Source organism: Bombus pascuorum, chromosome 9 (genome assembly GCF_905332965.1).
Source record: "Bombus pascuorum chromosome 9, iyBomPasc1.1, whole genome shotgun sequence".
NCBI lineage: Eukaryota > Metazoa > Arthropoda > Insecta > Hymenoptera > Apidae > Bombus > Bombus pascuorum.
In genome coordinates, this window is record NC_083496.1 from 14,350,494 (window position 1) to 15,503,926 (window position 1,153,433).

At 35.8% G+C, this 1,153,433-nt stretch overlaps 42 protein-coding genes and 7 long non-coding RNA genes across 117 annotated transcripts; 26 read left to right on the forward strand and 23 right to left on the reverse strand.

The window, feature by feature from the left end:
• Positions 1-9,795: 9,795 nt before the first annotated feature.
• On the reverse strand, positions 9,796-73,608 carry LOC132910312 (uncharacterized). Of its 3 annotated transcripts, XM_060965912.1 has the most exons (5): positions 73,349-73,608; positions 52,732-52,820; positions 51,791-52,015; positions 23,886-24,353; positions 9,796-11,302 (listed from the first exon to the last, which is right to left on the reverse strand). In XM_060965912.1, the coding sequence occupies exons 2-5, from the start codon at positions 52,746-52,748 to the stop codon at positions 11,005-11,007; spliced, it is 1,008 nt and encodes a 335-aa protein (XP_060821895.1). In that variant the 5' UTR covers positions 52,749-52,820; positions 73,349-73,608; the 3' UTR covers positions 9,796-11,004. The 3 variants fall into 3 exon arrangements, with proteins under 3 accessions (XP_060821895.1, XP_060821894.1, XP_060821893.1); XM_060965911.1 differs by lacking the exon at positions 73,349-73,608 and having other exon boundaries at positions 51,791-52,652; positions 52,732-52,815; XM_060965910.1 differs by lacking the exon at positions 73,349-73,608 and having other exon boundaries at positions 51,791-52,820.
• A 13,795-nt stretch (positions 73,609-87,403) lies between these two features.
• LOC132910574 (keratin, type I cytoskeletal 9-like) lies at positions 87,404-88,293 on the forward strand. Its single transcript, XM_060966343.1, has 2 exons — positions 87,404-87,663; positions 87,951-88,293. Exons 1-2 carry the CDS (start codon positions 87,404-87,406, stop codon positions 88,291-88,293), a joined length of 603 nt encoding a protein of 200 aa, XP_060822326.1.
• A 2,807-nt stretch (positions 88,294-91,100) lies between these two features.
• Positions 91,101-97,443, reverse strand: LOC132910310 (uncharacterized). 3 transcript variants are annotated; one of them, XM_060965904.1, is made up of 3 exons: positions 97,326-97,443; positions 93,667-93,980; positions 91,101-92,386 (listed from the first exon to the last, which is right to left on the reverse strand). In XM_060965904.1, the coding sequence occupies exons 2-3, from the start codon at positions 93,748-93,750 to the stop codon at positions 91,250-91,252; spliced, it is 1,221 nt and encodes a 406-aa protein (XP_060821887.1). In that variant the 5' UTR covers positions 93,751-93,980; positions 97,326-97,443; the 3' UTR covers positions 91,101-91,249. The 3 variants fall into 3 exon arrangements, with proteins under 3 accessions (XP_060821887.1, XP_060821890.1, XP_060821889.1); XM_060965907.1 differs by lacking the exon at positions 97,326-97,443 and adding an exon at positions 95,712-96,508 and having other exon boundaries at positions 93,827-93,980; XM_060965906.1 differs by lacking the exon at positions 97,326-97,443 and adding an exon at positions 95,712-96,508.
• A 5,822-nt stretch (positions 97,444-103,265) lies between these two features.
• LOC132910309 (tether containing UBX domain for GLUT4) lies at positions 103,266-106,548 on the forward strand. 2 transcript variants are annotated; one of them, XM_060965903.1, is made up of 8 exons: positions 103,266-103,720; positions 103,781-103,855; positions 103,933-104,182; positions 104,819-104,921; positions 105,018-105,238; positions 105,320-105,677; positions 105,992-106,157; positions 106,241-106,548. In XM_060965903.1, exons 3-8 carry the CDS (start codon positions 104,006-104,008, stop codon positions 106,377-106,379), a joined length of 1,164 nt encoding a protein of 387 aa, XP_060821886.1. In that variant the 5' UTR covers positions 103,266-103,720; positions 103,781-103,855; positions 103,933-104,005; the 3' UTR covers positions 106,380-106,548. The 2 variants fall into 2 exon arrangements, with proteins under 2 accessions (XP_060821886.1, XP_060821885.1); XM_060965902.1 differs by having other exon boundaries at positions 103,800-103,855.
• On the reverse strand, positions 106,358-109,304 carry LOC132910300 (protein ecdysoneless). The gene is made up of 5 exons (XM_060965879.1): positions 108,725-109,304; positions 108,136-108,629; positions 107,563-108,061; positions 107,290-107,488; positions 106,358-107,214 (listed from the first exon to the last, which is right to left on the reverse strand). The coding sequence occupies exons 1-5, from the start codon at positions 108,978-108,980 to the stop codon at positions 106,794-106,796; spliced, it is 1,869 nt and encodes a 622-aa protein (XP_060821862.1). The 5' UTR covers positions 108,981-109,304; the 3' UTR covers positions 106,358-106,793.
• Positions 109,305-117,279: 7,975 nt separating this feature from the next.
• LOC132910297 (homeobox-like protein HDP1) lies at positions 117,280-126,658 on the forward strand. The gene is made up of 3 exons (XM_060965871.1): positions 117,280-119,936; positions 121,300-121,404; positions 121,501-126,658. Exons 1-3 carry the CDS (start codon positions 118,919-118,921, stop codon positions 125,736-125,738), a joined length of 5,361 nt encoding a protein of 1,786 aa, XP_060821854.1. The 5' UTR covers positions 117,280-118,918; the 3' UTR covers positions 125,739-126,658.
• Positions 126,633-127,065, reverse strand: LOC132910318 (uncharacterized). Its single transcript, XR_009658726.1, has 2 exons — positions 126,906-127,065; positions 126,633-126,868 (listed from the first exon to the last, which is right to left on the reverse strand). It is a non-coding gene; the product is annotated as an uncharacterized LOC132910318 (long non-coding RNA).
• Positions 127,066-127,491: 426 nt separating this feature from the next.
• On the reverse strand, positions 127,492-129,760 carry LOC132910314 (cdc42 homolog). Of its 4 annotated transcripts, none has more exons than XM_060965915.1 (5): positions 129,615-129,760; positions 128,844-129,045; positions 128,628-128,737; positions 128,345-128,542; positions 127,492-128,260 (listed from the first exon to the last, which is right to left on the reverse strand). In XM_060965915.1, exons 2-5 carry the CDS (start codon positions 129,019-129,021, stop codon positions 128,171-128,173), a joined length of 576 nt encoding a protein of 191 aa, XP_060821898.1. In that variant the 5' UTR covers positions 129,022-129,045; positions 129,615-129,760; the 3' UTR covers positions 127,492-128,170. The 4 variants fall into 4 exon arrangements, with proteins under 4 accessions (XP_060821898.1, XP_060821901.1, XP_060821900.1 ...); XM_060965918.1 differs by lacking the exon at positions 129,615-129,760 and adding an exon at positions 129,314-129,608; XM_060965917.1 differs by lacking the exon at positions 129,615-129,760 and adding an exon at positions 129,274-129,608.
• Positions 129,761-130,331: 571 nt separating this feature from the next.
• LOC132910316 (peptidyl-prolyl cis-trans isomerase) lies at positions 130,332-131,233 on the forward strand. The gene has a single exon (XM_060965920.1). It carries the CDS (start codon positions 130,594-130,596, stop codon positions 131,086-131,088), a length of 495 nt encoding a protein of 164 aa, XP_060821903.1. The 5' UTR covers positions 130,332-130,593; the 3' UTR covers positions 131,089-131,233.
• LOC132910306 (sodium/potassium/calcium exchanger 4-like) lies at positions 131,073-136,048 on the reverse strand. Of its 2 annotated transcripts, none has more exons than XM_060965895.1 (9): positions 135,635-136,048; positions 134,196-134,423; positions 133,870-134,057; positions 133,594-133,741; positions 133,290-133,391; positions 133,136-133,189; positions 132,831-133,040; positions 132,634-132,735; positions 131,073-132,138 (listed from the first exon to the last, which is right to left on the reverse strand). In XM_060965895.1, the coding sequence occupies exons 1-9, from the start codon at positions 135,645-135,647 to the stop codon at positions 131,804-131,806; spliced, it is 1,380 nt and encodes a 459-aa protein (XP_060821878.1). In that variant the 5' UTR covers positions 135,648-136,048; the 3' UTR covers positions 131,073-131,803. The 2 variants fall into 2 exon arrangements, with proteins under 2 accessions (XP_060821878.1, XP_060821877.1); XM_060965894.1 differs by lacking the exon at positions 135,635-136,048 and adding an exon at positions 134,984-135,620.
• A 99-nt stretch (positions 136,049-136,147) lies between these two features.
• LOC132910307 (sodium/potassium/calcium exchanger 4) lies at positions 136,148-145,230 on the forward strand. 3 transcript variants are annotated; one of them, XM_060965897.1, is made up of 8 exons: positions 136,148-136,256; positions 141,273-141,446; positions 141,696-141,883; positions 142,054-142,294; positions 142,627-142,752; positions 143,029-143,244; positions 143,358-143,459; positions 143,621-145,230. In XM_060965897.1, the coding sequence occupies exons 1-8, from the start codon at positions 136,208-136,210 to the stop codon at positions 143,962-143,964; spliced, it is 1,440 nt and encodes a 479-aa protein (XP_060821880.1). In that variant the 5' UTR covers positions 136,148-136,207; the 3' UTR covers positions 143,965-145,230. The 3 variants fall into 3 exon arrangements, with proteins under 3 accessions (XP_060821880.1, XP_060821882.1, XP_060821881.1); XM_060965899.1 differs by lacking the exon at positions 136,148-136,256 and adding an exon at positions 136,305-136,756; XM_060965898.1 differs by lacking the exon at positions 136,148-136,256 and adding an exon at positions 138,602-138,682.
• On the forward strand, positions 136,763-138,030 carry LOC132910319 (uncharacterized). The gene is made up of 2 exons (XR_009658727.1): positions 136,763-136,911; positions 137,756-138,030. It is a non-coding gene; the product is annotated as an uncharacterized LOC132910319 (long non-coding RNA).
• Positions 145,231-146,694: 1,464 nt separating the features above from the next.
• LOC132910308 (voltage-gated potassium channel subunit beta-2) lies at positions 146,695-156,231 on the forward strand. Of its 2 annotated transcripts, none has more exons than XM_060965900.1 (9): positions 146,695-148,355; positions 149,074-149,324; positions 150,305-150,518; positions 150,625-150,752; positions 150,858-151,064; positions 151,157-151,254; positions 151,408-151,464; positions 151,605-151,814; positions 151,922-156,231. In XM_060965900.1, the coding sequence occupies exons 1-9, from the start codon at positions 148,231-148,233 to the stop codon at positions 152,021-152,023; spliced, it is 1,392 nt and encodes a 463-aa protein (XP_060821883.1). In that variant the 5' UTR covers positions 146,695-148,230; the 3' UTR covers positions 152,024-156,231. The 2 variants fall into 2 exon arrangements, with proteins under 2 accessions (XP_060821883.1, XP_060821884.1); XM_060965901.1 differs by having other exon boundaries at positions 146,703-148,355; positions 151,608-151,814.
• A 12,334-nt stretch (positions 156,232-168,565) lies between these two features.
• Positions 168,566-171,748, reverse strand: LOC132910304 (sodium/potassium/calcium exchanger 3-like). 2 transcript variants are annotated; one of them, XM_060965887.1, is made up of 7 exons: positions 171,414-171,515; positions 171,186-171,261; positions 170,504-171,027; positions 169,754-169,976; positions 169,462-169,638; positions 169,041-169,349; positions 168,566-168,911 (listed from the first exon to the last, which is right to left on the reverse strand). In XM_060965887.1, exons 3-7 carry the CDS (start codon positions 170,966-170,968, stop codon positions 168,577-168,579), a joined length of 1,509 nt encoding a protein of 502 aa, XP_060821870.1. In that variant the 5' UTR covers positions 170,969-171,027; positions 171,186-171,261; positions 171,414-171,515; the 3' UTR covers positions 168,566-168,576. The 2 variants fall into 2 exon arrangements, with proteins under 2 accessions (XP_060821870.1, XP_060821868.1); XM_060965885.1 differs by lacking the exon at positions 171,186-171,261 and having other exon boundaries at positions 171,414-171,748.
• Positions 171,749-171,957: 209 nt separating this feature from the next.
• On the reverse strand, positions 171,958-173,943 carry LOC132910313 (solute carrier family 35 member B1). The gene is made up of 2 exons (XM_060965913.1): positions 173,335-173,943; positions 171,958-173,110 (listed from the first exon to the last, which is right to left on the reverse strand). Exons 1-2 carry the CDS (start codon positions 173,719-173,721, stop codon positions 172,532-172,534), a joined length of 966 nt encoding a protein of 321 aa, XP_060821896.1. The 5' UTR covers positions 173,722-173,943; the 3' UTR covers positions 171,958-172,531.
• Positions 173,944-174,420: 477 nt separating this feature from the next.
• LOC132910311 (formylglycine-generating enzyme) lies at positions 174,421-176,208 on the forward strand. Of its 2 annotated transcripts, XM_060965909.1 has the most exons (5): positions 174,423-174,726; positions 174,885-175,394; positions 175,469-175,640; positions 175,707-175,893; positions 175,992-176,208. In XM_060965909.1, exons 2-5 carry the CDS (start codon positions 175,067-175,069, stop codon positions 176,145-176,147), a joined length of 843 nt encoding a protein of 280 aa, XP_060821892.1. In that variant the 5' UTR covers positions 174,423-174,726; positions 174,885-175,066; the 3' UTR covers positions 176,148-176,208. The 2 variants fall into 2 exon arrangements, with proteins under 2 accessions (XP_060821891.1, XP_060821892.1); XM_060965908.1 differs by having other exon boundaries at positions 174,421-175,394.
• A 458-nt stretch (positions 176,209-176,666) lies between these two features.
• Positions 176,667-178,522, forward strand: LOC132910315 (uncharacterized). Its single transcript, XM_060965919.1, has 4 exons — positions 176,667-177,227; positions 177,303-177,432; positions 177,559-177,890; positions 178,042-178,522. Exons 1-4 carry the CDS (start codon positions 177,030-177,032, stop codon positions 178,141-178,143), a joined length of 762 nt encoding a protein of 253 aa, XP_060821902.1. The 5' UTR covers positions 176,667-177,029; the 3' UTR covers positions 178,144-178,522.
• A 1,753-nt stretch (positions 178,523-180,275) lies between these two features.
• Positions 180,276-182,825, forward strand: LOC132910322 (uncharacterized). The gene is made up of 2 exons (XR_009658730.1): positions 180,276-180,642; positions 182,408-182,825. It is a non-coding gene; the product is annotated as an uncharacterized LOC132910322 (long non-coding RNA).
• LOC132910305 (fatty acyl-CoA reductase wat) lies at positions 181,121-186,923 on the reverse strand. 6 transcript variants are annotated; one of them, XM_060965891.1, is made up of 10 exons: positions 186,546-186,923; positions 186,378-186,415; positions 184,309-184,691; positions 183,670-183,918; positions 183,411-183,556; positions 183,179-183,288; positions 182,591-182,786; positions 182,158-182,415; positions 181,739-181,996; positions 181,121-181,645 (listed from the first exon to the last, which is right to left on the reverse strand). In XM_060965891.1, the coding sequence occupies exons 3-10, from the start codon at positions 184,627-184,629 to the stop codon at positions 181,534-181,536; spliced, it is 1,650 nt and encodes a 549-aa protein (XP_060821874.1). In that variant the 5' UTR covers positions 184,630-184,691; positions 186,378-186,415; positions 186,546-186,923; the 3' UTR covers positions 181,121-181,533. The 6 variants fall into 6 exon arrangements, with proteins under 6 accessions (XP_060821874.1, XP_060821875.1, XP_060821872.1 ...); XM_060965892.1 differs by lacking the exon at positions 186,378-186,415 and having other exon boundaries at positions 184,309-184,655; XM_060965889.1 differs by having other exon boundaries at positions 186,378-186,923.
• A 723-nt stretch (positions 186,924-187,646) lies between these two features.
• Positions 187,647-192,922, reverse strand: LOC132910299 (5'-3' exonuclease PLD3-like). Of its 4 annotated transcripts, none has more exons than XM_060965876.1 (12): positions 192,705-192,922; positions 192,086-192,215; positions 191,481-191,786; positions 191,188-191,387; positions 190,739-191,087; positions 190,549-190,683; positions 190,275-190,466; positions 190,059-190,187; positions 189,763-189,902; positions 189,449-189,614; positions 189,215-189,356; positions 187,647-189,128 (listed from the first exon to the last, which is right to left on the reverse strand). In XM_060965876.1, exons 2-12 carry the CDS (start codon positions 192,200-192,202, stop codon positions 188,941-188,943), a joined length of 2,064 nt encoding a protein of 687 aa, XP_060821859.1. In that variant the 5' UTR covers positions 192,203-192,215; positions 192,705-192,922; the 3' UTR covers positions 187,647-188,940. The 4 variants fall into 4 exon arrangements, with proteins under 4 accessions (XP_060821859.1, XP_060821858.1, XP_060821860.1 ...); XM_060965875.1 differs by having other exon boundaries at positions 187,647-189,134; positions 192,705-192,921; XM_060965877.1 differs by lacking the exons at positions 192,086-192,215; positions 192,705-192,922 and having other exon boundaries at positions 187,647-189,134; positions 191,188-191,383; positions 191,467-191,637.
• Positions 192,923-196,008: 3,086 nt separating this feature from the next.
• Positions 196,009-206,014, forward strand: LOC132910330 (uncharacterized). Of its 3 annotated transcripts, none has more exons than XM_060965962.1 (13): positions 196,009-196,116; positions 197,832-197,935; positions 200,191-200,323; positions 200,422-200,489; positions 200,580-200,837; positions 200,960-201,062; positions 201,146-201,276; positions 201,370-201,619; positions 201,707-201,774; positions 201,846-201,920; positions 202,016-202,381; positions 202,495-202,755; positions 202,961-206,014. In XM_060965962.1, the coding sequence occupies exons 2-13, from the start codon at positions 197,833-197,835 to the stop codon at positions 203,074-203,076; spliced, it is 1,932 nt and encodes a 643-aa protein (XP_060821945.1). In that variant the 5' UTR covers positions 196,009-196,116; position 197,832; the 3' UTR covers positions 203,077-206,014. The 3 variants fall into 3 exon arrangements, with proteins under 3 accessions (XP_060821945.1, XP_060821943.1, XP_060821942.1); XM_060965960.1 differs by having other exon boundaries at positions 196,016-196,858; XM_060965959.1 differs by lacking the exon at positions 196,009-196,116 and adding an exon at positions 197,017-197,519.
• Positions 206,015-207,725: 1,711 nt separating this feature from the next.
• On the forward strand, positions 207,726-219,706 carry LOC132910328 (uncharacterized). Of its 5 annotated transcripts, none has more exons than XM_060965955.1 (13): positions 207,726-207,864; positions 209,062-209,173; positions 209,233-209,721; positions 210,193-210,305; positions 210,413-210,831; positions 210,980-211,275; positions 211,554-211,619; positions 213,737-213,944; positions 214,090-214,341; positions 215,063-215,265; positions 215,557-215,648; positions 216,488-216,680; positions 217,080-219,706. In XM_060965955.1, exons 4-13 carry the CDS (start codon positions 210,234-210,236, stop codon positions 217,403-217,405), a joined length of 2,127 nt encoding a protein of 708 aa, XP_060821938.1. In that variant the 5' UTR covers positions 207,726-207,864; positions 209,062-209,173; positions 209,233-209,721; positions 210,193-210,233; the 3' UTR covers positions 217,406-219,706. The 5 variants fall into 5 exon arrangements, with proteins under 5 accessions (XP_060821938.1, XP_060821936.1, XP_060821937.1 ...); XM_060965953.1 differs by having other exon boundaries at positions 209,254-209,721; XM_060965954.1 differs by having other exon boundaries at positions 207,726-207,872; positions 209,062-209,721.
• A 1,891-nt stretch (positions 219,707-221,597) lies between these two features.
• On the forward strand, positions 221,598-226,995 carry LOC132910326 (rho guanine nucleotide exchange factor 7). Of its 7 annotated transcripts, none has more exons than XR_009658737.1 (13): positions 221,626-222,077; positions 222,162-222,397; positions 222,477-222,603; positions 222,722-222,896; positions 223,002-223,211; positions 223,325-223,523; positions 223,631-223,867; positions 223,970-224,048; positions 224,157-224,281; positions 226,009-226,180; positions 226,297-226,402; positions 226,490-226,574; positions 226,668-226,831. XR_009658737.1 is itself a non-coding variant. In XM_060965945.1 (13 exons), exons 2-13 carry the CDS (start codon positions 222,329-222,331, stop codon positions 226,828-226,830), a joined length of 1,743 nt encoding a protein of 580 aa, XP_060821928.1. In that variant the 5' UTR covers positions 221,632-222,077; positions 222,162-222,328; the 3' UTR covers positions 226,831-226,995. The 7 variants fall into 7 exon arrangements, 1 of the variants encoding a protein (XP_060821928.1); XM_060965945.1 differs by having other exon boundaries at positions 221,632-222,077; positions 226,297-226,398; positions 226,668-226,995; XR_009658734.1 differs by lacking the exons at positions 226,490-226,574; positions 226,668-226,831 and having other exon boundaries at positions 221,598-222,077; positions 222,326-222,397; positions 224,157-225,590; positions 226,297-226,398.
• A 32-nt stretch (positions 226,996-227,027) lies between these two features.
• LOC132910342 (mediator of RNA polymerase II transcription subunit 11) lies at positions 227,028-227,773 on the reverse strand. Its single transcript, XM_060965993.1, has 3 exons — positions 227,614-227,773; positions 227,388-227,528; positions 227,028-227,293 (listed from the first exon to the last, which is right to left on the reverse strand). The coding sequence occupies exons 1-3, from the start codon at positions 227,687-227,689 to the stop codon at positions 227,172-227,174; spliced, it is 339 nt and encodes a 112-aa protein (XP_060821976.1). The 5' UTR covers positions 227,690-227,773; the 3' UTR covers positions 227,028-227,171.
• Positions 227,774-228,275: 502 nt separating this feature from the next.
• LOC132910341 (cytochrome b-c1 complex subunit Rieske, mitochondrial-like) lies at positions 228,276-229,255 on the reverse strand. Its single transcript, XM_060965992.1, has 3 exons — positions 229,024-229,255; positions 228,719-228,896; positions 228,276-228,611 (listed from the first exon to the last, which is right to left on the reverse strand). Exons 1-3 carry the CDS (start codon positions 229,238-229,240, stop codon positions 228,320-228,322), a joined length of 687 nt encoding a protein of 228 aa, XP_060821975.1. The 5' UTR covers positions 229,241-229,255; the 3' UTR covers positions 228,276-228,319.
• Positions 229,256-229,407: 152 nt separating this feature from the next.
• Positions 229,408-232,470, reverse strand: LOC132910333 (vanin-like protein 1). 2 transcript variants are annotated; one of them, XM_060965967.1, is made up of 8 exons: positions 232,205-232,342; positions 231,724-231,845; positions 231,276-231,416; positions 231,054-231,200; positions 230,829-230,995; positions 230,547-230,761; positions 230,338-230,442; positions 229,408-230,249 (listed from the first exon to the last, which is right to left on the reverse strand). In XM_060965967.1, the coding sequence occupies exons 2-8, from the start codon at positions 231,781-231,783 to the stop codon at positions 229,543-229,545; spliced, it is 1,542 nt and encodes a 513-aa protein (XP_060821950.1). In that variant the 5' UTR covers positions 231,784-231,845; positions 232,205-232,342; the 3' UTR covers positions 229,408-229,542. The 2 variants fall into 2 exon arrangements, with proteins under 2 accessions (XP_060821950.1, XP_060821949.1); XM_060965966.1 differs by lacking the exon at positions 231,724-231,845 and having other exon boundaries at positions 232,205-232,470.
• A 7,577-nt stretch (positions 232,471-240,047) lies between these two features.
• On the forward strand, positions 240,048-264,012 carry LOC132910335 (synaptotagmin-7). 15 transcript variants are annotated; one of them, XM_060965978.1, is made up of 11 exons: positions 247,105-247,451; positions 247,839-249,747; positions 254,732-255,084; positions 255,608-255,619; positions 256,699-257,008; positions 257,100-257,240; positions 257,357-257,504; positions 257,606-257,715; positions 257,800-257,968; positions 258,057-258,269; positions 258,440-264,012. In XM_060965978.1, exons 3-11 carry the CDS (start codon positions 255,020-255,022, stop codon positions 258,538-258,540), a joined length of 1,269 nt encoding a protein of 422 aa, XP_060821961.1. In that variant the 5' UTR covers positions 247,105-247,451; positions 247,839-249,747; positions 254,732-255,019; the 3' UTR covers positions 258,541-264,012. The 15 variants fall into 15 exon arrangements, with proteins under 15 accessions (XP_060821952.1, XP_060821953.1, XP_060821961.1 ...); XM_060965969.1 differs by lacking the exons at positions 247,105-247,451; positions 247,839-249,747; positions 254,732-255,084 and adding exons at positions 240,048-240,915; positions 244,124-244,378; XM_060965983.1 differs by lacking the exon at positions 255,608-255,619.
• LOC132910327 (dynein axonemal intermediate chain 7 homolog) lies at positions 263,705-269,389 on the reverse strand. Of its 6 annotated transcripts, none has more exons than XM_060965950.1 (16): positions 268,878-269,389; positions 268,142-268,355; positions 267,697-268,071; positions 267,399-267,585; positions 267,178-267,318; positions 267,039-267,113; positions 266,747-266,970; positions 266,453-266,637; positions 266,034-266,330; positions 265,802-265,963; positions 265,465-265,618; positions 265,052-265,343; positions 264,846-264,941; positions 264,487-264,708; positions 264,295-264,405; positions 263,705-264,234 (listed from the first exon to the last, which is right to left on the reverse strand). In XM_060965950.1, exons 3-16 carry the CDS (start codon positions 267,855-267,857, stop codon positions 264,094-264,096), a joined length of 2,448 nt encoding a protein of 815 aa, XP_060821933.1. In that variant the 5' UTR covers positions 267,858-268,071; positions 268,142-268,355; positions 268,878-269,389; the 3' UTR covers positions 263,705-264,093. The 6 variants fall into 6 exon arrangements, with proteins under 6 accessions (XP_060821933.1, XP_060821930.1, XP_060821931.1 ...); XM_060965947.1 differs by having other exon boundaries at positions 268,861-269,389; XM_060965948.1 differs by having other exon boundaries at positions 264,846-264,937; positions 265,048-265,343; positions 268,861-269,389.
• A 224-nt stretch (positions 269,390-269,613) lies between these two features.
• LOC132910343 (putative fatty acyl-CoA reductase CG5065) lies at positions 269,614-273,312 on the forward strand. The gene is made up of 10 exons (XM_060965994.1): positions 269,614-270,264; positions 270,380-270,601; positions 270,725-270,973; positions 271,060-271,205; positions 271,271-271,380; positions 271,458-271,650; positions 271,822-272,070; positions 272,162-272,341; positions 272,481-272,561; positions 273,013-273,312. The coding sequence occupies exons 1-10, from the start codon at positions 270,259-270,261 to the stop codon at positions 273,101-273,103; spliced, it is 1,527 nt and encodes a 508-aa protein (XP_060821977.1). The 5' UTR covers positions 269,614-270,258; the 3' UTR covers positions 273,104-273,312.
• A 135-nt stretch (positions 273,313-273,447) lies between these two features.
• On the forward strand, positions 273,448-278,674 carry LOC132910325 (uncharacterized). Of its 4 annotated transcripts, XM_060965942.1 has the most exons (11): positions 273,448-273,819; positions 273,924-274,191; positions 274,250-274,384; positions 275,023-275,629; positions 275,737-276,036; positions 276,133-276,959; positions 277,081-277,254; positions 277,324-277,564; positions 277,694-277,820; positions 277,903-278,084; positions 278,187-278,674. In XM_060965942.1, exons 4-11 carry the CDS (start codon positions 275,078-275,080, stop codon positions 278,430-278,432), a joined length of 2,649 nt encoding a protein of 882 aa, XP_060821925.1. In that variant the 5' UTR covers positions 273,448-273,819; positions 273,924-274,191; positions 274,250-274,384; positions 275,023-275,077; the 3' UTR covers positions 278,433-278,674. The 4 variants fall into 4 exon arrangements, with proteins under 4 accessions (XP_060821925.1, XP_060821924.1, XP_060821926.1 ...); XM_060965941.1 differs by lacking the exon at positions 274,250-274,384 and having other exon boundaries at positions 273,924-274,221; XM_060965943.1 differs by lacking the exons at positions 273,924-274,191; positions 274,250-274,384.
• LOC132910344 (uncharacterized) lies at positions 277,629-277,999 on the reverse strand. The gene is made up of 2 exons (XR_009658743.1): positions 277,877-277,999; positions 277,629-277,798 (listed from the first exon to the last, which is right to left on the reverse strand). It is a non-coding gene; the product is annotated as an uncharacterized LOC132910344 (long non-coding RNA).
• An 80-nt stretch (positions 278,675-278,754) lies between the features above and the next one.
• Positions 278,755-280,895, forward strand: LOC132910339 (uncharacterized). The gene is made up of 2 exons (XM_060965986.1): positions 278,755-279,580; positions 279,684-280,895. The coding sequence occupies exons 1-2, from the start codon at positions 279,455-279,457 to the stop codon at positions 280,545-280,547; spliced, it is 990 nt and encodes a 329-aa protein (XP_060821969.1). The 5' UTR covers positions 278,755-279,454; the 3' UTR covers positions 280,548-280,895.
• Positions 280,523-282,092, reverse strand: LOC132910345 (uncharacterized). The gene is made up of 2 exons (XR_009658744.1): positions 280,952-282,092; positions 280,523-280,868 (listed from the first exon to the last, which is right to left on the reverse strand). It is a non-coding gene; the product is annotated as an uncharacterized LOC132910345 (long non-coding RNA).
• Positions 282,093-350,003: 67,911 nt separating this feature from the next.
• On the forward strand, positions 350,004-806,319 carry LOC132910331 (uncharacterized). Its single transcript, XM_060965963.1, has 11 exons — positions 350,004-350,761; positions 456,290-456,402; positions 485,904-485,983; positions 696,840-696,983; positions 714,678-715,741; positions 730,907-731,004; positions 733,858-733,976; positions 759,785-759,953; positions 761,481-761,635; positions 785,956-786,066; positions 806,154-806,319. Exons 4-10 carry the CDS (start codon positions 696,899-696,901, stop codon positions 786,054-786,056), a joined length of 1,791 nt encoding a protein of 596 aa, XP_060821946.1. The 5' UTR covers positions 350,004-350,761; positions 456,290-456,402; positions 485,904-485,983; positions 696,840-696,898; the 3' UTR covers positions 786,057-786,066; positions 806,154-806,319.
• LOC132910575 (chitin-binding domain protein cbd-1-like) lies at positions 558,439-559,442 on the forward strand. The gene is made up of 2 exons (XM_060966346.1): positions 558,439-558,601; positions 559,156-559,442. The coding sequence occupies exons 1-2, from the start codon at positions 558,595-558,597 to the stop codon at positions 559,440-559,442; spliced, it is 294 nt and encodes a 97-aa protein (XP_060822329.1). The 5' UTR covers positions 558,439-558,594.
• On the reverse strand, positions 637,211-819,899 carry LOC132910340 (uncharacterized). Of its 4 annotated transcripts, XM_060965989.1 has the most exons (3): positions 817,223-817,881; positions 637,921-638,289; positions 637,211-637,876 (listed from the first exon to the last, which is right to left on the reverse strand). In XM_060965989.1, the coding sequence occupies exons 1-3, from the start codon at positions 817,419-817,421 to the stop codon at positions 637,848-637,850; spliced, it is 597 nt and encodes a 198-aa protein (XP_060821972.1). In that variant the 5' UTR covers positions 817,422-817,881; the 3' UTR covers positions 637,211-637,847. The 4 variants fall into 4 exon arrangements, with proteins under 4 accessions (XP_060821972.1, XP_060821974.1, XP_060821971.1 ...); XM_060965991.1 differs by lacking the exon at positions 817,223-817,881 and adding an exon at positions 819,832-819,899 and having other exon boundaries at positions 637,211-638,289; XM_060965988.1 differs by having other exon boundaries at positions 637,211-638,289; positions 817,223-817,874.
• A 52,167-nt stretch (positions 819,900-872,066) lies between these two features.
• LOC132910474 (sodium channel protein Nach-like) lies at positions 872,067-881,785 on the reverse strand. Of its 2 annotated transcripts, XM_060966203.1 has the most exons (11): positions 881,382-881,785; positions 880,622-880,926; positions 879,211-879,353; positions 878,013-878,184; positions 877,749-877,897; positions 877,542-877,671; positions 874,731-875,016; positions 873,918-873,971; positions 873,661-873,832; positions 873,475-873,581; positions 872,067-872,320 (listed from the first exon to the last, which is right to left on the reverse strand). In XM_060966203.1, the coding sequence occupies exons 4-11, from the start codon at positions 878,061-878,063 to the stop codon at positions 872,118-872,120; spliced, it is 1,152 nt and encodes a 383-aa protein (XP_060822186.1). In that variant the 5' UTR covers positions 878,064-878,184; positions 879,211-879,353; positions 880,622-880,926; positions 881,382-881,785; the 3' UTR covers positions 872,067-872,117. The 2 variants fall into 2 exon arrangements, with proteins under 2 accessions (XP_060822186.1, XP_060822187.1); XM_060966204.1 differs by lacking the exons at positions 880,622-880,926; positions 881,382-881,785 and having other exon boundaries at positions 879,211-880,037.
• Positions 881,786-892,144: 10,359 nt separating this feature from the next.
• On the reverse strand, positions 892,145-907,385 carry LOC132910577 (sodium channel protein Nach-like). Its single transcript, XM_060966347.1, has 10 exons — positions 907,283-907,385; positions 906,610-906,673; positions 903,478-903,649; positions 902,748-902,893; positions 902,331-902,463; positions 901,343-901,625; positions 897,776-897,829; positions 897,371-897,542; positions 897,199-897,305; positions 892,145-893,236 (listed from the first exon to the last, which is right to left on the reverse strand). Exons 1-10 carry the CDS (start codon positions 907,383-907,385, stop codon positions 893,022-893,024), a joined length of 1,449 nt encoding a protein of 482 aa, XP_060822330.1. The 3' UTR covers positions 892,145-893,021.
• Positions 907,386-975,615: 68,230 nt separating this feature from the next.
• LOC132910442 (IQ and ubiquitin-like domain-containing protein) lies at positions 975,616-984,061 on the reverse strand. Its single transcript, XM_060966135.1, has 6 exons — positions 983,435-984,061; positions 981,252-981,493; positions 978,615-978,734; positions 978,282-978,540; positions 977,838-978,184; positions 975,616-977,203 (listed from the first exon to the last, which is right to left on the reverse strand). The coding sequence occupies exons 5-6, from the start codon at positions 978,131-978,133 to the stop codon at positions 975,964-975,966; spliced, it is 1,536 nt and encodes a 511-aa protein (XP_060822118.1). The 5' UTR covers positions 978,134-978,184; positions 978,282-978,540; positions 978,615-978,734; positions 981,252-981,493; positions 983,435-984,061; the 3' UTR covers positions 975,616-975,963.
• A 1,952-nt stretch (positions 984,062-986,013) lies between these two features.
• Positions 986,014-991,096, reverse strand: LOC132910398 (IQ and ubiquitin-like domain-containing protein). The gene is given in 6 exon segments (XM_060966066.1): positions 986,014-986,345; positions 986,348-986,731; positions 986,813-987,013; positions 987,114-987,658; positions 989,671-989,898; positions 990,809-991,096. Coding segments are annotated over 6 exon segments (1,746 nt in total). The 5' UTR covers positions 991,033-991,096; the 3' UTR covers positions 986,014-986,181.
• Positions 991,097-991,322: 226 nt separating this feature from the next.
• LOC132910713 (N-alpha-acetyltransferase 35, NatC auxiliary subunit) lies at positions 991,323-995,720 on the reverse strand. Of its 2 annotated transcripts, none has more exons than XM_060966605.1 (10): positions 995,225-995,720; positions 994,983-995,044; positions 994,140-994,672; positions 993,851-994,043; positions 993,579-993,760; positions 993,178-993,510; positions 992,703-993,095; positions 992,453-992,626; positions 992,264-992,374; positions 991,323-992,196 (listed from the first exon to the last, which is right to left on the reverse strand). In XM_060966605.1, the coding sequence occupies exons 1-10, from the start codon at positions 995,281-995,283 to the stop codon at positions 992,056-992,058; spliced, it is 2,181 nt and encodes a 726-aa protein (XP_060822588.1). In that variant the 5' UTR covers positions 995,284-995,720; the 3' UTR covers positions 991,323-992,055. The 2 variants fall into 2 exon arrangements, with proteins under 2 accessions (XP_060822588.1, XP_060822587.1); XM_060966604.1 differs by having other exon boundaries at positions 992,264-992,380; positions 995,225-995,715.
• Positions 995,721-996,326: 606 nt separating this feature from the next.
• Positions 996,327-999,513, forward strand: LOC132910621 (endoplasmic reticulum junction formation protein lunapark-B-like). 2 transcript variants are annotated; one of them, XM_060966415.1, is made up of 10 exons: positions 996,327-996,640; positions 997,443-997,484; positions 997,570-997,757; positions 997,834-998,020; positions 998,113-998,124; positions 998,262-998,517; positions 998,621-998,782; positions 998,876-999,064; positions 999,139-999,222; positions 999,296-999,513. In XM_060966415.1, the coding sequence occupies exons 1-10, from the start codon at positions 996,614-996,616 to the stop codon at positions 999,415-999,417; spliced, it is 1,269 nt and encodes a 422-aa protein (XP_060822398.1). In that variant the 5' UTR covers positions 996,327-996,613; the 3' UTR covers positions 999,418-999,513. The 2 variants fall into 2 exon arrangements, with proteins under 2 accessions (XP_060822398.1, XP_060822399.1); XM_060966416.1 differs by lacking the exon at positions 998,113-998,124.
• A 451-nt stretch (positions 999,514-999,964) lies between these two features.
• Positions 999,965-1,002,727, forward strand: LOC132910620 (condensin complex subunit 2-like). The gene is made up of 2 exons (XM_060966414.1): positions 999,965-1,000,244; positions 1,000,301-1,002,727. The coding sequence occupies exon 2, from the start codon at positions 1,000,584-1,000,586 to the stop codon at positions 1,002,594-1,002,596; it is 2,013 nt and encodes a 670-aa protein (XP_060822397.1). The 5' UTR covers positions 999,965-1,000,244; positions 1,000,301-1,000,583; the 3' UTR covers positions 1,002,597-1,002,727.
• A 115-nt stretch (positions 1,002,728-1,002,842) lies between these two features.
• LOC132910622 (malate dehydrogenase, mitochondrial-like) lies at positions 1,002,843-1,004,412 on the forward strand. The gene is made up of 3 exons (XM_060966417.1): positions 1,002,843-1,003,470; positions 1,003,531-1,003,914; positions 1,004,013-1,004,412. Exons 1-3 carry the CDS (start codon positions 1,002,997-1,002,999, stop codon positions 1,004,376-1,004,378), a joined length of 1,224 nt encoding a protein of 407 aa, XP_060822400.1. The 5' UTR covers positions 1,002,843-1,002,996; the 3' UTR covers positions 1,004,379-1,004,412.
• Positions 1,004,413-1,004,980: 568 nt separating this feature from the next.
• LOC132910623 (endoplasmic reticulum junction formation protein lunapark-A-like) lies at positions 1,004,981-1,008,123 on the forward strand. Its single transcript, XM_060966418.1, has 8 exons — positions 1,004,981-1,005,377; positions 1,006,093-1,006,134; positions 1,006,220-1,006,407; positions 1,006,484-1,006,670; positions 1,006,822-1,007,059; positions 1,007,174-1,007,353; positions 1,007,447-1,007,626; positions 1,007,726-1,008,123. Exons 1-8 carry the CDS (start codon positions 1,005,342-1,005,344, stop codon positions 1,007,839-1,007,841), a joined length of 1,167 nt encoding a protein of 388 aa, XP_060822401.1. The 5' UTR covers positions 1,004,981-1,005,341; the 3' UTR covers positions 1,007,842-1,008,123.
• A 158-nt stretch (positions 1,008,124-1,008,281) lies between these two features.
• Positions 1,008,282-1,010,629, forward strand: LOC132910624 (nascent polypeptide-associated complex subunit alpha). 2 transcript variants are annotated; one of them, XM_060966419.1, is made up of 6 exons: positions 1,008,282-1,008,408; positions 1,009,179-1,009,443; positions 1,009,519-1,009,638; positions 1,009,840-1,009,935; positions 1,010,027-1,010,185; positions 1,010,385-1,010,629. In XM_060966419.1, the coding sequence occupies exons 2-6, from the start codon at positions 1,009,189-1,009,191 to the stop codon at positions 1,010,397-1,010,399; spliced, it is 645 nt and encodes a 214-aa protein (XP_060822402.1). In that variant the 5' UTR covers positions 1,008,282-1,008,408; positions 1,009,179-1,009,188; the 3' UTR covers positions 1,010,400-1,010,629. The 2 variants fall into 2 exon arrangements, with proteins under 2 accessions (XP_060822402.1, XP_060822403.1); XM_060966420.1 differs by lacking the exon at positions 1,008,282-1,008,408 and adding an exon at positions 1,008,415-1,008,513.
• A 4,995-nt stretch (positions 1,010,630-1,015,624) lies between these two features.
• LOC132910349 (uncharacterized) lies at positions 1,015,625-1,025,424 on the forward strand. The gene is made up of 3 exons (XR_009658752.1): positions 1,015,625-1,015,706; positions 1,015,804-1,015,961; positions 1,025,127-1,025,424. It is a non-coding gene; the product is annotated as an uncharacterized LOC132910349 (long non-coding RNA).
• A 60,566-nt stretch (positions 1,025,425-1,085,990) lies between these two features.
• Positions 1,085,991-1,091,819, forward strand: LOC132910338 (uncharacterized). Of its 5 annotated transcripts, none has more exons than XR_009658741.1 (9): positions 1,085,991-1,086,211; positions 1,086,801-1,087,046; positions 1,087,130-1,087,384; positions 1,087,452-1,087,609; positions 1,087,791-1,087,954; positions 1,088,021-1,088,163; positions 1,090,086-1,090,520; positions 1,090,617-1,091,283; positions 1,091,632-1,091,819. XR_009658741.1 is itself a non-coding variant. In XM_060965985.1 (7 exons), the coding sequence occupies exons 1-7, from the start codon at positions 1,086,209-1,086,211 to the stop codon at positions 1,090,215-1,090,217; spliced, it is 1,101 nt and encodes a 366-aa protein (XP_060821968.1). In that variant the 5' UTR covers positions 1,085,991-1,086,208; the 3' UTR covers positions 1,090,218-1,091,451. The 5 variants fall into 5 exon arrangements, 1 of the variants encoding a protein (XP_060821968.1); XR_009658740.1 differs by having other exon boundaries at positions 1,090,086-1,090,468; XR_009658739.1 differs by having other exon boundaries at positions 1,090,086-1,091,283.
• A 60,447-nt stretch (positions 1,091,820-1,152,266) lies between these two features.
• LOC132910503 (uncharacterized) lies at positions 1,152,267-1,153,137 on the reverse strand. Its single transcript, XR_009658786.1, has 2 exons — positions 1,152,739-1,153,137; positions 1,152,267-1,152,506 (listed from the first exon to the last, which is right to left on the reverse strand). It is a non-coding gene; the product is annotated as an uncharacterized LOC132910503 (long non-coding RNA).
• Positions 1,153,138-1,153,433: the final 296 nt, after the last annotated feature.

The window sequence follows — 1,153,433 nt, forward strand, 5'->3', positions numbered from 1 at the left end:
AGTTGTACCAACTCTGGATGTAGAAATTAGTGATCATACCAACATGACATTTATCTCAACAAAGGGTCGTGGTCTGACCGTCAGATACCATATAACATTTGATATTGTATAATATTTAGAAGCAACAGTCGATTGATAGTCACGCATCCAATAAATTCATACAGTCCACTTTGTAATCCATCTGCCTGGCCTGCGACGAGTTTTGGTTTCCTCTATCAAACCGTTCACAACTGTAAGCGTTCGGACGCGTACATAATATGTAACATGAGAATTAGAGATAATTATCGATATCTCATCCACCTCACCGGTTTTAATGATTTTAAATATGTTGTCGATAGCATGATTCTGAAGAACTTTATCCTACACATATAACCGCCTGTGAGCTCTAGTTTCCAAGATATTCGCAAAAAGTTGTGATTACCACTATAACAAATTATGACCGTAATTTTGCGTTCATGGCAACGTTTGTGTTAGTATTGGTTGACGACAGCTTCAAAAAATTTATTATCGCGAGTGCAAAATCAAGGCACGACTTGCCGCGACGAATCAGTCACGCACGGGTACGAAGTATGTACATATATAGAGTACATACATGTTGTACCCACATCTAGAACAATCGTGCGCGACTGAACGTCATTTTGCTGCTAAAAGTGTGAGGGATCCTCACTGAGGACGTTTTAATATGTAATACTATTAATGCTATATAATATTCTATAGTAATAATTAATAATATTATAAAAATATGTAATATTATAATTTATAATACATTTAATATAAATAATTAAATATTATTATCATGAGAAATTTTCCACCGTGATATTACACATACGTTTGGTTGTTAATATTTGACAGAAACCCAAAATTGAATTATTTTATTTGTGTCCCTCAGCTTTTCCAAAAAAATTTGTGTTCAGTACTAATAGTTTTTCAACATAAATAGTTTAATAACTTTTTATAAGGAATACCATGATAGATTGATTAATGTGGTAACATATTTGTGATTTCATTCAGAAGAATAACGCTGATCTTTGTTTGACGTCACGTGCGGCTAGTTGCAAATGAAAAAAAGCCCTAATCAAAACCTACATAAACTATAAACAAAAGATAGTTAATTTTGGGTTATTCGTTATTTAAGTCGGCCGCTGCTACCACGGACGCAAAATTATAGGCAAAATTCACTATGGAGGTAATAACAGCGTTTTGCGGATATCTTAGAAATTATGGCCAAACGGCGATTATATGTATAGCAAAATGTTAGTATCGTGCCGGCGACAACATATTAAAAAACAATCGAAATCGGTAAGGTTACAAATATCGATAATTACGAAATTGAGATAATATTTTCCATTTTTCTTTATTACTTAAACAACCATATATAAGAAATATAAAATATTTATATCTTTGTAACCAAGAAATTATACTTTAGTATAATACATCATTTTTTTTCCTTTTTTTTTTTTTTTTTTTATTTCGTGGAGGAAATCCGCACGGACACCCGCCGCCTCTAGGGGGAAGGGCGGCGTGGTAATGTCGGACTCCAACCGACTAAAACCTCCACGAAGACTGTCCCTATTACGCCTATAATCACACAATATTCTGTCTGTACTACGTCTCTCCCTTTCTCAGGAGGCGTCCGGATCCCCAACGGGACTGTTTGGTGTCTCCCGGGTGCTGGAAGGTCTAGCGCCTAACTTCATTCCCCTTCGGAGGTCGCTGCGGCTCTCCCGCGGGCTCTCTCCCGGGATGGGAGGCCCGCTCCCTCTCCCGCTCCGCCGCCTCCTTCCGCAGCATAACTAGCTCGCAGAAGAAGGTTACGGCCTTCCTGCCCCTCTCGCTCGTCAACAGCGCTTCAAAGATCGCCGGTGGCGAGAGGTCGAACCCTATTTCCCCGATGAGAGAGTGTCGCGGCGCTGCCCACGCCGGGCAATGCTCCAGAGTGTGCTGCGCCGAGTCCACCCTTGCGTCGCAGTGATGGCAACGCGCGGTCGCCTCCTTTCCGATTCGGCGTAAATACTCGCCGAAGTATCCATGCCCCGTGAGCACCTGCGTCACTCTGTAGGTCAGGGGAGGTGCACCTCCGTCCAGTCAAACGTCCCAGTTTGGGAGGACGGCCCCGAGGACCCTCAGCCCCGGCGCGCCAGTTCTTGTGTCGGAGCCCGCGCCTCCGCGTCCGTGTCACTCGCTTCAACTTCGCTCAGCAGACCCCGGTTGCGGAGATAGATCTCGTGACACCTCAGGGCCTGCAGCTCGAACGGGGGAAGCCCGGCAAGCACTGCTGCCGCCGCCGCCGAAACGGTGCGAAAACCCCTCGTGATTCTGATGGCCACCGACCTGTGCAGTCTCCTGATCGCTCGGAGACTGCGGCTGCTGGCCCTCAGGTCCCCTGCCCAGATCGGAACTCCGCAGAGGAGCTTTGCTCGCACCACGCCGGCGTACAGCCTACGCACTCCGACACCGGGCTCGCCCAGCCGAGGTAGCAAACGTCCCAAGGCGTTCGCCGTCGCCTCGACTGACGGTATTAGACGCTCGAAGTGAGCGCCGAATGTCCAGTGATTGTGGAGAGTCAGGCCCAAGTATTTCATACTGGTCCCGACCCAGATCTATGCCCCCGCCAACCTCAGGCGAAAGTCCTCAGGCGTCCCATGATCGGCCCTCCGGCAAAACTACATCGCCTCGGACTTCTCGGGGGATACCTCCAGCGCCAACCCTTTGATCGCGGCGACCGCGCAGGCCACCGCTAGTTCCGCCAGACGGACGGTCCTGCCCCATGTCGATCCCCATACTAGCACGAACGTGTCGTCGGCGTAGCATGTCAGCGCCGAGTCCGGGGGCATCGGAGCCCGAAGTACCGTGTCGTACGCGATGTTCCACAGCAACGAGCCCAGTACCGAACCCATCATCCTTCCGCCCCGCCCGGTGTAGATGATACTACGGTTCCGGAGGAAGGTCCGGATCACACCCCGTAGGTAAGCGGGCACCCGATGGAACTCGAGGACTCGGTCTATCTCGGCCCAGGGGATGCTGTTGAAGGCGTTGACTACGTCCAACGACACAGCCAACGCCACGTGAACCCGCCGCACGGCCCCCTCGCCGAGTGCGCGGATATGGTCGACGGCATCGGCCGTAGACCGCTCCCCCCGGAAGCCAAACTGGCTGTTGTGTAGCCCGGGAACCCGCCGAGACAGATGAGACTCGAGCCGGGCAGCTACGATCCTCTCCAACAGCTTGCCAGCCTGATCCAGCAGGCACACAGGTCAGAAGGCGGAAGGCGGAATGCGAGTCCGGGGAACGTCCCGGCTTCGGCAACAGGACCATCCGCCTCTCCTTCCATAGGACAGGGAACTCGCCCCGTGACAAGCATCTGTCAAACAGAGTCCTCAGTCTTGGGGCCAAGACTCCGGCGACCCCTCTCCATACACGGGCCGGAACCCCGTCGGGACCCGGGGCCTTCCGCGCTCCGATCCTCCCGAAGCATAGTACATCCTTATTTGTCCTTTATGTATTTAAGATACAGAACATCCCACTAAAATCTATCCTGAAGTCAAATGTTTTTGTGATAAATTGTATATCGCAACAACCAATCACGTATAAGTCACTCAAATAAAAACTTCGTTCATGCGTATAATGATGTGCATGGAAAATTAGAAACATCACTACAATATTGTTCTCAACAATTAGAAATAATAGAATTTTCTATGTCGATGATAATTATTATCATAAATACAATTATCACAAAGCTGCTCAATCAAGATTGCAAAAGACGACAAAGATAGAACAATGCGACCTTATAATTAATAAAATGTCGAATCACATAGCCGTTTAAACATAGTCATGTAATACTCCTGATTTTATGACTCTGTAAAATTCATGGTCCATAAACAAATGACTGGCTTATTGAAAGATATCGCAGTGCATCGCTGTGCCTCAGTGTACTAGAGCCTTGTATGTGAAGGTACAATAATGATTGCCTCAAAAACAATCCCCTGTTAGCAGCTTTTGAGGTACTAGAGCCTCTAGTAAAAAAGGAAAGTAACATGTACATGGCTTTAATCAAACAGTAGGCGCTAATAACCCTGGCCATTAAATGCAGTTAATCTATAAATAAAAAAAATAGAATAAAATTTAATCCAATTATTTATTATTTTAATGTACGTTCAAAATGTGTCTCAAACTAAATATACTTATTTAACGTAAAACTAATGCATGTCTCTTTTTATTATATCCGGAGATACGCTTACACAAGAGTTGAAAATATGCATTTTCATGTCTGCACTCAAGTCTGAACATCTTTAGATACATCTTTAATCATGCACCTTAGAACATTGAAATAAAAATAAAACGATTAAAGTGTTTATTTTGTTTCCGTAATTTATTTTCCGTGAACTTCCACTTCAACAATTTACTTGCGAAATTTTCGATTTAAGTCATTTTAAGGTCCTGGTATACGACAAGGTCGAATGCGTTTTAATCTCATCTTCTTAATGGTAAACATAGAAATAAGTCTTTCTCCTTTTAAAAAGATATTACTATTACTAAGGTCTCAGAAAATATGACCTTGAGATAATCTTCACCTGCATAGCCTAATTTCTTTCTGAAATAAAATACCTTCCTCTTGAAACATCTTTTTATATCGTGGCAAATAGGAGAGTAATTACGAGTAACAATGTTAGATGAGACAACCTATACAGGGTGTTCGGCTACAGGTCTCAAGAAATTTTTAAGGAGTGATTCTTGAGACCGAAATAAGACGAAAAACAAAAATTAAAAACATGCGTTTTATCTTCGTCTTTTTTAGATATCAACAATTAAAAATGTGCCAAAATATTCCTGTGCGCGAGCAAGCCACCTTACATGAAAAAAAAAAGGTCAGCTCGAGGAGTGAGATGCACAGTAATCTCCAAGTCGAACAATACATGGACAGCAGTTTACTTCGTATCGATCGTAGAGAAGAAGATTATGGCATTAAAAAGTCGTAGACTAAATATTAAACCAGCCTACTCGTTGAAATCCATAACACCCCATGGAACGTTCAAGTAGGGAGGATACATGTTTCCTCTAATTTTTTGCCTCTATAAATAATTAATAAATGAAGGCAAATATTAATAAAGTTCACACATGCACCGCAAGTGTTATTGTTCACAAACAAGATAATACATGAGATTACACGTAAGGTAGCAATTAATACAGAAATAAAGGAAATAAAAAAGTTCAAGAAACTAAAAACTAAACGGCTTAAAAAATGTACAGCGGAATACCGTAAACCTATACTAAAACTATAATGAGCTTTAATTTTATGTTTATACAGTACTAGTAAGGTTTCTGTTTCGCTGTCGAAATGATTCTGCCCTTCCAGAACAGTTCCCTCCTCTTACAATATTTCTAAAATCGCTAAAGCATATTACATAGCAAGGTAGTAATTTTGTGCTGGAAAGTGAATATTTATCGAAAAACTTATAGTCAGTTTTTCAACAGTTCCTACAAGATGTCAAATTAATATTTTATATTATTCCACGACTATAATCATAATGTTCGCTTCAAAATAAATAATAAATGCAATATTTGTACTTCTTTTGTATGTTAGAGTTTTCTTAGAGCATTCTTCTAATCTTTTTCTTTTCTCACTTAAAACACGTATCGGTTATAAAAACTGAAGACGATAAGGCTTAAAATATTGAGATATTTCCGAAACCCATCTGCTAAATAGAATGTCCACTTTTCCACTGACTATCTCTAATAAATCTCTATCTATGTAAAGTTTGAGATTGTGTAAAATAGATTTGCGCTTTGTTTAAACACATCTAGTGCACAGCCTTTTCGCTTCCTCAATACCATACCCGTGTATCGGAAATTTTTCTTTCGGAATGAACTCCCCATCACTACATTGCCATGCTTTAGACATTTTGAAGCAAGAGGCTAGAACCATTTCGGAAGAATAGAATCATTCCTACAATTAACAAGGAACTTTCAAAGAACTGAAAATATTATGTTAGAGTGTTACTGGAGTATATTGTGTGTGCAGAGCACGTAGTGAGTGCTCTGTGCGGTGTAGCAATATTTATATTGTAACCATATTTATTACAGTATATATACATTTTGAGAACTTTCGGACATGTACTTTTATTACAGTGCGGTGGAGTGCAATAGCACAAAAGCGCGAAGTTTACACCCTGAAAAATATCCCAATAAGACTATACCTAGCACAAAGATATTTTGCAAAATAGACCAACGATTGCGGGCTACTGATACGTTAAAACCTGCGAAATCTGGCGTATGAATTCAGCATGAAGATCCGGATCTGGGAGATAGAATACTGCACCGTATTCAAGGAAATGCAAGAAAACAAAATTTTTACAAATGGATAAGTCGAGAAATTCAACGCAATTCCAATTTACCCATGAGAATATTATTTACTAATAAGACAACATTTAATAAATAATATAAAATAATATATGTATAACATAATATAAGGAACATTTCTGGGCGCGTGAAAATCCACACACATTAAGAGATGATGATTCATGCAGAATGGTGTACCACCACATTGTATCAACACAGTCAAGAACACTAGACCAGCTGTTTTGCAAACAGATGGATCGGTCGAAGAGGATCTGTGCTTTGACCTGCTCAGTTCCCAGATTTAAATCTTCCCGATTGTTACTTCTGGAGACACATGAAGATACAATACGGCAAAATTTTAAATGAAGAGTCAAGCTCTGTTTATAAAAAAACGGAGAACATATCGAACATCTATTGTAATTTGTTGTATTTTTGTGAACATTCGCGACGGGGACAATCGTGGTGCGTGTGTGATTTTTCTGTGGTCACTCGTGGCCGGGACAATCATGGCGCGTGTGTGATTTTGCTGTGAACACTTGTGGAGGCAAAGGATTAGAGGAAACATTAATTCTTTCTACTCGGAAATTTCATATGGCACTTTTCGATATGCTCTTTAATGTTCAATCTACTATTTCTTTTGCAAAACATCGCGTGGGGTTATTTACGTCTCTGAATACCATAACCTTTTCTTTACGATTTGAACGAGGTAAGCTCCCACCCATCTCTTGTTCGGATTCAGCAAATGCGCGCCACACTGCTTAGGCTGATCTCCTTTCGTTCGTTTTTTATTTCTTTCTTATTTACTTAATTTGTATTTTACAATTTTTCTAATTTTATTGCTAAAAAAACATGTGGATGGCTACCCCCAGCGGGATATCATCTTTCAGTTTGAATACTTCATTTCTTTGGTGAGGTCAGTGGGGTGCTTTATTTTTAGTCTTCTTTCTATAACAGTTTTGCTCACCTCAGCAGCCAGCTGGTTTGGAGATATTGCCGTTCTTTCCTTGTATTTTTTTACATACATGCTGATTTCTCCTTTGACTATTGGTATTTTTAAATCTTTGCGTATATCCTCGCTTCTGAAATACCATGGGGCGTTCACTATTGTTCACAGTATCTTCGATTGTAGCGACTCTAGTTTATTTATGTGACTTATTGCTGCTGTCACCCATAGTGGTATTCCGTACGTTCAAATTGATATTATGATCGTCTTGCAAATTTTTAGTTTATCTTTTACGCTGAGTATAGAATTTCAACCAGTTAACCAGTACATCTGTCTTCTTTTTATCTGTATTTTGTCTATTATCGATTTAATATGATGCTTCCATGTAAGTTGCGAGTCTAAGTGGAGTTCTAAGTATTTAACTGGCTTTGTTCGTGATAAGTGCGTGCCATTCGATTGGATATTTGGTGGTTTCCGTTTTCGTAGTGTGAATGTAATATGGTTGCATTTACTGGGGTTTGCTTTTATTTGTTTATCTTGTAGCCATTTTTCTATTTTTATGATACGCTTTTGTAATAATGTGACTGCTGTTTCTAGATTAGTGTGTCTGACTAGTACAGCCGTGTCGTCCGCGAATGTCAGTATTTTGCTGTTGGTAGTTGTTGGTATGTCGGCCGTGCATAGTGTGTATAATATTGGTCCTATTACGTTAGAAAAATTTACCAAATGTCCATCTGAACATATTGTAAAATACAAATTAAATAATAATAATAGAAAAAAAGGAAATATTGGTTCTAAGACGCTTCCTTGCAGTACCCCTGTCTTGATGTCATTTACTTCAGAATATATATCCTTTATTTTTACTACAAAGGTTCTGTTGCTTAGCTATGATTTGAGCAAGTGATCGATTCGTTCCGGGAAATGTTTTTTGATTGTTTGTCAGAGGCTTTTATGGTTCACTTTGTCAAATGCTTTCTCGATGTTCATGAAGAGGGCTGTACAGTATTGTTTTTATTTGTTACTATTATTAATTGTTACAATAATGTTTAGGATTTTTTAAATGTCAAAGACTTCTTTGTTATTAGTTTTGGGTTCAAGTTCTATTAGAAATAGTGGCAATGGCTGTTTTGTATCGTATCTGGTTATATTATTTATTGTTCTTACTTGGTGTCCGATTTTTATTAATTCCACACATATATTTTTTGTGTTTATTTTTGCATTTAATCCTCTAATTACTATTTTGTAGCTTTTTTATGTTTGGGGCTTGTATGTATGATACCCAGCGTTTTTCTCCTTTAATGCTTACGTCATTTTTCTAAAGATTTCTGGAGTTTTTGTTTGTACTTTTACTTGTTCTAGTTTTAATTGCTTTTTACTGTAGTTTTCTGTTCCAGCAGTGTTGTGTAATAGTTCAATAAAGAGATCTATTATTTGGGCATCAATGCAGATTGGTGGTGGTTTAACGATACGTGTTGTGGTTTTTTTTTTCTTTTGTGAGCTTTCTTTTCTACCAGTGAGCTGAAAGAGTTTCGGTGTGGAATGTATTGTAGCCATTGTTGCTTGTCTGTATTTGAAATTTTCGCAGTGCTTGTACCTGGTATTATTTTACGCCTCCTGTGATCTGTTACTACCTTCCAGTTTTCATCATCAAGTTTTCTTTTATAAGCTAAAGCTGATCTTTTCTGTTCTTTGTTAGTTGGTTGTTTCCGACTTAGCGTATTTGTAGCTTTATTTATGTAGTATATTCCACCTTTGTTTTGTTATTTTGATTGGCGGTATTTGTTGTTGCATTTTGAAGCTTTTACCATTTTGCAGTATTCTTTGACGTTTTGACCACCTAAATTCACTACTGGTCGCACTTACACTGAAGCACAGTTTCTCACGTCTGTTTAGCTTGGCTGCTCATGCGTTCGTGTAAGTAGATTTGCTAATGTGCAGGGATATTTTGACCGATTTTTAATTGTCAATAACTAAAAAACAAATCCGGAAACGAGCTCATTTTATTCTTTGTCTTATTTCGATGTCAAGAATCACTCCTTAAGTTGTGGAAAATCTGTAGTCCAACATTCTGTATAGGATACTTGTATTGTATAGGAAAAGACGAAATTAAAGGAAATTTTAAAATAGGCTGTTTTTATTTTTGAACAAGTATGAAAGTGTTGATTTGTTTCTTCTTTTAGAATAGTAACAGATTGCATTTCTTTCACACCTAGATAAAGGGACATTAATAAAGGACTTTCAAATAATTATTGTCTTCTGTATAGTATAGTGTAAAACTATTACGTAGCTACATTTCTTATATTTAATTGCGTATTACTAACCAATTAAATTACTAGTCTTTTGATGTGTAAATAGATTATTTTAAAATATGTAATTTTTCTCTAATATCTTTTTTTCTACTTTAAATTTCTATTTTTCGAAAGTCTGATGTGATAGAGTATAATAACCATATTGACATTGATCAATCTCAAATTTATAAAAAGATATTTGAAATTTTGTTGGGAGTAAAAAAGATATTTATTTGATTTGATGACTACTTGATCTTTATTTATAAAGTTACATAAAATAGTTAAAGTATAATCAGAAACGGAATTTAGGTGTGAGAGCGCATTCGAAATGCCATTTTTAACAATTTGTAATATGTCAACAGTACACGAAGGAATCTATTTTAATAAATGGAAGTTTGTATATCGCAAAAAAAAAGGAATTTTTAAGCATCGATTATAGCCGTGAAGTTTCGCAAAATTATATGTGTAGTAATTGAAAAAGTACTGTCAGTCATATGTTTATCAATGAGAAATCTATAGAATCACAAAATCAACAGTCTTATATGTATGACTGCTTAACAGACAACAAATACTTAATTTCTTATAGTTCTTTAATGAAACATCTTCGCATATGGAACCTTTTTTATCTATTTGACTTCTTGAACACCGCAACATCAATTTGGCACTACATAATGTTTCGGGATACCCGTAAGTGCGTACAAGTGACATCACACGTTGAATTGTTTGAAACTTAAATGGTGCACTTTGGAACATAGATTGTAAAATTATACTCAGAATATTAATGTATTATAAAAATAATGCCTTAAATCGTAAAAGAGTAAATAATTGTTCAATGTTATTTGTTGTGAGAAATTTGAATTTTAATATACTTTGATACAAACTTTTATAACATGTATCGTAATGAAATGTTAATGTTAAGCGTAGTGGAAAGGTTAATTATAATCGCCCAAGATTATTATATCAGGAGTCCCATTGAAATCACCGACACTGTTTTCACCGACAACAACTCACCGACACCAGACTTTACCGAAAATGTTATTTCGCTGTGCTAATACTGTCAGTCAATTAAAGTTGTTGTCATTCAAAATTGTTATAGGTCAAATGTATGTCTGGTGTCGGTGGAAAAAGTGTCGGATTTACATAGAACCCTGTATCAGAGGTCAAAAGATCTACATAATCGATTAGATAATTCTCCATCATTAACTACTTAGCGAAATCTGCGTGTGTCATGGTTTGGTAAACCATCGCTACACTTATGGGCGGCATCTCTGAATTCTGGATATATTTTCCACCATAACACGATTTTCATCTCCCTTTACACGGCTAAGTGTTTTCTCTGTCTTTTTATTTAAAATAAAACATTTCCTGGCCCTAGCACTTTTTTAGGGTGGTTTTAACTCTTAACGATCTTTTGGTATCTAGCACTGTTAACACAATTTATTCTGTACTGTCAACAATAGCAGTATCGTCAAGAGTATGTAACCAATTAAAGATCATCATATTTCTTTCATATTTGGATAATTGATTTCCACGTTCTCTTTCAACGTCTTTAATGGTCAAAGCATGGTTTCGTTCCTTTTGTCCCAATAGTGCAGGTCCAGTAGTACCTGTTGTTCCAGGGACCAGTAATGTAGTTCCAGAAGCTGTTTGTGCTGCACTCGCTACAACTTCCAACTGATCTAAATTGAATTCGCTTTGTGAAAGTCGCTCCAAAGCACGATATGTTGTTAACAATCTACAAATTATGAAAATTAGATATTAATATTCAATTGTTACACACATTTCATATACTTCTTTTTTATTGTCATAATTGCTGAACATGTAAAAATAAGTATTGTTAATTTTCATGCTTTTACTGCCTTATTAATCATTTTAAAACCCAATATTACGCTTATCAAAAAATGATCATATCAATATTAAGTACTAGAATCTTTAATACTATTCTTGCTTTGTAATATTATTTTAGATTTGTTATATAGGGTGTAAGAAATGTTTGTCATAGTTTATGTTAAGGAATTAGAACAATACATGGTATCAAAAACTACATCTATTGGCGCGAAATCAAAACATTCGTTCGTTCTAAATCTTTTGTCTCCTAGCTAAACAATCGTTAATCGCATTCTGTTCTGCATTTATATACAAAGAGTTTTGTTATAAAAATAAAGGATAAAGCGTGGTTACTATAAACCCTACTTCATTTTCATCGCTTTATCTAGTTTTCTAAGAACAGTTTATACTGATGATTTAACATTCTTAGATTAATAGAGATCTGTTAAAAAAGTAAACTGCAGAATTGATTTTGACTTTTAAACTCAAGGTTAAAATGTTTTTTTATTGCATTCTGTTTTCTTTTTTTTTTGCATTTCATTTCTGGAATTGTGTTGTAACTCGTCCGTTTATCTCGAAAAACGACAAAGTTTTATAACTTTTGGACCAACTTTATTTACAATATACTTATACAGTGGGACATTGATGAACTAGCGAATTTCTGAAACAATCGAGGCAATGCTGTTAAGTACATACCATATTGTCTCATTATGGAAAAGGTCGTGATTATAAACGGAGCGGCGATAAGCCGAGCTTGATAATGCGAGCGGCAAGAGTAACGAGACAAATGAAAAGACAGCGGCAGAAAATAAATTAAACTCATAAATTTACATAACAATAAATAATATATTCAGATATTATACGAAACAGCCATTTCCACTGTTTCTAATAAAACTTGAACCCAAAGCTAACAACAAAGAAATCTTTGACTTTAAAAAAATCCTAAACACAATACTAACAATTGAGCCACCTCGTTATAAGAAGGACATACCGCAATGCATACGGTGTCAACAATACGGACACACAAAAAACTACTGCAACAGAAATCCAGCGTGTGTCAAATATGCAGAAAACCACCTAACAGCAAACTGCTAATACACAGAAGAGATAAACGAAGTAAAATGCTATAACTGTAACGGAAACCACCCCAGCAAGCTATAAAGCACCAAATGGCAAACATTTAAAGAATTAATCGAGAGCAAAATCAACTGCAATATTCCACTAAAAACACCCGAACACATCGAACAGGCAGTAACAACAGTGGTAGAAATTATACAAGAAGCAGCATGAGCAATTACTAATCATGAACCAAACAACAGGCAAACAAAAATAATTCCAACAGACATCCTTCACAAAATCAGAGAAAAAAGGAAAGCAGAAGCAAAATGGAAAAAACATAGAACACGTGAAAATAAAAAGCATCTAAACAAACTTGCAAAGGAAATAAAAAATAAAATAGAAGATCATAATAACAACAAATTCTCAAAATTCATAGAGATACTCTGCGCATGAGAATGTCAATTGCTCTCTATGGAAAACCACGAACAAAATAAAGAAGCCAATAAAACTAATTCTAACAATCAGAAAAGCAGACAACACATGGGCCAGAAGCAACGAAGAGCAAGCTGCAGAACTCTCCAACCACCTTTGTAATACATTTACTTCATATTTATTACTTCACTTTATTAACAACAGCAAAACCAAATGTTATTCAGAAGATGCGCAAAATACTAGTACTCCAACAAGCACTACACCATACCTAATACAACAGCACAAGAAATTAGAATCCCCCCAAAATTAGAAAAAGACTTTACCTCAGAAGCAATATGTTTAATCACAATAATATTGAATGCAATTTTAGGAATTCAATACTTTCCTAATCTATGGAAGCTAGCACAGATCATAATGGTACCTAAGCCAGGCAAAGACCCACATCAAACTGCATCTTACAGACCAATATCACTACTTCCTATGTTTTCCAAAATACTAGAGAAAATAATATACGATCGCCTAAAACCAACAATAGAGAAAGAAAATTTAATACCAGATCATCAATTTGGATTCAGAAATAAACACTCCACGATAGAGCAAATGCACAGGATCGTCAACGAAATTTTACTAGCAATAGAAAAGAAACAATACTGTACAGCCCTCTTTATGAACATCGAGAAAGCATTTGACAAAGTGAACCATGAAAGCAAACAATCTGACAAACAATCAAAAAACATTTCCCGGAACAAATCGACCACTTACTCAAATCATACCTAAGCAATAGAACCTTTGTAATAAAAGTAAAGGATGTATATTCTGAAGTAAAAGACATCAAGACAGGGTACCGCAAGGAAGCGTCTTAGAACCAATATTTCCTTTTTTTCTATTATTATTATTTAATTTGTATTTTACAATATGTTCAGATGGACATTTGGTAAATTTTTCTAACGTAATAGGACCAATATTATACACACTATGCACGGCCGACATACCAACAACTACCAACAGCAAAATACTGACATTCGCGGACGACACGGCTGTACTAGTCAGACACACTAATCTAGAAACAGCAGTCACATTATTACAAGAGCGTATCATAAAAACAGAAAAATGGCTACAAGATAAACAAATAAAAACAAACCCCAGTAAATGCAACCATATTACATTCACACTACGAAAATGGAAACCACCAAATATCCAATCGAATGGCACGCACTTATCACGAACAAAGCCAGTTAAATACTTAGAACTCCACTTAGACTTGCAACTTACATGGAAGCATCATATTAAATCGATAATAGACAAAATACAGATAAAAAGAAGACAGATGTACTGGTTAACTGGTTGAAATTCTATACTCAGCGTAAAAGATAAACTAAAAATTTGCAAGAAGATCATAATATCAATTTGAACGTACGAAATACCACTATGGGTGACAGCAGCAATAAGTTACATAAATAAACTAGAGTCGCTACAATCGAAGATACTGTGAACAATAGTGAACGCCCCATGGTATGTCAGAAGCGAGGATATACGCAAAGATTTAAAAATACCAATAGTCAAAGGAGAAATCAGCATGTATGTAAAAAAATACAAGGAAAGAACGGCAATATCTCCAAACCAGCTGGCTGCTGAGGTGAGCAAAACTGTTATAGAAAGAAGACTAAAAATAAAGCACCCTACTGACCTCACCAAAGAAATGAAGTATTCAAACTGAAAGATGATATCCCGCGGGGGGTAGCTATCCACATGTTATTTGGCAATTAAGCTAGAAAAATTTACCAAATGTCCAGCTGAACAAATTATAAAGTACAAATTAAATAATAAAAAAGAAAAACAATTCATGATATCAACCGATCGGTTGCAACCTGACTGATCGCCAATTAGTTGAGAATTCGCATTAATCAGTGCTCTGATTATACAGGTAAAAGCTTTACATTTTTACAAAAACAATTATTAATAATGATAGAAAATTTACTGCGAGTAAAATATGACTGAACAATTTTAAACATCGATATGGAATTCACCAAAGTACTCATTCAAATAGAAAAGCTATCTGCCGGCCATGCGACAGTTAGACCATATAAAAAGATAAGTCTGTACCAATTGTTGTCAATTGTTCAGAACCTAGGTACTAAACTAGAAAACTAAACTAGAACTAAAGAAGAAAACTTCAGTTTATTAAAAAGGAGACAAAAATGCACTACTTTAGCGTGTACTAAGACTTAGGAGATGATAAGCTCTACCTTCTTGTAATTGGTAATTCAATAAATCAAAAAGCATTTACACATGTTAGTTGACAATATTCTACCATGTAGATATACACTACTTATAGCAAAACGGCTTAGATGATCATTTTCATATCTCGGAATCAATTTCATATCGGCTTTGTAATATTTATAACAAAATTTTTAAAGGACAAAAATATTCGTTTGAGGACTGTTCTATTAATAGGTCCATGTAATGTAATGCATCATACCTCCTAGTAAATGATAAGTTCCATTCAAACAAAATTGAGGTAATATTTTTATCTTCACGTGTGACACCGATTTTGCTCATCAAATTGTTCTAAAGGTATTGAAGAGGAATTATAAATAATTCTTGTTACTATATGATCTATCACACTAAAATGTAAGTTGATGTCAGTTAACATTACAGGGGCCGACATGTGATCGCTAATATTGTCAATATCGCCAAATACATATTGACAATAGTATTAATCCTATGCACTCGATATTGTAGGATTAAGATTTATGACAATTTTAATATTTTAAGAACTACACATCAATATTGCTAAGTAAGCATATTAATAATAATATTGATTTCGTGCGATCAAAGTTCAATATTATTAATCAATATTCATAGCGTAAACTCGAAGCAAGGATTTCAAGCAGACTTGAGCAGTAGCTGATTGTCTTATAATCACTTCTGTAATAGATTATTGAATGTAATCATAGTAACTGTAATAATTACTCAATTAATTATTGATTAACTAGGAAAGGGGGCTTCAACTTCAATAACCTTGACCTCGATATATGTTATTGTAGAGAATATCATGAGTCTACATTCACTGTGCCAAACCGTGGAACGATCGTGTTCAAAAGTTATGACAAATGAAAGTAGTATTTATTACATTAAATTTACTTCAAAATAAGTTATTAAAAATGAAATTGCATATACATTTGTGTAGGTTTGCGATTCTAACAATTTTACGATATGTTTAGGTTAGTTTAGTAGGTTAGATCCCATGAGTTCAGTGTTCCTGGGGCTTCTGCGTCCCACCTGAAGACAACTACTATGAGGGATTTAATGGGAAAGAATTCTACGCTATCCTGCATCCTCTCTCCAGGGGCTATGGAGCATCTTTTGAAGATTTCCTTCGCGGTAAAACAGAGGAAGATTTCATGGGATAGATAGGGGGAACAGAATCCCTAAATTCATCCAAAAATCCAACCTAAACCCTCTTTTCCGCATAATTACCAATCATTCTTAAGATAAATCAATAATCATAAATAACTTTTGTAGTTTTCAATCATAAGTCAATAATTTTTAAGCCATTGAGTGATTAATTTATGCACAATTTATAAACTTAATTGTCCGATTCAATAGATGTGATTGATATTCTTGATATCCATTCTAGCATATAATCATAATGTATAATCATAATCTTGTTATATGCTTGTCAGTTAAGTTCACAACCCAGTAATACAGTAACACTACAAATGATATCTACGCTGTGATTTTAATATCTTATAGTAATATATACAATTCTCTTCTGCAGAATGGCTAGTATCTACCTTTGAGTTTATGTAACTTTCATGTCATGTCAAACTTCCAACTGTAGGTGATCACGTATTTGAAGCGAAAATACGGGGAAAAACAGTGTAGGAGTACAAGACACATAAAACTCGTGTAAAGTGTGGACGGCCACAAGTAAGTATTTGAAGGAAATTTATAAAGAAACTTTGGAATATTTTAACGCAAGACCAATTTGATAGAAATAGTATTAAATACTTAGTAATTATGTATAAAACAACATTTTAAACAAATTTTCCTACACATATAACCGCCACACAACCTCAATTTTGGAGATATTGGCAAAAAACTATTACTACTACATTGTATATTGCTTATACGTGTACGCTCATGGTACGTATGTATCAGCATAGAATAACCGCTTATCTATTGTTTCTATGTCACATCACAGTGGCCGGCAGATAATCTCTATAACGGCCAAACTTTTCAATATTTATTTCTTTTCTTTTTTTTTACTAATTCGGAACTAATTTCAAAATATAAAAAGTCATCTGAACGCACAAATCTCGCATGTGTTGTCAGCCGCTTGTCGGCAACCACTATTTAAAATTACACAAAATCAAACCTTACTATTTCAGATAAATGAAAATACTGGTCGATATGATCGTCGTGGGAAGGCTGACTATTACCCGATACGTAATATAATTTTGTATATTAAGGTAGCTGAATTGAAAACATTAATCTATATCTATTGGGATAATCAATGTTTTCATTTTACTGCGACAAGATTTGCGTTTATGTAACAATTGCGAAAGGTAGCCGTTGAACTATGTGAGGTTTGTGTGTTAAAAAAGAGATCTTTTTTTGTATAATTATTAATTCCACATTAGACAACCTTGCATTTCTAACTTCGGCCATTGTGATTTATAACATATTTCTACTCTATCCTTTTGATGCACCTTTCGACCAGTTTACCTATTATGCACATGTGTTCATAGAAACAGTAGATAAACGGTTACATCGTGCAGATGTATAGGTTGCCATGGATGTGCATGTAGAGGCAAGAGTCAAATAATAGTAGTAAGAGTTTTGCCAAAATCTCGGAAACTAAAACCGAACGGCAGTTATAGACATAGGAAAAAGTTGTTCAGAATGATGAATTTTACAACATATTTAAATTTCATCAAAACTAAGTGTAGCCCCTTTTATGCACAATTATCAAATATTTCTTAGTCTTAATGATACCATCAAGGCGCGTAGATTTTTTTCTTAGTTATATTCAACGATTTAAATATATCGGCATGTAGATTGCATGTTATAAGCCGTCGTTATCTTAGTCAATGGATTGAGAATGAATATATACTTATTATTATGAAGAAATAAAATATAATTTAGAGCATGTGTAGTTTGTACGCAGAATCGTTGATATATAGACAAGTAGGAAGAACAGTTTTCTTGGAGTTATCGCACACTGGATATGTAATAATTTAGAAAGAATGTCTGTGGCTTTAACATCCCGGAGTTTTCGTGGAATTTACAGTTCAATTAGAATAAACGAGTTGTTTTAAGAAATATATTCTAATCTAGAAAACGACAATTACAATTTTGTTAAAACGTACGAAACGTTTTGAATAAAAGAAAAATATATAGATAATTCTGAACAGGTCTTGAATGGAATGGAACATGCTAGTGACAGCTTTGAATCTCATAATGGAAACAAAAATGGAAGAAGGGCATTTGTAAATCAAAGTTCATGTTCATTAATCATTCCATTGCACAGTATCATAACAATATCATTTACGAGGTTCATATACGTTAAATTACTGCTGATGCAACTAAGATTTTACAAAAGTCAACAGAATTAGCAATCGTAAATAATAAAATCATCAAGAAATGTAACATTGTATGGAAAATGATAGTTCATCCAAAAACTGCTTAAATAAATCAAGAAGTTTAGGACATACTCTTAATAAACTAGATGGAACAGCCTGTATGATATTTTATGCCAAATTTTTAATATTCAAGAAAAGAGTAGCGAATTACACAGAACTCTTGATATAAAAAATCCATTGAATAATCAGGATTTCAATATCTAGAGGAATACTTAAACCATACTAAACTTTTTGTTATCACTTACTATATAATCCAAGGCGAGCATAATGCTATGGTATTTTTATACCATGAATATTTTATATACATGCAAAGCTTGAAAAAACGATACATTTTGAGTGAATTTTGTGCAAGTCACTTCTAGAAGCAATTTTAAACGGTATGAAAGTAAGATTTAATGAATATTTATTTTTTCCTACTGGAAAAGCTCAGAAAGCTGCAATACCAGCTTTATCGCACCCACGTATTAAGAATATGATTATCTTAAGTATAAATGTATCAAAAATAAAATCTAACTTTTCTAAAAAACCATAGTAATAATTCTGACTTAAATCTCTCCAAAAAGGACCAGAAAATAATTTGTACAATGAGTTTTTCAATTTGGAGAGTAATTGTGACTTTAACCACAAATTTCTGTACATCTAAGACAGAATTAGACATATTATATTTTATGTGAGAACAATAACGAAATTTAGATATTTTCGACGAATGTCCATTGTTAAAAATTGCTTTTATTTTATGTAATCAGCTCCTGTAGAGAGATTATTCTCATATGCTATAATATTAAAAAAACTGAAAGCACATAAATTATAATATTATAAAAGCGTATTCTACTTGAATATGAAAGTAAGTAATTTGGGTGAAACTATAAAAACACTGACTAGACTCCGATTTCCATGATTTTTGTATGTATATCTTGTAGAAACTGACACTTCGAATAACTTCTTCCTATACCTATAAGGCTTGAACTCGCTTAGTTTCCGAAATATCTACGGCAAACTTCCGGTATCACTACAGTGAATTCTGTTTATAATTGTGCGTTTGTAGTAGCGTATGCATTATGCTAACTGATGATTAAGTCATAATCATTAAATGTAATCATTTCATGACTAATAATTATTAAAGTAATCATGACCATTGATTACAACAACTTTTATTACTTCTCCCAGTCATTAGTCAATGATTACTCATTATTAATCAGTATAATCAAATGATCAGTAATCAGTAATCACGAATAGCTCAATTTTACATTAATCATAATTTTCAATCATTAATCAGATTACGAATTAGCCATGTTCAAGTATACCTGCTAAATTTTCAAATTAGATTTTCTCGAAAGCTAAAACTTAAATGAAAAAATTTTATTCCATATTTTGTTCTTATTTTTTCATAAGCAATCACCTCGTGCTGGCTTGTACATTTTATCCGGTCGCACCCTGTATATTAAATATATCAAACTCAATTTTCTCGAAAGTATTGTATAACAAAATTTTATATATTTTTGACTTATTTTTTCACGTATAATCAGCCCGTTGCTAATTGTATCATAATTACTGGAACACTCTATATCAATAATATTGATCATGTACGGTTTCTAAGAAAGATTGAAATGGATTGACAATATTATTATCAAATTATATTTAACAATAAATATTATTGGCCATGTGCCAACCCCTGATAGAAGTCTTCTATACGTTGAACAGAATACCATTATAAAATTATAGTTTCATCTTTGGAAACATAAAATTTCTATTTCATATATATCGAATCGACCAACTTATCAGAAAGCCAGGAAATTTTACAATTTGCCCATCATATGAAATATTATAAAATGACAAACAAATTAGAATATAACACGATACGGCCCTTTGTTGTAGGCCGTTAGAGTTCCAGGCAGCTATTTTTAGTATGTCCGTTTTTACTTTTTGCTTAGCATGTTTGTTATCAGTTGTATCATAGCTGTGATTTGTAGTGATTGCTGTTTGAATGCTTCGTTTAGTTCGCTTATCGTTCTTGTTAACATGTCGGTGCTTTTGATGGATTGCTTTAATAGTTCTTTTATTTCTGTAGCGTCGTTGGTGTTGTTGTTGTGGTTTTGGTTGGCTACGGGTGTTATTTCCTTGGTTACTTGCGCGTAGCTTCGACTGTCAGAGGTGTTGGTATTATTATGGTTGATGTTCATTACGTGCTGTACTTTTATTGGTGTCTCAGCTTCTGTCCTGTCTTGTTGTGTGTGGTGGTAGTTATATGTCCTGCTTCTAAGCGGCGGAAACAGTTTACGTTGGAGTATTTTTCTGGCTGGGCAGCCTTTGTAGCTGGCTGGGTGGTTTCCGTTACAGTTGTAGCACTTTACCTCGTTTATTTTTCCCGTGTGTGGGCAGTACGTTGTCAGGTGCTTTTCTGCGCATTTGACGCACACCGGGTTTCTGTTGCAGTAATTTTTTGTGTGCCCATATTGTTGACACCGCATGCATTGAGGTATGTCTTTTTTTTGTCTGGGTGGTTCAACTGTGATTATTGTGTTTAATATTTGTTTAATGTCGTAGATTTCCTTGTTGTTTTTATTCGGTTCTAGTTCTATTAGGAACAGTGGTAGTGGTTGTTTGGTATCAAATTTTGTTATGTTGTTTATTACCCTTACCTGGTGTCCGATTTTGGCTAGTTCGTCACATATGTTGCTTGTGTTTGTCCTTGGGTGTAAACCTCTGATTACTACTTTGTAGCTTTTATCCGATTTCAATTGGTAGGTGTGGTATCCGGCGTTTTTTCCCTTTAGCAGCTTTACCACTTTTCTATAGGTATCTGGGGTGTTCGTTTGCACTTTTATTTGGTCTAATTTTAGTTGTTTGATGTTGTAATTTTCTTTGCCTGCCGTGTTGTTTAGCAGTTCGAGGAGGGGGTCTATTACCTGCGCGTCTATGTAAATTGGTGGTGGTTTCGTGTTGTGTGTTGGTTTTTCCGTTGTGTCTGATTCTTTCTCTTGTGGCAGTGCGCTGAAGGGGTTTTGTAGAGGAATTTCCTGGAGCCATTGCTTCCTTTCTGTTTCTGCAGCCCTCCTAGTATTTGCGTTTGTTGTTAATTTTCTTCTTTTGCTGGGAGTTACGACCTTCCAGCTTCCGTCTTGTTGTGTCAGTTCGTTGTTGTTGGTGTTTATATCGTCGCTCATTCGAGTGATATCCATTTCGGTTTCTGTACATTCTTGGATTTCCATGTTTTTGTGTATGGCGTATGTTTCGCCGTTGTTTGATATCCTGAGCGGTGGCACTCGTTGCATTTTTTTTGTTTTCCCTGTTTTTCGCACTTTCGGGAGCACTTTCTCTCCACGTCCGGTTTCGAGGGAGAGACCTCTCCGGGCAACCGGCACGTCTGCACTCTTCGGCAGTCAAAAGGGAACTGATACTTCAGTGATCAAAAACTTTTAGCGCAATTTCCTGCTGAACATCAAACGTTTCGTTGTCATACGTACATATCCACTGATGACGGCTTTGTATAATACAACTTATCGCTATATTCACTTTAAAAAGTGGTTCTTCCAATAGCAACCATTTAAATCAAAAGAATGCTAATTTGGGAAAATAGAATTTTCAATCCTTCCCCCACAATTCAGAGATTGTAAATTTGTGGGAAGGGATCATTGACAATAATATTGACCTTGTTTATTTACCTGCACAGATTAACAAGTTAAAATCAGTTACAATATCTATGTTTACAACATAACTGGATTACAATGTTATAGTCCATCACATTTTTCCTGACTAGTTCGAAAATTTTTAATCGATTGAAACTTGTCTTCCATTATTCCATTCTTCCATTATTTTCCCATTATTTTTTATTGAATTTGGATATATTTTATCAATAACACAAAGTGGATTTTTACATACCATACTAATATATGGCACCAATTCCATAATTGGTATTACCAAAGTGTGTTGGTGAAAAATCAAACGATAAAATTACTTATGTATCTACTTAATCTAACAGCTAATGGCACTTTAATATAACTTTCAAGAGATATTATATATATATGTCGGAGATGAAAGGACACCGCCCCCCCCCCACCGTTGGAGTTACTTGGAAAACCTCAATACCGTAGCATTTACGAAATAACCCAAACACAGTCATTCGAAACTTGAGACAATGAGCTTAGGCTCGATGCGACAACCGGTCGCCGAGCGTAGCCACGGTCATGGGATGAACGTTTCACCTAACAGAGATGTGGAGTTGCATAGCTCGCCTTAAAGAATCGGCTGTACCGATACTTGACAATGAACATTCCAACGGCCCGTAGTTCGCCATTCACAGATGGTCGCCAAATGTCGATGCATCATTCACAGTATGTTCAGGTAGCCTGAGGAACCGATGTAAATCTTAGGATTTAGAGAACTAATGTTCCTCAGATTGGCAAGTGGTCTGTGCTCTATAAGCCCGCAGACCTGTCGCCTGTTACGGGAGGTCTGCTTTCCTCACGTACGACGTTTCCCGACAAGAGCTCTCTCTCTCTCTCTCTAGGGCGGCTAGCATCCTTTTCTAACCGCCAACATAGAAATTAACCAATTAACAGCAACGTCTATTTCCCTCACCCTCCGTGCGGAGGCTTTCTTTGACGAATCCGATGATCTCGTGCCCTTAGGCACATCCCATCATAGTTTTCCTCTGCAGCGTCGTCGTGACGGAAAGTCATTCCCTTTCTGGCAGTCTCATTAGCCGTATGTCTAGTGTGTTTGTACGATCGGTGAATAATCTACGTCTTAGCAAAGAGCTAATCAAGCGATCCTTGTATAACGAGTAGTAAGTCGAGTCCGACTTAGATTTCGAAGCAAAGTATATTCGTTATCCCGTGGACCGTGAATTCGCTATATCAAACCTAGGGTCATTGTCATTAGCGTCTAGTTACCGCGGCCGCTTGTCAATCTTGTACCAACTATATCTGTGTAATAAACGTTTGTGCAACAACAATGGGCAACACCGGCGAAGACTCATTACACGCCCCTAACGCCAACCCGGCATGTATATAAATATATATGATTCCAGTACTATTTGCTGAGATTTAATTAAGATAAGATTTAAAATTAATTAAGATAGGAATGTAATAGGAATATATCAAACTAAAATAAGAATTAAAAATAACTGAGAAATTAACTGAGATTTAATCTTGTAATAAGTAAGATATAGTGCAATAAACAAAGACCTTGAGTATCAAGACCAAAATCTATTTTGTGATCTATTTTTTGACCGATCTCTACTTATCCAGAGGACCAATCATTTTCATAAGCAATATTATCTTTTTTTATTCTGCATATTTATGAAGAAAATATAAAATTGAATAATAATTAATAATTAATTCTTAAACCAACCTTCGACGTATATAATTTTGGCGAACCTTCTTATTCACAGATCTAACAAAATCAGCTCCTGTGAAAGGTATGGTTGGATGTGATGCAGTAGAAGGTTGTTGAATTGATTGAGAACTGGACGTTTGTTGCTGACATTGTTGTTCTTGCATAGCTCCACCATGAGGACTAGGAAGTTGCGATGTATTGGCGACTGGTTCACCAACAGCAACCCATGTGCTGCAGGATCTCGAAGCATGATCAAGTCGTGCATGTTCCAAAAGCAAAGTATTTCTTTGGGCAGTGTTAAGGGCTAAAGTAGATACAGCTGATCGCAACCCATTCGGCCCCAATATATCTGGACTTGGCAGTTGAGATACGTCGCTCGTGCTAAAACTTTTGCGAAGTCCAAGTGCCGAAGAAAGTACTCCACAACTACGAATTAATTCATTTTCTTCTTCAAACCAAAGAATTTCTGGTATATCTGCTGGCCTAAGGAAATGAAAGAAAAAATGATGTAGATGCATTAAGTCCTTAAATATTTTATATTAATTATATTAAACTTTCCTAAATTTCTACATTTTAACTCGATTAATTGAAGAAAATACAAATCTAATTCTCCGTAACATTGCATTGCATTTTACTGTAACTAAATGTTTTTAATTTTAGTATACAAATTTTACTGTAAAGTTAATATGTTCAATATCAAAATGACTAATTGTAAGAACTGTTTTCTTACTATTTTATATGTTAAGAAATTAGCATATTATTATTTGTCGTAAAAGTTTAGATGAAATATAACAACTTTATTTTAGTAATAACGCAAGATGACGTATATTAATAGTGAAATAAAAAAGAAGAATAATATTAGAAATAAAATAGAATGCCCGCATTCCGTATCAAAGATTTGTATCTCTTTCAAGCACTAAAAAGCTGTTCGGACAAAAAAGATTGAATAAGTTTGTTGGCTGTAAAGGGGCCCGTCATTTTTGTAAAAAACATAAATCAAAAGATTTTTATAAGAGGATATAACACAACACTCACATAGATAAAAAGATGTCATAAATAAGGATGAAGCACAGATAATTTGAAATAAGTATAAGTACTGTCTTTTAAAATCTAATTTATAGAAAACATAATAATTTACTACTTTTAAGAACTAATTTTTCTTTATGTAGGAACCATATCAATTGTTATGGACATACGGCATCGTATTAAGGACACGCACGCTGCGTCCATATGAAGTATCGTATTAGAAAAATTTAAACTAAATCATTTTGTAAAGTGTTTAAAGATACATATAAGATACATAAATATACATAAGAAAAATTTAAAACTATATTGTAAACACGAAGAGTTTTCCAATTTAATGGAATCTCCTAAATGATTTGTTAACTAACAATATTTGACTGATTTAAGCGTTCTAATTAAAACCTAATTACTTGATTAAATAGCAACTTAATTGTTCTGAGGCTTTTGACTGAAACTTGATTAATTGTAAGTAAAATGAATTGATTGGACTTAGCGACTGATCTGACTAAGATCAATTATATAACTATGTTACACTGACACGGTTAGAAATTGGCCTAATTGAAGCGATTGATTAATAGACTAAAAGTTAAATTTTTTTAGTTGTTTAAATTTTTTAAATCTTTTGGTTACTTTCTTCTTTCCTCAATCTCAAAGATTATTCTCTTGATCGAGAATCCTCAAACTTCTTTTTTGATTTGTTTTTTGGATAGATTGATTTGTTTTTCTAAATACAACCAATCGACACACACAGACATATTTACTTCTTTTGAAGTGCGAGTGAAGTACTTCTAAGAATTCTTAGCATATCTGCTCTAATAATTTTGGGAAATCTTTTATCCTTGGTCACTTATTCTTTCATTGGTGAACTGTCGCCTGCAAAGAACTTTCAAAAACGCCTAATTTAGGATCAATATAGACGAGTAAGTTTTATCTCCCGAGAGTTTCAGTAGTTCATTAGATTATATGCTTACGATATTCTGAAATTAACAACCGGAGTTAGCTCACTGAGAGTCTTGTTTTACATATTAGAATATTTGTGGTCATTGTGAAATAAAATACATCAGAAAAAGAATTTGATATCAAGTTGTGTTATGTCCTTAAACACGAATGTTAGAATTGTAAAAACTGAGATCTGAGAACATTTAAAAAATTGAAGCATTCCAGATTTCGAGTAATTTAATGAGTAGACGAATGTTTATTACCGTTTCTTGCACTATTCAATTAGATTTGTACACTGCAATTCGTGCTTACAATATCTTATTTCAAAAGTATATCACATTGTTTTTATCATTTGCCTACTTGAAGGGGCAGAGTTATGCAAAACTTTGAACAAGTTCGAAAATGCGCACTGCTGATATTCAGTCTTAGAACCGTTTTCCGGTTTATTCTACGAACAATTTTATACATAACATCCGTCCTAGCTCTATTTATTTCTTAAGACACGGCACTAAAAATGTATCCCAAAATTTGATTATATTTATATTATATTTTGTGAATGAAATTATAAAATATTTTGTTTAAATTATGCGAACATGCAGAATGAGGATTAGATTTACATTAAATTATGAAAACTAGAAAGAAATAATTTTTTATTTTAAATAAAATTTTCTTGTCAGGCTATATGCTATCATTTTTCTATATAATTTATAAAATAATCAGTTTATTTCCGTTAATCTTGATTTGTCGGACTTTTTTCTTACGCAGTAATATTGATTTTTTATACTTAGCGTTTTCGCAAAATTATATTCTTTTCTACGTTAAATATAGTTGCAGAGTATAGTTGCGGACATACAATTATCGTATTATCTGCTGACGATGAGCATTATTTTGTTACTACGTATGCATTGTTCACTATTCAATAATAGTACATATTACTACAAAAACGGGTGAAAAAAGTCACTCGCCTGCGTCGAGCATTATGGCGCAGCTATGCATCTTGTCAATGAAAGAAATTAGCCTAAAGATATGCATAAGTCTGTGATCTTTGACACTGTTAAATGACTTTTATAGCATAGTATGCGTGTTAATTGATATTATATTGCGAGTTCTTCATGCATGATCTTTGCTGTTGTATTGTGTCTGCTTGTTCTACCGGAAAACTGCACGTGTATATGGGTATGATTTCTTTAATTATATTATACATTTTTTGTAATTTTTTTACTAGGACACTGTCTTCTGTTGCTACGACAAATCCTGTTTTCATAAAGAATTGTCCTATTATGAACCGTTTGCAGGAGAATTGTTTATGTACGTCTTGTCTTGTAAGATGTAGTGCTTATCGTATATTGCTTCTTTTTCCCATTTATCTTTTTCTGTTTTGTAGTGAATATATAGATATTTTCTGGCTTTTTTGTCTTAAGTCGAGTGGTGTGTATATATAGCATGTATTCATATGTCTAATATCCCTATCTCTCCTTCTTTTCGGTACAATGTTATTCTGCATAAATTAGGGTGCGGTTTGCTATGTTTTGTAAGTTTTTTCTGGTTAAAACTTCGATTCGCCGGCTATCGACCTTTCAAACTTAAGCACGCTACGGAGATCCTTACTAAATTCTCGCCCCAGTCATGAATTAAGATAAGGCTAAATAACGTTAATAACGCTATTTTTTATAATATCGTTAAGAAAACGCGGTGCGCCTGGGTATGTTAAGGTTGTTAGTATAATGTAAGTGCTTTAATTGTTTTGAATATGTTTTCAGAGTTTAGTTTTGATTTTAGTATTTGTATAAGTCTATATTTATATTCACTTTTGAGTTGTTCTTTAATCTGGGTATGATCTACATTCCTGTTTTGTTCGAATCCGAATTATACAAGGTGTTCTGCTACAGGTGTAAAAGGATTTAAGGGGTGATTCATTAAAGCTAAAATAAAACAAAACTCAAGAGGAAAAAAATTGCGTTTTCGGTTTTTTATTTATCAATAATTAAAACTCGAACGAAATATGCCTGTGCATGAGCAAACCTTTTTACACGAACGAAAGTAGATCAGCTCGAGCAGCGAAGTACACAGTGATCCTCAAATCGAATGACACATGGGCAGCAGCTTAACAAGTACCAATCGTAGAGAAGCAGACTATGGCATTCAGAAACGCATCCTGCGCAACGTTTTATAAAAAAAATCGTAGATTAAGCATGAAACACACTTACGCATTGAAATTCATTACGGCATATCGGCAACCGTCCCGTGAAAATTTTGAGTAGTGAAAATTAGTGTTTCCCTCAATCATTCCCCTTCATAAATAGTTAATAAACAAAAGCACATGTAAAAAATGTTTATTCGAAGATCACACACGCACCACGATTTTCCTGTCCGTAAATTCCACAGAAGAATCACATATGTATTCAGTATTCTTGAAGTACCATTGAATGTGGTCGTACGCTGTCTTGCATGAATTACAAGCAATTTCTACGCAAATTACTGATCACTACATATAACCTTATTACTCGAAGGATTAATTAAGGTATCATTTTATGAAGTAATGTGTAATAATATAAATTAATATACAACTAAATGGAAAATTGTATTTATCGTATTAAATAGCTCTTTTAAGTTTTCGTTGTCAAAATGATACTACTCTTGCAAGGCAATTTTAATCATTTTTGACACTAACCTTACCAGGCTCGATCAAATGGCTGGTTTCAAAATTTAATTTAAAGTTGTACACTCATTATTATTTCATTTGTTAATCTAACTTTATGTAAATTCTTATATTAACAAAAGTTAAAAATTGATTAATCAGATAATATTGTTAGTGGAATTATATCCTGTTTGACTATTAATCAAGTGTCTCTTTATTTTCATATTGTCAAGGTTTCGGTAGAAATGTTTTTCATATCTATAAAATTATATGTATTGTGTCTTCCATTCATTTGATTCTTTGTAGCTTTTCTATTTGTCAAATCTTTCTATTTGGTTTTACTTTTGTTTCCTCTTTATTTCCACTGTCATAATATTTTTCGTTTGTTTCGTAACATAGTTGTTGTGATAGCCGCATAGATCAGTAATTGTTGCCATTAAATGTTGTTATGATACTTTATGTGGTTTTATTATGCATATATTACTTTTGGTAATTAGATGGGCCTATCCCTATCCATTTAATTATGTTACTTAGTATTTCATTATCTCTACTTTGCTGTGTAATTATGGATTGTGTTCTCTGTAATAATAATGTTTGTTATAGTTGTGTTGTTATCTTGCGTTGCTAGTTAGATGGATGTCTGTAATATGTTATTTGTGTGATTATATTTGTGTTATATATATATATATATATATATATATATTGTATTAATATTTGTATTATAATTTATGAAACTTTGGTTTTGTAGATTGTTCTTGTTTTCGTCTATATTTAAGTCTTTAGCAACCTCTTCCCATAATTTTTGCAGTTCATATGCATTGAATTTATTGTTTTCATTAGGACTTTTTTCTAGCTGATGAATCTTTGCTGCATGATGCTGTTTTGTGGTTGTAGGTACTTATAATACATTTTGTGTCGCTCGTGTCCGTATTCTATGGTTACAATTTCTAATTGTGTGGCTTTGCAGTAGCACTACACGACAATTTTATTCATTTTGTATGCCCGCGTCATGCGTTGCCTTGGTTGTCCGGCTTTCGTAGTTGGTGATTGTCCCGTCAAAACACTTATTATATCCCGATAGAGGTGACCACCTGTTCTGCACATTACCCTTATTGGTTTGTATGCTGTTACCTCCCGCGGTAGCTTCGAAAATGCTCTGACGATTTCCATATTATTCTTATATGGAGGATATGAATCCTATCATTATCATTATTGTATTCTTTGTACCTTTCATTCATAATAAATAAATAGTGTAAGTCATAATAGATAGTGTAACTTTTACATAGTTTTAACACCACTAAATTGGTGTATTTTATTATATAATATACTTTATAAAAGCAGAAAAAGTGGCGCAATTAATTAGGAACAATTCTAGGGAAACAATAACTGATAATAACGACAAAAAAAAGAAAACACGTTGCTAAAGTGAAAAAGGGAGATCTCCCCATTCGGTCACGCAGCGATATTCTTCACAGAGGGAAGATCTCCCTATTTGGTTGGCTAAGTGGGTTGACCATATAGATTATTTGCTAAGATGTTTTGATAATGGACTAACGCCTCTTTATATCTTTTAACAGTTACTTTCCTGGTTCAATTTCAAGATGTTTTCCTACATCTTCGTTTCTAATATACCATGATACTTTGACCATTATTCGAAGAATAATTTTTTGAAGAATTTGTAGCGCTTTTGAACAATTAGCTTTTGTGCCATACTTTGTAAAATATTTTCTCAAAGATTAGAAATGTAGTAAAACAGCATAATTTATTTGCAAAACGAGTAATGATGTTGTTAATAAATTTATGAACTTCTTTGATTTTAGCATATTGATTACAGAAATTAAATTGATGATCTGTTTTAAGATTTTTTGCTTTGATGATTGTTTTCATTTCATTACTATTCCATCGGTTTGGGAAGTATTTTGTTCTTAACACGGAATTACGAATAATAGTCAGAATTTTAAAGAAAGTTCCTTAATAATTCCATCGTTGATCCGATGATATTCAAATGATCTCTTTATTCGAAAATTGGGAAACTGTTTCAAAAAAATAAAGTTCGTCAACTATATTGAGCTTCGCCTTCTTTTTTCTTTTTTTTATCGATTAAAATACTACAATCAATTCTCACAGAGAATCTTTAGTAATTATGTCGTCGTGTTTCCACGGCATGATATGTAAACTTATGATAAGGCAACTTCTTTTGATACATATTTTAATAAACTAAAGTTTCCTTTGCTAGTTGAATCTGTTGTGTCCATGTAGTGTATAAAGCCTTTTCAGTCCTCTCCGGTAGTCTGCTCTGTTTAGGAACACCCAGAAATCACTCGACTAGAGGATTGGAGTGCTTAATCAAGCGTGTGTTGTAATGGTTACTGAATTTCAAAATTCCTTCTTTGACTGTTAACATTTTTAAGTCTTTATGAATGATTTCATTGGTTACGTACCAAGATGCATTACAGACAAGTCTTAGCGTTTTCGATTGGAATCGCTGTAGGATCTCACTGTTACAGTTACTGCCTGTGCCTCACAGTTGTATCCCGTTGGTTCATACAAATTTTAGAATAACATTTTATAATATAATTTTGCTTAAAAACATTAATCAAACACTCATTTCTGGACCTTTGTAGAAATATTTTAAGTTTTCTGTTGTTGAGTTGCGTTGTTTAGTTTCCTTTGTCTCCAGGGTGCCTATTATTTTGCCATGACCTTCGTAGATTCCTTTTATCTCCGACTTTTTCTTTATAGCGTTTGGACACTCGTGTTGGATTATATACTCCAGCTTAGGGGTAGAGAAGCGAGCCACATTTATTACGTTGTTTCAGATATTCAACTGCTGCATTTATATTTTCTTTCGTTTTTAATGGTACTAGTGTTGATGTTGAAATGCTGAAGGATTCCCTAAAGTGAGACCAATTATTTAGTTTGTTACAGATTGAAATAATTGATTTTCAATAATCGTAGTGCCGACTATTGCAATAACTGGTAAATGATCTGAGGACAATTCTAGAGAAGAATTAACTTGAATATACGTCAGAGATACATTTTTGGTTATGAAGAAGTCCAGTAAGTAGGGTAATTTGTTTGTGTCCGAAACCAGTACGTGAGCTCACCTGTACTAATGTAATTTAATTTACTTGACAAATTACTTTTGTATAGTGATCTTCCTTTTCGAGTGATGTTACTAGTACCCGAGTGAGTATGTTTAGCATTAAAGTCGCCTCCTGTTATAAACCTGTGACCCAAGCTTTCCAAAAAATGGTCCAAATTTTCTTTTAGTAGGCTGCACCTTGGAGGACAGTATAGCAGATATTGCGAACAGACTATGCCAATCTTGAATCATAATGTTAGTTGCTTGGAGATGATCCTTTTTGTATGGTAGGAATGCGCAGTTCTTGACATTAGATTTTATAATAATACCTGATCTGCCATGTGCTCTGCCGCAGGAGTGTTGAGTGTGATAGATATTATAATTGTTGACTTTAAAGTAATTTTTATCCGTAAAATGAGTTTCAAAAATAAGCATTATATCTATTTTTTGGCAGGTTTAGAAAAATTTCCAGCCCGTTTTTATGTTGAATCAAACTGTTAATGTTTTGTATATAACATTTTGAAAAATTTCACTGGCATACGCTTCTGCTCCACTAATTATATTTCTTATCAAATTTAAACCGGTCTATCACATCAGCTTTGTCACAATTTTGACATATCAGTATATTATGTAATGTTGTATGCGTTTCATCCATATCGTTTTTTATTGCTTTTGATTCTTCCGCACACTTCTTGTCATTGATCCTTTTTCATTTTCATATGTCAGAAGCTACCTCCACTTTTTGGTCTTGCATTCTTAAGATTTCCTACCATGTAGCAATCTCTACGCAATCTTTTATGCAATTAATCTTTTATGCAATTTTATTATTTTCTCACCTATCTTGCAGGAAACATCCTGTAGATAATTTTCAATTGATCGTCCTTCACTTTTTATATCCAAATTAAATTTCTTAATACTTATATATTAATAAATTTCAGCCGATAACATTAACCATTTCTATTTTGACAACGTTTCTATAATTCCATAATCGTTTTGAATGAAAATACTATAATTAAATATTGTGAATAAATTTTGTTTTGATAGAAGTCTAAGCACGATTTTCATGATTAAGAGATACAGTTCGTTAATAGTTCTTAATACTGTTACAAACAGCGAAGTTGAGAAGTTCAGGTTTCTTTTTCTTGTATTTTGGTCCAACAAGTACGCTCTGTTGTTCATATATCTATAGATAAGTAATGAATGGCTTGTTGAAGACAATTATGTTTCGGATTTATGATTATGTATTCCCAATAGGGGCTATTGGATTATAGTCACCGCTTACCATAAGTGGTGCGCCAACAAAGGGAGTCTAAGTATTCCTGTCATATTTTGATATAGCTGCCGTGTTAGCCATATTATTATTTATTTTGATTATTACAGTTGTTGCTTGAAGATGTGCGAGAATTAGGCGATATGCTGGCGACCTATTTGCGCCAGCGTCACCGTCGCGGCAATTTGTTGTTGCGTTAAAAAACAACATAAATCTCTATGAAGAAATACACGAATAATAAATATACGAGACGCAGCTTTGAGCGGTAATTATGCAATAAATCTCCGTCCATTAAAACGGCCCTTCGTAGTACTGCTTTATCGCAAACGGAACGCTGAACCTGTCTTATGAAGCAGTACATTATTTTATACATATAACTCATTTCACACGAGCGGTTTCGGTTTTATTGGATGCTACATCAAATTTTCATTAAAATTTGCACTTCATTCATCAACAGATTTCGCGGCCATACGAAATAATTAAATAATTTCTCTAAATCAATAAATATGTAAGTAAATACTTTTTCCTTTGAAAAAATCGATACCCTTTTTATAGTAAATTGATAAAGTTTTAAATAATATAATATGGATATAAGGCAAATACATTTTTTATAATTTTGATAATGAGTTGCCACATCAATGACTAAACTAGAACTGAGCAAATATACGACATGAAAATGGACATAAAACGACATGAAAAACATTCGTGCGAGTTGAAAGAAAAATTGAGGACGTAAACATAGCAGTAAATTGTTCCGTTTGCTGGCGCAAACCGTTCATCTGCACTAGACAACTGACCACTAGGACAGAGTGGTGTTTCTTTGTCGATTTCTAATATTCATTTACCTTACCCTCCTAAATTGTGATACTTGGTGGGAAAATGATATGTGCCTTAATTCCAGAGTGTCTAGACAATGGGAATCTATGCCGCATTTCATTTAAATTTCTGACATTTTTGTGATTGCACGTCATGTCGATCAAACACGGAAAGATTCAAGATTTTTACAGAAATTTTATAAATGAGGATATTGATAAAATCTAAGTAAAGATACTGATAAAAATATAAGTAGAAACATATAAAGTATTGATGAACAATATAAATCATATAGGATTACGGAATAGTAGCGTTACTCAGATGCTGTATTATATGCTAAACTTGATGCTAAATAAAACTTAAAGGTTTTGCATATATCTCTACTAGTTACGTAAATATTATTATTATACATCTAAAGTATTTTACCTTTATTGATTTTATTTTAAAATATTCTTTAATACGTCTCAAATAATGGTTTTTTTATCAAAGACGACACAAGTTGTCCAGTTAATGAAATTTTACACATACCATTTTCTCCAACAATTTAAAGCGATAAGCCTAAAAAGATCTAAACGAATTTTTGTTTGCTGTTACTAAAGACTAGTCTAGTGAAACTAGTTGCGTTATGCAAGCGGTGCTTAATATTATTTTTTATGGTCATTGTCGTACCACTGTGTATTTCACTTGTTGAATGTTTCGTATTGTATAGTATTGAGTAATATTAATATAATGCTTCTCTATCAGATATGTCTCAGATGCTGGTATTATATCAATATTGTGCGTAGTAAGAAATGCTTTTGAACTTAATATTCAGTGAACTAGCCTTTCGCGTTTGTAAGTCTATGGATAAAAATATTCTATGCGGTAATATTTCTAATAAATCAAACATGTTCGGTGAAAATGAAAGTATAAATTCTGATCATGAGCTTCTAGATAACTGTAATGGAATCTTGGATGATGAAAATGAAAATAACATTGTAGTGCCATTTACTATTTCCTAGTACACCGTAAGTGGAGCACATCATAAGATATTTCCATTTATTGATGTTTTCGACATATCTGCAACAAGTAATATGCGACGGTTATAGTCCAAGCAACCAATAGATATATTTAGTCAGATGGTTAATAGTTAGTAAGCATAAATATCGTTATATTTATAATTCAATTGTAAACCACACAAATTTTAATTTTAATAATAAATATGTGATTCTAAATACAAGAGTAAGTAAATCATCTCGTACGAAAGTTGACAAAAAACTGATCAAACAGAAATAAAGAAATTTTTCGCTATTATTATGTATAGGGAACTAATAAAATGTTCTCTCATTAGTTTATATCGGAGCAAAAAGAAATTTTATAAGAACAATGTTGAAAATGACAACGTGAGTTCGTGCTCGCCATTCATATGCAGATGCGCTAGTTACACTAAATAGTAACTAGAAGATACACAATCGATAGATTTAATCTATAGGTTTAAAATGTTCTTTTGTTTTTATCCCTAGTCCATGTAAGAATGTGCAATAAAGGTCCTTCAGCTCAAAACGGTGTGATAGATTTATCCAACGAATAAAATAATAGCTATTGTGATCCTACCTCTGAATAAAATGAAATAACAACAAACAATTTTATTTCCGAAATTATGTCACATAATAGATTCCAATTATTATTGAAATCCGCTGGAGCAGATCGATTAACGAAAGTTCGAGACTTGCTTCAAATGCTAGAAAATAATTTTGTAGCAGCAAAGGTTTCTGGAGAAACGATAGTAATTGATAAGAGTACGCTTCCCTGGCATGATCCTCTAATGTTCCGACGATATAATCGTATTAAAAATGAAAAAATATGATGTGAAAATTTATAAATTGTGTGATCTGAAAGGTTATACATATACTAATTATGTGTACACTGGAAAGAATGGTTGCCTGTGAGGAATATCAATCGAAGAAATGGCACACAACACACAAAGAAAAATAGTATTACATTTGACTGATAAATATTTATATAATAAACGCACTATTACCACAGATAATTTCTATACTTCAGTTTTTTATTGGCAGAGATGTTATTTGAAACACAAACACATCTTGTGAGAACACAGTGAAAAAATCAAAAAGATAATCCAAAAGAAATAGTACATGCAAAACTCAAAAACTATCTAATTGTTGGCAATAGTAGAAAAGAGAATAGATACATGTCCTATTAAAAGGCTTTCGATTAAACACGATTTGTCATTAGTTGAGACAGAAAAGAAGAACCGAAATAATGAGCAAATAAAAGAGCCAAAAATGGTTGTCACATATAATGCTACTAAATAGGGAATTGATATATCTGATCAAACAATAAGCTACTTTTTACCACTGACAAAAACAATAACATAATACCACAAAGTGACATTTGAATTTAGTTTAAATATAGCAATTATAAATATACTGATAATTTATACCAGTTATGTAAATATGAAACCGGAATTTTTATATAGAAAATACACGTTTATTGTATGAAAATGATTAAAAATATTTTATTGAAGTATTGCCCATCGCTAGCTATACATTTTTCCCACCTGTCTGGCAATTGGTGGATGCCACGCCGAAAAAATTGTCTCTCTTTTAAGGCAAACCAGTCATCGAGCCATTTTCGTACATTTTCGTAAGAAGTTGAAGAGCTGGTCAGAAAGTGCGTGTCCCATCGATGCAAATAAATAGTAATCGGACGGAGCCAAGTCTGATGAGTAAGCCGCGTGCGAAAGTAAGTAAACGCTTCAATCGTTTCCTTGACCGGTTTTGCTGTATGCGATGGTGCATTATCATGGAGCAAAATTACTTTGTGTTGCCTTTTTTGATATTCTGGTCGTTTTTCACGCAAAACTTGATTCAAATCGATCATTTGTTGTCGGTAGCGCTCAGTATTAACGGTTTCGCCAGGTTTTAACAGAGTTCATAATAGATCACACCTTCTGATCCCACCAAACACAGAGCATTGTCTTCCGTCCATAGCGATTTGGTCTTGTAGTCGATGTCGGTGGTTCGCCTGGAGCTAACCATGATCTTTTACGCTCAGGATTCTCAAAATATATCCACTTTTCATCGCCAGTCACAATTCGGTGGAGAAATGACTTTCTTCTGTATTTGGCGAGCAGCATTTCGCAAGTGGTTTTTCGGTTTTTCTGCTATCTTTCATTCAGTTCATGTGGAACCCATTTTCCCACCTTCTGGATCTTTCCCATGGCTTTCAAACGTATGGAGACGGCTTCTCGTGTCACGTTTAATCGATCAGCGAGTTGTTGTTGTGTTTGAGCGCCATCCTCATCCAACAATGCTTGCAATTCGCTGTCTTGAAACTTTTTCGGTGGTCTTCCACGTCCTTCGTTCCTCACATCAAAATTGCCACTTCTGAATTTTTTAAACCACTCAAAGCACTGTGATTTACCAAGAGCATGCTCACCGTAAGCTTCGACAAGCATTTGATGCGATTCTGCAGCAGTTTTCTTCAAATGGTAACAGAAAATCAATGCTGTCCGCAAATCGTAGTTTCCAGGCACAAAATTCGACATGTTCAACGCTATTACAAACTATGCTGTTGTATGAAACTTGTATTGTTGTAAGTCGAAAATGTTTGTGAGATGTCAACAAAGATTTTTGGCATCAATGACGCAGTTTAGTGATAACTACATTATCAGCTAGGGCCATCTATAGGCAAATTCCGGTTTCATACTTACAGACCTGATATATAATATGGAAAGAACGATTACCAAGTTCTTCGTTTCAAAGAATTTCTCATTATCTAGACTGGATACAACTGAAACGCGAGATTCCACCGAAGAAAACCACAGACTACAAAAAACTATTGATAGAGACGAGAGAACTAGAAAGTACGTAGGTGTTCAAACTGCTACTTGTAACTGAAGAAGAAATTTGGTAAATAAAGAGTGATAAAAAATGAAAGGAAGTATCAACTGGTTGTGGTATATGTGAAGGAAAGCCTGTATTTATATATATGTATCTATATATATATATATATATATATGTAAATTCAACAGAATTTAAAACATCAACCGACGGTTTGACTATCCCTGTGTTTACTGGGAATCGGTCAAACAATATAAATAGAGAAGGACGAGAACTTAGGAGGAAGAATAGAACAGGATTTCAAGAAGCGAAAATTGAACAAAGAAGAAGAAAAACAAGTTAAAAGTTAGAAAGAGAAAGAGAAGAAAGATTAGAAGCGAAGAGTTTTAAGGAGATATGGAAGAAGACTTAGAAAATCGATTCTTGAGTTTTCACGAATCGATCGCCCCATTTCCAAAATATTAAACCATTACTTTAACACCAATTCCAAGAGAATGGTTAAGTTAGAACTCATGATTTTCTGAGATTTTGTATCCTTATGATTATATATATATATATATATATATATATATATATATATGCTTTTAAGCTCGAGGCGACAATCGGTCGCCGAAGCGTAGCCACGGTCGCGGGATGAACGTTCCGCCTAACAGAGATATGAAGTTACATAGCTTTCCTTTAAAGAATTGGCAGTACCCACACTTGACAATAAAACATTTTAATAGCCCCGCGGCTCGCCACACACAGACCGCATTCTTTGAGTAAGATGATCGCCAGATGCCGATGCATCATTCACAGTTTATGCTCAGATAGTCTGAGGAGCCGCTAATCTTAGGACTTAGTTAAATAAAGTCCTTCCGATTGACAAACAGCTTTATTCTATCCGCCCGTAAATCTGTCACCTATTGCGGAAAGATATGGGAGATCAGATTTCCTCACGTGCGACGCTTCCCGCCAGGAACTCTCTCTCAAGGACGGCTAGCATCCTTTGCTAACCGCCAATATAGAAATTAACCAATTAACAGCAACGCCCATTTCCCCCACCCTCCGTGCGGAGGCTTTCTTTGACTAATCCAATGATCTCGGCCCTTAGGCACATCCCATCATAGTCTTCCTCTGCAGCGTCGTCGTGACGGAAATTCATTCTCTTTCGAACAGCCTCATTAGCCATACGCCTAGTGTGTTTGTACAATCGGTGAATAATCTACGTCTTAGCAAAGAGCTAGTCAAGCGATCCTTGTATCACGAGTAGTAAGTCGAGTCCGACTTAGACTTCGAAGCAAAATATATTCGTTATCCCGTGGACCGTGGATTCACTATATCGAACCTAGGGTCATTGTCATTAGCGTCTAGTTACCGCGGCCGCTTGTCAATATTGTACCAACTATATCTGTGTAATAAACGTTGGTGCAACAACAATGAACAACACCGGCGAAGACTCATTAAACACCCCTAACCCCAACCCGACATATATATGCAGGATATCATCATATATATCATATAATATATATAATATATATTAATATATTATATATATTATTATATTATATATATTATATATATTAATATATATATTAGTCTCGGGAGTATTGAAAAAAAAATCCGCCGACAACCTGGGTAATTTAATTGAGAAAGTACTTGCCTGGCAAGCGAAATATCCGCATTCGAATCCCGATTCTACAACTTCTGCGATTCGTACGGTGAAAAATATTCCGCCGATCTAGTTGCTGGACCGATTCGAACTCAGATCCTTCGCTTCCCTATTAATTAAAGATGGTATTTCCTTGGCCGTGTTGCCGTACGCGGATAAGTCTGAAGCAACTTTGATGTCAACTCGCATGGGCGACGTTTATTGTTCGTTTCCCATCTTTGTCAATCACGTCTGACGATCGACAGATTGAGAAGCAATCTAATCACAAACGTAATACGGTCCGACTGTGACAGCCGAATTAGTATTTATTAAATGCTTTTATTTTAAAGATACATCTTCATTCAATAAAAATTATAAAAAACATATCCATTTCCTCAAAACAATAGCATTTTTATTCTACAAATGTTTCTATTTAACAAAAACTAATAAAGTCTTTTTAACAACAATCAATTGTTAGTAAATATTCTAGAAGCAAATATTTTACAAGTATATAAAATGTTCAGCTACAGGTGTAAAAATTTTAAAAGGTAATTCTTGATCCTAGAATAAGATGAAAATCAAAAATAAAAAATTGCATTTTCAGCTTTGTTTTTTAGTTATTGACAATTAAAAATCAGCTGAAATATTCCTGTGCGTGAGTATACCTACTTACATGAACGAAAGTAGGTCAGCCTAAGTAGCGAGATGCACTGCCTCATGGAATCTTCGAGTAGAGAGGATTAATATTTTCTCTAATTATTTGCCTCCATAAATAATTAATAAATAAAATTACATACAGGTATCATTTACACGATTCAATAAACATCATCAATCGAATTACACAATCACAGGCAAGAGATTAGAGGAAATATTAATCCTATCTATTCGAAAATTTCACGAGGCGATTTTCGTTATGCTGTTATGAATTTCAATGAGTAGGCAGGTTTAGTGTTTAATCTACGATTTTTCTTACAAAACGCCGTGCAGGATGGTTTATGTTTTCGAATGTCATAATCTTCTTCTTTACCGCTTGTACAAAATAAGCTGCTGCCCGTGTATCGTTCTGTTGGAGGATCACTGTGCACCCCACTGCTCAGGCTGATGTACTTTCGTTCGTGTAAAGAAATTTGCCCGCGTACAGGGATATTTCGGTTGATTTTTAATTGTCAATAACTAAAAATAAAACTGGAAACGCAATCGTTTCGTTCTTGTTTTTCATCTGATTTTAGCTTCTAAATTTTTCTACCACCTCGAACACCCTGTATATTTATTTAATGGAATATTCTAGTTAACATTCGGAATCCAGTCATAACTGAATATGCTTTCCAATGACTAGAATCAACGCGTAGTCTCAGGGAGAATTTTTGCTGGAATATGTAGAAACGCGAGTCCGAATCTAAAAATGTATCTGGGTTATCTACGTACAATAATAGATCCTGCATTTAACTGCACAGTATAACCACATTGTAAACAAAATCAAAAAACTCGTGAAACTTTAACATCATTTTCTAAGAGAATGGTTGCGTTGCATATGATCATGACAAGAAATTATGATTCCTTTGAGACTTTTTGTTATCATAATAAGTAAAATATAACATAATACAAAAATATTTGACTGTAACTCTCAAGGATAGGATCCATTTTGCACAAACTTTTTTTAGAGTGATTCAACGTATTCACTGTGGTGGTTTTTATGTCTATTTATTATACACCCCGTACATATTCGGTTAAACTACTAGATCTGTAATCATACTATGCTGCTAGGAAATCACGCCAGATACACTTAGAGTAATTCGTAATTCATTCCGACAGCATTCAGAGAAATATAAACAAGTAACCGACAAGAACTCTGAATAAAAACATTACAAGTAAGTGGTACAATTACATTCAATTTTGTCTATTTTTAAGATTCAAGATTAATTCAAGATCGCTTTATTACCAATCGTTAAATTCGTTTTTCCTTCAGCTACAACTTACAAAGAAAAGATACATTCACTTCGAAAAAATCAAGGTCATCTTAATATCTCAGGGAACATAAGATATAAAGAAAATAAAGTGCATCCATTTAATGAGTCCCTTCAAAAATGCAACATAATTCCATTCAAACCTTAAGTTATGAGTTATTTCAAATAATAGTTCTTATTGACTCATACTGTACACTTTATAGTTGAATTTCGAACTTGACACTTGATGATTTATGAACCTTACCGAGTTTCCGCGATCACACGATAGTTTTTACATTGGTCGTTGATATATGTTTTAGGTGTGACTAATGAGGAAGGTGGTATTTTGTTAATCTTGCAGAATGTTATTTAATGTGACATTCTAAAAATGACGTCAAAATTGTGCAAACGCTAAATGAAGTTTCTGAGCTGGTCGTAACACTATCAACGGTTCTACATCACGCGACCGCGTTGCCGGCCAGAGATTTATCTAATCCGAATATATCGGATATATAATAAATAATAAATAATTCGAATTTGAAGTTTAGTCCTTTTTGAAATCGACATTTCAAATACCTTAATATTCATTAGGATGTTGATGTAAATTGTTTAATTTACATAAAAAATATATTTTTGTTTTTATAAACATTACTATGTTCTTAAAGCTTCTCTTCATATTTCCTTCTTTTAGACATTTTTTATTCTTTTCAAGATCGTACGGTTCTGCTCATTCTTTTTATTTTTCACACGTGTAAACAAAGAGATTAAAACAGTCTCAACAAAATTTCTATAAACTAACCGAATTTTATTATCTTTTATTATTATTTGTCGCATTAGCAATGTAAGTTTTTCCGTATCCGTAAATAGACTTAGTACTTGCCATTTATAAGTATACCGACGTTGTGTTTGAGACTAGTTCTAGATAATAAGACAGAGAAAGAAGTCCGTGCAAAGTTGCTCTTGACTTCGAAAATTAAGGTCAAATTTTCTTGCTTGCATCGTATTCTACTCATCGCAAATACCAACCTTGGAATAGGAAGCATAGGTCGCAATTCAACCATTCCCTTAGAAAATGGTTTTAACATTTCATTGCATTTGCATTGACATTATTTACGACATTTTTATATTTCGTAATCAAATAGAAAGTATTAATGGGGATATTAATGGGGAAACAGGAAATTATATCTTAGTACGTGAATGACCGATTCTGAGTGATATATCTAACTTCATGATTTTAAAATATTACAAAATTATTATTATAATACTTCATGAGAGCAATGAGCTAGCGAGAGCACTAATAAATAGCGTAAAAGAGGATTCGGTGTTATTAGTCTTTTCTTGGGTGGACACGTAAAAGACACATGAAAGCTATAACTTATTTATAACATTTTTTAAAAATAGAATTATATATTTTTGAATTGGGCGATGCTATTCGTTATTCCATATAGAAAATTATTAAATTGATCACGCCTTAAAAGGAATTGGTTCAGGAGACAATTTAATAAATTATGCTTTTGTAACAAGATAACAAAAAGATAATGAATATCTCCTGATTTTTTTCCATAACTATCATATATATCAGTAAAAATAATTTTGTAATATTTTTAAAGCAGGGAGTTAAACGCTTTATTCCATTTGGGATCGTTTAATTTACGTGCAATGAAATAATTTCTTGAATCCTCATTAATATCCCGATATTTATTCTCTATATCTATTCTCTATATCTCTATGGACATATTGTAAAGAATGTCAATGCAATTTTAATATCATTTTCCAAAACATGGGTTAAGTTCCAACTTATGATTCCTTTCACGTACTTAGTTCTCGTGATGAGTAGAATACGATGCAAGCAAGAAAATTTGACTTGCTTTTCTAGGTCGGACAATTTTACATGGAACTTTTTAGTCAAATACCAATAGTATTATTTATTTTACCAATAATATTAAACGCTATATATATACAAAAATGTTGGATGAGACTTATTTTTCTTGTTTTGCACTATACAGGAACGGTTGTATGCAATCTATCTTATACCAGTATGTGCGTTTGGTCGAATGATAATATTACAATGTTGCTTGTCATGCAAAGCTGTATTATAAAAAATATCCAAAACACGCACTTGCACACACACGATTGACTTTATAGAATGTAATGTAATGTAATGTAATGTAGCACATATAAAAATGTAATACGTATGTCGTTATGAAAAATATTTTAGGATACTTCTTACTTTTTTATTCAATAAAAGAATACTTTCATATTATCAATTAGCAGAAAAATCGAAATGTCATCTATCTTTTTTCCTTTTATGCATCACACATATGTGGTGCAATCCAAAACCTGCTGAGATTGTCTACTTATCATTTTCTGTTATTTTACATATAAAAATATATGTCATATTATGTAACATATTGAAAATTCAAAACTTGACACGAAATGATTAAATTTGTTTTATATTGTTGCTAGTTCATAAGAAAAGGTGCAGGTTATGAGCAATACACATAATACCTAAATATACATGATCACAAGCTTACCAATCGGATACTGATACGATCGCGGATTACAAATGACGAACAACGGCCTCCCATCATCAGTTACACGAAAAGAATAATGGAAGGCGCCACAATCTCTGTACAAGAGTGCTGCCATTACCACAGAGTGTGAAACTCCGGACACAAACATATACACGACATTTTATATCATAAAAAAAAGAATGCAAAACCTACTAAGTGTAATTTTATTATCAGTATTTCTTGCAATTTTTATAAATTGCGTTGTACTATACTTATAATTACTAATACTACGGATTATATATTATACGATACTACTATTATAACATTAATATAATAGTGGTAAACAGTGTTGAATATAATCAATTGTATTTTATGTAAAGAATTTGTAAAGTTATTTTACATAGAAAGCTCACAAAGAATACTAAAACGAATAAAGTATAGTTAAATATACAATATTATGTCTAACGAAAGAATAAACTTGGAAGATCTCTCACTAATCATTCTGAAAAACATCTCATTTGCCATGTTTATTCTAAAATTGCACATTCTAATGTAATAACCACAAATTTGAGATCCTCAGATTCAATTCTTATACAATTATAAAAAGATTCTTTTGGAAAAAATATTCTAATGTTTCATAAGGACCGCAATTGGTTCTATTAGAAGTTAAATGACACAAAAATACTCATGCCTATACTTTGTAATAACTTATACCAAAATTAATCGAAAAATCATCAAATCAAAAATATATAAAAATGCGTGTAAATACCTTAGATTTTCTCACCTCGGAACATAGAATATGTGACAAATAGCGAATATCTGCTATTCAAAATAAGTTAAAATTAATGGAGATAGACCACTAGCAATCAGATAAAATAGTAATGTAAAAAAGAGGAGAATCACACAAATAGAAACACGTATTGAGAGTTCAGAATACGATAGATACATTAAAGCAAAAGATATGCAATCAAGTACAAAAAGGAAAATTCCCAGGAAACAAGAACAAATTAAGATTCATATTAAGATCCAATACGAAAAATGTTGGAACTAAATGGCCTACAAGATCGGCTCTACAACAAATAAATATCGAACACGAAATAAGCGAAAGAAGGAAAAACGATATGTGAGCTAATGAAAAAATCATAGACAATAAAACAAATATTCGTGTTAGAGACATCGATGAACATGGTGTTCGACTACAGGTGTAAAAAATTTAAGGGGTGATTCTTTGAGCTAAAATAAGATGAAAATCACAAACAAAAAGACTGCGTTTTCGGCTTTGTTTTTTAGTTATTGACAATTAAAAATTACCCAAAATATCCCTGTGTGCGAGCAAACCACCTTATACGAACGAGAGTATGTGAGTCAAGCAGCGGGACGCATAAGAATCCTCAAATCGAACAATACATGGACAGCAGCTTATCTCGTACAATTCGCAGAGAAAGATTATAACATTTCAAGACGTAAATCATCCTGCGCGACGTTTTTGTAAGAAAAATCGTAGATTAAACATTAAACCTGCTCACTCATTAAAATCCATAACAGCATATCCAAAAAGTACCGCATGAAATTTTCAAGTAGACAGGATTAATATTTTCTCTAATATGTTACCGCCAGAAGTAATTAATAAACGAAGGCACGTATAAAAAATGTTTATACAAATTTCACACACACGCCGCGATTGTACATAGTAAATTCTTTTCGAGGGCGATCTTTTCTTTATCGTGAATTTATGCACTTGCTTTATGACGTAGTTTATCTTAAAGTCTTTGTGAGAAGTACTTCCACTGACATACCTCAGAGCGGTTGTTACTATTCTCAAAGCTTCATCTTGAAATCTTTGCATAGTGTTCCTTGGTCAGAGTTATTATTTCTCTCCATAAGTTCTTTTTCTAGATATATTCCAAGATATTTAATTGTGTCTTTTATAAATATTGTATGTAGATATTTATTGTTCAATTTGATTTGTCTTCACGTAACATATTTTATAATAAAAGGTGGGCTGATCTTTCTGCACGAATTTTAATTTCTTGGCTATTTCTTGGTTCACATAGCTATCTTTTCTGAAGAATCTTGTAGAAGTTTGATGGTTCAGAGAGATTTTTGTGCAATGACAATATCATAGCGCCGTTTGAAACACATTTGTAAACACATTTTCGCTATAGGGTCAAGGGAGGTCCATAAATACATCTGTGTCACTTTTTATATAGCATTGTATTACACGATTCACAGTCACATGGTTCTTTATAACACGTTTTATTCATAGTTACACAATTTTTTAACACATTTCATTTATATTTACTCGATGTTTTTTACTTACTTTTACACAGTTATAAAAAAGCACACGTACGAATATTTAAAATCTTACTTTTCTTAAATATAATTTATATTCTCATGAAATAAAATATTTTTGGTGAATGTATTTTTATATTTTAAATTGCTTTTTCTTTAGTATATGTTAATTAGTTTGGTACAGGTTTTATACTTTTTTACAAATCAATTTTTACACAGCATTTGCTATACGATTTTGTTTGCATAGTGCGCGTTCACCATATAAGAAGAAAGCCAGGTGTATCTGATATAACATGGAGACTCGAACACCTTCTTGAGAAACACTGGCTAGTATGGGACTTATCTTGAAGAAACTGCCATTTTGTTTAACGTGAAAATATTTTTCGTTTAAGTAAAACTTCTGTAGAATATAACAATTGTGTGGCAGTTCTTGTTTGAGTTTGTATAATTAGCTTGTATACGATACTCTATCGATTGCTTGACTTGCTTGCTTTCCAGTAGTGTTCCCGGAATTCAAATCGATATCGCAGTATCAAACAATTTTCTTTTATTATCTGTTTTACTTATTTTAAAAATAACTTCTCAGATAATTTTGACAGAGTGGCTATAAATAATTTAGAAAGAAATCGATCTATAGGAAAGTAGTTAGATATTTATCTAAATTTGGAGTAGGGATGATTTTAGCAAATTTCCATCGTATTAGAAATTATTAGTTTCTGATTATTCGATTATTTATTTGCTTATTGTGATTATGTACTGTTTTTGGTAATTCTGTTAAAATTTTGTCAGTTATTAAATTATATCCAGATGCTTTTTCTTTCATTCAGTAATTCCATCTCTTTTGTTATTTCTTTGAAACTGAAATGTTGAGCAGATTTACTAAGTTACAATGATGTATTTGGGTAGTCCATAATGGCATTGCTCTCGTTATCAGATGTCAAATCGTTATCGGATTAAAAGATTTTAGATAAGTGTATCGTGAAAATTTTAGCTTCATTCTGATCTTCTCTAGCCTACGAATTATTTTCCTCTCTTACGGATGGAATAGTCACTAGTTAGTTTTTATGGTGCGCAAAAATAAGCGTGTTTTATTTCCTACAATTGATAGAGTTCAATGTTAATATAACTTTGTTATACATTAACATTCGAAGACTAATTTAATAAGAGATCAAAGCTGGAATAAAAGTTAATATAATTTAGGGAGACACTGTTTGTAATATAAAAGTCAAAAAAAGTTTTTATTGTATCAGTTGGCCAACAAAGTAGATTTATCTAGTTGTATCTTCTTGATAACATTGTTTTATGGAGTGTATCACCTTTATAGTTGATGAGTCTTGAACTCCATTGCGGATATTTTGTATTGCAGTTTTCTCCTGCTATAAACCTCCCATTTAAAATATTTAACAATTTTCGATATCGTAGGAGATAATATACCGCAGCTATGACCAGTGAAGCTCTTGAGTTCTTTATTTTGATGTTCGTAATTCGAAGGAAATATTGTTCGTATTATTTATTTTACGATGTGACATCTTTTCATTAATCCCTCAAGCTATTATGTAGCATATATACATCATTATCAAAGTCAATTCACAGCGGAAATGACGGATATAATCAGATTATGAAAATCATTATGTATGTCACTGTTTATGTCAGATATGTTAACTTATGAGACTTTGCTATATTAAACTTTGAAATATCTCATCCTACTGGCCGACTTGTTCAAATTTATCTTCTTTTGTTCAATGATAAATTCAATTCTCAAGATAGTGTATTGGTTACGATGTACATATACGCTAGTAGCGGAAAATTCATGCTAGTATGGAAAACACTTTCAGTGATAAACTATGACGCTCAAGGAATTAATAATCATAGCAATACCTTAAAATGAGTGGTTCCGTCTGAATGTAGCATGGAATATATTTTATAGTTAAAGATGTTGGAGTAGCTTTTATTTGTAAAATATGTTTTTAGAAATAGGAGCATATCCATTTTCTTCCGTTGTCTTAAATTATTTGCGTTTCATATGACTATTTCTAAGTCGCAACCCATTGTTATTATTTTTCGGTAACAGTCGTTAACGCATTTATGATTATATTGCTTTGATTCATGAACTGGTTAAACAGTGTTTCTAATTTGTGTAAAAATTGAGAATTGAGTTATTATTAATATAGTTATTATTATCTACTTTTTCTGTATTAACTTTTCTGGTCTAATATAATTTTTCTCTTATTTCTTACTTCTGATAATTTTTGTATCTCTATCTAATTTACCTCGTGGTTTGTAGATTTCTATATTCGTATACCCTTTGTAATTTGCGAAATAAGGGCATAATGTATATTTTTCTGAAATGTCTCTTGATGTATTGCATGTGTTGAACCTGGAGGATAATTTTTTGTTCATAATAGACAATAATATGGTTTCGTACAGTATCTTGTGGTCCATATTTTTGACAACAAACATCTGTCTGTAATATTGGGACAGTAAATATTAGTGAAGGAGGTGGACGTCCTCTTTTTTAATATTTTGACTTAGTTATATCCCGGTATTCGAGTATTATAATTCGATTTCGCACTTGCGTTCGCTTATTACCGTTATTCGTTCACTTATATTTGCGCACAAAACGTGTTGTACATCTTGTCTCTTCGACTATTTGAACGCGATTTTCTTAAAGAATATTTGGAAAAATTAACTGAAATGAATTCAGGAAGGGATTAGATAATCAGATAAATTGCAACAACAGATTTAAAGTAATAGAAAATATTAAGGAGGCAGAAGGTAGTTCAAACAGTGGCAGTACTTTCTATATCACCAATGAAGTGTAGAATTAATAAAAAATGGAGGAAATACCGACATTTAGAACGATATACGACAGACAAGTGAAAAATTACTCAAGAAATATAGCAATAACACAATCGAAACATACATAATAAGCCTAGAAACCACCAAAGGTACAAACTACAATCTGTGGAAAATAGTAAAATTACATTATAAAACTGAAGGAGTCTAATATTCCATAGAGAACGCATAACGTGAAACAGAAATAGCCAAGAATACTTACTAAACAAACAATAAAGAAAACATACAAAACAAAAACTGAAACCTCCAGAGAGTTAAAAAGAAATCAAAGTGTTAATAAGAAAAAGAATAAGAAAAGGTTAAGAACCTTAAGAGGGTTCCAAGGTCTAATTATTTGAAAAATCCTAAAAGACATAATATCAAAATCAATTAAGTACATTACAATATTGTTCAACGCAATCATGAGATTCTAAAACTTTGTATTAGTGTGAAAATATGCAAGAATTGTTCTACTACTTACCAGAAAAACCAGTATTAACATCCACTTTATATTGACCGAGATTATTACTTTCAAAAGGAGAACTACCAAAATATCAGATAAACATGTTGCGTAGCTACATAACCAACGGATTCTTTTATATTAAAATAGACAATGAAAATTCAAATACATATAAATAAATATTTTTTATGTATACTTCAGATTCTCCTAAAGGACTAAGGAGATTAATGTTAACGTTCACAGACAATACCACAATTTACGGTATCAATAATAATTTCAATTTAGCATAAAATCTAACATACAACTATAATATAGCCCCCCATTTTTAGGCCGAAAGGTATAAAATAATCTTAATTACTACTTGGCCATATAACTATTATATTTATAAATGGTACAAAAGACACCGAAACCAATTAAAAAAAACTTATTTGTTGGATAGAGAGATATTTAGAAATTATATTACATAAAATAGAATGAACTCCAATAATTCGTATAAGAAGAAACAGTAACAGTTATAAATCTGCTGCATTGGTTAAATAAAAGAAAATCCAAATCAAAATTTAGAAACAAAAACAGAATGTACAAAATAAGTGAATAAAACTTTTTATGTAAAATAACTCATCCTTATCCTTATAACTTATCCTTATAGCAGAAAATGTTTCAGACAAAATATATTGTATTTGATAAAGTTCATAAACTCAAATAAACATTTTTATAAGAAATTTTATAAAAAATCGAGTTGTTTAGATCTAGTGATCGCGGTGTCGATGGCATGGATCGTTACATGAATTCCTTATGGTCATCGCGATCATCGGATCTAACACCATTCGATTTCCTTTTATGAAAATATTTAAAGACAAAATGTATTCTCATCCTGCTAGTAGTGTAGAAACCATCTAACAACGTATTTTACTACGATTACCAAAAATTGTAGAGAAAAACATAAGAGAAGCATCAGGTAAAGTAAAGAAAGGTGGACGTAAAGATGCATAAACTCCAATTCAGGATCGTTCGAACATTTGTTATGGCGTAAATATCACATTTGCAGATATATCGAAATAATTTAGCAAACTCTTAACTACACTAAATTTTGAACTAATAGGTCTAGGGTATTAAGTACCTTAGTGCGTTTTTGCAAAAACTATAAAACTGTATCAACTATGCCAATCAAAGGTATAGTTTAACAGAAAATGCAATTGCATTTTTCAAGCATATCAATGCATAAAAGTATAGTAAATTATTTCCGCATTATGCATCATTAGATACTATTTAATATTGACTCAAAGCATGTTTACCCATTTCTAACCATTTGGAAGATACATTTATTCAGTTACGTGAGACACGCTATACATGTATTTTAAACCTGTGACTGTTTGCATCCCAAAATACTTTTCTAAGCGATGCGATGTTAAAATGAATCACAAAATAACAAGTTATTTTATACAATAGCTTTTATCGACACATTGTGTATATAATAATGGTAGAGCTATTATGGACATATCCTTCAGTTCTATAGAGTACAACCATTAAAAGCAATCTGAAGAAAATTAAAACAGTATAATCCAAACTACTGAGGATGATACTTACGATATTGCACCATGGTATATAGGTAATAACAACATAGCGAATACTTTATGCGATTTATCAATCGTATAAACCCTTAAAAGTACCAACGAAAGACACTAGATCAGAATGAAACCTTCATCAAACCCTAACGATAGAAATTGCACGATACACTACCATCTAAAATCACTAAATGCCTATCCTAGGCTAAAAGTTACACCCATTAGAGAACCACCCAAAAACCCCGCTATTGAAACATTCGTGAAGGCGACAATGATATGAATCAATGCATGAATGGAAAGAATGAAATTGAATGAATAATTAAAATAAACAAATGATTGTAAAGTTTAAAACTTATTATAGTTATGTTATATTAATAAAGAAATTCTCTACATTACTGAAACTAATGTACATACTAATTATTAAATATAATGTAATGTAAGATACTTTTAGTATATACAAGGTTTGCATAACTAAATTTATTTGAAATAATGGATACGTATCATTTGTTATAATTAACGCGCAGTAGTTCAAAAGATTATTTGCAGATCATTGCATTCATTATAGCATTTACAAATTAATTAATTGGATCTACACGCTTGAAAATAAAACAGGATTTAATAACAGATGCTTCATTGGAATAAAAATTTGAACAAGATGTGAATATTTTCTCTAGCTATGATACATCACAACTCCCGAAAAATGATTTATAAGTTGATCATACAATCTGTGGTTAATTGCGGCTAATAAGCTTGCAGCGCAGAAAGCTGACTAGCAGAATATATATTTCATAAGCAACGCCGTATCTCGTACAAAGATGTTTTTATTGATTAACTAGGTAGATATCTTATTCCAAAAGAACACGATTTATGACCGAAAACCTCAATTTTAATTAATATGATGATTGGTAAAAATAAAAATTAGCAAAAATCTTGACATGTTTCTAATACCTCAATAGAATCGTCATCTACCAATAAAACTTTTGTTAACGACCAAGTCGATACTTTCGATAGACTGTCTATATAAATATATAATATTTATATACAATCTATATAAATAAATAACACAAACCTGTTGCTTTGAACCTGACGAGAGTCAGGTTTCGGTGATGGGCCACGGCCAGAAAGGTGTATATCGGTATAAGATTTAAAAGTAACGAGTCTGTTAACCCCTCGCAGTTCGCTTGCTATTGAAGAGACGCTAAATAGAGAGAGGTCAGTTGTAACACTTTCATGACTCGGCGATCGTAACATTCGTGACGTCACTTGAAGTGCTGGACATTGTGTATCTGTTAAACTATTACAGCATTGTATAGTAGTAGCCGGCGGTATTGGTGATGCCGGTTTTGCTTTACTTTCAGACATTTTCGTATCTCTCAACGTTTTCAACTATTAGAGAACTATTATTTTTTCATAAAATACGAAAAATTGTATGTTATTATATTCATTATTTATCAGCATACTTAATTCAATGTAACAGTTTTTCATAATTAATGAATTTTTTCTAATTTTCAGTTAATGTTAGCGGAATGGAGTTTTTTATCAACTCGAGGTTCTTAAAATTTCGTCAAAATATATATCTCCATTACTTTCGAAGCAATCAATTATATTCTTAAAATCTGACATTGAATGATAATTTTCAAAGATTTATTAATGTAATTTTAAATAGTTTCACAAAATTATGGCAACTAATATTATATCGTATTAAAACACTAAATAAATTAATTTTAGATACTTTCGAATACTGCATTTGAACAGCAATCAAATTATTTAAAATTTATCTAAAAATTACTTGCAGTTTAGCAGTTAAACTGACAGAAATTCAATAAACAAGTATTTTCTATTGCAATTAAATTTGTTTTATACCAGATGATAATAGCATTCTTACGCCCGCTTTCATATATATTTGTTTTTATTATTTTTCGTTTATACCTCTGTAAAATCAAGAATTTTGTTGCTGTTCCAAATTCATTACTGCGGACACGAGGATGATTGTAATATATACTTCTATACCTTTTAATTGCATTCATTAGAATATTGCAATATTCCCATATTAATGCCGTACTGTAACTTGTCTATTGTTTTATCGGTCACCAAAAATCCTGAAAAAAAATTATATATGTTATCGCTATATAATTATATTGTCCTTAATATAGTATTATTAGTAGTAACAAAGATTTTATTAGGCAACTATATATATATGTATATATATATATATATATATATACATATGGTAGTAGTTTACTTATTGTAGATAGACTGTTGTAGTTGCCTAATAAAATCTTTGTCATACCACAAGATTATTTGTCATGACTTTGGGTGGTAATTCTATACCCCCGAATTGATAGAGATTTGTTAAATAAGTAGATCGCAAAATTGCCCTTTAGTATGATTTTCAAGGTCAAAATTTTTTTATTACATCATATAGTACTATCACGAGAAGCCACGCATCGCAAATGACTCCTCTTGAAAAAATATGTTTAAAGTTCCGTTAATTCTTAAATTGATCTTATTTATTATATTGTGGTAATATATTACAGATAAAGGACAACATAAGCACCAAACTAAACTAAAATTGATATATAATAAAAGTAAATAAATAAACAAAATAAATAATATAATAATAATATAGTATCATATAATATAATGGGTATGATAATAAACAATAAAGTTTAGAAAGTGTGCCATTGATAAAGCCGATGGGAACTAGTCTTTATTACGTGGTATAATATCGACAATTGTCAAGAATTAATAGAAGACTGCAGCATCGAGGAGGAGTTCCAGATCATCGTGATTCCCAAAGAGTTCAATGGTTGACAGTTGTTACAGCAATCCTTCATTCGACAGATCTCGTGTTCATTGGCATAAGAAAGAGCAAGTTGTTACGTGTGTATTCATTGATATATGTATATGCGAAGAATAGCTCATCGAATAAGTATTATACTTTACACGACGCAGAGAAGAATAATATGTGATGAAAATGAACATCTTTACAAGGTTCACCGTGTGCAAGAACTTCACAGAATGAACTGTTATAACATAGGTTTGGGTTTTGATATTTAATTGATTCACACAGATTAGTTCTGTGTTTACGCTCTGTATTTCACCACCTTGTACAACCATTACAACACACCGGTTACTCAGATTAAAAAAAACGTGGCGGACGGGGAAAACAGAAGAGAACCGCAAGCAGTTGTACCAACTCTGGATGTAGAAACTAGTGATCATACCAACATGACATTTATCTCAACATGAACTATATCGCTCAACGAAAATTTTATCGTTGAATGCGATTAATTTAAAAGATATTGTACTATTAAAATGATTCGAACGCAACCCATGATGTCTTAAAGATATCCTGTTCACGGATGAGAGCAGATCTTCCAGCAGTAACATTCTCAGTCATCAGAATGCCAAATTTGGACGTATAATAATCCTCACATTATGACACAGAGATTTAGTTAGGACCGCTTGATCATATTTGATTTATTCCACATCCGACATTTGCGTATAAATAAAGACAATTTGAAAGTTAAAGTGATAGATGTTATATGTTCACAAGTAAGTAGATATTAGCGTTGACCTTATTTTGTGCTACTTCTGATTTCAAAATATGAATAAAATCAATTTCAGAATTAATGAAACTTTCAACATTTTTTTCTAAGAAAACGGATCATTTGTGACCCATGGTTCTTTTGAGATTTTTATTCCCCGTGATGAATACTATATAATGCCATAGAAAAAATTTTGAGTAATCTTCTCAAATCAATCATCAATGTACCAATTCAATCAATCATATTTAAGGTCAATTTTGTGGTCCATTTTTTAAACAAATCCCCACCAATCCGAAGATGTAGAATCACCTTCCAAAGCGATAATAAATATTTTGTGAATAGCCTGTACATGTGTGATTTTGAACTCCATAGTTAAAACAAAAGAAAACAAAACGGTAGTATCTTATTATATGCTATTAGTAATCGCGTTTAGGTTTCCAATAGTTCAATGAGAGGGTGAGATAGAGAGAGAGAGAGAGAGAGAGAGAGAGATTTCATACAGACTCAAACGCACCCCAAAATATCTTTTACTGTCTCCTTGTTCTCCGTTGCTAGAAAGTTGATACTTTTGTTTCAGATAGACTTCAATCCGAATGTTTCGTATTGCAGCCAGTAAATTAAGACATGTTTTACTTCCAATTCGTTAGAATTGCATAACCTACCTACACATTAGGTTGCTATTCATTATAGCAAGGTGTCCGGTTTTAATTTATAAATGCGGACTACCGACAAGCTACCTGCTGTATCAAAAAAATGTTCAAACAGCAATCGAATGGTGTCGAGTAGATTCATGCAAAAATTATAATTCCACTTAAGAGAACATATACATCTACAGCAAAACTAATTACTAACACATTATGTTCCCTCAAAACCATTCAATTCCTCTTTGAATGTCTTTTTTATACAGCAGATAGTTTAGCAATAATTCATAATTATAGATTACAATCAATTCGTACAAACCAAACCCTCTTGGATTATTTTGTTATCCAACGTAATTTGCCTATGAGTCTTAATTGCACAAGGATTTTTCTGTACGTTATTGATGGTTCAAACTTAGGTATCCAATTTTCTCTCCTTACGTCAAGTTCGCTATTCTGCTACACAGGGTATTTCATGTGAAATAGGTCACCTAAACTCTTCCTTTACTTGTTATAATACGAGAAATGTATTTACGTATTTTACGTAACTTTAATAGAGTTGCGCAATTTAATTGATTTTAAGAGGCGAATCAAACAGAAAAGGCATTTCTTAACAAATATAATTTTTTAATAGTATTTTTCAAAGTCATCTATGTTTCTTTGGGGATATACACATAATTTCTTCTGTTGTATGTTATAGTCAACATTACTTTACATTCATCGATATATGATGGTATTAGCTTAAAATGTCCTTGAAGTCACAAATTTTAAGATTAGTGTTCAACGATACTCTAGTCAATTTAAGCAAAAGTCAATTTAAGATTGAAAATAAACACATTTATTATTGCTCTGCAGATATTGAAGGATTTACTTTCAGTACATCCACAAACGATAATGCATTACTCGAAGAAGACAAAAATTGAAATCATTTTCATTTGTGATAAAACTCAACAATGTCTAAGAGAAACTGTACAGAGTTACAAAGAAAGATTTTCAATAGGTAATTGTCCACCGCATTCTATATACACAAATATTACCAAACATTTCGTGAAAATGGTAGTATCGGTGACAAACATGAGGAACGTAAGACTATTACCCATGAAACAAATCATTAATCTTCATCAAAAACTGCATGTCAATATAAGCTAACCTCTTCTTTCCGTAAGGAAGTAAAAATGCACGTTCGCATACCTATCAGCCCCCGGCCCGTACCCGTCAGTTATGTAGGGCTGGCGAGTTGTCATTTGCCGATTCATTAAAAACCTCTCCTCATATCCGCTATAAGCGGCATCCATCCACTCTTGGTACGATTGCTATACTTGAAGAGTAGTATAAGTCAACCTGGAATCTCACTGAAAATAAATTCTATACTAATTTTAAAATTTTAAAATCACTTCAAGGTTATACTATCACACATGAATATATGTACAATAGTGTTAGATGTAACATACAACAACAAAAATTATATGTATTATTACAAATTGAGAAAATATTTAACTGGCCTATTTTATACAAAATACCCCGTATATGACGCTACAGACCGGCGATGCTTTAAGTGAGTATTTTTTAATTGTGCCCATAATTTGATTCTGTTGTAAATTAGATACCTACACATATTCTGCCATATTCTGTGAATAACTCTTTCAGACTTTTACCGAAAAGATTTTAGCAGTAGTTATTACTCGCTTTAGAATTTTCCTTTCTAATCTACTTTTTTCTACTTTCGTTTGCAGCACGTAGTCTGGAGTGTATCATAGAACACTTAACAATTTTTTTAGAAAACTGTTTTGTGTTTCTTCTTTTCCTAATTTCCAACATCGCTATAGTTACTGATTCAAGTAACTTATTCTATTCTGGGTTTCCCAATTATTATTTTTAACCGCCACTAGAGGTTTCCACATTATTCTTAAAGATATTTTTGTACTGCTGACAAAATGTTTAGACACCTCAAAAGTATATCCAGTGTGTATGGGACTTCCATGTTTTCATTATATCTACTGTCTTTTTTGTACTTGATTTTTCTTGTTTTTTTGTTTTCTTGGTTATTTTACATATCAGTATTTTCATTTTTATGTATACAGGGCGAAAGAAAAAAAAGGACTCATAATTGCCAGAGTAGATAGTTGCCAAATGATGAAAAAAGTCCCAACAAACATGGACTAAAAAATTAATAGTTTCAAAGTTATAAACAATTTTTTGTTTCGGTTAAAGTGACTGACTTTCTCGTTTCGAGAGTTATCGTACCGTATGGAAACAATGGATTATTTGCCTTAATACTAAATGATAGGGAAATAATTGGAATGTTTAGGGATCAAGAACAAGTCTCTAATACGAAGGTATTAAGCGTGTAGTGAAAAGGAGAGAGGGACATGTAGAAACCTTCTGCAATCAGGAAAAGAAAAAAAATAAAAAGATATCCATTGTTTCTATACAGTAGGATAGTTCTTGAAGTAATAACGTATTCGGTTTTGTTGCTCAATCACTTCACAGATCGATAAAACCGAATGTCGAAAGCGACCGAATCGGTAATTATCATATACAGGCATATGAAATATATGCAAGTATGTACTACTAGACAAACAATTGAGGCGGCAAATGAATAATTCGTCGTAATGTGAATAAACTGTTATAGTAACAGTTATTACACACCATACTGAATACCAGTAATTCATATGTTTGGAAGTTCATCATGCGTTGAAAATATTGAAATGTGTACACGCTGCTTTCGATCGTTACCGATTCGGTCAGAAAGCTGCATCGTCTGAACTAGTCATAAGTGTTTGCACATTTCTTTTAGATCATTATAAGTGTCCAGTTCTTGCATTACCATATTTTCTTGATACTTGATATTTTCTTATTTTACCATATCATTGTGTCTTCTATCCAGATTCTGATATCTTTTATCACTTGTTTATTATTTGTTAATCTCAAGGATAGTCTTATTAGTAGATATGTTATTAAATGTTCTCCAAATTTGTTATACTTGTTCATATTAAATTTATACAACTTATGCCTCTGCTGTTCCAGTAGATGTACTAACCATTGTCGAACAAGAATGTTTTCTTGTTTGAAGTGTATAAATCGCCAATTCTTGTGAAACTTATGTATAATATGGTAGAAAAATATTTGACATATATCTTTTTCTTTTTACGTGTTGACATTCATATTGAAGAGGTGAAAACAGTTTCCAAAGTTGAAAATTAGAAACAGATATCACGGAATATCTCCAGGATTTAGGTTATATTAAAATTTTTCGTAATTGCTAATATATACTAATTGTAAGCAAGGCTTGTTTCCTATTTATTGCTACCGCTTTATACATGTATTGAAATGTACTTTATCCAATAGCTGAAAATTTTAGTTTCCTTCTATGAAAAGGATTCATTTTCATGTAATTCTGGTTAAACTAACATAGCTGTTCTTCATTTTCTCGAAAGAAACTCGGCTTATATATTTTAAAAGCTAAAATTTCTTTTTTTCCATATCGCAGTAAGTGGACTACTTTGTGTTAATAATTGATGAATAATTTCGATAATTCCATTAAAGTATAAATTCTAAAATTCAAATTAACTTTGTTATTTAATAATATTAATACTAGAATTACCGGTAATTAACACGAAGCTACTTGTACCAAAACTAGTCAAAATGGCTGGTTTTTAAAAAATACGTGATAATAGAATATTTTTATAGCTATTGATTTATTACTTTCTTACAGAAGGAATTCTATGTCATGTAGTACATTTTTGGTATTATTAATCCATCTGGGACTATGATCCACCTAAAGGAGGATTGACACATGTATAAAATTGTAGAACCAATCATTTTGACTGCTGTGGCATTTCTAGCGTTAGCATCTAGCGATCTAGCGGTCGATCCAGAATTTTCCTGATAACTGATATCATCATATTGAATGATACGCAGTAAAAATTTAAAAAACAAGTTGTAGAAAACGAGGAAACTGGTTAATTGGAGTTCGATAAATAGATTGCAAGACCATTTTACATTTTGTATTCGTATTGGAATAAGTAGCCTTGATACAAAATTATTTTCAGTTTGAATACATAAAACACAAAATAAAATTAATTTAATTATTCTTTTAATTATCGTTGCGAAAAAAAATATAACATAAAGTAGGAAGTTTTAAATAAAATTGTAATAGCAGTCAATTTGACTGGTGTGGTAGTTCTAATGTTAATTAGCACTCGTATTTCTTTCAAAGTAAGCATACTGTCGTTCACAAAATCTTGTCAAAATAATATAACATGCAAAATATTTTACAAGATAAGTATCATATATTAAATGTAATATAGTTATCGCACATTATACATTATTTTCTTGCACAGTTGTGTTAAACATTACAACATTGACCATTGCTTGTATTTGTTATATAAAAAGCCAATAAAATCAAACTATACAGGATGTTCCGTGATAAGTGCCGAATGATATAACTACTGAAGGTAGGTGATAGGATAAAAATGTACGGAAACATTTATTATTTATTTTTATCAAGAATATCGATGTTGAAGAAATTTTTCTCTGCAACTTTTCAAGGTTATACTAAAGTCCCCCATTCTTTAAAATGGAACTATAGATATTTTATGCGCCATATGATGCATTTTTTAATTCTCTATAAATAGTATTAAGGTGCTAGGGTTGAAAAATAATTAGTTTAAAAGATATTTTACTTTCAATCTTCTGTAACTTATGGTATTAAATATAAGGAAGAATATAATAGCAATATTTTTCAAAGCTTCGTATATCTTAAAACTCAATCTTGTATATAATCTTATGTAGAATGTACTTCGTGCAATAAATCATATATTTAGATTAAGAGTTTATTTGTCCTGACATTCCGTTTTCTTCAATGTCATAATTTCGTTAACTATTCAAATTTCAACAAATTCCTTCACCAGAATATTCAATATATGTATATAAAACGTGAAAATATTCAAAAATAATATTCCCGATTTTAATGTATAAGATGATATATCCCTTTAAAAAAGGTAAATGCTGCTTTGAATAGAATAGATTAATTATAACACTTTGACAAGCCATTCGTTTTTAACATAGCTGATATAGCAGCATGATTATAACATATATAACAACAATATATCCTATTTTACTTGTAGAATTGACAGAAGAAATACGACAATAGTGTTTAATATTCTTTATTTGATATTGATTTCATTAAAACTTTATTTAAATTTGTTTGAAATAACGAGGTTCATAAAATTACATTAGAAGGAGATAACGTGTAATGTGAAGTAACATTGACGTGCCGAGTCAATAATCTTACCATGATTTCTCTGGAATAATTATCTATTGAATATGAATATGAAAACAATGTCGTAATATGATCTTCTATAATATTAAAGTTTGTTTAGATATCTATAATACTTTTCAAACAAATCTATAACCAGGAGGGTACTGTTACACTTCTGAAGAATAACAGTATTGGATCATACAACAAATCATTAAATATTCTTCTTCACAGCATGTGGTGTATAAGGTGTAAAGAAATTATATGTTGAAACCATCATAACTGGTTATTAATGAAAGAAAGCAGTCGCAAAATTGATCTTGATATTGAAATTCAAGATCAAATTTTGTTTTACTTGCGTCGTATTCTACTCATCACGAGGACTAAACGTATAAAAAAATACATGAAAGAGTCGAAACTCTACCGTTTTCTTGAAAGATGGTACCAAAGTTCCATTGATATTTGTGTATATTAACATTATTGCTGATAAATATTGACTTTAGGGGAGGTACCTCTGATGAGCTTGACCATGGCATATGTCGTCAAGGACGCTCTCCTGGACAACTTCCAGAAGACTTTAGTTGTCGCTCGTGTTCCTTAGAAGATTCTTAAGAAAAAATTGTCGTCAGTACTACAGTAAATTGTGTCTATACGTGTGTGTCCGTGGCGGCATATATACTAACATTGGTTGCCGATCGCCGTAAGGCGCCCGAGTAAAACAATATCTAACCCAAACCTAATTTTTATCTTTTGTTAGTAACATAATGTATATAAACGGAGGTTGAGCGATTCACGATAATGATAACGATAGTTTATTGTAAATATCTCGAAAATTGAGAGAGCTCGGCGAGTATATGTAATAGGAAAAAATTGATCAAAATGTTGATTATCAGAAAATATTTAAGAACCATCGAAATCGATGATGCCGTCCGCTTTCTAGATAAAGACGGATATATGTACACATGTGCATGGATATGCGAAACAACAAAACTTGTGTTAGATGCTATTTAATTCATTTCAATGTACGACTATGGGCAGTATTCACAGTAATGGTAACGACAATTTTCTGTTAATAACCTTTTAAGGAAGATTAAAGGAAGGAGTGACGACTAAAACCTCTTGAATGTTACTCAGGAGAGTGTCTTTGACAACAAATGTATATCAGGGTCAAGGTCACCGAAATTATTTCTCGTAAAATTAACATTTACCTTATTTACAATATATTTGTCTTTCCCAGTCATATAAAAAAGTAAATAGCGTGATATTATTGAAGAAACAGGAAATTATTCCTTAGTACGTAAAATAGTCTGTCCTAAATAGAATGAAGCATCTAACTTCATGATTTCAAATTATTGCAAAATTACTTACTGTATAAGAAAAACCTTACAAGTAAGAATTAAATAGTGTCGAAGAGAGCACTATTTCATGTTATTAGTTTCCTTGGAAATTGTTACGTAGAGGATCTGAGAAAGTCAACTACATTTTCTTAATAATAGAATCTCATTTCTTAATGTGTTGGACATTCAGTATATAATGATCTACCTGCATTCTATTCATATGATAATATAACAATAATTATACAAATAACCTACTTATTTATAAAATAATATTTAATTACCATGATGGACTTAATTTTTTTTATTGTCAAAATTTATGCAAATTTGTTTTTTTATGAGAAAATATTATATTAAGTATTATTTATTGATAATTTAAGGAGATATTTTTTAAAATGATTTTGGATTTATCGTTTACCTTACTTATAGTAGATAGTTACATTTATGCTATACAACCGTTAAAAAATTATGATGGACACTGTTACGATATTCTATTACGGCGTTCTACAGCGCTTACGACGTTACGAGACTAGATTTGACGCTGGCAAATTACTACCTATGAAACGCAATTAAAAGACAAAATTGTTTGTGAATTATTCACGATAGAGAAAGCATAAATTAAGTTACTTGTTTAAAAGTACACTATCATTGCAGAGATAATCGAATCTTCAATCTGTTATCATGAAATAATTATATAGCGATTAAATATTTTTAACAATTTGAACTTCTTCGCTTCTACTTCTTTTACTTCTACTAAAAGTAGCCATTCAGTTAGGCATTTAAAACGATCTAGATTTTAATGATTTGTTATATGAACATTACTGTTGACCATAGTAAAAATTGACTATAAGTGAAATACTACATTTATAAATTTTTAAGTGTATGATTGATTCCAAAAATATGGGGATTAGACATAAAATATGTGGCTATGACTTTGTGCATACATCTTTTCATTTAATTTATGAATTGTAATAAACTTTAGATATACCAGAAGGCATGCTGGTTGTTACAAAAGAGGCCAGATAAATAAATAATTACGTGTGATTTTATCAGTATCTTTTAGAAACTATCAGGAGTATTAAGGAAGTATCCAGAGGACTGAGATTTCAATCAGTCTCATGTAATCAAGTGTATTTAAAGGTTTTTACTTGAAAAAGTCAATAGTTTCACACACTTTTTATCACAAAGAATTAGTTAATAGATAATTAGTTTTCTGAAGGATTATTTACAAAATTTGAACATCCAACATCGTATATCAATAATAATTTGCAATCACTTAGATTATAATCGAAATAATTACCAATCTCGATAATTGTCAGTTAAACTTGAAAGTGAAAACAAAAAATTAAATTATTTAAAAAATAATTAATGCTTTCAAGCTTAAAAATCATTGAATTTTCAAAATCAATGAATATTTATTCTTTACATAAACAAACTAGTTCTTCAAATCTTGCGTTTTTTATTGCGAATTAAAATAAATAAATCGCACATTATTTTCTACCAATCAAGTTTGAAATATAACTTTATCTAAACAAGGCAAGCCATTTATTAAGTATCTATGTAGTGTAAATACAATCGACTCACACTTTTATCAAGGCCCTGGATACTTCTCTCAGTTCTGTCATATAGTTTGACAGGGACCTGAGACCAGAAAACTGAGAATTTTGAGGTTAAATGATAACAATTCTCAAGTGAATTACTATTCTAATATTAATTCTAATATAAAAAAAAATTGGATGCCAATTTTATATTTGCGTTACATTAAATAAAAGTTAATAAAAATTAAAAACTTGGAATATAATACGAACCAGTGGATTAAAAAGCTTCAACAGATGATTATCATCACCTACATCTACAATTTTAACTAATCAAAAATGACCACTTACACATTACAAAAGATAAGAAATACACTAACTTCACTTGATTACTTTTGACTTGCTTCACATAATTCCTTTCTCAATGCTATAGATATGGTCTTTTAGAAATAATTTCACAGACAGGAGTGAGATATAAAACTGATGATAAAGGTTCTACATATTTTTTGACAATAAAGTGAAATCGATTAAAGTAAAAAGAAATTTGAACGATAAATATGACTATTGTAAACAATATATACAAGGAAAACTTAATAGATAACTTCATATTCATCACTGAGCATGGGTTGCAAGGTAAATTTTGTAGCTACGACAGTAGACTGAGAATTTCACGTATAAAATATAAATTTTAGATATGAATAAATGAAATTTATAAATCATCATCATGTGTGAAGTCACAGTTATTATCTTTCTCTGCCACGCAAATATAATACAATTTAACGCTTTAAGAGTATTAAAAAGTGAGAGTTACAAAAGGTTCCTACTTCAATAGAATCATTCGTATGTATTTATTGCGTAAATCAGGTATTCTAACGATGTTATGAATAAGTAATTCAGTTTAATATGTAACATCCAGATCGTATTCTATTTGCAATATTTCTGCCATGATTATACCTTTTTATTACCTTGGTGTTTTACTTTTGTTTAAAAAATCCGTGGTTTCTTTATGCGATTTTCATCTTTTATATACTTTAATAAATAACTTCCCGTTCAGCTTTATTTCTTTCTGATTTCTTCTCACTTATGATTCTCAATTGTAAATCGACATTAAATTTTCTGTTTGCTCTCAAGTTTTGTTAGAAGTATATTAAAGACCATTTGTTTATATTTAGTCTTTAGATAATAACATGTACACATAACATAAACACTTTGCGTACTTTAAAACACAGTGTTCGAATATTTTTATTACGTGTTATTTGTATGTACTTAGTTGTAACAAATGTTGTGTAATGCATTTTTATATTTTGAATTTTTCTTTAACTTCACGTACATTTAATGAATGTACATACAGGGTGTTCAGTTATAGGAGCAAACAAATTTAAATGAAGATTCTTGAAGCCAAAATAAGACGCAAATCAAAAATAAAATGGTTGCGTTTTCGACTTCATTTTTTTATTATCATCGATTAAAAAACAGCCGAAATATCCCCGAAAGTAGATCAACACAAGCAGCGGGATACACGATGATCGTTAAATCCAACGACACACGGTTGGCAGCTTACCTCATGCAAGTTGTAAAGAAAAAGACTATGACATTAGGAAACATAAACCGTTCAGCGCGACATTTTGTAAGAAAAATCAGAGATTAAACATTAAAGCTGATTAATCATTGAAATACATAACAACATATCGAAAACCATTCCATGGGATTTTCGAGTAAACAGGATTAGTCCTTTTTCTAATCCTTGACCTCCATAAATAATTAATAAACAAAACACATATAAAGAATATTTACACGAAGTTTACGCATAGTCCTATCCATGAATGTTCTCAGAAAACTTACGTACGCATTCAATATTCTTGAGGGGCTAATGAAAGTGATCTTACGCTGATCTCGCATGAACCACACACATTTTCCATTCAAATTGTAGGTCACTGGATATGATAATATTCACATACATACACGTGGAATAAAAAAACGAAGAAACAATTATACATAAGATAACTACAAACGAGAAAACAATAAACAGAAAAAGCTACAAAACAATCGTTTGAGCTTATACTTATAAGATTAATTAAAGTATCGTTTTATAATGTGATGTGTAATAACATAGATTAATATACAGCAAAATGTATGTTATCGAAATAATACTATCCTTGCAAGGCAGTTCTAAACATTTTAAAACACATCTGGTGAACAGCCTGTTCGCTTTCTCGATAGGTATATTCAACCATGCTTTTAAAAAGAACACCTTAGATGACTGCTTCTGAATAATTTCAAATTATATAAAGAAAACGAAAAAGTGGACGAAGAGTATCGTAAATTTTTCTTTTCGAACGAACTCTGTACTATTAACTTGCCATGTAACATGTTTTAACAATTTTGGAAATATGATAAGAGAAGAGAACAATTATAGAATAACAAAATCATATCGACTGCTAAAGAGGAACGTTAGGAGAACTGTATAAACATAAAGTTAGAGTTAAAATTAGTTTTAGTACAGGTTTAAGTTATTTCGCTGTAAAATTTGTTAGGCCACTTTACTTTTAGTTCATTGAAATTTTCTATTTTTAATTTTTCTATTTTTACTGCTTTTTTATTTTTGTGCCCTTTATATTGTTTCTGTGTATTGTATGTATCCTTTTAATTTTTTTATGTAATTCTAACGGGAGTGATTTGGGTGTACAGCGTGTATAATGCGTACAGTGCGTGTTGTACACATTGTGTTCATAGCGTACTTTGTTTGCAAGAAAACAGATGTTATATTGAATATTCACTGTAATGTAAGACGATTGCTATTTTTGTTACGATTTTTCTGTGCATAGTTTGGGCACTCGCAGTGCGTATGCGATCTTTGTGTAAATTTACTCCAAAATTCTATAGTATAGTTTTCGATATGTTGTTATAAATTTTCCATGGCTTAAGAAGTTTAATGTTTTATCTGTGATTTTTCTTACAAAACCTCGCGCAGAATGGTTTATGCTTACACGCGTCATAGTTTTCTCTACGACTTGTATGAGATAAGCGCAACCCATGTGTCTTTCAATTTGAGGATCACTATGTATTACCTCGCTACTCGAGCTGCTTTCATTCGTGTAGGTAGGTTTGCTCACGCATAGGAATATTGTCAAAGATGCATGTAAGCCATTATACAATTAAGAGAATTATATTCATTTACAATAACCATATCTTTTATTTAAAAAACTTTATTACGTGCTATTTGCTTATGATTATGTACTTAACTGTTAATTAAAATTTTCTAATCTGTAACTCAAATGCAACACGGGTTCCCGTTGTTCAATCATTTTATTTTGCACATATCATTTTCTAACTAGGTGTCACCTATTTAACTAATTATTTCATAAATTTTTATTCCGTAAACAACCTTACAATAACGGGTACATTTGTTTCATTTTTGACCGATTGAAGATCACAATAATCATCATCAAAAACTATCCTACACTAGCGTTACCGACTACTATTATAATTCGGATACTATTCTATCCCTACCTATAACTGATTTTTATTTATACTATATAAAAATTTAATCACCTAATCGATGATGAATTGTAAAAGTAACCTAAAGATTGTAGTTTCCGCGAATATCTTGGAACTTAAGACCGAGCGACAGTTACATTATGTATAGAAAAAAAATTGTTCAGAATGTTGACCTTGCCAAGCTAGTCATCGAAATCGATGAGACCGCCCCTATTCCGAATAATTATCTAATATTTTTCTAAATTATTTCGTTGTGTTACCATCAAATGAATGAATGTTAATTCAAATAATTTCTTAAATGTTTCCTAATCCTTTTATATCAACATTTTCAATTGCAACAAAAATACGTACATATTTTCTTACAGTTTTTCACACATAATTTTACTAAAATATACATGTTTTTCTGACAAAATGTTTGGAACGAGAACAATTTTGAGAGCAAATGTGGTTATCAGAACAGGAAATTATTGAAACAAACTTTTATTCAAATAATTATTTAAATAAAATTTTTATTCTATTTGTTATTGTAGCAGCATATGAGTTATCATACGAACATCACAAGAGCTATTATTTGCAATTTACGGAGTATACGAGTACCGAGTTATTACCGAGTTATTACCGAGTTATTACCGAGTTATTACCGAGTTATTACCGTAGTTATTATCCGAGTTACAGTCAGTTGTCGATCAGTTATCAACCAGTTATCAACGAATTATCAGCGATTTAATTAACGAGTCATTAGCAATCCTATTTTACGACTTATACACTGTCTTAGTGAATCAGTTAGTACGAGTGTTTTTGCGAACATTATCTGTATACTAATTTATTATTTTAAATGTATTCGACGGTTTCAACAACGAGCAATCTCGTCCATTAAACCTCACCGACCAACCATCCTCTACACATAAACCTCTACAAATTTTCTCTGTTACTTTAAATTAGATGATGTTATTTGAATAACAGTCCATTTAAAAAATCAATCATTTTATTATTTATTAGTTTGTTTAAAATTTATATATTTGTTATTTGACTGTACCAGGAAAATAATTTTATTTTTATCGTGAGTTGAGGTTGGTAGGATCTCTATTTCAAAAGCACAAACTTTTGCCGATATGTATTATCGCCGGGGTTTCTGTTCTCTATTATTTATATTCTAATGACCTATTCTAGTTATATTTATTACGATTCGTACTTTTTATTTTATTCGTTATTCTTTTTATGCTCAACAGACCAAGTTCGATTAACATAATATGTAACATTTCAAACATGGTTCATTTTGTTTACAAGTACTCTTCCATCATGAGGTCCAATTGAATGATTATTTTTGTATTACCATTATTAACAATCGTGCAAATCAATAAGCTGATAAAATGTTTGAATTTCGAGTCGTATTAAGAGCTAATAATTTATAATAATTAGTATGTCTATTATGTATAGAAAAAAATTGTCATTTTTTATTTTGCATTATCATTTGAAACTGTCACTTGACAATAATTTATTTTTCAAATAAGATTAGAGTTTATTTGCACTTATACTTATTTTAAAATAAACTTATTTGTTATTTTATTTAGAATGATTATTTGTTCTTTTTACTTGTTAAAAGTGCTCAATTCTGGCAGTTATATTATAAAAATTCACGGGCTTTAAGTTTAAGGATTTAATGTAGCTAAATAAAGAAATAATATAATATAACAAATCATTTCATCACAACCTTTTATATTGGATTATTTGTTATTTTATTTGAATGATTTAATAATATAAATAAGAAATTATTTGGAAATGGTTTGTTTGGCTTTAACACGAGATAAAATTACTTTTTCAACGTTATTAGTTGAAATAATTTATTATTTCAAATTGCTATATTTCATTTTATTTCAAATAAAATATGTTGCTTCCTACCACGCCATCTGAATACCTTTATTATTCACTATACAGGGTATTTCACCTAACTTGTCCATCTTAAATATTCCGTAGCTTATTTTTTATGATAGGACAAAATATCAAATGTAAAAGATATCAAATGCGGTGATAGGCAAAGAATGTTTTCGAGGTCACTTTTTCGAGATGTCAAGGTTATCGAAGTATTTTTAAATGGGACTACATATTTTCATACAACAATCTTACAGCTCATAAAAGAACAAATTCAACGATGTGCAATATATTGACCTTCACGTGACCTTCAACGAGAAAAATCCTGTGGGGATACTTAAAAAGTAAAGTTCACAATGATACTTTCATAACGCCAGAATGCGAGAAAGGGTTCTACATGGATACTCATCAATTACTACAAAAGTACTTAAATATATAGAGAAATCACCAATTTGCCATCTCCAAAAGTGTGTTGAGGTTAATGGTGCATATTTTGAACATTTTCTAAAATAAATATTTTGCATTGAAACATCCAAGACTTATCTATGCTTCTTCCCTATACAAACATAATTTCTCTTTTATTTTTTTTATAAGCTATAAGACTATTGTAATGAAAATATGTAGTCCCATTAAAAAATACTTTGATGACCTTGAAATCTCGAAGATAAAAGCGGTCTTGAGAAAATTTTTTTGCCTATCACCACATTTTCCCCTTCGAATCAAATATTCTCTTCCTACCATAAAAAATAAGCGAAATATTTAAGATGGTCAAGTTAGGTGAAATATCCTGTAAATGTATACATACATATGCATAAATAATAAATGAAGGAATAATACAGCAATCACAAAATGCTGCCCCTGAAATTGTTGTACTTACAAATATTGATATTCTATCTGGTATCATTAAAATACGATTAAAATATAAATCGAAGGAAAAATAACATTACATCCGTCGTTACATTAACTAATATGTATTTCATTGATTATTTAAAATTTTACTCTAAAGTTAACTGCATTTATCAGAAAATTGTATATCGATAGATACTTGAATCTGATTTTGTAAGATCTTTTTACTCAAATTTAAAACGACAATGAATACGTTTATTAGATAAAGGTATTGTTAATTCTTCTAAACTGAAAGTTCTACAATATTCTCGATGCATATCCTCCTATCATACATCGTAAACCAACTAAAAATAAGCAACTCGGAAACATATTTCATGCGACATCCTGATCGATAATAGTTTCATGTGTTTTCTCTCGTTATTGATTTCAAATCATCTTTGCCAACATTTGAAACATGTGTACATTTGATACTACTCGCAGGAACTCGAATTCCTTTTTTACCTAATTTTTATTATATCCAACAGCAGTTTTTACTTATTAATGAAACATTGCCAGTTCGTCAAGCTGATTATGAGCACATTTATATCTCTCTTTAGGCAATATCCAGGAATTGCAAATTGTTTAATATTATTTAACGCTAAAATATAGATCATTCTTATATTATATATAAATAAATCATAGTGACCAATTAAATTTCGTTTTACAGATTATGACCCACTTACACTTCTTCCGATACTAATTCCTGGTACTGGGTACCGGAACGGACTTATAACTTTGTTCCAAGTAAAGTTTCAAGAAAGCTATAGAGGAAAATTTTACATTGCTTAACACGTTCTATCACACTGCTGCGCAATTTTTTGTCCCAAATATATCAATGTAAAATTGCAAAGTACAATTATATTTCTTTTTAAACGAAACTCTACAATTTTGTTTACATAATCGATTTCCTGTATCATTTTACATATAAAAGTCATTGACATACAGACTATTTTATATTATTTACACTGATAAAGATAGCTATCATAGAATTAACTATTTTACATTATTTATAATGATAGTTTAGTTTGACTATATTAATTTTTTGGAATTTGATCACGAAGCTTAATGTTTTCTCTTCATCTCCACCAAATTTGCATTATTTATATTACATATATATAGTTATTCAAGTCACTCAAATTAATTACAATATTGTATTAATTTTTAATTAAACAACAATTTGCTACAAGTCCTGAATAACATAAAATAAATTGTATTATCTAAATTTATGTAAAATAAGCTTGTATATGTAATACAAGAGAGAAAAATCATGCGATTACATATAGAGAAAAATAAAAAATCGAAATAAGATTAGATAGAGCTAATATTTCAGACATATTTATGTATGATTCACCTTTCAAATTGCATATTTATTCACCTTCATAATCTTTACAAATTGGCAACATTTAATTAATAAATCAGCAACATATTTGTCTCTCATCTCAAGAATTAAATATTGCTTGTTCTACAGCACTTTCATTGATTTTTTAACTAAATTACCTATGGTTTAGTAGACGTTGATTATAGGAAATTTTATTTTTTAAGTTCAAAGGTGAACTATTAATCTTATCCATAAAATATTTTCATCGTTTGATGATTTTTTGAAATTTCAAAAATATTAATATGGCTGTAGAATAAAATAAATAAGTGTGTCAATGCTACCTTTACTCTCATATTACTCATATATATTTTTTACAATAGTACTTTTTACAATATAAATATATTTATCTTTTTTGTCCTTAATAGTGTTTAGAATACTTCATAACGTATAACATTATTGTATTAAAAAATTAGTTAAATCAAAAGTTAAAAATAAATATATCTTACACGGTTTGTATTTACACTATATATAATAACCTAAAAGAGAAAAACTTGTTCATAACATCTCACTCTGAAATTATCACAATGTATATCTACAAGCCAATCAATATCATGCGTGCTATTTGAAGTATTAAAGTAATTTTTAAATAATTAAGTACATGGTAAAAATAGATATAACTTTTGATATTTTTGAATAATATTTCGAAAAAATGTCCATCAATAACGAGTTAAATTAATCGAAGTAATTGTTATGTTACTTATGTGCATACGTATACATTATGTGATAATGTACTTCAAATTCACATTATATATACACATATACATGACATTATAGATCAATATAAGTTCAAAAATTTGATTAATCAAGTATGAGTCCAATCGGTAGTTTAGTTTATTATATTACTGCTATTATTTTTTGTAAGTAAACAAAATAGTTAAGAATATGATTCGAATTCAATCCTTTGTTACAAAATTAATATAAAATGATAAACCACGTAATATAATAAAATTAAGTAATTAATGCTTTGGCAACAATCTTAGATATAGCTTGAATGTTGCATATGAAGGTTACAGGAGAAAACATGATAAGTACATTTTTTAGCTTTCTGACTTTAATATCACTTTATGATTAAAGAGGAGAATTTTAATATAAAATATTTCAAAATCCAAATAACCGGCTAAGTCCACAGATGTGGGCCTTTTAAAAATAACTAGTAAATTGACGACGATTTGTAGAAACCTAATTATTTTGAGAAGCAATATTTTAATATCTTCAATACCGTAACATTATGACGAGCAATGCATATTTTTTAAATTTTGGAGAGAATGTAAAAACACATGACTAACTCCGAAACCAAATATAAAGATATTAGTAATACGAAATTGATTGACAATGTAGTGTGTCTTAAAATTACCTTTCTATAAAAAATAAAAAATGTAACTTATCATGTTCTTTTCCAGTAGTCTTCGTATGCCATCTTCCAGCTAAAATAAAATTGTATGATAATAATTTGTTATTTATAGTAAATCATTCCATGTTACACTCGAGGATATAACTGACATGTATTATACGATATATATGTATGTAATAATAAAATGCAGTGCTGAGTAAAATATGTAGAAAAAATATTTGAAGTACTATTTTAAGTAGTCGTCATTTTACAGTTCAAATAAAATAGTATTTCAAATAGAAAACAAAATTTCGGAAAATAAAATTATTTTTATTTCCATATTGTATTGCATAAAAATAAAATATTTTAACTTTGTATCATAAATAGTATCTAAAACATTTAACAATTAAAATTAAAAGTGAAAATAGATTAAGAATAAAGTTAATGTTGGAATGTAAAAATCCATAATATTTGCAAATTAAATTTATTTTCTTTTTAAGATTGACTATTTACATATAACAAAATGCATCGTTCAAAGTTTTCATCACTTAGACTACTCCTTTGTGAACAAAAAGTCAATCCAGCGTAATTTAATAGTTTTTTAACTGAAGGACACGTCGATATCGACTTATTATATTTTGAAAATAAATAAATAAAATTGTTTCTTCTACTTGTACTTTGTGATACTTTGGATTCGCTAATTTTTATCATCTAAATATTGCAATAATTCTAATTCTATAATATTGCTATGAGTGTCAGCGATATCACTACTGAGTTTTTCAATGAATGTTAAAAAGTCATGTTCCTGTATCTTGTATTCTGCCTTGCGGAAATGAAAAAGACTGAAATCATGTATCTGGAATTGCTATTTCTTTTAAAGCTCTTAACACTGTTTCTCTAATATAATTACGTTTATCTATCATTATATTCTTTAGAAGCTACTGTAATCTTCATATTGGATAGTAAACAAATATAAATTAAACTAAATAAAATATGTCAATATAAGCCTCACTGCTTTCAGTATTTCTCAAATAAAATATTATTCTTTTTCTCACTTTTTCTCACTAAACCTTTTTCTCACTTTTTCTCACTAAACCTTTTTCTCGCAAGTAACCTATTTTATTTTCGAAAGTATACATACGAATTAAAATAAAACAGGCTATTCACAATTTAATATTTGAAATAATATTTTACCCAGCTTTGATGAAATGTTATCCTTTTCATAATGCAAGTATCAAATGATTAATATGTATGGGCATGTATTATATATTTGGACACCATTTCACACGTTTATTTATTCTTTAAAATAAGAAAGTCTTCGTTTAAAACAGTGACAGTTTTGTAGTTACCTTGTAACATGTATGTATTGCTTTTCTAAATACTGTTCTGATTGTTGTCAGCGCTTTCACTATGGTATTTTTAAATACTTCTTGTTCTCTTCTTTCTGTTCTTCTAATTTGATTTTTAGTAGACGAAGATAAACACTATGAATCACGTGAACATGAGAACACCAAGATCGAAATTTATAGTCGTATAAACAGGTTCAAAACGAGAGAGGATCGAACGATGATTGCTTCTCCTGGGCTACGGTCGGCGGTCAAGTCGACGTCGCTCACTGCACAGGCGTCGATCGATAGAAACAAGAAAAGCCACCCTTGCAACTTGCGAACTCTACCCAGGGATACAGGACACACAACATTTTATTATACTGTGTTTTTAAAGTTATATAATTTAACTTTCCATATAATTTTTTTAATCGCTATTTTGATGTACAAATGATTTGCGTATGGATTTGTACTTTCGACACCTTCGAAATTAAAATAATAATGATAAAACCTATTAAGGTGAGATAAATATAGTTTTCCACTATATATATGATAAAAATATTTTATCGATGTAGTAAGATACATTTTATGCAGTAAATCGCTGGTTCTAACATGACTATTCCTTCGTTGTAACAATACTTGTATTATTCAGCAACTTACAGTTTACAGATGACTGCTATCTCAGTTGAATTTGTGAGGATCCAACTATATTTATAAACTAAAAATATTGGCATTTCATCGAATATCCTTTTGAATCAATCTTTTTGATCAACTGCTTAAGAATAATAAACAATTTGTCCTGGAACGTTCTTACTTTTTCCTAGAATTAGATCTGTATCTACTGTCATTTTTTGAGCCCAGAAAACTGATGCCAATAACATTTGACTTAATTTCAGAAGAGATTTTTATCTAAGGACAGGACAGTCATCCAAGAAGTCGAAGTAAATAGCTGAATATAAACGTATACAAATTACGGCACAACAGCAAGATATTATTAGCAAGCTATTTACAAACAATATCATTTAGATTTTATATTTTTTGACATATTATAACTAAAGGTATAATATACATTATACGCAGGTTTTCGCTTAGAACCATTACATCTTGCTTTGAAGTTCTGTATAATAAACAAATGGAAATTTAAAATAATTTCATTTACAAGTACAAAACTGCAAGTACTAATTACTACATTAATAAATTGGGATATGGTAAAAAGAAGGTGTAACATATATAAATAACTTTCTATTTCAATGTTACATAAATATTACAATAAAGTATTTTACTAAAGTATACATATATTTATGAATTATACCTACATTTTCAAGACTTTATATTGTGATATTTCTATCCATTCACTTGTTTTAATATCCAAAATGTGTTAATATCACATTTAATTCAAACACACTTACTTGTGCTTTAAATTCAACACTCTCATTTTTTTTTTTCTTCTTAATGTACCATTTACGGAGGAAATTGGGGAACTCGGAAGTTCAGAAAATTATGAAACTTCGTATAGAAGCAGAGTAGATCATTTATTTTGTATTCAAAGTCATTTCCTGAAAAAAGTCTAAAATTTTCTTTTGCGTCAAAAATGTAGAGAAGAAGTTTAGACTAAGTTGTATCGTACTTTTGTTTATAAAAATATGTAAAAATAATCTTCAAAGATCCATATTTCTTAACTAACCTCATTTTTAATTCTGAACACAAAAATTAGACATTTATATTACGTAAATTTATGCAAAGACATTTCTCACAATTACCTGTTTTCAGATGTATACTAGATGTTTTTGTGAAAGACTTTACTCTTTTTAAATTTTGATGTAACTGTCATACGTTCTCTCATAATCTGCTTATTGAAAAGGCATCAATGCCTTTCTCACTCCGTGGCCAGATCCTTTAGATAATGTCCCCATTCTTTGGCAATGCGATATCGGAATGCCTGCTACCCGTAAACTATCTCATGCATTCTCTATATATTCATATCATCAACACCTCATAGCACTTCCAATCACCGAGTATCCACTTTCCAAATATTCACTCAAAGATCCTGTCGAAGTCCTTAATAACTTGTTTAATTTTTTTGTCTTTTTTGTCAAAATCTAGGAAAAAGGTGAAATTAATTTTTTTATTGATATGAGATAGACCAGAAACGGGCCTCTGTAGCTATCGCCATATAAACCTCTTGTGAAAAATTAACAAGGTCTTTGAGAAGGTAATCGGTAAGGCTGTGATGAGACACTGTAGTAAAATTGAAACTCTCCAAGATCAGCAATTTAGATATTGATCACATCATAATAATATTTTGCATGCCATGTCTAAAGTTATCTGGTCAACAATAGACATTTGCCGATGAAGCAATGTTAACTTTTGCGTTGAGGCCTTGCTTGTGGACTTGAAAAAGGATTGCATAAACTGAATTTTTTAACCTATCTAATACAAATGATTTGGTGCATGATCACAGGAAGGAGTTTTTCTGTGTCCGCTGATGGCTTAACATGCGATTTGACATTCGATGCTGTGAATGGATTATAGCAAGATACTATCAACGCGTCTACTTTGTGTAATTTATATTTCAGCGATGTTCTCAATTTGTTTGGCTTAAACAGTGATAGGGCCAATTCGGCATTGCATTTGCGAATGATTTGTTGATTTATGGGATGAATAAATATTCTTTAAAGATAAATAAACGTGATCAGAACATTTTTAATCGTTTTAAAATTTTGAAGCTCCAGATTAACATCCATACGTGTGGAACTATCTCGTTTCGCTCTTGCATGTCCAGATATCACCACACTAACTCGTAATTGCTTATAAAAAAAAGTATTTCGTTATCTGTGTATCCACCTGCATTTTAAATTGCAATTTTTTGGACATATTAAAGTCTAGATGAACAAATTCCAGAAAGCTTTCATAATCAATAAGCGTCTTCTCTTCTCTAGATATTTAAACAAAGGGGTTAAGCTCCCCTGTTATAAATTATATATATATATATATATATATATATATATATATATATATAATATATATATATATATATATATAATATATGTATATATATAATATATATAATATATATATATATATATATATATATATGTCGGGTTAACATTATGATTAGAGTTACGGCCGTGTAATGAATATTCTGTGGAATTAGCCATCGTTGTTACGCAATCGAGGTAATGTTAAAGCACTGGTGTGAGTATTACAGAATCGACAAGTAACCGCGATGATTAGACGCTAATGACAATGGTCTTAGGTTTGATAACGAATCCGCGGTCAATGGGATAACAAATATACTTTCTTCCAAAGTTTAAGTCGGACTCGTGAAGTGTTCACTGATCGTAGAAGGCGTTGTTCCCTCGCTAATGAGACCGCACAAGAGAATGTCTTATCTGTCGCGATGATGCTGCAGAGGAAAACTATGATGGGGTGTGTCTAAGAGCACGAGATCATCGGATTCGTCGAGAAAGGCCTCCGCTTGGAAAGTGAGGGAAATAGGCGTTGTCGTTAATTGGTTAATTTCTATGTTGGTAGTTAGAAAAAGATGCTAGTCGCCCTTGAGAGAAAGTTGCTGGCGGGAAGCATCGTTCGTAAGAAAAGCAGATTTCCGTATCTTCCCGTAATAGGTGATAGATTTAGGAACTGTTAAAATAAAGACTGTTTATCCGTTTGAAGGACCTTAGTTAACTAAATCTTAAGATTTATAGCATGTCCTTTGGAGATGCATCGACATCTGATAATCATTGTGCGCAAAGAATAGGGTCTGTGTTGGCGAGCCACGGGACAGAGACCATTGGAATGTTTACTGTCAAGTGTCGGTACAACTATTTTCTTTTCACTATGCAATTCTACACCTCTGTTAGGCTGAACGTTCATCCTGTGACCGCGGCTACGTTCGGCAACTAGTTGTCGCCTCGAGCCTAAGCTCATTATCTCAAGTCTCGAACAATTATATTTGGATTAATTTGCAAAGGCTACAGTATTGGAAATTTTCCAAAGAATTGCAGTGTCATATACAGTAGCGGACAAAAGTTTAAGACGATGATTTGTAAACCGGATTACAAACATCTTATACGCATATTGTTCTTCTATTCGGTTTGTCTCTTTGGAATAACGTAGCTGTATGTTTGACCTTCGTAACCTCAGACAGTCAGTTGTTAAATACAAACAATGTAGGAGTTACAACAGTTAGTTACCGCCTAGCACTTGGAAACAGTGGACATTAGTTTAAGACGATCTGTGTAAAACGTGAGTACGAGTACAGTTTTTGAACATTTTGATTCTGGAATGTCAAAATCATTGTTTAGTGTACCTTTTATTGCTTAAAATTCATTTAGGTAGGAACAGACTATGGGTAAATCAAAGAATTTACTTGAAAACGAAAGGGAACAAATCGTAAGGCTGCGAAAGCAAAGTAAAACCTTCACCGAAATAGCAAATATAGTGAACAGGTCAGAAACAGCTTGTAAACAAGCTTGGTATAAATGTTTAAAGACAGGCATGTATCGCGATCAACCGAAAAACGGAATACCGCGAAAAACAACGCCGAAAATGGATCGCCGGATTCATCGATCGAGCGAAAAGGATCGTTTTCGCAGTGCAAATAATATTGCTGCGGTGAAGAACTACAAAAACGATACACAAATTAGTGCTAGATCTGTTAGGAGAAGATTAGAAGACTTTAAATTAAGTGGGCGAAAACCCCAAAAGAAACCACTGCTGAGTTCTAGAAATCGAAAAAGACGACTTGCATTTGCCAAGACTCATAAGCATTGGATAAGCGAAGATTGGCAAAGGGTATTGTTTTCGGACGAATCGAAATTCAATCGCTTCACTTCTGACGGGATACGGTATGTTAGATGTCGAAATGGCAAAAGTTTGAAAACACAGTGCGTTTTAGAAACTCTTAAACATGGTGGTGGAAACGTTATGGCGTGGACGTGTTTTTCTCGAAGCGGCCCTGGTCCGATATGTCGTATCAATGGAATTATGGACCGTTTTCAATACAAGGACATACTCAAGAACACAATGTTACCTTTTGCACGCAACAATATGAGTGATGATTTTATTTTTCAAAATGATAATGATCCGAAGCACACGGCTCGGGTTGTGAAACAGTTTTTTCAAGAAGAAAATATCACCGTGCTGCCGTGGCCGTCGCAATCACCAGACATTAACCCAATCGAGAATTTGTGAAGCATCATAAAAAAGACAGTACAAGGTTATAAACCGAAAAATTTAAATGAACTTTACTCTACGATTGAAACAGCCTGGAATAATATTACGGTAGATTAATATAAAAAATTAATAGATTCTATGCCAAGAAGATGTACCGAAGGGATAAGAAATAACGGATATTGAACAAAATATTGAATTTAAACAAAAATTGTGTATATTTTTTAACCAAAAATTAATATTTTTTGTATAGTCTTAAACTTTTGACCGACGAAATATTATACAGATTTCGTTCCTTTTTTATAACTTAGCTATTGAGCAAAATATCAAAATGAAATTTTTTTTCTAAGTGTACAAACAAATGTACAATTAGTTAATACCAAAAGTAGAACACCGTATTTATATTTTTTATGGAAAGTAAATCAATTATTTATTTCTTCCATTTCGTCTTAAACTTTTGTCCGCTACTGTATATATTTGCCTATGCATTTCCAGTATATTTCAATGTTACGACTCGTCAAATGGGAAAGATTAGACTAGTAGAAAGGAAAAGTTTGTAGCACTGTATAGGGATTTTTCGATCCAAACACTCTAATCACAAAAAGTACGTGAATGGTACTAAAATACCGAGAATTGATTTGTTTACGTCTGAGCTTAACAAGAACTTCTAGCCGAATGTCCAGAATGTGCCTGACAACTTAGCTTAATCAAATACATGATTTAATTTAAGACTCATATTTTGAAATAGCCTGCACAACTGTCTTTCTTTACCACCGCTACCTTTGATATTTCCTCTATTACTACCACAGATGAAATATAAGAATAGATCAATAATGCAATGTATTTTTTTCGCCTGAAATCCTGACACTCTACAGCCCTATTACCACTTTCGTGCCATCATTAACAACGTTACCAATAGAAAACGGAAATAAAATGCAACACTTACTGTGGTAAGAATTATAAATTTCATGATGAATCACATGAACAACACTAACTTTAAAATGATAAAAATCTATGAAATAATTGGCAATCTAACAATATTTAACAGGGAAACAATGAGATACAAGCAAACACATAAGCAAGTTAAGTGTTACAATTATTAAAATTGGTTTATTGGTAGTTTTGACTAATTTCCTTCGTAATTAATTTCCTTACGATTTGCTTATAATTAATTAATTTTTTTTTATTTTATTTCACTATAGTTCTTAGTTAACACAGTTTTAGATACAGCAAAACATCAGAAAGATAAAAGGAACGTTATAAAAAATGGTCGTATTGTAATTGCGATTGTTATACTCGTAATGTGGTGGTTACAATATTTTCACTTCTCACTGATGAAACATTTATGACGTGGATAGCTAAAGGCGCGCTAGATGGTTGGATTGAAATGTCAAACACTGAATTAAAAAATAAATATGTTTATACTAGACTCAAAAGGAATAATGATCAGGTAGCGTATTCAATGGAACTAAATTGCTCTTAAGTTAGTTAAGAAGTTAAGGGTTAGTTAAGTTAGTTAAGGGTTAGTTAAGTTAATTAAGGGTTAGTTAAGAAATATGGATACGTTTATTTTAAAATATGTTTTTATTTGCGCATACAACATCACCTGAAATACTCGCGGTCTTTAATGGCTATTATCTACAAGCGGCGTTCGCATATAACAAAGGCGAAAAATCGCCGTTGTGATTTTGAGTGGGAACGATCGAATTCTAATTTAGACATATTTTGATTGCATGCCTCGAGACTTCGACGATGTCAACTGTCGCGCCCATACGTTTAAAGATTTACATGGTCTTTACCTCTTTTTTCCAAGCAGTCGTTACGAGATTCTTAATTTTCTTACCAGGCAACCATTATCCGAAGTTGTTCACTACATCACCTCTTCGCCAGTGCAAATATTACGCGGCGTCTAACGGTTAATCTTAATACTAGTTTGTTCTACAATTATTTACACTTATAATTAAATTTGATATTTACAGCTATATACATGCTATATTCTCTGCTGACGACTGTAGCCGACTTATAGACGATCGGAAAATCGGACTTGTCAACCCGAATGCATCTGTCCACGTGACTGCGTGTCCATTGGCTGGATACTAGTTTCGCGTTCTTTGGCCTGTTTTCCTGAAGCACATAACCGGTTATTCTATTGATCGATAGCGTAACATCTTTGCCTTTCAATCGAATTGTATAAGTTTTCTTCGCATGGAAAACAATGCGAAACAGTACTTCATGCAGCGTCTGTAGTGGCCCTTTGATGCTATCGACGCGCACGTAAGCTTTGACAAATATTTTCTTTTCCCCGTGTCTCATTCCTACAACCGGTTGTAATTTGCGGAAATGCACGCGTTCTTTAATTATCTCTACAGGTTCCGCATTATTTCCTATTACTTCGGCGAAAAATTCTACTAGCAAACGGAGATTTTGTCAAAAATTAATTCCGCGACGGTGACTGTTAAAGTTTCGTGGTAAGACCCCCGTATTTCTAATAGGATCAATGGCAGTGCACCGGTTCAGCGTTCGTCACTATGGCATTTGATCACTGCTTTTAACTAACGAAACCCGTTTACGGCTGTTCGCCGCCAGGTAGTAGGTAGTAGTTTTAAGATGCATTGTCCTCATTAGTGCGCTTAGTTGCCGAAATAGTTGCGATTTAAATTGTTTACCGCTCCAAACTGCTCCACATTTGCATGGTCCAGCTTCTGGACCACTCACGATCATGGATATCGATTCGAATATGCGATAAGAACAGACGCGATTGGCTAAACCGCCGAGACGCAAGGAATTCGGCAAACGTTAAGATGGGCTGATCGCTGCTCAAAAGGTTCCGAAATTTGAAATTTGGCCGATTCCGATTGTCATTCTTAACATGTTGCATTATATTATTGTAACTTTACAAGCAGGTTATGAATAAAGTCAGTCGAAGAATAGTTAAAACTAACGTCATTTTTCGAGAGAACGATGAAGTTGCAAACCATCGTTACTTTGAGACTACGCATCCTTTCTTATTTTTTTCTTTTTCTTTTTTCTTTTCTTTTTACGTGGAGAAAACCTACATGTGCGCTCTCCAGGTAGAGGACACGGGGTAATACCGCATCATACCGGCTAAAACCTCCACGATGACCCTCTGAAGCGCATCAGGAGAGGCCCTGTAACCGCGAAAGCATTCTCACGAACCACGCCCCTTCCTCGCGCTGATAACAATCCTCTCTCTTCGATGGCGTGATGTGCGGTCATGCCACGTCGCACCCCACCCTCAGTAACGCCGTGCAAGATTGCCCGATTCCCCAACCAGCATTCTGGCAACACCGCGTTGCTGATATCGGCCAGCGTCGAATGATCTTACCTGCGAGCTGAACCGAATTCGCCTTGCTAAGGCGCGTCACGGCCTCTGCCCTGTCTTCGCCTATTGATCCTCTCTGTATTGTAACTTCGCTGCCTTTTCCTTTCCACGGCCTCTTTCCGCAACATCACCTGCTCGCAGAAATTCTACCACTTTCGTTTGTCAGCAGAGCTGTAAGCACCGCCGGCGTCGAGAGATTCATTCCTATCTCCGCGGTGAGAGCGTGACGCGACGAGTCCATTTTCACGTCGCAATGGTGACACCTTGTGGTCGCCTCCTTCCTGATACAAGTGAGCAACTGCGTAAGTCTGTACGTCAAGGGAAGCCCGCCGCCGTCCAATCAAACGTGCCAGTTTGGGACTAACCCTAAGCCCGAGCGCGTCCGCTCTCTTATCGAGGCTTGTTCACCAACTCTCTAGCAGGTTCTATCGCGCCTGGACCCTAACGTCAGCACCTGCAGGGTCAACCCCACCCAACAGACCTCGGTGCGGAGGTATATGTCACGACACCTCAGGACTTGCAGCTCGAACAAGGGAAACCCCGCGAGCACCGCCGTAACCGTCGCCACGATGGTGCCGAATCCTCTCACCACCCTAATGGCCACCGTATATGTAACCTCCTGATCAGCAGAAGAGACTACATATTCCTATGATGAGTAGAATACTTCGTAATAAAAAAAATTTTCTACATCTTTTCCACATCAATCTCCAGGAAACCGAAGGCGTAGAATTACGGTATGGAAGTCTTTACACTTTTTTTCAAACACTCGGTACATACCTGCATTTCTTTCAAATTTTAACCTTTTCAAGGTTTACTTAAATTTATTTTTATTTTATCTTCCCCCTCCCCTTTGTTTTGTTTTACTTTCACCTTTTATATTCTCTTACATAAATCATGATAATTATATCTCATCGTCAGACGTGCCTACCAAACTGTAAAATGGTTAACATTGACACATCTTTATGTAAATATAATTGCATGTAAAATTTCGAATACATTCAAGGTTTGAATTTTTACATGGGATTTGAGTAATAATACGACAGAGCTATTGGATGTTTCATATTCTGTAAATCAATGTTCTTATTTATACAATTAACACATGGATAATAATTATAAAAACATTGAGTATATTCCGGAATTATTGTTCATTACTTCACGTGGCCAATCCTGTTAACATTAATAGTGATAATAAAAAATTTACATATATATATATATATATAAGTACAGGGATAACATGACAATGTAAAGTTAGGGTGTTCAACACATGGGTCACAGTACTTCTACTACTACAATAAAGTGTAACACGCATCATCTTTTACTTGCTGCCAGAACAAGAATTAGTTATAGGCGGGAATGTGATGTTTTCTTGTAAATTAATCATGTATGTACAGTATCATCATTCGCATTTTTACAAGCATGATGACTCTTTTTCTATTTCATTTGATATTGTTTATTCTTAACGGTTTGAACATTTCTTCCTATGCTGTAATTTAAAATTTATTAACGATTATTTTCTACAAATTGATCGCTATTACAGATGTATCTGATTTTGATTACTTTGCTATAAATATGTCGAGTGCAAAAATTAAAAACAAAGGAGCAAGTTCGATACAATGGGACGCTTCATAAAATTCATTCAGGCGTTATCCCCATAACTAAATGTTAAAATATTTTTTGGTACATCTCTGAAACTATTTGGGATAGAAGAATGGCGCCAATGGCCGAAATTTTTTGAGAGAAAAATATAAATGTGCAAACAGATTTATTGAAAGCCCATTTGTTTAGACAATATGTCACAACCTGGTATTTATCGATAAAATTTTTTGTAAAAAGTTATCGTCTTTCATGTAAACTTGTTCCTGTAAACTAGTATACATCTGAACTCGAAATATGGATAAAATAAAATTTTGGGTTTTCGAAAATTAATAAATATAATTATTATTAAAGTCTGCTTATGCGCGGTGCTTTCCTACGGGGAAATAAAACTCTATTGGCTAAATTACTGGCACAGTAATTTTATTGTTTTAAATACAAAGCAACAAATAAACATACCATTTATGGTAAGCTAAAAGCCTATGTCTGTTTAACAGATTACTTTCTATAGAAAGCAATGCTTACATAGCCTGATTTCAATGCTTCACTATCTTAATATCTTCTATATCATTCCGTTTACAGAACTGTCCTATCTGTATCGCTATCAAATGCCGAACTTAAAGACTACAATAGAAATCAATGAACAAAAAATATAAGAAGAGGAGTCAGTAAAATTTCTTGGCTGATATAGAAACCTAAAATTAGAAAAATTCACTACCGAAATGAAAAACGAAAAAAAAGTAAGATTAATGAGATACATTATGAACATCAAAACAGGGGTAAACTCAACGACAAAGCAATAGGTAGATCAGTCTTAGAGTATGGGTCTCCAATTTCCTACAGGTTCACCGAGAAAATAAAGTACAAATAACAAATGACATCATGCAGGTACAGGAGCAACCATAAATTATGGTATCACAACCCCAACAAATATAATGAACATAGAGACTAACATAATAAATATGGAAAGCAGGACGGAATGTATAGCAAAAAATATACTGCTAAAGAAGACTCGGCCCAAACAATGGAATGATAGAATTAATAGAGGAATTGACAAAATACAAAGAAGAAGAAAAAGAATATCAGAGCCTGGGTACGATGACAGATGTATAGAAAAACGCACAAGAAATGAATAGAACTGAACAGAATGGGAGAAAACACAGCAATAACTAAAAAGAACCCTTACACATAGCCATAAACGCCTCAGGAGCAGCACATAAAAGGGGAATAAATATCGAAAATAATATTCTGATTAAGAATTTAATTGCACAGGAAAGAAGCCAATCAAAAGATAAAGTATTATATTGATGGGTCGAACAAACAAGATGCCTACGTCAAAAGGATGCCTACGCCAACAGGGTCGGGGTTATTTCAAACGAAAGAGGAGAATAGATAGAAAGCGGAATTAGCATACCCAAGGGATTAACCATTTTCACTACAGAGATAATAGCAGTCCATGAGGCAATAGGAAGGGCAAAAACGGAAGGCAAAGGTAAAGAGATCGTGATTCTAATTAATTAAAAAATCACATTAAAGGCCATAGCACACAGGCTGATAAGGGGGACTCGGTTATCTGTGCGCAGTGAGATTCTAAGAAACAACCCCGCACCAATTAGCGAAGTGCAAGAGTTTCATGACCTTGAGATGTCTCACTATGCTTCGCGTGTTTAAGCGTCTACGTAAATTACAACTTATACTATTGCGTGACATAACATATGATTTTACGCTATGCCATACTATTTAAGAAATTGTACGAAAAGTTCGGATGCACATCGTGCTACAATAGTTTATAAGCGATATATTTTACATGTGGGTACATAACAAATCAGTTTAAATTTAGCTCTTAGATCATGCGAAGTATTTCTAACTACATAGATACTACATAGAAAAAAATGAACAAAGGGAGAAAATAGCTAAATAGAAACGAGATGGAGGAAAAGAAGAAAACGGAAAACGAGCAGCGTTCCAAGGACTACAGGATTGAATAGCAGATAGAAACTGGGACAATAAAATAATGGTTACTCGGGAAAACAGAAGAGAACGGAAAAAGAGATCAGAAAGGCCAGAACAAAAAATGAGAGTTGGATTGCCAAGTACAAGGAAGACTTCCACTCTCAAAGCCCAATGGCAACAAACAAAAAACCAAACTGGAAAGAAGAAATAAGGCGTATTAGAAAGAAGGTAAGAGATAAGGACGACGAAACAAAAAATATGGAAGAGAAAATAGAGCATGAACCTCACCCAGAGGCAGAAGAAATAAGGAAAGAAATATAAGAGAGAGACGCAGAGAAGAGGAAAGAAAAGTACAGAAACGAAAACAAATGAAAGAGAAAAAAAGAATGGAAGCGAAAGACGCGACAAAAGAAGGAAAGGAAGGGATAGAAGAAAAAAAGCAAATGGCAAAAGCAAATGACCAAATAGTCACAACAAACTGGAACGCAAGTGTAGTTATATCTAAGTTGCATGAGATAAAGGAAATAGTACGACACTACAATATAGCGGGGACCAATCAATAATATAGTAAGAAGAAAAAGATGGAAACATATCCAAGAACGAGGACGTGAGAAATGAGGTCACATGAAACATGCAAGAGATGCAGGCAATTGCCATATCAGTTAGTATCAAAGATAAAAGACTATATAATACTAGTTTACAGATTGTCAAAAGCCCTGGAAGGAAAAAAGATATGAAAAGAAGTACTCATGAACGTTGCTGATGGAGTCGAAAATCATGGGGGACTTTAACGCACGCATCAAGCAGTGGAATTGCGAAAGGATGGATAGAATGAAAAAGAATTTGATAGCTCTGCAAGAAAACAATCTATATGTCAATAATTTGAATACAATTTCAAGACCCAGCACAGAACAAAAAATACCATGAAATATTAAACTGGTGATAGCAACACGCGAAATATCAGCGGAAATAAGAACAACAAATGCAAATATAAGAGTTACTTAGGTTGTTTTCTTTGATTTGCAACCTAAGTAACTCATAGGATATTTTTTTCTCTAATTAACCTAACGACTACAAACCACCGCCAAAACAATGGAGAAATAACTGGAGAAAAAGCTCTTCCGAAATCCTCTAATAACAACGATTAAGAATGCGCGAACAAAGGAACAAAAAGGAGAAGGGAAAACAATAAAGAAAAAAGTAGTGGGAGTAAAAAAAGAGAAGACGAGAAAAAAAGCAACAGAAGGAGGCGACGATGAAGTACGGAAAAGACAGACAAGGGAAAAGCAAAAAAAGGAATGGGGAAGAAAGCCAAAGACAAACCACGACCAGTCGAAATAACCATTACTTTCGAATAACTAAGGAAAAGAAGAACAAAAGGAGATAACCACAACATAAAAATCAGCAACAACGAAACGAATAGATCTACTAGAAAGAAGAAATGATCCAAACAACAAATTTGGTGGGATAAAGGATGTAAAGAAAAAAAGGAAACAAGTGGTGAATAGACTAATGAGAAGGCCGACAAGGAGATAAAAAAACTAGTAAAAGAAAGGAGAAGACGGGCATAGGAGTAACCAGTCAGTACATAAGCCGCCGGACAGGTACTACGGACAAAAAATCCAGCCCCAACAGAGGAGAGACATAGAACTAAAAGAGATTAATACGATCTTAATCCTTCCCACAGAAAAAAAATCTTAGAGCACAGAAATAGACCAAACGGAAGCCAACCGAGGACGAAAAGAAGAAACACAAAATACAGGGAAACAAGAAAGGAGGAAGAAAAGAGAAGACAGAAGCAGGCGAGGGAAATAACACCGAAAGAGATTAAAAGAGTCATAAACTATGCCAAGGACAAAGTGGTTCCAATAGGAAATGAAGAAATATATTGCCTGATTGTACAGTGACTGAATATAATCTTAGCACGGACGTAATTCTGATCTTTTTCGCGGGGTGTGGTCTGGGCCTTCCTCCGGGACCGTAGTATCGTCTACACCGGGTGGGGCGGAAGGATGATGGAGAGGGCGGTGTGCCGTGGCGTCCCGCAGGGTTCGGTACTGGGCCCGTTACTGTGGAACATCGCGTACGACACGGTACTTCGGGCTCCGATGCCCCCGGACTCGGCGCTGACGTGCTACGCCGACAACACGTTGGTGCTAGTGTGGGGATCGACATGGGGCAGAACCGTCCGTCTGGCGGAACTGGCGGTGGCCTGCGCGGTCGCCGCGATCAAAGGGTTGGGGCTGGAGGTATCCCCCGAGAAGTCCGAGGCGATGTAGTTTTGCCGGAGGGCCGATCGTGGGACGCCTCCGGCGGACTATCGCCTGAGGTTGGCGGGGGCAGAGATCCGGGTCGGGACCAGTATGAAATACTTGGGCCTGACTCTCGACAGTCACTGGACATTCGGCGCCCACTTCGAGCGTCTAATACCGTCAGTCGAGGCGACGGCGAACGCCTTGGGACGTTTGCTACCTCGGCTGGGCGGGCCCGGTGTCGGAGTGCGTAGGCTGTACGCCAGCGTGGTGCGAGCAAAGCTCCTCTGCGGAGTTCCGATCTGGGCAGGGGACCTGAGGGCCAGCAGCCGCAGTCTCCGAGCGATCAGGAGACTGCACAGGTCGGTGGCCATCAGAATCACGAGGGGTTTTCGCACCGTTTCGGCGGCGGCAGCGGCGGCAGCGGCGGCAGCGGCGGCAGCGGCGGCAGCGGCGGCAGCGGCGGCAGCGGCGGCAGCGGCGGCAGCGGCGGCAGCGGCGGCAGCGGCGGCAGCGGCGGCAGCGGCGGCAGCGGCGGCAGCGGCGGCAGCGGCGGCAGCGGCGGTGCTCGCCGGGCTTCCCCCGTTCGAGCTGCAGACCCTGAGGTGTCGCGAGATCTATCTCCGCAACCGGGGTCTGCTGGGCGAAGTTGAAGCGAGTGACGCGGACGCGGAGGCGCAGGCTGGCGCGCCGGGGCTGAGGGTCCTCGGGGCCGTCCTCCCAAACTGGGACGTTTGAAGAGACCTATGATTTATAATAAGGAAAGGTATAGTGTTTAGAGAAAGAGATAGATAAGGGAGCCTTTCTTTTTTTTTTTTTTTTCGTGGAGGAAATCCGCACGGACGCCCACCGCTTCTAGGGGAAAGAGCGGCGTGGTAGTGTCGGACTCCAATCGACCAAAATCTCCACAATGACCGTCCCTCTTGCGATCGAGGGGTGCCCGGGAACCGCTGAGGCGACACACCGGGCCCAGATAACAGACCCTTGAAAGAAAAGAGTGCCTGATTAGAGTAAAAAAATGCACCAGTAATTAACTGAGAGGCAAGGGTATCACAATAGTGAGAAATTATGGCGAATGCCAGGTAGGAAAACTGGCAAAGGGTCTCCTATAAGGAATAATTTTCAGTCCCAATATTCTACAATATTGACATAACAAGAATAATAGATAATTTGGGGTTAAACGAAACAAAGGTAAAAATGCTACAATGTACAGACGACATTGTACTATACATATGTGAAAGGACTATTACTATAGAAGGAACCAATACACCAATGAGGCAATACAAATAACAATAGGCAAATTAATAAAAAACTTAAATAACATTAAACTATAAATAGCTAGAGAAAAGATGATAATAGTTCACTACTCAAATACAAAAAGAACAGGAAAGTCAGGTCCACTGAAAACATATAAGGGAAACATATAATTGGAAAGAAAATAGTAGCTAAGAATAGCAAATCAAGGTACAAAATACGACAATGTGATACCAAAGAAGAAATGCAACAGATACTTAAAAAAAAAAATATGCAAATTAATATCAAAAAGATGTATACGCACTCATGTTTTATATTTCATATTTTATATAAGTTAAGGAAAATCTATATGTACATGTTCTACATACATTTTTATATAATTATATGTTCTTAAAAAGCTAATAAGAGAAAAGCTGGACATAAAAAAATATGAAATTATAGAATTAGTTATTTCTATAACTGTTATTGGCAATTAATAGTTTATAATAATGTAAATAGCTAAAATAGATACAATAATAGGAATAGCAAACATGAGAAGGAAATGTGATACAATTAGTCCTTAAATAAAATGTAGAATAAGAGACAGAGGTATTTCATAAAAGCAACAATAATACTATAAATTTGAACCGAAAAACAAAATAATGAAAGTGAATACAAAAATAGAGAAAAGAAAGGATGAAACTGCTGAAAGGTCGACTACTCCGACTTCGATGACTTTTGGACATATGTAAAACTCAATATTCTGAATACCTTCTTCTATAATATTTTCTTTTTTCTATACAAATAAGGATCTCGCTTAGTTTACAAGTTCGCGAAAAGCTGCTGGTACCATTACAGTGAATTCTGTCTATAGATGGCGTTTGTGGCAATGTACATATGCATCATTAGTGGTAGCGAACTTTCGACCGCTTATCTTCTGTTTATAAATGTGATTGTACGAGTTTAGAGCCCTCGTGGATAATGTGTATATGCGAAGCTGCAAGAGATATCTTATAATTCACCTAAAAATGACTATTATTATGACCGGCAACATTTGCTTAAAATAATATTATCCTTTGCATAAAATATTATCAATTAATTATTCTCCTACTATTTTTATGATTGATTTTTTACTATCTCATGCAAACATTGCTAGCTGCCATGCGACAGCCGAATTGAGATATCTAACCCAATACATTGATGATATTCACTCTTAATTGAATTATAATAATTATAATAGATATTTCTTGAACCTCGCATATCCACATTGCGCACGAGGTCTTTAAGCTCGCTCGATCTCATTTATAAACAAAAGATAAGCAGCTGGCAATCAATACTAATGCATATGTTACTACAGTCATGCAAATACAAGCAGAATTTGCTGCAGTGGTACTGATGTTCTTCGTGAATATCTTGAAAAATAAGCGAGCCCACCCTCATATATAGGAAGAAGTTATCCAAAATATCGATTTCTATAATATATCCAAAAATCATCGAAGTTGCAAAATAGTCAGCCTTTCTACTGTTTCATCAAAGAAAGTTCGTGAACAGGAAATGGCTAATGCAACGAATGTTTTACATTGGACAAAATAGAAATAGATAATCTCTGAAAATGCCATTTTCTGAAAATAAGTTCGTAATCTAAGAAAAAAGGTAAACTGGAACTCGAACTATCAAATAAATTCTGTCTGCAAAACAACCGCTAAACGCGATGGCAGATGGCTATGATTTTATTGTCAAATTCTGCAGACATGTGATTTTGCAAAATATACTTTCTTGTATGATGTAAAAGTAAACTTTAATAGAAGTATTGTACTAGTACAGCTTCTCAAAAATTATAAGAAAGTTAATTAATAGTTAAAAGTAAATTGTAATAAATATAGTTATAATAATAACAACTAAGCAGTACCTGTAAATCTAATGAAGACATTTTAGATATCTTATTCATTTATAACATTAGAAAATTTATGATATTGTAGCATACATATAATATCGGATGTTATTCACATATATGTATGTATCTTTTTGATACATTTAGGATTTTGTTGGATGTTTTTGAAACGTCCTTTAATTTAATATTTAATGTAATGTTACATGAAATTTAATGTTTTACAATTAGACAAGCAACCTACATAATATAGAATTTAATATTTGATTAAATACTTATCTTGTTTCATTTATTGCATTGTTCTTATAAGAAAATATTTATAAACAAATACTAACTAACTTTTGGTATATAGATAATTTATTTTGTTTGATTTTATTAACATTTTTATATAATTAACTTATTTTAACTTATTTTGAAATTAAACAAAATAAATAATTTTGCAAAATTCATACATCTAGTTACAGAGATTTGTCAAAATAATAGTTACATTAATTGAATTTAATTCGAGGAATGTAAAGTAACTTCCTGCGATCAACAATATCATCCAAGGAATTTAAGTCTGGTAAAACTGCTGGAAGTTCAAGGTGAGTAGTTGACCGCACTGTTTGAGTAGACCATTCTTTTAGGTTCTGCGTAGAAGTATAATAAGGTTCTGTTGTTGTTGAGAATTTTGGATAATATGGATCATATTCTAGTTCGCTTGGTATTAAAGGTTTTAAAGACAATGTTAAAGCATACACAGGTATTTCTGTAGTAGATAGTGTTATACTTGCTGTTGTACTATGAACTGTAGTAGAAATCATTTTTGTATTCTTTTGTATAGATTTCAAAGTTTCTAAATATGGGTAATTCCTATAATTTATAGGTGATAATTTTAAAAAGTCAGTAGGATTCTTTGTCGATTGATAGTTTTTTACATTATTCTCCTGAGTTTGATTACTTCCAGAAAATGTATTTGAAGGTAATTTTAGAAAACTGTATAAAGCATCATTTACTTTCTGATATAAATAACCTTTTTGATTCATTCTTATTAGTTTTTCATTAAGTTTATCCTTTTCATGGAAGCTTTGACTTGGTGTAGAAAAATTTTCATTGTTTCTTAATCCATTTTCATTATATTGACTTATTATACGCATAGATTGTGTATTTATAGAATGATCAATAGGAATATTTGTAGTATAATTAATATAACTTAATGGATAAAATGAGCTTATATCCCTTCCAGTTGTTTCTGTCTTATTAAAATTCTTAAAAATTTGTCTTGAATTAAAAACAAATCCATATCTTTCTTTATTACTTGTGTTTGTTGGTTGTGTCGTGTAAAAAGAATGAAAAAGAGATTGATCGTTATCTATTGATTGTTTTGTATCAGAACTATTGTTCTTTTCTTCTTTAATATATTCTTTTGTACTAGAAATAATATTTCCTTGACATTGCACAAGATGAGCATGATCACATATGAGAGCATCTTGTCGAAAAGCAGTTTCCTCAGGACAATGATAAGTGAATTTATTTCCATATTCATCACAAGTGTGATATATCTTACAACTAGCATTGATATCTGCATAAAAACCAGCAGTTCGGTTTAAACATGAAAATATTGTTTTCATAGACCTCTCCGTATTCTGAAAAACACAAAAATCAGATTTTTCATCAAATTTTAATTAATATCTGTTACTGAAATACTTAACAAATATTACTATAATACTTAAAACTACTATTCTTTTTCATCGTTTTATTTTTTTATAAAATTTATTTATTTCTCAATACTCAAACTTTGCAAATAAATTATATGTATATATAAACAATCATATTAAAAATCTTAATATTTTATTTTTTACAACTTTATAAGTACTTATATTGAATTACAATAGATTCTTATTTTAAAGTAATGAAAATTGTTTTGTATCCATTTACTATAATTGGTATTTTTATTTCAAATTAATGTTATAAATATAATTCGTTTCCTTAGTGTAGTGATTAACAATAAGCATAGTACATACATATATGTATGTATATGAAAACTTAATAACCTATTTTATTTTTAATGTAAATATAAAACATGTACAAATAATAGGCCAGGTGTGTGTATGTGTATGTGCGCGCACGGGCATACATGTAGATACATATATATACATATACATATTTACGTATGTATAAAATCAAGTGATAATTCTTATAATCATTTCATCTTTATTTATCTTATTTCAAATATCGAGTTATATTGATTTACCTACATATGTTTAAAAATAAAATTCAATTTTTCAATGTCTTAATATTAATGCTTGTTAATATCTTTATCTTTAATACTTCATAATACTACGAATCTTGGAAAAAGTTACCTTTATACCTATCCTTTTACCTATCCTTTTATTTATCAAGAGGTTTATCTTATTTTATTATTGTTATATTTTCTTATTGTCTTTCTATTGTACACTTACTGATATATTATTATTATTAGATTAGATTACTAATTAATCTATTTATACCACTTATTTTGAATCAACATTTTGGTTTAAATATTTGGTTTAAATATTATATCAAATATTTAAATACTGCAAAGTATTATTTATAATCAATTCAACTGTGTCAGACTAAAATAACTTTCATTAATGCATTTAAAGCATATTAATTAGTCTATGTATTTCAACAATTTCATTCATCGAAATATTTATCGTTTCTTAAGAATCTCAAAAAATCTTTTTTGAATACGCAAACTTAGTTTAATTTCGTTTAATTTTAATAATTTAAATATATATCTTTATTTAAATGCAAAATGTTACGGTTTCATTAACATTTTTTAAACAACACCAAATAAAATATTTACGTGTGTAAAAAAGAATAACTTCAACTTTTATAAATTTAACAAAGCTTATGCTACACAACCTAACATTTAATTACTTACAACAATCTCAGGCTGAGTGTATAGAATAAGCATCGTATACTGGATAATAATTTTCCAAATCCAGTTGAACTGGATCATTGTCATAATCTCAAAATGAAATTAAAAATACTTTTTTACGAAAATTATAAACTCACTGATATAATACTACTATTGCTGGTACCACTCGTTCACAACAATACTGGTAATGTGAAAGTGAAAACGTCACGTTTAGAATGTAGGATTGACCTATGGTATTCTTCCTACAATCTCTCTCTCCTTCCTCATGTGTATCCCTAACAGGACCTCCTCTCCTTTACGAAATATACACAGTGTAACTATAAAATTCAATAATTGATTAAATTAAATTAAAATCACATTTTCATTAAAAATAGTGTCTTTTCGAATTGCATTAATTGCAAATTTTGTTTGAAACTAATAACAAATGCTATGCATATTGTTTTATTTCGCCTGTGTAAATCTAAAATCAAAAGAGTACAATTATTATTGTTTATTAAAATTACAATCTAATTATTCTTTTCAGAAACTCTATATTCATCCTTACAATTAATGACGTTTATGAAACATAAAAATTTATATGGTAAACTTATAGAAATGTTACGTTCTTTCTGATTTCGATGATTTTGAAATATGTTATAGAAAGCAACATTTTGAATAATTTTTCCATATAATCGATGGAAAACCTTAGTTTCCGAGATATTTTCAAAGAACTGTCGCTATTAGTACAGAGGATTCTATGTAGAATCGAGTGACCAAATAAAATGACTTGACGAAATTATTCGTTTATATATACAAACGAAGATGGGACAAGCTTGGGTATCCGAAATGAAGGTTCGTACACAACGTGCATATGCGCGGCTATAAGAAATGTCTGTTATAACTCAATAAAAAATGAATATCATCAATGTATTGAATTTGTATTGTTCAGGTTAATATTTTCAATTCGGCCACCGCCAAGCGGTCGGCAACGCTTACGTAAACTAATAAAAATTATTATTCCTTTGGTAAAATAATATCAATTATTTATTCGCCTCCTATTTTTATAATTAATTTTCTATTATTTTATGCAAGCGTAACCAGCCGCCTCGCGGCAACCGGATTGAAAAATGTAACCCAATGCATTGGATTATATCCTCTTCTAATCTTCTAAATCTCGTTATATGTTATAACAGACATTTCTTACAACCTCGCATATGCAACTGCGCACGCAGCCTTCAGTTCGCACAACCCTCGTCCATAAACGGAAGATAAGGGCCGGCAGCCGGCAGCCAATATTGACGCATACGTTGCCACAACGCACAACTATGGGCAGAAATACACTGTAGTGGCATTGGTAGTCTTTTGTAAATATCTCAAAGCTAAGACCAATCGCCGATTATATACAAGGTGTTGGGCTACAGGTATACACAAACTTAAGGGGCGATTCTTGAAACCGAAATAGGGTAACAATAAGGAATACAAAATTTGCGTTTTCGGCTGTTTTTCAGTTATTGACAATTAAAAATCGATCAAAATATTCCTGCACGCCTTACACGAGCGAAAATAGGTCAGCCTAAGGTGCGGAGTACACAGGGATCATCAAATCGAACGATACATGGCAACAGCTTGCCTTGGATATCTAGAGAAGAATATTATGACATTTAAAGACATGAACCATTCTGCGCGACGTTTTATAAGAAAAATCATAAATTTAAACATTATAGCTGCCTACTCATTAAATTCCATAACAGCATATCGACAATCGCGACGTGAAATATTTGGCAATTACCCGTTTATATAGCGAATTCAGATGTAAACTTACAAAAATAGCTTGCAAAGCCATGAATTGTCGCACCTGTTTCACATTGCAGAGGACCGCGCCTTTCCTGTTCCAGGTCTAATACTGTCGGTATCTCCCTCGCCAAATATTCGATGTAATTTTAAAAGAAAAGCATATTTTTCAAATTTATTTGAACTTGTTAATTTTACCTGCTTTAAATACTCCAATTTTTCCACTATTGTTTCTAACGGGATTAGTATATCGTCTAAATATGCTAAAGCTATCTTACTTTTTAAATTTCCTAAGGCGGTGTTAATCGCTCGTTGAAATACAGCCAGTTTGTTAGCGAGACCATAGACCATGCACAAGAATTCATAGTAACCGTCGGATGTTACAAATACGATTTCTGTCCGGAGAATCTAACTAGTATCGGAGAAGAATCGACATAAATTCCTTTTATGTCATCGTTTGTATTGATCAAATTCATTTCATTAATCGGCAACTTATCTGTTTCTTCTATTTTCAGAGGGCTCGCGCGTTTTTGTTACTTACTGTCGGTCGGCGAACTCGTGCCTAAGCAGTTTTTGCACTATCTCGATTTTGCACGGTTTAGGCTTGAACACACAAACGCACTCGTATAGATGTATATGATAACATCTGTTCTCGCCAATCGGTCAAATATCGTCAAGCAGTTTTAGAGTAATAAGTGCAAGTAGAAACACCTTACGTTGCCGACGCCGAATGTTACCTTTAAGGGCTAGGCTTATGTGGGCTGCGATTTCGATCATCGCGTCGCCTTTTCGAGCACTGGCTCATTGTATGCACCGTCATCGCATATGTAACATTGCTTCCATTCTTGTTGCAGTCGTGCCTTTTCCGTCTGGCGATTGTCTTCGTTCTGCACTAACTTTTTTCAATTCGACGATTCTGATTAAGAGATCTGCTGTCAACCTATACCTCGCGCTTAATATTTTTAATTATCATTAATTCTGTTATTTTCGCTTCTGTAAAGATGACTTTGATTTACTTCAAATATTCGGGTTTGATACGGATACAATTAACGTAGCTCCTTCCAGTATCATTAGTACACTGCATGCATTAGTAGTGCATGCATCATTTGATGGTGCAATTTCTTTTCCGGCATGAATATCGTGCAAAGATCCTCCCGAAATTTCTCCCAAGTACAAGGACGGGCTTGCCACCTGGGATATCACCTTTTGCAGAGTTCGAAACCACATGGGTACGTGCGCAGTCCAAGCATTGATGCGGTACGCTTCCCGTTAATTTCTAGATGCAATCGCATCACGTATTCGCGACATCGCCAATATCCTCCTCGTTGAATTCTGGTAACGCAACCACATGTGACAAAGCCGCAATGGTTAATACAGTCCTCGAGTACTCTGCTGCTGCGTCATTCCCAATGCAATTCAGGATACGACACACTAGAACCTCGACTTGGTTACGTAATCGACGAATTTTCCATTTCGATTTGTTTAACACAAGTACGCGATAAATGAATCCACGAAATGAATTAAATCACAGGACACAATCTGAAGCATTTGAGTACTGTCACAAGTATCACAAGTTTGCACGTAGACTCACTAATCCCGTGTTTAATGTTATAAAGATAGTCATATTTCTAGAGTACTCGAGATCTATAATTCGCCAAGATACTAGGGTAAATGCCGTGCAATCTTTCACAGTTCGCTTATCAAAGGACATCACTGCCTTTCCTGTTCCGTGGCTAGCCTATTTTCGAATAATGTCGTTATCCTTTAGCAATGCAAAGTCCGGTCGTTTGTCATGGGTAAACTATCTCACGCATCCTCTAAACTGTCACATGATCGATATCTCATAACTCGACGACTTTGAGCCGTCGGCTATTAACTTGCCAAATATTCACTCTAGCAGCTTGCTGAGGTTCATACAGAGCTCTCAGATCAGTCATAATTTATGGTGAGGCTAAATTGCGACGGCTATTTGTTATTATATCTTCTTGAAAATTGTCACTAACATATGTACATATGACGCGTTACATTTAATGTGTATTTTTTATTGATTATTTGGTCAAATGTATTTATTGTAGAGATTGAAGCGAGGTGAAGCATAAATTTAATATTCAATTTTGCTAATTAAAATGAATTTGTGTTCATTATAATTTCAACAATTATTACTTATTGTTACAGACGAGACGATTAAGTTGCATAGTTATCCTGACGAGAAAAAAACAAGGAAAGTGTCTTTATTAACAATTTTTGACACTCTATTAAACACTCTGGACATAATAATAATCGTGATAGGCACGGAAGCTACAACAGCTGAATTTGGGGACGATGTAGCGGTAAAACGATTATAATTAGCGAGGGACAAAGACGATAAGCGCGTGTTGCTTGCTCGACGACTCGAAAGAGAAGAAGGAAAGAAAGAGAAAAAACAAAAGTAGATCGAAGGAAGGATCGTCTAACAATCTCAAAGATCAACAGCGGCTACGTTGTTACGCTCGCTCAGTGTCACATCCATTCGCTACGCACTCGAGACCACAATCCGTGCGATTCGAGCACAAGTCGGATTTTGTTTCAATTCCTTAACGCTTATGAACCTTAATAAATATATTAATTATCAAAAGGCATCAATGAAAAGGCAATCAATATTGTCCCCATCTAGAAAAAATAGTACTTGTTTTTAAATAGCACAAGTAAAATAGAGATATAGTAAAAAAATGTTTTACTTGACATTTATAAAACGCATGATAAACATGACTCAATACGAACAAAGAAGTAGAAAATATCCGATGACTGGACAAAAATTTAATTTGAATACATCTTTGTGAAAATACAATAAGTAATCTTAAATAATAATTACTGTGATCTTACTTTATTTATATAACTCATCAAACTGTGAAATATGATGTGCTGTGACTATCGAGACGAATAACGGAAGTATTATATGTATCACTTAGTAACAAATAGTAACAATATTAACAATGTTCGGAAATATTTCTGCAATTTTGTTTAAAAGCTATGACCTCGTAATAGAAAAGAAATTAAAAATATAATAACTTTCAATTGAAAAACAGTTACATAAAATATAAAGAATACTACTATTAACATCTTTTTCCAAACATTTATAAGTTTTTAATAACTTGTAATTTTTTATTTTTTGTAGCAATTGCGAGCTTTTTTTCGATCTTAATACAATTATTATGTTGCGACAAGTTCGTAGCATGGATTTTCTTGATTAAACCAGTCAAGATACTTTTGCACGAGTGTACGCTTCTATAATTTCACCTAAATGCAATTTGTATTTGGATGGAACTTCCCTCGCCCTCCCTTCCACGAACTTTGAAATGATTATACTCCACAGAATGCTGATTGCGAAGACCTGTTATTAATTCAAAATGAGGGCATTTATCATATAATTGAACTAAACTCTTTATAGTTAAATGAATTCCGAGAAAACAAGGGAGCTCCTTGGTATGATCTCTTATATTAAGAACCCACTTACAGGTCTCACAAATACAGTGCTGGACAAAAGTATTGGCACAGCAAGATTGTTATGATACAAATGCTTATAACTATTAAACAAATTGATTTAAACAAAAAACTTTTTGACGTATTTATTTATTATCTATCCTAGTTTATTACATAACAAGAGCAACAATATAAATAAAATAATACGCAAAATAATAACAAAAATATATTTTTTGAACATTTTATGGGTGGACAAAAGTATTGGCACAGTAGAATATTTACGCTTATAACTAATTACATAATAAACTTCTAATATTTTGTTGGCAGTCCTTTTCTTTTAAGGACTTCCTTTAATCTTCTGGGCATCGAGTGGACTAATTTTTTAGTGAATTCAGGTACAATATTGCTCCATTCCTGCAGAAGAACTTTCTTCAGTTCAGACTTGCTTGTGATATTATGTTTCCTAATTCTTTTTTCCAATTCGTTCCACACGTGCTCAATGGGATTCATATCGGGACTTTGAGGTGGTGTGTTTAATGTGTGGGCAGTATTATATATTATCCACTGACGAACAATATACGCCATATGTTTAGGATCTCGATCCTGCTGAAAATAGAAATCCCTGGGGAGGTTTAATTTTTGAGTACTTTTCAAAAGATTTTGCTTGAGTATATTTAAATATACATATTTATCCATTATCTCATCAATGAATATAAGTTCTCCTACACCCGATGATGCCATACATCCCCACACCATTAAACCACCACCCCCATGTTTCATGGTGGCTTGCAGATTCAGTTCGTCCATCTCTGTGTTGGGTTTTCGCCATACTAATATTCTGCCGTCAGATTTAAAAATATTAAACTTACTTTCATCTGAAAACATGATCTTTTCCCAAAAATCAGTATCTTTCGTAACAAACTCTTTCGCGAATTCCACTCTTTTCTTTTGGTTTATTTTACTGATGTAGGGCTTTCTTCGTGCTGCACGGGCAGAATAACCGGCATCCTTCAATACCCTACGTACAGTTTTGGTACTTACTTCTTTTTCACACTCAGCTTTTAACATCGAAGCAATTTCAGTCGAATTAGTTTTTGGATCCGTTAAAAGCTGAGTGTGAAAAAGAAGTAAGTACCAAAACTGTACGTAGGGTATTGAAGGATGCCGGTTATTCTGCCCGTGCAGCACGAAGAAAGCCCTACATCAGTAAAATAAACCAAAAGAAAAGAGTGGAATTCGCGAAAGAGTTTGTTACGAAAGATACTGATTTTTGGGAAAAGATCATGTTTTCAGATGAAAGTAAGTTTAATATTTTTAAATCTGACGGCAGAATATTAGTATGGCGAAAACCCAACACAGAGATGGACGAACTGAATCTGCAAGCCACCATGAAACATGGGGGTGGTGGTTTAATGGTGTGGGGATGTATGGCATCATCGGGTGTAGGAGAACTTATATTCATTGATGAGATAATGGATAAATATGTATATTTAAATATACTCAAGCAAAATCTTTTGAAAAGTACTCAAAAATTAAACCTCCCCAGGGATTTCTATTTTCAGCAGGATCGAGATCCTAAACATATGGCGTATATTGTTCGTCAGTGGATAATATATAATACTGCCCACACATTAAACACACCACCTCAAAGTCCCGATATGAATCCCATTGAGCACGTGTGGAACGAATTGGAAAAAAGAATTAGGAAACATAATATCACAAGCAAGTCTGAACTGAAGAAAGTTCTTCTGCAGGAATGGAGCAATATTGTACCTGAATTCACTAAAAAATTAGTCCACTCGATGCCCAGAAGATTAAAGGAAGTCCTTAAAAGAAAAGGACTGCCAACAAAATATTAGAAGTTTATTATGTAATTAGTTATAAGCGTAAATATTCTACTGTGCCAATACTTTTGTCCACCCATAAAATGTTCAAAAAATATATTTTTGTTATTATTTTGCGTATTATTTTATTTATATTGTTGCTCTTGTTATGTAATAAACTAGGATAGATAATAAATAAATACGTCAAAAAGTTTTTTGTTTAAATCAATTTGTTTAATAGTTATAAGCATTTGTATCATAACAATCTTGCTGTGCCAATACTTTTGTCCAGCACTGTACGTAAGTAAAAATATAATTTTAAAAAGTCAAAAATAAAAAATTCCTCTTTAGTTTACCTAGTTTAGTACCTAGATACATTGTCTCAGCGATATCTGACACTGGATCATGTTACAGCACTCGACCGCGGCGGTCCGTTGAGCTTCTCAGTACATCAGGGGAACCTAACCCCTTCGTAATAGTGACGACTGCACGAATTGTGCACGACGAACGACTGTGCAATTATACAAAAAATCTTTTCGAACAATTATATAATGTTTCCTGAATTCGGTAAATAGAAGCAAGATATAACGATTTTGCGTCTGGGAATTACAGTTTGAAGTCCAGGAATCCATTGGTTCAAAAATTGTGCATTGATAAAGTTTGGTATTTTTTATTAAATTAGTCGACTTATTCCGCATTATTCTTTTTGTCTTATACATTGTTCGTCTTTGTTGATACTATGAGAGTGACTGGATATTGTCTTATGGAGATAGAAAAGCAAAACTAATATTAGTTGAGCAACGTATATAGTATTTATTTAAAATGTTATTTGACAAATCCAATCATATATCGATAATAAAGCAAGATTCCGTTGTTCTCAATACAGTATGTGTTTAAATAAATAATAAAATTTACCGTTTAAATGGCTATCACGATAAAGTAAGCTATGCAATAGGTCAAAAGTACCAAACTTTAAAAACTAATGGATTTCTAGATTAAAGATTTCTATATGTCGTTTTTATTCTTCTCTGATGAGTACTATCAGGAAATACCACAAAAGTATTTATAATATTTTACAACAATAAATGACCTCATAAACCAGGGTACTGAGGAAAAACATTAGAATTCCATGCAAAGGTGAGAAAATATTCATGTCAGTACAATTGACATGCCAATTAACAAGGATTATTTTTATATCTAAATAAAAAAATATTAAAATTATTGCTTCATTCCACTAATCCGTAATCGTTTGAAAGGGAATCTTCCCTTTTTCTCTCTAAAAAAAATATATTAAACAATTAATTTCTCTCTCTTAGGTAACTTATAATTAGTTTCATTATTGTGCGATTTTGTCATTCTCATACTTGTCTATCTCAAATAGAAAAGTAGATATGAACTTTTCCGTAGAACCGTACAATTAAATAGATTCTTGTAGTGTAGAACTCAATACGTTCTTGCCTATGTGCAACCAAACAGGGCAGATCCCTAACTTTAAGCTTAAATACATAGATTCTTGTATATACTAAACTCCGACCAAACAGTGCAGATCCTTAATTTTATAGTTCTTATATATAATTATATATAGTTTATATATATATTAACTATATATAAACTGAACTATGTTAATATATATATATATATTTTAATTATATATTAACTATATTAAACTGAAAACTATGGGCGAGAACACTCTCATTTCTACTCTGGTAATATAGAGTCACGTAGCCCTGCAAACGCCATCTCTTGACAACAAGAGAGAACACAAACATAAACAGAACATAAGTCACTACATACGTATAAGGTTTGAACTGCTGGATTCCTAAAACCACAACTTGCATTTTTAGATCTTACGCATTGAAAATCATTACATTGCAATAGAGAACGGCAATAATTTTATGTCCACTAAACCGAAGTTCAGTCAAAAATTCTGTTACTTATTTAACTGTTTAGGTTCTGAGTACTTCTATTGGACACAATCTATTTAAAAATTTTGTAAATTATGTATTGCAACAAAATCCTCTCGATAATCATTCCCATCAATATTATAGATATATTAAAATAAGATTGTCATATTGCCAAAGGAAGTATCGATAATTCAGCAAGTATATGAACTATATTTAATAAACTAGTTTTATTTAAGGTTTGAAGAAATTTTGTTATGAAAATTATTGATTATACATTCTACTCTTACTATGCAGAAGATATTAACAGTTTCACAATTTATTAAAAAATGAATTATCAATATTTAGATAGTTAAATTAACATTTTATGATAAAATTTTTCATACCCATAGATTTTAACTTTTAACCATTTATAATTGCAAACAAATTAAAGTGAGATGTGAATTTTGAATTTCTCGAAATTTTACGCATTTATGTTCGAACTAATAACTAATACGACCCCAAATTGTCACATGACCATCTTCCCCGCTTCCTGGAGGTAATCCTCCCCTCCTTCCCTCGTCAAAAGTAAAGGTTTATGCTCGGCATTATCACGGTTGTATACATCATGATCGTGGGTTAGGCTGTGCAAAATTGTATATCATAGATTTTTAAAAGAGAAATGAATAACTAACTATAAGATGTTATATAATTTATGCAAGTTTCTATAAAAAATATTTTTACTTAACAAAATATTTGATGCTTGGCTTTTTTATAAAAAGATATGCAAATGTATCGTTATACCATTTAACTTGCCATTTTTAATATTTAAATATAGAACATTAAGGAACATCTATAGCATTCAACATTCTTTTTGACATTAAATATATAGGTATAAATATAAAGAGTATTTGTATTCTTCTATCTTATTGTGTCGTTAGTTACATGTACTGTGATCTGCTTTGATGCCTTATGTTGTATTTAAAATTTTTATTATTAATGTATGATTAGAGCGATTAACACAAACAATTAACAATTATGGCTACAAATAAAAACGTCATAGTACTTGTGCCAAACGGTCGTCGACAAAATGTTGGAGTTTCTCCAAATACGACAATACTACAAGTAAGCAGTAAAAATATTAAAAAATTATTTTGATAAATATTTCGTTATGTTAATGTTAAGTAAAATATTTTTCCCATAGATACTGGAAGAGGTGTGTCAAAAGCATGGATACAATGTAGATTCTTATGACCTTAAGTAGGTATTATCATAAAAAGAAGTCATTGTATATTATAAAAATATATACTTTAATTGAATATATTTCATTTTTACAGACACTTTAATCATATATTAGACCCCAATGCTATATTACGATTTGCTGGATTATCAAATAATGCACAATTAGAAATGGTACCTTGTACAAAAATACGTTCTATTTCCAATGTCACAATAGGTATACAGTTAGAAAATGGGGAAAGATTAATGAATGAATTTACACCTAATGTAACATTAGCTGAAATTTTAAAACATATAAATTTTAATGAAGATTTGGAAAAAATTATTTTAATTTACATGCATCGTGAGGTATGAGTATATCATTTTATTGTTAATATTATTATTTTAATAATAAATTTTATGTTAAACAGTAATTAGAAATGTTTCTACATATATATATATTGTCTATTTAAATTTATTTTTATGTTACAATGATCTTTACATATTAAGAAGCACATTGATTTTAATGTTAGTGAACTTTGTTATTGTATTTACAATTATTTAAATAAGCAATTCATGTATATATATCAACTTTTCTCAAATAGTTTATTGTTTTGTAAGGACTCAGATTTAGATTTAGAATTTATTGAATTTGTTGCTTATAATAGGAGTTCTACATAAAATTAGCATTTTTTCTATTACTTAATAAAAAATCTAATCTACTACTAAATATATATTTTATTAAAACCTTTGTGGATTTATTCATTTTTTGTGTACATCATGAAAAAGAAAATTAAATAAATTGTACATCTATATAAATTTTTTAATATGTAATCCATAGCATTTTACTTTATTGTTTATGCTCTATAATATTAAATGTGTAATAATATTACAGATAATATTGTAGGATATCAGAGTCTATTAAGAAGTTTTATGTAATTATGAAATTGAGATAAAATTTAAGATATATAAAATCCGTTTTATATTATGCTATGATTTTTACAGATTTCTGGATTAGAAGCTTTAAAAAATACTACTCTGAAGTCATTGGGACTCGTCAATGGTAAAGCTGTATTACGATTAATACAAAAACGACCTCAAAGCATAGGTAATATTACTTTGACAACATCGAAAACAGTTAAGATTGCTGAAAACTTCAATATACATAAATGATATTCTGGAAATGAATATTCATTAATTGCAGATACTAACGAAACATCAGAATGTATGATTTCTACAGGAAAGCAAACACAAAAATTAAGAGAATTAAAAACATGTTCTCAGAACGAAGAGAGAAAAATAATGAAAAGAGAATATGAAAATAATATAATACCATCCACTAGTACAGATAACTATAGTGGAAACCAAATTTTATTGCAGCCATGCAACAAACATGAAACAGATGATTTAAATAATATAGAATTTGTAAGATCCATGTATATTAAAATTTGAGTACTTGTTGTGTAAAGCATACAACCTCTCTCTTTCTCTCTTTTCTTATTGCAGTTAGGTGAAAGAAATGCTTTGGTATTCGATCAAACTACAATTCAACGAAAATTTAGAGATGAATTACCAGATGATTTTTATGATCTAACAGTTGATGATGCAAAAATATTATTAAGAGATGCTAAACGTTATAGAAAAGAATTAGAAGAAGCACCTCTCCTAACAAATATTCAACGACAATCCAATGAAGAAAAGCGAATATTAAATCAATTAAATAAATATCATTATACAATTATCCGTATACAATTTCCAGATCAATTTGTTCTGCAGGGTTTATTTCAACCAATGGAAACTGTTCAAGCAATCAAAGATTTTATAAAATGCTATTTGATTGATGCAAATAGTGACTTCATAATTTGTGAGTAAACGCAATATTTCAAAAACATATAAATATATCTTTTTATTACATATTTTTATATATTTTTTATTATATAAAAATTAAAAAAGAAGAAATTTTTAGAAAAGCCTTAGACTTAACTTAATATTTTACAAAAAAATTTTGTTTATGAATTCAGAAGAACTTAGTTCACAGTAATGTTTAAATTCATCTTGTAATATAATTAGCTAATAAGTACAATAATCTTATTATAGATTTACATTATGTAACATATTATACATCCCGAAAGTATACGTTTATTATAGTTAGTAATACATATTTTTCTTATTGAATAGTTACTACGCCACCAAAACGTAGTTTGAATCCTAATTCTCGCTTAGTTAATGAAAATTTAGTTCCTTGTGCTATTGTTTATTATTCTGGGTCATCAGCTCTTAAATTGGATGTAAAAGAAAAGTTTACAGATCCTAAGAAAGTTGAACTGCAAGTAGCTAATGTTAGGTAAGTGACGTTTATAAGTACTGACTTCCTGTCATAATTCTACATGTATAAATATTGTTTAATGTACTACATTATTGTTTTAGGAAATCAATGCTAAATAAAGATGAGAATATAAATAATGATACAAATAGTAGATCGACATTTAATACACCAACAAATAATGAATCCGTAATTGAAAAAGGAAGTAAAATTCCAAAGTGGTTAAATCCATCATTTAAATAACGAATAACCTTTGTTATAACTGGCAGACTTCGGAATATTTTAGAGTAAAGTATAATGATATTTTAATATGTACATACATGTACACACATAGATATATACATTCATGTATTTCATTTAATATTGTAATTAAACATACGTTTGTATAATAAAGACTGAAAAAAATGAAAAATCAAGTATAAAATGTAAATATTTTATAACAGTTGAAAAAATATTTAAAAAATTGTGAGTTTGTAACACTACATCTATGTATAAAGTTACTTTCTTGTTTGTCAACGATAAACGTGCTATTGATCTTAAATTTCATCTGCTTTCAAAATAATAAATACATATTTTGCATAAAATGGCTAGCAGGAATTTCAATCTATTAACAATCATTAACATGTTTAAATAAATATTAATACTTAGATAAAATTATTAACTTTGTAAATCAGGAGGTACTGTAGTGGGTGATTGTAATTGTAAATGCAGAAGTTGTCGAGCAGGTCTACCTATTATATTTCCAGTTGGACCTGAACCACCTGCTTCTTCTGTAATACTTTTTAACAAATTATCTTCTATAACATCAGAGCTTTTATTTGTCTCAGAGTCTTCATCTTTTTCTATTTGAGACTGTATTTCTGAATTTAACAATCGCATATATTTGTCCATTTCATTTCTTTTATCTTCATCATCTTCACCCAAGGATCCCTCTGAACTTCCTTCAAATTCTCCTTCATTTCCTGGAACAGCTAAATCTAATATTCCTCGTAATGTACTATCAAATAAGTCTGCATCGAATTCAACTTTTCCATTGTCCTCTGGATCATACATTACATCAACTTCTGTTGAAAGATCTCTGAAAACAAAGAAATATATAGATTACACATATACACTTTGTCATATTATTAAAATTTTAACAAGTGTAACATACTCTAAAAATTGTACACCATCAATATCACTATTTTGATTTAAGAACATCTGTACTTTTTCTTTAAGACTTAATGATTCTTGTTTATGTTTCTTGCTTTTAGTAGTTCCCCACTTTTCGTTCAAAAATGTTTCTAACTGTATTGGATCTACATTTAACCAACTATCACTATCTGCAGGACTTAATGCAGCTTCATCTTGTGCTATATATTAAGTATAATATGAAGTAATAATTAAATACTGAGTAATAAATGGAATATTAATTTAAAAAAATTACCATGTAATTCAACATCATTGGATTGTATGTTTTCCCATGCTTCTAAAACCTTTTCAGCATCACTTTTATTAATGTCGGTAATAGAATTATATAGATTAAAGTATTTGAAGTAATAATCTTTTGCTGCAGTCAACAGTTTTTCATATTCTTCGCTACCTTTTAAAAGATTTTTAAAATAGCCATTAACTTCTAAACGACTTAAATATGTATTTAAAACATCTTCATTTGCTTTTAATTTCTCAGAATTATTAACTGATATTTTTTCTCTTCTTCTAAGTTCTTCATTTGCACGAGCAATTAACATTTCTAAACCACATGCTATTTTAATCCCAAGTACGTGAGCATTATACTTTGAATAAGTTATTGGGGGTATATTCCAGCCTGTCCTTGGGTCTCCTGTATATCGACAATGATTTGCCATTGCATACAAACATTTAGTCATTTTTACATTAACCATAATACGTTGTTCAGGAGGAAAATATTTCATAGCACGACAAACCTACAATACATAAAAATTTATGAAATAAGCCAAATTATAGTTGTACACAAGTTTATATAATGTTAAACTTTTACTTTTCTTTCAAGTGGATCAGAGTGGCAAATTGTTCGAATAATTAATGCAATCAGTCTTGGTTCTTGTCGAAGTATTGAAACTGCTTTCTCAGGTAAAAAGACTCGAGCCTTGTGATGTCTTTTTTCAATCTCATTAGGATAAATATTAATTCGTCTTTTTAAGACATCTTGTACTTTCTCCGAAGCTCTGTAAAAATATGGTTTCTCCCAAAGATTATTTAACAAATCCAACAATGTTTTATGTTTTTCGCGAATAATGTGCAATTCACCATTATATACAAATACATGGTTTTCACATGTTTCAGGATTAGCCCATGGGGGCAAAACATTTGCAGCTTCAATTAAAAGAAATTCACCGTCAGAATCTATAACTTTAGCAATTAATCCATTAAAAGCCTGGGTAAGTTTAAATATCAGAAAGACCACAAACCATTCATCACTTATATCTTCATCAAAACGTAAGCGTATATAAATGTGAGGCAATATATTACATTCTGCAAGAATGAAAAGTAACGATATACATTTATTATAATCATGTACTTTTATTATAATAATCATATATTTTAAATAAGTTATTAAAACGTTTTACCTCCTACAGTTGTAGAATTTTCAATAAGCTTTTCCAATAATAATGCTTCTTTTGTTCTAGGATGAAAAATTAAATTATCATTATGCCAAATATAACCTTCAATATATGGTGCTATTACTTCATTGAATTTTGTAATTTCTTGTAAGAGAATTTCCTCTGTTATAGTTATTGAAGGTTTTGTATAACAAATTTTTGGGTAAAGGAAACATTCAAGCACATCATCTTCTTTAACTTTAGGTATTTTTGTATAAGCCATGGTTATGGTTTCATCTGTTACGTTATCACGTGAACTTGCTGTTAGTATAATTGTGTAAAGTTGGTTTCAACGATTTTATTCATAAAGATACATATAAAGATGAAGTACACGAGTCATATGTTATGAAGTAAGTGAATGCGATATAAGAATAGAAACAGTACGTTGCATAGAAGCTCCTCCAATTCTTGTCTAATCAGGCATGCACACTGTCGCCATTCATTGATCGGTGTTTCATTTTGTACTTCACTTCCTACTCGTCCACCAGAGGACCATCGGTATGACTTCATGCAAGAATTTCTCGCAAGTGCCCCATCTTGAAACACTTCTTATAAACACATATATACGTATATATACGTGTATGTATATGTATGCATGTAAGTTTAAACGTTCTATCTTACCCTAATGTCTAAGGCGGTATATCTCCTTAATTTTAAGGAGATATTCGAAGATGATTCATCTCAGGTTCTTTACTCTCATAATGACACATTATTATTACAGAACTATAAGTAATTCATTACGATTAAGTAATATTAAAATATAATACAGATAAATGTAAAGTCGTCGATATCAAATAACAAAAGATATGATTTACAAGTAATGTTTTCACTCAAGAAGTAGTTCCTGTGATGTGGTTCTTTCATCGGAGACACTAATCTTGAGAAATTGTCAAAAAATATATTTTCAGATTTAAGTTCATAAGAGAGTATAGGTCTAGCGCAAAGCTCAGTGGTGAAACGGGTATACTGATCTATAAATTCTTCTTCAACTTCCAATATACATATTGTACATCCCATATAGCAGTCGTATCAAATTTATAATAATTAAAATTAAAGCACAGAAGATAATAATTTCTTTATTATATCTATATATGCATCTTTAAAGCAGAATTTAATGAACAGCTGGATTTTTTATTTTCAAAATTAAACTTTCAGATTTTAACACTTTGACAGCTGTTATCGCGTAAACATAATTTCGCAAATATAATCTGAACATGATAGCGTTAATACTTTCTATTTATTTGCGGGAAACCATAATGCTAAACGTACACCCGGGGCAACAATATTAATAACAACCGTGGAAAAGATCCTTTATAGATGGATTTTGGATAGATAAATTCAATATAGAATCCAACTGTGTAATTGATCTCAACTTTCTTACCAAAAATCTAACTCCGTTATAGATTTAGTGATAGTTGATATTTCAATCAAAGATACTAGTCAAGTTCTTATAGGACTTATTCTTCTTAATAAATCAGTTTACTATGATTTTAATAAATGTGGCTTGTAACTATATCGAAAATATCTTTTATGAAATTTCCCTTATTTAATACTAAACAACCATAAGTTATCGGTTCCCGAAATTGACTCATACCTAGGAGAAATCAATAAACACATCCGTGATGTTATTGAAATTTCTATCCCAAAGATTATTAATGAAGCATATAATTCTATAGATAAATATGTAATTTCTAAAATAAAAACATATTCGTAAGGATCATATATCAGAGGATCAGAATCATTCTAGTCACCTTTTACCGATCTGTAATCGTTGCCTACATATCTTCACAAAAATAATCAAAAAATTTAACAAATCAATCAACTCCTATTGGTACAGCAGAATAATAGATATAAGTACTAGTAACCCCGAGAAAATATTCCTAGAGATGCGCTCGTCACCTTTGGCAAAGGAACATAACCTTCTTATTAAGCGCAGCAACCGTGATTTACAAATCAGTTCAGACCACATGATTCTAAATTCAGTTGTAAGATTCCGATATTCATGACTAGCATAGTAACTGCCCCACTCCAATCGATTAATTCCCAGGCATACCAGTTGCCTGATAAACCATATGTGTAAAAGCACCATGGAAATCAATAAAAAGTTTCAATTGTCATTCAACATTCGATCAAGTGTGTAATTATTACCTTCTTGCTCCTTGCTATCCTGCAAATAAACTTATTACAAAGTTATAAATTTTGATGTTTTCGTTTGCTGTTTTAAACTCTTCGTGACATACTTTAATCCTGGCTATTTATATAGATAACAGAATTGTAGTGGAAGAAAATTCAAGAGAAATCAAAATATTATGGAAAAAATTGACTCATGAGTTTGAAATGAATATTGAAAAACCAATCAGCTTTCTGAGTATGGAGATCCAGAAAACAGGGAAAAGAAATAAGACGTACAAAAGAACTACACGGAGAAGGTATTGAAACTTACGGAATGCAAAATGCAAAACTAGCGACTACGCCGATGCAGGTGAATGAATCATTATACCTGACAATAAGATAGGATTTTTCAATTTTCTGGAAGCAATAGGGAGTCTCCTATATTTGGCCAACAAAATACAATACGATATGAATTATGCCATAGATTTCAATAGTAGACGTACGGAGAAATCACTGAATGGAGACATAACGAATGCTAAAAGAACGCTTAGGTGTTCGCAGGGTACAAAGAAAAAATATATATTACTTATATATTTATGATTTCCTGTGCTGCACATTATACAGGGGATCCGGAGACGGGGAAAAGTACGTTCAGATATGTAATAAAATTCTGTGAGGGCTCCATAAGTCGATGCTCGAGGAAGCAGTCGGTAGTAGCGTTGCCTAGTACGGAGGCCAAGTTTATAGCTATAGCAGACTGCCGCATGGAGCTACTTCATATAAAATATATAGTTGAGGAAGCCAAGCTGGTGATAAAGTTACATGTTGATAATCAAAATGCAATGTAGATAGCGAAAAATGGAATATAGAATGTATAGAAATGCTCGGCATATACATGTATGTACAAAATGCATGATATTTTGACCAGTTTTCGCATAGCTCGGTAGTTTCGGACCGATTCGGGGTATTCTCTCTCTTTTTCTCCTTCTCTCTCTTTCTCTTTTTCTCTCTCTCTCTCTCTCTCTCTCTCTTTCTCTCTCTCTTCTTCTCATTAGCTCAATCAAATTAGTTCCCAAAACACCCACAATCGGGGAAGTTGTAAGTGGTAATTTTTTCACAAAATAGTTCAGAAGGTCATTAAAAATGAAATATGCTTTTATTATTTTTATTTTGTCTACCTTTTGATTTCGATGATTTTTGGATATGTGTAGAAGTCCATATTTTGGGCAACTTTTTCATATACATAGAATGAGTGGACTCGCTTGGTTTTCGAGATATTCGTGAAAAAACTACCGGTACCGCTATAGTGGGTTCTGCCTATAGTTGTGTGTGTAATAGCGCATAGTTAGTATTGGTTACCAGTCGCCGGCAGCTTATCTTCTGCATACTAACGACGGTTGGGTGAACATAAAGGTCCCCTGCATAATTACATATGTGAGATTGCAAGAAATGTCCATTATAATTCAATTAAAAGTGAATATCATCAATATGTTGGATTTAAAATTAGTTTAGATTTTTCAATCCTTACGTGTCGGCAACTCTTACGTGTTGTGAATTATTTTTGTTGAATTAAAAACTGTACCAGTTGGTTATAATTATTACATAAATTTAGAATTCATACAATTTCATTATGGTTACATTCCTTAACTGTTTTACAACTTTAATACAGATAGACAATAATTGACAAATTCGGAGATGTAGACAAGCAAAGAATCAAATTTTTTATGCTACGGCCAGATTTATACTGAAGTATAATATTCTTACAGCCTCTCGTATGCAGTTGTGAATAAGATTTTCGTAGCTATTTATTTAGATTCGCAAATTATGGTATAAAAATAAACAGATCGATGGCTGATGGGTGTAAACATATCACTAAATGGCAGACAAAGCAGTGAACGTGTCGGCTATATTTGCAACTGTGTTACACGTCATCACATAGATACACATATATGAGCGGGATTCAGTTCTTTTTTACGAATATGTCAGAAATATGTAGGACCGAGCGGCGTTTACACGCATCTAGAGGAAAAAATTGTTGTTTTGAAAAATTGTCCTTGATGACATATTCAGAAATCATCGAAATTGGTGATGAAGACGAACTTCTAATTACCAAAAACTAATCACGTCAAATTATGTTCCCCTTGAAACCATTCAATTTTTATCAGAAACATTTTTCATTAAAGTTGTTATTTATGCAGTAATCTAAATGGTTCTAATTACGTACACCGTATATTTGATCTTTTTCTTTTTATTAAATCTTCATAAAATTATTGATGCTTTATGGTTTATATTACATTCACAACTATTATGATTATATGGATAAATAAAGCTCGTTTTAGCGAGATTGTGTTTACATAAAGTATAAAAAAGATCTTAGAAATTGATAAAATTTTCTTTGTTATGTTGTAGTAGAAAATATAAGTTGATAAATTCATTTTTAGTTGATGTATAATTGAACTTACGTAATGAAAATTTAACTGCTGTCATCAAATTGTTAAATATCCTAAAACGCAATGTAATACATGCGTATTACATATATCGTTTCTAGTTTAACGTGTAATCATATATATATATATATATATATATATATATTTACATTTTTAACATTACAGTTTGTAATTTAATTTAAGCCGCTAAAAGCAGTACTTTTATACAATATTGTCTTCTCTTCTTTTTTTTGTCCTGAAAACTTGGTCGCAAAACAGGACAGATTGATAGTCTACTTTTGGTTCCTTTGGGGCTAAGGGAACGCTGCGGATAGGGTGTGGGGAGGGTAAGGGGATGTCATTTAGATTTATTTATAATATTTACAATATTTACACTTATTTTACAAAGAGAGAGATTGAACGCTACTGACGTTTTGCGGTTCTCTCTCTTTTTTTTATGATTTCGATATCCACCAATACTTTTTTATGTTTTTCCTGTGTTTGCTTTTTATGTCTTTTTGCGGGAGAGCCATATTGTATCTCTATTGATCTGTCCATTGAAATTTTCTTCATAAAGTATTGTTTTAATTTCTATTTTTCTTTTTGTGTGGTAAATTATGGGTATATTGTTTTGATCTTGAAAGTAATTTTTTTCATCTAGGTATAAGAACGCTTCTGGGGGGAGGGGGATATTGCCTGCTTTGAGTGTATTATTATGGTATAGTTCATTTGGAAATAGACAATTGAAAATTAAGCTATTTTCTTTTATCTTTGCAGCTTGAGAGAAATGATTTCTTGTGAGTTTTAGGATGTGAAAATCGATGCGGTGTATGGTGGCTAAATCGTAGATTTTTTGTTTTTAACATATTTTTGAAGTCGCTATATTTGGATCTGTATGTACTCAGACAAGCCCTGATGCATTTTCTTTCAAATACCCGGATTTTTTTCATTAACGACATTATGTTATACCAGAGTGGACAACCATAGGTTATGATCGGTCTAATTAGTGTTTGGTAACAGCGGATTTTTACACTGATGTTCAGATGTTTGGAGTAGATAATCTTTTTGTTTTCCAGAACGCTTTGCTTGCTTTGGCAAGTTGAATTTCGATGTGCTTTTTGAAGATTAATTTGTTATCTATATTTACGCTTAAATACTTTACACAATTTTTGTGGAATATGACTTCTCCTTCATTTGTTTTTTCTCTTAATTGAAATTTTTTACAATGTTTTCTTTCTACTGGGACGAATTCACTTAATTTGGGTCTAAACAGTATGGTTTCGCATTTATTTTTAATTTCCATGTATGATAGTAATCGTTGATATTTTCAAAGAGTTCTTGGAACTGCGTTCTTGTTATTTTGGTTTTGCGAACTGTTACGTAGATGATCAAGTCATCGGAGCGTTTATGTGTGGATGTATTAAGATTAAAGAAATTTAGTAAGTTGCTATTGTAAATATTGAAAAGTAGTGGAGAGTTTGCTGTTCCTTGTTGTAAGCCGTTTTCTATAAAAAATTCTTTGCTTGATGTGTGCGAACCATCGGTCGTTACAAAGCATTTATTAATTATCATGTTTCAGACTATTTTGATTAGTTATTTTGGGAAGTTGTTCTTAATTATTTTGTATATAAGGCCTAAGATCCATATTGTGTCGAATGCTTTTACGAGGTCTATTAAGCAGGCGGTTACTCGTTGCTTTGCGTTGAAAGCCCAACAGATGTCCGACGTTAATTTATTTATTGCGTGGAGTGTGGAATGTTTGTGTCAGAAGCCGAATTGATTTTCTGAAATTACGTGATTTTTTGTGCGAAAGGAGACTAGGGGGTTGTTTATGACTAGTTCGAATGCTTTGCTTATGTTGAGTAAGAGACTTATAGGTCGTAGGTTTGTGGGTGAGGAGCCGTCTTTATCTTTTTTTATGATGGCTATTAATTTACCTTTTTTTCATTTTCTGGGAAAGTACGTGTTATTTAGTGCATTATTAAAGCGTGTAACCATGTGTAATCTATCAGATGTGGTAAAAATACCACAGATTTTTACTCATGATGACTTTAGGACACTTGTCCGTAACTTTACTAATTTTATCAGTTGAATTGAATATAATTTCTACACACACCGCTGTAAATCCTAGGGGGTGTAAGAAACACTAATTTTTTATACGATCAATATTTCAGAAAATGGAGCACGAAGTCTATAAGATGCAAGATCTATGCTGTATATTCATCTGTAGTCACATCTATTCTATACGTCGTCTGTGATTACGTCTATTCTATATGTCGTCTGTGGCGCCACTACTATACCGAATCGATAACATCGCATGCGATACGAAAATGGTATGACCAGGTCAGATGATTCTCAAAACGTTGAACTCGTAAAAGCATTGAATGTCATATATCACGTCTATTCTGTACGTTGTCGATGGCATAAGTAACTCTTCAACGCCAGTTTAGGAGTTGGAAATGTAACAGTTGGACGTAACCTGAACAATAGAAACAGATTGTATTTGTGATATTTTAATTATTATATTATACTCTATTTTAATTATTATTATACTATTCTACATTACACCATATCACATTATATTATATTGTATTATACTGTATTATAATTCATTATATCATAAGGTAGTATTTAAGATACCTTATACTATAAACACGAGTAATATGATACACAACACACACCATAGAAACAATTACAGATTAACTATCCAGTGCCACGTTACATATTCCGTAATCATTATAATTTGAGGCAAAATACTTTACCATAATTTATCTGCGCAACAATAAATGTAATAAATATAAAAAATTTACAGTCAGTCTCATTAATATTCCGACACTCCTTAAAACAGAACAACTTTTTTTTAAATTCAACCATGCGACATGTTTCTTTTTTTTTTTTTTTTTTTTGAGAAGTTAGAAGAGTTAGTTTACTAGATAATGTATGAAAAAAGCTTTTTAAAGATACAATTGATCAGAATTATGAAAAAATAGTGAAAGTTACTTCTTACATATTCTTATCTGATCCTGTAATGAAAATTTAAAATATTAAAATATTAAAATTAAATATTAGACGTATCAACGTTTTGTAGATTTATGTCAGTGAAAAGGTACTAATCCTAGTAAACTAATTCTTCCAACTTCTGAAAAAAGTTCGTCGTTTGTTCCAATTTGAAAAAAGTTATTCTATTGTAAAGAGTACCTGAATATTAATGAGAATAACTGTACAGTGTACAGTATATTGTCATCGTCAAAACTACCCGCGTTTCGAGTTACAGCCTCTGGTCTAGTTGTTAAAACTGTACTTCGTGTTAAACTTTTGATCGCTTTTAGTTTATTATATTCTTCTGTAAATATTATACTGTTTTTGTTATGGCACAGTAAACGATTGTTACAGAAAATAAAGAACGAAGCGGTCAAAGCATTTGACTGCGGAATCTCTGTGAATCTTTTTGTTCTAAGTTCGCGTGCTAGTTTTTTTAACATTTTTAACTACATGGCAATAAACGATCATCACTTAAAAATATTATAAAGTATCTTAGAAATATTTTGTTATAAAATATTCAAGTCCACACGAATGACTATAAAATTCGCGGAAATAATGTAAAGATACTCGGTAGAAATAAATAAAAAATAAGTAAATAAAAAAATAAAATAAGATAAACAATTAAGTAGTAATAAGATAAACAAAGAAGTAGTAAAATGGATAACGAAATAAATGAATGAATAAATATAAATAAATAAATAAAAATCGTAAGTTAAAGACAAAATTAATGGAACGAAAAAATTAAAACATCTTGCCCAGACCATTGCATAGTTATAATTAATGTAAGTTTGGGTTAAGATCGCTTTGTTACATATTACGTGTACCTAATGTTATCTCGTACGTTATGAAAAAGATGGGAAGCGAAGATTTGTTAATATCTATCAATAATAATATACTAAATCCTTATTTTCTATTGCAACCGATCCTTCGTTTACTGTTTGCTATTGCGCGGAACAAATTCAAACATATTATGACGCAATGCGCGGTTATCGTGCGCGTTAATGATCTACTCTAGGCAACGGTTGTGAGGTGGTGTCCTCTCGAGGTCGAAACGGTCCGATGACAGCTAGCATCGGCGTTCGTTTCGAACGAGTAGCTATGGTGTATACGATTCGAATTGTTGCGCTGCGCTGAGTTGTCGTTGCCGCGTCGTGAATATCAGAAGCTTTACCTCGTCTTCGATAGATAACCTTGATTGTATAAACGTTTCACCAATTTTGTATAGTAATATAATTTCACTTTAATACTTCATCAATAGGTAAACGAAGTAAAATGATCGTTAACCAGCCGTGAAATTCATTTGTTCGACTGTAATACCTCGGTTGTGTTGCATTGTTGAATATTAAATAGTACGTATGTACAAATATGCAAGTATGTGCGCGTATATACGGTGAAAGTACGAGTTACAACGAGAACTATGGCGGTGGTGCGTTGTATCGTTTAGAAGTGCGCCCACGTTCGCCGTCCGAGATCGATAAACGGTCGAGTGTTACCTGAAACGAGCATTCGCTTGCGCACAACGAATGGAATACTGAACGTTCGGAAAAGAAAACGGTGCCAATGACGAAAGCAACGACGCAACGCTAACGAGGATCGTGACGAAAACATCGACAGTGACGGCGACCGTACGGTTAACACGACCATCGTCGTCGTCGACGAGTGTCAATACCGGTGTCTTAGTGTAACATAATAATGAAATAATAATACTTATATATATATAATATAAATATATATATAACATAATAATGACCGGTGATAATGCTTGAACTAATCGTTCCCACGAACGAGTGAAATACCAAGGCATGAAAACTCGGAGCTGCACGCAGAAAGGTTTTTGCTGCTTGTCGCTGCTATGGAATAAAGGGGATATCGAATGATTCTAATCACACGCGCTCGTTCGCATGTTTGTTCATTCGTTTGTTCGCTTTTTCATTGCTACCAATTCAGCTTTTCCTATTACATAATTCGTAGTACGTCGAATAATTTTCGATTCATGGGACAAAACACCAGGAAAACGAATTTAAACGAATAGAGTGCATCGATTTCAATTTTACGAGTAATTTTCACTTCTCATTTTTCTTTTTATTTCCTTTCTGTTTACAATGTTGAATAAAATTCAATCAATATTCGCCTGTATCACAATTACAAATCGTGACGAGTCGATTATGTGCGATTGACCGACTGGTTTTGTTTATCGCTTAACGCGTCGTCGAATTAACAAATTTACAGAAAGGGAACAATAGTCGTGTCTAGAAAAATATGGCGTGGCTGCTCGATGATACTTAATTAATTAACAGGATCGGGTTATCAATCGTATCGGGTAATCGATTATGCATAGTATTATATCGAAATACATCAGGAGCCTGGAGCTGAAACTGGAATTGGAATTTAATTTGAGAAGACAAAAGTAGTACTGTTGCGTCCAGGACGCACAACATGGTAATTATTGATGGAAAAAGGAGAAATATAAAGTTGTAACGCACACCTGTGGACGACAGATAGAGAAAGGAATACTGCGCGGGCATAGACATTGAAAGGAGATATATAGTGAGCACAGAGGGGGAAGAAAGAAGCCCCAATAATGAAGGAGCACGGAAGCAAACTTCCGGCAGAGCAGCCTGCGAAGATTCTCAAGTCCTTGTTAAAAAAACCTGGTCAATCTAAAACAAGATCGCAGAAAAATCGGGTTGTAATCAACGAAAAATTGAACGAGTTTTTTGCAGCTGATTATATAATATTGATAAAAGAAGAATGTTGTGCCGATTATGAAGAAGACTGTGATTGTTGTTGCCAGGAACATGAGTTGATGCGTTTGGGAAACTGTAAAGAATGTCGAGCCGAGTTGAATCTCCATTTCGGTGTTTCGGATAACAATCGATACCATGATATAGAGAGAGATGGAGAAATGATACACGAAAACACGTTCAGAGAAGAAAATTGTACTCGCGAAGGATTCGAATGTGTCGAGTTACATGTAGAAGATGAAGATGATGAAGAATATGAAATAGAAGTGGAAGGAGATGAAGAAGAAATTGAAGAAGGAGAGGAAGAGGAAGAGGAGGAATTAATGGTAGAGGAGGCAATTAAAGATGATATAATAAGAAGGAAGGAGCATGTAGTACAAAAAGGAATCCAAGTGCCAAAGACCATAGCGGAAACGGAAGATAGAAGATCGAACATAGGGGAAGAAGTAGTGAGAGAAGTAAGAAACTCGGCAGATCTACGAGACAAAAGCAAAAGTCGCGAAAAAGTCAATGGAGCAAAGAATGTCGAGAGTTACAGACGAATTCTGACTGAATTTGTTTCGCCGCCATTGACGATCGCATCGTCTACGTTGTCTTCACCGTCACCACCTCCTCCGCCGCCACTACCACCGCCGCCGCCACCACCACCTCCACCACCACCACCACCGCCAGCACCATCGCAACCATTGATAGAAAGATCATCGCCACCGTTACTTGCAAGTCAAGATCATCAACAAGAAACATTAAGTCCACCCGAAGGTTACAAAGATGTTTATTCGAATGGAGAACTGTCTAACGTAGCAGAATGTTGCTTACGATCATCATTAAATTATCTTCACTGTCAACGAACGGCAGGTGAGTTCCATTCTAATGTGAGAGGTAATGGGAAAACAACGAGGAACGTCCATTTCTCGTGATATTCCATTTTATAACATATTTTCTCTTTTTTGTGAAACTGAGACTGTAAAAGTATCAAGTCGCAATGATTATAACGATCAAAATGTCTCCATAAGATAGCGTTAAAGATTTGATAGTTTGATTAATAACAGGGAATGTCCACATGTACTGAAACAAAATTTCCCTATCCGTTTTATGACATGTTGCATCATACACAACAAATACGTGAGAAAAAAGTGAGTATTTCCGAAATAGGTGTTTTCTTTTATTTTTAGTGATACTAGAAGTAGAAATTTCTTAATTTGTTTCATTATTAAATGTTCAAATTAAAATAAAATTGCAATTACTGTAAAATAATTAATATTTCATTAGTCATTCTTTTTTATGGTGTCTCAATAAGGTATAACTTCATTTTCTGAGTAATATGGTTAAACTTAATGAATATTCTTCTTTTTTTAATAGATTTGAATATTAAAGTTTAATTTTCTTAACAAAGCTATTTTGTGACATTCCTTGTTTTTTTTTTGCCATACTCGTTATGAATATATGTGTGTGTGTGTATATATAATATACGTATATAATATACATGTATATATATATATTATATATTAAGAACCGAACTTTCCTCTCTTACTTCCCAATAATAACCAACCAAGCTTGAATCAAAAGGAAGTATTAACATAAACCAACATAAATGAGCTAGGTATTATATTCTTGTACAATATTCACACGCGTTCTCACACCATTCCTCTTCATAATGTAAAATATATTGTAATGAATAATACATACCTCCTAACTCGAGTGAGGAATAACTTTCTTTACTTTTTCCTATATAGATTATTTTATTTCTGCGATAGATCCACTATGTGAAATTTCACAATTTCGTGTAATGCAAATTTTGTTCTTAACGTTTCTTATTTTTTTATTGAATGACAAAACCGTATCGAACAAATTCCATACATATAATAGCAAAGTTCTTTCCAATGAAAAGAGGAAAAGAGGAGGGAAAAAAGAAAGGAAAGAGGAGAAAATCGTTTACAGAACGAATACGTAAATAATAATTGCGCTCTTATTCGTGTTCGTGAACGTTGATTGTACGGGTTGTCAGCAGCCGCCGGAAGTACAGTGTACCGTGACTCCGGCATTTTCGTGCTATGCGGGGAAAAAAGAATGTGTACATTCTTAACTAAAACTACTCGTCGACGTACTATAAAATCTGTCACGTACTTGTTGATATTCGTGTCAATTGTACACTTGGCTACGTTCCGACGGTCATTGAACATCGAAGTAACCAATAAGATGGCGTGTCGTATTTTTACAGGTGCAGAGGTCGAAGGAGAATCCCGATGCAACCACGAGGTAATGGATAGTAATAACGGGCATGTACAGAAAACGGACGAGAATCTACCAAAAGCAGCTACTAGTGGTATATTTATACGTTTCTTAATTTTTCGATGCAAATATGCATTATAATTAACGTTTTCTGATGGCAAACATTCGCGAAAGCATTTTTCCTTTTTAGAATCTCGCCATCGGTATCTCGTGGAAACCATAACTATGACAACTGTCACCGAAAGACGTATTGTACGCGAAATTAGCGAGGAAGAAGATATCGACTTGCAACACGGAAAGAAAACCAGCCAAAAGAACGTTTCTGAAAAGAACGTTGCTTCCCATGACACAGAAATAGCAGTTAATCGGACGACGAATAATCATACTACAACCGATGAGAACGATTCGATCGAATGTATCGTACGTAATGAAGAAATTTGTTGTCGCAATGCTAACGATGATCATGATACGCAGTCAAATTTGCCTAACAAAATAAGCGATACGGAAGAACAGGACAACGAAAATCGACTTGCCGTAAACCAAACACCATCGGATATAAAAGAGCTCTCTCTTATATTTAAACTGGGTAGTTCTTCTTTAACGGGCAACAGTCTTAAACCAAATTCTGCGGTTAGGCAGTTATTTCCTAACCCGAGATTCGTTTCGCCGCCTCCGGCTCCTCTTGGTAAATTGATTTCTTCGGCGCATACTCTTGACGAGCCACAGGATAGCCCGACATTTCTCGTTACCACGGAGAACTTACGTTTTCTCGATGTCGCAAAGAGATCAAAAATTGGCGAAAATCATACCGGTTCTCTTAATAACGACTCAATGAATCCAATTAAGAGAACGATCGAGAGGAATACTCTTCGAAGAAGTCTTCTCGATAAATATCGCACGAGTTCTCGAAAGAAAGTTCTTCCTTCGAAAAACTTGTCGCTAGAGGAACGAATACGTCAACTTACTTGCGTGGACCAAGAGGAAGACGATGTTTGTGAAAATTCAACCAAGGGTGTTACAGATTCGTTCACAAGTACGGAAATCGATACCGAATTACCAATACACGATCCGTCATCGAGACACGATGCCGACATGTCGTCGATGGCAGCAGAGTTACCAACAACACTACACGTCGCTACAAAATTCACCGCATTCTCCGATGCAGCACTCACGACGACCATCACCACCAACACTGCCGCTACGATAACAAGTACGGCAATGGCAACGACGATACTTACGTCGTCGAGCTTGTCGTCAGCGATAACCACGACAATGGCGACCACAACTATGACCACAATGGCTACAGGCTCCAATTATTATAAGCAAACTCCTTCCACTACCAGTACTGCAACTGCCGATGGCATACATACTCAGTCGACGTATAAAAAATTGACCGATTTGTTTGTACACAAAAAAAGCATTCATTCTAACTTGCCAGATCTTGGTCTTGGAAGCAACGGAAAAAACAATAACGTCAAAGACGGTCAGCAATCGAAAAACTCCTTAAAATCGAATAATTCCGATGGCCGTAGACAATTCCTAGCTAGTTTGGCGCCATTGTCCTGTGTAACTGTTAATAATACGGATACTCAAGAAGATTATTATCGGTATAATTCTAGAATAATGGTGAACGAAAATCGTGCTTCGACCGTAGGCTACAACGCGTTTTCGCCTTACAGTTTGGAAGATATCGAAGCGGCGCTGTGTGAAGATGGTCGAAATTACGTAGGTCCACCTGACGTTACCAGAGGTACACCGACGAGTGTCAACAACAGACCCGATATAGGAGATAGTACAACCGATGAATTGCTAGCATTTGTAGAACAAGACAAATTCAGAACCGAAAGAATAAAGCGACGTTACAACGAAGTCGAAAATCAATATCAGCCGGCAATGAATGTCACTAATACTAACAATAGTTACAACGTTGAGGATAAAATTGATAGAATCGTCGATGGAAAGAACGAGGGTAATGATAATCGACACCAACTTTGTTTTCCATCCAATGAGAATGTCAATCATGAACGTGGTGGTGGTGTTGGTGGTAATGGTGGTAGTGATGGTAGTGCTGGTGGTAATAGTGGTAGCAGCGGTGGTGGTGGTGGTGGTAGTGGTGGTGGTGGTGGTGGCGGTAGCAGTAGTGAGATAGAACGCATAGTTAGTCGCTGTTACAATAACAACAATAATAACAGCAACAACAACAGCAGCAACGGCAATAATGACGGTGGAAATAAAGACATTGGTAATATTGACAACGACGATGACGAATTAAATGATTACGGATTTAATCGTAGACCATCTGTAACCGGTATTAAACGACAACAGCAAGATAACATGGATGAAAATGTTTCGTTTCATCAACGGACGGTTCTGGAAAATGATAACACAAATCTTCTCAAAACGAATTTTCATCCCTCGTTACCGACGTATTACGAAAACAATTGCGTTAAAGTCGATAGTCGAATTGCGTTGTATGATGAAATGATCGACGTTTCTACACCGAACTCGTTCGTTAGTACTTTGATTGCCGACGAACAAGACGCGAACACGATTAACAGAATAAATACGATGCAGAAGCAAATTGACGATATCTATCAGACTATTGTAGAGAATACCAACGTGACTGGCCAAAATTCGTTAGAACGTGAGCCCTACACGGACGACCTGTTCACGCGACAACATTCTCGATTACCGGCAAACGATAGTACTTTTCGTTTTTACCAAGATCCAAGGAGCAACGATCAACAGTATTTTCAAGAACAATTAAATGTTGCGAATATGCACAGTACGCGAGGTATCGCAATCGGAGCCGAACAGACTGATATAAACCACACTGCTCCCGTTGGTATTGGTAGAAGTTGTACGAGCGGCGGTCCTTCCATAAAAACTCGACGAAGGGAACCTATTGCAACGACTCCTACCAATTACCGATGTAACATAGTGCCTAACACCGTATATGCCGGACTTCCTGCCAATGGCAAGTGTTACCGTACCATGTATTTCGTTCCGTACAACGGATTATCCGATCCAACTTACCAGAATATCCAACGAATCTTGCCATCGCATCCTTCTCCTAGTTACGCGAATCACATCGAGAGGTATCCGTATCCTCGAACTAATAAGAACGATCATCGATTGCAAACGCAAATACAAACGCAACCACAACCGCAACCACCGCCAGCGCCACAACAATTTAGATATTTCCATTTAGGGAATCGTTCGGTATCGCCGATATCAAATCTTACTCAAAACCTTGATCAAGCTTCGCCACTTTCCTCCGGTTCGGTCAGTCATCCTATACCTCCTGGTTCCTCTCCTCTTTTTGATTCTCGGTTCACATCAATCGCGTCCAATAATCCAATCGCGTTACAGCCTACCCAACAAACCTTGCACCTTCATTTGCATCATCATCAGCAACCAGATGACTTTCGAATTTCCGGCGTCACTTTTGCCTCGGTTCCTCATACTGCGAATCATTCATTACAAATTCATCATCACGCACAACATCAGCATCATCCCTATCATCGACACAATCATCAACCTACTTTTTATTGTTTACCATCCACTATATCCGCCTCATCCGCAGCATCTTCCTCCTCGTCCTCTTATACCGTAATAGCGCCATCGAGATGCGCTACGTTCAATGGTAGCGGAATAGCAACCACCGAAGGATCTTATCGATTCTACCAATTGCATTTGGGACATACAGTTCTCACACCTTCGTCCGATCTTCAATCGGCTCAAACAATTTTGTCCTCATCCGCTTCTATCTCGATACCTTCTAATTCTACCTCGTTCTCTCCTTCATTGTCACAACCGTCTTCGTGCTCGTCATCCTCTTCTCTACCAACTGTTACACCCGTAACACCTCTACAGACCTCGAATTTTACTCTTCCGAATCACATTTCCGATACTCTAAATTGCAGCAGTGCCAACTTCGACGCCGTATGTCGCGCAGGAACCATTCAGTCCATTTCTAACAATGTTGTAACTTCAACACCGTCCACACTTACCGTTTTCTCATCCTCGACTTCCTGCGCCTTGTCCTCCTCGTTGTTGTCGTCGTCGTCGTCTTCATCGTCCCCGGCATCGGCCTCGTCTTCTGCTTCGTCCTCCTCTTCCTCCTCCTCCTCCTCTTCATCTTGTTCCTTCTCTTCCTCTTCATCCTCCTCTTCGTCGTCTTGTTCTTCGTCATCTTCCTTACAAATCCCTTGTTCGCCTTCAAAATTACACCAACAGCAGATAATTGGCAACTACACAACAATGGAACGCGGAGTTCCCGAAGGAGCAGCCAGCGCACCATCACACGACGTTACGCAATCTGGAATTCTACTTACAACAAATTCTTATGTTGCGCATAATTCAAATGGTGTCCAGGCTCTACCAACACATGCGCAAAATTCAATATACTATGCCATGAATGTTTAAATCTATCTACTGTGAAAAGTCTGCACGTGTCTGAATATTCTACACGCACACGCAGCAGCAGGACATAAACCAATCGTTATATTTAATACACAGCCACATCTTTGTGAATATTTTCGCGAGATTTTCCCAAAATGATGAACGAATTTTCAAATTCGTGTTTGAAATACGCGTTTCAATACCAAAACATAGGTGTTCATCTCCCTTGAATAATTTTTGATCGACTTATTATGCATCTATTATCAAAAATATTCACGTAGGACGATAAGGTACACAAGTGAAGACGAACTGCCCTTTCTCGCCACATTTGCAACTGAATCGAAATCGAATCTAATGCGACCTATAGCAGGAACAAGAAACAAAAAGATCAACTCAGGGCCTCTGTAATTCCGAAAGATAAATTATGTTTTATCGCTTCTCACGAGGCAAAATTGTACGTACGTTGTAATCGATTCTAGTCACGGCGAAATACTTACAGGGATATCGATAAACAGAAACCAAAGGGAAGGACGTTTACGGCGTCTATGATGTATACTACATGTAAGTATAGCTGACGCTAATTATTTTCAACAAATTGAATTCAATTTTTGCGGTGGAATTGATAAATTAATTAGAGATTTTACAATAAAGAAGAAAAGGTGCGAAACATGCAAGTAGAAACGCCACGGCTAGTAAACTTGAGCTAACTTGATATTTAACGTGTTACGTTGTTTCATCATTATTTCTTTTAAATACATATCGGTATTTTAGACTGATAAAAATAACAACATAACAGTAAAAACGACGATGAAATTCATAAGTGATCGAATGCATTTGACTTTCTATTGTTAAACATCGGTTTTCATAAATTACGTTCGTACCGTATTCGTTACTCCGTTTCTTTCGACCTAGTGTTCAGATCCGTTTTATATTTGCGAAAGAAAGACTAATCCACGAGAAGAATTTATCACTGTCAAAAGTGATACAACGAAAATAACTTTGAAATCATAGATTACACTTTACTAGTAGAGATTTCTGTACTTCGTATTGTTTGTACCATAATAAAAAATAATAGTGTTCAAAAAAATGACCAAAAGTAAGTAATAATCATATAAACACGTTCTGCGTAAAATATTACTTTGTTCTCCTTCTTTCTTTTTCTGAAACTCAAGCCAACCATAAGTACGTTACACGACTACACATAGCAGGCATGCCGCACCTTTTGTGATACCCTTTTCGTGAGCGTAATGCATTGATTTTTTAAATGGCAAACGGTAATAGAAACAAAGAAATGCATTTTATTTCATAAAACGTATGATAAACCTTTTGTCGACAACAAATGTTAGTGTGCGTATATCAAAATACACGTATGATGACAGCATAACGCAGTCAACATCATAGCGACCTAATAGAGATTAAGTAATCATGATAGAATAGAAAATAAGATAACATTCGAATTCGAATGTAATCAATTTTAACCCAAAGTTAGATACCAAACTTTTATGGTAAATGGCCAAGCTTAGAAACAGGTTTTACATGTAATATAGTTTACTTAATTATTCTTACTTACTACTTAATTATTCCATGATATATCATCGTGAAAAAATGTATGTAAATAAAGCTTTAACCACAGGTCAAAGGTTTTATCATTTTGAAAGTATCGAAAACTGAGATAAAAGGAGGCACCCCGGCACTATTGTTAAGAAAAAATAGTTAAATCATTAAAGAACGTAAAAATGACGTAAAGGTAAACAAAAAACTATAAAAGATGTACTCGTATGTTTCAATCATAATCTTTTTTTAAACTGATTTATTAAAAAATTCACACTACTAAGTTATCAATAAAAACGTCTTACATATTAAATAGAAGAATGTTTTACAAGTATTTTTTATACGAAATTCGTGTAGATGTTCACAGTTGTCAATAATTACATTGTTCCTTCCACGCGATTGCCAAGAAGCATCGATGTTCGCTCGCTGCTTCGAATTGGTTGAAGCAAAAACCAACCGTAGATTATCTTTTTTCGATGAACCAGTCGACGAAAGGATAAATATTGGTATGGGTGTGTCTGCTTCTCTGTGTGTGTGTGTGTGTCTGTGCACGCGCGCTCAGTGTATATGTATGCATGAATGCATATATATATATATATATATACATATATATATGTGTGTGTGTATATATATACACATACACGTGCACATGTACGCACATAATATACATGTATATGTGTGGATATTTCTTATACATAAAATGCTTGTTTTCACCTTTTCTGGATCGAATTATTTCTTCGAATCGAGCGTACGTCGAATGGTTGAAAACGAAAGATAGATCGCACAGATAGTCAGACGAACTATCATTAGTCGAAAGTATTCTCGTATGCACTGTATGACAAATTCATACAGCAGTCATCATCCGAACAGTGCTAATAGGTTTTAAAAACGATGTTAGTTGCTCTCTACAAAACGATACATCGTCTTCTTCTAACTGGTTCTGGAGGCTCTAACGCTGCTAAAATAGCTTCGTCGAACACGTTTTTCAAACCTTTCTAAACATTCGAGGAAATGATATGTTAGGAATCGAGAACACGTCATAAACTATAAGAGTAAATATACTATAACCAAAATCATACCTGTGTAAGAGCACTGCATTCCACATACTTTACTGCTTTGAGTTCTTTGGCAAGTTTCTCACCTTGTTCCGCAGATATAGGCTTTTGTTTATTTTTTGCAAGTTTTTCTATAGTCGCTGCATCGTCTCGTAAATCGATCTGAGTACCCACCAGTAAGAATGGAGTCTTTTGACAATGATGAGTAATTTCTGGAACCCACTGATACAAGAATTCTAACTAAGCTGGGAAATCGCTTTTCTAAATGCAATTAACAATACTATAAATATGAAATCCACATATATACCTTTTCTTTAACGTTTTCAAATGACGATGGTGACACAACCGAAAAACAAACAAGAAACACATCAGTTTGAGGATAACTTAAGGGACGTAGCCGGTCATAATCCTCCTGACCTTTAAATCAAAGATTAAGAATCGATAAATTATCTCACATATAGTTAACAAAACAGATGAAAGAAAAACAAATATATTTTAATATATAGAGCAAACTAATAATTACCTGCTGTATCGAACAATCCTAAGGTATATGGTTCACCGCCAATCATAACAGTCACAGCATAATTATCAAACACTGTTGGGACATATTCGGATGGAAACTTATTCGTGGTGTATGAAATCAACAGACAAGTTTTACCTACTGCACCATCCCCAACTACAACGCATTTAATTGTCTGCATTTTTCTTCTTTGCCTGGAATATCTCTATGTACAAAAGAAACGTGTAAACGTTATTAGTGGTAGTGTATACGTTTATATATACCGAGTTCTCTTACACGAGGTTATCGTCGAAAGTAACATAAAGTTTCGTCTCGTTCAGTTTTGCAATGTCTGGTCTAGTCCAGTCCTACTCAATTCCGTCGATTTTCGTCACGTTTCATTACATCCCGTCACGTCCAATTATGTCCCCTAACGTTCTATTGTATACTTTACTAGGTAAAAGGAAATATATGTTGAACGTTCCAAACGTTACTTCAAAGATATTAGTTTCCGTCAAGCGAATAGAAAGAAATATTATGCAGAAATGACGGAAGGGTACACGTTTGCCAATTCTCAACAAGTCGATCCAATTATACGTAGATATTGTATGAAATAATTGTTTTTTCAGATCGCCATTTTTGGTATTTTGTCAAATCTATCGACTTCTACTTTAAAAAATTATCATTCGAATATATGCTCAAATATATGCAGTGACATTTTTCACTATTTAACCCATAGCAAAATGCAAATCGCATTAAGAAAAGAAATACACAAAATTTAACCGAAACACTCACGAGTAACTGGGCGTCGACAACACACTTTACTGTCACAAATTTTTCGAACGAATATAGAAAGCCAACGATACAGTAATTCAAGAATACAGTATGCAACCGCCATCTATAGCAACGTTTTACCCGTCTATAACACCCTTGTCTGCTTTCGCAGTATGATTTGTTATAATAATGAATTAGTAGTATCGAACAAGTTATTAGAGAAAATTGTAATGCCAAAAATTGTTTCACACATTGATAACAGATTGTTTTATCGAAATTATAACGAATATAAAGGATGTGCATTTATATTTATCAAGTATACAATAGTATGCATAGAAAACGAATGATCTCAATTACGATCATATACAATATATGTATATATATTATTCGTAATATCAGATAATATCTATTGAAACGTAAAACAATTTAAATAAGAAAATATGTAAAACAATTAGCCTGCAAACCTCCGGGGGGCAGCGAAGTTTTTACATACATAAGTTATCCTTTTATTATTGGAATAAAAAATATTTATCCTCTCCAAAATTCTTGATAACTAATTGATGAATGTTTTGAATATACATGTTTAAGGCACGTTCTAGATTTAAATTTTAAATTAGGTCTTGGGGGTTCGTGACAATAAAAAATTATATATTTAAAGGAGATCTGAGGTAAGCAAAAGATTAAGAACCGCTGATGTATAGAATATACCTACATATCATAAATATAAGTGATTCATGTTTAGGCTGATCACATCTGGTACAGTGTGACAATGAAGATGTCGTGTCGATCACACTTTAATCATATATATTTCTAAGCGAAAGAAACTAACCTAGTTATTTTTGCTAAACGATTTTGTTTGGTTCAGTTATTTCTGAAATAAATTAAGGTAGCATAAGTTGAATTACAAAATAACGTATACTTAATTATTGTTGCTCGTTATATGTCACCTGCTGAGAAAGAGGTGTTGTGAAAAAGGAAAGTACGCTTTGCAAATATCATTATGGTTTTGCCTCGAGTATATTTTGATATAGCCGCTGATGATAAACCATTGGGTCGTATTGTGATGGAATTACGAACAGATGTAGTTCCAAAGACAGCAGAAAATTTTCGCGCTCTTTGTACAGGAGAAAAAGGTTTCGGATATAAAGGAAGTACCTTTCATCGAGTAATTCCCAAATTTATGTGCCAAGGTGGTGATTTCACTAATCACAATGGTACAGGAGGAAAATCTATTTATGGGGAAAAATTTGAAGATGAAAATTTTGAATTGAAACACACTGGACCTGGCATATTGTCTATGGCAAATTCTGGGTCTAACACCAACGGTTCACAATTTTTTCTAACTACTATAAAGACTGCTTGGTTGGATAATAAGCATGTAGTTTTTGGTTCTGTAGTTGATGGTATGGGTGTAGTAAAAAAAATTGAGGGTTATGGCTCTCAAAGTGGGAAAACACACCAGAAGATTGTAATTACCAATTGCGGTCAACTTTAAAGCATTGTATTTTGCACCTTTATAATATGTCATACATATGTATTTTCTTTTTCTTGATAGGCAAATTCTTGTAAAATGAATAATGTAGTGCAAATATATACAAACAACAAATGAAATAATGCGTCTGTTTGGATGACATAAATAACTGTGTTTTTTTTTCTCTCTCTGACATATTCGTACAGCTATACATTTCCATCGAAACTTACTTTGTAATGAGATACATTATACGTTACATATATCAGAGGACTATAAAAATTTCTGTAATTTTCTTTCATATCTTGGCTAAACTACAAGTACAGTACATCAGAAATTTATTTGAAAAACACTTATGCTAAATATAAATGATTTGTAAATCTTTGAAATAGCTATATAAATATCATATATACATACATACATTAGGCATTCATATATTACACTCATTAAATTTATACGTTTACAAATTCATAAGTACATATGCATCACAAAATAATTCAGTAGAATGCGCACAGACATTCAGGAAAATATAATGGACTACTTAAAAGTTGAATTATTTGCGACAAGCACGATACATTCATTGTGAAACCAATGTTCAATTGATGTTCCAACGATTCATGGCGCGTATCAAAATATCGAAAGGATATAGAAGGAGAGTCTGATTCGAAGTTCCGAATCCTTTTGCAAAACTTGGCAAGTAAAGATAGGTTGTCAGTGGATTAACAAACATATGTATAAAATATCAGTGAACACATATTGGTAAATTAACCACAAAGAAGATATTGAGTTCGAGGACGGAAGCAAATACCAAGAAAATTACGTACATAATGAGGCAAACTATTCCAATGGATCGAGTCAATTTAAATTTGCCAATTAGAAGAGACAAATAAAGTACGGTGAGAGTAGAAAATAACGATATGGAATTATAAACCAGACCTTGTGAATTAATCGTTACATAATGATCACCAGGTGTTTTCGGAAAAAGTGTTGCTTTCAGGAACCATGGTAATCCGAGACAAAGTAACACGTCGAATACGTTTGAACCGATCGAATTACTTATGCCCATGGCTCCGTGTCCTAAAATCATATTTTGAATCAGTAATATCAAATAAGAAAGAAAGATTAGGAAAAAACAGAGGAAAAAAATCATGAAATATCGGTACTTTATGAATGCTAGTCATGAAGAAAAAGTAAAGATATTTATAATACGGTAAATACATAATGAAACGACGTGGTTTGTAACTGATTATAAAGCGATTCTAAGATGGGGCAAATTTGATAATAATACCGTGATAATATCACGCGGTGCGTTATCGTAACCTAACCGTCTCACGATAACATAGTTATCGTGATATTTCACATTATCGTTATCGTGACCGCTATTCGCTAGCTACATATATATTATTTCTTGATCGATGTACCGATTACCACAAGAAAATCACTCCAAAGGTTAATCAGTTACTTTAGAGGTGCGTTTAAATGAAAATTCTGCGAATCAACCTGCGTTTTAGCAGGTTGATTCTTCCATTAGCAAGGTATCAATGAGTGAAAGCGTAAAATGAGAAAAATTACCTTGATTCGCAACGATAACACTAGAAACAGCCTCCGGTACACTCATTCCTGCCGCAAGAAACGTCAATCCCATTATGGAATCAGGAATCCTAAATGTATCACCTGAAATAAGGATTATTTTAAATCGATATTGAGAATAAAACGAGTGCATTTAGATATTTGGGAACGATAACAACAATTATTGCAAAGATACATACCAATTACAGTGATGACCCATCCAACTATGTACGAAGTAGTTGCTATCCATATTATACACATGATAAAAGTAAGGGGGTACCAAGATTTCAATGTATTTCTTCTACAGTCAGGAATCGTAATGAGGAGCACAAAATTTATAGGCCAAGTAATCAGCCACCAAATCCGTTCGCACGTCGAATTTGGCCAATTCTTCATATTCACGATATCAACTAAAATAATATATGTATATATAAACATCGATAGATATTTATTTTCCTTCTCAAAGGATTCTTGTACATATTTTCATGCAATCTATGTTACTTACGCGATTCATCTTCACCGCTCGATTCCAACAAATTAATATCCGTGCTTTTAAGGTCTGACAGAACAAACGGATGACGTGTGTTTTTAAATGAAACTCAACGACGTATAATTCAGAGAATTGAATTGAATAAAAAATTAAGCGATATAAACAATACCATTAGAAAGTAGGGGAGTTGATTCGGAAATATTCTTGTACTTCTTTCTTGTATTTGTTAAAGATTGAATAAACTGATGTATACTCCGATCGAAACACATTGCTAGAACGATAAACATTTCCGTTTTATTTGATTAGAGATACAAACAGTCTGTGGAAATTATAAAGTAGCAATGAAGATTCGTAAATATGGAAGGAAATATTTATTTACTTTCTCCACTTAAAATTAAAAGGTTTTATCACTTATGGATAGAAAGAATCAAGTAACGATGGGGAATTACCTGAATAGTATTTCATAAACTTACCTAAAATGTACAAAACATACAAGAGAACGAGAATCAATGCCTCGTACCATTCGATACGACCGTCTCGTAAAGTTAAAATAAGTAAGAGAACTGTGATTGCGTACGCGATAGTATCTCGCGTGACAGGCCACCCTTCCAGATTCAATACCTGAACAAAGATTTGCTTTATTCGTGTTTCTTTCTTGTTTTCCTTTTTCATATACTTGATTTTATTTTCGATTTATACATAATCGATAGTGTGTTCCGTTTATGTAAGATACAAGGAAAAGATCTCACCTGATTTGCAAATAAACCACAACAAGCAGGCACAGCTAATATATTGAAAACAGCAGAACCAACAATCGTGCCGACGCCCAAATCTCCTTCCGTGACGAAAGTACCTACAATATTGATAAACAGCTCTGGGCTAGAGCTAGCTGCTGCCATAATTGTTGCTCCTGCGACATCTTCTGTTACGTTAATCTCTGAAAATCAAATCCATGTAATAATTCCAACGTTTTAACTGTATCAGCTATATGAAAAATTTTCTTAGATCTTGACGATATTGTTTCTTGAAATAAATATAAAGTGGAAATGAATTAAAGCGGCTATACTGAACTTACTATGGCAAATTTTTTTAATCGACGGCACAAAAAAATCATCACAAACAATAGCGAGTAATAGAAACATGTAAATCGCTATCACGAAATGTATAGCTATAAGACCCGATTGTCTTTGCTGTCGAGTAAGGCCATCCGATGGAAACTCTTCTATCGCTGGAGGAGTGCAGTTTGCCTCATTTTCTCCAGCTCCGATAGTGCTTGGTCCAATTTGCAATAACTTGCGAAGTCCTTAAAGAGATAGAGTATGTATGTAGTCTTAATGATATATAATAGTAACTATATGCGTAAATTCCAATGATAACGAAGGAACTATGTTATGTTATAAATGGAAAGTAAGGAGAACAAGCGTAGAGGTGAAAGGTGAAAGTTTTATATGTATATATAAAATATATTATATATAGATCGTATTGATAATGCGAACATATTACGTAATGAGTCATTCTGAATTTTAGTATCTCGATATCTCCACCATCTTTTTCGTTCAACGTAGCGGCATGCATCCGTGTATACGCATTCGTTAGTCGTCGAATGCCTCATCATAATTGCCCTTTATTACTTATCGCTTGTTATTAGTTGTTCCTTTACTCTTTCAGAGAACGTAACTAATCGTGTATGTCGCAATAAGTGACAAATGTATGTTTAAAAATGTCATAAGACATGGACTTTTGTTTACTTATGACAATAATATGATACAATATGAATTACTTGATATGTATAAGGCACATATAACATAAGAGAAAGGAAGAGGAAGAATTGTAAATACGGAGAATTCAGAAAACGAGACTTACGCGTATCCGTAGGGTTATTCGCACTTGCTGCATTGTTTGGAAGAAATATTGCTAACGTATTAACGAAGATCAAATATATCGTTGGAACGACAATCATACAAAATATTTTGTAACCTATCATTTGTCTATGTTTCCGCGGCATTTCGTAGTCGCTGTTTCAATTAATCAGCGACAAGTTTCAGTGATCGAGTTAACGGTGCGACTTGCCGTTCCGTATGATACTAATTTCGATTCGCCAAGTCGAGCAGACCGCATCGATGTTTTTCATTTACGAGCATTATCGGTTTTAACTTTACACAGATAAGATACTATACAAAGCGAATAAAGACATCCCTTTACTGATAATCCAACAACAGGAGTATTCCTGCTACTAGAGCATTTTAATTATCAATTACATATCTATCGACAGCAGGTGAATGCTCTGTAATGTGTACACCATAAACTTATATGTATATGGTTATGTTTACTGATATTTATCCTTATATATGTGATTATCTATTGTAAGACATTATATTCATATTTACGTGTGTACAGTGTACAAATGTATATACGCGTTTCAATTTTGAAACATCATCACAGTTAGAGATTTAAAAGAAGGGGCATGAATCAATTTGTTTCTTCGTTCATTTTCATTTTTCTAGTTCTACTTACTTGTCCGTTGCATTTTTTCGAATGGAACCGTACACCTTGAATCGTAGTTACAGTAGATTGACAGTTAACTTATTTACAATTGACAGTGCTAATTGTTTTCTTTGCGCGCATCATACAGAGAGAACGACATTACGTTTTTACTGCTGCAAGTTGCTTCTACTGTAGCCCATCGTATCGTATCCCGTCACACTGTTTACTGTCTTTAAAAGCTTTTCTATCAATCCGTTTGTTAGTTAGTTTATTTCCCAGAATATCGTAATGCTGCTTTTAAAATAATCGATGGGAAAAGAATGGACGCGCGCGAGTGTGTGTATGCGACGTATGCGACTGGAGGAATAAATTTGAAGGGAATAAGTAATGCAAAATGCTTGATTGTGTCGGAATAGAATATATACGGTACGACGTTCAATTTTCAAGGAAGCCATAACGACGATTAGTGCGATGACGATTTCGCATTTTGACCGCGGCACGATTCAGCGGGCGCGATGCGCGAGAGATGAGAAGAGAAGAGTTAGAGGGAGGGGCGATTCCAACAAACGCTGCCGGACTTCGGAGTAGTTGTTAATGTAGTATATGTGTGACAACGGGATTGACAACATGGATACGTCTGACTTAGGAGGAGGTTCGTTCAAATATATTTTGAATATTATCGGGAACGGATGCTTTTTTATGGTACATGTTTGATCGATACAAGAATGGTTAGGGAGGTGTGCTTCGATAGCGGTGAAAGATAGAACGGAATGATATTAAAAAATCGGAATTAAAGTATCGAACAAGGTGGAGGAGACGTAGGAAGAGAAGGAACAGGAGGAGGTGGAGGAAGACGAGGAGAAGGAGGAGGAAGAGAAGGAAGTGGAGGGACAGCAGGATGGCTAACATCAGCATTAGCAGCAGCAATAACAACAGAGGGAAGAGTAGAAGAATAGTATACATCATAAGGAAAAGGAAGATGAAGGAGAATGAGTATGGGGTAGAAAATGAGGCAGACAAATGGAAGAAGGAAGAAGACTGAGAAAAGAGGAAAGGGACAACGATGCAAGATCAATTAAAAATAGAAGCCAAAAATAGAAAATCGTTCCAAACATTTGGTGCATTTTCAACTGAATTCAATTAAACGTACAGGTGTGTCGTGCGGTGCTGCGTATCGCGCATCAATACTTGTGATTTAGTTTCCGATGATCGATTGGTCTGAAGGAGTACGAATAAGACGAGATATTCAAAACTAATCTTGCGCAGAAGGGCGCTTGTCAAAGCACAACGTACGCGTAAAGTAAAATGTTTATTCGTATGAGACGTATGAATTATTCATTATCTCTTTCTCTTTATAAATCGCAAGAGTTCTGTGATCTTTATTTCTACAAGAGATCGTGTGCAGGCTAGAGACATGTTTATTCCAAAATTTATAGAATGAATTGAATCTCGTTGCTCTCTTTTCTCTGTTCGATCATCTTCGCTCTCCTTTCTCTCCTCCTCTCTCTCTCTTTTCTCTCCTTCTCTCTCTCTCTCTCTCTCACACACACACACACTCTCTCTCGCTCTCTCGCTCTTTGCTCTCTACCTCTCGACCGTTATTCTTCCTTTCTACTCCCTTTACTTATTTTTATTTCATCCCAGTTTCACATCGCATGTCGTTCTTCTATATACAGGTTAATTGAAACCTTGTTTAAACAATTTGATAAGTTATTGGATATAACGATCCGTGTCAAAAGATTTAGTTTGTGTTACCGTTAGTGATAATGAAACTTGTTCAAACTCATGGACATATATTATTATGTACCTATGTATTCGCATGATTCGTTACTCGTAACGAATGCTACGTTTAATGCTTAAACATTAACATGTTAATTAACATTCGTTGTTATTTGTGGTCTTTGTGTTGATAAATTATTGTTACTTTTTTTATTTAAGTATAATACGATGCCCGTTAACGTACGTACAATCACGAGACATGTTGATACTATAATTTTTATAAAGGAATCATAAAATGAATCGGTGCAACTATATGTATATATATATATATGCATGCAATATATATATATACATATACATATACATATACATATACATATACATATATATATATATATATATATATATATATATATATATCAATTTCAATAGATAGCTGTGTAATGGAGCAAAGTGAGACGAAGAGGTGAACAGTATTAGTAATATAGTACTTATGATTTAGGATTGAGATTTTGAGAAATGTTTCGTTTGGATGCATTTGAACTGCAAAAGTTTATATAATGATAAAAATACTGTCTCCGCTCTCGCACATTATTCTTTTTGAATAAATATCGAAATGCGAAGAAACGCAAAAATATAAATGAAAAATCCTGTGCATCGTACACGATAGATCTTATCGGCGGTCAAAACACAGAAGAAATAATAAAGTTTTGAGTTCTTTCGAAATTGCGACGATGTGATGAAAGAAAAATCAACAGATTGCTAATTGAGAATCAACGTTTAATGATCGGCGATCAAGCCGATGGTCATCGTTTGTTTCCAACGAGACGAAACCGTTCGACACCGAATGGTCAAGCCACGTTACATCTAGTTTATACGACGTACATTAGACATGAATGGCATCTCCTCTGCCAACTTGAATGAGAGCAATTTAACTTCTTTAGGTTGCTTAATCGGTAGGAAGTCACATCAACTATACAGCTGTGTAACCTGTACAAGACACCAATACGTGCATCGTTTGCTTCATTACGTCGATTGTAACAGGTTATAGGAGAAGAATTATCAAGATCTAAGAACGGAGGTGAAGAAACAAAGTTGTTGAATTTAAACTTAGACGGGACTTTTCTTTCACGCATGTACACCAACAATGGGATATCACTTTCAAATTGATCTTCATTTCCAACGATCGTCATTAATGTATATACAATATACATATACCATATGTGTATGTGTGTGTATATATATATACACATGCAGATATGTATACGATATAGAGAAACGTTTAACGAAACTTTAAAATGGGATGAGAGAAAATCACATGGAAAATGTGAGTGACGTTGAATAGCTCCGCAAACGAAGGTAGGAATATGCGCAAAGAGTCCTCGTAAGAAAAACAATATATAATGGAAAAAGGGGCGACTTCGTCGATTTCAAAGTCCTTGAAATATATTAACCAGATCAATATTCTAAACCACTATTTCCTATACATACATATAATCATCACTCGGCGTTACTTTTCAAGATATTCGCAAAAAACTTGAATTAAATTTAGATTATGATTACATTCCATACTGGAATAAACGGCCGTATTTTTATATAGCCCAACCTAAACTTAAAGCATTGATGAAAGGAAACCATTTGTAATATTATATAAATAGAAAAGGAAAATCAATGTGTTATAGGTTGGGTCAGAGTAGTATCCGGCCGCCATTAGGCGTGAAATAATCCTCGATGAGTTGATTGATATACAGAATGTTGCACTTATTTCAGAATTTTCAATTGGTCAAAAACGTAGTAAATATTTCAATACGACATACGTATCTACTTCCATTGAAAAATTGTTTACAAACCAAAAATTTATAAAATAAGTTGTCAAATAACGCATATAGTATTAAACATAAATTGCTTTATACATAACCTGAAAACTAAAGCCGGACAGCGCAGCGGTTATATGTATAGGAAAAAGTTCTACAGAATGTTCACCTTGACAACATATTTGAAGGTCATTGAAATTCGTAAATTCGCTCTTATTTCCAATATTTACTGAAAAAGAACATTTTTTCATTTCGTTATACAACCATTGCTATGAAATACCGTTGTCGCATGCACCACATATTTTAATGAAATTTACGAGAAAAGATCGATGAGAGGGAATATAAAACTTTTCATTTGCCAGCCATTTCATTTATTCGGAATGTGTTGGGATATGATAAGGAACAATGATACACAAGTGCAACTTTGTTATAGAGAGATTATTATGCTGTAAAAATATTGTTAGGTACACTTAAGGTTAAATGAGTTTTGTATCGAAACTTGAGAAATGAATGTACGAAATGGATCAAATAGAATAGGTAAATCAACATCGAATTATCAAAGTTTAACAAACTACGGCAAATAACTATAACTTGTTGAAAAGACGCTAGATGAAAACCGAGAAATGCGATAAAATTTAGCGAAGCATCAGACATTTCTCACGATTTACCTATATAACGAAAAATTTTGTAGCGAAAGACATTTATTAGCACATAATTTATTAGTACATAATATCCGTCAAAACTAATGTTCATCGATATTTCATTTACTTATAGTTATTGATAAACTGGAGCATTAAACGAATCTATCGTTGAAAGTAGAAATAGTTTTCCTCAATTTTCTTATTTTTGCTATTTTCGTCCACGTAATGAAAAATGTGCATATGCATGTGTTTGTATCCGCCTATTTACGTACATGTGTACCTACATAAATGTCGTAGTAAAAGTTGAAAAGAAGATACCAAATAAATGACAAAGATACGATTCGATGATAAAGCTAGAGAGTCGCGAGTGAACAATTGTAGCGATCATTTCTGATCTGCCATATCCAAGAGAGTTATTTGTCTTTGAGTGCGCGTGGGAATGGTTTTCATCGAGTAACTTATGAAACCGAGCAAGTAAATGCCTCGTAAACTATGACACGAACGGTTATTTGAAATTTGTGTACTATTCTTTGTTCCAGCTTACTTTTAAATATACATAGATTAATACGTGTCTACGATAAAATGTTGCATCGTATCATTCGTCATAATTATTTACGTGTTTATATATTACATATGTACGTTTTGCCTTCGAACTTATTTGCTAGTTTGTAATATAAGTTCTGAAAATGAATTCGAATGTTGCAATTAGTATGTATGTATCCAAAATCGGCAGGCGTGTCGTTTATTTATTTTCGAATAGTATATTGGAAACCGCGTCGTTACGATGATCATTGTCATCACTAGGTGATTATGAATGAAATTAAATTTTTAAGTAAGATATCTTTCCGGGAAAAGAGATTCAACGGGTGAACAGCGAAGGTCAATGAACCGATTATATTTGTGATCATCGTGGCTGGAACGAATGCAAACCGATTATCTGGATTCGTAATCACATTTGTGGAGCGTTTCTATCCAAGTATGCAAGGTCGTCGCTACTTATGTAATAGATTAACCAAAATCGAATGCCAATAGAATGTAAGCAAACACGATCGTTTTACTGTATACACATACATCCGGTATCATCTTTAAACGATGAAGATTTATTAAGTGACCGAAAAAATTGATGAGAAACATAATGGACGTGAAATAAATATAATGGGATTAAGAGCAAGAAATGGCAAGCAAGAATTCTATGATAACGCCGCGTCGCTCTTCTTTCTTGTGATGCGATCAATATGATACAACAAATATAGGTGAAAGTAGGATAGACATCAATGAAAAATAAAAAAATAGAAAAGAAAGAATTGACAATTCGTTCGAATTAGATACGTTTTTTTGCTTGACCATCGTTCCATTGTCAAATATCAAACTGTTACGTTAACTACCTGTTACTATGAAATAGATCGTCCTTATCGGTATCCAGGAACAAATCTTTTCTTCGACGCATTGGACATGGAATTAAACACATGAAAATAAAAAGATATTATGTTCTAGGTATAAATTGTACACCTCCAGCGATAGAAGACTTTCCACACGACCTTTTCGACGAGAAACAGAGGCAGGGCGGAGCTGTCGTCGTGCACGTAATCGTTTCGCTTTACCTGTTTATCGCGTTAGCGGTAGTGTGTGATAAATTTTTCGTTCCCGCAGTAGAAAAAATATGTCACGGTAAGGAACATTTCGCAGTTATTTCTAAATATATTATTTTCTAGGAAGCTACGATTGGTGTCGATTTATAAATATGTTTTTCGCTTGTGTTCGTCTACCTGATGAATAAATTTATTGAATGATTCGAGGGTGAACCAGCTGGTTTGTACGTAGAAGGAAGTAGAAGAAGAACGAAGTCGAGTGTGAATTGAACCAAAGTGATACGAATTTCTTGATTTGTTTCTAAATGTTTTTAAACTTCAATTTCAGCACTTTCAATGTCCAAGGACGTGGCAGGTGCTACCTTTATGGCCGCAGCGACGTCGGCGCCGGAACTGTTCGTAAACGCAATCGGCACGTTCATCACCGAAGGTGACATCGGTGTCGGAACAATAGTAGGCTCGGCTGTATTCAATATTCTCGCGGTACCGGCTTGCTGCGGTATAGGTGCTGGGATGGTAAGTTTTTGTGATCTACATAACTTGGTGCACATAGAGTATTGGACAAGTTTTTATTATCGTTTTATTAGTTGACTGCGTGCAATTAAGAAACCTATCGATATTCCCTGTATGTATATTATGTATTATGCAACTCAAACGGTCTACGTACGTTAATCGAATACGTACAGGTAGTTCCTCTTGACTGGTGGCCAGTTAGCAGAGACTGCCTCGCCTACGGCGTTACGGTTGCCATTCTGATATGTATCATACACGACGAACGAGTAGAATGGTACGAAGCGTTAACGCTAGTGTTATTGTACATCGTATACATCGCCGTCATGTATTGGGACAAATCGTTTCAGCGATGCACGCGATTCCGTACGCATAATGCTGATCGATCGTCAACGGATGATCACCGACACGCGACAGGTAAGAGAACGTGCCTTTCCTTTCTTCTTTAAGCAGCCATAAAATAAGTAAAGAAGAAACGAATTACCTATTTCCAAGCACTAAACACTTTAATCTGCTCAGATAGACTCGAATAACGATAACGATTTGAATATCGTAATCTTTTTCTTTGAAATCATAGATATCTATATCCTTACTTACATTTGTGTACAAATGAATAGTACATTCATTCATCGTTGTAAATATAGTTGTGTACCGATTTATTTACGTTTCTTACAATATATATACTTGCTTCGAACATTTGTATATTTGTCCATTTAAAAAAAGTTAAACACAAAGTGTCGTTTCTTTAGAAGGCAGCACGGAAATTCACATGGCAAGATCCGACAAAGTACAATCGGCCGTTGAACAAACTGAACATATAGATCTACCATTGCAAAATGGAGGAACGAAACCTCAAGAAGAGAATCCCGACCCTAGTAAGTAGTATAGAAATTTCACTGGGCAAAATTTAGTATTATCCATTTCGGAAACGGATAGAAACAAAACTCACTTCCTTCCGAACGTTTCTCCAAATTTTAAACAACGAATAATGGTGAGGGAGCGGGGAGCAGGGAGCAAAAGAGAGAGAGAGAGAGAAAGAGAGTGAGAGTGAGAGTGAAGCGTGTTGGCGGAAAGAGTAGATAGGGAAGGGGAGGGAGGAGGAGAAGAAAAAGAGGGAAAATAAAAGCGTTGCATACTTTTACGTTGAACAGATTATGAATACGAATTATTGGTTTGGCCGACACGAGCTGGGTGGATAAGAAAGACAGCATGGATTATGACTTGGCCGATTCATTTAATTTTCATGTGTACTATTCCGGATTGTGAAAAGCCACGATTCAAGAATTGGTTTCCGATAACGTTCCTTATGTGCATCATTTGGATTGGATCGTTGAGCTATGTGGTCGCATGGATGATCACTATAATTGGTAATGAAAGTGATAGCAAGTAAAAAAAAAGCGAAAGAAAAGATAGAACTGAAATTGTATAAGAAAAAAGAAAAGAAAACAGGATGAGGCAAACGTGATTATTTTCTTTTCAGGAGACACTTTGAAAATACCGGATTCCGTGATGGGCATTACTTTCCTGGCTGCTGGTACCAGCGTACCAGAGGCTGTATCAAGCGTAATAGTGGCAAAACAAGGTAAGCTGATATGCGAATATAACGTATGATATCTTAGACGAATAATGAATTAATCTGGTATTAATGAGGAACAATTATTAATTTATGAATAATATTTGAAACGGACGGCGCGTCCGCGTAGTTTCTATGTTAAATCTTTCGATCGATTTATTTTGTACCAGGACACGGCTCGATGGGTATTAGCAACTCGATCGGATCAAACACTTTTGACATATTGTTGTGTTTGGGTCTACCGTGGCTAATTAAATCTTCGTTTTCACCGACACAACCAGGAAAACATTACATCAGTATAAATTCTGGTGGGCTCGAGTACAGTGCCATATCGCTGTTATCGACACTAATGTTACTCTACATTGCTTTTGCTTCGAATAAGTTTCAGCTTGATAGAAAAGTTGGTCGAGCCTGTTTATGTATGTATGCCGTATTTCTGATATTAGCCTCGTTGATAGAACTCAATGTATTCTTCAGGGTAAACTTGCCCACGTGCCAGAGGACGGTCAAGTGATCCGAAATCGAAAGTAGAGTTGCTTAATGATATTTCATACGGTGTTTACTCTGATCCTCGTACGTTCTCCCGAACTTACGAAAAACATTGTGAACCGAAGAACGCTGTTTTACATTATACGAAACTATTTCTTCTCCCGTCTCGTTTTCGACGAGATCGTTCTTCACCCCGAGGCTCCGTTACTCCATGGCATTCTTTCCTTCGTAATCCATCGTCAATGCCTCCTCCCCCATTTTTCTCTCTCCCATCCCCCCTCCCTTTCTCTCTGTTTTTCTTTTTCGCCTTTTTTCTGCCCTTTTTTCACATCAAATCATCACATACTCGATCACCCTTTAACTTCTTTATTGCGATCAAATTTTATCGTTTCCATCTCTCCAACTCTTTCTCTCGCGCTATCGTCTAATTATTCCGCTTACCACGAACAACATGTAATTTCTAACGTGATTTAGGGACATACACAGTAAACGGAAAATGAAGAAAACAAGGAAATTTCGTCCTCTGGTAAAAGAATAAGAAAGAGTTTGTCATTCATGCGAGTGCAGGATCCGAATGTTGAAGCGTACTCACGTATTCGTAATGATAGAAAATGTTAGTAACAATGATTAAACGAGTAAATGGAATTAGGAAACAAAACATTGTTAAAATAATAAATAATAAGATCGTAATAGGATGTCGGTGAAAAGAATTGGATTATAAAGAAATGCGAAAGAAGCTAGAGACAAACGAAGGTTAAGAAATCAACAAAAGTACGAAGTATATATAACGAACACGTATGTAACATCGTATATATGTATATTCATATATATACACACACATATATATATATATATGAATGAAGTATGCATATGTTCGTGCATGCGTGCGTGCGCGCGTGTGTGTGTGTGCGTGTAATGTATGTATGTATGTATGTATATAATATATGTATATACAGTAGACCGATAGCGTAGAAAAGACTGCCGCTTTTATAAATGTTTCATTTCGAGAAATACAGCACATACATCAAACGAATATGAATACGTATATTGGGTAGCTAGTACGTCCGATTAAATAAAGTTTCGATAATCGGTTATCATTGTAGAACACCATGATAATCGGTTATCGGAACGGGGGAATTACGAAAGTTTCGATAATTGCGCGCCAAGATTGACATCACGTTTGTTTGGTAAAATACATTGACATGTACTGAAATTCGCCGCAGGGTGTATATTTAAGTAATCTAAGAACTTAACGAGATTAATAAAGTACTGTAATAAGTTATTAAAAAGAGATTTTTGGTAATTTCGTTTTAATCCTATCGTGAAACACACTGAACAACTGCTCGGTTCCTTCTTACCGATTTTTCGATCGACAATGGTTCGGCTACCGAATGCATCGTATCGATAATTGAAAGGTTACACGTTGCGTTACGATTCTCTCTGCGACTATAACATATCCGTGTGTCGGTATTTGTAATCAATGTCTCCGAGACCTTTGGCACGATTTCAACGAAAGAGTCGATCTGCGAATCCGAGAAGAGCAGACAGCCGTCACGCGGCGCAGATTCGCTTCAGCAAGGAGCAGAAACACGTCGGAACACGTTGCAGAATTTTAACAGGTAAGTAAAACGATAAAGATCGCTTTGTGCTTTTTGAAAGATCGGACTACCCTCATTGCTTGGAATGAGATTCGAACAAAGTGTACGCGATAAGCAACGTTTACATGTTTCTAGCATTTCGAGCTTAGCGTGTTGATCACCCTTCCCCAAATACATAATCCACGTATACAAAAACTAATTGAGAACTGTACCATGAGGTTCAGTGAATTATGTAGAGAGCAATACGATATTCCATTTATACGATGTGTATTTATGCAAGCGCACGCATGCAATCGCAGCGCGACGTGTGTACCAAACACGTGAAACAGTAGGTGAAACGCATTCAAGTAAGTAAGTATGTATGTACTAAGCAGTAGATCCATGCTGTATTGGATGGCAGTAGGTCGAGCGCGTATTAGGTCGGTAGGTCGAACAACGTGGGCGACCATAAACGGTTCAGGAAGGGGTCAGCTGCACGTCACCACGCCGGATCTGCAATGCGGCGTTGTCGCAGAGACAGTTACCGTTACATTTTATACCGGTGAATTCTTGTACCTTTAATAATTGATCGAACAATTAATGCTACCGATCATTTGAGCATTTCATGCATTGTTTCGATTTACCCATTTATATTCGCATACAATATTTATACATGTGTACATATCTATGTACCCATATGCGTTTCATGTTGTATCGATAAAAACGAGATCACAGTCAGTGCGTCTGACAAGGATTTAGAGATAACGAATTCAACTTATTCGAAAGAGAGAGAGAGAAAGAGAGAGAAAGAGAGAAAGAAAGAAAGAGAGAGAGAGAGAGAGAGAGTGAGAAAGGGAGGGAGAAGGAAAACGATAAATCGATTTGTTCCCGAATGAACTTAAGAAGAGAAAAAAGAAAGACGGAAGAATGAAACTAGGAAAAGAAGATGACTTAGCGAAGAAGAATACAGCAAGCGATTAGTTCGGAGCATGGGACAAAGGGTGGACGGGCGAGAAATACAATTTCAGGAGAGGCTCGATGCGGCAAATGCGGCGAATGCGCTGAATGCGTTGAATGCGACGACGGTAACGTCATGCGCTCTGAAAACAACCGCAACCCCCTGTGAGAAGAGACGAGGAAGAACGGTAGGGATTAGGTGTACGCGGCGTGGTAGGATACACGGTGCGCGAGCGCGGGCACGCGCGCACACGCGCATTAAACCACCAAGATACCCGTAGTGGAAGAGAGACGGGACAGCACGCACGCTCGTAGGTTCTGCTGTAAAGGAGGGAGCACAGTGCATCGAAGTTATGCAGTGTTGCTTACCACGTAGAAGGCATAACACTCGCCGTTTCTACAATAGGATCCTAACATTTTCATAAATTTTTTGTTCTACGTTTCGGTGTTTTCAGTTTTCCAACGTTCTCCTCTTTATTGCTCTTCTTAACAAACGTTTCGTCAGTCTCACCGTAAATCGCAACGCAAAATCGATTATCCAGAGACGGGTATTTCGACAGAAACATCGCGGAAGGCAAGTCCTATTTGAATGAGAAATCGGAACGAGGATCATAAGGATAGTTGGCGCCGAATGTTTTTACCTACACGCGACTGACAACGAAGATTAATCTGAAATTGGCGCATGACTTTTAAATAAGAGGGAGAAAGAGAAAGAATTGAGATGAAAAATTACATCGAGATTAAAATCAAGATCAGAACTCGAATTTGACAAGAAACGTTACGGAAGTTCAAGTTTGAATTGGAAAAGAAAGCAGAGTTCGAAGCAATATAATACAGAATTACATTATGATAGAGAATGAGTTTGGAATCGCTGAATGAGATTTCGTCGTATTAACGTTGTATCAACTTGATATATTATAAAGTTACCAGTTGGACCAGTGAATAATCCGCAAAAAGTGGATTTTTAGTGTCCGGCGTTGTTAGTGTCCGGTCTGGAGTTTAATAATCATCGCGCCCTACCTCTCTCACCGCGCCACGCCAGCAATCGTATCACATATCGATACTCATATCGACCACCGTTCGTTTTTACGTAATTACGTGTAGTTTTTAAAATAAATATTCCGTGTCATAGTGTTTGAACAATATTCTGATCGAACCAGGTAAAACCACAAAAGGATTTTGCAGAACATTTCGATATCACGTGACTAGTTGCGAACAGTACTTCCTTATGTTCTTTACTGTGGTGCCTAAATAACTTAAGTAAAGAAAAACTAGTGCCTATATAACGTATATGCGCAATAAATACATATATCAAATGCTGTGACTTGAAAATATAGAACGACTCGTCAAATCGATTGGGATCATTTGATGAACCAAATCATGGATCAGTGATACAGTGATATTCGAGATACTCGCGACTTATCTCGATTTCATTCTGTTAGAATTTCAATCGAATCTCTTTATTTCCGGAACAAAATTTGCAATCATCGCACTAGAACTAGGATTAGGATCAGAAAATAATGTGAATGAAAATCGTCGAAAGAAAATTAATATCGAATTTGAAATGTGAATGAAATTATTGTGAGATTACTCACATTTTTCTCGGAGCTCGAATGAACAAGCACACTCGTATTTGTCCGATCTAGATTTAATCTTTCCGCCTTCTCTTTGCATCTCTTCGCAATTTCCGTTCTCTTGAAACATCTTCCGCTTCTATCATACATACATATATACATATATATCGAAGATATACAACAATGTCTCGTTTAATGTTGTGTAATCTCGGCAATACATCCACGGCGGGAAATGATACAAATAACAATGCAAATACGAATAGTAGTATGGAGGATGATGACTACTATCCACTGCCAACTATTTATCGGTGAGTGAATTCTTGATCGATGATGTACCGTTCCTCCTCGTTCTTTTCTCCTGTTTCCATCCGCGTCGCGTTCAATTCTTTTTCGTATTCTCCTGCTATTTTCATCACGCCGCGTCGAATCTGTATCCGTATCTGCACATACAAATTCCATATTACCAAATTCAACAAGTTTAAGATAAACGAATGGTATAACAAAGTAACAACGTCTGCTGTAACAAAACATCTCGACAAACATTATCTTGCTTCTATCATATTTGTTGTCGTATACTTGTTTCTATATCATATTTTCCGCGTTTCTACACACGTTCATACAAAGATATACGCGATAATGATCGAATGTTTTCAAAGTATTTCTTTTGCTCTTCGATACCAGAAACATGTTACCAAGAGAAAGATACATCGCGACATGTGCGATAAAGAATTTTTTACATACTCGAAGTGGCAAAGTGAGTTACATAGCTAATATGTAATCGACTCGTTGCAATAATATAGCTGCATAACAACACGGTGAAACGTAATATATACACTATCTGAAATGTTTTTCCAATTTTTCGCAGTCCGCTAATTTTGAATTTTGAGTAAATAACAAGCGAGTAATGTTTCACATAGGCTGGCATGTTACGAATTCCTAGTTGTAAATGTTTATGTGATTGTATCGAACATTCGATCGATCGTGTCCTATTAATACTTACTCTATACCTATACTTTATACGCGCAGCTGCCGTGCACCTATAGCGAGTTTGGATTGCATGGAAGAGTTCAACGGCGGCGGTGGCGGCGGTGGCGGCGGTGGCGGTGGTGGCAATGCTGTGGACTCTGGTGTACATTGCAGTAATACCACTGGAACGAAGGAACAGCTACTGACTAACTGCATTGCCGCACAAGCGCAACGCTTACAGCATCCTTCGCCAGGTATTCGCTACCGCAACTTGGGCAAAAGCGGTCTACGTGTTTCCAATGTTGGATTAGGTACGCTGAATGTTTTCCCAACTTTCGTAGAAACGAACAGAATCGCGGTTACCCACCCGTTTTATTCCATCTCAATGTATGCTTTACTATACTCGTTTCTCAGATAGCTTGTCAGTAGTATTATTTTGGCCATATTTTTTTACACTATAGGTATTGTACAGTAAACGACGAAAACTATATCTTTTCTTAATCCATCGACAGTGCCACTCTCCGTTCCTTTTGTCTATTCCACACATTTATATTCATCATTCTTGTTTCTTTTGCTTCGTCTAGTAAATCTTGTTGACGCAATCTTTACATCCACCAACGTGGGCATGCACGCTTTTCACGTACGTTTTTCTAGTAAGATGCGATGTAAATAATTAGTGAACAAAGTAATATAGGTAAACACGTAATATAACAATAATATCCATATCCAGATTACTTCTTATATTTATTGTTGTTTTTGTTGTGACAATTGTGCTTGTCGTGTTCATTGTTATCGTGATCGTCGTTGTGGTCGCCGTGGTTAGCGTCGTCGTCGTTGTAGTTGGAAATATTTCCCTAAATTATAAATGTTTTTGGAGAGATTTGATCGAAGATGTTTCTATAAATTATTATATTCAGACTGCGTAAGTGTTTCTGAGGTTATAAGCTACCAAAATCTCAGGCGAATGAACAAAGAAAAAAAGGAATGAAACAGAATGAAGAGAAAGGGAAAAATTGCCGCGTGTGAGAGCCAATGTTTCGGAACGATGATGATGATGATGGTGGTGGTGGTGGTAGGAGGGAAAAAGATGAATAGGTATACGTGATGCGTAATAAAGGTTTAGGGATCGATTGTCGGACCATATATTGCGGTTCTTTAAATAAAAATAACAATAGATGTAAAGGTGGAAGTGTTGCAGCATCGTATTTGTCTATTGAAAACGGTGAAAAAATTAAATTAATATGCACTGAATCGAGACAAGTGAGTTAACAAAATTGCTTTATACACGTAGGTACATGGACAACTTTCGGAATAGGAGGTTGCAGTAATGAGGAAACAGCTGAAGCTGTAGTTGCCCTCGCCTATGACAGTGGAATAAATGTGTTCGATCTGAGCGAAGCTCATAGCGGTCATAGAGCAGAAATTCAATTTGGACGAATTTTATTACGACGTGCTTGGAATCGTTCAAGTTACGTCGTTACCACCAAAATATATTGGAACACGAAGTGAGTATCGATCGAATTGATCTAACTTCTAAATGCATAATAAGAATGATAAATACTGATTCGGGAGAATTGCTACATTTCAAAAAATGAAATTTGATCATCGCAGGGCAGAGGGACGTGGATTGTCACGAAAACACATAATCGAATCGGTGCAAGCATCTTTAGTCAGGTTACAATTATCGTACATCGATATTGTAATGATTCACAAAGTAGATCCTATGTGTCCTATGGAAGGTTCGTTTCTTACTTCTCTGGTACAATTAAAATACGTTATTACAAGTAAATGAAACTATCGACATTTACGATCACGTTCTTATTCGCTTTATTTTCTTCTTTCAGAAATAGTACGTGCAATGAATTACGTGATAAGTAAAGGATGGGTAATGTATTGGGGAACGTCTCGTTGGACCCCTGTCGAAATTATGGAAGCTTACACGAATTGCCGTCAATTTAATTGTGTCACACCAATCGTGGAACAAGCCGAATATCATCTATTTTATAGAGAAAAACCAGAACTTTATATGCCAGAGTTGTACAATAAAATCGGTATTTAATCGCGAAACGTCCAATTTACTCGACATAGTATACCGTATGCATATTCCTTAACAATATTCAAAAAAGTCGTTTGTAAACCGTAGGTGTTGGTCTGATGGCGTGGTCCACGGTTACGATCGGCATGGTTTCTTCGAAACCTGACGACTGTGGTGTATCTTTTTTATCGAGATCTTCGTATAAGGTAATATTATGCAGAAAGAAAATTTTCGTTATATATCATAGAATATATAGAATTATTCATAGAATAATTGAGGAAGCTGGTAGCTGTCGGCCTCAAAATATCTGTAGCGCTAGCAAAATAATAATGCTTGCAATGTTTACCTTTTCATTTCAGAATAAATATTCGTCATTCAGTTGGACCGAAGACGAAACGCAATCTTTGTATAAAGAAGTACGTAGTCGAATTCGTATATCGTGATAGGCTATGCCGTATTTCCAAGCACATAAGCATACGTAAAAGTTAAGGGAATAAACAAACATTATGTGTGAACGTACGTTACGTTATCGTGTTCTTTTCTATCTTTGTTTCAGCAGGAATACGGCTGGAAGGAAAAGTCAGCCGATGACGAAACGCGAAAATATTCGGATAAATTGCGAGATGTGTGTGCACTCGCCGAACGACTCGGTTGCTCTTTCGGACAGTTGGCCATCGCGTGGTCTTTAAAGAATGAAAGTGTTCAGTGCCTTCTTCTCGGTGCATCAAACATAGATCAACTGTATGAGAGTCTTCAAAGTTTACAGGTAATTACTTCTTGTTGGTGAAATTAAACATTCGTATTTTGTATCTCGATTTCGATAGCCGCGAACTAAACGACCTGTTGATTATTATAAACGATGCGTGGTTTCAGCTAATTCCAAAATTGAACGCCAATATAATGAACGAAATTGAAAGAATTCTTGATAACAAACCGTCGCGACCTCCGATGATTTCAACATTGGCGCTCAGATGACAATCAATTTGCCCCCACGGAAGTGGTGGGGGCTCCTTAGAAGATGGAGGCAGCCCAAAAAGCGAAGGTGCTCATAGCCAAGATCAAGAGCAGACGAAAGAGTTAACCGGCAAGCTACCATTCTGCGAAATACAATGAAGTCACATTAGTACGTGTACGTAAATTTATGCACAGCTTGATCTTGGCCGGGTAAGATTGGATCGAATAAAACCAAATTCTAAGATGAACTAAAATGAATGAAACGATGCCAAGCGAGATCACACAAGATTAAACGAGAAAGAAACATTCGAATAAGGCATCTGCTGCACGTTCTAGGTGTCCGGCACGAATATATTCACGTGAAAATGAATCGACGACAATACTACTACGGTTACGGTTACGGTTACGATTACGGTTACGGTTACAGTTACGGTTACGGTTACGGTTACGGTTACGGTCACAGTCACGATTACAATTACCATTACGATTGCGATTGCGGTTGCGATCGCGGTTACGTTCGATATTTCACGATAAATGTTCACGAATAAATTACAGACACGATTTTCGCACATCTTTGATGCAGCTGTACGATTATCCTCTTTGCAATCTTCTTGGAATAGAGACATTTAAATGCGGAAAAGAGAGATTGAAGATAACTGGAAAACTTTTTTGCGTACACTTTTTTCGTTTCGAAGAAAAGCGGTCGAATACAAGTTTTCTATGAATGTACGATTTGAATCTCTACCCATGATTCACTATGCCAGGTGTTCATTCGTAAATTAGATAGAATATCGTAATGTCTTTATTACAGCTATGTAAGATGATAAGATGGATGCTTGTGGTTACTTTTTTCAGCTTCAAAGAATTTCTTTTTTCCGTTTTCCATATTTTTCCTGCAATTTATCTGAGAATATTTAATAAAGTACTGTAGCCGTTGGGATTGATAGTAAGCGAATAGTTATCTCTATTGAGATCGCAAACTGTCAATATTGAATAGTTTCTCATCCTTCCACGGTTTTATTCCTTTATCCGTGTACTAGGCAAACCAATATAAGGAACTACAATGTGAAACTGGTCGGAATTCACACGCATATACATATACAGCTACGCACGTACGTTCTCATGCTATAATATCTACGTTCATGCGAGATAGTTTTCGTATGATTGATTATACGATTGATTTAATTCTCGAACGTGCGTATACCATTCGTAATCACAGGTGGACAGCTAGCTCCGGTCAGCTAACTAGCCATTCTGCTAGTTAACTACCCCAAACCATAGCCAAGTAGCTATGTAGGATAGGTAAATGACATAGACGGGTAGTGTATAAGTAAGTAGTCGTAGATAGTTAAGATAAATAGTTAGATAAGTATGTATATACTTAGATAGATAGGGGTATGAAAGGACGAAAGCCGGCAAGCGCGATAAGTGAAACTATGTGATATAGAACGAAAAAAGAGAATACGTGTGACGCAAGGAAAAAAGTCTCAATGGGTTTATAGATACGCGCAGAAAAATCACGGTACAAGAATATTTCCGCTATACGCTTATTTCGTTGGATTCGTTCGACTATCTGCTATCTCCTGCAAGAACGTTAGAGCAACGTTCTTTTCTTGCATTTAGTTTTCCGAATAAAAACCGTCCTAACGGCGCGACAGGCGCAAAGCCTCGTAGAACTAGTAAGATCATTTGCAAATAATATCGGTCACGCACTGACCAATGTTGAATATTCCTGAAGACGAACGATCCATGTGTATTTACCTTACTATTCCGCGTATACCATTTCGTGTATGCAGGAGAAAATAACTGTGAGAATATCATTAAATAAACAGCGGAAGCGAAACATGACATGACAAGGAGAGAGAGAGATGAGAGAAGATTAGAGACAGTTCAATGAAATTTCAATGAAATTCGAATAAGTGATCAAACTTCGGGACAAATACGGGGACGGTGATATTACAGAAATTATCAACCGTTGCCGATTGTATATATGTAAATCATAATTAACTGTTACGACTACGTTGCTATTTAGTGACTCTTTGATCCCTGGTGTACATTCGAATATATAATAAGTAGGTATATAAGTATATTCGAATATAAGTACTTATATTATACATTCGGATAACAGGGAATAAAACAGCAAACTCGTTGATGGGGTCGGTTAGGTAGCTGCGCAATTAACTATCGGTAATTAAAATGGTAATGATCGAACACCGATCGCAGTGCTGGCTACGCTTTTGCCGATTACGCTAATTATTTAGCGATTTTTCATCCAGGTTACGATCTATATTTTCCACGAAAGTTTTTATCGAAGCGTAATATATTGTTATATAATATATATATAATAACTCGATAATACGAACAAATGTGTACAGAAGCGTGCAAGTATGTACATATATTTGATTCGCCGTGATCTCGAAGACACGGCAACTAGGCAAACTAAAACGCGGTTACGCGACTTTTTGGGACAATTCAAAAAGTTGGAAAAACTTGAGTCGATAGGAAGATATCAAACTGCCAAAACGTCGAGCGTTTTGTCGTGAATCAAATGACGAGCCATGATACGAATGATCGTTAAAATATATGAAATGCCTCAACTGTGTTCCGCGCGAACAAAACAATCCTCTGTATAATCGATGATAGTCGATATGATTTGAAGAGAGAGCAGGACGATTAGCAATGAAAGAACGAAGATTAGCAAAGAAAGAAGAAGAAATTAGCAGTGGAAAGGGCCGGGAGGCAAAGAAAGTAGGGGAAGAGAAGAAAAAGGAAGGATAGGTAAAGAAAGAGGTCGGAGAGTAGAAGCGATACAGAAACGGCGATGATACGATTAATTACGAGTCAAATGGAAAATGTTCAATGAATAGACAATCTTGATCCTTTGCGGATGTTTTTCATCGCTTGATCGCGTTACGTTCGAATCAAGATTGTTCGTTCGTTATTTCGTTCGTTCATTGAACGAATTAAGAGAGATTGTGTCCGAGATTGTTACTCGTTTAAAATGTAAGATTTTAAAAATTTTATTCACGCGCCTTGTAGATAGATAGGTAGGAAATGTGTACGAGAAATCGCTAGGACAATTACGATACCGTCACTATTATTGACCTGTTATCGACGATCAAAGATGCGAATATTCGAAACGAGTTTCATGCGCATGATTGTCATATATATACTTGCATGTATACACTATATAGTGTACATAGTCGGTCATTGGTTATCTTATCCAGTCAAATAGTATACGTTATCGAATTATCTTCGTTTACGCGGCTAATTGTTATTGTTTAATCAGAAATCGCGAAAGCATAAGGAATTGTGTTAATATCAACGAAAAATCGATCGGACTATGATTAAATCGATCGGTCTTCCATTTACTATTATGGATGGAGTTCGTAAGTTGATTTAATCAACAATCAGTAAGGATGACCACGAATACATAATCGAATCGAATCGTATCAAATTGAATCGAACCCGACTACGTACATAGAATCGCGACAGTCGATTAAACAATCGAAGCTGAATAGAACACGTATATATGTAGGCAATATTCGTATAACTGTGTCATGTGCGTGTTGCATAATTCCAAGTACTGACACGAAAAAAGAATAACCGCTCTTGCGAAGCTGTAGCATCTTTTTAAATTGTCGATGATACGAGTACGCATCTACCTATCTATATTTCTATATTAATTTATGATACAACCGTCGAAATACAATGAGGTCGAATTCGAATAAAAGTGTTCAATACGAACGTACTTTTTGGTCAACTATTTTGTCAATAAAGAAATAATATGCACGAAAATTTCATCTAGATGGCATTACCAGTCACATATAATGTATATAACTTGTCCTCCGCGGGTATACATATTTTCTCAACGTATTTCTCAACGACGAAAACCCTAAAATTATAGGGGCCAAAAGGGGTTTGATCATTACTCCGATCACTATCTTGTGATCTTCGATCTACCTTCTATCTTCTTCTACCGACTTCCTTCTTCTTTTCCCGAAACCACGATCGTAAATTTGTGAAATGGAAAAAACAGCGCGGCGTTTCATTCAATAAATAATTTAATGCTCCAAAAAATGTAAAAGACACACACACATACACATTTTCACAAGACGAAACATTTTCTCAAAGTCTTTCGAAATCTTATACGAACGTTCTAAGCAATGTATCAAGTATTTAGGGGACTATTTTGAAAGAATTATAAATAAAAGAAACACGTTACCCTATGCATTATTTCATTGCATCCTCCTTTGTCTCGTTACCTTCTTCATCTACCATGCTACGTTATAATATTCTTATAATAAAGTAAGGAATAAGAAAACTTGTAAAATACTTGGATAAAAAAAAGCTGGCCTTGAAAGCGGATAACTCGAAAATCGTAGTCTTCAGAAAGAGAGATTAAGGAGTTTAAATACTTAGGGTATGTACTTAATGTCAATGAACGTGTTAGAAATTTCGCAAGGAAGGCTAACATAATCATGAGGCAATTTTAAGGAAAATTGAAAAGAGGCTTTTTAGGGATGATCACAAGAGGACAATGAAGATATTTAACAGTCTGATAGTAGGGGTTCTGGCGTGTGGAACGGAAAAAACAAAACTTGAAAGGATTGGAAAGGAAGGTTTGGACGAAAAGACTCCAGAAAAAGAGCGTTGGAATACGAAAGAAGAATAGAGGAGAATGTAGCAAAAAGTCTTCCTAAAAAAAAGAAACGTCTTTTTTGAAAAAAGATGAAGAAAGGAAATAGTAAAAGACTTAAAGAAAGGTTAGAACACTTCAAATGTAGGTACAGCGAAGGAGGAGTAGAACAATTATGGAAGAAAGGAATGGACGTAGGAGAGATCCTAAAGAAGAGGGGAAAGGTGTAAAAAAACAGAAACAATGGAACAGAATACAGCGATTTACCTAGATACAGTAGAAAATACAGAAGAATAACGACAGAAAGTTTACAAAAATATTTAACGTAGAAAAGGAAGAGGGAACAAAAGATATTGGCAAGAGCGAAGCGCGACAGCTTGGAGAACGCATGTAGATTTTGATTGAGTTGAAGAAGAGAAGAGGTGCTTATTTTGTGAAACCAGCAAACGGAACATTTAAACATTGGAAGGTGTACGAAGAAATTCGTAGAACGAACTTGAAAATAGAAGAAATACTAATGAAATGGCTAAAAAAGGTACAAAGGAAGAAAAAGGAGAAAGAGACGGAGGAGAGATAAGCAAAGGAGCCTGTGCAAAGTGTAGAGTGTAAATAGTAGCCAATGAAATAGTTTATGGTATCTTTAAGAAACAGAAATACTTTGAGCAAATGAAAGACGGTTTTAGAATAAAAACGAAAGAAATGATTCTGTAAGGCAGATTCAGCAACAGTACAGGATAAAAATAAATTTTTTTTTTTATTTTATTTGCGTTTATTTTACAATCAATTCTCGTTAGAGAATTTTAAGTAAATTTATCTGACGTGGTACTATGCCATGATTAATAAGTGTTTATAATATGTTTGATTCTACTTGAATCTAGTGCTTAGGTCTAAGGTGTAATGTCTTTTTAGCCTGCGGATCTGTTCCGACGTGTCGAGTAGTTGAGTAATTAGAGGGTTTTGGTGGTTAACTCTTGTGCTATATCTATTGCTGAATTTGGATAATTCTTCTTTGACTGTGGGTATCTTGAGGTCGTGATGTATCGTTTCGTTGGTGACGTACCAAGGTGCATCTATTAGGAATCTTAAGGTTTTCGATTGGAATGGTTGAAGAATTTCTATGTTGGAATTACTTGCTGTTCCCCATAGTTAGATTCCATAGGTCCAAACAGGTTTTAATATGGCTTTGTATAGTGTAATTTTACTTTGCGTGTTTAAGTTGGAACGTCGGCCGATGACCCAGTAGAATTTTTTTAATTTTGCTTCGAGTTGTTTGATTTTATCTAAGATATGTATGTTGTTTCCATGTCAATCTTCTGTCCAGAGTCATGCCCAGATATCTGACTGACTCTTTATCTGGAATAGGCATGTTGTTTATCGTCACCTGTGGGCAAGTTTGTTTTCGTAGCGTGAAAGTTATGTGGCTAGATTTGTTTTCGTTGACTTTGAACCACTCTTCCATAGAGTCGAGGCCTCGCTGGAGAGTAGAGGAGGCAATTGTCGGGTCTGAGTGTGACGCTAATAAGGCTGTATCGTCAGCAAATGTCACTGTGGTTATATCTGTCGAAGTTGGTAAGTCTACAGTGTAGATGTTGAACAGCAGGGATCCAAGGACACTGCCTTGGGGTATGCCAACTTCTATTGGAAATATTGAGGTTATAGCGTCTAAGTGTTTTACCATGAATTGTCTATTGGTTAGGTAGGATTTTAGGATGGAATAATAGGTGTGTGGTAGGGTTTTCTTTAGTTTGAACAATAGTCCTTCATGCCATACTTTGTCGAATGTCTGTTGAATGTCTAGAAAATACCGCAGTGCAATATTTTTTCTCTCCTAAGACTTGGGTGATTTTGTGAGTTATACGATGAATTTGCTCTATCGTAGAATGTTGCTTCCGGAAACCGAAACCAAGATAATGTATATGTCGGAGATGAAAGTACACCGGGCCTTCTCTTTGGAATTCTTAGGAATATCCGTAACACTTTAACTTATAAGCAACACGATTATAATTGTCTGAGATTTGCGATAATGAGCCTGGGCTCAAGACGACAACTAGTCGCCGAACGTAGCCGCGGTCACGGGATGAATGTTTTACCTAACAGAGGTATAGAATTGCATAGCTCTCCTGAAAAAGAAATAGTTGTACCGACACCTAACAGTAAACATTCCAACGGTCTCTGCCCCGTGGCTCGCCACACACAGACCTTATTCTTCGGGCAAGATAATTGCCACATGTCGATACATCATTCACAGTATATGTTCAGCTAGCCTAAGGACCCGCTATAAATCTTAGAATTTAGTTAACTAAGGTCCTTCAAATTGACAAACAGTCTTTATCCTAACAGTCCGTAAATCTGTCACCTACTACGAGAAGGTACGGAAGATCTGCTTTCCTCACGTACGACGCTTCCCGTTAGCAACTTTCTCTCAAGGGCGCTAGCATCTTTTTCTAACCACCAACATAGAAATTAACCAATTAACAGCAACGTCCATTTCCCTCATCGACGAATCCGATGATCTCGTGCCCTTAGACACACCCTATCATAGTTTTCCTCTACAGCATCATCGCGACGGATAATACATTTTCATACGATCTCGTCAGTGAGAAAAACAACGTCTTTACGATCAGTGGATATTTCACGCTTTTAACTACGAGTCTGACTTAGACTTTGGAAGAGAGTATATTTGTTATCCCGTTGACCGCGGATTCGTTATCGAACCTAAGACCATTGTCACTAGTATCTAATCACCGCGGTTACTTTTTACTCGATTTACTCGATTTTGTAATACTCACACTTGTGCCAGTCAACATTACTTCGATTGCATAATAACGATGGCTAATTCCAGAGAATATTCATTACACGCCCCTACCCTTAATCATAACCTTAACCCAACATATATATTGTAATCTATATAACCAAGTCCAATTTCTGGGCTAATAAGCTGAAATGGATAAGTTACTACTCGTACAATGCACCTTTTTACGCACGTATATGCATTTATACATGTATTTGTGGGTATCGTATGCGTGTATGAGTTGTATGTGCATTTATCGCTATGCGTACACAATGATGTGTCAATTAGATTAATTCATTGCTTGATTCATTGCCTAATTAATTTTTGTCATGAAATTAATTTACATACCTCACGTACAAAAATAAATTATTCCTTATTGAATATATGGTAATTATTTATCTTTAGAAACACCATGCCGATGATCTTGATTTTCATACACGTTGTATGATTCTGAATAACTTTTCTTAATAACTTAATCGATGGTTTTCTACAATTTCCGACATATTTGCAAAAAGCTATTGTTACTACTATATCAAATCTTATCTATACTACATCACGGTGGCCTGCAAACAATCTTTATAACGGGCCAACTTTTTCAAACAACTGATGCTGAGGTTCTCTCAGCTGTAAACATACAGTATATAGTCTCTTTTTACGGGTACCCTTACCTGGATACGAACATCAAACAGGGCCCGGGTCCCCTAGGACCATACGGGGTCGGATTCACGCCCAACCGACGCACAAGGTACCCAGTACACTTGCTTCCTTTAGTAGCTAGGCCTGGCAGGGGCCTTCGCTCGTCTAAGGTAAAACGGGGCCATCTTTCCTTAGGCCCTACCGTCTCCCGGGACGGTCCCGGAGCAGTTAGTACGCTGCTCACCCGCCGGCGTAACCGTTTCCAGAGTACGAGTGGGGATACCTCGCATCCGGGGGACCGGCCACCTAGCCAGCGACTCAGCTATAGGTTTATAAACCACTGCCACCACGAGTCCATACCCAATTTTCGGACAAGCAGAGGGGTCGCTATTCCCTCCGGGCTATTACTCGTCCTGCCCATGGTACCAACTTATGTCGCTGGTGGGACCACCGTGTGGATGTACGGCCACGTCACTGCTGGCCCGGCGACTTGCTAACCGGGCATTCAACAGACCAAGATGGGACTTCACGCAAGCGGGGACCTGTAGCACTTTCGTACCCAGGGAATTATCCCGGCGGTCCCATCATTCGCATCAGGATCGTGGGTGCGCTACTATCCAAGACCGCGTAGGGAGAGTATGGCCGCACTTAAGCGCACGCATACCCCCGGCGATCTTCCCTGCGGAGCACATAGAGGACTCACGTAAGCGGAACGCTCGTTCCGACGGTCCTCCCTGGCTGCGGGAACGTGGGTTTGCCAGCCCCCATAGGCTTACGCCCTCCCTGCGTTGTCAGCTGTAAACAGTAAGTGGAATATGTTGTTCGGAATGAAGAACAAGCAATGCAAAAAAAAAATCTTTTGAACACACAAATATCACATGCATTGATAGCCGCTATTAAAATCTACATCAACCCTTATCTCCGGAAAATGAAAATACATACTGATCAATCCAGCCGTTGTGAAGGAGCTGGTTATCACCCATGCATGATATACTGACGCATACGCTGCTACGGACGTATACGTGTAACCAAGATTCACTCAAGTAGTAGTAATAGTTTTTTGTAAATATCTTGGAAACTGCACGAGGCAGCCAATTAAATTATTAAGAAAAGTTACTCAGAATCATTTCTTTAACATATGTGAAGATCAAGATCATAGGCGTGGTATCCATTGAGGTAAACAATTACCAAAGATATTATACAAAATATAAGTTCCACAATATTCTACACACACACACAGACATACACGCGCGCGCGCGTGTAGAATATTGTGGAACTTATATTTTGTACAATATTTTTGGTAATTGGAAATATATATACACATATATATATATTTCATAATTGTACAATTTAAACTACGCTACACTATCATTAATTCAAGACACTTCATTACTCTTACGCTAAAACTACACGGGTGTTTTGCACGCCGTATGTTGCACATCGCGTTTTCTCCGTCGAAGTGGAATCTTGACTTTATGAGTGTTTTACGTACATTTGACACGTTGCGCGTCACACCGTTACACACCGATACTGAATATTGTGTCGCAATGCCAGTTTGTTTCGTTTTCCGCATGCGATATGCAACAGACGGTGTTTGGCAAGCATGTCAGAACGTGTTCCACGTCTGAATAGTCAGTTGTATTTAAACACATAATTCGATCTACAGTGCTGGACAAAAGTATTGGCACAGCAAGATTGTTATGATACAAATGCTTATAACTATTAAACAAATTGATTTAAACAAAAAACTTTTTGACTTATTTATTTATTATCTATCCTAGTTTATTACATAACAAGAGCAACAATATAAATAAAATAATACGCAAAATAATAACAAAAATATATTTTTTGAACATTTTATGGGTGGACAAAAGTATTGGCACAGTAGAATATTTACGCTTATAACTAATTACATAATAAACTTCTAATATTTTGTTGGCAGTCCTTTTCTTTTAAGGACTTCCTTTAATCTTCTTAATTATAACACTCGATCAGTGAAACTGGAGACTTCAGTTATTAAACAACAAAAAACCAAGAAAGAGTAATAATGTCTAGAAAAACGAAAGAAACCACAATTGAAGAAAGAAAAATAATATTAAATTTATATAAGATGAATAAATCTTACAACGAAATTGCACAAATCATAAACAGAAGTCGTTTTACTGTGCGTTCAGTCATAAAACGCTTTAAAAGTGAAGAAAATCTAGAGAATCAAATTAGGAGTGGTCGCCTTTCTAAGGTAACAATTCGAGAAAAAAGGAAAATCGTAAATATTGTAAAGAAGGATCCAAAAACTAATTCGACTGAAATTGCTTCGATGTTAAAAGCTGAGTGTGAAAAAGAAGTAAGTACCAAAACTGTACGTAGGGTATTGAAGGATGCCGGTTATTCTGCCCGTGCAGCACGAAGAAAGCCCTACATCAGTAAAATAAACCAAAAGAAAAGAGTGGAATTCGCGAAAGAGTTTGTTACGAAAGATACTGATTTTTGGGAAAAGATCATGTTTTCAGATGAAAGTAAGTTTAATATTTTTAAATCTGACGGCAGAATATTAGTATGGCGAAAACCCAACACAGAGATGGACGAACTGAATCTGCAAGCCACCATGAAACATGGGGGTGGTGGTTTAATGGTGTGGGGATGTATGGCATCATCGGGTGTAGGAGAACTTATATTCATTGATGAGATAATGGATAAATATGTATATTTAAATATACTCAAGCAAAATCTTTTGAAAAGTACTCAAAAATTAAACCTCCCCAGGGATTTCTATTTTCAGCAGGATCGAGATCCTAAACATATGGCGTATATTGTTCGTCAGTGGATAATATATAATACTGCCCACACATTAAACACACCACCTCAAAGTCCCGATATGAATCCCATTGAGCACGTGTGGAACGAATTGGAAAAAAGAATTAGGAAACATAATATCACAAGCAAGTCTGAACTGAAGAAAGTTCTTCTGCAGGAATGGAGCAATATTGTACCTGAATTCACTAAAAAATTAGTCCACTCGATGCCCAGAAGATTAAAGGAAGTCCTTAAAAGAAAAGGACTGCCAACAAAATATTAGAAGTTTATTATGTAATTAGTTATAAGCGTAAATATTCTACTGTGCCAATAGTTTTGTCCACCCATAAAATGTTCAAAAAATATATTTTTGTTATTATTTTGCGTATTATTTTATTTATATTGTTGCTCTTGTTATGTAATAAACTAGAATAGATAATAAATAAATACGTCAAAAAGTTTTTTGTTTAAATCAATTTGTTTAGTAGTTATAAGCATTTCTATCATAACAATCATGCTGTGCCAATACTTTTGTCCAGCACTGTATGTTGTCCGTTCGCCGTTACGCAGAATACAACACCTCGTTTCCACCTGATTAGACAACCATCCTTCGTCGTTCTTTGTCCATTATCTTATGATTTTATATTTCATTGGGCCATAGGTCCCTCCAGTGAACCAAAAAATATCCTAAATCTGGAGATTCGAAAAGTTAGGAATAGTTTCTCAAATTCTGTTTTATGCTCTGAATCGATGAAGGCGACAACTCTCCAAGCTAAACCTTGCTTTAGGGAACAAAAAATTATTACTTTGTCGTCATATTGACTTCTAACCATGATTCGTTCAATGAATGGAGTCGCTGGCTATAGATAGAAGCACGTAGTTGGCAATCATTTTGGAGCTGTGAATCAAATGCCCCCAACCGCATATGTTTTGTATATGTTTAATTTTTCGTCTCAACAATGCTTCAAGTTGCCTGCAGGTAATAGTTTTTCCAGTGCATTCGAAGAATTTAGTTGCGTTTTTAGAGCCAGGTTCTTTCTTCAAATTCTTTTTCGTTTCGTTTCTTTTATTTTCCTTTTCTTCTTTCATATTTTTTATTTTGTTTTGCTCTGTTTTTCTATTTTTTCGTGTTTTAACTTTTATTTTGTTAAGTTTTCTTTAAAAATAATGACCATGATAAAATAGAATTTATATAGCCTGACCGTCTCAAAAGAAGGAGCTGTTATTTATTTGATTGCGAGAGAATAGTCCTTTACGTAGCAGTAAACAGTGCCGCAAACATCAAAAGCCGTTGATTATTGCTGATATAATTTTATAACTCAAAAGTACAGGGACCGAACAATTTCGATGTCCCATTAACCGCGTCAAATGTAAACACGATTAACCCATTTCTTGATCAAATCTGGATAAGACGATCAAGTAAGAGTTGAGTTGGACTTATATATTTTTTGCTTTAGGTAGTTCTTATATACTTCAACTAATACATATAGATGAAAGTTAAATAGGTGGCAGAGAAAGAACTGGATGCGAAGAGAACGATGACTTTGCTAGCCGTCTATGTGAACTTCTGTGGCGGCGATATTGCAAAGTGCATCAAATCGATGTCATACAAACATTAATGGAAGAAATTCGCAAGCTACGTGTTTTTCAATAAGGGAAGTGGAAATGGAACACGTTTCAATCCTCACCAGTGTCGACCAATCAGAATATGGCTAGAAGCCCGTATGACCTCAAAGTAATCTGTCAAATACGCTAAAAATGCTTGATTTGATATATGTATAACTTTTGAACCAGAGTATTTCGCATCTTAAGACTTGATTTTAGGTCAAAATACCTCAAAAACAACGAGGTTGCAAAAAATATCAATAATTTTTGCGTCCTATTAGATGTTTTAATTTAACAATTTATTTAAGTTTATCTAATTATTGCCTTTTTTGTGTGTCACTTGATAGTTTTTGACATATAGAATCCAAAAATTTAATAGTTTGTGAGGCCGGTTTATTAAAAAATAAACAAGCCTTAATTTTAGAAATTCAGCGGTTCAAAAATTATACGTGCAGAAATTTGACAGTACGGTCGTGTATTTCACAGATTACTTTAACTACATATTGGCTTCTATCCATGATTCATCCAGTGAATAGAGTCACTGGTTGTAGACAGAAACACGTGGGTGGCGGCCATTTTGCGACCAAATTTTGAATCATGGATATTGGATTAGGTTTGAGTTAATCTTTATTCTCAGGACGCTGTAAAGCGACCGGCTACGCTAGTCTGTGCGGTCATCTGTGCGGATCAATCAAATGATGGATAGCAGTCAACATGGTGTCATACTAATCTGTAAAATACGCTAAAAACGCTCAACTTTATACATACATAGCTTTTGAACCAGGGTATTCCTAAAGGTAGGTATTTTTAAATTCTACGCGTCGAAAATTAGGTGACATAACAAAAAGGCCATAACTTTGCGTGCCCTAAATCGATATTTAATCCATGATTTTTATGCTTCAAAAACATACGAACGTCTTCTTGCATTGCCTTTCCCACTTCCCCTCCCCCCTGACACCCTCACTTTTCCATTTCAAGCCTCGAGTCTAGCTTCCAGTAGTTCCGATTGCAATAGTAATAAGTTCAAAATCCTTTCCAGTGAGAACATTGCCTGCGTCCCAAGCACTTCTAAAATTGCTTCCATAAATCCTATACAATCAGATGAAATTATTGACACATTTGTAAGCGAACTTCAAGGAAATATAATCTGTACTTTATATAAATGCGCTCCGATTCTTCCAAAACGCCACAGTTTACTCAGGATGTTAGAATACCTATAGGAAAATCTTATTTGTTCGCCCGCGTTAACAATCCTAAAAAAAATGCTCGAATATCCTAGATGTCGCAACCGCAAAACCATTGGGTCCTGCTAATCTACAACGCAGTAAGAGAGAGGGTTTAATTTATAGAACCCTCAATTGTCCTCCGATGAAAACCAGGCGAGTGCTCTGTACATTTGAAGCTAGCACATCTACTATGGACGAAGAGGTTCCCGCCAATTCATTTGCTTCTAGCGCGAGCTTTTATGTCTTCCACCACTGTCGCTAGCGGCTCTTCATTGTCTCCAAACACTATTACTCCTGCCAATCTTCACATTTCAAACTTCTCATGTAACATCGTCCAGTTCGAAAAAGAATTATCGGCTCCGACAAGACATTCGTTATCAAATTTCTTGTAAAAGGAATTCGTCTACAATTTGATAATATTAAATCTTGTAATAAGTTAAGTACCCTAAAAAGGATGAACACTCCCAAGCACTTGTGCTAAAAGAACTCTCCGATATTCTTATCAAGAAAATAATGGAAGCGTTGAGAGAAAAAATCTTAATCCGTCTTCTGGTGCAGAAAACAGAAAATTTATAATGTGTAAAGTTAATTTCCCTCCTGGCATTAACATCAGTGAAGTTAATAGAAAGCCAAGCCGCCTTTTCAGCGTCCGAGTCTCTTGATATTGCATACTCTTCGAGAAGTGCATATGTGATTCACTTTAGGAGTAGCAATTTTGTTTCCACAGTAGACATTCCACCATCCAGAAAGTTCTTGAGACCAATCAATACATGGCTCATCAACACTAATAAATCAATTCATTCTTCTAGACCTCGCCAAACCCATTGATACGGTTTGACACGATGCTCTCCTTTACGAGTTCCACCTCCGAGCATCCATTTAACTCCCACTCATTAAATCGTATCTCAGTAACCAATCTCTTTACGTCTTCCATCGTGGTTATGCTTTAAGTAAACATCCGATCCCAGACGAGGTGCCGCAGGGCTCCATTCGCGGCTTAGTACTTCTCGGTATATACATGAACTATACGTATGTAGAACCATGTGCCATTGCTCTTTATGCCGATGAAATGGCAAACTAAATCTAAATTCAGCAACAGATTTTACTGCCAATTACATCACCAAGCATTCAAACCTCCTAATCCGGAAAACAAGATCTCTTAACTAGAACAAGATCCCCTGCAAAATTAAAGCTATCTTCCCCATGTCTGCCCTTCTCTTCCTCTCCCTCACTTACATCCTCTCCCTATCACTATACAATCACTATTTCAACTTCTACCTTCTTCTATTCGCATGAAATTCATTCTTTTCTTTCCAATTATGCTTTTCTAAGCGCTCCTCTCCAAATCCTTCCCTTTCTTTTTTTTTTTTTTTTTCTTTTTCCGTGGAGGAAATCCGCACGGATACCCGCCGCTTCTAGGGAGAAGAGCGGCGTGGTAGTGTCGGACCCCAACCGATCAAAACCTCCACGATGACCGTCCCTCTTGCGATCGAAGAGTGCCCGGGAACCGCTGAGACGACACACCAGCCCCCCCCCCCCCCCCCCGCACGCAACAATCTGTCCGCAAATGGCGCGGTGTGCTGCCACGTCACGTCCGGATCCCCAACCGGACTGCTTGGTGGCCTCCGGATGCTGGAGAGTCCAGCACCTAATTTCAACCCCCGTCGGAGGTCCCGGTGGCCCTCGCGCGCCCCTTGTAGGCGCGTCCACGGGCACTGCTGCGCCCTCGTCGGCCGATCTTCTCGGGATGGGAATCCCGCTCCCTCACCCGCTCCGCTGCCTCCTTCCGCAGCATAACTAGCTCGCAGAAGGAGGCTACGGCTTTCCTGCCCCTCTCGCTCGTCAGCAATGCCTCAGGAATCGCCGACGGCAAGAGGCTCCAAATCCTCACAAAGGCTCACTTCAACTATGTATCTCCATGCACATCATAAATGGAGAAAACTTTGAACAGGACACTATAGGAAACAATTGCATGTACAACGATACTTTCTTCGTGTCAACTAAGTTGCTTGTATCGTGTTTCTCTAAACTTAAAGTGATTCCAATCACCTTATTAACTTCAATAATTACTATTGAAGTAATTAACTTCAATGAAGTAATTAGTAATTAACTTCAATTATTACTATTGAAGTTAATAAGGTGATTGGGATCACTTTAGTCAGCCACTCCTCATTTTTCCCTTATTATTCACATCCTTTGTTTAAGGTCCATTGGTTTTTTGGAACTTTTCCACTTAAACAATTTATGTATATTATATATAACGTACATATTGTATATAACTTACATATGGTAATGTCATCTACTTCCATTGAACGGTAAGCGAACCGTGGCTCATAAAAACGGCCTGAAGGTGGAGCAGTAGTATTCGCAACGCTGTTATACAGATTATGCTTGCTGCTCTTCATTTCGCGCTCATCGTAATTTGAAAAAAAAAAAAATAAAAACAGTCACTCGTTGATTCTCGGAAATATTTCTATCATCATATATAATTGTTGTTGATCATTTCCAATTCGTTTGTTGTTTCCTTCTCTTGTTTTATTTTTTACTGATATTCGCAGCTGCTTGTCGCAGCATTGACATTTTTTAGTTTTTTAAGCACTGACAAATTTCGATCATCTACGTGAATATTGAGAAACATACAAAATCATTGATAACCGTAAAAAAAGCAGCACTAGATAATATGTAGAAGATACTTTCAGTTTCAGAAAATTGTTTGTGTTTCTATATCAACAAGATTAAGGAGATTATCGGGATTGTCGAAATTGCCAAGATTGCTCAGATTAACGAGATGAATACGATAATGAACAAATTTAACGATCATAATTTGATAGGACAGAGAATGGGCAAACAAATTATACGAACTGTGCAGAATATACGAAAGTAATCAATATAATTCATCGGTATGAGGACACATTGGTAAATTTACAAAGAAGAAAATGTTCAATTCTACGAGAATGGCAAATATTAAAAATATTGCATATAACACTAGACATATAATTCCTACCTTTTTGTTTAATTTAAAATTGAAACATGCTATAACTGTAAAAAGAACTACTATACAAATAACTGTTGTAAGTACACTGTAGGATATAGCTCCTGATACGATCTCCACGTCTCTTCCTTTCATTAGACAACTTATTGTCCACGGTAAGCCCAGGCAAAGTAAAATGTCGAGAATATTTGCCCCCAACGTATTGCTCATCGCCATATTTCCGTCCCCTAGATGTATATGAAACATTCAATATTTCATATCGACGATCAATGATTTGATTCATCAAAATGTAACAAATGTAACAACAAAATAAATAAGAAATTTTGGTACAAAAGGAATAAAAAAATTAAGTTTACCTTGTCTGGCTAAAATCACGATGGACGCAAGCTCCGGCATATTTCCACCGGCGGCTAAAAATGTAAGACCCATAATGGAATCCGGGATATCTATTGTATCACCTACAACCGTCGTCATCCAAGAAACTAAATAAGAAGATATTCCGATCCAAATCACACACATAATGAATGTCAATGGATACCAGCGTTTCAATCGTTCGATCCGGACATCTGGTATCGTTACATATAGCAAAAATTTTAATGGCCAACCAAACATAAACCAACATTTTGCAATCATAGTTCGTTCCCTTGGCCAAGTAAATAAATATTCTGCAAATAAATATACAGAAACGATACATACATACAATATGCTTATGCTTATCATCCTCTTCGCAATATTCATATACAATACACATACACAGATACATATGTACATACATACCAGAAACAGAACGTTCCAGCGATTTGTCAAAATTCTCTAGAACATTTTCGAGATCACGCTGTTGGCTTTCCAATGTTTTAATATCCACGTTTTTACTAGGACTAACTGCAACGACATCATCTGGAGAGCGCAGTTTATAGGAGCCATTACGAGGCAACTTCTCTTCAACGTTAGACACTATAATTAATCGCAACGAATTGTTACTTGATATCTATCTTACTCGACTCGCAATATTTTCTCAAAACAGACAAACAAACAAAGGAAATTAGTTGAGAAAGAGAGTGTTACTTACACTTTGTCGCGGCTTTAGAATTAAAAGGGACGATTTTACCGCAACACTGCCAAATACCTTTGCCACAAAAGAGCAAGATTAGGTAAATGCAGAACAACATTAACAAAATCATGGCTTCGTACCAATGAATCCGACGATCCCACATTATTGCTACCAATGCTCCAATAGATACCACGTACATTGCACAGTCTCGTGACAATATTCGCCATTCTAACGGTATCGCCTGAGTCGAAAAGAATAAAAAACGAATTAGGAATTGCGTTTTCTGAAATAACCGCTTCCTTTTAATTCTTCAAACTTCAAGGATAGAGATACACGTGAATAGGAAACAAAAAAGGTAATCAAGAAAAAACTAATCATGTAACGCTAACAAGGTCAATGAAAGATAAGTAAAAGAGATAGGTATTCGATATGATCGATCTAAATATACATACTTAAAAAGAATACTTATCATCTTTTATCTAAAAGTTTGTATCGTTATAAGAAAATTAAATGACTGAGATAATTAATTTGCCAGTAAATTCGTCAAAAATTATTTTCGTATATGTATACGCACATTATATGTATGTATATATATAAGATATAGATATGCAGTAATCAATTAATCGCGTGTAAATTGTGTGATAGATGTTAATATCAGATTGCTATCCATATAGCGGGTCACTCTATTTTTAGTTATCATTCATTTTCGTAATCATCTAACAACAATTTTCAACTATATGTGTATTTTAAATATGTGCTTATACTTACGCAAAGAGTCGTTAACGCTCCGCAGGCCGGAGTTGCAAACGTGTCAAATACGGCGCTACCGACAACAGTACCAACACCAAGATCCGACTCGGTTAGGAACGTTCCAATTATATTCACGAATAATTCAGGGAAGGAACTGCTCATAGCAAGGAACGTCGCTCCAGCAACATCGGTGCTTATGTTCATACTGACGCATATGCAGTCGATAGCTGGTAATAGATAATCATGGCAAACGAATGCTGTCAATAGAAAACAATATAATCCGAGAAAGGTATGCAACACTACGGCTCCGTGACGGCGTTCTTTGTACGTGAACAAATCCTCGGGAAAATCAAATATAGAACGATCCGTACAGTTAATTTCTTTCTCTAATTCCTTTTCTTCGATCCTAAGAGATACGAATGATTCTTGTCCATCGCTTCTCGTTGCTTGCTTCGCTACCACCTTATTTTTAATAGACAGCATCGGTTGATTTATGTCACGTGCTTCGGCGATTCCATTCGGCAAGTAAATCGAGAACGTTTCTACAAGCGAAACATTTCTTTCTCTTTCTCGAGGTAAAAGATATATTTTAAATGGAAATAACAAACAATATAGTTGTGTAAAATTCTCTGAAAACCTTAATCTAGAATTGATACGCGCATGCCTCTTTGAATATTTGAGCGCGCCAACTTGTGTGTACATCGAGACAATTGATATTTTCAGAAAATTCCTCTCTTCTATCGTTCCCCCTTTGAATTACGCGCTATCCAGTTCCACTGATGATTTGATGTTCGTAAAGAAGGCAAACAGACGAATGTTGCGAAGAAAAAGACTATTTAAACGTATACTATTATACGCGTATATCAATCAAATTGACAACTATATGTATGCATCAAATTAACTAATTAATTGTAAATTTACCACTTACCGTTTCCAAGTAGCGCGTAAGAGGCTGGAGACCATATCGATAGCACAGTGATACACACGTAACTTTTTAACAACAATATATTCATCTCGTCTTTCATGTACTCTTCAACTGTTCTCTTACGATCTATGTATATTGTTTCTCAATACTACTTTTTGAAAAGTAGTCTGCGCATTTATGTTACATTACGTTCAACTGATTACGCTCCCTTCCTAAAGCTCATTCAAACGCCGTTATTATCTATTTAACCATCGTCAACGTTGTCGTCAGTATCGATAACAGTAACGAAATCCGATTTTAAAACCACTTTATACGCTTAGCTATGCGCGAAGTAGTTACAACATTACCAAGTAGTTAGCTTCTTTACTTAAACTAAAAATTTTTTAACTAAGGTTTACTTACCTCGCCACATCCACTTACATATACATATGTAAAGATATGCATATTGCTCTCTATATAAATTGGCAAAAATAATTCAGTCAGAAATGACAGTAAAATGATTAATTATACATACGACTAAGGAGAATAAATATACTATATCGTATATCAAATGATTACATTTGTTCTTTATTTTATAATCGATTTCTTTTTTATCACGTACACTAATAATCACGATACTGATCGTATTTTTTCCCCGGTAAATGACGTTTACGAATGATATGATTAGTAAAAAGAATTTGTAAAAATTACAAGTAATCGAATGAGATTGATGTAAGGAGACAAAACGAAAGAAATACATACGTGAAACGCTATGCGTGCAAATGCATCATGCTATTTCGGTCGGCATAACGCATATATACATACGAACCCTAAAACATACTGCGCGCATCAAACATACATGTATAATATACATGTCCATAGAAACGAATATATGTGTACATATTCGTAAAGATATAGTACATCAAAATCTATCGAACGTTCATTCGAAATATTTCATTCATAAGTACAAAACCGTACAATGAGCGAAACCAGGAAGCCACGGTACACACATATTTGTCAACTGTGTAATGTTCCTAAACTCGTATTTCATCATAACGTGACGAATATAAAGTCCCAGAATTCGAGATCATTTTCTATTCAAAGAATCAGGATCTCTCAGATAACGTGCTCACGTTCGTTTGCTACTTCGTTATATCTTTTCTAGTAGACTTGTCTTTACCATACATAGCATCTAGAAACAATCCCGCAAATACTATAAACGTGCCCAACCATTGCCTAAAGGTTAAACTATTACCAAAGATAAGTATTGAACCTAAGACTGTAAAGAATTTTCTAGTTGTAGTTATAATGGAGCATGGCAATGGACCGAATTCCACAACGGTGAGAAATATGAAGTATTGTCCAAATGCTCCTGCTATAGAAAAGGTAGCTATGTTCCATACAATAAAAGGGTATCTATGTAGAAACTGAATAAATTCGACAAGTTCTCCAGAGGCTATGATGACAATGCCGCTAAAGATCGCAGACCAGCCATTCATATTCAACATCATATGACCAGACTTGGAATTGTGTTCAGCTCTCATTCTTTCCTGCACAGCACTAGTTAGACCATCCATTGTTAATGAAAGTAATAACAATAATTCTCCAAATGCAATTTGTCCTTCAGAATGCTTCTTCAATGGATTGACATCCTTGTACATAAACAAAGCTACACCAATGACTACTAAGAACACAAACAAGTACTTTCTAACTGGATATACCTGCAAAATAATGTGTTTAATTGTTAGAAATTAAATATAAGATATGTAAATATATGATTGTAAATTGTGAAAAACAAAGTATCACAAAAAGCGACAAACAAAAAGTCATACTTATATATACAATAATACAAGTTCTACAAATATTCTCCTAAAATAATAATACAGGGTAGACAATTGATTATATATCTATGAATGATACATCAATTACAAAAAAAAAAAAATACCTTGTTCCCCAGCAGTACACCGAGTATCATTACCGGAATTGGTTTACCGGCTTTTCCAATCACTTGTGTTGGATAACTAACAAATTGTAATGCCATATTACTGCATACCATAGCAAGCAAATAAGTGAGGGCAGAGAGCGCGTAATAAGTTTTCGGAGTAGTGTCCTCGCCCTGTTTCATGATCGTTAATAAACTAGTCTTAGCAAATAAATAATTAATTAGACACTGGAAGAAAACTAAAGTAAACATATACGTAAACTTTTCACTGCTTTTTTCATCTCCATATTGTCCTCGTGTGATCTTCTCTTGCAACATGCCAAAATGAAAATAACATACAAAAATACCGACAGCGCAAAACAAAAGTTTGAAACGTTTTGAAGAAGCCATTATAGCTATATTAGTATAGCGTCCATATATTGGAATAACTAATTTTGCTATACTGTTATTCTTTCGGTCATCAGCCAATGTCACGATGAACAGAAAAATCTTCGAGACATTCTATGCATACGTAGATGACAGATAAATAATACGTGGCATTTAACGATAGGTTATGTTCCACGTAAATTACACATATGTAAGCAGAAGGGGAATGGCCATAAAAGTATGAGAGAGATGAGTGTGTACATAAGAACTGCGAGCAGCAACATAGAAATCGGGCGTTCGTTAGACAAAGATAGGAAATCCTCTTCTCAAAGCACCATCTTTTAGGATGGGCTATAAACCTAATAAGTTAGGTTAAATATAATGTGTGCATACCAAAAAAAAAAAATACATATGTGCCTATCTACGCATTTGCACGTCAACATCGACGTATAGATATTAATTTATCTATGAACAACACTCTAGATCCATTTCTGTATACTAAGCCACGATCATAAAAACAAGTCTTGACACTCACTAGGGAAAACCGAAAATTGAAAATTGAATCGTGCCTAATTAACAAAGTCCACGATCTTTCAAGACAAACGGAGATGAGTAAAGTAATCTGTCGTTGTCTGAGACATTCAAAAAATTTCTCACATGCGCGGAATGTAACCTTTCTTCCACGTTAATTATTTTACAACTAGTCACGACTCAATCTTCAGACGGTTTTTCCTAGGCCTCGATATATAGAGTCGACACTTGTTCATACATAAGATCGTGTACTAAACTATTAAAGTTAAACAAAAACTGACCCATGTCAGCTAGGGATTTTCTGCTGCTTAGTGCAGCATACCTATTCCACAACGACAAAAGCTACGATTGCCACATCCTATCATGGATACACATTATACACATAGTATATATCTTTTATGTTTATTTCTTTACAGTATACTAAAAGTTTATAGTGGAAGTATTTCGTGAAAGATGATGACGTTTGGTCGCAATATTTGTCGAATCTCGAATTCATAGGTATTTGTGTTTCTTACAATCACAATTAATCAATTTATCGATTTTGCATGCATCAATACCCTGAAGTCATAAAATGAGAAGTTCGATAAGGACAACTTGGCAAAAGTCGACGGTGTTGTTTATTTTCGCAAACATAATTATTACATTATGTTCTAAAGCGGCATGCTTCAAAACAGATAATTCAAATAAAGAATCTCTACAATGTGGTGGTTGTAGTTTTAGCAGACAAACCATAATAAAAACACAACATAAGAAAGAAACAGAAGATTACTGTCCAGCAATCAATGATCTTCATATTTATGAAAAGACTACTGTCAATCGTATAGATCGTTTAAAAAACATGGCTAAGATAGAGGCAGGCACTTTCACGATTGGTACAAACGAACCTGTGTTTGTCGCAGATGGCGAAGGTCCGAAACAACAAATATACCTACATAGTTTTTATATAGACAAGATGGAAGTGAGTAATCGTGATTTTGCAAAATTTGTCAACGTAACCAATTATCGAACAGAAGCTGAAAAATTTGGAGATTCGTTCGTATTTGAAGGTCTGTTAGATGAAAAAGTTCGAGCAAACATAACGCTCGTTGTTGCTCAAGCTCCTTGGTGGTTACAAGTAAAAGATGCAAATTGGCAACATCCAGAGGGTCCAACCTCTGATATTAAGAGTACGTTTATCTGTTTTTTCGATTGCTCGAAATTATAAGTTGGAGGTAAAAAGAAATAAAATTAAATAATCCAGATAGAATGGATCATCCCGTTGTTCATGTATCATGGAACGACGCTATTGCTTATTGCGAATGGTTAGGAAAAAGATTACCGACCGAAGCCGAATGGGAAGTTGCTTGTCGAGGCGGACTGTCAGATAGGCTGTACCCATGGGGTAATAACTTGATTCCAAATGGTCAATACAGGTGAATAAAGTTGTATAAAGAATTATTTAAAATTAAAATAATCCATCAAATTAAAATAATCTGCAGAGCAAATACGTGGCAAGGTGATTTTCCAAGTAATAATACTAAAGAAGATAAATACGAAAGCACATCACCTGTTACAGAATTCCCGCCAAATAAATATGGATTACATAATATGATAGGAAATGTTTGGGAATGGACATTTGATTGGTGGACGACCGAAACCAGAACACGAGGCGGCCCTAATAATCCTGTATATATGAATTATTTACGTCTATCTTTTTTATTTGTTTTTTCTTTATTTTTAAATAAAACCGGCAATTATTTTTATAACATGAAAGATATTTCCAGAATGGCCCCTCTCGTGGCACGGATAAAGTGAAAAAAGGAGGTTCCTATCTCTGTCACAAGAGCTATTGTTTTCGATATAGATGCGCTGCTCGGAGCCAAAATACTCCAGATACAACGGCTGGAAATCTTGGCTTTAGATGTGCATTGTCAGCTTAATTTTAATCGAAAAAGGAATTAATCGGTTTTTTAAATAAATGTTATTTAATCATCTCATATTGTATCATGTTTTTTCTTTTTTAACTTGAACAAATAGTGTGTCGTTTAAAAACAGAAGGTAGCTTTTGTAAGAATGGCAAGAAATTATAATACACGTACTATATTTCCAATGTGTGTACAGATAAAATCATTGGAAAACAGTTTGAGAAGGAGGATGTCCCCAGCCGTTTTCGTCATTGCAATTTGTGTACGGTCGTCAAAAGTATCATACGTGTATAGAGGTTGTAAATATTTGCAATTTCTTTGTTACATATTATGTTAGAGAAGAATTTCCTCTCTAGTTATAGTAAAAATCAGTCAATTTGTTTATACGTATATCCATGATTTACTTCCTTTTCTATAGAGAAACATGAAAGTTTCTAACCAGTAAAAGTTGAAATAATTGTTCACTCCTCTTCCTGTTTTTTAGCTCTTTCCACAACGTTATAACATAACCCTATTTACTCCGGATCGTTTCGACTATCATCGGCATTCATCGGTCTGTTTCGGCTAAGTTCATTTAAAATTTCGGGCGTCGGCTTGTGATGGACGACGATTATTAAAAAGGTGTTGTCTAAAACGGTGTTGTCTTGTGTTCACGTTTATAACTAAATCGATTGAAACTTTTAACAATTACAATAGTAAATTATCATCGGAAGAAATTCATATGTGTCGAAATAATATTGCAACGAGAAATTGACGATATCATGGAAAACAATGAAACAAATATTTATAAACTAACCTTCCCTGTCACAGTGTAAAACACGGGGTGTAATTTCAAAACATCGTTTTAATCATTTATTAGAAATTGTAAGAAAAAGAAACTATCGTATTCACTATAAAATGAATTACGGGAAAAAATCTCCTAGCATGGGTACACCATCGGTATACTCGCACGTTACTACACGTAGCAGTGCAAATTTAAAATCTTCACGATCAATGCGTAGTGTTAAAACACGTTGGTATCAAAAACCAATTTTAACACATTCACATTTACTTAATATTCAAAGAGGCGCCATGTTTACAGCTATATTTGCATTGGTAGGTATGTAATTGATTGATAATGACAAAATTTATATTCTATCATTCACATAGATAGTGTTTTTCTTTTTTTAGTGTTTAGCCATTTTTACCATTTGTACGTCTATATTTGATCTTTATTGTCTTTACGAAGCTGCACCAGGCTCAACCCATTATGGATACTATATAATATCCTATGAATTTGTTTATGTGGGCAATCGGCATGGTTAGTAAGATATAGGACATTAAAATTTGATTGTCTATATAAGCTCGATAAAAAGAAAGGAAAAATATTTATTTATATATATATCATTACTGTTTTTTTAAATTTTACCTTGATATTTCATTTCAGTACGTAACGCTCTTGTTGTTTTTGCTTTGTTCTCTATGCTTGGTGGAGTGGTAGTGTTTGGAACATCTGTGATGTTGATAACTGCTTTAAGAAAAGAATATGAAAAGAAGATGGTACCATGGCTCTACAGTTTTGCAGCTTTCACTGTCTTCAGACTTCTTGCTTTTATCTTCTTCAGTATAGTAAACGACATGATATTTGCTTATAATATTACAATGTGTATTTTGTGGATGACATTCATTTGTTTTTCCACTTATGGATGGTTAATAGTGTATTCTTTATATGTGGAATTATGCGATCTTACAAGACTAGAAGATTTAGCTCACTTAAGAGTAAGTTTCTTTATTTAAACATCTGGGAAAGACCTTTTCTCATTCCTCTTTCCTGTTACTGTTGATTTGTTATCTTATCATCATTTGTCTAAATTATTTGTTTTTGTTTTTCGTATGATATTACCGATTGACGATTTTTATTTTATTCTAGATCGGGACCATGCAATCATTGAATGCATCAACTACGCAGTCCATTGCTGGTTCTCGTCCAACAACACCACATAGCGCGGTATCGGCACTGCCTACGAATTAAGGCAGGAAAATTTGAATAATCTCTACATTCCATCAAGTTGTGACAGTGTCATTATTTTCGTTTCATCAATATGAATAAATACTTTACATGAAAATGGAAAGGATACGAGACGAGGAAGCTGGATATATGTACACGTACATATATGGTGTTACGATACTTGTTTAGCGCAAAGCGTAATATATATATATAAGCGTATAAATATACATTAATCCGTCCGATAACATTGGGATTCCGTCCAAAACTATAATAAAGCACGAGTTCTTAAGAGTAGAAACTCGCACGCTTGTATGAATATTAACTTAGTAACTATTTGTAACCATATTTAATTTTTGTTATAATTAACACTCTTTTGCTAATAAAATTTGGATAAACTTTTAAACCCACATTCATTATTAGTCTGTCTTTAGTATATGTTCAATTATTTATTATTATCCATTTATATCTTCAATAATTTATTATCCTTACATAAATCGTTATTTGAACTTCACTTAAAGGATAAACTAGTTTTTAATCGACTTTATATGTGAATTATATCACAGTTGCTACAGTTTCATGTGTTAATTATATTATTTTAATTATATTACGTCAACAAATAGAGTAAAATGAACTAAAATACGTAGTTACATAAAGAAGTGAAAAATTTTTCCCAAATTTTGATCATCCTTCATTAAAAGTGCAATCGTGATTCCATTATAATTAATTGTCAGCGGATGATCGAGCTAATTCAGTTTCAGTATACATACGTAACAACGTATGAAAAAGTGAATATGCAAAGTAAATAGCTCTTCCAAGAAGGTTTAAGAGAAATATACCGATTGCTGTGATTAGCTTCAGAAGTACCCCAAATGTAGCCGTCAATATATACATGGCAATTGCAAGGCACATTTTCTATAAAAGCCATTAATTGCTACTACATATATATGTGTGTGTGTGTATATATATATACACATACATATTATATGTGTTTGTAAAGAATAAAAGAAAAACGAGAAAAGCAATATGTATCGAATATAATTAAAAACGAGATCTCGATAATCAATCGTTAACATAGTTATATACATATACATATACATATACATATACATATACATATACATATACATTTCCTGTACAAATTATCAGGTGTACCATATTTAGTATGTTTCTTATTAACATACAATTTATTTTATTTCAGAGTCTGTGTGCACGCGTGCATGCACGCGCATATAATTTAAATTGGCGTGTACTTTAGCCTGTTACGTGCTATGTGCACTGCAGATTATTTACATTATATATATTGCCAAAATATAATGCCAGTTGCCCAGTTTCAATATAAAGAATGTAGTCGTCATTTGCGTTTAATAATTTTGATACAGCAATATAATTAGATAAAAGGAAAATGTTTCATACTAATAAAAGAGAAGAAATTTCTTCCCTACTAATGCGTGTAGTATATACATACATATGTATATGCTTATTTATGTAGGTAAGAGAAAATTTATTATTTGATAACAATGTTTCATGAAACTTGCGTTTCCAGTTCATTTATAATAGAACAAGAATGAACTTATATGATGATTTGCGAAGATCTAAAACATAACCGTTATACGAAATTATAATTATACAAGTATGAATTCAAATATGTCGACGTGTGCATAGCTTGATCTTCATGTACTTTATATTTTACATCGATATTTTCCTATCAAAACTTGAATCTTTCTTTCGAGATGGTAAAACACTTGCTTCTAAGGAAATAGTTGGTACATGAGAGTAACACAAAGTCAAAAATGTAGTTGATACATTTCAATTGGTTTGTTCTCGATTCTGATTTTCGGTAAATATTGATATCTAAAATATTTATTTAAGCTACTGTTGATATATGTACCCACTTGTCTCTTGATGCGTCAACATAATGTAAACATATTTGTTAATATCATCATCGTAGTTAATATTTGTATGTCATTCTGATGTATCTTTCGACTAGTTTTTCCAGGAATCCTATTTTCTATAAATATATCATGTTAATATTGATTTTCCAAATTTTTTATCAGAAATGGGAAGTGAGACAGAGAAAAGAAAAAGGGGAGGCGGGAGAGAAAAAAGATAAGTAAGTAAGTAAGTGGGGGAGAAGCAAGAAATATGATTGTTTGTAGTATGTTCATATGCATGATTGGTTCGGTATAACTCGTTTGTAAAAATGATACGTGTTTTATTATGCATATTTCACGGTCAAACCGACTATCTTCGTTTAGCTTTTTTCTTACGTAGTATTAAAGGTAGATATTAAATCGCGTCAAATAGCGAAACATACATACGTATAGTAGAATACAGAATGTTGGATGGACGTGAAATACGTAATATTAACAAGAATGTTCTCTACAATTTTTCGGCATGACATTCGGAGCGACGACTCAAGAGAGATAGGTAACCGAAGAGGAGTTAATGATGCAAGAAAAAGAAAGTGGATAAAACAGGTGACTTAAGAAGACAACATTTCAGAAGTAAATGGTGGAAATAATGGTAAGCAGGAACCAGTTGAGTGATTTAAAGTGAAGAAACAAAAGTTTAAGTTCGGATATGTGTATGTACTTATGTATATTTAAAGGATGGATATACATTTGTGTGTATGAGGGGAGGGGCGTATGTCAACGGTAGAAGCGTAATAGTGTTTGGAAATAAAGGAAGAATAAGTGTAAAGTACGAGCTGGAGAATCCTATGCGCGAATTGCATATTTATCGAGTAACGTTAAACGCGATGCGTTTCAAACCGATCACGATTGACTAGTCGTCTCAAGAGGCAAGTGAATAAGTAAATCGAGTCCATTATGATTTTTGATGGAGAGAAAATTGTTTTTTTTTTTTTATTACAAATGGAAGTTTAAAGTATAGTAACATGTTTTATATATGTATAAAACACGTTTGAAATTGGACGGTATTTGGCCCAACAAAAAATATATCCTATAAGGACATTCGTGGAAAAAGGAAAAAGAAAGAGAAATGGAAGGAATTATATTGTATTTCATCATTTCCTTACAAACTTCTCGAACGCGGTTCATACATATCAAGTTGGAGTTACTAAGTGGTGGTTTTATGATCATCTCGAATCGAATAAACGCGAATACGCGGCGATAGAACTATATAGTACTTTGGTCAGTTTTCCACTGTGTTCTTCCTTCTTCTCTGCTTCCTTCTCTATTCTTCCGAGCTGTTCAGAAAATCAACAAGGTAACCTCACTTTTGATCACAAACACGAGACCAAGATCATCTCAATGAACTTGATTCAAGAACGACACTTAATTCTGAGCCAACTTCGAACTTCGAACGAAGTCATATTTATGTGTATCCGACGCGCATTACCGCGTGCATTACCGCGCGTTTATTTCCTCTCATCACACACGTAAAACATATTTGTTACGCAAATTGAGGTATACAATTTCGAAAAAGAAGAGATAAAGTTAACCAACATATTCGCAATAAAGCATAACCGAGAATTAGTTTTACCACTTGATGGGTCCAGTATAATCTGTAAAGCAAACATTCAACGATGACATAATATATATCATCATTAGAATTCAAAAGAAAAGAAAAAGGAACGGAACTGATTAATTTGGCTCACCTTTGCCATTTGATACGTGCTTTCGGAAGAGTGTCTAGCGGATCTTTTATCAGATACATACGAATTCCACGTATATATGTCCGAAAATATTGGTCCCAATCAATATCGGCGATATCGCATGCAAAATTTTCACGGTCTTCCTCTGTCATCTTATTTAGTAACTCTCTAATATTATTATTCGAAAACTTCCATTCATGGATAGAAAAGTAGTTAAGTACATCCATAAATTTGTGTATCTTCTTATAAATTTTTAACATCCTTTGAGAAAATATTTCAAGATATATATAAATATTAAGTTCATAATAAAGAGAAGAAGAGGAAGAATTAGAGTCATAGAATTGAAACAGAAGATAATAAAACATTATATGAAAAAAAAAGTATAAAAAGAGAAAGAGAGAGGGGAAAGAGAGAGAAATTACCTCGGTTGTTTTCCCAAACAGAGCGTGACGGTGTCGATCAAGAGTGCCGGCAATAAGTGTAACAAGTAAACATACATAAGATGAATTATCCTATGTTTGTTATTTCGGAAACTATAGTACCATATGGCTCTGCTAGTGGGAAACTCAAGCCCGTATTTTTCGGATAAAAGTTTCAATTGATCGTATGTTATAGGATTATCTTTTGAAACATAATTGTAAACGGGTATGTCATTTTCCCTTTCTTTGGTAGTTGCAGATCTGTGCATAAAAAATGCGCGTAAAAAATAAAATAAAATAAGGCAAAGATAAAGCATGCGTGAAAAGAAATAGAAATAAGAGAGAGAAGAAACAGGGAAAGACAAATGTTAAGAGTAAGGATCGAAAAGTGTTGAAAGAGTGGAGAAAGATGCAAGTTTTGATCGGTGAATCTTACTTTCGACGATTCGCGACATCCCACGCGCAAGCTATCAAGGCATTTACTGTTAAATCTCCAGGAACAACATTGGCTTCTATGGATCCATCGCAATGAATCGATCGTAAAACCCCGGTACCAGCCCCAGCTGCAACACCTGTTGGTCCGTACAAGTTGTCGATCCATCCTCGCACCGGTTCTTGGTATGTTGATATCACTGAAAATTCCATCGGATCCTCCAATCAAATTAATTTTTTATACATTTGACCGACATACATCCCTACCCCAACTCTCTTCCCTTTTTTGCTCTCACACTTTCTCGCTCTCTCTTTTATTTATCATTTTCCAATCTGTTTTTATATAGTACGTATATAGTACGTATATATATACGTTGTTGTTCATGCTTTGTTGCCGTTCTCAAATTTTTCTCCTGTCCGGTTCATCTCATGAAACGGGAAATAAACATACGATCGCGTGATGATTAAGTACGCGGAGAAGAGATATGGAACTTGAAAGAGTCAACGAGAAAATGTTTGTTATCGTTAGAATAGGAAAACTATAGAGATAAGACTAGATAAAGCTATATAGATTCCTAAGACTTCTACTAACCAATACCGGGACGAAATATTCCAACAGGCAAATCACCGGCCTGTTTCGCAATGATACCTTCCGCTACTGCTTTTGTGTATGTGTACGTGTTCGGCCATGCACCTAATAATCTACAGCAACATAATATAGTGGAGTTATTGAAACAAGAGTAAGTAGAATAGAAGTAATTGGACGGAATGTAATGTTGATTCACTTAAATTCGAATTAATTTCGCTGGAAAAAAATTGCTTACCGTGGAGTTATTTCCTCGATCAATTTCTCATCCATATATTCAACGATAGTTGCCAACTTCTCTCCGTCAATCGGTGCTTCGTACACCTTTTCTTCGATATGAGTTCGCGTACAATTGGCGTATGCTGTCGATACGTGGATGAACGCCTGAAAGTTCCGTTTATTATTACGGAATTGGTTACTATTTGCGAATTTAAGTAATTATAATTATAATTGCTTAAATTCGTACAATATACATAAAAGTATACATGTGCATGTACCTTTAAATATGAAATTTCCTTACAAAGATCCATTACATCTTTTGGACTACGAACATTAATGGGCACGGCAAGTTTCATCTTCTCGTCAAATCTGACCGTTGCCGCAACATGAAAGACGATTGAAACTTCTCGCGTAATTGTTTGCCTATCCGCGGGAGATATCCCAAGACCTGGCTCACCGCAATCTCCGGCTATAGCAACGATTTGATGCCGAAATTTTGGTTGCTTCTCTTTTACTTTGCCAAAGAGCTAAACAAAAAATAAATTAGTAGTCGGATGTGATTGGTTGTCCTACTAATTTTAATGTAGAGATTCATTTAGCATCTGACTTGTAGAGGTTCGCTTCGGTAGCGAGAGGATAATATTGTAGAGGAGATGGAGTAAGTAGGGTAAGGTAGTAAGAAAAAAAAGAAGAGAGTTGCGAGATACCGGTGGTCGGTCGAGTGACTCGAGAGCGGCATGTCGAGGGAAAGCGAATTCGTGTTATGATCGATCCGTAGTGCCGGAAGCAAAAGTAGAGCTAGAGAAAATCGTAGGGTCGGAATTTGTTTGCTCGAAAAGAAAAGAGAAAGAAAGAATAAATTCGACAGAACTGGGAAAAGGTTGAGAGAAAGCTGGAGAAAAAATAAGAATTCTTACCGGATCGTCAAAGATTTCCTCGATACGTTGATGCATATCTTTCCCTTTCTTCGGACGTACCAACAAATAGATAAACGAGATCCCAGGACATTCTCGGAGTAGCTTCTCTATTAAAAGTTTGCCGACGAATCCAGTACCACCAGTGATGAAGATGCTTTGCCCATTGTAGAACTGTTGAATGGGGCTGAGATTCGACTGTTCCAAAATCAAATCGCAACGATCACTTTGAACCAAATGTTCCGTCGGATTATCGTTCAATTTGCAACCATTATCCAATACTATCGCTTCTTGGCCACATGGTTCCACCAAAACTTCCACCATCGCGTTGTTCGTGTTCGCTGCGTTTGCTGCGTGACGTTTCCAAGTTAACAGTAGAGCAAAAACTGAAGAAAACGAAGCAAACAAAGGAGCAAATAAAGTACGGTATACCGCATCAACTACATGCCAATCTGAAATGAATACCGTTCCTCTTTCACACAACTGTTTGTACTTTTGCGATAGTTAGTCAGAGAGAAACTGCGTACATCAGCGCGTCATAGAGTGAAAGTTGATCGTGAACTTGGTCGCGGCGTCTTTTACTATGTTCCAAATTCAAATTGAAAGGCTACTATCGACAGTCTGTGCTCGTTGTCCGACTATGAAAGATGCTTTGCTATATGTTATATTTACTCTGCTGTTCTACATGTTCGGGAGAAATAACCAAAAATTTCGTTACAGCGGCGTTTATTTTGCTTGCCTTTCACTCGATTTCTCGAATCGTTACGAGCTAACGAGCTCGTTCTTTACTTCAAAAGAGCCGAAATGGTGACAAAGTTTATGAAATTATTAATATGTTAATATATTAACAAATTACCATGAAAAAAGCATAAATAATACAGTAGAACACGATTACATAGATTCGATATTTGCATAACGACGGCAAAGTCCTTTTCCTTGTACTTCGAATCTTAGATACAACCCCCCCGCTACCATTTCCTCATTTTACGTCTAACCTAACCCCACTCCTAACATATCTTCAGCCGGCCAACTCCATCTTACAGATTGAACGGTGGAAGTCTTCTTTCCGTGAACTATTAAAATTTTGTGTTTGTAAAGGTCGCGGCGATATTCAAATTTCACACATTTCTTCCGTTCGAATACGGAAAATGCTACACCTTACGTTTTGCAGATTGTCAACATTATTCGAACGTTTTGTTCGATATATTACGTAAGTACTAGCGGTACGGATGCTGCGAGAGCAACCTTTAAAACAGCAGAATCTACCGTTAAATACACTGTCCGATACGAAGAATTCCAAAAATCACGAGGCTTCGTCGCTGTAAAAGGACAAACTAGTCTGCGTTATTATGAATTTACCGAATTCTTATACGATATTTTCATATGATTATTCGTTACGTCGGACTGTCGCAACAACTATCCTATTCGTATAATTTTTTGTGTGATATACACATCTGAACGAACGAACAGACGAATGCGACCGAACGATTCCCTTCTGCTATGCTCGACACGAATTTTAACTGGTGACGAACTCACGGTGAATGTCTGACGAAGAAAGTTGTGGATTGACATAGATCGAAGTCGATTCGTTAATTCAAGAAAATTATTTACTACATTAATACATCGTACACATCTTACACATATCGTGCACACGCGAGTTTCACCCTTTCGCCGTACCCTATTCGCGACTCACCTCTACCTTACCTTCTGTCTTTCTCCTTTAATATTCAAATGGAAATTTACATTAGAAATATATGAAAGTTTGTTCGACGACCGTGTGAAATAAAAATTACATTAATTATATGTATATACACTAATGAAGAATCATTAAAAAGAAAGAAAAAGCTGATTGCAATTTCTACTCGACACACGCGTTTATCGCTACCGCTTATCTGAATGGAATGTAATGATGAATTCGACGAATCTCGTTTGGAAATTCCGTCAATGATACAAATCAAACAATACGAAGCATTTTTCAATCAATCAACGATCTGAATAATGTAAATTAATTCTATATTTGTAGTTTATATCTTATCGAATTATTCAGATAACTTTTGCACAATTTCACTGACCTTATCCGATGTTCCGTGAGAGTAACGTCCACGCAACACTTTTAAGGTATGAAAGAAATTATTAGCCATCAAACGAATATCGTTAATCGAGCAAGGAATAGCCACAAACGAAGAAAAGAACGAACGAATATACGAACGAGCGGAAGAACAAACAAACACTAGATATACCTTGGAAACTTTCTCCTAGTCCGAATCTACCGATCCTTCTCCTCTTATGCCACCTCAAGCCTTTTGCACGCGATACACCTCAGAATTGTCACTCGTGCCGTCGTCAGTCTTACTTTTCCTTTCTTCTCCTTCTACTCTGCTTCGTCCAGTGCCCCTCCTCTTTACCCTTTGGTTCTCTTTCCCCTTCCTTGATCGCTCAATCATACTCGACCCCCCATCAACCACCTCATTTCTATCATATTATTTCGTCCCTCATTTTTCTTAGTTTTCCTTTAGTTCTTTCCTCTTATTAAATTATTTCTTCGATCTATGATTTCCCGATTGGTTGTCCTATACTCTCGTCATATGTGCTCTATAATTTAACGAATTTGTAATAAAATTCTATTTATGAAATCGGAGGGAGGTAATTTGCCGGTTATTGTAAATAGCTAAAATCGAAATTGGATCGAACGAGAACTTCAAGCGATGCGAGCAACCTGTTTCTTGTTAAAAAATTGACGATGGGAAAAGAGAAAGGCGAGAAAGCAAGGAGATAGATAGAAGAAGAGAATTTCGGTCGTTTCAAGTATTTAAAGCATCTGAAGAAGTATCAGAATCGTGTATCTTGACTTGTTTTAAAATAATTTGGCCGATAATTGAACGGACGTTCGCAAAACTAGACGTTTCGATTACGACACATTCGTCAGCAAACAATCTTTGCAAGTATGGCAAAATTCGTCTGTTTGAATTCTGTGCTTGAACAAATAAATAACTAATATCCCGTTTAAACGTATGATACCGTTATAAGGTCATGAATCTGCTTTTGAATATATTCGTATACCATTAGCATATTTTTAAACGCATCATGCTCTATTTATGTATATGACTATTTCACATGAAATAGATGGCGAAAAGCAAACCACATCACAATTTCTTTACGCTTATCGATTTATCGTAATTGTCAGCATGTTTTCTCACATACGACGTATACTATGTATACTATGTATACTATATATGTACGTTTCTGGGAAAAATTAATAACCTCCTATTAGAAACACTGTTTCCTAATGCTAGTAGTTAATAATTAATCATTTATGATTATACAACCTTTATCTGCATATATACGTATGCATATTTATAATCTATATATGTTTCTGTACAAAAATGTATAAGAACGGAAGTACAATTAAAATGTATACATATAAGTATAGAAAAGACGTGAGTTATACAAAAACGATTTGCTTATAACGAATCGCGGAAAAATAAAATTCGTTGCTGCTTGCAGCGAATTATAGTAGAAGCACAATTCTTTGCGTTACTGTAAGTTTCAAACGAACTTTGTTTCACAATAAATAAATTAATTAATAATGATGTAAACAGTTTTTCAAGTATATAATTTTTCATGCTAATTCGAATATACTTGTGGAAAAAACGCCACTTTTTGTGATACTTATGGAATTGATTTACTAAAATCGCGTATCTTTCCACGCAAAGATGTATGTATAATGCATATAGTTTAAACGTCACATGAACATCAGAAGTAACTTGTTTGCAACTAGATACGTCAGTGATTAGCACATTTACTATTAATTCTAAGATTCGTATCGATAAAAAGTTGCAGATCGTGTAACGTTACCAATGTATGTTGTATTTATATTGAATTCTAATAAATGTCACGAGTTCGTATAGCACTTTTTTCTTCTCCCCTTTTTTTATATCAATGTTTAAATCAATCACATGTAATAACAAAATATTTTACACATTAATTACTAAAATGTATATAAAGCATCTGTTTCAGAATTATATTATTATATGGACGGAATATTGTTCGGGTTGTAATATTAATTAACATTAATGGTTTTTCATAGAAGACATTCGCAAGGTCACTTAAAGCAAGGCACACAAACGTCCATTATGTAAGATTATTCTTATAGGTTTAAAATTTCAGATACGTAGGTACTTACTTCGTGGTTAATGAGTGTGTATGTGCGTGAATGCGCACATCAGATGGAGGGAAAGGAGTATGAATAAGTAAACCAGCGAGTGAGAGAGATGTAGTCCGAAGGAGATGGTACGCGTGGGTGTAAATGTACGCTCGTGTATGCCTTTAAAGAAATAACAGCAGAGATGGAACAACATAAAAGAGAATGAAAGAGGAATGTGTTTGTGTATGTAGTGTACACGGAACAAACAAAACGTCAGCTCGAAGTCGATATTTGCTGAGTATGGATAATCGTAAGAATGTGCTTCGTAAAAAAAAAAAGAAAAAAAAGATAAGGAAAAAGAGAATGAATTTAATTTTGTCAATGACAAGGGACAAAACATTTAAGAAATTCGTCTCCAAGACTTCGTATTAAGCAGCAAGAAATGATTTTCATTGTCTTCGCTGGAGACGTTGATCAAATCGTTGATATTGTCACGCTAATATGTAACGTGATGATCGTAGGTAGTAGTCTTCGATGGTATTTGTTGATCGTTTCACAAATGGTATACTTTCGTTTAAAGCATAAGAGTATTCAGAATACCAATCACGATGAAAAATATTTTCCAATTGCTGTCTAAGATTTTCCGAAGTCTGATCGCCGATAGTCTCGAATACCGTACCTATACCTAACAAACCAATCGTATAAATCACATATGTATAAAAAGAAAGAAAAAACGAAAGGAGGAAAATTAAATGAAACAATTGCCTGCTGTATTTATAAAATAATCGCCAGACCAGTTGCTTGTTCCTATATACGCTGTTGCATCAGTCACCATATATTTATTGTGATTTACCCTTGAAAACGGTATTCTGTCCAAATCAGGGTTCGTAGGAACTATGAATTTTCTCTAGAAAAACATGTTAACGTAAATGCGATGTCATGTATGAAATATATAATGGAATTCAGAAAACAAGCATGCTTCTTTAAGTCTTTACTGACCACTTCAATTTTCACACCTCTATAACTATCTGTTAGTTCCACGAGCGATTTCAAAAAGAAAACCTCTGATTTCATCGTATGCTTCCACGACGATATCAATAGTCGTATATGTACTTTACGTTCGATAGCTGCTGTTCTCAGTGCATCATCTATTATCGGCCAATATCTAAATCATACGAATTAAACAAAGTTAAATGTAGAATGAGCAATCCGAACGGGACTATAGAAACACATAGTACATATACGCATGCGTGTGAATATAGATAGATTAATGGACATATTAGAAACACGTAAGTAGATTAATCGATACGTACTTGATTTTCGCTGTAAATATAGTTAGTGGAAAATAATCCATTACTGAGATATAAATAAATTTCTCGGCTTTTTCGATACAATAAAGAATAGCATCCATGTCATTCGTTCTACCCTTTGGCGAAAATAGCGGAGGTGAACTCTGAAATATACAATATTATAATACAAATTCCGCCATTTCTTTCTTTCAGCCATCCTTTTTTCAGTCTGGACTTGATATTTTAGATTCGCGGAAAACCTGTTTCATATTAAATTTGTATACGCTGGAATGACGTCCTCAAAAAAATATCACACTTACCGCAACAAATGTTTTATACTTATTGTTCATAAATGTAAAGTTCATCGGATTCTTTAAATTAATTCTCGTGTTAAGATAATCCGGCCAAACAGAAGGTATTTTACCATCGTTTCCTACTGTCCAATAAACCTAGCAAATATATCAAAAAATAGCTTTAGCGTTTAGTTAGCTATTACGTAGTATCCGTACATGAATTACCAGAAACAATCGACTTACGTCGAATATCTTGGCAAAATCGTTTGCCAAGCAACTGCAATTTAAAGCCATTAAACCAAGTTCCTTCACCTGCGAGAGTGACCGCCAATCCATATTCGCAGAACCAATATATAAATGCGTTCTGTCAACGAGCCATAATTTCGTATGAAGTACTCCTCCTCCGAGCAATCCAGCAAAATTTAAACTTTTGACCTACTCACAGTAAATATCACACATGTTCTTCCCTGTGGAATCGTTTAAATTATTGAATTACTTTAAAACAACATTAAATTACCTTAGCGTTTGCTTTTTTCGCCAACACTTCCGTATCGATGTTCGGTCTTATTTGCGACGGTATATTTTGCGTTATCTTCAGTAAAATATTCCGATCTCTGCCCGCTTGGAGAAGCAAATGGAAAACTTCTTCACCCTGGAACAAACGTTTCGAACTTTCCTGGAAAAAATAGATTCAGTTACTTACATACCCGTTTCGCACTATCGTCTGGATATACATCTTCCCTCCTCATAGTCCAATAAAACGATGCTATTTCTATCTTTTCCCGCGCCAATGAAATCAATTTGATCCAAGAGTCGTAAGTGTTGTCGAGAAAAACGGTGTTATTCGTGTAGTTCATGCCGATTGGCAGAGTTTCCACGAAAGATAAATTACAGTCATTCATGCAACTCATGTCGAAATCGAAATTCGTGTCGTTCGACGCGTATTTTTCCACTGCATGTTCTAATAATGGCAATAAAACAACCAGCACTATCAAAATTAATATGCCTGTAATTGGAATGCAACTTGGTCTGCACCATCCTTGTGAACCTCCCCATCTGTTTCAGTAATACATAATATTAACACGACTAATTAATTATCTTATTTTTGAAGGATATTCGATCGTATTTCATCTTTCTGACCAAAAGAAACACTAACTTCCCATTCGTAATTGGATCATCAGTATCGTTTCTCAACATAAAACCGGAATAATCCCACAATTCCAAATCATCGTCAGGAGCGGTGGTATTACCGTTAGCTGCACTGGCACCAGATCCACTACCAGAACCACCATTTCTACCACCACTGCCGACATACTTTGATGGATTCAATTCTAATCTGGCATTTTCAGAAACTGTCTGTGACAAGTAAGGTAAATTTTTGTTTGACGGATAGGACAAAGGCATTCGAAATTGCGTAAAAAGAAGGAATCCTTACGTAATTGTACATACGGATAATTTGTGCTTAACATGAGGCGTTCTGCTCTTAGGATGTGGCAATAAAACGACTACATCCTGATCCTTCCTTTGTTCTTTCATGTATTTTGCATAAGACTTAACCGTGGAAGTAGTGGGTTTACTCGTGGAAGTAGTGGGTTTACTCGTGGAAGCAGTGGGTCTACTCGTAGAAGTAGTGGGTTTACTCGTGGAAGAAGCTGTATGACGTATCGAATCTTCGTCATTGCCGGAACATTTCGAATATGCGATATTCTTTACATTATTGTTTCCACCGTACGAAACGTTGTGCGTGTTGTTCACCTTTCGGATCGAATTTCATACGATCAGTAAAATTACTCGCGCACTCGTATCGCAACTCGTATATGTAAAAGTAAAAATGTAAAATCATGGAAATCTTTTCACCTCTTTCCCGTTCTTTCATATTGATTTCAACTTAAAGACTGATTGCTAAAGGAATTAAAAATTAAAAAAGAAAGCGGAAAAAGAGAAATGCGTACAATTTAAATAGATATAAGAAAGAAATAAAAGTAGAAGTAAATAAACTGCATTTATTCGAGTATGCGAAACTCGTGAAAGTAACTTAATTCTAGTAAACTTACTTGTACTAATATGTGACAAGCTTGAGATGCAATTTGAAAAAGTCCATCTTGTAAATTGTGTCCACCGTGTTCGGTATTTTCGGAACGATTGCTCCCTTTCCAAGCGAAGAAAGACATTCTGATGCAATTACTATAATTTAAACAGAGTATTTTTGTAATAGGAACACTTAGAAAACTATGGAACACCATGCACGTGAAATATGATTAAAATCCTTTGCGGAATGTAAATAAAAAAAACACAATAATACGAGTAGTTTAATAACGAAACGCTTTTTAGCGTAACTTTAATTATGACAATAATATATTTTGTTGCAATTTGAATAATTCCTTTTCAAAATTATTATTCTCCAAGCGATCAAAATGTGACTGGTCGTAGCGTAGCCAAAGATTTATGCACTATTTCGTAACTTTCTTTGTTAAAAGCGCTGAACCGCTACATATTTTCTTCTGGATCAAAATGAACAAAGAAATAAAAAAGGATGCGGAGAATAAAATATAGGGAGTAAGTGGGAGGTTCGGGGTTGAGGAAAAATTGGCGAAAGTGCGTGTGCATCTACATGTATATACGTAAAAACAGTTGAATGGAAATGTATCAAGTTCAAGCTGGATAAAAACATACCCTGACGAAGGAAATCTTCGGTAACATTTACACACGTGCGCCGTTCTAAACGTTGCGTCCGTCGACCTACCACCGACGTATTTTACGAAAGGAACAGTGTCGATCGAAAAGTTGCGTTTCCTTCGCGACGGACTTGCGCTCAAGAGCTTTCTGTGACCTACATACTTCGTCTCCAAAACTTTCACAACGGTATTTTTCCAAATTATTTCTGATTATTTCTTTATCTCCGTTAAATTTATTAGAACAATATCGGTATCAAGGGAGGTTCAGAAATGCTATAGATAAAAGAAAACAAAAATACGAATGCATGGTATCATACAAAATATCGTTGTTTAAGAAGAAATTCATTTCGTCGATATGACTCTTAATTATTTAATCCTTTCGAGCGTCTTTTGAGTTCAAGTCGAGACCAATCAATTAATGTGTCTGTTAATATCAAGTATATTTGAAAATACATTTAATATCGTTTATACGTTTTGTGGCAAATTCTAAATTTTAATTTGTTTTCAAAATTATTATTAATTGCAAAAGATTTCTTTGAAGTTACATAAGTAGGATATAAATTATATTTTCTGTTCATCAAAAACAATATATGTATAACGAATAAAGTATTCACAAAACCATCGTAAATGGAATATATCGAATGAAGACCGTTTTAGCGTACATTCCTAAATGACGAAATGTAAATTTTAATTCTCTTTCTTTCTTTAAAGCCATAAACTTCTTATCTTTCATTAAGATGTCTAAGAAAGAACAGAAACACATCTCTTGGAAATGTTGAAAAAATTATTTTATTAAAAACAATCAAAAAATGCTATTGCATTATCATTCTAGGGTTGAAATTAAAAATATACAAGATGTACATATGTATTTATATGTAAATATGTAATTAGCATATTAGTATAGGCAGCTGGATTTTCACCCACTCTAGGGTTCATCATAAACCTCATCAATTTTTGGAATTGGAAATAATATGTATATATATAAGTTACGCTTGTGTGGGTATCGACATATCACTCACACCTGTTGTTTCTTTTTCGTTCACTTCAATTTCCGAAAGAATTTTCTTAATAAGATATCGGACTACGATATTAAACATGCCAGAGAAAATAGCTGAATAACCAACGTACTATTTACTTTTCATAAAAAAAGCTATATAGTCACAAACTCCGTTTCCCTCTGAAATTCGTTGGAACGATTGTTATTTACACAAGATTTTTGTGACTCAAATTAACCGAATGTTTTTCATCACTCATGACAGACTTAGTTATCAAGCACATAACTAATGTTAAACGGAATAGACTATATCGATTATAGTTTGCCCAACGGAACGAAGCAGTAGACATACAAAAAATGTGATTGCTGTGACTGAAACTATTGGCTGCAATTATTGGCTGCAGCTATTGGCTGCCTACTAGTGACAATATTGTCACTACGTTTTGTTTCGCTTATTTGTTAATCACCTTTTGTTTACGTCTACCGCCTCGTCTCGTTGATTAAGCTACAGAACTAACATACACCAAATGATTGTTTTCCCTATAATTCCATATAGAATTTATAGAACTGATAGAAGTTAATTGTTTCGTCCGCGATCGCATAAACAAGTCTCGACACTCATATACTGCAAGACAATGTAAATGTATGCGTTGCGCATGCGCAAAACGTGGCTTTGTTGATCTGTCATGTTGATTTTTCACTAGATTGGAATTGACTCAATTTTCGGACGGCTTTCTCTAACAAATGCCAAGACCTGTTCTTATCTTAGGTCGATACAGGTACCTCCACAAAAGTCCCTAGGTTACTAAACTGTGATACGACTTGACAAACCCAGAGACGACTGTCCATGTACAAATCATAATCATACATATAAACAGAATAAGAAAAGGCTCTGTTTGAGACATTCATTGTATGTATATGTATATGTGTGTCGCACGTGCACAGACCCATACCGTTCTTGTATTTTCATGTTTCTTTACGGTTCAATTTTTGAACTCCTTTCTTTTTTATACTTTTAGTATAAATGTGTCCAAACTTGTTTATATAACCTATATATGTGTCCTGTATCAAAAGTATTGGCGAAACCGCAATGTACTATAATATAAAGATGTTCGGACGCTCCTCGGGTGATTTGTAATTATTTCCTGGTAGTTCTATGAAAGCCGGTAGATTGTGTCAAAGTTTTGCTAATAATACTACCACTAAATCTGTATTACTACAAACTCATTAATGTGCACATAAATATGGTACGTTGCTGGAAAGAAAACTAGCGAAACAGCACAGGGACAAGGGAAATGCTGCTTGATATCGTTCATCGTCACACGTTGCTATGTCGCACGTTTGATATGTGATACTCTCGACCAATATGCATGCTTATCTTTATGACTGTATTGTGTCTGTATGAAATAATCAATCAGACCCGCATTTCTTACGGTAGTCTTCTTTTCAATAACACACAGATATGCCTTTCTAACAAACTGACAACGATATCTCTAAACTGTAGCATCAGTCAGTGGAACTACCCAATAATCATCACAAAACACCGATGGGGGAGAGAGAGAGAGAGAGAGAGAGAGAGAGAGAGAGAGAGAGCGAGCGAGGGAGGGAGAGGGAGAGAGAGAGAGGAAGGGAAAGAAGCGCTTATTTTGAGTCGAAAAATATCAAAATGGAGATTAATGGAGAAAAATATCAAAATATGATACGGATAACGAAGAACATAGGACGGATCCCTTTCTTACTCTCCATCTTGATCTTTTTTTACTCAAAAGATGGTTGGTTTTCCCTAGCGAATTTCCGGCCTGCTTACATAATCGTGATACAAACACGATCGTATACTCATTTCTAATACACATCATAAGCATAAATGTGCGTTAGAAATTTTTAGATTTCTAGATTCTTAGATTTCTATCTAGCATTCAAAAGCATGGCTTTATGTTTTATTTGTTCGTACGGATTTTCATCAATTGTAATTACTGTTTCAGTAACAGAGAACATTTACTATAATATAGAGTTAATGATTGAACAATCGATGTTCTTCATTCACTTCACCTCCCTTATATATTCTAAGAAGAAAGATTATGATGAAAGACTCGACAAATAATATACCGTTTCGTAATTATTAACATGAGAAAGAAATGGAGATGAAAACAGAAAGAAACAAGGCAAGGGAAAAGAAAAGAAAAAGGAAAGGACAAAGACTACGGTTCAAGAAGTCACTAAAATTTTAGTAACATACCATACACACCGATTTTGATTCATAGGCGAACAGTCTATATATTCAGTGATGCATGCTGGGATGCTGGGGTTCTGCTAGTTCTACAGTGTAGTATCCTAGTGTTGTACCGTACCGTAGAAATAGTTGCAACAGCGCGGCGTTCTGCTCGCTGTTCATAGGCTACCGCCATTGTTTCTAGAAGTGAGCAAATTAACAAACAGACTTTTAAAATTTTAGAGTCGAACATAGTAGTGAATACTGAATTCCATTGCCAATACAAACTATTTGAAGATTAAGAATAATAAAAAGTAGCATATTCCATGTGTTACATTTTCATTTAGTTTCTCATGTATTCGTATGAAACCAAAAAATTTCAGTGAAAGAATTTCGGAAAAGAGTTTGTGTGATGCATTTACAGGAAGAAAAATCAGTGTTCAATGTAGTTGTTTTCATTGGTGATGCTTTTGTATCAAAGTGGTACCTACGATGATAGTGCTAGTGCTAGTAAAAAGAGTGGTGTGTTGTTCTTCCATGGTAAAATTGACGAAAAACATTCCGTTAATAAAGGACCTGATCGTGTATAACGCGTCCCTTTGATCGCGGATTAATTGAATTAATTATTGCGGAAGAAACAGCTAACATTAACAATCAAGAGAAATCGAATTCCGCGTCCTACAGTAATCCCTCATCATCTTTTTGCTCTTCTAAAAATAGTTTACATGCTAACAGAGTTCTGTAATTGTAAATTATTTAACAATATTATACTATCTTCCACTCGAAATGTTCTGAAATTTGAACGAATTGCTTCATGTTCAACAAGATCACTTTATACTTAAATATTGAATTTCGATCATGGAATATCATTAGGTGATTTTTTTATAAACTGTTAGTTCTGTCTTCTTCGAATCAGCTTTGCATTTGCGATGCCAGACATACAAAAAAGGTTAGTGTTCCTAATGACAACCCTAATTCCCAGTGACAATGAATCATGATTATCATCAGATAATCAGTCAATGACAGGTCCGTAGAATTGTGTATTTCCGTGCGTATTCGATGAGAACGGGTTTCATCTCTTACATCGTGAAATGAATGTCGCGAGTAACGATTAAACTCGTGTTGATCGGTGTGAATCGATGTTACAGACGAACAAGTTATGCAATTTGAAGATTTATATCGAAACTAAGTATAGAAAGAAAAGTAGAAATTAGAAGAAATATAAAACGGGTTTGTTAATTTCGGAAGACAACAAATATAGGATATGTAATAAACAGGAGAAAAATTGGACGTTTAAGGGTTGTTGCGATGCGCAGATCCGCGCCTATTCGCGCATCCCCCGAACGATAGGGTACGAAGAGGTGCACGCTAGGTTCGCGGTAAAGGGAGAAAACACGTTGAACGAAACCGATCGGGACACGTGTACTTTGCTAAATAATGCATCTACCTCTGGGGTTTCCTTCGTAGACGCTTTTCGCAGTTCCGTCAAACTCTGTACATACGTCCTTTCGTTACCGTCGTACCTCTGTAATCGTAATGAATATTTTCTTCTGTATATTCCATCATTATGGTTTCTCGCATTTTGGAAAACGGACGATACGCTCGACTTGGTACGTGATACATAGAGCTAATTTTACGAAAATGATAAGAGTAGTAGATGGCAATAATTTGAAATCGATATTCACTATCAACACTATGTTATTCTAATCTCAGACAAGCATTTAATAACAGACAATGAAATTTCGAATTGAAATTCTATTTAGGGTAGCTTAGAATTTAGATAATGGCATGAAAGAGAAAGAAAACTCGGAAATGATTCGACTATTTTGTGCGACAGCAATAGTTAATTGATAACATAAAGGACTGATAAGAATAATTTAAATGTAAAAATCAATTACATCTAATTATTTTTTATATTTCAGGATGCGAGAATTTTCCTTTTCATACGAGAAAAAACATCTTCACTACTCAATAACGATGTTGATACTGCTAATGTTATCCCTGGGTGATGTACACATTGTAAATGGTGAATATACATATGTACTCATATAATATACATATGTAATTTAATTGTTAAGTCATATAGCGGTTCGAATGTAAAGTGCACTTTACTGACTCTATTTCGTGTATAATGTATGTAACCCATTGGAGGAATGTAGAGTGATTTCCATCTTTTCCTTTTTCATCGACATTGAAAACATACAGTAGCGGACAAAAATTTAAGACGATGATTTGTAAACCAGATTGCAAACATCTTATACGCATATTGTTCTTCTATTTGGTTTGTGTCTTTGGAATAACGTAGCTGTAAGTTTGACCTTCGTAACCTCAGACCGTCAGTTGTTCAATACAAACAATGTAGGAGTTAACAGTTAGTTATCGCTTAGCACTTGTAAACAGTGGACATTAGTTTAAGACGATCTGTGTAAAACGTGAGTATGAGTACAGTTTTTGAACATTTTGATTCTGGAATGTCAAAATCATTGTTTAGTGTGCCTTTTATTCCTTAAAATTCATTTAGGTAGGAACAGGCTATGGGTAAATCAAAGAATTTACTTGAAAACGAAAGGGAACAAATCGTAAGATTGCGAAAGCAAAGTAAAACCTTCACCGAAATAGCAAATGTAGTGAACAGGTCAGAAACGGCTTGTAAGCAAGCTTGGTATAAATCTTTAAAGGCAGGCATGTATTGCGATCAACCGAAAAACGGAAGACCACGGAAAACAACGCCACAAATGGATCGTTTTCGTAGTGCAAATAAGAATACTGCCGAGATAAACTATAAAAACGATACACAAATTAGTGCTAGAACTGTTAGAAAAAGATTAGAAGACTTTAACTTAAGAGGACGAAAACCACAAAAGAAACCACTACTGAGTTCTAGGAATCGAAAAAGACGATTTGCATTTGCTAAATCTCATAAGCATTGGACAAGTGGAGATTGGCAAAAAATACTGTTTTCAGACGAATCGAAATTCAATCGCGTCTCTTCTGACGAGATACGGCATGTTAGACGTCGAATTGGCGAAAGTTTGAAAACACAGTGCATTTTAAAAACTCTTAAACATGGTGGAGGGAACGTTATGATGCGCGCGTGTTTTTCTTGAGGCAGTCTTGGTCCGAAATGTCGTATCAATGGAATTATGGACCGTTTTCAATACATGGACATAGTCAAGAACACAATGTTCCCTTTTGCACGCAACAATATGAGCGATGATTTTATTTTTCAAAATGATAATGAGCCGAAGCACACGGCTCGGGTTATGAAACAGTTTTTTGAAGAAGAAAATATTACCGTGCTGCCGTGGCCGTTGCAATCACCAGACATTAATCCAATCAAGAATTTGTAGAGCGTCATAAAAAAGACAGTACAAGGTTATAAACTGAAAAATTTAAATGAACTTTACTTTACAATTGAAACACCTCGGAGTAATATTACGGTAGATCAATGTAAAAAATTAATAGATTCTATGCCAAGAAGATGTACCGAAGTGATAAGAAATAACGGATATTGAACAAAATATTGAATTTAAACAAAAATTGTGTATATTTTCTTACCAAAAATTAATATTTTTTGTGTAATCTTTAAATTTTAACCGACGAAATATTATACAGATTTCGTTCCTTTTTCATAACTTAGTTACTGAGCAAAATATCGAAATGAAATTTTTTTGTAAGTGTATAAACAAATGTCTAATTAGTTAATACCAAAAGTAGAACACTGTATCTATATTTTTTTATGGAAAGTAAATCAATTGTTTATTTTTTCCATTTCGTCTTAATCTTCTGTCCGCTACTGTATATGTATTCTTTTTCATTAAGGTAACGTGTAATAATGTTGGAATGCTCAGCATTAAATAGTAAAAGATAGAAATCTATAATCAAACTTGTCATTGTAAGATGACGATAGTTAAAAACAAATAAGAAATTGTTGTGGTTATTAGATTATGTAAATACAAAGGAACTCGTGGATAAATTGCAAGGTAGAAAATGTATATTTTAAATACTGAAGTGTAAATACAAGTCGGAATATTATATGAGCTGATCCAGATCTGCATACTAGCAGTGTTAGCCTATGACTGAAAACCCTGAAGCCAATGTCGCCTATCGACTGTTTATGGTTTGTCTTCGACGCAGTCTTTTGTCTATACGCTGTCGATGGCTTCAGTGCTTGAGAAAACTGAAAGACCAGATGTAGAGTTTTTTTAGAAGTGATGATCACTTCAACAGAAACAAAAGTAGATAAACTATTTATCTAGTAATATTATAAAATTGTCGCAGGTTCTTGCGAGTTTCCAGTTGCGTGGACTGGAGAATGGTATCAATATGGGAAAATCACACCGATTATCCTAAATACAACAGTTATAGGCGAAAGGACATGCGTCGAGCGATCCGGAGATTCGTACATCGTGTAGTAAGTATTTGAAGATGGTACTTCCCAGAATGCATAATAAAAGAACAACGGCTAACTTGGAGCTGGAAGACATACTAATCCTTGCAATGACATTTCAGTGGTGACAAATGCTATTATTGTATAATTATTAACGATCGGCATGAGAATGTGATTCAATTTCGTGAAGGTTAGTCAAGGAATTTTATCTTTGTTTCGTTGCTTCCTCACCACTTTTGTGTTTTGAAATACGTAAAACTCGTTTTGTTTCTCTTGCCAGGATGGTGCTTTACGGAACAAAGCACTTTGGATGAAATGTGCTCGAACATTAAGTCCGATGATACTTTGTATTCCATGTTTCGCGTAAATTCCAAGCCGATACCCTGTCCTTTTAGTGGACCATCATTTACGTTTACCTATGATAAGGGTTTTGGTGAATGTTCAATGCCTATTAGCCTTGGGGAGAAATGTACTGACGAAAGTAAATTACTTCTGAAATATCAGGCTTGCCCGGACATCAAACGAAGCGAGAGTAACAGTAAGCTTCAGCATACATTATTGTTGTTATCTATTCATTTCATGGATAAATGTTGTTTTCGTACATATATGCACATGTTCTAAAGCAATCAATATTGTTACGAATCTCTTTTTATATTTTAGCGGAAGAGTTACAATGCCTCGCTGTATGGAACGATGGTCGTAACAAATACCTCGTTGGAACATTAAAAGGAAGAAGTATCTCGAGTGCCGAAAAAATGTATAGGTATGCATGATTCGATAGGCCACACATTGAATTTAAAATTTAAACGTTAAACTTCTCTTTGTTTTTATCCTTTCCATGAGCAGATGTTTCCTATACGAAGAGAAAACACATCATCAGGGGAAGGTGGCCTACTTACTCGCTCAATCAGGTGAACCAACTTGTAACGGCCTAACTACTGTTTCGGAGGGATCGCCAACTATAAAGCTTACGAAAGGTATACAAAATTCCTTGGCCAATTTCATTTGTCCCAATATTCGTTTCCTTTGAGACAGTGAGTTTACAAAAACATTGGGCTTTGGATTTGCAGTTGATAAAGAACACAACAGATGCAAATATCCTTCATGGATTACCGAACATCATGACTGGCGTTCTTTAGACGGTACTAAAGTTTATCATTTCACGAATAAAAATGCAACACTCAAAGTTAAAGTACAAAATGCTGATGGGGATACGTTTCACGAAGAAAAGATTGTTTGTCATAATCTAGAAAAATTACATCCTACAGAAAATACACAAGGATATAAAGTAAAGTTGATTGCTCACGTTACTAGCGGTTGGTAAGTAATAGTTGTACATTATATTACGAGTATATATTACAAATATAGAAGTAATTGTAATATGTTATACATATATTACTCTTGCAGTGACATTGGCTACGTTTGCATGATATTTCATAAAAGAGATCACCACATTATAGAGTTACAGCAATCGGGTAAGTATAACTAGACATTTTATTTCTCGAGTGTTTTGATTATCTTTTTTCATAATTTGGAACATGTATAGATGAAAAAGCTATAATGCCAGATGAGGCGTGTTCCCTTGCAGACACATCTACAATGACGTATACCACTCTAATAAGTAAGCGATACTCCGAGTTGATCATTTTAATCGTATAATTCGTGAAACGTACTATGTATGTATATTACCATGTGATTCGTTTCGTAATTGTATAGGCTCTTCATTACATCAGAGAAAGTGTCCCAATCCTGGACGATATGTTATCTTGGGATTTACTCCATTCAGTGTATCTAATACTTCGTTTCGTCGACAACGTCGTAGTGAGAGACACTCTTCTAGAATTACTAAAAGAAGGACTTGGCACGATGATATTTCTCAGAAAGAATTGCACGAACAGCCACGACAACACCAACAGCAGCATCACCATCATCATCATCATCATCAATATGGGGGAGAACAACATCAGCAACAACAAGAACTACAAAGGGAGGATTGTAAAAGAACCAATGTTGAAATAGGCTGTGCGTCGCCCGATCAGAATGAAATTCTTATTGGAAAAACATGCGATACGGAAGAAATAAGTAAGCATCAAATTTGTTTGTAGTACTTTTCTTAGTCACGCATCTCCTATGCCCCCTATTTATTTATTAATTATTATTTACTATATTTATTGTTGTTGCCGTTACTGTTGCAGCGTATTATTGTCATGGTAGTTGGGAAGAAAAAAATATTTGGTATACGATAGTGTCGTTAAAAACTAATCAACCTTCCCCAAGTTTTGGACAAACCTTTTGTTTCTCTATGCAATTTGACGATAGTACAGAGAAGACGTCCGTAACCGGAAAAGCAATTAAAACTCAAGTCTCGCAACAGGAACTTTGGTTAACTAAATTGGATCGTGTCTGTAGTAGAGGCCAGATCGAAGATGAACGGTCCTACACGCTTGTCAGTCAAGGTATTTTATCACTTTATCTCATCCCTTTACGTTATTACATTATGTTGTTATATTACATTATGTTATTACATTACTCTGTATACCGTTTTATTAAGTATTTATTAAGATTAGATCAAAATCAAATAATACCCACTAATAATGCAATGTTTATGACGTTGTCGTACAGCTTATAGTCGTTGTAATCATCTTATTATTATTATTGCAGGAGTTTGCGAAGACATGGAAAAGGCGTATTCTAGTTTGGCGCCACTTTTTCCCAAATCGATAATTTTATTTGTCGCAATCATGGGAAATTGTGCCGTAATATTTTTGTTAAGATGATATGCCACTTCCACGTGAAGAATTGTACTCGATGCTTTTAGAGGGATTATTTTTTTTTTCTTCTCGTTCTCTTTTTTTTCTTGTGAACGTCGAGGAAAGTCGACAGGCAGAGAGCAACGGCGAATAAACTCCTCCGATTTTATATTCGCTTTTGTAAGGATCGAGGCCAAGAACGAACGGTTTAATTTAATCGACTTTATTGGACAGCGCTGGCCAACTACCATCTGTCTCTTCGTATTTCTTTCAGACTTTCATCACATTCGATCTGCGGTCGATGACTCAGATACGATACTCTTTACTCAGATACGATAGCTTATACTACTATGTAAGTTTATTTTGTTTTTCTTTTCTTTTTTATTGTGCATTAGACAACATCACACGATCTTTACTTACATTTTTTATTCATTCTGACATAGATAAGGATGTACTTAGATTCTAGATTTTAAGTCTTATGCCCGTCCGTTTCATACAATGGTCGAGATTTCTACCCGATTACATCTATCTACATCCTATAAATCTGTATATTTGCACTTGTATTTTTTATATAAGCATATGTTGAAGAACGAGCAAAAAGTTCGCTCATGTACTGAAAAACCGCGCATTTATTTTCGATTTAAGAGTACGAAAACAACGATACCTCGATCGTTTTTACGTAATTGAGATTTATAAGGCACGCAGTATATTGTCAATCGACCGACTACTGTGCACCCGCAGCTTTCTTGTAAATATGAGCAGGGTATAACGAGTCAAGACCATGTTCGATTAATCGCGAACGAAATCGATGTAATCCTATAACTGCGAATTTGATTAATTTAACGCGTAACAATTACTTACGATAAGGAAATACTTTTTACCTCTTAACCTGCTACATTTTGTATATAATAATTTAAGCACTGTATAAAGACTGTTTTTAAAGGGTATAGAGTTTTCCACCTATACAATCGCGTTTAATTATCGAGCGCTAGCTTGAAAGTGATTAACTATCGTGTTCCTTTCGTTTTCGTCTATTGTGAGATCTGTATTATCGACGAAAGGGAAAAGATCACAGTGGAATAGTGGCGTTCGATTAACACATTTCGAAATATGTACGCAAAATAGTGTCCCGTAACGAGGATTAATGACGCATCGTGAACGCCGATGCAATTGCGATCAGAATTCGTTAGAAAAATAAACTGAAATCGCATTTCTTTTCTCTTGATAACATGGTCGCATTGTGCCTAATCAAAACATTATTTCCTCGATTTATGACAGATTTTCTTACGACAAAATTATATATGGCTATTTATTACTCTCGTTGTATCCACGATTATTTGTTATAGTTCACATAGGAACGGAATACGATTATACTGAATTCGAGAGTAAACACACGCGCGTATGTAAGTATATACATACGTGTGTGTGTGTGTGTGTGTTTTTATATATATACACACACGCGCGCGCGCGCGTGCGTGTACATGTACGTACGTGTGTGTATAGATGTATACATATACGCGTATAAATAATTGAGACTGTTCCGAAATTCGTATAATTAGAATATTCGAGTACGACGATGCGCTGGTTCTAATCCGTAAGATAGACAAATTTTTAATATCAAGATAAATTCTTATTTTTATACGCATAAATCTATCGTTCCCAGCCCAATCCTCGTTCACTCCAGCATTTTTCTATTTATTTCTACATTGAAAGATTTTCTATCCTTTTTATTTCCTCCTGAAATGGACCCATAGTTTGTTTATACTTGACCAAGTTCCTGATACGTTCCGTACTAGTTTTAATAGGCGTGACCACTTTGCCGTGCGCCTTGTCCAATATTAAAATTTATTCGAACCATTTTACGATCGCATCTCAACGTGTCTCAATGATAGTTATTGACTCGATCGTACCCTTTATTACTAATGCATCTAGATAATAACGGACGAAAGAGAATTATTGTTGTTATTGTTGTTGTTGTGGGATGAGTACTGATACCTTGTGCGAAAGTTTCATCAAATCGAAATCCGGATATAATTTTTATGTACACCGCAATTTAATCCTAATACTTTTACTGCCTTCTACGTGAAAAATTTAACGTGAATACACAAATGCTAGTATTCGAGATATGGAAACAAAAAGGAAAAAAGAAAAAAAACAAAAATACGAATGATTCAAACGATGAGAAATAACAATTCTTTACAAGGGATTTATTAACGTATGTTGTATGTATGCGCGTGCGATTTTTTACATCGTGTATGTTGATTGAATGTATGTACAAGTTGTAATGTATGTAAAAAACGAGAAAAAGAAGGTTAACGATAAGTATGTATGCTTAAGGTAGCATCGTAATATTTTATCTACCAATGTAATGTCACCGCAACAACGACGATGACGATGACCAGGACGAGGACCAGAACGACAACGACAATGATGATGACTATGACAATGACGACAATGACAAGGACGAGGATAATGACAAAAGACGAACATATACGAGATAGAAATACGTTAATTTTAGGATGACTTAAGCATTGCTCGTGTTACGAGCACTGAGGTTATAAAGCGAGCGTGTTTTATTGAAAATGAAACGATTGTATGATGAATGTTGTAAAAACAAGATAAACGCAATTGTGACAGTATTTCAAGGCGATATCGTTCGAGATGGTCATATGTTTGATTGTTTCTTCTCAAGCTAGAAAATCAATGAAGAGACAAAGCAAAGTTAAGATCGAAAAATAATACAATGACGATTCGAAACTGTCGATTTTTCGGGCGAAAGAATGAGTAAAGAAAGATGAAGATTCAAAATTACAATGGTATTTCGTAATCCAAAATGAAGTATCGACGCTTTCGTTTCGCAAGGATTGCTGATCAAAGCCCTGACCTACAACTATTACAAGCTACACTATGTGTAATGTTTACTATTATATTTTGAATATGAGGAAATACACGTACATGTACAGAAGTTATCGTATAGAAAGATGAATGCATATTTTACCGCACATATGATAAGTACATACAAACCTGTATAAATGTACAAACGATCGTAAGTGCGTTGTTGCTGTGTAAGAAGAGTATCGTTTCGAAGAAACGGATAGAACGAACGATTGTACGTGTATGCAGTAGCGTATGTGCCTTCTATATTTTATAATACTTGAAAAAATACATAATCGGCAACAGGATCCTTCAGGATGCTTATTACGAACAAATAAAATACAAAAAAAAAAAGAAAATCATAAAATGCAGGTATTTAAAAAAGTTTGTCAAAGATCGAACGTTTTCTTCGTAGCTGTAGGGATATTTTTAATGGCTTCGATAATGTTCGGCGATAGGAACGAAAAAAGATTTTCTTTTCTGTCTCGGATCATTACTCTTGGTTCACTTTCTACTTTGATTTTTTCTATTTGTTTTTACCGCGCTTGATTTTTATGTGAAAAGTAACGCACGAATAAAATGTACGCGAATATACGCGGAAGCCTTGGATCGATAGATGTGGTTGGTGTTTTGACAAAGCGGTCGATCAACTCGCGTGCGCTTCGGGTAAACTTGAGGGCGTGTGTGTAAATCGCGTTAAATCGTTCAGCTACAAAGACCACGCGAGTATCATCGATTTGCAGATTGCTAACGCGTACGTTTTCCTTCCCTCTCTTCCTCTCTCTAATTCTCTTATTTTCTTGCTATCTCATGAAAAGAAGCATATTTCGCTTAGTGTTGTCGACTGTTGTTCTTTTCCAGTACTTGCAAGCACGTATCTCGTGCGAAAGAAATACGAAAGATGCGAAGTTGAAAAGTAGAACGGTGGAAGATAAAATGTGGGGCAAAGGTGACTGAGGTGAACGGCACTAGCTCGTAACACGCAGAAAATGGTCGCGCATCTGCGCAGATGTACAGATTTATGAGGTTCAATAATTTGTCAGGAATATGGCAATACTTTGTTCGATAGAAGTTGCTCGATATAGCGTGCACATCTCATTAAGGTTACGAGATCGGATTGACATTAATGAGTAGAACCTTTAAATTTACCTTGCCCTCTTTCCGATACTTTCATTCATAGAATTTTCATGTACGATATAGTTAAAACAAAATGATTCGATCGTTTACTATTATTCGTTCGTTTTATTATTTTCTCCGCTTTCTTCAGAAATGAGCTGCGTAAATATGTTCGATCGATTCATCGAAAAGGTTTTCTAGTCGACTCGAACTGACGATCTTTTCTCATCTCTAGCCTTCCATCGCGTAACGATATTAATATCGATATTTGTAAAAGTTGTACATCCTTTGATCTCCCTGTTTGATTTCACGCGTTTGCTTGAAATGAGACGATCGTCGCTGTGTTGGACCTGTTGGGCTAATATCTTTAAAAGTATAGATTTTTAGCCACCTGGAAATATAGATTCTTTCGATTGATTTGAATTGGTGCATTTAATATTGCTACTAGAGGAAAATATGAAGCACAAGTATAAACTCTACAGATGAGAATAGAGGTAAAATAAAAAATGAGGGAATGTAAAATGCAAATTGTTGAAAAGGTCGAATGAAAATGCACAACAAATGTGATTAAAGAAGAAAGGGATAGATTGATACATGTCGCAATGGTAGGAAAAGATAGTATAGGAAGGGAAGAAGAGAAAGAAAAGAGCGAGTGGGGAGTTGGTGCAGATCGGGTCGGTGCGACGGTGCTGCTAGTTTAGCAGTTTTCACCCTCTGGAGTAAAAGCGCAAGCGCTAATGTCCTTTCCCGAAGCTCGGTACTACACGCCAGTAATCCGTGGAATGCCAAGGTAGAAGGAGCTATTTTTTCGAAGAGACGCAGCAGGTATTACTGTAAACTTTTCTTGCTATTTTTGATTAGACGAATTATAGACATATATATATGTAATAAATAGACAACGTTATTATCGTATTTTGCTCGATCCATTAGGTGCAGGTTACCTCCTACACACTCGATCCGCATCTCTTGCTTTCTTTGCACATTTTCTTTTGCACGCAGTATGTTGTTGTTGATCGTTTTCACGGCTAATTATTAGCCTGTTTGCTGTTGCAATTTTGTCCCAGTTACTATATCACCGGTTCCCTTTCCTCGTTCATACACGTACAATCGTGTATTGGTTGTGAGAAATGAGAAGTTGGTTTTCAATCCAATGTGCCCGAATTTTAGTTAAATTTCGTCAATTTCTAAATTTGATAAATCTACGATGTACGTAAGTTTGCATCCCGTATCGAGAGATACAATTCTGCGTGATCACATGAAACAGAGTGAACTATTCCAATGAACGAACGAACAAACGGACAAATTAAAGATAGGGATGCAAACGAACTCTGGATCGTGAATAAACTGTTCTATCGTTGTTCAGAAATTGCGAATATATGTATAGAACATAGAATGCAAGAACGATGGCGTTATAATTGGTATGCATATCTCGCTGGAAATCTAACAATTAAATTGCAACCGACGATACATATTTCCTCTCTCGGTTGTTTCAAATCATCGATAATTGTCGACCCATGTAATTTTCTTGGTCTTTATCGCTGACAAATACTCTCAGACCCTCCCTCTCTCTCTCCCTCTCTCTCTCTCTCTCTCTCTCTCTCTCTCTCTCTCTCTCTCTCTGTCTCTTTCTCACTGTCTCCCCCTCTTTCCTTGATTATAAAGTGAATAAGAGTCAGCGATCATTCTAGCAACTCGATATCGATTTGGTCAATGATCGATAAAACAACAAACAGATTTAGTTTCGTTATCGATCCGAAAACATTGTCTATCTGGTTAGATATGTAGGCCTAAGCTAGTTAGGTTGTGAAAGAGAAGTAAAGCCGTTGAATCAGATGACAATTAGCGTGCAATCGAAAAGGATGTTTTCATTCACAAAACGATTCGTTTCGCGCCATTTCTACGTACACTTTTCTCATACGCTCGATGAATTTGACATTGCGTTGGTCGATCGCGTGGCAGGATTTTTAAATACCGATGCTATTACGAACGGGATTCGATTGATCATATCGTTTCGCGTTACAGAGACGCAGCTCCGAATAGTTTAAGAATCGATGGTCGATCGAAGAAAGGAGATTGCCGTTGAAAGCAAGAACAGAGACGAAGATCGAACAGGATGAAGACGTGGCGCGTTCAAGTATCGACTTTGTATGGACCAACCAGTTACATGGAACGATCGAAGCAAAACTCGCTTAGATCGGTTTAATGTTTTTGCAGATAATACAAATGTCGATTTCCGTATTGCATTCTTTTGAGGATCTGGGCTAGGAGAGAAAGCGAAATAAGATTTTGTGTCATAACGATCATAAACGTATCGCGATCCGTTTGACTTTCCTCCTCATCGATACTCGACTCGGTTTATTGGGTGAACAGAATAGAAGAGAAAAGTAGGAAATAAAGGAAAAGGAGGCGCCGGGAAATAAGTATCGAAATAAGGCGGACGGCCAGAAGGACTGACGTATAATAGGAAAGAAGAGGTGATTAAGAGAAAGTACTGAAGGAGTGAAGAAGAAAACCGTTGGCGGAGAGGTGAGGAAAGTGGGCGGCATTGCCAAGATCAAATAAAAGAGCCTCGTGACGGAGGGGCTTCGTACGGCCCTGGCGCGACTGCGGCACTGCACCCCCACAGGGGGTTCTCTGCCAAATACACCGAATCCGCCTTCCACCCCGGAACATAGAAATCACGTGAGTATTGAAAATTGGCAAAATAACGCAAAGAAAGAGAAAAAGAAAATGTGTCTGATGTGTTTGATACGATAGGGGGATAGGAGTGCATGGATGGAATGAACGTGCGCGCGCGCGTGTGTGAGGAAGAGAGAGTGGAGGCGGAAAAGAAAGAGAAACTGTGAGAGCGATCATCAGTTGGCGTGGTGAATGTTTGATGAAAACAGGGATGTCTGGTGGATGGTCGCGGGTCGAACCGTAAAAACGGTGGCAGCTCAAGGGGTAGCGATGGGACCGATTCAGCAACAACCGAGTCACAGCAGCAGTCGCAGTCGCAGCCGCAATCGCAGTCGCAGTCGCAGTCGCAGTCGCAAACATCGCGTGTTTCTAATGCCAGCGCACATCGTCACAATGGAGCGGAGAATTCGCGCGAAACCGATTTGTTGTCTCACGCTGCCTCCGCGTTACGAAGACTGCACTTTAAATCCGCAGGCGGAAGTCGCAGTTGTCGCAGCGTTCCAAAAGTGGTCGTTATGGGTTCGAGCACCGCTTCCGAAACAACAATCAACACTAGCACCGACAGCGCCAACACGATGCTCACCATGGTAAGGTTATCGAGGGTATACGAGTTAACTGTGTTTAACTGTGTAACTCGAATGTGCGCGTGGAAGAGGATGAGAAGTTCGAGCGAAAAATGAGTATTTAATCGTAGGTGACGACAACGGACGGAGAGCAACCGGACGACAGTTTCGATTTGATGGATATTCCATCGGAGATGTCACCACCGGCTGCTACATCGTCCACCGGTGGTCAGTCACCGGAACCGATTCTATCGGCTGTTGCTGTAATCTCCTCACCGCTACCAGTCCACGCTTCGATCTCTTCGCCGATCGAATATTCGACCCCGGACGAGAAGGGACTTAAAACTGGCGCGACTTTGAGATCGGAACTTCCAATCGATTGTTTGGATATTCGAACATCTAGTGTTTCGAATCTTCTCGATGAGACGGAGATTCCTTCGGTCGATGCAACGCCTATTATCATCCACGATACCGTCAACGATGTCGGTAAGGTTTCCGTCTCCGGAAGAACCCCGCCTCTTCCAGATCTCCGAGCGACCGACTTTTTCAGGTTTCTATATCATTTTTTATCCATTCTCGTTTTCCACATACCAATTACGTCTCTCGACTTTACTCTTGTTTTGCTTGTCCTTCCACACATATACACACGCGCTCGCACACACACACACACACACACACACACACACACACATATACAGCACACCAGTAAGGGGTTCGATGGATGCTGGTCAACCAGACCCGGATGGTCTAAATCCGTTGCTAACCTTGCTTGTTGGAAGATCCCGTGGCGAAGATGGGAATCGAGAGAATCGAATAGTAAACAACATCGGTGAGAAGAAATACGGGGAAGGAAAACCGAATGTGAACGTTACGACGAACCCTCTGGACATATCGTTGATAGGAACTCACACCGATCAAAGTAACAACGATCAGTCGTCCGATGGTCCTGGTAGAACAACCAGTGCCACGAGCAAACCTCGAGGAAAACCCGCCGGTAAGTCGAAACGATCAATTCGACGTTAATATTTAATCGTTTCCCATATTTCTAATTAATCTCGTGTTTCGTCGATGTATTTAACGATAAATAGGTGGATAATTTATGCCGATTCGTTTATGTCGATCGTTGTAAAATGCGGAAAACATAAGAAACTGCTCGCGGGCAAACAAGTAGAAATAGAAAATAATCGAAAGACGAAAGAGCGAACGAAACATCTAGAGACAGGTTTTAAAGCTGTTCTCGTTAAGAATATCAATTGTGTTGTTTTCTTTCAGAATCGCATCCCCTCGTTTCAACCATTCATTCATGGGTCAGGCTCTTTTTCCCGTTTTGCGCAATAGGTATAAAGTTGATTATGACCGAGTTGTGCTTCGAGACTCTTTATTTTCGAAACTGAGAAATCACCGAACCGACTTTACGCATATACCATGTGTAAACTCGTTAAAAAACCGAGTACATAATTGATTTCTTCGAGTCGAAGTCGAGAGCGGCTTGAGCAGGACGATCATGGCACGATAGTCGCCGATCGTCAACGGTTGGTGGTGCCTCGGGTTCGCGCTGATCTTGTCCACCAAATGAATTTCACGGTTCCTTCGTTTCCGCCTCTTTTCCTATACCGTTATAGGATCCAAATATGAGCAGTACTAGTATTCTCATGTTTTTACTTTTGATTTAATTATATTTTATTCGCCACATCTCTTCGACATTTCGATTCTGTGTTTGCTTCCTAACTCTCATTTTCTGTTTTTCTTTCTTTTTGCTCCCTCATCTCCTCCTTTCCCCCCTCCTCTCTCCTCGATCAAAAATGATTGAAACGAGCATACATGTATGTATATTGTACATATTTCGTTCGTGTTTGACAAAAGTATTTGCGTTTATTCGACATTTCGTTTTGTAACGGTTGGTATCGCTTGGTCGCGGCACGCTTTCCATGACTAGATTTCATAAAGGAACAACTTAATTTCACGAGAATCAACGTTGATCGACGATAATTGATGTAAAAAGCGAAACGGAGTACTACGATGGCGAACGTTCGAGGGAATGTTTCGAGGAGAGAAGAATCGTCGCTCATTAACATCACACACAGTTTCATTGCATTGCTCTATATTTTTCGAAGCTTGAAAAGATGTAGTATGCTACGATATCCAAAAGCGCATGTATTGTCGACTTTGCCGGTTAGCTACTATAACTATAAATAGGTGATAACGCCTCGATCGCCATACTGCAAGTATCGTCGAATTGCCGCCCTGGATCACGAAAATCTCCATTCGCATTTTCTTTTTAGTGCTCGATCTCTTTTCTTTTTACCTCTGTCGAAGTATTGTCTTCTTTCCGTTATCGTACTCTCTATTTTGGTCTCGCGTTACTTTAACGTCGTCATTTCTTTCTTTTCTTTTCTGTTCACGTTTTCTCTCGTTTTCGTGAATCGATATCTTCAACGCGCGCGCGCGCACGTGTGTATGTGTATAGTATTTCCGCCTATCAATCTGTCTATTCGTTTCTCCGTCCGCCTGTCCGTGTACCAATCAATTCATAACGTCGGTGCCTAAAGATACACGACTTTCCGAAATATCGACGACGAAACGAAAAAGAAAATGAACGCAGACAAAGACAAAAGAAATCGAGGAACAAATGTTGTATATATGCGCATAATACGGCAGCATAGTCGTCGATGATTGGAAAGACATTCCTTGGTGTAGTTTTAAAAATCGTGTTACTATGTGTTTGTGTAGATACACGCGATATTCAATGTTCCATCGCGAATTGTGGGCGGCAATTCTGCTTGAAAGACGCACGCGTATGTGTTTCACGCGTAAGCTTAACACCTTGAAAAAAGACTCTCCCGGCATCGCACGTTTCTTGGTCGCGAATAATCTGTTTACGCGAAACCACCGTAAAGATGTAGCGGTGAAAATCGAAGTAGACGAGAAAGTACTTAGATCCGATATCGAGGACCGACGAACGGAAACGGAAACAGAAAGGAAGGAAAGTAAAACAGGTGACGATGGTGATGGTGAAAATGAAGGTGAAAGTGAAAGAGGAGATGGAGGTGGAAGAAGAATATATATAGAGGAGAAGGAGGAGGAGGAGATGGAAGAAAAGGCAGGAAGCGTGGAACGTTGAAAAAGGGCAAGATGAATTCCGTGTTCGTTCGTACGATCGGCTCCTCTCGGCCGGTGAATCGCGTATGAAAATGCAAAAACGAGAAAAGGGAAAGACGAGGACGAAGATGGGGGGCGCGGACAGAGTTGGGATGGGAATATGTACACAGCGTTCTGAATCAACTGCGAAAAGGCGATAAGAAAGAAAGGAAATACAGGTGATGCAAAATGAAATGTAACAGACGAGGAAATGCTCGATATTCGGTGCTCGGAGATCTTTTTATAAGTACCAATGTAAACTGCAGTCAGGATCGAGGAACGAGGATAACGGATGTTTACTTTGTAATGCCGAAAAGGAGGCAACGCGAGTGGAAATAAGAGATCGACGCAAGCGGCAACAATCGTGGTGCAACAACCGTCGCTGTCATTGGACGGATCAGCCGGAGCTGCAACAATATTGCTGCACCCAGAGTTGGACGTTAGACGTCGAGAGGAAAATATGAGACAATTGTTGGATGTGGCCAATACCTTGACCTTGCAAGAAATACACGACTTTGAGATGAGGTTCGCTTATTATTCTTATTGGACGCTGTTACACGCGTGCATTATCATTTTACTCTTATTATTCGTTAGACGTAAAACATAACAATGGTTAGGTACTTCCGACAAGTATGAAACAACCGATCTTTCTCTCCGTGGAATGTTTCAGGTACGGTAGTCCGCACCACAGTCGTTCTCAGTCGGTTAAGACACCCGGAAGCCGTTCATCGGGCAGACCAAACTACCTGTGTCTTCCACAGCAGAGATCAAGAGTCGCGAGCATGCCAAATACCGGCGTTGAAGAAGAGTATTATAGACTTCGACATTTCAGTATAACTGGTAAAGGAGTTGTAAATCGAGGAGACTCGTTGAAAAGTCGGAGATCTCGATCAAACAATAGCGTCGCTTCGAGTAACTCGAGGTGAGATTCTCCTATTTCCAATCCCTCTGTTTTTTCGTTTCTCGACAGGAATAAGCCGGTTATTGCATTAAACAACAAACTCAAGCGAAATGAGAAAAAATGAGAAAACGAGAGAACGGACCGACGACAATCGGAAGACAGAAGGAGAAGCAGTAGTAGTAGTAATAGTAGTAGTAGAAGTAGTAGTAGTTGTTGTTGCTGTTGTTGTTGTTGTTGTAGGAGGAGGGGAGAAACAAGAAGGAGAAGAAGAAGGTGAAAAAGGAAGAGGAGAAGAAGAAGAAGAAGCAAAAGAAGAGGGCGAAGAGAAAGTGAAAAACGACGACTTTATAATATAAAGTTCCACACGGCGATTCTACTCTAAATCGAACGCGTGAGTTTACGTGTAGCATTAAGCGTTTGAGCAACGTAGACGCACGTGTTGGACCTTAGAGTAGAATTTCAATGCTGCGCGCTAAGTGTATCACACAAAGACAAACATTTGCATCGCTTCCGATTGTCATCGATTTTTCTAAAATAGACTATTCCGAGCAAAAACGAAGTTGTCGTTAAACAAATACCGGACAGATGACATAATCGATATAAATTACAAGTTACGAATTTCTTTCTTTCCCTATATCACGTGTATGTAAATATCGATTATATACTTGTCTTTTCTCTGTTTTTTTCGCCCTTTTATCGGTTTCTACCATGGCGTGACTACCGACGTGATATGGCGATGCAGCACGGAACATTTAACAGCTTCGTATCCTGGATCGGCAAGAAATTCTGCAGCGGGATCGTTGGCGAGTTCCCGCGAAAGCAGCGCGTCTCAGGGACCAACACCGTATCGCGTTCTAATGCTGGGAGCTCCAGCCGTAGGAAAAAGTTCGCTGGTTTCTCAGTTTATGACGTCGGAATATCTTCATGCGTACGATACATCGATCGGTAAGTACTAAATATTAATTATTAATTAATATTATTATATATTATAATATATAATATTACATATAATTATATATAATATTATATTATAATATATATTAATTATCAGCATTACTCTTACACTGTCCGGTTTGCCTCGAAGCTATTGCACGATATCAAGCCCGATTTGTTTCTTCTTTTTCTTCCTACCTTTTTTTCCGTTCCTTTCTTTCCAATCTATCGTCTCTGACTTTTTGTTCCTTCTGTCCTCACGATGCCGTGATAAAACACTATGCTCCCGCCGTTTCTTTACAGACGACGAGTCGGGAGAGAAAACCGTCAGCGTTCTTCTAGCTGGAGAAGAATCCGAACTGACTTTTATCGATCACTCTAGCACTGAGATGACGGTACGTTGCGAATTACACGTGTATGCATGCCCATTGTATTGCTATGTTAACGTACGTAATCGAAAGTGAGGCAAATTTTTTATAGAATATACCCACGTTTGCTTATTATTAGATGAATTATTGGTTTACCACGCGTGAACGATATGTCGCCATCGAGCTATGAAACGTACGACATACGCAGATCGGGAATCAGAATCTGAATCGAGAATCTCGAGAATAGATGGATTTGATTAATAAAGGGGGAGAGAAAAGGAAAGAATGTGCGAGCAAGCGGGAACGTGAGAAGGAATAGGGCGCGCGGTCGAACGCGCACATGTGGTTAGCAGTAAGCATGTTAGTGTAAAACTCGGTGTGCCACCCTGAAGAGTGATTGACGATCATCGAGCCGTAACTATCGGTCAACCGTAAAACGGTTCAGCGATCGATCGAACCGTCTAACCGCGATATCTTATATATATATACACATATATAAGATTCAACAATATATATATGTATATATATATGGCGAGTTGAAAATCATAATGGTGTACGTAAGTCGGTGCTATTTTTCATAAAACGTTATTTGCGTCCATTACCGTGAAAGATTCGGTAAAAAATTTTATTAATGTTTATTAAAAAGTTTTATTAATCTTATTAAATAAGATCGGTCAGTAAAGAGTGGGGAATAATACTTTGAAAAATTGACAAAGCAGCGAAAGTACTGGAGTTAAAAACAACTCTTTTATTATTCCGCTACGATATTCGCCTTAGCGGCACCATGAATAGGTTCGACTCGCCGACCGATACTATTGGATACGACATATTCGTTCCTGTCGACAACCAGTGATTTCTTTTTGCAGCCGGAAACCTGCATAACTACGTACGAACCACACGCTTACTGCGTCGTCTATTCAACGACCGATCGGGCTTCGGTACGCGTGGCGGAAGAAGTTTTGCAAACACTTTGGCGCAGCGACTACGTGTCGGCTCGAGCGGTGATCCTTGTTGGAAACAAAGTCGACCTCGTTCGCAGTCGATTAGTCTCGACCGAAGGTAAGAAGCCGTGTAACTTACCCGACCGTTTCGCGATAGGTCCTTTCATTGTTTCGTATCATTTAGCTACCTCGTTGATACCTAAGCTATCATTAGATCCCTCCGAAAATTCAAGTATGGGAGATCACCGGAAGATATACAGTATACAATACATACATACAACATCGATTATCGTTGCCGAACACATAGACACGGAATCGCCATACCAATATCCCTCCATTCCACCCTCGATTTTTTTTTCTATTCTATTCTATTCTATCCTATTCTATTCTATTCTATCCTATCCTATCCTATTCTATTCTATTCTATTCTATCCATTTTATATATTCTATTCTATTCTATTCTATTTTATTCTATTTTCATCTTTTTGATGGATACAATTCTATTTCTATGTTGTAGAGGGGAAATCTATGGCTACATCTTACGACTGTAAATTTATCGAAACATCGGTCGGAATCAATCATAATGTCGACGAACTTCTCGTTGGCTTGCTTACACAAATTCGACTGAAGCTCGAGAACCCTGAAAGAACAAGGGACCTATTTCGGAAGAGATCGCGAAAGAATCGTAGCAAATCACCTTTAGGATCTTGTTCTGAAAACAATTCACCGAAAAAATATCGCGGTAGTCGTACAAGTACCAGTTTAAAGGTACGAAATTTATTAGGTAAGGTATGGGCAAGAGATAGCAAGTCTAAGAGTTGTGAAAATTTACACGTTCTTTAATCGTTTGGACGAAGAAATGCGACACGACATTCTATTCCTACTCGATCAGAACGTCACTAAAGTTACTTTCAATCTGAAATTTCTTCGTTTTTTACCTTAGTTTCTTCTCTTCTCATTTCTCTATCGTTCTCTTCTTCCTGGTAGTTGTTTTTATCTCTTTTGCCTTCATTCATTATTTTTCGATCTTTATTCCATTTTTCTACATAACTTCTTGAGCTTCGATTGCTCTGGATTTCGCATCGCGGGGACCAGCATTCATCAGACCACTAGTCAATTCTCTCGTTGTTTCGTATTTTACTCTAATCGTATTGGTGTTGTAAGTTTTAGTGGAATCGGTTTATTGGATAAAATACGGTACATCTAAATACATACATGATCGAATAGCTTGAAAAGCGTTTATAAAGACGTTTTTGCGAAACTTTAACTACGTTTCGACAATGCAGTGCGTGTCAAGAAGTCACGAATAGATCGAAATCTCGAATATAGAATAATTCGAACGAGTTTTCTCGGTTTTCCCCTAATTCCTCTCTGAACCCAATTGTTCCAACCTGGAAATTATAAAAAGCCGAAAGCATTGTGTGTCATTTACATATTTCGAGCTCCTTATTTTAGCTTGTTCACCTCTTCTCTCGCTCTCAAACTCTTCCTCTTACATCAGTCTTTTTTTGTTGTGGTGCAATCAGTTTTATCGATCTCTTTACTCTTCGCATGTTTGATATACATATGTATATATTACTCCCGTTCTACGATCCAAACGCGACGAAGTGAACCAATGTTCTTATGTTTTTCAAGCTCGCACGATCGATGCACAGCCATAATCACATTAGGATTATTTTCTTCAAATTTCGCTACATACCAGGAGTAAAACACCATTTATATTATATATCTCTACATTAATATTCAATCGACAATATACATATATATGTATGTAAGCAGTTACTTCGTCTTTCGCAATTCCACAACTTTCCTACATTGGGTTTCGTCGTTACGTTAGTTGTCACGCAAATGTTGCTTGAATGGTTGATTGGTTGAACGCAATCGTGAACAAACAGTACAAAAGTTTGTCGCCTTACTTCGTTCGTCACTTAAATGATACAGAGAATAAGATAGAGAAGGAGCGGGGGAAAAAAATAAGAACCGGAAGAAAAATGATAAAACTAAAAAATGGAAAAATAAAAGGTACACGTGCCGATTTTTTATCTCGCAAAACAACGTTAAATTATGTTTCTTATTAATCTGTTACGATATATTATGAAAATTTATAGAATAACAAACGCGCCTTTTCTTGTTTGTTAATCGCGAAGCAAAAAAATTGTAACGAATCGAGTTGTATCGTTCGAGCAAACAGATTAGTTTGCGTTTAAGTACATACGAAGAGAAAGAAGGATTAACTTAATAGAAAAGAGACAGGGAAACATAAAAAGGGGAAAAAAGACAAAATCACACATTTAGAGTACGATAAGTGCATAAATACAAGTTCACATGTGAGATTTTGTTCGTTTACGAGGTTTTGCAGATATGACGGATTTTTGGAAGACTGTCCGGTAAATTGTATTACTCTTTAAGTATACAACCAATTTTACCTTAGTCTGTACTGTTACCTTATAATAACCTCCCGTCCATCGACTAGAAAGAAATTTCTACGAGCCATGGCAATCGTTTAAATCGCCATTACTGCATGGAATCGTAACGAACGTATCGGACATTTCGAGTACACGAATGACCATAAATTAGTCGTTAAGAACCGCGCTACTTGTTTCTGCGAAAAGTTTCCATTACTTTTCGTGCCGAAACGAACTGTAATTGTACCGTGCTGTACCGTGCTGTACCGTGCTGTACCGTGCCGTACCATACCGTGCATCGTACCAAATTTTAACTTTTAACCTTTCAAAGCGCATGTGCGAGACTGATTTTCATTCGATTTCGAATATCGAACGATACCGCTGACAAACGAGCGTTTCGTTTCCTTGAGAAAATTGTTTGCGAAATAAACTACATGTTCCGATAAGAACAAACGTCGTCGATGCGCGCATGCTCTTTTACTTGTACTTTTTTTCTCTTTTTCGAGAAAAGATCGTCCTCTGCTCTTCGCTAGGCCGTATTAACGACGAGAGCAGCGACGTTAAACGACAAGGACATGCAAAAGGAAATTGAGAATGAGAGGGCAAACTGTAATCGGAAGGACCAATTTGATAAGAAATAAGATGCGCAAAGAAAAATAAAAAGAAAACATTATGACTTTCATGAATAGACTACGATGGAATGAGAATTGGGATGATGGGGAGCGTGCGAGCGAGCGAGCGAGCGAGAGAGAGAGAGAGAGAGAGAGAGGGAGAGAGAGAGCGCGAGAGAGAGTGGAGGGGTAGAAAATGAGGGATTTAGGGAGGGAAGAGTACGATGTTCGCTGATGATTATCCGTCCATCAATGTACACCTTGAAAAAGATATCCTTCGCAAACGACCATGCCGATTTTAATCAAGAGCTGATCAATGTTGACGAGCTTTGTTTGAAGGATCCACACGAACACCGTCTCTTGGAATGTGAGGTGGTGAATCGGTCGCACTGCCCTCTCGATGTGGAGAAAATCTCGAGAAAGACGCAAGCGGACAAATGATATATGTACAATGTACATATAATACGTCTCGATTTTGACGGACACAACACGTGTCGCTTGTTGAATATGTACGTATGTATGTATGTGTGTGCGCGCGCGTGTGTGTGCATGTGTGTGTGTTTGTTGTGCGTGTGTGCACGCGCACGAACGCGTGTGTGTGCATGCATTTATGTATGTATGTATGTACATATGTATGTACATATGTATGCACGTATGTATGTACATATGTATGCACGTATGTATGTACGTATGTGTGCACGTATGCATATATGTATCTGTGTATGTATGTACGTATGCATATATGTACCTGTGTATGTATGTACGTATGCATATATGTACCTGTGTATGTATGTACGTATGCATATATGTAGCTGTGTATGTATGAATATGCATATGTACGTATGTACATATTTATGTGCGTATGTATGTATGTACGTATGTGCGCATGTATGTATGTATATACGTATGTATATGCGAATGTAACATGTATGTATATACGATCGAATGCACCGACGAATACCCACATTTTGCGGACCAGAGCCTACCGATTAGGCAATTTCTTCGATCGATGTTATATTATATCCTTGTACCTGTATGCGTAGTAAAGCCGCGCTGATTTTATTGTCTTTTCTTGTTATTAGCGTATCAAACAACGTTGTTAGTATATTGACCGTTGCTATCGAGAATACGATTTTCTAGTGTATGGAAGATCGGGATACAACGAGAAATAGAATCAAATCGAATATACGATTCGAGCCTGGTCTTTACGCTACATGATGTCATACCGGTGATAGCGATGACAATGACTATGACAACAGAGACGCTGACGACGATCGTTTCGATAATATATTACAAACATTTTTATTTCTATTTACATTTCTATGTCTGTACGTACGTCCAATATATCAGAAATAAGTTATCGTTTCATCCTTGTGTATGTATTTTAAAATCATCGAAATTGATTGTTCAGCGAATTATTATGCTGATGCGTTGATAATAATTCTCGTTTTTTCTTCATACATATGCATGTATATATAGGAACTACAAAATCTCTTGAAAGAAAATACTTCCTGAAGCATCGTGTGATCGCCAATTTAAGCATCCGATAAAAACCAAAGTCATTGTTTTCCAAAATTCTATTTCATCGTATACTAGTGATGGAATATTAATAATGTCAAAAAAAAAAAAAAAAAAAAAATGCGACACGTAGATGATACGGAATGCATGTAAATCGATAAAATAAAGATATAGCATTTTCTCATTCATCTAATTCGTTTACTACGAGTTGCACATGTTTTTTTTCATAAAAATTTATCTTTTCGTATATTTTTCATGCGCATCCACTAGCATCGCGTGAATACACGTTGGAGTATATATGCGTGTATTTCATTTTATACAATGTTACATATAAGCCCACTTACATAAATTCACAATGAAGTTTCATTTCTTAAAAGGAAACTGTTTTTAAGTGGTTTACTTTTTTATACATATAATGTACATATAAGCACGACATTATGAGAAGACGAAAGAAAGAGGAAGGAACGGAAACGAATCGGAATTTAAAGGACTGTTACATTTTATTCTATCTCTTCTTATATGAAAAAACTAGTTCTTAGAACTAATTTCAATGCGTACGCATGTATTTATATACATGTGTACATGCACTTGATAACCATGTAAGTGGGGACTGAGGACGAGCAATCGCAAGAAACGCATGAAACAGAATGTGCGCCACTGTTATGTATGGATTTACTTGTGTATATGTGCATTGGATATTAATAGCTTGCTGAGATGTCACAGAGTTACAGGCATCTAAAAGAAAGACTAACCTCTTCGTTTCTTATACGATAAATGGTTATATTCGACGCAACCTTGAACAATTTTAGATACTTTTCACACGACAATTCGACAAATATTTATCGAACGTAATCGAACTCGATCACATGCGGAATCACGTGCAAGGAATATCCCGCGATATTGTAAACCAAGGTAAAACGTATGATTAACAGTGAAATGTCATTTGGCGTTTAAGGATAGCAGTATGAAACGTAACTTTCCGTGAGTTGAACAATATCCAAGTGGATATATTTAACGAATATATTATATAAATTCGTCAACGTTGTATCGGTTAAAATTTTTTAGTGCAAGTAAACTTGGGATGACGGATAAGAAATTGAAGGAAGACTAGAAAAGTTTCTCTGTGCGATGGAACTATTCCATTAGATTTTTCATGTTTCTCTTTTATATTCCATTTTAGATTCGCTTCAAAATACTTATTTTTCTCTCTTTTTTGTATTTATATCAAGACCATGTCAAAGCCTGACACACCAAAATTCGTAACTGCTCTTTTTTCCTTCAAAGGAAAAAACAATGACGAGGTATGTTTCATTTTCTATTTTATTCTCTGTTTCTATTGATTGGTTTTGCAATTTTAACACTGCTGCATTTTTGTTTTAGCTGTGTTTTAAAAAGGGAGATGTGATTACGATAACACAAATAGACGATGGAGGTTGGTGGGAAGGAACATTACATGATAAAACAGGATGGTTTCCATCTAATTACGTCAAAGAGTGCAGGGTTCCAGGTATTGTGCGTGTAATGAAGCAATCTATATTTAATCGTTTTGATAATCTCCATTAGATTCTTATGTGCTTAACTTTTATGATGTTACTACATTTACAATATTTTTATTTTGTTTATAGAGAATAGTGTCTCGACTGTGAAAGCAACTGACAAAGTTCCGCAGGAATCTCCCGTGCATCAAAAGCTAAATCGTGATATTGTATTGAAAGATTTGGTAGACTCTGAAAGAGTGAATGTAGCGGAATTGCAGGGTTTGATAAATAGTTTTTTACATCCTCTAGAATCTGCTAATATGTGAGTATATGTGATAAATTATTTATTAATTTTGTGGGAATGCATAAATACACATAAACACACCTTTACTAATAATGAAATGTGTTATAAATCTTCAATGTATAGATTGAACAAAGAAGAATACAAGCAACTTCTAGGTAATGTACATGAAGTTTTGGAAGTACATCAACGATTGCTATCCAATTTGGAAGCAGCTATGACACAAGATTCTAGAGTTGGAAATCTCTTTCTAACGCTTGCACCAAAATTAAAGTCCATTCATACAATGTATTGCAGAAATCATCCGAAGGCAGTATGTATTTTAGATCGGTACAGGTATGTATGAAATAAAAAAACTATTTTTATGTTACTTAAATTTAACTATAGGAAGAGTATATGACACTTGAAAGTTATTTTCTTTACAAAATTAAATTCATTTCTTCTTCTAGAGATGAACTGAATGATTTTATGGAACGTAGTGGAGCAATATCACCAGGGATATTAGTATTAACAACTGGTTTAAGTAAACCTTTTCGAAGATTGGATAAATATTCTGCCATGCTTCAAGAATTGGAGAGGTATACAGAAAGAAATCATCCTGATAGAGGTGACACACAACGCAGTATAGCAGTATACAGAGAGATAGCGGTAAGTTGTTTGATTGTATCCTTACGTTGTCCTCTAGTTTAAGCTCCATAAGGATGTTTGGCATTTTCAGCAAGATACGTTACAATTTTTGTTGCGTTCTCTTGTAGGATCGATGTGCATCCATACGAAAGCAACGTGAGTTGGCTCTTCAAGTGTTAACCAGCGGTATTAAAGGATGGGAGGGAGAAGAGTTAAGCTCACTCGGGGAAATTCTTTATGTCGGATCTGTCATTTTGGCAAGCGGAACTACTGGTCTAGATCGTCGAGATAGATACTTTGTTCTTTTTTCAACGACTCTTTTGGTCCTCAGTGCCAGTCCAAGGATGAGCTCTTTCGTTTACGAAGTATATTCGACATTTTTTTCTCTATATTTTATATCTTGTTGTATATCTCTCATCTTCACAGAAATGTCTAAATAAATGCTTATACATTTTCTTCATTCGCAGGGAAAACTTCCATTAACAGGTATTACTATTACTCAAGTGGAAGATACAGACGAAATAAGAAATGCTTTTGAAATTACAGGCAAGGAATCCGAATCATTTATTCGTTATGAAATAATATTAATCACCACGCAAATTCGATACAAACTTTACTTGACCTGTGATCAACAAAATTTTCATTTGATCTTAGGACCAATGATCGAGAGTATACTAGTACTTTGTGGTACTAAAGAAGATCAGCAACGATGGATCGAACTTTTAATACAGGAACAAACAACGAATAACAGTCTCGTGAAATCATCAACGACATCACGCGTGAGTTACAGTTTACCTCCATATGCTCGTCTTTCAAGATATTTTGCAAAATTAGTCAAACAAAAAATTATACGTCCTGAACTTTTGAAAAAATTGCTTTATTTACAATACGTTCTGCGACCGGATATGAGTAATGTAAAAATGCGAAGGACTAATATAACGACATATGTCCTTCATCCGATGCAAACAAATAGTCAGGATAGTTGTTCACACAACTACTCGTCAAGTTTCGAGTCGAATAAGATCGCAACGGGGCAATCATCCGTTGGAACGAAAATGTTGCGTAAATCTACTTTGACTCTCAATGTGAAATATGCATTAGCAGATATTGATCTTAGTACTGTAGGAATAACAAAGGGCTCATCTTTGACGGAATTAATATCTACTGAGAATGATACACGAGGTGAAATTAGTAAAAGTTTGCCACTTGTTAGTGTTGGAAGTTCTATTACTGCTGGTTTCTCCAATAATAATAATAATTTAAATACCGTAAGCGTTGTTGACGAACAACTCGCTTGTCGATCACGTTTCACGAATCTTGCTCGTTCGTTTCCAATTGGCTGTAACTTCCATCAAGATACACTTGGTGAAACGAAGAAGCACATAGATGTAGCGGCCGCGATAAAGTGTTGGAAGAGTAAAGAATGCACTGAAGAACAACCTATTATGATAAATTCTGTACATCATCCATCCGTTCCTGTGTGTAATTCAAACATTATTGAAAATTGCTGTCAAGCGAATGTAATTAGTGTTGGATCATCAGATTCAGGAATGGCTGAAAGTTATCGATTAAATTCTTCTGAAATAAATTCTTCTTGTAAATCGTGTACTTGCGTTAAGAACAACTACAGCATAGAACATCCTATAAGGATCTATTCTGATGAAAGTGAGAACGATGAAAATAATTTTGAATATCAATGCGTTTGTACATCGCCTTTTGGTTCAACCCCCAGGGATAGTGCTCACTTATCTGATTCATCGAAACACAATGATAATACATTAGATTCTCCGACCTGCGAAACTGCTAGTACGATAGTTTACAATTCTGACCATGCCTTTGCAACGAATAAAATACAAACAAAAGAAAATGTGCTTACGAATAAATATGAGCATACAATGCAAAGAAGGTTTACACAACCTATACCATACACACATCAAAGTATTGTACGAAAAGTTGGAAGGAAAGCAATTCAGCCAACTCGACCTGTCGAAAACGATTATAATGGAACACATCAAATATACACATCGGGACTGTATGCCCATTGGTGGTTGAAGAAGTCTATACCATTTTCTGGATGCTCGGATCAAGGCAAGCTTCCATGGCATGGCTGTCTTTTTCTTCCTACTTGTTTAATTAGCGTTTTTGCTTGTGTTACTACTAATTGTATCTTCTTACACACGCGCGCGCACGGCACACGCACGCACGCACACACATACAGAGAGAAATGAATCGCGTACACGAGCACATAAGCGTATGCTTTCATTTCACAGCCATGTTGTGTGAAGTAAGCTTTCGCTTTACTAACGTCAGTATGCATTTTAAGAATCTAATTGGAACAAGAAAATCTGCGTTCACTTGCATATATAGTTGGTTTATTTATGATTTTTCTTTCGTTCATTTAGAACATGGACATGTATAGAGCATGTTTCAAAATTATATATAATTTTTAGTTTAGTTATAATTAGCATAAATAATAAATTGATTTGCACTCTTTACGACTTATTAGATTTGCAGTCAACAAAGCGGGAAACAGCAACAACAACAAACGCAACAGCAGCAACGACAGTCACAACAACACAGATCAATCACGGAACATTGTGTCTCCCTAGGAATTAGAACACCTTGGAGTATCGCTTCGTTACGACCAGCACCTCCTTTCTATAGCTTCAAAGTATTTGGTAAAATTGACATTTGGATTTATCACGCGTACGACCATATGGTATAAATATGAAATTTGAAAAATATATCATAACATGTATATTCATAATAACAAGAAACATGTTATCGTTTATAGATGAAAGACAATTTGAAGAGGATGCGATCATATTGAAGGTGATAGAGGCGTACTGCCTTTCTGTTAATGCTAGATTCACCGTGCATTCTGGAGAATCAACTTGTAGGTTGTGGATTACATTTTCGGTTTCTAAGATGTATAGTAGTGAATTTTTTGTAACGTTTACATGTCGCATATCATGTTTACATTTTAGCAATGCTGGAATATGATTCGCATAAAATGCGAGACAGAACATCTTTGATGCATAATCGTGGAAATTGGGATTTTTGTAGTAATCGGTAATCATTGTCTAATTATGTTACAATATTTCCTATAATTGTATACAGTATATACAAAGAAAACGCTTCTAACATATCGTTCATTTTGAATAGGACATTATCAGAAACAGTTAGAACATTGAAAAATCAAATGACAGATTTACAATCGCAAATGTCATTATTGACGAAACAATTGGACGAAGAGAGAAGATCGAGACTTTCTTTAGCTGCAACGGTTAAACGTAGCATTGGTGTTGTGGACGGATCGGTACCTTAAATGTTCTTGACAAAAGATATAATTTTTTAATATAATGATCTGTGTTTTATCATATTTGCATCTTCTAACCCGATTCAATTTAAGTTTGACATTGGGAATGTTCTCTCTGTAAAATTTTCACACAGTGCCATTGTAATAAAAATAAAAGAATGAGTAACTGAACAACGTGTATAAATTATTTCAACTGTTCATCCATCTTAAATGTGAAATTTATTACTTATTTCGTTTGCATGGAAATCTTTAGGAATGTATATACAGCATGAAGTATGTTGACCAAACATATGTGTATGAATTTTTGTTACATTGAAAATGATGATTCAGAAAAAGAACATTTGATGAGTTCATCTTGGTTTATTTTTAATACGCTCTAATTCGTTTACTCTGCTTCGTGCGTGTTCTAACCTGTGCCATGCCATTTGAAGTACCTTTTGACTGGCATATCCAGAGCCTTCGTGTGGTTGCCCTGAAAAGGAGTAAATTTAATAAGAGAGTAAAGTAAATTAGATAATTCGTATAAAAAGACGGGTTGACTTTCATGTGGTCAAATGATTATTTACCTGTAGAAACTTGAGTTAAATAATTAATTTGTTCGCTCAATTTTGATTCCACATGTCCTAGTGTTTTTAGAAATTGCTGAGTTTGCGCTTCAGCTTGTTTCAAACTAGATTTCTCTTTACTGAGTTCCACAAAAGCTTGCCCTACACAAAGTAATAAGAATTGTCTTTTAGTTACACGAGAATTATGGTGTTACGTGATGTTTATAAACAAGCGTTTGTTGATTACCTGCACTTTGCAAACACACAATAATATCCTTCTCAATCGTTTCAAGGATTTGTATTCTCTCCATCGGTGGCGTCATTGCGAATTAGTTGTTAGAAGCTAAACGCAGTACGATTGACAATGACTGATTTATACGAAATTATTGAAAAAATGATTAGAGAAAAAGAAAAATGAGAAACATAAAATGCACGTGCACTCTCAGTACCGCACTAACGAGCGTATTGTAATACGACTGAAGTTTACCGAATATAATCGGAAATAGTCGAAACGCGGCGCTGTCTGCTATATCAAACGGTATTCCCAAAGAGGAAGTTTCTTCTTTGACATTCCTTCCTATGTATTATTCTTTCTATGTTTCCTTTCTGGTTATACTTACAATTGGTATTAGTAAGTACATATTTTAATCAATAGTAGTAACACAGAGGAAGTTTCGTGTGTGGTAGTAAGTATATTTGTTTATTTACATTATATTTTTTGCATTATATATTTATGTTACATTTTATGTTTTATGTGTTTAAAATGTAAGAAATAGGCAATGCAACGGATTTATAAAAGTATGTAAATTTATTTTCGCATAACTAAACAATAAAGAAGATTCTTAATGAAGAAAGCTGACGTGATTAAAAAAACAGTGGTATTACGCTTGTAATAAGATATAGTTAGTATTAGAAATATTAGTCGAGTAAATAACTTATTAAGGACAATAAAGTCAACCAACTAGAATGGTATCGTCATTGAGGAATTGATATTCTGGTATTTCCAAATTAGTAGGTGCTGGTCCTTTACGTATGCGCCCAGACGCATCGAAGTGAGATCCGTGACACGGACAGTAAAATCCACCGCGTATAATACCGGAGTTAGGAATTGGTATGCAACCGAGATGCGTGCAAATTCCAATGACGATCAACCATTCCGCTCGTTTCACTCTTTGATCATCTGTCTCAGGATCCCTTAATGTCGCCACATTTATTACTTTCTCTTGTTCTATAATGGATTGGGAGCTGTAATGTATTTGAAAATGTTTGAATGTTAAAAATAAGATTTGGATAAAGATAAAGAGCAGAGAGTGTAACCATTGGGAATGGATGATATTGGCTAAATAGCTCACCGATGGTAAACGAAGATCGGTTTTCCTCGCCATTTAAATACTGATACCTTTCCCACCGGTGTATCTCGCAAATTAATCTCAACTTGCGCTTCTGCTAAAATGTTACGTGCTGGAGCCATACTTAGTATGTAATGTAACAAGTGAGACTTGAATCCATAAAGTCCAGCAACACCGCCCACTAATCGAAAGCAAAGGATCACGTTATCTTCATTGTCTTATCGTCCTCGGCCGCGCAAGTCCTTCTATCTCTTTTTTTACTGTGTTTGTTTTTATTTTTCATAAACCTTGTACTCGTGGGAACGTACCAAAAGACATTACGTAACTTGATGTTTTTCGCTCATCGATGCTCCGTTTAGTCGACACATTCGAATTCTGAAGAGATTTTCGACGATATTCTTGAAAGCTAACTTTGGGTAAATCAGTGTGTGCATATCGATTTTTTAAGGAGAATGTTAGCGTGCTCGCGTTCAACCAATGCTCGAAAGGAAATCGAGAATAAATCGATACGAAAGATGATGACATTTCTCCTCAGAGCTTGTAATAGTTACTACCCATTAATATAACATGAAATTCGTTCGAACGTCGCGTTTTTATCTTGGTTACGATTCGCGATTGTTTTTTGAAATAATTGCAAACGTGAATGCATCTCACAAAAGAAAGAAACGGAACAGAAGGAATAAAGAAACAAATATCGAAAAGTTGTTACTACCATGTTATTGTCAGTAGATTGATACATGTCCACAGTATTGCAATCTTTTATTGGAAAATTTGATCGGGGCGAAAAATATTATGCAAGAATAATGTAGTAAAGATAAATATTGAAATTAATTCCATTTGTCTTTCTCAAAGTCTCTAGCATATATACCAAAGGTAACAAGATTGTTGATCGGTTCGTTCAAAACCATAGTTAGATTCATTTCGTTTCCACTTATATGTTCAATGTATGACCACTTTTCGAAAGGAATAAGTAAAGCGTCGAGTACGCTAGGCATTATCAACATTTTTGCGTAATCGTTGAATCTTGCTGTGACGTTTAAAGCGGAAAATACAGTGGCAGATCGGGAAACGGAACCGCAAGAAGAGATAGATTCATTAAGACATTGAGTCAAGCCACATAAACGGACACCGGCTTGTACCTGAGTGCCGTACAAGCGAACACCGTTGTAAACTATCGCGCGATAATAAGTCGAGGACGAATTGTTGATGGTTTCCATATTAGCCTTGAAGTCGCAGCAAAAGTTATGATGACAAATGGTTTCGGTCATCGAATCGTTGTTGAGCAGAATAGATTTGAATGATGTAACATTATCGCGTAATAATTTCATCCACTCGGGCGTGACTTCTTCCTTTATTGATTTATCATAAAGCGTTTCATGGCGTGCAATGTTTTCCTCCATTTCGTAATTTTTCTTTTCTTCGTTCATCAACTCCTGTTTCACTTCTGCTCTTGTGGATTTTATTGTTTTTGGGACTCGAGAGATCAAAAGTTTAGGATCGTCAGCAACGGTTGCGTTGGCTATACCGTTACGACCTAACGAAATTGAATTGGAAATTAATTGAGAAATAGAACAAATATTTCAACAAATATAAAATTGTAAATTTGTATGAACGTGCGATACCTAAATAAATTCCGCTTCCCGAAGTTCCGATAGTAGGTTGGTGATATCCAGCTACTAAAAGATTCACATTCTCGGCAAAGGACCATCCAAATTGCGTTTGAATGGCTGGAAGAAAAGTTATAAATGAAAAATGTTAATTGATTGATTGGAAGCTAATAAAGAAAATATATAGTATGTTGTAAATAAATGGTACTAATGACATAAGATACCAGTTAGAAATGGCGTTTCCGAGAACCAGGCGGTAGTGTATACGATATTTGAAACTCCTTCTATTCTAGTCAAGGATAAGGGCGGTACTGAAAATAGTATATCGAAGCATATAAAGGTACCAAATTTCACACCGAAATCGGTGTCGAATGTTACGATTTCCGGTATCTCGATCTTATCGAATTCAGCTTCCATATAGAGATTCACTTTACGATACCTGATTACAAAGAGAAGGAAGAAAGAAGGAATCATTGTAAATCGATCATGAACTTATGATTACATACCTGGCAATTATCTTTCCTGTTCGATCGAACACGACATTAGTGTTGTGATAATGCCATGTTTCGTTCGAGGGGCACGCATCGTTGTAATTGGCCAATCGCTTTTCAGCGATATTTACCACCAGGTAGATGCGATTTTCCCTTGCAGCGCATGATAGTCTTCTTAACGTCTACGAGGAATAACAGAAGAGATCTATGGTGTATGGAGTGTGGATATAGAGCACTTACTTCACTGACGTTAACGTCGGTTCCCGTGCAAGGGATATATTCATCGACAGGGGAAGGAATCACTGTTGTCCAAGAATTCATTTGTGATTTGCCAGGCAAATGGATCGATGTCAATCCATCTTCCGGGAAAACGATAATGTCAGCACCCTGTGTGGTAAATTCTCACATCAGAATTAACATGTTGCGAAAAATAATCACCCTATGAAACTCGATCGAGCTTACCAGTTTACTCGCTTTTTTTATGTACTCGATGTACGCATTCGTGTTTTTTGTTAAAGTTAATACGGGATTACGCCAATGATAAGTCGGTGAAAATTCTACCACAGCTGCGGTATAATAATCCGATGAATTCTGTTCTGTCATCTGTTTTATACAAATGGATGATAGTAATTAGCGAACAATCATTTGTTACACTACTCTTATCCTTATTAAACGATGACAAGTTTGGAATCGTGTTTTAGATTTTGGTCTATTTCGTCTTTCCAAAAATCATCCGATTCTTACCAAATTTGTATACAATGTACAGGTTATTATATACAAGATATTCGACTACAGGTATAAAAAGATTTAAGAGGTGATTTTTAAAGCTAAAATAAGCGTTTATATGTCCCGCCCACGGGTGTTCACAGAAAATGTATACCTGTTCGTACTATTGAAATTTTAACTTTACCTGATATGAAAATCCTATGAGGATCAATAAAAGTCCAATTTCGTTCAATATTCCGCGCATGGTGTTTGCTCAACTTATCAGTCCTTTAATTTAGTTGCTTTAGAAGAAAAAGAACTAACAACCTGCAAAATGAAACATGTTTACCGTTTTTGTAACACCTGATTCGATAGATTTGTACGTTTTTCTTTTCGCGTTTCGTGTTTTAGTGTCTTCGTGTATTTTTTTTTTTTTTTTTTTGTCCTATACATTTCATGAATATGTAATATGCATATATAAAATAGGAGATTCGACTCTGTCACTGGATCAAAACACGCGCGCATATACGTATGCATATAATATACATGTAATGCATGTTATGTACATATATCACATAGATAATAATCGGTAGACATTTAGACATAGTGTAAAAGCAAGGTTTTCGAAAACCTACGCGCGATCTGTCAACAGCCGTTTAATGATAATATAAATTGTAATAATTTACCGCTGTCGCGATGACAAGAAATCCGTAATGCGAGATGAATACTAGTCTAGTACTTCTTTGGCATTCCGTATTTATACCCAATATGATGATATTTGCGGTGGGGGCATTTATCTTGTCAGTATGTAACGTAGTATGTACGCGGACGTGTCGTGTAACTTCGATTGTGGAAGAAATTTTAAGACAGCTTCCTTCAACACTATTCTTTGTTTTATCATTAACGTTTCTATGTACATGATAACAATGCATGGCAAGTATGTTCTGGTGTATGTAATACGTTACTAACAAATTTGAAGATAGAAGAAATGTGAAACCGGTTGATTATTTCCGACAGACTAAATATTGGCTTAACGTAACAACAAAGATAAGCATGCGTATAGGCCGAAAATATCATTTATACAAATGAAACAATATAGGAAGTGGCAACTCATGACGATTAGAAACGTTAGTCTTTGACAATGAGTGATAGAGTGCAGTATTTTCCTTGCCCATGTGCTGTCCTGAAATCTTGTGTATTGACTATTCTTGAGTCCTGATTACCAACTTACCAACAATACATTACTAGAGAATTTAAAGGTGTGGTATTATATACACGATACATATATGTATATGCACATATATATGTCAGATATGTGCGACGTACAGAGTATGAAATTTGTTGCAAAAAACGTGAGGAGTGCAAAGGGACAATTATTATACATAAATAAAAACTATATAAATTCAACTCTCTCTGGTTCAATTTACAAGTAGATCTTTATTTTCGCTGTTACTGTCGCTCTTTCTTTAACTTTTATTACTGCTGTTGCCATTGTTGCCCTTTATAGGGCAATTAGTCGATGACTTTGATAACATCGTGCTATTATCAATTCTATTATCGTGTAAATTAAATGTGATTGCATTATTTCGTTACAACACCGAACTAGGTTATATTAGGTTAAGTTACTTGCATTAGTATTGTATAAGTTACTTGTAAACTGTTAATTTAACGTTTTGATAGAAACTTGATTTTTATTTTCCTATCCTGTTTACGGAGTATTATATTCGAAAACATCAAATCGAAAACGATAATTATGTGCAACATTTTGTACAAAATTTATGAGCTAATGGGGATTAACAGATCGTACAATTACATAGTACCAGAATTTATGTTGCACGTGTATCGTATGTATTTCGCCATACAAGTACCATATCTAAAAATGAAATTTGCAGCGATGTTAACTTGTTGTGATAAGAACGTCTCGACAAATAGATCACCAACGTAAATGTAGTAATTAACGAAGATACAATATCACAGCTATGATCGTCCTTAAAAAGCAAGCTATCGCAACTTGATCTTTTCCCACTAGATACATTATGTAAATACAATATTCTACTATCTTTCTAATTAATAAATAATTAAATAAAAATGGCATTCCTTATTAACGTACGTATGAGGCCGAAGGCAGATTTTTGTACTATAAAATACTTTTGATTAATAATTTTATAATTTATGATCAATCTATAAAAATGCACGCTAATGTTTACTTTCTAGAAATATATCAAAATCATATATGTATATACATACATAATAACTGTACAATTACATACATTATATACGGTATGCTCATTGTTGAAGATATTTTGTAGGAGATTCGGCTCTTATTTGAAACTTTCATCAAGCAAAATCTCGATAACTAATTAACCGTTATCTATGACAGACTTCTCTGGTTACTGATAACTGTTGCATATACTATATATAAGAAAATTGTTCTTTGGTTTCCGATAGTCATCTGTGAAGTAATTGTTTTTATCACCAGTAGCCATTATTTATAACGAAATTTTTTTGACTTACCGATAACCGCTATCGATGACAGTGTCACGTAATTTCAAATGATAATCAAAGATTCAGTAAAAATTGGGTTTATTGGTAACAGTTAAGTTTTTTTATTACAAGAAATCACAAGAAGAACTGTGTGGACCCGTCTCGTACCATCAAGGAGGAAAACTCAGTATAGGTGTGCCCTTTTGAACTTAGAACGCGGATTCGTCGTCCACACCTTTCGGTAGAAAAGTGAGGGTAATGATCCGCGATGCCCATTGGTTAATAAATGAAACTGTAAAGACAAAGAGGAGCCGATGCGGCTCGTGGGTATCCTTGTTCATGATTAAGGCCTATTATCTCTCCAGACACCCGCTTTCTCCGTAAACCGAAAATGTTTATGTGAAAAGAAATGAAACTGAACAGATTCGGTTTAGGGTATCTCCTTAGCCTTGTGGCGGGTCAGTGTGACAATGTTTAGGTCTTGGCCATGGGGAACCTCGCAAGGACCATCGCATCAGGTGTAACACATGCCAGACAAAAATTTGATCCGTGACAACAGAATCTTTTTTCTTTATTACTTTCAACCATTCAGGTTTTATTAACATTACTGATAATGATTAGTATCTAGATAAAAGACGTCAAAAATGGATCCTCTATTCGTTTTTTATATACATATATGTAACTGTTTCAACCCCTTAAGTGGGAGAGTGGGTAAATATATCCGCTCGGTGGGTTGGTTATCGACAACCAAAAGAGAATGGCTTCATCGACATCACTGTTTAACAAATTTTAACTTTTTCCCGATTTTGCAACTTTCAGTGGGTGATTGTTGTACACTTTTGTAAGCCAAACACGAATCTGTAAACCTTCTCTTTCGAATAAAGTGATATGTGGTGTTATTGAATTATAAACATTTAAACATGGTTTGAATAACGAGCAAAGTGAGAGAAGGACACCTAAAGCGCGACATCTTTTGATTATATTTTCCAATTTATTTAGAAAACTAGAGGTGATATCTTTGATAAAACAGGCGTCGGCGACGGCAGCGGCAGTGGTGCTCAATATTGGCGATGCGTTGCCTGCCGGTATAGCCAGAGAGGAAATTTTTCTATTCGCTATTCATCGGAATTGAGAATTATTGCCGCTGTCGAGTGTTTTGCTAAACCTTTTCACTTTTACATTGGAATCAAAACATGACTTTTTAGTTTTTTTTTAATGCTTTCCTTAACATCTTTAGCAAATGTCTGCTCTATCGCGTGCTAGAGTTAGGGTTTCTTTTAGACTCTTAATTTTTAAAATATATAAAAAGGTGTGCATTTCAGATGTAATTTTCAAGTTGATCATTATTTAGACATGTTTAAATGCTTATAATGCGTTAACAATGCATATCATTTTCGGGAATGTTCACAGAATATTTTCATCTCAATAGCAACTCGATAGTTGCAAAAGCACAAAACATTTGTAAAGTTGAAAGTTTGCAATTTTTTTCAAAATTTGATTTTTTCGAAAATGTAGATTTTATAAAAAAACGGTTTGCAGATTGGAGTTCAGCTTACAAAAGTCTACAAGGATCGCCTATTGTAAATTGTAAAATTAGATACGTGTTAGATAGTCTAATGGTTATCGGTAAACATAAATATTTTGATCACTTATAGCGGTTATATATAGCGGAGATTTGGCATTAGTTCTTCCATCACTTGTTTTGTTGTTTCCCGCTTATCATTTATCGCTTTCTTTCTTGTATATTCACAGCCTTATCCTGCAATTTTCTTTATTCTGATTATCACTGTTATTGACTTATATATAACTTGATTGAATCTAAATATCATGTAAGCCAACTTTAGGCATGTTTATTGAATGTATGTTATTTATATGGCTACCTTATTGCTACATTATATTATTGCTACTTTGTAATTGTTTCTACACTGTCACGAGTGTTATTTACCTGATACGGGTTTATTTAATCATTTATGAAACATCGTTTTATGATTAAATCAGATAGTCTTTTGATGATTCTTGCTCTTTCTCCGTTGGTTACATAACTTGGTTGTTATTAGAATTGGCTATCGATAACTTGTATCAGGAGATTTCTAAGTAGAATTTCAATTCGGTTATATCCATTTTAATATAGATAATTGGTTTCACTTACGTGAAATTGCCGATCGTTCTTTATGCAGATTGTTGGTGACCTTGTCACGTCGGAGACACAAAAGATCGCGGAATTAACGGATCGCCGGTGATCTCCTCGCGTGGCGGTTCGAACGAAACGATTCTTTCACAAACAGGGTGAAGAAAATAGAACTTCGTATGCGACAATGAGATTTATTGCAGAAATCTGACAGAGTGACGGCTACAACAGCGTGGTTCGGAATGTTAAGACAGACTGACTCGAGATGCTAGATCGGACTGACTTAGCGCTAGTTTAGAAAGGTCCTTCTACCGAGAGTCTAGTCCCTTTGGAGGAGGCTCTTTTAATTACTGCTTCAACAGACGTGATATGCGGGGTGTTCGGCCTATCTGGCTAGTGAGCGGATGGTCCTCTTAAGTGTGTGACAACCTCGTGGATGACTGCATACAAATAGTTGATTTGAAATATGACTGTCATTAACAATTCAATTCATTATATTACACATTATATTACAATTAAAAAATTGCTCTCATAATATCAGTTTCCTCATGGATAATACGTGGATAAACTTTCTAACGGTGAACTAATTTTTCACATGTTTAAAACGACAGATTTATTACAACTATTTAATAGTGCATATGTTTATTGCAAATATATTCAAATCTTATGAGTGAAATAATATAATTAAAATGAAAGTAACGAAAGAGTAACGAAAAAATATAAGGAAATGGTGATTGAGTTACATTTATCAGAAATTAATTATTCATTATAATATTTCACAAAACATTATTTAACATTATGCTTGCTTTAAATTTGTTTCAGGAATCATTCTGAGACGAACACAGTAGAAGATACAGTCCTGTTTTGCGGCCAAGTTTCAGGACAAAAATACAACACAAACAAGGATACACAAAAGCCACGCTCCACTGCGACTTAAATCCAAAAAACAAAAATAAACACAAAAATCGAAAAACCACGACACATAATATAGCATGGCTACGCCGTACCGACGCGTATCGGTACTTTTGCCTAACACACTATACTCAAATTCATTGTTTATTGTGAATCTCAAAAATGTATAAAAAAAACAAATCTTGGCAAAATAAACGATTAAAAAAAAAAAAAACAGTAGAAGATACAATATTCTATTCTTTTACCTTTACTAGATTCAGATTCCTAAATGGATAGAATTTCTCTGTAAGACATGTCTTTGGATTCTTATATAGGTAGAATACCTATATAAAAAATTTGGAGATTTCTAATAAATGGGATTTGTGAAATAAAAATTTGTTTTAGAAACCTTTCTAGGACCGATGACTAAAGACACGTGATAGACAAGATAGACGCAATAAATTAGATTTACTTTTAAGCAGAATATGTATTAATTATTTAATATGTGATTTAATATACGGTTAAGTATTTTTAAATCTATGAATAGATGAAATATTCTTAAATCGTCACCTTAATGCTTAAGTAGGCACTTGGTAGGAGAACACTGATTAATGCTACTAACTGTAAACGTTAATATGTGCCATTTCTTATATGTGTAAATAGGTGTACTTAGATAACATATACTATTAATTAAGTACGTCTATAGTTAAGAGTAATATGTATAGTGATAAAGTATACAAATTAATGTAAAGAAAATGCATATGTAAGAAGCTAAGTAAGTAATTAAGGAGGTTTATTATCCCCAAATAGGATACATATGTATATATGTATGTATTGTTATACACTTCAGAAATACATACACCCTTGGACAAAAAGATAGCACATGTGTGCTATCATTAATTTCTCATAGATAGAGTCCGAATTTCCCAAGTTTGACGAATGGCATATAAACAGTACCTTGTAGTAATAAGGTATATGAGCTTGAAACTGTATCTTCGCTATTCCTCTTGTATTTATCAACAATGATTGTGAAATCCGGTCGGCGAAATGATAGCACACCAAGCATTTTGTTTCCATTCCTTAGTATTTCTGTGTATTCTGAGTGGTGTAGACGTAGTGAAAAGTAGAAGAATTTCATTAGAAACCTTACAAATTTCGATTCAAACAATGGGACGTGGAAAACAGCTAAATAGTGAAGAGATTCAAACAGTTTTGAAATTAAAGAAAGAAAACTTTACTATTTCTAAAATTGCAAAAGTTCTCAGTAGAAGTCGGAAAGTCATTTATAATTTACTGAAAGATGTAAATAATTATGGAACAAAAAAAAGCAGTGGGAGACCTTCCGCGATTAGTACTCGTGAAAAACGTGCAATTTTACGTGCCGCGTCAAATTCGCTTCTCACGTCACGTGAAATTGCAGAAAAAGTTGGCGTAAAAACTAATCCTCGGAATGTCAGACGTGTACTACAACAATCCGCGCACATAAAGCGGATGAAATTAAAACGAAGACCAGCTCTAAAGCAGATTCACAAGGAGCATCGATTATATTTTGCAAAAGAACATATACGGTGGAACAAGAAGTGGAGGAAAGTTATATTTACAGATGAAAAAAGATTTAATTTAGATGGCCCAGATGGATTCAATTTTTACTATCATGATGTAAGAAAAAAAAAATTGTCACAAATACGGCGTCAAATGGGTGGAGGTAGCATTATGCTTTGGGCAGGTATTGGGTATAACGGAAAGACTGATTTAATATCAATTCGCAGCAAGATGAATGCTATAACCTATCGTAATTTGATACAAAATCAAATTGCAAAGTACGCAACACATATTGCGAGACAAGATTTTATTTTTCAGCAAGATAATGCTGCAGTTCACACCGCTAAGGTTGTGAAAGAATATTTTTCAACAGAAAATATTGCAGTTTTGGACTGGCCTGCATGCTCCCCCGATTTAAACATAATCGAAAACTGTTGGAGTAAATTAAGCAATGCCGTTTATAGAGAAAATAGGCAATTTGAAAGTATTAATCAGTTAAAAAAGTGCCTTGAAGAGGAATGGAGAAATATATCGCTGGATTATATTAGAAAACTATATCGTTCTTTGCCGAAACGAATGCTGGAGGTGGTGGAGAATAAGGGAGGATCCACACATTATTAAATTTTAAAAGGTTTTTTATTTTTGTACAATTTAGTAGATAATAAACACTACAACTTTTGAAAGTGTGCTATCATTTCGCCGACCGGATTTCACAATCATTGTTGATAAATACAAGAGGAATAGCGAAGATACAGTTTCAAGCTCATATACCTTATTACTACAAGGTACTGTTTATATGCCATTCGTCAAACTTGGGAAATTCGGACTCTATCTATGAGAAATTAATGATAGCACACATGTGCTATCTTTTTGTCCAAGGGTGTATATCAATTATGACGAAAAGCTTAGAAGCGGTGAGAACACGACGAATAGGCTCCTATATAGCGTTGTAAAGTAATATAAGCATTCGAGAAAAGTTGAGTCAATAAAGCTTTTCATTGATTCTCGAAGATTGTTACGTTTTCTAATGTCTAGTAGTAACGTCTCTAACGTGTATTCGATCAAACTAGAAACAAAGGATTGGGTTAGTAACAGACAGAACGCACAACAATCGTTGCGACGATATTCAGTGGCGAAAGGAGATAAGGAAGATGACAGAAGAAAAGGAAGAAAGCTGAAGTGGACATGGTTGTGGTTAGTAGGAATTTGAAAATTAACAAAAAAAGGGAAAAGCGAGTAGACAAGAGACATTAAGAAAAAGAAAATACCTGTATAAGAAAAGGGTGCGAGTCCGCGTATCAGCCGGATACGGTGCGCGGTTGAGATGTGCCATAGGGAGAATCGAGTTTCGCAAGGTGTGCCGTAGTCGAAAAGGTGGGGTTGATGTGGCGAGCGAGGACGAGATCGAGGGCGCGAGCCCGTGTATGGGTGGAAATTTGCGGCGGGGTCGTGCCGCGGCGGTGAGGTGGGAAGTACCAGCCGCGGAGCAGCAGTGCGTCGCGACGCTGCCTGTCACGCGGTTGCTGCTTCCCTCCTATCTTAATCTTCTCTTCGCTTTTTAAACATTTCTCTAATCAGTAAATTCTTTCGTTTCGTCCTCATCGTTTCTCCGTTATCCTAATCAGCTTAGTCCACTGCGCATTTTCTTTCGCCTTCCTTTCTTTCCTCCATTTATCTTTTCCTTTTTATTTCAACACTTCCCTCCTTCCCAGCCTTTCCATTCCTTCCTCCCTTTTTTTCTTTCCCTACTTTCCCTTTCATTTTCCCGATTCGATTTAATCTGGGTTGATCTACACGGTCTCCCTTCTTTCTGAGCAGCTACCTTCCATCGTTATTCGAAAGCTCCTTTCCCTTCGTCAAACTCTTGCTCGTAATTGCATATCTCCCTTTTCTTTTTCCAATTGATATTGCACCGCCCATTTTTGCGCCCTTTGCTTCGTTTGTTAATCTCGTTTGCCGGTTCCACACGAACTGTTTCCTTACGCTTTTGATTCTTTCTTTTTCTCTTTTGATCTTGTCTGAGAATTCGATTTGCGAAGATCTTCGTGATTCCTATTAGTTTATCATTTTGTCAGTCTCGGTTTCGCGGACGGCGATTTTTCATTATACGCGTATGTAAAGTATACACGTAGGAGCTCTGCTTGGCGATGATTGTCGAGGGAGAGGAACAACGACACTATCGTTATCGTTGACCAACGCAAAAAATTTGAAACGGATGGTGTCCATCAGTGAACGTAAACGCGTAAAATGAATGTCATCGGATATCAATTTCGTTCGTCTAAACAATCGTTTGTTCAGTAGCGTGCCTTTCCGATACCAACGAGACAGGGGATAGCTTCCTCCTCTGTTTTGGTGAGTATTTTATAATTCCATCTCTTCCTCTCTCCTATTTTCTCCCTATTTCACCCTTTCCGTTCTGTTCCATTTATTTTTTACATTCTTTTTTCGTATCTTTCGCATCTTTCGTGACGTAACCAGTGTTTAAATATATATTTGTACCTATATACATGTATATGTATATATACACATATATATAAATGCATATATATGTACGCTTCTATTAAAATATATATGTACATTTCAAAAACAGAGAAAAATTGCTAGATCTTGTCCACAAAATGAAAGGTAGCGAAAGGAAAACGGAAGATTCGCATCATACAGGATTATTAATACATATATCGCGATGCGCATCCTTGGTCAATACGGTTGATCTTGTAATAAAAAAGTGATTTGAAAAATTCAATACGCGAGTGCAATCGATGTCGCAATATTATTCGTGTTAATTTTAGAATAAAACGAAACGAATCGAAATGAAATGAAATGAAATGAAATGAAATGAAATAAAATGGAATGAAATGAAATGAAACGAAATGAAATGAAACGAAATAAAATGAAATGAAATGTAATGTAATAAAGTGAAATGAAACGAAATGAACTGAAATCTCTGATTTAGCGATGTTTGTGCGATGGGCCATTAGATTAATTCGCTATTGGGATACTCGAGTATTTTCTAAGGCGAACAAAACCAGGCGCGTGCAGGCGTGTTGCTCGAAAATTTCTAGCGATATCACATATAGAGCAAACAGCAAACATCAGAAATTTATAATTTAATAGGTTTGTTACGTTCGTGGATTATATTATCGAATATCTATGATTGGCGATGTAGAGGACCATCGCTTTCGAGAACGAAATCGGATGACAACGTGATATCACTTTGCAAAAGTGTTAAGATAGGAGTATTCTGATTGGTGAAATCTATAGAGCGATAATCTTGATACGGATATGGATCCGTAGTTGCAACGTCTTACTTATATCTGTTATATCTAGCATCGGTCAAGGTTACTACATATTCACCCTGTCGCGTCGTCGCGACACGTCGCGTCACGGCGTTGGCAACGGGAATGGAAGCGAGCCGGCTCCCAGGTCATCTCCACGAATAACGCACCGAACGTTTCTTTCTTTACTAATGTCTATCGTTCATCTTTAACTGAATTTTTGTCAAATTATTTACATTCGAAAAATAAATTACATGGTATGTTTATGAGTGAGCATTTACGATATGATAACACGTGGTGGTCATATGGCTATGGACTGATATCGTAAATGCAAGCAACAAAAGGATCTCTAATACGTGTTTATCTTTCCGATAAAGTATTTCATTGTAGCGTATCAATTACGACGTTTGCACCGCGGTAGACGCATAAAACGGATTAAGTCGAAAGTTTTTATCGAATAAAGATAACATAGAAAACTGTTGTGACAAGTTTTGATATTTCAAACAGGATACATCTGTTAACTCTTAACTTTAGAAGATATATATATATCAGTTTCATAGCAAATCGCGTTCGTCTCTTCTTTGTGAAGGCATTTTTACGCTTTTTGTGTGTAATATATACATATATACAATGTGCAATGTGTAATTTGTGTAATAATATATATATATATAGACACACAAAAAGCGTAAGAATGCTTTCACAAAGAAGAGACGAACGCGATTTGCTATGAAACTCGATACGAAGGATAGATTGTCGTGCACGCGCAATCTTGCCCCTTTTTGAACGTACGGAAGAAAAGAAAAGTTTTGCACGACCTAATTTTAGAGCTTTTGAAAGTTCGGTAGAGGGTCAATTATAAATACCGCCTCGCTTAGTGCTTTAGTCGGTTGAATGTTAAAGTCGTCCAGTCTTTCACGCTTTTCACCTTTTTCGAGCATCGTTTGCTCTGTTCCAAGCAAAAAAAACTCCAGTCTATTATGCATAGACGAATCTTAGGATCGAGCGAGAGAGTAGTAGAGGTTATCGAAATTGCCGTGCATTAAAGAAACATGCGGTACAGCGGTATCGGCACACAGTGAAAAGAAAAACAATTACTCAACGATTTACGCGGTAATGTAACTGGAAACGACGGGAACTACCCGTCTGATATTTTCTGCGATGAAACATCCATAAATAGCAATTAGTTTATTGGCGAGTTTGAGACTTTGTAAGCTTTGAATGATTCGGTAATGCGTTTATTTTGTCTCGTTCAACCTACTCGCTATATTATTATTATTCATAGCTATAATAATCGATCATTAACCGGATCGGTGAGTTTATACGCGCTTGGTTAAACGTTGATCACGGAGTAAAAAGGTGAACAACTGCGAACCAACATCCGTTACCGTGATCGAGGGGAAAATCTTTTGTTTAGTGAACGTGATTTTAATCACAAGGTTAATAATTAATTAGGTTGTCTGAAATGTTTCAATGAAAAGACCACTTGAAACTATGCCAAACTCGATTATGAGACGCATCATTTAACTTAACATAGACTGATAATGAATCATAGGGAAAAGTGAAACGGTCGAGCGGTACCCGCATTTAATGTTCCACGAATACGGGGAAAGCCGAGGATTCATTGAAAGGTTAATATGCTATGCTGTACTATGGTTTAACGAGTTGTTTTTCATGTTAAAGCACGTAACGCCTACGCGCTCGTCCAGTCTCTTATCATGGGAAAAACCAATCTACTTATGTACGTAACAATTGAGCATCCATGCACTGCACCTCTTTCGCTATGAAAACGGATTATGTATAGCAAAAACAGGGGGGAAGAAGGGTGACGAAGAGGACAGACTATAAAGAAATTAAATACATAGGATAAAATATGATGGCTATAAATGACCAAAGAAACGAGAAGGAGGTGAAAAATATCATTGGTATTGATTAGTTGGAGAAATATAATCGACAGAGAGCTGGGTAATATGCAATATTACGGTGCCACCGTGTTATTTATTCTTGGCATGTCCTCGGCAAGCACCAACTCCCCTCCTGTGTAGAGCGTAGATAATAAGAAATTTGTGGAAACGAGAGGAGCAAAGGTTAGTTGTATTTTTAATATCGATGTCGCACACGATACGTTCTTTCTCACCTCGTTAATGTATTAATATGATCTCTGTATTCGATTGACAAATTAATACAATTACGAGATTCATTGATGAACACGGACGTGATGTGAGAGGTCAAACAGGCAAAAATTGATAAAACGTTTCTCTATTTGAATAAACATCTTTCTTTCAAAGGTAACTTAGCATGGAGCGAAAGGACGTAATTCTAACAGCAGTTTTTGGAACTGTGGGAGGTCTAGCGATATTGGTGGTTTTTGGTATGGCAGCGTGGCTTTATCTTCGAACGAAAAAATCGAAACGGCGGGACAATGATCTCGAACCACAGAGCGAACATGGGGATAGTTTCAACGATAACCGACATGGGAAACCAGCTAAGAGAAATGGTCTTTTAAATCTCAGGACACCTTTAATCAGTACAAAATCTTTCGGGTAAGCTCAAACGTCAATTTGGTTTTACATTCTGTTTGTCCGATCAAATATAACCGTACCTTTCTCGAACGAAAACTGTAAAGATGTATGTAATAATTTGGCAAACAAGTAATAATATAATACCGCAGTTATTTCCTAATAAAACTGTGTAAATGGAAAGAGAAACAGGTTAAGAGAAGTGATGGGGGAGAGAGTGGGAAAAGGAGTACATACATATGTACAAACATATGTACGTATATATTAGTCAATTGAAGCAAATGAATGAAAATGGATAAAAGTTGTAAGTACCGGTTGGTAAAGCAGTATCCAGTTACTTGTTACCGACTGAGAAATAATTTGATTACAGAGACCGACTATGGACAGGTTATTGTGACCGACAAGACGTCTATGTACAAAGTATACTCGTCTGTGACTTGACCATTTGACCGATCACTTGGCCAGTGTCGAAAAATGCCGATTTTACCGACAATAGAGAAATTCGCGTTTCGAATATTGTTTGATTACGCGGCTCGGGCACTGACGAGATACAGGTATCTCTCGACAGTGGTTCGAGGTCGAGCGATCGATTAATTTTCGTTAACGTACAAAAATAACGTATAAATATATAATAATAAAAATAATAAAAATAATAATAATCATGATAACAATAACAACAATAACAGCAAAAGCAACGACAACAACAATAATGATAATGATAATGTACAAACTTACTTTTTCTCTCCGTGTCTCTGTAGTCGATTTTCGGATGTTGCAATATTTTACACAATTATATGAAGAAGTACCATTATAATGTAATCTCTGTTCGTTCTAGATGATTTTTTTCGTTTTGTATCTTCATTTTTACTATCATAGATGTATATCAAGGGCATATTGCTCGCTTAAATAAATAAGTAAATAAATAAATAAATAAATAGAACTAAATTATTTCGGTCGCGACCGAACATAAATACGCGTACGTTTCGGCGAATCACTATATCCACCAAAGCATTATATCCAACATAGAAATTGCATAAACAATTTGTAAATAAAGTTAGTTCATGAACTTGAATTGCACACTACGTCCTGGATATTTTGTCATTTCTGTCAATTGTCTACGAAAAAAGAAAAATGAAAGGGAAAACACTGGATATAAAGTAATATGTATAAACATGTATCAAGTCGCGATCGAAATTGTTCGTCGAATCGATCGCTTAAATCTCGTATTAGTTTGCCATTGTCGCTTGCTGGAACGGTCAAGTGTTTACTGATCGAGTATCGAAACTCGTGAACTTGATTGGCCGAGAAACTAGGAAAAAGTTGCAAACGATGATAAAGTGAAGGAGATAGAGCGCTATAAATTCCGTAATTCCCAACAAGGTGCCAATTGGAAACCTGCCAGGTAGTCTGGTGTTTCGCAGCACTTAAATCGGCGGAATGCAACAGATATGCCACTTGTTACGTTGCATACTTCATACATACACACATAGCTACCGTCTTCTATCGAGATTCGTATAACAATCACAGTTCGTTACGATTTTTACTTATTTGTGCCGATACGTAAGAAAGCTAATCGAACCGCGGTACACGTATTTCCGAAATCGTTTGGTTCTTATTAAAACATTCCGTCGCACAAAAATCCACGTTACCCGTCGCAATTCCTCGTGAAATAAGGCGAGTACTTTACAAACGTTACAAAACAATTCTATCTTTCGTATCAAAGCATACTACATAAATGCATATATGTACTGGTAAATCTCCTTATTTGAATGCTCTTACTTAGTTTAAACGTTTCGAAAGAGATGGCGATTGCTCGTAATCATTGTGTCGAACGGATATATCAATTGCAAACTTTTATCGAAAGAAATGAAATTTTGGAAAAGAGGAGAAAGGGGAAAATAAAAATATAAATCGCGACTGCTAAATGGCGTAATTGAACCATCGATCGTCGATCATAGATCGTTAATCATCGATGTAGGAAGTAGGAAGAATAGGATAATGGAAAGGTTATTAGATTTACGAAGGTTTAAGAGAGAAAAGTAAAAGTAAGGTAAAAAATATAAATCGCAAACGGCATGGAGAGTAGAAGGTAGATGATGAACAAAAGCTAACCGTAGGATGAGACGAGACGAAACGAAAGAACGACTAACGTGCTTGAAAGGAGGATGATACGAGAAAAGAAGCGCGCGCGACAGTTGGCATGTGGTAGGGACATGGAGAAATAAGCGACGAAGCAAGGACATACGTCGAGTGATGTACATATTATATGTATATAACATAGTTTACATAGTATAGCACTGGTCGGTAAAGAATAGTTGGTAGGAGAAGCGGCAGGCAGGGCAGAACAGGATAGGATGGGAGATGCGCCGTGGAAGGAAGCAGTACGATGGAGAGAGGGATAGATAGTAATAGTGATAGTAATGTATATGTACGTAAGTATATGTGTATGTATAAGCGATCCTGGGAAAAGAGTCGGAGGGGAAGCAAAGGTCCAGGAAGAGTCGAGTCTAGGGAGTGTGGATCGCGGTGCGGGAAGGAGGCGGGAAAGATCGGAGTGGGACTTGGGGTGGTAGAAACGAAACGGGTGGAACGAGGGCAGTGGTAGGAATGGGGAAAGAAGGTGAGGGGGAGGGGAAAGGCAGGAAGGACCAAGTGGGGATTGGTCATAGGGGTAACGGTAGGATTCCGGGGGTTGAAAGCAGCTGAGAGCAGTGTACGAGTAGGTCATACCACAGCGGAGAAAGGTAGTTCGCGTTTAGCAAACGGCTTGTCCGTTTCAGTTGGACGAAACGTATACTAGTCGTTGGATCGGTTCTCTACATTTTTCGTATTCGTATCATCCTTCGAGAATTTCTCGCCTCTGATATCGATTATCATTTATCCTTGTTGGTGTTACTATCGTCGCTGTCGACGTTATCGTGAATATCATCATCGTCGTCGTCGTCGTCGTCGTCGTCCTTGTCCTTGTTATCGTCGTCCTTGTCCTTGTTTCCTGGAGGACGTAATCGAGGATCGAAGGAAATGGATGCTCATGTTGAAGAGCAATGGCTGAACATCTTTACAGTATGACGAAAAATCGAGAGTGACTTAATTAAAAGTACGAGTCACAGTGCGTCGATTTTCACTGGTTTTCAAAACGATCTGGTATTTCGTTAAAAAGGGCGTTAAAAAAGTTCTTCTTTTTCGAAACAAGAAGTCGCGTGTGTCGCTGAATTTTTTTGAAGAATTTTCTTTCCGTAATTGGCTAACGACGCGAACAATCTTTTTTTCTTTCTACTACCATCCTCTATCCACACCCCCTCCTCTCCTCCTTCTCTTTATTCTTCTCCTCTTTCTCCACCTCCGCCACCTTCTCCCCTTTCCCATATTATCCTGTTGGGTTCGTCGAAAACTAGACGGGTGTATATCGTGCTTTCACCACGTAACCCTTGCATTCGATCGGCCGACTTTCGGTCTAAGTGATCGAATTTATTTAACTCTTTAGATCGGATTGGATCGGATCGGATCAGATCGTAGTGAAATCGAAGCGGTTGCCACGTCTGACGGCAAACGAATCGACGAACGGAAACATTCGATCGGTGTATTTGCGGATTTTTTTTGAAAACCAGTGGATAAATAGTTTTATGTTCAAAGTTTCTTTAATTCGAAAGACAGCGCGAGAAAGAAGAGGAGACGAGCAGCGAAAGGAAGAGAAAGAGAGGAAGATAGAAACAAAAGGGAAAAGCAAAGAAGAAGCAAAGACGAGCATAGAGAAGAATAGCGGGTGGAGAGAAAAATTAAAAAGAAGAAAACGAGAAAAGTTTGAAAAATTACAAAGTTGTGTTGGCAGAAAGAAAAAGTTCTTTTTTTCGTCTCTTTTTACGGGCAAACTGATCGTATTTTTTGGGCACTTGTAACGCGTTGGCTATAACTACAACGTTGTTGAATCACAAAAGCGACGATCATTAGTCGTTGTTTGTATTTATTAATCTATTCGTCGAGCGTTGCCGCTGGACGACATAGAGCGTTTTTCGAATCAGTTTCTAAATTCACGCGAAAAAGCATATTTCAAGAATATCGAAGAGTTAAAGGAGAATTCTTTGATTACTTCGAATGTGACGCGACGGTTAGCCTTAATCCTACATATCCTACATATAGTGGGTGAATCGGTCGTTGGAAGGGCACGTAGCGCGTCTCGTTCAAGTATTCATTTCTATCCGGAACGAACAACGTTTGTACGCGATTTACTCGTAAATTACTAAGAAATTGATTTTCAGTTTCCCTGTTTCTTTTTGGAAAAGGACACAAACGATCATGCTAAAAGATAAAATCGAAAAGAAAAGGAAATAAAAGAGAAGAATAACGAAAGTTAGTCATTGTTGTCGTCGTCGAGAATTAGACGATCCTAATTATCGTGACCGTAACGCGTTAAAAGGACCGGACACGGTATTTTTTGACGACTGTCTGACGACGACCGACGACCGACAAACGACGAACGACGACAAATTATCAACGTCTTTTCAGGAAAAGAACCAAAGAAGAAGGGGGACAGGACGAGAGAAAGCGCGGCGGGAGGGGGGTAAACAGAAAGTTGACTAGAAGCGTGTAAGAGAACGATAAAACGATAAAGAGAAGGAAAAAGAATAAATAGAGGAAAAAAGAGAAAGAAAGAGAGAGAGAGAGAGAGAGGTTGGCAAAGGAAGGAGAAGAAAGCGAAAACTGTTTCCATTATACATGAAACTGTTTCGTCGACGAGGTTGGTGACGATCGTGTTGGAAAGAAAGGAGATCGAGATACGAGATCGTTGATGAAGAAAAAATTAGGCTCGAATCATGCGACGCTGCGATTCGACGAGAAATACGTTGAAAATTGGATTAATTGGCATCGAGGTAAAAGAGAGGGGTAAAATAAATAATCAGCGTTCGGTCATCAAGGAGGACTTGTAACGCTGTTTGCATTTTCTCGCCTCGCCTCGCCTCGCCTTTCGACGATTTGTATGTGTGCTTGGAAGAAGATTGACGAAATAGCATAGTTGTTATTTCGATAGTTCGTATAGCAAACACGACCAGCTTCGAAACACAGAGAATCATAGTGATCGATACGATACGGTGAACGTACAATACGATATCGTGATATTATTATATCAGTCAGCCTCTGAATTGGGATCGAGGGATTTTCGTTGGACGCGTTTCGATTCGACGAATAGGAGGAACACGTTGGTTGGTTGGGACGTCGAAGGAGCTCGTTACTCGATAAATTGGAATCAGTCAAGAACGAACACGGGAAATTGTTTCGCTTCTAGTTTGGTTAAGCGAACGATCGAATATGGAAATCGCAGCCTCTGCAATGTTGGATGGCCTGAAAAACAATCGAATCAGCAAGTTGGCACTGTCGCGGTTCTTGTCGCAGAGTCTGTGAGTAAATTAACTCGGCCGTTCGTCGAGCACGTAATCGATTCGACGTGGTACGAGTAACCAGGATGCTAGAAAGCATCGGCACGTAGCGCGCGCACTAATTAATTGCTTGGCTTTTTTATGCTTCTGTCGCGTTTCATCGCCATCTAGGCAATTAGTATCACACAAACCTACGCATTCAAATCCGTTTTGGTAGTTTATCGCGCGCGCACTTGCTTGTCGCTGCTTCCATCCGAGATTATCCGTCCGATTCCTCTCTGTCCGATACTGATTATCCACGCTACGCGGTCGAGTCGTCACCGTTTTCGCGATGGGCGCGCGCGGTTATGGCCGATTATGGCCGATTATGGCCGATTATGGCCGCTTGCACTCAGTATCTTCGACTCTTTTCATCCTTTTCCTTCTTTACCCCTTTTGCTTTCGCAGTCGCGCAAAGTTCGCGCAGTTTTCAAACCGTGTATCCACCCCTCTTTTCATTAACAATTTCTCGAAGCATGCGAATCGTTTCAGCGAAACATACTCCTGTAAATATCTATAACTATGTATATGTACTTATAAAGGAACGAATTTCCAACTTCGCTTATCCTCGTCAACTTAATAATTCCCTGGGTCTCGAGATCCATGGGCCATACGCGTCTTTCATTCTCGTTCTTTGTACTTTTATCGTTCTTCGTCGGTCTTCGTTCGTCTCATTTACGGGACGTTCCTGTATGCGCGTGTCGCGTACTTGAAATTACCTCTACATTAAAAAGTAAGGCGCTGATAGGCGCAAGATCCACGGTAAGAGAATCGAGAAGAAGAAACATTGGACAACGAAGAAAAATTGATAGAAAAAGGGCGAAATATTGGACAGAGAGGTAGCGAGAGGAAAAACAATAGAAAGAGAAAATGGGAAGAAGGGAGGGAAGGGACGAAAGAATAAGAAAGAGAGAGAAAGAGGAGAGTATCATTCTTCTTAACATGTTCTACAAATTTATGTAGAAGCGATCGATAACGATAGTCGATGTGTAATAATATTTTTCACAGTGAATCGTATACATATATTGTAAGCAGTATTCGGGATAACAAGTTCCTATCAAACGAATGAAAAAGCATCATCAATATGAAATGTCAGGGAAGAGGAGCTCTCGAGTAAAACTAAAGAGACATTTGTATGTTGTTGTTTCGATTTACAGCTGCTATTCAACAATTTTGCGATTTATCGTAAATTACTTATATGTGTCGATATACAGAGTCGCGTGTTCACGCGTTTTCGTAGGCTCTGCCGAGAGACCACTGTACCCACATGTAATACATATTCGAATCGCTCGAGGCGATGAATCTTGTAAACGGAACAGCCGCGTCTATCATCCGGTAGTAGAGTTCGGTCAGTTAAATGACACGAGAACGCGCTTGCGCACGTGTCTGCAACCCATTTTCGTTTCCTTTATTTCTCATCCGAGTTTTTTCCCGACCACCAAGATATATACAAATAATTGAAAGGACACCAGAACTGGCCCACTTTATTTAACGATGCCTCAGGCTTTTTCTAGACAAAGGAGAAACAGGAGCAACTCCCGATCGAACTCGTCGTTTCGGCGATTCGTGGGTTTTTCTCGTTCGTACATAAAAAATCGGAAAAAATCTCCAGCTATAATTTCTTTCTTTCTCGTCCGATTTTTGCCGATTTAATCGACTTTGGATAAATGGAAAAGCAACTTGCATGCAACTGCAAATTTGACGCGACGCGACGGTTTTAAGATTCATGGCATATTTTGGATAGACAATCCGGGAAGTTCGATATAAATCGTTTGGCGAACAAAATACCAGCGTTTAATGTAATTTTCTGATGCTAACTATCGGATCGAATCAAATTTCAAGGAAATTCGCGACAAAGCAAAGATTTTGAGAGAAGTGATAACGGATCGAAGATGAAGAGAGAGCGATACGCTTGTATAAGGGTAAGAGTGACAGTAAGTAGTAGCGGTGATGGTGTGATGGTGGTTGTGGTGGTAGCGGTAGGGGAGTGGGGATGGTGGACGGAGGTGGACGGAAGTGGAGGTGTGGTGGTAGTGGTGGTGATGGTGGCGATGGTGGCGGCGGTGAAGATAGAGGTAGTGGTGGCAGCGATAGCGGGGTGTTGGCTGTGGAGGGGATGGGTTGATATGGTGGGAGCGATAGCGGTACGGTGGAGATGGTAACAGGTACAGGCGTAGAGGGTAAGGATACGACACGATGGTAGAGCGGCATAACCAGTGTGGAGAGGGTAGGTCTGGGTTAAAAGAGCAGGAAGGGGAGAGCAAACGGATGATAGAAGGGCAAAAAGGGGTGCGCGCGTTTGATCCCTGGTGCGTAGGAGAAGTTTTCTATGGCGTCCGGAACGGTCCTTGGGTGAGCAGCGAGGTGGCGCCAATGTATCGAAGGCTTGAAAGCATCGATGCGAATGCAACCAGGGCTTTTCCACCCAGGAGGAAAGTTTAGTCTGTGATGCGACGCGGTTGCGGGTAGAAGTAGCGAAACACGCGCGTTTTTTCGCGCGAAAGCGATCGCGGTACGTTACCACTTTCTCTTTCGATCGACGTAAAGAGATATTCTCGCGAGGTGTACTTCTTTACGATTTACGGCTCACGCCTCACGGTTCACGGATCACTACTCGCTACTTACGGCATATGGCTTACGGCTTTCAGCCTACGACTTACAATTTTTTCAATTGATCCTACCAGCTTTTGTTTATTCGTCCCGGCTACGAAGGCATTCGATTAGGATTCCCTATATATCACTTCGCGCGTTGTTCTACGACAACACGTTTTTATTATTATCGTCCATTCGCCTGATTTTACCGGGGAGTATAAAATATTCTAGCAAACGCTTGTTATGGACTAGAAAGTCCAAGAAAGGAGGTCTATATAAAAGGTGTGCGATTTTCTCTCGAGGTCAGTGGGGGTAACGTGGGCGCGAAGGAGCCGCGATAAAATTGGAAAAACGATAAGCGTATATAACATGTCGCGTGCTCGCGTGGCGATCGTTAATGTTCTATCTTGCATTGTTTCGATCTGTGTTCTTCAAATGCGTCAACTACGTAACAGGTGGCTAAAGAGTTATAAGATTGCACACTAGATGAAACCTTTTATTTTCGACCACGTAGCACGATGACGGCGAAAACAAAAGTAGTAATCATCGATCGATTATAAATTGTTCGTAATTTGATCTTTTAACGATAATCGATTCCTCGAATTAGATTTGTAAACTAAAATCGTTTCAAGTTGGTGATGAAATTTTGTCGAAACTACGTCGAATCCTGCGGACCGTGCAAAATACACATATGTAAATATTTGAAAGTTGTGAAATAAGATGATGTTTCAGTAACATCGTATGGTTGACATCATAATTTTGTCCATTGTTCGTGCAAGCATTGCAAAGTAATCCGATAAATGTACGTAGTCGTTGAAGGGACACTACGTGCATCTAAATTCGAACATAGTAGGTACCTACGTAATTCGTCCGAAGTCATATCAGGAAAGGGACGTAAATTCTTCGTAAAATTTCGAAAGTATCGGAGTTTGTCCATTTGCTTGTAAAATTCATAGTCCGCGTGCAGTACAACGACTAGGAACCTGTTGCTTGGATATTCTTCGGCATTGACCGAACCGCATCACGGCCAGGAACTCTTACCTTTGTCGTGCGCGTGCGTTTCGATCGATCGTCTCGTTCGTAATTTTCCTTCGTGCTGAAAGCTCGGAGGACTTTTTGCTACCGACATCTACGACCAGAACAAATCTCTCAGAGAAAGAGAAAAATCTACGCTATATGACTGATTTGTTTGCTGTACTAGAACGAAATTATCGTTGTTGTAACGATCCTCAGTGTTCGGCGCACGGACGTTCCGAACATTATCTGGAGTCTTGAGTTTGACAGAGGACGAGGGCGAGAGATGAGATGGAGAGGAGATGGAAGGTGAAGGGGGATGAGATCGATAGGGCTTGCAGATCGATGGATACGTGTAAATTGTAGTACATACAATTGAAAGCCAGCCTTATCAATAGAATTTCGTGATTGGTGTATAAAAATGGTTTAATCGCGTCTGGATGTAAGCGTATGCGTGCCCAGCGAGATGCGCGCGCCGTATCTATCGACCTTCGCAGACATCGTTGCCACGTGCACGATATAATATATCCTTGATTGAGTTCGGAATTTGTCGTCCGGTTCTCGAATATCGATAACGTCGGAGGACTTGGCCCCTGGAACAGTGCGCGAATCGATAACGCGTGACTAATTTCGTGGACGCGTCGCATAATCGTCGCATAATCGTGGCGGTACGGCGGTGTTGTGGTGCTGCTACTAGCAATGTCGTGGTAACCACGATTATGGGGTGATAGCGTTGATTGGCAGTAGACACGATACGTAATAAAAGTAGAGAAGATAACAGTGGTGGTGGTGGCGGTGGCGGTGACTGTGGTGGCGGCAGTGACGTCGGCGATGGCGTGAACAGCGTGGCAGCGGTACCGGCGAATGTAGCTAAGATCGATCGTATCCCCTTCTTTCGACCGTCGCGTCCGTTCTACCGACCAACAGACTGACCGACCGACGCGATGGAATATAACCGAACCAATTTCCTAGATTTTTTTCGCGTATACGATCACTCACTATTATTATTTTTGATCGCTTTTCGGAAATACGGAACTAGAGCTTTCTGCATCGTTTGACTATTGTTCGTTATTTCCCCTCTGATACATTTGCGAAAACGTTGAATATTCGCGATATAGGTACACGACAGCCGCCATTCTCTTTGAAACATTGTTGCTCGAGAGAACTGAGATTCACGCACCACCGCTAAACTGTTTCTGAAATGACGTCGTGTAGCGATACGAATTGTTTTATGAATGCGAAATATTCACTATTAAGAACTACAAATATTCTTACCTGCATCGGATTCGATATCTAAACGTATCGAAATGTTACAATTCTTAAATTAAACGTTTTCGTGTGCTGCTTATTGTGTATTTAGACAAAATTTGTCCAAAGTATCGAAGATCGAATCGGATCGGATCGCGCCAGGTTTTGTGATTTGAAGAGAATAATTCGCTTGAGGAAGTGTATTATCGAGCAAAGAGAAAGAAGAAAGAGATTGCGAAGTTTAGAGGCGGCTGGAGGTTGCACACGCGTATAAATAGGAAAATACGTTCTTCGTTTTTCGTCTTCTTTCAATGGAATAGATCATAAACTCGATAACAGGAATGTGAACTCTGGTTCTCGCAATAATCGTGGTTAAAGACTCTCTCGGAACGATAAAATCATGTGGGCTGCAGTCACGAGGTCTTTGGAAATACTGGTTGCCTTCTTCGAGTATTACACCACCAGGTAAGGAATGTGTATTAAATCGGCAACGTAAATTAGGAATAAAATTAGCATGATAGCGTGTCCCCCTGAGGCGATTAGCGTAAAGCGTCATCGAATAAGCTTGTCTGGAACAATGACTCACAACGTGGGACATTATACCTCTCTCTCTCTCTCTCTCTTTCTCTTTCTCTCTCTTTCTTTCTCTCTCTCTCTTTCTGTATTTCGCATTTTATATTTTTCGATTGGCTGGCCTCTCTTCTCAAGTTTCTTCTTCTTCGGATTCGTTACTATTGCGAGTGGCACTGATTGCGCCACAGTTTCAAACGAAACGTGGAACGTTTGGAGCACCACAGCGAAGAAAATATTGTGACGCGAAAGTTCCGAGAGTCCATCGAACCAAAACGAATTCCTTGTGATCGTTTGTTTCGTCGTTCTCTCTTCGAATTCGAGATCGAGATTCAAGATTCAAGACACAAGACTCACCAATTCCTGTTTTCACTTCTTTTGTTTCATGCGTCCTTTCGGGGTTACTATTGGGATCCAGAGCGCAATTGGAGTAAGTATACCACGAGTTGGTAAATAGCAAAAACTTTTAATCTATCTTCTCTCGTACTGCTTCACTTGACTCTTCTATCTTCTCTTTCAATTCTCCTTCCTAATGGAACGAAATGTCTCATTCGCGGATGGGTGCTGCTTTATCTGCGTAAGTAGTTGAATTCAATTCAATTCTTCGATTCTACATTTCCATTTCACTCGTTTCAAGTTTCGTTCTAAGCATTAGCTTATTTCTCCTTTTTCCCTGATCTTAACATGCGCGATCTCTCAACAATTTTTGCACCAAATTCAATTGCAACAAACTCTGTTACTTTTCTATTCGTAGTATCCTTTCTCAACGCTCGACTCTCCCTGATTTTCCTTTTGAACGAATTTCAAGTGAAACTACCGATTCGGCGTTGTGCAGAGGAAAAGAAAAGAGGGGGAAAGAGAGAGAGAGAGAAAGAGGGAGGGAGAGAGAGAGATTTATAAAACAAGAAAATCAGGGCAAATTTGGCATTGCGCATCCCAATTAATCGAATCGCACGTGCTTTTATGCGTTTTCACGACTGTCGATCAAACTTGAATGCCTAGAGTTTAAGAGACTAGGTCTAGATTCTAGATGGTAGCCCGAATAGCTCGATACATCGAAGGACGAGCATAGACAGCCGTTGCACCATAGCTACGTATACATATATATACGTATGTGTAGGATAATACGTTAGATAGATAGATAAATAGATAGAACATAGAACCCCTGACAATGAGTCGTCTTTCACCGTAGTTTGTAGTGTCATGATGGTCGCTTTTGACGACGCACAATCTAATCGCGACTGCTTTAGCTACGCCAAAATATGTAGTTGAAACTGTATGCGCTTTAGTTTTGGTCATTGTTAATAAATGCACGTGAAAGGAAATCGGGATGACGCGAGATTTTTGGCGGATGACGAAAGATGAACGAGATCGAAACGTGAACCACGGTAATGATAAGACAATTACGATGACGCAACGAGGACGAGAACAATAAAAATGAGCCAGGCGGGGTACGCGATCGGATGAAGTGGTGCGATAGAGATTTGAAAAGAGGGTCGATTGTCGTAGGACAACCGATAGCCCGGCGAACAAACCAACAACATCGACAAGTGGAAGCGGAGCGGCGGGAACTAGCGGTTCAAGCGGTTTGACGGCGAGCGGGGCAACCGCGGGAGCTAGCGGATCGGGGTCTGGCGTGGGAGCCGCGTCTGGTATCGGAAATGCGAACGCAGGAACGAGCGGGATCGGCGCCGGGGCGAACGCGGTTTCCCTCGGCGGGTCTAGTAGCGGGTCGGCCGCTGGAACGGCCGAACCTCGCACTCCCACCGCCGGAGTGCAAAACAAACAGCTGCAAAATGTCAAAGGAGATCATCCGTCGGTAGGTCGGATTTCTTCGGCGAATCTCTTTCTCCCGTAGATTTCGCGAGTCCAATCCGTATGTGGTAGCTTTGAACACGTTTTCATTTCAGAAAGCGTTTCTGCAGAGCAGATCGATGTCTTTGGTGGACATGTACATCGATAATTCAGAACCCAGCGAGAACGTTGGTCAAATACACTTCAGCTTGGAATATGATTTTCAAAACACTACGCTTATCTTACGTATTATACAGGTTAGTGCTGCCTGCCTACGATACGTGAATCGTCGATATTCGGTCTACCTCCATCTACCTACCCATCGCGACCAAACAGATAAATGACAAATGTTACTCGGTACTTTGACTTTTAGGGTAAAGATTTGCCGGCAAAGGACTTATCCGGGACGTCCGATCCTTACGTCCGCGTAACCCTTCTGCCGGACAAGAAACACCGACTAGAGACGAAGATAAAGAGACGCACGCTAAATCCTCGATGGAACGAAACGTTTTATTTCGAAGGTAAGCATCGATACGAGATGCGTTCCAGGCAAACTGCATCGCATGCACAGATACGCGTTTCAGAAAGGATTACATCGCGTTATATTACGTTCTTTGCATAGGTTTCCCGATTCAAAAGTTACAAAGCAGAGTGTTGCATTTACACGTGTTCGACTACGATCGATTTTCCAGGGACGATTCTATCGGAGAAATGTTTCTTCCGCTATGTCAGGTAATTTTCATGATCAATTCGTGCTCTTCAGCGATGGTTCGAGTGGTATCGAGTCGCGATATAACGATGAACGATTCTCGGTAGGTTGACTTTTCGGACAAACCGTCGTTTTGGAAAGCCCTGAAACCACCGGCGAAGGATAAGTGCGGCGAATTATTGTGTTCTTTGTGTTATCATCCGAGCAATTCCGTACTCACTTTGACGCTTTTGAAAGCGAGAAACTTGAAAGCAAAAGATATTAACGGAAAATCAGGTGAGCGATTCGATATTTTGAGATTGCGATCAGGCTACGACGCTTAATCTTTTCTTTTCCCTTTTCTCCACTCTGTTCTTGCGTTTAGATCCATATGTAAAAGTATGGTTGCAATTCGGCGACAAGAGGATCGAAAAACGGAAGACACCTATATTTAAATGTACTCTGAATCCAGTATTCAACGAAGCATTTTCTTTTAATGTACCATGGGAAAAGATTCGAGAATGTTCGTTGGACGTAATGGTGATGGACTTCGATAACATCGGTCGAAACGAGTTGATCGGACGGATTCAACTTGCAGGTACAGTATTTTTCGATAATTTGCTCAATGCAACCGCCACTGTGTCACTGTCACTGTTACTGTCACTGTTACTGTCACAATCGTTCATTACCAGCGTCACCGGTCTCTTTAGGCATTTATGCGCGTGTAGAACTATCGGATAACGTTGTTGTTCGTTGGTAAAATTTCAGGAAAAAACGGCAGTGGAGCGAGCGAAACGAAACACTGGCAAGATATGATTACGAAGCCGCGGCAGACGATCGTACAATGGCATCGACTAAAGCCAGAGTAAAGGTTTGAACGTATCTGGTGCTACTTGTATACGTTACGAGCACATTGGAAATCGTCGATCAAACCTAGACCTGTAACATCGAGAGTATCTTCCGAATTCTCGAGCCCCTTTAACTTTGCCACTATTTCGCGTCGTCTTTTTCTTTTCTTTACTTTTCTCTTCTTTTTTTCATTTTTTACTGTCTCTTTGTTTTCTTCTTCTCTTATATATCCTCTTCCCGTTTTTTATTTCCTACTTTGCATAAAATCGATCAAAATCTACCAAGATCTTTGGTACGATTTTGAAGTGCCTGTTGATTTCGATTCACGCACTTTTCACAGTCGAGTATCGTGTCGAATCGAAAGTGACAGACATTCTGTCTGCTTACCCATACAAATATAGTTTACTACGTGGCGTTCCGTTTGGTTTCATGCGACGACGTTCTTCCGCATAGAAAAACACGGAGGAGATCAACGGTGTTCTATCTTCTTTATTTTCCCTCGATTGCTCTATCGGTTGGCTGGGAATGGGAAAGAGAACGGAGGAAAGGTCGAGCGTCCATATCGAGCGAAAGATTCCCCTTTCCCCCAGGATACTTATGGGCAGAAACTGTTTCTGTACGTTGCGTTACGATCGAACCATTTTCTCCGGCGCAACGTCGATATTTCCTGTCGGTTAGTTCTTTGTCCTCCTTTTTCTTCATGCACGACAACGATTCACGACGAATATATATCCGTATTCAGCTCCCTCGCGCGAACGATAACGAGCTCGTTCTCACGCGAGATCGTGTGCCGCGATGTTTGAACATACCGATATACGTTTCGAGCGAACGACGAGACGCCCGAAACAGCGACCGATCGATATTACTTTTGCGACTCTATTGACATTTAACATCGAACATTATTTTTATGAGTGTTTTGCACGAGTAAGTACGTACCGAGTACGTAATACCGTTGCTTCGAAATACGTTGATGCGATTCAGCGTCAACCTCGTCCCTGTTTCCCGTATATTCATCCGGTGTCTTTCGATTCTACCATCAGATATCAGAGCGTTACGACAAAGAAAAGAAATGTCTGCTCGTCTACCAATCTTTAAAAAAGTTCCATTTATTACGCGCTTTCTGTTTCATCCCTTTGTCTCGATTTCATGATTTCTCATTTTCGAGTCGGCCGTTAAACTCAATAGATCAGCATCTTGTCCATTGTTGACCGAAGGTAGAAGCAAACTCGGTCATCTTCTTTCTCCTTTAGTCGCGTTCCCAAGATATCCTACGTTTTGACAGTTCCGATTGTTTCGAAACCTCTATGTGTCAAAAACAAGGTCGCGCTCTTTTTCTTCCAATTTTTTCTTCTCCCTTCTCATTTCTGTTTCTTTTCCCGTTATATCCGTTATATCCGTTGGTTATTTGGTAGCGTGCAATTGCTCATCGCGTACGTGTACGAATGATCGAAACGGGGGAACACCGGAATATAATATTGAATTCTTATAAGTAGAAACCATAAAGCAGCGATATTTTTGACGGAATTTTTGTATCGACCTAGTCGGAAATCTTTTGAAAGCGATAAAAATTGTGATCGGTGTTACACCTTGAATTAATCTTAAGCGTTACATTCGATAGTTTGCTGTTGTTGACGATAACACGTAGAGATATCCCCGAGATAAAATTGGGACGACGATTTGCAGGTTTTGCATACATTATACATACATACATACGTATATTCGCATTCGAAAAGTGTGCGTGTACATGTGCGTTTGCATATACGTGGCGTATCTGTGTGCGCAACTGCGTTCATCTTGGTATATGTGTAGAATCGAATGTGCAGTGCGTCGTGAAACGAAAGTAAAACACCGACAGTGGTAGAGAATATGTAGTTGTTGGCAAAGCGAGGGGCGTCGCGTAGCGTGTTTAGCGTAGTGCTTTTACGTTACAACAAGGGTAGATGCGATTTGCGGCTCGAAAACGTCGTACTCGATGTCGCGGCAAACACATGCTCCGAGCAGCGTGGTCGACGAATATTTTTACATTCAATGGTTTTACAATCTAACGAATAGCTAGATAGTCGAGTGTGAATAAAAACCGAGCTGCTTCTTAAATGAGCTACGTACCACGCCAGCGAGATCGAGCGACGACTTTGCACGCGACGCGGAATACATCCGATTCCTCTCTCGCGTACGTGTCAATCTCGTCTAATCTTACATCGATCTTGTTCGATCGCACGCACGCACGCACGAACGTACGTAAGTATGTACGTACTTACGCATGCATGCACGTATACACGCGCGCACGCACACATGCACGCAGGAACGCATACATATACACGAACGCACACACCTGCATATAAAGTAGGTCAAACATTTGCACGCATACGCATCGCACATGTGTGTACACCTAATTATCGAGTAGCACAAAAACCAGTTAGACTAACGTTTGTATATCGTAGCCTGTGTATTATACCGTTACGCAACCGTTGAAATGCAAAATGCAAAATGCAAAATGCAACACGAAACATTACGATTTCGCATAAACCTGTTAGAAAAAAGAAAAAAGAAAAAAAAAGAAAGAGAGAAAAGGAAAAAATAAGAAAAGAGAGAAATGCGCTAAAACGACTCGTTCGACTCCTGTTCGACTCTTTCGAGTCGGAGTCCGAGCTAACGTTTGCACCAGAGGAGTGTCACATGCACCAGATCCATAGCGTTTAGTCGTTAAGCGAACGCGTTCGCAGCGCGTTTATAAATATTATACGTTCGTATGTCGCTCGATCGCGTTTGGTCGATCGTGATGGAACGCCTGTTGGCGCGATTACGCGCGCTCTGATAGAAAATTAGCCCCATAATCGGAGAAAAAGTGCCAAAAGTAAACGCGAACGACGGATCGAAGGTGTTTGCCAGCCCTCGAGCGTTTCTTCTCCCTATTTTCTTTTCCGATTTTCTCGTTTGCTCCAACGCGCCGCGATCGTTCGGAATTTCGAGCGATCCTGGTCGATGGAGCTTTCGCGAAACTCGCGCGACAGCAACAACGATCGGCGGCCGGTGTCGATGGAAACCGAGTTAGCCGAAGCAACGGACGGATTATCTCTACCGTATACGCTTCTCACGTGGACGAAGATTATTCACGTGTGGCGCCAGAGATTCGTTGTTCGAGCGATCGATCGTTCATGTTTGGTATTTAATCTGCGTTTTGTCACGCGGATGGAACGCGCGCTAATTCTAAAACCTATTTTAGAGAGTCAAACGAATCGTCGACATACATTGCGTAGTGTATACAAACTAAGTACGCGTTAATTCGAACTGGATGCGAATTGGGCCTTATACCATGGATTACCTCAATCGTAAGCAGCTTGCGAGTCAAGTTCCAGTTTGCGATAACGATAGAACGAGCGTTAATAGGATTTTAGAGCGATCCCGCGCGAGAATGGCTCGCTACTCGATGTCGATCAGCGTAATCCAGTCGATACTTATTCAGGTTCGATCATAGTCGGTATTTTATCGCCTATCCGTATTACCTCTCTGTTCTCGACACGATTCACCCTGCTATAACTCGCGCGAAGTGGCGAGTCGAGAAGTGCAAGTTGTTGGCCTCTGCGTCGGATCGAGAGCGAGCCGACACGCGGGACTCATTTGACACGGCGTACGACGCACCGCGTCAAACGATATTACTGTCTCGTTTTCTTCTTGGTCTTTCGTTCGATCGGTAACATCGTGAAAAGCAAAGGCAAGGTCGCCTCCTCTAGTTGTTTATTCATTTGCAAATTTATCGAAAGTTGAACTTTACGCATCGACCATTTCATCATCGACTGCTACAGTCTTTAATCTTGAGATTGATAAAGGCTCATCGCGTAGTTCGGGCATAACTTGACGAAGAAACAACGTAGTCGGGTCGCCATAATGCAAATACACCTGCTTAAAGGAGAAACATCGAAAAGTTTCGAACGAAGGTAAAAGAAGAAAAGAGGTAATGGAAAAAGGTATGCTGGAATAGCTGGCGAGCCGGATGCTGATGTGTTTGAGAATATAGAAAGATAGCTAATAAGTAAATAGGGAACGTAGCAGACGCTGGATTCGCGATCGTCCGAATCGAAACGAAAAAGAAAAATTGGAAAAAAGAGATTATCGTGACAGCGTTATCGTTTGACATATTGCGCGCGACTATGAGTATACATATCGTACGCGTGCAAACGATACATAGGACGAACAGGGTTCCGTCGATCGGTGGAAGAGGAAGTAAGCGCAAACGAACTCAACGGAAGCAAAAGAGAAAAGAGAAGATAGGATGGGTGCGAAAGAGGACGAACGAACGAACAAACAAACGAACGAACGAACGAACGAATAAATGAACGAACAAATGAACGAACGGACGGACGGACGGACGGACGGACGGACGGATGAAGAAACTAACGAAGGAACGAACGAACAAACGAACGAACGAACGAATGGATGAATGAACGGACGAATGAATGGAAGAAGGATTGAATGAACAGACGAACGAAGGGACGAACGAACGGACAAAGGAATGAATGAGCGGACGAACACATGAATACATGAGCGGGCGAATGAACGAAGGGGCGAAAGAAATTTTTGCGATCGATCGTGTTCGGTTGTGTACCGAAGTGAAGACTGCTCGCCACGCGTGTCCGGCCCTCGCAGCGCGCAACACTATACATATATTTTTTAGCTTCCTATTGCGTATGCACGTAATGTTTGTTCTAAAAATCAAGAGAAGAGAATTAAACTGGAAGTTGGGAAGGTGTATCCATCTGTATAGGTGGGTGGGATGGAAGGAAACATCGATTCGAAGAAATAAGTTGTATTTTTCGACAAAGACTAGAAAAAGACGGACGAAGGGAAAACGGAACGAACGAGCCCCGTTCGAAAAGTAATTGCGTTTTCGGACGATATCGATAAACAAACAAACAAGTAAACAAACAAACAAGCAAGCACATATACATACACACAAACACACAAACCGTTCGTTGTCGGAAACCTCGACTGACTAGGCCCACGTAGCCAGATCCGCAGTAAACGACTCTGCCAGTCGTACAGATTTAACGCTTCCTTGTCATATCATTTCCTCGTCGTTGTGTATCGCCTGTTATACACTTTATCGATCTGATCCGTGCGCGCACGCACAAACTCACCCACCCACCTACCCACACACGCACACACACACATACATTTTGCTCCACATCTTGCCCTTCGTCCCGAGCATTCCAGCAACCGACTCGGTCGCGCAATCTCTACCCTACATCATTCTGCTACCTCATTCTCTTTCATTCGACCCTCGACCCAACGACGAAGCGCATCGATTAACTCTTTATCGCTTAACTATAAGCTCGATATCGCTGTGTGTTTCCTTCGAGTCAAATATCGTTTTACAAACTGATATATCGTTGACAAACTGATCGAACGGAGGCGTTTATTATTTCCTGAATATCGCTTGATGCTCGACATAACGTTGTATATCCGAATAAAGAGAATTTCGTTTGGGAAACGAACTCTCGTCATCCAATCTTATTGCCCTTTTTCCATTTTCGATGCACCGACAGCCAAGTGTCCTTATTTGCAGCTCGTTCGAGTTAAGAGGACAAGCTGATAACGTTGGTACGTTCGAGAAGTTGAGTAACCGTCGACGCTAATTTATACGACATCCGTTCCGTCAGTAGTCGAGTCTTGATCCCGGCGGTGTTCAACGCCAATTGATAAAGGTCGGCGTAAAACTAAAAGAACAAAAGAAAAGAAAGAAGAAAAAGGAGAAGGAACGGATCGTTTTTCTTTACCTTGATGTCTTCTTCGTCATCGAGTGGTAAGTCGGAGAATTCGGAACTGACCTCGGTACACCGTATGCGCATTGTCCGCGAAGATGTTACCAAGACCGTCAGGTTCGTACGCTGAATGGTAAAGTTCGATAAAATAAGGTCAAGTATATATTTTGAAAATAATGAACCGAAGGCTATTTGTTGGCGTGTTACCTGTTTTGCGATGCAACCGTGTACCTCTTTAAACTGCAAAACTATTTCTCGAAAGCTGCGAGTCGCGTTCCATCGAGACCAAGAAAAAATATAAGAGGTAGACAATAGAGCCATACACTTTCTCAAGTGTTTCTCAGCGATCGGGTGTTTGATCGAGAGTCCTTTTAAATAGCTGGCAGCGTCCCGTTCTGGAAACAGGTCGCATCCAACTTGTTGCAATCGCTGCAAGTTGTGCTAGTGTTCGCTTTACTGCTAGTACTCTTTGTAAACGACTCGAGCATCGTGAAATATGTACAATTTACACGACCGGACAAAAGCAGAGGAATAAAAGAGTAAAAGTTGAAAGACGAATTAGTTACCTCGATCAAGCATTCCAATTCGAAATATTCACCGATAATTTCCTTAATCGGAGTAGACGCGGCACCGGTAAGTGAGTTCAAACAAACTCGATCTTCCTACGAAAGGAAAGGAAACCTAATTGTTCGTCAAGAAATAAAAAATCGTGTTCTTTATGAATTCTGTATGAATACAAGGTCCCAGGTTAAGAAAATGCTATAGTACTCGCCCTGACAACGAACTCGGCTTGAATCGTGGCAGCTGTAATGCTGAGAACCACCCCGGCATGATCTCGTCCGCTTTTTCCCATTTCCGGTTTCAATTCCCAACTTTGAAACGGAAGATTCGCGTATTTGTAGCCAGCTAATCCATGGATTCCTAATCTTCCGGTACGAAACGTGATCGTTTGTTTCTCCTCGTTGAATTTAACATCGTGTACGTGTTTCGTTGACCACATTTCTTTCTCTGGTAACCAATGGGCGACCACCGGTGGTTCGAACCAGAACACCGTATCGGGTAGCCTGTACAGGTGCAACAGAAATGCGAGCAGCAATCAACAGGGAATGGAGACGGAAATTCAAATTAACAAAAAGGAAAATAAAGATCGTAAAGAATAAGATCGACGTATTGATGTAAACCGACTTGAGTGTAAGCAAGACGAGCGCATCCATCGCTAGTTCCAGAGCTTTCATTTCAGCTTCGATGACTTCCGGCGTTCTCTCGGACTCCAGTGGTGCCTTAGGTGTCTCGTATGATCTAAGAAACGGTACGAATTTCGGCTCCTTCGGTAATTCAACTGTAACGAACGTGCTTAATTGGTAACTGGTCCGGTTTCGAGTTTCGGTGGTCGTTTCAATGACGCGATTCGTAATCGATAGCGCTGCATCGAAATCGCGGTGATCGGTGATTGGTGAACGATAAACACATATCCAATAATGCGAATTATAGCCATCTGGAAGGTAACCCAAATGGTACTCACGAGTAGTTAAGTAAGTCTCTTTTCCGAGATCTTTTGGTTGTGGCGGTTGATAGAGGAGATCTACGCGAAATACTCCACCGAGGATCCTATATTTTCGCAAATTCACTTCTGTCGTTTCGCATCGAGTAAAGAGTAACTTTCTGCTTTCCGACATTGTTTTCTCTGTGAACAAAACATTTCCCGTGCGACATGATATGACATCGACCATTGGAAAATCGGACGACGATTTTACCTTCCCTCTCATCAAGTATCTCGTTCGGGGTCGGCAGATAGGGTAATAGCTCCGTTTTCGAAGGCAACACCGAAGTCAACGTGGATTCGAATTCCAACTGGTAATCTTTCGCCGAATGTGCTTTTTTCTCCTTTTTACCTCGTTTCCTTCTTTTATCCAGCCGCGGTGAAACCGGAGGATATTCCATTCTTTCCAGTATCGCTTTCTTTTCCTCTAGACGTAAACGTCGTCCTTCCGCTTGTTCCTCGTGTAATCGAACCTTTTCTTCATACTGTCTTGTCGAGTATTCCAGAAGATCTATAAAATAAAATACAATCTAGATGTAGAGGGAGGGGATGATGGAATTTGTTGAGGTAGTTGCGCCAAATTCCCAATCACGAGCGAACGTATCGAAAACTGCGTAGAGAAGCATAACGTACCTAGCGATGGATTCCACAGATCGAACAAATTTTCTGGTAGTTGGGGCATGCGATAGGAATTAGCTTCGATCGAGTAATGATCGTAAGCAAGCCAAAGACCTCTAATCGCCATACGATGGCAGTCCAAATCGCTCGGCATCTTAATCGTCAGTTTCATTTCTTCGAATTCTATTTCGACCGACTTTCTGCAATTTGAAACGCGTAACGATCAAACTCGATCAGTATATTATTAACGGACTAAAAGACTGTAATATAATATATCGGTAGATTGGCGCAGCAAGATCGAAAGGGTACCCGTGTGCGATTAACGACGATCGTTCTATATCCCCTCCTTGTCGTTTCAGTCCTATCGGCAACGCGATAGGAGCCCAAACGCAACACACTGCTTTGTTCGTCGCACGAACGTATCTGGTAGTTTTCATGTCTTCTCTGATCATGTTAGCCTCGATGTTACGTAGCAATCGGTAGCACGCGAGATCTATCCATCGTTGAAGTTCGATTCGAAGCTTAGTAGCGATCTGTGGCGTTGGAAAATAAAAGTGACAATCGTTGGAAAAGAAGAGAGATTTCCTCGAGATCCACTCACCGATTCGCATTCGACCACGTATTCCTTCGAGTCGATCGTGGAGAAGCGAATAATTCGATCGATCTTGCTCAACAGCTGAAAGATTAACTTTAATCATGAAGGATACCGATCGATTGACTGAATTCTTCTGTTTACTTACGTGTGTGATCACTCGACACTTATCCTCTATGGTATTCATACTAGCTTCTTTGTCACTCAACGGCCAAAGAAACAAAAATGTATTCATGTCGGACAACGAACCAGGATCTGGTAGACCATCGCAAGTCATGTACCGTGCCCACTAAAATGCATCGATAGAAACGGGAAGAGAGAGAGAGACATGGAATGGTGGAAATGCGTGATTTTCAACCAAGTACCAACGTTCTCTTCTTGTTTCAGAGTCAATATGTTATTCGCGTACGCTGTCCAATGTCGAGAAAGTATGACACTTGTCTGCTTCAGCTGTCTCTGCCGGATCGTCGCTTCTTCCGCTTCCATTTCCGTTTTTCGTTTCTTGTCATATTGTTCCAAACGAATCTCCTCTTGCATGTCTTTTATCATAAGATCCCTGCGTGATATAGCAAAGGAAAAAAGAAGAGGAGGAAGGAGAAGAGAGAGACGATGATGATGAAGTAAAAAAGTATATATATACATACTTGGGTTCTTTCGTCCACGTTACCTGATATCCTCCATCCGACTAATTTTATCTACATCGAAGATTCCTGCTCTGCCAGCAGACTCATCTACTTTTTCTTCCGGCGAAGCTTGGTCTTCTTTCCTTCCTTTCTGATTTTTCAGGGACGTGTCTTTGGATCGCGCTATAATTGCGGCCGCTGCCATTTTCTAAATTAATCGAGATTGTTCGATTTCTTTTGGGAAACGATCACGGCGTTTGCGGCTCAACGCGTTTACTAAATCGGCTGATTTGAAATTCGAAAGTTGGCCGAACCGCGTTACGTCGCTACACCGCAGACATCAACGCGAATCAAATGATCGTCGCTTATCTCGATTTACTTTACAGCGAAATAACCTGCCATTCGCGCCATCTTTCCACCTACGACATTGAACGTTCAATAATATCAAATTAGATTATCGCTAACTAAAATACTATGTTTCTTCCTTACCAATGATAAGACGTGACGTGGTGCGTCGATGGATTTCGCTCGTTGTCTTCGCGCGATACTTTCTCTTTCTACTTCATCCTCTTCATATTCCACGTACAACACGTCCGACTTGGAGTCCGAGTATGAATCGCGGTCATTTTCTTCGTCGATGAAATCTTGTATGCTTTTCGTCGTTTGTCGGTTATTATTCGACAATGCTTTGCCCTTCGATTCCCTGCAAAATTTCTCTTTTATTTCTTATCTTACTCTATTTTAATGACGAGAATGATTGCTGTTGCAACCGCCAAATATATTTAGAATAAATAATCAAGTAAGATCGATACCGTCGATAGACGTTCGTACAAAGTGTTTAACAAATAGAATAGACCGCTCACGGATAACTTGATAATAACTCGATATATACTCGATAATCGTTCAACAATTAATTATTGATAATTGCTTCACTCGCGATCGTGCCCGCTTATTTATACTGGTCAGGGGAAGTCGAAAGATTCAAATTCGACTTGGAACGATGGTTGCCCTCAACGGCGACATTGTTTTTGCCTGGAGAGAATCTCGCGCTAATTTCGTGTGTCGAGGCGGTATCCGTGATCCGAGACACAACTGCAACATGAGTCGCGCTCGCTTCGCCTCGTCCTATGACTCATGTGTCGCCACACGTATATCATACACAAGCTCGACATAGGGTCGAAATGGGTACTTTTTTGCCGAATCGATACCTCTCCGAGATGATCACTTGGTCCAAGTCGAAGCTCGAACGAGTCAACAACGACGTTGTTTCGCTTTGTCGGGCAAATGACGACATCGATGTATTCAAATGGATAAGCGAGAAACCTCCGTTTCTTGTCAAACGCCGTCATGAATGTCACTATCGACAGTAACACGTCTGACAACTGCCGACTGTCGTAACCAACTACCAACGATATATGTATATACATATATATACATGTACATACATGTGTAGGGTGTACTCTATACTTTGCTCTACATATAGCAAAACAAAAGCAAAATGTATAGAGAAGAGACATTGAATAAGCTGCTTTCGTACTACGCGATTATTCGCGGAAAATAAACAGCAAACGTATTGTATTCATGATCGAATTATCGGATATTTACAAATACTGGTATGAAGGTCATAAGAAAATGGATATGCAGATATCGTCAGCTCATTAATTTCTGTGATAACGTTTAAGAATTTATCGTGCAACTACTCTTATCTTCGAACGTCACGGGTATATAGGGTGTTTTCTGTATCTCGACAAATCGAAATATCTCATAAAGAATTGGTTCTATTAAAAAAATGTTTGAATAGAAATTGTTTTGTTTGAAAGGGAGCATCATACTGCGCAAATTATTTTTGTGCAAATAAAAGCGAATAGTGGAAGAGATTTTGAAGTTCTTTATAAGAAATATTAATTCATTTATGTCGAAAAACTATTAGTTTAGCAGATATTTTAACCGCAATTTGTCAAATTTAACGTATGGAAGACAAAGTCAGCGTAACCACAAGAATACTACTTTGCATCTTTTCTTGTTTTTCATACGTTAAAATTTCACTGAGATATAACAAACAAGGAACAAAAAAACGTTTACAACTAAAACATGTATATTAAAAACACGGATCTTTAATTCTTTAATACACGTTTTACGTGCTACGTATATTTTAATAGCTACACACTCAAAACCACGGTCTCTAATTTCAATATTCAATTTATTTGAATCACGGCAATATATCGTTGTTCGGAGTTTTCCGAGTGCCGAACTTATACATACAATTTAATAAATGTACATATGCATATGCAAGGATTTGCCCTTTCAACCGGCATAAATTACAATGAAGTCACTACGAGGTCAATTTCAATGTCACCACTTCCTAAGGTCCCTGGGTTTCACAATAGAATTGGTCAGTCAGTTGATCAGTCGATTGGTGCGCCGGTAAATCGATCGATTTGTGGAATAAAAGTAAATGAAAAAGAAATAGAAACGAAGAAGAAGGAGAAGAAGAAGAAGGTGCCGGTAAAAAAGTAAACTGAACAGAAATTTGGGCAGAAATTTTAACGAGGAAGAAGTAAAGAGAACCGGTTCAAGTAGCAGAGCGGAGGAAAATCAGTGACACTATGACTGTAAGTTTTTTTATCGAATAATCCCCTTTGTTTTAAGTGTCTAAACAAATAAATAAATAAGTATACTAAATAAATAAGATGAGTCATACGTTGCGGGCAAAACGATCGGTTCCAGACAGACGTCGGTGCAAAGACCAGGTCGAAGGAACGTGCCTCGATAGCCGCGTTTTACGGTGGCCGGAATATTTTCGTGACTGGCGGCACTGGGTTTCTGGGAAAAGTGTTGATCGAGAAGCTGCTGAGATCCTGTCCCGATGTTGGAGAGATATTCATATTGATGCGACCAAAAGCCGGACTGTCAATCGACGATAGATTGAGGAAAATGCTCGAGTTGCCGGTTAGTAAGAAAACGAAACGAGTTGATGTTCGTATTTGATACGTGCAGTAGTAAGTAATTATATACATATAATGAATATACATGCGTTCGTTGTCTCGACGAGAGTCTTTTTCGTGTTCGTAGCTGTTCGACAGACTGAAAAAAGAAAGGCCATCCAACTTGAAGAAGTTGATTCCGGTTCGCGGTGACACGAGCGTCGAGGGCTTGGGTTTAGGACCGGTGGAAAGGCGAACGATCACCGAACGAGTTTCCGTGATTTTTCACGTAGCCGCGAACGTTCGATTCATCGAGGATCTAAGAAAGGATATATTCTCGAACGTTCGCTCGACCAGAGACGTTTGCATTCTTGCGGGAGCTATGAAAAACTTGGTGGCAAGTAGAAAACATTCTCTTTTTATCTTAATTTGGAAAATTAAAAGAGCAACCAGCATTCTTAAAATCACTTTCGGCTGCATCAGGCATTATTACACGTTAGCACCGCATACGCGCATGTTGACAAGCCGGTAATCGACGAAGTTTTATATCCCGCTTTAACAGACTGGAGAAGCGCTATACGAATGACAGAATCTCTAGATGAACAGACAGTGCAAATATTTACTTCCAAGTGAGTATTTTTCTTCCGTCTTTCTATCGAGATTACATCAACAAGTGAAAATCGTTGGAACGCAGGTACTTGGGTTCGATGCCAAACACGTACACGTTCACCAAGCGACTGGCAGAGCAGGTCATAAGCGATTACTCGAAAGATTTGCCTAGCGTAATTTTTCGACCGTCGATAGGTACGTAGCGAAGTTTATCTCATAATAAATAATAAATAATAAGTAATAAATAATAATGCGCTCGGAAATAAAAACAGTGATATCAACGATCGAGGATCCTATGCCCGGCTGGCTGGACAACTTCAATGGACCCGTGGGTATGATGGTCGGTGGTGCAAAGGGAATATTGCGAGTAGTTCGTTTAGAACCGAACGTAGCCGCCAATTTTCTTCCTATTGATTTAGCCATTAAAATTATGTTGACAGCCGCGTGGAAACGAGGATTAGAAACGTATGAGAGCTAAATCGTAATTCGATCGATCGCAGTCGCGCTAACGTACACCCTTATATATATACATAAGTCTAAGCTGTCGCGTTAAATTTTGGTAGTAACATTTAGTACTTAGTACAACTAGTAGTACCAAGTACTAAAATTTAGTTGAAAACGCTCACGTGCATCCAGGATAACCAAGGATCCGAGCGTTTACGTCTATAACGGCAGCTCCCATCAGATCCATCGCACCACTAGCAAAGAATTGGTCAAAATGGGATTGAGGCTAAACGAAGAAACGCCGCTCGAAGGAGTCATCTGGTACCCCCGAACCATCTTAACGTCGAATCGTCTTCTTCATTACGTTTTAACGTTGTTGACCCACGTGCTGCCAGCCTTGATCATCGACGAAACTCTTAATGCGACGGGTCGTCGACGCATGTAAGCACATCTATACACTTGCTCTTTTCATTTTATCCTTTTTCCCATTTGATCTTATGAATCTTTTCGATATTTTTTTCGCTTCGATTAGGCTAATGAAAATTCAGAAGACGATTTACTCCAGCGTCACACAATTAAGTATCTTCTTACACAACGAGTGGTGTTTTCTCAACTCCAAAATGTTGAATATTTTAACGACACAAGTGCCACCGGCAGAGCGAGAAATCTTCGGCTACGATTATCATCATTTCAACGTGGAACAATACTTTAAGTAAGCGATCGGCCGAGTGGTACGCAAAAATAGTTTTCAATCGATATCGAATAGTTTTGCTTTTCTGTGTTGTTGAGCACTATCAGGTATTCTTTTCTAATACATCTCTAATTTACTAATTTACATTTCATTTTATTAGGAATTGTTTGATCGGAGCGAAACGTTATCTCTTAAAGGAGGATTTGACTCGATTAAAGCAGGCGAAACGATATTACGACAGGTAACGTTTATGATCGAGAAAACGCGTTAGGTGACTGTCTCGTTTGCCGTCGTCTCACCAGCTATCGTATTACTGACGTCTTCCTCTACTTACATACGTATGTACACGTTCCTAAGGTTCGCTTGATCAATCGCGTGTCGATTTCACGTTTCCATCGATACTTACTATACAAACAGACGCGATGGTGGCGTCACAGCGCGCAACTTTTGATAGCTTTCGTGAAACGGGAAATGGAAAACGGAAAGCAGGTTGCGGATTGCAGATTGCGGATTGCAGGTTGCGGGAACAGGAAAATCCCGTTCAGATAACGTAACCATATCGTCGCGTCAGATTAAATCCCCTCCCCTGCCCTCGTGTACTTCATACATTATGCTAATTTTGCTATTTGCTTGTCTAATCTTTGACTCTATCCTCTGCAAGAAGTTATTTTGAATGATCGGATATTTTTTAGGATGAAGTGGTTCGATAGAATATTCAGCGCTTGGTTAATCGTGATGACAATATGGATACTTTACAGTCGAAATATTTTCGTACTTTCTTAAGTTGAGTCATTCTATCGTCTAACCAATGTCTGCGGCGAACGTGTAATTATTTCCTTGTAAATTGCAACGAAGCTCGTATGACGATGCGATGGACGGAAAGGTGGGATCAAACAAGAAGAAGGAAAAAAGATGTATCGCGATATCGCCGCATGTATCAACAAAATCAACGATAACGTTCTTGCATGAAATAAACTAGATTGAGAAAAATATTCTTCTACGATGTTTTTTTCTTTTATAAATAATATATTTCGTTTGCCTGAGTTTCGAACGAGCAGGACGCTGCGATTCTCGCTAAAAGGCGATAAACTTTGGGACGTAGAAAATCCGATTACGCGCAACGTCCGTTAAAAGGCCAATCGCATGCACAATGCAACGAGAATCTTCCAGTTGTTTCAATTGTTTGGAAACCGCAGGCGTCTCATATCCCGCCGCTATAACTAACCACGATTTCGTTCCCCCTCTCCTTAAGCGAGATGATTTCGACCGTTTCACGAATAAATTCCTCCTTTCGTTTCTTCACCGCTTCCACTGCCACTTTCCGTTGTCCTTGTTTACTTCGCGTTCAGTCGCGATCAGTGCACGTAGAATATATACACTTCCAGAAGGAAGAATTGCACGACGCAACGGCTAGAAATTATTTCAAATTTTGGAATAAAGTGATCTATTTTCTATGACGTTTTCTGCAACGATCGTAATGTGAATCGCAATGCAATAACGTAAGTGTCATGATAACTCCGAGTAAAATTTTGTCTTTCTCTCTTCCTTTCTTCGTTTATTCTTTTGCGACATGCATACTGTCATCTTTGTCTTTTTCGATTAGAATTCGTACAACTATGCCAACTGGATAATTCCCGTGTGATCCAACATGCATACGCGTCCATATGCAAATGGAGTTGAAACATCGTCATTGTCGTTGATAGTTGCGCATGCGCGTCCGCTATCGCGAAGCGGACAGAAGCGTGATCAGTCGGCGGGTCGGCCAACTGGTTTAGCGCGTGTCGGTTTCTCGACGGTCAGGATCGATCGTTACGATTATTATTTCACGAGGAAAGATCGTATGCGAGGAGCGATCGGACGAAAATAGACAGGTGGGCCGACGCGAGATAATCTTTAAATAGGTGGGTAAAGTTGTGTGATTATCCGTAGATCGAGGAGTGACGAAAAGACACGATGATATCTCTCGTAGACACAACAGAGCAGTAACGGCTAAACTTCATTTCAAACTACTGCCGAGTGTCTCCCAACGCCCCATGTTATTTCTTGAACGCGCGCAGATTTCGTGTAACTATTTAGTCGTTTTGTCATTCAACCAACGAACGCAGTGTATGCGGTGAACGCGCGAATCTCTTTTTGCCTTGTTAGCCATAAACAGCTGCCATCGTTCTCATTTTTTTACGGGTGACATATTCGTGTTCCGATTCAACGAGGCGACTACACTGAATCGTCGAATCGGTTGCAGAACGATCAATCGATAGTGTACAATCGCGTTTGCGATCTTAGTTTATCTAGTATTTAGTATGAATAATTTCTTTCTAAGCGATACGTTCAAAACAAATGGTAAATACGATATATTCTACGAATAGCTTTTATTTATTATATGATGAAAAGAGCTCTCCACCTATCGTGATAATAGAAACGCAACACTGAATATCGCCGTTTTCATGCCTTACCTTTTGTTATTGTTTATGCGACTTATCGCATATCGTTTATTCCTTATTTCGCGACTTTATTATATTTTCTTAACTCATTGGACTTTCAAATAAACTAGTTACTCACGTACGCAGATATTATACATTTTTGCTTTTGCAAACGAAACAAATGCGTAAAATTTTACAAATTAGAATATTGCGTCTTATATCTTTAGATATAAGAGTAAATTCGTGATTATGATACGTACTGTATATCGAATTTATTCGCAGGTAAAAGGTCATAAGGATATTTTTTCATTGAAAAGGTAGACAAAGGTCATCGAACATGACGAATATCAACGCAGTGTCTGTACCTCGGAACCAAAATATCTCATTAAATTCCACTGGTTTTCGCTTGTCGAATGGGATCGAAAATGTAATCGAGAAGATTGAGAATCTTCGGCTTACTCACGACACAGTCGATCAATCAAAGGAAATATGCGGTTTCGACGCGTGTCGGACAAAACACAGCGTACGAAGAATCCCCGGTTGTCAAATGTCGAACAATAACGACATCTACGACTGCGATCATGACCATGATAGGGAGAACGATCGAAACGATCTGATTGAACGGGGGCCGATTAAATCGCAATTTTGTTCGCTGACTCGCAGTCAACCTTACTGGACGAGCGTCGAACAGCCTCGGAATTTTCAAGCAAATGAAACAGTTCCGATCGATTACGATAAAACTGCGGAACAAATTCTACGTGATAAAGAATGTAGTGAAAAATTGAACGCTTGTCTCGATCAATTACAAGATTTGGAGAGAACAAGCTGCACTTACGATAGTAACGCTAGAGATGAAGATACATCGCAAGTCTATAGTTTAAGGAAGGATGTACGTACTTACATTTGTTTTTCTAATCGAACAGGCTGTTTCTTTTTTCCAATGAATGTTTTATAAGTTAGGTTTTTCTTTAAAAACGTTTCACATTTCATTTTCAGTTTTCTTCGACTCCATCGGCGATCGTCGGGAACGCTTTAAGCGACGACTTGTTATTATTGGAGAATGTGCTATGCGGAGCTTTTCAAGCGGCCCAACAAGTAACAAAGAAGAGTTTCCTTCGTTCGCAGGAAACGGTGGAAACTTTCTTCGATACTTGTTTGACCGATGGTAATACGATCGTTTCCAGTTCTGAGAGCCGTGAATCGAGCCGCACTCACTCACCGGCTTTACCTATATCTACACAATCTTCGGGAAGATCGCAACCAAAGACGAATCACAGCCCAATCGGCTCTCCTCGGGTAACCGATATAGTATACGTATAAGCGTTTCTTAGAAAATTTCATATGTGATCAATATTGCGATATATGCATAATCTGTTCGATGTCAATCCTTAGATCACCGTCACATCAACGTGCAGACCGGCGCAAATTTTCTCCTGTTCTTCAAGTTGCTCGCCTTCTTCTTCGAGTCAGTCGTACGGTGACACATCAAGTCCGAACAGTTCGTTTACGTATCAGACGACAGCCGGTTCGCAAATCGAGGAACGATTCAAACAGGATTTCGAAAATTTCCAGTTTTGGAGGCTCGATGGCGACACTGTCGTCTCCAACACCATAGTAAATGATATCGACGATAATGAACTGTGGTCGCAAGTGATGGATGAGCTAGTGAGTAATTTAAACGGAGAAAAAGGCAAAGTGGGAGAAGCATATTTGCAGGACCCTTCGAAAGTGGAAAACGCCACGAATACGATTACCTTCCAAACCAATACTTTGCAGCAAGTCCGACACTCTTCGAATCGCGATAATGTTCCCAACGAAGGTGTAACGGTTGCGAAACCTGTATCTTGGTCCGACATATCATATTCTCCGGTATCACGAACTAACATTCCTCAGGAAGATACCCAGAAGATCGAAACGACTGATAATCCTATAAACGCGCCTTTGCTTTCGAATTACACAAAATATGATAAAAGTTACGGAACTCTAGTTAAACAACGTTCGGCAGAAACAATCAGTACGAAGGACGACATTCATCAAGAGCGTGATTTCTCCCAGTTGTTTCATTCGTTTGGTGATTCCTCTCCAACCGTGGACGCGACTGTCGCTACCAATTTCAGCTTTGATGATTTTACCACGAAAGGCTTATCAATGAGTCCTAAAGACGATTATCAAATCCCAAAAATGGTTGCTTCGTTCGAAAATCATTCTCAGCAACGCTGGTGAGTCTCGTTGAAGCTTAATAAACCGTCCACCGTTGCACGAGATACGGTGTACAATGAACGATGCGATGCGAAATTGAATTGTATGTGAAGTTGATACTGATGATCTTTTGTTATGCAGTTTTAACAATTCTGATCAAAATACGATACCCTGGTCATCCTTAAATTTGCCATCTGTAAAAGCAAGCGAAAAATTGAAAGAAAAATTGGATCCGCAAGAAGTGAAGAAGGCTATGATTAGTTTGCTTAAACGGCCGGCAAAAGAACTAGCCAAACAGGACAAAGATGGAGATACGTAAGTGATTTCAAATTGATGAATTTTGTACTCGTGAGCTGCTTGATGTAATTGCTTTTCTTCCCATAGAAAACTGATGTGTCTGGTTGGCAATCCGAACGAACTTGTTCAAAAGATGGCCTATTTGGTACCGCTCGTAGAACGTATGAGTACAATCACGGGAGCTTTAACGATTACGAACAATCGCGGTGATGATGCGCTTTATTTGGCTGCTCTGAATTGTCCACAATTTCCGTTTGTTGCTGGTTATTTAGCTGCGACTATGTTGGAAAAAGGAATCGACTTCAGTCAACGATTGTATCATACTCGAGTATTGCTCTTTCTTCCTTTCTTCCCATCATTCTTATTTCTCTCCGTCATTTTTTCAATATGCAAAATGTTTTTACATAATGCCTTCGCGATTTCTTCGTTTCTTAAAATTGTTGCATCCTTGTTACAGGGAGACACACTGATACACTCGATTGCGGCACAAGGGGATTCTCATGAAGAAATTTTAGCTGAATTGTTGGCTTTGAGAACCATCCAAGGGAACCGGCTATTTGACCTATCGAAACGTAACTATGATGGTTAGTTTGGAGTATAGAGTTTCTCTCTCCTTGTGAAAGAAAACAATCAGTCTTACGTTTGTTCGTGTTTCCTCGTACCTAGGTAGAACAGCGCTCCACATTGCAATCGAATCGCATATACCATTTACAAAAGGAATCACGTCATTGGAAACGATAACACTACTGTTAAAATACGGAGCAGATCCTAGAATCAAAGAAACAAAATATGGGAACAATGCGTTACATATGGCGGTTTCTTTGGATTGCGATCCTGTTCTTGTAAAGGTATTGTTTTATTCATTGAGAGTCGGTTTGTTCTACCTTTACCATAGCTATTTCTCATCTTCCCTAATCGATTTGATTTATGCGCAAACGCGCTACCAATAGTTATTACTGGATACTTGGGCTTCTGATTTGGTGAACGCCGTCAATTACAATCACGATACAGCGCTGCACGCAGTAGCAGCTATGTCGACCAACGTTTCCTTCGACAGGCAGAAGGAAGTGTGTTGGCTATTGGTTCAGGCCGGAGGCCACACGAATTTACCGAATCGTGAAGGAAAAACACCATCAGACCTTGTTTCCACGGACAGGAAGGAAGCTATCAGAGAGATTTTTCAGAAGAGGTCTTAAGGACATCGCAATATTTTAATATTGCAATGTTGCTACCCCGCTTTCTCGTATCGTTTTATATATACGTATTATTACTTATCGTTCACGCATCTTATCATTCGAATTGTTTCTCTGCTACAGACCGTTTTTTATACAGTCTTCCAAATATGGATAAGAAAACAAATCAAATTCGTTAACAGGAATTAGGTTGTAGAAATATTGTTATACAAATCCATGGTACAAATACACAGTTAAGATGTAAATGCTGTTTTTCTTTCAAAATTCCATAACCATCGGTTATATATATATATATATATATATATATATATAGAGTTTTTATATATATATATATATATATATATACAGTTTGTATATATACATATGTACATAGTATGGCAAGTTTATTATAAAAATAACGTCACATAATGAAAAAAATCGCAACTGACATTTTTTTGTACAACCGCATTGCAGAACTAAAGAAAAATAAGAAAAAGAACGAAAGTTATCGAATACGTTGAAACTTCGTCGAACTTTTGACGGATTGATATACACTATATCCTTTTCCGGTACAAAATTGAATAGTCGAGTACCATATGTTTCGAGCGAACTGACTCACGCACGTTACCCTATCCCAAATTTATTGGATGGGACGTGTTGCCACCGAATTACCCGTATGTCATTCAAAATGAAAGCGGCATGAAACAAGTGTCCATCTTAATCCTAACGATCAGCCTCTCGCAAGAGTTTATTCCGTGTTCGACCTTTGTAGCGATACCGTGTTATTTTTTTCTACGTTTCTATCATGTAAATTCATTTTAAGTGCATTATAGTTTTCATTCTTCTGCTAAACTTTATCGTGAATTTTAAGCAATTGAATCCCAGTGAATGTTTTATAAAGAAGGAAAGGAGGAAGGAAGGAAGGATATACATATATATACATATATAAATACATATATAACGGAAAAGAGTGGATCGGAAATACGAGATAAGGTTCAGCCTACAAAGGAAATTTACGGAGATAGATCTCTGGAAAATTGTAGGAAATGAAGACAATATCGACAGTGATGAGTAGTTGCGCGCTATTACTGATAACAGCTGCAAGTAATATTAGCAAACAATGCAAGATTCATGAAATGACGACAGTCGATTGCCATTGCATTGGAAGTGAGGTAAATTTTTTGTCGAACGGTTTTGCGTGATTTTGCAAACCAACTATGAATAATGTGAGTAATTCAAAAAGGGTTTCGTTGGAAAATTTCTTTTCCTTTACAGGAATTTTTCCTGCCAGAAGGATACAACTATGAAAATGTGACGACTATACAAATCGCGTCCTGCAACATCGCGAATCTTCATTTCTCCAGTTTAACGGAAGCGAGTCAAATTACGGAAATTATCGTGCAAAATATTAGTGAACGTTTGATCTTTGAATTATTTTTAACATCAAAAAGATTGAAACGACTCAAGTTGTCGAGAATTGGGCGAATACCATTAATTAGTCGTGACACGTTCGTTAGACTTAAAAGCATTGAAACGCTTCGTATTGAAGACACGCGGATTAATAATTTCGCGGAACGATTCACCGACATAGCGATAACCAACTTTTCGATGATCAATGTTACGATCGAACGTATCGATCAGCTTAGTTTCTCGGCAAAGGGTGGAACTCTACACATTAAAAATAGTGAATTTCAAAATGTTACAGGTTCGTTGAATTTCGCTTATTTCTCAACTGTAGAGATTCTTCATTCCAAGTTTCAATTGAATAAACCGGGTTATATATTGATCGAAGGTGATATTGTCTATATCGAGAACTGTGTTTTTTCCAATTCGAGCGCAAACGTAGTTGCGGCAGAAAGCATTAGGATAAATGATACTTGCGCAGATGGGAAAAGCTCTATGAGACTCTCATCGAATAATATTAAAAGCGTAAACAATCGATTGCCTACTGAAATCATTTATACCAAGAATAAAGACGAATCAGAGCATTTTTTCAGTCGAAATAATACAGTCTGTATTGCCGGAAATTGCAAATGTCCGAAAAGCAGTGGTCAGAGTGCGCAGTTAGTAAGCCTGTTTCTGGCATATACTTTCCAATTTTTCTTACCAATCGTTATTTTGTTATCGATACTACCTTAATTTCGTTTGGAACAAGAAATGCCTTATCTTTTTCTTTGTTTCTGAACTATTCAAATCATGGAATCCTATTATTTGATGAAATTATTCTCTATCGTTCTGTCTCTTATGACACATGTTTTCTTTTGAATGAAGTACAATTTCACCCCTGAATTATGTATGCAATTAATGCAGGACTTACTCGTTCTTTGTTAAATGATTTTCAAATTTTTGTGAATTTTCAATTTTAATGCTTTCATTCAATTCTAATACTTTTATTTAATGATTGCTGTTAACACATACGTAGATTCTTCTTTCATTGTAAATTTTCTATAGTTTGATGGCCTGAAAACATGCAATTTATAAATATAATAGTGGAGTATGTTCCTGCTTATGATTGTTTTTTTATGTACATAATATGTGATTACTTTTATCAAAGCAAAAAATTATAGTATAAAAAAGAGGTATAAGTTGGATGCTGAATACTTGATAATTGTATGTTATTAATACATTGCATCTAACATGATTAATATTATCAAACTCATCTGGTATCTTACTATTTGCAATCTGTAATATCGTAGAGTGAGCCAAATTCATTCAAATGTGACAATTTATTCCATAGCTCATAAGATCCATTCCTATAAAATAAAAACATATGTTATATATATAAATTCGAAGAATTTATGGGAATATTAAACACAAGCTAAATCACACAAAACAAAGCAAAATTTAAAATTATAATTCTATATCATGTAAAATTGTTCCAACGGTATTGTTTTCAATCTAGTATCAACTTGAAATGTTTTTCATGTTTTATCTTCACTCATAGTCGTAAACTACACAAATGAATAAACAGAAAGTGCAAATATATGTATCTTACTCTATTGTTGAAAGATTTCATTACAGAAAATGCATTTCCTGTGGTATGTGTAGAACACAGTTTAATATCATGCCACATAACCTAAAATACGAACCTTGAAAGAAGGAAGTGATATGTTTGCTATACCCCCCACAATATAAAACGACAAGTTCTGAAATAAATAATGAATATTTAGTTTTATCAGAGAACTCGATAGCGGACATAAGTTTACGGATAAGAATCCTTTTGTATTACACTCGCGAAAAAATATGTCAAATCTAGTGGAACGGATTGTTTAGTAACAGTTACTATGTAAAATTTCTATATATATATTTTTTTTTATTAATAAACGCAATAAATTTGTAAAAATGTAAAGAAAATAATAGAATTTAATCTTATATCAAATTAATCAAGATACCTAATTCTCGGACGCAAATAGGTTGTACCACGATCTATACAGATCAGGAATACAATCTCATTGTAGAAGTAAGGCTCTAAATGTTCAGGCGATGTTAGTCAACTCGTCCTTAGACGCTTCAATTGAGAAGTTAGGATTCGTTGCGTAACGCAATCTGTGTAACGCAAATATAAGAATAGCGCGGTCTCGATTATCTCCGTCTTCTTCTCTCTCTCCAATGCGGTCACGTAATTGACTCCTGATGGACTGAATAGCAGGGGGATGCGAGAAAAAAAAACAGTATGACAATAATATATATGATAATAGATAATAGATAATAATGATAATAGAGACCAAATTTTATCTGACGTATATGATTATTATGATTATAATATTATTAATTTGTATCTAACTAATGTCTAACAAATGTTATACAATATAAATATATGTTTCGTTATTAACCCCTGTAAACTAAAATTATACTACAATTTTGCTTTTTCAGTAGAAAATTTAATAACATTAAAATATTTCAATTATAAATGATATTTTGGACATGATTATGATGGTTTACATATTCATAGATAATGTCAATAGTTACACAATTTTTTAACGAAATAAAAAGAATTAAATACATGTTTACTTTCCAATATTGGCGTCAAATATTTAAATATATGTATACATATTTCATTTGGAAGTTGTAATTTAATTTATTGGAGATAATACATATTTAACACTAGGTTTACGGGCGTTTCTTTTATACCTATCTCTACGAGCACCCGTCAAATTGACGGGTAAACGAAAATACCCATTTTCTTTAAAAAATCGATTTATTCAAGTTAAGTCTGAATTAAATAATATTAGGCTTCACGTTTAAATAAATTATTAATAAGTAAAAAGTTTTTTTTTTTTTAATGGTTTCTGGAACACGTTTATAATTGTCTTATACTTGTACACCTGTATGTTTGGTGCTTAGATGGAGTACTTCTACGTTAGCTTTACTTTTATTTACAGTATACAGCACATGTGAGGAAAACAAAGTCATCTTGTCCTTTTTCATCCTTTGCAGGCTTTGGCAGTTCTCTTTTGTTCGACCGAATGGTTCCAACCAAGGGCTAATTTTAATGTTACAAACTCGCCCAACGATTTTGAACATCGAGTTTCATCTTTCCCCATATAAGGGAAACCATTGAAAATATATTTTGTTTGGACGTCACCTGCTAACCAAAACTTAATGTCAAATTTATGAGGCTTATTCGGCATATATTGCGTAAACCTACATAGAGCTTTCGTTGGAAATAATTATCTACTGAGATATTTTCATATGGCTTGTAATAAGCCTGGCTATTACTTATAAATCTGTTCCATATTTCGGATATCAGCGCAAATTTATCTGTTTGTAATCTTTCGGAAGCTTTTAGATTTTTAGAACATTTAGATTTTTCTATAGCGAGATATTCTATAGCACACATCATTAAAAAGTGCACTAACGTCGACAATGCTACTAATTTATTGTCAATTTCTAATTGTATATTTTCACTTTCGGCGTTAATGTTCTCCTTTTCCTTTTCTTTTAATCGGAACATCATCTGACGTAAAGGTAGTTGTTGAGGTTATTAGATGTATATGAACAAAGGAACGCGTGGATAAATTGTAAGGTAGAAAATATATTTTAAAACAGAAGTGTAAATACAAATCGGAATATAATTGCGCTGGTCCAGATCCGCACGTTAGCAGTGTTACCCTATGACTGAAAACCCTGAAGCCAACGTTGCCTGTGTACTGTTTATGGTCTACCTTCTAGCCAGTCTTTTGTCTATACGTTATCGATGGCTTCAATGCTTGAGAAAACTAAAAGACCAGATGTAGGGTTTTCTTAGAAGTGGTGACCACTTCAACAGTAGTGAATTGGGACAATATTATATTCTTTAATAAAGTTAAATCACAGTCAGGTTGACTGTATAAGGATTACTGTTATAAGAATTACTATTCAAATCATATATATGTTGGAGATGAAAGGACACCGCCCCCCTCCCGTTGGAATTACTTGGAAAACCCCAATACTGTAGCTTTTACAAAATAACCCAAACACAATTGTTCGAGACTTGAGATAATTAGCTTAGGCTCGAGGCGACAACTAGTCGCTTAGGCACACCCCATCATAGTTTTCCTCTGCAGCGCCATCGTGACGGAAAGTCATTTCCCTTTCTTGCAGTCTCATTAGTCAGTTATTTAGTGTCTATACGATCGGTGAATAATCCACGTTTCAATAAAGAGTTAGTCAAGTAATCCTTGTATCGCGAGAAGTAAGTCGAGTTCGACTTAGACTCTGGAGCAAAGTACATCTGTTATCCCGTTGACCGCGGATTCGTTATCGAACCAAGGTCATTGTCATTAATGTCTAATTACCGCGGCCACTTGCCAATCTTGTAACATCCATACTTGTGTTAATAAACACTACCTCGATTGTGTGATAACGATGAATAATTCCGGTGAAGATTCATTACACGCCCCTAACCCAAGTCTTAACGATAACTCGACATATATATGAGGTGGATAGGTCGTGATAGGTGCTGAAAAAACACTCGAGTATAATTAACAGTATCTTTATTAACAATAGTCGCTATATACACTTTATGCAGAGCTCGCGATTACATTTAGCGATTCACACTTCGGGTTACAACTCGATTTCTAGACGATGTGCTATAGTAGTGTCACACGCTCAGAAACGGTAATGGGATAGACTAAGTATCCTGCATGCCACAGCTATCGAAACAATAACCAGAGAGTAACGGAATAGCCGCCTCTAATATACATCCGTCGATAACCCCTCCAGAGGGACTAAAACCTCAGTATAAAAACCCTCCAAATTAGCGCTCAATGCCTTTCTGTTGTAACATTTTGAGCCGTCACTCTGTTGGATTCGTATAATAAACTCTATTACCATATATAAAGTTCAATTTCTTCACCTTACTTGTGAAACGTTCGAACTGCGACGCGAGGAGATCACCGGTGGTCTATCATTTTCATGATTTCTTGTGTCTCCTATGTAACAATAGCGGTTGAGCAGAGTGCGCGATACAAGTTAGATGATGATTGACCAATACCATTTCGGCTACCATTGCGTTCAGGTCCTCCTTGATAGCGGTTCGTATGCCAACTAAAACAATTGACAAAATTTCTACCCAGTTACTCGTATGGTGGCATTTGATTGCTGCTTTTAGTTGTCGATGCAAACGCTCTACCATTCCGTTGGACGCGAGGTGATAGACTATCGTGCGTAAATGATTGATGCCGAGCAACCGGCATAATTCCTCGAATAATTTTGATTCGAATTGGCGTCCTTGGTCAGATGTTATTTAAATGGCACGCCGAAACGAGATATTCATGTAGAAAGGAGGGCCGAAGCAACGGTTGTCGCTTCCATATCGACGATGCGAATGGCTTCGGGCCAACGGGAGAAACGGTCGATACACAATAGACAATATCGGTAACCTTGTGAATATTGCCTCACGATAATGTCTATGTGTATGTGTCGAACCGGTCTGCTAACGCTCCGAATGTTCCGACGGGTGTGGGTACGTGCTTGGTGACCTTATATCGCTGGCACGTGATACATTGTCATGTCCAGTTTCGACAATCCTTGTTTATCGACGGCCAGACGAAACGCGTCGTCACCAGGTTTTGCGTAGCGTGTATCTCTAGATGGTAAAGTCCGTGTAGCGAATTAAATACGCTGCGTCGCAAACATTTCGGAACATACTTTCGCACGGTTTCGCTGGATATATCGCAATATATCTCCACGTCTTGGTCGGGAAATCGTATCTTTTTCAGCTGTAACGCGCATGTGCCGGAGTTGACGATTTCGCGTAACTCGGTATCGTTCTCCTGCGCGTTTGCTAAAGTTCGGTGGATTTCCCTATCGCTTCGACCCGGGATAAAGTGTCGGTTACATTGTTATCTAGCCCCTTTATATACCGCGTATCGGTCATAAATTGACCAATATAGTCTAGGTGTCGGAATTGTCGCGGCGAACACTTGTCGAGATTTTGATTGAACGCGTATGTAAGGGGTTTATGATCCGTATAAATCGTAAAATCTCTCCCTTCCACGGCGTGTCTAAAGCGTTTAATCGCGGTGTACATTGCAAGTAGTTCGCAATTATACGCGCTATACTTTCGTTGCAGGGCGTCAAGGATTTCGTAAGGAATCCTAACGGGTGCAAAGTATCGTTGACGCGTTGTTGCAAGACCGCTGCTATCGCGTAATCGAATGTGTTTACCGCGAGCCTGACGGGCGCGCCGGGAATCGGATGCGCTAACATCGTGACTGTTAAATCCAGACATCTGGGGATATCGGACATGTCAATAACATTTAGTCATGCGATAGGAATAAGAAAAGACAATAGCCGGACTCCCATCCATAAGATATGTGAGTCACAATGAGTAGATAAAAACCCCAGTCCTAAAGGACTAGTCAATAAGTCAGTCTATACTCTGCAGTTAATAAAGTATACGAATGGGCTATTGCTCATTCGCCTTTGTATAAAACTTCGTTATTTATTACGTGACATCAACGAGGGCGCGTTTCGACTCGCGGAAGCTATTTTCGGTTTATTCCGACTACTCAATGGACGCGTTGTCCTTTTTTGCATCTTTTAACAAGTCGTTGAGTGGTTGGAGAATTTTTGCGGCCCCTGGTATGAAACGTCGGTAGAAGTTAGTCATACCGAGGTACCTTCGTAGGTGTTTTACGGTCGCGGGTTACGGTACTTTGACGATGGCGTCAACGCGTTCTGCTAGCGGTTTTATCCCGTCGGCGGTTACGGTGTATTCTAAAAATGTGATTTCGCTCGCGCCGAATTTACATTTCGCGGGGTTTATTATTACGCCGTACTCGTCTAAGCGTTTAAACAAGATTCGCAAGTGTTCGCGATGTTGTTCTTCGTCTTCCGAAGCTATGAGAAAGTCGTCGATGTACGCGTAAACGACATCTAAACCGCGTATGATTTCATCGACGAACCTTTGACAAGTTTGTGCCGCGTTTCGCAGTCCGAACATAGTATTGACTGCTTCGAACAAACCAAACGGGGTCGTGATCGTAGTTTTTTCGACGTCCTCTGAATATGCCTTCTCTATCCGATCGGCTGCCCGCGTAAACTTTTCTGCATTGGAGTCGTCGGCAACGGCCAGGATGCGCCTGATGCGAGCTGGTAGTCGATTCCTCCAAAGCGTGAGAATGAAATCGTCTGGCGTGGAAGGGCTGGCGAATTTTTTTAAGTCTCGGTAAAATTGGGACGATCATCAAAAATCTGTCGCCCATCTTATCGCATTCCAGCAACTTTTTTACTCTCGTACTGTCTGAATCGGCCAGTATGTGGTCGTCTTTGGTACGCCTTTCCTCGTTCGTATTTGCGCCATTGCACAAACACTCAAATTCGCGGCGATTGGGGTTTCAGTAGCACTATCACGGTCACCACTTTCACTGTATCTCACGTCGTGCTCACCAATTTGAGGTGAATGGCTTGTGATAGGGATTGAAGAAACACTTGAGTATAATTAATAGTATATTTATTAACAATACTCTCGATGTACACTTTACGTAGAGCTCGTGATTACACTTAGCGGTTCGCACTTCGGGTTACAACTCGACTTCTAGACGATGTGTTACGATAGCGATTAAGCAGAGTGTGCGATACGTCCGACTAGGTGGTAGCGCGGGTTAAGCGCCTGGCTGCAAATCGTAGGAGCTAAGGTTCGATTCCCCTCGGTCGGTCTCTTTCGTCGTCTTCGGATTCCAGAGTTGCAACGCGTTGTTGTGTTTTTTTCGGTTAAGGCTTTTTTAGGATTTCCTCAGATCTATTATTTCTCTTTCATTCGCTTTCGCGAATAAACCCACAGTATAAGCTCCATGCATACGTATTAATCGTATGTGGTGGCGTTCCTTAACTGTGGAAATAAATCAGGTGGTATATCTATATTTGCAGAGTTCATTTCAATTATTCTGGGAATACGCATTACCAGCTACATTTTTTTATTGAGGAAGAGGAGGACACGGCGCAGCACACGTGGGAGCCGATGCTCGGCGTGGGCAGATCCGCGGCGCGTCCTGCATCTTGTTTGCTAACAATTCAGAAGAAACTCGTTTGCCGAGTACTTTCAATCCGAGCTTACATTTCATTTTATCAAAATTACTTGGCCTTATATTTTTTGCGGTTAATTTGTAAGTCGTTCTCGTACCTTTATAGTATACTAAATTCTATAATGCAATAACATCGCACTAAGATACCTTCCAACTGGGTAATTTGGAAATCATACTTTAATAAATTATTCTCGATGCTTTTAAACTAATGAAATAAATAAATAAATAAATAAAAAATAAATAATTGAATAAAAGGTAAATCTCGTTTTCATTTGTAATAAAATACAGGTTTTAAATACTAACGCATCTTTCTCCCATTCTTTGATTACTTGCACCTTAATCGGAAGTAGTAGCTTCAACTTTCAAACCTGTATCGTGTAAAACATTATAATTTCATTCTTTGAAACAAAAAATGCTATTGGTTGCTTCCAATTGCGGAACAAGCTTTTTATCATAAAAGGTAATACCTGTGTGTCCACTGCCGTACTCCTGTCTAAAAATCCTAAATCTTTAAAACCTTTAATAATTTGTTTCTTTAGGTAGAAATTAAAACATTTTTTATTGACATTTAGTCAAATAGGAGAACACAATTCCTATGAAAATCATTTAAGCTCGCTATCTTAATGCACAACGCACCAAATTTTATCATATGCCTGACCAAATCTCAATTACATCAAATCAGCGAACGATTGTACTACGACTTGGAAGATTAAACTTGGGAGTACCACGTATTTTACAATACATAGAGGGCGAAGTGCAATACAGCATTAAACACAATCGTTATTTATCCGTTCAACAACTATTTCGTCCGCCACAAGGAAATAATTACGTCAATATAAAACGAAATTATGAACTCTATGCACGATTGTATTTTTCATGATTGTATTTTCATACATCACTAATGTTACCTAAAAAAAGTTTTTCATTTACTCTTTTCAGTACTTCGCATTTCACCCGTAATTGCGAGTAAAAAACATTAGACATATTCTTCTCTTGCTACAATTCATTTTCTAGTTTTTAATATTCTTGTATTCTTTTATTTTTGGAATGATTTTGAAATGATTTTTGAATACATCATTATCATTACTTGAATACAAACAAGGAGTAGCATCCTTCCTTAATCTCCGGGAAGCATAAACATTATTTTTCAGGAAATGTTTACTAAAAAATATAGTTATTTTTTAACTCAATGTTTCACATTTCAACCCAATCATCTAGCTCGCAATTTACTATCTGCATCACAAATCTATTAATATGAATCAAGTAAAAACTATAAACATCCATATCACGATTAAAAAAATCCCGATTATAATACGAACATTTCTTATAACGTTTCCTTTTTATCTATTTGATAATCCATTGTACCTAAAACTAGGTTATATTAACTAACAACTACTGTGAAATAAAAAGAGAACAGAAAAAGGAATTAATTAATTAATTATAAGAGAAATAATTAACTAATTATGGGGAAACTAATTGAAAACTATCATAAAATTATTTTTAAGGAGAGAAGATTATTTTAGCAGACTTAATCTGCTTATTTCTATATCTGTGTCTCGCTGTTGTTCTACCAAATAATCTTAGACTGTCAATTATTTCATAGATTTTTATCATTTGAAAATGGCTGTCATTCATGTGACCTGATTGAAAATTTATAATTCTTGGTCACAATTTGTTTTCATATATCTGTAATGAAGCTCTAAAGTCCCAGGAATTTGGGCTAAAAAATACTCGCGTCACTCATAACGTTATCAACAAAATGCATAAACATATTGCAACGCTTACTGTGGGAAGAATTATAAATTTCATGACTGGTCACATGAACGACACTCATTTCAAAATGATAAAAATATGTGAAATAATTGACGATTTAAGAATATTTGACGGGACAACAGCAAGATATATAGGCAAACAGGTAAGGAGGTTAGGTCTCGCAAAATTTATATTATCATAAAACTAATTTACTCGCAGTTCTGTCTTCACAATTAGTTTCCTTACAATTAGTTCATAAATTTGTTTATGAGAAATTAGCTTATTCTTTTCTATTTGTTCGTTTTATTTTACAGTAGTTGTTAGTTAATTGAATAGATATAATGGAACTGAAATCAAAAAGATAAAGGGGAACATTATAAGAAATATTCTTATTATAACGATTACTGAATCTTTTTCCTCCACAAATGAGTCTTACGTAAATTATTAAGCGTTTTGATTTCTCTTTAGACTGTGAGATACAATGTAAATTATAAACACGTGATCAATAAATTTTATTTATTAAAATGCATACATGTATGGCGGATCTGTTAAAGGAACTCTTAAAGATTTTCTGTAAGAAAATGCAAAGTTCGAACACCTGGGACGGCCGTGTTTTCGAGTATTCTCTGTACAATCGACGTGGACGAACGTCGAAGTAAAACCACGCCAGTTCGATATTTCCGAATCTACAGTACGTGATACTCAATTCAATACATAATCAATTTTTGTCTATTTCTTTATATGAATATGTCTGTAATTCAAATATACACCTTCATACCACTAAAGCATTCGAGAAATAGTATTCGCGCGAAATATATCGTCGCTACTGTCGCGTAATTTCTGAATAATTACACAACTGTTGATTTTTAGAATAGTCTTTATTTTTTTAGACTTAGAGTTTTATTACAAAGGTCAATATTGTAACTGAATTGGAATTGAAAATGGAACTGTTTGAACGGTCTCGTACCATCAAAGAAGAAAGCTCGGTGTGGGTGTTCCCTTTGGAACTCAGAACGCGGATTCGTTGTCCACACTTTTTGGTGGAAAAGTGAGGGTAACGATCCACGATGCCCATTGGTAAATGAATTAGGTAGTAAAGACAAGGAGATATGGCTAGATATGGCTCGTGGGCATCCTTGTTCATGGGAAAAGTCTTATCTTGCCAGGCACTCGCTTTCTCCGTATTAGGTAAGAGCGTGCAACAAACATAAGGACCATCTGTAAACCGAAAATGTTTAAGTGAAGAAAACTGAAACTGAACAGATTCGGTTTATGTCGTCTTCTTAGGCCTGCTGCGAGTTATTAGAACAATAGATAGGTCTTGGCGTCCGGACTACGGGGAATCTCGCAAGGACCGTCACATCTGGCGTACCACATGGCAAAAAGGAAAGTTGATTCGTGACACTACATCGAGCCTGCAATTGCCTATCAAGATCAAATGTCTCTACTTTTTATAAGCACACGCATTTATACACTAACGCTGTTTAGCTTTTACTGATACTTCTTTAATAAGTACTTTATCAATGACTGTTGGTTATGAGTAGAGCACGCTAAAATTACTATGGAATTTCTAAGTCGGTATGACAGTTACGTTGCGCCATGAAAGGTGATTTGTCTATTCGTATATCTCGTTTGTAGCCTTACCCCCTCTACTGGAGTTTCTAGACCAGTGTATATGACCGTCGGTTGTTCGATAGCAGAGATAAAATGAGAATGGTTTGGTAAGTTGTTTACTATTTTCAATCGATAACGTCATACGTAACATTATTCCTAGATATCATCCACAGCAAATAGAGATTCCTACCACAAATTTATCAGCAATTGATTACTGTTCTCAAAACAGAAATTGGAATACCCTTTAAGTACAAATATTTCAAGTTATTTTCAGGAAATCAACGTAGTATCGATGTATTAATTTTTAACAATCACGTTATTTGTACTCGAGTTAGTAACTTTAGATTGCAATTACGAAACTGTTGCTAAATAATTTTCTATATTACATATTATGTTACTGCTAATGGGCGATTTCGTATAGATATGGAAAGTTTAGAACGAATCACGAATATCGATAAGACGTAGATTGAAACAGGTTAAGCTAGATTATACATAAGACGAGACTTCGTTTTTCGTATCGCGAGAGATCATCGTCGATATAAGAAATTCTCATTCTTTTAGTTTGAAACAATTATTAACTTGAATAATTTTTTAGTTCATATACAGCGTTAAACGAATGTATTGGCAGAGGTCGGATCTTCATACAAAATTCTTTGTAAATTTTCTAAACAATGTGATTCTCTATTTATTCTTTTTATAAAATGCAACTCTTGACTTCAAAGTTTAAATATGCCAAGAATCATAAACTTTAAAAATAATTATAACAAAAAAAAATTAAATATGCATATAAAAGTCCGTTTTCAGTGGAACAAAAGTATTGGTGCATATACGATTTTGCAATGTAAATTTATTACAACATTTGGTTTAATATCTAGTAAACAATCCTTTTTTTATTATAGCTCTCAGGCGATTGGAAATTGAATGTAGTATTTTTATGATTTTTTGGTCTATTTGGTGTCATTCCTCCAGCAGTGCTTTATTTAGGTTTTGCTTAGACGTAATATAAGATAAAGATACTCAATAAGATTTAGGTCTAAGGATTGCGTGGGTGTCGCTAACGTATGCGATATATTAAAATCGATCCATTGTCTAACAACGTAGGCTGTATGTTTGGTATGATTAACCTGCTGAAAATAATAATCTTGTGCTAAATTAAATTTTAGAATATTGAAATATTTAAATAATCATATTTGTGCTTGGTGTTTTCAATGAAAACAAGTTCTCCTACACTAGGAATGTTCATACACGCTGATACCATTATTCCACCACTCTCGTGTTTGAAGGTTTGGACAAATTTTTTCATTTGATTCAGTATTCGGTTTTCATCAAATTAAAAAGCCTCCATTCCATTGAAAAATATTAAAATTGCTTTCGCCTGAAAACATTATTTTGTCGCAGAAAGTTGTATTTTCGTGTACATAATTAATAGCGAACATTAATAATTTTTTTTTATTAATTTTATTAATGTATGGTTTTCTTCTTGCAACTCTTCATTCATATCCAACAGTTCTGGGTGTTGTTTGAACTGTATTTTCGCGTTACATTCGTTTTTTACTACTCCAGCTATTTCCAATGATATAGTTTTAAGTTCTTTTTTTATTATATTGACTATATGTAAACTCCCGAAGACACCCGCTTCGTGTGGTATTTCTTAGATCTCATTCTCAAGAAATCATTTAATCACACTTCTCATGGCAAAACGACTTCTGTTAATAATTTTGCTTATTTTCGAATAAAATTTTCCTTGCGCATATAAATTTAATGCGATCTTTCTTTCAACCATTGTTGCCTCTTTTGTTTTATTTCCCATTATTCACGTAATTTATCTTTCTGCAAAATATTCTGACTAACTCTAAAAAATGATCATCACCTTGAATGAAGGAGCTTCCTGTGATATAAAAGATATGCTAACACTGGAAATATTTAGGTATACTACACGTAATAACTTTAAATAAATAAATAATAAATGATATATATAAATAAAATAATAAATAAACAATAAATAATATATAAATAAAATAATAAATAAACAATAAATAATATATAAATAAAATAATAAATAAATAATAAATAATAATGAATAATTATTAAGGTTATTGGATGTATATGAATACAAAGGAACGTGTGGATAAACTGTAAGGTAGAAAATATATATATTTATATTATGAATATTAAAGTGTAAGTACAGAGTTTGGAATACAATATGAGCTAGTCCAGATCCGCACGCTAGCAGTGCTACTGAAGCCAACGTTGCCTATCTATTGTTTATGGTTTGCCTTCGACTCAGTCTCTTGTCTATGCGCTGTCGATGGTTTCAGTGCTTGAGAAAAGTAAAGAGCAAATGTCGAGTTTTTTAAAAGTGACGACCACTTCAACACCCTCTCTAAAACTCTACATCCTTACATATAATTATCTCTTTGTAAATATTTGAAGCTTAATTTCGTCAATGCCTTTCTCTTTACCATTCAAATTAATTTATTATTAAAATATACTACGAAAAGACTTAACTTTACAAGTGATAACCACTTCAACAATAATAAATAATAAATAATAAATAAGTAAATATAATTTCTTAAGTATGCTAACACTTTTGTTCCGCTGAAAACAGCCTTTTGTGTGCATTTTGCCTTTCTTCTTTATTAAAATCATTTTTAAAATGTATGTTTTATGGTATACTTAAACTTTAGAGTCGACAGTTATGTTTTACAAAAAGATTAAACAGAGAATCACGTTCTTTACAGATTTACAAAGAATTTTATACGAAGATCCGGCCTATGCCAGTACTTTTGTTTGGCACCGTATTTGAAATAAGAAAATATCAGAGTATGCTGTATAATTTCGAATTTTGAAAATGTACTAGTTATTTTAAACTATTACGTCTATATCATATAGACTGGAAAATTGAAATAAAGTTACACACATATAAAAATATAATAGGATTCTGGATCTTCCATTATCGAAACAAATATATTCTATATTAGAATTTAATTTCATTCACCTATAATATCAATACTCCCAATCTAACAAGATATACAATCCCGTTTTTACATACGAACACGCAATAAAATCTTCTTGTCGGCCAATGCTACGAAGGGGTGGCAAAAACATTTACGACCACGAAAACGATATTCCGAGATACTCCAGGGTAATCTGTTTCAAAGTTTCGTGGGAGTTTAGAAAATTGTATTTTCGGACATTTATAATGTTCCGCGATCGCGATAAGTAACTTTGAAGAATTAATAATTCGCGAATTGATCGAAACTCACATTCCTTCATAGTTTCGCGAACAATGAGAGAACTCAGGGTACTATAAAAATATTCAAACACGGTATTTGATGGCATACTTGGAATTTCATAGTCCGTCCAGCCGTCGGATTTTGCGGAGCCGAACTTTACGATACGCGAACTTTTTCTTGCGACTTGAAGCTCATTCGTTTCGTAATCTTCTCGACTTTGCGTTCTCGTTAAAAGGGAGGATGAGCAGGCACGTACGACGAAAGGTCGTGCCCTCAAAGGAAAAAGGAACAAAAAAAGAGACAGAAGGAAAAGGCTAACGTTTTAGCAACGAGCAAAAAGTAGACGAAATGCGAAGACGTGAAAATCACTCGTCAAGTGTAAGCATAAAGCTTCTGCCTTATTCACTTGATATCTGGTAAGATATGCTTGCTGATCGAACCTTTCAAACAACAGTATAATATTATTTCTGGAATCGTCGGTATATCATTCTCGTGCGACTATCATCAACCATCACGATAGATATTCGGCATCGTAAAGTTTGGACGTTAAATTGGCCCTCATAAAACGTTCCACTTCCAAGAATATTCGGAATCGATCAAACTTCCCTGCGTTAGATATGTCTTTTCTATTCTTGGAATATTCTTTTACGTTTACTACCGAGACCGGGATTTCTATAGCAAACATTTCACGTACAATGTAAGTGGATAGTGAACGACACTTGTGCTTTTTCCCTATGAATACAACTCTTCCACGCGGTATACAAAATTTTTCATAGGTAGACTGCTGATATTTATGCGAACTAATATTTTGATGAATACAACTATGAACCAGTTAACTGCGGAATTTAGTTTTAGAAATCTCTCAGAGGGTTAGGTCATGGAGTGCGTAAATAAATACAAGCGCACCGAAATAAAGTTTTTGTTTGACGTACACTCGTCAAAGATAATACAGTTAACTGGTTATAATGGAATCTACATAAATATTTGTTTCACCCATAACATGTTATAGCGAGTACTATACTTTCAATATGATTATAAAACCATTCAAAAATTTCCAATTTGTGTACACATGAACATAGTTAGTAGGCATTCTGGATATTTTTATAATTTTAAATTTCTCATGCATTTATAACTAAAAAGATATTACATAAAGTATAAAGAAGTATTCATTCAGAATATAAACTATGTAAAGTATTTTCACTATTGCAAATAACTTGCACTTTGATTGAACTCTGTAGGCTTGAAACACAAGCAGAAGTAGTAAATTGAAGTTTTTAAAATATGTATACCATATGTATTTTCGTAATTATTTGAAAATTTTCAAGAGCACAAAGAAAGATCTGTTTTGAAACTTCAGTTACGAAGCTAGATACAGTAGCTCATGAAAGTATTCGAACGCTTACGCTTACAAATTTCGATTAATAAAATGAGATGTACTAAACTAATTTGTTAAAACAATTTGGTATCTATAGTGACGAGAAAGTGTCAAGATTACACCAGTAAAATTTGAAAACGATTCAATAATACAGACAGGAGCTATGATACATTTATTAGAAACATTCACGAAGAGTTTCTCACAAAATTATTCGAACGCTTACGCTTACAAATTTCAATTAATAAAATGAAATGTACTAAACTAATTTGTTAAAACAATTTGGTATCTGTAGTGACGAGAAAGTGTCAAGATTACATCAGTAAAATTTGAAAACGATTCGATTATATAGATAGGAGCTATGATACATTTATTAGAAACATTCATGAAGAGTTTCTCATGAAAGTATTCGAACGCTTACGCTTACAAATTTCAATTAATAAAATTAGGTGTACTAAACTAATTTGTTAAAACAATTTGGTATCTATAGTGACGAGAAAGTGTCAAGATTACACCAGTAAAATTTGAAAACGATTCAATAATATAGACAGGAGCTATGATACATTTATTAGAAACATTCATGAAGAGTTTCTCACAAAAGTATTCGAACGCTTACGCTTACAAATTTCAATTAATAAAATTAGGTGTACTAAACTAATTTGTTAAAACAATTTGGTATCTGTAGTGACGAGAAAGTGTCAAGATTACATCAGTAAAATTTGAAAATGATTCAATAATATAGACAGGAGCTATGATACATTTATTAGAAACAATCATGAAGAGTTTCTCACAAAATTATTCGAACGCTTACGCTTACAAATTTCAATTAATAAAATGAGTTGTACTAAACTAATTTGTTAAAACAATTTGGTATCTGTAGTGACGAGAAAGTGTCAAGATTACATCAGTAAAATTTGAAAACAATTCAATAATATAGACAGGAGCTATGATACATTTATTAGAAACATTCATGAAGAGTTTCTCACAAAAGTATTCGAACGCTTACGCTTACAAATTTCAATTAATAAAACGAGGAGCACTAAACTAATTTGATAAACAATTTGGTATCTGTAGAGACGAGAAAGTGTCAAGATTACATCAGTAAAATTTGAAAACGATTCAATAATATAGACAGGAGCTATGATACATTTATTAGAAACATTCATGAAGAGTTTCTCATGAAAGTATTCGAACGTGTACGCTTACAAATTTCAATTAATAAAATTAGGTGTACTAAACTAATTTGTTAAAACAATTTGGTATCTATAGTGACGAGAAAGTGTTCAGATTACATCAGTAAAATTTGAAAATGATTCAATAATATAGACAGGAGCTATGATACATTTATTAGAAACAATCATGAAGAGTTTCTCACAAAATTATTCGAACGCTTACGCTTACAAATTTCAATTAATAAAATTAGGTGTACTAAACTAATTTGTTAAAACAATTTGGTATCTATAGTGACGAGAAAGTGTTCAGATTACATCAGTAAAATTTGAAAACGATTCAATAATATAGACAGGAGCTATGATACATTTATTAGAAACATTCATGAAGAGTTTCTCACAAAATTATTCGAACGCTTACGCTTACAAATTTCAATTAATAAAATGAGATGTACTAACTTAATTTGTTAAAACAATTTGGTATCTATAGTGACGAGAAAGTGTCAAGATTACATCAGTAAAATTTGAAAACGATTCTGTTACGTCGGCCGACTCTCTACCTGAGCCGGACCTCACATCGCGGACGGATGGCAGCCAGATGCCCGCACATCCTTATCGCATACTCTTGAAAACACTCGCAGCCTGACTATAAATCTCAGAAAACTCTGGCGAAAGTCTTTCATCGCAAACAAGGACTTTTCCACGAAAGCGTTTTCTAAGGTTTCTGGTTAACGTCTGGAAAACACGTGAACGCTAAGTGTTCACACGTGCGATGCCTCCTACTCCCAACTTTCCATCGAGGGTGGCTAATACCCTTCCTAGTCCATCGATAGTCTTACTAACCAATAGAAACAATTTCTATTACCCTCACTTCTCCAACCAAAAACTGTCATCAACAAATCAGATGATTCCGTGCGTTAGACACACCCTTCCTTAGCTCACCTCCGACACAGCATCGTCACGATCAAGTCAGTTCGTCTTCGTCGTCAATTCAATCAACACGTCTACCACGATCGCTCAGTCCAACGAACTCACTGAGAAGCATCGTAAAGTCGCAATCTAACATTCTAACCGATCAGTCGCAGTCGAAAACTCTCTGTACGGTCGCGTCCAAATCAGTCACATTGTATAAGATATAACTCGAACATTCTAGTGGTAACTTCCGATACTATTTAAACCGACACCTTATATAAGCTGTAAGTGTTATTGTGATACAAATATATATTTATTCTACAATCGTAGAATAAGTTGCATTCAGTAAATCACCCCGGTTATCCTAAACGAAACGCGGGGAGCGACCATTTCGCGGCGTCGATTAGCCGAATCGTAGCGAGAATTTACGACTCTCGCTGACGCGTTTCCTCGCGACCGCGTCTCTCCGCGAACGGTTGCAACATTTGGTCCTTCGAGCCGGATCACGTGTCAGTGAAAAAGTGGACTTATCAGTGACCATACAGTGCCACGTGAATCCAACATAATTGGCGGAAGCGTTACCACTCCAGCGAAGTCAGGTGCATCACCTTCGAAGAGATACAACCCGTTGGTCGAGGAACGCAACCACGCAACCTCCCCGCCGCAGCGGGACAATCATCAACATCGCAAGTACAACCATTTCGACTTCACTACCAATGTGTCACCTTCGGGAAGGATCACCTTCCTCGCGAAGCGCACATCAACCACATTCCGCTGCACAGTGACAAGCGATATCTTGCAGCCGGAACAACTTCGGTCTCATACCGCAACTCTAAGGTAAGCGCTTTCAAAATATCGAAATCAGTCATGGCTCCCAATCTGGAAGAGCGCACAAAACAGTTGATACTAAAACGAGAGGGGTTCAGAAAAGAATTAGAGGCAGTTCGCGCAATACTCGACAGTTATGAGGAAGGGGCCCCTATCCACACCATCCAACGTAGTTTGAAAGAGTTAGAGATAGAATTCGCATCATTCAAAAGGAATCAGTGTGACCTAGACGATAGGGAAGAAGGCCCGACACAGCAGGATCGCGTGAATTTACAACGGACATTCTATACTATCTTCGGGGACGCGTCGGCCATCATTGACACCGCAACGAAACAATCAGAGCCGACGATCCGAGGTCCGACTTCGAACATTTCCTCGCCGGAACCCGTCGAGTTGCCGACAATTCAGTTACCCACCTTTTCGGGAGCCTACGAGGATTGGCCAGGTTTCGCGGATCAGTTTCGCTCCACGGTTCACGATAACCCTCGTATTGACGACTGCAGAAAATTAATATATCTCCGCTCTTGCTTAACGGGCGCAGCGGCGCTAACCATACCATCTTTGAATAACGTAGCAACCAATTATTCCGCCGCGTGGGCAATACTAGAGAAAAGGTATAACAGGCCAGAGAAGATCGTGCAGAGACACCTGCAAGAGATATTCAACACAGGCCTCGCATCGCGCACAGCACACCTAGACTTGCAATCCTACGCGACCAAACTAGAATGGCATTACAAGGCATTAGAATCGCTCGGACATTTGACGGCAGACTCCGTGCTATTATATCTATGCACCTTTAGATTAGACCGGGATACCGATCTCATCTGGAAGGATAAAACACAACACACACCGTTCCCCACATTCACGGAATTCCTCAATTTCTTGAACGATCGGTGTCTAATCAGCGAACCCTCAAGGACGACGCGCCAGCCACGCGGGCAGGCGTTTGTCACATCACGATCGTCATCAATTTGTCCAATGTGTAGCGGACCGCACAAGATCTGGACTTGTAGAACCTTTAGAACGAAAACCATCGAAGAGCGCATCAGGGCCGCCGAAGAAATATCGGCATGCACTAACTGTCTGACGACAGGACATACACTCCCACAGTGTTCCGCCGGGTCCTGTCGCATTTGCGGACAACGTCATCATACTCTTCTACATAGATCCGACGCTCAGATTACGAATCGAACCATTTCCAGCAACGGGGCACCCGCGACGACACTCCCTGGCAAAAGTAGAAATACCTTGAAACATCCAAACGATACTCTACCAACAGGCCCCGACCGACGCCTGCAGAAAACACAATTCGGAAGGGTCAACGGGGGGAGCTCATTCTTCCCATTAACCGCAAGGGTCTTTCACACCTCCACAGCAGATCTCGAAGCGGACATCACTCGCCTTGGGGAACTCGACGATAAACCACGAACAAAACCCACATCAGAGGCGAATCAACAATACGAGGAACACATTCAAAATCACGTCCAACGCATCAACGAAGGGCGATCCATCGTCGCACTCCCCTTCAACGAAAAACTGCCTTCACGCAGATCATCTAAGACAATGGCAATGAAACGACTTGCCTCTCTCTCATCACCAACACGCGACTCGACGACGACCAAGTACGCGACATTATTATCGGAACAATCTGATTCAACGCTAGCAAACTCCTTGAATCAGACAATCTCTAACATTCGCAACTCTTCGCCTACACGTGAATTGACAACAACCTCTCACGATCCTCCGGACCGGAAAAAACTGAATCCCGTCCAGGACAACTATGGTCATACTCCGCCGATGGAGAATATCTTATCAAATCCAGTGACGATTCCGTTGCATGATACACGGAACTCAACGCACGACACTCGCACCGCGTCACCGACACGCGACCTGACGACAACCACGTTCGTGTCACGTAATTTTTAAGTAATTACACGACTGTTGATTTTTTAGTATAGTCTTTATTCTTTAGACTCAGAGTTTTATTACAAAGGTCAATATTGTGACTGAATTGGAATTAGAAATAGAACCGGATTGAAATTAGAAATAGAACTGTCTAAACGGACTCGTACCATCAAAGAAGAAAGCTCGGTGTGGGTGTTCCCTTTGGAACTCAGAACGCGGATTCGTTGTCCACACTTTTTGGTGGAAAAGTGAGGGTAACGATCCGCGATGCCCATTGGTAAATGAATTAGATAGTAAAGACAAGGAGAGCTAGATATGGCTCGTGGGCATCCTTGTTCGTGGAAAAACTCTTATCTTGCCAGACACCCGCTTTCTCCGTATTAGGTAAGAGTCGAGTGCAACAAACATAAACCGAAAATATTTACGTGAAGGAAACTGAAACTGAACAGATTCGGTTTATGTTTGTCTTCCTAGGCCTGTTGCGAGTTAATAGAACAATAGATAGGTCTTGGCGTCCGGACTACGTGGAATTTTACAAGGACCGTCACATCTGGCGTACCACATGGCAAAAGGAAAGTTGGTACGTGACATTCCCCCCTCCTTAGATTGAACTTGGTCCCTCAAGTTTTCTTCAGGAGGCCCTTTGTGAAATCGCACTCGATGTGATTTGAAATTGCAGCTGATTCCTCTTCTCTTTGGGGGTGGCATGTATTGGTTGAGGTACAGGTGTTGGGTGTTGGTGGAACTGTTAACTAAGATTTCATTTCGGCGAAAAGAAAAGGTTAGATTGATACATAAATGGTTATTCTGGCAAAGAGAAGTGTCGACCTGGAAAGTAGGGTTTTAAACGATTCCCATGTATTTTTTTTTCTTGAATTAAATAGTATGGAGTACATACTTTATCAATCGTGTACGGTCCCAACCATTCCACATCGAGTTTGTGTCTTTTATGGTCGTTATGTATTAATACGGAGTCTCCTTCTTTGAATACTGATTGCGGCTTTATGATTTTTCGTTTCTGATCGCGCTGATATCGCTGTTTGCTTTTAATTAATGTTTTACGCGCGCGTTGGAGTCTGGAGTCCCATTCCTTTTTACGGAACGTGACTTCGTCTGCGTATGTGCGTTGGGGATTCTTGGATATTGTGGAAGGGAGATTGGCTTGGTGTCCGAATGTGAGTTCGAATGGCGTGTAACCAGTGGAATCATGTATCATGGTATTGTATGCGAGGCATACAAAATTAAGCTGATCGTCCCATTCTTCATCTGAATTTCGCTGTATAGATTTCAACATGTCCGTTACTACTGCGTGTGTTCGTTCTAAAGATCCGTTACTCTGTGGGTGGAAGGATGTCGTTTTGATGTGTTTAATTTTAAACGCGTCTTCGTACTGTTGCATTAAACTAGATATAAAATTCTGTCCGCGGTCGGTTAGTATTTTCTTTGGAGCGGAAAAGATATAAATGTAGTGGTTCAAGAGTGCGTTCCAAATTGTCTCCGTTTGTTGAGTCTTTAGTGGCACGAGTATTAAATATTTTGTCAGTTCGTCATGTATGGACAAAATGTACTGATTGCCTTTCTTTGTCTTTTTCAATGGCCCTAGTAAATCCATAGCAATTTTATCGTTCGGTTCGAGGGGTGTGTCAGTGATACAGGGTTCTTCGCGCGGTCTGATGCGCGTGGTTTTAGATATTTGGCAGGTGTCGCATGATTCTACGTGTTGTTGTACGCGTTTCATCAAATCTGGTACTCGGTGCCGTTCACGAATGCGGTCGTATGTTTTTTGTATGCCGGGGTGTCCTACTAAGTCGTGATTTTCCTTCAATAGTTCCTCTATTTCCTCGTCGCGGTATGTTTTAATTGGTTCCCACGCGAAATTTAATTCTCTCACGGTGTCGTTCAGGAATAATAAAATTTGTTTGATCGCGTTCTTTTCTGTTTCTGTGAAACTGTCGTCGCCTATACCTATCTTTTCGTTTGCATGGATAATCTCGTTTAACTTGTTCAACCATTTAGTTTCGTCGTAATTCCCTAGCTCTGTCTTGTATAATTGATAGAAAGATTTATGGTTCGGAGGCATTTTGATAATTTTGGGTAACGCGTCGGTAGATTTTTTCCAATCGTGATATTTTTTTTCGAGTTCTATGTTCAAATTTCTGTTTCGTCTAGTTAAAACATGTATCCTAGATAGTGCGTCGGCTGCGGTATTATCTTTTCCTTTAGTGTACTCTATATCGTATTCGTATTCCTCTAGTTTTAGTCTCCACCTCATCAGGCGTGACGAGGGGTCTTTGCAATTTTGTAGCCATTTTAGCGCTTGGTGATCGGTTCGAATAAGGAATTTCCGGCCTAACAGATATTGTCGGAGGCGTTTCACGGCCCATACGATTGCCAAGAGTTCTTTTTCGGTTGTGGAATAATTCTGTTCGGGTGGGTTCAAAGTTCGTGAGATGTAACAACAGGGGTGTCCGTCTTGTGATAAGATAGCACCTAAACCTTCGTTACTAGCGTCAGTCGTTACTATGAATTGTTTTGTAAAATCTGGGAATTTTAACACGGGTGATGAGCAGAGTTTGTCTTTTAGTGTTTGGAATGCTTCTTGGGTTTTATCTGTCCAATGAAATGGTGCGTCCTTTTTCGTAAGTTCGGTCAATGGTTTCGCGATTTTGGAAAAATTTTTGATGAACTTGCGGTAATAACCCGTTAGTCCTAAGAAACTTTTGATGTCTGTGGGATTGCGTGGCTGTCTGAAATTACTAACGGCTTCTAATTTCTTGGGATTTGGTTTTACACCTTCGGCGGTTACCAAATGCCCGAGATATTCCAGTTCGGGTTTAAGGAATTCGCATTTATCAGGCTGTATCTTGAGTCCGACTTCGCGTAAACGTTGCAATACTATCGCGAGATTGTTATTGTGTTCCTCGATTGACTGTCCGAATATTATGATATCATCCAAGTAAACAAAGCAATGTTTATTTACGAGTCCTCTTAAAGCGGTGTCCATCATCCGTTGGAATGTGGCAGGTGCGTTTTTTAAACCAAATGGCATTCTATTGTAATGGTAATGTCCTTGTGGCGTTGAGAATGCTGTGTATTTTTTAGAGTCTGTGTCCATTGGGATTTGGTGGAATCCAGAGGATAGATCGAGGGCCGAGAAGAATTTTGCGTTGCCTAGTTGGGATAGTATGTCGTCTATGTCGGGTAATGGGTATGCGTCTTGGTCAGTTAGTTCGTTTATTTTCCTAAAGTCTATTACAATTCGCCATTTCTGTTTCCCTGAGGCGTCTGCCTTTTTTGGTACTACCCAGACTGGTGAATTGTAAGGGGAGTCAGATGGTTCTATTATGTTCTTTCGTAGCATTTCGTCCGTTTGTCGTTTGATTTCCTCTTTGTGGCATTCGGGTGGTCGGTAAGATTTTGTGTTAATGACTTTGTTTTCTTTTAGCGTTATTCTGTGTTTAGCAAGGTTAGTGCACGGTAAAAGTTCGGTTTCTAGGTTAAATACGTCGAGGTAAAACAGCAATATCTTTTCGATTGGTTCACGGAGAGTTTTCTCTATATGCGAGAGTCTGACTAGATCTTTAAATGTGGAGACTTGACCGTATGTATTTGAATTTTCAATGAGATTAGTTATTCTGGTTGGGTACTTACCACCATTGATAAAGCATATCCTCGTCGGTTTTCCTTCCAGATAGACCATTTTTGACAATGCTTGTTTAGGGGGTACGTTGTTTTCCTGTTGCAACAGGAGAATGTTATCGTCCAGTTTGAGCTGTTGGTTTGAAAGTTCGAATTTAAATTTAGATAGCGCCGGCACACCGAGTATGCCGTCCTCTATAATCGGAAAGTTATCGTCTACCACGAAGAATTCTATGACCTTACCGAATAGTTTTATTAACGCGTGTTCATTAGTCCTAAACTTAGAATGTCCCATCGAGAATTTTTGTTCTTTCACTATTGTTGGTCGTAATACACATCGTCTTTTGAGCACATTAATTCCTGCTCCGCTGTCAACGAGGAGTTCATGTCGTCGTCCGTCGGATCGTAGAATCACTGTGGGTAGTCTTCCTGTTGTGGCGTTAATTCGAAGGTCTGGTCTATTGGTTCCTTTGTTTCCTCCTTGTGTGTCTCGAGATTGTGGACTGCCGGTGGTCTCGGGTGTTGGCTGGGTGTTCGAAAATTTTTACACTGATTGGAGACATGTCCGATTTGGCTGCATTTGAAGCACTTCAGTTGAGTTCTTTGGGTAAGTGGCGTTCGCTCAGCTTGCTGGAAGTTTCTTGGCATTGGTTTAGGTGTTCCTTGGAATCGGGTTTTAGCTCTCTCAATTGGTTGATACATTGTTCTTCCTAATCTTTTGTTGCGTTCGATCTCCCCTATGACTAATTCCGCCTCGAAAGCTGCATCTTGCGCTTCTTGAAGATTCTTCGGCCTTGTAGCTGATGTGCGTATCTCTATTTCGGGTTTTAAATTCAGCACGAAAACTTTGGTTGCTCGTTCAGTTTCAAGATCTATGGCGACTGCTCGGCGTACTGGATCGCGAATTTCATGTTGAAGCGCGTATATCAGTTCGTTGAGGTTGTGTCGGAATCTCTTCACATAATTGTGTACCGATTCGGTTTGTCGCGTACGTTGCAACTTATCACGAGCTCCATTGGAAGTAATACTTACGGATACAAATTTTCTGAGGCTTTCAAATAGGTCCTCGTAGTTCTCGATTTCAGAGTGGCGGATACTACGTTCCGCTTCTCCAATGATTCTTTGTGTTAAAATTAGTCGTAGTAATATGCGTTTTTCTCTACATTCGGCTCGAGCTTCCCTTACCCGTTTAATAAACCCTTCTACTCCTATATCATCTTGTCCGTTGAGTATGGGGATAAAGTCTAAGCAGGTTTTTGCGCTGTACATGGGGTTGTCAACACTTATTACTTCTTCTTCACTGTCCATATCGTCCGTTTTGTCAGATTTTACAGGTGGTCGCTTTATCTGAGTACTGCTGGTATTAATTTCATCTATCGTAACATAGGAGTCTAATTCGGTAGTAGCGTCACGTCCTGAATTTATTTTAGACATATGTTTTCCCAACAGTTCTATCTCCGCTGCAAGTTTTTTGTTTTCACTATCGGTTATTCGTTGCGCCTCTTCCACTCGTACCGCAAGAAGTTCGAATCGTTGAATAAGGTTCTCGCTTTGCTTTTTCATCGTGTCGAATATGTTACGAATCGAATTATCCATAACTCCGGTTGCGGAAACGGTCTCGGTTTCGTCTTTTCGCGATGTAGACATGATTCTGATTAAATTCACTGAGTCTGAACTATTTATTTGAGCTCGAAACGCTCGAAACGTTTGAGAAACTTGATTTTCTCGTACGGTAATGTACAAATGAATCTAGATTTCCAGCTTACCGTAGTAGCTATGGCCGTTGAGGAGTCTCTGGGATGTTTCCTCTCTGGTTGGTTCTAGATTCCGAATCTTATTCGTAGGCTTGCTCTGCGCTGACCGTAGTCCTCTCGTCTAGTTTCACCGTAGTGGAACGTTGAAAGTTGCTGCAGGGCTTCGTAGTAGCAAAGATTCGCAGTGGTCCGCTGATCCTTCAATCTTCAATGATGCGCGTACGCCGAAATCGTAATTTCGTTTTCACTGAAGCGAATGGATCCTGGCAGGATCGCCAAAATGTCACGTAATTTTTAAGTAATTACACGACTGTTGATTTTTTAGTATAGTCTTTATTCTTTAGACTCAGAGTTTTATTACAAAGGTCAATATTGTGACTGAATTGGAATTAGAAATAGAACCGGATTGAAATTAGAAATAGAACTGTCTAAACGGACTCGTACCATCAAAGAAGAAAGCTCGGTGTGGGTGTTCCCTTTGGAACTCAGAACGCGGATTCGTTGTCCACACTTTTTGGTGGAAAAGTGAGGGTAACGATCCGCGATGCCCATTGGTAAATGAATTAGATAGTAAAGACAAGGAGAGCTAGATATGGCTCGTGGGCATCCTTGTTCGTGGAAAAACTCTTATCTTGCCAGACACCCGCTTTCTCCGTATTAGGTAAGAGTCGAGTGCAACAAACATAAACCGAAAATATTTACGTGAAGGAAACTGAAACTGAACAGATTCGGTTTATGTTTGTCTTCCTAGGCCTGTTGCGAGTTAATAGAACAATAGATAGGTCTTGGCGTCCGGACTACGTGGAATTTTACAAGGACCGTCGCATCTGGCGTACCACATGGCAAAAGGAAAGTTGGTACGTGACATTCGCATCGTCAGCACCACAACACTCTGATTCAACGCCACCAGACGCATTGAATCAGACAATCCTTCACGATCGGCGGGATCGCAAAGAAGAGAGAATCTCATCAGACGACAATTCGGCTCCGCCATTGATCTCTACGAAGCCGTCACAGAATGTCTCATGCCCTATCACGGCAATTCATAAAGTAGAGAACAACGTGTTAAACTTCGTCAATGACACCGAGGTCTATCCGAAGTCGAAATCAACGACAAACTCTCCGGAATCCACGACGTTCGATTTATCCAGGAACAGGTTCTCCTCGATCATCACTTCGACGGCTAACAATCTATCCTGCATCACGGCATTTGTAACACATGAAACAAATATCATGCCGGAAACTCAATCTCCAGAAAATAACCTAAAGACTCCGCCTTCTCCACGGCCGAAAGAGTCCACACGCGCGAGTGATCCGAATCGGAATGATCACCACCTTATTGCCTACATCGCTACATCGGGCAACTCTTTGTGCACCACGTTCAATCTGGCGTCGACCTTGGCTCCAACGAAACCAGGACGGTCTCCAATGCCCAAACCATCAGAATACGAAGAACCTTTGAAGCAATCAAAATGGTTCATCTGGCCTACCTCTAATGAACTCACTAGTAAGGCCGCATCATCGCATTTCCTGCCTAATCACTGGCCTCAGACACTGAGATTTAGGCACACCCCGGGTTATGCGGAACCATCGGGCGCTCTACCCCACAATACTACGATGCCAAACGGACAACTCCAGAAGGATACAGAACTGATTAATCATCAACGCAATAACGCAGAGTGGCTACAGATGTCTGCAACTGTTCATTCTAACTCACTGTATCCAATCAGGTGGAAGGAGTTGAACCAAAAAGACGGTAAGTCGTCACTTATGTTGTCTTTTATAGATCGTGGGGCCACGCCGGCACAACCATCAAATATCATCAAGAAGACACGCTACGGGTGGGACAGCGGGGGGAGCCCGGCCACCCAGTCATTTGTAGATCGCCTTCCAGCTTCTCCAAATCAGCTATATGTCAATCGCATTTGCCGCGATGAAAACGGTGAAATGTATGACGACACCTCCTGGGCCGAGGTGTTCCACGATAATTCAGGGACCGAGCTATATCACGACACTTCATGGATCGTGAACTTCAACGGCAAAGACCCTGGCAATACCGAGGATCACAACGATCCCAAATCCAAGGCTGGCCACGCACCTTCAACGCAACGGTCCTTCGGCCGTACAATCGAATTCGCCCTGATGACGACGCCATCATCGAACCAGCCAACATTTCTACGGCAGCAAGCTTTTTGGATCCAAGTGCCACTTAGTTTATACTACTATCGAATCAATCAGATTCAACAAAACTCAAAACGCCAACACACCCGCCAATACCAAGGCAAGTCACAGTCACAACGTCCAACGCCGCGACGCCCAACGCAGCGACATCCAACGCTCGTTAACTACCAAGGAACATCACTGGGAGAACTCGAGTCGGGCGGCTCATCGGGGGGAGCCCAGCCTCCCAATCAACTACCGAACCCCGCATCGTGTCAGACGAATCAGCATCAAGCAACACTGGAATTCCGTTCAACGCTACCTCTTGGATCAAGCTGGTCCACTACATTCCAGGACCGAGACGGTCCACGATCATCCAAGGACACTTCTTGGGTCAATAATCACAACCGCAAGTTTCCGTACAACCACAAGGATCACGACGGTCGAGACTCCAACGACTCCCGAACAGGACATAAACAACATACTTGTCAAATTATCATAACTCTGTTATTTTTCCAGATATAATCTGGACTCTCCGAATGGAACAGCATCCATTCATCAGCCTCGGAATCAACCACTGCAAAGCATTTTATGTCAACGAGCAAAAGGATCGCATCCGCCACAAAATCCAGAGTCATCGCTCCTGGACAGGGATACCCCATCCAACTGTCTTCAACTGGCATCATGCGGATGGCACCACTACCGAGCAGATCAACACCAGATGACTCCGACCTGATCAGCAGCAACGCGGCCTAATGCGAGATCCACCTCTTCAAATCAATCACATCATTTTGATCGGTACCCTCTCAACGGGGGGAGGATGTTACGTCGGCCGACTCTCTACCTGAGCCGGACCTCACATCGCGGACGGATGGCAGCCAGATGCCCGCACATCCTTATCGCATACTCTTGAAAACACTCGCAGCCTGACTATAAATCTCAGAAAACTCTGGCGAAAGTCTTTCATCGCAAACAAGGACTTTTCCACGAAAGCGTTTTCTAAGGTTTCTGGTTAACGTCTGGAAAACACGTGAACGCTAAGTGTTCACACGTGCGATGCCTCCTACTCCCAACTTTCCATCGAGGGTGGCTAATACCCTTCCTAGTCCATCGATAGTCTTACTAACCAATAGAAACAATTTCTATTACCCTCACTTCTCCAACCAAAAACTGTCATCAACAAATCAGATGATTCCGTGCGTTAGACACACCCTTCCTTAGCTCACCTCCGACACAGCATCGTCACGATCAAGTCAGTTCGTCTTCGTCGTCAATTCAATCAACACGTCTACCACGATCGCTCAGTCCAACGAACTCACTGAGAAGCATCGTAAAGTCGCAATCTAACATTCTAACCGATCAGTCGCAGTCGAAAACTCTCTGTACGGTCGCGTCCAAATCAGTCACATTGTATAAGATATAACTCGAACATTCTAGTGGTAACTTCCGATACTATTTAAACCGACACCTTATATAAGCTGTAAGTGTTATTGTGATACAAATATATATTTATTCTACAATCGTAGAATAAGTTGCATTCAGTAAATCACCCCGGTTATCCTAAACGAAACGCGGGGAGCGACCATTTCGCGGCGTCGATTAGCCGAATCGTAGCGAGAATTTACGACTCTCGCTGACGCGTTTCCTCGCGACCGCGTCTCTCCGCGAACGGTTGCAACAGATTCAATAATATAGACAGGAGCTATGATACATTTATTAGAAACATTCATGAAGAGTTTCTCATGAAAGTATTCGAACGCTTACGCTTACAAATTTCGATTAATAAAACGAGGAGTACTAAACTAATTTGTTAAAACAATTTGGTATCTATAGTGACGAGAAAGTGTCCAGATTACATCAGTTAAATTTTAAAACGATTCAATAATATAGACAGGAGCTATGATACATTTATTAGAAACATTCATGAAGAGTTTCTCACAAGACTATTCGAACGCTGTAACACTGTTGATAGTTTTTCATCTTTCTTTGCACCTAATGTAAATATCATTGTTAAATGAGAATATTGGTACTTTCACTTGATGTTAGATATCGTTTCAATAATAATAACGTAAAAGTGTGCATAATAGTATTTAAAATGAATACCAAAAAGTTTTTACTCTTTGAGATTTCTGCTACTACCTTTTGCTGTCGTTGTTCCGACCTCCTTTTCTCTCGATTCGGGAATGGAAGATGCAATGGTGAAACGTCGCTGAAAACGGCTACCAAACGAGCGCTATCGTGATTTGTAGCCCGCTTATTCTGGCTGATCGGCGATTTATTTCTATGTGCTGCGCTCTGCGACTAGTTTAAGTTGGTTTGCTGCTAAAGCGTGCTGAAAAAGGAAGCGATAGTGTTAGGTATATAAATATACGTTTCAAGCATTGTATTTATGTAAGATTTACTATCCATTTCGATATTTTTGATAGTAATTTTCATTTATTATTCTTTATTACGCAGAATGGTCCGATAAGAGAATTGACACTTGAATATTTCCGTTGTTTATAGAGATCTGAGAAAATTTTATTAACAAATGTTGTATAGCATAAAAGGAGCTATAATATGTCAGTAACAATTTTTTGCAGCTGAAGGAGTTTCTTCACTTTTTTAAATAAAGTTATATAATTTTTTATACATTAATTGATGCATACGACATTTTCTATAAAATATGTATTAATCTATCACGTTTTAATAATTACACTCTTGCTTTTCATAACACTTGGTCAATTTATCTGATATTTTAAATACATCTCTATTTTAAATACATGTCATATTAAAATTCTTCTATTTGATCATAAGGTGATATTAAAATTAGAAAATTAACGAGAATGTGCCTACCAAATCGTGCTCCGTGGTTTATAGATATACATAAATATTTATTATTTTTTCTTTTGTTATTTAGCAGTTTCCCTTTACGAATTTCTTTCATCTATTGTTCTTCTTTTTCTCATGGCCTAAAACACGCTCGTAAAACTTGTTCCACTTATTCCCTCTATTTTCAACATCCCTCCTCATCGTTAAACAATATACTTATCCGTAACATGCCAATCTTCATCCGCGGTGTATCTCCATAACATTCCCATCTTTGATATTTTATATCATCTCGTACGATTTCCTGAAACAAAAGAACAAAAAAGCTGACATACAGCTTCCCTTCTTCTATTCTTCCACTTTCGTTGATTGCCGTCAAACCGTTCATCTCCCACGCAAGAATCTCTCTGTCGAGTAATCGTTGTTGGATTTCATCTGTTCGTTAAAAAAGATCCCACACAGAATAAACACGATCCGTTCAGTATCTTCATTTTAGCTTGGAAAAAACTTCGAGGAGAATCGTAACGTTAATGAAAGAGGGAATCTTTAAACCAGGAGATTTAGACGTAGCTTGTTTGTGAAAACGGAGGATCCTTCACGCGTCTAACACGCACCGAGACTCGAGCGTTTAGCTTTGCCTCTTTTGTTCGTTCTTCGTGGCTCTTTATTTTGCTAGGATGACGGACAATCGACGAGACTGCGCGGGGATAGGGACGAAAGATAATCTTTCGTTTTCATTTTCGCGCTTTAGAAAGCCTTTGTCGGATTTTTGATATCGAAATGAATCGTTGCGTGACTCAACGATGAAAAAGTCGAGGGGATACGGCGGAAAAATTCACAAGGGAGAAACGAACCTCTTTATACATCGATGATCGAATATGAAGCGATAGAGAGGAAGATAATCTGAAACGAAATAGGCTGGATTTCTCGTCCTTCATTTTTGGCTCGTGTTCTCGTTCAATTAACCGAAGGAAATGCAGTTAACGATTGTTCGTTTATTAGACATCGATCGATCTTCTTTTTCTCTTTTCTTTTATTCTTTTCTTTGCTTATGATCCTCTTGCAACGTTACGTTTGAGATAACGCGCGTGGTTTATTGTATGTAAATTTACAAAAGCTTAGGTAACCGCTTTGTGGAAAATCGGCGGCGGTAACACGCGGCAGGGATGATTTAATCGCTATTACCATAATAGTGAATAATTTTCTGGCCAGCCACTAATTATTAATTACGCACCAACGATCCGCATGCTATCACGGGCATCGATCTTTGACGTTAACTTGATCCTGCGAAATTTATTGCTGATGAATCGAGATTAACTTTGACATTTTTGTTTTCCGAGTTTATTCGATATTTCTTTTTTTTATTATACGGTGAAGTTTTAAGACGAACAAGTTCGCTGGTCGAATGGAAACTTTCCTACTACTACTTCGTCTTCCGTCTTACGGACTTGAGTCTTTTTCTTTGCAAAGAATGGAAGATAAACCGTCTAAGCACTCAATTTTGGCTTTTCTTTCAAAATTTTCTCAAGAAGGTCTGTTTCTTGTGATAAAGCACACGAAGAAGTATCCGGAAAATGCGGGGAATTCCAATTAAACGACTACAAAGAGAATGTAAACACGTGGTATCGTAACGTAAACAAGCAAGAGGAGAATCATAAAAGTAAATCAACGAGTCATAAAAGAATAAAAGTGTCTTTTTACTTTCAAACAATTTTACTTATTTATTTATTTAGGACAATAAACAGGCAAAGCTCTTTCAGAACGTATAGAAAAATATCGCACGTACAGAACAAAACAAAATCTTTCGCTCAATGAAAATCACAAGTAGATCAAAAAATCACAAGTAGATGAGGTGAATTGCGATTGTTCAGAACAGAAATAGTGTCGTGAAGAAAACACTATATAGAATGTTTAACTTTATCAGCGATGTCAGAGACAAGATGAAACTGATTGTGGAATCTGTTGCAGATTCTATCAATGGTATCAGCGTAACCGTATTTAGATATATGTAGTGGAATTGTAGAGGATTGATAAACAGATAACGAGAACTTGCTGTTGTAACCAGTCAAGTATATTTGAAATAAATTAAATAAATTATAAATAAATATAGACAATGATGTATAATCGCTCGCAGATAACTCGTAGATATTAATCGATAACTCGTATAACTCGTATAATTGATTCACTCGCGATCGCGTCCGTTTATTTATACTGGTCGGGAGAGAGTCGGAAAATACAAATTCGTCTTTTTTCGACGGTTGCCGCAACATTGTTTTGCCCGGAGTTTATTTATTCTTACATTTTACGTGTATCTTAACGATCTTGATACTCCGAGGCAAAGCAACAACATGATTTGAATTTTTTTTTTTTATTTTATTTTGGTTATTTTACAATTTGTCCTTATGGACATTTGGTAAAGTGTTATATCTTGTTGGTGAAGAAAAAAAATAAATTAAAAAATAAATATAGCATGTGGGTGGCTACCCCCAGCGGGGTGCCAGCTTCGTTTTTTCTAAGTTATATCTTTTATGTTGATTTGAATTGTCCTCTGAATCATGTGCCACTATATATATAAAAAGGCTAATAAAATTGCTATAATTTAATCTTAAAGTTAAGATTAATAATCTGTGGAAGACACAATGTTTATGTTAAAATAATATTCAGTGATATTTATTAAACAGAACTACAGAACCAAATGTATATGAGTGAGTGATATAATTGTATGTATACAAATGTATACAAGAATTGTTGATTGTTGGCTAGTTACTTTCAGGCTAGACTTAGGTAGTGACCCATGATCTCTTAAATATTTTGAACCCCACTCTCTATACAGTAATAAATATGACCTGTGTAAGTGTCCTGTTCAAATGCCTGTGTGGAGTGTTTGTGCCTATGCGCGAAATATCGTTGTATTCCAACAAAAATAGATTCGGATGTGTGACAGTGTGAGTCGTTACATGTAATTTCGCTAAATTAGGAAAAGCAAGGCAGTCAATTTTATTATTAACAGTGTTGTGCAGAAACACGATTTCCGCAACAGTACGCCTGTTATACAGAGGATATAAATTAAATCTAGATACTATGCCATAATATTTGTGGTTATTCCATTTCATAAGAGTATGTCTTCAAAGATAGGAAACAGTTACGGACAGCAAGAAGTTGTGTTGAATTTTTCAAAGCTGGCCTCGGTGTTTTGCTAAGTGCGGTACCCATATGGCAAAAGCATATTGCAGATATGAAAGAACCAGGCACAAGTATAGGCAAAGCAGCGTACTAGGATTTTTTAAAAATTGGAACGAGGCAGGAATCCAAGCATCTTAGGAGCTCTGTTCTGTTGTCGTAGAATGAGTTTTATTATGTATGTACTTATATTTCGCGAATGTACAAATTGTTAAGCATATTTGCAATAAGTAAATATAGGGCAGGTCTTAACTACGAGTCTTGATTTTATTATATATGTCGGGTTATCATTAGGGTTAGGGCGTGCAACGAATCTTTCTTTGGATTAGACATTGTTGTTATGCAAGAGCGAAGATATTTACTAGTACAATTATGATTGTGACAGAATTTGACAAGTAACCGTGGTAATTAGATACTCGGGATGTGAATGGCAATGATCTTAGACTCAATAACGAATCCACGGTCAACAGGATGACGAATGCGATTTCTTCCACAGTCTAAGTCGGACTCAACTTACTGATCCACGATTCGGGTGTGACTCAACGTATTTGTCCACGGTGCAAGTAGAACTTATCTGACTGAATCTCAGTCCAAGTGGAACTGCCCTTATATACTCCTCTCCGTACCTCTCTGTATCCCTCTGGTCAATCTTTGTGTTTAAGGAGAGCTATTTAATTACTCCATACCTCTGTTAAATACACGTCCCTCCCGTGACCGTGGCTACGTTCAGCGACCCGTTATGTCACTTCGAGCCTAAGCCCACTGTCATTAATCTCGGGCTCCCATACTCAGATTAAATCATAAACAACTATTTCTCAGTTTTATTATTTAAATACGGCTATAGTAAAAAGTCTGGACTAAAGCATTGGGGACCTTCCCAAACATTCTAAAAGAAAGGCCTCGATGTCCTTTCATCTCCGACATAGATATATGTCGGATCATCTTTGGAAAACGGAGCGTGTGATGAGTCTTGCTGCGAGTTGTCCATAGTTGTCTTATACCAGGTGAATTTTATTTATGGGAATATGTTACAAAAGTTAACAAATGATATCAATGATAAAGTTTTTTTTTTTTTATTTTATTTTGGTTTTTTACAATTTGTCCTTATGGACATTTGGTAAAGTGTTATATCTTATTGGTGAAAAAAAAATAAAATAAAAATAAATATAGCATGTGGGTGGCTACCCCCAGCGGGGTGCCAGCTTCGTTTTTTCTAAGTTATATCTTTTATGCGATGATAAAGTGATCGTGATATCTATGACAATGAATTTAAGTTCGATAACGAATACAGTGAATAATAAAAAGTTTGGATTAAAGTATTGGAGACCTTCCCAAACATTCCAAAAGAAAGGCCCCGATATTCTTTCATCTCCGACATATATATAATGTTTGAATTGCCAAAAGATACCATAATATAGGGTAAATAGTATAGTAAATAAATAGTATAGTATATAGTATATAATAATAGTATATAAATAGTATAGTATATATAGTATATAAGTATAGTATATAAATAGTATAGTAAATAAATAGTATAGTATATACCATACTATACTATTTAAATTGCCTATGTAAAGATTAAGGTACTACGATATCTGAATTATCAAATCATTATACAGAATTATAAATTATATAAATCAAAAAATCTCTAACATATATAAGTAGGTAAATATATTGATAATATAAATAGTAAAATCCAAATATAAACTAGCAATAGGAGATTATAAGGAAACAAAGGATAGACAAATAGGAAAATGGCGAAAGAACGAATCTCGTACCGAGAGTAAGACTGATGAATAGTGAATAGAAAAATTTTTAATGAAATCAGCGGAGGTGTTACAATTTGAGCTCTATATGGAATTACCCTTAATCACGACGAAAATATCCAGAAGAACGGCTGACTAAGCCCGTAATTAACATTGTGCCGTCGTTGTCAGATCAATATAATAGGGGAATCGCGAACGATATAGACGTGCACCTTAATTATTGCGCCACAAGCAGGCCTGTGCAATGATGTGCGTTCAATAGCAAAATTTCATCGAGCAGCCGGATGGAGATATGAAGAAGTGGCAGAGAGATGCAGGTTGAAAACAGCGTATTGGTATAATAAGCTGCTCTTTAAAACCAACCGAGCTTGTTTCGTTCAAAAGCCCGCCACCGAAGCATGCTTACAGGATTTTCGCTGCGATTCACCGTTCCTTATTTCGATCCTCAACGAGAACACGCCCGAGAAACAAATATTCTTGCTACCCGCTGGGCTGCTTTAAATTACACCACCAGCCCGGCTGGAAAAATCTCTCTCTTCGTCTTTTTCACTCCACTTGCGCAACGTAATTATTTTCTTCGGTTAAAACGCTCCGTTTAAAATGTTTTTTGCGTTGTTACCGCGGAATTTGTTAATTGATTCCCTTTTTATTTGATCCCTTAATTTGCGTGAGATGGTTGCGTAACAATGGTGTAGATTTGATGAGAATGATGAAGGGAAAATTGAGAAAAAGACAGTACGAGGGATAAAAGGATCGAAAAGAAACAGAAAAGAAGGCAGGGTACAAATAAAATCCAATTTTCATTTCGCTGAATCCCCTCACAAATTAATTTATGACGACGCGTTTATTTGACAAGTTTTACATTCGTATCGAACAAATATCTTGGCGAAATTCGAAATGCGACGACATAAACGTTTGATTATCGTTTCGCAAAAGCGACTGCTGAAATGAAACGCATCCTTCAAAACGATTCAGTTTCAATTCCGTTGCGTTTAAATACGCGTAACAGAAGCACGCAGGTTTCGCAATCTTAAAAGGATATGTTCGTTCGAATGGAAGGCCTGGCTCTTCGGAGGCGTTTCAACGTCTTTTGTCGACAACGCGTGAATCTTCTAATCGGATCTAATCTTGATAAAACGTGGCTACGTATGCTTCGAAAGGAGCGGAAGTTCAGCAGGGACTTACAGTCGTAAGCGTGGATTAAGGCAGTAAGCATATAACCGGGACGGTATTATTATCTAAAATCTGTTCAGCCCTGGGTCAAGTGATTACATAGACCACGCAGCAGCCCTTCTCTGAGAATTCTTGGTTAATTTCAAAGATGGCTCTTGCTGTATCGTGTCGTGGACGAAGGCGAAAACGTGCTTCACCGTGTTTACCGTCCTTGCTAGAAGCCGAGGACACATAGCGATGTTGAAACTGTCTTGTGTAAACTTGTTTACTTAAAAAGTTAGCCACAAGCAATGGGGCTTGTATTATAGTTCAAAATTTCGATATTAATAGCATACGTTTGAAGGGAAGAGAGACAGATGATGAAGGATAGTAGATGATATATGAATACTTGTTTCGGTCATTTTCGATCCAATTATATTTTTGTAATGTTAAAAAATATCTGCAGTTTGAACAAAATTGAAACAAGTCTTGCTAACACGAAAAGTTTTTCTTTACAAAATTTTACGCTGAACTTCAACAATTCGAAAAATTCGCTTTGTTTACTAAAGGAGAGTAAGATTGATATATTGAAATTCGAAAATCGTAGCAACATTAACGTAGCAAATATGTATTCTAAGAATATAAAAAATTTAACGTATAAAGTACATAAATGACATGAGAATGAGAAATGACAAAAGAGATATAATGCAAAAAAAAATGTACAAGCAGCAAATATTTTGGAAGATTTTCCACGTGGCTTCGACTATTGATTCGATATGTGACATAAACATTCCCCAAATTTGAAGTTGAAATTTTTTAAAACTTTTAATCATTTTTTTTTTCTTGACATTTCTTATAATTAGCTATAATTTTCTAAATACTTTAGTTATAAAATAAAGCGTAACGAAATATGAGGGATTTGTTTTTCAACTAATTGCACGCCGTTGATTGATTATATATATCGGAGAGTTATAGCTTTTAGCTTTTTTCATTTCGAATCGCGCGTTTCCGTTTAGACACTTTCCACCGGAGGCCGGAGGGACCGTAAAATAAATTTCTGGGAACGGTTACGAGGGGCGAAACCGCACCGCTGAAATAACCCTTTGAGTGTCGAACGGCGATATATCGTTTTGTTGTGTACCAGCCAAAAATACAGGGGTTACGAACGCGTCGCTGAAACATCGGGAGATTGATGCCTCGGGAAACTAACTACTGTTCGAAACTAACACGAATAAAACTAAACGCGTATAAATCTGTCGTACGAATAATCATACATCTGTGGCATGCTGTAAATTCAATTTAGGATATGACGAATACAAAAATTTCTTTCCATATCATGTAGAAAATTTCATAATATTATCAGTTTGCTAGAAGAATGATATAAATAGGAAACGTAAATTCTTCGGAGAATTGGTTTGAAATAGAAAATTATTAATGAATCGGCGATTTATCATCATTTACGATAAATCAATTAAAATATAAGAAGGAAAGGTAAAATGAAGAAAAACGTCTCGTAGACAGTATCGTGAAAGTAATAAAGCAAAGGATTTATGCATTAACTGGCACCTCGAGAGTACATTTTCAATAAAAATCGCGACACGGTAAAGGCGGTACTCCGCGTCACGTGTTACGATTGCGCGCGTGATTTAAATTTTAAATTTTCCGCGTGCGCGCGCGACTCCGTGGACGCCGGATGCAAATTTTAATGCATGCAAACCGTGACGAAAGCGTTTCGCGCGAATTAATATATTTGCCAGTAAGTGGAAGCCATATATCGTCCCTCTCTTGCTTGTTTTTCTTTCTTGCGCGTCGATACAATGCGCTCGTATTTCTAAGTTATGTTCCAAGAGACGTTTACGCGTGCCGTGACGTAGATCAAAGGAATGTAAAAATGGATTTCAACGAAAGGACTGCGTATCGAGGGAGAAAAATAACTGACAAGGGCCGTACTTGTTATCAACTTTCTAATAAGCGATCACGGAATAATGACACGTGACAAACCTTAACAACACGCAGTTGCTAATAATACATTGCTTGTAAAAATAACGATATACGCCTTTCGCTTCTGTCTACACACTCTTTACTAAGGGTTTTCGATGAATGAGCAACAAATAGCATTAAAAGAAATATATTTTAAGACACTTTCTTTTATACATACAAGACATTTGTTCGACAAGGACAAGTTTGTTTTCCATCGATTTCCGGATTCGTGGCAAAGCTTTTAAACGAATGAGGGAAATTGAGCAAAAGTCAACCCGTGAGGTGTGATACAGATTTAATAAAAAATCACGAACCTATGAGAAATTTCTTGTCGAATTCGCGGGTCGTTGTTTGATACGATCGGAAAATTATGTTTCATCGATTGTGTTAATCCGAAAACACAGAAAAATCCGTTGTCGGAACCAGCGTAACATCGTGTTCGATCAAACGGTTATATTTTTTCCTCTTTTTCGACTTCTATCGCGATAAAACGGGGGCAAATTAAACTAATTGAGAACCACAAAATCGTAGTAGCTGAGGTGATTTTGGTGTAGGACGCGTAGGATGTCAAAGAAATACTCGGCGGTGCTTAATATTTTATTTATTAACAATTTTCGCTTTCGACTCTTTACGTACAACTCTCAATTCCAACTGACGATTCTCACAACTCGACTGATAGACAATAAGTTACGATAGCGATCGAGCAGAGTACGCAATATAAGTTAAGATGGTGACTAGTCAAAAAACGTAGAGCAACTGAACTTTCTATGACGATGAAGCTGCGGAGGAAAACTGGTGATGGGTGTGTCTAAGAGTACGAGATAAACGGATTCGTTAAGAACAAGTTTTCGTTAGGAAAGTGAGGGAAATGAACGTCGCTGTTAATTGGCTAATCTACCAGGTTCGTGGTGTGGAATGATGCTAGCCGCCTCCGAGAGAAAGTTGCTAGCGGGAAGCATCGTACGTGAGAAAAACCAGATTTCCCGTCTCTTTCTGGAATGAATAATAAATTTAAAGAATGCTACAACTAAAAGATATTTATTCGGTTTGAAGGATGTTAACACGTTGGTCACCACGTCACCCATATCTGTGTGACAGGTATGCTCCCCGTTCTTGTTCGAGTTAATTAAATATAGGATATTATATATAGGATATACGACATAAAAATATTAAAAACACATTATACCATACTTTTTATTAATTTATATTCTGGATAAAATATTATATTATGCTATGTCGCGTAGTATTCGTTAAAACATTCCAAACACATTTGGAGTTTTTTTTGGACACTTCGAACAATATGTTGTAGTTTCTTTTACGTTTATTTTCGCTTTTTAGCGTGCGATTGTTAGCCTCTTCTTCTTGTAACACAGGGCGCACATCCTTCTTATAGGCTTGCCCCGTTGATTCTTACGAATCTCCAAATGGTGGGACACCTTCGTTTTCTTCCGATGGTTGTCTGGCACAGTATTTTTTGAAGACACGTCGGACCATTCGGAAGCGAGAATTTCCTAAAATTTTCCTATCGGTATTTTTTTGTTTGTGGCTGTTTGGTACACAATATGAGCATTTGTTATAGTTGTTCCTAAGAGTAAATATAGTGCTAATTTTTGATACCACTTGATTCTTTTCCGTAATGTAGTGACATGTGAGACCATCTCGTCACTTCTGTCGATACCACTTTTTTCATTATTGTATGCAATTACCGCCAAAGGTTTCTGTTTCGAGCTTGAAATCATAATGGGTGCATGTTTTGTTGATAATATTTCAACATCTCGAACATCTCTCCATTTAAGTATCACAATACCATTCTTATCTTCTCGTGCTATCATTTCACCTGTCTAAAACCGATACGACATTACGAAATTGGGCATATACTGTTTGTTGTGTTGTACAGTTCCAACGACATGGGTTCTAAAATTTAAAAATTTGACTGCTAACTGATAGCTCGTATAAAAATTATCGACGAAAAAAGTTCGTCCTTCATTTAGCAATTTATCTGCAAGTTCACTGCAGACGTTTCAGCTATGTCAACTTGCTTACTTTTGGTGATATCTCGTTCAGAATATACTTTTGCAGACCATGTATAACTTTCGGTGGAACACAGTTTGAATAGTTTTATACCATAATTATGTGATTTCGTCGGTATGTATGGTCGGAATGTTAGTCGTCCCCTCCAAGGAACCATTGTCTCGTCGACTACAATATCTTCGCCTGGTGAAAAAATTTTTTGGTAATTCTCTATCAATATGTTTATGAGTGGTAAAATCTTTCCGAGTCTGCTACTCCGTTCTATAGTTTCGTTATTTGCAAAATGCAAGTTTGCTAATTGCAATTCGAAACGATTACGGGACATTCTGCTGCGTGGAAATGGAAAATTGTAAAGACGGTTCGTTGACCAACTAGACCCATCCAAATCATTAGTTCGATAAATTTTATAATTTCTTTGGAAGTGGTGAGTTTCCATCATTGATGTAATTTTTTCTCTGCATACCTATTAGTCTCTGTGACCGAAAGGTTTATCATTTTTTCATCAACGAATAACGAAAACACTTCACTTGCGCTAATGTCAGACGGCAAATCCATCAGAAGTCCGCCTTTTCCGGTGAACGGAAATGTCTGTTGCCTGTTAGCGAATTCGTACCACTGAATATTGTTCAATGAATCATCAACAGAGTCCACTTCCTCTTCTTCGTCTGTAGTAAATTCTTCCGACATGTCTTCAAAGTCTTCACTTGCATATGCTTCCTCAATATCCGAATCCGAACTTGATGAAATTGTATTTATAACTTTTTTTCTAAAATTCACTACTTCGTCATCACTACTCTCCTCACTTTCAAATATATTCTCACGCTGTCTACTGAACATTTTGGGGACGAAGAGATCACTGTCGTGCGTCTCACTAGAAGTATGCTGCTCGACTGAATGAAAGATCTGGGATGCCAGCCATGAGATCCTTCGGAATACCCCAACAGGAAAGCTTATCGCTTTCTCCACTTCGGAACTAAATAATCCATTCTTTACAATGGATCGAAGGCGATACAGCAATGAATTCCCGCCTATCGCTCTGTTTACGTTCTGCGTACGACGGTCGGATTTGGGCCCCGCGAGAATCTTAGCCGAATTACGCTGGGCGACCAATGTGTTAAATGGAGAAATCGTAAGACTTATGACTTGTTGAAGGTATGAAATGAAGATGTTTAGACATCTAACAACTATCTTGTCCGAGGGATAGAGTTCGCTTTGTGTAGCAGGTCACGGGACGGAACAGATATCGATAGTTCAATAGGCCTGTCGGCGCTAACGCTTCGGTGATACTTGTACCGACGAAACCGTTGGAAAGTTTTGTTGTCAAGTGCCGCTACATAGCTATGTGAATGGCGAGAACACAGTATTATGTCTATTCGCATAATTCTATATTCATGAAAAAATGACTTCAACGAGGCGAGTGAAACTTCATTCAAAACACACTCGACTTAATGGGTTGTTGACTTGGTAATTGCCATTAAAGTACCACGTACTTTAGTCGTCTATAACGAGGCTGATTAGGGGAACGTGTTACTTCCTCCATTTAATCTTGGTGCTATTCCAGATTGATCTTGATGAGAAATGTGGTAAGAAATATAATACACTTGCCCGATAATGGCTATTTTGTTCCGAGACTCGTTAACAACCTATTAATCACTTGATCTTACGTGACCAGTTCCTTTCGCAACCTACAGGTTCCAAATAAAACTAATTAACCCAAAGTTGTACGAACTTTTGCTCTCTGAGACCTAATTTTTTTCGAATCCCGCCTAATGAAAACGGGCAGATCCGTTCAACCTTTTACTTTCTATAGAAGAAAATGGCCAGTAAAACCCTGGAAACAAGTTACACGTGTTAAACATTTATAGGAACTTTTGTTACGTCGTCATTTTTCCTTTTTTATACTTTCTCCTACCACCCAACCATCCTCCTCCTTCTTTTCTTTCTTTTTATTTTCTTTTTTAGTATCGTGTCTTTTTTTTTCTATTCGCTTAACGGCTTAACTATACACGACTGGCGTAAACTTTATAACGGACGCGACGTAGGTATTTGTCGGTACCCGTCCGGGACAGTATCCGGTCATTTGTTACAAAAAATGGCTACGCGTTATAACGGAGGAGGGACGCGAGAGTATGTTCTTTGCCAGAATTTTTCTGTTGACGGGCTCTCGGGCCCAGCTAGCAAATTTCCCGAAACTTTAGAAAGTCGCAGCGTCGCGCGGTCTGATCCTGACGACGCATAGTGATACCTTCAGCACAGTGGTTCGTCCAACGTTTCATCTGGCATTTCGTCCCTCATCGTACGATTTTCTGCTCGCTATCCGCCGTGCCGGAAGCCGTTACTGTTCGTGCGAACGTTTCAAAGTTTCGCGACGACAAACGATCGAATTATGTTCGTGGAGCCCACTATATTGCTGTGTTCGTTCTTTTTCTTTTCTTTAGCGAAAAATGTTATCCTGGAATAAACGTGCATAGATTACGACAACAAGAAGAATTGATTTTCGTTGGATTCTCGATGAATAGCTGCTCAAAATTTCCAGTCATGTTCGTCTTACAGGAGAACTAAAATAAATTCCTGTTTTTTAATTATTCGAAACTGTAATTACATCGGTCCGATAACGTGGATTAATGATTCTTTTCAATACTTTACAGTAAGCGAAATGCACAGAAATGGAAATAATCTCTTCGTTAACGTATAATGAAATCCTGTCCCTCATCGCTTTCACCGTTCGTGTTTCATTGATAATATATAAATTGTCCGATAAAATATTCACGTGTTACAGGATCACTTCGAGGTAGTTCGTTGAATTTATATATTTATTTATAATGAACGAGTATAACACGCGAGAAGGAGGTGAGATTACGACCACAGCGTCGAAACTTGGAACGCGCCTTTAAATCACCGCTTTGTTCACGGGACAAAGTGAAACAAGCTGGTAATTTGTTCCAGCTTCCTTCTATTCATCGGCGTTACGTAACACTTTAATGCACTGCCGCAGATTCCATTGCTTTACTCCTGTACATGCTTCTGATGAATATCTTTGGAGAAATAGACGCGACCAAAAATCACTTAAACTTCTTTCTTATCTCACACGTTCGACCATTATAGTTTAGAATATTCTATAAAAAAAATTAAACGAACAGGCAATCATTTTTAAATCGTTTCGTTAAAAATACAAGCATATTAAAATTATAACGTGGAAAAAGCCTTATACTTGCGACGTTTCGTTTTACGAAGCTTCTGAAATATGTACATTCTCCCGAGCAAATATTTTATATTTGCATCATTTGCGTTAACATCCATTCGAACCTCTTTTTTCTCACTCTTTTTTTGATTACATTGATTATTTGACGAATCGATCGCTGGAACGAATTCGCCTTTCAATTAGTTCGGTTAGCCAACGAGCGTTCGTTGCTCCTATCAACGAAACACCTCGCATCGTTAGCAATCATGTTCCATTATTCGTCAATTAAATACTTCGCGTCTTGTTGGATTTACGTCACGTCGTGTTTTTAACAGTGCAACTTTGTTCGTTTCATTGTCGCGTGACAATTGAAGGAAGTTAATATAAGTTAACGCCGTACAGTAAATCGGCTTTTGATAAAAATTTCGTTTATGTTTGATGGCGCGAAGCAATTATTTGCAAAATTATTTCACAACAAGCTATCAAACGCTATTATTATCACAGAAAACACTTATTTCACGCAATACTTTCCAGCGGGACGATTTATCGTCGTTTCGATAAAATGAAACAGAATAAAATAAAACAACGAAACTACCGCATGAAAAAATAGCAATCGAAATATCTTTTCTCTGTAAAATTTACAGAAGGAATAATATGTATAATATTCTTTTCTGTTATTTTCATTCATCTCGAATTTAACCCAATTCAATTATTTACACGTAGATATCTACAAAAGTTTGTTACAATCGTTATTATTATTTCTTCCTATATTTCATTATAAACTTTAATCACTTAACACATGTGTGCATGATACATATATACGGCCATATGTTGTTTTTGAATTTACCCAATTATTTTATCCATTAAACTTTATGGCCTCAAACTGCAGTATTTTTTACGAAAATAAATATTTATAGAACGTGTTACAGGCGTGTTATAGAACGTGTTACTTGTTTTTTATTTTTAAAAACACAGATACAAAAAATATTCAATTATTTCTAGAGGACTTGTATATAGAGCGTGTTTGACCGTGAGATTTATCAGATGTTATTACTTGTTGTTTATTAGTTGTTATTGCTTGTAAATATACAGACTATATTCGTTGAGTCGCTCGTACAATGTATAAACCGCAAAGTAAAATTGTTAATTAATACACGATAAATGTTCGCTAGATACTCGTCTAACTAGTTAGATTCGCATAACTCGAGGTGAACTCAGCGCGGAGGGGGCTCGTGATGTCATGCTTATGAGTGGTTCTAGGGCCCCTTCCGCCATACGCCAAGTACGGTCACCGTAGAGGTTTTAGTCGGTACGAATCCGGCAGTACCCGGCGTCTTCTCCCCGGAGGGTACGGGGCGCCTGTGAAGGTTTCCTCCACGAAAAAAAAAAAAAAAAAAAAGAAGAAAACAAACGGAATAATTCTTAGATAGCTCGTCGATACTGAACTCTTTTCGGTTGCGTCCGTTTATTTATAGTGGTCGGGGGGGAGTCGGAAAATTCAAATTCGTCTTTGTTTGACGGTTGCACGTAGCGGCGACATTGTTTTGCCTGGAGTTCATTTATTCTTAATTACACATGTCCTAGCGATCTTGATACTCCGAGGCAAAATAACAACATCATTTGAATTGTCCTCTACACATGTGCCGCTACATATTTTTATTAGTAAACTGAAAAGGAATTTATATTAAAAGGATAAGGGATTAGAATTCAAACTTAAATTTCCATGTTTTGATCTCGTAGGTATTTATTACTTCATGAAAAACACCATATTTCCCTCACATTCACGGTTTGACTTACCACCGGATCGTGGTAAATACATTTACCGGTTTGTTCCGCGGAGCGAAATATGCATGGAAATTACCGCTTCTCGTGGCCCAATGCTCCACTAAATCACATTGTCGGAAGAGTGAAAATTGTCTTGGGAAAGAAGGTAGGTAAGTACAGCGTGTGGATATCTTGGGAGGGTGGCGTATCAGCTTTGCCAATCCCACGTCCTTCTGGCTCTGTACGTCTGTGTATCACGTATCACACTTACATGTACGTTCGGAAAGAGTGCCAGAATACTTGGTAGAATGACCTCGGAAATTCACGATGGCAACTATTCAGCGACGAAGGTTTAGCCTCGCTCGTAAGGTTCTTGCAATAACAATTGATGCATTCATGAGAAAATAGTACGGAGTAACTCGAATCGAGTGTACTCACGACCATTCAACCTGGCCAAGAAAATATTTACCCCCATCTAAATTGCACTTAAGCAAATATTTTTCCATATGTGGATTCGCGAATTATAGTAGATCCACAGATAACGCAAGAGTTTGTTTTTTCAAAAACTTAAGTGCGATAACCTATTGTTGGAAAACTTATTTCATGTGATATGTATGTTATTATCGTGTTTTAAAATAAAATAAAGTAGAGGAAAGAAAATCCTATTGAAAAAATCAAAAGGGAGTAAATATATCCTGTGATGAATTCAAAAAGGCACTATATGTGTGTCTGATGCGATAGATATTTATGGAATCTATATATCCAAGGGAAATTTAAAGGCGTATGCACGTTTGAAATTGTTCATAATATACAAAATTATATAAAATATCCTTTATATAATAGTATGAAATGTAATATTCGTTGTAATCTCTGGCAACTAAAACAAATTTCTATTCAGGTTCTATTTCTGTGATTACGTTCATAAAAATGTGGATTTTCATAAACATCTACTTATAATCCTCTGACCTAATGTTTTTCAGAAAAAAACGTACGAATCAAGTTGTATTATCCAAACCCATGTTGTCTGAGAGCTAACTATATTAATAATTGCGCTCATCAAGTTTGCTATAATTAAATTGTTGAAGTGATCGTCACTTCTGAGAAAACTCTACATCTGGTCTTCGGTTTCTCAAGCGCTAAGGTCATCGATAGCGCGTAGACAAAAGAATGCGTCGAGGAAAGACCATAAGCGGTACACGTGCGACGTTGGTTTCAGCAGTTGTTTCAGTCTCAGGGTAACGTTGCTAGCGAGAGGATCTGGATCGGTTTACATTGTATTTCACATTTTGTACTTTATTATTCACAAAATATATATACTTTCAATACCTTGCAGTTTGCCCACGCATTTCTTTAATTCCATCCACTGAATAACCTTAACATAAATGAAGACTATAATTTCGAATTTATTCGCATTGCTTTTGTAAATTTTAAGAATTTATAAGCGTTCTATGAATGGTCTATTTGCGTAGGCTGCAGACAATTCATTACCGTGTTCTCTACTGTAAACGAACATGTACTTTTATATTGTAACTAAGTGTCGTGAATGGAGAGTAAGGAAATCTCGTCCAATCATTATTTGAATCGCCATAACACGAGAACGAGAACGAAATTTCTGGAACGAGATTCAATTCGCGGAGAAAGGAAAACACTTTCATCGGAAGATGTCGAATTCGTTATAAAAAACTTTATGACTGAGTAATGAGCAGGAGCTCGTTCAAAGTTATCGAATAAAAGTAATCCGATACAATCGTTAAAAGTAATCCTTCAAGAATCGAAAATAGGTCATAATTACGCTAATGATCTGACCGCCTTCGTTAAGAAGAGTATTTGATCAAAGAAAAAAGAAGAATATAAAAAAGAAAAAACTTCAATGTGGCTCTTATTCAAACACACTATGAAGTTACGAAATCATTTGCCTTTATATTGACATCTACATCTTTCATACAGAAACCTCTATACATACCGCTGTCAGTGTCTGTCACAGAATTTTTGTATAAAATTCTACACTTTCTATTGAAATATATTCTATTAGTTGCATAGAAATGGGAAACAGTATTATAGTACAGTATTGACATACTATAATATTTATTACAGTATTTACAAGCACACATTAATTAATTTGGTCTAAATAAGTATTTTAAGTTTCGTATCATTTATTATTATATATACATGTATACAATACATATATTAGTACATACAACTGAACAAATTTAGAGGCCGAAACTTATTTATTAATAAAGCGTAAAATACATCATATAACAAAACATTATTGCAAAATGAGAGAAATAATCCTATCTTACCTTAGAACAATTATTCAGTAGAATTTCACTTAAATCGAACACTAATTAAAACTTTGTTTTACTCTGCTTTATCTGCTAATGGTAAGAGTACCAGCCTGAATGAAAATTTCACTCTATATCGAGAGCGTCACACGTGCCATCTTGTTAAGTTAGCCAAAACTTAATTTTGGTAGCATCTACAGCGATCGTAATTTGTGTTCATTCGTTCTGGGGCACACAGCGAAGTCTAATTTCCTTTACCCACGTTTCAACCCCTCGAAAGAGCGCGTGTAGTTTTCAAACTCAGTGAATTCCACTCGACGAGAGTTGCAGCATCCGTCGCGGCCGGTTGACCAGAGAGAGCCAAGCGAGTGAATGCAACGCTGCACTCACGCCGCGTCGCATCGCACGCGTCGTGTCTCCAGAACGTTTTTGCAGGAGTGTTTCCCCTCCTGTGACGGGAAAACGACACGCGACGCGTATACACGCCGTGCAAACCGACTAATTAGTATGTTACTACCACGACTACGGTTCTATAAAGCGGTCCGGTACTATGTTGGAATACGAAATGTACTCTGACCCTTGAAGCGGTGTTCCCGTTAAATGGGCCATCTTTATTTATCGTGGTGCAATGTACGAGCGCATTCAGCGATCACCCAAGGATGTTGCGATAAGATTTCGCACCACTGAGGCTTCAGAGACCCACGTAGACACCATGAAATATTTTAATAAAAATAATTAATGTGTCAGGTATAATATATCTGTAATTTCTTACAATTATAACTCTCTGTACAAATTCTAATAATGCTATCGCAATTTGTACCTTTGTACACAACTTTTAATCAGTATTATTTCAAGAGTTAGTATCATTACGTTTTTACTTTTATTTTATTATTAAATACAATTTTATTTGTTTTGCTTTACATTTGATGTATAGAATCCACAATCTAACACTTCTAGAGTAATGCAGAATCCTAGGTTAGTTTTTAATCTAACCTTAAAATATCCATGCAGCTTCTTGATACTATTTATGCTAATTTAATTTACGGCTTTGTTATAACTCAACATGTACAATGTTGAAACCCTCATAATTATGCGTCGAATGTTTTTGATTCGTATCTCCCTCGAGAGAAAGTGCAAGCAATATCGTGACCGGTGATCATATTTGAATGTAAATTTCAGAGAAATAGGTACACCGATGAATAGTGGTTACTCGTAGTTATTTCGTTTTGTCTAAATTATCATGATCGAGGATGAACGAATAATAAGTAGAGATAAAATAAGAAAGATGAGGTGAACGCTCATAATTGCATTTTAACGAATTTTGAATATTAAATGTACGATACGAACGAGTTACAGGCTTAAAAACGACCGCTATAAATTCCACTGATATTCATTCTCGTTGCGTTTTATTACACACCGGGTGCATCTCGAAATGTTGAAACACGAGATGCGAGTTTTGAGGAATAAAGTTATGCGATTCCTAGTATTAAATTATGCTTAGCCAGGCAAGGCAACCACAGGATAATCCATTCGCGCATTAATTAATTATGCAGGCAAAACTTTATTTTCACGCACGCGAAGTACAGCAGGCGATTGAACAAAAATTATATGATACACGTTTTTAGGAATTAAAAAGACATTTGCTGAATCATGGAATTTTCGAGTTGCGTTGCTCGATCACATTTAGGATTATGGCTACGATGGCTACGCTTTCTGGCGAATTAGTGATCTGACAAATACATTACAACAATCAGATACAATGATATAATGGCTCACGAAAATATTTGAACATACTGTGGGAAAGTATGATTTGTTTCAATATCGTTCATGCCAACACAAAATCAATTATGATACTCCGTCAGTCTATATGCACGCAGTCACCATTCGTCACTCACTCCTCTCGTTACAACGGTTCCAAATACGGCTCTTTTTCACGCTGACCATCCTCCTCGACAACACTAATTTCTCAACTCACGACTGCCTGTTAATTCATCTTCCTCCCTTAAGCATCCCTCTATCTATTCTCATAGTCCCACCATGTACGTGTTCCGCAACCGTTCGCGGACATGGTCACGCAGGCCTTTTTTCTGCGTAACTATTCGACCGAAGGACCGATGATACATTGATGGGCCTGTCGGTACTTAGGCTTTCTCGTAACATTGTTTATGGTTCACCCGATATTTCTTAGGCAATTTGTCCACGATATTACAACATACTACAGAAAGCTGTGTTATATAAAAACATTTTGAAATTTCATTAGCGCCATAATGAGACATGATTGTCATGATGATATCGGTAAAATTTGAAACTAACCTGGAAATATGATCATGACGCGGAAACGAAATTTTCGATATGAGATAGGTTATCAGGGCCAAGGGACGAAACTTTCGACTGGTAACTTTCTACGGACTCTCCTATACATTTATTATTAGCCGTATCAAGTATTGGGGATCTACAAATTTCTTAATAAGCCGTCTCGGTCTTTTCTCCATTTTGCAATGTTGTTCTTTAAGTAAATTATACACCTGAATATCGCTGATTCCTTGTGTTGCAGGAATAATGCGCTTTAAAGTTCCGCGAAAGCAGATTACTTTCTCTACTTACATATCAGTTTTGGAGAGAACTAGAGATTGAGTGGAACGAATGATTAGACGTGTTTCCATTAGCTCCTATGTAAACGAAGCTTCGTGGAATAGTAGTTGATGTACTTTGACCCGGAGTGTGCAAGATTTATGAGATTTATAAGACGAAGCTTTTCTTGTATGGTACCTTTTATTCGATAAGATAAAATGAGTTCAAGGATTGTCATATGGTTACTTCTATTTACTTATTAAATAAGAAATATCGATTCTTACAGTAACGATCGATCTTCGGAAGATATTCTATTCCAAAATTTATAATAACTATTAATTTTTTGACATCTTTTTTAAGATATTTAAAATAACTATCCAATATATTCTGTTGACATTTTACATGTGTATTCATCCATGTTTTAATAACATTCACAATATTTCTTTTAAAGAGAAATAGTTAAAATTAACAATGTACCTAAATGTTTGATTGTTCGTCCGAAATAAATAAAGAACCAGATTATCAATTAAAATGGCTTCAAGCATAACAGATAACAAAGCGGCAGAAAAATATCAAGAAATATGGTTTTAAAAAACTGTCTTTAAACTTTGAACATCCTTACATACATTACCCTCAGTTACTGATTCTCCATTCTTTAAACAACTATAACTTCCTGAACTTTGAAAATAGGGTCTTGCATATATATTTTCAAAATTATATTCTTTAAGAAAATGTAGAAAGTAGTAAATATTTTTAATGGTTCGAAGTAAAGCATTCCATTAAAGAAAATATGACAAACGAAAACATCGATGATAGCCAGTTTTCAGAGTCAAACTACAATAAAACCTATCCAGGATAAGGATACCAGCGATGCGAAACGAAATTTGTGGACTAAAAGTTGAACCGAGGTGTTGGCGAATTCTCAGTAAGTAGCCACAAACTCGGTAATCTCGAAAACTTCTCCGTTACGTATCTTCTTATTCGGTTGTCTCGCTTCGATATCCGGCTGTTTCTTGCTGACCCTTTTCCGGATTATTTCGGAAATAACGAAGCCTCCTCGAATTTGTTTATTCAGATTTAAATTAAGTCTTAATTGACGCCGTAGCCGCGGCTCGGAATAATTGAATAGTTCCCAGTTACCAGCCTGAATGTGCCGTATTAGACGAACCGCGTGATTATTAGCAATTTAAAAAGGGCCTGGTTAAGTGAATCGTCCTTAAAATATTCACCTCGTTAGGCGAATGTTATGTAAAACAGTTCAATTCGAGAATCGGCCATATCCCTACAGTGAAGAACAAAATACGTTTTATTCGTGGATGCAATTGTTTTCGAACACATCTTTAATGTCTGTAAAAATGGCTACAAGATAAATAAATAAAAGCAAACCTCAGTAAATGTAACTATATTACATTTACGCCAAGAAAACGGAAACCACTAAATATCCAATTGAATGGCACGCACATAACATAAACAAGACAAGTTAAATATCTAGGACTCCACTTAGACTCGCAACTTACATGGAAGCATCATATTAAATCGATAAAAGACAAAATACGGATAAAAAAAAAAAGATGTACTGGTTAAATAGTCGAAACTCTAAACTCGGCATAGAAAATGAACTAAAAATCTAGAAAACGATAATAAAACCAATTTGGACGTACGGAATACCGCTATGGGAGACAGCAGCAATGAGCCACATAAATAAACAAGAGCCGCTACAATCGAAGATACTGAGAATAATAGTCAACGCCCCATGGTATGGCAGAAACGAGGATATACGCAAAGACTTAAAAATACCAACGGCCAAAGAAGAAATCGGCAGGTACACAGAAAAATACAAGGAAAGAACGGCAACACATCCAAACCAGCTGGCTGCTGAAGCAAGCGAAACTGTCACAGAAAAAAGACTAAAAAGAAAACACCCCACTGATCTCACTAAAAAAATAAAATAGCCAAACTCGAAGATGGTATCCTGCTGGGGTTAGCCATGCACATGTTATTTAGCAATTAAGTTAGAAAAATTTATGAAACGTCCAGCTGGACTAATTGTAAAGTACAAATTAAATAATAAAAAAAAACCTTTAATGTTGTTTGGTGTTATGTAAATGTAGATATAGTATTCACTTGTAAGGAGTGCGTTATGGATGTATGTTTGGAAAAGAAGACAAGTGTGATGCGACACTTGTGAAAATTAACCCGAAGCTCAGTCGTACGTATCATATATACATCTATATATATACGTTATATATCTCTAAGAGAGATTTTGTCCTATATTTAGTCCACGTTACTTCTAATTTCTCCAAATTTCCATATTCTCTGTTATCGTCTCTCGGGTACCTACTGCGTAATACCTTTTCTAATAAAAATCGAACAGGATTATATGATATTCAGCCGAATTCATATCAGATTCAATCAGATCCAATGAATATTATCTATAAAGTCTTGGAAAAATAAATGTGTAATGAAATGAGGTTAAGTATAATACATTTCCCATAGATTTTGCATAATTTCATTATTTTATTATGTTATTTGGAATAACGAATTGAATCATTTTTGTATATTTACTCAGTTATTAAAGATTGTTTGCTTTATACTATTTCGTAAATCGTGAAAGAGATGATAACGTCTAGGAAAGCTATAACGAATGACACAAAATATCTTATCTTAAATTTACAAGTGCGTATAATTTAAACTGTTGTCTTGATAGCAAAGCAGAACTGATTCTTATAAATATCATGAAAGATATTCAAGAGAACAAAACTGTAAGGATTTTCTTTTTAAACATGTTTTCCTTTAAATAAGTTTTCTCCGAATCTCTCATAACTTCTTTTATAGAATAAATGTAGTTAGTAGAATGAAATTAACATGGATTAATTTTGCAAATAAGAGCGAGAAAAATTATTAAATCATTAAAGAAATTTTTGTCGAAAAAAAGATAAAATGTTTTATTTTTACGCAGCTATTACAAAATTTAACAAGGAGATTAAACAAAATAACTGAGTGAACTAAACAAAATTAATCCTAGCTACAAACGATCGTGGATAAAAGAATTTGACATATATGATTTATTTTCGGAGCTAAACGGCTATTTTTATTTAGAATATTATCGTACCAAAACTGATAATGCCTCAACATTTGTTACAATATACTTCAGGATTTCTATGTTCAGAAGAATGACAAAATTTTCTAGAAAGATGCCCATAGAACGAATTATTAATTAAATTTCTTAGAAAAAGAAAATGCGCGTCGTTGGCACATTTTAGTTTACCTTTTAACCCGTATTGCTCGGCCATTGGAGAAAAAGACACGAATCCAGATCCTATTGATTTACATGCTGCTGCCGTGTAATTCGATTTGTCGCAGCTATTTTTGCATTTTTGACGGCTATTAGTCACACGATCTGATTAAATCTACTTTCGACGTAGAAATGCCTGCATGTACCTTTCATAGTTTATTGCGTATATATTAGAGATTTTTGATATCCGGAATCAAAAAATGTTGAATATGATATCATTTTTTGATTCGAATCACTCAAGTAATTCACGTTAAATTTTGAATTTCTGTCCTCTCATCACAAGACCAATTTTAAAATTCATTACGTTGCTAATAAATTACACAGAAAGACTATTTTCTCGCTTAGTTTTGGGATATATTTTTGTCATTCTCTTATACATTTTGTAGCGGCACACGAGTCAGAGGAAGATGCAGATCGAGAGCAACTCATGTTGTTGTTTTGCCTCGGGACATTGACACCGTCTTAACGTATAAAATGTAACGATAAACAAACTCCGGGTAAAACAATGTTGCCGCTACGTTCAGCCGTCAACCGAAGTTGAATTTAAACTTTCCGGTACTCCCCGACCAATATAAATAAACGAACACGATCGCTAAGACGAGGAGTCAGTATCGAGCGTTCTTATAGCGATTAATATAGAGCGAACGTACGCATTATCTTGTATAAGCATATCGAGCAACACTGAGCGAACGACGACTAACTCTGTACTGCAAATAATTTCAAAATACATTTAACTAAACTAAGTATCAACAGGTCTCATCACGATATATGCCAACATGTTTAATCATCCTCTACAATTTAATGAGTTATTTGGAGAAATAATACGCTAAACTAACTATATCGTCTAAACTAATATGATTCGTTTTTTAAAAAAGATTGTGTGCTTTTTTTACTTCTGCCCCTATCCTCATTTTTTCGTTTATGAACTCCTTTACTGTCTCTTCATTGCTTTCTTCGTTCCAGTCCACTCCTTTGATTACTATGTTTCTTCTTCTTCTCTCTCTCTCTCTCTGTCCTGTTCTGATCCTCCACAATTCTTCTGATTCTACCCAATAATTCTTTCTTTTCTCTTTCCCACTCTCCTTTGTCTTTGGCTCTCTCTTTTTTCCTTCTTCCCCCTTCCTCTTTCATTTCCCTCTTTAGCTCCTCCACTTGCTTTTCGAATATATCTTCTATTTCCTTGATCATTGCCTCGAATCCTCTTTCCATTTTCTCTATTTTTTCCATCATTGCCTCCATTCCTTTCTCCATGACTGGTGTCTCTGTTTCTGTCGAGCTGTATCTGTCCAGCGTATTATTGAAGTCTGCCTTATTTCCCACCTTACCAGTGTTCCTTGGTCTTCCCCTGTTTGTCGCCATCTGCCGTTTCCCTACCTTACTTTGTTTTGCCGCGCTTCTGGCCTCCTAACCTCTTCTTTTCTAGTTTTTCTTATTTGTAGCTCATTCTCGTTCTTGACTTTTTTTTCTCTTTTCTCACAAAAGATTGTGAATTTATCATCAATATTCAAAAGGGAATATGCGAATCTATCAAATTCTTTCCTTCTACAATTATTTCATATTAAAATACTGTCTAGCCATCAAATGATATAAAAGTCAGAAAATTGAAAGTGATGAACTATCATATCTTTCTCGTGTAATCGTCAATATTATTCCACGTATGTATTTATAATCAGAATATTTAAATTACCAAACGAGCGAAATTTGTTAAAGTAGCCAACAAGGTATCGCGACACTAGAAGCAAACGTGATTATTGTCAAACGTGAACTGATAAGGAAACTTGCATCGCAGGATAGTGAATTGTGCAGCGAGTTGTACGTGAAAGTTCATAAAATTCAGCCGCAGTGGAATGAGTGGAAATTGTTTCGGTCACTTAATACTGTTTTCTTCTTCCTTTACCTAGCTCTCTATGTATGCTTATATATGCACATATTCTATATATTCACAGAGTGCACACACACACGCGCGCGCGGGTGCACACAAAGGTAACTTCACGCATGGATCCGTATCGCGGCTTAGGAAACGAGAAAATATCCGAACAAGGAAACAAGTTGCGATTTTTTTTTTTTTTTTTTTTTTATTTTATTTTGGTTATTTTACAATTTGTCCTTGCGGACATTTGGTAAAGTGTTATATCTTGTTGGTGAAGAAAAAAAATATAAATAAAAAATAATATAGCATGTGGGCGGCTACCCCCAGCGGGGTGCCAGCTTCGTTTTTTCTAAGTTATATCTTTTATGAGGTCTATTGGGTGTTTTCTTTTTAGTCTTCTTGCGATGTTTGTTGTGTTGCACGTTTCAGCTGCCAGCTGGTTCGGGTGTGTTTCTATTCTTGTTCTGTATCTTGTTGCGAATCTGGTAATCTCCTCCTTGACCGTTGGTATTCCGAGGTCTTTCCTTATGTCCTCGTTTCTAACGTACCGCGGGGAAGTTGCGATTTGAACCGTTTATTTATGCGGTCGCTTTAAAACGTGAGAGAACGTTAGTACACGTTGACCAGTCAATTTTCGTAGTTGTTGGATTTATATCGATGGCCTATTGATGTCGGCTCTTGCAGGTATGATTCAATTCTTCTTTTCGCGAGTATTACCCATTATAGAAACGTTATCTGTGAAATTTTCATAAGTATTGCAGTATAAATACGAGTCTCTCAAAAGCCAAACCAACTAATTCCACTTTTTATTAATTTAGGTTGTCCGGAAATTGTCTTTCTTTCGCAAACGTGTTTTTTACAGCAGTGCACCTTCGTACAAACGTGAAAACAAGTCTGTGAAATGTCGCGGTGTTTATCTCTACAGAACAAAATGGATCGTACGTAATTCAACAAAATAATATAAAACAAAAAACGTTCATAAAACGAAAGAAACTTTTCGGACAACCTAATATAAGTTGGTTCACAATTAATATTCAATTCTCAAGGAACAAGTAAGTTACTTTTATAAATTCATACATCACTAGATCACATAAATAATGGTAAATTCTAAAGAAAACAATGCTCGTAATATCACTTTTCTGTATTTTCCAATTTATAAAGTTGATCACTATGGCATATACATGCATGTTAGCAACGACACATTTTACGAAAATGATATTGATAATTGAAGGATTAAATAATAATATGAAAAAATTTGGCAAAACTCTGTTACCATTAGAAACCAGAAACAGAAGTTTGCTTAGCGAGTTCATCGAGCGATACAGCTTATGCAGAGTGGCTTGAACGTGTGTACGACGTGTAAAAGCATTAGCATGTGATGTATTTAAGTTCCGTGTATGAAATCGTCGGCAGCAGTGGCTGCTGTGAACACCGACGTTCTCGCAGCAGCTGGCATTACAATTTAGAAATCCTCTATTAAATAAGTCAACTCGAGAAACTTTGTTACGTCCTGGCCCGTCCGTGATCGCGATAGGCGATCAAGATTTTAATTAAGTCCGGCTTGTACTTCCACTCAGAGATTCTCATCTTTTATCCTAACAAGTTATGAATTATCTTGCTGAACTTTCTAAATCTTAAAATATGTAGATTGGTTGTTGAGCACGATATCTACGATTTTAGATGATGTTTGTAAGAATTATGAACTTTTTAGCATTCCTAATTCTTCGTACATCTTTAATAAATAATTTAAGTAAATAAAATATTTTTTGATGTTGCATGACTCGGTTGGCATTTCAATTTTTCAAAAATCAGTGGGATATGTAATTCCAACTAATTACAATAAAAAAAGTTGTTTTCTTTTGATTTTCAGGATTAAGAAGGATCCCAGTTATTACTGGGGTAAGTAGATATAGTTATCTACATATTTATTTTTCTTGTCGAATTATTAATAGATGACTCGAATGCAAAGATAGTTTAAAGTGTGTTTGTTGGCAATCAAATATTATTGCAGATCAAGCATCATTCTTTGAAATTCACAGGAGGATAACTGACTATTGCAACTTTTCACAATTTCTAACCCATTCCTATGTTTGTCTTACTCTACCAACTAAGCTTTGATCCTTTGATCATGTATTTACCGTGGCCAACGTCCACCTTGTGGTCAGTCAATGGTCACCAGCGGTCACTTCCTCCAATCTTGTTTCCTAGCGACTACCTAACTACTGCAGACTTTTCTCTCTTCTGGTTCCAACTACTACCGTCAACAAGATTCAATTCCAAATCAATGGTAAAAAATATTCCATCACTCGAAGAGCTGTTCTTTAAAGACACCTTCTTTCTGGCGCACACTCTAACTTGATGAAATTAGGATTTAGAAAAATGCTTAGTATTCGAGGGAAAACCAGTTCATTCTATGAATGAAAGAAAATCTACCCTTTCAAAAAAGAAACAGTCCCCAAAATGCCTGTGCGTTGAATGCAGATATTTAAAAGGAAATTTCAATAATAAAGAGATGGTGCAAGAAAGAAATGAGTTGCGCCAATAAAAAGTACAACGTGGGGACATTAAAAGGCATAGGAAAAGATACAAGATACAAATGTTAAAAAACGTGAGGACAATGAGAAAGCAATTTCAGTCGTAAAAAAAATAACGTGAAAGTATTGGAAAAGCGATACCAGAGATAACAAAAATAAAATACTGGCAAGTAGAAAGAAAACCAATATAGGGATACCAAAAAAAGGTAAAACATTCACCAGAGGAAAAACATCACAAGTAGGTATATCAAGAGACGAGAAAAACATATACAACATAGATTCCAAGACTTCGAATGAAAACGACATCCAAATTCCTAGAATATCTTGGAATTGTGTGGAGTATACTAGAAATTTAAGACTTGCAACTTGGGTGCATTGAATTGAACCACAAAAGTGATAGGAAAATATGACACGCTATCCATGAACCATACGAAACCAGTGATACATTCTACACAAAGTGTACCAGTCATTTTTTTATTACAGTCTCTGTGTATGCAAAGTGCACTTTACAATTACACGACCCCATAGCCTTATAATTTCAGTTTTAATTACATTTTTGTCATTTCTTGGTGAATTTATCTTTCCAAGTTCTACGGAAGAGAAAAAAGGTTTAACGGGCGACATCCTTCGCAAGGCTGAATAAATCAGACTTTGAACTTATATGTTTTCGAGTTTCTTCGAGAAACAAATCGCTACGTTTCAAGAAGGAGATAAGATGGTCTCTGATTTCTACGATTCTCTTCCAACACGAAGTTTTACGTCACGGCTAATGGTATTCCACCCTTGGTGAAAGACGATGCCCTCATCTACTTAAATCTCCACAAATTTGCTTGCAAATCCTGCTTGTAATTGAGATTTGGTTTTCGAACGTCCCGTGATTATACGTTCCAAGAGCTAAAATGCAACCACTTGCAACTTCCGTTTTTATGTAGGTCGCATTGTTTCACGTTTCTAACATTTTTCTTCGTCCGTTACCTTGCTTGTTTTTCACTGATTATCGTCGGTGCTTTTAAGCTCTTCACGGAAACCTGTTGTGAAGTAACATGTTCCCAGCGTCCCACTCATGAGATATGCAAACACAAGTACCTTAATATTTGGATTTTTAAATAGGGAATTAAAAAATGCATAAATTAGTATATGAAGAAGGTTCTGTTAAAAATAAAATACCGACAACCTTACAATTTCGTAAAAAAATAATCTTGAAAGAAAATTCTTTTCACCATTACGCCCTTCAAATAGTGGAACTTCTACCTTAAAAGTCTTTTTAAAGAAAGATGTATACATACTTAGATGATATCATTTCATTGATCCACCCTATGAAGCGAACAGCTCCTTTTGCACAACTGAAGTAATACTATTAGTCAAATTTTGCGAGTTACAAGTTACAAGCAATTCTATTATATAACAGTAATAAAATGTATAAAGTAAATGTAATTTTATAAATTATGAGTCATTTGAGTGTCCTATTTAATCAAGCAGATTCACTAACGTTTATAGTTGATAGGTAAATTATTGTGCAAAAAAACTCAGATCATCAAATGAATCTGTCGCATAAGCGGTCGAATGAAACGTTAGCATTAAATAGCTTCGATACAGGTGGCCAGTTTCGATCTTGAAATTTACGCATCCTCTTTAAGATTACGCGCTCGCCGCATTGAATATTCATGATTAACCGGAATGGGGCGTATTCGGGACATTAATTCCACCATAATAGGGGACTACCACGCTAACTATTAAATATACGTACCCTTATCAAATGTTTCCATCGAAAATTCATCTAAAATTATTGAAAACGATATTCGACGGGTCTATGCGAGCTTTCAGGTATCAAAATCCAAAATGAAGCAGAATCTTAACCTACATAAGAGCTACAATTACTAGCTAGCAATAATTCGACGCGTACAATTGACGTCACACTCGCACTGTTTCGAATTAATGAAGCAGAACCTGTTCGAAGTTTAGTAGCTGGTAATATTCAACCCACGAGAGACAGACAGAGAGAGACAGAGAGAGGGAGAGAGAGAGAGAGAAAAAGGGAAGGTAAGAGAGACATTGATGCAGAAATTGCGACAGACTGTTTTTATATCACGAGATATATTTTAAATATATGCACTTCTATTCGAGGGTTGACTAGCACGAGCCCGCGACGAGATACGTTTGACCTATTTCGCGTTCGCGATGCGACACGCTGCAGTTTTTGCGTATGACTAACTTCCACCAGAAATTGAACACGAAAAGCTACCGTTGGGTCGGGGATAAGGCATCTCTGCTTTACGAAAGGAGGAATTCTGCGATGATAATTCTGTTCATAATATTCCTCTGATTATGGCACAATATTTTCTCTACATATGAATCTAGAAAATTTACAAAATGTGTGTTTATTGCATACATATAATATTCTGGAGCCGACCGCTCTTTATCTCAATCTGTTAGAAATACAATACAGAAATCGATGTTCGTTTAGTAGTTCTATTTACTCTTTCTACCACTCACTTGATATCACCATATATTCTGATAATTCTACTCGTACTAACCAACATTAAAACAATTCCCAAATCGTACAATAGAGGTATCAAAGACAGTATTATGATATTTATTAAGCTTAACTTAAGTTGAAAGAGATTATAAGAAATTGTGAAGAGAAACACATAAAAATAGATTAGAAAAATGAACCACTGGAAATTCTATAAAAATTTATTTTAACGAATATTCCCACTATTCGGCTAATTTTACCAATTTACCAGTATTAAGACAATCCCTCGGATTGCACAATAGAGCTATCTCATCGAAGGCAGTGCTATGAAACGGGTCGTTCAATCATACTTCGATTTCCGTCCATATTGAGGGTAGGATTTCGAAGGTGGCGCGAGGATGGCACGTCTTCGACACGATAAATGCAAAGTATGTACTAACGGCAACAGAAGGCGGGACCGGGGTTTCGAAGAATGTTCTTGTGGGCTCTTTTCGCTTCGTGTAAAAGGACGAACGAAAGCGACTCCTTGATAAGCCGGACACGTCCGTCCTCGTTTTCCCTGCGCTCGCTCAGACTTTCTCGTACGGCACGGCGCGGTACAGAACGAAGTTTGCACGCACTCAACACCCATTCGGAGAAAAACCAGCGATTCACGTCCGGCCTGCTGTTTTTAAACGAGAAGCTGCGATTTTGGAAATTGCTGCTAGCCTCGATACACGGGAATTATAAGTCATCTTTATTGACGATTTCCGGTACATCGGCGCGGGCGTCACATACGAAGCACTATATCGAGTCATGAGTCATCAATCCTCAATAAACGGAGCTTGCCACGTTCCGATTTAATGCCATGGGAAGATCGACGCATAATGGAAAATTGAATTCATGTACGTAGTTCACAGCTCTCTTTAGAGACGTCGATAATTTTTGTTAAATCATGACTTAATCTTAACTCGTTAGGAACGAAGCAGCGAAACAATTTGTACAAATTGTATCAACGCATCGTTATTGGATGACGCAAATAAAATAGTTTATTGTTTTATCAAGATAGAAAAAGTATATTAGAACAAAAGAAATTACATAAAGTACAGATTCTGAAGTTTGGAGAAAACAGCTATCATTGTGCTACAAATACTTTCTTAAAATTTTATTCAATTACAAAAAATAGATAAAAGAAGAAATAGCGGCTGAGAAACGTATGAAACAAATTCCCTGTCATAACCACAATGTTAAAACACAAAATTCTTCAAAGTTTCTATTACATCTGATATGGCTCACATCCGGAGGCCTCGATTACGAAAAGTCGCACGTCGAAGCGCAACAACCGAGGAAACCAGGTATGCTGAAATCTCGATTAGTCGTGGCCTATAAGTCTATTTAACCGAGCTGTCAAGATCGATTCGGACCTGAATTTGTCCGTTCACCCTTCCCTCGAACGCACGAATCGATCCTTCCTCTCAACGATACAGTCCATTCGGCTACGGCTAGGTTACAAACGCACTAGGCGAACGCGTAGAATTTGGGAATAATTTATACGCTAATGGGCGACGTTTATCTGATTGTTTGAAGAAACAAACCAGGCGAGTCAGTAATACATTATTAATCTGATAGGGCTGAATGAAATGGAGCTGTTAGTGACGTAGCGAGCACTTATCAACATAATAGATCAATCATTTTTCGTATAATTCGTATAGTATAGTACACGATTTCTCGATAAACAAAAATACGAAGAAACAGAAAAACACACAGCGCGAACGTGTATACGTATTTAAACGATAATTGCGAAAGTCTGCGTCCATACCTCGCGAGCTTCTCGACGGTTAATCCAGTTTATTGAGTTTTATCGAGTTTTCACAAGGGAGGAACTTTTGTAAGTAATTATTATAATTATCGTGGCAGGCAACTTTAAGTACCTTTCTTGCTTCGATAAACCGTTCCCTTTCTCGCTCTCTTGTTTAATACCGGGATACGATGAATCTGAGTTACGTTAATTATCCGGCCCATTGCCGGGCGAAATTCTAACCGAAAAGTAATAGTAATAGACTTTTGGCCTACGCCGCCCGCAAATACCTAGCCTACCTATCTTGATATCTAATTCCATAAATTTAAGAAATTTTCAACAGCACAACATGTGGCTCTGACTGAATCATTGAAAAATACAGAATGCACAAATTTTACTGAACTGAACACAAGTTCCTACGAGGTGTTTGGTTTATGATTACTGGAGGGTTGGTATAGGGTAATCTTGACGTTCGATAACGCGCAGAAAACATGATTTTAAAAACATTATAAACCTAATGTTTATTCAAATAATAATTTATTGTACATCTATCTTCATACAATTATCTAAATCAAAGAAATGAAAATGGAGATTCGTAAGTGGAGAAGCGAAAAACGATTAACCATTCTTTGATAGGATATATAAAGAACAAAACAAGGCAACGTATAATGAGACTTCTTTCTACGAGAGAGCAAGACCACGCTCTTTGTCGAAAGTTGGTAAACAGTACGAATTAATTATCACTCGTCGTACTGAAATGCAGCTATTCTCGCGAGCACGACCCCATCGAGCAAGAGTAGACGAACATTAAATAATAAAGAAGCTCGAGTCAAAGAAATGACGCGTTTGTAAGAAACGTTATTAAATCCGCGAGACAAAGATACATTGACTTTTTATACGTCCCTGCAAACCTGATTTTCAATTGTGTCAAAGATGTCAAGATGGCTGTTGTGTAACCAAAGAAATATATGTTCAGTTATAAAAGTGATATAATATATAATCACGAGCTCTTTTACAAAAGTATATTTTTCATGTCTTAATTTTCATCAACTTAATAATTAAATTCAATTAAAGAGTTCATAACAAAAACGACTCTTGTCTATGTTTGTTATGTTTGTTTTCATCCAGCAAAGCTAAAGAATACTCTACCATTTTTACTTCCTAAATACAGCTCAATTTCTTTATACAAAATATTTATCGCACTATATAATTCCCATGATTGAATTTGTAATTATATCGCAGTAAAATTATATTTAATTAAATCATGTAGTTGTGGATCTCGTGACAACTGTCTTCATAAAACCAGTTCATTTTTACTCGAAAATAACTAAAGATATAGATCATTATTCTTCATTGTGAATCTATTTTCTGATTACTAGAATACATTCTCTATTGTAAGAAAATGTGAAGTTCGAACGCCTGGGACGGCCGCCTGGCCTTCGTTACCCTAGGTTGTGGAAAGAGAAAGTGTCAACATTTCAGAGTGCCAGAAATTAAGCCCTTCCTCGTACGTGTGGGTCAGCGGGCCCCGACAATTGTCGATGGAAACGAACGTCGAAGTAAAACCACGCGTTCAGCATTTCCGAATCTACAAAACGTGCTGTGAACGTGATTGCCTTGAATTCGCTTTTAGTATTTTCTTACACTATTATTTAAAATTTAGAAGACTGAAGAAATTGACAAGGATAGCTTTTTATGAGACTCTCAATCTTAAAATATACTTCAATACAGGAAACATGTATCAACGTTATATTTATTAAACCATTAACACGTTGATTGTCACGCGTGTTTTCACTGAAATCTGCGTCAGGCCACGCGTGCCGCAGTACCAAGCGTTCTCTGCTAGGTACTCCCATCGATATTTTAGTAATGCGAGTAAATCATTTTTTTAATAAACCATTTTCGTATTACTTTTATAACAATTCAATAGTTTTATTATTTCCTCTAGAATATCTTTTCAAATATCTACGACGATCCTTCGCAAGTAGCCAAACAAGTGTCACCCAAATACGGGTGACGCGACCCTACCGGAAACTTTGCTGTCACCCAAATATGGGTATCGTGGCAGTCAACGTATCAAACCGTGACATTGAACTACTAATTTTAAGAGGATGGCATTCGATAACTTTCTGTAGTCGACTTAAAGATGTTTATAAAATCTGATTGAAATAAATTATTTAATTTTTTGTGCCTTTTTATTGTTTAATTCACAATTGGATTTGGAATTGAACCGTGCACAGGAGACACTCTGATTATCTCCTATAGGAATTCCATTTTATCGTACTTCATTTCGCATACACATGGCCGATGCAGAATGAGAGTCAAAGGGTTCATTTTCAAAAACGAATCAAGAATACGGGACTCCTCTAGCAGCCGTGGCATTCGCCTATCCTTTGTGCAACTTCTGGGAGTGCGCAAAGGGGTTGCAGCACGCGGCAGTTCCGTTCTCGTGGAATGTGCTCGACGAATGGCGTGCATTAATTGTCCATTGTTTTCCAGCCGTTCTGGAATGCTTTACATCGACTTCTGTCGTCGTACTCGACTCGTTGATTAATATATCCACACTTTCTCATTCCTGTAGGGATGTTGTGAAAAAATAACGTTAGCGAAAGCACAATATACTTCGGACTCCATAGCGCTTAATTAAAATTTTCATTCGAGAAAAGTTTAATTTTTTAATTGAAGGAAGAAGTTTTTAAGAAAGAATGTATGATATTTTAAACGTGCTGTGTTCCTTGCGCTCTTTTTCCACTCAATTCCTATTGTTACAATTCTTAAATTTGAAGAAACTACGAAAGAGTCGTTGTTAATAGAAACGAATGTTCATCTCAATGTTGTGTTAAAGTTTTTCTTAAAATATAATTAGACTGGAAATTTGAAGATAGAAGTATACGTAGAATGCATGTATGTTAGAAATTTTCTAGATGACTTTTCACTTTTTACACACAAAGTTCTTGGGTAAGTGCCGTGCTCACTCTCGCAATTCGTTTACCAAGAAGGAACTGCCTTTTCCACTCCGTGGCAAAATCCTTTTTCGACAATGTCTCTATTCTTTGGTAACGCAGCGTTAATTCGATTGCCATTTGTAAACTATCTTACGCATTCTCCAAACAGTTTTATCATCGACACCTTGTAGTTCAGTGACCTCGATTTGCCGGCTATCGACTTTCCAAACATTCACTCAAGCATCTTGCCGAGATCCTTATTGAACGCTCGGCCCAGTCATAAATTATAGAAAGACTAAATAGCTACGAGCTATTTGCCATTATATAACCATGAAAATGCGTTGCCGCTAACACGTAATATATGAAAATATATAAAATATACAAAAAATAATATTCATTATAATAATTATTGTTAGCAAGTAAAGCAATTTTCTATTTAGGTTCTATTTTTTTAAATTATATTCATAGAAATATGAATTTATATAAATATCCGCAGTCTAATTATAATTATTTTTATTTATTGAAGCAGGAGTGAGATTGAAATATAAAAATTCGAAGACCAAAGCAAGTTTAATTTACATTATTTATAATTGATGTTAGGAAGAAACCTCATCGACAAAGCATTCAGTGATATGTAGTTAAGTTTCGTGGATCTTTTACAAGGAAGAACGGTCGTTTCTCCTTCCATCGCGATAATAAAGCGAACATGGAAGCGCATATACAGTGTACCGATGCGGAAAACTTGTTCTGAGTGGAAAGGTGAAAGGCAGAGAATAAAGGAAGTCTACCGCATCGATAGCTACACGTGGAGCCATACGTGGAAATTGGAAATGCTTTGCATAGTTGCCACAGGAGATCCACTTCCAGTTAGGTCGTGGATGATACGGTTCGATGGCGATTTCAACGGGTATTTGTTTTCCGGGAAATTGTGCAAATTCGATATCATTCAACTTTTCTCATGTTATTAGTTTAATTCAGACAAATGATAGACAACCGAACCAATGTCTTGTAAATGTAATTCGAGTTTGCTTGTGTTATAGCGCGAAAGCACAAACGTGTAATACGAAGATCACGGTTGAAATGTGCACACGCAGATTGAGGAATACAATAATGAAAGTATAATAATGTCAGGAATAATGACAGGGTATCGGAAAGATCCTTATCGTGCGTTGATACGAGACGTATGTAGAATCCACGATGGCGTCTTAGGGATCACATGGATGCCTTATGTATGCATAATGCCCCTCAAAGGGCGCGGTTTGTTCGCCGGTGTGAAACAGCGGAAACAGAAATGTGGCGTGTTTCGTCGGTGATACTAATTCTTGCATGACACGACAGCTGCGAGGCGGGACGTGCAAGCGAGCTTGCCCTTGTCAGAAGACTAATTCTGCTTCCGAAACTTCTATGAATACTGAGCGTGTGCGGTGTAAAACTGTTCAACTTAGAAGACGCGTAACATAGAATTAAATTTGCCACTGAAGGGAAAAGAAACTAGATCAAACTTCCAAACTGTTCTAGAGGAAAGAAGCAAAGGAAGGCCGTACTCTCTTGAGACGTCGGAATTCTTTGAGAATTAACAAGAAATCAATTTTTTCTCTTTCCCTCTTAAATTTTACACGATTAAATAGACTAATTAGATAAACAAATTTTACCTAACCCATGTTACTTTGTTAGTCTGGTAACTATGCACAGACAACTCGAATACGTCTGATCATGCACGGGTTTATACTACTGCCGGAAAATATTGGTTTACTCTACTGCAAAGATATTGACTGAAATAACGTACGTACGTCCTTGGTGTGCTGCCTAAATGTCTCCGCGATACTTTTCAAAGGTGTTTTTCTCTCCCTTTCAATAATACCATGCAAAGTGGTACGTATGAAAATGGTGGCATAACGATTACATGATATCGAGTATTCAAAGCCGCGCGGTCGTTTTCGAACAAATTGTTCGAACGATTCCTTTTTATAAGTCTCTTTCGGTAAAAGCACAACTAAACTTTGTGACGTCTCAGAACAACACGTCTCAGCAATCGGCGAATTTCAACTGCTTGGCTTTTGTCTAGGAATATTAAAGCGATGCAATTTTCGTTAAAAAGCGAGTAACAGGCTCGAAGTAAGAGGTGAACGAAGCGTGAAAACGAGCAAGATGATTACCTTTTTCTTTCGACGAAGGTAAATAATAATATTTAGAATCGTGGAGTAGAAGGAAGGAAATTGCACAGAAGAATACTTAAATATAGGGAATACGTAGTTAATACGAAATTATATTTAACGGTAAAAAATTCAACTTCTGATGATTAATGTAGATTCTATTGTGATCTCGATGTACATTTTTATAGCTTTTAAGAAGTTTTACTGAGAATTTTATTTATATGTCAAACTACTTTTTTGAATTTTCATTGCTGACAGTACAGATAAACACAGTAGCATTTCATCCTAGACACATCTGTATTTATACACGATCGAAAAAGCATATCAAAAGGTAAAGTTAAATAGTTACACGCTTGTAGTTATGAAAAGTATAAACTGACATATTTATTTTTTGTTATAATATACGCGTTATATAGATTAAAGAAAGAGCAGCTTATGATGCGTGGATCCTTAATTTTTTACCAAGGATGATACCTTACATATTCATTTGAAAGGTAAAACTACGATAGAGAAAAGATGCGTAAATTATAATAAGTGGTCGACTGTTGAATTTGTCATTGCAGTTGTGCAATTGCTTTATAAAATTTAATTATGAGATTTAAAGAGCATACTTGATTAAAGAGCGGAAAACAACATTTTTAATAATATTATTATGTATCATAAAATAAAAACCTATACTTAAGAAGAACAAGCATCATATGTCTTTATTTCGCTGCGCAGGAATTGATCGATCAAACTTGACGCGCAATTGATTTTAATTTCGCATACGTTTTGCGCCACTTCTGTTTCAAAGTACGGGATCGACTGTAATAATAAGTTGTACACCGAATTGTATAACACTCGCTATTTACAAAATTATAATTTCAAGTAATATATTACAGCGACTTAGAAAAAGAGTGTAAAAGTTAGCAAAACTTTTGGTGTCGATCTATCATTATTTGTTAAGGGTCAACACAACCTTTCAATCAATCACAGCAATATGTATTCATCATATTTATGCTCACACATTCCACGCATTCACTCGTAAGGTAGCTACTATCGCAATTACTATAAAAGAACCGAATAATTACCAAGTTTTAACTTCGTGTAATTACCAAACTTTAGCGGCCACTTAACTTGTGTAGTCACTACACTCGACGCTGTGCAGTTTACCTTATCGCGCTAAAAAGCGTTTTAAGTCGGTAATTATCATTGAAACCGTTAGAGGAGCGCATCGGTATCGAATCTGTGCCGGTGTTCTGGAAGATGTGGTTCAGTGATACAGGAGGTTCGTGAAATCCCTTAACCATGGCGCGATAGCCATGTAAGCGCATTTGAATGCAGGCCACGTTGTTGGAAAAAAACCTCAAGTTCGAGCGTCTCCAGGAAGTCCGAGGTTAGGCGCCTCTCTCGCATCAGTGGTACACATACAGAAAGGGTAGGCGTGGCACTCTCTGCTGGCCCGTTGGATGCTTGCGCGTGCACACGGAGGGACAGAAACAGAAGGTATACACACGCGTGTATGATATAGGGAGAAACGCGAGAGAGCGACGAGGATGCATTGTTGTATGGTATATGTATCCTCGAACGAGAAGCGAGGTTACGCGATGGAATAGGATGGATTATACGGTGGATGCTTGTAACGGAGATAGATACAGAAGAGGACAGAACAGGTTAGCGCGTGGGAAAGAGATGGGCCAACTGCAAGAAGCATAAGAGTGAGAAGGATAGCAAAATGATAAGAGAAATCAGATACGAGAGAGATAGAAGCACTAGTACGGTAATTGGTGAGAAAAAGATGAACAAAATCGAAGAGAGACGATGGCACAGTGCAAGAGAGATGCTGCGAGTGCCAGGGAGACGAAGAGGCGACTAGAAAAAGAAGATTTTGTTCATTGTCGATGGAAAAGAGAGGGAACGAACTTGAACACATAGGAGGGGTAAGTTGGAAGAGTGAAAGAGAGGGGGTTATAGTGAGCGAGACGGGATGGTGGTTTCAGTCACCGCCCGATCCTCGGCGCGCACGGTTTTGGAGCGGGTGTTCTTCTCGTCTTCGTAGCGAGAATCGCCGATTAACGAGGTCGTTTAAGTTTAAAGAGTGAGCTACACCGTGTGCCTATCGACATCGACTGTTTGCCGATAAAAATTTCGTACCAGCTGGCATAAACTCCGGTACACGCGATGTTGTCGATAAATTAACGGAACTTGTTTGTTGTTTTATCGATGGTCCAGCTGTGCGAGAAGTTGGAAAGAAAAGTGGTGTAACAATCGGTCCGGTAGCTCGTGTTTTTAAGACTGTTTCATCGAAAAGCAGTTTTCTAGTTATAAACGTTTCCTCATTTCAAAGAAGGTTGTTTATACTTCTTGTGACAAGTATCTCGAGCGACACTGTGTGAAACGTGAAATTTGATTAGTTTGCTGCGGTGAACAGTTATGTCATAACCTATAATCTAAACGTTCGCCATTAATCGTGTATATCGATGTATCGATTAGAGTGATCAATATGTGACCGATCGATATAACAGATTAGTCTCCATTGTCTTCAGAAACGAAACTTTGAGTCGTGAGTGGAAAGTAAAAGAATTTTTCTAGTGTATGGACCGATAGATTTTGTACGTTATCTATCGACGTGGATGGGACATTTTTCTTCTTCTACTAGCTCATAGAGACACGGACCACGGTCTTTACGGATTTTGTCGATCTGCCACTGCGAAATGCAGAGGTTTGCCTATCAGTGTCAGGCATTTTTTAGACAGATTTAGGTAAGTCCAATTTAAACTTACATTATACGGTTGGCAGGATAAATGATGTTTGGAAAAATTATGAGCGAAACTCCGTTCGTGGATAGTATACGATATCAGTTACATAGTTTCTTTTGATAAATTACTTCTTCTATTATATCTTAGGGAATGAAGTATTATTTATAATATTATTATATATTACAATTACGATTAAAGTGCAGAAGTATTTTGAAATATTTTAGAGATTAATATTTTATTGTTGCATTACGTTTCACATTAACTTTATATTAATGTAATGAAAGAACGGAAGAAGAGGAAACAGTAATGTATAGAGCTCGATTTATTAATAAAGTTACCTAGTAAGTATCGTAATTAATTTAATTCAATTCGAAAATTAAAAAATAGTAATTACTAGAGATAGATGGCCTAGTATAATCACAGAGGTATGTGTAAGTGTAAAAAACTATGAAATTTTGGAAAATATTTCAATTTACACAAGTTAAACAACAACAACGAAGGTTGTATAATTTACGTACAGAATATAATATAAAGTTTAGTGAAAAAATGGTATAAATCTATATTTTTCTAGAAACGAGTTATAACATCTGTATTTACTCAATAGATCTTGTTACGAATCTTCAAGTTTTCATATCTACGTATATCTACTTTATTAAATTAATATATATGAGTAAAAATTGTAAGAGGTTTAAATACAACAGTATGCTCCAGAAACGAAAATGTATTTTACATTCGCGTTTAAAAATAATTTGTACTGCCCATGAAATGATTAAATTCATACGATTTTAATTTTAAATTAAATAACTTGTATACATGAACCAAAATTTCACTAATGTAAACGAGATCTAAGCTGTTATAATTGAAGACTGCAAAAAAGTAACACAATAAATTATATTTTCCCGTCTTCATAACATTAAAATTACTTTAAAATAACTTTCCGTTCTTTGCAACATACAAATTATTCTTTGTCATAATATTAAAATATTGTTTGTGTTAACCTGTACCTTTAGCTTCTACAAAACTTTGTTAACTACATACATACATATATCTTTGGAGCTGAGGTTCTTTTTAATCCTCGCTATTTTATATTAAAATAATCCTTTTTATTCATAAAGTGACATTAAAATAAAAAAGTCAACATTTATGCCGTTACTCTGATCTTCAATTTGAAAATCAAACCACCAAAGCCAAGATTCTGCATACGAAAATACGTTACCATCATATACATATACTTATAATTGAATAAACTGTTGCATTAGGATATAATATATTTTCCTACAAAACATCTTCATTTTCAGTTTGCAATTTAGATTAAAATTCTGGTCGGGGGTGTAGCGATCTTGTAACGTGATTTATGCCGTTATTTCTTCATTACGAAATAATTGACTCGGAGAAAAGCTTACTCGGGACTCCGTTCTCCAACAAGCCTCGAATATAGCGATCGACGTAAGAGACTCCTTTCCATTCCGTAACGGCTACTCTTATAAAACTGCTAGTTCCATTATTACTTGCCAAATATAATAGCGTCCCATTATCCGCATATTTCTTCCTTAAATGCGGCTACGATGTTTTCGTTACTGCGTTACACGATACTTAATTTTTGAGGAAACGAGCGATAAAAGAAGGCAGAGAAAGAAAAACGGAGGAGAAAGAGACGATCCAAAGGAGAAAGGAATCTAAAGAAAAGAAGAAAAAAAGGAGAAAGGACAGGTACACAGAGACAAGAGGAGCGCAGCGTATCTGAAAGTGGAGACCAACCGAAGGCGAAAGGCTATTTCGCTAATGGAAAGTCAGATCCACAAATCGGCGATACAGTCGTTTTCATTTCTTTGTGTTTTAAGACCGTTTCGAGGAACTTTTCAATCCGGGTCAACTCGCACATCCGGTTTGGGTCGATATCGAACCAGGCTGTAAGGCTGCAAGAGGGGTGGAGAGCTTTGAAAATTGAAATTGTTATCGGTAGACACGTTATCAGAAACGGTATCAACGTATCGTAAGAAACTTTCCTTGCCTTTACGAAGCGATGAGATTTTGCGTGGTTTTATGCGAACCGCGCAAAGAACAGAGTCGTCAAGTATCGTCGTGGTTACTTCGCCGATGTTATTTCTTGTGAAAAATCCCGATATATTCTTGTAGCTCTGAGAAATGTACGCGTAGACAAAACTCATCGCATCTAGGATATAAAAACTTTAGTTTTATTTGTTTTTATTATATTTTTTTTATCTTGTTTCCTTCATCAATGTTCACCTTTGGAGATTTGCAGAAGCGCAATTCCGTTAATCATCCTCGAATAACGAGCACGTGTTTTCCACTTAGAAAGCACGGACTCTTTTCGCCCTGAATCCGAGTACGTGGTTTGCCGAAAGTCTTAATTAGCGAATCAAATGTGAATACATACATCGAAGCGTAACGATAGGGATTTTTTGGTTTAACCGTTTCGTGTACGCCGTTTCTGATAAAGTTGAGTCAGACTAAAAGCCACGTTTTTCCATGAAACGAAACAATGTCCGGCTCGATAAACTTTGAGAAAAAACACTTGGCTCAATGTAAATACTTTTCAGCGTACTGTTTCTGTCAATGTTCTGGGACGTGACCACATGCAGTCGTGGAGGGAGGGCTGAACCACAGAGAGTTGTCCCTCTCTCTATGTGTGGTTGCCAGTGTCACTCCCAAACAGCCTGTTGATGTTTTGCGGTTCGATTTAAAGGTTGTTACCGACGACGAGCAAATTCTGCGATTGCATTGTTCTGAGGTATTTTGAATATATAATCCTGATGACAAATAAACAGTTGAAGTTAGAGAGCTAGTAATGTCGGTTTTATCGGTGGAAGTTTTTGGGAGCCTTTTTTATAGACACATGTCTCTTTTCATAAAAGATATAACTTAGAAAACACGAAGCTGGCACCCTGCTGGGGGTAGCCACCCACATGCTATATTTATTTTATTTTTTTTTTTTTATTTACCAATGAGATATAACACTTTACCAAATGTCCTTCAGGACAAATGGTAAAAACCAAAATAAAATAAAGAAAAAAAGACATGTCTCTTTCCATAGAAAAAGACAGTTTTAGTTAAAGGAAAGTTCTATACATATGTATTGTTTCCAATTGATTTATAGTTTTTCTCCATTTCAATGATTTCATAATGATGAAAAAGAACAAATTCCTCAAGCAACGTTTTCAATTCTTTTTTTCCATGTTTATTGTAATCTGTTTCAATTTTCTTATAAATCAATAATATCTAGTTATTGGTCGAAAATCAATATTATACTTTTCCATAAACCTAATACATATTATGAAAATTTCTTAGAATTTGTGGAATAGGATGTTTAAGAGCAACGTTGTTTGCTTTAAAAGATTTCTGATAAAAATTGATAGGTTTTTGAAGTCAGATTAGTGAGAGAAAATTCGTGTGTTTGATGTTTGAGCATAGTCGATTATGTAGATTCGTTGATCCCGTGCAATTCTATAGTTACAGATTGCAATAACGTCGATTATAGCGTTATGAGTTTACCATGGCGGATCGACAGATACGTGAACTTGGTGTAAAGACACGTTCCAGCGGATGCTGATTAACGTACCGTACGTGTTCGTTTAAGGTGCCTATATCGTTTCACCAATAGACATTAAATCGCAGAACAATGAGCTAGATAACGTTTGCTATAGATTCAAACATACTATGTTGTCAGTCAAAACTAAAGATTCCGATTTCAACGATAATAATGATAATAATGATAATAATAATAATTTTTATTCGTAATTAACGGGAAATAGAACTTTCTTGTACATGTAGTTACATATTACAGGATATTCCAGAAGGTAGATTTAAAGTAGAAAATAACAATTCTAGATAATACGTGGTATAGATCAATGGTATAGATAATGACATATCGTCTTCCTTTCTTAAAGATTCTCTAATATATTATTAGATATGCCACGTTGGTCATATATGATAGGCCACGGTTTCTCCTGTGACGCCAAGGTGGTCATTGGTGACCGGAGCGCTTAAACTTCTTACAATTGTAAAAATTGAATGAAAATTGACAGTTAAGGCATTTTGAACATAATCGATGAATAGAAGATACTTTGAAATAAGAAGTGCCACATTGAACAATTAAACATTTTTATTAGAATATCAATAAAAAAAAATGAGATCAAATTTTGCATCTAACGGTGCATTGTTTTAAAACAATGTGGCGTCCTGAGCGAAACACATGATTTCGACGTGGCAATCGAAGTGTTAATGAATTTAAAGTATTGCGATTGTAACACACTTTGACTGCCACATTGGACATATATGACTGGCCACGGTTTCTCCTGTGACGCCAAGGTGGTCATTGATGACCGGAGCGCTTGAACTTCTTACAATTGTAAAAATTAAATGAAAATTGACAGTTAGGGCATTTTGAATATAATCGATAAATAGAAGATACTTTGAAATAAGAAGTGCCCCATTGAACAATTAAACATTTTTATTAGAATATCAATAAAAAAAAAATGAGATCAAATTTTGCATCTAACGGTGCATTGTGTTAAAACACTGTGACGTCCTGAGCGAAACACATGATTTCGACGTGGCAATCGAAGTGTTAATGAATTTAAAGTATTGCGATTGTAACACACTTTGACTGCCACGTTGGACATATATGACTGGCCACGGTTTCTCCTATGACGCCAGGAATGAAAATTGATAGCTGGGACATTTTGAACATAACCGATAAATAGAAGATACTTTGAAATAAGAAGTGCCCCATTGAACAATTAAACATTTTTATTAAAACATCAATAAAAAAAATGAGAACAAATTTTGCATCTAACAGTGCACTGTGTTTGTATCCATATCTTTGAGGGGTAATCTACGAATATTATTATAAACACACCTTAGAAAATAATCGTAAATGTTGTTTTATAATCATATAATTGAAGTTGGAAGTGTACACATGCCTTACTATTATATATAGAATGAGCAAATACTGTTTACTAATATCTTCTACACGTTCCAACAATATATTCTGGACGTTTTGCTTACGACGAAATAGCGAATGCGAATGGTTTGTTGAAATAAACGAAGTCTTGTTGTGATATGTCGCTAACAACTGTTACCAAGCCGTCATGGTGGTCACGGGTGATATAAAATAAACGGCCCATTGGGGAAGAATGTTGTCTTACATGATCAATTTATTATTATTTTGCCATTATATGCTTTGAATAATAAAAATACTCCCATGACGTCCTGAGCGAAACATGTGATTTCAACGTGGCAGTCAAAGTGTTAAACTATACCAAATATTAAAGTATACTATAAATTATAGGTAAAAAATTTGCAATGACTTTTTTGTTTATATTGATTGTAATATTAGCGTGATATAGTTCAATTTTAAAAGCTAATTATGCAATAATGACAGTTGTGCTAGTAATTGTAGAATTATTTTGTTTGAAAAATTTTTTACTTTCAACTTGTTTCATTTTAAATATAAATTTAGATAAATGAGATTGTTCTAAAATAACAGTAAGGTTGCCAATATTATTTCTATTGTTATATCGTTACATAGTTTCTTTTATTAGATAATTTAAACTTATAATCGGTTAATTCCATAAAAACATAGAAAGTATAGATAGGAGTTGCCATTGATTTGTTGGATGACACTGTTTTCCTCAAATAGAAACTTTTCAGACAGAGTGAAAGTCAGTTAATTACTGACTCTAGATTATTATGATTCGCGATATTAGTGAGGATGTTATAATTTTTTCTTGCTAAATCCTTGATAATACGTAGTCTTATTCATTTCGATAGGATTCACAGAGAAACATCATCCCATCCCTTCAAATATAACAAAAAATTTAGGAAACGTCAGCTCTTGTCACGCAGCCTTAGAAAGCACTTCGATAATCTGAATATACGCTCTTCTTGCAAATATAATTATGAAGTTCAACAAATTTATGTTAAAATTCACCAGTATGTTCGGACATTAACAAGTGATAGCATACTATACCATCTTAATATAAGTAAAACATAAAAATTGTGTCAACATTTTATTATATGGTAATTTAAATTTTTTTTATATTTTCTTCCTTTCTTCCTTTCAAGCGACAGAAGCTTCACTTACAGTTACTTCCTTCAAATCATAAAATCAAAATGATAGTAATCGTGAATATAAAAATATGTGGAAATGAATGAATGAAAATCAACCGTATCTTATTCAAGAAACATGCAATACGTATTTTTCTTCCATTCAAAACTTCCTCTTACTTCCATTTTCTATTCTTTTATTGTAGGAAGTAAAATCGATCATCGATTCTCTTTGTTTCACAAATAAGTAATTCTTGATCCCTTCGATGATCGTTACGAATGATAATAAGCGTAAAATTCCGTACCGTTTTGAGTGGAGTAATCGCTCGATAGTTATTGGGAACATTTTATACGGGGCGAGAGGATTTGTTCCGTAGTTGATCTTAAATTCACCGAAGCACGTACGGTATTGTATGCCATATTTAGGACGTCCTCTATAAGTTTGCTGATTTTGAACACACATCGAACATAGATACACATATCACGGAAGGAAATATCTCTCCGTTTTTCTTGTTGTATAACCACGAGCCATTGAGAAACGAGCAAGGCCGTTTTTACTTGCTTCGCGACCAAATAACTGTGATAAATGTATACCGCGATCCCGGATCGCTTCCGTTATTGTTTTGATATTTTTCTCATTCCATAGATGAGAAATGTTGATTTTCTCTATTGTTTCTCAATGATCGAAACGACTCGAGAGCCGAGCTAGCATCTCCTCGAAGAGATTCAGCACTACGAGTCACTTGGTCGTTTGTATCGTATGTTGTGTTCCCCTCAATGTCCTCTATGGAAAAATAAATAATTCTGACTGAAAGCTATCTACATCGAGAAAGGAGAAGAAAAGAGAAAGGGTCTCGAAGGAAATACACACGCAGCATCATAGTCGGTGAAGTCAAGCGGCGTCAAATAAAATATCCTGAAGAAATCGAGAGGTTCGCTGGACAATCTCGATCGCCCTGTACTTTGACAATTTTCAGTTTTTCTCTCTTTACCATCTATCCGATAAGATATTCCATAGTTTCTATAGAATCGGTGACCATCTAGACCAATTTAGCTATTATAAATTATTTAAGTTCCATCGAGTCAGGTTAAAATGACGAAATTAGTCCGTTATACTCTTCTCGTGGGCTACTGCTCGAGAGCACAGGCTGTCACACTTCTTCGAAAGTTTCGTCGATAATCAGATCAAAAGCTCGTTAACTATTGAAAACTCTTGACACGCCGATAATGTCTCGCGTTTCGATCATCCCCCGTACCCCTTCTTTCCTTTTTCCTTCTTTTCCTGTCGATTTTTCCTCCCCTCGTCTCCCACATCATTCTCTTTCTTTTACTTAGGGATTGGAGGGAACGCTGAGACTTCAACTTTTCCGTCCGGACCTGGGTGTAATTAAGGGTAACCAAACTCGCAAGTTTCTGCCGGCTCTTTGTCGAGAATAATGCCTTTGGAGACGGCGTACTTTAAATTGATCGACGACCACGTATTCCGTCGAACGTACCACGAAATCGTTTGCGTTGTGCTCACGATAGATTTACGAAATGACCTGGATTTTTCTGCTGGTTACGCTTGAACCGTGTTCTTTTCGATATAGGAACCGTTTAATTCCTTCTTTCGGTGTGAAATCTATTTATACGTTCAATATATTAGATACTAATGTAAAATTCTGTAAACATTGGTCAAAAGAGAACAAATTTTTTTGAGAAAATAAATTTTCAATATTTTCATGTTCTGGTTGGAGTCTACAATTTCTCCGAGTATGAACGCGCTGCATAAAAATTCCAGGATGAGGTTGCATACGAATATGAAATCAAATACGAAATTAAAACATAAAATGAATCTACGATGTTGTTTCTAACAATTATAATATTTACATTCTAATATAACTACCATTGAAATAATTCTACGTGAAATTCGGTTTCCAACAAATTTTTGTTGGATTTGTTACAGTATGTGATATGTATATACTTACAGTAGTTGATGAAAATATTTGGATACTTACTTGTTAGCGGCAACGCATTCTCGAAACAGTATAATGGCAAGTCTGACACTACCCCGCCGCTTCCAAGCGGAGGGTGTCCATGAGAATTTCCCCACGTATAAAAAAGAAAGAAAAAAAAGTACAATGGCAAGTAGTCCTCCGCTATTTAGCCTTACTATAACTGATAACTGACAATGAGCCAAGAACTCAAGAAGGATCTCGATTTTGCATTGTAATTTTGCTGCAGTCACGTTATGATTAAATAGATGAGTGTTTTAAAATACTGTAATGTTCGTAAATTTTCGCGATCGTAGAAAGTTTACAAACATATGTTACTTATAATTTAGTAAAAATTGTCTGAGTGAATGTTTGGAAAGTCCATAGCGAGCGTGCAGCGATTCCAAGGCATTGAGCATTGAGGTGTCGATATTAGTTTGGTGAATGCGTGAGGTAATTTGCAAATAACGAGCGAACCAAAGTTGCTTTCCCAGAGAGTAGACATACAGTGCTGGACAAAAGTATTGGCACAGCATGATTGTTATGATAGAAATGCTTATAACTACTAAACAAATTGATTTAAACAAAAAACTTTTTGACGTATTTATTTATTATCTATTCTAGTTTATTACATAACAAGAGCAACAATATAAATAAAATAATACGCAAAATAATAACAAAAATATATTTTTTGAACATTTTATGGGTGGACAAAACTATTGGCACAGTAGAATATTTACGCTTATAACTAATTACATAATAAACTTCTAATATTTTGTTGGCAGTCCTTTTCTTTTAAGGACTTCCTTTAATCTTCTGGGCATCGAGTGGACTAATTTTTTAGTGAATTCAGGTACAATATTGCTCCATTCCTGCAGAAGAACTTTCTTCAGTTCAGACTTGCTTGTGATATTATGTTTCCTAATTCTTTTTTCCAATTCGTTCCACACGTGCTCAATGGGATTCATATCGGGACTTTGAGGTGGTGTGTTTAATGTGTGGGCAGTATTATATATTATCCACTGACGAACAATATACGCCATATGTTTAGGATCTCGATCCTGCTGAAAATAGAAATCCCTGGGGAGGTTTAATTTTTGAGTACTTTTCAAAAGATTTTGCTTGAGTATATTTAAATATACATATTTATCCATTATCTCATCAATGAATATAAGTTCTCCTACACCCGATGATGCCATACATCCCCACACCATTAAACCACCACCCCCATGTTTCATGGTGGCTTGCAGATTCAGTTCGTCCATCTCTGTGTTGGGTTTTCGCCATACTAATATTCTGCCGTCAGATTTAAAAATATTAAACTTACTTTCATCTGAAAACATGATCTTTTCCCAAAAATCAGTATCTTTCGTAACAAACTCTTTCGCGAATTCCACTCTTTTCTTTTGGTTTATTTTACTGATGTAGGGCTTTCTTCGTGCTGCACGGGCAGAATAACCGGCATCCTTCAATACCCTACGTACAGTTTTGGTACTTACTTCTTTTTCACACTCAGCTTTTAACGGATCCAAAAACTAATTCGACTGAAATTGCTTCGATGTTAAAAGCTGAGTGTGAAAAAGAAGTAAGTACCAAAACTGTACGTAGGGTATTGAAGGATGCCGGTTATTCTGCCCGTGCAGCACGAAGAAAGCCCTACATCAGTAAAATAAACCAAAAGAAAAGAGTGGAATTCGCGAAAGAGTTTGTTACGAAAGATACTGATTTTTGGGAAAAGATCATGTTTTCAGATGAAAGTAAGTTTAATATTTTTAAATCTGACGGCAGAATATTAGTATGGCGAAAACCCAACACAGAGATGGACGAACTGAATCTGCAAGCCACCATGAAACATGGGGGTGGTGGTTTAATGGTGTGGGGATGTATGGCATCATCGGGTGTAGGAGAACTTATATTCATTGATGAGATAATGGATAAATATGTATATTTAAATATACTCAAGCAAAATCTTTTGAAAAGTACTCAAAAATTAAACCTCCCCAGGGATTTCTATTTTCAGCAGGATCGAGATCCTAAACATATGGCGTATATTGTTCGTCAGTGGATAATATATAATACTGCCCACACATTAAACACACCACCTCAAAGTCCCGATATGAATCCCATTGAGCACGTGTGGAACGAATTGGAAAAAAGAATTAGGAAACATAATATCACAAGCAAGTCTGAACTGAAGAAAGTTCTTCTGCAGGAGTGGAGCAATATTGTACCTGAATTCACTAAAAAATTAGTCCACTCGATGCCCAGAAGATTAAAGGAAGTCCTTAAAAGAAAAGGACTGCCAACAAAATATTAGAAGTTTATTATGTAATTAGTTATAAGCGTAAATATTCTACTGTGCCAATACTTTTGTCCACCCATAAAATGTTCAAAAAATATATTTTTGTTATTATTTTGCGTATTATTTTATTTATATTGTTGCTCTTGTTATGTAATAAACTAGGATAGATAATAAATAAATACGTCAAAAAGTTTTTTGTTTAAATCAATTTGTTTAATAGTTATAAGCATTTGTATCATAACAATCTTGCTGTGCCAATACTTTTGTCCAGCACTGTATTGTTTAAAGCTTAAAGGATCTGCCCATGGAGTGGGTCGAGTGGTGAGGAAGGCAACGATACTTTTTGTAAGCGAACAGTAAGGGACAGAGGACGGCACTTAGCCTGAAGCCAAGATTGCCTAAAACATTAAGCTTGAAAAATCATCTAGAGTTTTTAAGATATTTTAACAAACATATATATGTTTTTCATAAAAAAAGATTCATGTATATATTATTATATATAAAATTTATTTTATTATATAAAACATAAAACATTTTGAAATTTCAGTCGTATCTCATTACAATGTATATGAAATTTCAAAATGTTTTTATAGAAAACGTACGATATGAGCCATTTAGAAGCCCTATTGATCAATTCGATAAATTGAACAATATAGAAAGGTGATAATATTACAAATACTAAAATGCTTTTTAAATTTACATTAAATTTATGTAATTTTCTTGCAATGAATCAATTTATATAGGTAGGTCATTTGTTGTATGCAATGAGATTAAGAAATTAAAATTATTGAGTTGATCAATTTGGTTTCTAAGAGGCTGATATGTTCATAAAAGTTTTCCATAGTAAATATCCAAAAACTTTCTGTATGTACTGTATATAGATACTTACTTTAGCGCGTTTGCAAGTTGTTACACATATTGTTTGGAGAGACGACAGAGAAGATGGCAGACAAACAATAGAGAAACGAACGAGACATAGGAGCATCGCGATGTCGAGCATTCGGCATTCGTATAATAGTACAGGCAATAATTCGTAACGACGTGAATTATGCATGACTTCGTAGCCGATAGATTATGCATTGTAACCCGACCGCGTAAAACTCGCGAGAATATAATTTTACCGAGTGTCCTCGGCTATTATCAAACATTGATTACCCGACTCTGTAATTTTATCGTGTACCAATCACTAACACCTGCGCATCGATTATTGTTTCATTAACAATCCGCGACTGATACAACACGCAATGGTTAATCAATAGTTGAATGTAATCAAATTCAGTGTATTGTACTATGAAACGCTTACTATAATTTTTCCCAAGATGATAAAACTTGGTGCAGTCGAATAATGTGATATTCTTGTGATTTTGCATTGTAATTTTGCAGCAGTCACGTTACGATTAGATAGATGAGTGTTTTAAAAAATACTGTACTAATACTGATAAATCCAAATGTTCGTAAATTCTCACGATCGTAGAAAGTTTATAAACATATGTTGCTTATAATTTAGTAAAAATTGTCCAATATTTGCTAACATTATACGTGACCAGTAGACAGTGGATTGTGGACACTGAGCTTATGTTTCGTTGCGAATTTATAACGCCGCTGTGCTCATTCCCTTTTCGACGGAATTTCATAAGCATCTCGCGCACCCCTAAAAACCACTCCTATGGAATTTCTCATAACGACGGCTGTTGCTACGTTGAATGTGAGATTTTTACAGACGATGTGTTTTTCCATCTACCATCCACGTTTTTCTCAGTTTACTATCTTTTATTTTTCGAGTAGACTTTCATTGCGTTGGGATTTTCTTTGATCGTCCCGATGATGTTGATGGACTAGAAAACATGTGCATTTCGATATTTTACTCCTTATTCAATATTTTTACTGTATATTTAAAAAATATACATTATAGATGTCCAAACAGAACTAGCTCAAATATATTCAAAACTGTTTGTGATTTTAATTGAAAAATTGGTCATCCAGTGTAAAGAATATTAGGTAGTGCGAACAGTCAGTCGATCAAAAATCGCAAAATGCAATAAAAGTATCTTTCAAGCATCTTCGGGGGAAGATAATAGACATATTTGAATTAATAAAAGCAAATTGATCTTTTTTATTTACATTGTATTCTAGGAACTGTATCTGCATTTGGAAACCGTACGTTGTACCGTGTCTAGTAACTGCTTAGCGGGAGTCACTTTTACAATTATTGTTTTTAAGAACGGGTGGCCTCAAGCCGGACATACTTGCTGCAATCTCTAGATGAAACGAAGACCAGAGACATTCCCGGCACATCAGTCCTTTAATCTTTCCTATTTTTTCCCAGTCTAAGGAATTCCACAGAAACTCCTCTGCACATTCATTAACCAGCTGTCAACGCGACAAGTCAACTTTCTTTTTTCAAAAACTTCCTACGAAACATGAACTGGATAGGAAGGAGAGTAAGCGTGTATTATATTAAAACTATATTATACTCTATTATACTATATATTATACTATTATACTATTATTATAGTATATATACTATTCTACTATACTATATTATAATAATATATTATATTAAAATTATAAAACCTTTCAATTTTTCGATTCACATCCTGGAATTCAACACTTACAACACTTTGGCAAATTACCAGTTTTATAATTTGTGCTAATACAATATCAAGTCTTCTTGACGTGTAATCTCCAAAAACATTTTTGTAGATCGATAGTAACGAAGCAGTTTACATTTACAACATTATATACTTTATGTGCAATTCTGCAAAGTTGGATCTACACAACGTCATTTGCTATTCAACACGTGGTCTTTTGCGATTCAATTTTCATTTTCGAGTTAATTGTGCTTTGTCTGGCGATCGTGCGCGATTTCTAAACACGTAGCGTTTGCATGCAATATATATCCTCTGTGATTCAAATCAGATATGATTTTTTAACGCGATACGGGAAGGTGACGTTTTATAAATGCTACATCCCTGTACGTGATTTCGCTAGTTTGTCTATTCGTAGATTTGTCGACGGGAGAAACTATAATATTTACGTTTTCGAGCGATTTCATGAGATTTGATTCGGCTTGCTTTCCAGACCTTAATATTAATTCGTATAACGGCTGCGTTCTTATTGAAGCAAAGGGAGAAAGAAAATGTGAGCTACAAATTTTGGCATTTAACTCGCTGGAAAATTATTGTCAGTAAGAGAGATGACTGATGAGACACCGTTACGAACTGTAACTGATTTATGTAGTATCGTTACCTTTTGCTCGATGAATATACAAATTTCAGGAGAAGTATTTTCCAATACGATATAATCTGCGGCAATTTTGCAATTGCGAGTAAAACAGTTTGGACTTTTGATGGGGAGTTTTGCTTAAAAGTGCGCGTGACAAGTTTATATCATTTTGTAATTTTATATTGGAGTAATCTTACATGTATGTACAGTGCCTGAAAGCTAGCATACCATTGTATTTACCATAGTATTTGTATACTAATTAAATTTCAACGGCTATCTGTATATTCCTGTGTCATTAGTATTATATATATGTCGGAAATGAAAGGACACCGGGCCTTCCCTTTGGAATTCTTTAGAAAATCCCCAATACTTTAATCTCTATAAGTTAACCTGATTATAATTGTCCGAGATTTGCGACAATGAACTTGGGCTTAAGGCAACTAGTCGCCGAACGTAGCTGCGGTCACGGGATGAACATTTTACCTAACAGAGGTATAGAATAATTGTATAGCTCTCCTTAAAAAGAAATAACTGTAGCGACACTTGACAATAAACATTCCAATGGTCTCTGCCCCGTGACCAGATGTCGATGCATCTCCATAGGACATGTTCAGCTAACCTGAAGATCCACTATAAATCATAGGATTCAGTTAACTAAGGTCCTTCAAACGGAGGAACAGTCTTAAATCCACCACCCACTACGAGAAGGTACGGGAAATCTGCTTTTCTCACGAACGACGCTCCCACTAGCAACTTTCTCTCAAGGGCGATTAGCGTCTTTCTCTCACCACCAACATAGAAATTAACCAATTAACTGCAACGTCCATTTCCCTCACTTTCCCAGCGAAGGTTTTCCTCGACGAATCCGATGATCTCGTGCCTCTAGATACACCCCATCATAGTTTTCCCCTGCAGCATCACCGCGACAGAAAGCACATTCTCTCGTGCGATTTCATCAGCGAGTGAAACGTCTTTACGATCTGTGGATACTTCACGTTTCTAACAAAGAATCAGACTTAGACTTTGGAGGAAAGTACATTATGCTATCCCGTTGACCGTGGATTCGTTATCGAACCTAAGATCATTGTCATTAGCGTCTAATCACCGCGGTTACTTGTCAGTTCTGTAATACTCACACTTGTGTCAATCAACATTACCTCGATAGTATAACAACGGTGGCTAATTCCAGTGAAGATTCATCACACGCCCCTAACCCTAATCATAATGAGAACCCGACATATATATTTATTTATATTTATATTTACGTTAAGCAGCTTCAGGTCTAGTTTTTTTAGATATAATTTACTTCGGTTCAAGTTAGCGATATTTGTTGGTAGATGTTTTTTAGACTTTAATATATATGGGTTCGTACGGGTACCTGATGTACTTTTTATGTTTTTTGGCCCATCTGTTTATGTTGTGTCACTGCTCGTTATACTCTGTAACCCTATATGGATGTTAATATTAGGTTAAGGAGAGTGGAAGGAAGTTGATAAACAATAGAACCAATGAGAGTATTGTGTACAATACAGATGAGAGGTACCGTCGGGAGGGCTGACTGTCGATAAGGAATATTGTAAACCAAGTCCATTCTATGGCACCATGGGGACTGAAATTATAATAAATCTATCTGTACTAATTAAATGTAGAATAAATTGCATATTGGTTAGCAGTGGTCTTTTTAGTTTTCTCAAACACTGAAGCCATCCACAGCGTATAGACAATAGACTGAGACGAAGGCAGACCATAGACAGTAGACAGGCGACGATGGTTTCGGGGCTTTCAGTCATAGGGTAACACTGCTAACGTGCGGATCGGCACCAACTTAAATTATATTCCTACTTGTACTTACACTTCTGTATTAAAATATATTTTCTACTTTACAATTTGACCACGCGTTCTTCTGTTCATACATCTAATAACCTCCACAATTTGGTACTATATATCTAAACGAAATATAGAACCTGATGTAAAGATTGAACTTTGAAAGAGGCAAGGATCAGATGATTAAGAAGTAGAGAACGAAATATTTACACAAATGACTATTATTAGTATGTTGGGGTTTAGATAACCGAGCATCCAACATTATAAGTAATGACTTTGTTTGTAAGTAATAACTAAGTAATAACTTTGAAGGAGGCAAAGATCAGATGATTAAGAAGTAGAGAACGAAATATTTACACAAATGACTATTATTAGTGTTAAGGTTATTCGGTGTATGTGGAATTAAAGAAACGCGTGGGTAAATTGTAAGGTATTGTAAGTATATATATTGTGAATATTAAAGTACAAAGTACTTTAATACAATGTAAGCTGGTCCAGATCCTCACGCTAGCAATGTTACCCTGAGACTAAAAGAACCCCCGAAACCAACGTCGCACGTGTATCGCTTATGGTCTGTCATCGACGCATTCTTTTGTCAATGCGCTATCGATGACCTTAGCGCTTGAGAAAACCGAAGACCAGATGTAGAGTTTTCTTAGAAGTGGCGATCATTTCAACAATTAGTATATTGGGATTTAGATAATCGAGCATCCAACATTATAAGTAACTCTTCTACTTCAATTCTAAAGGCGATTGGTATTGTTAAGATAACTAGCAGCCTCTAAAAGCAGTTGTATAACGATTTCTTCTCGGTAACAAAATCTTGCACTACCGTAACATGCGCTTCTAAGAAGATAAAAATGCCTCTTAAAGTTTTTTTAAAATATTTCTGCTAGAAAAATATAAAATATTCAGATGGCATTCTTCTTCTTGTATTTGTTGCAATATTTTAGGCAAAACATTGGTTTCTCATGTGTCACATAAATATATCAGGCAACAAAGGACATATTTTCAAAGTAAACGAAAGTTTCCATTGACGATGCTTGAAACAATGCCCTTTGAATGCATCTAAACACTCACTCGGCGCTAGCAAAATCGCACACTTGAAATTTCAATCTGTCTGTTCACGTGCTTTTCGTCGAAACCCAAACATAATCCGTGAAAACGCGAGTGGTGGAAACAACAATTCAAATCCTACTAGAGGCTCGATAAACTCGTCTGTATTAGGTTTCCCTGTGAAAATTCCGAGTGACATCCAACAACTCCTTTGAAATTGAATTGATCCTCTAGCCTTTCTAATTGGTTACAAAAATAATCATAACATCATTATATACAGCATCTATTGTATGTAGTTTGTGCAAATTTCAAGCCAAGTAGCGAACAAATCAAGATATCGTGATATAAGAAAAATAATTCTTGTATACAATAATATATTGAAATTTGTATTTATTTCTGTTTATTATAATAAATAGGCTACTTAAAACAATTATAAAATCACTATTATGAATTGGGTTTAAGGAATAAGAGTGAATAACTCCTATAGATTTCACGCAAAACCGATGTGTTATTCGTCTAATACTATAATGAAGATTGACTTTATAATAATCATTAAAAAAAAAAAGAAAATCTATAAATATAAGGAGTGGATATAAAAATTAATGTGATATGGAATATGATCCTTACTTAAACATTAATTTATGCAGTGTATATTTATTACGGTCAGTATTTTTCAGTAAAGCGTTTTATAATATCAGACAACAGTGTCTTTTTTCAAACTTATCTAATGTTTCAACTAATCATCGTCTCATTTCTCACATTTATTAGTCCAAACACTCGAAACATAAACATTGCTTGATTATGACTACACCTATTATCGTTAGCGTATCGTTCGCTCATTGGAGGACAGTTTATCCATCGCAAAATTATTCGGATCGGATTATCCTCGGTGCATGGAACAAGGTAATATTTTGGTTCTCAACGGTGGCCGAGCAAGCTGCAGCACAAGCAAACCAAAACGCTGCGGGAAAGCCAGTGGCCCAGGTCACGCTCAGGATTTATCGCCACGTACTTCTTACCAACGAGCCGCACATTTTGAGCGCGTGTGCGCTATCATTTCCCGTGTTCTTATGAAACGGGTCGGACAAACTTCTTAGTCGGTATTTACAACAGCTCGCGTTCGTTTTCACGATGAATAACGCGGAAAGAAACGTGTTACATTTCTGTACGATACGTAACCAATCTGAGCTTTACACGATTTAGAGTCTTATTGTATTATGAGATTATTATGTTGATTGATCGAATATAATTTGAACGCTTGAATGTAGGTTAATTCAAATTTGTGGTAGTTATTAACGAATTAGGGATTATGTGATCCTTTGATCATTAACATATTTTTAAATAGTCTTAAATAAAAAGAAAAGAAAATATGGTAAGTATTGCATTTCGATGTTTATCTATCGCTGCCACTGGTGCGTAATTATAGGCAGAATTTACTGTATGTGGAGTTGAAACTGCCGACAGTTTTTTGCGAATATCTCGGAAAAAGTTGTTATATTCAAAAAAGCATCGTAAATGGCGTTGATGGTACGCTTCTAAATAATTATCGAAAATATTATTGGGAATGAAATTAAACGAATAAGAGTTTATGATTTTAACGTGAATTTCACTATAATGTCTAAGAATCATCATCGTTTTCATCGAAGTATTTTTCATAATTTCATACGACATTATCCTTTCCCACCTATTATGCTATAGGAATGAAACCTAATTTATACGTCTGAAGTACTGCAGTTGCTAAATATTTCACCTTGTATCATGGTATTTGTAATTACTTTCGACCATGAGGAAACTTCCTACGGTATAACTAGCAATGCAACTTCGTTCTAGGCTCGATGCAAAATTATTTCATCACGTTATAAAACATTTATTTGTGATTCTTCCCGTGAAATGTTTGAATTTCAATGAAATACACTAAAGATACTTAAACCGGTGGGTGCAAATAGGTAGAAAAAAGTCTACCAATTCGGATCAAGGGTGACAGGGATGGATCGTCGGGGTCACGAAATAACATGCTGGGCACGAGGCGGTAGCAGAGTCGTAGCGAGTATTTTGTCATAAAGCAAAGGAATTTTTGACTGAGCTGTGCGTTCTCGTCCGTAGCAGGATTCCTAGAACGTGCTGTGCATAAAGCACTTGGTAAAGTCTTAAATATCCGACACGTTCGTAGTAAAGGAGAAGTTACACTCCTTTCTTTCTCTACTTCTCGTAGGTCGTTGAATTTTACAAATTAAGGTCGTTCGAAGTAAACACGATTTATCGTTTCGTAGTGGAATGTGATCGGTATAATCGAACTGGCGTAAGGATAAAGGCATGCTCGTGAGATTCTCGTAAACAGTCTCCGAGGATTCGTTAAGTTGGCGTGAACGAGACTGAAAATACTCGCGAGGAGAAGTGTGCCAGACGTTGGTTGGTATTTCAACTTGAATTCCAGGCCAACTTCTGCCGAGTATTGCCCGTGCGTTTTGTCGAATTAAAATCAACGTTGAGGATCCTCTGTTATGCGTAATTTCGGACATTTTTGCAATTTTGTAGTAGTTTTATTATATAATCTTCTTGCTCTCGTCAGTCAGTCAATGTCAGTGTTAGTCAGTCAATATTTGCAATTTATATATTTTAAGATATAAAATAAATAGATATAAGAATATTTTTTCAATTATTGGTTAAAGAATTTTATTTTTGTACATATGTATCATACGTTATTTCTTAAAATTTTGGGATGAATGTGCTGTTCCAAAGAGAAGGCACCCTCATCTTTCTCATTTTGTAGTTAGATCTTCTAAGAAATTTCGAAAAGAATATTTCTATTCTGTAATACATATTCTTCATACGTTAAACAATTAAATCTCCTCTACATGTCACTATCCATTGAGCATCCACATAATTTTACATACACTTTCCTTAGCTACAACGTAGTCTAATTAATAAATGCCTATTATAAATTCTTCGAAAGAAAAATCATTGCTCTTTCGCAATTTATCACTTAAATACTTATAGACGTAGAAAACGTGTTGGCTGTCTTTTATTTTTTTAATTATGATATAACTACTGGTACATTATTCTCGTGCGATACTATCATATATAACATTACCATAGATGGGGACAAAGCCAGCAAGGGTTCGTGGTAAGGTAGTTGGCAGTAGATTAAGTCACGGAGGCGTACTGCGTCAGACACGGATGCTCGCCGCGTGGAGAAACGAATCCGTCTGGAAAGCAGTTGCATCCGCATACCGTAGTTTTCCGCTCGAAACGATCGTCAAATTCTCACATACACACTAATTTAAGCAACCATGCCAGGAACTACGAATTTCCGGGGCTTTTGAGGAGAATCGAGTTGAAAAAAAGAGGGCGGCACGCGGCGAGGCTAAGGTAAATTCACAGAAACCGGTCCGTGGAAGGAAGGATGAAAGCTGATAGCGAAGCTTTCCGTAGATGGCGTACGCCTTGGAAGCTCGTTCTGCGGTCTGATAATAATTCGTTTCACGTACTTAGTTTTCGTGGCTGCGAATGGTAGTCCGGATTACTCGTCGAGCCCGGCCACATGCTTCTCGGAATACACACGTGGCGGCTCAAGCTTCTCCGCTACTTAGACCTTCATTTTGCAGTTTCTGTCATCAGCCGCCTTTACTCCTCGGTCAATGCACCCTAGAGTACTGTGAGAACCTGCGCAACCATCGTCTGAGAAGCTTTGCTTTCTTTACTTCTTAAACTGCCAAGATGAAATAACCAGTCGCCCAAATATTCTTTTATAATCTCTAGTAAATTGTTTTTATTCCCATTGATGAATCTCAACTTGACTTCTATCGACGTATAGTACTTGATCGTGCTTTTTATTGAAGAATGGTTTGATCAAAAGTTCGGTCAATTCGTTGGATGCCATAGATTTCACATTTGAAATTTTATTATTTAATTGAGGATGTTTATGTAAATTTATACTTTTGAAGATCACTAAAGGTCCTTTAGCAAAGAGAACCCTTTTAAACATTATAACGAGTATTTTACTTGAAATATTTTGTATATTTTTACATATTATTTTGAATGTTTTTGCATATTGAACATTTTTCTGCGTGGTCCAATTACTATATGTATAGGTATAACGTTAGTATAAATGTTAGAATTTAATCTTAAAGTTAAGATTAATAATCTGTGGAAGACACAATGTTTGTGATAAAATAATATTCAGTGATATTTATTAAACAGAACTACAGAACCAAATGTATATGAGCGAGTGATATAATTAACAACATATACAAGAATTGTTGATTGTTAGCCAGAGCAGTAAGTAGTGACCCATGATCCCTTAAATATTTTGAACCCCACTCTCTATACAGTAACGATTATGACCTGTGAAAGTGACCTGTTCAAATGCCTGTGTAGGTGTCTGTGCAAGGGTATTGTGCCTATGCGTGCAATATCGTTGTATTCCAACAATAAATTTTTCTTTTTAGAATTTGCTACCTATGAAAATATATGTATACTAATCAAGAAGGCGGAAGACTTTAATGATAACAAAATGATTATTTTTCGATTATAAGTCTTAAATACAATTCCAGTTTTATCATTTTTTTTATTTCTATTTTTCATCTATCTCGGTCTTAGAATTACGTCCGATGAATTAATGTCCTATCATCGAGTGTGTTTACTTCATGATTCCTTTGTTCTTGTTCATTTTGTATCGGAACGACCATAATTCTGCTATAAAATATTATATTTATTGTTAACTGCTTTCACAAAGACAATATTGCGACTCCGGAAAATGTTGTTCAAGAGCTTCTTTTCAAACATTCAGTGCGCTGAACACTTTGGTTGATCGGAGTTGCTTTTATCGCGACGCGTAAGTCATGATATTCTAACGATACGCTGTTGGCTTTCTTCTGAATTGACTGTTCTTCCTTTAGCATGGTTATGGAAACTCCTAGCGACATTTTTTAGTTTACCTTATGACTTGTTGTACTTAGCTTTGAAACAGCTATTTCGTAAAATAAAAATGTGTCCGAAAGTGTTATCAAATCGGATTCAACATAACATTAAAGACTGCTCAGTAAAATTAAAATAAGATGTATCTCGTCTTTAATTCGAATACACCTCAGACTTTATACGTAAACATTAATCCACTTTTAGTTTGGATCAGAAGCGAGACAAACGCAGGAGAAAACTGAAAGCAATGTACCAAGGTAGCATATTGAAAAGAGGGTTGTCTGAAACCAAGAGGGGACTAAACCATAGTGAGGTGTAGATTAGAGAGACAGACACAAAATTTAATGGTAGACGGTGAGAAATTAAAAATTCCTGGCCATTTCTCCGGTAGATAATCTTGAAGAATGTTTTGTGTATCGTGGAAGTGATCTCGCGATGTTTCGGTCTTGGCAAATGAAGAAAAAGCTCCATTCGAATGGAGCCAGTGTTCTGCAACAGAAAATAGAGATTGCCAGGTTCGTTTTACGCGTTCTCCTACTACATTTTAATCGTCGAAGTAAATGCTTCGCTGATTTATTCGCTGCTATTCTGTTGGCTATGATGATGGTGCCCGCATTAACGCGAAGTTTAAATATCATTCGAACCGTGGCGTGGGTCTAATTAACTTCCTGTGTGATTGTGTGTAGCAGAATTTCCCTAAATTCCAAATGTAACGGAAAAATATATATATAATATACATATTATACATATAAAACGTTTCTTCTTCAATGTAAATATAACATGGAAAATGGATCCCTCCGAACGCGAGGAAAATGAAAAGCTGTCAACGGGCGAGTGTCAGAAAGCTCGAGAAAGATTATGATCTACCGCCTGGTAACGTAATAAGACCAGCCCTTGCTTTCCAACGCGAGGGAAAACAAATTTACCGGCTTTCCCTCTCCCTCCCTCTATTCACGATCTAACCTGTAGACGTGGCAGTTAGCTGTTAAATATTAGGACTAAAGGAAGTAAGAGAATTCTCGAATAAGTAAAGTAATTAAATTATAGTCCTCGTCACTCTTTTCATCCGCATTCAACTCTTTTCCCTTCTTCGTTTGAACAATCTTTATTAATTCGATTTTCCTTACACGGTTCTTTTAACTTATCAGAAGCAAAGTACACGGTCCATTTATGGGGTCTCCTTATCCCCGCTATTCCCCCGTGATATCCTTATTACGTGGGCAGCGTCCAAGTTACGGCTAGTTAGTTAAACCTCAAACTTCATTACGTAGTCGAATGGCGTACGGAAAGGGCTGAGAGGCAGCAGCGAAGAGGCGACCGGTTTTTGCCAGCAAAAACTGAACAAGGTATCATCGTTGTCACGAAGGATTCTCTCATTTCCTTCATTTTCGCCGATAATAATTCGGCTCGGTAGAAAGGGGGACAGAAGAAAATTCCTGGGACGAACCAAGAGACTAACTTGCAAATATTGACCGTCTCTCGAAGAGGTAAGAAGGACGAATTTCCTGCTTAACAATACTTACCTCTGTTCGCGAGTTCTCGCGTTATCGGTCTTCGTGTTGTAACAAAAGGAGCTTTGCGACTCGTTTGTCGTTTCCTGACACTGGCGCGAGTGAAGTCCTTGCGACGTGTTACCGCTTCGTGAACTCGCTCTTCATTTCCTGACGAACGTCCCTTTCATTCCATTTAATCTGGTTCCTATTCTAATGTCACTTCTTTTATTTTTACGTCGATTTTAAATCCGAAGTTTCGAAGAAACACATTCGGTGGATTGTGGATATATTATAAAATGTTATAATTCTTGAAATGTCGTTAACATTACCATGAGACACGATTATCATGATTATATTGATAAATTAGTAGAACTATATTCAGTGGAACCATTTTTTACCATTACTATATGTATGTCCAAGATGGATATTTCTGCTTTATATTAATCTTTTCCCTTAGATACAGTAGCGGACAAAAGTTTAAGACGAAATGGAAGAAATAAATAATTGATTTACTTTCCATAAAAAATATAAATACGGTGTTCTACTTTTGGTATTAACTAATTGTACATTTGTTTGTACACTTAGAAAAAAAATTTCATTTTGATATTTTGCTCAATAGCTAAGTTATAAAAAAGGAACGAAATCTGTATAATATTTCGTCGGTCAAAAGTTTAAGACTATACAAAAAATATTAATTTTTGGTTAAAAAATATACACAATTTTTGTTTAAATTCAATATTTTGTTCAATATCCGTTATTTCTTATCCCTTCGGTACATCTTCTTGGCATAGAATCTATTAATTTTTTATATTAATCTACCGTAATATTATTCCAGGCTGTTTCAATCGTAGAGTAAAGTTCATTTAAATTTTTCGGTTTATAACCTTGTACTGTCTTTTTTATGATGCTTCACAAATTCTCGATTGGGTTAATGTCTGGTGATTGCGACGGCCACGGCAGCACGGTGATATTTTCTTCTTGAAAAAACTGTTTCACAACCCGAGCCGTGTGCTTCGGATCATTATCATTTTGAAAAATAAAATCATCACTCATATTGTTGCGTGCAAAAGGTAACATTGTGTTCTTGAGTATGTCCTTGTATTGAAAACGGTCCATAATTCCATTGATACGACATATCGGACCAGGGCCGCTTCGAGAAAAACACGCCCACACCATAACGTTGCCACCACCATGTTTAAGAGTTTTTAAAACGCACTGTGTTTTCAAACTTTCGCCAATTCGACGTCTAACGTACCGTATCCCGTCAGAACAGACGCGATTGAATTTCGATTCGTCAGAAAACAATACCTTTTGCCAATCTTCACTTGTCCAATGCTTATGAGCTTTAGCAAATGCAAGTCGTCTTTTTCGATTCCTAGAACTCAGCAGTGGTTTCTTTTGGGGTTTTCGTCCTCTTAAGTTAAAGTCTTCTAATCTTCTCCTAACAGTTCTAGCACTAATTTGTGTATCGTTTTCATAGTTTATCTCCGCAGCAATATTATTTGCACTACGAAAACGATCCTTTTCGCTCAATCGATGAATCCGGCGATCCATTTTCGGTGTTGTTTTCCGTGGTCTTCCGTTTTTCGGTTGATCGCAATACATGCCTGTCTTTAAACATTTATACCAAGCTTGTTTACAAGCTGTTTCTGACCTGTTCACTATATTTGCTATTTCGGTGAAGGTTTTACTTTGCTTTCGCAGCCTTACGATTTGTTCCCTTTCGTTTTCAAGTAAATTCTTTGATTTACCCATAGTCTGTTCCTACCTAAATGAATTTTAAGCAATAAAAGGTACACTAAACAATAATTTTGACATTCCAGAATCAAAATGTTCAAAAACTGTACTCGTACTCACGTTTTACACAGATCGTCTTAAACTAATGTCCACTGTTTCCAAGTGCTAGGCGGTAACTAACTGTTGTAACTCCTACATTGTTTGTATTTAACAACTGACTGTCTGAGGTTACGAAGGTCAAACATACAGCTACGTTATTCCAAAGAGACAAACCGAATAGAAGAACAATATGCGTATAAGATGTTTGTAATCCGGTTTACAAATCATCGTCTTAAACTTTTGTCCGCTACTGTATATGTTTGCAAGAAATATCTCGTAGCTTCTATATGAATACATTTTCAAATTGGTTCCTAATTTGATCAATATCATTATAACAGTCGTGCCTTGTTACAGTGGTAACGAAATTTCAACATGTTTCGTATAATATACATAATCTATTCATTAAAGGTTTCTATAAGTGTACGAATACTTTCGTGAACTATTGTATCAATGTTTCGTATTTATTTGGAAAATAACGAGAGTCGAGTTCGAACAAATCGAATTGCAATCAGGGAAAGCTACCGTCGAATTAACGGATCGGTTACACTGAAAATTCGGTGATTTTGTAGAATTTAAAGAATCTCGGAGCCGTTTAAATATCTCGTAAATCGACATTTATATCGTTATACGGGCTCATTGTCCAACCGGTTTGAATTAAACCAAATTAGAGCGAATTAATTTACTTCTGTCATCGATTTTCATCGGCATTGGTGTATGTGTGTGTGTGTATTTATAGTCACAGCCGTGAACGAAAGGACGAAACGTTGTATAATTGTTATAGTTTTCTGGAAATTGCAGTTTTCCATTGTTTCTATCTTCATTATCTTCCTATCCATAGCAGGAATGTGTTAATAGCTTGGAGCAGCGTTTTCTTCGCCTTACGAATAAATCTTATAGTGCTTCGTATGCTTGGGTGGAAGAAAATGCGTCAAATTAAGGAATTGGATCGAGGCATTAACGTTCGTTTAAGAACTGACGAATTTCAGTTGGAGTTAGTCGTGTTCCCGAGATACTGAATATTTAAATGGCTATTTCCACTTAGGTCCTTTGTAACTTTTATAACTTCTGTGCGCATAGTCGGTCGATGAATGCGTGCAGTCAGTGATAAAAAATTCTTATCGCGTCTATGGTTCGTTAATTGTACCAGTGATTGAGTTGAACTGGACACTTTATGGTACTTTTATTCATCCGTTGAATGATAAGTTTGTTTCTATTTCTTTAGAATTACTCTTTCTCGTTCTGATTTTCGCATTAATCATTTTTTCAATTATCATTGAATCAATTTTCATTTATGATTAAACATGTTCCTGGAAATGCATTAAACATAATATTTTATATCAGTTTTATGTTACAGACACTTACTTTTTCTGCTTGTGTCTGTTATACAACTTCGTGCAAAAATATTTCTTGTTCTATTTACCTTTACCTAGATTCAAGCTCACATTCTATCCATTTTTTGAAGCCGTAGGCAGTCTTGTCTCGATCTATTAACGTTCTGTTTTAAAAACTGTACGGTCTTGTCTGAATCCGTGCAGGTTTTGTTCTATTTCAACCTATTGTTACGTATACTCGGTTTTGGTCCAGTTTAGACTTTCGTACACCCACAGGTCATAGATATGGAGGGCAAGTTTAACGGTGTGGTTATTAAAAACCTAAAAGTTAAAAATCTTTCTTTTTTTATTAAAACAAAACCAAGATCGATGCATGAAATTTTAAAGATCAATGCAGGGTTAACTACTCCCTTCAGCCAATAAATAGCTGTTAGAATTTAATCTTAAAGTTAAGATTAATAATCTGTGGAGAACACAATGTTTATGTTAAAATAATATTCAATGATATTTATTAAACAGAATTACAGAACCAAATGTATATGAGCGAGTGATATAATTAACAACATATACAAGAATTGTTGATTGTTAGCCAGAGCAGTAAGTAGTGACCCATGATCCCTTAAATATTTTGAACCCCACTCTCTATGCAGTAATCAGTATGACCTGTGTAAGTGTCCTGTTCAAATGCCTGTGTAGGTGTCTGTGTAAGGATATTGTGCCTATGCGTGCAATATCGTTGTATTCTAACAATAGTATAAAAATTGCAAATTCGAAAAAAAACACCTATCTCTTTTTCCCTTGTTCTTCAAGTGTATATGTATGCATGTATTTTACAAACGTAGTAGTGTCCGACCAAATATATCTATTGAAGCTCTTTCAACAGAATAGTAACATGTAACAGCATCAGCTTCAATGTAATGGTAACATGTAACATCAGTTTAATAGTTTAATAGAGGATCAGAGCATTCGATGGAATCGAGCTGCGAGGCAAGCAGGAATTTCGCACTTGAAAATATGGAAGAGCTACACGATTGCTAGTAAAAGATTTTATCACTTTTATTTTAGAAATATTTTCATTCCTATTCGCCATGGTCGTGGTATTCGCGGATGCATATCTTTCCAGAATGCACGCCAAGGATTCGATAACTCCGTTCACGCGTGAACTCACGATTTTCTGTGAACCCAGGAAACCGGAGTTCAGGCACCGTATTATCTCCGTTATATTAATGCAAGCCGATTTCAAAGTTGAGCGCGCGTCAACTCCTGGATCTGCACAGTTGCTCACCGACACGATTTAGGTCTAGCAACTTCAGCTTCGCCCCGGTATAACGTGGTGCCCGATAAGACTAATGTAAGTTGAGTCACGTAGTCTCGCAACAGATTGGGATATCTCGACCGGTCTGCCAAACCAGACTTTGCTCTTTATGTGCGAATGTTCCTGACGATGTATCGAGATATCGATTGTTTTGTTTGAAATATTAATTAGCAAGTATCAGTGCTTTCGTGCACGATGCTGAATAATTATTCGTGAATTTTAGAAAACGAGAATGCGACGTTCCTTCGATTTCTTTTCATGATAGACATTATGATTCAACGAATACGATTGACGAGCTGTATTTATGTTTCGTTTATTCGGCGCTTCGAATGAAATATCTTATGTATCTAATTAATTTTTAATAAATAGCTGTAACTCATATTGTGTCTTGTCTCGTATGAAAGGAAAGTTACAAATATTTGTTTTTAATATGTCCTACTGGTAGCATCTTCAACCTCCGGTTTTAATGCATCAATTTTTTGATATACAAGATCGTATATGTATCTTTTCAATGACAATGATGACATGTATCTTCCCAATGATCTGCATAAACTGCTCGTCTTTCCCCACAAAATGCTAAATGTTTATAGCCATGAAAATGGATTTTGGGGTTGTTTGAAAATTCTCGGTGCGTAAACGATATATCATTCCACATGATGAATCGTGTATAACATTGAAATTTGTAGCCACTGTTGTAACCACCCGCGTGTCTAAAATCGTCATCAATCAGTGTTCGCCCAATTATATTGTTTTGATTTCCCCGTTTACGGATGACACCCTTGATCGACACCTTTTATATCTGGAAGATATTTTAAAATACTATCTCATTAAATGTCTGCTATGAAACAGATATTTATGGAAGCCTAATATTAATTATAAATACTAACTCCTTTAAGTTCTGCAGATGTATGTACGTCATAATAATTAATAAAGATATGCGTAGTATATAAATTGTATGACGTTTTGAAGTACCTATTTTATAAAATAAAATTACTAATAAAATATATGTATATTGTAGGCGCTAAAACGTGGATACCTTTCATGAGAACCTGTGTCAGTTATCGGTGTTAGCGGCGTACCGAACGCCTTTAATCTAAACATTCCCCGACATCGAATCGTTGATGATGGTTTCAGTCAGTCGCCGAGCAAATGTCAAAGGGTCCTGATCCGAGATTTCGGTCGCCTTTATTACATTAAATAACTAAGAGTAAATCAACCTGACTCTTTTTTTTCGAAACCATTAAGCCCTCCCCCTACAATATTTTTTTTTATTTGCATTTATTTTACAATCAATTCTCGTTAGAGAATTTTAAGTAAATTTATCTGACGTGGTAACTATGCCATGATTAATAAGTGTTTATAATATGTTTGATTCTATTTGAATCTAGTGCTTAGGTCTAAGGTGTAATGTCTTTTTAGCCTGCGGATCTGTTCCGACGTGTCGAGTAGTTGAGTAATTAGAGGGTTTTGGTGGTTGTTAACTCTTGTGCTGTGTCTATTGCTGAATTTGGATATTTCTTCTTCGACTGTGGGTATCTTGAGGTCGTGATGTATCGTTTTGTTGGTGACGTACCAAGGTGCATCTATTAGGGATCTTAAGGTTTTCGATTGGAATCGTTGAAGAATTTCTATGTTGGATTTACTTGCTGTTCCCCATAGTTGGATTCCATAGGTCCAAACAGGTTTTAATATGGCCTTGTATAGTGTAATTTTACTTTGCGTGTTTAAGTTGGAACGTCGGCCGATGAACTAGTAGAATTTTTAAAATTTTGCTTTGAGTTGTTTGGTTTTATCTAAGATATGTTGTTTCCATATCAATCTTCTGTCCAGAATCATGCCCAGATATCTGACTGACTCTTTGTCTGGTGTAGGTATATTGTTTATCGTCACCTGTGGGCAAGTTTGTTTTCGTAGCGTGAAAGTTATGTGGCTAGATTTGTTTTCGTTGACTTCGAGGCGCCATTTGTGGAACCACTCTTCTGTAGAGTCGAGAACTCGCTGGAGAGTAGAGGAGGCAATTGTCGGATCTGAGTGTGAGGCTAATAATCCCTTCAATATGGCATGATACATATCATAATACATGAACATAAAGAATTAAATGAAATTTCTCTTTCCCTCTCTTAATACACAAACAATTTGACAAACGTAACCATATCATAGTCAAAATTTGCGAAACTACAACAGTTGAAATGATTTCAGTTCGAAATCGTTAGAATGACAAGAGATAAGTAGATACTGACGGATACAGAGGAAAAGGAAGAAGCTGCTGCAACAAAATCCTTTAAATGGAATCACCGGCCGCACAAACGAATCGCGTTCGATCAGTCATTCGGAAACTTTTCGACTTGGCAAGCTCGAAACGACTGGCCGATCTCATGATAGTTCCCATCGAGTTTCTCTCCTTGCGAGAATGCATCCGGAATTGCGATAAAAACCGATGAAAGGGAGTCGATTGAAAGTAACCGATTTACAGTCGATGGAGAATGGGATTCTAGTTTTAAATTGTCGAGTTGGAGAGAAACTTTTGCTCGTTAGTTTCTTCCTTCATTCTGTTTGTGTTAACTCTGAACCACAGGGCAACCAAAAAGATTCTGCAAAAAACTGCAACGAAATTGTATTTTCGATGAATTTTTTTTTATGTACTTTGCACTCGTTTCAGCGACTTGATTTCGAATTGATAGAACTAAATAAAATTTTGTCAAATTTTAAATGAGAATTTATGTAGGACTTATATCGTGGTGACGTAAGTTAGACCATTGCTGCTTTTCATAAAATAACATTGAGGTGCGGGACGTGGCAGGTGCAAGTGAATACTTCGCATTTTATTCAGCAGTTTGTTTATTAACTTGACTAGCGCATGTAGCCTGGGTCTGATTAGAAGAAGTATTCGTCGCGAAGGTGTATTAACACTAGAATTACCGACATTTGAGACGTAGATATTTCTATCAAAACCAGTCAAAATGAGGTCTTTAAAAAATACGTAATAGTAGAATTTTTATGTTTATTGATTTATTATTATCTTACAAAAGGAACTGCATGTTCTGAAATCATAAAAACCATAAAATAACAACTATAATAAGAACAATAAGTATAATAATGAAGAATAATTAGTACCAAAATCTTTAGTAACAAGAATATTAAAATAAATTTCCATTGGTAAATAATAGAATAATAGAATAAATAAAATACAAATATAACTTAAATTATTAGGTACAAAATTTATCATTCGTCACAATTCTTACAAACGTAAAATTTCTTCTGCGTGCATTTTCCGCATATATATTTTTTACAAAGATCGCAAATGGTGGTGGTCCTATTATTATTACAGTACCCTGTCTGACAACATTTGCGAGAATAAGGTGAATTCTTTGACGTACTTTGGATTTTAGATGCTTTATGTTCTATCCGTAATTCTTCATTGCCAGCGGCAAGTTCATCTGCTAATTGAAACATAAAATCTTTTCTAGATATCTGCTCACCTGTGGTTTTCTTATATAAAATATAGGAAATTATGCCAGCTAAATCTAAAATATTCAAAAATACTTGAAGTGGCCATCTTCTTGATTTCAACTTCACGCTATATTTTTTTGCCATTTAGTCTGCTGTATCTACTCCAAATTTTGTTTTATTACAAAATTCGACTTTGGTTGGGAAAAGTAGCTCGTCTATCGTAACGTTTACACCAGGTTTAGAGTAATTCTGGCTGTTTTCAATAAACTTGTCCCATACGGTTGATAGTGCAAATTCATCATTTTTCAAACGTTGACTTCTATCATCTTTTTTTATCAAATCGAATAAATTTCAATATTTCAAGAAACTCATTCCGACTCATCGTGCTGGAAAAGAAGCTTGGTCCCCATTTTGTATTCCACAAATATGAAAGTTTCAAATTTTTCACTTCGTATGCTCCCCGTACAATATTCCAAGGAATGTTTTCAATTTTGTTTCTGTAAGGGTCCATTTTTTACCCAAAACTCGAGTAGCTTCTGATCCGGTGCAAGATATTATACGTTGCAACATATGGCTGTCAATTAGTAGGGAAAATGCGCTAATTACTTTATCTTTCATAATACTTCTCTTTGCATATCCTGTGAGGCTGGATGTGTCTTTGAATATATTGTACAAGAGTAATTTCCCAGAAGCTGACACTTCTTGAATTCTTTCCCACCTGGTTCCGTCTTCGGCAATTTCATTTGTACTAACTTGTACATTTTCAGTTTCTCTTTCAGAACTTAAAGGCAACTCATCTTCTTTCGCGTACATTCAAAATTTTCTCTGGCTCTCTTTCTGAGGACTCATTTTCTTTGTCACTAATGTCACTATTGCTGTTATCACTAGAAATTTCAATTTCTTTTTCCCCTGATTCATTTCCTTCACACACTGAAAATTCACTATCCTCGATATCAGAGCATTCCATTGGTATCCTTCTCAGTTTTTGCAACAGTTCGGATGTTCTCAATTGTTCACTCATTTTCAAGGCTTGTAAAATATTGCTTTATAAAACGAGGAATCAAGTCTTATTCCAACGACTGTGCTCTACAAAATGATCAGTCAATTCGACTGATACTGGTATATGTACAAAACGATACAAAATTACTTTTATTTTAAATGAATAAAACAAAACCAGTCGTTTTGACTGGCGTGATGATTCTAGTGTTAACCAATTCGTAACTAGAGCTTTGACACTCACTTCTCAACTCTCGACTCGCAACTTCCACTGACGACTGCTTACTGACGACTAATCTATTAATCAACTTTCTTCCCTTTGTCATCTTTTGATATCCCCATTACGCACTTATTCGTAATCGTCTGCAATCGTCATCATGTGCGCCTTCTTCCGAATATTTGACGAAAGGACCACAGGGATGTCGATGGGCTATTATGCCTGTCGGCACTTATGCTTTATCGAGGCCTTGCTTATGTTTCGTCGGTCTCTCATAAACAGTCTTTCAGCGATGCTACGCTACTACCGAAGAAACCGTTGGAAAGAGAATTGTTCTTTGAGGCCTAGTGGCGCTACGACATACTGCGTTTACTATTGTAAAAATTTAATTATTTTGTTTCAAGTGATAAAAATGTAACATTGCAGAAAATAAAGGTATAACTTAATTAATTATGACATTAAAGGAATGGTACTTTTAAAAGTCGAAATACGCGACTAAATTCAATGTCCCAAAATCTTGACTACAATTAGACCACACTGATTTTAAATTTTCAATATAAATGAATTTTGTAATAAACTAACTTCTCTCTCTCCTTGGTATTAATTAAGAGGTAAATTATTTGTAAAGAGATATGTACCTTTCGATTCTAGCTCGATACAATTTCAGTCGAAACCTCATCGCCGAAGACCAACATTCGAGAGTATTTAATGAACATCGATGTGAAACTTGTTTTTGTGAAACTGGTAAACCGGCTACGATAGGTCAGCTTGGTTAGCTAATTAAAATTCAGGGAATGAAATGCAGCGAACGGGCAACGACAAACTCATAAGCAAATTGCTTTCATAGCAAGCGATCGTGTTAATGATGTTGTCCGATTAAACGTATTTTTCTCGCCATGTTCGCGATTATAGCGAACATTGCGATCTTATCTAAATTACAAATAGTATCAAAAAAGCAAACATTGATTAGAAACGTATATTTCGGAGAGATGAATGTTGTAAAAATAATACAATGATTTCATAATCGTATAAAATCATCTTAATATTATTGAAACTAAACTCAATTTCATATCAGAACTTCAGGTCATCTTAAAGTTTTGTACATGAAATTCTTTTATCGTTTTGATTTACAGCCTAGAATTGGTCCTATAAGTGCACGAGTATCTCTTATTTGCCAAAACAATAAACTCCGCAAAACAAAAAATAAAGAAAATTTATAAAACTACATAAGATAGTAGTAAAATTTGAAAAATTTGAGAAAGTGGAGTTAATTATTTTCGCCTGTGTAATAATAAACGGCTCGAATATCCTTCACATATTTGTGACACCTTGTACATACAGTATACATTATACAGCTCTACACATACACACAGCGGCATACAGCAATACGACGCTTAAATCAAAATTGAATATTCTTAAAAATGTCAAGATAAACTAATATTAATAGCCTATGGATCCAATTCATATCATTCATCATCATTCATCATCATTCATCATTGCACATCCACTACATAAAAAAGCTCGTTGCAGCATCGATCTAATCTGATCTAAGGATGGTGAATCAGAACGCGCGATGGTCCTCTAGGCATAATTGTCATTTCGATCTGTGGTAGAGGCAGTTGGTCGCACAATACAATCCGCATTCGATTGCATAACAAGCATCATATGCAGGAAGCGGCGTCGAGTTTCGCGGGTTCATGAGCGCCACGTGCAAGCACCGTATCGGAAATCTCGAGGAAGTGCGGCCACTCTCGCTGTTGGGATTCATTTCGAATGGAAATAGGATACCGCGTGTCTAGAGTCCAGAGTCCAGGGCTGCATCATTCACAATCGGTTTACGTTGATTCCTGTTCCCTCTGTCCACCATCGCTAACATCGGCTAAGCGAGCGGTATATGTATTGCACAGTGGACGCTCAAATACTGTTACCGACAGCTTCCTCCTCCCCCGTCATATCCATAATTAGATATTAATTCTGACGGTGAATAATCTTTGTTAGTACATATATGTACGTTTCGATAACTATGCGCCCGACTGTCTGGTTCTGTTAACAGTTTCGATGTGATGAAGCGTGTCCGCGGAACCGGTGTCCATTATACACTGTCTGTAGATAAGATGTTATTGTCAACTGCAATTCTCTAGAACAGTGATGGAGATAGGTAGTGTACATTAGATAGATAGAGTAGGTGTACTATATCGAAAGGAGAATCGATTATTTTGGTATGTAATTTAGAGTTTTTCATTGCATTAGAGTTATTTCTCTTTAATCTCATGGGTAAATAATTATGGACAAATGTGGCTAATCATTTCCATATTTTTTAAAAAAATATTTGTGTTGTCCTTTAAAAATATAAATTCACTTCTAGTCTCCATCTTTTGGATATTTCCACGTTGAAAATTGTGCAAAAGCTCTAGATATTACGGTTTCGAACTTACGAATTTTGTTAGATAATTGCAGTATTTTTGTTATATAAGGTGGTCCGACTGAAGGAGGCCACCTAAATATCTCCTTTATTTTTTATGATATAAAAAATGTTCGTGGTGTCACGTCCCGCGACCCGCGCGATCCGTGGTGCGAAAGTAAAATTGATAAATTCTTTTAAACCGAGATAATTTAAAAACGTTTATTCGAAACCGTGTTTACAATACTAGCTAAAAGCTATATCTTGCGAAAACTCATCTACCTACGATTTTATATTATATTTTTATAACGATATTATGATGATTTAAATTGTAAACAAAGTCGACAGTTGAACAAACATTGGGGATCTTCCCAAACATTTTCAAACGAAAGACTCCGACGTTTTTTCATCTCTGACGAATATAAATGTAGCGACTCAGAGAAGTCAGCAGGAGTATGATTTTGAGTTTGAGTTTGAGTTTGAGCTTGAGAATATTTACTGTTTGGTTATCGAATAAATTAATTAGCGTTCGTCTATCGAAGAATTAGTTATCATTTTGTCTATCAAAGAGTTGGTTATCATTTTGTCTATCGAAGAATCATCATTTTGTCAACCGAAGAATTTTATATCCGTTAGTTTGTCAGTCAATTGTCAATATCAAAATCGAGTAAGATTTGAATAAATCATTACATATTGTTAATTTATTTTCGAACAACTTTAATCCTCTCCCGTGTCAGTATTCCCGCACATAGCAGGTTAGCCGAAAGTGGAGTTTATTGCCAGTTGCATTAAATGTTAGTTGACACTATTTTCTCGTCGGCTACTAAACAGAACGTTATACGTGACACGTTTTTTTATAGTTTCAAAAAAGAAACGATCTGAAAAAATTTGTCTCTTCATTTCTCTTGTTTTTTCCAAGATCATTGGTCTTTTTTGTATGTGGGAAACGTATTTTTTATTGTTCGGATGATAAAATACGATATGATTGGAGTATGCCTGAATCATGACCTTGAAATGACCTTCAGATAATTGAAAACGAACAATGTGATGAAATTGCTAGGATAATATTCGAGCTTAGTTATTATGTTATTAAATGTTCAAAGTAATGTCCGTCGGGAATGATACGCGTCCGGACACGAGTAAGTATGGATTGTGGTATTCTCGCAATTTATTTACATAAGGTTTGTTTCTTACCTCACTACGAAGAGATTATTGGTGTATTGGTAAACAGCCTCATAATGGCCTACAATTATTCGAAGCACGAACAAATCGATCTGATTTACACTTATGGTGCAGCTAATCAGTGTATAAGAGAAGTTAGTGTGTCTTGTGTTTTACGGGCTCACTTCTCAGCGTTAATTTTTCGCCATACTGAACCCGAGTCCCCTAGGACCATAGAGGTTGGGGTTACGCCCAGCCAGCGCGCAAGGTACCCAGTACCTTGCTATCTGTATTAGTTAGGCCTGCAGGGGCTGTCACTCATCTCAGGTCGAACGGGGCGTTTTCTAGGCCCTACCGTCTCTCCAGGACGGTTCCGGAGCAGTTGGTACGCTGCTCACCCGCCGATGTCACCGTTCAGAAGTGACGGGGGGTGGGGGCACCCGCACTCCATAAACAGCCGTCTTGCCAGCATCTTGGCATCAACCACTGCCACCACGAGTCCAAACCCGAACTGATCGAGCAGAAGGGTCGTTACTCCCTCCGGGCTCATACTCAACCCCCGTGGTACCATTCTAAGTCATTGGTCGGACTATCGTGTGGATGTACGGCCACGTCACTGCTGGCTCGGCGACCTGCTAGCTTTGCTCGACAGACCCAGATAGAACTCACGTAAGCGGGGGCCTGAAAGTACTTTTGTACCCGGGACTTATCCCGACGGTCCCACCCTTGGCATCAGGATCGTGGGTGCGCTACTACTCAAGGCCACGTAGAGAGAGCATAACCGCGGTCAAGCGTATTACACTCCCGACGACCTTCCTTGCGGTGTACATAGAGGACTCACGTAAGCGGGACGCTTGTCCCGACGGTCTTCCCTAGCTACGGGAACGTGGGTTTGCCAGCCCCCATAGACTCACATAAATGAGCCCTCCCTGCGGAGTGCATAAGAGAAGCTATATGTCTATTGTGATTCAATTAAAAGCGAATACATATGTCAATGTATTGGGTCCAGGTTTGAGTTAAATTTTTGAATCCAGCCGCCGCGAGGATTATTGGATAAATAATCTGTTATCTGACCTCGTGACAATTGGATCGAAATAACTGGCTCAAACCAAATACATTGATGATATTCATTTTTAAGTGATTTGCAGTAGTCGTTTCTTGCAGCCTCGCATGTGCTACACGTTATACACGTTATACACTGGGCATTTAAGGTGGCCCGACCCTCGTTTGTAAACAGAAGATAAGCGGTCGGTAACCAACACTGACACATACGCTACTACAGGCGCACAACTATGTGTAGAATCCACTGATAGTTTTTTGCGAACATCTCGAAAACTGAGACCGACCAACGATTATATGTACAAAAAAAAGTTCAAAATGTTGAGCTTTGCAACATATGCATAAATCATCGAAATCGAAGTGAATGCAACGGTTGACAACAAGTTCACCAATTTTTTATATCATAAAAACGAAGGAGATATTCAGGTGACCTGCTTCAACTCGGACACCCTGCGTATCTCTATAATTGGATAATTGGCGGGTTGAGAATCATGTTAATGTACTTGTACTAGTAATATTACTCTCATAATTGTCTCATAATTTTGAGAATTTTATGTTCAGCTTGGTTAAGGTCTTGGAAGTCTGCCACCTGTCTTTGCACTAGAACATCGCTCCGATTACACTTAATTATATTTCTTATTATTATAGTTGACTATATATTTGAATTATGCTTAACACATTGAATGCCACGCTAGTTTTACAGGGATTGCCCGTGACGACATGAATATTTTATTATGTGATATATATAATGTTGAAATATTACCTACAAGAGATATGTTACGGTGTATAGTCATCATTAATGAATTAATCTCACTGAAGTTACCCCCGTGGTGCTGAAGTGCGATTTCGCGCGATTCATTTATTTTTTGCGATTATCAATTATCTCATATTGTTTCTTCGCTTTGCTAAATAATTGTTCTATGTTGTTGCGTCCCAGGACCTACCATAAACCATAATTCATCCCTCTGTCATACTTTTTCGTACCCGCAATAATCCTAAAGAACCATCACAAGATTTAGCATTTTTTACTTTCCTGTCGAGGCCCTTAATCGCCATTAAACATCTTTCAAGTCGAAACGTTCCTTAGGGTTATTTTTCATTAACGTAAAGCACAGAAAAAGCGGGGTTTTCGCATGCTCAACAGTTACTGGCGGGGACGTACATAATAGATCTATATGTCATGTATAAATAAAACTATTTTTATATGTTTTATACTGTATTGATTTGGTCACACCATTGTACTAACGATGGTAATAATAACAAATTTATAACTATTGACATTTGTACAAAATTATGTATTTCTACAAATCTTGGCCCTGTCACAGGGTCATGAAACAATAATAGGATAACCACGTCTGACAAACATCCTGCAGGCCACAGCCATCGAGACGATAATCAGATAGTGTCCCAGGCCCAGAAGACAATAACAGGATAGGTATTTGTGACTGGTGCCCGGCGAAAACCCTTTCAGAGGGTCCAAACCCTAGCATATAAACGTTCCCAAAATCATCACTCGAGCCACTCTATTATAACGCTCTGAATCATTACTTTGTTTAATTCGTACAACAAATTTTACTATTATATTTAAAGTTCGATTCTTTACCTTACTTGCGAAACGTTCGAACTACGAGGCGAGGAGATTACAGGTAATCTGTTAATTTTGTGATTTCTTGTGTCTCCTATGTAACAACCGACACGGCCAAGTTGAGTGCCGGTCACCGGTGACCGTCGTGGCATTCAATATGTTAATTATACTTGATTGCTTTCATTTAATTTTCTTTTATTCGAAGTCTTTCGTATAAAAACTGAATGAAGAGATGGGGAATATCTTATATTAAAATATTTAAAATTAATAAGAATGCAAGATAACAAAAATTTACATTTACATGACAAAATAAAATCATATTATTATATAGAATAAAATTGTTTCATAGATGAATGCTCACAGAGAACAAATCATGGTTGCAGTAATAACGTTCTCACTTGAATGCATGTTCACATCGCAGCTATTCTGTAATAGTTCCTGGATTGTCCACTTTCTGAAATCCACAGATCGGGAGAGGCATGGGCCCAGCTATCGACTCGAGAACATAACGGTGTAATTGGAAAGTTGCCCGGTATTTGATGAAAAGGCGAACGTCTTTCTTGTCCTTTGATCGACGTTCCAGGAGCATTCAACCTGAAACGAGTTTTATCTACTACTTGCTGTTCCTTTTTCATTGGTTTTGTTAAAGCCATCAACTCTTGCAACTTGTAAGTTGTAACTAAATATAATCGCGTTTTGCGATGAACCGCAGATAACAATTTTGACAAGTTGTCAATGTTTTAAGATAAGTTTTTTTTTTATTTGGAAGTAGTTTACAATCAATTCTCATTGAGAATTATAATTAAATTATTCTGGCGTAGTACTATAACGTGAATAATAAATGATTATCGTATGTTTGGTTCCAGCTCAATCTAATGTTTAAATCTAAAGGGTAGTGTCTTTTTAGCCTGCGTATCTGATCCCTCGTGTCAAGTAATTGAGTGACTAGTGGGTTTTGGTGGTTCTTAATTCTTATGTTATATCTATTACTGAATTTGGATATCTCTTCTTTAACTGTAGGTATTTTAAGGTCGCGATGTATTGTTTCGTTGGTAACATACCAAAGTGCATCTACTAAGGATCTTAGAGTTTTTCATTGGAATCGTTGGAGAATTTCTATGTTGGAATTACTCGCTGTTCCCCACAGTTGGATCCCATAGGTCCAAACAGGTTATGGCTTTATATAGAATTATTTTACTCTGCACGCTTAAGTTGGAACGTCTGCCAATGAGCCAATAGAATTTTTTAAATTTTAATTTAAGTTGCTTGGATTCAAGATAATTGCGCAAAATTTAACGGTTGATCTGGAATCGTGAAATCTTTATGTAAATTTGTAAATATTTCTACTATAAAACGCTAACTTTCATTTAATTTTCTTTTATTCGAAGTCTTTCGTATAAAAACTGAATGAAGAGATGGGGAACATTTTTTGCCAGGAAGAAGGTTGGAGAAAAATTTTGTGTGAAATTATAGCTGATATATTTAACATGATTCTAAATGTGGAACACGAATGATACAATTCAGAAAAATGACAAAATTGTTATAGTATCTCCGACGTCATTGAAGGGTTATAGGATCCTATTGTAAATAGAACTACTACATACATATTTCGTTTTTAAAACTATGATTAATTTATATCTTTTCAAACTATAGTGTTATAGTCTGCACTATTGTTGCATTCATTGGTGTAGGAAAAATCCGTTCTGAAAACGGTAACGTTTATTTTCTGACATCTGATGTTGCTACCATGTCCATTCCGATCTGATTTACAAACGAAAACACCAGGATGAAACGCAACGAAATTCACAGTGATAGTGGAATCGAATGCGTTTCCTTTGTTGAAATCGATGAAACAAAAACACAGCGTTTATCGTTTCACAGGGTTTGGGACATGGTTTCAACATTTTGGACGTAGGCGAATTACTATGTACTTCCGATACCGTATCATTCGGTTGCCCGTATTTTTCATGCTCGACCGAGCGATTAAGCACACGACGGCGAACAATGAAACGATCGGCGAATCTCCGTGTGGCTGGCGCTGTTGGTTTGCTTGTTGCGAAAGCGTGCAAGTTATGCGCCGTTAACGTAGCTCGCCATTGGATGCGATCCAAATTTCTCGGATCGTAACAGCTCGATGCTCGATCTTTCATTTTTGGAATTCCTCCTTCGATGAGTCATCGTCAACGTCACTGATAGGTGGAGAATAACAATTTAAGAAAATGTGGAGATGATGATAGTCTTCGATGCTTTTGCTATTTTACTGGATACCGAGGAATTGTTTTTTGAAGAAGATAATAGATGAGATAGTAGAATTGTGGAATATACTGTTTTTTAGAAGGATCTGGCCACGGAGCGAGCGAAAGGCTGGTTATTAAGGACGGGTCATTCCCGTCATCGCGCGTCGATAGAAAAAACAGCAACCGATTTCGTGAACTGCGCCCTTTTCAGCCATCGCGGAATGAGTTTCATTGCCGGATTCAGAACGGATTTTATGCCTGTGTGGTATCAATAGAGCGAACCGGAGCGTATCGGATGGAAATACGCGCATCGGTCTTTGAACTGTCGACAAACGCTCGGTAACCACCACACACTGTGCCGAAAGAGCCCGAAAAGGTTCAGTCTCTCACTGCATCTGCATTCTCTTGATACCGATATGAAAGAGCAGGTTACCACCTCTTCCTTCATAAATATGTGTTTTATACGAAACATTTCGTATTTTCATTAGCACTGTAATGATATCCGAGTATCACGTTTATATTAATAGATATAATAAAATCAAAAAGATCATATTAATATTAGATAAATATAATAAAATTAATATAATCATAGCATTTGTTTTTCATTAGTGTTAACGAAATTTCAAGATGTTTCTTATAATTTTTATAACATGTAATATATAGGTACATGACAGTTTTGGATGTTTAAATATTTTTATGAATCAAAGATCGATGATTCTTCTTTTTGTAAAAAGTTACATTTTCAGTAAATTACTTTACATGTTAGACATTTTGTAAAGGAAGATACGTACGTATATATGTTTTGTAATAGAAACATTACAAAAATTGAATGACACTTTCAAATAAATGCAACTAAAAATCGATAACTTTCAATTGTATGTAATTTGATATTTTAATAACTTTAAGTGAAAATATATAAATTGGTCAATATTTCACTGCTGTTTTGTAGCCGTTTGGTATCAGTAAAAATTTATATCTAACTTTATCATCTTTTTGCGTTTGGAAAGAAGGATTTATGAAAACGTATCTACATTTAAAATATGAAAAATTTACCGAAGTAACTATTCGTGTGAGGATTCATGACTCAACATCGTCATTCAAAATGAGTATCCACCATGAACTCTATAATTGGCGATATATGTAGGAGATGGCCGTTTACGAAATTACGCGGTGTTCCGGCGACGTGGACGTTCGTCAAATGCAATTAGCGCACGCGATAAGCAAATACATACCAGCGTCAGTGTGATTAGGTGAGCTTTCGAAATGTATACGTCGAACCGATCGTGAATAGGAAATTCGCCTTTGGCTCTCGTTTCGTCTGTATAAAATAATTCGAGAGGTCGCAAGTAAACGAATTTTAATTAAGGCATGTGGAAAAGAAGATAGCAGATACGAGTCCCGTGAAAATTGAACAAGCGGAAACGTCAAGATAAAACAGTCGAATTGGAAGCGAGGAGAAGCAGAATCGAGGAAAAAAAATACAAGATAAGATATTGATTTCTCGGCGAATTCCGGTCGCCTACAGCGGTCTCGCTCTCCGTTTCCGATTTTTCCTCGCTTTCTATCAAATTCACGGATTTTATTTGCGGTAATGTATTCCCGATCGCTGGTTTCGCACATGCATACATCCTTGGCGAGTGATAAACCACAAAAATTTTAAACCAGCTCAAATCAGCGAGAAAAGATCTGCTTTTTTCTCTCTCTGTTGAGTGAACCTTTTAAAACAAAAATTTTCCAATAGTCGTGAGTAGAATAGTTGTATATGTAGTTTATGATTGGCGGTGCTTATTTTTACCAAGCTGGCTTGATATTTCATGCTAGATTTAGTTCACCTGTACAAATATCTATAATATTTGTATAAACAAATAATACATTTCTCAATTGTTGTCGCCAATAATGTAAACTCTTAATAATAGAATTCATTTACAATTAAGTTATAAGTAATTAGATACTTTTTCCATCAGTTTATTGATTTCATTCCTGAGTAATGAGGGAAGAATAAATTCATTTCACTGATGGGTTGTGACACGCTAGCTTTTGATGTTGACAGTCATAATTTACAAGGTAATATCAATTAATTTATGTAATTTGTCACGCAATTGCTTCGTAAAGCATTAATATTGAGTTTGTAAATTAGTCTATTGTTTTCTTAATCACAATTTTCTACTTTGATCTCAAATGTAGAATCAGTAATTCTGCCGACCAGATTGAGTTTTCAATGTATGTACAGCCCAAAGGCAATATTTTAATCTCATGTTATATTAGTATTATAATAATACTGTTATAGTTATACGTATAGAATTACTCGAAATTCATTGCTTTTGAAATATAAAGGGAAAAATTTATCAGACCAAAAACTCTGTAATTTTCAAGATAATTAAAATATAAGACATTGGAAGAGATCAAATTATTTGCTTTTTGCTTATGATAGATTAGCCATGTTTTAAAAAATGGTTTACTTTATTTTTTAACATTGGTATTCATCCCAAATTATTTCCCATTGCTTCGCGGACAAAAAGAAGGAAGCGTTTTGTTTCATTTTCACGTGGAAATGGATTGAACGCAGAAAATCCGCGGCTGGAGACGTTCGTTTCGTCGTACGAATCGCAAAATCTAACGAGCAGATTCCGTGAAGCGGCTCATGAAATGATAGAGAAATGAAGTCGGACAATCGTTGACGAATCGGTTCGGAGCTCTCTGTGATTAACTGCTTCGATGGATCGCTGAATTGACCAGTGCCCAATTCGTGAAATAATTTTTCCGGCCATTCGCAATTATTCAATGTGACCGTTTCGAATCGTTTCGGCGAAATCACTGTAATCGGTCCTGGCCAAATGAAAGATTTTGTGTTTTAATTAAACGTAAAATTCTCTCTGCGATCCCATTGTACGTACGTGATTCTTCTTCCCCTCCCCATTCAAGAATTGATCTTCGTTCTACTTTATCGAATAAAAATTTCTTGTTTTATGAATTCTTCGTACGTAGTAAAACATGTATTTTTAAAATTAATGACAGTCGAGGACTTTAGAAAAAGTGAGCTATCAGCCGATTTGTAGTAGGCAACAGCACATGAATGTTAATAAAATGAATGAATTAATGAGAAACTAATGAATAAAGTTGGTAAATAATACGTTAAAACGTAGCTAATATTAAAAAACTTTTGACGCAATTTATTTAACTCATCCTTATGGTGAAAATTTCTCTTCTAGAAATCTTCATCTTCTCAATTTCTGCTCCTAATATTTTAATATTTCTATTTTAACCACTATATTATCGGTATATTTTTCTAGTAGCACTATAAACTAGTCGAAACAATAAATATTTAATAAACAGTTCAAAGACAAATTTTGAATATTCCTACTGTGGCAATTGCTACGATCTTAAAGAGTTAATATTGCCATATTTCTAATTTTCTTATATTTATTTCCTAAATGTTTAAATCATAATATCCAAGACAAATTCAAGTAACGTGTACTCGCCATCGGATCAATGTCGATCAAGCAATTCGGAACATGTGGCGAGAGTAGGAGCCAGAGAATTGAAATTTCGTCGCGAAATTTTATAGGTGTCTAGGCGTCGTAAATTATAGAATTGTTCAATAAAAGTTGTCCCTCTTGGAGAGACATAGGATAACCTGCACGCCAGAGAAAAATCTTTTGTATAGAGAACGATACATCAAGTCTCAGGGATGGTAGCGTGTCCGATTTAGTTTTCGAGGTGAAAAGGAATTCTCCATATATTCCTCTCGATTTCTGCTCGTACGTGATCAGAAGGAAAAAATTGGTCCTCGTTCGAGCCTTTCGGCTCGAGTTATGGTCGCGTATACAATTGTCTCCGAATTTATAGCAACCCCTGATGAAATGTAGGAGTATGAACCTTTCTCGACGTTTAATCGTAACAGAGAGTCTACGTACGATCGAGCAGAAGCGATACATCGTCACAGATACGGCTATTGGCTTTTAGATTGCGTACCGGAGACAGAGTAGTTACGTTAACTGCATCATAAACAGCAATTTGATGGCGATACTGTTCCGGATTTCCTTCGAACGAACGATTTGACGAATTAGAGACGTTCAATTCTAAAACTATTCACGACTATGATATAAAATAATCTTCTTTTTTTTACAAAAAAGTCAAAATGAAAGAAACGTAAGAACACGCTTTTATCCACATATTTTACAAAACGTCATTCAGATTCTCCAAAAATGCAATGTTGGTGGATTCATGTAAAATTTCTATAAAAATTGCCAATTACTCGGTATTATTTTGCAATTCTATTTATAATATCATAGAATATGATATTCATTGTATATTTTTAGTTATTTTTCATTACATAGACGTTCAGAAAATGTCTCAAGGTACTAATACTTGTCAATTAAAATTAGATACAAATAGTTTTGTGACAAGACATTGCAAATCATAGTTGAAAAGAAATAAAGAAATTTCTGCAAGATACATAAAATGAAACAAGATGTCAATTTACGAAACCGAAAATCATAAAACCATACTCGTTAATGTCTTGATAACTGTAGTTATTAAATTTAGAATTTTATAAAAATCACATCGCATGAAATTTCTAAACTTTCTAAACTAAATTTCTTCAGTAACAACGTTATTCCAATGCGAATCACCAACACGAACTCTGAAAATTATATCTTTTGAGAATAAAGCACAGCAAGTTCTAAAGACTTTCCGATAGTTGGCTCTTCCAGTGCGATGCTTGTAAGTTAAACGCAATTAGAACAGAGTCGAAAATCGAGGTTCGGTGGAAATGTTTATTACGTGTGCGCATAGAGTAGAATCGAATGTCGTTAGGAGGACCGATGTTATTTCCATGAACGAAGAATAATGGCAAGATCGTAGAGCGCCGAGCTTGCAGAAACGGCCTCGATGAACTACTGGCTTTGCGAAATCATGAAGACAGATCGAGGCGACCGAATCGCTCGGCATCGTTGTCGCTATGAAGAAATTTCTTCACTTCCCGTGAATTCTCTATGTGATTAGAAACGGACCTTTCTCTCCGCTGGAAGTCGTTCCAATAGAACCCTGTATTTGTCATCCGAAATGTTCGTTTTTGGCGACGGAGAATTGTGATACCTCAGCATTTTTGAAATTTTGGTCCCTATTTCATTTTTGTCCATTATTTTACGTTTTTCTTTTGTTAAATTTGTGCGTGTGAAATTGTGCGTTGTTCTTTCTACAAAGTTTCATTTTGACGAACTAATACTACTTATTAGATCTTCTTTTACTGTTAATTATCAATTGCATTAAAAGTGATGAAATTTTGTATAAATTATGTATCTGTATCAAGTGCTAGGAAGATTTAATAAAAACATCAAAACTTTAATTTTATTAAACTTATTATTATATTTTATATTATATTATATTATATTATATTATATTATATTATATTATATTATATTATATTATATTATATTATATTATATTATATTATATTATATTATATTATATTATATTATATTATATTATATTATATTATATTTTATTTTATTACATTTTATTAAACTTTAAAATTATCGTTATATTGATTATCACGAATAATTAAAGTATTCGTATAACTTTCTTATATGAATTTATAATTGAAAAAAGTTTAACGTTTGAGGAAGATGGTAAGTAATCTCTATTCTACTTAAACAATCTTTTATTATTTATTTTTACTTAGTCCGCGCCTTTCGGCTTTGAACGAGTTTTCGGTTTTACATCTTGTTTACTTATCACGCTTTTTACATTTTCTCATTCTTATGGCGTTATCACCTTATTGCCTCCTCTCTTATATCTATCTAACTTAACTCTAAACTCTTTTCCTTGTCTATATCTATCTAAACTCTTTTCTTATGTATCTATTGCAACTTTTGGGCTTTTGCCTCCTTGCTGTGCTTCCTTATTGTCGTTCCTTCCCGTCTTGTATTGCCCTTCTCTTCTTCATTATTGTTTTCAGTTCCATTATTCCTTCTTCAGTCTCTTTTAATATCTTTTCTGTTTCCTTTGGACCTCCCGTTATTTCGCATTCTTCTATTACGTGTCTCAGGTCTTCTTTCCTTTTACATAGCCTGCATCTTTCTTCTCCCTCTTCTTTCCAGTATTCCCTTGCTTTGGTCTCGTTTCCACATCTGAATCTTGCTAGTATTTCTCTGTCCTTCCACTTCATCCTCCCTTCTAAGTATTTTGGTAACTCTTCTTTCGCGATTTTTCTATAATGTTTATTATGTTTTGACTCCCTTATCCTTTCCCCCCTCTCTTCTGCTTCTCTCTTTCGCCTTTCTTCTATAATTTGGTCTACTGTCATCTTTCCTTGTTCTTCTCTTGCTTCCCTTTGTCCCTCCATTTCTCACCTCTTCTAGTTCCTTCTTTCTCTTTCTTGCTCTTTTCCCTTCTTGACCAATTCCCCAGTCTCTCTCTCTTTCCTTTATGCACTCCTTTACTAGTTCCTTTTTTGACTCTAAGATCGTCCCTTCATACCTTGCTGCCCTTCTTAGTGCTTTTTCTTTGATTTCTCTATCAATATATAATTCGGTATTGTCATATCTAAACCTAAGATCCATTTCACATATCTTCTTTGTATTCTGTCCAGTCGTTCTTCCATGTTCCAGCCCCATACCTCTGCTAAACAATCTTTTAATTCATAATTAATAAAATAATAGCTCCTTTCCAAGAATTTTTCAATCCAGAAACCGATAATTCTTATAAATTTATAATACTAAAACCAATTAATCGTTAGGATAGTGATATATATAGGGATTCAATAATACAAAAATTACTTTAGTTAAATACATCATGTCTTAAAGAAACTGTATGCAATTGTACATAAAAGGATACTGCCTAAGTACTAATCTAGTATATTTTGCATCCATACAAGCCGCCAAAATTCAAGATTATGAATATTATAAATATGTTAAATACCATCTGAATGCATTTGAAACTTCCTTCCTAGTTCCTTTTTTGAATCTAAGATTGTCCCTTCATACCTTGCTGCCCTTCTTAGTGCTTTTTCTTTGATTTCTCTATCAATATATAATTCGGTGTTGTCATATCTAAACCTAAGATCCATTTCACATATCTTCTTTGTATTCTGTCCAGTCGTTCTTCCATGTTCCAGCCTCATACCTCTGCTAAACAATCTTTTATTTCATAATTAATAAAATAATAGCTCCTTTCCGAGAATTTTGCAATCCAGAAACCAATAATTCTTATAAATCTATAATACTAAAACCAATTAATCGTTAGGATAGTGATATATATAGGGATTCAATAATACAAAAATTACTTTAGTTAAATACATCATGTCTTAAAGAAACTGTATACAATTGTACATAAAAGGATGCTGCCTAAGTACTAATCTAGTATATTTTGCATCCATACAAGCCGCCAAAATTCAAGATTATGAATATTATAAATATGTTAAATACCATCTGAATGCATTTGAAACTTCCATCATGCGTAAATGGCGAGTTCCAGATAGTAAGTAAATCAGAAGTAAGCAGTGGACACGGTGCAAAGTCGAAGTTTCAGAGAACTGTGCGAACGAGTGTTCCACTCGGCTCTTTAACAAGTTTACGGGAGCATAACGTTAAAACGGTAACGTTCACGACTGGCCATTCCACGCGATAAATTTCTCCATGAACGCACCGTCTTGGATGGCGGAAAGGCGTCGCGAACCATCGGAACCCTCTTATCTGCGACTGCTAAGTAGAAAGGTGACAGTAACGCCATGTAGAAATGACACGTTATAACGATAAAAGACATTTCACGGCTAGTTTCTTCGATGCATTCGCAATTCTTAGGCTCGAATTCACGTTAGAGAACCAAACGATCATCCTGGAAATGTACCTAATAGCAATTCGCGAAATTATTATTGCTAACAGCTCAGCAATTTTATTGGCGTTCAAGAAGAATTTTAGTGAGATACGCGAATATTTCTGTGATTCTCAAATCCAAACAGCTTGAATAAGTAAGAATAGTATGTAGAAAGATGTTTAAAGTGTGGAAATTTTACCATTTTGACTTCATGGAGCAAAAATTCACTTTTTTCATTTATGAACACGTACTATATACCACTGGGAAAAAGTTCTATAGAGCCGAAAAATTTGGTAAATGAGAACAAAAATTTTAGAAAATTCCCTGTCAAAAAATATTCACGTAATATGTTTTTAGTATATATTTAGTATATAAATGAGCAGTGTATCTGGATTGCCTGCAACTGGATATTTTTTTTTTTTTTAATGAACTTATATTGGAATGAAAGCCTGCAGTATTCGTAATACACCTCTGTTAGCTTTTCAAACCATCTTCGTGATTAAATCAAAGATAGTCAAGCTATACACTTTTTTATTGCTTTAATCTTCTATAAAGTAAATCTAAAATGAAATTTTCTACAAACGTTGATGTATAGCCTAAAAAATAATTTACATTAAAAGATTCAAAAGCGGAATGATCGATTTAGCCGGGATATTGGAATCTATTTGCCTGTGAAACACAAATGCAACCTATCGTTCCTCGGTTACATTGGGCACGTGATTGTAACGCTGCTCACATGAAGCGTTTAGCATTAAATCGCGACGCCAACGAGCGCGTGAGCTTGTGTAATTGAGGCTGCCACCATGCAAGTGCTTGGAGTATATACTGTTCTTATCAATCGTAATTTATACGCAGTTTATATAGTATCCTATGCAAGCAATTCTATCATATTTGGGATAGCAGAAAATTTATCGTCCAGTAAAAAACGTCGTAGGAGGCGAATTTCAATATCTCTTTTCCAAAAGTGACTAATCCCTGTACAAAAGATTCAATCATATTCATAAAAGATTTTTTTTTATTATTTAATTTGTATTTTGCAATTTGTCCAGCTGGACATTTGGTAAATTTTTCTAACTTAATTGCTAAATAACATGTGGATGGCTACCCCCAGCAGGATACCATCTTCCAGCTTGACTATTTTATTTCTTTATTGATGTCAGACATAAAAGATATAACTTAGAAAAAAAACGAAGCTGGCACCCCGCTGGGGATAGCCACCCGCATGCTATATTTATTTTTATTTTTATTTTTTTTCCACCAATAAGATATAACACTTTACCAAATGTCCATAAGGACAAATTGTAAAAAAAACAAAATAAAAAAAAAAAAAACTGATGTCAGTGGAGTGTTTTCTATTTAGTTTTCTTTCTATGACAGTTTTGCTCGCTTCTTTGGCCGTTGGTACTTTTAAGTCTTTACGTATATCCTCGTTTCTGACATACCATGGGGCGTTGACTATTGTTCTCAGTATCTTCGATTGTAGCGGCTCTTGTTTATTTATGTGGCTCATTGCTGCTGTCCCTCATAGCGGTATTCCGTACGTCCAAATTGGTTTCATTATCGTTTTCTAGATTTTTAGTTCATTTTCTATGCCGAGTTTAGAGTTTCGACTATTTAACCAGTACATCTGTCTTCTTTTTATCTGTATTTTGTCTATTATCGATTTAATATGATGCTTCCATGTAAGTTGCGAGTCTAAGTGAAGTCCTAGGTATTTAACTTGCCTTGTTTGTGTTATGTGCGTGCAATTCAATTGGATATCTGGTGGTTTCCGTTTCCTTAGTGTAGATGTAATAAGTTTGCATTTGCTTTTATTTGTTTATCTTGTAGCCATCTTTTTATTTTTGTGATGTGCTCTTGTAGTAATGTGACTGCTGTTTCTGGATTAGTATGCCTGACTAGTATAGCCGTGTCGTCCCGAATGTCAGTATTTTGCTGTTGGTAGTTGTTAGTATGTCGGCCCTGTATAGTGTGTATAATATTGGTCCTAAGACGTTTCCTTGCTGTACTCCTGCCTTGATGTCTTTTACTTCAAAATATACATCCTTTATTTTTACTACAAAGGTTCTGTTGCTTAGGTATGATTTGCGTAAGTGGTGGATTTGTTCCGGGAAGTGTTTTTTGATTGTTTGTAAGAGGCTTAAATGGTTCACTTTGTCATGCTTTCTCAATATCCATGAAGAGGGCTGTTCATTATTGTTTCTTTTCTATTGCTAGTAAAATTTCATTGACGAATCTATTCATAAAGGATGTCTACAAGTTTTCGAATACAATCGTGGGCCCGTGTATATTTAAATCAAATACTTAGTGTTACCATCTGCATGCTTATCGTTAGCATATCTTTATTATCTAATGTAATAGTCATGCAACATTTACTGTATTGTTTATTCGTATGCTTTCATACAATAATTTCACCATTCGCTGAGTGCCATTTATTCTCGTAGAATGCGCGTATTTCAATTCAATTACGAGAGCCTAGGACGCGAACAACTCAATATACGTATAAGTCTTAATCATAGGAGGTAACAGGATACGAACAAGAAGCCTACATTGTAATACGAATAGTTACAGCGTTGTTTGCTACGAAGCAACAGAGCACGATTCTCCACCCCCTCCTTTGACACTGTTATCTTATTGTTATTCGGGGAGACAGTTAATTACCCTCGCGGTTTCAAATTTCTCAACCGCGGTGGGAAATTCGGGGAAGAGCCACGTACCGTAGCGAATCACGAATTGTTTTGTAATGCCTAATTCTTGAGCTCCAACGAACTGGAATAGCGTATTAATCCGATATATTAACGTTTATTTTTAAATTTTCTTATGGAATCGACAAATTGGATATCATCTATTATTTATCGATCGAAAGAATGAAATTGAAGAATAAAGAATCAAACAAATTTTCTCTATCTTTTTCTTATATTATAACTATTATATTATATATTATACATTATATTATACTATTATATTCTTATATTATATAGAAAAACACTAACCGTAGTGTATATACTAGCTCACGAAAATAATTGAATATTTCCTTTTTATAATATAATAGTTATAGTATTAATTATATTATATTAACCATATTAACTATAATATAATTAATATTAACTATATTATAACTATTATATTAACTATTATTATATTATTAACTATATTATATTAACTATAATTATAGTGTTAACTATATTGTATTGACTATATTAACTATAATATAATTAATATTAACTATATTATAACTATTATTATATTATTAATTATATTATATCAACTGTAATTATAGTATTAACTATATTGTATTAACTATATTAACTATAATATAATTAATATTAACTGTATTATAACTATTATATTAACTATTATTATATTATTAATTATATTATATTAACTATAATTATAGTATTCACTATATTATATTAACTATAATTATAGTATTAACTATGTTATATTAACTATATTAACTATAATATAATTAATATTAACTATATTATAACTATTATATTATAAAAAAGGAAATATTTAATTATTTTCATGAACTAGTATATACACTACGGTTAGTGTCTTTCTTCGAAAGCGAAAAAAGTTAAGTGCAACGAAAATAGAAGATACTGATATATTAGCAGTTTTACCAAAAAATACATTTAATGTAAAGTTCAGAATCTACTTCCAGTATCGAAATGTTACTAATAATAGCACGTGACCTACGGACTTCCGAACGCCAATGGAACTAATTCAATATCCGTTATATTTATATAGGAATATAATGCATGCATAATTTGTTCATGGTGCTGCGAGAATTAAGAAAGTAAAAGTTAGATGTCTCGTGAATGAACGTAGCGTCAAGTGAACGTGCTTCTCGCAAACAATGGGACTTACCGGGTGTAATACGAAGAAGTGGTTTCCTAGATTTGTACCGATTAAAACCGTCCTACTTTCGTGACATCGTGTTTCTCATTATGACAGCTCGTTGATCGATCGCGGTCTTCTACAGTCTTCTTCCAAAACTAAAATTTCAACCCACTTTCGCGACACAAATTATTTCAACCTGGGGAGCTCATTTGATATGTCAACATTTGATACGTTTCGATCGTGTAAACTGTTTTTTACAAAAGTTTAGAGGGCTCGTTAAACAGTGGATCACTTTGACAAGTCCTTATCGATTCCGCCTACCAAAGTGAACAAGAAATATAGTTAGCCCAAACATTCTCCTTCATTTCCTTCCTTTCCCATTTTTTTTTTTTTTTTTTTTTTTTTTTAGTCCACGTGTTGGATAAATCGAGTATTGTGTTAGAGCAATTCCAATTATTCCACCGTTTGCGATACAAGATCGAACAGCTGGCATGGTTTGTACACAACCGGGTTGCTTTTGTACGCAGGATCGTTTAAACTCGATATATTTGGATCCGACTCAATAAAGATCTCAGCCGCGATGTTACCGCGAGATAAATGTTGTACCAAAATTACAGTCGCAGCTGACCTCGTCCCGAAAGTGCAATATATTTTGCGAGCTCCGGCCAACACGCCAAAACGATGTACCTACTATCCAGACACGATTGCATGAACCACTAGTGCACCGGCTACGCGGCTGGATATTGTGTGAATCAAATTGCTTTTCGCCTTGCCCCCTCCCCCCTGTCGGCAAAATTTTCCCTCCTTCCACGTCGTGTCATCCTGTGCGCCCGTCCTCTTTGAATCTATCGAGATAATCTTTTTTCTTCTGAAAGTAAATTTTTTATCGCGAATAGGATACAGTATTTGGAGTATCTCGAGATCGTATCATATAATTTTGATGTATCTTAGTAATCATTTAAAACAGACCTCAATGTGGTATAAAAAATAACTGTATCGTGTTTGTGTATAGTTGTCATATTATTGGATCTACATATAACGATCGAAGGCAAGTGAATTTTCTTTTTAGGTGCTGGCAAAGTTTTGTTAATATATTGCATCGACCAAGTCTGTCATTTTCCTGCAATTTAAATCTAGAGTTAAACGCATTGTTGAAGTGAAATGAAGATTTTAAGTGGTGAACATAATTAAAATAAACGTGACGAGGTAATTTATGATGATTCCAACAAAGCTTGTGACTTGTTTCTGTGTTTTAAATTATTATATAAAATGGAAGAAATATTAATTGTAAGATAATTATGGAAAATCCCACGAAGAATATCTTCAAAAGAACTAGGAAGCTTAGAACGTATTATTAATTACTACTTATTTACTAATTCATATTATTATTACTCTTTGTGCGTAAGTGATTTCGTGGGTAAAAAGACGATAAATCCAAAGGAATTGTAAACATTATCGAAAAGATCGCTAATGGTGGAAAATTTACTTCAGAAACTTTGGCTGAAATAAAAGGAGCTTTGATAGACCTTACGAAGAAAAGTGTCTTACATGAAACGCGGATAGCATGAAATATCCACTAAGAACGTAACATAGTCCTGGACGTTTTAGACGTGCAACGTCGCGTAAATCCTAAGACGGATGAAAGGTTGACGGTTTTGGGGTTCTGGCGAAGTTTAACGAAAAGACGTTTCAATTTCGCTAAAAGCTTTCATCGATTGCATCGGATGACGGCGGTCATGAGGCCGATGCGTTTAATACGGTTGCGATCGATTAAATAGAACGACGCGACATAATTTATGCGCGGCTTGCGGCGTATTGTGTATCGCACGAGGTAATGGATACGCGGCAGCTTCTATTGCTGATTTGATTTTATCGGACTCACCGGATCGAATTCGATAATGATAGAGCGATATTTGCTGTTGGTTTATCCAGGATTCTGACGTTTTTACCAGAGAGAGGGAGAGAGAGAAAGAGAATGGTATCATATATTGGAAACGGTATTATACAAACTGACTTTTTCTTCGTGCCCTATGATCAAATTTATTTATATTAGAATCGTTCATTAAATCGTGAGCGTACCTCGATTATGGCTGCCTACATCTCTAAAGATAGTTTCCAAAAATAACACTAAAAATTTATTGAAATCTCCATCCATTCGCTATTTGGTTTCCTTCGGGCAGAATATAAAGAATCATGGTTAAATGTATACTGCTGTTCGAAAGGATCTATAGCTTTTGTTTCACTAAATCGCCGAAGAAATAGAATACTGAAAGATTTATAAACACACCTTACCCCAAGTACACATGAAACAAGAATAACTGTATTCACTTAAATTGCAGATCTTAGCGAATTGCGTATTCTTCGAGTCGATGGAAGCCTTGAATCAGGCTAAGAAGAGGTAGTTAGAAATAAACCTTATCGTAGCTTCCTACGAGAGCTTTTCAGACCCACCATTCTGAAATTATTCACCGGCTGTACGTTAGATCGCATACAGTTTTGTTCCTTGTTATCTGTCGAATACAGGCGAGCTTTTAGATAAGGCAAAGGATGTAGGATTTGAGAGAGCCATCTTTTATTCCTCGAGTGGCTCTTGTGAAGTCGTACGCATGGATACTCATGCACGCCTTCAGACCGTTTTGGCTAGTAGTGTTATTATAATCAATACTTACCTCAGCCTGCAAGGCTTTCTTTCTCTTCCCTTCCCTTCCTATCTCTCATTCTCCCTATGTCTCCCCTTCTCCATCTTTGTAATAATCTGCTCGCTGTTAAAGTTCTCAAATACCCTAAGGGAGGTGTTGCAAACTTGGAACCCTCGATTTCTTGAAGAACGACTTAGTCCTTATACGATGTTCAAAATAGAGAGTTTCATTTTATTTCGTTTAAAACTAAGCTACACACAGAAACTACCTGGAGACATGTCGCTATTCGTGAGCATTTCTTCAGAGTTTTAAGTCGAGAGTTCAGAGTCAATTAGCTCTTTAGAGTGATATTATACGTTCATCGTAATTATTATTTCATATGTATTTTAATAAGCATTTAATAAAACTATAATTCTTAATGTGTATGCGAATATGAATTATGCATAAATATTATACATAAATAAATATTTTAATATCATTTCTTCTTCTTAATCATTTCTCTATTATAATATAAGACAGTATTAATTTTGTGTTATGTCTGTAATAATCAAAAAATCGATAGCAAGAAATCAAGTCGCGTTCGCCGACTATTCACATGATTTTGCTACTGATTTATTTTTCTCGTGGGCCTACTTGTTTGTTTGTCTTCCGCTTAAATTTCTAACGTGCTAGTTGCCAATATAACATGTTTTGGAAACTTGTTACCATCAACCCGTACTGTCCGAAATTTGAAAATTCCAAATATATTCTTTGTATATTTTTATATAAAATCTTTGACATAGAAAAAATTACTTTACAAAATGGGAAATACCAACGTATCTTGACTAGAATTTTCAGCTTTCCTGGCAAAATAAAATATGTAAAAATAATATCTAATTCGAAGCCATCGCAAATAATAAGTTCTTAGAAACCAAGCAATGAAAGCAAAATGAAGAAAAATCTTCGTAACTCGATTACAATCCTCAGCTTCACTCATTATGTAAAACGTGTAGGAATAACGTTTGAAAGCATCACAAAAACTCAATTTGTCATGTCAGATCAGAATTTGTTTCATGTCCGTAGAGCAGGAAAATATCTCTGCCAGATTTAATTTCGTCGAACGTTCACGTAGCAGCGGGTGCCGATAGGCACCGAAGTTTCCCGCTTATGAATTCTTCGAAGGAGGAGAACGCGGCGTGAAGGCGCGTGAGACGAAAGCCTTGTTCATTCCTCGTCCCGTGAGCGTCGTTTTCCACCTCCATATACTCTTGAAAACGGTTCACCCTTTCACGAGTAATCCCATGAGTTCTTGACGACTGTTTTTCATTTGAAATCCCGCGACAGATAAAATACGTATTTATAGCCGATATCGAGAGGAGTTGCGTGTCCGACTCGTATTTATGGAGCGAGCGTATATCCGGAGCGCAGCTCTCGTAAATCGATAACGCTTTTGTCCGATGTTGGTCTAGTTATTGGAGAGGAAAGAAAAAAATCCCGTCCAATGATTCTACCTGACTTTCTACCATTCATATATTTTTTATTCTCTTTCTCCCGTCTTCTGTTTTTCATTTTATTATTGTTACGTGGAAAGAACTGTGGGAAGTTGTCTTAACACAGTTTAACTCGGTCTAACTCTCGTGCGTACTTTGAGTCATTTTTAATCGACTGGAGAAACAATTCCTTAAAACGAAAAATAAGAAAGAATTGTTATCAATATGTTATAATATGTAGTTTATTGAAAACATAACCCACTTTTCGATTGATACTAAAACAAAATTGGAAAATTAAAAAGTCGGAGATCACAGAAGGCTTTAACATGATCTATCAATAGGATACTCGTATGTATTTTTACGTATGTAATCATAGCGTTACTACTGTAATCATTTTGATTATGAACTAACAGTACTTGCAACTAACATACCTTGCGTCTTACACGAAATTTCAGGTTGTTCAGTCGGTTTATTGTTAATCAGTTCAGTATACAATATAGTCAGAGTAGTAGCTCCCAAAATATTACGATTAGAAAACAAAGGAACGATCTTCTTATGGGAGGATTTCCTATTTCCGTTTGCATTACGTACAATAGGATCAGCGTGATACTCTTCGAAGCTGTCAGTGGATAAAAATTTCCCATTTAAAAAGATTTTTTTTTATTTGCATTTATTTTACAATCAATTCTCGTTAGAGAATTTTAAGTAAATTTATCTGACGTGGTAACTATGCCATGATTAATAAGTGTTTATAATATGTTTGATTCTATTTGAATCTAGTGCTTAGGTCTAAGGTGTAATGTCTTTTTAGCCTGCGGATCTGTTCCGACGTGTCGAGTAGTTGAGTAATTAGAGGGTTTTGGTGGTTGTTAACTCTTGTGCTGTGTCTATTGCTGAATTTGGATAATTCTTCTTTGACTGTGGGTATCTCGAGGTCGTGATGTATCGTTTCGTTGGTGACGTACCAAGGTGCATCTATTAGGTATCTTAAGGTTTTCGATTGGAATCGTTGAAGAATTTCTATGTTGGAATTACTTGCTGTTCCCCATAGTTGGATTCCATAGGGCCAAACAGATTTTAATATGGCCTTGTATAGTATAATTTTACTTTGCGTGTGTAAGTTGGAACGTCGACCGATGAGCTAGTAGAACTTTTTAAATTTTGCTTTGAGTTGTTTGGTTTTATCTAAGATATGTTGTTTCCATATCAATCTTCTGTCCAGAATCATGCCCAGATATCTGACTGACTCTTTGTCTGGTGTAGGTATATTGTTTATCGTCACCTGTGGGCAAGTTTGTTTTCGTAGCGTGAAAGTTATGTGGCTGAATTTGTTTTCGTTGACTTTGAAGTGCCATTTGTGGAACCACTCTTCCATAGAGTTGAGACTTCGCTGGAGAGTAAAGGAGGCAATTGTCTGGTCTGAGTGCGAGGCTAATAAGGCTGTATCCATTTAAAACGTGTCCAGCGATCGTCAAAGGTTCTCCATAAGGATTCTGTCGTTCGTAAGTGTTCATAAGTGCATTCTGTCCGCATACAAACTCGCCTCTTTCTGGATACGAGAGAGAGACCCATTAGGATGTTTCAAACAGGGACATCGAAGAGACGAGATATGTATGATCGTTCGATCTAAAAGGTGGACTTGATTTCCATGCCGAAAATTAAATTATTTGCACGAGAACTTGCCGCTTACTTAGTCCTGCAGGAACGGTTTAGTCATTTTCTTCAATGATTACTCTTATCATTAAGTGGAATTAAGGAGTTTCGATTAGGCTTCAGTTTCAGTGAAATTGAAGTTTACTTTATAATTTTATTATGGGTTAATGCGAATTTTATATTTTTCATCTTATTATTGTTACGTAGAAAGAACTATGGGAATTTGTCTTAACACAGTTTAACTCGGTCTAACTCTCGTGCGTATTTTGAGTCATTTTTAATCGAATGGAGAAAAAGTTTCTTAAAACGAAAAATAAGAATGAATTGTTATCAATATGTTATAATATGTAATTTAATGAAAACATAACCTCATAATAGTAAAACATAACATAAGTTGTATTTTACTATTACGATTTTCTCCTTGATGTATTACTGTAGAGTATTTCGTATTAGATACGAGTCTTGTAAATGTTCAATGATTAGGTATAATATTTACTGTAGTTAACGTAAAATAAATAAACTGTAGGAATAAACAAGTCGGAAATGCACATACGCATGTTCAAAATGTAAACCAGTGAATTGAAGATATAAAAAAATAAAAGAAAAATGTACACAAATGAGCTGAATACCTAGGGTGTTGTAGAACGTGAGGTACAACTGGATAAATAAGTTGGAGATGTAAAATAACACTTTTTTATTTGAATTTGAAACCACGTTTACGAGACAATCGAAGTTGTGAACAACAAAATTTTATTCTAAATTTTCGATTTATTTTTGCATGCAGATTAACCTCTTGTCTGACTCTAAATAAATAAAATAAATAAATTTTGTCACACGCTTTATAAATGATACATATATGAAACATTTTGCTTACTCTGTATTCAGTGAATGCTCTCGTAGGATCTGATCAACTCACGATCAAAATTGAAATATACGGTGACTATTTATCTGATAAAAGTTTTGTGAGTAATATACTTTTTACACATAACGATATAACAAAATTCAAATTTTATATCGACGCACTGAAATATTTTGCTCGTTCCACATTCTATTACATTCCGTGCAGAAAAAGGACGGAAGATAAAATTTGATAAATCTGAATAAAAATAAGATAAAATTATATTAAAATATGCTGTTATCTCGAAACAATCGTATTACCACTCAGCGATATATTTCATTTTTTCATCTGGAAATCTCCACAACGAACAAAACAAATTGCATTGACCGTAGTAGCAGGTAATATCGTGTGCATCGAGTGCATCGTGTGCTTGTCGGTTTGCGCGCGATGTTTCCAAATATCAGAATTCTCGTTGATGGTTGTCAGACGTAATCGCAGCCTCGTCGGAAGCCAACAAAGGAGCACTTAATCTTACATCGGCGAGGATTGAATCGATTCGGTTGGGAACCGTGGAAGTGCAGGCTCTTAATGGACGTACATTAATTTTCGAGCTCCTTTCAGCTGTCCGTCAGCTCGGCCGTTTCCTGGTTGCATTGCTCGGCGTTCCGGCTTGCTTGCCTTCAAAATATTTCGCGTGCCATGTACTGCATCTTCACGAATATATTTGTTCCGTTGATATTTCTCACGAGCCGCTCGAACAGTCCTTATACATATGTATTATAATATATTCTGAAACCGACAACATCGAAAAATGATTCTCGACAAATGTTTTGCCTGCTAATTGTAAATTGCTGAATTTTAAAAGATGTTATTTCTTGTATTAGGTTGTTCGAAAAGTGTCTTTCTTTTACAGACCCGTCTTTTACAGCGATGCATCTTTATACAAACATGAAACCTAATCTGTCGAACGTTGTGATCTTTATTTTGATAGAACAAAATGGATCATACGTAATTCGATAAAATAATATAAAATAGAAAATGTTGTGCATCCATTATTTTCTTATAAAACGAAAGAAACTTTTTGAACGACCTAATACTAGTGCGTATTATTAATTATCTGAAAATCCGTTTCATATTAGCATTGCATAAAAGATGTAACTTAGAAAACACGAAGCTGGCACCCCGCTGGGGGTAGCCACCCACATGCTATATTAATTTTTTTTTATTTTTTTTTTATTTACCAATGAGATATAACACTTTACCAAATGTCCTTCAGGACAAATTGTAAAAACCAAAATAAAAATAAAAAGAAAATATTAGTATTGGTAGGTGAATTTCAATAAATGAATCGGACAATCGATGTAAACAAATAAAGAAAGATAGATATATGATACACCACTGTATTTATCATAGCATCTAAATATTAATTAATCAGGTTCGAGTATGTTAAGTTTCGTATTATTTAGCAGTAGACATGAGTATTTTCACTAGACATGTTTAGAAGAATTTGGTACTACGAAAAGCAAATGTAGAACCTGATAAAAAGAAACGCTTCATTATATTGTGTATATTGAAAAATCCGTAGCGTTGTTATTATAAATTTCTATTAAATAATGAAATGTTGGAACAAATACTGCTCTTAATTAAATACCAAAGAGAATTTAGGAGAAACATTGAAACGGATTAATGAAACGGGTTTTCTTTTATCAATGAGATAATATTTATTTTTACGACATTGAGCAACAAATGACCATATTGGCGTGAGAAATTAAAAAAAGGAGAAGGAGAAAGCAAAGCTTTCGCGCGAGTCTGATCGTTTATATCATGTACCTTTTTCTCTTTTTCATTTTTCTTTGTTATAATGGAAATTCGATTCAACCCGGAGGGAGAGAAGATTCGTTTCCAATTCAATCGAGGTGCCAGCGAATGTCCAATCTTCCGGGAGAATACGCGAAACAACCGAGGTTGCAGTTAGAGTTTACGAGCAAAAGCCGTGCAAAGCTCCTATGAAAATTCAAATGCTACGTGTAATAGTTCGGCTGGATGTTTATCTGCGACGAGAGGGGACCGATTCGATGCATAGTGGTTAGTACTTGTCAGGGGAATTGCAATAATTAATCGAACACCTAGTATCCTCTAAATTAACTACCGTTTCTATTGCTTCGAATATTTTATACAGGAAGTGCGAACTGTTAATATAAACTGCTCTGTTGAAGCCTGGAATATCAATTTTGTTGAACGTTCTGCAAAATCGTCACTTATTCCTACACCTCTTCTACTTGCGATCTTCGTGACATGATTTCAGATGAAGCTGTCTAGTATGTTTCTATTAATATTAATGAGCAGCTAGAAATAATTATTTCTATTATAATTATGTAAATATTTCTCTAACTCTTTTATAGAGAGTGATTTAACTAATGCCATATGGGCAATATAAAAATATTTCTTATAAGAAAATGTAAGAAAACTGGAGAAAATAAGAGATTAAATTTTATTAGGTATTCATTGAATAAAATATATTTAATATGGATAGTGAAGCTCATAAAACACTCTACTTTTATTTCTAAGAAATGGTACAAAAAATATATTGTACTGTCATGTTTACTTCCTACAAAGATGTCAGTTGTGAAAAAGTTAAATCATCTTGAAATATCACAAGAGCTACTCACAATTATAATTAACATGCAACTCGAAATGATTAACCTCCTGATTAGTGCACAATTCACAGAAATTCTAGAAAGTTGTTGAATGTGTTGCAAATATTTGAAATCGTGACATAAAAAGCAAACAGGCTTGAGTTCCCTTTCGTATTAATATGCCATTATGTGGCTGCTTAAATTCCATATAATTAAGCTGTCATATAGCAGAATATTATTTCTATCCTAAGATTTCCAATTTACTAAAAGAATTTAATATCTTCGCCTTGCCCTTTCCACGATTTATACTTCCCCGAATATTTTATAATATTTACAATTGAAAACAATTACTGCGAACGATTCTTTTGGAATTTCCAATGCCAATCACGTTGATCGTTCTATAAAATTATTAGCCGGAACTCATCCGCCTGGAAATACTTTTGATACGCTTATACATATACCACACAAGCGAGATCGTTTCCAATTGAGTTCGACGCGAGTATACGCTCTCTCGATTCTCTGCAATACGCAAAATACTGAGTCGAGGTTGCACGCTGGCGTAAAACTCCCATGAAACTCCAAACTCCATCTGTAACAATCCGGACCGGCTGTTTACGTGCTGCACCCGTAATACCAGCCTGTCTATAAAAACGCGATATTCAGGGCAATGCGCAGCTGGAAAGATCGTAGAGGATTTACGAGGCACGGAAGTATTCTGATTTTTGATTTGACACCCTCTCGAGAGCCAACGCACATCAAGCCGATCGCTTCGGTTGCACGCACATCTGCTGCGCGCTTTATTTATGTGCCGTGATTTTACAGTTCACCTATTTCCCTTAGACCACGAATATCGCCGTTTCATTTGCAAACGCGACTAGAATCTTGGGAATACGGTCCTTTTACTGCTACCTAGTCTATCCACTTGCGGGTATGCTACTTTCGTAAGCTTTCGTAAGCGTATTGAACGGTTTAGTTTTACTGTATAGTTTGCTGATGTATTAGGTTGTTCGAAAAGTTTCTTTCGTTTCATAAGGTGATAATAGATGAACAACAATTTCTGTTTTATATTATTTCTTTGAATTATGTATGATCCATTTCGTCCTATTTTTATTATTATGTTCGTGCATAATTCAATAAACTAATATCAAACAAAAAACATTGTGCGTCTATTATTTGCTTATAAAACGAAGGAAGCTTTTCGAACAACGTAATGCATACATTTTTAAGTTCAAAGTAACAAACTTTATTTTTGTATACGTTAGATAATGGTAATGATGAATTTGGCTCGAATACGATGAGGTATGCTGGACTATATGTATTAGGACATCTATTCATTATTATTTATCGAACAAGTTTTAATTTATATTTAATTTATTATAACAAATTTTAATTTATGTACAATTTAGTACATTATAAAATACATATAGTGCGAATGAAATAGTTGATTTATAATAAAGTAACTAGAAAATAAAAGCAGTGAAGAGTATTCTTTGTAAAATATTACTCTAGTTTCAACAAACAAAAGTTGCAAACGATTGTCCCATATTTCCTTGAATATAAGAATCTTCTTAATTAGGTAAAAAGTGACAAGAATTGAAGAGAACAAGGTTAAATGAAGGTTAAAATGTCATATAATTCAGCCTTGTTTTTCTTCTGCTGGCATCCAAGCGATTATTTAATTTATTATAACAAATTTTAATTTATGTACAATTTAGTACATTATAAAATACATATAGTGCGAATGAAATAGTTGATTTATAACAAAGTAACTAGAAAATAAAAGCAGTGAAGACTATTCTTTGTAAAATATTAGTCTAGTTTCAACAAACAAAAGTAGCAAACGATTGTCCCATATTTCCTTGAATATAAGAATCTTCTTAATTGGGTAAAAAGTGACAAGAATTGAAGAGAACAAGGTTAAATGAAGGTTAAAATGTCATATAATTCAGCCTTGTTTTTCTTCTGCTGGCATCCAAGCGATTATTTAATTTATTATAACAAATTTTAATTTATGTACAATTTAGTACATTATAAAATACATATAGTGCGAATGAAATAGTTGATTTATAACAAAGTAACTAGAAAATAAAAGCAGTGAAGAGTATTCTTTGTAAAATATTAGTCTAGTTTCAACAAACAAAAGTTGCAAACGATTGTCCCATATTTCCTTGAATATAAGAATCTTCTTAATTAGGTAAAAAGTGACAAGAATTGAAGAGAACAAGGTTAAATGAAGGTTAAAATGTCATATAATTCAGCCTTGTTTTTCTTCTGCTGGCATCCAAGCGATATAACTCAGAAAAGTTTCGAGTAAATATCTTTCAGAATTTTTCTCATCGTCTTAACTAACACGTTTCACAAAACTTCTTGTTGTTTGATTTTCTTCGAAGTTCAAAGTTATTAATCTTCGTCCAATATTTCGCAAATGGTAGTTAGATAGAATCAGTTACCACTTTGTCATTGTTTAATAGAGGATATCAACGATTAATCGATGATTGGTGGAACGGCTAGGGTGGATTAACATGTATGAATTCCGAATAATGCCCTGTTAATTCGTTGCGGTTTAGCATTATTGTGTAGAAGGGACAGAAATATTCATACGTCCTATACATTATCATTCACTTAAGCATTTGTAAACTTGATGCAATTTAATCAAAGGGTTGATATTGTAAGGTTGATTTTTTATATTTATTTAGAATGGATTAAACAGGAAACGATAGTTATCTAACGTGAACTAAATACAGGAATGTGCTGTAACTAAGACAACTAAATAGTTAATTTTCAACTCTCGTCACCACGGTTCCAACGCTCTCTTTCACGCGCACCACACTCTCTCACAACGCTTACCACACTCTCTAACTTCTCAACTCATGACTGCTAATTCGTATTTCTCCCTTAACTCCTTCGCCCATAACCACGAGCGAGACACGTGGTAAAGAATTTGTGCCATAAACGGAACCCACGAGTCTGACTCGTGGTAATTTACAAACTGTTAGTGATTCGTTATCCACTTTGAAATAATAAATTGTTTTTGTTAACTGATCAATCGATCATGATTACGCTCGAGACGTCTTAAAAACATTATTTGTCCTCAAACGTTGTTTATTATTTCACAATTCCTTTTGTAGCCCCTAAATATACATGTCATAAGAAGTATACATTTTGCGACAGTTTGGACACACAGCTGAACAGATGAATGGCACGGCACTCGACCGAACTTCTTGCTTACTATGGCTCGCGCGATCGGCAGATAGCGTGTAGGCCAAGGGGTTAAGCATCCCTTTGTCTTTCCTCACAGCCCCATGTTAGAATTTAATCTTAAAGTTAAGATTAATAATCTGTGGAAGACACAATGTGTATGTTAAAATAATATTCAGTGATATTTATTAAACAGAACTACAGAACCAAATGTATATAAGCGAGTGATATAATTAACAAAGTATGGAAGAATTGTTGATTGTTGGCCAATTACTCTCAGACTAGACGTAGGTAGTGACCCATAATCCCTTAAATATTTTGAACTCCACTCTCTATACAGTAATGAGTATGACCTGTGTAAGTGTCCTGTTCAAATGCCTGTGTAAGAGTATTTGTGCCTATGCGTGTAATATCGTTGTATTCCAACACCCCACCACATGCGCGTTCCTCAATCATCCGTGGTTGTCACGTAAAATAAAAAAGAGAAATCGAAGATGAAGAATAAAAGATAAAAATAAAGAAATAAAAAGAGAGAATTTATTTCTTAACACTTGGTTTACACATCATAAAAGATATAACTTAGAAAAAAACGAAGCTGGCACCCCACTGGGGGTAGCCACCCACATGCTATATTTATTTTTTTTTTATTTTTTTATTTACCAATGAGATATAACACTTTACCAAATGTCCCTCAGGACAAATTGTAGAAACCAAAATAAAATAAAAAAAAAAAAACTTGGTTTACACTAACTACAATTCACTTCTGAACTCCAGCCGTGATTTTCCAAGGCTGAAGCTCTTACAACTTGACTTTCGGCGGAATCCGATTCTTTTTCTTTGTCATCCCTCAATATCTCCACTATCCACGCGTTTGTTAGGCGTTCGCGACCTTTGCCACGCACGTCTTCTTCTCGAACATTTGGCGAAAGGACCGTTTTGAGGGTTCATTCGGCAACACACATTGTCGCCGAGTGCCACCACATCTTTATTTTCATCAGCCCATTGGTTCCGAAGCGCGGCCTGGTCTCTGATGTGGATTGAGATGTGGTTGATGTTACATGGCCATGGTCAACGTAGACCTTTTTTCTGCGTAACTATTCGACCGAAGGATCGACGACACATTGATGGGCCTGTCGGCACTTAGGCTTTCTCGCAACATCATTTATGGTTCACCCGATATTTCTTAGGCCATTTGTCCACGATACTACAATGTTATATACATATTTAGATATATTTACAAAACTATGTATAATAATTTGGAAGTGTTCAAATACTTAGTATACACATAGAAGTTTTGGCATGAAACAAGTAGAAACTGAATATCGCAAGTTCTATTACATCCCGTCACAACAAACAATTCCAAAGAAGCTTTAAGTGATTAAGTCCACACATAGAAGTTCATCCCTTCTATTTATCACTATAACCAACGATTTGAAAACTTCGTCGATCGTATCTCTGTGAACCGATCACGATATTTAATTAATCCGTTGTAAACCGGTTGCACGCCGATTTACGTTTCAACTCGCTAAATACTCGTCGACTGCGTGCCGTTCCAAATTAGTCGCGTGATTACAGCGTGGACGATTGGTTTTGAGGATTACCTAATTTCCAGGGAAAACTGTCGATTCGAATGATCATGCGCGTATAGTTTCATTTCATTGCCTATTGCATGGATTACTCGTGGTTTGCAGAAAGATGGATATTAACGTAACTACTACCTGCGTACGCATTCGTCCCGCTTAAATTAACACCTACCGCTATTTTAGTCTCGTTAATTGCCACTTTTTTCAAGGAACAAGATAAAAAATTCCATTCGGTGGATTACACCAGACCGACGTGCGCCATGCCATGCCACGTAATTATTTAAACTTTTGCCACTGTTGGAAATTGGTTTTAATTAATTCTAACTTTCGACACCGGCGCGGCGTAACGTGTACGTGCCTCGTCGAGCACGAATTTAATAAACTGAATTTGATGGTACATTTTGCGAATTTCGCGAGAAAAAAATATAGAGACATACGGTCTGGACGACATGCCGCGTGACTTTGCATTTTGATCAACTCATCCCTCGCGCGTCCATGGAATCGAATCGACGAATCAGCGCGCGAATTTTCAAACCACTTTCCCGATAATTTGCTTGGAAAACGTGGGATTCTGCGATGAAAGGTATTTTTATATTTATTCAATACAATATTTTCGCTCGTAACTTATTGTTTTTTTGTGGAACTTTACCTTTCATTTAAATGTTTCGATTTTTAATTGGCTGTCATTGTAAATAATAAATAATAATGAATGTTAACAACACACTGTTACGACCGTTCGCGGAGAGACGCGGTCGCGAGGAAACGCGTCAGCGAGAGGCGTAAATTCTCGCTACGATTCGGCTAATCGACGCCGCGAAGTAATCGTTCCCCTTGTTTCGATTAGGATAACAGGGGTGGTTCAATGAATGCAACTGTACTCTACAGTTATATAATATATATTTTCATCAGATTATAACACTTACAGCTTAGACAGAAAGTATTGGACTTAGTCGTATCGGAAGTACAATGATTTACCCGAGAGTTGATAGAGTTAGCGTGTTGAATGCCGAGAACTTGTTAGAATTGTAGACTTGACTGCCCGATGATCAAAAGATCAGTAGTGTTGACTGTCCGAGGTATGTAAGAGCAGTAGTTGACTGTCCGAAATGTGTAAGAGCAGTAACAAGCCCATCTCATGCTATTTAGGAGGAAAGCTCGATGTGGGTGTACCCTTTTTGAACTAAGAACGCGGATTCGTTGGTGACAGTTTTTGGCCGGGAAAGTGAGGGTAATAGACATTGTTTCTATTGGCTACTAAGATTGTCGATGGACTAGGAAGGGTCTTGGCCGCCCTCGATAGAAAGTTGGTAGTAGGAAGCATCGCACGTGTGCAAAACTAACTTTCACGTGTCTTCCAGAACCAAACCAAAAACCCCAGAAAACGCTTTCGCAAAAAGACCTTTATTTGATCTGAAAGACTTTAGCTAGAGTTTCCTGAAATTTATGGTCAGTCCTAGAGAATGCTAAGGGATACGCAATAAGGATGTACGGACATCTGACTGCCGTACGTCCACGATGTGAGGCCCGGTCCAGGTAGTTGGCCGACGTAACACACACTTTAGGTTACAATCCTCATCTGCCACTTCTTTAAAAAATGTTAGTATTGTGGCGGCACTCGACCACGGAACTTTCCAACAGCTTCGCGACACAAACCGCTATACCTTCAAAGCGTAAGGCCGACAAGCCTAATGTACCATCGATATTGTCACGTCGGAGACACAAGAAGTCGCGAAAGTAACAGATCGCCAGTAATCTCCTCGCGTCGCAGTTCGAACGAAATGATTCTTTCACGAATAGGGTGACGAAAATTGAACTTCGTATACGATAATGGAATTTATTATAGAAATCTAACAGAGTGACGGTTCAAAGCGTTACAACGGAATGGTTCAAAATGTTACAGACTGATTTCGAGCGCCAGTTTTGGAGGGTTTTTATGTTGAGGGTCTAGTCCCCTTGGAGGGGCCATCGCCGGGTGCGCGTCAGAGGCGCCTCCTTCGTTATTGTTTCGATAGTTGTGGCATGCAGGATGCCTAGTCCATCTGGTTACTGAGCGAGTGGCCCTTCTTGAGCGGGTGGTCTTCTTGAGTGTGTGACAATATCCCTACAGTTCTTCCGCCGAATATTCGGAAGATTGCATTCGCGGTAACCGTCGCGGACATCTACTAAACGCGTGCGTAGTGGGGATATCGGGGGGCAACAAAGAAAGAATCCGTTTGGTTTCGAACCAAAGATTCATTCTGCCCCGAGCTGCGAAGTGCGAGAGGCTGCCATAGTTAGCAAACACAATTAGAGACACGAGATTATCGACTCTTGTTACTTCATCGTTAATCGTGAATTGTTAATCGTTAATCATTAATTGTTGATGGTAAATTTTTAACTGTTGCTTGTTGATAAATTAATAAACTTTTTGTTGGAGATCAAGAGGATTTTTTGTTGGCACCTCCATCAACGATCACCTAAGTATAATGATACGCATCAAGAGCTCTAAACAACCATTGGTCTACCTGTAGCTACGTCACCTGAGTTCATGTCAGTGACGAATTTTAGGAGTCGCGGATATTATGTTTGTAGTTTCGGGTACCAATAAGGAGTCAAATATTCTTCTAATTAATAGAAGATACACGTGTGTGACCGATGCCCAACCTTCATGGTGCCTCACAGCGCATGTACAGTATCAAGGACATCTTCAAGGCGTCTAGCTACATAGTGGTCAAGGTGATGACTCTTCTGGCGAAAGTACTGACAAATGAGTCAAATAGCTCTCAACACTTACCCCAGTGTAGCACCTCGAAAGAACAAAGCCATCCAGATAAAATTTATAACGGAGACAATTCGTGGATTATACTTGTGTTTCAAATAATGCTATAATCAAAATCATGTATAAAAAGAACTATTCTCGAAGAAAACAAAATTCCATCTGTACTTTATTTCGAATGATGTAAAATCTTCGAAGCAAACTCAAGAGATTTTAGATATTAAAACACAAAGAATCGTTTTGACGTTCATAATTTTTCTTATTGCAACAATGTCCCAATTGCCCATCTTAGCCGGAAAATATCACGCGATTTTTGAAAGTTGTGTTTCGACTGGAGGTGCCAATGAAAATGTTTAATTAATGTTAATTTCGTATGCGCGAAATATTTGGTACTCATCGGTCTTTTTCCTTCTGTTTCCCTTCATAATAGAGTTCCGTTGGTTCTTCAGAATTTCTGAATTACCAGCAGCAGCCGTAGTGGCGGCAATTAAAATCTTTAAGCCCTTTAATCGTTGAGCGTGACTGCGTTCCGAAGTGGAGGGACTGCTTCGACGTCGAATTCACAGCTCGGCCGCCGTAGTTCGTGGTGGAGGCATAAATGAAAACTTTCGCGGAAGGGTGTTCTCATTTTATCGAAGATTTTTAAGTTTTTCATTCTTCCACTCGTCGGTACCTTTGTTGTCGAGTATTATTTCTACTAATTAAGTAGTTTAAGTTACGAATAGTTTTTAGTACCGATGAAAAATTTCAGGACATTCCTTTAGCACGTTGATTGCCACGACACCTACTTACTTGCGAAGGATCGTCTTAGGTATTAGAAAAGATATTCCAGAGGAAATAATAAAACTATTGAATTGTTATAAAAGTAATACGAAAATGGTTTATTAAAAAAATTATTTACTCGCATTACTAAAATATTGAAAGCGAGTACCTAGCAGAAAACGATGGACTGTGGCACGCGTGACCTGACGGAGATTTCCTTGAAAACACGCGTGGCAGTCAACGTGTTAGAGCAGATGTGATGCCAACCACATGAGAGACAAGGCTACGCTTTGGAACTGATGGGGTGATGACGGAAATAAAGATTTGGCGGCACTTTGCGACAATTTATGTCGCCGAAGCGAAGTGCCTAATGAACCCTCAATATCCCAACTGTCCCTTCGCCAAATATCGAGAACGCCTAACAAACGCGTGGATAGTAGGGATATTGAGGAATGACAATGAAGAAAAAGAATCAAATTCCGCCGAAAGTCAAGTTGTAAGGGCTTTAGTCTTGAAAAGTCGCGCCTAGAGTTCAGAAGTAAATTGTAGCCAGTGAAAAACAAGTGTTAAGGAATAATTTCTTTTAAAAAAAAGTGTTAAGAATTCTTTTTTTTATTTTTTATTTTTATCTTTTATTTACATCTTCGATTCCCTTTTTTTTATTTTACGTGACACAGGAATGGTCAAAAAGTCGACCGCGATCGACCGGTCTATCGCGAAGCGATTTTTGGTCGATCATAGTCGACAGGAGACGATTTCAACACGCAAATACAACTTAACTGTGACTGTTAGAAACAAACGGTTGTGACTCTTTTAGTATCATAGTAACTATAAATATTATTAAAAATATCATGTTGGTTAATACCCTCTCCCACATTGTCACTTATTAATACACAAGACACATGTTTGAATGTTAAATATCAAGATTTTAGTAGGTAGATCGCGACAAATTTTTAAGAAAAATAGTCGATCATATAATGAAGTTGGCCATGTTCATAAGGTAAACTGCTTTTTTGCAAAATTACAATCATTACGTATGTTCATCGATTACTTAGAATTAAAATGAGCTATCGGAATGCAATCTTTTGCATTTTCTACGAACAGTCCATCGATCGGTCCCGTTTGTACAATTTTTCGTATTTGTTCATTAAAACATGTTAACTATTGTTATTGTAAAGAGTTATCGTTCTTAAATTTCGTTTACGCGTTGTCAGAGATAATTTCAAAATAGTAATCTGGCCGAGCTTCTTGAAATTGCATTTATAGCGGCACATGAACTAGAGGACAATTCAAATCATGTTGTTTTGCCTTGGAGTATCAAAATCGCTAGGATACACGTAATGTAAGAATAAATAAACTCCAGGCAAAACAATGTCGCCGCTACGTGCAACGCAAAAAGACAAATTTGAATTTTCCTCCGACCAGTATAAATACACTCCTCGTCAAAGAGATAGCCTATGTGAGCCATATTTAATTTCTCAATGACGCGTGTAACGTTTTTCGTCTGTAAGGTATAATATCAAAACATTATGAGCTCAGGATATGCGGTTTGTTGAAAATAATTAAAAATATTATGAGGTTTAGTGTGTAACAAAAAAAAAATTTTATTTTAAGAACGATATGATAGCACATGTACAATAAGAAAATAATAATCAACATAAATTGTAACTAACAATAATTACCGAACATCTATCGAGTATTTATCAGCGATCTTATTTTGCGACTTACACACTATAGAGCATCTCAGCGAATATTGTCTGTATATTAATTTATTTAATTATTTTAAATATACTCGACGGTTTCAACAGCGAGTTATCTCGTCATTCCAACCAAACAACCAACCAGCCTCCAAACATTTCTCAATATAGGCTTCAACTTATGGTTATCTCGCGGAAAAAATTTGTGCGGATTCGTTTTCGACCATAAGTCTACTTCCATTGCGAAATGATACACGATACGCTATTAAATCATAGAAATATCCTTCTCTATCACTGTTCGAACTATAATTTGTTTCTTATGCGCATGCAGCCCATACAATTTTGAAATTATTAACAAAAATTAAAAATTGAAAAAAAAATAATAAACAGATAGGAACAAATGACTCCTTATTAATGATAATAAAAATCATTTTACATTGGCTTCGTAACATTGATCGTTTCATTAAAAAATGTGAAGTAAAAGATTTCTTGCCAAAAAAATATTACCGACTTCGAAAAGCGCTAAGAAGAATAAAATGAATTTTATTTTATTTGTATTTTATTTAGACATAAATGCAACAACTGTTAAGATTTCTCGTTTACTTATTAAACAACATATTAAACGTTTTGAGACATTCTCGGAAGTGACGCAAAATTAAAAATACAACTAATATATAGTCTATTCCTATTTTTAATTGTAACAATTGTATCTTAAATTAGCGACAAGTTTGCTATATATATAATTTTATTTTATTAATTACAGTATCAATGCATTGAGTGTAATTTGTATCTGCGCGAATTCAAGCGGAGTTCTTGAATTTGGCCACTATTAAAATACATTCTTAGTGACTTTATGTTACAATATATTGAAATTTGATGCAATTAAACATAAATTTGATGCAGTTTGAATAATTATTTAAATTATATTATATTATAATATATATAAGTTATATTAAATAATAATTTAAAAATATAAATAGATTGAAATTTTTTGGTATAGCGCTCAAGCATTGACATAGTAAAAGCATCTTGCACCGCCTTTGAAAACGTTGCAATATATTTAATATGTTGTTTAATAAGTAAACGAGTAATTGTTACACATGTGCCTGTATAAAACACAAATAAAATAGATACGATTTTATACTTTTTAGCGCATTTCGAAATCGGTAATATTTCTTTGACAGACAAATTTTTATTCCAAAATTCTGTTTATCACATACGTATATTATCTTGATTGCGAGAAATCGTGCAAGCAAATGTAACACGACGTCGTTTATCGTGTTTGAGTAGTATCGATTCTTTGGCCTTAATATCTAATGGTTCGATCAAAGAGATTCACTTTTTCACTTTATTGATAGAATATTACAGTGTCTGGAAACATTGACCATCGTGACAGTTTATTAAGAAAATATAGTTGGAAGCTCGGAAGAAAAAATTCCCATCGCCCAGATAATAAAATTGAGAAACTTCATACAGTTGACCAGTTCGACTTTTGACATTCGCTGATAACATGACATTTTCGCTCAATAATGAAAATTCATGTCCTATTTTTAACAAAATGTATTTTTATTTAGAAAAGAGATGTGAATCAATTTGCACAGCTAAGCACCTTCCAAGAGAACAAGATCGATATTTACATATCAATATTGTCATTAAACTTCATCTTTAAACTGTAAATCAAATAGTCTAAATTTATTATTTTATTACAATAAATTCAATCATGAATTTTATCAAAAATTATATATCATATTCTCAAAAATCATTTCATTTTAAATGTTTTCGCCCGTCAAAAGGCGACGTTAAGGGTTTACGATCTTATTCCGATTGAAAATCGAGAGCATATCACGTTTGTTCCACTTAGAACGCCACGTTGCGCCGCCAATCGGCTCGGTCATATAATCATAATTGTCGGCGGTTAATCGACGCTATTTCACGTAAACGAAACGGATCATTGCTCGGATTCCAGGAGAACAATTAATCTCTGCCGGAGTCTCAAATTAACCCTCGTCCAGGCTCTCTCTCTCTCTCTCTCTCCATTTTGATCTCGGTTGCTCTTTCGCTTGGCTGCCATCGTAAATAATCGTGGAAAGAATGATCAACCACTTCTTTCCACCTCTCTCCTCATCGAGAGGATACTTTCAATACCTCCGTAGGTGATTGACGGTCTATCGATCATCTCACTTGTCAAGTTTGATATTCACGAGCAACGCTGATAACGATGTCGCGCGAAATAGCCCTGCTTGCGTAATGTATATTAATGGCTTGTTTATTATTAACGTAGCTAAATGTAACGCCTCCTCTGATAGCTTTTTCTGTTTGCTGTTACCTGCATCGAATTATTGTAGGTGTTTATGTGGTGAGATTTATCGATGTAGAGTTCATTTTTAAGCTAAGAGTTGATATCATTTAATAAGTGCTTAGCGTTCATATGTGTCATGTTTTTTTAATATAGTTTGTAGAAAGAGAGAGATGTTCAAATAAACTGTTCAGAAGCCACATTGATCAATTGCAGCATCATTTTTTTTTTTATTTTGTTTTTTTTACAATTTGTCCTGATGGACATTTGGTAAAGTGTTATATCTTATTGGTGAAAAAAATAAAATAAAAATAAATATAGCATGTGGGTGGCTACCCCCAGCGGGGTGCCAGCTTCGTTTTTTCTAAGTTATATCTTTTATGAGGTCATTGCAGCATCATTGATCAGAAAATCGTAAGCAGGAGAAAAATTTGTTAAATTTATTTTGGAATTTGCTATTATATTTCATCTTCGTGTGAATATATTGATGGAATAAATTGGTGAAAGCAAGTAATTTGTTTTTGAAGAATTAATTGAATTGAATGAGCACTAATCGTGTATCCATGTAATAAAATTAGGAAATTAATAAAAGAGGAAGTTGATCAAAATTTGGCTTATGAGAAACTCATAGTACAGAAAGGAAGGAAGAAAGAGAAAGATACGGAATAAGTAAAAAGGCAGACAGAATAAAAAAGGGAAATGAGAGAACGAGTAAAAGGGAAAGGGGTAAATTCTACAGGATTAAAAACAGTGTCAAACAAAGTCTTTATTATTCTGAGAAAATAAAAGAGGAGCAAGAGAATAAAGTATATCTCTAAAGACTAATTTTAAAAGAAATAGAGTTGGATTAACGTGACACTGTCTCAAATACAAAAATGTACTGTACATTCATTTCATTCAAAAACCTGACTGCAACTTAAGCTTTTTACAATACTATTCAATTGAAACGTATTAATTTGTTCAGTTCCATTACGAAATTATTCTAGAATATCCGATCTTCATGATCTAAGCATGCGAAGAATTTGAGTGATCTGCCAACGCAATAGCGTTGTCGATTTATTAGCGCGAAATCGAGTGAGCCAAGGGGCTCAATCCTTGGAAGGAGGAACGGAGAACACGCCGAGTACTCGAGACGCGAGAGAAACGTGGTCCGTGTCGTCTGTAACATTCGTCTTCGGTGACAAGGCAGCAAATTGCTTTTGAGACCGTCAAATTAATGCCGGACAGATGCCCAGCTATTACGAATTGTTCCCTTCTAAGAAAGTGTGCATGTCTTGAACAAGTTGATTGTCTGAACTATACCGTTATTGCGATGCAGTTTCATTACGACAAATACGAAATTTTCAAGATGATACGGAAATATCAAATTAAAGTATGACGTATGATAACTTTTTTATATATACCATATCTTTAAATTTTGTCTAACATTATGTCACATATTTATTCTTATAAATAAATGCAAGAAACTTTGATCAAGGCAATGTATATGTCGGAGATGAAAAGACATCGGGGCCTTTCTTTTGGAATTTTTAAGAAGACCCCCGATGCTTTAGTCTAGACTTTTCATTATAGCTGTGCTTAAATAATAAAACTTAGAAGTAGTTGTTTATAATTTAATCCGATTATGTGTGTCCGAGATTTATGACAATAGGCTTGGGCTCGAAATGACACAACGGGTCGCTTGGCATGTAGCCACTGTCACGGGATGGACGTTTTTACCTAACAGAGGTATGGAGTAATTGTATAGCTCTCCTTAAAAATATAATTGATCCGAGGGGTATAGAGAGATACGGAGAAGTGTATATAAGTGCAGTTCCACTTGGACTGAGGAAGTTAGTTGAGTTCTACTTGTACTGTGGGCGAGTAAGTTGAGTTCTACTTGTGGAGGAGTAAGTTGAGTTACACTTGAATTGTGGACCAGTGAGTTCAGTTCGACCTGGACTTTGGAAGAAAGCACATTTGCTACCCCATCGACCGTGGATTCGTTATTGAGCCTAACATCATTGCCATTAGCATCTCGAGTATCTAATTACCACGGTTACTTGTCAAATTCTGTAATAATCCTATTTGTACTAGTAAATGTCTTCTCTATTGCATAACAACAATGTCTAATCCAAATGAAGATTCGTTACACGCCCCTAACCCTAATGAGAGCTCAATATATATATATGTGTACGTATAATATGTACATAGAAATAAAATAGAATTCTTCTGTCAATTATCAAATTTTGCATACAAACTGGAAACTTATATTCATCGTGAAATGCAGGTGCTTAATTCCTGTAAATCATCTCCTGGTATAATCGAAATGTTCCAATATCCTGGAGTCCATAACAATGAAAATTTCATGATGAAATTCAACTCATTTCTTGGTGAACGCGTTGAAATCTCGCGAGTTTCACGCGAACGTTCTGCCACTAATATTCGTAAGTCAGGTGGCGGTAGCGTATTTTATCGGGCGATTAAATTCGACGCAAACGGCCGATAAGAGTGTGAGCACCGGAAGTTTAAGACTCGACCTCGATGTATCCAGCTACATTCGGGTTTCGCATACCATAAGATTTCCCATGAGCCTCGTCGTTCATCCGGACTCGAGGTGACTATCTCTCCTGCCTGTGCCACCAAGCCCTTACCTTCTCGAAACTTTGTTTTGATATTTGAAACAATATCCCCTCGCTCGGAGGGCGCTTCTTGTTTCTCCATGAGAAACGTTTCGTGTCTTATCGCGGAATTGCTAATAAGAACCTGGACCAAAGGAGGTCGCGCCACGGAATTCTTGCTGGAAGCTCGTTTCCGGTTCCAGAGCTCTCGTCTCTTCGTTTTGCCGTAAACTCAAAATTTTGACTTGGATAAATGGCCTTCTCTTCCTAGTATCGTGAAACCAGAATTTTCTAACCCTGTTATCATGCAAATTAATTGCTGTTGGAATTATAAATACATTTCAGTTTTTTGGAGCGAAGTACATATATATATGTACATTCATATTCGGGGAAGCTGGTATGGAAATTTGAATATTTTTATGTATAGAAGTTTTATTGGATTATTTCTACACAGGTAATTTTGTTTAATCGTTGATGTATTATTCGATAAGTAAATTTAGTGAAATAATTGTTGAATTCAATTCAATACAGTATTATATACAACTTGACGACGCAGAAGAATTTAACAATTCAAAACTTTCGCTCTCTATGATCATTAACTCCATATAGAGTTAACTCGAACACACATCTTCTACTCACGAGTTTAATTACATTGACCGCTGCATCCTTCCATGCATTACTAATATTTGAGATCCAATCGTTCAAACATTTCTTTGCAACTCTCTGATTACTAGAAAATCTCCTTAGAAAACCCAAATCACCCTCCAATCTCCATTTCCGTATAAATGAACTATCCAACTTAAACAAATAATGCCTTAATTTCCTGAAAATTGAACGAATCTCCAATGTAACCAACCGAGAATCAAAACAATCTGCCATTCCGAAAAACCAATTAATTTCGTATACTTGATACCAATCCATCACAATTGGAATTCTTACCCGCAATCCAAATCCTTACTTCAACCCTTTCAAAACTATATCACCAAGTAGAATAATTCATATCGCGAAGACGTAGCGAGTGGCCACTCTTAATTATGCTATCCGATTGTTGAATGTCATCGAGTGAAATTTCCGTACACGAGACACGTTCAACGAACAGCCGTCAACGTGATATACGTCCAAGTTTCACGCGATTGGGATTCAACGCGTTGCCATCTATAATCGAGTATATGCTGAACGGAAGGAATCCAAGCTGACAACGAAGGAGGAATATTCGAGTTGATTATCGCGACGTCGTTGCCCAAGGGTTCGAAAGCCCCGTTGTCTGTACTGGAAGTGGCTGGGTGATAAAATGAACTGAGTTTTACACGAGTCTGATCGGTCTGGTTATAATCGGTTTAGTAATCTAGTAGCCGTTTTATATAGGTTGTATCAGTAGCGTAGAAGAAGAACAAGCGTGAAAATAAAGTTGAACTCGAGGGTAAGTAGCCGAGTTGAACCGATAGAAAGTGCTATATTCTTGCGGGGAGGGTCGTAAAAAGGTTCCGGGTGTCCGCACGATATTTTTAGAGTTTGAAATCCTGGTCCCTTCGAGCTTTCAATCCATCATATAACTTCCACGTTCGATCGAACACTTTTAGCTGCTCTCCGAAATGGGAAATTTATTCTTATTTAAAATGGGAAAGTTTCTGCAGAACGCAGTTCTGTGAACACTCTGAAGAGTACGTAATTTAGTTTCGTTGGTCCATGGGGAGGTGAACGCATGACATAGGGCGATGAAAGGCATCTGGAAGTATAGAAGAGTAGAACAGAGTTAGCTTTACGGAATATTGTTAGAAATAATAGCGTAGAGGGTGTGTTTCGAAAATTGAGGTTCGAAGCGTTTTTGGTTAAGGATGGAACTCGATAAAGTCGAAAAATGCACAAAAGACCAATTTAATAATAATTTGGGTTATGGACATACGGTAGGATTGGATGAATGAAACAGAGTTTGTTACACGGCAAATGATCAGAAATAAGTTAGAGCGTATCTTGAAAAACTCTTCGCGATGCAAAATGATCTTCGTCAAAGGTGCTATTTCATAAAGACGAAAAAAGGGAGTTTTACGAAAGGGTGAGTTTCGTACCCTCTGCTCCTTTGTTCCTCACTGTAAATAAAAACGTTACGCCCCAGTATTTTCAACTGACTTTTCCCCTCCGTCTACTGGATAACATCGTCGTGCAACGAGGCTTCGTGTACTTTTGTTCAGCATTTCATCCAGCAGGAATTACGAAAACTGAATGAATCGGTTTTTATGTGACGCCAGAGTTGCTACTTTTCCTCGGGAAGAAACTATAATCTGCTGTGTCTCTACACGTTCCGGCTGAGTATATCCTGAATAATTCTCATGTTTTTGTTTATACGATATATCAGAGAGTGCAGTTGAATGAACATAAACTTGATTATTGTAGTGGTAATTGACATTTAAAGTTCTGATTATTATGTACTAGAAAGAAAAGTGTGGGCTGCTTTATGGTTGAGTCTGATCACTAGCTATGAATCATTTACCCTTACTGTAATTTTATTTGAAATTTTTGAAATTTTCCCTGTTACATGCAAGGTTACAGCAGCTTTATATTAATATTTATGGTTATTCTCACTGATAAATCTCCGATTTTGGTCCATATAATATCAATCTTCTATATAAGAGTTCTTCAGCGTAATTACGATAACAACATACGCATCATTTTAATCTCAGAGCCGACAATATACATAATTTGGAAGCATTTCGGTCATTCTTACCTGTATAATGAAGTATTCTAGAGTGAAACTAGTTGAAGATAAACTCATTAGCTGTCAATTAATTACCATTTGGGTTTTGAAAGAATTTTAACGTGTACATCTGTTAATCGATTTTCTCTGTCATGTACAAGAATGTACTAACTATTATACGACCCATTAAGAAAGCAAATGGATCAATTGTATTTATTGAAAATATCGTAATTTTATACACGATTAGCATTCAATTAGTCAGAAACTTCTTTTTCTGAAAATTTCTTATTTTTCATAAAAGAGTACATAATCAATGTTCAATTGTTTCGAAACTATAAGATAAAAGCCATTCAGAAGCGAAACTGATCAACTCTATTTTCTGAAAGATTCCAAGATTTTAATAGAAGAATACATCATTAGCGTTGTATTATCCAGAAACCGTTAAAGTTGATTAGCTCGTATATTACAGAATTGATTGAACACTTTTGAAGGTCTATTTATTAGGTTGTCCGGAAAGTGTTTTTTTTTCGCAAACGTGGTTTTTACAACGGTGCACCTTCATACAAACGTGAGACCAAGTCTGTGAAATGTCACGATGTTTATCTCAAAAAAATGGATTGTACGTAATTGGACAAAATAATATAAAACAAAAAACGTTGTGCGTCTATTGTTTCCTGATAAAATGAAAGAAACTTTTCGGACAACCTATTACTTTCTCCCTCTCAAAGATCTTTGTAATCTTTTTTCTCCCCGCGTGATAATATTAAAGTTAGCGACTCGTCGCGATAGCTTAACGTGTTCTGCAGTGATGAAGTGTTTCTTTTCAGTTTTAGCCAGTTAAACTACGAAACTCGTGTGTTTGTGGTCGTCCGGCTTCCCGCGAATTTTACCCCGTCTCCGTGGGTAGGTTTCGCGAAATTACTTCGCCCCCTCCCCCTTCTTGTAGGCTTTCAGGATGAAACTTTGTTGTCGATGCTTTCTCTATACTCGTTTGAATTCTTTTTCGATAATTAGCTCAGTTAACTGCTTGAAGTATATGTCACATAAATTAGCGTATATATTTAACATTAGAACTACCGATAGTTAACACGAAGCTATTTCTATTAAAACCTGTCGAAATGATTGGTCTTTAAAAAATACGTAATAGTAGAATATTTTTATATTTATTGATCTATTATTATCTTACAAAAGGAACTGCATGTTCTGAGATCATAAAAACTATATAATAACAACCATAATAAGAACAATAAGTACAAGAATGAAGAATATTCAGTACCAAAACCTTTGGTAACAAAAATGTTAAAATAAATTTTCATTGGTAAATATAAGAAGTATAATATAATAATAAGCATAATAAGCGTAATAGAATAAATAAAATACAAATATTATTTAAATTATTAGGTACAAAATTTATCATTCGTCACATTTCTTACAAACGTAAACTTTCTTTTGTGTGCAATTTTCACAAATATTTTGTGCAAAGATTGCAAATGGTGGTGGTCTTATTATTATTACAGTACCCTATCTGATACCATTTGTGAGAATAAGGTGAGTTCTTTGACGTAGTTTGGATTTTAGATGCTTTATGTTCTATCCGTAATTTTTCATTGCCAGCGGCAAGTTCATCTGCTAATTGAAACATAAAATCTTTTCTAGATATCTGCTCACCTGTGGTTTTCTTATATAAAATACAGGAAATTATGCCAGCTAAATCTAAAATATTCAAAAATACTTGAAGTGGCCATCTTCTTGATTTCAATTTCACGCTATATTTTTTTGCCATTTAGTCTGCTGTATCTACTCCAAATTTTGTTTTATTATAAAATTGGACTTTGGTTGGGAAAAGTAGCTCGTCTATCGTAACGTTTACACCAGGTTTAGAGTAATTCTGGCTGTTTTCAATAAACTTGTCCCATACGGTTGATAGTGCAAATTTGTCATTTTTCAAACGTTGACTTCTATCATCTTTTTTATCAAATCGAATAAATTTCAATATTTCAAGAAACTCATTCCAACTCATCGTGCTGGGAAAGAAGCTTGGTCCCCATTTTGTATTCCACAAATATGAAAGTTTCAAATTTTTCACTTCGTATGCTCCCCGTGCAATATTCCAAGGAATGCTTTCAATTTTGTTTCTGTAAGGGTCCATTTTTTACTCAAAACTGGAGAGGTTTCTGATTCGGTGCAAAATATTATACGTCGCAACATATGGCTGTCAATTTGTAGGGAAAATGCGCTAATTACTTTATCTTTCATAATACTTCTCTTTGCATATCCTGTGAGGCTGGATGTGTCTTTGAATATATTGTACAAGAGTAATCTCCCAGAAGCTGACACTTCTTGAATTCTTTCCCACCTGGTTCCGTCTTCGGCAATTTCATTTGTACTAATTTGTACATTTTCAGTTTCACTTTCAGAACTTAAAGGCAACTCGTCTTCTTTTGCGTACATTCAAAATTTTCTTTGGCTCTCTTTCTGAGGACTCATTTTCTTTGTCACTAATGTCACTATTGCTGTTATCACTAGAAATTTCAAGTTCTTTTTTGCTTGGTTCACTTCCTTCACACTCAGAGAATTCACTATCCTCGATATCAGAGTATTCCATTGGTATTCTTCTCAGTTTTTGCAACAATTCGGATGCTTCCAGTTCACATTTTCAGGGCTTGTAAAATATTGCTTTATAAAACGAGAAATCAGGTCCTATTCCAACTGTGCTTTACAGAATGACCAGTCAATTTGATTGTTACTGGTATAAGTAGCCATAATACAAAATTACTTTCATTCTAAATGAATAAAATAAAAGTAAAGTTTATTATATTATTTCTTTTGCTATCCCTGAAAAAGTCATTACATCATTGCGGAGAAAAAATGTAATATGAGGTATGAATTTTAAAATAAAAATTTTCAAACCAGCCATTTTGACTGGCATGGTAGTTCTAGTGTTAATATTCTGAATAGTACGTATATTATAGTATTTTCAGAATTAACCCTTTGCGGACGCGTGTCAGTATATAGCCGCCCGAATCTGTTCACTGTTCCGAACAGTTATTTTGAAGTGTCAGGCGTACGTCTATTTTTCTGAACGATAATCTTATGCGTATTTACGCATGGGTATAGTTGTTGAGAATTTTGGATCTTAATTGTCGAAATAATGGTAAAGGAACACTAAATTTACACTCAGAATTTATATTAGAATAGTTTTATATTTATTTGATAAACGATTTCAAAGATATTCATCGATACACACTTGCACGCGTCTCATCTTCTTCCATACCAGATTGTCAACTGAACACATATACACATATTTCCACACACTCATATTCACATACATGTATCACTACTACGCGGTCAATCGAGTCTAGCACATAAAATTATACATATCTCAATAATAGCAAACTAAACAGTATTATGTTATGAAAATTATACATCTTTAGAAATCTTATCTTTCGTTTAACGTAAACTCGCGATGCAGGATGATGGTTGAGTTAGAACAAATTTATTATTATCTTTCAACGGTATTACCAGATGAACCAGAAAGCTTCTTATATTTTATATATTTTTTATAATACCTTATGCAGGATGCCTAAAAATTCCAGATAGGACATTTTCGATAGTGATAGTACTGATAACGAACATTATTTTGAACCTGACAATAGTCGCCACTTCTAAGAAAACTCTACATCTAGTCTTTATCATAAAAGATATAACTTAGAAAACACCCCGCTGGAGGTAGCCACCCACATGCTATATTTATTTTTATTTTATTTTTTTATTACCAATGAGATACAACACTTTACCAAATGTCCTTCAGGACAAATTGTAAAAACCAAAATAAACTATAAAAAAAAACTAGTCTTTAGTTTTCTCAAGGACTGAAGCCATCGACAGCGCATAGACAAAAGCCTGCGTCGAAGGCAAACCATAAACGGTACACATGCAACGTTGGCTTTAGCGTTTTTCAGTCATAGGGTAACACTGCTAGCGTACGTATCTGGATCAGCTCAATTATATTCCGAACTTCGCACTTACACTTTGTATTTAAAATATATATTTTCTACCTTATAGTTTATCCACGCGTTCCTTTGTATTCACATACATCCAATAACCTCAACAAAGACGACTACAGTGCTTCAGACAGTGGAAACGAACTCCGTTCAACAATGAATCGGCTCAGACGTTTCAATATTTCTAGTAATAGCGACAATGATGATGAACTAAATATTGATGAAATTAATACAAGCCTGGACAATGAATAACGCAAACGTTCATCGTGTATATTTTCTCAACTGCGCGCGTCAATACCTCTCGTCCACAGCAATGCTCGCTCGTCGATCCCCGTCCGCAAAGGGTTAATACGTTGACTGTGTTACGTCGGAGACAAATTAAAAAAATCACTGGTCGTTTTCTCGCGTCGCAGTTTGAACGTTTCACAAATAAAGTAAAGAATTGAACTTTAGATATATTTAGTAGTAAAATTTATTGTATGAATCCAACAGAGCGACGGTTCAGAGTTGTAACAGAGAATGTCGAGAGCTGATTTTAGGAAAGTTTATATACCATGGTTTTGGCTCCTATGAAGGGGTGTCGTCGGGGGTCTCACCGGGCCCAGGTCAGAGTTGGCCATGCTGTTACTGTTTTCTGACACTGAAACACTCTCTACGTTGTTGTTTCGATAACCTGCGGGATGTTCATTAGACCCCCTCGGTTTTTCTAATTTATGGCTCTGTGACAGCTGCAACGGTAGTCATCGGTGATCCATGTTATCAAGTTTTTTAGAATAATTAAAATATGATAAATTTCTAACAATATGAATGATTTAGATAACATTATCAGAAAAAAGTGCGCAAATACAATACGTATAATATTTTGCAAAAATTAAATTTTATAGTATAGTATATTTCAGTCTATTGCGGCTCCCAGAGTGAAATATATGTACAGAATAAAATCTGCATGACAATTAACGTACTAAAAGACAAATTACATAAATTTATATATCATAATAAATTAGTTAAATTAGGTTTTGTTATTATTCTACGATACTCGTTACTCTTACTACGATACTCGGTCGAACGATGCTCGCGTAAAAATACGTGAAGTGTTCTACATCCTATGAAATATTTTCGTTGCCATATTGTTAACTACGAAGCATATTGACCTATCCATAAATGGAATACGATATTCTGTTTCACGAGGTATAATATCCCATCGTAAAGCGGACATATTTCCATGACAGGAGCGTTGAAAACGTACACTAACCTAAGGAAAAGTGTTTTTACGCTCAAGGAACACAAGGAATATTTCGAGTAATAAAGCTGCGTGAGGTAACCCGGGTAGAGAGTCGCAAGAGAGAGGAAAATACCCCTGGTGTTTCGTGGATCTTAACCTCCATGGAAATCCTAGGCGTAATGGCGTTTCCCTGTAAAGAAAGAAAGAAAGAAGAAAGAGACAAAGACGGAAGATAAAAGAAAGGAAAGGAAAGAGGACCTGGTCCAGATGAACATTCTCCGTCATTTTTCTCTCGTATCTCGCCGCGAGGCGAATTTCTCGACGCGGAAACACGGAGAAAAAGCGGCCGGTGAACTTTCATGCGTCCTCAGCCGCGGAGACTTTTTCGACGAGTCGAAGCTAGGCGAGTCTGAAGCACTTTGGCCCTGTGTATCGACTTCAACTCGAAACTTCTTTCCTTGTTTTCTTCTTTCTGTTTTTTATCTTAATTTTTTCTTTTTTTTTTTTTTTTTTTTTTTTGGTTTCGTACGTCACTTCTGGTGCGTCGTTTTTCTAGTCGACTAAAAAAGGAAGAAATTTAACAGGTTAACGGCACTCGAGAGTATTGCGCGACCAGGTCGCTGTTACGTTACGATTGATCGTCCCAGAGAAAACAACAGGAAATGAAAAAAATAAAAGAAACGAGGGGCTAGTCACAGTTCGTGACCAATTCCTTCTCGTATCCCGGTCCACTTCGTTTTCCGCCGCACGCTGGAGAGAAAAAGAAGGAGAGAATTGAAAAGCGTCCAAAAAGGCCGATCGAACCAGCCGGCGTTCTTTCGACGCCAATAATGGCCGTGTCGCCCTTGTTCCTGTATAGATTTATCATCCGACTTGATGGCTGGCTCAACCAGGAAACGTACGTTTCCCATCTTACTCGCAGGATTTCGGTTTCTACAGATTGGGCTTGAAGTTCTCTTGGTGGCTCGTGAAGTTATATATTATATGGAATCGAACGTTTGTTATGGTGGGATTCAATCAAGATTGAAAACGTAGATTTGGCAGCAATTAAAGAATAGTGTAATCGAAATCTGTAGCGAATTGCACGATTTTCAAATCTACCATTACTTTTTTATCAGAGTGTTGTTTCTAATTTTGTTAAATTTGGAAGAAATACAGTAATTAATCATGAACCTTTTGTAGCGGCACATGAGTCACAGGACAATTTAAATCATGTTGTTATTTTGCCTCGGAGTATCAAGATCGTTAGGACACGTGTAATTAAGAATAAATAACCTCCGGGCAAAACAATATCGCCGCTATGTGCAACCGTCGAACAAAGAATTCGAATTCACCCTGACCAGCATAAATAAACGGACGCGAACGCGAGCGAATCAGTTATACGAATTATACGAGTTATCTGCGAGCGATTATACACTGTCTTTGCGAATACGAGCGACTTTGGACATTGTCTATATTTGTTTATAATTTATTTAATTTATTTCAAATATACTTGACGGGTTGCAACAGCAAGTTCTCGTTATCTGTTTATCAATTCTCTACAATTCCACTACACTTTTCATACATACATGTGTTGCAACTCGTAAATAACCGGACAATTTAGCCGATTTGTAGTGTAGGTTAATGGCAATCAATTATTTGTCAATAGATAATATTTATTAATAAATCGCATCATGTAAAAGAGGAAACAAATATCCAGAGAATTTTAAGCGAAAAGTATATATTTCAAGAAGAAAGAAACAATTCCAGATAGGTATTAACGACTGATAACCTTGATTTATCTTGTACGCCAAGATTTTGGAAACAGAAAGGTGGATTTGCATGGCACGAGAAGAAATCGTTCACTATTCAAGCAGACAAGAAAACGACTTCAAGAGAAAACATTTGGAGATTTCTTCTCGAGTGAATAGAAGAACCTGTCGAAAAGAAGAGTGATCGCATCGTACTCACCATGATGTTGCTTCGTCGTTGAAATCAAAATTGTCGCGAACTTTTACATTACGAGAAATGAAAAAGCCGGTCTTCAAGAGGAAGACGTAGAATCAACAGACATGTTTCTACCTCGACGATTACTTTACTTAACAAGTTGACTTCTCTAAATATGTTCCCTGAGTCTTCATTAATTTCGTGATGATTTACAAACAGCATCAAGACCCGTGTTGGTTTAACTTTCTCTGAAATGTTGTCAAGTTGCTTTGAAGTTGACTGAGGTATCAATTGTTTCTGAAGTGAAATATCAACTTCACTTTGTGTAATGTTTGGATCAGTGAAACATACTAAACCTCTTACCATTCATCTACAACATAAACATTCTAATCATTATCTATGGTACTTTACTAAATTAGAAACTTCTCCGGCGAGTTTTGCTAAATAAAAACCAGCAAAAAACTCTACATCCTATAGGAATTGTCCAATAATAGTAATATCGAATGTAATATCTAAATCAGAAAAAATTCTGAAAAAACGCTACTCTTATAAATTTCTAATAGCGAAAAACTATCAGACCTAAAAATATCATTCTACCATTTTTGCAAACCACGTATATAAAAAATCTATTGAACACTCATAGGAATTATCCTATACAAACCAGCAAAAAACTTTACATCCTATAGGAATTTTCCAATAATAGTAATATCGAATGTTTTCTAAATCAGAAAAAATTCTGAAGAAACGCTACTCTTATAAATTTCTAATAGCGAAAAACTATCAGACCTAAAAGTATCATTCTACCATTTTTGCAAACCTCGTATATAAAAAATCTATTGAACACTTATAGGAATTATCCGATATCTCGCCACCCAAGTGTTCTTTACTTTTTAAACCATCCAGTCACTTTATCGTCCAGCAATACTTGCTAGCCACACTGTTCTTCTCTAACCACTTCCTGCTTGTTTATCTGGTTGGTTTTCCGTTTGAAGCCAGTTCGGTCAGTTTCCTTTGAACCGCTTAGTCTTCGACGTGGACTCGTCGATCGAACATGATCCAGCTAACTATTTAGGAGACACGCTGCTTTTGCCTTAGTTCAAAGTTACTCTTGGAAGGTTCCTCGTTTGTTCCAAGCGCCAATTGCATCGCGGGAAATTGAGTCTATATACTGACGCTGACTGAAGCGATGTTCTGTGTGATTGATTGCTTCGCGTTCAATTCAATTCAATGACTGTCAATTGAATAAGTCGGAGATAATATAAGAATGTTGGACTGCAGGTAGATCCTTTTTACTCGTTGACTGTAGAATAAAGTAAAAAATAAATAAAATTATATTTCACAATGAAAAGGAAAAGCGATTTGAAATATACATGTAATAATGTGTCTTGTTCGACACAAATCACTCAAGTTCTGCCTCTTTGCAACTTTACATCAATACAATTTCCTCCAGTTCTTTAACAGTTCTCACAAAATCCTTTCACTTTTCAATTATTGGGTTGACAACTAAATGATTGCGGACTTTGTCAATACCACCTAATGACAAAATCCGCAATCACATAGTTGCCAACCCAATATATCTGTAGCAGCACATGAGTTAGAGGACAATTCAAATTATATTGTTGTTTTGCCTCGGAGTATCAAAAGAATAAATAAACTCCAGGCAAAACAATGTCGCCGCTACGTGCAACCGTCGAAAAAAGACGAATTTGAATTGTCCGACTGTCCCCCGACCAGTATAAATATACTCCTCGTCAAAGAGATAGCCCATGCGAGCTATCCTTAACTTCTCAATAACGCGTGTAATGTTTTTCGTCTGTAAGGTATAATATCAAAACATTATGAGCTTAGGATATGTGGTTCGTTGGAAATAATTAAAAATATTATGAGGTTTAGTGTGTAACAAAACACAATTGTTTTATTTTAAAAAAGATATGATAGCACATGTACAATAAGAAAATAATAATCAACATAAATTGTAACTAACAATAACTACCGAGCATCTATCGAGTATTTATTTTGCGACTTATACACTGTACGAGCGTCTCAGCGAATATTGTCTGTATATTAATTTATTTAATTATTTTAAATATATTCAACGGTTTCAACAACGAACTACCTCGTCATTAAACCTCACCGACCAACCATCCTCTACACATAAACCTCTACGTATCACATTTTTAAAGACTTCACAACACTTCTTACTATGTGTATGCAAATTAGACGTGACATCGTGTATCCAAGCCTATTCCTGCATTCTATGAATTCATTTGCTATGAGAAATATAACATAAATATTCAACAGATACGTTTTTTGTTGCATAGAATGTTGGATATTACCCTGTACATATTACATAATGAATATTCTAAACATGATTACGTACATGAATATTATATAATATACCCTGGTAATAAATTGAGAATTTCATAAAGAATGGAGTTGGTCAGTTTAGCTTTTTAGAAACTCATATATACAGTAGCGGACAAAAGTTTAAGACGATGATTTGTAAACCGGATTACAAACATCTTATACGCATATTGTTCTTCTATTCGGTTTGTCTCTTTGGAATAACGTAGCTGTATGTTTGACCTTCGTAACCTCAGACAGTCAGTTGTTAAATACAAACAATGTAGGAGTTACAACAGTTAGTTACCGCCTAGCACTTGGAAACAGTGGACATTAGTTTAAGACGATCTGTGTAAAACGTGAGTACGAGTACAGTTTTTGAACATTTTGATTCTGGAATGTCAAAATCATTGTTTAGTGTACCTTTTATTGCTTAAAATTCATTTAGGTAGGAACAGACTATGGGTAAATCAAAGAATTTACTTGAAAACGAAAGGGAACAAATCGTAAGGCTGCGAAAGCAAAGTAAAACCTTCACCGAAATAGCAAATATAGTGAACAGGTCAGAAACAGCTTGTAAACAAGCTTGGTATAAATGTTTAAAGACAGGCATGTATTGCGATCAACCGAAAAACGGAAGACCACGGAAAACAACACCGAAAATGGATCGCCGGATTCATCGATTGAGCGAAAAGGATCGTTTTCGTAGTGCAAATAATATTGCTGCGGAGATAAACTATGAAAACGATACACAAATTAGTGCTAGAACTGTTAGGAGAAGATTAGAAGACTTTAACTTAAGAGGACGAAAACCCCAAAAGAAACCACTGCTGAGTTCTAGGAATCGAAAAAGACGACTTGCATTTGCTAAAGCTCATAAGCATTGGACAAGTGAAGATTGGCAAAAGGTATTGTTTTCTGACGAATCGAAATTCAATCGCGTCTGTTCTGACGGGATACGGTACGTTAGACGTCGAATTGGCGAAAGTTTGAAAACACAGTGCGTTTTAAAAACTCTTAAACATGGTGGTGGCAACGTTATGGTGTGGGCGTGTTTTTCTCGAAGCGGCCCTGGTCCGATATGTCGTATCAATGGAATTATGGACCGTTTTCAATACAAGGACATACTCAAGAACACAATGTTACCTTTTGCACGCAACAATATGAGTGATGATTTTATTTTTCAAAATGATAATGATCCGAAGCACACGGCTCGGGTTGTGAAACAGTTTTTTCAAGAAGAAAATATCACCGTGCTGCCGTGGCCGTCCCAATCACCAGACATTAACCCAATCGAGAATTTGTGAAGCATCATAAAAAAGACAGTACAAGGTTATAAACCGAAAAATTTAAATGAACTTTACTCTACGATTGAAACAGCCTGGAATAATATTACGGTAGATTAATATAAAAAATTAATAGATTCTATGCCAAGAAGATGTACCGAAGGGATAAGAAATAACGGATATTGAACAAAATATTGAATTTAAACAAAAATTGTGTATATTTTTTAACCAAAAATTAATATTTTTTGTATAGTCTTAAACTTTTGACCGACGAAATATTATACAGATTTCGTTCCTTTTTTATAACTTAGCTATTGAGCAAAATATCAAAATGAAATTTTTTTTCTAAGTGTACAAACAAATGTACAATTAGTTAATACCAAAAGTAGAACACCGTATTTATATTTTTTATGGAAAGTAAATCAATTATTTATTTCTTCCATTTCGTCTTAAACTTTTGTCCGCTACTGTAAATACCTACGTTTCTAAAAATACCTACATATTTTTATTCATTGCAAGGACAATAAATCTAAATTGGAACTGAACAAAGTTAAACAAGGATTTCGTTCAGTCTTTTTACTATAGCCGTACTTAAATAATAAAACTGAGAAATAGTTGTTTATGATTTAATCTGAGTATGGGTGCCCGAGATTAATGACAGTGGACTTAGGCTCGAAGTGACCTAACAGAAGTATGAAGTAATTAAATATCTCTCCTTAAACACAAAGATTGACCAGAGGGATACAGAGAGGTATGGAGAGGAGTATATAAGGACAGTTCTACTTGGACTGAGATGCAGTCAGGTAAGTTCTACTTGTACTGTGGACAAGTACGTTGAGTCACACCCGAATCGTGGATCAGTAAGTTGAGTTCGACTTAGACTATGGAAGAAACCGCATTCGTCATCCCGTTGACCGTGGATTCGTTATTGGGTCTAAGATCATTGCCATTCACATCCCGAGTATCTAATTACCACGGTTACTTGTCAAATTCTGTCACAATCATAATTGTACTAGTAAATATCTTCGCTCTTGCATAACAAGAATGTCTAATCCAAAGAAAGCTTTGTTACACGCCCCTAACTCCAATGATAACCCGACATATATTTTGTCATTAGGTGATATTGACAAAATCCGCAATCACTTAGTTGCTAACCCACTACATAGATACGCACGAATAGGTAACAGCCAGTTCAGGCGATACGGTTTTTTAATTGTCTGGGTAATTTTTCCAAATCACCTTATATTAGGTTGTCCGAGAAGTTTCTTTCGTTTTATGAGGAAATAATAGACACACAACGTTCTTTGTTTTATATTATTTTGTCGAATTACGTACGATCCATTTTGTTCTATTGAGATAAACACCGCGGCATTTCACAGATTTGGTTTCACGTTTGTATGAGGGTGCATTGTTGCAAAAAGACGTTTGCGAAAGACAGACACTTTCCGGACAACATAATACGTCAACAAAATCATGCATATGAAACTTACGTAAGTATGTGCTACTATGTAGAGAAACAAACAATCGTCGGCGAATGAACAATTCGTCGTTGCTTGGCAGCTAAACATGCAGCGAAAATACAGAAATGTGTGACCGCTGCTTTCGATTGTTAATAATTCGGCAAAATTACGGAATCGGTGAAAAAGCTGTATCATCTGAACTGGCTATAAATTCGTAACCGTATCGAGACGCAACGCGTCCAATAAATTTCAGGATCTTTCTAACCGTTCCATGCGAGCGGTTTCCGTTTTATTGTCGCCGATCTGGTTCAGGTAATCAGTTTCCGTTAAATCGAGCAACGAAATGGGCGTCCCAGTAGTCCAGTTCCCTGGTGTAGGGAAGCAGGATGCGAGACGAGGCGGACGGCGGACAGTGGAGAATTTCCAGCTCGATGCCGACGCTGTGAGCAAGTTAAAGCCATTAGCGTTCTATTTCGTCCAAACGCAAATACCGTGTGTCAGCGTCTCGGTCGCGTCGCGCGTATTGCATGATATCGATCGACCGATCAAAGGAATCCCGGAAGTTTCCTTGAAGCGAAGGGAGCGTACGATTGTGTGAACGTACAATGAAAGAGAAGCTTTCGTGATATGAATCGCTGGATCCACGGTTTTCTATGGGGCAACGATCGATCTTGGATTGCTATCGTTTCACCGGGAATGAGATCGAGGATGAAAATCACGTGATTATGTATATTTTGGGAATTATGGAATGAGATAAATGAGAGGCGTATCTTTTGATAATCTGCGAAGTTTTAGTGGAAATTTTATGAAAATCTAGAAGGACAAACAGAAGAAAGGAAAGAGCCAAGTTAAACATTTACGTTTTAGGAGTTTCTTTGAATAATATAGTGTAGAAATGGGAATTAAATGTGAATGTTTATCCCGAGAATTGAATTTAGAGTGGTAAAGAAGTGTGAAAGCGTAGCATTCTTGAAATTAGAATATAAAAAATATGTGAATGGTTACTCAAGGTTTTGGGTAGATTTGCTTAAATAAAGTGGAAGAGTCTTTAGAATAAAGAACATGCAGGTGAAAAAAAGTATATAAAAGTATAAAAAGTATAAAAGTATAAAAAAGTATAATATAAAAAAGTATAAGTATAAAGTATAAAAGAACATTCAGTTTTTAATATATAATATACACATACGTGTATGTACGCAGTTAAATTTTTTAAATATATTGTTGAAAATGACAACGTGAGTTCATGCTCGCCATTCATATGCAGATGCGCTAGTTACAATAAATACTAACTAGAAGATTGTTCTGGATACAATTGATAGATTTAATAGATAAGTTTACGATGTTCTTTTGTTTTTATCCCTAGTCCATGTAAGAATGTGCGATAAAGGTCTTTTCGGCTCAGAACGGTGTGATAGATTTATCCAAAGAATAAAATAATAGCTATTGTGATCCTAACTCTGAATATTGAAATAACAACACGTATACATTTTTGTTCATATTCTTCATTCTAAAGAATCTACACTAAAGACATATATATGTCGGAAATGAAAGGACACCAGGTCCCCGTTGGAATTCCTGGCAAAACCTTTACAAAATAACCCAAACACAATTCGAGACTTGAGATAATGAGCTTAGGCTCGAGGAGACAACTAGTCGCCGAACGTAGCCGCGAACGTTTTACCTAACAGAGGTATAGAATTGCATAGCTCTCCTTTAAAGAATTAGCCGTACCGACACTTAACAGTAAGCATTCCAACGGCCCCGTGGCTCGCCACACACAGACCCTATTCTTCGGGCAAAATGATCGCCAGATATCGATGCATCATTCACAGTATTTGTTCAGCTAGCCTGAGGACCCGCTATAAATCTTAGGACTTAATTAACTAAGGTCCTTCAAACGGACAAACAGTCTTTATCCTAACAGTCTCTAAATCTATCACCTACTACTTAGGCTTAGGCTCGAGGCGACAACTAGTTGCCGAACGTAGCCGCGGTCACGGGATGAACGTTCAGCCTAACAGAGGTGTAGAATTGCATAGTGAAAAGAAAATAGTTGTACCGACACTTGACAGTAAACATTCCAATGGTCTCTGTCCCGTGGCTCGCCAACACAGACCCTATTCTTTGCGCACAATGATTATCAGACGTCGATGCATCTCCAAAGGACATGCTATAAATCTTACGATTTAGTTAATTAAGGCCCTTCAAATTGACAAACAGTCTTTATTCTATCAGCCCGTAAATCTGTCCCTATTGCGGGAAGATACGGGAGATCTGCTTTGCTCACGTACGACGCTTCCCCCCAGCAACTTTCTCTCAAGGGCGGCTAGCATCCTTCTCTAACCACCAACATAGAAATTAACCAATTAACAGGAACGTCCATTTCTCTCACCTTCCGAGCGGAGGCTTTCCTCGACGAATCCGATGATCTCGTGCCCTTAGGCACACCCCATCATAGTTTTCCTCTGCAGCGTCATCGTGACGGAAAGTCATTCCCTTTCTTGCAGTCTCGTTAGTCAGTTATCTAGTGTCTGTATGATCAGTGAATATCCACGTTTCAATAAAGAGTTAGTCAAGTAATCCTTGTATTGCGAGAAGTAAGTCGAGTCCGACTTAGACTCTGGAGCAAAGTACATCTGTTATCCCGTTGACCGCGGATTCGTTATCGAACCAAGTCATTAGTGTCTAATTACCGCGGCCACTTGCCAATCTTGTAACACCCACACTTGTGTTAATAAACGCTACCTCGATTGTGTGACAACGATGAATAATTCCGGTGAAGATTCATTACACGCCCCTAACGCAAGTCTTAACGATAACCCGACATATAATATATTCCATAGTATGATATGAGGATTACGTCGAAAGTGTGTTGCCTGAAAGGCAAAAAAGAGGATGTACAGAATTAAGACGAGATATAATAAATTAAACTGTTTTACAATATATTCGAAACTAGAGTAAAATGTTAAACTTCTCTAAGACGTTCCTCATTATCATTACGTATCACTCCAACTAGCTTTTACAGGAAAATTATTTTGTTTCAGCTCAGTCTTCGTATCACAAAAGTTGTGTATATCCATACGCAATTACGAAGGATAAATTGTCGAGCAAATGGATTTATAAAGAATATCTTTAACTGCGAGCTAATGTAGAAAAGCTCACGCGATTTCAAACCATCGTACAATACTCGAAGGAAAAAGTAAGACAGCGGCGAACGTCTTCGTCGGGTATAGGCTGTCAGCAGCAGCTGTGATATGATCGCATGCTCTGTTACTTTTAGATCAGTGGAAAGTGGCATAGCGATGATGGCGGATTTCTCCGATACTGTTCCTTGATATACGCGATCGCTGCGACCAGAAATGGATTAGGACATTAGGGAATAAATGGCGTGCACTATGGAGTTATCGTTTTATTTTGATCGCGGTATCGTCGTTTTCCCTCGTACTGCTTGACTGAAATATTTTTATAGAAAGTTCAACTTAGTAGTTGAATTTCCTTGTCTACTGAATTTTGAATTGTATTATATGACTTATGTACTTTGAATTGGCTGCAATTGAGTATTTTACATTATGGTATTTCTTTCGATTCGTAGAATCTTACGGTTTGTCATAGTAGACTTCTTTATTATTTTATTATTAAATATAACAGTTAATATCTCGACTAATGTTTGCTTCTCTTTCTATTAGGTTGTTCGGAAAGTCAATTAAGTTGAATGATATTTCATCGTGTTTTTTAAGGATTCCTTAATTTTATCCATTTTTGAAGCATCTAAATATATTAGCTCGTCTGAAAAGTGTTTTTCGTTTTATAAGGAAATAATGGATGCACAACATTTTCCGTTTTATATTATTTTATCGAATCATTTTGTTCTATCAAAATAAAGATCAACGTTCGACAGATTAGGTTTCATGTTTCTATAAAGATGCATCGTTGTAAAAGACGGGTCTGTAAAAGAAAGACATTTATCGGACAACCTAATATATATAAGACTCGCTGAAACTATACTGATTACTAAATTGAAGATGCAAAAATATGTAAAGTGTACTTCATATGTAAGGACACGTAAAATATTCGAAGTTAAGTACTCGTGATAATATTTAATAGGTGAAATAGATAATTATAATAATATAATATAATTATAATAACATATAATAATTATAATAATAAATTGAAAAATATTGAAAGGTGATAATATGGTAAACAATATTTTGGAAAATTCATCTTTTTGAGATAAATAAATTTATGAAAATGTAACTCGTAAATAAATTTATCGGAAACGTCTCTGCGCGATGGAGCAGACAAATTTATCGTGTGTCAATATTTTAATTCGTTGACTTTTATTTGTTATCTTGCCAATTCCGAATTTCATTCTTCTTTGTGTTCATAATACAAAATACAAACACTATGTATGCCCATAGAGAGTCTAAACATTTGTAGTCGTTGAAATTAATTATGCGAATGTTTGGACAATACTGTACCGACAATAATTTCATCGGTAATGTACATTGGGCGCAATAATAGTGTTAGTAACGTTAATTTGTCGGAACGCGGCATTTCCGCGTTTCTGTACAACCGTTTCGATATTCATACCACACCACGAAACAAATTTTGTTTTTTACTACTTTTGGTTCCTCTTACTTTCTTTCGATAGTCTTCCAAGATAAGACAAAATAGCAAATTAGCACTTTTCGTGAATATAAAAATTTAATTTTCTCTCTAGGAATAATCTCTCTAGCAGTGCTTTCACTCAGCTTGGTTATTAATTATGATTTAAACGAATTAAATAACAATATCAGTCAGATAGTGCTGGAGCATAATACACATTCTTTTTTCAAACGTCATTGGAAGCAAAAACGCAACAGTTACATCAATAGCATTATTGAAACAATTTTCGTCAAATAATTTCATCAACAATTTCAATAATTATGGAAACATGGGACGCAACATATGTCAATGGTAATTAAAATATATTAACGTTACAACTGTCGACAACTGAGATATAAAATTATATGAAAAAATACACAATACAAGGGGAAAACAACCCTTTAGTCACATAGCGTATAAAAAATCATCGAAATTCCCAGAAATACATCGTTGTAAACACTTCTGATGATCAAAAAATGGAAATCTTCGTTATTTGTTCTGAGAATCGACGATCTGTACCACTTTTTATCTGAAAGAAACATCCATAGAATTAGCAGATTTCAAAGTTCAAATTAAATTCCCCGCGAAATATCTTATTTGAGGAATGCTCGTTAACAACGTCGTCAGCATCCAGCGTGAATAAAGGCTTCAACGACCCCTATTGAATTATTCGTATATTTCACTTGGAATTGTCGATAACGGGTCGATCGATATTGTTGCACCTGAATCAAGAAGACGCGAAAGCTCTCGCAAATCAGTAGAACCGCCCTGTTCCTTCGTGGAATCTCGTTCCGTCAATTCAATAAATTGCATAGGATATCGAAGCAGTACCACGATGTCTTATTGGATCTTATTACTAGTCGCTACAAAAATTGCCTCGTAATTTCAAACGTCCCTACGAATCACGCGATTCGCGGCGAGGATCTTTCGTGAAATTATCGGAATTCTATTTTGCAATTGTTGAAGTGATCACCACTTTTAAGAAAATTCTACATCTGGTCTTTAGTTTTCTCAAGCACTGAAGCCATCGACAGCGCATAGACAAAAGACTACATCGAAGGCAAACCATAAACGAAACACATGCAACGTTGGCTTCAGGGTTTTTCGGCCATAGCTGCTAGTGTCACGTAAAATAAAAAAGAAATATCGAAGACGAAAAATAAAAGATAAAAATAAAGACATAAAAAGAGAGAATTTATTTCTTAGCATTTGGTTTACAATTCACTTCCGAACTGCAGACGCGACTTTTCAAGACCGAAGCTCTTACAACTTGACTTTCGGTGGGATCCGATTCTTTTTCTTTGTCACCCCTCAATATTGGCACCCCGCTGGGGGTAGCCGCCCACATGCTATGTTTATTTTTTATTTATATTTTTTTTTCTTCACCAACAAGATATAACACCTTACCAAATGTCCATAAGGACAAATTGTAAAATAACCAAAATAAAATAAAAAAAAAAAAAACCCCTCTCCACTATCCACGTGTTTGTTAGGCGTCCGCGACCTTTGCCACGCACGCCTTCTTCTCGAACATTCGGCGAAAGAACCGTTGGGATATTGAGGGTTCATTAAGCACTTCGCTTCGGCGATATACATTGTTTCCGCCACATCTTTATTTCCGTCATCAGCCCATCGGTTCCGAAGCGCGGCCTGGTCCCCGATGCGGACTGAGATGTGGTTGATGTTACAAATGCCTGGCTTTTGGGTGGTGTTACACTAGCGTGCGAATTTGGACCAGCTCATATTGTATTCCAAACTTTGTACTTACACTTTAATGTTCAAAATATATATATTTTTTCTATTTTACAATTTATCCACGCGTTCCTTTGTATTCACATACATCCATTAACCTTAACAGCAATTAACACTAGAACTACTACAGCAGTCAAATTGACTGGTTTTACAATTTTATTTTAAAACTCCTACTTCATGTTATATTTTTTTTCCACAATGATGTAATGACTTTCGCAACAATAAATAGAAGAATAGAATTTTGTTTTTTTGTATTCAAACTGAAAATAATTTTATATCAAGGCTACTTATACCAACACCAGTCAAAATGCCTGCTACTTGTCAAAGTGTAAAAGGATCCTGCAATCTGTTTATCGAACTCCAATTAACCAGTTCCCTTGTTTTGTACAACTTCCCACGCGTTTTTCAAATTTTTATTGCGTATCATTCGATATGATGATATCAGTTATCAGCAAAATTCCATACTAGAAATACCACAGCACTGGTTCTCCAATTTTATAAATATGTCAACCCTCGTTTAGGGGTCATGCTCCCAGATGAATTAATAATACCAAAAATGTACCACATAACATGGAATTCCTTATGTAAGAAAGTAATAAATCAATAAATATAAAAATATTCTATTATTACCTATTTTTCAAAGATTTTGACTGTTTTTGGTAGAAATAGCTTCTTGTTAACTATCGGTAGTTCTAGTATTAACGGCACTGAACCTAGTATCATGCGGTTAAATTTATGTATATACTAATATTACTATCGATGCACAATTTTCTTCATTTTGTTATTCGGTCTTTCTATCATTAGGAAAATTATTGAATCGTTAGTCGACCATTTCGGAAATTTTTTCGTGCTTGTAATTGTAACGCCAGTTATGCAGAAATCGTTCAAACGCCACGTTGATGATCGGTATAAATTGAAAAGTAGAATATTACTAACGTGGTTTTTCAAAATTTATCTTGAAATTTTATGCTAATTATGACATTTTTCGTGATAAATTCGTTTCATGCGAATTGAATATCATTATATATGTATTTGGGTAATAAAATTGAGAAATTACAAAAGATGGAGTTGATTAATTTGCATTCTGAGAGACTGAATATCGTAACCAATTTTACATTACTATTTATATTACCACTTAAAAAATTCTGCATTGGAAAATAGTTTATTTATTATAAATTATATGCTATACATAATTATACAGCTATTTTAATTCATGACATTCTTCGAAATATTCTAAACTTGTAAAAGGTTGTTAATCGCAATGAACGCAGTAGGTGAAAATTCTTTTCTTCTTTTTTTCGTTACACGTGTCCCTTTTAGTTTCTTTAATAAATAGAAATATTCTATCTTTAAGAATGTAGTAGATACAATTGAGTGGCACAAGACCAAAACTGAAATACAGTGAACTGAATGGAACAAATTAACAAGTATTTTTACGTTGACGCCGGAAGAAGTTTTAGCTCAAACTGTCTTGGCGATTAACATTCTACCACTTAGGTAACATTCAACAAGGAGAACTAGTGAAGCGACAAAGTTTGAGATCCCAGCAACTGCGCGCGAAAATGTCAAACACGATTAGAGGTATCCGCAGTAAACACGAGTCAAGGAATTCCCTTGGGTCGCCAAATGATGCGGAGAACCCCAAAATCGACCGATTTGAGCTTGGCTTGCTGCTAACCCAAGCAATTATCAACCATTTGGACCCTTAACGATGCGGTTTTATTCGTATTCGCAGGCACACGTCAAAGTCTAGTAATTGCAAAACAAGCAGTCTCTCTCGAGATATCTTCCTCTTTTAGCGTCTTACTTTACTCTGGTTTGATCTTCCCGCGATATTTATTTTTTACATAGACTCTTCCTAATTCTCGATTTAACTTTTCATCGCTTTAATCAGCTTAGTCGATCGCTGAATGAACAAGCAACTGGATCCATCGTTTCATCTCACGGAAACAAATTTTATGATCGTTTTCAATCTGTTAGGCTATAGCTACAACGGATGTATATTCGGAGGAATTAGCATTCTGATGAGCTCGGTATGTAGATAAATTTTTGTGTGCGGAGCGCAAATTTTTATGCAATAATACGAAGTCTAAAGGCTGAAAAATGCATAGAATGCGTGTAATATTAAAAAAATGTATAGAATCTCCAAAATAGTATTCGTTATAATTTTATAATTGGTGAACCAAATTTAGATTTCATTCCTTTACTCGTATTCGTGAAAATTGAAATCTGCATCAAAATTCCCAGTCTAGTTATTCGTCTATGAATCACGGTCTTTGCATGTCCCATTCGTCAGATCGCTAATTATCCGAAATCGCATCCACTGTAATCATATCCTTACACAAAACTCAAGCATAGCTCGAATTAGGAGAAGGTTGCCTGGTGGCAGATTATGGTAGAAAAATGTAATGGAATTCCGCGGGTCAGCAGTTTTACGCGGTTACATCTCTTTTCGCGAGCCATGCCATATGAGCCGAGTGAATCAGTTCGTGGCGCACGTTACGCAAACAATCGCGGGGTCGGCAATAGGATAAAGCGGATCAATTGTTGAGTAACTAGCCTAACAGAGAACAACGAATAAAAAATAAAAAAGAAACAAAAAAAAATAAATAAAAAAGAGAGACGATAGGAGAAAGGAAACGCGAACTCGCAGAATTAGTAAACGAGCCTGTCTGTGTGTGGATATCGCGTAGATATCGCGTGCATATTGATTTTTGGGGGGCAACGACAATTAGCGGTGTCGGTCATTGACAACGAGCAATCGAATAGGGAGGCAGAAAGTTTCCAAGGATAGACAAGGTGACTCGCATGTATACGCGCTTGTACACGCGTGGCCTGTCGTGTTAGAGTTCATCAGCGTGATTGGTGTGCTTTGGAAACGAACGGACCGCTCTTCGACCAGGACAGTTCACCGCGGAATTCGCAATGTCTATGCCCGCCATTCTCGTGTCGCGCGCAGGTACGCGCCCGGTCATCTTCGTGTAAACGTAAATGCACGGATTTCCAGACTTCGATGCCATGGCATTTTCCTCGTGATCCAGGATGAAGCAGCTTTGCCGAGGGATTATCAGCGATCCTCTCGCACCTGCGAATATCGATAACTTCCTCGTGGCCTGGTCTGTGACGTTGATTCGCAGTAACGTAGCTGGCCCGATGGACAGTCGGCTCTCCCGGAAACCCTGGCTTTCGAAATACCGTGGTTTGGACGAACAGTAGAATAATATGGTTCGCCAGATTCTCCAAGTAGTTATGGGCTAGTCGACGAAGTGTTTCCGTGTGATTAATATGACGTGTGGCTTATTAGGCTGAAGATGTGTGTCCTATTCGCGATATGGATCTTTAGTAGATATTGTAGGAGCTTTGAGCTGTACATGGGTCTTGACTCGTGAAATTTTGAATAAAATAAGGAAAATCGTATTTGATAATAGTAATGTAGTGATAGTTAGGTAACAAGTTGAAGCTTTTATCATAGATTCTCTTTAAACACTGTTTTTAACTCTTGGTTTTAAAATTGTCGACTTTTAATTTTTAACTCAGTCTCGTGCACGTTCTGCACAATTATTTAAGTTTAAACACGAATAATCTTTCTGTCTGTATTCTGTATTTTCTGAGTTTCACCTATAAAGTTTTCGTTGACACTGATGATCATTAATCTCTTCTTTCATATGTCCAACACACTAAACCAGGTATAAACATACAGAATTATAAGAAGGATACAGGAGCGAAAAAAGGAAATGGATAAAAGCATAAGAGACAAAAAATGATCACAATACCAATTCATAATTTGAATGAAGGATTTTTTACGAAATATATGACTGAAAGCTTATTTCTTATTCCACCTTCCTTTGGCACAAATTTAATCTACTCATCAGTAATTCTAGCGTTGAAAGGCGAGGTATTTAATTACCGCTTTCAATATGATAGGCAAAACATATTTAACCTACATTTGCAACGTTTGTCATCAAGAATATCGGTACAACCAAAGAATATCGAGAAAAGCGAACTAAAGACGTTGAAAACGATATGTACATATATATGAGGTGATATTGGGTATAGTGCGTTAAATAATCACTCGGTGTTTAGGTCAACAATATATTTGTCGGAGATGAAAGGACACCGGGGCCTTTCTTTCGGAATGTTTGGGAAGGTCCCCAATACTTTAGTCCAGACTTTTTATTATAGTCGTACTTAAACAATGAAACTGAGAAATAGCTGTTTATGAGTTAAGTCAATTATGATTATCCGAGAATTATGACAGTGGGCTTGGGCTCGAAGTGACATAACGGGTCACTGAACGTAGCCACGGGCAGGGGAGGGACGTGTACCTAACAGAGGTATAAAATAATTATATAACTCTCCTTAAAAACAGGGATTAACCTGAGGAATAAGGAGAGGAGTATATAAGGGTAATACTTGGACTGAGGTGCAATCCGATAAGTTCGACTAGCCCAGTGAACACGTACATCGAGTTCCTAATCGCAATCTTCATCCTGTTGACCGTGTATTCATTATCGAAAATAAACTCATCGTCACCGACATCTCAATTATTCACTCACCGATATCACTTGTTAACCTTTGTAATACATTCGCTTCAATCAATATCATCTGGTATGCAACAATGATGGTCAACTCGTAGAAAGATTCATCACACGCCCCGACTTACAACATTACCCCGACATATTTATTGACAAGTGTCTTTCTTTTAACGCGTCACTCTCGGTTTCGCTAGTCCATCTCTCTGCGCGGTTAGAACTCGACCTTATCGCTTCCTGGTTCACGCTCGACTATTGATGGGATACGATTCTTTTCTTTTCTTCACCCCTCGATATCTCCACTATCCACGCGTTTGTTAGACGTCCCCGACCGTTGCCACGCACGCCGTTTTCCCGAACTTTCGGTAGAAGTGTAACATCAACCACATCTCAATCCACATCAGAGACCAGGCGGCGCTTCGGAACCGATGGGTTGATGACGGAAATAAAGATGTGGCGGCACTCGGCGACACTGTATGTCGCCGTAACGAGGTACCTAATGAACCATCAATATCCCAACGGTCCTTTCGCCGAATGTCCGAAAAGAAGGCGTGCGTGGCAAAGATCGCGGACGCTTGACAAACGCGTGGACAGTGGAGATATTGAGGGGTGACAAAGAAAAAGAATCGGATCCCACCGAAAGTCAAGTTGTAAGAGCTTCAGTCTTGGAAGGTGGCGGCTGGAGTTCAGAAGTAAATTGTAGTTAGTGTAGACCAAGTGTTAAGAAATAAATTCTCTTTTTTTTTATTTTCATCTTCGATTTTTTTTGTACGTGGCAGAAGCATAGTCGAGAAGCGATAAATTCAGTGGTAATCGAGGATTGTACGAAACGAGTTGAAAGCGAGGATTGTTAATTGTTGATTGTGAAATAAATTGTTATTGATATTGTTGAACACCGTCGAGTATTTCTTGGGCACCTTACACCAAACTCCACCTCTGAATCATTGAGAAATTACGTGTGTATTTCTATTACTACTTTAGTGACAATTTGTTTGTACCAAACATTTACCCTAAAGAGTGCAAATTGTACTTAGACAAAGAAACCTTATTTTTCTGCAAGAAATTCTATAGGGGCACTAGGCCGCAAAGAACAATTCTCTTCCTAACGGTTTCGTTGGTACGTAGCATAGTGTCACGACCGGGACACTTGAAAATCAATGGGCTGATGATAGAGATAAAGATGTGGCGGCATTCGGCAACAATGTATATCGCCGAAGTACCTAATGAGCCATCAATATCCCAATAGTCCTTCCGCCGAATATTCGAGAAGAAGGCGTGCGTGGCAACGGTGCAGGCGCCTAACAAACACGTGAATAGTGGGGATATTGAGGGGTGACAAAGAAAAAGAATCGGACACCACCAAAAGTCAAGTTGTAAGAGCTTCAGCCTTGAAAAGTCGCGGCTGCAGTTTGGAAGTGAATTGTAATGAATGTAAACAGAGCTTTGAGAAATAAATTCTCTTTTTTATTATTGTTTTTCGTCTTCGATTTCCTTTTTCTTTTTTTTAATTATTTTACGTGACACGTTCGCCGTTAGTTGTAGTTTTAGCAAGACGACGGTTCCTTAGCCCATTTGCATCCAAGCGCGGAGTAATCCGCGCATTGCGACTGTTTTGTTTTATTTCCATTTTAATCTAAATAATTTTTTTTAAAATAAATAATTTTTAATTTTTCCTTCTGTTATAAATAATATAAGAAGCGATGTTTGTAAAGTAGCATTGTCTACCAATCGTTTTGAACAGTAAATTTTTGATAAACTCCAAGAAGAACATTACGCATGAAGACTATTACGCAATCAGACGACTTCTATTACCAAGCGCGATTTATCACGCGCGCTGCGACTGCTTTTTTTATTTCCATTTTAACCTAAATAATTTTTTTTAAATAAATAATTTTAATCGGTGTAAAGAAAGCGTTAAGAAATAAATTCTCTTTTTTTTTTTTTTTGTTATCATTTTTCATCTTCGATTTCCTTTTTTTTATTATTTTACGTGACAGAAGCACTGTTGGGATATTGATAGTTCATTAGGCACTTCGTTTCAGTGATATACATTGTTGTCGAGTGCCGCCATATATAGAACACGATCATATCTGAAGGTCCGAGAAAAACTCGAAGCAGAGTATCTATTAGGTTGTCCGAAAAGTGTCTTTCTTTTACAGACACATCTTTTACAACAACGCACCTTTATACAAACATGAAACCTAATCTGTCAAACGTGTGCATTTTTCATACGATAAAACATAATGGATCATACATAATTCGATAAAATAATATAAAACGGAAAATGTGCATCCACTACTTCCTTATAAAACGAAAGAAATTTTTCGAACGACCTAATATAATCTACAGTTTTATCTCGGGACAGCGTCATCGTTGAATCGCAGGTAATACTCGAGCCAATCGACCGGTTGGATTTAAAACCAATCGGTTTTTAAATTCTCAGTTTCCAGTGATAGCGACAGATCGAAGTTAGCTGTTAAGTTCGCTAGACCTCAAGACGATAAAACGAGCATTGTCGGAAATGAAGTGTACCCAAGGTATCGATATATTGCACCTGTTAAAATGAATTTCTGAGTTTGTAACGCGAGTTATACGCCGTTTCATAGCGTGGCAACCAAGACGAAACGAAATAGAACGAGGACAAGGACGATGGGTCGATTCGTGACAGCAGGTGTATCATTGACTCGTGGGGATCTGAAATTTCACCGCGCCACGGGGGATGATTATACCCACAGGGTGAGAGACAATTGCATGGCATTCTCGTGACGCTATCGGTGTCGTGCTGGGTGCAGGTGTGGACGTATAAGCCGATCAGAAATTGTAACTTGCCTTGCATTGCTGTATCAACGGGAAACGCAGTCCGTACGTGATGTCCGACCAGGAATTCTAATTCCAAAATCCAACTGTGTAGCTTCTCGAATATGAACAAAGTTGTCAGACTTTCATACGTACTTGAATGCGATGTTTTCGATGTTTGGGAGAAACTTTTGAAATGAAGATATTAATATCTATAGCGATATTCACAATTATTAACGGATTCGTTTTAATGTTACTTTGATTATTATACTCGCTCCTCATGTTCGCAATTTGATTTTTGATTATTGTTTTTGAATCACAGTAGCATAGGAATAATATGTCAGTGTTATAAGAATCTATTTCGGTAAATTGTGCTAATTCCATAACAGTATCGCAACAACTAGCAATGTGCTTACGAATCTAAACTAACTCCAATACGAAAGTTACACTTCATGAGATTCGATTAAAAACTTGTGTCGAATTACAGATTTATCTATCAAATGTAAAAAGAAGTATTAAAAAATTATTAGTTAGAAATTGTACGTGTCTGAAATTTAAGCTCAAGTAATCCATCAGCCATTGAAGTCGAGTAATTACGAACAGTACTAGGTATACAAACATCATCGTTTTTCGATTTCAGACTGAAACGATGCGGAACGTAGTATTGCGACATTGATTCGACTCCCTCCCGATGCTCCATTCATCGCCGAGCTATCTGAAGGTCGGCCAAGTAGGAGTCACAGAAGAATCGGGGTGAGTCAAAGTTCCCATTCTCTGGATTATTTTTCAACGGGCAGCGCATTGCGAGTCGGTTAGCAGCGGGAAAGTTAGCGGTATGCGATGTTTTCTCCTCGTGTTCTTCGAATCAAGCGAAGCACTCGAGTTACTCGAAACTTTTTGGCGCGATTCCATGGCTTGTTCTGTGTCTATATACGAGGCATGGGTGAAGTGGAAGTAAAGAGACGGAGAAAGAAAGGGGAGAGGGAATCGTTGCACGAGAGCTCCCAGCTCCGGTAGTGATATTTTAGTAGTATTAAATGATAGCAATTTGTCGTGGACGGTAATGAGCTCGGCCTATTTTCACGTCGAACGATACGACGACCCACGGTATGATCACGCTATGAGTGCTTGATAAAGTAATGTATTGTATCTTGGATGATTTCTCAACGAGAAATATATAGAGTCGATACACGTCGCTGTATTTTCTCCAACTGTCTTTTGGCACAATGGACCGTAAAATTGTTGGCTATGCTCTTAATATCTCGCTCTTATAAAGCGATGCTATCCGCGATATTTCAACCCTGTTAAATTGCGACGAGCACCGCTACCGCTATTTTATACTGCTGCAGTTGAGGGATGAGTGTAACGAGAGACGAGTGTGCCCTTCTCTCGTGATTGATTTCAACAAACGCGGCTTCTCTTGCTTCAACGGGAGTTCAAAGTATCGTAAATCTTTTTATAAGCTTCTTGTATCGACTGGCTCGATATGCTAAACCTTTTGAGTACACATTAGTATCAGAAATTGCTCGATATATTATAATGCTAATATGCTTCGAATATTTTAAATGCACTAGCATATAATTTATTCGAATGTATAGTTTAAATACGAGAATCATGCGAGAAAAAGATTTTTTCCACTTTTATGCTATTTGGTGACTAAAAAAAGTATGAAATAGTTGAACAAGGGTGTTGAACAAAAGAACGCGTAGATAAATTGTAAGGTAGAAAATATATTTTAATACAGAAGTGTAAATACAAGTAGGAATATAATTTGAGCTGGTCCAGTTCCGCACGCTAACAGTGTTGCCCTATGACTGAAAGCCCTGAAGCCATCGTCGCCTGTCTACTGTTTATGGTCTGCCATCGTCCCAGGCTATTGTCTATACGCTGTCGATGGCTTCAGTGCTAGAGAAAACTAAAAAGACCAGATGTAAAGTTTTCTTAGAAGTGGTGACCATTTCAACACCCTCCCTAAAACTCTACATCCCTACAAACAATTATCTCTTAATATTTTTCTAACTCTTGCTAAATATCTGAACCTTGATTTCGTCAATGCTGCATGCATCCACGAACGTACCATTGCCGATCTCTATCTTCACCGTGTTGTCGAGTTTTTCGAGGACGCTGAACCATTCTTGTTGTCCTGTCACGTGATCCGTAGCTCCTGAGTCGATTATCCAAACATCATGGTTTGCCGCATGTATCGTTGAGGTGCTTTCTAATAGACCAATTTCGCTGTGGCCTCGATTTTGATTTCTGGGTTCCTGGTTGTCTCTACTGTTGTTTCCTTTATTATTTTTAAAGCAATTTTTACTGATGTGGCCTTTCCTTTTGCATATAAAGCATTTAAAACAGTCCCTTTTTAGATGGCCAACTTTTCCACAGTTGAAACAGCTTGGTCCTTGTTTCTCGTATTCACGTTTATTTGACTGCTTCTGCTCTTCCTTTTTATAATTGTTACCTTTTATTACCAGCGCCACCGATGTTTCCTGGTCGTCTTTCCTCCATCTGATTTCTTCTGCCATCAGCCTGGTACTAAGCCTGTCTAAGGTCTTCTTTCCTTCTTCCACCGAATCCCACGCACTGTGAAAATGGTCAAATTTGTTTGGTAACACCGATAAAATGTGTGTTATCAGCATTTTCTCGGTAATTTCACTCCCAAGGGCTTTCATCTTCGCCACTATCAGTTCCAACTTTGACAAGTTGTGAGAGACATTTTCAGATTCTTCCCACTTAAAATTGAAGAATTGCTTCTGGACCATATTTAGATTCTCATCCGACTTCATGTTATATACTGCATTCAACTTTTTCCACATTTCATGTGCTGTTGTGCAGCATAAAAGAAGATCCAACGGTTTCCTTCCTACTGAAGTCACAATTAATTTTCTCGCTAACCGATCTGCCTTCAAAAATCTTTCACGGGCGATTTCTTCTTCCGCGCTGTTACCTGGATGACACAGATTCCCTTCACACACGTTGATCAGGTCGCCATCTTCCTCCAAAAGTGTACGCATAACAAAACGCCACTGGAGCCAGTTTTCTTCGCCACGTAACATCTCGATCTTTGCACTTGCTGATTCCATTTTAGCACTACCACTTACTTTACTAAGCGCAGCACTTTAAAAATTTATTCACTTCGCGTTGCTACCTTACAATTTACAGCCCTGGGCCCATAACCTATTGAGGTTATTAGATGTGTGAACAAAGAAACGCACGGATAAATTGTAAGGTAGAAAATATAATTTAATACAGAAACGTAAATGCAAGTAGGAATATAATTTGAGCTGGTCCAGATCCGCACGCTAGCAGTGTTATTCTATGACTGAAAGCCCCGAAGCTGTAACGTCAAGCACATCAGGGACCAGGCCGAACGTCGAGAGCAAGATGACAACCAGATGTCAAAGGTCAAAACAAAGCGTTCTTTATATTTTTGCCTACTACGGGAAGATACGGAAAAGTCAGTTTCTCTCACGGGATCACCAATTTGAGGTGGTATTATTTGTAGTCGAGTGCCGCCACAAATGTATAGAAAGTATGGCTCATAACTCTACTATAGTAACTCTAACTCTAACTATATAATAAATATATGTCGGGGATGAAAGGACACTAATACTTTAACCTCTATAAGTTAACCCGATTATAATTGTCCGACATTTGCGATAATGAGCTTGGGCTCGAGGCGACAACTAGTCGCCAAACGTAACCGCGGTCACGGGATTGTAACGTCAAGCACATTAGGTACCAGGCCGCACGCCGAGAGCAAGAGTACAACCGGATGTCTCTACACATCCTTGCCGCGTACTCTCAATATTCTTAAGGACCCAGCATAAAACCATTTTCATAGTTAAGATCCTTCAGGCCAAAAACAAAGCGTTCTTTATATTTTTGCCTACTACGGAAAGATACAGGAAAGTCAGTTTTTCTCACGTTCGGTATCTTCCGTTAGCAACTTTCTCTCAAGGGCGGTTAGCACCTTTCCTCACTCACCAACCTAGAAAATCAGCCAATTGACATCGAAGTCTATTTCTCTCACTCTCCTAATGAAAACTTATCCTTAACAAATCAGCTCTTTTCGTGTCCTTACACCCACCCATCACTAGCTTTCCTCCGCCACAACTTCGTCACTAAACTTTACCGATTCTCTAACTTTCGAACAGTCAACATCTTTTTACCGCGTTTCTACCCTTAGATCTATATAAAGCGTAATTTATACGTACCAACTCGGTATATACTAAATTGTAATTATTAAGTGCATAATAAAGTGCGATAAAAAAAGATAGTTAATAGTTGTGCTTCGGCTCAATCTTCTTATATTTTTATAATCTGAGTTGTGACTTGTGATTTTACCTGACAAAGACATCGTCGCCTGTCTACTGTTTATGGTCTGCCTTCGTCCCAGTCTATTGTCTATACGCTGTCGATGGCTTCAGTGCTTGAGAAAACTAAAAAGACCAGATGTAGAGTTTTCTTAGAAGTGGTGACCACTTCAACAAAGGGAATAACTTGATATGAATTCAAAGATATAATCCTTTAAAGAAAGGAATAATATTCACACAGTTTAATACATTTACTCTTAATTAATTAGTATCAATATAAGTGCTATACTAAATACAACGTGCAAATACTTTTTCTAGGCACTGTATAACTATTCTACTTTAATTTTACTCATTTATTATGCATCGATTATTAAGCATTCGATTGATTAAAAACATTATTGCATTATAATTTATTAATATAGATACTGAAAAGTGAATTCTAAGCGAATATACACAGTTGATCGACACGTGTATAGCACTTTATACTTAGATTACCGAACAACCATCGCTTCTGTTAACAGCTATTACACAAAATTTTCATGTCGCAATCGCAATCTTTTGTTTCACTGTCGATTTAGCTTATTCAAATCGCGATACGGTCTCTCAAACGCACATGTTAAAAGTGATATACTGTACAGTAGTCGGTGAACAGCGACGCAGGAGTTGTACTATTGTTAAGCATACAGCGTATGTCAAGTAACGTCAATTATATTATCTGGCAATTTCATTGATTACACATATACATTTTCTCTAATTATGCACCTTGCCTGCCGATGGCGAAACCGCATTGCAGTTACATTGTAGTTATAACGCGCGTACACCAGGACCGTTAACTTATTTCTCTTACAATTTATTTGTGTGCACGCACGTAATGCATTTGCATTGCTTTCGGGTAAATATCGAAGTGTAATTTCGATAGAAGATTACGGTAACAACACGAACGTTCCGCAGTATTAACTACTTTGGGAAACACATTCGAATTTATGACAATGGTCGTAGTTTATTGCTCATGAGATATTTAGTCCGGACAAACCATGGCGGATCGTTTATTAACCAGTACAATTTATTTCTTGCTCGTCGGGGCAATTTTTGCTCTTGAATCAAAAGTATACACACACTAGTTGAAAAACTGAGCTGTTTGTAAAGAGCAACACAGGATTCTTGGCTTTTTAGAGTGGAGATTGATGGACTGACGAAGGTTTAACTTTGCCCAATTGAGAGCTGCAACTTTGAAACGAAAGGAAACGAGGAATTTCATTTCGTATTAAATTGTTAGTCGCTTCTCTTATTCTGTTATCGTCTATCACGATTCATACTTACAGATAGAAATAACATTTTCTATTTCACGAAGTATTAAATATGATGTACAAATAGAATATACATAATTAAGTTTTGAATTGTAATTACGGAAATATCTTTTTCTTTCTTTTTATTGGACGCTAGCTTTCTGATTTACGATTAAACGAATTGCTTGTCGAATTATTTCGAAATTTTTATTTGGATTTGCTTTCTAAGTCTGTTGATTTACGACGTGCCAACTTTCTACCAGAAACTACCGAAGGGGTACGTTTCACACCGCTGAGGAAATATGACTGCGGCTCGGAGAACTTACGAGGACATTATCAAGGCTAACCAAGATCAAACACTGACGCACGACGATCACAGACGTTAGACGAGTACGTACTGCGAGGCGATTTGCCCTCGGCGTCGCTCGAGAGACCACATAATTTTCCATCTATGTAGGTCAATTCCGATCTCATCGACAGCAGTTCGATTCTAACTGGAAACCAAGTTTGAATGCGTATGAGAGTTCACGAAATTAATTCTAGTACGTCATCGATAAGTCGAGTCATGTAGCAGATTCGAAAATTTTCGTCTGTCTGGGATGAGCAATATCTACTGTGCAAACATTTAGGCCATGTACGCTAGTGATTTCAGAATGACAACTAATGTTAGAAATAAATTACTAGATATTCTTGATATTATGATATTGCTTGTACTCTTTTCTAATTTTTAGAAATACTTGAAGAAGTAGACACCTCAATTAAAATATTACGAAAGATACCTATTGGGTTGGGTCAATACCACCTAATGACAAAATCCGCAATCACTTTGTTGCCAACCCAATACATAGAATGATTTAGAGTAAATCATAGGTAGGAGAGGTTGTAATCAATGTAAATTATTAGAGAAAAGATTTGTTACGTCGCGTGAAATGGTCCATGCGATGTCCCTCATAGTCTGGCTGCCAAGGCCTACACATCGTTACACTGACCCGCAATAAACCTAAGAAACCACCATAAACCGAATCATTCTAGCTTAATCTCTATTCATATAAGTATTTTCGGTTTATGAATGGTCCTTAAAACAGTCCTTATGTTCATTGCACGCTCTTACAAATTACGGAGAAAGCGGATGTTCGTCTGGCGAAATAGCAGGTTTTTCCCATGAACAAGGATACCCATGAGCCACATCTGCAGGAGACTTTCTCCTCATATTTTTATTTATTAACGTTGGCTATAACCAATGGGCATCGCGGATCGTTACCCTCATTTTTCTACCGAAAAGTGTGAACAACGAATCCGCGTACTTAGTTCAAAAAGGCACACCCACATCGAGCTTTCCTCCTTAACAGTACGAGACGGGTCTACTACTGTTCTTCCAATCTTCGTGTAGTCGAGTCAACGGTCTTATCCTTGGAGCAGTCATCTACTGTTTTTTCCATCTCAGCGCAGTCTTCTACTATTGCTACACATTTAGATCAGTCAAATCTATCGTTCTTTCAATCTCGACGTAGTCATCTACTTTTGCTGCAAACTTAGGCCTCACTACGGTCTACGCGACATTAACTTAATCTACTTTTTGCTTATACGAAGCAACTAGCAAGTATACAATTATTAAATATATCTTCCGGCACGGCGCAATAATAAGTGTAATACATTGTTGAAAATATAAATCTTATAAAACTGTCGATTACAGTTTTATTACACAACAAACACCCCTTTTATCCCACAAGAAATAAGGGGATCAACCTGTTCGTGGTGTCGATTGTTATAATCGTAACGGGAATTTACGACTCCCATTGACGCGTTTCAACGCGATCGCGTCTCCCCGCGACTGGACGAAAAAGCAGGATTCGTTAATGAAGACGTTATATATGAGAGAACGATCTAAAACAGATGCTAAAAGATTGTACAACTTATTTGCAAGAGATAATAACAGATTAAGAATCATTATGTATGTTGAAGTAATTCTCACTTCTAGAAAAACTCTATATCTGCTCTAATGTTAAGTTTCCTTAGTCCTCGAAGCCATTAAATATTATTTAGCACTAAATCAATTTATAGTCTTTTTAGGAACACGTCTTGCAGATGATGCAGCGGGGTATAGACAGGCCAGTTTTCGTAATTATACCCATAAGCTCATGGTTTCGGAACTCTGTTATAATGTAACGCTGTCAGCATGAGAATCTGGATTAGCATACACTGTACTTATACTTATATTTATTCTTACCTAAATATATATTTGTCAGAGATGAAAGGACACCGCAGCCTTTCTTTCGGAACGTTTGGTAATGTCCCCAATACATTGGTCCAGACCTTTTATTACTTAAACAATACTTAAACAGTTATTACTTAAAGAATAAAACTGAGAAATAGCTGTTTATGAGTTAAGTCAATTATGATTATCCGAGAATTATGACAGTGGGCTTGGGCTCGAAGTGACATAATGGGTCACTGAACGTAGCCACGGTCACGGGAGAGAAGTGGTACCTAACAGATGTATAAAATAATTAAATAACTTTCCTTAAAAACAGGGATTAACCTGAAGAATAAGGAGAGGAGTATATAAAGGTAGTACGTGGACTGAGGTGCAATCCGATAAGTTCGACTAGCCCAGTGAACGTACATCGATTTCCTAATCGCAATCGTCATCGCGTTGACCGTGTATTCGTTATCGAACCTAAATTCATCGTCATAGACATCTCGATCACTCGATTATCGATATCACTTGTTAACTTTTGTAATACATTTCCATAAACAAACATCATCTGGTATAAGACAACTATGGACAACTCGCAGCAAAACTCATCACACGCTCCGTTTTCCAAAGATGATCCGACATATATTTCCATTACACATTCATCCACACGTTCCTCTATCAGATAACCTCAACGATGTAGACGATTAGTTTGTAACCTTCATAATTAGCCTCTTTGGTGTCTTAGAGACAGTTCAGACCTCGTAAGGATCGATAATATGTATAACGTGCCCAGGAGTTCCATTCCGAGGCATTCACGCACCCCCAAGTGTGCCCCGTTCTTCCCACTCGGTGTGTGCTCGAGAGTTCACTTGAAACTTTTTTTTTTTTTTATTTTATTTTGGTTATTTTACAATTTGTCCTTGCGGACATTTGGTAAAGTGTTATATCTTGTTGGTGAAGAAAAAAAATATAAATAAAAAATAATATAGCATGTGGGCGGCTACCCCCAGCGGGGTGCCAGCTTCGTTTTTTTCTAAGTTATATCTTTTATGATCACTTGAAACTTAGACATTTTTGCGAATATTCTAAGCTTCCTCCTTACGCTTTGTATTTATGCTGATAATAAAGATTATTTGTAACAATTATTATTTATTTAATAGTGCAAAAAGCTTGTTTTAATTCCAATTGAGGAAGCTTGTAATAAATAAAATGATACATTTTACATACTAAGACTTGGAATTATTGATGAAAGGGATAAAACGAAAGAAGAACAAACAATGGAAAATGTAATAATACAAATACCGAGATTGGTGGAATCAATAATTTTATTAATGATCACAATGCACAGTGAGTATCTGTGGAAACGGAGTGAATTTTATTAGACAGAACTATCATCTTAATCCTTATGGACAAGCCTGTGTGTAGGTGATATACAATAACAAAGATTCGTTGCACGAACTCAATTTCAAGATAGTAAAAATAACAATGACTACATAACGAAGCAAAGTTCTACCCTACAGTTACCGCGATACTACAGAATAGCTTTGAAACAGCTTCCAGAAACGTTAGTTGGATCGATAATTTCAGCGATTCGCGTTCAAAATCCACGACCACTTTAATCCGTGGCTGGTTATTGTTGGAGAATAGCAGAGGAGGAGGGGATAGTATCGCGACAGTGTTTCCACGTCGTAACAATCGGCAGACCGGATGACCGGTGCTCCCGCAGAGCTTTAAAATCCGATTGCATTTATAACGGGCACGGGTTAGCCTCGCGATAACCTAGCCACACGTGGCCTACGCGATAGATTGATGCAGCACACGCGTGAACGTGAACATGAACGCAAACGCGAATGTGGTTCGCGATGCAACCTGGTATAGTTTACTTGGAAAGCACGCAGCTGTTTGACGTGGCTGGATTAACAGGACCACTGAATACACGCGTTCCACTTTCCGGGGTAAGGGTTCACGTATAGAGGGTGTCTCATTTGAAGCTTTACACGCAATTAGAAATAATCAGTAAGGGAATAATTGAAACTAATTGATTTCGTCATTTTAAACTACAGTAGGATATGTTAGAACGAGCAAGGACTATAGCGATCAGTACTTACGAATGACACCTGAATGCTATAATGAAGAAAGATGCTGCAACGAACATAGAAAAAGTATTATCCACTGATTTGATATTATCAATTTAACTAATAATCTACTTTGCGCATTATAACGAAAGTGCTGCCTGAAAAGCTAATAATTCTAGTCACAAAGAAAATCTTTTACATTATTAAATATCCTTGAAAAAATATTAACAGATTTATTACCACTGTTTATTCTTTGTTAGGGTAATGAAAGTGGAATAGAAAAATGGATAATATCAAATCAGTGGATAATACTTTTTCTATGTTCGTTGCAGCATCTTTCTTCATTATAGCATTCAGGTGTCATTCGTAAGTACTGATCGCTATAGTCCTTGTTCGTTCTAACATATCCTACTGTAGTTTAAAATGATGAAATCAAAAGGTCAACATGTACGTGTTTAATTCCAAGATCAAATAAAGAGACACAGAGATAGGATTGATTGACAGCGTACTGAATTTTAGAACTACCCTGTTGTAAAGAATAGAAAATGTGAAAATTGTGCTCTTTCCTTGTAATCTTCATTTATAACCATCACAACATGTCACTTTCGAAAAAGCAAATTTTATTTGAAAGATTTATCTGAGTAATAAATAATTCAGGAAATAATTACGCGTGAAGCTTCAAATGGAACACCCTGTACATATATATACCCAAAGAGAATGTGTCCCTCAACTCTCAGAGTAGGATGAGGACTGCCATGCTTTCCACACATTTTCAATCTACCAGTTAATTTGACAGTTACCACTGGAATATTTACTACTGACATCGGAAGTAGCGCTTGTTGATCATCCGTTGTTGGTAATCCGTTCGAATCACCGACTGTTAGCCGTGTTATCAGAATGCCGTGTTAGTAGTGACTTATCGATTAGTGATCGCGATCGCGCGGCCGTCTGTCCGCCTCCACGTGGATCGGTCAATCCGATCCAATTATCCGCGACGTTGACAGAGTGGCCTAATTACGGGATCAAGATGTAACTTGGTATCTCGTTATATTGTCATCGTTATTGTATAATTTGTGGTGGTTGGTTTCAGAGGAATGTTTGTTTTCCAGCGAGTTTGAGAAGTAAGTACACTACTGTGTATAAATAGGGAAAGTTCTTATAACAAACTCAACCTAGTTTAGTTCGTAATTATTACTGAAAATTTGAAAGCTTCTATATTTACAATGCATCAAAGTAAAGGAAGTGTATTTTTAAATTCTATGTTATAGGAAAGAAAATAGAAGTAAAAATTTGTACAATATACAATTGGTTGTATTAGTATGTATTTTCTCAAAGAAATGAATTTTTAAATTCTATATTACAAAAGAAAAGCTGGAAATGAAACTTTTCACAATAGAATCGGTGAATTGCGAGCGAACATTTCACTTTACGCGACAGTTGATTGTAACAGAGTGTAACAACATGCAAAATAAAGAGAATAGTTGTACAGAATTTCTTCAATTAGTCTCAGAATATTAAGTTACGTTATGCTTAATTACAGTTGCTAACTAATACGAAACTTTGATATTTTAATGATTATAATCATACCTTTAATATTATTATATTATATTATATTTAGCAGTTTCTTAAAGGCTGTAGTCCTTTTCAGTAACAAAATTGTATGTATGTATTTGGTCGTCCGCAAAGTGCCTTTCTTTTATAGACACGTCTATTACAATGATGCAAAAGATGCATCGTACAAACGTGGAACCTAATCTGTCGAACGTTGTGATCTTTATTTTGATAGAACAAAATGGATCATACGTAATTCGATAAAATAATGTAAAATAGAAAATGTGCATCCATTATTTCCTTATAAAACGAAAGAAACTTTTCTGACGACCTAATATTTGGATTTGGAGGTGCACATATGGAGTATGTTTGGTATCGATGATCGTAGGGTACTTTGACCGAAGAGTGCTATATAGATTATTGTTCGTTCTGTTTATTAACAACAATTGATGGCACGGATTAATTTACTGATTGCTAAACCGATCATCACACGATACTGTTTAATTAATTTAGCCCCGAGCAGCTGATTGGGAAGGATTGTCTCGCATTCGATAAGACATTAGGGTAGATTACTGGTCGGTATAATTGCATGATAGATCGAATCAATCAATGTGTGATTATATACGCCTTGATCCGTTCAATGACTTCGAAACAACGAGCTTACGCGGTGGTTATTGCTTCTGATTAAGTGTATCTGTTATGAAACACGCCTTACTCCTCGTCAGATCATTCCTGTCAATCGTGTTACATACTCTTACAGAATTTTATCCATTTATGTTTATAAATATGAATGAGATCTCGTTAAGTTCGAACCTGTGAAATGTTTTATATTAATTAAAAATCCATTAATAGCGTCACGTATTTTGTTACAAAATTTTGCTCACATGGGATTTGCAATTTCTTTTTTCAATTTGCAATTTGAACGAAGGAAGTGATAAAACGACAGTCCGTCAATTTTGGACAAGTAAAACATTCCACATTAATTAAATTTGAAAATTTGAAATTATTTGTGTCAATCCTGTCATGTATTTTGCTACAAAATTTTGTTTTCCTCGGTTTTAAAATTGTTCTATTTCAGATTAAAAATTCTTCAATGAATATTTTAATCCAGAGACCGTTGAAATAACGGCTCGTTGAGCTTGAATCGGTAAAACATTCTGCCTTAATTAAAGATCCTTTAATTTGAAAATTCTACTTTATTCTTTTTAACGCCCTCTTGGTAATGACAAGAGATATCCTAATTTGCGTGTAATTAGATTTCTTGTTTGATGCATCGTCTTCGTAATTCCAGCTCTGTGTCTAGTAATTTCAGTTAGCTATAAATTCCATTTCCTCGTAATTTTAATTATCTATAAATAAGAAAATGAACGTTTCCGACTTATTCATGAAATGTATGCTCTTTTATTCAACGACCTCGAAAAAAAAGGAATATAAATATCGTTTTTTCTTTTTTTTGTTTTACTTGGTATGATATCCGCTTACGAGATGTTTTAATTAACTTTCGGGTTAATTGAAACACAGTCGACGAAAAAACTCGTTTGTTTCGTATTTGACGCGTGTAATGTAGAATAACGATTGCTCAGTGAGCATCATACATATAATCTCCGACTAATCTGTGAATGTTCAAGCTTGATACGCTTACGCTTGAATTTTTGTCGCACCAACATCTGGTTTAAATCGTTCAACGACCACGTACAATTATGCGTTCTGTGAGAAGGCATCAGTTATAAAAAGTAAGCTTTCAATGGTAGGGTGAGTTTCTTTACAGATTGCAAAGGTATTGCGTTAATTAAACAAATAGGTTTTTGTAGTAAATGTAAGAAAATTTTCTTGCTTGAATTACTACTACTTTTAATACTATTTCTGTTCCAGAAGTGATTAATCGGCTGAAAAATTACTGAAAATAATAGAAAAGCGTAACATCAACAGGATGGTTTCGAATTCATTCGAGAAGTTACTTCAAATTCGTTAGAATTTACTTATTGAATCATCCTCGCAAGCCTTATGCGTCAATCGAATAGTTGATGAATATTTAACTTTAGGACAAAATTTAATACAGACTCGTTGATCTATTCGTTTTATCGTTATCAATAACGCAGTACATTTGCTCACTCAACATTTCACTGCTGATTGAGTAACGCAACTGAAGTGTGATTGTTCGCACATACAAAGTAAGATCTGTCGTAATTAATTTCTAGCTTATATCAAAATCACACGATTCGTTCTTAATATACTCAAAATGGCCAGATACTACTACAAACTCTATATATCAAAAAGAACGTCTCGTTATAACATTTTAATTTCACACCACGTCGACAAAGCCCTTCATTCCACCCCTTAATTTTCAGCAAACTTACCGTGTTCATCTCTTAGTCGGGGTTCGATCCCGTAATCATCTATTCCATCAGAACTCCTTTCCATTCGTGTTGATCGTAAATGCTTGTTCTGCGTTTAATCGTTTCAAGACTACGGCATACGAGAGCGGCTTGAAGGAATAAGTTGAAGGCGTCTAACGAAAGTGGAGTAGGACTGGTTTCGTGGTGCTGACGTGCAACAGGGAGCAACCGCGTAACGAGTATTGTTCGTTCGTTCGCGGAACAATGGGCCCTGGTACTTCATTCATCCGCTTACAATTATACGAAATTAATGGAAACGAAAATCGGGATCTCTGGTGCACGCAACCGAGAATGAATGGAACGTCGTTGTTTCATTGTTTGGGACCGTGCGCGGGATACTCCTGTAATCTTGATTAATCGAAAACGGCGCGACGAACAAGCGCAACGACCACGTTTGTATTATTTGCTAGTCGCTAGTGAGGGGAAGAGATTCGTTAAATATTTAGCCGCGAATATTCTATAAACGTGGAAGGAACTGAAAAACGGCTGGACAAACGCGGTCGAGTTCCTTTGAGCGGTCAGGCATTTTTCGCTAGCTTCCCTTCTTTTTTTAATCGCGCGCAACACGACCTCTTTTCAGAGAGACTACGTAATCGATCGCGAACGTGAAATTTGCCTCCCTTTTTTCTTCCCTCTGCCTTTCTTTTTCTCTCCTTTGATGGCTATTCATCGCCGTTCCAGACCAACAATGTTTTAATAAAGGTCTGTGAAAGGCCTCTGACGTATGCGATTGGTTTTTGTAAACAGACGAACGCGGATGGAATTGCTGCCCACGGAGAGATTAATCGTAGGATAGCGAGTGGAATTTCCCAGTGAAGAAACTCCACAGGAAAAAGGGAGGACTTTTTGGTCGGTTCGGTACCAGCATATCGCCTGACGAATGCTAGATGCTGACGCGAAAATAAGAGTTCCGGCTAATCTGTGGATATTCGTGGTCGATGGAATTGATAAGTTTCGAGTAGAACACTCGAGGTTATGTCGGGTTAACATTAGGGTTAGGGGCGTGTAACAAATCTTTCCTTGGATTAGACATTGTTGTTATGCAAGAGCGAAGATATTTACTAGTACAATTATGATTGTGACAGAATTTGACAAGTAACCGTGGTAATTAGATACTCGGGATGTGAATGACAATGATCTTAGACCCAATAACGAATCTACGGTCAACGGGATGACGAATGTGATTTCTTCCACAGTCTAAGTCGAACTCAACTTATTGATCCACGATTCGGGTGTGACTCAACGTACTTGTCCACAGTACAAGTAGAACTTACCTGACTGCATCTCAGTCCAAGTGGAACTGCCCTTATATACTCCTCTCCGTACCTCTCTGTATCCCTCTGGTCAATCTTTGTTTTTAAGAAGAGCTATTTAATTACTCCATACCTCTGTTAAATACACGTCCCTCTCGTGCTCTTGGCTACGTTCAGCGACCCGTTATGTCACTTCGAACCTAAGCCCACTGTCATTAATCTCGGGCACCCATACTCAGATTAAATCATAGAGAACTATTTCTCAATTTTATTATTTAAGTATGGCTATAGTACAAAGTCTGGACTAAAGCATTTGGGACCTTCCCAAACATTCCAAAAGAAAGGCCCCGATGTCCTTTCATCTCCGGCATATAAATATATGGTAAATAGATTGAGCAATGTAGCATGTTTGCTGTTTTTTTTTCTTTATCAAACCGTGACATATTTCGATCCTCTTCTGATGTATTTTGCGCCGCGTGTATTGCTAACAGTATTGGAAGAGCTGTGTGATTATTATTTTGATGGTATGTATATTAATAGGGGAAACGAAAAAGGGAGGCAGAAAATATGATTTTGGAGCTTTCCAACATCTAGTAATCAAATTAGGATAACCCATAAGTTTTAATTTAAAAAAATTTTTTTATACCACACGCTTTGCCTCTTCGGTATTTTTCCAAATGTTTCAGATTTTTATCTGCTAATGGACTTGATCGTTTTAGTCTCAGAGACGATTAATTTTCACTTTTACGAGGAAATTGCGAGAAGCAATGTCATCTTGATTAATAAAGAATGGAGTTTCATTTGGGGCACGTATTGGAACCTCGATCTTGTGGCTGACTCGAGAGTAATACGACGACGTAGACGTTATCGACGTCGTAACTCGGTTGTATACATCGATACCTGATCGCCTACAGGATTGGATAGCGCCAATCCTGAATTGGCCATGGTAGTGGGACAGCGGTTTGGTCATCTCCAGATTTGATCCCCCAGTGACCGGCGTCCCTACGGGTACACGTCAAAGCTGTCGAACATAGGTCGACAAACACGTGGATTTGCCCGTCCACGCATTGTGGTGACGTTAGAATGGATCAAAACCGACGCGACACCACATCGACCTCCTGACACTCCTGTTCTCGCTATGTTATCCTTTAACAAATTACTTTCATACTCTGTTCCATGCTAAATACTGTATCACATAAATAAATAGTCACTGATATTCTGTGTAAGAATTAGAAGATTAACGTGCATATTTTTATATCCTGATGAAGACAGTTTCCTGGAGAGATTGTTATATTATATTATATATATTATATTATATATATTATATATTATATATTTATTTATATATATTATATTATATATATTATATATTATATATTTATTTATATATATTATATTATATTATATTATATTATATTATATTATATTATATTATATTATATTATATTAATATGTATAATTCTTATTGTTTCGTTTCCATATTATGTAATTGCACTTGAATTATATGTCTATAATACATCACTGATAGCAGGGATTTAGGCGAAATCGTTATTTAGTATTCCATATCCCATTAACGCCAAAATTACCACTCTGCAATATGCACCTAAATATACAATATATAATTTCAATAAAAGTTAACACATAAAACTTGTCATTTTGATACTTTTGTTGTTATTGATGGATAGTAGATATTAGATCAATTAATGAAAAATTAAGAAAGTCTCTTAGATTTTAGCGTCTTAGGTGATCACAAAAATTTCTTCAACCAAAATCTACATCTTAGAAACATGGATTTCATAATAAATTAATTTCTTTTGTCAATCTTTAAATTTGTTTACATTTAATTCCAATTTGTTTGTTTATATATTGTTACTTTGTTTATTTACGCCTCAGATTTGTTTTGTTTATATATTCTATTGTTTACAATTTCGCTTACTCTTTTGAGTACTAATTCCTCATTTCAAGTATCAGCAATTGAAATTAAGTCTCAATCGATATGAAAGAAGCTTTTTCACTGGCTGAATACGTTTAGTCGGGCAGTTCTCGTAAAGCGGCATCCCGAGAGAAATTTTCCTGTCGTTTGGCACGAACCACGTTCTGGTATCGCCCGTATCCGCGACTGAAACGGTATGCTTGTTTAGAAATTCCCGTTACAGCGGTCGCGAAATGCGTATACAGATTCTCCTGGCTGGCGTAACGCGACATCGTGACGACCATCGTAATAATACGGATTCGTTCTTACGATCCCATTCGGTCTCGTGATCCAGAAGAATAACGCAAATTTGATGACAGCAATTGATGCAAACAGCTTTCGCCATTCTCGTTCACAGCCGAATCGGAATTTCTTCGTTTCGTATCGGAGTAAGCGTACTCGCGAGGTGCTTTTCCCAGAATCGACATATCAAAAAACGATCCTGCTTTTTCCCTATAATCTACCTATAATATGCACTAAACCTGTTAGCTTTAATCTCTTTTTATGTTACCCTTTGTTAATTTTAATTACAGTTTTATCATTCGTGATGAGATTCATTAATTTGCGGAGGAAATTCAATAAGATTCTGGTAATTTCAAATATTGTCAAAATTAATTGATTTTACAGTCAATTTAACAGTCATTTATTTTAATTAACTTACAAGCAGATATTATAATACAAAAATTAAAATTTATTCAAATCCCAACAGATATCGTTGGACCATGGTTTGTGAATGTAAAAATGCATAGATATATACATAAAATGAATATAATATAATAACAGTATACAAAATATCGGGAGCAAAGTATTTCTTATAACATTTAGATACCAGTTCGTTAATTGTGTTCGGGGAAATATGATTCGCAATATAATCACAACTCTTTCGTAACAATGTGGATTAAGTCGTTCAATATTGGAATACTTCATTTTTCTTTGTATTTTGTAATTTTCATGATAAAGAGAATAATGTAACAGCTACGGCGCGATTATATTATTAATCAAATCCAATAAAAAGTATTTTCATCATGAATAATTCCGCTCATGGTCAAACAATCTAAATGAATTCCTTCTAAGTAGAGCCAAAGTCTATCAACATTGCTTCTAATAATTTTATATATTCTATTTGTAATTCAAACACTTATCAATCATATTGAGGACAGACAGGTCAGACAAGATGATACTCCTGCGTATTAGATGACGTCCAGAATGGATCGGAGATAATTCGAATCTGAACTTCGTGATGCATGCGACCACATGGAACAGCGCGAGAAATGGCAGTCAGAAATTGCTTTCCTGGCAGTATCGTGGCTCCATTTATTGGAAAAATTTTTGCTACGTGTGTCCCTGAACACGACGAGTTCCCCACCGTCACCAAGTATAATATCTTCCATTTCTCCCAGTTCGATATCGATTTGTTAACCATACAACACCTTCAACCATTTATACCCTGTTTTAATTGATAAATTTTATTATTCTCGCTTTATATAATTGTTTATGATATTCAAGAATTCCGAAATTGCGACCTGTCAAGATACAATAGCATCAAGGATTTTCTTCGAAGACGAATGCACGTTTGGTACGAAATTGAAGTTCCCAGATGGAGGAAGAAAAAAAAATACGTCGAACTGGTCGAAGTTCGGCGGTGATCCGGTTTCGAGTGACTTACAACTTACAAGATGCGGTTGAAGTATCCAACGAGGGCGACGAAATTGAAAACGGACCAAAGGAACACCGCGTTTTCGAGGAACGCCGACCAATTGGACATGGCACATTGCTTCTCCAACAGTTCTGCCCCTCGCTTATTGCAAAGTTTCATTTTTCCTTCTCTGGCCTTCATCGACTCTGTGCTGTCTTGATTTTATTGAAACTATTTGGAAATATATTTTATGCGACGTTTTAGTTAAAGTTTAGATGTTGAGGAATACTGAGGAACACACACAGTGTTTCACAAAAGTATTTGGATATTCACCATAAAAAAAACTGATAACCAAGCTTTACCAACACAACGATGATAGTCAGATCTCATTAGTGCTACTGAAATTTCAAAATATTTGGTATAACACACATAATATATTGATAAAAGATTTCTACGAGTGTTGGAATACGTGAGCCAGACATTCTATGATTTTATTTTCATAATGTACATTATACCTGACAAATTTGGATTGTATTAAATGGATCTCATCGTCAATCCTAACATATCAGATCACTCAACAGCGTATCTTGTTCCGTACTATACACTTAAAAAATAATATGATCCTGAAACCTCTTTTTTCTGAACTCTGTGTTTTGTACCATCTACGAGCTTCCAAGATCCTTTAACTCTTGACAATGTCATTCGGTACGAAACATTTAGCTCGTAATACCTACTTAAGAAGTTTACTCGCGCAAGTTTTCAATCTGCTTATAGCACAATTACCGAGATACAAAAGATTCGATGGCAGAGGGGCCACTTGTTTTGCATAGAATTGCATCAGAAATCAGGATGACAAAATTCGTTGGGCAACATTCTATACTGTGTAGCTTATTGGAAAGCAGATTTTCGGCAGGCTGTTGCACGAAGCTGGTGCTCTTCTCGTTTCTTCGTCTTATCGTTGTTGGCCAGGCCGAAAGGTTAAGTGTTCGTTATACAGCAGAAAATACAATAACAAGGTCTTGATTTTCAGAAAGGTACGGTCTACATTTTCCCTCTCGCTACTCTTCTTGTTACTTTTGCTTGCTCTGAAAAGTGGGACGTGAATATTACCTTGGCTTGGTCGTTTGCATTTCTCGTTCCCCCGTGAACTCGCGCAAATATTCGAAAGCTATTGCTGAAGAATGAATAATTTAGCTTATTATCCGAATTTGACTCTTGAAAGCAAACATTGTAACAAATTCGTTTTTAAAGTAGAATAGTCTGCTACGTTTTACACACTTAGTTGTTTCTTACTTCTTTGTTATTTTATGTTTTAATTTGGTATGCTCCTAATGCCGTGGTTTAAGCTGAATGTATATATACATTCACCTTTATCCAAAGTAAAATAGTGGACAAGCGTGGGATTAGGGGAGAACCACGCAATTTCCAGTGAGTTTCCTCTAATTTTCTTTCCCTTCCTCCTTTCCACTTTCTCTTTCTTTTTCGCTGTTCATTTTTAAATGTGAAAGAACAATTAGCTTCAAGTTTATAGTAGATCTCTCCGAAGAAAGTAAATAAGCTCGAATAGAAACTACTAAATCGAATTGTGAACGAAACGGGGAAAGGAAAATAGAAAGGAAATCGACGCACTTGTAGTTCTATAGAAGTTTAATGGGATTCTAGGGACGAAGATCGATCGTCGATCGATTCCTCGTGCTTCAAGAGCAAGTTTGGCTTTCGATTATCGCGAATGTCACCGACTCGTTCGCGTCGAGCCATACACACGTCTATCGAATCGCGATGGAGACACGCCGCATTGGTGAAATGAATTCTTTATCGATGCTTCTTATCGGTAGGACTATCGGTTCGTTTTGCGGCAGCTTTTTACCCGAGGATCTCGGGATAGAAGTCGTTCTACGTATTGTTGTTGGAAATGGCGTTACTGATCGAATCATTCAATGGTGATTGAAATCAGAATCTGCCATCTAGAGTACAGTGAAACTTGAAACTTGATACTTGAAAAGAAATTTCAGTTGATATATATAAACTAATTCTTAGTGTAATATGTATCTAAATACACGATGCATGCATATAGTGATGTTATGTGTGTTATAAACTTTTTGAAATTCCATTAACATTGTACTAAAAGGCACTACTACTATATTGTACCTGTTGGTAAAATTTGAAATCAATCTGAAAATGTACACATCATAAAGAAGTTACAAGTAAGGTCATTTACGGCAATCGTATATTTCGTATAAAATTAATATGCAGCACAAACATACGAAACAAGAAAATTAAGTAACTAAGAGGCACTACTACTATATTGTACCTGTTGGTAAAATTTGAAATCTGAAAATGTACACATCATAAAGAAGTTACAAGTAGAGCTATTTATCGCAATCGTATATTTCGCATAAAATTAATATGCAGCACAAAGACACGGAACAAGAAAATTAAGTAACTAAGAGGCACTACTACTATATTGTACCTGTTGGTAAAATTTGAAATCAATTTGAAAATGTGTACATCATAAAGAAGTTACAAGTAGAGTTATTTATCGCAATCATATATTTCATATAAAATTAATATACAGCACAAACACACGAAACAAGAAAATTAATTAAAAATTTACTTTGAACTAAGAAGCACTACTACTATATTATACCTGTTGATAAAATTTGAAATCAATCTGAAAATGTATACATCATAAAGAAGTTACAAGTAGAGTTATTTATCGCAATCATATATTTCGTATAAAATTAATCTGTAGCACAAACATACGAAACAAGAAAATTAAGTAACTAAGAGGCACTACTACTATATTGTACCTATTGATAAAATTTGAAATCAATTTGAAAATGTATACATCATAAAGAAGTTACAAGTAGAGTTATTTATCGCAATCATATATTTCATATAAAATTAATATACAGCACAAACACACGAAACAAGAAAATTAATTAAAAATTTACTTTGAACTAAGAAGCACTACTACTATATTATACCTCTTGATAAAATTTGAAATCAATCTGAAAATGTATACATCATAAAGAAGTTACAAGTAGAGTTATTTATCGCAATCATATATTTCGTATAAAATTAATATACAGCACAAACACACGAAACAAGAAAATTAATTAAAAATTTACTTTGAACTAAGAGGCACTACTACTATATTATACCTGTTGGTAAAATTTGAAACCAATTTGAAAATGCACAAATCATAAAGAAGTTACAAGTAGAGTTATTTATCGCAATCATATATTTCGTATAAAACTAACATGCAGCACAAACATACGAAACAAGAAAATTAAGTAACTAAGAGGCACTACTACTATATTGTACCTGTTGATAAAATTTGAAACCAATTTGAAAATGCACAAATCATACAGAAGTTACAAGTAGAGCTATTTATCGCAATCATATATTTCGTATAAAACTAACATGCAGCACAAACATACGAAACAAGAAAATTAAGTAACTAAGAGGCACTACTACTATATTGTACCTGTTGGTAAAATTTGAAATCAATCTGAAAATGTACACATCATAAAAAAGTTACAAGGCAATTTACGGCAATCGTATATTTCGTATAAAATTAATATGCAACACAAACACACGAAACAAGAAAATTAAGTAAAAATCTATAACATGTTAATATTAAAAAAATTAAACAATTTTAATATTGGCTGATGAAAACGCGATTTATTTAAATTCCGCACTTTCTTCATAACACGATAAATTTAAATACGATATACGTCGAAAGATTCCTAGGACGTTACATTTTTTTGTGAAATACGATTAATTTAAAATCTCGAGTTCACGGGCAATCCCGTCGAGGGCAATAAATTGAAATAAAATCTCGCTGGAATCGTAGGTGCAACGCAGAGGTCGCATTTGGTTCCCCATTACTTAATCTAGTTGAAAATTTAAACATACTCTCGTTTAAATCATACAATACCAGATAAATATAGAAAACGAGGAAGGGATTACGTTATCAGAAATGAATGGCAAAGATAATATTATCTGTGAAAAAACGTAAAAATTCTCGAAATGCATCGCTCTCAACAAAGCGGAAATAAATTCCACGCGCTATCTGTATACCGAATAACTTTTCGAACACGCGGCACTCGTTCCGCTACCTTTTTCCCTCTTGCACGTAATTCGCACCGATTAACCCGACCGTGAACGCTCTCGAATTCTCGTTCGTATCTCTCTCGTCAGTGGAAACGCGCGCGTGTTTCACCGTATCTCGCGCGGTACGTGAGCATTTCGTGCATCATGAGAAAAATGTCACACGAAGAATAATTACATCGATTTCTATGGACCTCCCTAAACACACGCGCCCGTAATTATCGTTCAGTCCGACGTTATCTGTCCCAAGCCGGCACGTCGAACGATAATAAGTGTGTACATCGAAAAATTAGAGATAATATGTATCTGACACACTGTTACTACATGCTCTGACTTAACAGGCGATTATCGTTATTAGCTTTATTGGCCTTATGGTCCCAATGGATCGTTTTTACCCCCTGTTGCATTTCACTTTTGTTTCACACATTTTCAAATTTACCTCGTTGGATTTATTGACAGCCAACTGAACGCGTTCATTTTGGTAATAGGTGTCTGATGAAAAGAAGTTTGTTGAATCGTTGAATATAACGATATCACTCGTAGAATCATAGTGTTATCGATGAAACGTTTGATTTCTTAAAATTATTAGAAGTTTTTACTATCTGAAATTATCTGAAATGAACAATAGCTAATGTTAATACATTTTATATTGATGGATATGTTTATAGTTTGAACACCTGTTTAACCTCCTCTTAGCGGCTGGGAACAAATGGCGTAAATATGTATAACCTCTGAATACAAAGGTCTGATCATTTAACCATCTGTATTGCTTTTTAGCAAAATCTATTGCATTATTATATTTTTTTTCAAATTCTTCACTTCTGCGCAATAAGTACGAAATGGTTTCAAATTTTTAGTAATAAACAGCTCATAGCGCAAGACAATGAGTTTTTGAAAAATTATATACTCGTATTATTCACAGGAATAATCGCGAAGGACGCATGGTAATAAGAAAAGCACACCAGTAATAATATATCATGTTGATCTCAGTTCCCTTGAAAACTTGAGGGCGTCGAATGAACCTTGACTTATGAAAATTCGCGGGCTTTCCGATGCAAATTTGGTCCGAATAATTATGATAAGCAGCTGCGATGATTAATTGCTTGTGCTCCGGGGTTCAACTCGAAGGAGAGAGTAATTACTTCCACACACGGATTTCCGTAACGATAATTCCAGCAACGAGCTGACCCGGCGCAAACGACGCGTAGATTCGAAATTTATTCGTGAAACAACCGTGAAACAAAAAATTGTACCTTTTATGAAACGGATTTTAAATAGAAGGACTGTTGAAGTGCTGCGGCAAATATCGATGCTTCCTCCGACGAGTTGTCGCAAACGACCTGATAATGGCCAGAAATGTTTGCCCGAAGCATCCCGTCCTTGGATTTCTCATTTTAGATCTTATCTCTGAGTGGGAATGTTTCTTCGAAGATGAAGTTGTGAAATTTGCAGCGTTATCGCTCGTTGAATCGTGAAATAATATGGAATTAAGAGCAGGTATAAATAGAAAGGATGAAGATTGGATTGAGAAAATTAAAGGTTTCAATGATAGTTCGAAGAATAGGGCGAGTTAGTGTATATGGACGGTGATTAAAGTTTGAACGTTCGTCAGAGTTTTTGATCATAGTGATCGCATACTTGATTTTTTGGAACTGCGGTAAAATTGTATATTTAATTTATGCAGGTTTAAAGATAATTTTAAATTACGTATTCATGCGAGCTAAATGCTAGAGAATTATGCTCTTATCTAAATTACTTTCTGTGGTTTTTTCCCTTTGCAATTATGTCTTTGCATTAATCTCTTGCTTATTTCTTTACCGTCTTTTCTCTTTTTGACGTATCAGAGTAAGGTACATTTACATTTCTTATTCAATTTGACTTTAGCTACTTCTAATAAATTGCAGCCTTTTGATATTTTAGTTTCTTAATAACTTACTATTATAAAAATATTCAAACTCTGTTCTTGTTTTCATGGTTGAACTATTCAATTCCCAAATATACGTATGTGTATTATGATATATATATATAACATTCGACATGTAATTTCATTTAACCTATTATCAAAATTTTCTGCAAGCAGTGACGCCTGATAGCTATTTCAATTTACCAAAACTTCAATTCCGTCTCTTTTAGTATTCAGTTTAGGCTGTCTTTCATGTCTCGAAATACCAGAAACTAACCTAAAAGGGACCGATTTCGTACCACCAATACGTCACAGGAACATTTAGGGAAATTGTCCTTCCTTCCTGGCTGGCGTGCGTTCATCTTCGTGGCTACTCCGTTAATCTGAATTGTCCGTTATGAGGCACTCGGATACCTGAATTTGGAGATCCAAACAAAAGTGTTTAAGTGAAGATTAAGTATACCTTTTGGGAATCTGACATTTTGATGTGAGAAATGGCCGAAAGGATTTTCTTATTAAAGCAATTAACACTAAAACTACTACAGCAATCAAATTGACTGGTTTTACAATTTTATTTTAAAATTCCTACTTCATGTTATATTTTTTCCCGCAATGATATAATGACTTTCGCAACGATAACTAAAAGAATAATATAATGAACTTTATTTTGTTTTTTATGTATTCAAACTGAAAATAATTTTGTATCAAAGCTACATATACCTGAGGTGGTCGTTGATGAAGGAAGGTACCCACAAGAAATACTCTTGATTTTCTACAAGAAGTTTATTAAACTATTAATAAGCAACAGTCAACAATTTACAATCAACAATTACGATTCACGAATAATTATCAACAACAATTAACGATTATCAATTAACGGTTAACAACAATTCACGATTAACGGATAACTATCAAGAGTCAATAATCACGTATCTCTAATTGTGTTTGCTTCGCTAAGACAACCTTTCGCACTTCGCAGCTCGGGGAAGAATGAATCTTTGGTTCGAAACCAAACGGATTCTTTCTTTGTTGCCCCTCGATATCCCCACTACGCACGCGTTTATTAGATGTCCGCGACTGTTACCGCGAATGAATTCTTCCGAATATTCGGCGAAAGAACCGTAGGGATATCGATGGTAGATTAGCCTTGCTCGCCTTACGCTTTGAAGGTATAGCGCTTTGTGTCGCGAAGCCGTTGGAAAGTTCCGTGGTCAAGTGTCGCCGCATATCAATACCAGTCAAAGTGGCTGCAATCAGTTTATCGAACCCCAATTAACCCGGTTCCTCGTTTTGTACAACTTTCCACACGTTTTTAAAGTTTTTACTGCGTATCATTCAATATGATGATATCAGTTATCAGGAAAATTCCGGATTAATCTCTAGATGCTAATACTAGAAATACCAAACCAGTCAAAATGACTGGTTCGACAATTTTATAAGTGTGTTAACCCTCATTTAGATCGATTATGGTCCCAGATGAATTAATAATACCAAAGATGTACTACATAACATGGAATTCCTTCTGTAAGAAAGTAATAAATCAATAAATATAAAAATATTTCATTATTATTGTAGTATCGTAAACTGTTATAATTAGTTTATTAATAATAAATGGAATAAACAGATATTAATTAAACAAAAAGCAACGGTTATTTAATTAAACTAATCGTAGCTACGTATTATAATTAAGATAACTAGATAATTAATTAACAATTCTTATCAACGCAAATTCAACTCTCTCTTAACAACGCTAACAACACTATCTCGGCATCGCCATCCGCACTCTCTAACTTCTCAACTCATACCGCTGTTAATTCGTTTATTGTCCCCTAGCAACCCCTTGTCTTTTGTCTGAGCCTAACTAAGTACATGCTCAGCAACCGCTTGTTTATAATTCGCACCTCAGCAATGTTTGTTTACAATCCGCATAACACCCCCCAGACCCCTTGTCCATGATAATACATTACGTATTTTTAAAAACCAGTCCTTTTAACTGGTTTGGGTGGAAATAGCTTCGTGTTAACTATTGGTAGTTTTAGTGTTAATATCTTAATTTTTGTAATGTCACGATTTGTAATTTGTTTTATAGTGAAGAGAGTTACACGAATCACAGTCATCGATTTTCTTTTATCTTCATTGTTAGAAATAGAATTGTAAATGTGAGAGTGGCAGTATTCGTAAGGTGATTCTGCTTCATCTATATATTGCTTGAAAAGGTTTTTTTACATGAAAGATAGTGGTTAGATATGGTGAAGAAGTTCGTCTTTGTGAAAGTGATAACAAATGAAAGCTTCTAATGGTTTGACCAGATAGAGTTTCAGTTTCAATTTAGTCAATGTACAGTCGGCTAAGAAATATAGAGTGAGAATTGTATCTATTGCTCAATACAACTACAGGATGGCTATAAACAATTCTATTGCGTGCAAGTTAGCGAACAGAAGCGGAGAAGTTCTGCGAACTTAATGCATTAACGTGTTTATTCGTATGTTGTTACAGAAAATATCGATTTCAAAACAATCATTGGAGAAAATGTAGATAGTACAGATGTTACAGTTGTTACACCCGTCATTTAGGCAGAGCAGGGGCGTATTCATAATTCTCAGATATGACAACATCTTCCATGCGAGATCCTCAAACTGGCTATAATAACTACGAAAGTTCTTTCCATCTTTTTCAAAAGTTGTGTCCACTCATGTTGGTCGCTAAATGTGCGACTTCGACGATTACCAAACGCAAGGAAATCTTTAGAACCTCGTCTTCACAAACATTACTGGAAAATCTCTCATCGTATCATTTTACTGTGGAAAAAGAAAATATGAAGAGTTACCTATCTAAGAAAAAAAAGCCATAAAAAATTGTAATTTGCAACTATCATGAGTAACAGTACACTCTTCGTGCAAAAAATATCCAGGATTAAAAAAGAAGTAATTGCATAGGATTCTATTCCTTTCATTATTTTGCACGCACGTCGATTTCCAGCGAACATAAAGGTGCAACTATACAGACACCGTTTAAACACGCACATTCCGGTACAACTGTCGAAACCATAGACCATTCTGGAATCGCTATCGAAAACAAACACTGGTGGCGAATACGAAGAAAATGGCCCCCTGGACCATGGACATCGAACGCTGGCGAGATAAACTCAAAGCAGATTCAACGTGGTATCTTTACATAAAGGCTTAAATTTCCTGTCTGATACCCTGGTTTATTGTGGAAAATTGCAACGACCGTGCCATTAACCAATGCGCTCGCGGGGTAATTGCCCTTTTCCAAGCCTGTTACCTTGTTTTCCCCAACTATCTGTCCGACGATTATGTCGCTTTCGCATCGATTCACGAACACCTTGCTTCCTATGTTACGTCGCGGCCTCTAATTGAGATTTTATCGATGGATAAGCCTGCTGCATTTTCGCAGGAGTTACATCAAGTTCCGCTCCCGTTAATTACACTACCGTTAACGATGTCTTTATTCCAATATATTATAATCTATTACATCGATATTTATCTTCTATTCTATGAATAGGATATATTCTCAGAGACAAGTTTCGAAATCTTCTTCTGGTCTTTTTTTGTTCTCTATAAGTTTGTATATTTGTATATCTCTGTTCAAAATTATTGAGATATCTTTTATTTTTAGTAGTTATTTTTATTAAAATTTGATGTAAATTATAGACTTCGAGTTACATGCATTCGTGCAATGAAAACGAATTGACAAAAGTCAAGACAAAAAAATATTTATGTTGCTCATGTCAAAATTGTATCTAACGTCAGACTTGGATTCGCCAAATCTGCTGTTACGCCCCGAGGTTCACTATAGGCCGTGTTCCTAACCGTCTTCTCCTTGATATTACAGTGTTGTAGACAGATCGTCTTACATGACCGTCGAGATATACACAAAATAGCGATAAATGCACTGTTGCCGTCAAGCAGCGAGTTCTAGAAACATCGATTCGCCTTCGGTCCGTTATTTCATCTACACAAAAAAGGTGGCATACGTGACCAGCGGCGCGAACGGTCGCGAAACCCGAGCGTGGTGGGGGTCGTGGTTGTCTCCCAGAGAAGACAAAGGACAAAATCGAAGGGCAGTCAGTGGCAAATGAGAATTCTAACCGATTGTATCGAAAAGTTCAGAGGAATAAAATCGAGGTCGCTTAGTCAAACGAATATATCGAGAAATATCATAAAATCGGGTCGAATTACAGTAACAAACTAATTGTATCATCGTTAAATCATTTGTGACGTGTTCATTATAATTTTAAATATTATTAAATATACAAGTTTATGTTAATTCAGTGTTACAATCATCGTTAAATCTTTTCTGACGTGTTCATTATAATTTTAAATATTGTTAAATATACAAGTTTATGTTAATTCGGTGTTACAATCATTTGAACTACCTCCTGATCGAAACAGGGGAATGACTGATTCGCGGCGTCGATTATTAGAATCGTAGTGAGAATTTTCGCCTCTCGCTGACGCGTTTTCTTCGCGATCGCGTCTCTTCGTGAACGGTCGTAACATCTGCTATTGAACATCGGTGTGGAGATTGAAATGGTGCATATAGGTATGTCACAGGATTATGGATGTCTTAAACTATTTTTAAGGAGTTAGAATATTTTAGGTGATTATTCCAATTCTTTTCCATATTGTGTGAGAGAAATGATGGAAGGAGTTGTAATATTATGTGTAGTTTCGTGTGAATTGATATTCACAATAAAGACAGTGCTAAGATATGTTATAACTTACTTAAACTTCGGTGACTTTTGACAGTTTTAGAGGCGCTTAGAGCATATATCCAATAATTTGTACCTATTATTCTGAACTCTTGGGAACAATAGAACACTCATGTCAAAGGTTCACTACTACTTGTGCGTCCAGTCGTATATTTCGAATCTGGAAGCACCGGTACTAAGGCTAAGTTAACGGCACATAAACTTGACACAAGTCAACTACCGTTAAACGACACTTAATCCTATATGACTGGCGAATATGTTCCATGAAATTACACAACATTTCTCACGCTATTGTGAAACCTTCAAAAATATTTCTTAAGAAAAACAGATAATAACGAAAAACGAAAATGATTCAGAGAGATAGGACTTAAATTCATTCACCTATGACATTGTACAATCAATATCGCATTGATCAATGTAGAACATTTTACAGTGACGTGATCTCTATTGATATGTTGTGAAATATCAGGGCTAGGAAAGAGTAACTTTTTTTAACTCGAAAGGGAATAAAGTCGAGTGGGAAGCGGTATATTGCAATCATGTCTGTTCGTTGACCGTGTGGCTCGACGTGCACGATCGCCAACAGCTCATAGGACACGCCAGCGACTATAATTGAGATTTTATCGGACCGTTAAACGCTACGAAGTTCCGGTGCAACACGTGCCAAAGTTTACACAGCGGCACGGGCCACACGGTCGCTGTTGCGCTTCGATGCTTCTTTAAATGCGACAAGTCGACCATCTGTTTTCATTCGACGGTCATTCCAACGATTCCTAATTTCTAATTGACGTTTAATGGGAGAACGATTTTTGTTTCAGAATAGTAGACGCTGAGATTTTCTTCGCGAGCTGCGCGATGATTGCTACGCCGGGCTTTTCCAGGCAACGACGAAAAATCGGTGAGTTTTTACCAAGATCTTCTTTTCAATCGTTGAGATGAATTCGAATTATGGTGGGGATTGGATTACATATTTTTTAAATATATTTATGGTATATAAATACGTAGATGTCTTAAATATGGCGTCAATATATTTAAACATGAGATACCCAAGATTCTTTAACCCCTTGTTTTATGATTCCCTCCGTTAATTTTTACACTCCTACTCAAGAAAGATAGAACATTTTTTATTTTTAATGCAACTTCAATATTTGATATAAATAATGAATTTTAAATTACATGTAGTTTTTAATAGAATGTTTAATATTTACATCTTACATATGGGATACTTACTTTCTATTTCATCATATCTCTTTACGAATATTTAAATTTTGCCAGTTTTGAAGGAAATGTGATTACAATCTAACGCGATGTTAAATAAAATTGTGTATGGTAACTTCTTCCTCTTTAAAGCCGGAATTAATTGCATACGACACGAGAACTGCTTATCGACTTTTCGCGCGATGTTACCGACTAATTAAATAACTACTTTCATGGAATTAGCCTGATTTATGTAAAAACAGTACGTGTCTTACTTTCCTCGTTTATTTAGATGTATAAATGTCTGATTCTGAGGCAAATTAATCAGTATTAGTTAGAAAGAATTTTTTTGATAAATGAAAGACAGTGATTTAAAGTCTATTGCAACGTACACTTAAAATGGGGAAAGCACGGGTTATTTAGGTATTATGAAAAGAAGTCGTGACTTCAAAAAAATTTGAAAAAATGTGAAAAATACTTCTCTGTACCATAGAAAAAATATAATTAATTTCACTTACTAAGTTTTATGAAAATAAAACAAATACAAACGAAAATAAATAAAGATTCATGATGAATACTAAATATTAAAGTTTTATCGAAACCAGCGTATGCCCTAAAACTTGTATTCAAGGGTACACCGTATGTTCATGCAATCCAGCGAGCATTCCTATACGTTACATCCCTCTCCGATACAAAACGATGCGAGGACTGCACGAAACCAGGGAAACTACTCGTGAATTCTCGTCACGTGTTGCACCCGAGACAAGAGCACGCGTCTCGACTCTTAATTCCAGCTTAAGCGTCGATCCTCTTACGTTTTCGTCGATTAAAGACACCTATCGTCGGTAGCGATTCGACAAAGTCAGGCTCACAGCACGTGGACAAAATATCGAGCACGGAACAAGAAAAGGCACTTGGAAGACGCCCTGTCTTCGCGGCCCCCTCCATCACCGCCATTAGCTACGCTCGCAATACATTAACCGGTGATAATAATGCACCCCTGCGTCACGCGAGACGCTCGTTCTCCACAGATTCGTCGAAATTTCGACGCGAAACTATGTTTCACGTGGTTAAGATTACGTTGATGTTTCTTTCGCTTTCGCGGTTTCGCTGGAATTTCAAATAGCTCACTTGAAAATTCTTGCTAGATTAGTTCGATGTTGCAAAACATTTCTTTTTTAATTCGCTTTTGTTTCTTTTTACATCCTTGTAGATTTGTGTATATGTAATTATACACATTTATGTATTTATTAGAAATTAAAAAAACATAATATACGAAAATATAAAAAGTGAGACTATTCAGATATCTATTATAAAATTTAATGGATGAATTAAATTTTTATGTATATTGGTTCCATTTCTCAAGTTGCGTTGATAAAAATATAAAATTGCATAAAAATACGCAATTGTGATGAATGCTTAAATATTTTCAGTCTGACGATTAGTTTTCAATTTTTCAGAAATCGAACAATCTCAATCTCAGTAGAACTGATCAATTTGATTTATATATACGAGGACAGTTGCACAACTCTTGAAACCAAGAAGATTCGTGATTAGTTCCACAGTGTGTTCAGAAAAAGCCATTTCAAAGTTGATCCGCGAATCTCAATATTCTTTATCCCACGAACGTTATGCTCTATATCCTACTCCGTGGAACTTTTAAAAGACAGTTTCCTGTATGCTCGTCTTTACCAACAGTTCCCCTTTCTTGTTGATAAATTCGCCGAAACTATAGAAAACTTTCCGTTGCGGATATCGTGCTCGATTTTTCTTTCTTTGGGAACGTTACGATATAACGTTTCGACTTGAATCTATCAGCAAACAGTAACCAAAAGAGCGATTTTCAATCGTGCTGTAGTTGAAATGACTAAAGTCGATATATGAATGTTGAAAATTTAGTTTCAATTACTTGGTGCCAATACATTTTGTTCGTTCGGCTTATTGATGGATGCTATATATGATCTGATTTCTATTAGATTGTCCGAAAAGTTTCTTTCGTTTTATAAGGAGATAATAGATAAACAACAATTTCTATATATTCTATATATATTATTTTATTGAATTAGGTGTGATCCATTTTGTTCTATTTCTATTATTATGTTCGTGCATAATTCAATAAATTAATGTAAAACAAAAAGACATTGTGCGTCTATTATTTCTTCATAAAACGAAAGAAGGTTTTTTCCAAAGTTGGAAACGAATCCCCTGGATTCCCCTGGAAAATTAAGGCTATTTTCAATATCGATTTCAGTATTTACTTGTGGAAATCACCGAAACTCGTTACTTCGGATAAAACCAATATAATCATAAAAATAGATATGTTTACTGCCAGATTTCAAAGGATTTCTTTCTAGTTCTAGATAGTAGGTACGAGAACTTTTATTTCGATTATGTGTAGAAAGCTGAAATGTTGAAAACGATCATTCAGTTTCTGTACTATGGGACTTAGGAAGGAAAAGCGATAGACACTCGAGGATGCCATAAATTAGGCTTTTCTCTACAGTGTATTGTGGGTTAAGCGAATTATGACGGTAACGTTCAGAGCAGATATTTCGAAGTATGTGTTGAAGTAATTACTTCAAGAAAAACATCTTTATTTATCTATTATTATTTATATATATCCGTAACCTGGAGACCGCTATTATGCAGAAAATAGAATTTAGTGAAATAAAAATAACCTAAATAAGGAGAGGTTCATATTATTGTGCCCTTGAATATAAATTATGTTTTATCGTTTACAAGGTCTAGGAACAAAGAATAAATAGAGCTAGAAATAGCAAAGAATAAGAAGAACTAATAAATAGATTTCTATTTACATTATATTATAGATTTTTATTTATTTAACTTTTTTGGTAATGTCCTTTTGCTATAAATATATGAGCGTGTTCCCTATCGATTCTATTGTATTGTAACACTATGAGAGGGAGGATCTTGATCAGTATAAAATTATACAGTATACTTATACTTATACCTTTATTTATTCCAATATATTTTTCTATTATAAATTCATCCACTCGTTCTTCTATCAACCTCAATAGTATGGAATTAATTGAAGGTTGTATTGTAGAAGCTGAGGAAAAATGACAGATTTAATGGACTAGAATTCTATATCCAAGCAACTCTCTTGATACCTCAATGATCTCGCTTTTAATTTGTTCTATGGAGTTTGCAATATTAATGTTTAAAGAAGCCACAAATCAAATTTTATTGTTAGATATCACCAAATACAGAGGTAAATCATATAGAAGTGAATGTTAAGGTGAATGAATGAATCGAGATAAAATGAGATATCAAGCTTAGGTATCGCAATTTTAGCAGTAAAAACGCTGAAATGTCACGCGTTTAACGTTAAGGTCGGCGAGCCCCGTTTTTTCTAATTTCAAAAAATTCCGGTTTTGCATTGGAAACATATGCATATTTGCGCAAGCTACATACATGTTTAGCTTTTTCGAACGAAAGCTGACTTTCCATACCCAGGTTATTTAATAATATCCGAGTGTTTCTGAAGCCAATACAAATGTTTACCGAAATTCGCATCGATAGAATCAGTTCAAAATGAAAAAATACACGTATTTACTGACGAATATGCACTCTGCGAGATGATTCGTCGCTGGTTCTGAATTAGGTAGAAGCGGAAAGCGATTGTTCTGTTTTTAATTAAGGCGAATTAATAGATTATGTCTTACATCTATTGGGTTGGTGACTAAAAACTATAACTTAAAAAAATAACTATAAAAACTAATATACTAATTGTTAACTATATAACTTAGTTGCCAACACATTAGTTCCTATAAATAGATGCAGGTTGTAGGATTGCAAAGATTAGATGAAAATTATAGAACTGTTGTGGAGTAAATGGAAAAGTAAGTAAATGATGTTTCCATTAGAATGATAGAGGGATTATACACATAAAGAGTATTTGATCTATAACTGTTAGAGGTGTGAGACAAGAGTTTCAAGAGATTCAAGATCTCCATCAAGGTTTTATATGGAAAGAGAAAATACATGAAAAGCATGCAAGTTTTGGGAATGTTACAACCGTTCGCGCAGAGACGCGGTCGCGAGGAAAACGCGTCAGCGGGAGACGTAAATTCTCGCTACGATTCGTACAATCGACGCCGCGAATTAGTCGTACCCCTGTTTCGGTTAAGATAACAGAGGTGGTTCAATGAATTTAACACTGTATTAACAGGTTAATATAACTTGTATTTTTAACAATAAATTATGTGATAATAAAAGCGTCACAAATTATTTATATGAATATAGTTGAAAATTTGAATATATAGATGAATATAGTTAATGCGTTACAAAAATTCGAACCGACTTTACGATATCCCTCAGTGAATTCGTTAGACTAAGCGACTTTAATTTCAGTCGTCAGACCTCTCGATGTATGTCGTTCGAAGAGACTGACTGCCCTTAGATAAATTCTTTGTCTTCTCTGGGAGACGACCCCCATTACGCTCGGGTCACGCCACCGTTCGCGCCTATGATCACGTATGCTACCTTCTTTGTGTGCATGAAATAACGGACCGAAATCGACGTTTCTGGAACTCGCTGCTTGGTAACAACTATGCGCTCGTCGATATATTGTATACTTTTCGACCGCGAACGACGGTTAGAAATACGACCTATACTAAGCCTCATGGCGTAACAGGGAAAGAGTACGTAATATCCAATATTCCCTTTTTATCCAATATTTAGTTCACTATTATTACATTATCATATTTATTAAATATAGTCATTATTTTTTTTATTTCACTATAATTACAAACGCGATGAAGATATATTATATAGACCTGTAAATTTCCTTTCCTACGATGAATAAAATCTGCAAAGGTTGGACTACTGTGAAGCGTATCTAACAAAAATTAGAATCCGCATATCAAGACAGCACTTTGTTATCTACTTCGCATAACTCGGTTAGTCGAGACGCTAGCTCGAGCTCCTAATTATTAGAATTATCTGAATCAGTAATTTCTCATATTCCTCTAATCTCTTGAAGAATTTTTCCTCGGCTTTCACCTCTTACACACTTTTCTTCCTAATTCTCCATCACAATATTACGTTATTAAAACCACTACCCCAATCGTCGTTTATAAAGTTTATTCCCCATATGCAAAATTTAGAAGTCAGGTCTAATGAAATTCAAATACTCATCGAAAGTCAACGAAATGGCTCGCGTGTTCTTTAGTTAAAAGCAAGAATTTTCTAGCTGCGTTTAATCGTGAGGACACGATAACCACGATTGAAACTCCACTGGAGTAGGTAGTTCCGAGTAGAACTAGTGATTATTCCCTTATGTATGTAATTGTATCTAATCTCTTGAAGAATTTTTCCTCGGCTTTCATCTCTTACACACTTTTCTTCCCAATTCTCCATCACAATATTACGTTATTAAAACCACTACCCCAATCGTCGTTTATAAAGTTTATTCCCCATATGCAAAATTTAGAAGTCAGGTCTTGTTACGTCGAGTAACACTCTCCTCCACCGGATCGCATGCTGCGGGCAGGCTGGCAACCAGAAGTCCATACATTGTCGCGGCGCGCCTTCAATGTCGTGTTTTTAACCGTCGCCAGCGGCCCGCGGTATGTGATCCGGTGTCGTATATCAATACAATCAATACAAATCGACGAGCGTATGGTTGCCGTCTGGCCGCGAGTTCCAGAAACTTCGATTCGGATCTGTTTGATTTTACGTGTTCATTGGCGCGTGCGGTGGCGTGATCCTAGGGTGGTGGGGGTTGTCTCCCCGAAAGACAAAGGAATCGGTCCAAGACAGTTTTTTCCTCCATCAAGCTTTCCAACTCGTCAGTAGCATTCGAACAGTCATACAAATCAGTCGTATTTCACAAGATCTCACTAGAACGTTCTATCCGTAACTTCAAACACGATTAGAACCAATACTTTCTGTATAAGTTGTAAGTGTTAATCTGATACAAATATATATATATATTCTACAACTGTAGAATAAGTTGCATTCATTGAATCACCCCTGTTATCCTAATCAAAACACGGGGAACGACCAGTTTGCGGCGTCGATTAGCCGAATCGTAGCGAGAATTTACGCCTCTCGCTGACGCGTTCCTTCAAGACCGCGTCTCTCCGCGAACGGTCGTAACAGGTCTCATGAAATTCAAATATTCATCGAAAGTCAACGAAATGGCTCGCGTGTTCTTTAGTTAAAAGCAAGAATTTTCTAGCTGCGTTTAATCGTGAGGACACGGTAACCACGATTGAAACTCCACTGGAGTAGGTAGTTCCGAGTAGAACTAGCGATTATTCCTTTATCGAGAAAGGAAATGTAATTTCTCGTGAATAAATATTAGCAGACGAGAGGGAACGAGACTTCTTCCTCTACTTTTTTTCCAACTTCGGTTTTGATACGACGCTCGCTCGATCGACCGAGATTGTGCGCGCGTCACGTCATCGTAAACCATTCAGGATAACGTGGAATAATCGCGGGGGATTCAATTGAAAAGTTCCATTATCAGCGCGAGAACGGGCCCGAGAGTACCCACTCCCGTTAACAAGCGGGTCATGATTGTGACGGGCCGCTCACGATTGTGCGCGTAATTGCCGGCTGAGAAAGACGACTGCTTTTTGAGACGACTAATTCGTCTAATCACTTGACAAACTCGTTAGAGGAAAGCGTTCGAGACGAGTACACTGAGAACTTCGTACATTCATGTTTGTTCGTCTCAGTGCCATGGTGTGTTTCTGCATATGAATCCAATGTAATCGATAAAGTAACCCAAGCTTTGGTTGTAGTAATGGGTGAATATGGGAAGTAGGAAACGAGAATGAGTTTCTATAGGAAATTTATGCGGAAGGAAGCAAAAGGAAAGGTTTGCAGATTTCTTAATATTTAACTGCCACTGCAGAGTATCTCAAATATAATAAATATAATCATAACTCCATTTTCAAGTAACAAAAGACGTTTCAATTAGGTGAAGTCTTATAATTATAAATAAGTTTAATCTTTTTACTTTCTAATTTTTATTACTTTGTGTAGAGATTTTCAGAATTATGTCAGAACATTCAGGCATTTTCATATCAACATAGTAGTTAATGTTTAATTTTCTGTACGCAACATGCACGTGTTTGCTCACACTCTATAAGGGAACTTTTATTGTATTTTTCCAAAAGTCTGAGGAAATTCTGCAACACTTGTCAAAGAATCTACTATGTTATGAAAACATTCGTTTAGATATATTAACTTATCTCGAAGAAATTCATTTCAAATAAACTCATTTCTAGGAAACTCACGGTTAAAAGATTTATCGATGTGTCAATTTATTTACAGGGTATTAATTAAACCGATCCGCGTAAAAGGATATTGCGAAATATATACTACGTTCAAATATCTAAAGTTCTTTTAATAAAAGATACATATAATATCCGAAGAAATCATGGTATTTATTGCATCATGCTGAAATATTCGCAAGAAAATGAGGAAAAAGGGTAGAAGAAATGGAACATATGAATAGCGATGGTAAAACTGGCTTGGTTTCAGACACTGTAGTTATACTAGGTCGGGTTTCCATCCTTTGGCAATGCTTTCGACTTCCCAGAAGGATACGCCTTTTTCGTGTCTGGCTATAGCTGGACTTAATTCACTGTTCGTCCGCGAAGTGGCACAGGTATAATTCGCCTTTACAGACGGCACCGCCTTTCTGCGATTAATATCGAACAACCTTTCACCACATTGCACTGTTAATACGTTTCTTATAATTACATTATATGCTAATTATCGACATCATTGTAGATCCTATTAAACAAATAGAAAAGAAAGCTCGTTCGTCGAGCGACGTCGAATGACGAAGAACGTTGAATGACTCTCTTTGTTGAGTTCCTTGAGTACTTTTAACGTGTGCACTAGCTTATTTCACCATTATTTCATCGTGTTAGGAACGGTTTAAGCTCAACAAGGGAAAAACATTGCGGAAAAACAATCGTTTCGCGTGCACGGTTTATTAAAGCCGCCAGGAAAAAACTTCGATTCACAGTGTCAGAGGTGTAGCAAGAATCGCGAGTTTCAGTTCACGGCTTGTTGAAGCTACGGCCACGTCGAAATTGTGCTGCTCTGAGCAAAGTGTATTGTGCGCCTTCTTTTAACCAGAGTTCTTCGTTGCAGTATATACACTCTTTGCCTGTGTTTAACACGACTGTCCTCTTTTCGAATTTTTTTATCGAATCTTTCATAAGAGACACTTTTCTCTCGGACGTTTCGTTCTATCGTCCTGTTATCTCGTTTCTAGGATTTCATCCCTAGCATAACCAGATACGATCATGCTCGTCTTTCTTCCTTCGGTGTAAAAAACTCGCGAACTTTGCGATTAGAGTAGTGAACACAGTCGGTTCAGGCATTAACACGTTCTGAAAGCCTCCTTTCCTTCCCTCTGGGAGCCTTGCTTTTGATCAAGCTTACTGTCATTCCTTCCTTCTTCTTTCGTGTTTTTTCTTTTTTTTTTCGCGAGATGCTACAACTACTTTGTGTTCGATATACGCGTTGGAAGTGAAGATTTTGTTAGTAACAATAAGAATACAGGTATTTGTCACTCGAATACTTCCAGCGTGTTTCACCTTTACAGATATAAAGAGACAATTATTGGTAAATATATATTGAATTTGTTACATTTATTTATTTATACACTATACTTTTATCTTTTTCAACTATAGTTTAAATTTTTTTTGTTTGGATAAAAATAGATTTATCTGAAATCCAAAAAATCTATGTACAAAAATATAATCACAATTTGCTCAACTTAAGTTATAGTTAGTACTTACAATTATATATGGAAATTCCATCTTACGAGAGTTTTAAAGGCTCAGATAAATTATTCTGGTACTTATAACTTCTTTCATATTCTGTATGAGAATTTACATACTTCTTCACTAAAGAGGTCATCCTGTATTTTTTTTGGCATTTATACCTTCTCGTTTATTTTATTCCTTTGTTGTATTTATTCTTTTCTTTTTAGAGGGGAGGAGTCTCTCATTATCTCTGTTGGTTGGTTTAAGATAAAATATTTTTGCAACGATAACGGAAGCCATTGATCAGGCAATTGGTAAAATCGAACGAACCGCGAGCGTGTACGAATTTGTTAGCGACACGGCAACGCGTTGGATGTGTCGCGTGCGCGGAACACGAGCGGAATCGGGGATTGTAACAATGTAACCGCGGTCGCTGTCGATCGCGAAACAATGCGTTTTACGGATATTTAGTTACGCGCTGTCAACGACAGCAGTTACGCCGAATTCGTGATAACGCTTCGTCGAGAGCAGATTACAGGAAATTGGTCGTTGCATCGCGCCCAGACGGAGCAACGTTTTCAAACCTTCCTACATTTGTTTATGTAAATTGCAGTCGGACATTCAATTTCATTTGCTTATTTTGCTTTAATCTAGATCATATCTTTTATGCAATTTCCCCATTTCCTTCTTTTACACTTATTAAATCTCTCTCTCAAAATTACAAATATGTAGTCATACGATATGAATTATCTTTATGGAAAACTTTAGAACTTGATGACCCCCTTTGCTCTCAAACTACTGAAAGGAGATAGAGATCTATGAACAAAACATTTGATTTATTCCAGAAGAATGGAATTTTGTTTTAACGAAATAAAACGTTGCTCATTTTTATCCTCAAAATTTCAAGAAAATTATACCAATCCATGCAAAAGGATTTACATGTGTTCTCAAAATATTTAATAAAAGTGAAGATCATTTTTTCTAATTGTTAATTTGTATAATCAGCATTTACATATTTGAAAGAAACATATTGTCACAGAATTGGAACACATCAAAAGTCCTATCAGGCGTAAAATACGACCATTTCTTGTCTCCCTTTGTCACTTGTGTCTCATATTTTTTTCTCAGGAACCATACATATCTAGATTCAGTGATTTTGATGCGGCAGGTACGATAAAAAATGGAGTAAACTGGTGGAATAAATGAGCGGTTGTTTTGTCGCGTACTTTTACCTCCAATTTTTGAAGCGGCTCGGCTCGGTCCAGTGGACGGGCTAATTGAAAGCAGCTTAATTTACAAAACCCTGTGGTCACGTTCTCGATCTGGATTACATGGATTATGCAGGATGACTCATCACCGCTGTTCCGAAGATGTGTTACAAAGCTGATTGCGGCTATTATTTGGTTAAAGCTCGTTGCAACCGATCTTCTGTACTGCCTGCATTTCCCTGTGTTAGCTTTGCGTTCGTGTATACTGTGTCGTTTCTGCAATAACAGGACGCACTCGCTCGCATCACCGAAATGCAATCGTGTCAAGTGAATCGCATCAGAGACGAGTCTCTGCTCGTACGACTGTGCTCTGTCGCAAAGGGACACGTTCTGTCTGAAAGAGATCCTTGATCCTGTGACTTGCTTGGATCATCCAGCGTTCTGTTATTTATAATTCAAAGAGAAACAAGATAGAGGAACGATCAGATTACGATAAATAACGCATTCCAGACGCTATATGAATATTTGAAGCTATGGAAGCCGGCGGAAAATCAGCGACCGTGATTCTTCCGAAGAATAATGGTTATGAGGAAAATTAAGCGGGATCGAGGTAAACTATGACCGGTGAACCGAATCGTTTCTTGGGAAGAATGGTAAAGTAGGATGCATTTCATGGCGGTTTGTTTAAAGAGTTCTTTAAGAGGATCTTAAGAGATTGCTCTTATTCTTTTAAGTATAGTTTCTTTTTTACGGTTCCTTCTAGAAACAAGCAGAGAGTCGTAAAACCTTCAGACTTGCATGATCCGTGAATTAATGAGTGGAAATTGTTCAAGCGGAGGTCGTACACTGGCAAATTTAATGTCGTGTGTGATATATCTGTAATGCTTTGAGTGTTTTAATATATCGATGGAAATATATTTGGACGTAAAGGATAGTTTGACGATCTTAATTTTTTTCCCAACAGAAGTCGTTGGATTTCCAATCTTTATGACACGAGTAACAGCATAGTTCGAAATTATGGAACTTAACCCGTGACACTGCTTTGAAATGTGGCGGCATTCGACACAAATACCGCTACTAAACATTATCTAGCACCGGACAACGATAGCGCAGTGGTTAACGCCTTAGGTTACGAACGTGTTCGGTACCCAGGTTCAAATCCCGGTGCCCGTAGTCCAATATTTTTCTTTCACGACACAATAATTAGGAAGTAAATACAAGAAGACCCCCCAGCAGCGACATTTACAGCCAACTACTACAACTATCACGGGCTAGTCCGCCACAGAAATATCAAAAACTTATTATACCGTCATGAATAATTCATGAATATATATAATCTGTATATGATTCATATGAAACCGGTAAGCATCCTGATATTTATAGACAGGAATGTATATTAATCTGATAAGTCAAAGCGAATTCTCTAAAATAATAATACAAGGTAAACCAAATTTCTTCACTATAATAATATCTTATCGGCATCAAAACTCAAATTCTTCTCGAGGATTTGCGCCATATTTCCAGCCAACAGTCAAACTCACTCTCTGTAAAACTGTTCTGACATGCTCCATTCGAACTGGAGGAAAGTCGAAGTTCACCTAACCGGCCGTTTTTCCACGGAGAAGATTTATGCCCGAGAAAAATGTGCACCGTTTCCAGGTCCCGTGACTGGAAGCGAGCCGTTGGAAATTTGCGTGCGCCACGAGCAAGTGAATTCAACTGCGCGCCAGTAAATAATAAGAATCCACGGTGTCTTTAGACCTTCGGCAATTTGGGCTTCTGCCAAGTTGCGTTTCATATCTAGAAAGGTGGTTGCGTGTCGAGGCATTCGCCTCATAAATCTCACGTAGAAAGCATTACCTAATATCCTCCTTACGATTTCGCAAGAGTCGCGTTTCACTCCACGACACGGACGGAAACGCTTGGAAAATAATTATCTGTCGACTTTCACCCCGTGAACCTAGATCAAGCGCATCTACCGTGAAATATTGTTCCTTCCTGGTATTCTACCCTTTGTTGCTTCTACTTCTTTACACTCGCGCCTATAATTTTCAAAAATCTTAGAAGAGGGGAAATTTATGCGCATAAGATATTGATAATGATAGAAAATATAATAATTGTTGTTATTTCTGTATTCAGAGGTAGGATCCACAATAGCTATGATTTTATTCTTTGGATAAATCTATCACACCGTTCTGAGCCGAAAAAACCTTTACCGCACTTTCTTACATGGACTAGAGATAAAAACAAAAGAACATCGTAAACCTATCGATTAAATCTATCGATTGTATCTAGAACTGTCTTTTAGTTACTATTTATTGTAACTAACGCATCTGCATATGGATGGCGAGCACGAACTCGCGTTGTCATTTTCAACAATAATATATTCAATGTAATAGAAATAATTATTAATGCCTTATCGACGGAGAATTTCTGCTGTGGGTAGAAGTTTTTATCGAATGAATTTTTTCTAAATTATTTAGTTCACGTTGTTTAAATTACGTATTATTTGAAATGCTTCTATATTAGATTGTCCGATAGTCTCTTTCGTTTCATAAGGAGATAATAGATGAACAACAATTTCTGTTTTATATTATTTTATTGAATTAGGTTTGATCCATTTCGTTCTATTTCTATTATTACGTTCGTGTATAATTCAATAAACTAATATAAAACGAAAAACGTTGTGCGTCTATTATTTCCTTATAAAATGAAAGGAACATTTCAGACAACCTAATATTTCATGTCAAATCAAGTTCTAATGTGATTATTTCATGTGATGCTTATTGATATATTCCGTCGTTAAAACGTTAAATTTCGCGAATCTAGGAACATTTTGATACGTGGTTTATGGTTAAATAGTTAACCCAAATAAAAATCACAATTGAAGACATAAATTTGCATAAACATTCGTATTCCAGTCATTATAACCATTGCGACCATTAAAACATTATTTATTCACAGTCAACGACAACTTCCTATATGCACACAACGCACATCTTCTTACATTCCGCCCTCAATCTCAATATTCTCAATAACTCTTTATAATTCTGTGTAGGATATTTTTTCCAAGGCGGATAGGGCAGATAAGGTATAAGGTTAACCGGGTTTCGGAAGGCAGAATCGAAACACGGCTTCCTGAACTGTGAAACAGCTCTGCTGCAAGGACTCGAAGGAAGTTCGTTCTCGATCTGTCCTTTTTTTATTTTCACGAAATCCTCCGGTCGACGCTAATGAGATTTACCAGCGCAGCATATAGGCAGCGTCTTAAATTGGCCCTTGGTTCGATTATCTCGCATTCGGTTGCGGATCCAATTAGGGCGACCAATAGCGCTGGCTGGCATATAATTATAAATAAGTTCGCAAGAACGTAATTCGACGCCCATGCACGTTATTTTGGTAGAGACCATTTTATAGTGGAAACTGAGTGGGGCTGATTCTCGTTCGTTAACTGAACGTCTCGTTTCCCCTGTCCTTTCCACGCTCTCAAACTTTCTTCCGGCCGAATCGACTTAATAGGTCTTGAGCATCGCGCGAAGGTAAATTGTGCGCAGCCACTTTGAGATATTGAAAGTTCGGAGAAGGGTTCTAGAAGTGACTTTCGCTCGAATTGCAAAGAAAAAAAAAGGGACGAGGTTTCTTTAGTTGAGACTCTTCTTGAATTAAACGTCGTGAAGTACATTGGCGCTGCGGCGAAGATTAATTTTGGCGTTTGTTTTTCCGAACTTCTTTTGGAACTTCCTTCGACTCCATATTTTCTTGGATCAGTAAATTGTCCTCCAGGAAACTTTCTTTGTAATTTAGTCGATCGGTGTGAAAACTTCGACTTTGGTTTTACTGTCAAAACTAGGACTCTGTGTGCTATATTTTTTTCTTTTGTGTTAGTAACGATATATCAATCTAATCTTGTAACTTTTGGGAAAGATCGATTAGAAAATGAAAATTTTTGTAGTTGTATTGTTTTATTAAAATTTGTTAAAGTATTTCTTGTAGAAGATGAATTAGTAACTCATAATTACACTTTAATTTAAGAATAAATGAACTCGTGAAATGAGTAATTTATTTTTTAAGAATTGAAAATTCATCATAGACTTATGTAATGAAATTGAGAAACTGTCAAGAAATGGAGGTGATCGATTTCATTTCTGACAAGTCAGAATTCATCTATTCCAATATAATCTGCGACGCACGTGTTCCTCAAATCAATTCTAACAAACTGGAGTATCGATGGAAGACGAAGACTAGCTGTACAATTTCTTACAGTGTTTCATAAGTTAGGAGAGGACGTGGAAGAAAAGTTGAGGACGCGCTAAAAGTGTGGATAATTTGTTAACGTTGAAATACTTCTAGCCCATTAAGAGCGACGCTCGTAAATAACGAGCTCGTGCTTCCATCGTACTTCGAACGACACACAATTTTATAGATGGCACGATAAATAGCAGCCGCTTGTCGATTCCATTATAGGTGTAATAAATCGCGAGCCGCTGATACGTGATGATTTACGAAAATCGACACCGGCCTTGCCTTTCCTGTAACAATATCTGCTCGACTTAGTCGACGGCGATGTTGCACGCGCGTGCCGTTTAAGAATAACGCCGCGTCGTCCGAGGTGATTCATCTTGTACGTTTGACAGACAGGTATTACTGGTGGGAACAGCGACGAAACGACGAAACCAGAACGCGTAGTGAAAACAACGAAGTGTTAAAGTATATATTTGGTAATACGATTTAACCGAACGTAGGTGTTAAAAAATTAACATAAGTAAGTTCGCTTAACACTAGAACTACCACACCAGTTAAATTTTAAAGTTCCTACTTCATGTTATATTTTTTTCCGCAATGATGTAATGATTTTTGCAAGGATAACTAAAAGAATAATATAATGAATTTTATTTTGTTCTTTATGTATTTGAACTCAAAAAAATTTTGAATCAAAGCAACGTATACCAATAGCAGTCAAAATGACTGCAATCTGTTTATCAAACCCCAATTAACCATTTTTCTCGTTTTGTACAACCTCCCACACGTTTTTAAAATTTTTACTACGTATCATTCGATATGATGATATCAGTTATCAGGAAAATTCCGGATCAATCGCTAGATGTTAACACTAGAAATACCACACCAATTATAATGACTAGTTCTACAATTTTATAAATGTGTCAATTCTCGTTTAGAGGTCATGGTGTCAGATGAATACCAAAAATGTACTACATAAGATGGAATTCCTTCTGTAAGAAAGTAATAAAGCAATAAATATAAAAATATTCTATTTTATGTATTTTTTAACGACCAGCCATTTTGACTGTTTTGGTAGAAATAGCTTCGTGTTAACTATTGGTAGTTCTAGTGTTAAAGTCAATATGTTCTTTTATGTGACCGAACTTATTATGTTATAATCCACTATAAATAAGACCACAGCTGAGGTTGTTAGGGAAGCAAAGAATGGGGAAGGAACAGAACGACGGGTAAAAAGTAAGGGAAGGAATAGAATGGAAGGTAAAGAATGGGGGAATGAACGGTAGGTAAAGAATTAAGGGAAGGAAAAGAAGGGAAGGGGTACTGAGATATGAGGAGAATAAAGAAAAGAAAGAAAACAAATGTTGAGGTATGGAGAGAATGAAGAGAAAGTAAAGCATGATGAAAAGAAGACAGAGCAGGGTAAAAAGTGATGCACAATAAAAGAGTCAAGTAAATGGAAAAATAGAAAGAGATAGGGAGGAATGCAATGAAGTAAAACATGGAAAAAGAAGTGAATGAAGGTAGGAAACAAGAAAGAAGGATGGAAGGAAGCGGTAGAAACTGAGTTGCTCGTTATACTTCCTAAGACTTGATATTTCCACAAATATTTTTCAAAATTATTCAATCTTTGAAGCTTAATAGATAAGTTTGCAGCTGCTTCGTACGAATATGTTTCTAGACTTCATAAAAGTTGGCCAACTACAGGAAGCTGATTAGAACTTGCTCGAGAGTACGTCTGAGGATTAGTCATCTCCTAAAGGTGAAGTTTAGACGAAAGCTTGTGACATCTTACGCGGTGTGGCGTTTATGCTGCATAAATACGGACCCCAAGGAATCTACTTCGCAAAAAGGAGCTAGTTTCCATGGAGGCCTTTACAGTCTGCCGCTTTCGAGTAACAGTTTAACTGAATTTCAGTCGTGCTATATGCGAACTTACGAGCGTGTCTTCTGGAAAGTACGGCCTCGACGAAAAAGTCTTCATCTTGTAGCATTTAACGTTATGCAAACATATACTCCGTTGGAAAACGTAATAGTTCTTTAAAAGAACTGTACCATGAAAGAAACGCTTTCCGCAGTTTCTCTACAATTTTGCTGGATTTCGCTGAAACTGTTTTAAATACATCAACTGTTGTTGACGTTTTATTATCATTCTTAAAAAATCTATGAAAAGTTTGATAAGGTTTAAGTTAAATACGGGAATTGTTAAGCGATTGGTTTTCTTCGCATTCTTTTTCAAAAACTATGCAATTCATGATTATTTAGTATTTATTATTTTGGAATAGAAAATCTGAAAATATGAAAACTGAAATGCGTGTTCTCCAAAATCCGACAAACCATGTATCACTTGACTGTTGGCATTCAGATAACAAAAGCTCCTAAGCTTCTAACTCACAAGAAAGACAATCATTTCTGATAATATCACAAGCCTTTTCTAATTCTAGTAGAAAACTCTACATATACAATATATGTTAGGTTGTCCGAAAAGTTTCTTTCGCTTTATAAGGAAATAATAGACACACAATGTTTTTTGTTTTATATTAGTTTATTGAATTATGCACGAACATAATAATAGAAATATAACCAAATGGATCATACATAATTCAATAAAATAATATAAAACAGAAATTGTTCATCTATTGTCATCTTATGAAACGAAAGAAACTTTTCGGACAACCTAATACATACAATTCCATTTAACTCGGATCCTGCGCTCGTGGAAACATTGAGAATGGCAACAGTGTAACATGTATACTATGTCATACAAATATTGCGAACCATCTATGAGCTCTCGAATACACTGATTGTTGATGTTAAATCTGTCGTTTAGTTTAGAAATACTATTACGACCGTCCGCGGAGAGACGCGATCGCGAGGAAAAGGCGTCAGCGGGAGGCGTAGATTCTCGCTATGATTCTGATAATCGACGCTGCGAATCAGTCGTTCCCCCGTTTCGATTAAGATAACAGAGGTACTTAAAATGATTGTAACACTAAATTAACAGGGTTAATATAAACTTGTATTTTTAACTATATTTAAAATTAGAATTAACACATTACAAATCAGTTAACGATGATACAATTAGTTTGTTACTGTAAGTCGACCCGATTTTATGATATTTCTCGATATATTCGTTTGACTAAGCGACCTCGATTTTATTCCTCTGAACTTTTCGATACAATCGGTTAGAATTCTCATTTGCCACTGACTGCCCTTCGATTTTGTCCTTTGTCTTCTCTGGGAGACAACCACGACCCCCACCACGCTCGGGTTTCGCGACCGTTCGCGCCGCTGGTCACGTATGCCACCTTTTTTGTGTAGATAAAATAACGGACCGAAGGCGAATCGATGTTTCTAGAACTCGCTGCTTGACGGCAACAGTGCATTTATCGCTATTTTGTGTATATCTCGACGGTCATGTAAGACGATCTGTCTGCAACACTGTAATACCAAGGGAGACGGTTAGGAACACGGCCTATAGTGAGCCTCGGGGCGTAACAGCAGATTTGTCGAATCCAAGTCTGACGTTAGATACAATTTTAACATGAGCAACATAAATATTTTTTTGTCTTGACTTTTGTCAATTCGTTTTCATTGCACGAATGCATGTAACTCGAAGTCTATAATTTACATCAAATTTTAATAAAAATAACTACTAAAAATAAAAGATATCTCAATAATTTTGAACAGAGATATACAAATATACAATCTTATACAGAACAAAAAAAGACCAGAAGAAGATTTCGAAACTTGTCTCTGAGAATATATCCTATTCATAGAATAGAAGATAAACATCGGTGTAATAGATTATAATATATTGGAATAAAAACATCGTTAACGGTAGTGTAATTAACGGAAGCGGAACTTGATGTAACTCCTCCTGCGGGGCGTACCATTTTGCATATTACATGCATTCTGTCTATTCTTACATTTGCCATAAATGCATAAACATCAGCATCTACTTATCACTTACTCTTCAATCTTACACAAACAAATTAGATATTTTCTCTTCCAATCTTACTTATTTGTCCAACATTCGAAACTTTCGAATTCGTTTAGTCACAGGAATTTTAGATTCGCAAGTATAAAAGTAGAGCGCCTGTCTGTATAATATGGGTCACGCGCTAACTATGAATAGACTCAAACACAAAGTACACAACAACCCCTCGGCCTCTGTCGTTCTCGAGTCGTCGTTCCTTCTCGAGATCAAAGTTGCGGAGTGGCACCGTCGAGTGGATACGTACTGATTTGAAGAACTTAAAGCAGCGTGCACCAGCTCGGCGGTTGTTTCGACACGCTAGAGGCTTTTCATAAATGCTGAAGGTGCGAACTAAGCTTCGTCCAAAGGAATTGACGAGGCTGAATTATCCTTTTGCTGCTTCGTGATTTTGAAGAATCATCAAGTCATTCCCGTAGTTCGAGCACAAGCACGCTAAATAAATAGATCAATGAGAATGAAAAACTAAAAGAGCACCAAGGAGAAAGCTCCTTTATCTCGCCTTTTAATTACAAGGTATTAAAAAGTGATGAATTTTAAGCTTGTAAAGAATATCATGTATTCCAGAATAAAGTACCGAGGAAGTTTCCCAACTTTCATAAATGAATTTCGAGAGACTTATTACTCTATTACATTAAAGTTTATAACGCGATTAATACGCGGAATGTGTCTTATTAATTTGTCCCGTAATTGAATCTTCAATTTAATGATTTAAGAAATTGTTTCAAGGTTTAAGAGGGGCATAAAAGATTATGCTTAAGAGTAAAATAGCCATAATTTCTCACAACCAGTGGAATGAAAGAAAGTAAAAATGAAAAATTGTCTTAATTCGATCCTTATCATAGTACAAAAAATTAATTAGTATCTTTTAATTTTTCTAATAGAATTAATGAAGATAGATTGAAAAAATTGCACAAGGAAAAAGATATGAAGCAAGAAAAGTAAAGAAATGTAGCACGCAAAAAAGTAAAGAGTAGCACATAGAAAATTTCAATCGATTTGTTATTTATTATTTATTTATCAATTCATTTAAGAAAATATATTAATTGAAAAATGCATCATTATTTTAAAACTACCATATTATATGACTATATAGAATTATGACTATAAAATTACTGATTATTCTTCTGATCATTCCCATTATTGTTTAATCGTAGAACACGAGTGACCTATACTACTTATATGTAGTCATCGCAGTGAAGCACATCCTCTGCTTCTGTGAATTCTATTGGGGTATTCAAGGTTCCTCTGAGGTTCTACACAGACATACGAATGCCTTAGGGTATTCCTAATAGGATTCTACTACGATGTCAGAATTCCTGGGAGTTCTGACAGAGAATGCAAGTTCTTGTAGAATGGACGTCGAATTTCTTTGGGTTTTTGCCAGAATTTTTGAGTTATTCCGAGATTCTATTAAAATATATGTGTGCACATGATTTATTTGATCAATTTTACGTGTCTATCATATGAAAACAAAGTATTCTGTTATTTTTCTTTCATTCAACTTTCGAACATACATTGTAATTTCTGTTGTATATGAATTGAATGAATAAGACTGGAATCTTTGAATTATTCAGCGACTTAAACAAAGGGTGTTCTATTGATAGTCAACGTAAAATTTATATTACGTAGTGATTGATCACTTAGAAATTTTACTGACAAAGATTTTGCGAAAATGAGGGTTGAAAAGACCTCTAGACACACTTCATCGAAGCGTACCAAATTCAACCTCGAATATTCAATTTTAAAGTTGGATAACTCGCCATTTCTCATTATCTTATTTTTTCCTGACCCTCGTATTTTACTTAATTTATGATTTCGCTATTTCTCATGTCTAGGTTTCACACTGTGCAATTTATCCTACCAGAACCTCGTCGATATTTGGTTTATATTTTTTTTCAACATCGACCGGACGTCCTTTTTGGAAGATAAATGTGTGACAGAAAGTTCCGCAAATCAATTGAGCGTAACATATTTCTTCCCGCGCCGTTTTCTTTTTAATTATTCCCATAACGTGACTCTCTGATCACTTGATTTATTTTGCCTACTGCTTCGTTGAATTTATTCACTTATCAGTAGATAAATGATTCTCTTCTTTCATCTTGCTGTTATTTACTAAAATTACGCATAATAATTACAAATATCACTGACGTTCTTAACGCAGCCTATGCTCATTTGCGTGAAGAACAGCTTTTACGACGTTATACCGAGAATGAAGCTGTATCGTCAAGTTTTACGTCCACGTCCCGCGTATGGACTCTTAACATTATGGCAGTAAAGCGCCCAAGCATCCTATATCCTATAGGCTCCTATCGACTCGGTGATAATGCCATAGATATATGGGAAGTACCTACCAAGAAAGTTCTAACGTGTTTTTGAAATTTCACGAGATTTATCCTGGAAAATGTGTTCCACAATCCACTTTTATGGAATCGGAATTTATGCAAATTCGCCTGTCGCCGGGAAACTTCTTCACGCACACGCGAACATCGATATAACACCATCAGTATTAAAATAAATCTTTGAGCTTGTGGTTTAACGAAACGAAAAATTCTCCGGCTCTGTCTGTAGAAAACGCATTCGCATCGGTGCATGGGCTGATTTTCAAGACTCTCGAATTGAAGTTGTGTTATAAAATGGGACGCGATATTTTTCACACACTGAGGGATTCGTTAATCCCGCTTGGGCCTGAATTAGAATGACTCTCGAGTGTCCTGACACGTCACCAGAGTATTTCACAAAGTAGTCGTGGCCTGAACAGCAAAAGACTGACAGAGAGACAAGAATGGAAAAGAATGGAAACGAGAGAAAGAGGAACTCACAAGTTTTCGACATGGAAGTAGGTGTCGAGATTTCGTGAAATAGTGGCTGAAAGTAATCAAGAAAGATGTCTAGTGGCACCAGAAACGCTGCCTCACAATGCACGTTATCATCGCCAAGATTTCATCCAAAGGGTTAATGATTACATTCAGGCAGCAAACCGAATGGGGGTTACGATAATCAGATTACCTGAAATGCTGTTGCGAATCGAAACTACTTTGACTGATTGCGTTATCATCATTACTGCTTGTTCCTAGCGGATCGATTCAATCCAGTTTAATGTGCGAATTGGAAGATATTTTCTTGGACTGAGATTGAAAAGAGAGGGAACATGTGAATGATGAAAATTGTTTAACGGTTTAATGAGAGCCGCGAAATTTATCATCACATTCTTATCTATTATTCTGTATTATTACATGTGATTAAATTTAAAACAATAGAAATCACGTTAGTAGAGAATTCAGAAAGGTATTGCAGCAAGTAACTTTTACACAGAGGACCAAAGAGCATTACTTCCTGTTAAATATCGAATACTTGCAAGGATAATGGACGATAAATTTTTCTGTGTTTTCGAGTAATTCCCAAGAGTCTTCGCGTCTCGAGTAAATTCTTTAAAGTCGAAGCATAAACACCGAAAATCCTCCTATTAATTTCGAGTCCAACATGTTGCTATTATTCGTACGAAACAATTCCCGTGTATAAACAAAATAGGACTTGACCAATTTGTTTCTAAGCAAATCCTCTTTTCATTTGTAAAACCAAAATCTTCTTTGAGCCGAGGCAAGTCTAGAAGTAAAACGAGATTCTTTTGTCCCTTGATAGTCAGAGTTAACATCGTCGTAAAGTGATTCTAACACTTCATAGGCAAAAGGGAGTCGTATCGTCGTGAAAGATGCTGGAAAGTATATGAACGGCTTATTGATCTAACGCCAAGCTGAATATGAGCATCCGACGACCGTTATTTTCCTTATGGAATCCTTATCGATGATTTTTTTGTTGCTTCCTCTTCCAGAAGCGTCTTTACGAGGCTCTGTTGGAACGCATAAATTTCGCTAACACAGGGCTACGAAAGGTTCCTTGAACAATTTCTCGTAACCTCACCGCTGTATCTTCCAGCGAAAAAGCTCCTCTCCAGCTTTGACTACAATTTTGATTAACTGCTACGCCACGAGGTTACGCACGTTTCTATTTGCAACACGAGTGAGGGATTAAGTTGCAAGGAAATGGCTTGGACGTAATAATAGATTCTTTTGGAAAAGTTTTTCCACTCTCTGTTGCATTGCTAAGTGTGACATTCTGAAGTCCTTTTAAATCCCTTTTTTCACGGAATAGGTCTTTTATAGTCTTTTTAATTCTCGAGGAATTCAGAACGGAAAGCCTTCGTTCAGCCTCATGGTTACTCATGGAAAATTCGTAGTACTTTATTCTTTCTTGAAGAAATTAAATCCTTTAACGTTAAACTAATCTATCGAAAATCATATAACATACTTGTTCGTATAAGCATTAGTATACTAATAGAAATTTTTAAGAATATGCTAAAATATCTGGGATTATTATCTCTCAGAAATAACTTTTACAAATTTTTCCTGACTGTGAGTGTTCTGAATCGCTATCTCTGGTTCTGTCGTTATTCTTTCTTACTTTTTAATAATCATTTTCATGGTAATCTGGGTCAATTATCACGTTTTGTATATGATCAATAAATGCCCTAATATTTTTCGAAGATGTAATTGTATAAATCGTTGAATACGAAGCAAAAATAGCCATTAAATGTATTATGTTTATTTATCTTCGATCTAAAGAAGATCGCCCTATTATTGGCACAATGGTGAATGTTCCCGATGCTATTCGAGAAAAAGTTGAACTCTGACCCAGAAGCGGGAGTTTTGTTCGCCGATAGCACAGCATCAGACTGTCTTAATATTATTTTTCTCCACGATCGCGTTTATTTTTCGTGCTTTTCCTTCGCTGAACGAATTCCAAATCCCCCGTCTACTTTGTGCGGGCGACATCGCTTTAAACGCCGTTTTTACGTGGCTTGAAATAAGGAGATTGGGCTTTATCGCGTCTAAGCCGGAAGATGCAAGGACTCGGCCTTTTACAATCGCGGAATTGGCCAGGATTCACTATTCCTACGACCCGCTCATGACAATAATTGCGCTCCACTTGCGATATATATATATTGCGATTCCATTTCTTCTCCTTTGAATTCTATGGCGAAATTTCGCATAAACGGATACGTTTGTGCTTCAATACGCCGAAAAGAAGTCGATACGATACATATATTCATGTACTGGTTACTAAGAATGAAAATTCGATAGACTGAGTTAAGAAAGGTGATTTTGTCGAATCTAGATAATCTTCATACTCTGATGCACAAGCAGAACTATTGATATTTGCTATAAATTGAATTCTGTTTGCCGATTTTCTACAGTTATTTTATTATAAATCCATTATTTCACTTTCATCATACAAACTTTAAATTGTAAAGTACTAAATGAAATATTTTCCAATATATTAAGTTGTCCGAAAAGTTTCTCCCGTTTTATGAGGAAATATTAGATGCGTTTTTCTTTTATATTCTTTTGTCGAATTACGTACGATCCATTTTGTTCTGTTGAGGTAAACACCGTGACATTTCACAGACTTGGTTTCACGTTTGTACGAAGATGCATTGTTGTAAAAAAAAATGGTTTGTGAAAAAAGACACTTTCCGGACAACTTAATATAATGAATAGCTGCCATAACACTTATGATCAGTATATAAGTAATGCTACTTGGAATGAAACAATGTTTCTTTTTATACAAATTACATTTTCTCCAAACGTCTAAATTTCATTAAACCATCATCAGAAAGCTCTATGAACATCATTTTGCCATTGTAAAAATAGGGAAGGGAAATGTCTGGCTGCTTCCACGCTATTATCATTCGAACAGCTTAAGGGAGCGAAGATAAATCAAAAAAAGCGAAACGTTAAGAAGCTCCCCGTCGTTTCCATTGTGCGCCACAGCCTGTAAGGAAAACGCAGTCAAAAGAGATCGACGGAGAGTGCATCACGATGCATCTCTCCGGCAGATGATGCCGGCTGCGCGAGATCGATCCTCTCTCGACAGCGTATCCGATAAAGAATATACATATTTTTCTGACATTCCAGCCGATCCTCGTCACCTCTTTCTTCCTGTTTCTACGCAGCTTTCTCAAGCCTTCCCTTTTTCCTCTTTTTTTTTTCCCTTCTTGCATTTCGTTTCCTGATTCTTGGTTTTTCACGTTCTTCTCACATCATGCATCATACAATGACTGCAGAAATCATTCCCAAGCTATTATATTCATTATATCATTTATACATTAATTAATTAGGTCCACGTAGGTGTATTGTAGGTAAATTTTGTAATATTTTCATAAGACAAAAATTTGATACTATGGAAGTGAAATACAGAAATTGAAAAAAGAAATGCTTTATTGGAAAATAAGGATATTTGTCAATATTTATTGTATTTAATGTTTTAAAGGCTGTGTGGGTAACGGAGAGTTTTAGAATAAGTACGTCACGATGCAATGAATGTAAGATTCATGAACGCTGCGAAGCTATTTGGTTGGAGAGAACAATTAACACAGCTGGCCGAGGGAGATGATAATTAATGAAGATTTTCTTTTTAGTAGTAGCCTTTGTTGTGCAAGGTATTCTTTAAACTGATCAGATATTATGAAAAGGATATTAACAGAAAAATAAAGATTGATATCATAAATCTCTATTTATGTTCAGTTTTCAAAGGAGTTTCTTATTTTCTCTTCTGCTTTTTTCACCTTTAAAACATTCTATTCTTCTCTTCCTCTCTTTTCTTACTTCTTTATATTTTTATTACTCTCTCCTTCTTGTATTTATGCGTGATGAATATATCTGTAATGAAATACCTATCTTTTCTAAAAGAGGGTCGAAGGACAAAAGAGGATGTCCAAAATGATTCCTACTGTTGAAATGGCAAATACAAAATGAAATACATTTTCATCACCGACGTAAATAGCAAAAAAAGCTTAAATTGAGTTAGGCCAAGGTAAACCGTACTACAATATAAACTGTGCAATGACTAATTACGTGCTATTTGGAATGTCACAAACAGAGAATTCAAAGTCGGCTCAACTGTGCATAATGCAGAAGGTAAAGGACGAGATGCGCTTTGACGCAAGCTTCTTCTGGGACCTACCGTGTTATATTAAATGTTCTAACATTTCAATGGAATAGAATTACAATTGGTACCTTTGCAATTACCGTATTTCTGAATATAGTAGTTTCTAAGCACTTTTTATGCAAACTTTCCTTTTTACAAATTGCTTTTTATGCAAACGATCTTTTTACAAATTGCGAAAAGAAAACGAAGCTAATTTGTTTTTCAGAAAAATTAAATCTGAGTTTGATACATTATATCTTATTTTGAAAAATATGTTCGTTTCATTAATAATTCACGAAAAGGAGTATGTGAAACGAATTGATAAAAAGGATCCCAAAGGGAAACTTAAAAAAATTAAAAATTTAGTGCATTGTAAACGTCCATTTTCCATCACGTATTTAACTATCAATAAACGATAATTATGAGGAACACCATGATGGTGAAATACATAACGTGAATGTATTTGACATTGCACCAGCATGGGACAATTGATAGTGTCCCGATTGTAATGGAGATGTTTGCAAATTAATCTGCTCTCAAGGAAGAAATTGAAAATATGACGCATCGCCAATACACTGGGTCACAGTCTGTCTCTTCTCTTTCTGCAATGGCGACGAAGTAACAGCTGGCGTAGGTGATCATTTTCCCTGCGTAGTGATAATTGTTCCCGTACACAATTCCCGTACAACACGCAAAATGATATTAATTACACTTGGCGTAATAATAGTGTAATGGCAGTTGAGCAAAATTTTTTTCTATCCAGTAATTATTGTGAAATTACCATCAAGATTTTGCATTAAGTTATTTAATTTTAGTTTTTATATTTTTATGTAATAAAAGCTGCCAACAGTACCTCTATCTCACGTGACATATAAAGTACAAATTAAACTCCATTTATTCTTCATTTGCTCAACTTAATTTATTTCTTCGTGTCTAATTGACACAGAATGCTATAAAAATAATATAACGTAAAGATAAATATGTAGCATACATAAAGGCAATTTATAAAGTTTTTGGAAGTGACAAAAGAAGCAACGATGGAATGGGAGACCTTGTGCACCGGGAAATTTATTAGTTCGTAAAGAGTTTTATTGTAGGGAGAGAAAAGTTTGGTACACTTGGAGCTGATTTACGAGATGACCTGTAGAGTCGCGACCTAGCGTACTTGCAAATTCTAGAGCTTGAGACAACCATATGTTTGGGAGTGAACAGTAATGACATTTTAATGGAATAGAACATCAAAGAGTACATAAAAATTACTATATATAAAGCAATTATATACAAGGCAGATAAGGATTAACATTCTACCAAAAATTTTATAGATATGTACATTGTGAAATTGAAGTTGGAATTCGGAGTCTGCATTTTTTGTAATAGCAGATCTTTTATTATGATGTTTACAGAAGAGTTACACGTTTCCACCAAAACATTTCTGACGAATATTTTGAAGCAGAACCGTACTCTAGCGGCCTGAGTAGGTCAGATGCCTGTTGTTAAGAATTTTTTAAACAAACAATGAAAGTCAATCAATTTCTTATTTATTATAATTGATATATACATATTGAAAAGTGTAACAAAATATTTTGAGCCGATCTTGTTTATACATTTTTAATATTTTCTTTACAAATCTGTTATAATTTCATATTTGTTACAAAGAATTACAAAACTAATTGGATGAAGAAATAAGATGAAACAACGGGAATTTGTATATCTTCCGCTGAATCTATCGTTTTGTAGACTAGCATCGAGTGTGGACAGAAACCACTCGGTCGAAAGTTCTTTGTCCAAGCGTCATTTCATGCAGAAACCGCGCCAAGCATTTATTCGCTGCGCGACAATTACTGGCAGCAAGCGGGTACGACCTCGTGAAACTTGTAATTGCACTAACGCTCGAAACTAGAAGTCTCCGTGAATCTCTGTGCGATGTTCTTCGACGAACCATTAATTGGAGAGGTCCAATGGCTGAATGTAAACTGGAAATTCCGCAGGAAATGGACTAGGTGACGTCAATCGAGCCCCCCTTGCATTTTTACTAACTTTGTCGACATCTTTTTTCTCACACGAAATTACGGAAATTTTAAAACAGGAAGCAATCTATATTACATTATGTCGTAGAATTTTACATAGATGTTTGAATTGACATTGAAGCAATTAAAAATTCATTTTAGATTTAAACATTTTTCCACCACTTCAGGCTTTTCAAGCACTGATTCCAATTTGTATAAAACACAGAATAAATTGCCAAAACAAACGATACAACTTCGAAAAGTATTAATATGTCTATCACGACACTCGATAAAAGTTATATTAGTCATTGTATACCCGCTAACTCCCGATTGCTTGGGCCACTATAAACAAAGGTCGGTCACGCGTCGAGCCATTTAGCTGTTTAGCCGTGTGCTCGAACTTGCGTAAAATGTATACGTCTTATGACATGTCTATCTTGGCATAATACGTGCCAAACACGTTTGGGCGCAACTAATACTTTTAAGATGTCTTGCAAATAATTATGATCGATTCATTAGTGAAGAGAAATGATTTATTATTTACAAGTGGATAATATATCAGTAACAATTTGTAAATTAATACTTAGTTTAAATTAATAATGTTTTGAGAAAACTCATAGGAAATTAGTAATCTTCAACTGTGTGATGTTTTTCGAAACGATGAAACACAATAGGAAACACTATATCGCTATCATCACTCTCGTTATCAGAAGGATCTATCGAATTACTATCCGCAATAATAACATATTTCTCACTACTATCATCAATATTAGATTTTCTTTTTACTGATACGATAGGTATAAGGATTGTCTAATTCTGCAAGGAAATTATAATCTGAACGCGTGAACGTAACAAATAATTACACGTGAGTAAAATAAGAAAATATCGAGAACTGAACTACGAGTGTTGTTTACGTTTGGTTCGAACTAAGGACCACGAGTCAAGCTCCTCGTGGTTATTGCTTTTGGCCCAAATTTCTTACCACGAGTCTCACTCGTTGTTTTAGGACAAAGGGCTAACTCGGAAGTCCGGACGTCGCGCCCGAATGGTCAGGAAAAGAGCCGAAACGACGGAGACAGAGTGTCGGAACTTGAAATATGAGATCGTGCGACTGAGTGCGTAGATAGCCGCGCCCATGTTTAGAAAAAAGACACTATTCGTACTTGGCCCGAGATTAAGACTACGAGTGAGACTCGTGATATTCACGTTTGACATGAAATAAGACCTCGAGCCTGACTCATGATATTCAAGTTTGGCTCAAAATTCTCATCACGACTCAGACTCGAAAAAAAAAAATGACAAGGGGTTGAAGAAAAATGTTGCAGAATTATCTGTTCTGTTTTGTGCGAAAATATGCCGCTGTATAGAACAATAGGGTATAAGCTATTTTTTATTCATCGTGTCGATTGACACTTGTCAACACTTATTGGTTTTCTAGGAATTTTTCATTATAAAGTTCCACGAGAAGGTCAATTGTATCTTGAAGAATAAACACAGCCATAGCTTTTAAATGTTATTAAAGTTGTAAAATGGATATAAAATAGGTTTAATTTCTTTTAAATAATTTTGAAGATATATCTTTTTTTTCGTTTGGATTAAGCTAGAGATATTATACAATATATATTAGGTTGTTCGAAAAGTTCTTTCGCCTTATAAGGAAATAATAGACGCACAATGTTTTTTGTTTTATATTAGTTTATTGAATTATGCACGAACATAATAATAGAAATATAACCAAATGGATCATACATAATTCAATAAAATAATATAAAACAGAAATTGTTCGTCTATTGTCATCTTATGAAACTAAAGAAACTTTTCGGACAACCTCTAATACATACAATTCCATTTAACTCGGATCCTGCGCTCGTGGAAACATTGAGAATGGCAACAGTGTAACATGTATGTTTACTATGTCATACAAACAAATATTGCGAACCACCTATGAGCTCTCGAATACACTGATTGTTGATGTTAAATCTGTCGTTTAGTTTAGAAATACTATTACAACCACCCGCGGAGAGACGCGATCGCGAGGAAAATGCATCAGCGGAGGCGTAAATTCTTGCTACGATTCGTATAATCGACGCCGCGAATTAGTCGTTCCCGTGTTTCGGTTAAGATAACAGAGGTAGTTCAATGAATTTAATACTGTATTAACAGGTTAATATAGCTTGTATATTTCACAATAATGAATATAATAACAAAAACGTCACAAATTATTTAGCGATAAATACAGTTAATTACAGAAACAATTACAGAAATTTGATCCGACTTTGTGATATCTCTCGATATATTCGTTAGACTTAGCGATTTTAATTTTATTCGTCAGACCTCTCGATGTATGCTGTTAGAATCTTCAAATGAGACTGATTGCCCTTCGATCATTTCTTTGTCTTCTCTGGGAGACGACCCCCACTACGCTCGGGTCACGAGCGACCGAAAGCGACGTTTCTAGAACTCGCTTGATGACAACTATGCGCTCGTCGCTACATTGTATATTTTCCGTCGGGCAGATAAGACGATCCGTCTGCAACACTAGTACTGCGAGTGACGGTTAGAAATACGGCCTATAATAAGCTTCATGGCGTAACAAATACGTTCGGCTTTTTACAATTTTCTTTTTAACATAATTCTTGTTCTAACTAAATAATTTTTGTCGTATGTGTGTTTGCCGATTAGTTCGTACGGACTAAGCGCTGCAGTACGAGGGTAAAATTAATTTCTACTTCTTTTAAATTAATCTGTCTAAATATGAATTTTATGAGGTGTCACATTGTATCTCAGTTACTTTCCTCGTTCCTTATTCGGCATATTCACAGCAGAGCAATTCAAAATCTCATAATAGTGGACAATTTATAAACAAATTTTTAAGTACGAAGTAGCAGAAAATATTTAATACGTTAAAAATGAGAATTACAGAACGAAATAGAAAAGGGACCTCGATGTTTGTAAGAATATCAAAAATTTTATTGTAATTTGTAATTTGTAATAATGTAAATATTGTAATTTATTGTAATAAATAATTAAATTAAATTTAATATTAAAAATAACTCTAGCGGTTGAATGCGATTTTAAGTAAAAAAAGTTACATTGTAATTACATTTTAGATAAGCATAACCCAAGATACCATTTATTAAAAATAAAAATCGAGCTGCATGTGGGAACAGGTCCGAGCGTGCTTGTTTACTTCGAAGCCTTGGGAGCAAGCTAGGACATGACATTGTCGGGCGAAAACTCAGGAGGCTCGCTTTCTTAGTAATCTTTTCCTTATTGTGGCGTCAAATTTTAAGTCGTTCGGCGATATCCAATCCGCTCTGCGTTCTCGTCGAATTATACTTCTAGCAACAGCTCACAGATGATTCGTGATATTTGAATGTAGTAGTAAGCGTACATGCTGCCTCTCACTGACACGGGTTCTGAGTTAAGTGGTAGGTGTAAATAATGAAGGTCTTGACCCTGTAATAAATTAAGAAGCGCTCCATCTATTCCAAAAAGGCAAAATTATTTAATAAAGAGAAAGGAAAAAAAATAAGGACAGCCCGTTATTTCATTATTTAGAGAAAATATGATATGGTTTAGGATTTCGCAAGTCAGAATAAGGTTAGAAGTAGGGGGATAAAAACCAAGAAGACAATCAGACCTCGGAGAAAATACTAAAGTATTGTTAGAGAAAGATCTGCGAAGTAGACAGGCTTTAGATAAAACATACAAAACCTTAAAACAATTAAGATCTCGGAAGCAACATTAGGCTTCAGAGCAGGACAGTAAAAAGTCTTAGAATAATCAGGATCTGTGTAGTACTTAGAATTTAGGTCCTGTTTGACCTTCTAATCAGTTCAAGTATTCGGATCTGGTGCTCCACGATTTGTAGAATATTCAGTGAATTTATAAACCACGGTCACTTAACAGTTGATACATTGGCAATTATATTCGTTAACAAAATTATGCGATTCTTCAATTAATCACTCAATTAGAATTTAGGTCCTGTTTGACCTTGTAATCAGTTCAAGTATTCGGATCTGGCGCACCACAATTTGTAGAATATTCAGTGAATTTATAAACCACGATCACTTAACAGTTGATACATTGGCAATTATATTCGTTAACAAAATTATGCGATTCGTCAATTAATCACTCAATTAGAATTTAGGTCCTGTTTGACCTTCTAATCAGTTCAAGTATTCGGATCTGGTGCTCCACGATTTGTAGAATATTCAGTGAATTTATAAACCACGATCACTTAATAGATGATACATTGGCAATTATATTCGTTAACAAAATTATGCGATTCGTCAATTAATCACTCAATTAGAATTTAGGTCCTGTTTGACCTTGTAATCAGTTCAAGTATTCGGATCTGGTGCTCCACGATTTGTAGAATATTCAGTGAATTTATAAACCACGGTCACTTAACAGATGATACATTGGCAATTATATTCGTTAACAAAATTATGCGATTCGTCAATTAATCACTCAATTATAAACTTTTTACCACAATATTACATTTCGAATATTTATATATCTATGGAAAATTTCAAATAATAAAAATGTAGGAAGTGCACATTAATGCAGAAATATTCAAAATGACCAAAGTAAAGTACCTATAATATTTAATAGGTGAAACAAATTTCTATCTAGAGATATAATTCCCGGACTTATAACATTTACAATAATTACAGAAAATTTTAACGATTAAAAATGCTCAAAATGCGCATAATATGCAGAAATGTATAATGCTCAAAGCTAAACCTCGTCATAATGTTTAATAAATGAAACAAATTTTTACTGAAATTTTATTCCTTCCTCCGTATATCCATAAAAACATGAATTCTTACAAATATCTACTATATCTCTGTAGTTACATCCGCAAAAATATCAAATACCATAAACATGCACAATCTACTCTTTACTCTCATAAAACCGAATTCCTACCTACGTTTAAAAGAAAAAAAGAAAAACACTATTTTCAAGAGTATTCGAGAGAATTGACAGGTTGTCGGTTTAAGCGTGTATAACGTGTATCCGAGCCTAAGCTATTTTTTGTATACCGTGGTACGATGGTTTTCTATTTATTATCGGGGAAACGAGGCAAGAGAATTATTGGATTTCTGTCCCGCGTATCGGCACGCGTCTCTAATGAAATTCACGCCCGCGTGTTTCCCCGCTGCTAGTTTTCTTTTCGTTCCGCGAGTAGCCATCCCTTCGACAGTTTGCGTCGAGTGTGTCAACAATCCTCGAAAAATTCGCCTCGACTGCGATTACAACCTAGAAATATTGCGGCGGGCTGGCTGTATCGGTATGTTACGTTTCGCTCGGAGTGCTGTTCGCTTTTTATCCGCCGAGGAAACGTTTCACCGACAGGAGACATGATGGAGTGACGTGACTCGTATCGTTGGGAGTACGTCGTTGTTGGATTAACAAACGTACGGAAAATGGGCTTCGTATCGAAGTATCGTGGAATTTATGCTGCTCTTGCTTGCGTATCGTCGACGAGAGACGATCTTTGTTTCCGAAAGGTCGTTTCTGCATGTAGAAACCCGGTTCACGAGAATTTTAAACTAGGGTATAAAATATTAGATGAGTATGTACATGGTGTCCTTGTAATTGTCGTACAACTGAGTAAGAAATAATTCCTGGTGGAAAGATTCCTGGTTGAGTGTGTTGAATAAAGTTTTTGCATATTAGACTTGGTTTTCAGGAAAACTGAAAATTGGAAAATTGTCCATAATATATGTACTAAATGAAAGTCGTACAGGAACAACGTGACTCATTATGTTTTGTTGATTCTGATATCAATTTGTAGTTAAAAAGAAGTAGTTTTATTATAACTGTCTTCTACGTTTACAATTACAGGCCTCTTAAAAATAGAAGATAAATCTGCAAGGTTTTGTGAAAAAACAAAATTTATAACTAATTTTACGACAATCGATATTTTCGAAATATTCAAGGGTTGGAGGAAAGTTATATTTAATTGTAAGATAAAATAGAAAAAAATTTGTTTTGAATGACAATTTTGATTTTTTAAATTTCTGTAGAAAATGGAACATAGGCTGTCTTTTTTTATCATATTCTCCTCCTACGTTCTTGAATTTTCGACTTGACTGACTTCTGTACTGCATGCAGCTGTGTGGAAATGTATTCTACAACTTTAATTTACTTTTTCGTGAGAACCACTCCTTACTCGATCGTGCCACTATTGCAGAGACACCCTATATATACAAGAGTGGTTTCCTTCGCGAAATACGCGTCTGTTCGCGTTGTGCGTGGCGAAATTTCGAAGAAATAACTCAGTCATCGAAGCGAACAGATACTTGGGACGATAGAGAGAAAAGTGCGTTTCCCGAGCGTCGCGACGGGAATATTTTACAGTTTCGTCAAAATTGAATTCTGTCGTTGACGAGCTGCTCGGTAACCGTAAATTTCTGAGGTAGTTGCGTCTTTTGCTCAAAGAGGCGACGACGCCCACTCATGGGACGTGTGATTACGCCGACACGACTCTCTAATAATTTCGTTATTTCGCCTGTGAATATGAAAATACAAAGAAACTAAGCAACGAAAGGAACGGAAAAGTGGGAAAATGTTTCGAGCACCCTCCAAAATAATTTGGTCGTAAGTATCATATTTCTGTCGAATCAGTATAAAAATTTGACTGGGCGCGGGAGATGGAGATATGCGGAATTAGTTTCGTTATTTACGTTGACTTGTTTGCCGACAACTTCAAAAATAGGTTGCAGCAAGTTGTTAATTCCATAATGTTTATTACTGTTTTCATTTATTTGTTTAGCAAATGTAGTAAAAAAAATTGTGGACGTAACTTCTTCTTGGTGACCGAGTCACATTGTATGAAGTAAGACCATTAAGTACAAGTGGCTTTCACAGCTGTAATTAAAGTGTTTGATTGCTAATATAAGAAGCTAGGATACAAATCTTCGCATATATTCATATAAATGTGAATTACAGAACGAATTAAATTTATATCGAAAAGTGGTTGATGTAAGAAACTGAACAATTAATCTTTCGCAATAAAATTGATGTAACTTTCATCTCTTTAATACTGATATTTTGGTATTTTCATCAACATGAAATGGGAACGCTTTATATAGTCAATGTACCTGTCTCGTAAAAATATTGTAGAAAGAAACAGTAGTTTCTATAGTAATAAAAAGAGATTGTGATACAAGAGATCGCTTGGTGCAATAATTAAAGAGAAAGAGATTGTGATACAAGAGATCGCTTGGTGCAATAATTAAAGAGAAAGAGATTGTGATACAAGAGATCGCTTGGTGCAATAATTAAAGTGACTGGTAACCTGAGACTGTCGATTTCGAGTTTCAGTGTAGAGTCCTCGAATTCTTTACTTACGATTAATATGTTAATTTTAATAGAATTATTCTCTCGCTAAATTTCAGATAAACAACTTCCGGCAGTTATCAAACATCCTAAGAACTAATAAATAAAACCAAGTGAAAATTATAAAATAATCTCAGTAAAATAAAAAGACTGAAATGTAAAGTTTCAAGAAAGTAAATTAATTTAGAAAATGCTCGACCATCTGAAACCATGACACGGAAATGGCGTCAGCAGGCAAAGATAGGTTACATTTCTCCTCTTCCCGAAGTATAGAGAAAAATGGGTGGTCGCGTCACGATTATTCACTATTCTTCGGGCCACGATTCCATTTCCATCAAGGGCTTCTCTAGGATCCATCTCTGTCGCACCTATCGAGTCGATACCACCTCTTGAACTATATGGGGTTGTTACTGACCACACGTGACCTATACTTCGTCATCATACTATTACAGTGAACCGCCTTTGTTCCTCTTACGCTTCCTATGAATTTTATCGGGTTATTTCGGATTCCTCCGGGAACTGATGTGATATAAAGTTGCTAATAGTAAAGTTTTCCATAAGACTGTACGTAGTCCCCTGGAACTGTGCGAAGATAGTTTGAAATTTCTAGGGAATCGCATCTCAGGATTTCGGTAGTCTCACTAGGTTTTAACATAATACACTAGTTTCTTAAGTGAGATCCGCTGGCTTTCACTGAAGACGGTCTGAGTTCCCGTGGAATTTCTTCCGTACATCCATGTTCTTCCTAGAAAAGAAATTCTACAAAAGTATCTAAATTGTTTAAAAATTGCAGTTAATTGAACGAGATACTACAATATGATATTTTAATCCCTCACGTTATAGTGTTACATAATGTGGGGTTATCATTAGGGTTAGAGACGTAATAACGATTCTTTCTTTGGATTAGACATTGTTGTTATGCAGGAGCGAAGATATTTACTAATAACAATAATGTAAACTAGTAAAATAAAATAATAATTATGATTATGACAGAATTTGACAAGTAACCGTGACAATTAGATAATCGGGATGTGAATGGCAATGATCTTATACTCAATAACGAATCCACGGTCAACAGGATGACGAATGAGATTTCTTCCACAGTCTAAGTCGAACTCAGCTTACTGATTCACGATTCGGGTGTGACTCAACGTACTTGTCCACAGTACAAGTAAAGCTTATCTGACTGAATCTCAGTCCACGTGAAACTGCCCTTATATACTCCTTTCCGTACCTCTCTGTACCCCTCGGGTCACTCTTTGTTTTTAAGGAGAGCTATTTGATTACTCCATACCTCTGTTAGGTACACGTCCTTCCCGTGACCGTGGCTACGTTCAGCGACCAGTTATGTCACTTCAAGCCAAAGCCTATTGTCATAAATCTCGGGCACACATAATCAGATTAAATCATAACAACTTATTAGTTAAGTATAGCTATAATAAATAGTCTAGACTAAAGTATTGGGATCTTCCCAAAAATTCCAAAAGAAAAGCCCCAATGTCCTTTCATCTCCAACATATATATAATGTTTGAATTGCCAAGAGATATCATAATACTATATAAATACTATATACTATTTAAATTGCCTATGTAAAGATTAAGGTACTACGATATCCGAATTATCAGATCATTATACAGAATTATAAATTATACAAATCAAGGTGCTATAATATTTGAATTGCCTAAAAATCGAACTACTATAATATTCAAATTGGCCGGGGACTAAAATACTATAGTATCCGAATTTTCCTATACTGTGTTATGATACTTGAGTTATCTAGAGACCAAGATACTGAATTACCTAGAGATTCTGTAATCCCGAATTTTACTATAATTTTTCAATTCCTGAATGTTCTGGTTGCCGTGGAATTCTATAAAGATATTGGAATTCTTCAGAGGTACTACTGCTAGAGTTCTCATAAAATATTGTACCGAGGTTCGTTCGAATGTTTTCACGAAATATTGCTCTTTTATCAACCTTTCAAATATTCTGTCATTTTTCAAATGGGTTATGCATTTTATCAGATGGATAAGTTTGCAAAAGGGTCTCAAATTGGAAATGATGTCCGTATATGTAATTCGATAAATTAAATATTGTGGACGTGTCTCGAAAACGAAGTACATATAATATATGCAATATCAGGAAGCGTCGATTACCATTTCATGCAAATTGTCGAACCGTAATTTCTAAGACTGAGTTGTAATCAGCTTACGTCAAACTCACGTGATAACTATAAAATCGGAGAACGGTAGATCGGTTTAATATTCCATCAGACTGCATCAGCATCTCTGTTATTCGAATGCATGTAATTCCAAAACTAATTTATGAGTTAAATGCTATTTAATCGATGTAGATAAATCTCCGACTTCTTTGTCACTAAAATAAATAAATAAATAAATATCGTGCTATCCCAGAATTAATGCGGATTTTCAGAGAATTAAGCTTAAGATAATGCAAGTTATTAGTATCACAGTTTCATAAAATTGGAATAGAATACTTTATAAAAAAAAAAGATAAATAACTATTAAACACAGGAAACTTTTTCGCTAATTAATTGTTAATTTTATATTGTATATATTGTATTATATTGTATATATACAAAAACCAACCTATATGCATATATTGGATCGGTGCCAATGCTATTGATACTATTCAATTCAATTCGATACCAAGGCACTCAGAGGAAGTATATGTACTCAAACTTCAGATGTGTAATTGGTATCAATTATTATCGATATCGATACTTTATCAGTTGATATCAAGCCAAAGTGCTGTGTTGAATCAAAATCTGTTTAATACTTTACAAAGATATCGATAACCGTTTGATATCTAACGAAAATATCGATACTCGTTTTTATACATACTTCCGATACTTTTGTATTACATCTTCCTTCCCTTCCGATAGCTATACTAATCGGCCTCTCGATACAGCTGATCTTCCTACCATAAGCAAAACGGTCAATATACATATTTACGGTCCTAGTGTGAGCTAGAGACTTATACATACATGAATGTATGTATACGTGAGCATATATGGTAATGATTACTCTGCTGATATCAAATAGGTATCGATATTTTCGTGTAGTTATTAAATGGATATCAATATTTTCGTTAGGTATCAAACTGTTGTCGATACCTTCGTGTTGATATGAAACAGGTATCGTAAGTATCACAGAAGTATAGATACTTTTCTTTGATATGTATGAATAGCAGATCGTAATTTGTATACTGGTGCCGATACCGTATCAGTCTTACATTTATGTTACGTCGATCGACTCTCCACCTAAACCAGGCCACACACCGTGGGCAAGACGGCAGCCAGATGTCTACACATCCTTACTATATACTCTCAATAGCCTGAAGGACCCACCATAAATCTTGGCATTTTTATAGTTAAGGTCCTTCAGACCAAACAGATATCTTTTATTTCAAGTGTTATACTTATTGTCTAGTACGGGAAGATACGGGAAAGATGGTTTTTCTCACGTTCGGTATCTTCCTTTAGCAACTTTCTCTCGAGGGTGGCTGAGACCCTTCCTAGTCCACCAATCTTCTTATTATCCAATCAGAAGCAATGTCTATTGCCCTCATTTTCCTAGCCAAAATTGCCATCGACAAATCCAATGGTCCCATGCGCTAGACACACCCATCTTTAGTTTTTCTCTCCATCACATCATCGTTACCGAACTTTTTTTGTTTTTTTTTTTTTTATTTATTTGGTAGATTATTTACAGTCAATTCTCACAGAGAATTTTAAGTAAATTTATTTGACATGGTACTGTAATTTGGATTATAAGAATTTATCGTATGTTTGATTCTAGTTGAATCTAATGCTCAAATTTAAATTTTCTTTTTATTTAGTAGATTATTTACAATCAATTCTCATACAGAATTTTAAGTAAATTTATTTGACATGGTACTGTAATTTGGATTATAAGAGTGTATAGTATGTTTGATTCTAGCTGAGTCTAATGCTTAAATCTAAAGGGTATTGTCTTTTTATTCTGCGGATCTGATCCGTCGTGTCTAGTAATTAGGTAACTAATGAGTTTTGGTGGTTGTTAACTCTTATATTGTATCTGTTTCTGAACTTGGATATTTCTTCTTTGACTGTGGGTATCTTAAGGTCGCGATGTATTGTTTCGCTGGTAACGTACCAAGGTGCATCTGTTAAGGATCTTAAAGTTTTTGATTGGAATCGTTGGAGAATTTCTATGTTGGAGTTGCTCGCTGTTCCCCATAGTTGGATCTCATAGGTCTAAACAGGTTTTAATATGGCTTTGTATAGCATTATTTTACTTTGTTAAATCTAAATGGCAATATCTTTTTAGCCTGCGGATCTGATCCGTCGTGTCAAGTAATTGGGTAACTAATGAGTTTTGGTGGTTGTTAACTCTTATATTATATCTGTTTCTGAACTTGGATATTTCTTCTTTGACTGTGGGTATCTTAAGGTCGCGATGTATTGTTTCGTTGGTAACGTACCAAGGTGCATCTATTAAGGATCTTAGAGTTTTTGATTGGAATCGTTGGAGAATTTCCACGTTGGAGTTGCTCGCTGTTCCCCATAGTTGGATCCCATAGGTCCAAACAGGTTTTAATATGACTTTGTATAGTATTATTTTACTCTGCATGTTTAAGTTGGAGCGTCTGCCAATGAGCCAGTAGAATTGTTTAAATTTTGTTTTCAGTTCTTTGGATTTATCTACGATGTGCCGTTTCCATGTCGTTCTTCTGTGTAAATCACCGAACTTGACTGATTTTCCATCTTTCAAACAGTCAACACCTTTTGACCGGGTTTCCACCCTTAGATCAGTCACCTACTTAACTTATACATACGCGCTAGCGTAACTATATTCATTGCAAAGTTGTTGGAATAAACTGTAATTTATAACTTGTTATATCAGTGCCATATTTAATTTAACTATCTCTATTATCCTAACCGAAATAGGGGATCGATCATTTCATGGAGTCGATTGTCTAATCGTAAGGGGAATTTACGACTCCCATTGACGTGCTTCCTCGCGATCGCGTCTCTCCGCGAGTGATCGAAACACTTTATCTCCATATAATAACTGAAAAGATTTAAATTTCTATACAAGTGAAATATACATATAATTTTGTGGTAGTAGCACAATAAAAAGGTTAAAGCTCGCGTAATAGAAAAAAATACGTGTATATGGGACACATAATGTTTCATAAACTGTAATGAACTGAATTTAGAATGTAGATTGTATTCAGAGATTTAAACAAGTCACATAATAACTAGTATTGCATTACTACATTGCATAGTTTCACAGATTTTCAAACGCTATGAGAGCTTCGTTAATTAACGTCAGATTCTAAACTTCGTCGACGAAAATTCCATCTTTTTTTTTTTTATCTTTTAATACAGAACAAGCTTGCTTTATGATTTTATATCGCTTATGAGAGTTTACAATTTATTAACATTTAAATTTTATAACCTACTGAAAAAGTTGCAAACTCAAGCTGAAACTGGACGAAATATATATACACTGAAATATTACTCCTTAACCAGTATTTTCTTGACTCGATCAGTATTGCAAATAAATATTACGGTATATTGGTTCGTGCCATAGGCAGCAAGCGTTTGTAATATTACGCTCGTGAAGGAACAGCTTGCTTGGTCGTTCAATTGGACGAAATAGAGAAAGAATCATTGGAATCTAGGTTCGGTAATCCGATTCATTGATTCCTTCGTTCTATAAAACCATCGTGTAAAGCCGTGTTTTGGGAGTCACGAAATAGAATAGAAGGTTCGAAACGCTCAACTCAATTTCGTATAAGAATTTCAATTCGACAGAAACCGATTTCGGTAATTACGCAGTTTAGTGAATTTTTCCCAATTTTGACTATTCGATTTCAACCTCTTTTTTATGAAGTAACGAAATTTAATACCTTTTCAGTTTAACTCAATGCACAAAATTTAAAAAATAGGTTAGGTCAATTTTCAGCCCTTACAGAGTAGCTAAACATTTTTTACACGATAGTAGTTTCGTTTATTCAAGCTTATTTAAATAAATTTATTAAAATCTAATCCTAACGTGACCTTTTTGGTAAATCGTGAATATTAAACAAATTAAACTGAGAATATACCATATTTTTATTTATTTTTACGAATTAAGGGAAAGTGTCAAAATTTAGCGCTTTTCTAATGAAATAATAAAAACTATATTGGTTCCTTAAATTTTCTTGATTGATTTCCTGTTTTAATAATAAAATAAAACTCGTAGAAACAAGAATTCAAATAATAGGTTTAAATAATCAAAATTGGGAAAAGTCACTGATCTGTATAATTAGCCCGAGTTCTTTTCAAAGCTTTTTGAGTTTAACTCAGCGATAAAAGTCTCGTGATCGTGTTTCGCGACAAATTACAGCGGCCAGCATGCGCGAACGCGTCAATTTGTCAGTTTGATTCCCGGGGAGAGATCGATAAGGCACACTGGCAAAAACCAAGTGACAAAGTTCCCGTTCCTGCGGTTTTTCCCTTGGCATCCACAATTCCTAGCCATTCTATTTCCGGGACACGGACAAAAACGACGCGACTTTGTCTTCCCTTTATCGCGAACGATGCCTCGTAAAATTAGCGCGATTACTTGTATGCTTTTCTTTCCGTTGGTTGAGGGGGGAAAGAACCAAGGAATAATTTATCATTTTAATGGCTCGACAACGATCAAGATGGGATGATGATAAAAGGTCACCCTTCCTGGACATTGTTTTTTCCCATTGTTTAATATTTTGTGAAAAAGATTTTTAGTTCCAGCCAATAAATCACGAATACGCCAAGGTTGTAAGTATGTGCGATCAATGTACAATGCGTTTTAGTTACCTGCACATGATTTTGATGAATTGTATCAATTTTTTGTATTTTTTATGGAAGAATCGAAGAGTGCGAGATAACGTTGCAATGATTGTGAGATAGAGATTTTGATATTGGAAATGTTACGTTGGAATATTGTATGGGAATGACTGTAGAAATGTTGGGTTGATAATATTTGATTTTTCTTATTCGATTCTGAATTATTTTATATAATACGAATTATCTTTCTCGCGAGATAACAACTGCATCATAATTAATAACGTATAATTGAGTGAATAATTAATTTAATTTAGAGAAGTTTCTGCTTTAAGTTATTTATCAGGAAGTTTCCGCCTTCGAAATTACAAGCAATTTACAGGGAAGTAGTTGACGTCGCGGGGAATATCGCTTGTTCTATCAACGTCAGTGGAAAAACTGCAAGCACTACTTGCAGGGCAAAACTCGTTCCTCACGACACGGCGGAAGACTAATTTGTCAGTGGACGGAGATCAGATCAACAAAGAACGCCGACAAAAGGCAGGTACCGACCTTTTCTATCCTTCTTCCTGTCCTCGTCGCGGTCGTTTGACACCGTGGATGCGTGCTTTTTGTACGCCGTATAATTAATACCTTCCATTCACCGCCACCCCGTTTCACTTCCAAAAGATCGTAGCGTGACCAGTGGCCAGGTTTGGGGCTAATTGTACCGCAATATTAATGTGATTTTTAATTAAAGTTCCATTTAAAGAGTCTTTTGTCGGATGGCCTTGTTTCAAAGTGAATCACAAAAGCTTCTCCCGTGTGTTTCAACTTTCTTAATAAATTTTATATACAGTAACGGTGCTTATAATAAGTACATATTTGAGATCGGACAACGTAATCTAGAAACTCGATTGTTTTGATTGTCAATTCATATATTGACTAAGGGAATTTTTATTTAACGAACAGTCAATTTCTTTAACAAATTTATTTTTCATTTATTATAATAAATTTATTATAAACAGCTTTTAATTTGTACCCTTTAAATGTACTTTAAATGCACTATAATTCATTATAATTCAGATAGTTTAGTGGAACTGAAATAGCAACGTATAGTCATATTTCCATCACAATAAAAATTATGATTCATCTTATCATAGATATCTATATATGCTATAATATATAATTGCAACCTGTCACGTTAACAAGTTTATTGAATCATTGAAAACTACATTTGATAATAATATTTTTCATAACAATTCAAAACCTTTGCTGCAAATTTTTATTCTTTCACAACTGGTAATTATCAAGTATCGCGTGTTTAATTGTTGACTCTCTTGCGCATATATTCTTCTTAACCATTTAAGTTTGTATACATACACCCTCCCTATCTCTGTTTGTCTGTCTCTTCATTATCATGTATTCATCACTCACTCAGTCCAAACACCCTTCCTTCATATTTTTAATATTCTAAACCAAATACTCATCATTCACACTTTTATCATCCTCTTCAGAAATATACATTTTACTTAATCTTTTCTCCCTTTCATCTACTTTATCTACAACAAGATTTATTCAAGCGAAAGTAACTCTGTTGAATTAATTCAAAAACCCAGAGAAGAAACAAAGGTGCCTAAAAATGTAAACCTTCGCATAATGGAACTTTCAGTTGATCACAACGTTTTCAGGGAAGAAATTGTCCGTTTCTCGCCAACTCTGCGATATTCATCCCATTTTCATTCGACGAATTACCGTTGCCACTTGCTGCGTCTACATAAAATTTACCCAACGAATACTGTTATGCATCTCAATGTAGTAAAACCACCCCCCTTGCAAGGGGTCTGTACAAATCCGAGCGGAGGGGAGGTTTCTTATTTCCCTAGGAACTCAGTTGCAGTGACGTGTAATCGACCAACGATATACGTGAGTTGCATGCCGTGTTAGAGCGGCTACAGACGGGTAGACTAAACGGTCGACTAAGAGGCCGACTAAGCGGTCGACTAGTGTGAAATTTTGTGTGAATTCGGCCAACTCTAATTGACCGATTTACTACCTGTCTGTATGTACTCTGTAGCTCCCTTCAACGCACGAAGACGGCTCAATTTCTTTTGTCACGATTAGGAGAGACCATTTGGAACGGCCAAACATGGAGAAACAACCGAGGAAATTGCTCTGTGGCCACGTAAACGACGTGATTATAACGATTAACTATCGCTGTGTGAGGGTTAAATTAGGCTGAATATCTTGTCTATAGTTCCAGATCATAGAGACATCACTTTCTTCTATCATTTTGTTCTTTTTCTTTCTTTGTTGATTTGATATCTGATACTAATTTTAGTATTCTACATAATATGCAGATTCTTAAAAACATCGGCTTACGAAAGTAAATAGTTGGATACTTACGAACATAATACTTATATACTTTAATGAATATATTATACATACTATTAGGTTGTCCCAAAAGTTTCTTTCGTTTTGTAAGGAAATAATAGATATACAACATTTTTTGTTTTAGAATAATACTTTTGGGACAGCCTAATACATAATATGTTATAGGAAATATTTTGAAATTTCATTAGCACTGTTATGATATTTGAATATCATGATTCTATTGGTAAATATGACATTATCACAACAGTCAATTGTCCGCTTTATTAATAAATCTCAATATTCTGTAAGACCATGTGTAATACTTATGTATATGCTTAAGATGCTTATTCAGACGTCTTGCAGTAAAGTCTTACCGTTTCTACCGTTCGCGGAGAGACGCGATCTCGAAGAAGCGCGTCAACGAGAGTCGTAAATTCCCGTTACGATTTGAATAATCGACGCCATGAATAGATCGATCCCCTATTTCGATTAGGATAATGGGGGTGGTTGAGAGAGTATAACGCTGATTTTAACAGGTTATAATATATATATCTCCAACAATTAAATAACTTCAATATTGGATACAATTGTGTATGTGTTGACTGCCAAACTACGAGTGAGTACAGCCTGAGACTCCTTTCGTGTTGGCGACTGTGTTTTGACTTTGACTGTTGTCGATATTTGACTCTTACTTAGCTGATATTGCGATTTGACTTCTGTCGATTGACTGCTTGTTACTTCTGTCGATTGACTGTTTGTTACTTCTGTGATTTGACTGAATATTACTGTTACTCTGCGATATTGCGATTTGACTTCTGTCGATTGACTGCTTGTTACTTCTGTCGATTGACTGTTTGTTACTTCTGTGATTTGGCTGAATATTACTGTTACTCTGCGATATTGCGATTTGACTTCTGTCGATTGACTGCTTGTTACTTCTGTCGATTGACTGCTTGTTACTTCTGTCGATTGACTGTTTGTTACTTCTGTGATTTGGCTAAATATTACTGTTACTCTGCGATATTGCGATTTGACTTCTGTCGATTGACTGCTTGTTACTTCTGTCGATTGACTGTTTGTTACTCTGTCGATTGACTGTTACTGTGTTGACTGACTGTTACTTCTGTCGATTGACTGTTTGTTACTTCTGTGAATTGACTGAATATTACTGTTACTCTGCCGATTGACTATTTGTTACTTCTATCGATTGACTGTTTGTTACTTCTGTGAATTGGCTGAATATTACTGTTACTCTGTCGATTGACTGTTACTGTGTTGACTGACTGTTACTGTTACTTCTGTCGATTGACTGTTTGTTACTTCTGTGAATTGGCTGAATATTACTGTTACTCTGTCGATTGACTGTTACTGTGTTGACTGACTGTTACTGTTACTTCTATCGATTGACTGTTTGTTACTTCTGTGAATTGGCAGAATATTACTGTTACTCTGTCGATTGACTGTTACTGTGTTGACTGACTGTTACTGTTACTTCTGTCGATTGACTGTTTGTTACTTTTGTGAATTGACTGAATATTACTGTTACTTCTGTCGATTGACTGTTTGTTACTTCTGTGAATTGACTGAATATTACTGTTACTCTGTCGATTTACTATTTGTTACTCTGTCGATTGACTGTTACTGTGTTGACTGACTGTTACTGTTACTCTGTCGATTGACTGTTTGTTACTTCTGTGAATTGACTGAATATTACTGTTACTCTGTCGATTGACTGTTACTTGACGACTGTGTTGACTTACTGTTACTTCTGTGGGTTGACTCTTACCAAGTATTTTAATACTTATAAATCGGGATGTAAGTACATATCCAAAATGGTTTAGATTTAGTTTTAGGTGTTCGGCTTTTCAGATATTTGTACAATTGATAGAACAGATTTATTGTTAGGTATGTTCTATGTTTAACCAAAATTCAAATTAGGGCAAACTTGACACTGGATATTTGAATTGCGAAAATGGATGACTTAAATGTCACTGATACAGATTATCTCTAAGAATAACTATTGCATGTGTTACGTGCATTTACGGCTGTTTCAGTTTAAAGTTTGACATCTAGCAATTGGTGTATGTAGTGATATTTTCGATACTCAAAGTTTGAGTTCTTTCTTGAATAATTTTTTAGTAATGTACAAACAAACAAACAAACGAGAACCTATTTGGAAAGAAATAAACAACTTGTAATATGTTACAGTGAGTACTCTACACATAAAGTGGTGTAATAATAATAAACAAAAATCAATATTCATTTTACCAAGTGCAATACCTGCGTTTTTCTAACAATTACAATTAAGTTTGGTAGTTCTCAAAACAGAGAACATAGAATAGTGATAAAATGAGTCTTATACAATAATAAATTAAAATATTTCTTTTTGAAATATGTGTTCCTATAGAGACAGAATTGAAAGCAAAATCTTAAAAAGTGATAGCATACACTTTAATTTAGCTACACTCAACAGAAAATGATAACTGCGAGACAGCTGTAGCTGTCCATTAAGAGATTGCAAGAAATGTGTCTGGTATTTCAAACATGTGAGGTAAAGAAAAGCAAAAATAAAAGTAAGTACTGATAATCCTATTTGGTCAGGGTACGTGTCAAACATCTCAGAAAAAAAGTCAATCTATATCCTGATCCTATGGTCCTGTTACTTTCAAGGTTCTTCGACAAGTTTCGCTCAACTATTATCACACAACGATCACGTCGTTGTCACAAATTTCGACTCGTGACCAGAGTGCAAAGTACATTGGTAATCACTGGCTCAACACAACCGCGTTTTTTGAGAAATTATATATCGTAGTAATAAATAAAATCTACAGATCGAACTCAACCTCTTCGATTTCGATGATTTTTTAATATGTCGTGGGGCACATGATGTCGAACAACTTCTTCCTATACGTATAACCGTCGTTCTCTCTTAGTTTCCGAGATATTCGCCAAAAACTGCAGGTATCACTCAACTGTATTTCTGCTTGTAGCTGTGTAGTTGTGCGTCTGTGATGGCGTGTGTGTCAGTTTGTTTGCTGGTCGCTTATTCTATGTTTATAAACAAGAATCAGGCGAGCTTAAAGTGCCCGTGCACAACATGCATATGCGAGACTGTAAGAAACATCCATTACAAACTATAATGGAATTAAAAGTGAATATTATCAATGAATTGAGTTTAAGTTTAGGTTCATAAAACAACGCTGTTGTAAAATGATATTACCATATGTGACACTGTTATATGAGAAAAACATTTTAGAATTGGTAATTTATGATTCTTGTGTAGCGGCATAAGGCCGTTGTTACGTCCCGGGACACGCAATGATCCTAACCCATTTGCATCATGGCCCTACTTCAGAGAACTGATTTCTATCACCGCGCGGTCGGTCATAGGTGCAGTAAATGACATCCGAATTTTTCTTGGAGTTTATCAAAAATTTACTTCAAAACGATTGATAGACAACATTTACGCAAACATCGCATCTTATATTCTTTATAACAAAGGAAAAAAGTAAACGTTATTTATTTAAAAAAAATTATTTAGATTAAAATGGAAATAAAAATAGCAGTCACATCGCGCGTAATAATTCGCGCTTGGTAATAGAAGACAGTCGTCTGATTGCGTAATATTCTTCTTGGAGTTTATCAAAAATTTACTGTTCAAAACGATTAGTAGACAATATTACTTCGCAAACATCGCATCTTATATTCTTTATAACAGAGGAAAAAAGTAAAAGTTATTTATTTAAAAAAAATTATTTAGATTAAAATGGAAATAAAAAAAACAGTCGCAGCACGCGGATTAATCCGCGCTTGGATGCAAATGGGCTAAGGAACCGTCATCTTGCTAAAACTACAACTAACGGCGAATGTGTCACGTAAAATAATTAAACAAAAAAAAAGAAAAAGGAAATCGAAGATGAAAAACAATAATAAAAAAGAGAATTTATTTCTCAACGTTTTGTTTACACTCATTACAATTCACTTCCGAACTCCAGTCGCGACTTTTCAAGACTGAAGCTCTTACAACTTGACTTTTGGTGGGATCCGATTCTTTTTCTTTGTCACCCCTCAATATCCCCACTATTCACGTGTTTGTTAGGCGTCCGCACCGTTGCCACGCACGCCTTCTTCTCGAATATTCGGCGGAAGGACTATTGGGATATTGATGGCTCATTAGGTACTTCGGCGATATACATTGTTGCCGAATGCCGCCACATCTTTATCTCTGTCATCAGCCCATTGATTTTCAAGTGTCCCGGTCGTGACACTATGCTACGTACCAACGAAACCGTTGGGAAGAGAATTGTTCATTGCGGCCTAGTGCCCCTATAGAATTTCTTGCAGAAAAATAAGGTTTCTTTGTCTAAGTACAATTTGCACTCTTTAGGGTAAATGTTTGGTACAAACAAATTGTCACTAAAGTAGTAATAGAAATGCACACGTAATTTCTCAATGATTCAGAGGTGGAGTTTGGTGTAAGGTGCCCAAGAAATACTCGGCGGTGTTCAACAATATCAATAACAATTTATTTCACAATCAACAATTAACAATCCTCGCTTTCAACTCGTTTCGTACAATCCTCGATTACCACTGAATTTCTCGCTTCTCGACTATGCTTCTGTCACGTACAAAAAAAATCGAAGATGAAAATAAAAAAAAAAGAGAATTTATTTCTTAACACTTGGTTTACACTAACTACAATTTACTTCTGAACTCCAGCCGCGACCTTCCAAGACTGAAGCTCTTACGACTTGACTTTCGGTGGGATCCGATTCTTTTCCCTTTGTCACCCCTCAATATCCCCACTATCCACGCGTTTGTTAGGCGTCCGCACCGTTGCCACGCACGCCTTCTTCTCGAACATTCGGCTAAAGGACCGTTGGGATATTGATGGTTCATTAGGCACCTCGCTACGGCGATATACATTGTCGCCGAGTGCCGCCACATCTTTATTCCCGTCATCCATCAGCCCACCGGTTCCGAGGCGCGGCCTGGTCTCTGATGTGGATTGAGATGTGGTTGATGTTACAAACGCGACGCGTTTCGCAGTCCAGGCACGACGATTCTTTCCAGTGGCTTCTTTGGTGCTCATTGTAGTTGCTATTGTAGGTCGTGAAAATATGTTGCGATAAAGCGTAAGTGCCGACATGCCGAAAGGGTCAGGAAACTTCAATAGGGCTAATGGCCCATCAATATGCCTTCGGTACCTCAGGCGGTGGTTAGTCAAGAGTCGAGTTGCGAGGAGTTCAGTAGTTACAAGTGATCAGCCAAGTCGACAAGTTCGAGGTAACAGTTCCAGTACGGACCAGGCAATGCGCGCTAGTAACGTTAATAAACGCACTGTTAAATTAATATGCCGAGTAATCCTTTGTCATCTTTCACATCCTACCTCTTACTTGATTTGCGAAATTTTAGTAATAATATTAATTTTAATAGTGAGAGGTAGTCCAATTATTTCTCAAGTAATCTTTATATCAAATTTCGGAGGAATCATATGACGATCGAATGATTATGCTTCGGAATTTAAAAGAACGTAGTTTGGGCGCTCATGCTCGCGTGTTTAATACGATTCCGGATTCAACAAGAAGAACGAGCAAACGACGAGGAGGCTCCATCACGTCGCGATGCCTACATTCACCTCGCTGCGCAAGTAATTAGCATTCTCGTTTCCTCGTGAAAACGTCGTCCGTGTGCACATACCACATGCAAGTTTGCAACGTTGGTTTTACGTAACATCAAACGTGTGTACACCGACGAGTATACATATTCGACTCCATGATCCTGATAATTGTTGCATGAGAAATACGATGATGGTCAGAATGATGAGGCTTCAAGCCTTCAGCGACTTTTGTTAACTGCTTTTTATCAAGTCGATCGCTAAAAGCATTTTTTAATAGCTGTATTTAACGATTAGCCAGAAAATTAAATATGAAAGCTTGTGTTAATGAGTCAGATTACATTATAGATCGGCTTATACTTGCGGTTTCTTTTATTGTTTGGGTTTGAAGACGTGTTAATGTCTAACGAGATTGCTTGAAGTAAATTGAGCACTTGTGCTACACTTGTCATATTTTAGCAAAAATATTTTTCCAATTTCTGAAATGAATTTGGGAATATTTTGAATAATAAATAAATAATGACTGCCTAGGCCTGTATAAGATAACAAGTGGAGTTTCCTCGCGTATTTAATTTCTTCCCATTATCGATTCGTATATGTGTATACCTACTTTCTCGTTCTAACATCTACAATATATGCATATATGATATACAATATATCTAATTCTAACATATACAATATATGCAATATCTACAATATTTACTCAGAATTTCTACATTTATTTCCACGAAGAAGAAACAATTTTTATCCTCGGGATCCCTAAATTCTTGAAAGAAAAGAAATTTAATTAATGTAATTCGAGTGTTTTGGATCGCAATTAACTTTACTGCTATTCAAGCTTCACTTATCCTCTTCAAGGTCGATATCTTTTCTTATACCAATTAATACGATTCAATATTTTCTCTTTCAACCATAACAGTAAACAATAAATGGATACAAAAACTCAATAACAGCAGCGTGAAAAATGTTAGCCTCTATGAAGAATTCTCTTATAATTCTTCCATCGTACATTCTTAAAATTTCAAACACAATCAGTTCCTCAACAAATAATTGTCAAAGCAACCATAAAATCACGAAACCATCAGAAATTGGGTTGGTTGGCAAAAGGTGTTAACACGACAGCGTCATCGTGTTTCCTGTAGCAATAAGGATGTGAAGCGAAGAGAAGATGAAAGGAAGTGACTGCGGGAGCGGGAAACGATTGGAGGAAGTCCAGCACTTTTGTGTCGAACACGACACTAACCGGTTTCGCATCTCGTCTCTTTTTCTCACGCAGGATATTCGATCCTTGAGAAACGATACGTAACGAAAAGAACGATCGAAAAACGAAGACACACGAGGGTCGTGGTGAAAAGTGCATCGAAGAAACTTCTCCGGGACGAAAAAGGAAGATCCTGAGGTCAGATCCGTGGATACGATACGTTTCTTGGTTACAGACGGTGGACGGTTGGGAAAAGTCACAGGGACGTTCCACGTTCGACACGATTTCTTTGCACGTGATATGGAACAAGAATGTCAGGTGAGTTTTTTCCGGGAAACGAGTGTGTCCGTTTTCTTGAACCCATCTCTCTCTCTCTCTCTTTCTTTCTTTTTGTTTGGTTTGTTCTTACATCTCTTCCTGATGAGTGTAATTGATTCTTTCGCTCAATTTCTTTTATCACGAGACAGATGTATATATGTACTGCCCTTCAAAAGTATTAGGTTACTATCAAATATATTTGTTATATACTATTAAAATTACTTTTTGAAGGTCAATGTGTTGTATCAAAATTCATGTTCTCTGTTTGAAAAATTATTTACTCTTAAATTGCTTTGTTCCTAAATCATAGGGCAGATGACAAATGTTCTATTAAATTAATAAAAGACTTCAATTAATGTATTATGCAGAGTATTATTCTAGTTTCGCTTGTTCAGAAGTTCACACGTATAAGTATATATTAGATATATTATTTATAAAAACTTTACTCCTTCAAGGTTCTGCGATAGATGATTCCTCGCGCTGATACCAGGCATCATTGCCTTTCTCACTCCCTGGTCAGATCCTCTAGACAAAATCTCTATTCTTTGGCAATGCAACGTCGAGTTGGATGATATCAGTTAAAGCTATCTCCCACGTCCTCTAAACAGTTATATTATCGAAACCTCATAACTCTGCAACTTGGAGTCGTCGGATGTCGACTTTCCAAACATCCCCTCAAGCAGTCTGCCGAGGACCTTAGTGAGCTAGCCTTCGGCCCAATTATAAATTACAGTAAAGCTAAACAACGATAGACTATCTGCCATTGTGTCGATGATAAGTCCAAATATAAAGAAAATATAAAGGAGTATTCTAATCTAAACATTCTCAAAATTAATACGAAAGTACTTTTTCCTATAATTATATATGTCGAGTTGGCATTGGAATGCGGGGCGTATAATGAATCTTCCTATGAGTTGGCCATCGTTGTTGTATACCAGATGATATTTATTGAAGTGAATGTATTACAAAGGTTAACAATTGATAGCGGTGATTGGATAATCGAGATGTCGATGACGATAAATTTAGGTTCGATAACGAATGCACGGTCAACGGAATGACGATTGTGATTTGGGACTTGTATTTATTCATTGAACTAGTCGGACTTATCGGATTGAGCCTCAGTCCAAGTGGAACTGCCCTTATATACTCCCCTCCGTACCTCTCTGTATCCCTCGGATCAATCTTTGTTTTTAAGGAGAGTTCTTTAATTATTTCATACCTCTGTTAAGGTACACGTCCCTCCCGTGACCGTGGCTATGTTCAATGACCCGTTATATCACTTAGAGTTCAAGCCCACTGTCATGATTGAATTTAATCATAAACAGCTGTTTCTCATTTTTATTATTTAAGTACGGCTGTAATAAAAAGTCTGGACTAAAGTATTGGGGACCTTCCCAAACGTTCCAAAAGAAAGGTCCCTTTCGTCTCCGGCATATATTAATTTAATTGTTAAACTATTTCTAGTATTTCCAAAATTTGCTTCACAACACAATTGCATTTATCGATTTCAACACGATGTGATTTCCAAAAAACTTCACCAGAATATCCAGATCACCCCTTTCTGTCCTTTAGAACGTTCTCCGAGGTATTCTTCTCGTAAACGCGAGGCTTCCTTTGCTCTCGTTGAATTTCTGTACCATCCTGACTCTCCGTGGTTCACTCGGATTCTCCGTAGAATCGGTAAATAATTTATGAAACCCAGTTCTCTCCCGGCTCGATTTCACGGTGCGACGCATCCGTAGAAAAATTCGGTGGAAGCCACCGTCTCTCGATTTGCTCCGGCAAAGTGCGCCGTACATCCGGAGGACGTTTCCGGAAATCGGACATTTTTGAGGAGAAATAGGGAGAAGGGGTGGGTTAGGTCTCGTCACCGCGAAACTATCGAAAAAGAGGCGGTCTCTTCTTGTCGTTCTTCGAGGGTTTACGACCTCCTTAAACGGGCTTTCTTCGCTTCTATACAGTCCCTGGTCGTGCTGTTATGGATGTACGTAATGATCCCTCAGAATCTTTTGAGGGTGCTTTCTTGAAAGTTAAGTCACGTGTCATGAATAAATTTGATTTCTTTCTTCCGGTGTTGAACACTTCTCTTTTTAGAGTTTATTGAGTTAATGTGATAGATTATCTTGTGTTTTGTAGACTAGAGCCGTTTTGCATGATCGTCTTAAGATACTTATTAATGGTGACTTGTAACTTTGTGATTTGTAAGATTTGCAAGTACTTTTAGGTATCAAAACCAAATTTTCACTTGAATTCTTTGAAACGTTTAAATGTTGTCTAATGTAAACGTATCTTTAGTGATCAATTGACGAGAACTAAATTCGTACTTTGAAGGAACAGTTAACATAGTATTCAAATAAGGGTAATTCGGTGATTCGACTCTAACAACTACTAATACAATAGCTTCTGTTTCAACAACTTCAAGAGAATAATTTATAGTCTTGTCGAAAAATATATTTGTATGAACCGTATATGCTCCCCAGTGTACGCGATTTGTCGAACAAGTCTACCCAGTGTTTCGATAAAGGCAATATCGCGAGATCTACATAGCGAAATCTGAAGAAGTTCCATGAAATATCTGTGGAGTTTTATCTCGCTTATAACACTACGGTACACTAGGGGATGGAATAACGTTACAGGAAACCTTCCAGCGTGACAGCCTTGTTTCATCGTGAAATATAATCGGCATGGATGTCACCGTCCCTACAGACTTCTCGAAACATCATCTATCTCAAACTACTACAGCGTCCTAACGATTATTAACATCAACCAACATCACACGAAGAAGGAGAAGAAGAAGAAGAGGAGGGAGAAGAAGAAGCAGAGAAAGAAGAAGATGACGAACTTGCAACAGCAACCTTAGCAAATACTTGAGATTTTCTCGTGGAGCTCTGCCCTCGAGGGTAACCTTCGTCAATTATAAATTTATACAAGCTTTAAGCGCCCAGGAGCACTTCAATCATCCCGGTTGCTCCTTTCCTGTTCCACAAACACTGGACCAGCTCGCTTGCATTGCTCAGCGTCCGAAAACCAACGACCTCCACTGAAACTTCTATCGGGAGGGATTTTAATATCCGCCAACAAAGCACAAAGTTTCAATCCTCGCCTCTGGTTTTGCTGGAAACGTTTAAACGTCGACGCTTCTGGGACACGTTTTTAACTTTTCTTTAGAGCGCACATGGCTACGACTGTGGTTCCTCTATGCGGTGGAGCTCGTCGCGAATATTCTCTTTGCGTAAAAGAAAGCGTTAACATGTTCGCTGTGGATTCCATTTTCGTTTCCTACAATACTGTATACTACCAAATAATTTGCATATAATTTCTGCCTTTATTGTGGACATTACATATATGTTTAATATGAATTATTATAAAATACTTTTTCATAATTTTGGGATCTTTAATTCACGTGTCGATACCATCTACACATCAGCAAATCAACTCGCATGTACGTGTTAACACGTTCGTCGCTCAGCGTGATTCGGTTAAGTTTCCTGCAAGGCCCAGAATGTAAATTCATCGTTTATCGCCTTCGATTCATTGTAAAGAAAAGATTATTTATTTCTGAAATGGAGAAAGCGATAAACTTTCCAGCTAAAGTATTCCGAGGGATCTCATGGCAGATATCTCAGATCTTTCATTTAGTCGAGAAGTATACTTGTGAGACGTACGTCAGTGATTTCTTCATCCTCAAAATGTTCAGTAAACAGCGTGAAAATATATTTGAAAGTGAGGAGAGTAGTGATGACGGTCTACGACTATTTTTCGAAGTGCCCAAAATCACCTCAAAAGTGTTTGGAATGTTTTAACGAATACCATACGATATAGGATAATGTAACATATTATCAAGAATATAAATTAATAAAAAGTATGGTATAATGTGTTTTTAATATTTTTATGTCGTATATCCTGTATATAATATCGTACATTTAATTAACTCGAACAAGAAGAGCGTCATCCATACTTGGGTGACGGAAGTATACCCGTCACATAAATCTGTGCGACGTGGCGACGAACGTGTTAAATACAAATATAACATTGAACTGACGGAAAAAATAAATAAACTAAAGAAATTAACAGATAGCTGATTTCTTCCGATCTTTTTCGAAAGAACCATATTTTCAATACGTAGTTAGATACAGAGTGAGAACAATAAGCTAATTACTACCGAATAACTCATGACTTGAGCACCGATTTTAATCAGTGCTACTACTTACGGTCTATTACACGGGTCTCATCCGTAGTCGGCATGCGTATCCACAGGTCCTTGGATGGATGTCGACTGCAATCGGCGTTCGGAAAAAGGAAGGTAATATTCCTAAACGTCCCTTCAAGTTTTTCGGCTTTCTGATCACGCACCACGATGTACTAATCTCACGAAGCGATTCTTAGAACACAATGATAAAACGTACGATGATTTACGCTGCCACGTCATCGCTTAATCAAGGAATCTTGTTATTCTGTAGCGAAATCGCGTTACGAATACATTTAATAGCTTTTGCACGTGAACGGAGTAAATTCATCGGTACATTATTGAAAACGTCAGAAACCACTCGCAGCCATGCTTCCGCCTTCGCACTCCTCTCTTCGTCTTCGTTTCTGCTCAGTACTCCTTTTCCGGCATCCGCATTAAAGGGGCCTCTCTCTTGTTTCATCCCCTGGGTCGCTTGAACGACTTCCATTCTCTCGCTTCCTTCTCGGCTTTCTTCCACCGGCTGTTAGCGTACAGAGAACAAGAAAACGTACCTGGTGATTTGGCGACGTACGATTGAGAAATTGAGATGGATCGATGGTTCTACGGTTAATCTGAAATTTTTTAAGGCTGGAGTATCGCAGGCAGATTTACGAGATTAGTGAACTGTGGAAGCAAGAAATCGGGGTGAAAAGGTAAATATAAAATAGGAATATTTTTCATCGTTTATTTTGTAGTAAGAAAAGAAAAGAGAATTGGTTTAATTTCTTCTGAGACACCCTGTACGTAATTCAAAAGAAAGAGGGAAAGAGAATTGAGATTGGGCAGAAGAATCGTTGGTCGAACATCGAAGAGTAATTGCAGCGTGTCTTCGATCGGCGTTTTCGAGATTCGATGAGATCTCGATTTCAAACGGCAGCCTTTCGTAGAATCATCATCATCTACTGAATTCTTTCTCTTCCTTCCTCTTATCGTCCGAGGTAATCCGATTGTCGAGCCAACGTTCTATTATCAGCGTCGACCAGTAACCCTCAAAGGGAATTAATAATCGGATATTTAATTGCTTAAGGTTCTCGAGATAAATCAACGTGCAGAGGAAGCTGTTCTTTTTCCAGGAACGAAACAACATGCAGCTTTCTCTTTTTAGAAAAATTTTACAGAGAAAAATTGTGAAAGTTAATCGAATAAATAAATTACGCGGAAACAGCGAAGAAATTACAACACGCGAAGGGTGTTCATTAATTTAATATAATAATCAACGTCATCGCGAAGAGGACAAAATTAAGAACCAACGAAAGTACGGATAGAATTGCACGCTCGCTGGCGACAGTCTAGCGTGTTTATTTTAAGAGCACCCTTGGCTCATGCATAAAAGATTAAAAGCGTTTAAAATTTAAATGTGGTCCAAATAAAAGAGGAGAAAAAATCATGCAAGAAAGGAAAGAGAGAGACACGCTACGAAAAGAGAATGCTTCTGGCGACCATACAATTTTCTATTGATATTCTTCGCATTACTTCTTTTCGAATCTATAATTTTTCTAGTATACCTTTAGCTGCAATCGACTGCTATTCGTTCATCGCAGTAAACATTTCAAACACGGTGTTGATGTGGCGAATATTGAGTTGTAGAGAGGTTCTCATTCGTTGATAAGTTAAATAAAACAATGATTTCGTTTCTGGATAAAATAGCGATATAACAACTGTGGAATCGAGCGAAAGGATTTACGTTTGGTCGAGGGATGTAACAAATCGTGTTCTCTCTTCTGATGTATGATTGGAGGAGATTGATTGATTGTGATTTTTGATACTTAAATGGATTCGCTGTGTGAAGCTACAGTAGCGGACAAAAGTTTAAGACGAAATGGAAGAAATAAATAATTGATTTACTTTCCATAAAAAATATAAATACGGTGTTCTACTTTTGGTATTAACTAATTGTACATTTGTTTGTACACTTAGAAAAAAAATTTCATTTTGATATTTTGCTCAGTAGCTAAGTTATAAAAAAGGAACGAAATCTGTATAATATTTCGTCGGTCAAAGGTTTAAGACTACACAAAAAGTATTAACTTTTGGTAAGAAATATATACAATTTTTGTTTAAATTCAATATTTTGTTCAATATCCGTTATTTCTTATCACTTCCGTACATCTTCTTGGCATAGAATCTATTAATTTTTTACATTGATCTACCGTAATATTACTCCAAGCTGTTTCAATCGTAGAGTAAAGTTCATTTAAATTTTTCACTTTATAACCTTGTACTGTTTTTTCTATGATGCTCCACAAATTCTCGATTGGATTAATGTCTGGTGATTGCGAGGGCCACGGCAGCACGGTAATATTTTCTTCTTCAAAAAACTGTTTCACAACCCCAGCCGTGTGCTTCGGATCATTATCATTTTGAAAAATAAAATCATCGCTCATATTGTTGCATTCAAAAGGCAACTTTGTGTCCTTGAGTATGTCCATGCATTGAAAACGGCCCATAATTCCATTGATACGACATATCGGACCAGGGCGCCTCGAGAAAAACACGCGCACACCATAACGTTCCCACCACCATGTTTAAGAGTTTTTAAAACGCACTGTGTTTTCAAACTTTCGCCAATTCGACGTCTAACATACCGTATCCCGTCAGAAGAGACGCGATTGAATTTCGATTCCTCTGAAAACAACATCTTTTGCCAATCTTCACTTGTCCAATGCTTATGAGCTTTAGCAAATGCAAGTCGTCTTTTCCGATTCCTAGAACTCAGCAGTGGTTTCTTTTGGGGTTTTCGTCCTCTTAAATTAAAATCTTTTAATCTTCTCCTAACAGTTCTAACACTAATTTGTGTATCATTTTTATAGTTTATCTCCGCAGCAATATTATTTGCACTACGAAAACGATCCTTTTCGCTCGATCGATGTATCCGGCGATCCATTCTCGGCGTTGTTTCCCGTGGTCTTCCGTTTTTCGGTTGATCGCAATACATGTCCGCCTTTAAAAATTTATACCAAGCTTGCTTACAAGCTGTTTCTGATCTTTTCACTATATTTGCTATTTCGGTGAAGGATTTACTTTACTTTCGCAGCCTTACGATTTGTTCCCTTTAGTTTTCAAGTAAATTCTTTGATGTACCCATAGCCTGTTCCTACCTAAATGAATTTTAAGCAATAAAAGGTACAGTAAACAATGATTCCGATCGTCTTAAACTAATGTCCACTGTTTACAAGTGCTAAGCGGTAGCTAACTGTTGTAACTCCTACATTGTATGTATTTAACAACTGACGGTCTGAGGTTACGATGGTCAAACATACAGCTATGTTATTCCTAAGAGACACACCGAATAGAAGAACAATATACCTATAAGATGCTTGTAATCCGGTTTGCAAATCATCGTCTTAAACTTTTATCCGCTACTGTATTTATAGACAGATACCGATTTAATTTGACTTTCCTGAGGTATCAATGAAATTCTGTCAAAACATGCGCTATTTTAACATTTTCAATATCTCGTATCTTCCCTTCCATTGCGTGTTGTGTCTTTGGTAGGCGAACCCAAGGCCCAGTGCTGTATAGAGTTGTACATCGATGTAGTGGAACGTGCATTCCGATAAGAGGATCCGAGTTATGTCATGGGAACCGCTAGGTTGGTCGTTGCATGCTGATTTGGAAATTTCAAGGCTTATGACAGAGTCTCGGCGATGAACATACATGAAATTGTAATTAAATTATTCACTTATCATTCGAGTACTGGCCCGCAGACGGCTTAACGCTAATATTATATTTTTAAAAAATAGCAATTGTTTTCGACCCTAACATAAACTTAGCCTAACGGAATATCGCGTTGTAACGCTCAACACTAACAAAACTCTTGTCCGTCGAGCCTTTATACTTTTATTTGAAATGTGAAAAACGTGGTGGCTTCAAATATTCCAACACATGTTGAAAAGTGAAGACGTATTAAATAAAATGTCTATAATTTTACAACATTAGCGTTTATAATAACGCTGCTGTTGTCATGTACTGATTGGTATCCAACGTAATCTTGGAATAAGAAAACTGGAATGAAGATCGAATAATTCCACGAACCAATTGAAAATTCACAATCAATTACTCGCGTGTTAGATACACGTGGAACCTCGAATGGTTTCAAGTGATTCTCAATATAGAATTCGCGGTAAGTGCACTTCGAAATTCTCTTTATCGTCGACATCTATTCGTTTCTCGTTTCTTTATCTTTTTCACGCTTTCAGGTTTTGTCGTTTCTCGGTCTCACGCGACAACTAGACGCCTGATAACGAGCAAAGATAAAAAATGATAACAACGCGACGATGCGGCGCTGGCGGTTTGCTCTTTTGTCGCTTCTTTCTCACGTCAGTCGTCGGACAAAGGGGTAATTTCGAGGGTGACAGGGGCAGAAACAGGATGAGGAAAAAGAAAACACGAAATCGCTCCTCGGAGAGAACATTCTTGAATAGAGTTTTGATTTCGGATCCCTCGCGGACGACGTGGCGGAAATTTTCCGCGATTTTAAATGCCACGATCGCTCTGTGTCGCGTACGTTGCATCACTCCGTTTCGAGTGTTTTTATTCTACGGTTTAAAAAGTAAAAATGTAAAAATTGTGTCTCCTTCTTGGTAATTTCTTTGATAAATTCGCAATATCAGCGATTAGGGATTCATCCCTTAACACTAGAACTACCACACCAGACAAATTGACTGGTTTTACAATTTTATTTTAAGATTCTTACTTCATGTTATATTTTTTTTCCGCAATGATGTAACGACATTTGCAACGATAACTAAAAGAATAATATAATGAATTTTATTTTGTTTGTTATGTATTCAAACTCAAAATAATTTTTTTATCAAGGCTACTTATACCAACACCAGTCAAAACGGCTGGTACTTGCCAAAGTGTAAAAGGATCGTGTAATCTGTTTATCGAACCGCAATTAACCAGTTTCCTCGTTTTGTACAACTTGCCACACGTTTTTTAAATTTTTACTGCGTATCACTCGATATGATATCAGTTATCACGGAAATCCCGAATCTATCGCTAGATCTTAACAGTAGTCAAAATGACTGGTTCAATAATTTTAGAAATGCGTCAATCTTCATTTAGGGATCCCAAATGGATTAATAATATCAAAAATGTACTACATAACATGGAATTCCTTCTGTAAGAAAGTAATATATCAATAAATATAAAAATATTTCATTATTACTGTAGTATCGTAAACTATTATAATTAGTTTATTAATAATAAATGGGTTAAACAGATGTTAATTAAACAGAAAGCAACGGTTATTTAATTAAACTAGTCGTAGCAACGTATTATAATTAAGACAACTAGATAGTTAATTAACAATTCTTGTCAACGCAAATTCAACTCTCTCTTAACGACGCTAACAACACTATCTCGGTATCGCAATCCGCACTCTCTGACTTCTCAACTCATACTGCTAGTACGTCGGCCGACTCTCTGCCTGGACCGGGCCACACGTCGCGGACAGGATGGCAACCAAATGTCTTCACACCCTTACTGCGTACCCTCAATAGTCTCAAGTACCCTCTATTAATCTTAGGCAATTTCTATTTAAGGTCCTTAAGACCTACCAAATATTCTTTCACTGAATAGTTTATTGTCTACTACGGGAAGATTTCGAGAAAGTTGGTTTCTCTCACGTTCAGTATCTTCCGTTAGCGACTTTCTTTCGAGGGCGACTAAGATCCTTCCTAGTCCACCAATCTTCTTATTATCCAATCAGAAGCAATGTCTATTGCCCTCATTTTCCTAGCCAAAATTGCCATCGACAAATCCAATGGTCCCATGCGCTAGACACACCCATCCCTAGTTTTCCTCTCCATCACATCATCGTTACCAAATTTTTTTTGTTTTTTTTTTATTTATTTGGTAGATTATTTACAGTCAATTCTCATAGAGAATTATAAGTAAATTATTTTGGCGTGGTATTGTAACTTGGATTATAAGAATTTATCGTATGTTTGATTCTAGTTGAATCTAATGCTCAAATCTAAATTTTCTTTTTATTTGGTAGATTATTTACAGTCAATTCTCATAGAGAATTATAAGTAAATTATTTTGGCGTGGTACTGTAACTTGGATTATAAGAATTTATCGTATGTTTGATTCTAGTTGAATCTAATGCTTAAATCTAAATTTTTTTTTTATTTAGTAGATTATTTACAATCAATTCTCATACAGAATTTTAAGTAAATTTATTTGACATGGTACTGTAATTTGGATTATAAGAGTTTATAGTATGTTTGATTCTAGCTGAATCTAATGCTTAAATCTAAAGGGCATTGTCTTTTTAGCCTGCGGATCTGATCTGTCGTGTTAAGTAATTAGGTAACTAATGAGTTTTGGTGGTTGTTAACTCTTATATTATATCTGTTTCTGAACTTGGATATTTCTTCTTTGACTGTGGGTATCTTAAGGTCGCAATGTATTGTTTCGTTGGTAACGTACCAAGGTGCATCTATTAAAGATCTTAGAGTTTTTAATTGGAATCGTTGGAGAATTTCTATGTTGGAGTTGCTCGTTGTTCTCCATAGTTGGATCTCATAGGTCTAAAGAGGTTTTAATATGGCTTTGTATAGCATTATTTTACTTTGTTAAATCTAAATGGCAATATCTTTTTAGCCTGCGGATCTGATCCGTCGTGTCAAGTAATTGGGTAACTAATGAGTTTTGGTGGTTGTTAACTCTTATATTATATCTGTTTCTGAACTTGGATATTTCTTCTTTGACTGTGGGTATCTTAAGGTCGCGATGTATTGTTTCGTTGGTAACGTACCAAGGTGCATCTATTAAAGATCTTAGAGTTTTTGATTGGAATCATTGGAGAATTTCTATGTTGGAGTTGATCGCTGTTCTCCATAGTTGGATCCCATAGGTCCAAACAGGTTTTAATATGACTTTATATAGTATTATTTTACTCTGCATGTTTAAGTTGGAGCGCCTGCCAATGAGCCAGTAGAATTTTTTTAATTTTGTTTTCAGTTCTTTGGATTTATCTACGATGTGCCGTTTCCATGTCGTTCTTCTGTCTAGATCACCGAACTTGACTGATTTTCCATCTTTCAAACAGTCAACACCTTTGACCGAGTTTCCACCCTTAGATCAGTCACCGACTTTACTTATACATACGCGCTAGCATAACTATCTTCATTACAAAGTTGTTGGAATAAACTGTAATTAATAATTTGTTATATCAGTGCCATATTTAATTTAACTATCTCTATTATCCTAACCGAAATAGGGAATCGATCATTTCATGAAGTCGATTGTCTAATCGTAAGGGGAATTTACGACTCCCGTTGGCGTGCTTCCTCGCGAGTGAACGAAACACAGCTGTTAATTCGTTTATTGTCCCCTAGCAACCCCTTGTCTTTTGTCTTAGCCTAACTACGTACATGCTCAGCAACTGCTTGTTTATAATTCGCACCAGAGCTATGTTTCTTTACAATCCGCACAACACCCCCCAGACCCCTTGTCCATGATAATATATACGTATTTTTTAAAGACCAGTCATTTTGACTGATTTTGGTAGAAATAGCTTTGGTAATTCTAGTGTTAACTATGTAAAAATGTACCGAGAAAGAAACTCTAGCAAGTCATAGAAAATAAACCGTATAAATTTCTTATATTAAATGCCATCATACATATCTAACATAATTATTAATATTTATTTTTTATAAAAGGTTGAAAATTATATTTTTATAAGAAAAGAAATCTAGCGGATAAAGAAATAATTGGTATTTAGATTTTTCATATTAAATTCTTCGCAATTTTATTATACTACTAAAGCGTTAATATTGAAAGTGGAACTGATACGTTTATTTGTTTATATTTTGAAATATATTTTCGCAATATGGCACAATATTACTTTCAATTTTTGAGGCACATACGAATTCAAGAATTTGTAAAATATATCCCTTGTAACTTTGTATTATGCCCTTTACAAAATGTATGTGTTCCAACTTCGTGTTATGCTATTTAAAAACTGTGCTAAGGGTTTTTAAGACTCGTGTCCTCTCTTGTATTATGCCCTGAAAGCATTGTGTCCCTGGAAAAGCGTCAAAGGTCCTCTGCTTTGTAGAGGTTGACAAGGGTTTAGTTAACCTTTTGGAATATTCCACAGGGTTCGAGGTTTTTTTCCTAAGATAAAGTCTGAGGTACATTTTTGTAATTGATTTTATTACGTTGCTCAGTTCAATCGTGTTTCTTTATTCTTACAAAATTTCTTAAATTCAAGAAAAATATGAAACAATCGTTGTTAACATACGTACATTTTTCATTGCAATTTTATGTCAAGATTTTTCTTAAAACATTTAAACTTCTGCCTGATGAAACACAAATGTAATTGAGACATAAAAATTCAGGAACTAAAAATTATGGAACCATGACAACCATCAGTTAATACTAACGAAATTAACAATTAATAGTAAAGATAAATTAGTTTCAATTGAATTAGTTTTAATCCTTACAAACATGAATATGACATATTTTTTTTATAACAGAAATGAAATTATATGTAAAAAAATAGGAGTCATTTAAATAAATAAATTATTACCCAAATGACGAGTTAACTCGCCTGCCCAGTTAATAGCTTTAAGCAAGCAATCAGTTAAAATTGCTAAAAATTTACTTTAGATCAGACTTCATAAATGCTCCTTACTTTAACGTAAACAGTTGGCGAATTAGTTAAATTTGTCACGCAGCGGAATGTTTATTAGTTGCAGTCGAGTGGAAACCCAGCGACGCCTCATGATGACATCTATTATTCTCCGCAATGTCGCATTATCGTCTTTGTGGCGGCAAGTAAATCCGCGGAGGGTAGAGCAAACGTCGGCTCATTGCGATTTCACGTCGCTTCCGGTCGTCGAATCGACATGCGAAATCCGGCCGAGTTATTCTGCTCACGCGTTCCTCAAATGACGCATTAATTCGCGCGGTGTCCGCTTCGCGAGAACTTTCCTCATCGTCGTAATACGCGGTACCGGAAGTTGCCATGAAACTCGCGGATTATACTGTTGTTCCACGTCAAGTGTATTAACTGGTTCTTTGTGACAATGAACTCCAATTCTTTGAGGATCCTGTGCACGTCTCTTGACCGTTCGTTGGTCGTAATTTTCAACTTGTTGAATTTTACTTCTACTATTTATATTTTGACTTCAGAACTTTTTACTCGCTAGAACTTTTCTTATATCCTTTTCCTAATCATTAAATATATATGTGTTTTGATAAAATGAACGTGTGCTTTTCTTGAGCTTTACATATGATGTTCATACACTCAATATACTTCCATCGTGTTATTCTAATTATTATTATTAATATCTGATATAATTAGGTACATATAGGTTGATCTTCAAATGATGATTAATTTAATGAGATAAGCCTAGTTTATTTGATGAACAAAATGAGAGGATAAAGGAAATTTAAATATAACATTAATCGATAAATAAATAGCATTTCATTTGTTGGAACTTATTTAAATTTATATGAGAAGACATGTTACTGTAAAGGTATCAAATTTTATATTTTTGAAAAGTGATGCTTAGCATGTAGTTTCAAAGTAATATATTTAATAACAAGTATATTATATAGTGAAGTCACGAAGCCATCGAATCCGTGGAATACACTGCTTCGAAAGATTTAAAAGTTTAGTTTGTCTTCATATTTCAAGTTGATAGAATTTTTAAGTTGCTTAGGAGATTTATAGAAGAACGATTACCTCGATGAATATAAAGTAGATTTGATAACTTGAAGCACAAATCCGTCGTTGAAAGTAGTACTTTGGATTGAAAATTAATACCGTTTCAGTAGTTTGAGAGTTAAGTTAATAGGATAGGTTGAACTACGGTTCAAAGTTGGGCTAGTGGAATAGACCCGTTACTGGTCAGTCATCCGATTAGTGTAACGGCTTTACCGCGTTCGGTAAATAGGATTTGTTTAATCTAAGCGATCGTATATTTCAATTACTGCACCTACACAAAATTTAGAAGAACAAGTTTACTTCACTTTTAATACATTTGTTGCGTTTAAAATACTGCATCGCTCCAGATTTGAGAAAGAAATATTAGAAAGTCAATATATACAGGATGCACCACAAAAATTGTACAATTTGTTCTCTTCGAAAATGTAATAGATATCGGCTTGAAATTTGAACATGTTAAACGGTTCAAAGAGGCTAATATTTTAGAGTATAAGATTTAAGTATGCAGAAATGTGATGAATATGCAGAATATGAAAAATGATTCAGGTAAAAGTTTTATTAGCCTTGGCAACAGTTGTCGAAATAATGAAAAATTAATACACAATTCCACCCCTAGGAAATTCCACCCAACAGCTTCTTATGTTCTAAAATATTATCTCTCTGAAAAGTTAAATGGATTATACATAACTCAATGAAATAATATAAAACAAAAAATGTTGAGCATCTATTATTTCCTTATAAAGCGAAAAAAACTTTTGGGATAGCCATAATGTTATATGTAGTTTCGGAAAAAACATACTGTAACACTTTACGTGATTCACCTCGTGTATTGCTATGAAATTAGATATTGTATACATTATATCTGTTTCATTGATTTTGTCCTATCTATTTGGTAACTTTATGATTGCTCTCCCAAAAAATTTCGTTTTCCTCTGCAACGAATTTTACCAATTTATGTTTCTGAGCTTCTAGTTTATTCAATTTTATAATGTTGAAAAAGTTTTGTAAAATAGCATTACAATTAATGTTTAATACGTGTGACGATATTATTGTAACAAAAATTATGTCTACGTTATTAAATTTGTAGCGGCACTCGACAGTAAATACTGTCGAACGACGGCAACGCAGTGGTTAGCGCCTGAGGTTACGAACGTTCGGAACCCGGGTTCTCAAATCCCGGCAATCATAGTCCGATTTTTGTTTCATGACAAAATTTTTTTTTTTTTTTTTACTTGGTAGACTATTTACAATCAATTCTCATACAGAATTTTAAGTAAATTATTTTGGCGTGGTACTGTAACTTGGATTATAAGAGTTTATAGTATGTTTGATTCTAGCTGAATCTAACGCTTCAATCTAAAGGGTATTGTCTTTTTAGTCTGCGGATCTGATTCGTCGTGTCAAGTAATTACTAGCCAATTGGCTAACTAATGGGTTTTGGTGGTTCTTGCCTCTTATATTATATCTGTTACTGAATTTGGATATTTTTTCTTTAGCTGTGGGTATCTTAAGTCGCGGTGTATTGTTTCGTTGGTAATATTGGAAGATGGTGAGACAAAGAAAGTGCTGAGACGCGTGCAAATATATATCGACGAAGATCCTGGAAATCATTTATTAAATAAATTTATAACTATTTTAATTTGAATTCTAAGTGTAACCTTAGTGTTCCTTTACGGTATTTTATTTCGGTAATTAAGATCCACAATTCTCGACACATATATCTGTAAATGTTAAATAAAGCTGACGAGACTAGCTTTAGCCCTAATTTTTCTAAAAAGTAGAGGTCTGACACGAATTCCGACTATCGTACGCAATTCTGTGAACATTTTTCTATAAGAGACATTCACAGCGCGAATCAAACAATTTTTCAATTCCGTTCAGGAAAAAGGAAAATCATGCACGTTCGTCGGAGAACGCGCGTAAGGAACATGCATGACGATATTTTTTTTTTTTTTTTTATTTGGAAGAATTTTACAATCAATTCTCATTGAGAATTATAAGTAAATTATTCTGGCACGGTACTATAACTTGAATAATAAATGTTTATCGTATGTTTGATTCTAGTTGAATCTAATGCTTAAATCTAAAGAGTATTGTCTTTTTAGTCTGCGGATCTAATCCGTCGTGTCAAGTAACTGAGTAACTAATGGGTTTTAGTTGTTGTTAACTTCTATGTTATACTGTTACTGAATTCGGTTATTTCTTCTTTAACTGTGGGTATCTTAAGGTCGCGTTGTATTGTTTCGTTGGTAACATATCAAGGTGCATCGGTTAAGGATTGCATATTAACCATTTAGTTGTCTAAATTATAGAACGTTACTGTATATAGTTCACATTAAAGAACCATCGTTTGCTGTTTAACCAACGCCCGATTAATTCATTTATTGTAAATAAATTAATTGTAGAAAGGATTCTACAATATTTTGAATATTTTATATAATTTTTCATATTATGTGCATCTTGCGCATCCTTACATTTTCAGATTTCCTATAAATGCATAGAAATTTGCAATCTATTAATTATGCAATCTTCTCTTCAATTTGTTAATTGACACTCTTGGAAAAGATAGGAAGAAACGTTTATTTTATCGATGGGTATCTTAAGGTCGCGATGTATTGTTTCGTTCGTAACATACCAAGGTGCATCTATAGAGGATCTCAGAGTATTTGATTGGAATCGTTGGAGAATTTCTAAGTTGGAGTTGCTCGCTGTTCCCCATAGTTGGATCCCGTAGGTCCAAACAGATTTTAATATGGCTTTATATAGCATTATTTTAGTTGCATGTTTAGATTGGTGTCTGCCTATGAGTCAATAGAATTGTTTTAGTTTTGATTTCAGTTGTTTGGATTTATCTACTTCTTATCTTCTGTCTAGGATTATGCCCAGATAGCTGACTATCTTTGTTTGGAATTGGAATATTATTTATGTTCACCTGTGGGCAGGATTGTTTTCGCAGCGTGAAGGTTATATGACTGGATTTATTTTCATTTATTTTGAAGTGCCATTTGAACCACTTTTCCATAGAGTCGTGACCTCGCTGGACGACAAAAATGAGAAGAAAAGCAGCAGTGTCCCAGCAGCGACATATACACCAGCAGTAACACTATCAGAACTACTACTAACAATCTACAAACAGATCACACGTCAAATGTTTCTTCGATTGCTATACTCGATATCCAACTAAGAATTGTACTTATCTTATTATCTTACAAAGACTTATTTCTTATAAAATGTTTTGAATCATATTTTAATCAATACTATCTTCAATTAAAGCAGAGTTTTGGATCTATTATTAAGATTGTGTTGATATTTCTTCCAGAATGAGGTAATAGAGTATACTACTGATAATCGTACAAGGTGCTGTAATTAGAATCAATTTAACAGACCGCGATCGTGCTTATCAGACAATATAGATATTGAAATACATTGAGTGCTATCAACTTGACTCAATGAAATCGAATTGTTAGTGGTTCGGTCTTGGGTAGGAAATTGTGATGCGTTAATTGCTTGATCGTTTCCCTGTAGGAGATAATCTCATCAGAGGCAATACAGAGAGTCTTGCTCATTCTACAACTTTACCGATGAGAATTCCGAACGTGTGCTCGATTGAAATCAGTTTGACATAACTGTATACATTCCGCGCGATTAATTACGAAGTTACAAAGTGATTTAATTAAATGCCGGCTAATCGAAGCCGTTGCATTACCATTTGAATGTTACTTAATCAACGTGTCAAGTTGAGATTCGCAATTCCCGAGCACACGTCCCGCAGACAGAGTATTAATTTCAACAGGCCATCAGTTTTCGCTTTAATTGGATAGAGTTTGTTCGTCGCGGCACGCGATAAATGTCTGCTAGACGTACCCGCGGAATTTTAATTACTTTTCACCGTAGCTTTCAGTCTCTGATATAACTTTATTTATAACTTTATTTTCACCGGCAGAACATTTTTCTTTTTCATTAACTTTGCCTACGGAACTTAAAAGCAAGGGATCCATAAGATATAAAGTCTTGAGAGGTATAACTCTGGGAACGAATGATTATTCCTCGAGAAGAATAGTATAACACAAAAGGATCGCAAAGTATGTGATACGAAACTTGAAATAAGGTATTTATATTCTCTGTGTATTTACTTATATGTACATTTGTTTAAGCCTTTGTACTCTGAAACTTTTTTTATGGTAAAACAACCAACCGCTCCAGCACATTTTTATAACGAAACTTTGTAAAATTAGTAGCTTTGTTTCGATAAGGTGAGGTGGATAAAAAGGGTTATAAATTTGTGACTGTTTATTTATTTTATGGGTATGTTTATTTATTTATTTATTTTATGTTTATTTATTATTTATGGGTAATCTAAATGTAGAATATAAAGCGATCAAGGTAGCTTCTGAATGGCTTAAATATTCTTTGAATTGCAAAAAATTAATCTCTATCATCCACAAACTAATTTTCTACTCGTTAGAAGAAATTCTAAACCGTGCTCTGCTATAACTCTTTTATAAAATATACACGTTGTTCCATAAGATCAGAACAACTTCAAATCCATTTTGCTCAAAAGTCGTGATTATCAGAAGTGACATATGAAAAATTGAACATTTTACGCCCAGTTTTTATTAACGCTGTCATATCAGCAAATCATTATCACGAAGATGTAATCAACGCTATTGAAAAATTACACGCAAATAATGGTTTGGAGTTTGAAAGAGGCGAAGGGGAAACAACTAACAGTTCCACGAATGTTATCCGAAGATAAGAAGAAATAACTAAATGGATATTTTAATTGGCAAGATAAAAGCTTCGATTCGTTCATGTTAAATGATTATTCGATATGACACAATTTTCTGAAGAATGACAAGCCTCTTTCATCTACTGTACCAGTAGAACAGTTATTTTCTCTCGCAAGAATATTAGATGGGTTCAGGCTCATGGATGAGCTTTTTGAAGAGAGAGCTTTGCTTACGGCAAATTGCTGCAAAGATTTCTTAAGGTAATATTTTTTCTTATACAAATTGGAGTCTTTAACAAACTGAATTGTATTTCTTAGATGTTAGATGTATAGTATGTGGTGTGTTGTTAGCGGCTGATTTCCGCAGGTGGTGCAATTTGCTGGGTCCATTTTGCTGAGAATGAGTTGTTTCGAGGAAATAGGCGATTTTGGCGTGGTCGATTCTTAATCCAGACAGCACGCATTTATCTTTCCCGTTCATCATTTTCCATTTATTTTCTAACAACAATAGTGAAAATAAAGATCCGAAGTAAATTATTTGAAATAATTGCTTCTTATTTTCATTCCAATTAAAATTTGGTCAGGTCTGGGCTGCGTTTAAAACAGGCGTTCCAAAATTTATAGGAAATGATTTGTAACAAGTTGAGAAAAAATGAAATCATACCTTGCAACGGGAAAGCGCAATTTTATTAAAAAAATGTTAAATTCTATTGCTAGTAATTCGTTTTATACGGGATTACGCATCATCGTCACCTCGTACAATACAGTATCTTAAGAAAGTACCTTATTTGAATACCCACAGGACACATCATCTACAATAAATATAATATGCTGATTTTGATGAAAATTTGCAGATTCATAGTACAGCTAATAATACTGATCATCTATTTTTTTTATCAACAATCGTCCACATTTCGCAGATGAAAACTCTCAAAATACGGATAGATGCCCATGGATAAATTTTATATTCTCAACAACAAATATAAGCATATAAATAAATTTTAAAGAATCTGTTTCAATACATCCTTGTTCATTATTTTTGGTAAATATTTGACAATTCTAACTAAAATTTGTATGTGTAAATTGGACATCTAAATTTGAATTTACGACAAATCAGAATTTCTATTTTTTGTAAATTGACTAAGATAATCATTGTTTTAACTAACTTGAACAAACTTTTGCCTGCTATAGACAATCAAAATTTTCGAGGCTAATTTGAGTGCCATTTTGATTAGGAAATATTTAATCGCCGCATCTTTGCATTTAATGTACTAGAGGTCATCTCTGATATAATAAAAATTATCGTCACAGGTAAATGTTAATTTAATCCTCGAATATCTAAATAACTTCAACGGTGTCGCCTGCTGAATCAGTAGATCAATCTTATCCTAGTCAGTCGTGGCCAGAAGAAGTACGCGAATTTTCCATTGAATGAAAACGCTACATAATGCATATTTCATAATATTTTACAAATCTAGGTTAAATTTCTTTTCCTTGATAACGTTATCTAAGATAATCATCATCGTTGGAAGATGTATGAGGTGGTTGTTGGTGAAGATACCCACAAGAAATACTCTTGATGTTCAACAAAAAACAGGTGTATTCAACTATTAATAATCAACGTTAACAATCACGTATCTCAATGTGTTTGCTGCGCTATTAGGCTGGACTTTTCGCACCTCGCAGCTCGGAACAGAATGAATCTTTTGTTCGAAACCAAATTCTTTTCTTTGTTGTCCCTCGATATCCTCACTATCCACGCGTTTCTTAAATGTCCGCGACAGTTGCCGCGTATGCATTTTTCCGAATATTCGGCGAAAGAACCGTAGGGATATCGATACATTAGACGACATATCGGCCTTACGCTTTGAAAGTATAACGCTTTGTGTGGCAAAGCCATCGGAAAATTCCGTAGTCGAGTGCTGCCAGATGTAGATAAACATAATTACTTTTTCTTATTAGAAATCATAAAAGGTTTTGACGATTAAACGTTGGAAAGATATACGAATAAAATACGGAGATAATTAATTCGTTATTATTAATAATATATAAAGCCGTCTATTGGCATTATCGTGTTACATAATTCACGATAAATATACGAAATCTGCACAATAAATAACGCATTTCCGATTTATAATTGCAGATATTTATGTTTTGTTCGTTAAAATAATATTACAATCCTATCGTGTCACGATCTTATCTGTATCATCGTGTAACAGGATAAGAATTTTAAGAACGTTCGTTCTAAATTTTTGTCAGTACGTTATCAAGTCCAATCGAATAATTCGATTCTCTTACATATATAAGGTGTGATCCTGTTTATACCATGTATCTATTATAGTTGTCTGTTTTTATGATACTCTTCTAAGAGTAATCTACTTCTCTCATTGAAATTGTTATACAGAATCGCTCGCTTCGAATTTCTCGACATCCTCGATACTTTGATTACAGTTTGCATTCACAGCCTTCCTAAATATATATCTAAGTACATAACATATTTTTTGTATCGTTATTAAACACTATTGTGCCAGCATCGCACTTTTGATATGTAGAGCGCAAAGCGATAAGCCAATTTATACGTGAGTGATAACTTTAAAATTTTAAGTAAGATAATAACGGGAATTATCGTTTGAAAATACTCTAAATCTGAATCGTTAAATGATTGTATCGTCTGATACAAAGTTGTAAGATATGCTGATAAGTTAGCTATAAAAGTCAAATCTTATAACTTGGTAATGTCAGTTCCTTCCCAAAAATCGACTATAGGAGAGTGTGTTATCCTTCCATTGTTAGAAATAAATCTGTTGAAATGAAAGGTGAGTAATTTTATTTGTGATATAGTTCGTAACCACGTATTTTGCTTTTGGGACTTTATTTTAGTTTCGCATATCCTTATATTATATGAACAATATATGAACATTAACGACGAAGGTAGTTGTTTTCAATTACGAAGATGAACATGTTTTGCTTATTGGAAACCACTATCGAAAATTGTTATGCTGCTAATGTTGACACTTAGTACTCCTATAATTAACACTGTGTTGTATATGCACTCATCATATGTTGTTTTTAATTATCTATAACCATTAACAATGACCAAATTCCTTTGATTAGCAATAATCATTATCAATGACGGATCTTGTTTTAGTCTGTCACTGATGATGACAATCAAAAAATATTAATCACTTATGATACTCGTGTGTAATCAGTGACTGTAAAAATTAAAATCGTCACTAAATTTTTTGACACATTTCTTTAAGATGCAGGGATCATTAGTTTGCTATTTAAACAAAAATTAGCTTTTTCTTCATGACATACAGAATAGTATTGACATACAGAATAGCAGATTCGTTACTTTCTTCTATTTCAGGTTTATTATTAGTAGTCATTGCCGTTTTGGCACTAATGGGAACCGCTTTTGCCGAAATACCTGAAATTCCAACAAAAGGTGCAGAATCTTTGAGCGAAAAATGCGCTTTTCCATCTGATTGTCCAACCGCTGGCCATATTCGCTATCCTCATGAAAGAGATTGTAGGTTATACTACGAATGCTCCAACGGTCGCAAATGTGTTATGTCGTGTTTCGAAGGATACGTCTTCAATCCAATACTCGACACGTGCGATTTACCCAAGAACGTACCAAACTGCATGCATTAGCTGCTATCCTTATCGTCAAAATGTCAGTCTCTAACTGATTGTAGCAGTAATATTGATATTGTATCCCATTATTGTAAATTTACACTTTGCTATGAATGAGACGGAAAATTTAAATATTGCGGGGTATACGATACTGGATTAAAGTTTGATTATGTACTCGGAAGCTGTGTGAGTAAAGATGCTTAACGTGGCAACTACAACTTACTGACAAACAAAACTTTGTGGTTGGATATACCATTTGTGAATAATTTGCCGTAAAAGTTGGAAAATTAATCGTAGAATCAGAAAGAAATGAATTCGTTGCAATACCTTTGAGTATCTCTGAATTTCAGAATATTACGACGTTAAAAGGTTAAAATGTAATACTGCTTTTATATATTATTTAATTTATGTAATCTTTTAGGATGATTGTATTGAATTTAACCTAGATCGCAAATTTTCTGTAAATAATAAAATTAATGGTAAATGATACAATTTAATTAGCATTCATTCCTTTATGTATACATAGCATGAAACGATATTAATTGAATTATATTCGATTCATCGCCATGTATATTGTCACTATTTTATTTTGTAAAAATGCGACTGATTAGCAAAAACATTACCATAAATGTAGTAGTTACATACGAAGCAAACGTAAATTAAAGATGCCATGTGAAATATAAAGATCGCATTGTAAAACATTGGATTGAAATAAAAGTTGCTCGATATTGCATTGTATTCTATATATTAAATGATTTATAAAATTGGGCTATACCTATGAAGTGATAAAAATTTAATTTCCTTTACCAATAGTTAGACATAGTTTAAAGGTGAATATCGAAATGTACATCGCCGTCAAAATTGTACCTTCGGGGACTGTGAAAATGAAAAATTCAAAACCACGTTTAAAAATATGCGCGTTATATGATGCATATAAAGTACAGTCACTAACGTTACAAAAGCATTGCAAAACGTAAAATATGTTTCCCCTGCTGTAGTTATTTGATCCTTGAGAAATTGGCGATATTTTTCGCCTGAGAATGTACTTTAAAGAAGATCATTGGTTTTGTCACAGCGTCGCTTTAAACGCACAAATTCGCTCATTTCGATCAAATTTCTCTTAAATTGCATAACGTCCAGGCTTTGTATAAGTTAAGTTTTCTTAAAACTGTTGCAAAAGTGATTTAGAACGGACTGAATTTTGTCAAAACTTTCCTGTACAATACGAAACAGATGTGGAGCATTTCCGGGAAATTATTGACTTTCATGCCAATGACAGTTTTCTTACTTCACACCTTCATCGTAGTGCTCATTCCCATATTTATGATCGCGTCTATTCATGTTACGTATCAAAAATTTACATGACGATGTGTCATAAAAATGTCCAGAGATGTGGAGCATCTTTGGGTTTGTCATCCCATCTTGAGAACTGTGACATTATTGAAGAAAAAATTGGAATGATTCATTTTCTCAAATATTAGCTAATACGGGGAAGATTTTGTCATTACATGAAACATTAGACACCTTATGTAACTTCACAGAGAGAGATTTCAATTTATCTTACTTGAATGAATTAATTACATGTCTGTGTTCTCTTGCAACTGCTATAGATAATGTTTGGGTTATTAGATGTATGAACAGAGGAACGCGTGGATAAATTGTAAAGTAGAAAATGTATTTCAATACAGAAGTGTAAGTACAACTGGCAATATAATTTGAGCTGGTCCCGATTCGCACGCTAGCAGTGAACCCTATGACTGAAAGCCCCGAAGCTGTAACGTCAAGTACATCAGGGACCAGGCCGAATGTCGAGAGCAAGATGACAACCAGATGTCAAAGGTCAAAACAAAGCGTTCTTTATATTTTTGCCTACTACGGGAAGATACGGGAAAATCAGTTTCTCTCACGGGATCACCAATTTGAGGTGGTATTATTTGTAGTCGAGTGCCGCCACAAATGTATAGAAAGTATGGCTCATAACTCTACTATACTAACTCTAACTATATAATAAATATATGTCGGGGATGAAAGGACACTAATACTTTAACCTCTATAAGTTAACCCGATTATAATTGTCCGACATTTGCGATAATGAGCTTGGGCTCGAGGCGACAACTAGTCGCCTAACGTAACCGCGGTCACGGGATTGTAACGTCAAGCACATTAGGTACCAGGCCGCACGCCGAGAGCAAGAGTACAACCGGATGTCTCTACACATCCTTGCCGCGTACTCTCAATATTCTTAAGGACACAGCATAAAACCATTTTCATAGTTAAGATCCTTCAGGCCAAAAACAAAGCGTTCTTTATATTTTTGCCTACTACGGGAAGATACGGGAAAGTCAATTTTTCTCACGTTCGATATCCTCCGTTAGCAATTTTCTCTCAAGGGCGGTTAGCACCCTTCCTCTCTCACCAACCTAGAAAATCAATCAATAGACATCGAAGTCTATTTCCCTCACTTTCCTAATGAAAACTTATCCTTAACAAATTAGCTCTTTTCGTGTCCTTAGACCCACCCATCACTAGCTTTCCTCCGCCACAACATCGTCACTAAACTTTACCGATTCTCTAACTTTCGAACAGTCAACATCTTTTTACCGCGTTTCTATCCTTAGATCTATATAAAATGTAATTTATACGTACCAATTCAGTATATACTAAATTTTAATTATTAAGTGCATAATAAAGTGCGATAAAAAAAGAAAGTTAATAGTTGTGTTTCGGCTCAACCTTCTTATATTTTTATAATCTGAGTTGTGACTTGTGATTTTACGTAACAAAGCCATCTTCGCATGTCTACTATTTATTGTCTGCCTTCATCCCAATCTATTGTCTATACGCTGTCGATGGCTTCAGTGCTTGAGAAAAATAAAAAGACCAGATGTAGAGTTTTCTTAGAAGTGGTGACTACTTGAACAGATAAAGTACAGACTGAAAACAATATGTACTACGGATGTCTAATCTCATACTTCCTATATGTTCAGGAGCAAATTAATAAATCAAAAGTTCGAATTTATTCAATTCGGCAGACTATCTTAGGAACAGTTAGGACAAGATCAAACGAAAGATTCAGAAGATTTTCTGTCTTTGGAAACCAATTCCTATGAAGCTGTCATTGCTGCTTTTTCACATCTTAGATTTAACCCTTTCGCTTGGGCAGTCCAGTACTGTCACTGAAGGGAAGCGCGCGCCAGAAATGCGCACATTGTGCGTGGTTGCTGTATGTACGTTTTCCTAAGTCTTAAATAACAATAATTCTTGTAAGAACCGTATATGAACTATCGTTTCACTGTCAATGGATTTAACAGATTTTTTAGCACGAAACAGTATACGATCGTTTGGATGTTTGAAATATATTGCGTAAAACGTTTTGATGTTGTTTCAACAATGCGTAACTTTAAGAAGTGATTAATTCAATATATCAATAAAATGTTCTGCCGATAACGAAAAAATATATTATTGACTACGGATGGCATTGGTGTACGCCCGATATATGGGGTGTCGAACCTAGAATTCGTCACGTGGTCGCCGCCTATATGCGGCGTTCGTGCCCACAGGTCATTTTGTGGATGTCGCCTATAAGCAACGCTGGTACCCACAGGTCATCTCGCGGGCGCCGCCTATAAGCGGCCCCAAAGCGAAAGGGTTAACCCAACAAAATGCTTTCAATATTGCCAGCATTTCTCTGAAACTCTTCGTGAATTGTACATTACTTTTTGTCGTCTGTGCACGAAGTCACTAGCCAATAACAAGTTCTTTCGTAATTTGAGCTAGAGCTTAGTGCGGCCAGGCCTCGTAACGTGATAACAAACAATGGTCTGCCCAAATGGAAATACATTTCAACAACTTTCCTTCAGTTAGCTGGGTTTCGTTGTGATTTCGTTTGCTCGCTAGGTACGATTCCTCTCGATCTTAAATAATCGATGCTGTTTAAAGTTAAACTTACCCAGCACACCTGACGGCGAAACTTTAACGATACACAGCTCCGTGAAGGAGCGCAACTAATGGCGTGCGGTTGCCGTAAATTTAAATCGAATCCAGAGAATCCAGCTTGAAATAATAATCTTTAAATTTCCATCTCTGTCGAGAAACTCCAACGTTATTTTACAGAACTATAAATATTTGAATTTTTCATTGCTTTCGTTGAAAAGTTGTATGATTATCTGATTGGCGTGGAATCAAGTTGCTGCAAGTCGTTAGATCTTGCCTGCCAGGTCTGACCAGGTTTGTTGGTTGGTATCTTGGTTTACCTTCACTGTCGAGTTCACCCTTGGATTACACGTTAATACTTAGTGTCTGTATTCCGCTGCTGCTCACTGATTTCCACTTTACATGTTGATTGTCGGAAGTTCCTTCGTCCGGAGAATTACGTAGTGTGATGACACTGGTGACTGTTTTTCTTGAACTTAGGGAAGTGTCTCATGAAGTGCTCCTATGTTTTCCGTTTCTTTCTTGCGTTCGAGTTTATGATATTTTTGTTACATTCAATCACTGACATTTAGTTGTCGTTTATATGTAATACTGTTCATTACGTATATCTATTGACTGCCACGCGTGTTTTCAAGAAAATCTCCGTCAGGCCATGCGTACCGCAGTACCAAGCGTTCTCTGCTAGATATTTGAGTAATGCGAGTGGCTCAAGTGGTGGTCTCAAGAATGATCTCTCGTTTCGTTTGTTCGCAATATTAAAACTACTAGCTTTTGTTGAATGTAATGAAGGAAAGTGTGGTATAGATTATTCCGACCAAGTGGTTTCTTATGCCACCACAATTAGAAAAGGAATCAAATGGTACAGAAACTTGGCGTTCAACTCCTTCTGGGAATTTTTGTTGAAAACGCTTTGACGGTTTACAAAATTGTAACAAGGAAGGATATAAATATTAGAATATTTAGAGAGTCATTAGCTGCAAAATTATTATGGTTGTCTGAAAATACAAAAAATCCTTGTCTTCGACGGAGTCAGCATGATATCGCCGTTAAGAAAAATGATTCCGGAAGCATTAGACGCGCATGCAAACTATATTACGCAAATAAAAGACGTCGAATGAACCGAACAAAGACACAAAAGAATTACGAAAAGTAATACGAAAATGGTTTATTAAAAAACTTATTTAGAATGTAAAACTTTAAAGCATTCTATACATAGGTGAGGTTGGTCGGGACAATTTGGACAATAAGTTGTTGTTTTCTTTAAAGTTTTACATTCTAAATAATTTTTCAAATAAACCATTTTCGTATTACTTTTATAACAACTCAATAGTTTTGTTATTTCCTCTGGAATATCTTTTCAAATTCTTACGACGATCCTTCGCAAGAAGTCAAATAAGCGACACCCGAATACGGATGTCGTGGCAGTCAACGTGTTAAGATGTGGATCAATGAATTCGCTTGCCACAAGTATTTATTCACATCATGTTCTGATATAGCTTGTCAATTTTCGTTCAACCGAACGATCTCAGTTTGCATCTTAGCACAAAGGAGCAGCTACGGAGACTTGATAACTTTGGACAATTTCAGCCGGAAGTTGTTCTAATTTCATTCGTTGGCCGTACACGGAACCTTATTATGCGGTCCCGTGGTAACCTCACGTACCTATGTCTAACCACGCATCTATCGTTGTTCCATGTTCACTCGTGAAAGTTATGGCCACGTTATAGGCCGCCGGCGAACTTGTTATTGCCAGCCGTAACTGTATGCGCCTGGAGGAAGCTCGTCGTTCGGTAAAATGACCTCGAATGCTCCAACAGCTACTCTGACCCCTCTTTGGACGATGAAAGAGGGAGATTTAATTCCTTCCATGTACCGTGTTATGGCCGTGGTTCAAACGATAATGGTGACTCAATGGCATGCAAATGGAATGATTTAATTTAGAAATTGAAGCGAACTCCTATCGTCGTTCTGTGGTACGTCAGCGTGTTTAGTCAGACTTCGGAGTTAGATGAGTGTTTAGGTGATCATTAGTAGAATGTGATGTCCTTTTGTCAGGCATATTGGCTGTAAGAGTGAAGTATAGAATAGGATCGTCGATAGGCAAGCGATTAATGCAGTAGACCGATATTGATCAGATATCGAGTAAGCAACAAAAGAAAATGGGTCAATAGGGATTTATATGATTTTACGTTTATCTAATTTACAGAATTATTTGATCATGTCGGTGTTGCATCATGAAGATGCTGTAGTTAGTAGAATTTGCTCGTCGATTGTTAGGCAAGCTTCTTAGAAGAATAGGTCAGATAGAAATTAATGTTAGCTTTTTTGTTTGTTTAACAATGTGAAGAATAGTAAATCTAATTTCTTGTAGCATGAATATCTTTTATCTATCAAGTAGCTGTAACTGGGTTAACGTAGACCTACAAGTTTTGTACCTTTTCCTGATTTTATTATTTACATAATTATATACATAATACATAATAATAATATTTACATAATTATTTACATAATATTATTTAAATAATATAAACTTTGTTCTTATAAATAAAATTTATTTTTGTCATAATCGATATTTCTAACCTAAAAATTGATTCTTTAGTAATATAAATACATGAATGAATGAAGAAACCGACAAATATAAACACAAATATAAAGTATAAATATAATAAAATATAAACAAAGTATAAATAAGCCGAAATAAACATTTTCTTTTTACAATACGAAATATACGGTGTATATATCTACCAGTACATTTCTACTTATTCTTATTTACGATATGTTTAAAAATACACAAACACTTTTATCATCCCTACCACAAGAAATTAGTAGAATTATTTTAAACCAATCGTTATAAATCATTGATTTCGACAAGATTCCTAAATATGTGGCTCAAAATGGATAACCTTTGCTGAATAAACTTTGATTAAATGACAGTTTCACAACGGTTGATGTAATTGAAAAGCGAAGTGACCTGGGATAGTTACTCGTAGCGATGCTCCCCACGAGTCATTCCTTAACCAGCAGTCGTTTCTTCGGTGACCTGTTAAAAGCGATTGCGTCGTAAACGCTAACTACTCTCACGAGTGTTTCGTGGACTCAACACGAGGATGTCCGACGATATAGACGAGTTCGACTACACGTACTCTCGGCTTCACACACGAGCAACGATTCTTTCGTTGATTGCAGCATTCCGAGGGTAATCGAGTTACTGGAAGGAAGCAATCCTTCTGCTTCCGTTTCTGTACTTTTGGCCGGCTGCAGTCGCGATGTATCGCCATTATTCCTGCAATGGGTGGCGCTGTTCTAGTTACGTATAAGTAAACAATCCCGTTGATTAGGAACGGAAATAACTGACGCAAAAAGCTGGTAAAGGAAGTGTAATTTTTTTTATTCCGGAGTATTTTCTATTGCTCTTTTCGAGTTACGATTGTTTTTAAATATTTAATATTTGGATGCGTGGTTTGATGGTTAATGCAATGATTAACGTTAAGATTATTGAGAAGTCCTTAATCAAATTTATTAACTGATTAAAGTCACCTTTCTTAATATATTTAGTTTGGCAATTTTTTCATTCATATTTCTGTGTATTTTGGATAAGTTCCTATGCATCTCGCAGCACACTTTCTCGTCCTGTTTATACCTTCATATATCATTTTTTAAAATGCAAAGGTTAGGCTAAACAAATTTTTCTTTTATGTTTGAACTAAAGTTAGATTTTTGATAAAATTCTCCTGTAAGGGGAACTTTAGGAATATTCCAAAAATTTTCTGAAATTCGAAATCTTAAACAATCTGATTACGTTCATGAGCTTTTTATTTCTTTTTCTAGTTTGTTAAATTTTAAAACGGGCAAGAAAAACTATATAACGTATTATAGTCTCTTAACCAAATAACTGTTGCGACCTCTTTGAAAAGTGTATACCTAAAATGTGTCGTAAAAAGTAGACGATGACGAGTGTACACGTCAAACACGGAGTATGTGTGGCTGTTATAATATAAAATTAAGTTGCGTTGAAGTGATTGTTTTGTTTTTTATTTTTATTACTGACAGGACTCGTCATAACACAAAATTTCTTCATGACGAGTATACTCGTCAAAAACAGCTATCTGATCAACAAAACACGGGACCCAGTACCAATTTGAAATCTCCAACCAGTCAGTCAGTGACTGTGTATTCAATTTATAATTTTCGTCCTTCAGATTTGGTTACGGATGAGTTGAAAGACTGAATCACTATTTCACAGAGGAAAGTCTTTATCATTAACTGGCGCCACTGAAAACTTACCAATTATCATATTAATAAAGAGGAAGAAACTACTCAACTGAACCGAGAATTTCTATTCCCATTTAATTTCATTCGGTTTTAAATCGATTACTCCGCAAGTTCCACGTTTGAACACAAAATCGTAAGGAGACAGGCGACGGTATTTCACGAGCGTCCTTCATGTTAGAAAAGGAAGTCTGTTCGAAAGTTTACCATCACTCCGGGGTTTCTTCTCGCGAAACTTATGTTTTACGCGACGGTCTTCTTGTCTTCTTGAAAAGGTTTCTACGATCTCCATTTCTCGCGCTGGCTCTGCTTTCTCTTTCTTCCTTCATCTCTTCCACGGCCATTCCACTTTTCAATCGGTCCTCGCTTTTTGCACTTGGTTCCTTTTCCGTTCGAGTTAAATCATTCAACTTCAGCGTCGCGCCTCCGGCGATGCTTAAAAACTTTCTGCTCGTCGAATATTCGTCGCGATTCGATGCCACCCCAAGAGAGCGTTTAATCGCGATTGAAAATATATTCTAGAAACAAAGAGATAAAGTTGCATATGGATTATAACCCGCTATTTCTTGATTTATTTATGCATATAATTATTACGTGTGTATCATCGTATTTAATTTTATAGTCGAGACACTGCAGAGACGAACGTGTGATTATTATTGCAATAATTTAATTCTAAAAGATCGTCAATGAGCGATATATTCTTTATTATTTATTCTAGATTATTTATTACTTAGTATTTCCTTCATTCACTAGTTTCACTTCAGACCAACTATGTAGTGGCTGTTATTTGATATGTCGAAAAGTTATCTGTTATCATCAGTATTTTATATATATATGTCGGAGATAAAAGGACATGGGGGCCTTTCTTTTGGAACTTCAGGGAAGATCCCCAATACTATAGTCTGGACTATTTATTATAGCTGTACTTAAATAATAAAGCTTAGAAGTAGTTGTTATGATTCAATCCGATTATGTTTGCCCGAGATCTGTGACAGTGGGCTTGGGCTCGAGGTGACACAATTGGTCGCTGAACGTAGCTACGGTCACGGGATGGACGTTTTTACCTAACAGAGAAGTGCCAATATTATAAGACACTCGTTGTGTTAACAATCAAACTCCGGGCAGGAGCAATGTTGCAGCTACGCGGAATTGCCTAGCAACGGTAGCTGGAATTTTGTTGGTATCCCCGACCAATGTTCAACAGAACAAACGCGATTGTAAGAGGAAAGTTTTCATCAGTCTTTTATTCTTGAGATCACCTTTGAGAGTGTTTACATCGGTTGTACGTGCAGTATATACCGAGCGTCACAGCGAAAGTTACTTTGTGCTTCAAAATATATTCTACGTTTAACAAAGAGTTACCCCGATGACCGTGGATTCGTTATTGAATCTAGGAACATTGTCATTAACATCTCGAGTGTCTAATCACCACGGTTATTTGTCAAACTTTGTAAAAATCATATTTATACCAGTAAATATAATCTCTATTGTGCTACAACTATGGCTAGTCCGAATGAAGATTCGTTACATGCCCTAAGCCTAATGATAACTCGACATATAGAATGAGCAAATACTGTTTACTAATACCTCCTACACTTTCAACAATATATTCAGGACGTTTTGCTTATGACGAAATAACAAATGCGGATGGTTTGTTGAAATAAACGAAGCTTTGTTATAATATGTCGTTGTCAACTGTTACCAAGGCGCCACGGTGGTTACCCGAGACCACCAATAAGATAAACGGTCCATTGGGGAAGAATGTTGTCTGACATCATCGATTTATTATTATTTTGCCATTATATGCTTCGAATAATAAAAATACTCTCGTGGCGTCCTGAGCGAAACATGTGATTTTGACATGGCAGTCAAAGTATTAAACACTGTTGAGGTACGTGCCAATTGGTCTTTGGCCGATTTTCATCTGTATTGTGCAACAACGATGGCTAGTCCGAATAAAAATTCGTTACACGCCCCTAAATCTAACTATAACTCGACATATAAATATCAGCAGTATTTTTTATATATGCAAATAATCTTTTTCCCCAGCCTCACAGCTCTGAAAAGAACTTTGTTCACAGTCTTTTTACAACGTCGATTTACTTAATCTAACAACTATACGTGTACCCATACACAATTATACATACCTACATAAACACATACACCTTTGCATATATCTTGTTTTCTCTTCCTCCTTCTTCCTTTTCTCCATTTTCCTTAACCATCTTGTTACCTCTTCTCTTTCCCTATCATTGACTATGTCCTTCATTCCCAAGTTCCCCCTTCCCAATTTCAGGGAATGCAGCGTGCTGCATCTTTCATGGGAAATCTCGCACTTCCTTTTCTTCTCTTTTTTCCAGTAACCAATTTCATCTTTCTCTATTATTACAACTTGCCCTTGTTATTAGTTTTCGATTAATTGTATGCCCAGTTCTTTTCAGATACGCTGCTCGCTCATTTTTCCTTATCTGGTTATACCTTACTTTATACTTTGCACTTTTATCTTGTTTACTTATATTGCCCTTGTCTTTGGTATACTCCGTCCCTTCCTTTTAGCTTTGTTACTGTTTTTTACTTTTCGCTTCTAAGCTGTTCGACCCTTAATTGGATTACTGCGTTTGTTCTTAAATAGCTAAATAATTGTTCAGCCTTCTTCCCTTTCCTTTATGTATATTTTTTTCAGCAATTCTCTTCGCTCTTCATCCTTTGTTTCCTCCTCGAACTTCATTTCCCTTTGTCCTGTTTTAATTCTTATCCTGTTTCTGTTTGTGTCTCTTCTGGTATTATGAACTCCAGTGTATATCTTCCAGACCCGATATTCATTTTAACTACCTTATCATTATCTTTTACACTTCCCTTGTTTCTTTCCAACTCCATATTTTTGCACCATATATCAGCACATTCAGCAATAGCATGTCAAATGTATACAACGTAAATTCTTAACTTAACTCATTTGCATCATGGCTCTACTTAAGAGGACTGGTCCCTATCACCGCGCGCGGTCGGTCGTAGGTGCAGTAAATGACATCCGAATTCTTCATGGAATTTATCGAAAATTTACTGTTCGAAACGATTGGTAGACAATATTACTTCGCAAACATCGCGTCTTACATTCTTTATAACAGAGGAAAAAAATTATTTATTTAAAAAAAATAAGAAATAAGAAATTAAATCATATTATTTCTCGTGTTTTAATTCTTTAAAATGGTTAATACAATAAACCGATATAGGCGAGATGCTGACAAACGGGTCAAACCTGATCTCTCACGTCTGAAGAATACTTAGCGACTGAAATAAAAAGCAGTCGCAGCGCGCGTAATAATCCGCGCTTGGTGATAGAAGACAGTCGCAGCGCGCGGATTAATCCGCGCTTGGATGCAAGTGAGTTACAATCGTTCTTGAATTTTATCCCTTCTACACCCCAAACCTGGTTTAGCACAAGATTCTTTTTCTTGTCTTATATCATTATATATTTACTGTAGCATTTATATAATTTACGCAATTTGGAAATGTGTTAAATTTCCTATCATTTAGTAGCACCTTCAAAAATATCATATTATGAAAATGGAAAGCCTGATGGAGAAAACACTTCACTAGAAAAGTAGAATACTCTTTTTGCCAATGATTCTCTTACTCCACCAACAATATCCGTACAATAATTTCTATTGCATATTTCTGTTACCATAATGAGAAGAAAGGAGGGAAAGAAATAAACGAATTGTGTTTTACGACAGTTAATCAGAATACAGAGCACATTGAATTTGAAATCGTTGGTCGAAGTTTATAGATGTTCATCGATCAATTTGGGACTAGTAATTGCTCAGGAATGATTAATTGTTCATGAATACCATAAGTTTTATTTGTATGAATGTATACAGTTGATTGCAGCGCAATTCGACCAGTTTACCAGCTACGTGTGGATTTAATAGTAACAATAAAATGCACGAATGCATTGCTACCTCGTATTCGATAGTCGATTTCTTTTAACCAAAAACTGGAGGAAAACATGAATAATAAAACATGTTTAATGTGTATCTTGAATCATGCTTAATATCTTGAATTTTTCATATACGAATTCAGCTAATCGTTATGCGATTTGAACGTAAGATATCAATATTTTATACTTGTAAATGTTCCCTCCATTTCTCTGACAATAAGTATACATATATTTCAGATGTACCTATTTTCAGTAACTATTCATTTGCATTCTGCAGAAATGAATTTCCAAGCGTATTGAATATTAACGTAAAATATACGAAATCCAATATTTTAGAATTTGCGTATTTTAATCGTTGGCAAGAAAGTATATTTTCGTGAAACGTAGGTAATATGTAATAATAAGAATATATGATAATATTGATGTTATAATATGCAATAGTAGTAACAATAATAGTTACACATCTTTTGCAATATTTGAAAGCAAAGTATTTATACATATATACATATATAAATTTATTAATTAATTTATAAGGAAATACAATAATTAAGTAGAAATAAATTTTTAATTTAAATAAATCTAAACAATTGCTTTAATTATTTAAATATTTTTTTTATATTATTTAATAAAAAATTTTATATTTTTAAATTTTTTAAATAAAATTATTAATATAAAAATTATAAAATTTAATTTAATTAATTAAACTATTTTATATTTAAAAATATTTTAATTAAAATTTGATTTAAATAAAATAATTATAATAATATTATGAATAATTTTTTTTTAAATAATTTTTGGAAAAATAAAATAAATTTTTTATATAAAAATAAAATATATTTATAATAAAATAGTATTTTATATTAATTTTTCTAAATATAAAAAAATATTTTTAAATTAAAAATTAGTTTAATTTTCATATATTAATTTTAAAATTATATATTTATTATGTGTTATAATTAATTTACTTTTAGAATAAAAATATATTTAAAATTCAAGTTAAATTATTATATATATATTTAATTTTAAAATTTATTTGTAATAATATTTATATTTGTATATTACTTTTTTTAAAATAAATATTATTTATTTTATAATTTTTAATTTTTAAATAATATATCTATAATAAATAATATTTAATATAATTTATTTTTTGGAATTAAAAAAATATATTTTATAAACAAAAAGTTAAATTGTGTTGATTTTAAAATTTAGATTAGTAAATATAGTATGTTATATGGTTTACATTGTAGATACTTCTGATATAGGATGACTATAACTATATCGATACACATAATAGTATTAGGTCGTCCGGAGAGTTTCTTTCGTTTTGTAAGGAAATAAAGGATGCACAGTATTTTCCGTATTACATTATTTTATCGAATTACGTATGATCCAGACAATACCCTTTAGATTGAAGCATTAGATTTAACTACAATCGAACATACTATAAACTCTTATAATCCAAGTTACAGTACCGCGCCAAAATAATTTACTTATAATTCTCAATGAGAATTGATCATTAAAAAACTGCAAAAAAAAAAGAAGTATGAACCATTTTATTTTATCAAGATAAAGATCACAACGTTCGACTGATTAGGTTTCATGTTTCTATAAAGATGTGTCGTTGTAAAAGACGTGTCTATAAAAGAAAGACATTTTCCGGAAAAACCTAGTACTATAAGTGAAATAATTATATGTATTTTCTTACCAATACCTGAAAGTAAAGTTATCAGTAGCTGCAGTTCATGTTAGAATGGAAATGTTGCTCTACTGCAACACGTTGTTTCAATAAAGTTTACGAACAGGTATGCTCGCATTGAACAGGTGGTTAAATCAGTCGGTCGGTATGAGACAATTGTGGAATTTTCGTCATTTTTCATTGTTCCTTTCATCGTCATTTTTTTATATAATACACTGAACGTAAAATATACAAAATTCAAGTTTTCAAAAGACACGTTCATTTGTATCTACGAGTTTAATTGTAATTTATTTTATTAATTGTAATTTAGTTCAATGTACGACAGTAACGTTTAATAACGTCTCGATATTGAGAGAGTGATACTTGCTTACAGATTTTTATATCAATGTTATCGATATTCGGAGATTATTAAAAATTAAATCAATAATTCTGTTTGCATTCTTCGAAATATTAGATATTAATCATGTAAATAATAAATCTGAAATATTTACAAAAATGAAGTTGAGCAGACTCATATACATACGTATAATTTTTGCCTAGAAGCTTTTACTCTGAAATGTTGAATATAAAATTTAACTTGAAACTAGATTTTATTACAAGTAAAGTCTGCCTTCGTTGAATCGTAACCATAAACCATACTACACGTGTGACATGACACTATAATGCAAGGATTTAACGGCTGACATATAGAGACGGTTAAGAGAAAATCCAGAGGACGGGGTTGTTTCCAATCGTGTCGACCACCCTCGAAATTAAGTCAAGATCATCGTTAACCTAGGTTTGGCTCCAAATAATTGATCCCTTAAACTACGCGCCTCTTCGTTGTCTGCGTGCCGTCAACGGGCCTTAAGACAGGGGTTCACCCCATAAAGACAGAATCACGGTACCGTACAAGCACCATAGTAAACGAATATTGGGATTTTTCTCACAATGAGTGACAAATATTGTGAGTGAATGTTACTGGTACAGTAAATTTGCTATTTTATATATATAATTTATTTCTTAAAATATCTACTTAAAAATTAAAAATATCTTAATATCTTGCATATTTATTCTAATTTTTATTAAAAATAACGGAGAAGTTACAAATTACACGCCCAAAAAGTAAAAGTTGGATTACTTTTCATAACTATTTTAATTTCTGTTAAAAATAACGGAGTTTTTGTTTCATTGGTAAATGAAAACATTTATTTCTTAAAATATCTACTTAAAAATTAAAAATATCTTAATATGTTGTATATTTATTCTAATTTTTATTAAAAATAACGGAGAAGTTACAAATTACACGCCGAAAAAGTAAAAGTTGGATTACTTTTCATAACTATTTTAATTTCTGTTAAAAATAACGGAGTTTTTGTTTCATTGGTAAATGAAAACATTAGAATATAAAAACAAGTAAACGAAAGAGCCTGCAGGAAGGAAAATAGTAAAGGAGTATAAGGTGGTTCGATAAGGAAAGAGTGGAAAATAGCTGGTGGTTTTCTCGGAGATTTTCTTACGGATGCTGTATATATTCGTCGAAGATATCTCAGTTTGCACTCCGGCTACAAGTAGCGACGACGAAAGTTCGACTGGTTTGAAATTTCGCCGAGGGCGACGCGGAAAAGTCTTAATGGATTGTATGATACCACGTATTCACGGGCTTTTAGGTGAATACAGGAAAAAGAAACTAGAGAATCGCTTGGATCTGTCGTTGAATGTAACGCAATGAAAAAAATATGTTTCTTCCACGAAGCGTTCATGACGAAATTTTCAATATCTCATATACACATATTATTTAATTTTTGTTATAATATAAATTTTTATAATTTCCAACTTCATGTTATAATTGAAACACTTAACTATTTATATTCAAACAAAATTGCGTGAATTTAATTTACAAAGAATTTTTATCCTTCTTGAAAAAATTTTAAATATTTAACATAACGAACGATAATAGAAACATTAATATTATGTCAAATTTTTTGGAGGCTTAAAGCAGTATCAATGAATATATATAATTATATTATATAATTATATTATATTTTATAGATATATATATGTATAAAATCTTATTAATAATAAATAAAAAAATCTATAAACAGTTACGTGTATCTAAAATGGACACAATGGATAATTCATGGTCAACCTTAATTGATACTGCTTTAAGCCTCCAAAAATTTGGTAAAATTTTGACATAATATTCATGTTTCTATTATCGTTCGTTATGTTAAATATTTGAAATTTTTTCAAGAAGGATAAAAATTCTTTGTAAAGGAAATTAAGAGCCCAATTTTGCTTCGATATGAAGTGTTTCAGTTACATATATATATGTACAACATATTTTAGTGTGTATAACATAATATATGTATAACATAATTCAGTTTTTGTCATAATGTACACTGTTAATAAATATCATCTTCATTTTATGGTCACACAAGATTCATTTAGTCCCTTTTCAAATACGGATAGTTGATCAATCGCTGCGATGCCGCATAGTGCACCGAATGGAAAAAATTATTGAACATTTTGGTAATAACTTTTGAATCACCTAAGATATCGAAATGAAACTTCGTTTAAAAAATGTTGAAAAATAATCCGTATTATTTTAAATACTATGTAAATACGATGTAAATATAGTGTATTTCATGTCTAACAGGTTTTCTTTTAATTTTCTGAATTAAGCGGTTTTGAACAAATTTGAAAAACTGTTTGTCATATTATATATATATTCTTTTTAGCTAATTTAAACGCAAGTTGAAGAAATTTCTTATTTTTGTATTGTAAAAAGGAATATTGAATAGTACTGCAAATTGTGACAAAGTTTTAATTGAAATGTATTGTCTAAGTGAAAAGATTGTTTCAGAAGTTTCTTTGGTTTCATAAGTCAATTAATAGATGCACATTTTTTTATTTTATATTATTTCATGGATATATGTATGATCCATTTTGTAGTAATAGAATAAAGTGGATCAAACATAATTCAATAATAAATAATATAAAACAAAAAATGTTGTGCATTTACTATTTCCTTACAAAACGAAAGGAACTTTTGGGGCAACCTAATAATATTAAAATTGTATGTAATATTATATACATATATATTAATTTATAGTAATTTTACAAAATATAAGGAGAGAAGTTATAAAAAATTGCAGAAATGTTTTATGACTTGGATATGTTATACAATGTTGACTTACATATATGGGGACTGGTAAATGGTGGACGTCCATCATTTTATTCATTTATGAATTGTATAACTTCGGGGCCTACGATTTTTGTATCGTAAAAAATTTCGAAAATGTTCTGTATCACATTCAGTTGCTTCTACTGTTACTTTTCTCTTCTTGAAAGAATGTTTTTTTAACGTAGAAAATATTTTTGATGCAGACATTGAACAGGTTTCTCAGGATACCTTAAAAAAAAAAAAAAAAAAAAAAAAAAGAAACGAATCAATTCATCTAGTGAAAAATGCTATTTTTGAATCTATCTTGCTTCAATTGTTCATTTTGTCCAAAATTTTTATGAAATATCATCAACTTCTTCACTTTCTATGTTGATAGACATTTAAAAAGCAATACAAATTGAATAAATGGGAAGATGGGAAAATTGATTTTTTGTAAAATGGTACCGGCGACAGGTTCATTAGCGTATATGAACCCATACACATTTGATAGCGGTAAACAACCAAACACACTTGTTGAAGTGATTCTCACTTCTAGGAAAACTCTACATCTTCTCTAGTGTTTCGTTTTCTTAGTCCTCGAAGCCATTGAGTATTGTTAACTTTAAATCAATTTGAAGGATCTCTTAGTCTCATAGCCCTTTCTAGGAACAACCTTGCACAGATGGTACAGCGGGGTATAGACGGACCAGTTTTCGTAATTATATAAATACCCATAGGCCCGTGGCTTCGGAGTTTTATAGTAAGGTAAAGGCAGTGTGCAGATTTGGACTAGCATACACTGTACTTATACTTACTTAAATATATTTCTATTATACACTCATCCACGCATTTCCTCTCTCTATTCGGAGATAAACCTCAACAGCACTGAATCAAATGGACGTGTTCATACGACAAACAATATTCTTGCAGACCAGATATAATGTTAAATATGGTTAATCAAGTTTACGATGAAGATGTAATTATTTCGGTTATTGTCAGAAGAAATGTAAATCCTATTTCATATTCGTATCCGTGCCTGTTATTACTAGTTTATTATACTTAACAGCTCGTCGAACGATTTAATCGACGTTCTCGTGAAGTTAAAGAATTTATTTTCATATTTCCTAATTTCGTTAAAAAATATGGCGAACATTCTTTTTGAAAGATGTTCCTGTAATAGGGGGTGTCACGTCCCGCGACCCGCGCGATCCGTAGCGCGGAAGTAAAATTGATAAATTCTCTTACACCAATGTAATTTAAAACGTTTATTCGAAACCGTGTTTACAGTATTTGAAGTGAAAAGCAGTTAAAGCCGCTAAAAGCTATATCTTGCGAAAACTCATCTAACTATGCTTTTACATTTACCTAATTATGTTTTTATAACGATATTAAGACAATTTAAATTGCAAACAAAGTCGGTAGTTGAACAAACGTTGGGGAGCTTCCCAAACATTTTCAAAAGAAAGACCCCGACGTTTTTTCATCTCCGACAAATATAAATAAATGTAGCGACTCAGAGAAGTCAGTAAATTAATTACCGTTCGTCTATCGAATATTATAGATTAATTATTCGAAGAGTCAGTTATCATTTTGTCTATCGAAGAATCATCATTTGTCAACCGAAGAATCATCATTTTGTCAACCGAAGAATTTTATATCCGTCAGTCAGTTGTCAATATTGAAATCGAGTAAGATTTGAATAAATCATTACATATTGTTAATTTATTTTCGAACAACTTTAATTCTCTCCCGTGTCAGTATTCTCGCACATAACAGGTTAGCCGAAAGAGGAGCTTATTACCAGTTGCATCAAACGTCAGTTGACGCTACCTTCTCGTCAGCGACTAAATAGAACGTAACAGGGGCTGCACTTAATATTTTCTTTCCCGACAATTGCCTCCTGTACTCTCCAGCGAGGTTTCGACTCTAAGGAAGAATGGTTCCACAAATGACGCTTCAAAGTCAACGAAAACAAATCTAGCCACATAACTTTCACGCTACGAAAACAGTTGCCCACAGGTGACGGTAAACAACATACCTATTCCAAATAAAGGGCCAGTCACACATCTGGGAATGACTCTGGACAGAAGATTGACATGGAAACAACATATCTTAGATAAAACCAAACAACTCGAAGCAAAATTTCAAAAATTCTACTGGCTCATCGACCGACGTTCCAACTTCAACACGCAAAGTAAAATTACATTATACAAGGTCATATTAAAACCTGTTTGGAGCTATGGAATTCAACTACGGGGAACAGCAAGTAATTCCAACATAGGAATTCTTCAACGATTCCAATCGAAAACCTTAAGATCCCCAATAGATGCACCTTGGTACGTCACCAACGAAACGATACATCACGACCTCAAGATACCCACAGTCGAAGAAGAATTATCCAAATTCAGCAATAGACACAGCACAAGAGTTAACAACCGCCAAAACGCTCTAATTACTCAACTACTCGACACGTCGGAACAGATCCGCAGGCTAAAAAGACATTACACCTTAAACCTAAGCACCAGATTCAAATAGAATCAAACATACTATAAACACTTATTAATCATGTCATAGTACTACGTTAGATAAATTTACGTAAAATTCTCTAATAAGAATTGATTGTAAAATAAACGCAAATAAAAAAAAATATTTTATTTCCTTCTTCCTTGTTGGTAACAACTTACTGCATATTTACATTTTCCTTGACGTCCTTTCTGTCGATCTCTATTGAAAACTTTCAAGTCTAAGTTTGGGCGCCGAGTTTGGTTGCTGGCGACTCATCAACAGTGCGTAACGGACCATAAAGAGTAGTGTACGTACTCATTGACAACTGACTCTTTTGTTACGTAAATCTCTTGATTTACTCTTCTAGCCCTCTCTTCCTGTTTCTGTCTCTTCTCTCCATCGATTCATCATTCGTAATTCTCGTACCTCTTGGGTTTCCTCTTCACGAGACTATTTTTCACACTCAAATCCTTTCGCGATCCCTGTATATCTCCACAGACATTCTTTCTCCTTTTAATTCCCACTAAACACCAATGCCTTTCCTCTGCACGGAATGTCCAATTCCCTGGTCGCCTCCCTTTAATTTCCTTCGAATCTCTGCCTTTTCTCTCGATTCGCTCTTCCACTTTCTTCTTCTCCGTGATTCAGCGTCCGTGGAAAATGAACATCGTCACCTCGGAATACATTTGCGTGTATCCAACTGTGTGTCTGCTTTATCTGACGTCGCGAATACGCCGCCTCGTCGGACCAACGTTTACTTAAAACTTCGTTCAAGTTTGTATCTAGCGGATAGAAGCACTGCCCTTTGCATTACGTACTCTTATCTTAAAAGCTTTAATAATGAAGTACGCTTGCTAACGTCTGTCCCTATCTGCAACGTCTGATTCTGGTGACGTTCTTCGTGCAAGATTTTGATAAGACGATCCTCCTGTCATCTTCGTTTGACAACGTCATTTATTATTCTTGATTTTTAGTTAGTTGGAAGTTGATTTGCGTTATAGTTATTGATGAAACGTTTGTAAAATAAATATGTGGATTAATTCATGCATCGTAAGAAGGATGTATAGAGTCACTGATAGAAGTATTTACGGTGTTATCCATAAATATTAGAACGCTTTTTGATTTTATATAACATGTGGTAATTGGTTCAAATTGCTTCAAGGAAGCAATTAATCAGTCAGAATTTTATGTTTATATAAGACAAGGAATTTTTCAAAAATTATCTCCAAGACTTAGTGTTACAAGCATTAGTACTCTAATCTTGTTTTATAATAATGATAATGAAATTTCAAAAAGTTTCATATACCACACATAATAGGTTCATAAACTTCCTTGCTATTCAGTTTTGTGAGTCAATTATGTGGGAATGTGATTTTTTCTTTTCTTTTTTTCTGGTCTGGTACAAACAAACCTGGAATGGCGTGGAAACCAAATTCTTGATTCATTCTCCAGGATTGCTTGGAATCCTTGTAAAATGAAATACTGTCGGCGCTGTAGAATTCCACGCATGGTATAACATAAATCAAGCTTCCAAATTTAAGAGATACTTCATTTAGAACGAATATTATTTTCAAATAAGTTTTATTGTTAGTCTGTAATTATATAAAATTAATGATGTAGTGCCTGTAGCGATGTAACTGTAATTAATTCTTAGGTAATTAGTTAGAGAATATGTTTGTAGAATGGTGAGATGCTCGAGCGTAGTTTCGAACCCCCTTTTGTTTCTGAAATGGAAGCCACGCGCGTAAGGTTAATTAACGCGAACAAAATAGGTTTGCCAAAATTTTACGATGGTCTTGGCTTTTAATGAAACCGTCGGTGTGCTTTAAGAGGCTTGAGGTAAGATTAATGCCACGGTATTAGCCAAGGGTTCAGCAATCCCTTCTAGTTGTACTACCCCTAACGACGATACTTAAAGTGCCGCCAGATAGATTTTAAGCCGATCAGGGAAGTAACGCGTGCAAATCAGAGCTATTACTTTTGGTTTTATTTTAAGATATTGAAACATTATATCATGATATAATTGACATAATTAAAATCTGCCTTTTTAATCATTCTTATCTAATTCAAATTATAATGTATTAGAATTATTTTTTGTTATTTTGTTTTAACTTTGCTTATATACCCCAGAATGATTTAGAAAAACTTGACAATTAATGTAATCTTCTAATTTCTTTGGGGGGCAGAGGAATCTTTGTTATATGATTTTTTCTTTTTTTTTTTTGGATTTATTAGCATTTTTAAAATGTTCTTATGTTTTCTTGGTTCGTTTTTTATTCTATAACTTTTTGTTCTTTATTCGTTTACATTAAAAGATCAAATTGAAATCCCAATATTTTTAATGTCATAAATATGTTTATAAAAATAGTGTCCATGTTGTTACAAACTATAAATTAGATTTCTTATGTCAAGAGATTTTAATTCATACCGACAAGGTATTTTATGACATGAATAAATGAACTGTTGTTATTTCTATATTCAGAGGTAGGATCACAGTAGCTATTATTTTATTCTTTGGCTAAATCTATCATACCGTTCTGAGCCACAAAACCTTTATTACACATTCTTACATGGATTAGGGAAAAAACAAAAGAACATCTTAAACCTATCGATTGTATCTAGAACAAGCTTCTATAGTTACTATTTATGGTAACTAGCACATCTGCATATGGATGGCGAGCACGAACTCATGTTGTCATTTTCAACATTATGTTTTTTTAGTTCGTTTTTTATTCTATAATTTTTTGTTCCTTATTCATTTACGTTGAAAGATCAAATTGAAATCTCAATATTTTTAATGTCATAAATATGTTTATAAAAATAGTGTCCATGTTGTTACAAACTATAAATTAGATTTCTTATGTCAAGAGATTTTAATTCATACCGACAAGGTATTTTATGGCATGAATAAATGAACGAATTTAGTTAATTGCAAGATTTCGAATATTTGCGGTTCGAAATAGTAATTATGCAAATTTTATCGTGAAGCATTATTAATTACTCAATTTATAATAACAAGTGCTTCTGTTTCGAATTCGTGTATAATTTCATTAATTATACACGATGTTTCAGGTTACTGTAAAATTCGCATATTGATATTTTCAGTACCATGAATTCATAAAAATGATACTTAACTCAATACTATTATTAATTTTTCCACTCTCAATTTTAAAAGATTCCCAGAATTTTAAGCTCTTACTATATTTTTAAATTTATCAATTATCGAAATCAATTTCTTGGCACGCCTACACTAAACTGAAAAAAATTTTTCTCCTCAGTCTCACATTCGAATTTGAATAAACTCTTATTTCACTAGAACATCTTTCTGAACCGCTTTAATGCGGATCAATTCCTCGTAACTCATTTGATGACCACTTTACATAAGTACGATCGCTTTATTCTATTCTATTTATACTCATCCACGACTTGTCAACCCTAGGACACGAGTGTCTTTTCGAAATGCGCTCCAGTACCTCTTCTTCGAGTTTACCCTTCGCTTAGGCTTCTGTTTGTTCAACCGCCGTGCCATCCCCGAGGGTATAAGAAGGCCGTTCTTCAGCCTCGACCTTGTTTGTCAGTCATAATATCCTTAGAAACCCTTCGCCGAGTCTCTGGACGATCGAGGACGACGCAGATAAATTCATATTGCGGCTAGGCGCCGGGAGAAGCGTTTTTCGATCACCTTCTGCTTTACTTGATCGATTCTTCATATGCGTGAAACACTTCGAAAGACGATTGTCTGGCGTGTTCTTTTCTTCCGAATAGGCAAGCTGTGATATGCCTTCGATAAATGGCTCGACCTATCTCTTTTATCGAAATGCCGGCCTGTTGCAATGTACCGATCCTCGTCACTTGGTCAAGGAGTTCGAGGATGTTTTGCAAATTTGGCATTTTACAGTTATGAGTGGAAATGAAATGATGTGTGAAATAGGAAAAGGTTGAATTTTTTAAATTGATCTTGTACATTACTTTATTTTAATGATTTGTATCTATCAATTACAATTTTATCACAATATTATTCTATTATAGTTGAGCAGTTTTATCTCTAAAGTAAACAGCTTGCGTCGTTTGCCGACTAGTCCGAAAGCATCAGGTACTGCAGTACGAGGATTAAATTAATTTTTATTTTTTGAACTTGTCGGTCTAAATTTGAATTATGTGAAGTATCTCGTTGTATCTCAATTATTTCCCATGTTCTTACATTCTTACAGTCGGTATATTCACAGTAGAACGATTAAATAATAACGATAATAGTACAACGTAGAAGAAGATGTTTAATACGTTAAAAATGAAAATTACCAAACAAAATAAAAAAAGGGACTCGATGTTTGTAAGAATTTAAACAATTTCATTGTAATTCTAACAACTCTAGCAGTTGAATGCAACTTTAAATAGAAAGAAATTACATTATAATTACATTTCAGATAAGCAGTCTAATCATATCAGTATTAAATCAGTATTATAAATATATATATAATCAGTGTAAAGTATTAAATAATATCAGTATTAAAAAAAGAAAATGAGCTATATATAGAAAAAGAAATCATCGGTCTCAGCGATCGTCTTCTCCTTCATGTGACGTCAGATTCAAAGTGCTCCTACGGCCACAACCAAACCGCTCTGTATTCTTGTCTAATGATACTTCTAGCACTTAGCCAACCGCGCGTGCCACAGCGAGCTAACGCTGTCCACCTCGCTCGGACAAGTCTTTTCTTTTTTTATTATTATTTAATTTGTACTTTACAATTTGTCCAGCTGGACATTTGGTAAATGTTTCTAACTTAATTGCTAAATAACATGTGCATGGCTATCCCCAGTGGGATACCATCTTCGAGTTTGACTATTTTATTTCTTTATTGATGTCAGACATAAAAGATATAACTTAGAAAAAAAACGAAGCTGGCACCCCGCTGGGGGTAGCCACCCACATGCTATATTTATTTTTATTTTATTTTTTTTTTTTTTTTTCACCAATAAGATATAACACTTTACCAAATGTCCATAAGGACAAATTGTAAAAAACCAAAATAAAAAAAAAAAAAAAAAAAAAAAAAACTGATGTCAGTGGAGTGTTTTCTATTTAGTTTTCTTTCTATGACAATTTTGCTCGCTTCAGCAGCCAGCTGGTTTGGATGTGTTGCCGTTCCTTCCTTGTATCTTTCTATGTACCTGCCGATTTCTTCTTTGACCGTTGGTATTTTTAAGTCTTTCCGTATATCCTCGTTTCTGACATACCATGGGGTGTTGACTATTGTTCTCAGTATCTTCGATTGTAGCGGCTCTTGTTTATTTATGTGGCTCATTGCTGCTGTTCCCCATAGCGGTATTCCGTACGTCCAAATTGGTTTCATTATCGTTTTGTAGATTTTTAGTTTATTTTCTATGCTGAGTTTAGAGTCTCGACTAGTTAACCAGTACATCTGTCTTCCTTTTATCAGTATTTTGTCTATAATTGATTTAGTATGTTGTTTCCATGTAAGTTGTGTCTAAATAGAGTTCTAGGTATTTAACTTGTCTTGTTTGTGTTATGTGCGTGCCATTCAATTGGATTGTTGAGATGTGTATAATCTTTCGTGCTGGACTGGGTTAAATGCGTGTTAGAGTTACTTGTATGTGAGTATCAGTGTGTGGATACATGTGTGTAAGCGTCGATGAGCGTCCAGGCTTTTGTCAGGACAAATGACGATCGGCGAGAGTTTGGAAGCATCTGGAAGAAGAGTCGGTTAGCAGTCGAGTGTAGAGAAAGTGAGGAGACGCGTGCAAGTGTGAATCGAAGAATATGTGAGAGATCCTTCTTGTAATAAATATAATATTATTTTAATATTACATCCCAGTGTATAGTCAATGTTCCTTCAACATTATTTCGGCACCAAAGATCCACAATTCTTAACATGGATATTTGGTAGTTTTCGTTTTTTAGTCTTAATGTAAGATGGTTGCATTTAATACGCTGTCTAATGCGCACTTTTCAAGTATCGAGGTCTAATGTTCAGTACTTAAAAAACAAAGAAGTCTAAAAATTACTTAGTGGTCAATTTTAATTAACGATTTCATATATTGTTTATACAAAACATTAAATTAAAAATATATATTAAAAATATAAAAAATATGGGTGAAATTAAAAACATTAAAGATAACTAAAGATAAATAGCACGATTTGAACGTGAATTTAAAATTTCATAATGCATTCTAACATCTTTTTCCAGTGCGACATCGTTCGATTATAACTTTATTTAGTCATAATTGATGGATAAACTTCTTAATTAATTTTAACACTACTAAATTGGTTTACTTTATTATATATTGTACTTTATAAAAGCAGAACAAGTGGCGCAATTAATTGGGAACAATTCTAGGTAAACAATAACTGATAATAACAACAACAACAACAAAAGAAAACGCGTTGCCATAGTCAAAAAGGGAAATCTCCCCGTTCGGTCACGTAGCGATGTTCTTCATAAAGGGGAGATCTCCCTATCCGGTTGGCTAAATGGTAGCAAAAGCTCAGATATGGCGAGTGACATTTAATTGTAGTAGTAAGTATATTATGTATATGTCACATTTTTACCATTTTCATTGTTCTCGCGAGCGCCGGTTCCAAGTTAAATGGATGACTCTGTAGATCTTGATTGTATAATAAATTAAGAAGCGCTCCACGTATCCCGGAAGGGCAACATTATTTAATATATAATATAATCTAATAAAGTATTTTTGTAATTTAAATAAAAATTGTTGGTCAAATACAGCCATATTTGGTATCTAAGGCTAATGATTAAGGCGATCTCTTAGCATAAAAAATATTTTTTAAATTACATCTTTCTTATCCTGATAATTTACCATATTGATACCATATTGAATTACATCGATGCTAATTATAGATAACGCCTACGCCTCAGGCCTACATGGAGCATTTCTAAAAATTGATAGAGTTCATTCCTGACCTACATTCGGACAAATTTTTGGCTATATGTGTAGTGACACATAAGGACAACAAAAATCATGTTGTTGTTTTGCCTCGGAGTATCAAGATCGTTAGGATACGCGTAATGTAAAAATAAATAAACTCTGGGCAAAACAATGTCGCTACATGTAACCATCGAACAAAGATTCTTCCCCGACCAGTATAAATAAACGGACGCAACCGAAAAGAATTCAGTATCGACGAGTATCTAGCGAGCATCTACCGAGTATTAATTAGCAATCTAACTTTGCGATTTACACACTGTACGAGCGATTCAGCGAATATAGCCTGTATACTAATTTATTATTTTCGACGGTTTCAACAGCAAGCAATAACATCTAATAAATCTCACGATCAAACATCCTCTATACTAGTCCTCTACATATGTATATCACAAACAAATGTTACGATCAACATAATGAATATTACAGTAAATCATAAGTACGATACATTAACGTACTACTCAATATAGTTGAAGATTCAAGTGGCTCCAGCACTCAGGAAATCTTAACCCATTTGCATCCAAGGATTAATCCACGCGCTGCGACTGTCTTCTATCACCAAGCGCGGATTATTACGCGCGCTGCGACTGCTTTTTATTTCAGTCGCTAAGTATTTTTCAGATGTGAGAGATCACGTTTGACCCGTTTGTCAGCATCTCGCCTATATTGGTTTATTGTATTGCCCATTTTAAAGAATTAAAGCACGAGAAATAATATGATTTAATTTCTTATTTCTTATTTTTTTTAAATAAATAATTTTTTCTTTCTTTCTCTGTTGTAAAGAATGTAAGATGCTATGTTTGCAAAGTAACATTGTCTACCAATCGTTTCGAACAGTAAATTTTCGATAAACTCCATGAAGAATTCGGATGTCATTTACTGCACCTACGACCGACCGCGCGCGGTGATAGGAACCAGTCCTCTTAAGTAGAGACATGATGCAAATGAGTTAAGTTAAGAATTTACATTGCATACATTTGACATACTATTGTTGAATGTGCTGACATATGGTGCAAAAATATGGAGTTGGAAAAAAACAAGAGAAGTGTAAAAGATAATGATAAGGTAGTTAAAATGAGTATCGGGTCTGGAAGATATACACTGGAGTTCATAATACCAGAAGAGACACACACAGAAACAGGATAAGAATTAAAACAGGACAAAGGGAAATGAAGTTCGAGGAGGAAGCAAAGGAAGAAGAGCGAACCTACGACCGACTGCGCGCCATGATAGGGACCAGTCCTCTTAATTAAAGCCATGATGCAAATGAGTTAACACACATAAGGAATATAGATAACATTTAAAGTTCCACAGGAAACAACCCTTCAATTGTTTCGAGCAATTCATTAAAGAAGCCAAAGTCTTCTTTTCAGTGATACACGATATTACTTTTAATTATCATTTAATATCTTTTAAGATTTCCCTCCTCTCACTATTATAATTCATCTAATCTAAACCAACAAACGATAATGTAAAATATCGTCAATCAGCCCAATACATCTAAACTTAGAAATCTTTTATTAGTTGGTATCTCGCAAACGATAGCGAACAATCTGTCATCCAGAAACGTAGACGCTTTTTGGCGGATCTTGAACGTAAACATCGTGAACACAAAGGGTTTGGAAAAAGGGAGACGAAGGGATGGGATGTTGGCGTCGAAAGTTAAAGCGATAGTCGACGGAACGGAAAGTTTTCCGGCAATTTGCCGCGGCTGTTCGACGGCATCGGTTTCGAATCTACTAGAAAACCGTGGCGGGACGCGTGCACGGAATATATCGAAAACTTCCAGCGAAGGAGACGGAAAGTTGCGCCACTGACGGCTGAAGTGAATGGAAAATCAGAGTCCGGGCAGATTAGCCGCGTGCCACATTCCGCAGATTCCCTTCCGAAAACTGCGGAATATTGAGAAATATTAGCGGTGTTTTCCAACACACAGCTGCTGCGATCAACGAAAAAATCATTTCCGCTATTTCGCGCCACTTAACTTGACTGCTAGACATGAATTCAATCAAATTGAGAATGTACGCATATTCCTGAAATATTCTTTTGGGAAGGTTTTTATTTATTTACGATTACCTTTTCTTGGTTTCGAGATATGTTTACTTCTAATCGATCCTGATTAAACATACTAATATTCCTTTCTAAAGCAGTTTTTCAAGTTATCACAAAATATTTCTCTATTGTAAAGTTATGTTACAAATCAATTACGAAGTAAAAGTGCGATGTGCTTAATGTATTCTAACAATACAAGATTTTGTGAACAAAGATGTCTTTCACAAACGAAATTCTCATCCTAAATCACATTCTTCCATCATAAATTGCAACACTATTTTGAATATAATTCTATATAAATCTATATAATTTTATTTGTTATTTATTTGTGTTGAGGTTATTAGATGTATTAACAAAGGAACGCGTGGATAAATTGTAAAGTAGAAAATATATTTTAATACAGAATTGCAAGTACAAGAAGGAATATAATTTGAGCTGGTCTAGATCCGCACGCTAGCAGTGTTTTTTTTTTTTAGTAGATTATTTACAATCAATTCTCATACAGAATTTTAAATAAATTATTTTGGCGTGGTACTGTAACTTGGATTATAGGAATTTATCGTATGTTTGATTCTAGTTGAATCTAATGCTTAATTCTAATTTTTTTTTTTTTTATTTAGTAGATTATTTACAATCAATTCTCATACAGAATTTTAAGTAAATTATTTTGGCGTGGTACTGTAACTTGGATTATAAGACTTTATAGTAAGTTTGATTCTAGTTGAATCCTTCAATCTAAAGGATATTGTCTTTTTAGTCTGCGGATCTGATTCGTCGTGTCAAGTAATTACTAGTCAATTGGCTAACTAATGGGTTTTGGTGGTTCTTGCCTCTTATATTATATCTGTTTCTGAACTTGGATATTTCTTCTTTGACTGTGGGTATCTTAAGGTCGCGGTGTATTGTTTCGTTGGTAACATTGGAAGATGATGAGACAAAGAAAGTGCTGAGACGCGTGCAAATATATATCGACGAAGATCCTGGAAATCATTTATTAAATAAATTTATAACTATTTTAATTTGAATTCTAAGCATAACCATAGTGTTCCTTTACTTTTATTTCGGCAATTAAGATCCACAATTCTCGACACATATATCTGTAAATGTTAAATAAAGCTGAAGAGACCAGCTTTGGCCCTAATTTTTCTCAAAAAGTAGAGGTCTGACGTGAATTCTGACCATCGTACGCAATTCTGTGAACATTTTTCTATAATAGACGTTCATAACGCGAATCAAACAATTTTTCAATTCCGTACAGGAAAAAAAAAAATCATGCACGTTCGTCGGAGAACGACGGTGCGCGTAAGGAACATGCACGACGATAATTATTTTTTTTTTATTTGGAAGAATTTTACAATCAATTCTCATTGAGAATTATAAGTAAATTATCCTGGCGCGGTACTATAACTTGAATAATAAATGTTTATCTATCTAATGCTTAAATCTAGAAAGTATTGTCTTTTTAGTCTGCGGATCTAATCCGTCGTGTCAAGTAATTTAGTAACTAATGGGTTTTGGTTGTTGTTAACTTCTATGTTATACTGTTACTGCATTCGGATATTTCGTCTTTAACTGTGGGTATCTTAAGGTCGCAATGTATTGTTTCGTTGGTAACATACCAAGGTGCATCGGTTAAGGATTGCATATTAACCATCTAGTTGTCTAAATTATAGAACGTTACTGTATATAGTTCACATTAAAGAACCATCGTTTGCTGTTTAATCAACGCCCGTTTAATCCATTTATTGTAAATGAATTAATTGTAGAAAAGATTCTACAATACTTTGAATATTTTATATAATTTTTCATATTATGTGCATCTTGCGCATCCCTACATTTTCAGATTTCCTATAAATGCATAGAAATTTGCAATCTATTAATTATGCAATCTTTTCTTCAATTTGTTAATTGACACTCTTGGAGAAGATAGGAAGAAACGTTTATTTTATCGATGGGTATCTTAAGGTCGCGATGTATTCTTTCGTTGGTAGCATACCAAGGTGTACCTATTAACACGTTCGTCACCATGTAAACCATATCTATGTGACAGGTGTACTTCTGTGGGGGCACATTATCAAGCGTATATTATATAAAGGATATAAAACATAAAACTATTAAAAACATGTTATACCATACTTTTTATTAATTATTCTGGATAAAATATTACATTTTGCTAATTGTCAAAACATTCCAAACACATTTGGGGTTATTTTGGGCACTTTGAACAATAGTCGTAGACTTCGTAATCACTACTCTTCTCATTTTCAAATATATTTTCACGCTGTTTACTGAATATTTTGAGGATGAACAAATCACTGATGTACATCTCACAAGTATGCTTCTCGACTAAACGAAAGATCTGAGATATCTGCCATAATATCCCCCGGAATGATCTAGCTGGAAAGCTTATCGCTTTCTCCATTTCAGAAATAAATGATCTTTTCTTTATAATAAATCGAAGGCGATAAACAATAAATTCCCGCTTGTCACTCTATTTACGTTCTGCGTACCGGTAATCGGATTTGGGTTCTGCAGGAAACTTAGCTGAATCACGTCGAACGTGTTAGGGATCTTAGAGCTTTCGATTGAAATCGTTGGAAATTTCTATGCTGGAATTATTTACTGTTTCCTATAGTTGGATTCCATAGGTCCAAACAGCTTTTAATATGGCCTTAAATAGCATTATTTTACTCTGCACGCTAAAGTTGGAACGTTTGCCAATGAGCCAGTAGAATTTTTTAAATTTTGATTTAAGTTTGGTTTTTTCTATGATGTGTCGTTTCCATGTCATTCTTCTGTCTAGAATCATGCCCAGATATCTGACTGAATCTTTGTTTGGTATTGGAATATTATTTAAGGTCACCTGTGGGCAGGATTGTTTTCGCAGTATGAAAGCTATATGACTGGATTTATTTTCATTTATTTGGAAGCGCCATTTGTGGAACCATTACCCTACGACTGAAATCCCTGAAGCCATCGTCGTCTACTGTTTATGATCTGCCTTCGTCCCAGTCTTTTGTCTATACGCTGTGGAAGCCTTCAGTGCTTGAGAAAACTAAAAAGACCAGATGTAGAATTTTCTTAGAAGTGGTGACCACTTCAGCAATTTGTAATATCATTTTATATTCTACATCCAACCAAATTCTATACAGGAGTTTATACTCATAAGAATACATGTTACCTAAAATCAATTAATCTGAATGATTTGCTGAGAAAGTGCATTGCCGAGAGTAAAATCAAGGCAATAAAGTTTCTTAATTCACTAAACGTTAAATGAAGTCCGTGCAAAAGGAAATGAAGGAACCGGTTCTTGGTTGATCATTTCGCTAAGTTCCCCGTAACTTGGATGTTTGTTAAATGTTGTCGGATTCGGTACGACGAACGAGAACCGCTTTGAAAGTTCAATCTCGTGAGCGAACCCGTTCTTTGCGCGGTTATCGAATTGCATGGACTTAATTTCTAGTAAGCAAATTTAATTCCATAGAATTACTTCTATTGAAGTTTTCACTCTTAACAAAACGATTTTAAAAAGAAAACAATTTAGATTTTGCTGAACTTCTCTATCAGTATCTCTCGTACAGCTCAATCTTTTGAATATTACGTGAGTTACAGAATGGGAAGTCTGAAATGTAAAATACAGATATCATAACGTTTACAATAACAAATTTTCAAAGTTATGGTATAAGAGTTAACGTGTTTTATCAAGAAATTTTCGTTACGAATAACCATTATAAATGATTCAAATTTTGTTGATTACCGATAATCGTTACCTCAGGTAATCGAGAACTTTATTTTGATTACGAATAACCATTATCGATGACGAAAATTTAGTTTTCGTTGGCAGTAACCGATCTAAATAACTGGAATGTTTTCTGTTTCCAATAACCATTATCAACGATTGAATTTTATTTTAGTTGCCAATAATTGTTATTGACGGCAAAAAATTCTTTTGGTTGCTGCTAACCAATATCGATGACAAACTTTTTTTCTGGTTACATTCCGCTATTGTCAATTGTTATTAATGTTACTGATAATTAATATTCATATGTATTCATTGACACATAAAGAAAAGTTTATTATAGAACATATATATATAACATATATATAGAATATATATATATTTTATTAAGTAAAAAAGCGGCATGAAAATATATGAAACAAAAGATGTACATAGTAAAAAGATAATAAAAATAAAAGATAATAGTATATGAGGATCACACGGGAAAACACGATGCGTTATAATATTGGGGTGGCAACTAAGTGATTGCGGATTTTGTCATTAGGTGGTATTGATGAATTAGTAATTACGAGTGACACTTGCTAGTTTTTTATGAAGCTACCAGTGTAGAAGTTCTATATTAATTTTGTAATTTTTATTATATTTAATTTTAATATAAAATTTTGTATTAATAATTGCATTATCTATTAAAAATTAAACGATGCAACAATAATATATTTTATTATTTATTATATACAATACTACATAAATTTGTTATTTAAATATCATTGCTTCTTCTTTGCTAAAATTTCAAAAATATTGTCTTAACCATTGTTTTGTGAAACTTTGTATCTTTATTAATTATTTGTAAAACAGTCCTCCTATGCAATTACTCTGACTCACGATAGAACTTTAATACTTAATGTTGGGCTGACAAATAAGTGATTGCGGATTTTATCATACCACCATTAAAAATTAAAAGACGCAAGAGTAATATATTTTATTCTTTATTATATACAAGAATACATAAATTTGTTATTTAAATATCATTGCTTCTTCTTTGCTAAAATTTCAAAAATAATGTCTTAACCATTGGTTTGTGAAAATTTGTATCTTTATTAATTATTTATAAAACAGTCCTCCTATGCAATTACACTGACTCACGATAAGACTTTAATATTTAATGTTGGGCTGACAAATAAGTGATTGCGGATTTTGTCATACCACCATTAAAAATTAAAAGACGCAAGAGTAATATATTTCATTATTTATTATATACAAGAATACATAAATTTGTTATTTAAATATCATTGTTCCTTCTTTGCTAAAATTTCAAAAATATTGTCTTAACCATTGGTTTGTGAAAATTTGTATCTTTATTAATTATTTATAAAACAGTTCTTTCCAATTACACTGATTCACGATAGTACTTTAATACTTATTGTTAGGCTGGCAACTGAGTGATTGCGAATTTTGTCATTAGGTGGTATTGATAAAATCCACAATCACTTAGTTGTCACTCCAACAGTAAGTATTAAAGCACTATCATGAGTCAGTGCGATTGAAAAGGAAAATTAAATTTTATTAAATTAAAAGGTACGAGTGTTTTATAAATAATTAATAAAGATACAAAGTTTCATAAACTAATGGTTAATACAATATTCTTGAAATTTCAGGAAAGAAGCAATGATACATAATCAATAAATTTATGTAGTATTTTATATAATAAATAAAAAAATATATTACTCTTGCAGCTTTTAATTTTTAATACATAATGTAATTATTAATACAAAATTTCTACACTGGTAGTTTCATAAAAAGCTAACAAGTGTTACTCATAATTACTAATTCATCATTCATTTGAACACTTTGGTAAAATTCACACACTGTTATTGGAAATCGACCGAAGTATTGAAATATTCATAAAGGTATGATTACAGTTCGCTTAATTATAAGATCCACCGCAATTTATTTGAAAATTACTGTTCTTGATGGTAGAAAGTACGAGATGAAATCAGACCAAAACGAAAGTCCAGCAAATAGGACGCACGGTTTTATAATAACGAGAAGATCATTTCATTTCGAAATCGGTCGTGACGTGTGGCGACGGTGTTCTCCGAGTTCTCGAGAGAATGCACCACGTATTTCCAGTCCTCGAATCTAAATGAGTTTTCTCGAGTACCAACACGCTCCCTTCTGTGTGCCTATTCGCCTCTTTGCACGCTGGATTTTAATATAATCCGGCCGACCGATTCTGTGGCAAAGTCATGTGCATATACGATCGACCAAAGATCGAACGAAAAGTTTGCATTAATGCTGAGTGTAAGAAATTTACCACTGATCGTTTTGTTGTTCGAAGATAATGCTGTAAAAGTAAAATGATAATTTTGCAATAATGTGATAATTATATTATTATAATTTTGAAAGATGATGGATTTACAGTTAATGAAAAAGATATAATAAGGCAGAGTGCTTTTAAATTCATAATTCGACTATCTCCATTAAAGTATTTAATTTATTTATTATATCATATTATATCATACTATATCATTTTCGCCAATTATTGTATATATCTAGGAACGCTATGTTTGGTCACAAAGCGTGTAATTCTACAGCACATGAGTCACACTGAGTAGTGATCCGCTATTCATCTGTACATTTCTCTTTCACTATTATTATATTATGATATGATATTAGCATGTTATATACAATAATTACCTAATTCCTGACAATGCTAAATATTTTATTCGTAAATCTAATCTAATTAATAATTTGTCGAATATAATCTGTTGGATGCGTTTTGGAAAATCAGCTAGTCATTTGTTCGCGCGACGATCGACCGTGAATGACTGTAATCGAAAGCTACGAAGCTGGTCATGCAACAAAGCTTGGTCGAAAGGACCAATTAAAAGTTATTCGAGGCACCGACCGCGCACGGGGAATTAAGTTCGTTGAGGCTCGACTCTGGCAATCGATAGGGCGGCACGAAGAAATATACGAGGGATTGAACTTCTACAGGTTTCTCCATTTGCTAATCTATGGTCAATATTTACTTGTTGGTCGAAGCTATGAAACATTCATAGAACTCAGAAAGCTATTCTGTCGGTTATGATAACCACTGCAATTTCATAAATGTATCGAAGATTCTTCTAATTTATTCAGAAATTTTATAAATATTAGGTTGTCCACTAAATTCGTACCATTTACCGTTCTCGTATTTAAAAGTTCTCGTATTTTTTAATAGATAGAATAGAATTAGAAGAATAGATATAGAATAGATAGATAGATAGAAGTAATAGAATTCTTGTTTTATCCGTTTGAAGTGTAAGCTGATGTTTAAAATTAAAATTTCCTTTTCAAATGCAAGTGGAAAACTACCGTGCGAAGATATAATATGATAATACACCTTTTATAAAAAGAAGAATGTCGTTTATAACAACTGGTAACGGTACTCACATTAGATTCATTATTATTCCTATATCCACGATATCCACGTCGATGTATGTACATACGAAATTTGCGGAACAGTAACGAACAGAACTCTCTCCTTCGATTTACCTTTCTTGTTTAATTTCCGTTTATATCTAAATGAAGACCGATTAAACGAACGAATGAATACGGCGAATTAATCCGTTTTTACTGACAGAGCATAAAGTGCACCATCGTACTGCCTTGCAAATTACAACGAGCTAATAAAGTGAAATTCGCTGGAAACTCTCGATCGAATGTAATTAAAACGCACAACAAATTCGTTTTATTAAGATCTGGATATACTTACACGTTTGTAAGAAACAGGCGGAAATGTTTCCAAGCGCTACGGCAGCCGAGATCTATGGAAGAATTAAATTATGTAAAAGGTCAAGTGTCCTTTTTTCCCGGAGGACAAGTGGTTGCACAATGGAAATGCGTTTGAGAAACGCTGATATAAACGGTACAGCTGCGCTTGAACTGCTTTAGTAGCGACCGTGTAATTGACACAGCGCGGCAACGGGTACGCGTTCTCCGCTTATCGTCTGCCTCGAGTTAATACCATTTATTCCGGTCTCGCGACTGCAAAATAAAACTGAGCGCGTCTCTGCGCGATAATTGCGCCGCTCGCGGTTAGAATGTGCCATTGCAAACGATTTTTCACCATTATTTGATTCTTTTTTCACAGTTGGAACCCAGCAGGAAAATGCTGTACAGCTGCAGATTGCGATAATTTCGGTATTAATATCGTTCGTAGGTTTTTCTTCTTTAAGGATTCACGAATAAATAGCAAACATCTTCCTGTGTAATTTCAAATTGAAGGGTTTAATTCGAGCAGATTGCAAGAATCCGAAGGGAGTTGTTACGCGTACTATGTGATGTAATAAGTTCGTGTTACGATGTTTACATGAATGCAAAATGGTATATGTATTTTATAATATATATCGTAATATATTTTGTGAATTTGGAGTGACAAATCACCAAAAAATGATTTATTTTATAGATCACATTTAGTGTGGACGTGATATTTGAGAGAAGTAGATTAACAATAGCAAGAATTTTCATTTATAATATTTTTTTTTATTTGCGTTTATTTTACAATCAATTCTCGTTAGAAAATTTTAAGTAAATTTATCTGACGTGGTAGTATGACATGATTAGTGAGTGTTTATAGTATGTTTGATTCTATTTGAATTTAGTGCTTAGGTCTAAGGTGTAATGTCTTTTTAGCCTGCGGATCTGTTCCGACGTGTCGAGTAGTTGAGTAATTAGAGGTTTTGGAGGTTCTTAACTCTTGTGCTCTGTCTATTGCTGAACTTGAATAACTCTTCTTTGACTGTGGGTATCTTGAGCTCGTGATGTATCGTTTCGTTGGTGATGTACCAAGGTGCAATTATTGGGGATCTTAAGGTTTTCGATTGGAATGGTTGAAGAATTTCTATGTTGGAATTACTTGCTGTTCCCCATAGTTAGATTCCATAGGTCCAAGTACGTTTTAATATGACTTTGTATAGCATTATTTTACTCTCCATGTTTAAATTTTGTTTGGATTTATCTAAGATATGTTGTTTCCATGTCAATCTCCTGTCCAGAATCATGCCCAGATTCTGACTGACTCTTTATCTGGAACAGGTATATTGTTTATCGTCACCTGTGGGCAACTTTGTTTTCGTAGCGTGAAGGTTATGTGGCTAGATTTGTTTTCGTTGACTTCGAAGCGTCATTTGTGAAGCCACTCTTCCATAGAGTCGAGGCCTCGCTGGAGAGTATAGGAGGCAATTGTCGGGTCAAAGTGCGAGGCTGTATCGTTAGCAAATGTCGCTGTGGTTATATCTGTCGAAGTTGGTAAGTCTGCAGTGTAGATGTTGAACAGCAGGAGTCCGAGGACACTGCCTTGGGGTGTGCCAGCTTCTATTGGAAATGTTATAGCGTCTAAGTGTTTTACCATGAATTGTCTATTGGTTAGGTAGGATTTTAGGATGGAGTAGTAGGTGTGTGGTAGGGTTTTCTTTAGTTTAGAGAATAGTCCTTCATGCCATACTTTGTCGAATGCCTGTTGAATATCTAGAAATACCGCAGTGCAATATTTTTTCTTTTCTAAGTCTTGGGTGATTTTGTGAGTTATGCGATGAATTTGCTCTATCGTAGAATGTTGCTTTCGGAAACCGAATTGATGATTTGGCAGTGTTTTTAGATCCTCTAAGAATGGAAGGAGTCGTATCATTAGCATTTTCTCGAATAGTTGGACAAGGTTGGCAGGGCGATAAGAGCTGGTTTCATGTATTGGTTTTCCAGGTTTGAGAATGAGAGAGTAATCAATGATATTTTCATTTATAATATTGAAATACGTATTACTTTCAACGTGTTATATCATATAGATCATAATAAAGCTGATATAATACAATAAAAATCCCTACAGCAATAACTAGGAAAAACCCGTAACCTCTCAAAGTCACACCACTTATACCGCCAAATCAAATATTACGAATCACCTAAGAACCTCTCTTCTAACTTGACGAAACTCTTGGCCTTCGGAATCTACCCTCGTTAGTCGCGACGAACCGGATATTCCCTGAGGAAACTCTCTGTCGAGGTTCTTCCGACCCTCTGATCCAACCTTTTCCCGTTTCACAATGGAAACACAGTATCTTACACGATTCTCGCCATAAGTCAGAGTCAGACTTTTCCATCATCTTTTTCCCTTCTTTACGAACAACCCCATAGGTCGGTGTGGCGGTACGTGACCGAGGGAAAATCGGGCCATCGATCCCATAAATACGCGAGAAATTTTCCAAGGGTGTCTGTTTGGGCGGCAAATGCCCGAGGCCTCGTCGAGCTGCGGCGACTCGCTTGGTTAACCCGCGAAGATGAAGTTAGCGGGCTTTACATAGTTCCAGCTTTGTTTCGTTGCCTGGCGCGATGCCAGGGGGCCGCGCGCCTACACCTAGGCACCTGCCCCATTTACGCCTGCCAGACACTTCGCAGCCTGCGTTTCTCATTCCACAACAGTGCCACGCTCACGCCGAGGGTATGCTTGCCCTACGAGAAAAACTATGTATTTCGTTGCTGAAATTTCCCTTATTATAGGCGGCTCCTTAAGAACGCTTTGTTCCCTACATCAGAAATTTTGTACATAGGGTTTTGTTTTAGGATAAGTATTTTTTGTACGATTAGGTGGAAACGAAGTCTTTTTTCCTGGCTTTTATTATGCTGGAAAAGCTCATAAAGAATTATATATGTAGGGTTATAGTTGGAATTCGGAGCGTGTAACGAATCTTCATGTGAATTGGCCATCGTTGTTGTATAATGGAGATGATATGTATTGATACGTATGTAAGTATTACAGAATGTAACAAGCAATAACGGCGATTGGATAATCGAGACGTCGATGGCAATGAAGTTAGAATCCACGGTCAACGGGATGACGAATGTGATTTGATACAAGATCCTGGTGACACTCAACGTACTTGTTTACTGGACTAGTCGAACTTATGGGACTGAACCTCAGTCCGAGTGGAACTGCCCTTATATACTCCTCTTCATACCTCTCTGTATCCCTCGGATCAATCTTTGTTTTTAAGGAGAGCTAATTAATTACTCCATACCTCTGTTAGGTACACGTCCCTCCCGTGACCGTGGCTACGTTCAGCGACCCGTTATGTCACTTCGAGCCTAAGCCCACTGTCATAAATCTCAGGCACCCATACTCAGATTCAATCATAAACAGCTATTTCTCAGTTTTATTATTTAGGTACGATTATAATAAAAAGTCTGGACTAAAGTATTGGGGACCTTCCCAAACATTCCAAAAGAAAAGCCCCGATGTTCTCTCATCTCCGACATGTATATTTCGCGGTTACATCTATTTTGGGTAAGGAATTGTGTATTCAGTTTGTTGTGTTAGGGTGAATTCACTTTCTGTTCTCAATGCCTCACATAAGTACGTTTCCAATGAATGATGATACTCTGAGAAACCTTTGATATTATGGTTGCTGACAAGACAAAGTTTACTGGACTAGTCGAACTTATGGGACTGAACCTCAGTCCGAGTGGAACTGCCCTTATATACTCCTCTCCGTACCTCTCTGTATCCCTCGGTTCAATCTTTGTTTTTAAGGAGTTATTTAATTACTTTATACCTCTGTTAGGTACTGTTAGAATTTAATCTTAAAGATTAAAATTAATAATCTGTGGAAGACACAATGTTTATGTTGAAATAATATTCAGTGATGTTTATTAAGCAGAACTACAGAACCTTATGTACATAAGCGAGTGATATAATTAACAACGTATATAAGCATTGTTGATTGTTGGCCAGTTACTCTCAGACTAGACTTAGGTAGTGACCCATGATCCCTTAGATACTTTGAAACCCCACTCTCTATACAGTAGTGAGTATGACCTGTGTAAGTGTCCTGTTCAAATGCCTGAGTGGGTATCTCTGTGTAAGAGTATTGTGCCTATGCGTGAAATATCGTTGTATTCCAACAGATACACATCCCTTCTGTGACCCTGATTACGTTCAGTGACTCGTTATGTCACTTCAGGCCCAAGCCCACTGTCATGATCCTCGGGCAAACATGATTGGATTGAATCATAAACAGCTATTTCTCAGTTTTATTATTTAGGTACGGTTATAATAAAAGGTCTGGACTAAAGTATTGAGGACCTTCCCAAACATTCCAAAAGGAAGGCCCCGATGTCCATTCATCTCCGACATATATCTATGGCTTTAGAACGTTTCTGGATTCCATCATATATAGGTATACTGAGCAATGAAGAAATGATGCCCTGACTAAGACAACAACTACAGAAGAAACTGATAATCGTATTTACATCCCATTTACTGATTTTTTTGAATCGTTGAAGTACAAACTATCTTTTGAACACGAAAAATTTGTAAATATCCAGGAAACGAAGTTTCTCGATACACGAAACGTATTGATAGATATATAATAAAAAGGTAGAGAAGTAATGGATAGCATCAAGTTTACAATATTTATGGTTTTGCATCTTCTTAAAATATACAAATTAAAAAGATACAAATTATTGAAGCCAACGATTACTTTTCATTAAGAACCTGAAACGATTCTGCGAACTAGCTGTTTACAGTAACCTATAGCTCAAAGTTACGCAAGTTTCTTATCTTATGAATTCTTTAATAACGTGGAACAGGGTAAGAAAAGCCAAAAGATAAGAATGCTGGATGAATAGAAACAGTCTTTCGCTTCTCCCGAAGAGCAACAAGAAACCTACTCTGTATCATAGCGGTAACTTCGCTACTGTATCCCAATACCAACGAAGCGCAAATGGATCCGATGAATCTTCCAGTGCTTCGCGCAAGGATGCTTGAAAAATCTTTGCAATAATATTCTGATAAGCTCGAGCAATCGAAAACACGCTTCTGCTTTTTTCTAATCAGACTTTCAAATTTTGCTTCGTCGATCATCTATCATCTCACGAAACGTAACTAGCAGTGGTCTAATATATTATTTAAGGTAACTAAAGGCTTGCTATAATGAAGTATTCCATTGCATCACCAAGAGTAATAGAAATCAAGATTTTAATTTCCTATTAACTCAGTATCTAATATTAATAATTTTTCATTATTTATATGTAATATATAATTTTATATATAATTTTTCAAAATCTTGATATAACCATTTGAAATATACCATTGGGTATACAATTCCAATATGTAGAAATTAGGTATACCAATTCCAATATGTAGAAATTAGGTATACCAGTTCCAATATGTAGAAATTAGGTATACTAATTTCAATATGTAGACATTAGGTATACCAATTCCAATATGCAGAAATTAGGTATACCAATTCCAATATGCAGAAATTAGGTATACCAATTCCAATATGCAGAAATTAGGTATACCAGTCCCAATATGTAGAAATTAGCGTCTTCTGCTTTTTTCTTTTCATTTTGCTGACACACCGGCAATGTTTCGCTGCGTGTTTGTGAATGTTTGTCTTTTAAGTTAGTTCTTCTAAGAATCCAAGGCCGTTGCGTTCAAACGAAATATAGTTAATATTAACTAGATATCTGATTATACTATTACTGGTCTTATTATACTGGCTACCATTGTTTCTCACATTGTTTTTCGCCACTTTTTAGGATATTGTTTTACAAATTTACACTCAGTGATTTGCCATAATTGGGAAATTGGAATCGTAAAGGATATAAATGTCACAAGCGACGATATCTAATAAAAATAAGAAACGAATCTTTGTATAAAATGCTGTGGCATTTCAGCATCTATCATCTTCACTTTTTTAAAAGTACAGTTTGAAGTTTGATGTTCATAGCTTATTTGGCACTTACGATTGTAGATTTATTTCATAATAGCCTTAAGAGCATTTTTTATTCTTTTCGTCGTACTCCACATGGAATTTACTTCTTCTACGTCTACTTTACGTCTAACATATTATTGAAGTTAACTAAAGGCTTGCTATAATGAAGAATTCCATTGCATCACCAAGAGTAATAGAAATCAAGACGTCTTATAAACTTGATAGATTCATATTTGTTATTCGGTTTTAATTTTCTGTTAATTCAGTATGCTAATATTAATAATTTTTCATTCTTTATATATAATGTATAACTTTATATAATTTTTTAAAATCTTGATATAAACATTTGAAATATACCACTGGGTATATAATTCCAATATGTAGAAATTAGTGTCTTCTGCTTCTTTCTTTTCATTTTGTTGACACACGGGCAATGTTTCGCTGCGGTGTTTTCTTTTATCTTTTAAGTTAGTTCTTCTAAGAATCCAAGGCCGTTGCGTTCAAACGTATTAATAAAATATATTGATTTTTATTTTCAGTTACAAAAGTGTTGTTTGCCTTCAAATAAAAATCCCACATTTAACCAGTTGTCCGGATATATTCATTTTGATTAACATCGATGGTACAGGAAATGTCTCTTGACAACGTGTTTTCTACTTCTTGTAACGTTAGACGAGACGACGAGAATTCGTTCGGACAGATCCATTGTTCCGTGCTTTTCAATTCGAATTTATCCAGAACTCTATCGTGTTTCAAGGGAGACACATTAAAGAATAGAAGGTCCTTTGGCATCGATTCGAGCGTTGACAGGACCAACGTGAAACTCACAGTTAATGTCTTTTAGTTACTTATCGTCGAAAAAGCGACTACGATCTGTCCTAATATGACGTCGTTTTATGAATTTTTGTTATTTTTCGCATGACCCACAAAACAAACATTATCGCACCCGCTCCGAATATCCTTTCAATGAAATTTATTTATCTTGCATCAAACCGTATTTATTGTGTCACCGCGTAGAAGAAATATGGCTTTGTCGCCCTTTCAATAAGTTTTCTTCATAAATACGACTATCGCTCCTTCGTCTTGTATAAATTTTCATCGATGGATACGTAGGATCGAGTAAAGCACGATTGTTATTGCTATCAGTTCAGTCGCCATTAAATTATCTAGAGCGTTAAATTAACTGTATCCTTCCGTATAAACATATCCTTACTAAATTGCCAACTCGCGAGGATAATTACAGTTTGATTCGCTCTATAAATTTAACAAGATTATTATTCCTGCTAAGAACACTTCTATGTGCATGAATTCACAATTCCTTATCTTTCCTACACTACTGATACGTCTTGTGATTAATATTAAAGATACATTGGTAGGTTTGCGCAGTATTTTGTCACTTAATATAAGAAATAAAATATGTACGTTTGTTTTAAGTATTTTACTGTAACATTAAATTTTGCATTGTGTTAGTAGAAGCTTAAAAATGCATATAATTTTTCTCCAACCCATTTTTTATTATATGCAACCGGAACGAGATTAGCATGTTATATAAAAAGCATTAACAGTTAAAATTATACTGACCTGGAATTACACTGCTTATATCAGTCTCTTTTTTTAATGCTTTACTCAATGCATAGTGCTTATTTGGACTTTTCAACTTCCTATAGTTGCATAAAATCCCATAGTCTTATGAACGTTTTTTTTGGGGGGGGGGGGCATTAAAAATTGTTTGAATCTTCTTGGCTTTACCCGAAAACATAGAAGTTGTATACATGAAGTTACTTTTCTGAACTGAAATTTGACATACTCACAATTAATAAATGTCAAATATTTTCGTAAAAACGCTACTTAACAAATACTTACACAACGATAGTGTCCCTGATTATCGAGAAATATCATCCAACATCGATAAATGTCTCGTACTTTCTACCAGCATACAGAACAACATATCTTGGATAAAACCAAACAACTCAAAGCAACATTTAAAAAATTCTACCGACTCATCGGCCGACGTTCCAACTTAAACACGCAAAGTAAAATTACATTATACAAGGCCATATGAAAACCTGTTTGGAGCTATGGAATCCAACTACGGGGAACAGCAAGTAATTCCAACATAGAAATTCTTCAACGATTCCAATCGAAAACCTTAAGATCCCTAATAGATGCACCTTGGTACGTCACCAACGAAACGATACATCACGACCTCAAGATACTCACAGTCAAAAAAGAATTGTCCAAATTCAGCAATAGACACAGCACAAGAGTTAAGAACCACTAAAACCCTCTAATTACTCAACTACTCGACACGGTCACTAGTACCACACCAGATAAATTTATTTAAAATTCTCTAACGAGAACTGATTGTAAAATAAACGCAAATAAAAAAAAATTACTTTTCTGAAGTGAAAGAGAGTTTTCCAATGAACGTTAAATATTTTCAGAAGATGTTACTACCAAATAGTGTCTGTTCTCAAGAAATATCATCGAGCGTCGATAAATCCCCTCTTCCTATCTACCTATCAGCACCGGTCCCAAGAGTAGCCGAAGAAAAATTCAATATCCGACGCGTGTCCACCACTCCGGACGGATGAACCGCCGCCGGTCAGATCCACTGTCCGACAATTACTTTTCCCGGCGAAATCTAATTTCCGCAGGACGGTGGCGGGTCGAGATGCGCCGATCCCTACCATCACCCACGCGTTCACGAACACGTTAAATTATTCCGGCGCTAATTCCACCGCCTGGAGGCGACGTGTACGGGTACCAGCCGTTAGTCGAATACTCGTTAGCCTCGCGTTACCCCCGACACGAAATTCAAAAGCCCTGACTGATTACGACTCGACGAAACTTTTCGTTCGCGACTATTTCGCATCCACCACCCCTCACAGTCTCGTAACTCTCTTTCCAACGCTCCAACTCTCCTGGTGCGTCTGTTCAGACTCTTTTCCACTCCCAGCCATTAATTCCCCGACGCCCGCATTATCCCAGGACTTGGCGAGCATCGGATTTTCTGCCGATCGCACAACAATTTTCCACGTTTCGCTCCATCTTACTCCGCCGCCGGCTCTCAGAATAATTGCACGGTCCACGCTGGTAAATGTCCACGCCGATAAATACTCCCACTGCCGAGAGTTCTTCGTGGTACAATACGAAAATAACGTAAGCTAAACGGTGTAAATAAGTACATTTTAGCAGCTCGTCGTTCCTATCGTCTATAGCTATTATGGTAATTGAGAGTGGTAAACGAACGCGATAGGCTGCTTCACGAAATTAGTCGATTGGCGCGATGAAAGATGATGGGGTTAATAGATTTCTTAGGCTGGAAAGTAAGATGGTGTGGAATTCTATTGTTTGGATTGTTTGGATGTATGTTGGGAAAGAGTTTTGTTTGAAATATTTAAAAAATGATTTAAAGACGATTGTATGTTTTTTTTTTTATATGAGATATGGAAAGTTTGTCAACAACACAGAAAATGTATCGTATAGAACACCTACAAGACATTGCTATGAAATATGAAAACGTAGATCAAAAATGAAGATTTCTTCCTTTTTCATCTTCAAATTACACTACTCTATAATGTTTCTGTTTATTCTGTAATAATTTATATAAGATTGTTTGGATGTATATTAGGGAAGATTTTTGTTTAAAATATTTAAAAATGATTTAAAGACGATTGTATGTTTTTTTTTTTATATGAGATATGGAAAGTTTTTCAACAACACAGAAAATGTATCGTATAGAACACCTACAAGACATTGCTATGAAATATGAAAACGTAGATCAAAAATGAAGATTTCTTCCTTTTTCATCTTCAAATTACACTACTCTATAATGTTTCTGTTTATTCTGTAATAATTTATATAAGATTGTTTGGATGTATATTGGGGAAGATTTTTGTTTAAAATATTAAAAATGATTTAAAGACGATTGTGGGTTTTTTTTGATATGAGATATGGAAAGTTTGTCAACAACACAGAAGGTGTATCGTATAGAACACCTAGAAGACATCACTATGAAATATAAAAACGTAGATCAAAAATGAAGATTTCTTCCTTTTTCATCTTCAAATTACACTACTCTATAATGTTTCTGTTCATTCTATAATAATTTATATAAGATTGTTTGGATGTGTATTAGGGAAGATTTTTGTTTAAAATATTTAAAAATGATTTAAAGACGATTGTGTGTCCTTTTTTTTATATGAGATATGGAAAGTTTGTCAACAACACAGAAAATGTATCGTATAGAACACCTACAAGACATTGCTATGAAATATGAAAACGTAGATCAAAAATGAAGATTTCTTCCTTTTTCATCTTCAAATTACACTACTCCATAATGTTTCTGTTTATTACATAATAATTATCAAGTGATTAAAAGTGCCATAAGCAATAAATGATTTTTTAAATTTGAGGTTTAGTATCTTCTAATAATGGTTGGAGTGTTGTAATTGTTATCTCTCTACCGTGTCAACCAGCTGAGCAGAGTGTCCCGTAACAGTGACACCTTTCGACGATGGACTCTGCACATGAAAACAATCAAAAACATTCGTATAAACATATATCTCATTTAGCTTTATTTTCAATTTATAGCGAGTTTCTGCTTATATTGATAAAAGATATTGAAAATGGCCTCCTTACATCTCAACACGAGCTTAGAGACGTTTCGCCATTAATTGTCGTACTCTCTCCATCCCTCCAGGTATTGTTTGAATATTTTAAAAGGCTTTGTTAATTCTCTGACGTAGTATCTCGACGCTATCAACAGGCGTTCTGTATACAATGGTTTTCAAATAATCCCAGGAGTAATAATCCATTGGATCCAAGTCGGACGAGCAAGCGGGCCAGGAAACAGGATTTGCACTGCCTATCCATTTATTTGGAAATTGTGCACTTAAAAACTGTTCTGCAATTCAACTAAAATGTGGCCGTGCACCATCCTGTATAAATCAATTATTTCCATCATTCGATAGACCTATACCAACATAAAACTCACTAAAATTTGAAAACAAGGTTAAATAGGACAAATAGTCATACGAACCTTTTTTATTGTTTTCACCTGCAGAATTCACTGCCAAAAAATATCCTAGATGTTACGGGACATGTTATATATGTATGTATCTAGAAATACGATGTCTGACTATATACAGCTTAATTTTACTTCGAAGTAAATTGACTTGCTTGCGTTAATCTGAACTTTACTTACGCGAATTAACTTTAGCAACCTTCTATTGTTTGTCATGTATTATTAGATATTTCTCGAATTATTTAATAGGTACGAACATTAGTCTGTAATATTTCTGTCTATTATATGATAAAATTCAAACAAGTGATATGTACTAACACTTTACAAACGTGCCACATATGAAAGGAAACCTTGCATAAAGAAAAGCCTCGCATAAAGACATTTTATTCTTTATACTCGGTTTATTTTCTTATGAAAAATCATATCTCTCGTTCAATAGTAGATGTTACATTTTGCGAGACATCTGGTGTCACATATAAAAATATACAAAGAGATATATCTCGAAGCAATATAGATATATCGTCCAAACGTCAAACCTAAGCAAATATCGTGGTGCCCTCAAACAAGAAGAATTTGTATCTACAAGAGTTTCAGTATTATATGCACAATATATGTGGCGTATACTATCAGTACATTCTAATAATTTTGGATTGGTTTTTCAAATCATCGACAGGAGTGAGATTCGACCACGCCCAACTGAGATTGGATTATCTCCGTTTCCTCGGGCCTCCAATTTTGCCAAGCTCTCTGGTCATAAGCGGCCTAATCCTCCTACGCCTGGCCGCATATGGTTCAATTCTGCTTGTCTACCACTAAACGCTTCTCAGCTTTCTACGGAAATATAGCTAATATTAACTAGATATCTGATTATACTATTACTGATCTGATTATACCGACTACCATTGTTTCTTACGTTGTTTTTCGCCACTTTTTAGCAAATTGTTTTACAAATTTACACTCGGTGATTTGCCATAATTGGGAAATTGGAATCGTAAAGGATATAAATGTCACAAGCGACGATATCTAATAAAAGTAAGAACCGAATCTTTGTATAAAATGCTGTGGCATTTCAGCATCTATCATCTTCACTTTTTAAAAGTACAGTTTGAAGTTTGAAGTTCATAGCTTATTTGGCACTTACGATTGTAGATTTATTTCATAATAGCCTTAAGAGCATTTTTTATTCTTTTCGTCGTACTGCACATGGAATTTACTTCTTCTACGTCTACTTTACGTCTAATATATTATTTAAGTTAACTAAGGCTTGTTATAATGAAGAATTCCATTGCATCACCAAGATTAATAGAAATCAAGACGTCTTAGAAACTTGATAGATTCATATTTGTTATTCGGTTTTAATTTTCTATTAATTCAGTATGCTAATATTAATAATTTTTCATTATTTATATATAATGTGTAATTTTATATAATTTTTTAAAATCTTGATATAACCATTTGAAATATACCATCTTCACTTTTTTAAAAGTACAGTTTGAAGTTTGAAGTTCATAGCTTATTTGGCACTTACGATTGTAGATTTATTTCATAATAGCCTTAAGAGCATTTTTTATTCTTTTCGTCGTACTGCACATGGAATTTACTTCTTCTACGTCTACTTTACGTCTAATATATTATTTAAGGTAACTAAAGGCTTGCTACAATGAAGAATTCCATTGCATCACCAAGATTAATAGAAATCAAGACGTCTTATAAACTTGATAGATTCATATTTGTTATTCGGTTTTAATTTTCTATTAATTTAGTATGCTAATATTAATAATTTTTCATTATTTATATATAATGTGTAATTTTATATAATTTTTTAAAATCTTGATATAACCATTTGAAATATACCATCTTCACTTTTTTAAAAGTACAGTTTGAAGTTTGAAGTTCATAGCTTATTTGGCACTTACGATTGTAGATTTATTTCATAATAGCCTTAAGAGCATTTTTTATTCTTTTCGTCATACTGCACATGGAATTTACTTCTTCTACGTCTACTTTACGTCTAATATATTATTTAAGGTAACTAAAGGCTTGCTATAATGAAGAATTCCATTGCATCACCAAGATTAATAGAAATCAAGACGTCTTATAAACTTGATAGATTCATATTTGTTATTCGGTTTTAATTTTCTATTAATTCAGTATGCTAATATTAATAATTTTTCATTATTTATATATAATGTGTAATTTTATATAATTTTTTAAAATCTTGATATAACCATTTGAAATATACCACTGGGTATACAATTCCAATATGTAGAAATTAGGTATACCAATTCCAATATGTAGAAATTAGGTATACCAATTCCAATAGGTAGAAATTAGGTATACCAATTCCAATATGTAGAAATTAGGTATACCAGTTCCAATAGGTAGAAGTTAGTGTCTTCTGCTTTTTTCGTTTCATTTTGTTGACACACCAGCAATGTTTCGCTGTGTGTTTGTTAATGTTTGTCTTTTAAGTTAGTTCTTCTAAGAATCCAAGGCCGTTGCCTTTAAACGAAATAAAGCTAATATTAACTAGATATCTGATTATACTATTACTGGTCTGATTATACTGACTACCATTGTTTCTAACGTTGTTTTTCACCTTTTTGCAGCAAATTGTTTTACAAAGTTACACTCAGTGATTTGCCATAATTGGTAAATTGGAATCGTAAAGGATATAAATGTCACAAGCGAATTTTTGTATAAAATGCTGTGGCATTTCAGCATCTATCATCTTCACTTTTTTAAAAGTACAGTTTGAAGTTTGAAGTTCATAGCTTATTTGGCACTTACGATTGTAGATTTATTTCATAACACCCTTAAGAGCATTTTTTATTCTTTTCGTCGTACTCCACATGGAATTTACTTCTTCGCAATTCTTACTTTTTGGCACAAACATCGTTTATCATCTTAACTTTACAATTCATCTTAATCTTTTCTTATCTATGGCCAAAATATGTCGCGATGCCACGTCAATCTCACAACGTTACGAGCAAGATGTTTTGCATAATATAATTAATTCTCGCGATAATCTCATTAAGATGAGAGATGTCCTGTCCATAGATCCTGGTAAAAATTCATTTGCAACATATCTCGTTAATGAATGTAAAGATATTAATGTTTCTAAATGGAAAATATACTATATTTTTAGTATAATAAGAGATTCCAAAAAATTGCAAATCTCCAGAATTTTTTACCATTTGATACGAGACACGAATGTTTTCAAAAAGATAAAAAATAAAAAGTTGGCATCTCCACAAAATATCAAGATTAATATTTAAACAGTGATCAACCTTTTTCAACCCATACTTTTACAATAATAAAATAGCAAAGTAAGAAAATAGCATTCTTAACTCGCTCATTGAAACGAATCTACGATCAATTATATTAGAATTTCATTTAAATCGAATTTAATTCACCATGGAACAGAAGTTATTTATCTATCTAACGTCCAACTGGGAATTGATAAACGTTAAAGACGCTCGACTAACCGTTTCGATGCACTTTCTACTGTTTCGCGTTCAGATTTGCCGATCAATATGCACGCTATGTGGAAACTGTACAGTGAACCTCGGGGAAAGCGTCGTTGTGTTTTGTGTGTTCCACGTGTACACACAGTCACGCACAAGCGTATCGAAACATGGATATTGTGTTATGCGGGAACGAAACACGAATCTGGTGAAAGATATTTTCACTGCGAAAACATGTAAACTGCAGGACTATCGGTGGCGCGAATCGAGCCCGATTCGACCGGTTTTATCAGTCGAAAAGCAGATTTCTATTCAAAATGATAAAATACGGAGCACGCGGACCCGATCGGTTGAATTCAATTCGTGAATAGCGCGGATTACCTTCTATGTTGCGTGCACCGAGTATTCTTTCTTCTATGTATGTGAATATTTTTTATATAAGTTTTTATATAGTTTTTACATAAAGTGTGCCAAATACATTCTACCAAAAATCTTCTGGAATATTCAATGAATAAGAATAAAAAGAGAATGTTGTATAAACATGTATATGTAAATGCTGGATTGAAAAGTTATGAGAAAAATATGAAATAATAACAAATTGTTTTTTCGTTCGTTATAACGGTTAATGTAATATTGAACATGGACCTCAGTGATGAATAGGTTGAAGAGTATTAATTTCCGATCATTAATTTTCCTTAAAACTTGCATTCTTAATATCCTCATAGCTTTCTCGCACAATAAAGCTAATATTATTAATAAAATTTTCCAAGTTACAAAATACAAATTACCGATTTTAATCAATATTCTTTTACATAACAATAACAAGTTTAATAACAGGAACTAAGAAATAGCGAAAAGTTGAGGAATAACTTTTACAAAGGATGTCTACAAATTGATCGTCCTATTGGATGCAAATTTATAAAAATTCTTTCAGCAACAAAAGTTTCTAATCTACGATCATCGACTTTTACAAATTGCGCAGGAGATACTATGCCATTGGCTTTGCCATCGCGGACAAAATTCTGTTCTGCACTGATACCCAAGAAGTTGGAGCATAATCTTTATGAAAGGGACCATTCAATGTACAATTTGAACCAAAAATTACTTTCTAAAGGTTTGGCTAATGTTAGATGGAAATGAAGATATAAATAAATTGTAGGAATCAGTGCGAATAGGTTCGTGCAAGCGGACTAGAAACCCAACGCAAATACTCAACACGTTGGTGCGGTTTAACCAATGCAATAATGGGAGCAGCTACGTTCTGCAATGCGGCGAGCTGTAGTCTGTAATCGGCTGTGCAAATTGTACAGCTTTTATCTTTCGTCGAAAGTAACGACGACAGAAAGAAAACTTAATCTCTCCGTGGACTTTTTCCTGATTATTATGATACGCCATTTGGAACGAAAAAGGTAGCCCATATTCGGCATCGTCGTAAATAGCAGCCTATGGAACAAACACGCCTGACACGGAATTCGAAACTACTGCAATTCGCGCTACACATTCTACCAACTACCGATTTCTACGAAATACGCATTTACACATATAGATGCATAGACAGGATGTTATCTGCTAAATGCATGTGTATTGTCTTTTGAAATTACCTGCACTGTGGCGGCACTCGACCACGGAACTTTCCAACGGCTTCGCCACACAAAGTGCTATACCTTCAAAGCATAAGGCCGACAAGCCTAATGTACCATCGATATTGTCACGTCGGAGACACAAGAAATCGCGAAATTAACAGATCGCCGGTAATCTCCTCGCGTCGCAGTTCGAACGAAATGATTCTTTCACGAATAGGGTGACGAAAATTGGACTTCGTATACGATAATGGAATTTATTATGGAATCTAACAGAGTGATGGTTCAAAGCGTTACAACAGAATGGTTCAAAATGTTACAGATTGATTTCGAGCGCCAGTTTTGGAGGGTTTTTATGTTGAGGGTCTAGTCCCCTTGGAGGGGCCATCGCCGGGTGCGCGTCAGAGGCGCCTCCTTCGTTATTGTTTCGATAGTTGTGGCATGCAGGATGTCTAGTCCATCTGGTTATTGAGCGAGTGGCCCTTCTTGAGCGGGTAGTCTTCTTGAGTGTGTGACAATATCCCTACAGTTCTTTCGCCGAATATTCGGAAGATTGCATTCGCGGTAACCGTCGCGGACATCTAATAAACGCGTGCGTAGTGGAGATATCGGGGGGCAACAAAGAAAGAATCCGTTTGGTTTCGAACCAAAGATTCATTCTGCCCCGAGCTGCGAAGTGCGAAAAGTTGTCATAGTTAGCAAACATAATTAGAGACACGAGATTATCGACTCTTGTTAGTTCATCGTTAATCGTGAATTGTTAATCGTTAATCGTAAATTGTTGACTGTTGCTTGTTAATAGTTTAATAAACCTTTTGTTGAAAATCAAGGATATTTCTTGTGGGCACCTTCACCAACGACCACTTCAACACTATCGGACGAAAGTTTTGAATCATTGCATATTCTGTAAATTTCAAGAATTTAAAAAAAAGAGTTAGTGTAGAACTTTTTATTGCAGAGAATTTTATAATCAAGAATCTTGTATAATAAAAAGAAAAATTATTATCGATACCTGCAGCGTTAATTTGGAATTCATAATACGATTTATACTAATTTGTATTCAGAGTAGGAACAAGTAGAGAAGTGATCCCAGATTTATAAATAATAGTTATAATATATATATGTATAATAATTTATAACTATAGAATATACGTCGTAATATTTAAAAAATCATGGTCATTACGATAAACATTTTACATAATCTGAGTAGAGGATCAGAAAAAAAGATAAGAAGTAGAAAAGAAGCGGGGAACTTCCATTTGGTATGCAAAACGCAGAAATTCTACGGTTTATGTTCGTCGATTCGAAAGGTAGAAAGCAATCGTCGAAGTTTTTTAAATATTTAAGATAAGAAGCAACGAGGCGAGAGATGTGAAGCAAGCCGATAGAAATTCTTATCACGAGAACGAAACTCGAGGACGCGACATGCAATCTTTCGTTCACAGTTCGTCTTGCTTTCATTCGGCCCAGAATTTTACCAGCAGCTAAGCACAGCTGAGCACAGCTGCAACTGTATGATCTGTCGGTTGTTGGACAACACGCAGAGGCAGTACGTGCAAGAAGAGGGAAACGAGCCAGTTAATCTCATGTTTCCCGTGAAATGGGAAATTCTGTATTCTGCGTTCACATCACAATCTTTTTGCTTCTCTACCATACTACAAAATAACACGAAAATAATATATCTATAGATTTCGATGTCTGATGAAGAAATTATTAACACTAGAGCTACCACACCAGTCAAATTGACTGGTTTTACAATTTTATTTTAAAATTCCTACTTCATGTTATATTCTTTTCCGCAATGATAACTAAAGGAATAATATAATGAATTTTATTTTGTTTTCTATGTATTCAAACTTGAAATAATTTTGTATCAAAGCTACTTATATCAACATCAGACAAAATGACTGGTACTTGCCAAAGTGTTTATCGAACCCCAATTAACCACTTTCCTCGTTTTCTACAACTTCCCTCACGTTTTTCAAATTTTTACTACATATTATTCGATATGGTGATATCAGAATCAGAAAAATTCCGGATCGATCGCTAAATGCTAACACTAGATGCTAACACTAGATGCTAACGCTAGATGCTAACTCTAGCTGCTAACACTACGTGCTAATACTAGAGCTAACGCTAGATGCTAACTCTAACTGCTAAAACTACGTGCTAACACTAGATGCTAACTCCAGGTGCTAACACTAGATTCTAACACTAGATTCTAACACTAGATTCTAACACTAGATGCTAACACTAGATGCTAACACTAGATGCTAACTCTAGCTGCTAATACTACGTGCTAACACTAGATACTAACGATAGATGCTAGCACTAGATGCTAACACTAGATGCTAAAACTAAATGTTAACGCTAGATCCTAACACTAGATGCTAACACTAGATGCCAACACTAGATGCCAACACTAGATGCCAACACTAGATGCCAACACTAGATGCCAACACTAGATGCCAACACTAGATGCCAACACTAGATTCCAACACTAGAAATACCACAGCAGTCAAAATGACTGGTTCTACAATGTTATAAATGAGTGAACCCTCATTTAGGGATCCTAGATGGATTAATAATACCAAAAATGTATCACATAACATGGAGTTGCTTCTGTAAGAAAGTAATAAATCAATAAATATAAAAATATTCTATTATTACATATGCTTTACAGACCAGCCATTTTGACTGGTTTGATAGAAATAGCTTCGTGTTAACTATCGGTAGTTCTAGTGTTAAATATAGCATTCTATTTATCTGAACTCATGGGAGAAATAGTTCACTCACAATTCACTAATTCTCTTTATTACCTATGATTTTTCGTTCGTATAACAAAAATTCAAATTCAGCTAAGAACATTCAATCGGCAGAAGCTTATTTAAATTTCATTCCAATAATGAACTTCAGATAAATGGAATTGTGTACAATGGAAATGTTTTCGCTATACAGTGGAATTATCCTGTTTCATGTAACGATAACAATGAGTCTGCAACGAGTAATCTTCAACCTTTTAAATTCTGAAAATTTTGCTAATAAAATCAGTCATTATAGCATATTTTTATAACGAAATTGTTACAAAATTTATCTGCAACACAAAGAATAATTTATTTTCTGTAAAATTCCCTACGCAGTAACCTTATCTCCTTTTATATTTATTCGTGGTAACTTGTACCAAAGGAGTATACACAATTAAATTTGGTGTAATTTTGTGTAATTTTTGTATTATCGTCCAGAATTTTGCAGAACTTATTGCATTATTTCCCAAAAGAAATGACCATGTATGGCGTACTATTTGAAAAGAAAATTCCAATATCAGCAGAACGATACAGATATCGCTTATCAGTGAAACTATTCAACTAAGCAAATCTCGTGACCATTAATCCAACAATATTGCTTCCGTAACGATCAAAAAGCAGAAACCGTAACGATGCTCATCTAGCTTTTACAATCGCCATTCAAATATTACCCAAGCGTGATGTTAAAGAGAGAAAGTGGTTAATTGATGGATGAACACTGCGAATTTTACGATTCATCCGCATACTTTTTCCTGGGTTAGTGGTTTTTTCATTAACCTTCCAACTACGAGGTGTACTAGTCGAATTTTATAGCAACTCGTAAGGAAGATCGTAAATCTTCTTTCTTAGTATTGCATCTTAGTCTTTACGAGCAAGGATTCTAAGATGAGACGTAAATTCTGCTGCATTTTCATGCGATGCAGCCTTGCGCACGAGTGAAAATAATCCAACGTGTAATCAAAGTTGGTATTTATCCGGATTTCGTCGAACAGCGTCGTACAACGTTATTGTCCGCGGTGTAGTTCTTTGGACTTCCGTTCGACAAAAGTTTTAATTGCTTGAAGCTCGATCCTTCGTCGTATTGATCTCTCTATTCAACAAGTTTTCATGCTATGGTGTACAACCGTTCTATCGTGTCTGATGACATACTGGTCTATTCTACTAGCGAAACTACTAATCCTGAACATTCTCGTTCAACTTGCGGCACATCAAAGAGGAGCGATCATAATCTCGTTATGGCTTGCCTAACTAGGTACAGTCTTTGTCTGCTAATGGGATATTTAATCCGAAATAGCTCGATTCTACGGTCAAACCTGACCAACATTGTAACATTCTACTTTGATGTTAAATGCCGGTTTGTTGCAAAATACATGTCCTAAGATTACCTTGTTTCAACTAATCGTTTGTGAAATCGAAAATTAAGATAGAACACTCGCATCTTGGAATATATAAACGTTAATATTGGTTTCTACCATTTTACTAATTCTAGAAATTCAAGCCATAAAATTTCGAAGAATTAAACATTTCTTCGAAATTTTCCGTAAGAAGCTAGAAATCCTCAAATTACGTTCTCAGAAAATTCCCAAAGCAGTGATTTTTTTTCAATGCAAAATATTCCAGAAGAATTCAAATTATAATCATAGAAAACCGTACAGGAATCAAATCGAGTTTGAGCAGTAAGCAAATGAGGCCGGCGAACAATTACGATCGCGGGTCCATAATTAGGTGAATTTCGATCTTGGCCGATGTAATCAGAGGAAAATTGCTGTATGCTCATGAGCATGCCGCAGCAGATGAAGTACGCTGTGCAAACTGAATTACCACGAGGTGTAATAACGGCGCGGGGGACCGATCTTCGGCCGATTATGCTCGCGAACGAGGCAAACCGCGGCCTATCGTCGTTAGGCCACTTACGAGTAGTAATTGTAACTGTACTGAACCGTCCAACTGCTGTGTACTCAATTAATTCACGATAATCCTAATTGCTAATTGCGTCCGGTTCCGTTCAGCTCCGCGCTTCCTTCGATTCACCTTTCATTTCCGTCACGCGATTCAAACGTCGCCCCAAATGTTATTCGGCTTACCGTATTGATCATTCGATGATAGATATGTATTAGTCGTTTCTGTGATTGATGAGTTACATTGATCGATTTTGTGAAAGAGATAGGAATTAAGGTAGTTTCTTTTCGTCCTTTTACAAAATTAGAAAAATGTATGAGCGTACGTTTACAGCATGTCGACTTTTTTTTTATTTTATTTTGGTTTTTTACAATTTGTCCTTATGGACATTTGGTAAAGTTTTATATCTTATTGGTGAAAAAAAAAAAAAAAAATTAAAAATAAATATAGCATGTGGGTGGCTACCCCCAGCGGGGTGCCAGCTTCGTTTTTTCTAAGTTATATCTTTTATGAGCATGTCGACTTGAAATAATTTTAGTGAAATGGCAAGAATATTTTATTCTTGTTGCTTATCAAAATATATAGTGGGAAAATTCGGTTCCTATGAGAAACTTTTCTAATAAAATAATATTTAATATTTATTCTATTTAATATGGAAATTATATAGTAATATAGAAAATGAAGTAATTATAATAATTCTGTTATCTTTGGATCATTTATTACTTCCATTTTTTACTATTCAATCTGAATCACATATTTATGATCTCGTTCCAAATAATCACAATTCTCTTGACAAAAATGTACTACAATAATGGTACCATTATCTGTACGGTATGGGCATAATGATATATATATATATATATCGTTTCAGCAACTGCTTCCTCACGTTTCACCATTTATTTTTTACAATATATAAAAGTTTTTATTCTTTCGAAATCTCTTGGTTCCAAAGCAAGAAGACTATCACAAGCTGTAACAAGGATCTACACTGAAGAATGGAAAAGTGTGGAGAATTCTGTCAACCTGAATCCGCCCCTTGCCGACGTAGCCGCCGTTCTTTTAACAAACCCGGTCATTTAATCTTGTCACGTTGGAATTCACGACGAGATGAGACCAGAAACTAATCCGCTCCAACATCGAATCTTCCTTCTCTTTCTCAGAATTTTTCCAATCTCCTCGGAGTGATTAAACGTTCTTGCTCCATAGCATGACTCACCAGTGTGTCCCGCGCGACCAGCACACGCCTAACCACAGGATTAAGTTCCAGTGGCTGGATCCAATGGACGGCCAGGTCGATCTGACCCGGTAAATAGGTAATTTAGAAACGAGAGAAGAGGCCGACAGTGTTTACCGCGATAAAAGTAGAGAAATCTGGAAATCGAGTATCTGGATATGAGGGACGGTGATTGTATGGCCGCGGGGTTGTTTTGTGGTCGACGAGGAACGCCCTTTAATTTCCGGGACAATACCGAGAAACGAACCCCCCTCCGCCATCGTGCTGACAAACGTTTCCAATAAAAGGATATTTATGTCTGTTAAAAGTTTGTCGCGAGTTGTTCGAGTTGAACCAAACGAAAAACGAGGAGTAAACAGAAAAGAAGATATATTGTGAGTATAAGAAGAAGATATTTTATGAGCGGCTTGTGAAAATATTCAAACACTCACCATAAAGAACTTTTATGCCTATATCGTATATTTTATGTAGAACATTTGGAAATTTTATTAACAGAAGTGTTATAAATATGTTGATGAAACTTGAAAGCAATCTGGAAATTTATGTAGAAATTAGAAGATGTATAAATCATTATGAAATTATCACATTCTAAAAATTATTGCTTTTATTTAGAACTATTGCTTTAGACATAAAGAATGTGTATATTCAGGTTTATAATAATAATTTCTTCAATTTTGTCTAACAACATTAATTGTTTTCATGTCCATATCTTTGGATCTCTATATTCATCAGTTCTGATATACTTATTACCTGTTATTATACTTGTGGTTACATATTAGCTTGTCCGGAAAGTTTCTTTCGTTTTATAAGGAAATGATAGACGCACAATTATTATTACGAATTATTCACGAACATAATAATAGAAATAGAACGAGATGGATCATACTTAATTGAATAAAATAATATAAAACAGAAATTGTTGTTCATCTATTATCACCTTATGAAACGAAAGAAACTTTTCGGACAACCTAATATTTAGTTTATGCAATTAACCCATTTGCATCATGGTTCTAATTAAGAAGACTGGTCCCTATCATGGTCGTAGGTGCAGTAAATGACATTCGAATTCTTCATGGAGTTTATCGAAAATTTACTGTTCGAAACGATTGGTAGACAATGTTACTTCGCAAACATCGCGTCTTACATTCTTTACAACGGAGGAAAAAAGAAAAAGTTATTTATTTAAAAAAATAAGAAATAAGAAATTAAATCATATTATTTCTCGTGTTTTAATTCTTTAAAATGGTCAATACAATAAACCGATATAGGCGAAATGCTGACAAACGGGTCAAACGTGATCTCTCACATCTGAAGAATACTTAGCAACTAAAATAAAAAGCAGTCGCAGCGCGCGTAATAATCCGCGCTTGGTAACAGAAGGCAGTCGCAGCGCGCGGATTAATCCGCGCTTGGATGCAAATAGGTAAAAGTTCTGAGAAGACATTCGAGTCTTTTGCCTATTTTATTACATATGTTTTAAATATTATTTAAGGTAGAGGACTGTGAAACATATATGATTATTCTAATTTGGTATACTATAAGGTTGTCCAAAAAGTTTCTTTCGTTTTATAAGGAAACAATGGATGCACATTTTACATTTTATATTATTGTATCGAATTACGTATGATCCACTTTGTTCTATCAAAATGAAGATCATAACGTTCGACAGATTAGGTTTCATATTTGTATAAAGATGCATCGTTGTAAAAGACACTTTCCGGACAACCTAATACTATAATTCATCTAAATAATGTCAACAAATTTTTGCTTTATACATTATATTAGGTCGTAACCATGCATGACTACAAAATTCTGATCGATCAATGGTTTCCTTTAGACTAAATTACGTTTCGTATGAAATCACGGAGTATGTGTGCGAGAGAGGGGTGAAGGAAAATGAAACGATGACCCCCAGGTTTCCTCGAGAATTCACACCGATCGTTCGAGACATTTCTACACCGTTTGTTCCTACTGTTGCATTTTGATCGTCGTGTCATTCCAATTGGAATCTTTAAGGGTGGTTTATTTTAAGAATTAGCTGAAATCAAGGGCTCAGAGACCATACCTGGATGACTGTTTTTCCGAGACTCGTTCGATTCTGTTGAAGTGATCGCTACTTCTAAGAAAACTCTACATCTGGTCTTCGGTTTTCTCAAGCGCGAAGGTCATCGATAGAGCGTAGACAAAAGAATGCGTCGATGACAGACCATAAGCGGTACACGTGCGACGTTGGCTTCAGGGTTCTTTTAGTCTCAGGGTAACATTGCTAGCGTGCGCGGATCTGGACCAGCTTACATTGTATTCCACACTTTGTACTTTAATATTCACAATATATATACTTACAATAGCTTACAATTTACCCACGCGTTTCTGTAATTCCACATACACCGAATAACCTTAACAGATTCTAATACGAAAATAGTATTTGCATTTTTTACATTCTTTTATACTTTTCGATATTGGATTGTTTGGTTTTTTTTAGTAAGTAAACCACTTTACGTTTCGATGTTTAATGGCGTCGATAGGGTGTGCATGAGAGATCGATCAACTAGAACAAAATCTGGGACGATCTCCGTACGGAATCCCCCCTTCCCGTACAAATGTAAATTTTTCGCGAGTATTGCGAAATATCGGCGCAAATTGCGGCGAGCCACGAGAATTTCGTTTCCCAACAGGATACCCGGTTTAGATTTATAAGCTCGTTTTTAAATCGAAACAAGATTTAGGTATTTCCTCCTGCACATACACCCCATCTATTTTTATTTCTTTTATGTCTTTTTTTTTATTTTCGTCCCGACGTGCATGCATGAATTTACGTGTTCGATAACCAATTTTATGCAGAATGTCACGAAATATGTCGGAGATATTTATAGGTTAGATCCTAGACACCGAAACGATGAAAAAACTTCACGTATAAAAATGTTGTCTAAGATTATTTTTCAAGCCATATATAATTTCGTTTTACGTTAGATATATACTGGGTTCTTGGCTCACTCACACTTCATGTTTCTATTGTAATATATCATGTCATTTGTTTCAGTTAGTGGATCTTATTGATAGAATAAGTGTTAGAATCATTCGCGAGGAAAGCGAGTCAGCGAGAGGCGTAAATTCTCGCTGCGATTCTGATAATCGATGCCGCGATTTAGTCGTTCCCTTGTTTCGATTAAGATAACAGAGGTAGTTCAAATGAGTTTAACACTGAATTTACAGGGTTAATATAAACTTGTATATTTAACAATATTTAATATTATAATGAACACGTCACAAATTATTTAGCGATGAATACAATTAATTTGTTACAGGAATTCGATCCGACTTTGTGATATCTCTCGATGTATTCGTTAGATTAAGCAACTTTAATTTTATTCGCAGAACCTCTCGATGCATTCCGTTTGAATCCTCAAATTATACTGATGCCCTTCGATGTTTTCTTTGTCTTCTCTCGGAGACGACCCCCACTACGCTCGGTCACGCCACCATTCGCGCCTCTGGACACGTATGCCACCTTTTTTGTGTAGATAAAATAACGGACCGAAGGCGAATCGATGTTTCTAGAACTCGCTGCTTGACGGCAACAATGCGTTTATCGCTATTTTGTGTATATCTCGACGGTCATGTAAGACGATCTGTCTGCAACACTGTAATACCAAGGGAGACGGTTAGAAACACGGCCTATAGTGAGCCTCGGGGCGTAACAATAAGAATAAAATAATTTAGATCACAATTAATAAATGATTTTTTAAATTTAATATTCACAATGTTCTGTCCTCAATTAGGTTTTTAATTTATCATTCCATTATATCGTTTTCATCAATTAAACATTTATGAATAAGATGCCTAACCCTGACCACACACGGTGTAATTTTACTTTACGCGAGTTACATTCAGCAGCAGGTTATTGTTCGCCTAACTTTCTATTATTATCACTATTATTCTATTATTATCACACTATTATTATAGCATAATCTGTGATTATGTAATTTATGAAAATTCTAAATGCTTTAATGGTCAATTTGATCCTGTTGAATTTAGTAAAATAAATAACGAGACCATGAAAAGAATTAGTAATTGTTGAAAGCTAAGGAATAGGAACTTTTGGAAAATCATTATCGCCGTCTAAATTACAACTGAAAATTGTGTAAAAATCAGATGAGCATGAATATTTGATTATTCCAGCTTGTTACGTAGCACTTTCCCTTAACCGTGTGTCGACCATCGTCGACTTTTCTGTTATAAAACGTAACAGTAATAATTTTCGTGACTTTCTACGCCATCCCGTGTACCAGCCTGCGGCAAAATATTTGCACAACGCGCGACAGTTATCGGGAATTTGAATATCCATTGTTAAACCGAGTCCGCCCATCCACCTTCTACCCCCCTCCCCTCTTCGCCCTTTCTGGTCGGGTTTTATCTTCTGGAATAACAATCGTTAAAATAACATAATACCCGTTGTAATGGTTACGCTCGCTGCATTGTTTCAATTTTTAGCCAGCAAGTCGGTGCGTGCTTTTTGTTAAAACGTTTCGGGTATTCGTTGAATGCCGACATTACCGTTGTTGCCACGCTAGAAACTATATTGACGAGTTAAAATGAGATTTCGTTCTTTCTCTCTCTCTCTTCCTTTTTCAGCAGCAAGATTATGCATTAATTTTTCTATAGTTACATTTATTTAGAAATTATTTCTGAATAATAAATAATTGAAAATTTTAAATAATAAAGTATATCTATATGCAATACATTTATTGGCTTTACTTTTAAATGTGTGTTTTTTTGTATATTGATTTTATTTTGGCAATTTGGGTTAATATGAAAGAATGAAAAATAAAGTTGTGGCTTATAGACGTGTGCACCATGTGCAAGTTTTAGTTCGCAGAGGCTAGATAGACCCCAAAGTTAGAAACTTTGTATTTTGCTTATGAAAGATTGGTTCAAACTTTTTCAATGTTTAAATTATTAAACATGTAGATTCAGGGTATTATTCATGTTTATCGTATAGTAACAAGTAAAAATTCATAGAAGATTCATAATCTTTTTCCAGGAATTTTGTCAATCTTCTTTAGTATTATTCTACTCTAAGATAAACTGAATGTAAGATCCGAACACTCTTCTCTTAAAAATTCCCAAGAACGACGATTAAAAATTTCTTTTCTAATATTGTTTCAATCTAAAGCAAATCCAATTTAAAAATGTTAACTTTCTTGTTCCAATAATTTTAAGAATTCTATCAAAACTTTTCCTTTCAACACAGTATCCCAACTAAAGATACCTGGACTACAAATTTTAACAGCTTCTTCTAAGAATTTCAAAGCTTCTTAACGTCTAAGAATCTCGGAGCTTCCAAGAATTCCATTTATTATACCAAAAAATCCTCTGTTTAAATTATCCCAATCCAACGAAAATCTAAATTTGAATGCTTTAAAAATTGCAACATTCTCCCAAGAATCCCAAAGAATTTTCCACTAAATCTCCTTCGTCCTAGAAGAATTAGCTATAAGAACGAAGGTCGTTGTTAACTTGAAATTACAACAATTCCTTTCACACTATCCCCGCGGATTTCAAGTTGCTAATTGCCAAAATGAAACGCGATCGCTCGGACGAGCGTATCAGCACGTCCGTTGATTTCCCAGGACGATCTTTCAACCAGTCATTAACAACCAGCCAGAAAGAAAGAAAGAAAGAAAGAAAATGGTGGAAGCTGCATGTGTACCCACGGGTCGTGGAATAAATTTCCTTCGTCCTTCTTTCTTCGTAAATAACAACCCATGATTAAGGATAAATATGTGGTGCTGCAAGCTTTACTGTTAGTAGAGCTTAAAACGAAGCTTGGGTTGGATGGTTCTGGAATAATTTAAAACACATGTGAGAAGCTTTGAGTTTGGCAAAAGGAAAAGACGTTCCATGTTTGGAGAACAAATCTTTGTCTAATTAGGTTTACTTTGATCGTACAGAGAAGTTAAGGGAAAGGCGGGTAAAAGTTTGCTTAATAGAAGATTTTAGCCGGGATTCTGTTAGAAGCTTGTTGTAGTTGATACTTTGATAATCGAAAACTTGTGACGCTAGGAAGTTGCGGTAGTAGTCGTAAAGAGATTTGATCTGGCTAATGTCTTTCAAATATTTATTATTTATTGGTAGTTGCAAAAAATGTTAATGAAAGTACTGTCATCGTAAGATGGTTTTTATTTTGTTTAGCATTGTATAACATTATGTAAGATGAGAGAAAATTTTGTACGATATGGGAAATATCTATCTGTATGTACAGTATATGTATATCGGGTGAAAATACAGGATGGATCGCTAAATTATTACGATTTCCTCGCGCTCAAATAGCTAATTGGAATTAATTTACCTTGTTGAATAATTCAAAATAGGTAATGATTAAAACAGCGTCCTTTTGGACGTGTTGCATTGCATGCGCTTAATATGGCAGTAATGTGAAGTTAATAATACCGCATGGATTTTCCGAACGGATCATCAAATATCGCTTTAATACGATCGCGAGGATAAAGGTCTATCTTGGACTTTAAGGATAATCTTGCTCTTATTTTCACGTCGTTAAACATTTATATGGACCAATCGCAAAATCTTTAAGAATCTTAAACTGCCATATATTGACTTCAATTTACGAACACATTCCCAAGAATAGCAACTTGCTCCATACTGATACTAAAAAATTTAATACAAGAAGAGAAAATGAAAAATTAATCAGACAAATAATCTATAGTATTTAATATTTAATTCTTTATGAAAATGAAAGCGTAACATTCCGTACAAAAGAAGGAAACTACAAATTAATTACTCTCGATGATCATTTCATCCCTATTTCCACACAATTACACCACCCTCCTTCATATAAATTCCTTCTTGAAACCCTCTGAAACGGTAAATCTGTTCTTAACGTTCGAAGAAACCCTTTCTATGTCTAATTTAAATTTCTTCGGAAGAAAAACGTTGTTGGTTGGGGAAGCTGCATCGAGACGCTACAACGAAGAACAACGAAAGCCGCGAGGATTCGCCGATGTAAAAAAGTTCTTCCGGCGGTAGCTGGCGCGGAAATTGGCGTTGTGAGGGAAAGAAGTTGCCTCAACCGGATGGATGGGAGAAAAAAGAAACGTCATAGAGGCCGGTAACGCGGTTAGACTGGCTGGTCTCCGCGACACCCAACTTTTCTCGTAACCGTACGCCGCTATCATTTTTTATGCATTTCGATGAGAAGCAAACCCGACCACGAATCCCCCAAGGAAACTTGCTCGTTTCTCGTTCGTTGGTATAAAAAAGTTTTTCTATCGGGATATCAAACCCTCTTTCTATCCCCTGTCTCGTAGCGTGCCTCAATCTTTTCACAGTTGGAAAGTACGTGCGTGTTCAGTGGGTTTCGCGCAGGCTTTGTGGCTTTCTTTAGGCAATTCGCCTTACGAATAGGCTGTGGATATTCTGTAAATTTGTATTTATATGGCCAGAACGAGAGAAATAAGATCTAAGCAGGAAGTGTTATCTACTGAACAGTATGACTTTGAAGTATTGTACTTTAAATTTTTTATACGGTTTTGCATATTATGTCCAATACATGCGTTTTATTACATCAATTTTGTTTCTTATTATGCTCATTTTACCATAAATAATTAATAACTGAATCTGTAATAGGGAATGATGATGTATCTGAATTTTTAAAGAAATTTTTTCAAACTTAATGACATTTGCAGAAATTATTATTATATATATTATTATTTTCATTTTTCTATAAATAATTAATAATTGAATCTGCAATTGGGATTGATGATGTATCTGAATTTTTTGAAGAAATTTTTTCAAACTTAATGATATTTGAAGAAATTATTATTATTATATATATATTATTATTATTTTAATTTTGCTATAAATAATTAATAACTGAATCTGTAATAGGGAGTGATGGTGTATCTGAATTTTTTGAAGAAATTTTTTTAAACTTAATGATATTTGAAGAAATTATTATTATTATATATATTATTATTTTCCTTTTACTATAAATAATTAATTACTGAATCTGCAATTGGGAATGATGATGTATCTGAATCTTTTAAAGTGATTTTAATGAAATTTGAAAATATATTATTAAATTTGAAAAATTTCTTTAAAAAATTCAGATACATCATCATTCCCAATTGCAGATTCAGTAATTAATTACTTATAGTAAAATAAAAATAATAAAAAAACAAAATTAATGTAATAAAAGCGCATATATGATAAATCACAATTTATAAATTGGAGGAATTAATGTAAAGTAATTAATGCTGAATTGGTATTGTTAAGTGATTATATATATAATTTCAATTTAATTTTATTTTAATTTTATATATCAGACATGTGATAAGTATCCTTAATTATTATAACGAATTATTTTTATCGTATAAAACAGAACTTTTAAATATGTGTCAAGTAATTCTTTCGAATATACCGGGTGGAAAATTGTTTGCCTTTTGATCTACCTTCTAGTAAGGGGAATCTTTTTTTTTTATGGATCTCAGTGCCATGTTGTTTTCAATTCCAGTCGAATTTCAGTCGTTCGAGCGTAATATTTTGACGAAGCATAGACACGGACGTTGAAACTAGCATATTTTATTCAATGAACCGTCAGATATCGTCGAATGCTGTCGATGTCCCGCTAGTAAGTGTATGTTTGCCTGAACCCAAACGAAATATCGAACAGATATTCATGAACTTGGGCATAAAACATGTAACAGAATATTTTCTAGTTTTATCAAATGTAAATATTTCTCAACAATAATCTGCATGATATTATTGAGCACAGAGTTCTTACCCTGATTCATTAACGATTCTATGTCTACCATCATTTTTCTTCTTGTCCAATCTGATCTCCAATCTATTTCCAAGATTAGGATCCAGTTTAAGTTTTCTTGCACGATTATGAAACTTGTTGCTTGCACATCCACGACGTTGCTACGAAAAACGATAACCAACAGCTTCTTTGTACCTCGATATAATCTCAACCGATAAACCTTCTTTTTATCTTCTATATAGAAATTTTTTTTTATTGTTATTAGCTTCATCGTGTGATGGGAAGATGATAAAACAGTTTCAACACTTAATTAAGCTATAATTAAATACGTTAAGAGTAGTTTTTAAATATAAAGTTCGGTAAAGAGAATATAAAATATAAGTACTGTGTGGCGTAACAGAAAATAATGCAAAAACTCTTCGTTTTATATAATACTTGCTCGAGAACTAGTTTAAGAACTACTTACACATGTATTTTCTACACAGTGTATACTGACACTTGCATATTCTTGCTTTCTACATTTTAGCGTTACCTTTACTGGATCCAAGTAGACATTTAGCTACGCAAACTTTCAAATTCTCCTTCCACATTTTAATCTTAACATTGCCTGAATTTTAATTTAATCTTTTCGTGTATTTGTAACTCAATCGCCATAAAATGTTATAGTTTAGCTTACTTGATGTTCGAGTATTTAAATTGAGAAGAATCATCTGAAAGGATAACGATGTAAGTGGAAAAACAAAGTAAAAAAACGATTCTTTCAGAGGCAAACATTGTAAATTTCATGTAGAATAGATTAGGTAGAAAGGATTAGAATAATTTATTTTGGCCTTTAAAATAACTGCACGATACAGCTGTGATTGTGAATAGAGGAACTTGGAGAGGAATATTATGTTCTATATTTTGAATAATATACTAACAGTATAAACAGATAAATAAATGTAGCTAGCACGATACACATTATTTTACTATTTACTTTCTTTTTAAGCCTAAACTTGACTACTCTAAACTCTGAAAGTCTATATTAATACGTTGACGCCGGCGTGACCCACCGGTGGGCCAGACGTGTCTGTCCCGAGGGGCGGGGTGGGTCACACTTGTATTTCACAAAATAGGTAGTATAAAATAGGTTTATATTATTTTATCTCAACATTATACGCAGACATACAACAGTAAAAACATAAGAATTCAATATTATAAACTTCACATAATTATTTCCTTTCTTCATGCAATTTTTTAAAACAAGTTAGGCGGAGTGCCGGCTGGCTCTTACAACGATCACATTATGTTGTTACTTTTTTGGTTCTTTTCGCGGCATACTCTCTACCTTTTATTCTAGAAATGCGTTTACAACTTTCTTTACACCGCCGTTTCGTTTTGCTCGCGAGACCTTGGTATGGCTGCAGAAAATGTGATCGTTTTTTGGGCAGTATTTCATTTTCACTTGGCAGTTCTTCCCGGTGGGGATTCACTATATTTAGAAGGTGATAAATAATTTAAAAATTTTTTAATTTTAATACTTTTAGTACTCCATTTCCTATGTACATGCCACGCATTTACAAGGCAAGTCCCACATATTAATTCCATTACAATTGTTTTGTACCATTTTATGCTTCTGCGCAAACAACTATAATAGGATGACATCTGATCGGATAGATCAACCCTCTTTTTAGAATCATTATAAAAAGAAATAGTGTCTGGCTTCAATTTACTATTTTTCCCCTGAACAATAACACACTTCTGATTTTTGGAAGTAGCTAGCATACATACTCGTCTTTTGTCAGTCCATTTTACTTAACCTAACACGATTTTCGTCGTGCATGTTCCTTACCCGCGCCGTTGTTATCCTACGGACATGCATGACTATTCTTTTTCCTGTACGGAATTGAAAAATTGCTTGATTCGCGCTATGAACGTTTCTTATAGAAAAGTGTTCACAGAATTGCGTGCGATGGTCAGAATTCGCGTCAGACCTCTACTTTTTGAACCCCCCTCCCCTTCCCTCTCATCCCCCCCAAAATCCCACAACGCATAAAAGTAATACACCGAGGAGTCCTGTTTTGCGGCCAAGTTTCAGGACAAAATACAACACACACAAGAATACACAAAAATCACGCTCCAATGCGACTTAAACCCAAAAAACAAAAAAATAAACGCAAAAACCGGAAATCCACGACACATATTAGACCATGGCTACGTCGTACCGACGCGTATCGGTACTTTTGCCTAAACACACTATACTCAAATTCATTGTTTATTGTGAATCTCAAAAAATGTACAAAAAATCAAATATTGGCTAAATAAACTATTTAAAAAAAAAAAAAAAAACCTCTACTTTTTGAGAAAAATCGAAAAGAGTACAAGATTAGGGCCAAAGCTGGTCCCGTCAGCTTTACTTAACATTTATAGACATATGCAAATTGATATTGACAAACTATTACATATCAATGTATTAGTTTAAGTTCATGGAATTCATTGAACCCAACAGCAATCGTATAGCTTTTGTAATGTTGCTATAAATTGAGGTGAAAGTTGAAAAATTGCGGTCGTGTCGAACAGTCTAATGTGACCCACCGCTGTCCCACGAAGCAGACAGCGAATTCGGGCGCCGCCCCACGAAGAAAACCATGAATATTGGCGCCGGCGTTAACGTGTTAAACGATGAAACCAAAATTAACAGAGAGGCTCGTTTCTGTCTCGTAAATTGCTTTAAATTGACAAAAAGTTAAGTTTGGCTTCTGAGATACTCATATATCACTTACCATTTCAACTCGGATTTATAAAAATGTTTGAATTGTAAATTCAGAGACGCAACAATTACGACTTGCAAAATTTTTATGCAGTCGTGTAAATGAAAAAAATGATAAAAAAGACAGAGATAGAGACAGAAGAATTGCACATTATATAACAAAGGCAATCCATCGCTTTCAGCGTCGGTAACGAGCCGTATTAATTCATTCTGACTTTAATGACAAAATTCCTTATACGTGGATGCACCACGATGCTGGAAACGTCGTTCATAATGCACAGGCTGCGCATCTGGCTCATTTCAGCCGAACTTTTACCAGATATTTTGTTGAAACACACTGCCATAAGAGATTTTATGTACGTTACCATAGTCGACCGATGTTGCCAGTATAATCGGCGCGCACTTAGCGCCATAATACAGGAAATTTGTTAATAATAATGCGACCATGGGCACACGCTATCTAAACTTAATGACCTCACATACATAATTGATCTGCCGCACCGCGTAAATGCCATGAATATTATAAACGGCCGTTATTATCGTCGTGTCTCTAAACATGGTGAACACCTTGCCCTTTGAGATCCTTGTTCTTTGAATGGGAATGAAGGAGCACACGATGTACTTTGCCTTGAAAAGGATAAGTTTGATAATCTTTTGAAAATTTTGATGCGCTTTTGTTTTTTAACAATTTTTAATAAATTTCTTCTTTTCCTTCTTGAATTTGAAAGTTGTTCGTGTTTCAGAAATAAAGGAGGAAAAGATAGGAATTTTTAGTAACAATTAATAGATAAACACGATCAAGATATTATCTTTAGTAGTGAGAGATGTTCGTCTGAAATACAATTATTTTAATAAATATTTTTCAATTTTTCTTTCGTTTTTTCTCTTTCAAAATTGTTACACATTTTCGAGGAGAGAAGAGATGGAAAGTTTTAATAATATGCAGTAGAATATTTAATAATCTTTTATTAAAATAGGGAGCAAAGTTCTATCAAAACAATTTTCATCTCGTCGTTTCTAGCATCAGTATCAATTGCAGCACTCCGTTGCGCGATCCCGTACGGCCGCTTTCATCTCTTGAAAACGATGTATTGTTATTCGACCGCGTTTCCCCCTTTTTTCTTTTATTCTTTGACCCGTTGTTAAACCGCTCTCTGTTACTCTTTTACGCACACGTAGCACTGTGCGCAGGGCCTACGACCAACGCTATAAAAAAAAAAAAAAAAAAAAAAAAAAAAAAAAAAGAAATAGGAGCTCGCTTTACACAGAAATATACACCGCGGTTACTATGTTAACATTCAATATTTTATGTAACGGACTATTCTAGCTATAAACATTTCATACTGTCGCTCGATCAAAAAGTGACTCGATTGTGAATAAATTTTGAAAAGGAACTGTAAGTTTGTATGCTGATTTTATTTTATTAATGAAAAGTTTTAGTGTATTGTTTATGCTTGTTGGAGTGTTATGATGTAATCAATTCATACAGGAAACTACTTGAGTGTAATTAGTTATGTTTGCTAAAGCTAGTAATGAATAATGAATGTTCGACTTGAAACCTCAGCTGAATTCGCGAGTCCGTTGGTAATTTAACTTCCTATTTAATTTAAACAATAATTGTTTCTCTATAAATTTTGTAAACCCTATAATAACATTTTTCTTCTCAAAAGATGAATCAAAATCTTCAAAGTAATAATTAGCAAAATGAAGTTAGCAAAAGGATTTGTCAAAATTATTCTTTTTTAGGGTAATAATCCCATAAAATGAGCTGATGTAATAGCAAATTAAGCAAGTAGTTTGAGTTTGAAATGCAATTTTTTAATCCTCAAAGCAATATAATTAGAGAAACATAGAATTTACAATTTCATTGCCTTTATCTGTCCCCATCGCCATAATTTCCTAAGCTCCTTTATTTTTATTTTTGTATTAAATCCAAATATCAAAATATAAAATGTAACAATTTCAACAATCATAGTACAATATGGATCATTTACATCATACATTTAATCATTCATATCCTCTTTAACACAATGTATAGTCAGCACAACATCGATCACTAATATTAGACTCATAGAAATATTATTGCGAATGAATTACATTAAATTCGTGCTGCAATTAAGCTATTGTATTTATTGATAGATTCACTACATTGTGTTGCTTCATCACCATCAATTAAATGACATCTGTTACATCAAATAGATATTAGTTAACTATGCGGAAATCACTGTGTGCTACGTATATGAGAGTTATGAGTGTACTGAACTGATAACTTACCATAAAGTGGCGAATAACGAATTGAGGCTTATAATATAATTAAGTATTATTAAGTAAAGTATAGATAAAGTAGAATTAAGAAGTAAGTTAGGTAAAGTAGAATAACAGGCTATATTTTCCTAAACTCTAACATAAAACTCATCAGTGAAATCTGCTATGATTTATAGCAAAAGTCCACAAGTCTCCCTTAATACTTTTTCTAGTAAATACCACTGTAAAAAAATACCACTATCCAGCCTCTGTAACTACACATACTTTTTCATTAGAAATTTCTTTATTTTAAACAATAATGTTCGTTCTAACACACTATACATTACTTTTTCCCTTTTTAAAACCATTTTTCTAAAATGCACAACGAAAATGCAACTGTAGCGTTAGCAATGTTACTTAGATAATTGAAGTAACACAACGTAGAAACATATAAAAATTTTCTTTTTAAAAACCCTTTCTATTTGTACAAATAAAATCTTGGGTACATTGCAATACGAAACAACAAAGAAACCAACACGCATTTGGCTCGCGAAACATATACATGTACATCTTAAAATATACATATTTGGCAAAACTTAAATTTTAAAAATAGTATGTAACATGAATAGCCATCTTAAACACTATAATAAGTGTCAAAATTAATCTCACTGCGTATTTAATCTTATGGATATGGTAATTGTTAAATACTTCTGTTGCCTCTGCGAAATATGTATAATATATGTGCTAAATGTGCTAATGTCTCGTAGCTTCTATGTACATTTTCAGAACTGTTTCAAACTTTATCAATATAATCATGGTAATGGCATTTCATTACAGTGTTAATGAAATATCAAAATGTTTGGTATTGGGAAACTTATTGGAGACGTGATTTAAATTTCAGTACTCTGGTGGTAGGATGGCAAACTACTGAAAGTAGGTCGTTCGTCAATAAATCCTATCAATTAGGTGGCGATCAGTCAGGTTGCAACTGTTCAGTTGAGGTCGCAAACCTTGAACGCTATTAATGCTCAAGGTTGGCGGTAGATTAACACTAGAACTACCACGCCAGTCAAATTGATTGGTTTTACAATTTTATTTTAAAATTCCTACTTCATGTTATATTTTTTTGTATATGTAATGACTTTGGCAACAATAACTGAAAGAATAATATAATGAATTTTATTTTGGTTTTTATGTATTCAAACTCGAAATAATTTTATATCAAGGCTACTTATATCCACATCAGTCAAAATGGCCGGTACTTGTCGAAGCGTAAAAGGGTCCTGCAATCTGTTTATCGAAACCCAATTAACCACTTTCCTCGTTTTCTACAAATTCCCTCACGTTTTTCAAATTTTTACTATGTATCATTCGATACGATGATATCAGATATCAGATATAACACCAGATACTAACACTAGATACTAACACCAGATACTAACACTAGATACTAACACTAGATACTAACACTAGATACTAACACTGGATACCAACACTGGATACCAACACTAGATACCAACACTAGATACCAACACTAGATACTAACACTAGATAATAACACTAGACGCTAAAACTAGGTACTAACACTAGGTACTAACACTAGGTACTAACACTAGATGCTAACACTAGATGCTAACACTAGATGTTAACACTAGATGTTAACACTAGATGCTGACACTAGATGCTAACACTAGATGCCAACCCTGGATGCCAACACTAGAAATACCACAGCAGTTAAAATGACTGGTTCTATGATTTTATAAATTTGTCAAGCCTCATTTAGGGATCATGATCTCAGATGGATTAATAATATCAAAAATGTACCACATAACATGGAATTGCTTCTGTAAGAAAGTAATAAATCAATAAATATAAAAATATTCTATTATTATTACGTTTTTTTTTTAAAACCATTTTGACTGGTTTTGGTAGAAATAGCTTCGTGTTAACTATCAGTAGTTCTAGTGTTAAAGATGTTTAATAAACTTGTGTTTAGTATGCTTATTTGTCTTGACTTTAAACGTGGGAGAGTGCATGATGAGTCTCCCTTATCTTGAAGTGCCTGCTACTTATATTCTAACTATCAGTCTAGGGGGTGTGTTTTCGTCAACATTTCTTGTGAAGGTGGAATCTGTTTCTGTCCAATCCTGTGACTGTCAAACTGTCGTGGACGTCTTGCGGTGGACACAAGCGGTGCGTCTTGTGCGTACCTGGTCGAGGGTGCGTAGCGTGACGTCCAGTTGGCGACGTCGTTCTTGGTCTATTATCGAATTCTCATCGGGTGTTGAGGTCTATGACATGTGGTTTGTTGTTGAGCGAACCCGTCGAGTACTTAGAATGCCATTTAACCCCTCGACGTGGTCCGAGTTGCAAGCTCCATGACGTGCAATGTGGGAAATTCCAACTTTCCAAAAAATAGCAGATGTGTTGTCCGTATCGTAAACTGAGGACAACCTAAAATCCTGAACAGGTCTTTTGCTTCATTAATTTAAAGCAGCTGATTTACTCAATAGCCTTTAACAATTTATTTATTTATTTTATTCAACACGTGTTCTTTGAGAGCAATTTTACTCATTCAGAGGCTTGAACTGCTGTTGATGTACTGGATTCTGTATTAATTGCAGAGCTTAGGTTGATTCATGGAATCGCTGTGTTCTTTAAACTACTCATGCAATTATTTTAAAGAGAAAATTTAGTCAAATTTCCGACATGACTTCCTGAAAATTATAAATTTTATTGTCGAAATCTTATTATTACCTTTTTTATTACTATTATGATTATTTATTACTATTTATGATTATTTTTTTGAAAAGCCTAATGAGCATTTTATTGTAGAACTCTATTTATGATTATTTATCTTATGATTACTTTTTTAATTACTATTATGATTATTTTTTTAAAAAGCCTAATGAGCATACTCTCATAGACGATGATGTGCTTTATTTTTGCGCCCATTTTTAGAACTTTCACCCACACATTGAGGCAGTCAATCATTTCCTCTTAATATAATTTATTTTTTAATTTCACTATAAGTTTTCATTTTCTCGAGGAAAATGATAAAAGTGGACAGTGTTATTTTTACATATAACCGTACACACAGAAATATTTTTTATTTTTACTTCTTCTAAGAAAAGATTCGGTTGCATAAATTTGTAAACTACTTAATTCCTATTATACTGATCAATTTGAAAGCATTAAAACTAATTTTTGAAAACAATAGTTTTTCACAACGTATCTATGTAAACGTTGGTGATCGTATGGATACTCGACCTACTCTCGATAGTTCGATTTTCTGTCACCAGTTTGCATATAAAAATTCTCGGCTCTCCGCTATGTTCATTGAAACTACTTACAAGTGTTCGAGTTGAAATACTTTCTTGAGCAACGATATTACGTAACACTTGTCGAAAAAGAAGAAAAAGAAATGTTATTCTTGATAGGAATTTTTTCCTTCTCGTCGATTATCCGATTTAACGAAACGATAAAAATGAGGATCAACGAAAATGGAATTAAAGAAGAACGAAGGGAAACGAACCGATTCGAACGATAATGTCGATGTACACACATATAGCTATCCTTGATGCATTGTGGCCCACTTCTGGCGCGTATACGGCATTAGTCTCGTTGAAAATGCACAAACGGCGAATCGATGCACAAGTTGGGGAGATCGACCACTGGACCGTGCCGTGAGATTTATCCCGACCCGATAATTTATACAGTGCAAAGGAAACGTGCAGACGAGCCATGGAAAGATGCCAATTGAGATAATTCGGACGCTCACGTGTCGTTGTCCGTTCGAGTCGTCGATGAGATGAAAGAAAAAGAGAGGAAGAAATATAGACGGAGGATATAGAGAAAGGAAACGAGAAAAAGGGGCAGAGAAAGACAGGAAAAGAGGCCATCCGGTCAAGGCAGTTTAACACAGTAGAAAATAATGAGGCTACGTTTAACCGCGGTTATTAAATACGAGCAGTCGCGTCGCTCGTTAAAGAAAGATAATAGACCTGACTGCTTAAATGGAAGAACTTAAAATTTCGATGACTTCGTCGAATGTTTCAGCCAATGATTTAGCCCTTCGAGTATGACAATATTGATTGAACTACTGTTACATACCTGAGCACTTGCCATAAAAAACTTTATGTGCAAAGTGTATGTGTTTTATAAAGCATTTTGAAATTTTATCTGCGCTATAATGAGACACGACTGTCTTGCTTATACTGGTAAAATTCGAAACCAATATTGAAATGTAATATACTAGAAGCTATAATATTTTTATTACAAACGAAACAAAATTTAATACAAATAAAATAAAAAGTTATTATTTTTATTAGAATATTTTATTAAATATATGCATTTAGTTAGAAAATTAATACATAACGTGAATAGACTTTTTAAGCATACAACGAGTGTCAAAGATGGCTTATTAATATAATAAATAATTTATTGTTTAAATACTTTTGCGATCTCCGCGAAATACATTCTTGCACTAAATATCTTTTAATTTCTGTATACATGTTCAGATTGATTTCAAACTTTACTAATACAACCATGATAGCCCATTACAATGCTAATGAACTTTCTACAAGTGTACGAATACTTTCGTAAGCCTGTGCTTTCCATCGAAATGATCGAGCTAGCAATGTAATTTCATTCGATTGTTAATTGTATCAATAGCAAGGGAGAACTGATATACATTCGGATTAAAACTTTTCCGAGCTTTCTGTCTGAGAAGTTGAGTGATCAATTTTTAACCGATATTGGCCGCACAGCTTTACGATTGATAGATTTCCTCTGGCATCGTTTGTTTTTCAAACCAGTTCAACCCTGGAAACGTATTAACGCGATGCAACGTGCAATTTAATTTCGTAGAGTTACAACGATCAAATCGGTTTTAGTTAAATATTTCCCCACTCCCTGAGTGTTTGTTACGGTTAATTATGCCAAAATGTTCCCGGTTTTTATACATCAATTATCATCATCCACGCGGGATTGTGTCTCTGTATTAATACGCGGATAATTAGATCGCGCGTATAATTGTTAACGACAAGAGCCACAGGAGCTTAAACGTCGTTGGACGATGGCGTAATTTCAATTATAAACGGAATTATGGCAGTACCGAATTGGTCGAATTTTATTCGATATAATTCATATCTCCAATAAAACTTGCGACATTTATTGGATTACTATCCAATCGGGCGGCTCGCAACGAATTTTCCTCGGAGAATGCTCCTGGGGGAAACTTCAATCAAATTTTCAACTCTCTGTCCGTAGTTCTCTCCCGCTTCCTCTCTGTCGTCTACGAACGTGATCGTTGGATACCTCCGTTGGAATTTCGAAGCTGTCGATTTTGCCAACGTTAATTCCGCAAAGTAATATCTTAGAACGATCACAGTAAATTGTTCGATAATTTAGAAGATTACTAAATATGTACTAATTGTTCTCGTTTACAACTAAACAATAATTTTATCGATATTAACAATAGGTTTACGGGCGTTTCTTATATACCTGTCTCTACGAGCACCCGTCCAATGGACGGCTAAACGAAAATGCGCATTTTCTTTAAGAAATCGATTTGTTCAAATTAAGTCTGCATTGAACAATATTAGGCTTCACGTTTAAATAAATTATTAATAAGTAAAAGGTCTTTTTTTTTAATTATCACGGAAATGATAATAATATTAACGCTATAGGGTAATCATATTTATTGAGTACATTTTTTAGAAATATATTGAATTTTCTTTGTGCATTTTCCGCATACGATCTTTTTTGCAATATGTACAACAATTATTGCTTCTATTTTTTTTTTGCAGTAGCCCACCTGGCAACTTTTTCGCACTTCTGACGTTGAAAGTGACAAAAATGAAACATTTCCGGTGTACTCTTTACATAATATCCACGCGTTTATAGCTGCCAAATCTAAAATATTGAAAAAAAAAAAAAAACTTGAAGGGGCCATCGGAAACTCCCTGCTTTCACACTATATTTGCGTGCCTTCTGGTCATCAACGTCCACACCAAACTTTGTTTTATTATAAAAAGCGATGGTTTCTGGAACACGTTTATAATTGTCTTCTACTTGTATACCTGTATGTTTGTTGCTTAGAAGAAGCACTTTTACGTTAGGTTTACTTTTATACACAGTAAGCGTGGATTTTTCTGATTTATATAAATTTGAGGAAAACAAAGTCATCTTGTCCTTTTTTCCCTTGAGCATCGAGTTTCATCTTTCCCCATATAAAGGAAACCATTCAAAATATATTTTGTTTGAACGTCAACTGCAAACCAAAACTTAATGCCAAATTTATGAGACTTATTCGGCATATATTGCGTAAATCTGCATCGGGCTTCCGTTGGAAATAATTGTTCATCTATTGAGATATTTTCATATGGCTTGTAACAAGCCTGGCTATTGCTTATAAATCTGTTCCATATTTCGGATATCAGCGCAAATTTATCTGTTTGTAATCTTCCGGAGGCTTTCAATGATCTCGCTTCATATGCGCCCCAGGCATATGGAATTCCTAGAAAGCTACGTAACTCAGCAACTGTGATTGTCTGTCGTTTTTCAAAACTCGATGCACCTCGGTTTCAGTGCAACCTTTTATGTGTTCCATTATGTGTCTGTCAATTATCAATTCGAAAACACTAGTTACATAACCCGACATAATATTTCTCTTAGTATAACCAGTAGACCCTGCGATATCCTTGAATATCATACGAACGGGCGTCCTACCCCTAGATCCGCCTGCTTTCAGTTTTATCCACTGTGTCCGGTCAATTGCAATTTTAATTTCACCCATTACATTTTGGGATGTGTTTGGAATGCTCGACCTTTCATCCTCGGAGTCAGAACTAGAAAAAATACGCATCCTTTTCTTGTTACGACACACTTTCAAGAAGTTTGCCTCTTCACTATCCAAAGATCCCTTTATCCCTCCACTTTCAGTATATTCAGAACTTTCACTGTCAGCTTCGATTTGGCCTAAATCATATTGATCTTCTTCGGAGGTATCCTCAGAACAATCTTCGTTGATGTTGGCAATTTTGTTCAATATCTTATTATATCTCCTGGATTTACTCATGATTGCTAGAAAAGGGGGATTGGTAAAAAAAAAGAAAATACTGTGCTCAAATTCAATTATCCTATTGTAAATACAATAAGCGGAGACAATAATGGGAAATGTCTACAATAACTGAAACTTCTGCACACTGTCTTTGAAAAACGTTGTTTATGAAATCAGCTAGCATAGCAGCTGATCAGCTGCAACTACATACAGATTTCAGAAATTAGAAAGCTTAGGAAAAAATAATTGTGTGTATAAATTCTTTGGATGAAATGATTAATTTACCATGCAAAATGGTTAAAATTAATTCTATGGTTTTTGAGATATTTCATTTCGAAGTTTGAAATCCGTCCCATAAACCTAATGTTAAATTTATAAAAACTAGCTGGTTCAAATTGAAGAAACAAAAACGTTTAGGTTCTTTATTACCAAAGACTCACGTTCAATAAATTCTACAAGTAAAAGCAGCATTATGTTAAAAGTAATCATTGAAAACTTAAATGAACAATTTACCACAACTGTTTAATTTTCGCTTGAAAACTACGAATCAATATTCGCTACAAATATATTGCCAAGTGGGAAGAACACGATACGAGACGTAAAGTTTAAAAAGTATACAGCAGAAAATTAAAGAAGAAAGTAATAGAGGGAAAAGATATCCCACTGTAATGATCATTTAAAAGTAAGACGAAAAAATAAAATTTCTGCTGAAACGGAATATGATAAAACAGGTATAACGAACATAGTAGGAAAGTAAGGCAGTCGTATAGAAACCCGAAATTTTTTATTTTTCTTTCTCCCTGAAATAATATTTTGAGATAAGGAAAGAGCGTTTTTAACATAAACAAAAGAATAACAAAGGAATCTCGTTATTGCAGATCTGAAAGAAACGAAAAAATAGCATCGTTGAATCATTCTCAGATGAATTTAAAGAAACAACATCGAGAACACTTCCTCTCGAAGGCTGCGTCGATGATTCCTTTTGTTGCATCGCTAATCCTCATGCGAGTAGACCTCATTCGCGACCTTTAGAATAAAAAAAGGACGATTGTCGTGTGCAACACGAGACTGCAATAATGTTAATACTAAAAAAAGTTGATATAAAAAATACTAAAAGCTAAGCGAATTCTAACGAAGTGCTTCGTAGTCAAAAGTGTAAAGAGCTTCACACCCTTCACCCCTTTTCCTTTAGAATAAGATACAGAGAAATCCTATTGCTGAGAGGTAGTTGAACGCCAACCAATGAATAATTAGTTCCTCTTTTCGCTAGTTGATGATTTAATTGCTATGAGAGGCAAGAAAAAAACTCCGAGTTCTCCATTTAATCCTAGACAATTAGAAGCTTTTGATTACAAACGAACTGCAAAAAAATCTCTACATCTTTATTTATGTATATCCGTGACCTGGAGACTGCTATTACGAAAAACAGAATTTAGTGAAATACAAATATAAATCTAATAAATATATAATATATAAAATATTAGTAATATATAATATATTATTAATAATATATTATTATAATTATATAATAATATAATATATAAAATATTAAATCTATATAAATAGAATAATAAATATATATAAATCTATATAATAAAAATGTAAATCTAAATAAGGAGAGGTCCATATTATTGTACCCTTGAATATACATTATGTTTTGGGTTGCAAGGTCTAGGAACAAAGGATCTAATAAATAGATTTCTATTTATGTTCCTTGTAGCCTTTAGCTAAAGCCATAAGGATAATATTCTTGCTTAATGTCCTTTTACTATAAATATATGAACGTGCTCTCTATTATTCTATTGTATTGTAACGCTGAGAGAGTAAGGATCAGGATCAGCATAAACTTGTACATTATACTTATACCTTTATTTATTTCAATATATCTTTCTGTTACAAGTTCATGCACTCGTTCTCCTGTCAGTCAACCTCAACAATAAAAATAGTAAAAAGCCTGTAGGAAATGTAAAACTGAATAATAATAAGGAAATTCTGTATCAGAAATCAGGCTTACTACTAACCATTACTACGTCTTAACACCTACTGCACTGGTTGTTTTTCGAAGCCATGCGCCACGATTCTTTTCATCGAGGCGTCGCGTCGCGTCGACTTAGTCGTTTGTCCTCCATTTCGTCCTGTGTGTATTCGTCTAGGCGTGCGCGCACGGGTTCACAAAAGCGGGCAATGTCCCCCGAACAAAGCGCACGCTGACCTTCTTTCCCCGATCCTCGCTTCACGCCGAGTGCAAATTGAATTCTTGCCGACAATGCGTCACAGCAAATTGCGCGTTGAATTCTGAGCAATCTTTTAATTATCGTCCCGTGCTTGTCCCTCGAAAGGAAGAGCATCCTGTCAGCCCGTTTTAAGGAATTACTTTCTAGTTTAACACACTTTTGTTGACATTGATCGCGAGAACAAATATTGCGATTAAAGGTGAAATTTAGGATGATCGATTAATGGGTTTGAAATTGTTTTGGGCAAAATACGGTGGAATCTTCTGTCAATGGACGAAGAAAGGAAGGAAAAAGGAGGAAGAATATTGAAAGTAAAACTTTTAAAGGAACTTGGAGATGTTGAGTCGGAGCTTTTTGAAAAGGAAAGTTTGTAGAAGTTGGGATTACAAAGAAATGATTAAGACTGCTCGCGTCTATTAACCGTAAAGAATCTTTTCTCTAAAAATCTGATAGCAGATTGACCGGGAATTAACGTAGTTAGAAGGAAAGAGCACTTTCTCTTGTTGCTGGTCATTTAAATTGAACTCATAATGGCTATTAATATAGCCCATATCGTAGGTCATAGTCGCTGGACACTTCGACCTGTGATGTGGTCTCGACTCGAATATCGACCTGCCATGCTATTGGAGAACTTTTAGTCTCGTCGTAGAATGTCTCCTCTACTTCAAACTCGATGAAAATGTTGCATACCTGCAATCCTTTGAATATCTCGTAGTTTTACATGTACATACCTCGTACGTCAATTTTTCTTTGTGTGAATATTTTAGAAAAAGGTAATCATCAAAAGGTTTTTTGATGGTTCAGTTTGATTTGAATCGTTCGCAAGCCAAAGTAGTTAGTTACACTTTTTGCAGTTTTTGAAATTTTAGTGATTTGATAAAGCACAGATTTGTGGCAACACATGTGTCATAGGACGAGACTAAGCGAGAGCGACTCATGTTGTTGTTGTACCTCGGAACATTGACACCGCTTTGACGCACGAAACGTAATGGTAAACAAACTCTGGGCAAAACAATGTCGCCGCTATGTGCAACTGTAACATCAACTACATCTCAGTCTCCATCGGGGACCAGACCGCGCTTCGGAACCGATGGGCCGATGACGGAAATAAAGATATGGCGGCACTTGGCAACGATGTATATCGCCGAAGCAAAGTGCCTAATGAGCCATAAATATCCCAATGGTCCTTCCGCCGAATGTTCGAGAAGGTACGAAATCTTAGGATTTAGTTAACTAAAGTCTTTCAAACGGACAAACAGTCTTTATTCTAACAATCCTTAACTCCACTACGAGAAGGTACGGGAGTTCTGTTTTTTTCACGAACGACGCTTCCCGCTAGCAACTTTCTCTCAAGGACGACTAGCATCTTTCTCTAACTACCAACATAGAAATTAACCAATTAACAGCAACGTCCATTTACCTCACATTCCGAGCGAAGGTTTTCCTCGACGAATCCGATGATCTCACTTCATCATAGTTTTCCTCTGCAGCATTACCGCGACGAGGTCTCGACTCTATGGAAGAGTGGTTCCACAAATGGCGATTCAAAGTCAACGAAAACAAATCCAGCCACATAACTTTCACGCTACGAAAACAAACTTGCTCACAGGTGACGATAAACAATATACCTGTTCCAGATAAAGAGTCAGTCAGATATCTGGGCATGACTCTGGACAGAAGATTGACATGGAAACGACATATCTTAGATAAAACCAAACAACTCAAAGCTAAATTTAAAAAATTCTACTGGCTCATCGGCCGACGTTCCAACTTAAACACGCAAAGTAAAATTACATTATACAGGGCCATATTAAAACCTGTTTGGATCTATGGAATCCAACTATGGGGAACGACAAGTAATTCCAACATAGAAATTCTTCAACGATTCCAATCGAAAACCTTAAGATCCCTAATGGATGCACCTTGGTACGTCACCAACGAAACGATACATCATGACATCAAGATACCCACAGTCAAAGAAGAATTATCCAAATTCAGCAATAGACACAGCACAAGAGTTAACAACCATCAAAACCCTCTAATTACTCAACTACTCGACACGTCGGAACAGATCCGCAGGCTAAAAAGACATTACACCTTAGACCTAAGCACTAGATTCATAGAATCAAACATACTATAAACACTTATTAACTATGTCATAGTATCACGTCAGATAAATTTACTTAAAATTTTCTAACGAGAATTGATTGTAAAATAAACGCAAAAAAAAAAAAAAAAATTATCGCTACGGAAAACTCATTTTCGTGATATCTCAACATCGAGAAAAACAACGTCTTTACGATCAGTGGATATTTCACTTATTAACACTTATTAACCATGTCATAGTATCACGTCAGATAAATTTACTTAAAATTTTCTAACGAGAATTGATTGTAAAATAAACTCAAATAAAAAAAAATTACCGCGACGGCAAACTCATTTTCGTGATATCTCAACATCGAGTAAAACAACGTCTTTACGATCAGTGGATATTTCACGTTTCTAGCAAAGAGTCCGACTTAGACATTAGAAGCAAGTATATTCGTTATCCCGTTGACCGCGGATTCGTTATTGAACCTAAGATCATTGTCATTAGTATCTCGAGTATCTAATTACCACGGTTACTTGTTAAATTCTGTTATAATCATATTTGTACTAGTAGATATCTTCTCTGTTGCGTAATAACAATGTCTAATCCAATTGAAGATTCGTTACACGTCCCTAATCATAGTGTTAACGCGACATATATTTCCTCAATTGTGCTGACCGAGTTCGCTTTTCAACAAAAAAATATGATATATTTCAAGAACTTCATTTAAAACATTTCAAACAATTCATGTTTGATCGCAGTTCAGAGATTTCACTGTCTAAATAGTTTCCTTCTCATTCAAGGTTTCAATGTGAAACGATCATTTCGAACGAATTTAATCTTCACTGTGAAATCTGCCATTTCTGGATAAACAAAGGCAATTTTTAGAAATGGCAAAAGAAAGGAGAGAAAATAAAACGAGATGGAAGAATGTAAAGGGATAAAAAGCGCTGAGGAAATCTCGTTGAATTTACGACACGCTATTCTAGGCGCTGTATCTTAGACTGTAAAACGAGACTGGAAGCGGGTAGAACCGACTGAAAAGTTTCCGGATGAAATTCAAAATGCTCCCGCGGCACGTCGAATTTCCTTGCAAAAAGGTCTCGCGATTCGAGATCGTCTAATTAGAAACGGACGATTCGCGATGATACCAAACTCGCTTGGGAAATTTCCTCTGCCAAACTTCTGAAAAGAGTGGGCGTTAAATGATCTTAATATGGGAGATTATTGGAGTAAATTATAGGGTTAATGGATTTTATTCTTCTTAATGGTGTTAAATATCGCTTCTAGTCGAGAGAAATGAGATTTTCTTTATCATGTGTACGTAGATAATTGCATAATTTATGTACCATATTGTTTATTATATTTGTTACGTACCATCAGATTGTTTTATCTAGTATGGTAACAGAATTTATTAATTAACAGAAATTATTTATTAATTTTTCATGTTATGTATAAAATAGAAATAGAACAGAAATAAAATACCAAATGTTAAGTTGAGTTGAAAGATTGACTCTTTTGTTTACTCTGAAAGCTTAATTCAAGTTTTACAAATTCTTCTTTATCTGATGCTAATATTCTTGCTACGTGCCATTTTATTCTTAAAGTTGAAAATAAAACAATATTAGACATGATTTTGCGCCTTAAAGAAATAATAATATGGTGTACGAATATATTACTGAAAAGCTTAAGACTTTTCATGGAGATTGTGAAGGATAGTTCGTCACAGAAGAAAAACGAAGATAAATTGTGTACACAGACATAGTAAAAGATGTTCCAGAAACTATTTCACAATACGGTCGTAAATAGCAGCTTTGTGTTGGGTATGCTGGATAATTAACACATCTAAGTTGACAATTACGCGAACAAATTGTAACTCTACCAGTTTCATGTCTGTGCTACCCATTTGGCGGTTAACATTTCCACGTATCGGTGTTCGTTTGCCATCGACACGCGATACCAGAACTAATTTTCAGCTGCGGTTCTCCCTAAAATCTATAGACTTCCATAAGACTCACACAATCGAGCTGTGAAAATAATATTTTCTGAATTACACAACTTACAAGTAGATCAGAATTTTTGTAATTTAATTATATAATATAACAGAAAGAAAATATGCAATCAAAATATAACAAATGTGATTCTTATTTATAGTGATGTCTATCACCAGAATGAGTGAATATTATAAGGCAGAAGGTTCAAAGTCCTTTTATTCATTGAAACAAGAATGATATTGTAGTATAATAATTCGAAAATTTTAGCTATCGTCCATCCTAATTTTATAAAAATATCGTTGTTCAATTACAAATTTTAAATCCGTTAAACTCTTTGTTAGTATTATTCCACTTTTATTATATAAAATAAAGCAAACAGCTACTAACGCGTACCTATATTTGCGAATATCTACAATTCCATTTTTCTGCAAATAATGTAAAATATCATCCAATGGTCTCGTAAAGGATCTTCGAAGATTTTGCACGAAGCATCACTGAGTTTCACGCGAGAGTACGAGCCAATAGAAAGTAAAACCGCTCTCCATCGTTTTTCGAAGAGGAAACGATGTTGTCGGAGATCCGACGAAAGAAAGGCAGGGTTTGACGTCAGCCAGGTGGAAAAGCGTTAAGAAAGCGGTTCGATCCAATACGATCGCAAAATAACGTTTCGCGAGTGTCAAATAAGCGGCTTAAATCGAATTTCGAACGCGTCGTTTCTCGACCTGCCTTTGACGAGCTCTGTTCACGGCGAGATGAATTTTGAATCGCCAGCCTTATCGAAAAACGCGATCTACTGAAGTGAAACTGCGACCTTCTTCGTTTCTTCCTTTCTTCTTGCTTTACTCGTCGAAAGAGCCTGAAAAAGCGTGTTCTTGCGACTAGTAGTACACTATCGCTACTTATTGTTTGACGCTTTTTACGAGTATTTCTGTAACTTTTTTTTTTATTTAGTAGATTATTTACAATCAATTTTCATACAGAATTTTAAGTAAATTGTTTTTACAACTTGAAGCAAATTCTGTTAATTTTTCCTCCTCTACTGAAAAGTACTTATTAGTAGACTGCGGATTTTTATGCATTTATAGAAGATTTGAAGGTGTACAAATGCAAATAGTATTTAAAAATATATAAAATATTCAAAACACAGTACTTATTATATGTGTTAATTTTTCTCCTCCTCTACTGAAAAATATTTATTAGTAGGCTGCGGATTTTTATGCATTTATAGAAAATTTGAAAGTGTACAAATGCAAATAGTATTTAAAAATATATAAAATATTCAAAACACAGTACTTGTTATATGTGTTAATTTTTCTCCTTCTCTACTGACAAGTACTTATTAGTAGGCTGCGGATTTTTATGCATTTATAGAAAATTTTGAAGTGTACAAATGCAAATAGTATTTAAAAATATAAAAAATATTCAAAATTCAGTACTTGTTATATGTGTTAATTTTTCCTCCTCTACTGAAAAGTACTTATTAGTAGGCTGCGGATTTTTATGCATTTATAGAAGATTTGAAGGTGTACAAATGCAAATAATATTTAAAAATATATAAAATATTCAAAACACAGTACTTGTTATATCTGTTAATTTTTTCTCCTGTACTGAAAAGTACTTATTAGTAGGCTGCGGATTTTTATGCATTTATAGAAAATTTTAAGGTGTACAAATGCAAATAGTATTTAAAAATATACAAAATATTCAAAACACAGTACTTGTTATATGTGTTAATTTTTCCTCCTCTACTGAAAAGTACTTATTAGTAGACTGCGGATTTTTATGCATTTATAGAAGATTTGAAGGTGTACAAATGCAAATAATATTTAAAAATATATAAAAAATTCAAAACACAATACTTGTTACATCTGTTAATTTTTCCTCCTCTACTGAAAAGTACTTATTAGTAGACTGCGGATTTTTATGCATTTATAGAAGATTTGAAGGTGTACAAATGCAAATAATATTTAAAAATATATAAAATATTCAAAATACAGTACTTGTTATATAACAGTTATATAACAGTTATTGTTAGTAAATAAAAGAAGTCTATTTCGGTCCTACTTTTCTAATTATATTCATAAAAATATGAATTTGCACAAACGTTCGCAATTTATTTATTAGAAAATGTCGCGTAATGTTAAATAAAAAAAACGAGATAATTAATAATTGTTGAAAATTAATTGTAAACGTCTCAATCCTTGTCTGATTCGAACGACCATCAACTTTTCTCGTTGGACGAGCCTCGAAAAAGCATGTTTTCATAACTATCGAAGCGGAAAGAATGGCTGAACTCACGATCGTATACAATTTGAGTCGAGTGTATCATCGAACGAGAAAACTCGGTTTCTTACGTGTCGTTGATAATAAATGATATTAGAGTATCGTAAACTATTATAATTAGTTTATTAATGATAAATGGATTAAACAGATGTTAATTAAACAGAAAACAATAGTTATCTAACATGAACTAATTGCAACAACGTATAATAATTAAAACAACTAGATAATTAATTGACAACTCTCGTCAACACGGATTCAACTCTCTCTCTCAACAACGCTAACAACACTATCTCGACAACGCAATCCGCACTCTCTAGCTTCTCATCTCATACTCTTGTTAATTCGTTTATCGTCCCTTAGCAACCCCTTGTCTTTTGTCTTAGCCTAACTACGTACATGCTCAGCAACTGCTTGTTTATAATTCGCACGACACCCTCCAGGTCCCTCGTCTACGATACTACAATATATTGCTTGGAAATGTTACTCCATTTTAAAGCAAGTTTCTAGAAATTCTGTGTGAAGATTATGAAAGAACCAGGAAAAGTAGATTTTCAAATTTTGTAGAACGTATTACAGATCAAATGAAAAAAGAAATATCGTATTCTTGGTCATGTTCCAATTCTTCTTGCGTCTTGGCGCTTCCGTTTTCGTCAAGAAAGAATATTCTTTCCTGCTGCGATACTGTGCTGCAAGTATACATTTTTTTTTTTTTTTTTTTTTAGTTTATTTTGGTTTTTTTACAATTTGTCCTGAAGGACATTTGGTAAAGTATTATATCTTATTGGTAAAAAACTAAAATAAAAATAAATATAGCACGTGGGTGGCTACCCCCAGCGGGGTGCCATCTTCGTGTTTGCTAGGTTATATCTTTTATGACAAGTATACATAGAGAGAGTTGCTAGTTACTTTCATATGTTATGATATAACGAGATAGAATATGCATATATGTTGATCATAGATAAATTTCTCAGTGAAAATGTTAAAGCACTATGTATATTTTATTCCAGAATAATATACATTGAAATTTGCATATATAGAAAATAAAATTGTACCACATCCTTATGACGCATTTGCTACTTTGCATTATTACACTAAATATTGTGAACATTTTACAAATACATTTATTGGATTTAAATATTTTAATTAATTTTAATTCATTTAATTGTATTTAATTTTATTTACGTATTTTCTGCATATTTTGTGTTATTAACATGTTGCGTACGGCGCCTGCGAGCTCAACGCGCTCTCAGAGTCCGTTCATTTTTGAACGCTTCAGAAGCATGCTTGGCAAGCAATAGGATACATATATGCAGATTTTTAATTTGCGTTTGGTATATTTTTTATTCAGTCTTCTTCTGTGTCTAATCGCATCGCTTAATTCAAGAATATTGCTGTTATCACTGAATTCATTTCCGTTGTAAGTGTTGTTTGACGCATCAGATAAATCATCAAACAACAATTCATTTTGACTTTCATTTTCTTTACACCTATGTGTCATTTTGCTACTTTTATAGAATTAGGGCCTATTTCATAAAATAATTTTTGTTATAAATTATCAGTAGCAGATTGAGAATGTAAATGATTTTTAAAAAGCTGTTTCCTTACAAATTAAAACACGAACTTTGAAATAACAAAATGTACAACAATAAAACACTTTATAAGGTACGGTAGACGATCGGCAAAGATCTACCGATGTACTGGCTATACCGACTGATTGTTGTTACATGCTTGGAATGTCAACATTCAGTTGTTTTGCTAATCATTCGTCACAAGAATGCGCAAGGCTTCATTACCCTGGTAATGTAACAAAAACATTTGTCTCTGGTTGCTTAAGTCATCGAATCAGTCGGAAAAACATGAAAACGAGATATCTCGTGACTCGGCCACAACGTTCGGCTTGCTAAAAACGAGATATTTCGTGACCCGTACGCAATGTGTTAATACGTAATTAGAAATGATAGCTTTTATCCCGTAAAATACAAAATACCAAACAAAATTAAATATCTGAATCCAAATTAAACCTAACGATTTTACTTTCGCCATTATTAGGCGCCAGTGTCTTCATAGCAAATTTAAAACCAATCCACGGCCATTCTTATATCAATCAATATATTAATTAATCTTTAACTTGGAAATCCAGTTCGACCAACCTATTTTCCTTTTAACGATTCGACTCAAACAAAACAAAAAGAAAACAAAAGAACGGGAAATACTAGGGAGAGCACAAATAGTGGTCATTCATCGAGGACGTTTGAATCGGCAGAGTAAGTACAACATGTGCTTCGAATCAAGGACGATCCGCGATGCTGTGCTAATAACGCTTGGCTGGATCGCAAAAAGCCAACAGACACAACCACGACGTTAATGCCGCAGAGAGGTGAACCGCAAAACCCATTAACTTATAATAGCAAGCGTATACGGTGTCCAGGCAATCGATGTGGTAGAAACGATCGAATGGTTGGTTCAGATTTACGAAGAGTGGAAAAAGAGGAAAAATCGCTAGAACGCCTTTGTTCTGCGAACTATGCCCGCTTCCATTTCAACTACGTCGTCGATTGCGTGTTTTAGCATAATCGGTAGTTGTAGGTTTGTCAGGCATGCAACAAAAAACTATGGTTTTTTAGATTTGTTATTTATAAGAGAGTTATTTTATATTTATAATTTATAAAATACTATAGGTACCTCCGATAAAATTTGCCTCGGTTTGGAATGGATTCTGACCATCTTTCAGCAATTAACCCATTTGCATCCAAGCGCGGATTAATCCGCGCGCTGCGACTGTCTTCTATCACCAAGCGCGGATTATTACGCGATCTGCGTAATTTCCATTTTAATTTAAATAATTTTGTTTTAAATAAATAATTCTTACTGTTTTCCTTTGTTATAAAGAATTTACGATGCGATGTTTGCGAGGTAATATTGTCTACCAATCGTTTTGAACAGTAAAGTTTCCGTAAATTCTATGAAGAATTCATTTACTGCACTTACGACCGACCGCGCGGTGATGGGGATCAGTCGTCACGTTGAACGCCGCTGATGCCTTCAAATGGCACCTTAACACTAGAACTACCACACCAGTCAAATTGGCTGGTTTTACAATTTTATTTCCAAATTTCTACTTCATGTTATAGTCTTTGCCCGGCAATTATGTAATGACTTTCGTAACGATAACTAAAAGAATAATATAATGAATTTTATTTTGGTTTTTATGTATTCAAACTCGAAATAATTTTGCATCAAAGCTAATACCAATCAAAATGACTGATACTTGTCAAAGTGTAAAAGGGTCCTGCAATTTGTTTATCGAGCACCAATTAACCAGCTTCCTTGTTTTGTACAACTTCCTACATGTTTTTCAAATTATTACTGCTTATCATTCGATACGATGATATCAGAAAAATTCCGGATCGATCGCTAGATGCTAACACTAGATGCTAACACTAGGTACTAACACTAGATGCCAACACTAGATGCCAACACTAGATGCCAACACTAGATGCCAACACTAGATGCTAAAACTAGATGCTAACACTAGATGCTAAAACTAAATGTTAACGCTAGATGCTAACACGATATGCTAAAACTAAATGCTAACACGATATGCTAAAACTAAATGCTAACACTAGATGCTCACACTAAATGCTAACACTAGATGCTAACACTAGATGCTAACACTAGATGCTAAAACTAGATGCTAACACTAGATGCTAAAACTAGATGCTAACACTAGATGCTAAAACTAGATGCTAAAACTAGATGCTAAAACTAGATGCTAAAACTAGATGCTAAAACTAGATGCTAAAACTAGATGCTAAAACTAAATGTTAACGCTAGATGCTAACACGATATGCTAAAACTAAATGTTAACGCTAGATGCTAATACTAGATGCTAACACTAGATGCTGACACTAGATACTAACACTAGATGCTAACACTAGATGCCAACACTAGATGCCAACACTAGAAATACCATAGCAGTCAAAATGACTGGTTCTACAATTTTATAAATGTGTCAACCCTCATTTAGGAATCTTAAATATATTAATAATATCAGAAATGTACTACATAACATGGGATTGCTCCTGTAAGAAAGTAATAAATCAATAAATATAAAAATATTCTATTATTACGTATTTCTTAAAGACCAGTCATTTTGCCTGACTTTGGTAGCAATAGCGTCGTGTTAACTATCAGTAGTTCTAGTGTTAAGGAGGGCCATGATGCAAATGGGTTAAGAAACTATAGACGAGGATAGCAGACTCACAATTAGAGAAAGGCTATCGAAAAATAGTAATTTTGGTTGAGAAAAAATAATATATACGGGAACGTTTAGTGTGTAGAAAGTAATACAACATAGACTAACTTTTAATTCGAAAAAATTAAGGAAACGTTCGGTAATTGCACAAAAATCGGGATTCAAATTTTGCAATTATGTAGATGTAGGGTTAATTCTATTCTTCGAAACTGAGATATTAGACGTGCCGAGCGTAGGAAAAGATAACGTGAGTAAAATAAAAAGGGGGACTGAGAGTTGTAGCGTTCGGCAAACATTAAAGGCTTGCGACGAGTCTTAGACCTTTGGGTCCAATCCCTGATCTAATTGGGTCAATCTTTGGTGGACTTTTGAAACTCAATGAAATTTTTTCCAACATGTTTGTTACATTTTCCTGACTAAAACGTCATCAAACACGATATAATTTGGAGTATATTTGCTTATTTAATAAATGATAATTAAATACATATCAACAAATAAATATAATCGAAAATATATCGTGTTTGGTCTCAATTTGATTAGAAAGATGTCACAGATACATTAGTAAAAGTTTAATTTTTTAAAAATTCAAGACAGAAAAGTTTCAGTTTTCAATTGGTATGTACCTAGATACATTGTTCAGCCATATCTGACATTGAACCATGTTACAACTATACAGAGTTATAGTATAAATTTTAATCATGCAAAGATGTTACATAATTTTTTGGAACTGGAAGATTTGTATTTTTAACTTCAAAAGTGTTTTTCTTTCGTACTATGCAATACTTTATATAATTCGATCGGATAATGTTTCTTGATGTCAGCGTGTGAAAATAATCATACAAGGGGATGCTTCGAGGTGGAAATGAGGGAAGTGAATGTCGTAGGAAATTTTTACGTTCGCGACGCCATCAAGAATTCACAATGCAAATGCATCTCGTCGATTAATGCACTCTCGAGATTGCGATACTTCAACTCGTGTAGCCTACGATCTGTCAAACACCTGGATACGAGAGAACGAAAAATGAAGATTAATCGAGTATCAGTTAAACTGCGATCAGCTCGAGTGTCCTTCGTCCAAATAATAGTTCATAATTAGATCATTTCTTGGACAGATATTCCAAACATCCAACTTTGTTAGCTTTGTTGGCTAATAATCCTAATTTTCCTAAATACAACTGAAGATCCAATATGGTCACTTTGTGGTAATGCGAAACTAAACTTTTTTAAATTGCAGAACAAATTTCGTTTTATTATTTATTACTTAGTGTACTGTGATGTAAATACAGACTGGATTTTCATTATTAGATTGCGAATTTTTATTAACATAATTAAAGAAATGGAACCTACATAAAGCTTTATTGCATCAATTAAATATTGCAAGTACGTACTTCATCTGCGATATTTTCTATGCTTTTATGTATTACGTGTATTTTGCATATTTTGCGCCTTTTAATTTCTCATAAATGCATGAAAAATCCACAACCTATTAATTACCTCCAGCGCTACATGCTAACAAATAATATTATAATGTAAAGCCTCTGGCTATGAACTGTATCGAATAGGAATTCTATTCCCGTGCTTTTCCAAGGTGCAGCTAACTCTTCCATGAACAGAATAAACACATTAAGTTATGCGCCTAGAAACCTAGGAAAATGAAGCATTTTAGGAAACGAGAGAAAAAGGACAGGAATGCGAAAAATCGGTGAATTAACCGCTTAACTCCGTTTTCTCGAAGGATTGAAACGAAGCCAGCAACTACGAATTCTTATCCGAGTGTTCTTTTATTCTTCCCGCCTTTCTCGCCTTTGTGTGTACTGGACCGGCGTCTACCATTAGTGCGGGATGAATGCTCGTGATGCAGAAGTGGAATGCAGATGAGTTCGCGGCAGTCCTGGCGAAATGGTAGATATAAAACGAACAAAGTGCTGGTGGAAAGCGTGTGGACGAAATAGAAACGGGGCGGCGGGATGCGGAGAAAGAAATGGGTCGAAAGTCACGGAGCATTTTTGAGCAAACGCGTCAGAAACGCCGACAAGGAAAATGCATCGTTGCTCGGGGACCACGACCCCCCTTTATCACCCAGCAATCGATGGTCACTGGTGAAAATGACGTAATCATGAGACACCATGAACGTAGCAACCATTTGCAATGAGAAATTTTACCAGGTCTGGCAAAGTTCGTGACTTTCGTAAGCTGGTTTCTAAACTGTATGTTAGTAATATATTATAAAATAGTAGGTTTGAGTAGAAATAATATGAATATGATAATGTTATGATAAGGGAGATATATTTGAAGAATTATTTGACATCTTATCTCAACTATCTAATTGTAGCGGCACATGAGCTAGAGAACAATCCAAACCATGTTGTTGTTTTGCCTCGGAGTATCAATATCGTTAGGAAACACGTAATGTAATAATAAATAAACTCCAGGCAAGACAATGTTGCCGCTACGTGCAACCGTCGAACAAAGACGAATTTTGAATTTTCCCACCCTCGTAAGAGTTACCAGTTCAGTTATCTATCAGTTATCAGTTAGTAGCGCGAGTCAGTATCTACGAGTATCGATCAGTTATCAACGAGTTACTAGCGATCTTACGAGCGATTTACATTGTCTTTAGCGAATCCGTTAGTACGAGCGTCTCGACCAATAGTCTCTGTATATTTATTTATTTATTATTTTAAATATACTTGGCGGTTTCAACAACGAGCAATCTCGTCTTATAAATCTCACGATCAACCACCCTCTACACAAGTCCTCTACAAATTATCGTGTAAAAAACCCCTGGCTATTTCATTTTTTTTTTTATTATTTAATTTGTACTTTACAATTTGTCCAGCTGGGCATTTGGAAAATTTGTCTAACTTAATTGTTAAATAACATGTGGATGGCTACCCCCAGTGGGTTACCATCTTCGAGTTTAACTATTTTTGACAAGTGGATGCGATCGTAAGAGAGAGTTACAGTCAGTTGTCTAATTAACGAGTCATTAGAGATCCTATTTTACGACTTATACACTGTACGAGCGTCTCAGCGAATATAGCCGGTATACTAATTTATTATTTTAAATACATTCGACGGTTACAACAACGAGCAAGTTCTCGTTACCGTTTAATCAATCCTTTACAGAAGTCCTCTACATAATAGGGCATGTTTTATTCCAGACTATAATTATCGCATCTACTTTTTGTTTTATATAATATCCTATAAGATTTGTAATAATTATTTGTAAAATTTAATTTTAACGTTTGTGACACATATTACAACGCAAAGTTGATAATTGTACGTATATTTATTTTGTGATTCGCTTATAAATCTAAGGTGATTTTGGTGTAGGACGTGTAAGGTGTCAAAGAAATACTCGGCGGTGTTCAACGGTATATTTATTTACAATCCTCGCTTTCGACTCTTTTCGTACTACTTTCTTTTCATACTAACTGACGATTCTCACTTCTCGGTTACAACTCAACTGTTTTCTTTTTTTATTTGCTAGACTATTTACAATCAGTTCTCATTGAGAATTATAAGTAAATTATTTTGGTGTGGTACTGTAACTTGGATTATAAGAGTTTATAGTTTATAGAGCTCTAACAACTCGACTTTCGATCGGATTCGATTCTTTTCCCTTTGTCGCCTCTCAATGTCCCCACTACGCACACGTTCGTTAAGCGTCCACCGTTGCCACGTACGTCTTCTTCCAAATATTCGGCGGAAGGACCGTCAGGATATCGATGGCTCATTAAGTCTGTCGACCCTACGCTTCGGTGATATACTTTGTACCGACAAAACCGTTTTTAAGTTTCGTTCAGTCATAACTTTCACGCTACGAAAACAGACTTGCCCACAGGTGACGATAAACAATATACGTATTCCAGATAAAGAGTCAGTCAGACATCTGGGCATGACTCTGGACAGAAGATTGACATGGAAACAACATATCTTAGACAAATCCAAACAACTCAAAGCAAAGTTTAAAAAGTTCTACTGACTCATCGGCCGACGTTTCAACTTAACACGCAAAGTAAAATTACATTATACAGGGCCATATTAAAACCTGTTTGGACCTATGGAATCCAACTATGGGGAACAGCAAGTAATTCCAACATAGAAATTCTTCAACGATTCCAATCGAACACCTTAAGATCCCCAATAGATGCACCTTGGTACGTCACCAACGAAACGATACATCACGACCTCAAGATACCCACAGGCAAAAAAGAATTATCCAAATTCAGCAATAGACATAGCACAAGAGTTAACAACCATCAAAACCCCTTTAATTACTCAACTACTCGACGCATCGAAACAGATCCGCAGGCTAAAAAGACATTACACCTTAGACCTAAGCACTAGATTCAAGTAGAATCAAACATACTATGAACACTTATTAACCATGTCATAGTACCACGCCAGATAAATTTGCTTAAAATTCTCTAACGAGAATTGATTGTAAAATAAACGCAAATAATAAAAAAATGTTTGTATAAAGATGCATCGTTGTAAAAGACGTGTCTGTGAAAGAACGACATTTTTCGGACAACCCAATACAAGATTAATATTACAAACTTTCAAAAATTTATACTTAGGTATACATATTAAAAATTTAATTTTTCAATGACTATCACATCCTCTACTCTCTTTTATACCAAAAATAACATGAGTCGCTCTTTGAGATTTTCAACGCAGCACACTTCTGCAACGAGATTATCTTACATATACCAGAAGATTTCCATAAATTGCAACTACCAGAGTATCAAGCTCGTTTTTATCTTGAAAAACTGTGTTACCTCTCTAGCTTTTCTATCCTCGTTTTTTCTCCTTTACGTTTATCCTTGCGCTTGAGCGCAGGAACGCGACGAAAGAAACAAATATCCTGTGTTGGAAAGATCGTCGGCAAAGAGAAGCACGGTGGCCACTCACACTAAATAACCGATAAGCACCCAGAGACCATTACGGAGGGTTACGCGGTGTTATCAGGAAAGTTCTAAACGCCGCGAAGCACGAGCATTAAGTGCATCAACTTGGTGTATTGCGTCGTTATAGTTCACAAAAGCGGGCTTTATACGCCGCCTATAAACGTCGGAGTGTCCCTCGTAAAAGTGGCGATTCAACGATCCACCGTATTAAGTCTATACACATCCTCAATAAGCGATCGTGCCCTTGCATTTAATTTCCCCGCTCTTTGTTTAGCGCCTTTGACTATACGATATCACAATGTGAGTGTGTCTTGGGTAGAAATGTTTGTATGATTGATTACACAAGATCGAATGGTTAAAAGATGACTACTTTCAACAGTGTCCTTCCTTCTCTGAAAAGAATCTCGTTTTTCGATTTGCAAGGAGTGTTTTGGTGTTTCATTAGGAAACCACGTAACTTTGAGATAATTCGATAATATAGAACCTGGTATAAAGAATCGAATAGAATGTAATTTAATGAAGGAAAATTTTTTGAAAAATTATTATCTCGAGTGTGAAGATATAATAAAAATATATCATATTACTATTGAAAAAATATTTCATAATATGGAGTAGAATTATTGTATTAAATGTGAGGATATAATGACACAGGCATCGACTAAAAAGAATGCTCTGTGTTTAAGCCATGAAAAATTTTCCAAAGGAAAAGTTATAGTATCAAATATGACGATGAATGTGAGAATAAAAATGTATGTAGGTAATACGATTCTTGAAAAAAGTATAACGGTATCGAGAGAATTGTCGCATAAAGTGTGAATAATTAAAGAATTGAGGAGAATATTCTCCCGTAATTTTAAACTCCGCAAAAAGTCAGTACCTTAAATTAAAAATCTAATTCAACTGCGCAGCCTCTCGGCATCTGACCACAAACGACCTACTCTACTTGACCAGCTCGTAACTCCCATTCATACCTTAATAAAACCACCGTAATCACGCTTTTTCGTATTTAAACATATTCTTCTTACAAATCACGATCGTAATACGTGTATATACAAAATATTAATCAAAATTCAAGATGGTAGCTTTTTATTCGATTTTTAGTGAAAAAAGTTTCAAGGGAAGTATCTAAGAAGTGTATGTAATTTGCACGTTTATAGCGATGTCGTCGACATCGAAGTGTGGCGAACTTTATAGGTGAGTGCAATAAATTCCATTGGTCTCGCGCTTATGAAGCATAAAAGGTTTGCTCACAGTTCGCGTCGCCGCTTTTACGTTCGTGCGCTGGCAAGAAAAATATCCTTGCCACGCTCGTTTCCTCTTCGCGGCGGAACTAAACTAGTATTGGTACCTGCTAAGTAGCACATTACGCGTAACGACTGTAAAAAGCCGCGATAAATCTTCGCGGTGATATTATAACGCGGCGGAACCGACGTCCGATGGTTTTTCGACATCGCTACTTGTCGTTTGACATTTTTTGCGAGCCTCGCTGAAACTCCAAGGGAATTCTGCAGATATTTCCTCGACTTTTAGGAAAACGCTTATGAGGAAATGATACGTTATGTTAAATAACAAATTGAGATTCAGTTGGAGGGGAGTGGATAAGGAATTAGGTGGAAAAGTTTCAATATTTTGGTTCACATAAATAGTGGCAATTATTTTTCCATTATTTAAATATTAATTCAGCCAAATATGTCAAATATCGACAGTGAAAATCATCCATTTGTTAGAGAATACGTAAAATATCAAACTTAATTCATCTTACTAAAATTATTACTATTTTATCATTAAAAATTTTATGGATTTTGGGAAGCTCCAATAGGGTCAAGAACCCCTGAAAAATCCCCAGATTAAAGTAAATAGTAGAGTTCACCGATATTATACTCTTCTTACATCCAACTGTTAATAAGCTTATCAACAATCCTCGAACAATTCCAGCATTAAGACGAGCTAAGACTATTTCCTTGAAAATACTCGACCATGAAGACGCTTCGCTTTGAGTGGGACACCGGCGGTAACTGTGCAAAGAAGATAAAAATCTAAAACAAGAGCTGACGTGGCCACGAAAATCGGGTTGGCGGTTGCCATGAGACACTGATTAGTGGGTGTCTGCAGCCGGAAAATTTGAAAATAAGACGCGGCGTTACTTAAAGAGGCAACTCCTTTTCACGGAAGAGAAGAGAGTAGAGCGCGCGAGGCCGCTCGAGAATAGTCCAATTCATCTGACGAGCTCATTATACCGAGCACGGTATACGCCCGTTCCCTGCCAAGCTTCTCTTTCTCCATCCACTCTCTTGCTTAAAGCCTTGAAATTACAAGCACCGTTTTCGGTACGCCAGCCAGCCGGAGCTTCTCGTCGGCCGGATCCTAATTGTAAACGAGTGCAAAACAGAAAATACAGGACGAAGCTTTCAACACGTTACGACGGGGGGAGGGGGGATGAGCATTATAAAATAAGACAGGACCGGGGACAATAGGTGTTTTCGGTCGACGAAATTGCTGGTTTCGTTCCTCGCTGCTGCTCTATTCTCCTCCTGGAAACTTATAATCAGAAAGTTGGCCGAATTGCCTCTGGTCTAACCTTCCAAGTAATCCTGTATACTAGTTAAAAAATAACCATAAGAATACAGTGAACTAACGTGTTTTTAGTAGTAGTATTTTTCAGTTTGCTGAGCATTTCTTTTTTACGAGAAATTGATAGTACATGTTTCGTTTGATGTTGAAATATTTGCACGGAAACTTGAAATTTTTATATTTTAGATGTAGATTTATGTAGCAATTGAAAGTTTCAGGTCATTTATTTGATGAGAAAATAAATTAGAATTAATTACTTTAATGCAGAAAGTATTCTATACAAATGTATTTTCGTCCAGTCGCGGGGAGACGCGATCGCGTTGAAGTGCGTCAACGGGAGTCGTAAATTCCCCTTACGATTATAACAATCGACACCACGAACAGGTCGATCTCCTTATTTCTTGTGGGATAATACGGGTGTTTGTTGTGTAATAAAACTGTAATCGACAGTTTTATAAGATTTATATTTTCAACAATTTATTACACTTATCATTGCGCCGTGTCGGAAGATGTATTTGATAATTGTAAACTTGCTAGTTGCTTCGTATAAGCAAAAAGTAGATTAAGTTAATGTCGCGTAGACCGTAGTGAGGCCTAAATTTGCAGCAACAGTAGATGACTACGTCGAGATTGAAAGAACGATAGATTTGACTGATCTAAATGTGTAGCAATAGTAGATGACTGCACTGAGATGGAAAAAACAGTAGATGACTGCTCCAAGGATAAGACCGTTGACTTGACTAGACGAAAATTGGAAGAATAGTAGAAGACCCATCTCGTACTATTAAGGAGGAAAGCTCGGTGTGGGTGTGCCTTTTTGAACTAAGAACGCGGATTCGTTGTTCACACTTCTCGGCAGAAAAGCGAAGATAACGATCCGCGATGCCCATTGGTTATAGCCAACGTTAATAAATAAAAATATGAGGAGAAAGTCTCCTGCAGATGTGGCTCATGGGTGTCTTTGTTCATGGGAAAAACCTGCTATTTCGCTGGACAAACATCCGCTTTCTCCGTAATTTGTAAGAGCGTGCAATAAACACAAGGACTGTTTTAAGGACCATTCATAAACCGAAAATACTTACATGAATAGAGATTAAGCTAAAAAGATTCGGTTTGTGGTTGTTCCTTAGGTTTATTGCGGGTCAGTGTAACGATATGTAGACCTTGGTGGCCAGACCATGAGGGACGTCGCACGGACCACCTCACGCGACGTAACAACAAATTTATATTTTTATGCACGCAGTTAAAAAAATAGAAGTTCCCTTATAAATTACTATGAGTAATAGTCAGTATGTTTGAGTATGAGTATGAGTACTTTAGTCATTTTCCATATTTTTTCATATTATATGTAACCCCTGCAGTTTTTACACCTTTAAATTTCCCATAAATGTATTACAATCTGCAATCAAATCTGCAATAATCATTAATTTGTATCTACTCATAGATAATTCGATACTTGACGAAATGCTATACTATTCTCATATTTCGTCTTGTACAACCAAAAGTCATCAATGTTATGAAAAATTAATGTATTAAAATACTTCAGATTTAAAAGAAGCCTGATCTAAAAGGATCACCTGTCCCCAACTAATCTTCAATCTATGAATTTTCTAAAAATCCAAAAATTTTTCCAGCAAAAGGAAAAATCTCTTTCGCTCCCTATTTAATCTAAAAATCGAACTACAACAAAATTCACCGCCAGGTATCGATTTTGGAGTAAAATTACCTGTAGATATCCAAGAGACACAAGGCAATATCCCTAGGCATAGAGCTGGCTGCAATGTTCATTGCAGTCGAGACGAATAGAAATTTATATCGGCCAGCCGCGTATTTACGCGGCTCTTTAAAGCGCCACTCTTCGTTGTAATGTTTTTAAAATAGCGAAGACAGCGCGGCAATGCTCCAGGGCAATCACTGAAAGGGTTCACTGTGATTATTCTTTTTCCTTTGAGCTTGTTGGGTAACAACTAAAAGCTTGAACGTTTTTTCGTACACGGTATATAAACTTATGTTAGACACTTCTCCACTGCGATTAGGATAACCGTATCAGATGATGATAGAATTCTATAATTAATGACGCAACGTAACTTGGCTGGAATTCATCCGAACGAGTGGATATTTGTTTTTATTTTAAGGGTCGAACTTTCTTCCGAAGAAGACAGGGTTATTTTATTTATCGTGTTACTCGTTACTTTTTTCTCTTCTTTCGTTGTCCTGAGAATAGATTATTAAATTCGTGTATTAATACTTTATTAGACTTTTTCTGAAGAAGATGGTGAAAGTTGGAGATATTCTGTTAGGTACGAGACGACGCCGCCCGTACCCACGATAGTCGAGAACCTCAATTTTGTAACACCAGGTTAACCACGATGGGGCTAACTTTTTCTAATTTCGATAAAAGTCGGAGGCGAACGTGTGTGGAACCCAGCTATTTATTCGATTAGTCAACTTTTCTCTTAACGGCATGGGAACTGTTAACTTTTCTAATTTCATTCTGATAATTATCATGATGTAGGGGATGTTCGCGGAAAGTGATGAAGTTAATGAAAGTTTCTGTAATATGACAATTAATGTCTACAAAAAATATTCCGCTTCTCTCTCTTTTTAAATTAAATTACAAATTAATTGACTATGTTATCTTCAGAGAACGTGTAACTACTATTTTTCAAAAATACTCAAATATTTGCTTATTTTTTAGGAGGTATATTTACTTTAATTTTAAGATTTACAAAATTAAACTTCAACGAACAAGAAAAACACAAGAATATTCCGATTATTCGTCGTAATCAGTAATGAAATTTCAATATTTTTGTCATAAATCTTCTCATCATCGAATATATATGTCGGAGATGAAAGGACAGCGGGGTCTTTTTTTGGAATTTTTGGGAAGACCCCCAATACTTTAGTCTAGACTTTTCATTATAACGGTACTTGAATAATAAAACTTAGAAGTAGTTGTTTATGATTTAATCCGATTATGTGTGCCCGAGAATTATGACAATAGACGGGCTAGAAGTGACACAACGGGTCGCTGAACGTAGCCACTGTCACGAAATGAACGTTTCTACCTAACAGAGGTATGGAGTAATTGTACAGCTCTCCTTAAAAATATAGTTGACCCGAGGGGTACAGAGAGGTGCGGAGAAGGATATATAAGTGCAGTTCGACTTGGACTGGAGAAGTTAGTTGAAGTCTACTTGTACTATGAGCAAGTAAGTTGAGTTCTACTTGTGGACGAGTAAGTTGAGTTACACTTGAATTGTGGACCAATGAGTTCAGTTCGACTTGGACTTTGGAAGTAAGCACATTTGCTACCCCGTTGACCCTGGATTCGTTATGGAGCCTAAGATCATTGCCATTAGCATCTCGAGTATCTAATTACTATGGTTATTTGTCAAATTCTGTAATAATCCTATTTGTACTAGTAAATATCTTCTCTATTGCATAACAACAATGTCTAATCTAAATGAAGATTCGTTACACGCCCCTATATGTCGAGTTCTCATTAGGGCTAGGGGCGTGTAATGAATCTTCACGAGAATTGGCCATCGTTGTTATGTACTATCGATGATACTTATTGATACAAGTGTGATTATTACAGAATTTAGCAAGTAATAGCGGCGATTAGATAATCGAGATGTTGATGACAATGGATCTAGGTTCGATAACGAATCCACGGTCAACGGGATGACGAATGCGGTTTCTTCCGCAGCTTAAGTCGAACTCAACTTACTGATCCACGATTCGGGTGTGACTCAACGTACTTGTCCACGGTGCAAGTAGAACTTATCTGACTGAAGCTCAGTCTAAGTGGAACTGTCCTTATATACTCCTCTCTGTACCTCTCTGTATCCCTCGGGTCAATCTTCGTTTTTAAGGAGAACTACTTAATTACTCCATATCTCTGTTAGGTACACGTCCTTCTCGTGACCGCAGCTACGTTCAGTGACCCGTTATGTCACTTCGAGCCCAAGCCCACTTTCATAAATCCCCCCTCCCCTTCCCTCTCCCCCCCAAAAATCCCACAACGCACAAAAGTAAACCACCGAAGAGTCCTGTTTTGCGGCCAAGTTTCAGGACAAAAATACAACACAAACAAGAATACACAAAAGCCACGCTCCACTGCGACTTAAATCCAAAAAACAAAATAAACACAAAAACCGAAAAACCACAACACATAATATAGGATGGCTACGCCGTACGGACGCGTATCGGTACTTTTGCCTAACATACTATACTCAAATTCATTGTTTATTGTGAATCACAAAAATGTATAAAAAAAAAGACAAATCTTGGCAAAATAAACGATTTAAAAAAAAAAAAAGAAAACCACTGTCATATATCTCGGGCAAACATAATTGGATTAAATCATAAACAACTATTTCTCAGTTTTATTATTTAAATACAGCAATAATAAAAAGTCTGGACTAAAGTATCGGGGACCTTCCCAAACGTTCCAAAAGAAAGGCCCCGATGTCCTTTCATCTCCGACATATATATAATCTACTTCTGTAATTTAATGGGTGATATTGAATTCTTACATTAAAACTATCGAACAAGCATTTTGTATATGCCAACCCAATACAAATCTTTTCATAAATATTACATATCGAAAATCTACGAACGACCATGGGTCCCGTTGGAACACAGCGAATGCATGCAGCGAAGTTTGACGAAGCGAAGAACGGCAGATGGAATAAGCGAAGGAAAGAACTGAAAGTTTCTCACGTGCGTGTTTTATGGCAGATATCGACAGGGTTCGGCAGCCAACAATTCAACTGCCTTCAGAAACTGGCTTTTTGTCGGGGCAAATAACGATAAGAGCCGTTTTTATTCTCGCATATGGCCATCACGTACATCTTTTTCTCTTTATTCCCTTGGTTAGGTGTCTTATAAACTTCCTATCCTCCGCGGCATTCGTTCGTGCCGAACGCACGGACCTCTCAGATTCGGAGTACTGATAGAAAATTTATAAACGAGTTCCATTACACAACCAGGTTTTTATGTTCGTACATTTACCTTTGCAACTATTTTCGAACGCAAAATCGATCTTCGTTGTAGCATTATTTAGAAGATGAGTATAAAAACATGTAAAATATTTCATGTATTCTTAGCAGTAGTAGAAAATAGTGTTGTGGAGCAAAAAGATTTTCTGAAGTCTTTGGAATAAAGAGATAAGTGCTTGTTATAATTAAAAGTGTATAGAATCGATAATTTGATAAAAATGTCGATAAAATAGATAACACAATTTATAACTAGGGTGTAGATAAAGAAAAAGGTTCTTGTTCAAAAATTAGGTTGGAAGCTTATTCATTGGTATTACATTGGTATTCATTTCAAGATCTTCAACTAAAAGGATCAATATGTATTGCCAATACAATATTATCAACATTTATTGCCAAACCGCATTTTCATTGAGAACCTGAAAAAATTGACAATATTATTGATTATCTTTAAGGCAGCCTGAGGGCATCTCATACAAAAGATTATGCAGATTTCATACAAAATGTGATCACTGATACAAATTATCAGGGAAACTATTAATCTCTCAAAAATATGTATTTCGTGATAATAGAAAATATGTAGGAAAAATTTGTGGATGTCATTCGCGAGAGTTACAAGAAGTAATGAATTAACAAATATTTTTTGTCCACGTTTGTTTGATTTAAATGTCATTGGGTCAGTTGTAAACTGATTAAATAGTACATACATCAAAGTTTAATAAAAATCTGAAGAAAACAACAAATACAATTTTTATTTTATTTGGTAGACTTTTTACAATCAATTCTCATTGAGAATTATAAGTAAATTATTTTGGCGTGGTACTGCAACTTGGATTATAAGACTTTATATTATATTTGATTCTAGTGAATCCTTCAATCTAAAGGATGTTGTCTTTTTAGTCTGTGGATCTGATCCGTCGTGTCAAGTAAGTGAGTAACTAATGGGTTTTGATGGTTGTTAACTCCTATGTTATATCTGTTACTGAATTTGGATATTTCTTCTTTAATGTGGGTATCTTAAGGTCGCGATGTATTGTTTCGTTGGTAACATACCAAGGTGCATCAGTTAAGGATTGCATATTAACCATCTAGTTGTCTAAATTATAGTACGTTATTGTATATAGTTCACGTTAAAGAACCATCGTTTGCTGTTTAACCAACGCCCGTTTAATTCATTTATTGTAAATAAATTAATTGTAGAAAAGATTCTACAATATGTTGAATATTTTATATAATTTTTTATATTATGTGCATCTTACGCATCCTTACATTTTCAAATTTCCTATAAATGCATAGAAATTTGCAATTTATTAATTATGCAATCTTTTCTTCAATTTGTTAATTGACACTCTTGGAAAAGATAAGAAGATACGTTTATTTTATCGATGGGTATCTTAAGGTCGCGATGTATTGTTTCGTTGGTAATATACCAAGGTGCATCTATTAAAGATCTTAGAGTTTTTGATTGGAATCGTTGGAGAATTTCTATGTTGGATTTGTTCGCTGTTTCCCATATTTGTATCCCATAGGTCCAAACAGTTTTTAATATAGCTTTGTTTAGCATTATTTTACTCTGCACGCTTAAGTTGTAGTGTCTGTCAATGAGTAGAATTTTTTTAGTTTTGATTTCAGTTGTTTGGATTTACCTACTTCTTATCTTTTTTCCAGAATCATGCTCAAATATCTGACTGTATCTTTATTTGGAATTGGAATATTATTTATGGTCACCTGTGGGCAAGATTGTTTTCGCAGCCTGAAGGTGACTGGATTTATTTTCATTTATTTTCATTTATTTGTGGGACCATTTAACAAATACAATGAAACATACAAATTTATCAGTGATGAAGAAAAGAAATGCAATATAATTGATTTTACAATTAGTTGAAGATCTTAATACATAATTTGATGCAATAGAAGTAAATAGACGAAGGAGAAAAAGTGCATCTACGAAGTATCTAGGATCACATGGCTAAGTGGTTAAGTACCCTAAACGAAGCGTCTTCAGAAGCAAACGGCCATAATTAACATTCCCCGAGCGATCGTTCCGAGTCCGTGATCGTACAAGGCCGGTCGTTTATTAATCCAAGCCGCTCGTCCATTAAAATCATTCCACTCGATTCCTCGTTAAGTTTACACGTGACTGGGAAGTCGACGACCATCGTGTGTCTTCGCTTCTTCCCATGGGACACGAATCAAGTATGAAACGATCCCGGAGTATCATCTTGACTAGCCCCGGCGATGTTTCTGTGGCTACGAAACATCGTGAAACACTTTAGAATCCAACCAATTATTTGGTTCATCATCAACTGCTTTATATACAGAGTGTCACAAACCATATGGCAGATATTTGAGGAAACAAATGATTTATTTCCATAAATTCATTCATCGCAAGAAGATGATATAAATAATGTAAAATTCCAAAGTAAATTTGAAAAACAATGTTTGTAATATCATCACTTTTCTCTACTCTTCAATTTATAGAATTAGTCAATATGGCTTCTAAATGGCTTCTCATGTTAAAATGATAAGAAATCAGTGAGATAGAAGAGTTCGAGAATTCATTGGTATCAGTACATATTTCTGTTTATCAATTATTTGTAACTTGAAAAAGTAAGCCTTCAACGATATCTTTCCACTTGCATCTCCTTCATCATTTTAATGTTTAGAATCGATATCTAGAATCCTATAAATATCCTCCACATAGTTTGACCTATTATGATACCCTGTATATAACTGTAAGAAGAAACGAGATGCAACTTGGTAGGGGGAACCACGTGAAAGGAAAAATACATTTTCTCGACGAAAGAACAAATTCGTTCGCCGTAAAAACGTTGGTCGAAGGGTGAGCTTGGAGAAAAACTTGGAGCAACGAGCGGAAACTTTGCTAATTCCTGACGACGAGGGCTCGCAACGTCATTATCGAAGTTACCCACAGATAGGTGGAGCAGAGCAGTCAGGGCTGCGTGCCTAAGTTTCCGGTTAGGGCTTCTGTAATTGGTAGTGGCAGAGACAGAAGGGATGGGTTGCGAGGAACAGCCAGCTCTCCAACTATTGTGTAACACCGGGACTCGCCATATTAATCCAATGTGTCTCAATGTGTAACGTGCTGATAATCGTACTCGAGCGAGATCGAGAGCCTCGTTGTGGAATTGTTCGAGAATACCGGATCGATTTCGAGGCTACAAAATTGAACGCTATCGGCTTGCTGAACTGTAGGTTGACGACAAAATTCCTTCTTAGATTGTTGTAGAATATTCCATCTATACTATACTCCTTTTCTTTTTTCTTTTTACTTTCTGTATATCCTTGAATTTTTTCATTTATTATTTCGAGAAATTACACGATTTTACTTTCAAATTCTGGCGCTTGATTGTCAATTGAAATCCCGAGTTTGTTCAATTGGTAGATATTGTAATGTTAATGTAAAGAAAACTAAGATGAACTAAGAATACATAAAATGTTAATGTAACGAACGATTGAGCGAATTTTAAGTTTCGTTTAGATTATTCAAGATATTTGATTCAGTTTCAAGCAACTTGAAATCAATTTTGAAATGATCAAATTTCTATAGTTGACCTCGTTAATCTTGTCATTTGGCTTCGAATATCTTGGAATTGTTTTACTAATATTTTGGAATGAATTTGTTATTTTGTCTTGATATGTTGCAAGTTTTCAGTGAAGTTAAGATACTTTCAACCAGTTCTTGGTTTGAAAGAAACAACAGTTCTTAGAATTCGAACACGTAAGGAGCAGACTGTGTATGAGCACATCCTCTACATCTTGTACTACATCGCGTTTACGCAGGCCTGGCTTGAGCATTGATTTGCTATCGATGACGACTGATTTAGGTCGAAGTCCATTACACGACAAAGTGTCCCGCGAATATCATTTCGTAATATTCCCCGTGCAGCATCGTCTCACATCAGCGTCACCAGATGAAGGTGTAAAAGAATTAAAGCATACTTTATTAAGAATTTCGGTAACATCAATCATTGTAAATAAGAACACCGTATTCTTTCGCCATATCGTAAGTGTGAATCCAATAAAAAGTCTACGTATCCAAACAAGGTCGTGAGTCGACTGTACCTCCATCCACACAAACCCCCCTGGCTCCTTTTAGAGCAGTACCACCTAATATATACAGTTCATTACGAAACTAAGCAATAACATTGTTTGTAGTTTCGTTCTGTCTTCGCCTACTTTAAATGAATTTAATACGTTGGTCGCCCAGCGTGATTCGGCTAAGTTTCCTGCAGGGCCCAAATCCGACCGCCGGTACGCAGAACGTAAATAAAGCGACAAGCGGGAATTCATTGTTTATCGCCTTCGATTCATTGTAAAGAGAAGATTATTTAGTTCTGAAATGAAAAAAGCGATAAGCTTTCCATCTAGATTATTCCGAGGGATCTCATGGCAGATATGTCAGGTCTTTCATTTAGTCGAGAAGTATATTTGTGAGACGTACATGCGTAATTTTTTCATCCTCAAAATGTTCAGTAAACAGCATGAAAATATATTTGAAAGTGAGGAGAGTAGTGATGACGGAGTCCATAACTATTATTCAAAGTGCCCAAAATTACCCCAAATGTGTTTGGAATGTTTTAACTAATACCATGCGAGATAGAATAATGTAATATATTATCCAGAATATAAATTAATAAAAAGTATGGTATAATGTGTTTTTAATATTTTGATGTTGTATATCCTATATATAATATCCTATATTTAATTAACTCGAATAAGAAGAGCGTCATCCATACTTGGGTGACGGACCGCCACGGAAGTATACCCGTCACATAGATATGTGTGACGTGCTGCCACGGAAGTGTGCTCGTCACATATATATGGGTGACGGGTGGCCACGGAAGTATACCCGTCACGTAGATATGGGTGACGAGCCGCCACGGAAGTATACCCGTCACATATATGGGTGACGAGCCGCCACGGAAGTATACCCGTCACATATATATGGGTGACGGGTCGCCACGGAAGTATACCCGTCACATATATATGGGCGACGGGTCGCCACGGAAGTATACCCGTCACATATATATGGGTGACGAGTCGCCACGGAACTATGCCCGTCACATATATATGGGTGACGCGACGACCAACGTGTTGAAACTACATCGAATCATGCAACAAATTTATGAAAAAGAAGTGAAATTTTTATATTGAATAGGTAAAATACGAAGATAAAATTTCTTTTACAAAGATCATTTTCATAAAATAAATAAGAAGCCTATCTTTTGAGCAGTTTCTATACCAGCAAAATGATAACTTTAAATCTCCTTATAAAAAAAGGTATCCAACATCGATCATAAATACGAACAACTTATTATTTGAAATCAGATTCCTCGAATTTAAACTACCACGTGTAAAGTAACTTGATTAATACAAACAGAAATTTAGAGTCAAGTTATTTGAAATTCAAGCGACGCGAAATCAAGTAACTCAGCGAATTTGAACGAGACTTAAGCGCTATCAAGGCGGTTGAACATCTCTCACTCGAACGTTTTGCTGGTCACGAGTGGACCAATGAAAAACAGGAGTGCCGATTCGGTCGAAATAGATTGAGGAAAGGTGAAACGAATTTCTCTGGCGTTTCGGCGTAAAGTGCTCACCAGCGCGGGAACGCAATCCATCACGTCACTCTAAACGCGAATCTACCACCACTTTCGCTGTTTTTTAGAGGATCAGCCTGCAAACGGCAACCGACCGACTTTCATCACTGGGACGAATGTTTTGCGGCTTTGCGAGAACGCGTCCACTCGCCAGCCGTCTCTCTCTTTCGTCTATGCGTAAATGTACTAGTAAAAGGCACGTGAGTCGTGCTTCCAAGTTTAACGATTGCGATGTTGCCAAATCATTCTACGAATATGCTGTTATAGATCTAAGCGTTGTGCGGTCGTGACAGGTGATCGATGTGGAACTGTACACAAATGAATTTGGATCTCAGAATAAGATTTTTATAATCATAATTACGTTTCCGATGAATATTTGGGAATAGTGTATTTACTCAACATTGTGCATTGTTTTCCTCTTTTAATGATTTTTCGTTAAATATATAGCGGCATATGAGTTTGAGGACAATTCAAATCATGTTGTTGTTTTGCCTCAGAATATCAATATCGTTAGGAAACACGTAATGCAATAATAAATAAACCCCGGGCAAAACAATGTTGCCGCTACGTGCAACCGTCGGACAAAGACGAATTTGTATTTTTTCCCACTCCTCCCTGACCAGTGTAAATAAACGAACGCGATCGCAAGCGAGTCAGCTATCAGTCAATATCTACAGAGTATCTACAGAGTATCTCTGAGTTACCAGCGAGCGATTATACGCTGTCTTGGCGAATTCGTTGGTACGAGCGTCTTAACCCCTTGGCCTATAACCACGAGCGAGACTCGTGGTAAGGGATTTGTGCCATAAGAGAAAAAAAAAGACATAAAAGATATAACTTAGAAATAACGAAGCTGGCACCCCGCTGGGGGTAGCCACCCACATGCTATATTTATTTTTATTTTATTTTTTTTTCACCAATAAGATATAACACTTTACCAAATGTCCATAAGGACAAATTGTAAAAAAAAAAAAAAAAAAAAAAAAATAAGAGAAAACCACGAGTCAGACTCGTAATTTACAAATTGCTAGAGATTCATTATCCATTTTGAAGTAATAAATTGTTTTTGTTAACTGATCAATCGATCATGATTATGCCCTAGACGTCTTAAAAACACTATTTGTCCTCAAACGTTGTTTATTATTTCACAATTCCTTTTGTAGCCCCTAAATATACATGTCATAAGAAGTATACATTTTGCAACAATTCGGGCACGCGGCTAAACAGATGAATGGCACGGCGCGCGACCGAACTTCTTGCTTATTATGGCTCGCACGATCGGCAGATAGCGTGTAGGCCAAGGGGTTAACGACATAACCTGTAATTATTTATCTATTTATTATTTTAAATACATTTGACGGTTCCAACAACGAGTTACATCGTTATTTTGACAACTCAATCCTCTACAAATAAATTGTCACATATTGGCTGATACAAATTATTGTTATTGTATTATTGTGAATATTTTTTTTCTTATTTCCATTTATTATGGAAGAAAGATCGAAGTTTCAATTTGGGCTCTGTTTCTTTTTTCTACATTTGAAATTCAAATTTTCGTTTTCTTGAAATTATTTATAAGTATATATACGTGTATATATATAATTTAATTATCCATGATTTTTATATTTATTATAATTTATTATTATTCGTTAATTCTTGTACTAAATAATTTCATGGACTCGTGTGGAAGAGAAAAGAAACATTGCAACGTCTTCACGATAGCAATCGAAACAAATAGGTGACTCGTTTGAATGTTTGAAAATACGGGAGAAGAAGCCGTATCGTCAGCAAGGAAACCGTTCCCTACATTTCACCAGTCTAAACAGAACACCGAGTCTTCTGTAGGGACTGATGTACATAACGTTTCTTCCTTTTTCCTTGTTTTTAATAACATTACCTATGTAAGATGAGAACATACAAAAAATCATCCGGGATGTTTTCGAGAGTAACATTGCATGTTAAGGACTTAGCGAGTTGTTAAAATTAATGTAGAGAAATGCAAATGAAACGAATTTCGTTAACTTTTGTTTTATTCAAAGCTTTATTTAATCCGTTAATTACAATGTACCGTAACTAGATATTTCTTTAATTACAAAATTAAAATTTTATATTGTTAGTCGTGCATTTTAAATCATTTCAATTGTAAATACGCTATGTATTATACTAATCATGTTTTATTTTCAATAGAAATAAAACAATAGGTAAAACAATAGGAGATGCTTAAATACAAAGAATTGATAATTAAAATGTCATTAAAATTGTCATTAAAATGTATATCTCAATATAAGAATTTACAATTCTTTATAAAAAGACTAATAACCTTTTGGAAACGAATTAATTCACCTTGTCAGATCAACAGATTCAAAATGTATGAATATGTTAATTTTTTATTTTGCCACTCTATTTGAATTTTTGACACTTGCAATTTTGATTCAATACTAAGTTCATACACATCGCAGATTTAAGTTAGAGGATTAAGATTAGCAATAATCACTATCTAGTTTATCTACATTCGTGACATGGATTTCATTGTCTGCCATGCACTTAAATAAGTGCGTGGCTGCACTCCAGGACAATGCTGGAACTTGTTATTAAAATACACGCAGAGCAGGAAAGTTTAATAGCACCTCCTATATATGGAAATTTTCCACGGGAAAATGCTACAGCTAAAAGCTGTCCGCTTGCAAATACGTGGCTAGTAGAAAGGTTGGATAAAGGGTTAAAAATGGTTTATGCAAATTTTGTCGACCAGTTGTTGTCGACGAATCATTGCTATCATTTATTTGATATATATTTCAAGATCACTTAAAACTTTACTAAAGATATATTCGAGTAATATATTTATCGCGCACGAGTAATTCTCTGAACGTATTAGATAGCATTTAGCATCTTTGTATAAGATGCTAAAAATGGAATTTAGAAATATTACGATGGTATATTACGTATTCTGTTTGATCTGTCCGTTGCTTGTTTACATCTTTAGGGCAGGGGAAGTTAATAATAAATAAAGTTGAAAGAGGATAAAATTATATCACACGAGAAATAAAGGTTAAAAAATATTGTTACAAACTAGTTTAAGATGAAGCTTTAGCAACATATCCTGTTAAAATCTTTCGTTAATAGCAAGCTTTGAAAATCAGCTAATTTCTACCATGTTCATTTTCCGAATTGGTCAAACGTGGAACGATCTACATATGTATATATGCAGACTAACAATACGATTTTACCGAAGTTCACTTGATGCTGGATGAGTTTCCCAAAACTCATGGTTAAATTTTGGACGAGTAACCGAACGAAACGGCGTATTCTTCAGAAAAGTACGGAGAGATAAGCTTATCAGCGAAGCTGAGGTTGGAAATATCTGCAGCTGACTGTGGTTCCGGTGGTCTTATCCTCCTGTGAAAGCCGCTGGCCACCGGTTGCAGCGAATAAAACCGACGTTTCATAGCGTGGTCCCCTTGGGCAAAAACAGGACATACTGACCGACACTTTACTACCGTGAGACTTCCGGGACCGCACGACATCCGGCTCCAGTGTCTCGTGAGTCATGCCTCGTTTCCAACGTTCAGAGAAAGAGACGGAGGGGAGTTGATTAAAATGGCCGTTCCGTACATTCCTTGATAATCAAGAGTTCTGCAACTTCGTAGAATGTGGTATATCATTTTTTGAGGTAATATGTGTGGCTAATGTAGCCGAGGAGGTCATAAAGTGGGGATTATGTTATTGAAGCAGTATATGTATTTTATACAGGTGTACATATTACTGACGAATTAGCAATTACCGCCTTTTCATGAAATTGTCAGGCTCTAAATTTAAATTATCTATTAAAAACGTATTTTTTTTATTTACTATATGTATCGCTATATATGTTTGCTACTTAACACATTGACTGCCACGCGTGTTCTCTCCGTCAGGCAACGCGTGCCGCAGTATCAAGCGTTCTCTGCTAGGTACTCGCATCGATATTTTAGTAATGCGAGTAGCTCAAGGGGTAGTCTCGAGAATGATCTCTGGTTTCGTTTGTTCGCAACATTAAAACCACTAGCTGTTGTTGAATATAATGAAGGAAAGTGTGGTATAAATTATTCCGACCAAGTGGTTTCTTATGCCACCAAAATTAGAAAAGGAATCAATGGTACAGAAAACTTGGCGTTCAACTCCTTCTAAGAATTTCTGTTGTAACGCTTTGACGGTTTAGAAAATTGCAACAAGGAAGAATATAAATATTAGAATATTTAGAGAATTATTAGTTGCAAAATTATTAGGGTTGTCTGAAAATACAAAAAATCCTTGTCTTCGACAAAGTCAGCATAATATCGCCGTTCGGAAAAATGATTCCGGAAGAAGCATTAGACGCGTATGTAAACTATATTACGCAAATAAAAGACGTCGAATGGACCGAACAAAGACACGAGAGAATTTAAAGAAAACAACAACTTATCGTCCAAATTGTCCCGACCAACCTCAGCTACGTATAGGATGCTTTAAAGTTTTACATTCTAAATAATTTTTTAAATAAACCATTTTCGTATTACTTTTATAACAATTCAACAGTTTTATTATTTCCTCTGGAATATCTTTTCAAATACCTATGACGATACTTCGCAAGTAGTCAAATAAGCGTCACCCGAATACGGGTGACGTGACCATACCGGAAACTTTGCTGTCACCCGAATACGAATGTCGTGGCAGTCAACGTGTTAAATATCGTTGATTGTATTAACAGCAGCAGTCTTTCTATAAGTTTAGAAAATCGTTTAAATCTTACAGTTGAAACGTAAGCTGTGCAGAAAGATTTAATATTTGCACTAATGACTAGACATAATTGATGTAGTAAACTAAAATTTATTATTTCAATACTAAATAACTGATAGGAGCTTAAGAAAGTCAGAAATTCGTAGATTAGGCAGGTATGAAGATCACTCATGCTTGAGGCTTGACATGAGCAGGAGCTAAGATAAATGCTATTAAGCTATTAAACCATTAGGCTTCCCTCCTTCCTTCCTCCTCTTTATTTCTTTTTCCATTCGACTAATCCTTTCCTCCCTTCAGTTTCATTTCATTTTCTCCTCCTTGTCTTCTTCCTTGTCTTTTTAATTCCTGTATAAAATTCTATTTCATCAAGTGTAAATTCTATAACACTATAACACAATATTAATCCACCACCATTATGATAATGAATAAATGAAGTACAATAGGTAGTGTAAAATTTTATTATACTCAGTAAATTTAATAAAATTCTAGTGCATTAAATAAAGATTCTATTACGCTTTATAATTCAGTTTTAATTTACCATAAGAATTGTGATTAATAAGTACTATATTATATGTTCCTTCTTTCCATTTTCTTTCTTTTCTTCCTGCTCTTCCTTCTCCATTATATTCTTCAAAATTTCAAACAATCGAGGTTAATTTCTACAAGACTCAGATTTTTTCTAGAAGTCTTCAACCTCTTAATGTCTTCTTTAAACATTAAATTTCATATAATCGGCTCACCTTCACTATATATTTGTTAAACTCCGCGGAACAGGGTTCTGAAAATAAATAAGTGTTTACGAACAGTCGAGTCGGGTAACCGGGTGAAATTAGTTTTCTCTAGCCTTCTCCTTCGTCCTTATCATGAAGCTTGGTAAGATGAAACTCGGCACAAAGGACGAACTCAAATATCACGTTTAATTAGGGAGCGTGTAACGCAAACAATGGCGAGGTCCGGGAGTGCAAATTGAACTGCGGCCGAGTCGCGTTTAGAATTTTTACTCAACACTGGAGACGCTGCGTTCCGGCCAGCAACTCAAGCAAAGTTCTGTTTCCTTCCTTCTAGATGAAACGATTATTTTTTTATACCAGTCCTCCTGCGTTTCCAACTATTTTTTTTTTTTTTTTTTTTTTTTTTGTCATTATACGTGCAACGTACTAACTAAAATTATAGTGATTATACTAGTAAAATTTAAGACCAATGTGGAAATGTGTATACAGTTAGCCACGGAAGTATCTAAATACTTATAGAAACCATTATATTATATATTAAATATATGTGTCATACAAAACATTTTGAAATTCAAGATATACCCTATTACTGCTTCTGAGCGTGTGACAGTCACGTACGTCTTCTTCTGAGTATTTGAAGGACCTTAGGGATATCGATGGCCCATTAGGCCTGTCTGCTCTTACGTTTTATTATACGGCCTTGCTTATGTTTCATCAGTCTCCCATAAACAGTCCTTCAACGATGCTATTGTTACGTAAAATAAAAAAAAGATATCAAAGATGAAAAATAAAAAAAGAGAGAATTTATTTCCTAACACTTTGTTTACACTAATGACAGTTTACTTCCGAATTCCAGCCGTGTCTTTCCAAGACTGAAACTCTTACAACTTAACTTTCGATTGGATCCGATTCGTTTTCCTTTTCACCCCTCAATATTCCCACTATCCACGCGTTTCTTAGGCGTCTGCAACGTTGCCACGCACGCCTTCTCGAATATTCGGCGAAAGGACCGTTGCGATATTGATGGCTCATTAGGCACTTCGCTTCGGCGATATACATTGTTGCCAAGTGCTACCAAATCTTTACCTCCGCCATCAGTCCATCGGTTTTGACGTGTGCCGGTCGTGACATTGTCAGTGTTGTCAGCGTATAAAAGAGAGAACCATTGCAACGAGAGTAGTGAGTGACGAATAGTGACTGCGTAAACATAGATTGACGGAGCATCAAGCGATATTGTAAGAATCATATTGTTATCAAATCTATTAGCACTATATTATTTCCTACATGTATATACGTTTTCAGATTAGTTTCAAACTTTACAAACACAGTCATATAGCTGTCGCGTCTAATTATAGTGTTAATAAAATTTCAAAATGTTTTAATAATACATACAATATATAAGTTGAAATACTTTCGTGAGCCACCACAAGTATGATAGAAACTAGCATATTACTAAAGCTAATGAAAAAGCTTCACGTTCGTCCCAGATCGTTATAATTGTTATAATAGTAGTAGTAGAAATAGTGCATCGTCATCTGGAGATGGAAGTCGAAATACAAGAATAATTTGTCGTATATATTGACAGATTAATATTTCGACGCGAACCACGTTCAAAATAGGAGCTTCGTACGGATTAATGAAAAAGGGACGCGAATATTTGTCGTCGTTAGCTTCATCCACGAAGAGAAATAACACGGGACAAATTCGACGTACGAATTTCGAAGGGGAAAAACTGCAGCTTTTTCGTGGATTTTTAGAGATAGGCTTGCGTCACGAGGTTGATATTATAGGTAGAAAAAGCTTTTCTCCATGGTCCAGCGACCGCAATATATTTATTATCCTGCACGAAATGCGGGATGCGGAGACTGTTACACGTGTATGGTCGCAGCCAGCAAAATTAGATCTCTTCGCAGGGTGAATTTAGTCCAGAATCTCTCGTCTTCCATGGGTGTATCCACCCCTTTTTCCAACGACGACACCAAAGTCTGCACTGGAAATCCAAGGTTGTTTAATTAAGAATTTAATTCAGACGTTATTTGTTCATTCCCTTGCAGCCTTTTTACACTCTTTGGACACGTTCGTTCATTCTCTTCGAAATTAATCGCGAATAAAGTATGATTGATGACGCTTGCGAAGAATTATTTTTTCCATAAGTCTCTTTATTCCTTAGCATATCAATCTTAGATGATCGATGTCTTTTATCTATTATGGTCAGATAGTAGTTTCTTATCATCGTTGTATTAGTTTCGATTCTAATTCATATATCTATATGTATATACAGCAAAAAGATGCAATTCATTCTGTTAATATAGTGAATGTTTTGCTCCTAATAGTTCGCATTTTTTTACATATGTCGATTCTACGTAAATGCATAAACATTTGGCTATCATTGAAGATCCTGTGCTATAACTGTTATTTATTTAACATGTAGGTAATTTTAAGTGTTATTACAGATATATTATATTGTGTAGTGACCTTATCTTATTGTTAGTATATTAAAAGTTACCTGAAATTCTATGTGGTTGCCTTCCTACTCACGAAGAGTTTCCTTAAATTGAGTAATTTTATAACTCGTCACCCAATATCATTCTGCGTATACGTATCTTAAAATTTTCTTCATTCTATATATATAATAATATATATAATATTATATATTGTATATAAAATAAAGAAAATTTTAAAATACGTATACGTAGAATGCTATTGGGTGACGAGTTATAAAGTTTTCTACATTATATATGTACATAATAATATATATAATATTATATATTGAATGTAAAATAAAGAAAATTTTAAAATACATATACGTAGAATGCTATTGGGTAACGAGTTATAAAATTTTCTTCATTTTATATATATAATGATATATATAATATTACATATTGTATATTATATATTGTATATAAAATAAAGAAAATTTTAAAATACGTATACGTAGAATGCTATTGGGTGACGAGTTATAAAGTTTCCTACATTATATATATACATAATAATATATATAATATTATATATTGTATGTAAAATAAAGAAAATTTTAAAATACGTATACGTAGAATGCTATTGGGTGACGAGTTATAAAGTTTTCTTCATTATATATATATAATGATATATATATAATATTACATATTGTATATTATATATTGTATATAAAATAAAGAAAATTTTAAAATACATATACGTAGAATGCTATTGGATGACGAGTTATAAAATTTTCTTCATTTTATATATATAATGATATATATAATATTACATATTGTATATTATATATTGTATAGAAAATAAAGAAAATTTTAAAATACGTATACGTAGAATGCTATTGGTCGACGAGTTATAAAATTAGTTAAATATATAATAGAATTCCTCTATATTCAACTTAATACATAGAATATAAAAAGGAATCAAGGTAACAAAGATCAGAAAAATTCACAAAAATCTAAAACAAAATCATCATCTCGAAGTTTATCAATGAGACCAAACAAAGAAAAATGCGCGCAATTCTTTCGTTTATCGAGTAAATGAGCGCAAATGTTATCGAGCGTGAAACGGAAGGACGCGTGAATTATTCATTTCGCTGAGCGTGTTAATGTAATCCAACGTGTTAAAGTATACGCGTTCGAGAATCGATCCTTGGTTAATCCCAGAATATATCGTAAAGCTCGCCGCGGCGCCCGGCTGACCCAGATTTCCCATATGGAACTTTTGGAACTGGCTGGCCACGGCGGGGTGGTGTGCAGCAGAATGTTGAAAATTTATGAATCGTTAAAACGACGTTAGCGACGAGACGTTTCTAACGTGCATTCCCGACCACCGGTGAACATCCGCCGACACCGAGTCGACAAACTCGTCGCTCTCGCCGTATAGGCAAATAGGATTGAGGGGATCGGATTATGGGACGTTAAACGACGCACCCCATCTTGTCCCGTCTCGACGCTGAAAATGCCTACGAATCGAATTCAAGGACTACGAACTCGATTGTTTCTCGCGACAAAGTGTTTGTACAAATTCCTGAGATGATGACATTGTTCGATCTGGTTTATATTATTTATATTTTCGTACTTTTCGATATTACGTACCTTTCAAACATTATAGCATATGAGGAGTATTAGCGATTTATAAATTAATGTATTTCAAAGGGAGGTGGAACTTGTATTTGCTAAGATGTTAACCATTATAAAGATTGGAAAATCGAAATATTCGCGCAAGTGTAATTTATAGTATCCTAAGATTTTGAATAACTGCAAATTAAAATTTTTAGTTTGATTTTTGGAGAACAATATTTTTTTAAATAGTTATAATACATGCAAATCACAATAAAGAATGAATTACAGGAGACGCTATTGAGATATGTGTAATTTTATGTGCTAGACTAGGTTAGATACGTAGTATACTTACTTGTATGTGAATATCAGTGTGTGGAAGTTGTGTGCGCGGCGTCTCGAAAACAAATGAATGTAAACTGTTCAGTCGGGTATGGTAGAAGTGAGACAAAGGAAGTGCTGAGACGCGTGCAAGTGTGTATCGGTGAATATCTTTGAAATCATTTATCAAATAAATATATAACTATTCTAATATAAATTCCAAGTGTAAATTTAGTGTTCCTATACCATTATTTCGGCTATTAAGATCCAAAATTCTCAACAGACGCTAAAAAGCGAGGCAATTTTATGGTATAAATTTATACATGTCCAGTAGTAGCAGTATATAATTCATTTTCTATTGGATATGTAATATCTTTATTCATCATTGCCTTTCAAATATAATCTGTTTCCATTATTTCTTAAGTATCTAAAATATTCATCATCCTCTTCTTATTTTTCGTTTCAGAAAAATCAATGAATTATATATTGTAAATTTTTAATGTGAAAGTTGTGAATAGACTGCAGATATTTATACAAGTTTGTATTTTTACGAATAGAGATTTTTGTTTTATCTGCCAAATGATACAAAATCTACTTTCCTTTGAATATATATATTTGTAATATTTTTAAACGTTACATACATATATACGTATCCGTACATCTTTTAAATATATTCACAAACATTTGCACTCTAGTTATAAATAATTGAAGATAGTTTCGAACAATAATATAAATGATCTTTGTCCATGTCGACATCTTACTAATACACCCTAACTAAGAATAATGGACATGTCAAGTACGGCCAACAGTTCCCAATCGTGTTCAAAAGATTACGTGTGTGCAACATTATTTAAGAGATTGTCAAGAGTAAGAAATTGAATCCAACTATTTCATCCTTCAATGGAAGAAATTGAAAAAGGTAGCAATCTGTTGGTAAGAGAAATGAAGAGTAAAAAGAAAAAGATATTATCTAACCGCAGAATCAAGCTTGGACACTGTTCCATTTCTCTAACACGTCAGCTACGATTAATCAAGAAACCTCGACGACACTTACTTTAAAAAGAAGACAAGGAAGAGAAAAAGAAGATACTTCTAGCAACTCCGTTGCGAAGCTGGGATTGTTAATCACGAGCGACTCCGTGAAAGTTCGCGATCAACGACGCCTCGAAGTAAGAATTCACCCTCGTCGTCTCGTTCTCTTAATGGAACATGTTCGTTATAATCGTAGCTACCAGAGAGAGGAAAGAGAAAATCGAACGTATCGTATTATTAACACGTTCCATAGAAACCCGTCGATTTCTCAATCCTCTTAGTACATTTCATTTTATTAATTTTATTTTATTTTATCTCTACTTCTAGACGAATACTAAATTACTAAGGCATATGTCATATTAATTTAGATATTTCTGAATTTTTATTTTTTAATCTTGTTCAAAATAATTTCATTTTCTATTTGCATTTATTGATATAATTATTGAATATATTAACCAAATTTTTGTACTATTACCTTTTATTTCTTATAGCAGCTATCCAAGTAGCAGAATAATATTAAATATAAGATGTTGTTAAAAATCACAATATAGGTACAATAATAGTGTTACAATGATCTCGCTGGAAGGGTAATATATGATTATATTGGTATCGAAATCTTTTAGTGAAAATGAAATAATTATGATAGAACCGATGAATAAGATCTTTATTTGTCTAAACAATACACAATTTCCACTAATAAAAAATTTTCTCTCTCGCATTATTCTTCTGACGTCGAGGCCTTTTAATTATGTGCTAACTTCTGCTTTCATAAATTAAATTGAGGAATTATAATCGACTATGATCTTCTTCTCCGATAAACAAATAAAATTCCAGTAATAGAAAGTTTTACAGCCTATAGATTTTAAAACCACAGTCTCTTTCTTGAATGGTATCGCGTCAAAACTGAAAGGGTTGCAAAAGCGTCATTCAATGCGCAATTACGAAGATTGACCTGGAAGTTAAACGATCATAGCTATTAGCGAAATTAGTAACTCCGTCTTACGCCCCCGAAACGATTTCCCGATCATCCTAAATGACACTATTCTGCATTCTTATCTCGTATCTCGAACACTCGAATTTTTCCCGAAGAAAGCGATGATTTATCGCTGTATCGTAAGATGTAAAGAGTATTGGAAAAGTTTCGCAGTTATCCGCTGAAGAGTTGTCGAAGTTTCGCGGAGGAGCGATTAAAAATTGATGATCGACGGAAAGACGAGAATCCTGATATTCTTCCTCGTCAAAGGGAAAAACACTCGATCGAGGAATCACGATGAATTAATGAAAGTTTGCGGTCCTGATACGAAATTGTTTAATCAACGAATATTTCGTGATCGTTTTGAATTGGTTTTCGCGATTTACTGTGCGTAGAATGAACGTGAATCCAGAAATTCTCCTACTCATTTATGCGGTTCGTAAATTTTGCGATAGACCATAAACGAAACAGAATAACCTTGAAAATGGTTGTGTTTAAAGTTTGAAAGTTGCATCGCGATATGTGTGTTTGCACATTGTAAAAAGTATATGCCACGAGGATGCCACGAGGCTTAGTATAGATCGTATTTCTAACCGTCGCTCGCGATCCTCCAACGTCGCAGATAGATCGCCTTATCTGCCCGACGAAAAATATACAATGTCTCGACGAGCGCATAGTTGTTGCCAAGCAGCGAGTTCCAGAAACGTCGATTTCGGTCCGTTATTTTATTCTCACAAAGAAGTCGGTCTACGTGATCATCGGCACGAGCGGTGGCGTGATCCGAGCGTGGTGGGGGTTGTCTCCCCGAGAAGACAAAGAATTGATCTAGGAGCAATCAGTCCGTTTTGAAAATTCATACTGCATACATCGAGAGCTCTGACGAATGAAGTCGCTTAGTCTAGAAAGATATCGTAAAGTCGGGTCGAATTTCTGTAACGCATTAACTGTATTCATCGCTAAATAATTTGTGACGCTTTTATTATTATACAATTTATTGTTGAATATACACGCTATATTAACCTGTTAATACAGTGTTAAATTCATTGAACCACCTCTGTTATCCTAATCTAAACAAGAGAAGCGACTAATTCGCGGCGTCGATTATACGAATCATAGCGAGAATTTACGTCTCTCGCTGATGCGTCTTCCTCGCGAACGATCGTAACAGTATAAAAAGTTTAATTTATCAGGTAAAAATTCAGTTCGACGTTTAACTTGTTCATTATCATGAACGATGATGATTCGTTGGGCCATACGTGATATCCATATGTTATGGTTTGTTATTGTTTTAAGTTGCATCGGTATATGTGTGTCTGCACATTGTAAAAAGTATAAAAAGTTTAATTTATCAGGTAAAAATTCAGTTCGACGTTTAACTTGTTCATTATCATGAACGATGATGATTCGTTGGGTCATATGTTATTATTTGTTATTTGTTTAAGTTGCATTGATTACAATCATAATTAGTAACATATAGAAAAGTGGTTAAATATGGTAAATAATTTTATTGGTTTATTAAGTACTATAATAATGAACACTCGTAAATACTTCTTTTTAATTTTTAATTTTAATTATTATATAACTTTAAAGGTTCAAGCAGTGCAACCAACGCAAATATTTCTTTATCAGATTATCGGAAGTGTTTGAAAACTTGTGGAAGCTGATTTACAATGTACCCTGTATATTATGTATATATTATGATTTTGACCATTTAATATCATATCTTTTACGTCGTTCAAAACAGTTTATACAGAATATAAATAATACATTCCTCGTTCTCTTTGAAGCTCCTCCAGATTTTCAATTATTCACGGATGTAATGATTTCTTTGAAGTTTTTAGAGGAGCAACTTTACATCGTTAAAAGTTCGGTATCAGTGACAAGAGATTTGAAAAAGTTGAGTACCAAACTAGAGAGGTTCAACATAGGAACGTCAGAACAACCTTTATCCGGGACAAAAAATTTCCACAGCGTTTAATTCCGCGTTCGTGCCTTCACAATTTTTCCTGAAATTTTTCCCTGGATCTCTGTTTTTCGATGCTCTCGAGCACACTTGTAACCTTTTAATCCTTCCATTGAATCCATCGTGTTCGTTTCTTCTTGTAAAAAATAAGGAAGCTGGCGACGCTAACGATTAGTGCGTGTGAACCGCTAAGAACAGATAAAAGACCTCAAAGAAAGGAATAAAAGCGAATCGTAGCAAGAAAAGCGCGGTCGTTGATGATTTTCGGCATTCGTCGTTCATATTTTTTTTATAAAGGAATAGATTTTATTATTCAATTTGGACTTTACAATTTGTTCAGCTGGATATTTTGTAAATTTTTCTAGCTTCATTGCTAAATAACATGTGTATGTTAAGTATATAACATGTGGAAGTTTGACTATTTTATTTCTTTAATGAGGTCAGTGGAGTGTTTTCTTTTTAGTCTTCTTTCTATGACAGTTTTGCTCGCTTCAGCTGGTTTGGATGTGTGTTGCCGGTTTTTCCTTGTATTTGTCTGCGCAGCTGCCGATTTCTTTGTCCGTTGGTATTTTTAAATGTTTGTGTATATTCTCGTTTCTGACATACCATGGGGAGTTGACTATTGTTCTCAGTATCTTCGATTGTAGCGACTCTAATTTATTTATGTGGCTTATTGCTGCTGTCCCCCATAGTGGTATTCCGTATGTTCAAATTGGTTTTATTATCGTTTTGTAGATTTTTAGTTTATTCTATGCTGAATTTAGAGTTTCGACTAGTTAGTCAGTACATCTGTCTTCTTTTTATCCGTGTTTTGTCTATAATTTATTCAATATGTTGTTTCCATGTAAGTTGTGTGTCTAGGTGATCATCGTTCATATAACAATTTGTCCTGAGTCGGAGCGACGAATTTAATTTAATAATAATAATATCCGTCGATCTTCTAGCTTCCAGTGCTGCCCTCTTTTCCTCCCGCCTGACTCCTGCGAAGGTATGCCAACAAAAAAAGTTTGGTTGAACAGGGGAAAGAATATAACGAAATTTGACCTTTCGATGCAACAAAACGACTCGAAATAGCAGAGCTTCACTGGAAATTCAATTTTTAATCGTATCCGATCTATTCGTCGCGCGTCAATCTCAACGAGCGCGTATAAATTCCGTTGGTTTGTTCGCGGTATAGATGACTCTGGAATTCACTCTAGCATTGATGATAAAGGAAGAAATGTTCGAATGATGGACAATAAAGTAATGAACAAAAGGTTTAAAAATAATATGAGTGCACCCCTGTATATGAATTTGTGTAGGAATTATCCATAATTTCGCTACAGTTGACGGTTCATAAGGGACATGTTGTAGCTCGGTAATTTAAAAAAAGATAGTTTAATATTTGATTTATTAATTTATATATCCCTTAGGGCTATTTTTTACGGGACAATACAATACAACATTCGAAGTTCGATTATTTCTGCATTGTTTGTGAAATTGTGTACTACTTGTGTATTGTTTGTTTTATTATGTAATTAAATATATTGCGATAATATTAGGTTGTCCGAAAAGTCTTTCTTTTACAGACACGTCTTTTACAACGATGCATCATTATACAAACATTTTTTTATTATTTGCGCTTATTTTACAATCAATTCTCGTTAGAGGATTTTAAGTAAATTTATCTGGCGTGGTACTATGACATGGTTAATAAGTGTTTATAGTATGTTTGATTCTACTTGAATCTAGTGCTTAGGTCTAAGGTGTAATGTCTTTTTAGCCTGCGAATCTGTTCCGACGTGTCGAGTAATTGAGTAATTAGAGGGTTTTGGTAGTTGTTGACTCTTGTGCTGTGTCTATTGCTGAATTTGGATAATTCTTCTTTGACTGTGAGTATCTTGAGGTCGTGATGTATCGTTTCGTTGGTGACGTATCAAGGTGCATCTATTAGGGATCTTAAAGTTTTCGATTGGAATCGTTGAAGATTTTCTATGTTGGGATTACTCGCTGTTCCCTATAGTTGGATTCCATAGGTCCAAACAGGTTTTAATATGGTCTTGTATAATGTAATTTTACTTTGCGTGTTTAAGTTGGAACGTCGGCCGATGAGCCAGTAGAATTTTTTAAATTTTGCTTTGAGTTGTTTGTTTTTATCTAAGATATGTTGTTTGCATGTCAATCTTCTGTCCAGAGTCATGCCCAGATATCTGACTGACTCTTTATCTGGAATATGTATATTGTTTATCGTCACCTGTGGGCAAGTTTGTTTTCGTAGCGTGAAAGTTATGTGACTGTTATACAAACATGAAACGTAATCTGTCGAACATTGTGATCTTTATTTTGATAGAACAAAATGAATCATACGTAATTTGATAAAATAATAAAAAACGAAAAATGTTGTGTATCTATTATTTCCTTATAAAACGAATGAAATTTTTCGGACGATCTATTGTTAACAATTCTTATTTTATCGCATACTTTTCGTGTGATATGTTATAATGCGTTATGCCAATTTAAAGGAATCTTCTTTGTCCGATCACTACAATTCAAACGGTCTAAGCATAAAGAGTTCTTGGAACGTCAGTTTTTTTAAATCAATCTTATCGTATAATAACGTTCTGCTATACACAATAAACAAGTAAGACTATGACAATTAGAAATAAATTAACTTACATCATATTGAATAAAAATAAGTGTCGATAGTTGGTTCAACGAGAGGAGAGAGTAAACATAAACAAAACGTGACTCCTACGACTGCAGCTGGTAGCTATCATATTTTGTATACTATAGATATTTCTGAACTATTTGTTATTTCTTTTACCCGATACTACAATTGGAAGACCAAAAGAAATCTTGCGTCACTGAAAAATTTAGATGAATCACCGTGCATAATCCTGAACTGATAAAACCCTTACAGCCCATTTGTGCAGACAGAGGATAGGGGACCGAGAAGTATCTGGACCACTTAACAACGCACTTTCCCGCCATTAAACGAAAGCCAATCTTGGGTACAACGATAGATTACAGTCGCCAAATTACCTCGCTTTATTTAAAGAACGAATTATCCGGTTGAATCGATTCCTTCGATATAATACGAATGGTAACCACAGCTGCGAGGTTGTCGAATGGGGTAATTGATCCGAAAGAAACTGAGATTCGATATTGAATTAACTTTTTTCTTTCACTGTTTGTGAATAGTAACACCCCAGTTTCGAAACTCTTTCAGTCAGTTCGAATCGGAAACTTCGCCCTAACGAAATTATCGTTAAATTTCTGAAACACTGATTAAAAAGATTGTTGGTTTTTGTGACTTGTTTTTGTACATTAAATGATAGTTTAATTTAATTACTTTATTAGCTTCTTCAAATAATCAGTTTCAATTTTTCTGGAATTTGGTTTATGTCTTTACAAAAACTACATACATACATTCTCTGAAAATTTATGATAAAAATATATTTATTGAAAAGCTAAATTTCGAATAATTTTTACACTGTTAAATGTTATTATGTTATAAAACACGAATCGATGATTGTGCAATCATTTTCTGTATATTTTTTTGTAAACGGGACTAATTGGAGGGATTGAAATAAACTTTATTTTTCCTGACTTAAATCCAATAAATTCGTATTTCGTACTTTTACCATACAATATGATGAACATAGTAGCTTAGAAATATTTGTAGTAATAAATTACGTGCATTATTAGAAAAATCGCCAAAGAAGAGTTACCAAAATACTTAGAAGGGAGGATGAAGTGGAAGGACAGAAAAATATTAGCAAGATTCAGATATGGAAACGAGATCAAAGCAAGGAAATACTGGAAAGAATGCAGGCTATGTAAAAGGAAAGAAGAAGACCTGAGACACGTGATAGAAGAATGCGAAATAACGGGAGGATCAAAGGACACAGAAAAAATACTAAACGAGACTGGAGAAGGACTAATAGAATTGAAAACAATAATAGAGAAGAGAAGGGCAATACAAGACGAGGAGGAACGACAATAAGGAAGCACAGCAAGGGGGCAAAAGTTGCCATAGTTTTAGAGACAGAATATATAATGGGGCGCAATATAACAGAGTGGATAAGAGGGGAGATAGATATATAAGAAAAGAGAGATAGATAAGGGAAAGAGTTTACATAGATATAAGGGAGGAGGCAATAAGGTGATAACGCCATAAGACTGATAGAATGTAAAAAGCGTGATAGGTAAACGAGATGTAAAACCGAAAACTCGTTCAAAGGCGAAAGGCACGGGCTAAGTAATAATAAATAAATAAATAAATAATAATTACCTGCAATATTGAAAAGTTTAAAATTTGTAAACCAAATACTATTTCAAAACCGCTAGGCTGAAGTAAAATTGTCCATCCAGTACGTTAATAAGATCTCAAAATCTCAAGTCTTATCTTTGTGCTAAAATGAAATTTTGATAAAGGCAAGAAATAAATACAATCTTGAGCAAATTGGGATTAATCATTTACATAATTTAACACACCAGAGAATTTTATATTAACAGTTTCTATTAACAGATAGAGGAAAGAGTAGTAACATGATCTCTGTTACGCCTCGAGCTTGCTATAGGCCGCGTTCCTAACCGTCATCCTTGGCACTACAGTATCGCAGACAGATCATCTTACATGACCGTCGAGATATACACAAAATAGCGATAAATGCATTGTTGCCGTCAAGCAGCGAGTTCTAGAAAACATCGATTCGCCTTCGGTCCGCTATTTTACCGTCACAAACAAGGTGGTATACGTGATCATAGGCGCGAATGGTCGCGTAACCCAAGCGTGGTGGGGGTCGTCTCCAAAAGAAGACGAAGGAAAACATTGAAGGGCAATCAGCGTCATACGAGGAGTCAAACCGATTGCATGGAGAGGTTCAGAGAAATAAAATCAAGGTCGCTTAGTCAAACGAATACGTCGAGAAATACTATAAAGTCGAGTCGAATTATAATAAACTAGTTGTATTATCGTAAAATCATTTGTAACGTGTTAATTATAATTTTAAATATTGTTAAAAATAGAAGCTTATATTAACTCTGTTAATTCAGTGTTACAATCATTTGAACTACCTTCTAATCGAAACAGGGGAAAGACTGATTCGCGGCGTCGATTATCAGAATCATAGCGAGAATTTACGCCTCTCGCTGACGCCTTTCCTCGCGATCGCGTCTCTCCGCGAAAGGTCGTAACAGTCTCGGAGTCTTATATTTCTACCTAAAATCTGGTTCATAATTTAAACTGCTTCAAATTTTTGCGTAAAATGTTCGTAAATAAATAAGCTTATCTGTGATGAAATGCGAAAGTAAAAGAAAAGAGTAAAGTCAGTTTTGGAAGTCGTATAAGGGTGATGGTAATATGGCCCTCTAACAAAAATCATAAAAGATTATTTTTTAATAACATTTTGAGATGGAAAGTAAATAAATAAAGTAAATGCTTCTGTTTATATACTGTTTCCATTTCCTCTTTTTAGATCGTAGAAATATAATTTTTTTGATCTCGGAGAAAAATTTATCCGAGGCATGTCTGTATTATAATTATCTGATTATAATATGAATAAAAAATGAAATTGCACTATAATATTTCAACACAAATAGTTTCGGGAATTTCAACTATATTTTTGAAAATACAGTATAAAAAATTCAGTGATGTATATGCACTTGTGTATATCGATTCTACGTACCTTTCACAAATATATTCCAACACACTTTAACTCATTCAATTTGAGAGAAATATTCCTTTTTCAGGATGACGAAAACCAGAATGTTTTTCAAGTTATATTATTTATGCTTCTCATTAGCGGAAATAATGCTATTTAGATTAAATCTGTTTCTCCACACGTGAATGTAGTAGATGCAACAAATGACGTGTTTGTTGTAATATAGAAAATCACAAGGGGTCATATTACCACCCCCTCCTTTACCAACTGAAACAGTTCAAAGCTAATTATATATCGTTATATATAATAAAAGAAAATAATTAAATTCATTATATTTTAGCATAAGAAAATATGTAATTAATTTCATATTCTATCTTCATCCTCCTATGTCAAAAGCATAATTAAATGGTTATGGTTCTATACCAACAGCTACCCAATACTCTATCTTAGCATCAATACGAAACTTGCCGATCTCCAAATTATAACGAGTATTCTATATGTATACTACAACCCTTTGGAGCGTGATCATGTAACTGAATAATTTCCATCAGTCAGCTGGCCTCGACTTCCCCAGAGAATTACGATTAACCGTAGTATCGAGTCGATGTTGGTAACTCTATCAGAGAAGTTCTTGGTGAATCATCTTAACTAACACCTCGATAGAAATGTCAAGTTTCATATAATTCGACATACGTTCCTGGAGATCATAATTGAGAGAAGACATCAGTTAAGATTCATGGATGCAACTCACGATGATTTTAACTAGGATGCAAAGAAACTTCTTTCAAGATTCCTATAGGTACGGTCGTAGAATGTGTTGGACAGTTTGTGATAAAATACTTGCACGTTCCTCTGACTTGGAATGGATGCTCGTGGTATGCTTTAATTTACTAACTTGGCGACGTAAGTTAGCCTTCTGCGAGTTTCTAAGTTCAGTCCGGTCATGAAACGAGAGAATTATTCTATTATATGTTTCTATGCTGGTAATGATATCTTGGAAAGCTCTCATATTTCATTAAATATATTATTGTAACGTGTGGATTATAGGAAGATGAAGTTCAATTGGAGAATTTTGATGGTTTATTGGAAACTCGCTGTAATTACATTTAAATATTATTCCATTACCATTAATCCATTGGCAAGAGTTTGAAATGATAAAAGAGAAATTCACAAATATTAGTCCAATCAGAAATTGAAATAGCAAACAGGTTCGTTATTAAATATAGTGAATTATATTACAAATAATAATATTATGAAAACGATTGATTAAGAAAAGAACATTACAGTGTGTACATTACAGTTCATTAGAAAATGAACATTTCACTGATGATCCTGTCTTTGTCAAAAATCTGTAAGAGCTATATAGAGATAAAATCTTCGATGTGTATTATCATCTTAAATTTACATAAGTACGTTTCCGTGAAAAACTTACAGAACAGTGTACATTTGTATCAAACAGAGTTTGGAGTTCTTTCGATGGAGTTCGAATATTTTGTCCCGCGAGAGCGGAATAGAGAAAGGTGGTTTGCAGTATTGCTCTCGTGGACATGAGGAAAAGTAGCAATTGCAGCGAAATTCGCGGTGGAAATTGCGAAACTGGAAGCTCTTTGATAGGGTTTCGTCCAAGGAATAAAAGTATCTGTTGCAATGCGAAAAAGTAATTTTTCAGACATGCTGGTTGTAGTTTCACGACGAACTTTTAGATCTATTCCGAAAGAATACTCTTTAAAGTTTCTTAAATATTAAAGAGGTTATAATAATTTATAAATAATTCTACATATTTTCAACAAAACACACGAAATATCGTTTTTAAGCTACTATGAAAAGATATTGGTAGAAGTTAGTTCATTTTTACCTTCGTTTGTATAAATTGTATGTATATATCGTATATGTGTATGTATATGCACAGTACAGCACATTTACAACTTTAAAATTTTGCATTCATACCACTAAAGAAAGTACTCGAATTTAAGTTTAATTTGTGCATGTATTTAACTTATTAATATTATTGTACGATGTTAGAATCTACAATTATAAAGAGACATTAAATATGAAATATGAATTATAATGTTAAACTTGGAAATTAAATAGATATTAATTAATAAAAGTAAAAAATTGTAAACTGTAAATAAAAACTTTGGTGTTGAGAAGGACGAAGTGGTTTTACAAGTAATCTAGATTGTTTTCTTTCGCTTAGGATTAAGTATACGATCGAGATCGAAATTCGAGTACTTGTATTCCAGACCGCGTGGTCGAGCAGAAAAATAACTTGGTCCCCATTGAAAGAGTAGCAGATCAAACAACTTTAAGAGAATGCCTTTCAGGGACTGTTCACGATTTAAATTAGGAAGCAGCTTCCGTTTTGACGCAGCTGAGAAAACAAACCGACCACTCCTATCTTCAGTGTTCATCCTCAAACTTGTTAAAACAATTCGAAATCTCGAGTGGTTTCTCGTCGAGGAAACGTATAAACTTGCGAAACTTTTTTCAACTTTCCTAATAACATCAGAGTCGGAATACTCATCACGCTTTGATGATTAATAAGTCACGTAACGAAAACAGTATTTTTGACGACCGAACTGAAAAAGGTGGTGATCAAGATGGTCAAGCAATTTTAACAACATAATAACAATATTAACGAATCTATCGGTAGACTTCAATAAACTTCTGTGATGTATGAGCCTTTCAAAGATCAAACTTGTCAACCAACTTTTTTCTATCAAGTCTTCAATTTTATTATTCATGTATATCATTAACATTGGATATCTTAGAGAACAAACAACTATTTTCGTAGATTTATTTATTATAGGAAGACAGCTTGATTTCTTTGTAAACAAAAATGTGAATGTTAAAAAATAGTTCTTGTAGTATAATAGTTAGTGTAAAAATAGTTACATAGCTGGTTAACATGACTTCTAAGGTACTCATACTTCTTTAAGTATGCAATGTTACAAGTAAACAATGTTTAGCATCCATCAATAGAATGGAACAATGTAAATTGTTTGAAAAGAAGCGAAGTTGCAACAAAGCGTTGCTTGAACGCAACATTAGCCCTTAATGGATTAATGCACGCTTCCTTTCAGACATCAAACTTAACCATCGCAGTATTCAACCAAGCTTAATTATGAAGTTAGCCTAAACTTTCGGCAACCTCTTATACAAAGTCCATGAAACATCCTGGCGAAACACCGATTAATTCTCCATTAACGTTCCTAGAATCAAGACACGAAGCTTCGAAAACTAACTGGATTCTTTCAGCCTGATTGCCTCGATCGGTCAATTAATTAAATCAATTTGTATATGTCGTGGGACGTCCACAACACGTCTGATCACCTTCTCTTCAAATTACAACGCGATTTGGAAAGCAGTCAGAGAGTGGGACAGACACGTCTGCGAGGGACACCGCAATGCCACAGACGCTCGTGACAAATCTCATGGCTGACTTGCAATTGTAATGTTTAATCAGACGTGTAATTATGTCTACGGTCGATGTTGCCAACCACTCTCCAGACCAGAGACGAATGAAATTTCCCTCGCATTCAGCCAAGTCGAATATTCGCGAGTACGTGATTACGCGATTTACTACGGTCCGCACACGCTGTTTCCGGCTCTTTCGCGCGGCGCGCTCACTTCCGGTCCTGCCTTTCCCCTACGCCCTCTCTTCGAGTAACGAACGTTCGCCAACTCATTCCCGAAATGCTTTTCAACGAGACAGTTGTTTAAGAATTTAATTGGTAAGTGCATGTGGCTGTTGAACTTTGATATTTTCCTTCCTGAAAGGTGTTTTGAAGAATTTTTTTTAGGTTTCTCTGTAAAGTTTTAAAGTTTCTTTAACGACTGTTTAATGTGATTCAAGATTCTTTCTATGGCTTTTTAACGCGTTTGTACGCGCCCGAACAGCCGCGGGTTCGTAAAAGGGTTGAGGGAGGGAAGGAGGTATAATCCAGAAAATTTATCACAATGTGGACTGTATTGGTTTTTTGCTATTAACACTTTGACTGCAACGTTGAACATGTATGACCGGCCACGGTTTCTCCTATGATGCCACGGTGATCATTGGTGACCAGAGCGCTTGAACTTCTTACAATTGTAAAAATTGGATTGTAAAAACTGACAGTTAGGGGATTTAGAATATAACCGATAAATAGAAGATACTTTGAAGTAAAAAGTGACCCATTGAACAATTAAATATTTTCATTAGAACATCAATAAAAAAAAAAAAAGAGAACAAGTCTTGCATCTAACGGTGCACTGTGTTAAAACACTTTAAGCATAAATGTGGCTCATCGATACAATCTGGACAATAAGTGTTCACCTTTTTGGTCCGATTCTTAGCAATTTTTGATCCTAACTGTTTAACATTTTGTTATAGCATTCTCTGCAAAATTTTCGTGCCAGGTACGTTTGCCCTTCTTTCTGCATTTCGTGTCGCGATCTTTGTCGAATAAGTATATTTGACTGCTCTGGTGAATGGCACTGTGTAAGGTGCATTGCGAGTGCCATTCTAAAATCTGATACCTTGATTTTTGTTTTTGTTGCTTGTTTATAGAGTATCATCGCGTTTGAAGCTGATGTATTTAACAATAACTCTAAAGCTAATTTTATATACCACTTGAGGGTTCATCTATATGGCGTAGAATATGCTATCATTTGGTCCGATAAATCTACAGCACAGTTTCCTCTGTTGTGATCTATCACTACCATTGGTTTATCACAAACATCATTTTTTTGCGGATCTCTACCATTTTAACCGAATGTTTCGTCGAAATCATAACAATGTCACGGTTGTCTCCCCACCTTACTATTATATATAGAATGAGCAAATACTGTTTATTAATATCTTCTACACGTTTCAACAATATATTCTGGATGTTTTGTTTACGATGAAATAACAAGTGCGAATGGTTTGTTGAAATAAACGAAGCCTTGTTATAATATGTCGCTATCAACTGTTACCAAGGCACCACGATGGTCAGCCGTGACCACCAATAAGATACACGGACCATTGAGGAAGAATGTTGTCTTACATCATCAATTAATTATTATTTTGCCATTATATCCTTTGAATAATAAAAATGCTCCCGTGGCGTCCTGAGTGAAACATGTCATTTCGTCGTGGCAGTCAAAGTAGTAAGGGACTGTCCCTTCTGGATATAATCCAAAATATGAACTGCTATGTTGTATCCGGTGGTTAGACCACGATCTTCGGTTTTCGTAAACTAGCAGACAACTATTATTGACGACTGATTTTTCGTATCTAGTCGTAGACCACGCAAAAGTCCCCCAAAAGACCCGTAACCTCTCCTTTGCCTCGCTATTGACCGTTCAAGATAAGGATGAAGGATAAAAATTTGCTTCTTTTACAGAGTGGTTTACAACGCTGTTTTTCGGGCTTAGACACCTCTTCGGGCCCAATCGACAGCGTCATAAACCCCAATTAATTCAATGTTTCTGAACAGCGTTTTTATTAGTTGTTAGTCTTTCACGAATAGGTTATTGCGGAAGATATTAAAACATTTGAGGAATGTACTAACGTATAATTGACTATTTAAATATTTTAGGTTTCTTTGTATATTTTCGATAAATATCTTTGAACTATATACTTTTTTAAAATGGTTCCAAATGTGATCAATATACAGAATTATAATAGTCGTGTCTCGCTACAACGCTAATAAAGTTTCATCATATTGTGTATAACGCACGTAATATATTCATAACAAGTTTTACAGGTATTGAAGTTCTTTCGTGAATCTCTGAATATTACATTCTTCGATTTTGAACTTTATCAATATAATCATTACAATTATGTCTCATTAAACTGCTAATGGAATTTCGAAAGTTTTCGTGTCACACATAATAAATTCATACAATTTTCCATTCATTGCCAGGCAAATCTAGAACGTTTTGCCCTGAGCGCCAAGATTTTATTTTAAAGAAAACATGGAATTTCACACAATCTATATATTATTATATAAATATTATTATATACAATTTCCGTTTATCCTTTCTAATAATTTTTAACTAAAACTTATTCCATGACCAATTGCAATCGATCTAAACTTGTTCTCTTCCTTTTTCTTTTATTATTTAATTTGTACTTTACAATTTGTCCAGCTAGACATTTGGTAAATTTTTCTTACCTAATTGATAAATAACATGTGGATGGCTACCCCCCAGTGGGGTACCATCTTCGAGTGCTCTAAACTTGTAGCGCAAAATACGAGACATGTCATAATCGGAAGACTTGTCGTATCTCAATACATTTACTTACTACGAAATATCTCGTAGTTGGCAGTGAATATTTTCGAAAAATACTGTACGATGATCTCTTCCGTGTATTTCGAATTTGTGGCACACTCATCATGTTAATAACGTTACAAGTGTACGCACAGCGTATTAGCTGGCGGTTCAAACATTATTGCGTAGATAGCACCGTTCATAAAATCCCGTGGGATCCCGTACAGTTGAAATTTTCGAGATATATACGATTTTCTTGTCAATGTCACCCATTCTGGTTGCAACTATCGAGTCCTCCCGAATTTTCCATCGAAACACACGCGTTCAAATTCGCTAACAAGTCGACACCGAATGGTAGATGGTAATTTTGATACATCGATGAAAATGATAGGTGAAATTTATCTGGCTAGGACATGTACCACTACTCGCCCGAATTTGTAGAGTAGCTGGATTTAATCGTTGAGATATTAGTGTGATATATAGGAGATATCGAATGGTTTTTGAATTTTCGGTTCTGTTAGTGCATGCTGAAGTGACGTGATGGGTTATACGTAGCTTTTACGGTGCACGCTGATCTGAAATAGAGTAAATGTTTCGTGATACATACATCAGGAAATTTTGTGAAATGATAAAAATCATTACTATGAATGTGATACCTCGGTCATTTCCAATGTATACTAATATGTATGAATATTATAATTTTATGTAAAGTTTGATTTAATTTGATATAGATATGTCAAATGAATTTCATGGTACATACAGAATTTCGTGATACGTAAAGTGTAGCGAAATTTTAATAGTAATTCGTATTATTGTAGTTTCAAATTCATTCGTTTTAATTATGATGCATATCGTAGCTAAAAATAAAATTTGATGTAGAACAGAATAAAGTAAAAGTTACAGAGCACTAAAATCAGAGAATTCTATGAAATAACGAGAATCATTTAATGCAACAAACATATAACAATCTACATTTCGAAAACCATTTTTAATTTATATATGCGTATATCATGGTTGAATAAAACTTTCTTTTTTATTTGGTAGACTTTTTACAATCAATTCTCATTGAGAATTATAAGTAAAACATATAACTTGATGCAGAATAAAATAGAAGTTTCATGATATGTCACAAAATCCTAAAAAATGATAGGATTTATAGAGTACGATAAAATATTAAAAATCGTTTCATTTATTATCCATACGTTATTTTAACGTATAGTAAATTTAATTAACATTTTAGAAGCACTTTCTGAGTTCTATGTAATGGCTTAAGCAAGGAGGATCGGAATCCAATAGCAAATGTCAATTGTTTGAAAATACACTACATTGGCTCGATTCCCATTCGATAGAAAGTTTAAAAATCTCCATTTGAGAAAGTTTCTCTTAATTAAACGTTGGCTGAGACACGCCCTGACAGCGGAATTTAATAACATTCTGGTTCGTGTAAGGAGACTAACTCTTGGTAATTAAGATGAGGGTGCGATTTCAAACGAGGGATAAAAATATCGATAGAAAGCACTTTATATTTTCAAAGCATATTTTTTATGAAGTTTAATGAATAATCGATGAATTTACTGGTCGAGCCTCTGAAAATTCTTTACAATAATTTATTAACTAATGATATGAATTCATCACAATAATAATATTAGGTTGTCCGAAAAGTGTCTTTGTTTTACAAACACGTCTTTTACAACGATGTATCTTTATACAAATATCAAACCTAATCTGTCGAACGTTGTGATCTTTATTTTGATAGAACAAAATGATTCGATAAAATTACATAAAACGGAAAATGTTGTGCATCCATTATTTCCTTATAAAATGTAAGAAACTTTTCGGACAACCTAATAATATTCTTTAATATTTTAACGTCAAATAATTGTAATCTGTAAAAATTTATTTTTACGCAGAACAAAGATGAACGAAATGGAGCAGATCCCTGAAGGCTGAGAGCGAGCGGATCCTCGATATGACCGGTAGGAGAATGCGGCCGACCGCATCGGCGCTCGGCGTCATCGCCATTGTCTCCATCATGATCACTGCCATGCCATCTGGTAAATATTCTTCTGTGTTTTATAATATCTTTTTATTTATAAACAACAAAAGACGTAGATATTTCTTCTCGGAATATGTGAAACCTGTATTGTATTTTGTATTGATTTATTGAATCTTTTATATTTCTCTAAATAATTGCTTCAATTCCGTGACTATGAATTTAGAACTAGGAATCAGTAGATTTGCAAACGTTCGTAGCTGAACACCACATTAGAAAAAAGGATTCTACAACATGTTTCTTTTATATTTTTAATATCAAACTTAGACATTTTTTCTCGGAATATGTGAAACCTTTATTATATATATTTTATATGGATTTATTGAATCTTTTATATTTCTCTAAATAATTGCTTCAATTCTGTGACTATGAATTTAGAACTAGGAATCAGTAGATTTGTAAACGTTCGTAGTTGAACACCACATTAGAAAAAAGGATTTTACAGCATCTTTCTTTTATATTTTTGATATCAAGCTTAGATATTTTTCTCGGAATGTGTGAAACCTTTATTATATATATTATATATAGATTTATTGAATCTTTTATATTTCTCTAAATAATTGCTTCAATTCCGTGACTATGAATTTAGAACTAGGGATCAGTAGATTTCCAAACGTTCGTAGTTGAATACCACATTAGAAAAAAGGATTTTTCAACATGTTTCTTTTATATTTTTAATATCAAACTTAGATATTTTTCTCGGAATATGTGAAACCCGTATTATATATATTTTATATAGATTTATTGAATCTTTCATATTTCTCTAAATAATTGCTTCAATTCTGTGACTATGAATTTAGAACTAGGAATCAGTAGATTTGTAAACGTTCGTAGTTGAACACCACATTAGAAAAAAGGATTTTACAGCATCTTTCTTTTATATTTTTGATATCAAGCTTAGATATTTTTCTCGGAATGTGTGAAACCTTTATTATATATATTATATATAGATTTATTGAATCTTTTATATTTCTCTAAATAATTGCTTCAATTCCGTGACTATGAATTTAGAACTAGGAATCAGTAGATTTCCAAACGTTCGTAGTTGAACACCACATTAGAAAAAAGAATTCCTTTATATTTTTAATATCATACTGATGGGTCTAAGTACCTGTTAGGGTTAGAAGTTTGCTCCGTTCGATAATTTAAGCAATTTCTCCTGACCTTGCTTACAGGGTGCGCCGTTAGAATCCGGACAAAAGAAGTTTTGTGCAGAAAGTTGTTTATTTAAGTCAATACACAAAAACACATGAAAATGTTGTTATATCTCATTTAAAGGGTCCTTGCTGAGAACTTTTATTCTATGTAACCACCCTCTGCCTCTATGACCTGCTCTATTCTTGCTCTAAAGCGCGAGCACGCTGACTTCAACTGGTCGCGTTTAATTGTCGCGAATTCTGACTCGATAGCAGCTCGTAGGGAGTTGACGTTGGGGTGCCTGCATTTATTAGTTTGTCTCTCGATAACGCCCCACACGTAATAGTCCAATGGGTTTAGGTCGGGACTGTTAGGAGGCCAGAAATCTTTCGACCAAAACATGTCCACATTGTCAGAGAGCCAATTTTGAACAAGATGACTTGTGTGAGCAGGTGCGCCATCTTGTTGAAATAAATACGGCCTTCCAGAAGCCGTAATTTCCATCCACGGCTTTATTACTGTCTTCAGGACCTCCAAATAAACCTCCTTTGTGATTCTTTCGCCTTTTTGGAAGAAGTGCGGAGGCATGACGTCGCCCTCACTTGAGACAACGCTCAAAACGTGAACACTTGCTGGAAATTTGGTTTTGCCCACAACAGGAACATCTTCGAGATTGTGGGCCAGCCAACGGTCGTTCCTCCGATTCACTTTGGCATCCACCCGGCGCGAAGACTTTCTATAATCGCCGCTCTTCTATCGTATTCCGGGTTTTGCTTAACGAGTTCTGTCATTTTGAGGTTATAGAAGACTTATTGACATATTTAACTAACTTCAGAGTCAATCAGCACAAACATCTGAATTCTAATATGGTGGGAACTACAAATTGAATTCTGTCCGAATTCTAACGGCGCACCCTGTATAGCACAATATATACCGTTTAGCGCCTGAAGGACCACCTAATTTCGATCTATTCAGAGACGTGATTCTAAGTGTGTCCCTTGAATCAGACGGACTGAATTGGAGCATAATGAAACTGAGCTATTTGATGAATTTTACTGACTAATGAATTTTCTGAACTACGTGATCTTGGTACTTTCTTGGTTTTTGACATTGACTCTAAACTATAATTTTCTTCCTGGTTTACCTCCTACAAGAGTTATCCTCTTCATCGAGAGTCTTCAAGATTGCTGCTTAGCGTGTCTCCATAAAAACAAAAACCAATTAGCATCTCCGCGAAACTTCGCCACCCTTTTCCATCCGCAGGATCATGAAAGGTAGCCTCTTAGATGACTATGACAAAAATAGACAAAAGAATAGTAGTGAGAAATGACCGCTTGGAATCCTTAATTTATGACACGGTTGTGTGTAGTAGGAATTTAAGTGATCTTCTAGGCGTGAAGTTTTTCTTTTTTATTATTTAATTCGTGGCGGCACTCGACACTAACTAGTGTCGGGCGACGGCAACGCAGTGGTTAGCGCCTTAGGTTACGAACTTCTCGGGACTCGGGTTCAAATCCCGGCGACCGGAGTCGAGATTTTTCTTCCACGCATCTAAATTAGAAGAAAAATACAGCAGTACCTCAGCAGCCACATCTACAGCCCGCAGCAGAACCCATCACGACGACTACTCGCACTAACAGGCTACTACAACTACTAACATGTACACCTCAAGTTTGTACTTTACAATTTGTCTAGCTGGACATTTGGCAAATTTTTCTAGCTTAACACTTTATCGACCGATAGTCTATTAATCAGCTTTTTGTCGCCGACAATTTTTCTCTTTATTTGAGCAATAATTTGTTATTTAGTACTAAGGTACCTTGTGCAGTTGCGTCAGTTGCGTTGTTTTGCAAGCTCTCACAGTTTTATATCAATTTGAAAAACTTACCGTTCGCTATGAACGAAAAGAATGGTAGTGCCAGGGAGAATCTGCGCCCGAACTGCTATGCTATTGAACCGCTAGCGGTCAGTAAAGTGTTAATTGCTTAATTACATGTGGATGGCTACCCCTAGCGGGATACTATCTTCGAGTTTGACTATTTTATTCCTTTAGTGAAGCCAGTGGGGTGTTTTCTTTTTAGTCTTCTTTCTGTGACAGTTTTGCTCCCTTCAGATGTGTTGCCGTTTTTTCCTTGTGTTTTTCTGCGTAACTGGGATTTCTTCTTCAACACGTTCGTCGCCCAGCGTGATTCGGCTAAGTTTCCTGCGGGGCCCGAATCCGACCGCTGGTACGTAGAACGTAAATAGAGCGATAAACAGGAATTCATCGTTCATCCCCTTTGATTTATTGTTTATCGCCTTCGATTCATTGTAAAGGAAAGATTAATTATTTCTGAAATGGAGAAAGCGATAAGCTTTCTAGCTAGAGTATTCCGAGGGATCTCATGGCAGATATCTCGGATCTTTCATTTAGTCGCGAAGCATACTTGTGAGACGTACATCAGTGATTTTTTCCTCCTCAAAATGTTTAGTAAATAGCGTGAAAATATATATGAAAGTGAGGAGAGCAGTTTGTGACTATTATTCGAAAATCACCCCAAATGTGTTTGGAGTGTTTTAACGAATACCATACGATATAGGATAATGTAATATATTATCTAGAATACAAATTAATACAAAGTATGGTACAATGTGTTTTTAATATTTTCATGTTGTATATCTTATATATAATATCCTATATTTAATTAACTCGAACAAGAAGAGCGTCACCACCCTTTGGTGACGGGGCTCCCATGGAAGTATACCCGTCGCATAGATATGTGCGACGTGACGATGAACGTGTTAATCGTTGGTATTTTTAAGTGTTTGTCTATATTCTCATTTCTGACATACCATGGGGCGTTGGCTATTGTTCTCAGTACCTTCGATTATAGCGACTCTAGTTTATTTATATGACTCATTGCTGCTGTTCCTCATAGCGGTATTCCGTACGTTCAAATTGGTTTTATTATCGTTTTGTAGATTTTTAGTTTATTTTCTATGCTGAGCTTAGAATTTCGACTAGTTAGCCAGTGCATCCAGGCGTGAAGTGTTCCTTCATGCAATCGCCCAGGTACTCTAAACGAAATATCGTGATAGCGATAGCTGTGATACAAACCGTGGTAGCGATGATCGCTAACAATACTTTTGCTTGAAATATTAATAATTTTAAAGAATCGATGCCTTCCTTTGACACCTCAATTATCATTTTACACTTTCCATCAATATACATATATAAACCATTAATAATATTGGAAACCCAGAAGCAGAAGACAACACAATAGGTACTCAATTCGTTTGCATCTTGCAATAGAATGGAATTGACGCGATAGTGTAATTTTACCATCGTATCACTGAATAGACTCTTCTATCGGTTTTTGTCGGTGACGCGCAAAGTCCGACGAATTTTCGCGACGAACGCGATTATTTACTCCGGTCACATGTATCGCTGCGTAAGCGATTCTGTTCGGCCGGCCGATAAATGCTTTGACCGTTCACCGTGCTCCATCGATCGAGTGAAAAAAACACATAACACGAGAAGAGATCACAGTTCGTCGCTTTTTATGACACTACCCACCGCGTCGGCCGGAAATAATCTGTGAAATTCGTTTACGCGTAAACAACTGACCTACCAAAGATTAATCACGTCCATCATCGAAGATAAAACATCGTACCGGTATTTTGTGACTGAGTTACAAATATTAGTCTTGTGATTTATGTCGAAAAGCAATTAAGTTCCTGTTACCCCTTAGAATTAAATAGCAATTGTCTTATTTCAAAGTAAGAAGATCCTGATATTATTATTATATTAATTATCTTCCAAAAATGCTTGGAATTATATTCAATTTAAGTTAGATATAGTACTTTCAGAATAGAATATATTAAATTTATGATTCTATTAATTAAATCATTCTTTAAAGATGTATAAAACAGGAACAAGTATGAGGTGGTTGTTCCAAAAATGCTTGGAATTATATTCAATTTAAGTTATATATAGTACTTTCAGAATAGAATATATTAAATTTATGATTCTATTAATTAAATCATTCTTTAAAGATGTATAAAACAGGGACAAGTATGAGGTGGTTGTTGGTGAAGGTGCCCATAAGAAATACTCTTGATGTTCAACAAAAAAGGTTTATTGAAGTATTAACAATCAACAGTCTACAATTTACCATCAACAATTAACGATTAACCCATTTGCATCATGGTCCTACTTACGAGGACTAGACTATCACCGTGCGCGGTTGGTCGTAGGTGCAGTAAATGACATCCGAATTCTTCATGGAATTTATCGGAAATTTATTGTTCGAAACGATTGGTAGACAATGTTACTTCGCAAACATCGCATCTTACATTCTTTATAACAGAGGAAAAAAGAAAAAATTATTTATTTAAAAAAAATAAGAAATAAGAAATTAAATCATATTATTTCTCGTGGAATTCTTTAAAATGGTCGATACAATAAACCGATATAGGCGAGATGCTGACAAACGGGTCAAACGTGATCTCTCATGTCTGAAGAATACTTAGCGACTGAAATAAAAAGCAGTCGCAGCGTGCGTAATAATCCGCGCTTGCTGATAGAAGACTAATTAATTTTGCATGCAAATGGGTTAACGATTAACTATCAACGATCAACGATTAACAATCAAGAGTTAATAATCACGTATCTCGAATTGTGTGTGCTTTTTAGATTTTTGTTCCATGGGTATCTGGAGAAATCCTGACGGGAGGTCTAGGGCTGAGAAAAATTTAGCTTTGCCTAAGTGATCTAGTATTTCGTCCGAATTTGGTAAAGGATACGCGTTTTGGTCTGTTTGCTCGTTTAATTTTCTGAAATCTATAACGATTCTCCATTTTTGTTTGCGTCTAATTTCTTTGGAACTACCCAAATTGGAGCGTTATATGGACTGTCCGATGGTTCTATGATTCATTTGTTTAGCATGTTGTTGATTTGAGTCCCAATTTTTTATGACACTCGAACGGTTTATAAGATTTGATGTTTATGGATTTCTTGAGAATTTTGCATCTTAATACCCGAAATAATGGTATTGGAACACTAAATTTACACTTGGAATTTGTATTAGAATAGTTATATATTTATTTGATACATGATTTCAAAGATATTCATCGATACGCACTTGCGCGCGTCTCAGCACTTCCTTTGTCTCACCTACTGCCATACCAGACTGTTAACCGACTGAACTGTTTACATCCTTTGTTTTCGAGACGCCGTACACACACGTACTTCCACACACTAATATTTACATACATGTATTTACTACGCACCTAATCTAGGCTAGCGCATAAAGTTATACATATCTCAATAGTCAGACCCGACAATTGCCTCCAGCGAGGTCTCGACTCTATGGAAGAATGGTTCCGCAAATGGCGCTTCAAAGTCAACGAAAACAAATCCAGCCATAACTTTCACGCTACGAAAACAAACTTGCCCACAGATGACGATAAACAATATACCTATTCCATATATATATGAATAATGAATCTTTTAGAATCTTTTAGACAGTTTAAATGGTAAACTTAAGCGAAGAACATCCAGTCCAGAACAAGTCCAGATAAAACTAAATAGTAAAAAATGTCTAGATCTGAAGTTACTAATATTATATTCATGAATAACAGTATCAGCTTCAAACATTTTCTGTCCACCACCCTATAGCTAATTTTCGGATTTCTCTTTGATGAAAAGTTTCCTGAGTCCTTTCATCTTACTTCCAACTTTCCTTCCAACCTCAATTCTGAAAAACACTTCTAAACACGCTAGTGTTTTTCGACTCCTAGGGAGCTAACTTTTCAGTGCTTGAACGAGTCTACGATTCTACAAAATATTCTCCGCTCATTTCCGTACCTACGATCGCTCTTCAACGATTTCCTCTCCGCAACTTCCGATTAGCCTGACGTGTAATCGCGCTGCCTCTGCTTCTCGCGCGAGCTAAGCTCACCTTACGGATCCATAACGTCGCGGTAAACATTTTCCTTCAATATCCGCAATATCCGCAGTGTAATGAAAGAGGCTTGTGCGAAAAGAAAGAGAAGGAATCGGTCTGATAACGAGGGAAAAAATTTTGGTTGCGAACAAACGAGAGTGGCAAAAATAATCCGCGAAATTCGCCGGCAAGCACGAGCTGCAAATCGCGAAAAATTATGATCGATGTGCACTGTTCCGCAATTAAGCGAAGTTACGTGACTGATCGCCCTTTCTTCGGCCAGCAATTACGGCAAATTAGTACAACTTTTTCGCACGTCCTTCGCTTCTTTCATCCGTCTTTTTTTCCACTCTGTAACATGCTATTTTGTATAGGTCAATCCACGATATTATTGCAGGAATTATAACCCTAGCACATGGTCTAGATGATTTTTATAATTGGTTCTTCGATAGAAACATGCTCCAAATGATGTACTAGCTATGACTATACTGCGAATAAAGACAGCTAAAGAAATGGGACCTAAATAAATATTTGTTTTACACTCCAAATATTATAACGACCGCTTTACTTTGGATATTTTGTGCAATTTTGTATATTATATTTATTCTTGGTGTATTTGCATATTTCAATTTCCAAGTAAATGCATCAACATCCTCAGTCTAATGATTTTTTTTTATTTGCGTTTATTTTACAATCAATTCTCGTTAGAGGATTTTAAGAAAATTTATCTGGTGTGGAACTATGACGTGATTAATAAGTGTTTATAGTATGTTTGATTTTATTTGAATCCAGAGCTTAGGTCTAAGGTGTAATGTCTTTTTAGCCTGCGGATCTGTTCCGACGTGTCGAGTAGTTGAGTAATTAGAGGGTTTTGGTGGTTGTTAACTCTTGTGCTGTGTCTATTGCTGAATTTGGATAATTCTTCTTGGACTGTGGGTATCTTGAGGTCGTGATGTATCGTTTCGTTGGTGACGTACCAAGGTGCATCTATTAGGGATCTTAAGGTTTTCGATTGGAATCGTTGAAGAATTTCTATGTTAGAATTACTTACTATTCCCCATAGTTGGATTCCATAGGTCCAAACAGGTTTTAATATGGCTTTGTATAATGTAATTTTACTTTGCGTGTTTAAGTTAGAACGTCAGTCGATGAGCCAGTAGAATTTTTTAAATGTTGCTTTGAGTTGTTTGGTTTTATCTAAGATATGTTGTTTCCATGTCAATCTTCTGTCCAGATCCTCAGTCTAATGATGAGAAAAATTTCAAGTTACCTTACAAACAGGTCTTTATTTATTAGTAGACTACAGATTATAATACATTTATGGAAAATTTATAAGTGAGACAATACATATTGTTGAAGTGGTTACCACTCCTAAGAAAACTCTACATCTGGTCTTTAGTTTTCTCAAGCACTGAAGCCATCAAAAGACTGCGTCGAAGGCAAATCATAAACGGTACACATGCAACATTGGCTTCAGGGTTTTTCAGTCATATCAGCTCAATTATATTTCGAACTTTTACTTACCTTTTTATATTCAAAATAAATATATATTTTCTACCTTACAATTTATCCACGTGTTCTTTTGTATTCACATACACCCAATAACCTTAACATATATGATATGTGAAGATAGAAAAAATATTTTAAGTATAGTACCGGTGATAATATTTACTAGATGAAGTAAATCTTTATTTAATTCCATATCTCTATATATTCATAAAAATACGATTTTTCACAGTATCTGACCATTAGTTTGTTGGACGTTGTATTATGAAATTTGGTGATTAGTTGGAAACAGCACATATCGACCTATCAGATGGAAATCCAGTTTAGACAGTAACTGTGAAAAACAAAAAGCCGGTACTCTCTTTGATCTTCCATGAAACATCGCCGAAAAGAGGGTGTAGCGTCGTAAATGTCCTCGTGTCTTTAAAAATCGTGCCAGCATTCCTCCAATCTTTATTCTCTCCCTTGTAATAGTAACAAAAATCTCCATGATACTGCTTTGTATGATTTTACACAGTGGTATCCAAACTTCTTTTTCTTCTTTTGCTTTCTTTGAATTTCTACTACTTCCAGACATATTCGAAAAATATTGGAACTAAATCCTTCTAGAGGTAAATTTTAAGACTCGAAGAAGTATTATTTTCTTATGTAAGCATACACTTCAAAATATCTTGCAAATTAATATGTAACTATTTGACCTAACAGTATGATTTAAGATATTTCTTCCTTCTTCTACCTTTCTTCAACATGGTTGTGAGCCGAAAATAGTGGATTATCATAAATGCATACCTAAAAACTTAAAACTCTTGATAACTTTTCTAAAAACCTAAATTAGTTGTCCAAATAAATTAGATAATTTGTTGAAAATGACAACGTGAGTTTGCGCTCGCCATCCATATGCATATGCGCTAGTTACAATAAAAAGTAACTAGAAGATAGTTCCAGATACAACCGATAGGTTTGAGATGTTCTTTTGCTTTTATCCCTAGTCCATGTAAGAAAGTGCAAAAAAGATTTTTCGGCTCAGAACAATGTGATAGATTTATCCAAATTAGCTATTGTAATCCTATTTCTGAATACAGAAATAACAACATAATTTATTTTCAAAATTTGTACCCCTTTACTTGGATTTTTTAAAAATTCTTCCAATTTTTAGGTTATGTTACTTTCCTAACCCGCTCTTTTTCTCTCAATCAAACAACAGAACTTCTTTCATAAAAAGATAAAGTAACATTTTCACGTTCGGTGACACCAACGTGTTGTCAAGTGCAGGCCAAATTTTAGTATCTGCTGACACCACGTTGGTGTCACGCGCAAATTGTTAAAGTTACTAGCATATTTATGTGGATGACAAAGTGTTAATGTACTGCATAAATAGATCAATGTACAAATTAATAGTCACGAAATCAAAACTTAATTATTAACGCGAGGTCAGAAATTCCATGAAGTTGCGTTTCTGATTTTTATTTATAATAGCAAATTTTAATTTTACAAGTAAATTCGTTTATTCAACATCGCCTTCCCTGATAAAAATGAATAAATAAAAGAAGAAAGCACCATCCAATGGAACGCATTAAAATGAAGTTTCCAGAGTGTGATGATATTTTTTCAACGGAAGGGAGAACACGCTAGACCGCGAGGAAAAGAAATTAGATGGTAGCATTGTTACCACGGGCGACAGCCGTCTGGAATTTTTCCGGCCGCCATGGCGGCTATTTCGTTCCGGAAGGGCATTCCAGCGAGAACGTTTCGTGAATGCCGGCCACGGAAGAATGCGACGAAATTTTAATCCGCGTTATAATTCCTACGGTAAATGGCGTGAGTTTCGTGCCAACGTATGGAAAGAATGCGCAACAAGACGAACTACTTCCTCTAGAACTTCCGGTAATTCTCCTCAGGCGGTGCTCAAGCGAAAGTTGAAGAACGTTGGAATTAATTGTTACAAAAGAATAAAATATAAACTATAGAATTTCGATTAAGGATAAAGTAGATGTTCGTTAGAAATCACGCGTGCTTATTCATTCTGGACTTCTTAAAAATTTAGTTTTTAATTTTTCTTACAATAAGACGACGTTTTAAGGAGAAGAGTGTGGGCGATGAAAATAGAAGGTTGAATGTATGTTAAGTAATCAGGATTTTTGAATTTAAGATTCATATGATAGTGCAACGCTAACGACTACGTATATAATGCAGTTGTTGAGCCAGAAAATTGTCAGACGTCCTGTACAAATTTAACTTCGCCCATAAAATTTGAGTTCTTCAATCTCGTTTAATATATTTTATCGTAATACGACTGGTATAAATTTATTCCTCTCTCGATCCGCAGGCTAAAAAGACATTACCCTCTAAATTTAAACATTAGATTCAGCTGGAATCAAATATACCATAATCACTTATTATTCACTTCAATCAGAATCGATTGTAAACTACTTCCAAATAAAAAAAAAATTCTTCTGAAATATGTACAACTTATTATTATTAACTAATAACTTCTCTTATAGATGAAAAGAAAAGAAAGAAGAAAAAGGAAGAGATAGGAGAGAAATAAAAAATATTCAAATCTGAATATTTACTATAATCTATTATAGTATAAGTTGCTCAATAAGGCTACGTAAAATCCATTAGCAAGAACACATTTCTCAGCTCTAATTAATCCAGTATTACTACTTTGCGCACGTAATATATCGCTCTGTATCCTTATCTACATATTAAGTCCCTGACACTCAAATGTATACATCAAATCCCTCATCCACGTGTATTTTACGTTAAATCCGAGTATCACAGGTGTATCATAATTTTCATTAATCTCATATCACACATAGTTGAACAAGAACAGAAGACATAATGGAGAGGCGTACAAAATGGAAGTTTGAGAAGAGTAAATCGTCGGTACGTGCTCGTGTAAAGGTTGGAAGAAAGGAGTCGATACGCCAACTACCTGACGCAACCATGGAAAAAGAGGCTTGGGTCGAGTTCTCGCTCGCGAGATATTCGCTTCGACGTGAAATTACAAATGACGCGTATCTCACTTGAAAGTCTCGTGCAAAGTATAGAGTGTGTGCAGCGGAGCCGCCCGAGGGCTACGATATTCTCTCTTCTCCTTGTTATCCGCGCTCGAGTCACGCGCCATACAGAGACAGAGTTACATATTCATAGAACGCAAGAACCGGGTCGCTTTAGTGAGATGATGAAACGTCATCTTTCGATAAGTACTAAAAGATGCGTCAATGCGATTATTTAACCTATTTAAATTGTCAGAAAAGTATCTTTCTTTCGCAAACGTGATTTTTACAATGTACCTTCATACAAACGTGAAACCAAGTCTGTGAAATGTCGCGGTGTTTATCTCAGTACAACGAAGTGAATGATACCTAATTCAATAAAATAATATAAAACAGCAATTGTCGTTCATCAATTATCATCTTATAAAGCAAAAGAAACTTTTCAGAAAACCTAATACAACAGTGCATCTTCGTACAAACGTGAAACCAAGTCTGTGAAATGTCGCGGTGTTTATCTCAACAGAACAAAATGGATCCTATCTAATACAATAAAATAGTATAAAACAGAAATTATCGTTCATCAATTATCATCTTATGAAACAAAAGAAACTTTTCGGACAACCTAATAGATCAAAATCACAGAGATACATACTCCACGGACTAATTCTATCAACCATTTTTGTTTATTCCAACATAGATAATACAGATTCACTAAGGACACGTGAAAAGCAGAATGACAATACAACAGTGCGCCTTTGTACAAACGTGAAACCAAATCTGTGAAATGTCGCGGTGTTTATCTCAACAGAACAAAATGCATCGTACGTAATTCGACAAAATAATATAAAACAAGAAACGTTGTGCGTCTGTTACTTCCTCATTAAACGAAAGAAACTTTTCGAACAACTTAATATAATATCGATGGCGAAGTACAGATGGTTTATTCTTTATTCTCATGCGCATACAGCCCATATAATTTTTTAATAATTAATAATAATTAAGAATTGGAATAAGTAATAAATGGATAGGAATAAATGACCGCCCTATTAATGACAATGAAAACCATTTTACATCGACCCTGTAACATCGATCGCTTCACTAAAAAATGTGAAATAAAAGATTTTTCTTTTATTTGGATGTATTTTACAATCAATTCTCATTGAGAGTTATAAGTAAATTGAAAGATTTTTTGCCAAAAAAATATTACCGATTTGGAAAAGCTCTAAAGGAGTAATTTCTATTTCATTCGTTCTTTATTGTTTGACTATTTCATATCAGGCATATTAATTGTATCGCAATCTTTTTGAAGACGGTGCAAAATTAGAAATACGACTAATATTTTGTCTATTTCCATTTTTAACTGCATACCATTAGAAATTGTAACGATTGGATTTATGTGCAATCTTCTGCAAAGTATTTATTATTATAAATTTATTTTAACTTAACAAAACATGTGAATTATTTCCATTACTTCAATTGCAAGATGCATTTGCATGAAATTCCGTTATTTTACTTCAACAGCATTGTGTTTACTCAATCTATATGCATTATTTTATCACTTGATCTTTATTGGCTTAACGAAATAGAGAAATAAAAAGGGCAAACCACGAGGAAAGTTCTAACGAGTGGAACATTTCTACCTGCGTTCTCGGTATAACGATATTTTCCCCTTCATTCGATTTTATAATTGTATGCAATCTAATATCACAACGAGTATATCCGACGAGCCTGTTCATTCTAAGTAATTACAGAAGTAAAAGAACATCCAGAAATCTTGGTTTCAAGAAAATTCTAAATTCTGTCGCAAGAAACATTTTGTTCTGGAAGATCGTGGTTTTCGGAAATTTTCCACCTACGAATATGGAAGAGGAAATTTTGATCGCGACGAAACGTTTCTTTCTGAAATTGCGAAGTTTTGGGAATTTTTAATTGATAAATACAGAAAGAACATGTTTTTCAACATCTGATTCAGAAAACTCATGAATTCTGACAATTTTCAATCTATGGATATCGAAAAGAAAATTTGGGACCTTACAGTTTTTGGAAAGTTTTTTATTGGCGAATATGGAAATTTTGATACTTTTGTGGAGAATATTCGATCGATTGATATCGAAAAGAAAATTTGGGACCTTACAGTTTTCGGAAAGTCTTTTATTAACGAATATGGAAATTTTGATACTGTTGTAGAGAATATTCGATCGATTGATATCGAAAAGAAAATTTGGGACCTTACAGTTTTCGGAAAGTTTTTTATTGGCGAATATGGAAACATTGATACTAGTAGAGGTTTGTAGAGAATATACTACTATATTTCAACGATGTTTCTGAAGTGAAGAGAACATACGCAATGAAACATTTTGTTCTGGGAATTGGTAGTTTACAGGGAATTTTTCAACCTATGGATGGTTTGATATTTCTATACTTCTGTTGCATACAGAATAGGCGATATTTGATATTTGTAGAGTTTTTCGGAGAATATACTATATTATATTCCCGTTTTCAAACAGAGAGCAAATTTTTATTGCAATGAAACTTTTCGTTCTGAGAATTTGTAGTTTTTGGTAATTTTTCGATCGATGAGTAAAGAAGGTCTAATATTTATATAGTTTTGTTGAAACAAAATGATGCAAAGGTATTGGTTTTTTAAAAATATAAAGAACTGTCTTTGAACATACCTTGTTTTATTGACAAAATTATCAGCGAAGAAAATAATTATCATAAAGCTGTATAAAGTATCGTCTTGTAATTTTCTAACTAACTTTGTAAGATTCTAACTTTGGAAAACACCGAAGTGATAATTTGAGAAACACATTTTGATTTATGTTATTTTGCTAACAAGGATAGATGAATCTTTTAATAATTCGATTCTTCTAGATACTTGAGGTGGTTTAGTAGGACGTGTAGGGTGTCAATGAAATACTCGGCGTTTTTTTTACAATATATTTATTAACAATTCTCGATTTCGACTGCTCAATCACGCTTCTCGGTCATAACTCAACTCTTCTCTTGATCCATTTCGTTTCTTCTTTGTCGCCTCTCAATATCACCACTAGGCACGTGATCGTAACCGTCCGCGGCCGTCGCCACGTACGCCTTCTTCCAAGTATTCTTTTTTTTATTTGGAAGAATTTTACAATCAATTCTCATTGAGAATTATAAGTAAATTATTCTGGCGTGCTACTATATCGTGTATAATAGATGATTATCGTATGTTTGGTTCTAACTTTTTTTTTTTTTTTTGGTAGACTATTTACAATCAATTCTCATTGAGAATTATAAGTAAATTATTTTCACGTGGTATTGTAACTTGGATTATAAGAGTTTATAGTATGTTTGATTCTAGTTGAATCTAATGTTTCAATCTAAAGGGTATTGTCCTTTTAGTCTGCGGATCAAGTAATTGGGTAATTAATGGGTTACCAGTCCGTCGTGTCAAGTAATTGGGTAACTAATGGGTTTTGGTGGTTGTTAACTCTTATATTGTATCTGTTTCTGAACTTGGTTATTTTTTCTTTGACTGTGGGTATCTTAAGGTCGCGATGTATTCTTTCGTTGGTAGCATACCAAGATGTACCTATTAACACGTTCGTCACCATGTAAACCATATCTATGTGACGGGTATACTTCTGTGGGGACCCATCACCAAGCATATATTATATAAAGGATGTACAACATAAAAATATTAAAAACATATTATAGCATACTGTTTATTAATTATTCTGAATAAAATATTACATTATGCCATATCGCATGGTAATTGTCAAAACATTCCAAACACATTTGGGGTGATTTAGAGCACTTTGAACAATAATTGTAGACCGCCATCACTACTCTCCTCATTTTCAAATATATTTTCACGTTGTTTACTGAACATTTTGAGAATGAACAAACCATTGATGTACATCACAAGTATGCTTCTCGACCAAATGAAAGATCTGAGATATCTGCCATAAGATCCCTCGGAATGCTCTAGCTGTGAAGCTTATCGCTTTCTTCATTTTAGAACTAAATAATCTTTTCTTTACAATAAATCGAAGGCGATAAACAATAAATTCTCGCTTGTCACTCTATTTACATTCTGCGTACCGGTGGTCGGATTTGGGATCTGCAGGAAACTTAGCCGAATCACGCTGGGCGTCCAACGTGTTAAGGATCTTAGAGCTTTCGATTGAAATCGTTGGAAAATTTCTATGCTGGAATTACTCGCTGTTCCCCATAGTTGGATTTCATAGGTCCAAACAGATTTTAATATGGTCTTATATAGCATTATTTTACTCTGTACGCTAAAGTTGGAACGTCTACCATTGAGCCAGTAGAACTTTTTAAATTTTGATTTAAGTTGTTTGGATTTTTCTACGGTGTGTCGTTTCCATGTCATTCTTCTGTCCAGAATCATGCTCAGATATCTGACTGACTCTTTATCTGGAATAGGTGTATTGTTTATCGTCACCTGTGGGCAGGATTGTTTTTCCAGCGTGAAGATTATATGACTGGATTTATTTTCATTTATTTTGAAGCGTTTCCGAGTATTTGACTTACGCTTTATCGTTTTCTTGCTTATGTTTCGTGGGATTGTCGTAAATAGTCTGTCTACGATGGTGTATTTTGTACCGACGGAACCGCTGGAAAGTTCTTTGTTGTCTAGTGCGGCTACATACTTATTCAAAAATAAATCTAAAAAACATAGCTCAATAACATGAAGATCCTCATACCATGCGTCTAACATTCATATTAGGTCGTCCGAAAAGTTTCTTTCGTTTTATAAGGAAATAATGGATGCACAACATTTTCCGTTTTAGTTTATTTTGCCGAATTACGTATGATCTATTTTGTTCTATTAAGATAAAGATTACAACGATGAATTAGTCTACCGCTAATCGTATGCATTCGATTTTAACGATTAATTTGTTTATACGACGAAACATCAGCACTGTAGACACCATCGATGTTAGAGCCATGGATGGAAGTTTTGCACCTTTGTTTATTGATGAATTAGATTAATCTTTTTGCTACATTAAAATTCTTGTATTTCATTCCAAAGTATATTCACAAATATATAGTCTGCTTTTCATAACAACACATTTTCTCACAGCGGTCTCTCTTCCCTTTTCTTATTTCTTTCTACTCGCCTAGAAAAATATACATATTCGAATAATACGATATACATACGTAATGTCGTAAATCTCGGGGTAATTCAGGTGATCGATTCTGAAGTCTGAAAATCGAGTTTATTGTGAAAATACTTAAATGAAATACGGGAGTAAACAACCATTAATACCAACCGATAACAGTAAACAGTAAATAACAAGTTCTGTGCAATGTCTACCTGAAAATCGAGAATCGATTTTCAACGTCCTCAGCTACCGATCTTTCTCCGTCAATCTTCAATGTTTTAAATAATTATTCTTTTTTCTGTGATCTTGTCTATCTCTGATATTGCTTTCTGCCCGTCCGTGTAGGAAATGAGTGTCTCTCAAAATAGTTGTCCGTAAAACAAAGAAAGTCGCTCTGTCCGTGAAACAATGAAAGTCGTGCTGTTCCTGAAACAAAGAAAGTCGTGCTGTCCGTAAACAAAGAGAGTCCCTATCACACTTGAACTCTAGGGAGTTTACACATATAATATACGTAATACGAAAAATATATGTGGCTAACATGTGGCAAAAATATAACTTCATTGACAAATGTTATCATGCGTTCGTTTAAAAATATCTATATATCAGGTCGTCCGAAAAGTTTCTTCGTTTTGTAAGGAAATAATGAATGCACAACATTTTCCATTTTATATAATCTTATCGAATCATTTTGTTTTATCAAAATAAAGATCACAACGTTCGACAGATTAGATTTCATGTTTGTATAAAGATACATCGTTGTAAAAGACGTGTCTGTAAAAGAAAGACACTTTTCGGACAACCTAATATTTCTTCTTCCACCCTCTGACCTTCTACTCCCTTCGTCAATCGTTCAGTAGTAACCGACTACTGGGAATGTTTCAAGAATTGTATCAAATATCAAGAAATGTATCAAATGTTACAAGAATTACCCTCTGCCTCGCCCCTTTCCTATTTCCGGAAACGAAACGAATCTCTAGTGTAACTTGTCTGGTTCACTTCTTTGTCGCAGAAGCGGACAGCGGCGCTATTGAGCCCAGCATCAATCATTTCGGAGTGGACGAGGAGGACCATCGTATCCAGGAGGACGAAAGGATCGCGAACCAGACCGTCGCCAGCGATCTAGCTGCGGTCGCGTTTCGAGTGCACGTCAACGATACTAACAACGAAACTCCAATAACCAAAACTATCCATAGCTTCCCCACCGATCACGAGAACCTCGTGAACATGTCGCGAATGGACGAAGTTAGCGTCGCGGAATTGCAAAGGGATCAAAGTAACCTGTTACCTGTCACGGTGTCACAGAACGATGTTCACGAGCCGCAACGCAATCCATTGGGATCAGACGCAAAGTCGGCAGAGCGCAACAGTTCTGAAAACAAAGTGGAACTCGCGAACAATGATTTCGTCTCGTCGACTCGACCGAATCGAGCAGAAATCGTATCAAGTATCGTTCCTTTGGAGATCCGGTCGCCTGGTTCCAAGAATGACGATTACTTGCACGGCGTCCAGGTAGACGACGAGGATCTGTCGAACGTGGTAGAGCACGAAGACGAGTTAATAGATGGTTCTAACGTGGACAAATCTCGCAGAGGAAACTCGATTAGGTTTACAACCGTGTCAATCCGTGAGACTATCGTCACGGAGGTGAAACCGATCGAGCAGAAGAACGTCGAGGACATAAGAGCGATCTCGTTCCAAGTACCTGCAATTGGCAAAGAAGCAGAAGACGCGGACAAGCGACAACAAGATAACGAAGACCCAAGAAACGTCATGGAGTCAAGGAAGGATCATTCCAGGCCGATGAACAACCTGCTGTTGGCGGGTGGTAAGTCGACGAAGGCGTTTTACGAGATCAAACCGTCGATCAAAACCGAGATGGAGCCCGATCAGCTTAACCCTAGCAGCACTCAGCGACCCTTGCCCGGTAGGAAGTTTGTGCTACCCAGCGTCGACAGCGCCTTTGGCAAGTTCGGGCCTTACTTCGAAGACGGCGATCAGGAGATAAACATCACTGCCAGAATAGGCAGCACTATGCTGCTCGACTGCAAAATCGGCATGCTTGGCAACAAGGAGGTAATTTCCCTTTTTCCTTCTTCTGTTTTCCGCTTTCTTTTTTCTGGTTATGTAAATACGGTTTATCTGAAAAATAATGGCTTCATATTTCTTATATTATTATTATTTTTACTTAGTCTGTGCCTTTCGGCTTTGGACGAATTTTCGGTTTTACATCTCGTTTACCTGTCACTCTTTTTACATTCTCTCAGTCTTATGGCGTTATCACCTTATTGCCTCCTCCCTTATATCTATCTAAACTCTTTTCTTGTCTATCTCTCTTTTCTTATATTTCCTTATATTTATCTTCTTATATTTTCTTATATTTCTTATTATTATCATTTCCTTATTTACCTCCCCTCTTATCTACTTTCTCATATTGCACTCCATTATATATTCTGTCTCTAAAACTATGACAACTTTGGGGCTTATTCCTCCTTGCTGTGCTTCCTTATTGTCGTTCCTCCCCGTCTTGTATTGCCCTTCTCTTCTCCGTTATTGTTTTCAATTCCATTAGTCCTTCTCCAGTCTCGTTTAGTATTTTTTCTGCACCCTTTGGTCCTCCCATTATTTCGCATTCTTCTATCACGTGTCTTGGGTCTTCTTCTTTCCTTTTACATAGCCTGCATCTTTTTTCTCTCTCTTCTTTCTAGTAGTCCCTTGCTTTGGTCTCGTTTCCACATCTGAATCTTGCTAATATTTTTCTGTCCTTTCACTTCATCCTCCCTTCTAAGTATTTTGGTAACTCTTCTTTGGCGATTTTTCTATAATGTCATATTTCTTATAAATTGTTGTGTAATTGCTATCTAGCAATGTTTTTATTCATATCTTGAGGCTGTGTTTGCATATCAAAGTATGTTTTATGAGCATCAAACATTATTTGCTATCTAGGTATTAACGATTAAAGAGATAGCACCTGTTAGTCTGTCTAATTTCTTTTACGTGATAATGTACTTGCTCATTCTAGCAATTGTTTATGAATGTTTTGATAAAAAGCAAATATCATTGCTTTGTCTGATTCGACTCTCTGTAATCACTTTGTATACTCAAAATTCCAATGAATAACTCGTAGAGAAAACAGTGCAGCCGTACAAACAGACATGATATGGCAATGATTTTCTCAAGGTCACTTCAAAAATATATCACTAAAAATCTATTCATTTATTGCTCGACCGTTTATAACGTTATATCGATGTTGCAAAAACAGAGCTTGAATAAAACGAATGTTTAAATCTTCATACACATTGAATGTTCGAATTAATAAATTAAAAGAATTTGTCCCATTACTTTTTAGACAGACTGTATATATTTTGTTACATACAGGAGAAAATCATAAAAGATATAACTTAGAAAAAACGAAGCTGGCACCCCGCTGGGGGTAGCCACCCACATGCTATATTTATTTTTATTTTATTTATTTTTTCACCAATAAGATATAAAACTTTACCAAATGTCCATAAGGACAAATTGTAAAAAACCAAAATAAAATAAAAAAAAATATAGGAGAAACAAGATAAACAAGGGAAGCATTGATTTTCTTTTATTATCTCGTGGTGAGATGCTTTTTCCGTAAAGACATACATAAGTAAAATTTGTTTCTCCCTTTTCATTTTACGTTTTATTCTCCCCTTTCTTCTTTATAAGTATCACATATACATACACATATCTGACGTTTCATAAAGAAAGAAACTTAAGGAGGAAATACGATAAACAAGGGAAAACGTTGATTTATCTTTATCGTCGCACGGTATGAAGTAATATTTCAGCGAAGATATAAAAAATATTTAAACTGACAAATAGAAATAAATAGAACGTTGTATGAATTTTACATATTCGCTTTCACGTAGAATGTACGTTAGAAAATTCGATCGTCGATTCGCGGATCTTTTTGGTTGCTTCTCTTTTTCATTTTGCTAGTAAACCAGAGTACGAAATGTTCCGCTTTGTCGCAGCGAGAATTTATCTATTTCACGTCTCTCTGTCACTGTCGTTGCCCTTTGGGGTACCTTTATTATTCCGTTGCTTTTACGAGACGGCGACCGTAGCGGTGGCTGCTGATGCAACTTGCGAAATAGGATGGGCGATGTCATGATGAAAAACCGGCTGCAACGGTCTTGTTATATTTTTATGATCTCCGTGTCGCACGATAAAAAGGTCCCGCGATGATGAAGCGAGATGAAGTGGCGAGAACGTGGATCGATTTCGTGCCTTTCCGCTAGCTAAATTTCCCTTTCACAGCTCTATAACATTCGTTGCATACAATTATAAAATCGAATGAAAAGGAAAATATCGTTATACCGAGAACGCAGGTAGAAATGTTCCACTCGTTAGAATTTTCCTCGTGGTTTGTCCTTTTTATTTCTCTATTTCGTTAAGCCAATAAAGATCAAGTGATAAAATAATGCATATAGATTGAGTAAACATAATGCTGTTGAAGTAAAATAGCGGAATTTCATGCAAATGCATTTTGCAATTGAAGTAATGGAAATAATTCACATATTGTTTCGTTAAGATAAAATAAATTTATAATAATAAATACTTTACAGAAGATTGCACATAAATCCAATCGTTACAATTTCTAATGGTATGCAGTTAAAAATGGAAATAGACAAAATATTAGTCGTATTTCTAATTTTGCACCGTCTTCGAAAAGATTGCGATATAATTAATATGCCGGATATGAAATAGTCAAACAATAAAGAACAAATGAAATAGAAATTACTCCTTTAGAGCTTTTCCAAATCGGTAATATTTTTTTGGCAAAAAATCTTTCAATTTACTTATAACTCTCAATGAGAATTGATTGTAAAATACATCCAAATAAAAGAAAAATCTTTTATTTCACATTTTTTAGTGAAGCGATCGATGTTACAGGGTCGATGTAAAATGGTTTTCATTGTCATTAATAGGGCGGTCATTTATTCCTATCCATTTATTACTTACTCCAATTCTTAATTATTATTAATTATTAAAAAATGATATGGACTGTATGCGCATGGGAATAAAAAATAAACCATCTGTACTTCGCCATCGATATTATATTAAGTTGTTCGAAAAGTTTCTTTCGTTTAATGAGGAAGTAACAGACGCACAACGTTTCTTGTTTTATATTATTTTGTCGAACTACGTACGATGCATTTTGTTCTGTTGAGATAAACACCGCGACATTTCACAGATTTGGTTTCACGTTTGTACAAAGGCGCACTGTTGTATTGTCATTCTGCTTTTCACGTGTCCTTAGTGAGTCTGTATTATCTATGTTGGAATAAACAAAAATGGTTGATAAAATTAGACCGTGGAATATGTATCTCTTTGATTTTGATCTATTAGGTTGTCCGAAAAGTTTCTTTTGTTTCATAAGATGATAATTGATGAACGACAATTTCTGTTTTATACTATTTTATTGAATTAGATATGATCCATTTTGTTCTGTTGAGATAAACACCGCGACATTTCACAGACTTGGTTTCACGTTTGTACGAAGATGCACTGTTGTATTAGGTTTTCTGAAAAGTTTCTGTTGCTTTATAAGATGATAATTGATGAACGACAATTTCTGTTTTATACTATTTTATTGAATTAGGTATCATTCACTTCGTTCTACTGAGATAAATACCGCGACATTTCACAGATCTGGTGATGCACTATTTTTTTTTTTTTTTTTTTTTTTTCTGAAAAGTTTCTGTTGCTTTATAAGATGATAATTGATGAACGACAATTTCTGTTTTATACTATTTTATTGTAGTAGATATTATCCATTTTGTTCTGTTGAGATAAACACTGCGACATTTCACAGACTTGGTTTCACTTTTGTATGAAGGTACACTGTTGTAAAAAACATGTTTGCGAAGGATACTTTTCGGACAACCTAATACTTTGACCTGTGATAGAGAAGGACATTTTTATAACTTAATAGTACGTCATATATCATTTTGCAAAGGAAGTAGGCTTATGGCCGAAAATGAATCCACAGAACGACGTTTCATGCGTTGCAAACACGAGTTGAAGATTATACTGAGAAACGTAATTTCAAAGCGCTCGTCCAGGCTGCTGCTTTCTAATCATATCGATATCAGTCCAACATTCACAGAGGAATCACTGAATTAAATGAAACTGATGAGCAACAAATTCCTTGCAATTGCGAATAGTTAACAATGAACTTGAAATTGAGAAATTTTGCAAACGGAACCAAGCAGGAGACTATTCCTGGATGATGCAAAAGGTCTCATTCCGATAGCTCAATCCAATTCTGAATAATCGAATAAACATACATAAAAATTGGAATTTTGTAAAAAATAATATACAAAAAGCAAATGCAATAAAATTTTGTAAATGAATCAGCGGGGCAACATGCTCTACGAGATGCAAAAAGAATCGTTTTAATTGGTCAAACGGTTTCGTAGAAACCATCAAACATACACGAGATCGGTGCGAGAATATTAGTTTAATAAAAAAAAAAAAAATTGTTTACGATGACCAAATCGAAAAATTGTTTTTAACTGGTCCAACCGGAAAACATACCCTATAACATGCATAATAAATCATCCCGATTGGTCAAGCCGTTTCGGAGAAATTATCGAACATACATAAAAAAAAAAAAAAATTAAAAATATGTATACATGCTCAAACATAAATATTTTCCTCCTTTTCCGAAGTTGGTATAGTGAAATGTTGCATTAATCCAACGCTCGTTTTTAATGGCTGACCGATTTTCAAAATTGGAGATGTACCGAAAATAGAATTTGGAATATAGAGCAACGATAACGGATTACGATCGTATGTTACGATCACAGCTATTCGAATTTGTTCCACTATGTTAGATTAGAAAGTGTTATAGAGATTCATACAAGGACAAAAGGAAAATAATAATAAAAAGCCAAACTATAATTCTTGTTATCTTTCAAGAACCACTATTTCACTATCATTGAAATATATGTTGGCGTATTCTTCTTGGAAAGACATTCTTGAAACAGTATCCTATTTATTTCGTTCTAGAATTCTTATCGAGTAGTCGGGAGCACTTCCGGTGTCCTAGAAAACGTAGAAAGTTTCTGATTCCAAAAAGTCTAAAAAGTCTTGAAAGACTCGGAATTTCATATTGCAGAGATCTTTGCATCCTGAATATTTTTCGCTAATGTTTCTCAAGAAATTTCGTGAAACTGGATGATTGTAATGTTAAATTTGATTTTTTCAAGTAAAACTTTAACCAAATCCCTTTAATGTAGTTGATATTTGACAAAGAATACAATTTGATAATTATAAATATTTATAAACTTGTAAATAAGTTTATAAACTTATAAATATTTATAAACTTGTAAATTAAATTAGGTATATAAATTTGACCTCTCAAACTCGAATTTCAAAGATTGAGTTAAAGTAATAACTCAATTACATATTTCAGAACTCAAAGAAATCTTGCGTTCTGAATCTCTACAAGCGTCTCAAAACATCTCTAAAAGTGTCGTTTGATCAGCAAACGATTGGAAAATGGAGCTGTGAGCGAGAATGATTACAATTGCAAACATGATTCGTTTGTATCTTCGCGGTGTAACTGGTCATAAAATGTAAACAACTTTTCGCATCGTAATCAGCTGAGGAAAAAGCAAGCAAGGCGAAACTGAGAAGATTAAACAGAAAGGAAGATGGGGAACGGAGAATGAGAGAAACGGTCGTTGAAGATCTTAGATGAATTCATATTCCACAGAATACGTATTTCAAAGCCGATTCCGGCGACAGTAACAGCCAACAGCGAAAAGGAGCATTGCCTATCGATTCGAGAAGAAAATATCGAGTAAATTTGTGCGATATTCAAGCCACTGTGGATCTAATGGTAATATGAAATGATCAAAGACTAAAAAGAAAACACCCCACTGACCTCACCAAATAAATAAGTCAAATTCGAAGATGGTAACCCACTGGGGGTAGCCATCCACATGTTATTTAGCAATTAAGTTAGAAAAATTTTCCAAATGCCCAGCTGGACAAATTGTAAAGTACAAATTAAATAATAAAAAAAAAAAAGAAATAGCCAGGGAATTTGTACACGATAATTTGTAGAGGACTTGTGTAGAGGGTGGTTGATCGTGAGATTTATAAGACGAGATTGCTCGTTGTCGAAACCGTCAAGTATATTTAAAATAATAAATAAAAAAATAAATATACAGAGACTATTGGCCGAGACGCTCGTACTAACGGATTCGCTAAAGACAATGTAAATCGCTCGTAAGATCGCTAGTAGCTCGTTGATAACTGATCGATACTCGTAGATACTGACTCGCGCTACTAACTGATAACTGATAGATAACTGAACTGGTAACTCTTTCGAGAGTGGGAAAATTCAAAATTCGTCTTTGTTCGACGGTTGCACGTAGTGGCGACATCGTTTTGCCTGGAGTTTATTTATTATTACATTACGTGTTTCCTAACGATATTGATACTCCGAGGCAAAACAACAACATGGTTTGGATTGTTCTCTAGCTCATGTGCCGCTACAAATTTATCGTATTAGTAATGTTACTAAATTGACAAAATATAATTTGTAGGCTATATTTTGCAGTTGTATATTAAATAAAATAATCAGTGTCCTGTAATATTTTTAACTGCAGTAGAATTATTCATATTGAAAAGTAATATTAGTTCAGCTCGTGTCTGCTTCTGAAAATATTCGTATCTTTTTCTCACCATTTATTTCTTGGATATTTGAGCAATGGTTTGATAATTGAAAAAGAGTTATTTTCTATACCATAAATTTGCTGATAAAAATTTCTTCCAAACGCTTTAGCACGTTGACTGCCATGAGACCCGTATTCGGGTGTCAGCAAAGTTTCTGGTAGGGCTGCCCATATTCGGGTGTCGTTTATTTGACTACTTGCGAAGGATTGTCGTAGGTATTGGAAAAGATATTCCAGAGGAAATAATAAAACTATTGAATTGTTATAAAAGTAATACGATAATGGTTCATTTAAAAAATTATTTAGAATGTAAAACTTTAAAGCATTCTATACGTAGCTGAGGTTGGTTGGGACAATTTGGACAATAAGTTGTTGTTTTCTTTAAATTCTTTGTGTCTTTGTTCGGCCCATTCGACGTCTTTTATTTGCGTAATATAGTTTACATGCGCGTCTAATGCTTCTTCCGGAATCATTTTTCCGAACGGCGATATTATGCTGACTCCGTCGAAGACAAGGATTTTTTGTATTTTCAGACAACCCTAATAATTTTGCAACTAATAATTCTCTAAATATTTTAATATTTATATTCTTCCTTGTTACAATTTTGTAAACCGTCAAAGCGTTTTCAACAGAAATTCCCAGAAGGAATTGGACGCCAAGTTTTCTGTACCATTTGATTCCTTTTCTAATTTGGTGGCATAAGAAACCACTTGGTCGGAATAATCTATACCACACTTTCCTTCATTATATTCAATAACAGCTAGTGGTTTTAATATTGCGAACAAACGAAACGAGAGATCATTCCTGAGACTACCACTTGAGCCACTTGCATTACTAAAATATCGATGGGAGTATCTAGCAGAAAACGCTTGGTACTGACGAAGATTTTCTTGAAAACACGCGTGGCAGTCAACGTGTTAGGCACTTCACTTTTGCTTAGTCAAAGAGTAAATCACCTGTCTCTGTAACTTAATTCAGAATAAACGGAGATGAATGGAAAAAACATGTCAATTAGCTAGTCCAATTTGCAATATACCTTGTCAAAACATCATCTGTTATAATTCTGTTATAATAAATCATCCAAGAGCCACTTATGATTTGTCTTGGGCGCAATAATCATTCATAACATCAAGTTAGAATAAATGACGTTACGTGGAATAGTGTGGAACACTTCTCTTTAAACCTGAAGACTTGTGAAACCCTCGGAAACTCAGTATTCATTATGAATTCCGCAATCGGAAACGGTCACATGTTGCTTATTGTATTTCCTGAGCGCCATTTAAGCTCGTTTTCAATGGATTAATTAACAAATCCCGTTTGAATACAATAGGACATTTGCATAAAACGTTGTTCGTTTAATGGCGTATAATTTTACCGCGTTTTCACGTAAATGTAAACGAGAATGATAGCCACGGACCGATTATCGAGTGTGATTGGCTGGACACGTTTGGCGCGATGTCAACGGAGCGTTGTTATTTGATCAATTGGTTCAGCCACACGCGGTACCATAAAATGGTATCTCTTTCAAAAGGAAAGTTTCATCGTCAATGTTATTGTTTTACAATGGGCAATGGTCCATAAAAGGGTGAGACGTTTGCTATTTATCAAAAAGGTAACGCGAGTCCATGTTCGAAAAAATGGTAAAAATGTTTTTATGCTTGAAACCTTACCATTTGAAATTTGACATTATTTAATTTTAACATTTCAATCTAGCAAATTGAATTGAAAAATTTTATATCGAAATTTATATGTAAAAAGTCTTGTCGAGGTGACTTACCTCTTTCGTGTTTCTGGGGTAAGTGCTAAGTCACTTTCCCTGTGACCAGATGATTCTAAGATTTGTTTATCATGCTACACGCGCCGCGAGGTACCATGCATCGGGTCGTCAGCCACACGTACATATTTCTTAACCCTTTCGCTTCGAGCACCACGTCACCCATATCTATGTGACTTTCGTGGGAGCCTCGTCGCCCAAATATGGATGACGCTCTTTTTGCTCGAGTTAATTAAATATAGGATATCATATATAGGATAAACAACATACAAATATTAAAAACACATTATACCATACTTTTTATTAATTTATATTCTGGATAAAATATTACATTATGCTACATCGCATGGTATTCGTTAAAACATTCCAAATACATTTGGGGTGATTTTGGGCACTTCGAACAATAATTGTAGACCGTCATCACTACTCTCCTCACTTTCAAATATATTTTCACGCTGTTTACTGAACATTTGGAGGATGAACAAATCACTGATGTGCATCTCACATGTATGCTTCTTGACCAAATGAAAGATCTAAGATGTCTGCCATGAGATCCCTCGGAATACTCTAGCTGGAAAACTTATCGCTTTCTTCATTTCAGAAATAAATAATCTTTTCTTTACAATGAATAGAAGGCGATAAACAATGAATTCCTGCTTGTCGCTCTATTTACATACTGCGTACCGGCGGTCGAATTTGGGCCCGCAAGAAATTTAGTCGAATCACGCTGGGTGACGAACGTGTTGTAGGCGGCACCCGCAAAATGACCTGTGGCTAGGAGTGCCGCTTATAGGCAGCATCAACAAGATGACCTATGGGTAGAGCATCTCATATATCCGGAATCCAAATGATGCATATACAAGTATTATCTGTAATCAATAATATATCTTTTGTTATCGGCAGAACATTTTCTGTAAATTCTGTTGACATATTGGATTAATCACTTCTTAACCCCTTGACCTACACACTATCTGCCGATCACGCCAGCCATAATAAGCAAGAAGTTCGGTCACGCGCCGTGCCATTCATCTGTTCAACCGTGTGCCCGAACTGGCGCAAAATGTATACTTCTTATGACATGTATATTTAGGCGCTGTGAAAGGAATTGTGAAATAGTAAACAACGTTTGAGGACAAATAGTGTTTTTAAGACGTTTAGGGCGTACTCATGATCCATTGATCAGTTAACAAAAACAATTTATTATTTCAAAGTGGATAATGAATCACTAGCAATTTGTAAATTACCACGAGTCAGACTCGTGGGTTCCGTTTATAGCACCGAGCGAGACTCGTGGTTATAGGCCAATGGGTTAAAGGTTTTTTTTTTAATTTGCATTTATTTTACAATCAATTTTCGTTAGAGAGTTTTAAGTAAATTTATCTGGCGTGGTACTATGACGTGATTAATAAGTGTTTATAGTATGTTTGATTTTATTTGAATCCAGAGCTTAGGTCTAAGGTGTAATGTCTTTTTAGCCTGTGGATCTGTTCCGACGTGTCAAATAGTTGAGTAATTAGAGGGTTTTGGTGATTGTTAACTCTTGTGCTGTGTCTATTGCTGAATTTGGATAATTCTTCTTTGACTATGGGTATCTTGAGGTCGTGATGTATCGTTTCGTTGGTGACGTACCAAGGTGCATCTATTAGGGATCTTAAGGTATTCGATTGGAATGGTTGAAGAATTTCTATGTTGGAATTACTTGCTGTTCCCCATAGTTGGATTCCATAGGTCCAAACAGGTTTTAATATGGCCTTGTATTATGTAATTTTACTTTGCTTGTTTAAGTTGGAAAGTCGGCCGATGAGCCAGTAGAATTTTTTAAATTTTGCACCGAGTTGTTTGGTTGTATCTAAGATATGTTGTTTCCATGTCAATCTTCTGTCCAGAGTCATGCCCAGATATCTGACTGACTCTTTATCTGGAATAGGCATGTTGTTTATCGTCACCTGTGGGCAGGTTTGTTTTCGTAGCGTGAAAGTTATGTGGCTAGATTTGTTTTCGTTGACTTTGAACCACTCTTCCATAGAGTCGAGGCCTCGCTGGAGAGTAGAGGAGGCAATTGTCGGGTCTGAGTGTGACGCTAATAAGGCTATATCGTCAGCAAATGTCGCTGTGATTATATCTGTCGAAGTTGGTAAGTCTACAGTGTAGATGTTGAACAGCAGGGGTCCGAGGACACTGCCTTGGGGTATGCCAGCTTCTTTTGGAAATGTCGAGGTTATAGCGTCTAAATGTTTTACCTTGAATTGTCTATTGACTAGGTAGGATTTTAGGATGGAGTAGTAGGTGTGTGGTAGGGTTTTTTTTAGTTTGAACAAAAGTCCTTCATGCCATACTTTGTCGAATGTCTGTTGAATGTCTAGAAATACCGCACTGTAATATTTTTTTTCTGTCTAGGGTGACTTTGTGAGTTAAACGATGAATTTGCTGTATCATAGAATGTTGCTTTCGGAAACCGAATTGGTGATCTGGCAGAAGGGGTTAAAGTTACACATTGTTGAAACAACATCAAAACGTTTCACGTAATATATTTCAAACATCCAAACGATCGTATACTGTTTCATGCTAAAAAATCTATTAAATCCATGGACAGTGAAAGGATATTTCATGTACGGTTCTCACAAGAATTATTGTTATTTAAAATTTGGGAAAATGTTTATACAGCAACCACGCACACTATGCGTATTTCTGGCGCGCGTTTCCGTTCAGTGACAGTACTTCGGTGAACTGGACTGCCGAAACGAAAGGGTTAAAAATCTATTTATAAAATTCCTCGCCAAACCTAATCTAGTTGCTATCAATAGATCCGATGAGTGTTACCTCTGTAGAAGACGTGACACTAACATAGCTAAAATATCAATTTGAAAATTTGTATTTCAGTGTTTATATTCGACCAATTAAACATATTTGGCTGGTTAAATTGAAATACTTGAACTAGAAAATCCTATTGTTAGGTTTATTTAAATTTAAATAATTGCTTAACAAACCGATGCATGAAAAAATTTGCAAAAATTCCTTGAAATTATTTAATGAAATTATGGAAGCACGCTGCCTACTCTCCAATTTCGGCGAATATTGGATATGTTGTAGAAATTAATATTTTCAACCAGTGTAGTGGTACCGGCAGTTTTTTGCGAATATCTCGGAAACTAAGCGTATTCAGCCCTTATATATACGGTAAAAAATTGTTAAAAATATCGAATTCTACAGCATATCAAAAAATTATGGAAATTGGCCAGTGTTTCTACAGTTTCACCAATTATTTAATTTTAATGTTTGAGTTTAGCTTTGTGAACTTAAATATTTTAATTTTGTCAATATTTGTATTTAACCAATTAACCAGGTAACTGCGTTTGACGAGTATACACGTCAAACAAAAACTTTATCTCGATGCGTTCGACGTGAATATTTGTCGTTGCTTGTATTTATTTACGCACTCCATGACTTTATCCCATGAGAGATTTCTAAAACTAAATTCAGGAGTTAACACATTGTCGACCGGCAATTTTACTGAGAATTTACCTCATGTCATCGGCTATTATTTCGTAATTGGATGTGGAAGTAAAACAATATAAATAAACTTTAATAACTTTTATTTATTATTCAACTTTATATATTTTTTTCGTATGATAAACAATGATGTAACAATCACCTACGATATTTTCTGGTTTGGTCCACCAATTTTTTTTTTATTTTATTTTGGTTTTTTTTACAATTTGTCCTGAAGGACATTTGGTAAAGTGTTATATCTCATTGGTAAATAAAAAATAAAATAAAATAAATATAGCATGTGGGTGGCTACCCCCAGCGGGGTGCTTGGTCCACCAATATCAGTAATCCAAGAAACTTCTTTATTTCATTAGTGGTAACTTCCGTCCATGGTACCGTTTTTACAGAGATTTTATGTAAATCTTTCATTTGACAATGGTACAAATTGGTTTGCGTAACGACTAAATCAAAAAGAACCACTGTCAAAGAATAAAGCCGTTATCTCACTGATAATCGACGCATCACCAAGTTCAATAGTTGCACCAGGATTATTTAAATAATTCTGTAACTTTGGTGTGATATCATGTTCGTTCCACTCTTCTTCCAATTCGTCGTCGCTATTGATTCTATTATTCTCCTTTTTTGATATTTTGGTGGCCTAATATCAGATTCACTATCTCCTGATACAGTATCATTTTCCAAAACGCCACAATTTGATTCATATTCACATGAATAATCAGATAAAACATCCGCGTGTAATTCATTCAATGATTCTTCATTGGTACGTTCCGTCATCATTGACATTTTTTTTACAACAAAGCACGCAACTTGACGGGTCTTATAAGCGAGAGACACAGTTTGAGGTACGTTCACCAACATTTGCACTGTGTCATCTCCAACAGCGCACTGAGAAAACGACGCTGATGCGAAAGAAAGCGCATCACAAGTTTACTCGTGGCCTGTCGGCAACGTTTGGCCATGAAAACACCAGTTAAAACACTTTGACTGCCACGTTGGTCATATATGACCGGCCACGGTGGTCATTAGTGACTAGAGCGCTTGAACTTCTTACAATTATAACAATTGGGTGAAAATTCACAGTTAGGGGAGTTTGAAAATAACCGATAAATAGAAGATACTTTGAAATTATTGAATATGTATATTTAAATTAATACTTTGAAATTATTGAATATGTATATTTAAATTAATACTTTGAAATTATTGAATATGTATATTTAAATTAATACTTTGAAATTATTGAATATGTATATTTAAATTAATACTATGAACCATTGAACAATTAAACATTTTTATTAGAACATCAATAAAAAAAAAATGAGAACAAATCTTGCATCTAACGGTGCACTGTGTTAAAACACTTTAAACGTAAATGTGGTTCATCGATACAATCTGGACAATAGGTGGTCACCTTTTTGGTCCGATTCTTAGCAATTTTTGATCCTGACTGTTTAACATCTTTTTATAGCACTCTCTGCAAAATTTTCGTGCCAGGTGCGCTTGCCCTTCTTTCTGCATTTCGTGTCGCAATCTTTGTCGAATATGTATATTTGACGGCTCTGGTGAATGGCACTGTGTAAGGTGCATTGCGAGTGCCATTCTAAAATCTGATACCTTGATTTTTGTGTTTGTTGCTTGTTTATAGAATATCATCGCGTTTAAAATTGATGTATTTAACAATAACTCTAAAGCTAATTTTATATACCACTTGAGGGTTCATCTATGTGGTGTAGAACATGCTATCATTTGATTCGATAAATCTACAACACAGTTTCCTCTGTTGTGATCTACCACTACCATTGGTTTATCACAAACATCATTTTTTTGCGGACCTCTACCATTTCAACCGAATGTTTCGTCGAAATCATAACAATGTCACGGTTGTCTCCTCACCTTACTATTATATATAGAATGAGCAAATACTGTTTACCGATATCTTCTACACGTTTCAACAATATATTCTGGATCTTTTGTTTACGATGAAATAACAAGTGCGAATGGTTTGTTGAAATAAACGAAGCCTTGTTATAATATGTCGCTATCAACTGTTACCAAGGCACCACGATGGTCAGCCGTGACCACCAATAAGATACACGGTCCATTGAGGAAGAATGTTGTCTTACATCATCAATTAATTATTATTTTGCCATTATATCCTTTGAATAATAAAAATACTCCTGTGGCGTCCTGAAACATGTCATTTCGGTGTGACAGTCAAAGTGTTACTCTGTTTCAATCTTCTTCTTACTGTCAGATGATATTCGTGATTCGTTTTAAACTTTCCAACTCTATACAAAATCACCCATTAGTAGAACATAACATGTAATAAGAAAATTATTTGGCAGCAGTTTCGTAACTGTAATGTAGAATTACTAACGCGAGTGCAAATAACGTGATTGTTAAAAATTGATACGTCGATACTCCATTGATTTCCTAGGAAAATAATTTGAAGTGTCTGTATTTAAAGGGTACATATATTAGTAATGAAACTATACTGAAAGACAGGCATATAAAATTAATTAAAATGTCCTCTTTTTATGTTAATAACAATCATAACTAGTCCATCCAGCCTGAGGTAGACTACGATGATTATGTACAACTGCGAAAAATAACAAAATAAGAAATTAAACAAATGATCCTCGCGTAAAATTACTAAACGCTTTGATTTCCCTTTAGCCTGTCAAAGTGCCAACTCGTGACCGGTCAACAATGTGTTAACTAGTAAAACGTGAATATTTGATTTGGATCGATCAAAGTGTGGAATATTCGAATTAAAAGATTCTGCTTAAACTTAAACAGTTACTCGTCAAACTCGATAACGCTTCATCAGGTTTTCGTATTCCTGTGTTATGACACTCGTCACATACGATATGAAACAGAGTTCCCAGTTAGGGGATAGGTAAATGGAAGAAAAAAAATAGTCGTGTCGCAGAAGGTTCATTGAAAAGACGAGCGAAGGGAACGAGAATCGTAAGCCGGTCTTTCTCGAACGCTTAGCGTGAAATTGCACGGCGTATTCATTCGCGAACGATTCAGCTCTCAGGAGAGAAGAGGCTTCCTGATTCCTTGTCGCGAAATGATTAACTTTCGACGAGATTCCGCTTAATTCCACGGCTGTCTGTTAGAAACAATGCGAAGCTTCTTTTTCTCTCGGGAAAACCGGGCTATTCCTTTGCTGAGAAATCCGTGATTTATGAGGCAATAACGAAAGATATTTCCTGTGTCGCGATTCAGGTGACGTGGGTGCAGCAGCCAAGCAAGGACTCGTTTCGACTACTCACGGTCGGTAGGATCCTGTACAGTGCAGATCAGCGGATCAGCCTCAACTTCAGGTAAGTGAAATTAACAAAATACGAGAGATATTTAGATAGATATGATGTCTTGATAATTAGGACATGAAAATTGACATTGGTATTGATTTCGATACGGGATATGAAATATGGTAAAATCATAGTATATAGTAGCGGACAAAAGTTTAAGACGAAATGAAAGAAATAAATAATTGATTTACTTTCCATAAAAAAATATAAATACGGTGTTCTACTTTATTAACTAATTAGACATTTGTTTATACACTTAGAAAAAAAATTTCATTTTGATATTTTGCTCAGTAGCTAAGTTATAAAAAAGGAACGAAATCTGTATAATATTTCGTCGGTCAAAAGTTTAAGACTACACAAAAAGTATTAACTTTTGGTAAGAAATATATACAATTTTTGTTTAAATTCAATATTTTGTTCAATATCCGTTATTTCTTATCACTTCCGTACATCTTCTTGGCATAGAATCTATTAATTTTTTACATTGATCTACCGTAATATTACTCCAAGCTGTTTCAATCGTAGAGTAAAGTTCATTTAAATTTTTCGCTTTATAACCTTGTACTGTCTTTTCTATGATGCTCCACAAATTCTCGATTGGATTAATGTCTGGTGATTGCGAGGGCCACGGCAGCACGGTAATATTTTCTTCTTCAAAAAACTGTTTCACAACCCCAGCCGTGTGCTTCGGATCATTATCATTTTGAAAAATAAAATCATCGCTCATATTGTTGCGTGCAAAAGGCAACATTGTGTTCTTGAGTATGTCCATGTATTGAAAACGGCCCATAATTCCATTGATACGACATATCGGACCAGGACGCCTCGAGAAAAACACGCGCACACCATAACGTTCCCACCACCATGTTTAAGAGTTTTTAAAACGCACTGTGTTTTCAAACTTTCGCCAATTCGACGTCTACATGCCGTATCCCGTCAGAAGAGACGCGATTGAATTTCGATTCCTTTGAAAACTATCTTTTGCCAATCTTCACTTGTCCAATGCTTATGAGCTTTAGCAAATGCAAGTCGTCTTTTCCGATCCCTAGAACTCAGCAGTGGTTTCTTTTGGGGTTTTCGTCCTCTTAAATTAAAATCTTTTAATCTTCTCCTAACAGTTCTAGCCCTAATTTGTGTATCGTTTTTATAGTTTATCTCCACAGCAATATTATTTGCACTACGAAAACGATCCTTTTCGCTCGATCGATGTATCCGGCGATCCATTCTTGGCGTTGTTTCCCGTGGTCTTCCGTTTTTCGGTTGATCGCAATACATGTCTGTCTTGAAAAATTTATACCAAGCTTGCTTACAAGCTGTTTCTGATCTGTTCACTATATTTGTATTTCGGTGAAGGTTTTACTTTACTTTTGCAGCCTTACGATTTGTTCCCTTTAGTTTTCAAGTAAATTCTTTGATGTACCCATAGCCTGTTCCTACCTAAATGAACTTTAAGCAATAAAAGGTACAGTAAACAATGATTCTGATCGTCTTAAACTAATGTCCACTGTTTACAAGTGCTAAGCGGTAGCTAACTGTTGTAACTCCTACATTGTATGTATTTAACAACGGACGGTCTGAGGTTACGATGGTCAAACATACAGCTATGTTATTCCTAAGAGACTCACTGAATAGAAGAACAATATACGTATAAGATGCTTGTGATCCGGTTTACAAATCATCATCTTAATCTTTTATCAGCTACTATACATAATCTGGACAGGGCCCCGCGTTTAGAGAGGCCCCGCGGACTACGAAAATTACCCAATTAAAAAACATCGATTTTGATTAACTATTTACAGAATGACGATATCATTAACAGATGCAAGATATTTTTTTAGTAGGGATGATTCAGTTTAAAGGAGTGACAAAAATCATCAAAGTTCAGTGTAACTCCATGAAGTCCTCATATCCTGGAAACTATTTTAGATAAAAAATCCAAGCGCTTTCGGAGAAATGTAGTTTTTAGAGAAATTAAATTACATCAATAGTTTTTAGCAAAAGTCATACATGATTACAGATTTTGTACTTTCATTGAATTTTTTGCCCCTTGAAAGCGAATTATAGGTGCGAAAAAATATTAGTTGAATTTGTTTAAAAATCTGCTTATAAAAATATACAATATGTAGCAGCATTTGTAAATAAATAATTCCTCGTTGTAAAATTTAAATGTAGGATTTGAATGTGTATTGAGGCCCCGCAAAATTTTCGAACCCGACCTCGCAAAAGGTCACGTTCGCCCTGAGTCTGAATTTCATTTATTTATTTATATGAACCTGTCAAAGAACAAATTCATACAATAGGAGTTCGTTGAGTTTCTTCAATATTTGCCATTTTCCATATAATAATAGCAGTTCGTGTTGAGACAAGCGTGTTGAATCGGCAGGATTCATTTTATTAAACAGTTAACTGGAATTTTAGTAAAATAACTAAATGTTATAATTGAATTTGTACTTGAAAATTTTAATCTCAATTCAAATCTAAAAAGTTATATTATACATTTTCGCTATTAATTATTTTATAAACAAAAATCACATGAATTGCATCGACAAACTGAGGAAAAGTGTATGCATTGAAAGTATAAAAATTGTCATGTGAGATATCTATTTTAAGAGAACAAGAATATTTTACTTTTATACAGAAAGAAGACAAAATTTCTACGATTTCGTGACAGTCAAAATGTGATTGAACTCATTACTAGTATCGATAGAAATTTCTATTTTTATCGGTTTCCATGTCACGAAATGCTATAAACTAGTATAGACCGATATTCCTCGCTTTCATAGGTACGCCATAAAAGTCGAATACATCTAAAAATCGCATAACGATATATGAACGAATGAAGTTTTCCATTTTTTGATCTCACAGATACCCGAGCAATTGGAGATTACAAATCCAGTACGCAACTACGCGGGATTCCGGCTTATACAAGTGTCAAGTTGCAACGCATCCGCCGCTGGTTAAAACGATTAACGTCGTCGTCACGGGTGAGTGATCTTTTAAAATTGTATCCACGATTAACTGCCATTGTTTTGCTTTAAAATTTCCTTTCTCGTGCGTACGGCGTGAGACAATAGACTGTTAAATTGTATCGTCAACACAGAACATTGGTAAAAAGAAATGGCACAAGCCATAAGAATATTTTTTATCTATTTTATTTGTTTTTTCGTCCAGTCACGGGGAGGCGCGATCGCGTTGAAGCGCGTCAACGGGAGTCGTAAATTCCCCTTACGATTATAACAATCGACACCACGAACAGGTCGATCTCCTTATTTCTTGTGGGATAATACGGGTGTTTGTTGTGTAATAAAACTGTAATCGACAGTTTTATAAGATTTATATTTTCAACAATTTATTACATTTATCATTGCGCCGTGTCGGAAGATGTATTTGATAATTGTATACTTGCTGGTTGCTTCGTATAAGCAAAAAGTAGATTAAGTTAATGTCGCGTAGACCGTAGTGAGGCCTAAGTTTGCAGCAACGGTAGATGACTACGTCGAGAGTGAAAGGACGATAGATTTGACTGATCTAAATGTGTAGCAACAGTAGATGACTGCGCTGAAATGGAAAAAGCAGTAGATGACTGCTCTAAGGATAAGACCGTTGACTTGATTAGACGAAAATTGGAAGAATAGTAGAAGACCCGTCTCGTACTGTTAAGGAGGAAAGCTCGGTGTGGGTGTGCCTTTTGAACTAAGTACGCGAATTCGTTGTTCACACTTTTCTGCAGAAAAGTGAGGGTAACGATGAGCGATGCCCATTGGTTATAGCCAACGTTAATAAATAAAAATATGAGGAGAAAGTCTCCTGCAGATGTGGCTCATGGGTGTCCTTGTTCATGGGAACAACCTGCTACTTCGCTAGACGAACATCCGCTTTCTCCGTAATTTGTAAGAGCGTGCAATAAACATAAGGACTGTTTTAAGGACCATTCATAAACCGAAAATACTTATATGAATAGAGATTAAGCTAAAAAGATTCGGTTTATGGTGGTTCCTTAGGTTTATTGCGGGTCAGTGTAACGATGTGTGGGCCTTGGCGGCCAGACCATGAGGGACGTCGCACGGACCATTTAACGCGACTTAACATTCTATTCTATTCTATCACATTATGATCATATCCCATGATTTACTGAATTAAATGAAACAAAAGAAAGACAACCGAACATTTTGCCAAGTTACCCTTCCTCTAAACACAAACACCTTTTCCAATAAAGGAAAATCTTTTCATAATACCTTCCTGTTGAACCTTCCACAGGGTTCTTCCCATCATCTTCTATGAATCTTCACCAAATAACTGCAACATAATTAAGACTCTTCTAAAGATCCAAAGAGCCCCATCCAATGTACTTCCTGTATCCACTTACCCCATCCATTCTCCACGTAATCTCCAAGAAAACAATCGAAAGGTAAAAGTAAACAAAACCACGTGCGCTCGGTTCTATTCTCGTAGCAACGAGATGAAGGAAAGCATTCTTCCTCTCATCGACTTGTTTTATTTTACCCCACGATTCATAACGAAGGGTTGCAGAAGAGCATCCTATTCACGTTAATAAATTAAGAAGCAATGCGTTCAACGCAACATTTCATTTGGTATTTTTACCAAACAATTTACCTTATTAAAATTTGTTCATTAACATCGTAATTATGAAGGGAATGTCGCTCGATACTTTTTTCGTCACTACTTCTTCCACCTGGATTTTACAATTTTGTAAAATTTATCCACCTGCGCTAGGAAGACGTGCCACGTACGTCGAGATGCTTTTGTTCCAAAATCGCCAGCGACGTGTATACCACGTCTATGATAGACATTTGTTGCAGAAATAAAAATAACGTGCACTGCACGTTGGCTAACAGTCAGATCGTTCGTTTGTCGAATTACAGTTCCAGAGTGCACGACACATAGAATCACATAGAGTCATCGATATCTTGGAAATATGTCAGAATAGATTATTAATAAATAAAAGGCTATTGTTGCCGTGAGTATTTGTTCATACGTGTAGAATTCTTTATGTAAGACCCTACCAACGCGTTGAGGAGCTTCTTAACACTAGACTATCACACCACTCAAATTGGCTGGTTTTACAATTTTATTTTAAAATTCCTACTTCATGTTATATTTTTTTCCGCAATGATGTAATGACTTTCGCAACGATAACTAGAAGAATAATATAATGAATTTTATTTTGTTTTTTATTTATTCAAACTGAAAATAACTTTGTATCAAGGCTACTTATGCCAGTACCAGTCAAAATGTAAAAGAGTCCTACAATCTGTTTATCGAACCCCAATTAATCAGTTTCCTCGTTTTGTACAACTTGCCACACGTTTTTTAAATTTTTACTGCGCATCATTCGATATGACGATATCAGTTATCAGGAAAATTCCGGATCGATAGCCAAATTGCTGGATGCTGACACTGGAAATACCACACCATTCAAAATAACTGGTTCTACAATTTTATAAATGTGTCAACCCTCATTTAGGGATCCCAGATGTATTAATACCAAAAATGTACTACATAGCATGGAGTTCCTTCTTTAAGAAAGTAATAAATCAATAAATATAAGAAGATTTTATTATTACGTATTTTTTAAAGACCAATCATTTTGACTGATTTTGGTAGAAATAGCTTCGTATTAACTATCTAGTTCTAGTGTTAGAAGATAGCACTCGCAGAGGCGTTGAGGCATGTTATACTGTAGCGCACGGTACGCGCAACAGTGTGTTTATTGATAGTTTATTGATAGCAAGTAGGTTAAAGAAATCGTATTTACAAAATTTTTCTGATTTTGCAATATGTAATAACTTACAATAATTTAAATTAATATGGTTTATGATATTAAATTAATATAATTGATAACAATTTAATACATGTAAAATAAAAGTAATTTATGAAATTATAGTTAATTATTACCTAATCTTTAGTGGGTTTCGTTAGAGGGTGAAAAAGGACGAAGGAGGGAAAGAAACTTGACCGAGTCGGAAGAATGGTTCTCAGTTTCCGAGCGACATTCGAGACGAAGAAAGGGACGCAGCGGGTCACACAAAGGAGCAAAGGGTTACAGAGCAGGTTTCGCGTGTCCCAATCCCCTTACGTCGCCAATTCGGTGCAATGGAAACCCGCATTTCGTCGGCTAAAGCGTCTCGTGGCCGGTAATCTGATCTGATCCGAAGAGGGGCCTGGTCGGTGAACAAAAGCCGCCGTAAGGACGAAGTAGGGCAGAACAAACCCGGATAGACTGACATTGTTACACGACTCCTTCTCCTCCCTTTTCTCTGTCTTCGTTCGACCATCTGGCGTCCCTGTTGCTCTTCCTAAATCGTCAAGCCCGACGTTTTGTCGTACCGCTGGAATTTCTTTGACCTCTCTTGCTACCAAGAACGATCTTTTTGGCCCTCCTGGGTATCTATACGGAAGAAATATCTAACACGGGGTGAAATCGATATGGGACACGCTCGTTGACTCATCTCGATCAAATAAGTTTCACAGGAAACGATTTGTACGGGGATGCTTGATAGGGCTTTCTGATGGAACATAGTTTTGCGAACGATGCCATAGATCGAACTACTTAATTTAGCAGGAACCATGGAAAAACATTTTTTGTTTATTTATTTGGTAGAATTTTTACAATTAATTCTCATTGAGAATTATAAGTAAATTATTTTGGCGTGGTACTGTAACTTTGTTGTTTGTTGCAAATGTCTGTGGAAAAGTTCTCATGGAGAATTCTTTGATCGTCTTGTTCTGTGTAACTTTTATCTTCCTTTACGATTTCTGTCTGTCGAGTTTCCATATCTCTTAACATGTTGGCTGCCACGCGTGTTTTCAATGAAATCTCCTTCAGGCCACGCGTGCCGCAATACCAAGCGTTCTCTGCTAGATACTCCCATCGATATTTTAATAATGCGAGTGGCTCAAATGGTGGTCTCAAGAATGATTTCTTGTTTCGTTTGTTCGAAACATTAAAGCCACTAGCTGTTGTTGAATATAATTAAGGAAAGTGTGGTATAGATTATTTCGACCAAGTGGTTTCTTATGCCACCACAAATAGAAAAGGAATTAAATGGTACAGGAAACTTTTTTTTTTTAGTAGATTATTTACAATCAATTCTCATACAGAATTTTCAGTAAATTTTTTTTGGCGTGGTACTGTAACTTGGATTATAAAAGTTTATAGTATGTTTGATTCTAGTTGAATCTAACGCTTAAATCTAAAGGGTATTGTCCTTTTAGTCTGCGGATCTGATCCGTCGTATCAAATAATTGAGCAACTAATGGGTTTTGGGGGTTGTTAATTCTTATGTTATATCTGTTACTGAATTTGGATATTTCTTCTTTAATGTGGGTATCTTAAGGTCGCGATGTATTGTTTCGTTGGTAACATACCAAGCTGCATCTGTTAAGGATTGCATATTAACCATCTAGTTGTCTAAATTATAGAAGGTTATTGTATATAGTTCACGTTAAAGAACCATCGTTTGCTGTTTAACCAACGCCCGTTTAATTCATTTATTGTAAATAAATTAATTGTAGAAAAGATTCTACAATATTTTGAATATTGTACATAATTTTTCATATTATGTGCATCTTACGCATCCTTACATTTTCAAATTTTCTATAAATGCATAGAAATTTGCAATTTATTAATTATGCAATCTTTTCTTCAATTTGTTAATTGACACTCTTGGAAAAGATAGGAAGATACGTTTATTTTATCGGTGGGTATCTTAAGGTCGCGATGTATTGTTTCGTTGATAACATACCAAGGTGCATCTATTAAAGATCCTAGAGTTTTTGATTGGAATCGTTGGAGAATTTCTATGTTGGAGTTGCTCGCTGTTCCCCATATTTGGATCCCATAGGTCCAAACAGGTTTTAATATAGCTTTGTTTAGCATTATTTTGCTCTGCATGTTTAAGTTGGAGCGTCTGCCAATGAGCCAGTAGAATTTTTTTAGTTTTGTTTTCAGTTCTTTGAATTTATCTATGTTGTGCCGAAAAACAGATGAATGTAACTGTTCCGTTGGAAGATTTGTTTTTTCTTTTTTTATTTTATGTAGTAGACTATTTACAATCAGTTCTCATTGAGAATTATAAGTAAATTATTTTGGTATGGTACTGTAACTTGGATTATAAGAGGTTATAGTATGTTTGATTCTATTTGACTCTAATCTAAAGGGTATTGTCTTTTTAGTCTGCGGATCTGATCCGTCGTGTCAAGTAATTGAGTAACTGTGGTTGTTAATTCTTATGTTATATCTGTTTCTGAACTTGGATATTTCTTGTTTGACTGTGGGTATCTTAAGGTCGCGGTGTATTGTTTCTGTCTAAAATCATGCTCAGATATCTGACTGAATCTTTATTTGGTATTGGAATATTATTTATGTACAGGAAACCTGGCGTTCAACTCCTTCTAGGAATTTCTGTTGTAACGCTTTGACGGTTTATAAAATTGCAACAAGGAAGAATATAAATATTAGAATATTTAGAGAATTATTATTTGCAAAATTATTAGGGTTGTCTGTAAATACAAAAACTCCTTGTCTTCGACAAAGTTAGCATAATATCGCCGTTCGGAAAAATGATTCCGGAAGAAGCATTAGACGCGCATGTAAACTATATTACGCAAATAAAAGACGTCGAATGGACCGAACAAAGACAAGAAGAATTTAAAGAAAACAACAACTTATCGTCCAAATTGTCCTGACTAACCTCAGCTATGTATAGCATGCTGTAAAGTTTTACATTCTTAATAACTTTTTTAATAAACTATTTTCGTATTACTTTTATAACAATTCAATAGTTTTATTATTTCCTCTGGAATACCTTTTCAAATTTCTACAGCGATCCTTCGCAAGTAATCAAATCAAATCAAACTTTGCTGACACTCAAATACTAATGTCGTGGCAGTCAACGTGTTAAGAAATAATATTCATTGAATTTGGGATTATACTTATTATAAATACTGCAATATATACTAAGTTAAGTTCTATCGTTTTATTAATTAGTGTACTCTTTCAGGAGCTTTTTTCAATAACTTACGATTCATTGTATTTTTATTCTATTATATTTTTATGTATTGTATATTTATTATAAAATCTGCAATTTAGTATCACCCATTAAGTCTTCTCTCCTTGAATTCCTGGGGAATTTCATAAATTCAGTATGGAAATAATATTTTTATAAAACGATGAAAAATGAAATAAAATTTTATCATTTGTTTAGAGAATGAAACAAAATTGAACCATAACAGAAAATGAACGAATAAGGTCAATTTCGAATAGCGAAATAAGTTTGGTAGCGACGACAGCTGCACTTTCCGTGTTTCTCAAAATTGCGTATTTGTCACGTTAAAACAATAGTTACGTGAAAATGACTTCTGGAACATGTACGAAGCCCATGGACGGCAGAAACATCCCGTTGTCCAGTAATCGATCATCGATGCGATTAATACGATGATTGATACACGTTCATCGTGACCCCTTTGTTAGCTGGCCGAAGGCTGCGACAATATTTGCTACGACCGTGTGACGATGCCTGTTTTCGCTAAAGGACAGGATTTATTAAATTCTTTATTACATCGCTAGTTCTTTATTGAGAATTCTCAAGGGCTGCAACGAAGCCTTTTTTGCCTTATTCGTTGTCTCTTTTTTACGACATCGTTTGATGAAAGAAAAGATCGTGTTTCTTTGCGTTACAGATGACTATAATAGTAAAAAGTTTCATATTAAAAATAACTCAAAATTACGTAACAAGCGTTTCGAAATTGTTTCCATGCTTATTACACGGCATAGTTGCTATCGTATTAATCAATAAACATTTTAGTCTTCTCGATTCAGGTAAATAGGGCAGCCAGAAACACATCAGTCAGCAGAACACTGTTTATTTTAACACGTTGACGCCGGCGACGATATTCAAGCGTTTTCTCTGTGAGGCGCCGCAGCGTCAGATTATACTGTTCAACACGATTTTTCCGACGAACTAAAAAGGAATCTGAAACCAGTTTTTGTCCATCACCCTCGGTTGTTGAGAAAATCGATTTTGAAAAAAATCGCAATTTTTCAACTTTGACCTCAATTTATGGCAAAATTACAAAAGCTATACGATTCCTGTTGGATTCAATGAATTCCGTGGACTTCAAGTAATATTAGGTTGTCCGAAAAGTTTCTTTCGTTTCACAAGAAAACAATATACGCACAATATTTTTGTTTTATATTCTTTTGATCCATTTTTTTTTAATCTTACAATTTACATCGTATGATCCATTTTGCATTACGTGTAATATATTTATACGTGTAATAAAATATAATATAAAAATGTTTCGCATCTATTGTTTCCTTCCAAAACGAAAGAAACTTTCCAAACAACCTAATACATTGATATACAATAGTTCGGCAATATCAATTTGCATATTATTGAGATATGTATAATTTTGTGTACTAGACTAGACTAGCTGCGTAGTTGTGACACACCTATGTGAATATGAGTGTGTGTGTGTGTGTGGCGTTTCAAAAAACAGATGAATTTTTCCTTTTTTTTTTTTTAGTAGATTATTTACAATCAATTCTCATACAGAATTTTAAGTAAATTTTTTTTGGTGTTGTACTGTAACTTGGATTATAAGAGTTTATAATATGTTTGATTCTAGTTGAATCTAACGCTTAAATCTAAAGGGTATTGTCTTTTTAGTCTGCGGATCTGATCTGTCGTGTCAAGTAATTGAGCAACTAATGGGTTTTGGTGGTTGTTAATTCTTATGTTATATCTGTTTCTGAACTTGGATATTTCTTGTTTGACTGTGGGTATCTTATGGTCGCGGTGTATTGTTTCGTTGGTAACATTGGAAGATGGTGAGACAAAGAAAGTGCTGAGACGCGTGCAAATATCGACGAAGATCCTGGAAATCCTTTATTAAATAAATTTATAACTATTTTAATTTGAGTTCCCAGTGTAACCTTAGTGTTCCTTTACTTTTATTTCGGCAATTAAGTGTAATCTGTAAGTGTTAAGTAAAGCTGACGAGACTAACTTTAGCCCTAATTCTTCTAAGAAGTAGAGGTCTGACGCAAATTCTGACTATCGTACGCAATTCTGTGAATACTTTTTTGTAAGAGACGTTCATAGCGCGAATCAAACAATTTTTCAATTCCGTACAGGAAAAAAAAATAATCATGCATGTTCGTTGGATAACAACGGCGCTGGTAAGGAACATGCACGACGAAAATCGGGTTAGGTTACCTAAAATGGACTGACAAAAGGCCAGTATGCATGCTAGCTACTTCCAAAAATCAGAAGTGTGTTATTGTTCAGGAGAAAAATAGTAAATTGAAAACAGACACTATTTCTTTTTTTATAATGATTCTAAAAAGGGGGTTGTCTATCCGATCAGATGTCATACTATTATAGTTGTTTGCGCAGAACCATAAAATGGTATAAAACAATTGTAATGGAATTAATATGTGGAACTTGCCTCGTAAATGTGTGGAATGTACGTAGAAAATGGAGTACTAAAAGTATTAAAATAAAAAAATTTTTTAATTATTTATCACCTTTTAAATATACCAAATCCCCACAGAGAGGAAATACCGAGTGAAAATGAAGTACTGCCCAAAAAACGATCACATTTTCTGCAGTCGCACCAGGGGCTCGCGAACAAAACGAGACGGCGGTGTAAACAATGTTATAAACGAATTTCTAAAATAAAAGGTAGAGAGTATACCGCAAAAAGAACCAAAAAAGTAACAACATACTGTAATCGTGGTAAGGGGCAGCCGGCACTCTCTCTAAAATGTTTCAAAAATTTACATAAAAAAAGTAAATAATTATGTTAAATTTATAATATCGAATTGTTATGTTTTTACTATTGAATGTCAATTTATAATTTTGAAATAAAATAACATAAACCTATTTTATTTGAAATACAAGTGTGACCCACTGCGATGCACGCTGCCTCACGGGACTTACACGTGTGACCCACTAGTGATGCATGCCGACGTCAACGCGTTAAGGCTCGTACTGAATGACATAATCGTCTGAATGTTGAGTATTTCTATTTAAAGGTAATGATGAATATTCTTAAAACATGAATAAATTGTGCGCAAAAAGCTGATACCAAAAATTGTTACTGTCTTTCTTGTAAGAAAATCGCAGGAAGATCTAAAAAAATGACATTATAAGTATATTTGCATGCAAGCGCGGATTATTACGCGCGCTGCGACTGTCTTCTATCACCAAGCGCGGATTATTACGCGCGCTGCAACTGTCTTCTATCAGCAAGCGTGGATTATTACGTGCGCTGCGACTGCTTTTTATTTCAGCCGCTAAGTATTCTTCAGACGTGAGAGATCAGGTTTGACCTGTTTGTCAGCATCTCGCCTATATCAGTTTATTGTATTGACCATTTTAAAGAATTAAAACACGAGCATTAATATAATTTAATTTCTTATTTCTTATTTTTTTTAAATAAATAATTTTTTCTGTTTTCCTCCGTTGCAAAGAATGTAAGATGCGATGTTCGCGAAGTAACATCGTCTACCAATCGTTTTGAACAGTAAATTTTCGATAAACTCCATGAAGAATTCGGATGATCTATGCGACCGGATGTCATCTTATTATAGTTGTTTGCACAAAACCGTAAAATGGTATAGAAAAATTGTAATAGAATTAATATGCGAGACTTGCCTTGTAAATTTGGGGTATGTACATAGAAAATGGGGTACTAAAAGTATTAAAACTGTAAAATTTCCCAAAAAAATGATTTATCATCTTTTAAATATAATGAACAGAGAAGAAATGTCAAGTAAAAAGAAAATACTGCGGTGTTGATAGGAACCAGTTCTCTTAAGTAGGGCCATGATGCAAATGGGTTAAATATAGTTAGTAATTAGAAATACATTTAGTCCCTAATGGAGTTCTGGAATACCTCGGTAAAAAACTTAACTTAAGTATTGAACATTAAAGATTAAACATTAACTGAAATTTAAAAAATTAGCTGAAAAGATTTAACTAAACTTATAGATTATGATTACAGAGTTTGATTTAATTTAAGATTGTTGAAATTTTTAAAGACATATACACTTGAGAACCAAATGATGGTAATATTTATGAGGCACCGTTAATCTTCACAGTAGCAATTGAACAGAAAATTTGTAAAAAATAGAGTCAATGATTGCTCATAGATATACTATATAAAAAAGTTATCGAATGGATTAGTTTGACTGGAATAAGAAAACAATACAGTTGGATGAATTGACTCAGTGGACAGAACGGAAACAGGAGGGAAATGACGCAGACTGTATGAATGAAACACGACGTCCAATAACGCCAATGAATATTCAATTCCCATGAATCCCGGATTAAATTTATTTAAAACTGCATTTAATATTCATGAATATCCACGTTTCCGTTCGATCGTTGACAGTTCGTCATTGACTATCGATTCGAACATAACTTACTTTGATATTTCTTGAATATACCAATACAATTATTGATGGCTAAGGTATTAGGTTGACCGGAAAGTTTTTTTCCTTTCATAAGATGATAATAGATGAACAAAACATTCATCTGCTTTATATTATTTTATTGAATTAAGTATGATCCATTTGGTTCTATTTTTATTATTACGTTCGTGCATAATTCGATAAACTAATATAAAACAAAAGACATTATGAGTCCATTATCACCTTATAGAACGAAAGAAACATTTCGGACGACCTAATAAAAAACCTATACCACGAATATGAAAGGGAAAATAATATATAATACATATAGATAATGTACATATATATAATATACATAATATAATATATACATATATATAAGTATATATAGTATAATATATATACATATATTTAATATACATAAATATAATAATATACATATATTATATACAAAAAAAGTGTAATGCAGAGCGAGAAACAAACGTAGAGGACTATTAGACGTGTTGGTGTATATAGTGATGAGGCGAATTGATACTTGTAGTCAATGTATTTAAAACTATTAGCCGTACAGAGTTAGTCGTCGTTCGCTAATTGTAGCTCGATATGAGTATACAAGGTAATGTTTACGTTCGCTCGATATTAACACTAGAACTATCACACCAGTTAAATTGATTGGTTTTACAATTTTATTTTAAAATTCCTACTTCATGTTATATTTTTTTTCCACAATGATGTAACGACTTTCGCAACGATAACTAAAAGAATAATATAATGAATTTTGTTTTGTTTTTATTATTCAAACTGATAACTGAAATAATTTTGTATCAAGGCTACTTATACCAGTCAAAATATAAAAGGATCCTGCAATCTGTTTATCGAACCCCAATTAGCAGTTTCTTCGTTTTGTACAACCTGCCACACGTTTTTCAAATTTTTACTGGCTATCATTCGATTTGATGATATCAGATATCAGGAAAATTCCGGATCGATCGCTAGATGCTAACACTAGATGCTGACACTAGATGCTGACACTAGGTGCTAACACTAGGTGCTAACACTAGATGCTAACACTAGATGCTAACACTAGATGCTAAAACTAGATGCTAGAGCTAGATGTTAACACTAGATGCTAACACTAGATGTTAACACTAGATGCTAACACTAGATGCTAACACTAGATGCTAACATTAGATACTAACACTAGATGCTAACACTAGATGCTAACACTAGATGCTAAAACTAGATGCTAAAGCTAGATGTTAACACTAGATGCTAACACTAGATGTTAACACTAGATGCTAACACCAGATGCTAACACTAGATGCTAACACTAGATGCTAACGTTAGATGCTAACACTAGATGCTAAAACTAAATGCTAAAGCTAGATGTTAACACTAGATGCTAACACCAGATGCTAACACTAGATGCTAACACTAGATGCTAACATTAGGTGTTAACACTAGATGCTAAAACTAAATGCTAAAGCTAGATGCTAACACTAGATGCTAACACTAGATGCTAACACTAGATGCCAACACTAGATCATCATTGTGAAAAAAATATAACATGAAGTAGGAATTTTAAAACAAAATTGTAAAACCAGTCAATTTGTCTGGTGTGGTAGTTTAGTGTTAATTCGCTATAAGAATGCTCAATACTAATTATCCTAACCATCGTGTTGGTCTATTTGTACTGGTCGGTGGAGTACCAGAAAGTTCAAATTCGACTTCGATTGAAAACCGCGCGTATCGGCTATATTGCTTCGTCCAGAATTTGTTTATTATTACCTTTCGTATATCATAACGGTGTTAATACTCCAAGGCAAAACAACAACATGAGTCGCTCTCGATTCGAATCGTCCTGTGACTCACGTGCCGCTACACACAGCATAAAACATCATCAGAAAATACCACCACAATTACACAACAGTAAATTTGCTAATTTCTATGAAACATCATGAATTAGTCGTTTTTATCACTTTGCCTTCAATATAAATTTGATTACCACCGACAAATACGGCCTCCTGTGTCTACAAGAAAACTGAGAAATATTACCACCATCTTCGAGGACGATCGTAAACCCCAGTCTACGTGCCACTGGCCAGGACGAGAGGATTCTTCGATGGGGAAAGAACAGTGTTTCTCCTCGGCCCGCGTATTGTCGGAACCTTGGCTGATGAGCCTTCCTCTAATTAAAAGAGCCTCGAATTGCGCCATTCCGCTGACGAGGCGGCTTTTAAACGCGCCGCTATCTGGAAGTGGCCGGCTCGTAGATAATGTACGAACCGCGTAGAGCTCGTGAAGCTCCTTTTGTCTCGTAACAAACGGACGAACAATGATTTTAGCCGGCGGGAGGTGACATTCAGTTCAAGCTACTAGATATTTCAACTTACTTTCCCATTCTAAACGGTTGAATCTGACCGTGGAGAAATTTACGCGCGACCCTTTCCTCTTTTAAATTTATTAAAGCAATGAAATGATCGTCAAGAAACGAAATGATTCGTTAAAGTTACATAAATAGCATATTATTAAAAAGCATAAAGAATATAATTTGCTACTGTTTTATTTCATAAAAATTCGCTAAATAAATCAGTAATATAACGAATATTTCTATGGCAGAGGAAATGGGTATAAATAAATCTAGTAACAAGTTCCATTTTTAAAAAAATGGGTGTTTCAATCCACTTTCCCATTCTAAACGGTTATAGCTGGCCGCGGACAAATTTATGTGCGACCCTTCCGGCTTTTTTTTTTTTTTATTAAGGAGTGAAAAGATCGCCAAGAAGTGAAATGATTCGTAAAATTACCTAAGCGAGATGAAAATCAAAAGATATTAAATAAATCCTTGGGGTTGCTTGAAAATATTGCGAATGAAATTAAGTTGCATTAACGTAAAATTGGTTAATAAATGCCTTTAATTCTCTCTTTGCCTCGCCTATTTTCTCTCTGCATTTCTATGGACCAAGCAAACAAAAGATAAATATTTCGTGAATATTACAAAGAATCTGTGGTTACGCGAGAAAAATAGCGTTCGCAGCGTAGGCTATATTTAATAGAACTTCCAGCAGCTGGATGGATATGCAAATCTTGTCGGACCGAAGAAGTGTTCGCGGTGAGAAAATAAATTGCTGGAAAATGAACGAAGAAGCTTGTCGACAATCTGATCTCGTCATTCGTTTGATTATTAAAATTCTAAGCTTGATAACGATCCTCCGGAGATATTCTAGAATCCTCGATGATGAAATAGGACGAGACAGAGCTCAATCTGAACGAAAGAGTCGTGCGTAGAGGAATCTCCGAGTTATACAGCGAGACTAACGGAGTTTAATATTTCACCATCTAGAGCAGATCAATTGCTGAAACTGAAAGAGAAGCGAAGGATCGGAAGCGGCGTGGAACCAGCGTCATACTGAATCGCGGAATCCAATTTAAATAATACTTGCCTTTCTTCGTCCCCTTCTACCTCTTCGCGACTTCTGACGTTGTCTACCCTTGGGAAAGCATCCGTCTGGATCCTTGGTGCATTCTGTCTATTTCCCAGTTCCGTCGTGTTCGCGACCATTCATTCTAAAGAAGCTTAAAAAATGATCCGAACGAGAGAAGGAAATTTTTCGATCGCGGCCTCCCTACGGCTTGTCTTCGCAATCCTGTCGACTCCGTTTCGCTGGATTAAATTTTCAGTGAATTCCGCTCGCGTTCGTACGAGCAGATCCCCGTGAGCTTCCGCTCCGTGAATTCTCCTCCCGATATCTGCCAATATCTCGCCAAACCAACGCGGAGATCGTCTTTGCTTCGGATAAATACATCGGACGTTTGCAAGAGACTTTACTTTATTATTCGTGATAGCGGAAAGGGGATGAAGATATTCGTAGGTTTAAAGCAAGTGCAGATTGAATAGGAGGGTTGACAGGGGGTTGGAGGCTCTTTCTTTATATGGAAGAAGAGATTGGTGGGAGTATTAAGATTTGTAGTTCGATTTTTCAGATTATTGTAACCAGACTACGCACGTTTATGCAATTTTATATTTTTATCAATTCAGTTAAAGGAGTGGAATCTGAGCAAACATTTGTTCTAGCTATCAAACGTTCTTCAAATATTATAAATATAAGAACTTCAAATATTGTAACATACAATGGCTACAAAAGGTATTCGCATACGCTGCTATTTTCCAATGATGTGATTATTTAACAAGTTCTACATTTTATTCTTATAGTATCACACTTTTTTAATCATGTGACAATACGAAATTTAAAATACATCGACCTAATTATTTGAATGCTACGATAAATACAAATTCAAACAAAAATAATAGTGTGCAGTTAATTTTTGCAGCTTTGTATCTTGAAAAATGAAAAAGTATTTATTATCACGAGTGTTTATTATAGAGTATATATTATTAGAGTATTCGAGTATATATTAGAGTATTTATTATAATTTTCTAGAATGACACAAATCTCTGTTTAAATGTCTTTTGTTTATCTACAATTACAAAAGTCGGAAATTGCATAAACAACGATACTATATTCATTTTCCCATCTCTTCATCCCCAAGTATTATAAAAACGTTTCCACTGACATATTTTCATGTTAGAATTTAATCTTAAAGTTAGGATTGATAATCTGTGGAAGACACAATGTTTATGTTAAAATAATATTCAGTGATGTTTATTAAACAGAATTACAGAACCAAATGTATATGTCGGAGATGAAAAGATACCCCCCCCCCCGTTGGAATTCCTTGGAGAACCCCCAATACTGTAGCCTTTACAAAATAACCCAAACACAATTGTTCGAGACTTGAGATAATGAACTTAGGCTCGAGGAGACAACTAGTCGCCGAACGTAGCCGCGGTCACGGGATGAACGTTTCACCTAACAGAGGTGATAGCTCTCCTTTAAAGAATTAGCCGTACCGACACTTAACAGTAAACATTCCAACGGCCCCGTAGCTCGCCACACACAGACCCTATTCTTCGGGCAAAATGATCGCCAGATGTCGATGCAACATTCACAGTATATGTTCAGCTAGCCTGAGGACCCGCTTTAAATCTTAGAAGTTAGTTAACTAAAGTCCTTCAAATTGACAAACAGTCTTTATTCTATCAGCCCGTAAATCTGTCACCTATTGCGGGAAGATACGGGAGATCTGCTTTGCTCACGTACGACGCTTCCCGCTAGCAACTTTCTCTCAAGGGCGGCTAGCATCCTTCTCTAACCACCAACATAGAAATTAACCAATTAACAGCAGCGCCCATTTCTCTCACCTTCCGAGCGGAGGCTTTCCTCGACGAATCCGATGATCTCGTGTCCTTAGGCACACCCCATCATAGTTTTCCTCTGCAGCGTCATCGTGACGGAAAGTCATTCCCTTTCTTGCAGTCTCATTAGTCAGTTATCTAGTGTCTGTACGATCGTTGAATAATCCACGTTTCAATAAAGAGTTAGTCAAGTAATCCTTGTATCGCGAGAAGTAAGTCGAGACCGAGTTAGACTTTTGAGCAAAGTACATCTGTTATCCCGTTGACCGCGGATTCGTTATCGAACCAAGTCATTAGTGTCTAATTACCGCGGCCACTTGCCAATCTTGTAACACCCACACTTGTATTAATAAACGTTACCTCGATTGCGTGACAACGATGAATAATTCCGGTGAAGATTCATTACACGCCCCTAACCCAAGTCTTAACGATAACCCAACATATATAAGCGAGTGATATAATTAACAACGTATGCAAGAATTGTTGATTGTTGGCCAGTTACTCTCAGACTAGACGTAGGTAGTGACCCATGATCCCTTAAATATTTTAAACCCCACTCTCTATACAGTAATGAGTACGACCTGTGTAAGTGTCGTGTTCAAATGCCTGTGTGGGTGTCTGTGTAGAAGCATTTGTGCCTATGCGTGAAATATCGTTGTATTCCAACATTTCATCCTCCTTTCACATGTGCAGCTCGCAGATTATAGAAACCGCATCGACTGAGAAACGGTCGTTAGATACGATGGATACGATAGAATTCCGAGCACGATCCGACATCGATGGTTCGTATCGTATGTGCGATTATTTATCCGGTACGATCAATCCGCGAACGAGATTCCTGTGACATGATGAATCGTCACGGCCATCTGTTTAACCGATCCATTCCGCGTGCCTTATGATAACGGGTGAACGTCGCCGATTTTTTAATGTCGTGAGTTTCCCTCGATCCATTGCGCCGTACAGGATTTTTCAATTCAAACGACGCGACAACTGTGTGTTGGATTCATCGTATGTTGCGATTGTGACCTCAATTCAGTCGAGACTTTCGCAGACTTGTCTGCGACTTCTGGATGCAATGGAAACGTCGCGACACGATGGCGTTTACGTTTTCGCCGCGAACGCTAAGAGAATGATTCTGTCGCGTTCGATATTCTTCGCTAACGCGCAGCTGCATATAAATTGAAAACTTAAGGCGGGAATGCGGATATTATGGAAGATTGATCGGCCTATTTTAGGTCGAATCCGCCAGGGAAATATCGTGTAGCATGTTTTTAATTCGTTGAAAGATACCCTTCTGGGTTGATTGATTTAATCCTGAAATGAGAAGGGTTAATGGAGAACTCCGCTGTTAATACTAGAGCTTCGAGAAAACGACAGGAACTTGACACAGGATCGTAGACGTTGTATTCACGATGGATCTGAGCTGTCAGAGGTGTCTGAAAAATGTCTAATTCATTTCACTTGAGATTATTCTAGGAGCGTAAGGCGGTCACGACGTTTGACAAGTTACGGGTATATTCTACTAGGTTGTCCGAAAGGTGTCTTTCTTTTATAGACACGTCTTTTACAACGACGCATCTTTCTACAAACATGAAATTTGAGGTGATATTGGATGTACTGCGTTAAATGATCACTCGACTAATTGACAAGTCTTCTTTTGATCGCGTCGCGTATCGCTCTCGGTTTCGCTAGTCAATCTCACTACCTGACTTTATCGCTTCCTGATTCGAACTTAACTGTCGATCGGATTCGATTTATAGCGGCACATGAGTTACAGGACAATTCAAATCATGTTCCAAGACAGTGTCCTCGGACCCCTGATGTTCAACATCTACACTGCAGACTTACCAACTTCGACAGATATAACCACAACGACATTTGCTGACGATACAGCCTTATTACCCTCACACTCAAACCCGACAATTGCCTCCTATACTCTCCAGCGAGGCCTCGACTCTATGGAAGAGTGGTTCCACAGATGACGCTTCAAAGTCAACGAAAACAAACCTAGCCACATAATCTCCACGCTACGAAAACAAACTTGCCCACAGGTGACGATAAACAATATACCTGTTCCAGATAAAGAGTCAGTCAGATATCTGGGCATGACTCTGGACAGAAGATTGACATGGAAACAACATGTCTTAGATAAAACCAAACAACTCAAGGCAAAATTTAAAAAACTCTACTGGCTCATCGGCCGACGTTCCAACTTAAACACGCAAAGTAAAATTACACTATACAACGCCATATTAAAACCTGTTTGGCCCTATGGAATCCAACTATGGGGAACAGCGAGTAATTCCAACATAGAAATTCTTCAACGATTCCAATCGAAAACCTTAAGATCCCTAATAGATGCACCTTGATACGTCACCAACGAAACGATACATCACGACCTCAAGATACTCACAGTCAAAGAAGAATTATCCAAATTCAGCAATAGACACAGCACAGGAGTCAACAACCACCAAAACCCTCTAATTACTCAACTACTCGACACGTTGGAACAGGTCCGCAGGCTAAAAAGACATTACACCTTAGACCTAGGCGCTAGATTCAAATAGAATCAAACATATTACAAACACTTATTAATCATGTCATAGTACCACGTCAGATAAATTTACTTACAATTCTCTAACGAGAGTTGATTGCAAAATAAATGCAAAAAAAAAAAATGTTCTGCAGTCGTAGTAAGGGCCCGCGAGCAAAACGAAGCGGCGGTGTAAAGAAAGTTACAAAAAAGTAACAACATAGTGTGATCTTTGTAAGAGCCAGCCGGCACTCTGCCTAACTTGTTTTAAACAATTGCGTGAAGAAAGGAAATAATTATGTTAAGTTTATAATATTGAATTCTTATGTTTTTACTATTGTATGTCTGCTTATAGTGTTGAGATAAAATAATATAAACCTATTTTATACTACCTATTTTGTGAAATACAAGTGTGACCCACCGTTGCCCCTCAGGACGGACACGTCTGACCCATCAATGGGTTGCGCCGACGTCAACGTGTTAAAAATGTTCATTGTTGATAAAAAGTTTCTAATGTTCTCCACTAGGTCTGAGACTGTGGTAATAAAAAAAAGATTCAGATTCCTCTCAGAGACAAGTACTTCGTAAATAATGTACAACGTCACATTCACAAGTCAGGGTTTTATTTTTTATAACATCACTTTTTACAATAAGAAAGTCTCATATGACTTTAACAACAAGGATCTTTCTCATTTCTATCATCGAAATTTATATTTCATTGGAGATACAAATTGTGAGTATTCTGCCTTTTAAAATTCACAAGAATACATTATAAAAATAATGTTTTATTATTGTCCCCTACAATCTATTCTTGCTAACTTTATGTGTTTAATAAATAACTTTTTGCTAAGCTTCAAAATAACTTTCGCTTTTTTTGAACAACTCGCTTAAATTGTTCCAATTTACTTACGACAGATAAAATTATGCAGCAATCTGGTGTTTCTTATTACGAACCACCTGATCGTGTTTAAGAGCGAGAACTCAAAGAATTCCCAGGAGAACCGAGGATTTATTTTTCGCCGAACGTTCGGCAAAAAGATTGCAGTTGGCCATTGAGTTATTACGAGGAACGTGGCAAGAGATTCAGATAGCCTGGCTGATTTCTTGTCGTCTTTCCATTTGCAACCGAATTTCGAATCTGGCTGTTCGTTTTGTTGATACATCACGAGACGTCGTATCTTTTTCTCATTCAAGGGACTAGAACATTGGTCATTCGCCGAGAAGAATTGTTGAATTATACGAAATCCGTGCCGGAAAGAGCAGGAGCGTCGCAAGAAGCGAAAAGTTTCTCTTCTCTTCGTTCATCTGGCTACCCTTAAATTCTATCGTATATATCGTTACGCTTCCTCGTAACTATTGTCGTCGATAAAGTCGAAACTGTCGTTCCGTTTGCTGGAAACTGTCCCGACTTGGCCAACGATGTTTCGCTGAAATTGTTCCCTGATGGCGAATGTTACGAGGCTGTTTCAAGTGTGTTGAATCATGATCCTCCGTGGCACAAGAGACTGCTGCCGTGGGAACAGCTTGAGATTATTTTGAGTGGATCTAATCACGAGAAATATATTGGCTTTATACGCGATTTCACCGATAATATAGATTTGTATAAATATTGACTTAATGTAAACGCTGCCGACCTGTTACGTCCCGTGACTTTCTACATAAATCAGACTCTATCCCTCGAGCAAGATGACCACCACATGTCTAAATACCCTTATTTCGGACCCTCAATAATCTCAAAGACCCATAATAAATTTTAGCATTTTTTATAGCTAAGGTCCTTAAGACCACTTAAGTATCTTTAGATTGAAATATTCCTTAGGGTTATTGTCCATTCCGGGAAAACACGAGGAAGCGGATCTTCCCATGTACAATGCCATCCACGAGCGACCTTTGATCGGGAGCGCCTAGCAGGCTTCCTTACCCACCATCCTTTTTCTTATTCAATTAGCAGCAATGACCGTTTCCCTCACTTTCCTAACCAAAATTATCATCAACGAATCCACTTGCCTCGTGATTTAGTTTTCCTCCGCGACAGCACCATCACTGAACTTCACTGGTTTTTCGTCCTTGGATCAGTCAACAACTTAACTTGTTATTACACTTTGCTGAGGACACGTCTACACGCAGTGTTTGGAATGGAGAAATGAGTGCTTGTTATAGTTAAAAGTGTATAGAATCGATAATTTGATAAAAATGTTGATAACATAGATAATACAATTTATAATTAGATAGAGGTGTAGATAAAGGAAAAGGTTTTTGTTCAAAAAAAATTAGGTTGAAAGCTTATTCATTGGTATTATATTGGTATTCATTTCAAAATTTTCAACTAAAAGGATCAGTATGTATTGCCAATACAATACTATCAACATTTATTGCCAACCGCATTTTCATTGAGAACCTTGAAATATTGGCAATATTATTGATTATCTCTAAGCCAGCCTTAGGGCATCTCGTACAGAAGATTATGGAAATTTCATATAAAATATGTTCACTGATAAAAATTATCAGGGAAACGATTAATCTCTCAAAAATATGTGTTTCGTGATGATAAAAAATATGTAGGAAAAATTTGCGGGAGTCATTCGCGAGAGTTACAAGAAAGTAACGAATTAACAACTATTTATTGTCCACGTTTGTTTGATTTAAATGTCATTGGGTCAGTTGTAAACTAATTAAATAGTACATACATCAAAGTTTAATAAAAATCTGTATGAAAAAAACAACAAATACAATTTTTTTTATTTGGTAGACTTTTTACAATCAGTTCTCATTGAGAATTACAAGTAAATTATTTTGACGTAGTACTGTAACTAGGATTATAAAAGTTTATAGTATGTTTGATTCTAATTGAATCTAATGCTTCAATCTAAAGGGTGTTGTCTCTTTAGTCTGCGGATCTGATCCGTCGTGTCAAGTAATTGGGTAACTAATGGATTTTGGTGATTTTTTTTCTTATTTAGTAAATTATTTACAATCAATTTTCTACAGAATTTTAAGTACATTTTTTTGACGTAGTACTGTAACTTGGATTATAAAAGTTTATAGTATGTTTGATTCTAATTGAATCTAATGCTTCAATCTAAAGGGTGTTGCCTTTTAGTCTGCGGATCTGATCCGTCGTGTCAAGTAATTGGGTAACTAATTGGTTTAGGTGGTTGTTAACTCTTATATTATATCTGTTTCTGAACTTGGATATTTCTTCTTTGACTGTGGGTATCTTATGGTCGCGATGTATTGTTTCGTTGGTAACGTACCAAGCTGCATCTGTTAAGGATTGCATATTAACCATCTAGTTGTCTAAATTGTAGTACGTTATTGTACATAGTTCACGTTAAACAACCATCGTTTGCTCTTTAACCAACGCCTGTTTAATTCATTTATTGTAAATAAATTAATTGTAGAAAAGATTCTACAGTACTTTGAATATTTTATATAATTTTTCATATTATGTGCATCTTACGCATCCTTACATTTTCAAATTTCCTATAAATGCATAGAAATTTGCAATTTATTAATTATGCAATCTTTTCTTCAATTTGTTAATTGACACTCTTGGAAAAGATAGGAAGATACGATTATTTTATCGATTAATCTAGGTGCGCAAGCTTCGACGTCGATAATTCTTTTACATAAATAATTTAAAGTTAATCTTAGTCTATCTACGAAGAGCTCACAAGAAGAGCGAGATAAATCCATTTTTGTCAATTTTTTGGATTATAAAATGTAAGGAGCTTCTCTTGCAAAACCTATTAACATATAACCTAGGATAAAAAGATTAGTTCGAATGAGATACACGTATTTCGTCAAAATACATGCTCGTTCGTGTGTGAGTGGATAGATCCTAGGAAGCTGCAAGGAATTTGCATGGCGATCGACCTGGGAATCGGAGTCGAGACGGCTGCGCTGAATCTTAATCGCGGCCTGGAAAATGAGACGTGCTCCAGACACAAGCACTAAGATTCACACGATACTGTAAATAGAGTAAAAAACAAATACTTTGTTTAATATATTTAATTTTAATTCAACTTTTTTCAATTAATTTAATTTAATTCAAATTTATTTCGAATGTCAGATTATGCACCCTGGAGTTTACAATTTTATCAAAAAATGCATGTAATTTAAAACCTACATTAAATGTAGTTAAATTTCACCAAGATGATTGACATTTCTCTATGTTTCCTTGTTAAAATATCTTTTTGTAATTTTTTATTCTTAAATATGAAAAAACTACGTAACAGTTTTCTTAAATATGAGAAACTTTTTAATTTATATGTTTACATTTATATTTATAATTTATATATTATATTTATAGAGAAATGTCAATCATCTTGATGAAATTTATTTATGATGTAGTTCTCATAAATATATTTGACACGTATCTGTTTTTATCTTCACTCGTCCACGTTAAAGGGGTGAAAGCTACCCCCAAAGCTGAGACTGCAAAATCTATTTCAATGAATATCTAGAAAACTAGTATAGATAGAAAGGTAGTGTAAATTGATGAAATTAATACTGTTCAATGACACATTATATGATGTAAATTCTTTTGTGAAAGAAGCCATTTGTTTAAATAAAATATATATAAAAATAACATATTTTTGATAGCTTCTGCAAGTAAATGTTAACCAATTTTGTTGCATATTTGTTTATAGATACTAGATGCCTATGTGCACAAAATACAAATAAAATATGATCTTGATGTTTGCGTTACAAAGAATTTATTATATTTCAAATTTTCTCGCTAGATGTGCACAAAAGATTACTTGAGTTGTTTCTTATTTGTAAGAATGTGACAGCTTTCAGAAGAGCTGATTTTATTGTCAGGCACTGATTCTTAATCGACTATATGGAATAGTGATTCCACAAATGGCGCTTCAAAGTCAACGAAAACAAATCTAGCCACATAACCTTCACGCTACGAAAACAAACTTGCCCACAGGTGACGATAAACAATATACATATTCCAGATAAAGAGTCAATCAGATATCTGGGCATGACTCTGAACAGAAGATTGACATGGAAACAACATATCTTAGATAAAACCAAACAACTCAAAGCAACATTTAAAAAATTCTACTGGCTCATCGACTGACGTTCTAACTTCAACACGCAAAGTAAAATTACACTATACAAAGCCATATTAAAATCTGTGTGGACCTATGGGATCCAACTATGGGGAACAGCAAGTAATTCCAACATAAAAATTGTTCAACGATTCCAATCGCAAACCTTAAGATCTCTAATAAATGCACCTTGGTACGTCACCAACGAAACGATACATCACGACCTCAGGATACCCACAGTCAAAGAAGAAATATCCAAATTCAGGAATAGACACAGCACAAGAGTTAACAACCACCAAAACCCTCTAATTACTCAACTACTCGACACGTCGGAACAGGTCCGCAGGCTAAAAAGACATTACACCTTTTAGACCCAAGCACTAGATTCAAATAGAATTAAACATACTATAAATACTTATTAATCATGTCATGTAAATTTATTTGACGAGAATTGATTGTAAAAGAATCGCAAATATAAAAAAAAAATTTTTTCTTTGTATTTTTCTGCTCATCTACCGATTTCTTCTTTGACCGTTGTTATTTTTAAATCTTTGCGTGTATCCTCGTTTCTGACATATTATGGGGCGTTGACTATTGTTCTCAGATTGGAACATCTGTATCAGAGAAATTGAGTAAAGAATTTCCAAGGACATAGTTTAGAAATGTTTCTTCTTAAAACGTCAGAGTTGTCTTCAGTTCAGTCTAGTCTTCTTATTCGATTCATGAAGCGCACACAACGAAGAATTCTGGAAAGAAAAACATTCAAATTTTCAAAAATACCAAAAGAGTATAACAGATTCAGACAACCATTAGATATCTATGGATTCCATATTTGGAAAAATTCCGCAAGGAAGCTTTCATTTTATATCCCGATATCACTTTATAGCATCGAAATAATATTTTTCATCATTGATACACAATTATTATAACAATGATAAATATTGATAAACATTGATAAAACATATAACTACGTAGATAATAGGTCAGAGGAATGTGAAAAACCCGTGAAGCTTTGTTTTACATATTGGCAATACGAGATAACAAACTGTTTCGATTGTAATAATATACAATATATACAATACATAATTAATATATACAATATAGTTAATAATATACAATATACAGTTGTCTTATCGATAAAATGTTCGTTGTATAAAATATATTTATGTTTTAATCACTTTCTCGAGGAAAACCTTTATTGCAAGGATTATATTGAATGATTGACATTAATTGCTTTGTAACACTTTTCTATAACGATTTTTAAAATATTGAAAGTAGCACATTTGCTATTCTTAATATATTATTGAAACAAATAGATTTTTTCTGAAATAATTTACATCATATAATTCATCGTTCAAAATCACTAATTTCATCAATTTACACAAATAATTTTCCGAAATATTTGGGGATGGTTTTCACTACTTTAACATGGACGATTGTCGATATAAAAAGGTACGTGTCGAATATTTTTATGGGAACTATGAATTTCAAGATCGGCGATTGATACTTCGGTATGTTCCCTTGTAAGACTTCTGAGCCGAAGCATATATTGAGAATATCATAATATCATAATTTTCCCGTTTATTATAATTAAGTTTATATTACCATTTTTATCATTTACTTATACATATTACGAATTATGTCTAATCGAAAATATTTCATAACAACTTTTCGACTCACTTGCCAAACATAATCTAAATGGAAGAACGCAGCAGTAGCACAGTACTAAGCGTGATAACTGTTTCGAGGCATTTGCTCTGCCGGTCACGAACGCATCTCGTCGTCGATTCTCGTCGAAGAGCGATACATCAAAGTTGCAATCCTTGTCCTTTTCTCGCCTCTAATTCGTATGGACAGTCACGTTTCGATACGAGCTATCTGTATCGCATTTGTCACCCAGGGCTGTTGGTTTCTCGAAGAGAAGGTAGTGTCGACCCCTGATAATTCCTCAACTTCCGGTTACGGACGTCTCGCAAAGTCAGACCTCCTGCCCCTGACAGGATATCGAAAGAATCCTCTTTTACAAAAAGGAAAGTCATCGATCGGGTGTCGTTGGTTTTAATAACTGATTTCCTTAGCCATCGTCAGACATCTCGTTAATGGGACCAGCTCTCTGTGCTGGATTTCGCGGGTTGCTTTAATTATACGATGTAAATTAGTCGGTCCAGGTCACGAACGAGTCCCCATTTTACGACTGTTAATTATGAATACATTTCGCTGGTGGATGTAACTCAACGCTAACCCGCGTAATCGTACTCTTAGCCCGAGCCTCTTTGAAAGTTTAATCCCGCGGTTGGAAATGGAAAAAACGTGGTTTTATCACTGCTGGCAATAATTGACGTAGCCTCGAGCACTTGGTGCCGTAAGCTGTTTGCCTTTAATATCTCCAGAGAAAATGAAATTTTCTTTCCTGTGCAAGATTGTATATGTTGCGGTAACTATTATTGAGGAATATAGGGAATGAGGAATATTCTAGTGGGTGTATTTCTCGGTTGCAGCACCGGAATTGACAATAACCGACGATTCCGGCCGAGTGGTGTCCAAGGAGAGGCACCTGAAGGCGGGAAGCGTTCTCAAACTCAGATGCGAGGCCAGAGATGTTATCGAGTCCCTGAAGGAGTCTGTCATTTGGACCAGGGGAGATGAAACACTTACCGAAGACGTTAGGTAAGTGCTACTATCTTCAGTTTGTAATTATGCAATAAGAAAGAAGAGAAAGTTACATGTTATGTATCTCAATTAAACATCTACTTAATTTATATTAATTTTCAATTTTTATATGCCTGCAAATATTTATTCATAAATTTTCTGTTTATCATTTAACACGTACTGCTATATAATAGCATTTATTATTACATCATAATATTATATATATGTCGGGTTATCATTTGGGTTAGGGGCGTGCAACGAATCTTTCTTTGGATTAGACATTGTTGTTATGCAAGAGCGAAGGTATTTACTAGTACAATTATGATCGTGACAGAATTTGACACGTAACCGTGGTAATTAGATACTCGGAATGAGAATGGCAATGATCTTAGACTCAATAACGAATCCACGGCCAACGGGATGACGAATGCGATTTCTTCCACAGTCTAAGTCGAACTCAACTTACTGATTCATGATTCGAGTGTGACTCAAGGTACTTGTCCACGGTGCAAGTAGAACTTATATGACTGAACCTCAATCCAAGTGGAACTGCCCTTATATACTCCTCTCCGTACCTTTCTGTATCCCTCTGGTCAATCTTTGTTTTTAAGGAGGGCTATTTAATTACTCCATACCTCTGCTAGGTATATAATATATATAATATATAATATATATATATATAAATAATGTGTGCCTATGTAATTCATTCATACAAGTATTTTAATATTCAAAAATTTATAGAAGATTATTTAAAAATGAAATAAGACTTATATGTAATTGAAAAATTGAAGTGATAATTTATATGAATGGAAAAGAACGCAATGTCCATGTGAAATACAGCGAATAAAATTATAAATGCTAGAATAATTTATTTTAGCTTTTGAAAAAATCGAAAAGACACAAATAAATATACAAATAAATAAAGTCAACCAGTGCGATACATATTTTTTGCGTTTATTCTATACTGTAAACCTACAAAGGCAATAAATGTGGAAAACCCACAGCATTCAAGTGATATAAATTGCAAAATTAGTAGAAATACGTTTTTTATTTTCATCATATATCGTCACTGTTTTTGATATTTATATGCACTGTTTGCCATTTCAATTGCTCGATTTTATCAGCAGATTATGATGAAAGTGTTTACTTCATACTTGTAAATATGAAAATTAAACATATTCCCTGTTATAATATTTAAATAAGAAGTTCAAAAATTGCTAACTTATGAAACTTAAAATACGAAAAAATTCTCCTATCAAAATCATTTACCACATTATTAAATTTAAGCAATCCTTACTTAAATCTTTCCTTACTATTTATGGTTAATTAAATTATCCATAGGACTGTTTTTTCAAGCACACATATAAAAACACTTCAACAGCCATTTAAGACCCATCTTTTTATAAAACAAGCCATCCTTCATCAATTTCATCAATCACTATTGTTCCATTTGGACTCTTTCTTTGACTATAATAAGGATATACGCATAGCGTTAGAGCACCACCTAAACCGGAAGTGGGTAACATTCGAATATCTGGTTTTCAGTGAAAACAGGACGACGGAAATCTTAGCTGGGAAGGAGGTCCTCGTGATAGTTAGCACGCTGATCGTGGAGAGGGCCAGTCCAAGGCATGCCGGAAATTACAGCTGCGTTGTACCCGGGAAGGCCAAGACAACCGTTGCAGTACACGTACTTAACGGTGAGTCCTTTAGCTTTTACTCTTTTCAGAAAATAATCTATAAACTGAAGCACTTTAAAATACTATAACTATTGTTATTATTATTATATTATATATTATTTATTTATTTATATATATTATTTGTATATTATATTTTATTTATTTATTATATTATATATTATATATTATTTATTTATATATATATTATTTGTATATTATATTTTATTTATTTATTATATTATATATTATATATAATTATAATATAATATAATTATATAATGCTACTATAATATATAATAATAATAATTATAGTATTTTAAAGTTCTTCAGTATATATATTATATTATATTATATATAATATAATATATTATATATTATGTTATATTATATATATTTTATATTGTTCTCCGAGCTTCTTGTGATCCTCGAAAATATTGAAAAGAATTAGGTGACTTTTTTATACCTTAGGAAAAATAGATGAGTGGTACTTTTAAATTGGTATTTCTTCTTTTTCATTGAAGTATAATATTGAATGAAATATTTTCTGGAACAGGAATTATATTTTAAGCGATAGTTTTCAGTCACTGAGAATGAACTTTAAACTTAAAAATTTTAAAACACAAGATTATTTAACGGTATTTTTAAGTAGCAGACAAAATGGTGTTCTTCAATCTTCAATTTTATTTCGTTGAAATATAATAATAACGTAATAACTCTTCTAAGAGGGATTATATCTTATGCAACGTTTTTCAGCAATCTAAAATATTTTGGCACGCGAAGTGACATAAATGTATTTTTAACTATTAAACGAAATGATGTTATTCAATCTTCAATTTTGTTTCACTGATGTATGGCATCGTATATAATATCTTTAAATTTAGGAACTTAGTATGCTCTAAATTTGAATCATACAAAATCGAAAACGACTTTTTAATTATTTGATATTATTATTTGATAATATTTTGAATTATTGGGCAAAGTAATTTGACACACGAAATGACATAAAAGTATTTTTAACTATTAAACGAAATGATGTTATTCGATCTTCAATTTTCACTGATGTATGACATTGAATATAATATCTTTAAGCATAGGAACTTAGTATGCTCTAAATTTGAATTGTACAAAATCTAAAGCGACTTTTTGATTATTTGATATTATTATTTGATAATATTTTGAATTATTGGGCAAAGTAATTTGACACACGAAATGACATAGAAGTATTTTTAACTATCAAACGAAATGATATTATTCAATCTTCAATTTTGTTTCACTGATGTATGGCATCGAATATAATATCTTTAAGAATAGGAACTTAGTATGCTCTAAATTTGAATCATACAAATCGAAAACGACTTTTTAATTATTTGACATTATTATTTGATAATATTTTGTATTATTGGGCAAAGTAAGAATTTTCCAGTCATCAATATAGAAATCTTTATTTTAATTTTTATATAAGTATCTTTTGCTTTAAAATATTATTATAGTAATACACCATATATGTATTATTAAATTTATTACATTCACTATCCAATATGTCATCAAATTCTTTTTATCAACATACTGGTCGTAAATATCAAAAAGCACTCCATAACCAAGAAAAAAGTCCTTTTCTCACAAAATTAGATGAAATAAACGGAGCCATCGTCCACAATTTCAACCACGTAGCGACATATCCCGAAAAGAACTAGGTACTCAGATAAAAGACCTTTCTTTATCCGATAATGCGCTTACCAGATGTACCGAAAACTCGTGAAACCAACGTAAAAATCCGAGGTAGGAGGAGTGCGAGAACGTTCTGGCAACATTATCCTTTTGAGAAGTCGAGTCGTTCAGGCGAGTTGTCGTGGATCGCGGTCGATTGAACCTACTTCAGGATGTCTAATCGCGCGTGTGCCTCCGATCTTGAGACAAGATAAAAGGTCGATCGTTCTGTATTCAGACTTGAAACGTGAAATTCGACCAAAATTTGTCTTGATAATATCACTAGAAGCTCGTAAATTTACGAAGAAATTGTCTAATCACAGGAACAATCTTTTAATTCCTTGACAGTTTAGAGTTCTTTTCTGCTACATTTTTTATTTTTGTTTTATTTCGAAATTAGGATAAAATGGTGAAGATTGGTATCGTAATCATGTTGTTTTGTTTTTATTATTATTTAATTTGTATTTTACAATTTTACAATTTGTCCAGCTGGAAATTTTTGTAAATTGTTCTAACTATAATGTTAAGTTGCAGACAAACTTTTCACTTCAAATTGATAGAACATTGGAAATTATCTAACTATGACTGTCTAGCTTTAAATTTTTATAGTTTCTCGCTTCTCAATCATACAATACTTATATAAATCTTACAATACATTTCATAACTGTAACGTTTCATAACATTTCATAGACTGCAGATTTTTGTACATGTATGGGAAATTTGAAGATGCAGAAATGCACACAATGCATATAATATGTGAAAATATATAAAATATTGAAAATGGAATATTTGTGTTAATATTTAACAAGGGAAATAAATTTTTACTCAGGTATTTCTTCAATTATATTCATAGAAACATAAAAATACATAAAAATCCACAATCTGATCATAACAATTAAACCAGCATAGAATTTGCAATCTTTCAGATGTGAGAATAATTAAAAGTTAATCTTATAACAGTAATTATTTTTGTCCAATACGTGTATCATGATATGTGTATCTCTGAGTGAAGCTGACCTTACGCTGATTCTATAATTATAAAACAAGAACAGGCTAATTATCAATAATTTTGCTTTTTCTAGTGTATATATCTCTTCCTGGAAAAAAAGAGTACATTGTTACTCAATACTATTTGAGATAAATATATATAATGAATATATGTCGGGTTATCATTAAGTTTAGGGGCGTGTAACGAATCGTCATTTGGACTAGCCATCGTTGTTGTACAATAGACATCATATTTGCTAATATAAATATGGTTTTTACAGAATTTGACAAATAACCGTGGTGATTAGACACTCGAGATGCTAATGACAATGATCTTAGGTTCAATAACGAATCCACGGTCATCGGGGTAACTCTTTGTTAAGCGTAGAATATATTTTGAAGCACAAAATAACGTTCGTTCGGATGCTCGGTATATACTGCTCGTAAAAACGATGTTAAAACTCTCCAAGGAGATCGTACGAATAAAAGACTGATGAAAACTTTCCTCCCCTTACTATCGCGTTCGTTTGTTGTACATTGGTCGGGGAATATCGACAAAATTCCAACCGCCTTTGCTAGGCAGTCCCGCGTAGCGGCAGCATAGTTTCTGCCCGGAGCTTGATTGTTAATAGAACGTGCGTCCCATAATATTGGCACTTCTGAGGCGAAACCACATATGGCTTGATTTGTCCTCGAGTCCGTGTACGATATTTTTTTAAGGAGAACTATACAACTACTCCATACTTCTGTTAGGTAAAAACGTCCATCCCGTGACTGTGGCCACGTTCAGCGACCAGTTGTGTCACCTCGAGCCCAAGCCCACTGTCACAAATCTCGGGCAACCATAATCGGATTAGATCATAAGCAACTGCTTCTAAGTTTTATTAAGTTATATTAAAAATTAATTACTATTAAATGAAATTTAATTATTATAAATATTAACTAATATCCATATCATATATATATTTTATTTATAAAAAAAAATTATAAAATTATTGAAATTAATAAAAGTAAACTAAACGTTAAAAATTAAAAATCTTAAATTTACAATAGTAAAACTTTCAATTATAAAACCATCAAAACCCATATTAAATTTCAAAATAATAATAATTATTATTAAAATAAAATTAAATATTTAATATAAAATCTTTTCTAACTTACTCAGACAACCAAACATTTAATTTAATAACAAAAAATAAAATCTTTACAAAATTTAAAATACATTAGTTTTTTATATCAAACAATTTTTATTTAAACAAAAAATGAATTACCAACAATATTATTATAAATATATTATTTAAAAACTAAAAACAATAAAATTTAAATTTTTTATTTAAAAAAAATTTTTTTTTTAATTTAATATTATAAATATATTATATTTAAAAAATTAAAAAATAAATAATTTAATTTATATAAAATCGAATTTTAATAATATAATAATTTTAGATTTTAATAATAAAGATATAATAATATAATAATAATAATAAAAATATTAAGTATCAATCAATACATTAAATAATATATGAAAATATTAAAAAAATTTATTAATAAATAAACAATTTTTTAAATTTAGAAAAAAGAATAAAGAAATGAATTGAATTATTGATTAAATTTAAATTTTTTAAAAATATTATTTTAATATATGTATATATAATAATAATGTAATATAATAATAATAACGTAATATATAATATATTTTAATATATTTAATATAATATAATTAATACATAAATAATAGGTATAATAACTAGTCTAGACTGAAGTATTGGGGGTCTTCCCAAAAATTCCAAAAAAAAAAAGACCCTGATGTCCTTTCATCTCCAACATATATATATAATAAATATATCTAACACACAACATATAAAAATTGAACATTTTTAGGCAATGAAACGCAATGTACATGTTCTTCCTACGTGCAACCAAATCTCTACATATATTTTTCAAATAACTCTTCGTTCATTTCAAATGAAACGTTTAACTAACGTAAATTTAACGTAAACATTTACTCGATTCTCAGTCACTGCTGGTCGCTGTGATATAAATTTAAAACTGTCCTTTTTGCAACTTTCATGAAAGTATACGCGCTGTCAGTGGTTTTTAGTAGAGGCAGTTTGAAGCAGTTGTTAAACTGTCGCGATAAAGACGAGTTTTAAGCTCTTATTACACAAATTTTCTCGAAGTTTTCACAAATAACGGATGATGGAGGAAATCGTAAACTCTCGAAGCGTACCTCGACAGAAGTTTCTTTGCTTTATTGCTCTTCGCGAGATTCCTGCAGTAAAATACGGAAATATCAAGGAGAATTGATCAGCTGTTCGTTAAACATAGTATAACGAATCTTCTTCGATCGAGATCTCTGTTCGTCAGCTGTGGTAAATCGCTTACTGATCGAGAATAGTCTGAAAGAGGTCATGGGAAATGAAATCTGTGCTCGGATGAAAATTTACTGGAACTGATATTAATTATTGTCGTTGAAGGATCGAAACGTGCCCTGAAGGAGTTAATAGAATAATCTTATTGAAACGTTCAAAGTTAAAAGTACAAAATGTAATTACTGAGAAGAATGGACTGTTTGAAATCACGGTTTATTATTACTCATTTAGTTTTTCTCATACTTATTTAATTAAGAGAACATCGAGGTAATGAGAATAAAAATATGGCCATCTTGTAACTCTGATATAAAATTTAATTCTCATTATTTAAAGCTAATTTCATATTTCATATTGGAAAAAACATTCATGCAGAATGTTGCTTTTTTATGAGAATATCTGAATGGTTCGTCGGAAGATCTATGCACGTGAAAAACGAAATAGTTTATTTTTTCAAGAGAAGTATTGTACAGAGTGGACAAAATCTTTTATAGTCATAGTTTTTAAAACCTTAAAATTTTTACTTATAAACTACATTTATATAGACTGAATCGTATGAAGATATCGGTACAATCTTTTAAAAAAATAAACGTACATAAGATAATAGATAAGAGGTAATACAGTATAGTATAAAATTGAGAGTTGTTCCTTGAAACTCAAAAATCTTTCACTCTACTCTCCAGTGAGGCCTCGACTATATGGAAGGGTGGTTCCACAAATGGAGCTTCAAAGTCAACGAAAACAAATCTAGCCACATAACCTTCACGCTACGAAAACAAACCTGCCCACAGGTGACGATAAACAACATGCCTATTCCAGATAAAGAGTCAGTCAGATATCTGGGCATGACTCTGGACAGAAGATTGACATGGAAACAACATATCTTAGATAAAATCAAACAACTCGAAGCAAAATTTAAAAAATTCTACTGGGTCATCGGCCGACGTTCCAACTTAAACACGCAAAGTAAAATTACACTATACAAAGCCATATTAAAACCTGTTTGGACCTATGGAATCCAACTATGGGGAACAGCGAGTAATTCCAACATAGAAATTCTTCAACGATTCCAATCGAAAACCTTAAGATCCCTAATAGATGCACCTTGGTACGTCACTAACGAAACGATACATCACGACCTCAAGATACCCACAGTCAAAGAAGAATTATCCGAATTCAGCAATAGACATAGCACAAGAGTTAACAGCTACCAAAACCCTCTAATTACTCAACTACTCGACACGTCGGAACAGATACGCAGGCTAAGAAGACGTTACAGCTTAGACCTAAGCACTAGATTCAAATAGAATCAAACATATTATAAACACTTACTAATCATGGCATAGTACCACGTCAGATAAATTTACTTAAAATTCTCTAACGAGAATTGATTGTAAAATAAACGCAAATAAAAAAAAAATTTTTTTAAATGCATATTGGCATACCAATGCTATATGTTATTTATACAATTGTCATCGAACCTAATAACATTTCTTTGAAACGTTTTTCCTATCTTGTATGGTTAAACAATTATAGCGAAGGATGTTCTACTGAAAAAAATCTTCTGTTTTGGAAGTGAAACAAATATTATTTTTATATTATTATTATTATATTATATTATAATATATATTGTATATAATATATTATACATTATTTTTTATTATATATTATTATATATAATATATTATAATATTATATTGTACAAATATTAAGAGGATATAATCAGTTTTGAAAATTACTTTATTATATGTCCAAAGTGTAAAGCAATCAGTTGCAAACATCTCTCTATTCTTTTGAACAATATTATTGTACAAATGTATAATAATAACACTTATTTATCAACTGAGAAGAAGATAAGGATTGTCCCAAAATAAATCACAAGTAGAAGAAAGCGTAAGAACATCAGTTCAGTTGACGTACAATGTAGTACCGTGAAGAATCCGTAGACGCTTCAAAAGAAGACGAACGGTGGTAAAAAACGTGAAAAAGGAAAAGTGACAATATGTTCTTTCCACATCGTGAGAAGTCACGTAAACTTAAATGCGATGCTCTCTTCAACATTATAAACGGGACTCACGTTTTCAGGATGAAAGGAGCTGAAAGCCGCCGCGAAAGAGCTCTTTTTCGTCAGAAATCCTTCCGCTTTTAGGAGACGAAGAAGAAGTAGCCTGTCCCCGTTCGATTGTACGCAATCGCGAATACAACAGATGTTTATGCTCTTTCGAAAGTGGACCTGTGACCCTCTTCTTGTAATATAAAGTACGCTTTTTATTCCAAATTCCTATAGTTCTATAAAGAAAATACCGTATTCTACAATATTAGGCTAGTTCATGAGTTTATATACTTTTTATTTCTTATTAAATGCAAATCATAATATTTGGATTTAATTCAATTTTTTCTTTTATGTAACTAAATCAAAGATTAATTTGCTTGTTGAAATGGTCTACCATCAAATTACTTAAATACTTTTTGTGCATCGTCATTCTGTGAATTGTCTTCCGAGAGCTATTCCTAGAGCAATCAAAAATTCGAAGTAATGATTTCCTTTTGCTGAGAGGATTCGTTTTGCTTTTAATGAAGAACGATCGCTACCGATAGCTGCTCTATAGTTCATGATAGTTAACTTTCAATTAGTGCTCTTGGATTATTGGTGATCTATAAGAGATTGGATTAAGTAACTTTGTTTTAATTTATATTTTGTGTTCTATGTGATAAAATCTATCGATGGCATTTATCACGTAAAATGTAGAATAAAAGAATCAATATTAAACCCCATAGGAAAATTCTCTTTCAACCCTAATCAATCAACCAAATACCATAAACCCAGCTTAAATCTAATTTTAATTTTTATACTTGTAAATTTAACGATTAGTACCTAACAAAATACAAAAAATTCCAATTTAAAGAATCCTTTTTTGTTTCCGAAAATCACAATTTGCCACCATAAAATCTCAATCCTATGTATCACAAAAATTCCTCCTGAATCCTCGGTCTCGCCAACCCTAACAACAAATCTTTTCTTCCTAAAAATAATCAAACAAATCATTATTGCTCTTAAACGTGGTCATAAGTATCAATGAATGAACAAAAGCAATCCAACGAAAGCAAACAAAGAATTATTCATTCCTCATTTCACGAACCATAATCTATTGCAACAGAAGCTTCGCTTCACGAACCACGAGGATTCTAAGCACTTGATCCCTCTAAGCATACAACGAATTCTTTCTTCGATATAATCAGACCAAGTTTTTCTAAAAGCTCGTTCACCTTTTCTCCTGAAATCCAAAAAGCTTCAGAAGTTGAATCGTGTCAGACTACGTACACTGTCGGTTTGCTAACGCAGATTAACCAGCAGCTAGGACGATTGTATACGTGCATGTAAGGATGATGCGCGCTCGGTCGTTAACGGCACTGTCGACGACGTGGATTGCATGAAAATGGAAACGTTCCCTAATGTGACACAACCACGCCGGCATTCAGAAACTGAAAAGAACGCGGGCGAGAGAAAGAGAGACTAGAGAGAGAAAGAGAGAGGAAAAGGGAGGTAGAACAAGAAAAAAAGCTAGGAGAGATGGTTTGAGAGAAGAGGAAAAGGGAAGCAGCGTTATCGTGCTGCCCACTTTTTCCTCCATTTGCAAGGCTTATCCCGACTACGGTTGTTCGGGATCATTGACTGTTCGTGACTATGCTGGCTCGCTTCTAATGCTTCCTGACCCGGTCCTCGTCCATAAGAACACTGCTCTACTCGGACGGGCATAATAAGGTGCTCGTCGAGAAGATGGACGATCCACTGGCACGATAGATAACTCGATGAACCTCTCTCTGTGTACGATCTATTGAAAAAAATGCTCGTGAAATATTTGAAATGACTGGGAAATGAATTTTGATAAAGAACATTGGCTAAGTTGGCGTGAGGATAGTTTTGTATTGTGTCGTGCTCAAAGTATTATTTTAGATTCCATAAAGACATTTCAATCCTAAAAGTAGTTTTATAAATGTATTATTTTCAGACGCACTTTCAGAACCATACGTGTTCTGTATATGACAAAGAATTGTTTTAAATTCTAGATATGGAATTGTTTTAATGGAATAATCAAAATGAACAATTTATAATCTTTCACACAAATATTATATATTCAACGGTATATTTTGGATAGTAAACGTGTGTCGGGTGCAGCACAAAAAGCTGTTTCAATAGCAGATCTACCAGTTCGTAATTTTTCACAGAAATTTTATAGATATTTATACAAAAATATATATTTGGAAATTTAAAAGGGTTTTTACCAAATATGTATATGGACAAAAATTTCTCTTTCTTCTTTCGTTATATATTTTTTCACGTACTTCTTATTCGGATTCTTTTGATACAAGATTTATATTTTATTCATTAACAGTTTTAGTATTATACAGTATAGATAATAATGGTTTGTAATACTCGATTAATATGCGACAATATGTACACTGAATTACAGACTTAGGTTTGAATTCATGTAATGTTAGATTAAGCAGTAGTAATTTTATTTAATAATGAAGTCATGATTGTACATCAGATTAGAAGTTCTCGCTCCTTCTCGTAATCCTATTCTCAATACTCAATTTTCAATCAATATCCTTCCCCAAGCATTTATTCTCTATACACATTTACTCTTCTTTCCCATTTTCCATCTCTATCTCCTTCCACATTTTCAATTTTTTAAAATCAGAGAATGATCATTCGTGCATTATCTCTGTCTTCCTAAACTAAATTCTATCACTGGCATAAAATTGTATCATTTTCCTAACGAAGCTATATTTGGTGGAAACATAATAAGGTCTCATTAAGGCTTCAAAAAATTCGACGATTACCAATCTTCCTATATCAATTTCCATCGAATATACATTTATTGAAGTACAATTATGCATACTTGTACGAGAATGTTTACTGATGATTAATCGCATTTCATTCAGCAGATTTTAATTAATTTTCAACGTTTCGTCAGTGTATAGTTGAATCTCGTCTAGCAACGAGAGAGAGAGCATTTTCAACATTGAACAAAAGGAAGCCACGAGCGATCTCCGACGAATAACCGTGCATCATCTTAATGACTGCTCGTCGCGTGGCTGTAAGCTGTATACATGTAAGTTCCGAAACGAGACAATAGAGAATGGTTTGGTCTCCTCTATAATTTGCCGGATGTCAAATGCCGTAGCCTCGTAATTGTTCAAAGCTCCTAAGCTAATTTCTGCAATTAGGGAATTAGACCCATTTCGCTTCGAGTCGAGTGCACACCACATAAGAAAATTAATTATCGGCCGACAGAAAACCAGACAGAAACACTCGAATTATACCTTCAAAAGGATTCTCATTGTAAATTAAATTATTTATAAATATGCGAATTAAGTCTTGTATTACGATTAGTTATTTAAGTGTTGCTACATTCTATGCAACAGCATTATTTAAATTCTGAAAGATAGTGGATATTCGAGACTGACTAGATTAATGAATCAGAGGTTGTTTCTTCTTTATTTTTTACGGTTAATCTGATCTCACCGTTCAATCGATAGCTATTCATGTCTCAATGCAATTTCACAGTTTGTCATTACGAAGGGGATGAATGTATTCTAGCATATGCAGTCTTTGCGAGAGTGAAGTGTTTTTATTTGGAACGTTGAAATTATTTCTATCTTCTCTCTCAAACATTGAATTACTCGTCATTCGTATCATACATATATAAAACCAGGATTTAACTTACCATCGCTAATCTTTCTGAACTCCTCATATCTTCAACAATTTTTTTAAAAAAAGATTTCTATCACGAAAATTCAATCCACGTTGATTCATGTATCTAGTATAAATTTATGCATATAAAATTGTAATTAATTTTATGTATCCATTCATTTTGACGTTAAAAAATTTTCATAATCCAACGACAAATGAATCAAAAGAAAATATAATCTTTAGTTAACTGAACATGATTAACGAGATAGTTGGGAATATCTGCGTCTACAAACATCACGTATAAGAACAAAATACTTACTATTATCCAAACCTAATGTTTCACCTTTCTACAATACAACTCAATAAAGCAACACGTGCACTTAATCTACGTTTAATCTCTACTCGATAATCAATTAACTACAGATCCATTATCGTTAATTTGAAGTTTGAGCCTCGTACGTTTATTCAACTTATTTATGATTTAATTGAATATTTACAACTTAAGTTAACGCATCTTTTAATGAAGATCCTGGGAAAAGATAACTCTTTAAAATTTCCAGGATTTTTCATTTTTTAATAAAACTGAGAACATACAATGAGATTAAAGCAAAATATTAATCGAGCATTGTGCAATGGGATTCACTTGAAATTTCTCGAATTATTGTAAATACACGACAAAGCGATTCAAGCAAACTCATTACATCCATGCAACAAATTTTACCCTTTGAAAGAATTTATTAATAAATAAAATCATCGGCGGTTGCGCGTTTCATCGAAAATAACCGACAATTTAATATTATAATAATGTCGCTTCGTATCCGAGAGCACGTGTTACTGTGCTGTTAATACATAATGTTGCGTTACAGAGAAATTCCCTTTATGTTTTTCCGAAAAATGAACAGTATTAATATTCCTCTGATGAAAATTTTAATAGCCGGAAAATATCTTCCTTTCGAAAAATTCTACGTAGCATATCCTTTCTTTATATCTCACAAAGTAGAACTTAAGAACTTATGAATAAGGGAAAGATAATAATTCCATTCTGAAATGGAAGATTAGTATTATATGACCAGTGCGCGAATCGTTAAAAATGTTAACAATTCCATTGAATCTTTAATCCTCAAAGAAATAAAACGAATCAAAATAGAAATCGAAACGTTAAAACGTCAAAATTTAATTGTTGTTCTATATCCCAGTATATAAAACATTATTTAAACAATTCAATAATTGACAAATCATTTATCAAAATCTCAATATTCCAAACTTTAGACAGATAAATGGCCCCAAAGCAATAACCAACATTTTATACTGAACATTTCATAAAACTTCCATATTTCACTCATTGTTTATTCAAAGATTAAACTTGTACATCACGTACACCATAAAAAAAGGTGAACCGTGAAATATACTGTTTAAACCGTTCCTCATACTTGTCGCGTCAGTTTTATTCGGAAGCACGAGGAAATCACCTAAACACCGTGTCATATGGATGTGCTTTAAGTTCGAGTGTATTATTTTACCTATTGAAGGTCAAAGTATAAAATAGTATGCAACAGATGCGTAAAAGCAATGTTATTGATGAAAAATGAATTTGGAAATGGAATGCAGTTATGGAAATTCAAAGATATTGAAATCTGTGGACCTGAAGGAATGAAAGTTTGAATATTTAAATATTTAAATATTTGGAAGTTTGATAATTTGAAAGTATGAAGGTATAAAAATTGGAAGATTTGAAAACGTAAAAATTAAAAGATTTGTTAGATTGAAAGTTTGATAATTTGAAAATTTAGAAATAAAATAAAATGCATTAGTACAACGCTGACTTTAATGGATCTTCTAAGAAGAAGAAGAAAAAGAAAATCTAAAAAAAGGATTGGATATTGGATCACAGTTCATCTTTCTGTATATTCTACACGACCAACGAAAGGAACTCGTAGTTTGTCATTTCACGTCCAGGGCAGGGGAGTGTCCGTTATTAGACAGACACGTCTGTAGTGCCACAACTTAATCTACTAATTTCTCTTTCTTAGCTGACACCATGGGGCAAATGAAAGAGTCGGCAAAGCAAAGATTACGCGGATCTAATTAAAATACGCCACCGGGTCTCGATAATTTGAGTCTCTGTGATTCACATTTCGCTTAATTAAAACTGTGACGATTTTGCTTCAAGGATTTACTTTGAAAATTATTAATTGTAAAAAGGCTGCCAGCGTATCGACTGATTACCAACTGTTATGTTAGAGTATTTTATTCTTATCTTTTGTTCTTGAATAGTATTTAAAAATTATAGTGTAGGAGTTTGTTTATTCCCTGTGGTTGATGGAGGTGGATTGTCCGCAGTTTGTTGGCGTTTGCACGCGGTGTGCAGACTAGTAAAGGACAATTCAAAGGACTATATATACAGGAATATATTTTCAATATTTCATTTTCATGAATATTGACTAACTAACGAAAGACGAATGATTACGAGTGACAATGAGGAATGATCGAAAAATGACGATCAATAAACGAGTAGCAACAAGTAACTTATTTCTAAAGGCGAACAACCCTCAGTTACTTCTTTCAAGTGTGTTCGTAGCGCAATATGTCGCTTGAGCGGGAGTAAAGGAGCTGACCTCTAGTGGACGGCGGTGATGCGACGACTTGGCAACATGGCAAGAGCACAAACTCGACATTACGAAATACCGGAACCGATAGGCTCGATACAGATGATCTGGATACAGATATATTTTGGATTGTGACTTTATGATACTTTGCTAACACGGAATTTGCTAACAATCAGGCCGGTCAGCCATAGAAATTTGCCGAATAACAAACTAAAAATATACGACACTTCGCTGTATCATAACGTAAAGCTATTGCATTTCCTAACAGAATTCTGAAAAAAGAAATGTTAAACATTCTCTGTCTCTAACGAAGTGTTTGATTTTCCTATTATAAGTATCTTTATATACTAATACGTTAATATATGTATCTTTATACACACATTATTCAATATATATATTACTTAATTTCATTTATGTATAAGTATGAACTAAATTATCGCTTCTAATATTGTTACGACCGTTTGCGGAGAGACGTGATTGCGGGGAAACGCGTCAACGAGAGACGTAAATTCTCGCTACGATTCTGATAGTCGATACCGCGAACCAGTCGTTCCCCTGTTTCGATTAGGATAACAGAGGTAGTTCAAACGATTGTAACACTGAATTAACAGGCTTAAAATAAGCTTTTACTTTTAACAATATTTAAAATTATAAGTAACACGTTACAAATGATTTTACGATGATACAACTAGTTTATTATTATAATTCGACTCGACTTTATAATATTTCTCGACGTATTCGTTTGACTAAGCGACCTTGATTTTATTTCTCTAAACCTCTCCATGCATTCGGTTTGATTCCTCGTATGATTGCCCTTCAATGTTTTCCTTTTTCTTCCTTTGGAGACGACCCCCACCACGCTCGGATCACGCGACCGTTGGCGTCTATGATCACGTATACCACCTTGTTTGTGTAGGTAAAATAACGGACCGAAGGCGAATCGATGTTTTCTAGAATTCGCTGCTTGACAACAACCACGCGTTTATCGCTTTGTGTATATCTCCACGGTCATGTAAGACGATCTGTCTGCGACACTGTAGTACTAAGGGAGACGGTTAGGAACACAGCCTATAGTAAGCCTCGGGACATAACAAATATTCTATTTATAATAATTCTAACTTCATAATATCTAACCTCTAACTTTACGAGTTGCGTCGATTATCGGTGCACAAATTTTACACCTACGTAACTTTCATCCCCAAATCGACAAATACGTAAAGAGAAAAAGGAAATCCTGTCAGGAATCTAAGAATATTCCATTCTGTTTCAATACAATACAGTAATCTAAATTTGAGTTTCTAAAGAGGTCTCCAGAGGCGATCTTTCTTGACTTTTACCAGAAGAATCCTCCGATATTCGATAAAATCGATAGGGACAGCAGGAAGCGAGAAAATCGCATCTTTTTGCGGTACGGTTTCGAGATCGAGGAGTTACGAGACTAGGAAGTGACCAATAGTAAATTCCGCTGCATGATTCCGAAACGAGGCGAGGGTTTCGTCTCCAGGAAGTGTGACCACATATGAGGCGAAACGGCCCTCCTGACCTATGACCTTCCGTTTTGCCCCTCTACCCGTCGTTCTGACAAGTTTATCACCGGCCCGTGTATGGTAGACCGCTCACGTCCAGCGTTCCTTTTGTCTGTATCAAAAAAAAGCAAGAAAAAAGACAAATGATGGAAAAACAGGATAGAGAGACCCTCGTTTCAAAGGAAATTGAGAAAAATTAAATGTGTAGAGATATTTTTATAAGACCATAAAAATGTCAAAGGAAATATAATGTAGGGAACGCAAGTTTAAGACATGCAACTTTTTGATAGATTGTTGTATTGCATTTTACTATATTATAAACATTAAATAGCTAACAATTTGTAGTTGACTTTACAGATTCGTATACATTTACATGTTATTTATAAAGGCAAGGTAATTTATATAATATCTATTCAAATATAGACAGTATTTGGGATGTAAACACTGGAGCCAGTATTTACTACAGACATGCAGAGGAACTGTGTTTACATTAAACATAAAAGAGAAAGATTTCTTAAACAGCTAACATGTAGTCTATAGAACAACCCCTATTTCTAATAATTTCTGCACATCTGCGATCAATTACTTTGATATACTATTTTATTGAAGTACTTCCCCCGTTTCAATGTAATATATAAGTATTGTTCAAATTTGTTGCTAATTGTTGAACAATGTTTCACTAATTTTCATTGAAACCGTAATCCGTAGATCAACAAAATACACGTTTTGCGTTAATATAAAAACGACAAGACTTTATCTATATGCTTCGCAAGCATATAGATTATTATTTAAATGCTCAAAGATTCATTCTATAGCAAACCTATGAAGAATTACGAATTGACCAGTTTGATCAACTTTCATCCGTTGTAAATATTCGATATATAAATATATTAATCGCTGATTGTTTGATCCTGCACTCGAAGAGAATCACACATAAAGAATGATCGAACTAAAATAAAAGTAAACGTTCTCGTCGCGGTAACACGAGTCGACAAACTAGCGCGAAGTAAAACTCGACAGCTGCAAGGCAACGGCACGGCGGACAAACAACAAACTGCTCGTAATGCCGGAAAAGTGAAGTAAAACTCGCGAGTGGTGCACGTACCCGGAGAATGGCAAAGAAACTGCAACCGGGGGTTAAAACTTTCCGAATAAAGGAAAACGTGGATATACTTGAAGGACGACGAAACGTCTCGAGGGGGGATAAAACAGCAGGGAGAACAAGGTGAAACTCGCGTGTATCATCGCGTAGAAGTTAACCAAATGACTTTACATGGAATAGAGACACCAGGAGGTAATGCTTAATGAAAACGACACGCTGAGGTTATCAGTCAGGAATTAAAGTGTATGTGTTTAGAAAATTGAAACCGTAATTTCAGACGTTTTGAGGTATATACGAAGCTCTTTAGCTAAAGGACCGTTTTATTATTATTAATGAAATTTTATAAGCTATGAGCTACAAATTACTAGTACTAATGAAGGTTGATATATGAAATTAACAATTTATTATAACAAACAGTAAATCAAATGAAATTTTTATTAGATTAAAGCTGCGTGATTATACCGTTATTATAATCCATTATTTATGCAAGAGATATTTTAGTTGTACATTTGTTATTTCTGGTATCTTAACAAATTTTATTCATATTCATGCAAGAGTTATTTTTCTTTCATTTTCTTAAGCTTTAGAAAATGCGTGCAATGTGTCTCTTTTGTTTTCAAATTATCGTTTAAATATACGTAATTACATTACAGCGTTTCGTATCATCTTTCTGGAGATACGAGGAGAGGACAGGTTTCTCATGCAATGAATATGAAAATAAAATTATATTCTTTTCGTGTATTATATATTTTCCAAAACGTATTAGAAACTCTATTAGTTACGTATTAGAAACTCTAATTCTATAATGATGATAATATTGTGGAAATGAATTTCAGAAAAACAATGCGTGCATACACATCACATATGATTCTAGATTCGATTAGATCAGTCGATGTCATCGCTTAACGCTTCATTTTACCTCTCTATATCGCTCCTAGCAAGTACATACAGATAGTATCAAATCGTGGATACACATAGATTGCAATGTGCGGGCAAATTCGAAAAACTAACCGGACGATCGCGATGGCCGACCGCAAACACAAGAGCTAGCAATTGGAATTCCCGGCTGCTGGCCAGGAAGTGGTCAATAGGAAGTTCTGCTACGTGCACTCGCGTCTACGAAGCCGCGGAACGGCCAGGAAACGTATCCGAGTGAGTTGAATCGAAACAATTGAGCCGCAAATACATTGTGCGCCGTGAATCCTCGTTGTCCATTGATTAGAGAGGCATTCATCGTGGCTAATTGCTACGAATCGACAGAACCACCCGGCTCGTGTTTTCCGCGTCTTCGAAGCGCAACTCTCTATGCGGAAAGGTGAATCGGTGGAATGCAAATATCCTCACCGTCAATCCTATTATTATTTTCATCGGTATGCTTGTTTCGATCCTCGCAACCGCAACCGGTATATTCTCACCTCCGGAAGAGGTTTATTGAAAATCAAAACAATTTCAACAGGAATTTAATCAAATTTCCACCTTCTCCTATGATATCCGCGCTAATTACTAGGCTGCAACTTACTACTGTCCCATGATTTATTAGTCTATTGATTACCGTATGAATGGCGAAGCTATCTATTAAATTATCTGCGGTGTATGTATAACTTTGTTCAAGGTACGTGCATATAATTTTATTGTCATTGACTATCGGATCTCATTTTTGTTTTTTTTTTTTTTTTTTGTTCTTTTCTGTAACACGGGTGAAACCTCCATAGGCACCCACTTCCTCTGCGGAGAGGACGCAGGATAGTACCCAATTCCTAGGTTAAAACCCTCATGATGGCCATCCCGAGCGCACGTGGATAGGTTAGGGGGTCCTGGAATGGCGAAAGCATTCATCACGGACCCCCTCGCGCTTAACTCCTCCATGCGTGAGCGAGAAGGGGGTGGGAATCACCCTCTTTCCGCTCACGAACTATGAAGCACCGTGCGGCCATTTCACGCCGCGCCCGTCCTTGGTGATGTCATCCAATACTAGGTACCCCAACCATCGGATCGGCCATCGGATCTAACCTAACCCTAATCTAATCCCGTGGAAAGAATGTGACAAATGATGACATATATATGTCGGGTTATCATTAAGTTTAGGGGCGTGTAACGAATCGTCATTTGGACTAGCCATCGTTATTGTACAATAGACATCATATTTGCTAATATAAATATGGTTTTTACAGAATTTGACAAATAACCGTGGTGATTAGACACTCGAAATGTTAATGACAATGATCTTAGGTTCAATAACGAATCCACGGCCAACGGGATAACTCTTTGTTAAACGTAGAATATATTTTGAAGCACAAAATAAACGTTCTCTGGGACGCACGGTATATACTGCTCGTTAAGGACGATATAAAAAACTCTCTAAGGAGATCGCACGAACAAAAGACTGATGAAAACTTTCCTCCCCTTACTATCGCGTTCGTTTGTTGTACATTGGTCGGGGAATATCGACAAAATTCCAACCACCCTTGCTAGGCAGTCCCGCGTAACGGCAACATTGTTCCTACCCGGAGTTTGATTATGAATACAACGTGCGTCCCATAATATTGACACTTCTGAGACAAAACCACACGTGGCTTGATTTGTCCTTGAGTCTGTATACTATATTTTGTTAAGGAGAATTATACAGCTACTCCATGCCTCTGTTAGGTAAAAACAGCCCGTGACCGTTTCTACGTTTTATTATTTAAGTATAGCTATAATAAATAATCTAAATTAAAGTATTGGGGATCTTCCCAAAAATTCCAAAAGAAAGGCCCCGATATCTTTTCATCTCCGACATATATATACAGAGCGATAAAAGATAGAAAAATATAATATTTCACTAAACACAAATAGATAGCTTCCAAAAAATTCCAAAAGAAAGGCCCCGATATCTTTTCATCTCCGACATATATATACAGAGCGATAAAAGATAGAAAAATATAATATTTCACTAAACACAAATAGATAGCTTCCAAAAAATTTCAAAAAAAAGGCCCCGATATCCTTTGATCTACGACATATATATACAGAGCGATAAAAGATAGAAAAATATAATATTTCACTAGACACAAATAGATAGCTTCCCAAAAATTCCAAAAAAAAGGCCCTAATATCCTTTCATCTCCGACATATATATACAGAGCGATAAAAGATAGAAAAATATAATATTTCACTAGACACAAATAGATAGCTTCCCAAAAATTCCAAAAGAAAGGCCCCGATATCCTTTCATCTCCGACATATATATACAGAGCGATAAAAGATAGAAAAATATAATATTTCACTATATAATATTTCGAATGGTGGGTGCATAACCGGGATGATCTTGATGATTTCAGTAAATTGACAAAATACAAGTTATACATTATGGATCTTTTTACGATTTTGTAATTTTTTATAAAATAGAAAAATCGAATAATTTACAATCTGCAAAATTTATTTGAAAAGATGAATTCGTTTTATTAGAGTAATTAACTAATAAAGTAGCATGTATTTACTAATACTAGTATGTGATTAGAAATCAGCCAGTGAACAGTATAGCGCTATGGAGGTAGAAGATTGATTATTTCGGAAAACATTTTAACTTTAATTTGATAAAAATATCTATATATATAGGTCTTTTTAAACGAGTAAATTTTACGAGTTCAGTAAAACGTGTAATGACAATACCACAAAATTATATGACTTGCATCAATTGTGTAGAGCACTCTCCAGAGACAAGTTGAAAACAGCGAAACAGCAGTTGGTTTTATTACTTTGAATTAAAGCTGTCGGATGAAATTGAAAGGGTTGAAAGGAGTAGAGGATCGAAGTGACAGATTTAAAAAGGAACGAGCTGGAAGAGAAAGGATCAATGGGCTGGAAAAGGGGGCGTTCAACCCTAAGACGAGGGAAAGAAAGAGGTTGCACGTGGAACGCCAAAGGAAAACGAGAGAAGCGTGAGATGCAGAAACTAAAATGGAGGAGGATCGTTGGGCAAAGTGGGGTAGAACAAATATAAATCGAACAGATAAATCTCAAACTCCGAAGACAGACGGAGATGGGTGAAAATTGAAAGATCAAAGTGGTCGGCCAATGAAACGTTGGTAGAAAGAATTCCAGAGAGAAACTCGAAGATGGTATGTTGAGAACGCGCGAGAGGAATCGAAGTTGGTTCTGATGAAATGGTGTAGAGACACGTTAGATGCGTGAAGGTACTGAAATGAAAAATTCCAGACAGAAAACGAAATGAAGAACGATATCGTGTTCAATGCAAAGAAATGTAATGTAAACCGAAGGCAAACATAAAATTACTATGTGAGACCTTGTTCGTATCGTCTGGAACTAATTTTTAAAACACCATATATATTGTATAATCTAATAAACGTTTAAATAACTGTGTATGATGAAAGTGACAAAAAAATTTCAATGAGATATAGATAATAAAAAAATGGACTAAAAAAATCTTCATCTATCAGATTTAATTGAAATAATTCGAATGGAAAAATATTTACCACACTTGAATGCGCTTTAAACGATCTTAAAATGATCTTGAATAGCTTTGAATATTCTTCAAATGATCTTCAAATAATTGTTGATTAATCTTATCATATTGGGTCATCCGGAAAGTCCGCTCATATTTATATTTCGATTCGATATACTTTTATTGATATACTTTTTATATAGGTGCCATTTTATTCTGCAACCTTTGTCTTCCTTCCTTAAATCCTTAAAAATCGGAGCGAACTTTCCGGGCGACCTAATAATACGATATACTCTTTTATTAACATTGAAATGACTTTAAATAACCACTAAGCGACACTGAATAGTTTTAAGCTGGCTCTCGTACTTTGGCATTCACCTCAAAGAACGCGGATGGTCAAGAAAGCACGTTTTCTATTAGACACTCTTTGCAGACCGGAAGAAGGCTGATCTTCCAAGGTACTCGAATGATCGACAATCATGAGGTAGCTTCGAAAACTCCCCGATCTGCTTGGCTACTTTTCTATCCGGAACTCTCGGTTCCCGGATATCCGGAGATTAAGTTCCATTTCAATCTGCCGCTGAAATTCCTTTCCCGCCGGGAGTTTCGTCCATCCCCATTATTATGAATTAAGCATTTCCGTGAATCGTAATGCGCATTGTGGAATATAGCATTTTCTCGTAAATACCTCCGGACTAGCAGCTCCTTTACGATATATCCCGAATAAACCGGAGGAAGATAATAAAAGTCTCATTTTTCACAGAATCTCGAAACAAAACTCTGGTACAATCTAGATGGCCAAAATTGGTACGTGAATGATGATTTGGTCTCGATTCGTGGTGTTGCACAAGGTGATTCTCTCGATAGTTAAGTCCATGAATTAATCAATAATCACATTGGAACGATAATATATATTCATATGTACTATCTGTCATCAATAGATTGCCTTCTTCAATATATCTAATCATCGAAGAGACTGATAGTATCTCTACGGCGAAACGGCAATGATTGCTCTGTAGTGTTGTGTAATGTAATGTCCTTGATCGATCTCCACAATTGTACGAAAGAAAATAGGTATATAAATGCATCCTCGTTCGGAAAAAAACGTGCTCGTCTTTACTGCTAAAAATAATTAACTACGTAATGCATTCAACTAGAAGAAAATTCTCGATAAACCATCCTTCTGTATTTCACTCTAATGTTCAAGTCTAATAACACAAGAACTTCAGTCTCGATACGGAAATGTATGTTGTCGCAGAGTTGCACGCGGCATTTCCCGTTGAACGATTGAGACCAAGAAGAAAGGCCAAACAAGTAACAAAGCGAGAGAGATAGAGAAAGCTCAGATAGGCTCATGATGCGAGATCCATTAATAAGAAGCGCCTAATTTCGTGAAAGCCCGGAGCTTCGAACTATTATCCAGGAAACGTAACTTGGTCGAGGAGCGATTAAACGGCCGCCACCAAAATATGTCAAGCTGCGGCGGGCTGTGTCTGACAGAAAACCTATAGACGGGGAACAACCATTAATGAAATGACAAATGTGTTCTTGTCGACGGCACGAGCAGGCACGCGCATGCGCTTGCACGAGCACTCTCGCGTGCACCAGCCAACGTTTTACAATCTCTGTCGTTGGTTACGCGGAAGAATAAAATATATTCAACCGCGTGATTTACGCGAGTCCATGATATCGCAGCTTTCCGCGACGAAGAGCCGAGTCGATTGATCGTTCTCGCGACACCAGGCGTCGTTGGGAATTCGTATGGACGACTTGGCGATCGATAGGCTTCGATACCGCCGACGAACCAAACCAATGATACCTGTAGATTTATAGCATGATATTGCAAGGTTCAACGCGATGAAAACGTTTCGCCAGAGATTTTTGACGGAAGATTTTTGATATTGATTAATTTATCGACAACCTTGTGAAACCGACACAAGCATTAGCTGTTGAGGACTCTCGTGACGTTGTTATAGTCGCTGATAATGGGTAATTTCTTCCGGCGTTTCAACAGGTATAATAGAAAATTTTAAATGAAAGACTCGCGTGAATCATGAGCAAGAGCCATTTTTCATACAGTAGCTCACGAAAGTTTTCAGCGATTATAAAAACTTTTTATGAAAGTAATATATGTGTTATACGAATTATCCTGAAATTTCATTAGCATATTGTAGTGAGACACGACTGTCATCATTATATTGGAAAAATTTTTAAATAATCAGATAATGTATATATAGAAATTACGAGATATTTATTCAGTAAGTATAAATGTTTGTACAGATCACTAAAATATTTGATCAATGAATTATCATTATGTCAGTATGCCACAGTATCAATTCTGTACTTGAGACCAGTATTTATGTGTGACACGCTCAGAAGCAGTAATGGGGTACACAAAACATTCTGCATACCACAGCTAATGAAACAATAACCAGATAGTAACGGAATAACCGCCTCTCATATACACCCGACGCGAACCTCTTCAGAGGGACTAAAACGTTAGTGTAAAAATCCTCCCAAATCAGCGCTCGATACTCGATATTCGATACTCGATACTGAATCCGTCACTCTGTTGCATTCGTACAATAAATTTTTCTACTATATCTAAAGTTCAATTCTTTAGTTTATTTGTAAAACGTTCGAACTGCGACGCAAGGAGACCACCGGTGATCTGTCAATTTCGTGATTTTTTGTGTCTCCTACGTGACACATGCTATGCCATTATTTTTTACTAAGTATATGTTTACAGTAAATGTTTTATATCTTTTATATATGCTTCTGGAAATTTTATATATAATTCAAATTTTATCAACATAATCACGATGTGATCACGATGAGTCATGTTTATTACTGCCGTAGAGGCATTAGAAACACACATAAAGGACAATTCTCTTTCCAACGGTTTCTTCGGTATATTGCATAGTGTCATGTTCGGCTCACTGCAAAATGGGCTGATGAGAGAGATAAACATGCAGCGGCACTTGGCAACAATGTATATCGCCGAAGCGAAGTGCCTAATGAGCCATCAATATCCCGACGGTCCTTCCGCCGAATGTTCGAGAAGAAGGCGCGTGTGGCAACAGTGCGAACGTCTAACAAACGCGTGGATAGTGGGGATATTGAGGGGTGACAAAGGAAAAAGAGTCGGATTTAAGCGAAAGTCGGTTCTAAGAGCTTCAGTCTTGCAAAGTCACGGCTACAGTTCGGAAGTAAAGTCTCGGTAGCGGAGACAGTGTTAGGAAATAATTTCTCTCTTTTTTTACTTTCATCTTCGATTTCTTTATTTTATTTTACGTGATAATAACATCGTTGAAAAACTCTTTATGAGAGACCGACGAAATATAGCGAGGCCGCGATAAAGCGTAACTGCCGATAGGCCTAATGAAAGCCATGGATATCCCTATGGTCCTTCGTCAAATACTCGGTAGAAGAAGGTGTACGGGATCACGATCGCGAAAGAAAGTGGATTAACAATGTAGTTGTCAGTAAGCAATCGTCAGTAGGAATCGCGAGTTGGGAATTGTGAACAAGTCGCTAACCAAATTAATAAACCGTCGAATAAAACAAGTATTTATTTGGCACGGTTCGCGCCCTACGCCTCACTGCGTTGATCAAATTTTTAAAAGTTTCGCATAATGCGTATAATATATTCATAAAGTGTATACAGTAACGAAAAAGCTTAACAATATTGTAGAAGATGGACAAATCGATGTGACGACTGAGAAAACTGTGGCTTTAGTTTTCTATCTTTTCTCAATAGGAAAGAAAATAAGAGGAAAAGGCAAGTTAACTAAAGAGTTCATTTTACGAGACTATCGCTCGCGTGTGTGCAACTGGAACGAACGAGCAAAATGCAACCAGCAGCGTTACTTAATTCAATTTCTTTTCTCTTCTGGTTTCAGGGGAGTTACCAGCCGCGGTGCACGACGGTAACGGGGTCTCAAGGGCGTTCCTCAACCTGTGGCTAATTCACTTAACGATGAGTTACGTTTTTTCCAGATGACAATACTAAGGTGAGTCAATTATCACTTAAATGATCCCGTTGAAACCTTACCGTGCATCGTTCCAACATGTCCTGATCCTTGTATATCGATAGTTCGGAGTTTTGAAGCTTTAAAGCTCAACGTTATAGGTTGAGATTTTTAAAATAACGTCGTACAAAGCTCAAAAATTAAGATTCTTAAAGCTTTTGAGGTTAGTGTAAAAAATTAATAGTGTTTCTGTATGTTTGATTTATAATCATTGATTGGTTTAACTTTTTTTTTGCAATTAAATTATCAGGTTTTAAAAAAATTATTCATTTGCAATATTCCGAAAAGAATATGGTAACTTGTCTCTTTGATTTTTAGTTGATTTTTACGTATATTTCCTTAATGCATAATATACCATATAAAATCGACGAGTGATATATCATACATCATATGAAAGTAATACTTCAATTTTCTTGTCGGATGCAACAAGGACTGCATATAATTTCTTTTGAATCACTTTTTATCCGCTATTACAACATGCATAGACAATAAGTTAGATAACAAGAGCTTTTGATATTAAAGGATTAAACATTGAAGATTTTAAACTTTTATGATAGCTTTATGGCTCGAGCCTTAAAAGCTCGAGTTTCGAAGCTTATTCTAGGGATACTAATTTAACCTCTCTTATCACATAAATACGTTATCAAACCACCTAATCCAGCGAAACGATCGTAAAACGGCCTGAACAACTCGTCTCGGAGAATCGATTGGCTCGAAAAGCGAAACGCTTACCATGGAAGCCGGGCTACGATTCCAATTTGAACCTCCGTCGTGTCGTTTCATGGAAACTAGAAGAAAGATTTAACCATAGATTCTCTCGTTTCACTGTAGAGATCCGATAATACGGTCTTGTTTTGCATCCGCGCGATTGTTTCTATGGAAACTGCATAGCAACAGCCTCTGCGATTGTATAAAACCGTCTTTGCCAATTATGGTTATTACGACGATCGTATTATCACGTTCCTCGTCGTCTATTCGATTGCTACCGAGCAGTTTGTCTATTCGCATATTTATTAATGCTCCAGCGTGTCGCTTAAATCGTTCGAGAAACACAGCCAATAGCGATTTGAGAATAGTTACGATCCGCCTTCGAATTTCGTGTATCCAATCCGCAATCGTCGTGTCTCTGGACTTATTCCCGATATTCGTATCTTTCGTTCGTTATTTTTAGTCTAATAGAACTCTTTTGTATGTTTCCGCTTTTTTCCGCTTCACCAACTGATTTTCTTTTTTGTCACTTGTGTATGGCAACACAACAAACATCGCAAGAAGACTAAAAAGGAAACACCCAATAGACCTCATAAAAGATATAACTTAGAAAAAAACGAAGCTGGCACCCCGCTGGGGGTAGCCGCCCACATGCTATATTATTTTTTATTTATATTTTTTTTTCTTCACCAACAAGATATAACACTTTACCAAATGTCCGCAAGGACAAATTGTAAAATAACCAAAATAAAATAAAAAAAAAAAAAAAAAACTTGTGTATGGCTACTCTGTTTTCGCAGTCTCTGCTCGCTCTTTTTTCATTCCCTTCTTTTCACGAAATGAGTAGGTTTGTTTGCGATTGGGAGCCGTTTGGTAGCATTCCACCAAGGCTTTCTTCCTTCATTTCTGTCAACTTTCCTCCACCTTGCTCGCTTTCTCTGTCCTTTATTTTTCCTTTTGCTTTTTTGCCCGGTGCGCTTTTCCTGGTCCTGGGATTTAGTGCTCCCTTCGTAACTCTCTGTTTCCGTTTCTTCACTTTGCTCTCTTTTTATCTCATCCCAAATCTTTCCTCTTTTTTCTCATTCTATCCCGTCATTCCCACTTTCCTCTGTTTTATGATCTTCCTTTTCGGTTTGTCTGTTCCTTCTGTTCCATGCGCCGCTTGCTCTTTATCTTTAACACGTCGGATTTTCCGCTTTGTTCTGCTTTAAATTTCCTCTCGACGCAACATCCAGCTATGATTCCTCTTCATTTTGGTTTTCTTTTTCCTTCGCCGATCGTTTTGTTTCGTTTCACTCGCGTTTTGATTCAATTTCTACTTCACGAAGTTCCCCGTATCAAAGTATTTTCTTTTCTGCCGAACTCTTTATATCAGTCTGTCTCGTTTTTCCTTAGCCACGTCATTTATTTCTTCTTTTTTCGCTGGATGTTTCCGCAATCCGAGTTACAGACGAGTTTTCAGATGCGCAACTCGATAGTTCATCGGCTTGAAAGAAAGTTGCGTCAAGTTCCCCTAGCTAAATCTGCCTCAATTTCCAGAGGTTTCAAGTGAAAATATCTATATATTCATGGTTTAATGAGAAGCAAATTGATCGATTTCCACATGATTCTTATCGCCTAACCGAATAATCAGGTTCTTTACATTGAAACTCTTGTAAATTAATAACTGATAAAGTATAATAATTTTGGTTGGTTAGATCAACTTACATAGAGATAACTAAATTATATCATACTTACATTAGCAAACATTAGAATTGATTTAATTAAAATTGGTTTCTTTTTAAAAGCATCTGTTTCCTCTAGTAAAATTATTAGCCCTGAATAAAGAAATTGATAGAAATTTCTGTTTTTAAAAATGTTCTTTTTTGACGACATTTTTGCTAAATAAGAAAATTATTATCTTTTAATAATTAATAAAATGAAGTTAAACAATTAGATAAAGAAATTATTACTAGAATTTATTATTCTAGGGATTGAAAATGCGAATGAACTCATGTTCCTCAACTAACAAGTTAATATTTCGTTTAGTATTTCAGCAGCTAAGAAATTTTTTCGTCCTGAAATATTTTTCATAATGCATCAGAAGATACGGGCGTCTCGGTATAGAAAACAAGTTAAGCTCGTCCATCTTCATTTCGGTAACTTTCGTCGAGTTTCCGGACCTTGATGGCCACGGTTATCCACATCGTTAACTAATTCAATCCCCTCGATTAAAATTTACAAGGATGCCAGTATTTTCCTAGAAACTTGCTGGAAATTCGCAGAATCCCTCAGTTTCGTCAGATTAATAATAAATAATCAGTGATCGGTGTTTCTCGGGTAAACTCCTCGCTTCGCTTCGCTTGAGTTTCGTTAACAAAAGCGAAACGTCCGTTTCTTCGCTATAGATGGAAATCGATTTCGTCGTTTGCTTCCACCAGTCGATATAGAGTAAAATATTGCAAGCTACAGCGAGAGAAAGAAAGAGGGAGAGAGAGAGAGAGATTTACTACAATTTAAACGGTTGGCCTCGATCATGGAAATCAAATCTATTTAATTGGATTTTACACGATTTACGTTTCATCACTCCGTGAGCTAGTGGAATAAATAGAATGAAAGGGTTGGCTGTGAAATGTCCGCGTGAACACCGTTTTATCATGCGTCGTTTAGCATTAATAAATTAATCGATGATCGTGAATAACCGGGAATAACTAGAAGTTTAACCAATGCAACGGATGAAATTATGGAAGACTAGATGTCGAACTTTCGAAAATGTTTCAGGAAAAAGAGATAAATTTTCTTATATCAATTTTACTGATGACTGTCTATTGAAATATATAAATATATTTAAGGATGATCTGCTTAATTATCCATCATTAGCAAAAATGACAAAAATACTGTCAAATCGCTTTATTATATATTAAATCCTTAAGATAAAGAATAAATAATTTAACACGCTTGAAATGAATAGATTGTATCACTTATTTACACCATAGCATCTAATTTCCTTAACAGAAACATGCTACCAAAATTCACAGTATTTTTAAATTTTCTTTATTTACATATTGCGTACAGGTCACTACATATCTTGCTTTTAGCAAGCCAAACGTTGTGTCCGGGTCACGAGATATCTTGTTTTCATGTTTTTTCGACTGAATATATGACTTAGGTTACCAGGACAAATGTTTTTGTTACGTTACCAGGCTAATGAAGCCTTGAGCATTTTTGTGAAAAAAGATTAGCAAAACAACTGAATGTTGACATTCCAAGCATGTAAAAACTATCGGTCAGTATAGCCAGTACATCGATAGATCTGTGCCGATAGTCTACCATACCTTATAAAGTGTTTTATTGTTGTACATTTTGTTATTTCAAAGTTCGTGTTTTAATTTGTAAGGAAACAGCTTTTTAAAAATCATTTACATTCTCAATCTGTTACTGATAATTTATAACAAAAATTATTTTATGAAATAGGTCCTAATTTTATAAAAGTAGCAAAATGACACATAGATGTAAAGAAAATGAAAGTCAAAGTGAATTGTTGTTTGATGATTTATCTGCACCAAACAACACTTGTGACGGAAATGAATTCAGTGATAGCAGCAACATTCTTGAATTAAGTGATGCGATTAGATATAGAAGAAGACTAAATAAAAAATATAATACCAAATGCAAATTAAAAGTGTGCATATATGCATTCTATTGCTTGCCAAATATGCTTCTAGTGCGTTCAAAAATGTGTGGGCCCTGGGAGTGCGTTAAGTCGTACGCAATGTGTTCACAAAACCCTAGAACCATAAAAGATACGAACCTCTCCAGAGATTCACATTTAAACTTTGAGGAGACAAATCATGACGACAGCGCAGCAGGATGACATATGGCGGTGTGTCCTGTGTCTGAGAACGGTAACCGGAAATTGCCCCTGATTTCTCATAAACTCACGAACGGAGCAGAAAACGATCGAATGCAACCGGTAGCCTGCAGTCGTAGTTCGTTATTCTATGCTTTATCTAGCGTATGATATATTCCTCGGTTCCGTTTCGAAGATTCTGGATCCCCACACGTCACAATTTCAATCTCGTCTCATACACACATTTGTTTCATATCGAACGTCGATACGGTCGATGAATTAACCGATATTCATAGTTCAAGGTTTTATCAAGGGGATTCCACAGTATTTCGAGAATATAGTTTCAGAGGAGGGGAGAAGGAAACTGGGGTGCCATGTGACGGGTTCCGCGGAAACTGTAGCTTATGCAACACAGCCTGCGACCAGCCGTATCTCACCTTCCGTGCTTTCATTATCAGTTACCATAGATCACCGCGAGCGAGCACCAATGACGTCGCATCCGTTCATCTCTCATCGCGAACTGTCGCGTTCCTCGACCAATGACGATCCATGTTCCGTATCGCGCTCTGTACATCGATATCGATAATGTTCATCAGAGTACAATAAACTGCAGATCATTAACTCTGCTACCGTTTTTGCAAATCTATATTACAATCTCGTTCGAGTTTTAAAAATAAGGCTTTCAATACTTTCATATGTTCGCTGCCATAAAGGATTGGAATAAAATGTCCACCACAGATCAAATTTTATTGTGTGCATTTTTGTATAATATTTTTAATATATTAAAATATACGTGTATTTACTATAATAGCTGTTGAGAATTTCGGATCTTAATAGCCGAGATATAATGGTGTATGGATATTGAATTTACACTTGGAATTTATATTAGTATAGTTATATATTTATTTTATAAATGATTCCAATGATATTCATCGATACAAACTTGCACGCGTCTCAGCACTTCCATGTTCGACTGTTAACCGACTGAACAGTTCACATTCGCATTACAGCGCACACACATGATTTGGCACACTGATATTCACATACAAGTAGTACTATTACGCATCTAACCTAATCTAGCACACAAAATTATACATATCTCAATAATAACTGCTTGAGATTTTTCTTACGCGTACATTTATTTATTTCACAACTTAGAAAATTGTTCGGATTAGAATCAAATGTAAATTGCTCCTGAAACGTCATACGTATGTGATGCTGTAAACGAAGGTGTCGATTGAAGTTGTGGTATAAAATTGATATACATATTAATAACAATTATTTGTCAATTATAAACTTTGAAAATTTTGAAAGATAAAATGACACGATTGAGTGAAGGGTAATCCAAAAAATGTTGCAGGGTTCAAGAAGAAATTTTTACTGGACTTTGTAAGTGCTCGAAATTTAAAGTACATACTATTTCTTTGTGTCTTGCATCTTACTGTGTCTTCTCTATTTTTCAATTATAAATTTTGAAAATTTTGAAAGATAAAATGACACGATTGAGTGAAGGGTAATCCAAAAAATGTTGCACGGTTTAAGAAGAAATTTTTATTTGACTTTGTAAGTGCTCGAAATTTAAAGTACATACTATTTCTTTGTTTCTTGTATCTTGTTGTATCTTCTCTATTTCTCAATTTGAAGATTTTGAAAGATGAAACGACATGATTGAGTGAAGGGTGGTCCAAAAAGTTTTTCAGGGTTCAAGAAGAAATTTTAATTTGACTTTGTAAGTGCTCGAAATTTAAAGTACATACTATTTCTTTGTGTTTTGCATCTTGTTGTATCTTCCTGTGTCTTGTGTCCTGTTTTTGAGAGAAACAAGGAACATTTGTTATATTTCTTTTCGTGTGCATAGTACATAATACATATTTCAAAGGAATATGTAGATTAAAATGTCAGGAAATAGAGATTTAGAACATTCTGTCGCGCAGTGTATTCTTAATGTTTGTGCACTAGCGCGATTGTAGTCCGATTAACAATGCTGTAACTAACGAGATTAAGAAACATATCCCGGCTTACTATTTTCTCTTCGCATTATCGCGCGGTTGGAACAGAAACGAAGGAACATGGAAGAACGGTGATCCGTAATGTAAACAGTTTAGTAGCTGTGATTCATCGTTTAATCCAATTGCGAAACGGTTTGCGTTATCTCGAGAATCACGAACCGAGTTTAAAACAAAATCAATAAGCTTTCAAGGTTTGCCATCAATCTTTAATAATCGTTGATCCTTCGAGCTCCATTTAAAAAATAACTTTATTTAACACCTGCCTCGTAACATAGAATTTTACTCGTGACACTTGCAATTCTTATTTAATAAAGACAAGTTGTAATTATGATAAAATGATCTCTAACTGCAATTTCAATTTTCTATTCTGAATATTATAAATATAAAATATGTGCAATGTCTTCAAAAAATTCCACGTTTCCGCAGTTACTCACGTTTCTTTACGAGTCGTAAAGCTCTCGATCTTTCTCGATGCAGTAGACAGCATACCAAAGAAAGCCAACCACAGAATTTAATGAGGAATCCGCTTTGCACACTTTTCCAGGGGGTAATTGGCACTTCGCCTCACGCTAATTGACAGATCCATTCCGCGCCCTTTATCGCGAGTGTGAGGAATCGTCTGTAGAAAATGGGGTTACAGCTAATGTACGCTGCCATTCACCGCCGTTCCTTTCTCGTCTTATAACCGTTTTATAACCACGTTAAAAGCCACTGTCCAACTTCCAATCGAGTTTTCAGTCTCTGCTCCAATCGTCTTCTGAATTTATACTCAACTTGGACATAATTAGAATTAGCTGACAATAATTAGAGCATCGTTACTACGAACGGTTCTATTATTACATCAACCGAGCAAATAACAGAGAAAAGTTCCTACATGATTGATAGATTGATTTGTTATTAGTATTTGTTCTAGTTATTGATTTTGTGATAGAAAGATTTACTTTTAGATAATAATTGAGAAAAAACGTACAAGAAATGGATCAAAGATATCATATTTATGTAACAAAGAGGGTGGCATTCCTCTTCTTATTTCTGCTTCTTTCTGTCTTTTCTCATTTCATTGCATCAAGATTCCATCAAAATTCCGTCACATAAAAATATTCTCTTCGAATATTGTGTGAAGTTCCAAAGCGTGAATGCCAAATTTCATTCTGAAACAATGGCCGCCTATCACAAAGAGCATATGACATTTAAAACTTTCCAAAGTAAAAGGGGAACAGTCTCTTTTAGAAACTTTACCTTTAAAGTCACGAAATTCCTTGTGTCGTAAATGTTTTCACCAAATCTCTTAGATCATACAGTTTTTCTCCCATTGTACAATAAATTGCTTCCCCGCCATTGTCTACGCCGAGACGTCTTTAATTCAACAGACACGAAATTTACAGCGCTTTCCTAAGTGCTTAAACTTAATTAAACTACAACCTCGTGCTCTGTGTTCTCTCTTTTCTCCTTTTTTTTTTTTTTTTGTCCTTCAGAAAGGAGGAACAAGCACGTGTTACTATTCAGTCGCTAGGTTTAGCACAACACTGGAATGGGAAATTACGTGTCTTTGAAGGGAACTGGCTTCTCTAGTCGCACGTCTAAAAATATATAACGAGAAATTAGAATGTTTTCCGTGACAGTATTTTTGCTCATCAACAGGAACGAACCAGGTTGCGTTAAACGAGAGGGTAAACGAAGTTATGGCGGGACGAGAACTTGCAGAGGATTAAAGCCTCCCTTTCTCCGTTATTCTTTTCAGGGAATTACGCTCTCTCTCTTCTTTTTGTCCTCCCTCTCTCTCTCTTTCTCTATTGCTACGATATAAAGAGACGGATAGGATCGTTCGATGCTTCGAAACTCTCGAAAGCGTTTCGACGCAAATAATAGAAATTAGTTCCCGTTTGATCGAAGTTTCATTATCCATTCTTCGGTAACCATTCGTGCAGCTGACAAGCCGCTTTGCCAGTATCGTCCGAATGACGAACGAAGTCGGGATAACGAGCCACTGTTTTACTATTGCGAAATAACGATCGAACCGTACCGTTTCCACGCTTGCTTCGTTCATCGTGCTTCTCTTTTAATGGCCGCTACCGCGAATTGTTGTTCTCCTTGGACTTTTACCCCACCGTTTGCTAGAGGTTAAAAGGAACAAATAATAGAACAAATATCGGATATCGAAATGTAGCAGCTAATCACTTAGTTGCAAACTCCTACTGGTTAATAATTTCTTTGTATTAAAGATAATCAACATATTGGTATTCTAACTATATCGTAGTATGTATTTTTTATCTATGCAATGATGAACGTAATTTATAGATAAAAATTGTCAAAATATGATAAAAAGATATAACGAAATCGAAAAATCAATCGGAAATAAATCTATTTCTGGTGGGAGACGAGTGAATTGAGAAAGTGAGGAGATAAAGCGAGTACATAAAACTGCTGTCAGGAGGTTGCTACATGTTATACAAATTTTTTTTTTTGTTTGATAGTTTATTTACAATCAATTCTCATAGAATTGTAAGTAAATTATTATGGCGTGGTACTGTAACTTGGATTATAAGAGTTTAGTATTAGATTATAAGAGTATAGTATTAGAATTTAATCTTAAAGTTAAGATTAATAATCTGTGGAAGACACAATGTTTATGTTAAAATAATATTCAATGATATTTATTAAACAGAACTACAGAACCAAAATGTATATAAAGTATAGTATACAGAAATGTATATAAGTGAGTGGTATAGAATTGTTGATTATTGGCTAACTCATGATCCCTTAAATATTTTGAACCCCACTCTCTATCGTTGTATTCCAACAATAGTATGTTTGATTCTAGTTGAATCTAATGCTTCAATCTAAAGGGTATTGTCTTTTTAGTCTGCAGATCTGATCCGTCGTGTCAAGTAATTGGGTAACCAATGAGTTTTGGTGGTTGTTAATTCTTATATTATATCTGTTTCTGAACTTGGATATTTGTTGAACTTCTCTGACTGTGGGTATCTTAAAGTCGCGATATACTGTTTCGTTGGTAACCTTGTTTGTTTTTTCAATGATGTTTTGTTATTGATTGATTGTTATTGATATATCACGAGCCTTGTCTGTGCTATTTGTGGTGGGACAAATTACAAACCGCGACCGTCGTAACACGAACGATTCCCATAATATTTACGATTAGCCCGATCATCGTATTACACAAGTCGTGCGAGTGGCTCGAAGGCTGCGCGAGCTTCTTTACGTTTTCGGCCCAAAATTCTCAAACGTAACTCGTAAGCGAAGGGGACATTATTAAGATGTGCGGAGCCCAAATCCGACCGTCGGTACGCAGAACATAAATAGAGCGACAAGCAGGAATTCATCGTTTGTCGACTTCGATTCATTGTAAAGAAAAGATTATTTATTTCTGAAATGAAGAAAGCGATAAGCTTTCCAGCTAGAGTATTCCGAGGGGTCTCATGGCAGATATCTCAGATCTTTCGTTTAGTCGAGAAGCATACTTGTGAGACGTACATCAGTGATTTTTTCATCCTCAAAATGTTCAGTAAACAGCGTGAAAATATATTTGAAAGTGAGGAGAGTAGCGATGACGGAGTCCATAACTATTATTCGAAGTGCCCAAAATTACCCCAAATGTGTTTGAAATGTTTTAACTAATACCATGCGATATAGAATCATATAATATATTATCCAGAATTTAAATTAATAAAAAGTATGGTATAATGTGTTTTTAATATTTTTATGTTGTGTATCCTATAATATGATATCGTATATTTAATTAACTCGAACAAGAAGAGCGTTACCATACTTTGGTGACCGGGCCCCCACGGAAGTATACCCTTCACATAGATATGTGCGACGTGGCGACGAATGTGTTAATATTTGTGAGGATACATGAGTCATAGGACGAGAAGCGAGAGCGACTCATGTTGTTGTTGTGCCTTGGATTACGTTACCTCGACATACGAAATTGGACGCGAGATTATCTCCAGGCAAAAACAATGTCGCCCTTGAGGGCAACCGTCGTTCCAAGTCGAATTTGAATCTTTCGATCAGTATAAATAAACGGACACGATCGCGAGCGAAACAATCCCAGTAATTAATTGTGAGCGATTATCGAGACATTCTGAGTATCTACGAGTTATTATCAAGTTATCCGCCAGCGGCCTATTCTATTTTATTAAACACTTTGTACTAACGTCTATCGACGGTATCGAATTAGTTTAATTATTTATTATAATTACATTTGACAGTTGCAGCAGCAATCATTCTCGTCATTACGTTGTACCGACCCATTTATCACCCGCCACATATTAATTCTAAGGAAAAGAAAATTTCTTACATTTACTTGAATTAATAATTATGTATAAGCTATATAAATAAGCTATATAGTTATATATAAGCTATATAAATAAGCTATATAATTATATATAAGCTATATAAATAAGCTATATAATTGTATATAAGCTATATAAATAAGCTATATAGTTATATATAAGCTATATAAATAAGCTATATAATTATATATAAGCTATATAAATAAGCTATATAATTATATATAAGCTATATAAATAAGCTATATAATTATATATAAGCTATATAACATATTTGAAAGCAAGCTTTTCAAATTTTTGTTCTTCACTTATTTACAAAATCTCTTTCTATATTAGAATTTTCTTCAAATAATCATTCGTGAATGTGTTAAAGTACAAACAGATTCGAATTCCCGTACACAAAACGTTGTGTAGAGATTTATACAACAGTCGATTCAGCCGGATTCTACGTCACAGTTATCACACCTTCTGATATCGGTTGTGATGCTATTGTGAGGGTAATTAATCGACTGTCGCGAAGCTAGGATCGCGATTAATTTGACGAAAGGCATGGATAAACGGATTGGTCGGCTTAACGAACAGAACCGCGCTGTTTTTCACACGCGTTCGAACGTGTCGGTCTCCTTTTTCCACGCCGCCAACCGTTCCAGTACTCGATCGCTGGCTGATGTCCAAAAAAGTGACCGCAAATGGAGAATCGATGGAACAACAAGCGCATTCATCGGACTCATTAATTCTGTAACTGCGTTGCCCGGCCGCGTATCTTCCTCTCCGACCGATTTATCACGTTCCAAAACCAAAGTATAAACAAAACATAGCCGCGTGGTTGGATATTCCCATGCAATTTGTAGAGTCCTTCAACATAGAGACGCAACATAAGCTAAAAATTTCAAGAGCAAATATTTCATCTCTTTTGTTATAGGTGCTTATTTATTATTATCGTCGTTATTGTAATAATGAGAAATGAGGAATTTTCGTTCAAAGGGAAAGTTCTTTATTTCGAATACGTTTATTATCACGGAAATATCTTTCTCTGTTGTCGTGTTCTTTATTTACGATATTACTACATACATAATATCGCGATATAACTAGAATATATTATATACATAATTTTAAATATTATTAGAATAACCGTTCCAACGCGTCCAATCACTCATTGAACAGTCGATCATCCTCTTTAATCATTGTTCTGATTATCGGTAAAGTTTGACTGTCTTCTTAATTTTCGCCAGGATAGACATTGACTTTTATGTTTAACACAATGCAATAATGGTAAATATCGGTATCTCGTATATCTTGTCCACGTCACCGATTGCGATGATTTTTGAATATGTCGTAGAGATCAACGTTTAGAACAAATTTTTCCTATATATGAAATCGCCGCTCGGCCTTAGTTTCCGAGATATTCCCAATGAATTGTCAGTACCATTCTGCCTATAATTGTGCATCCATGTCAGTCTGATTGCCGTAAGGCGGTTCGATAATACAACACCTAATCCAAACTTAATTCTTATTTTTTGTTCGTAGTTCATATATGTATAAAATATGGAGATTGAGTGAGGCGACTAACGTGTTAGCTATATTTATGACTTCACAGGTAGACATATTAGCCCATTTGCATCATGGTCCCTATGACCGCGCGCGGTCGATCGTAGTACAGTAAATGACATCCGAATTCTTCTTTGAGTTTATCGAAAATTTACTGTCCAAAACGATTGGTAGGCAATGTTACTTCGCAAACATCGCATCTTATATTCTTTATAACAGAGGAAAACATTATTTATTTAAAAAAAAAATAAGAAATAAGAAGTTAAATCATATTATTTCTCGTGGAATTCTTTAAAATGGTCAATACAATAAATCGATATAGGCGAGATGCTGATGTCACGTCGGAGACACAAAAGATCGCGAAATTAACGGATCGCCGGTGATCTTTTCGCGTCGCGGTTCGAACGAAATGATTCTTTCACAGATAGGGTGAAGAAAATAGAAATTCGTATGCGACAATGAGATTTATTGCAGAAATCTGATAGAGTGACGGTTACAACAGCGTGGTTCGGAATGTTAAGACAGACTGACTCGAGATGCTACAACGGAGTGACTTAGCGCTAGTTTAGGAAGGTCCTTCTACCGAGAGTCTAGTCCCTTTGGAGGGGGCCCTTTTAGTTATTGTTTCAACTGACGTGGTATGCGGGGTGTTCGGTCTATCTGGTTACTGAGCGGATGGTCCTCTTAAGTGTGTGACACTGACAAACGGATCAAGCGTGATCTCTCACATCTGAAGAATACTCAGCGACTAAAAAAAAAAAAAGTCGCAGCACGCGGATTAATCCGCGCTTGAATACAAATAATTTAGTAGTATATCTTATTCTTATGTTTGAGTTAGATGCCATTTTACCGTAAGGCGCTACAACGATAGCGGAATTATCAGCAGAATTCATTGTGTGACATCAACAATTTTTACAAATATCTTAGAAACTAAGACCATGCGGAGGTTATAAAAAAGGTGGTTCAAAATATTGATTTTTACAACATGTTCAAAAACTATCGAAATTGGTGAGATGGGTGAAATATCGATAATTACCCATTTTATTTCATAATGTATTTATAACTATGTAGTATGTATAACTCGTTGAACTCGTCTTGATATTAATGAGGACACTATGTACTTACTTGAAATTACATTTAGGAAATCATCAAAGATCATCTAACATGATTTACAGAAATTTGTTTAAATCGTTATATTTTCTACCTTAAGCAATATTTTTGTATTGCATATCTTTTTTCTCGAATCCACGTAATCTCAACAAAGTGGATACGTAGTGGGTGTTCTAATTTTACCGAATCTCCAACCCAATTTCGACTCTCATACACATAACCTTTTTCAACGTAGACACAATATTTTTAAGCTTTGCCTTCGCTCTACGTAAAAATTGTTCATTTTGACGAGGTAAAAAGGAACGTGACTATATTGGCGATATCGATCGCCAAACTCAATTAAAGAGTTGAATTCATAACAATTCGTAACAATTTGGTGAGATGAAAACTTGACAAGCCTGGTGAAATTTTAGAACGACATACCCTTTCAGCTGTCATATTAAAAACCGTGTATTTTACCGAGTTTACCACGTGTTACAGCGGATCCTTCACCGAACGATTAAACTATTTCTTCACCATGTATAAATACGAAATAGATGATTTTGGAAAACAGTGAATAGAAGGTACATAGAAACACAACTATGCTGTAAAAAAAGATCCATTTCAATTCAATGAAATCATTACCAATTAATACTCTGCTTTAAGATATTCAGATTTCCTATCACTACACAACTGACAGAAATAGAACAGTGAATTTATTTTGCTTTGTTTCAAAGAACCAACAAATTCTATGTATCAATTTCCTACACGTATCAATATTTTTTGACATTTCTTTTTCTAGTTATCTATATATAAAATTTCAATAACCTGAAATAGAGTGATATCGGAGATGAAAATATTTTTCTATTCTGGATATATAATATCCTTTTCTATTTTTCTATTTCCTTTATATCCATCGAACATCGTGATAAGTTTTGCTGGAAAAAAACGGAAACACCTTGTATACAGTTAATGAAGACTACACCTTTGGCTGATCAGATATCGTTCTTACTACTGAATTGCCATTATTATTGTACATTATTGTACATTTGATATTGTAGAATATTATTGTGAAACAAATTTGTTGAAATTTTGATTGATCATCCAACAAACGTGTAAAAATAAGAAAAAGCTGTGAAACATTTCGCGAATGTAAATACGTAAAGTGTTTACGGCAAATCCGTAAGAGTGGCATGATTGCGCGAGTTGGACAGCCACTCGTCAAACTGTCATAAATCTACTGCAAGAAGAGTTATAACCGACGCCGCTCCATTGTTCAAGGCCGCTTTATCCTCGTCACCGGTTTCCTCCGGCACGAATCTCCGAATTTCCAATTTTCTCTCGTTGTTATTCGTTTTTCCCGTTTTGCTTTCGATTCGTCAATCCTGCAATCGTGGCACGCCGACGCGGCGGCTTTTGTAGAATCTGCAACGATGCGACGCGTCGATTGGCCTTGCACCGTATACAGGATGATTCTGTAGAAATGAACGCTATTCTCCATCCTTTCTTCTTTCGTGAAAATCCATTTGCAAATCTCTTCTTTTAAGAAACTAAATTTTGATCCGTCAACGATGAAAAATTGAGTTCCCCTCGCCTTTTTTTTATATTCATACATGCGTTGCTCCTACATAGACAAGCGCATTGAAAATCAGAGGACACGTTTTGAAATTTAACGTGAATTGTTTGCGAACAATTTAACGTTCACGTACAATTGGGTCATAAAAGATATAACTTAGAAAAAATGAAGCTGGCACCTCGCTGGGGGTAGCCACCCACGTGCTATATTTATTTCTATTTTATTTTTTTTCACCAATAAGATATAACACTTTAGCAAATGTCCTTCTGGACAAATGGTAAAAAAACCAAAATAAAATAAAAAAAGAAAAAAACGTACAATTGGGATCCGAGTGAGACACATGAAATCCATACCGCTCAAAACTACTCAATATATTTCTTAACGTTTCATAACCTATAACTCTAGTCTACTGTAGAATCAATCAAAATTATCAATTTAATATATATCTTATATCTTATATATCTGGCTTTGGTAGAGAGAAAATGACCCTCAGTTACAGGATGACTAACTAAACTAAATTCTGAATGAGAGACCAGTGATTAATGTATTTAGCCATAGTGACTTGATTGTATTTATCACTTGGTGTATCAGTGAGTTGCTCATTCAACACAATCAACAAGAGTTGTTTGACAATTTTTCATCGTCTTACCAAAAACAAATACGAAACTAAACGAAGAAGAAGAATATTCTGATTTTGTGCTGAGCCGCTGAGGATCAAGATTTATCATCATTTTATTGGATGATTTTTCCGAATGTTAGGAAGACAATGCCCTTTGTCTCCTGGTTTTGTCCCACATCGAATCGGCAGAACGAGCCACGTTCGAGTTTTAAAACCGGTGCATCGAAGATTCGAAGGTGCAACCAGAGCTGCACGCTTTTGGTTTGATTTATGCGATCGCTATAGTGACATGGTGATAAATGAGTGCACTGGATGCGCCGAGAGTGCTGGGTATATCGATTTTTGCGGTGTACGATTCAATCTATTTGAAACTCTATACTGTTTAATATAATGTCATTTGGTCATCGTATTCGACAACATTCGTTGCTGGATAATGTTTTTTAATAAGACGTTTAGTAACACGTAACTTAATACACGTATCACGTGATTTCTGATGAATCTTTGATTACGACGAGCTTTTGTCTACGATAACGACGGGCTACGGGTCTTGAAAGCTGATACTGACAATTCTGGATCGTGCAATCTGATATCTATACAATATCCACGAGTTATTAGTACAGTGTTCATTAAGAACTTTATGGTCGTGGGGTCCTGCGAATTGAAATTCGTCGTTATCATATTGCGATAACTAGAGATTGCTACAATTTGAGATTCATCGATAGTAACGTTTAAGTGTGTTCCATTTATTTTAAGTACATTAATTATTATTCATCTTAACGACGTTCTAGCAATGCCCCTGTTGATGCTCATTTTCAACTGCACTTTTAGTCATACAATATTTATGTAGTAATCAACATGTACTCGTGATTCAAGGTTCGATATTAACTTAATGTTGATTGATACACTACACTGGTCAGGCCCATTTATGTAATAGGGAAAAGTTAGCTTTCTAAATTTTCTTATTGTAAGTAAATTTGTGATAATAATTCTAACTATAGAATCTGTAAATTAATTACTATAACATTCAGATGATAAGACAAATCTTTATTCATTGCAAATAGATTTTAATTTCTTTAGTCATATATAAAAAAATCTAAATTACTGTAAACATCCTCACTCTCATGATTAGCATCAGTATAAATTTTCTTATTGTAAGTAAATTTCTGATAATAATTCTAACTATAGGATCTGTAAATTAATTACTATAACATCCAGACGATAAAACAAATCATCTCTATTCATTGCAAATATATTTTAATTTCTTCAGTGATATGTAAAAAAATCTAAATTACCGTAAACATCCTCACTCTCATGATTAGTATTAGTATAAATTTTCTTATTGTAAGTAAAATTCTGATAATAATTCTAACTATAGAATCTGTAAATTAATTACTATAACATCCAGATGATAAAACAAATCTTTATTCAGTGCAAATATATTTTAATTTCTTCAGTGATATGTAAAAAAATCTAAATTACCGTAAACATCCTCACTCTCATGATTAGTATTAGTATAAATATTCTTATTGTAAATAAATTTATGATAATAATTCTAACTATAGAATCTGTAAATTAATTACTATAACATCCAGATGATAAGACAAATCTTTATTCAGTGCAAATATATTTTAATTTCTTCAGTGATATGTAAAAAAATCTAAATTACCGTAAACATCCTCACTCTCATGATTAGTATTAGTATAGATTTTCTTTTTGTAAGTAAATTTCTGATAATAATTCTAACTATAGAATCTGTAAATTAATTGCTATAACATCCAGATGATAAGACAAATCTTTATTCAGTGCAAATATATTTTAATTTCTTCAGTGATATGTAAAAAAATCTAAATTACCGTAAACATCCTCACTCTCATGATTAGTATTAGTATAGATTTTCTTTTTGTAAGTAAATTTCTGATAATAATTCTAACTATAGGATCTGTAAATTAATTGCTATAACATCCAGATGATAAGACAAATCTTTATTCAGTGCAAATATATTTTAATTTCTTCAGTGATATGTAAAAAAATCTAAATTACCGTAAACATCCTCACTCTCATGATTAGTATAACTCCGGAGCAGTCCTTTAACGCTTCATACTTGAATTGATAATTGAATTTGCAGAATCGCTCATCCAAGACGCATCAGTAACGATGCATTCGACGATCTTGACGCGAAGCGGAACTCTTGAAACGGAATCCGCGAACGTTTACTCTTCGAGCTGAATACGTATAGCAGACTGCAAAGCAATAAATCGGTATCAACGTCTAAATCACAGTCGATATAATTAGGTAATCGATTCTACACGACGAACCATTCGAAACCAAGGGTGTCGTTGAAGCGCCGTGTAAAATGAATAATTAATATGTTCAAATGGAACTACACTTAAATTGTGTAGCAACACTCATCCGACATTTCCGTTGCACGTGCACAACTATGTCTTCTCCTAGGCCAAATATCCATTACACGCATCTACACGGGAACCGACGTCTCTCATTTGAATTCACACACAAAGCTGCGCGCATGGAAACATGCTGGTCTACATAGAAACGTAGTACTATGCGTGTTACCAACATTTTCGTCGTGTTCCGTCCGTAACACGGACGAGCGTCCCTCAATGTATTCATATTCGAAGTTACATGTCCCAACGGTGCTTCAATCTCCGTGGAAGATTGAACCGAGATGCTGGTCGTATTTCGGGAACCGAGTCTTGTAACGAACTCCTATGAAATTCGTAATAACGCGCGTTTCTGTTCCGAGTTGTGTTGGTATAGTTTTGAAATTCTCTCAAAGGATCTTGAAGGCGATAAAGAGCGTCTTGAATGGACGATCTTTGTTTAGCGTTGTGTCATGCATGTCTTGCGATTAATTAATTCTTCAGCTGTGACACGTGTGTATGATGAATATCTATAGGTAGTTACTTAGTCGTGATGTTTATTTAGAAGTGATGATGAGCTACTTGGATTTAATTGAATCTAAGAAATACTTTACGTTTAAATGAATTGTTCCTTGCAAATATTTGTGTTGAAATAAATAAATTTATAAATGTAATCTTAGTTGAAGAACGTGTCTTCATGTAGTAAAAATATATTGATCGGAATGAAATTGAATCTGGTGATCGAAATATCTCTATTTGTTTTTTGTAATTTATGATTCTAAAAGAAATGCTAGATTTGCGACACTATTTTATATAATAATAAAATGCAAGAGAAGTAACAAATTCTAAAATTCATATTATAAAGAAAAGATTCATAATTACTGTGATTAAATAATACTCAAGAATTCCTTCCACCGCAATCAAATTATAAACCTCATCGACAAAAATCTTATATGTTCTTTGTTACATTTTTGGACGAAACATTTGTCGACCAAGTCATTTGTCTTCGAACGTTTGACGGATAGTCAGCAAAGAAAAAGAGAAGAGGAAGTGAATCGTATTTCTAGAGAGGAGTTCGAGTAGAGTTCCGTTCGTTTTTTGGTATACGTTGTTACGCGAATCCCCCTACAAATAATCCTGAAACGGAAATGAAACGGATTACGGTCGGTAAAAAAATCTCATCTCCGCACCCTTTTATCTTCAACGTTAATACGTTATTTCGGTTTTATTGCGCCGTTCCACTAGTGAGTGTCCAAAGGTCCACTCTACGTGAACGTATTTGTCCAAGATTGATTTCGCTTCCGTATTCTGAATTATTAAAGCCGATCTACCTCTTTGACTCGTGTATACTTGGATAGGATAGTTGACTATCTATATATTTCCATTAACGTTTGCGTTGGTTAATTACTTGAACGTGTTTTGGAACGTGAATAACACACGATAGAGAATGTTTGATTATGGACAATGTGTCTGTAAATGCCGTGATTATAGGTTATAAATGTTTAAAACAATTCTTCCGTGATTTTAGAAATACCAGATTTTCTGACAATAAAGATAACAAAGAATTTTAGTTCTAATTCTAATGTTTAGACGACGTGAGTATAAAAAGTCTGTTTCAAGAAACTAGAAGATATTGTCGTTGACATAACCTCACTTTTAGATAGCACATTGTATTCTACTTTTCATATTCATAAACTATGTGGTACTATGTTTTCAAATTGGGTTTTCCATGAACTTCAATATATCGTCTACCATATAGTGGTGGTCATCAAAGACTCACGTTACTAAATTTTTTAAAATGATTAATTGTTTTAAATGAATTAAATGTTGTGGTGTAGCATGTTTCAATCTATAGCCGCTTCGAGGACAAAATATATCCAAATTCGCGTGGTAGTCAACGTGTTAAGGATACGGAAAGAAAAATATACAATGTTGCTTGAAAATAAATTCTATATTTCTAAAAATTATAAAGTGTGCTAAATGTGTAAAATTTGTTTCAGGTTATCGCAACAGCGCCAAGACAACCACCGGCGGTCAGACATGAACTTCACGGCTGGAAGCAACAACATAATATCGCGTGTCGTCGGTGAGATTAATTAATCATGGACTAAGTACCGGTCACGATAATCGATTCTCAGGATCAACGATAGATCGTCGATCTACCTGATCGATCTGATCTTTACGAACACCGGTGAAACAGAAAAACGTCGTTTTTACCTTTAATAATAGAATTTCCTTTTTCGGTCGATCGATTTGATCAGTAGCGCTCATCCTCGAAAAAATCGGTGATCGTTTCGACGATAATTATTCGCGAGTTAACTTAAAATCGTGTAAAAAAAGAAAGATTAAAATCTTTTCTTTCGCTGAAGAAATATCGCCGTTATAAAGTGGGCCATTATTGTACAGATCTAATTTAGATGGACACTCTAGACAGTGCGTAAAAAGTCTTAAAGATTATTTGTAGTTCGTTGTCCCGATGACGAGGAACATCGGATGTTGGAGAATAATGGACGACGGAACATATAGAATGTTGAAACCAACGAAGAAAAGTTGGTGCTGTTTGGAATGTTGCGTCGATAGTGGTTATCAAAGATTTATCGCTCGTTACTGAAAGGATAGCTGAAGCTTATCGAATCGAGAATGATGTTGATTGAAGAAACGAGTATTACGGTTAGACCCATTGCACACTGAGTTCCTTAGAGTTTCGATTATATTTCCTTCATATTGATCGTACTGCATATATTGATACTTATATATTAATGCTTATCAATATATGCAGTACGATCAATATTAATATATATATATATATATATATAGATAGATAGATAAGTATCAATATATACAATATAATATAATAATAATATTGATACATATATATACAGTATATATATTAGGTTGGCCAGAAGGTTCTTTTCGTTTTTTAAATATTAAGTAAGTATAAAATATGTTTCCTTTTTTCTTAAATATCTTTCTTAAATAATGTGTGATCCTTTCTATTCTACTACCTTTTGCCATCTCTTCGGGAGCCACATAATGCCATTTTTGCAAAACTCTCTTCCTTACTTTAAAATATTTAAAATATTACTTTTAAAATATTCTGCGAGGCCGTTTATCACTTTGTTTACTGATTTGAATTTTCTATTACGAAGAAAATTCTTTAGGGAGAGGAACAAATAATAGTCCAATGGTGCAAGCAAAGTCTGGAGAGTATGGACGATGTGGTAAAACATCTCAATCAAACTAGAAGTTTCGTTCGCACCGCTTTTTCAAGTTGGGTGCAATATTTTTCATCGTTGATTGTTTGTCCTTCCGGAAGTAATTCGTTGAGTAGAGGATACCCTTCCAGTCCCACCAAATTGAAAGCAGCACCTTCTTCGGGTGAAGTCCAGGTCTTGCTACCGTTGGAGGACAATTCTTCAAGAATTTTTCCCATAAATAATTTTACATAAATCGAAATTGCTTTCTCTTCAGTTAATAATCATCGAATCACCCAAAAATTTGATCATTCCAGTCATTTCGATAGCTTCGTTATATCTATTTTAATTGTAAAGAGATATTTCCATATTCGAAAGCGTTATTTTTTAGATTACATTTCGAATAAAATATATGTAGAATCACCCTAAATCCTATTTGTTCTTTGAGCGATTTTCAATACAATTGTTAAACAATTTCATCAGTTTCAGAAAATTCCTTCAATTTCAGAAAAATATGTCAGAATCGCTTTCTTATACATGGTGACCTCACCATCTGGTAGGACGTTTTTTTTTTTTTTTTTTTTTTTTTTTAAATAGTTTATTTAGCCAATTTTGATTTTTTGTACATTTTTGAGATTCACAATAAACAACGAATTGAGTATAGTGTGTTTAGGCAAAAGTACCGATACGCGTCGGTACGACGTAGCCATGGTCTAATATGTGTCGTGGATTTTCGGTTTTTGCGTTTATTTTTTTGTTTTTTTGGGTTTAAGTCGCATTGGTGCGTGATTTTTGTGTATTCTTGTGTGTGTTGTATTTTGTCCTGAAACTTGGCCGCAAAACAGGACTCCTCGGTGTATTACTTTTATGCGTTGTGGGATTTTTGGGGGGGGGTGATGAGAGGGAAGGGGAGGGGGGTGTTAAATTATATTATTTACAATGATTATAGTATTTACATATTTACAGTACTTACATCTAGGTTACACGGTGGTAGGAATGGTTTTTTTTGTCGAATTGGTAGTTTTCACTTATATTTTCTTATGGGTTTGGAATCCACCAATATTTTTTTGTGTGTCTTCTGTGTTTGTCTTTAGTGTCTTTTTGGGGGAGGGCCATGTTGTACCTCCACCTGGTGTCTGCAGTCAGTCCGTTTAAGTTTTCTTCGTAGAGTATTGTTTTTATCCCTATTTTTCTTTTTATGTGGAAAATTATCGGGATATTGTTTTGGTCTTGGAGGTAATTTTTTTCGTCTAGGTATAGGAACGCTTCTGGGGGGATGTAGCCTGTTGTCATTGTGTTTTTGTAATATAGTACGTTTGGGTATAAGCCGCTGAAGATTAGGCTGTTTTCATCTGGTAGGACGTGTAAGGTGCAAAGTGACTACTCGGCTTATGCCTTTAATATTGCATTTATTGCTGTTGCATCGAACTTACTATCGCCCGACTGTTCACTGACTTCCACCCAAATTTATTCTTTATTCTCGACTGACTAACTAACTTCTGAGGTGCCGAAAGCATATGATATGGACCGTTAGGCCTATTGAAGTTTTCCGACCCTCTCAGCTTGTCGGCATATACGTTTTATCGCAACATTGTATATATTTCGCCAGTCTTTCCGCGGTATTACAATAAAGACCAAAGGAGCTGCTGGAAAGAGAATCGTTGTGCCGCGGAGTAGTAGCGTTCGCAAAATGACGGTTATAACGGCCTTGTGCCGCTACAATGGTTTCTTGCTTCAATTTTAAGCTATAGTTTCTCTTAAAATATAAAAAATTCATTTATTCACTAAAACAGGAGTAAAATTGGAATATAAAAATTGGAGGACCGCGGTGAGGTTAAGCGAAGAAACTCCTAATAGCCACAGGAGTGCATGCTAATCGAACTCTGACCTCTTGCAATGCACATACATATATGTACATATATGGACGTATATGGACGTATATACACACATATATCAGCAGCCTCGGTTTAACCTAGATCCCTCGAAAGCGTCACTGATTTTTCGACGCCTGAATAGTTGGGATAGTTGGAAGAACGTCGGTCGTGATATAATTAATTAGTTCTCTCGTGGAAATTCTTTCAAATTATATAATTCCCGTCGTGTGGAAAATAATCGTTTTCCAACAAGAACGGTGGCTGCATTACGAGGTAAACTCATTTAACCAGAATAAATCTAAACCGCGTTTTATTGCCGGCTAAACGGCATGATCTTTGCTGTGGGAACAAAATAATTCCATTTTCTACTCTCGTTTTTATTTTCTCGCTTTTTTATTTTTCCTTTTTCCGCTTTTTATTTTCCGTTTTATTTCTTGCTTCCATCTTCCTGCGACCGTCATCTACCATCTCCATTTGCAAACTCTCTCGATTTCACTTCACTCCTGACGTATTTCTGCTTGAAATACCTGGGTGAATTATTTGCGTGTACCACGTGCAGTAGCATACTAATACACCACATGAGCGAGAAGAGAGAAAACACATGGCTCGCCTCGGGCTTTGAAAGGTTAGGCGATCGCCATCTGAACTGAGGATAGTTGTATACAATAAAGCTTTCGAGCGACGATGTATATGTCACGTAGAAGACATAGAAAATCACGAAATTAACAGATCACTGGTGATGTTTTCGCATAACGGTTCAGAGTGCTATAACAAAAAGGTGTTGAGCGCTGATTTGTGAGGGTTCTTATAATAAGGTATGGTCTCTTTGAAGGGGTTATCGTCGGCTGTCTATCAGACGCGGCTAACCTGTTACTATCTGATTATTGTTTTGATGGCTGTAACATGCAGGATGTTTTGTCTATCCTATTACTGTTTCTGAGCCTGTGACATTAAACCCGCTTTGCTCCGTTAAAGCGTATGGCTGTGGTGGGTCGTCCGAGTTGAATGATCTCGTTATCTTCATCTTCGGTGATGTTTTGGGCTTCATCTTGGGTAATCGTCCTGCGGGCTGGTGGAGAAATTGGTGCCGTTGCTATTTGATCGATATTGTTTATGTGAGCGGTAGGGCAGAGTATTTTGATATATTTAGGAATTAGTCGATATACACATTTGAAAAGTTTACGTTTATACATTATATATATTTTTCCTAGTCCTAGGGCTATATCCTAGTATTGGTAGTGTAGATATGCCATATTCCTTTAGTGAATTTATACGTTGCTCGAATTGTAGGGTATTGTCATGTATTTGGAACGCATCGAGGTTGGTTAAAGTTGTGAGTTACTTTTGGAGCCGTTTCTAACATTTTCTCTACTGTTGAGATGTCTATTTCTTTGAAATTATGTGAACTGTTCTTAATTTTGATTTCGTAAGAAATATTTTTCAGTTTCCCCTATCTTCATAATATATTACGATCGTATGTGATTATACATCCAGTTTTGCTGCTAATTAAACTCGGTTGTCTGATTTCTAAGATTTTATGTGTTTTATGTGCACATTTTTCATATGGATAATGATATAACGATTCTCAGTCTGTAAAGGCACGAACGTCAATTCTTCCAGCTTGAGGTATTGTTGAGAATTTTGGATCTTAGTAGCCAAAATAATGGTATAGGAACACTAAATTTACACTTGGAATTAAGATTAGAATAGTTACATATTCATTTGATAAACGATTTCAAAGATATTGATCGATACACATTTACACGCGTCTAAGCACCTCCTTGAAAACTGCTGTTAACCTCCTACTGTTAACCGACTGAACAGTTTACATTTGTTTGTTTTCGAAACGCCGCGACACACATACTTCCATACAGTGATATTCACATACAAGTCTTACTTGATTTTATCCTTTGTCTTCTCTTGGAGACCATCCCCACCAAGCTCGTGTCTTGCAAGCGTTCGCGCCTATGATCATGTATGCCACCTTTTTGGTGTAGGATAAAATAACAGACTGAAGGCGAATCGATGTTTTTTTAGAACTCGCTGCTTGACGGCAACAATGCGTTTATCGCTATTTTGTGTATATCTGGACGGTTATGTAAGACGATCTGTCTGCGACACTGTTGTACCAAGGGAGACGGTAGTAACCACAGCCTTATAGTAAGCCTCGGGGCTTAACATTAGGTCTAGAATTAGTTGAAAGTTTTGAACTGAAGATTCGATATGGTTAGTCATAAAATTTTGTTTTATTTTTTTTGTGTGTGTTTTTTAGAACTCTTTACATTCTATAATTTGCGGATTTATGATTCCTTGTTTTTCTGATATAATAGTGTTAAAAATTTAGTCGACGTTTAATATGGAGCTCCGATATGGGAAATTCAGTCTGAATTAGTGAAGAGATAAGTATTTCGTTTTTCTCGTTATGTAGTATTAGTATTCAAAATGCTAGTTACATCCTTGTGGGTTACCAGTTAGACTGTAATGATATGACAGACCATTCTCGATTTCGTACCTGAATGAATCTCACTTTTCTAGATCACATTACCATTCTGGGCGTATGTGAAAACACTATACTAGATGTTATGGCCATAATGCTAATGACACCAGAACTAAATTCTGTTACTGTGTGTTGATCTCGCATCTAAATATCTTTGGACCACATGGCCACCCGTAAGCGTATGTGAACCATTATGCTCGATCTTGCACCTGATTACATTACATTATCGCACTGGGCGTGGAAACATTGAACTCCATCACATTATCACACTGGGCGTAGATGGAAACACTGAACTCCATCACATTACCACACTGGGCGTATGTGACAACACTATGCTAGATGTTATGGTCATAGTGCTAATGATCCTTAGGGATCGATGTACTCGTATCGTCATTGTCACTGCCATTGTCATCACTGCAGACATCCAACTCAGTAGGAATGCAACTAGCTGGCATTTTTCTCAATCTATCATGACTGTATTTATATGATCGTTTATCATCTAAAATTTTTGAAATATATCTCCTTTCAATATCTCTGCTATTACAAATGGACCCTTAAATTTTGGATCTAATTTAGTTTGATCTCTTTCCTCATTTTTGTGTAATATAAAATTCACCAAGATTGGATCTATCTACTTTAGCTTTTATCTTGTCGAATCCATCTTTATTATACTTAGCGCTACTTTCTATATTTTGTATGGGCTATTGTCTTACATTGGAAATATCTATTCTTTCTTCAATATTATCGGGTAGCGATAAAGGTCTTGCTGTGCTTAATGATTCTATCGAGTCAGCAATAATTAGAACATCATTCAAACAAACAACAACGTACGAATAAGCGAGGTCCCCTAAGGCCTTGAGAATGGCCCTCTGAAAAGCGGATGCTACATTTTTCAACCTAAACGTCATCGTTGTATACTCGTATTGTCCGGGGTAACAAATGCTGTATATTCCGTAAAATTAGGATGAATAGGGATTTGGTAAAACTCGCTGGTTATGTTCAGGCTAATAAAGTCGCTTATTGCAATCTTGCGATTTGATTCGTAATAAGAGGTAGAGGATACCGATCCGCGATCGTATTTTTATTGAACCCTCGAAGATCTACACATAACCTATCTGAGCCGTCTTTCTTCTTCACAAGTAACATAGGGCTCGCGAATGGGTGAATTACTGGGCCTTATGATTTTTGCTTTAATTAATTCGCTTATATTATCTCACGTTCTGTTCTTCGCTTTTCCTCGCTAAGTCTATAAGGACTTCTTTGTACGGTGACATTAGGATCAATTAACCGTATTTCTAACTCGCCTGTATTTACGCTAGTACGTGGGAAACCTATAATGAATGAATTTTTGAATTGCTCTAAAACAGAAATCAATCGGCTTTTATCATTACCAATTACATCAGTGTCAACCTCATTAATATCAATCTCGTTTTTAGCGTTGTCTTGTAAAGGATTTTCCTCCATAATCAGATTGACAGTTGCGCACCATGCAGCTGGGTCGGAGCACGCAGTTTCAAGGTTAAAACGCGGTAGCGATAAATTTTTAGGTTCCGCACTCGAGTTTTGCACTAGCCAATCTTAATAGCCAAATAGCCAAAATAATGGTATAGGAACACTAAATTTACACTTGGAATTAAGATTAGAATAGTTACATATTCATTTGATAAACTATTTCAAAGATATTGATCGATACACATTTACACGCGTCTAAGCACCTCCTTGCAAATTGGGCCTACTGTTAACCGACTGAACAGTTTACATTTGTTTGTTTTCGAAACGTCTTGACACACATACTTCCATACAGTGATATTCACATACAAGTCTTACTTGATTTTATCCTTTGTCTTCTCTTGGAGATCATCCCCACCACGCTCGGGTCTTGCAAGCGTTCGCGCCTATGATCATGTATGCCACCTGTTTTGTGTTGGATAAAATAACAGACTGAAGACGAATCGATGTTGTTTTAGAACTCGCACGATGTGGCTGGTCGATTTCCTTCTGGGTTTTGTATATTCTTCTGTTTCTCAAATTTTATTCTCTTACGGCATTTCGCTATTTTATGACTGAAGTCAGTCAAGAAAGAACGGAGGCGTTGACTACTTCAGCCATAGTTAAATTTTCCCACCTCGTCCCAGACGAATACGGCGGTGGTCGAAGAACCACAGGACCTCAGATTTGGCCGGCGATTCGCTCAAGCCGAATCTCTGGATGGCGTGTACCGTTCATGCCACAGCGGCCTCCGTGAGATTCACGGTCTCGTTCCACCAACGTCCCCCGGCCAGGACCAAGGTGTCGGCGTAGCATACCAAGCCTGTGCCCGGGGGCATAGGACATCGAAGGAAGTAGTCGGTGATCCAGAGGATGGGTCCCAGCACAGAACCCTGTGGCACGCCACGCTCGACCGTTTTTCTCTCTTTCCCGTTCTTGCCGGTGTAAGTGATCCACCTGTCGCTCAGGTATGTCCGGATGACCCCAATGAGATACGCCGGTACCTCGAAATATCGCCTGCACTATTCTGAGCCAGGGATTGGCGTTAAATGCGTTCGTGACATCCAAGGAAACCGCGAATGCCACCCCTTCTCGGGAAATCATGTCTTCCGCCATGGACCTCACCCGTCTCATCGCGTTCACCGTCGAGCGGCCTCGGTAAAATCCCATATTGGCTGTCGTGCCATCCGGGCACCCGCTCAGACATATGGACTTCTAGACGGGCGGCGATCACTCCTTCGAGTAACTTGCCTACCTCGTCAAACAGGCAACCGGCCTGTACGTGGACGGCGAGTCCAGCGAACGACCTTCTTTCCGCAATAAGACCAATCTCGCCGTCCGTCATGTACGGGGGTAGACGCCTTCTTTAATGCATCTGGTGAACAGATCTATGATAAGACCCAGGTACCTCATCTGTTGCCCCACCCGCACTTCCTCCCCGTTAATGGAGATCGACAGTCCTGGTGGCGGTGGGCCTCTGCACCGGCGGTTGAAGAATCCCAGTACTTCCGTTTTTGCTGCGACCACGTTTAGCCCTAGTTCTTTGATAGCTCTTACTGCGCGATCCGTGGCTTCCGTGGCCAACTCAGTGGTCTCGTAGCACCAACGTCCTCCTGCTAGCACCAACGTGTCGTCGGCGTAGCAGACCAGTCCCGTGTTCGGGGGCATCGGGCTGCAGAGCACATAGTCGTACGCGGTGATCCAGAGAATCGGCCCCAGGACGGATCCCTGGGGTACCCCGCGCTCGACCGGTCTTCTCGTCTCTCCTTCCTTGGTCTTGAAAGTGATTCACCTTCCATTGAGGTAGGCCCGGATGACCCTCTGGAGGTACTCGGGCACTTGGAAGAAGCGCAGAGCCTCCATGATTCTTCCCCACGGGATGGAATTGAAGGCGTTGGTGATATCCAAAGAGACCGCCAACGCGATCCTTTCCCGAGAGACCATTTCTTCCGCTGTTCTTCTCATGTGGAGAATGGCGTCAACCGTGGACCGCCCACGACGGAATCCATACTGGCTGTCATGCCAGCCTGGCTGCCTTTGTTCCATGTGTGCCTCCAGACGAGCGGCAATCACTCTTTCCAGTAACTTTCCAACCTCATTCAGAGACATATCGGTCTGTATGCCGATGGAGAGTCCGGTGGTCGTCCCTCCTTCCTTAGCAGTACCAGTTTGCAATCTGCCATGCCTGAGGGTAAATACCCTCCCTCAGGCACCTGCTGAACAGATGTAGCAGGCGGGGGGCCATAATATCCATAGTCTCGGCCCAGACCCGCCCAAGAATTCCGTCAGGACCCGGGGCCACATCCCGTGATGCCATCTTCCGTGTGGCCTTAAGTAGCTCTTTCTTGGACACTTTTGTCTCAGTGATGTCCACTGTTGATGCTCCGTTGCCGTTGGTACGCGCCCTTCGCTCGTCAGCAGCGCTTCAAGAATCGCCGGCGGCGAGAGGTCGAGCCCTATTACCCCGGTGAGAGAGTGTCGCGGCGCTGCCCACGCCGGGCAATGTTCCAGCGTGTGCTACGCCGAGTTCACACTTGCGTCGCAGTGGTGGCAACGCGTGGTCGCCTCCTTCCCGATTCGACGTAAATATTCTCCGAAGCATCCATGTTCCGTGAACACCTGCGTCACTCTGTAGATCAGCGGAAGTGCGCCTCCGTCCAACCAAACGTCCCAAACGGTTCTGCCGAACACTAAATTCATTCCATTCACCAAATTGAATTGTACTTTGTTCACTATCATCAATTCTTCTTTCTTCCTCAATAACCAATTCTTGTAAAACCTCGTCAACAGTATCTTCATTACATTCAGTATCGCTGCAATTGCACTTATTAATATCCGAATCAGAATCAGACGATGTAATTCTATTTATATTTATATTTCTGGGAAATCTGATTTCTTTCTCATCGTTACTATCCGAGTTTGTGTAAGCCTCGTGAAAGCTTTATTTTTCACTGTTATTGGACTCACTAAGAAATAAGTTTTCCATTTTTCTTTTTGACATTGTAACGAATTAGGGCAGAGATTTTAAGTTATCTAACATATCGGTGAGAGTACCTATCAGAGTACCCTTGGTACAGCGGCACTTGTGGTCTGAAGGAGATTTCATTGAAAACATGCGCGGCAGTCAATGTGTTAACCCATTTGCATCATGGCCCTACTTAAGCGGCCATTTGAAGGCATCAGCGGCGTTCAACTGACGACTGGTCCCCATCACCGCGCGCGGACGGTCGTCGGTGCAGTAAATGACATCCGAATTCTTCAAACGTTCAAAACGATTGGAAAACAATCTCGCATCTTACATTCTTTATAACAGAGACAAAAAATTATTTATTTAAAAAAAAATTATTTACATTCAAATGAAAATTAAATCATATTATTTCTCGTGGAATTCTTTAAAATGGTCAATACATAATGATACATCGCAATTATGGCATTTAACGGGTTTACGGTTGTTTCTTATATACCTATCTTTACGAGAACCCATCAAATTGATGGGTAAACGAAACTACGCATTTTCTTTAAAAAATGGATTTATTCAAATTAAGTCCGCACTGAACAATATTAGGCTTCACGTTTAAATAAATTATTATTAAGTAAAAGGTCTTTTTTTTAATTATCACGGAAATGATAACAATAATATTAACGCTATAGGGTAATCATATTTATTGAACACATTTTTCACAAATATACTGAATTTTGTTTGTGCATTTTACGATCTTTTTTGCAATATGTATAACAATTATTCCTTCTATTTCTTTTTCTTTTGCAGTAGCCCACTTGGCAACATTTTCACACTTCTGACGTTGAAAATGACAAAAATGAAGCATTTGATCTTTAGCAAAATATGAACTCTTTCCTGGATATTCTGATTCAGTGTACTCTTTACAGAATATCCACGCGTTTATAGCTGCCAAATCTAAAATATTGAAAAAAAAAAAAAAAAACTTGAAGGGGCCATCGGAAACTCCCTGCTTTCACACTATATTTGCGTGCCTTCTGGTCATCAACGTCAACACCAAACTTTGTTTTATTATAAAAAGCAATGGTTTCTGAAACACGTTTATAATTGTCTTCTACTTGTATACCTGTATGTTTGGTGCTTAGAAGAAGGACTTTTACGTTAGGTTTACTTTTATACACAGTAAGCGTGAATTTTTCTGATTTATATAAATTTGAGGAAAACAAAGTCATCTTGTCCTTTTTTCCCTTGAGCATCGGGTTTCATCTTTCCCCATATAAAGGAAACCATTCAAATATATTTTGTTTGGACGTCAACTGCAAACCAAAACTTAATGCCAAATTTATGAGACTTCTTCGGCATATATTGCGTAAACCTGCATCGAGCTTCCGTTAGAAATAATTGTTCATCTATTGAGATATTTTCATATGACTTATAACAAGCCTGGCTATTGCTTCTAAATCTGCTCCATATTTCGGATATCAGCGCAAATTTATCTGTTTGTAATCTTCCGGAAGCTTTTAATGATCTCGCTTCATATGCGCCTCCGGCATATAGAATTCCTAGAAAGCTACGTAACTCAGCAACTGTGATTGTCTGTCTTTTTTCAAAACTCGATTCACCTAAGTTTCAGTGCAATCTTTTATGTGTTCCATTACGTATCCGTCAATTATCAATTCGGAAGCACTAGTTACACAACCCGACATAATATTTCTCTGAATATAGTCTGTATAGGTTCGTGATATTCTTGAATATCATACGAACGGGAGTCCTTCTATGGCTCATGGCTATCTTGCAGTTTTGCTTTCCCTGCTCGGTGTTGTTGTTGCCTCCATAGCCTTTTCGTTTTTTATCCTGTGAGCCATGACGGTCTTACAGAATTGACTAAATTTCTTCCAGTTATCGTCCTTGGCGGTCATCGTGGCCATCAGATTGTTCGCGTTTATCTTCTCGCCAAGGGCGTTCTTCAGCTCAATCCTTCCATCAGTCCACTTCGGGCACGTGAAGAGGACGTGCTCCGCAGTCTTGACATTGGTTGTTGGTGTCCTTTTCGATTCTTCTCCTATAGGCATCGAAGATCTCATACCCGGTTAGCAGTTGCATGGTGTAATGATCGACGTCTTTTTTCTTCCTGGAAAAATGGAGCGCATTTGGTATTAATTTCTTGTTGAAATTATCCTTCTCATACTCTCCCCACTCCTTTTGCCATTCGTCCAAAGCTTTCTTTTGGATTGTTTTTCAACTTGTCCTTGAACGCACTGTCGTCTCCTACGCCGATCCTGGTCCTGTGGGTCACGTACGATTCTCTCAGCAGCTTCACCTTCATGTGGATCGGTAGATTATCGGTCAACACACAAAGCGCTACATGAGAGACAGTGCGATACGCCGTCGTTGTTATACACAGGGCAGTTCTTTCTGCCCTTTTCAACGTCTTGTTATTCTTATTTATATCCGCTGCGCCCGCCCATACCGGTGCACCGTAGGTCACGATAGACTCCCATACATTGTAGTAGAATCCTACCAGTAAAGCTAGGCGGCTCGTTGACGTTCGGTAAGATGCCTCTAAGGGTTCCGGTTAACTTGTCAGTTTTACTACAAACCCCCTCGATATGTATATCGAATTTCCTATGGTTGTCGATCGTGACACCGAGATATTTAATGTGCTCGACCGTTTCGGTGTCCGTGTTACCCAACTTAAGTCTTATCACTCTTGGCACCCGCATCCCAGTGATGAGCATAACTTCCGTTTTTTGTCTCGCTAGCGTGAGACCGACGCTCTCGCACCAATCGTTGATGATTATCAGCATGGCGTTGACTTTGGCGGACGCCCCTTTGTTCTTCTCGATGGCACACGTGATGGCCAGATCATCCGCAAAGGCGATTCCGCTGACCGTCACCATGTTGTCGAGCCTCCCTAGCAGCCGGTCGTATACCAAGTTTCACAGAAATGGTCCAGAACAGATCCATGTGGAACTCCCGCCGCCACTTTGTGTTCTATCGTACCGTAATGGTTACTTATAATGATACTCCTCCCAGATGGGTAGTTGCCAATCAATCTTTTGATCTTTCACGACGTCTTCCTCCTGTCAAATTCCTTGTAAATGCTCGGGAGAGAAGCTGAGCGAATTGAAAGCATTGCTGACGTCCAGGGCGATCATCACGCAGATTACCCTCTTCTGTTTGCAGGTGTCGGCAAACTTCATCACCTGCGTGATGGCATATACCGTGCTTCTCTTCTTTCTGAAGCCGCATTGCCTTCGATGGAACAGATCCACTCCGATACATCTTTCGATGACCTTTTTGAAGCATCTCTCCGAGATCCACCTACTTTCAGTTTTATCCACAGTGTCCCGTCAACTGCAATTTCAATTTTACCTACTACATTTTGGGATGTGTTTGAAATGCTCGTCCTTTCATCCTCGGAGTCAGAACTAGAAAAAATACGCATCCTTTTCTTGTTACGACATACTTTCAAGAAGTTTGCCTCTTCACTATCAAAAGATCTTCTTCGGAGGTATCCTCAGAACAATCTTCATTGACGTTGACAATTTTGTTCAATATCCTATTATATCTTCTGGATTCACTTATGATTGCTAGAAAAGGGGGATTGGTCAAAAAAAAGAAAATACTGTGCCCAAATTCAATTATTCTATTGTAAATACTTACAATAAGCGGAGACAATAATGGAAACTGTCTACAATAACTGAAATTGTTGCACACTGTCTTTGAAAAACGTTGTTTATGAAATTAGCTAGCCCGTCAATTTGACGAGTTTCGTAGAGATAGGTATACTAGATACAGATTTCAAAAATTGGAAACTAGAAATTAGAAACTGGAAATTAGAAAGCCTAGGAAAAAATAATTGTGTGTATAAATTCTTTAGATGAAATGATTAATTTACGATGTAAAATGTTAAAATTAATGCTATGATTTTTAAGATATTTCATTTCGAAATTTGAGATCCGTCAAATTGACGGGTCCCGTAAACCTAGTGTTGAAGATCGTTTTCTCTTCGAGTACGTTTAGATACGCTTTGACGTTCTACTTCCCTTTGCTGGAGTTGTAGGTATCCGAATAGGAAAATGTATCGTGTTATCGAATCATTAAGTTACTCACCTCACCTCAGTTACTTTTATATTTGGTAAATATTGAGCATTCGTTTCTTCGGCTAATTGTTGTGTAAAAACATGAAAAGCTCAATCCCTTTTGTAATTTTTAAAAATTGTATAACTGTTTAATAACATCTTGCCTATGAGGTAAAAAAATATTTTCTTATAGACTTTTTTACATCTTCGCATAGTATGAAATTTACTTAACATTTGATCTCCAACATCAAGTCCACCCATATTCTGATTATAATCAATTACTAATGTTGGTTTTACACATTTTTGTCCGGTTTTTTCCCCCGTTTCAGTAAATTCTAAGCTATGCACAGTTGTTAGTAAAATGACATCTTTTTTAACCTCCCATTTTATCGCCACCATATCTCTTGTGGAATATACTACAGCTTCTCCCCTTGTACTTGGTGTACTTTTAGTTCTCGAGGCATTTGTTTCCTATTAATTCTCGCAACGTTCCACATACGTTAAATAAACAATATCCTTTGTGCAGTGACTTAATCTCCCCCAACAAATTCATCGCAACATTTCTATTCGCAGATCCGGTATTTTATCATTCCTGTATATATATTGAAATTGTGTATTTATTACTATTTCGAATCATACAGTTTATAAAACTGAACTCCTTGGCCTACATGCTATCTGACGATCGCGTAAGCCATTGTAAGCAAGAAGTTCGGTCGCGCGCCATTCATTCATCTGTTCAGCCGTGCCCGAACTGCCGCAAAATGTATACTTCTTATGACATGTATATTTAGGTGCTACAAAAGGAATTGTGAAATAATAAACAACGTTTGAGGACAAATAGTGTTTTTAACGCGTTTGTCGTCCAGCGTGATTCGGCTAAGTTTCATGCGGGGCCCAAATCCAACCGCCGGTACGCAGAACGTAAATAGAGCGACAAGCAGGAATTCATCGTTTGTCGCCTTCGATTCATTGTGAAGAAAAGACTATTTATTTCTGAAATGAAGAAAGCGATAAGCTTTTCAGTTAGAGTATTCCGAGGTATCTCTTGGCAGATATCTCAGATCTTTCGTTTAGTCCAGAAGCATACTTGTGAGACGTACATTAGTAATTTTTTCATCCTCAAAATGTTCAGTAAACAGCGTGAAAATATATTTGGAAGTGAGAAGAGTAGTGATGACGAAGTACTGAATTCTAGACGAAACGGTATAAATAGAATTTCTTCGAGTTCGAATATTGAGGAAGCATGTGCAAGCAAAGACCTCAAAGACATGTTGGAAGAACTTGCTATAAACGAAGAAGAGAAATTTGACTCTACTGATAATTCATTGAACGATATTCAATGGAATGAATTCGCTAACAGGCAACAGACATTTCCGTTCGCCGCTGACATTAGCACAAGTGAAGTGTTTTCGTTATTCGTTAATGACAAAATGATAAGCCTTTTAGTCACAGAGACTAATAAATATGAAGAGAAAAAATTACATCAACATGAAGTGACCGGTCAAACTCGACATAAGAGGTAAAAACCAAACACTTCCAAAAAAATGATAAAATTTATGGAACTAATGATTTGGATGGGTCTAGTATAGTCACGGCTTGTCGCATGTTGGTCAACGAACCGTCTTTACAATTTTCCATTTCCACGCAGCAGAATGTCCCATAATCGTTTCGAATTGCTATTGCCAAACTTGCATTTAGCAATAGTTTTACCATTCATAAACAATATTGCTAGACAATTATCAACAAATTTTTTCACCAGGCAAAGATATTGTAGTCGACGAGACAACGGTTCCTTGGAGGGGACGACTACTATTCCGGCAACATAAGTATGGTACAAAACTATCCAAACTGTGTTCCATTGAAGATTACACATGGTCTGCGAAGATATATTCTGGACGAGAAATTACCGGAAGTAAGCAAGTTGGCATAGTTGAAAATGTCTACATTGAACTTGCAGGATAAATTGCTAAAAGAAGGACGAACTTTGTTCATGGACAATTTTTATATGAGCTATCAGTTAGCATGGAAATTTTTGAACTTCACAATGCATGTTGTTGGAGCCCGCGCGGCACGACAAAAATATATGCCCCATTCCTTAATGTCGCGCCCATTGAAAAGAAGTTGAATAATGAAACGAGAAGATAAGAAACGTTCTGCGATGCTCAAATGAAGATTACACATGGTCTGCGAAGATATATTCTGGACGAGAAATTACCGGAAGTAAGCAAGTTGAAAGTGTCTGCATTGAACTTGCAGGATAAATTGCTAAAAGAAGGACGAACTTTGTTCATGGACAATTTTTATATGAGCTATCAGTTAGCATGGAAATTTTCGAACTTCACAATGCATGTTGTTGGAGCCCGCGCGGCACGACAAAAATATATGCCCCATTCCTTAATGTCGCGAGCATTGAAAAGAAGTTGAATAATGAAACGAGAAGATAAGAAACGTTCTGCGATGCTCAAATGAAGATTACACATGGTCTGCGAAGATATATTCTGGACGAGAAATTACCGGAAGTAAGCAAGTTGAAAATGTCTGCATTGAACTTGCAGGATAAATTGCTAAAAGAAGGACGAACTTTGTTCATGGACAATTTTTATATGAGCTATTAGTTAGCATTGAAATTTTCGAACTGCACAATGCATGTTGTTGGAGCCCGCGCGGCACGACAAAAATATATGCCCCATTCCTTAATGTCGCGAGCATTGAAGAGGAGTGAAATAATGGAACGAGAAGATTTGAACCGTTTTGTGATGCTCAAATGAAGATTACACATGGTCTGCGAAGATATATTCTGGACGAGAACGTACCGGAAGTAAGCAAGTTGGCATAGTTGAAAATGTCTACATTGAACTTGCAGGATAAATTGCTAAAAGAAGGACGAACTTTCTTCATGGACAATTTTTATATGAGCTATCAGTTAGCATGGAAATTTTCGAACTTCACAATGCATGTTGTTGGAGCCCGCGCGGCACGACAAAAATATATGCCCCGTTCCTTAATGTCGCGAGCATTGAAGAGGAGTGAAATAATGGAACGAGAAGATAAGAACCGTTTTGTGATGCTCAAATGAAGATTACACATGGTCTGCGAAGATATATTCTGGACGAGAACGTACCGGAAGTAAGCAAGTTGGCATAGTTGAAAATGTCTACATTGAACTTGCAGGATAAATTGCTAAAAGAAGGACGAACTTTCTTCATGGACAATTTTTATATGAGCTATCAGTTAGCATGGAAATTTTCGAACTTCACAATGCATGTTGTTGGAGCCCGCGCGGCACGACAAAAATATATGCCCCGTTCCTTAATGTCGCGAGCATTGAAGAGGAGTGAAATAATGGAACGAGAAGATAAGAACCGTTTTGTGATGCTCAAATGAAGATTACACATGGTCTGCGAAGATATATTCTGGACGAGAACTTACCGGAAGTAAGCAAGTTGGCATAGTTGAAAATGTCTACATTGAACTTGCAGGATAAATTGCTAAAAGAAGGACGAACTTTCTTCATGGACAATTTTTATATGAGCTATCAGTTAGCATGGAAATTTTCGAACTTCACAATGCATGTTGTTGGAGCCCGCGCGGCACGACAAAAATATATGCCCCATTCCTTAATGTCGCGAGCATTGAAGAGGAGTGAAATAATGGAACGAGAAGATAAGAACCGTTTTGTGATGCTCAAATGAAGATTACACATGGTCTGCGAAGATATATTCTGGACGAGAACGTACCGGAAGTAAGCAAGTTGGCATAGTTGAAAATGTCTACATTGAACTTGCAGGATAAATTGCTAAAAGAAGGACGAACTTTCTTCATGGACAATTTTTATATGAGCTATCAGTTAGCATGGAAATTTTCGAACTTCACAATGCATGTTGTTGGAGCCCGCGCGGCACGACAAAAATATATGCCCCGTTCCTTAATGTCGCGAGCATTGAAGAGGAGTGAAATAATGGAACGAGAAGATAAGAACCGTTTTGTGATGCTCAAATGAAGATTACACATGGTCTGCGAAGATATATTCTGGACGAGAACGTACCGGAAGTAAGCAAGTTGGCATAGTTGAAAATGTCTACATTGAACTTGCAGGATAAATTGCTAAAAGAAGGACGAACTTTCTTCATGGACAATTTTTATATGAGCTATCAGTTAGCATGGAAATTTTCGAACTTCACAATGCATGTTGTTGGAGCCCGCGCGGCACGACAAAAATATATGCCCCGTTCCTTAATGTCGCGAGCATTGAAGAGGAGTGAAATAATGGAACGAGAAGATAAGAACCGTTTTGTGATGCTCAAATGAAGATTACACATGGTCTGCGAAGATATATTCTGGACGAGAACGTACCGGAAGTAAGCAAGTTGGCATAGTTGAAAATGTCTACATTGAACTTGCAGGATAAATTGCTAAAAGAAGGACGAACTTTCTTCATGGACAATTTTTATATGAGCTATCAGTTAGCATGGAAATTTTCGAACTTCACAATGCATGTTGTTGGAGCCCGCGCGGCACGACAAAAATATATGCCCCGTTCCTTAATGTCGCGAGCATTGAAGAGGAGTGAAATAATGGAACGAGAAGATAAGAACCGTTTTGTGATGCTCAAATGAAGATTACACATGGTCTGCGAAGATATATTCTGGACGAGAACGTACCGGAAGTAAGCAAGTTGGCATAGTTGAAAATGTCTACATTGAACTTGCAGGATAAATTGCTAAAAGAAGGACGAACTTTCTTCATGGACAATTTTTATATGAGCTATCAGTTAGCATGGAAATTTTCGAACTTCACAATGCATGTTGTTGGAGCCCGCGCGGCACGACAAAAATATATGCCCCGTTCCTTAATGTCGCGAGCATTGAAGAGGAGTGAAATAATGGAACGAGAAGATAAGAACCGTTTTGTGATGCTCAAATGAAGATTACACATGGTCTGCGAAGATATATTCTGGACGAGAACGTACCGGAAGTAAGCAAGTTGGCATAGTTGAAAATGTCTACATTGAACTTGCAGGATAAATTGCTAAAAGAAGGACGAACTTTCTTCATGGACAATTTTTATATGAGCTATCAGTTAGCATGGAAATTTTCGAACTTCACAATGCATGTTGTTGGAGCCCGCGCGGCACGACAAAAATATATGCCCCATTCCTTAATGTCGCGAGCATTGAAGAGGAGTGAAATAATGGAACGAGAAGATAAGAACCGTTTTGTGATGCTCAAATGAAGATTACACATGGTCTGCGAAGATATATTCTGGACGAGAAATTACCAGAAGTAAGCAAGTTGAAAATGTCTGCATTGAACTTGCAGGATAAATTGCTAAAAGAAGGACGAACTTTGTTCATGGACAATTTTTATATGAGCTATCAGTTAGCATGGAAATTTTCGAACTTCACAATGCATGTTGTTGGAGCCCGCGCGGCACGACAAAAATATATGCCCCGTTCCTTAATGTCGCGCCCATTGAAAAGAAGTTGAATAATGAAACGAGAAGATAGGAAACGTTCTGCGATGCTCAAATGAAGATTACACATGGTCTGCGAAGATATATTCTGGACGAGAAATTACCGGAAGTAAGCAAGTTGAAAATGTCTGCATTGAACTTGCAGGATAAATTGCTAAAAGAAGGACGAACTTTGTTCATGGACAATTTTTATATGAGCTATCAGTTAGCATGGAAATTTTCGAACTTCACAATGCATGTTGTTGGAGTCCGCGCGGCACGACAAAAATATATGCCCCGTTCCTTAATGTCGCGCCCATTGAAAAGAAGTTGAATAATGAAACGAGAAGATAAGAAACGTTCTGCGATGCTCAAATGAAGATAACACATGGTCTGCGAAGATATATTCTGGACGAGAAATTACCGGAAGTAAGCAAGTTGAAAATGTCTGCATTGAACTTGCAGGATAAATTGCTAAAAGAAGGACGAACTTTGTTCATGGACAATTTTTATATGAGCTATTAGTTAGCATTGAAATTTTCGAACTGCACAATGCATGTTGTTGGAGCCCGCGCGGCACGACAAAAATATATGCCCCATTCCTTAATGTCGCGAGCATTGAAGAGAAGTGAAATAATGGAACGAGAAGATAAGAACCGTTTTGTGATGCTCAAATGGAAAGATGTTCGAAATATTAGAATATTATGAACAAAATGCACCCATTATAATCTTAAGCTCGAATTCTATACTTGACTGACTTCTTCCGAAACAGAAACGCGGTAATTGCATATAATAATAGAAAATTGGTATCGAAAGAAGTGACCAGATGGTCTCATATGCCACCACGATTGGCATCAAGTGGTATTGGAAACTTGCACTGAATTTACTCGTAGGAACAACTGTAGCAAATGCTCATATTGTGTGCCAAACAACCACAAACAAAAAAATACCGATAAGAAAATTTCGACAAATTCTCGTTTCCGAATAGTCCTCAGAAAATACTGTGCCCGACGGCCATCGGAAGAAAACGACGAAGGTGGCCCACCATTTGGATATTCGTAAGAATCAGGAGGGTAAGCCTATAAGAAAGATGTGAACTCTATATTACAAGAAGAAGAGGCAAATGTCTCACGCGAAGAAGCGAAAAATAACATGAAAAGAATTACAACATATTGTTCGAAGTGTCCAAAATCACCCCAAATGTGTTTGGAATGTTTTAACGAATGCCATGAGATATAGCATAATATAATATTTTATTCAGAATATAAATTAATAAAAAATATAGTATAGTGAAGTTTTAATATTTTTATGTTGTATATCCTATATATAACATCGTATATTTAATTAACTCGAACAAGAAGAGCGTTACCATACGTTGGTGACGGGGCCCCACGGAAGTATACCCGTCGCATCTATATGTGCGACGTGGCGAAGAACGTGTTAAGACGTCTAGAATGGATCATGATCAATTGATCCGTTTAAAAAAAAGCAGGTTATTATTTCAAAATGGATAATATATCACTAGCAATTTATAAATTAATAAATAGTTAATTTAATGAAAATTAGTAGTCTTCAATTGTATGGTATCTTTCAAAACAATTAGGTACGTGTAACATAACTCGACTCTTTACATTCCCACGTTATTTCACTCCTTTTCTTGTGTTTCGTACATACTTTGCAAGCTCTTGTTGAATATTTTTTTCAGTGGCGTGAGATCTATATATTTCGAAAAGTACCTCTAGCCTCATTTGTATATCCTCTTTTGATAATGATCCTTGTTTGTTATAATTTGTTTGTAATTTTCCTTCAACTATTCGAGGTCTATATTCACTGTAATTCTGCTTCTTTGCCATAGTGTTTTTGTTGTGCAGGATATATGAATTCAAAAGTGCCATATCACATATGAAAGAGAAGATTTTTTGGTACCCCTTCAGGAATTTTCTCATAATAGGGAAACTCGCTAACACCTGATCATGGCGATCAATACCAACCATTCCCTTATTGTAATCAACAATACATCTTGGCATGAAAGTAGGGTTTAGGTGACTTTCGTTTTGTGCAATCATTTCTGCACTTTCATGCTTTGTTGAAATAATATGGATTTTGGTTTCTTCACTTGAGTCATTATTATGCATAATGCAAAGTATATTTTTCATTACAATCTACTGGCATCCAAGTTTCATCAATTATCTTTCTTGTATGTTCATGGCTTATTATTTGTTGTCCGTATCGATTCGTTTCCTGGACAATATTACCCCAAAATACATTGTACAACATTATATTTAAAAATTCTAACTCTCTTATACTTTCACCTAACTGGTCTAAAATTACTGCTTCCCAATAGTACGATCAGCAATCTTTCAACCCAGTTGCTCGTATCATGGCATTTGATTACTGCTTTCAGGTGTCGATGTAGGTGCTCTACCATCCCATTGGACGCGGGATGATAGGCCGCCGTTCGTAAATATTTGATACCGAGCAACTGGCATAATTCCTTAAATAATTGCGACTCGAACTGGCGTCCTTGATCGGTTGTTATTTTTGATGGTACGTCAAAACAAGCTATCCTACGTAGAAAGGAGGGCCGAAGCAACTCTTAATTCTTCCATATCGGCTCTGGGGATTGTTTCGGGTCAACGTGAGAAACAGTCGATATACGTTAGACGATATCGATATCTTTACAAATATTGCATCACAATGGGTTCCGTTCACATGTACGTGTTCGAAATGACCTGCTAACGCTCCGAATGTTCCAGTTGCTGAGGATACGTGCCTAGAGTGACTTTATATCGCTGACACGGAATTCACTGTCGCGACCACTTTCGACAATCTTTGTTTTCCAACAATAGATACACGTCGTCACCAGGTTTTGCATAGCGCGTATCTCAAGGTGGGAAGGTCCGCAAAAGTTTCGGTCGTACGGTGTCGCCTGATACGTCGCAATACATTTCCACGTCGTGATCAGGAAAATCTTCTTTAATTGTAACGCATGTGCTGGAGTTGACGATGTCACGTAACTCGGTGTCCTTCTCTTGCGCGGTGGCGAGTCTTTGATGTCCACAGATATCCCTATCACTTCGATGCAAGATAGTGCGTCGGCTACGTTGTTGTCTTGTCCTCTGATATATCGAATATCGGTCGTAAACTGTCCGATATAATCGAGGCGTCGAGATTGACGCGGCGAACACTTATCGAGGTTCTGATTAAATGCGTACATGAAAGGTTTATGGTTTGTATAAACCACAAAGTTTATCTCTTCCACGGCGTGTCTAAGTCGTTTTACCTCAGTGTACATGACAAATAGTTCGCGGTCACACGCACTGTATTTTTGCTGCGCGGGAGTCGAGGAATTGGTAACGAATCCTAGCAGCTGTCATGTGTCGTTCACGCGTTGTTCCAGAACCGTTCCTATCGCGCTATCGGAGACGCCATCCGCGAGGTTGACGGGCACACCTGGTACCGGATGCGTTAACATTGTGGTGTCCGCGAGAACATGTTTCGATTCGCGAAAACTGTTTTCAATATGTTCGGACCACTCGGTGGACGCGTTTGCCTTTTTCGCACCTTTTAGTAAGTCCTTGATCCGTTGCGGGATTTTCGCGGTCCCCGGTACGAAACGTCGGTAGAAGTTTGTCATACCGAGGTACCTTCGTAGTGCTTTAACGGGAGGCAGTACTTCAACTGTGGCGTTGTCACGTAATAAATGACGAGGTGTTATTAAAAGGCGAATTAGCAATAGCCCATTCGTATGCTTTATTAACTTCAGAATACAGACTGACTTACTGACTGAAGGACTGGGATCTTTATTCAGTATGATTCACATTCTCGTGGGTAAGAGTCCGGCTATTGTCTTTTCTCATCGCTATCGCATGACTAGGTGTTATCGACATATCCGATGTCAGCAGATGACTGGCTTTTGGGTGGCCAGGTGTGGTTTCGATGTGGTGTTACCATACTGTGTCGAGTTTACTCTCGTCCGAAAGCCGGAAATTCTGCCAAAAGTCGATGGTAGACTGATTCACCAATTATAGTTCTTATAGATACTTCGCCGGTCGTGGCAGCATATCCCACTGATAATAATTGGATTGTCCTGTCGAGGAGTGGCTTATTTCGCGGGTCTACGAGCAACCCATAGTGGCTCAAAAAATCCACGCCGATGATGGGACGTCAGCTATTGTAAAATGCCATTTGAAGGCTTAGAAGGTCTTAGGAACAGGTTTAGGTTACTCAGTATGGTGCCGTATGTAGCGATCCGCGTCCCGTTGGCCACGAACAGTTTGTACTCGCTTTTGTTCGTGAGTTCGTGCTTTTTGTTTACACACTTATGTCGGCGCCGGTGTCGACAAGGAAGGAGATCTTCGAGTATCTGTTCATGACGAATATACGGCGGGATGCTAGGCTTTTGTCGTTTGCCCTGGTCCCGTTTCCCTGGTTCCAGGTGCATGGGAGACGATACTTCTTCGCGTGCTCTTGGTAAGTTGCGTGGTAGTAACAGAGTCCAGGCTGTTGTAGTCTTTCTCGAGAAGTCCGGTATCACGTAAAAATTAAAAAAGAGAAAAAAATTGTCGATCTCCAAACAGGAGATCGAATTCTTTATTTCCATTCAATTTGTAAATTCTTCCAGTCGCGGGGAAACGCGTTCACGTTGAAGCGCGTCAACGGGAGTCGTAAATTCCTGTTATAATAATTGACACCATGAGCAGGTCGATCAATTACCCATATTTCTTGTGGGATAATAGGGGTGTTTGTTTTTGAATTCAACTGCAGTCAGCCGTTACGTATTATCCATATATTTACACCAGCCTACAATACTTGTTGCATAGGCAGGAGTTATTTGACTTTGTCATGTTGGAAAGTACAGTAGTCGATTGACCCGAGGGTTGATAGATTTGATATGTTGAGGACCCAGATCTTGACAAACTTTCCGCTCCTATGCCATTACGGAGGAAAGCTTGGTGAGGATGTGCCCTTCTGAATCAAGAACGCGGATTCGTTGTTCCCATCTTTCGGTGGAAAAGTGAGCGTAACGATCCGCGATGCCCATTGGTTATAGCCAATATTAATAAATAATTATGAGGAGAAAGTCTGCTGTAGATGTGGCTCATGAATGTCCCTGTTCCTGGGTAAAACTGGCTATTTCGCTGGGCAAACATCCGCTTTCTCCGTAATTAGTAAGAGCGTGCAATTAACCTAAAGACTTTTTTAAGGATCATCCATAAACCGAAGATGTTTATATGAATAGAGCTTAATAGCTAACAGATTTGGTTTATGGTGGTTCCTTGGGTTTATTGCGGTTCAATGCGACGATGTGTCAGGCCTCCGCAGCCTGACCATGAAGGACATAGCACGGACTTTTAATATTCAGGCTGGTTCGGACTTATTCAGACTCACTTGGATGATTTTGGGAAGAGTATTTATATTCTGTAATCGTTGGAGTGGGAAAAGACTTTGGTCGCACTTACAATATATTTTTGAGAAACTTATTCGCACCTGCAGTTGGATCACCTGTTCATTCAAGACGTTGAAACAGGCGATCTATGGTTCGATTGCTGTCGCATTTTGTACAAGCGGCTCGGTGGTGGCTGCTAATTGGGATGCAGGCTGGCCATTCTCTGAATAGGCTTCCTCTATCTGGTCAGCTGTCTGCGTTAACTTGTCTACGCTGGTGTCGTTGACAGCAGCCAGGACATGCCTGATACGAGCTGGTAGTCGATTCATCCAAAGAATGAAGATGAAATCGTCTGGCCTGGAGAGAGTGGCGAGTTGTTTTAGATTCTGGTAGAATTGAGATGGCTTTTTGTCACCCTCGTCTTCGTATTCCACCAATCTTTTCACTCCTGCACTATCTGAATCGGCCAGGACGCGAATAAACTCATTTTTAAGTTTCTCGTATCGTCCGATGGCTGGGGGATTCATCGATATGCCCTCGATTCGCTCCAGGTACCGAGTCTCGAGGCATCCGATGAGGGTCGCGAATTTTGTATCGTCGTCCGTGATTGCCCGCTGTCACGAATTGTCCTTCCAGTATGGCGAACCATAGCCCTATCTTCTGGGGCATTACTGGAGGCACGCGGACCAATTTGACTGGCTGCACTTCCGCTAAGCGCAGCCTCTCTGGTGAGCCTTCCTTCGTTATTATTTGCTATTTCACAAACACTCTTAGATTCGCGGTGATTGAAGTCTCGGTAGCACTATCTATCATGGTCACCTCTTCCATTGTATATCACATTGGGTGGTCACCAATTTGAGGTGAGATTGTTTGTAAGTAAAAAATGTTTATTTAACAATTAACAGTCAACAATCAATAATTGCGCTTCTCGAATGTGTTTGCTTCACTATTAAGCTAGATCTTTCCTACTTAGCAGCTGGGAGCAGAATGAATCTTTTGCTCAAAACCAAACGGATTCTTTCCTTTGTTGCCCCTCGATACCCCCACTACACACGCGTTTATTAGATGTCCGCGACGGTTGCCGCGAATACATTCTTTCGAATATTCGGCGAAAGAACCATAGGGACATCAATGGTACATTAGGCATGTCTAACTTACGCTTCGAAGGTATAGCATTTCGTGTCGCGAACCCGTTGGAAAGTTCCGTGGTCGAGTGCCGTCACGTTAAAAACGTCTAGGTAATTGATGAGGATTGTCTCAAGGGATTCTCATTATTTTGGATCAATACGTTTGATACGTATTATTTGTGCAAATTTATTAATTTGTCTTAGTTTATCGAGTTTTTATATTTCGTTTGTAATATGACAGATTTGCTTATTAGTATTCATAAAGCATATTGTTGTGGGCTTTTCTTCGATGTTTCGGGTTGAAGTTAAAGTTTCACCTGGTTGTTCACCTTGTTATCGGTGTTTTGTTATGGTAATATAATTTCGTCTAAGGTTCATTTATCGTTCGTGACGTTGTATTGGTACTTTGTAAGGAATGGGAGTTCAATTATTCCATCTTCGATTAGGGGAAAGTTGTCAGGGACTACGTGGAATTTCTGATTCTTCTTGAGCATGTTTAGATTACAAACTTTGTCGGTGGTGCGTTTGTCATTTCCCATTAGGAAAGCCTTTGGGCTGAAGATTTGGATGTTCAGTGAATTTCTTTCTTTTATTAGGTTTATTCCTGCTCTGGTATCAATGAGAAATCTGGCTCTTCTTCCATCTTCTCGTCGCAATAAGATCGATGATAATTTTCCTGTGGTGGTACAGTTGACTCTTGAAATGTTTCCTCTGGATTATCCACTGTTTGGTATATATAAGGATTTTCCTTGGTTGTCTAACGGAAAATTTCGAGAGTAGGCACATCTGGACTGTGTGTCCAATTCGCGAGAACTTGGGACATTTTAATTTCATTCGGTGACCTGATGGTTGGCTAAAACGTTGTGATTGTAGATCGGTAGCACTTCGTTTAGGTACACGGGTGGAGTGTTATTAGATTGATTCTTTGATTGATTCTGACGGTGGGCAACACGATTTAATTCTCATAACCATTGTTCTTTTTTAGCTGTTGATTGTTGGGCGAGCTTGAGGTTTTTCTCTGTCCTATTTCGTGCCGTAAATTAAGTAAATACGTTTTTAGTGCTTCGCGGTTGTCGCGTCGATTGGAGATTATGTCACGTTCAGTAATCACGTAAGGTGAGAGATTCGTAATCCAATTATGATAGTTTTTGCAAACTTTATTATAAACTGATACAATAACGATACAGAATGTTATAACAGAACAGAATAGAATGTCGAGTACTGACATCGGAGGGTTTTTATATCAAGGGTTTGGTTCCTGCGGAGGGAGGGTTACTGCTGTTACTGCTTAGTTACTGTTTTGATGATTGACCTATCATTAGTTTCCGTAAATTCTTTTATATTGTTAATGTTTTGTTATTGTTAATGTTGTATATGAAATATAAGTAAAGGAACACTAAGGGTACGCTTAGAATTCATATTAAAATAGTTTTAGATTTATTTAATAAACAATTTTCAGGATCTTTCTCTGTATACATGAGCATACGTCTCAGCACTTTCTTTGTTCACCATCTTCCATGCCACACTGCCAACGGAACATGTGTTCCGAGACGCCGCGCACACACATACTTCCACATACTCATATTCACGTATGTGTGTCACTACTACACGCCAATCTAGTGTAGCACACAAAATTATACATTTTTTTTTATTTGCGTTTATTTAACAATCAATTCAATCAAAATTCAATCAACAGAGAATTTTAAATAAATTTATCTGACGTGGTACTATGACAGTGTTAATTCGCCCAATCCGGCTCGAAGGACCAATGTTAAATTCGTCCAGTCGCGGGGAGACGCGTCTCCGTTAGGCGCGTCAACGGGAGTCGTAAATTCCCGTTACGATCTACGAATCGACACCGCGAGCAGGGCGATCCCCTGATTTCAGTTACGATAATAGGGGTGGTTATATTGAAATAACTGTAGTCTCCAGTTATATATTTTTATTTATTCCGCACTTTTCACAACACTTGGAACGTACACCCTTGGACAAAAAGATAGCACATGTGTGCTATCATTAATTTCTCATAGATAGAGTCCGAATTTCCCAAGTTTGACGAATGGCATATAAACAGTACCTTGTAGTAATAAGGTATATGAGCTTGAAACTGTATCTTCGCTATTCCTCTTGTATTTATCAACAATGATTGTGAAATCCGGTCGGCGAAATGATAGCACACTTTCAAAAGTTGTAGTGTTTATTATCTACTAAATTGTACAAAAATAAAAAACCTTTTAAAATTTAATAATGTGTGGATCCTCCCTTATTCTCCACCACCTCCAGCATTCGTTTCGGCAAAGAACGATATAGTTTTCTAATATAATCCAGCGATATATTTCTCCATTCCTCTTCAAGGCACTTTTTTAACTGATTAATACTTTCAAATTGCCTATTTTCTCTATAAACGGCATTGCTTAATTTACTCCAACAGTTTTCGATTATGTTTAAATCGGGGGAGCATGCAGGCCAGTCCAAAACTGCAATATTTTCTGTTGAAAAATATTCTTTCACAACCTTAGCGGTGTGAACTGCAGCATTATCTTGCTGAAAAATAAAATCTTGTCTCGCAATATGTGTTGCGTACTTTGCAATTTGATTTTGTATCAAATTACGATAGGTTATAGCATTCATCTTGCTGCGAATTGATATTAAATCAGTCTTTCCGTTATACCCAATACCTGCCCAAAGCATAATGCTACCTCCACCCATTTGACGCCGTATTTGTGACAATTTTTTTTTTCTTACATCATGATAGTAAAAATTGAATCCATCTGGGCCATCTAAATTAAATCTTTTTTCATCTGTAAATATAACTTTCCTCCACTTCTTGTTCCACCGTATATGTTCTTTTGCAAAATATAATCGATGCTCCTTGTGAATCTGCTTTAGAGCTGGTCTTCGTTTTAATTTCATCCGCTTTATGTGCGCGGATTGTTGTAGTACACGTCTGACATTCCGAGGATTAGTTTTTACGCCAACTTTTTCTGCAATTTCACGTGACGTGAGAAGCGAATTTGACGCGGCACGTAAAATTGCACGTTTTTCACGAGTACTAATCGCGGAAGGTCTCCCACTGCTTTTTTTTGTTCCATAATTATTTACATCTTTCAGTAAATTATAAATGACTTTCCGACTTCTACTGAGAACTTTTGCAATTTTAGAAATAGTAAAGTTTTCTTTCTTTAATTTCAAAACTGTTTGAATCTCTTCACTATTTAGCTGTTTTCCACGTCCCATTGTTTGAATCGAAATTTGTAAGGTTTCTAATGAAATTCTTCTACTTTTCACTACGTCTACACCACTCAGAATACACAGAAATACTAAGGAATGGAAACAAAATGCTTGGTGTGCTATCATTTCGCCGACCGGATTTCACAATCATTGTTGATAAATACAAGAGGAATAGCGAAGATACAGTTTCAAGCTCATATACCTTATTACTACAAGGTACTGTTTATATGCCATTCGTCAAACTTGGGAAATTCGGACTCTATCTATGAGAAATTAATGATAGCACACATGTGCTATCTTTTTGTCGAAGGGTGTATATAGAAATATATTGAAATTGATACCGGTTAACGCGATGAATCCCGATATCGTGTGAAATTATTGGACTAGCTTGCCGAATGAGTGCAAGAACCGTCCGAAGTATGTTGACGCGAAGAATCGACTGTCTCGTTGGCGTCAATTGAAGTTACTGCCTCGGTGGCTAGAATTGTACTTGACTGAATTAGACTAGTAGAAGAGCAGAGACTTGACTGTCTGCGTGGTAGAAGAACAGTTTACTTGACTGTCTGAGGAGTAGAAGAACAGTGGACTTGACTGTCTGCGTGGTAGAAGAACAGTTTACTTGACTGATTGAAGAACAGTAGAACAGTGATTGACCCATCTCGTCTTGTTTAGGAGGAAAGCTCGGTGTGGGTGTACCCTTGCTGAACTAAGGACGCGGATTCGTTGTTCACACCTTTAGGTAGAATAGTGAGGGTAACGATCCGCGATGCCCATTGGTTTTTGGCCAATATTAATACACATAATGCGAGGAGAAAGTCTCCTGCATATTTGGCTCATGGGTGTCCTTGTTCTTGGGAAAAACCCGCCATTTAACGGGACACATCTGCTTTCCCCGTAATTAACAAGAGAGTGCAATAAACCTAATGACTGTTCAAATGACCATCCATAAACCGAATAATATTTGCATGAATCGAAATTAAATTGAAAAGATTCGGTTTATGGTGGTTCCTTAGGTTACTGCAGGTCAGTTTGATGAGAGATAGGCGTCGGCGGTCAGACCGAAAGGTACGTCGCACTGACCGTCTAGCGCGCCGTAACAACATGATTAATAAGTGTTTATAGTATGTTTGATTTTACTTGAATATGGTGCTTAGGTCTAAGGTGTAATGTCTTTTTAGTCTGCGGATCTGTTTCTATGTGTCGAGTAGTTGAGTAATTAGAGGGTTTTGGAGGTTGTTAACTCTTGTGCTATGTCTATTGCTGAATTTGGATGCGACCGTGGGTATCTTCAGGTCGTGATGTATCGTTTCGTTGGAGACGTACCAAGGTGCATCTATTAGGGATCCTAAGTTTTTCGATTAGAATCGTTGGAGAATTTCTATGTTGGAATTACTTGTTCCCCATAGTTGGATTCCATAGGTCCAAACAGGTTTTAGTGTGGCCTTATATAATGTAATTGTACTTTGCGTGTTTAAATTGGAACGTCGGCCGATGAATGAATTTTTTACATGTTGCTTTGAGTTGTTCGTGACTGGTAGAAATTAATTCGCCTTGATTTTTTGTAGTCCTTTTAGTTGGATTCATGTTGATAGAGTCATTATCTTCAGAACGCATTTCGGTTCTACTGTTTCGATAATGTGTGACAGCCAGCTTACTAAGATTCTCTGTAGATCCTTCTTTTGATCACAGAGGTGACCGTGATCCTTCACTGTAGAATCCGTGGAGTTCCTGTTAAAGTTTCCTCTTTATGCGTTGAATGGATCGCCAATTTTGTGACGTAGGAGACACAACAAATCAAGAAAATGACAGATCACCGGTGATCTCCTCGCGTCGCAATTCGAACGTTTGATAAGTAGAATACAAAATTTGAACTCTAGATATGGTAGTAAAATTTATTGTACAAATCGAACAGAGAGTCGGTTTACAGTGCTATAACAAAAAAGGTGTTGAGTGCTGATTTGGGAAGGGTCCTTATACTAAGATTTGGTCCCTCTGGAGGGATTAATGGCACATGTTACCATCTTGACACAGATGGCAGATGATAGGCAGATGATAGGCGTGTTAACATGTTGGCGGCCATGTCACCCATATCTGAGTGACAGGTATACTTCCGTGGAGGACCGTCACCCACATATCGTTTTCTTCCGATGGTTGTCGGGCGCAGTATTTTCTGAGGACACATCGGACCACTCGGGAACGAGAATTTCCCGAAATATTCTCATCTATATTTTTTTATTTATCGCTGTTTGGCACACAATATAACCATTTACTATAGTTGTTCCTAAGAGTAAATATGGTGCTAATTTTTGATACCACTTGATTCTTTCGTAGTAGCATATGTGACCATCTTGAAACTTCTGTCGATACCAATTTTTACATTATTATATGCAATTATGCCTAAGGTTTCTGTTTCGGAGGAATTCGGTGATGTATAGAATTTTTGCTTGAAATTATAATTACTGCATGTTTTGTTGATAATATTCCAACATCCTGAATATCTCTCCATTTGAGTACCACAATACCGTTCTTATCTTTTCTTATCATTCTTCTTCTTTTCAACGTGTATGACGTTACGGAATTGGACTTTTTTTTTTGTCTTGCCGTACAGTTAGAACAACATACATTGTAAGGTTTGAAAATTTGATTATTAACTGATAGCTCGTATAAAAGTTATCGGCGAACCAAGTTCATTCTTCTATGCCAACTTGCTTATATACTTGTGCAGACCATGTGTAACCTTCGGTATAACACACTTCTACAGTACTTTTGTGATTTCGTCGGTATGTATTATCGGCATGTTAGTCGTCACCTCCAAGGAACTATTGTCTCATCGACTACAATATCCTCGCCTGGTGAACAAATTTTTTTAGTAATTTTCTATCAGTATGTTTATGAGTGGTAAAACATTTCCAAGTCTGTTACTCTGTCTATGTTGGTCTGTTCTATAGTTTCGTTATTTGCGAAATGCAACTTTGCTAACAGCAATTCAAAACGATTACGGGACATTCTGTTGTATGGAAATGAAAAGTTATAAAAAGGGTTCGTTGACCAATATCTATCAAGCGGTACCTGTATTAGACCCATTCAAACTATTAGTTCGATAAATTTTATAATTTCTTTGGAAGTGGTGGGTTACTGACAATTCTTGCTAACAGCTGTCCATTCACCACTGAACTCTTAACCCGCTATCTTCCTGTTGTCATCTTTCGATATGGCCATTGATCATGCACGTAGGGGATACAAGAAATGACGAAAATGATAGATCACCGGTGATCTCCTTGCGTCGCAATTCGAACGTTTCACAAGTAGAATAAAAAATTTGAACTTTAGATATGGTAGTAAAATTTATTGTACAAATCGAACAGAGAGTCGGTTTACAGTGCTATAACAAAAAAGGTGTTGAGTGCTGATTTGGGAAGGGTCCTTATACTAAGATTTGGTCCCTCTGGAGGGATTAATGGCACATGTTACCATCTTGACACAGTTACAACAACATACATTGTAAAGTTTGAAAATGCAATTATTAACTGATAGCTCGTATAAAAGTTATCGGCGAACAAATTTCTTTTTTCTATGCCAACTTGCTTATTTCTGGTGATTTCTCATCCAGCATATACTTTTGCAGACCATGTGTACCCTTTGGTATAACACAGTTTGAATAGTTTTATACAGTACTTATGTGATTTCTTCGGTGTGTATTACCGACATGTTAGTCGTCCCCTTCAAGGAACTATTGTCTCATCGACTACAATATCCTCGCCTGGTGAACAAATTTTTTAGTAATTTTCTATCAATATGTTTATGAGTGGTAAAACTTTTCCAAGTCTGTTACTCTGTCTACGTTGGTCTGTTCTATAGTTTCGTTATTTGCGAAATGCAACTTTGCTAACAGCAATTCAAAACAATTACGGGACATTCTGTTGTATGGAAATGAAAAGTTATAAAAAGGGTTCGTTGACCAATATCTATCAAGCGGTGCCTGTACTAGAGCCATTTAAACTATTAGTTCGATAAATTTTATAATTTCTTTGGAAGTGGTGGGTTACTGACAATTCTTGCTAACAGCTGTCCATTCACCACTGAACTCTTAACCCGCTATCTTCCTGTTGTCATCTTTCGATATGGCCATTGATCATGCACGTAGGGGATACAAGAAATGACGAAAATGATAGATCACCGGTGATCTCCTTGCGTCGCAATTCGAACGTTTCACAAGTAGAATAAAAAATTTGAACTTTAGATATGGTAGTAAAATTTATTGTACAAATCGAACAGTGAGTCGGTTTACAGTGCTATAACAAAAAAGGTGTTGAGTGCTGATTTGGGAAGTGCCCTTATACTAAGATTTGGTCCCTCTGGAGGGATTCATGGCACATGTGACCATCTTGACACTTCTGTCGATACCAATTTTGCTATTATTATATGCAATTAGGCCTACGGTTTCTGTTTCGGAGGAATTCGGTGATGTATAGAATTTTTGCTTGAAATTATAATTACTGCATGTTTTGTTGATAATATTCCAACATCTTGAATATCTCTCCATTTGAGTATCTCAATACCGTTCTTATCTTTTCTTTTTATCATTCTTCTTCTTTTCAACGTGTATGACGTTACGGAATTGGACTTTTTTTTTTGTCTTGCCGTACAGTTAGAACAACATACATTGTAAGGTTTGAAAATTTGATTATTAACTGATAGCTCGTATAAAAGTTATCGGCGAACCAAGTTCATTCTTCTATGCCAACTTGCTTATATACTTGTGCAGACCATGTGTAACCTTTGGTATAACACACTTCTACAGTACTTTTGTGATTTCGTCGGTATGTATTATCGGCATGTTAGTCGTCACCTCCAAGGAACTATTGTCTCATCGACTACAATATCCTCGCCTGGTGAACAAATTTTTTTAGTAATTTTCTATCAGTATGTTTATGAGTGGTAAAACATTTCCAAGTCTGTTACTCTGTCTATGTTGGTCTGTTCTATAGTTTCGTTATTTGCGAAATGGAACTTTGCTAACAGCAATTCAAAACGATTACGGGACATTCCGTTGTGTGGAAATGAAAAGTTATAAAAAGGGTTCGTTGACCAATATCTATCAAGCGGTACCTGTACTAGATCCATCCAAACCGTTAGTTCGATAAATTTTATAATTTCTTTGGAAGTGGTGGGTTACTGACAATTCTTGCTAACAGCTGTCCAGTCACCACTGAACTCTTAACCCGCTATCTTCCTGTTGTCTTCTTTCGATATGGCCATTGATCATGCACGTAGGGGATACAAGAAATGACGAAAATGATAGATCACCGGTGATCTCTTCGCGTCGCAGTTCGGACGTTTCACAAATACGGTGAAGAAATTGAACTTTATATATGGTAATAGAATTTAGTATGCTAATCCAGCAGAGTGACCGTTCAAGTGTTACAACAGAGAAGCTATCGAGCGCTAATATGGAAGGGATTTTATACTGAGAGTTTAGTCCCTCTGTAGGGTGAGGTGATGGATCGTGATAATGAGAGGAAAAAACACTTGAGTACATTTAACAATAGAAATCTATTAATATATATTCAGTTCGTACAATTAGCGTAGATCTCGCGATTGTTATATTAGCGGTTCCCGATTATTATTAATAGAGGTTCGTAATTCACAATTACGAGTTCGACTTCTGGTCGATGTGTTTTGATGCGCGATTTAAGTTCGGATGATGATTGCTAAAGATGTCGCGGAACCCTGATCAATTATTACGAACTACCAACTATTGCTTGACCGATATGTAACGGCTGATTTTCCGTCACGATGATGACGCGAAGGAAAACTGTGTTCGGGTGTGTATAAGGATACGAGATTATGAGATTCGTTGACGAAAGTCTTGGTTCGGAAGTGAGGGAAATGAACGTCGCTATAGGGTAATCAAACTTATTCAGCACATTGTTTACAGATATACTGAATTTTGTTTGTGCATTTTCCACATATGATCTTTTTTGCAATATGTACAACAATTATTCCTTCTATTTTTTTTTGCAGTAGCCCACTTGGCAACTTTTTCGCACTTCTGACGTTGAAAGTGACAAAAATGAAGCATTTGATCTTTAGCAAAATATGAACTCTTTCCTGAATATTTCTGATTCAGTGTACTCTTTACATAATACCCACGCGTTTATAGCTGCCAAATCTAAAATGTTGAAAAAAAGCTTGAAGGGGCCATCGGAAACTCCCTGCTTTCACACTATATTTGCGTGCCATTTGGTCAACCACGTCAACCAGACTTTGTTTTATTATAAAAAGTGGTTTCTGAAACACGTTTATAATTGCCTTCTACTTGTATACCTGTATGTTTGGTGTTTAGAAGGAGGACTTCTACGTTAGGTTTACTTTTATACACAGTAAGCGTGAATTTTTCTGATTTATATGAATTTGAGGAAAACAAAGTCATCTTGCCCTTTTTCCCTTGAGCATCGAGTTTCATCTTTCCCCATATAAGGGAAACCATTCAAAATATATTTTGTTTGGACGTCGACTGCAAACCAAAACTTAATGCCAAATTTATGATGCTTATTCGGCATATATTGCGTAAACCTGCATCGGGCATTCGTTGGAAATAATTGTTAATCTATTGAGATATTTTCATATAACTTTGTAACAAGCCTTTTTTTCCGTGGAGGAAATCCGCACAGTCACCCGCCGCTTCTAGGGAGAAGAGCGGCGTGGTTGTGTCGGACTTCAACCGACCAAAACCTCCACGATGACCGTCCCTCTTTTGATCGAGGGGTGCTCGGGAACCGCTGAGGCGACACACCAGGCCCCCCGCGCACAACAATCTGTCCGCAAATGACGGGGTGTGCTACCATGTCACGTCGCGTCCCCTCCCTTGGGGGTCGTCCGGATCCTCAACCGGATTGCTTGGTGACCCCCGGGTGCTGGAGAGTCCAACACCTAATTTCAATCCCCATCGGAGATTGTTCAACAAGGACGGAGTTCATTCAACGCTGCTCTATACGAACATCCCCAGGGATCGGAGTCAAGGGTGGCCAGAAGCTCACCCCAGGCTCGTCTCTTCGCCTCTTTGATGGCTCGCTGCAGAGACCTCCGTGCTTCGCGGTAGGCGTCGTACAAATAAGCCACCGTGGCTTCACCCCCGCCCCTCGCCCTCGCCGGGATCTGGTGTACCGGCGCCGGGCGCGGATGCACGCCTCGCGAAGATGAGCGATTTCCTCAGACCATCAGTACACCGCACCAGCTCAGCGTGCAGCTTCAGACCGCGTTATACACGAATCGCAGATCGCTTAAATTGCGCCTCAGGTGAACTGCTCCCGCCTCCGTTTCTTCATCCGCCAGGGATTCTTCTGCCCAGGCGACAGCCGTTGCGGCCGCAGTCTAGAACGCCCACGCCGTGGAGTGAGCGTTGAAGTCCCCGAGGGTCAGCGACGGATAGGCGCCCAGACGCCTCACGCAAACCGTGAGTCCGTCCAGGAAGGAGGCGTATTCCACCCGGCTGATGTTGGGCGACACGTAGACGCCGACCACGGCCAGATCACCCCACTTCACGGCCACAATACCCCGTCCTTCATCGACGATCATCGAGCAGGAGGAGATCCCTGCAATCCCGGTCCAGAGTATGATGGCGACCAAACCAAGCAGGTCCCCAGTGCCTCGTGACGCATCTGGAATGCTATACGGCTCTGCCATCGCTGCCAGGCCGATCCTCCGCTCCACCAAGCTCTGGAGCATTAAGTCCTGAGCCCGGCGGAAGTGGTTGAGGTTGCACTGTAGGAGCGAGTGTCGTCCGCCTCTTCTCCTTCCGCTTATGTCGGGGAAGGCTCCGTTTCCATGGCCTCCTCCGAACAACTCCCCTCGCGGTCGGCACGACCAACCTTTTCTTTATCTCTTCTGGCCTCCATGGGGCCGGTCGACGGAGTCGTCTCTTTACTACTCGCCGTCGCGTCACACCGCCTTCGTCAGGAGCGGGCTCTGTCTCTTGTACGGTCTTCCGCCCCGCGGGCCGGTGGCTTACACGCTGGAGATCTCACCCAACGCGACACGGGCAGTCCCAAGTCCGCGCATACCGGGCATTTAGTCCGTTGCACGATGCCCTTCCATGCCGCACCGGTAGCAACGATCCGACCGGTCGACCGCTGACGAGCAATCCCGGCGCACGTGGCCCGTCTCTAGGCACTTGAAGCACTGGTCGGCGTGCAGGGAGAGGAGAGACTCTCGCCGCTGATCATCCTATGTGGAGCTTGCCTCCTGGTGGAGCGTCTCTTCCTCCGCCGCTGCTGCCGCCGATCTTCCTTGCCGCTGTCAGCGGGCAGCGCGCAGCCACACCGAGCCGAGGCCCCGAGGAGCGGCGCGTATAACGCCCACGCTGACCTCCGCGGTATGGCAGCCCCCCGCCTCGGCGACGGCGGCTGCCATCTCCTCCGGGGTGATCGAATCCTCCAGCCCGGTCATCCTCAATTCCGCCGTCTTCCGCGGTACGGTAACCTTGGCGGGGAAGTTCCGAAGCCCTAACGCTTTGTTCTTGACCAATCGCGACGCTTTGCTGCTAGCGCCCTGGCTTGCGATTTCAAATATGAGAGCACCCGTAACCACTTTCCTCAGTCTAACCTCCGCGATGCCAAGGTCGGAGAGCTTGATCTCTCTCTCGACCACCGACAACGCGTTCCTGTACGTGAAAAAACGTACCCATCCCTCACGGTGAGCGTCACCGCGGCGCATCGTGGTTGCCGGGGAAGGCCAGACATATTTATTTTATGCGCGTCCTGCTCATTAGTGTTTCGCCCCTTCATTCTGTCGGTGTTCTTAACTCCCGCTCCCCCCGCGGATTCTTTCCCCGTGAGAAGGGAGCGCTGGAGGGCGGCCACCTCGGCGAAAGTCCTCGCCTTTGGTCCCTTATAGTTGTTCAGTCCACCCGTTTGCCGCGATGATAGCGGCAACGACAACGACGTCCGTTCCACGACTCTCGCGTTCCCCGTCGGCGCGTGGATCGTCAGAATAGGTTGCGCTGCTGGCCTTCTGCTTTTTCGCCTTGTACCCCGCCTTCTTTTTCTCACGACGACGACGAAACCATAGTCCCATAGTCACCCCCATTGCGGCCTCGAGGGCCTTTCCTTTTGCCCCCCCTCGTTGTGGAGGTCGCCACAACTTGTCCTATCCCCTTTGTACTTTTCTCGGTCAGCCGTTCCACCGTCTCCTGGAGACGACTAACCTCACTCTCCCGTGGATACGAGCCGTCCGCGTGTTCTTGTCCGTTATTCGATCTCACGTCCTTATCGGTAGTTTCGATTTTCATGGATTCATACATTCGCGGGTCTCGTCGCCAACGCCACCGTCGCGAATACGGATGTGGCTACCATACGTTGTTGGAGCTCAGCGCTTGACGCTCTCACCCTCCGTGAGGCCGACCTCAGCCGCCTCACGAGTGCGCCCTTCCTGTTACTGGAGACGGAGGCGATTCTTTCGACCTCCTCCATCTCCCTCATAATCTCTGCCCTGAGATCAGCGGTTGTGAAGCACTCGTGAACGCAAGCAGGCCTTCGCGATAGTTCTTGGCGAAGGGCTGCGGTGCCGATGTTGTGCACCGGTCCCGTCCTCTTTGATGATTCATTCTTTCATGTGGTGGTTATGTAACATGCAGCGTCCTTTAAACCCTTCGCATGGGTACCTTTTAGATTGGACGATGTCGTCGCAACCCGCATTATCTCTGCGACCTGCCGTGTGACTTCGGCACTGTCGTCCGCTGTCGAGATCGCCCTGACTTCCATCTCCATTTCTTCGGAAACGTCCGGGGTTAACGATACCAGTTTTCGTTTCTTTCCCCTCGACACCGTCGAAGCCAGCGATGAGCTCGACGCGAACGAGGCAACCGACTCTTCGTCGTCGGACCTTACTCGCGTCCGGAATTTTCTCACCGTCGGTGACATGGTGTCGTCTACCATGGCCGGAGCGAGAAAACGCCCTCCGACTTGTCCGCGGTTCTCTGCTAACTCCTTGTTGATCTTCTCGGAGATTCCCGCCTCGCCAGGCGCAGAAACGCGTCCGGGGGCCTGGCGGTCCACCCTCGAACGGCCGTGGTCGTGAGATGACGACGCAGTGGGGGGCCCACTTGACTACCCACGACTACGCCGGTACTGGGGTATCCCTCCCCTGCACCGTAAACTGAATCCTTACTAAACTCCATAATCCATCATCAAGCTTCTTTTGTATGGTTTCCGAACTATACCCTCCTTTTCTTTGCCACTTACTCTTTCGCACCTCACGCCGGATCCAGTCGGCGCAGGGTGACAGGGAGTCCCACAAGAAGGTGAGGTGAGTGATCTTGACAGGTGTGGGCCCACCAACTTCTCCGAAATTCTTCGCGCCGGATCGGGAAACTGATGTGTGCCAAGGCACCGACCAGCCACCGCTTAGCTATAGGAGAATATCAGATCCATCGGGGTTTCCCAGGGCATGGTCCTACACCCTGAGAACCCACACTTGCCTCGTGCTCCCCGTAATCTTCCAAGACTGAAGCTCTTACAACTTGACTTTCGGTAGGATCCGATTATTTTTCCCTTTGTCACCCGTCAGTATCCCCACTATCCACGCGTTTGTTAAACTTCCGCACCGTTGCCACGCACGTCTTCTCCTCGAAAATTCGGCGGAAGGACCGTCGGGATATTGATGGCTCATTAGACTCCTTGCTTCGGCAATATACGTTGTTGCCAAGTGCCGTCACATCTTCATTTTCCTCATCAGGTTCCATCGGTTCCGAAGCGCAGCCTCGTCCCTGATGTAGATTGAGATGTGATTGGCGTCACAGGCCTATCGGTACTTAGGCTTTCTCGCAACAATGTTTATGGTTCATCTAATATTTCTTAGGCAATTTGTCCACGATACTACAATTCGATGATAATTTTGCAATTGTGCAGTCTTATAATTGTGTTATTTGAACGAAGAAAATATAATTAGAAAAACTAAGAACTCTGTGACCTGAGAAGAACTAAAAAGGTCAAAGAATGGAATGTACACGTGTATTGTATATGACTTCATTTTATATATCGTCGATAATGGATAGAGAAATGGAATTACAGATATGGATATCAAATATTAGGAAAAAAGGAAACCGGTTCGATTCGTACGCTACATAAATATATAAGCTTTCGTGGTGATCAAATGATCGAGGTTAATATAATTACACTACTTGACACCACGACTCGTGTAATTTTCTACGAAGGAGTGTTCCTCCACTTAACTTCCAAGAACATCGAGAATTGCTACGATATTCCGACAGAATAATTTAATCAATGTAAATAAAATATAGAAAATTATTTTATTTTGTTCCACTTTTTACTCTTGATAATCGACATTTCTGAATGCGTCGTGTAATATTAAAGTAGATCGCGCATATCGCGCTATTCCATTTGCATAGTAAGAGAAGGTAATAACCATCACTATATGTTTAGAATATTTCCATTTGTAGTATAACTGTCCAATATTTCAACATCCTTTATATCGAATATTTAAATTTCATAATGGAAAATTAATAAACTGAACGTATTCTTTCTCTCATCTCATTTTTCTACATTTTTGACGAATTTATTTTACAGTTTTTATTAATCAGTTCTCGCACAGCGAAGGTTAAATCAATTCTTATTTATGCAAATGTGTCACGTTTATTATTTTCTAATTGTAAATTGTATCTACGTATTATTACTGTATCAACCTATACGAACGATTTTGTCTTTTAAGTTTTGTTATGACATAGAAATTAAAACCTTTTTCAATCGCTTTTCGTTTTATCTGTATAAAATAAAATATTCCACGTTCATGGTGACAATGAACCCTAGCTGTCGCTAGTCGGCAGTTCACAAATGTTCATTCGAAAAAAATATCGAACGATTAGAACCAGTTCCGTTCTTTGAACCGTTGACAAGAATTTCCATGAATTTAGATGAAAATTCTCGATTTCTCGATTAACCCATTTGCATCATGGCTCTACTTAAAAGGATTGGTCCCTATCACGCGGTCGATCGTAGGTGCAGTAAATGACATTCGAATTCTTCATGGAGATTATCGAAAATTTACTCTTCAACACGATTAGTAGACAATGTTACTTCGCGAACATCGCATCTTACATTCTTTATAACAGAGGAAAAACGAAAAAATTATTTATTAAAAAAAAATAAGAAATAAATTAAATCATATTATTTCTTGTGTTTTAATTCTTTAAAATGGTCAATACAATAAACCGATATAGACGAGATGCTGACAAACGGATCAAACCTGATCTCTCACGTCTGAAGAATACTTAGCGACTAAAATAAAAAGCAGTCGCAGCGCGCGTAATAATCCGCGCTTGCCGATAGAAGACAGTCGCAGCGCGCGTAATAATCCGCGCTTGGGTGCAAATGGGTTAACAATCGTATCTAATCACGATTATTGGAGACACACAATACAACGTACACGATTATCGCACGAGTGCTCACTATATTTCTCTTCAGACCTCAAATAAAAACAAGTGTAGCGAGCGTAGAGGAACGTGATCGAGATACCCGATGTTCCGGTCACCGGCAAAAAATGTGATGTGTGAAAAACGTATCAAAAAACGAAACTGGCCGATGTTATACGGAGGATTTTATCTATACATATTAAACGTGCACGAACTATATATATATATTATAAATAGGCTCGATCGATCGCGATAAGATTATATTTTTATATGTACATATGGCGTTCCTTCTTGTTATCTTATTAAATTATATCGATGAAGCGGTAGATAGAAACGAACACTGCGATCGAATAGCGTGTCCAATTCGAAATAAGAGGAAGAAAGTGATCGGTTCTGGCGTGAACATGAAGTATTGGTAAAACGAACGAATTACTTTACTCGATAAATATTTCATAAGAATCGAAAGCAGGTCGGGAGCACTGATTTTATAAGACTAGTCATCGAACGCTGTTGGACACGATCGTATAACGTTTCGTAATATCTTATTTCGCGAGAAATAATATTGCATTGTCAACTGGATGCATCCTAGCTTCAATAAGTCTCTTATATATCTGAGTGCATTGTAATTTTATGAAATTCTCCGGCGAATTTGAAAGAAAATTTTTATCAAAAATACCTCATTTGTTAGCGACGAAACGTTCGATCGAACGTTTAATCACGTCGTTTCTGCGTCTTTCGTTGAAATTCGCCGACAAAGAAGCGCTTTTGACGAAATTTAATCTCGTTACATGATCCTCGCTGGTGATCCATCATGGAAGAAAACAAAAAAAGACAGAGAGAAAATACACGTTTGGGATAACGAGATTTCCGGTGGAGCCGTAGATCCTCCGAACATGCGCGATTAAATCTTGCTCGATTTTGGAGGTGACGTTTATTTGGCTCACATGGTAAATTCGTATGGCATTTTTCACACACGAGGATCATCCATCTCGCGCGTATTCGAATAAAAATGCTCGACCAGCAACGGAACAATTTCACGTGCGACGCAAACGACATGCAAGATCGAAAATGCCTAGCTCTTTCTCATTAGATGTACCAGATGTAATTCCATTTTGATGGACTGTTGCACGTGTGAAATTGACCGAGTGTCGTGTGCATTGAGTAAATTACAGAAATTTCTATCTAATTGCTATTGCTTCTATATAAATGTTACGATATAGTAACAAATATATACACTATAATTGTCGGTTAGATAAATCGATCCTGTCCAACAATTCGAATACAATTCGACACAATGTTTGATTGTAAGGTAAAAAGAGCTACCATTGTACCGTAGAACATGCATGCGTTAAATAGGCTGGCATTAAGAGAACAGGCAGTGGTGGTCCAACCGAGTTTCGGGGCTTGTCACGCTCGTAATGAGATTATGTTTGCAATGCGGCAACACGATGCGACAGGAAATGTTACGCGTGGTCCGACATCGCCGAGAACTGTAGGAACTGTGTCACGGAGCTGAACAGAATTTCATTTCATGCCGGACGATGAGTATTGTAATAATTCGGGATTCATAATGCGATCTGACCAGGGGAATTATGTTTCAACGGCTGTAGAGATAGTTCGTGGTCTCTCATACTTGATCGTTTTGGTGTTATAGGCGTGAAATTTCAAGTCAGAATATACCTACATGCTATGCCAAAGTCGTAGACTACCCGCGTTATAATGTGTAATAAATCCGTGTAATAATATTCTAATCATAACTGAATATACTTCCAGGAAACATTTTCGTGTATTGATTATATCATGGAAATGACGTTTAAGGTATTTTTTGTTGCTGTTACTTGATTATTATCTTTCTTAATTTATGAATTTGTTAATCCTGTAAGAGGAATAAATTCAAAAATGGAGATTGATTTTGTAAAACAGTAGATAGCAAAGTATGTTAAGAAATTATAAAAAAATATCTATTGTTATACCAAACGAAAGAAGCTTTCTGGAAATGTTCGTTATTTTAAGTGAATAATTATTTCTTGAAATAAATAATTATGAAATAATAACTAAAAAATGAAAATAATTATTCAAATATAGATTATAATATAACCAACATTAAGTATTCTTGTATACATTCCTGAAATGAAAATTCTGCTTAGTAGACGATCTAAGACTTTTGCACGATACTATATATCACAGTCAATCTTTAATAAATCGGAATAAATATTAACATGAAAATGTCTTAACGTCTATGTTGAAGAAATTATAGGTAAATCGCGATGTCACTCGGAATTGAGGACAAGTAGAATACACCTGCCACTAGCCAACTATTCTATGGAAACGTATTCACCCCTGTAAACTTATTCCAGTTAAAATTTATTTTCACGATGAATAAACCAATAGAAATTACTATAAAGCGTTTTGCATAATACTATACATGCATGTATCTCATCTCATATGAAGAATTAAAAAGTGCTGGATAAGGAGTTGAATCTTGAAGATCATATGTATAATTAATTGAAGTTAGAAAGGAAAGTTGAGACTAATATACTCGAGGCAAATTTTGTCTCGATAAAATACTGATCTCAACTATTGAATCGCGATATAGCAAAATTCTGTGAGGAAGTGAGAAAACATAACAGTAGGATGCATGCGTCAGGATTTCGTAAAATTGTACTGTCAACATCGTGTCACGGTCACAGCCTGTCTAGCAACCTACAATTTGCGAAAAATACAGATCCCCTGCGCAGTCAGTTTATAAAATGTGTCAGATTTTCACCATTTGTTATAGTAGCGAACGAGTCACGTGGTTAAACATACATCATTCTAATTTCTTCTACTCTAATTGAGATACAGTTTTAGAACTCCATTCATCCGAACCACCTTTATTGGAAATTTCAGTTAGTGGCCAATTAATCGAAGTTCTATAAACTGAAATGAATTCACATTCGCTTACCAGGATGTGAATTCCTATTATTTGAATGACAAATGGCAGGTAATGTAGAGAATTAGTGAACTTCTGTTACATTATACTATTTAATATAATCAGTAATTACATAATATCCCGAGGATTCGGATAAATGAAGGTTTACTATGTATGCAACATGTAATAGGAAATAATTATTTCTTCTTATCTACCAAATTATATTATACATATTTCTGCAATTTCTCAAATTTCTTCTATTATTTTCAAACGCTGAATCTTCAAAAATATAATTTTCCACGATTGTTTAATTAATTCTCTATAATTTCGAAATTCTTTTCGCCTACCTCTATTGTAATGTATTATTATATACATTATATTCTATATTACTATCAATACATACCACGCTTTTAATTATCCTCGCTTCTCTCCTCTCCTTTTTTTTTTTTTAAAGGAACAGACTGCTTTTTTTAACACTCCGACTGCCACGCCGAAATCACATGTTTTGCTCAGTACCCCACGGGAGTATTTTTATTATTCAAAGAATATAATGGTAAAATAATAATAAATCGATGATGTAAGACAACATTCTTCCCCAATGGACCGTTTACCTTATTGGTGATCACGAGTGACCACCGTGACGTCTTGGTAACAGTTGATAGCGACATATAATAACAAGGCTTCGTTTATTTCAGCAAACCATTCGCATTTGTTATTTTGTATTATATAATAGTAAGGTGGAGAGACAAGCGTGACATTTTTATGATTTCGACGAAACATTTGGCTGAAATGATAGAGGTTTCCAAAAAAATGATGTTTGTGATAAACCAATGGTAGTGGTAGATCACAACAGAGGAAACTGTGCTGTAAATTTATCGGATCAAATGATAGCATATTCTACACCACATAGAAGAACCCTCAAGTGGTATATAAAATTAGCTTTAGAATTATAGTTAAATGCATCAATTTCAAACGCGATGATACTCTATAAACAAGCAACAAAAACAAAAATCAAGGTATCAGATTTTAGAATGGCACTCGCAATGCACCTTACACAGTGCCATTCACCAGAGCAGTCAAATATACTTATTCGACAAAGATCGCGACACGAAATGCAGAAAGAAGGGCAAGCGCACTTTGCACGAAAATTTTGCAGAGTTCTACAAAAAAAATGTTAGTTGGGATCCAAAATTGCTAAAAATCGGATCATAAAGGTGACTACCTATTGTCCAGATTGTATCGATGAGCCAAATTTATGTTTAAAGTGTTTTAACACAGTGCACTGTTAGATACAAGATTTGTTTTCATTTTTTTTAATTGATGTTCTAGTAAAAATGCTTAATTGTTCAATGGCGCACTTTTTATTTCAAAGTATCTTCTATTTATTGATTATATTCAAAAAGACACTAACTCTTAATTTTCATATAATTTTTACAATTTTAAGATGTTCAAGCGCTCCGGTAACCAGTGACCAACGTGGCAGTCAAAGTGTTAATTCCTCTTTGTAAACAAATTAGCTTCTCTATTCGTGGCCGAAAAGTCGTGTCTAAGATAACTAGATCGACGTATTGTCAAAAATCAAACTCGCCTTATTGTTAGAATCAAATCGAAGTTGAAGACCGCATGCGGTTTTGCGCTCGAATACGTGAACAAACTTGGTATTCGCAATAATACGACAGATCTGGCTAGTCTGAGAGCACCTTTTGGTCAGATGCAATTGCACATTCTTCCTACGGCCGCGCGGCTCCGCGTGCTGATCTTCCAGCTACCGAGCTGCATTCCCCGAATGCGCTCCCCTAACTATATGGCGAGAATTTGGTCGCTATCGGGCCACCAATTTCTCGACTCGCCAAGTGTCAGAACGCTCTACGAGTTCCCGTTTAACTGCCGCTAGAGATAATTGGAAACTTTTTGTTATATGTGACTCTTAAGTCGAAATCGGTGACCCATGAACAAATATCTTTGTTCGAAACGGTATTAAGAAAGATTTTTCAAAGGATTTTCGTATTTAAAATTGAGGAAGTTTAAAAAAGTGGCTTTGATTTTGAAGAAAACGGAGAATGCGATGTTTCAGGTAAAACAACGTGACTATTTATTTCTCTCCATTTGAAATGAAGTTGAAAAGAATTAAACGAGTTTAATTGAAAACTGGCGATGAGATTTACAGCTCCGTTCGGCGATATTTTCACGTCGAAGGTTATATCACGTGGATATTCATGGCGTGTGTGCTGCTTAAACTTGTATCGCAAAGGCGGCTATTGTACGCTGGGAACCAGACGTTTCCAACAATGGGAACGAAAATGATATCGCTTGCTAAATTAAACCGATGTACCGAAGAACGTTACAAGCACGATATTGTAGCCGTGTTTCTAATTTATCCGAATGTATTAGCTCCAACAGTGACGTGTTCAGATGCTTAATTAACAGCTCCAATGTTACATTGTTCGTATCGTTGTTTGTGTATCAAAGGCATTGTTCAATATGTATTTCATTGTATAGAAACTGAAATTGTACCATAATGTATTTCACACTTTTCTCGAATAAGTTTTCGTGTCTACACGATCTACTCAAAGTAGAATTATCGATAAATCGAATTAACACTATGATAACCAGTGACGTTACACTTGCGTCATGTGCGAGTACGTTAACTATCTTAGCTTATAATTATCATTTCTATATTTTGCAAAATTTACATTTTTGCAACCTAATTTTAATATTACAAAATAGTTTATTAATTTTTAACAGAAATGCCAGTCAGTAATGATAATTACATTCGAAACAAAAGTTTGACTAATAAGTCAAACATAACATCGTAGCGTTAATGTTAATGTTAATTCGTCGTTATGTCTCTCGTTGTTTATCGTACGTTTTTAGAAGTCTACGCAGATAAAATCGAATTTAGTGGCCGTTTCACGAATTTCTTGCCCAATAACAAATCAAGGACGGACCATCCTCCGCCCCGCGTGCGACGAATAGAAGAGAAATTTGAGCGCACGGTGCTCCCGCCTGCCGATACATTCCAAATGAACGACAGAATGTGTTAAAGCGACGAAAGACAGAAGGAAAAGATTACCACTATGAACTAGCGAGATAAGTTGTGTATAGCTGTTTATATATAAAACCGTACTACGATACGATAAGTTACGTAAAATACCTTAAAAATCCTTAAAAGTTATTTATCGACATCACCGCTGTAAAGAACGTTTAAACTCGACGTAAACGTAAATTCGACGCGTCCAGACCTGCACGCGTGCATTCTTACGAGAATGAGCAAAGCGAAAAAGGCAAAACGGAGGCGCGAAGAAGAGCGAAGAAGATGGCGGAAGAAAGGCGAGAAAATGAGACGAAAGAACGAGAATAAATTACGAGAACGGCTGGACGCGTCCGCTCGCGAAGCTGTATATGTAAAGCAATTGTGAGTTATTAAATAAACGAATTGAAAGCACCATTCTGGCCGCCATTCCCTCGGGGACACGAACCGTTTCAGTGGATCGGGGCAAAAATAATTTCGCGCTGGCTTGATATCATTACTGCGAGAACAATTACGAGGTTTGGAGCGAGAGAGAGAGAGAGAGAGAGAGAGAGAGAGAGAAAGTAGAAGATAAAAGAAAAAGGAGAAAAAGTGCTTCTGACCGAAAATTGTTTTGTTCGTCAAGCTCGAAACGACGAGTCGTTACGTTGGCTTCTAACTGGCGAAAGAAGCACTTCGTTCTCATTTCTTTCAATTTTTATCTGATCTTCCACGTCGACGTTTAACTCGACCATGATTTATCCAGGACTATCCAAATTCTTGTTTCTGCAGATGGTGGCGTACTCTCATGGGATATTAAATATCGTTATTGAGGATAGTTTGGGTAAGTATGTAATTGAAACTGAAAGATTTGTACGGTGAAACTCGAAAGACCTTGGAATTAGGACCAGTCGAAATTTTTAGTATCATTTACATTTTTTATTTAATAAAATTGAGACCAAACTTTATCACAACAGAGTTTCTTTATAGAGTATAATCAGCAATTTATATTAATGACTCGTGTTCCTCTTACTTTATTAAACATCATGAACTTTCTTGTTACTTGACACTATTTTTCGATAAAGGGAAAGAACTCTAATTTCAATCTTCTCGGAAGCTAAGCCGAGAATGAGAAAAAATTATTCTATATACTATTGTTAATTTTCCACAAGGAGTCACATCGTGCCCGCTTTTACTTACTATTCAGTCTGATCATGTAAACATGACTATCTACAGTACTGTACTGTACTGCATTGTATTTAGTGGATAACAATCTTAGAAGCCAATTTGTCACTTCTAATATAGTATTGTAGTCAGAAAAAAATATATACATGTGATCTTGTAATTCTGTAATATTAGAAGCCAAATTGTCACTTCTAACATAGCGTTGTAGTAAAAAAAAAAATATTTACACGTGATCTCGTAATTCTGTTATGAAAAATGCTCCGTTTTTAAAGAATCAGATACAGGATCTTTAAGAGAAGAATTCTTCAGAGTAATCTATAAAAGAACCGTACAAAAAATATCAAAATTCAGACGGCTGAATTTGAAGACAGCAGACAGTCGATGTGTTACTTTAGAGTGCGTTTATTTAGGTGTATTTGATTAACATAGCTAGCAGATAATCACGGTAAAGCACCATTCTACGACGGCAGGAAACTACCTGCGGATTCATCATAGAACTCCATGCACATTCAACAACTGTGCAAACTGCGCCGAGTGGACGAGGGAATGATATATATTCCCCGGCGGAGTAGTAGTTAATGAATCAAATAGAAGAAGAGATTCCAAAGGTGAGTATTGTCCGACAAAATCTTCGACCATTCCTCCCCTCTCTTTCTCATTCCGTCGTCTGTTTCACGTTGTTATAAAATTCTATTAACACTAACTACCACACCAGTCAAATGGACTTTACCATTTTATTTTAAAATTCCTACTTGTAATTACAAGTGTTATATTTTTTTCGCAATGATGTACTGACTTTCGCAACGATAACTAAAAGATTAATATAATGAATTTTATTTTATTTTTTATGTATTCAAACTGAAAATAATTCTGCATCAAGGCTACTTATGTCAATACCAGTCACAATGTAAAAGGGTCCTGCAATCTGTTTATTAAACCCCAATTAATCAGTTTCCTCATTTTGTACAACTTGCTACACATTTTTTAAATTTTTACTACATATCATTCAATATGATGATATCAGTTATCAGGAAAATTCCGGATCGATAGCCAAATCGCTAGATGCTGACACTAGAAATACCACATCAGTCAAAATGACTGGTTCTACAATTTTATAAATGTGTCAACTCTCGTTTAGGGATCATGGTCCCAGATGGATTAATAATACCAAAAATGTACTACATAACATGGGATTCCTTCCGTAAGAAAGTAATAAATCAATAAACATGAAAATATTTTATCATTACGTATTTTTTAAAGACCATTTTGATTGATTTTGGTAGAAATAGCTTCGTGTTAACTATCGGTAGTTTTAGTGTTAATTTCGAGTTAGTAAAATTTTCGAGATAATTCCGTATATCAGTTGATAATCTTGATGCAAGATCTCGTTTAATATGCTGTACGTTAAACTCTTTATTACCAGCGTAATAATTATCGTAACGATTCATTAAGATGATAATACAATTTAATACGAGATTGTTAATATCAATGTCCTCTACCATGAGAATGTTAATATCAATAATATAACTGAAAGAACATCATGTATTTCAAATTACCATCAATAATCATGTACTTACACCGAATATAGTCTGATTACCCTTGGAAGATATTATTTATTGTTTGATCGATAGTCTATGAGAAAGATCGAGCAGCTTTCGTTGAGACAGGAGTGGAAAAATGGGCCGAGTCATCGCTATTCAGAATCAAGATAATCGTTACCGGGGTAATCCGATTATAACATGTTCCTGCAATTCACAGACGATATAAAAGAAAGTGATGGATGACCGGGCAAGCCAACCACCCCAAGACATCGAATTAATCGCTTAACGCAGACATGCGTATTGGTAATTTAATGAGATTAATTGCACGAGCTTGATAATTTTAAACCAGGATTTCAATTTCCCGCACGATTAAATCTCAATTCGATCATCCTCGAGCACAAAGCTGCAGATTAACATTTTGTTTTTCATCTTGTTTCGGTTGTTAATATTTTCCATCTAAATATGATCTTGCACGCGAAAATTGAATATTGAAAATTTATAAGGCTTAAAAGTTGTTATACTTCGTACGAGATATCAAGGAAACTGAGAAGAGAAAAATATTATTAAAAATGTCAATGTAAAACTTTTGTTTGTACTTTTTATATTACTACCAGTACATACCACGCTTGTAATATTCTCGCTTCCCTCCCCCCTCTTTTTCTTTTTTTTTTTTTTTTTAAGGAACAGCCTGCTTTCTTAACACTCTGACTGCCACGCCGAAATCACATGTTTTGCTCAATACGCTACGGGAGTATTTTTATTATTCAAAGAATATAATGGTAAAATAATAATAAATTGATGATGTAAGAAAAATTCCTCCCCAATGGACCGTTTACCTTATTGGTGATCACGGGTGATCACCGTGGCGCCTTTGTAACAGTTGATAGCGGCATATTATAACAAGGCTTCGTTTATTTCAACAAACCATTTGCATTCGTCATTTAGTCGTAAGCAAAACGTGCAGAATATATTGTTGAAACGTGTACAAGATATAGTAAACAGTATTTGCTCATTCTATATATAATAGTAAGGTGGAGAGACAAGCGTGACATTGTTTTGATTTTGACTAAACATTCGGCTGAAATGGTAGAGGTCTCCAAAAAAATGATATTTGTGATAAACCAATGGTAGTGGTAGATCACAACAGAGGAAACTGTGCTGTAGATTTATCGGATCAAACGATAGCATATTCTACACCACATAGAAGAACCCTCAAGTGGTATATAAAATTAGCTTTAGAATTATAGTTAAATGCATCAATTTCAAACGCGATGATACTCTATAAACAAGCAACAAAAACAAAAATCAAGGTATCAGATTTTAGAATGGCACTCGCAATGCACCTTACACAGTGCCATTCACCAGAGCAGTCAAATATACTTATTCGACAAAGATCGCGACACGAAATGCAGAAAGAAGGGCAAGCGCACTTTGCACGAAAATTTTGCAGAGTTCTACAAAAAAAATGTTAGTTGGGATCCAAAATTGCTAAAAATCGGATCATAAAGGTGACTACCTATTGTCCAGATTGTATCGATGAGCCAAATTTATGTTTAAAGTGTTTTAACACAGTGCACTGTTAGATACAAGATTTGTTTTCATTTTTTTTAATTGATGTTCTAGTAAAAATGCTTAATTGTTCAATGGCGCACTTTTTATTTCAAAGTATCTTCTATTTATTGGTTATATTTTAAATCTCCTCACTGTCAATTTTCACAAAATTTTTACAATTGTAAAAAGTTCAAGCACTCCGGTCATCAATGACCACCGTAGCGTCACAGGAGAAATCGTGGTCGGTCATATATGACCAACGTGGCAATCAAAGTGTTAAGATAACCGCAAAGAAATCTGTGGAATTGAGAGCAAGTGGAATGCATGTGCCACTGATCAGACATAGAGGCATTCTATGGGAACCTACTTGGTTTTTGTAAAATTGTTCAAGCAAGAATTCAGTTTCACAATTAATGAACTGTTAATGGGAATTATTACACCGTGGCTATTATTCCAGGTAGCGGCTGGTTATTCCAATGAAAAGTGCGAACTACCTTGGTCAATAAAATACACGTAATGGAGAAAAATTTAACGAAGCCAAAAACGAGCACTGGGAACCCGCGGTGTCTGTCCGCGAATAAAAATAAAGGGGGTCAAACGGTCGGTTGAAACGCGTAATGGCATTATATCGACTTCATTTAAATTCCGGGACGGGCTACCAAGAATATAAAGAAACAAAGGAAGAGAAATGTGACTGCTAAAATGAAATCTGCCGCATTCAATGCAATGTTTACTTGCTTTTTTATCTTTTTTCCTTTTTCTTCTTCTTTTTTTGACCACTGTTGTATCACTTTAAGTTATAAAAAATTGTACCACTCATTCAGGGAATCTCCAATAATAAAACATTAGGATAATTCAACATCACGGAATGATACACGAAAAAAATGTTTTTCGAGGCAATTAAAAATTATCTCAATAAATACAAATGGAAAATATCAGCTCACCAAAGTATTTAAGCTTTTACCATAGGAAACATTTATGTCCACATTATACCTGTTATATAAAACATATTCAAATCTCATTAGCGCTGAAATGAGAGACGACTTTCATAATTATATGTATTTTCATTAATATTATTGATTATAAAATTTGAATCCAACCTAAAAATGTATTACTATAAACATACTGCAAATATTTTAATAAAAAAATTAGTATCCAGCGTGAATAAACATATTTAACAAATAATATATGTTAAATCTAGCCCTACTGAATATTGAAATTGATTAATATAATGATTAATTGACTGTTCACTTATTCCTAACTTACACTGAATATCTTACATCTTCTATCTATATTTCCAAATTTGTTTCGAATCTTACTTATATAATTATGATAGTCGAGACTCACTGCAGGGCACTAGAATTTCAAGATGTTCCATATAATATCTACACTTATACCTACATTCAATATTTTATATCTAATATTTTCATGAGCTAGTCCAGGAAATAGTAAGAATTTCAGATTCTTTTCAAGACTCCTCGAACGACTCGGTCCGCGTACGTGAAAAGTTTATGGCGATTGGCAACGAATCTGCACGATCTTCTCGCTGGTCCGTGATTCCGAGTCATTCAGCAAGAAGATAAACTGCCAATCGATGTGTTCTACTCGTTGAAGGATTTACACCCGCATGGAACATTTCTTTTTTCATCGATATCAACGCCTGATTCCAGTGTTTGTCCGGTGGAGAACTGATTTGTCCAGCAACGATCGATCGTACCGAATGTTCTTGTTAAATCAAGTCGTCGTCGCTATGATATTTTGTTCATTTTCTCGCGTCCTGCAATTTGTTGCAACATAAATAACCGTTCAAAAGACAATCCGTAATTTACAAAAGCAGAGAACTTTGACGCGTTTCAAGCTCATCAATTTTAGTTTCGAAAGTATGTCGAGCAGTGAACATTTTTATGTATTTCTCAGAGTTACGACACAACGCATCCCTTTACATTACGTTCGATGGAATTACATGGGAAACACGCCAAGCTACCAGAGTACTGTTATTTCGCTGTAACACGACTAATTTCGGGAGAACATCATAAAAAGGATATACTACGTCAAACGATGTCGTTTCGAATTAAAAAGCTTCGTACGTAACTTTATTATAGTTCGTTCGTTATTTTTTAAAGCAATTATTATGAAATAAATAACAACCGTAGTATATGTAGTATATATGTAGTATATACGTAGTATATACGTAGCAGTAAAAAGTAACAAAGACTATTTTAATCCTATAGTAGAAGTGATCAGGATGAATATAAAAATTCTAGTAAAATTAGAAATATAAAATAACCGAAAAAAGAAAGGAATTTATGTATTGTTTCAATATAGGAATGAATAATAAATTTTTGAGTTTTATTATAAGTTTCTATAGAAATTTATTTATTATATTTTATAACTTTATTTTAAGTAATTACTATCGTATTTTATATTTCGTATAAATATTTTGGTTTTTCTGACACCAAAGAGATATAAAATTTGCATTTTCTGCTGTTTCCAAATTACGCTCATACTCTTTCAAATTTAAACGTTTTCAAAAATATTCAATTAATACTGTCTTTTCCAGGCATCTATTTCATGACAAACGACACCAAACCATAGGAAGCTTCAGTTTACGATAAATAAACACGCGAGACCAGATGCGCTGATATGTTTATCCCACCTTTCAATTTAAACAAGCCATTTCTACCGATTTAGCGCCACCACTTTTCTCGTGAAAAGAGAAAAACGTGGAGAAGAAGCAAAAACAATCGAGCGATTCGTTCAAATTACAGTTTTTCCCCTAGACGGAATCCCCTAGATAGATTTCCGTCCATGGAAAAGTCGTCTTTCCGTTTACCCTGGGAACGTAAAATTAACCGCAACTTTTTCACTGGGGAAATTGGAAAATACGTACGAAGTGGGAAAATGAGCTGGTTAGCTGATTCTTTCCAGCGTTTCTCTTCCTGGTCGTTTGTTTTCTTGAGTGGAGTCGAGATTTTAATGGGAAAAGTTGCGGCTGGTGTTAAAAAAAATGACAGTGGCGGGAGGGGAGAGAAAATCGGGCCACGATCTCGCGGTTAACATTTTTAGAATTTAAATAAGTACAAACGGAAGGTAATCCAGTCTTGATCCGCGTAACGGGCACGTTTTGCCCGTGGTATTCGTGGAACACAGGAACGTGTCCGGGTCACTTGGTACCCTGGACAGTTGCACAATCTCGTGGGATCCATGAATTTCCTGGTTTAAAACCTCGGTCACCCGACCAAGATTTTATTCCGCTTTCCCAACGAGCAATGTACCCGGAACGCTGCCTTTCCGTGGCTCGTTCAATGTTATCTGGAGCGAAATTCAGGAAGAGTTCAAGAAAGTTAAAGAATAGAGTAACATTGAGATTGTATCTCGATTTCTGTAAAAGTAACCAATTTGAGGAAGATTTAGGTTAAATAGGTAGACACTCTTCAACTTTTTCCCTATATCGACGAATTTATTTTCTAACCCTATTCCCAATAGATTAGAGTTTCTTTTAGGTAGTTTTTATTATATTTATGGGAAATCTAAAGGTATAGAAATATATGAAATATATACAATGTTCAAAATGTCTACAATATATATCCGAAATTAATATTGAAATATTAATTGGTCCAATGTTTCGAAAACTGTTTCCATAAGTAATCACTAAATAATTTCAACAATGTAAAAATACACATATCAGAACTTTTTGATAAATAGACAAGAAAATTTGGAGTTACAGTATTAGGTAAATAAATCATTGCATTTTCCTATAATAGATAACAGAACGAAATTAATACACGCATCCAAAAGTGCTGATCCTTGGCACTCTTTTAATACCAAATCCGAGCCAAAATAGTGAGTTACAGATTTGTTTTCGCAATTAGTACAAACATGAAAATGTAACGTTTTTATCGTTAACATTAGACGTATATTATTTTTATCATATTATTTATATATATTAGGTTGTCTGGATAGTCTTTCTTTCGCAAACGTGTTTTTCACAATAGTGCATCTTCATACAAACGTGAAACCAAATTTGTGAGATGTCGCCATGTTTATCTCAACAGAACAAAATGGATCGTACGTAATTCGATAAAATAATTGTAGGATTTTACTACAATTAGTTTGTTATTATTTAATTCAAACTGAATTAAACAGGTGTTGATTAAACGGGAAACGATGGTTGCTTAACGTGAACTAAATACAATTACGCACTATAATTAAGACAACTAAATAGTTAATTTGCAACGCTCTCTCTAACTCGGACCACACTCTCTCGACAACACTAGCGACACTATCTCGACAACGCAATTCGCAATCTCTGACTTCTCGATTCACACTCTCCGACTTCTCAACTAACACTGACTGTTAATTCGTCTTTCTCCCTTAGCATGCCTTTGTCTTAGCCCCACCACGCACGTATTCCGCAACCGCTCGTGGCCAGGGTCACGCAGGCCTTTTCCGCGAAACTATTCGATTGAAGGACCGACGATACATTGTTGGGCCTGTCGACGCTTAGCCCATTTGCATCCAAGCGCGGATTAATCCGCGCATTGCGACTGGTTTCTATCACGAAGCGCGGATTATTACGCGCGCTGCGACTGCTTTTTTTATTTCCATTTTAATCTAAATAATTTTTTTTTTAATAAATAATTTTTACTTTTTACCTCTGTTATAAAGAACGTAAGATGCGATGTTTGCGAAGTAACATTGTCTACCAATCGTTTTGAACAATAAATTTTCGATAAACTCCATGAAGAATTCGGATGTCATTTACTGCATCTACGACCGACGCGCGTGATCGTGACCAGTCTGAAGTAGGGCCATGATGCAAATGGGTGAGTCCCTCTCGCGACATTGTTTATGGTTCGCTCGATATCTCTTTGGCCTCTCGTCCACAGTACTACATAATATTTTTTTTTTTTATTTGGAAGTAGTTTACAATTAATTCTCATTGAGAATTATAAGTAAATTATTCTGGCGTGGTACTATAACGTGAATAGTAAATGATTATTGTATGTTTGATTCTAGCTGAATCTAATGTTTAAATCTAATGTTTAAATGCGGATCTGATCTGCCGTGTTATGTAACTGAGTAACTAGTGGGTTTTGGTGGTTGTTAATTCTTATGTTATATCTATTACTGAATTTGGATATTTTTTCTTTAACTGTAGGTATCTTAATGTCGTGATGTATTGTTTCGTTGGTAACATACCAAGATGCATCTATTAAGGATCTTAGAGTTTTTGATTGGAGAATTTCTATGTTGGAATTACTCGCTGTTCCCCATAGTTGGATCCCATAGATCCAAACAGGTTTTAATATGGCTTTATATAGCATTATTTTACTCTGCACCCTTGCAAGTTGAAACATCTGCCAATGAGCCAGTAGAAGTTTTTTTAATTTTAATTTAAGTTGGATTTATCTACAATGTTATCTACAATCGGACTGAATCTTTGAAATTGGAATATTATTTATGGTCACCTTTGGGCAGGATTGTTTTCTCAGCGTGAATTTTATATGACTGAATTTATTTTCATTTATTTTGAAGCGCCATTTGTGGAACCACTCTTCCATAGAGTCGAAACCTCGCTGGAGAGTTGAGGAGGAATTATTGGGTCTGAGTGGGATGCTAATAAAGCTGTATCATAAGCAAATGTCGCTGTGGTTACGTCTGTTAAAGTTGGTAAATCGGTAGTGTAGATGGAGAACAGCAGAGGTCCAAGGACACTGCCTTCTATTGGAAATGTTTACATAATATAAAAAAAAAAACGTTGTGCGTCTATTATTTCCTCATAAAACGAAAGAAACTTTTGGGACAACCTAATAATATATTTACGTATACAATTACAGTATTAAAGGAAAGAGAACTTATGCGCGAATTATTTCGCAACCAGATTTTCAAAGGCGTTTACACATTATTTTCTCCAGAAATTGACTTTTACATCTTCCAAATTACTAGTTCACCGTACACCATTTCGTTTCATCATTAATCATCTCTTAAGCAACAATTTTATCGACAGCTCCGCGAATTGCTGGTCGAAAAAATCAACGAACCGTGACCGAGTGTAAAACGCGATACTGGTTTTAACGGTCATCAAGACTGTGGAAAAGCGCTTGAACACCAGATATAGTAAAGTGGGAAAATTCAAGTTGACGACAGGAAGGAACGGGAAGCTAGGGAAAACTGTAACGGTGGCAAAAAGCGTCAAGCAGGCTCGAAACTTCGTCCCGTATGACAAAGTTTCAGGGTACGGCCAGTTGCAAAATTTATTCACCGCAGCCCTGCGATCCAGTGTTCCACGAAAATTAATATATTCCGCTTATATAAGTAACGATCTACCCCTTTCCCTCCACCTCGTTCTACATTTCAAATCTGCGTGGATCCGAGACCACATTAATATTAATAATATGTCCAACAATTGCCACGATCGACATGGATCCAGTATATTACTTTGTAGAACTTTTCTCTCTGTACCTTTTGCTTTAGCATCTTTTTTTAAATTGGTATGTTTAACAAGTTTTTCTCATTTTTATTACGTTTTTTCAAAAAAAGTTTAACTGAATGTAAATTAATGAATCTAATTTTTACATAACTTTTTCAATGGCTAACGTAGTCCATTATTTCAGATTTATATACGTATAAAAATTATCGATTCTAGAATTAATAAATTTTTTAACGAAACAATTTCAGTTCCTTTATTTATAGTCTGTTTTAAACTAATTTATATATTAAAAAATTAAAATTTTTATTTGCAACAATTTTTATAGCACTTTTTTTAAATTTAAGCTCATGGCGGATAATCGCATGAATATTCTGATTATTCGTGACAACGAATAACGAGGTATTGATATATGTATTATTAATCTTCTTAATAATAAATATATATAATTTATAGATCATTTTTCCACCTTTAATGTGGTTGATAATCGGTATATGTAGCATTGGTACATCGAATTAAACTTTACATTTCTGCTTTTCAATAGATTATTAATATGAACGATCAGGTTGTTAATAATGTTCTGTTAAAAGTTACATAATTATTGTAATAATTTTACTTACGGCTATCATTACTGTTGCTATCCCTTAGTGTTCGTTAAACGAACGAAGTGCATTCATCAGCAAATTAATCCACTATAATTTTCAAACTGCTCGCTTCTTATCCCAGTTGCAACTTTGCGGCGTAAAGTGTAGGAGAAGATATAAATATCCTTGTTACGCGGATATCATAATCAAATCCCATGTGTCAGTGGAAAATTTTCAGTTCACATTCTACCGTCGCGTTCGCGTTTTAGTTAGCCGTGATCGTGCGTTCGAAATTTTGTCCAGAGAAGAGAAAAGGAATAAAAATGCGGTGAGGGGAACAAAAGCGACGAACGAAATAGCAAAGCACGTGAAGGGAGCATAGGGAATCGTCGATTGAGTAGAAAATTCAAGCGGTAAAAAATACGAAATCAAAAAGAGACGAACGCGACTGCGTGAAACTCATCCCCGTGAGATGGCTCGAACTATGTCACGTTCCTGTGCTATATCGCGTAATTGGACGTGAGGTGTTAATTCGCACCGAGTGACCGATCACTGACAGAGACAGAGATCCGTTGTTTCGGAAAAAAAAAAACGCCGGCGATTTCGGATCGAACTTTCTATCGAGTGATCTGTCAGCATGCTCGAGCCCTTTACCCATCGAACGACAAATTAATTCACTTTTTTTAGTTCACGTCGCTCTTGCGTTGGTTGATACATGGGAAATGTATTGTGTTATATCACTATCCCTTATAATTGATAAAATGATAAATCCAATATAACGCGTGAATGGGTAAAGGAACTAATAATATTGAAACAAAAAGGACCAGCACGTTTGGTGAAAATACATTAAAACCGATAAGAACATGGACAGCCTGTGGGACGATTTACTATGTTACCTTTCCGGCATAAATGGCCGATTCAATTTTTATCCCGGCAACGGTATCCGGTCAGTGGATACATAAATCTATTTCGTGCAACTTCCGTGATGTCGGTTGCTGATAAATTGTCTTGTTGTCACGAAGCGGATCCACAGTATGCTTCATCAAAGTCTAGTCGATAAACTATTTCGACCCCTCCAACGTACGCAATTAATGATACAACATTTCATTTCGATTCACACGAGGTTCCTGAGGGTGAATTTCTTTTTCACGATCGAGTCACCGGTAGCTTCGTGAATGCCAGATAAATTGCCGGCATATATTTCCACAATTTACTTCGTAGAAGAACGCGACACGATGGACGTACTTCGCGAGCCTGTTTTCACCCTTTTTCGAATAGGATTTCCAGTCGTAAAGGGAGATGCGTGTTTCATGGTCTTGGTGAATCACTCGGGGCTTTCGAATGTTTCGAAAACACGTATATGTGAATACAGAGGGAGAAATATATTTTATCAGACAATATTTTGCGGCCGATGAATATATTCAAGACCGTTTTTTGTGCTATACGAAGTCAATAGAATCTTAAACATCGATCTTCCGTAGCATCGTTGAACAATAAATATTTTCATAGACATAAAACAACTCGAGAAAAGATATGAATAAAGGAACTGGAGAAAATAAAAACTCCTCACAGAATATTTACATACGAATAGCTACACGTACCTCTTATATCTTACGACAACGATTGTTCAGTTGATCATTAATACTTACAATTGTTTTCCACCTCTCCAATAATTCATTTATTCCATCACTTTTGATGTAACAATTTTTACTATTAAAGTGTATCAGAACTTTCCAAGTAATCCGAGGTGGATGTTGGTGAAGTGCCCAAGAAATACTCTTGATGTTCAACAAAAAGGTTTATTTAACAGTCAACTATCAACGATTAACGATCAACAATTAACAATCACGTTTCTCGAATGTGTTTGCTTCGCTATTTCACTAGGCCTTTCGCACTTCGCAGCTCGGAATGAAATGAATCTTTTCTTTTTTTCTTATCGCCTCTCAATATCCCCACTATGCTATATAAAGCCATATTAAAACCTGTTTGGACCTATGGGATCCAATTATGGGAAACAGCGAGTAATTCCAGCGAGTAATTCCAATCCACCGTTAAAGAAGAAATATCCAAATTCAGTAACACATATAATATAAGAGTTAACAACCACCAAAACCCATTAGTTACCCAATTACTTGACACGACGGATCAGATTCACAGACTAAAAAGACAGTACCCTTTAGATTGAAGCATTAGATTCAACTAGATAAACTCTTATAATCCAAGTTACAGTACCACGCCAAAATAATTTGCTTATAATTCTCAATTGATTGTAAAAAGTCTACCACATAAAAAACAATACCCCCACTATCACACGTTTGTTAGGCGTTCGCACCGTTGCCACGCACGCCTTCTTCTCGAACATTCGGCGGAAGGACTGTTGCCATATCGATGGCTTATTAGGCACTTCACTTCGGCGATATACATTGTTGCCAAATGTCGCGAAGCCGTCGAGAAGATCCGTCGTCGCGTGCCGCCACAAATCTAATATAAATGGATTTGTGGATTTCTATGTACGTATGGGACATCAGTATCATCAACATCAAAAATACTAATAAAAAAATATTTATTAATTAAAAAATGTTTCCACCTAAGTTCCATTTTTGTAATTATTTTTATAAAAATGTGAACATATATAAGTGTGATACAGATAAATAAGAATACTCATACTCGAAAATGACTGACTCTGTGCCACGGAACGGATCGTTTGAAAATAGAGCGCAGGCGTAAAAAGAAATCATGTTGCGTGAAGCCACTTATTGAAACATCGAGACTTTCGTCCGCGATTCCCTTTATGTCGGAATCCAATCGAAGAGGAGACGAGCGTGGAACAAAAGAGTGCATCGAGCGCACCACGAACAAAGCACTTCGCTGTTCCACCCTCACCATAAAATCTTATCAGTGAAAAGCTTCCCCTTCTGCATCTATGCGGCACGTATCGACAATTCGAGCAAACACAATTCGAGCAAACACACACTCTTTCGCGTGTTCACGGAGGCATATATACATATGCATATCTCTAGAGCCGATATCGATACCTCTTTTAAAAGTTAAATCGTGATCTTTCCTCATCCGAGTGCCACACTAGATTAACTTACTCCTCTCTATCGTTGGTTGATTGAAAGTTTATGTTGAATCATCGTCAGGGGAACTAAAATATGTATAGATATATTCGAATAAGTTCAATAGTTCCAATGAAACTTAATATTCGTGTTAAAATACAGATTCAGCAATAATCTTTCACGACCACATTGTTTGCCGTAGAACACGTGTCGCGCGATTACTCAAACAAGAAGCTGAGCACACTTCGCCCTATTTAGGTCAGTCCTTACGTATCGAGCCCTTAAAATGCGCCACGAGTCTGCTTTATTGCATATTTAGCACACTTGAAAGAGTCACGAGTATCGATCTTTTTCAGAAAATTGGTGCTAAGAGTATCAGGAGAATTAAATATGTCGCTTGGTTAAGACCAAAAGGTATCTTTTCTACTTTGTTCTCTATGTATCTCATTCGATGAATAAAAATGAGACGCATCATAGGTAAAAATATATTCTTTCATCTTTGAAAGAAAGGACGCAATAAAAGGACGAGTCTAAAATTGGACACTACTTAAACGGACGTTTAATTTAATTCTGTTCTTCAGAGTCGGCTAGATCGGCGGTCTTTTTACAAGAGCCTTTTCTGTGCACTGATACGTCGCATCCTGAATTTCTAGTCGCGACGACGGTATTGGATTTGATTGAGGTCTCAGCCTTTGATGTTCGCGAATCCTTTTCTTGATTACGAGTCGCGCGTGTGCCTGCACCATCCCCGTGTATTCTTCTCGATCGAACAATGTCCTAACGCAATAACGTCGCGATGAGAAATTGCTCGTGGCTGCATTCTCTGCCATGTAATTTACCAAGAGATAAATATTAATCCCTCGTACATAAAATCGAAGAACTATCCAAAAAATAAAGTGGAACACAGGATTAAAACTATAATGACAGAAAATTGTCGAGAAATCAAAGGATAGAAAAGGTATTCTGGCAAGAATTCTAGGGAAACCATGTTCAAATTATGTAACGCGATCCTATTCACGATTTCTAACACGGAATTCTAGAGCGTTGGACGTTTTATTCCCGGTATGGTCGACGTTTGATGAAACGAGAGTGCGGCCAGCTCGATTCATGGAAATTTCCATCGCTCGGAAACACCTGCGGCGAATTTGGGAGACCATCGAACAGAACTAATGTTGCTGGGCAATTTGTAACGAGACCAGCTACGCGTGCACACCAATTCAGAATGTGAGACAGCGGATCCCAGCGTCAAAGCGCAGATAAATTACTTTGTTTTGGCGGTGAAGAACCACAGCCTGGGGCTCGCAGACATCAATATCAACGACTAATGAGTTATCCCTCGCAGCTTCCTATCGACGTGGAGAACCAGCGAGCTTCGAACCTGTCACTGAGTTCAAAATTACCGGAATCTGTTAAGCTACTTCGAAAAGGATCAGGGTAAATATTAGACATCGCTATATTAATCTATTAAGACCGACTCAGCGAAATTAATTTGCTCAAAGTCAACGGTACTGAGAGAACGTAAATATTCCGAATTTCATATTATTTTGATAAACCACAAAAAATACATTAGAATAGAAAAAGAAAACATTTCCATATAATAGTTTAAATATTTCAATTTTGTTAAACTGCTTAAAACTATATGGTCTATGTAGAAAAGATATTAACTTTCATAACCACATTGTTAAAAATCCGAATTTAATAACGTAAATTGTATGAGAAGAAATTGCGAGTGAAATGTTATATTAACACAACGTTAGTCTCTAGTGGGTTAACTAAATTAAAATATATAATAAATTAAATTTTTATTTCAAGCTTCTTTAATTTAATATAGAAATGTAAAATTTGTGAATAAGAATTTTAAAATACCAATAAAAGGAAGTGGAAAGTTTTCAATGACTCTGGTCTAAAGGTATCGAAAGTTAACTTAACAAAGCAATTTCTCCGTGTACTTTTCGTCCAATTAATCACTCTTTTAATCGAACAGATCTGAAATTTCATTGTTCAAAGATAACAGAATACCCGAGTGGTTAATCTGTGTGGAGTGTACATAGCAGCGTCGCTTTGTTTACTCATACGAAGATTCTTGAACGCTGGAAATCGCCAAAAGTTCGAATTGCATCGCGGAAAATTGCGGTGAAACTCATTTCACGTTATTCAGACGGCGATGCTTGAGAGCACGGGTCGCGTCTTGAAGCGGTTTCAAGATCGAGTGCACTGAAACTTGCCGGCTCGACGAATCTAATCTCTTTCTGATCGATGTGAACATCTGCTAGCTATTTTGTAACTTGTACCAATTACATTTTCTTGCTTTGTTGAAGACTCGATAAGGATAGGAAAAATAAATAAAATGAAAGAAAAATTGAGAAAGATTTTATTTGAAGGCCACAGATGAAAAATATGATACTTCTTGATACTGTCGACCCATTCCACGATTGTACAAATGTTACTCATTCCTTCAACAATTTTATATTAAGAAAAAACTTCTTTTTAGCCATTAAGTAATAAAAAGAATGAAACAAATTGTTATGACCGTTCGCGGAGAGACGCGATCGCGAGGAAACGCGTCAGCAAGAGGCGTAAATTCTCGCTACGATTTTGATAATCGACGCCGCAAATCAGTCGTTCCTCTGTTTCGATTAGGATAACAGAGGTAGTTCAAATGATTGTAACACTGAATTAACAGGGTTAATATAAGCTTCTATTTTTAACAATATTTAAAATTATACTTAACACGTTACAAATGATTTAACGATGATACAATCAGTTTATTATTATAATTTAACTTGACTTTATAATATTTCTCGACGTATTAGTTTGACTAAGCGACCTTGATTTTATTTCTCTAAACCTCTCGATGCATTCGGTTTGACTCCTCGTATGACGCTGATTGCCCTTCAATGTTTTCCTTTGTCTTCTTTTGGAGACGACCCCCACCACGCTCGGGTCTCGCGACCGTTCGCGCCTATCACGTATGCCACTTTTTTTGTGTAGGTAAAATAACGGACCGAAGGCGAATCGATGTTTTTCAGAACTCGCTGCTTGGCAACTATGCGCTTATCGCTTCATTGTGTATATCTCGCCGGTCATGTAAGACGATCTGTCTGCGACATTGCAGTACCAAGGGAGAGACGGTAAGGAACACGGCCTATAGTGAGCCTCGGGGCGTAACACGAATGAACAAAAATGATCATATCTTTCTTATGTTGTCTTCACTAATCTTTATTTGGACATTAACTGAATTATCGATTGCTTGTAATCATAAATAAAACAAAATGCAGATATAAGATCAGGATCGGATTTTTAACCTTACTAATTAATTTTTTCATTGCTAATCGGATTCCACAGAACACTTGGTCGCTCGATATCCTACAGCTGTGACCAAACATTACTACAATGCTGGATTCTTGATGACAATATTTTTCTTCGTGAACTCACTAACGACGTCGAACATATTTTTTTGACCCACCACTACCACCAGGAGACGTGATGTAGTACATGTCTCGTTAATAACACTCGATGATTCGATCAAAACACCTCGATCTTCTTAGATCATAATATCTCACTCAGCTCCTGCACACTACTCTTTTTCTGAATAGAAAATTTATAAAAACTCTTTGAAACTATATTTTTTTCAGGTTTAAAGCGATTCGTTTCCCTGTTGGATACCCGACAACCCTGGATTTCAACGAACTGTTCTTATGAAAGTAAAATTTTTCAAATGTTAGAAACTCGCTGCTGCTTGTAATCTCTAACACTGATAGTTTGGTCAATAGAACAAGAATTGTTAATATTTCGAAAAAATTAGTTCTGTTTTCTGTAATTATATCGCAAGTTTATTTATTGATAGGGTTCCAGTACATAAATAGGAAACTTTTAAGAAGCAAGTACATTTATTGAATTGCAAAATTGCGAACACAGTGCAGAAACATAGAAGCACATCGAATGTATATTAGAAGCAAATACTATTTTCATTAATTATTCATGACAGTCCTTGGATGTGGAAAGAATTCATTCCAATAAATAGGATGTATAACATTTTCACGAGGAATTTCTTCTTCTAGTACCTCGAGAGATTTAAACGTTTCAGTGAGCCATAATATGATAAAATAAATCAGTTCTACGAAACTAATGATACTGATGCCAACGTAAAGTCCATAGAGTCCTCCAACTTCACCTATAAAATAAATATCTTTTAACAATTGCAGGTTTGCAAGTTATAAAATATTAAAGTATTACGTACGACTTAATTTAGAAATTTTCTAAACTCAAATATTTCAATCTTCTAAATTCGATGTATGTATGTACATATATAGATATATTAAAAATAGACAAAAATACAAATATTTCCAAATTTTGTGGAAATATATTTAAATACATATCCAGATTTAGACAGAAATAAGAAGAACTCCAAGCTGACGCATGCGATAGCCTCAGGTATGTATATTCGACAGCTTAACGAAAACAAATAGCCCAAGTGCTACGTAGCCATCTAGATACTCTGTTTCTTACTATTCATTAGGATTAAATTGTCGAAACGCTAATAAGCTATTAAATCGGATTCAAGACAATTTATTTATTACGCTCATTAATTATGATATAGATTATTATAATATATATTATATATATGTATGAAATATTTTAACATTTATTAAAGATGTTTGACTGACGTAGTGATTCTCACCGACTGTTACGTATTATTGACACTTCTAAATAGCGCGATGAAATGTTGCAATGCTTCGCGAGTGAACGTATTATAGTTTTCAGTTTATTTTTTACTATTATATGAGTGTTAGTATTAGAAATATGTGTTCTGAAATGTGTATAAATTATGTTTATTTCGTTTATCGTTGTGAAATGTGTAGTGGTCAAAGAATTAAAAAGAACAGACTGAATGACTGGAAATGGACAAACAAGTAAGTGAAAATTCTTCATACACTGTTATAGTATAACATCTAAAAATTTTCATCAAAGAAAATCACTTTAAATAAATAATTGAAATTTCATCACAGTACATTTATTTTCTTGTAATTCTTAGGATAATCGATAAAGTTGAACAAACAGAATTAAATGTTTTATTGCCATTCGTTACTAGATGAGAAGTAAAAAGGTTATTTTTTACAATGGTCGCAAATAATTTCATCCATGATAATTGTTAAAAACGAAAATAATCGATAAAGTTGTAGTAGAAATGTCCTATAACCTATATCTTTCAAAATTACGATAATAAATCTTGAAACAGTGACAGCATGACATGGGATAGTTATTAGAAATATATTCATTGTACGTTTTAGTTGAAATATGGAGGAGATAAAATATATAAATACTCACCCAAATATTCGTACCAACGGGTAGTGACGTCTTGTTTCAAAAACTCGGTTCCCGAGTTTGGAAAATACACGTGCAGGACACTATGATTCGTTACGTTCATGTCTGGACTAGGAAGTATTTAAAAATATGTTAGTAACAATATGTGTATTTAATAAAAAATACGATAATATTTTAATATTTTCTTACAATAATTCCGTGTCGAAGTATCCAGGCTCTATGTTAGATATAGTACTTTGCACATAATATCTCATATCGTCACATTCAGGGTAACAATTATTGCAATACATTGTTGCATTCTGATCATCGAGCGAGCTACTTAAATTATTGTCTTTATAAGGTACGATGTTAAACGCTACATCTGTTAATTAATTAATCGATAAAAAATATTATATATAAATTTCTCGTTGAATTTGGTTGATTGTAAATATAAGATAGTTTCTCACCGTAATATTGCAATAAACAATGTATATTCTCCATATTACAAGTTTTGTGGAAATCTAAAAACGATCGATAAAGCGAAAGTTTTGGTCGACGTTAGAATATTACAGAAATATTTTATATTTTCTTAAATGCTAAAGGCAAGATAGAATCAAATGATGCAATACGTTCATTACTAATCCATTATCTAATTCATACGCTAATATTTAAATTAAGAATAAATTTATATAATAGCTATCTTTATATTGTATTTCATATTGTGTTATGTTATGTTGTTAAAAATTCTAATTTCTAACCTTTAAGGTTCTACCATTGCTCAACAAATGAATACTAATCAAATTTAAAAAATTCATACAAAATATTAATATTTCTTATTAGTGAATATTTATTATTAAGATATAATCTCAAATTAATAAATAATAGAATAGGGGATTGTTTGGATTCTTAAGGATTCATTTGCCTCTCTTACTTAATTAAAGTATCATACGGTACAAGGAACGTGTAGTAAAATTACATATTGACTCAGATTTGATATTTGGAACAAACGCGTGAACATGTACATTGCTTTCTTCTAAAAACACAAATCTTCATCATCTGGACATTACTTCAAATTCGAATTCTATAAAGCACTATAATAACTCAAACTTTTTTTTAAATTTCAACTTAAAACAGACTATATTTTCTTTCTTTTTCATAGAAACAGACGCTTCGTCTTAAAATAATATTACTTTAATTCCCCTGAGAATTTAAAACAAACGATCCTCTGAAAAGTGAGCGAGTTCTACCGGAAAAAAATCGAATGATAAAGTAATTTTCACCTTCGTGATATGGGTAGAAAAACACTCTACATTTGCAATGATTCCATACGTGCTCCACCTTGCAGGAAACTATGCAGTCATTATAGGTATAAGTTGTGTAGTCCGTAACATATTCGTCGGAAAAAATGCAGCCCCGTTTCTGCATCGAAAATGGGCGAATATTGTCGGTACTGTACAACCCAACCGCCTTCAAACGTACGTACTTCTCTGTTAACGGGCCAAGCAGAATGTCCGAAACGCTGCCGCTGCCCGAGTCAGGGTAATCGTAAGGGTCGAATATCATCACCTGATAAATATGCATATCGGTACTGTACTATTGGATTGGCAACCAAGTGATTGCAGATTTTGTCATAAGCTTGTGGCGGAACTCGACAGCAAAATACCATCACTTGACACCAACTACTGTCGGACGACGGCAGCGCAGTGTTAGCGCCTTAGGTTACGAACCTACAATGGGACCCGGGTTCGAATCTCGGTGACCGGAGTTCAATTTTTCTTTCGTTGCATTATAAATAAAAAGAAAAATGTAGCAGTATATCCCTCAGCAGCGACATCTGCACCCGCAGCAGAACTTGTCTCATCCTGCACACTAGCAGTTAGCTAGCGCACTATCACCACAACTATATAGCGCTTAGCGCACTAAGAGACTACTACCACGCCTCAAGTTGATAATGACAAAGTTCGCAATCATTTAGTTGCCAATCCAATAGAATGTTTTACGATGCCGAGGACAAAAGAGTTTTGATTCAATGAGCAATTAGTTAGGGTTTCTGTAAAGATTTATGGCTAAACTGTGGATGTCTGTGTATTTATAAAAAATTTGGAGGTTCAAGAAAATATATAATACATATAAATGTATAATAAAAATATTTAAAAAATATATAATATTCTAAGTATATTATAACACATGATAAAGAAAACGGATCTCTAGTTAAGTTTCGGTTATGTTAATAAAAATATAAATTTGTATAAATGTTTGCAGTTTTGTTATGATAATCAATTAGAGACAGATGAGCTATCCATGAAATTTCTTTAATGTTAGAATTATCGAAAACGATCAATTCATGATTTTTCATATAAATTTCGTAAATTTACGACGGTGCGTTTTTAGATTTTCCAAAACAAAATGTCATGGGCGATTGTGATTTTTTGCAATGTATGTATATAGAAAAACTTATTTATTCTTGTGTATTATATGTTTTTTCTTATATTTTTGCATTTTGATTTCTTTAACACAAGCTTCATTCTTTGATTGTTGCTAGTTCTATTGGTTATTAGGCTATTGCATATTAAATGTCCTTTACAAATGGCTAAATTGATTTAAAAAGACTACTTTTAATTAAAACAAGGATCGCTTCAAAGAATCGATTCATTTCTTTCTACGATTGTAGACAAATTTATCGATTTTAGTTTTGTAAAACCTGGTGCTCTCAAATATTGAAAATTGCTTAAACATGAAACGTAAAATATATTGTACTCGCTTTGAAGGTATCGTCCCAGTGGAGAAAAAATAGAAACAAGTTCTCTTATTGTTATTTTATATAAAAGAGAAATTCGAGAGTTCATAGTAGAAGATTAAAACGAATAACACTTTTGAAATACGCACAAGGATTTTTTGCGTACATTTAAATGTCCGAAATATGGTTCGCTTGCTCTAAAAGAGAAGCAACGCGATCACACGAATAACCATCATACGCTCGTTGAGTTCCTTCGCGCAAAAGTTCCGCGTTCTGTATTTCCATCAGGTGCAATAAATCCGTTTGAATAGATTTCGTTTAAAAGAATTTGCCCCTCTCTAGTTTCTTGTTCAAATATTCCGACCAATCTATCACGTTTCCACATGACAACACAGTAAACCATTTTGCGTTTCATAATTCGTAATTACTCGTGCTTTTCCCCACGAATAAATCTTAAATCGTTATAAATTTAAATAAACTAAATTATGCTGAAAGTAACATTTAGAGCATGAAACCAGTGTTTAGAAGTGTCATTAAATGGTACACAAAGCAGGAAACGTGCATTGGACAGTGTGAATGGTCGCAATGCTGGACCTTTTTCCAACACCAAACGAAACGTTGCGTTGTGTTGCTAATGACCTTCGCCGAGTTTTTGTCAGCAGGCATTCGCACCACAAAATGATTTAATCGTTGACGACCATATTCGAAGAAACAAAAAACAATTAGGAATGCGAAATGGCAAGATTTTCATGTTAAATACTTAAATAATTATTTGAAGTTAATAATATTTATAATTAACACTAGAGTCGATTTCTAATATGTACCTTCCGGTATGTGAAATTATCTTTCTGTCTCATCTACTAAACATTTGCATGTTTTTAATAATTGCAAAAACAGGAAATGTGATAAATATGATAAATAAAAATAGAAATATAAGAGTTGTTGAAGTGATCGTCACTTCTGAGAAAACTCAACATCTGGTCTTCGGTTTCTCAACCGCCTAAGGTCTTCGAAGGCGCATAGACAAAAGAATGCGTTTAGGAAAGGCCATAAGCGGTACACGTCCGACCTTGGTTGAGGCAGTTGTCTTTAGTCTCAGGGTAACGTTGCTAGAGAGAGGATCTGGATAGGCTTACATAGTACCACATATTTTGTAATTTACTAGTCACAAAATATACACTTTCAATACCTTGCAGTTTGCTCACGCATTTCTTTAATTCCATCCACTGAATAATCTTAACAAGAGTAATATAAAATAAAAAGATGAGGAGACTGAGATTATATTGTGGTAATGGTAGATCGTTAGATTCGTGGCGAAAATTTAACATAAAATAAAAAGACGATAAATAATTACCTTCCAACCAATAGTAGGTAGTATCGTGTAAAAATAATCGTCCAATAAAGGATCCATCGTCACAGTTAAACCGTTCTGTATGCCTATGTCTCCAACATAATACAATTTAAATTCCTCCTGCTTAAAAAACCTATTACAAATAGAATTAAAGAATGTCGAAGGATTATGAATATCATAATACTGGAAAAAAAATTGTGCAAGACTTACTTAGGAGTATCACCAAAACTCTCGGCGATATAATTAAAAATGCAACAGAATCCATTTTTCGTTTTTCCGACACTGAATATATTCGAGCAATTCATTCTCTGATTGCGAAAATAACAGTTGAGTAACATAGACGAACACTGTGGTGTTAGCTGAAATTTCCTTTGTTTTATTAACTCTATAAAACTAGATTTTTTATGATCCAATAAATGAATTACGGATTACCATAGAAAATACATATATGTATGTATAATTACTGCTACTCACGCGTTCCATGATGTCGGTGATATCGTAATTATTCCCGTAAAACTTGGACATCAGCTGAATAATCTGAGCGTAATCACCAGCAGTGGTAAATGGCGAATCGTACAAATCACCGACTTTCCGTATTTCGCGAAGAATTTCATTCACGGTTAAATTACTGATTTTCGCTTCATACCTGACACTCCAACGAATGCAAATTAAAATCCTTCCAATTGATAAAATTTTGGTTCAAATGTAACATTTATTGGTGATTGAACACAAAACGCAAGCATATCAACGAGAACGATAATCGAGCAGCATAATTCATTCTCAAGCGAATGATTCGAACTATTTGCGCCATTAGTATCCTTTGGTTGCCCGTAAAACTTAGCAAACTATTCCTCCCGGGGTGTCATTGGATTCGGTGCATATTAATACTTGATTAAATTGGCGAAAGTTAATCGGACGCAAATTAGCGTTCATTAAATCGGCTGGCGCGAATCGATAACTATGTTAGAGCCGCTAGCCAGCGTGGCCCGACAATGAACACGTTCACGGTGATTATCACAGTGATTAGGTGGCGGCGGCTGACTGCCGGTGCTTCACGGTTCTTCAACGAGGTCACGCTTTTCGAGTGCAGTTATTGAAATTATCCGTGCCGGTGCAATTTTCTGCAGTGCGGCGAAACGACGTGCTATAACCCTCGACCAACTTATCCCCCCTACCAACCCCCTTTCTCATTCTGCTCCACCCTCTTTCTATTAAACCCCGTGGTTCCTACGCATTAAAAGCCACGATGCTTGCCCACACTCACTCCTCGCGAGAACACCGGTGTTTATTTAATACTCAACAGCTCCTCACATTTCAGTCGCGAGTTTCGTAGCGGATTGAAGACTTATTCTGTTAATGGTGCAAACAGAGACAGCTAGAAAGACAGTAATCAGAGCTGGTGAAAAGGTTAGACTTTCGTGTCGTGGTTTCGTCCATAAAATTTAAAGACTGCTTCCACGCTACCCGTTCAAATCGCTTAATTAAAACGAGATCGCTGAGGGCTCCGGTTTTTAATCGAACTCAGACGTTCAGGTGGTAAAAGAACGAAATTGGATGATGATTTTCTTGTTTTCTCTTTCCTTTTTTTTTCTTTTTAACGATGTAGTATCTCGTTTGCGCATAGCTTATTGATTTTCTGCTTCGAATTTTCATTATATGTATTTTAACTTACCGGGGAATTTTATTTCATTAGTTGGAAAATACTCTGACTCTAACGTGGCTGTTACTGGTATATCTTTGTATGCTTGATAAATATTGAGCATCTGGAGAAAGCCGCAAATTATGGAGATTATGTATACGAGAAGCCATAAGAACCTAAAAATATTCCAAATATTTAAATATTTATATAGTCGTTCTTCTCTCGTACAATGTGTTTGGTTACATCGATTTTTACTTTTTAAATCAAATTTTCCATAAAATATAAAGTCTCATGATAGAGAAGGTAATAGCTAACTGACGAATGAAAAGATCCTCGAGTTCGCTTTTTTAATGAACCTGATACGCGTTTGATTGCCATTAAACACCCTTGATGCTACGTGAGCTCCTATAAAAAATAACACTTCAAGCGCTCGTAAAACGATGGTTCACTGCTTTTTTCATAGAAAATGAGAATCTCGTTTATTACCGAATTCGTTTTATAAAAGTCGCGCACTATACGTAACTTTATGTTTAATTATTCACCCTTCATGGCGTATCATTTTCCCTAGCGGAACACTGAAATTTCATTGTTATCTTCCTTATTCCTTCGTTCATTTTTTTAGTCTCAGCTTTCCTGACTTTAATCCTTCATAAAATCTTCTATCGTCTTTTAAAATAACACATCGAACTACAAGATCTTCCTGTACGCAAGATTTTATGGGATTTATGGCTATATGCCTTGAATGTTGCCAAAGGAAAACATTTTTCCTTAACACAGATATTCGCAAAATTTTCTTCATGAAAATATTCAAAGTATAGTATTCTTTCCAGCATTTGATGCGTAAATATAAATTTGCATATAACTATTTTTAGATATCCTTTTGTTCGCCATTGTATAATATATAATAATATTTACTGTGTAAAACAAAAATCTCTCTTCTTAGTTTCCACTTCTCTACTTTATGTTAATAAAACTTATAAAATTATGACTCTTTATGAACATCTGTATTCTAATGAACGTATCTGCATTAAATTTCCTAAGGTTCTTGTGCTTCACGATAAATTCACTACAATGGCAAAACTAACCAACCAGGTTCAATATCGTAATCTTGTAAGTAAAAAGGCATCTGCATTTTTTCTTTATGATTATATTGCCCTGTTACGCGATACACTGGGTACGCTATTTAGAACAACGAAACGATCAAGTATCCTAGGAAATTGTGTTTGGTGCATCGAAGAATATACTGAATATAGAATGAAGATAATATCGTGTATTTAACAGGAAGCATTTCGGCGAACGATCAAATTAGTCGAACAGATAATCGTTTGGTTACTCAAAACGCAACGTATTTTGCTGTGCATATGAAACGGAATAATTTCGTAATGCGATTATACACGATTACCTGAAACACTGGGAATATCCATATTCCATGAATTTCACTTACTTCTCCAACCAGGTTACTTCGTCTTTCAAAAAATACTTCAGACCCACTAAAGTTGTGTGCTTGCAGTATAACCGCCAATATTTCGAGAATACTCTGTTGTAATTCAATACGACGATGTGTTTGCTTCGGTTTGATATTGGACGTTCGTAAGGAACGTTGAACTTTCTTCTATCTTCTTTGTTCATGGTACTCGTATCGTCGTATCGTTGATGCACAAAATTGTGAAGCATGATTCAAGCGAAAATGAAGGAAAACGCGAAAAAATAATGAATCTTCAACGATACTCAACGTAAACTCTTGTTATCCTAGAAAAATTGTAGTTAGTTATTAATCAGTTTATTACTTGTAGAGAATCGAACGTGGAAAAAATGTGATACGTAGACCAGAGTTCTCGTTGCGACGCGGATAGAATAAAACAAACGTGAGTGAAAAAATTTCGGATTTATATTGGTGAATACGATCATTGACTAAGATGTGCGTATGTATGGGCAAAAATGGAAGAAAATAAACGTAGGCGAATAAAATAAAGTTGAAACGAGTTTGCTTTAGTTACGCTCGATTTGAATTGTACACGGTAGAAATTGACGATATCGATTGAGTAAATTCTTAATTAAGTCTATGGTTCAACTTGTTTACCTAACCTAATCGGTTGTTTTTGTTTAAATATTGCAAAAAAAGAAAAGAATGAAAAATATATTAAACAAAGGTAAAGCGAGATATATATGGCGATAAAATGTTTCCGAAAAACGTGTATGTATACCGATAGATGAAGTGTGCATAACCAAAGTTTTAGCCGCAGTTATACTTCAAACGAATATATTGGGTGGTTGTGCGACGTTCCATTGGCAGAATTTCCATCGACGACTGGGCGCCACGTTGTTCCTCGATTAGAATCGTAAAACACTAGCGGCCTCGTTTCGCGTGTTGCACGTGTCGCATGGGTGACGGAACGATTTCACCTCGAAAAGATCGCATATCTTAAACCATTTAATTACTGATACGCTTCGCTTATCTCACACACGGTCAGTCGCTCGTTGCCACTGGAAAGTTACGGATTGTGCTTCGTAACATATCTATTCTCCTAACGTTACGCTCTTTCGCACATTCTCATTAAACGTGTCCTTGGTTTCGAAATTGTATAAGATCGCTGCTGAATTTATCTACATCTTTTTCCTTTTATACATCGCTTATTGTATCATTCTCTAAATGACAAATATCTTTTTTTTAAGATGAACATTTAAATACCATAAATCTTTTTATCCTTTTAAGAAAAACAACTAAACACCAAAAATTTTGATATTTTTTTGATAATCTATTAAGGATAGACGCATGCACTGCTGCTATAATAATACGCGCCTATTTTTCCTCCATATTATTTTTCCTCGTAAAGATCCTTATTTTAAGTATTGGGTTCTAACATATGAAATATGCACTTCCTTTATATCAATCTTTAAATCTTCTTTCCAGTAGCTTTATCTTTATAGATTTATCATTGTATACTACTTTAAAGTTGGGCATTTTCTTTCTATAACGTATGATTTAGTGATATATCAATTGATAAAAGCTTCATGTGTTCACCTAATAACAATGATTATTCTGATATTATATTTTCATGTTATACTGTTCCACTCGATTAGCTTCTAACAATTGTGCTAGCCAATGGAAGAAATGGTAAATCAATGCTCAACAAGTGAGTCTAACAAGTAACTGGAATTAGTCCTTTCGACAAGTTGTCCTTGAATTTACCCTGTAACTAGTTATTAAGGCCATAAAACTTCGGAACTTCATCAGGTGTCAGGTTCGTGACTGGAATGATCCAGCAAGGTGGGTGGCAGTTTAGTCGCTAATCCAGCCTCGACTATCTCACGCTCTATCGTTTCAAGCGTGTCACAAGCCGCCTGATGTTGCGTACGTGTGCCGTTATGAAAATGCGTGGTTCGCCGGTCTACGCTCGTGAATATATTATAAGGAGGATGTACGTGTAACCGTGGCTTGCAATCTTGCAATCCTGAACAGGCTCAAAGAACGAGTTAGCTGCACGTAAAGTAGATCAAGTTTACACGACGTTAATCGAATCACTATACTCGACCGTCTTCCTCTCAGTCGCCCTAAATCTTTCCCTTGTCCCTTAGTATTGTCGATACGAGAACGTCTGTAGACAGGATGTGTCTCACCCTACCTCTGTAGAATTATTCCTCCGTGTTTCCTCGTGGAAACGTTTCGTGAATCTCTGCTGAAGTTCGCACGAGGATTTCGCCGAGGAACCATCTTCAGTTGAGAAATTTATTCGCAATTGTTTGCCGAGGTATTACCCGCCGTTTGAGTAACTTGCTTTCGTTTACTCGGTGTTTCATTTGGGTTTAGTATGACTGTTTTATTGCGTAATTTAATTGCACTGATATTCGATTAGGAGAGACGATTCTGTTGCGTTTTACAGCCCGGAGTCCGACTAATGGTTTACTTATACTATTTTATCGCCTGTAGAATAATAAAATTTACTTAAAAGGAAGACTGTTTATATAATTTAGAAGCATAATAACATGTAAATGCAGCTTAGAAATAAGAATAACAGATGAAATTTATTTTATTTACGTCATAATTCATTTGTTTTTCAGTTATGATTATGAAGGATTGATACAAATCAAAGAATTTATTAAAGTCTGTATTTTTCCTTTTTATTAGGTTGTCCGGAATGTTCTTTTTGTTTTTTAAATAGGAGGCGAGTATAAAATATATTTCCCTCTATGTACCTTTTTTAAATAATGTATGATCCTTTCTCTTCTACCATCTTTTGCCATCTCTCCGGGAGCCTCATAATGCCATTTTTCCAAAATTCTTTTGGCTTACTTTTAAAATATTCTTCGAGGCCGTTTTTCACTTCGTTTACTGATTTGAATTTTCTATTGCGAACGAAATGCTTTAGGGAGAGGAACAAATAATAGTCCAATGGTGCAAGGTCTGGAGAGTATGGAGGATGTGGTAAAACATCCCAATCAAACTTTAGAAGTTTCGTTCGCACTGCTAAAGAAACGTGTAGCCTCGCGTTATCGTGGTGGAACACGACGCCACGTCTGTTCACCACTTCAGAACGTTTTGTGATAATGGCTTCCTTAAGTTTTTCAAGTTGGGTGCAATATTTTTCACTGTTGATCGTTTGCCCTTCCGGAAGTAATTCGCAGTAGAGGATACCCTTCCAGTCCCACCAAATTGAAAGCAGCACCTTCTTCGGGTGAAGTCCAGGTCTTGCTACCGTTGGAGGACACTTATCTCGACTCGACCAAGATCACTTGCGCGCAGTGTTGTCGTAGAGAATCCAACTTTCATCCCCAGTAATTAACTTTTTTAAAAAGTGGCTCTCTTTTTCGCGTTGAATTAGCAAATCGCATGTTGAGATTCGATTCAGGAGATTGCTCTCCGTCAGTTGATGGGGGACCCACACTTCGCAGCGATTAACGTACCCAAGCTCTGGTAAATGCTCATGAATCGTTGTTCGCGGAATGTTTAAAGCATCTGCTATCTCACGAACATTAGATCTTGGGTTTTATCGAGGTAGACCTTGATAAGGTCAGTATCAATAGTAGATGGACGTCCGCTGCGATCTTCATCTTTCAGACTAAAATTTCCGGTTCTAAACCTCCTAAACCAATTCCGGACTGTTTGAACAGTTATAAACCGATCGTCATAAACGTCACAAATCTCCTTTGCAGTGTTTTTAACCGTACTATCTTTTTTAAAGTAGCGAAACATAACATGACGAAAATGTATCTTTTGGTCTTCCATCTTTCACTACGCAAAAAACACTCGATATACTTTCTACTAACGTCGAGAACCGTTCTCTTGCCTAACCAGAGGATAACCACACGATTGACGGTAGAGTGATTTGGTGGTTTGTTTACTTAAGCAGAACGGGATAAGGCCCCGAGCGGCAAACGCAGTAGGATCTCTCCGGATGACCTAATATATGTTTACGTTTCTGGTTTATTCGTTTATTCTATTTGTTTGTGTTTGGTATCTAACTAGTGATATACTTATATTACGCGGAAATTGAAGTATTGCGGTATACCATTGACTAATAGACTCACTAATTCTATCAATATAGGCATATAAAATTGAAATCTAGAATATGTAATCAATCGATGCTCATTTTATACTCGGTAGCACGAATCAAAGCAAAGCTCGTTTCAATAATTAATAATGCTTTGTTTTCTGTAACTGCGTTGCCTAGGTTTCGTGGCTTCACATTAGATCCGTGAGAGGCGATAATTCATAGAACATGGAACTGCGTATTTCCACGATGAACCTTTGTGCTATCGTATTGCCTTTGTGAGATTCAATGTAGCTGTACGTAGTTATCATTGTTGCTGCGCCTATGAAGCAATCACGACCCTTCGTGTATCCTCAGCGCTCCATCTCTTTGCTTGTTCATATTGTTTAGTTGGAAAATTCATTAGAGAACTAATTACACGCGATATACGGTCGGTGAACAGGGATTACAAAGCGGAAATAGGCAACGATTTAATTTATCCGTTCCTCATTCGCAATGAAACTGTAAGTATGCTAAGCCTGAATGTTTGAAATCACTATGTGCACTATTAAAACTCATAGAAATTTAAGAGAATATTAGTTTAGAATACTAAGGTCTTTTTGATAGAAAAGATAAAGATGATAAAGAGAACTTTTTAATACAAAATTTATTTTGATAGTAGGGGATAGTAACCAATAAGAAGCCCAGAATTTATTATCATTGCTAAGTGGTTGAATAATTCATAATTTTGTTTTATATTTTACCACAGGATTAAGAAAAGATCAGCTTAACGCTAGAACTACCACACCAGACAAATTGACTGGTTTTACAATTTTATTTTAAAATTCCTACTTCATGTTATATCTTTTCTCTAAAGAATAATACTAAAAGAATACTATAATGAATTTTATTTTGTTGTTTATGTATTCAAACTGAAAATGATTTTGTATCAAGGCTACATATACCAATGCCAGTCAAAGTTTAAAAGGGTCCTATAATCTGTTTATCGAAGCCCAATTAACCAGTTTCCTCGTTTTGCACAACTTATCACACGTTTTTTAAATTCTTACTGCGTATCATTCAATATGGTGATATCAGTTATCAGGAAAATTCTGAATCGATCATTAAATCGCTAACGCAGTCAAAATGGCTGATTCTTTAATTTTATAAATGGTCCCAGATAGATTAATAATACCAAAAATATACTGCATGACATGGAATTTCTTCTGTAAGAAAGTAACTAAGTCAATTCCTATACAAATATTCTATTATTACGTATTTTTTAAAAACCAGTCTTTTTGATTGGTTTTGGTACAAGTAGCTTCGTGTCAACCACCGATAGTTCTAGTGTTAATTATAGTTAATATAGTGTTTAATTTTTAATTAAACATATACTTTTAATATTTTATATTTTATTATTTTTAATTAATATATTTATTTACTTATTTATTTAATATTAATTAAATTTAATTATCATATTTTATTCTATTAATATTAATTAATAAACGTAATTAAATAAATTAATTTATCAAATTACTTAATATTTTAATATTTTATTAAGCAAACATAATTAATTAATTATAGTTAATATAGTGTTAAATTTTGTTATCTTAAAAACCTTTCGTAAAGAATTTAACCGAAGTAAGGCATATTAATATTAATATTTAGTAGATTAATTCCAAATTAATAACAAAATTGGAACATTTAAATTCTAAATTCAATTTACATAGAAAAAATGAAATTTACAGCTGAAAAAATGATCCTAAACTTCTTGGCCGATCTTGTGTCTTCATTTATCCGATTGCTATCGTTCAGAAACACGTTTCTAAAAAAGATATCGAAAGATCTTTAGATCATTGAATGATCAGGGAAATAATGTTAATTCGTGTAGTGGACTATGAAAAAGAAAGACGGAATATAATCGACTGTTTTGCTGCCTGGAACTAAAACGTAACCGCGAGAAGGATGCTCTTTGAACGGACTACGATCTTCTTCTTCTTTTTGGATATGCTACGGACACCGTTATAAAAATTCATCTGGCTGCCTACGAGCGAATTTAATAACGATAGGCGGTTTGTGTAATGCCTAATATTGAATGCAACATCGCGACACCAGATCGGTTCCTATGTGTATACCGGTGTAACGATAAATCCCTAAACAAACAACTAGGAGACATCAATTTCTGCTTTGTCTCCAAATAACAGCGCGTGGCGCGCAACTACGATTAACCCTTTGCACTCGGAATTTGATTCCAAATTCGTTAGCAGCAGTTCCCAATGCTTTTAAATGTTTTATTTGAAATTTACTTTAACTAAAAAATAAGACAATTTAAATAAATAAAGGAAGAAAGAAATTCACTTAAATACCAGTTTTATTCACATTATTATTGTATTTTATAATTTTTAAGTGTATGATATATCTTGAAACAATTTCCAGGATGCAATCCTGCTTTTCTTTCGCACGTTTCACAAAAAAGGTGGGACTGAAGGATTGTCGAGTGGAACTCGACAAAGGAGCTTCTGAGATAAAAACTGATGTCGAGTCGCACTCGACATAGGAGTGCGAAGGGTTATATTTTACCTAAACCACCCCACAACCGGAATTTATTGTTTATTGTGAATAACATACACAGGTAATACTCATCTTCTTGGGCAATAAACGTTATAATAAAATAAAGTAAAAATAAGTGCGGAGGGTTATTGTAATCTGTTACGAACTGGGACATTTCGTGGCGTTCTCCAATGTAAATGGTAAATCGCGAAAGGACAATCTGATATGAAACTGAGTTTATTATCTGCAGAATTGTAATGACTGGCGTCTTTTCTGAAAGCTCGTAATGGTGCATTACTGAAACAGGATAATCGAGTAACAGATGAAAGCCGAGTGGTTATTCAGGGAAGTAAAACATAATTATTCGAGAAGATTGGTTAGAACCATGAAAACGTTCAGATGTTTCCTTTCACGACGGTTTCTTGAAAGGAAATCTATTATGATAGTCGAGCAACAATTAAGGGATATCAATATCTATTTCCACAAAGGAGCAACCAGGCTTTTGGAACGTCGGCAATAATTCACTCGGCTGGATCGCTTATTCACGCTGAATTTCATCTTCGTCTCTGTGCTGGCCGATGCAAGTCGATCATCTCGAAACCTCAAGCACATTCGAATGATCGAGTTTCATAACGACGACTCGAATAAAGCTACCTGGAATAGTATAAATGACAGCATCGAACATGTCTACAGTTTGAAATTTTAACCTGCGAAATATATTGTTGTACAGGCTTTCATTGCAATCGAACACGATTAATTTGCGTTTTTTAAACAATAAAGAATGGTCTTGATAAAATTGGAAAAATTGGTTATTAAATTATTAAATTATTAAATTGGTTATAAATTATTATTGTGTTATTTATATTTTGAAATATGTTTCTGATTACTTCATTTTATATTTAACGAGCAATATCTTGTCCATTATTCGATCTTCATCCCAATCCTGGTCTTAAAAATGTAATTTAATTTTTTCGATTATTATCCAATCCTCGAAAATGATTAATAGTAATGGTTGATACAAATTTAATTTCTTTAATTAAAGAGGTAGTAATAAAGTTGTTTAAACGAAGCGCAGTGTATTGAATAAAACATTGTCCCAATCCCATCAATTGTCACAGACCATCCATCCACTTTTAACATTATCGACAAACAGTATTTTCACGTCATTTCGAATCATGGAATTATACCAATGGCGGATATCGTTGACGCTTGTTATAATAATAATATGCACCAATCGTAAAAACATCAATTTTATGTTTCGATCGCTTTAGTAATTTTTCACGCAATTAATTGTATGATTTAAACATTAGGAATCATCGATAAATATGCATATGAGATATTCATATTAATATTTACCGAACCACGCCAGAAGCAGGCTATTGTGTTTGGCCTTAATGTATGTATGTGTGTAGCTGTGTAAGTTTGTGTTTGTACTACTGTAATTTGGGAACGGCTTAACCGATTCTAGCTTCACAGATCTCAATCGATTCGTGTCTATCCCTGGAATGTTGTACGTTATATATTGAAAGGATATTGAAAATATAAAATGACTGAAGATATAGACTGGTAAAAAAGTTTGTCGGGTCGTCCTTGGAAGGCGGGGCGTATAATGAATCTCTCTGCGAGTTGTCCAGTTGTTGTATACCAGATGATATTGATTGAAGCGAATGTATTGCAAAGGTTAACAAGTGATATCGATAAGTGAATAATTGAGATGTCGGTGACTATGAGTTCAGGTTCGATAACGAATACACGGTCAACGGGATGACGATTGCGATTAGGAACTCGATGTACGTGTTCACTGGGCTAGTCGAGCTTATCGGATTGAGAGTCAGTTCAAGTGGAACTGTATTTCCGTATCTCTTTGTATCCCTCGGGTCAATCTCTATTTTTAAGGAGAGTTATTTAATTACTTTATACCCCTGTTAGGCTACGTTCAGTGACCCGTTGTGTTACTTTGAGCCCAAGCCCACTGTCATAAATTTCGGATAATCATAATTGACTTAACTCATACACAGCTATTTCTCAGTTTTATTGTTTAAGTACGACTATAATAAAAAGTCTGGACTAAAGTACTGGGGACCTTCCCAAACAAAGGGACCGATGTCCTTTCTTCTTCTTCTCCGACAAGTTCATGTACTTAAATCGCTGAATTCAGGAAGAGAATGCTGTGTCAGGCAGCCGTAGTATTTGTAGAGTTTAATCGTCATTGTGACAATTTTTAATCAGTGCGGGCGACCGACTATTTTTAACCCTCTGCTCTCTGACTTTTATTTCAATTTCGTTAGCAGTAGTTTGCTTTTAAGTGTTTTATTTGAACTTTACTTTAACTAAAAAATAAGACAATTTAAATAAATAAAGGAAGAAAGAAATTCACTTAAATACCAGTTTTATTCACACTATTGTTGTATTTTGTAATTTTTAAGAGTATGATATATCTTGAAACAATTTCCAGGATGCAATCCTGATTTTCTTTCGCACGTTTTACAAGAAGAGGCTTTTTTTTATATTTGAGTTTAATTTACAATCAATTCTCGTAGAGAATTTTAAATAAATTTATCTGGCGTGGTACTATGACATGATTAATAAATGTTTATAGTATTTTTGATTCTACTTGAATCTAGCGCTTAGGTCTAAGGTGTAATGTCTTTTTAGCCTGCGGATCTGTTCCGACGTGTCGAGTAGTTGAGTAATTAGAGGGTTTTGGTGGTTGTTAACTGTTGTGCTGTGTCTATTGCTGAATTTAGATATTTCTTCTTTGACTGTGGGTATCTTGAGGTCGTGATGTATCGTTTCGTTGGTGACGTACCAATGTACATCTATTAGGGATCTTAAGGTTTTCGATTGGCACTGAAAGAATGTCGAGTGGGATTCGACAAAGGAGCTTCTGAGATAAAAACTGATGTCGAGTCACATTTGACATAGGGTTAAAGGTTACTTATCTAAATTTGGTAACTGTACCAGTTAATTACTCAAAAATATCCGAATGTGCAATCATCTCATATTTCTGAGTGAAATATACATATTGTCTTTTTTGTATTTTTTTACTTTTGCACAGTCGGGTATCATTTTTTAAAACTATTAATTTTTTTATCTTATGCATTGAATATTCTATTTAATATACTTTTTCTCACTGACTGATAGTATCACGCGTCTATTGCAATCGATGATAATTAATTTGATCGAATTTGTTTCTTTTCCTTGCCACTTCGATACAATTAATAATGAGGAAACATTCAGAATTATATTGCACATGTATTAATATTAGAAATTTTGTATGTGCGTATGTGTGTATATGCCTGAAACCTATAGCGTATCTTTCATTCGTCTCTGCGCCACGCTTGATGAGATCACCTTTAAGGCTTTAAACGAACCTGTAGCGAAGGCTCGTTAGAAAGCTTGCAAGCTTACAGCGCACAGTATTCTCTTGTAGAGTGCTAGATTCCCCTTTGCTAAATCCCGGGAGCAAGAAACCAGAAGAATCGCTAATTCCTTCAGGAAATATATGCTTTATTTTAATTCTTCTCGAAGATGAAGGTGAATATATGAAGTAGCTTATATAATATTTTCTGTTTTCGATAGTGTTGAGGTTGACTGATAGAAGAACAAATGGATGAATTTGTAATAGAAAAATATATTGAAAAAAATAAATGTCGTTATTTTTTTATTCAGAGGTAGGATCACAATAACTATTATTTTATTCTTTGGATAAATCTATCACATCGTTCTGAGCTGAAAAACCTTTATTGCACATTTTTACATAGACTAGAGATAAAAACAAAAGAACATCTTAAACCTATCGATTAAATCTATCGATTGTATGTAGAACAATCTTCTAATTACTATTTATTGTAACTAACGCATCTGCATATGGATGAAGAGCACGAACTCACGTTGTCATTTTCAACAATAAAGGTATAAGTATAATGTATAAGTTTATGCTAATCCAGATCCTCACCCTTATAGTGTTACAATACAATAGAATCGATAGGCTGCACGTTCATGTATTTATAGCAAAGGATATTACCAAAAAAGTTAACCTTGTAGCTTTAGCTAAGGGCTACAAGAAACATGAATAGAAATCTATTTATTAGCTCCTTTGTTCCTAGACCTTGTAACCCAAAAAATAATGTATATTCAAGAGCATAATATGGACCTCTCCTTATTTAGAATATTTTTGTTTCACTCTTTTTTTTTATTTGCATTTATTTTACAATCAATCAATAGAATTTTAAGTAAATTTATCTGGCGTGGTACTATGACATGGTTAATAAGTGTTTATAGTATGTTTGATTCTATTTGAATCTAGTGCTTAGGTCTAAGGTGTAATGTCTTTTTACCCTGCGGATTTGTTCCGACGTGTCGAGTAGTTGAGTAATTAGAGGGTTTTGGTGGTTGTTAACTGTTGTGCTGTGTCTATTGCTGAATTTGGATATTTCTTCTTTGACTGTGGGTATCTTGAGGTCGTGATGTATCGTTTCGTTGGTGACGTACCAAGGTGCATCTATTAGGGATCTTAAGGTTTTCGATTGGAATCGTTGGAGAATTTCTATGTTGGAATTACTTGCTGTTCCCCATAGCTGGATTCCATAGGTCCAAACAGGTTTTAATATGGCTTTGTATAGTGTAATTTTACTTTGCGTGTTTAAGTTGGTCGCGTGTTCACTAAATTCTATTTTCTGCGTAACAGCGGTCTCCAGGTTACAGATATACAAAAATAAAGATGTAAAGTTTTTCTTCAATTACTTGAACAGATAGTATTCCATCTTTGTTGATTTTAGATATGATACTAAGGAATTGTTAAATTAATGCAAAGCTAAAATACAAAGCTAATACCAAAGAATTAAAATGAGATGCGAAAAAATATATAATGAAGGGAAGAAACAATATTTTTTATCAATATTTTTCATCAAAAATCATTCAAATCCTCAAAATTGTACCGTTATTAATCTATACAAATAAATTGTGAATTCTACTCTCTATTACACGCCACGTTGTTGCTTAATGAATGATGTCCACTAATAATTATTCATTTTCCTAAAAATTATTTTTTAACAATTGTCTGATTATTATAAAGTATTTATGAGACCACTGCGTTTCGTTTTAACTATTTCTGGAGCCAGTGCTTGTCTTTTATCAATAATAGAAAATAATCTCTCGCTCCATGGATTTCGCTTCGACGATACCTTGCCCAAGTACACTGCTCTATCGTGGTGGAATTGAGACTTAGTATAAGACTGTACATTCGGAGAAACAATGCTATCAGCCGAAAAGGAGAACCCGAGTAGTGACGGAATCCAGTTGTCTAAGGAATGAAGAATTACTCCAATAAAATGTACAGCGGAAGGCAGACGCTAAAAAGAATTTCAAGAGTAAAAGGAGTGGCGCGGTAACGTCGGAGGAGGAATTTCAGCGATGACAAAACAGGGTCAAGACACCGAAAGGGGAAGTTGTAGCAATTTACAAAGAACACTACGATTTCGGAAGTAACGATAACAATGGGGTCAGGAACAACACCACAAAGATTCACTACAAGATACTACAATAATATACTGCTGTACTACATACCACAATAACTGTAATACTACAAGAAGTAAATGTAATGAAAACTAGGAAAATACGCAAGAAAAAACAAAGTTAACAAACGTGAAGATACAATTAATTTTAACGAAGCTGATTTTGAGATTTCTATTATAAGATATCTTGTGATTTTAAGAAGCACAAATCCGAAATTTAAGAAGCAGAGGTACAAAAGTAAGGTGAAATTGAACTACATTATTCAAACGAACGTTGAAATCGTGAAACGTGCTAATATTTACGACGAGCTCAATCACGTTGATTCTTTGTCGTTCTCGCGTACGAATACAACGCACCCCAATAAATTGACTGTATCGGCGTTTGTTCGCTCTCGGCCCATTTTCCATCGTTCGGAGTTGGTCCCTTTAAAAGCTCGAGTACGAACAGCCCGACGAAATAAGCGAACTCGACGACCACGATCAGGCTGAAACCGACGAAGATGCCGCAAATACCGCTAGCTTCACCTGCAAAACGTCGATCGAACGGTTAAATTACTTCCTCGACCACCTAGAACCGAATTAGGGTACATTAAGAAGGGAAGACAGAAAAAAAGTGAAGAATATTCTCAGAGGGAGGTAGAGGTTCTGAAGCATATTTGCATTATTATCATCCCCATTACATCATGTAATAAATAAAGTATCAAGGCATATGCAAATTTAATAAAGAAAGAAAATAAGAGATTTGTTTCATATATCAATAAATATTTTTCCACATTTTTATGTATTTTTACACTTTTAGGATTTCTATAAATGCAGAACTGTAAATAATTTAGTGGCGAAATTCTCAATCCTTAGATATGTCTTGTTGAAGTGCAATTTATGAAACGCACAAACATTTTTCGCTCAATGGGTGAAATAACCAATCACTATATGTCGACATATATGTGAACTCATGCCATTCAGTACAGTTATTTTTGTCACATTAGAGATTCATTGCTCCACATAGGTTCACGGTAATTATTGGGAATAGAAGCGATCTTACCGTCATATTTCAATGATCTATGAAGTGTAGTAATTTTAGGAAAAAAATGATCAACATTCTGAACAATTTCTCCTTATATATACATACAACTGCCGTTCAAACTTATTTTCCAAGATATTCGCAAGCAATTTAGTTAAGTTCAGTTACGATTACACTTCATCCTTGAATAGACTGCTACATTTTTATATAGACCAATGAGACAATTATTTTTAATACTATGTTAATTTGGGCGGTCGCCAACGTTTGTGTCAAATAATGTTCAGTGAACCGATTGATATATGTAACACACATGCAGTATCGTGACATAATCATTGATGAACTTGCAAGAAATATGAACTACAGTACAGATAGAAAGTGAAAGTGCTGATGAGCTAGAAGATATGGGAAATCCCCATAACACATTGGGCCCAGCGACATGTCCGTGGTCCTTCAGAAAAGTAGGTGCTTGAGTAGTCAAACGTGACCTTATTATTTTTTATTTATAATTATTTTTTATTTATTATTATTTTTTATTTATATTTTTTTTTCTTCACCAACAAGATATAACACTTTACCAAATGTCCGCAAGGACAAATTGTAAAATAACCAAAATAAAATAAAAAAAAAAAAAAAAAAAAAAAAAAAAAGTGACCATATTTGATCGTACACGACTGTAAAAACGTGTGTGTGATGGAAGTATGAAAACAGCTAAAAGGGGACGCTTTGGGGGAAAAAGAGTTTGTTGTCGTTGGTTGATGTAAGCTGTAAGTTGTGAGTTGTCGATAGTTGTTAGGAGTTGATTAGTTGTATTGATTTATGTGTAATTTTGTGTGCTACACTAGATTAGCCGTGTAGTAGTGACACACATATATGAGTATGAGTGTGTTGGACTATGTACATGCACAGCGTCTCATAAAACAGATGAAAGCAACTGTTCCGTTGGCAGTGTGGTAAAGATGGTGAGACAAAGAGAGTGGTGAGACGCGTGCAAATGTGTATCGACGAAGATCTTGTACATCACATATTAAATGAATCTGAAACTATTGAGATATCAATTCTAAGCATAGTCTAAGTGTTCCTGTACATTTATTTCAGCGATTAAGATCCACAATTCTCAACAGTTATGAATCTTAAAAAGAAATATTTGATAAGTTGGTGCAAAGTTGGCTCCTTCTGTCGCTGTGACTATTGGGTTGGCAACTAAGTAATTGCGGATTTTGTCAGTACCACCTAATGACAATATCCGTAATGACTTAGTTGCCAACAGAATATTTTGTTTAATTGTGTTAGAAATTTTGTTCGCCTTTGTTTATATGAAAAATCTCAAATTTTAAAGTTATTACTGAGATATGTGTAATTGTGCTACACTAGATTAGCCGTGTAGTAGTGACACACATATATGAGTATGAGTGTGTTGGACTATGTACATGCACAGCGTCTCATAAAACAGATGAAAGCAACTGTTCCGTTGGCAGTGTGGTAGAGATAGTGAGACGCATGCAAATGTGTATCGACGAAGATCTTGTACATCACATATTAAATAAATCTGAAACTATTTTGATATCAATTCTAAGTGTAATCTAAGTGTTCCTGTACATTTATTTCGGCGATTAAGATCCACAATTCTCAATTAATATATTAAAAAATAGTTTTAGTTAAATAATTATAATTTCCTGTTCTATCATTGTAAATAAATATGTATAATAAAATCACTATACATATATTTACTGAAAAGTCATAAGTCATGGAAAAATCGTTTAGAGAGAAAAAAATTTCTAAAATAGATTGTTATATAATATATATAGTATAAAGTAGAAATTGCTTTATAACTTGAAAACTAAAGCCGAGCAACGATTGTGAGATCGGCCTTATTTCCAATAATTAATTACCAAAGCTATTTCAATTTTAAGTACTTTGTAATCTGCGATATAGCTGTAAACAAATGTAACCAATTTTCTATGTACTCCAATGAAATTCATATCTTTATTGATACAACTGAAGAAACGTAATAAGCAGAGATTTATTTCATACCCGTAATATCATTCTTTGAATAATTCCTATGTTTTACACCTTTTGCCTTTCTGTAAATGCATAAATACCAACAGTCGAGTAATAAAATTCTCAGTCCCTTTGTGTACATACGTTTAACACTGAATTTCCATTAAACTTTTAATGCCTTTGTTACACGTTACTTTGTGGGAAAGGTGTTTATATTTCCTTGTTACAGGTACGTAATATTATGTCACCATGCATCACGGGACAAAAACGTTTCCTCTCCTATCCCATTACGCAAAGGAAGAAAGCGAGTGAATTTTCCTAACGAAAAATGTATGTTTTTTATCCCGAGTGCATTATATTACTTGTAACTGGTACCACGAGCGTATGTACATAGCACAATGGATCAACTCATAGCTGTTTCCCTGTTTTTATTTCCTTCTTTCCAGTCACTGGCCAACAGATTACATCCCCGTAGAAACCTCGCGTTACGAATCTTTCGTTACACAATGAAATCGTCTGTATTTTGCGATCTTTGCTTTTTCGCTTTTCCAACTTTGCCCTGGGAGTTTCCAGTGATGCTAGTGTCGCTAAACGAAGCCTCTTACCCTCGTTTTATTTTTACCCTTGAATGTTTATTCTGCACCGAACACTGAGCTAAAAATTTAAATGCAAATTGGAAAGGAGAGATCTCCTGGAAATTTGATGAATTTGAAATGACCGATGCTCCAGCTTGGACAATACTCAAAACGATAAAAGATAAACGAAATAGAAATGTATATTATTAATCGTAAGAACATATTAGCTCATTTTACTTAGAGAATTTATAGTGAACAATTATAGGAGTACAATCGGAAGAAGGCGCGAATAAGTCTAGAATATAGAATACAATTTTTCATGTGAAGCTTTGTTTTCAGGAAAAGTAATTTTAAATATTCCACTGGTAAGGAATTTTTTCGAATTATAAGGAACTTGTGAATTAATAATCTACGCTTATGCTCGTGTTCATTATGGTGGAGAATTAAAAAAACCGAGTGATACGAAATATTCATGCACGATGAACTTTATTATTTTAGAAATTGTTAAATTTCTCGTTCCACTCTAAATATACAATGACTATAATAAATAATAAATACAAATTCATTATGATAAATCATTCTGAAATTAAGTTTCTATTATCGTATACAATTTATTATATCATTATATATTGGCGTAAAATTTATGGATTCATTGTCTGTTCTCCGCAACAATATAACAAACACAAGTAGAACTATTAATTCACAGCGAGACGTGCTATCTTTTATCAATAAAATATTTAATCCCCATTTTCTAAAATAAAGCTTCATCAAATTAAAGTAAGGACAAATTTTAAATTTTAAAATTTAAATTTTTCAAGTTATTTCTTCATCTAGACTTACTCTTTTCCTATTTGATTTAAAAATACTTTAATTTTAATATAGACTTCACTTACCCATAACTTCATACCAACGATAAATCACGTCTTGCTTCAATTTGATTGTACCAAAGTTGTTAAAATATATCGTCAGCAGTGATTGATTCTTGATTTCCACGTCAGATCTTCGAATTTAAAATCATACCGTTTATTACAAGATGATAGAGCCATTAAATAAATATGTACTTACAAAACTTCGGCAACGTGTTGATTAGACTCCAAACCAGACATGGCCATCTTCGCATTATATTTCACATGGCTGCATTCAGGATAACAATTATAGCAGTACAATGTCTCCATTTTATCCATATTTTCATCGTTATTATATAAATTTTCATGTGGCACCACGGAAAACCATGTAGCTGTAATTTAAATACCGATCAACTTGTAGACTTAGTTTTATACTTATAATATAATCAAATACATATCATCGTTAGAATACACAGGGAATGATGAATTTCGTAGCGTTACAATTAATCACGGAAAGTTCATTAATTAATCAATTTCGTGTAGAGACCATGGCACAATGATAACTCGGCCGGACAATTCAACGCTGTTACATGATTGACGTCACGAGAATTTCGACGATGCTTACATTTATGCTGCGACAAGCATGGCACATCTTCCAAGTTGCAGATCCTTCTAGATTCTGGAAATAAAGAAAACAAATATTAAAGGGAACTGTTTAATATTTTGAGAATACCAATAATTAATTGTTACAATAACTTACGTAAGATAGCGTTAATTAAATGTAACCAAAATGAGAAAATCCTCACAAAACACTGAGAGAAAATATTAGAATGAAAGGCTATGAATATGCTAAATGGGAAAATACAGCTATTCGTAGTGTAGAACTATTCAAAAAATACGATTAAAAGAAATGAAAATTGCAAAAGACGAATTATGATGAAAACTACACGCAGCCCTGTTTGACGAAACTACTTTGAACAAAAGCATTTGCGACTCATGAATAATAATATAATATTAAAATATTGTAGATAATAATATTTAAAAAACGTTCTAATAATAAAAATATGAAGAATAAGTAGAATAAGAAAAATATTAATAATACTATTAAAAATACTAGAATGATTGGATCTGAATTATTCAAGAAACGCCGTGAATATCGTAGCGCGGAACCTAATGAAATGGTTTAAAACAAAGATAAGCTTAAAGTTCTCTCACGGTGTGATATTAGAACTACCTGAACTTTGGGAATGCACATTCTGGTTGGTGAAATTGTAACAACTTTGAACCATCTCGGGAAGACCTCGTTAACGAGTCGGAAAACAAATGGTGTGAGACTTTAATTGAAATTAAATTGAAGCAGCGAAGCATTTAGAATACTTTCTAGCTTGCTCCATTCGTTCCAAGAGTATTATTATTTTAATAAGCAACATGGCAACATTAAACGTTTCAAAGAACGAGAGGAACGATATGAAACTATTGTCGGATTTACGACAGAATTGTAGCAATCTTCTTTCGTTTCGTTTAATACCCCATTTCGTACGATCCGCTTTAATGCTTTAAGTCGTTGGGAAGCTCAACGGTAAAAAAGGCTCCTCGGCAGATGGGCCGAGTCTCGTAGCTTCTAATCTCAGGAGAAAGGGCAGGGTGCTGTTAATGTCTTGCAAAGGCCTCAGCCAGTCTACGTCGTCGCGGTTCATTTCGACGTACAGTGAAAGTGAAAATAGGAAACGGTGGAGGACCCTTTCAACGTTTCTCACGCTTCGCGGTGTCGACCTTGTCGCGTCTGTCTCTGCTTTTAAAACATTACGCGCTGAAATAACGGAGCTGCTAGGAAAGCACGATCCTGCGTTTGCCTTGCTTGTTTTCCCAGTTACAGGATTAGAATTCTGGAACGCGCCAGTTTCATGGAATCTTGTGGGAAGAATTAGTAATAAGCATGTAACGACTCCTAAGTTTAATAAATTAGAGAAACCCTAGTTTTATTAAATTAATATCCATAGTTCTATATATATGTACATATATACAAAATAGAACTATGGATATTGGCTATAAAAGATATTGGCACACTATTTTATTTATAGATGTGATTATAAAAATTTAATATACTATGAAAGTAAGAAATAAAAATAAAATTTTGTAAAAAGAAGAGTTTCATTTGAATATATATGCCGAGTTATAGCTAGGTTTGGGGGCGTGTAACGAATTTTCATTGGAACTAGCCATCGTTGTTGCACAATAGAGATGACGAAAATCGGCCAAAGACCAATTGGCACGTACCTCAACCGTATTTAATACTTTGATTGCCACGTCAAAATCACATGTTTCGCTCAGGACGCCACGGGAGTATTTTTATTATTCGAAGCATATAATGGCAAAATAATAATAAATCGATGATGTAAGACAACATTCTTCCCCAATGGACCGTTTATCTTATTGGTGGTCTTGGGTGACCACCGTGGCGCCTTGATAACAGTTGACAGCGACATATTATAACAAAGCTCCGTTTATTCCAACAAACCAACCGCATTTGTTATTTCGTAATAAGCAAAACGTCCAGAATATATTGTTGAAAGTGTAGAAGGTATTAGTAAACAGTATTTGCTCGTTCTATATGTCGAGTTATCATTAGGTTTAGGGCATGTAACGAATCTTCATTCGGACTAGCCATAGTTGTAGCACAATAGAGATTATATTTACTGGTATAAATATGATTTTTACAAAGTTTAGCAAATAACCGTGGTGATTAGACACTCGAGATGTTAATGACAATGTTCCTAGGTTCAATAACGAATCCACGGTCAACGGGCTAACTCTTTGTTAAACGTAGAATATATTTTGAAGCACAAAGTAACGTTCGCTGTGACGCTCGGTATATACTGCACGTACAACCGATGTAAACACTCTCAAAGGTGATCGCAAGAATAAAAGACTGATGAAAACTTTCCTCTTACAATCGCGTTCGTTCTGTTGAACATCGGCCGGGGATACCAACAAAATTCCAGCCGCCGTTGCTAGGCAGTTCCGCGTAGCTGCCACATCCTGCCCTGGGTTTGATTGTTAAAACAACGCGTGTTTCATAATATTGGCACTTCTCTGTTAGGTAAAAACATTCATCCTGTGACCGTGGCTACGTTCAGCGACCAGTTGTCTCACCTCGAGCCCAAGCCCACTGTCACAATCCTCGAGCAAACATAATCGGATTGAATCATAACAACTACTTCTAAGTTTTATTATTTAAGTACAGCTATAATAAGTAGTCTAGACAATAGTATTGGGGATCTTCTCAAAAGTCCCAAAAGAATGGCCCCGATGTCCTTTTATCTCCGACATATATATATGATATATATAGATGTGATTACACAAATTTGATATACTATGAAAGTAAGAAATAAAAATAAAGCTTCATAAAAAAAGGAGTTTCATTTGAATATATATATACATATAATCTAGGGATAATTCAGGTGATCGATTCTGAAGACTGAAAATCGAGTTTATTGTGAAAATACTTAAATAAAATACAGGAGTAAACAACAATTAATATAAATCTATAACATTAAACATATAAACAGTAAACAGTAATATATATATATATATATGAAACTCCTTTTTTTTATGAATTTTTATTTTTATCTCTTACTTTCATAGTATATCAAATTTTTATAATTACATCTATAAATAAAATAGTGTGCCAATATCTTTTATAACCACTATATTATCAACCGGAATTCAAAGAGCAAGAGATCTGCATGAATGAATAGCAGAGATTAATGATAATAAAAAACAAAAATCTAAAAGTGAGCTAATTTAGCTATCTGGGATGGAAATGCCTAGGACAATGACCTAATATTATGATATTAAACAAGAACTGTGTCGCAATTCAACATGGGTATTTTAATGTTTGTTTCAGTAGAAAACAATACACGAAGATTTCCTTCCTAAGTACTTGAACAATACTCTAATTCAAGCTTTGTATATCAAAGAAATTTTCTGAAAAAATTATCATTGTTAGTTACATCGAGCTCTTATAGAAAACCGACGAAATTCTTATTTCTTATTTGAAAGAAAGTACTTGATTTTGGAATGAGAATTTCTTTCTTATTTACCCAAATTGCCTTATAACTACAGCCCTTTTCTATCTACAATATCACGTCTATTTACTAATTTCAATGTATAGAGAGATAACGAATCTTACCTCGATTAGGTAAAAAGAAAGGTATACACTTGCAGATTTTCCACATATCTTGCGTCTTGCAATCAACGATGCAGTCGCTGTAAGTGTAAAACATCCGAAGGGAAGTCATTTCATCCTCGAATACACAATCGCGTTTCTCCAGAGCATACGACATAATACTTCTTATGCTGTAAAACATGATTGCCTCTAGTTCCACGCTGCGGTGCACCCTGGGTGAGACTAGAAAGTCGATCACGCCTCCGCTTGTCATGTCCGGATAATCGTATGGATTAAAGATCGTCACCTGATAGCACAAAATCTGCTCGTTAGACTTTCAAAACAAAATAAAAATACCACCATCTGTCCGTCATTCGTCGTAAAAAATTTCAACGTTTATGAATAACTACGAAATAATCGCGTCAAAGCGACCAGCGACGACTGAAATATTCACACGGTATATTTACGTCGTAGGCGAATCGTTTCTAACAAGAGAAAAAGGAAACTGCAATTTGCATAATGCAGCGAACCTCGGCTGTTGCGCGAGATAATCCTCACGAGCTACCACGATCCACATTTCTGGCGACGTGATCACGACCGAGACTTGTTTCTGCCTAATTTCTGCTGGAATTTTCGCCAAATTATTTCGGAACTGACGAAACCTGTCTTCGATCCGTCGAAAATTGTCGACTAGCACGTGATATTAATTCAGAATTCCATGGAACATCATTGTACGACCTGACGCAAAAGACCGATCAACAAGCAATTGACCATTATGATCACCGTCAATCTAGTTTGATAATATTTGACTTTAATAATCCATTAAATGTCGCGCACGAATACATCGACGATGATATTATTCGAAGCTTTTAGCTGAATGTTAAACAGCTTGTTTCGAAGAATATCTGAGCGAGACGAGCAACACAAGGAAGAAACGCCACGTTCATAGAATTAAAAATTCCGTAAGCGTTCCGTGCAGGCGCTAGCTTCAACTCGGCTGATGAAAAATTACCTTCCAGCCGGCGCTCGGGAAAATAGGGTAGAAGTAATCGTCCAGAAACGGTTCCAGCAATACCGACAGCCCGCCATTCTCGGTCAAATTTTGCACCTTCATCGATTCCACTCGGTGACTGACCTCGCGGTGCCTGCGAACATGATCGATGAAAATTCACAAAGACACAACGAAAAAATGGTAACTCGCATGCACGAAACGCAGTTCTTACTGGCGAAGTAATTTCCATGCAGCGAGAAAGAAATTGCACCAAAGTTAAAACACGAAACGAACAGAAATTTACACGCGGATCTGTGCATGAACGCGGTTAGAGTACTGAAATATAAATTTCTCGCACGCGGTTTGCGACGCTGCGCTTTGCGAGTAAATGATTCATTGACAGGACGCAAAGGGAATTTAGGTGGTCTGGAAACTCACAAATGCGTGTCGTCCCCTTTAGTCGCGTAATTGAAGGTACAACAGAAGCCGTCCTGCGTCTTGCGGAACGCGAACAGCTCTGAACAGTTCCGTTCCTCGTCATGAAACCGACACTTCGACAGCATGGACGAACATTGTGGCGTCAACTGAAACGTTTGTCACGCAGACATTGGTTAATGGCAGACAGAAATTTCATCCAAGATGAAAACGCTGTTAGAGAATATTACGGAAAATATTAGCTTGTCCGAGAAGTGTCTTCCTTTTACAGACACGTCTTTTGCAACGATGCAAACATGAAATCTAATCTGTCGAACGTAGTGATTTTTATTTTGATAGAACAAAATGACTCGATAAAATAATATAAAATGAAAAATGTTGTGCATCAATTATTTCCTTACAAAAGGAAAGAAACTTTTCGGACGACCTAATACAGTAGTTTACAACGTGCTGAAAGAATAGATGACAATGAAATATTGGAATTTGCATAATGTTAAATCGTTCGTTAAGTTCGTGGGTTACAGCGTGTTGGAAGAATAGAATGACACGAAATATTTGAATTTATATGATACTAGATTATTCGATGGATTCGTTTATAGTTTATATCACGTGTTTTATAAATACAGAACGATAAGCAAGAAAAACACCGATCTTAACAAAATCACGTTCGGTCTAGAAAAGGCACTCGAGATGAAAAAGCTAGTGAATAGCAAACATTCTGATTTTAGCTCACTCGTTTCATTATGTCGGTGATGTTGTAATGGCCATTGTAAAACACACTGAGAAGTTGGTCGATTCGATAGAACCGGTTTTGCGGCTTGAACTCCGAGTCGTAAAGATCGCCCAGTTGCGAAATCATGTTGAAAATCTCGTCGACGGGTAAATCAGAGATATTCGCCGTGAAGCTGAATGTTAATTAAATGGAACTTTGAACAAAATTACAAGGAATACTGGTTCTGATAAAAAGTTTATGCAAAACGCTTGTAAAATATGGAGCACGCGGGAAGAAGACGTAGATGCAATTTTTTAACTTGATCAGGTAAATTTTCATGGATACGTTTGGTCAATTGCGCGAGGAGAATGAGTAAACGATGTAATATAATAAAACGTATTCGTTAGAAGGCAGTCAGCGATCGATGTTCTGCGAAACGTTTCGGTGAAAAATTCAATTAAAAATTCTATCTCATGAAAATTAACGGCTCGTATGTAACAACATAGGCGGACAGGCGACCAAAGTATCCATGGAAATTAGTCGCAAATTTACATCAGATAGAATTACACGGATCGGGTTAAATATTTATCCTCGTCGTTATAAATCATGATTAAGTGAAATAACGTTAGTTGCAATTTCAGTATTAATTAGTCGTTCGTCTCTCTCGTGCTTTAGAGAAAGAGAAATACGACGCTATACGTTGCATATTAATGGGAATTTTTTTCAAAGTAAATTTAAAGTAATTCTCGCTAACTGAATATTAATGGCCAGTTTTTGCAAATTCGAAGCTAATTAGGGACACGTTTTTGCGTTCCCTTTTAATGAACGCTTCCCTTCCATCAACGCGAGCAACTTTCTAAATACACCGGCGCAGCGCGATATTATCGCGATGATCCGAAAACTACGGAATAATTTTGCGTGTTTGCAAAAATATATCACCGGTGTCCTTTGTTTAAATTATGGATCTAGAAATATTGGAACGAAGCATAAGATTAGATTATAGAGTGGAAAGTTTGAAATTTAATTCAGAGAGAAGCGAATCATGACATCCATATTTTGTACTGTCAATTAATGAATATAATTAATCCGACAGATTAATATATAAACTGATGAATAAAAATATTGATACCGGTCAGATTATCCTTGTAAAACTCTGCATGAATCTTTATCTAAATTGTCCTATAAAACATTATATTATATTCGAAACTGAAATTTAAATGTAGCATATAATTCAATATCGTTAAGTAGCTGAAAAATAAAAGTAAATAATAAAAAGTAGATATTAGACTGTTTCTATTGCAACATAACATTGCAATGAATGTGTTGTTATTTCTATATTCAAATCCAGCCACATAACTTTCACTCTACGAAAACAAACTTGCCTACAGGTGACGATAAACAATATACCTATTCCAGATAAAGAGTCAGCCAGATATCTGGGCATGACTCTGGACAGAAGATTGACATGGAAACAACATATCTTGGATAAAACCAAACAACTCAAAGCAAAATTTAAAAAATTCTACTGGCTCATCGGCCGACGTTCCAACTTAAACACACAAAGTAAAATTACATTATACAAGGCCATATTAAAACCTGTTTGGACCTATGGAATCCAACTATGGAGAACAGCAAGTAATTCCAACATAGAAATTCTTCAACGATTCCAATCGAAAACCTTAAGATCCCTAATAGATACACCTTGGTACGTCACCAACGAAACGATCATCACGACCTCAAGATACCCACAGTCAAAGAAGAATTATCTAAATTCAGCAATAGACACAGCACAAGAGTTAACAACCACCAAAACCCTCTAATTACTCAATTACTCGACACGTCGGAACAGATCCGCAGGCTAAAAAGACATTACACCTTAGACCTAAGCACTAGATTCAAATAGAATCAAACATACTATAAACACTTATTAATCATGTCATAGTACCACGTCAGATAAATTTACTTAAAATCCTCTAACGAAAATTAATTGTAAAATAAACGCAAATAAAAAAAAAGGAGTGCCGCCACAAATATTTATTGCACACACTTACATGGACTAGAGGAAAAAGAGAAAACAAAAGAACATCTTAAAACTATCGATTGAGTCTACCGATTGTATTTACAACAATCTTCTAGTTACTGCTTTTTGTAACTAGCTCATCTGCATATGGAGGGCAAACACGAACTCACGTTGTCATTTTCAACAGAATGCGAAATCGATACAAGAATCAAATCTAGAAGCCGATACAGACTTAAGAAATTAATTCAGGAGCGGTAGAAATACCAATATGGAATTTTCATAGCGTTACTCAGAATAAGGATTTTATGTGACACATTTAATAACAGAAATCAATAGCCTAATTGTTTTTGATCCTTGAAGCTTATAATTGGATAAAGAATGAGATTTTTTCAAAGTTATACAGAATTTTATAAGGATATCTAGTTTGTACCAAAAAGGAACATTAATATGCTGTAGATAATGTACCGTTCAAAGTAATAAATACATTGCATCATATTTCTCTGACAGTGTTTATGGGTCATGCTTAAACAAGCACTTGACAAATATTCATTCTCAATATTTCATGGTAAATAATAAATATGCAGAACTGCGGATATTACAAAATGCTCTGTACGACAATATGCTACACATTGTACGTACATCCGTATATTTTTATATATGTAGTTCTATTGTATAAGCATCTGGTGCTATTTTAAACTTTATATCCTACAGAAATACTTTCTCTGTTTTTGTTTTACAACAAAGTTACAAATTCGAAAGTTGAAACTTGATTTTCGCTATTATAGACTCAAACTCCTAACGTTTGCTCATAAGTTTCCTCATAACGCTGATGCTGAAACTCCTCGGTGAATTTTCCTCGTTTGGAACGAATACGTAACAGCGGCTTTGTACGAAATAGAATTTTCGGGAATGCAGGAAAATAGCGGTGGAATTCGTTTATGAACGAAAGGCAATTCTAAACGCGAAGCCGCAGCTTCGGCCGCAATTGAAATTATTCGTGCAGCGCCATTCGGTGCTACGGGATGTCCAATGAACCTAACCGCCCTGCGCTCCATTGCATTCTACTTCCTCCGCGGCTGTTTCGGCCCTTCGTCAATGGCACTTGTGTTTATTTAATGCTAGACGGTGCTCACATTTCGTTTGCCAACTCCATCGCCGATCGACGACTTATTCGATTGATGCTGCAGATCGCTATGCCTAAAAAAAAAAAACAATTTTCATGAAATCGTACTCGAAGAATCGACAATTTCGTTGAAAATTCCTTGCTTTATGATTTTTTTAATGACTATTACTTAAGTAAGCCAGTGTTTATTATAATCAATTCTTATTATACATACATATATTTGTATACAGATAATAAGATTATAATTATAAGGACCAAGTAATGGAAAGAATACATAAAAATTTGACTAAATCAAACGCAAACAAAAATTTGCATAATTTCAAGAAAAGAAATTAGTTTAACAAAAACAGAATTCATTGACAGAATAAATAGAAGTACAGAATAAACTGACTAATAAAATATTGACACGACAATGGACTTTAGTAGAGTTAAATAAAGAGAAAATGCTCTTGCAGTAAGAATAAAGGTTCCAAACAATTTCAGTCAGATAGTAACTTTGGAAAGCTTTCAGGCATTTTAGCTGGACGTTCATTTTACTTCTGAAGAAACTGCAGCAATTTTCGAAGTAGTTGGAATAAACGATCTTTCGATATTGAAGCATCCAGCTTGTCTCGTAAAAAAATTACTCGGTCCCATTTTTAAACAATAGCACAGCTAGATATACAAAAGCATGTTTAATTTACCTGGGAAATTTAATTTGTATGTGGGGAAATATTCCGTTTCGACGCTAGTGAACAGTGGATTCTCCATGAATTCGAGATACCCGTAATAAATCGTGCAAACCATAGCGGGCACCGTGACCGCGTATACCAGGAACCATAGCGTTCTGAAAATATCGTTCCGGAAAACTCGATCGGATGAATTTTTCCGCGTGCAACCGCGCGAATTTCAGTTAACAAGTTTTCTCTCCACCCCGTCGTAAATTCTAAATATTTACATCGTGGAATAGGCTTTCGTCGAACGTTACGATGCGGCAGTACACAGGCTGTTTCAAAAAGTGTAGCATGCGGCATGTAGTTCTCATTACATGAAACACATACGTTTGAATAAATATAGCTCTAAAAATTTGTTAATTCTGAATTATTAGAATGGAGTCACCGGTGATAGCAGTAGTTTAGTCTAAATTTAAATCAGGTTAACATGAAGTCTATTTTAAGATTGAACGAAATAATTTAGTAATAGAACAAAGTAGAGCAATAAAATATTCCAAATGATAATCTAGACAATAAAGAGCTACTTTAAAGTTGAATATACCTAAACTGTTATGAAACAACTAACTAGCACTTTGACTGCCAAAATCACATGTTTCGCTCAGGACGCCAAGAGAGAATTTTTATTATTCAAAGCATATAATGGCAAAATAATAATAAATCGATGATGTAAGACAACATTCTTCCCCAATGGACTGTTTATCTTATTGGTATTATTTATATATATACAATTGATAGCGACATATTATAACAAAGCTTCGTTTATTTCAATAAACCATTCGCATTTGTTATTTTATCGTAAGCAAACGTCCAGAATATATTATACAGAATATATTATATAATACAGAAACGTGTAGAAGATATTAGTAAACACTATTTGCTCATTCTATATATAATAGTAAGGTGGAGAGACAAGCGTGACATTTTTATGATTTCGACGAAACATTCGGCTGAAATGGTAGAGGTCTCCAAAAAATGATGTTTGTGATAAACCAATAGTAGTGATAGATCACAACAGAGGAAACTGTGCTGTAGATTTATCGGATCAAACGATAGCATGTTCTACGCCACATAGAAGAATCCTCAAGTGGTATATAAAATTAGCTTTAGAGTTATTGTTAAATACATCAATTTCAAATGCGATGATACTCTATAAACAAGCAACAAAAACAAAAATCAAGGTATCAGATTTTAGAATGGCACTCGCAATGCACCTTACACAGTGCCGTTCACCAGAGCAGTCAAATATACTTATTCGACAAAGATTGCGACACGAAATGCAGAAAGAAGGGCAAGCGTACGTGGCACGAAAATTTTGCAGAGAGTGCTATAAAAAAAATGTTAAACAGTCAGGATTAAAAATTGCTAAGAATCGGACCAAAAAGGTGACCACCTATCGTCCAGATTGTATCGATGAGCCACGTTCATGTTTAAAGTGTTTTAACACAGTGCACCGTTAGATGCAAGATTTGTTCTCATTTCTTTTTATTGATATTCTAATAAAAATGTTTAATCGTTCAATGGGGCACTTTTTACTTCAAAGTATCTTCTATTTATCGGTTATATTCAAAATGCCCTAACTGTCAATTTTTACTCAATTTTTACAATTGTAAGAAGTTCAAACGCTCCGGTCACCAATGACCAACGTAGCAGTCAAAGTGCTAGAGGATTTAACGATACTAAACGAGAGTTGAGATTTTTTGCTTATTTTCATTAGGACTATATTCTATGCTGTGACCGCAACCTTTGGAAACAGCTGTATACAGTATCTGTATAAGCGTCGAAATTGTTTCATCGTCAACACGGTTTATTTGAAATTCGTTGCGTTTCGCGTGGAAACCCATCGATGCGTGCACCTGCGTCTAAATTACCTGTCGAACCACGTTGCTTCCGAATCCACGAAGTACCTGAATCCAGCCAACTTCGTGTACTTGCAGTACAGCTTAGAGTATTTCATCAGCGTTTGCGTGAAACGAGATCTGGACCGAGTCGTACGCGTCTCTAACAGCCAACCGTGTGCAACCTTGAATTCCTTCTTACATTTAGATTTATCCTCGTACCAAACTTTCATTTTGCTCTCGTCGTTACAGTCAATTCTGGAAAAACTCCCTGATCACAAATAACACTATGCTCGTCGTATTTTTAATATTGCGTCGACCATCGAGGATTTATAAACGAGAACACGGCCAAGTGAAATTACGGATTCCAATGAACGAAATAATTCGAAACGCGCGAGTTGCTCTGCCGTACTAATAATAACGTTTAACGAAAAATGAAATTTAACGAAATCTCATGAAAAGAGAGGCGAATAACCGTATACGAAAGAATCTGAAATAAAACGTATAAAGAGGTGTGGAATATGGAAATCCAAATTTTGTAATCAAGAGAAAAATGTTGAAACTCGAAATCACGTTATGTTCGATACAATTATACGTCTAGCCATTCGCTTTCGGTATTTGCATGGCGACTGTAGTTCGCAAACGTAAATTACTCGTCCCATCCTTCTCCTCTGTTTTCTGTCACGCGTATCGTTCTTCCGATACAAGTACGCAAGCAAAGCGGCGTATCTCTGGCATCGTTTCACCACCGATGGTCATCGCTTGTTTCACGCACATCCACGATAGAATACTTCGTATGCTCGTGGAATTTGTTACAACTTTTGGACCTGCCTTTGTAATAAAATTTTTAAATGCCAACATATAGCAGGGAATTGAAATAAATATTACGTTGTCGTAAATTAAAGTATAGATTTATTATGAAAATAAGGAAGAACGTGAACCCTATTCTTGAATTTATAAAAAGCTATCTATAAATTTAATTATCTCCATGTTCCATCGTTTAAATACTTTCATCTTTTTTTTTTTTTTTTGTAATAAAAAATATTTAATCTCACGTTTCTAGTTACACGATCAGCCATTGATCGTTCGATTAAAGAGGACGACACGAAACTGATCGATGAGCGATAGTTGAATAAAAAGGAGAAGAAGAGGGAGAAACGAAGTTTCGTTCAAGTTTCCCGAGCGTTCGCGAGTCACTGATTTCGCAAACGTCTCTTCTATTAACGTCCTTAACTTTCACGAGAAAGTTGGAGCTGGTTGGAAATCGAAGAGACAGATTTTCGGCTATCCGTGTCTTATCAAATGATCCGTAACCGAGGGTGTAACAGCCATCATCAATTTACCGCAACGATCATCATCGTGACAACCGAATCGCGATACTGCCGGAATTAAATAGAACTCGAACGATGATTGATCGGTTAAGTTGTTTGCGGGTGAAATATTAATCTAAATTTCGATGCCATAAAGGATTTTTTGAATCGATAGTTGTAAATGGTTTGAATGGCTTAAGGGTTATTAGAAAGCTGACGTTTATATTTATCCAGAACTATTAATCTTATGAATATTATTGTCAGGACAGTAACATATTTGAAAAATTGTTAATTATGAGATATTTACAAAAATTAAATCTATAAATAAATATCATAATTAGTAATAAAATTATACTATTTAGATAACAACAATGATATAATTTAAACTAAACCCGTTTGAATAATTTAATAGTACAATGGTAGCTTAATTTATAGAAATAATATTGTAATAAATTTATGTTTAAAATTCCATATAAATTCAGGATTAAAATTTAGAAAAAAAAGAATAGCGAAGAATAGCAAAGTCACAATTTCGAAATCGTTGCGCCCTCTTTGAAACGGAAACGGAATAACGGAGTGTCGCGATTGCAAATTGAATATTAATGACCACTTTATGGATTCCGATCGAGTGAAGCTAAAGCCGAATTAAATATTAATGAGACCATTTCACAGGAAGAATTAATTATAACATTCGCGTGAAATCTGAACGAATCATACGTATTATGAATTTCAAATATTCGCCTTCAAAGAATTTCCTAGTTCCTTTTTTATCTATGTGAACCATAAAAAGTCAATCGATTGAACACATTCATTCATTCCAAACAACTTTACTTTCCTATCAAGTTTACTTGTTATATATGTCGGGTCGTCCTTGGAAGGTGGGGTGTGTAATGAATCTTTCTGCGAGTTGGTCATCGTTGTATACCAGATGATAGTTATTTTTTATTATTTATTTGCGTTTATTTTACAATCTTGCTCGAAGAATAGGGTCTGTCTGTGGCGAGCCACGGGGCAGAGACCGTTGGAATGTTTACTGTTAGGTGTCGGTACAACTATTTCTTTTTAAGGTGAGCTATGCAATTCTATACCTCTGTTAGGTAAAACGTTCATCTACGTTCGGCGACTAGTTGTCTCCTCGAGCCCAAGCTCATTATCGCAGATCTCGGACAAATATAATCGGGTTGTTTACAATATTTGTTGGTATACAACGATATTTCACGTATAGGCACAAATGCCTTTACACAGTTCAAAGTATTTAAGGGATCATGGGTCACTACCTAAGTCTAGTCTGAGAGTAACTGGCCAACAATCAACAATACTTCCATACGTTGTTGATTATATCACTCGCTTATAGACATCAGGTTCTGTAGTTCTGTTTAATAAACATCACACAGGCATTTGAACAGGACACTTACACAGGTCATACTCATTACTGTACAGAGAGTGGGGTTCAAAGCATTTAAGGGATCATGGGTCACTACCTGCGTCTAGTCTAAGAGTAACTGGCCAACAATCAATAATACTTCCATACGTTGTTAATTATATCACTCGCTTATATACATCAGGTTCTGTAGTTCTGTTCAATAAACATCACACAGGCATTTGAACAGGACACTTACACAGGTCATACTCATTACTGTATAGAGAGTGGGGTTCAAAGTATTTAAGGGATCATGGGTCACTACCTAAGTTTAGTCTAAAAGTAACTGGCCAACAATCAACAATTTCCATACGTTGTTAATTATATCACTCGCTTATATACATCAGGTTCTGTAGTTCTGTTTCATAAACATCACACAGGCATTTGAACAGGACACTTACACAGGTCATACTCATTACTGTATAGAGAGTGGGGTTCAAAGTATTTAAAGGATCATGGGTCACTATCTACGTCTACTCTGAGAGTAACTGGCCAACAATCAACAATACTTCCATACGTTGTTAATTATATCACTCGCTTATAGACATCAGGTTCTGTAGTTCTGTTTAATAAACATCACACAGGCATTTGAACAGGTCATACTCATTACTGTATAGAGAGTGAGGTTTAAAGTACTTAAGGCATCATGGGTTACTACCTAAGTCTAGTTTGAGAGTAACTGGCCAACAGTCAATTCTTCCATACGTTGTTAACTACATCACTCGCTTATATACATCAGGTTCTGTAGTTCTGTTTAATAAACATCACACAGGCATTTGAACAGGACACTTACACGGGTCATACTCGTTACTGTATAGAGAGTGGGGTTCAAAGTATTTAAGGGATCATGGGTCACTACCTAAGTCTAGTCTGAGAGTAACTGGTCAACAATCAACAATCTCCATACGTTGTTAATTATATCACTCGCTATACATCAGGTTCTGTAGTTCTGTTCAATAAATATCATTGAATATTATTTCAACATAAACATTGTGTCTTCCACAGATTATTAATCTTAACTTCAAGATTAAATTCTAACAATATTAAATTGTTGCGAGTTTTCCTAAAAATTTCAAAGGGAATGTGTCCTTTTATCTCCGACATGTATGTAATCTCACATAACAAATCTTGATATGATATATTGAAAATCTTGAACATGATCGATAAAAGACAACGATATTGATTACTCGAACATGGACTAAATGAGAATAATTCAATTTACTCGATATTACTACTTATAATTTTAACAACTATATATCGTATAATCCAAAATAGAAGATTCATAAAAAAAAAAAATATAGTGGTGCTAATCTGCACTGTATGTAGTCTGCGACGAAAGATTAATAAGGAAGATACGCTGCAGACAAATACCAAAAATCTTGCATCAGCCACACCGGAAGTTGCTGTGCAACGTTTCATTAAATCACGATACAACGCAATGTATCGTTACACGAGCCTCACATTTTCTCGAACATTATGTCATTCTTTTCGCACTGTCTACCTTCTCTGTGATTTGCGGCCGGCTTGATTTGCGGTTTCTCCTAAATTCAACCACCCTTCCTCTCATATTAATTTCTCTCATCTACCAAAATCATATTTCTCCGCATGCTGGACTATCGTGATAATTTCGTTGCTACGAAACGGTCAAATGTTTCTAATGAAAGCTAATTACGTTCTCGAGTATTGAATTTTGGATTTAGTTTCTTCAGACGCAACATTTGAATAAATCTGTTAGAGCTTATTTCATTTATAAAGTTTGTGAATTTATGAGCTTAGTGGTTTTACAGTCTAATCATCTACGTTCAGATAATATTCAATTTAACTCGTATAAATAATTGTTTATCTCAGATACTAAATAATGCTAATTAAATAACATGTAATTAATGTAATAGTGATTTAATATATTTTAAATACTATATATTTTCATGCATCTTTATAACTGCGATATCTTCATAATTTTCTGTCATAAATCTAATAGTTAGAGCTTATGCCAATGATCGAGCCTTGTGGAAATTTTTACGAAATTGTTGTCCAACTTCATAACACACTCCTCGTCAAAAAGATCACACAGGTATGCTATCTTTAATTTCTCAATGATGCGTATAATATATGTAACGTATAGTATCAAAACATTACGAGCTCAGAATATGCGGCTTGCTGGAAATAAGTCACAATGTCGTAGATGTTTGTATACAACAAAGAAAAACTGTTCCATACTAAGCTCGAAACGATAACACACTCTGTTAATACGTTTAGAAATTGCTCAGTAGTTCATGATCCGTCAACGAGTAACAATTAGAGTACAATATTATATAAATTTGTAAGTATGGGACGCGGAAAGAAGTTAAACGAGTCTGAAAAGAAGCAAACTCTCGAACTAAAACAGCAACGGTTATCAGTAGCAAAAACATCGAAAGTAATAAGAAGAAGGCGCAGAGTAATACACAATTTCTTAAAAAATTTTGAAGATTATAGCAAAAAGAAAAGTACTGGTCGGTCGTCATCGTTATCCGATCGTGATAAGCGAGCAATTTTGCGTGTAGCTTCCAACTCGCAGTTAACAACGAAGCAAACAGTGGAAAAATCTAATGTTAGTGCCAGTGTTTCAGTGTGCCAGTTTTTCAATTTTTTGTTTCAGAAATTTAAAGTATAAAGTATTTAGACCATAATAATTAATTAGCATAATGGTGCAAACTAGAATCATTCAAGTCAGAAATTTGAAGTATAAAGTATTTAGACTATAATGAATAATTAGCATAATGGTGCCATCTAGAATCATTCAAGTCAGAAATTTAAAGTATAAAGTATTCGAACTATAATAATTAATTAGCATAATGGTGTAAACTAGAATCATTCAAGTCAAAAATTTAAAGTATAAAGTATTGAAACTATAATAATTAATTAGCATAATGGTGCAAACTAAAATCATTCAAGTCAAAAATTTAAAGTATAGAACATTTAGACTACAATGAATAATTAGCATAATGGTGCAATCTAGAATCATTCAAGTCAGAAATTTAAAGTATAGAGTATTTAGACTATAATGAATAATTAGCATAATGGTGCAAACTAGAATCATTCAAGTCAGAAATTTAAAGAATAGAGTATTTAGACTATAATAATTAATTAGCATAATAGTCCAATCTAGAATCATTCAAGTCAGAAATTTAAAGTATAGAGTATAACAAGTAATTAGCACAATGGTGCAACATTCAGCGGCGATAGAATAATCAACGACCCTAATAACCAGAGAATTTTAGATACCTTTGTCTTATTTATCATCTCGGCTACATATAAATTTCAATTATCTCAAGTTAGCCCTCTGATCCTCAACGAGACACACACGAAACGCAACGTACTTGTATGGCTTGAAATATTTTATTAATGTTCAGAAGCCGCAGATTTGGGCTTCAGCTAGGGATTTGCGTGTAACCCGTTGCATACGAAACTTCGATTTCTCGATGCCATACCATAGCGTTTCGTAGTTCGCGAGAGATTTCATTTGTTTTCTGTGATCCTGGAACGATTGGAATTTACGATACGTCGAAGTGGATCAGTGGCAATGTACAACGGATCCCTCTTTTCACGAAATAATTCTTAAAATCGTAGTTCAAATCGGAGACAAATTGGAGAAAAAACGCGAAAAACTGCAAACATGATACAGAATGAGATATGCAAATGTTATCTAAATACAAAATTTGAGTAAACCGAGTTGTGTTATATCCACATAGCACAGTTATGTATTTGCATGACTGGCTCTCACCTTTGGGATTCCTGTGCCGGTTTCAGTCAGTTTCGTTTACATTAGGGATCATAAAAAGGTGCGAGGCGATGCTCTGTTTCTACTCGCCATGTGCCAACGATGGAGAATATAGTGAAAACTGGGTTATACGGTCGACATTCGATTCATTTATCGGCGAATACTGTTTGGTTTGAATGATTTATGTCGTTTGACCTATGACAGGGCTGTACTACTGTCGCACCCATAACTTCATCATTTGTCTTGTATGTTTTAATTTTAGATAACATTTTCGTATTAGATTGAAAAATATGATATTTATATTTATTTATTATTTTATATTTTATATTATACATTTATTATATTATCATGCTATATATTTATATTATTTTTGTTAAGCTATAGAGAGAATTTGGAGAGAATAAAAAGTTAAACTTTATTTACATATTAAATTTAGCTCTACACGTGGGTTACTCTCTGAAGGTCTAGAAGACGCCCATTCGCTTGCTTTTTTCTTCTTTTGTCTCAATGGAGATCTGGGTCGTTTTGCTCTTCGCTCTTCGCTCCCTCACACGTACAATACAAATGTACCATCTATTTAACAATTTTATATTAGAACAATAAATACTGTCTGCTTTAGGTGATATAATATTCTCATTCTTAATGTTTAACCGCCTTTGCTACTGTTTCACCATCGGAGTAACTTCATCCTTCGTCTTTCGCATGCTTCGATTTCAAAGATATTGTATTTTTATTTACAATAAGAAATATTGCCCACTCCAGATGATATTCTACTTTCTACTTAACAGAGTTATAATACATATTCGCAGTCTCTATAATTTTTCATTTCACATCCCTTATCTTGTAATAACATCTTTTTATTGAATTCAAAGGAAACGTACTCTTAAGACTACTCTTTATTACATTTAGTGCCACTATATCTCCAACTTCCATTTTGAAATATTTTCCAGACTTCAAAGACGTTTCCTTCGAAACACAAAAATTAATAAAAAATGATTCCTAATTCTTGATATCGAGTAAATTTTAATAAAATTTTCATCGAGTTCCTGCTATTAATAACAAATTGTATAGCTTCCGTGTTATCGATTCAGCGAAAAATTATCGTTCTAAAGCACACAATATTCTATTACAACGGCAATGCCGTTGATCATATAACGATCACTTAAGTGTATATTCGCGAATTAATCTCGAGTATAATCCGCGTTCACCAACATACCGCGGACAATCCAATTTAAATAGCTCGGGGATCGGGCGTCGTGCTGTAAATTGCACACAACACGCTGGAATGGAAATTACGTTGACGAGATTTCTCTTCTACCGGAAGGATGACGCCCCTTTTACATACGGGGAATTTCCAGGTGAATCACCAGCGAAACCGTGAACGTTATTTCCCCGTAACAAAATCAAGGCGTCGCGTCGTCTTCTGAAAAAGGGGCTTGTTTCTCCAGTCTCGTTAAGATCGTTTAAAAAGATAGACAGATGTAGGAGAATTTCAATCTTCACAGACTTTCGCTCATCTTTAAGGAAATAGAATCACTTTTAATTTTTCTCTTTTCCTTTCAAAAAACCTGATAAAATCTAGACAAAAAGCTTTTATCGAATAAAAGTCACGCGATTAAAGTTTTATAGAGGGACTTTTATTGCTCTGCTTTTTTCATTCTTCTTTTCCCACTTTTTCTTTTCTTTTTTTTTTTTTAATTCTCGTAGTATTTAGAAAAACGACTTGAATTCGGTACGCATTAGATTCGTTATTTCCACGATGGCGTGTAATTAAATAAAACGAGTCACTGTTTCTTTTTCGCGAGAGAAAAGGAGAATCTAGGTTAAAAATTAATCACGGTCCAGGTTTCCTGGAAATTTCCACGGCTGAATATGGAACAGTAGCGTTTTATAAATATGATAATTAGCGACATGTGCAGTGGAATTAGCGAAACAGAAGGAAGCGATCCGAATATTTGTGTCTCTATACAACGTGTCTGATGACTTAACCCCACATATATCACGATAAAATAATACTAAACGTTGAATGCTGGACTCGCACATTAAATTCATCTGTCTCGCTTTTATGTTTGTTGCATCGCAAATGAATTATCTATAATTGTTTAACAAGCGTAGAGATGTAATTTCATCGAGTATATTTACGCCGTCGTAGAAAACGCACTAAAGACAAATTCGAAACTAAATTCAATCTTCCCGCGTATGAATATATATGGCTCTCGTGACAATTATTTTAAATAGCATGCCACAATCGATTTCGTGGGGCCGTTTTAGTACCGTCGTTATCCGCGTATTACGAATCGCGGCATTAATCAACCATACAAATAGTTTTGTCACCGCTATTAATTTATAATGCCCTAGTAATATCCCTCTATAAATTCGTACCGGACTCATGCACGCTGCTCGCGCATTTCCATGGATTACCTAAATGACGCATCGAAACGGTTCGGTAACTGATATTGTCAGTCGAGAAGCCTTGCCCGCTAATTGAACAACGGCCAGGCCAGGAATTAATCTGAATGTTACAAAGAATATTGGAAACGAAAAACTGTAAAATTTAAAAATATTATTTGTGTTCAATCACTAAAGTCTACTTATATACATTTATTGATTTCGTGTATTTGATTTATTCAAAGAAATAGAAAACATATTTTGTCACAGAATCAAAAATGCACTTTGGAACAGCAATTCGAAAATGATAAGTGTTTCATTTTATCATTTCTTGATTAAACTTGTAGCGGCACATGAGTAGAGGACAATCATGTTGTTGCTTTTGTTGAGGTTCTTAGATGTATTTTTTTTTTTTATTTAGTAGATTATTTACAATCAATTCTCTACCCGAATTTTTAGTAAATTTTTATGGCGTGGTACTGTGACTTGGATTATAAAAGTTTATAGTATGTCTGATTCTAGTTGAATCTAATGCTTCAATCTAAGGGGTATTTCCTTTCTAGTCTGCGGATCTGATCTGTTGTGTCAAGTAATTGAGTAACTAATGGGTTTTGGTGGTTGTTAACTCTTGTGCTGTGTCTATTGCTGAATTTTGATAATTCTTCTTTGACTGTGGATATCTTGAGGTCGTGATGTATTGTTCCGTTGGTAACATACCAAGGTGCATCTATTAAGGATCTTAGAGTTTTTGATTGGAATCGTTGGAGAATTTTCATGTTGGAGTTGCTCGCTGTTCCCCATAGTTGGATTCCATAGGTCCAAACAGGTTTTAATATGGCTTTGTATAGCATTATTTTACTCTGCATGTTTAGGTTGGAGCGTCTGCCAATGAGCCAGTAGAATTTTTAAAATTTTGCTTTGAGTTGTTTGATTTTATCTAAGATATGTTGTTTCCATGTCATTCTTCTGTCTAGAATCATGCCCAGATATTTGACTGAATCTTTGTTTGGTGTTGGAATATTATTTATGGTCACCTGTGGGCAGGATTGTTTTCGCAGCTTAAATGTATGAACAGAGGAACGCGTGATAAATTGTAATGTGGAAAATATATGTCGGGTTATCATTGGAGTTAGGGGCGTATAATGAATCTTCACGTGAATTGGCCATCGTTATTATGTACTATCAATGGTACTTATTGATACAAATGTGATTATTACAGAGTTTAGTAAGTAATAGCGGCGGTTAGATAATCGGGATGTTGATGACAATGGATTTAGGTTCGATAACGAATCCACGGTCAACGGGATGACGAATGCGGTTTATTCCACAGCCTAAGTCGAACTCACCTTACTGATCCACGATTCGGATGTGATTCAAAGTACTTGTCCACGGTGCAAGTAGAACTTATCTGACTGAACCTCAGTCCGAGTGGAACTGTCCTTATATACTCCTCTTCGTGCCTCTCTGTACACCCCTCGGGTCAATCTTTGTTTTTAAGGGGAGGTATTTAATTACTCCATACCCTTGTTAAGTACACGTCCCTCCCGTGACCGTGGCTACGTTCAGCGATCCGTTATGTCAAGCTCAAGCCCACTGACACAAATCTTGGGCAAACATAATTGGGTTAAATCATAAACAACTATTTCTCAGTTTTATTATTCAAGTGCAGTTATAATAAAAAGTCTGGACTAAAGTATTGGGGACCTTCCCAAACATTCCAAAAGAAAGACCCCGATGTTCTTTCATCTCCGACATATATTTTAATACAGAAGTGTAAGTACAAGTAGGAATATAATTTGACCTGGTCCCGATCCGCACACTAGCGGTTACCCTATGACTGAATCACATCTCAATCCACATCAGAGACCAGGCCGCGCTTTGGAACCGATGGGCTGATGATGGAAATAAAGATGTGGCGGCACTCGGCAACAATGTATGTCGCTGAAGCGAGGTGCCTAATGAACCATCAATATCCCAACGGCCCTTTCGCCGAATGTTTGAGGAGAAGGCGTGCGTGGCAGCGGTGCGGACGTTTAACAAACGCGTGGATAGTGGGGATATTGAGGGGTGACAAAGGGGAAAGAATCGGATCCCACCGAAAGTCAAGTTGTAAGAGCCTCAGTCTTGAAAAGTCACGGCTGGAGTCCAGAAGTAAATTGTAGTTAGTGCAAACCAAGTGTTAAGAAATAAATTCTCTCTTTTTATTTCTTTATTTTTATCTTTTATTTTTCATCTTCGATTTCTCTTTTTTTATTTTACGTGACAAAGCCATCGTCGCTTGTCTACTGTCTATCCTACTATCTACTGTCTGCCTTCGTTCCAGTCTATTGTCTATACACTGTCGATGGTTTCAGTGCTTCAGAAAACTAAAAAGACCAGATGTAGAGTTTTCTTAGAAATAGTGACCACATCAACTGTGTTGCCTCGGAGTATCAATATCGTTAGGGCACATGTAATGTAAGAATAAATAAACTTCGGGCAAAACAATGTCATACGATCAGTATGACGTGGTCGTTGGTGAAGGTGCTCACAAGAAATACTCTTGATTTTCAACAAAAAGCTTATTAAACTATTAACAAGCAACAATTAAGCAATTAATGATTAACAATTAACAACAATTCATGATTAATGATTAACTATCACGAATCAATAATCACGTGTCTCTAATTGTATTTGCTTCGCTATGACAACTTTTCGCAGTTCAGGGCAATTAGTGTGTCTTATGTTTTACGGGCTCATTCCGCAGCGTTAATTTTTCGCCATATGGTCCCCTAGGACCATAGGGGTTGGGGTTACGCCCAACCAGCGCGCAAGGTACCCAGTACCTTGCTACCTGTATTAGTTGGGCCTGCAGGGGCTGTCACTCATCTCAGGTCGAACGGGGCGTTTTCTAAGCCCTATAGTCTCTCAAGGACGGTTCCGGAACAATTGGTACGCTGCTCACCCGCCGACGGACCGTTCAGGATTAGTGGGGGTGGGGGCACCCGCACCCCTTTAACAACCGTCTTGCCAGTATCTTGGCATCAAACACTGGTTGAACAGAGGGGTCGCCACTCCCTCCGGGCTCACAGTCGACTCCCGTGGTACCATTCTAAGTCATTGGTCGGACTATCGTGTGGATGTACGGCCACGTCACTGCCGGCTCGGCGACCTGATAACCTTGCTCGGCAGACCCAGATGGGACTCACGTAAGCGGAGGCCTGAAAATACTTTTGTACCCGGGACTTATCCCGACTGTCCCACCCTTGGCATCAGGATCGTGGGTGCGCTACTACCCAAAGCCACGTAGAGAGAGCGCAACCGCGGTCAAGCGCATTACACTCCCGGCGACCTTCCCTGCGGTGTACGTAGAGGACTCACGTAAACGGGATGCATGTCCCGACGGTCCTCCTGGCTGCGGGAACGTGGGTTTGCGAGCCTCCATAGACTCACATAAGTGAGCCCTCCCTGCGGAGGCAGTTCGTGGCAGAATGAATTTTTGTTTCGAAACTAAACGGATTCTTTCTTTGTTGCTCCTCGACGTCTCCGCTATCATGCGTTTATTAGATATCCGCGACATTTGCCGCATGTATTCTTCCGAATATTTGGCGAAAGAACCGTAGGGATATCGATGGTACATCAGGTTTGTCGGCCTTACGCTTTGAAGGTATAGCGCTTTGTGTCGCGAAGCTGTTGGAAAGTTCCGTGGTCGAGTGCCGCTACAAGTATAAATAAACGGACGCAACCGAAAAGAGTTCAGTATCAGCGAGCTACCTAAGTGTTATCACGAGTTATCTACCGAGTTATCAGCGAGTATCTAGCGAGCATTTATTGAGTATTAATTAGCAATTTTACTTTGCGGTTTATACACTGTATAGCGACTCAACGAATATAGTCTGTATATTTATTTATTATTTTAAATATATTCGACGGTTTCGACAACAAGCAATAACAATTAATAAATCTCACGGTCCTCTATAAATCCTATATACTAGTCCTCTACAAACTTTAGTTTTATCTCCAGTAAAAAAAAAACAAGTGTATGGTACATAGAAAAATAAAGATATATAATGATTGATTGATAAATAATTGTATATTTATTTATTATTTTAAATATATTCGACGGTTTCGACAACAAGCAATAACAATTAATAAATTTCACGGTCCTCTATAAATCCTATATACTAGTCCCCTACAAACTTTAGTTTTATCTCCAGTAAAAAAAAAACAAGTGTATGGTACATACAAAAATAAAGATAAATAATGATACGTCATAATATCTTGATATTGTTGATAAAAATTATTCGCTGTAGCACCGTTCGTTGTATTATATCTCAGTATGCTGCTGGAACGAGTCTAATATCGTTATTTATAATATTTTAAATGTATAGGGTCTGTGTGTTAAGAATAAAATTACAAAACAAGAAAATCGCATCCTATGTTTTCACATCAAAGAGACGGTTAATTCCTCTGTGACTAAAAATGAAGATAACGGACGATCTTCCGGCAGAATGTAGTTAAAAAACAAACAGGAAGAAAGCGAAGAATTCCATTTTACGCTGCGAGTTTTTTGGCATAAAAGATTAAGTGGAAACTTAATTACGGTTCGTATAGCGAAATGCTTGAAGGAGAACGCATATATGTAGCCGGGTGGACGCGAAGATAAAGGAAAGGAAATGAAGGGAAACGCGGCAGCGTTTTCATGTACGGGAAAAAGAGGTCGGCCCTTTTGTTTCGTCCTTAATTGCGTGACTAGTCGCGTTACGTGTTTTTGCATCTTATCTCAACCTTTTGACCAACTGCATTTCCGGCTCCTATCTTTTGTCTCTGTGCTCTCGTGTTTAAAAAATCGTCTGCCCGCGATTTTAGGACCATAAATTTGTCCGTGATATACTTTGTCAAGCTGTTTCTCGAAACGCTTAGGAAACTTGCTAACGTTTATATTATTTGTACTTAGAATGAAACGTCTTCTTTACTTACTGAAATTTGCTAATTTTTTGAAACTTTATCTATAGTAGCGGACAAAAGTTTTAGACGATGATTTGTAAACCGGATTACAAGCATCTTATACGCATATTGTTCTTCTATTCGGTTTGTCTCTTTGGAATAACATAGATGTATGTTTGGCCTTCGTAACCTCAGACCGACAGTTGTTAAATACAAACAATGTAGCAGAGCTACAGCAGTTAGTTACCGCTTAGCACTTGTAAACAGTGGACATTAGTCTAACGTGGTGTCCTGAATTAGAATGCTCTAAAACGGCGTCTTTTTGTGATTTTTTTTAGAAGGGAAAGAAAGAAATGAAGTTATTGAATTTTGAGGTATGGTTTTATATATATTTAACGAATACAAAAAAATTCTTTTTAAAGTAAAAAAGAAATTATAAGAGATTTCATGGGCTGCAGTTTTCAATCGGCGGGAAAGATCCACCTCGTAATTCTTGATCGAAACAAAGAACCAAAAAAGGATTAAATTAATATATATTTTTCTCGATGAACTAAAAAAGTTCGTCAAAAAGTTTATTTAAATAATTGTTATGGCACCTTAAAGTTTATTTTTTCTTTTTATAAAACACATTTTTCTTTAAACCTGCCAAAATTTTTAATTTTACAGTATTTTCTGCCTTTATTTAAACTGAAAAGACATATATGAGAGAATAATACATACAAGTATATACATGACAATACATAAAAGTGTTTTTCTTTCGCAAACGCGTTTTTTACAACAGTGCACCTTCATATAAACGTGAAACCAAGTCTGTGAAATGTCGCGGTGTTTATCTCAACAGAACAAAATGGATAGTACGTAATTTGACAAAATAATATAAAACAAATCCGTTATGCGTTTATTTCCTCATAAAACTTTTCTGACAACCTAATACAATGCGTAAATGCATAGGAAACACAATTCGCGTAGATGAGAAAACACAAAGAGGTGCAAGGACACAAATACGAGATGACAGTTGGAAACAAGAAAGTAGAGACCCGATGACTATTTCTATACTTTCTATTTCTACTTATCTTTTCTATTTTTATAACAAATTATTTCATCATTGAACAAAACATATTTCTGATTCTTCTTGATGAAAATTCTCTGACTTTCTTTCACCGACGATAAAACCATGGAATTCGAATTATTAAACGATCATCATTTATTCGGAAGCCGAAGCGATCAAATTATGCGTGACACTCGGTAATCCTCGAGCTTTCACGCCCATTATTTTCTGCGGATGGAAACGGAGTGACGAAAAGACGAGAATTAAGAGGAAAGTCGCTGCTTTTTCTTACATGGACGCAGTCGAGTCGCAAGCGGCTGTAAAAGAAGATAGGAAGGGAGGCTGGGGCTTTGTTAAGCGCAAATTGAATGGGTAGCCTCATCCTGCTTTTTCTACCACATCGTTCTGTAAAGGCAAGCAAGGTTGCTCCTTTTTAAGCGGTGACGATCTCGCTTATAAAGATCGTTTCGATAACATACGTTCGCCGTGATTTATGCTTAAAGAAAGATTGGGACGGAGATACGGAGCTGATGCTAAAATCTGGAAGTTTTTCAAAGATAATCGTCTGAGATATTCGCATCTACTTATTCTTAGTGTCAGTAATTTCTGTCACAATTTGTCAGATTTATTTTTATTCATTTTTATCATAATGATAGTGTAGTATCGTGGGCAAAAGGCCTAAAAAATATCGGGTAAACCATAAACATTTTCGCGAGTCGAGGCGCCGACAGATCCATCAATGTGTCGTCGGTCCTTTAGATGATGAGTTTCGTAGAAAAAAGGCATACCTCGACTCTATAGAAGAATGGTTCCACAAATGGCGCTTCAAAATAAATGAAAACAACTCCAGTCATATAACTTTCACACTGCGAAAACAATACTACCTACAGGTGACCATAAATAATATTCCAATACCAAATAAAAATTCAGTCAGATATCTGGGCATGATTCTAGACAGAAGAACTTTTTTTATTTGCGTTTATTTTGCAATCAATTCTCGTTAGAGGATTTTAAGTAAATTTATCTGGCATGGTACTATGACATGATTAATAAGTGTTTATAGTATGTTTGATTCTATTTGAATCTAGTGCTTAGGTCTAAGGTGTAATGTCTTTTTAGCCTGTGAATCTGTTCCCATGTGTCGAGTAGTTGAGTAATTAGAGGATTTTGGTGGTTAACTCTTGTGCTGTGTCTATTGCTGAATTTTGATATTTCTTCTTCGACTGTGGGTATCTTGAGGTCGTGATGTATCGTTTCGTTGGTGACGTACCAAGGTGCATCTATTAGGGATCTTAAGGTTTTCGATTGGAATCGTTGAAGAATTTCTATGTTGGAATTACTTGCTGTTCCCCATAGTTGGATTCCATAGGTCCAAACAGGTTTTAATATGGTCTTGTATAATGTAATTTTACTTTGCGTGTTTAAGTTGCAACGTCGGCCAATGAGCCAGTAGAGTTTTTTAAATTTTGCTTTGAGTTGTTTGGTTTTATCTAAGATATGTTCTTAGACAGAAGAATGGCATGGAAACGGCACAGTGTAGATAAATCCAAAGAACTGAAAACAAAACTAAAAAAATTCTACTGGCTCATTGGCAGACGCTCCAACCTAAACATGCAGAGTAAAATAATGCTATACAAAACCATAATTAAAACCTGTTTGGACATATGGAATACAACTATGGGCAACAGCGAGCAACTCCAACATAGAAATTGTTTAACCTTAATAGATGCACCTTGGTATGTTACCAACGAACCAATACATCGCGACGTTAAGATACCCACAGTCAAAGAAGAATTATCCAAATTCAGAAATAGATACAATATAAGAGTTAACAACCACCAAAGCCCATTAGTTACCCAATTGCTTGACACGACGGATCAGATCCGCAGACTAAAAAGGAAATACCCCTTAGATTGAAGCATTAGATTCAACTAGAATCAGACATACTATAAACTTTTATAATCCAAGTCACAGTACCACGCCATAAAAATTTACTAAAAATTCGGGTAGAGAATTGATTGTAAATAATCCACTAAATAACACGTGCGTAACACATGCGTGGTGAGACTAAGACAAAGGGACAAAAGGGATGCTAAGGCAGAGAGACAAATTCACAGTCAGTGTCAGTGGAGAAGTCAAAGAGTGTGAATCGTTGTGAATCGAGTTGTGAAGCGTTGCCGAGAGAGTATGGTCCGCGTGCGAGAGAGAGAGAGAGAGAGAGAGAGAGAGCGTTGGATCCCTTGTGACGAGAGTTGCGAATTAATTATTGAGTTGTCTAAAGCATAGTACGTTACTGCGATTAGTTCATATTAAATAACCATCGTTTCCTTTCTAATTAACACCTGTATCAATTTATATTCTTAAATAAACCATCATTTAATTATTAGTAGTATTCCTGATACTACAATAGAAGACAAATCGTGAATTAGCATGGTTGAAATAGGATAACTTGACAAATAGGCTCACTAAGAGGGTACAATGATTACAAAAGGTGTTGACACAGAAAGTATTTTTATTTTGCAAGAAGGTAAATAGGTAAATGCTATAATTGTTCGCGGAGAGACGCGATCGCGAGGAAAACGCGTCAGCGAGAGACGTAACTTCTCGCTACGATTCGCATAATCAACACTGCGAATTAGTCGTTCCCCTATTTCGGTTAAGATAACAGAGGTAGTTCAATGAATTTAACACTGTATTGACAGGTTAATATAGCTTGTATATTTAACAATGATATAATAGTAAAATCGTCACCAATTATTTAGCGATAAATATAGCTAATGCGTTACAGAAATTCGACCCGATTTTTTGATATCTCTCGATATATACGTTAGACTTAGCGACTTTAATTTTATTCGTCAGACCTCCCGATGTATGCTGTTAGAATCTTCAAATGAGACTGATTGACCTTCGATCATTTCTTTGTCTTCTCTGGGAGACAACCCCTCTACGCTCGGGTCACGCTACCGTTCGCGTCTATGATCACGTATGCCACCTTCTTTGCGTGGATAAAATAACGGACCGAAGGCGAATCGATGTTCTTGAGAACTCGCTGCTTGGCAACTATGCGCTTATTGCTACATTGTGTATATCTCGTCGGTCATGTATGACGATTTGTCTGCAACATTATAGTACCACGAGCGACGGTTAGGAATACGGCCTATAGTAAGCCTCGTGGCATAACAATAATAAATACAATAATGTGCTTATACTATTTGTAGTCATTGTATTGTAGGTTTATTAGCGTGACGCCTGCTACGGTGATAGATTACTATTGCAACAAACAGCTAGAAAACCAGCTGAAAAAAGTGACATTGGATAAAATGTACAGACCAATGTTCGTGATTCGAAGAAATATCGTGACGCTTGCAATTTATCTACAATGCGATCTTCTTAATTATTTAACCTATCAGATGCGCAAAATTAAAGAAAAATATACAACAGAATTTGAGAAAGAAATAGAAGAGCATTTATGATCGAAACGATTCTTCATGTTCTAATAGATATATTAATGTCTATCACTGGGACTAATAACCGGATAAACAGAGAAAAATCACGTTGCACGCGCGGAATTAATAAATCATTATTATATCTAAACATTTGCGCATGTTCAGTTGATACGTATAAACAACATGCGGCGCTGTTTGCTGATTTCAATGCACGCAGACGCGTTAATTCGCTCAATAAATGAAAAGCAAATATTTAACGATATGAGTTGAAACTCTGGTACGGAAAGAAAAATTCTATTGAAACAGGCAGTTCGAATGAAAAAACAATGATCGCGGAGTAACCGAACGAATGTAAACAAAAAAAACAAAAAATAAAACAAAAAAAAAAAAAGAAACAAAAAAGAATCGTTTATAGATTATAAAAACAAAGTCAATAAAAAATTGTAAACGATTCACAGGTGAGCGAAACCTGAACGAATTAACTTGAAAAAGTGGAAAGCTCCGGAAGATCGCAATGCAATTTCACATTTTGCAGTCTTTTTTAATTAATTCGCCATAGCTAGCATCACGTTGTTGCGTGAGTTAAGAACCAACCTCTGACGTATTCACGATTAAGCTTTGTGTGGTTCTTCCATGAACAACTAAAATATTCACAAAGAGTAAAAGGATCGGCTGTTATCTATCAAGTGTACTACGTAATAGCAGCAATTTAGAGCCTTTACGTGAGCTTATGAGCTGGAACATGGTCGCGTAGTCCGATGTACGGCTAGGAAAAGGGTCAAAAGAAATTATTTGTAACGCAAGAGATTCTCACGTGGCAGACGAGATCCGCCCGCGTTGCTTCGTAACGTGGTACACGATGAGAAAAGGGACACACTTTGTTAAATTGCACGCAGCGTATCTCGTTTCGTCGCTTTCTTTGTTCCTCGTCTGACAAAAGAAATATCCTCGTGCAACCATCTTCCTCTGACATCTGATAATTTTCAATGAAGAATTCAAGTTCTGTAACGAGAAAAAGGAAGAAAATCGTCGATGAGCGCGGAAGAATCGCCCTGTTTTCGAAAACAGGATCCACTTAGCGTGATTGCGTGTATAAACGCGATATGATCGCGAAGAGACGAGCAGAATAGGGGAACAGAAGCGTGGAATCGTAAAACATAAATTACGAGGACCGTTAGCCATTGCTGTTCCTCTCGTCCTGTCTTCCATTGTTCGTCAACTTCTCTTTGGTCGTTAAGCCATCGAACTCCTCATTTTTAATGCATTAAAGTACGTCACTACGAATAGGTCGACCAGGAAGACACGAATTCTACAAAAATTTATCAGCGATAGAAAGGAGACGAATGAGAAAGAAAAGAAGGAATCGATTCGTGTCGAATAAAGCTGGACCGATGCCGAAGGATGATCATAATAAAACCGTGGGACCGTGTACATTCCATGGAATAAGAACCGAGAATATTCTCAACGTAAGAAAGGAAGGTGTTAGCAAATGCATGGAAAGATAAATCGACCCTTGTCCAACGTTCATATTTTATTTCTCGTCTCTGGCTGCTGTGCTCGGTACTAGGAGACGATTTAAAAAATTACAAAGTCAAAGATGTTAAACTGGGACGCGATAAGGAAACGTGGTAAATTAATTAAAATATCAACTGAGACAAGTTGGATAGATAACGAGCTTTCGTCTCATCTAGATCGGTTTTCAAATTTGTATATATATTTAATGTATCGTGGAACGAAGAAAAAATCGGAGATTAAATAAAGGGCTTAGGTATAAGAGATATAATACGATCGCAAGGGTAAAATCGATTCGAATGTCGGTTCGAGAAGAATGATCCTGCATCGACGATGTTATCGCAAATTCAATTACGGACGAGAGATATAACGAGGAGTATAATTATTACGGGTATCGTGTCTTACAATCTTGCCTAGTGGTTACGCGAATCGCAATTAACCTCGCGCGTTATTTCGAACAATGTGAGCCTCGCTGTGTAACTTAATCCCATTGCAAGAGTTTCGGAATCCATAGGGAGTGTTTACGAGTACGCGGTTGGAACAACTCCCTGCCATTTGAAATTCTTATGATACCACCGAAATGAATCTCGCTGATGTATCAGAACCTATTGCACTCGAGTTATGCTCCACAATATGTACTTTTTTTACGTTGCAATTAGAATTTGTAGGAATTTTATTGCGCGATTTCAAGAATGTCGAATAGATGAAATTGTAAGAATACTTTTATATAATGATATAAAGTTCTAAATAAATACATTAAAACGATTCTTTAATATAATTTATTGTAATATTTAGTATAATTTAGCGATGTAAAATATATGTCGAAAGTACTCAATGTTGAACTTGCATTCTCTTGTATCACACAACAATTAATTTCGATTATAATATAGAAATATACCTATAAAAATATCTATATTTATCGAAGAGAAAGATATAGAAAATTCTTGTTTCTTATCTTGCATCGTTATATTTTTTATTAGACTTTATACTCATAGCATTTGTAGGAATTTTATTGTGCGATTTCAAGAATGCCGAATAGGTGAAATTGTAAGAATATTTTTATATATTGATATAAAATTCTAAATAAATATATTAAAACGATTCTTTAATATAATTTATTGTAATATTCAGTATAATTTGGCGATGTAAAATATATGACGAAAGTACTCAATGTTGAACTTGCATTCTCAGTATCACTCAATAATTAATTTCGATTATAATTAAAATACATCTATAAAAATATCTATATTTATCGAAGAGCAAGTTCAACATTGAGTACTTTCGTCATATATTTTACATCGCCAAATTATACTACATAAAAGATATAACCTAGCAAACACGAAGTTGGCACCCCGCTGGGGGTAGCCACCCACATGCTAAATTTATTTTTATTTTATTTTTTTTATTACCAATGAAATATAACACTTTACCAAATGTCCTTCAGGACAAATTGTAAAAACCAAAATAAACTTAAAAAAAAAATTATACTAAATATTTATAATTTATTGTAATATCAAAGAATCATTTTAATATATTTATTTAGAATTTTATATTATTATATAGAAGTGTTGTTACAATTTCAAGAATCATTTTAACATATTTATTTAGAATTTTAGATCAGTATATAAAAATATTCTTACAATTTCACCTATTCGGCATTCTTGAAATCGCACAATAAAATTCCTACAAATGCTATGAGTATAAAGTCTAATAAAAAATATAACGATGCAAGATCAGAAGCAAGAATTTTCTATATCTTTCTCTTCGATAAATATAAATATTTTTATAGATGTATTTTGATTATAATCGAAATTGATCACTCAATAATTAATTTCGATTATAATCAAAATACATCAAAATATTTCAAATGCATCTATAAAAATATCTATATTTATTGAAAAGAAAGATATAGAAAATTCTTGCTTCGTTGCAAACTAAGCCGGAGTTAGATTTTGTTATACGAAGGAGTAGAGAAATGTACTAAACTGACTAAAATGAAGCGTGGCAGTGTCGCGGTATTATATCACATATTTACATAAAATACTGGAAACGTCTAACTTAGCATACCGCGTCTGCCTGTGATGGTAACATTATTATGATCCTGGAAACGTTCAATCGACTGCGTTCATTCAAGCATACAGTCAGTTAGAATTTTTCCGAAACGTCATAAGATCTGAAGAAAAATTGTTGAATTCTCTTTCATACTAAAATGATGGAATGTCTCTCACAAATACACAGGTACATATATTGTATCTTTTTATGCTCCATTTAAACGAACCAATTTTAACGATATACATACTACATATCATGGTATTTTATATATAACTATCTACATATGTGATCCGAAATGTAAAGTTAAAAATTCATTCTATTAATAGAAAATTTGTCTTAAACAATTTCAGATCAATACTGAACAATTGTAATATTTTCATACTAAGAAATGAGTAAAAAATATGAATATCTAAGGGCTAATTCTTAAAATATAAGAAAAATATTTGTAAAAATGATTACATAAAGACTGAACTGTAATAGAAAGCCGGTGACTACCAGTTTTTATTTGTTTAGAAAATTCACGAATTCTCTGAAATGCCACCTCAACAATCCAGAGTTAATATAGTATTATAAAAGAAATAATCCAGAAAAATAATATAAAATTTAAATTTCCCCAAAAACCACATCTAAAAGAAATCCATATTTCGCTTATGAATCATCCCATTTAAAAAGATAAATCTGATTCCACATTTCTTGTACATAACACAATACCATTAGAGACGATTTCGCGAAGAATGAATGGAGGGCTGGAATCTCGATCGCTGCCAATCGTTGAACGATCTCCGTGTAAGTGGAGGAAAATCATATTGGATCGGGCAACGATCGGCTATTCCTAATCGCCGGCTATTTCGCCGCGGCACCGAGCACGTGTATCTGATGCACCGAAATAGTGATTTGTGGACATCAGTCAAACAGTGCCACATGTTACCAGTGGACGTCATAAACGCGCGTCATATCGTTGTCGCCGGCTGCGTTTCGTGTTTCCCAAGTGCTTCTCACTGACACACTACAATTCCAGCCATCGATTGTTCCAAATATCGCGAGAAGTTGCGAAATCTCATGCGATCTCGATAGACGAATCTAATTCCGCGAATGATTCGACGACGATTTGGAATTAAAAAACGACTGGCAATCACTTTCGAACAATTCTGAATAGCAGAAAAGGAAAAAAGAGGGAAATAAAGGAGCAAAGGGAATCAGGTGGAAAATGAAGGCGACGCGTTTGCGAGCATTTTACTCAGCCTCGTCATCGAGCGGAAAAAGAGGCGAACTTACTGGGAAATTGAATGCAATCAAATGCAACGTTCGTACGGTCGGGCGTTCATGAGATCCCTGCGAGTTTTTGGAGATCGGTTCGTTCGTGGCAATCGTCTAGAAACTATGGCGATTCATAGGGCGAGCTTTTTTACCTCGTCTGGATTTTTCACGCGTAATGAACACCGCTGATCTATAAAGAGTGGAAAAGAATGGGATCGATAACACTTTCTCCTGTGATGAAAATCTACTGAAGAATAAAAGTTTGGTGTTTCTTCTACATGTTGTAAAACTCAATCTCTTCGAAGTAACGAGTTTTAGATTGTTAGTTTCTGAAATTAATGAAAACGTGCAGGTGTTCTCAACAAACTTTTTGAAATTTCATTAAAACTGTAATAAGATAAGATTATTATATTGATAAAATTTGAAATCAATTTGAAAATGTATATAGAAACTATGAGATATTTATTGCTAGTAATTAACTGTCAAAATTTACTATTTAACAAATTCACCATAAATAAGATACAGGTGATTTTCAATCGTCAAAAGGCAATTTCATGAGAAATCGCATGGGAAAAGATTGCCTTAACGCAAGAGAACGCTAATGCAATTGACAGCAAAGTTACACCAACGTTTCGATCATTTCACGTGTAACAACGCATCCAGACGTAAATCTTCATCCTGGGAATTCTTTGGTAATGCAATTTATTTCACGAAACCTGTATACCGACGTAAATATTTTCTCGTTTCTTTCCGCAGTCTTTAATAGTATAGAATGATAATTTCATCGAGACTTGTTACATAAATTATTCTAATAAATGTATTCAATAAATTACTATTTCATTCATGCGCATACTATTTGTTTAATAAATGAATGCAGTCACTAAAAATAGTAATTTGTATATAAGTATTACAAATATTAAATTAATTAAAATATGAATATTTTTACTCTCAGTCAATAACTTTACTAAAATTGTATGTACATAACAATCCTTTCACACTTTAAAAGAATATCATGTTTGTTTAAATAAAATATACTTAACATCTTGCAATAACACATTTATTTTGTAATATACGCAAGATAATAAATAAACAGTTTTAGGTAACTTAGCATAGGATACATTAGGTATAAATTAATTATAAATTACATTGGATATAAAGTAAAATTCTGTAACATTTTATTTTAATAAAAATGTTAATTTTAAAATATATACAATGTCACAATATCAGGTAATCTGGAATAGTTTTATTCGATATATAATTGATTAATAATATTCTGTAGAAAAGCTAAATCGTTAATCTTACGTGTTGATTTAAATAATGTAATATCTATACCATAATGTAATATTTGTTGGAATACAATGATATTTCACGTATAGGCACAATATCCTTACACAGACAGCCACACAGGCATTTGAACAGGACACTTACACAGGTTATACTCATTACTGTATAGAGAGTGGGGCTCAAAGTACTTAAGAGATCATGGGTTACTACCTAAGTCTAGTTTGAGAGTAACTGGCCAACAATCAATTCTTCCATACGTTGTTAACTACATCACTCGCTTATATACATAAGGTTCTGTAGTTCTGTTTAATAAAAATCACACAGGCATTTGAACAGGACACTTACACAGGTTATACTCATTACTGTATAGAGAGTGGGGTTCAAAGTACTTAAGGGATCATGGGTCACTACCTAAGTCTAGTCTAAGAGTAACTGGCCAACAATCCACAATACTTCCATACGTTGTTAATTATATCACTCGCTTATAGACATCAGGTTCCGTAGTTCTGTTTAATAAACATCACACAGGCATTTGAACAGGACACTTACACAGGTCATACTCGTTACTGTATAGAGAGTGGGGTTCAAAGTACTTAAGGGATCATGGGTTACTACCTAAGTCTAGTTTGAGAGTAACTGGCCAACAATCAATTCTTCCATACGTTGTTAACTACATCACTCGCTTATATACATCAGGTTCTGTAGTTCTGTTTAATAAACATCATTGAATATTATTCCAACACAAACATTGTGTCTTCCAAAGATTATTAATCTTAACTTCAAGATTAAATTCTAACAATATTTATAGTAATAAATACACTTTAATGAATCAATAACACGCTTTTCATAAACAGGAAACATCAAAGGTATATTTTGAAATGCATTATGCATATCAACTATCTAAGAAATATTTATCTCGCAACATCGACAAAAGATTCGATGCATTCCGAGGCTCGTCTGTATCGAGATCCGAGCAATTCCAGCTCTATCTGACAGCATATCGACGCTCCTTTCAACCGACAACTCTGATCTGTGATTCGATGCTGCTGATAAATCTTTGCACCACAAGAGGCTGGAGGATTTCTCCGCAGAAATATTTGAGTAGTTCGATAACGGGCAGGATTTACGCGCGACCCGTCAACGTGGATCTTTCCCAGGCTGTTCAGATCGAGCAACACACGCTACTGAGAATTCTGGGATCATCCTGTCGATATGCACACGATACGCCTTCATACCTACATAGCGCGTTCTTCCAAACTCTTCCATCATCTCGCTTCCATCAGCTTGTAAGTGAAACTACCGTGAATAAGAAGTATATACATCCGATTTATTCGATCGTACTTCGCAAGTTTGCTAATAATGTCTGAAATACTTAGAATTCTTTGAAAAAAACCTTGATTTGATTGAATTGAAAGAAACAAAATCTACAAAATTTAACGAGAAAAAAGAATTGAGAAATGAAACTTTTATTCGTTCTTTCGTTCGAAATTCCATCCGATTTCGCGATTATTGTATGCTGTTACACTATGATATATTCTATATCCGAGTACGGTATATTCAGAAGGATCAACAAACTCGATCAGAAAGCGATGCATTATTCAGACCGCATTAATAAAACAATTTTTCGTTGCTGATTCCATACAAAGACAGTGTAATCTTGATAGAATAAGTTATTTCGTGTTTTGTGGAGTCGCAGTGTGATATCAACTCGGATCTTGTTAAACGTTCATTCGCGGATACTGTCATTGGAACCAAGGTAAACGCCGAGAAGCGTACATTTTGCGAGAATCGACCGGATGTTATAACGTACGTGCGTGGAATACTCGGAACTAGACATCCGAGCGGTTTTACGCTACGCGATATTGGAATGAAAGCGGAATGACTTACGGGCAAAAGAGCTACTTTATCTACGCCATGTATCATTCGATGGGGTGGAGATATATCGAGTCGTTATTTTGACAGTACACATTATGAAAATTGCGTAAATTAATGGACGTTCTGTGTACGACAATTTATGGAGAATTTTGGGAATAAAAGTCAATAGAATTTTATTTTATTATACAGTCACTATATAACACGGTTAATTCGTCCCGCGTTGTATCAAAACCGTGTTAAGCGAAATCAAAACAGTGTTATGGAAACATTCGTGCTATATGGAGGTTGTCCAATTTTATTAAGTCGTGTTATATGGAAGCTGTGTTATAAAAATATCGTGTTATAGGAGGACTGTATATGTCACAATTCTTGCATCGTGTTATATGGAAACCGTGTATTCGAAATACCATATTATAAGACACTTCAGTGTATAAAATTTTATTCTGTTGAATTTTAATATTACCAATTTGGAAATTTTTCAATTTTTTGTCATGTATTATTCAATGAAATAAAAATATATATAGAGTCGTTATGTGAACGATAATTTGTCGACAATTTGCAAATAAAAAATTACATTTTGTTATTTATTTTTTAATATTGCAAGTTTCATACTTGATACGCTTTAATATTTCTAATATGTTAATGAAGATTTTCCAATTATTCGATAGGATGAAAATATATTAAGTCATTGTTATGATAAAAATTACATTATAGATTGATACACACAATAAAAATGTTCTAATGCTTCTTCACATATCATAAGCTATAAAATAATGAAATTATTCTTTCAACAGTACATATTATAAAACTTATGTATTTAAGTGTACGTTATGTAAACAATAATTTGTCGAGAATTTTTAAATAAAGTTTTAATGTGTTTGCAAAGTAATGGGGATTTTCCAATTCATCGATTCTCTCCTTACGTAATATTCGAAAAGTATCCTTTGTATGCAAATTGTCTGGGTAAAAGGAAGACAAATACTTTACGTAACTTCGTCACAAACATCGTAAAAGAGTCTATGTACCTCCTCTCTCTCTCTCTCTCTCTCTCTCTCTCTCTCTTTCTCTGGGTAATTCTGTTATAAAGAGTGTATTTTCAAGAATATCGAACAGTTTAATAGGCGCACCATATGATTGTTAAAAATTAATGACATTAATTTTTAATCATCAAAACAGTATTAAGATGTCAACTGTAAAGATAGTACGAACAGCGGTGATATTAAAATAGATTTTCTTCATTAAGCTGTGGATGTTTATGTAAATCCATATTTTTATAAATACAACTAAAGAAATGGAGTCTAAGCGATGATTTGTTTCATATGCTACGTAAGTCAATCGATAAGTGAGTTACTGTTGTCTCTAGAGAACATAATCACTGAAGAGAGTATAAACGAATAAAGAAAGTATTGGTAACATTATTAATTATATACAATTTTCTTTTCAACATAAATCCCCAAAAATTAAAAAAAAAATCAGCAAAAATTTGTTATAAGCAGAAACTAATTTATGAATTGCATGTTCAAAACATTCAAGTTTCCATTTTCCAATACCATTTTAATATTGATCGTATAACAGCGTGTACTTCAAATCTGGACGCATTTGTTACATGAAGCTCCATGTTTAACATACCATAACATACAATTGACTGCAATCAAGTTGCTACTTACTATGGATCAATGTTATTAACTGACCTATGTATCAATGTAGGTCAATATACAATGAAATATATATTTACCCTTCCGTAGGTAAATTCAGATAATTCGTTCCGTGTTAAGTGAAACCAAAACAGCGTGATGGAAACATTTGTGCTATATATATATATGTCGGGTTATAGTTAGGTTTAGGGGCGTGTAACGAATTTTTATTCGGACTAGCCATCGTTGTTGCACAATAGAGATGAAAATCGGCCAAAGACCAATTGGCACGTACCTCAACCATGTTTAATACTTCGACTGCCACGTCAAAATCACACGTTTCGCTCAGGATGCCACGGGAGTATTTTTATTATTCGAAGCATATAATGGAAAAATAATAACAAATCGATGATGTAAGACAATATTCTTCCCCAATGGACCGTTTATCTTATTGGTGGTCTCGGGTGACCACCGTGGCGCCTTGGTAACAGTTGACAGCGACATATTATAACAAAGCTTCGTTTATTTCAACAAACCATCCGCATTTGTTATTTCGTCATAAGCAAAACGTCCAGAATATATTGTTGAAAGTGTAGAAGGTATTAGTAAACAGTATTTGCTCATTCTATATGTCGAGTTATCATTAGGCTTAGGACATGTAACGAATCTTCATTTGGACTAGCCATAGTTGTAGCACAATGGAAATTATATTTACTAGTATAAATATGATTTTTACAAAGTTTGACAAATAACCGTGGTGATTAGATACTCGAGATACTAATGACAATGTTCCTAGGTTCAATAACGAATCCACGGTCAACGGGCTAACTCTTTGTTAAACGTAGAATATATTTTGAAGCACAAAGTAACGTTCGCTGTGACGCTTGGTATATACTGCACGTACAACCGATGTAAACACTCTCAAAGGTGATCGCAAGAATAAAAGACTGATGAAAACTTTCCTCTTACAATCGCGTTCGTTCTGTTGAACATTGGCCGGGGATACCAACAAAATTCCAGCCGCCGTTGCTAGGCAGTTCCGCGTAGCTGCCACATTGCTCCTGCCCGGGGTTTGATTGTTAACACAACGTGTGTCTCATAATATTGGCACTTCTCTGTTAGGTAAAAACGTCCATCCCGTGACCGTGGCTACGTTCAGCGACCAGTTGTGTCACTTCGAGCCCAAGCCCACTGTCACAAATCTCGGGCGAACATAATCGGATTGAATCATAACAACTACTTCTAAGTTTTATTATTTAAGTACAGCTATAATAAATAATCTAGACTATAGTATTGGGGATCTTCCCAAAAATTCCAAAAGGAAGCCTCGATGTCCTTTCATCCCCGACATATATATGACCAAGTTTATTAAGTCGTGCTGTATGGAAACCGTGTTATAAGAATATTATGGTATAGGAGAGCTATCGAAATTTTTGCACCGTGTTATATCGGAACAATGTTTTCAAAGTACCGTGCAATATGTGGATTGAGTATATTACGAACAAGTATTACATTTTGGATATCTTACGAAATTTTGTACTCTGTGCATTTTTACATTTTAAATTATCCATAAATGCATAAACATCTGTTACCCATTCATCACCGTACAATATGTCTCGCCAAGGAATTCTACTTTTAACTTTTTCCGTAAGCATTCAAAAATTGCTTTTGCACATAAAACTCGTGCAGCGTCGCATCGAACATTTTCACCACGAAATGGAAAATAACAAGGAAGAGAAAAGAAAACGGCGGGGGATAGAGAGGGAGAAAAAAGAAAGGACAACAAAAGAAGCATCGCGATTGGCCAGAGGCGTCGAATCAAATAGTTCGAAAATTTCATTCCTCTGCGGCCGTGCAAACAACGATGAAGCACGCGAGCGCTTCCTTTTGCTGGCGAAACGCAATATGCCTAGCAGAGTGGTGCGAACAACTCGCTCGGAGCATGTTCGACAACAGAGATCCAATTTCGGGCGGCGACGTTAAGCGGCATACGCCGATTTCAAAGCCTATCGATCGTCGGAGGCTGTGGCGACGACGATTCAATTTTCTCCCCGGCGACACTTCACGACACGACCCGATAAAGCGGCAAGGTTAATCGCTGTAATACGGATTGCACGCGTTAACCTGGCACGCGCGTGTTAAACGAACCTTCGCTCGCGATACGCACACCTGCAACAGGCTCGTATTAAATTTTCACAGGCTTACCCGAGTAACGACTCTGCAAATATTCTTCGTTAACGACCCAGTACGTTTGTGTCAATTGTTGAGAGATTATTCCGGAATTCTTCTTTTTATTTGTTTTTAGAGGATCCATGGTTAATTGTGACAATAGTTTTAAACGATCGTTGTTTAGCAGATTTTTTGGAAATTCTACAGTTTACGTATTTTTAGAGGATGAATAGAGATAAGTACAGAATTGTATAAATAATGGCTAAGTAATGATTGTTGCTAAGAGACCTTTTCGAAAATTAATTATTTCAATGTCTATTGATAAATAGAGATGAGAACAAATTAATAGATCAATGTTGAGAAGATTACGATGATAAATCATATTTAAATTTGTTGAATGTTTGAATGCAAAAATTATTATTAAAATTATCTCTTGTTATCATTGGACAAAACTGTTGGGTATTAACAATTGTAGGAAATAATGATTCATAAGAAGCAGTATGTTTTCCATTATACAAGAATTAGATAATACAAAATTACTAATCAAATTATAATTGTGGTTAAAATTTTAACACTGAATATCGAATTTCGAATTCTGAATTATTAATTTGAAATTTTTACTGTATAAACGTTAGAATATATGAAACCATTAATGGTTTCTCGTTTAGAGCGTCAATTAAAATAGACGAACAATACAATCAAACGATTTCATTGGAAAAGCAACTGGCAATTGTAGTATTCCGGTCACGTGACGAATGAATTGCCTTGATATTCGCGTTCGTCTCGTAAACGACTTGATTTTAATTCAATTTCTCGAACAGGCTGACGACCGACATACACGATTTTAAATAATTTAAATATATAGGATGTTTTATCATCTCCAAATATTTTTTTATTATTGACACAACCTTTTCAATATTTCTTGATTAATTAACAAACACCGTTCAGGCTTGCAATTGTTATTAGACGATATTTAATTATCAAAATTGATGGTTGAAAAGGTTGAATACGTTTGAAAACCGTTCATCAAATATTTGTACGTCAATATATTCACGTGAAACATATTGACGTAGCAATGAAATCTGCTCCAACCCGAGAATATTAACAAATAGAGCTTCGTGTTTCCCTCTAAAACCGTAACTCCACGAACAAATACAACGAACTGTCCTGTTACATATTCATTAGCAAATTGATAAATACAATAGACACACACTAATGGCGTTTTATATATTTCTCTTTGAAACCTTCCGGAACTTTACAAAATTTCTTATTTCGAAGACTTCTAGTCATTTTACACACAACGAGTCTAACATTTTACAAGAACATAGTCACATGATTCCATAGGAAACAAACTTGCCCACAGGTGACGATAAACAATATACAGTGCTGGACAAAAGTATTGGCACAGCATGATTGTTATGATAGAAATGCTTATAACTACTAAACAAATTGATTTAAACAAAAAACTTTTTGACGTATTTATTTATTATCTATTCTAGTTTATTACATAACAAGAGCAACAATATAAATAAAATAATACGCAAAATAATAACAAAAATATATTTTTTGAACATTTTATGGGTGGACAAAACTATTGGCACAGTAGAATATTTACGCTTATAACTAATTACATAATAAACTTCTAATATTTTGTTGGCAGTCCTTTTCTTTTAAGGACTTCCTTTAATCTTCTGGGCATCGAGTGGACTAATTTTTTAGTGAATTCAGGTACAATATTGCTCCATTCCTGCAGAAGAACTTTCTTCAGTTCAGACTTGCTTGTGATATTATGTTTCCTAATTCTTTTTTCCAATTCGTTCCACACGTGCTCAATGGGATTCATATCGGGACTTTGAGGTGGTGTGTTTAATGTGTGGGCAGTATTATATATTATCCACTGACGAACAATATACGCCATATGTTTAGGATCTCGATCCTGCTGAAAATAGAAATCCCTGGGGAGGTTTAATTTTTGAGTACTTTTCAAAAGATTTTGCTTGAGTATATTTAAATATACATATTTATCCATTATCTCATCAATGAATATAAGTTCTCCTACACCCGATGATGCCATACATCCCCACACCATTAAACCACCACCCCCATGTTTCATGGTGGCTTGCAGATTCAGTTCGTCCATCTCTGTGTTGGGTTTTCGCCATACTAATATTCTGCCGTCAGATTTAAAAATATTAAACTTACTTTCATCTGAAAACATGATCTTTTCCCAAAAATCAGTATCTTTCGTAACAAACTCTTTCGCGAATTCCACTCTTTTCTTTTGGTTTATTTTACTGATGTAGGGCTTTCTTCGTGCTGCACGGGCAGAATAACCGGCATCCTTCAATACCCTACGTACAGTTTTGGTACTTACTTCTTTTTCACACTCAGCTTTTAACATCGAAGCAATTTCAGTCGAATTAGTTTTTGGATCCTTCTTTACAATATTTACGATTTTCCTTTTTTCTCGAATTGTTACCTTAGAAGGGCGACCACTCCTAATTTGATTCTCTAGATTTTCTTCACTTTTAAAGCGTTTTATGACTGAACGCACAGTAAAACGACTTCTGTTTATGATTTGTGCAATTTCGTTGTAAGATTTATTCATCTTATATAAATTTAATATTATTTTTCTTTCTTCAATTGTGGTTTCTTTCGTTTTTCTAGACATTATTACTCTTTCTTGGTTAATAACTGGAGACTTCAGTTATTAAACAACAAAAAACCAAGAAAGAGTAATAATGTCTAGAAAAACGAAAGAAAGGAAGTCCTTAAAAGAAAAGGACTGCCAACAAAATATTAGAAGTTTATTATGTAATTAGTTATAAGCGTAAATATTCTACTGTGCCAATAGTTTTGTCCACCCATAAAATGTTCAAAAAATATATTTTTGTTATTATTTTGCGTATTATTTTATTTATATTGTTGCTCTTGTTATGTAATAAACTAGAATAGATAATAAATAAATACGTCAAAAAGTTTTTTGTTTAAATCAATTTGTTTAGTAGTTATAAGCATTTCTATCATAACAATCATGCTGTGCCAATACTTTTGTCCAGCACTGTACTTATTCCAGATAAAGATTCTATTTCTTCTTAAAGAAGATTCTTATCTTCCTATTAAAAATAAAGAGGCATGACTCTGGACAGAAGATTGACATGGAAACAACATATCTTGGATAAAACCAAACAATTCAAAGCAAAATTTAAAAAATTTTACTGGCTCATCGGCCGACGTTCCAACTTAAACATGCAAAGTAAAATTACACTATACAAGACCATATTAAAATCTGTTTGGACCTATGGAATCCAACTATGGGGAACAGCAAGTAATTCCAACATAGAAATTCTTCAACGATTTCAATCGAAAACCTTAAGATCCCTAATAGATGCACTTTGGTACGTCACCAACGAAACGATACATCACGACCTCAAGATACCCACAGTCAAAGAAGAATTATCCAAATTCAGCAGTAGACACAGCACAAGAGTTAACAACTACCAAAACCCTCTAATTACTCAACTACTCGACACGTCGGAACAGATCCGCAGGCTAAAAAGACATTACACCTTAGACCTAAGCGCTAGATTCAAGTAGAATCAAACATACTATAAACACTTATTAATCATGTCATAGTACCACGCCAGATAAATTTACTTAAAATTCTTTAACGAGAATTGATTGTAAAATAAACGCAAATAAAACAAAAACATGATACCATTGGAGAAGATGTTTGAAGAAAAGGTAAACCAAATGGTAAATATAATATGGTAATATAAAATGGTAAATAGTACCAAATGGTAAGGTAAATGGTAGGAGTGTTTCAAGTTCAAACAAAATCCGCCTATGAGAGCTCAAACGAACCGCAACTTGGATATTTTAGACATTGTTAGCGTGGCCCTTCTTCCTACGTGAGCCTCCTAGTAGCCGTAACGAACATAACGCGGTGACGAAAATCGGTCAAAGACCAATTGGCACGTATCTCAACTGTGTTTAATACTTTGACTGCCACGCCGAAATCACATGTTTCGCTCAGGACGTCACGGGAATATTTTTATTATTCAAAGCACATAATGACAAAATAATAATAAATCGATGATTTAAGACAACATTCTTTCCCAATGGACTGTTTATCTTATTGGTATTATTTATATATATATACAATTGATAGCGACATATTATGACAAGGCTTCGTTTATTTCAACAAACCATTCGCATTCGTTATTTCGTCGTAAGCAAAACGTCCAGAATATATTGTTGAAACGTGTAGAAGATATTAGTAAACAGTATTTGCTCATTCTGTATTTAATAGTAAGGTGGAGAGATAAACGTGACATTGTTATGATTTCAACGAAACATTCGGCTGAAATGGTAGAGGTCTCCAAAAAAATGATGTTTGTGATAAATCAATGGTAGTGATAGATCACAACAGAGGAAACTGTGCTGTAGATTTATCAAGTGGTATATAAATTAACTTTAGAGTTATTGTTAAATACATCAATTTCAAACGCGATGATACTCTATAAACAAGCAACAAAAACAAAAATCAAGGTATCAGATTTTAGAATGGTACTCGCAATGCATCTTACACAGTGCCATTCACCAGAGCCGTCAAATATACTTATTCGATAAAGTTTGCGACACGAAATGTAGAAAGAAGGGCAAGCGTACCTGGCACGAAAATTTTGCAGAGTTCTATAAAAAAAATGTTAGTTAGGATCAAAAATTGCTAAGAATCGGACCAAAAAGGTGACCACCTATTGTCCAGATTGTATCGATGAGCCACATTTATGTTTAAAGTGTTTTAACACAGTCCACTGTTAGATACAAGATGTGTTTTCATTTTTTTTAATTGATGTTCTAGTAAAAATGTTTAATCGTTCAATGGGGCACTTTTTATTTCAAAGTATATTCTATTTATCGCTTATATTCAAAATCCCCTAATTGTCAATTTTCATACAATGTTTACAATTGTAAGAAGTTCAAGCGCTTCAGTCACCAATGACCACCGTGGCAGTCAAAGTGTTAAGGCCTTCGATAAAGGATTGTTTCAATCGAGGGAACGTCTTACCAAGCTGACTTCGAGACGCATGACTTTTGATTTGGATCTTCTGTGCCTTGTATACCTCTCGACGAACGATCAATCTTCTGGAAAATTGAGATTATCGCGGGTCGACCTGCTTCTTTGTAGACTTTGAAGCCTTCTTCTTTTGCTGTAAGAGGCCGTGGAAGAACGCAGTAAGCTTTGATTACTGTAGGAGAAACATTGAAAAAAGGATGGGAAAAAATAAGCAGTCTGAAGTTTCTTCAGTGCAGTAGGTGCAAAAAAAAAAATGCAAAATTAGTTTTCATCTTAAAAATTAAACTTTATCCAATATTACACTTCTTTATAGTTCTTTATTTTATACGTGAAGGGTAAAAAATTTACATTAATTGTTTCCATTAATCTTTTTTCATAATTTCTATTATGATAATGAAACTATAACGAAGAAAGAGAAAATTTTTCTGAAAACTTATTATATATTATGATTATGATTGTTTTTCATCAATTTTAATTAGTCAAAATATAAAATGTTCATTTGTAATTGCATTCTCGTTATATGATTGAATTTAAAATAAACCTAAAGAAACGTATACGATATTAATATCATAAATTATAGTAGAATCTTTCTTATCGAGAAAGGAGGACGATTTCTGAAATGAATACTACATTTCGACGAGATATATCTTACATCTTCATCGTTCAATTCTGGGATATAAGCGTGGATCGAACGAGGGAACTTTTATTTGCTCAATCATATTACGTAGCCCTGGATGCCAGAGGAAGCCCCACGAGTCGAATAAGGTCAATTCTTTGTAATCGTTTTCCACGCAATGACAGCTTGATCTTTCAACTCTCGAAAAAACTCACGGTCCCTATCAGTTTCTCCGATAGATACAGAATTCCCTCGATGGAAGAATTATCATTTTCTCGTTTATAAAAAGACAAAGTACCTCGTCGTTGTCAAAGGATAACAGATAACGAAATGACTAATTGCTTGAAGATCAAGATTTTACTTAAACGACTTTAGTTCCAATTACACTATTGATCTCTGAAATAGTAGTTTCTCGCAGCAGGATGTTACGTAAATCTCTGCTTCGAATTAACTAAAGGGACACGTTTCAAGATATTTGCTCGAGAAGTGAAATCATTTTCCGTGGGTAAAATAATTTCTCTTCAAGCTGAAAGTTACTTCGCTATTTTCCGCACGTTCTCGCATCAACTTCTCCATCGACTCGCGAATACCACCTTTCCTGTCCAGAGAGTATTTTTCGAACTCGAGCAATCCCCGAACGTGTCCAAAGAGTATCGAGGATTAATGTTTAAGAGAAAAACGGACAATCTTGTTTCATCAAAAATTTAAACTCGATGATCTTAAATATTTCCATTGGGAAAAGTGCTTGAAAAATTCAAAGCGTCGAACGTGGATTAAAGCGAAGTGGGTTTACTCCGAGTTGAGGATATTAACCTACATATGCCAATCATATTTCCAAAGATATTTAGATTTATTTCGCGATTTCGTAGTTCTGTTCACGCAGCATACTATCCTTTTAAAATGATAAACAATGTTAACAAATTTTGGAGAATTAAAATTAAATTATGGCACATGAGCCATAGGACGAGGTGAATCGAGAACGACTTATGTTGTTGTTTTGCCTCGGCACATTGACACTGCCTTGACGCACGAAACGTAACGACAAATAAACTCCGGGAAAAACAATGTCGCTGCTACGTGCAACCGTCGACCAAAGACAAATTCGAATTTTCCAACTCTCCGCGACCAGTATAAATAAACGGACGCGATCGCGAGCAGTTCAATTGTTATTCGAGTTATTGTTGGAGTCATTATACGAGTTAGTATCTACGAGTTTCCACCGAATTATCGACGAGTATCTAGCGAGCATTTTATCAAGTATCCATTGGCAATTCAACTTTGCGATTTTTACTTTGTACGAGCGACTCAGCGAATATAGTTTGTATACTAAATTAGTATTTTAAATATATTCGACGGTTTCAACAACGAGCAATCTCATCCATTAAACTTCACGATCAAACCTCCTATGTACTAGTCCTCCACAATTTAATTAATATATTTCATTTGGAACGTATATTTGAAAAAATATCTTGAAGAAAAAATCTTTGATATTTCAACATGAAATTTAAACGAGAAATTGTGCATATTAATAATAATTCTTTCGTATTTCTTGAAATTTAAGAAATTTACTAAACAATAGGATACAGGCAAATATGAAAAAACGTAGCGAGTAAATATATTAATATATTTAATTGCAAACTTGATGATCCTATTTGTTAAAATTTCATCAAAAATTACGAACGTTAATTAACTAACTCTCTGTTTAAATTAACGTAAGCTCTGGGAAATGAAGCTTATACAAACATCTCACTGGAATCAAGATTCCATCCAGGGAGTTAACATAACTTCCATCGCGCCCATACGCGATTTGAACATTCCACCGCAAGTTAATCGACGTTCTACACGAAATTCATCAGCTTTGTCGCGCGTACATACCAGAGCAAACGTTCAATTCTGGACCAATAACCATTACGTCACGGGATAATCAAAATCTCAGCACGTACAGCACGTATTATATTCCCGATCGTAAGTTTGTCAAGGATTCTACCTTGAATTAATCAAACTTTATGTGAAAGTGCTTTGCAGGGTGAAGTTTGTCGAGGACTGTAAGAGATCCGTATGATATGAAATTTCTCGATCGACCGTTTGGTAATAATTTTGCTTCTTTGGCCAATCCTCCTAATTACCAAGGACGCGAGCTCTAAACGAGCCAAGAAGTTCTTAGTGCTTAGGTGAAAGAGAATCACGAAGAATGCCAAGTTTAAGCTGCAATATTCTTAAGTAACTTTAGGAAAATCTTCGTTGATAATTAATACAATAATACAGCTATACTAATACTACCACATGATAATACTAATTTATAATTAACTTTATTTCCAAAAACACTTACTGTTCTTTAATTCCCTAAAATTGCTTTCACAGAAGGTAACAGATTCCATTCGTAATGTTGCAAATATTTTTCTAACACTTTTCACATACATGACATGGATAGTGTTTTTTCGTCCAGTGGCGGGGAGACGCGATCGCGTTAAAGCGCGTCAACGGGAGTCGTAAATTCCTGTTACAATTATAACAATCAACGCCACTAACAGGTCGATCCCCTTATTTCTTGTGGGATAATAGGGGTGTTTGTTGTGTAATAAAACTGTAATCGACAGTTTTATAAGATTTATATTTTCAACAATGTATTACACTTATTATTGCGCCATGCCGGAAGATATATTTAATAATTGTATACTTGCTAGTTACTTCGTATAAGCAAAAAGCAGATTAAGCTAATGTCGCGCAGACCGTAGTGAGGCCTAAGTTTCCAGCAACGGTAGATGACTACGTCGAGATTGAAAGAACAATAGATTTGACTGATCTAAATGTGTAGCAATAGTAGAAGACTGCGCTGAAATGGAAAAAGCAGTAGATGACTGCTCCAAGGATAAGACCGTTGACTCGACTACACGAAGATTGGAAGAATAGTAGAAGACCCGTCTCGTACTGTTAAGGAGGAAAGCTCGGTGTGGGTGTGCCTTTTTGAACTAAGAACACGGATTCCTTGTTCACACTTTTCGGCAGAAAAGTGAGGGTAACGATCCGCGATGCCCATTGGTTATAGCCAACGTTAATAAATAAAAATATGAGGAGAAAGTCTCCTGCAGATGTGGCTCATGGGTGTCCTTGTTCATGGGAAAAGTTTGCTATTTCGCTAGACAAACATCCGCTTTCTCCGTAATGTGTAAGAGCGTGCAATAAACATAGGGATTGTTTTAAGGACCATCCACAAACCGAAAATACTTATATGAATAGAGATTAAGCTAAAAAGATTCGGTTTATGGTGGTTCCGTAGGTTTATTGCGCGTCAGTGTAACGATGTGTGGGCTTTGGTGGCCAAACCATGAGGGACGTCTCACGGACCATCTCACGCGACGTAACAATGCTAATACTAATTTATAATTAACTTTATTTCCAAAAACACTTACTGTTCTTTAATTCCCTAAAATTGCTTTCACAGAAGGTAACAGATTCCATTCGAAATGTTGCAAATATTTTTCTAACACTTTTCAAATACATGACATGGATAGTATTGGGTAATATGAAATGTTCGTAATGTTTTTGACATTCGATACCTATATTCTGCTAGTAGATTGATTGTTTGCTTAAATTGAAACAGGATTTATTTTATCTGTCAAATAACAAAATGCTGCATCGAAGCAAACACTACTCTTATTGTTAGTTGAATGTTAAATAGAAATGTTAAAATTAAAGAGGAAAATTCAGAATTGATTCAAAGAATAAATGCTATCTTTCAATAAATGTGTTATTAGTAAAAAAAAAGTATTGTTTGCAGTGATTAAAATAATATTATGATAATATTGTTACAAGACGATAAAATTAAGACAAAATTCTAATGGTGTTAAGTTATATCTACAACAGTGAGAAATATTTATATCGAAACATATTCTCTTTAAACTTTTTAAACAACTCGATAAACTTTCCACCCTAAAAATACCAGAGTTTTTATTTCCTGATATTCCTTTTAAATACATACGTTAAAAAAGATTTCTGTTGAATTATTTTAAACTTATTTTAAAGAAAGCACAAACATTTACATATATCTCTTTAGAATCCAAAAACTCACGATTATTTGCTTTGAAACGAATGATCTTTGTTGATTCATTTCAGAAACCATTGATTGAAACTTAACTGGTCTTTCTAGCGTTAACGAACCACGTTTCCTTCAATCACCTATCACCCTCACACCCTACCTGTCGCGTCACCTGTCACGTCGAGTCAACTTGATAAGTGCGTATCGTGGTCAAATCGAAAGCTACAAGTCAAACACTCCTCTCGTGTAGAACACGAACGTGTTCCCATACAGCACGTTGTAATTCGCGCGTCACTTATCGGTTCTGTACTCTGTACTACTTCCCTCACACGTGGGAATCACGGTCGGGCACACGTTTTATGCAGCCGCGACTCCACACAGGAAAGGATAACATTGCAACGCGAAACCACGGACGCTTCCGGCGATCGGCTGCCACATAACGGCGTCATTGATCAACAGAACGTTTCATTTGGCTCGATAGAGGCACGCGAAATTCCTGTTGGAAGTCACACTCGTTCGCGTTTATTATGCACCGTCCCGTGAATCGACTCATTCAGGTGCAAATCGAACCGAATTGCGGTCGAGTGTCGGCCGGAAAGCGTTCGCGCATACTGTTCACGTGATTACCTATTAATCGGCCGATGAAAAAGTTTGTCACCTCTTCCTGATCCCCTATTTCAATGGTTTTGAAGCACCGTGTAAAGGATTGTGTAGGTGTTTAGACTCTGTATAGATTGGTTGGTTTGTTCGAATAACGAGATAACTCGCTGTTGAAAACCGTCAAATGTATTTTAAAATAATTAATAAATAAATACAGATAATGTCGTTAAGACGCTCTAATTCGCTAAGACAGTGTATAATCGCTAAAATACCCGCTGATAACTGATAACTGAAATCCTTACGATAGCATCCGTTTATTTGTACTGGTCGAGGGAGAGCCAGAAAATTCAAATTCGTCTTCGTTTGACAGTTGCACGTAGCGGCAACATTGTTTTGCCCTGAGTTTATTTATTAATGCATTGTGTGTATCCTGACGATATTGATGAGGCAAAACAACAACATGATTTGAATTGCCCTCTAACTCGTGTGCCGCTGCAACCAGAACTGAAGGATTGCAGAATTTTAACACGTTGGGTTTCACGCGAATTTTGTATGTTTATTCATAATGTTGAAGGACAGTCATTTGTTCCAAAACAGTACAACTAGTGCGTCTTGTGTTTTACAGGCTCATTCCGCAGCGTTAATTTTTCGCCATACTGAACCCGAGTCCCCTAGGACCATAGGGGTTGGGGTTACGCCCAACCAGCGCGCAAGGTACCCAGTACCTTGCTACCTGTATTAGTTAGGCCTGCAGGGGCTGTCACTCATCTCAGGTCGAACGGGGCGTTTTTTAAGCCCTACCGTCTCTCAAGGATGGGAACAATTGGTACGCTGCTCACCCGCCGACGGACCGTTCAGGAGTAGTGGGGGTGGGGGCACCCGCACCCCTTAAACGGCCGTCTTGCCAGTATCTTGGCATCAACCACTGCCACCACGAGTCCAAACTCGAACTGATCGAGCAGAGGGGTCGATACTCCCTCAGGGCTCACACTCGACCCCCGTGGTACCATTCTAAGTTATTGGTCAGACTATCGTGTGGATGTACGGCCACGTCACTGCTGGCTCGGCGACCTGATAACCTTGCTCGGCAAACCCAGATGGGACTCACGTAGGCGGGGGCCTGAAAGTACTTTTGTACCCGAGACTTATCCCGACGGTCCCACCCTTGGTATCAGGATCGTGGGTGCGCTACTACCCAAGGCCACGTAGAGAGAGCATAACCGCGGTCAAGCGCATTACACTCCCGGCGACCTGCCCTGCGGTGTACATAGAGGACTCACGTAAGCGGGACGCTTGTCCCGACGGTCCTCCCTGGCTGCGGGAACGTGGATTTGACAGCCCCCATAGACTCACATAAGTGAGTCCTCCCTGCGGAATCCAAAACAGTACACTTTTATATGATGGATACTCTTAGAAACTAAACTAAACTAACTGCATCTTTTTGTTTCTATTCAAATAAGATTAGTATTAATCTCCAAAGAAGAGTTACCAAAATACTTGGAAGGGAGGATGAAGTGGAAGGACAGAAAAATGTTAGCAAGATTCAGATGTGGAAACGAGACCAAAACAAGGGAATACTGGAAAGAAAAGGGAGAAAAAAGATGCGGACTACGTAAAAGGAAAGAAGACCTGAGACACGTAATAGAAGAATGCGAATTAACGGGAGGACCAAAGGACACAGAAAAAATACTAAACGAGACTGGAGAAGGATTAGTGGAACTGAAAACAATAATGGAGAAGAGAAGGGCAATACAAGACGGAGAGGAACGACAATAAGGAAGCACAGCAAGGAAGGAAAAGCCCAAAGGTGCCATAGTTTTAGAGGCAGAATATATAATGGAATGCAATATAACAGAGTACATAAGAGGGGAGATAGATATATAAGAAAAGAGTTTAGATAGATACAAGGGAGGAGGCAATAAGGTGATAACGCCATAAGACTGAGAAAATGTAAAAAACGTGATAGGTAAACGAGAGGTAAAACCGAAAACTCGTCTAAAGCCAAAAGGCACGGACTAAGTAAAAATAATAATAATAAATAGTAATATAAGATTAGTATTGAACTTCTCAAAAAACAAATAACTAAATTATATTTACGCTTGTTTATTGTCAGAACATTATCTAAAAAGATCATAAATTTTAATGTATGTATCTTAAAAAATGGTATTTGTGATATTGTAAATCGTAAAAAACATTTATGACACCATCATCATCTTCCTGCACTTCTTAGTTTAGGGAATTGACCTTATTGTTTCTGCACGATTCATATAAGCTTCTGAAGAGAATAAAATTATTTAATCTTTTTATAGTAACATTCAGTACTTCATATCATTGCTACGATATTAAAAATATTACATGTTTTACAAATGTGACTATCCTTTTAATTCAAATACTTTAATTAATTCCAATATTGCTGACCACTTATGACCATCACTGACAAATCTACTTCCGGTCACCGGTAGTTTTACAGTAATTAAAGTCTTACACGAGAAAGGATGCTGTAAAATTTTCCACTAAAAATGGTAAAAAGGTGAATCTTGTGACTGAAAAGAAAAATTGCATTCTATCGTTTAATGTCGGAAAAAAGAAGGAAATTTCGTACGAAGAAGACAGGGAAATCTGAAAGTCTGATGGCACGGTGGGAAAGGTGAGGAGAAGTTGCTAAATTGCGAATCATTGTAGCGAGGTTTTGCATTACTTTTCCAAAGTACCTCACCTTAAAAAGAAGGATTATGTTGCCGCAACCGGGCGTTGAGGAAATGCATGTAAAAATAAGACGAAGCTCCTGAAAACCTTAAACCACAACGACACTGTACAAAAGAGGAAGCAAAAGTCTCTACGTTTTCAAACTACGGGCCACGAGCTTTGCCAATTTGCATTCTTCACGGCTGTCAACATCTCGGTCGTTTTGTTCTCTATTTCCTTCGCGTGTCTTATTTCCAAACGAGTGGAATTTAATACAACGATAAAAATCTGAGGAAAATACGTTTACAACAGCAGATGATAAAAATAAAATTCAATTTTCGAAACACAAATTTGTGTAACTGATATCTTCTTCTTGTCGGAGGAAACAATATACTCTTCGTACTACGAACATTACGATGCGTCAAAGCCACATTCTGAACATTCCGCACGCGTTTGCATGATGCTACGAAATTGTATGGGATAAAAACGTAACTCTTCTAATGTACCAGTAGATACAATATGAAATTTCTCACATTTAAGCAAATTCATATTCTTAATCGAGAATTAGAAAAATGGAACTGAAGCAATAATTTGTTTGATCTACTAAATATTGTAAGAAGTATTGTACTATACATTGACTATCCTACGTACGTTCACATATTGCGTTATGTATTCTGTGGATTTCTACATTTTTAAATCTTCCATAAATGAAAACCACTCGTTAGAGTTTCTTCTATAAGTTGCTTAAGAGTTAAAATTTTCTAGGAACCAAAGATATAACTCTTAAGACAAACGACATTTTAATATCTTCAATTTCTATGTAATATGTTTTCAGATTAATTTTTGTACGAGTGTATCTAACACATGGTTTCATGATTCGATATGGTATACGCCAAATATACCGCCTCTGTTACTGGGTGATTTTATCTGTGACAAATATGCAAAAACTGGCATAATTTTCCAGGAGTTCTCAGCTATGAACGTGCATGTATCATCTTTAAGGAAATGCAAGGAAAACTTGGTCTAAATAAATTGTAATTAAGCGGCCTTTTAAGCGGCCAAGTTGAACCGACTTGCCCGCAGCAAGTGGATCTTTTTTCTTCTTCCTAGTGTTACGTAACGCAAAATATGCGAAAAAGTTATGAAAATAGGCGAGGATTGTCGACCAAAGTCTCTCGCCCTCGGAAGGTTGGCAGCGATATAACGAGAAAGAAAGATTCTTCGCTTTCAACCGAAGGATTCCTTAATGTGCACATTACTAAGTAATTAATTACTTAGCTTGGCCGCTAATTAAGAACTTTTGTTCTTTACCTACGCTTCTCTGTCTTCAGCTCTTTGATGAAGTCGATGCGTCAGAAGCATCTCTGTGTATTCACTGCTCTTTTTTTCTCTTCCCTGTTAATTATGGAATTATTAAGTTCCTCGAGAAGCTTATCAAAGTCGACATTCTGCAAACTATGTGTCTTTTCGTAACTTTTAAGAAGGAAGCGTAAGAAAGACTGAACTGTAAATAATATGGATTAATACCAAGCAGTAGTTAACTTTGTGATAAACATTTTTGTCCGACCTTCAGAGGGTTTAAAATTTTTTAGTGTTTTAAAATTAGTTTTAAAATTAATGAAGAAAGTACAGCGTTTTGAAAATCCAAAAAAATTGAAACTGAAACTTGTCTCGTAAGCGGCAACTCTTAGAATAGAATTTCAAAATCTGATTTATATTCTCTTGAGAAATTTACCATAGTCGATATCCTGTAAATTTGCATCCTTTGGAAACTATTAGGAAAACAGCATTAAAAGGCGTGAACTGCGTATAATGTCTAATAAAATACCAACCACGCATTTTCGTTAACTCTGAAACAAACACTTGTTGTTCAATTCTCCAAGGATTTGAAATTTCGAAAGCCTAATACTAAGTGGAAACTTAAAGAATAGAATCTTAAAATCTGACTACCAAAGTCCAAACTTTTTGCACTCGACGTCAGTAACTCCGTTAAGTCCGTTGAAACTGCGTTGAAGTTCCAACTTGGAGCAAGTTTACCACGGAAGGAAAGAAGGGAAAAATCGAGACTTAAAAAACAAAATAAAGGAAGAAGAGCGAGAGGAAAGGTCCCCGAAGAAACGTGCAGCCCACGTGGAGCTACTCGAAACTCAATTTTCCTTATGCGCTTTGTAGCTTTCTTTGGTGAATAAGGTAACCCTTGGTAGAGAGTATCACGTACAGCACGAATTCTTTGTGCTCGTATGTACAAGTAGAACGGGTATCAAGAGCTGAACGTAGAATCGGTAGTATACTTCCGGAAAGAGTATTTCAGGTAATTCCTCCGTCCCAACGGTTTACCATGAAATTAACAGTTTAAACTCTGTTGGCTGCTACCATGTTCGCGAAACCGATCATAAAGCGAATAAAAAAAAAGTTAAGTTTGTTAATACGAAATATAAATGAACGTTCTTGAAACCTGTGAAATTAATCTCATCATCTGTCGTCAAATCTTTTTACAAACATTTATTGCAATAATCTACCCAATCACAAGTCCTGTTGCAAGTAAGTGTAAGTCTAACTTTTTCAAGTTTTAGAGCTTCGCATAATATTGTTCTTTGCATTATATTATTATTATGTTTATTATATTATTTTCTCTTCATAGATTCTAGAATTTCATAAAAGCTAACAAAATTGAAGTATTTATGACATTACGATAAAGTATAGTTATATATTACAGAGTTGCCAATAAATTAAGCAGAAAATATTGAGCATTTTAATATCAATCAAGTGTCCAATGCCCTATCCATCTAAACATAACGTTAGACAACTAAAAAATGGTAAAATAACGTAGTACGACGGGAATGTAAATAATCCTCAAAAGTAGTGAATATTGTCGACTACAATAAACTTTAAAATTTAGAGTCGTAAAGCGACGAAAAAAACAAAAATGAACCTCCTGATTCCCATGACAATAAACGTTATTTCAAAAATACCATAAAAAAATAATGGATTCCTATCCCGGAGAGGGACACGAATAAAAGTGCGAGAAGGGAATATAGTTACTCGGAATACTCTTCCACGTTTGTTGCAAGACACCGGGCGCCGTGACAGCTTTTCCTTCGTGCCTCTACCGACATTCCTTTGGCTCGTCCCAGTGGAAGGCCTCGTCATCCCTCTTTATTCTACTGTTCCCTTGTTTCCAATCGCCACCTCAGCAACGGCCATCCCCCTCGGGCCATCCCGCGGGAAGACAGCGGTACCTAATTCCCACTGGGAGAATCATTGGAAACAAAGAAGCCGCCGATGATGTGTCTGGCGGACCATTCGGCCGGATAATCTGGCTACCATTCCAGAAATGGGATCGATGAGGAAGAGGAAACGAGAATTCGGTGGCGGATTTCGTTTTCAACCGGGGAATTGGAAATATTGAAGTTCTGACTTTCTCATTCGCTTTTTTTGCGGTTTTCGTAATTTCATCCCAATTCGTAGATTATGTTTATAGAATTTGCATTAGGTGTGCACGAAGTAGGGTCAGTCGTAAGGATAACGTATTTACGAGAGTCAACGTGTGACTCTGTATCCATCGGCTCATATGTTTATGCTTTGCCAAACACAACTTGGAAAGGATACGTGGTACGCCACGTGGAAACCCCCATGTGAAATGCAAGGGCGTAAGATAACGGACAAGGAATGATGGAGGATGTTTGTTAGGTGGCAACGAGGCTTCCCTTCGTAGGAGGGTCCTTCCCGTAATACGAACGAACAGTATTGTATCGAGTCGGAGGTCAGCTGAACATCGTAGAAATAGCGACAGTGAAGCGTAATTCAAATAGTATAATTGAGAAATATAAATCATTGCAAAACATATTAACTGACTGAAAGATAGAACATTAAATGAAGTTACTTTGACTGACGTTACTTGACGTTATTTGGAGCTTCGAATAATAGTGGCTAGAGTTTGATACTACAAACTATATACATATTGTAGGATCTTTACTACAATTAGTTTATTTACAATAAATGGATTAAACAGATGTTGATTAAACAGGAAACGTTGGTTGTAGGCAACTAGATAATTAATTTGTAACTCTCGTCACCACGGATCCAACACTCTCTCCACAACGCTACTGTCACGTAGGAGACACAAGAATTCACGAAAATGATAGATCGCCGGTGATCTCCTCGCGTCGTAGTTCGAACGTTTCACAAATAAGGTGAAGAAATTGAACTTTGTATATGGTAATAGAATTTATTATGCAAATCCGACAGAGTGACGGTTACAACAGAAGTGTTACAACAAACTGACCTCGAGCGCTTGTTTGGGAGAGATTTTTATACTGAGGTTTTAGTCCCCCCGAAGGGGTTGCCGTCTGGTGTATTTCAGAGGCTCCTATTCCGTTACTATTTGGTTATTATTTCGATGACTGTGGCAAACAGGATGTCCAGCCTTATCCTATTACTGTTTCTGAGCGTGTGGCCTTCTTGAGCATGTGACACTAGCAACACTACCTCGACAACGCAATTCGCTCTCTCTGACTTCTCAACTCACAATGCTGTTAATTCGTTTATGTCCCTTAGCAACCCCTTGTGTCTTTTGTCTTAGCCTCATATCCCCACCAGGCACATGTTCCGCAACCGCTTGTTTATAATTCGCACGATACGCCCCAAGCCCCTCGTCCACGATACTACACAATATTATTTATATTATTGTTAGGAAGACGATACAGTTACACTGTACATGTGAATGTGTGTGTAAGCGTCAGAGCGCGTCCAGGCCTGAGTTGAGACAAAGGACGATTGGCAGTCGTTAAGAAGCATCCAGAAGGGCCGGTTAGCTGTCGAGTGTAGAGAAAGTGCGGAGACGCGTGCAAGTGTGAATCGAAGAATATGTGAGAAATCCTTCTTGTAATAAATATATTAATATTTTAATATTACACCCCAGTGTATATTCAATGTTCCTTCAACATTATTTCGGCACCAAAGATCCACATTTCTTACAATTATAGATAAAACCAAACAACTCAAAGCAAAATTTAAAAAATTCTACTGGCTCATCGGCCAACGTTCCAACTTAAACATGCAAAGTAAAATTACACTATACAAGGCCATATTAAAACCTGTTTGGACCTATGGAATCCAACTATGGGGAACAGCAAGTAATTCCAACATAGAAATTTTTCAACGATTCCAATCGAAAACCTTAAGATCCCTAATAGATGCACCTTGGTACGTCACCAACGAAACGATACATCACGACCTCAAGATACCCACAGTCAAAGAAGAATTATCCAAATTCAGCAATAGACACAGCACAAGAGTTAACAACCACCAAAACCCTCTAATTACTCAGCTACTCGACACGTCGGAACAGATCCGCAGGCTAAAAAGACATTACACCTTAGACCTAAGCACTAGATTCAAATAGAATCAAACATACTATAAACACTTATTAACCATGTCATAGTACCACGCCAGATAAATTTACTTAAAATTCTCTAACGAGAATTGATTGTAAAATAAACGCAAATAAAAAAAAAATTATAACAGAAATAAGGGGATCGATCAGTTCGTGACGTCGATTATTTAATCGTAACAGGAATTTACAGGAAACACTATATATGAATTACATTTTGTAACAAGGATGATCGTCTATAAAATAAGAATTTGTAAAACGATATATATCTAGTTGAGTACTATTATTTATAACATTTCATTAAGAGAGTAACAGTAAATCTTGTAATTGAATTGATGAGGAATAGACAGTAGTAGTGGACAGTACTTGGTCAGACACCTGCAAGATGCGTATTAATGACCTTGTTGACGCCAGCATGTGCTCTGGTCCCAAGTAGTATATACCGTATTTAGTCAGACGCAGGATGTCAGAATAGTTCCTCAGTCGATTAATCAGGCCTACGGTAACAATTAGGTATTGTATTATTAGATAGAGTTTCATCCTAAGATATACACGCACAATAGCTCTATATCATGTCCATAATAATAAATAACGGAAGACTAGAGCTCTATATAAACTTCTAAGAAATTCATCTTCACTGCGACCGACTAACAGGTACCACAAGAAAGAAAACATATTATCTTCCTATTCTTCACGTGCACAGGTCAAACGCGTTAAAAATTTATTAACTAAGTTCAACTTGCAGCGTAGTCATTGTCGAGAGAGCCGCCAGAAAGATAAATCGGTCCTTAGTGGCTTGCCGATGGATGAGTTCGACGCTTTTATAAATAATGTTACACAACATCTGTAGACGCTCCAAGTGTCTTATAGATTCTTAGAAAGTTTGTCGAACGTCAACTGATCTGTTGAAAAACTTTGAAATTGCGTCGATAAACATCGAATCGAAGAAAAAATAGATCTTTTGAGGCAAACGAAGTAACAGGAAATTCTCCGGAGAATTTTCACAGTAGAATTCGCGCATTCGTATTTTTGTTGGCACTCCGCAGCGTCAACCTATCGTCATTCCATGAGAACACGTTTGTGATTACGAAGAAGCCTCCTGGGAGAAGAAAACTTTTTATTCCCCAAAACATAGCATACCTCACTGTACCTTAGTTACCATCTTATCAAAAATTGAACTTTTATCGCGAGATAAGACATTAATCCTTCAATAGATCCTTGTAAAAGTGTTGAGGTTGATTGATAGAGAAAAGAGTGGTTGAATTTGTAATAGGAAAATAAATTGAAATAAGTATAGGTAAAAGTATAAGTCTCAGTTTTTAAGTGTTACAATACAAGAAATACATAGCAATATATAGCAAAGGACCAAAAAGTTATCCTTGGTGTGTAGCTCTAGCTGAAGGCTACAAGAAACAGCAATAGAAATCTACTTATAGCTCTTTTGTTTCCAGACTGTGTAACCCAAAACAAAATTTATATTCAAGGGCACAAGGGAATTTTTTCACTAAATTCTATTCTCTTCGTAACAGCAGTCTGCAGGTCACGAATATACAAAAAAGAAGGTGTAGAGCTTTTCTTCAAGTAATTACTTCAACAAAAAGGATCGCAGGAAGACGTAAAAAAGGTCTTCAAAAATTCTACGGTAGCCTAATCAAAAATCAAAGTATGTATCTCTTTTTTCCATAACAAAGGAAACCCTCTTTCATAATCATACACAGTTCGAAAAACATCATATATCATAATATGAAACGAATTCATCTCCGCGTGTTCAGTCGATTTCCACCATCCACCGATCTCCAGTGTAACCGATTTTTTAATAACTCTCAGCCGGCCCATTTGCCCTCTGTACGCTTAACGAAAGGATCTATCTTAAACGCTGGAAAGAACGAAGGAAAAAGATGAAACGGAAAAGGTCGGGAAAAGAGCCCGGAATCCGCAACGTCGTTCTGCAAGATAGAGGCTCTCGAAGGTTTTATTGGCTCTGCTCGTCAAGCACCTGTCAGTCGCTCAAACATGGTCGTAATTACGAGCAGATCTCATCGAGGACCGCCCTTCTGAAACAGATCTTGTCCCCTTTCTCTTTTTCTTTTACCATTTTCTCGTCCGTCTATTCGGCTGAAAGACTCGAGACTTCAAACTACTCGCGTCGACCTCTATTTCCATCGTGTGTGTGAGACAAGTGCTTCTAAATTTTTCCAATATTTCATTACGTTTCACTTTGAAATTTACCGTTCATTACCCGCTTGCCTCTTGCACGCTTGCACCGTACGATAAAGTACGATATTATCGGATACACTTTCTTTCTTCTTTTTCCATCGACAAACCGACCGCTTTAAGTTTCAAGTGTCGTATATCTAATCGTATCGCTTATTACGTCCTGTTGCGCCACAAGGACAATCACTTTTATTCTCTTCTTTCAAGTGGTTTTCATGAATTTATTTAGAACGTGAAAAATGTGCAAAAGGATTTATCTTAATCCTTGTCTCTTTGAAGAAATAATAAATCAATTATTTTCCGAAATTACACTGTTTAATATATTGCATTCCGCAACTATATCGAATATGTAGAGGTTGTTTAGTCGTGTTCAACTCACGTCGGGATCACCAATTTGTAGAGGTTTATGTGTAGAGTTGGTCGCTGAGGTTTAACGGACGAAATTACTCGTTGTTGAAACCGTCGAATATATTTAAAATGATAAATTAGTATACAGATAACGTTCGCAAAGACGCTCGTACTAACCGATTCGCTAAGACAGTGTATAAGTCGTAAAATAGGATCGCTAATGACTCGTTAATTAGATCTGAGGTGATGGATCGTGATAGTGACAGGAAGAAACACTTAAGCATATTTGTTTTTTCGTCCAGACGCGATCACGTTGAAGCGTGTCAACGGGAGTCGTAAATTCCCGTTACGATTATAACAATCGAGACCATGAACAGGTCGATCCCCTTATTTCTCGTGGGATAATAGAGGTGTTTGTTGTGTAATAAAACTGTAATCGACAGTTTTATAAGATTTATATTTTCAGCAATGTATTACAATTATTATTGCGCCGTGCCGGAAGATATATTTGATAATTGTATACTTGCTAGTTGCTTCGTATAAGCAAAAAGTAGATTAAGTTAATGTCGCGCAGACCGTAGTGAGGCCTAAGTTTCCAGCAACGGTAGATGACTACGTCGAGATTGAAAGAACAATAGATTTGACTGATCTAAATGTGTAGCAATACTAGATGACCGCGCTGAGATGGAAAAAACAGTAGATGACTGCTCTAAGGATAAGACCGTTGACTCGACTACACGAAGATTGGAAGAATAGTAGAAGACCCGTCTCGTACTATTAAGGAGGAAAGCTCGGTGTGGGTGTGCCTTTTTGAACTAAGAACGCGGATTCGTTGTTCACACTTTTCGGTAGAAAAGTGAGTGTAACGATCCGCGATGCCCATTGGTTATAGCCAACGTTAATAAATAAAAGTATGAGGAGAAAGTCTCCTGCAGATGTGGCTCATGGGTGTCCTTGTTCATGGGAAAAACTTGCTATTTCGCTAGACAAACATCCGCTTTCTCCGTAATTTGTAAGAGCGTGCAATAAACATAAGGACTGTTTTAAGGACCATCCACAAACTGAAAATACTTATATGAATAGAGATTAAGCTAAAGAGATTCGGTTTATGGTGGTTTCTTAGGTTTATTGCGCGTCAGTGTAACGATGTGTGGGCCTTGGTGGCCAGACCATGAGGGACGTCGCACGGACCATCTCACGCGATGTAACAATATTTAACAAAGAAATTGATTACAATATATTCAAGGTGTACACTTAGCGTAGGACTCGCGATTGTTATATTAGCGGTTCGCGGTTATTATTAGTAGCGGTTCGCCATTCGCGATTACAAGTTCGACTTTTGGTCGATGCGTTTTGATGCGCTGTATAAACTCGGGTGATTGCTTAAGATGCCGAGGAACTCTGAACAATTATTATGAACTGCCAACAATTGCTTCGGACCGATATGTAACGACTGACTTTCCGTCACGACGATGCCACGAAGGAAAACTGTGATGGGATGTGTCTGAGGATGCGAGATCATCGGTTTCGTTGAGGAAAGCCTTGGTTCGGAAAGTGAGGGAAATGGACGTCGTTGTTAATTGGGTAATTTTGTGTTGGTGGTTGGAAAAGGATGCTAATTGAAAGAAAGTCGCTAGCGGGATACATCGTACGTGAGAAAAGCAGATTTCTCGTATCTTCCCGTATTTCTAGAAACTCTAGTGTAATAAATCACAATCGGAAAGTATATTAAAGCTTGGAATTCATCTCCCTTCGATTTAAAGATATACAACAAACAACTCTTCCCATAAATTTATGTATGAACGTTTCATTTACAATTTTCACGACGTTTCAGGAATATTTAGCTGAATCAGGGCAAAATCACGTTTCGATCCTGTGCTGCATTTTTCAAGCGAGGCGTGAGCCTATGAGCGCTAAAAGCCCACCCCATAAACGAGGGTATCTCTTCGCAGCACCATAAATTTGGCTATTATCGAAAATCCCTTTGGCGTGTTCACGCGGCTTCTGGTCGAGGCGCATATGTGTGGGACGAGGCGGAAGTATCACGAACCGTATGCGTCCCCAAAAAGAAACGCTTTATACCGTTTGACGTTTATAACTGTAATCGCGTTAAACGGAAACGACAGCTTTGTGCGTTTCCAGGCACTGAAATAGATACATTGCGAACGATTCGCCTGCTTTTTCTACCATTACTTTCAGCCAGACATAGTTAGAACGTATCGAACGTCTATCATATTTAATTTATACGGATTTAAAAGTTATTAATATATAGCGGCACACGAGCTAGAGCACAATTCAAATCATGTTGAAGTTCGACATTTGCTGACGATACAGCCTTATTAGCCTCACACTCAGACCCGACAATTGCCTCCTCTACTCTCCAGCGAGGTCTCGACTCTATGGAAGAGTGGTTCCACAAATGGCGCTTCAAAGTCAACGAAAACAAATCCAGCCACATAACTTTCGCGCTACGAAAACAAACTTGCTCACAGGTGACGATAAACAATATACCTATTCCAGATAGAGTCAATCAGATATCTGGGCATGACTCTGGACAAAAGATTGACATGGAAACAACATATCTTAGATAAAACCAAACAACTCAAAGCAAAATTTAAAAAATTCTACTGGCTCATCGGCCAACGTTCCAACTTAAACACGCAAAGTAAAATTACATTATACAAGGTCATATTAAAACCTGTTTGGACCTATGGAATCCAACTATGGGGAACAGCAAGTAATTCCAACATAGAAATTCTTCAACGATTCCAATCAAAAACCCTAAGATCCCTAATAGATGCACCTTGGTACGTCACCAACGAAACGATACATCACGACCTCAAGATACCCACAGTCAAAGAAGAATTATCCAAATTCAGCACAAGAGTTAACAACTACCAAAACCCTCTAATTACTCAATTAGTCGACACGTCGTAACAGATCCGCAGGCTAAAAAGACATTACACCTTAGACCTAAGCGCTAGATTCAAATATATAGAATCAAACATACTATAAACACGTATTAATCATGTCATAAGACCACGTCTGATAAATTTACTTAAAATTCTCTAACGAGAATTGATTGTAAACTAATGCAAATAAAAAAAAAACTTCTAAAAAAACTCTGCATCTGGTCTTTTAGTTTTCTCAAGCACTGAAGCCATCGACAGCGTATAAACAAAAGACTGCGTCGAAAGCAAAACATAAACAGTGAATAAGCAACGTTGGCTTCAAGGTTTTCAGTCGTAGGGTAACACTGCTATCGTGCGGATCTGGACCAGCTCAATTATATTCCGATTTGTATTTACACTTCAGTATTTAAAATATATATTTTCTACCTTACAATTTATCCACGCGTTCCTTTGTATTCACATATATCTAATAACCTCAAAAAATCATGTTGTTGTTTTGCCTCGGAGTAACAATATCGTTAGGATGCACATAATATAATAATAAATAAACTCCGAGCTAAACAATGTCACCGCTACGTGTAACCATCAAACGTAGACGAATGTGAATTTTCCAGCTCTCCCCGACTAGTATAAATAAACAGACGCGATCGTAAGGAGTTCAGTATCTACCAAGTGTCTATTAATTATCAGCGTGTGATCAGCGATCTTATTTACGACTTACACAGCGAATTGTTTTAGTGAATATGGTGGTAAGAGCGATTGTTGTCTGTATTAATTTATTTATCATTTTAAAATATATCTGACGGTTTTCAACAACGAGCAATCTCGTCTTACGAATCTCATGATCAACCATCCTCTACATAATCCTCCACAAATATTACAAGAACTATAATTTCGAATATAACTCTCTCCTATCAATCGGTTATCTTCGTTAAAAATTAATAAAATATAGTTCTTGTTGTGTTTATAGAAACATAATTTTGTATTTGTTTTTCATTATTTTAAATATATAAGAAAATTAGAATTTAATATAAAAATCAGAAATTAAGATATTACATGCTCGCAAATTATCGTATTATAAGTACTATCAAATAATTCATATCTTTCCTGTCTTTAAAGATCTTAGTTTGTAGTTTTCTATAAACAATATCATATGTTTAATATATAATCCCTACGATTAATAACAAAGAGTAAAATGATGGTTTAGGTGGTTTGTGTGGACCAATTTCACTAATTGTAAAAAATTACAAGAAACTAAGAAGGATGAAGACACGATGGAAATCAGGAAAATTGCACAGTGAAAAGTCACACAAACCACTTTAAAAGTTAATAAAAGCTACATCCGGAAATAAATTTGAAAAAACAGGAAAAGTATATCCACGGGTCATGAAATTAAATTTTATTATCTCAAAATACTGGAGTTGAGAGCTCTTGAATGTGCCAATGCACAATATACAAAATTACATGTACAAAATTTACATATATTCTGTTAAAGATTGGTGAAAACAATTTGCAACACATTTTCAGTAAAACATTTCGCACTGTTGTTCGTTTCGTAAACAGATTAACAGAACACGTAGCGCGTGAACGCGAAAATTTCGATGAGATTCGCATGGATGAATGACGATTCAACGTCGCTGTAATATCCGGTCGAACTTTGGTGAAACGCTTAATAATTTCGAGATAGAACATCGTGATGTGTCGCGTGATGTCATCCGTGTCGAAAAGTTTCGGCCCCGGTAATGCATACGAGAAACAAGAAACCGCGGAAAACTTTTCGTTCTACGATTGCCCCGGAGAATAATTTTTATTCCGCGTCCACGGTCTGTTCGGTCTCCAGCCACATAAATTATCAGCAGTTACGTACGTATAATCTGTTTACCAGGCTGGCTTGCCTTATACCGTAACGACAGGCATTTTTAAAGTGTCTCCAGCCGATTCTTTGTCTCCTGTCCTACGTTTCAAACAGTTACTACTACCTCCGGTGCGGTAACGGACGACGCGAATCTCCGATAGACGTAGACTCGATGGTCGCCAGTTAAATCGAGAACGTTGTCGTTAATTACTTCTACAATTCACAAAATATTGTGTTAAAAGTAGCAGAGTAGTGAAAATGATCAACTAAATAATGTTTCAATTTCTGGAAATTGGATGATTTTTTGTCAAATATAAAAGCCTTGGTACGTCACCAACGAAACAATACATCACGACATCAAGATACTCACAGTCAAAGAATAAATATTAAAATTATGCAATAGACATCGCACAAGAGTTAACAACCACCAAAACCCTCTAATTACTCAACTACTCGATACGTCGTAACAGATCCGCAGGCTAAAAAGACATTACACCTTAGACCTAAGCACTAGATTCAAGTAGAATCAGAGATACTATAAACACTTATTAATCATGTCATAGTACCACGCCAGATAAATTTACTTAAAATTCTCTACGAAAATTGATTGTAAATTAAACGCAAATAAAAAAGAAACAAATATAAAAGATTATTTTTCTTTTAAATCATGTTTTTCTCATACACACTTTGACTTCTTACAGATACGAATTATACTACTTGAGAAATTGGTAGTACTAAATTTAATATATTTAATTGCATTTTTATAACAACTAATGAAAAATGTCTAATTATAGATTAAAATTCAGTGTGAAAAATGCATAAATATCAGTGGAAGTATTTACTGTAGCAGATAGTTTGTTAACAAGTATTGAATTATCAATAACCAATCATCCAATATATTGATTTAATTTCATCAGTCTATTTCGATGAGGAAAACACGTTCGTAAAGGCGTTCTAGAGGAGATGGATATCGGGTAAATTAATTTTCTTCTACGGAGAAAGTTAATGGTTTGATAAAGTGCTCCTCGAGGGGGACTAATTACAACCGGGGTATAGGGGTGCAAAAACGGATACGAGGTATCCAATGAACAATGAACAACGTGCCCAGAGAAGCTATTTATTAAATAGGAAAATGAGCGTTAAGTTATTTCATCAAGATCTAGGCGATATAGACATATTTATCGTTCGTAACTATGTAATATATTCGTAAACAGTGAACCGACTTCCTAATATGCGATTTTTCCTTTTTCTTCCCTTTAATTTCATTTTCCAACTGCATTGTCGCGTTCCTTTTTTTTTTTGCGTTTATTTTACAATCAATTCTCGTTAGAGGAATTTTAAGTAAATTTATCTGGCGTGGTACTATGATATGGTTAATAAGTGTTTATAATATGTTTGATTCTACTTGAATCTAGTGCTTAGGTCTAAGGTGTAATATCTTTTTAGCCTGTGAATCTGTTCCGACGTGTCGAGTAGTTGAGTAATTAGAGGGCTTTGGTGGTTGTTAACTCTTGTGCTGTGTCTATTGATGAATTTGGATAATTCTTCTTTGACTGTGGGTATCTCGAGGTCGTGATGTATCGTTTCGTTGGTGACGTACCAAGGTGCATCTATTAGGGATCTGAAGGTTTTCGATTGGAATCGTTGAAGAATTTCTATGTTGGAATTACTTGCTGTTCCCCATAGTTGGATTCCATAGGTCCAAACAGGTTTTAATATGGCTTTGTATAGTGTAATTTTACTTTGCGTGTTTAAGTTTGAACGTCGGCCGATGAGCCAGTAGAATTTTTTAAATTTTGCTTTGAGTTGTTTGGTTTTAATTTTCGCGTTCCTTGAAATGTTTTTGTTGAAGTGGTTACCACTTCTAAGAAAAATCTACATCTGGTCTTTGTGTTTTCTCAGGCACTGAAGCCATCGACAGCGTATAGACAAAAGACTGGGTCGAAGGCAAACCATAAATAGTAGATAGGCGACGTTGGCTTCAGAGTTTTCAGTCATAGGGTAACACTGCCAGCGTGCGGACCTGGATCAGCTCATATTATATTCCGAACTTTGTATTTACACTTTAGTTTTAAAGTATATAGTTTCTACCTTACAATTTATCCACGTGTTCCTTTTATTCACATACATCCCATAACCTCAACAGTTTTCACATAAAGGAAAAACGTTTAACAGTGTATCACGAGTTTCCATCTTTCTTGTAAGTGATGAGAGGGATGCGATTTAACCTCTTTTCGTGCCGAGATTTGACAAAGTATCGCAGGTCTTTGGTCCCGTGAGGACAGTAACTATCGTTAGAAGCAGACGCTCCTACTATCCCCTCAGTTAGCTGCAAAATTAATCGATGATAGTTCCGCGTAACGATACACGGTAATCGACTGCCATCAAATATTTAGTAAACCAAGCCTTTTGCGCCGTGAGAGTAAATTTCTAAACAGTAGACCGGTATCATGGGACTTTTGAGCTATCGCACATTTATGAAAGAGTAAATCTCGGCAAATATTTGGTAAATAACCGCTCATTATTAATAGTGCAATATATTTAACAGATTAACTCTGGTAGTAAAAGATTTAAGGATGAAATTTGAAGATCAACGAGGAACAAAATTATACAGACACAGAAGAGATACTTTGAAATATTTAAAGGGGTGTCCTGAATTAGAATATTCCAAAACAGTGTCTTTTTTTGATTTTTTTTAGAAGGGAAGGGAAAAAATGAAGTTATTGAATTTTGAGGTATGATTTTATATATATTTAACGAATACAAAAAAATTTTTTTTAAAGTAAAAAAGAAAATTATAACAGATTTCATGGGCTGCAGTTTTCAATCGGCGTGAAAGACCCACCTCGTAATTTTTGACCGAAACAAAAAACCAAAAAAGGTTTAAATTATTATGTATTTTTCTCGATGAACTAAAACAGTTCGTCAAAAAGTTTATTTAAGTAATTGTTATAGCACATTAAAGTTTATTTTTTCTTTTTATAAAACACATTTTTTCTTTAAACCCGCCAAAATTTTTAATTTCACACTATTTTCTGCCTTTTTTTTAATTCACCGAGAAGAAAAATATGTTATAATTTTCTTTTAATTACTTAAAAAAAATTTTTTTTGTATTGGTTACCATATATATAAAACCATACTTCAAAATTCAATAATTTCGTTTCTTTCTTTCCCTTCTAACAAAAATCACAAAAGGACGCTGTTTTAGAACATTCTAATTCAGGACACCCCCTTAAGAGAGAACCAAGTAGAAAGAATTACGTATGAACAAATCTGATTGTTAGAAGAAAAAAAAAGGAAAATGTGGACGAAAACGATAGAAGGAGCGAAGGAGTAAATTAGAAAAAAAACATATACTTGCAAAAAGTGTAAATTACTTGTAGTCCCTAAGACAAAAATTAATAAAGATCTAATAAAAACTATACTTTCCAAAGTCAACATTAATTGAGTACAGCAATATATGAATCTAATAACTGCACAAACAAAATATATAGAACCTTCCATTTTAACACATTTACTCGTTCTAATATTAAAGCCAGGCTTTCAACGAAAAGACGTCTTTAGCAGCGAAGCAACTTTCTTACTTTCTAGCGAGCCACCCATACTTAGACGCAGACAGAGCTTACGTTGATTCCAAGGCGTTCCCATTTCACGTGATTTTTGACGCTGATTCCCCCTGAGAGCTCTTACACAAGCCGATGACAAGGTTCACCGGTCTTAGCACAGGTTTCATCCCCTCGCGAACGATTATCGATCACTATCGAGAGGCAACCGGGAGTATAGATTAGTTTGAAACTCGAATCAATTATACGCACGACGAGGAGGAGGCGGCTCGGTCGGCCAGACGAGCTCGGTACACCAAATCTAATTAGTAATGCCGATTTAGCAAACCCTAATTGCGCGCCAACATATCACCCGCAATTTATGCGACACCCGTGTTATGAATCACTGGGGTCCAACCTCCGTGTTTTCCTGTCAGCCTCCAAACCACCACTTTCGTAACGTATGTGCGTTACCTGCGTGCAAGTCTCCGCCTTTCTCTCGCCGATTTCATATTAATTTCCATACTTATCGCGATGATCGTGACCGTGGCTGCATCGTGTTGCGAAATCTCCTCTGATGGCGTTGGAAGCCGCGCTTTGGCTAATGCTCCGCATTTCAAACACGCTGATGGTGATACCGTTCGCGTGTGATTCGCTTGCGGCTCTCTGAGAGCGATTAGAGGTCTCGCAAAATGATTAAAGTGCTCTGTGATTCAGGGATATCATTGAAGAGATTTTGATCATTTGTGAATAAGTTGTGGAGTGTGTTCAGAAGATTTTATGATATCGATGATTTAATGAATCGGATAGTGATAAGCTTACGCGCAATTTCGTTGCATAATTAGTGATCTTGCAATAGCGTGATTGATCAGAGCAGATTTATAAAAGCATTAGGTTGTCCGAAAAGTGTCTTTCTTTTACAGACACGTATTTTGCGACGATGCATCTTTATACAAACATGAAACCTAATCTGTCGAACGTTGTGATCTTTATTTTGATCTTTATTTTGATCTTTATTGTGATCTTTATTTTGATCTTTATTTTGATCTTTATTGTGATCTTTATTATTATAGAACAAAATGATTCGATAAAATAATATAAAACGGAAAATGTTGTGCATCCATTATTTCCTTACAAAACGAAAGAAACTTTTCGGACGACCTAATATATAGATGTTTTTAAACAAATACATGATAAAATTTGTCAATGAAGTTGTTATATTTTTGCCACATGTTAGCCACATATATTTTTCGTATTACGTATATTATATCTATAAACTCCCTAGAGTTCAAGTGTGATAGAGACTCTCTTTGTTTACGGACAGTACGACTTTCTTTGTTTCACGGACAGCACGACTTTCTTTGTTCACGGACAGAGCGACTTTCTTTGTTTTACGGACAGCCATTTTGAGAGACACTCATTTCCCAAACGGACGGACAGAGAGCAATATCAGAGATAGACAAGAACACAGAAGAAAGAATAATTATTTAAAACATTGAAGATTGACGGAGAAAGATCGGTAGCTGAGGACGTTGAAAATCGATTCTCGATTTTCAGGTAGACATTGCACAGAACTTGTTATTTACTGTTTACTGTTATCGATTGGTATTAATCGTTGCTTACTCCTGTATTTCGTTTAAGTATTTTCACAATAAACTCGACTTTCAGACTTCAGAATCGATCACCTGAATTACCCCGAGATTTACGACATTACGTATGTATATCGTATTATTCGTATATGTATATTTTTCTAGGCGAGTAGAAAGAAATAAGAAAAGGGAAGGGAGACCGCTGTGAGAAAATGTGTTGTTATGAAAAGCAGACTATATATTTGTGAATATACTTTGGAATAAAATACAGGAACTTTAATGTAGTAAAAAGATTAATCTAATTCATCAATAAACAAAGGTGCAAACTTCCATCCATGGCTCTAACATCGATGGCGTCCACGGTGCTGATGTTTCGTCGTATAAACAAATTAGTCGTTAAAATCGAATGCATACGATTAGCGGTAGACTGGTTCATCGGTAAGCTGTCATTACATCAGTCTACTGACGATCACGTCACCGTACAAACGTTTTAATAGTGGCGTTGATACCCCGATCGCTTTGTCCGTGGCTACGTATAACACTCATTAACGATATATTGAAATCGAAAGCGATGTTAACGCGCTCGATAATGTGAGGTATCCCCGTTTGTCTCGTTATTGTTCCATGCAGAAAAATTTGACAAGACGTCATAATAGATTCCTATCTTACAATTTTGATCTTATTAAGAAAAGTAAAGTGGATAATGATTACAAGTTTTTTTTTTATAGTTTATTTTGGTTTTTACAATTTGTCCTGAAGGACATTTGGTAAAGTGTTATATCTTATTGGTAATAAAAATAAATATAGCATGTGGGTGGCTACCCCCAGCGGGGTGTCAACTTCGTGTTTTCTAAGTTATATCTTTTATGATTGATTACAAGTTGCCATTTAATCTACAGAATGTTTAAATCGCACTTAAATTGCAACGGCCATTTAGAAATTAATAATGGTCGCTCGTATCATTCTAATAATGATCATTATTACATGGTCCGCGTTATTATGATAATTACAACGTTCGGAGACTATTCGATCACCGGCAATTAAATTATGAATAACCAAGTTACTTGCGCGTGAAACCGGCAATAACAATCGCTTGGTCTGGTATATCGTTAATTTATTTCAATTCATTTTGTCGGACATAATAATCGAGCGAACGTCGAGTCGGTCGATTTGCACAGACACCTATGATAGGGTATTAAACGGTCAGCCAACTTCTGACAAATTTAAATTGATGACTGTAACAGAGCCCATTTTTCGGTTTATTAACTTTCGTCGGTTGTTTAATTGAAAGAAATGATTAATCGATGGCGAAACTATCGACGTACGGGCCTGGTAAAAAGTTGAAAATTCGCCTGTAACCTGGCTATAATCGAATCCGTGTGTAGGTATGTATCGATTTGTCGCGTTATTGGTTCACCGAGGACAGACTCCCAATCAGAATAGAGGTAGGGGATTGAAAAAAAATTAAAATTAATCGTTGCTACAACCCCATTTCGGTTTATTAGTTTCCTTTCACTAGCCACTATCAATAGAAATGATTAATCGTTTGCCATTCGATGGCTAATTAATTGAAAGCTTTAATCTATCGATGTCGTATATCTCGTCGTTAAAGGCAACTCGTTAAACACATGCCTACATTATTAGTACAAATTAAACGATTCATCGATTCGACATCTTCTCCTCAATCCTCCTCACCAACGATTGCAATCGAATCAACCGAAATTGCAGACATAATTTCCACGTTGAAGCGTAGAAATAATGAAAGTAACGATGAAAGTGAACAATTCGATTAGATCAGAGGTAGCAATCAAAACTGCATCAGACCAGTTGATTAAATCGTGAGCTGACTGAAGTTTACGTTCTATAATTGCAAAATGATTTCTTCCTGTCCGCTGCTGAACTTCTGTCTTCGACTTCGACTTTGTAATTAGTTCCTTCAAGTATCGATAATTCAGTTTCAACTTTTAAAATTCCACGTTTATCGCGATAAATCCATACGAGATCGAATTTTTCGACCACTTGACAAATTATTAAAAGAAATCGATGATAATATCTTATCGTGAATACGATGGAAGAGCTTTCCACAGGGACAAATCGTTGAAAATCTCCTTCTACTTCTCCAGGGAGCTGCCATAATTTCAAATAATCGAAAAGTTCGCTGGGGGAGAGAAGTTCTGGCAACTCAATTCACTTTGACAATTCTTCGCTGAATATCGTGACCGTCTTCCTTCTCCGTGAAAGACGCTACTTGTTTATGCATTCACCAAGACGAAAACTCTATATCTGTGCGACGTCCGGTCCCGTTAGAATCCACCTGTACGATTAATTCGTTAAAAGACAATGTTTATTCTACGAAAAGAAAACACGATCTATAATGTAGTCTCCAATTTCACGAACATCACTGAACTTTCCAAGCATCGTTGCAAAGTGACAGGAAGTAATTTTGTAGTTTGCAACATTGCTGCAGATCGCTCTAGAGAGTTTCCGGTGTTTCCCCTAGTTTTCGAACAGTTCCAACAACGTTGAAAAGGCCGTTTAATGGGCATTCGTAGAATATCGTGCTGTTCCTCCATTGTTGTCGCTTTTTTGTACCCTTATTTTACGAAATGAACATTTGACAATTACATTGGACAATTACAGTTTCACAAGCGATCATTTGATCTTTGTATATCATAGGAAGAGGCTGCTACGTCAATTTGACATAGTTGCGTCCCGTACTATATTTAACATGTGTTTATCGCATTGAGAGTTAATCATCTTACATTAAACTTTGTGTCTGACCACATGCAGTCCTAAACTACTTAGCCGCGTTCTATAGTAAACGCGGTGACATTATCTGCGACAGTTAACGTTTCTGTTATTATCTGTTATCACACAAACTACCAAACTAAATGCTTCATGTAGACTTTGAATTTCAAACAATTACAATTAACTTATTCATAAATGAAAATTCAATTTGAACGTTCGATTAATATCCAATCAGCATTTAAGCTACTTTCACTTTTTAGAGATAATGGTGTTACGTCGGCGACACTCTACCTACACAAGGCCACACACCGCGGGCAAGATTTTTTATTTTATTTGCGTTTATTTTACAATCAATTCTCGTTAGCATTCAGATGTCCACACATCCTTATTGCGTACCCTCAATAGTCTTAAGGACCGTCCATAAATTTCGGGAATTTTAGCTAAAGTCCTTCAGACCGAACAAAGATCTTTTTATTTGAAAGCGTTTTCTAAGGTTTATGGTTTACTACGAGAAAACGCCGGAAAGTTAGTTTTTCTCACATACGATGCTTCCTACTATCAACTTTCTATCGAGGGCGGCTAAGACCCTTCCTAGCCTATCAACCTTCTTCTTAGCCAATCAAAAATGTCATTAACAAATCCGATGGTCCCGTGCGCTAGACACTCCCATCACTAGCTTTCCTCCGACACAGCATCGTCACTAAACCTAACTTATTCATTCTTCGCCGTTAGAATAGTCAACACATATCTGTAACGAGCCTCCACCCTATTTTTTTTATTTTACAATCAATCCTCGTTAGAGAATTTTAAGTAAATTTATCTGACGTGGTACTATGACATAATTAATACGTGTTTATAGTATGTTTGATTCTATTTGAATCTAGCGCTTAGGTCTAAGGTGTAATGTCTTTTTAGCTTGCGAATTTGTTCCGACGCGTCGAGCAGTTGAGTAATTAGAGGGTTTTGGTGGTTGTTAACTCCTGTGCTGTGTCTATTGCTGAATTTAGATAATTTCTCTTTGACTGTGGGTATCTTGAGGTCGTGATGTATCGTTTCGTTGGTGACGTACCAAGGTGCATCTATCAGAGATCTTAAGGTTTTCGATTGGAATCGTTGAAGAATTTCTATGTTGGAATTACTTGCTGTTCCCCATAGTTGGATTCCATAGGTCCAAACAGGTTTTAATATGGCCTTGTATAATGTAATTTTACTTTGCGTGTTTAAGTTGGAACGTCGGCCGATGAGTCAGTAGAATTTCTTAAATTTTGCTTTGAGTTGTTTGGTTTTATCTAAGATCTGTTGTTTCTATGTCAATCTTCTGTCCAGAGTCATGCCCAGATATCTGACTGACTCTTTATCTGGAATAGGTATATTGTTTATCGTCACCTGTGAGCAAATTTGTTTTCGTAGCGTAGAAGTTATGTGGCTGAATTTGTTTTCGTTGACTTTGAAGCGCCATTTGTGGAACCACTCTTCCATAGAGTCGAGACCTCGCTGGAGAGTAGAGGACGCAATTGTCGGGTCTGAGTGCGAGGCGAATAAGAGCCTCTACCCTTAAATCAATCATTTATTTAACTTGTACCTACGCATCAGCGTAATTATCGTCTATACATTTTTACAAAGTTGTTGGAATAAACATTAGTTTATACGTGTTAATTCAGTGTAAACTTAATTGAACCACCCTTATTATCCTAATAGAAATAAGGGGATCGATCAGTATAGTGGCGTCGATTATCTAATCGTAACGGGAATTTACGACTCCCGTTGACGTGTTTTCTCGCGATCGCGTCTCTCCGCGAATGGTCGATTAAACAAATGGATTAATAGATTTATTTATAAGCGACTAGATCGATTTAGTGAATAGATAACGGAACATTCAAAAAGTGTTGTGTATGTGTTATATCAGAGATGGTACTACGGTCAATTTAATCGCTTTGACGCGGAACGACTCGACAGTTTATTTGAAATTTATGGCATTGGCTTAGCGACCATTTGATCAAACGTCGTATACAACTGAAAGCTTCTTCAGTGAATACATTTATTAAGCAAATTGAATGCGGTCTCATATTCCTTATCTATATTAGAAGCCTTGACTGCAGAAGGAATAAGATCCATTATGACATTACACGTCCTATATACATTTTGATGTAGTATTTTAACAATTTCTGATAAACAATTGGAATCACATGATCGTAGACCTCGTCTAAAAATTAAAATTTTAAACGAATAACTTTCACGAGGTTACGGTTTTAAATTTAAATCACGGAACATTTTCACGTTACGACACAGTTCACCAGGAAATAAAAGTTGGCATTTTTATGAGGACATGCGCGTTACGCACCCTGCGATAAACCATAAGACGACCATTTCGTTGGGCTTTATTACTGTTTTCCATCTTTTTAAATTGTAAGGATAAATACATGGATATCTTTTTTACTTCCCCTCCATAAAACTGGACCTTCGTCTAATGGTTGGAAAATGTTTAGGATTATCCAGAATGAAATTACAGAAACAGATTGCAGGATTGCTGAAAAAGAAACGTACAATAGAAATCTTCTTCAGTTTCACTTCGAAAAATTCTCCTATAACACATATGAGAGAAGATAATATAATATACCATAATACCAATATAATATCAACTTTAAACTTTCTTAAATGAGAAAATCACATTTCGGTGTCGATGTTATTCTTTTAATAAACTTGCACACAAACAGAACTAAAAAAGTCGGATGACTTTTGACTACGATGAAAAATAAAAGATACAAATAACATCCTTTTTTGTTGATGTAAAAGTTACTATAAGAATAATTATTTATTGGATGCTTCAAGAAATACACGGTACTTGCTATCCCCTAATATCTTTCTATTGAGATCGCGTGGAGGTAAGGTGATAGATTTTTCATATTGAATAAATTTAGACGATCATGAAAATACTTTTATTTTATACTAAATATTCCATGTTTACGAATTAAATATTCTCAGCATCTAACTATTCGCTCAACACTCTCAACGTGATATCAAACTTCGCTTTCTTTACTCTATCCTTTTACTATACGCTGAAGAAAATATCCGCAACTTGCTAATTAACTTCCCACGAAGAACAATAATAAATGAGCGTTTAATAGCATTGTTTATTCCCACGAAGGTTCTTGAATTTTGCCACGAACTCGAACCGAAGTTTGGCCTGAAGATTCTTCGTGCAGAACTTTTGTAGTATCATCGGTCCGTAAAACTTATCGAGGTCAACTACCTTTCGATGCAACGAGGCTTCCTTCACGGTTAATAAAAGACAATTCCACGGTGACCACTCTTCGTCATTTCGAAATCTCACCAACCTCAACTCCTCTAAATTATCGTTTTCAGAAATGGCCGATTTCCCGTGCCAAATATCGTTCACCAAATGGTAAACAGCTTTTGCATCAATAACAAAAGCCAGACTGGTGTAACAATAGATTCTAGCTTCGCGACGTCTTACATCACGAAGAAGTCTTTGATACGGCTCGTATACGAGCCGAGGCCCAGTGCGAATTCTCACGTAGAGACAGTAATTGCACGAAGAGGAACGGGACCATTTCTCGCGTGGGAACTTCTCGAGAGGCAATAGTCTGCCGCAGCTCCTGCAGATGGTTTTACAACTGGTCCGGAACCAACTGATCAGCCTCGAATCCTCTCGCTCGTTTCTCAAGGACTCCCTTGCCAGTCTCAAAAAAGCCATCCTCAGGCCACTTCTTAACCAATTCAACTTACTTTCCTCCACGTTACGAGTCAACAGATCAATCTCTTGATTCAACAAACGTACCAGTTCATCAGATTCCTTACACGTATGAGGCTCTATATCGTCTCTCAATTTAGACAACATCTCAATTCTTTCCTTAACACTCATATTTTCCTTCGACAACTCTTCGAACTTGTCTCTAAAGCATCTGGCGTGCTGTACAAATGGCGTGATTACAGGAATCGATTCTCCATGACTGGTTTTCCATACGACAGGTTTGCACAACTCATCCAAGAAGTTTCTGTATGATTGCTCTCTCTTTTTTAATTTGATAGTAGTTTTCCTCGAATCAATAGCTCGCAATAGCTCTACTTCCTTTGATAGGATTAAACTGCACAATGCGATCCTGGACGACACGAACAGCTGTTCACTCGCACTCTTCGTCTCGTGGATACGCCAACGATCCAGCAGATTGTACAGCAACTCGAAGTCCGCCCTGGTACTCGGCGACGTGCGGTTTAGTATCACGAAATCCCGGCTGCGATAGAATCTCGGTACTGGCTGTATTTGCTGCCGGTTCGTGTTCTTAGCGCCGGCTGAAACGCCGCTCGACGAGATCGTGGTTTGCCGGCCGCGGTGAGCTCTGCGGGCAACGTCGAACAGACGTTTGAACAGGTGTTCCTCGGAGATTTTGTTCGTCGCCAAAAGTTTACGCCACGGAGTTACGAGCTCGTGTGCGCGCTGTGTTCTTCGTTGACACGTTCGATTCGAGGAAATCCAAAGGATTTTAGGGAGCAGACGGTTTGGCGAAGTTCGGGGGTTGAAAGCTGGGCTCTTGGAAATATTTCATCGGGTGAAAAGTCAGTGGAGAGCATTAAGCGCCAAGTACTAAACTAATACTTCGAATTGTAAAACTGTGTAAGTTAATCAAAGTAACAATTCGATAAAGTTGGAGAGGTTTAAAATTGATCTACATTACGTTAAATTATTGCAAATGGCGTGAGAAAGTTTCGAGCCCCGGAACAGAGAAATTCTGTTCTCTTAACCAGTTTCTCTTTGACCTACCTATGCAACGCGAGTAAATTTTGTATCTTACCGCAACATCGAGCTTTACGTACGCTTCTCTTCGTACCGGCTAGAGCACTTAATTAATAAAAATAACTGATTTAACGAAGCTTCGTGGCTTTATTTCTGCCAGTCACGAGATATGGCGAAAACCTGCCCTGTCCTGCTCGTATTCTACTCGCTACCTTAATATCCGCCGTTCGTTACTTTACCTGTAAAACCTCTGTATCTTTACGACGCTCTCTAGAATCTTCTCGTTCGAGTAATCCTTGAATCTCGGTTCCTTGGAATTTCGAAAACTTGTTATAAATCTGTCGCGGACGTTAGGAAAGAAATTCGTCTGCACTTCAACGTCACATTCCACATTCGTAAATTTATCCATCGTAAAATTTGTCTGCGTTCTTTTGTCATTTTTGCCGTCAGTTTGCGTGCACGTGTTCCGATAAATAGTTCCAGTCAATTTGTGTTTCCAGCCAACTAAGTATGTTTTCATCTCTGAATTCTCCATTTGAACTTTAATTAGTCATCAGTGGTATGGCTACACGGTCGATCGAATTAACTATAAAAAAGAAAAAAGAAACGCGGCTGTGAAAGTATAACCATCGGCTAAGAGCTAGCCTGAAGATAATGGTAATGTGGCTAGTAAAGAAAATTACTGTGCCAAGATTTAAAGGATTCGTTTGGAGGATTGCATCGTCCGCCGTATTACAATTCCAAACGAGCGTTGTTGGACTCCACGAGAGAAAGAGCGACCGAAACTGACTACTCGGATTTAATCGCCGGAATTGTTTTTGCGTGTCTTCCTACCTTCACCGTCGTTTTGCACGTTGATAATCGTTTTGTTTTACTTGCCTCTATCAATCGTTGGATAATTTCCTTCTGTAAGTTTCTTCTTGATTTTAAAATCGAACTGGTCTTTGGAATACAAAAAGATTCTTAATCTTGTTGTCTTTTTCTTTTCTTGCTGTGATAAATAAGATTATTAATACCTGGAAAAAATGCAGGACCAGCGATTGTAAAATAGAGGCAACATCTTTATGTCGTTTCACTTTCCTCAATCTAGAATCATTTCCTTCTAGAAGCTTCTCCTTCTTGTAACCAAACTGCACCTGGAAATACAAGAAATTTCTTGATATTTTTTATTCTTTCATCTTTTTAATGTGGAATACAAGTAACGAATCCATTGTACTCTGAAAAAAATAAGAGATGAATTGTAAGTAAATGTAAGGATCGTTGTCCTTGAATCTCAATTACCGTAACTCAATATTCCACTTGATCTAATTGTAGAATTTACACGGAATCCATCATTTAGGCTGGGTAAATGCAATTCGATATTGTCCATTACAAGTGTATCGCAAACCAGAAATCACATGATACTCTACACAAACAACGAACAGTATCATTGGAGGCCACGTGGCGCATTGTAAACATAATCACGTGCCATTAGCAGTGTAAAGCATTGATGTGACATTAGAAATCACAAAGGGCAAACAGGCTGTCTGGTGAATCTGGCAACCTCATAAAACACCGCAAATGCAATCAATGCAGTGGGATCCTATTAAATACAATTTAAACATCGATTATTGAACTTATCACTTATTCGTATACTCTGTACTGATTCACAAAAAATGTTTATGCATACATAGAATGGAACAAAGTTTTTAGGAAATTATCAATTTAAAATTCTTCAGTTCCATTAGAATAAAGATAATTGAAGAAATTAGCATGCTTTTAATGGTACAGCATTTTCATTTGTGTTTAATCCTTTGAAGGAAGTGTTGAAGTGGTCACCACTTCTAAGAATCGACTCTATGGAAGAGTGGCTCCACAAATGGCGCTTCAAAGTCAACGAAAATAAATCCAGTCATATAACTTTCACGCTACGAAAACAAACTTGCCCACAGGTGACGATAAACAACATACCTGTTCCAGATAAAGAGTTAGTCAGATATCTGGGCATGACTCTGGACAGAAGATTGACATGGAAACAACATATCTTAGATAAAACCAAACAACTCAAAGCAAAATTTAAAAAATTCTACTGGCTCATCGGCCGACGTTCCAACTTAAACACGCAAAGTAAAATTACACTATACAAGGCCATATTAAAATCTGTTTGGACCTATGGAATCCAACTATAGGGAACAGCGAGTAATTCCAACATAGAAATTCTTCAACGAATTCAATCGAAAACCTTAAGATCCCTAATAGATGCACCTTGGTACGTCACCAACGAAACGATACATCACGACCTCAAGATACCCACAGTCAAAGAAGAAATATCCAAATTCAGCAATAGACACAGCACAAGAGTTAACAACCACCAAAATCTTCTAATTACTCAACTAGTCGACACGTCGAAACAGATCCGCAGGCTAAAAAGACATTACACCTTAGACCTAAGCACTAGATTCAAGTAGAATCAAAGATACTATAAACACTTATTAATCATGCCATAGTACCAAGCCAGATAAATTTACTTAAAATTCTCCACGAGAATTGATTGTAAAATAAACGCAAATAAAAAAAAAAACTTCTAAGGAAATTCTGCATCTGGTCTTTTAGTTTTCTCAAGCACTGAAGCCATCGACAGCGTATAAACAAAAGACTGCGTCGAAAGCAAAACATAAACAGTGAATAGGCGACGTTGGCTTCAAGGTTTTCAGTCATAGGGTAACACTGCTAGCGTGCGGATCTGGATCAGCTCAATTATATTCCGATTTGTATTTACGCTTCAGTATTTAAAATATATTTTCTATCTTACAATTTATCCGCGCGTTCCTTTGTTCACATGTTTTCTTCCCCGTTAGTTTTCGCCCCGTAATGGCCAATGAAAAAATCATAACCATATAAAGTTAGCCATTGATAACCGAAACAGACAAACGGCGTAAATAGTATAACGTCAATCATCGACGTATCGCGTATTGCGTCATAAATTCAGTCATAAACGTAGATGTTATCGGCGACCGCTTAGTGTAGCATAAATTTCACCATAAACGAACATGGACTGGCACAAATTCGATTATGAATAAGTGTATTGCAAACGTAAATTTGACTGCAAATAAGTTGGAACCAGAAAACTATCGTTTCGTTCGCCAAATTATTCCACGCGACCAATCAATTAAAATAAATTATAACTAGACTGTGGCTATTTATGAAAATGTATTAAAATTTAAATTTTTACGAATACAACGCAAGAAATAAAACCATAGGAGAAATTAGTTTCATATACTAAATATCATGATAAGTACTAATTATAGCTTTGTCTTCCACAAAATTTCGTCAACCTATGAGATATTTTTAAAAAACATACACTATAAACCTACCAACTTGTTTTCATTTTCAATTTATAATATATTAAAATTCTATTATTTAATAAAAAAGTGACATTAACATCAGAAGAATAACAAAGACATACTGAACATATTCTTCTGTTATGATCATGATTAAATTATGATTCAATTTTCCATAAACATAAATATCATAACTCAGAAAACACCGAAAAATATGTTTTCTGAACAGTTTAATTTTTATCTTTTTGCTCAACTAAACAACTAAAGATACGAAAGGATATGACGTATTACATGAGTAAGTTTAACTTCCACAGACCTCCAAATTATAAATACCTGTTAATTCAAGCCCCGAGCGGCGCTTAATTCTTTGTTATCCTGCCAAACGCCGGCTAAAGCTTTAGCATCTGCGGCGAACAGAGGAATGCACCCTTCAAGGTTTTATGGCTGATGGAAATCCAGCCGGTAATTCCGGAGTGCGCGGAAATGCACCGGCGAGAACGCGGAGGACCGTAAAACTTGTGTACCAGCGAGCGTTGTACGGTCGATGCATTCAATGCATCGCGTATAATTTGGCCCTTTAAACAAGAAAAACACGCATGTGTGCCCTCGTGTAGTTTATTTCTACTTTTTTTTCACCCTCTTATTTCGTTCAACATGATTTTAACTTTTCTATTTTTTTTTTTTTTTTCTACCCCCTTCTTTCGTTTAACATAGTTTCAATCGAGCCATTATAGAATAACGGGTCGTTCCAGATGTTTCACTCTTTCTTTTTCTTTGTCTCTCTTTCATCTTGCTCAGGGAAACATTGGAAACTCTGGAATAAGATGATACTGGAATAAAAGATGGAAAATGAAAATTACGATTTTCTGAATTTGTATGTAGCATACGCAGGCTTCAGAGAAATAGTAAGCTCAGTTGGTTGCAGGTTGGTTGGACTATATACATAGTAAGACCCGCTATAGATTTTGCATTGGACGAATTGTAATTTAATTAGAATTCGTGGAACGTGTAATAACATGGAGAATTCATTTTGCACGTGTAAACTAGTCCCATGAACTAAGTGTTTACATTTCGCTTATTAAACGTTTGTGGCCGACTGAACACGGAAATTTAATTTGTGTTTAATTGGATCGCCAACAGCTGACTAAAGGTACATCTGCACATGAAACATTCACGATCCTGCGAGGAGGCGATAAAATCAAAAATACACGAATTGCAGCAACTAAGCAAGTGCGAGCAAGCATCTTCTTCGAATCGAGTTTTATCCACAATTCTGTTTTTTGTGTTAACAAGAAATAAAAATAAATCATATTTCTTCTCAATTTATGAAATACACCGTGAAGATGTATTTTCTATTTGTCCACACTCCCAACTTGTTCGTAAACGTTCTCGCTTTGTTTATTTACATTGCAAGGATTTGATTGTTTATTTAGGTTTTTAATATTTATGTTTGCTACCATGTATCTTCATATTCTACAGAGATTTTTGTTTCAAGAAATTGTCAGAAAAATCTATCTTCTCAAGCAACGAGAAACATCTGAAAATATTTCAAGATCGAAAGAACGCCCAAGTAGAAGTTTCCATAAATTATTACGTGCGATTTTGCAAAATTTTCCACTCGCCGTGAATTATGAATTATTTAATGGGAAAATGAAAACAAAAGTTGCTAAGATATCGGATACGAATGCAAAAATATTTGAGTAAATCGACTGGAATGGTGAAGAAATGCAAAAAGGGAATCGACAATGTAACCGCTGCATCTGCGAGCGCATCCCCGCTCAACCACCGAGTGGATGGTTTTTCATCCCTCCATCGGGATTAACGTTTTTTTTCTTTTCGAAATCAAATATAAATATTCTAAAATAATATTCCAATACCCTGAAACGATAACTGCAAAACTCCATTTTGTTAAAATTCCATTGAAATTCACGTTCGAAAGAGTTCTGCGTCGAAAATGAACATTTTCGAGCCAAACCTAACGGAAGATACACTTTATAAATATAAATAAATATAAATATAAAATATAACCAGAGAAAATATTACTGAATATTTCGATTAAATCGTTATCGTTAAAAGAAAGTAGAAAAGAGACGAACTCGCAAAACGGACGTTCATATCGATGATAAATAAACGATAATTAACAGTCGTTGATAATGCTATCGCCAATCGTCAAAAAAAGAAGAATGGATTCGTAAACGTGATTCGCAACACACTGCATTTACCTCGAAACGCGCGAATAACAAATGATTCTTTTCCTTAAAATCGATACACGATAAATTAATAATTAAATTTAAAAATTATCCTCATTATACATAGATAAACGAGAAAATATCAACTAACTCGTGATATGCAAAATTCGACAAAGCAAATGTATAAATGTAAGAAGCAGAAGAAGCAAAGAATCGAAGTATAGTTGTAAATGAATGCAACGCATGCAAAATGCAATTCGTCTTTTTTTGGATTCAAATAATATTGTTGTACTCTACACTAAAGCTACTTTAAAAGCTATTCTATACCTCAACTCACTCGATGTTCCTCTTGTTTTGTGTAGTTTACAACGCTCTGTGTTACTTTTCTAACGCCTCTGTTTATCAGCTGCTTTTAGTCTCGCGATTATTCATCGTTCGTTTCGTCGTGATTTGTCGTCGTCACCGAGAAATTTATCGTCTCTCGTCTTCTTCAGCTATAAATTGCCCAACGACGCGTGCACTAACGACCAAGAGGCAAACGACTGCAACGGCGATGGCGGCATAGCGTGCCTTGAAATAACGCATGCTATTAGATTTATCAAAACGACATCGTTGCACAGATAAAAAACGTGAAATCGGTGGCGGGAACGATCAGACAGAAAAGAAAGAACGAAGCTTTCAATGCGACGCAATCCATATAAGAGACTTCTGCACCACCTTAAAGGTCAAACCCTTAAATCCACCGTTGCCAATGACAACCTGCTTGGTCGATCGAAAGCACTTTCTAGTCCATTATTTTTCGATTTTATATATCGCGTGCTCAAAAAAAGAAGGAAATCACCATTCTCCAACTCACATCTCCTCGATCGTTGCCAGATACAACAAAAGAAATCTAGATGAAGATCGTCTATCTTGCAATCGTCTATTTTTTTCTTTTTATATACTTATTTTCTATAACAATTAATTATATGTATATGTCGCGTTCACATTATAATTAGAGTTAGGGGCGTGTAATAAATATTCTCTGGAATTAGCCATCGTTGTTATGCAATCGAGGTAATGTTAATTAGCACAAGTGTGAGTATTACAGAATCGACAAGTAACCGCGGTGATTAGAGGCTAATGACAATGGTCTTAGGTTCGATAACGAATCCGCGGTCAACGGGATAACGAATATACTTTCTTCCAAAGTCTAAGTCGGACTCATGATTAAAAACGTGAAGTATCCACTGATCGTAAAGACGTTGTTTTACTCGCTGACGAGATCACACGAGAATGTTCCTCTCCGTCACAATGATGCTGCAGAGGAAAACTATGATGGGGTGTGTCTCAGGGCACGAGATCATCGGATTTGTTGAGGACAAACCTCGTTCAGAAAGTGAGGGAAATGGACGTTGCTGTTAATTGGTTAATTTCTATATTTGTGGTTAGAGGAAGATGCTAGCCGCCCTTGAGAGAAAGTTGCTAGCGGGAAGCGTCGTTCGTGAGGAGATGCAGATTTCCCGTCTCTTCCCGTAGTAGGTGATTGATTTAGAGACTGTTAGGATAAAGACTGTTTGTCCGTTTGAAGGACCTTAGTTAATTAAGTCCTAAGATTTATAGCGGGTCCTTAGTCTAGCTGAACATGTACTGTGGAGATTCATCGATATTTTGCAGTCATCTTACCCGAAGAATAGGGTCTGCGTGTGGCGAGCCACGGAGCAGACAGTTGGAATGTTTACTGTTAAGTATCGGTACAACTATTTCTTTTTAAGGAGAGCTATGCAATTCTATACCTCTGTTAGGTAAAATGTTCATCCCGTGACCGCTGCTACGTTCGGCGACTAGTTATCGCCTCCAGCCCAAGCTCATTATCGCTTATCTCGGACAATTATAATCAGGTTAACTTATAAAGATTAAAGTATTGGGGATTTTCCAAAGAATACTAAAGGGAATTTATAATATGTTCCAAAGGGAACATATATATGTCGGAGATGAAAGGACACCGGCCCTTCCCCTTGGAATTCTTTGGAAAATTTCCCAATACCGTCTTTATAAATTAAACCAATCTTTATAAATATTTAGTCCTTATAAATCTTTGTGAGTTAAACTGATTATAATTGTCTGAGATTTGTGATAATGAGCTTGGGCTCAAGGCGACAACTAGTCGCCGAACGTAGCCGTGGTCACGGGATGAACGTTTTACCTAATAGAGATATAGAATTGCATAGCTCTCCCTAAAAAGAACTAGTTTTAGGGACACCTAACAGTAAACATTCCAACGGTCTCTGCTCCGTGGCTCGCCACATACAGACCCTACTCTTCGGGCAAGATGATTGCAAAATGTCGATGCATCATTCACAGTATATGTTCAGCTAGTCTGAGGACCCGCTATAAATCTTAGAATTTAGTTAACTGAGGTCCTTCAAATTGACAAACAGTCTTTATCCTAACAATCCGTAAATCTGTCACCTACTACGGGAAGATACGAGACTTCTGCTTTCCTCACGTACGACGCTTCCCGCTAGCAACTTTTTCTCAAGGGCGACTAGCATCTTCCTCTAACCACCAACATAGAAATTAACCAATTAACAGCAATGTCCATTTCCCTCACTTTCTGAACGAGGGTTGTCCTCGACAAATCCGATGATCTCGTGCTCTGAGAAACACCCCATCATAGTTTTCCTCTGCAGCATCATCGTGACGGAGAGGAACATTCTCGTGTGGTCTCGTCCTGCGAGTAAGACAACGTCTTTACGATTAGTGGATATTTCACGTTTTAGCAAAGAGTTCGACTTAAACTTTGGAAGAAAGTATATTCGTTATCCCGTTGACCTCGGATTCGTTATCGAACCTAAGACCATTGTCATTAGCGTCTAATCACCGCAGTTATTTGTCGATTCCGTAATACTCACACTTGTGCTAATCAACGTTACCTCGATTGCGTAATAACGATGGCTAATTCCAGAGAATATTGATTACGCGCCCCTAACTCTACTCATAATGTTTACCCAACGTATATAAATGCATTTAAGTAGAAAATGACCTTATAATTTGATTATATTGAAAGAGTAAATTAGATACAGCAAAGTATATCACGTAAAAAGATAATCGTCCACTTTGATCGCTGGATTGTACACCGCTTTATCCTCGATTTTGTGAAATTTACTTTGAAACTTCTTCTCAAACTGTCTCAAATGCCTGCAACGAGTTCAATCGATACGTTATTTCCACTTCTCTATCTTTCAAACAGTATGTGCACGTACTTGAATTGGTTTTTCGCTAACTGATGAGACAACAAGATTTTTTCGATAAGTGGCTTCGAGTATACGCTCGTGAAATCCTTGATCCTGCAATGAACGTCAGCCTCTTCCTCAGTTAAAAGGATGCAATTCCACGGTGACCACTCCTCGTTTACGTCGTATCGAACGATCCGTAATAGGAACATATCTCTATTTTCACTGACTATTGAGTGGCCGTGCCAAATATTGTTCACCAAATGGTACATGTCGTGTTTCTGCATCATAAACGCGATGGCCGAAGGTGATTCTCTTTTCGTTTCCTCACAGCGCACACAGTCCAGTAGAAATTTGTAAGGGTTGTAGTTCACGTGTCTAATATTTCGTTCACGCAACCAAGTACAATCTTAAAGCAGTAAAAAAAAGTTTAATGCATATTTTTCGTTTAAATTTTTCAAGAAATTTAATGTCATGAGATCAATAGTACCAACGCAAGTAGACAGCTTTTTCATCCTTCCATGAATGGTGAATTGTTGAATAGGAAGCAATTTCAAACAACTGTGACACAATTTCGTTATAGGTTCAATTGGTTCTCGCAATTTTTCATCATCTACGTTCTTACAAAAGTATCTGTCGTTGTTCACGCAACAGCACGAGTGCGACGTCCGTAAAAAGTTCAAGTAACTGTCTACATCGTCAAAGAGAAAGCGGAAAGAAGTTTTGTTAACAATTCTTCTGCCACCTTGGAACGTCACAGGACAAAATCTCGTATATTATTTTTTTCTTACAAACTATTCTTTCTCGAAAGTAGTCTAGCGACATGCGTTTCATCCCCCTTGCCAAGTAGGTCAGCTCTTCGTCCAAGAGTCGTATCAAATGGAAAACAGGCACACAGTTGTGTATCTCCAACGATTTCTTCAATATCGTGAGCATCTCCATGCGTTGCTCGCGAGTAACATCGTAGTTCATCAACGAGTCGTAAATCATTTTTAATTCTCTTGCCTTCTGATTTCTCATTGTGTCCATTTCCAGCAATTTATTCTTGTAACCGTTCCACAGAATAGGCTTGCAATTAACCGCAACAAATTTCGCGCGTTTCCGCTTCCTATAGCGCTGCTTCACCGCTTGTCTTTTCTCGTCGATTACATTCAGCATTTCTATGGTCTTTTCCAAAATTTCGTAATTTTCTGCACATCTCGCAGGTTTAAAGAAACGTAGCTTCGTACATTCAAGGCGATCGCGTCTCCATTTTTCAACCAAATCATACAACAGGTCAAAATCCGATCGAGTTTTGGGATTAATTGTTCGAAGAATTTCCTGCTGATGCCTCTTCCTGAAACATCAATCGATATATGTCGGGTTAACATTATGATTAGGGGCGTGTAACGAATCTTCATTTGTATTAGACATTGTTATTACGCAATGGAGAAGACATCTACTAGTACAGATATGATTACTACAGAATTTGACAAGTAACCGTGGTAATTAGATACTCGAGATACTAATGACAATGATCTTAGGTTCAGTAACGAATCCGCGGTCAACGGGATAAAGAATATACTTTCTTACAAAGTCTAAGTCGAACTTTGCTAAAACGTGAAGTATCCACTGATCGTAAAAGACGTTGTTTTACTTGCTGACGAGATCACACGAGAATGTTCCTCTCCGTCACAGTGATGCTGCAGAGGAAAACTATGATGGGGTGTGTCTCAGGGCACGAGATCATCGGATTCGTCGAGGACAAACCTCGTTCAGAAAGTGAGGGAAATGGACGTTGCTGTTAATTGGTTAATTTCTATGTTGGTGGTTAGAGAAAGATGCTAGTCGTCCTTGAGAGAAAGTTGCTAGCGGGAAGCGTCGTACGTGAGGAAAGCAGATCTCCTGTATCTTCCCGTAGTAGGTGACAAATTTACGGACTGTTAGGATAAAGACTGTTTGTCAATTTGAAGGACCTCAGTTAACTAAATCCTAAGATTTATAGCGGGTCCTCAGGCTAGCTGAACATATACTGTGAATGATGCATCGACATTTTGCAATCATCTTGCCCGAAGAATAGGATCTGTGTGTGGCGAGCCACGAGGCAGAGACCGTTGGAATGTTTACTGTTAGGTGTCTGTACAACTAGTTCTTTTTAGGGAGAGCTATGCAATTCTATACTTCTGTTAGGTAAAACGTTCATCCCGTGACCGCGGCTACGTTCAGCGACTAATTATCGCCTCGAGCCCAAGCTCATTATCACAAATCTTGGACAATTATAATCGGGTTAACTAATAAAGATTAAAGTATTGGAGATTTTCCAAAGAATTCTACAGGGAAAGCCCGGTGTCTTTTCATCTCCGACATATATAATATGAGCAACTTTGTACATTTTACGTGTTTTAAATGTTACATTAGACAATTCATGGTAAAACACTTAGAAGCTATAACCTCAACATTTCCAATAGAAACTGGCATACCCCCCGGCAGTGTCCTTGGACACCTGTTCAACATTTAGACTACAGACTTACCAACTTCGACAGATATAACCACAGCGACATTTGCTGACGATACAGCCTTATCAGCCACTCAGACCCGACAATTGCCTCCTCTACTCTCCAGCGAGGTCTCGACTCTATGGAAGAGTGGTTCCACAAATGGCGCTTCAAAGTCAACGAAAACAAATCTAGCCACATAACCTTCACGCTAGGAAAACAAACTTGTCCATAGGTGACGATAAACAACATACCTATGCCAGATAAAGAGTCAGTCAGATATCTGGGCATGACTCTGGACAGAAGATTGACATGGAAACAACATATCTTAAATAAAACCAAACAACTCAAAGCAAAATTTAAAAATTTCTACTGGCTCATCGGCCAACGTTCCAACTTAAACACGCAAAGTAAAATTACATTATACAAGACCATATTAAAATCTGTTTGGACCTATGGAATCCAACTATGGGGAACAGCAAGTAATCCCAACATAGAAATTCTTCAACGATTTCAATCGAAAACCTCAAGATCCCTAATAGATGCACCTTGGTACGTCACCAACGAAACGATACATCACGACCTCAAGATACCCACAGTCAAAGAAGAAATATCCAAATTCAGCAGTAGACACAGCACAAGAGTTAACAACTACCAAATCCCTCTAATTACTCAACTACTCGACACGTCGGAACAGATCCGCAGGCTAAAAAGACATTACACCTTAGACCTAAGCGCTAGATTCAAGTAGAATCAAACATACTACAAACACTTATTAATCATGTCATAGTACCACGCCAGATAAATTTATTTAAAATTCTCTAACAAGAATTGATTGCAAAATAAACGCAAATAAAAAAAAAATGTTACATACCTGTATAACATTGTCTTTTCTGCTTTGTATAGCTCACAGCCTTTGACTAACTCTCGATACTGTCTCGCATATTCTTTGATATACTTCAATAATTTGTATATTCTATAGTTTCTTTGGATAATTCGCGCCTTTCCATCGTAATCCAGTCGTTTCATCATCTCTTCGTATGTTTCGTATGGTTTTGATGTTATATATTTATCCGATTCAGCCGATATAAAGTAATCAGATCTAAGCAAAGGGAAAAATATAAATTGATGATGTATTTTTTCGTCCAGTCGCGGAGAGACGCGATCGCTTTGAGGCGCGTCAACGGGAGTCGTAAATTCCCGTTACGATTATACTAATCGATCCCCTTATTTCGTTTGGGATAATAGGGGTGTTTGTTGTTGAATATAACTGGAGTCTACAGTATATTTACACCAAAATTACAACACTTAGAACATAGACAGAAAATGTTTTGACGTCGTCGTATCGTTTGACTTCGTCGTGTCGGAAAGTACACTGATTGACCCGAGGATTGATAGCGTTAGCGCGTTGAATACCAAGATCGTAACTGTCGAGGAGTGTAAGAGCAGTGCTCGACCCATCTCGTACTATTTAGGAGGAAAGCTCAATGTGGGTGTACCCTTTTTGAACTAAGAACGCGAATTCGTTGTTCACACTTTTCGGTAGAAAAGTGAGGGTAACGATCGAGATGCCCATTGGTTATAGCCAATGTTAATAAACAAAATACGAGGAGAAAGTCTCCTGCAGATGTGGTTCATGGGTGTCCTTGTTCTTGGGAAAAATCAGCTGTTTCCCGAGGCACATCTGCTTTCTCCGTAACTAGCAAGAGCGTGCAACAAACCCAAGGACCGTTCAAAGGACCATCCATAAACCAAAAATACTTATGTGAATAGAAGTTAAGCTAAAAGGATTCGGTTTATCGTGGTTCCTTGGGTTTCTTGCGGGTCAGTGTACCGAGGGGTAGGCCTTGGCGGCCAGACCGAGAGGGACGTCGCACGGACCATCTCGCGCGACGTAACAGATGAAAAAGAATGATAAAAGAAATTCTCGATTATTGAAACGAAGCAAAGGAAACTAAGAAATTAAAGGAGGAATTGAAAGTAAAATTAGAAGAATAGAATTAGTAGAATACCGCCACATCTGTGTTGGATGAACGCATGGTGTTTGCGTAAATATATCTGTCCAAGAAATATATTGCACTTTTTTACTGCATTTTTCTTTTTCTGGCTTCCTTAGCGGGCCTGTTTGCGATTCGGCATTTAAATATTCTACTTGGGTAATTTTATGCTTCCATCCTCCCAAATAAGGTTTTTTTATTCTTCGATCTTCCACTTCCACGGAACGGCAGCAAACCATTTTGAAATTTTGTATTTATTAATAGGCGTTTTAAACGATTTAAACAAAGAAATATTTGCTTAGTTAAAACGACTTGGTTTTAAGGAATAATAGAATAGATGTTGAATATAGATGCAAACTCAAACAAATCTTGTTATTCATTTTTTTTATTAATGTTCATATATGTATATATATATATATATACATGATTATATATATATATATATATACATGATATATACATATATATATATATATATATAAGATAATGTATTATTATCAGATAATGTTATTTATTAAATACACAACCATTTCAGAGTATTATTTTTATTAGACATACATCACTTTCCCTTCTTTCTGATTTTACATTGAAATTTAGTGTTTCAGTTTAATGTTACAATATTCTCTCGTTCCTGTACAATACAGAATTTAATAATGTATAAATCATGTCTTCCTAAAATGTACGGAATATAATACTCATAGACGCAAACAATTTAGATCACGTTTGATTAATAAAATTATGGATTGTTATTATAAAAAAGGTTGTTATCGGGACATGTGTTACATAGCTGAAGCCTGCAATATATATTCAAAATGTTGCAGATGTTACTAACAAGAACTGTTAACAATTTCATTGATGTATTACTATACAACATTTCGAGACTATACATTCTATACTTTTGTTATTTACATTTCATAACGATCTGTAAATTTCACGAACCTTATCTTCAAACGATCGACGCATTCATTCTTAATATCCACATGAATTCACTTAAAACATACGATTTATGGTAAACTATATACAAATATCATTTTCATTCTTTATAGAAATTTATCCACAAAATATGTACGATAAATAATATATATCTGTACAATGAAGGGTATATCGTTAATAAAACAAAAAAGGGGGGGGAGCTTTAAACATTGTATTAGACAAAAGAAAAGGCATCCAAAGTCAACAACACAAAAATATTTTCTGCACGATTAAAGCTAGAATAAATAATATGTCATTTGTAGCATGAAATGATGGCCGTTGCAAATGATTTAGATCAATTTTATTAATGGGAAATGTTGATGATACGAGAAGTCAAATACTGGAGGTTCTTTGGAATCCTTTTTATGCCCATCAGCGAGTAACTTTAGAACCACGAAATTCGTTTTCGCCACTTTTAATAAATCATTAATCTGTAAATCAAGCACTATAATGAGTAAAATATGTTTAATACAAACATAGGAATCGAAAAGTATTTACCTCATTTAGAGTACTAGAATTTTGTGGATAAAAAGACAAAGCTCGTTCTAACATATTTCTAGCTTGATGAAAATGACGACAACCGGCTAAGTACAGCATTTCACTAGTAACCTTTTCCTAGGAAAATAGAAGTTAAGAAAAAATGCTCCATGCTAGTTACAACCAAGAAGAATAGGCCACTATACTCACGTTTCTTTTATGCATCTGTGCATTTGTCATATCTAAGAATTCTTGATAATGTACCGGAGGTGGAGTGAGTAATGAAGAAAATGGTAATAACCTGTGCTCATATCGAACTCGTTCTGAATCAAATGGCGACTCAGGAAGTGGTATTTTACCATCCATACGGAAACCAACTAAAGCCTATAAAACAAATTTTATAGATGAAATTAAATCATGAAGATAACATTTTATAAAATATCAGACATGCGCAACCTACTTTGTAATATCCTCCACATATATTTTGCATCGCTTGATACATTAATATTTCTAAATTATATGGTCTTGATGTTGATTTTTTCTTCTTGTTTTTCGCGCTTTTCTTACCACCTCTACCTTTATGTGTATCGTTATGTACATCGTGTTCCATCAAGAACGTATTGGCTCTTGTAATAGCCGATACTAGCCATCCATAAAGAAATTCATATAGGTACCAAAATATATAGTGATATTCGTGCACCGAATATAACTCCAATTCAAAACCACTTAATAAATACATGACCATAACTCGTAGTGTATGATACAAGATCCATGTTCCGAAACAAGCTAAATGAGACCTTGGTGTATCACTTTTCATTGACAAGGCATGTAAAAATCCATCAACTCTTTCAGCCTGGCAAAATTTCGAACATACATTAGTTTGAAGTTGTGAAATATTCCAATGTTATGAAATATAAATTAGCTTTTAAACTCACTTCATCCTGTAATATTGCAAAATCATCCAATAAATGTGCTAATTTGTCTCTCTGTCTTGCTCTATTATGGCCAGTAAGTTGCAACAAACTACCAAAGAGACCCACACAATGAGATAAGAAACTATCAACATATTCTTTAGCTTGATGATTTTGAAGTAACGTGCTCTTTGGCATTAGTACCGGAGGCGCTATGAAATTCCGCGCTGCATCTTTCAAAACATCGGCAAAATTTTGCACACCGAATACTCGATTTGTTGTAGGTAAATAAACTATTTGCAACATTGATCTGGATAATATACATGGACTACGTCGTGAAAATTCTAAAAAAAAGTCCTAAAAAGAAATCAGTGTACTTGGAATTTATGCCAAAAATTTTTAGTAACCTATAGATTTTGTCTTACCAAAGCTGCATGAAAACCATTCTGATTAGTAATCGTAGTAACTGTTCGAAATCTGTTTAATAGCTCATCCAAATATTTTAGCGCCTCCAGTCTTGGCTTTATTTTTGTATACCGTGGAAATGTTGGTGGTAATAATCTTTGATTCACCATAGGGTCAAACCCCATAATATTTGGATAATTTGCTACAATCATTACATAATACATGATGTAAACTATATACTATGACATAAACTATATGCTATGACATAAACTATAAATTTTTAAAATCTTACATATTTCATCAGCTTTTTCTCCACTGTTTACTGTTTTAATCATCATTTGAATCATATAAGAACATCTTGATAACAGTGTATGACAATCATTTAAATTTTGTTGCAACTGTTCTTTCTTTCCCATTAATGATAAAATTTGATAAAATATTTTAGTAAATCTAATTCTGGCATAGAGTGCTAATCTATCACCATACTGAAAGAAATAATAACAATTTCAGTAATTAGTTATATTCTTAGTCGTTCACAAAAGTTCAATAAATATATTTTGTGTTTCAAAACATGCACCTACTTCTTTCTCTGATAGTACATGAATTGGTTTTATCCTTTTCCCAGGTAGTTCATCTTCTACTTCTCTCAGCATGGATATGATTTTCTGTTCTGTAATATCTTGTTGCAATCTATAACCATAAGTAACACTCTGGAAATCTTCTTCCTCAAAAACTAATGCTTTATTGATGCAATCTTTAATTATTTCAATTATTTTATATACAGCATAACAAAAGGTTCTCAAAGGTTTATCCACTATTTGATTTGGTTGGTGAAGATATAAGTTAGTAAAAACTGTTTGCGCTAAACTATGGCCTTCAAGCCAAGACACTATGCACGCATATGTTGAATCTATTATTCCTATAACTTCTGACGGTGTCAAATTGTCCAATTTCAATGCACCAGAGTCAACAGCCTGTGTAAAAGTGCACGGTTTGTTGTTGCCTCTATTACATAGCATGCCAACATCCATTTTTGGATCCATCATTTCAATTGCAGACATGGCCTCAAATAATCCAAATAACTCATCACGCAATAGTTCACCCAATTCCAACTCTAAATAAACATAACAATAAAGAGTTTTGTATTGTATTGAATAAATATTTTGTATACAAAATATTGTTTCAATTAATTCATATCATTAATCATTATAAATTAATTTCCCATTAAATAGTGATACTTAAATGCTAACAATATTATTGGATAAAATTACATGATTATTTGGACAAAACAAGTTGTATACAAATGAAAACTAAATCGTCTCTACCAAAATAAAACAAAAAGATATGAGGGGAGAAAAAGAAATAAAAAGAAAACTTGTAAAGCATGCATTTGCAAAAGAGAAAATAAATTTGTAAATAAGCACCTGTAATGGCATCGAAAAATTCTTGGGTAATATCCACCCAATTGTAAGTAACTTGGTCGAATCTGCAATGTAAATAGATATAAAAATTAAAAAATATCGCCGAGAATTACAAATAATGTTATACGTTAGGTTATTTTCCTAAAGCCTAGCTGTAAACGTAACATTTTTATTTCAATATTTTCATGTAATTACACGTTAGTTATCAGTGATTTTTCTATTACAATTAATATATTACAACTTACTGTGATTCTTTATCTTCGCCCATGTCAACCGAATTCTGTTCTTCTACCATGGTCGCCATTCTTGCAGACTGACCTGTCACATTTAACGGCACTGCCAACAGTAGAAGCTTCTACATAATCCTCGTATCAAAAGTTAACCCCTAAGAAGCTCCTCTTACGTCAAACAGGAGTTATATACTCACAAAGTCTTGAAATTATTGAATAAGTATAAAATCTCCTATATTGTTTTATATTTATCAGATAAAATGTATTTAGACAAATCGTGTGTAGATATACAATGAAAATATATATTCAGATAAAATGATTTTAAGAACGTTTATATTTAAACATTTGAATTTATGACAATTTCGGGTATCCAAAACACACTGTAAACTAAAGAGCAATCCACGGAATCAAGCATTAATGTTTTGTCTTGTTTTATGTTTAGTAATTTTATTTCAGATTTCAAACGGATGATAAAGTATGGAAGAATAAAGTATCGCTATATTTTGAAAATATTCTCTGTCTCTATCAAAATTTACTTGAATACTAATGTTATTTTCAGGAACTTTTAAATAAACTAAAAGTACTGCGTCAAATAGGATTCGAATTACAAAAATTTTATAACTTGTTACGATTAATGACGGTTGATTTGAAAAAGATTATAGATAATTTCACTTCGTTAAATCATAATTAATTTTTTATTCTTATTAACGTTTGTTAATGATATTTATTAACACTTTGGTAAAGTACATAAATTTAATAATATTTCTTCTAGATGAGCGAGTTAAAGCATTTTCGAATATAAATATTTGATCTCTGTGTATATATTTAAATAAATCTGCAAATGGAAAAACATATAATAAAATTGGTACATTGGCTAGGTATTATGAATTTTAATTCATACAATTTAATTTCTACAATTTAATTAATCATAAATTTTTATAAGTTATAATAAATCAGGATAAATTTAATCTCTTTATGTAAGTAGTTTATTACTATTGCCGTTTGTAACATGAAAATATTACAATCCCTAGGACGATACATTTTCCGAATGAAAATTTTAGTGTTACATAGGAATTATCCTTAACGATTCCTTTGCACTCTTTCCAGGTGTTATATATATATATTCATTGTCAGCATAGCGTAGCCGTGCATTTTCTGCTGCATTATACAGAATACATATTCTAGCCATACACACATATATACTTACCTGTATACATATATATTATGTTAAATATCTATGTATCTTCGCTTATGGGTCAGCATTGGCTCGATTCCAAGAATATTTTACAAATTTGGAGCTGTTCGAAGTCTGCTCAATAAAAAAAAAAAAGAAAAAAAATTGCATGAATCTCTTACATTTGATCGGTTTTATCTTTGACAAGAACTCATTAAAATTTGGACATAATGGGGATTATATTATCAAGATTTCGCGTAAGTCTCCGGTAGTATATAAATAACATTAATACTGTATTTTGGAGGTTACATTTTGTCATGTTCATTCGTGTTCAATCATTCGAACATAATTTAGATATAATATTTTATAACAAATACTTAAACTTTTAACGTTAATGTATTATGTTTTATAATATTTAAATGCAATTAATTCAAACACATTTCTTTATATATGACAAATTTTTAGGTTAGGCGCGAAAATAAGAAAGTTTTGAACAAGTTTGCTAAAGAATAACTTTATTAATATTATATATAATAATATAAACTCTTAAACATTTATAATTTATGATTTTTAGCAGCTTAATATCTATAACCATATTTGAATAGGATCTCTAGTATTGAATAATTAATTAACATTGACTTCTAATATATGCAAAATTCTCATAAAATACGAAATTATTATTCAATGATATTACGTTCAAATTATTTAAATTTTGTCAAACCAAAAAGACAAAAAGTAATATATACATGCAAAGTAAAAGTACAAGAAAATAAAAATATACATACAAACGTTTGTAATTGCTTTGTCTTAAAAAATTGTCTAAAGATGCTTACCTATTTTATGTTGTATAATAAAAATTATTATATAAAAATAAAGTATTATAACTTGGAACATAACATAAATTTCCATTTGAATTTAATAATTAAATTTCATTTTCTTCTAAAATATGTTAGTTTGTAAATAAGTGCATTGAGAGGAGAGAGAGAAAGAGAATATGGAATTACTTTCGCTTTTATTAATAATATAATTGGGTTAAAACAAATTATTTTTACATTTCAGAGGAAGAAAACAACAATTGAAATTTTGGAAGATCTTGATGCGGTAAAATATTTATATTCTTTTACTTGTTGATAACTATATTTATGTTGATAACTACATAAGTAATCAAAAATTCCTTCTTTAACAGAAAATTAAAGAGATAGAAAGATATGGATATAGTACGGAACAAAGACAGAAAAAGATTGTTGGAACTCTAATATTATATAGTGTGATACTTTATATTATAACAGCATTCATTTTTTACTTCTATTTCTTCCCTGCATCATTGTATGATCAAATATTTTATATCATTCCACTGTTAATTTTTCCAATTCTGTAAGTATTTTAATTGTATTTATTTCATTTACTAAATTATTCAAGAGGTATGACAAAATGTATTTCATTGTCACAGAATATTGCTTACAAAAAAGATGGTAACGTGGTATTATAAATGTAAAATTTCTAAAAATCAAGATAGATTAAGTAGTATGCAATCTGAAAAAAAGAAAATTCTAGATGAAGTTACAGAGACTGAAACATATAAAAAAGCTAAAGAAATTCTGTTAAAGTTTGCACCTGATCAATTAAGAATGACTCCAGTAAGTAAATCTATAATATAATTTCTTTATTTTAGTTACATAATATAATCTTTACAAATTTTTAATAATTAAATTATTTTTCCATTTTTCAGTTGTCCCCGCAGGTTTGTATTTTACACGATAAAATATATGAAGAATGAATTTTTGATAATTATGAGTATCTCTTTGGATAATAAAGTACTAGAGAAACATTTGAAAATATAGAAGATAAAAAGTCTAGTAAAAGATTCTTTCATTTTAGACAACTTTTAAAGCATCATCATCAACAGAAACTCCTACACAATCAAGTACACCACAGCGTATAATATCTCCAATATCATTTCCTATGGAACTGAGAAGACGTGTAATAACAAATCAAAATCAACCACTGAGTGTGCATAGTGGTATACCTGCTAACACTGGTCCTGTCCCAGTTGGCATAGCTCCCACTCAGAACCCATTAAATACTTCCTTCCAGGGTGGTATTAGACCAGTTAATACTCCAATTCGTGATTATCGTTAGTATTTTTAGGACTACAGTTACTAATTTTTATTTTTTTAATTTATTAAAAATTAATTTATTGAAGTAAAATTTCTTTTATTGGGATCTTTTATTAATAGGAAATCCGTTACCACGTCCAGTATTATCGCGGCAAAGGACTTATTTGGATCGATTGATTGATTATCTTGTTGGAGATGGTCCATCGAATCGATATGCATTAGTGTGTCGAAATTGTGAGTCTCACAATGGGATGGCTCTCAAAGAGGAATTTGAATATTTCGGTAAACATTTGTCATAATCTGCCAAAAAGAGTTAAGTATAAAGATTTAATTACGTTACTAAATATTCAAAATATATGTATTTTGATTTTGTAGGATTCAGATGTTGTTATTGCAACTTTTGGAATCGTGCAAGAAAACAGAAGCCATCTGCTCCGAAATTAACGTATAATGTTGCACATAGTAGTTCATCTTTAAATACTTCTGAATATCTAGCATCTGATCCAAATGTAGCAGAACATTTAAAATCTCCGCAAATGGAATCAATAAATGCATCGGATACAGGTTTGGATAAAAAGAAAACTAATATATGTTTGGGATTGAAGAAATAATTGGAATTAATCGAAAATAATTTTTAGATTCAGATATCGAAGTCGTTGAGCGACCAACAGAAGCATTGGAAAAGATTGAAAACGTTACTGAACCAGTTAAAGATACATGTGGTAAGTAACACTGTTGTTAATCATATTCATAATCTAATATATTTTTTGGTACTATAAATAATTACAATCGCAGATGAACCAAACAATGCCGAGCCACATAATGCAGTATCGGACACTACAGAGTCCGAAACGAAAGAAGCACATAATTGTGACGAAAGTGATGAAAAAATGGATATCGATGAATCATCGTCTTAAAAAAATATATTTTGAAATAATTTATAACACGAAACATTTTGTTATGAAACGTTATGTGTTAACAAAATATATTTTGAAATAATTTGCAACATGAAATTTTGTTCAATCTTAATGCAAAAAGTCCACCCTAAGTCCATACTTTATAATGAATCCTTACTATATAAGTAAAGTATATACTTACTAAACAATCATGATATTGGGTTCTTTTGCAAATTTTTCTCTGAGATCAATCTTTCATAGTTATATCAATCCGGACCTGCCATCTACTAGTGATGAATCTGAACTTCTAGGAATAAAAAAACAACCTATTGTAAAAAAAAGAAAAGCATAGATAATCTAAGAATATTTTTTCGAAAACTGATCGGCTATTGTCTTTTCGCCGGAAGATTATAGGTATTTTGTAATTTTCAATTAGTTCCGCGCTAGAAATGGGGTGCGCTAATGTTGCAGCTTCTTGGCGCTTTTCTATGTGCTTAGTAGCAGCTGTTAGTGGTCGTTATGCTATATTCTTTTATGTCAAATAAAATTTTTAAATTATTAAATAAATGTAATTGTTTTAATTGTTTTGTTATAGTTGATTTCTTATTTATCAGATACAATATATTCAGAAAAATAATATAGTAAACATACCATGAAAATAAAAAATATTTATTATTATTCAAATAAAATGGTTTTAAGAACACTTGCATTCAAACTTGTTTGAATTTGTGATAATTTCGGTTGATCAAAAAAAAAACATTGTGTAGTGAACGCATAATATTAAATTAATTTTTAAAGTATTTTTCTTATATCTATTTCTACAAACTTTCTTTTAAATGGATAATAAGGTATACAAAAATAAAGTTTCATTGAATTTATGTAAATATTAATGCGTTATTTTCAGGAGCTTGTTAACGAACTGATAGCACTTCGACAAATGCAACTCGAACTCCAACAACTTTATACTTTGTTACGTTTAATGAGGGTTGATTTGGAAAAGATTATAGGCAATTTTACTTCATTAACTGGCAAGTATTTTTTGTTTTCGTTCATTTTTGTTAAACTTTGTTAACACTTTGGTAAAGTACATAAACGGAAATGTCTGTTTTAGGTGAATGAATAAAAGCATCTTTAAATACATTTATATATATTTGATCTCTGTGTATATATTTAAATAAGTTTGCAAAATGGAAAAAGAAATAATATTAGGAACATCATCCTCATCATCTCTGCGAAGAAAGTCTTTTCTACTACAAAATACATTATCATCCAAATTAGTAGAAAACAATGATGAAGCTGAAAGATTAGCTAGACGTCATGAATTAAATGCTTCTACAACATCAATAGAAAATTTAAGCATAAATAAAAAACGAAGATCTTTGGGTCTTGGTTTTCTAGCACATATGCCAACACATGAGATGAAGGATCGTATGGCTGAATGTATAAAACTTAATATTGAAAACAAAATTAATGTGAAAAATGCATTTAGTCTTGAAATAATTGACTTCATGTCCTATATGATAAAAAAACAAGATGCCAACATATCTAATTTGCAAGCAGCTAGTACATCCTTAGATGTAAGCACAAAAATCTATGGTTTTCGTGTAGATGGAGTTTATACTGAAATAATGAAAATAGCTAGTGGAATAGATAAGCAACAAAATGATAACTCAACTGATGAAATAAATGGAGAGCTAAATACAGAGCAAGGAGATCAAGTAAAAGACCTACGAATACATAAGAAAAAGGGGAAAAAGAAAAACAAACAGAAAATTTTTAGTACGACAGATAGCTTAAAAGGAACTGTAGAAATTATGAAGCCTTCTTTGTGGATAATGGAAAATGAGGATTCACAAACTACAGATGCATTGTATCAAGTAATGCTGTCAAATCATGCAAATTCAAACTATTCTTTACATTTATATCATGATGTTATCGTGGATGTTGTAGAACATAAAATAAACAAAAAAGATGCGAAAATAATTATTCCCCAGATGGAAGATTTTTCTAAATTAGAAATATGTCTACCTTTAACCAATTTTGAATTTCAAAATTGGATCAACGATATTGAGAAAGAAACAGAAGAAGAAAAAGAAGTAGATAAAGGTATAAAGTCAAAGAGTGACAATGAAAATGGATTTCAGTTTGATTTAGATGCTAGCTTACCATCTGAGGAAGAAATGCCTCATAATGATATGAATTATTTAGATATTCAAGATGACGTGGAAAATACAGAGAAATGTGCAGAGATACAAAAACCAACAGAAAAAATTGTAGATTTATGTAAAGTTTTATCTAATGTTGGAGTGATTAAAACATCTGAGTATTCCTTCCTTCAGAAAAGTTTGAACATACACTGGGCGGGTCCATCTCATTGGAGAATAAGTAATTTCTCAAAACTATCTGGAAGTAAAATTATCGCCGCTTGTCCACAGAAGCCAGGTAGGAAAAGAAAAGAAATAGAAATATGTTATGACGACAGTATAAAAACAACAGTAGTACCAAAATTTGTAGTAAGTAAAGTTACAAAGTTTGAAGCTGCCAATTTAGAGTGGTATGAAGAAAGACTTACATTACCACGAGATATGCATTATGATATTGCAAGTGCTGCTAAATTGTACCTTCATGAATTAATACATATAAATGTGAAAGGGGATCAATTAGACGCTACTCATGTATCTGATATAGAGAATTATAATTATGATAATGAAAATGATATATCAAATTATTGTCCATATGTGCCTAATGAAGACTATGCATCAAATGAAGACAATGATGATCCTGAAAATAATGGTGAAGTTGAAAATGATGAAGCAGAAACACAAATGATTTTTACTGGAGATAACTTAGTAGCTATTCCTAAATTAACAAATAAGATATCTATTGCGTATAGTACACGTGCTAAAAGAATTGATATGCGACAACTAAAAAAATCCATTTGGAAAAGCCTAACTATGTGCAATGATACAGAAAATATAAATACAGAAAATATTGAAAACCAAGAAAAAGAAAATAAAATGAAAGAAAATAGATGTTTTAGTGAGATTTGTAAAACATTACCGAATTTATTAACAAAAGCCAATATAGAAGTCCTAAGTTTTCCTATTTCTTTTGTATCATTGCTACATTTAGCAAATGAAAAGACATTAAAAATACAGTCTGTTCCAGATATGTCTGATCTTATCATAGAAGCAAGTTAAGTACATATATACTATAATCAACAATAAAAATAAAATTCATAATAAAATACAAATATTATTTTATATATTGTGATGACGTTATATAAATCGTGCATTAAAACAGAGTTTTATTAATATTTAGTTGTGTCTAAACCCCAATCCAGTTCTTTCCATTATTCTTTAATTACATTATGATATATATATATAATATATATATGAACAAAAAATGTCTAACTTTTATAAATATAATGTGAATAAATGAAAAATAGAAACAACATAGACAAAATGTTTATTTATTGTTTTCTGTCTATTCTAATGTCATTTTTTCGGCTCGCTCACGCACTCTATCTGTATATCTTTATGTTAGAATCAATATACTTTTAAGCCAATAACCTAAGTATTCTCCGAATTCTATCTTTTTATGATCTTTGACAATATTAAGAAATTATCGTCAATGATTCACATAAAATTAATGTTTAAATATGATTGGAGCAAAGCGATATCTTTTGGTATCTATCGAAAATGTATTTCACGCCGTTTTTACCGGAACATTTCAAATATGCCGATTGACGATAAAAAATCAAAATATGCAAAAGATAAAGGAAATGGTCAAAAATCGAAAAAGGAAGCTAATGTTAACATCAAATCTCAATTAAAAAATTATGATTCCTTTTCACCAGATCATAAAGGTGACATAAAAGTTTGCATGATTGGAGGCGGCGAGTCATTGATGTACGCTGCTGTTCTTCTAAAACAATTTCGTCTTATAAAACGAATACATGTGGTAGATACAAAAGATTCATTGGCTAACGCAATTTTAGATATTAGTCATATTGATACATCACCTCGTGTAAAATATTTTAAAAGAAAATATTTAAAAGAAGCTCTTAAAGAAGTATGCATTTACTTATTAACGTTGATAAAATTGATACGTAAAAATCGATATGATTTACAGATAGATATTATCGCATTGATGGATGAAACAAATACTAATATTGATGTAAGTCCCGCAGCACAATTTGAGGCTGCATCGGCATACGTGAGCGAAATGGCTGAACAAATGGTACAATTGAGTTCAGAATCTTTGGTAGCTGTTTTTACTCGGCCAGTAACGGCTATACTTCCCATGGTGTCAGAAATTTACAAACTTGCTGGATGGTGGGATCCAGACAGAATTATTGGTTCCACTGCACATGATCGTATGCGAATGGAGGCATTAACCGCGAATCTTCTGGATTTAAATCCTGCATTCTTATCAGTTCCAATGGTTGGCGGGGCAGATTCGAATACTATTGTTCCCCTTTTGTCATGTGCTTCTCCAATCAATCGATTTAACAATGTATGAAAGTGTAGTCATTTACATTAAACTGTTATATGTATTTAGGGAGAGAATTTTTTTATGCACATTCTAACACCTTATATTAAAAATTCATGTAGGCGCAACAAGAAATGTTATTACAATCATTACGTACCGCAGATAAAGAAATGGCAAATATTGAATTTAAAGGTCCAGTGCTGTCTGATGGAGCTGCAGCTGCCAAATTAATCCTTGCGCTTGTCGAAGGACTTAGCGGTTATAAAAATGTCATTTCCTCTGCTTATGTACGATCAAATATTTTGCCGGGATGTCGTTACTTCACCAGCCAATTACAATTCGGACCAGGCGGAGTACAAACAAATTTTGGACTACCAAAAATGTCTGCTGCGGAAATAGTACTTGTAGAACAGGCAATCCCTTCTATCAATGAATATATCGAAATGGGATCGAAAGCAGTACATAATAATAGACATATCACTGTATAAATTCATCTTTTTTTTTTTTTTTTTATAAATGATTTCATCTTGTACAAAAATTATACTACTCCATGGAGTTAATATCTTTGTTATTAAATACAAACTAGCTTTTTTCAGGTAATTTAACAGAAAAGATGCCTAAATTTTTACCATTTACTCTCTACTGTTTCGTATACAATAAAAGTAATAGGAATGTATCGATTATTATGTGATCGACCATAATACCTCTGTTCTATTTATGTATGTATAATAATATCATGTTTGAGGTCTATACTGTATACATAAAAACTGTACTTCAATATGCGTAGGAAAGATGAAAAATGTTAAAAAAGGTGCCTTAATTTTTGAGACGTCAGAAATTTTTGTCCTAAATATTGTTTTTATCTAAAAGGAATCTATTATATTTTCAAAATTTCGTCTAAATTAAAGATCGTTCTCGGGAGAATAGCTGAAATTATTTTTATAAGTATTTATAATAAGATTTTTTGTGATATATAATATTAACATATATTTTATTTATTTCTTTGCATTTTTTTCTTATCGATGTACAAGCCGAGTCGCGTTATTCTATAACATATACATGCAATGTACAGTTGTTTGTATCAGTTTGATTTGTAGTTTCAAACGGAGCGTATCTCGACTGGTAAATACCCGATACGTACGAACACAAAATAACAATGAACGTAATTTAATACACATTTTAAATGAAAACAATATATTTACGCTCAATTGATTTATTCAACAGAAAGTGACAAGTGAAATGAACAATTTTTGATATTTACTAATTTACCGATATATTATTTAAGTATTAAATGAACACCTTGTGCCATAAAAGTATTTTTTTTTATAAAGGTCATGACAAATATATTAGAAATCATGATACTTATAAATATTGAAACTATAAACATCGAAACAAAACACAAAGTGATTTAAGTTTAAATTTGGATCGATCGGCACCAACGGTTGGTTAAGATGGAAATCTTGTTTAGATTTCTATCAAGATTTGGCGTCAACAATCAAGTCAGTGCATCAACTTTTTATAAGTACATACTATATTATTTTATAAGCAGTACAAATTTATGACTTAAAAGTTTATAACCTTTAATTTTTATAAAGAGGAGATTTAAGCTTTTTAACCTAATTAGAATAAGATTCATAATATTAAATGATTAATCAACATCGATTTGTAATTCATGTAGAATTGTCACGCAATACGAAATCACTATAAAATGACATTACATTCATATTATTTAAATTTTGTCACTGTTGAATTAAAAACAGTTGAAAAATTATATACATAAAGATATCTGTAATTATTTTTTAAATAGAAATATATAAGATCCTTTTTTATTAAAATATGGTATAAACATATGTGTTTCATGTCACATAATAAAAACTACTATATAAAAATATGATATCGTACTTTCAAACAAAAGTTATAATTAAATATGCTATGCATGTAGTTATTTATAAAGTCTCATATTAATTATTATGTTAAGAACATCCTTGGTTCACTGTGCTGAATTTATTTCAATTCAATAATTGAAATTCATCTTTTTTTAAATATGTAAATATATACACTAACGGAAAAAGAAAATAAATGTAATATATATAATGTAATGCTTATAAAATAAAATAAATATTTATAGAAAATTGACCTCATATATAAATATGACAGTATTTGTAATATAAATTTATAATGTAAGTTATTTTTACATTTCAGAGGAAGAAAACAATAATTGAAATTTTGGAAGATCTTGATGTGGTAAAATATTTATATTCTTTTACTTGTTGATAACTATATTTATGTTGATAACTACATAAGTAATCAAAAATTCCTTCTTTAACAGAAAATTAAAGAGATAGAAAGATATGGATTTAGTACGGAACAAAGACAGAAAAAAATTGTTGGAACTCTGATATTATATAGTGTGATAATTTATATTATAACAGCATTCATTTTTTACTTCTATTTCTTCCCTGCATTACTGTATGATCAAATATTTTATATCATTTCACTGTTAATTTTTCCAATTCTGTAAGTATTTTAATTGTATTTATTTCCTTTACTAAATTATTCAAGAGGTATGACAAAATGTATTTCATTGTCACAGAATATTGCTTACAAAAGAGATGGTAACGTGGTATTATAAATATAAAATTTCTAAAAATCAAGATAGATTAAGTAGTATGCAATCTGAAAAAAAGAAAATTCTAGATGAAGTTATAGAGACTGAAACATATAAAAAAGCTACAGAAATTCTGTTAAGGTTTGCACCTGATCAACTAAAAACGACTCCAGTAAGTGCATTGACTATAATATTAATATAATTTTCTTTGTTTTAACTCATTTTTCAGTTGTCTCAACAGGTTTATATTTCAAACAATTAGTTATATAAAAACAGTTTGAAAAGGAAGGCAATGCATCTACTAAAAGAATCTTTCATTTTAGCCTGCAATAAAAATTCCTGAACGATGTACTACATCACAATATATACGATTTGTTATATCTACTTTGGACGAACTGAGGAAGCGTACAACAATAAGTAATAATCAAGCACTAAATGCACAAAGCTGTGTATCTTCTAACACTAGCCCTGTCGCAGCTGGCACAACTCCTGTTCGCAATTTACCAAATAATCCTTTTCAGAGCAATAGTAAACTAGTCAATACTCCAAATTTGAATCGTAGTTAGTATCTTGTGGATTACAGTTAATAATTTTTACTTTCTTTATTTCATTTGTATGTTATTGTCTTTTATTGTAAATTTATCAAATTTATTAAAGCAAAATCTTATATAATAGGGTCCCCTTCATTACGTTCATCAATCTTACCACGTCCAATATTATCGCCCCAAAGGACTTATTTGGATCGATTTATTGATTATGTCGTTGGGGATGGTCCATCTAATCGATGTGCATTAATTTGTCAAGGTTGTGAGTCACACAATGGAATGGCTCTCAAAGAGGAATTTGAATATTGTGGTAAACATTTATTATAATCTGCCAGCAAAAATTATGTATAAAGATTTAATGATAATAATAAGTATTCAAAATATATGTATTTTTATTTTGTAGGATTCAGATGTTGTTACTGCAATTTTTGGAATCCTGCAAAGAAACAGAAGCCATCTGCTCCGAAACTAGAATACAATATTAATAATCGATCTTTAAACAATTCTGAACATTTATTAACTAACACCGGTACAGAAGTTTTGAAAGATGGACAAACTAAATCAAAGGGTACATCTGATTCAGGTTTGAACGGAAAATAATACATGATCTTATGGGTATACCATACTATGATCTTATTGATTTAAAAAAAATAATCTGAGTCAAGAAAAAAATTAATTTCAGATTTAGATATGGAAGCAGTTGAAAGATCTATAGAAAGATTGAAAGAGATGGAATCTATTAATAAATCAAGAAAAAATACATATGGTAAGGAACTTAATAGAGTTAATAACAATTAAAGATGTTTATAATTCAATATTTTTTTTAATAGAAATAATTGCAATTATGTAGGCTAACTAGATACTGCGGAATCGGAACGAAAAAAAGTACATAATCGTGAAGAAAGCATAGAAAAAATAGATATCGATGAATTTCCTAAAAAAAAAAATATGTAGAAGTAATTTCCATTGTAAAACTGTTATAAAATATGCGCACTACAATATGTGTATACTATAAACATATATTGTAGTTTTCATTATACTATACATGCAGATATACATACATACATATAAATGTGCGGATATACATACATATAAATATTTCCCTTTTTAATAAACTTTTTATATGCTTTTTAATGTTTATTCGTGTTTAATATTCTTGAAATTATTTTCGAAGTGAATTCCGTAAAACGCAATGTTTTCTCTTTTAGTTTGCGCAGCCAATTGCGGATGCTGATTTAACAAAATGTCTACTTGCGTTTTGTGTTCTTAAAAGTACAAAACTATGCTCATTCGAGTACACGTGTGAATTGGTCTCAGTTTACATAGTAAAAATAGTGCTCGGTCGTCGACGGATTATTGTTCGAGGTAAATCTAACGATTTTTTCGGCATCGTTCTGTAATGATAGTAAAAGAGCGCGAATATCGAGAGATAAGTAACAAATATATCCCTTTGTGTGAATCATATCGCGTGTAATGATTTATTGTCAACGATGAACGTGCGAAATGTTTGTGCTTCGATGATCTTCATGCACGAAATTCATCGTGCTGCATAACGATATAAAACACCGTATAAAAACGCGGATAGACTGAAAATGTGTCACTCACAATTATTGGAACACAATTAATCTTGTCACGATAGTTAAACATAAATAGCAGCGAGAATTGTTGATCGTATCTTTGCAAGTATTTTTCGATTACCTTCAGTGGGCGCCATAACAACGTCCATTTGTCTGTTACAATCATTGTGTGATAAGTGTTTATTTTTCCATTTAATTGTTTTATATTTATTAATAACATACAATTTGTTCATCAATTTCATCGTTATTTTATCTACACTTGTGAAGTCGTTCATGTTCATTGAAAGTCATACTACAAACGAGGGTATATTAGGTGGGGCAGATTTTGTTAACCCGGTGTAATACACGTGTGGCCGACTTTTATGAAGAATGATTGTATCAATGTATAAATTATGTTAATATACAGATTCGTTCATATCGTATAAAATTATACTTTTTACAAAAAGAGTAAATGCTGACCATATATATTTTGCAATTTATATGTTATAAATGTGTTTCAGTTTGTAATATATAATAAAAAGTACATTATTATTTATTTAATGTAATTATTTGTTACAGATTAATTAATATGCCAGAATTAACTGAACTCGACAAAGCTGCAAGCTCTGAACCTACTAAGGTCGAAGCAGCTGCAGCAGGATCTGGAACTGATACAGATTCAGATGACACTATTCCAGAATTGGACGATGCAGGAGCTGGAGGTACTGTTGGTTTCCCAGGGACAACCGTCACTGGTCTTCCCATTGATATGGTTTCTAAAGCAAAACAAAGTCGAGGAGAGAAAAAAGCCAGGAAGCTTATGAGCAAATTGGGATTAAAGCCTGTATGTTGGATGAATGCAATATACCATATATCTTTTTTATATATATGAATAAATACTTGAAATTGTTTTGTTCAGGTGCAAGGAGTTAACAGAGTGACTATTCGCAAATCAAAAAATATTCTCTTTGTAATCAATAAGCCAGATGTGTTAAAGAATCCAGCTTCAGATACTTACATAGTGTTTGGCGAAGCCAAGGTAAAATTCTGGAAATCTAACTTAAAGTAGTATATTAGAGAAATAATATGTGAGAGAAGGTGATGATTAGTTTTGTGTTTCGCATATTATGAATTAAAGAAATGTAGAAAAAATTCCTTGGCAGACTGATACATTTAATAATTGTACATTTTTTCAAATATTATGATTCTTAAATATTTGACGAAATTATTTGTTTTACAGATTGAGGATCTCAGTCAACAAGCTCAAGTAGCAGCAGCTGAGAAGTTTAAGGAACCACCAGTTATTCCAGCAACTGAAGCCGGCGGTAGTACTACGGTAAGATATTGTATTTGATTGCTATAAAAAACTCTAACGCAATATTTCATATTTGATACTAACTTTATCTTTTAACTTTGTATTTTTAAAGGTTGTTGCACCAATACAAGAAGAATCAGAAGAAGAAGTAGATGAAACGGGTGTCGAAGAAAAAGACATCGACCTAGTAATGTGTCAAGCCAATGTGTCTCGAGGGAAGGCTATTAAAGCTCTTAAGAATAATCAGAATGATATTGTCAATGCTATTATGGTAAGTTTACAAACGGAAATGCAAAATTTTATAGAACACAATTATGTGATGATTTTACCAACGGTTTCGCATTTATTTTATAATCAGATTTATAATATTGTTGAAAATCTTGGCAGACTGATTAAATCTGTGTATAAAAAAAAAAACGATTTCATCTATATCATTCGAAAACTTATACTTTGTTTTTTGTTGATTTCAGGAATTGACAATGTGATGAAGCTACTTTGCAATAGGGTATGCTACGTCGTAGCTATCATTGTGACATCATCTTATTTTATCATCTACGTCATCAGGAAAGAACATCATCCTTTTTTTCTCTCATTACACGTTGAAAGGATTAAGCTCGAATACTAAGAGGCATGGAGACCATGATGTTTGTCTCAAAAGAATTCACATGTATATACATAATTCATATGAAAAAAAATAAATACACTAAGGACACTATGTTGTTTGCGTGTTATTCCACAAATTTATGATATGAAATTAAAGAAAAATCGAAGTAGACTTCGTTGACATCGTTACATAACGCTGGAATCATCGGTGCGCGAAATAATGGCGCGTGAACATTATTGATTATCAGCATTGCGATGCGGTAAGACAATGGTGGTAATAAAGATTTATTTTTCACTTCTATCTTATCGACAGATGGTTAAATGTTAAAAAATTTCAAATTCAAGGAAGTATGAATAGATGGCAGTGCATGACATATTCCACGAATTACAGATATTCACAACCTTTTCAAATAATTCTTTTGATCATCTAAAATATGTATGTATATGAAAATATATAATTTTAATAATTAAATATTAAATAATGAAACTGTGAAGAAATAGCGAAGTTAAATACATTTTACCTTATCAAATTTGCAATATCCTATTTCATATAAAAAGACTATTAGCTTTTTTCTAAAAATTTCATCAAACGAGAATAAACGATATAAGTACATATATCGCAAGTATAACTAAGGGCGTAGTTTTTATTTTCTTTAAACACTTGTTTTATGTATACTCTAATTTCATCAGTCGGAGATAAGTAATGTCGGGGATGATAGCTATTCGCGATGGCCGTGCTCGACGAAAGTTTCATAAGCCGTTTCGCGCACATGTCGCGGCGCGCATCGCATCGTCGAGGGCTGGAAAAAAGCTGCGATATTAGAGCGTGGACGTGCACCATTCTCTCTATCCGGCCGGGAATCCGCTAATATTTGAGATTTCGGTCTCGTATATGACGCTACCTACGGTGACATCTGGCACGGATCTTAAGACGCTTTATTGCCGGCAAGAAGCGTTTGCAATATTGTCACGTAATAAAGGGACACCGCGAGGGAAACACCTGCGGGACACGAGTAATCGAATTTCCATTCGGTCTGCCATTGGATCTTTCCAGCGTTGCGTAAAACGGTTATAGATCGTTTTATAAGAATGACACGCTTTACCAAATGAAAAATGGCAATCCTTTAGTAATTTTGAATTTAACTTCTTGTCTTATGATATTGTGTGGAGATTTGTGATATTTGTGGACCAAAATTGAAAAATTTGTCGTCGTGTTCGTAGTATGAATTATAGGTTAAGGTTAACCAATAACATGATCAAATCAAATCAATTTACTTAATGTTTTCATCGTATGATGTGAGAGATAGGACAACAATAATATATATATACTACGAACTTTTTAAGTTTTAAATGTTATTGTACACAGCGCAATTATTAATTAAAATTTAGTAGCTATCCATTTGAAAGTATACGTTTATTGGATCTGACGTTACAAATATTACAAATTTCGACATACAATTTTCGAAGTTGTCCTGTTTCCTATACTTTATAACACTTTATAACGCTAACAAAGTATAACCTTATAACACTGAACAGATGAAATCATTCCATGTCTCACGCGGTTACAAATTTGATTTTATAGCAGATAATTAAACATATAATATTCTTCTGCAGCAAAAAAGCGAAATTCTGTAAAATTTTATGCCAATTCATGTAAATGATGAATCTTTTTATCGCTTACTTTTTATTATATAGTCAAAGAAGCTGCGAAACAGAGTGAAGGATTCGACGTTTGCGAATGGAAAGACGTGTCACAGGAAGTGGAATAAAAGAATAGTGAAGAAGGAAAAAGAGGATTGCGATCAAAGAGAGGAAGGGTAGAAGTGGTTGGCAGCCGATCCGTCTCCGACATGTCTGATTGTTCCCTTAACGATCGGCTGACAGCGAAGACGTATGTCGGTGCCATCAGATAATGCGACCGGCGTTGATGTGTACGCGGCCCATGGTACGCGTAAGCGTTTTGTAAACGCTTCGCACGTCTCCATGTTGGCGTTTGTTCAGCGACATCTTCATAACGTTCTGGACAAAAAGACTGTCATGTTGCGTCGCGTCGTTGCGTCATGGCCCATGAACATCTATTCAATCGATTCAAAAATTGTACTATCTGATGTTCTATCTTCTTATCTTTTTAATTATTGAACCTTTGTCATTAATATTCTTATTGAACAAATTTTCTTCAAATTCTTTAAGATCTATTTGATCTTGGCCGAATAATATGAAATAATATGAGAATCTTTGTGTTACAGGTTCGTATTTGAGAGAAAAGAGCAATTTTGAGATACGAGATTTTGAGATTCCATGCTGATGACGAGAAAAATCGAATGGTGTAATTTTTATGGAAACTAATAAGAAGACGATTATTTAATTACGTCCTTTTAGCCTGTTTTTGATCACTTTTTTAAAAATAAGTTAAGTAAGTTATACGACCACCGGTATAATTGTACTTTTATCTAACTTGTAATTTAACTTGATTTTTAATATTTTACTTATATTATATTATTTATTTATATTGTAGTATCTATTCGCAGTCTGTTTCATATTTTATATCCTGTTCGACCGTTCGCGGAGAGGAAGCGCGTCAACGGGAGACGTAAATTCTCATTACGATTACGATCGACGTCACAAAATAATAATGAGGTGGTTGAATTAATTATAACACTGAGTTAACAGGTTACCATTTACACTTTATTCCAACAACTTGTAGACATAGATAGTTACGTTTGGTGCGTATAAATATAAGTTAAACAGATGTCTGATCTAAAGTAGATATAGACAGAGATGAAGAGATGTTGACTGATCTGAAGCTGGTGAAGTTCGGTGAAGATGCTGTCGCAGAGGAAAACTATTGCTGGGTGTTGGTCGCCCCATCACCTGTCGCGTGCGGGTGGAAATGACCGTCGAACATGGGAAAGAACCGACTTTCTCATTTTTTACCTGATGAAGCAATAGCTATAAGGAACCTCTTGACTTGAAGGTGTTTTATACCAGTTAACGGCCTTAACGGTAAAATCGGAAAGCTTAGGTTTATGTCAGTTCCTTATGATTATTACGGCCTGACTAATTATATTTGCACAGCGAGTGGCCGTCTTGACCGAGGGATGAATTCCGATTGATGTAAAGAGTCATTGGAAGTAACATATCTGCTATTCTGATATTTCGTTTCGAGTATGAAGTATAATTGTTTGCAATTATTTAATGCGCTGCATAGAAACATACTTTTTACATGCTGTGATGGAACAGAAGATCGAAGTGGTACAGAAAATATTACAAAAAATAGAAGGAATGTATATTAGTTTGTCCGAAAAGTGTCTTTCTTTTATAGACACGTCTTTTACAACGATGCATCTTTATAGAAACATGAAACCTAATCCGTCGAACGTTGTGGTCTTTATTTTGATAGAACAAAATGGATCAAATAATATAAAATGGAAATTGTTATGCATCCATTATTTCCTTATAAAACGAAAGAAACTTTTCGGACGACCTAATACATTGCCTCGTAGATTGGAAGCTAATCTTGGAAGCTAATTGCAGAGTCTCGGATACTCGTGGTCTTCCAATGCGCACAAAAGTAAGCCGATATTTAAACGTGTGCACGTTTCTTGCACATCATAAAAGATATAACTTAGAAAAAACGAAACAGCCACCCACATGCTATATTTATTTTTATTTTATTTTTTTTTTCTTTTCTTCACCAATAAGATATAACACTTTACCAAATGTCCATAAGGACAAATTGTAAAATAACCAAAAAAAAAAAAAAAATAAACGTTTCTTGCACTTCTGCAACACCATGCTGCTTCGTCGCTACTGTACCAAAAGGACGTTCGAATAAAATTGTCTCCTACTCGCTTGCTTCGTTAACTAAATAAAAATTCATCGGTGCTGAAACGTGATCACATACTACGAAAGGTTAAAGTTAAATCTTAAACTATCTGGAATCGTTAATCTTCAGAATACACGTGTAATAGATGGTTGTTTTTAAAGTGGTTTCCAGTTTTTCTGGATACTAATATGCGTTCTATTATACGATTAAGTTACCTAAATGCTGCACGCGAATTCATTTGCAATGATGCACTGTTCCAGTCGATGAACCCTCGTTGAACTTTCTGTTCGTGTACAGTGTTCACGCGCCATCGTCGTGTTTAACAAGCCGTTGACGAGTCGTATGAACACGTTTCCCTTCGACGAGCGTGCACGTGTTCCTTGGGATCCTGGTGCTGGCGTGCGAGTTTGACGCACCACTTTTAAAACGGATTGACGCGCGTCGGTTTCCCGCTAATGGCAGGGTTCGCATAAACGTACAGACACACCGCGATAAGGCCAATTTGACGGATCGTTTCGCGTAGCCAACGAGCTGCCATCATGTTGTTTGTCTGTGAATATGAGACGATATGACGAATCCAAACAGACGGCCGAGAAAGTTAGAATTTTCTGACGGTTGTTGTTGTTGTTTGAAGACATCGGAAATTAATCGCACGTTATGCAATCAGATTATGTCCTTTGCGAAATGTCAAAGTACCACAAGTATCGCATATTAAGGAAAAAAGCAACTGTAAAACCAGCTTAAGATTTTTCATTCTCGTACAAATACAAGGTGCAAGAGATAAAATCAGATTTAGCAGTATGTAAGTAGAAAATAGTTTAAATCTATAAAAATTGGCGTTACAATTTCATTTTATCGTATCCGGAGATTGACTTTCCTAGAAGAATAAATAATGTCTTCTTTTTTCTAATGAAAGCTATCTATTTTTCTAGATGAAGGAAAGGATACTTCAAACACGGCATACTTGGTTCCTTTAACCCCTTGCACTCTGAATTTTATTTCAATTTCGTTAGCAGCAGCTCCCAACGTTTTTAAGTGTTTTATTTGAAATTTAGTTTAACTAAAAGATAAGACAATTTAAATAAACAAGGGAAGAAGGAATTCACTTAAATACCAGTTCTATTCACACTATTGTTGTATTTTGTAATTTTTAAACTTATGATATATCTTGAAACAACTTCTGCTTTTCCTTTGCACGTTTCACAAAAATAAGTGGACATCCAAGAGAATGTTGAGTGAGACTCGACAAAGGAGCTCCTGAGATAAAAACTGATGTCGAGTCATAGGAGTACAAAGGATTAATACGAAGTTAACTCGTGTTAATACGTAGAAGTATATAATGCAACGATATAAAAGATCAGAGGTACAGCGTATTAATGTAATAAATAATATAAATTCTATCCAACACTATCCGACACTATCCATTTATCTAACAAACTTCCATAACTTTTTCATTCCAGCACACGTGACAATAAATGCACGCACGTAGCCTAATAATCATGCACATCGGATACCCGTGAAAGTGCAAGTTACAAACTCAAAAGAAGAAGGAAGAAAGTGGAACAGGGGCTCGAGTGGAGAAGAAAAGATCCATCGAGCCATGTGGCAGGCGCAAACGGTGTGAGTAATGGCGTCGACCAATCGCTTCCAGCTCTTAAAACACGAACGCACCTCTTATCCCACTCTCCCTTCCTTTTTTCTTCTTTCTCTTCCTTTTGCATCTCTTTATAGGTACGTCTTTCCTCTTTCGTTTAACCGATGAGACGCGTATAATAACGAGCGAGCTATCATCAACGGGATCATTATCATCGATCGATCCACGGCCTTCGCGTTCCCCCTTCTTCTTCTTCACCCTCTTTTTTGTCTCTCTTCCGCTACCTTTCTGCCGTTTCTCTTTCCTTATCGTCGATACAGGATAAACGCATATGTAGAGAGGAAACAGGCGAACGGCCACGCACACACAGCATGGCAGAAGGAGTTTAATCACGAAATTATACCAACCGCGTAACCTCGGTGTCCATGAAGACGTAATATTTTTCGGCCGGTACGAAACGATTGTTTACAGCCATCGGGTATCCTCAGCGAGGGCCTGGTGATTTCGCGGCCACGAAAAACGAACGAGCACGCGTGGCGTTGGCCGATTTTCTGCGCCCTCTTCGCTCGACCCTCTGGGCCAGATGCTCGGCGCGCTCGAATTAAGCAATGAAATTATCGTACGCGCCGCACCACGGCTTCGCTCCATATTTACTGCGCCTCGAAAACGCTCGATAAATATTAATACCGATCCCGACAGAGATTGAAACCGCCGCGAACACTTGCATCGTCTCTTGTTCCCTATTATCGTTGCTGTGTGTTTCCTTCGTATCGTGTTCCTTCGCCTGTGTGTTCTTCAAGCGAGTTACGAATGCGCGTTGAAATTGATAAGCAAGGACGAAGAAGATGCCGACTGTCCTCGATTAGGGTAAGTATAGTTCTACATATTGATACAGTGGAATTTTTTGATTATACAAGTTTTCTTCAGCGGAATGATAGTTTAGGTATTGTATACTCGAGTGCGCGTTTGTTAACACAAAGCTATTTCTACCAAAGATAGTCAAAATGACTGGTCTTTAAAATATGTAATAATAGAATATTTTTATAATTATTGATTTATTTCTTACAGAAGGAATTCCATGTTGTGCAGTACATTTTTGGTATTGTTAATCCATCTAGGATCCCTAAACGAGGGTTGACACATTTATAAAATTGTAGAAACAGTCATTTTGATTACTGTGGTATTTCTAGCGATCTAGCGATCGATCGGGAATTTTCCTGATAACTGATATCACCATACCGAATGATACGCAGTACAAATTTTCATTTAACATGAATTAGGAATTTTAAAATAAAATTGTAAAACCAGTCAATTTGTGCTAGTTCTAGTGTTAAACTCTTTCATCTCTATCTATGCGTTTTTACGTAGCCAATCATTGTTCGCAGGTTACTCGATAAGCATATGAATTGTAAATGTGAGTTTGAAGCTTGGACGTTTAAAATAGTTTGTGTGAAAACGATAAACACATTGCAGGACCCCTTTACACTTTGACAAGTACCAGGTATTTTGACTGGTGTATAAGTAGGCTTGATACGAAATTATTTTCAGTTTGAATACATAAAAAGCAAAATAAAATTCATTATATTATTCTTTTAGTTATCGTCACGAAAGTCATTACAGCGTTGTGGAAGAAAAATATAACATGAATTAGGAATTTTAAAATAAAATTGTAGAACCAGTCATTTTGATTACTGTGGTATTTCTAGCGCTAGCATCTAGCGATCTAGCGATCGATCGGGAATTTTCCTGATAACTGATATCACCATACCGAATGATACGCAGTACAAATTTTGAAAACGTGTGGCAAGTTGTACAAAACGATAAACACATTGCAGGACCCCTTTACACTTTGACAAGTACCAGATATTTTGACTGATATTGGTATAAGTAGCCTTGATACGAAATTATTTTCAGTTTGAATACATAAAAAGCAAAATAAAATTCATTATATTATTCTTTTAGTTATCACCACGAAAGTCATTACAGCGTCGTGGAAGAAAAATATAACATGAATTAGGAATTTTAAAATAAAATTGTAGAACCAGTCATTTTGATTACTGTGGTATTTCTAGCGATCTAGCGATCGATCGGGAATTTTCCTGATAACTGATATCACCATACCGAATGATACGCAGTACAAATTTTGAAAACGAGTGAAAACGATAAACACATTGCAGGACCCCTTTACACTTTGACAAGTATCAGGTATTTTGACTGATATTGGTATAAGTAGCCTTGATACGAAATTATTTTCAGTTTGAATACATAAAAAGCAAAATAAAATTCATTATATTATTCTTTTAGTTATCGCCACGAAAGTCATTACAGCATTGTGGAAGAAAAATATAACATGAATTAGGAATTTTAAAATAAAATTGTAGAACCAGTCAATTTGTGCTAGTTCTAGTGTTAAACTCTTTCATCTCTATCTATGCGTTTTTACGTAGCCAATCATTGTTCGCAGGTTACTCGATAAGCATATGAATTGTAAATGTGAGTTTGAAGCTTGGACGTTTAAAATAGTTTGTGTGAATTTTCACGTAAAAAATATTAGGAGCGGTTTTCTATAGAAACCTAGAAGAGAATTCAATTGTCCGCATGTTTAAACAGATTCCTTTAGGCTGAGATCACTCAACCGAACGTGAACTTGTGTGAAAGTAGCGTGGAAGATCAGTGAACTGCTACTATTCTACGAACTGTCTGTTCTTCAATGGGTTTAGATAAATGGAATACTATCTTAGCTACAGAATATCGAAGGATACTGTGATTACAATATAAACGAAGAAATAAATCATTTTAATCACTATGGTTTACACCGAAGTACTAGGAACAAATGGGATTTTTAACGAAGGTTTCACGCGACTCAACTTCTTATTTAGAAACTTGCAATCCGAAATGCATTACGGTTGAGGAGTACTTAGTTTTGGACCGAGAACGTTTCGTTGCGCTTAATTCGATCGTTACACGCGAACGTTCCATTGCCGTGGTCTTAATTGCGTTATTGAATAAAGTTCTTTGTGAAAACGGGGACAACTGGCCGGTACAAGGAGGTAAGAAGCATTGGTAGGACTTCGCATAAATGGCTGCCAACGATTCACTGCTAATACTTTAATAGTGCTTTCTTAATAACAAGAACATTTCAAAACCATTTTATTCAACTTTATACCATATACAAGAAAACAATATCAGAGAACATATTTTATTTACCAACTTCCCTTTTTAACACATTATGGTCTCTGTTATAGGTATCCCAATTTTGTATTATGGTCTTTGAATTTTCATTTTTCTTCAAATTTCACCGTTGTTTTTAACGTTTTAAGAAATACTTTAGCATGCTTATACTTAACCATTCCGTACTCGATGTTATGTGTATTTTTATAGATTGTTAATTAACTAAATGATAAAAGTCTTTAATGAAACTAATTTGAAATTTTAGCCCTTTGTGTCTTCTTTGCAAAACTGTTTGAGAAAGTGTTTCTACCATTAACAATTAACAGAAAATAATTCTTTTCACAGTCTAAAAGAATCCTTTAAGTTCATAAAACTAACTCAAATTTAAATCATTTCTCACAAATAGGAAAAACACGATTAGGTGATTGAAATGATCCATTTTAGAGCGACTCAAAGAATGCACTAGGGTTGAAAAAGTATAGAATTAAGAATGAAAAAAATATTGTATGTACTATATACATATATATAAAGAGTTTTGAAGGACAAGACAGGAGCAAAAAATATAAAAGAAGTTTCTGTATCTGTAACAATCTCTCAAATTGACCAATGGCTGGACTTTCGTGGATCGAACTCATCAAAAATCTGTCGGTAAGCAGCCGTTTCCTGGTGAGAAACGAGCCGCTGAAACCGCAAACGGTCGTCAGAAATATCGGTTTCCGTTCTCTGGAAGATTTCCCAAACGTTGCTTGTAGAAATATCCTGAATCCATCGGTCGACCAGCAGTAAAGCATAGAATGGGCGTGGAATTAGTGATCCGGCGCAAATGGTGGTGCTTCAATGATTCGGACGTAGCTTGCTTCTTCGCCGGATTATCCCAGAAGTAGCTGTTTTCGCTGGTAACATAGCGACATCGTGCAAGAACAATAACCACTCTGATCAGCAGAAACCGCTCCACGTTCTCCCATCTTGATATTAACGTTGTCCAGCATCGAGAATTTCTTCTTTCGCGGTGTTTACTTCGAACTGGATGATCGATGATCCTGAAATGAAGAAAGTTGTCACGATTATCCTCTTTCACCGTTCATATTGCTCTGTGAACCGTCGTTTCTTCCGTTTCCTCGGTTCGAGAAATCGCGTTCACTCGCGATGAAATTATAACTATGGAGGTCTCACGATTATTCTTTTATGATCATAGAGAATTCTTTAATTTTATGAACTACCGTTTCCTGTATTTGTTGGATATTCCAAGGCTCCTTGTTTAATATAGTAGCGTATATATTGATTGACAACTAAGTGATTGCATATTTTAAATAAAAATTCCAAATTTTTGCTTAAAAATATAACTTTGTTCAATTAGGTATTGTTCGTTGCCATCTTTCAGGCAGTGTCATAATTCCTTGTTCATAAAACTTACATCATCAGCGTCATTAAGAATTTTACCATTTAAGGAGTTCCGCATGGAACGAAATAAATGGTAATCTGAAGACGCAAGGTCAGGGCTATATGGTGGACGTGACAACACATCCCAACCTAAGTTCCAATAATTTTTGGCGAGTGACAAAAGACGTGTGGGGCTTTGTATTATCATGCTGAAAAACAACACCCTTAAGATTTGCCAATTCTGGCCGCTTTTCTTCAACTGCATCGCTCAATTTGGCGAGTCGTTGAACGTACACGTCTGAATTAATCGTTTGGTTTCTTGGTAAGAGTTCAAAGTACAGAATTCCTTTATAATCCCACCAAACTGACGGCATAATCTTTTTTTGGTGAATCTCAGCTTTTGGTGTCGTCTGGGCTGGTTCGTCTTGCATTACCCACGATCTTTTCCCATTAACGTTGTTATAAACTATCCACTTTTGGTCGCCAGTAATCAGTCGTTTCAGAAATGGATCAATTTCGTTGCGTTTCAGAAGCGAATCGCAGATGCTAATGCGCTGCGTCAAATGAATTGCCTTAAGCTGATGAGGGGCCCATAAATCGAGTTCCTTGACATAGCCAAGCTGTTTTAATTTTTTTTCAATGCACGTATGCGATACATTGAGCTTCTCTGCAATCTCACGCGCTGTGCTATGACGATCTGAATCGATAATGGCCTTGATATGGGTCTCATTAACTTCAACTGGATTGCCAGATCGTTGAGCATTTTTCAGTGAAAAATCACCAGAACGAAATTTGGCAAACTAATTTTGACACTGCCTTTCTTTCAAGGCTTCATTCCCATATACGGCACGTAACTTCTTATGTGCTTGTGATGCGTTCTTGCCTTTTCGGAAATAATACAATAAAATATGTCTGAAATGCGCGTCTTGTTCTTCCATTTTTAAATTGGGATAAAAACGAAACTAAATATCTAATCGATACATTTTTTTACTAAATTAAAGGTGGAAGTCCAAACAACAAGAAAACAATATAGGTGCTTCGAATACGTTGACAAAACAAAAGAATGTGCTAAGACCACGTATTGACACAATCCGCAATCACTTAGTTACTCAATAGTTGATAATTAATGTTAGAACAAGTTTCGATAATGATAGAATTGTCCCTTTCAATTTAATCCTCGAAGCGAAATGAAATTTCGTATGTATCGATCCATTTGGTTAGGAAAATTTGATACTTTTAATACTTTTCGCTTCTTTGGTAAAAGTGAGAGGTATGAGCGAATTCTAACAGTAAAGTTTCTTACTACAACGTTGTACACATGTATGTTAATAATTTATATATGTATATGACGCTATAGTGATTTGGTCTGTATAAGTAGAAACCTGTATCATCAAGTTGTCGTATTATTATAACTTCAGATTCGTTGTTAGGAAATCATATCCATTTTATAAAATGTAACATTTAAAAAATTTAATTATTTTTTAATTAATTAGCTCAAAGACTACGAAAACGTATTATAATCGAAGATGGCCAAGAACTGGAAAAATCCAGCCAAAGATCGATCGGTTAAAAAAGATATGCCGATCGTCAAATTTGTTACGTTTACAATTTCCTTTCAGAATTAGGACCATGGGAAAATCGGCCTGTTGCTCGTCCAACAAATTCTTCGGCGTGACGAATGGCGAAGTCATAATATTTAAAGCGACGAACCGATCGCGAGACATCGGACTTGACTTGAGTTTTTGGAATGTTACCTGAGGGAAACGTGCGGTTCTTTTAACTGTGCCGCGTGACGAATCGTCCTAGTATCAGTTTCCAGGTTCGATACTTTCTGTGTTAAATATCGCGTGGTACTTTGGACCTGAGGTACCTGTGCTCTCAGGACGGTTTGCCAGATTTTCTTTGAGATTAGGCGAAAAGGCGGGCTCTACGTTCGTTGTGTCGTTTCTACAGCGTCGCCTGTTGCTGCACGTGTGTAGTCGAGGATCGTAAACAAAGTGGAAAGACGAGTCGATTATCTCTGGTGAAAATATGCTTCGTAGTATTTTTCAGAGTTAATTCCTTTGCTGTTGACAGCAAGTAACTGGATAAACTCGTTCGTTTCGTAATGATAAAAGGCACAATGCGTTCATAAATATATGGCGAGGGAAGTGTCGAACTTTCCCCAGGGCTTCGCCGCCATTACGACGCGGCCTCAAGCGACAGAGGATAATTGTAGCACGGAAGCTTGAACGACAGTGGGAAGTTCGATATCGATGTATCAATTTGAAGTTTCCAAATGAAAATTTTGATTATTTTAAACACATGAGAAAACTCTAATGAAAATATTCTTCTTTCGATTTCCTGCCTATCGCTGGTGCTCTTAACTGAAAAACTTAATGAATTTTTCATTGGATAACGATAATCCTAATAGCTCTTAACTATATCTACATGGATGTAAAATAAATGCATTTTATTATCGGTGTCTGGTGACCGGAAGTATCGACGAATTAAATAATCCTGCGTGAGATCCCACAGTAACGAAATTAAAACACTCGTATAAAATAATAAGATAATTCTATAGTTTCCAAAACAAAGCAGGCATTTTCCCACTGTAATCTTTCATGGTTATAGAATAATTTCAAGTCAAACAACACATTTAATCCTAAGTCAATAAGAAAGAAGAAAGAAAGAAAGTTCAGGTTCAATTTTTGAAATTTAACCCTTGCACCTCTCCACAGTTTACTTGCCCCTCTAAAGTCGCACTTTTTACAATTTCACAAACTCACCCCTGAGAGTAGAGTAAACTCGTGATCAGGTCGAGGGAAAAAAGGCCACGCGATCCGGTGTGTTGTCCGCGCGACAGCTTTGGCCATGCGGCTGAGCGCGGCCGAAGAAGGTAATACGGTCGAGGAGCAAAAGGGCCGAAAGACATCGTCCGTCGAGTAATTACATGCCCCGGGAGAGGCCGGCAATGGGATCCGAGGAACCCGTGCGGTTAGAAGTAGGTGGTTAAGGGTTTAGGTGTGCCGCGGTCTCCGTGAAGCCGAGCGGAGGCGGAAGGGGGCAAAGGTTGTTAGAGGAAGAAGAAACAATACAGAGAGGGAGATAATAACACGAAGGAGAGAAAGAGAAAGAGAAAGAGAACGAGAAATGGAAAGAGGAAGAGAAAGAGAAGCTTTACCTCTATATAGGTTGCCGTGACGTCTCCGTGGTGGGATAGTCGGCGCGAGAGCACTATATTACATCATTGGCGGCCATTTTGGACCACCCAAGTCGCTGTCAGAGCATAAAAAATATGAAGTTCTTTTAGGGCCGCCTTTTTTCCGTGCCGCCAGCGGCGCGGCTCTGCCGGATCGTACCGTAACGCAGAAAGGCGGCGCGAACGCTCGAGAAAGAGAGAGGAGGAAAGGAGGATCACGGAGAAAGGAAGACAGGGAGGAGGTTGTTGGAACGAGGAGAGAACGAGTCTAGTACGGGCTGCAGCGAACACTGGAGGGAAAAGAAAGGGAGGACGAAGAGAGAGAAGGGGGTAGAAGAGGTGGTGAAGAGGTTGCTGAGGAGCTTCTTCATTGGAGAGACAAAGAAGGGAGCGCGCGAGAGGAAGAAAACGGCGTGGGCTGCGAGAGAAAAATTTAGAAATTGAAGAAACGCGCGGGAAGCTGTCCACCGCGGAATAATAGGGTACAAGAGGAAAATCCTGGGGGTTGAGGGATAAACAGAATCCCAAGGTACGGGCTTCCAAAGGGAAAGTGGGAAGACGCCGACGAAAGGAAGAAGAGTGTCGACGATGAAAATATCGGTATATTTCGCTGGAAAAGGTAGGAAAGTGATGAAACCAAATAAATTGGGAAACCAACAAATATAAAAAGAATAGGAAGATTCATCCGTGGAAAATCAATATCGTGGTTGGTTCCGCTTAATCTTAATTTTCCGCTTGTAGAAGATCCGCGATAACTTAACTAGTCGTTCCCGTATGAGAAACATAACTTGCCGAAGACTATGATAGAAGATAGAGTGAATGGTATGAAAAAGGATGGATGAAAAAGAATTCCGGGAGTGGGACGGCCACGCAAGGGGGTAGAAGAAGGCACGATCGGATAGGTGAAAGGAGAGAAATAAGGGCTTAACGAAGGACGAAGGTGGCGAGAGGCTGCAGGCTCTGTTCGCGAGCAACGTAAAAGAAAGATGTACTTATGTAGTTAAGCCGGCGTTAGATCGTTTCGTCCGCCATCGCCGCGCCGTGGCGCACTTTTTAAGCTCTACGATTACTTATCTCTTTCCTCCGTCCATTCTCACCCGTTCCAGCGTGATGAATCGCGACTATTCCTCATGCCGCGCGGACGCCCCGCGATTTAGCTTATGAACAATCATTAAAATCACCCTCGAAAAATCGTGGTTCCGCTTAATTTTAGGTTTATGCTTATACTTCAAACTGTATATTAAATTACTATGATATATTTGTGTGTTTTGAAACCTTTTTTTAAATTTTGTTTAATAATCAAAATGAAACGAATTCTCGTAGTCGATGAAAGCACCAATTTATATGGTTGTTATGTGAACGAAGCTTGCATTAGTCCGGCAATCGCTTATCGATTGCACCATCACACGAACGAAATTGAGCTTACAGGGTGTTAAAGGTAACGTTTTCAATTCCAGCTCCCACACCGGAGGCAGTAACGAGCCATCAAGTCTGCCGGTAATCGAATGCCAACTGCGATCTTGTGTTTGCTCTAACGCCTTCGCGAGAAACATGAAACTAACTAATCGCTATCTACGCTTACGTGTCTCTGAGGAAATACTACTTTCACTTCTAAATTTATACATATATGTCGTCCAATTGACATTCGTTGCTTGTTTTTCTGTATTTTAATCGAATTTACAGACTTTTTCCATGGAACGGCTAGAATCTGGCCGAGAAACGTTGAGACCGATTTTAATCATAAATATGATAATATCTTTCCTGGATAAAATTATTTACTAAATTATTGCGAGTAGATACATAATATTGCTAAAAATTACGGGCTGGAAGTGGTGTAGTCACTGGAAGTCAGTTCATTGTTACAGTTTATAAAACGATGCTCTACGTTTATTGTCATAAAATTCGTTCCATTTTCCAAATCATGAAGACGTATTGTAACAGAGGATGAAGTTATAATGTTGGAATACAACGATATTACACGCATAGGCACAAATACTACTGCACAGACACCCATACAGGCATTTGAACAGGACACTTACACAGGTCATACTCATTACTGTATAGAGAGTGGGGTTCAAAATATTTAAGGGATCATGGGTCACTACCTACGTCTAGTCTGAGAATAACTGGCCAACAATCAACAATCTCCATACGTTGTTAATTATATCACTCGCTTATATACATCAGGTTCTGTAGTTCTGTTTAACAAACATCACACAGGCATTTGAACAGGTCATACTCATTACTGTATAGAGAGTGGGGTTTAAAGTACTTAAGGGATCATGGGTTACTATCTACGTCTAGTCTGAGAGTAACAATCAACAATCAGTTCTTCCATACGTTGTTAACTATATCACTCGCTTATATACATCAGGTTCTGTAGTTCTGTTTAATAAACATCACACAGGCATTGAATAGGACACTTACACAGGTCATACTCATTACTGTATAGAGAGTGGGGTTCAAAGTATTTAAGGGATCATGGCTTACTACCTAAGTCTAGTCTGAGGGTAACAATCAACAATTCTTCCATACGTTGTTAACTATATCACTCGCTTATATACATCAGGTTCTGTAGTTCTATATAATAAACATCACACAGGCATTTGAACAGGTCATACTCATTACTGTATAGAGAGTGGGGTTTAAAGTACTTAAGGGATCATGGGTTACTACCTAAGTCTAGTCTGAGAGTAACTGGCCAACAATCAATTCTTCCATACGTTGTTAACTATATCACTCGCTTATATACATCAGGTTCTGTAGTTTTGTTTAATAAACATCACACAGGCATTTGAACAGGACACTTACACAGGTCATACTCATTATTGTATAGAGAGTGAGGTTCAAAGTATTTAAGGGATAAATATCACTGAATATTATTTTAACATAAACATTGTGTCTTCCACAGACTATTATTCTTAACTTTAAGATTAAATTCTAACATATAACTTAATAAATTATGAAACTAAATGGATGATATCTGTAAGAGTTGTAATACGTAATTAAATTAAAGTTTATTAAATTTTCTCTTTCATTTTTCCGCGGTTCTTGGTTACATAGTAACCAACTAGATTTTTCGCTTCTTGAAAAATGAGGCTGACTAATGCGTTTGGACATAGTGACTCAGTCGTATTTAGCACTCGACGAGTTAATGACCTAGTCATCCAATAAAATGTTCAAAACTCAAAAGTCATTCGTTTCCTTGAAAATCTTCCCTAATTTATTTTCTCCCTTTTTTTTACGAAGAAAAAGAAACTTAGGGGAATCTTCATTCCAGATGAAGATAAGTCACGCGGTTATCATGTTCAGCATGATGTTTCTTCGTGGTGAAGCACACAGAAGAACAGAGGGAACGATTATTTTCAAGGCAATAATTCAAGGCCGGTCGGTTAAACGAAATATCTCTTAAAACTCGGCGCAAAGATTAAACGCTAGCACAATTAATCACCATCGACGGTTAAACTCCTCGCGAAAATCGATATATCGCGCGCGCCATCCTCTCCGGTAACCCTTGCGCAAGACGCACGCTCGTGATGGGTGAATTTATTATTGGTAATCGTGAATAACGACTGAGCTCGATGTTTTCGACCTTGAGAAATCAGCCTTCGTAGCAGTGTCGGCTGAACGGCACGCAATAAAAGCGGAAGCTAATTACGTTTATTAAACGTACGAGTCTTGGAGATCGAGTCGTATCTATTAACCGTAAATATCGCGGTTATTGGAACGGATTTATACATCTCCTCGATTCTCGTTTCCTCGTTTTGCTATTAGAACACGCGTTTAATCATCTTTTGTTAACTCTGGGTTATTGGATATGATCGTTTTATCATATGGTTAATTGCAGATCCTGAATTAGGTCCTCACCTTTTTGATATAAATAATCCAGTCTTGTATAGCATCGTTTAAAAGAATAATTATATAACAAAAGATATTTACATGTTATGGTATACATATAATTATAGAGAAATATTTATAGAGAAAGTCCTTATTTATTTATTTTATTTATTTTATTTATTTTTACTTAGTCCGTGCTTTTCGGCTTTGGACGAGCTTCCGGTTTTACATCTCGTTTACCTATCACGCTTTCTACATTCTCTCAGTCTTATGACGTTATCACCTTATTGCCTCCTCCCTTATATCTATCTAAACTCTTTTCTTATATATCTACCTCCTCTCTTATCCACTCTGTTATATTGCACTCCATTATGGCAACTTTTGGGTTTTTGCCTCCTTGCTGTGCTTCCTTATTGTCGTTCCTCCCCGTCTTGTATTGCCCTTCTCTTCTCTATTATTGTTTTCAATTCCATTAGTCCTTCTCCAGTCTCGTTTAGTATTTTCTCTGTGTCCTTTGGTCCTCCCGTTATTTCGCATTATTCTATTACGTGTCTCGGGTCTTCTTTCCTTTTACATAGCCTGCATCTTTTTTCTCTCTCTTATTTCCAGCATTCCCTTGCTTTGGTCTCGTTTCCACATCTGAATCTTGCTAATATTTTGAGAAAGTCCTTATATCAGCGTTAATTCAAATATTTTAAGTTTGTACCGGCTGGAAATAAAAATTTGGAAGCAATTCTGTGTTTATGGTGTTTGAAAATGTAAGAAATATATTCGTAAATCGTATTTAAAATGTATGTGTGTATAATATATTCTAGTTCATTTAATTTGATTAATGATCATGCGCTGACAAGTAAGATCCTGGTATTCATGCCGAGGATCTTCAGAGTAATTTGGAGAGTACTTTTATCTCGACCTTCGTTATTTATTCATTTCCTGAAATTCATTTGAATATTAAGTGTTTCTCTTACATTTTAACAGAACTCTTAATACCATGCTAATGCTTCGTTAATTACAATCTTTCTTTAAACATCTCCTTTTACAGAACTAGTTCAACGTGTCTTTGGCATGGTTACTTTCTTCAGCAGTCCCGTAATTGCGATCCAACTTAGCTCGTTACTAACATTAGTTTGAACACATCCAGAAAATGAGTTCTAATTTAATACGCCTCTGATAATTTCCATTTAAATAACCGATTTTACTCGACGAAGCAGACCAAAATGGATACTCGTAGCTCCAAAAATAAAATTCTTGAGAAAAAGTAGCGACGCAAAATTTTGTATGCTAGATTTCTAAGAAGCAACGCGATATTCTTCAAAATTGTGCCTTTTGAAAGTTTCAAAAGTACATCGATGGAAACGTTTTTCCTATTTCTTAAAGTAACTAACACTTTCTGTTAACTCTTTACAATATTTGCTTGATTGATCGCAATCTTTTTAGTGTTTCGGATTGTGTGAAAATGAATGTTGCAATATAAGGAATTACAGTAACGACTACAATTTTCTTTGCTGTTAAAAATTCATTGATCAGTGCAGTTTGCCTGAAGAGCTGCTTGCCACGTCGTGATGCAGCATCTCTGTTTCACAAACATGCGATCATTTATTTAACAATTGCTTTATATCAATGAAATCAATTAACAAGTGCGTATTACTTCAATAAGATCCATAGATCGTAATAATTCATTTGTTTTTGTCAAAGTTACAGGTACGCGTCTATCCGAAAGTAAATCTACCGTGAGTTACTTTTGACAGCATTTCTTGCAAGTGGACGCTGCGTTGAAAGTGGTTATCTAATCTGATAGTGACTCGAATAATCGCTCTCAACGCGGTATTCGCTTGCAAGAAGTACTCTCGTGAACAACTCGCGATAGCTTTACTCTCAAGTGAACACTTACTTTACCAGTCAGGCAATGAGTTATAAGGAAAGTAGTTTCATTATTTTTTGATCAGACCGTATATGCGAAACCATACATACAATGTCGACAATCGGCATATTGTTCTTTATCTATTTGACACGTTTACAATGGGGCATTAAAATCGACAGATAGGTATTTTTAGATTGCATATGTATGGTATTGTTTCGAATGTGAAAATTGAAATGTGAAGATTTGAATGTGAAAAGTATTTCATAATAATTCATATTAAACGCATATGTGAGGTTCCACGATATAAGAACAGGTATTGTATGAAGATTATTTATTCGTACAATATCGTAGGATTAACACTAGAACTACCACACCAATCAAATTGACTGGTTTTACAATTTTATTTTAAAATTCTTACTTCATGTTATATTTTTTCCACAATGATATAATGACTTGCGCAACGATAACTAAAGGAATAATATAATAAATTTTATTTTGTTTTTTATGTATTCAAATTTAAAATAATTCTGTATTAAGGCTATTTATGCCAATACCAGTCAAAATGTAAAAGAGTCCTACAATCTGTTTATTGAAGCCCAATTAACCAGTTTCCTCGTTTTGTACAACTTCCCACACGTTTTTAAAATTTTTACTACGTATCATTCGATATGATGATATCAGTTATCAGGAAAATTCTCGATCGATCGCTAGATCGCTAGATGCTAAAACTGGAAATACCGCAGCAGTCAAAATCATTTGTTCTACAATTTTATAAAAGCGTCAACCCTCGTTTAGGGATCCCAGATGGATTAATAATACCAAAGATGTACTACATAACATGGAATTCCTTCTGTAAGAAATAAATCAATAAATATAAATGTTGGAATACAACGATATTTCACGTATAGGCATAAGTACCCTTACACAGATACTCACACAGGCATTTGAACAGGACACTTACACAGGTCATAGTCATTACTGTATAGGGAGTGGGGTTCAAAGTATTTAAGGGATCATGTGTTACTACCTACGTCTAGTGTAAGAGTAACTGGCCAACAATTAACAATCTCCATACGTTGTTAATTATATCACTCGCTTATATATATCAGGTTCTGTAATTCTGTTTAATAAACATCACACAGGCATTTGAACAAGACACTTACACAGATCATACTCATCACTGTATAGAGAGTGGGGTCCAAAGTACTTAAGGGATCATGGGTTACTACCTAAGTCTAGTCTGAGAGTAACAGGTCAACAATCAACAATTCTCCCATACTTTGTTAATTATATCACTCACTTATATACATCAGGTTCTGTAGTTCTGTTTAATAAGCATCACTGAATATTATTTTAACACAAACATTGTGTCTTCCACAGATTATTAATCTTAGCTGCAAGATTAAATTCTAACAATAAAAGTATTCTATTATTACGTATTTTTTAGAGACCAGTCATTTTTGACTGGTTTTGGTAGAAATAGCTTCGTGTTAACACTAAAATTACCGATAGTTAACACGAAGCTGTTGCTATCAAAGTTAAAATGTCTGGTCTTTAAAAAATACGTAATAATGGAATATTTTTATATTTATTGATTTATTATTTTCTTACAGGACCAATCCCATGTTATGTAGTACATTTCTGATATTATTAATATATCTAGGATTCCTAAATGAGGGTTGACACATTTATAAAATTGTAGAGCCACTCATTTTGACTGATGTGGTATTTCTAGCGCTAGCATCTAGCGATCTAGCGATCGATCGGGAATTTTCCTGATAACTGATATCACCATATTGAATGATAAGTAGTGAAAATTTAAAAAGCGTGTGGCAAATTGTACAAAACGAGGAAACTGGTTAATTGGGCTTCGATAAACAGATTGCAGGATCCTTTTACACTTAGACAAGTGCCAACCATTTTTACTGTTATTGGTATAAATAGCCTTGATACAGAATTATTTTAAATTTGAATACATAAAAAACAAAATAGAATTCATTATATTATTCCTTTAATTATCGTTGCGAGAGTCATTACATCATTGCGGAAGAAATATAACATGAAGTAGGAATTTTAAAATAAAATTGTAAAATCAGTCAAGTTGACTGGTGTGTTAGTTCTAGTATTAACTATCGGTCCTACTGTTAAACATACGCGTCGAGAACTGCATTTTTGCTTGAAATAGCTGATAGAGCTGAAATTTCTTATGATCTCTCGTAAAGTGACGAATGAAAATTCGTTTAGTTTATCACGGAAGCGTGGTGAATTCAAAGTCGATCGATTTAATATCGGGATGGAGAAAGCACGGTCGACAAAAGGACGAGCAAAGAGGAAGCCGAGATACAAATTTATTCGCGGAGCGTGTTTGGTAGGCGTTGGAAGTGACGCAGCCCGCGCGGCCAATTTATTCCGGCGTGGTAAAGGTACCTTGAGAGCGCGAGAAGACGAAGCTGCCGCTGCGATCAAGTCATTCCATTATCTGAATTGAGTGCTGCTCGTGGGTACCTGCAATCAGTTTTTTTCCCCCACTCTGAGCTTCGCCTCTGCTTCGTATCCTCTCGTCACGCCCTCGACATCTCTCGCCGAAATGAATGCACTTCAGAGAAAAAAAGTGAGAGATCAGAGGGTTGCTTGGTGCAGCTGCACATCGGATATTACGTGTAATAAGCGATTCTTCTTATCGTTGTTGTTCTCTGTTCTGTGCACCACGTTTAGGATGTTTGTCGATTTTTACAGGTGAGAAATTATGCTGTTGGACGAGGGGTGATATTGTTTTGCAATTCGAGGGATGGGCATATTCGTTTAATGGAATAGGATCTTTGTTCTGATTATTAGATTGTGGATGTAAAAACGTACAGAATGTATATAATGTGGAAGAATATATAAAATATTTATAGCGAAGGACCTATTTTAGTGTTTAATAGATGAAACAAATCTGTATTTAGATTTTATACATTTCCTAAATTATTGTTATTATATATATTGTTAGTATACGTGTGGTTATATTGATCACCAACTTCTTCTGTGTAAAAAATTAATTGAAATTTTAGTGCGTTCTTCGGATAATTAAGAGGACGTGACGTCATGAAAAAATAGTTCATATTCATTAAACAGGAACAGTATTAGGTAACAGTATTAGCATGACGCGATCTTATTCAGGTTACGAAGCAAAATCGTGAATTCGAAGTAGATACATTTATGTAAAACTGTTATCTTCTTCTAAAAATTATATATACATATATAAACGACTGTTAGATGAAGAGATTTTTGGTGAAAAGAATTATGGTAACCAAGAATCCTATGAGTAGAATTTTCTAAAAAATATTTGTTGTTTTCTGTACATTCCAACTATACGAATACTTTTATCTCTCATTGTAATATTCATGCCGGCCTTCGATTTCCTCGAACATTCCTCGATGAACACCTGTAAACGATCTCAGAAAGCTGCGTTTTCGTAAATGTTCGATGCAAACCGTCATTTCCTTCGATATTAAAATAATCATGTATTTCTACCGTGCAATAATCGCGACTAAATGTGCACGTCGGATCTGACCGGTTCGTAATTTACGTCGAGCCCGTATGATCCAGACGTTTCTCTGGTGCCGCGACTGCGTCTCTTCATTTTTCGTAGAGAGCGTGTGGAACGGTTCGATCAACGGAAGCGGCGTTCAATGTCTCGAACAAAGTGGACGAAGGGGCACCCCTCGAGCAACAACAACTCGCCCCGAATTACAGGATCATTAAATCCAATTTGGGATTAAAATATTGCCTGCTAATAAGAATCGCGCCAGCCGCGTATGTAGCTCGCGCATAATTGCATTATTACGCTCTCCCTTTTAGCGAACAAATTGCCCCCCTGTCTCTTTGCCGTGAAACCGACCGATTCTTTCTTCCCCTTCCTATATCCCGTCGTTCCCTCCCATTATTTTCTCTCTTTCTTTTGCCATCATGATTTTGTTCCACCATCTCACCGATTTCGTGAGAAATTACGCGGCGAGCGAGACGAATATTCCTGTTCTTGAAGCACTCTTTGAGAAAGATAGCCTCCCCGAATGCTTCTCTTGAAAGATTGTGTTGAAAGGTTTGAATAAACTCACCGGTAAAAGCGTGTGTTTTTCATACGAACGCGTAAGTGAAATAAGGTGGATAGATCAGACACGGATGGCGCGAGATGTGAATTTTAAGAAGCATCGTGCGTAATTATTTTCTCATTTAGATCGGTCGGTTGATAAATCCCCAAATGGCTTATTAATATTATAATTCGAGTATGTTTGTATGAGTTTGCGTGTATCGTCGTAATTAAAATTACACCTAACTCGTCACGTTATATCCTCGTTCGTTTATGGTTATGTGGTCGTTCTCTTCTCTTTATCCACAGCCCTCCACGTCAACTTTCCTCTCTGACAAGCCATGCACCGAGTATCGACACTTTCGTGTGAAATTATGCAAGTCTCCACGCCAGTTTAAGTCGCTAGCTTAATTATTTTATCGCTTTTTATTCGAGCCATCGTGTTTCCCCCTTTCTTCTCTTTCTCTCTCTCTCACTCTCTCCTTGTCCCTGTTTCACGTAATTTCGCTTCCCTCTATGTCTCTTGATTTTTTTATTTACTTCTTTAATCTCTTCGGATTTCTTGTTGGTATTTTATATTGTTCCTCTTTTATTTCCTCGATCTTCTTTATCCTTGCGACATCGTCCACGTAAACTAAGTCCGCGTGAAAATAATCGGCGAGATCATCTATCGTGAACGATTTTTCTTCATCTAGTACCTACATAAAGGGTGAGCCGCAAGTATGGCGCGGGAGATTTTACAGCTCAAAGCACTTTTTGCTTCATTTTTCAGAATAATTTTTCTATCGAATATATTCGACTGAGACTTTAGAAAAATCGAACTAACTGCTGTGTTTAGGGAGATAAATATTTCAGTATGATTACGATGCTTGTAAACGAAATTCGCCGGCTAATGAAACATTTAAAGAAAGATTATTCTCATCGTTAGTTGCAATATATCGACTTCCTGCGTTGTAGTATAGTATTTCGTGAACATAAGGTAAGGAATATTCTTCGATTGATCCTAAAAATATATTTCTTGTGTGAAATTTCTTGGATTTCAGAATTGGAACAAAAAGTACAGCTCGCAAATAAATTCCGCTCCGATGTTTTATTAAACAGTGTTCATCACGAGTATTATATTTCTTAGCGGCAGTGATTTTACATAAAGCGCTATTATACCAAAAAGCAGTAGAAACGTTATACAAATTTATGTGTACGTATTATATTTCGAAAACAAAGATGCGATTACCGATCATCGAGTCTGTGGAAGTGGTTATCACTTGTAAAAAAAGAAAAGCTCTACATGATCTGTTTAGTCTTCTCGTAGTATCTTTTTAGTAATTAATTAATTTGAGTGGTAAAGAGAAAGGCATTGACGAAATTAAGCTTCAAATATTTACGAAGAGATAATTGTTTGCTTTTTCAGTCATAGGGTAACACTGCTAGTGTGCGAATCTGGATCAGCTCAATTATATTCCGATTTGTATTCACACTTCAGTATTAAAATATATTCTCTATTTTTTATAATTTATATTATATTTATATTATATTTCTAATTTATCCACTCGTTTCTTTGTATTCACATACATCTAACAACCTTGTTGGAATACAAAGATATTTCACGCATAGGCACAAAACCCTTACACAGGCACCCACATAGGCATTTGAACAGGACACTTACACAGGTCATACTCATTACTGTATAGAGAGTGGGGTTCAAAGTACTTAAGGGATCATGGGTCACTACCTAAGTCTAGTCTGAGAGCAACTGGCCAACAATCAACAATCTCCATACGTTGTTAATTATATCACTCGCTTATATACATCAGGTTCTGTAGTTCTGTTTAATAAACATCACACAGGCATTTGAACAGGACACTTACACAGGTCATACTCATTACTGTATAGAGAGTGGGGTTTAAAGTACTTAAGGGATCATGGGTTACTACCTAAGTCTAGTCTGAGAGTAACTGGCCAACCAATCAACAATCTCCATACGTTGTTAATTATATCACTCGCTTATATACATCCGGTACTGTAGTTCTGTTTAATAAACATCACACAGGCATTTGAACAGGACACTTACACAGGTCATACTCATTATTGTATAGAGAGTGGGGTTCAAAGTACTTAAGGGATCATGAGTCACTACCTAAGTCTAGTCTGAGAGTAACTGGCCAACAATCAACAAATTCCATACGTTGTTAATTATATCACTCGCTTATATACATCAGATTCTGTAGTTCTGTTTAATAAACATCACACAGGCATTTGAACAGGACATTTACACAGGTCATACTCATTACTGTATAGAGAGTGGGGTTCAAAGTACTTAAGGGATCATGGGTTACTACCTAAGTCTAGTCTGAGAGTAACTGGCCAACCAATCAACAATCTCCATACGTTGTTAATTATATCACTCGCTTATATACATCAGGTTCTGTAGTTCTGTTTAATAAACATCACTGAATATTATTTCAACATAAACATTGTGTCTTCCACAGATTATTAATCTTAACTTGAAGATTAAATTCTAACAAACCTCAACAGAGTCAAACCTGTAATTTACTTGTCACTTATATCTCTAATCATTTTATCTAGATCAATTGGTAGCAAAAGGAGAATTTTTTGTTTATAAATCAACGACCACCGACAGATTTTTTTCAACTGATCCTCCAGCCTTATTTATTATGTAATTGATCGTAATTTTTCAGGGAAATTCTTGTAACCGTTTCGATTGGGTAAGCATCGTTGGTGGCGAATATGGCGAGCTAACGGATCCGTGGCAGCTCGTCACAGAAAATCCGCCACGCTGCCTTTTACAACGGCTCGTTGTTACGTGAACGTCTGAAACGCGAGCTATTTCCTTTAGCGGGCGTAAACCGCGTTCACGGTGGTCAACATTAAAATGGCGCGTGTGTTCAGGGAAGCCGAACGAACGTTCAACGATGTCGAAACCCGTCTAAACTGTTGAATTATATTTATTTATACGATCCGACACGGCCACTTTACTTCGAGATTATAAATTTCCTCATTTAAATTAATATCATCGAGATATCTAAAATGAATTCGAAATAAATGGTCATTCAAATAAGAGACGATAACGTTCGATAAGAAAATGAAATTACCGTATAACGTAGCAAAGTTTATTCCTCAATAATAAAACGATTAAAACACACTGAAACATTTGTGAATTAGGTTACGCTAATAGAAGTATAATAGATCTATGCGAATTATTTTCTCATTTTTGATATTTTACCTTACTGCACCTAAAACACACGATATTTTGATTATTCTGTAGAGTATAAGATTGAATTTTAAGTATAACCCTATCCATACTGTATCTAGTTTTATTATTAGGTACATAAGCAATGAAAAACGAGGTAATAAATTTCGAAATTATATTTCTTTTTAAATAAATGCTTATGCCAGCCATTATCCTTTCTGTTGGAATACAACGATATTACACGCATAGACACAAATATTCTTAAACAGACACCCACACAGGTATTTGAACAGGACACTTACACAGGTCATACTCATTACTGTATAGAGAGTGGGGTTCAAAGTACTTAAGGGATCATGGGTTATTACCTAAGTCTAGTCTGAGAGTAACTGGCCAACAATCAACAATCTGCATACGTTGTTAATTATATCACTCGCTTATATACATCAGGTTCTGTAGTTCTGTTTATTAAACATCACACAGGCATTTGAACAGGACACTTACACAGGCCATACTCATTACTGTATAGAGAGTGGGGTTCAAAGTATTTAAGGGATCATGGATCACTACCTAAGTCTAGTCTGAGAGTAACTGGCCAACAATTAACAATCTCCATACGTTGTTAATTGTATCACTCGCTTATATACATCAGGTTCTGTAGTTCTGTTTAATAAATATCACTGAATATTATTTCAACATAAACATCGTGTCCTCCACAGATTATTAATCCTATCTTTAAGATTAAATTCTAACATAGATCTATTCGAATTATTTTCTCATTTTTGATATTTTACCTTACTGCACCTAAAACACACGATATTTCGATTATTCTGTAGAGTATGAGATTGAATTTTAAGTATAACCCTATCCATACTGTATCTAGTTTTATTATTAGGTACATAAGCAATGAAAAACGGGGTAATAAATTTCGAAATTATATTTCTTTCTAAATAAATGCTTATGCCAGCTATAATCCCTTTCAATGCATATACATATAACATTTCGAACGTTTTCGAGATCTTTTTCTATGGCTATTTCCGGTAGCCTCTGAAACATGCTTATGAGAAGTTATTCTATAATTTTCAAAGTCGCGATGATCAAATGTTTCCGTTAATTATTCCATAAATATCGTGTACTCCTAATCTAAAATGAGCCAGTGATCATGGCAGTCGCGAAAGTTAGTACAAAAGACGCTTAAAAGACGCAAGATGCAGCACGGAAACGCATGATGATCGGAAAGGAAGAGGATTTGGAAGCAGCGAGGCGCGACATTCGTTCTCGTCCAGGTGGCCAGCGCCATCAGCGAGAAGAACAGCGCGATAGGACGAACGACGGGGAGAAAGGGGGATGATCAGTGGTAGTTTAAACGTTAAGGCCAAAAGTTTCACGAGACTGGAAAGCTCGAGGAGAAGTCAGGCCCACGATCTAATCTACCGGGGATTTATCCTCTCCGGCCCCCTTTCGGCGCCATAATATCTGCGGGCGCAGCTGCTGCTGCCGTTTCGGCTATCCTTTCTGGTAGGCGGCGACTTATCTCTACTTTACGACTGACTACGTTCGACGCTTAACGTCGAATCCGGCCTGGTGCTGCGCTGCAACAGATAAAATGGTGGTCCACCGGTTCCCCCGTGGTGGCCATTTTGCCTCTAATTAATTGACGGGACTTTCTTGCCGACTATCGGCCACCAAAAACCCTTCACCAGGCCTCGACAATCCCATGCACCGCGTTTCGAACCTGCTTTAATGTATTCGGATACCTATCTCGCCTTTGGTCGCCTCCTCGCGGCCCTCCGGACGCGCTTCTACGTTTAAATTTCACATTGACTGACGATTCAATGCCGCCTGGTCTCGGCGATCCTTCCACAGGTAAATGTAAATCCCGGCTCGGGAGGAAGACGCCACGTTCCTCGAGCATCGTGTGTCACCGACCCTTGTCTCCAACGAACCGATACTCTTTGATGCCTTTCTGCTCGATTCTCGCGTCGACGCCTGTTCTCGCGCTTCGCGATACGTGTTGCAAAGCGCCGGTTACTCTTATAGTCGTCCTTTTGTGCTGCGATTGTGTGAGAGAATGTAGAATATCGCGAGGGATCGTCTTTGGTGTTGAAATAAGCAACTTCTTTGTAGCACTTGCGACTGTATCGTGACTTATTATCATCGAAAGGAGTTTTTATCGAATATCAAAGTCTAAAATTTGTTTTTTGCATGCTCTGCTATGATTAGTCACGAGAATTTCTTTACAGTGCTTGAGACTATATTACGGTGTTTATTAATAACAACCAATTTTGATCAATTTAAATATTATAATTCTTTGTGTGTTTCCTCTAATGAACGTGGTGCGGATTTCTTTGTATCGTTCGTGACTAAATACATCGTGAAGCTATTCAGTTTGGTAAATAACAATTTCAAAATTCACGAATATCCGCTAACAATTATTGTGAAAACTTTCTTATAAAGTTTGCAACCATATCATTATTATTATTATTGTTACTTAGTCCGTGCCTTTCGGCTTTGGACGAGCTTTCGGTTTTACATCTCGTTTACCTATCAGGCTTTTTACATTCTATCAGTCCTATGGCGTTATCACCTTATTGCCTCCTCCCTTATATCTATCTAAACTCTTTTCTTATATATCTACCTCCCCTCTTATCCACTCTGTTATATTGCACTCCATTATGGCAACTTTTGAGCTTTTGCCTCCTTGCTGTGCTTCCTTACTGTCGTTCCTCCCCGTCTTGTATCGCCCTTCTCTTCTCCATTATCGTTTTCAATTCTATTAGTCCTTCTTCATGGAATCATTATCATTGAGAACTATTTCTATTCAATTTCAATTAATGCCAAACCCAAATACCTCACCTTATCGACACTTCTCCCCAGTCTTTGCGATCATATCACGCGACTATTACCATTTTGTTTAGCTTTTTCTTTCAACTTTAACTGATTCCGATTCCAAAATTCCTTTCTCTTCCAACAACCATCCTTTATCTACTTTCCACCCTCGGTCCAACGATCTACGATTCACACGAAGACAAAGGAGCTCGCCAAACAAAATGGTAATAACCCTTCCACGTACTCGGGAAAGTGGTACCAAACGGTTGGACGAAGGTGTCGCGGCGAGTTTGCGATTCACCGGTGGTGGTAGCGAAGAAACGCGCAACAATAAGCGCGCATCGTAGTCGGTTCATTTTTCTCGGAGCCTTAAACGGTTGCCTTCTCCGGCTCTCTCGTGGTCGCTTAGAGGAAGGGAAGATCGTAATCTGAATGGGCCTCGGTGTTGTTGCCGGCGTGGCGGGTGCCAGCGGCAGATAGGAATCACCCGAAGGAGCGCGTATCGTGAGTCCCCGGGCACGCTGTGTCTACGTACACGTACAAACGCAATCCACGCCGGGATATAGGATAACGTAGGACCCCACTTAGCTACTAATGCTGTCGCTACTCGCCCTTTCCCAGCGTAAATTATGTCCTCGAGCAGGATCGTCCGTTTCGCCTCGCGACTGCCCTCGCCCACGGGGAATATAACACGATCTCCAGGCTAATCGGCTCTCTCGTACGTGCTCGGGTCCCGACAATCGCTACTAGAGACAACCGTAAGACCTCCACCGGACCTAGATGCCAAGCCATGTCTTCTTTTTTCCTTCTGTCTCATTCCACTTTTTAATTTTTTAAATCTTTCATTTTTCTTGCTCTTTTTTACATTGATATCGAGGTAGGCGGATGTTGTAAGAGGATACTTCGACGATGTTGCGCGTTCCATTTTCAGCAACCGAAGAAACTACTGTTACTTACAAGATTTGTAAAGGATTCGTAGAGGATTGGTAAATAGGTAACGGGAACTCGCTGTTGCAACTCGTCAAGTATATTTGAAATAATTAAATAAATATAAATAAGTATTATCGTGAGACGCAGACAGTGGAACAACAACTCGCAGATAACTCATAGATACTGATGGACACTGGATATCTACTGAACTCTTTTCGGTTGCATCCGTTTATTTATACTGGTCGGGCAAAGTCAGAAAATTCAAATTTGTCTTTGTTCGACGCTTGCACGTAGCGGCGACATTTTTCGCCTAATGATTTTGGTACTCCGAGGCAAAACAATAACATGATTTAAGTTATCCTCTGCTCATGCCGGTACAGATTGGGAAAATAAAGAGAGAGAGGATTTAACGTTAGTTTGGAGAAGAATTGAAGCGATGCTGAAAACTTCTGATGTTGCGAAGGTGTGTTTGCTAACTTGTCTAACAACAAATAGAAATAATCACGAAACTTAATAAATACGAAGAAGCGTGAGTTTATATTTAATACATCAACATTAATAGTTTTTAATTAATAGTTAGAATATTATATACTCAGAACCTGAAAGAGTTAAAGTCAAACATATCCCAATTAAGTCTTCAAGATCTAAGGAAGACGATCAATTTTCAAACGTCAATTCTGTGCGTTCCCATTCTCACCGAGCAGCCAGCGCGAGAAGCCTATCTGCTTGGCGATTCAATAAGCTCGTGGACTCGTGTAGCACCTATGCAAAGTCTGTTGGAAGTTGGCCGTCAGCTCGGCGAGAAGCAGCCTCGTTAGCGTCATTTTAGATCGGATCGTGGCTGGCTATGGTGGATCGAAGAATAGAGAAAAGGAAAGGTAGAGGGGCAAACGGGTGATTTGTGGCTTTTCCCAGTACCACGCGACGTTCGCCCGGACAATTTGTATTTCCGATTTCTATGGCGAACGCTTCAGGGCTGCCAGGTGCTGGAAAGGTGGCTGTTAGATGGTTCGCGTCGCTCGTCTCATTGTGTCGGCGACTTTTGAGACATGTGGAGTTACGTTGCGTGTCATGAGAGCCACGAGTAGAACGGATAGACCAACCAGAAGAAATGTTTAACGAAGGAGCAGACTTTCGAGGATCGATAAGGATGTCTTCGGCTCGTAAATTGGAGAATAACGTGGATAGTAACGCACAGCCTCTGGACATGGAATTATAGGACCATTCGAAACTGAGGCGCAAATAGACTTTGTATATTATAGTGAAGATAATTAGCCTTGATCCCAGCTCGTACTCTTTACATACTGTATCTCATTACGTACTTTATGTACTTATTATTTTGTCTGAAACATTTTGAATCTTTCTTTTCTAATTGAATAATATGGTGTTATGAAAGGAGTACAAAAATGACTTAAGCAGGCTACACGCATCTCTAACGGCATCCAAATCAAGTGAATTGCCTAACAATAACGTCTATCTATTTAAAAATAAATTAGACAATCAAACAATTTTCTATGTATAACATAGTGATGCAGATAGGAAATTTTACATTTAACGATTAAGGAAAAGTGGAAACTAAAATTAATTTTCTCTCGTTATCTTTCCATTTAAAACTTTCGATGAACTATAGAAAACATCTGAAGTTGAAAGGTTTATCAAAAAAATACCCCAACAACACATCAAGCAGAGGAAAACAATTGTAACTAACAAATGTCCAAACACGAGGTAAAGGACATAAATAGAAGAAAATGAAAAGTTCTTGAAAAAAGCACCCCGTGAACTCGATACTGAGAGATACACGCGGACTTCTGGAACGTATCGTCCTATTGTGACGATCGTGTAGGGTGGTCGCTAGGACAAATCTGTCCCTTTTGTCGACGACCGGTGACGCTCATTGTGCATTGCAGTAACGTCGACAGCGAGCACGGCAACAGCGGCAACAACAGAACGACAATGCCAATGTACAAACGATCGAGTGGGCGGTAGCCGTGTTTTCGGATGTCCCGTCCCTTTCATTGTCGCCGCAAGAGCGCAGTATCACCCCGATTCCTTCTCCGTCGGTGAAGTCTGCGCCCTGCTGTTAGGACACGCGCGTCCAGCCATTCATCTTCTCGTCTTTCGTGTTTTTTCTATTTTCTTCTATACAGACAACTCGCTGGTACATTTCTTTCTCATGGTTGGATAGAACAAATGCTGATTTTGTGTCACATGCGTTTTGGAAATTTGCGTTCTACTATTGAGCTGGCAATTAAGTCATTAGGCAATTAAGTAATCATTTAGTTGCCAACCCAATATATATCTGCAATCTTCTCAAAAGTGTGAACTTTTTAAAGTTTCTGTGAATTTTAGCATTGCGATGAGCAGCTATATATGTGAAATTGCTTTATGAGAACAAGTTCTGAAATTCTGAGAATTAATTAGAAACTAATGTGTTTTGGTATGCTCCAGAATATTCGCAAAGTGACAAATCAATTTGGTGTGCGATGATTTCAATATGCATGAGTATATGTATGAGACCTCCGCAATACATGTAAGTATTGCTACTTACAGTTACAGACGAAACGCGACCACAGTAGCTTCCTTAATCTATAGTGTTGAAGTGGTCACCACTTCTAAGAAAACTCTACATCTGGTCTTTGAGTTTTCTCAAGCAATGAAGCCATCGACAGCGTATAGACAAAAGACTGCGTCGAAGGCAAACCATAAACAGTGAATAGGCGACGTTGGCTTCAGGGTTTTCAGTCATAGGGTAACACTGCTAGCGTGTGGATCTGGATCAGCTCAATTATATTCCGATTTGTATTTACAATTCAGTATTTAAAATATATTTTCTACCTTACGATTTATCCACGCGTTCCTTTGTATTCATATACATCTAATAACTTCAACATATAGAAATGCTCCCGGTCGTTTAGAAAAATTTGACAATTGCTATGTAGTCTACCAATGCATCAGTAAATTTGCAAATTGAAAAGAATAGAGTCTTAAAATTAGCAAAAAAAAAAAAAAAAAAAAAAAATGATGACTTAAGACGACAACCCTTAGAATGACAACCCTTACGTTTCGCTGAACCCCAGTTTGTAATAAAATATTTCTTGTGGTTTCTCAGAAAAGCATCTCCCACGTATCCTCCGCAGTAAAGTCAACCCCTCGAACGTAGATTGCCCAGCAGTTACGGTTTCCCAGACGTCGTCGTTTTGCCAGGCATCATCCGCGAGACCGTTGCCTTTTTTCCAGGGTGCGTACACAAAACGTGGGACGTAAAGCCGGCTTCCACCGAAATGGAACATAGGTATCAGCGATGATCCCCGTGTGAGGCGCCAGCTGGCTCATATTGAAACCAACCCCCTAACGTGCTCGGCCAATGCCCTCCCCACCATCCTTCTACAAAGAACCTAAATCATTTTCAGCCCCTCTACCGGTGCTTCCTGCGTGTACTAACAACCCCTGGTTTCCTCAGGGGCCACACCCTGGCTAGCCAGGCTCCACCTACCGAAAGGTCTAGCGTTTATAGAGTCCTCCTTCGCCAGTCAATGGAATCGTCTCTCCTTTTTTCCTTTTTTTTTTTATTTATAGTTCTTTCTTCATTTGCGGCTCTTTGACTTCTTTATACAAAAATGTCGACAACTGCGTTGTATATCTGAGAGAATAGGGAATGACAGGAGGAGATTTTTTATTTTGTTGTTTCGCTTTAGTAGCTTATAAAATTTGTTTCGATTAATTAATTTTGAGAATTTTAGATGTACTGAATTATTAACATTTTTAGCCGTAATATTGTTTTCTTTTTGTAATTGGGAACGGGGAAAATAATAGAAAAGTTTATTTTGTTGTTTCGCTTTAGTAGCTCAAAAAATTTGTTTGGACTAATTAATCTTTAGAATTTTAGATGTACTGAATTATTAACATTTTTAGCCGTGATACTGTTTTTTTTTTTAATTAGGAACGGGGAGAATAATAGAAAAGTTTATTTTGTTATTAAAGTTTTTATTTTGTTGTTTCGCTTTAGTAGCTTATAAAATTTGTTTGGACTAATTAATTTTTAGAATTTTAGATGTACTGAATTATCAACATTTTTAGCCGTAATATTGTTTTTTTTCGGTAATTGGGAATGGGGAAAATAATAGAAAAGTTTATTTTGTTATTAAAGTTTTCATTTTGTTGTTTCGCTTTAGTAGCTTATAAAATTTGTTGGACTAATTAATTTTTAGAATTTTAGATGTACTGAATTATTAACATTTTTAGCCGCAATATTGTTTTTTTTTTGGTAATTGGGAACCGGAGAAAGTAATGGAAAGGTTTATTTTGTTGTTTCGCTTTAGTAGCTTATAAAATTTGTTTCGACTAATTAATTTTCAGAATTTTAGATGTAGTGAATTACTAACATTTTTAGCCGTAATATTGTTTTTTTTTTTTGGTAATTGGGAACAGGAGAAAGTAATGGAAAAGTTTATTTTGTTATTAAAGTTTAATAGTTTTTGGAATTTTATACAGTGAATTACTGAAGTTTTTACTTATGATTTTGCATCTTTGGGAATGGAGCACGAGAGTGTTACAGCTGAAATACTTATTTCATTATTAGCATTGGTCTGAAAGTTAATTTGAAGTAACAAAGAGTTAGAATTTTAGATACATTGAATTACTGAAATTTCCATTCGTAACGTTTTTAAATATAAGCATTTGATTGATGGATAACGTCGTATAAAAGGAAGAGAGTGTGTCATGCTCGATAAGACACTTTTCATTCCGTTATTAATGAGATTCCTGTTCTCACGATAATCGATTAGACGCGGACCCGGAAAGGATTTTTAATTAAATCGAACAAATAGGAATTTCAAGCGTACACATATCCGTGTGATTTTGAAATGATTATTTAGAGTTTCTGTTGCTAAGATTTGTCTGAACAGAGTTTCCAGTGAAAGATATTAGCTTTCTCTCTTCCTTTTCCCAGGGATGTAATTAGATAATAATCACTTGTAGACCTGACGGAGCAATCTAAGCGACCGAGTAATGACTCACGCGGTTGACAAGCCCAAAGACAAACGATGATCGCGAACAGAAAGGTAAAATCGTTAGCCACGAACAAAGCCAGAGCCATATGTAACGACGAAAGGAGCACTGTGTGGATTCAAGTGTTCTTCATCCTTGGTGAGTTCTCATTGCCAGACACGAGAAGATTGATAGTGTAACATTCTCGTACGAAAAATATACCAGAAACTATGATCGTACGTAGCAGCGAGTGGTTTCCAACGATTTTTGTTTCCTTTTGCTAAATGACAAGAGAGTGTTCGAGAATCGAGGCGCGAACGATTCTTCAACGCTGTACAACTGTACAAATATGGAACGAACGGACGCGACGCTATACAAGTAATTCAGACTTCATTTCGCTTAAATGATATTGACACAACGTCTCACCTATTAGCACGATCCTCTTAATTGATTTCAATCGACCATTAACGGAACAATTTTAACTATGCTCGTTTCCATTAATCATATCATCTCAGTGCTTTCACCGATCACCAAACAGCTGTTCTCCATTTCGTTTGCATTTTATTGACACTCGTCGTCAGCAAACTTAACTAATTCGCAACTGTACATTTTTTATGTGAATTTATATTATGTAAAATTGTACATCCTTGATGTACGTTAATTTTATTACTTTTTTTTCTATAGATCGTTGGAAATTTGATTAATTAGATTTAATATATGGAGAATCGAAGAGATCAATGATTTCTCCACTTCTACATCGGAATATCGATTTTTTAAGTATTCTTTCGTATTTCGGCCAGACAAAAAGAAAAAGAAGCTCTTTCTGGTCACGAGTTTCATTGGCCAATAAGAAAAGATGCCAGCCACCAATGTAAGTACGTTGTTCATCGGTTGAATTCGAGCCGCTTCGAAGGTAGTCCACGTCGTAATAGAATCGTTCGATACGGACACGAAACCGAGGCGAACGAGACGCTGAAGACGTAATTACGTAGGATCGAATTGCCGGCAGGATCTGACAAGTTCCTTCGGTTTCATCGGTGAAAAAAAGAAAGAAAGAAGAAAAGGAAAGATGGAGAAAAAAGATGTCGACGCGGGACGAACGAAATTGCCGCTTTCGTAAAGCGTCGCGAGCCTGACGTTAAAACGATCGCAAAGAATCTTCGTGGAATTCAAGATCCGTGGTCGTCCATTACAATGGGGCAATTAGAATTTTTTTGCAACTGGACGTATTAATACGATCTTACGGATGGAATTCGCTAGTAAATTGGGAAATCGTGTGTGGAGTTTTTCAGGGCCATTTGGGCACCATCGAGGCACCACGACCAAACGATTTTGCTCATTGGTGAAACTGAAAAAGGCGATCAGGTAAAAACGAGGTTGGCCCGCAGGTCTCTCGGGAAGATAGCTTGGGTAATTGCGGGCCTGGAAATGCCCGGGGATTAATCGCGAATGAAACATGCACCGCGTCCATCTCGGGCCTTAAAAACAGCGACGCGAGCCAATTATGCAGGCAATTGTCTAAATTGAAACCAGCCAATTGTTGTCTTCGGACAGCTGGTGGAATTAACGAGATAATTGTCGGTGAAACTGCGTTCTGTAAAAGGTAGGTTAGACTATGGTTATCTATTTTTCCTTTGTATAATAATCTTTAACTGGATAGGAGAGGCAGGAATTTTCTTTTAAATATTCTTAAGCCTTGATAATATGTAGGCTTCGTTACAAAATTCTAGATTCATTGTCAGTCGTATATTTAGAAAGATACATTAGCAATAATGTTTCGTTAATTGGACAGAGCCATTGGAAGCTTGTCTGACATTTCTTGAAAGTATATGTATTTCTAGAAAATCACGAGTATTTTTCTTTTTCATTGAGTATACACGTAAGACTAAGAACTGTTTGTAATAATTTACAACTTAATATTAATGAATTGGCGAAATATTCGATCCATTAACTATACTATGTTCGGATGTCATTAAGAATGTTTAAGAAAGGCTTTTAATGTTTAAAAAGTACCTTTTTATCCACAGCAGACCATTTAGTTGATATTGCTTATCACATAAAATTATAACGAATCGAAATCCACGTTGGAAATGAATTTCCTGAATTTTTATCAAAGAAAATCCGCAAAAGCATTCAACTCCATATTGGAGAATTTTTGCTAATAACTATAACTTGTAACTTGTACAATCCTATTAACACCAGAACTACCATAGCAGCCAAATTGACTGGTTTTACAATTTTATTTTAAAATTCCTACTTCATGTTATATTTTTCTTCCACAATGCTGTAATCACTTTCGTAACGATAACTAAAACAACAATATAATGAATTTTATTTTGCTTTTTATGTATTCAAACTGAAAATAATTCCGTATCAAGGCTACTTATGCCAATATCAGTCAAAATGCCTGGTACTTATCAAAGTGTAAAAGGATCCTGCAATCTGTTTATCGGACCCCAATTAATCAGTTTTCTCGTTTTGTACAACTTGCCACACGCTTTTTAAATTTTCACTGCTTATCAGTACCAACCCTCGTTCAGGGATCCTAGATGGATTAATAATATCAAAAATGTGCTATATAACATGGAATTTCTTCTGTAAGAAAGTAATAAATCAATAAATATAAAAATATTCTATTATTACTTATTATTATTATTATTATATTATATTATATATATTATATATTATTATTATTATAAATTATACGTTATATTATATTATATATATTATATATTATTGTTGTTGTTGTTGTTATTATTATTATTATTATTATTATTATTATTATTATTATTATTCTATTATAATTCTTCTTTCTATAATGGTTCTTTAATTTTGTAAATGTGCTTACCCTCGTTCAGGGATCCTAGATGGATTAATAATATCAAAAATGTGCTACATAACATGGAATTTCTTCTGTAAGAAAGTAATAAATCAATAAATATAAAAATATTCTATTATTACTTATTATTATTATTATTATTATTATATATTATACATTATATTATATATTATATATTATTGTTGTTGTTATTATTATTATTATTATTATTATTATTATTATTCTATTATAATTATATTACATATTATATTTTTTAAAGACCAGTCGTTTTGACTGGCGTTGGTAGAAATAGCTTCGTGTTAACTATCGACAGTTCCAGTGTTAATGATATCATGTATTATAGTTCTGCAAAAAGATTTCAAAATTCAGTGGATAAAATTGATTCTAGAAACGAGGTATAGTGAAGGACAGTTAACGAGGCACTACTGTAATCTTGTACGACTTAATAAAGACCTAAGTATAACAATATTTCTCGCACCGCTACTTCGACGTGAATTTAACCAGCATACAACCAATAACATTAACGAGGCTAACAGCTCGTCTTATAGAATATTCACAACAAAATGTTCAAAAGGTAATCGAACAACAACCACGGGAATCACGGATCGACAGGCAGCGAACGAGCTGAAGACGAATGACTCGAGCGAGTTCCAGATTCCCTGATCGATCATGACGAGCGGCTATCATAATCGATAATGGTCCCGCTGACAGACAAGCGGAGTCGAATGGCCACGGTGCTGATCGTTATTCATTTCCTTTACGAACCGACAACACGCGCATCGTCATCGCATCGTCATTTGCAAGATTCTCTGCTACTTTTTTCGTTCGTGTACGACGCCTTTTCATAGGCCCTTCACCAGCTCCCATTTCAGAAGAATCCAACTCCAACCCTGTTCTTCCTTCACTTTCTCATTCTCTACGAAAGATGGACGCTGGAAGTGGCTTCCAGATCGAATTTCTAGCGCTTCTCTGCATCCATTGATTTTAGACTCGTTGCATTCGTCTGTTCGATGCAAATGATCGTAAAGTAGATACAGAAGAAGAAGGAAATTTTGTTCGTTGTAGTTGTTTATTCAGTTGCGATTGAAATTTTTAGATGTAGTTTTCATATGAATTAAATTATACAGAAATATACGTAATCTTTAATAAGAATTTTGTAGCCTGGGTCATTGAACAATTGGCATTTCGACGATGGAGTACCCTAATTGGCATTCTGTGTGAAATAATCACACTGCAACGTGTAAACATGAAATAGGTATAATTATTTCAAATAACATCTGTGTAATTAGAACGATATTAATATAAATAGCATAGACATAAAAATAAATGTTTCTTCGATATATTCTTAAATTTTGCCCTTTTCCATATTTTCATGGAAATGGGCAACAATGCAAGGTATACTAATATTTAAATAAAGATCGGAAACAAAATTACATAAATACAAAATTAGACTGTAATAAATATAAAAATATCCTTCGAGGATAGAAACAAAATTTTCTCAAAGATAAAAACATCGAAATTGTTAATTCGAAGGCAAATTCAACCATCGCAACGAATGGAACGTTCGATAAAGGGATGACGCATTCGATTCCATTAGCGGTTCCCAGTTTGGACGAGCAAGATCTCTCTTACCGTTTCTAATAGACCGATGTTCGATCAATCATATTACCATGTCGTTCTGACAAACGATCGCGTCCGTTGCGCCCGTAACAGATAACAGATCCATGATGCCGCGATCGGTATGATGTATCGCGCGGGAATCGAGCGTTCAATAGCCAGACACTTAATATACCATCTAAATCACAGGTAGTATCTATCGACCGGAGCCTGTGTACTGGTAAATATAGAATTCTCTTACGATCAACTTAATACGTGACAGGAAGCGGGAAGTCAGACCTGATTTCTTGAGCGAGCACAGTTAGGGAAGAAACTAATCCGTTTAGCTAATATGAAACAATAAAACTGTTGTTTGTTATTAACCCCTTAAGTAGGAAACAACAAGTAAAACTAAACGCTCTTTCTATACGACACGCGATCTCTGTTAACACTTTGATTGCCACGCCGAAATCACATGCTTCGCTCAAGACGCCACGGGAGTATTTTTATTATTCAAAGCATATAATGGCAAAATAATAATTAATTGATGATGTAAGAGAAATTCCTCCCCAATGGACCGTTTATCTTATTGGTGATCACGGGTGACCACCGTGGCGCCTTGGTAATAATTGACAGCGACATATTATGACAAGGCTTCGTTTATTTCAACAAACCATTCGCATTCGTTATTTCTTCGTAAGCAAAACGTCCAGAATATATTGTTGAAACGTGTAGAAGATGTTAGTAAACAGTATTTGCTCGTTCTACATATAATAGTAAGGTGGAGAGACAAGCGTGACATTGTTATGATTTCGACGAAACATTCGGCCGAAATGGTAGAGATCTCCAAAACAAATAATGTTTGTGATAAACCAATGGTAGTGGTAGATCACAACAGAGGAAACTGTGCTGTAGATTTATCGGATCAAACGATAGCATGTTCTACATCACATAGAAGAAACCTCAAGTGGTATATAAATTAGCTTTAGAATTATTGTTAAATACATCAACTTCAAACGCGATGATACTCTATAAACAAGCAACAAACACAAAAATCGAGGTATCAGATTTTAGAATGGTACTCGCAATGCATCTTACACAGTGCCATTCACCAGAGCCGTCAAATATATTTATTCGACAAAGATTGCGACACGAAATGCAGAAGAAAGAAGAGCAAGTGTACCTGGCACGAAAGTTTTGCAGAGAGTGCTATAAAAAAAATGTTAAACAGTCAGGATCAAAAATTGCTATGAATCGAACCAAAAAGACCACCTATTGTCCAGATTGTATCGATGAGCCACATTTATGTTTAAAGTGTTTTAACACAGTGCACCGTTAGATGCAAGATTTGTTCTCATTTTTTTTATTAATGTTCTAATGAAAATGTTTAATTGCTCAATGGGGCACTTTTTATTTTGAAGTATCTTCTATTTATCGGTTATATTCAAAATGCCCTAACTCTCAATTTTCATTCAATTTTTACAATTGTAAGAAGTTGAAGCGCTCCGGTCATCGATGACCAGCGTGGCAGTCAAAGTGTTAATAATTCTTTCTTCCTGGACAATTTTCACACCTATCAAATCAATATAGACCGTCGAATCATGTGCCATGTCTAGCAAGTAGAATTACCTCGTACAAGATGTTAATTATATTTATTTACACCAGATATATCTAGGCTACTGGCTTAAGCATTCCATAGGGTAATAAAATGACCTGCGATTCAGAAAAAATAATTTTCAGAATATTTTTAGTTGTTTTAGCTAATTCCTTTTAACAGTGGTTACGTATAAAGGAATGACGAACGACCTCACCGATTTCAATGTGCTTGAAATATGTTGTCAAAGTTGACATTTTAAAAATCTTTTTCCTATATATGTTACCGTCGCGTCGCTTGGCCTTAGCTTTCGAGATATTCGAAAAATTTCTATTTCGACGACGATTTTGATAATTGTATATTCGCTTCTCTAAATATCATAACTGAATGCTATCATTGTTGGTGGTTTCATGATTATATAATATAAAGTTTAATGTGAATTGTAGCTGTCTTATTATTGAATAATTTAACTTATTTCTCAGCCTAACGGCGGTCGAATATAGTAGTAGTAAAGCGAATCAATTTATGTGGATCAGAGAATGAATGTATAGTGAATATTTTGGGATACTGTTATCACAAGCGTATTTTTTATTTTATCATGATAAATCAAAAATCCGACTGGGAAGACTCACATACTCCTAGTTTTACAGGATAATGATATCTACGAGGCTACAAAAAGTATTTATACATTATTATTACTATACATGTATTATATCATTATTATTTATATTATATTATATTATATATATTATTATACACTATTATATATACTATTAGGTTGTCCGGAAAGTGTCTTTCCTTCGCAAACGTGTTTTCTCTAACAGTGCACCAAGTCTGTGAAATGTCTCGATGTTTACCTCAACAAAACAAAATCGTCGCACGTAATTCGACAAAACAATACAAAACAAAAAACGTGTGTCTATTACTTCCTCATAAAACGAAAGAAACTTTTCGGATAACATAATATTATCTACCCTAAACCTAATGCCTATATCAGTTAAAAATGATCATCGGAAATGACTTAGGTTGGTTTATATAAAAGTATACAAAAGGATGCCCATAGTGGAACGAAATGTAATCGCAATGTATATTGCACTAAAGTTTGTTGCCAATATTTCGGATACTAAAGCCGAGCGACGGTAAGACACAAGGAGAAGTTGTTCGGAGCGTTGATTTCGACAAAATAATATTTCAAGGTTTTTAAAATCGTTTTAAATAATTAATCTTTTACGATACGAAGGTTTCCCCCCAAAAATTTACTTTTTACTTTCAATCGTTTAATAGTCTAATATTTAAATTTATTATAACCGAATTAATTTCTTCCAATTTTAATTGGCAAAATTTATAAGATAACAACAGCAGATATTCTTCTAACAATTCCTATTTCTGAAACAATTTTCCATTATAAAGTAAATAAAAAAACGTTGTAAAGTTCAAGATTCACGTCCAGAATCACAAGGTTAATAAACCAGCGATTCCATTGATTCGAATCGCTAGTGGCGCCCACTTAACCGGCTCCATCGAATCCAGCGACCGATCAAGCAACAACCGCAAGAACGCTCCCGAAGGTGCAATTAACCCGTCGATCGTACTGGATGCGGAAGCATCGAAAAACCGTGTGCTCCTCCTCGATCGGATCGTATCGAATCGAAATCGAATCGCGTTTACGTAGGCGAAGGAGCGTGTCCCACGGCGGGGAACGCTGCGAATAAGAAGGGTGAGAGGGGGTGAAAAATAGAAATTAAGGGCCGGTGAGTTATCGCGGTTGCGTGAGAAGCGGCCCAAGATAAATCAAACCGCAGCAGCAACCACAACGCCACCCCGAGTTCGGATCACGAACGCAAAAACCCCCATGGCAAATCCCCTGGGATTAATAGTGTGCCACGTCTGGAACCGGTGCTCCTGATTGGTCCAATTCCCTGGGGCAGCATGTGCTTCTTTTTTACCCCCTCCCTCTATATCTTCGCCTCACCCCCAGTGTGCCCTTTTCCCTTGTTTCCTCGTCCTCCTATTGCCGCTGATCCACGGAAGATCTTCCTCGCGCTCGATGCAACTCTCGTCGAATTTTAAATTGACCGATAACCTCGACGTCGTCGAATCTTGAACGTTTTTTGCTTTCCTTTATGGAGAATCACGTGGAAGGGTGGAACTGTTACGGCCACTTCGATAGAGACGTTTCGATTTACCTGGAGGATCGTATTGTTTGTTTGCGAGGCGAAGTGGAGGAATTGATTAGATGGTTGATCTTTTCTAATCTCCTTTCGTCTTTGAATTTGAATAATTATGATGTCTGTGGTTAATATTAGGCGATATATGGGGGATTATTATTATTTTTCTCTGAAATTATATTATTTTCCCGTGTTACATCTAATGTACGTAAATATGGTACCAAACCATGCATATCCTGTAAATGTAGCAAAGAAACAGAAAGAATTATACATAACGAAAGAGGAATATCTATTCAATTTTATATTATATCGTGTTCACGGTTTTTGTATTCGCTTGGCTAAAAAGAAGACCGTTTTCATATTTTATGAAGACCATTTAAGACCATTTTACATTTGATTTCACTCGAATTCCAAGACAATTTTAATTACTGGCAACATATCGAATCCTTGTTATTTTGAATCTATTATTTCGGAATGTATTATCTGTTACTTTGTTGCATTTCATCAATGTGAATTTAATATTATTTTGCAATCATTAGAAATTTAAAGAAAGATAATTTTTATAATTGTCACAGAGCCTTCGTGAATCTTCTCAATTTCACGTGAAAGAACGCAGACCAAACGCTAAGGAACAACCGCGTGTATATAAATACACAGCGAACAGTGTAACTGTTCACCTTCCACTTTCCTCATCCGGCTTATTCTAACTTTAACACCAACTGTACGATAAACCGACTACCTGAAGGGGTGCTAGTACGTCAATAGAGATCCTCTGAGTTAATTCCTCCGACACCGTTTCGAGGAACAGGCCATGCGGGACTGGATGAGTAAGACAGCCGTCGAGAGAGTTATGATCTTCACAGACTATTAACGACGATCCGGCCACATTCCACGGACTTGAGTTTCTACGCGGCCTGTGGGCTGTAGAAAATGCAGGTAAGATGGTTAACGATTTGGTCGCGTTTACATATATAACCGGAGTTAAGTAGGAACTAAAGCTTGATGAGGGCTCTCACAAGGGGGCCGTACGAGGCATCGGTTCCACGGTCAGAAAAAAATTCATGTTCCCCTTCTTGAAGCGTCCAATAAAATGGCTGCACGTTCCATCCGTTGTATATATTAAAACTATAGGTGTCACGATTTACGCTTAATATCGGTGGACAGAGAAAGAAGAAGATAAAGGAACCATGAGCTGCGACCAACTTCTATAAATATCGCTAACGTTTCTGATGGTCAATTTTTTAGAGAAACGAAACAATATTCGGTGGATTTACGATGTTTCGAAGACTTGCTTGCTTTTGTTAAAGTATGTCGTCTAGCTAGCGCCTAGAAGAACTATGGAGAACATTCTTTTATCGTGCAGCTGTGACAAACGGGAAAAATATTTATGTACCACCCAGAGCGTTTCCGATTTACCTCGGAACGATACGTTATTATACCGCTGGAGATGTGACGGTGAATATTATTCAGATAGCTGAAATCGATTTTTAAAGAACAAAATTAATTCTACGAAAGATACACAATATCAAGATTAAAAGGCGAATTAATATTTCATATCTGTAAACATAAGAGAGAACGTGGAATTTTACATATTAGCCCTCAATTTGTATTATTGTACGATAAATAAGCTACAAGGGATAGCTTAAATAAAATTCATTTGAATTTATATCTTGTATTTTAGGTCATAAAGATTCAAAGTAGAAAATTATAATCAAGCAATCAATGAAATCAAGTGGTTTCAATACGAAATAAAAATGATGGAAGCTAACTAAATAATCTCAAACCATATAAATTACCTATGATCCAACGATAGAAATAAACATGAATATTCAAGGATATCCCTTTCCAAAAAGTACCATCGTCAATCGATTCCATAAACATAATTTAACTTCTACCGAAACCAATCCAGACATACTTACTCGAAATTAGTATTCGATAGAAAACTACAACCATCCCTTTCACCATGCCAACAAAAAGCCTTCGAAAAATTGTTCCAACCGATCGATACAATGACAATAATAATCAATGAAGTGGAAAAACAAACGTAACGAGGAGAACGAGATCGATGTAAAATATTTCGCACCGTTTCTACTAACAGCGGCTCGTTGAAAACAGGCGCGCGTAATTGAAGGTGCAAAAATATGGCTGCATGTGAAGTGTGTGGTAGGCGCGCGAAAAATGGCTGGGCAAATGAAGCTCGTTTTGTCGCGGACTGCCAGATCCTCATCTAAATTACAGCGCTGCGTCGGACGCGCGTGTGCGTGGTCGCGTGACACAGACAAGTGTTACGCGTCGATCTTATCCGCGTCGTGAATCAAGTATGAATGCTGCACCTGTCATTATCTCATTACGCGACGCCACGATTCGGTGGTGTATCGGCTCGTTAGCAGGCAACCCGGTCGAAATTCCGATCGCAATCGATTAAACGGTCGCTGCCGTATCGCGTACTTTCATCGTGCGCGCTTAACAATTTCAAAGTAATGAGTCGCATTGGCGAAGGTTTAAACGGAGAGAATGACGACGCCTCGTTGGTGAAATAATCTTGTTTTAATTAGAGAAATTGATCTAGGGTGATTCACTCCTTTTAAGAAACAAGGGAAGCTTACGAATTTTTACGGATAAATGAAATGGAAAGTGAGATGATTCTTTTTTTTTAAATAATTTATTTTGCCAAGATTTGTTTTTTTTTATACATTTTTGAGATTCACAATAAACAATGAATTTGAGTATAGTGTGTTAGGCAAAAGTACCGATACGCGTCGGTACGGCGTAGCCATGCTATATCATGTGTCGTGGTTTTTCGGTTTTTGTGTTTATTTTTGTTTTTTGGATTTAAGTCGCAGTGGAGCGTGGCTTTTGTGTACTCTTGTTTGTGTTGTATTTTGTCCTGAAACTTGGCCGCAGAACAGGACTCATTCTTTTACGAAGTCGTTAGGTGATATTGACAAAATCCGCGATCATTTAGATACCAACCCAATATACTGTATCCTTCGCTAGTTTTGTTTGAAATTTGATTAAAATATTTTTGCTCGAATACTCGTGGTATTTTATGCGAATCCAAGTGTAATTGTTGAACAAATAATTGATAATAAATTGTTATTTGGTAGACTTGTGACGACACACGAGTCATAGGACGAGGCGAAGCGAGAGCGACTCATGCTGTGCCTCGACATACGAAATTAGCGCGAGACTATCTCCAGGAAAAAAATAATATCGCCGTTGAGGGCAACCGTCGTTCCAAGTCGAATTTGAATCTTTCGACTCCCCCCTTAGTATAAATAAGCGGAAACGATCGCGAGCGAGGCAATTACCAGCAATCAATTGTGAGCAATTATCGAGACACACTGACTATACTGAGTTATTATCAAGTTACCCGCGAGCGGTCTATTCTATTTGTTAGACACTTTGTACGAACGCCTATCGACGGTATCGATCTTACTTGATTATTTATTCTAAATGCATTTGACGGTTGCAACTGCAATAATTCTGGTCATTTCGTTATGCGAAATTATCATTTATCATCCGCCAGACTCTTATGAAACTGGAACTTTAAATTGATCTTTAAATTCCCGGTTTTACTTAAAGTTTCAATTTTTATTCTATCAATACACGGAGGATAAGTTTCAAAAGTTTCACCGTGTATTTCTAGTTTACCCATAGGGGTTCGATGTACGAGGTATTATCTGACGAAATGAGTAGCTAGGTGAAGACTCGATGAAAACCGCAGCCCCTTTGTACTCAAACGAGGTCCACAATTTCACGAAGAGCGCAGGAGTGATATTAGAAGCAACATTACAAGGCTTCGCGTTCCGTACTCTGAAATCATAGCTGATTCTAAATGGCAGTGCGCGGAACGCACGAAACCTTTCGATTACACGGTTTTATCCGTGAACTCGTTTAACGCTCATGGTACTAACTGATCTGCGTCCACGAATGCACTATGTTTTCCTTCTTAAAGATTCCTAAGGGCTGCAACCACGTCTCACTTAATCGAGAGTGCACGAGGAGTGGTCACCTTCAGCAAGAAGAATCCTGCGAATCCACAGGATTGCTAAAGGAAACAACATAAAAGAAAGAAAAGGTAGGAAAAGGTGGATAGGTAGGTACGAAAGAAGGGGGGTTCCGTGGCGTTATGCGACCTGGCTTTTACTTCATCTGGACACGAACTGGTAGACACAGGCCGGCCTGCGTGTCCGCCATTATCTGATCCATACGTGGGGAGCCGGTGACCATGCGCGAACTTCCAGCGAAATGCCATTTCAATCGTTGAAACTCTGCCGTAACTCGCTGCTAATTTCGGCATCCACCAAGCTACTACCACCAAGCCAAACTTTGCCAATTTCTCTTTGCCAGATATTTATCTACTCGTTGAGTTTGCTGCCTCGATTAATCTGCTTCGGTGTTCCATGTGCAAACTAAGTACATACGTTGTGTTTCCAAACTACGTTCCTGCCATTTTCACCGTTACCTATTGCATGAACGAAGCTACGTTACTGATAAAAAATTTGCAATCATTTCTTTAATCGTATCTATATAATCAGCTATATAAATTATGTAATCCGAAGTCTCTGCTAAATTCGTTAATAATTTGTTAAGATATCAATGGTAACTTTTCTCGCTGCAATGGATGTTTAACTTAACAATTTTCTAAAGGAACGGAATTCGGATATTGATTTTTGGTGTTTTTTTAAATCCATGGGATCTATAGATGTTACATAAATTATTGGGATTCATAAGAGTGTACATATGTTTGAATGTAGCTTATTATAATAATGCGAGCTTCTCGCGGTTCTGTAGGGGGGCAGATATTTATGTTACGGAAGGAAGAGAATAATGCAACGAGGTAAAAGAATAACGCGACCACGGTGAACGTGCGAGACGAAATGCGGGACACGTCGATCATTGCAGATGATGAAGATCGCAGGAAGATAACCAGATCACGGAGCTCCTGTTCCAACTTTGGTAAAAATCGTTGGTTGCGTCCGTGTTCCCCTGTATTACTCGCGAAATAATCGTGCTACGGTAGAAAGGGGATAGGATAAAGGGCTGGGAAGGGAGAATGGAACAGAAGCTTTCGTGGAGAAAGAATGTGTCCGGTGTACGAATGAGCGAGCAGAGAATGGAAGGAAAAAAGTCTGCTGTGAAACGGGGTGCGAAGGATGAAAGGAAAAAAAGGAAAGAAAAAAGAAACCGGCTGATGAATAAAGGGAACGAATGGTAAGAGGAAACAGCGGTATGAGGGATACAAAAGGAAAACCGAATGAAATAAAGTAACACGTAAGAATAGAATGAAGCATGCCAGATGTACAAATAAAATAAAATAAAATAAAATAAAACAAAATTAATAAAAACACGTTGGAGCAAATTAAAAATGGTAAAGGTGGACAATTTTCAGGAAACCAGCAACTTGTCTGTTGCAGAACGCGGAATAGAAATGAGTTAAGGAGGAAATAGTAGCGAGAGTACACGATGTCCCTACTTCGCCTTCCTTTTATAGCGTTTCATCGGCCAAAAAACAGAGAGAAACGAAGAGACGTGTAGCACGGTGCCTAGAATGGGACAAAGAAACAGCGAACAAGTCAGAGGAGAAACGGAGACGCCGAAAACAGAAAGTCCAGAAATAGGGAGCAAAAAGGAGTCAGAAAAAGATCGCCGGTATTATGTGGTCGGGCCCCTACTTCATCGAAACACGAGCGGGCAAACAACAGGCCGGGGGCCCGCGTGTATCCGCCATTGTTTGGCCCATGTGAGGAGGCATGCGGCCATGTTTCCCCACGTATACCGGGCGACCGGATAAAAAGAGGACGGCGGAAGGGGAGCAGAAGGTGTATGTGAGGTCGACTGGGGAGGGAAGTGGGGACTTGAAGAAGGGTGGAGGCGAACGAGGCCCTGTTAAGTCCCTTGGGCCCCTCGAGGCAACGCACCGATACATGTATAGGTACTGGCCTTTGTGTGCGCTATGTGCATACACTAAACGTCAAAAGTTTCGCTACGTCTATTAGAACGTTTCTGCTTTCTTGAAATTGCTGCCAGGTGTGACGCGATTCTATGGGTTTCTGTGGCGCATAGGCTGAAGGGAAGTGAAATATGCGAAGATGGGAGCTTAGCTTCAGATAGGTATATCGACATATGAGATATTAAAGATTAAATTTGGGGGACTTTTGCGAAATATGGGTACATGGAAGTTTGTATCTATACAAGTATGAGATATGGGGATAGGTTTGCATTGGTAGATATAGGTATATTAATGCGCAAGAAATCGAGAATTTTTGAAGTTTTATATATTCTTGTGTGAGAAATTCTTGTCTAACGATAAAGCATATACTTATCATAGACACTTAATCGATTGGTAATTACTTAAAATCTCACGCATAACGAAGGTTTCCAAATTGTACCTCTTCGACGAAGAACAGTCTTTGAAGAAAATAATCTTCGAAGCTATATTTCATTTCCTAAACACGTAATAAAAGAAACATCGCGAGATTACAGAGCGTACAGCTTTCTCGTTAGCATACGTACTTATGCGTTTAAGTTTTTGCACGATGGTACATAAGACAGACCGGTATTTGTTCGTTTATGCGTATAGGTATGAATTCGCGAGCGTGTGAGAATGTGAGTAGATATATACGTGTGACTGTCTTGACATTAATTATTGAGTATCGATAGGCATGCACGGCGTGCATTACACGAGCTCGCGCGTTACACGTTTCCCCGCGGACAATTCCGTTCGTGTGTGCTTCAGTCCCTGTAAATTTACGCTTATGCGCGCATCGATTTTTATATTAATTATCGCATCGGTGGTCCGCGAGACACGCTCGGACCGAGAAATCCTGCGAAGCTGTTCGTTCATTTTTCTTCGAGCCTTTCAATGTAAACACCGTAAATAATCGTATTCGCCGATGAGTATCGCGATAGTAACCCAGGGGAATATCTCGTGTGATTAAAATCCAGTATTTTCTTCCACGCCATACTGATTTACAGCAATAACTTCGTTTCATTCGCACGCATTTATCAATCATCGACGATAGGAATCAACAGGATCCGATATTTACTGCGAATTTTTTATACAAATGTTTATTCAACAAGTACCTTCGTTTTGCGAACACGATAGAACTCCATCCATCCGAATTCCCCTTTTTAAGAGAAAATCTCAGTTACTGTCTGATTAAACGAATCCTTCGATCACCTTGCACAATGAATTGATGAACGATGAAGCTAATATGATCCAAGTGATATAACAAACGAATTGAATTTTTACAAATCAATTTTTTAAGCTACATGTGATCTGATCGTGCTGTTTGACTAAGAATGACAAAACCATAAAAGAGAAATCTACAGTTTATAATTTATATCTTGCTCAAAATCAAAATATCATAAATAGTGGTACTGGTGGTAGATTCACATGAATCGAGTTCTACTATACTATGAACCTTCGAGAAACCAAAGAATATAAAGAAAGCTTGAAAGTATCCATTATTCAACGATGTAATTAACGGACCCACAAATGTATCCTTATACCGATCCCACGCTCGAAACCGTCTTCAACCGCGTATTCGTCGTATTCGAGAAATTAGAGATATTCGTGAGCAGGATCGGTGATGCACGTAAATTGGCATATTTAATTTTTCGCCGAGTAAACATACGTGTAGCCGCAATCAGGCGTACTCGCGTGTGTATAAATACGCTCGCAGATATATTCCCATAAATTGACACGTACGGGTGGCCAGAGCTGGACGAGCGGCACACATTGCCGTGCAAACTACACGTTAGCCTGTTGTGTGTGTACAGAAAGGACTGGTTCGGCTTGAAAGCTAATTATAACCCATAACGATCGGTCCATCAAATCTGATCACCTGGACGGCAGAAGATCCAGCGGAACAGCGTCGGTGTATGGGTGACTACCACCAACGAGCCCATGGCTACCATAACGTTATCCACCGACTTGGCAATGCCACGGCTAAATGAAGCTTTTACGCACGCCGTTGGATTGAGTTTGTTATGGGATCAACACTTCCATCGCGCCGCTCCGCGTTAGGCATACGAAGGCCAGCCATCGCTCGCGTATAATCGTTCCTTAAGCGTGGACGTGCCACTTCGACGAGTGAATCGAGAGCCTCTTTGTTCCTCCTACTCTCTTCTATAATGCTATAGTCTTCCTTCGCATCTAGATAGTCTTCTTGCTCTTGTGGTGCCTAATCAGGCTTGGAGAATCGTTGTCTTATAGCTTGCAATCCTTTTGCGTTCCATGACTGTTAATTTATTTGTCAAACTTTACTCTACTTGAGTAGAATTAATATATATGTAGATCTTTTATGGTAGGAACAATTTATGGAAAACTGTGAGTAATGATAGAAGGTAAGACAGGTCGTGTGATTAAATAGAATATTTATTATGCGGTGTATACTTATTATGAGAATACACTTGTTGTCGATAGACGTTGAAATAATAATTTCGTGAAGCATAGTTGACATGTATTATATTGTCATTTTTGCTGCGATTAGAGGGAATGATTTATGAAAATGTGCTTGTACTCTAATGGTTGATTAAGTATGTAACACACAACACTTGCGATTCTAGTCGATGCATATACAGTGGCTCACGAAAGTATTCGACATACATTTACAAATTTTAATTAATAAAATGAGGTGTGCTAAAGTAATTTGTTAAAACAATTTGGTATCTATAGTGACGGGAAGGTGTCAAGATTACGTCAGTAAATTTTGAAAACGATTCGATAATATAGACAGGAGTTATGGTACATTTGTTAGAAACATTCATGATAAGTGGCTCACAAAAGTGTTCGAACGCTGTTGATAGCTTTTCATCTTCCTTTGCACCGAATGTAAACATCATGGCTAAATGAAAATATTGGCACGTTCGCTTGATGTTAGGATATCGTTTCAGCAACAGTAACGTAAAAGTGTGCACAATAGTATTTCGAATGAATACCAAAAGATCTGAAACAAAAGTGTGAAGGAGAAATAATATTCCGATTACACGAGGACGGCAAATCATATAACGAGATTGCTGGAATTGTGAACAGAAGTAAGTTCACAATACATTGTATCATAAAAGAGTTAAAGAACGAGGAAGCACTTGCAAACAAAGCTCGATCAGGTCGACCAAAGAAATTGACTGGAAGAGAGGAGAAAGTTATCATTTGCGAATTAAAAAAAATCCTACTACATCCGCCCCTCAACTCGCGAGTATGGTAGCTGATATGTTTGATAAAGAAGTTCAGCCGGAATTATGTCGACGAATCTTACGAAACAATGATTTTCATGGCAAAGTACCGCGAAAGGAGCCATATATTAATGCGGTAAATCATAAAAAAGATGGACTTTTGCAAAAACCTATATTAATAAAGATAATTCTTTTTGGGACAAAGTCATCTTTTCGGACGAGTCAAAGTTTAACATTTTTGGTTTGCATGGTCAAAATTATGTGTGGAGAAAACCAAATACGAAATTGGAAATTCCACATTTACATGAAACTGTGAAACACGGAGGTGGATCGGTCATGGTGTGGGGGTGCGTAGCTGCCAATGGCACCGGAAATTTGATATTTATTGATGAAATCTTGATAAATATAAGTATTTAAATATTTAAAAAAATAACCGTAAAGGAAGTGCCCGTAAATTAGGATTATTGGAAGGTTTCCACTTCCAATAAGATAATGATCCTAAGCATACTGCTAGAATTGCGAAAGAATAGATCGTATATAACACATCACACATGTTAATTACTCCACCGCAAGGTCCAGACATAAATCCGATTGCAAATTTATGGGCTGAAATGGGAAGAAGATGAAATAACTTTCAGATAATCTCAAAGCAAATATCGAAAGATAAAATTATAGAAATATGGAACTCCGTTGAGTGTAGTTTTACAAAATCATTGGTTTACAATATGGAACGTCGATTGAGACACATTATTGCTGCTAAAGATGGTCGAACAAAATATTAATATTAAATAATTTAATAATATATGTAGCGTTCAAATACGTTTGTGAGTCACTTACAATGCGTGTTTCTAATAAACGTATCACAACTCCTGCCTACGTTGTTGAATCCTTTTCAAATTTTACTGACGTAATCTTAAGACTTCCATCTTCCTATTGACATCAACTTGTCTAAGCAAATTACTTTAATGTACATTATTTCAACCATTCAAGTTTGCATATGTAAGCGTCCGAATCCTTTCGTGAGCCACTGTATATTACACTGTTAGAATTTAATTTTAAAGTTAAGGTTAATAATCTGTGGAAGACACAATGTTCATGTTAAAATAATATTTGGTGATGTTTATTAAACAGAACAACAGAACCTGATGTATATAAGCGAGTGACATAATTATAAAGTATGCAAGAATTGTTGATTGTTGACCAGTTACTCTCAGACTAGACTTAGGTAGTAACCCACGATCCCTTAAGTACTTTGAACCCCACTCTCTATACAGTAATGAGTATGACCTGTGTAAGTGTCCTGTTCAAATACCTGTGTGATGTTTATTAAACAGATCTACAGAAACAAATGTATATAAGTGAGTGATATAATTAACAACGTATGTAAAAATTGTTGATTGTCGGCCAGTTACTCTCAGACTAGACTTAGGTAGTAACCCATGATCCCTTAAGTACTTTGAACCCCACTCTCTATACAGTAATGAGTATGACCTGTGTAAGTGTCCTGTTCAAATGCCTGTGTGATGTTTATTAAGCAGAACTATAGAACCTGATGTATATAAGCAAGTGATATAATTAACAAAGTATGGAAGAATTGTCGATTGTTGGCCAGTTACTCTCAGACTAGACTTAGGTAGTAACCCACGATCCCTTAAGTACTTTGAACCCCACTCTCTATACAGTAATGAGTATGACCTGTGTAAGTGTCCTGTTCAAATGCCTGTGTGGGTGTCTGTGTAAGAGTATTGTGCCTATGCGTGTAATAACATTGTATTCCAACATACATACACACGCAGATAGGTGAATTCGCATAACACACATAGTTACTAGTAGAATTGTAATTTGTTTTCTTTCGAAGGATTTGAAAGAAAGAACGTAGATTTCCATCATCCGTGACTATTATAGGATTGAAATCCCAGAACATCATCGAGCAGTTAATAAGTACAGAAGAGGAGCAATAGCGACAGCCGTCGATATTATCAACTTTCACCCTAGTTTCGCTTCATCCCAGCGTATCTAGCGTTCATGAATTCGCGTTGGTTCATCCTCTAATGGGGGAACAAGTTAGCCATAGCGGTGTGGCGAAGGGGTGTGTCGCGACAGATGTTTCGTCCCTGCCGCTAAGGGGATAATTGAGTATTGTAAGGCGACAACAAAATCAAATTTCCTTCGGTATACACACACATTAGTCACCTCCCCTTTGATGGCGAACTCCATTCTCATTCCGAATAGTAAAACGGACGACAGATTTTCGAGGCCTCCTGGTGAATCTTCCTGGGTCTTTGGGTCCAATGTTCAACGAAGAAACGATAAATAATTCAAGCAAATATGTAGTAACGACAATGATTTGTGTATATTGTGTGGATACGATTTATGAGTGTTGCAAAACTGTGCAATAAGAAGCGCTAGTCTGGTTTTCAATACGAAGCAACAAGGTACTTAATTAAAGTTATAAGGTTTCAAGTTCTTGGAAATCCTACGAGGTATGTGAATATGATAATTCGGATTATCTGACGAAATTAAGTAGCAGGAGATTAGAAGACTATAGCAGAAAGTCTTAGTAAAAGATTTTTCAAGATCTCTCAAAGTTACGTGAAGATCATTTGAAGGCTATCCGAGGTCATTTGTGTTTCATTCAAGATGTCTTGAAAATTATTCAACACTCATTGAAGATCATCTGAGAATCAAACTCACCTAAATATCACCTAATCTCCACGTAAAAAGTTTATTAAACGCATCAAATTCTCAGTGAAGATTTAATTATCCAAGCACTGTGGAATCTTTTGGTAAAATCGCTATTTGAACCAAACACGAGGTGACATGCCGTTTGCACGGATTTTTCCATAACAACAGATACGATCTGCCCCTAGTCTAAAGGGAACATTCTTCATTTCAAGGTCGATAGATGGGTCACGAACGAATCGACGAATTGTCGAAACGAATTGGCCTTCGTTGGCAGATGTCCCCTCGTATTCGGCGGGGAATTCTAGCGGTTCGCAAGGATCATCGGTGGCGGTGCGATAAAATGTAAATCGTAGGAGGGACGAAGACTAAAAACGATGCGATGAGCGGTTGATCGTAAATCATGAGGATCTACGATTCACTTACCGCTTTTTCTTCTATAGCAACGAGCGCAGGCGATATACCGCGGACAGGCAGCAACGTAATTCCACCGATCGGCCCGTAGATTAACCCTTAAACGGACTTATTCGTTCTGACAGACACCCGTGATTCCTTTTTACCTGCATCTCCACGCTTCGCGAGCCATTCCTTTCACGGATCTCCACGCCGCCATTTTCTTCTATTCACCGTTTATTAACCGACAATTTCGGAGAAACAATCCGCTTCTCTTCGTGCAGGATTTTTAACGGATCGGTGTAGTTTTCGTTGAAAATTGTTGGAATACAACGATATTACACGCATAGGCACAATACTCTTACACAGACACCCACACAGGCATTTGAACAGGAAACTTACACAGGTTATACTCATTACTGTATAGAGAGTGGGGTTCAAAATATTTAAGGGATCATGAGTCACTTCCTATGTCTAGTCTGAGAGTAACTGGCCAACTGTCAACAATCTCCATACGTTGTTAATTATATCACTCACTTATATACATTTGGTTCTGTAGTTCTATTTAATAAATATCACTGAATATTATTTTAACTGAAACATTGTGTCTTCCACAGATTATTAGTCTTAACTTTAAGATTAAATTCTAATAAAAATCAATGATATGGAATTGCAAAGGTTATCAACCGATTACACAGCTATATAGCTTTGCAATTAGGATCACACTTGTGCGTTCAATCTTCCTGGTTTTTCATTATCAGAATGCATATAGGTTTTCCTGGACGAGGTTCTCAATGTTGCTGAGTAGAGTCAAAAGGAAGAGAATAAGAAATAGAGAGTGTATTTGCAGAAGAAATTAGTAATTCTAGTTGTAATGAAGATATTATCAGACTTTAAAACGATGTAACTGATTTTGTGGAAAGCAAGTACCATGAGATTTGTGTCTTAAGAAAAAGAGGTACTATACTTATTAGTATAATTATCAAATATGTTTATAATATTATATTGTTCAATTTAATTATTTTCATATCGTATAAAAAGTAATGAAACTAATTTACTTAAGGAATTAAGGAACATTGGACTTAAGGAATTAATCTACATTGTTTTTCTTATTATACAATATGATGAGAATCTTATATTAATAAAAAATCTGATTATATTTCAGAATAAACAAACCAAGTTATTAAAAAAAACGTTAATTTGATGTTGAGAATTTGGCTGGATGTAATTTACCTTAGATAGAAAGATTATATCTATGTTATACTAATCAAATAATTCAATGTGACCATGATTGTTTATTAAGAAAAAAGTTTTCTGATCATTTCATGCATCATACTTTGTTACCAATTTGGTACAGTCCTATATTTTTCTATCAGATTTTCTATCAGAACTCGTTCATAAATTAGTGAACTAGTAAGTTTTTGCAACTTTTCAAGTACTTGCACGTAGGCATAATATAAAAATATTTAGTGATAAGAGTAATAAGAAAATTAAGTGATTGCGGAATTTGTCAATAGGTGGTCTTAGCACATTCTTTTGTTTTGTCAACGTATTCGAAGCACCTGTATTGTTTTCTTGTTGCTTGGACTTCCACCTTTAATTTAGTAAAAAAGTTGTATAGATTAGTTATTTAGTTTCGTTTTTATTTCGATTCAAAAATGAAAGAACAAGACGCGCATTTCAGACATATTTTATTGTATTATTTCCGAAAAGACAAGAACGCATTGCAAGCACACAAGAAGTTACGTACCCTACATATATGGGAATGAAGCCTTGAAAGAAAGGCAGTGTCAAAATTGGTTTGCCAAATTTCGTTCTGGTGATTTTTCACTGAAAAATGCTCAACGATCTGGCAGCCCAGTTGAAGTTGATGAGACTCATATCAAGGCCATTATTGATTCAGATCGTCATAGCACAGCGCGTGAGATTGCAGAGAAGCTCAATGTATCGCATGCGTGCATTGAAAAAAAATTAAAATAGCTTGGCTATGTCAAGGAACTCGATTTATGGGCCCCTCATCAGCTTAAGGCAATTCATTAGACGCAGCGCATTAGCATCTGCGATTCGCTTCTGAAACGCAACGAAATTGATCCATTTCTGAAACGACTGATTACTGACGACCAAAAGTGGATAGTTTATAACAACGTTAATGGGAAAAGATCGTGGATGATGCAAGACGAACCAGCCCAGACGACACCAAAGCTGAGATTCACCAAAAAAGATTACGCCGTCAGTTTTGTGGGATTATAAAGGAATTCTGTATTTTGAACTCTTACCAAGAAACCAAACGATTAATTCAGACGTGTACGTTCAACGACTCGCCAAATTGAGCGATGCAGTTGAAGAAAAGCGGCCAGAATTGGCAAATCTTAAGGGTGTTGTTTTTCAGCATGATAATACAAAGCCCCACACGTCTTTTGTCACTCGCCAAAAATTATTGGAACTTAGGTTGGGATGTGTTGTCACATCCACCATACAGCCCTGACCTTGCGCCTTTAGATTACCATTTATTTCGTTCCATGCGGAACTCCTTAAATGGTAAAATTCTTAATGACGCTGATGATGTAAAATCACATTTAATTCAAAAGTCAGAAGTTTTATGAACATGGAATTATGACACTGCCTGAAAGATGGCCAAAGATCATCGACAAAAACGGACAATACCTAATTGAATAAAGTTATATTTTTAAGCAAAAATTTTGAATTTTCCTTCTTATTTAAAACACGCAATCCCTTAATTGCCAACCCAAATATTTTCTATTTTCCTTTAGAATGCAAGTGGCTTGAGGAGTTTTCAGTTTTCACCCTTAGAATGTTGCAGCCACATTGCCTATTCCATTTATCCCATATTCTACTTCAAACACTTCTTTAGATAGTAATCAGCACCTCCACTTTAACGTAGAATTCAGAATTTATGAACGAACTCCATTCCCCATCAGAATCGTTTCCGTAGAATCCTTCTAATTCCGCGCCGTTTGCTAATTGACTCCGCGGCAACAGTCGTAAAATCGTCGGAGTAGAACAGCATACCGTTTTTAGGATCGCAATCACGGATCCGTTGGATCGTAGCGATCCTCGTTACGAGAAAAGCCAGCTGTGGGAAAGCAGGAAGCATGATGGCCGGCTTGCGGACTTATGGCTTCCCCGAACTTCTGTCAGCGAACCGGTTTCACTGTTCCAACGCTTTCGCGCGAATATTCCGAATAATTAGGTAGCATTTTTTGCCGAATTTGTTGCAATTTACCGAGTCGTTCGAGATTCTTGGCCACCTGATTTCATCGATGATTTAAGGACCTCTTTCACGCACTTCCGCCACCCCTAATCAAGCGGCTGTTGATTGTGCGCCGTGTTATTACGCGAAAGGGGCACCCTGGTCGAACTACCGATCTGATAAAAAAGCTTCACATAGACTCATATTGCTTGTGGAGACTTAAAGTGTGCTAGTGTACACACATGGTACGCTTGCACGCACGTTCGTGACTATCGGGTGTAGTATAATGCGCCGATTTAACTAGTTGAGAAAGATTTACAGATCGTTAATTACGTTCCTAATTGTGGATGGCACCTTTTATGTCCCCTTTTTTTATTGACCATCTAATTTGAATTTTATTCAAACTGATGACATGTTCACAATGAAATAATTTAGAGTTCGTAGATTTTGAAGTTGTATTTATATCTAATTTCTTTTAAAAAACACATGAAACTGAAGAAACTGAAAGTTCTTCGAGGAATTAATCGTCGGCTTTCCAATTAATTGTTCGATCAAGATGTCAGTGAGTAATGAATAAATAACATTATTACAAAGTTATAGCTCTTTATATACTCCAATGAGTATAAAGATTTAAAAAAACGAACAAAAGATAGTGTATTAATTTTTAAGTTTAGGATATAGTATCCTTTTTTCGCTAAGGAAGAATCGTTTCGTTATCTAACAGTTCACAATTCATTCCGCCTACCTCTGTTTAGCACCGTCCGCGTAACAATCCCCTCTGAAGTCTTGTTTCTCAAAGCATAGTTACCGCGGGTAACTGACTCTCTGCAAGTTTCCTCGGAGACGTTGATGACGTGACCGTTCCCCATTACCGTGTTCTCGGCTACCCGCCGCGCCATTCTACCACGCGATCTCTCTGTCACCTAATAACGCTCCTCCTAATCGGTTGATAAGAGGACACGCGAGTGTCGTTGCATAAATAAAGTCAAGAGCCACCGCATGCTTCACGAGCGAACTTCAACTTCCAAGAGGGTGGAATCACGCAGACACCACGTCTTTCGTTCCAACTTTGCCATTATTGGTTACGAAGCTAACTTCTAATTGATATATTCGTTAATTAACATTTTCTTAATTATTCAAATATATTCGACGTAACAAAGATTCGAAGAAAGAAATTTAGTAAATTATCGGAATCTAAAAGTCTAAGCAGAATCTTCGCTTCGCTGTAGGGGTTCACTGAAAAGCTGATATGTAAATCGTACCCGTAAATCAGTAGCTACGATAAACACGTTGTACGCGTCGGACTTTTTTATGGGGGTTTTATGAAAATTGCACAATTGAGAGATAACCGGTGACTGGCCGCGACGTTGACTAGCGTTCTACGCGCATAAACGTGCTTTAAGATCCTTGTAATAATGTATCGGTTAGAATCTAACATAGATACGGCATCAACGCGTGACAAATTTTCTACGAGTTACGGCGAAATCACCGAAGTAACGCCTGGTGTAACATACACCTGCACTTCTGTCGTGTTAATACAAATGTATAGTTCTTGTCCTTTACTATTTTTTAGTAAGCTACCACGAAGAGCAATGAGAGTTTAGCTAATCGTAAGCTTTGTGGCTCTTGTAACTTTGCGAGCTCAGCTCAGCTCAGCGTATTACAAAACGTATGGCTCTAAGCGCCAGCTTTAAGAATCGGTTCTGAGAATCAGTTCTGAGAATTTTTATCGGACAGTAAGCTTCCTACAGCTTCGAAAGCTTTGTGGGTCTTGTAACTTCGCGAGCTCAGCTCAGCTCAGCGTATTACAAAACATATGGCTCTAAGCGCCAGATTTGAGAATCGGTTCTGAGAATCAATTCTGAGAATTTTTATCGGACAGTAAGCTTCCCACAGCTTCGAAGGCTTTGTGGGTCTTGTAACTTCGCGAGCTTAGCTCAGCTCAGTGTATTACAAAACATATGGCTCTAAGCGCCAGATTTGAGAATCGGTTCTGAGAATCGGTTCTGAGAATTTTTATCGGACAGTAAGCTTCCCACAGCTTCGAAAGCTTTGTGGGTCTTGTAACTTCGCGAGCTCAGCTGAGCTTAGTGTATTATAAAACATGTAAACGCTCTAAGCGCCAGTTTTGAGAATTTGATTCTGAGAATCGGTTCTGAGAATTTTTATCGGACAGTAAGCTTCCCACAGCTTCGAAGGCTTTGTGGGTCTTGTAACTTCGCGAGCTCAGCTCAGCTTAGTGTATTATAAAACATGTAAACGCTCTAAGCGCCAGTTTTGAGAATTTGATTCTGAGAATCGGTTCTGAGAATTTTTATCGGACAGTAAGCTTCCCACAGCTTCGAAGGCTTTGTGGGTCTTGTAACTTCGCGAGCTTAGCTCAGCTCAGTGTATTATAAAATGTGTAAACGCTCTAAGCGCCAGCTTTGAGAATCGGTTCTGAGAATCAGTTCTGAGAATTTTTATCGGACAGTAAGCTTCCCACAGCTTCGAAGGCTTTGTGGGTCTTATAACTTCGCGAGCTCAGCTCAGCTCAGCGTATTATAAAACGTATGGCTCTAAGCGCCAGCTTTGAGAATCGGTTCTGAGAATCAATTCTGAGAATTTTTATCGGATAGTAAGCTTCCCACAGCTTCGAAAGCTTTGTGCGTCTTGTAACTTCGCGAGCTTAGCTCAGCTCAGTGTATTATAAAACGTATGGCTCTAAGCGCCAGCTTTGAGAATTTGATTCTGAGAATCGGTTCTGAGAAACGGCTCTGAGAATTTTTATCGGACAGTAAGCTTCCCACAGGTTCTCTATCTATCTGAGAGTAATAATTTTCGATGTTACTCTGAAATGAATACACAATTTGAGAGTACAGCTATCTAAAGTACTGCTATCATCTATATAAAGCAGCTATCGTACAAAACTCTGAAATGGACACCTACCTTCACGCTCTGGATTTTCCACCAAAAGCTGCTCGTCGCGGCCAAAAAGGAAGAAAGAAAGCGATCGTCCGCTTTCCAAATTCGAAGGAGAGTAATGTTGGTCCAGTGACTCGGCAACAACCAATCTCTCGCGCACCTCGTCGAGAGAAGAACACGAGGTTCGTTTGCCTTCCTCCTACCACCTCCCCCTCGAATCTCCTACCTGGAGCTTCTAAACGAGCACGAGGGGAAGAAGAAAAGTGATGCATCGCGGGGCGTGACTGGCCGACCAAAGAGGATTTCGTGGCCAGGATTGTGTTTTGACGTGTTTTGACAAACGGGCGCCATTATACCGGCACCGAGCCTAAAGGCGCTTTGAGTGCTAGCCGGCTAACCGTGCGACCTAGGTGGCCGTGTTCGAGCAAACCAACCTGCCATCTGAACGATCCTACGAAACAATTACACCACCGGAAGCCTCTACTTTCAGCCACAACGAACGTCATTTTTCCGACCGCTTGCCCTGGTCGCGGATCTTGCAAATCTGTATCCATCTTTCTCTATAGAATTTATTGTAGAATATTATTCATGAGGTTTCATTCTTTTCGTCGTGGTGTTCTTATCATAGCAAGGTATACAATTTAGACATTGTATTTTCATATCTGTAGATACGATATCCCTGTTATAATAAATATCTATATATCCATAAAAATATTTTTGTTGCGGATTTTATAAAATTACCCTACGCATGCTTATTCCATTCTTCATTTTCAAGACTAGTATCGTTAGAAGAACATTGGGAAAATCAACAGCGTATGGTTTAGTGATTCATGTTTATAAAGAAAAATAATTGGAATTGTTTGTGTATTTTGTGTTATAGTGTTGCAAAGAGGATAGAAACTGAAGAATTTTCGACACTATTTCAAACCAATGAAAACGGCACAAGTTAACACTTATGTGAAAAAAATTTTTATACAAAACACGAAAAATTTGAATTATTCAAATTAAAGTTTCATATAGATTTTAAAACGTAATATTTATTGGGGAATTCTTAAATATACAATAAAATTCGATTTACCGTATGATACTATTTATGATTATAATTTATAGTCATTTTCCTTAGTAGATACAGACGTATAAATACATAAATACAAGGTACCTACTCTTATATTAGTCCTTGCGCTTGGATTCCAAGAATCATGCCACTGATAATTACATTTAATCTCAGAGGAATTACGTAAATTACGTGTGTTTTTCTCGGTGTACAAATGACACGATAAAAATAAAAAGAATGAAAAATGGAGGCAAAACGAATGGTATGGTAGGATGTAAATCGACCGATAAAATTTCCTGGCAAATTGAAGCGTTACCAGTGGTGTTACAGTTTCAGATGGCACCAAACTAGTCGCTAATTAATATTAATGCGACGTGATCGTGGAGAGAATTCAATTCTGGAGGCAGGAGGATGAGATAAATTGGTTGCTTATCGCCATCTCGGTATTTCCAATTAATTACGCGGAAGATTGCGATCTTCCAATCGCGAGGACTGGAAATAAAGCGTTGCTCAGAGGCTGTAATGAAATTATAAACGAAGAATTAGCGAGAACTACATGTTGCCGGCTGACGAAGAAAATGGCGCCTGTGCGTTGTTAACGAGCTTTCGATCATTGGCCAACCAACTTCTTTTCTTGTGTTGATTATACTATACGAAAGAGAATAAGGCTCGTATAATAACTTGTACACCGTAATTACAAGTCGATAAACGTGAAACTGTTTTCGTGAAGACTCTTGCAATATTTATGAAACGGATACAGTTGAGGATTAAAATTAAGTAGTATTTTATATGATGACTATACGGAAAAGATATAAGTCCACTTTTTACAAATTAACTTCTTCTCTTTTATGTCATTTGCTGGCTGAAAGGAAGTACTTTAATGTGATGAAGTATTTTAATAGATGAAGAGGGGAATAATCTGGTACATTCGAAGATACAAGTCTTTGAAAATAGGCGATATTCTCTAAGTAACGAATAATATTAACTTAATCCTTATTTCATTTAAATTTTATTTATCTGTATATAAATAAATAATATTTCTTGATATTTTTAAAATATTTAAAAAGCTAAAAAAATATGTAATTAAATGGCAATATATCGAATTTAAAAATTGCTCTGTTATAAAAGATACAAGAAAGTAGGTGCTTACTTTCAATTTTGTTTCGCCAGTTTGAGAATCTTACCGACATGGGAAAACTTTTGTTAAAGTTATGGTGGTGGAATTCCACGTAGAAACGCGTCCCTGGGCGCCTCCCCTGCCCAAACGTCCCACCCTCTGATTTCACCAGAACGGAACAACAGATGATCTTACGAATCTGTAAACTACCGACTAACATCGTGTTCTGGGGGCGGGGTTCCCCATGAAAATTATATGGGGTGAACCGCTACGATGGCCATCTCTTAATATCCACCGTAGTAAACTCTTAAAGGAATTTTATTTTTATCCATTTCGTAATTTTTGGTCGTCGAGCCTTCTAATTTCGTTTCGTTTCTTCTTGCTACAAAGTATACGAACGATACTTTGTTTTAGAATAAAAAAAGGAATATTTGTTTGAAGAAAAGATAATGAAAAACTCTATTCACCTTAGGAGATTGTAATGCGAGATGGTGACATTGCTTGTAAGTTGGGGGATGTTATGGAGGGATGGAAGAATAAAAGGACGACAGCGTGTTTTTCCTGTCGACAAAAGGACGCGCCGGAGAATAGGGTGAAGGGATCCAGCTGTCGACTTTCTCACTACTTTCTTTGCTACTCTGGCTGGCTACGTTTCATTGAAAGAGTCTTCACTGCTCTTGTCGATGCTGCCCTCTACTCGGAGGTCTTTGTATTAAGAGTCTCTACATAGTTTCTCAGTATTTCAGTATATCTATACGGTATCTCAGGCATCTCATCATTATGCATTGTATAAATAAGATTATTATAATAATTTTGGTATACAAATTTTCTAGATTCAGAAATAAATGAAAGGTAGTTTTTGTTCTTGACGTTTCTTCCAAATTATCGGGAATTCCTCATGTATGAAATAAGAGTGGCTGCCAAAAAGCCTTATTCTTCAATTTTTTTTTTTTTAATTTTATTTTGATTTTTTACAATTTGTCCTTATGGACATTTGGTAAAGTGTTATATCTTATTGGTGAAAAAAAAATAAAATAAAAATAAATATAGCATGTGGGTGGCTACCCCCAGCGGGATGCCAGCTTCGTTTTTTCTAAGTTATATCTTTTATGATTATTCTTCAATGACGCGTCTTTTATCACATACTGTATATATTTTATTTTCATAGCGTCAAATTGCTGTAGTCATATGAATTTAATTGAATTAGTCATTGAATTTAAAAAAATTGTGCACGAACGTAATAATAGAAATATAACGAAGTGTAGCATACCTAATTCAATAAAATAATATAAAACAGAAATTGTTCATTTGTTATCACCTTATGAAACGAAAGATACTTTTCGGACGACCTAATAGATCAGATGCCTGAAGGATATAGAATTTTACATTATGTTTAAAAAGTAATTCAAAAACATTAGAAAGACGAAAGATGCTGAGAAACCCTAAAGCTGGATGCGACTTAATTTATGTGGATGAGAGAATGACTGTATAGTGAATATTTTGGGATACTGTTACCACAAGCGTATTTTTTATTTTATCATGATAAATCAAAAATCCGACTGGGAAGACTCACATACTCGTTGTTTGACAGGATAATCTACAGGATATCTACGAGGCTACAAAAATTATATTTGTACAGCATCGTATTAGGTTGTCCGGAAAGTGTCTTTCTTTCGCAAACGTGTTTTTTACAACAATGCGGCTTCATACAAACGTGAAACCGAGTCTGTGAAATATCGCGGTGTTTATGTCAACAGAATAAAATAGATCGCACGTAATTCGACAAATAATATAAAACAAAAAACGTTGTGCGTCTATTATTTCCTCATAGAACGAAAGAAACTTTTTGGACAACCTAATATTCATCGTGGCATTGTATTAATTGATATTTACATACTAATTAATTACGTCTGAGTATATTAAATTTCGTACCATTTTTTAGTAATCCTTTCATATGACTACAGCAATTTGACGCTATGAAAATAAAATATATACATATAGTATGTGATAAAAGACGCGTCATTGAAGAATAATCATAAAAGATATAACTTAGAAAAAACGAAGCTGGCACCCCGCTGGGGGTAACCACCCATATGCTATATTTATTTTTATTTTATTTTTTTTTCACCAATAAGATATAACACTTTACCAAATGTCCATAAGGACAAATTGTAAAAAACCAAAATAAAATAAAAAAAAAAAAAAAAAATTGAAGAATGAGGCTTTTTGGCAGCTACTCTTATTTCATACATGAGGAATTCCTGATAATTTGGAAGATAATTCATCAAGAACAAAAACTATCTCTCACTTATTTCTAAATCTAGAAAATTTGTATACGAAAAATTATTATAATAATCTTATTTATACAATGCATAATGATGAGATGATCTACCCTAAACCTAATGCCTTGATTCCTCTTTCTTATATCAATTAAAAATGATAATCGAAAATAACTTAGGTTGATTATATTGATTATATAAAAGTATACAAAAGAATGCCCATAGTGGAATGAAATGTAATCGCAATGTAAATTGAACTGAAGTTTGTGTGTCTATTATTTCCTTATAAAACGAAAGAAACTTTTTGGACAACCTAATATTTCAATATCAAAAACTCACGGATAGCAAATCTTCTGCATGATTCAAAATCGATTTTTCGCGGCTGGTTAATTACCATTGGCCAAATGACCGGTGGAACGTATTCGTCGAATATTTACGAGTGGTGAGCGGTCGGCAGTAAACATTCGACGAACGAACGAACCAAAGGAGCTTGCTTAATTTCTCTTAACGACCGGCTCCGCTCGACCGTTACAACGGTCAAGCCAGTCGTAATTACGAAGTCACGGAAACGTAAAAGCCACCCTGTGAAGCCGCGTCGCGGTTTAATCACCTCCATATTGAGGTGTACCTCGATCTTGTATGCAGAAAAAAACACGTAGCTACCGGTCTTTCGAAGGGAGCGTTCGTCGCCTCGTACGACCACCGTCTGTGGCTTTGACTTTTCTAATCGCGTCTGGAAGGGTCCTGTGCTCCATGCTAATGCGTCCTCCTGCTCGACGATCAGCAGACAAACGCGCGTTCACCAACTTGCAGGGCGTAACCGAACGACCATTCCGGTCATTAGAATCGTGCGTCCTTACATGCAACCGATAATGAATACATAGTTCCTACTGCGAGCTTGTAACAAGATTGAAGAGACGAGGACGGATGATTCTGTACGCAGATTCTGTGTGCAGGTCATCGTTTTGGTATATTCGTTTCGTGCATGAAGGAGGAAGTAAGTTTAGGTGGTGATCGAGAAATTGAAACCTTTGCACACTTTATAAAAATGTTATGTTAAATGTTTATGTTAAATGTTATGTTATGTTTATGCACTTTATGTTAAATGTTAAAAAACTAATATGTATGTAATAATTGTATAGTAATATGAAATAAAAGTTGAAAGCTTTGTACATTTTACAAAAACGTTACTTTTATTTATCATACATGGAAAATATATATAATTTATAATAATATGAAACAAAAGTTGAAACCTTTGCACATTTTATAAAAACGTTACTTTTATTTATAATACATGGGAAATATAAAATTTATAATAACATGAAACAATAGTTGTATGAAATAATTGTATAGTAATATGAAACAAAAGTTGAAAGCTTTGTACACTTTACAAAAACGTTACTTTCATTTACATGGAAAATATATAATTTATAATAGTATGAAACATTAGTTGTATCTAATAATGGTATAGTAATAAGAAACAAAAAGTGAAACCTTTGTACACTTTACAAAAATGTTATTTTTATTTATAATACATGGAAATATAAAATTTATAATAATATGAAACAATAGTTGTATGTAATACAACTAATATGTATGTAATAATTGTATAGTAATATGAAACAAATTTGAAACCTTCGCACACTACAAAAATGTTATTTTTATTTATAATACATGGAAAATATATATTTTATAATAATATGAAACAATAGTAAAATAGATCTTAATCATTCTGGTAAAAATTCACTTACTTTGCAATGGTATTTTCTAGTATTTTATTTTAATGAAAATGATTTTTTAAAGCTTGTGCAAAAATTCCTGTGGGCTAACTGTAAATACCAGAAACGAAGATTCCTAATAGAAATAAACGACCCAGTTCTCTTAATTTTAATGCTTTTAATGCTAATTATATTATTTATCACTTGAAAAATACACATAGATCCTTAGCGCTTATCATCTTCATGAATTATTTAAAATCTCGAATTTACATTCGTTCTCACTAAAAGAAATCGTTTTTTATTCTTTTGACACTTATCTTATTCTTCGAAAGTTTGTCACTTTCTTATTCCTTTGATTTACCACTTTGATTTAAACTCTTCAATTATTCAACGTTTTATCTTTTGAGTTTGAAGAAGATTTCTAAACGAAAACAGTAGGAAACAAAATAAAAAGACAGAGGAGAGAGAAAGATAGATTTGCTGTTTGAAAAATTTCTTTCTCTCGAGACTGTTTGAGATAAAGCAATCTTCGAAAATGTGATATCCTAATGGTTCAGTGGGTGCGGAAAAATGGAAAAGGGTTTGGCTCGAGTGGATGCACTGAGAAGATCGTTGGTGGTTAATGTTGATCAATGGAGTTAGGCTATCAGTAGATAAGAACCGACAAAACTTTGGTGTAACGAAAGAACTTCATCAATATCTCATGTTCATAAAAACAACGATTCTTTGCTAAAGCAATGTCTGTTTGTTAAAGAAAATTCAATCGTGAAATGATATAAAAAGTCGTGGTTCTAGCAGTAAAACTCGTATCGAAGTTACTCTGTTAATCTGATAATCACAGAGAAGATACGATGGATCGTGTTCGGGACAGAAGTGGGATTTATTTACGATATTTACTGGCTGTGTAGCGGTGACATCAATAGCCGGATCTCTGGATTGCCTTTGGACCCAGGTATACAACGAACGCGCCCTTTTTTTTTCTACCTTCCAGTCGTATAGATCTTTTGAAAGGTCCGCACTTAATAGACCCTAGGGACTCGGCGACTTGTTTGGACGTTTGTGGTATAAACAGAGCGACACCTGGTGATCTATGCAGTCGCCTTGTTGGGATGAAACGAGCCGAAACGCGAAAGTCCAAGAGCTTTCGGCATTCAGGGCGTCCCTGACTCTACGATACACCAGGAGGATGTCACGCGTCGACCAAGGACTCGGAAAAATCGTCCTTTTTGCTACTATTTGAAGTCTATTGGTTGCGAGAAACTAATCTGATGTTCTTCTTGTAAGCTCGTATACAATGTTTGATCATGTACGTCATGTAGCTGACTCTACTTAATAGACATAGACACTTAATAGACGTATGATTCGACGGTCTATATTGATAGGTGTGAAAATTGTCCAGGAAGAAAGAATTATTAACACTTTGTCTGCCACGCTGGTCATCGATGACTGGAGCGCTTCAACTTCTTACAATTGTAAAAATTGAATGAAAACTGACAGTTAGGGCATTTTGAATATAACCGATACATAGAAGATACTTTGAAATAAAAAGTGCCCCATTGAACGATTAAACATTTTCATTAGAACATCAATAAAAAAAATGAGAACAAATCTTGCATCTAACGGTGCACTGTGTTAAAACACTTTAAACATAAATGTGGCTCATCGATACAATCTGGACGATAGGTGGACACCTTTTTGGTCCGATTCTTAGCAATTTTTGATCCTGACTGTTTAACATTTTTTTTATAGCACTCTCTGCAAAACTTTCGTGTCAGGTACGCTTGCCCTTCTTTCTTCTCCATTTCGTGTCGCAATCTTTGTCGAATAAGTATATTTGACGGCTCTGGTGAATGGCACTGTGTAAGATGCATTGCGAATTCCATTCTAAAATCTGATACCTCGATTTTTGTTTTTGTTGCTTGTTTATAGAGTATCATCGCGTTTGAAATTGATGTATTTAACAATAAATCTAAAGCTAATTTTATATACCACTTGAGGTTTCTTCTATGTGATGTAGAACATGCTATCGTTTGATCCGATAAATCTACAACACAGTTTCCTCTGTTGTGATCTACCACTACCATTGGTTTATCACAAACATTATTTGTTTTGGAGACCTCTACCATTTCGGCCGAATGTTTTGTCGAAATCATAACAATGTCACGCTTGTCTCTCCACCTTACTATTATATGTAGAACGAGCAAATACTGTTTACTAACATCTTCTACACGTTTCAACAATATATTGTGGACGTTTTGCTTACGAAGAAATAACGAATGCGAATGGTTTGTTGAAATAAATGGAGCCTTGTCATAATATGTCGCTATCAATTGTATATATATAAATAATACCAATAAGATAAACTGTCCATTGGGGAAGAATGTTTTCTTACATCATCAATTTATTATTATTTTGCCATTATATGCTTCGAATAATAAAAATACTCTCGTGGCGTCTTGAGCGAAACATGTGAGTCACAGTGTTAATAAACAGGATAGTAGAAAAATTAGTTTAGTTATTACAACACATAGAAGAATTTCACTACTCTTTTTAATCCTTAAATTCAATTTAATTAGTTAAATTATTAATCCTTTAAGTTAAGAAAGTGACAGCCAGATGATTGTATAGCAGGTTGGGTAAAATCTATTTGCTATAGTTAATAGCAGCTACTATTAATATTCTTTTTCTAACATGGGAAATCTATATCAGTTAGTGAACATTTCTCTCGCTTACTTTTCCATAATTCTTCACCGATAGCCAACAAACCCCCCATCAATTTCGCTATCAAAAGCTGGAAAGTCAATTTCACTTAATCTTCACAGCCTCTCCGCATCATATGAACAATTTTAGAAGAAGTCGACGTAGGAACGTAGGAACTAGAAAAGAAGTGTTAAGCAACAAAATATGCAGCAGATCGGATCGTTTCACGGCGGAACGTAATTTGGAGCGTACTTCTCTGGATTCGTGGCTAAAGTAAGCTATTAAATTCTTCAAATAAGCCGCCGCGGATGAATACGATCGGCAATTAGCCAATCGTGACCGGCTTTCATGTGGACGAGATTATTCGATTGGCGGCGAAATCGGTAAGAACGGTAGGGTGTATGCAACGAGGGCGCAACAGAAAAGGAGAGGCTCGTACGCCGTTACATTCCAATATTCCTTTTTCGGCGTTTGCCGCGATTTTTCCCCGCCACTGATCCTTTTTTCCCTCGCTAACCACTGCACAATTGGGAACGCTTTATATAGTTGCGTGTCCTGCATAATATTAAGAACGTAACGCGTTTTATGGCACGGCCACCCAGGATGCGTTTTCTCAGTCCTTCTGTGCTCCCTCTGTCGAACCAGTGTGACGAGCATAACGTTTATCCTGATTGCTCGCAAGAACTCTTCCACCTATTGACGATTCTATACGATCCTCCTGTGTAATCCGTGTCATGCGATGCGTGACAGCCCCATAAATTAACTCTCTGTCTCGTTTAATTGAATTAATACGACTGTTTTCAAGGCTCGTTATGGTTTTATTCGTTTTTAGTAGAAAGGTAGAAAAAGAGTTAGCTCGATGCGCAAGAGTATTTGAGAGAGTCTGTTCGAAGGTTAAAATGCAGGACGATAAAAACTTCAAGATTACGTAATTTTTATGTAGGAAAAGAAATTTTAAAGAGTTCCAAATAGCCTTATAAACTGGCTGCCTAATACGTTATTCTGGGATAGTAATCTTAAGTGGATCTTATACATTAGGAAATGATAGTAAAATATAACTTAGGTGAAAGAAAAATGACACCTTTCGATTGCCCTGGGAAATTTGGGAAGTTTGAAAATGAAAAGATCCACATAACGCATTTAATATGTAAAAATGTATAAAATGTTCAAAATATTAAAATAGTAAATATTTAATTATATTCACAAAAATAGGAATTTACATAAACATCTACAGTCTAATTGTAAGAAACCCTGGTTTCCTTAAAACAACGCCGTTCCACAAACAATTTTTCTATTAATAATTTTAAATAATTAATAATTTTTCTATTAATTTGTATTAAAATAACTTTCCCAAAGATGTATTGAAATACTCGAAACAGCTTGTACCACGCGAGGTGGACATTGCACGCGCTGCTAGTATTACACTGCTATCTATTCGTTTAACATCGTATTCCTGGTGGCACGACCACCCAAGGTGATCGTTTCCAACTGTCGCGAAAGGTACACACGACATAGGGACGTGTCTCAAGGTTTTCACGTATCACGAATGGCGTTGACAATCGTCAGACCGATCGATATACGATCGGAGAACGAGTGAGAAGGAGAGAGACGGCAGGAACGCGACCGTAGGAGGTCCTCCATTTCGATTCACGACGGTCCTGAGGATCTTGTCCTGGGAAAACCATAAAAGGTGATCAAGTCGTGCTGATCCAGAGACCTTGACCGTGCCACGTACCTCGTACGTCGTGCGAAAACCTTAAAAAAATTTGCCGCCACGTTCCGATTGGTCGGACGAGTCTTTTAAATTCGAAGGAAGTGTCGGATTACCCTCGAATCCCAATGGAAAATTATGGAAATTATTTTCATTTTTTTATATTTATATTTACTTATATTTTTATTTTTATTTTTATTTTTATTTTCACTGTACGAGCCATGCAGAAGCTAAGCTGATCAAATCGATAGAAGTTTCTGAATGTTTCTTGGTTCAGAAAATAGAATCAATCAAGTTGGTGCTCCGAGTGGCCACATATTTATTTATTTTCATCGCATCATTTTAACTACGACAAATTACAGAAAACTTAAGAGTTGCTTCTACAATTTAAAATGGGAATTAAAAAATTCTGTTAGTTGTTTCTTTTCCAGTCGTTGATATTTAGAAATCAATAAAAATATTCCTCAGTACTAAAAAGAAGAAAAAAAAGATACAGGTGAAAAGAATTCTAGTTTCTAAGAAAACGTTCTGGTATTCTACAAAATATGTTCCAGAAAAAAGAAACAGAGAAGAACACGGCGGTAGGTGGATTTAAGAGGACGACAACAAAGGTGCAACAATTACTTTATTTTGACTTTGCGGCCGGTTTTGGGAATCTTTGAATCGACCCGCTCTGTTTTGTCCCATGTCGGTCGTGAAAACGTGGCAAAAGGGGCACCTGCGGCGCATTTACCTGTTTCGTTCCTGTCAACCTCGCTAAAAGATCACGCCGATCTCCTGTATCGCGACAAATGGTCTTACGACGGCCAGTCTCTTTAAGACCATGCCGAATTCTATACTTTCCGATGTGTATGCATACCTAGCTGGAGTTAAAGGACAAGTCATCCAACGTAGCGTCGGAAACCCCTTGGAATTCCAGCTTCCTCCTTTCGAATCACGTAACGTTTGCAAACAATCCGTTCCACTGGAGATTTATGGCATGAAGAGCTTTCGACTGCTCGCTGAACTTTTACAGTGATGCAATTTGGAATGGAAGTTCTTAGAATGTGTGATATTTAGTAATTGATATTTTTTGGAAAAGTATTTCCAATTGAGATTATCCAAAGAGGTGGAATTTGGATTCAGTTTCCAAAATGAGCGATGAAATTTGATGGAAAATTGAGGAACTGAAAAAATGAAAAATGAAATGAAAGTTGAATTAGGTGGAGGGGCGAATATTTCGTGGAAGTTTTGGAAGATGAAAAATAGGAAAAAGTCAGGAATTTGGAAAATTGAGTATAAGAATGGGAATTCGATTGGATATAAGGGTAAAAGAGGCTAAAATATTTTTAATATTTAGCTGAAAGGATATTTCTAACTTGACTGGTTTCTTTAAACGGTTTGTCGCGTAGAGAACCCAAAATTTCCGCGTCGAACTCGCGGCAGTCGGTTCAAAATGTTGTTTCAAATGGAAATTAGTGAATAGTGAGTTGGTTTTAATGCTTTTCACACAGTCGAAATCCGTAGTTTGGAAAAAAACGTTGCTCGAAACGGATGACGTTGAGAAATCGACTGGCTCCTTTCTATTTTGCAATTGAATGACCTAATTTCGGAGAAAGGTATGGTTCTGGTTTCATTTGAATGTCTAGCTGTAACAATTGATTTAACGAAGATTTACGACTCTAAATTTACCGTACCCTTTACCTATATTCAAGTTATTCAATCAAAAATAAAACTATTTCGTTTTTCGTTGTAGAATAAATTTTTTTACGCAATAGAATAAATTTAAAATAAATTAGTGAACAAAATTGATAAAATTTAATACATAATAGGAATTTGGTATAAAATAGTCAAACTTAATACAATATGTTAGAATTTAATCTTAAAGTTGAGATTAATAATCTGTGGAAGACACAATGTTTATGTTAAAATAAGATTCAGTGATGTTTATTAAACAGAACTACAGAACCTGATGTATATAAGCGAGTGATATAATTAACAACGTAAGGAAATTGTTGATTGTTGGCCAGTTACTCTCAGACTAGACTTAGGTAGCGACCCATGATCCCTTAAGTACTTTGAACCCCACTCTCTATACAGTAATGAGTATGACCTGTGTAAGTGTCCTGTTCAAATGCCTGTGTGATGTTTATTAAGCAGAACTACAGAACCTGATGTACATAAGCGAGTGATATAATTAACAACGTAAGGAAATTGTTGATTGTTGGCCAGTTACTCTCAGACTAGACTTAGGTAGTAACCCATGATCCCTTAAGTACTTTGAACCCCACTCTCTATACAGTAATGAGTATGACCTGTGTAAGTGTCCTGTTCAAATACCTGTGTGATGTTTATTAAACAGAACTACAGAACCTGATGTACATAAGCGAGTGATATAATTAACAACGTATGGAAATTGTTGATTGTTGGCCAGTTACTCTTAGACTAGACTTAGGTAGTGACCCATGATCCCTTAAGTACTGTGAACCCCACTCTCTATACAGTAATGAGTATGACCTGTGTAAGTGTCCTGTTCAAATGCCTGTGTGATGTTTATTAAGCAGAACTACAGAACCTGATGTACATAAGCGAGTGATATAATTAACAACGTATGGAAATTGTTGATTGTTGGTCAGTTACTCTCAGACTAGACTTAGGTAGTAACCCATGATCCCTTAAGTACTTACCCCATTCTTTATACAGTAATGAGTATGACCTGTGTAAGTGTCCTGTTCAAATGCCTGTGTGCGTGTCTGTGTAAGAGTATTTCTGCATGTGCGTGTAATATCATTGTATTCCAACAGAACAAATTCATCAGTGTCCATTTGGGTAATTGTTTCTGAAAATAGTTAAAATAATTTTAAAAGAGAAACCCATTGAAAGTTTAAAGAATTCAACGAACATATAGATCGAATGTTAAAATGGTTCGCAAGAATCTCTCGAGGATCATGAAAGAATGTATGGTTGATCCTGCTTTGCACTTGAATGATGTAATTTCAATCCTCAGCGGGGTGCTCTTCTAACGTGTTCGCAATAAAGTCGATCTGTGATGTCTTTCAAGCCTAATCTCCTTTGCAAATGAATGAAAAAATACACTGCGGTCGAGCACTCTGATTTTCCACGGCGACAATCTTGTTAACTTTTTGTCACGATCATTGTGAACCGGCGGTGCGATCCGAAGGCCCTTAAGGCCCTCTTCACAATGCAATTATGCGGGTCTACGAGCCGTTTCGTAAGATTTCAGGGCGACTGATTCTCTCGAGCAGTTTGTATTATGGTAAACGAGCCGTTTAAAAGTCGTTTCTTCGTGTGACTCGATCAACTTTTTTGTGTTTCTCAAACCACACGTGAAAAGGTGTTCTTCCGTGAAACGGACTGTCTGTAACGAATTCAACACGATTTATAAAGGCCCAACTGGATCGATTTTATCGACAGTGGATTTTAAACGAACGTTCGACTTCTTGCGCGCGAATAAATCGCCAAACAGATGACGCTGTCGTCATCTTGCAAATACAATTTATACACATATAACCACAAATCATGAAAAATTATTACAAGTATCTATCATCACTTTACAAAACAGATGGGCAATAATGGCATGATAAAGCAAATTATAAATGATAAAATTACAATTCACCCCATAATTGATGGCAGAATGTATTAAACAGAAAGAGAAAAGACTACATCGTGGATGGTACGTAACCTAATTAACACTTTACGCGATTTCGCTTTCTTATAAGGAGCCAATCTTCCTTCTATCTATGACCTTAAATTTGTGGATGTACTATTAAACGTATTGGTGTATATAGTGTAGAGACGAGTTAACACTTTGTATAGTCAAATGTATTTAAAACTATTTGCAGTACAGAGTTAGTCGTCGTTCGCTCAGTGTTGCTCGATATGCGTATACAAGGTAATACGTACGTTCGCTCGATATTAATCGCTATAAAATTGTTCGATATTAACTCGCTATAAGAATGCTCGATACTCACTAACTGATTGTCTTAACGATCGTGTTCGTTTATTTATACTGTTCTGGGGAGTAAAGTTTAAATTCAACTTCGGTTGACGGTTGCACGTAGCGGCAACACTGTTTTGCCCGGAGTTTATTTATCGTTACGTTTTGTACATCGAGACGGTGTCAATGTCTCGAGGCAAAACAACAACACGAGTCGCTCTCGATTCGCATCGTCCTCCGACTCGTGTGCTGCTACAAATTTAATCGATGTCACGTCGATCGCAAGAGTAACACGATTAGTGCAGTTGTGATTGTTGGTTATCAGGAATCAAAACGAGGATGCTGCGCGCCTACTTTCTCTTCGATTTCCCCTTCGGCCGGCAATGAACCACAGAGCAATCGTTATCAGACGATCAATCCAGTAACAGAATGCTGCAGCCTGAAGAAGTGTAAGTACGCGAAATCGCAAGTGGAGACGGAATTTTGCAACACACAGAGATTGCTCGACAGGATTCGACACTTGAAGAAAAGTGTTCAGGAGCTAGAATGTGCTCAGCAACAAATTAGACCAGTAAAATAATTTTAATAATTAGAATTAAGATACACTTTGTCTTGTTAGCGAGAATGGTAATTATATCGATATTTATTTAATAGAGAGTTACTGAGAGGAAAGATGCTCCTTGTCAAACGCAAGATTCATTACGATCGGATGTAAATGATTTTCGAGAAATCTTAGACAGTTGTATCAAAGAAATGACGAAGCTGAAAAGATTTTTCGACGACGAAAATTTCTGGTGGAAGATATTCAAGAAACGAAATTTCAACTGTTGCGAACAGAAATTACCACATTTGCATGGTTACTTAGATGGAACTATGGTTACTTTGAAGATATTGGAGGAAAAGATCGAAGTATAAAATTTTTATATACCATACAATTTTTAAATAAATACGCATGTACATTTTATCTTGATTTTAGGCGAAAGATGGTTTCGCTACTTCAACACCGATAAAATCAGGTTCTTCGTCACATTCGGCTAAACCACCCGCTCAGAAAAGAAAGTATAGGGAGCAAGACGGAGATGAGGTTGAGGGACGTCCTAGAAAATATGTAGATGCGTCCGCGAATACTGAAAAGTAAAGAAATATATTTCCGGACTCTTTCGTGGTTTTATAAATCAATATTATAACTTTTTTAATATTATTAAATTTTTTAATATTGCAACATTATTTTTTATTTCTTTGCCACATGCATTGATCATCATTTTTACTTTTCAAATCTATTCTATCTAAACTTACTGTAAATTTATCTTTTCAGGATTGACGACTCTTACCAAGATAGAAATCCCGTCATTTGTAATAAACATCAAGACAATCCAGGAAGTTTGAAAGCAAAGAAAGAGGATGCAGAGGTCTATCAAGAGCAACATGATTCAGGGGAACCACAAAAGTCAAAAGATAATCACGTGGTTGATACTACAAGTAAATTTTCAGAAAAATATGAATTTACAGTTGAATAAAATATTTATCTTCGAATTTTTGGTTTAGTGAGATTATCTAGAAATTGGTATACTAAGAATACCATGGATGTTGAAAATATGGAGAGACCATCGGTTACATTTAACAGCGAGAATATGGCGAAAAGATCAATTATTGCTGCTGATATCAGCACATCGATGGATATACTACCGGTATTATTATACATAATACTGTATATGTAAATAGAAAAACTGTTACTCATAAATTCAGCTAATCGCAGTATGCAAACTTTTATTTCTGTTCCTTTTTTTTCTATAATATAGAATTTATAAAAATATTTAGGCGTTATAAATATACAGGGTATCTCAGTTAAGTCAATCACCTCGAATATCTTCTGAAGTATGCATTGTATGAAAAAATTGTTTACAAAAGTTTCAACAAATGGTTTGGAGGAGCATATTACGCGGTGCGTGTATCTTTTTTATAGATGAAGGCGTTTCAGAGATTTCAAAATCAACTTTATTACTTTAAATGGAATGCTATATTTCTTATGTCAAAATATGGGAGAGTGCTAAATTCTGAATAAAAAAAGTACTGACCTTTATTAATCCTGAAGCTAATAGTCGACGACTAATTTCGCTTTGTCTCTGGAAAATTTACTCTGTATGCCTAATATCAAGTTGCAGATTGAATATCATGCAAGATTTTAATAAAACAGTGTTTATTCATTCATTTAATTTCATTAATTGCTGTAGATGTGTAGTGTTGTAGATGTTGGAAATGGTATCCATTGACATTAATACAATGATGAAATCTATTAACCAACCAGAAAATTGCACCCTGAGGAGTGTCTGCACCAATCGTAATGCATGCTTCACGAATTCCTTCTTTCATATTCTCTGATATTGCTGTTGGTTCACGGTATAATATATTTTTTAACTAATAATTTTTTTTATTATTATATAATTTTATATTTTTTTATAATATTATAATTTTAATTAATAATTTTTATACTATATTTTTTTTACTATATTTTTAATATTTATTTTAAAAATTATTCCTCTTTAAAATAATATTTATTTTATAATTTTACAAGGATATAATTATCTGGATATAATTACTTATACTATATTTTTTTTACTATATTTTAAATATTTATTTTAAAAATTATTCCTCTTCAAAATAATATTTAGTTTATAATTTTACAAAAATAATTTTAATTTTTAAAATAAATATTATTCCTCTTTAAAATAATATTTATTTTATAATTTTACAAGGATATAATTATCTGGATATAATTATTTATACTATATTTTTTTACTATATTTTTAATATTTATTTTAAAAATTATTCCTCTTCAAAATAATATTTATTTTATAATTTTACAAAATTAATTTTAATTTTTAAAATAAATATTATTCCTCTTTAAAATAATATTTATTTTATAATTTTACAAGGATATAATTATCTGGATATAATTATTTATACTATATTTTTTTTACTATATTTTTAATATTTATTTTAAAAATTATTCCTCTTCAAAATAATATTTATTTTATAATTTTACAAAATTAATTTTAATTTTTAAAATAAATATTATTCCTCTTTAAAATAATATTTATTTTATAATTTTACAAGGATATAAGCACCGCTGCTTAATGGAAATCTCGGATGATATTCAATCTGCAACTTGATATTAGGTACACAAAGTAAACTTGCCAGAAACAAAGCGAAATTAATTGTCGACTATTAGCTTCAGGATTAATAAAGGTCAATACTTTTTTTATTCAGAATTCAAAATTCTCCCATAAAAAATATAGCATTCCATTTAAAGTAACAAAGTTGACCTTGAAATCTCTGAAACGCTTCCACCTATTAAAAAAGATGCGTGCACATGAAACTTCCGTATAAATATTTTTTCAAACAACATATACTTTAGAAGTTATTCTACATGATAAAGTTAAGTTAGCTTATACATCCTATAAAATAGTTTTCAAATTTTCATTTCGAACAATAATTACAAACTCTATCGATTAAATCGAATTTGATGCAAGAACTTTTCCTATTTATATGTTTGCCGCTATAGATTAATTGTTAAAAATTGTTTATAAATTCGAAGAACAATTAATTTCAGAACGCGCAACATAGGACTATAAGACCTTCGATTAAAAACTTAAAGAACGTAATGGAAAGAAACTTTTCAGTCAGAAGTTCCTTTACGAAAGAGCAGAAAGGAAAGATTAAGAAACAACAAGGAAACCATTAACGTCAAAGACGTATATGAAAGTCGACGTTCGCATGTTTAAATGGCGCCACCCTTTTAAATCAGACGAACACTCGTTTTACTTTGATGGACAAATTTTAGTCTGTCGTTTTTTCCATTTCTCCTTTATCGCAACATGCTGCTGTTTTTAACTACCCGTCTCATTGGATAATTTGTGCCGCAAGCTTTTCGAAAGCCTCCGAAGCTTACGAAAAATATGGAGGAAAATGCGAATGAGGTTAATGAAGGATGAGGTTAGAGTATCGATGTTTCTTACGAAATTTGATACATTCAACTAATGGGGCAGTATTAATTAATGATAAATATAAAGCCATATTACCGAAAGCTCTTCCCGGTTATTTTTTTGAGTATTCAATTAATGTTTCACTGTAATGTTTAAAGGATCATGACAGAGTCATCATAATAGCAAGGTGCTCAGCTCCTTCGCACGATGAAGACTTGAAAATAGGCACCAAAACCATGCTGATCTTACGCGAATGGGCGATACTGCGAATTCCCTATTCGACTTCGATTAGTTCCTGCGAAAGCACATATTCTGCTGAAGCTGATAACCCCTAAAAAAATTAAAATATTCAACGATATTGAAAAAATCAAAGATTATAACAACTCACCAGATTGAAAATTCTATAGACATATCGATATTAAAATTCGTGAGAAATCTTGAAACGCGTCAAAACTTCATGGAGTGTCCAAGATCAATCTTGAAGTGAAAGAAACAAGATTAACACTGTGGCAAAGGGAGAAAATGGGAAGATATGCATAAAGAATCTGTGGTCGACATCGGAACAGGGAATAAAAAAGGGATATTGAAGATGAATAACAACGAGCACGAACCGGCTACATTGAATGAAATAAATAACTATCAATCGATGCCTTCCGGTGCTCCCAAGAACATAGAACAATTGTCGAACGTAGAATCAGTAGGGTGTTATATGGATCGACGTCGTAAGAATGTGAGAGATTTTAGGACGAAATTTAGGCCGCCGTTTTTCCGACGAGGGTGCTCGAAACATTGTACAGGATACAGAAAGGATTTGGACACCTCTAGGTAATTGACGCTGTTTCTGTTTTGTTTTTAACATTAAAACTGTCCGAGTAGTCAAAATAATTAGCTATAAGAGTAACTTTTCACAGAGATTTTCTAGATTTACAATAACGAATGATCTTTTTGTAAATTATATGAATAAAAGTCTGTTTTTCTTCTTAAATTATATAATTTTTCATACAATATTTTGGTCCTCGGTAAAAACTGGATAAAAATAACAGTGTGTTCCTGAGGGTTTGAGTGAATTTTTGTAAAATTTATAAAGAAAAACTTGCTTTTCTTCTTCTACTAATATACGTTTTCGTATCCTCTGCTTTCCGATTTCTTTAATATAGTTTAATTATATTTTAGATTTAGACTTCGATAGCCCTAATGGTAGTTCTAGTACTAATTGTTAGGAATTTAGAAAAGTTGTAAGCTGAACTAAGCGTTGCTTCAGTTTCGAATTGACAGTGTGCAAATCGGTAAAAAAGAATAATTTGGCGCACAGGATAAAAAGAAGCAAGAGGAAGTTCCAGCAATTTTCAAATCAAGTAAAAGTGAGAATAAAACAATTTTAATAATACCCGTATGTTAGAATCGATTTGATGTGATGTAGAGACCGTTATACTTGTAGAAAAGAACTACGGAGTCTGTAAAGAAAATAAGAAAAGTGTACAGGGACTTCGCTGCAAGGAGAGTAATGGGATTCAACTGCGATTTAAACAAGTGCCCGAGCACCATAATAGAGTGCAGCACGACTTCCTGCACGGAACCTACTATGCTCTTCAACACGTTTCACAAACTGAGGGATCCTGAGAAAATGACAAGGGACCAGGAAGAGGAATATGACAGCATATATTGTCCGACAATTCGCGCAGGAGCGACGGATCACGAATTCAAGGTGCTGAAGGATCAATCTGTGGGAACGAGCGTTGACAAAGAAACGAGCACTTAAAGGCTGCACCGATGTTTTAATTTCGTCCTGTCGTAATGCGTCTTTATTTCTCTTTACTCTACGTATTCTACGAATAAAAAAAGAACAATAAATATAAGAGTGAAAGAATCCACAAAAACTGCAAAATGAAGGAAACTATATAACAATGTACAGTAAAAGTATGTGTTCTTTTTTTAACTCTCTTTTTAGCTCTTAATTAATCTCTCAGATCATTTGGTGTTTTATATATTAAATCTGTAACCTTTTGTAACATCTCAGACTTGAGTTACCGTAGTTAAAACAGGACATGGAGATGTTTAATATTTTTAGCTGCTCTTCAAGCCTGTGAAGTCTTATCGAAATAGGTGGCGGACCATTTACGACCATTTCTTGTTAATTCTTTCACTAAAATAAAAAACTGTAATCAATAGCAATTGATTGCCTCATCTGCAAGAAGAAATATTTTATACAGGATTAATTAGCAATCTAAATTAAAAGCAGAACATAAAGAACTACTTTGAAACTGACTCTAAAACATTCGATATCAAACATCTAATCTATAAAAGACGTAACAAGAGTACGGCAAGTCTGTATTAATGAAGTGGCACTCAGTCTATAGCATCGTTTCCGGCCTTCCTCACCTCTTAACTCTTCTGCCATTCGTCGTCCATTAGGTATTTAGTCTGGCATAATAAGCGATCGTCCCAGGGGATCGGGTAATCAGCGGGGAATCAATTTGTCGACGGAAAACCGGCGAGATTGACGAGCGAGATAATCATGGATCAGGAGTCGAGGAATATCTGAGCAAGTTGCGGCGAACATTTCGGACGTCTGCTCGATGATTCGATAATAATGAATTTATAATTTGTCCTCTTGATTATCTGGTCTTTCGGATCGTAGCTGCGATAACTGAGCAAATTCCACTCTTGACTCATCACTGGACTACGGATTTTTTTGGAAATTTATATTCTTGAGAATATATTTAAAAAAGTAGAACCTGGACAGAAGATTGTTTTACCTACCAAGTATTACAGGAAGCACTATACTTACGATGTATTATACATCTTTGCATTCTGTGCAATTTTGCACTTTCAAATTTTCTATAAAGGCACAAAAATCCACTAATGCTTTTCCTTTATGCCAAAAATTGTCTAAGTAGTTACAAGCCGTTTATTCGATTAAAACGAGGAAGATGAGATTAAAATATAAAACATTGGAGAGTCGCAGCAGTTAAAGTTGTGGCGGTCGGTGAGCTCCTTAGTTACGTGGACGCTACACTTACGATACATTATACATCTTTGCATTATGTGCAATTTTGCACTTTCAAATTTTCTATAAATGCACAAAAATCCACTAATGCTTTTCCTTTATGCTAAAAATTGTCCAAGTCATTGCAAGCCGTTTATTCGATTAAAACGAGGAAGATGAGATTAAAATATAAAACATTGGAAAGTCGCAGCAGTTAAAGTCGTGGCGGTCGGTGAGCTCCTTATTTACGTGGGCGCTATACTTACGATATATTATACATCTTTGCATTCTGTGCAATTTTGCACTTTCAAATTTTCTATAAATACACAAAAATCCACTAATATTTTTCCTTTATGCTAAAAATTGTCCAAGTCGTTGTAAGCCGTTTATTCGATTAAAACGAGGAGGATGAGATTAAAATATAAAAAATTGGAGAGTCGCAGCAGTTAAAGTTGTGGCGGTCGGTGAGCTCCTTAGTTACGTGGGCGCTATACTTACGATATATTATACATCTTTGCATTATGTGCAATTTTGCACTTTCAAATTTTCTATAAATGCACAAAAATCCAATAATGCTTTTCCTTTATGCTAAAAATTGTCCAAGTCGTTGCAAGCCGCTTATTCGATTAAAACGAGGAAGATGAGATTAAAATATAAAACATTGGAGAGTCGCAGCAGTTAAAGTTGTGGCGGTCGGTGAGCTGCTTAGTTACGTGGGCGCTATACTTACGATATATTATACATCTTTGCATTCTGTGCAATTTTGCACTTTCAAATTTTCTATAAATGCACAAAAATCCAATAATGCTTTTCCTTTATGCTAAAAATTGTCCAAGTCGTTGCAAGCCGCTTATTCGATTAAAACGAGGAAGATGAGATTAAAATATAAAACATTGGAGAGTCGCAGCAGTTAAAGTTGTGGCGGTCGGTGAGCTGCTTAGTTACGTGGGCGCTATACTTACGATGTATTATACATCTTTGCATTCTGTGCAATTTTGCACTTTCAAATTTTCTATAAAGGCACAAAAATCCACTAATGCTTTTCCTTTATGCCAAAAATTGTCTAAGTAGTTACAAGCCGTTTATTCGATTAAAACGAGGAAGATGAGATTAAAATATAAAACATTGGAGAGTCGCAGCAGTTAAAGTTGTGGCGGTCGGTGAGCTGCTTAGTTACGTGGGCGCTATACTTACGATATATTATACATCTTTGCATTATGTGCAATTTTGCACTTTCGAATTTTCTATAAATGCACAAAAATCCAATAATGCTTTTCCTTTATGCCAAAAATTGTCCAAGTCGTTGCAAGCCGTTTATTCGATTAAAACGAGGAGGATGAGATTAAAATATAAAAAATTGGAGAGTCGCAGCAGTTAAAGTTGTGGCGGTCGGTGAGCTGCTTAGTTACGTGGGCGCTATACTTACGATATATTATACATCTTTGCATTATGTGCAACTTTGCACTTTCAAATTTTCTATAAATGCACAAAAATCCAATAATGCTTTTCCTTTATGCTAAAAATTGTCCAAGTCGTTGCAAGCCGCTTATTCGATTAAAACGAGGAAGATGAGATTAAAATATAAAACATTGGAGAGTTGCAGCAGTTAAAGTTGTGGCGGTCGGTGAGCTGCTTAGTTACGTGGGCGCTATACTTACGATATATTATACATCTTTGCATTCTGTGCAATTTTGCACTTTCAAATTTTCTATAAATGCACAAAAATCCAATAATGCTTTTCCTTTATGCTAAAAATTGTCCAAGTCGTTGCAAGCCGTTTATTCGATTAAAACGAGGAAGGTGAGATTAAAATATAAAAAATTGGAGAATCGCAGCAGAGTTAAAGTCGTGGCGGTCGGTGAGCTCTTTAGTTACGTGGGCGCTAAGGTGCAATATATCACCAGGTCCGTATTCACCAGGCAAATCGACTTTTATTGCTTTATAGCTGTTGTAAGCCGGCCACGGCGCGGCGCACGTGTAATCTGAATGTAAGGAGCTCGTTATTACCGCGGGACCATTCACGACGCGACTTCTTAACGATGGACAGCACGTCGTAATGGCCGGTTCGAGTCTGACCGCAGGATTAACTGTCGCAAGCTGACGACGTTATCGTCCCTTCTTTTCTCTTTTCTTCTTAGTTTTCATTCTTTTATTTCGTCGTCGTTGTTATTCACTGTGTTCCACGGTTGTGGAGAAACAACCAGAACGACGTGTAAATGGACTCGTGGAGAGATTGATACGCGTTGAATTTAATTATGAGACATATAGAAAAGGTAACCAGGTGGTGATGATTATGTCTTAGGTAAACTTTATTTTTAAATAAATAAGCAGATCACTTTTTTTAGATTTATGCGTACCATTCCACGCCATAATCAATCGATCATTATTGTACTTAATGTTTAGGACTTTGTTCAACCTGAAATACTCTCGCTCAAACTTTTAGGTTTTCGAGCAGGTTTTTGGAATTATAAAAAAATTATATAATAATTATTCTATCTTCATACTTTATACGACAGGAATATATTCAACAACTTTATATTAAAAATGCGTATTATTTAAAATGTATATAATCCACACTGCACATCGGAGTTTTTTACAAAAATAGCAGGTGTCCTAAGGAGTCTGTTTAAATTGAAGGTTTAAATCGTCATTTTTCTAATTATACGCTACTTCATAATAATGACTTATGGATAAAAGTGTACGTAATTTTTTTATTAAACGCAAGAAACCTATCAACGAGATAATGTTAAGGCGCTAGGAAAAAACAAGCAGCGTCCATCGAAACGAGAGTCGTTCAATGCCTTTACGTTCTCTCGTTCACTCGTGCGTTTCTTTCTCCGCTGTGTCTGTGGCGAGCTGTCAACGTTCGACCGCTCAATCCGCGTGATTAACTTTCGACAGACCCTGTCGAGGACAATTTTCCACGATCGCAAGTTCATTTAGCAGCACCCTCCTCTGGTACGCGTATCACGAACAAACACGAACGCAGAAGGATCGAGTGTAACACGAATGGCGTGTTTTCCTTATTGGCTGATTGAATAATACATGGAACCGAATGGTATTAGAGCGACGGTGCGCGACACGCGATGCCCATGACGCCTGTCATGTCGTGCAGGTCATGTGTCATGGTTTTGACGAGTTGTTTAGCCCGGCCGATTTATCGATCAGGATGGAGCTCTCCGCGTACGATCTGCTCTCCTGTATTTCTCTTTTGCCGTACTCCAATGATTAATAACGCCGGTCGAGATAAGAGGCAGATTGGATTTATGGGAAATTATCTTGACCTATGAATTATATTTCACGGGAATATTATAGGTTTTCAGACTGGTCATTGAAATCGAATTATATCTTTTTAGGTTCATTGTTTTTTTTTTTTTTATGAATTATTAGATATTGAGATAGATTAAAAGAAGGTTTATCTAACGAAGGAAACGAACATTGAAAGTGATTATCGAATATCTAAGAAAATCGTTCATCCAACAGTAGTCAGTGTCTCGTGTAGTGGTATATTCGAGATGAGCATCCTGAAATTGAATTTGTTGTAAATATAATTGAAGATTTCGTTAATGGATACAAGCAGAGATTAAGAATCAGCCAAGTATCTTAGTTAATAATCTGTACAGTGAATATACGTTAAGATAGCTATAAGAAAATACCCAAGTGATTTAACCCGTTAATTTATGGTATGGAGCATAATAAAGCATAGTAAATTTCGGAGGAATTCTAGGAAATAGAGAAGTGAAAAATAAAAATAGTCTTTATTATCTATTCAAGATTCACTTTCAACGTTCTGTCGTGCTATCAATTTTATTTAATTATTCGAATGTTCTAGTGGTGTCGTCTCCATTTACCTAACTGAGCCTTTTGACGCGGTACGAATCAATTTGTAAATTTCGTGTAAATTCTATCGAGGTTTTATCTCGGAATCGAAAGAGGCAATGAATGAATGAATGTATAATAGAAATATATTTAAGTAAGTATAAGTACAAGTATTAGGTTGTCCGAAAAGTGTCTTCTTTTACAGACGCGTGTTTTACAACGATGCATCTTTATGCAAACATGAAACCTAATCTGTCGAACCTTGTGATATTTATTTTGATAGAAGAAAATGGATCATACGTAATTCGATAAAATAATATAAAACAGAAATTGTTGTTCATTTGTTATCACCTTATGAAACGAAAGATACTTTTCGGACGACCTAATAGATCAGATGCCTGAAGGATATAAAATTTTACATTATGTTTAAAAAGTAATTCAAAAACATTAGAAAGACGAAAGATGCTGAGAAACCCTAAAGCTGGATGCGACTTAATTTATGTGGATGAGAGAATGACTGTATAGTGAATATTTTGGGATACTGTTACCACAAGCGTATTTTTTATTTTATCATGATAAATCAAAAATCCGACTGGGAAGACTCACATACTCGTTGTTTGACAGGATAATCTACAGGATATCTACGAGGCTACAAAAATTATATTTGTACAGCATCGTATTAGGTTGTCCGGAAAGTGTCTTTCTTTCGCAAACGTATTTTTTACAAAAATGCAGCTTCATACAAACGTGAAACCCAGTCTGTGAAATATCGCGGTGTTTATGTCAACAGAACAAAATGGATCGCACGTAATTCGACAAAATAATATAAAACAAAAAATGTGCATCCATTATTTCCTTATAAAACGAAAGAAACTTTTGTATGTTAGTCCAGAACCGCACGCTGGCAGCGTTACTTTACAAAAGAGCTCCGAAGCCATGGGCCTATGGGTATTTATATGTCGGAGATCATCAAAGAACATCGGGGTTTTTCCTTTGGAATTTTTGAGAAAATCCCCAATACTTTAGTCTAGACTTTTTATTGTAGCTGTACTTAAATAATAAAACTTAAAAGTAGTTGTTTATGATTTAATCCGATTATGTTTGCTCGAGATTTATGACGGTAGGCTTGGGCTCGAAGTGACACAACTGGTCGCTAAACGTGGCCAGAGTCATGGGATGCAGTTTTTACCTAACAGAGGTATGGAGTAGCTGTATAGCTCTCCTTAAAAATATAGTTGACTCGAAGGGTACAGAGAAGTACAGAGAAGAGCATATAAGTGCAGTTCCACTTGGACTGAGACGAGTTAGTTGAGTTCTACTTGTACTGTGAACAAGTAAGTTGAGCTACACTTGAACTCTGGACAAGTAAGTTCAGTTCGACTTAGACTTTGAAAGAAAACGCATTTGCTGTCCCGTTGACCGTGGATTCCTTATTGAACCTAAGATTATCGTCATTAGTATCTTGTCAAAATTGTCAAATTCTGTAATAATCATATTTGTACCAGTAAATATAATCTCTAGTGTATAACAACAATGGCTAATCCAAATGAAGGTTCGTTAAACGTCCCTAATCCTAATGATAACTCGACATATACACTCACAAAAAGTTTGTGTTGAAGTGGTCACCACTTCTAAGAAAACTACATTTGGTCTTTTTAGTTTTCTCAAGCACTGAACAAGACTAGACAATAGACTGGGACGAAGGCAGACCATGGACAGTAGACAGGCGCCGATGGCTTCAAGGTTTTCAGTCATAGGGTAACACTGCTAGCTGTGGATCGGGACCAGCTCAAATTATATTCCTACTTGTACTTACACTCTGTACTAAAATATATTTTCTACTTTACAATTTATCCACGCGTTCCTCTCTTCATACATCTAATAACCCCAACAGTTTGCCTGTACCCCGCTGCACCATCTGTGCAAGGCGTGTTCCTAAAAAAGCTATGAGACTGAGAGGTCCTTCAAGTTCATTGAAATTTCGAGGACTAAGAAAACTAAACTCTAAAGAAGATGTAGAGTTTTGCTGGAAGTGAAAATTACTTCAACAAATTCAAAAGAATATATAAACAAAGACTAACAAAAAGAAGGGATCCTGTCAATAATAAAAGATCCACCAACACCTTCAATCCCCATATCAACGTATAATTCTCAGTTTGGCTGTAGTTTTCGTACGAATCTCTGGCCGGTTCATCGCAAATTTACAAGCAGCAGAACAAGGACGGTGATGTCTTGACACGGAGCAAGTTGGCCGCGGCATAAATCACAATGAAACGCACGGCTCATTATACTTGCAGGCACTCGTGTAATTGTTACGGGCGTGTCCACGCGTATTTACTCGCACAGATCCGACGTTTCGGCGCTCGCCAACTCGCGCGACCGACTTGTCTGCATCGTCTGTCTTTTTCTCCCCAGACGACGACGTCGTGTCCAATTCAGTGCTTTTCGTAGAGCGGAAATACCCGGCCGGATATAGGCGTGACGCGTACCCTGGCCTTAAATACAGCCCCTACACCTATTTATTTGTAACAATTGTACTCGCCACGACGACCATGTTGTTCCTAAGTATCTGTTAAGATTATCAACAATCGTTGAACAGAGTTTGAAGCGTTCAATATTAAAATTGTTCAATATTAGGGGGGGGGGTGAGAATGTTGGCATATAGCATAGCGAGTGCCTCGTAGCTTGACGCATACTTTTAATACTTTTAAGTATGCCATTTTTGTAGTATGAAGTTTACGACTATGGAATTTAGTAAGATTTTTTTTTATTGTTATATTTAATTTGTACTTTACCATTTATCCAGTTGGACATTTGGTAAATTTTTCTAACTTAATTGCTAAATAACATGTGAGTGGCTACCCCCAGAGGGATACCATCTTCGAGTTTGACTATTTTATTAGGTTGTCCGAAAAGTCCGAAAAGTATTAAGAGTCTTTACATAGTTTCTCAGTATCTCAGGCATCTCATCATTATGCATTGTATAAATAAGATTATTATAATAATTTTTCGTATACAAATTTTCTAGATTTAGAAATAAGTGAGAGATAGTTTTTGTTCTTGACGTTTCTTCCAAATTATCGGGAATTCCTCATGTATGAGATAAGAGTAGCTGCCAAAAAGCCTTATTCTTCAATTTTTTTTTTTTTTATTTTATTTTGGTTTTTTACAATTTGTCCTTATGGACATTTGGTAAAGTGTTATATCTTATTGGTGAAAAAAAATAAAATAAAAATAAATATAGCATGTGGGTGGCTACTCCCAGCGGGGTGCCAGCTTCGTTTTTTTCTAAGTTATATCTTTTATGATTATTCTTCAATGACGCGTCTTTTATCACATACTATATATATTTTATTTTCATAGCATCAAATTGCTGTAGTCATATGAAAGGATTACTAAAAAAATGGTACGAAATTTAATATACTCAGACGTAATTAATTAGTATGTAAATACCGATTAATACAATGCCACGATAAATATTAGGTTGTCCAAAAAGTTTTTTTCGTTCTATGAGGAAATAATAGACGCACAATGTTTTTTGTTTTATATTATTTGCCGAATTACGTGCGATCCATTTTATTCTGTTGACATAAACACCGCGATATTTCACAGACTTGGTTTCACGTTTGCATAAAGCCGCACTGTTGTAAAAAACACGTTTGCGAGAGAAAGATACTTTTCGGACAATCTAATATTCCTTTAGCGAGGTTTAGTAAGATACAGCAGAAAACGAAGAAGCTAGAGTATATTTTGTATGTTTTGAAAAAAAGACAAAAATTGGCAAGGCCTTTTTTATTTATAAATCCAGCAATTACTTGAAACGATCCAAAGGCAAAAATATACTTATTTATACAATGAGACAGTGATTCCGATGTTGCTTGGATTTCTTGACCATGACCTTTACTCTAATTAGTCCAAACGTACACCCTTGGACAAAAAGATAGCACATGTGTGCTATCATTAATTTCTCATAGATAGAGTCCGAATTTCCCAAGTTTGACGAATGGCATATAAACAGTACCTTGTAGTAATAAGGTATATGAGCTTGAAACTGTATCTTCGCTATTCCTCTTGTATTTATCAACAATGATTGTGAAATCCGGTCGGCGAAATGATAGCACACTTTCAAAAGTTGTAGTGTTTATTATCTACTAAATTGTACAAAAATAAAAAACCTTTTAAAATTTAATAATGTGTGGATCCTCCCTTATTCTCCACCACCTCCAGCATTCGTTTCGGCAAAGAACGATATAGTTTTCTAATATAATCCAGCGATATATTTCTCCATTCCTCTTCAAGGCACTTTTTTAACTGATTAATACTTTCAAATTGCCTATTTTCTCTATAAACGGCATTGCTTAATTTACTCCAACAGTTTTCGATTATGTTTAAATCGGGGGAGCATGCAGGCCAGTCCAAAACTGCAATATTTTCTGTTGAAAAATATTCTTTCACAACCTTAGCGGTGTGAACTGCAGCATTATCTTGCTGAAAAATAAAATCTTGTCTCGCAATATGTGTTGCGTACTTTGCAATTTGATTTTGTATCAAATTACGATAGGTTATAGCATTCATCTTGCTGCGAATTGATATTAAATCAGTCTTTCCGTTATACCCAATACCTGCCCAAAGCATAATGCTACCTCCACCCATTTGACGCCGTATTTGTGACAATTTTTTTTTTCTTACATCATGATAGTAAAAATTGAATCCATCTGGGCCATCTAAATTAAATCTTTTTTTATCTGTAAATATAACTTTCCTCCACTTCTTGTTCCACCGTATATGTTCTTTTGCAAAATATAATCGATGCTCCTTGTGAATCTGCTTTAGAGCTGGTCTTCGTTTTAATTTCATCCGCTTTATGTGCGCGGATTGTTGTAGTACACGTCTGACATTCCGAGGATTAGTTTTTACGCCAACTTTTTCTGCAATTTCACGTGACGTGAGAAGCGAATTTGACGCGGCACGTAAAATTGCACGTTTTTCACGAGTACTAATCGCGGAAGGTCTCCCACTGCTTTTTTTTGTTCCATAATTATTTACATCTTTCAGTAAATTATAAATGACTTTCCGACTTCTACTGAGAACTTTTGCAATTTTAGAAATAGTAAAGTTTTCTTTCTTTAATTTCAAAACTGTTTGAATCTCTTCACTATTTAGCTGTTTTCCACGTCCCATTGTTTGAATCGAAATTTGTAAGGTTTCTAATGAAATTCTTCTACTTTTCACTACGTCTACACCACTCAGAATACACAGAAATACTAAGGAATGGAAACAAAATGCTTGGTGTGCTATCATTTCGCCGACCGGATTTCACAATCATTGTTGATAAATACAAGAGGAATAGCGAAGATACAGTTTCAAGCTCATATACCTTATTACTACAAGGTACTGTTTATATGCCATTCGTCAAACTTGGGAAATTCGGACTCTATCTATGAGAAATTAATGATAGCACACATGTGCTATCTTTTTGTCCAAGGGTGTAAATAAAACTCGCGATCATGGCTTCTGTTGCGGTTTTCACCAACGATATTTACGATCCTCTAGAGAAATAGAGTACCACAATGAAATGCAAACAGAAGAGAGTGAAACGAATCCTCGAGCTACCTGCGGTGAAAACTGACCCGGCATCGGGGTTTGCGTTCATACAAATTACTCTTTAAAGTAACTGCTACTAATTTTTCATTCACAAACTTTCTAACTGTTTGGAGTCGATCCAATTGTTCAATCCATATACAATATGAATCCTAAAATATATTTGTTCTAGTTTATAGTAGATAAAACTTTATTTTTATGAACCCATTAGGGAACAGAGGGTTTATATATTGTAACTAGAATTACATCTAATAATTGACTAATTTTCCCCAATACGTATTGTCTTTCATTCACATAATAGAATTTGAAGAGGCTGCTGCAGTAAATGCTAATGAATGTCAATAAATATCCAATTATAATTAGAACAAATCACTTTTTGGAAGGTGCTAAATTCATAGTCAGTTAACATTCAGTAATAAACGTAATAAATAGTAATAAACGTAGACCATAAAACTCTTCAGTACAGAACCTATACTTTAGTGTTTCTTTTCTAACTACAATTTAAATATCGTATTTTCAGTGCTACAAGTCCTTCAATACACGTCGAAGTAAGCATTAACTAAAATTTCGTTTCTGTAAACAAAACTCAGAGAAATGGAGTTCCATTGTAATCTGGATTTACGGTGCATAATGTTTAAACAGTTGTCAAAAGACAAAGTAACCGTGTTGTTTCGATGGTTTCCAATAAATTAAGGTCAAGTTACGTTCATCCTGCAGGTTTACTACCCTCGTGAAACTGAAACTGGTGGGATCAGTTACAAAACAATGGAAGGTGAATTGTATCCGGGGTAAATTGCCCACTGAGAAAGAAGAGCGGCCACCCGCAGTCTCTTAAACCGAAGTTCCACAATTTTCACGCTTTTCCTTCATTCTTGCGCTTCCTCTTTCATCTTGTGCAAATGAAGCGTCACACGGGTTAAATAGCGGTCAGAGTTTAACCGATACTCTGTCCATTGGATTCGTTATGGATCGTTACTCAATGTTCACAAGAGACAAGTGGAATTTCGAGACTGTTCGAACTTGAATTTCTTCAAATTTAACACACTGGTTGCTATTGACGCATACGTTGGTCGATGTATTTTCTGCTTGGAGAGTGAGAGCTGGGTCAATTCTGACCGATATAGGTTTCCGATATTTATAATTAAACTGCGGATTTTTATACAAATTTAGATCTTTGCGAATTTAATCAAAGGCTTGTCGTGTTCGTTGAATATTGTAATGAGTGCTATACTTTGGATATTTTCTTTACTTTCCTATGCTTAAGTACATTTCTGTTGTTTTAATTTGCTGCTTTAAATAAATGCACAAACGCAGATGTTTAGACTTGCAGAGTCTACATATCTATCAAACTATTTCAATGGTTTTATTTTTTAAGTAATTTATTTATTAGAAAATCCCAATACGTAAACATAGATTCCATTAAAATTATATAAAAATTTTATTCCTTTGTAGCGGCGCATGAGCTAGAGGACAATTCAAATCATGTTGTTTTTCGAGCAAAACAATGTCGCTGCTACGTACAAGACGAATTTGAATTTTCCGACTCCCCCTCGACTAGTATAAATAAACGGACGCAACCGAAAAGGGTACAGTTATCTACCAACTTACTATATTAATATCAATTACCAACGAGTTATCAGCGATTATACAGTGTCTTAACGAATCCGTTAGTACGAGCGTCTTTCTGTACTTATTTATTTAACAATTTAAATATATTTGAGGGTTTCAACAAGGAGCAATCTCGTCTAATAAATCTCACGATAAACCATCCTCCACACAAGTCCTTTACACCATCATAAAAGTAAATGTATGGAGGTTGGCAAGAGGGAGGAGGTTGAAAAGCCTTTTGAGTCAACTCTTCGATATATCAAAATAAAAAATTCGACGATAATAATGATCCAGTCTTTGCTGGCTGAGGGTGGAGGGTTAAGTAATATTACTGACTCAACTATTCAATTTATATTTCGATAGCAGCGAATATGTAATGTGTTACTGGCACCGAATCGACGATTTGTTATGCAATTTATTGTGCGTATTTTTATTCAATGGTACCTAAAGATTATTACAAAGTTGCAGTGATTAGGAATTTCGAAATCGTATTTCCACGCCTTAGCTATGTAAAGAGTCGCTGTTTTCTATTAAATTCCTCTGCTACGGGAAACATAGAAATATTTCAATTAGAAATATTTCATAACGTGGAGGACTTACAGCGCATAGCTTTGCTAATTCAATAGGATAGAAATAACGCAATCTACGATATTGATTTTAATAAATAGGATATTTGAGATTCTATTCAACATTTAAATTTCTTCTTTACTTTATTAACATATCACTTATTGTTACTTTAATAAAAAATTACAATTTAACAATTGCATGTCGTTAAATAGAAAAATAACACGTTGGCTGAGTAATGGATTTTATATATCTTGCATGCAGCGTTAAAGTGTTGTTGCTTTTTTCAATGCGACATACATGTTACACATTAGACAGATTATATTATATCTAGTATTAAGAAAAAATGTGTATGAATATATCTGTCGGATCATCTTTGGAAAACGGGGCGTGTGATGAGTGTTGTTGCGAGTTGTCCATAGTTGTCTTATACCAGATGATGTTTGTTTATGGGAAAGTATTACAAAAGTTAACAAGTGATATCGATGATTGAGTGCTTGAGATGCCTAGGACGATGAATTTAGGTTCGATAACGAATACACGGTCAACGGGATGACGATTGCGATTAGGAACTCGATGTACGTGTTCATTGGGCTAGTCGAACTTATCGGATTGCGCCTCAGTCCAAGTGGAACTGCCCTTATATACTCTTCTCTGTATTCCTCAGGTCAATCCCTGTTGTTAAGGAGAGTTATTTAATTACTTTATACCTCTGTTAGGTGCACGTCCCTCTCGTGACTGTGGCTACGTTCAGTGACCCACTATGTCACTTCGAGCCTAAGCCCACTGTCACAAATCTCTGTCGGACAATCATAATTGACTTAACTCATAAACAGCTATTTCTCAGTTTTATTGTTTAAGCACGACTATAATAAAATGTATGGACTAAAGTATTGGGGACCTTCCCAAATATTCCGAAAGAAAGGCTCCGGCGTCCCTTCATCTCAGACATATCTATAAGATGATAAGAATATAGAGTTAGAATAAGAAAGAATATTTATTAAGGTCGAATATATTTAAAATGATAAATTAGTATACAGATAATGTTCGCAAAAACGCTTGTACTAACTGATTAACGTTAGTTTGGAGAAGAATTGAAGCGATGCTGAAAACTTCTGATGTTGCGAAGGTGTGTTTGTTAACTTGTCTAACAACAAATAGAAATAATCACGAAACTTAATAAATACGAAGAATCGTGAGTTTATATTTATTACATCAACATTAATAGTTTTTAATTAATATTTAGTACATTATATACCCAGGACCTGAAGTTAAATTCAGACACATATCCCAATTAAGTCCGGAGTTTATTTATTCTTCCGTTACGTGTATCCTAACGATCTTGATGTGCCGCTACAACTGTGTAAATATTTTATGCTGCAATTCATTCTTTAGATTTTTATTGTAATATTAAAACTATTATAAATTGTAAATGTATGTAGTTAAACACTTTAGGAATCCTGGAATTATCAGTCACCAGTAATGGTCATGCTTTAATAGGCATCAACGTAATAAATCTTTGTTCTTAGTTTTTAAAATTCCGTTTTTACCTTAATTTAGGCTACCTACATTTCATTTAGTTGATTGGGAACGAACTTTTAAAATGTTGATGAACATTCAGAAACTCTGGTGTTATTATTACAATCACAAAGCTTTATCCTTAGCGTCCCAGCCTTACCCTAATCTTCTGTACTTTCCATTTTATTTTGATTATGGACGATTTTCTTATGCGTTAACATTAGATTTATTAAATTTTATTCTTATTGTCAGTCCTCCAATCCTATTCTAATCTTCCTCATTTTTCATTTCGCTATGCTTGGAAACAAATTTCCAAACCCTCAGGAAGTATCTAGGGTTAGCAACTAAATGACTGCGGAATTTGTCAGTAGGTGGTCTTAGCACATTCCTTTGTTTTGTCAACGTGTTCAAAGCGCCCATATTGTTTTCTTATTGTTTAGACTTCCACCTTTAATTTAGTAAAAAAATTTGTTAGAATTTAATCTTAAAGTTAAGATTAATAATCTGTGGAAGACACAATGTTTACGTTAAAATAATATTCGGTGATATTTATTAAACAAAACTAGAGAACCAAATGTATATAAGCGAGTGATACGCTATAATTAACAAGGTATGTTGACAGTTGGCCAGTAACTCTCAGACTGACTGTAGGTAGTAATCCATAATCCCTTAAATATTTTGAACCCCACTCTCTATACAGTAATGAGTATGACCTGTGTAAGTGTGTAAGTATTGTGTCTATGCGTGTAATATCGCTGTATTCCAACAAAATTGTATCGATTAGTTATTTAGTTTCGTTTTTATTTCAATTCAAAAATGAAAGAAGAAGACGTGCATTTCAGACATATTTTATTGTATTATTTCCGAAAAGACAAGAACGCATCGCAAGCACACAAGAAGTTATGTGCCTTATATGAGAATGAAGCCTTGAAAGAAAGACAGTGTCAAAATTGGTTTGCCAAATTTCGTTCTGGTGATTTTTCACTGAAAAATGCTCAACGATCTCGCCGTTCAGTTGAAATTGATGAGACCCATATCAAGGCCATTATCGATCCAAATCGTCATAGCACAACGCGTGAGATTGCAGAGAAGCTCAATGTGTCGCATACGTGTATTGAAGAAAAAATTAAAACAGTTTGGCTATGTCAAGAAACTCGATTTATGGGTCCCTCATGAGCTTAAGGAAATTCATTTGACGCAGCGCATTAGCATCTGCGATTCGCTTCTGAAACGCAACGAAATTGATCCATTTCTGAAACGATTGATTACTGGCGACCAAAAGTGAATAGTTTATAACAACGTTAATCGGAAAAGATCGTGGGTAATGCAAGACGAACCAGCCCAGACGACACCAAAAGCTGAGATTCACCAAAAAAGATTATGCCGTCAGTTTGGTGGGATTATAAAGGAATTCTGTACTTTGAACCTTTACCAAGAAACCAAACGATTAATTCAAACGTGTACGTTCAACGACTCGCCAAACTGAGCGATGCAGTTGAAGAAAAGCGTCCAGAGTTGGCAAATCGTAAGGGTGTTGTTTTCCAGCATGATAATGCAAAGCTCCACGCGTCTTTGGTCACTCGCCAAAAATTATGGGAACTTAGGTTGGGATGTGTTGTCAAATCCACCATATATCCCAGACCTTGCGCCTTCAGATTACCATGTATTTCGTTCCATGCGGAAGTCTTTAAATGGTAAAATTTTTTTGACGCTGATGATGTAAAATCACATTTAATTCAGTTTTTTGCTGGCAAAAGTCAGAAGTTTTATGAACATGGAATTATGACACTGCCCGAAAGATGGCAAAAGGTCATCGACAAAAACGCATGATATCTAATTGAATAAAGTTATATTTCTAAGCAAAAATTTTGAATTTTCACTTAGTTTTCAAGTAATCGCATAATACATTTCAAGTAAGTTATAAAACACTATCCCTATTATCTTTCATCTACATTCCGTATATTTAATCAAATTCACAAAAATTCGCCGAGCATTCACAAATACTTATCCACTCATGTGTCACCGGATAGCAAGTCTGCAAGAGCCGAACAGGCGGAAACACTGCCACGAATCGGTTTCTCGGGACATTCCGCGAGTGTCACGACACCCGTAGAAAAATCAGAAATTACGAGGTTATCCGATGCGCGGAATGGTACTGGGAACCCACACATGCCACGGCGACAGGGCCTCGTGCACCGCACCCACACGGACGCTCGTGCGGCCCGCGACGAGCACCCACACCAAAGTACGGGGCGCGCGAGTTCACATGCTGGTTTCCACACGCATAATCACCTGTCTCGTCCATCATAAGCAGCGTACCTGGCCAGATGTAATGCGCCGCGGGCCCACGCAAAACCCGTCCGACATCGCAACGTTTCAACACACGCCCACGATCGGTCGGCTCGCTTTCAAAATGTCGTAAGTCAAATTGCCCCGGCCGCGCACCGTTTCATCATCCGGATCCGGGCCATGGCTCGTGTACGAGCTCGCGTATATATGCAACGAACGATGAGTTTGTCGTGTCGATCGATGCGCGTTTTCGATGAAAAATGGTACCTTCCAGGCGAGATTGGTGTTGATGTTACCGTTGTTGGCCAGGTTTTCGGCGCTGAAAGTTTGGTACGAGAGACAGGGAGGAGTGGAGGGAATTGCAGGGTGGTTTGGTTAATTTTACGATGGTTAAGCTTCGTACAGTGACACTTATTAATATTTGGTACGACCATGTCGGAGAAATTAGAAAATTAACAACGGAGTGTATACCAGCGAGCTTCTTATGTTTTTCTTTTTTCGCCTTGTCGATAATTAGTCTTATCACTAATTATTACATCCGATGGGGAAATGATATGTACAAAATCAGAACATGGGAAACAGAGCCACTTTTGAGTTAAAATTACGAAATTTTTATGATTTCACGTCAGTTTTGAACATAATTGTGTTCGATATCTTAGACACGTTTGAGAATAATATTTTGAAGAATAATATAATTATAATAAATAAAATAAATAATATAATATAATAGAATAATATATAGTTGAGAATAATATAAATTAATAAAATTTTAAAATATAATGTTTTATACTTATAATAATAATATTTATGTAATATAATTAGAAATATATAGAAAAATACAATCTTTCAGTTTTATTTAGGCACATGGCATAAGGCAGCGTCTGAGTCACGTTACTACGTGTATTAGCTACCTGAGGTGGAAAATTAGCTTACTTATTTTCATGTTTTTACCTAAAATCGCCCCTTAACTGTAATAAATAAATTTATCTCTTCAGGGGTTATATTCAAAGAAAGAGTGAGTTTGAGAAAATGGAAACTATTTGCAAAGTATGATAAAGGTGGATCATTGGTTTAAAACTCACAACCAACGATAAAAATTTGCATGCATTGTTTAATAATTTACGCGATAAGTGTCGCGATAGTGATAAAAGAAGTGGAAGTATTTTGGGACAAAGTAGATATCTCTGTAAGAAGAAACTTACGACAAAATCAATAGCAATGCATCAAAGCTAGCGACAGTTGCAATGGAGTCATAAACGTGGAAGTGAATTTCAAAAAGGAAGAGAAAAGGAATTCGTTGACTCGCTAGATGATCTTGATATCGTTGGGGATGATAAAAATTGACGAAGATGATCTTTTTTTTTAAACGAAAGTAAAAAGTGCAGAATAGGATCAATGACTGGAGCAGACAGAAATTTCATGAAAAGGGAGCACCGAACAGCAACTCTGCAAGAAGTGGAAGATCTTTGCGAACGACGATTCGATGCAATGGGGAAAATACAAGATATACATTTTTATTTCTGAATTTGTTTTGATATATTTGTAGATTACAGATTAATTCTTTCTTCGCATATTGCAAAATAGACACAATTGTAATCAATTTCATACTAGAAAATATTTTTATTTATCAACTTATCAACTAGAAAATTCCGTAGTCGAAGGTTTCATCGAAGATGGACATGTTTTTCTTAAGAAACTAGAGCCGAGTAATCCAGAAAAGTCAAAGGGAAACAACAAGTAATTAATGTGAAACTCGTTGTCGCTTTAGATAAATGTATAATAAATAAGATAAGTGATCAGGATGCAGTTTGAATCTTAATTGCTACTGCAATATTTAAATAAACAAATAATTAATTCACGATTCACTTTTCGTGCAGAACACGTGAACCGAAACATTTTAAAAAATGCACTAAAAACGGTATCCGTTAATTGGAACGGGAAAATGATATAATATTTAACTGGGAAAATTGCATGTTTTTATTACCTAGGAAGAAAACGAAAGCTTTTCCTGTAATAATAAAACGTAATGGGAAGGTACAAGCGATAGCTATATTCCAATTACTAGTGTTAAGGTTATTCGATGTATGTGGAATTAAAGAAACGCGTGGGTAAATTGTAAGGTATTGTAAGTATATATATTGTGAATATTAAAGTACACAGTGTGGAATACAATGTAAGCTGGTCCAGATCCGCACGCTAGCAATGTTACCCTGAGACTAAAAGAACCCTGAAGCCAACCTATGGTCTGTCATCGACGCATTCTTTTGTCTATGCGCTACCGATGACCTCAGTGCTTGAGAAAACCGAAGAGCAGATTTTTTTTTTTTATTTTATTTTGGTTATTTTACAATTTGTCCTTATGGACATTTGGTAAAGTGTTATATCTTATTGGCGAAGAAAAAAGAAAATAAAATAAAAATAAATATAGCATGTGGGTGGCTACCCCCAGCGGGGTGCCAGCTTCGTTTTTTCTAAGTTATATCTTTTATGTCGAAGACCAGATGTAGAGTTTTCTTAGAAGTGGCGATCACTTCAACAATTAGAAACATAGAAATTAATCTGAAGCGTCCTGTTTTGCGGCCAAGTTCCAGGACAAAAAATACAACACAAACAAGAATACACAAAAGCCACGCTCCACTGCGACTTAAATCCAAAAAACAAAAATAAACACAAAAACCGAAAAACCACGACACATAATATAGCATGGCTACGTCGTACCGTCGCGTATCGGTACTTTTGCCTAACACACTTTACTCTAATTCATTGTTTATTGTGAATTTCAAAAATGTATAAAAAAAAACAAATCTTGGCAAAATAAACGATTTAAAAAAAAAAACATAGAAATTAAAGTACAAGCAATTTTCTGGATACAGCGATTTCAAGGTGCTCATTGTACACATTTAAATACATGAAATTAATATTTTGATGTACTTTGTTGATTAGTTTAATTATTGTTTAGGTATTTCGTTCGTCGCTTATTACTATTACGCAGAAGTTTGTGTATTAAATAAATAATATTTATGTTCTGCTTACTAGAATAAGCGGAATAGAATACGAAAAAAAACAAATATATAGATAAATATATTTTTATAACTGCATTTTACTATTTTATTTTATTCCAAGATCATTTTGATCGCCACTAGTATTGGTATATTTATAGCGTTTTTATGTAAAATACAATAGCAATGCGAAAAGATGGATGTCGCGATGACAGTATCTTCTACGAATCGATTTCTACGGCAACGAGATCGATTCTTACTGGTTGTCACAGCGTGAAACGAGTTGGATCAGCTTCTTCGATTAGACTTCTCGAGTTCCTCATCGTTTTCAAGTTCATTAAAAAGAGACAACTTGCTGCAGTTCGCAATAAAGAATATTGCGTGAAAATCAAGCAGCAGAAGAGTAGCCATCTAGCATAGCACGTTTCAGAAGTAAGCAGTCGACTCCTTCGACAACTTAATCGATGAATCCAATCAGCTGGCAACCGGAAAACTCAACTTGTATATGCGTATAACTCTTTCATCAAAGCAAATAAATAAAATACGCGAAAAATAAGCAAAGTCAAATATTTCCACAGATTTCACGATAACTGTGATAAGCAACTGAGTTGTTGCTGGAACGAGGGTTCCGCAATTAATTTTTCATCCATAGAACGGAGGAAGCATTTCGTTAAAATCGTCTTCTCGACGGGAAATTTATCTTCGTTCGGTTGGCTTCGCGATGAATCCTCGCGTACACAATAGCCACGGCTCGAGCATCGATTCGAGTTTCGATTTAGCTTGGCGCACCTGCGAACGAAAGTCCTGCTCTCGCGATGGAAATCACGCATGGATCCATCGCGGATCGTTAATGTCCGGCTGTCAAGCTGTCGCACGAGTCGCCTACGTCTTCCTTCGAAAGTTGAAACGTCGACTGACCGGCCGATTATCCCGTCGAAATTTGAAATCCCTGAACCGAGAGGTGCGTACAGCTTCTCTCTCTGTCTGTCTGTCTCTGTGGACATGTTCACGTGAAAGCGGAAAGCGGAAGTCACGGTGAATCGATTTCGTGGCAATATCCTTTTGGGACGCGAGAAAGAAGTTTAATTTAATCGCGAAGCGAAGTAATTTTAAAATTGTTGCGTTGATCGATGGTGTATGATAATGCGGCGTGTACAAGTAAACGTAGAAAAACATAAAAAGTACGTGTCGTCGTGTAAATTATCGTTTGAAAGATAAATTTCCACGAATGATAGCTCTTTTAAAGAAGTTTCAGCTCGTTAGTAACGACAAGAGAAGATACGCGCTAAATAATTGGAAGCAATTACAGCTACATATGTATAATAAGCGTAATTTAAAAACAAGGTGAACGGCTATCAACGTGGAATGAGATTGGAAAAAAAGGGAATGAAGGTGACCAATTAGTCCAAGATCGATCCAGTGGTATAGTGGAGAAGTAATTTGAAAAATTTGAATGGCAGGTGACGATTGGACCGATGGTTCTGCTGTGCTCGTTACGCATGGCCTAATGTGGAACAAGACAGGGAGGAGGGAATGGAATCGGTTCTTATACATAGCCCCAAGGAACGGGCACGTACGGCCGCCATTTTTGGTCGTTTCGTTAATTAATCCCGAGTGCCTAGCGTGAAAGCCATTACTTTTTGTCTCAGCCCGACCAGACACGGCTAATTTCATCGCAAACTGGACTCTCAGAAAGCACGCTGGTCATCTACACGCGAACCCTTTTATCTCTCTCGCCTTCCTCTCTCTGCTTCCCTCCCCTCTACGCTTATCCGCCACTGGTCGTCCGCCTCTAACGGGCATAGTGCACGCTCGTTTTTGCCAACGAAATTCCACGTCCAGGTGAAAAAGGAATCCTAACCGAATTTTTTGCAACGGCTCCCATTCGTCCCACAGGACCAACGATTCCTTCGCTTGGATCTGCTTTCTCTTCCGATGCACGCTCTTGAAATATTAATTTTTTGCACCGGTTTTGGCGCATCGTTAGAATTACTGGCGGTTAAGTGGCTTTGACTTCTGACACAAGAAACGGAAGCATTTCTTGTTCATCGTCCTCGATCGTGTATTACAAAATCGTAACGAGTGGCACAATGGAGAGAAAAAGCATTATGATTTGTGTAAGCGATAAAGGTGAAGATCGTGGTTCACCGGGAAGATCGCAAGAGTGTAATTAATGTGGAATTAGATGTGTTATACATTTCATAAAGGGATCTAGATCGTGTGAGCGATTAGGATACGAACGAGGATACAGTCTTGTCTAATAATGTTTCACTAACAGCAACAAACCTTAACTCTCAATAGGATCTACGTCGCTTCCTCCGTTAAATTACTCTACATATATTCATTATTCCAACGCCATTAATACATCTTGTGGAGAAGCTACTTACTTGCAGAAGACACACGGACATTAGCTCTCATCAACGGATCCCATAATTAGCCTTCCATTAGGACGTTCAAGATTCAAGTGATAAAAAATTAACAAACAAAGAAAGAAATTTGCAAGAACGAACACCGAGTCTATATATCAAACGCGTCCAACTTGTTAAACGTGTTTCTTCCGAATCTTGATGCGTCTTTTAACATCCGTCGAACACATCCGTAGGAAATATCCATGTTACATAAACCGCAGATACTAAAATTATATTTGCCACGATAATTTAGCTACAGACGATACGGACATAATTTTTCATAAAAATCAGATCCATCTCTCTGAATTACTATAATTGTAAGTACACAACCAATAAAAAGTTTCGACTCGTTTTTCTAATTGTACTGTAGCAAGTACCCCGCTAATTTTATTTCCAATCCGACGCTAATCATACGGATACCAACGATATAATTTTCTTGATTTTTCTTTCAAACTTCTTCGATTTACGCAACACCGTTGAGTCCAATTTTAAATACTTGACGAAATCCTATTTGCTGTTCGTTGAACGAGAAATGATAGATCGCGACGAATGGAGCATTTTTTTCAGTCTTTCACTGATCGGTGGTCGATCGATTTTTCTCGTTTGCACTCGAGAGACGCTAAAAAACGTTCGTCGAGGTGGATGCAGCGAGCAGCAAATAAGGCGTGGTGGAGACGCGCGCGAGCGAAGCGATTATTCGACTCATGCGGGCTGCCGCAAAATTGAGAGTTAACGAACCTCGACGAACCCGCTGACACTCGGCGAGTTGCGCAATCGCGTCCGTGGCACAGGTTAAATCCGCGCGCGATGCCGCTGACACACGCGCGCACACGCCAGAGGATGAGGCCACGATCCGTGAAACGCTCGTCGTGGCTGACTCGAAAAGTTGACAGGCAATTTATTCGAACGAGCGTGCCAGACGAGTTTCCGTGGCATGTCGCTTTTCTAATTGCCTGCTTAACCGTTTAACGGTTTGTTTGCGCGACGACCTGCCAGAGGATCGTTTGAATCGTCTCTTTACGTTTCATTCGATTCTATTTTTTTTTTTTTTTGTTAACTACATGAGATGACAGTGAAATTAGTGATTCTAATTTCATAGTGTATTCTATTCTTTCAAAGTGTAACGAATGTTCATACGTGTAAACATATACTCGGGTTTATAAATATCAAAAGACCTGAAATCTTCTCGTACCGGTGATCTAATGTTGTTGATGGAATGGACAGTGGAGTATATTCTCGTCGTAGATGAGACTCGTCTCAAAAATTTCAAGTTTGCTTTCTCTTTGCTCAAATTGGAAATTAACTTCGTTTTTAAAAATAATCGGCTGAAGGTTCTAATTTTTGTAAATTGTTGCCAACAATGGACACCAAGGAATTGCTCGATTTTGGCAAAGCAATGATCGATTTCGTGGCTAATTATACGGACAACATAAGAGATAGAAATGTCCTTACGGATGTGGAGCCAGGATATCTTTCTAAACTGATACCGGAAGAAGCTCCGCAGAAACCGGAAGATTGGCAACAAGTGCTTATAGACGTCGAGCGTTTTATTTTACCAGGGGTGACCCATTGGAATTCACCAAATTTCCACGCATTCTATCCAATGGGAAAATCGTATCCCTCGATTGTAGCTGATATTCTAAGCGCCGTCATTGGCGATATAGGATTATCGTGGATAGCTTCTCCTGCGTGTACCGAACTAGAAGTAATAACGTTGAATTGGATGGCAAAGTACAAGTTATGAATTGAAAGTCGACATTCGTTATAAATAAATATTCTTCAACAATAATGACAAAGTTGATATGCAGAATATTTAATTACAATGTTGAAAAGTTATTTTAAGAATTTCAGAAAAATAACGAATTAAAACGAAAAGAAAATATTTCATAAATGGAAGAACTGGGACACTTTCTACTTAATATCCTGAACTTTTCGCATTACAATGAATTATCGTATTTTCTGAAAACGAGCAGCAGTATAAGGAAAGTTGTAAAATATTCGGAGCAAAAATCTGTATTCAATGATTGACTTCACCGTGGGATGATATACGGGAAAGTTTACGGTCGTTCGAGCGTTCTTGCCCGGTTTTTAATAGAAATCTCCAGTCACGCGCGGCACAATAATTTCTCACGAACGTGCAAGCACGAGAGACGTTCACGGGTCTGCAGTATTTTCAGCACGTGGACGTGAACAATTATATTGTTCGATCGGTCGGCTAGCATCGCGCTAAACGTCTGTATCCGGTGATCTGTATGCGAACCTTGTTCGTATTCTTTCACGATTCACCGTTATGTCCACGACAATAAAGTCGTTCGTAATTGTCGACGAGCATTTTCTTATTCATGGGCTTTCTCGTGAGCAGCGGCGAGGAAAAAACGCGTCATTTATTTTTACAAATATAGCGAGTCCCGATGAAACTTTTATGAAGAATTAGTCTCCCTACGTTTACCAAGATTCAATTAATTCTTTAACGTGGAAACTCACCGTTGTGGATACTTCCAATGACGGAAGAGTCGTCGATTTTCATCGAAAGAAGATCGATTAATCGCATTTCTGAGTGTTTCTTAGTAAAAGTTACGAATATTTTAACGTTCCTTAAGAACTCTGGTCGCCTGACCGAGAACCTGCAGATTGAGCCAGGATGGAAGATTATTAGAGTTAATTTTGGAGAAGAGAAGGTATTTAATACAGAAAGTATGACTACGTCACGAACTTTGAAATTAAATAAAATGACGATTTTGGCAATTCAAGATTAATTGGTAATATACTGTATTTTAGCACTAGAACTATCGATAATTAACACGAAGCTATTTTTACCAAAATTAGTCAAAATAATTGGTCTTTAAAAAATACGTAATGGTAGAATATTTTTATATTTCACGGTATTATTAATTCATCCGGAACCATCACCCCTAAACGAGGGTTGACACATTTATAAAATTGTTGAACCAGTCATTTTGGCTGCTGTGGTATTTCTAGCGTTAGCATCTAGCGATCTAGCGATTAACTAGTTAATTGGAATGTTAATTGGACAAGTAACAGTCATCTTGGCTGATATTGTTATAAGTAGCTTTGATAAAAATTATTTTAATTTTAAATACATAAAGAACAAAATAAAATTCATTATATTATTCCTTTAGTTATCGTTGCGAAGGTCATTACATCATTGCGGGAAAAAATACAACACGAAGTAGGAATTTTAAAATAAAATTGTAAAACCAACCAATGTGACTGGTGTGGTAGTTCTAGTGTTAACGTAATGAATTTTTGTGTGCCTCACCTGGTTAAATGACCAGTTCCAAAATTTAATTTAAGATTCTACATTCATTGTTATTTCTTTTGCTCGTCTAACTTTACTGAAATTCCTATATTAACAAAAATTGAGAAATTAATTAATCAGATAATATCTGATCATTTGATATCTGGTAAAGTTAGCGTTAGGGAAATAGCATCTAAACAGAAATTCTTTTTCATCTTCAAAGTATTATAAATAATATTCATTTGAATATTCGGATATACTTATGTTTATATATTTTGGATATTTCGTATATTCTATATTTTTGTATATACAAATTTTTCATAAATGCATAAATATTCGCAATCCAGTAATTATGCTATCAAACCATCTCTATCCAATCGAAATTCTAACAAATATGATATACAGTATGTGAGACTGGGAAGACTGGGCTGAAATAAATTTATCCACAATGTCAGCTGGACATTTGTTATATTCCTTGTGTCAAAAATCATACGCGACGACATCATTTCCAGGTTGCGCCGGGGAGAAAGAAGGTACACGAGTTTCTTTGGGTTCAAAAGGTGAGGCAGAGGATCGGTGAAAAGGACAAAATTGCTATCCCTTGCTTGAATATAAATTCTCGTGGTGGCAGTGGTTGTTTCTCAGCACGAATTGCGGTGCGGCAAACACAGTGGAAGGCGTTCTTGTTTTCTATGGGGCAGGATCGATCTATGGTCCGCCATTGAGAAGAGGGAGAGAGCCAAGAGGGTTTTCTGGTATCGCCGTATGGCAAACAGCAGATGTGCTGTACACCCGTGCCTCTCCTTCTTCCACCCTTCTCCCCCCTTTTCCATCCCCTTCTCTATCTTTTTCCGGCCCTCTTTGCAACGTCCCTTCTTTCATTCGCCACCTTTCTCTGTTTTATGGACTCATCGTACATCCACTCTCTCTGCATGGGTGTGTTTACCATAAGGCAAGTATTGTCGAACGCCCAAATGACACTCATAGATATGTCAGCTTCTTTTTTTCCCCTTCTTCTTCTTCTTCTTCTTCCTCGATGCAGGCATTCCACCAGATATATACGAAGATTCGATTTACGAGGGATGCTCCGAGAGAGACATGCTTCCCTGTTCTTCGTTCGTAAACGAATGCCGCGTGTACTCTGTTTGAGAACTGTATTCGAGGATTTTTATTTATCTATGTTCGACAGGATAAGTACGAGAATATTATGAATTTAGAAGCTAATTTACACTGGATTGGTTAAATTGAACATTGAGTTTCGTAATTAATAATGGACTTTTATCCGTTAAGTAAATCACGGTACGATGAATGATGTTGGCAGATCCTAATCTCTTAATGTGATTTCCCTATCGATTGGGGTTTCACACGTTTCACCCCTCGATGAATAGGGGTGAAATTATAAAATGAGGATATCAATGGCTTCCTTAGAAACATTTCATCTTCAATGATTTTATATTATAGTTGTTATATATTACAGATAAATAATATTAACTATAATATAATATTTATTTATAATATAAATTCAACAAAAATTGTCCTATTTTCTCTAATACGTCAAATCTTGATTCCTTTGTCACAGTAAAGGAAATTTGTTAATATTATTTATCTTTAATATATCAAATTATAAAATGAGGATATCAATGGCTTGTTTAGAAACATTTCATCTTCAATGATTTTATATTATAGTTGTTATATATTAAAGATAAATAATATTAACAACTTTAATATCTTTAATATATAACAATTATAATATAAAATTGTTGAAGATGAGATGTTTCTAAGGAAGCCATTGACATCCTCATTTTATGATTTCATATATTAAAGATAAATAATGTTATAATATATAATATATAAAGATAAATGATATTATCTTTAATATATGAAATCATAAAGTGAGGATATCAATGGATATCAATCAATATAGTTGTGAATATTATTTAACAACTATAATATAAAATCGTTGAAGATGAGATGTTTCCAAGGAAGCCATTGACATCCTCATTTTGTAATTTCATATATTAAAGATAAATAATATTATAATATATAATATATAAAGATAAATGATATTACCTTTAATATATGAAATCATAAAGTGAGGATATCAATGGATATCAATCAATATAGTTGTTAATATTATTTAACAACTATAATATAAAATCGTTGAAGATGAGATGTTTCTAAGGAATCCATTGACATCCTCATTTTGTAATTTTATATATTAAAGATAAATAATATTAACAACTATAATATAAAATCGTTGAAGATGAGATATTTCTAATGAAGCCATTGACATCCTCATTTTATGATTTCATATATTAAAGATAAATAATATTATAATATATGATATATAAAGATAAATGATATTATCTTTAATATATGAAATCATAAAGTGAGGATATCAATGGATATCAATCAATATAGTTGTTAATATTATTTAACAACTATAATATAAAATCATTGAAGATGAGATGTTTCTAAGGAAGCCATTGATATCCTCATTTTATAATTCCATATATTAAAGATAAATAATATTAACAAATTTCCTTTACTGTGACAAAGGAATTAAGATTTGACCTATTGGTGAAAATAGGACAATTTTTGTTGAATTTATGACACACCAGTAACGTTATACGAGTGAAGTATTCTCTACAAAGAGATGGTTAATTAAAAAGGAAGAAACAGAGAATGTTCGGGCCATGGGTCGAAGCTTAGCATCGAAAAGCAGGGGACCATTTTGTTCCTTCCAATTTAAGAAGGAGGAAATGATACGGGGTTCGTCCCTTCTCCGCATGGAGTCCCATGTATATTCCAGGCAGACACAAAAGAAAATAATTAGCTCTCCTGCCGATGGATAGATAAACGTACGCATCCAGACAATTTTGGTGGGCAATGATTATTAACAGCCAGCAGGGTGCCCGCGGTTAGCTGTCCGTGTTCGAACAGCCAGGAATTAATTAGTCGTTAAATCAATCTTAAACGAGGAATAAGCCTCTACTGCTTTAAAGCGTAATTCGTCAGTGTCGACCGATGTTTAATTTAGCAACATTGACGGTTATCTAGCTCTACTTGTATGGTTAACTCCCTACCCCATAATATCTTGTGGTTCTGGTTTATAATCATATTTCATCAGAACTGTACTTGTAAAGAAGTTGAGTTTCGACTGTAATTTTCATTCTTTACATCGCACTGAAGATATCTAAATACAAATTACATAAGTATATGATGTTTCTATAGTATGCATCAGATATGCTCTTACTATGATAAATAAAAGAACGATATAATCTATGTTCAGTTTCACGTTCCTGAGACTTTTTTCACGCTGCGAAGTCCCAATAATTAAATCCTCGTCGATCTTTCCTGTAAAAGTCCTACGATCTATGCCTATTACTTTTAAAAGTATTACAACAATTATGTTGCGCACGTTGATGTAGAATAAGTATATTTACAGACACGACTATCAGCGTGTGTTTCGATGATTAAATATCCTAATGAGTATTATACGTCGAATATTTTATATACCTTTCCCATAAATATATAAAAATTCTCAGCACTAAAACCCAACCTCAGCCTAATCTCCCATCTGGAATTATCAAGAAGCATCTGACAAACGAAGACCTAACCATGGACGATTCCTACGAACCTCCTGAACCGATCTTTTCGAATTCAATTCAAAGCAGAGCGCGCAAAAAGTACGTAAAGCTGGAACCCAGTCACGTCAGGCCTGTCCCTCTGGATCGAACGATTTCAATTCGCCAGGTCGATCAGCTTTTTTCGTCTAGCGTTTGTCTTATCGCGGTCTGGCGAAAAATTCGGCTACAAGGTGTATCGTGCGTGGATTCCAGCGATGGTAGGACCACAACAAAATCCTCACATGGCCGAGGCAGGGCTGGAGGACTCGCGAATTCCGTGCTGTTGTTCGTAGCTACTGCGAGAGAAGAATCGAGCGTTCGTTCCAGCTTCTTCTACAGGGTGGAAAAAAAAATGGGCGGCGCTTTGGATGTGACGGGACCAGATCTAGGCCCCAAGACGAGGCAGCGAGGCTGGGCTTTAGATCTGTCGGGCCCTTTCCCCTTCCCTTTTGCTCGATCCTATCCTTTCTCCTCTCTTGGCCTGCTAGCGAAGAACAGAGGAGGGACGAAAGAGAAAAAGAGAGATCGGCCAACCATCGCACCGGCAGCCTGCGCGGCGACCCGCGGGAATATCATCTAGCGATGGGCAAGAAACCTTTTCATGGTTTTTACCATTATTAATATTAGACGCACTTTCCAGTATCGAAGAGAAGAGAAAATTTCATGTTTTAAACTCTCGCGTTAAAAATTAACGAAATATGTATGCTGTCGTTATATTTTTTGGACAATCCCATAACTTTGGTTATTTGAAAGACAAAATGGTTATACGAAGACAGAAATAATAAATAATAATAGAGAGATTTTCAATCGTTCAAATAGCTTATGAATATTTAATACGACAAACATTGTGGCGATATAAAATGCCTGACACTAATCGTATACCATTTACGATATTCAAAAATGTTGGTATTACTTAGCTCAAAAATTAACGACGTACCTTCTTCAATAGCATCGCATAATCATCCTCTTATTTTATGAAAACTGACAGAAATATTTATTTTTGGTTAATTGTTCGAGACAAATGGTTAAAATATTCGTCCAGGAGATTTGAAGGTGCCTTAAGTCCATCGCTGGGGTTCCTTTCAAGGAAACAGCGGCTTCGTCATTGTTGTTTATCGTCGTTTGTTGTCGTTCCTTCAGACGAATAATGTTATGATTCTCCGTTCGACTTTCGTCCTTGTCAGGAACGCGTCTGACTCTGTGGGATTCGGAGGTGGTTTCGTCCGAAGAGGATATCGGTGCGATCAATGCACGTTCCTTTTGCTAGTCGCTCGTAAAAAGAGCAACTATCGTCGTAGCCGCCGGCATGATGGATGAGAAGAAATTCGTTCTGCGCTCCAACTCGTTATTGGATTAACGCGCCCCTTCGGGAACTCGTTATCGACTTATCGTCGATTTTGAATCTCAGCTCTTACTCATCGTAAAGTTATTTGCGTATTTTGTGCGCGGAATATCGTAGGTTGATGCTATTTGAGATTAACGACAGGATCTGCAAGATGCAAGAGAGTCTCCTTTGAAAGAAATTACGTTCGTAATATGTGTTTGATAGCAGATTAGGATGTCAATTGATATCATGTTAGAATTTAATCTTGAAGTTAAAATTAATAATCCGTGGAAGACACAATGTTTATGTTGAAATAATATTCGGTGATATTTATTAAACAGAACTGCAGAACCAAATGTATATAAGCGAGTGATATAAGCGAGTTGACCAGTTACTCTCAGACTAGTCATAGGTAGTGACCCATGATCCCTTAAGTACTTTGAACCCCACTCTCTATACAGTAATGAGTATGACCTGTGTAAGTGTCCTGTTCAAATGCCTGTGTGGGTGTCTGTGTACGAGCATTTGTGTCTATGCGTGTAATATCGTTGTATTCCAACAAAATTGTATCGATTAGTTATTTAGTTTTGTTTTTATCCCAATTGAGAGATGGAAGAACAAGACGCGCATTTCAGACATATTTTATTGTATTATTTCCGAAAAGGCAAGAACGCATCGCAATCACGAAACTTAATAAATACGAAGAAGCGTGAGTTTATATTTAATACATCAACATTAATAGTTTTTAATTAATATTTAGTACATTATATACCCAGAACCTGAAGTTAAAGTCAGACACATATCCCAATTAAGTCCGGAGTTTATTTATTCTTACGTTACGTGTATCCTAACGATCTTGATGTGCCGCTACAACTGTGTAAATATTTTATGCTGCAATTCATTCTTTAGACTTTTATTGTAATATTAAAAATATTACAAATTGTAAATGTATGTAGTTAAACACTTTAGGAATCCTGGAATTATCAGTCACCAGTAATGGTCATGCTTTAATAGGCATCAACGTAATAAATCTTTGTTCTTAGTTTTTTAAAATTCCGATTTTACTTTAATTTAGGCTACCTACATTTCATTTAGTTGATTGGGAACGAACTTTTAAAACGTTGATGAACATTCAGAAACTCTGGTGTTATTATTACAATCACAAAGCTTTATCCTTAGCGTCCCAGCCTTACCCTAATCTTCTGTACTTTCCATTTTATTTTGATTATGGACGATTTTCTTATGCGTTAACATTAGCTTTATTAAATTTTATTCTTATTGTCAGTCCTCCAATCTTATTCTAATCTTCCTCATTTTTCATTTCGCTATGCTTGGAAACAAATTTCCAAACCCTCAGGAAGTATCTAGGGTTAGCAACTAAATGACTGCGGAATTTGTCAGTAGGTGGTCTTAGCACATTCTTTTGTTTTGTCAACGTGTTTAAAGCACCTATATTGTTTTCTTGTTGTTTAGACTTGCACCTTTAATTGAGTAACAAAATTTGTTAGAATTTAATTTTGAAGTTAAGATTAATAATCTGTGGAAGACACAATGTTTACGTTAAAATAATATTCGGTGATATTTATTAAACAGAACTATAGTACCAAATGTATATGAGTGAGTCATATGGTATAATTAACAAGGTATGCAGGTAAAGAATTTGTGGATTGTTGACAGTTGGCCAGTTGCTCTCAGACTGATCGTAGGTAGTGATCCATAATCCCTTAAATATTTTGAACCCCACTCTCTATACAGTAATGAGTATGACCTGTGTAAGTGTGTAAGTAAGTAAGTACATTTTTCTATAGAAGGTTGTTCAATTTTATCTAAATATCTTCTAAATATTTGTATTTTTAATATAAATAATTATCTGTTTTCAGATTCGAACTTGTCGTCTCGCACATTTATTCCTTCTTTCTTATTAATAATATAAACAACATCAGGTTGAACAGCGCTACTCGAAACTGAATCAACCCAATCTTCAAATCGAATCATCAGTAATCTCGACTGGATTCGCTCTGGACTCAAGGTTCTCGAACAAAAAATTCGGATCGAACTCAATTAATCCTCAGTCAGCATCTTTGGCAAGCAGTCGCAGCCGGTTCGGTGAACGGCTCACGCGTCTCGAGTGTCTCGTCAAATTTGCATGCACTTACGAATATTGGCTGAAATGGGCGTATTCAGTTACACGGGGCCCGGGGCCAGCTGATTACCGGTGACACTCTATTCGAGTGAACCTCGAAGGCTTGACAAGCAGCCTGAAGACCACGTCGACACGGAGATAGGCGGTTGAAACAGAGACACCTCGGCAACACGAATGAAATATCTCTCTCACGAACATTGGCCACCGGTAGGAAGATTCTCGTTTCGTCGGCTGGATACTCGCGCACATACGCGGTCCCCTCGTGGCCGGTGCTCGTGTCTGCGTCGGGCCCGTACGTATTAATCACGCGATTCGTCCATAACCGTATTTCAGCGCGCCACACTCAGAGATCAGACTACGATTCCACCAGCTCTACGGCTTCTCCACGATTTTCTCTTTACCTCTCTACCAACGTTTCTTCTGTGTTAGATAATTATCTAGAGCTGGCGCAGCAATGAGATCCTTTGCTATAGTTGGGACGATCGTCAGGTTACGTGCGAGTGCTGCGGATTTCGCATCGATCATGCGATAGTTTAATGGTCTGATTTATAGATGAGGCACGCTTCGACTAATGATGAAAATTTTAGTGTTATGTCTTTATGATCATGCGAGGTAAGTTTTGGTTTGCAAAGAAAGTGTTGATCAACTTTCTTTGGTAGATTCACTCGTCGACTCTGGCTGTTTTGATTTTCAGAATAATCTTCTGCACTGTGACTATCTCAATCTGCTACTGAACGTCATGTTTCAATGTCATTCTTGTTGGAATCAAAAGTTTCATGAATTTGATCAAAACGCTTTATTTTCTCGGTTCGTCTTATCGAATGCTATTATCATAAAAGTCTCTTCTGTTCTTTCTGTTCGATTCTTCATAAAAATCGCAGATGTATGTAGAACTCTTCTAAGTTCATCGTACATTATCCAATACGCCGATATCATACGTTTTCTTGAATTTTGCACAGAAATATATGTTGTTGAACACACGTTGTATCTCCGTCGTAGGAGTTTGTTTTTCTACTTTTCATGGAATTCGAAGACGAAGACGAAGAAAAGAGTCGATCGTTATTATGTCCGAGGTACCATAGGATCTCATCTAATTTCTCGTCAGGTTTCTCATTCTCTCATTGGGCCGAAGTTCGCCAACGTGCCGAGGAGTTCCTCGCCGAATTCCAGCGCAATATCTCGAATGCTCTGGCTAATACCTGGGGCTCGTAAAAAGCTCGCGGGAGCGCGGCTTCTAGTGGCGCAGTCGAACGGTGCGTTTACCGAAATCGTTATCAGCCGAGGCAAAGGGCCGCTATCCGAAACGAGCGTGTCGAACCTCTCGACTTTTTCCCGTTGTCCGCGTCGGGTGCTCGTCGCTTGTCACAGCTTGTGCCGGCTCGATTCGCAGGCGAGCCAACGCGCGAAACAGAAAACGAGGAACAAAAAGAAAAAAAATTGGAAAGAAGCGGACAGGGAAAAGAAAGAGGGAAGACACGATCCGGGAGCGAGTGAACGAAACACAAAGTGAGAGAAGACGAGAGGAAGACGAGGAAGGGCCCGAAGAAAGGGTAGACTGAAAACGAGTATCGTAACCACAGCGAACAAACTATAGTGAATTTCGACTTGGGTGGTCCAGGATCGGCAGCAGGCCCTGACTTCCCCGCCACCTCGTCAGATCGGCTCCCTTCGGCCCTCTTCTCTCTCGGGCCTCTCTTCACTCGCCCCACTTCTCTCGGGGCCCTTCTCTGCAGTGTCGACGGGCCCCTCTTCCCGCCTCGGTATCCCCCTCCATGACGGAAGCCGCGCCAGCCGCGAGCCACTCCTGGAGCTAAGCTATCGACCATAAGCGTTTGCCCACCTTTGCGTTTGCACGCGTTCCCCGTGTTATCCTACACATCCAGGCCCTTTAAACCATAAAGAATTGTTCGTTTGTTCGGAAAGTTCCTAGCCAAATTTAGAACCAACACAATAATTCCGTATATTCTACACGGGAGGAGCTTTAAAATTCACTATTTCTCGATTGCTATCGATCAACCCTATATATATTATCATAATTGTTTCTATAGTTGGCTTTGCAGTTATATGTTTTTTAATCCTCTACGACAAATTTCAAAATGTCGATCATCGGAAAATCCTGCCAAATTATTAGCTGTTTGTAAAAGATTTAGCAGGGAAGACTTTGAAAGACTCGTTGCCCTTTTAAATTGGATTCGTCATAGTTCGCTTGATCTTTAAGATTTGCAAGGAATGAATTTGAAAAGTTTGGTCGTTTGAGTGGAAGATACTTTCTGTAGATGAATTCGATGGTGGTTGTAGAAATTGGTATCGTTGATTGTTGAACTTGGTAGAGGATAGTTTGAGGACGAAGGTAGAGGATGAGAGAGATACAATTTCGTGGCTAGCCAAATGCGTCTGAATGCGTTATACTATAGTAGTTATGGCTGGATCGAACGATTCAGCCAGACGGCCTGCCGTGCCGTGCTCATTTGTATGCCCGTAATTAGAGAGCCACCCTCTAATACTGGTTCCTGGCGCGTGTTATAGTCTTCGTTTCGCCACCAAAAGGAAAACTCGAATTCTTTCATATTTTGCACACGGCTTCGTCTTTATTATACGGAAGGGTGCTCAACCTCAAACAGAGTTTAAATTTTACAATTTTTTAAAACTCCTTTTTTTATTACATTTACATTTTACAAAATTCTTTAAAACCAACAACGAATCTGAATCTCTTTAAAGACAAACCGATCAACTGCTGTTTTTATTTTTACTGCGATGCACGCGATATTATGCGGTTAGCGTTGGCCTTCTCGAAAAATATTAATAAAATATTCAACCTAATCTGTCGGACCTAGAACAAAATGGATCATACGTAATTGGATAAAATAATATGAAACGGAAAATGTGCATTTCCTTATAAAACGAGACTTTTCTGACTACCTAATGAAAAACTCGCATCTACACGTTTATTTATCGCGAGTGGATAGGATAAATAATTGTAAATTGCAAGGTAAATTGATAGACAATGTCTGTAACTCCGCACCTAATTATCGTGTAATATAATTAAGAAAAAGAAAGCTAAAAAGATAATTTGTTTCGCCCATTAAATGTTATAATTACTTCAATTTAGATATTTAAGTTTAAATAGAAATTAAATTCTTTACATTTTCGAATTTTCCACGAACACATAAATATTTCCCCTTTAATCGTTACATTCCTCTAGTTTTCAATTCATGAACGTTGATCAGTCCAGCTTTATGAATCGTTTACATCAATATCACAGCATCAGGGAAAATAAGCGACAGAGTTGATTTTTTAAATGATTTTTTAAATGCAACCGGCTGTTGTTTCCACTGAACCTGGCTACCGACCTAGTTAAATAACTTACAGCCATGAAAATTTCTACCCGCGGACTCAGGGTTAGATTAACCAGGCGCTGTTCAAACAACGGATTCAATTAAACCCCGTAAAAATGGAAGTCGACGAGTCACGTGTACGTGCACGTCACAAGCGTAGACCGTGGCTCGTCGTGAGTGATAATTTACGATGTACCAAGCGACCCCCACTTGTCGGATTAATAGAGGGTTAATTTAGGCGAGTAGCTCGACGCGCCTGTTATCTCCCACGCAGTATTTGCACAGCTCATCCCAAATCGTACGTATCTCCCCCATCGGGTGAATAATTATTGCCAGCGCGATCGTCACGCTCGTGGTTGTGAATTCTGTATCCTTCCCCGGCCCGTGTAATCGTCCTGCGATCCTCTATTCTCGCCTTCATCCTCTTTTCCTTGTTAGTCACTTAACTTTATTCCACGCTATTTATCATTTTTTCACTTGCGATCCTTTTAAATGTAATAAAAAACGATTGAAAATATATGACGGTATAAAGATTGTTTAAATAAGGACCTGAGAAGGATGTAAAAAAAATTAGGGATAACCTGAAGAAGGAAATCTTATCGCATTGATATTAATCCTTTGCACTCCTATGTCGAGTCGACATTCTTTCATGTCCAGCTTTTTTCGTGAAAGAAAAGCAGGATTGCATCCTGGAAATTGTTTCGAGATATATCATACGCTTAAAAATTAGAAAATATAACAATAGCGTGAATAAAATAAAATTTCCTTCTTCCTTTGTTTATTTAAATTGTCTTATTTTTTAGTTAAAGTAAATTTCAAGTAAAACACTGCTGTTAACGAAATTGAAATAAAACTCCGAAAGGGTTAATAATATGAATTTTAAACTACGATTATTGCTATTTATCGATTAATTATAATTAATTTTTTAGAGGAAAGAAATAATACAAATCGCGACTTTAAATGTATCTCGTATATAGGTTGTGAAAATGTGGCACCACTCCTTAGTTGTGTACCGAATTTTCTTCCTAATTCGAAATTAATGCTATTGTTTTCCAAGATTTTTTATTTTCAATTTTTGGCTTCAACGGCCAAATAATTCCAAAGTTTTCAACGTAGCGTACGTATAATTTTATAATGCGAGAAAAATCCATAATTTAGTAATGTGTGAACGGACACTGACTCTAACACCAGTAGTAATTACTTCAAGAAAAATTTGTAGAATTAGCGTGGAATTTGTAACGTTCAAGGCAGTTAAGTTTCATAGCGTAAAAATGGAATATTTGGATTTGTAAAAAGTAGGATTTTGAAAAGAAGTAGATACATGTTTGTTGGGAAATTAATGAGATATTTAGAAGTTTCATTAAAAAAATAATTAAAAAACAATTCGACGTAAACACGAAACACTCGAGAGTTTCATTTAATTGTTAATAAGTTAAAAAACACTGCGATCAACGATGCACGATTTTATAATTAATCACGTTGAAGTAACTACTTCAAGAAAAACTCTACATCTTTATTTATGTAGATCCGTGACAGAGAATTTAGTGAAAAAAAATATTCCAAATAAGGAGAGGTCCGTATTATTGCGTCCTTAAATATACATTATGTTTTGGTTTACAAGGTCTAGGAACAAAAAAACTAATAAATAGATTTCTATTTATGTTCCTTGTAGCCTTTAGCTAGAGCTACAAGGTTAACTTTTTTGATAATGTCCTTAAATATATGAACCTATTCCATTTCGATTCCATTATATTGCAACACTAAGAGAGCAAGGATCTGGATCAGCATAAACTCATACTTATACCTTTGTGTATTTCAATATATTTTTCTATTACAAATTCATCCTCTCGTTCCTCAATCAGTCAACCTCGACAATCCCACTGTCCAATAATTTTTCTGGTTGCCTCGATTGCAACAATCATGTAATCTATTAATCTATCAATTCTAATAATTATACACTCGAATCGTGAAAAATTTCCCAATTCTAATTGAAGATATTTAGGGACCTATCCTGCAGAAACGCAGGCTCTCGTCCTCAGTCCATCTGCTATCTAGAGCTAATAAGATTCCGTTGTGTTTAGGTTATTAGATGTAGGAAGAGAGGAACGCGTAGCTAAATTGTAAAGTAGAAAATATATTTTAATACAGAAGTGTAAGTACAAGTAGGAATATAATTTGAGATGGTCCAGATCCACACGCTAGCTGTGTTACTCTATGACCGAAAGCCCCTAAGCCATGTCGCCTGTCTACTGTCTATGGTCTGCCTTCGTCCCTGTCTATTGTCTATACGCTGTCGATGGCTTCAGTGCTCGAGAAAACTAAAAAGACCAAATGCAGAGTTTCCTCAGAAGCAGTGATCACTTCAACACGTTGTATAGGGAACAATAGAGGAAAAGAAAGGACCTGGTTAATTCGATTATTACGGAGAATACCGTGAGGCAATTATATTAATTGACATTAGCCTAGAGATTCCATAGCTCGCGTGACCAACCTATCGGCACTGGATCTGTAAAGAGTTAACCCTTGACTCGGCCGATGCATGAAACACGAGTACAGTGAGAAGCGAGAGAGGGAACTGGACGATCGATTCGACGCTTTGAGCGTTTGTTTACAAGCAGGAACCACAAACGGGTTACGCAGAATGGAATGTAGATCGAAGAACGCTCGTAACCCGATTGTTACGTCTAATTGTCGATTAAGAACGATTAGAAATCCTTTAGCACACGATTTTACGTACTTCCGTTAGAAAAACAAGAAACTAGTGTCGGTGATTGGTTGAAGCCGATAAATTAGTTGTAAATAAAACGATTCATGGGGATTTTTACTGAAAGATCGATAATGAAATAAAAAAGAATAACAGGTCTTGAAGAGGTTTAGAAAAAGTTTCATTGAGAAATTTGCGAACGTCATTTTGGATCTTTGCAACTGCACTTGAAGATGAAACGGGCAAGTAAAGAAGAACAGATTAAATGCTCATCATCTAAGCTGGTATAAAGCATAATGCGTATCATAGTATCATAGGCATACGCTTTGAAGGTGCATCCTGTTCCTCAATTTATATTTTATGTTTAGTGTTAGAAATGTGCAAATGTGAATCTAAAGATCGTTTGACTGTGAACGATTCTCTCGTTAAATCTACTTCAAACGCTTGCGTCTTATTGTGAACACTTAGAGTAGATAATAAGTAGGTAAACAGAAAATTGAACAATATAAAAATATACAGAATCTGTATAATATGCGAAAGTACATAAAATGTTTAAAATAAAGTACATGTTAGCATATTTAGTAGTTGAAAGAAAATTTCCATGAGGTTCTATCTCTTCACAGAAATATGAAATTATATACATAGTCGCAGTCTAATAGTAACAAACAGTTTGCCAGATAGCGAAGATAACGGATAAGCAAAGTTTTGTAAGTCTATTTTCCGCAATTTTATTTGAGAGCGAAGGTAAAAGAGAAGAACAAGGAAATTGAAAATGAATGACCATTTTAACCATAGAAAGAGAAGTTAGAACGTAGATGGTAATTACACGAGATCTCCAGATCGGTCAATGTCGTTGCGGGTTATTAATAAAGACGCAAGCTCCGGCTGGTATCCGTCTGATCTAAGACAGGATCGGACCGATGTCTGTGCAGCCTTCGCCCTGTGATAATAATTCATTCGGACGTTAATGTACCGGTGTGCTAATTAGTCCGTGTCGAATGCACTGTCGGTAGCAACGGCAGCGGATCATTTCACTCCAATATGAACGTAGTAATTTTTGTAACAGGCCGGAAAGCATTCTAATGTATTGCGTCCATAATGTAGAATTTTCTAAAAAATGAAAGAAACAACTAAAGGAACATCGTTATACAGATATCAAGAAGGAACGCAGTCAATTTAAACTGCTTACCTTATCATATGGTAATATAATCACGTTCACTCGCTATAAATAAAAGTTACATACATCGGAGATAAATCTTGAAACCTTTTTTCAAATTTTCGTTCCAGTGTGTAAAATTGAAGATCGTTGTCTCGAGTTACACATGTACAATATATAAGTCCTACGAAATACAAATTTCACCTGAATTTGTAGAATTAAAGATCGTGAAACGTGAGTTACCTACGGGCTACATGCTATTCGACTTCGTAAATTAGAAAGTAGAAAACGCGAGGATATTAAAAATATAATTTTTTAAACTCCATATTGGAATTTACGATTATTTGCGCCATTTCCTGATCAGGATGAACCACATATTTTAGAGAAATAGAATGTTAATTAGATACTAAACTCGACAAATTTCTGAGAAGTATCTTTCAAAATTTGTCTTTTAACGATTTTTATATCGATCAAAGCGTTTCGAAATTTAGTGTTAACGCGTACAGTTGTAAAACGACCTACAACGCCACGTTGTATCAGCCAATATACAAATTTTTACTTCTGCGTCCAACCACTTAAACATTAAACGCTGAAACCATTTTTGATCTTGCATCAACACAGTGGACAATAAAGTTGCAATTATCCAGTGAAACCGTGGTGCGTATCCACGTCGAAAACGTAATTAACAGGCGAAAGCATAGCTTTTTGTCTGGTCTCGCGACGGACGCATAATTGCCGCAAATGATCTCAATCTACAAAGGTGGCAGGTGGAGATGGGCCAGCGTACCGCGCCGAGGGATCGTCGCGGTCCGTGACCGTTGTTTCAGCACTTTTTCAACTCTCCACGGTCCTTCCACTCTATGGATGACGACTCCGTGGAATCGAAAACACGTGGGAATTACAACGCGGCTCAGCAGCCTCCGCTCGTCGCAAGCCAGATGAAACAGAAATGACAGAGACAGGAGAAGAAGCGTGGATTGAAATATTTCTCATTCGCGGAATCGCCGTGGTCGTTTAATTTCATTAGGCCGCGGTGGTTCTCAGAGCGGGGTGACACTAATTTTCTGTCGTTCAAGCGGCGCGTTTATGTCTCGAACGTGACACAGAATGGCCGCCTGGCGATGTGGAAAAAGGGCTTAGGAGGCCAAGTATAGCCGCGGTTCGTTGGCAGCGTGAGCGCAATTTACGAACCGCAATCTGAATTAATAGCGGTAAAAAGCAGCGGTAGCGGCGGTGGCGGTGATTTCCGCTGGATTTCGCGGCGATGTTAAACGAACCGTTTATCTGCAGCGTGTTTTCTTGCCTGAAAGGTGTTGAAAGGACACGGGACAACGAGTAGAACGAAAGTTGTATAAAAAAAAAAAGCTGGAAGAAACCCTCGTTAATCATCCTCGTGTTTCTTTTCTCCCGCGTTTATCTTAATTCTATGTTATTCACAGCGAAACGTTCCCCGATATGTTAACCATTGGTGTTACTCGTCTCGATTTTACGCGCTATGCGTTCGTTTTCTACCAGAAGCTTGATAGACAGGTTTACACGATATCGCTTGAACCCGCACGAACAGAAGAGACACCAGTGAAGACTCTTCCGTGAAGGAAAACTTCTAAGTTGTTATCCTTCATTATCGAATATCAACAGAGTGGTTTGTCAGCATCCTTTTTGGTATACATGGTCGTCGTGTATCCTGCCATCCGATCAACACTTTCAGTCCTGAATACTTAGGTATTCATGACTCCACCTCTGGCTCTCAGCGTTCCAAGATTTCTTCTCAGCACGAACCAGCATGTTCGAAGACAGTCGTTTTTCAATGGACGAGCAAGACTTCACGCGGCTTTCCACGGCTGACAAATCGACATTGGCCGGGCATTTCCATCGCGGCATTTTTTGCCGCGTATCCAGTCAACGTGGCATGGGTGGTCCCGGCATTATTCGTTCGTCTCCGCGGGACTCGTTCCTGGCGGGGGTGACAGGGACGCAGGAACCAAGAGGAAAGAAAACTAAACGAGAAATCAACGAGACGAGGAACAAGGAGAGCCATCTAAACGAACGAAACATCCCGTTCGAACGAAACGCGATGACGAAGACTCGAAAGACAAAGAGCAGAGACGTTTTGGAATGGAAGAAGGGAAAGAGAAAGAGAATGTTTTTTTCTGCATCGACGTTGATTAGGATTTTATACCAGCGAGGAAGAGACGGTAAAGGGTGGCTGTCACGGAGAGCTCAGCTCGTTTATGGCAGATTATGGGACAGCACGCGGGGTAACGAAGATTTTATCCGGCCCCTTAAGCGAGCACAACAAATGCCGTGGCACGTTCGATCAACCGACGCCTGCCGCACGCCGACGGCCACTTCCACGACCGGCTCGCGTCCTTCCCACCGCACCGCTTCGAAATTTGCATTTTCAGCGCGCGTACGCGTCTCCAGAGAAGTCGTAAGCGATACCGTTCCTCGAGGCCCGACCGCGGTGGCCACTTTGTCGCGCGACGTGTTTATTCCCAGCCGAAAGAACACGCTTTCTCGCCTGGTAGTGCGAGGATATCTCGTGGGCGTAGGCTGCCGTTCGAACCGATAGACAGAATCGGCAGAATCTTGTATGCGAGTTGGCGACAGTAGTTGCAAGCCTTTGGTGTATACCGATGCCGTTCGCAAACGAGAGACATCCTTTGAGAAAAGATCGCCCGATAGTATACGAGCGATATAATAATAATTGGAAATCTCGTTGGAAAATAATTCCACTCTCTGTCGTAAGAAAGCGACAAGTTTACGATCGTTATCATTTCCTACAGGTACGTACTAGGTCTAGAAAACACTGGACAACTTCTCTCTGTTTCGCGCGATTCAATTAACCGCCGCTCTACCGACAAAAGAAGTCGAAGGAAACACGGCAAAGGGTGCGCTCGAGAGGGGTAAATTTCCGCGAAAGAGCCGGATGATGGTCGTGACGGATCAAAAAGATCGGCTCTGGCCTAAGCGGGAGATCTGCGTCTTCGGATTTTTAAGAATTCGAGTACTAAATAAAACATCACTCGCTTCGACCCTCTCTCTTACTCTTCAATCAATTCTTCGTTTCTCTGTCGCTCCGTAGATCGGGAAGTCGTTAGTACGACTGACGTGTACCTCGTGCACACAATCTGGTTCGTCGTACCGCGGAGTCCAACTCCTCCTCCCGTTGGCTGCCGTTTATCGTGTTGCTCGTCCGTGTTGTCGTGGTCGTCTTCTTCTTCGTCTTCGGCGGCCATCGTCGAGCACGGTGATAGAGAAGCAAACCGCACGGGCGTCCATCACTGTCGTCGGCTACGACCGGGTCGACACACGGTGTGTGTGTGCTCCCGCCGACGAGAAAAATCTCCAGAAGAACAGCGCCGGCAACAGGACCCGCAGAGAGAGGAGCGGAACTAACCGACGCGACGTAGGGCTGTTCTCTCTCGTACTTTACATTCCGCGATCTTGTTTCCAACGATGTTTACAGGCGTAAGTGGAAGCGCACGTGCGCAACCGCCACGATAAACTTTACATGTTTGTCGATACGTATTGCGTTTGATGGCAAGTTAATATTGAGATATTTAGCATTTCCTAGATTTCAATGCACACAACAGGCATTCGAGTGATTGGAATTTTGGAGCGTAGAATTTCTCATCTTCGAAGCAGTTAAGTTTCATGGCGTAAAAAATGGAATATTTGGATTTGTAAAAAATAGGATTTTGAAAATAAGTAGATACATGTTTGTTGGGAAATTAATTAAGAAGTTTCGGGTTGAGCGTTTGTGATCAAAAAATAATTAAAAAATAATTCGGAGTAAACACTTAAGAGTGTCATTTAATTCTTGACTTCAACGGCCAAATAATTCCAAAGTTTTCAACGTAGCGTACGTATAATTTTATAATGCGAGAAAAACCCATAATTTAGTAATGTGTGAACGGACACTGACTCTAACGCCAGTAGTAATTACTTCAAGAAAAATTTGTAGAATTTGCGTAGAATTTGTAACGTTCGAAGCAGTTAAGTTTCATAGAGTAAAAATGGAATATTTGGATTTGTAAAAATAGGATTTTGAAAATAAGTAGATACATGTTTGTTGGGAAATTAATGAGATATTTAGAAGTTTTATTAAAAAAATAATTAAAAAATAATTCGACGTAAACACGAAACACTTGAGAGTTTCATTTAATTGTTAATAAGTTAAAAAACACTGCAATCAACGATGCACGATTTTATAATTAATCATGTTGTAGTAACTACTTCAAGAAAAACTCTACATCTTTATTTATGTAGATCCGTGATCGAGAATTTAGTGAAAAAAAATATTCCAAATAAGGAGAGGTCCGTATTATTGCGTCCTTAAATATACATTATATTTTGGTTTACAAGGTCTAGGAACAAAAAAACTAATAAATAGATTTCTATTTATGGTCCTTGTAGCCTTTAGCTAGAGCTACAAGGATAACTTTTTTGATAATGTCCTTAAATATATGAACCTGCTCCATTTCGATTCTATTATATTGCAACACTAAGATAGCAAGGATTTGGATCAGCATAAACTCATACTTATACCTTTGTGTATTTCAATATATTTTTCTATTACAAATTCATCCTCTCGTTCCTCAATCAGTCAACCTCGACAATCCCACTGTCCAATAATTTTTCTGGTTGCCTCGATTGCAACAATCATGTAATCTATTAATCTATCAATTCTAATAATTATACACTCGAATCGTGAAAAATTTCCCAATTCTAATTGAAGATATTTAGGGACCTATCCTGCAGAAACTCAGGCTCTCGTCCTCAGTCCATCTGCTATCTAGAGCTAATGAGATTCCGTTGTGTTTAGGTTATTAGATGTATGAAGAGAGGAAAGCGTGGCTAAATTGTAAAGTAGAAAATATATTTTAATACAGAAGTGTAAGTACGAGTAGGAATATAATTTGAGCTGGTCTCGATCAGCACGCTAGGAGTGTTACCCTATGACCGAAAGCCCCTAAGCCATGTCGCCAAGTCAACCTCAACAAACCATACACAGCCTACCAGCATATATGTAAAGAATCATACTTGAAGTTACATTTACGTAGGTATTATATTATACTAGCACATGGAAGTCATAAAATGGTTCGAACTCACACAAGTAACAAGACCATAACGTTAATATTATGTTATTGAAATATCTTATCCTCTCATCGTCCGTAATGATTCTTTGTGAAATTGATGGCCCTGGAATTGTCAATCGAAGGACAGGTATAGGTAAGTATAGGTGATAAATCGACGGAGAAACGTCCGTGAGAGGATCGGAAGACAATCTCGATGTTGTCTGAATCGGTGGAGGAAAAGAGTTCCACGACGAGCACGAGAAACCTGTGAAACGTGTACTTTGCATTCCGCGATCTCTGGATCGGAGTGATACCCGTGGAATTAAACGTAGCGCTTGCCAAGGGGATCATTCAGCGACGGTGATATCAATTTAGCGCAAGATATAATCTTGTCTAGATAGAGGGGACGAAGGAAACGTATCGCCGATGAAATTTTCATTACCTTCGTTCCTCGTGCTCTCTTTTCATAAACATCGCACAAGCAAGCTATATATATTCCCTTGGACGATCTTTTACCACAGGAAGTGGAAACTCTACTTAACAAACCGTTTCATTTCAGAAACAATAAAAAACAAGGTTCGACGTTGAATCAGTGTAGGAATCTAAGATACAGTAAGATAGGGTTATTTCAGTTACTTAAGAACTATCTAATATCTTCTCTAATATCTTGAAATTCAATCTTGAACTTTAAACAGAATAATTAAGTTTGTCGTATATTATGAGGCACCATTAGTCTTTGGTATAATAACGAAAAAGTAAAAAGACATCATGAACATTATCCTATGATAAGCTTATTTGAATTACAATAATTGCAACTAAGACTATTAACAGTGAGCACTGTCAGTGCAAGTATACGATATATTTCACTATTTATCATGCCACTAATAACAAGTTAAACAATGTGTTTCAAACGTAAATCGCTGAAGAATTTCAGAGAATTCGACGAGTTAGAAGAATAATTACAAATATCAAATATCTTTCCGATCCAAATCTCACTTCTTCCATTCTGTTATCAGTCAAAGTTGTTCAACTAAAATTAATTCTACCCTCTGTCTAACAGAGATTCTTCCTATGGAAACAACAGAGGGGACCATATTTTTTCCGGATCCCCAAGCAAAAGAGCAAGGAATCGAAACGAAAGAACGTTCCTTCCTAGCCGATTCCTCTCGATGGCCGATAGGATAGCATCTATCGATCTTGTACACCGCATAGGCGTACGATCGCTACTTACTTCGGATCTGTTAGACGACTGGTTGGTTCGGTGCATGGACGCATCGTGGCAAAAATAGCCGTGGACTAGATGGGACGAGCCGATATCGGGAAAGATATCGCGCGCGCTTCGCTTTGCCTCCATTTGAATAACAAAACGCTTCACGTCCGTCCGGCTGTAACGCCGGCACGGCAACGTGCGCTGACGCTTCCACGGCCGTAGCCCGAGTCTGCCGTTTTTTCCTCAAGTTCGACTTCTCTTTCGAAACGTTGTCTCGATACGGGAGCACCATGGAACTCTTGCATTCCTAAGTGGACTCCATGAGAACCACGATTCCTTCGTTAAATACGTCACTTATTATCGAGGAGAAATAGTTGAAGCTTCGTTTTGTGAATTGTTCTCTTAAATGCATACTATTTAGTAGCGAAATCAGTTGTAACCGATTTATACCAACACTTGGAGGCTTCATTGACGAGTTCCGAATTTTTTGAGAACTTTGTGTAAATATATGGCATTCTTAAGTACGTTGGTTGTAATGAATATTTTAATCTTAATAGGTAAACATTATTCAGTCCTTGTTAAAATGTATGTAGCACGAGTGACATTGTCTTGCTGTCCGGTGTTTGAACCTGGCTTGCAAAATAGCACGAGCGGATAGAAAATTGGGTGTCGTGAGACATAAACCGATTCTTTCTGTGTACGAAATTTTTCAAAACAGTCAGAATTCTCCGAACCTTAAAATCATGAAAAATACCTTTGATCGTGGTTCGAGTAATCTTCTGGTAAAATGATATAAAAAGGATGTATTCTTATGAATTGTTTAATGGCTACTCATGTAGCACTTTTGTTTCTCTATTTTTTCTATTACAGGCTGAGTGTATTTATTAGCGTAGTCGTGTGTACGATAAAGTGCGTGTTCGATGGATGTTGTCCTAATGAACGATCGTACGATGCTACGAGTGATTTAAGATCAATGCGAGTACAACAAAGTAGATACCAACGAGGGGGGTATCACCATGGGAACCGATATTGATTGTGCAGAGGACCAAACGGCACTAACAATCGTCGACGGGATTCACCTGTATTTTTTTCATTTTACTTCCCTTTTTTTTTTTTGTAATTCTGTTTCGAACAGCAATATCAAGAGTAATTCAATCCGCTACGAAACCTACCGATCAAATAGCGGACGCAATGCGTCGAATGAAAACGCGTGTGTCTGCATATATTTTTTTGTTTTTTCTAAAGCGAAATATTTTGTAAAAAGTATATTCACTCTGTTTTAAAAAATAATGTCGTCGAGTAACAATAAAAACAATAAGAAAGAATTAGATATCAAGAGACATCACATCTATATTTTGAATTAAATTTAATCTAATTTAATTAATCTAATTTAAGTATTTTGTATAATCGAAGATTTCGGAAGGTAATATCCTATTTATTATTAACCTAATTTTGCGTATATATTTTATACTCTCGATCGAGGGTATACTTGCAACGATTCATGTGTTAAGCTTTGATTAAATCGCTTGTACTCCCACTCGTGACAGGAGCAGCAGCAGTTAATTATCGATGGGATAGATTCGCATCGAATCGCACGTTGGAGCGTTCCGCACGGGTTCGATCATCATAAAGGAGAATGAAAGAATCCTCGATTCATTACACGCGCCAGCCATCCCCGTGCGGCCGTTCTTAGCCTCCCCTCCGTGCCATAGGAAATCAATTCACCGAACGGAATAAAAGATAAGGCGAGAGGGCAGCCGGCCGGCTAATGTATCAATCATTCTGTTTGCGTAACCTCTGACACGTGTTTCTTGAACGCGCATAAACATACGCACACGCTTACATTCGGAGGCTGGAGGTACGAATGGAAAGTGAAGCGGAAAGAGAAATGAAACAAAGACAAACGTAGACAGCATTAAGGAATGACGAGAAAGAGAGAAACACGAACCCTCTGGAATCAATAAGCCTATACCCCTGTCGAGTTTCTTCGTTGCACCGCTTTCTTTCTGTCTCTTTTTCGTTTGACCCTCTCTTAGCCCTTCTTTACTTTCTCGCTCTGTTTCCTGCCGCATTCTCTGTCTTAAAACACCTCTCCACGCCTTTTCAAACCGTCTTCTCACCCCATATGTTCCCTCTTCCTCTTCAATGCTTTCTTCGTCGCCCGAGTCTCGAACGAATGGCTCTCGCTTTCCCCCTTTCTCGCCAACAAGGTGGAGTAGTTCGACACGTCCATGGCCGTCTCTCCCCTTCACTTTCCTACGATTTTTCGAATTTGAAAGGTGTTTAGGCTAGCCTCGGGAGGAGAGTAATTTTTGTAAAAAGGCAATTGAAAAGTTTTTTAATTCTTTCAGAATCATCCCTTAATTCTTTCGAATTTAACGAGAAATTATGTTTCAAGGTAGGAAAACTGTGAATCGTCATCATTTTTCTTTTCAAGAATTTATTGAACTTTAAATATTAAGATTCTATTATGAATTAAATTACATGTTCTATTTTAAAAATTATGCTTAAAGTTATGCTTCTATTGAATTTCAAATATTAAGATTCTATTATGAATTAAATTACATGTTCTATTTTTAAAATTATGCTTAAAATTATGCTTCTATTGAATTTCAAATATTAAGATTCTATTATGAATTAAATTACATGTTTTATATTAAAAATTATGCTTAAAATTATGTTTCTATTGAATTTCAAATATTAAGATTCTATTATGAATTAAATTACATGTTCTATTTTAAAAATTATGCTTGAAATTATGCTTCTATTGAATTTCAAATATTAAGATTCTATTATGAATTAAATTACATGTTCTATTTTAAAAATTATGCTTAAAATTATGCTTCTATTGAATTTCAAATATTAAGATTCTATTATGAATTAAATTACATGTTCTATTTTAAAAATTATGCTTAAAGTTATGCTTCTATTAAATTTCAAATATTAAGATTCTATTATGAATTAAATTACATGTTCTATCTTAAAAATTATGCTTAAAATTGTGCTTCCATTGAATTTCAAATATTAAGATTCTATTATGAATTAAATTACATGTTCTATTTTAAAAATTATGCTTAAAATTATGCTTCTATTGAATTTCAAATATTAAGATTCTATTATGAATTAAATTACATGTTCTATTTTAAAAATTATGCTTGAAATTATGCTTCTATTGAATTTCAAATATTAAGATTCTATTATGAATTAAATTACATGTTCTATTTTAAAAATTATGCTTAAAATTATGCTTCTATTGAATTTCAAATATTAAGATTCTATTATGAATTAAATTACATGTTCTATTTTAAAAATTATGCTTAAAGTTATGCTTCTATTAAATTTCAAATATTAAGATTCTATTATGAATTAAATTACATGTTCTATCTTAAAAATTATGCTTAAAATTGTGCTTCCATTGAATTTCAAATATTAAGATTCTATTATGAATTAAATTACATGTTCTATTTTAAAAATTATGCTTAAAATTATGCTTCTATTGAATTTCAAATATTAAGATTCTATTATGAATTAAATTACATGTTCTATATCAAAAATTATGCTTAATCTATTCTTTTTTCCAATTCCTATTCACATTGTGATATTACATTGCTTAGTAGAAGATATGTTTGTTTCCTAAACATTAAGAAGAAACTTCTGCAATCGCAGAATTAATTTCAAGTGCTTTAGTAAAGTAAGCTTCTTACTTGCAAGCGTGCATGGCTTATCGGAACAACTTAGTCAGTTTTAACAGACGAAGAATGAAACGATACGTAACTAAATATATCCAAGAGAATAATAATCTAAATGACGAATTAACTTCTATTCTTTAATTAACAATGTAATACTCGATATCGTAAGAAACGTATTTCAGTGCGAAGAGAAAGTTACTTTTTCTAAAATTAATCAAAAGTTCGAAATCGTTGAAGATTTACAATTTGCAGGAAATCAGCGATTCGAATGCTCGTGACAAGAGCGAGTCACGGTAATGAGGCAGAAAACAGAAGCAACGCGAAAACCGTTCAATCTGCTTGAAGGCATCGGGGCACTCTGAAATCCGTACAAAAAAGAAAAGGGAAAGAAAAAAATGAGGAGCAACGATGGCCCCCGATGGAGTGGCACGATACGAATATATGCTTTCGGTTCGGTACATAAGAGAACGTCGGACGAAAAGGTGAGGCGCGTTCTCCATTCATTAAAGCCCGCTTCCACAGCCTTATCGGATCTCTCTTACCGCAATGAAGGCTTTCGCTCGGCCACACTGAGGTGTTACAGTTCACGTTTAATTAGGGGCAACGTGCCGGAATGAATAAGTTAATTAAACGCTTGCTAGTTGCTCGTCTGAGATAGAAAACGCGGAAAAATTGCCTCGGAGTGATTTTGCAATTGTTGCAGTGAAAGTGGCATTATATTTCTAACAACTTCCTCTTCATATTCCTTTATTTTACAAAATTGGCAATTACCTTATATTATCGCTCTCAGTTTCGTGTAATTTATAGCATTTTGTCTTTTCCTATTTTCCCATACTAATTTATATTATTAATTAATTATTCGTCTCTTGGATTGAAGCACAGTGGAAGTCTGTATATTATACGAATTATACGAATACTATGTCGAACCACACATACTTTTTTCAAAATTATTTTTCAATCAGTACTCTTCGTGTTATCTTTTTCTAATGTAACTTCTAATAAAATAGAAGTATGGAGGACAATTAAAAGTGTATATAGTGATGAGACGAGTTGATACTTAGTGTAGTTCTCCAGTCTTTTCTTATTCTCCTATAGTAATTTATATTATTCTTCTCTTTAATTAAAGTACAGTGGAAGTCTGTATATTATACGAATTATACGAATACTATGTCGAACCACACATACTTTTTTCAAAATTACTTTTCAATCAGTACTGTTCGTTCTATCTTCTTCTAATATAAATAGAAATATGGAAGACGATTGAACGTGTTGGTGCATATAGTGATACTTAGTGTAGTTCTCTAGTCTTTTCTTATTCCCCCATACTAATTTATATTATTAATTAATTATTCGTCTCTTGGATTGAAGTACAGTGGAAGTCTGTATATTATATGAATTATACGAATACTATGTCGAACCACATATACTTTTTTCAAAATTATTTTTCAATCAGTACTGTTCGTGCTATTTTCTTTTAATGTAACTTCTAATATAAATAGAAGTGTGGAGGACGATTAAAAGTGTATATAGTGATGAGACGAGTTGATACTTGGTGTAGTTCTCTAGTCTTTTCTTATTCTCCTATATTCATTTATATTATTATTTAATTATTCGTCTTTTGAATTAAAATACAATGGAAGTCTGTATATTATACGAATTATATGAATACTATGTCGAACCACACATATATTTTTCAAAATTATTTTTCAATCAGTACTCTTTGTATTATCTTCATCTAATGTAACTTCTAATATAAATACAAGTGTGGAGGACGATTAAACGTGTATATATTGATGAGACGAGTTGATACTTAGTGTAGTTCTCTAGTCTTTTCTTATTCTCCCATACTAATTTATATTATTCGTTTCTTGTATTGAAGTACAGTGGAATTCCGTGTATTATACGAATTATACGAATACTATGTCGAACCACACATACTTTTTTCAAAATTACTTTTCAATCAGTACTGTTCGTTCTATCTTCTTCTAATATAAATAGAAGTGTGGAGGACGATTAAAAGTGTATATAGTGATGAGACGAGTTGATACTTGGTGTAGTTCTCTAGTCTTTTCTTATTCTCCTATATTCATTTATATTATTAATTAATTATTCGTCTCTTGGATTAAAGTGTAGTGGAAGTCTGTATATTATACGAATTATATGAATACTATGTCGAACCACACATATATTTTTCACAATTATTTTTCAATCAGTACTCTTCGTATTATCTTCATCTAATGTAACTTCTAATATAAATACAAGTGTGGAGGACGATGAAAAGTGTATATAGTGATGAGACGAGTTGATACTTAGTGTAGTTCTCTAGTCTTTTCTTATTCTCCCATACTAATTTATATTATTTATCTCTTGGATTGAAGTACAGTGGATGTCCGTATATTATACGAATACTATGTTGAACCATACACATTTTCTTCAAAATTATTTTTCAATGAGTACTGTTCGTGCTATCTTCTTCTAATGTAACTTCTAATATAAATAGAAGTATGGAGGACAATTAAACGTGTATATATTGATGAGACGAGTTAATACTTAGTGTAGTTCTCCAATCTTTTCTTATTCTCCCATAGTAATTTATATTATTTATCTCTTGGATTGAAGTACAGTGGATGTCCGTATATTATACGAATACTATATTGAACCATGCACATTTTTTTCAAAATTATTTTTCAATCCGTACTGTTATCTTCTTCTAATATAACTTCTAATATAAATACAAGTGTGGAGGACGATTAAACGTGTTCGTGTATATAGTGTAGAGACGAGTTAACACTTTGTATAGTCAAATGTATTTAAAACTATTTGTAGTACAGAGTTAGTCGTCGTTCGCTCAGTGTTGCTCGATATGCGTATACAAGGTAATACGTACGTTTGCTCGATATTAATCGCTATAAAATTGTTCGATATTAACTCGCTATAAGAATGCTCGATACTCTCTAACTGATTGTCTTAACGATCGTGTTCGTTTATTTATACTGTTCTGGGGAGTAAAGTTTAAATTCAACTTCGGTTGACGGTTGCACGTAGCGGCATCATTGTTTTGCCCGGAGTTTGTTTATCGTTACATTTTGTACGTCAAGACGGTGTCAACGTCCCGAGGCAAAACAACAACATGAGTCTCTCTCGATTCGCATCGTCGTCAAACTCATGTGCCGCTACAAAAGCAAGACATTGATTTTTCGAGAAGTCACTCGTGTACCCGGGAAATGAAATCAAGAAATTTAGAAAAGAATAAAGTTGATTAGTTCCTCCAAGGTCTACCATAAGCACTTCATAGTAGCTTTTCAATTTTCTATTTCCAGCCATCAAGTAGCCATCTTTAAGCACACTTTCCTCCCCTTACCGAACATTCCTAATTCTTCGACTAATCGAAATCTCTGAAATAGTCTGAATAGTTGCCATTCGCTTGCTCGTATCGAATTTCCATAAGCGAACGCGGCGCGCTTGCGAGGCCCTTCCAAAAATGCTGGCCGCATTGTTCACCGTTTAATGCGAGTGCAGGGTCTCTCTAGCCATTAATCCGCCACTGTCGGGCGAACTCGTGCCGTCGCGTCTGTGAGGCCCTTTTACGATTTCCTCCCACGGATTCGAGTGTGCTACGTTTTCTGCAACGCTTTTCTGCACGCCTCACGTGTGATCGTTCGCGTGACTCCCCCGACTTTATTTTTCCCTCCTTTTCCAAACAACGTGCCGGTGCATCGTCCCGTCTTCGTTTATCACGTTGGTTCACGCCACTCTGCTTTCTCTATCCCTTTGCCCCGCTCGCTACGAAACCGTGTTCCTTATTCGCCCGCGCACGGAGCGAAATAACGAGCAAACGACCAGCTCGGTCGTAACCTCGTGGTCAAGAGTGCAGTAACGTGTCCGCTCGTCTACCTTCCTGTATGAAAACAGCACCGCGAAAATGCGCCTCTTTGCGGCCAAACGAACTCTCCGCCACCCCGGAGGTTAGCGTGGTAAGCTGGTTTTCGGGGTTGCAGCACGAGACCTCGTGCGATTCTATGGAAATGGGGTGAGTGGTAGATGGCAGAAGTAGTTTTCGGGGTTTCTACGTATAGCAAGACTTCACCGTTTGCCTGAACGTCATTTGTTCGAACAAAGTTTTAATTCTGTAGTACTTTTTTCTCAGATTAAGTTATATGGCTTATTTCATTGAAATTTATTTGTTTTATTCGAAGGACGAGAATCCATTTAAGTTGCATTGTAAATGAAGGGGATTTAATTACGCCAACTATCTTTAGTAGCTCTTTTCCCTTCTATTTCTCCCCTTATTTCTTCCCTTCCTTATTTCCTTCGTCTTCCATCCATTCCTTTTCCCTCTGCTTCCCATACGTAAAGTGGAACTCTATTTATACGAATGCCATTTATCTGAACGATATTTTATTTAGTACCTGATTAAATGAATTTTTACTCATTCAATCTATTTATTCGAATCTCTGTTTTATGAACAAATGATCATAGGTAATAGAACCAGTGGTCTGCTATCGTGGTCCTTGCACGAGTTCATAAAAACCAAGTTAATCTACTGTAATAAACTTTTATTATATTCAATAAAATTTCCTTGTGTCCTTCACTCTGTAAACAACTTTCGCAAGGAACTTCAGAACCTAATTTCAAAATCCACCGGCGGAGACGTATCCGCTTCCCCCAGCGTCTCGGAAAGATTAGCAATAAGAAGAGGAAGGAGGGACGAGCTACGGGAATTTTATTATTTAATGGCCGAAAAGAAGGGAGTGGCGAAACGAAAGGAGAGTAAGAATGCCGCGGTGGTGAGAAACAATCGTAAAGGGGCACCCACTCACACGAATCTCGTCCAACCTGTGAACGTGTGGTACACATACACCGAGAGACACCCACACGGAGGATGAGGGCGAGTACAAGGCCACAGGCGCCCCAGAATTCAATTTTCAGCTTGATTTGTCAGGCCGTCACTGCCAGCAGAAACTCGTGGAGCCCATTTCGCGCAGTTCGATCTGCACCGTACCTCTCGCCAAGTAGATTCTTTCGTCTCGCTTTTTACGACTAGCAGTCAAAGAGAAGCAGAGTTAGTTTTAGTGAGAAAAATCGCTAGATTTTCATCGACCGTTCGATACGAAGACTTAACGACCTCATATTGTGTCTATCCAAAGAAATGTAAGAAATCAGTTTCTTGAGTTTGTTTTGATCTTGCAAGGCCAGGTTCGTGCGGTTATTAACCTTCTGTAGATATGTTTACTCTTAGTACTCTGATTACTTTTTACTTGTTTTGTGTTACAAACGAGTTTAGTAAAAATATGTAACTGAATATGTGTTTTTAGTGATCGCGAAAAATAGGTACCGTGACAACAAATTTTCATTTACGAGAATTTCTTTGATCCTAAGAATTCGTCGGTCGAGGAATCAAAGTGTTCGCGTGAATGATAACATGTCATGACAGGAGATGGTTTACGTTGACACGGGATTTTATACGGAATTGTTGGAATACAACGATATTATACAGGTCATACTCATTATTGTATAGAGAATGGGGTTTAAAATACTTAAGGGATCATGGGTCACTACCTACAGTCAGTCTGAGAACAACTGGCCAACTGTCAACAATCCGTAAATTCTTTACCTGCATACCTTGTTAAATATGCCATATGACTCACTCATATACGTTTGGTTCTATAGTTCTGTTTAATAAATATCACCGAATATTATTTTAACACAAACATTGTGTCTTCCACAGATTATTAATCTTAACTTTAAGATTAAATTTTAACAAATTTTTTTACTAAATTAAAGGTGCAAGTCTAAACAACAAGAAAACAATATAGGTGCTTTGAACACGTTGACAAAACAAAAGAATGTGCTAAGACCACCTACTGACAAATTCCGCAGTCATTTAGTTGCTAACCCTAGATACTTCCTGAGGGTTTGGAAATTTGTTTCCAAGCATAGCGAAATGAAAAATGAGGAAGATTAGAATAGGATTGGAGGACTGACAATAAGAATAAAATTTAATAAATCTAATGTTAACGTATAAGAAAATCGTCCATTATCAAAATAAAATGGAAAGTACAGAAGATTAGGATAAGGCTGGGACGCTAAGGATAAAGCTTTGTGATTGTAATAATAACACCAGAGTTTCTGAATGTTCATCAACATTTTAAAAGTTCGTTCCCAATCAACTAAATGAAATGTAGGTAGCCTAAATTAAGGTAAAAACGGAATTTTAAAAACTAAGAACAAAGATTTATTACGTTGATGCCTATTAAAGCATGACCATTACTGGTGACTGATAATTCCAGGATTCCTAAAGTGTTTAACTACATACATTTACAATTTATAATATTTTTAATATTACAATAAAAATCTAAAGAATGAATTGCAGCATAAAATATTTACACAGTTGTAGCGGCACATCAAGATCGTTAAGATACACGTAACGGAAGAATAAATAAACTCCGGACTTAATTGGGATATGTGTCTGACTTTAACTTCAGGTTCTGGGTATATAATGTACTAAATATTAATTAAAAACTATTAATGCTGATGTAATAAATATAAACTCACGATTCTTCGTATTTATTAAGTTTCGTGATTGCGATGCGTTCTTACCTTTTCGGAAATAATACAATAAAATATGTCTGAAATGCGCGTCTTGTTCTTCCACCTTTCAATTGGGATAAAAACGAAACTAAATAACTAGTCGATACAATTTTGTTGGAATACAACGATATTACACGCATAGACACAAAACTCTTACACAGGCACTCACACAGGCAGTTGAACAGGACATTTACACAGGTCATACTCATTACTGTATAGAGAGTGGGGTTCAAAGTACTTAAGGAATCATGGGTCACTACCTATGTCTAGTCTGAAAGTAACTGGTCAACTCGCTTATATCACTCGCTTATATACATTTGGTTCTGCAGTTCTGTTTAATAAATATCACCGAATATTATTTCAACATAAACATTGTGTCTTCCACAGATTATTAATTTTAACTTCAAGATTAAATTCTAACAGGAATGAAGCATTTGCTCGAAGAATCGCCTGCTTGATTTTCCTATAATCGCAATGACAATCCCTTAAACGGTCGTCAAAGCTCCTTTTAAACCTTTGTAAAGATAATTTCCTCTGCCGTAAGAGCTGAAACGGTTACACGTGTCCGACGTCGACGAACGCAATGAGTATCGGTCATCCGTTTGCCCGGATTATGCCCGTCTCGTAAAACGTTTATTACTAAATACTTACGTCCTCGTGATCGTTTAAACTGAAAGCGAGGCTTATATATCTACAGGGAAAACGCTTTGGACGCGACCAATATCGATCGGATTACACAGATGTTAGACTGATTTTTATCGTCCGTTTCCTTTTCGATCGATCTTCCAATCTTTTTTTTATAATAACAATATTCCCATTATAATTCTTAATTATGTCTTTATTGGGCTTGACGAAATGGGAATTGCCGATCATGTCCGTAACGTTCGCTTTTCATATGGCCATGATTATCCACTTTCAGACCTCCAAGGCTTTTACGGCCTCACGTTCTCGCTGTTAGGATTATTGAAGTCCGTATCGGTGCATCTTCAACCCCTAATCAACCTAACAGCTACACCAGAGAAGAGAAACTATATAATCATTCTTAAGATGCACAGCTTCATTATTAACTTTCTTATACGATGTCACACCTAATTTTAATCAATTTTCTGAAATTTCCATCCGGCTATTATTTTCGCCCGAGTCAATCACATCACACTTAATTTTTATCAATTTGCTAAAATTTTCTATCGAACATTATTTAAAAACGTTACACCTAATTTTAATAATTTTAATAAATTGTCTACAACTTTTATAGGAACATAATTTTTGCTCAAATGAACAAAGTTCTCCTAACATAATAGTATTTTCGGGCTAAGAAGAAAGGAACTACTTATATAGTTTACAGCTTCGATATTCGTGTATACTTAGGTACATACGTATCGTATAATGCGATAGCAAGCTATCACTAAATATTTTAGGGCGAGGGCGATCGTTTCAAGCAAGTGTTTGGTAGAGCTGCCTTGGAAGCAGAGGGCGATCCTGGCAACGAGAAGAGAGGGTTGAAAACCATAATCTGCTCGACGACACGGCTTATCTCGGTAAGCCGTGTCTCGGCCCGTCACGCGACCCATAACGAATCTTCAACCCCCTTGAACGCGGTACAAGGGGGCAAGACGATTTCATCCTGCGACGTAATTGCATCACGAAAAAATTCCTCTTGCATGAAGATACTTAGCATAAATAAGAAAATAATTCGAAAAATATTTTCCCACAAATAGATTCAACTAATAATTTGCAAATAAAATAGAATATTATAGTAAACAATTATGTGGTAAGGATCAAGTATGTAAGCTACCTGTATATGTTACATGAAATTTCAAGAAATTAGACAAAAAGATGTACACGCTACTAACAAAACACATTTAACTTCGTTTTAAATTCTCAATAGTCTACTGGCTAATGTTCTCAAGGAAAACGTCTTATGGATGATCATTTTTATTTTGCAGAGGCAACGCGTCTCCATTTGGATCTTTACGATAATTATGCGAACAAGTACGCCATGACCACCGATGTTTCGAGGCGTGCAAGGAATCGCAAACGCAGGCTGCCTATTCTGACGGTAGCTTATTAGGTTCTTTTAATCACTAACATTACGACAATACGGATAATTGCCGAGCCACGACGCCTGCCGCGCGTTTATTATGAATATAATGAGCTGCGGAGCACCTGAACACCATCGGCTGGTCTTCCTTCTTCGTATAAGTCGGGTCGTTCGAAGTTTTCAAAAGTCCCCTTCAGACAGGCTACATTTTTCCTGACCAGCCGTACCCATCGATCAATACGCAGACTCGAATTTTTCATTTCGAAACGGACACCGCTGCATTTCGAACGATTTAGCTAACGCACACTAAAATGTTTGAAAAGGTATCTTTTCAGAAACAAGCAAAGTTTTATTCTAGAAAAATAATTTTCTTTCTTCGATACAAAGAAGAAGTGCATTTTTTTCTTTTAAACGAGATAAACTCAATTTTTATTTACCAAGAGGAAAAATTGTGTAAATACTTTTCTATAATTGTAATAATATTTGAGTTAATATTTTAGAACTTTACGAAAACAGGGAATTTTCTATTAAGAAAAGAACGATAAATCTTATTGCGACGCTGTTTATTTTATTACAGTAAAGAGAGTTTTCTATAAACTTTACTTATCTACAATCTCCTTAAATTACAGATTTTTCTCCGAACCCGTTAATTACCATCGTTTGATTAAATAATTGAAAATATAAATTAGCAATGTGGCCAAAAACGTTACATGGAATTTTCATTTTCTATTTTCATGAGTATTCAAATACTAGACTCGAGGATATCGAAGACAATATTTGTCGAAATGAACGGAGATCTTTCATCTGGCCGAGTAATTATGATCCTAAAAGTAATAGGGGCGGCATGAATTCAATTTGACCTGAGGATGATGCGACGACAAATATTTTCGACGACTGGGTGTCGACGGGAAAGCCACTTAGGCATTTTACATAAGGGTGCGACGTTGGAAGGGTCCGGTATGCTAGACACGCGCCGTGATTTGTTTTCCCTCTTCCCGCCGCGCCGGCCCATCCCCTATCCCAACATCCCTGGAAAATATTAACTCGATTCGCAGCTCGTTGAGAAAGCTGCGGAGCGTTCGACATTGCCTTTCGACACCCTCGCCTATTGACGTCGACGCCCCTTCACTCGTTTACTCGTTTCCCTTGCTCTCCAACTCTGTTGTTCCTTTATTTAAAAACCCAGTTTCCCTTCGTATCAAACAATGAGAATGTAAAATTCCAATAACGAAAAGAAAATACTATACATTTTATCTATAGATGCAGGATCAGATTTGAAAACATTTCTATATACCGTTGTATCAAAATGAAATTTATAGTATTTTCTTTATAGTGCAGTTCGTTTATAGTTTCTTCTGAGTGAGAAATTTTTTGGAAACATAGCTCTGATCTATGATATTGTCGAAGTAATTACTTCAAAAAAAATTTGTAGAATTTGCATAGAATTTCTAATGTTCGAAGTAGTTAAGTTTCATAGCGTAAAAAGAATGGAATGTTTGGATTTGTAAAAAATAGGATTTTGAAAATAAGTAGATACATGTTTTTTGGGAAATTAATGAGATATTTAGAAGTTTCATTAAAAAAATAATTAAAAAATAATTCGTCGTAAACACGAAACACTTAAGAGTTTCATTTAATTGTTAGTAAGTTAAAAAACACTGCAATCAACGATTTTATAATTAATCATGTTGAAGTAACTACTTCAAGAAAAACTCTTCATCTTTATTTATGTAGATCCGTGACCGAGAATTTAGTGAAACAAAAATATTGTAAATAAGAAGAGAACCATATTATTGTTCTCTTGAATATAAATTACGTTTTGGGTTACAAGGTCTAGGACAAAGGCACTAATAAATATGTAGAAGACGATTGAACGTGTCGATGTATACAGTGATGAGACGAGTTGATACTTAGTGTAGTTCTCTACTCTTTTCTTATCCTCCCATACTAATTTATATTATTCGTCTCTTGGATTAAAGTACAGTGGAAGACCCTGTATTATACGAATTATACGAATATTATGTCGAACCATACATATTTTTTTCAAAATTATTTTTCATTAAGTACTGTTCGTGCTATCTTCTTCTAATGTAACTTCTAATATAAATACAAGTATAGAGGACGATTAAAAGTGTATATAGTGATGAGACGAGTTGATACTTAGTGTAGTTCTCTACTCTTTTCTTATCTTCCCATAGCAATTTATATTATTCGTTTCTTGGATTAAAGTATGGTGGAAGTCCGTGTATTATATGAATACTATGTTGAACCATACATAATTCTTCCAAAATTATTTTTCAATCAGTACTGTTCGTTCTAATGTAACTTCTAATATAAATAGAAGTATGGAGGACGATTAAACGTGTATATAGTAATGAAACGAGTTGATACTTAGTGTAGTTCTCTACTCTTTTTTTATTCTCCCATACTAATTTATATTATTTATTAATTATTCGTCTCTTGGATTAAAGTACAGTGGAAGTCCGTGTATTATACGAATACTATGCTGAACCATACACATTTTTTTCAAAATTATTTTTCAATCAGTACTGTTCGTGCTATCTTCTTCTAATGCAACTTCTAATATAAATAGAAGTGTGGAGGACTATTAAACGTGTATATAGTGATGAGACGAGTTGATACTTAGTGTAGTCAAATGTATTTAAAATTATTTGCAGTACAGAATTAGTCGTCGTTCGCTCAGTGTTGTTTGATAGACGTATACAAGGTATTCTTGCGTATGCAAGAATGCTCGATACTCACTGATTGTCTTAACGATCGTGTTCGTTTATTGTTGAGGTTATTAGATGTGTGAACAGAGGAACGCGTGGATAAATTGTAAAGTAGGAAATATATTTTAATACAGAATTGTAAATACAAGTAGGAATATAATTTGAGCTCGTTCATATCCACATGCTAGCAGTGTTACCCTATGACTGAAAGCCCCGAAGCCATCGTCACCTGTCTACTGTTTAAGGTCCGCCGTTGTCCCAGTCTTTTGTCTATACGCTGTCGATGGCT

Coding starts and splice junctions, on each gene's coding strand:
- LOC132910339 (XM_060965986.1), top strand. CDS start 279,455: ATGAAGACAATATCGACAGTGATGAGTAGTTGCGCGCTATTACTGATA. Junction 279,581..279,683: donor GCCATTGCATTGGAAGTGAG/GTAAATTTTTTG, acceptor TTTCCTTTACAG/GAATTTTTCCTGCCAGAAGG.
- LOC132910305 (XM_060965892.1), bottom strand. CDS start 184,629: ATGGTGGAAGTTTTGGTGGAACCATGTGGCCAAGAAGCGATAGTATTG. Junction 183,289..183,410: donor ATCGAGGAAATAACTCCACG/GTAAGCAATTTT, acceptor ATGTTGCTGTAG/ATTATTAGGTGCATGGCCGA. Junction 181,997..182,157: donor TGTTTGGGAAAACAACCGAG/GTAATTTCTCTC, acceptor ATTTTCTCAAAG/GATGTTAAAAATTTATAAGA.
- LOC132910312 (XM_060965910.1), bottom strand. CDS start 52,083: ATGTCTGAAAGTAAAGCAAAACCGGCATCACCAATACCGCCGGCTACT. Junction 24,354..51,790: donor CGTCAGGTTCAAAGCAACAG/GTTTGTGTTATT, acceptor TCATTTCCTTAG/GCCAGCAGATATACCAGAAA. Junction 11,303..23,885: donor CAAAATTATATACGTCGAAG/GTTGGTTTAAGA, acceptor CATAATTTGTAG/ATTGTTAACAACATATCGTG.
- LOC132910310 (XM_060965904.1), bottom strand. CDS start 93,750: ATGACAATGATCCAGTTCAACTGGATTTGGAAAATTATTATCCAGTAT. Junction 92,387..93,666: donor ACACTCAGCCTGAGATTGTT/GTAAGTAATTAA, acceptor TGTGTTTTTCAG/AATACGGAGAGGTCTATGAA.
- LOC132910315 (XM_060965919.1), top strand. CDS start 177,030: ATGAATTACGGGAAAAAATCTCCTAGCATGGGTACACCATCGGTATAC. Junction 177,228..177,302: donor TTACAGCTATATTTGCATTG/GTAGGTATGTAA, acceptor TTCTTTTTTTAG/TGTTTAGCCATTTTTACCAT. Junction 177,433..177,558: donor TTATGTGGGCAATCGGCATG/GTTAGTAAGATA, acceptor ATTTCATTTCAG/TACGTAACGCTCTTGTTGTT.
- LOC132910343 (XM_060965994.1), top strand. Junction 271,381..271,457: donor AATTTTTCGACCGTCGATAG/GTACGTAGCGAA, acceptor AAATAAAAACAG/TGATATCAACGATCGAGGAT. Junction 272,342..272,480: donor AACGTGGAACAATACTTTAA/GTAAGCGATCGG, acceptor TCATTTTATTAG/GAATTGTTTGATCGGAGCGA.
- LOC132910340 (XM_060965988.1), bottom strand. CDS start 817,421: ATGCTCAAGGGAAAAAAGGACAAGATGACTTTGTTTTCCTCAAATTTA. Junction 638,290..817,222: donor TTATAATAAAACAAAGTTTG/GTGTTGACGTTG, acceptor CCCCTTTTCTAG/CAATCATGAGTAAATCCAGG.
- LOC132910331 (XM_060965963.1), top strand. CDS start 696,899: ATGACCGGTAGGAGAATGCGGCCGACCGCATCGGCGCTCGGCGTCATC. Junction 715,742..730,906: donor GCATGCTTGGCAACAAGGAG/GTAATTTCCCTT, acceptor GTCGCGATTCAG/GTGACGTGGGTGCAGCAGCC. Junction 731,005..733,857: donor CGGATCAGCCTCAACTTCAG/GTAAGTGAAATT, acceptor TTGATCTCACAG/ATACCCGAGCAATTGGAGAT.
- LOC132910309 (XM_060965902.1), top strand. CDS start 103,634: ATGGCTACAAATAAAAACGTCATAGTACTTGTGCCAAACGGTCGTCGA. Junction 104,183..104,818: donor TAATTTACATGCATCGTGAG/GTATGAGTATAT, acceptor TGATTTTTACAG/ATTTCTGGATTAGAAGCTTT. Junction 104,922..105,017: donor AAAACGACCTCAAAGCATAG/GTAATATTACTT, acceptor CATTAATTGCAG/ATACTAACGAAACATCAGAA.
- LOC132910624 (XM_060966420.1), top strand. CDS start 1,008,443: ATGATAGTAAAAGAGCGCGAATATCGAGAGATAAGTAACAAATATATC. Junction 1,008,514..1,009,178: donor TTGTGTGAATCATATCGCGT/GTAATGATTTAT, acceptor TATTTGTTACAG/ATTAATTAATATGCCAGAAT. Junction 1,009,444..1,009,518: donor GCAAATTGGGATTAAAGCCT/GTATGTTGGATG, acceptor TGTTTTGTTCAG/GTGCAAGGAGTTAACAGAGT.
- LOC132910299 (XM_060965875.1), bottom strand. CDS start 192,202: ATGTCTTTCTTCGCTTGGAAAGGGAGCAATCGTTCCGAAAATACCGAA. Junction 190,684..190,738: donor CAGACGATAGTGCGAAACGG/GTATGTAAGTAA, acceptor CGTTTGTTCCAG/GGTGAAGAAGTTTTCCATTT. Junction 189,357..189,448: donor GAGGTGTGAAAATTGAAGTG/GTCAGTAAAGAC, acceptor ATGTTTTTCTAG/AGAAAATTCATAGTTCCTAC.
- LOC132910341 (XM_060965992.1), bottom strand. CDS start 229,240: ATGTCATCATCTTTCGTATCGATTTATTCTCGATTTCCTTTCGAGCAT. Junction 228,897..229,023: donor AAGTTACGTAATGTCTTTTG/GTACGTTCCCAC, acceptor GCTTTCGATTAG/TGGGCGGTGTTGCTGGACTT. Junction 228,612..228,718: donor CCGATCTTCGTTTACCATCG/GTGAGCTATTTA, acceptor AATACATTACAG/CTCCCAATCCATTATAGAAC.
- LOC132910297 (XM_060965871.1), top strand. CDS start 118,919: ATGAAGGAGCACGGAAGCAAACTTCCGGCAGAGCAGCCTGCGAAGATT. Junction 119,937..121,299: donor TCACTGTCAACGAACGGCAG/GTGAGTTCCATT, acceptor GTATTTTTACAG/GTGCAGAGGTCGAAGGAGAA. Junction 121,405..121,500: donor ACCAAAAGCAGCTACTAGTG/GTATATTTATAC, acceptor TTTCCTTTTTAG/AATCTCGCCATCGGTATCTC.
- LOC132910311 (XM_060965908.1), top strand. CDS start 174,800: ATGAGAAGTTCGATAAGGACAACTTGGCAAAAGTCGACGGTGTTGTTT. Junction 175,395..175,468: donor TCCAACCTCTGATATTAAGA/GTACGTTTATCT, acceptor TAAATAATCCAG/ATAGAATGGATCATCCCGTT. Junction 175,641..175,706: donor ATTCCAAATGGTCAATACAG/GTGAATAAAGTT, acceptor AATAATCTGCAG/AGCAAATACGTGGCAAGGTG.
- LOC132910308 (XM_060965900.1), top strand. CDS start 148,231: ATGTCTCGTTTAATGTTGTGTAATCTCGGCAATACATCCACGGCGGGA. Junction 149,325..150,304: donor TGTTTCCAATGTTGGATTAG/GTACGCTGAATG, acceptor TTATACACGTAG/GTACATGGACAACTTTCGGA. Junction 150,753..150,857: donor TCCTATGTGTCCTATGGAAG/GTTCGTTTCTTA, acceptor TTCTTCTTTCAG/AAATAGTACGTGCAATGAAT.
- LOC132910342 (XM_060965993.1), bottom strand. CDS start 227,689: ATGACGCCACCGATGGAGAGAATACAAATCCTTGAAACGATTGAGAAG. Junction 227,529..227,613: donor TGTGTGTTTGCAAAGTGCAG/GTAATCAACAAA, acceptor TACTTTGTGTAG/GGCAAGCTTTTGTGGAACTC. Junction 227,294..227,387: donor TTTAACTCAAGTTTCTACAG/GTAAATAATCAT, acceptor ACTCCTTTTCAG/GGCAACCACACGAAGGCTCT.
- LOC132910622 (XM_060966417.1), top strand. CDS start 1,002,997: ATGATCTTTGACAATATTAAGAAATTATCGTCAATGATTCACATAAAA. Junction 1,003,471..1,003,530: donor TAAAAGAAGCTCTTAAAGAA/GTATGCATTTAC, acceptor TATGATTTACAG/ATAGATATTATCGCATTGAT. Junction 1,003,915..1,004,012: donor CAATCAATCGATTTAACAAT/GTATGAAAGTGT, acceptor AAATTCATGTAG/GCGCAACAAGAAATGTTATT.
- LOC132910623 (XM_060966418.1), top strand. CDS start 1,005,342: ATGGAAATCTTGTTTAGATTTCTATCAAGATTTGGC. Junction 1,007,060..1,007,173: donor TACTCCAAATTTGAATCGTA/GTTAGTATCTTG, acceptor CTTATATAATAG/GGTCCCCTTCATTACGTTCA. Junction 1,007,354..1,007,446: donor AGAGGAATTTGAATATTGTG/GTAAACATTTAT, acceptor TTTATTTTGTAG/GATTCAGATGTTGTTACTGC.
- LOC132910574 (XM_060966343.1), top strand. CDS start 87,404: ATGGAGAGGGCGGTGTGCCGTGGCGTCCCGCAGGGTTCGGTACTGGGC. Junction 87,664..87,950: donor CCCGAGAAGTCCGAGGCGAT/GTAGTTTTGCCG, acceptor CGATCTGGGCAG/GGGACCTGAGGGCCAGCAGC.
- LOC132910335 (XM_060965969.1), top strand. CDS start 244,134: ATGGAGCGAAAGGACGTAATTCTAACAGCAGTTTTTGGAACTGTGGGA. Junction 257,009..257,099: donor TCAAAGGAGATCATCCGTCG/GTAGGTCGGATT, acceptor TTTTCATTTCAG/AAAGCGTTTCTGCAGAGCAG. Junction 258,270..258,439: donor CGGACGGATTCAACTTGCAG/GTACAGTATTTT, acceptor GTAAAATTTCAG/GAAAAAACGGCAGTGGAGCG.
- LOC132910713 (XM_060966604.1), bottom strand. CDS start 995,283: ATGGCGACCATGGTAGAAGAACAGAATTCGGTTGACATGGGCGAAGAT. Junction 993,761..993,850: donor AGAAAAAGCTGATGAAATAT/GTAAGATTTTAA, acceptor TAATGATTGTAG/CAAATTATCCAAATATTATG. Junction 993,096..993,177: donor TTGCAATATTACAGGATGAA/GTGAGTTTAAAA, acceptor AAATTTTGCCAG/GCTGAAAGAGTTGATGGATT.
- LOC132910304 (XM_060965885.1), bottom strand. CDS start 171,510: ATGAAAGACGAGATGAATATATTGTTGTTAAAAAGTTACGTGTGTATC. Junction 169,350..169,461: donor GCTGGAACGTTCTGTTTCTG/GTATGTATGTAC, acceptor ATTTATTTGCAG/AATATTTATTTACTTGGCCA. Junction 168,912..169,040: donor CGTGATTTTAGCCAGACAAG/GTAAACTTAATT, acceptor ATATACATCTAG/GGGACGGAAATATGGCGATG.
- LOC132910326 (XM_060965945.1), top strand. CDS start 222,329: ATGTCAAAGCCTGACACACCAAAATTCGTAACTGCTCTTTTTTCCTTC. Junction 223,212..223,324: donor TGTATTTTAGATCGGTACAG/GTATGTATGAAA, acceptor TTCTTCTTCTAG/AGATGAACTGAATGATTTTA. Junction 223,868..223,969: donor TGAGCTCTTTCGTTTACGAA/GTATATTCGACA, acceptor CTTCATTCGCAG/GGAAAACTTCCATTAACAGG.
- LOC132910328 (XM_060965954.1), top strand. CDS start 210,234: ATGGGTTCGAGCACCGCTTCCGAAACAACAATCAACACTAGCACCGAC. Junction 210,306..210,412: donor CCAACACGATGCTCACCATG/GTAAGGTTATCG, acceptor ATTTAATCGTAG/GTGACGACAACGGACGGAGA. Junction 214,342..215,062: donor GTCGCTTCGAGTAACTCGAG/GTGAGATTCTCC, acceptor ATGGCGATGCAG/CACGGAACATTTAACAGCTT.
- LOC132910442 (XM_060966135.1), bottom strand. CDS start 978,133: ATGGAGAATTCAGAGATGAAAACATACTTAGTTGGCTGGAAACACAAA. Junction 977,204..977,837: donor AAGATACAGAGGTTTTACAG/GTAAAGTAACGA, acceptor CGTTGCCCGCAG/AGCTCACCGCGGCCGGCAAA.
- LOC132910306 (XM_060965894.1), bottom strand. CDS start 135,125: ATGCCGCGGAAACATAGACAAATGATAGGTTACAAAATATTTTGTATG. Junction 134,058..134,195: donor GATTAAAAAAATTTGCCATA/GTAAGTTCAGTA, acceptor TTTGATTTTCAG/AGATTAACGTAACAGAAGAT. Junction 132,139..132,633: donor TGTTATCGTTGCGAATCAAG/GTAATTTTTCTC, acceptor ATATGATTTTAG/GACACGGAGCCATGGGCATA.
- LOC132910474 (XM_060966203.1), bottom strand. CDS start 878,063: ATGTCCAAGTTTTACGGGAATAATTACGATATCACCGACATCATGGAA. Junction 873,833..873,917: donor TTGTTTATTGCAATATTACG/GTGAGAAACTAT, acceptor ATTAATTAACAG/ATGTAGCGTTTAACATCGTA. Junction 872,321..873,474: donor CCGTTGGTACGAATATTTGG/GTGAGTATTTAT, acceptor TTTATTTTATAG/GTGAAGTTGGAGGACTCTAT.
- LOC132910330 (XM_060965959.1), top strand. CDS start 197,446: ATGAATATTTTCTTCTGTATATTCCATCATTATGGTTTCTCGCATTTT. Junction 197,936..200,190: donor TGATGTACACATTGTAAATG/GTGAATATACAT, acceptor AAATTGTCGCAG/GTTCTTGCGAGTTTCCAGTT. Junction 201,063..201,145: donor AGTGCCGAAAAAATGTATAG/GTATGCATGATT, acceptor TTCCATGAGCAG/ATGTTTCCTATACGAAGAGA.
- LOC132910300 (XM_060965879.1), bottom strand. CDS start 108,980: ATGGCTTATACAAAAATACCTAAAGTTAAAGAAGATGATGTGCTTGAA. Junction 107,489..107,562: donor CAATGATGTTGAATTACATG/GTAATTTTTTTA, acceptor CTTAATATATAG/CACAAGATGAAGCTGCATTA. Junction 107,215..107,289: donor GATGGTGTACAATTTTTAGA/GTATGTTACACT, acceptor CTTTGTTTTCAG/AGATCTTTCAACAGAAGTTG.
- LOC132910338 (XM_060965985.1), top strand. Junction 1,087,047..1,087,129: donor CTCAGCAACAAATTAGACCA/GTAAAATAATTT, acceptor TTTATTTAATAG/AGAGTTACTGAGAGGAAAGA. Junction 1,087,385..1,087,451: donor TATTGGAGGAAAAGATCGAA/GTATAAAATTTT, acceptor TCTTGATTTTAG/GCGAAAGATGGTTTCGCTAC.
- LOC132910333 (XM_060965966.1), bottom strand. CDS start 232,450: ATGCATTGTTATCATGTACATAGAAACGTTAATGATAAAACAAAGAAT. Junction 231,417..232,204: donor TTCTTGTCATCGCGACAGCG/GTAAATTATTAC, acceptor TGTATAAAACAG/ATGACAGAACAGAATTCATC. Junction 230,762..230,828: donor ACAGGAAAGATAATTGCCAG/GTATGTAATCAT, acceptor CTTTGTAATCAG/GTATCGTAAAGTGAATCTCT.
- LOC132910314 (XM_060965915.1), bottom strand. CDS start 129,021: ATGCAGACAATTAAATGCGTTGTAGTTGGGGATGGTGCAGTAGGTAAA. Junction 128,738..128,843: donor AGGATTGTTCGATACAGCAG/GTAATTATTAGT, acceptor TTTGATTTAAAG/GTCAGGAGGATTATGACCGG. Junction 128,261..128,344: donor AATGCAGTGCTCTTACACAG/GTATGATTTTGG, acceptor TCGAATGTTTAG/AAAGGTTTGAAAAACGTGTT.
- LOC132910316 (XM_060965920.1), top strand. CDS start 130,594: ATGGTTTTGCCTCGAGTATATTTTGATATAGCCGCTGATGATAAACCA.
- LOC132910621 (XM_060966415.1), top strand. CDS start 996,614: ATGGGGATTATATTATCAAGATTTCGC. Junction 996,641..997,442: donor TTATATTATCAAGATTTCGC/GTAAGTCTCCGG, acceptor TTTACATTTCAG/AGGAAGAAAACAACAATTGA. Junction 998,783..998,875: donor AGAGGAATTTGAATATTTCG/GTAAACATTTGT, acceptor TTGATTTTGTAG/GATTCAGATGTTGTTATTGC.
- LOC132910325 (XM_060965941.1), top strand. CDS start 275,078: ATGACGAATATCAACGCAGTGTCTGTACCTCGGAACCAAAATATCTCA. Junction 275,630..275,736: donor TCTATAGTTTAAGGAAGGAT/GTACGTACTTAC, acceptor TTTCATTTTCAG/TTTTCTTCGACTCCATCGGC. Junction 276,960..277,080: donor AATCATTCTCAGCAACGCTG/GTGAGTCTCGTT, acceptor TTTGTTATGCAG/TTTTAACAATTCTGATCAAA.
- LOC132910313 (XM_060965913.1), bottom strand. CDS start 173,721: ATGGCTTCTTCAAAACGTTTCAAACTTTTGTTTTGCGCTGTCGGTATT. Junction 173,111..173,334: donor GTGTACTGCTGGGGAACAAG/GTATTTTTTTTT, acceptor ATTATTTTGCAG/GTATATCCAGTTAGAAAGTA.
- LOC132910620 (XM_060966414.1), top strand. CDS start 1,000,584: ATGGAAAAAGAAATAATATTAGGAACATCATCCTCATCATCTCTGCGA.
- LOC132910327 (XM_060965950.1), bottom strand. CDS start 267,857: ATGGCAGCGGCCGCAATTATAGCGCGATCCAAAGACACGTCCCTGAAA. Junction 267,586..267,696: donor AGTCGGATGGAGGATATCAG/GTAACGTGGACG, acceptor TATATCACGCAG/GGATCTTATGATAAAAGACA. Junction 264,709..264,845: donor AATTGGAATGCTTGATCGAG/GTAACTAATTCG, acceptor CACAACTTGCAG/CGATTGCAACAAGTTGGATG.
- LOC132910307 (XM_060965897.1), top strand. CDS start 136,208: ATGTGTGACAACGGGATTGACAACATGGATACGTCTGACTTAGGAGGA. Junction 136,257..141,272: donor TACGTCTGACTTAGGAGGAG/GTTCGTTCAAAT, acceptor ATTATGTTCTAG/GTATAAATTGTACACCTCCA. Junction 142,295..142,626: donor TGATCACCGACACGCGACAG/GTAAGAGAACGT, acceptor TCGTTTCTTTAG/AAGGCAGCACGGAAATTCAC.
- LOC132910577 (XM_060966347.1), bottom strand. CDS start 907,385: ATGGTTTGCACGATTTATTACGGGTATCTCGAATTCATGGAGAATCCA. Junction 902,894..903,477: donor TCACCGACATAATGAAACGA/GTGAGCTAAAAT, acceptor CAAACGTTTCAG/TTGACGCCACAATGTTCGTC. Junction 897,543..897,775: donor ATGCTTGTCGCAGCATAAAT/GTAAGCATCGTC, acceptor TTTAAATTACAG/CTACATGGTTTTCCGTGGTG.